General features: G+C 46.0%; 3 protein-coding genes across 9 annotated transcripts; 2 read left to right on the top strand and 1 right to left on the bottom strand.

Moving 5' to 3' along the window:
• Window positions 1-19,359: 19,359 nt before the first annotated feature.
• On the bottom strand, window positions 19,360-147,515 carry SMCO4 (single-pass membrane protein with coiled-coil domains 4). Its single transcript, XM_069202447.1, has 3 exons — window positions 147,286-147,515; window positions 80,398-80,440; window positions 19,360-20,161 (listed from the first exon to the last, which is right to left on the bottom strand). Exon 3 carries the CDS (start codon window positions 20,046-20,048, stop codon window positions 19,869-19,871), a length of 180 nt encoding a protein of 59 aa, XP_069058548.1. The 5' UTR covers window positions 20,049-20,161; window positions 80,398-80,440; window positions 147,286-147,515; the 3' UTR covers window positions 19,360-19,868.
• A 270,237-nt stretch (window positions 147,516-417,752) lies between these two features.
• On the top strand, window positions 417,753-487,760 carry APEX1 (apurinic/apyrimidinic endodeoxyribonuclease 1). Of its 5 annotated transcripts, none has more exons than XM_069202446.1 (5): window positions 417,753-417,884; window positions 424,569-424,716; window positions 453,376-453,560; window positions 470,204-470,396; window positions 486,243-487,760. In XM_069202446.1, exons 2-5 carry the CDS (start codon window positions 424,653-424,655, stop codon window positions 486,755-486,757), a joined length of 957 nt encoding a protein of 318 aa, XP_069058547.1. In that variant the 5' UTR covers window positions 417,753-417,884; window positions 424,569-424,652; the 3' UTR covers window positions 486,758-487,760. The 5 variants fall into 5 exon arrangements, with proteins under 5 accessions (XP_069058547.1, XP_069058542.1, XP_069058544.1 ...); XM_069202441.1 differs by having other exon boundaries at window positions 453,373-453,560; XM_069202443.1 differs by having other exon boundaries at window positions 417,866-417,941; window positions 453,373-453,560.
• A 114,001-nt stretch (window positions 487,761-601,761) lies between these two features.
• On the top strand, window positions 601,762-1,143,129 carry CEP295 (centrosomal protein 295). Of its 3 annotated transcripts, XM_069202438.1 has the most exons (41): window positions 601,762-601,885; window positions 608,735-608,836; window positions 616,208-616,310; window positions 627,045-627,137; window positions 629,453-629,546; window positions 633,477-633,622; window positions 633,887-634,038; window positions 640,889-640,982; window positions 652,352-652,485; window positions 652,749-652,900; window positions 658,647-658,792; window positions 667,923-668,033; window positions 670,137-670,337; window positions 681,581-681,705; window positions 683,965-684,058; window positions 684,917-685,033; window positions 702,200-702,340; window positions 707,516-707,699; window positions 770,820-770,987; window positions 890,865-891,083; window positions 895,990-896,096; window positions 898,386-898,598; window positions 929,998-930,095; window positions 930,206-931,286; window positions 936,388-936,505; window positions 937,846-937,992; window positions 939,745-939,975; window positions 944,618-944,718; window positions 945,432-945,573; window positions 964,608-964,844; window positions 985,825-985,982; window positions 990,568-990,733; window positions 993,235-993,398; window positions 1,002,644-1,002,803; window positions 1,056,746-1,057,410; window positions 1,071,220-1,071,396; window positions 1,080,846-1,080,936; window positions 1,082,709-1,082,912; window positions 1,106,044-1,106,149; window positions 1,127,816-1,127,915; window positions 1,142,968-1,143,129. In XM_069202438.1, exons 12-41 carry the CDS (start codon window positions 667,926-667,928, stop codon window positions 1,143,001-1,143,003), a joined length of 5,859 nt encoding a protein of 1,952 aa, XP_069058539.1. In that variant the 5' UTR covers window positions 601,762-601,885; window positions 608,735-608,836; window positions 616,208-616,310; window positions 627,045-627,137; window positions 629,453-629,546; window positions 633,477-633,622; window positions 633,887-634,038; window positions 640,889-640,982; window positions 652,352-652,485; window positions 652,749-652,900; window positions 658,647-658,792; window positions 667,923-667,925; the 3' UTR covers window positions 1,143,004-1,143,129. The 3 variants fall into 3 exon arrangements, with proteins under 3 accessions (XP_069058539.1, XP_069058540.1, XP_069058541.1); XM_069202439.1 differs by lacking the exons at window positions 601,762-601,885; window positions 608,735-608,836; window positions 616,208-616,310; ... (4 more) ...; window positions 640,889-640,982; window positions 652,352-652,485 and having other exon boundaries at window positions 652,774-652,900; window positions 658,647-658,739; XM_069202440.1 differs by lacking the exons at window positions 601,762-601,885; window positions 608,735-608,836; window positions 616,208-616,310; ... (5 more) ...; window positions 652,352-652,485; window positions 652,749-652,900 and having other exon boundaries at window positions 658,657-658,792; window positions 1,056,749-1,057,410.
• The last annotated feature ends 10,304 nt before the right edge of the window (window positions 1,143,130-1,153,433 follow it).

Here is a 1,153,433-nt window from a genome sequence, read left to right as displayed (position 1 = left end):
ATCCACTTGCCAGGAAATGGAGCACAAATAGCACCTGCACTTCAGGGGGTATTCCTGTGGGATGGCGGATTGGTGAGATCAGGTCTGGCTCCAACTGGGTACACAGTTCCTTGATTGTGGCACGGTCAAACCTGTAGGTGATGATCAAATGTCGCCCCTCCATTGTTAACAGGTCCACCAGCGGTCGGAGGATTCCGCCATCTCCTCAAAAGTCCCAGCTGACGGTGCCTAAGAAGGACAACAGCGACCACAGAGTCAACAAATTCCCAGGTATGTACCCACAGCTACACAGAACACGACACCAAATACAAAACTCTTCCTGTATGTGTGTTGAGTGTAGGCCTAGGTATGTGTGACGCAGTAGTAAATGACGCCATGTGGGCCCCTGAAACGGCGGCTGCCTGACCTCTAAACTGGGACAATGGGATGTGAGGTATCTGCGCTGGCGTTGTACACCGTCGCGGTAGGCGGTCGTAGACCGCGGGGCAATGCTGCATTTGTTAACATTGGACCCTATGGGTCCCAGGAGCCAATGATGAAGTGCGCCGGCGGTGATGATCCGCACCGCTGCGGACGTGACCGCCATTTTCTATCTGTTCAATCACTCGATACCTGATCTTTGACAGGAGAGGACCTACACTGCAAGTGCTGCAGTGACCTCGGTCTGGAAGAGACAATGGCTGCTGCGTCTGGGAAAGGGCCCCTGCCTTCACTGCTCAGGAGTTGGAGAAGCTAGTCGACGGGGTCCTCCCCCAGTACACGCTACTCTACGGTCCTCCAGACCAACAGGTAAGTACACAGGGAGCACGTTGTATGGGCTATGCTGGATGGAGAGGGCTGGATGTCAGTAGGAAGGGGGCAGAGGTCAGTGACCATGAAGGACTGTGAATGCATGTGCCACATGGCAAGAGTAGGGATGGGGGCCACTCACTTCGACGGTGCAGTTGGTAATGACTTCTCTTCTTCCCCTGTACATGTCATGTAGGTCAGCGCCCACCAGAAGAAGGACATTTGGCGTGCCATCGCCAAGGACGTCTGGACCCTGGGGGTCCACCAGAGACGGGGCACCCACTGCCGTAAAAGATGGGAGGACATTCGCCGCTGGAGCAAGAAGACTGCGGAGGCTCAGCTGGGGATGGCCTCCCAACGTGAGAGGGGTGCCCGTCGCACCATGACCCCCCTGATGTTCCGGATCCTGGCGGTGGCCTACCATGAGTTGGATGGGCGCTTGAGGGCATCACAGCAGACACAAGGGGGTGAGTACAACATCATTAAGTGGACTTTGCGCGCAGTGGAGGGGTCTGGGTGGGGGAGGAGGGCTGTGGGTTTCCCTAGGCCAGGGCGAGTTACGTAGGCTAGGCCGCTCCGGAATGCAGGCCATGTGGCACTCCACCCCACCTCTGTAGAGTGCCAAGTACTGGTATACATGCCCCTGTGTCATCTATGTGTGCAGATGTCCACCATAGCCATGTAGGCCAGATCCCAGGAATTGCATCTGTAGAGGCCAAGAGCACGGCGTAGTGCAGGGGGCTGCTGTGTCTGTATTGTCCGCCAACGGTAGCGGTAAGCCATGCACTCAACCTGTCTTTCTTCTGTCGTTACCCCCCCCCCCTTTTTGTGCTCTCCCTGTTCTTTTGTGCATCAACATCATCAGGCGGAGGTACAGTGGCACCGGAGCACGAGGGAGCTGCATCCCACATGGCCATGGAGGGCCACACCACAGACTCTGAATACACCAGTGGGACGGAGGGCGAGGGGAGCTTCACGTCGGTCACCGGATCAACAAACAGCGACACGGACTTGTCCGCCGATGGGACCATCTGTGCCCCCCACTTCTACAGGTACAGCCGCCACCCCCCCTACCAGCACCGCCCTCCCAGCAGCCCCTCAGCCTTCGCTCCGTGCCCGCTCACCCAGGAGGGTGGGCATTACCTTCGCCCCAGGCACCTCAGCCCCTACCCCTGTCACCCCTGCGGCCCTCAGTGAGGAGGCCATTGACCTCCTCAGGTCACTCACTGTTGGGCAGTCTACCATTGTGAATGCCATCCAGGGTGTAGAAAGGGAGTTGCAACACAGTAATGCATTCCTGGAGGGCATTCATTCTGGTCAGGCTGCCCTTCATCGAACCCTACAATCTCTGGCCTCAGCACTGATGGCAGCCATTGTCCCTGTGTCTAGCCTCCCCCTCCAACTTCCTCCACCCAGACCCAGTCCCCTGTACCCCAGCCTATCCCAAGCACACCATCAGACAAGAATGCACACACCTCAAAACACAAAAGTAGCTCAGGCAAACATATGCACCACACAACCCACAGGCACTCACACAAGCATCACCCACATATAGACACAGCAACATCCACTGCCTCCACTGTGTCCCCCTCCTCGTCGTCTCCCTCCTCCCTCCCAGTGTCGTCTACACTCTCACCTGCATGCACTACATCTACAGGCACTAGGACTCGCACCAGAACACCCAGCACCACACCCCACTCACCTGCACTCACCACCCCCACTACCATTTACACATCCCCTGTGTCCACTCCCAGTGTGTCTGTGACGCCCCCTCCCAAAGTACACAAACGCGGGCACCCACACACCCAACATCCATCCACCTCACGACAGCCTCCAGTACCTGCACCTGCACCCAAATCACCTAAAGTTACACCTCCTACAACCACCTCCTCTTCCTCCACTCCCAGACCCCCTCCAGCTACCCGTCCCAGTGTTCCTAAGAAACTCTTCCTGAGCAACGTTGACCTCTTTCCCACCACCCCCACCCCTCCAATTCATAGGTCCCGTAGTAGCACCTCAGCCAAAAAAAACTCTGGTACCAGTGGTGCGTGTTAAAGGTGTGTGGAGTGCACCGGCCACCAGGGCAGCCAGTGTGACACGGAGCCAAAGCACTGCCAGTCCACCCCCTGTAAAGCACCTTAAGTTGGAAAGTGGCCGACGGGAGAGGGTGAAGACTCCTGCCGGCAAAACAGCTCACAAGGGTCCCTGGGGGAGTGCCGAGTCAGCTGTGACTCCTCCCAAGGTGGTGAAGAGGCTGAAGAAGTCTCCAAAGTCTGGGAAGAGCAGCACGGCGGAGAAGGCCGCCATCCTCCCCGCCGGCCGGGACGCCACCGCCAGCAGTATCGTCACTGGTCCGGAGACCACCGCCAGAGTCAGTGCCCTGGAGGGCAGCAGTATCGTCACTGGTCCGGAGACCACCGCCAGAGTCAGTGCCCTGGAGGGCAGCAGTATCGTCACTGGTCCGGAGAGCACCGCCAGAGTCAGTGCCCTGGAGGGCAGCAGTATCGTCACTGGTCAGGAGACCACCGCCAGAGTCAGTGCCCTGGAGGGCAGCAGTATCGTCACTGGTCCGGAGACCACCGCCAGCGTCAGTGACCTGGAGTTCCCCGGCTGCCACAGCCCCGCTGGGCACTGAGGGACCGTAATGCCACACACTGCTGAACAGGGCAAAGCACCGCCATGGTGAAGACCGCTGAACAGGGCAAAGACCGCCATGGTGAAGACCGCTGAACAGGGCAAAGCACCGCTGAACAGGTCAGAGACAGCAAAGGCAAGCACCGCTGAACAGGGCAAAGCACCGCCATGGTGAAGACCGCTGAACAGGGCAAAGCACCACTGAACAGGTCAGAGACCGCAAAGGCAAGCACCGCTGAACAGGGCAAAGCACCGCCATGGTGAAGACCGCTGAACAGGGCATAGCACCGCTGAACAGGTCAGAGACAGCAAAGGCAAGCACCGCTGAACAGGGCAAAGCATTGCCATGGTGAAGACCGCTGAACAGGGCAAAGACCGCCATGGTGAAGACTGCTGAACAGGGCAAAGCACCGCTGAACAGGTCAGAGACAGCAAAGGCAAGCACCGCTGAACAGGGCAAAGCACCGCCATGGTGAAGACCGCTGAACGGGGCAAAGCACCGCCAAATCAAGCATCGTTAGCCCATGTGCAGCTGGGGCAGTGACGGAACTGGGACCGTCACGGGGAGCGTGATGCACTCTGGGCACCAGTCCCCCTCCAGAACCCTTGGAGACCTGCATTCACTCTGTCTGTCCTTCACAGGATGAAGCACTCTGGGCACCAGTCCCCCTCCAGAACCAGTGGAGACATGCATCCACTTGAGAGACTGTGGCTTTGCACTCCCCAGGATGGTACAGTGGGCAAGCCACCCACTGTAGAGACTTGAGAGACTGTGGCTTTGCACTCCCCAGGATGGTACAGTGGGCAAGCCACCCACTGTAGAGACTTGAGAGACTGTGGCTTTGCACTCCCCAGGATGGTACAGTGGGCAAGCCACCCACTGTAGAGACTTAAGAGACTGTGGCTTTGCACTCCCCAGGATACATCAATGGGCATGGAGCCCCATTGTGGATCTGGCATGGTGCTGTCATCCGGCTGAGGTGCCCCCCCTTCCCTTCCCCCTGAGGTGCCTGTTGTATTTCTATCTGATGCCCCTGCAGTGTTCTCTCCGTTCCAGGACAGGTATCGTGTGTGGGCCTCGCCCATGCATTTTGGGCCCAGTGGTCCACGGACATTGAAATGTGCATACCTGTACTACTATTCTTGATGTATATATTTGGAATGTGTATATATTGATTTTTGATGCATTACAATGTTTGAACTCATTTCCTTTTGTCTTAGCATTTATCCGGTGGGGGTTGGGGGTTGTTACTGTGATGTTCGGAAATGCATTGGTGTGTGTGTTGTAGTGGGTGAGGGTTGAGTTGGGGGTGGGGGTGTTGCGTGTGTGTGTTCCTGACTTTTGCCTCCCCCTCCCCTATGTCGTAGGTGCAGTACTCACCGTTGTCTTCGGCGCCTACGTTGCTGGTGATCGTAGAGGAGCAGGAAGACAAGCGCAGGGAGTATTTGTAGTTCCGGCTCCATGGTGCCCTCCTTCCTCGTGGAGTGTGTTAAGGTGAGCGTTTTCCCATTGCAAAAGCTGTTTCCGCCGTGTTTTTATCCACGGTGAATCGCCCCCGGAAAAGGTGGCGGATTGGCGGGTTGTGATACTGTGGGCGGTACATTGTCTTCCGCCTGTCTGTTGGCGGTGACCGCCGCGCTGCTTGTCTGTACCGCCGTGGCAGTCGGAGTGTTAAAGTGGCTGTCTTTGTTGGCGGTTTCCGCCACGGTCACAATTCCCTTTTTTTGTCCGCCGGCCTGTTTGCGGTATTACCACAGCTTTATCACCGTCCGCCAGGGTTGTAATGACCCCCTTTGTGTTTTTGCTTGTTGCAAACAGGTCTATGTTTGGTGTTCCCCACTTTTGAAAGTATTTTTGAAGTACTTGAGGATGAATCTCCCATTCGTGAGTTTGTTGGTGATTTCTGCTGAGGATGTCTGCCAACTGATTGTCTATTCCTGGAATGTATTGTGCCAATAGGTGAATTTGATTGTGGATTGCCCATTTCCAAATTTTCTGGGCTAGAAGGGACAGTTGGGATGAATGTGTCCCTCCCTGTTTGTTGAGATAATACATGGTGGTCATGTTGTCTGTTTTGATGAGAACATTCTTCTGCGTGAGAAGAGGTTGAAAGGCTTTAAGTGCTAGAAAGACAGCTAACAACTCCAAGTGGTTTATGTGTAGCAGTTTGTGTTTGACATCCCATTGCCCTTGAATGTTGTGATTGTTTAGGTGAGCTCCCCAACCAATCACTGATGCATCTGTTGTGATTATGGTCTGAGGCACAGGGTCTTAAAATAGCCGCCCTTTTTTTTTTTTTTAGATTTGTGGAATTCCACCACTGAAGGGACATGCACGTTTGGTGGCCTATCAACAGTAGATCTTGAAGTTGTCCGTGTGACTGTGACCATTGTTGAGCAAGGCACTGTTGTAAGGGCCGCATGTTTAACCTTGCGTGTGGCACAATTGCAATACATGATGCCAATATTCCTAAAATCTTCATGACAAATCTGACAGTATATTGTTGATTTGTTTGTAATTGTGTGATTATATTTTGGAAAGCTTGTATCCTTTGTGTATTTGGATATGCTAGAGCTTGCTGAGTGTTTAATATTGCGCCTAAATATGTTGTATTTGTGCTGGTTGAAGGTGTGATTTTTGGTAGTTTATTGAGAACCCTAGTGTGTGCAAGGTTTGTATTACATAATGTGTATGATTTTGGCATTGTGTATGACTGTTTGATTTTATTAGCCAATCGTCTAGATATGGAAAGACATGTATATGTTGTCCTCTTAGGTAGGCTGCCACAACTGCTAAGCACTTTGTGAATACCCTTGGGGCTGTTGTTATTCCAAAGGGCAACACTTTGAACTGGTAGTGTTTTCCCTGAATGACAAACCTGAGATATCTTCTGGGTGCAGGATGGATGGGTATATGAAAATACCCATCTTTGAGGTCTAAGGCTGTCATGAAATCTTGTTTTTGTAGTAGTGGGATGACACCATGTAAAGTTACCATGTGAAAGTGTTCTGACAGGATGTAAAGATTGAGGGGCCTGAGGTCTAATATTGGCCTGAGGGTGCCGTCTTTTTTGGGAATTAGAAAATATAGTGAGTAAACTCCTGTCCCTAATTGAGACTGTGGCACCAATTCTATTGCTTGTTTGAGTAGTAGAGATTGGACCTCTTCTTGTAACAGAATGGTGTGTTCTGTGGATAGTTTGTGTGACCTTGGTGGGATTTTTGGAGGAGTGTGTATTAATTCTAGGCAATAGCCATTGTGGATAATTGATAGTACCCAATTGTCTGTGGTAATATTTTGCCAATTTGTGTGGAACTGTTGTAGTCTTCCCCCCACAGGAGAGGTGTGGAGTGGAAGGGAATCAGAAAAGTCACTGTTTTGGGTGCTGTGGAGACTGCTTAGAGGCCTGAAATTTCCCTCTATTTCTGGGGTACTGTCCTCTATATGCACCCCTAAAACTACCCAGTTGGTACTGCGGTAGGTAGGTTGGCTTAGCCTGCGAGGTGGATGCCTCAGAGGGTTGTGGTCTGAAACCACCTTGAAACTGAGGTTTTCGAAAGGACCCCCTGTATGGTGCAGTGTAGAGTGCACCCATTGCCTTTGCTGTGTCAGAGTCCTTTCTCAATTTTTCTATGGCTATGTCTAATTCTGGCCCAAAAAGATGTTTATGGAATGGCATATTTAACACAGCCTGCTGTATTTCCGGCTTGATTCCAGAAGATCTGAGCCATGCGTGCCTGCGTATAGTGACTGCAGTATTGACACTTCTAGCAGCAGTATCTGCTGCATCTAGGACAGATCGTATTTGATTTTAGTAATGGCTTGCCCTTCCTCCACTACTTGTTGTACCCCTTTTTGGTGTTCTTTGAGGGGGATGCAGGATTATTTCTTGCATCTTGTCCCAATGGGCTCTGTCGTAGCGCGCTAATAGTGCTTGCGAGTTGGCTATTCTCCACTGATTTGCTGCGTGGGATGCAACTCTTTTCCCTGCAGCATCAAATTTCCTACTCTCTTTATGAGGAGGCGGTGTATCTCCTGATGACTGACTATTTGCTCTCTTCCTGGCAGCGCTAACTACCACAGAATCAGGAGGTACCTGATGTGTGATATAATCAGGGTCAGAGGGTGCAGGTTTATATTTTTTCTCTATCCTAGGTGTTATGATGCATGCTTTAACAGGTTCACTAAATATCTGATCCGCATGTTTTACCATGCCTGGGAGCATTGGGAGGCATTGATACTTAGACTGTGTTGAGGATAGAGTGTTAAATAAGAAGTCCTCTTCTAGGGGCTCTATATGCATGGTGACCCCATGGTATGCTGCAGCCCTAGCTATAACTTGGTTATAGGCAGTACTATCCTCAGGTGGTGATGGTTTAGAGGAACAGCTGTCTGGATTGTTACTTGGAATGGGATCTGGGTCTTAAAGATCCCCTGGGTCAATATTGTCTTGGTGTGAGTCATAAGAATGAGTGGGTGACTTCACTGGTGTAGGGCTAGTAGGAGGAGAGGTAGGTAGGTGGAGAGCATGAAGAGGAGAATGAGGAGGAGAAGAAGATTGAGGAGGTGTTGTTTTTTCCTTCTGCTTTGGCACTTTAGCTGGAGGCTGCACAGTGTCAGTGTCAAGTTCCTCCTGAAAAGCTAGCTTCCTCTTTGTTTTTAAAAGAGGTGCTGTCAGAATTCTCCCCGTTTCCTTATGGATGTGGATCCTGGATTGCCTTTCATCCATAACTTCTAGTATTGGTTGTACCTCTAACTCCTCTTCAGAGGTTTTGTGGCTTTAAGTCTCTTTGAAAGTCCATGTTCCTCTGTATAAGTTGGCCTTTTCGGCTTTGAAGCGTGCTTTTTCGGGATCGAAAAAGATGATGAGGATGAAGGTTTTGGCTCCGAAACTGGTTTTCTAATTTTCGACTCTGAAAAATGGTGTCTAGTGGAGTCGGAAACTGAGCTCTTTGTTGTCTCTGATGTTTTCGGAGGAGTGGCCTTTTTCGGTGCCAAACTGGTAAGTTGGTCACCGCCAGTCTTTTTTCAGGCCGAGCCATGGCCTTCCAGTAGTGGCGTACCCAAGGCCCTGAGCTTTTTCTTTTGTGGGGGTGCAGGGGCAGACATACTCACATGTTATCCTTCTGTGACTGGTCTGTTTTCTTCTGATTCCTGCTCGGAATCTCGAACTGAGACTGCGGTCTGCATCAGTTCTTCTTCTTCTACGTCGAGATGTTCTCTGCTTCGACGCCATTTCGAGTCTTCTTGCCCTTATGTCTCGAAGAGTCTTTTTCGATCAGAAGGATCGACAGGCCTCACAGTTTTCTTCCCGATGGTCTGGGGAAAGGCAGAGGTTGCAAACCAGATGATGGTCTGTATACGGGTACTTCGCGTGGCACAGAGGACAGAATCAGAATGGAGTCCGATCCATGAGGCTTTCACGCGGACGGCCCGAATAGGCCCAAGTTGGGCGCGCGCGCCCCTAAGGGCGAACAAAGTTGTTTTCCCGACGGTACTGCTGTGTAGATGGAAGGTTGTTAACCCGATCTATACAATATCGACGAAAAGAGAGTGCTATAGAGTTTTCCGAATCGAAATCTCTGAGCGAGAGGAAACACGTCCGAACCTGATGGCGGAAAGAAATCAATCTAACAATAGAGTCGATGCCCATGCGCAATGGAACCGAAGAGGAGGAGTCACTCGATCCAGTGACTTGAAAACACTTCTTCGAAGAAAAACTACTTGTAACACTCCGAGCCCAACACTAGATGATGGACTACTAATGCACAGCATGTGTATCTGCAGCTACGACATATATGGAAAATGTAACTTACCCAGTGTACATCTGTTCGTGGCATTAGTCGCTGCAGATTCACATGCTGTGCACAGTCCGCCATCTGGTGTTGGGCTCGGAGTGTTACAAGTTGTTTTTCTTCGAAGAAGTCTTTTTGAGTCACGAGACCGAGGGACTCCTCCCATTTCGAGTCCATTGCGCATGGGCGTCGACTCCATCTTAGATTGTTTTGCCCGCAGAGGGTGAGGTAGGAGTTGTGTATGCTAGTAATAGTGCCCATGCAATGGAGTGAATGCGTATGTACATAATAAAGTTTTAAGTAATATATTTACAAATGTACAAATGTTTAAGATCTACTTCTAAACGGCTACAGGCTCCCGGGGAGGCGGGTGGGCGCATGTGAATCTGCAGCGACTAATGCCACGAACAGATGTACACTGGGTAAGTGACATTTTCCGTTCGATGGCATGTGTAGCTGCAGATACACATGCTGTGCATAGACTAGTAAGCAGTTATCTCCCCAAAAGCGGTGGTTCAGCCTGTAGGAGTTGAAGTAGTTTGAAATAATGTTCTTAATACAGCTTGACCTACTGTTGCTTGTTGTGCAGTTAGCACATCTACACAGTAGTGCTTGGTAAATGTATGAGGCGTAGACCATGTTGCTGCCTTACATATCGTTCATTGGAATATTTCCTAGAAAGGCCATGGTAGCACCTTTCTTTCTGGTTGAGTATGCCTTTGGTGTAATAGGCAGTTCTCTTTTAGCTTTAAGATAGCAGGTTTGAATGCACTTAACTATCCATCTAGCAATGCCTTGTTTTGAAATTGGATTTCCTGTATGAGGTTTTTGAAAGGCGATAAATAATTGTTTTGTCTTTCGAATTAGTTTTGTTCTGTCAATGTAGTACATTAGTGCTCTTTTGATGTCTAATGTATGTAGTGCTCTTTCGGCTACTGAATCTGGTTGTGGGAAGAACACTGGTAATTCTACCGTTTGATTTAGGTGGAACGGTGAGATTACTTTTGGTAAAAATTTAGGATTGGTCCGTAGAACAACTTTATTTTTGTGTATTTGAATAAATGGTTCTTGAATGGTAAATGCTTGAATCTCACTCACTCTTCTTAGAGATGTGATGGCAATTAAAAATGCAACTTTCCACGTTAAGTATTGCATTTCACAAGAGTGCATGGGCTCAAAAGGTGGACCCATGAGTCGTGTTAGGACAATGTTGAGGTTCCATGAAGGAACTGGTGGTGTTCTTGGTGGTATAATTCTCTTTAGGCCTTCCATAAACGCCTTTATGACTGGTATCCTAAACAATGAAATTGAGTGCGTAATTTGTAGGTAAGCAGAAATTGCCGTAAGATGTATTTTAATGGAAGAGAAAGCTAGGTTAGATTTTTGCAAATGTAGTAAGTATCCTACTATTTCTTTTGCAGATGCGTGTAAAGGTTGAATTTGATTATTATGGCAGTAATAAACAAATCTTTTCCACTTATTTGCATAGCAGTGTCTAGTGGTAGGTTTTCTAGCTTGTTTTATGACCTCCATACATTCCTGTGTGAGGTCTAAGTGCCCGAATTCTAGGATTTCAGGAGCCAAATTGCTAGATTCAACGATGCTGGATTTGGATGTCGGATCTGTTGTTTGTGTTGTGTTAACAGATCTGGTCTGTTGGGTAGTTTGACATGAGGTACTACTGAAAGGTCTAGTAGTGTTGTGTACCAAGGTTGCCTTGCCCATGTTGGTGCTATTAGTATGAGTTTGAGTTTGAGTTTGTTTTGACTCAACCTGTTTACTAGATATAGAAGGAGAGGGGGAAAAGCGTACGCAAATATCCCTGACCAGTTCATCCATAGAGCATTGCCTTCGGATTGATCTTGTGGGTACCTGGATGCGAAGTTTTGGCATTTTGAGTTTTCTTTTGTTGCAAATAGATCTATTTGAGGTGTTCCCCAAATTTGAAAGTAATTGTTTAGTATTTGGGGGTGAATTTCCCATTTGTGGGTTTGTTGGTGATCTCGAGAGAGATTGTCTGCCAACTGGTTCTGAATCCCTGGAATAAATTGTGCTATTAGGCTAATGTGGTTGTGAATCGCCCAATGCCATATTTTTTGTGTTAGGAGGCACAACTGTGTCGAGTGTGTCCCTCCTTGTTTGTTTAGATAATACATTGTTGTCATGTTGTCTGTTTTGACAAGAATGTATTTTTGGGTTATTATGGGTTGAAATGCTTTCAGCGCTAGAAATACTGCTAACAGTTCTAAGTGATTTATGTGAAACTGCCTCTGATGTATGTCCCATTGTCCTTGGATGCTGTGTTGATTGAGGTGTGCTCCCCACCCTATCATGGAAGCATCAGTCGTTATGACGTATTGTGGCACTGGGTCTTGGAAAGGCCGCCCTCTGTTTAAATTTGTACTGTTCCACCATAGAAGTGAGATGTATGTTTGGCGGTCTATCAACACCAGATCTAGAAGTTGACCCTGTGCTTGTGACCATTGTGATGCTAGGCACTGTTGTAAGGGCCGCATGTGCAATCTTGCGTTTGGGACAATGGCTATGCATGAAGACATCATGCCTAGGAGTTTCATTACCATTTTGACTTGTATCTTTTGTGTTGGATACATGGCCTGCATTACCTTGTGAAATGTTTGAACCCTTTGTGGACTTGGAGTGACAATCCCTTTTGCTGTGTTGATTGTCGCTCCTAAGTATTGCTGTGTTTGACACGGCAAAAGGTGTGACTTCGCGTAGTTGATCGAGAAACCTAGCCTGTGAAGGGTCTGTATGACGTAGTTTGTGTGCTGTGAACATTGTCTTAGCGTGTTGGTTTTGATTAACCAGTCGTCTAAGTACGGGAACACATGTATTTGCTGCCTTCTGATATGTGCAGCTACTACTGCCAGGCATTTTGTAAAAACTCTTGGCGCAGTTGTTAGTCCGAATGGCAACACTTTGAATTGGTAATGTATTCCTTGGAATACGAACCTTAGGTATTTCCTGTGTGAAGGATGTATTGGTATATGGAAATACGCATCTTTTAGATCTAATGTTGTCATGTAGTCTTGCTGTTTGAGCAGTGGGATTACGTCTTGTAACGTGACCATGTGAAAGTGGTCTGATTTGATGTAGGTATTTAGTGTTCTGAGATCTAGTATTGGTCTCAGAGTTTTGTCCTTTTTGGGTATTAGAAAGTACAGTGAGTAAACTCCTGTGTTTTTCTGTTGAATTGGTACTAATTCTATTGCGTCCTTTTGTAGCAATGCTTGAACTTCTAGTCCTAGAAGATCTATATGTTGTTTTGACATATTGTGTGTTTTCGGTGGGACGTTTGGAGGGAATTGTCGAAATTCTATGCAATAACCATGCTGGATAATTGCTAAGACCCAAGTGTCTGTTGTTATTTCCTCCCAAAGTTTGTAAAATTGGCTTAGTCTTCCCCCCACAGGTGTTATGTGATGGGGGTGTGTGACTTGTGAGTCACTGCTTATTTTGAGGGGTTTTGGGGCCTTGGAATTTTCCTCTATTTTGGGGGAATTGGCCCCCTCTAAATTGCCCCCGAAAACCTCCCCTTTGATATTGACCCTGGTAGGTAGGCCTTGTTTGTGAGGTTGTGGTTTCTGTGGGTTGACCTCGAAACCCTCCCCTAAAAGGTGTTTTCCTAAATGTGCCTCTGCTCTGCGGGGAGTAGAGTGCGCCCATGGCTTTGGCTGTATCGGTGTCCTTTTTTAGTTTTTCGATGGCAGTGTCTACCTCCGGCCCAAACAATTGCTGTTCATTAAACAGCATATTGAGCACAGCCTGCTGGATTTCCGGTTTGAACCCAGAAGTGCGCAGCCATGCGTGCCTTCGTATTGTGACTGCAGTGTTTATTGTCCTTGCAGCTGTATCTGCTGCATCCATTTAAGACCGTATCTGATTGAGATACTTTGTCCCTCTTCCACCACCTGTTGCGGTCTTTTTTTGAACTCCTTGGGTAAGTGTTCGATGAAATGTTGCATTTCATCCCAGTGAGCCCTGTCGTATCTTGCCAAAAGTGCTTGTGAATTGGCAATACGCCACTGATTTGCTGCTTGTGCTGCAGCCCTTTTTCCCGCAGCATCAAATTTGCGGCTCTCCTTGTCTGGAGTTGGTGCATCGCCTGAGGTATGAGAGTTGGCTCTCTTACGAGCTGCCCCCACAACTACTGAGTCTGGTGTTAGTTGTGTTGTAATATATATTGGATCTGTGGGCGGTGGCTTATATTTTTTCTCCACCCTTGGAGTTATGGCTCTGCCTTTAACTGGATCCTGAAAAAATTGTTTTGAATGTCTTAGCATTCCTGGGAGCATGGGAAGGCATTGATACTGGCTATGGGTGGAGGATAGGGTGTTAAAGAGAAAGTCATCCTCAATTGGTTCCGAATGTAAGGAGACATTGTGAAACTCGGCTGCCCTTGCGACCACCTGTGTATAGGATGTACTGTCCTCAGGTGGTGACGGTTTTGTAGGATAAGAGTCTGGGCTATTGTCAGACACTGGAGCATCGTAGAGGTCCCATGCATCGGGATCATCCGGACTCATTGTGGTATGAGCTGGTGAGTGCATCAGTGGTGGAGTTGTTGCTGGTGATGCATGTATTGATGGTGGTGGAGACGGTGGTGGGGTTGTTTTCCTTGCCACCTTTGGTTGTGGTTGCTTTTCCTTTTGTTGAAAGGCAAGTTTCCTTTTTATTTTGATTGGGGGAAGAGTGGTTATCTTCCCTGTGTCCTCATGAATATGAAGCCTTCTTTGCGTGTAGTCAGGCTCTACAGCTTGAAGCTCCTCTCCAAATCTGTGTAATTGGGAGGTTAATCCTTGTTCCTCTGTATAGGAACTAGTTTTCGGCTCCGAGGCTGGCTGTTTCGGAACCGAAACCTTTTCGGAAGTCTTTTTAGGCTCCGAAGAAACCTTCTTTGTTTTCGGCGTGGTGTCTCGGTGCCGAAATTCTTCGGTGCCGCTGTCTCTGTGCCGAAGTTTCTCGGAGCCGCTGTCTCGGCTCCGAGGTTGCTGTGTGGCGGTATCTCGACCGGAGTCGGATGACTTCGACACTAGCATGCCCTTTTTCGGTGCCTTGGATGGGTCACCTATTTTTCGGGTTAAGCCATGGCCTGTTGGCGGTGGCGTCCCCTGGGCTTTTGTAGACTTCTCGTGAGTCTTGATTTTTGACGTCTTACTCACGGTTTTGGTTGTTTCTTCGGTGTCGAGTTCTTCTGAATCCGACTCGTGGACGGAGAAAGCTTCTTCTTCCTCCTCGAAATGATCTTGACCTGTCGGCGTGGACGCCATTTGTAGTCTCCTGGCTCTTCGGTCTCTCAGCGTCTTCCTCGACCGAAACGCTCGACAGGCTTCACAAGTATCCTCCTTGTGCTCTGGGGACAAGCACAAGTTACAGACCAGATGGTGATCCGTATACGGATACTTGTGATGGCATTTTGGGCAGAAGCGGAATGGGGTCCGTTCCATGAGCCTTGAAGTCGCACGTGGCCGGGCCGACCAGGCCCCGACGGGGGATTGAAAAAACCCGGAAGGGCCACCGGAGCTCTTCAGAATTCGGTGTCGATTTGTTCTAACTAACCCGATACCGAACGCAAACAATACCGACATTTTTTCCCGAGATTCTAACTAACTTTCCGACCCGAAACACGGAGCGAAAAGGAACACGTCCGAACCCGATGGCGGAAAAAAAACAATCTAAGATGGAGTCGACGCCCATGCGCAATGGATTCGAAATGGGAGGAGTCCCTCGGTCTCGTGACTCAAAAAGACTTCTTCGAAGAAAAACAACTTGTAACACTCCGAGCCCAACACCAGATGGCGGACTGTGCACAGCATGTGTATCTGCAGCTACATATGCCATCGAATATATATATATATATATATATATATATATATATATATATATATATATATGGAAAATGTCACCTACCCAGTGTACATCTGTTTGTGGCATGTTCCGCTGCAGATTCACATGCTGTGCACTGTTCCTGCCATCTAGTGTTGGGCTTGGAGGGTTACAAGTTGTTTTTCTTCGAAGAAGTCTGAGTCACGCGACCGAGTGACTCCTCCCTTTCAGCTCCATTGCGCATTGGCATCGACTCCATCTTAGATTGTTTTACCGGAGAGGGTGAGATAGAAGTGGTAGAATGAGAATAGTAAAGATGTACATGCAATGGAATAGATAAGTATGTACATAGTTTATTTACATATATACAATTTCTAATTACAATTTAAACGGCTACAGGCTCCCGGGGAGGTGGGAGGGCGCATGTTAATCTGCAGCGGCACATGCCACGAACAGATGTACACTGGGTAAGTGACATTTTCCGTTCGATGGCATGTGTAGCTGCAGATGCACATGCTGTGCATAGACTACAAAGCAGTAACCCTCCCAGAAGCGGTGGTCAGCCTGTAGGAGTTGAAGTTGTTTGAAATAAAGTTCTTAATACAGCCTGTCCTACTGTGGCTTGTTGTGTTGCTAACACATCTACACAGTAGTGTTTGGTAAAAGTATGAGGTGTGGACCAAGTGGCTGCCTTACAAGTCGCCATTGTTGCTCCTTTCTTTCTAGTGGAGTGTGCCTTTGGGGTAATGAGTAGCTCTTTTTTAGCTTTTAGGTAACAAGTTTGTATGCATTTGACTATCCATCTGGCTATGCCCTGTTTGGATATAGGGTTACCCGCATGGGGTTCTTGGAAAGCGACGAACAATTATTAAGTTTTACTAAATGGTTTTGTTCTGTCTATATAGTACATTAGTGCTCTTTTTATGTCTAATGTATGCAGTGCTCTTTCTGCTACTAAGTCTGGCTGTGGGAAGAAGACTGGGAGCGCCAGTTTGGTTTAAATGAAACAGTGAGATGACTTTTGGCAGAACTTTTTTATTTGTGCAGAGAACTATTTTATGTTACTTGTATAAAGGGTTCTTCAATAGTGAACTCTTCGTAGTGAAGTGATAGCTACTAGAAATGCCACTTTCCAAGTTAAGAATTGGATTTGACAAGAATGCATGGGTACAAAAGGTGGACCCATGAGCCATGTAAGTACAATATTAAGATTCCACGAGGGTACTGGTGGGGTTCTTGGGGGTATGATCCTTTTTAGTCCTTCCATAAAGGCTTTAATTACGGGTATTCTAAATAGTGATTTTGTGTGTTTAATCTGCAAGTAAGCAGAGATTGCAGTGAGATGTATTATGATGGAAGAAAATCGTGCCAAACTCGGCACGATTTTGGCCATGTTCGGTGCCGAAGGTGTTGCTTGGTCACCGCTTGATTTCTTATGGGTCGAGCCATGGCCTTCCGGCAGTAGCGTCCCTGAGGCCTTATGTTTTGTCTTGGTCTGACTTTGGGCTTGGGTCGGGGCAGGCGTACTCACGTGTTGGCCCGCTGTGGGTGGTCGGTCTGGGTCAGAGTCGTCCAAATCTTGGATGGAGATAGCCATCTCCTCTTCCTCGACGTCGAGGTGCTCTGAACTCTTTGACGCCATTTGCAGTCGCCTCGCCCTCCGATCCCTTAAGGTCTTCTTTGATCGAAATGACCTGCAGGACTTGCAAGTATTTTCTCTGTGGTCCGGTGACAAACACAGATTACAGACCCGGTGTTGGTCTGTGTAGGGATACTTGGCGTGGCACTGTGGGCAGAAATGGAATGGGGTCTGGTCCATTAGGCTTCGAAGCTTCCTGCGGTCGGGCCGACCAGGCCCTGGCTGGGCGCGGAAGCTCCGAAGGGCCACCGAAGCGGTGTTTCACCAGTGTTGAGGTGTCGATGCAAGATGTTTCGCGATTAAAAACAATACCGACAATTTTCATTGAATTTAGTCTTTTTCCGATTACAATACACGGAGCGAAGAGGAACACATCCGAACCCGATGGCGGAAAGAAAACAATCTAAGATGGAGTCGATGCGCAATGGAGCCGAAAGGGAGGAATCACTCGGCCCAGTGACTCGAAAAGACTTCTTCGAAGAAAAACAACTTGTAACACTCCGAGACCAACACTAGATGGCAGGAACAGTGCACAGCATGTGTATCTGCAGCTACACATGCCATCAAACACACACACATATATATATATATATATATATATATATATATATATATATATATATATATATATATATATATATATATATATATATATATATATATATATATATATATATATATATATTTTACTTTATTATTATTTTTTTCCCCACCGGATATATTCATTGTTGATGTATTGCACTTTTCATGACAGTCATCGCTTAACGGCTGTGAGTATTTTAGCATTTACACATTATATTACATTCAAGTTAAATGTTCACATTTATATTTTTGAGTGCTTTTATGTGATATCTGGGAAATGCCCTATTAAATGTATTACTCAAACTAGGAGTGCTGCATTGCTTGGCATTGTTTTCCTCTTAGTTTGAAGCAAAGCAGAACAGTCGATTACAATCCAAACTATGTGCCTTGCATTATAGCTGGCACAGACTGTTTCTGTACACCTAGCTGACCGCTTATAAGTGAAATGCTACTGACAGCAGGCGATGTGCCGGGGAAACTGACAAGTCTAAGCTCCTTGTGTCTTGAGAGTTACCTTACCATTAAAAAGTATCTACAAATGACTTTAGGAATGCATTGTCTACATGTTTTTCCACAAACAAAATCATGATACAACTCAACTGCACTTCGTTTAGCAACATATGGACTCTGGAAACAAATAGTTGACATAATACGGTGTATTCGTCAACACCTCTATGAAACACACTTAGCACCTTATACATAAATAAAGCAAAAGTGCAGCATAAGACTTTAAAAAAATACACTTTCTCCCAAGTCTCTGCTTAGTGATACAATGTTACAACATAAAGAGGTTAACAGATACTGCAGCATCTTACACATTCCTCCATTTAAACATGCATTTCAACATAATTATGCTAGAAAGAGAGAACCTTTCCTGATCTATGGATTGTGAACAAGGGAATGCACTAATATATTTATGTACATTTGAGCATAAGCACTGATAAAAGGAGAGGGGTTAAATCAGGAGAAAGGCCGGGCTTGAGATTCAAGGGCAGGCTGGCAGCATTTCAAGGTCTGTTCCTGAAAAAAGAGAGACCCAGAGGAGTGGGTGTGGAGAGAGGAGAAATAGGTAAAGGCCACGAAATGCTTTGTTTCTGTTTGATGGGCTGGGGCAGACTGCCTTCCTTATCTTCACTCAAGCCACTATCAAGACCAATCATTTTCTAAGCTCAACCAGTCTGACAAAAAAATAATAATTTACACTTGCCAGGAAACGGATACTGTGTTTATTATGGGCCTGGCTATTGAATTAATAAATGGAAACCAGGGTGGATAACTATAAAGATGGCCTGTGGGTACCGCTGACCCAGACCAGCTCGGTACGCTGGGGTCCCAGTGCACGCTGCACTTCAAACCTCAAGGATCATCACATTATCTCATAACCTCTTCGTGGTGTGACAGAGAAGTAAGTCATGACTTTGTACCAGTAACCAGAGTGTGCTTTGTTTATATGTAAGAAAGCCTCGTGTGCCACTTTTGTATATTTGTTTAAATATAACAATGAGCAGAGCAAGTGTGGAACCCATTGAAACCAGCTTGTCTTTTCTCCAGTTGTACTGAAATGTTGTGTGAGCGAGGAACGAGTGGGGCTGTCACCACATCCCGCCTGAGGAGGAACACAACCATGCCCTTGTACCAATAAGCAGTAGTTGAGTGATTTGTTTTATTTGTGATAGCCTGATGTTGCGTCTGCGCACGTATGTAAAGATGTTGATTTGATATTAACAGTTACAATGTGTAGAAACGTGATGTTCACAGGTTGATCCGGTGACCACACCTCCAAGATGGCACCTCGTCAGGGGTGTTATGGGTGTAGCATACTTCATCGGTATGAGCCCTCAGGAAACATTATGCACTTTTTCAAAGAATATGCAAGTCTTTTGGCTTAGTAACTCTTCGACTATCACCATGAAGGAAAAACTGCCTACGTTTCAAGGCATCAAACCAATCTAAATCCTGTACATCATCACCACATAAATTACTACACTTCCGTTTTACTAAAACCCCTTTTCTCATGTCCTGCCTTTCAGCTTCAAATCTTTTCATGTACTCGTGGAATGAATAAACATCACTTCGGCACACTTGTATGCTTTATTTCCACAGCCACTCAATCTTTGGTACCACAAGAAAATTGAGTTTTTTTTTTTTCTTTGACTGCTACATTCTTTATTCAAAAAATAAATACTTCACATTCTTGCCAGTGTATTTCAAATTACAATAGCAACAAGAATGTTATTTTGGCGGCAGTGGAGAAAGATTTGTCAAAATCGCACAAAATGTTAGAGCAGAGATTAAAAAGTTGATTTCAACAACAGGCTTTTCCATTCTAGGCGGCACAGCTTAGAATCAACTGGTAAAAATTCTGAAAGGCACGTGAGGGGACCATAGCTGGTATGGCACATATTTTTCGATCATATAGTTTATAGTGTAATATTCAGGAGAAAAAAACTAAAAACATCAAATGAGAGGTGAATATCACAGGGACCCGCTACCATGATTTCAAAGGGATTAGGAAAGAAGGGCTTGTTTTTGGCTTTTTTCTGGAGCAGGGATGAACAGATAGTTCTAGGTAAGAATCGCATCACTGTATGACGCTTGGACGCGTCGCTACGTACACAAACACAACAATCAAAGCGACGACGATGGCCAGCGTTGGAAGTACTACTGTTGTAATCTGTTGTCGCGCCTCTTGCATGGCCTGTTTCCTTTCCTTTTTGTCCTTGGATGATTCTTTTTTGGGTTTTCCCTTTAGTTGTCTCATTTTCTTGGCACACTCTTGGATGAGCGGGAATGATCTGTCTGAAAATTCAAAGCTACAAGACGTCACCAAAGGCAAAGCTACTCCTTGGACTGAGTGCCAAATTCTTTTTCGACCTGTAAAGAAAAAAAATTGCTGTGAGAAATATTTTAAATTTAGGTCAGATGTACAAATTAATTTTGTGACAAGACCATAATGGAGTCTGGGCTGGAACGGTGGCTTTAACCTCCAAGAGTACTTGGAAATGAGGAGGCCACTTAGTGAGGACCATCTTTGAAGAGATGTTTCTTTACCTGGCTGAGAGGCTTTACACAGTTTTGTTTCTTCATATCCTCTCATGTAGAATTCTCTAAAGATAAATTGGGGGGGGAGAGGGGCTTGTGGCGAAATGGCGGTAATAACACGCTGGTAAAGTGAATGTAATGTGGGTCGAGGCAGAATGTACCTGACATTTTCATCAATCAACAGCTGAAGGTGGCAAAGCCAAAGCAACCAATGACTCTGCAAAGCCCTCTCGGTCTTATTTTGTAATTGATGGTGAGGGCAGGTGGACAGCAGCAGCCGCCTCTAAACCACAGTGGCCAAACGGAAACCCACCAGCCAAGTCATGAATAGCCTACGTCTATACCTTTAAGAAAGAAAACATAATTGGAGGTTGGGGAGGTGGGGTGGTAAGGTGTCAAATACCAGTTATTAAAAACAAAAGTACAAACTTAAGGACAATTCAGTCTGCTCCTGGCTGAAAAACTAAGTAATAAAATCAGTGCTGGTGCGCTGCAGGAAAGTTACTTGAAACATCACTTTTGTTTCTTGACTCCTATTTATAACATTGATCAGCTGCTTGAAATCTTTGTCTCACTAGTGTTCTACTCTTAAAGAATGTCACTTCAATACTTTCACTGACCAAAAATGTGAAATAAGAGGTGTTAATTATTATACCTGTAGTGTGATCAGTTTTACGTACCCTTTGCTCATTAGCTTCAGGCTTTAGGCCTTTGTGCATTTTGCCCTGGATGTATTTTATTCCTTTGCTCGCAGCTTAGAGCCTCCGTGCACTTTGCTCTAAATGCTTTTTATTCGGCTTCATACTGTTATTTTTCAAATAGCCAGTTCTGCGGTCTTGTTTTATATTTCATATCACACTGTTTAGCCTACTTCAGCACTGGAGTTCTCCATAACACATTCTTGTTCACTCTGTGCTTCAGTCAAGGATACAGTCTGGTACATTGCCGATAGACGTGGTAGGAGTTTAGTCTTTGGCATTCCTGCGTAGGGACATTTTGTGATCACGCTGACATGTTAGTTATAAAAACACTTCCTTGTCCCAATACACGCAAGAGGGAGATTCCGACCAGGGAACAGGGAACCACAACTAGACGCTGACTGCCTCGTTGCAGATGCTGAACCAGATCACAGGCCTTTGCTCAGGTATGAGGGTTTATGTCTCCCAGAGGGATTCAGAATGGCAAGTTAGAAGCTTAACATGCTGTGCTCGAAATAGAACTAGCAGAGGGAGAGTAGAAATTGTTAAACTCCATGATAGCGTTATTCTTATGTTTTACTCTCCTGGTGACTATTTCAATCCTACTGTGTTGTATGGTTCTGGTTATTGCGGCTCACGCCTTATTATCTAAAATGCAGTTGTTTTATTAAAACATTATATAAAACTTAAACTGCCTTTGTCATTTGTATATGAGATCATACTGTAAATGAGAGAGTTGGTTTGGATCTGAGTGACCACGACTTCCCTGAGAAGTTCCAAAGATGTCATGCGATCGGCTGCCCAATCATCTCTTCCCTTTGGGAGAAATGAGGCACTGCTAGTTAGCCGGAGCAAAACCGGATTTAGGGTGACAGAGTTCCTTCCACGTGGGTCAGACTCAGTCCCCCACACCGTGAATGATCCTGCTGCCTAGAAATCCAGTAGTCTCATTTAGTATAATGAGAGCCCATGCGACATACCCATGGCAGTCATCCTTTTCGACATTCATCTTTGGCACAAACCCAGTTCTGGTACATAAATGATGATGGAAGTCTCAGGAGGGTTTTAAGAGAGAAGGTGAATCTACACATAAAGATGAGACGGGAATCAAGGAAACGCTGAGAGCTTTTGATATGTACTTTATTTTAGGGACACTGCAGTCGTCCCACTAACCAGAGCCACAGCACCCTGCACAGAGGGGTTGTGCCGAGGCACCTTTGCCTGCAGGTACAGTACATAGTGTGGATGAGTTCTGGTCCACTGAAAAGTAACTGAGCACGCCGACTGCCATAGTAGAAGCACGATGAGAACATTGGTCAGGTGTAGTGTCAGGTGTAGAGAAAAATCCCCCTGTTGCATTACTTTTCCCACGTCATTCATATGTACACAATAAATAACTCCCCTGTGCCTAAAGATGAGTCATAGTTTTTCAGATGTACCACCATGCTGACACTCTTGAATTGGTACAGACCACCCCATCAAAATCCATGCCCCGGTTCATGTTTTTAAACAATTTTCTCAGCCTACAATCACACCCCTTTTGGTCTTATTGAATGCTTCACTAGATTTAAGGGAGGTTCAAAGGCACTTTAAAAATGCCACTGTCATGCCCCTTTTGGGGGAAAAAAAAACAGGGAGAGACCTTTCAGACTAAACTTTCACTTGATCTCCCCACTTTTTTTTGCCGCTAACATCTTGGAAAAACATGTTGCCCACCTTCCATGCAACCATCTCCAGATTAATAATTGTGTATCTTAGGATGGATTCTAATGTGGAGTATGGAGACGCCCTGTTCTTGTCAGACTTATCTGCCGCATTCAACATGGTCAACCATGCTAATAAATCGCGCTGCTGAGACTGGCATCGGGGTGTCTGCCTTCAAGTGGCTGAAGCCTTTTTAGGTCCTGGGCAGTCAAGCTGGACCCCTATTCAGATAAGAGTTGTCAATCTGCTGTGGAGTGCTTCAAAGCTAATCACTTTCTCTGCACTAAGCCCTATGGCAAATGCATTAACAGAATAAGTTTGTAATGAAATGGGTCTCTCGATTGCTCGAGTTAGAGCTATTAGTGTTGTAAATTCCTAACTGGACTTTTCTTGCCATACAAACTGAAAATAAAAAGTAAAACAGTTGCCATAAGCGAGCGATCCAAAGCACCACCGCCGCAATGAGCATGCAGGGGAGAAACAAAAGGAAAAAGAAGTTCGCTCGCAGTCAAAGTGATCACCAAAAGTGCAATTATCCATGCAACAGGGTCGATAGTCAAGGGGTAACAATACTGCCCCAAGGGGGGACAAACGTAAAGCATTTACCAATGATAAGGATTTATCAAAGGCAAGTCCATGAACGAGTGATAGTGATGGGCATACGGTGGGTGTGCTTAAAAGCCCAGATATATACCAAAATGTCAGAAAAGCAGCTCATACGCGGTGCTATGTTCGACCTAAACAGGTATTAGAGTTCAAATGTATGCAGGTGACACGCAACTCTTAGAAGTGAACAATCTCGCACTTTAGCAATCTGCGACGTTTATTTGGGAATGAATAGGAAGTAATTAATTAAAGCTGAATGCTGATAAAACTGAACTTTTGATTGTTAATGGCTAATTACTGGCCAGAAGGCTGGACATTTACTGGCCTGCAGAGATGGGCATTTTCTGCTCTTATCAAAAATAAATGTGGCGTTCCGTGTGGATAACTACCTCTATAGAGGTGAAACCACAAGAATTACTTTACACTGTTGGTCATGCCCCGGTATCTAGGAGTACCCTTTACAGGATACACTGACCCTCGCTTACCGAGGTAGCGAGCTTAATCGGGCTGTGCTACATGGTGGGTGGGCGGCTCAGTACCCAGCAGGCGCCTCGATGGAGGCTCTTTAGTGGTTATCTTTTCTCGCCATTACCCAAACAGGACAGGCTGTAGTGAAAAATAATGAATATAGTGCCAGTAAAATTATTTCAAGATAACCCTGGGGAAAAAAACTATTATTGGGCTCTATCTGGGCAAGATTAAAAATTGTATTGGATCTATAGAACATAAGTTACTCGTTCGTCTAGTTAGTGGTCAGCTGTTTTATGCTTCACTCCCTTCTGCCCAGAATGATGTTGCTTCAGGACCTATGGATAAAACCCTACTCCACTCTCTCTAGATCACATCTGGTGTAGTTTATATGCTTCTAGAGTCTGAAATAATATGCCCCTGATTTGGGAACTCGTGTATTAACGGGGAAAATCCCTATAAAGACTGTCAGTGCTCTCATGGAATGCAGGAAGGTTGCACCCTTTGGTCCACTGATTTCATTTTTAGAGGTGTGCCTTCCCTTGTTATCCACTTTGGACTGAACACCTGAAGCACCATGATGTGCCCTGCTGAAAGGAAGCAGGAAAAGGATCCAGTGGATCCCCCATTCAATAGAGCACTGGGCTCAAATTAAGAAGTATACGTTAATTCAGGGACTATAGCCTATCCGAGATGCCAACCCATGAAACTGTTTGTACTTTGGTGTGTAACTGATACCCGAAGGAACAGATTAAGAAGAATATAGTCTAGCGTAAAGGATGTCAAGTTCTAATGGGTAACAACACATTACTATATTCATATCCAGTCACTGGTGTAATTCTTCATTAGTTCTTCTGGGAGATTTGTATAGCAGCAGTGTACAAAACGTTAGGGTGTATAAAGAATGGCTCAGAATTACCACACAGCAGTGTTATAATGATTTTATTTCTATAGTACAACATACGCTGCATAGTACATTCTGTGTGGTGTTAAGCAGCCGAAGGTGGAGTAGTTGCTGATTTACTTAAGGAAGAGCTAAGAGGAGAAAGTGGGAAAGAACAGCCACATCTGAGGTGCCAATAAATGAAAAGCTGCACTCCCTTTTCAATGATGCCAAAAATGGTGGCTGTGGACAGAGGGGTATTTTCTGGCCGATAAAACCGGACCTAGGACTCATATAGACCTGCATCTCAACCTGGAAAGAGATTATTTTATCATGGGTTTTGGCAAACGAACATCTCTATATCAGTTTGGAGCAGGAATGCTATGGGATGGAATCAGCACTGCCGAAAAGTTAAACAGAAAGGACAATCACAGGTTGCAGAAGAGCTCAAACAAAGCAGCACACAGCTTCTCACAGGTGTATGCTTTCTGCAAGGCTGCCTTTAGCAAGCCCTATAACACTGTGGTAGAAGTGATCCTTGCATCTTTGATTCCATTTTTAAGCTGTATTTAACAGTAAAGCACTGACCAATTTTCAATGACGTAAACCTTCCTTTAAACAGTTCAATGTTCCCTCTGGTACTTTGCCGACATTATGATGGTTCGCTTCCCTTTTTACCTTTTACCTTTTTAGAGGAAACAAATCATTTTTATGGTCAAGCCTGCGTCGCATGCGCTTGTGCATGCGTATCGCTTGCGAGACGCTTTAGGAATTAGAAAAGGGCTCGGAGCCCCGTCCCCGTCCACGTCACGTCAGTGTCTTTCATTGGTTCGTGGGCTTGCCTGTTAAAATCTGCTTGCTTTCATTAGTGGAAGGCCTTTTCCGGTGGTTACCCCTCCTCGATCACTGCGACCAAGTACAGAAAACATGCAAGGCTCGCTGTTTCCTGTCAGGTTTGTGGACTACTTTTTCTCTATTTGCACAGCGCGATCTCGCTTGGCAGAAGTCGAGCACTTTGCATAATATCGACCCTGTTACATAGCTAATTGCACTTTTGCCGGTTACGTACATAACTGCACTTTTGCTGATAGGTTTCATTACGAGTGAATTGTAGCAGCACGATTGCAGTGTTTTTTCTTTCAACATGGCAAGAAAAATCCGGTTGGGAGTTTACAACTGGTAATAGCTGTAACTCGGTCAAATGCGAGACCATAGTGCATCGCAAATGCTTGTTGTTAGGTGGAGGTTACTGTGAATGCACCAGCACAATTCTGAATGTCAAAATATCAAGATACGACTTCCAACAAAGGAGTAATTCATTGTCACCCAACTTGGGAAGTCGCTCGTTTTAAAAACACAAATACACATTGTACTAGCACCCAAACAAAGCAGCAAACAACTTCTCACCGCTGTTTACTTTCAGTAAGGTGGCCTTCAGGAAGACGTCACATCATGGGGGTGGCTATAGTCCTTGTAAAGACAATACAGCCTGATCTGCTGGCTCCATGGGTTTATATATCTATTGCAGGGATCTGTGTTTGACCCCATGGTCAGAGATCAATTCCCTGCCGGTTCACCTCCAGCTTCAATCATTTGAGTTCCACAAAATGAATGGTGTTGAGTGGATCATTAACATTTGTGACCTGACAATAGCGCCACGAAACCACTTAAAGTGAAAGGTCTTTAAAAACACCCTTCACATTGTAAAGTGCACCCCTATGTGACGCAACAGGTCACCAACATGTAAGGAAGATTTGTATGCACGAATCAACAAAAACATATGACATCAATGCTAAGAAGGAAGTTCGTCATTTTAACATTTCGTCTTTCACGTCTATCGCAGTTAAGCAGCAGATCAATAAAGAAAAATCATCCTATCAGAAGCGTCCGAGCAGTCCAACAATACAAAATCTGTGGTTTTCCCTTGATCTTCCTTCTATTCGAAGACTGTCCAGCGCCAAGAAGGTGACTGAGTCTTTGCGCAAGGGCAGCCGGAAGGTAACTTGGTTGTCTATAACGGATGGAAACGCTTCGCATTTATCCAGTTCCAGTAAATTCACCATCCTGCTAAGCATGGAGAGAAGTCTGTAACTGTAGATACAGGAAAGGTGCATTAAGGTTTTGGATGAGTGACGGAAATTGCAATCCGATTCAATTTGAGGGTACAATCTAAGAGAACTAAAAAAAACAATGAGAACACCCCAACAGAGGGCATCAACCACGGATTCATGGCCGAGGTTTTTAAGAGTTTGGGGAGACAGACATCCAAGGCAGAATCTTCTGTGATCATGGACCACCAACAAAACGTATCAAGGTGTAGAGAGGACAGGCTCTTCACACACTGTGGAGCGAGTTAGGGCTACCGCAGCAAATGCGAGAGGCTGGTTTCATTACTTGAAGAATGAGTATGCAGTTGACTCCCAGGTGACAGACAATGGAAACGAGCGACTTAATGGGTCGACAGTGCTTCGACAAAATGAAGGTTTGCGAGCCATTCTGGCTTTAAAACACTATCACCGCAGGCAGCTTCCGGTTTGTGATAAAGAAGTCGCCTTGGCCGAATTATCTTTGCATCAGGACTGCAGAGCGCTGACGTTTCAGCTCGACGTGGTGTTTCAGTTGCAGGGTCAGCCAAGATGCATTTTCTGAGAGCAGCGTCCCCTCTGGCCTCCCTAGGTGGGGAAAGACGCCAAAAGCAGAAGCGAGTTTCCTTGAGATTGGCAGGGATGGGAGGCTCCTGAAAGTGGATCGACAACACCACAAAAACCTAACACGCAAAACCAGTGGGGGGCTTTACAGAGGACGACTTTGTAATTGTACCAGGAGCACACCGAACTTAAGAAGTTGTACACTGAATAGGATGTGCACATCTGTGAAGTCCATCGGATACCAAATTACAGAAACCTCGATGTGATGGAGAAACGGAGGGTGGGGGGCTAGAGAAGATTATGTAGCACACTGTACATATGACTTGTATATACTTACATTACACATATACATATATATATGCTAAAACACATGGACACAAAGGATTTTGCCCCAAATCACACTAGATGGGATCGGTTTTGTACAAGAGCTGAAGGCAGGGTTGCAACAAATGTCTCTATGTCCCAAGGACAGGATTTATTCATGTATTTATTTATTTATGGTACTTGTATCGCACTGGCTTAGCCGCGACGGCGACAGAGCACTTCACCCAAAACTACAACACAGAAAAAAATGGCTTACATCCCAAGACGAGGAACAGAAATAAACTTGAGCAAACACGTACGTAAAAAACACATTTCAGAAATTCATAAGACCCTTGACGGAGGCACAAATGGAGAGCAGGGTTAAATACTGTGGTGTATTTTACACAGATCCCACTATACCCCACTGCCGTTCCTGGGCTTGATCATGTGCCGTTACATTATACGGGAGCACTCAGTAGCCACAAATCCTTCACCACTGTGCACTTCCCTCAACGAGTCTTTAATGAATGCCCGAGACCCCGTTATCGGATCTGCCCACTAGGCAAGGCGTGCTCCCTCGAGTGTACATTATTATGGTCATTGCATAGAATGATCCCCTTGGCAGCCGTATGCGCCAGTTCTCCGTTCCGATTTAATAACTAAACACAGCATTACAGTCATTGCCTGATGTTTTATTTGCTTGCTCACGCCACGCTGTTTGCTTTACTCACTTATTTTCTGTACACAAACAACACTGCGTGAATCTGGAACAACATTTCATGAAACGCATTAAATGAACGTGCACGCGGGAGCTTGCTTGCAAGCCTCGGTGTTGCACTGAACCCACTCTGCACAGCTTATGTAAAATTCTCTCTAGCAATTAATCAGTAGCTCTGGTTACACTACAATAGGCTACTGGAAAAACTGTTGCCATGGAGATCCTTTTTTAAGAGACAATACTATGAAATAAAGGTGAGCCCTATTACAGGCTCAGAAAGAACATTAACAGTGCATTAAGACAGACCATCCCAACCTGGCATTATCGCTCTTAGAACATCGATATTCTCTTTCCCAAGGAAATTAGGGCGCTTTTTGACTGCCTTTTCGTTTGCCTTCATCGTTTAATATTTCACTGACAGCTTTCGAAGACGGTTTTAAAATTCTCAGACAGTAAAACGAGTATAATAAGTTTGTTATTTTGAGGACTGCTAAATTACGTTTTTCTGTGGGCCGTGGGAAGTGGTACTTTAATGCTTCTGGCTAGCTTGGGCGGCTCCTTCGCAGTGGTGAAGGAGCAGCGCCCCACTGGCTGAGCCAGCAGCGGAAAAAATAAAACAATATGTTAACATATCGTTTTATTTTTCAGCTGCTGGCTCAGCCAGAATGTGCAGGTAGTGGCGGGGCTGGTCCATGGGAGGGGGGCGGAGGAGGAGTAGAGTCAGTGCACTAAGTGCGCATGTCAGTCTGGCCGGCCGTCTTAGCCTCGCCAAACTGACATGTGCACTTGGGTTCCTCCAACAGTTGAAGAAACTGCACAGACCCCAGTGCACTGTCTGAGCGGCAGCCCAAGATGCTCAGGTCAATCCTGATGCTGCTCCCATGCTAGAAATAGCATGAGAGCAGTGCCAGGATTTCATAGGGACCCTGTGGTGGTACACCAACACCATGGAGGGAAGAGGATCGGGTCAGCCGGTGGCACCAGAAACAAGTACATTAAAAAATATATATATTATTTTATTTCCCATGTACCCACCATCGGTCCTCCCCTTGAGATTTGCGTCAGGCACCGCTGCTGGCTTGAGGGCGGGAATTGTGTTTAAGTTTCACCTATCATTGATGGTATAGTGTATTGTTTATATTTTGCTTCACTCTGCTGAAGCCCCCCTGAGTGCTTTCTGAATGGAAGAATAAGAAAGTAGGGGCCAATTTAGAGTGTGGTGGAGCGGTATCTCTGCCGTGATTTATTGGAAGTGAAACCAGCTGTTCCTCCACTGGCTGAACTTCAGCTAGTTCTACCCTGGTAAACCTCCACCACGCAGCCTGTTGCCTCTCAGGCTCCATTACACAGTGGCTGGCGCTTGCCCAGTCTTATTAGGGTCGCGTCTGTGAGTGCACGCATTGGTGCGTCTCGCTTGCAAGACACTGTACAGTAATGGGCTTGAAGCCAGACTGTCACTCAGCATTTGTTGATTTGCGTGGCACTCTTTTTTACAGCCTCATCATTCGTCAAGGTAAGCCTAGCATCATTTCCGTCCCTCTGTTTGGAGTTGGGAACAAGCATTGATTGATTCAAATTAAATTAGTGACCGACCGCTGCTCTCGACGTGATCAAGGAACTATTGCTTTTTTCCCCTACTTTTTGGGCTCTGCAAACAGAAAGCTGATGACTGGCAAAAACGTCCAGCAGGGCAAACAAAATTGCAACTTTTTTTTTTAAAGCTAACTTTCTTTTTTTGTTGTTTAAGCTAACTTTTTAAAAAAAATTCTTTCATTTATTTTGCCAAGTCATCTTTTCTCCACTCATGTTTTCTTTTGTGTTTGCTTGTGGGTGCTCTTCTCAAATGATGACAATTAGCTTATTCAAAATATTGAAAAGCAACATTGTTTCTTTATTATGTAAAATTTCCGAAATTATGCTTTAACACATAATCTGCAATGCACCCCACTCCAATCTGTCCCACTACAATCCACCACACTTTACCCCACTCCAATCCACCCCATTCCAGTGCAATCCACTCACCCAATCCAATCCACTCCAACCCATCCCAATCAAATCTGCCCCACTCCAATTCACCCCACACTACTCAAAAACAATCTGCACTACTCAAAAACACTTTTCCACACTCCAGTCCAAAACAATCTGCCCCAATCCAAAACAATATGCCCCACTACAACCCAAAATAATCTGTCCCATTGCAACCCAAAATAATCTGCCCCACTGCAACCCAAAATAATCTGCCCCACTGCTATCCAAAATAATCTGCCCCACTGCTATCCAAAATAATCTGCCACACTGCTATCCAAAATAATCTGCCCCACTGCAATCCAAATTAATCTGCCCCACTGCAATCCAAATTAATCTGCCCCACTACAAACCAAAACGGTCCACCACACTCCAGTCCAAAACAATTTGCCCCACTCCAGTCTGCCCCACTCCAATCCAAAACAACCTGCTCCACTCCACTTCAAAACAATCTGCCACACTTTATTTCAAAATAACCTGCCACATTCCAATCCAGTTGAAACTGCCCCACTCCAATCTGACCCACTTTCATCCAAAACATCCTGCCCCACTACAGTCCCAAACAACCCACTCCAATGAAAAGCAATCTGCCCCACTTTGATCAATCCACCTCACCTCTCCCCAATCCAATCCTCCCCACTCCATTAATCCACTCCAACCAGTCCACATTAATCTATCCTTCTCCAGTCAAATCCATCCCATTGCAAACCATCTTAATCTACCCCACTTCTATCCAATCCACTCCACCCTAATCCACCCCAATCAATCCAATCCACCCCACGCCACTTCACTACACCCCACTCCGGTCCAATTCACCCCACGCCAATCCACTTCACCTCAATGCAATCCATCCCATTCCACCCCATCCCATTTCAATCCACCCCATTGTATCCCACTCTGCGCCACCCCACTTCAGTCCACTGCAATTCAATCCATCCAGCCTACCCCACTCCAATCCACCCCACCCCACTTCAGTCCACCCCAGTCCATCCACCCACCCACAATAATCAGATCGACCCCACCTCAATGCAATCCACACCACTGTATCCGACCACACCCCAATCCAAGCCACTCCACATTTCAATCCAATCCACCCCACTCCAATCCAACACATTCACTCGAATCCACCACTCTATCCCAATCCAATCCACCCTACCACATCCTAACTGAGTCCACCCCACTCCAATCCACCCAGCTTGTCCACTCCAATCCATCCAATCCAATCCACCCCACTCCAATCTGATCCACCGAACTCCAGTCCAATCTAATCAACCCTACTCCAGTCCAGTCCAATCCACCCCACCCCATCACTCCCATCCAATCTACCCCAATCTAATCCACTCAATTCACTCCACTCCAATCCACCCCACTATCTCAATCCACTCCAACCCACTCCACCGACTCCATTCTGCCACTCAACTATACTCAAATCTGAAACACTCCCCTCCTCCTACTCTACGACATTCTAACAAATCCACTCTAATCCACCACTCCACAACTCTATCTTTTAGTCATGTTGAATAGCAGCCACACTGGTGTACAACATGGCAAAACACACTGAGAAAGCCAATAGCTCTTATAGGTGAGACCTATTGGCTTTGCCACTGCTTGTTTACTGTGAGGGGTGAGGGAGACTTTAATTAAACATACAACTTCCCTTAGGTTCATGAAGTAAAATAAAACTGACTTTGTGTTACCAGTGATTGTTTTGTTTTACTGACTTCCAGGCTTGGGAGATTGTTTCAGTACAACAACAAAAAAGTGTCGAAAAAATCATGGCATCCTCTAACCATTCATGTGTACGTAGGAGCAGGAATCTCTTAGTATAGTGGGCGATCCTCCACCACGGTACAGTAGGCCATGGCCTCCACTCACCCTCCACCAAAGGAGCGAAGGCCATGGCCTCCTCATCTGTCCAGCTGGAGGGGTGACCAATGAATGCAAAAGGACTGCATTTTACAATAAGCCTTGGCAATGCCAATAGGTATAGGTATGAATGCACTGTCAAGCCAGACCTACACAGCCATGTAAATGAATGACTGACCTCCACCCATCTGTGCTGCTGCCAGAGAAAAACTCGATAAGTTACCTAGTCATCTAAGACGCTTTAACTGCATGTTTGTGCCCCTAAAAGTTCAAGCTTAGCAGCTGAATAAACAAAATTATCACAGCTGTGTGCAGGGCAAAGGCTTTTTTGTCAAAGCTCACTACTAGAATTCCTCCACTAGGTACTATTGTATATACCTTTAGGTATAGAGTGGTCTTTCCTGTGGAAAGCACCAGGTGACGGAGTGATAAGGCAACTGCAAGTACTTATCCCACAGGTGCACCACCAATGTAGGAGGCTGGCCTGGTGTGTGGTGGGTACCTATGGTACTTACACCTTATACCAGGTCCAGTCATCCCTTATTAGTGTAGTGTAGTCAGTGTCTAGAAGCTAGGCCCTCTAGAGGTAGCTGTGGATGAGCAGCCAAGGCTAATCTAGGAGACATGCAAAGCTCATGCAATGCCACTGTAGTCAAACAGTACTCACACACATGAAAGAAAACACTCAGTGTTACAAAAATAAAGGTTTTATTTTAGTGACACAAATACTAAAAATACCATAGGAGGTAACTAATACACAAATTATGTACACTAGTATGCAGAAATAGGCATACAAACAGCTAGAAAACAGTGCAGTTAGTGAAAATCACAATAGCTAGAAATAGGCCTAGGGGAAGCACAAACCATATACCAAGAAAGTGGAATGTCAAAGTCGGTCTCCCACCTAGGTGTGTGTAGAGGGGAGCTAGGAGTACTAGAAAACCCAAAAGGTAAGTACTAGAACCCACCCCAGTGACCAGGAAAGCAAGAGTAAATCACAGTAAGTTTCCTAGAAAAAACACAGACACAAGAAGACAAATTATGCAAGAACCAGATGAGACTGCAAGACACCAACAGTGGATTCCTGGACCAGAGGACCTGTGGAAGAAGGGGGCCAAGTCCAAGAAGCACAGGAGCCCCTGCTAACCCGGATGAAGGTGCAAAAGAACCACCACTGATGAAGAACAGTCAGTACTTCCTCCAAGAAGGCAGTCTGGTTCCTGGAGGATGCAAGTGATGTCCCACGCCGGATGGAGGATTGCAGTCTGGTTTGCGTCGCTGGAGTCTGTCAACAAGCCTTGGCACACACAAAGCTTGTGGTTAACGGAAAATGGCGCCAGGAGTCCAGGACCAGGTGGACTCTATCCAGGAGGGGGAGTCAAAAGAGGCTCTCAGCAACTCAGAGAGCCCACTGAAGACCAGGCAGCGCACACAGGAGTCCCATAGCACGGGGACAAGGAAGTTGCAGAAGAGGCCCACACAGCACTATAACAAAGGCTCCCACGCCGCTGGAGAACCACTCCGGTAGCTGCGAGTCGCAGGTTAGAGAGCTGCGGGCCAGAGCCACAAGATGCACAAATGACCTGGAGGAAGGAAGCCAACAAGCTTTGGGAGCTGCAAAACACGTGGTGCAAGGGGGTACTGTCTTGCGTGGGGAGGCAAGCTCTTACCTCCACCAAAGTGGAACAGCTGGAAGAGAGGACCGTCGGGACCACTACAGTACACCACCCGTGAGGCAGGATCCACACAGCTCAGCAGGAGAGGGGATCCATGCAGCCGGTTGTTGCTGAAGTAGGTGCCTGCTGAAGCGGGGGAGTGACTCCTTCACCCCAAGGGAGATTCCTTCGCTCTTCTGGTGCAGGCTGAAGACGGGCTGTCTCCAGAGGATGCACGACCGGTAAACAGTTGCAGTTGCTGGCAGGAGCTAAAGATGCAATGTTGCAGAAGGCGTCTTTGCTTCTTTGCTGCAGCTTGTAGAGTTCCTGGAGGGTCCAGATGCAGTTTTTTCAGTGAGAAGTCGAAGTGGAGAGTGCACAGGATTCCTGCTGGAGTCTGGCACTCCGAATCTGAAGAAGCACCCAAAGGAGAGACCCTAAATAGCCCTGAAAGGGAGATTGGTCACCTAACCAGGTAAGCACATATCAGGGGAGGGCTCTGACATCACCTGCTGGCACTGGCGACTCAGATGCTCCCAGAGCTCCCTACCAACTTGAAATCCAAGATGGTAAAACCAAGGGACCCTCTGGAGGAGCTCTGAGCACCACCCCTGGGGTGGTGATGGACAGGGGAGTGATCACTCCCCTTTCCTTTGTCCAGTTTCACGCTAGAGCAGGGACGGGGATATCTGGACTGGTGTAGACTGGTTTATGCACAAGTGCACCAAATGTGCCCTTCAAATCATTGCCAGTGTCTTGGGGAGGCTACCCCTCCCAAGCTTGTAACACCTATTTCGAAGAGAGAGGGTCTAAGACCCCCCCTCTCTCAAAGGAAATCCTTTGTGCTTCTGCCTTCCTGGGCTTGAGCTTCTCAAGCAAGAGGAGGGCAGAAACCTGTCTGGGAGGTGGCAGCAGCTTGGGCTGGCTGGAAACCCTCAGAAGGCTGAAATGGCAATACTGGGGTTCTTCTAAGGAGCCCCCAGAGTGCATGAAATCACACAACCAATGCTTGCAAAAGCCTTGGGCTATGATTCCAACATGTTTGATACCAAACAAGCCTATGTTCGGAGTTACCATTAGGTAGCTGAACATAGGAGACATATGTACAGTACAATCGTAAATGGCATCCCCGCACTCACAAATTCCGGGGAAATGGTCCTGGAGTTTGTGGGGGCACCTCTGCTAGTGCACGTGTCCCCTTACACACAGGTACTTTGTACCCTGCCCTCAGGGCTGGAGGACCTGCCAAAGAGGTGACTTATAAGTGACTTGGTGCAGTGTAAATGGCAATGAAAGGGTCCTTGCACCCTTTCACACAGGATGCAATGGCAGTCCTGCAGAAGCCTTTGCATGGGCTCCCTATATGCTTCAGCCCATAGGGATCCCCTGGAGCCCCTATGCCCTGGGTACCATATCCTAGGGACTTATAGGGGGCCACCAGTATGCCAATTGTGGGTGAAATACTGTGTTAACAGTAAGTAACAACCAAAGTTAGGTGAGAAAGAGCATAATCACTGGGGTCCTGGTTAGCAGGATCCCAGTGAACATGGTCAAGCACACTGGCATCAGGCAAAAAATGGGGGTAACCATGCCAAGAAAGAGGGTACTTTCCCACACCATTAGGTAGTTATAGATAGGATCTAGTTTCCATAGGAGGAAAGTTTTGTTTTGCCAATAACTTTGGCGTCGTCGCTTGGCGAATCCTCACAACATTTTCAAAAATGATACTTTAGGCAGTTTGGTTGCTGGCTTGAAAGATTTGGGGTGATCTGTCAAGCGAGGGCAGAGAAAAAGATGGGGTTCCAAAATGCATTTTTCTATAAGGCCTTTAGGCACGCCTACAGCCCAAACCATTGAACGCAATTACACCAAATTTCACAGGAAGCTAGACCCGTTCCGCAGATTGGACTTTGTGATTTCGTTTAAATCCTTTTTGTAGTTTTGGAGATATTAAAGGTTAAAAATATAAATATCTAGGGATGCAGATCCTTTGCGAATACAACTGTACCCGTGCTGATAACTGATTGTCTGCCAACACTTCAAGAAGGATGTATTGGCAGCCATTTTGGGACTCAAGTCCCACAAAAAAAGATGAAAAAAAGAGAAAGAAAAAGGGGCCATGGTAGGGACACCCAGCCCCTAACCCTTGGTGAGGTGGTCCCCAAGGGACCTCACCTGGGCTACAAAGCGTACTGAACTAAACTACTGCTTCAATGTGCTTGGTAACACAAAAAATACACATTTCCAACCCCATCTACTACTCAAAACCACTGATCTGTCTTAGCAGGCCAGTGCCCTCTCCATTAACCCTCTCTGTCTTAGCAGGCCAGTTCCCTATCCATTAACCCTCTCTGTCCTAGCAGGCCAGTGCCCTCTCCACTAACCCTCTCTGTCCTAGCAGGCCAGTTCCCTATCCACTAACCTTCTCTGTCCTAGCAGGCCAGTGCCCTCTCCACTAACCCTCTCTGTCCTAGCAGGCCAGTGCCCTATCCACTAACCCTCTCTGTCTTAGCAGGCCAGTGCCCTATCCACTAACCCTCTCTGTCCTAGCAGGCCAGTTCCCTATCCACTAACCCTCTCTGTCCTAGCAGGCCAGTTCCCTATCCACTAACCCTCTCTGTCCTAGCAGGCCAGTTCCCTATCCACTAACCCTCTCTGTCCTAGCAGGCCAGTGCCCTCTCCACTAACCCTCTCTGTCTTAGCAGGCCAGTGCCCTCTCCACTAACCCTCTCTGTCCTAGCAGGCCAGTGCCCTCTCCACTAACCCTCTCTGTCCTAGCAGGCCAGTGCCCTCTCCACTAACCCTCTCTGTCCTAGCAGGCCAGTGTCCTATCCACTAACCCTCTCTGTCCTAGCAGGCCAGTGCCCTCTCCACTAACCCTCTCTGTCCTAGCAGGCCAGTGCCCTCTCCACTAACCCTCTTGACACGTATACAATATACTGAAATGAAGGACACTAGTTACCTTAGAGCAATAATTAGAATCTGTTATCTACAACATTACACTCAATGAGAAAGGTGTTATGCAGGGTAGGAGCCCGGGAGCAAAACATTTGTTGCGCAGAGTATTTTCTTACTTTTAATTTTCTGCTAAACATGCTTTCAGAAAAATTAAACAAAAATGTCAGGCTTGTCAATGCCCGCTTTTATTTTGGGCAGCACCGCCCCAATATTGCCCACACAGGTGCTGCACACAGCAGGCACTTGTTACAGGCAGCCAGGATAAATGAATGCACGATCCACGCAAGGACGACAGTGGAGACACCTGTGGGGTACACACGTGTACGGGTAGTCAGGATAAACACCCATGTTGTCCACAAGAGAGACAGAGGAGCAGCCAACTGGGTGTGCTGATGACAGACAACCTGGAGGAATGCCCCGGGGGCTCGCGCAGGAGCAACAGAGGCTCCACATGGCCTGCACTGGTTATAGGCAGCGAGGGTATGTGCAGTCAATCCTAAGCGACCCGACAGCAGCAACAACACAGGATACCTGGTGCCTTCAGTAATAATTGTGCAAGATTACAGAATATCTGGTTGCTGGCTCTAACAGCGACAAAGAGAGAAAATGCTTTTACGTTGGGAGATAGCCGTCAATCTCTGGGAAAGGGGAGAGATGTGCACAGACCTAGTCACCTGACTTGGAGGCTTAACAGAGCAGCTCCGGGATGCCTGTGGGCTAAAGGTGGCTGCAAGGCTATAGGAAATGGAGGCAATAAATCCAGCAGCCAAAGCATCGGCACACCCAAAATGTTAAATGTTTCACCCATGCAAGATCTTTTGGCTTTATCAATGTTTTTTTTGTCTTTTGCCACACTGTACACCAGTGCAGCTGGTGTACAGTGTGGCTGAAAGTAAAAAAAAAAAAAAAAAAAAAAAAAAGTACTATGGTATGGTCGGCGCCGGCTGCATCAGCGCTTTTTCCTTTTTTTACTTTCAGCTATGCTTCACAGTGTATGTAAGAACTAACTAACTGTCTTTTTTTATGGCGGTAGGGGTCCTGGTGGGATGGGACATGCAACAACAGGTGGGAGTGATGTGGTGGGTATCAATGGGCAAGCTTAAGAAGCAAAACAACAGGCAAGTAACAGAGGGTGGGGGAGGCAAAGCAAAAACAACGAGCAAAGAAGGGGATGGGATCAAACAAAAACTATGAGTAAGCAACGATGAGCGAGGTGTACGTAACAAGGAATGAGCAAGCAACAATGGGCTAAAGCAATCAGTACTTAGTCCATGCTCCACGAAAAGGAGTAACAAAAGAAAAGAAAGTGAAACCAAAAAGAAGCCAGCAAATACCAGTGGTGATGAAGCCAACCATTAGTAAGTATTAGAAGGACTCTTTGGCCAATGTATGTTCTATGTAAACAAAACGTCTCACAGTCAGCAGTATCTCACGCAAGACCTAAAATGCAAAAATGTTTAATATTTGTTGTTTCTAGCAAAAGGTGAAATACCAGGAAGCTGTGAATTCCTCAGTTCCTTGGAAACCACCCTTGATGTACATCCAAAAGTGAATTATCAGCAATCTGAACAAGCGTTGGCAAAGCCAGTTGGTTGTGTCTTTAAAAGATGAGTGGCGGCCTTTTAACTTTGCGGATGCTCATTGCTAATGCCATTGGCTTCAGTCAAAGGGGAAAAAATGCTAAATGAATGCTCATGCAGGATGGCGCATGTGGCTGCATGCACATACATGTGGTGTCTTTTTTTTGTTTTTTTAACTGTATGAAAAATTCCGGGGTGGCCACAATTTGTGAATAGTAAATTGAAATTGGCAAAACTGCCAGCGGTGCTTGAATAGGCGTGCACATGCATGGACAACCATCTTGGAATGTTGTTTCTGACATAGATGTAATGAGGATAGAGAAGCAAAAGATTACCTAGGGGTAGGTGAGGGACCGGAAGAAGCACCCAAGGTCACTGGGGGAAGAATATAGAGGTAAGGAGCGGATGGAGAAGAAAGTAAGGAATGACATGCACTACTATGGAGTGTTTGGAACAAATAAAAAAAAAAAAAAATCTCTGATGTCAGGAATGAAAGGATACCAATCATACAATCACCATGGAGTTCTGGAACAAATGGAAAAAAAGGTTCTCTGATGTCAAGTGCAGAAGTATACCAATCATCCAATCACAAATGACAACAGGGAGGAAAAGCTGTAGAAACCAGAGTATGGAACTATGATAAACAAGAGAGCCATCTAATCAAGGGGATGATCCAAAACCCACTTTTTAGGGCTCACATAAGCCCCGTGAATTGCGTGGCTACATGGCTGCACAATTTTGCACTCTCCTTGCAGACTTTCACCACGATGTACTGCATAGCTCTGCGTGCCATGCTAATCTTAAGTAAATAACTTGCATTTATTGTATTTTACATTATGTCTTTGACAACACCAAGCTAGACCCAAAAAAATAAGCAGACAAGTTTCCAATTAAATTCAGCGGTTATGAATATGAAATGTACACTCGAAGACACCGTTACTTATATTGTCAGTAAATATTTGAAGAACAGCCAAGGCCTGGTTGGAATGGTCCCAAGTTAGTTGGCTGATAAAAACTGCCACTACAAATAAGTAATGTAAAATAGGCTGATGGGCAGATAGCTAACTAGAAAGCTAGATAGCTATATAGGCATGAAGGCAGATGTGAAAGACGGTCAGACAGGCAGGCTGACCGACTGACTGCTTTAGGTAGGTCACTCCCCTGCACTGCGTGCCGGTGTTGCTGCTGCTCCAGATTCCCTTTTGTTTACTCTGCCCTCGTCACCCCGCCGCTGCGTCCCTGCGGCCCGCCCCCCTCCCTCCACTTCAATTTCCCTTTTTCCTGCTGCTGTGTCCCTGCGGCCCCTCCCCCCCGCTCACCCATTCGCTGCCCCCTCCCTCCCACCTCCCCTTATATGGCAGCCGCTGCGCAGTGAAGGGAGCGACGCTTGACCCTGCTTCAGGCAGGTCGCTCCCCTGCACCGTATGCCGGTGTTGCCGCTGCTCCAGGTTCCCTTTTGTTTTCTCTGCCCTGGTCTCCCCGCCGCTGCATCCCTGCGGCCCTGCCCCCCTCCCTCCACTTCAATTTCCCTTTTTCCCGTCGCTGTATCCCTGCGGCCCCGCACCCCGCTCGTCCATTCGCTGCCCCATCCCTCCTCCCTGCTGCCCCTCCATCCCACCTCCCCTTATATGGCAGCTGCAGCGCCGTCCGTGTCCAGACCACGCCCAGCGCCAGGACCCCTGGTCCCCAAGACCACCACGGCCAGCAACGCCATTACACCGCCAGCATCCTCCGCGCACTCAACACCGGACAAGCACACGCCTGCTTCCTGGCCTCCCCTAAGCACACCCAGGGACCCTTCACCTGCCGGAACTGCAGCCTCACCAGCCTTCAAATCGCCAAACCTCCTGCTGAGCCTGACCGCAACTACCTCCGATGCATCCTACTTAACACCCGCTCCTCACGCAAACACGCCGTCGAACTCTGGGACCTGCTCGACACCTCCACCCCGGACATCTCCTTCTTGACGGAGACCTGGATGAACGCCTCCTCATCCCCAGACATTGCCATAGTCATTCCGGATGGCTACAAGATCACCCACAGGGATTGCACCAACGGAGTCGGAGGTGGAACTGCCATCGTCCACAAGAACACCATCAGGGTCACGTTCTGTACCAACAACACCCTCAGCACCGCCGAACACCCGCACTTCCAGATCCACAACAACCCCAACACCACCCTCAGAGGAACCCTCATCTACAGACCCCCCCGGACCACGGCCTCAGTTCTGCGACTCCATCGCCGACCTTGTCAGCAGGCACGCCCTAGCCTCCGCCGACTACGTCCTCCTTGGTGACCTGAACTTTCACCTGGGGAATAACAACGACCCCCAACTCCACCACCCTAATTGACAACCTCGCCACCCTTGGACTCAGACAACTCGTCTCCGCTGGCCACACTCTGGGCACAGTCTTCTCCGCTAGCCCCCACGTCACCTTCAGCCACACCACCGAACTCCCATGGACCAACCACCGCTGCATCCACTTCACCTTCCAGAAACCCACCACCGCACCCAACAGATCCCCTGCCGCAACTGGAGCAAAATCAGCCAAGACCAGCTGAACACCAGCCTCGCACGAAAACCACCCACCGAGCCCACCAATCCCGACCTCGAAGCCTGCACCCTCTGGCACTGGATCGACGACTGCGCCAACACTTTCGACCTGCTCAATAAACCTTCCAACAGAGGTGCCAACAAGAGAGCCAGCTGGTTCACATCGGACCTTCGAGCCTCCAAGCAAACCTGCCGGAAACTGGAGAGAAAGTGGCTCCTAGAACAGAAACTGACAACCATGCCGCCTTCAAGAGCGCCATCCGCAATCACCATCACCTCATCAGATCAGCCAAGAAAACCTCCTTCAAAGACCGCCTGGACAACAACGCACGCAACAGCAAGGAGCTCTTCAACATCGTGAATGATCTCGCCGACCCCAGCTCAGCACAAACGACATCCCACCTTCACAAGACCTGTGCAACTCCCTCGCCGCCTTCTTCCACCACAAGATTACAGACATCCATGACAGCTTCAACAGCCAGACCACCCCGCCAATCACCTACTCCTCAGACTCTCCACCCACTTTCAACTACGACCCCCTGCTCGTCTGGGCCAACGTGAACGAAGACAACACAATCAAAACCATGGGCACCATCCACTTTGGGTCTCCGTCAGACCCATGTCCGCACCACATCTTTAACAAAGCAAGCGCCACCATCGCACCTCACCTCCGCAAAGACATCAACATCTCCTTCAAGACCGTGACCTACCCCGAGAGCTGGAAGCATGCTGAGATCAAACCCCCTACTCAAGAAACCCATGGCGGACCCGAGAGACCTCAAGAACTTCCGTCCCATCTCCCTGCTCCCATTCCCGGCCAAGGTCATCGAGAAGATTGTCAACAGACAACTGACCCACTACCTCGAAGAAAACAACATCCTGGACCCATCCAAGTCAGGGTTCCGAAGCAATCACCTTACTGAAACCACCCTCATCGCCGCCACTGACATCAGGGCCCTGCTTGACAACAGCGAAACCGCAGCTCTCATCCTCCTGGACCTCTCGGCTGCCTTCGACACCGTCTGCCACCGCATCCTACGCACACGCCTCCACAACGCAGGGATCCGGGACAAAGCTCTAGAGTGGACCACCTCCTTCCTCTCCGGCAGAACCCTGAGCATCTGCTTCCCCCCTTTCCGCTCCGAAGCCTCCAGGATCATCTGAGGCATTCCCAAAGATTCATCCCTCAGCCCTACACTTTTCAACGTCTACTTGGCCCCGCTCGCCCACGTCGCCCGGCTACACAACCTCAAAATCATCTCCTATGCCGACGACAACCAACTGATCCTCTCCCTCACCGCTAAATCCAACCTCCAAGAAGGAATGAAGGCCGTCGCCAAATGGAAGAGGAACAGCAAACTGAAGTTGAACTCGGATAAGACAAGAGGTCCTCATCCTCGGCGCAAACCCCTCAGCCTGGGACCACTCCTGGTGGTCGACCGCTCTGGGAGCAGCCCCAACACCCACCAACCACACACGCAACCTGGGCATCATCCTCGACGCAACACTCACCATGACCAAGCAATGTCAGCGCCGTCTCCTCATCCTGCTTCAACACCCTCCACATGCTCCGCAAGATCTACAGATGGATCCCCACGGATACAAGAAGAACAGTCACCCAAGCCCTCGTCAGCAGCAAACTTGACTAGGGGAAACACCCTCTATGCAGAAGCCCCGGCCAAACTCCTCAAACGACTGCAACGCATACAAAACGCCTCCGCACGCCTGAAACTCGATGCCCACTGCCACAGCCACATCACTCCCCTTCTGAGAGACCTACACTGGCTCCCCGTCAACAAAAGGATAACCTTCAAGCTCATTACCCACGCACACAAGGCACTCCACAACACCGGCCAGCCTGCCTCAACAGATGACTCACCTTGTACACCCCGCCCGGCCAACTCCGCTCAGCCGACTTCACCCTCGCCACCATCCCCCGCCTCTGAAGAGCGACTACCGGAGGCAGATCCTTCTCCCACCTCACCGCCAAGACCTGGAACACCCTTCTCTTGCCCCTACGACAGACCGAAGACCTGCTGACTTTCAGGAAGCGGCTCAAAACCTGGCTATTTGAGCAGTAGCAGCACCCCCCCCCCTCTCAGCGCCTTGAGACCCTCACGGGTGGTAGTGCACTCTACAAATACACTGATTAATTGATTGATTAACTGGCAGACAGACAGGCTGACCAACCGACCGTCAGACAGAGAGGCACGCTAACTGGCAGATGAGCAGGCTGACCGACTGGCTGACTGACTGACAAGCAGGCTGACCGACTGGCTGACTGACTGACAAGCAGGCTGACCGGCTGGCTGACTGACAAGCAGGCTGACCGGCTGGCTGACTGACAAGCAGGCTGACCGACTGGCTGACTGACAAGCAGGCTGACCGACTGGCTGACTGACAAGCAGGCTGACCGACTGGCTGACTGACAAGCAGGCTGACCGACCGGCTGACTGACAAGCAGGCTGACCGACAAGCAGGCTGACAGACAAGCAGGGTGATGCAGGCGGTTGACTGGAAAATTGGCGAGAGGACTGACTGACCTGAAAATGAACAGGCAGACTGACTGGAAGACTGTCAGTCTGACCGACTTGACTGGCAGCTAGGCAGACAGAAAGGCAGGACAGGTATAAGCATGTAGACTGAAACATAGGTAGACAGACGGGCAGAGAGATACGTAGACAAGCAGTCAGACAGGAACGTAGAAACGTAGGCAGACAGAGAGACAAGCAGAAAGGAAGATCAAGAAAAACCTGCCTTTACTGGCACTGTTGGACTTGTTATCAGTAATTGTTGTAAGGGCGACATCAGAGGTCAGCTAGAATAAATAAGCAAACATGCAGTTCACCATACAAAACAAATAAATCGTTTGCTACACAGTAAATTGTACAGTCAGATTCTATTTAATGGCAACTATGGGTTGCTTCACTACATCAGGATTATTTTGCTTAGATTTATTATTAACAATTGTCACAGTAGCAACCTTGAAAGCAGAATAAAACCACATTAAAGAGATTCAGCCTGAATGACGCAGGCTAATAAAATGCACATTATTATATATTGTAGTGTTTGGCAATACTCATGTCTTTCTACTGCATTGAGGTCAGTCAACAAACAGTTGCACTGTACTGTGTGAATGGGGAGGCTTTGGCGCAATGGGCGGAGAGTTGTCTCTCTGTGGCTTTTACGTTTTAAAACTTGCAATTTAGATGCTTTAGACAACGGGAAACCCACCAATGAATCGAGCATTGCTGTAGGCCAGCGGTTCCCAATCTGTGGTCCGGGGACTTTAACTGATACCCCTGCTCCAGCAAAGTCAATGACAGAAACATTGCTTTAAGTGGTAGTCAGTCACAATCGCTGACAGTCACAAAAGCGAAACTAACAAGTAACATGAATACATTATTCCATTTCTTACAGACTTACTACTGAATGTTTTGGAAGTTTATCTGTTATGTTTGAAATCTTGGAAATCAGACTTGTGTGACAGTCTCAAGGGCAACCTCGCACGAGGGCAGGGTCAAAACCTCAAGCAGGCACACAGACACACATATTTACTAGTGGTCATGAAGAAAAAATGGGCAGAACTGAATATCTTGCCCACCCCTACAAACAACTAATTCCCGTTTTAGTTCATACATGCATTTTAACCTCTTACAGCGATGATCAATATCCTAAAACCATCAGCTGGTTTACTGCTCAAGTAAAAGAGGTGTGGACCCTCACACATCTGCACCTATCAGAATATGCCCATTTCTGTACTTAAAAAGCTACATATGTTGTACGTTCTTTAACATAACAAAGACAATCGAGATAAATTCACCAACTGCCTAGCCACATCCAGCACAGTAGCAAAAGCTCACTTTGAACTCAGCTAAAACTAAAATCATAACCCTAGAATGACCGGAATCTGCCTTTCTACCACGCGCCCTGCAGCTTAGTCAAGAACCTCCCCACCACCACTTGGAACATTAGGAACTCAACCTCCCAAAAACCTAATTAGAGCATGTGAGACTTTCTTGCCACCAAAAACAAACAAAACAAACTCTAATTGTGTTGTACCTACCAGCGAATAAAAGTTCCTATAAATACATGGGTGTGATCACAAACTTAAAAAAAAAAATGTATTGAAGTCTGTAATTTGGACTCATTGTTAAGAAGCTTTAGCACATAATTAATCGACTTCTGGAATTGCACCTTTACGAAAGCTATCAATGCTTTTGCATTTGACTTGTGATCGACACCAAGTTACCACTAGTGGACCTGCATTTGAGAATTTCAATGCTTTTGTAACCGACTCGATAGAGACAGTTGGTAATGGTTAGTGGAACTGCAGCTTCATGAAGTTAAATATTTGGAGGGCACAGCCAGCCCCCATGACCTGATGACGCGAGTGACGAAGCTCCCCGCCGCCTGCAATCTCCCCAGCTCTGCACAGCAACCACTGCCTTGCTTTCATGGGGAGGGTTTTCCCAGGTGCCGGAGACCTCAGATGCCTAGGTGCGGTGCCCCCGGACCACGAACTCGGGCCATAGGACCTCTGCAATCCTCAACTGCTGTACCAACGTACATCTTTAAAAGGGTGGCCCCGTTTTGTTTGCAGAGGCTGCTCCCCTGGTGCCCATGGCAGTGCTTTTTTGTGATGATGTCCCTCTGGGTTTGACGCTAGTGGGTGGCGGGGGCATGGACTTGGGAGCCCCCCACCCACCCTGTGACTTGGTTCCTCTGGTCTTGGTGGGAAGCACTCAGATGCCAATCTGTGACCCGCCCAAAATATCGGAGCTGTATCCCAGACTGCCTGGGGCTACACAATGAGTTTTGTTGCACTGCGTCTTACATTATTTATTGCTGGGGGGGGGGGCTGTTCTCCTGGCTCCTGCGTCGCAAACCCCAGTGCTTGCAAGCCTCTTGACTGACTGCTGGCCCATCCCTGGTGGTCTTTGAAGGGCGACATTAGAGGCAACCAAGCTCTAAAAAGTAAGAGAGTGGGGAGGACAAAAGGAACACAAAGATTTTATTTTCCTGAACTGTATCCTGCACATATATCTTCTCTTTTTGAGGGGGCCTCCCATATCCCCGGAGTTTTTCTCCTTGTCCCCTTGCAGGATTGGGAGCCTGGGACTCCAGTGCCTATCTGTTGGCCTTTCCTCTGTCGGCCTTTGCTGGAGTGCTGGCCCAGGGGTGACCAGGCCCTCCATGGTGCTCTGGATGTGGGACCAGCAAATGTTCTGGTGCATGTGGTGGAGGACTCCGCAGGCAGTTGGAGACGTTCCTTGTCTGTTGTTATTCTTCTATCCTTGGAGGTCAGGGATCGCAGTGCCTCCTTGCGGAGTATCCACCTCATTTAAAAGTGTCTGGGCTCCCCTGTCTCCCTTTTTGATGCCCTACAACTTTTCTTGGTTTGTCCCCCTCTAAACCACCTTAAGTCCAGGGGGGAATCTCCCTGAATTTCTGTCTGCTACACTTCCTGGGGATCAGTGATCTATATTGGTGCTACATGTGACGCACTCAGCGATCAACGGATGACACGGCTGCAAGCGCCTCCCAACAGGAGATCAAACAGGGTGCTGGCGGAGGGGACAGGGAGTATATGGACAATAAATTTGATGAATTTCTGGCCGGTATCAACACCTCTGGGGGAGCACTCAGAGGGTGTAATCAACTCCCTCTCTGTTTAACTGGGTCAGATCCATGAGGACTCATGGAAGATTTCAGAACGGGTTCCTGTTCTGGAGACCTCAGTGCAAACTCCAGCCCCGCGGGATCAAATGGCAGATCACTGCATCTCTGCTCTTGAGGCGTAGACCAAGCGCTTGGCGGCACACCTTGATGATCATGAGGGTCAGGCTAGGCATATTAACATTCGTATTGTGGGGCTGCCTGAACATGCTGAGGGGAAATTCCTGCTGGCTTTCTTTGAGACCTGGCTCCACGAGGTTATGGTTCCCAAAGGTCTCTCTAACTTTTATGTCTTACAGCGATGTCAACACCCGCCCTCATAGCAGGAAGCCACCCTAGAATCACTCTCTAAAAAAGATAAGGACCCCCCTTCTTCTGGATTGTTACTGCCCTCGCTCTCTATGCTTAACACAGATTACACAATTTTAAGTAAAATCCTAGCAACACGGTTACTCCCCTATATGTGGTCCCTGGTAATCCAGATCAAAGTGGCTTCATCCCCCTGTGCAGTACTATGCCTAATATCCGGCAACTGTTTTTGGCCTTGGACCGTCGGCAGCACCTCCCACTGAAGGCTCTGGTTATCTCAGTTGACATTAGGAAGGTGTCTGATTTGCTCCGCTGGGACTTCCTATGCGCTATGATGCTTGGCATGGGCTTGGGAGTGCCCTTTGTCAAATGGCCTAGCTCCATTATTCTGGCCCGCAGGCAAGGATTTGCACAGGTCCCTTGATATCAGAGGCCTTTGAAGTGTAGCAGGTACCCAAGAAGGTTACACCCTTTATTATTTGTGTTGCTCATGGAGACCTTTGCCTGAACAGTTCGCGGGGACTCCGTTATCAAGGCCACCGCATTGCTTCTACCAGTACTTTCCTTTCTTTCTACACAGATAACATGCTGTTGTATCTCAGGTGGAGAGACATCAATCTTCTGGAGGCTGCGGAGGCCCTGTCGTACCTTGGTGCTCACTCTGGCATTGATGTCAATTAGGTAAAGTTGTGTGTCTATCCCTTGAGGGGAAGTGCCCCTGAACGTGGTCCTATTCCCATGGCGCCAACGTTGAGATGGGAGTGAGACACAATAAGATACCTTGGTGTGACTTCTTATCGCTCTCCAGACTTGTTGTATGAAGGGAATTATGGGCATGTATTAGCTGAGCTGCGACGCTCTGTCACCTTCTGGACTATATTACCACTATTGGTCGGCAGCTGCATTGCTGTTTCCCAAATAATTGTACTTCTGTGCCTTCTTTACTTGTGTGCAGCCCTTCATTGGAGGTTCCCAAATGTCTCTTCCGGGAGCTTGACAGCCTGCTTCTCGCTCTCTATTGGGGCTTATTACGTCATCAAGTAGCGCTCTGAAAGTTGCGTTTTTCTGTGACCAAAGGGCGAGGCCCACAGCACCTGGCTGGAATTATATTACCTGGTGGCGCACTAGTGAGACTTTTTATGGGACCAGATTCAGACTGCACAGTGTGGCTCTTCTTAAAGGGAGTGCCTGTTAAGACACCTTCTGAAGCCCACCTCTGCGTCCTGAGTGCAGACCTCGAATATCCTGGTTCGTATTGCACGATATGTTTGATTCCGAGCATTGCAGCAGACTCATACGCCAACCCCGTATTCTAGTGAGATTCCCCTTGAGGTGATTTGACTGTGGGGGTCATCCGGGAGGACTGACAAGTCTCTGTGAGTGGCCGGCGGCCAGTATTGATGTTCTGGGTGATTTGTTTGTGGGGGAGAGGATTGTGCCCTTTTGCGGACCTCCAGGAGTCATATGATATACCAGAGGGCCATTTAATTCTTCATGGCGCCTTAGTGCGTAAAATGCGGGATCGGCATTGCGAAACCCCCAGAACAAGACTGCCTGCCCCATCTCTTCCTCATTACCGGTTGAATGAAAGAAGTCACGTTAACTCTATAGGGACTTGCTGAAGGGGGCACGGCCCTCCCTCATGTCCCTCTTATCACGCTGGACGGCAGATCTAGAGGCACTCTTACCAGATTCTTCATGGATGAGTGTCTTGGAATCCTGTTCTAAAACGTCGAGAAACTCCCACTTCAAGCTCAATCAGTTCTTTTATCTTCATCTGGCCTATTTAACACCCTGTCGTATTCACGATGTTTCCTACTGTGCCCACGGAATGTCCCCGTTGTAACACTAAGGATGCAGATTTCTTCCATATTGTCTGATTTTACTACCCTATTGGACGATGGCCCTCTAGGTGGTGTGTGGGGCCACAGACCGAGAATTCCCTCTCAGACCCTCTTTTGTGTTTGCTGGTCCTTCATGAAAGTTCGATGGCCAAGAAGGCTACTGATAGGTTTTTAGATCTAGCCTTGATCCTTGCCTGCAGGCAACTGACTGTGTTGGAAGTCAATCCATGGTCCGCATGTTTATTATATGAAATGGACAGACTGCGAAAGGGAGATGCATCATAGGGAAGAGGCCCGGGGGGGTTTGGAGAGGCCCGATTTTGTCAGCCTGCCCACGGATAGATTGTGGGGGACAGATACAGGTAGGTGACTCCTAGCCTGGTAGCCATGCACCAGCCTTGGAGGCTTGACCATAGAGCCCTCCTCCAGCTGACTCTCCTTAGTAACCTATCTCTCCCTCTGCTTCTCTCCCATCGGCTTCCTTCCTTTACGTATCCCCCAATTGTTATGAGTGGGGAAACCAGTGGTCCCCACAAGCTTGAAGCTTCAAGTGGGCAGTACTGCTTGATTATTTCTTTGATTTGTATATGTCACATGTGTAGACTCCATTGTCTTTGTATTTTACTTGTGCCGCTGCCCTTTTATTATTGGACATGTCACAGTTACATTCACTGCAAATTATGTCTGTGCTATGTTATTTACCTGCTGCTATACAGTCTCTCTGCTAGGCCTGCTGGCTATCACTTAATTTAATTTTGTTTTTCTCTTTTTTTTGTTAACTCATTGAGATGTGTTGAAATACATTAATAAGAATAATTTTAAAAAATGCAGGTTAAATACTTTTGCATTTGACTTGTGAAGGACACAGTACAGAATGGAATATCTGCACCTTCACAAGCAGTTGTATGACATTTAAGCCCCGATTTACAAGGGGGTGCAAGGCAAAGCAAGGGCTTCAGTGAAATTTACTAAGCCACAATAAGCCAACTTGCATGTCTCTCTGTGCCTTAGTAAATCTAAAGTAATGCAAAGCAGCACAAGTCGCTGTCTTGCATTACTCTGCTCTGGGACGGTGTTCTATGGGAGGAGCTTGGGCAGTGGGTGCATTCTGCAGCACACATAGAAAGCCTCAGGATTGTTTTTGTGCAAGAGGTACTGCTTCCTGCACAAAAGCAATCCTTGCTGTAACACCAGGCACCCTTGCACCATGGCGCACTCAGTGCACCAGCTTAGAGGAAGAAAAGGAATACTACAGATCTTAATAGATATGGTACATTCCTCCCCTCTCCCTGCGATGCAATGCAGCATGATGCCTTGCTGCGTTCAGTGACTTCTTAGTAAATCTGCCCCTTAGTAACAGGAGTTATTGTAGCATTGTGACAGACTTCTTAAGCAGTTGCTTCTGACTTCAGAGATACATCTAGTAAAGTTCTGAAGATCTGCAGTCTTGTTAAAGGTTTCACATATTTTTTTCTGACTCAGAAAGGACATTTAGTACTTACTTGATGTAACTGTACCTCTGTGAAAGGCCGACCCATTGGCATTTGCCAATGCTTGTTTAAATATTAGGCCTTTGCATTGACTGAACAGAACTTAGTTGTATGTGTGATAGTGGTATTTACTTAGATTTGAAGGTATTATAGTTTCAGGTGGCACATACAAACGTGAACTCGCCTTGCTATAGCAGCCTGAGCATGAGGTTGTACATTCAGAATTTTCAGTCACCTGTTGATCATACTTAAAAGCAAGTTAGCGCTCCATCAAATTTTAGTTTTGGTGACATCTAAACATTTTGGTTTTCATGAATTACACTACCCAGCATGAAATTGGCAGCAAAACTGAAAGGCAGATTGGGACTTGATTACGCAAAATAAAACAGTACTGTGCACGAAAACAGAGAGTTTATGGTGTAACGGCCTAAGCTGTCATCTCTGGACCGGAGGGAACCAGGTTCGAGTCTCTGCATCGGCTCAACATACTGTGATTCTGGGCAAATAACTTAATCTCACCGTGCCTACAATTGAGCGCCTTGAGACCCTCATCGTTTATTTGCTGCGCTTTACAAATCCTGGATTTATTATTGATTTACCTATGCTCCGTAAGGTATAGTTACGTAGGGGTCATGATGCACTAATGGTTTGCTCTGCAAAGGCGCAAACATGACATTCAGAAGAGTTTGCACAATCCCTGCTGTTTTAACATTAACGAAGTAGGACTCCCTCTGCCCATCCCTAAAAAGGCCTGCAAGCGTCAGCAGATCTCTCCCTGCATTCACATTTTTCAAATGCTAAACTCCGAAATGGGTCAAAAGTGCAATTAAATGGAACAGTAAAAAAAAGTTATGAAGCAGCCAGTGCTGGCCGCTTCATAGTGCTTTTTTTGCCTTCTGTCGCGAGGGGGAGAAGAAACGGACAGAGGGCAGGGGTAGAAGAAACGGACGGGGGAGAAGAAACGGATGGGAGGGCGGGTGGGACTGTGTGGAGAAGAAACAGGTGGTGGGGGGGGTAGAAGAAAGAAAGGAGGGCAGATGGGAGAAGAAACAAATGGAGGGTTTGGGAGACTAAACAGGGATGGGAGGGCAGAAGGGATTTAGGGTTGAAGAAACAGCGAAGGGTTTGGAGAAGAAACACAGGTAGGAGGAAGGAGAAGGAACAGGATGGAGGTGGGGTTGAGGTTTAAAAAAAAAAAAAGAAGAAAAAAAAAAGCACTATGAAGCAGCTAGAATTGATTGCGTCAATGTTTTTTTTTTTGTGTGTGCAAGAAATAGTTCCTGAATGTAGGAAGTTGGCTCTGTATGCACTATTTCAAAGTAAGGAATAGTATGCACAGAGTCCAAGGGTTCCCCTTAGAGGTAAGATAGTGGCAAAAAGAGATAATTCTAATGCTCTATTTTGTGGTAGTGTGGTCTAGCAGTAGGCTTATCAGAGGAGTAGTGTTAAGCATTTGTTGTACACACACAGGCAATAAATGAGGAACACACACTCAGAGACAATTCCAGGCCAATAGGTTTTTGTATAGTAAAATATATTTTCTTAGTTTATTTTAAGAACCACAGGTTCAAGATTTACAAGTAATACTTCAAATGAAAGGTATTTCATGTAGGAACTTTAGGAACTTTGAATTAGCAAAATAGCATATACAGTTTTCAGATAAATGACAAAGCTATTTTAAAACTAGACACTGCAATTTTCAACAGTTCCTGGGGGAGGTAAGTGTTTGTTAGTTTTTGCAGGTAAGTAAACCACCTACGGGGTTCAAGTTTGGGTCCAAGGTAGCCCACCGTTGGGGGTTCAGAGCAACCCCAAAGTTACCACACCAGCAGCTCAGGGCCGGTCAGGTGCAGGGGTCAAAGTAGTGCCCAAAACGCATAGGCTTCAATGGAGAAGGGGGTGCCCCGGTTCCAGTCTGCCAGCAGGTAAGTACCCGCGTCTTCGGAGGGCAGACCAGGGGGGTTTTGTAGGGCACCCGGGGGGACACAAGTCAGCACAGAAAGTACACCCTCAGTGGCACAGGGGCGGCCGGTTGCAGTGTGCAAACAAGCGTCGGGTTCGCAATGGAAATCAATGGGAGACCAAGGGGTCTCTTCAGCGACGCAGGCAGGCAAGGGGGGGGCTCCTTGGGGTACCCACCACCTGGGCAAGGGAGAGGGCCACCTGGGGGTCTCTCCTGCACTGGAGGTCGGATCCTTCAGGTCCTGGGGGCTGCGGATGCAGAGTCTTTACCAGGTGTCGGGTCTTTGAAGCAGGCAGTCGCGGTCAAGGGGAACCTCGGGATTCCCTCTGCAGGCGTCGCTGTGGGGGTTCAGGGGGGTCAACTCTGGCTACTCACGGTCTCGCAGTCACCGGGGAGTCCTCCCTGAAGTGTTTATTCTCCACAAGTCGAGCCGGGGGCGTCAGGTGCAGAGTGCAAAGTCTCACGCTTCCGGCGGGAAACGTGTGTTGTTTCAAAGTTGCTTATTTGTTGCAAAGTTGCAGTCTTTGTGGAACAGAGCCGCTGTACTCGGGAGTTCTTGGTCCTTCTAGATGCAGGGCAGTCCTCTGAGGCTTCAGAGGTCGCTGGTCCCTGTGGAACGCGTCGCTGGAGCAGTGTCTTTAGAAGTGGGGAGACAGGCCGGTAGAGCTGCGGCCAAAGCAGTTGGTGTCTCCGTCTTCTCTGCAGGGTTTTTCAGCTCAGCAGTCCTTCTTCGTCTTAGGTTGCAGGAATCTAGTTTCCTAGGTTCTGGGGTGCCCCTAAATACTGAATTTAGGGGTGTGTTTAGGTCTGGGATGGCAGTAGCCAATGGCTACTGTCCTTGAGGTTGGCTACACCCTCTTTGTGCCTCCTCCCTGAGGGGAGGGGGCACATCCCTATTCCTATTGGGGGAATCCTCCAAAAGCAAGATGGAGGATTTCTAAAGGCAGGGGTCACCTCAGCTCAGGACACCTTAGGGGCTGTCCTGACTGGTGGGTGGCTCCTCCTTGTTTTTCTCATTATCTCCTCTGGACTTGCCGCCAAAAGTGGGGGCTGTGTCCAGGGGGCGGGCATCTCCACTAGCTGGAGTGCCCTGGGGCATTGTAACACGAAGCCTGAGCCTTTGAGGCTCACTGCTAGGTGTTACAGTTCCTGCAGGGGGGAGGTGTGAAACACCTCCACCCAGAGCAGGCTTTTGTTTCTGTCCTCAGAGAGCACAAAGGCCCTCACCACATGGGGTCAGAAACTAGTCTCTCAGCAGCAGGCTGGCACAGACCAGTCAGTCCTGCACTGAAGGATTGGGTAAAATACAGCGGGCATCTCTAAGATGCCCTCTGTGTGCATTTTTTAATAAATCCAACACTGGCATCAGTGTGGGTTTATTATTCTGAGAAGTTTGATACCAAACTTCCCAGCATTCAGTGTAGCCATTATGGAGCTGTGGAGTTCGTTTTTGACAGACTCCCAGGCCATATACTCATATGGCTACCCTGCACTTACAATGTCTAAGGTTTTGCTCAGACACTGTAGGGGCATAGTGCTCATTCATCTATGCCCTCACCTGTGGTATAGTGCACCCTGCCTTAGGGCTGCCAGAGGGGTGACTTACCTATGCCACAGGCAGTGTGAGGTTGGCATGGCACCCTGAGGGGAGTGCCATGTCGACTTGGTCATTTTCTCCCCACCAGCACACACAAGCTGGCAAGCAGTGTGTCTGTGCTGAGTGAGGGGTCCCTAGGGTGGCATAAGACATGCTGCAGCCCTTAGAGACCTTCCCTGGCATCAGGGCCCTTGGTACCAGGGGTACCAGTTACAAGGGACTTACCTGGGTGCCAGGGTTGTGCCAATTGTGGAGACAATGGTACATTTTAGGTGAAAGAACACTGGTGCTGGGGCCTGGTTAGCAGGGTCCCAGCACACTTCTCAGTCAAGTCAGCATCAGTATCAGGCAAAAAGTGGGGGGTAACTGTAACAGGGAGCCATTTCCTTACATTGAATCACAGTGCGAGCGGTGGATGCCCAGCAGAGAGATGATAACTAAACACAATTAATATGTGCTTGGTCTGTGCACCACAGAAAGAAAAGGAAGGGAAGCATGGCAAGCACTGCTCAATCAGAAGGACACAAAGAAGAGTGATTATGATAAAGAATGGTACACAATAGGAGGTTCTAAACCCGTTGTTGAACACAGGAGTCTCTCAAGCAAGAGCACATGTGCTACTGCATGCTCACACAGTCAAGACCTAAAAATCAGGTACAAAGAAGATCATCAACTATCTGTTTCATATCTCTCTGCTGTGTTCAAAACAGATGTGAGGTCCCTGGATTACAGGTCAGGCTCCTTGCTGAATATCTGGAGGTGAGGGTGCAAACGTTGGTTAGGGTGTGAAAAATGTAGCAGGAGGGTACAACATGAACAGGAGACTGCAAAGCGTGTCTGGAAAAAAGAGCCTTGAGCGGCCACTAGTGTTCACCGCAGCATGGTCAGAGATAGGCAGAATGACTGCTTCTTGCCTATTACTATTCTTCTGAAGGAGGGGGCCATTAAAAATGATTTAAAAGAACTCTTGGCCGAATGTTTATAGTTTGTGGAAAGGGCATTTTATCTTTTCCTATTATATTCTTTTTATGTATGATGTAGAACTGAAACAGTAAGTTCGTTGGTTTACTATACAAAACACATAACACTGACAGAATGTTGGAGGAAGGATTGCTGTCCTGACCATCTATGTTCAAAAAGAAAAGATGTTCAAAAAGATAAATTCCAATATGGAAGAACTGAAAAATCTCAAGAGTTTGCACTTATTTGGGAAATGGGTCTACAACACTCAATTTCTTCACACTCAAAGTTTTGAAGGTATTAGGATTCTTTTGGTGTTCTAGGACGGTGTTAAAATGCAACTATCTAATTTTTCCAACAGAAAAAACGTTCACGGAACCTATATAGGCATTAACCAGGCGTGCTGACGTCAGTTTCTTTTCATGACTTTCCACGCCAGAACAGCACAGCCATGACGAACACTGACCACTGGTGTGGAAAACTAGGGCCCTGAAAGAGTAATAGCGCTGTCCCTAGAAATCAGTTTGCAGAGCAGGGAGGATGGGCGGGTCGGTAAGGAATCTTACCGACCCTTTTTAGCTTCAACATACCCCACGAAGAGTTGACTATCCACCCGGAAGTTCCACGTGCAGTCAAGGTAGAAAAACAACGCTCATTTAGGGTCCAGACGATAGAGACACTCCTCATCCTTGGAAGGGTGAGGTGGAGCATAGAAAGTAGGTAAGGTTGACCAACATGAAAGGGTTGTGACCACCTTTGGAAAAAAAAAAAAAGGAGGCCAGCATGCGCAGCACCACTTTGTCATGATGAACAGATAAATAGGTCAGCTTAGATGATCAGGTCTGTAGTTCTAACTCGTCGAACAGATGCTCTAGCCACGAGGAAAGCAGTTTTGATGTTGAGTAACCACAGGGGACAATTGTGAAGTGGTTTAAATGGAGCGCACGTTAAGAATGCGACCACCAGATTCAAGTCCCACTGAGGCATCTTAAAGGGAGAAGGGGGAAAAAGAATAACTACATTTTTCAAGAATCTACGTACAATCAGAGATTTGAAATGAAAGGGTTTCATTTATTAATTTTTATTTTACGAGTTTTATATACCGCAAACATGGCTTGTCTGTGTATAATAGTGCTGTTTAGATAGCAGAACAAGTGAAAACACAACAAATGTGCTAAAACAGGCAATAAAACAGATAAAAACAGATACAAATACAGATAGCAATATGTTGTACAAATAGCAAACAGGTTGGAGCATCAAAAAGCAAAAGGAACAAGCAAGAAACAAAGTATATACAACATAAACAAACTACTTAGTAGATTCAGGATCTAGAAATTATATAGGATAAATAGTCAAGCTTCAATTCAGGACTACTACTGAAGATATCTACTCAGTTTTAGTGCTTTTTTGAAGGAGGTAGTTGAGGGATTAAATCTGGTTTCAGGAGGAATTGTGCTCCATATTCCAGGAGCAAGACCAGAAACGCTTTTGCTGAACTTCTGTGGCTTCAGCAATAGAGAGTTACTATACCTTATGGAACAGCTCTTAAAATATAGTTCAAGATTTGTTGCTAGGTATATGAGAGTGTTATGATGTAGAGACTTGTGTGTCCTGGAGGATATCTTCAACTGAATCCTTGCTTCAAACGGGAGCCATTTAAGATGTTTTAGATCTGGTGTAATGTGGTTGTGTGTACTGAATCCCACGATGAGCCTTGCTGCTGAGTTTAGAATGACCCTTAACAGAGCCAACCTGGCTTTGGGTAATCCTGCAAGAGTAGCACTACTATAGTGTAGGTGGGAGAGAACTAGTGATTGGACTGCTAAGTGAAAGTCTTCTGGGGGTAAGAAGAGTTTGATTTTCCTGAGTGTGTTCAATTGTTAATTGACTCCTCTGGTAGTTCCTCTGGTAGTTGCACTGATGTGATCTTGCATATTCAGTTAGCTGTCTAATGAAATTGCTAACAATCTAGTGGAATCAAGAACATGTGGTGCGCAGTTAAGCACTGTAAGTGAATTGAGCCATTCCTCTATGAGGGTGGGGAGATTGAAGCGGGTGATCAGGAAAAATTCAGTCTTGAGTGTGTTTAGAATAAGGGGTTTGCTTGTTAACCATTGTTGTGTTTTCAGAAGGCCGCAGTTAAGAGTCTTGATATCTTCAGTAGTGGAAATGTTCAAGTGTACTGGACAGGTTTGGGTTGAGAACCTTCCACCGCTGGTGCGACAGAACATCTTTCCGAAGGGGCAGCCTGATCGGAGGATTGACTGCATTGCTCAGTATCTCGGAATACCAAATTCTCCATGCCCAATCCTGTGCCACAACAGTAATTTGGACCCGGTCGATCTTGATCGTTCTGAGAACTCTGGGATGGAGTGGTATGGGTGGAAAGGCATACAGGAGGCCTGAGCTACACTCTAAATGAAAAGCATAGCTGAGTGAGAGTTGCTTTGGAAACTCCAGCGTACAAAACTACTGACACTGTGTGTTCTTGATGGAAGCAAACACAGCTAACCAAGGCTCTCTACAGCACTGAAAGACTTCATGTCACCTCTGGATGGAGACACCATTTGTGATCTGCTAAGCAACTGCAACGGAGTTTGTCTGCCCTGGCGCTCAGAGAACCCACCAGGTGTTGAACCACCAGGAAAATGCCCAGATGTTCCATCCATGTCCAGAGACGTAGGGCCTCTTGACATAGGATTCAAAACCCCACACCGCCATGTTTGTTTCAATACAAGGTGGTCGTATTAGCCAAGAACAACAGCACCAGCCTACCCTTGATGGAAGGTAGGAAGGCTTTCAATGCTAGTTGTATGGCCTACAGCTCCAGCATACTGATGTGGAGTCCAGATTCCACCAGAGTCCTCTGATCTCCACCTCTCCCAGATGGCTGCCCCATCCCAGGACTGACACATCTGTCACTACTGTCAGATCTGGTTGGGGAAGGTAGAGGAGGGATCTCCCGCTGACCCAATCGTGGGCAGATCTTTCGCAGTTCCCTCTGAGATCTGGACCATGTCAGAGATTTCCCTGATGCTGTGCCCATTGGAACTTCAGATCCCACTGAAGAACCCACATATGCAAACATGCATTTGTTACTAGCAGGATGCAGGAGGCCATGAGGCCCAGCAGCCCTACTGAAACCCAGGACAGAGGCTGAAACATCGGTACCATAGCCTGAATATCCTGGACTCGCCGCTCGCAAGGATAAGTCTAAGAACAGCTTCAATGAAAGGGAGCATATGAGAAGGAGTCAGATGCGACTTTGGCATGTTTATAGTGAAACCCAGCGAGTGCAGGAGGTCCGCTATAGTCTGGATGTGGGAGGCGATAGCCTTGGGGTGATCCCGCCATCAACAGCCAATCGTCGAGATAGGGGAAGATTAACACCCCTGATCTTCGCAGGTGCGCTGCAACCACCACCAACACCTTGGTGAAAACACAAGGGATGCTGGTCATGCCAAAGGGGAGCACGGCAAACTAGAAATGCTTATGGCCGACTGTGAACCGCAGGTAACACCTGTGGGAAGGCAGGATAAGAATGTGAAAAAAACGCATCCTTCAAGTCCAACTCTACCATCCAATCTCCTGGGTCCAGAACAGATACAACCTTAGAATTTCTACTTCTTGAGAAAGTAGCAGAGGGACCGCATGCCTAGGATAGGACACAGACCTTGCCCTTTTCAAGCAGCAGGAATAACAACCATGACCTACTTCTGTTTTTCTGAACCCTCTCTCCCAAGCTTCCTTGGCCATGAGACTTGCAACTACCTTGCAGAGGAGAGAAAGATGATCCTCTCTCAGCCTGCCTTGAGATAGTGGCATGGAGGAGGGGTAGTCACGAAGGGGAGGGAGTAGCCCCTTCAGAATATTGGGGTGGGGGAGGGGGTTTGGTGGACTGACCTGACCTCTGGCTGCCTGATCCACGAGGTCTGTGGATACCGCCCCTTCAGCCACACACAGGCTGTGGAGCATGCGTGGCATGCTGGCTGGATGGGTACTGCCAGGGATGATAGCCCCTTCTGTAGCCACAAAAGGGTCAAAAAGTGGACTGGGGGTGGCACAGGGTGGGAGATAAGCCGAAGGACTGGGCTGTAGCCCGAACGTCTTTAAAATGTTCTAGCACTGAGTCTGCTTTCTCTCCGAAGAGACTGGAGCCATCAAAGGGCATGTCCAGCAAAGAAGATGTAACATCCCCCAGAAAGCCAGTAGTACGAAGCCAGGCGTGGTGCCTAAAACTTTGGATCGTGCTTGCGCTCAAGGCACCACAGGCAATCAGCCGGTGACAGGCGCTGCATGGCTTGAAGCTGGCTTTCTTGGATGACAACCTACCATACCAGGAGGAATACCTCAAAAAGCTCAGACAAAAAGTGACTGAAGAAGTAGCTCTTCCTGAATCTGCGCTGGCTGGCATATAAAGAAAAGAACTGACATCAGCGCGCCTGGGTGGGGCCTACATAGGTGCTGTGAACATCACTTCCGGCACAGACAACACTAACGATGCACGCAAAGCCGATCAACACCAGCTACCGATGTGCAGCGGTACTGCTCAAAAATATTCCAGATCCAGTCTGAAGCCTGGGATAATTCTAAGGTAAGGATCCTGCATCTAGAAGTCTCTATCAGATACAAATACTAAACACGTTTTACGATAAATATTAATGTAAATTAACTTAGCACATTTATTTTAAACGTTTAACAAAAAAAAGCGTTAGTACCACTAACAAATTTAAATCAAATATTTCATGTAAAAAAATATATATATATATATATTTGAAAATTCTTTAAAAAAACTGAAGTAAAATGTTCAGAATTATTTAATATGTATTATAAATTATTAACACTTACGAAGAATTAATTTAAATTATTTTAAACTATAATGTAACATTTATTTTCTAATTTAAAAATGCTAGTAAAATATGTTAACAATACATTATATATCAGTATTTAATTATATATATAGTATACATAAATTAATTTAGGAGGACATTATTTCCTATGGAGTGGTATTTTAAGTCCTTGTCTCGGTTATCTGTTGGCCATGTGTGGTGCTGCACTCAGTCCAGGTCCGAGCTGGAATACATTTACAACTTTTTTGGGTTCTGTTTTTTTTGGATGTAGTAACTTTGCAATGGGCTGAAACTTTCGTGGGTGGGAGCATGTCCCACCCTAGCAATGCTTAAATCCCTCTTTCTCCCCCCACCAAAATCTCATCCATTTAGTAGTAAGAATTCTCCATTTTCAAGCCATTTCCTGTTCCCTTCCGCATTTACTACTAAAACGTAGGCACACATGTCCACTAAGAAAAGATAGGAGAAGTGCAGATAGAGACCTCCACATTTAGTTTTGTGAATAGCATTTTCTAGTACTACTAAACGTAGTACAAAATACAGTATGTGAATATGCCCCTTACAGTCGTATGTCTATTTCACTAAATTCTGTCTCTAGTATGTACCAGATTCATTCTGCTGAACAAAATATTTTTTCATTCTCCGACTTGAATTCTAAATTTATATTAGACTAGCCAATCCACGACCATAATTATTTTTTCAGATTCTCTATTTCAGGTTTTCACATTCCCTCATTTTGAATATAAGATCATAGTTTATATTTTTTGGGAATTTTTCATAGTACAACACTGTAAATATATTCTTATCAAGGCTCTTTGAAGTAGTTTTGACAGATACGGAATAATTAAATAAATATATATATATATATATATATATATATATATATATATATATATATATATATGACACACACAGACAAAGCCTAAAGTAGGGTGCAATTGCTCTACGCATATGAGCAATGGCTTGCTAAATGGACCTTTTGTGTGCTGCAGCTCTCAAGTTATGCGCTCCAAGGTGTTCTCTGATCTTTCCTTTCCTAATATCTCAGAGTTTGCTTAACAGGCATAAAATTGCACCAAGTGCTCCAGAAACGGACTTTCTGTGCCTTCTTGATCGGCAGGCAGACATGCATCTCTGCATTGTACATCTCCTAGGTGCTATGTGCAATAAAAAGACTGAAAAGTTTAAGTATCCATGGCCTGGCGCTGACTTGTTCTACGTCTTAAAGATTTTATAATCTTATGGAGGTTAACTCAATCACATTTTAAGGCCTTCTTAACTACCACAAACCTCTCGTCATGGGCCTTCTGCCAATACTAGCCTCTTATCCAATACCACTCTGCACTCTGATACTTTCTGCTTAGCTCTTACGTGTTTGCGTAAAAATCCCACCTAGTCAAACGCTGCTGGGTCAAATGCCACGACTTTCAAACGGATTACACACATAACAAGGAAACATCTGGTGTGGTCTTGTATTAGCCTCTGTTGTCATTAATTGAATACAGCCGCCATTACATTGTACATCTGACAATGTCTACCATTAAATGATCCGCAGACAAGTCAACACATCCCACCTTTAAAAGGCAGTACCCACGCTCCTGGTGTTCCCAACGCTAGTTTTTATTAGGAAAAAAAACTGCCCGGCGGCGCATCAGAGAGAGAGGGAGAGAGAGAGGGGGAGATGGAGAGATACAGAGAGAGAGTATTTTTTTTGTCTTGTAATGGGTTTTCTAATAAAGAACAAGCAAGATGGCTGTTAATGTGTGCACACTTGACTTACCGTTCAAAGATGGGCAACAGACATTTTAGAATGGTAAATTAACAAGCACTGGCAAAGCCAACCAATCTTGCTTATGCCTTTGGCGATGTGTATAAGCCATTATGTACACCAGTTTGGCTGCTGTTCAGCATGGCTAAAAGTTAGTGGGGGTGGGTAGAGTGGAATGGGGTTGATTGGGGAAGAGTGGAGTTGGGCTTGTTCTTATGCCACCAGCACACTCCAGTCTCACTTAGCTCCACCAGGACAAGCTGACAGTGGCGTAACGAATCTTGAGAGAGGGGGGGGGGCACCGTGCACAGTACAAGGAGGGCCCCCGTGGCTCCCCCACACTGCAGAGGACTTTGTTACACCACTGAGCTGACACACTGTGAAAATCTGCCATTTCTCCACACTCAAAACTCAAGTCTTTTCCTGGCTATCGAACAGACCACTACAGGCTACTTCATGCATCTCTATTGCTGTGAATATCTCATTGTGATTGAAGAACACACTGATTTCAAGCAACATACTATCTTTACTGATTACAGATTCAGAAACCCAGAAGCCTTTTCTGTTACTGGACTGCTGAGGTAACATCCCTGTCAGGTACTGGCTGGGTGTACTTTTCATCTTGTATGACTGCCCCGTGTATGATTTTATTCCTTCCACCTCTGCTACGTTTCATCATTGCCAGTGTTATGGTGACAGTCCAAGTGTGTCTCAGTGGTTACTTTATTCTTCGAGTTCACTCACAGGAGTGACAAGTATGAATTCAACATGCAGTAGCGCTTACATAACACACCAGCAGGAGCCGCTGCTCTCCTTAGTCCTTACACTGAGACACTTTAACTGTCTACAGAGGAATCCTCTCAGACATGGACCATTACACGCACACTTCGGCGTGACAGAAGCATCCTCACTCAGCTCAGAGCGCGATCACTCAATACCACAGACACGATTACTTAATACACACTGTATAAAAAGGTTAGGAACAAAACAGGCGACCAACGTGTTCAACAAAAGAAAAACAGGAAACTGCAGAAAACAAAATTTCAATCTAACTTAAAAACACAGCACAGTACATTACGCAGGTCAGGTGGAGCAGGGTATATTAAAAAAAAAAAAACTGAAGATGTTTATTTTACAAAAACGAATTGCCCCTAGTTACAGTATTGAATTTAACAGACATGGCATCTGAATGTGGGCGTGTTAAGTTCCGAAGCACTGCATACGAAGGAAAACAACTAGAAGTGCGTGTATTCGAGAGAAGGAAATCATGAGACTCGCTATAAACCGCAGGTATATTAGAGCAGACGTGAACACTCGAGCAGCGTAGAACCGATGCAAGTGTGTACGTCACAGAGCAGGGGACGGGGAGAGCAAAAAATATTGCACATATCTGGAGGGCATGTTTTACAGGGAATGTGACCTTTGGTCATTGTATATTACATCTGACGGCTGTTGAATGTACATCACAGGCAAGGACTATAAAAAGTGTACATATAAATGACAAGTGGAGAGTATTTGTTTTTCTAAGATTATGTAGCGCTTGCACGGGTGTAAATGAAAAGAGCACGTGACAGCTGAAGTAAGCTTTATCGTATTGTGACCTGCGGAAAATATTACTAGACGACTTGAAATCATTAAGGGCAGCAGCACAACTCACCAGTCCCAGGCCTACCTTATAAAAATAATTGTTTAATATGATTAACAGAAGTGAACCAGGACTACAATTCCTAGAACGCGTTTGGTTGCTAAATAATCTCCATAACACTACAATGCGACCTTAGTGGCATGAGATAGTCTAGAAACCTTACTATAAACAAGCAACAACGACAGGCCCACAATGGGGAAGTGAGGCCGAGCAAGCAATGACTCAGGGATGGAGAAGTGACGGACAAGTGGGGTGAAGCAGCAACGAGGGAGGGCATGGGGATGAAAGCAGTAACAGGAAAGCGAAACGGGTGGGGAAGGGGACACGGAGGCGTATTCGAGGGCAAGCAAAACGGTCTGAAGAGGGAAACAATGCAGTGCGAGAAGGAGAAACATTCTGCAACCACATGCACTCAGTGCTACAACTGAAAAAAAAAACAAGCTTCGGAAATGCAGTTTCAGCTAACAGAAAAAAATAGTACCTGAATCGCGTCTGGAGCAGCGGATGGGCACTGATTAATATGAATCAATCTGGGTTGGTCCCTGCTCCACAGCAAGTGGCAGAAGTGACATTTCAGCTGCACTCATGAATTAAGACGGCTGCACAGAAGAGTGAGGCAGAAGCAGACAAATGGTAAGCCGGGGCGAGCTCCAACCCCTTTTTGGATACAAGAGTGTCTCGCAAGCAAGACACATGCGCTAGCGCATGCTCTCGCAGTCTCAGTGTTTGCCGTGTCAAACAATGAAAAAGAAGCTAGCAGTCCAGTAGGGATGTGCAACTGCCACCCCTCACCAGATATCAATTTTAAAAATAAATAACTAAGCATGTTATGGGAAGGTGTGTGGTAGCAATAGATGAGTGGGGGAGGGGGGAACAAAGGGGTGCAAGATGTAAGGAGTAACAGGCAGATGGTAAGAGAGCAAAGAAAACCAAAAACTCCCATGTTGTGCTAAAAGAAAAATGAATAACTAGTGCCCTTTTGTCTGCTGTGGAAGGATACCACCCATCCGGACAAAAGGACTGTAAAGCAGAGATGCTTCAGGGGCTGGGCAAAAACAAGAACAGTGAGGAAAAACACTGACTAAAAAGCTGGGAAGTTATTTAGACAAGAGAGCCACCCAATTATAGGCAAAGGCTGACCTAAAACCCAATCTATTAATGTATTATTTACAATTGGTCTTTAACAAGGACAGCTAGTTGGTCTATGGCAAGACCTAATAAGCACTGGCAAAGCCAATAAGCCTTGCCTATACAAGAGCTATTGGCTGTGGCAATGTGTTATGCAATTTTGTACACCGGTGTGGCTCCTGTGCAGCATGGCTAAAAGTTAGTGGCGTGGAGTGGGGGGAGTAGAGTGGATTTGTTTGAATGTCAGAGTGGAGTAGGAAGATTAGTGTTGTTGAGTAGAGGGGAGTAGGGTTTAGTGGCAGAGTGTTGCAGAGTGGAGTGGGGCTGAATAGGGTGGAGTGGATTGAAGTAGTGGGTGGATTGGAGTAGAATTGGGTGGATTGGACTGGGGTGGCTTGAGTGGGGTGGGCTGTAGTAGGGTGGTCTGGAGTGGGTGGATTGAAATGGGATGAAGTGGATGGGATTGGGTTGGATTAGAGTGGATTGGGTGAGTAGTTCGGATTGGAGTGATAGGAGTGGGTGGGCTGGACTGGGGTGAGGTGGATTGTGACAGAGGGTGGACTAGAGCAGAATGTGGTGGTTTGGAGTGAGTGGATTGGAGTGGGGTGGGGATGATCGGAGAGGGGTGGACTCGAGTGGGGTGGGGTATGCTGGATTGCACTGCAGTGGATTGTATTGGGGTGGAGTGGATTAGAGTAGGGAGGATTGCATGGAGTTGGGGTGGATTGCACAGAGGTGGGATGATTGCATGGAGGTGGGATAGGTGGGGTGGTTTGGATTGGGCTGGGGTGCACTGGAGTGAGGTGGATTAGATCGTGTGGGGTGGACTAGGGTATAATGGGGTGAATTGGACCGAGTATGGTGGATTGGACTCAGGTGGGTTGGATAGGGGTGGGTGGACTGGATGATTGGGATGGGGTGTATTGGGTTGAGGTGGATTGGACCGGAGTGGGGGATTGGATTGGTGTGGGGTGGACTGGATCGGTGTGCTGTGGACTTGATCGATGTGGGGTGGACTGATTGGAGAGGGGTGCACTAGATTGAAATGGGGTAGATTAGGGTGGTTTGGAGTGGTGTGGATTTGACTGGAGTAGGGTGGACTAATATGGCCTGGACTGAATAAAGTGGATTGTACTAGAGGGGTGGATTACACTGGAGTGAGGTGGACTGAGTAGTGGTGGTCTTGATTGAGTGGGGTGGACTGGATTGGAGTGGGCTGGAGAGGGGTGGGTTGGATTGGAGAAGGTTGGATTGGAGTGGGGTGGGATAATTGAAGTGGGTGGGATGAGTGGGGTGGATTGGATTGGAGTGGGATGGAGGGGGTGGGTTGGACTGTGGTAGGGTGGTTTGGAATGAAGTGGGGGTGGATCAGACTAGAGTGGGGTGGATTGAACTGGAGTGGGGGAGACTGGAGTGAACTGGACTGGGGCGGATTAGGGTGTGATGGATTGGGTTGAGGTGTATTGGTTTGGAGTGGGGTAGATTATACTGGGGTGGATTGGACTGGTGTGGGGTGGAACGGATCAGTGGGGTGTACTGGGTTGTAGTGGGGTGGATTGGAGTGGGGTGAATTGGGATGGAGTGGGTTGGACTGGGGTGAAGTGAATTGGATTGAGGCAGATTGTTTTGGATTGGAGTGGGTTGTTTGGGATTGTAGTGGGGCAGGTTGGAGTGAGGAATGGTATTTTGGACCGACTGGAGTGGGCAAACTGAAATGGATTGGTGTGGGGCAGATTGTTTTAAATTGGAGTGGTGTATATTGTTTTGGATTGAGTGTGCAGGTTTTTTTTTTTTTTTTAGATTGGAGTGCGCAGATTGTTTTGGATTGGAGTGGGCCGGATTGTTTTGGATTGGAGTGGGGCAGATTTTATTAGGGTGGACTGGATGGCAGTGGGGTGGACTTGATGGGAGTGGGGTGAATTAGGGTGGGAGTGGGGTGAATTAGGATGGAGTGGGGTGGATTGGAGTGAGATGGATTGGATTGGGGCATATTGTTTTGGATTGGAGCAGACTGGGGTGGGGCGGGCTGTCTTTGATTGGAATAGGACAGACAGCAGTGTGGCGGATTGGAGTAGGGCAGATTGTTTTAGATTGGAGTGAGGCAGATTCAAGTGCGACAGATTGTTTTGGAGTGAGGTGGACTGGAGTGAGGCAGATTGTTTTGGATTGGAGTGCAGCAGATAGCATTGGGGCAGATTGTTTTGGATTGGGCCAGATTGGTGTGGGGCAGATTGTTTTGGATTGGAGTCAGGCAGATTACTTTGGACTGGAGTGGGGCATATTGATTTGAACTGGAGAGGGGCACACTGGAGTAGGGCATATTGTTTTGACTGGAGTGGGGCAGATTGTTTTGGAGTGGTGCAGGTTGCTTTGGTTAGGGTGGGGCAAATTGCAGTGGGGCAGATTAGATTGAGGTGGGTTGGCTGGATTGAAGTGGGGTGGGTTGGAGTGGACTGGTGTGGGGTGAAGTGGGTTAAACTGGGGTGGATTAAAGTGGGGGCAGATTTGAGTGGGGTGACTGGGATGTACTGCATGATTATGTGTTTCCGAGATTAAACATAACAAAGAAACCCTGTAGCTCTGCAATATTTCGAACAAGTTAATTGTCATCTTTTGACAAGAGCACCCACGAGCAAAAACAAAAGAAAATATGAGTGGAAAGTGAGAAAAGATTAGTTGGCAAAATAAAATTAGTTTAAAAAAATAAAACTTTGCTTTTTTTTTTTTTAATCCAGCTGGGCATGTTTTTGCTAGTCATAAGCCTTCTGTTTCTGGGGAACTAGAAGTTAAAAAGAACAAAATAGTACCTTGAGCACATCGGGAGCAGCAGACAGGCACTAATTAAGTTGAATCAATTAGCGTTTGGTCTCTGCTCCACACAGAGGAACGGAAATGAAGGCAGGCAGCCTTGACAAATTATGAGGCTGTTGGTAGAAATGGGGTTGCTAGTTGGCAGTGGTTTGCACTGTGTGCGAGTAGGGAACCTCACTCTAGTCGAGGTAAGGAAGTCACACAGTTAATATAAGCCCTGCTCACCCCTTGGTAGCTTGGCACCAGCAGTCAGGCTTATCTCAGAGGCAATGTGTAAAGTATTTGTGTGTACACACACACACACACACACACAGTGAAAACACCACAAAAGTACTCCACACCAGTTTAGAAAAATAGCCAATATTTATCTGAGTGAAACAAGACCAAAACAACAAAAATACACAAGTAAAGATATCACTTTTTGAAGGTTTAGACGAGTGAATGGTTGTATCTTTTTAACACACAGTACCTGGGATGCGTCAAAAACTAAGCCAATGCGGGCCGCAGACAAGGTGAGGCTTCGAAAAGCAAATCGGTGCATCGGTTCCTTACTGCCCTTGGGAGGGGATGCGTCAATTCTTTCCTCACAGGAGAGGCATTGCATCGGTTCCTTACTGGCAGCGGAGGTGATCCTTTGATTCCTTCCCTGCATAAAAGGTGATGCAATTGTTTCCGGACATGCAGCCATGGTTCCTCACTGTGGTGCAGGAGCGATGAAAAATTGACACCCCTGGGACGATGCATGGAAAATCCAGAGGTGCTGTGTTGATGGAGCCGTGGGGAAACAGGCGCTGCATCAGTTTTGCAGCCGCAAGACAGGTGCTGCGTCGGTTCTTCAGTCGCAGGACAGGCTCTACGTAGATTTTTCGGCCATGGCGACTTGTGCATGGATTTTCTTCTTCAGGTCACCAGCTTACAGGACTCTCAGCAGAAGAGCCCAGGCACTAGCAGATGATGCCTTTGATGTCCTTGAGACTTCTTAACAGGAAGCAAGCTCAGTTAAGCCCTTTGAGAACCTTGGAAAGTAAGATGTAGAAAGCAAAGTCCAGTCCTTTCACTCCCAGGACTGGAGTAACAAGCAGCAGGCCAGCACAAAAAAGCAACAGGCAGAGTGGCAGTCTCTTCTACAGCATCTAACTCTCCTTCCTGGCAGAATTTCCTCAGTCCAGAAGTGTTCTAACTCTGTGGTGTCAGAGGTCCAGTACTTGTACCCATTTCTATCTTTGAAGTAGACAAACTTCACAGAGAAGCCTATGTAGCTTTGTAGTGCAAAAGACTCTGCCTTTACCTGTCCTGGCCACAGACACACTCCTGTGGGTTGGAGACTGCTTTGTGTAAGGACTGACACATCCATATTCAGTTGCAAGTGTCAGCTACTCCTACCACTCTAGGTCAGGAAGACCCATCAGCCTAGTGATGGGCCATCCGGATATAAAGAGCACACCTCCGCTCCATTTGTGCAACTGTCCAGAGTGAATAAACAAACAGCCGAACTGTTATCCTGACCCAGATGTGTATTCAGCAGATAGGTAGAGGCATAGAATGGTTAAGTAAGAAAATGCCCACTTTCTAAAAGGGGCATTTTCAAACTTACAATTGAAAAACTAACTTCCCCCAAAGATTTATTTTTAAATTGTGAGTGCAGTGACACCAAACTATACGTCTCTATCTGCTCCCAAAAGGGAAATTACACCTAAAATATATTTCAAGGCAATCCGCGTGTTACCTATGGGAAAGACAGTCCTTGCAATAGTGAAAAACAAATTTAGCATTATTTCACGATCAGGACATGCAAAACACAACAGTACATGCCCTACTTTTTAAGTACATTGCATCCTCCCAAGGGGCTGCCTTGGGTCTCCTTTAGGGGCAACTTACAAGTAGTAAAAGGGAAGGTTTGGGCCTGGCCAGTGGGTACACTTTCCAGGTCGAAATGGCAGTTTAAAACTGCCCACACAGACACTGCAGTGGCAGGTCTGAGACATCTTTACAGGGCTACTCAGGTGGGTGGCACAATCCATGCTGCAGGCCCACTAATAGCATTTGATTTACAGACCTTGGGCCCACATGGTGCACTATACTAGGGACTCACTAGTAAATCAAACATGCCAATCATGGATGAACCAATCACCAATACCATTTAGAAAGAGAGCACTTGCACTTTAGCATCGGTCAGCTGGGGTAAATTGCCCAGAGCCCTAAAGCCAGGAAAACGACATTCAGCACAGGATCACCCTGCAAAAAGGGCCATTTCCAACAGCGGTAAAGAAGTTTGGCACGCAAACCAACAAATAGTGAGCGACAGGCGGGATCTATACCTTTTACTATACCCAACAGTCTCTCGCAAGCAAGACGCATGCGCTAGCGCATGCACTTGCAGGCTCAACCATAAAAATGTCAAGTATTCACAGAAAATTAAACAAAAACTTGCCCCAAAACAAACAGTATCCTTGAAAGTATTAGAATTTTAATACAGATTATACTAATCAGAATCTGGATTAAACAAAATTTAAGTATAACAGAGCTGATACTTATTCCATAAAACATTAAAATCTACATAGGGATTTATGTGGTAACCTGCCACGTTTCTGCCATCAGCATTTGAATAGGGTGTGGGGGAGGACGGTGAAATCAGAGATCTCAATTGTGCTAATCAGATATGTGGGACTGAACCCGTCTTGCTCCATTTCGATATGGGATGCTGTCTCGCATCCTTAACTTCTACCCTGCATCTCTAATAGGGAATGCAAAGATACAAAAGTCAGAGCAACAAAACCAAAGCCAGGACTGGTCAGCAGCTCTCCCCTGACCTGGAATATCCTGTGAGGAACATCCTATATTACTGAAATCTAGTTCAGTAAAACAAGCAGTAGCCAAACCAATCTGCAGAAGCAACTAGTTGCTTTACTTTGAACAGCAGGTTTTGAAGCTTGACGTTATTCTAGACTCACAGATTGTGCAATATTCTGCAACCTAGTGCCAAAGAAATTAGTCTAGAAAATAAAGTTTTATTTTGGATACCCAAGATAGGTGTACTTTGTAGGACTCATGAGGACCTCAGCCACGTGCCCACACAGTGCCACCTTTAGTGATTAACGTCCCCGGACTGTTAGCACATGCTAGGCATCTGAAGCTTCTCTAAAGCCAACCCAACAGAGTGTGAAGTCTGTAGTAAAATATCAATCAGTCAACATTTTCAACACTCCTGCTAGCTGTAACAGATCACAAGCTGTGATTTATGACATCTGCAAAACTGCCTAAATTGAAGGGTAAAAGCTTTTATAAAGGCAGACAATGCCATTATCTTCATTGAAATTCTGAACAAATTTGTCGTCCTCAAGAGAAGCGCCACTTCTGTCAAATTGCAGAAAAATATAATATACAGACTGCCATTACCATGCACATTTCATTTAGAAGAAAAGATTGAGTATTTTGCAATTACGAATTTCATGCCAAAAAGTGGAATGCTGTTATAAATCGACCAAGGCTGACACTCTCATGAACCAATAAGGAGCCGTGGAGACAATCTGCATGTTCTCCCTGTAAACTGTAGCCAAAGCGTTTGGCACCTACTGCCCTCCTGGGAATTTCCAGACCGTATACTTGCTGACCAGGGAGAGGGTGGGCCGGGCAACTGACCTCTGACAAAGCTAATATGTTTAAAGTTTGTCTGCCGTGTACATGTCGTATAAACGTCAACCTTGTAACACTAAAATGCTACGAAAAGCAGTTAAATGAATGCTACAGAAAACAAATCAATCTTTTTCCTCTGGCATTTATCTCTAAGATGCTGCTGTCAGCACCTCCTCTCCAGTGCTATCAGGAAGTTCGCTGACTGATTTCAGATGTAAAATAGTCCCCTCATACTTTCCAATGGATGTGGAAGGACACACCCAATCAGCAACCAGAAAAACGTGAAGAGTAAAATCCTGCTGTGGGCTCATTCCAAGATATGACTGGCAATGTGTGAAGGCAATCTATGAAGGTTTTGCAGCAAAGGAAGCCACTAGCTGGAGGAGGCGGACTCAAACCCCCTTCAAATATATTTAGAATACACTATATTTCGTCACGAATGGCACTGATGCGGTACACATGAAGCCTATAAATTATGAAAAGAGAATGGTCTAACAAGCAGCAAGGTTCCTAGTCACAAAGCAGACAGCCCACACTGCAACTGGGCTGCAAAAGACCTATCTGTTGGCCTAATTGCCTCCTCTCAGGTACACATAATCGAGATCTGCTGAGATTTACACCTGCAAAAAAAAAAAAAAAAAAAAAAAAACTTCCGGCTTGCTAAAATCCACTATAAAGTCTCTCAGAGGTTTAGGATTAGGAATTAAGAGCCAGATGTACAACCTTTTGTTTTGTGACTCGCAATTTGCAATCCATTTTGGAATCGCAAATTGCGAGGCGCAAAACAAAATATACAACAGTATTAAGTACACTGTTTGCGATTCCCAATGAGGTCGCTAATTACCTACCTCATCAATATTCATGAGGTAGGTCGCAATTTGCGAAACCCCTTGGGAATAACAGCACTCAAAGGGATGGTGGCCTGCAGGGGATAGCAGACCACCATGTCTGTGACTGCTATTTAAATAAAGCAGTTTTTTAAAATGCTGAAAATGGGCTGCATTTCAAAAAGAAAAATGAAAAACGTTCTTTTCATGTTTTCAGTGTAGGTAGTAGTCCGTGGGAGCACTGCCTGCTCTTAAAATTTTTTTTTGCTACTATTCACAAGGGGGAAGGGATCCTTTGGGGTCCTTTCCCGTTTGCGAATGGGTTAGCACCAATTTGAAATCGGTGTTAACTGAGATTGTTTTGCGACCGCATTCACGGTCACAAAACAATCATACATACCACTCAGATTCGGTACATTGAAGGGACGCTCTGAACACGCCCCTTCCTAATACCGAATCACAAAACACAAATTGCGATGCGGTAACAAGTTACCGATTCGCAATTTGGGCTTTGAACATTCCCCAAAACATTTTTCTAGTCACAAACGAACCGATTCTGCGAACTGGCCCATTTGCGATTAGAGAAATGCTTCGTACATTTGGCCCCAAGTGTGCATAATATAGAGAGTTATCTCTGCCATGCAAGAGAAGTGAGAGAGGAATCGAAATGGCTTGGATAACGATTAGAAGTCTACGAATGGAACATGATGGCAATAAACTGCCAAAGATAAAAAACTATCATGTTTGGGCCGGTGTTAAATGATGAACTGCATTTAACTTTGGAAATATAATATTATATATAATGGCAATTAAACCTTCACAATATAGGTTTGTGAATAGTCTGGATAAATAAAAGAATACTTAGCATGGTCAATCCTGCCTCAGAAATATGTGTGAATGGATTACCAAAAAAGGATGGAATAAGTGCATTTCCAGATTTGTTATGGAAATGGAGCAACCCCAAAATTCATAACTGTTTGGAAGCATGGGTTTCTCCTCCTGAGCAAAAAACTAAAACAGGATGGTTAACATGTAGACCTCCATTATTGGATATGTCGTCTACTAACAAATTCCTGTTCTGGTGCAATAGAGGTCACTCTAACAAAGAGACCAGACGCTGACAAGGCATGTTTAGCACTGGTACGGTGTGGTTTCTAGAATTATGTAACAAGTTATATTCAGCCGAGTGACGTTAAGGTGAGCTGATGCAGTGTCAGAGAGCACTCTGACTGGATGCTATTTGGAATGCTAGGAGAGATTGAGAGTGCATGTGTGGATAAGAGACCAAGGACAGCGGAAGGCTGTAAGAAAGTAGATTATTTCAGATGGGCAGTTACTAATCTCAAGGAATAACAGTAACTTGTCAGGATGAACCCCAAAGTCTCTAAATTAACATGATCCCAGCCCCATGGTAGTTATGGTACAGAGGAGACAGGCTTAACTTAGGGCAATGTGTAAAGTATTCATGTAGTACCAGAACAGTAATAAAGTCAAACCATCAAACAATAAAGATTCTTAATTAGAAACATGGAGTAAATTGTAATCACCAAAATGACAAAAATTAAATAAGAGGAACTGGAGTTCTGATTTTTTTTTTTAAAGCTTTTGTAAAAATAGCGCCAAAAAACAATAGGTGCCAATTGTAGTCTATGGAAGCTGTAGATCGGGATCTAGGTACAATTTCTGGCTGATCACAAAGCAGAGCAAGTTCGATTCACCAAGATGGTTTATACTAGTGAAAGATTTTACATTCTTAATCTTTTTTATGGAGCTCAATAACCTGAAGTTGTATCTGACGAAAGTGCATCAAAATTAGACATTTTTGCGGTGAGTTTCCCCTGACTGCTCCATAGGTCTTTGAATTCTAAATATTTTCTAGGACACCACTTTCCACGGTTTCAGGAGCAGCTCTTCTGGGTCATTTCTAAGGCTACCATGACCTCCGGAATATCACATGGGGGCAAGCACTTACTCCACCAGAGGCCACCAACAAGGTCCAGCAAGGGCCAGCTTTAGCGTAGGTGGCGCCCAGTGCGACAATCTTTTTTCGTGCCCCCACCCAATGACCTCCTTCTCAGATTTCCCTCACTACCACCCGGCAAAAGTGCCCCTCATCTCTCCATAGCCCCTCTCTCACTTACACTTCATTTGTTTTAACGCGCTAGTAAAGGCTGGCTTTACCGATCCACTCAGCTATCCACATAAAACATAGTTCTGTTCTTTGCAGTAGGCAAACTAACCCTCTGCGCTACTTTATATTGAGTAAAAACTGCCACTAGACAAAACTCCAATCTCTCTCTCTAGCAAGAACATCCAGGAGTTATCTTGGAATTTTAATTGCTGCCTGAAGGCTGGACGTACAAGGAACTTTTCAGCAGGTGCTTTTAAATCGCAGGTTTTGCAAGTTATTGTTAAACATAGCGCCCCCCTATCCAGGTCAGCACCTGGTGCGACCGCACCGGTCGCCCCGCCCTGTAGCCAGCCCTTGGTCCAATCCAGGTCCAGTTGGCACTGGTAAACAGGTCACTTGTGGAAAAAAGGCCTCTTGCAACTTGAGTTCAGTGCACTGATCCTTAGGGTCCACGCATTTGTAATGGGTGCAAGAGGAAATGGATCCAGTCCCTCAGGGCTCCTCTCAGGTCACAGCGAGCAAGGTCCAGTCCTCTGCTATTGCTCCACCAGTCCAGAACATGTTCTAAGGAGGGTACTATGGGATGAAACATTTATATCTGGTATCATCAAGTTGTTGCCGGGTACCTCCTGGCTCTTCCCTAATCAACAGATTAAACATTCCCAAGGGTAACTGTACCCACTACTGCAAACAATCCCACATAGCACCTTACTCCTAAAATTCAAGATGGGAAAAACCCTTCCTTTGTTGTGGAGAACCCGTGCACCCACCCAAAGGTATGGCCGAGGAAATGAACAATCTCCTTCTTCAGCGGGCACTCCAATTCGGTTCTGTGGGTAGCTTCCCTCCCATTGCGTTTAGCTGGGGGGCAAAGGGTTGCCTTCAGCAAGTCTCACTGTACATTTAATTGTGAAAGGGCAGGACATTTTACAAGTTAATGAAGTTCCTGGGTCCACCTTAACTGGTCTTCTTGCAATACACCTCCCCACACCCAGGTCATTGTTCCTGCACTGGGAACAGTTTTCACACATTCTTATAGCAGACCAACTGTCAGTAGGCTAATTTTAATAGGCTGACCAGAGGTTCTGGCAGGTAAAAGGTAACTTTCTGAAAGTTGCTTTTCCTAAATATTTATTTAAAAAATCTGACTTTACCATTAAATAGGATATTTACTAAATAAGAATAGTCTAAATAACTTTTGTAGGCATTTCCTATCAAAAGTTACAGATTAAGGTTTATCATACTTTAACATTTTCTAGGATTGAGCAACAGTCCTGACAGTGAAAATAGCTTTTGGAGCCTCGTGTTCCACTTTTAAATATCAGGCACCCTACTTTATGGGTTAGGAGGTGTACTTAGGAGTGACCAATTAAATGTTTATAAACAGGGTTTTCCATCTGTCAAAAATTGTTATTTTGACAGGTCTGTACAGCAGGTTTTAAGGCTGCTGTAGCCAGGCTACACAGGGTAGGTCTGAAGTCATGTTTGCTCTGTCACTGTGGTGGATCGCACAATCAGTGCTGCAGGGCATAAGCGACATTTAACTTTCCATGAAATGGGTGTAATTCTTTGCCAAATACTATCGACATCAGGGATAAGTCAATTAAAGGGGAAGCACCAGCACTTTGCTCCGGGAGGGCAGGGGTAAATTACATAGAGTTCTAAATTTAATGTGAAGCACGCATAAATGGTCATTTACTACAGAGGTCAAGCCTGCTTTTCAAAGGAGAGCAGGTCGAAAATCAGTAGCTGGATTTTTGTTTTTCTGGTAATATTGTATTTATTAAAAATTACTCTATTCATACAAATTGGTTGGGATTTTTCTTGTGTTTTCGCTTAATTACGATTTCTATGCTGCATATATAGTTTAAACACTGACACAAAAGCAGTCAGGGCTAACTTCGAGGCAAGCTACTGGAGAATTAAGCGCAGGTTAATTAAGTGGCTTTTGTGGTTTACACTTACAATGACTGTGTTTATTATTTGAGTGGGGCTTCCACCCCTCTGAACTAAATCCCACGCTTCAAGGAAAGGTGGGTGTCAATCCTTCATATGACTGTAAATGTAAGAAGAACTACTGCTTCAGGATTTAATGAGTTTTGAATATCATGCAGGAATTACTATTTAAATGCACACTACCGGTTAGGTGAGGCCACTGGGTGATGTGGAATGACAAGAAAAAGTTGTTTACAATCATTACATATACTAGTGTAACAATGACAGAACTTCAGAGTGATTCAATATTTGCAATAAAGGATACGCATTTATTCTCCATTACCCCCTTGGGAGTGAGGTTTACTCCTTGAATGGGTGGCAAGACAATAATGAGGAGGGGGAATGATGGAAAATATTATGTAACTTAGGGCCAGATGTATCAAAGGGCTTTACCCATTCTGTGTCTATGGGAAAATGTGTTCGTACATATGGCCCTTAGTTGTTTACAGGCAAAATGGTGATGATGGGTCACCGCAATAACGACAAGCTGTGCAACTTATGATGTATGTGACTTGGGATTCTCTACCTTGTGTATGGAATTAGAATACTATCAGGGAAGTGAGTAGCATACTGCATTACCTGAATCTGTGCCCATTAGATATACCATTTTTCAAAGGAGCATTTAAAGCCAAATAAACTGAAAGGGCGGTGCGAGAGGAATGTGGGTTGGGAAGGAGAGAAAGGCGTTAGCTCGTTTAAACAATCTGTTGGACAGACCTGTCCGAAGTGATGGGAGCTGGGGAGTAAATGCAATATTCTGCCATTTACTGACCAACCATGAACCTAGAAAGTCAAACACAGTACAAGTTGAGAGGGCTAGCACTGATTTAAACTAGCCCCTGGAATAGCCTCTGAATGTTCTGTATGAAACTGTTCAACTGGTGTCACTAGCCCAGAGAACATACTATGGCATGACTGTCCTTTAACCGTGGTACCTTCTCTACCTTACACTACGTGGCTCCAACGTTTTCAACTCCAAAATGCATGACACACTGGAAACATGGGTAATTTCACACTGTGCTATTTTTTTTAGATGTATTTATATCACCTAACAATCTTCTTGGACCCCACTGCATGGTACTTGGGCTTTATCTGTGTGCTGCTTTTTTCATCAGCAATTAAGATGCTACTAGCACTGAGTGACAGTATTGACGTCTAATACCTGGTATTATATATTCCCTTTAGTCGCAAGAAGCTCCGTCAATTCAGCACGTCCTGATGAGGACACAGATTTGTTTACAAACTTTGAAACTTACTGATTATCTTTTTGACAGAATGCCTAAAGGATCATTTGTGTGGAGTTCTCTGCCTCAAAGGCAAGGTTGGTGTCCCTGCATATCATCTACAGAGCCACATACTCCTGGCATAGGCTGGGGGCTATCAACATAAATTGGGTCCTGATTTGCTACAGAACTTGGAACACGACAAGCACTGTTGGGAATCCATACAGAAGACCAGAGTCACATCGTAGTCCGTATCCATCTCCCAGTGACTCTCCTGGAGAAAACTCTAGTGTACAAATGTTCTGATATTGCTTGCTCTCAGCACTGGCTAAGATGTAGCCAAGGCAGGCCCTACTGTTCAAAGATGGCAACTGCCAGGGAGCTCCCAGGCAGACTGGGAGCCTGTGCCTACTCTCTCCAGCCCGGCAACGCAGTGCCGGGCTAGAGAGAGCACAGTGCACACGTGTGTTTGGCCGGCCCAAGACGGCCAGCCAAACATACATGTGCAATGAGGGAGAGTGCTGTGCTCTCCCACTTAGTGCTTGTCACAGCCTGTGGCCCCACCCCTTTTACTACAAAACGATAATAAACAGTTTATTATAATTTTGTAGTAAAAGGTTTGCAGTTGCTGCTTCTGGCGGGGGGCGACGCTCCTCCGCCCTAGCGAAGGAACCGCGCCTGCTCCAAAGACTCAACACCTTCTGACACAGGATCCAGGAACCCACTCTGCCCGGCTTGTTGCACTACCACATGGCAGCTGTGCAACCTATGAGAACCTGCATCAGTATCCCCCAAAGGCTGGCAGGAAGGCGTACAGAGACAGCTGGATTGTACAAAGCACAAAAGACTGACATGGAGGAAGCAATCTACTGGAAAACTGAAGTCACTACTCTCCACCCCTCCCAGATGACATCAACCCAACTGTGACATGTCTATAACAACGCTGATGTCTGGCTAGAAAAGAGAGGGTTGGCGCAAGTAAGGTTGGTGTTCGCCTGCTACCAGAAATTATACTAAACATTTCCAGGCACATGTGGATTGGATCGGAGAGACATCCCCCTTGATGGGTCCAATGGATGCTGAGGATACCTGCAGGGCCTACATATGCCATCTGGTGTACAGGACAAGAAGGATGCACAAGGCTAAAAGGCCAAGAAGCTTCACAACCATCCTCGCTGTGACTCGGAAATGAGCCTTAAACACTGGGACCACACACTGAAAATTCCAGACTCAGTGTTGAGGCAGAAAGGTTTTGAACACCACGCAATCCAAGATAGCCCCCCTGAAGGGAAGTCTCTGCTTAGGGCTCAGGTGCAACTTCAGCTTGCTGATTGAGGAAGTCAAGAAACTGGCTGCCGTTAATCACCTGTCTGCGAGCAATTACGGTGAGACAACCTTCAGCAGCTAGTTTACAAGGTAGGGGATTAATTTATCCTTGACCTCTGAAGAGGGGCTGCGATCACTGTCATCACTTTTTTGAACACCCAATGTCGAATTAAGGTAAGATCAAAGGCCAACACATCAAAATGGAAGTTCCAACCCTACTGGGAACCTCAACAGCCTCAGTGAGAGTACAAGATGGGTATGATATCCATGGTCTTGCAGGGTGAATATTTTCAGTCTCCCAGTGCAGAGATCATCTGTGCCAGGGTGAGCATGTTGAATATGCCCTTTTTTCAGAAAGGCTTTCAATGGCCAGTGATCCAGCACAGGTCTGAGGCCTCAATCCTTATTCTGCACAAGGAAGTAAGGAGAGTAGCACCCCTTACGCCTCTCTGAGCCCAACACTCGTTTGATAGCACCCTTAGGTCATAGAATATTGAGTTTTTGCATTAAAATGGAGACACGATCTGCCAAAATTTGACCCGAAGGGGGGTAAGGGAAGTGAGGAAGAAATGCAGGGTAGGAAGTAGCCCCTTTGAATAAACTGAAAAACTAAACAGTCTTATGTGATGGCATTCCAACCAGGGAGGAAGTGTCGGATCCTGGGCCCTACCCAGCGGACTGTGGATTGCAATGGCAAACCAAAGCAGCTTGGGTGAAGCTGCAGCAGGGGAGGAATAGGTAGATGACGACCCCTGCTGGTGTGAATGGGTTTTACTACATCCACATCCTCTGCCTTGAATAGGCTGGGGGGTGGCTGCTGTACCAGCTGAGATGGTTGGTGTTGCCAGTAAGCTAGGTCTCTGCAGTAACCTCTAGATTTTCTGTACTGCTGGTGGAATTGGCAATAGCCCTACGGACTCTGCTGTGGTTCACCTATCTTTAAGGCACTGAAGTGCTGATTCAGCCTTTTCTCCAAGATGTCTAGAGCAGTCAAAGGCAATGTGTATGAGCAATTCCTGGAAACTGGCTGAGAACATTCTGCTGCCTGCATCCAAACGGGTCATGTAAGCACTACCTAGTCCTGAAAGAGCGGCCTACTGTCCAGGCAAGTGCACACTACATATTCTGCTGCATCCTGACTGCGATAAAGACATGGCACAGGCTGACGGTGGTGCAGGGTCAGAGGCTGATGTTGGGATTGGAACCAGCAAAGTTGACAGTGCAGCTAGCATGGAAGACACTGGTGTGGACCCTGGAGCCACAGAGGAAGCCTCTATCTGCATCCGTACTGGCATGGATGCAGGTCTCAAGGCAGTAGCTGGCAACATCGGAGGGTTTGCTGGCAGAAATTCAACTGGAGACCCCTGCGGGCCAACAGGGCCTAGAGGGGCACCAGAGGGAGCAGGCGGCATCTGGAAGACCTGCACATGGCCTCTTTGAGGATGGCCCTTGAAATTCGGGGACTTCCGGATCAGATTCACAAGACGCTGGAGTCAAGAAGCGTTTTAAGTGTTGCCCTAGTGACTTCTGGCCTAATATCGAGTGACAGGACCTGAGAAAGTTCAGAGCAGAGATCTGGATTCATGCGGAAGGGCGTGGAAAGAAAGAAATTTAAGTCAGTGCACATGTACACAGGCCTGGTCTGCCACTTCAAGATGGTACAAGATCACCGCATAGTGCCAAAAAATTCTGGATCCAATCTGACACCAGGGATATTCGAGAAGCGAGGACTCGGTAGTTAGAAGTATCAGAAACACAGACCATTAAGAAATAATTGCAAAAATAACAAGACAGAACACAGGTGACCAGTTTCTCAAATAATAATTATAACATGCTCTTCACTGGTAATATTCAGTTTGTGCCTAAAACACTAGGCCAACACTTGAGAATCACTGCTAACACCCTGTTGAATACCTTGACAGGCACTTGTCTCAATGTTAACTCCTCTTAAGGACGAAATGCTGCAGCACTGACAAAAATACTAGTTACAATAGTAAGGCATGTCAGACACTTGAAAACAATGTAAAAATCAGAGCCTGTTGCAACTAGGTTCCTAACCTATGTCCTAGATATTCTGAAAACTCAGACCAAGTAAATAATGTTAGTAGTGCAAAACTCTCAACATTCCTGTATCTTCAGGTGAGTCTTAGGGTAAGAAAAAAAACATTTTCTGAACAAGTAATACGTTATTTGCCAATTGCAATTGTCTTTAATTTTACATACCTTTTAGAAGGATGAAAGGATCAAGTCCACCTTGTATTTCCCCCTGAAAATACAGAATATGAATATTATATCTTGATTTGAAACCTTCCTCGAACAATGTTCTTAATGAAAATAATAACACTGTGATTCCTGCCAGTCTTGTTGCATCGGAGTCCTACAAAGAAGAACACGGATGCATTTTTTACATTAAAATGTCCTAAAATTCACAATGTTAAATAACGATACATTTTGCAAGTTGCAAAAGACAGGTTATATTAGAGCACAGACCCTTACAAGCCTGCAGCGCTCCTTGCTAAACAGCGCACAGTTTTACCAACGTCCACCATAAAAGCGAAAGAACGAGAAGGAGAGAAAAGAGAAGAAAGAATGCTGAGAGAACATGAGAAATAAAACAACATATTGGTGTGACTCGGGTAGAAGTGAGTTTCGGAGAAAACAAAATAGGAAGGACAGACCTCAAGAATAGAGTCAGGAAACAGAGGTGGTGAATAGCAACATTGAGATTTTTTTTCAACGTAGATGAAGTTGGTACATATCTAGGAGCGGATCCTGGCGCACCACAAAAGATGCAGGTGGGATAGTTTTGGCAAAGAAATATCAGAAAAAATAAGCTCATCAAGCATGGACGTGGAAATGGTGAAGAATATTGTGACCACTCAGAGTCAATAAAGCAATTGGTTCTGTGTAGTTTAGGGCAACAGGGGCATGGTATTCAGCCTGATCACCAAATTACCTCTTACGAATGAAAGTCAAAAAGGCCAGCCCTTTCCCTGAATTCCAAACTCCTACACTCCAAAGGTCGGCCCAATTGTTGTTTTTCTCCTAATGCATCTAGTGGCAAACTCATTCAATAAACTTACAGGACATAAGGCTGCGTTTCTATTCACTTAAGACATTTTGACAATATCAGACTTGAAGGACAAGGTCAGACTTAATCCTTGATGTCCCTATGGATCTGTAATACCCACTCCAAGTAGGATCAGAACTTTATTAACACTGATCCAGACTCCTCAAGGACACCTCACAGACTAGGCTCTCCAGGGTTCGTGACATTTTAAGTCTAACTTCAGAACAATCTATTGACCAGAGGGTGGAGAGGGGGAGGAGAAAAGGGATAGAATGTACCATTTTTACAGTAATACAAATTCTCAAACTAGGTAAGAAAACTGACTGGATTATTATAGTTATTTTATATAAATACTACAATACATAACATTGACAGGAATTCTTATTTGGTTTGATATCCGCATGTTTCAGAATATAACCCATGTTTTGGAATTTGTTTTCAAATACTTTTTGATCAATGAATGTGATTGGAGAACAAGAATCTGTGAACACATTTACCTTGATACCATCAAGCACAATATCACACGTGGGGTAAGTGTTATCCTGATTAATAGTTATTATACATTACTAATACAATACATAACATTGACAGGAATTCTTATTGAGACCCAAGGTTATCACTGAGTAATCACAACACAGTCACACGCATCTTTATATCCAGAAGCACTGGTCTCCCCGAAGCCAGACAGAACCATATCAGCACTTAAGGATGCTGAACAGTGGAGATTAGCAATTGCCCAAGATATGGGATCACATAAAGGGTACAGTGTACAGTTTTCATGAAAACCCTCATGTTAACCAAACTGCAATCCTTGGTTTGGGCTACGGGTGCAGTTTACTATTCTTCCGCAAATTAGGACAAAGCAGAGCAAAACATTGTTGAAGGAACACTGGGAAATAGCTAAAGACTGTTTTGTACATTCTCATCTTGTTTTTTTTAAATATATGTTACAACAGACCCATTTATGGAGGACACTTTACACTGCCAATCATGTGCAGCATCTGCTTGGAAAGAGAAGATCCTACTCACAGCACCGGTCTGCCCTTTCAGCAGACCCACGCACTATAATCCTCTGAGAGAGGGTTGATCATTCCCTCACAGTTCCCACCCTGCTTAACACCCATGACATGCTCTTATGGAATGGCCTCACCAATACTGATATCCAAAGTCCCTGCCTACAGCATTTATACAGGAGGCTGTCGCCACTCACAGTATACCGCCAGTTATGTCTTCTAGCCAGTCACCAGCTGCACAAATATTTGTTTCAAGATTACAATAGTGATTGCTTCAGCTTATCCTGGCTAAATTGGTAAAACTTCTTACTGTTGATGATTGTCTATCAAAAAGGGGGCATGCTTTAAAGGTGGGTCCCTGGAATTTACTTAACCGATGCAGTCTCTATATGGGTACCATTGGGCTTACAGCACTGAGGATCAACCAGGAAGAGACTGTCTAATTGGTTATGGGTGCAAAGGTTGTCTGGACAACATTAACACAAACATCACCACCAAGATCTCATTAAATTTAATACTTTTTAACAACCATAAAAAATTTTAAGGCAGCAAGTTACTCTTTTCACTTTGTTGAACTGTGTACAGTAGTGACGGTGACGTGGGCAGGTGATAGTAGGTGGACTAACCACGGGGACAACAGCGGAATAAAATGTTTCACTCCAATTAATGCAATTAGATGAGTTTCATGCCTACATTTCCCCTTAGTTTATGGACAATACAGGATTTACATGTCCTTGCAATAGCGCATGGAATGCCAGCCGCGCTTTCATCTTGGTTACTCTTCTACTAGGGTCAGGATTAGGAACATCCACAGCACTTAGGTATTCGACAAGCTCACATAAAGAAAGCTTTTTATTTCTATTGTATGAAATTCCTATGATTCTTCTCTCTATGCAGAGCAGCAAAGTGTGAGGACAATATGGGCGTATGCATTTCTCTGTGCAAACCTTAATACATCTGCTTGAATGGGGGTGAGACGCATGTCAGGACATCCATTTACTCTACTCCAGGTACAAATGGATGGTATTTTCAGAGCTCAAATCTGTCATCGTTTCCTTGGAATGGTAAATATTAGACCACTTTCTGGCCTGTAATAGACAGCAATTTGTGACTAATACTTACAGTCTAGAGCTCGAAATAGATGTCTGGGCTATTCTTTAAGTGGATTAGCTACCTTTACCTGGTGCGCTCTCTGTCTAAAATGGAAAGCCCTCTCCACAGCGCACGTCTGGGCATACCCGACGCACTTATGGCGGCAAAAGCAAAGCAAAACACAAATGATGGACGGAATGCGGAACCAATCAAACATTCACCCCCCAGTCACAGATCTGGGTTTAATCCATCGTTCTTTTGCGCTTCTTTTGTTATGAAGGAAACAACTGCAAATGTAAACAATATTTAATTTTAGCGCTTGCTGCAGCAGTTGCTTTACTTTGTATAACTGTAAATGACAGACATTACTATTACCCAAATAACTGCTTCTCATTTGAGTACTCCCTGTAAGACACACCCGAGAATGCATTACTACTGTCAACTAGTTTTCCAGTACCTCATGGTGACCCTGGTTCCATGTAGCTGCTCTACTTATTGAAGTCTCTCTGAACCCTAGAGATGGTAGGACACCGAAAGACTCACCCAACTCATACACAGGTGATAGGACTGAACTTGGAGCAATTATTGCTACCCAGCAGCACACCCACCACAAATCTCCACGAATGCATCAGCTGTCTAGCTTCTGTAAGCAGCGGATCAACATCGAAGAATCTACAACCAATGACAAGATGGAGTTCACTTCAGAATTGGTGATATTTGAGAGTGCTTGCATTCGTACGAAAAGTAATGAATTTATACTTCTAAGATTTTATTTATTTAGTTTATTTGTTTTATAACCAGCAAGTTTTGTCAGAGAGTTTTCCATTTCAAAATACTACGCTGGCATTTCCACCCTCTGACTTTACGCAAAATAGTAGTGTATTTTAACGGCTTAATGCTAAACCCCAGGATGTGCCCAGTATTTCTGCACGAACTAGGACTTTTCGTCCTATGAAGTCACAAGAGACAACAGGATCAGAAACTCTAAAGCAGACTACTCGTGTCCTGTTACTGCAGCGAAAAAAACTGTAATTTCCGCAATTTGAGACGAAACCACAAATGTGACAGGCAATGTTTGAAATAATCACGCCACCCATCAGAGGCACGGTGTTCTTTTACTGGGTGTCAAATATGATAACAGAACAAAAGGCTAAGTAACAGCTTTTCAAGTGACTTCACACAGTATCCAAAATTACAAATCACCTGCATCCCACACTTAACATCTATATATGGAGATATAAAAAAAAAAAAACTTCATATGCAAAAGAATTATCTCTTGCTAATGGAGAGAAATAGAAATCCATAGCACACGTAATGCTTTTAAATCTAACGTTGTTTAAAGTAAACAATAAGCAACAAGCACTGGCAAAGCCAATAGGTCTCGCGATTCAGTAATACTTTTTGCTAATCTGCACTAGTGAAAAGAAAATGCTTGTCTGCTGAAGCAAATCAGAACCAGCAAAAAAAAGCACGTTGATGTATACATGTGTCGTCACGCAAGGGCATGTATTGACCATGATGCTTTATGTGCATATAGTTATGATGTGGCAGCCATTTATGTTTTTTGTGTTTTAATATGCTGTACCAAAATGGTGGACACCTACCTTGGAGTGGAAGTTAAAAAGGAGTGGACGTTAAAAAGGAGTGGTCCGGTGTCAAATTGCTGCTGCAGAGCTCTCCAAATTCCAAGAAAGAAAAAAAAAATACAAGACTCGGAAGCGGGCGCAATGGCGGAGTGTGGGTAGTGAGGGGAGTGAGGAGAGTGAGCAGCAGGAACGAGAGAAACCAATGCAGAAGCAGGATGAGGAGGATTTATATATTTAAAAAATCGAAAATGTAAATAAAAACACTTGACCTAAGCAAGTCAACTCAAAGCGCCCCAATTGCCATGCGCGTGAGCACGAAGGAGAGACAGATAAAGAAAAAGAAGTTCGCTCGCAGTCAAACATATCGGCAAACGTGCAATTATCCATGTAACAGGGTAGGTCCCCAAAGCGGTAACAAAACCGGCCCACTACGGGACAAATGTAAAGCCTTTCCCAATGTGAAAGGATTTTTGAAAGGCAAGCCCACAAAGGAGTTAAAGTGATGGGCGTGAGGTGGGCGTGGATAAAAGCCCACATAGATACCAACACGTCAGGAAAGCAACGCTTGTGCGCTGCTATGCGCAACCTAAAAAGACAAATAAGCAGAATAGGGAGAGGTTAGGGAAGAACTGATCAATACGGAGCAAGGCAACAGCATTATCTTTCTCACTTACCATAGACTCTTCCCCCACTTCTTGTTCATCAACTATAATTGATGAATATATTGCAATAGTCCCATGCTCTGGATGGGCAACATTTATCTTATCTTGGGCTTTGTGAACTTCTTTCACTGAATAACCTGTATACATAGGCTCCTACGTGAATATTTTATAGCAGCTCTACCAGACAGGTGATGCAAGCATCAGCCTCATGCCGCCAGTCATCAAACTGACTGATTTTCACAGCAGCTTTAGACGTCCTAGTGGTCCACTATGGAACTGTGGCAAAGCCAACATAAGGGCTTGCCCCAACTACATGAAAGACTCTCCTTGATTCCAAGCCGGTCTGTTTTCTCTCCCCTTTCTGCATAATTTCTTGGAGTTTTTATCATGGTTAACCTATAATTCAGACCTCTTAATAAGACAAGGTGCCCCATGAACCTGGCTAGAACCCAGAGGTCAATGAAAATGTTCTCTGGTGACCAAAAGACAAAATGGAATTTCCAGGGACTGGGCGATTCAGTCTCCCACCAGGTTCTACGGCACAAACCAGTGGTCTTTGTAGGAGGGTGCAAGACCAGGGCTGGAAGGCCAGGACTAGCTAATGGTTTTCGCCTTAGGTTACGATTATGACCTGCTATGGAATATATTTTTGGTTACTTTCTCTCTACCATAGTAGACATCCAGGTGTGGTGTGGCCTGGAAAAAACATCAGCTTAATCATCTTCTGTGTTCGGAGTGATCATGCAATAAAATATGGAACAACTGATACACAAGATAGTAAAGTTTCCAACTTAGGAGTTGCAGTGTAACTAATAACTCGCCTTCCGCGACACTGCTTAATACTGCATTTTTGTTGTTTCTAAGCACTGCATTAGAGATATTCCCACTGCCACATTTAATGGTATTCAATATACCAACATGAGGAGGATGCAATGCTGAGTTGACCTTGAAGAGATTCGACCACATTACATTAAGCATCATATTCCACTACAATAACTTATCGTCTGTAATGATTTTGACTAAACAAGCCTCGCTGTTGTTACTGTCTGATCACAAGGCAACACATCTTTATTTTTCTGAAAATTACAGCTACAAGGTAAGCTGTAATTACAGCAAGCAAATGTTTTTAGTTTAAAGGAGAGGGTATTTCTATTTTTCTTCCTAAAAAAATCATCACATTAGGAACAAAAATGTATCTTTAATTCCTCGTTTCACTTCCAACTTCTAAACGTCGATTAAAATACCAACTTCAAAACTTCGACTTCCCGGGATAGAAACGACCCTCCCTGAGGTATTATGGGGAGTCCTTTCGAGGATAGAAATTGTCCACCGAGGGGCATAAACCCCATAAGATTTCCTCGCTTCCAGAATGAATAAAACAATATCTATAGTTAGATTTCTACAGGTTGGTTCTTAAATGGTGTTGGTACTGCCTCTCACACTGCACAGAAAAGCACAATTGAGAGTTTAAAAGAGAGTTAGGGTTCAGAGTGATTTTTGATGGATTCCGACCAGAGGAAAAAAGGATCATACCTAATTTGAGTGTATGACTTTTTTTTTTTTTTTTTATAAATACTACCACTTACAATTTTAACATTTTAAGTTGATAGCTAAGAGCTTCCATAACACCACACTTATGTGTGGCTTTGTGTCTGCAATTTAAGGTGAGGAGTGTAAACCATGTGGCTGCCCTCTGTCTCTTTCAGTCGCATTAATAACTTCCTGTTTTTAGGAAGCGCTACGCCTCAATGCACAGTCCCCGTAAATTAGAAAGGTTCAGCGCATTTAATACGCGAGCATAGAATATCTTCTGAAAATCGCATTGCGCACCCGATGATTGGGATCTATTGTTTAATAATAAACTAAGCAATTACACACTTGAAAGGCTTTTTGGAAATGAGCAATTTCCATGTTGTACGTATCGCACAGCAGTGCGGTGCAGCTCAAATGTACAAGGATAGTTTTGAAGTGGAGTCCTAGCTGTATTATATGAATTTACAAGAAAATAACGAGACACACAACAGCGCTACTCATTACAACGCAACACAACTTGCAACATACGCAACTGTATTACTATACTTGCGATCACTTAAAAGTTGACAATTAACAATTTGCTCTAAATACAATTAGCTTGCCCCAATATATTGCTGCTTTACCATCCTCTGCAAGCTACAATCCTAAGGACACCTTATTATATGGCTGACAACATGAGATCCATTATTAACGCATGCACAATCTCATCCTCTAATCACTTCTCTAAGGTCTGACCTAGAGAGAGGAACAGACGTCTCGACAACCTTGTTTTCCAAAATATGCACAATAAAAATGAATGCATAAATACAAGGGCTTTAGGTCAGCCCTCTTCATTCATTCATTGATCTGATCAAGTGTCATTCACATTATGCTTCCTCCCACCACAACATGCAGCTGGATTCTTGTGAATGGGGGCATTTAGCCCCATTACATGTGCACGCATCTCTGCTATGGAGTGCATTTTGGGGGCAGGCTGGAATGCCCAGACTGCTGGACCTCTCCTTGATTTTGATATTTTTAATCTTTATTTTTGCATATTGTACATATTTAAAAAAAACTGCAGACTTGACAAAGCCAGATCTATCGGCTCTGGCAGTGTTTGTTATACATGTATTTCTTTTTCCTATTTTTTTGTTTATCACGAGTCTGGGTTTCGTAAATTGAGGCTCGCTGTCCACTGAGCTTAGTCGAGAGCAATTACAGAAGAACCGATGTGTGCACGTACAGTTGCATAAACAATTACACGAGTGCAAAGGCATGAATGGTGGTTGCAATAAACGCACAGTTTGGAGATTACAAGCCACGCACAACATAGTGTTTTCGATGGTTCTTAGGTCAAGGTACGGGTTACAGTTAGAGAAGCAACGCAGCTTGGTTACAGAGTGATGCGGCTCTTCGCAGGGCGTAGTTAACGCTGTATACTACGCCTTTACGCGTAAAGTCCTAAAGAGAAGCACATCCTGCGCACCTGTCGCTGGCTGTGCGTTGTTTCTCTATCAGCTTAGGTGTAACACGTTTTTAAACCTCCGTCCTTCGGTTGCACTTAGGATACAGTGATTGACGGCCACAAAGAGCGGGCTGCCTTGCTTCCTTCACACCGACACGTATCTGGAACGTGACATTCCTTTTTTTGTAAATACTAGGCAATTTCCTGGCTGAAAATAGTTTAAAAGTAAAAGATCTGCCGTGGAAACACTACATTTTCTTTTGGGTGAAGGAGTGAGGAAATGGTTGCGTGGTTATATGGTACGGAGCTCTTCCATCGTCACAAAGTTTTTTTGCTTATTTACTTCATGTAAGAACACTTAAACATCCTCATTCTCTTCTCTGACAAGGTAGGCGTTCATACTTTGAAACATTTTTTATTCCTTATATTTTTTTCTTTATTCTAGTACTATATTCTGGATTTAATAAACCAAACTTCAACGGTAAAAATAACCATGCAGCAAGATGACAATTCTAAAATAGTTCCGAATACTTCCTATATGTGTAACAGAGTGACATGAAATATGCAGATACCAGACAGGCTTTGCCAGATGCTCCTGTAACACGCCTCGACCAGAAATAGTAATTCTTCGACTCAAATATGTGCCAAACTAAACCCGCATTCCCACTGAATTTTTCAGACACAAAGTATCGGACAATCCATAAAGAAAAAAAAAAGAAAGCTTATCTTCCTGTTATCGTGTTTTCTCAACTTGCAAGCTCAAACATTTTTACCCATTAATAAATGACAAATAAATAACTCGGAAGTTAGTGAAAGCCTCAGCTTTTAGCTCGTGGGCCTTTTATCCTGTCGGCATTTCTTGCTTGCATTCCTGCAGAGTCTCACCTTGTAAAGTCTAGGTTATGGAGCCCGAAAAGTCCAGATCATGCGGTGAAGGTGTAGATCAAAACAACACCCGTGGGGTGATGCAAGTCATTTACATGGTGCACAAACATGTATTGGTGCACAAATGCCTGTGAAAATACTTTGAAAGGCAGTAACAGCACTCATTCATATAAGTAACTTAGTTTGAGTTAGATTCACACACACGGTTAACAAACCTGGACAACTAGCCACCCGGCTACCACCCATGAAAGCACCTATGTATCCAGCACAATGTGGCCCATTCCCGCCATGGGAGCATTCATCACCGACACACAGGAACGGGCTTTGTGGCCCTTGAGCGAATGTCTCAGCTGCCCCTGCACAAAATCAAACCTGTGAGCTAAGTCATATTTTCAAATAATTATTAATTTTACAAGGTATCGGGCTCCTTAAAAAGAAAGACCATTACGTTTCGAACAGAAGCATCACTGCATCCCATTTAACATAAAAAAGTGTCAACGATAAACTGGAGAACTTGATCAAGCGGGCATCATCAAAAAGGTAAATGGGCTCACCGCCTGGATCTTTCCAACTGCCACAGACCATGCAGACAGAAACTATGCACAAAACATTCACCTTCTTAACCCAGAAATAAAAAAAAGACTGCCGCATCACAGCCACATTAGATGATTTTGTGGCTAAAGTCAATAGGTCGAGACAGTTCTCCAAGATCTCACTAGCTTCTGCTAGAGTGAGATTCTTGGTACATGACAATATTCTCATCCCAATGGCCAACAGGCGATACAAGCACCAACGTTTCTGCATCACAGGTGTTGCTGAAGTCGTCTAGAACTATAGCCGAGAAGTGCTGCCAGGGCTAGCAGGTGCCACCAGAGGACATCCCAACCATCAGGTGGGTGAGGACCAGTGCCCATTCCTGCAGCCTCCTTGAACTAATGCATAACTACACTGAGGCAAACACCATTAAGTCTCACCCAATGAAATTATCCCCAAGCCGGAAAACATTATGGCCACCTAGGAATGGTCTCAAGCACTGATTTGACAATTGGCCAACTGATCTTTCATAAGACATCAAATTCCACGGGATACAACATAAATGCCTCAAACCCAGGTACCCGCAAGCTAATGAATGAAGCAGGGCACATCATGGCCACTATCGAGGAGGTGATATGGTTAGCTAGAACAGAGGGTGGAAATCTAGAGTCGCCATTCGCAAGTTTCTGTCTGAAGACATAAACAGGACCACTAGATGCACTTCAATCTCTATGACCATGGGGTGTCTTGTGACTGGTTCCAGACATCACCATCCATGACATAAGGTGCTCACAGTTTGGAAAAAAAAAAAAAATGAAAGAACCAGTCTGAGGAGTCACCACCACTGGTCAGACATAATGATGGAATCTTGTATATACCACCTCAGCAGCAATTACTGGACACTCTTCAATGTGATGCCTTGGGGCGTCACATAAACTGCAACCTTGGACCCAACCTGATGAGGTGGGAAAGTAATAAAGTTATATCTCAGAATGGAGCATGCGGATTTCTACAGTCCTTCACGCATCATCCTACATGCATGGCAGACTTTGGAGGAATCAATGACGGTGCGATGGAAGAATGACTGGATGGTGGCACACTGCCAGAAAGACACTGACATCAGATCTTGAAGTCACCTTCTTTCTTCATCCTAAAGATATGACTCTCCAAAATCCATTCAAGTTCATCCAGTCTCTAAAATGTCAACCCCCAATTCTTTCTGTAGCCACAACCCAATTCAACTCAAAGGCTGTAGGATTTTACACCATAACCATCTCCTTCCTAGCAAACAGACTTTCTCCGTTTCACATCAAGGTGGCAACTGCATTGTCACCCCGTGGCCACAAACCAGTTTCACTTATTTTCTTTTTTGCTCAATGTACCCTTCCCAATAAATTAACCCATTCTCCTTCCAAAGAGAGACTTGTATTTGTTTAACAACAGGTTGAAGAAACTAGTCATCATTGTATCCTAAGATTCTAAATACCTTTTGTCAGGCTCTAACCAGTAGCATGCAAGGACTAATGTAGTGATGCAATCAACCCAGGCCATGTAGTTAATTTGGCAAGCTGGAAGAGCAATTTCTCAACAGTGTCTTGTGGCATGCACCTGCATGTGAAGGCCGAACAGGACCGAAACTTCATGGAACGTCAGATAAGGAGGGGATGAGTGCCAAAAAGGTCTTATTCGATGTCCTGGTGTTTGGGAGCCCCAAAAGCAGGCTTTCCACTGGTATCACTCATATACAGCATCAGTGGAGCATCATGAAGATCAGGTGTCTTTGAAAAACTGAATTTATGAGGTAGGAAGGCAGAGCCAGACTGGGAACCCAAAGCAAATTTCGTCAGAGCAGCCCCCATAGGGAGTACATTGAACAAGCTTGACCACGACAATGGTGTTTTGGGGCACCCCCTACCCACCCCCAAAGAAAATTTTGGACAAAATGGCAAAAACTAAGCATTTGGTGACATTGTTTTCATTATATATTCAATTGTATTCGTTTTAATGCATGGTAAATGATGGCCTTACAGTGCACCAGGATACAGCAAACATTCATTGAGGTTCTTCAGTGATTCCCTCACCATCACCCTCTAACATGCATCTCATCCTTCATAGCCTCTCACTCACCTGTATTTCATTTGTTTTATAGCGCCTCTTATCAGCATAGGGTGTTGGAACACTTCACATCACACACACATGCAGAGACAACAAATTATACATATGTAAATCAGTGTATAGAAAATGTTACATAGGACAAAGGGGACTACAATGTGTAGGATTCACATGACATCCATACTGGTAGGCATTTTTAAGAGTGCTTAGTCTGGAGAAGCTTAAACTCAGGATTCAGAATGCAACACTATGGTTAGCATTAACTTTACTAACAACAATTTATTTCTACCCAAACAAACCTTTTTTAGCAAAATCAGGATAATCAAAGACTGAGAAAAAACAACTTTATGATCTTTACCATGCAGTTTGAATGCAGCTCTATTTGATGGCATTTCAAAGCTCACTGTGCTAGATAATGATTGTAACTTATGAACTGCACAGTACACAAAATGATCTCAGTGTCAAAAGCAGTATCCCACTGAGCACTGCTTGTAAAATACTGTTCTGTGATTTTCATAGTACATTTTCTTTGCAACAGGCATATTAACCCTCTGTGCTACCTTAGATGAGTCAAAACTGCCACTAGACAAAACCCCAATATCTCTCCAGCAGGTACATTAATCACCAGAATTATCTTGGCACTTTTATTGTTGCCTGAATACTGTTGGATATACAAAAAACTCTGCAGTGCTTTTAAAACTGCTGCACTACTACAAAACTGGCTCCCAGTAACGTAAGTGCCCCCCCCCCCTCCACATACATCCCTTTCAGCCTTCTGGGGAAACAACGGATACCCGGTAAGACCAGTCCAGCCTTGAGGACAGGTCAGATCTCCCACTTTGTAGCAAAGAAACTGGTTGCAGGTCTACTGCTGTCACTGGCGCTTCTCAGACGACCATTGGACATCCTGTCTCCAAAGATTGCAGTTGCCACCATAAACTAAACGGGCCATCAGCTGTGTTCTTCTTTGGTGGTCTTTTTTTTCTTCTGATTATGGTGTACATGTTGCCACTGGCATATAGCACATGAGGGTTACTGCTTTTGTGCAGTAGAGGGTTCTAGCTGCTCCTGCTTTAATCTGACCAACAATAGCCAATTGCACTATTCATCACCCATGCTAGATGGGTGTCCATGCCATGCGTAAGGAGGGCCAACTGATCCAGGCAGGCATCTCTGAGACAGCACAGCGAGCCACTCCGATCCGATGCTGGGGGCAGCAGGCCCATCCCAAAGGACAGGGGTTTGGGATTGCAAGTCATGAAGAGGCTAGGTCTTGTGACGAAACAGCTGGAAACAGGAGCCATGGATTGAGCACTGATGGACACTGTCTCTTGAAGTTAACCTCTAATATGCTACGTTTCAAAGTTTTAATCGTCTACTGTACCAAATGAGCACTTTGATTCTCTTTTTAAATTAACTTAATCTTGGAAATTAACTTTAGTGCAACTGTAGTGTGTGTTCGGTCCATGCAGACATGACAAAGAAAACGATAGGGGCTTCTTAAGTAGTCCCATGCTGCATGTGTTTTTATATTGTCTGAAAATACAGACTTCATGAATTTGTGAACCACACTTTCACTTGTTCCTGAAGATTTATATAAATATATTGTCTGGTTTATTCAAAACATAAATTCACTATATTCAAATATTTGAACGAAATCTTGTATTGACATGAAATTAAAATCTGATTCAAGATATACACAGTGCTCGTCAATGGAGAAAAATGTCCATGGTTAATGTAAGGTAAACTCCATGAATTTCCCCCAACGCATTTTGGACCATGTGCTCCTTCTTGAGGCAGACTCCTAAAAACAGAACAAACAACGTCGGTTTTCAAGCATTGCAAACTTACTCTAGAAGGCCCAATCCAGGCTCAAATGAAACTATGTGATGTGATTTCTCAAAATGAAACTAGTCCATCTTTTCGTGTCCAATAGAGTTCAAGATTTCTTTCGTTCACATATTTGGATATAGTGAATATATGTTTTGAATGAACCAGAGTCCAGACTATAAATTGAAAGCGTAGTTCACAAATTCATGAAGTCTGCATTTTCAGATAATATAAAAACACATGCACCATAGGACTACTCCCAGCCTAGGGAGCAGCTGTCATCTTCAGGAAAGATCTAGAACAACGCATCCAGAAGCATGCTTGCGTTGTTCACGCAAGCGGACAACGCTTGCCTGAACAATGCAGGCCTTTTTATCTGCCTTAACTATGCATGTGCTGAACAACACACATGCGTGGTTAAGGCAGAGAAAAAGGAAGATCTATCGAGAGAGGACGGGGTCAGGTAAGTGGGGCTGGGGCATGGTTGGGGTAGTTTTTAAAGGGGGGTTGAAGGGGTTGGGGTGGTTTGGTTATTTTTTTTAAGGGGCGGGGGTCGGTACTATGGTTTCTAGGGCAGGGGTAGGGGGGTCAGGGTAATTTTGTTTTTTAGGGGGTGAGAGGGTCAGATTTTTAGGGACGGGTCGGGGTAATTTTGTATTTAGGGTGGGTTGGGTTTTTAGGGGCAGGGTGGGTGGTCAGAGTAATGTTTTAGTTGGGGGTGGGGTAATTATGTTTTAAGGCAGGTGGGGGTAAGGTTTTTAGGGAAGGGGGTGAGGGGTTGGGGTAATTTTGTATTCAGGGCAGGTGGGGGGTTAGTTTATTAGGGGTGGGGTGGGGGTTGTGGTGATTTTGTATTTAGGGCAGGTGGGGGGGTCAGACTATTAAGTTTTATATTTAGGGCGGGTGGGTTTTTAGGGGTGGGGGTGTTGGGATAATTTTGTATTTAGGGCAGGTGGGGGTTGCTTTTTAGGGACGGGGTGGGGTAATTTTGTGTTCAAGGAAGACGGGGTCAGGTTTCTACAGGTGGGCGTAATTTTGTTTTTAGGAGTTGGGTAGTTTTATTTTTGGGGGTGGGGGTCGGTTTTAGGGTGGGTGGGAGGTATTGGGTTAGTTTTTAAGGGTGGAGGTATCGGGGTACTTCTATTTTTAGGGTGGGGGGTGGCATGCAACAACCATGTTCATTGCAGATATCGCGGATGTAATTTACAGCCCGGCAGCTTTCCCTTAGAGTAGACTATTGACCTCTGGTGATTGGAGTCAACTCCTTTTAATCTTCATTTCCTAACAAACTTTTCACTAACTTTGTCACTATTTATCATGAAGTAATTCGTAAGTGATATCTAAATTGGAAAATTCAAAGGAGTCTAAACACAAGGAATGACTAGCAATGAACAACAAATCCCAAAAGGTACCCAACCTAAACTCTGCAGAATGTTCCCAACTGCAGGCAACTTACCGACTGCTGCAAAGGGAGACTGGAGGCTGCCAACCTGCCGTCATTTAGGATAATGTACTCCCACTAAGGACATTCAAAAATATAAGCCCTGGTGGAGCTGGTATGCTGTACTTCTTGGTGACTTAGAAACTCAGCAAGAGGTGCAGCTAGCGGTACATTATTCTGTACATAATATACTCAGCCAATCCTGTAACTCGCTGACGGAGGCTCACTTTACTTCTATCACAATCGATGCAAGCCTGTCATACGGTTGCAACTTTGCAAGTAACACAAAGTTGCTTACAATCGGATGCCTGCCAAACAACATGTCCCAGCTGGTACAAAATGTCTCTCAGCAATCAGGGCGTAAGCAAACTAAAGTAAAACAATTTGCAACATCCTATGTGCCACACTAATTGAACCATCACCAAACAGAAATCACTATTGTTTAAGTGTGCAGGAGTAAATCTCTGGGTGGCTGAAGATTTTGGGTGTTTGACCCTAGATTCTGGAACTAACTACCACTTAATCCAGAAACGGTGTTCTGGAAAGGCACCAAGAGGTGGTTCTTTTACCAAGTCTGACCTGTCAATGGCTGTTCACGTTCTTCTCGGCACGTACGTGTGGTTCAGGCTGCGGTACATGCTTTATAGGTAAACAAATACGCTTCAGACCGCAATGCAGGTCCCTTTGCGTAAGCCATGAAGACTACCGCAAGAAGACCAGTCAACATGGATTATTGACTCGTAACAAAACACTACAGAAACTTTGGGCCACAGCATCCGGTATTCCTTCTCTGGCATAATACAGTCCACTGAGGTTGGCTAGTGGAGAGAGATTCATGGTTTTGGAGGTTGGGAGGGAGCCAAGAGGTTGGGTGGTTGAGTGGCTCACATACTGGGTGGGAAAGAGATGAGAGGGTGGGTAGGAGAGAATGACGTGCATGGAGTCGGGTGCGTGTTGGCTTGGTGAGCGGTGGCGGCCTTTGGGTAAAAAGAGAAAAGGTGGCTTGATAGAACACACCGGAAGAGGTGGGCAACTTTTCATTGCCAGAATCAGGTAATGCATGCTTTGCATGGAGCTTACAGAGAGCCAGAACTTTACTGCACTTGTGTCAGAGTCGGTAGGAAAAGAATTACCGGACCACGAATGTTGCCCAGGATGCCTTCAACCTGTAGCTGGGGCACCACTGTAGTGTTATGTAATAGATGTCTGTGTAGCGCTACATTCAGTGCTTAATTTGTGCTTGTTGTTTCCGGTGCTGAGCACCGGCACTTATTTTTGAGGGCCGGGGCTTATTCTTCTGCCTCAAGCATTTGCTGCGAGCAAAAGACATATATGGGAAAGACGGAGGAAGAGAAAAAAGAAAAGGCGTCACAAAAGGAGAAAGTAGAAAGCTGCTAGAGTGAGCTGAAGGTGCAGGGAGTGGCTTTATATGGATAAAAGAGGTCCGAAATGGCTCCAGGATTACGCGGCCTCAGTATTCCAGGTTCACACATTTAATTGCAGCAGCCGCGTTTTTAAGAGGGCTTTGGGCACCGGCACGTTTTTACTTACAAATTAAGCACTGGCTACATTGCTATTACCAAGGCCTTGAACCGGTGACTGCGCAAGACGCGCAGTTGCAGAATTTCCTGGCCTTGCACCGCTCCAGGCACACACTCAAAATTTATGTTTAACAAATCGTCAATATATGTACGGGGCATGGGCACTAAAAATCACACAGCGCCTCTTTGATCAGAAGCAAGGTCAGTACTCGCCGGAATCGCAGCCCAGATTCACAAACACAGGTTGGATCAAGTGGAGAAAAAAAAAAAGCCTTTTGTGCGTAGTGCGCGCCTACTGGGCCAGCTCGCCTGCGTGGCAGGACACACGCTCCCGTCTGACATTGCTTTCAAATAATGAACATATTTGTATTCTCGCGACAACCAACTCGCGAAAAACGACCTGTAATCTTGTTTCTAATTAAAACATGCAGATTTTATGATTCTTCTCTTTGAAAACGCTTTTGCGAGAACAAACACGCAGCTCTGATTGATTCGGGACAGTTGCAATTATTCATCAATATAAACAGCTCTAATGAGATAACAGAGCAGGGGTTTAGGTTGCTAAAATCCTATTAACTTCCATCAATTTACAAATAATGTTAGACAATGTGACATTAATGGAAACCAATTAATCTTCTGTGCAGTAACTTAACAGAGTCATAAACATAAAAAGGCAAGAAAATTGGTTGTGTGACCCATCAGGGTTATTGCAGCCCAAAAAACGATGTATCCCCAATTGCTAAGCATTAGGTTTCATTTTAGTTTTAAGGTCATGCATTATGGAGAATAGAAAGTCGTAACATGAGAATTTTATAATTTGTATTCATTTTGTAATCATTTGCACATCAAAGAAATACATGTATCTATTTTAATGGAGGTGACAATAAGGACAGCATATTAACCACCACAAGGGATAAATATTAATGGTGCCACATTCGTCTTTGCTTGACAAAAAACAAGTACTTGCAAAGCCACAAAGTCTTCATTGGTCACTAGCCTGTTGGTTTTGTCAAAGCCTGTGTTGTTTTCTCATGATTTTTGCAATACTGTATTGCTCGATAAGCTTTCTCTCACATTAAGCTATAAAAAATCAAATAAATTAAAAAAAAAAAGACATTGGCTAAAAGCCAACATTTTTCTTGTCCTCAAAAAGCACACACCGCCATGGACAGACCACGCCCTTGTCATTTTCAGTCTATCCATCCCACACAACCAAAGACATACCAAAACCGGAATCCCACGTGCCACAACTAGAAAAGGATCTCAGAAGAGGAGTGAGCTTCTGCTCTCTGAGCCCCTGTCTGGGCACACCAGCAATCTGCTGAAAGCCATGAAGAACCAACCTCAACAGCTGGATCACTACATGAGCCGACACCCTGGCTCACCTCAAGCTCAACCCAATGGCAAAAGACCAACTACAGACCAGCTAGTACACAGATAAACTCAGGCTGACGAAATGTCACTGCAAATAACTGTAACACATTTGGACAAGTCAATGTACAACAGATAAAGACATCTTCAAATCAGCCCAAAGACACTACCACCAGCAGATACAGAACACCAAGCAGACAGCTCTTACAAAATGCATCAAAGCCAGCACTGGCACAGGCAAGGAAATCTTTGCCATCATCAAAGATTTCACAGCACCTCCTGCAACATCACCCCCTCACAAGACCTTTGCAACAAGCACTCAGAATTCTTCTGTAACAAAATCACCTCTATGTATCATATGTAGCAACTTCAACCAGAAACCAGTCATCATTACAACTCAACTTCCCATCATGGTTGATGAACAAATCCAAACCTTGTGGTCTGTCAATACCACCATCAAAATTACTGCTACCATGAAGGCCATCCACATGGGGGTTCCAGCTGACCCAGGCCCCGCCAATCCTTCACTAAAGGACTCCTACTGACCTAAGCACCAATACACAACCCCAACGCCTCCATTGTCTCAGCTACATTAGCAGACACCTAGAAACATGCCACCATCGTGCCCCTGCTCAAGAAACCTCCCCCTGCCCCAGCTACATTTTCCACCTACAAGCCCATCTCCTTCCTACCATATCCAGCTAAGGTCTTACAGAAACTAATCAATCAACCAACCCCTCTGACCACCTCAGCAACCACCAGCTCAACACAATGTGGTCCATATTCCGGCCCAATCACACTACAGAAACAGCACTCTTCGCTGTCATAGAAAACATCTGCATGATCCTTGACAGAGGAGACACAGCAGCCCTCATCTTCCTGAACCTTCTGTAGCATGTGACACAATCTCTCACTCTATCCTAATCAGGCGTCTGCACGACATTGGCATCCAAGGACCCGCTCTCCACTGGATCTGCTCCTTCGTAACAGATATAACACAAGCTGTCAGCTTGGCACCTTTCTCCTCGGAAATCCGTGAATTAATTTGTGGAGTGCCTCAAGTTTCATCGCTCAGCCTTACACTCTCCAGTGTGTGCATCATCCCTCTGTCCAGTGTCATCCACGGCACACAACATCAATATCCTCTCCTAAGCAGCTGACACACAACTCAATCTCCCTCTCTGACAAGACCCACAACACAAGAAACAAGTACACTGTCTGCATGACCGAAGTCTTCAACTGGATGAAAGCTAACTGTCTCAAGCTCAACATTGACAAAACAGAAGTAGTGATCTTCTGCAAGAACATCTCACCATGGGACTTATACTGGTGCTGGCTGAACACAGACCCACACCCAGAACCCACGCCAGGAACCATGAAATAATCACTGATGCAAACTGGACATGATCACACAAGTCAACGCTGTCATTGCATCCTGCTTTCACAACCTGAAGATGCTGAGGAAGATCTTCAAATGTCTCCCAAGCAATACTCGAAAAAACGGTCACTCACGGCCTAGTCACTAGCAAGTTGGACTATGGGAACGAACACCCGCTATGCGAGGATAACCAAGCAACTCACAAGAAGACTACAAACTACCCAGAACTCAGCAGACCGACTGATCCTCTACGTTCCCCACAGAACTCACATCACACCACACCTTGGGGAACTTCACTGGCTCTCGATACACAAGTGAGCTCAATTCAAACTCCTCACACAGACATTCAAAGGCACTAATAACTGAGGCCCCACCTACATGAACAAACTCATCTCTTTCCAACAACTACCCAGACACATATTCCATTCATACAGGAGCCAGATCAGGAGAGGGGACCTTCCCCTACATCATTACTAATGCGTGGAATGGATTTCAACTGCACACTAGAACCTCCTCTTCACTTTTTACATGAAGCTGAAGACCTGTTTTTTCAATTTACAGACATACCATAGGCAGGGCTAGGCACACACATCTGCTTAGTGCCAGGATACCCTCTCGGTGATAGTATGCTTTACAAATACACATAACACAGTAGCACCAAGTACTTAAGAAAACTATGCTGTCTGTGTAGATCTGCTTCTTGTGAAAACAGCAGGAAAACAAGCCAATGACTGAAGTAGGCTGACCAAACGTCCCCTGTCGTAGTGGGCGGATGAAAAATGTGAATGACATAATAATAAACCAATGGATGAAGAGAGATTGCATAATATGCATACAACATCAGTAAAATCAAAAGGTTTTGGCGAGCAAGAGGCGCAAAAATGACAGTTCTAGAAGGGGTATAATATAGGTAAGAATCTTTAATCACAGAGAAAATCTCTGACGCTTGTAAGCTGCAGTATCTTTGAACTACAAGGACAGTATTGTTAGTACTTTCCACTTTAAAATGCATAGAAATGAACGCTTCAGGCCAACCAAGGAATTAGAAAAAAAATTCTTGACAAGTCTGGCCTCGACAAGCTGGTGCAACATTTAAGGGGGTTTCCTCATCTTTTATTGCAATCATATGCCCCAAAGTAATGAAGAAAAAGATAATATGTACGTATTTAAAAAATGACATTTCGGAATAAAACAGCCATTGTAGGAGAACAACACAGGTGCTTCCTACTTGGCAGCACACTAGAACCTTTTTTTCCGGTTTTAATTGACATCACAGAACAATATTACTTTTACTGGTAGAAAGAAAAGGTAATATTGGCTTTGAGTTACTGTAACCTGAAGACAGTGTAAACATACAAAGATAAATAAAAATAAAAAAGCAAAGTAATAGAAAGAAGAAAGCAATGGCAAAGTAAAGTACTGTGCCATCTGACCTGGCACAGAAGTGCACTTTATAGGCAGATGTGATCACGTAAAAATGCTGTCAAAGTACAAGAGAGCCAGTGGCTGAAGTAGGTTGATCCACTGCCCCATTTTTATGGTGTGGGGGGGTTGGGGTGGAAGCAAAATGTGAATGCGGGATGAACAGACCAATCGAAGAGGGCTAATCCAAGTCTCCTCTATGTATTTATAGATGATGTATTATTTTTAATCTATGAATTGTTTTGATTGCATGCGGCTGCCAACCAACTAAAGTGGTCTCCAGGCAAGACCAAAAATATCCCTGCTCTTGCATCTCCAAGGATTAGGAGACATACTGTGACAATCCACTGGATTGCCCCTTTATATAAACTCAATAGTCTGTCACTCAGTGTGGCAGCTGTTTTTGTCCTAGCAGTCAAACATCAGAGGGAAAGCTCAGCTACAAGTTAAACAAGTATTGGCAAAGTCAATAGGCCTTGCCTATGCCAGAGCTATTGACTTTGTCAATGTGATTTAGCCATGTTGTACACCAGTGTGGCTGCTGTTCAGCCAGGATAAAAGTTAGTGGCCTTGAAGAGAGTGGCATGGAGTCTCAGAGTTGAATGCGAAGAGTAGAGTGTTTTAGAGTTCATTGGCAGTGAGTGTTGTGTATTGGAGTGGCATAGTGTGGAGTCGTGCAGAGTGGCACACACTGGTGTAGAGTGTTGCAGAGTATAGTGCATAGAGTGCAGTGGCACTGAATTCAGCGGCATACAATGCAGTGTTGTAGCATGCACTGGCATAGATTAGAGTGAGGCATAGCAGAGTGCAGTGGTGCATAGTAGAGTGTTGCAGAGCCGAGTGAAGTGGCGCAGAGGAGAGTTGAGTGATGCAGAGGGCAGTGGCATAGAGTTGTGCCGAGCAGAGCAGCATAAAGTGGTGTAGAGTAGAGGTTGCTGCCGTACAGTGGCACAGAGTGCAGTGGCGCAGAGTGGAGTAGAGTACAGTAGTGCAAAGTAGAGTGGCAAGAGTTCAGTGGTGGAGAGTGCAGTATTGAAGACTAGAGTGCCAGAGTACAGTGCAGAAAACTGGGGTACAGACCAGAGGCATAAAGTACAGTGATGCAGAGTAGTGTGTAGTGGTATAGAGTGCAGTGAGAGTGCAGTTATGGAGAGCGCACTGGCAAAGAATGCAGTGATTAAGGGTAGAGTGGAGTAGAGTGCAGTGGCGTGGAGTGGTGCAGAGCAGAGTGTTGTAGATTGTTTCAGAGTAGAGTGAAGTGGTGGAGAGTGGCGTGTTGCAGGGTAGAGTGCAGTGCCCAGAGTGTAATGGAGTAGAGTAAAATGGTGTTGAGTGCAGTGGCATAGAATGTGTGAAGAGTAGATTAGAGTGGCATACAGTGGATTGGTGTAGATTGCAGGGGCACGGAATTTAGTGTTAGTGAGTAATACACATTGGCACAGAGCAAGTTTCTCTAACCAGTACCACGTGAGCTATCAATGGCAAGCAACGGGCAGGATGCATTCCTAGGTCAACTTTTTTAATGTCAACAAGATGTCATTAGCAGACAGCTGCGCTTTCTGGTAGGCTGCGACCTAAAGATGTCAACTATTAGGATGAAATTAAACATCACAAGGAACTGTGGCAGGATAGCCCTAGAGAGTACCTAGTGACCAGGAGTTGGAAATGAGACGTGCTAAGAGGAGGTGTATATGACATGACATGCTGGCAGGATAGAACTATAATATATGGAAAACTCAAATCCCTGCACAACTCAAATTTCCATTTTACATGTGACTTGTGGCATCTCTGATTACCTGCAAAAAAGAAATGACATAGCTGCTCAACTGTAATAACTTATTACTAATGCCTTCTGATATCACATTGCCTGTTGCCAGAGCCTGCAGCCAAAGTGAAAATCGGGTCCCGGGGCATACTAACTAAACCAGCGAAAGAGTCAACTGGCTTTTCATTCTTCTGATCTTTTTTACTATAAAAAAAAAAAAAAAAAAACAGTGATTGACAGAATAGAGATAATTAAGGGAACATGTTCATTTTTGCTCAATAAAGGTTAGGCTAAAAATGTAATATCTATAAAGTTAGCTACACCATGTGCCTCATCATATTTTTTATATATATAAGGTCACTTACATTAACCTGATTTCAAACAAATACTAACTGCCTTTTGATGTGTTTCACACTAGATTCTGCTTTTATTTTTCATGGCTGCAACAATATTTCTTTTACATGAAAGAGTACTGAAGGGTTTAAGAAGTCTGAGAAAAAGGGGTGTGACCATGAATTATAAGGAATAGAATACCCTCTGAAGTACATTTTAAGGATATTGCAAGTCACCTCGGAGTCCCATGAACTTATAATGGAACTCCTTGGTGACTTGAAATATTCCTTATAGTGTGCGACAGGGGTACTTTAGCCCATTTATATATTGTACCAACCCACTCTCAACAAAAAAGGCTAGCGGTAACATGACAATCAGATGCGAAGATTTCATCTGCTTTCACCACTTCCCTGTTATGTGTAAATGCAGAAACTTCCCTAAATACTTTGGCCTTTTTATTTACATATGAACGTGAATGAGAAATGGCAGACAGTTGTCTACACCAAGCTTCGTTTCAGCAAACATATTGAGCTAAAAACACCCTTTTCAAAATAAATCTGAAAAAAATACGCCCTCATGTATACTTTTATTTGAAAGCAAGTCATCAAATGACAACATCTAAAAGTACTCTTTAGTACACTAGGCGTACTGGTACATGATGACAGCACAGAAACTCATGACTTGATCAACAAAGGTTGTATAAGTATACTTTTTAGGTCGAGCTTAGCAGCGCGAAAGCACTGCTTTTACGACGTGTTGGTATGTATCTGGGCTAATAACAACACCCACCTCACGCCCATCGCTACCACTCTCTCGTGGGCTTGCCCATCAAAAATCCTTTGTTGACATTGGTGAATGACTTGTGTTTTTCCCTCCTGGGGGAGGTTTTGTTACCGCCTTGGCTATCGCCCGTTACATGGCTACTTGCACTTTTGCCGTTAAGTTTGACAGCAAGCGAACTTCTTTTTCCTTTTGTGCGTCTCTTCACACTGAGGCTCATGGCATCAGTGGCGCTGAGAATCGACTCGCTTATGTGAAACTGCTTCACTTTTAATTTTCAGTTTATGTGGCAGGAAAAGTCCGGTTAAGAGTTAACAACACTAATAGCTCTAACTCGAGCAAATGCGAGACCCACTGCATTGCAAATGCTTGTTTTTTTTACATTCACAAACTATGATTTAATGGCAAGTTTACCAATGTGGAGACACTGCAGTCGGGGCGGAGAGCTCGCAAATAAAAAGATAGAACAGGTCTACCTTTTTGGGTACAGAGTTCTCCAGTTTCCAGACCAACCATTCAACAGAGGAAACAAATAACTGGTGAGGGTGCAAAACAGGGCACAGAAAGGGGCATACCAATTTGATATACTCCTGATGACAAGCTGTTCACTGCTTTGTTCCACCCTGTACAGTCTCTAATCCGGTCGGTTACGGGTTGAACAATTTACTGACCATAACTACACCCAGAGTTCAGTTTGTGGAGGAGGAAACAGGTGATGGGCTCTTAACTTATTTTTGGGGACTCAACCTTATATTTCATTACTAGACTTTGATGCAGAGAGATGGAGAAAAGAGCAGAAAAGGGAGTTTTTTTTTTTTTTGGTGGGGGGATACGAAAGCAGTGACAAAAAAGGAGAAAGCAGGGATTCAAATTAATATATAAAATTGAGAATAAGAAATGGGAAGTGTAGTATGTGAAAGAAAAAGGCTTGAGACAGAATCATAAGTTGTCAGCTTTCATATAATGTAACCTTGCATTCGATAGTAGGCTCCTAAGAAAATGTTGTGGCCCGGCAATGGACGTCATTTAGGGGTCGCAACATCGACCTCTGGCTTGCCCTTTGCAACCCCTGGCACTGCATTTGCGACCCATGGCCTCAAAGATGGCAAATTCAGTGCCAGGAACTCGTCCTTATGGACGTGAGTTGGGGCTCAGCTCTCTTTGTTGTGTGACATTTTTTATTACACTAATAGTAGATAATATTATTCACTATTAGTGTAATACAAATTGAATACAATTAGCTAGAATACATCTTTCCATGACAACTGAGGTAAGTAAATAATGCTTTTAAATGCTTGTTGTGTGCTTGCTTGCGGGTAAGAGTGGGTTTATATGAGAGAAAGTGTATGAAAGTGTGCATTTGTGTGTCTGTTTAAGTATGTGTGTATGAGTGATAGTGGAGGTCAAAGGGTGCGTGATGTCACTTCCACTACCCCTGGCATTTTGGTGAATTGACGTACATGGACCCTGCGCTTTTTTTAAGCAATGACTTGCTTCAGGATGGTCCCTGCTAGATTATTTTAGCTATAATGCTACATGTAGAAGCTGGAGCAGTTTTGTTTAGCTACTGCTCTGTGGCTACAAAATCAACGGACTCCCTTCTCTTTTAAAATAAAAATGTAGAAATCCCTAAAGGCAACACTGGTAGAAGCATGGGCGAGCAAGTGCATTGTCACAGGTGTTAAACTAAGTACACCCACTGCTTAGGCCCAATTTGGGCATTCAGACTGGTTGTACATATATGCTTTGATATTAAGAGGATACACATACAATTGACTATCAGGCAAACAATCCATTTTAAAGTGCTTGCGTGCAAACAGATTAAAAAGGACGATGACAGGCACGCCACTTAAGTAGAATGATAATCTTCCTTGCTGTGCCGCAGAGCTTCAACTCTGTTTACTTAAGAGACTAATAAAAACACTATCAAGCATGATCAACGAACGCATCCGGGACTGCAGGATGCAGACTAACTTTTTGGCACAGGTCTGATGACACCAGTTTCCACGTGTCACACCTTGTAACCGCAACATGTACATTTAATCCAGATTTCGATTTAGTTTGCATCATCTTCAATAACTAGAGGAGTGGGTTTCATAGGTCTTTGCAGCCTGTGAGTCTCTTAATAGAAACAATGCCATATCTCCCTGTCAATACAGTACAAAATAAGTGTGTGTGTGTATATATATATATATATATATACACACACACACATATATATATATACATATACATACATATATATATACATATACATATACATACATATACATACACACAAAAAACAAAGGAGAACTCTGGGAAATTCCCAATTTTAGGTGGAGAGCTGCTCTAGTAAGGAGCACCCTGCAACACCAGCGACACTCTAGATTTGCTCACCTCAAATGTCTGCTTATCTAGCAAAGTTTTTAAGCATAGGATCAGCACAGTGCTATCCACGGCGAGCTAGATAGTGACAAAGTCTTTTGCCATTTGTACAGCAAAATCTTTAAGCATAGGATTGACACAGTGTCATCCTCGCCGAGCTGTAAAATGACAAAAGCCATATTTATACAGATGTATATTGCGGTAGCCACTAGGTAGTTCTAGTTAGGACCTAGTTTCTACAGAAAAAGAGTTGTTTTGCTAATAACTTTGGCGCTGTTTGAAGAATCTTCACAAAATTTTCCAAAAAACCAACAGTGGTCACATCAGCTTCTCCCTAGAACATTTTGGGGTGATCAGTCACTTGGTGGCCAAGAAAAGGGGGGTCCCAAAACGCATTTTCCCCATTCATTTTTCCATAGGGATTTTGAACACCGATAGCGCCGAAACCACTGGACAGAATTACACCAAATTTGGCAGAAATGTGTTATTTGGTGGAAATCCGTTCAGTAGTTTTCTTGTTATTAAACGAAAACCAAATTTGTGTGTATATATAGGGACGCAGCTCCTCCTCGGATCCTCAGAGGATTCAGAGCAAAAGCAAGGCCCTGATTCGCTGGCCGCAACCTGACAAAAAAGTGGCAGATGCCATTTTGTTTCTCGCACTTCTGGGGGGGGGGGGAGGTTATGTGAGAAAAAACAGTGTGAAAACATGTGGGGCCTATAAGGGGTCAAGATACAGATATCCTGAGCCCATAGGACTCATGGAGAGGTCCCTTAGGGACCCTTCATGTGGCAAAAATTGCCCTTTTTTTTTTTCTTCTTTTGGCCGATTTGCGGATTCGAGGATCCTCCTGGATCCTCCTCAGATCGTGGGGAAAAGCAAGTACCTGATTGACTTGCTGCAACCTGACAAATATGAACGTGTGCATTAAAAAAAAAAAAAAAAAAATCGTAGAAATTTACTGAAAAAACACAAAGGTTACAGGGACATTATAGTTTGGTTGACGTTTTACTCACACAAAACCATAGAAATTCAGCAGTTATAGTTATTCTTATCTGCAGAGACAAACTTATGACGGAAAATAACTTTAGGCCACGAGTTATAATTTCTTAACATAATTACAAACATAACTGCTGAATTGCTATGGTTTTGTATGGGTAAAACGTCAACCAAACTATAACGTCCCTGTAACCTTTGCTTTTTTCAGTATATATATGCACACACACAAAAACACGAACACTAAGTAGTTTAAACATTGAACCAGTATTTTCTCGTGTGACATGGAGCAGAGCTCGGACCCCAAGCCAACTTTGGAAGCACAAAAGCGGCCTTTGTCGCCCCCTGCCTCCCCAATGTACTGACTAGCACCTTCATCCTCCTAGGCAACCTTAACTACCTCCTGGAGGATCTCTCAGACCCAAACACAACCAACCTCTTGAAAAGACCACAGACTCACCCAGCAAGTTCATGGCCCCACCAATGCCACAGGACACTAACTGAACCCCATATTCACCAGCTGCAGCACACTCACCGTAGACAAGCCCACACCCATCACCTGCTTCACTCACACCCTCACCCACTTCAACATATCCTTCACTCACTACCGCAGGAATACCTTCACCAAATCTTCACAACATGAATGGAACAAGATATCCAAAGAATCCAGGTCCTCGAGCCTACTACATCACCGACCTCAAGGACCTCCTCAGCTCCATCTATAATTTCAACACCAGGATCACTTCCTGCAAAGATGCCCTGGCCACACTTATGATCACCAGAAGTAGACCACAAACAACAAGGTAAGAGAAGAGCTCAAACTCTCTGAACACCACTGCAAGCTGCTACACCACAGATGGAGACAAAACCAGGACAATGATAAGAGCACCTAAAGATCTACCCTTAGACAATACCACCAACAAATCAGAGCAACCAAACGCTCTGCCCAAGTGCATTAAAAGCAGCACCAACCATGCCAACCAGTGTCGATCTATTACAGGACCTCTGCACTCACTTGTCCCTCTTTTTCAGCAGCAAGAACACCAGCATCTATGACACCTTTGAGCCCCAACTGAACCCCTTCATCCTAGCAGCATTTCTACTTATTACTTGCGACACTCAAAAGACCAACCTTGACCTCCTGGCCCACCATCACCACTTTGGAAACCTGTGCGACCATGCAGTCAATCAACTCTGGGGCACCCTAGGACCCCTGCCCTCATCAGATCTTCACAAAAGGACTTGGCCCTATCAGCACAGAACCTCATCCTGATCTTGAACAACTCAATCAACACAACAACCTTACCGGATTATAGGAAACAAGCAAAAGTTCTCCTTCAAAAGAAAAAAAATAAAATACAAAATAAAAATAAAATACAAAAATCAGCAGACCCAAAGGGGCTATTGAATAACCGGCCTCTCTCTCTCAGCTACTCTACAAAGTAAACGTCATTGAGAAGATCATGCCCACCTCAATGATAACCACCTCCTCAACACTACTCAATCTGGATTTAGATTCAACAACAGCACCCAGACCGCCCTCACTGTTGCAGCGGACGACATCGTACAAGCCAAGCTACAGAGGAGACGCCATGCCCTTCTGGATATATAAGCCACCTTCAACACTGTGTCTTACCCGTCCTCATTCAACAACTACACAAAACCGGCATTCAAGCTTGGTCTCCTCCTTCCTTACAGGCCTGCTTCCACCCCGACTACTTTTGACGCATCAGTTGCCAACCTTATCTGCAGAGTCCCACAAGCATGCATATCATGTCCCACACTGTTCACCACCAACATGGCTCCTCTCACCAGCATCATTCATGCCCATGGAATCAATATTATATCCGACGCAAGCAAATCCCAGATTCTCCTCTCCGACAAAACATTAAACACCTGGACCAACTTTTCCACCTACATGTCCAAAATAGCCAGATGAATAAAAACAACACGACGGAGAAGTGACCGCTGCTGTAGATAGTGCAAAAACCATTACACAGAATGTATACAGTATCCACCTCAGACAGCACTACTGAAGGTGCATGACTTATTCTTCTAATGTATCCGTCTAACTCAGATTCAACATCTTTTCAACATCTTTAGAACACAGCAGAATCTCCCAAAGGCGGACGGTCTGGGAAGTGGACTCAGATATATTTGAGCGTGCAAAGTGACCTCCCTGCCAGACTTGACTGTCAAGGCAGTTGTATGTTGCCTTTCTACCCACCAATGCCCACTTTGCAATTTGGCAGATGTCGAGAACAGAGACACCCTTTATGCCAAAGACTTTGTACCACTGAGCCTGTAAGACTTCAGTGGACTGCTTCTTGGCCACTGTGTAGCAGAGTTTGATGCAGAGAAATATCCAATTTTGCATGAATAACACTAACACACTAGTATGCCAAATTACCCCATCACAAAATGGAAATGTAATTTAAAAAAAATCTTAATCGCTCAAGATGAATGACACTTAGCACAAGATGAGACTGCTGGCTGATACAAAACGGAAATGACAGTTCCAGCGACAAATAACTGAAAGGGGCAGACCCAAAGCTGTTCTCTTTGTACTATTCTTATGCTTTATTTTTTTATATTACAAAAAGATCTGCCTAGACAGATAAACCTTTCCTGAGCCAGACCGAATAAGATGGCATCACAGCTGCTGACTACTCCAAAAGTAAGACTACAGAATGCACAGGTGAACTACAGATCCAAAATCTGATTCTTAGTTGTGGCCAACTGATTGCCAATTAGAGTAAAATGTCTTTTTGGATACTGCGCTGTCCCAAGGTGCTGTTCTAATCACTTCACAGTGGCCTCATTTTCATAAAAATGTACGCGTAATAGGAGATTTGGCTCCTCAATGTGCTTATTATCGTCCACTACTGCAATGTAAGCAGGATTTTACTCTGCTTAAATTAGGTTTTGTGGATTACACGGAACAGGAGGTAAATAGATCCTGTTGTGCCGCAATAATTGGCACCCTCGTTAAACATTGTGGTGCAGCCGTAAAAAGAAAACACAGCGTGCAAACAATTCCTTAGAGGGCCCAATCCGCTAGGGGTTGCCAGTTTCTAGCAGTGCAGCAGAAAAGTACACTCAGCCATTAGGGCAACAATTTAACTTTTTTAATATGTGGCAAACTAGGAGTTCTGTTACGGATGAACAACCTTAAAAACATAACGAAACAGTACTTGCAACTACTTTTTAAAATATGATTTCTGTGTTTTTACTGCAAGCAAGTTTTTCTTAATGAAAAAAACTGCTAACCGCAGATGTGCCTGATTCTGGTTCAGGTGGGATCCTTTCCGCACAAGTTAGAAATACAGCACTAGCATTTTTTAAGCGGCTATTTATGTTTTGTTGAACAAAGAAGTAAGCTTTGGGCACTGCCTCTGAATTTACATTTGTGAAAGTTGTGCACAAACGCCTCCAAGTCGTGCTCAATTCACATGGAAGTAAGAGGAACACGTCCATAGTCTTCACCGTGGAAGAAGCATCACTAATAAGGATACAGGTAACCAGTAGGCCCGGGTGGAAATTTTAATCCCGCTTGCAGAATTGGAGGTAAATGGCAACTCTGTGCTACACCTAACGTAGAGTTCCAGCCAAATTCTGCCAAATTGCCACAAGGTGGATTTTTTTCCCGTTCCAGGAACGCGACAACGGAAAATCGAGGCTCCAGCAAGCGAGAGGTCGTTCGCAAGCGAGATTTGGCACATCCAGCACGATTTCCTGGTTGCTAGGAAGCTTTTTGGTGTGATTTTCTAACGTGAGCGGTCACTGCTTCGCAAGTAGATTTTCTACTCGAGCGGCAGCATAATCAACTCGAATGGCTGCGTGTTGCCGTTCGCGCCATTTCAACACAGAATGCACTGCACATGCTAAATTGCAGTTCAAGCAGCACACCTCCCCTTTTTTCCGTCCACTGGCGGAACTCTGCAGAATCTTGCAGAGTTTTTATATAACTCTGCAGAATTCCATGAAGTGTAATTCCGCAAGTTCCATCCACCCCTAGTTCCAGGTCACTCCATCCCCATCCTCTTACCTGGTCCAAACCATGGAGCTCTAATAAGGCAGAAATATGCTAATACTTTTTCCCTCTACTACAGCTGGCCACAGCCTTCTTAAGATGGCATCTCAACTGGGTATTCAAACTACATGTCATTACTCATACCCACTTGCACGAAACAGCATCAACATAAAGTTTTAGAATAATACTGAGTATCGGAGCGTTAATCATGAGTAATTCAATGGTATATAACAACTCAGTTGTGAATTATTTGATTTTAAGAATACCTGGCTAGAACCTCAGCTATCACAATTAAAATGAAATATTACCAAATTCAATAGCTGCAACTTTTTTATATAAGTGAAAGCAATTCTTAGATGATCAAGTGTCTTTGTGGAAGTGAGCAGGAGTTAACCTTTAGATAAATGAGCAACTGCATGAATGATAAACGTGTGAGTGACTGAGTGCAGTCTCAAATGAATGCAAAAGTGAGTGGCTGGATTTTAGAGAGCTGCACAGCAGGACTGAGTGTTATAAGAGTGTCAATCACTACCAATGCTATGTCAGTGCAAACATTACACCATAGTGTGATAAGCACCAACTATAAATAAATAATTACAGCCATTATGTCAATGAAATCATTACAGCAGAGATGGTCACCCAGCAGTTTCCAACATTAGATCTACAAATGATGGCTGTTAGATCAATATAGAGGGAGCAGTCAGGCAGATGAACGTCTCTTGTCAATGAGGGATGCCTAGACATGACCACTCATCATTAACAAAGGAGTCCAGAAAATACTGAGTTGCTAAGACTGACCTCAGTGGCATGCTGTACATGATTCTGGTGTGAAAGTGAAAAAGGCAGATCTATTTTTTTTTTGAGGATCCGTAGCACTCAAACTGGTGTGCTTAGGATTCAAAGTAGTGCATTCATTGCATCCAAAGTAACAAAGTTATTATATAACAAGGTGCATACAACAGCAAATCAACAAGTTGAAGTTTATTACTAAACAATACCAGCTGCAAACCTAGTGGCAAAAGAAAGGCAAACATACAGCAGGGGTTTCTGGGATGTTAAGGTGCAATGGGAATTTGCAGACTGAGAAACTTTGCCTTTTGCCGAGACTTAACATACGTTGATGGCAAAAGCTTTTGTGAATAAATGTGATGTCCCATAAACAAACGAGCATTGGCAAAAGCCAACTATTCTGGTCTTCAAGTAGTTGTTTGAGTCAATTCAGCAGCTTAAATAATCTTTCAAAAAGCTTCAGTACTTCAAGTGTTTACTCCATGTGCCTCCAGTCAGATGGGACGCCTTCAAGTATTCACATAGATGCAGTACCTCAACTCATTACTGGATGTCCCTCTTGAGTCAGATGCAACTGCTGCAAATACTCACAAATGTGAGGGGATGTGGCTTCAATATAAAAAACTGCATGTATATTTTTGCTATTCTAATGAGTTGTGCTTGTTTTCTATATGCCAGTGCTGGTTTAGAATAACGAGTCCTATAGTGCAGATATCAATGAAAGGCTTGATTGTTATAAAAAAAAGTGGGTGTTGGTACCCTCTTAAACAGAGGTAGTAGTGGTCACTGGTAAATTCAATTGCACTGTTGTTATTTTTAGTTGGCTTTTTCCTTCCTTTCTTAACTTGTCTACCAGCAAATTGCAGTTACTTATAGTGAGGCTAGTTTAAGCTGGGCACATCCATTTTGGTAGGAGGAAGTTACATGTCAATGCCAGCTGAACAAACCAATGGATTGCATATGAAAAATGTATATCCAATGAAGAAACAAAGGTTAAAGGGATGTTATAGAAGGAAAATAGAATTTTAAAAAACCTTAGAAATTCACTGAAAAAACAAAAGTTACAGGGACATTATAGTTAGGTTCAGATTTTACATGCACAAAACCACAGAAATTAAACATTTCTAGTTATACTTATCTCAAGAAACTAGAACTCGTGCCCTAAGGTAACTATAATTTGCGCCCCCGATTTCGGCCCCAGGGATCCCATCCCCCGAGGCCCGGTCACTTGTAGCTGGGTGCCGTGGCTCCACCCATGGTTCCCAGTGTGCACTTTTTGGGTCCACGGGGGAGCCACAAAGTCCCTGCAGTCCCTGCCAGCTCTCCATCAGCGGGATCCGGCATTGCTACCACACACATGGAGCAATTGTTGTATCTGTTTCTCTGCCCGCTTGAAAGTGGACAGGAAAATGGATATTAAGTCCGCTCCCAGCAAGCAGTTTTTTCTCAATCCAGCACGTTGGGCGCTGACTTACTGTTTGCTTTCATTTGGAGGAAGCTGTCAAAGCTCCTGACAAGCAACAGCAAACAACTAAGTCCCAAGGGTGGGCACATCGAGACATCGGGAGCTGGCCCTAGGAGGGGTGGTGGTCCTCAGGGCCATTAAGGGCTCCAGGAGGGGGACTGCACAGTCCCCTCCCTACTCTAAGTATGGCCATACCCCAGGGAGGTGATGGACCCTGGGGACGTAAATCACCTGGGAGGGGGCGGTCAGTGTGGAACCCCTCCTCCATCCAATTTATGTGATTGGCAACGGCCTGGCCACGGGAGAGGTGGCGGTCCCTAATTAGCCAAATTAGCCCCCTGGACCTGGCCCAGCTGGGGGCTAAGTTTATACAAGCGCTGTTTTTTAGTTTTGTTTTTTAAAATGTTTCGCTGGGATGCATGGATCCTCCGCTGTTTTGCAGCCCAAAACATTTTTTTTTTTTTAAAAACGTTTTTGGCCCAGATGGGAGTTCCTGGGGGACCCCACCACCAGGCCTTGGTAGTCAGAGTATTCCTACCTGCCCCTTTTCCTTTTTTTCAACTACATTTTTGGGACTTGCCTGAATCCAAGTCCCAAAATGGCTACCGACACTTCACAGTTGAACTGTTGGCAGCCAATCAAATCTCAGCATGAGATCTGTCGAATCCGCAGAGGATGAATGTCTTTAGATATACAATTTTGTTTCTTCTGTAATTACTCGCAATCTACTGAGAGATTTACACCAAATCACAAAAGGGCTCTTTTTGTACCACAAGCTAGCTTCCTGCCAAATTTGTTGCAATTCCATCCAGCGGGTCAGGGTGTAGTCGTGTCCTCCTATGGGAAATTGCCTGGTGAAAATGCGTTTTGGGACCCCCCCTTTTTCTCAGCCCCTGGCTGACAGATCATCTCGAAACTTTCAAAACAGCAACTGAACTCGGGCGCGAACTAGTTTTGAACATTTTGTGAGGATTTGTCAAACGGCACCAAAGTTATTGGCAAAAAAAAAGGAACTTGGAGGGAAAAGCAGCAGGAGCCAGGACGGAGGGAAGGAAGGGCTGCAGGAGGCAGGAGGAGGGGAACAGCCACAGAACATGCCAGGGAAGGAAGTGCTGCAGAAGTCGCAAGGAAACACAGCTGGAGTTTGGAGTGAGCAAGGGAAAGAACTGTTGCATGAGTGAGGTGGGGAGGGATGTGCTGCATGAGCCTGGATGGGAGGGAGGGAGGGATTAGTGCTGCATGAGCCTGGATGGGAGGGAGGGATTAGTGCCGCATGAGCCTGGGAGGGAGGACGGGATTAGTGTTGCATGAGCCTGGAAGGAAGGAAGGAAGGGATTAGTGCTGCATGAGCCTAGGAGGAAAGTGCCGTATGAGGGAGGGAAGTGCTGCATGAGTCTGGGAAGGACCGAGGGAAGTGCTGCATGAGCCTGGGAGGGTAGCGCCGCATGAGCCAGGGAGGGAAGCGTACATTAGCCTGTGAGGGAGGAAGGAAGGCGTTGCATGAGTATGTGAGGGAGTGAAGTGTTGCATGAGCCTGGAAGGGAGTTTGGGAAGCCCCACATAAGCCTGGAAGAGAGGGCGGGAAGTATCACTTGAGCCCGAGAAGGAGGGAGGGAAAAAGGCAGGGAAGCATAACATGAGCCTGGATAGGGGGGAAGGAAGGTAGCAGGCATCACATGAGTGAGGAGGTGTAGGAGGGAAGCAGCACATCTCCTGGAAGTAAGGGAAGCACCACACAAGCCTAAGAGGATGGGTTGTAGGGAGGGATGCAACGCTGGAGCTTGGGAGAGAGGAGAGGGAAGCACTACATGTGTCTGGCTGGATAGAAGCACTGTATGAGCCTAGAAGCAGGGAGAGAAGCACCGCATGCAGGTGCAGAAGAAAGGAAAACAACTGCAAAGGCCTGGGAGAAAGAAGCTCTGCAACTGCCATGAGAGAGGCAGTTCTGCAAGACCCTGTAATGAAGACAGGACACCCAATGGCAGGGAGGAAGTGATGTAGGAGATATTAGTCTGTTGTAAGGGAGCAACCTATGAAAAAGATGAATGCAGGAAGAATAATTACGAAGGGAGTCCTAGAAGCAACAACTTGCACCATAGCTGTCTACTTTTGGAACAATTCCTCCCAACTGAAATTTTACTGCTGGGGGTATTCCAGTTACCAACGAGTACTACTCACTGATTATGTATGTGTATGGTTCCACAAGACTCCTTAGGTCCATATTGCTACTGATGTTTCCTCCCAGTTTCTTGCCCCAGGTTGGGCCTCTTCTGCATTTGCCTAAGTCTTTTCCTCAGCCCTGTTTGGGGCAGGTAAGAAGCTCCTTAGCGTAGCCTCCTCCACAGCAATCAGCCCTACTCGGCTGTTCTTGAAAGGTTTGCTAAGAAAACAGGGTTGTTTGGAGAGGCAAGAGTTAGAGAACCGTGACCTCGACCTGGCTTTATTGGACTCCTAGGGGATGCTTTAATGGTGACCATGAGGTTGGTCCCAGGGCTCTGTAAATAAATTTCAGAACCAAGTTGCGCCTTTGCCTTCCTCCCTCCAGCAAAACACAGACTGCTGCCCTGTAGCCATGATGTGTACAATTCTTGCTTGTCAAAGCTTTCTATGGACTTCACATTGTCCCTTCTGAGTTATCTCCCTTCCCTTTTTTTAAGCCTGGTTCATTAGACAAGTGTAAAGCAGGCAGCAGATTAAGCATTTATAAGGTCAGTGTATCATTCCTTGCTGGCGAAGGCAGTGCTGCATCTTTTGTCCTTCAGAATGCTGAAATTGTAATACTCTACATTAGTTACCACAAGTGCCGGCCTGTAGCCTTGTGTGGAAGAGTCCGGAGGGGAGGTTCACGTTGTTGACTAATTGAGGAGTATTGTTAGATGGGTATTTGACCTGGGCATCTGGTGGGGTTTGTTCTTGCAGACACTGATAACGTTCAAGCCTGAGAGTGGTTGATTGGGTTCAGTCTAAAGGCCTCCTTGATGGGTTTTGTCTTCAGGGCGTTATTGGACTATCATAGGCTTAGTAACTCTCTCAAGGGCAGAAATAGAGCAGCCCTGTCTCACTGTCACACTTTGATGTTTTTCCCCATGTTTTTTGCAGCTGAAATTGGACAGGACAACAATCCAAGCCCTCCCTGGCCTGAAGATGTGGCCAGAGTGTAGCAAAGAACAGTCTTCTGCAGGTATTCATGAACTTTATTCTTTTGAATCTCTATATATGGTGTCAAATAATTTGGAACGAATTCCTTGTGCCAGTTGAGCTCTCACAGTGGAGGGATAATTTGTTGTGGGCCAAAGTTTCTCAGTCTGTTTCTGTGATTCTTCTCAGTAGACTTGCAGAAATCCAGACAGATCAATACTAAGCCCATTGCACCCAGACAATGTTGGAATTTGACTAATATATACAATTTGGGCCATCTTGTTAGGATCGACATGGTGGGTGTCATTCTATGCTTAGATATTCACTGCTGTAATTATGTGAATTAACACGAATACTGGTGAAACTGGTACCTGGCAAGAGTGCAAATTTCATTGCCACAAGAATTTAGCTGTAATTGTGGATTATGAAATGTCGACACCTCACACTCTTGGTTTTGTCCTCTGTTCCCTGGGTCTAAAGGAGGTGCGTTGGTGAAGAAAAGTGCTTTTATGTGTAAGTATATCGGTCCTCCCACTGCCATCAGCACGATTTGTGCAGGAGCCCTGCTTATCTTTTTTTTCTTTGTCAGTAACTTCTGCTTTTCATTCCTGACCGACCATGTCCATCTTTTGCTAGGATGTTTCTTCTCCTTCTCCCCTGGCCCCGCAGTGTGCTAGTTGCTACTGTCTCTGTCTCAGTTCAGTTGCTGTGCTGCTATGGACATGAGAAATGCGAAAACGTGGTGGCTGGAACATTTGCATTAATATAAGCCACCTGTAGTTTCTCATTCCGCATATGTACATTCTTTTTTGGACCCATGCGTTCCCCAACAGTAACGAGCCCTGTGCAAACCAGCCTTGGTCCTGGCTTGGATAGAAGCACTCCAGCCATAGCTGCCAAGCCGGATCGCTCTTCTCTGAAGGCAACACTAGCAACCCTAGATTGGGTTTTGCCAATTACTTGAGGGTTGGTTAGAGACTGTTCTTTTTGGGGGATGCGAGGGGAGGGGAACTTCACAGTTTTCCACTAGAACCCCTAATGCTACCCACCTTGTCTAGAAAAAAAAAATCAAACTTTTCAAATCTTTCTGGAAGTGGCACAACACCCACTGACCTGGGGCCTGCGCAGAGGCTCAACTTATTTTCGTTCTGAAAGTTAACAGATATGTAGCATGACCATCCTATTTTATAAGATAGTATATAAGTTTTGCCTACAAACTCAGGATGTTTCTTCTCGCGTTCACCCATCAGCTATAATCTGCCTTTTTCAAGTCTTTGTTGCACCCTGCGGCTACTCCCCGGGGGCCCACCTTCACCCACGCACCTCACCCAGTAATGCAGTAAAAAGGGTGGAATGTATATGTTTCTGTCGGATTGGACCAGGATAGTGCCACTCAATGTATAACTGTTTGCAGGCAGCATCTTCACGTTAAAATGCATTTTTTTCTGAACTATGTTCACGTCTGTAGTACAGAGCTCTGATATCATTGTACTCGCTTTAGTAAACATAAAATAAAGTCTAGGCTTTTCTGGACTCATTGAATGCCCTAAAATTAATTGAGTCTATTTTGTGTTTAGCAGACTGACAAACTGAAAGAACATTAACTCACATGCTAAGGTTCTGTAGAAAAGTGATCAGAACGTGGTTACTAGTTTTTACTGGAACATCCTTGGTACTAGTCACTACTGTGAACACTGTCTTGGGTCGCTGCTTGCTAATGCTACATATTTGGATGTCTTGATTGTGCACTATGGATGTGGTTGCCTAGGGATCTATAGATTGCAGACATTGGCTTGAGTGTGTGCAGTTCTTCTTGGCGCACGGTAGATGAAGATGATCTTTGACTTCCCTTGTTTTGTGATGTCCTGTCCGGTATCAATGCTCTTAAGTTTGAAACACTATGCGATTCCTTCACCTCTGTGATTGGCTAGTTGAACCGTTCATCCCTTCGAGCAGGCCAACTGGGGGAATCAGGAACTTCGTGGGAGCTGTTCTGTGATAGGTGTTGGCACTGGTGAATGACTGCCATTTTTTTGAGTGGCTTTTGGAATAATGTTCTAATGTAGCCTTACCTTCCATCGAACGAACACTACTGTACACTCCTTAAACAAAAGCTTTGCCTCATGTTTCTTTCAGTGTAGAGCTCCCCATTGCTCGTGTTACCGAAGTATTTTAGCTTACTGTAATCTGCCTTTATAAAATCCGTCCTAATAAAGACAAGACGAGCCCACAGAAATAACATCCTAAAGGCGTCCTCGGAGTACAGAAACCGCATCGAATCAGCACACTTCTCACAAGGAGGCTCTCGCTGCCTTAAGAAAAAATATAATTGTTTTATCTCCACAACGTGTCTTGTCTTCTAGACCTGAAAGTGTGAATTCAGGCGGGTGGTGTGTTGGGAAGGTGGAGATTAACCTTGTTTCTAAGAATTGATACGATCAGCTTTTTCCGAAGGGAGCATTTAATGAAACCCTGGAATTGGAAAGAGGGAAGCTGTTTTAGAGACAAAATGCACCGCTTCCTAAGTAAGCGAAAGGTTAGGTTCTGTCACTACAGGGTGGGCGCTATGACCTGTTTCCGTGCTGTCACAGGGCCTTTGCGCTGCGCAAAGCTTTTAACATAACCAAGCATGCACGCTGATCTGTTAATGATGCTTCTGCAACTGGAATGTGTTGCAAAATATGTATAGTGCAGAAGAAACAAAATAGAGTGCATTCCACATAAGAATAGTATCTGCACTGCTGCGGGAGTTTGTATTCGTAGCCATCATCACTGGGTTCCCATCCAGCAGTGGAAAGCATCCATTGACAGTCTGTTGTTAATAGGAGGGGAGGGGGAGGAGAAAGAAAGAGAGAGAGAGAGAGGGGGCGGGGGGGTTTGGGGAGGAGTGTGATGGCAAGTCAGTGTTTCTAGATGAGAAACCATAGGGAGTTAACATTGCGTGGATGGGTGTGCTTTTGGGGAGTCTCCATGTGTTCGCATCTTGTCAATGCGCCTCTTTCATCAGAAGGATACTGTGACCAAACTGTCTTTTGTATAGCAGGGCCACAACAACTCCTACAAACTCAGTGACCGCTAGTTAGTGTTTGAGTATACACATGAAAAACGTTCAGATTTGTGTAGCGCCGTGATGCCAAATTGAGCAGCATCACAAAACATATGCCTTTATAGGTTAGTCTATACCGTGGCCACGTAATGTTCTTAAAAGTTGTATAGTACAATCATGGGTTTTTAAAACTATAAAACATTTACTAGTTCGCTGTTAAAAAGATAGAAATGGAATAAAGTTTTTGAAAAAACGCATGTACAAGTATGGGCACACTGATAGAGGCGAATCACCATCATCTGTGTGTTGCTGGCCGGCTTTAGTGTTATGTTTTTGAGGGAATAATAACCATATAGCTGAATACTCTTTAATATGCACTCCACCGACCTAGTTGTGCAGGAAGACCTATAGATGGGTTGCATGGGACATGCTGGCTATGGTCATGTGCTACCCTTCACGGCTGGAGACAGCTCACACAAGGGATAAAGAGCCAGCATGAGGAAACACAAGGAGGGACCATTCCACAAACGAAGAGGGTCTGGCAGTAACCACCGAGTGTCACATTATGTTAAGGGCACCTACTGATATTTGCAATGACAACTATTTCCACTTACTCTGCCAGGTACTGTTGTGGACTTGTGGGGTGTACGGGGATTGGACCTCAGTGGTGGCTTGGGTGTACTCCTGATGATATACATTTGACATCAGCTATGCGCTCATATGTAGTAAAAGTGCCATGCGTGTAAGCACGTCCTCGTCGTGAGCATCTTAATTGAATACGCAGTTGGGCTCGTTATGAGTGTAGGCAGTCATTTTTTACCACTTGTAATAGATTATGGCTTTGACCTGGGAAAACAGGCCCATGAATGATTATGGACATATATATCGATGCTATTAGGGAAGCAGCTCGGTATTACCCTGAGAGTATCAGGCGGGGTCAGGAATGACGTTCTGATGTGTTCCAGGTCTTACCTCTGTATAATCTGGTAGGTTTTCGAACTAAAATTTCCATCATATAAAGATTTGTATTACAGACATGACAAGAAAGGAGGGAAATGTCTTGTGCCTGATCTATACATAATCTAAAATCGAATTTCAGCTTACTAAGTACGTGTTATTGTAGGCAAGATACGAAAGGAAATGGAACGTTCTATCCTTAATCTGGTTTCCACTCTACACACAGGGGAGAGGCTTCAGCAGGGGTGTTTGGGGTGTGCCCCCCACCCCTCCAAATATATACGTTGTTGGGGCTGGTGGCCCTAAGCCGGGTCTGCCAAGTATTTGTCAGTTTTTCTTGTCATCTTGAGGTCACTAACCAGTTTTAACTTGTTCAGTTTCAGGTCAAAGCCTACCAGAAAGCACAGCTGTTTGGTTTGTTTACATCATCTTGGGGTCATTTTAAAAGATTCCCTGGGTATACATTCCGCCCATTCCTTTCCAGCGGCTGTGTGTTTTGTAACTCATTTCCTTGATTTGTGTTAGGAGGCTTCATTTGTTTTAGGTTGTCCAGTTTGGGTCCGTCCCTACCATGGAGCATAGCCTATTTACTGCCTCTCCACACTAAGACAATCTACTCCACTCTGTGCCACTCTACTCTACAACAATTTACTCCACTCTATAACACTGTATGTCAGGACATTCTAATGCACTGTACGCAACTGCCTCTATACCACTCCACCCCAGTTTACTCCAATATACTTCACTCTACGACCATCTACTCCACGTCTCTCTACTCCATTCCACACAGCTCCAATGTACCCCACTCTACTCCCTTCATGACACAGTACGCCACTCCATGACTTTCATTGCCACTCCACTCTGACACTCTACATAACTCCCTCCATGCCACTCTACACCACTCTATTCTGACTCACTATCCTACTATGCGACTTCACAAAACTGTGCTCTGCTCTACTGTACTTGACAACACTCCACTCTATGCCCCTCTACTTGACAGCACTCCACTCTATGGCATACCACTCTAGGACAATCTACTCCACCCTATGCAACTTCCTCTATGCACTCCATGCCACTTTACTCCACGCTACTCTACACCACTCCACTCTATTCCCTCCATGACACTCTATGCCACAACATTCTACTCACTCTTTGCCACTCCACACTACGAAAGTCTACTACACTCTACACCACAACACTCTACTGTTTGCAACTGCCTCTACACCACTCCGTTCCCCTTTACTCCACTGAATGCCACTCCAGTCTATGACCATCTATTCCACTCTAGGAAACTGTGCCAGACCACTATGCCAATGTACTCCATCTACACCACTCCGCCGTACTCTGCTCTATACGCTCCGTCTCCTCCGGCCATGATACTGTATGCCACTCCATTCTGTGACACTCTACTCGACTCTATGCCACTCCAGTCTGCGACAATCTACTCCAATCCTCGCCACAACACTCTACTCCACTGTACGCCTCTATACTCCATTCTATGCAACTTAACTCTACCCCATTCTGTGCCACTACACTCGACGCCCTTCCAATCCACTTCACTCTACTCCACAACACTATACTTTGCTGTACTCCACAACACACTACTCCACTCCATGACACTACACTCTGATACTCCACTGCACTCTACAACACCACACCACTCTGCTCTGCTCTACTCCATCTCACTCTGCTGTACTCTACAACACTCTACACCACTACACGACACTCTACGGCACTCCACTGTGCTCTACTCCATGCCACTCTACTCTACGTCACTCCGCTACACTCCACACCACTCCACAACACTGTCCTCTATGCCACTAACTTTTAGCCATGCTGATCAGCAGCCACGCTGGTGTACAGCTTTGCTAAAACACATTGGCAAAGCCAATAGCTCTTGCATAGGCGAGACCTATTGGCTTTGCCAATGCTTGTTTTACTATCAATGACAACAGGGCTACCTTTTCCAAGACAATAGCCAAGAAATCGCTGTTTGGCTAGCCAGGTACAGTTTGGGGGATAACACTTACCAACTACTTACCCATGAAAGCACTACAGCGCGGTCAATTAAGGTCAAACTTAAAATTGATGTGACCCTCTCGCCACATACTTTCTTTTCCTTTACTTGCTCTTCACACTCAACCTCACAGGTACTGACACAAAGGAAGTATCCTGAGGGAGCAAACAATCCATGGGTCAGACACCCATCCATCTTCAGCAGGAGATCCCTAACAACAAGCAATATCCTGCCTCAGGGCCACACAAGAAATCTCTGTCACCTTATCAACCATCACTACACCATTCCTCCACAAAAACATAAAAACTAAATTGTTACAGAACTAATTGGCCAGTGATTGTTCCAGAAGCAACTACAACAGTGAAACCGTAATTAAATGCGCCAGATGCAATTCAGGAACCTTATAACACAAGTCCTTTGAAGGAATACCAATCAAGGTCTGAGGGACCCAACCCCTAAAGAGCTCAATCTACCTCTGCATACCTCCTTCCTTTCTTGCAGCCACTCCCTTGCATTCTATTACCCCATTCTTGAAACCCTTTATTGGCGCCTTTTGATGTTTTCTCGACTAACCAATTACTCATAACTTTATCCTCTACCTTCCACCAAAAGCATTCACCGACTCACTTTGGTCTCAGATCGTTCAAGCTTTAGATTCCCCTGCGTCTTGATGTCCTGACCAAATCCCGGTGACAAAATGTCTCAGGAAGTTGAAAAATATGGAGGTTATGTTTTGCACAAAGTTTCATTTGTCTCCATTCACCGGTCTACCCCTCAGTGCAATTTAGTTGTCAAGGTTGAGCATTTCCAACTATTGAGGTAGCAGTAAATTCTCCTTCACTCTAACACAGAAGCTAAGTCATGCTTTGGCAATGGTGCGCCTTGACTACTGCAAACTCATACACATTAAGTTTCTATATGCAGATCAGAGTGAGGAATCAGGCCGCTAGATTATGTCTCGATCTCAAGAAATCATAGCATGTGAAACTGACATTGCAATCACTCCATTTACATATCTGAAGCATGAAAGAGTTTCTTGGAGTAAAGGGGACCCAGCCCTAGAACATACAATCTACTCCCGATGGCAGAAACCAACCATGTTTGTTATTGAAAACAGCACTGACCAAACTGCCATTTAAAAGAAAATCACTCCCATATGGTAACATCTGAAGAATAACACACTATCAACCAGCATCCAAGTCCGACTAAGCACTATTTTTCAGCTTCAATCATCTATTCTGCCAAGTTCCATTCACTATATTGTTTAAGTGATCCAAAGTGACCACGGGTAGGGTGACCAGATGTCCTGGGTTTTCAATGACCTTCCCAATGTCCCAACACTTTTTCCTGCAAAAAAAGACATGCCCTGGTTTTTGAGAGGGGGCAGGTGAACGCGCTCATTAAGCGGAGTTTGGTGCAGGCTCACTTTTCCTCCCACCCTCTCTTCACACCAGGTACAGAAGACAAAGTTGAGCCTTTTAAAGAGCTCTCTCTCTTGACATCACTGAATGAAGATGTTTGAAAAGCAGACTGCTGTGCTGCCTCACTCATACATGCATACATACATACATATATATTTTTTAAAGTCCTTCTGCGACCATGATCCGGCCCGTCTAAAACACAGTCCTATGTTTATATCAATGGCTCTCCCTGTTTTTCAATTTGAAAATCTGGTCACCCTGACCACAGGGGCGACACCGTAACCTTTAAAAATATAGTTGGATAAACACATTTAAAACTCAATAAATACTCTAAAAATAATAAAATAAAGGTTTCAGCAAAATGCAAATCATTTACAATGAATTAAGATGAGCTAACAAGTATACCTCAGCTCAAGTCCATGTGCCAGAGAGAAGGTAATGTTGAAGGTACAAACACAAATAACGCAAAGGCAAAAAGAGAACAGAAAACATATATAGTACAAGGCACAGAGAACTGGCAATATGTGATGAATAAAAAATTCACGGGCATTTGTATTTTGTAATCAAAACAAAAAATGAGTATTGAGAATGTATATTGTTTTTGGGCCCTTAATGCTAACCTGGAACCAAAATAATATTGGGTTAAGCAAAACATTATTTAAAAGCCAGCGTTCACATCTTGGGAAACTGCGCATGGTCATAGAAACTGGGATCGCTGTTTACGTTCCTGCAAAACTGCAAATCCATAGATTCAGCTAACCTACAGGACCCAGAGAGAGTAAATGAACAGAGACGAAAAGACCTGCCAAAGGGATATATAGTAGGGCTTGCTAGCAGAACGTCGCTCGCTAATTTAATTTGATTTATTTCTTCCTCTCATTGTCAATATTACAACTACCACAGTGCACGGGATCATTAATGAAACAGACCTCCCAAGCGGCCACTGATGCTCCGAGATGGGCTGCACATCGAATTTACAAAATCTTGCACTTCATCAAGACCCACCCGAGGGATCAATGCAGACAAATTACCCAGCACAAACACAACTGTGGCCACTGCAGACTAACAATAAACGCATAGTCGCATCCATCAACTCCACCTCCGAACTCCACAAACACAACAGTGGCCACTGCAGCAGAATAACAATGCACACATGCTCGTGCCCATAAATCCCAAACTCCGAACTCCACAAACACAACAGGGTCCACTGCAGACTAACAATGCACACATGTTCACATCCATCAACTCCAACATCTTTTTTCTGTTATCGCCTCCGAGAAAGAATGCACTTTTTCTTATTGATTTTCTTTTGTTTTCTCAGTTTTTCCACATTAAAAAAAAGATTCTGTTTCTGTGTTAATCTATATGAAAAGCAGTGCGATACAAGCTATCTGAAAAGCAAAAAATATGTATTTTTTGAACATCAGGTTACCAACTTTTGCGATTCAAACTCCACCCATGCTGAATGACACCATTCAACAGCTCACATACTAAATCAGTCTAATTCATGCATAGCGTTGTATGCTACTCTCTGAACAATATTACATTTAGAAACGCACTATGCTGCATTATACCACAGAAGTATAATGTGTTAGCCAATAAAACAAAAGGAAATGTATTTAGACTCCTCAGTGTGCATGTAAAATGCCTCCAAGGAGGATACCGCACTACAAATTCCAGATTTTGAAGCATGAGCCACACGAACGCATCCACCAGCTCAGAGAAGAGATAGAGTGGAAGCAAACCACATAAGTGAGTTGTCTCTTATAGTACAACTATAAGGAATTATTTAACACAAAATTATCAAAGTTGTTCTTTCAGATTATAAATAAACACAAATGAAATCACATATGAATTACATTCCTCAATAGACAAATCCCTACTCATTTATAATACACAACTGATTTTCATCACAATCACCGACGTTCTTAGAATGAGAGAAATTGCAGAGACCTGTGTAAACCAAAGCAAACTCGACTATGTGACCGAATAACTACTGTAGCTGTCATTTTTTAGGTCGCAAACTACCATACAGAGCAGCTGTGTGGAATGTAAAGGACATCTTGGGGAGTTTCAGAAAACGTACGCGGTTATGCATTCTGCTTGTGGCTTGCCATTGGCTTTGTGGTTTGTAACTCACGTTTTCTTGCTTCCCATTTGCTGGCTTTGTTTGCTTTAGGTTGTCCAAGTTCAGTTCCGCCAAACCGAATGAGAAAGTCGTGTTCACTGAATACTTCCACAAACTTGTTTTCTGTCAACAGGCCTTTAAATCTTGTTATCTTGTCACGTTTGCTGGGCATTCAGACACAAAGCTCAAATGTCAAGCTGTGTTTTAGTGGAGCTTGGTTATTTTACTTTCTGCTGTCTTCAAAATAGCGTTAGTAGGAAAGAAGAATGCAGCATACTTTCTCCATGGAGCCTATTCTTGTCCTTTTTTAGGGCGAGTGCACAAGTGCTCTGACATGTTTTAATCTATCTGTGGGCTTTTAAAAACACCCACCACATGCCGATCACTATCACACGTTCATGGGTGTGCCTTTCAAAAATCCTTTGTTATCATTGGTAAAAGCGTTTTGTTTGTCCCTCCTTGGGGCAGTTTTGTTACCGCCTCTACATCGATAATTGCACTTTTGCCAATATGTTTGACTGCGAGTGAACTTTTTCCTTTTGTGTCTCTCCTTCGCGCTCATGCTGACCATGGTGCTTTGAATTGGCTTGCTTGTGTCAACTGTTTTACTTCTCATTTTCAATTTATGTGGCAAGAAAAGTCCAGTTGGGAATGTACAAGGCTAAAAGCTCTAGCTTGAGCAAACGTGAGACCTACTGCATTGCAAATAATGTTTTAATTTTATTTTAGACAGTCATCTCAAATGGTATCTCGTTCTTCACATCTGCGCAAAACATTTGCACTTCTTTGCGAAACTCTTCTTCTTTGGTGCGACAATTTAATTTGTAAAACTGCCTTTTTAGGAACAAAGTACAAAACCGCATTTCAGTCTCAGCGTCAGCCTAACATAAGGTGGTCTTGGGCAATTTATACTGTTTATGGCCCATACACTGACAAGTACAGGACAAGATCTTTTCACAGGAAAGAGCCTGTCACATTATAACACAATTTAACAATGATTGGTTATCACTTTGATGTGTAAAGCATATGATTTATTTATGACATATGTGGCAACTTGTTTTGAAGAGATGGATAAAGTTTAAAGGCACTTTTCATGAAAGCTTTTGTGTTTATGTTTACCTACAAAATAATTATGTATTCTGTCTGCAACTGCGCCTTTTTCGGAACACATACATTACTGGATATAAACGATTTCCTTATGTTACCTTGCAGGCACTAGGAGCCATGATTTGAATGGTGCAGCGGCACAGGGGCCAAATGCTCTGGGAAACCTATTGAGCACCGATTACTGCTCTATGTTGCCTCTGAACAAGCAGTCACAACAAGCGCAGTTACCTTGCAGGTACTAGGACCACGGTTTGGATTGTGCAGCAGGTGCAGTGGCACAGGGGCCAACAGCTCTATGAAAGCCACTGAACTGATTATTGCTATATCTTACCACTAAGCAAACAGTTACAAGTGCAGTTATTTTGCATGCACTGGGGTTATGATGTGTATGGTGCAGCAGGTGCAGTGGCAAAGGGGCCAAAAGGTGTAGAAAACCCACTGAGCACCAATTATTGCTATATTTTACTACCAAACAAGGAGTCAGGAGTGCTTTTGTGGTTCTTTTGTAACCGTTGCACCCAACGTAACACATAGCCTAAATTATTATTGTATTAAAAGCTGTAACCTATTGGACTTTTCTGTCTACCTACAACTTTATGGTCCTAAAATGCTTGTGAATCTAGACAAAGTAACACCTTGGCAAGGACATTCCCCATTCTATAACATTAGCACTTCAGCCGTTGCAAACACTATATAAATACGTAACTTACAATATGGCATTCCATACCACGCATTGGCAAAGCCAATACTTCTCGCCTATACAAGATCCATTGTCTTTGTCAATGCTTTTTAGCCATATTATACAGTAATGCACGCTTCAGTCCAGTATAACTACAAATAAAAAAAAGAGCTATAACGTGGACAATGCTGGCTGTGTCATACAGCTTTTTAGGGACTAGCGCACAACAGCCCTAGCCTATTGTAAATCTCTCTGTGGGCTTTTAACCACGCCCACGTCACGCCCATCAATTTCATTGGTTCGTGGGCTTGCCTTTTAAAATCCGCTTGATTTCATTTGTGAAGACATGCATACATCATGCCTTTTCCAGTGTTTAGTCCTCCTCGAGCACACCCGGCCAACTACTGAAAAAATACGAGGCTCCTTGTTTTCCACATGGTTTCTGGACTACTTTTATTTTTCTACACAGCGCGATCTCGCTGGGTTTTACATAGCGCAATTGCACTCATTTGTTTTTGTAAATTTCCCCCATCCCCATTCACACCCCGACCTCAAGATTTTCAGCCACTGTACATATGCATTGCCACTCGTCCTCTAGTTTACAATGCTAAGAGCTCTAACTTGAGCAAATGCAGGACCCATTGCATTCAATCAATCAACCAGGAATTTGTAAAGCGCACTACTCACCCGTGAGGGTCTCAAGATGCTGTTGGGGGGGGGGGGGAGGGGGAGGGGGAAGCAGTGCTGCTACTGCTTGAACAGCCAGGTCTTGAGAAGTTTCCTGAAGGTAAGGAGGTCTTTGGTCTGGCGCAGGTAGGTGGGAAGAGTCTTCCACATTTTGATCTACCACCAGTTGTAGTTCTGCGGACGCGTGGGACGGTTGAGAGGGCGAGGTCGGCGGAGCGGAGATGGCGGGTCCGGGTGTAGAAGGAGAAAAGTCTGTTGAGGTATTCTGGTCCGGTGCTGTGCAGTGCTTTGTGACCGTGGGTGAGGAATTTGAAGGTGATTCTCTTGTTGACTGGGAGCCAGTATAGGTTTCCCAGGTGGTCTGTGATGTGGCAGTGGCGGGGGAATGTCCAGGATGAGGCGTGCGGAGGCATTTTGGATGCATTGCAGCCTCATCTGGAGTTTGGCTTCGTACGTAAAGGGCATTGCCGTAGTCCAGTTTGCTGCTTACGAGGGTTTGGGTGACTGTTCTTCTGGTTTCGGTGGGTATCCATTTATAGATCTTCCAGAGCATGCGGAGGGTGTTGAAGCAGGAGGAGGAGATGGCTTTGACTTGCTGGGTCATGTATAATGAGGAGTCCAAGATTAATCCTAGGTTGCGTGCGTGGTCGGTGGTAGCTGGAGCAGCTCCGAGAGTGGCAGGCCACCAGGAGTCATCCCATGCGGATCAACATTATAAATGTTTGTGAAGTTTTTTTTTCTGTCTCCCACCCTTTACACGGACCACAGTGGAATCTTGGCTGCAGTTCACAATCCACAGCACTCTTATCTGGCTGTTGTTTGCTGCGTGCAGTTTACAAACATTTCATTTCCACACTCCTTGTTTATTAACGAAATGCATAGCAGTAAAAACATGCACCCTAATGTATGCACCGTGCGCTATAGGCTGATGGATGCTGCCTATCTCAGCCGGCTGACAAACCTTGTTGCAACAGAGAAGCACTAGCAGCCCATAATGCTTGTTGTTTTAAAGGCGTAAAAGAGTTTTTGTGCAGTGTGCTTCTTTCGGATGTATAGTCTTTGTTATCAACTGAACCTGGTTTTTGTGAAGTAACTGCTGAGGCGATGTCGTCATAACACTAACCTGTACATAGTAACATGCTTTTTTTTTCATATTTTCTGACACGTGATACTTTTACTGCTATCAAATGCGTATTTCATAGCTTTTGAGGTCAGGAAATATGAGGTTTTACAGGAACTTTCATGCACTCTGTAAAATCTATAAGTGTGCAGAGGTAGTACCTCTCTGACATCACCCGCACGATGCAGAATGAGTGCCTGAGGCTCAGCTCTGAACTGCAGTCGGTTTACAAAATGTTTAATCAATGCTCACATTACCATGAAGCGAGGGAGATGAGAAGAGTATTTTCAACTTTTTAGAACCTTTAACCCCATAGGAGGTAAGAAGTTGTGCATTTATAGTTTAAAAGCTTTGGACACCATTACACACCACAAGCTTGCGGTTAACAAGACAGTTTATCCTTCACTTTCTTTGCACAGAAAATCCTTCACGTTGTCCTAGTGGCTACCTAAGGTACAGGCAGTAGCGGCTCACTTGGGTCACGCGTGGCTCCGTTCCTCCGTCTCCTCTCTGCAGGTAGGCACAGGCTCCCAGCCTGCCCTGCAGCCAATCCTGACACTGCTAAGAGCAGCGTCAGGATTGGCTGAGAGCATCCAGACAGGGCGCTCCCAGGCAGACTGGGAGGCTGCGCAGGCTCTCTCCAGCCCGGCAACTGTGTTACTGGGCTGGAGAGAGCTTACTCCGCATATGTATTTGGCCGGCCCGAGAAGGCCGGCCAAACATGCATGCGCAGTGAAGGTGAGTGCTGTGCACTCCCCCTCACTGATCGTCACCCCTGTGGCCCACCCTTTAGCAAACAAACCTATAATATTATTGTTTCATTTGTTAAATATTTTGCAGCTTCTGCTGCTGTTGGTGGGGCGACGCTCCTCTGCCCTAACGGAGGAGCCGCCCCTGGGTACAAGCCCTACAGCACAGCCTTCAATAGGTTGCATCTTTTTGTCAGCTTGGACACCGGGTCCTCAATATAGGTTCAGGTAGTCAGTTACGGAAAATCGTTTTGTTTCTGCAATGTCAATCACAGAGGAAAATTCACCACTGATATTTCTTCAATTATACAATCCCTATGGTGGAGGAAATCCAACCAGCAAATTCCTCCAACTGTGTACTTTATTTAGAGGTTTGTGTATGTTTGATAACCATACACATCTAATCAGGACCATTGTTTCTTCCACCTTTTTTCGGAGTGTCTCAAGATCAGCTGCAGTTTAGCACATGGGTCGGCCCTGTCCCCTCGCTTCTTTACTGCACAAATACTCCCTCAGTCTAATCTCTTTTGTTGTTTTCTATGTGTCTTGGTGAATTATGAAGTTGATACACAAATTATTTTGAAATTAGGGGCAAGAGATACAAAACAGTTTAGCTCATGTTAAATGCAGAAACCACTAAAAGCATCAGAAAACATATACATCTTAAAAGTAAATACACATGGAACTAAGAAAAATATGCTGACCGATTTATACTTACTGTCACAATATTGTGGTAGCTGATATTACGGCTACGATATGTTAGTGTGGAAATATTTAAAACACAAAGTTCTGGTAAAATACCCTCTGCTTCACATACACATTTAAATACCAGCAAACCATATACACTATCAAACAATAATTCAACTTTGACAGAAGAGGGACCTGAGATGAAAAAGGGCCCCTTTAGTGGATGAAGTGCTATACAAGTGAAATAACATAAAATGACAACATAAAATACAAGTTTATGTTAATGCTGAAATTTCACATGCCAATGCATTTCAGACTAGGTGTCATGAAAAACATGAAACGTACTGGAATGCCATACAATTATGCGTGTGAATTCTGAATCTGGAAATCTAAGTCAATTTTTTGCAGGCTCCCCATACTTTAAAGGTTTAGCGTTATCCAAGACCTTTTAATTTTTTTTTTTTTTGTTTATGTGTATGATATACTTATTTAAAGGGGCTTTCAGTCAGCTGTCCTCATCAATTGGTCTGTTGGTGCGTCATTCACATTTTTCTTCCACCCACTACAACATGTAACATGGGACAATGGGCCAGCTCACTTCAGCCATTGGGTAACGTCACTTTGAGTGACTGCATGTTTCTCTTTCACAAGGTGCACATCCACACACATGGGAATTCTCTTCAGTACCAGTGTTTTTGTTCTTACTTTATTGCTCTGTATTGACATTGTGTTTAGAGTCTGATATAGTAGCAAGACACTTTCTATCTGCTCTTCTATGTGGAGCACAGGGCACACTCCATGTTTATAATTTCCTATCTCCTGCTAGTGGTTTTGTGAATTCCTTTTAGAGTAGCCTTTGTTTTTTTACTTTTCTGGCTGCCTCTATTTTTCAGCATTCATATTTTATGTGTTGCTATTTTGATGAAGTTGCCATTTTTTTTGTATGTGTGCAATGAAATACATGCCTAACTGCACTTACATGTTATTCTGGTATGTATTTTAATTGAGGCCAACAGTTATATTTGCAAACCAATTTAATCCATATGTCCTGTTTGTATGGCTTTCTGGTTTGCTTTTACTGCTCTTGTATGTTTTTAGTTTGAGCACAGCAGCACACAAGTGCTGCTTTTCCAACATGTTGTCATCTATTTGGGCTTTTAACCACGCCCACCTCACACCCATGACTCTCACTCATTCATGGACTTGTCCTTGACAAATCCTTTGTTATCATTGGTAAATGCTTTACATTTGTCCCTCCTTGGGGCAGTTTGGTTACCTCCTTGGACATCGACCCTGTTACATACTGTAGCTATTTGCACTTTTGCCAATACGTTTGACTGCAAGCGAACTTCTTGCTCCTTTTATGTGTCTCCTTCTCACTCATGGCGTGGCGCTTTGAATCGGCTCGCTTATGTGAAACTGTTTTACTTTTCATTTTCAATTTCTGTGGCGAGAAAAGTTCGGTTAGGGGTTTACAACGTTAATAGCTCTAACAAATGCGAGACACATTGCATTTGCTTATGCTTGTTTACATTACTTTCAGCCAATTGTAACATAGCTAAAAACATTAGCAAAGCCAATAAATCAAAAGTAAGCAAGAGCTATTGGCTTTGCCAATGCTTGTTTCTCAGGCTAACTGTTAACTGAAAGTGTAAGTCTCCTGATTCGAGAATTGGCGCACCACTGGAGCCCAAAGCGAGATTTTACTTGTTTATTCGAAGCAATGTAAAATTGCTTGTACTTTTAAAGGGACGACTGCATCCCTCACCGTGAGCTCACTTGTACTTGCTAGTGCAGTGGTTCTCAACCTTTTGACTTCTGTGGACCCCCACTTTATCATTACTGGAGCCCGAGGACCCCCACTGACTCTTTATTGGAATCCGGGGACCCCCCACTGAGCCATTACTGAAAGTTGGGGACCTAATCTATTAATATTATAATTTTTTTTTAAGCAGCCACGGACCCCCTGAGGAGGTTTCGCGGACCCCCAGTGGCCCCCGGACCTCAGGTTGGGAATCACTGTGCTAGTGTATCCGTGAGACTTGGTGCATATGTGATCAACTCTAGAAGCTTCTGTAATCGGGATTAAACGTGCGCGGAATTGCCTTGAATATCTTTGCTCCACATCTGATGCCAAGGGGATCCATTGGCACTTTTGCTCTACGATTCACAGACCTGTTTTTAATACTCTTTCATACTCAATGAAATCTGAAGCCGGAGTTCTGTTGCAGAACTTTGTATTCAACTAGTCCAGGAGCAACTACCCAGAAACCTACGAAAGGAAAGGGAACACTGGCAGATTAAAGAGTTGTGTCTTTCGTATAGCGCACGAAGCCAAAGGTCTGTGACAGAGGAACACAGGCATACAAAGGCAACGACAGACTTTGGGTCGTGAACGTCAATTCACCAAAATGCCAGGGGGAGCCAAAGTGACATCACGTGCTCTTTAACCTCCATTTTTATCCCCACACTCATGCTTACTGATACACACATTCACACTTACACATACCCTCTTACACAAACACACACACACCCTCAAGCGAACACACAAAATGCATTCAAAAGCATTTTTACTTACTTCGGCTGCCAGTGAGGGCCATAGCCCAGCTCATTGTATTTTTATTACACTGAGTAAAAAGTAAACAATATTTACTATTAGTGTAAAAATGAGAGAAAACTAGAAGAAAGAAGCCTCTACCACGTCCATAAGGAAGCACTGCCGTTGCGCTCCTGCTGCCACCTCTAAAGCCAGAGGTCGCACAGACAGTGCCAGGGGTCGCAAGGGGCGAGCCATGGGTCGCAGTTGCAACACCTGGCGATCCCTGGATAACACCCATGCATGGAGCCCCACACAAACCAAAAGACGCACATGGATTCATTTACAAATATACGCACACAGGCATGATGATGGGGAAGGCATAACATTAAAAATAATTAATATCTAATTGGCGTTTATGATTGACAGATTCAATTGTTTTAATTTTGCAGCTTTTAGGAGTTTGGACGGGTACCATTTTGTTGGTGTTAATATCGCAACAGTGATTATGAAGCTCAAATACTTTGCATTCTGCACAAAATAGTATCTGAATAACCAGAGTAGGTTTCTAATGTTCATCAGATGAGCAGTGAAAACCAGAAAACTAGGCTTATAAACCTGGTCCCAAAGAGATATGCCAAAAAAAAAATAATCTGAGATTTAAATATGAAAACAACGTGCCTCAGACGAGAAATACATGTTGTTCTTGAAAAAAAAACGATACACTCTTCTTCAGGACAGGAAGGTTTTGAAAGACAGAAAAACAATTGCTGCAAATGAATTCACATTATAAGACAGCCTAGTCACACACTTATTACAGAGAGCACACCAATGACAAGAGGAGATCCTGTGCTACTGGGGCACCATCACCTTCATTCATTCCTAGAGAAATAATCGAAAAGCCCATAAATAGAAATTCAAGGTGACTATATACATCATAACCAACTTCTCATCAATGGCAACAAACCACCAATAAAGCAAAATCTAAAAATGTGAACTAACTTTCAGTACCTCCAAGAGGATTTGTGGCTGTAGTTCATGGCTTTCTAATCCATATTGCTAAAGCAGAGTAATCAAAGTCTCCAATCCAGTCCAAGCAAGTAAAACCCCCGAGATGCAGTGATGTACAACAGTGGCAAAAGTACACAAGCTAACTAAAGGTTGATGTGAAACATACCATAAGTATCCAGGAAGGTTTTTTCAGACTGTAGGGCAAAAGCTCAACAGGATATTGAGGAAGATGTAGAGATACAAAGTTACAAGTTGCCACAATGAGCAAGGACTTTCAATACACTGATGAAGTGCTTTCTTCATAGGCAGCAATTGTGCTCAACAAAGACACTAAGTAGCAACAGCCTTGCTCCACGAGACATGAAAAAGCAGCATTGGGATAAAGCCAACATGGCTGCCAGTGCATCATAAAACATGCAAGATTGTTACTCAGGACGCATGAGGAAACATGGCCAACTGTCTTGGAATGTTTTTTCTTTTAAAGAAAACCCTTTACAAGAAGGCCGCCAATGCATACATGAGTCTTATTATCTGCCTTATTTCTGCAGCCACAATCATAATAAATATTTTCTTGATAGGCGCATCCTGACCTAATGGTGTACATACATTCTAAAATGTATACCTTCTATGCAGCGGCAGCGGGCACATATGTCAAGATAGAGTGGGGTGGAGGGGACCACATTAGTGAAAAAAATATATAAAAAAATAAAGCACTTACTGCTTCCCCTCGCGCAGCTGTCTCTCACCACCTTCAGCCACTTCGCTCCTCTTGTGGTGTCCCAGCATTTGGTGGGACACCAGCACAGGCTCCCCAGCAATCCTGGTGCTGCTAACATGCTAAAGATAGCATTTAAGCAGCGTCCAGATTGGTCTGAGAGGCTCGGACTGCCGCTCAGATACAAGCCTGGGGTCTGCGCGGTTTCTCCAGCCCGGCTGTGTATAGAGGCCGGTTAGAGAAACTTAAGTGTGCATCTGTGTTTGGCTGGCCTCAGACAGCCGGCCAAACACATGCACACTTAGTGCACTCTCCCCTCCTCCTCCTCTCCCACCTCCCGTGGCACTGCCTCTCCCTGTACACTCTGCTGGCTCAGCCAGCAGATGAAAAATGATGAAAAATAAAAACAATAGCAAGCTATCGTTTTATTTTTCATGCTCCTATGTACCATTTCTTTTATTTGCACTTACAGTACAACTGTTCTATTATTTGATACTGGTTATCTAGCTCATTTATTACGTATTTATGAAGTGCGACATTCAGAGAAAAGCACAGAGGCTTTGGATAACTGTGCAAGGGCAGTTATTCAGGATTTGATGATAACCAAATAAACCTTTTCTGCAGATAAGTCGTGGGAGATGCATGAGTTGCAGCCCGTGTCTTCTGCTGAAGTTGGTACATATCAGCGCTTGCCTGAGGATCAAAAAGTATCTTTTGGGCGGTGTTTACAGAAAAACGTGTAAAAAGTATCATTGGAATGCATGCGTGCATATAAAGCCATTCCAAGATGACCTCCAATGCGTACACATGCATAAACATCAATTTTGACACACTCGTGGCCATTTTGCCTTTTTTAGAACTATGAATTAAAAGTTAGAAATAAAGTGTAAGGCTGCACAAAAAAGCAAGCAAGCAGTCCGGTAGTACTTAGCAACTGTCCAGCCCTTGTAAAAAATATTAATAAAAATTGAAAACTAGGTGCAAGAGCACAGGGAAGTGAGGCAGTCAGAAGGGAGCATATAAGGAGTTTAAAGAGGACAAGGTGCTGAGATGTTAAGAGTAACAAGTGGGAGAGACCAAGAAAGACAGGCACTCCTATGAGGGCTGAAAACCAAAGAAGATTTCCCAACAAATCAGCAGTGAAAAGCTACAGACCATTAAACCAGAACAATGTGAGAGCAAGATTAACCCAGGCAGACCAACACAAGAACAGATTGCTAAAACAATGAATCAAGCATAGAGACCTGAGATAAACAACATCACAATCCAACTTTGAGTAAGTGGCTGACCCATCACCCACTCTAAGTATATGTTACGCAATGGAGATATGAGATCTGCAAATAGACAGCTAAATGTGGGCCTCTCCTCATCAAGTCAAATATTAAACGCCTAGAGCTAATCTACAAGAGTAGTTGACAGCCTCTTGCCAGTTCTTAGTGAACTAATTTATTTGAATGAGAAAGGTATGGTTTTCTCAACACATGGGGACCCAAAGGTAACACACCACTTCTCTCTGCTTTGAAATGTGGTGATAATCAATTTGGATCTCGGTCAATTAGCCTTTTAATTTGGTTGCAGAAATACTTCATGCAATAGGCACACAACCTTAATAATAATCAACTTTCTTTTCTATGCTAGCAGGTGTTATTTACAGTATATAATCTTCCCATATTAAAACCATCTGTGATTAAGCAATATGGCATCAAAGCAGACAGAAAGGAAGCGTGTGCGAATGATTACTGAATCAAACTGTGTGTTTGTGTCAGAGAATGAAAGCATGGCTCAAATGTAACAGAACTTGCACTGCTAATAGGCCACACCTATCAAAGGCATTAACCTAATGCTCCAGGGGAGCTCAAAGAAGCAAATCAAACAGATGTGTGCCTGGCTGGTAGATGCAGCGTGGCAAAGCCCACCTAGCACTTAACTGTAGCTAAGTATTACATCCAAGAAGTTAAATGTCCACCAAGCGTATGGTTTATTGAAGATGTGTTTTAATCATCTGAGCTTACCTTCAAATGTAACTATTAATTAATAGTACCAGCAGATATGAAAATGCTACGACAACAATTTTGACAATGGGAAACTTTAGGATCTTTGAAGCACACTCAGGCCACGACTCTGGGTGTCTTCACACTCATTGCCTATTTGATGTCACTCAGAACCCCACAGAGAAAAACAGCTCTGTAATTCTGTTACCCGTCTATAATTCTATATGTAACTAATATTTAGGTATCAAAATTCCAATGGGCCTTAGAAACCCTTTTCATCATTTCATACTTTGGACCCACGAATGGAGAAGACCAAATATGAATCTGAAACATGAGAAACCTGGATCTTTATTACTTGGACATTTTAAATGTGAATAGTGCTTCCCAACTTTGTATGTGCTTCACAGAAAAAGCCAGAGATGTACCCAAAGAAATGGTTCAAACAGTCTGATAAATGTTTGGTCTCTTTATTGAAGGGAATGAGTCAAGATTTTAAAAGGCTAAAAAAATGTCGTTCTAGAAGGGATTAGGATTTCCATATCATAATACCTATAGCACCTTCTCCTTATGGCAAACCAAACATCTATTAGTTTATCAGAGTCTGAAACATCTAAACTAGTTTTGTGTTAAATGCCTAGAGGGAATAACCAGAAATGCAGGACTGTCAAACTATTAAGAAAATGTATCTGTAATTCAGCAAAAAATAAAAATAAAAAATAAGTTAATTCGTATTCCAATATGCAACAATGGCAGCTTAAAACTACACAACTTGAAAAAAAAGACTAAAGCAGGAAATGCAATGGGCAACATATGCCCTTACAATCCAATGAGACAACACTATACTCACAATTAATAAGAAAGTGGAAACTGTGTCCTTCAATTGTCTCCAGGAAGCTTTTAGTCTAACAGAAACAGCTGAACAGATGGATACCTACGTCTCTTCAATTTTTCTACATCAGCAAAAGATACTTCACAACTTATAGCCTTTAACATCTACAACCACAAGGCCAAGACAAGCATAACATTTAATTTACAAATGTAATTTACACACCTTGGTTTTACTGGTATCAATGATTGTGAAGGAACTACATTTTAAGGTACAGCTACAATACTGCTCAGAAGTTAATAGATTTGGCCCAGATATTAAGCGGAGATCGACGCAACGAAGAATACTGGGTCTATCCTATTTGTCTCTGGGACACGAGTACAAGTTATATCTTTACGAGGAGACCTTCTGTTGCAAAGGTAACCCCACAAAATGTAGCCTGGCATGAAAATCTGAATGATTAATATGAAAAATATGCATAACTGGACAGCCTTCTTCCCCACAAAAACTATATTCAATGATCGGACCTTATGGGGTTTTAAATCTTCTGGTGAACAATCAAGGGTAAATCATTTGTTTTTCACTCTATTTTCATAAATCATATTAAAGGCTAACATCACATTAAACAGTATATTATTACCTTGTGGGGTGGTACTGTTCTTCAGCTGAGCATCTCAATTTATATAATATTTGTTTTTTTAGTGTTTACAATGCAATAAAAAAAAAAAAAACAGGATTTATAATTACGAAAACAGAACAGACAAAATTAGAGAAGCGATGGTATAGTGTACAAAAAAAGACATCTTGAGGAAGTGGAAGACCAACTAGTAAGACTCTTGCTTCGGAAAAGAAATTATGTTTCAAAAATAAAAACAATTACTCAATTGTCATGTTCTAGATATAACTGTCCTGATTTTTTTTAAATACTGTTAAATTATAAGAGGATACTATTTGAAAATAGTATAGTTAAGGTTTCCTTTCCCAATTTCCCTATTTTATTATTTGTGTTCTCGCAAAACTCTAAAAGGAAAGATACGTTTAAGGGTGCAGTGTCAGAACAGTTTAGATAAGTGAAGGCATATTTTGTATTATATTTTTAAATAAAAAATGATGTTTTAAATAGTTATGATTGTATGTATTTAGGGAATGAAAATGTGTTTAAAAATGAAGAGAACTTTAAGTTTATTTTCCTTGTATTAACCAAACTATGGAACTAAGGGCCACTTATACAAAGAATTCTGTTTACGACTTCCTAATTGTGAATCTTTGCGATTCGCAATTAGGAAGTCGCAAACAGTGACGTACAGTTAGTGATTCCCAGTGGGTAGCAAATGGACCTACCTCATCAGTAGTCATGAGGTAGGTCGCGATTTGTGACCACTTTGGAATGGCCTAAAATCACAGAGATGATGGCCTGCTGGGGGCAACAGACCACCATGTCTGAGTGCAGTTTATATAAAGCAGTTTTTGTTTTTTTGCTTTGTTTTTTTAAGGCAGCCCGTTTTCCTTATAGAAAAATGGGATGCATTTCAATAACAAAAATTACATGTTTTCTTTTCATTTTTTAAGAGCAGGCAGTGGTCTCTGGGACCACTGCCTGCTGTTAAAAAATCTTTGCACCCATAGTCACAAAAGGGAAGGGTCCCTTGGGGAAGGGTCCCATTTGCGAATGGTTTACTATCAATTTGAAGTTGGTGGTAAACTGCCAATGATTTGCAGCTGCATTCCAGTCTCAAAACATTCCTACATCCCCCTGCGAGTCGCTATTAGGAAGGGTCGCCCTTAACACACCCCTCCCTAGTACTGAATTACAAACCATTTTTTGAGATTGGGTAATAGATTACCAAATTGCAAAATAGGCTTTGTACATCCCAAATGGTTTTTAGCTGTCGCAAACGGCCCAATTCTGCAAATCGGACCATTTACAACCTCTAAAAACCTACATACATGTGGCCCTAAGTTGCTTCTAAGAGAAAAGTGCACTTAATGTGTACTTCATCAGCCAGAGGCAAAAGCTAAGACTGTTCCGATGTAACATTGCCTTCTATTTTCAGTTCAGAAAAATAGTCTATCCTTCTTAACCCGACACCAGCCCTTTTAGTAGCTGGATTATCGAAGGGTCCAACAAGGAACTTTAAATGATAGATAAATGTGCATCACCCGTGTTTTGTACAAGTATAAAACAAAAGGACTGTGTTAAACCAAATTCAGGTCATGAGCTCACTGTTCTGCAGCCTTTTCACAAGTAAAGGAGGGGGAGTGGGCAGTGGAGGAATAGGCCCTCACACCAACATTGGTCTAGTGGCTAAGCTCCTAACTTGGGAACATAGGGATCTGGGATCCGATCACTGCTTTGGCACGTGACTGCAAATCATGCAATCCTGCGCGCAACAGAGCGATTCGATGTTCCTCTGTGACGTACATGCGCCACATGTACCTATGCCATACAATGCATCCAACAGCAAGCTAAACACAATCCTGGCTTGAGCATGCAACTCCTACTCAAGGAACAAAATCTTCATAAGAGACCTCTACGAGAGAAGGGAAAAAGATGAGGGAGCAGAAGGAAAGGATGCCATCTCCTAAGAAAAAAATAATCACAAGACTGGGTATCAGTAGTCACAGTCGTGGCCAGATTTGCCGATTTTAGAACTGCGGAAGCAGGTTCGATCCCCATGGGCTCCACCTCCTGTGATTCTTGGCAAATCACTTAATCTTCGTGTGCTTAAAATACAAATTTGACCTTTTGTAATATATTCTGGTGCCTGTGTAAAGCGCTTTGAAGCCTCTAGTCTACTCTGAATATATAACACTGCAAAAAAATTGTGTCCCCGAGAGGAGAAGGAAATAGCAGAGCAATGCAAGCCTGGGTGGCTCTACTAAGGGGAAATCCTACAGTCTGTCGACAGGTTGTTCTTGTCCAGTTTAAGGCAATTCCTACCACGAAAGCGCCCACAAAATGGATGGGGTTAAGCTATCAAAGCCCTCGCAGTGCAGTATTGAGACGATTCGAAAAACAATATATCTAATGGAATCTACCTTGGCAATCTAACTGCCTGTTAACTCATCTTGCAAACAATATTGTTCAGAAGTTAACAGACTGGGCCCAGATATTAAGCCGAGATCGACACAACAAAAAATACTGGGCCTATCCTACTCGTCTCTGGGACAGGAGTACAAGTTACACCTTTATGAGGAGACCTGCTGTTGCAAATGTAAACCCCCAAAATGTACCTTGACGTGAATATCTGATGAGTAATCTGAAAATGTAGCTTAGCCAGTGCTTAATTTGTAAATAAAAACGTGCTGGTGCCCAAAGCCCTCCTCTTAAACACACAGCTGCAATTAAGTATGCGAACATGGAATACTGAGGCGGCATAATCCTGAAGCCATCTCGGGCCTCTTCAATCCGTATAAAGCCACTCCCTGCCCCTTCAACTCACTCTTGCAGCTTTCTGCTTTCTCCCTTTGTGATGCTTTTTCGTTTTTCTCTTCCTCCATTTTTCCCATAGGTGTCTTTTGCTGGAAGTAAATGCCTGAGGCAGAATATTAAGCGCCGGCCCTCTAAAATAAGTGGCGGTGCTCTGCACCGGCAACAAGCACACATGGAGAACTGCGCTTAACTGGATAGACTTCTCCCCTAGAAAAATTATATTCACTGATGGGACCTCATGATTTTAAAATATTCTAGTTAACGATCGGCAAAAGAACGCTGTAGTGGTGGGATGGGAAACGGTCGAACTGACGAACACAGGAAGGGCAACGAGATAATGTTTGTAGAGATCAACCCGTGTTTCCTCTTTTGTAGATAGAGCCTGGCCCGAGAGAGCCATAGAGAACGACTTTCTAGAAGAAGGGAGGGTGGTGCATCAATGATCTCATGGAACGATGGTGACAGGTGACACGCCCGCACTGAACAGGCTGTCTGGCTTGTTTCAGTCTGATAAAAGGGCCCGTGGCAACTTTTGAATTTAAATAGGCACCTTCACTGCAGGGGACTTTACCCTGCAGTTTCAAGTACAGACCTGCTCGCTAGTGGGATGGCGTGTCACTCCAACTGGACATACTAATGCCAAATTACATCCCAAGACAGGAGGCGTGATTCTAGAACTCGTGCATGTGAAACTGTGTGACAACAAATCCTGAGAGATGCCTGTGTTGCAATACTTTTCCAAGAGGCTGACAGAAAGAAATGCCAAACTTTTAACTTGTAGACAGAAATCTGGTTCTACATCCGATGGAGTGGTACCTCAACCAACTCAATAAACTCACTCTTGTTAGCTCAACCCCTGATAGCCGTGGCACAAGCAGCAGGCAATACCCAGAGAAGTATGTGCTAATTTCAAGCAGCACCAACAATTTTAGATCAAAGAACATAATAAAATAAAACCCCCAAACCAATTTTTTTTAAAAAATCTAGAAAAATGTAATGAGAAAAAGACAGCAAGCTCATCAAAACAGGTTAAGGGAAACGGAGACATGATTTTTGTAAGGGTTAAGGCAAAAAGCACTTAAAAAAAAAAAAAAAAATCAAGTATGGGTTTAAGAAAGATGCCTTTTCTATACAGCAAACACATTTTCCCTGTTGTGTTCCTACAGTGCATTTCAACTGCAGCCTAGCCACAGCATGGTGGTGTTCCTAGCAGAAATATATTTTTATCATAAGTGGGTGGTGTAAGTACACCCTGCAGCCTACATATGACATTTTGCTCTCCATGCCATAGGCGCACTTAAGGCACCATTCACAAGTGACGTTCACGGAGGCTGAACAGGACAAATGGGGAGTTCCAATATCAGAATATGTTTTAGAGGAGAAGCACAGGCACTTAACCAACGTTTAGCAGGGATAACACCCACAGAGTACTAAAGCCAACAAATCCAGACACGTAAAATGCAGGGGACCATGACAAAATGGGCTCATTTCTTACACTTCGGAAATGCAATGTTTGGCCAACAACTGCCACATTAGTTGTAGCTTGTTTTACATGTAGACTGTGCAAATTACCAGGTCTACAGAAACAACCGTTTGGTTGGTTGTATTTACTTCAATTTAAGTACAAAACCACATGCCAGATTACGCACATATTCCAGTGGGTGGGTGCATCTCCATAACGGACTACGACAAAAGTTTTTTTTTTTTTTTTAAAGTTCAATTTTCCACATACTCCAAATGTTCTACCGATTATAACCACATACAAACCAGTATAATAGGGATCCCCTAGATTAGTTCAAGCTGCAGGTTTCAGGTTTTACCTGCTCACTGGCCAGTCAATCGAATTTATCTTACCACCAGTTTCGAAATTAAAATCATAAAAACATGCATAATTGAAATGTATTTGATACGATTACATTCAGCTAAAAACAATTCCATTAATACCTGTACATAACGCTCCATTCTGAAGTTTTAAGCTATTAAATTAATAAAACATTAAATATATGTCTTCCACAGTGTAATATCACTAACTCTAGGACAAGTAGTAATACATGTATTGGAGAATCTGCATTATAGAGGGGCGTGGTCTACACATGATGCTGTTCAATTGGATCGATGGCCATGCAACACGTGCCTCCCACTTGATGGTGCTTCACAAATACACTTGTTATGTTGACAATCCAATATATTTGTACACAGCCGGACTAGCTCTATACCTCTGGCAGTTTCTCTGTGGTCTGGGCACGCGTGACTGATTTTACAGTAGGGTGGACTGCCATGACCCAACCATGCCCTGAAGGCCCAATTCTAGCTAAGGCCTCCTGCAGTGTGCAGCTACTTTGGACATATTTTTCCACAGCTGAATGTGGTTTCTGGCCCTGGGTTTGGCGTTAGGTGCGTGCATGCACAGAGGCGCAATGCACGGATATACATGCACACAGAACGCATACATACAAGCAACCTTGCCCAGACCTAAAGATTTACAGACATCGCTGAAGAGATGACACAAGACAAAGGCACCCATGCACACAGACCAATTATTATAAGTAACACTGAATCCGAAGGGGTACACACGAGCCCTTGTGGGGGGGGGGGGGGGGGGAACCTGTGCACCATGCAGATCAAGACAGGCTTCTCAGCATTAAAGGGGAACAGGTTGAAGTGAAATCGAGGAAACAAAGGGTGAATTTAGCTGAGGGCACAGTGTGACGTGGTCCAGAGGTAGGTGCCTAATGTGTGTAGGTGGTTACCACCGGCACTTACTCTTGGGGACTGGGGCTTCACTTCTAACCTCGAGCAAGTAACAGAAGAAAGAAAAACAAATGACAAATGGATAAAGGAAAAATGGAAAATAAGCAAGACTGTGATAAATGTGAAGTGTATAGAGATGGAAGAAATAAGCATGAAGTGAACTCAAGACCAAGCAGCCTTGAAATCTTGCAACCCCGGCAGTGGCAGCAAGCTCCTAAAAAACATGTTGGGACCCTGCACTCATCCTTCCCACAAATTAGGCCCAGCTGGCAGTGCTCACAGGAAATGTATTAAGGTTTATCACCTATCAAGTGTCTGGGAAACTCTTCAGTTTAGACAGAATAGAAACGGACGGTTTAAGTAGGTTTCCTACTGCCCTGCTCTAACAGTAAGAGTTGGTGGCAGTGTGCCATAAATATTTATGATGTTTGTAATCATTGTCACCATTATGGTTTAGTAACGATGGTTTTTATTGCGAATCGTGGCGTGCCAACAGGGTCCAGAGGCGCTGCTGGGGAGTGTTAACATCAGTCTCCCAACAAACCAGGAAAGCGGCGGGAGAGGCAGACCTACTCTTAATTTATTAGAAATTAAGTTCTGCAAGATTCTATGCCACCCTCCCCACCCCATAACTTCTAACTGTCACCTGCCATCCCGTTGACCACATCCACCTGCTCGTCCCCAGAACCAGCAGACCCCATTATTCCTGGGTCCAAATGGTTATTCCACATCCTGCCGACAAACTGTGACTTCCGGATTCTGCTGCGGGGGCCCTGACTGGAATCGGAGAGTCTGGCCCCCAGCATGCGCCTAAATTCAACAATCTCGTAAAATTAATTTCGAAAGGTGACTCCTGTATGGGCAGAAGGAAACTGAAGTAGTATCTAGTCATGCGGAAGTACACATTAACAGAAAAGCAGATTCACAAAGCGTTTCATAAGAGTTAAAAATGTAAAAAATAAAAATGTTATTACAAATGCGTAAAAGTATGCCTTAAAAAAAAACACCTGCTGAGGTGGTTTAAGGTACTTCTTATGCATACAGTTTTGAACTTAGATTCGATCCAACATCCCTGAAATACCTGAAGAGGGTGTGGGAACTGCAACACAAATGCGTGGAACCAGTCACACAACGCAGCTATTACTACTAAATATTTCACAAAGAATTATCTGCACAGCTACCAGCCCACACTCCTTGAGCAGGCGAAAAAACGGCGTCGCCTTACAATTTTCACGGATTTTTGGTAAAAATGGGCCCATTTATTGTAAATCATTTATGTAGAAAAAAAAAAAAAAAGTTAAGGAAAAAGAAAAAAAAAATGAAATGCCAAAACAGAAGCATGGGCACTTCACACAGTCCTTGAATTACGTTAAGGGATATAAAAACAGGTCCACATGGCCTGTGTACATGAACAGCGAGCATCTGAACACAGCACAAGCAGTAACTTAGCTACGGCTGAAACGCTGCAATGCTGGTGGTGGACTACACATGTGTAAATTACATTCTTAGCTATTTCTTTGCTTGCCTAACCCCCAATGTTTTCATAAAAAGTGCAATACGAATTCTGTTGCGCCTTTCTGTCACGTGCAACGTTATCTAAAACCGTTCCGTTTCCTATCTCTTCCCTCGTGTCCTTGTGAACTGCACACAATACCATAAAAAACAAGACCAGTGTTGTGTGCAGTGTCGGTGTCGGGGATCGCCCCTCGTGTACACAGCAGGTATGCTAGCAACGTGACAGCTGTCCTTCACTTAGTAGGGTACATTCCGCCGTCTAATCAAAACTTTGGGGCAAGTTAAAATAAATGAACTAGTGGTGGGATCAGTTTACTGAGTGTTGCCGACTGAGCTAAATCAGTTGTATTCTTTGTAATGGGGAAGGAATACCGTTGATGGGTGGATATATACTGTTTCTATTGTAATTATACACAATGACGAAATCTTAATTGGACTTAAAAACAGCAAATGCTGACAGTGGGTGAGATCGGGAACAAATCTATTGCTACGCACGGGCAGGGAGTGCCGCTGAGGGATGACGAGGGGTAGTGCCCGGAGGAGCTTCGGTGGGGCCATGAATGAAGCAGAGGGATGGACCGGAGACTGCGCACACTACAGCCCGATAGTGACCAGGGAGCTTCTTTGGGGGCACAAGCGCTGCATCCCAAGAGAGTACGGGGGGATACGGTAAAACTAAGTGTGCAGCTGGAGGGGTGCACACCGAAGCCTGGACCTCTCCAGATGATCTTCTATGGGGACGTGGGTGCAGCAGACGGTGGGCACGGGGGCGGCGCACCCTGTAGCCCAAGAGCCAGAGGAGCGTGGGCGAACCGTGTGCGGAGGTGGAGGGGTGCCCTGGTGCCTACCCTGAGTGCACGGATGAGTTTCTTGAAGGTGGGAGGAACGGACACAGCTAACAGCAGAGCGCGCTCAAGTTTCTCCAACAGCTCAGCAGAAAGTTTACTCGGGAGCCGCCCCTCGCACTAACTGCAGGCTTCCGCCGGAGGAAGAGCCGCACTCCCCAGCAGTGAGCCCGCCACAGAGGGAGGCTAGCTACCCCGTACCAAGAATGCCTTCAACCCGCGACGCCCGGTGCCCCCCACAACAGGGCAGAGGGTGTCAGAGGTGGCAACGTGCCCCGCGCCGGCCCTTCCACCCTGCGCCCTCACCTCGGCTTCTCCCAGCGGAGCCACCGGCTGTTGTGCAGCTGCCCGGCGCCCGGCGCTGTCCTCTGCCCGCAGGCGGCGCCCGGCGCTCGGACGGCCCTCCTTCTGCTCCCCGCCTCGGGTCAGGGGACGTGGCAACACCCCCTCCGGCAGGAAGCGGCCTCTCCGGAGCCGGGAGGCGGACCTCGCCGCAGCGCCTGCCTTCCCTGGGATGCGCCCGGCAGCGCCCCCCGGCGGGGGCCGGCTCTCCCCAATAATTCTATAAATAAGTCGACACACACGTGTGCAGTGGTAAATACACACATTCTGTCCGCATCGCACCTTCTCGTGGCAAAGACTCTCAAGCGGTTCCTTCGGTTGATGCTTTCACGTCTCTCAATATGTGGAGTCTCTAGAGAGAGAGCTCAGGGGGTTTGCGCGGCGAATCAATTAAAATGAATGGAGACGAGCGCATATTATTAGTGGCTGATCCATTGAAAGTACATGGGATGCGATTCAATGTCTGGAGGCTGAAGATGAGTCCGAGGGAGCCCTTTAGATCCGGCGGCAGGCTTACCCCGAGTCACTGGGTAAACCACCACCCCAAATCATAAAGATTTCTTGAAATACAAGCCGGACTCGGAAACCTGCCCTAAGCAAGGATGGGAAGGAATAACTCCAGTATTGTTTTACCAACACCTTCAGTGATGTCGCCATCAACCTCCAAGGGAGCCAACTTGGAAGACCGAAGAATGGGAGTCTCAGAAATAATTGATCTATGTTCATCAACTGGCTCCGTTGCTCTTTGGATGCCTCCCACTCAGGGCCGGCTTTAGGACTGGTGGCGCCCTGTGCGACAGTTTATTGTGGCACCCCCATCCCATGACCTCCTCGGTTTCACTCACTACAATCCGGCAAATATGCCCCTCATCTCTCCATCGCTCCCCTTTTACATACATTCATGTGTTTTAGAGCACTTGTAAAGGCTGGCTTTACTAATCCACTCAGCTAGCCACATAAAATACAGGTGCATATTTAGGAGCCCATAGCGCCATTCTAACGCCACATTAGCGTAATTTTTTAATGCTAATGTGACGTTGGAAGGCCAAAAACGCTGTGCCATATTTACAAAGTGGCGCAATGCATGAATTGCCCCACTTTGTATCCCTTTGCGCTACATTATGCCTGCGCCAAGCACAATGTATGCAAAGGTGGCATTCCCCAGCTAGGGGGAGCTAATAAAATGGTGCAAGAAATCAAACAGATTTTTTTGCGTCATTTTGTTCCAGCACTTTTAACGCCTGTTCAGAGCAGGCAATAAAAGGAGGCTTCTGTTGGTTACAATGGGCCTCTGAGTGCTTTGCAGGATTAGCATCAACATTTTTTACACTAATCCTGCAAAGCGCCGAACTAGCGTAAAAAATTCTGACACTAGTCCCCTAACTACCGCCACGTTGCGCCATATTTTAAATACAACGCACACATGGTGGTGTTAGAGGAGCGCTAAGGGGCGCAAGAAAAGTGGTGCAGCACTGTGTGCAGCACCACTTTTTTCAAATATGCCCCACCGGGCAGTGCTTATTTTGTAAATAAAAAGGTGCTGGTGCCCAAAGCCCTCCTCTTCCTCATGCGGCTGCTGCAATTAAATGTGTGAACATGGACTACAGAGGCAGCGTATTCTGAAGCCATCTCGGGCCTCTTCAATCCGTTTACAGGCACTCCCTGACCCTTCAGCTCACTCTTACGGATTTCAGCCTTTTCCCATTGTGATGCTTTTTTGTTTTTCTCTTCCTCCATCTTTCCCATATGTGTCTTTTTCTCACAGTAAATGCTTGAGGCAGAAAAATAAGCACCTGCCCTCAAAAATAAGTGCTGGTGCTCCACACCGGAAACAACAAGCACAAATTAAGCACTGCCATAGGGGCATATTTAAGAGTGCCATTCTAACGCCACATTACTGTAATTTTTTAATACTAATGTGGCATTAAAAGGCCAAAAATGCTACGCCATACTTACAAAGAGGCGCAATGCATGCATTGCAACACTTTGTAACCCTTTGCGCTACATTATGCCTGCCCCAGGAATAATGTATTCAAAGGGGGCACCCCCCTGTTAGTGGGCCCAAACAAATGACTCAAAGACATCTGTTAGATTTTTTTGCGTCATTTTGTTCCAGCACTTTAACGCCTGCTCAGAGCAGGCAATAAAAGGAGGCTTCTGTTGGTTACAATGGGCCTCTGAGTGCTTTGCAGGATTAGCATCAACATTTTTTACACTAATCCTGCAAAGCACTGAACTAGCATCAAAAATTCTGATACTGGTCCCCTAACTACCGCCATGTTACGCTGTATTTTAAATACAACGCGCACATGGTGGTGTTAGAGGAATGCTAAGGGGCGCAAGAAAAGTGGTTTAGCACTGTGTGCAGCACCACTTTTTTCAAATATGCCCCACAGAGCAGTGCTTATTTTGTAAATAAAAAGGTGCTGGTGCCCAAAGCCCTCCTCTTCCTCATGCGGCTGCTGCAATTAAATGTGTGAACATGGACTACAGAGGCAGCGTATTCTGAAGCCATCTCGGGCCTCTTCAATCCGTTTACAGGCACTCCCTGACCCTTCAGCTCACTCTTACGGATTTCATCTTTTTCCATTGTGATGCTTTTTCGTTTTTCTCTTCCTCTGTCTTTTCCATGTGTCTTTTTCTCACAGTAAATGCTTGAGGCAGAAAAATAAGCGCCGGCCCTAAAAAATAAGTGCTGGTGCTCCACACAGGAAACAACAAGCACAAATTAAACACTGCCATAGGGGCATATTTAAGAGTGCCATTCTAACGCCACATTAGTGTAATTTTTTAATACTAATGTGGCATTAGAAGGCCAAAAACGCTACGCCATACTTACAAAGAGGCGCAATGCATGCATTGCACCACTTTGTAACCCTTTGCGCTACATTATGCCTGCACCAGGAATAATGTATGCAAAGGGGGCACCCCCCGTTAGTGGGGCCAAACAAATGACTCAAAGAAATCGGTCAGATTTCTTTGCGTCATTTTGTTCTGGAACATTTAACGCCTGCTTAGAGCAGGCATTAAAATGAGGCTTCCATTGGTTACAGTTTGTTGCAGCAGGCATATTAACCCTCTTTGCTACTTTATGTTGAGTCAAAGCTGCCACTAGACAAAACTCCCATCTCTCTCTCTCTCTAGCAGGAACATTGATCACAAGAGGTATCTTGACATTTTAATTGTTTCTTGAAGGCTAAATGCACAAGGAACTTTTCAGCAGGTGCTTTTAAATCTCAGGTTTCGGAAGTTATTGCTAAACACAGCGTCCCCCTGAGGTCAGCGCCTGGTGTGGTCGCACCACTCGCACCGCCCAAAAGCCGGCCCTGCTCCCACTCTTGTCCCTACACACGCTCTACATCTGAGGAATCACGGGGCAGTTATGGAAACTGTGGCACAAGTGAACCAGGAGCGTAATCCAGAGGAGTGTAAACTCCTCTCAGTTAAAGGGAACGCCTCTACTCCTTGGGTAACATGTAATTCTTCAACAAAAGAGCCCAATAGTTTCACAATAAATGACACAGACGCTAAGATCTTAGAAGCACTGATCATTCTCCAGAGCTAAACATCAAGATGCCAAATTACAAATGTGGTTGTAACTCGACATACCTGATTTAGCAACAAGAATCACAACTCTCCTGCCTCCCATGGAAAACGTCCTCTACCTCAATATAAGTTAATGTGGAAATAAATTCGCCTGATTTTTAGAACTCACTTTAAGCAGCACCTTGTGAGAACTTATGTTACCTTTTTTTTTGTTGGGGGGAGGTAGTGGCCTAATGTTCACTCTCACTTGCTTGCTTTTTATTATTCATCCGCTTCCTTCCTCTTCATACGTCCTTCCCCTGGATCATGGACGCATTACTTGTGTCTAGTACTGCAACTGGAAAAACTTTACATTTTAAAATATCTCATGGAGTTAAGGCACCTGTTTCAGAGAGCCTTGTGTGGCCAGAAAATCTCAATGAATAATAATAATGGTAAAATAACTCTGATGGTTAATGCACTTGCTGGAGAGATCAGTGTTTTATCTGGTCACAGTTTTGGCTCATAAATTAGCATACAGAGTTAAATTGTCTCTTGCAAAGCACACTGTGTCAATGCAGAGGACAGATTTATTTCATGTAGATAAGTAGAGTACTGGTTTTGACACAGCAGTGAGCTGAGAGTACAGAGCGGTGAGCTGAATGCAGAGTGTCCACCAGCTCCCAGGGGAAGCTTCAGGCCCGCGCCCTGTCGCCACCTCGCCCTCCTTTCCCGGCATCCTGCTGCCTGGAACAGCAAGTTGGGATGGCAGGGAACAGCAGTGTGGTCACAGGAGAGGCATGAGGTGGGGTAGACCGTCCGGTAAGTGCTGAGCACTGGTGGCGAGCCACCCCGCAAGCAGAAGCAGTTGTCAGTAGGCAGGTGCGACTTGCTGGTGCGGGGGGGGCAGCCGGCCTGCCAAGCAGTCACACCCCCTCACAACTCGCCATCTCACTGTTCACTAATTATTACCTCAGATTATTGCACCAGCAGCGTACTTCTTCTGCCTGCGTCTGTTGCCTTGTCCGCTTGGGGCCGTATGTTGCCTCAAGCTGCCTCAAATCTGCATTACCTGCCATCACAGTTTGAGATTACTGGGAATTATTTTTGGGCAACATGCGAGGAGGGGGAGAGTGCATAGGTAGTTTGAATCGCTGAAAAGCTTTTGCTAGCTCCTGCTATTTCAAAAAGTCACTATAAAAAATAATCTGAAGTGCAAAAGTTGCAGATTAAGCTGTTAACTCAAAGCAATAAGCAACTCAAGGGACCAAGGATCACAGAGCGGTTTCCACATCTTGTACAATGCTGTAGTCGTGCCCCCGTCTCACTTGTGCAGACACTCTCTAGAGCCACCGTAGACTCATCCTTTGGGTCCCACAGGGCCCATAATGAACCCAGAGTGTTTTCTAATCAGGGAAGGCTGCAGCACCCTTTGAAGCACATTCCAACCACAGAAGAAGATCAACGTCTGTCCCTCATTGCTTCATTTTTGGTGGTGGTGCCAATGACCATAATTAAAAGAGGAAACCAACTAAGGAGTAGAGTCAGAGCTGGATGCAGGAGACTTCATTTGTCCCCTTGTCCCCTCAAAGTTGGCAATTTGGCAATAAAACCTCCAGCATGCGACAGAAGAATATGTGATGAAGCAAGAAAGGCAGAGTCCCTAATCGTCTCCCCATCCAACTGGGCACCAAGGGCCAGATGTATCAAGCCTTTTTGCATTCACAAACGGTGCGAATTGCAAAATTCGGCCGTTTGCGAATGCAAAAATGCCTTTCACAATGTTTGAAAGGCATTCGCAGTGCAATTTTAAGGAATCGCTAAAATAGCGATTCTTTAATATTGCGACCCCAAATTGTGATTCTCTAAATTGGAAATCGCAAACAGAGAATTCCTCCTTCTTCCGCACATGTATCAAGCATTTCCTAAATGCGAATTGGGCATTTAGGAAATGCAATTACCACAAATTAAAGTTTGCTGGTAACCATGTGCAAATTTTTAAAATGCATTATAAATGCATTTTTAAAATTGACATGTAACGCACACATGCCCCTAAGGCATGTGTGTGCTTCACATGTCCGTAAAAATATTTTTGGGGTGCAGCAGAGAAGGCCTTAGGCCCCCAGCAACCTGGGATTTGCATTTCCTAATTTGCGAATTCCTAAATGGAATTCGCAATTTGGAAAATGCTAAAACATTCGCAACAGGCCCATAGGTGCAAATGGGGCCAGATTCTCTATTTTCGATTCAGTAATAGCATTTGCAAATTTTAAGAAATCGCTATTACCGAATCGCAAAAATCATACATACCATTTTGCATTTCTTAAAATAGCTATTTCTTAAAACTCGCTATTTAAGAAACTCAAATCTTTTTTTCGATACATTTGGTCCCAAGACTTTAACAGAAACCACAAACATATCTGTGTCTATAAACCATCCAGAGGCAGGGTTACCCCGAGTCACTGGGAAAACCACCACCTCAATTCATTAATATCTCTTGAAATACAAGCCGGACTCAGAAACCTGACCTAAGAAAGGATGTGAAGGAAAAACTTGCACGGCTTCCACGCAAAAATCCAGTCGTTTTTTACCAACACCTTCTGTGATCCCGCCATCAACTTCAAAGGAAGAGAACTTGGGAGACCGACCAATGGTATTCTCAGAAATAATTGAACTATGTTCATCAACCAGCTCTGCTGCTCTTTGGATGCCTCCCACTCTTGTCTCTACACACACCAGTGCTTAATTTGTAAATAAAAAGGTGCCGGTGTCCAAAGCCCTCCTCTTAAACACGCGGCTGCTGCAAATAAATGTGTGAACACAGAATACTGAGAGAGCCTAATCCTGAAGCCATCTCGGGCCTCTTCAATCCATATAAAGCCACTCCCTGCCCCTTCAGCTCACTCTTGCAGCTTTCTACTTTCTTCCTCTGTGACGCTTTTTCGTTTTTCTTTTCCCCCGTCTTCCCCATATGTGTCTTTGGCTCGCAGCAAATGCTTGAGGCAGAAGAGGAAGCCCCGGCCCTCAAAAATAAGTGCCGGTGCTCAGCACCGGAAACAACAAGCACAAATTAAGCACTGACACACACCCTACACCTGAGCAATCGCAGAGAAATTATGGAAACGGTGGCACAAGTGAACGAACATAATCCAGAGGATTGTAAACTCTTCTCTGTTCAAGGGAACGCCTCTGCTCCTTGGGTAACGTGATTCTTTAACAACGGAGCCTGACAGTTTCCCATTAAATGACACAGACGAAAAGATCTTAGAAGCACTGAACAGTCCAACCTGAGCCATTCTCCCGAGCTAAACACAAAGAGGTCAAATTACAAATGTGGTTTTAACACTGCAATGAAAACCACATTAATGTCAATCAAGTCATCACTGCTGGCTGCCACAAACGCACTTAGGTGGCAAACACATAAACTCGAGCTGCAAATTGATCTAATGCAATTAGTTGCCAACTCTATACCTAACTGACTCAAAATTGTCAATTTTGAATCTACATTTAATTTTCTAAAACCAAATTGTGATTGTATACCTGCTCCAACAGTTGGCAAACCGTGTACCCTCCCAAAATTATTATCACTACTGGTTGGGATTTTAGGAGAAACCAATCTGCATAGGTCCAACCAAGGAATCACTGCAGGCGGACCTGGATTGCCCTTTACCTTCTCCCGGGAAACTGGAGGAAAGTTGAACCCCAGTACAGAAGTTAAATATCCGGCGACGAGTGATGCCCAAAGCGACAACCCAGAATCACCTCTGGCTAAAGACAACTTCCTTGAGGGCCCAAAGCCAGTTACTCCTGCTGATGTATCACAACAACAAACAGGTGCTGATCTTCCACAATGGAATACTCAAACTAATAATCCCTTAAGGAGAGAAAAAAAAAAACGAAAGAATTTTTTTACAAAATCATCCTAATTATTTGAAAAACTGAACAAAAAGGGACTAGCAGATAATGTCACCAATAGCATAATATCTCATCCAAAAGTCTTTCACATATCTTGCTATTCACAAATGAAGGAAGGCCAGGCATTAGGACCTGCCCAAAATGATGATTTAACTACCCCAGATCGAATAAGGACCTCAGCTTTTGTCAGCCAAGCATTACTTACCACTCCTGTACCATCGGTCACTGCGCCTCCAGAATTATTTCACTTGAACACAGTGCAAGATTTTCCAGGTACACCCACCCGACAAGTATGAAAGAGTCCGGTCAACTCTCATCTACTGGGGCACAACCGGTGTGTAGTATAGAATACATCCCCTAGCACACAGAACTATGTCCCCACAAGAGAGACCATTATTCTATCACTGGAGCAGGATCCACTATGCCTGCTAAAGGAGAGTCCAAGTGTGGTAAACAGGTTACCTCAAACACCTGAGACACATCTAAGGGCACCCAGAAACAACAAGCAGCTCACACACTCCACCATCAGGGACCAAGTAAGAAAGGGACTCAATTAATTTTGAGTCCACAATACATCTCAAGGGAGAGCATAGACATCCTTAATAGAGCAAATATTTTGTGGCTACTGCACTACACTCCCACCTTGAAACATCTACAATCGAAAGACATACATAAAGTTCAAAATGTACGATCGGATTACTCACCGCAGTTGGAAGTGACAAACGTGACCTGACCTGGAGCTCTCAGTCTCAGGTGAACTTAGTTCTGAATATGGGTGCAGAATTAGAGAACTGGTTATTGACATACAAGAATTTAGGCAAATTAAATATTTTTACATCCTTGAGAGTATAGCTGATACAGAACAGACTGAGCACCAGCTCACAAGTATGCTTAGGTATGCTCACAGCACTTTGGATCCCAACCCATACATAGAGGCTTTAATCAGGATCTGCTACCGTAAAGGTGACACGGGCAAACGTACCGTCTATACCGAAGGACTCTCGGGAAACAAAGAAGACTGGATCTGGCTAGCCACAGCGTTGCAGGCAGCAACCAATTCACACTCCTAGCTGTGGCATTTATAAAGTAACAAAGTACTATGCCATTCAGGAAGCAAAGCAATGGTCTGTGGAGTCAAACTCACTCAGGACATAAAATGTTTGTAAGAAATCTGGGCCTCCGACACTGTCCCTATAGCAGGACATCATGAATTTCACAAGCCAGCAATAAAGTCTAGAAACTTTGGGCGACCATCAGGTGGGCTTTCCAGATATGTTTCTGCCAGATTGAATCTTGAAGTCAGAAGCTTTGATTCCAGCTGTCCGTCATTGCAAGCTGTGCCAGTCGATGGCTGCAACAGTGCTGGTAACTCAAGAGTTATACTATTGGTTGACACTTCAACTTGCATAATGGCAACAAAAACATAATGCTGGATAAATATTGCAATGCTGTGGAAGACCTTATCTGCACAAATCCACTTGCTGAGATTGTTCTTACTGGAGATTTCAATCTAGCCAATCTTGGTACGCTTTACTTAAAAGACCAAACCCCATTGTTGAAGGCTCAGCCAGAGGGTACATTGACTGACCTTTTGCTGGCCTATAACTTAGTCCTTCTGCAGTCAAACAAAATCCAGCCTAACAATGATAATAAAGTACCATCTACATTTAGATGCATTTCCACTTTGGATTACACGTTTGCAAGTCACACTATATATAACAATAACAAAGAACACAAGATTAAACAATTACAAGCCAGTGATCACCTCCCACAACATTTCTTCTTTTGGCTTATTGCCAGAGAAGCCACAGAGTTAAACGTTGTGAGTGAGACTCAAAGAGATGAATACTATGTGCAATTAAAACAGCTAAAACGGAGCAAGATTAACAAATTGAGATTGAATCACTAGGACATGGCTTTTGACTGGGACAGTTACACAAGGGATCCTGACTCAGGTGAAAGACCAACATCATCTTAGGCTATAATGGAAACCCTGTATCAAGCTTTGAAAGGTAGACAGGAAAGCTCCCATCTATACAAAGCCCCCAAGGGCTTGCTAAAAACCCATGGCACACTGTGGAGATTCAAAAAAGTAGCAGGGTGCTAAGCGTAGCCATGGGAGAACATAGAGCAAACAGATATATTACTACTTTGCAACAAAGGGTCTCTACACTAAGGAAGGCACATCACAAGTTAATATGGATCGCTAAGACCAAATATTTGAAAAAAGAATGGGTCTACATTCATTCCCTCCTCAGACCTCACAACCAGGCAGAGTTTTACCAACATATCTACAAACTGGAAAGTAAATCCGATGTAAGGTGAAATGGGGTCACCATGAAATTATGGTGTGACAGGGTAATGTCAGCTTAGATGAGCTTTTACCCTGGCCATTCCCTTCTCCTTCTACAACACAAGATGTGCCTGTCTTTTTCCCACAGACTACATGGGATACCTGTCCCTATAACTCATCTACAGAGAGATGTGGGGGGGGGGGCGAGGCTTTGAGTGTGATGCTGATCAGCCCCCTGATGATGGTGGGGGGAAATCAGAAGGACGACGAACCTCGAAGGAAGGAGTGTCAACAAGAGAGGGGCACCAAACAGAGACATTGTGGAAGACCGGCAAAGGACCAGACCGACAGGCACAGGACAACTCAAGAGGCTCCTGTGCCCTGTCGGAAATTTCCAGGGGACTGGATGAGAGTTGGTGGAGTAAGCCGGGAGACCACCATCCCCTTGTGTCACGCTGCCATGCTCCCAGATACGTGGGCATCTAACAGGACAAGTGGGCGTCTACCAGGACGAGTGAGAGGGTGAAAACGGGTATTTGTGAGGAGGGGTCAATCCTCTGAGAGACAAGCTCCTCTTCTTATTTGGAAGATAGGAACAAGCCTTGCATACTACGTTTTAAGTAAAAGAAACAAGCATGACAACACGGTGACGGGATAGGGAAAGCGGCAATTATCTCCCTCACACCCTCCCCCATAAAAATAAGACAAAATTGAAGCGTATACACTTATCTGTGGTTTGTTCCTCTTCTGTCCGAGGGGTGCGACAACCAGGGCGGTCCAGTCCAGTCAAAACTAGAAGGGAGAGGAAGAAGGGAGACGACCGTTATGAACCAAACCACAGAGGAGCAAAGCATGAGCCTTACACAGAGAAAATAAAGAGACCCATAAGTAACTAAACAAGGCGTAGAGTACATTTAGCTGTCTATGTAGCCGTTTGCCTGCCCATGTAACAAGAGGCGTAGTCAGCAGGATAGAATCCCATCTGCTACAAGATGGAACAAGTTGTACATCCATTATGGGAGTGCCAGCGGAAATTAGAATGTGCCCTTGAGAAACACATGAAGCAAGCGGAAGTAGACCGGACTGTATTCGCCATTGCCATTCATTCTCAAGGGGACAATCTCACTAAAATGGCAGAAGGACAGTCCCAGTTGGTCGCTGGCACTGACCGTTCACGAGGACCCACGGTATCAAGAGCTATGGTACAGTTACAGAAGTATGTGCCCGGGCAAGTCCCAGTGGCGTTCTTTCTGAACTTTGAGCGAGCTGCTCGCGCCAGCTCCTGGCCAAGCGAAAGATGGCCCATCTATTTAGCACTTTTGTTTACAGGAGAAGCACAAGTGGCCTATCAGATTGTCAACCGGGTTGGGACGACAGGTTGTGGGGAGGTGAAAGAGTTTATTATGGATCGTTTAGGCATAGATCAAGCAACCCACAGACTGAAATTTAGGAAGGAAAGAGGTACACCCGGAGATACCCCGAAGACCTTATTTGATAGGATAACGGACACCGCAGATCGCTGGCTTAAACCCTTGGAATCAACAAAGCAAGAAATTATGGAAAAAATCTATCTTGAACAATACTTGGAAGCATTACCATTTCAAATGCAGAAATGGTTATTGCAACATGCTGGGTTGACTCTCGACCATGCAGTTGAAATGGCCACTTCCCTTGTATGCGCCCAGTCTCGAGGGTATTCCCCTGACCCTGAAAAGATTTCCAAGCCTTTCCCCCTTTCCAGCCACAAGAATGAGAAAAAGCCAAACAAAACCATCAATGAAACTTCCAATGTTAGGTTAGGAAACCTGAACCTGTGGTAAACCTTGGTCCTCAATGCTACGAATGTGGGGAGTGGGACCATATTGCCAGATTCTGCAAAAGATGAAAAGAGAAGGGGGATGAAGAACCCATGGACATCGGGTACATTCCCAGGACTGTTCTCTATGTTCAGGAAACTGGCCCCCTTTATTATGTGATTTTATTGTTAAATTGGGCAACCATAACCACTGTATTAGATTCTGGCTCTAGGCAATCGGTAGTCAGGAGAGAGTGGGTACATCCTTCACAAAAAATTCCAAACAAAAAGGTGGGGATACGTTGTGTACATGGTGACACCAAGGTATATCCAGTCGCAAAGCTTAAACTCTCCAGCCCCTCAGGGGTAAGTAGCATAGTCACAGAAGGGTTTCTACCTTGCCTCCCTGAACATCTCATTTTGGGTACAGATAATCCCTACTTTCTTGAGTTGTTGTTAGGCTACCTTTTACAGAAAAAGATGACCCAGACCCAACAAATCACGAATGAGTCTTTTGTTCATGATTCTCTTCATACCCCAGAACCATGGGTACTGGACAAAAGGTTTGCACTGGCACAACTTTATGATAGCACCCTTCAGAATGCTTGGCAAAGTGCCAAGAGTAACCCAGACTCCTCTACTCCTATATATCCACGTTTCATCATACAAAATAGCCTCCTTTACCAATTAGGTAAGGCCACTGATTCCCCTCGGTTGTTGGTTCCATTAGGATCTCGTGACCAAGTTTTGTTTTTTGCACAGTCTCACCAGCTAGCCAGTCACTCCGGAATAGAAAAGACCAATCAGTCCATCCTGCAGAATTTTTATTGGCCTGGGATGTTTGCAAGGGTCAAACAATATTGCCAGGAGGGTGCCATATGTCAGAAAAAGAACCCTTATCAACCACCCCAGGTACCCCACCAACCATTACCCGTAATTGGAAAGCTGTTTGATCATATCGGTATGGGTTTAATAGGACCCCTGCCCAGGTCCATAAAAGGTATTCAGTACATGTTGATAATGGTTGATTATTCTACAAGGTATCCTGAGGCTATTCTCTTACGAGTGACCACGTCAAAGGTCATCGCCCAACATCTTATAGAAGTATTTTCTCAGATGGGAGTTCCTCGTGAGATCCTCACAGATCAGGGAACTCCCTTTGTTTCTAAAATAATGAAACAAGTTTGCAAAGAATTAAACATAAAACATCTGACCACTTCTTTGTGCCATCCCCAGACAGATGGCCTTGTTGAGAGTCAAAACTGGTGTCCCAAACTAACTCTAAATAAGATGTTGCCTAGTGATGGGAGAATTTGGGACCAGTTACTCCTGCTTGCCTTTTTTGTCTTAAGAAGCCAAATCCAAAGTAGTTTGGGGCTCTCTTCTTTTGAGATGCTCTTTGGGCGACAACCGCATACTCTACTGGAAATAACAAAAGAAGCATGTGAAAAAGACTCAGAAGAGGAGGCCTGTTCTCTTTTGGAGTATACTAGACAGCTCAAATCTCAGTTTGGGAAACTAAGAGCACTAGCCCATGAAAACCTAGAGAAATTCCAACAAAGACAGAAGTATTTCTTTGACAAGGGTAAATGTTGGAGGGAACTCGCTGTAGGTGATTGGGCTCTGGTCCTTCTACCCAGTTCTGCTGCCAAAATGAAGAACGAGTGGCAAGGACTCTATGAGATAGTTAAGAGAGGAGGAAGAGTCACCTACCAGCTACGCCTCCTCCAAAACCGAAAACAGTTCATAAATTGCAGCCCTTCTAATATAGCACAGTGAGCTATGAACGAGCATCCTTGACCTGCATGAAAACTACAAGGCATGAATAATCAATCAATCAATCAATTTATAAAGCACGCTACTCACCCGTCAGGGTCCCAAGGCGCTCAGGGTGTGGGGGGGGGGAGCTATTGGTCGAATAGCCATGTCTTGAGGCGTTTTCTGAAGGCCAGGAGGTCTTGGGTCTAGCGTAGTTGGAGCGGTAGGGAGTTCCAGGTCTTGGCGGCGAGGTAAGAGAAGGATCTTCCTCCGGTGGTGGTGCGTTGAATGCGGGGGACGGAGGCGAGGCTGGTGGAGCGGAGCTGGTGGGTGGGGGTGTGGAAGGTGAGTCTGTCATTGAGGTAGGCCGGACCTGTGTTGTGGAGGGCTTTGTGTGCGTGGGTGAGTAGTTTGAAGGTAATCCTCTTCGATACGGGTAGCCAGTGTAGCTCTCTGAGGTGGACAGAGATATTGTTGCGGTGTGGGACGTCAAGGATGAGTCAGGCGGAGGCGTTTTGGATACATTGCATTTTCTTTTGTAGTTTGGCCGTGGTTCCTGCATAGAGCACATTGCCAAAGTCCAGTCGGTGCTGACTAGGGCGTGGGTGACTGTTTTTCTGGTTTCAACGGGAATCCACTTGAAGATCTTGCGGAGCATGCAGAGGGTGTTGTAGCAGGAAGAGGAGACTGAGTTGACCTGCTGAGTCATGCTGAGTGCTGAGTCAAGGATGATGCCCAGGTTCCGTACTTGGGTGGTGGGGCTGGGGGCAGCTCCGAGGGAGGTAGGCCACCAGGAGTCGTTCCAGGCGGAGAGGTTGCTGCCGAGGATGAGGACCTTTGTTTTGTCTGTGTTTAGCTTGAGGCGGCTTGAATCCATCCAGTCCGCGATAGCGTGAAGTCCCTTGTGGAGGTTGTTTCTTGCTGTTGTGGGGTCTTTCGTGAGGGAGATGATCAGCTGGGTGTCGTCTGGGTAGGATACTATGTTGATGTGGTGGGATCGTGCGATGTTGGCACGGGGAGCCATGTAAACGTTGAAAAGTGTTGGGCTGAGGGAGGATCCTTGAGGGACGCCACTGACGGTTTTGGAGGATTCAGACAGGTAGGGCGGAAGGCGGACTCTCTGGGTTCTGCCGGAGAGGAAAGAGGAGATCCAGTCGAGGGCCTTGCCGCGGATTCCGGTGTTGTGTAGGCGTGTTCCTAGGGTGTGGTGACAGACGGTGTTGAAAGCTGCAGAAAGGCCCAAGAGGATGAGCGCTGCGGTTTCGCCTTTGTCGAGCATGGTCCTGATGTCATCTGTGGCAGCAATGAGTGCGGTCTCTGTGCTGTGGTTCTTGCGAAATCCGGATTGGGAGGTATCGAGCGCTTTGCTGTCTTCCAGGTAGTGGGAAAGTTGGCTGTTCACTATTATTTCAATGGCCTTCGCTGGGAAGGGGAGGAGGAAGATAGGTCGGTAGTTAATGGGGTTATATGGATCTGCTTTGGGTTTCATCAACAGGGCGTTGACGTTGGCGTGTTTCCATCTCTCCGGGAAGGTGGCTGTCTCGAAGGAGCTGTTGATGATTGCACAGAGGTGGGGTGTGATGATGTTGCTGGCTTTGTTGAAGATCTGGTGCGGGCAGGGGCTTGAGGGGGAGTGGATGGAGGCCATGGTGTTGATGGTGTATTCATTGTTGATGTGGGTCCAGGAGCATAGAGGGTTAGTGTTGTTTGATGCGTTGGGTTCGTGGTTGTCTGTGGTTGGCTGATGGGTCTGGGGTTCGGAGCTGTTGTGGATGTCTTCGAGCTTTCGACGGAAGTGAGTGGCGAGGGAGTTGCAGAGTTCCTGTGATGGCGAGGGTTCGTGGGAGCAGGTCCTGTGGTTGGAGAGTTCTTTGATGATGCCGAAGAGCTCTTTGTTGTTGTGGGCGTTGGTGTCTATTCAGCTTTTGTATTTGGTTCTTTTGGTAGTGCGGATCAGCTGGTGATGTTTGTGGATGGCAGTCTTGAGGGTGGTGTGGTTGGATTCGGTGGGTGCAAGGCGCCAGGTCTTCTCCATTCTTTGACATTCCCGTTTGGAGGCCTGCAGGTTGGGGGTGAACCAGCTGGCCTTGGGTCTGTGGTGTGAGTCTGAGGGTTGTTTGAGTGGTGCAAGAGTGTTGGCGCAGTCTTCTAGCCATTTGTGCAGGTAGGTGGCGGCTGTGCTGGGGTCCCGGGTCCTGGGAGGGGGTGCCTGGGTGAGGGTGGAGATCAACTGTTCTGTTGAGATTCCGTTCCAGTAGCGGCGAGGGGTTTAGTGGTGAGGTGGTGAGTGACTGGCTTCTGAAAGGAGAAATGGATGCAGTGATGGTCGGACCACAGGAGTTTGGTGGTGTGGCTGAAGGAGACGTGGTTGCTGGCTGAGAAGATGGGGTCGAGTGTGTGTCCTGCGGTGTGGGTGGGTGACGTGACGAGTTGGTTGAGGCCGAGGTTGCAAGGTTGTCGATTAGGTTGGTGGTGTTGATATCGTTGTTGTTTTCTAGGTGGAAGTTCAGGTTGCCAAGGAGGATGTAGTCCGTTGAGGCGAGGGCTTGGGAGCTGATGGCGTCGGCGATGTTGTCACAGAACTGCGGTCTGGGGCTCTGAGGGTGGTGTTGGCGTTGATGTGGATTTTGAAATGGAGGTGCTCGGCGGATTTGATGGTGTTGTGGGAGCTGGTGGAGATTCTTATGGTGTTTTTGTGGACTATGGCGATTCCTCCTGCTGGTTTGTTGCTGCGGTCTCTTCTGGTGCGGGGACGCAGTGGCGAGTCAGAGCCGAAAAACTGGGAAAAATACCAAAAATAGAATGGCACCTAAGTGGAGCAGTGGTGAGGAGGAAGCGGCCTGCCTGCCAGAAGCAGGGTCAGAGGTCGCTTCTTTCACCGCGCTGAATGGCACCTAAAATATTGACCTTTTTTTTAAATCAGTTGTTACTGTAAGGCTGCTAAAAGGAGTCCTTTGGACAGTACTAAAGTCTTATTAGTCCTGACAACCCCAAGCACTGTGTTACGTTTTAAATCCTGAGTTGGTGTTTTTCCTGGCCATGTACTCCTACCATATAATTCCCACCAGTGAAGACCATGTGTGAATCATTCACTTTGAAACCCTCATTGTCTTATGTAACATCTTGTGCATTGATTTACACACTTATGTGATTTATTGTCAATGTTTAATGTGTGTGTGCATAATATAAAGTGCTCAGACACCTTACATTGGGATGAGTAGTGTTATAAAAGAATTAAAAAATATAAATGTGTACGTGCTATTTAAATAACTTTTGATTAATTACTCATACACACAGAAACATCTGGTATTTTTACAGTGCATTGGCATCTAGGTGTTAGGCTCCAGATGGCTCCCTATCAGGATGATAGCTGAACGAAATAAGGTCTGATGGCCCTTCCAATGTGGCCTTTTTTTGGCCCAGCTAGAATCTTAAACAAGAAAGCCCCCTTTCTGAATGCTAGTTTCTGCTCTGAAGAGAAAGCAGACAATGTGCAGGCGCTGCAGAATTGTGTCCGATACTGGCAAATTACACTGGGACAAATTCATAATTTTTCACTATGGCCAGACAGATTCCTGAGGCAGCTCAATAATAGCTGTCGGGTCCAAGATCCGGCTGGTTTTCCCTTCATTCACTGCTTGTGTTCTTCCACTGCTGTCTTGATGACTGGCACTGCAGTGAATTTGTGGGATTCTGTGCTGTACACTAAATGCATTTGTGGTTCCTTGAGTGGTTGTTCTAGGTCAAGAATGTTCAGTTCCATTTTCAAAATTATCACAGTTTCTCCTAGGTCTGTTATGTGGTGCAACTACTTCATAGTCATATGATATTCTGAATGGGTGAGTCCGTATGAACCATATTTTCCTTTCAAGTAGTTTCTCTGTAATAGGTCAGAACGGGACATGTGAAAAGTCCCAGGAGATAAAATATGAATGTCTGTTGCAAGTAGGCTTCTGCATTTTTCTTGCTGCTCGAATTACGTCTTCTTTGTGATTGTAGTCATGGTACGTCGTTAAGATGTCCATTGTACCAGCATCCTATTTGAGATTTCTTTGGTCTAACATGGTGTGCTCTCTCTAAGCATACTCTAGTGCTGTTAGCTCTCAGCAGTGATGAGAAAAACTATTGCATAAGCAGTAATATCCAACTCTTCTGCCTCTTCCAGGATGCCTCAGATGCATAGATTTTCCTTCTATATCTGTTTTCCAGATCTTTGATTTTCAGTGGAGTGCCCTCCAACTGTTCCTCAGCCTTCTCCAACTTTTGTTCCATCTCTGCTTTAGTCACTTCTAGTATCTTTGTTGGTGACACCATCTCCAAAATTCAAGATCCAACTGCATCAACATTTTACCACAACACTTTTATCTTGAACCCCAGAATGAACTTCAGTTCTTCTATGCTCCTATTTATTTCAGTCCTGGGATCCTCCTTAAGCTCACTTTTGATTGTCTGGAGTTCATTCTGCAGGTCCAGTTTTGAAATAGACCTGGTTTGTCTTGTCATCTGGGCCTCGGGCTGTCCCAGGAGTAATTTATGGAGTTTTTTGTGTCTCACATGTCACGGGGGGCATTGAGTGAACTCTTTTTGCATACTGTTCATAGGAGGCATTCATAAGTATCAGTGCATACTAACGTTCCTGTGCAGAAATCAGGAAGCTTATGATTGTCTGATTGCTTCTCTTCAACACCTTATATTAGCTATCTCTTCATTCAGTTCCTAGATATGTTTAGGTTAGAGAAGTGTTGCATGGCAAAAACAGGAGTGGCAAATCAGCGCATGCCACCAGCATTGGCAGAAAGAGCAGTTTTGTTTCAATTTGTGGACTCAGACAATAATTTTAATTTGTGGGATCCTCCTGTGACCTTTGTAGTGTGAGAAGCCTCCTGAATCACCTGCCTGAATGGCTGTGGCATTCTCCATTGCTCTTGGCAGCTCACTTCAGTTGTTCTTTGGTCTGTCTGGACTGTCCTGAGGCACCCAGGCAGAAATGCCTCCAGGCAGTCGTTTATTTTGTCCCTCTTTGTGATCGGTGTCAGCTGTTTCCCCAGGTTGCTGGCTGTAGCCCTTTTTATCACATTCATGGCTCCAAGAGATTCAGCACTCCAGTTTTCTGCCCACACAAGTGCATTAGCTGACTGTGCTGGTATTTGGTTGATTGTTGATGTTTTTTGTTCATTTTCCTTATGCATGGTCATCACTACCATCCTATTTGTTGGCATTGACATCCAGTCAGATCACTGCAATCCCCTTCAATAGTGCATGGGTGCTCTTCTTTCATTGCTATAGGGGATTAGCATAATTTATCTTCAAACTACCATCTTGTCTCCTCCTGCCTTTTTTATGTATTCTAATACTTTTAGTTGTACTATTGACAGTATAATACACTAAGCTTTGGCTAAGCTAACAGGCCTCACCTACAAGACATTGGCTTTGTCAATGTTTTGTAGCCTTGCTGTACAACATCCCGGCTGTTGTTCCGCATTGCTAAAAGTAATTTTGCCATTAGCTCTTCAGTGGCAACACAGAAGGATGGAGAGAGAGAAAAACAGACAAGAGGGGATGGGGAGCTAGGGAAATAAGGAGGGCGGATGAAGGGGTAAGCACGTGACAATTGAGGGTGGAGCAAGCTGACAGACAATGGAGGGTCAGCGGGCCAGCCTGGGAGCAACCACATGAACAACAAGAGTGGGTGGGAGGGGCAAGGGCAACCACAGGAATAATGGGGAGTAGGTGAGAGGGATGTGGGAAACCACACACACAGTACACAAGGAAGACAACTGAAAAACACACACTCTCGTAGAGTGCCTAAACAAAAACAAAAAAATGTACCCTGTAAGTTAACAAGAGGTCTCCCCTAGTTCCATGGGACTTAGTACATTAGTAACTGTACCAACAGGAACAACCATAATAAAGGTTTTAGGTCTCATGGATTCTTTGACATAGTTGGTACGGTTCAGGTCACGTCTGCCTTAGAGCCTGATAGTTTTCCAGCCCACCATGGAGCCCTCCCACCAGTCCCTTCCGCGTCCTGACTGAAGCTGTTGAAACTCTTCAGGAAAAAGTGCAAACAGCATGGGATGAAAGAGTCAAGCTGCTTTTTCAGATCAATCAAAATCAGCATTTGCCTGGTTCCCTGCAAGAGACTGTTTTTGGGGTGGTACTGTTCCAGTCCACCCAGTATCTCCCAAAATCATAGCTCACAGAGCTGTAATGGGGATATTTCCATGAAAAATATTTTCATAGATATACCAGAAATCCAAAGACTTTTGGTGCGTTTATGGCACAATCTCAGCTGCATTTCTCAGTCAGTCATCCTCACCAGTACCCTATGGGTGCCCAAAGTTAACCTTTATCTTATCATGCCTAGGTAAGGAAAACTTGACTTGGGTCACTTTACTAATCCTCAAACTGCATCCCATATTACCCCAATTTGATGCCTTTCTCACACAATTCCAGGTTGTGTTTGTGAAAAAGCATACATCATTAGAAGCCCACTTGGTTTTATTAAGTCTTCCCCAATGAAATAAAGAAAACAATCTATTATGTAGCACATTTTCAGTGGCTAAGTCCTCAAGCTGCCTCGGCTGATGAGTCAGTAGCAGCCCCATATCAAGGACTGAGGAAGGCTAAAAATAAACATCTCCATGTTGATAGCAGACCTACTACCACTGCTGCTGTTATTGAACTAGGACTTTAGAGTGAATAATAGTTATAACAAGAAGAAAAGAGAAAAAGCAAGTTCATTGCAGATTGGGATATTGGCCTTCCTTCACTTAATCTATCCAAAGAGCCAATGCATGTTGGTAGTGTATGTCCTAAAGTGTCACCTTAAGAGAGAGAGAGGAAGAGAGACAGAGAGAAGAAGAAGAAGAGTTTTTCAAAATTGACTGCAATTAACACTCACACTCAGGCCATCGTTACGACGCCAGAGTCGTGTTGGCGGCCGGACCACTGCCAATGAGGCAGTCCGACCGCCACATTACGACTGCAGCGGTAGTGCCGCAGTCGAACTGCCAGCACTGCCAGTTTTCCTCCACAGGAGGGTCTGGAGGTCCTAATCCGCCAGGGCAGCGCTGCAAGCAGTGTCACGCTGGGGATTATGAGCCATGTAAAGGCTGGCAGAGATGGGGTGCATGGTGCCCCAGGGGGGCCCCTGCACTGCCCATGCACTTGGCAGTGGAGGGCCCCCCCTGGCCAGCCCTTTCACAAAGTTCACTGTCTGCCTTGCAGACAGTGTACTTTGCAACATGTGCTGGTGCACTCTATGCACTACAACATTGCCTCCGGCTCTATAACGAGCTGGCAACAATGCTGTAGGTCATTTCCCACAGGGCAGTGAGTGAAAACTGTGTTTCCGCCCACTAATCAAGTGGAAAACTCGTAATGGGGCCGGCGGGGAGGTAGCCGCACTGACGGCAACCTCTCCGTCGGAACTTCGGCGGATGGGCTTTTCCATCCCCCAAAGTTGTAATTAGGGCCTCAGTCTTAAAAAGCAGGGAAGTTCTCCTTGACCCTGAAAATAGACCTGCTGATAACAAAGCACATTTCTATGTTTCAGTGTCCTTAGTGGTTCCACAGGCTTACTTGAAAGTTTGGGGTTCATTAGACTAAGGGCCAAAGGAATATTTATGGATATAGCATTTGCTCAAAGCACAATATGCTGTTAATTAAGAAAGATACCACTGAACCCATATGTGCCATAGATGGTCATCCTCTATCGTCTAGTGATGTTACATATGGGACAATTGAAGTTCCTATGCCCTAGAAGATGGTCGTCTAGAAGTGACACCTTTCAATTTAAAAGATACCCTGAGTTTTCAAGCATATTATAGACTCTACAGCATTGATGGCACATTCTGGGGATTGGCTGGCTCAAGGGGAAGGTTTCTCGCTGTTAAAAATGTATTGAGAGTGCTGTGTTCGCCAAAAACACACAACAGAAGTCTTGAATGACTACACAGAAGTCTTGGGTTGTACTCAAGAAACCCTGGCTAAGGAAGAAAATAATCTCCCCCAGGGTATCAAGAATTTACTGACATTTTTCAAGCCAGAACAGCTAATAAGTTGGCATGGCATCCTCCTTACGACTGCTCCATCAATCCACTTTCTGGTTCCTGTATTGTCCATGGAAGAATATATGCAATGACTCAGCATAAAAAACAGAATCAAAGAGATTTTGAAAAGACGTGTCCAAGGGATTTATATTCTCCTTTTCATCACCAGCAGAAAATCTTAATTTCTTTCTTCTCAAAGCTAACACTGAACTCTAACCTTGCGTTGATTATAGGGGAACTGCATACAGTTACAGTAAGAAATTATTTTACTTTACCACTCATGTGCACTCTTCTGGATCACATGTGTAAAGTATGTTGGTGTCACGACTTGAGTGCTTCTTATCGCTGTAATCAGCCAGTCTCTGGACACCACTTGGTTTCTTGCTTGTTCTGGATTGACCAAGGTAGGGGGCGCCCCTTTCCAGTAGCCACGGTTCTGCTGATAATATAACATATATGTTTCCTTACCCAGGTCAGGAAGGGTTTTTGGGTCAACCTCTTTTTTGTTATGATAATATAACACCGAACAGGCCGTAACTTCCAGAAGGAGTCCCAGAGGAGAAATACCCAATGTGGGAAAAAACCTCGAAATCAAGGACTCCTGAAAAAAAGAACAAAAGCACGAAAAAAACTGGAACAAACTGCAGGCGGAAAAAAGAAGAAGTTCAAAATCACAGGATTCGGGAGCGGGGAGCACAACCACGAAGGAAGTGTTTGTAACACAAGGAACAGAAAACCAACTGTGCTTATATACTGAAAAACAGGAAGTGACATACAGGAAATTATGAAGACACCATCTTGGATTGGGAAAGACCACGTTCAGGTGAATGGAAAAATAGCCATAGTATAGGAAGGTAGTGAGCAAAGCATGTAGGGAAAGGAACACAGACTCTTGGAAAGAAGAAACATGGCCAAGGCAAGATAAAAGGAAGAAAAAAGAAGAAAAGTGGAAAACAGCAAGAACAGGTAAGCAACTAAAGAGGGCAAATAGCGGGGGCAGCATAAAACAGTGCCCACGGGAAAAGTTCAGCCAAAAAGTGGACCGCAGCAGAAACGGCCATCCGAGACGCGGACCGCTGATCTGACGCAGCCCGTAAATGAGGCGCCGCCGGTCTTCGCAGCGTCACAGTTGGTTTTCCAAAGTAGTTTTATGAGGGGGGTGTAATCTGGTGAGAATAAGACGTGGTGATGAATGGAAAATGGCATTTAACACAAAATGTGGCTACCATAAATAAATTTGAAGTGCGGTGTGGACAGTGTATAAGCCTGTAGCTTCTCAGCATTGCAATAATTACATTTTTCGAAATATCCTAGATCAGTTTGTTGTGACCTATCTTGATGACATCGTTCTACAATGTGTACAAGAGAGTTCCTTATATGCCAAGTTGGGAATAAACGGGTTTTGAAACAGACTTCAACCACCTTCCTGGAGAACATCTCTTCTCTCAGTATTGATCAAGACAAAGTTAAAGCTGTCCTCCATTTGTCCACGTGTTAGACAATTAATTTTGTTTAGAGATTTATTGGTTTTTACAAATTTTTATGGAAAATATATTAATTATTTTCTGCTGTTGGTGCTCCCATTACTAAGTTAACACAAAAGGAGTCTTTTTTTTGTTGGCAAATTGAAAAAGAAGATAATGTTTAGGTATTGAAATCTGCATTTACCTCTACATAGATTCTCTGTCATCTGAATGTTGCACAACCTTTTGTGGTAGAAATGTGAATGACTGATTGATAATCTTTATTCAATCATATAAAAATAGATCATAAAAGATGACATTCATTAATACATAAGAGAAATAAAACATATGTACAGAAAAATCCTTACAAATCATGACATTCCATCAAATCTACATAAAAAAATAGCTAAAACAACATCGTCCTTCTCAGATCTAAGGTGCCTTTTAAATAACAACCGACAGCAAAACAAGTTCCATAGTCATTTAACTGTTGTAGGAAAAGCAGTTCAACCCTACATTTGGTGAACTTGTTCTTTTGCAGTAAGGGTGGCAAGTGACATCTTGTAAGGAACATATAAAATTTACAGAAAAAAACAAAGTGCAATAATGACTGAGAGGATTGCTCATCGCATGGACAGAAGCAAATGTCAACAGCTGAGAACTGCCCTTGAGGCAAACACAGCAGCCAACGTATAGACCCAAACCTAAACTGGCTCAATAACATTCGTTCATATGCATTCTGTACATAAGGCAGATATGGTGCAGTCCCACATACATCAGTATCATACAGTACTCTCGTACAGTTGGCTTCATGAACTCATCGGCGGGCCAGGCAGCCTGTCTATGTTTAACAAAACAATCCTGAACCCAGGTTTTGTTCTTTTCTTAGATTAAGTGGGGACTATCAAACAAATGAGGGCAACCCAATGCTATCATGGTATCCCTAATGTATTTCAGCCATGGGATAGATAGCCCAAAATCGTTAAAAAGGCAATCGTTAATAATTGCTCGATTGAGTTCTGCATCTTTGTTGGCCCATATCGAGCACCAACGGGGCTACGTTAATAGTATCTTGCACATACAGGGAGTGCAGAATTATTAGGCAAGTTGTATTTTTGAGGATTAATTTTATTATTGAACAACAACCATGTTCTTAATGAACCCAAAAAACTCATTAATATCAAAGCTGAATATTTTTGGAAGTAGTTTTTAGTTTGTTTTTAGTTTTAGCTATGTTAGGGGAATATCTGTGTGTGCAGGTGACTATTACTGTGCATAATTATTAGGCAGCTTAACAAAAAAAAATATATACCCATTTCAATTATTTATTATTACCAGTGAAACCAATATAACATCTCAACATTCACAAATATACATTTCTGACATTCAAAAACAAAACAAAAACAAATCAGTGACCAATATAGCCACCTTTCTTTGCAAGGACACTCAAAAGCCTGCCATCCATGGATTCTGTCAGTGTTTTGATCTGTTCACCATCAACATTGCGTGCAGCAGCAACCACAGCCTCCCAGACACTGTTCAGAGAGGTGTACTGTTTTCCCTCCTTGTAAATCTCACATTTGATGATGGACCACAGGTTCTCAATGGGGTTCAGATTAGTTGAATAAGGAGGCCATGTCATTAGATTTCCTTCTTTTATACCCTTTCTTGCCAGCCACGCTGTGGAGTACTTGGACGTGTGTGATGGAGCATTGTCCTGCATGAAAATCATGTTTTTCTTGAAGGATGCAGACTTCTTCCTGTACCACTGCTTGAAGAAGGTGTCTTCCAGGAACTGGCAGTAGGACTGGGAGTTGAGCTTGACTCCATCCTCAACCCGAAAAGGCCCCACAAGCTCATCTTTGATGATACCAGCCCAAACCAGTACTCCACCTCCACCTTGCTGGCGTCTGAGTCGGACTGGAGCTCTCTGCCCTTTACCAATCCAGCCACGGGCCCATCCATCTGGCCCATCAAGACTCACTCTCATTTCATCAGTCCATAAAACCTTAGAAAAATCAGTCTTGAGATATTTCTTGGCCCAGTCTTGACGTTTCAGCTTGTGTGTCTTGTTCAGTGGTGGTCGTCTTTCAGCCTTTCTTACCTTGGCCATGTCTCTGAGTATTGCACACCTTGTGCTTTTGGGCACTCCAGTGATGTTGCAGCTCTGAAATATGGCCAAACTGGTGGCAAGTGGCATCGTGGCAGCTGCACGCTTGACTTTTCTCAGTTCATGGGCAGTTATTTTGCGCCTTGGTTTTTCCACACGCTTCTTGCGACCCTGTTGACTATTTTGAATAAAACGCTTGATTGTTCGATGATCACGCTTCAGAAGCTTTGCAATTTTAAGAGTGCTGCATCCCTCTGCAAGATCTCTCACTATTTGTGACTTTTCTGAGCCTGTCAAGTCCTTCTTTTGACCCATTTTGCCAAAGGAAAGGAAGTTGCCTAATAATTATGCACACCTGATATAGGGTGTTGATGTCATTAGACCACACCCCTTCTCATTACAGAGATGCACATCACCTAATATGCTTAATTGGTAGTAGGCTTTCGAGCCTATACAGCTTGGAGTAAGACAACATGCATAAAGAGGATGATGTGGTCAAAATACTCATTTGCCTAATAATTCTGCACTCCCTGTAGTCTAAGCCTAATTCCAGATGTAAGGAAAAATAAGGTGTCAATGGCAGAATGCCCAGCAACAGGCAACAAAAAGGATTCTCTTCCATCTGAATGGAACCAACATCTCTATACTCCCACATCCCCATTCCATAAGTCACATGGTAAACATTTCCTTTTATAGATTTCAAGAATGGGTGCAACAGGTTTTTTCCCAATGCTAGTGGCAAGGGAAAAAGTAGTTCCCACCGCATGCAAAAAGCGGGACACCCCACCTTTAAGAAAAGGGAGCCAAGTGTAGGCATCATTGAAATCCAACCCCAAGTACTAGAAAGTGCGTACTCTATCTAGTTCCCACCCTCCTATTAACAGTGTATGAGTTTTTGTAGTTTTTGGGCCATATACCATTGGAAATGCCTTTGTATAGTTTGTCTCTAACTTCAGCCCCTTCATAAAATTGGCAAAACAGGTAACCAGCTATTTTTACCGATTTGCCATTCTTGCAAACAAAACCGAGTCATCTGCGTACCGAAGGGAGGGGGTGGTTCTGTTACCAATGCACATCACATCAGCTCCTGCAGAAGCCAGACTACTTTCCAAATTGTTAATGTAGAGCAAAAATAAAATTGGGGCACGCATGCACCCATTGCGCACTCCACGGTTAACTCTAAATGGGGAAGTGCGCTCACCTTAGGGCCTACATCTAATTGTGGTTGTAAATAAGCAACCAGGCCCGCATCAAGACCCATGGTCAAGAGAATTTCCAACAGCTATGATCTATTGACACAATCAAACACACTTGTTAAGTTCATACATGCTAGATGGATAGACGTGCCCTTCACATATTTATATTATAGTAGAAATTTACACTTCTGCTGCAGCATTTTGTCCATCTGAGATTCAAGTAGTGAGGCCTTATATCCCATCGCCTACTTTTACAGAATTTTTTTTTTTGTGGAACGGCCTTACACTATTTACGATAGAGTGCTTCTTACTATCAACAAGGCATTTCGTCATTGGAGCGATTACTTGTAAAGACCAAACCACAAAGTAATCATATGGGCTGATCATAAGAATTTGAGGTTTTTCATGTCTATGCATTGTAAATATTATCGTCACACCAGTAAATCGTATTCTTTTCCAGATTTAACTTTTCCATCAATTACTGCCCTTGTCACAGACATGGAAAAGCATATGTCCTGTCTTGAATACGAGAAGAGGAAACAACTGCTCAAACAGCGACTTTTACAATTCCTAATGTAGCAATGACCTTCTGTGAAAGGATAATTTCATGGTTTGACTAACAGCACTAAAGCCATTACCTCTAGAGAGGTCCATGGGCCTCATTTAGAGACATTAATCATAATGGTTGCATTAAAGTTGAACCTAATAAATGACAATTGATTCAAGGCCTTATATGTCTTGGTAAGAAGTAATACCACCTAAAGAAACACAGCAGCAACATCTATAGTGGCCCCATGAAATCCAAGTGGCAGGACACAGTGGATAACAACAGGCTTGAAGAATGGACTATCCTTAATTTCAACTACATAATTACATGATTACTGTAGGAGGCTGGCCTGGCTTGTAGTGGGTACCAAGGGGTACTTACACTCTGTACCAGGTCCAGTTATCCCTTATTAGTGTAGAAGAGGTGTTTCTAGCAGCTGAGGCTGATAGAAGGTAGCTATAGCAGAGCAGCTTAGGCTGAACTAGGAGACATGCAAAGCTCCTACTATACCACTGGTGTCATATGCACAATATCATAAGAAAACACAATACACAGATATACTAAAAATAAAGGTACTTTATTTTTATGACTATATGCCAAAAGTATCTCAGTGAGTACCCTCAGTATGAGGATGCCAAATATACACAAGATGTATGTACACAATACCAAAAATATGCAGTAATAGCAAAAGGAAGTAAGGCAAGCAGAGTAAAGTTACAATAGATTGCAATAGGAGCACATAGGTATAGGGGCAACACAAACCATATACTCCAAAGTGGAATGCGAACCACGAATGGACCCCAAACCTATGTGAGCTTTTAGAGGGTCGCTGGGACTGTAAGAAAACAGTGAGGGTTAGAAAAATAGCCCACCCCAAGACCCTGAAAAGTGGGTGTAAAGTGCACCTATGTTCCCCAGAGAGCACAGAAGTCGTGATAGGGGAATTCTGCAAGGAAGACCAACACCAGCAAAGCAACCAAAGTGGATTTCCGGACGAGAGTACCTGTGGAACAAGGGGACCAAGTCCAAGAGTCGCGACAAAGTCGAAATTGGGCAGATGCCCAGGAAATGCCAGCTGAGGGTGCAACGAAGCTGCCACCAGATGGTAGGAGCTGTGAATTCTGCAAGAACGAAGAGGGCTAGAAACTTCCCCTTTGGAGGATGGATGTCCCACGTCGTATAGAAGCTTGCAGAGGTGTTCCCACACAGAAAGACCACAAACAAGCCTTGCTAGCTGCAAGGGTTGCGGTTAGGGTTTTTGGATGCTGCTGTAGCCCAGGAGGGACCAGGATGTCGCCACTTGGATGAGGAGACAGAGGGGGCACCCAGCAAGTCAGGGAGCCCTCACAGAAGCAGGCAGCACCCGCAGAAGTACCAGAACAGGCACTTGAAAGAGGAGTGAACCGGAGCTCACCCAAAGACACAAAAGGGAGTCCCACGACGCCGGAGGACAACTCAGGAGGTTGTGCACTGCAGGTCAGAGTGTTGGGGACCCAGGCTTCGCTGTGCACAAAGGAAATCCTGGAAGAATGCACAGGAGCCGGAGCAGCTGCAAATCACGCAGTACCCAGCAATGCAGTCTAGCGTGGGGAGGCAAGGACTTACATCCACCAAACTTGGACTGAAAAGTCACTGGACTGTGGGAGTCACTTGGGCAGAGTTGCTGAGTTCCAGGGACCACGCTCGTCATGCTGAGAGGGGACCGAGAGGACCGGTGATGCAGTCTTTTGTTGCCTGAGGTTGCAGGGGAAAGATTCCGTCGACCCACAGGAGATTTCTTCAGAGCTCCTGGTGCAAGAAGGAGGCAGGCTACCCCCAGAGCATGCACCACCAGGAAAACAGTCGAGAAGGCGGCAGGATCAGCGACACAAGGTTGCAGTAGTCATCTTTTCTACTTTGTTGCGGTTTTGCAGGCGTCCTGAGCAGTCAGCGGTCGATCCTTTGGCAGAAGGTGAAGAGAGAGATGCAGAGGAACTCTGATGAGCTCTTGCATTCATTATCTAAAGAATTCCCCAAAGCAGAGACCCTAAATAGCCACAAAGGGAGGTTTGGCTACCTAGGAAGGAGGATAGGCTAGCAACACAGGTAAGAGCCTATCAGAAGGAGTCTCTGACGTCACCTGCTGGCACTGGCCACTCAGAGCAGTCCAGTGTGCCAGCAGCACCTCTGTTTCCAAGATGGCAGAGGTCTGGAGCACACTGGAGGAGCTCTGGGCACCTCCCCTGGGAGGTGCAGGTCAGGGGAGTGGTCACTCCCCTTTCCTTTGTCCAGTTTCACGCCAGAGCAGGGCTGGGGGATCCCTGAACCGGTGTAGTCTGGCTTATGCAGAGATGGGCACCATCTGTGCCCATCAAAGCATTTCCAGAGGCTGGGGGAGGCTACTCCTCCCCAGCCCTGACACCTTTTTCCAAAGGGAGAGGGTGTAACACCCTCTCTCTGAGGAAGTCCTTTGTTCTGCCTTCCTGGGCCAAGCCTGGCTGGACCCCAGGAGGGCAGAAATCTGTCTGAGGGGTTGGCAGCAGCAGCAGCTGCAGTGAAACCCCGGGAAAAGCAGTTTGGCAGTACCCGGGTCTGTGCTAGAGACTCGGGGGATCATGGAATTGTCTCCCAATTCCATGATCTTAGACATGTTACATGGCCATGTTGGGAGTTACCATTGTGACGCTATACATAGGTAGTGACCTATGTATAGTGCACGCGTGTAATGGTGTCCCTGCACTCACAAAGTCCGGGGAATTTGCCCTGAACGATGTGGGGGCACCTTGGCTAGTGCCAGGGTGCCCACACACTAAGTAACTTAGCACCCAACCTTCACCAGGTGAAGGTTAGACATATAGGTGACTTATAAGGTACTTAAGTGCAGTGGTAAATGGCTGTGAAATAACGTGTACGTTATTTCACTCAGGCTGCAGTGGCAGGCCTGTGTAAGAATTGTCAGAGCTCCCTATGGGTGGCAAAAGAAATGCTGCATCCCATAGGGATCTCCTGGAACCCCAATACCCTGGGTACCTCAGTACCATATATTAGGGAATTATAAGGGTGTTCCAGTATGCCAATGTGAATTGGTGAAATTGGTCACTAGCCTGTTAGTGACAATTTAGAAAGCAGAGAGAGCATAACCACTGAGGTTCTGGTTAGCAGAGCCTCAGTGAGACAGTTAGTCATCACACAGGGAACACATACAGGGCACACTTATGAGCACTGGGGCCCTGGCTGGCAGGGTCCCAGTGACACATACACTAAAACAACATATATACAGTGAAATATGGGGGTAACATGCCAGGCAAGATGGTGCTTTCCTACAATTACGTAATGATATTTGTTGAATGTTTACAAGCTATATCCTCTCATGTGAAACAGTTGAACCTACAACATCCTTTGCCCACTCCCTAGGTCCTTTGTCTGCTATATGAAGGAAATTAATTGTGGATCTGGCTCCGTTTACATCATACATAGCCATTTTGGGTGACGATAGGCTAATTCACTCAATTAGGCAATTGTATTCTCTTGGAAAAGGTTTTCTTCAGCTCCCAAATAGCAGGGTATTTGTTTTAAAATTGTACATTTGCATGGTCTACCATTCCTGATCATAATGGATAGAGAATCCCAGTTTACAGCTCTTTTTTGTTCCTCTTTGTTATCTACCCTGGGTAGCTCAGGACACAAATCAAGTAGCTACCATTCTCAGCCTGATGGTCAGACTGAAAGTGTATACTAAACAACTGAACAATGCAGTTGTTGTTTTTCATCGGAATACCCGGCCATGCTCCATGCAAGTACAATTTCAAAGTTGTTTAATTCTAGAGGATACTTATTGTTATTAATTCTGCAGTTTCCATGGTTACATAGAGCATCTGCGGCTACTGTGGGTCCTTTTTAGGTGTGATAACTACAGAAGTACAGTTGGTGAATAGGAATAGGTTTACACTTTTGTAGGCGGGTGCATGTTCCTTCCTAAACCCCTCACTAGCCCTCCCTTACCCCCCCACCTAGTTGCAAATAGTCCCCATTTTCCAGCCTCTCCCCCCCATCCTTTGCACATTTACAATTAAAATGGGTTCCTACTTGTGCAGAAATCTCCACAGTTGGGGCAGAGATCTCTGCACATAAAAGATAGGAGAGTTGGAGGTATAGACTTCCACGCGAAAGTTGGTGAATAGCATTTTGTCATACATATAGTAGTAATAATATTGCAGTATTACTAAATGTACTAAAAAAGGCCTCATAAGGTATAACACAGGTGGTGTTATTAGCTTACCTCTCACTCAGCGAGGAAGTGCTGTGACCAGGGACGTTTATTTGTTATGACAAAGGAGCGTTGCCCCACTGGCTGTGCCAGAAGTAGAAAAATAAAACAATACTTTTCTATTGTTTTATTTTTCTGCTTCTGGCACAGCAGTGCAGGGACGGGCGGGGCTGCATACAAATGCCACTGAGGTAAAGCAAGATGGAGAGAGGCAGCGCACTGTCAGTACATCTAGAAGCAGAGCAACAATGAGGTAAGGCAGCACAAATTCTGGCAGAATGAATGATTGAAAAACCCAGGGGATCACAGGAGAGATTTTTTGAGGAATAGGAATCAAAGTGATAGGGAAACAAAAAAGGAACACAATTAAGTTAGGGGACACAGATGCTAAGGACGAACTGTTGAAACCAGAGCAATCCAAAACAACTGACAGATGTTTTTAGTCACTTATCCTGTGCCTTTGAGTGTCATTTATAGTTGCCTACCCATTAGGCAATGAAACTCCATGTCCCCAACCCAGAAGTTAGGTACTCTCAATGCTAACCTCACCTCCAGTAACCTGTACTCCATATTCTCCACATCTGACCTCTTCTAATCTTTAACCCTGAATGCCATGGAGAAGGTACTGTAACAGCATATTTTGACATATTTGTGACCCTCCAAAGCCAACACTCAGGCAAACCAGCATCTTAGGCATCCAAGCAAACTCAGTACCGAAGAAGGATGCCAAAACAGAGTGCCCACAAGTCTCTGACACTGCCTAAGCTATCCATTGGCCTGTTAGGAGCAACAGAAGACATGCAGCAAAAATATGCTCTATGCCGGACCGCACAACAACCTGGAAAAACTGAAAATACCACAAAAACGTGACAAAAACTATTTCCTCCCCTCCCAGGATGATTTCTCCGACCAAAGGCTCTTGAAAACCTGAATGAATTTGCCATGAGGTTGTTACTGTAAATGAGGTTAGAACACAAATTATCGTAAATGGTCCATAATACTGTGGGACAATTTAGATCTATGAATCTTAAATGGTAAATGTCTAAAAGGGAATCAAACCTTGTGGCTTGCAAGTTGTTTTGAAAATAGAAAGAAGATAAGCTTGCTTCATCTTTATGATGTGAAGCACATTTTTGACTGCAGAAACAGAGATGTGTTTAGCTGAAATAAAAGGACATGTTCTAGGATAGAGGTCTTCAAACTGGGGGGGCATGTTCTCCTTACGGGCCTGAATTGATCCCGTTGGGAGACAGATTCTGGCCAAGAGGAGCAATTTGTATGTCTCTAGAGAACAGAGCAAAACACTATGCTTTAAGCAATGGTGTGTATTAGTGAGACACTCTGGGCCTCATTATGAGTTTGGAGGGCGGTGGAGGCCGCCTGCCAAACTATCTCGTTCAGAAGACCGCCAGTTTGGTATTCCACCCACTGGCCCTATTATTAGTTTCCCGCTGGGCCGGCGGGCAGAAACAGCATTTCTGTCCACTGGCCCAGCAGGAAACTACCCACAAGATTGACACCGGCTCGTAATAGAGACAGCACCAATGTTGCGGTGCATCAGGTGCGACAGCACCTGTCGTGCTTTTCAGGCAGTGAAAAGCGTTATGGGGCTGCCCATGGGGGCCCCTGCACTGCAGTGCAGGGGACCCCGACACCCTGTCTCGGCCAGCCTTTGCATGGCTGGTGGACACTGGTGGATTCAGGCCACCGGCACCGCCAGGCCGTCGGCCGGTGCAAATGTGGCAGTGCCGACGGTCCGACCATGGCGCTTTTGCCACAGTCATAATGTGGAGGCCGGACCACTACATTGGCAGCGGTTTAACCACCACCATGAGTCTGGCAGACCTAGGACTGCCAGACTCGTAATGAGGGCCTCTCTAATGGGCCAGCAGTTATGTCTTTTTTTCACTCGTGTCGTGGCTGGAAGTAGTTGTCAAAATCGGGGGTATGGTGGGCTCCAAATAATCCCTATTCCTGGTAATGGTTCACACTGTAGTTACGTTTACACTTTTAGGTAGTCCAGATTGCCATTAGCCTGTTGGCAGTCATGTATTTGGTTGCATTTTCAAAAGGGGTCACTGCAATATGTGAATTGCTACGTATGTTCAAAACTGCCAATTTTACAGAATTATTACAAAATATTTATTTCATGCCTGAAACTATCAACTAGAGTACTATTCAGATAAGAGCAAAATGAAATATTAAACGTCTCAGCTGGCAGAACTTTTATGCAGGCATTTGGGCATGTTGTTGGCTGGAGCATCCCTCCCGCACCAGAGTTTGCATTTGAAGGCAGGTGTGAAAGAGGACCTCTGGATGTGGCAGATGTTCCTGTGTGATTTCAATGGGGTTTTCACATGGCCGGTTTGGTAAAGTAGGTGGAGTGGTAATTGGAACTTTTTTCTGACCCAGCCGGGAGACATGGTTTTGGCATATTTTGGCAGGGCCAGTGGTGTGCAGAGTTATGGCTGGAGGCATGAAAGGATGAGGGAAGGAGCATCGCTTTCTTAGAGTTCTTTCTGCTGGTGCTGGCTGTTTGCCTCTGGGGTGCCATTTTCAAACTAATCTGTCCAGTCGGTGGTCAATATTGTCAACCGGCAATCCTCTCGAGATCCCATGGCATGGAAATTGCTGTGGGTGTTTGTGCTGGAATGTTTGTGAGTGTATGTAAATTATAAAGCTCAGTATATCACGGGAATGTATAATGAAATTGCTGATGCTCTTTCTCGTTTCCAATGGAGGAGGTTCTGTGGGCTTGCTCCATGGGCCAAGGAGAGGAAGATGGCGATGCCAGGTCATTTGTGGTCAGTGGGTGAGGTCAGGTGATGCAGCTTGTCCTCGGTTCGCCATCAGAGTCAACTCGGAGGGTGTACAGACTTGCGTGGGCTGGATGTTTGGAGTCTGGGGCAGTGCGACAGTTGGGTGTCAATGGAGCGGTGGCCAGAAGGAATAAGGTTTTAACATTTATTATGTCCATGATTGAAAAAGGGATGTCAATATTGCTCGTAAGTAGAGAAGCTTTTCTGGGGGTGCAATCTATCGGCAGGGGAATTGGGCAGGCATATTTTGGAAGGCTGGGCACAGGAGAGAGATGCAGGTCACAGAGTGAGGTGGCTAGTGATGTTACATATCCTAAAAGGTGTGATGTCGGTGTTACCTGGTATTTGTAAGAACGCGTATGCGACACTGATATTTTCTGTGATTATTGTGTTTGTTTTTGGTGCTTTCAGGGTTACTGAGGTCGTGGGTTTCAAAACCAGGGCGGGGTCTGATGAGAAGATATCAAAGTGCCGGGTGGAACTGTGCGGGTTTGGTTCCTAGGTCCAAGATGGCTCAGTCAGGCAAGGGTACATGTAATTCCCTTTTGCCCCTGGGTACGGTGGGGAAGAATATGAGGGCATAGTGAAGGAGTGTATGAAATGTTCTGGCACGTGGAAGGGCTAAGACCTCAGCTTTGAAGGTTTTGGGGGTTTTGAGGAAGGCTTTGAGTGGGATTGGTTACCAGGCGCAAGACTTTGAGACTCATTCTTTTACAAGTGGCATGGCTATGGAGGGAGAGTGTAGGGGTTGGACGGCAGGGGAAATCCGGTGGGCAGGAAGGTGGCGCTCAGATTCTTACCAGTACTATTTGAGGTTGGGATGGGTTTTGCCGGACACGCATTAATTTTGTTGTTGTTTTTTTAATCTTAGGTTGCATTGCAGGCCCTAGCAGAGGGCATATTGAGGTTTGGATATGTGGGCACTTCTTTGTGAAATGGGCAGCTCAGCATGCTGAAACCAGGAGAGGCAGAAGGCAGATTCGCTTCCAGGATACGATGGTGCAGTTGAAGTGCTTGGAAAAGAGGGCATGTGATGGTTTGAGTTGTTTCCTCAGTTAAATTTGTTGATCTGGGGTTTCTCCTGTCCTGATGTGTTATTGTTACATTTGAGAGAAAATTACCTGGTCAAGCAAAAAGGTTTGCCACTAGTGAAAAGTATTAATGCCGATCTATTGGAGATAAAGAAGTTGTGGTCTGGCAAAACCACTGTGTGGACCACATTTGTGCCAAGGAGGGCATGGTGTGGGGCAGTAAAACTGGGTGCCATCGAAAGGGCAAGGCTGAAGCGTAACAGGATTCCTAAAAATATTTGAAAAGCAAAGGGCATTGTATTTTTGGAGCATAGGGACATACGATATGAAGAGGCAGAGGTTTTCAGGGATGACGGTGTGTGGTTTGTATCTGACGCGAGTGCGGAATGTTTTGGTCGGCTTACTGCATTTGCTGGTTGGGATGTGAATAATTTCTCTTGAATGGAGGGGGACAGAAAAGCTCTGATGGTTTCTTTCGGTGGTGGTAGTTTAAGCAAGTTTAAAGTTATTCTACAGAAGTTGGTCAGGTTGACCCCAGTTAAGGATGAGGGTTGGGAGGGGAAAGTTATGAACGCAATAAGAATGCAACCAGTTGGGCATGCTGGTGTTTTGAATGTGAGGAGTTGGAGAGAGGTAAGTTGTGATTGGTCTTTTGGGTTGTTCATTATTACTTACAACCTTCCTAATGCACTGAGGTGATCGCTGCTGATGTGGTCACCCTAACAACACTAGTAGCTCACGATGATTTTCATTACACAAAAGTAGCTCTTAATATAGAAAAGGCTGGAGACCCTGTCTTATACTAATGTTTTGTTATGCTTTTATCTTCCCGTTTAGGGTTGTCTGTTGGGGGTGGGGCCAAAGACCAGTTACAGTTGATGGAGTCGGTTTCACTGCCTACATGGTATTTGAATGTATCTTTTGGATGTTCCCTTTCAGAATAATATTGACTGTAGATGCCCCAGAAACAGTTAACACATTACTCTTCAGCACCAATCCATAGAATGGGCTGAAGGCTATGTAATTAACTTCTACTGAACCGCTCACCGGTAATTCTGCATTTCTATGTTTTTAGTTATTGGGTTATAAATGTATGTCCTTGTGGAATACCACACTTGATGTAGCTCCAGTGTTACCAGGTGACTTTCCATGCTATCCACGTTTTCCAACAGATACATCCAGTTTAGAAGTATAGGGTGGGTTTGGTGTTTTTTATATGGTTTACAATGTTTTGTTTACTAGAGTTCTGTTATGACCTCTCTGCTCTTTTAGATACAACACTGTCTCTGCTTACTCATCGGGGGGCCATGGGTGAGGAGATAAACCCTGGTAGCCTTACACCATTTAGGTATTTATCTTGGAATTTCAATGCCCTTTCAGATCCAATCAAACATGGAGCCATAGTAAAAATGGCAAAACTCCATAGTACAGACTTCTTGATGCTTCGGGAGACACACCTCATGGGTACACTATGTAACTTCCTGTCCCGAAGTGGCTATCAAGGTATTTCAATGCCATGGGGTTGTCATAATGCTGAAGAAACAGTCCTCCCTCAATTACACACAGACCCACCACCATAGGCGAAATGTTTTGCTAGTGGGCACGATTTCAGACTTCCCTTACACTATAAAATGTATGTGTACCTCCTACTGCTTCAGTTTCCTTCCTTCACTCATTGAGTGAAGCCCTCCACGAGGGATGTATGTCGGAACGACGCCTGCCAGAACAACGAATGCCTGAACAACGAGGTCGGAACAACAACCTCGTTGTTACCACTAATGCCTTTACCACGAATGCCTTAACAACGATTTTTCATTGTAAAGGCACCCCTGGTAAAGGCATTAGTGATAGGCATCCATTGTTCCTGCATGCGTCCCCCCTGGCCCCCCACCCCCACCTCTAAAAATTACTGCGACCCCCCCACCCCCCTAAAACCACACCAACCCCCCACCCTTGCCCCTAAAACTAACCCCGCCCGCCCCTAAAACTGACCCCCACCATACCCCCAAAACCTAAAGCAACCCCAACCCCCACCCCATCCCTGAAACCTAAAGTACCCCACCACTAAAACTACTCCGAGCCCCCCACCCTGCCCCTAAACCTAAACCCCCCCCAACCCCCACCCCGCCCCTAAAATTACCCGACCCCCCAACTCACCCCTAAAACCTAAAACCCCAACCCCGCCCCCGCCCCGCCCCTAAAACTGACCCCCACCCTCCGCCCCTAAAAATGACCCCCACCCTACCCCAAAACCTAAAACAACCCCAACCCCCACCCCATCCCTGAAACCTAAAGTACCACAACCCCCACCCCTAAAACTACTCTGAGACCCCCACCCTGCCCCTAAACCTAAACCCCCCGATCCCCCACCCCGCCCCTAAAATTACCCGACCCCCCAACCCACCCTTAAAACCTAAAACCCCAACCCCCCACCCCCGCTCCCCAGCCCTAAACCAGAAAATACCCCGACCCCCCAACCCCGGCCCTAAACCGAAACACCGCACCCCACCCCGCCCCCCCGCCCCTAAACCAGAAAATACCCCCACTCCCGGCCCTACACCTAAAACCCTATCCCCCACCCCGCCCCTAAACCAGAAAATACCCCGACCCCCCACCCCGCCCCAAAAACTAAAACCCCAACCCCTACCCCCGCCCCCTGGCCCTAAACCAGAAAATACCCAGACCACCCACCCCGGGCCTAAACCTAAAACTCTGCCCCCCCTCCCCCGCCCCTAAACCAGAAAATACCCCGACCCCCCAGACCTAAACCTAAAACCCCAACCCCCACCCCTAAACCAGAAAATACCCCCACCCCCGGCCCTGAACCTAAAACCCAACCCCCCACCCCCACCCCTAAACCAGAAAATAACCCAACCCCCCACCCCGGCCCAAAAACGTAAACCCCGATGCCCCACCCCCTGCCCCTAAACCAGAAAATACCCCGACCCCCCCACCCCGGCCCTAAACCTAAAACCCCTACCCCCCACCCCGTGCCCTGTCCCTAAACCAGAAAATACCCCGACCCCCCACCCCTGGCACTAAACCTAAAACCCCGACCCCCCACCCCTGCCCCCGGCCCTAAACCAGAAAATACCCCGACCCCCCCACCCCGGGCCCTAAACCTAAAGCCCGACCCCCCCACACCCGCCACCCGGCTCTAAACCAGAAAATACCCCAACCCCCCACCCTGACCCTAAACCTAAAACCCTGACCCCCCACTGCGCCCCTAAAACAGAAAATACCCCGACCTCCCACCCCAGCCCCAAAAACTAAAACCCCGACCCCCCACCCCCGCCCCACTTACCTGAGTCGTCGCCTCATCGCGTCGTCCTCCTCAGCCAACTTCATTGTTTGTGCCTTAACCACACATGTTCGTTGTTCAGCACATGCATGGTTAAGGCACAAAACAACAAAGTCGTGGTTAACGAAAGCGTTGTTCCGCTTTCGTTAACCAGGACTTTGTTGTTTAGGAGTTGGCGTTGAGGGCGTTTCCCCTCCACAAGACCTCTCCAGGGCTCTTACTAGTGGATGGCTATTTTAATGGCTTTATGAACATATTTTTTTACTGCAAAAGACCCGTCGTCATTCACTATCAATCAGAGGCTACTCACCTGGCCTCCTTTGCAGCAGCATATGGTTTGAGTGATATCTGGCGTCATTGCACCCGACACTGCATCGAAACACATACCTTTCCAGTGCACACACATCTTTTTCCTGGCTTGATTATTTTTTCCTCCCTGCTTTTTATATTGCATATGCGAATGATTACTATATCCATCCACAGAGCATCTCTGATCACAAGCCCATAGAGTTCATGAAAGGCATGACTATACCCAAACACAGAGGAAATTCTGCATTACTTCTCACTCAGCAGTGGTTAAGTGACTTCACCGGTTACATTGTTGGAGGCTTTTAGACAAGCTATCAATGGTAGGGTCATCCACATCCATCCCTACCTAAACAAATAAAATGCCAACAAAATAGACAAGCAGAGTGATGACTTGGTAATGTGCCAGTAGTAGCCCAAGAGGACGCTTTGCTGTGAACTTAAAAAAGCTAAAAAAAATTGAAACTGCAACAAAATTAGATGATCCTTAGTGTAGCAAAATTGGCTGGGCAAGCCCCACAGAGCAGGTTCTACAAACTGGGAGGCTGTTGTACTGGTTATTCTATTGGAATGAGATTGACCGATATATAGGGGGAATTCAATGCAGTGGTGGCACAATAGCTACCCAGTTTGAGGATACAGGCCAGGCATTTGTCCACTTTATCAACAACTGTAGAGCAGTGGCGGCCCGTCCTTTAGGGCGGAGGGGCCATGCCCCCCCCCACCTTTTGCCCCTCACAAAGAGTGTCTGTCAGGCTGAACAAAGGTCAGCCTGACAGACACTCTCCAAGTTCAGCTCAGGCAGCCAGGAGCAGACATGCACGATTTGCGCAGACTCCTGGCTGCCTGGGCTGAACTTTGCTGGGCTGAGGAGGTCACAGCTCCTATGGGCGTGACCTCCTCGGCTCAGCAAAGATGCCTCGAGGCCCTCCCTCGGGTGATGAGAAAAGGGTCACCAATTGACACTCTCCCTGGGCGCTTGAGGTTTCAGCCCTGAAGTGCCCAGGGCAAGTGTCAATCAGTGACACTTTGTCACAGAGTGGGGTGGGGTCAGCAGTCTCACTGACCCCATCCCACTCTGTTACGAGGCTGGGACTGCTGCCTTCCCTCATTGGCTGACCTAGGGTCAGCCAATGAGGGAAGGCAGCAGACCCAACCCTCCTTGGACCTGGAGGCTGAAGGTAAGTGTGTGTGTGTGTGTGTGTGTGTATATGTGTGTGATGTTTTAAATTGAATGTTTGGTGCGCTCGTGCATGTTTGAGTGTTATGAGTGTTGTTAATGGATGTGCGTGCGTGCATTTCTGTGTGTGAAAGAATGAGTGTGTGTGTGTGTGTCCCACCCGGCCCCCTCCCTCCTAAAGCTGTTGGCCGCCACTGCTGTAGAGCTCTAGTGAGGATGAAAACTATTGCCATTTATGGAAGCCCTCCCCACGCCAGGTCTTTCCTTAACTGAGTGTGCTACTATGGACAGTCAAATAATTGTAGAGAAGGTGTCTGAGGCCATCAATCAGGTGAAAATGCACAAGACAAGGTCCTAATAGCTTCCCGGTGGCATATTTTAAAACTTACTCATATTCACTTGCTGACCCTCTACACTAATTCTTTCTTTCTTCAAGTATTTATTATGAGGTCACCATCACAGTAATACCTAAACCTTGTCGCCCTCCTTGGAACATGCCTCCTACAGGCTGATCTTGCTTATCAATGTTAAGCCTAATATCCTTGCAAAACTCCTCGCAAATCGCCTCCTAATAGTGATCCATACACGGGTCAAATGTGACCAAAACAGTTGTATTACAAATAGATCCACCAGGCATAGCATCAGGAGGGCAAATAATGATATTGCGATTTCCCATAGGCTAAATGGGTGGATTTCAAAAAGCTTTTGATAGGCTTTGCTGGGACTACCTCTTCTCCCTTTTGCACAAACTTAATTTTGGAATGAACTTTCAGGCTTTTGTTAAACTTCTGTTTACTAATGTCACATTCAGGGTGTGGATTAATGGTACTCTCCCTCCCCATTTAGATTAATGGTACTGTCTGTCCCCATTCAGATAAACAGGGCTAAGTATTCCCTCTTCCCCTTTTACTTTTTGTGCTTGCTATTGAGCCCCTGGCTGAGTGGCTCTGTTAAGATATAACACTAGAGGGTTTTCGCTGAATGTCAGAGAGATAAAGTCTTGCTATTCCTGGGCGATCTGCTTCTTTTCCCATCACACCAGATTGTCTCAGGCCCAAGTGTGGAAGAAGTCCTTAATTAGTTTGGATCCTATTCTGGGCTTAGAGTCAACTGGGCTGAGTCCTATTGTATCCCCCCAAACATCCCAGGGGATGCGAGTGATGGGCCTCTAAGTTGTTAGTTCAGATTGTCTGGCATTCTTTCAAATACCCAGATATGCACACTACCCTTGCCCTGACGGTTGCCTACTCCAACACATTACGCCTATGCTTGATCGTCTACATTGAGATCTAGACCACTACAGTCCGATCCACTCCATCTCTCCCTAAAGGGTAGGGTTGCAGTTATCAAGATGGTAGTGCTCTTGCAGATACTGTATGCACTCCAAAACTATCCCTTCCATCGTCCACATTTCTTCTTTATTGGAGTAACTGCCACTGTACGCTCTTTTTTATGGCAATATCTGACCCCGAGTATCCATGGCAAAACGTTTTAAGTCCACGTACGATGGAAGGCTAGTGATGGCGACCTTCTCTCCTATTATAGGGCAGCCCATCTCCCTCTACTTAATGAATGGTTATTTGACACTGAAGGGTTCCGCCATATAAAACCGAGCTATGGGCGATGCGCAACACATATCTGCTAAATTATATTTATGAGGGACCCTCTGTGAAAATTCCTCCAGCAAACAAAATAGCCCATGGTTCGATACTGTGAAACAAATATACTGGCAAGTGCAACACACTAAAGAAATTCCACTATGGAAAGAGGTGTGGCTTTCCGAGGTAATGGCACTATCTGGCTTTGAAAGCTGTGATAGCATGGGTGTATCGAATGAGGCTGTGGTCCTTTCATATATTACCCTTAAGTCCTTTGCAGCACTTCAAGAGGACTTTGGCATACTACACACCCAGAGTTATGGGTTTCTACAATTGCAACATTCACTGCTCCCATATTTACAGAAACATATTCCAGCTTTATATGGTTGGGTGTAGATGAGGAGAAATGCAGAAGTTAATAGTTTCAGTTGGATCCAGAATTCAGGTTAGTGCACTTCGACATAAGATTCTGATGACTTGGCCCTATTTTCTTTGTCCAGTGAGGAAAACAGCTGCAGGAAATACTTTCTTTACAGGACCAAAGGCAGGGTTGTGAGATGTATGTGATATCATTAGAACCTAGATGGTATAATGCAAGTCTATTCACCCCAAAGACTATGAAATGAAAGTAAGCATACTAAAGCCTCTTCAGAAATTGTTGCTTCAGCCTCTTACTGCTTCATCATTGTCCTGTGTAGGCAGCTGATGAAAGGCCAAAGCTTTTCTCCTTCAGTGTATAGTTAGGGACACTGAGTCCTTCTTTGATAGCATTATATTCTGTCCCTTTAGATGTTCACCACCCCAGTGAGGTTTCGGTCCCTCCTGATATTCAGTGCTGGGATTGATCTATGGTAAGCCCAATGCTTTGGAAGAGCACAGCTAATAGATTATCTGTGGCAGCACCCTTTTCTGCGGATCAGGAAACCCAATGTGCGTGCACAGTGATGCTCTCACACACTGTTGCTCTTAATGCTCACCCCTAGATGATTACCTACCGAACTCATGTTACCTTTGAGGGACTCTGATTCATTGACAACTCGAAGTGTACTGATATAACAATTAGCAATAACCCTTAGCAGGCCCTGATATTGTGCTGTCAGTAGTTTACAAAGTGGATCTCAGTGGAAGCAAAAGAATCACATCCTCCTGTACACCATGAATAAGAGTAAGAACAGCTACAGTGGTTTACCGGGGAGGCGGTGCGTGCCCCATGTAGGTGCTAGAGAAGTGTCAAGAGGCAGACTTCTGGAACTAGATGCTGGGATTTGGTGCTGGGATTGGAGGTGCCCCATCACCTTGTGACAATCCTACTCTCATTCCTTACCTTTGCACCAAAACGATCAATTTCTGCTTCCTTTCCATTTGGTGCTCCTGGCCACTTAGGTGGCCTGCAAGTATTGAGGGAAACTGCAGCAACCTGGGGAAAGACAAGAGCCACAAGTAAAGGCCCTCTGCCACTATTAATAAGAAGGGGTCTACTCTCCAGATCACACAGAAAAAAAAAGCAGAGAAGCAAAGGATAGGATAGAAGGGAAAGCCATCCAAATCTAAGATGGCTGGGGCCTGGTGAAAAGTATCCCAGTCCAAAATGGTAGTGGACTGGCTGTACGAGTGTGCAGTGGCAACAGACAATGCGCATGACCATTGTGTGTCAGTATCCCACTCCCACAACTGCAACTCTCAGGGTCATTATTACACAAAGGATTCAAATCGGGGCCACTGCACAGCATTCTAAGTGCACTCATTCTCAGTCTCTTAAATGCACACAAAAACGGGTGTGCATTTTGATAAGGTATTTAGATATAGGTATTTGCGTTGAATACCCATCAGGGCTTGTTTTTGTTTTAGTCTGTGAAGGGAGTAGACTCCTGCAGAGAAGCTGGCGTATAGCACGGCAGTGTGAGTATCACAGACCACTTGTGCAGACGCAACAAGCAAGCCTCTAAATGCCTCCCCTGGTGTTAGAACTTCGGACTGTTAATGAAGCTACACTCCTTTTCAGACTGCATGTCTGTGTTTTGAGATGAGGCAAAGAACACAAAAATGTACAGCTGTTGTGTTAATGCAGATATATTGAAGCCAATATGCATTCACATATGGCAAAACGGGTCCAGTTTGTGCATTGCAATTAAACAGCTGAGTGTGTATAGTGGTCTTTTTACATGAAGAACAGGCAGATGAAGGGAGCCCTCGGGAGGTGTTGGTATTGACTAGCTTAATGTTGAGGAAATACTGAGGGCCCTGGCAACAGCAGGGGTGTGGAACTGAGGACCTCCATGAACTGTCCCAAGTAGATGAATCACCACAGGGATAAATCCTACACTTGGCTGGCCCTGGCTGATCTGATGCACTGAATCTAGTGAATAAGAAGGTAGACCTGATCACCTGACAAGTTCTTGTCACTGAATTATGTGGTAACGACCCAGCAATGTAATTATTCCTGGCTATTAGTGAAGGAAAGGTTGGATTTTAATGAAGACCAGACTATGAGTGTTGTGCCAAAAATGTTCTTGCTCTACTTAGACAGCTACCAAGGATAAAAAATCAGAAAACACAGTTCCTGTCAGACTTGAGAGAAACTAGACAACGGGAAGTAACTTGCAGTCAACCAATTAAATGCCACTGTGAGCCTGCACTGTCATTGGCTGTGAGCAACAAGTGTTCTTTTCTTGGCAGAAGAGTGTTAAGTAAAGTAGAAGTGTATTAATCAGAGTGAAATTGAGTGTTAAGTAGAATTAAGGAATCCTTTGATATCAAGAAGAAGAAGTAGAAAAATACATCCATCAAGAAGTGTGAAGAACTTCCTTTGGCTTGTTCAGGAAATAGCAGCTGGTCGGCTGGAGAGGGCTGACAAACACTAGGAAGGGGGGATTAAACATTTGTGGACAGATCATACTCTTCTCCATGTCTTTAATAAGATCCAGACCTTCCTTCACTAAGAAGTAGGAAAAACTACATTTTATGGCAATGCTGCAGGATCACATACATTTTTTTAAAGCATGTCACTTTCGAAGCAACACGAGGTACTCATTTATAATAGAAAGTGTGAGATGTTGAATCACTTGGCCAATCCGTTGATCAAAGAATATCCTCCATATTGGAACCTAAAGCTTTAAATGCTATTGCCTCCCTTGTAAGACATATCAATACAAGGAAGGGGCATAAATTTCATTTAATCCAGCGGGCCAAGGTAAGAGATGAAACAGGTTTGTGGGGTTTCCTAAATTAAATCAACAGCTGGGTAAGGAAGGACATACTTAGATGTTCAGTCTTATTTTTCATACTCCCTCAGAGGACACCCAACACTTAACTTTAGTTTGTTGGGAAAATAATAAAATACTATATTGGTTAGTTTGGGTTTTACTTGTGGCAATGAACAAATCCCAGATGGAGTATACTGTCTGTTCAAAATGTCTAAAGCTCTACCATCAGAAAGACACTTAATAAAAACTAAATACAACAATATGGTCATGGTTTAGCTGACAACATTTTGATGACAAGAGAGAATGGTGAGGCTACACAAAAACAGTTTGAAAATTGTGTTAACATCCAACAATGGATTGTCTTTCTGAACAGGAGGATTGCAAAACATACTCCCTTCAACAGACAAGACACCATACGATGTCCTCTAATCATTTTTCTGTCCACTTTGATGTGATTAGCTGAAATTGCCTTGCAATAGATGTTCACTGTCCTATAGGATTTCTCTTTACTAGCCAATAAAAAGCTAAAAAGTTAACAAAGTTGATAAAAAGGGATCAGCATATACCAGCATAACCAGGTTAAAAGGTCCACGCTTTGAACACAGTTTTCATTGAAGGGCAAAAGCATCAATTGCTGGAATCTTGCAGGCATCTTGAATACCAAGGCAGTACTGTATTGAGATTGCCCAGAAGGTACTCTTATTGCGCTGAGATCTTGTGTTAGAGGCACACCTCCCAAAAACCTTTTGTCAATTTTGCCCAGGGTTTTATTTTTGTTCAGCATCTGACTTCTGTTCGATTGCACAGTCATAGCAACACCATACAATTTTATTTTGGGCCTGATTTGGAGTTTGGCGTATGGGGTTATCCCATCCACCGTATTACGATCCTAGTATATCCTTTGAGAATTGTAGTACGGCAGATGGGATATCCTTCACGTTTGTGACCAAGTAACCTGTCCACCAAACTCTAAATCATGCCCTTTGTCTTTCGCAACAGTCTGGATGGCAAAGGAACTAGCAAGCATCTCACAACAGTATATACTTAGACATGACTCCTGAATAGACTAGGAGCCTCCTTTCATGTAATAAACACATCTTGCATCCCAGCCTGTCAGACTGACATCTGATTCTAGTAGTAGATCTGGGATGGATGCAAAGATAGCTTTTCTGTTCCAAGCTTGAAGATTATCCAGTCCCAACTGACATTTCACTAGTGATTCTTGATCTAAGGGAATAATGTCTGTAAGAGCTAGGTCTTTCTGCATATGTCATTTTTTAACAGTGCTCAATAATGAAGAGGTCCTAAAAACCGCCTGAATGGATGAGGTCAGAAAAACCTTTATTCAAACAAAAAACCTGAGAGATCACTATTTTGTGAATAATCAATTTTGTTTCATTCTAATTTATTGATATATTGGATTTTGATAATTGAAGTGTCTTTCCAAGTCTGTGACAAAACACAAGCATTCTGTCTGCCTTGTTGGAGCCAGATTGGACTTCTCTCAAATGATGACAAAGCCCGACTTTTGCAATTCATTTGTTGCAATGGTGAGATTCTGTTTGAGATCTAATTTACTATGTGTTATAAACAGAATGTTGTATTAATCTTATCCCCTGAGCTCTTAAAAGGGCACTACTGTTTTCATTATTTTCAAAAAGCACCAACGTGCTGATGCAAGCCCAAAAGGGAAACAGGTGACATGATAACATTGATTGTTGCATTGAAAATGTATGTAATTCTTCAGGCTTCGTGAATACGAACCACCAGATAGGCATACTTCTCCCTGCTATACGGAGTCTCTGGGATGGAGAATGGTTTCCATCTTGAAGTGGTGGCAGAAACAGGCTTACAGGAACTGGGATGTCCTCACTACGCTCTGGAACCCATGTGTCTGAAACCTGTTTTTCATCTTTGTAGATAGAATTGTTCCTTGTTGGAGAAATTGGAACCTATGAAATAGACACTGGAGGTACAACTGCCCGCAAAGCAGTTCCTGTCTCTCCCGGACCTCTCAAAAACCCTCTCCCCAAAAACGATTACAAGGGAAAACTGCACTTTGACCAAGGATATTAATGTCAGGACACACTTAAATAACTCTTTAATTAAAGAGCCATCAAATTATATTCCTTAGCTTCCGGACCTGCGTTGTTGGAAACCATTGCTGCTAATTTTGAGTCATTTTTCAAAAGAAGATGATTTCAGCTTTCATAGGCAACTAGATTGTTAGGATTATCTATTACTTTCTAAGTCTCCTTTGATAATTCATCAGGATTAGTCTCAGTGCCCTCTAACCATACCTCTTCAGTGATATCCAAAATTCTTGCCAGGAGACCAATTTATGTTTTACAATTTATCTTGGCAATTTGACCAGGCTTTATCTATCCCTTTTTTAGGGTCTTTGTCAAATTTTGAGAAGAAAATAACATATTCATGTCAACTACAGGAGTAGCTTTGATGTTAATAAACAGAGAGGGACGAGGGCACCCCATTGGTAATCTGCAGCAAGTTTTTCCAGGGCAATTGACTCTCCTTACTTTATATTAACCTGCATAAGCACAGGGACGCATTCTGTAGAAATCCTATTAAACATAGGTTCTCCAGAAGTGTAAAAAATAACATTGTGTAAATCATTCCCAGAGCCAACTCTATAAAGAGATTTTGTTTCTTTTCTGGGTTCCCAAACCAATCAGAACTGTTTGTAACTAATTTATTCATAACTTTATTGTAATCTATGCCCTTATTGTCTTCAACTGTGGCATTCAATTTACCAACAACAATTGGAAGCTGAGGATACTGTAATTGAGCACTCACCTCACGATTCAGAGGTCACACCGACAAAGAGCCTTAATCAACCGTATTCTCGGACAACTGAGCCAAGGGACAACCCAGCTGCAATATCAATACACTCCTGTCTAGATCCATTGGACTCTCAAAATGCAGGAAAAAATTGTTTCTGTGCAACTACAATAGTCTTGCCCTTCCTGTTTTCCTCCACAGGACAGGGGAAAACAGCTTTTATAACTCGGCCATTCCCATGCAATACGTTTACCACGCATCCATTACAACACACATTTTGCCACACTTATGCTTTTACCACGCTTGCTTTAGAGCTAAAATGTAAGTGTTGTCCAGGTAAGTGTAGATTTTATATATATATATATATATATAGATAGATATATATATGCATATATATATATCTATCTATATATACATATATATATAAGCAATGGCATTTTTAGGGTTTAGAGGGGGGACAGGGTATTGGCGAAGGCGCGAGTCATACTTGAAAGAACTTGAAAGAATTCTAACTATAACTGCTGAATTTCTATGTTTTTGTACAAGTAAATTCACAACCTAACTAGAACGTCCCTGTAATCTTTGTTTTTTTTCAGTGAATTTCTATGTTTTTTTAATGTAAAGTAATTTTAATTACTATACGTTATTCCAACACTCACCACGCACAGCCTTCCGCCATGTGCAGCGGGGGTTTGTCTCAAGGCCTGGCCTTGCAGCCAAGCCTTTATAACCAGCCAAGCCCACGCCACGCATGGCCTTTGGCCGTGCGCAGTGCAGGTTGACCACAGGGCGTGTCTCTATCAGTGATTGTGTGAGTTGGTGCATGAGTGTCTGAGTGGGTTTGAAAGTGGGTGTGTGAGTCTATTAATGGATCTGAGTGGGTGCATGAGTGTCTGAGTGGGTGTGTGAGTGGGCACATGAGCCTCTCAGTGCATGGATGAATGAATGAATTAGTGTATGAATGAGTCTGTGGTTTTTCTTTCAATCATCGTGAATATTTCACAAATAAATTGCAGAAATTTGTGAAAATTCGTGACTTTTGCAAATATTGCGCACCGTGACGCAAAATTATATTAAATCTATAATTTGCCCCTAAAGCACACCTATATCAAACAACTGGGGTCAGGGTACCTTCACCCTGACCCCTTATGCCACTTTCAATTTCAATTTTCACCACCGGGGACCGTGTCCCATGAAATAAAATGGTGGTCGCAACTTTCTAGTCACTTTACGGTCAGCCAATACAGCACTTCTTTTTGCATGTGCATTAGCAAAAATTCACGAATTTCGTGATTGTGACCAGAGATATACAAAAGTATTTGCCCGTAAAATATCTCCTAAACTACTGAACAGATTTACACCAAATAACAAAAAGCACAATCTGCGTACCAGCAGCTAGCTTTACTGCAAATTTGGTGTAATTCCGTCCAGCCGTTCGGGCTGTAGACGTGTTGACAGGTCCTATTGGAATTAAAATGAGAAACACATTGTATTTAGAGCCACCTTTTTCTCAGCCCCCGCTTGACACACCACACCAAAACTTCCCATGCACAACAAGAATCACTGGGCCAATTTTTGGGAAAATTTCATGAAGATTCGTCAATGGTGCCAAAGATATAGGCAAGTCAAAAAATGCTTTTTTTAATGAAACATGGCCCTAACTATACCTGCCAGTAGGTGATTTATACATATATATATATATATATATATAATTTTCAAAAAGACGGTGCAACTCGATAAAACACCAAAAGGCTGCACAATATCCAAAAAAGCTCGTGGAAAGTAGAGAGTGAATATAATAATTAAAAATCACTCATATGCAGAATCGTCGGCTCCATTTTATTGAAAAAGTTCATGTAGAAAGCAAAATTAAATAAATGGCACTTCCAAAAATTACATCCAATGCGAAATCCGTAATGTGCCCACAATGAACAACAAACACACGCTGTCCCAGCCTAAATAATATATATGTAGTTATAGTTAGCACCTGTTTTTCATATGAAAAGCATTTTTTGGGCACCGTTTGAGGTATCTTCACAAAAATTTCTAAGCTGGTTTGCCACTCACTTCTGCTATTGCTTGGGAAGTTTCAAGGTGATTCATTAAGTGGGGGCTGAGAAAAAATGGGGGGTCCCAAAACATATTTTGCTCATGCAATTTCCTCATAGGTTCTTTAGACAGGAACACAGCCCGAATCGCTGGACAGAATTACACCACATTTGGCAGTAAGCTAGATCTTGGTACAGACAGTATACTTTATGTAATTTGGTGTAAATCTGCTCAGTAGTTTTGGAGTTATTAAAGGAAAAAAGAAATATAGATCTATGGACGCGGATCCTTCACTGATCTACTTGCTGTGGATCCACGGATCGGGGAAAAGCAAGGCCCTGATTGGCTGGCCGCAACTTAAGAGGCAAGTTGTGGCCACCATTTTGTTTCTTGCATTGGCCAGGGTAAGTGGGGGGACAATGAAAAACTGACATATGAGGTCAGGATACAGGTATCCTGACCACATAGCACACATGGAGGGGTCCCTGAGGGACCCCTCATGGGCTGAATTTTTTCGGGGGCTGATGCACAGATCCACTGTGGTGCTCAGCACGGCCCCTTAATGTAACTTCACCCAGGATATGCGGATCCAAATTTCAGTGGAAAAAAAATACACCCTCACACGCACCACAACCCGCTGCACACGGCCAAAGGCTTTGCGTAGTATAGGGTTGGATGCAGGCAGGGGGTTTGGCCGCAGTGCCTCCCGCCAACTCTTGCCACTCATGGCCGGAGGCTATGGCGGTGGTGGTTCTATTAATTTACAATAATTATATATTATTTTACGTTTAAAAAATCATACAAATTCACTGATAAAACCAAAGGTTACAGGGACATTAAAGTTAGGTTGATTTTTTACCCATACAAAACCATAGAAAGTCAACAGTTATACTTATCTGAAGAACCTACAACTCGTCCCATTAAGTAACTTTAGGCCACAAGGTATAGTTTCTTAGCATAAGTATAACTATAAGTATAACCATAACTGCTGAATTTTTATGGTTTTGTATGGGTAAAATGTCTTCAGACAGTCCCTGCAGCCAGCTCCTATAACCACCTAATCCTGCCTTCAGCCATGCGCATCGGGGTCCTGGCCTAAATATTACATTTTTGGGGGGTGAGGGCGGCCCCGCAGACCCCTCCCCAGGCTGATTTCGGCCCTGGGCACACCATCCCCCAGTCATGGCCTAATTATTTATTTTTTGTTAGGGGGAGGTAGGCCCTGCAGCCACCCTCCCTGATCTCGGCCCCGGGGACCCTATCCCCCCGGGGCCTGGCCATGTGGACCGTGGGGGAGCCTGATGTCCCAGCTGGCTCCCCATCTCCTGTGGGAGCCAGCATTTGTCTCACAGCGAGGGAACTGCTAAAGCAGCTCTCGCTCTATGAGAGCAATGTATCCTGCATCTCCGTGGGCAGAAAGACAGAGGATACCGCTGCTGTCAGCGATGGGGAGCTGTTTGACAGCATGTGGGGGGGGCACATGGCCCAACGCATTAAATTTCATATTAGCCCTGGGGAGGTGGTGGTCCCCAGGGCTGCGGTGCGGCCAGATATCCCCCCACACATAATTACAACAATTCCCCAGGGAGATGGTGGTCCCTGGGGCTGTGTGGGAGCCGTCCGCCCCCCCTTAAATTTCACATTAGCCCCAGGGAGGCAGTGATCCCTGGAGTTGCAGGTGGGGGCCGGTGCGGACCCCACACATAATTACAACAACGCCCGAGAAGGTGGTGTTCCCCAGGGCTGTGTGGGGGACACATGGCCCCCCACATAAAATTTCACATTAGCCCCGGAAGGTGGTGGTCCTTGGAGCTGCAGGGGTGCGGGCTGCCCCCGCACAAAATTACAACAATGCCCAAGGAGGTGGTGGTCCCCGGGGCTGCAGGGGGACCACTGGGCCACCCCTGCACACAATTACATCAATGCGCCGGGGTAGTGGTGGTCCCCAGGGATGTGGGGGGGCCTGCATTGAATTTCTTATTAGCTCCGGGGAGGTGGTGCTCCCTGGGGCTGCGGGGGGGGGGGGGTCAGCCTGCCCCTGCATTAAAATAGCAATGCCCCTGGGGCTTGACCCACCCAGGGGCTTTTTAAAAGATAAGTGCGGGGTGACTCTACCCTGGCCCATTGTTTTTTTAATTTTGTTTTACTTTCTATGTGGGACAGTTGGCAGCAAATCAGAACTGTGCATTTCCCTGCATGGGCTCGTCATTATTCATGAATACATCGCAAAGGATCGCATCCCTAGATATACAAATTTGCTTTCCCTTTAATATCTCAAAAACTACAGAATAGATTTGTACCAAATAAGCAAAAGCTTAATCTGCATACCGAAAGCTAGCTTTCTGCCAAATTTGCTGTAAATCCAACCAGTGGTTCCGGCTGTAGTTATGTCTAAAGGTCATGTGGGAATTAACATAGGAAATGCAACTTTTTTGACCCCCACCTTTTTCTCGCCCCCCCCTTGATGAATCACCCAAAACTTTCCATGCACAACAAGAAAGATTCGTCCAACGGTGCCAAAGATATAGGCAAGTCAAAAAATGCTTTTTCTATGGAAACATGATCCTAACTATAACTACCTAGTGGCAACTGCCACTAGTTATTTATATATATATATATATATATATATATATATATATATATATACATATATATATATATATATATATATATATTATAAATAAATAAATTAATAAAGACTTTTTACTTGCCTCCAAAATACTTACATTTTCGTTATAAAGGCATGCGTGGTAAAGGCATATACATGGTAAAATTTTCCCTAAAATATTGTCCATTGTCATAAGAGCTATAAACAGCTCAAGACACAGTCTTCATTTGTAATCAAAACAGAATAATGTAGTATAAAATATATATAAGGAATAGTAATAATATTAATAGGGCCATTGAATTCCCTGATGAGGCAGGCAGGAGTTAGAGCGATTGCTTATGAGCCTTAACTGGAATGGGTTAAAGAGAGAGACAAAAGCCTAACAAAAACGCTCCAAAGACGGAGTTACTACAAGGCTTACAGGTGGGACACGCTTAGACACTCTTTATGATGGAGGGACGTCAAGATAACAGCAACATGCACAATGGTCAGAAAAAGAAAAATAGTGGGTTTAGCTGTGACAAGAAATTTGGCCTCACAGGGGACAGCACAGAGATCGCTATAATGAACATGATAAAGGAGGAAATATTGTTGTGTTATTAAATGCACTAATTTCAAATATTCTTTGGTAAGTCATACATACAAAACATAATTGAATAAAACATACTTATACTTGGCTGCGAGCAGCAAGAAAAGAGGACTTGTTACTCACAGGAAATCATAGGATAGGCTCAGGGTGGCATTTCATTGGTTGAATACAAGTTGTTTCCCATTGGCCTGTTTCTCTGGAGCCTGAAAGAACAGTAGTTGTTGGTTAGAAGCTAAAGAAAGAAATAAAGATTCAGCATAATACTCGCCTCTGGTATAATCTGATTATTACACCGTAAACAAGACAGGCTTCATACTTCTGGGTGAGGAGAGAAGAAGCATAGAGTTACAAGGAGCCTGTCAACACAAGCCTCCATAGTGCCTGACTCTGGGAACGGAGACAGATGAGTCAGGCAGAGGGATGGGGCACACAAATAAAGAAGAATGGTGCAGAAGTTTGGCATAAATGAGTCCAGGGAAATTAGGGACAATGAGGAGACTGTTAGAATTGAGGCAAGAAGGTTTGGGCCCCAGAAGAGGATGGGGGATTGGAGGGTGGCAAGAGGGGAGGGGCAGAGAAGGTCGGGAAGAGTGGACTGGGCAAGGAGTTGAGGCAGAATAGGGGACAAACCAATGATGAAAAAACAGGCAACACACAACCAACAGATCCAAGGACGCCGCTTGGAAAACATAAGTATGGAATGAAAGAGAGGTTTTAAGGAGTGCAGAAGGAGCAAGCAAAGATGCTGCCGAATCAGGGATGCCAAAGGTCAATCTTGAGGCACATGCCCAGTGGCGTAACGCAAACTGTTGGGGTCCCCTGCAGAAGGTGAAGAGGGGCCACTTAGTCCCCCATGTCTCAAAGAAATCCATTAGTCTTGGGCTAAATGGGCCCGCCCTGGAGAGTTGAGAGCCCCCTGAAGGCTTGAGGGACCCTTTGCACCGCCGGGGCTGCAGGGGGTCCGTGCTGCGCCCCTAGACATGCCACTTATTGCAGTCACGTACACTCTGCAGCCAGTTCATGCTTCAGATTGGAGAGCAGGCCAGGCACTGGAGATGGGGCAAACGAACGAACTGGGAGTATGTGGTCTTGAGGCAGAATGAGGTCAGTGACAATGGGGTGGGCGCGAGCAGGCCCAGGAGAGTAAGACACTAGAAGGAGAGGGGTTAAACAAGACCATGGCAAGGTGGAAGGAATGGAGAAAATACCTGGGGCAGAACTGGCGTCTGGAGGAGGAGGAAATACAGTGCTTAATTTGTGCTTGTTGTTTCCGGTGTTGAGCACCGGCACTTATTTTTTTAGGGCCGGGGCTTATTTTTTTGCCTCAAGCATTTGCTGCGAGCAAAAGACACACATGGGAAAGAGGGAGGATGGGAAAAACGAAAAAGCGTCACAAAGGGAGAAAGTAAAAAGCAGCACAAGTGATCTGAAGGGGCAGGGAGTGGCTTTATACAGATTAAAGAGGCCCGAGAAGGTTTCAGGATTACGCCGCCTCAGTATTCCGTGTTCACACATTTAATTGCAGCAAGCCTCGAGTTTAAGAGGAGGGCTTTGGGCAACGGCACCTTTTTATTTAAAAGTTAAGCACTGAGGACATATAACTATGAGTCAGAGTGGATGGGGTAGAATCGTTGGGGTAAGGTAACATGGGGCTGCATGGAGTGGGTCTATGAGGACTTGGCACTGGGAAGAGGGGAGAAATGAAGATGCACAGCTTGAGTGGAGGGGCAAAATCGGGTAGAGCGCTGCTCAACGACTCGGATTCCTTTATTACACGTCGGTTATATTAGCTCTGCTTTCCCCGGTGTTTAGTATTTTCTGTGAGTTGATTAAATGGATTGCCTGACTTGCCCAGCGTCTAACTGAAGTACTCGCAGCTCCCTCTAGGAGCGAGGGCCACTTGGGGTGAAATGTCCCTGTCTTTTTGCGGTACTGATCTGGAAAATTAGGCAAGTTTTGATTTTGTACTTTCTTCCATGTTGTCTTCTTTGAATATGGGGAAAGGGGAACGTTTCTACAAAACGTTTTTTATCATTTTCTTCTCCAACAATTTGGAAGGGCGTTTATTAAATCATTTAACTGGCAGAGTAGTAAACATCGTTTGACCAATAAGGACGCAGGCACAGGCAGACGCATTCCATGAAACTAAAGAAGCGTTTGTGTGACTGAATACTCAACACAAAATGTTTAAAAATGAACCTTACCTCAATGAAGACAGATTACGGGGTTTATGATAGACAGCGTTTACTCATTGCTTTTCCACCTAGGCCAAAGAGAAGCCTCAGACACTGACAACGACCTGTTAGGAAGATGAATGCTGTTGCGATGCTGTTGTGCACATTCTGCCTTCAGACATTGTGCTCGGACTGGCACGTCTCGGATGATTTATGTTCTGAACCGATGGTAGTAATGCACTGAAAAACTCAGTTATACATTTAAAAAGAAGGGTTATTAAAATTCTTACATTTGAGGTTATTTAATGGCAAGCATTATGTCCCATTATTTAATGAAATCCATTAACGATAATTAAAGTGGCATAACTCATCCCTTAGTCTGTAATGTCGCATTGCTTCTTCTAATTTTTATTGTTTATGAATCTGATGACTCAGCAGTTGCAGCGTGCTGTTGAAGTTTCAGCTACATGTCAAATTCTGGTTTAGTAGTTTAACAAGGAGCTATTTTATTTTCTGCACATCATAGTTCTTGGAAATGGAAAAAAGACAGATGGGGGCACCGGGTAGTGACCTCATTGCCAGTATAGATTCCAGAAACAAGCATTGGTAAAGTCAATAGGTTGTGCATTGTAGACTTGTTCGCAGTGCTTAATATGAGTCGGTTGTTTCCGGTGCACCGGCACTTATATTTGAAGGCCGGCACTTAGGCCCATATTTATACTTTTTGACGCTAAACTGCGCTAACGCAGTTTAGCGTCAAAAAGTTTTGCGCCGTCTAACGCCATTCTGAAGCGCCATGCGGGCGCCGTATTTATGGAATGGCGTTAGACGGCGCAATCAGACCGGCGCTGCCTGGTTTGCGTGGGAAGAAACCACGTAGACCAGACAGCGCCGGCGTAGGGGGAAAATGGCGCATGGCCGTCTTAAAATGGGGCAAGTCAGGTTACGGCGAAAAAATCGTCTTAACCCGACTTGCGCCATTTTTTAACGACGCCCATCCCCCATCAACATGACTCCTATCATTGTAAAGATAGGAGTCATGCCCCCTTGCCCAATGGCCATGCCCAGGGGACTTCTGTCCCCTGGGCATGGTCATTGGGCATAGTGGCATGTAGGGGGGCACAAATCAGGCCCCCCTATGCCACAAAAATAAAATATAAAAAATAAAAAATAAAACTTACCTGAACTTACCTGAATGTCCCTGGGGTGGGTCCCTCCATCCTTGGGGGTCCTCCTGGGGTGGGCAAGGGTGGCAGGGGGGGTCCCTGGGGGCATGGGAGGGCACCTGTGGGCTCATTTTGAGCCCACAGGCCCCTTAACGCCTGCCCTGAGCAGGCGTTAAAAAGTGGCGCAAATGCGCCGTTTTTTGCCACGCCAACTCCCGGGCGTCTCTTTTGCCCGGGAGTATAAATACCACGTAAAGGCCTGGGAGTCATTTTTTAGACGGGAACGCCTCCCTTGCATATCATTAACGCAAGGAAGGGGTTCACGCTAAAAAATGACGCACATTCCGGGAACTTTGGCGCTATTCGCCTCTAACGCCATAGTATAAATATGGCGTTAGTTGGCGTTAGTTTTGCGTCGAAATTGCGTCAAAAAAAACGACGCAATTTCGGCGCAAACGGAGTATAAATATGGCCCTTAGTTTTCTGCATCAGGCATTTACTACAAGCAAAAGACACATATGGGAAAGGCGGAAAAAGAGTAAAACGAAAAAATGTCACAAGGGGAGAAAGCAGAAAGCTGGAAGAGCGACCTGAAAGGGCAGGGAGTGGCTGCAAATGGATTAAAGAGGCCATAGATGGCTTTAGCAATACCCTGCCCCAGCAGTCAGTGCTCTCACATTTAAATACCAGCCTCGTGTTTCAAAGGAAGAGCTTTGAGCACCGCATCTTTTTATTTACAAATTAAGCACTGCTTGTTCGCTGTGCCAGTGCTATTTGCTGTTACTGCGCAGCATAAAAAAAGAAAAAAAGATGTGGCAATGCACTGCTATTTTCAGTAATATGGATGCAACTGATATCGGCAAATTAAAAATAAGATTTTTTTCAGTGCTCAAATGGCTCAGTGGTTTTCGTGTAGCAGAGAAGCAAATGGAAACTGTCAGAGTGCAACTTAAAAAAAAAATGTAAATGCCCACAAAGGGCAAAGAGCAACAAAAGAGCAGGTGGCGTGAAGCAACAGGGAGTGGGGGAGATAAAATATAAATCAGGCTAGGTGGGGGAGGGAAAAAGCAACTCTCAAGGGAAAGACCAACATGAATTGCGGGAAGGGTGTTGGAGTTTGGCAGGTGAAGCATGAGGGAGAGAAGAAATAGAGTATCGGGTGGATATTTGGTCAAGGAGAAGCACACATGGAAGAGAGCTAGAAAAGATATGCAGTATCATGGAGTGCGTAGCAAAAAAGAAAAACATAGCTCCCTAATAGTAAGCAGTGGAAGGATACAAGTGAGCCAATAAAGAGGTTGGCAAATATGTCGTGATCCAGTGGAGAGGCACACTCAAGAAAAAGAAGGAAGAGGAAGGAACATGATCAAATAAGACCCAAGCAAATGAGAATGACAGCAAAGCTAACCAATGGAAGCTGTGAGTGGGGTCTTAGCCCACTATAAGTTATGGTTATAGCCACAAAAGGTCTTTTGCAACCAAACAACTAAAAGCTGCCTAATTTGCCTAAAAAGATGGCCAAATACTTGATCAATAGATCATGCTGAAGTTGTAACTCCTTTCCCAACTACTTGCAAAAACAGGTGGTATTCTCAGCTCTGGAGGTCAGGTTCGGGCATCAAAAGAGGAATTGTGAAGAACACACCTAACTTTACTAGAATGAGATACAGTGAAGGTATCTCTGCTCCAAACTGCTTGCTTGTCAAATGTGATGAGGCAAATGGTGTCTGAAGGTCTCTTCTACTGTCTGCTTCATGCATGCAGCTGAGAGTAGTAGTTGATCTTTTATGGCAAAAGAAAAACTAAACTTGAACATTTAAACCATAGGGACCTGGTGACAAAATGCATTTTAAAGTGTGTGAATAAGTACTGCAGTAGTACTACACATGAACTATTCACAAAACTATGACTGCCGCCTCTCCTATCTTCTCTACACAAAGATCTGCACCAGAGGCATGGGGGCATTGGAAATCTTCACAAATGTAAGTATCTGATTTAGGTGTAAATGGTGGAGAAACCAGGTGTAGTGATGGGAAAATGTTGAATAATTACTGTAAGGGGTTTGGGGAAATGTAAGGAGTGGTTTACGGACATCCTACTGAAAACACACATGTGAGCTCATCTGTCCTTATTTGGTCTTTAATGTTTAATTTGTAAGGGGACGCTTTAGAGGTTCGATGGATTTTTGACTGCGCTAAGAGTGATTCCACCATAAGTCCCACATGCATTACAATTTCCTTATCATAATCAATAAACATCTTCAAATATTCTTTGTAGTCAGTAACCTATTTACACCATGACCCATTTGGTCACGAACAACCACACCTTTGTGTAAAAGTTAGAAAGTTTATTTCCCTAGATTACCAATGCTAATGTCATGTAAATTAGTCGCAAAACCAACTGATAAACATATAAGAATAACACTGGTTGACTAAATCTTCTAAAGAATCTCAATTTAGCTAATACATTAATAACTAAACATTCGAGAGTCACAGTACAAATCAGTAGCAAGAATAACTGCGCAAGATAAATAGGATACATCCAGGTTCAGCAACTGAGCAACATCAATTGCTATTAATAATTCATTAACATTCTCTGGATCTCCCTTACTAACCTCCTGATTAGAATAGCATGTTGGACTTCATGTAAAACAATTTAGTCAAAGTTAATTTAGAAAACATCTAACTATGGCTCAATCAAAATAGCGGTTGGTACCTAGAGACAAAGAACAAGCTTACAACAAGAACAATAGCATTTGTTATACCTCTCCTCATATGGATCAGCAAGCTGCGATTATCTGCATCAGTTGGACATCAGTTCGGTCAGTATCAGCAATGGGCAGTAAAAGGGAATGGTTCAGGAACAGGGTCTCTAAGCGATCTCTGAACCAATTAAGAAGCAATATTTAAGGGATCAGCATTCAGTATCAGAGTTTTAAGCAATAAAGTTAATGATAGAATTAAAGTAATCAGGAACTGTTCAGCTCCTCAGACAGTATAGAATGAGTGCACTTCTCCTCTGTGCAGTCGGTCTAAGTTAAAATCGCCTAAAGAACTTCCCACTTTGTCTTTGGTCAGGAAATCGTACGTTTACAATTAGTCCAATAAGGATAAAACCCCAAATCTAAGATATAACTAAACTGTCTTTAACATGTTGATGATTGGCTCTTCTTCTTCTGTTCTCATCGTCAGGCTCGTCAGGTAACATTTTTGTATCCATCCATACTCCAGTCAGTGCATCCATTGTTAGCTCCTGGGAACATCGCTGTCTCACGCATCAGGTTAACATTGTATCAAATACTAATACAGAATATTCTAGCAAGCAGTTCTCATGAGAAAGTTAAAGACATCTGCTAATGTTTGGTCAATACAGCGTGTACAATACATGATTTAATTTTTCTGGACATACATTCCCACAATTTTATTAAACCTTGCAGCTTAATATAAGGCTGTGCAGACTAGGCCCAAATCTCGCTAACTTACGGCCTACAATTGATAAGCAAATACATAACATAAACTCATTGATATAACACACTATCATAGTCTAAATGCAGGCACTTCAATTAATATTAATAAGCATTTAATAAAGACACTTTATACTTTAATGGCGGCCACTCAAGTGGGCACATTTTCCAAGTCACACATTATTTTCTATATTAGTTAAATTTGTCATCATGAATCAACACAGACCCGGGGTGCCCTATCCAGAAATCGACACATTGCTCTCTTGCGAGGGAGAAAAGCGAAGCAGCGCCAACCCGACCAGAGAAGAAACAACACACAGCCTCACTTGCGAGTAAGAAATCGTCGCATTGCTGATTTTCCAACACACGCTTGCCCATGCAGCTTCATTTTTTACACAAACCAGGTACTTTGTGTAAAATCACAGTTTCCATTGCTTTCTATGGAGTAAGACTTATTCTTTTGAAAATTCATATCTTGACTTGTGTATGTTGGATTTTTGTTGTTTTGGTCTTGTTTGATTTAGATAAATATATTACCTATATTCTAAACTGGTGTGGTCTCCATTTTTTAGTGTTTTCACTTTACTACTGTGTGTGTTGGTACAAGTACTTTACACATTGCTTCTGAGATAAGCCTGACTGCTTGTGCCAAGCTACCAAGTGGGTAAGCAGGCGTTATCTAAGCTTGTTCCTCCATTGCCCTGACTAGAGTGAGAGTACCTGCTTGGACAGAGTGCAAGCTGACTGCCAACCAGAGACCTCATTTATAACCATTTCAAATTTTTTGTGAGTTTTAGACTGAGGTTTTTATTGCCGTTATTGAAGGGCAAGTGCTTTTTTCAATGTCGCCCAGCCTATCTCTTGCTGCTCATGATACCTGATGCTGTAGTTTGTGGGGATGTAGGGTCTTTTCTTAAATGTGCAATATGCTGGCATAAAAGCATCAATTATTTTTTACATATGTATTTTATTTTATGTAAGTTTTTAGAGGATCTGTATTTTGCATTTTTAAACATGTGTTATGTATGGTTGATTGATTTATTATGTGTTTTATGGTTGTATTGTTATAACCGAATAAAGATGAACTGAACTGAACTACTAGGAATGCTGTTGACTACTTACTGCTTTTGCTGCTCATTTGGGACTTAGAATAATTTCTGATTTTACATACTCTATTCAACTTTGTTTCTGAGACCCTGCATGGTATTGAATCTGTATTTCCTATTTCAAAATTTTGGAATAAAACCATTTAACTTTTTGACACTAGACCTCAGTTATGGAGAGGAGTCCAATACTATTTGAACTGTTTCACTCTAATGATTTGAAGTTTGGAGAGGTGACAATGCAGAGACGCATTGCATTGCCTCATGAGGTTTAACACCGTCTCTGATCCAGTAAGTTATAAGAAAACCGAATAAGATAAATTGTGGGGTGCCTAATATTTGGGGAATGGCGTTCCCCAACACCCTCACATTTAATTATCACTAAAAATACTTGAAGTGCATTTTGGATAATTTTCACATAGGTGGTCATTACAACCCTGGCGGTCGGTGTTAAAACAGCAGTAAGACCGCCAACAGGCCAGCGAAAAAAAAAATGGAATTACGACCGTGACGGAAACCGCCAACTAAGACAGCCACTTTAACACTCCGACCGCCATGGCGGTACAAACAAACAGCGCAACGGTCACCACCAACAGAGAGGCGGGCGACAATGTACCGCCCATAGTATCACAACCTACCAATCCGCCACCTTTTCCGGGGCGGATTCACCACGAACAAAAACACGTCGAAAACAGGACTTCGAAGGGAAAACGCACACCTCTGCACACCCCACGAGGAACCAGGACACCATGGAACCCGAACTCCACATATTACCAGCCTTTATCTTCTTGCTCCTCTACCAGGAGCACGAACGCCAGCGGCGAAGACCACGGTGAGTACTGCACCTATGACACAGGGGAGGGGAGAGGGAAAAAAGAGTGATACACACATGCAACACGCAACACCCCCACCCTCACCCACGACAACACACACACTAATACAGCGTGATACATTACAGTTACACCCCCCACGCCCCCCGGAAGAATGCAAAGACAAAAGGAAATGAGGTGAACGATTATAATATATTAAAATTCAGTAGTCAAATGATATACATACACTATTCACAAATATATACACCAAGAATATTAGTCCAGGGTATTCCACCCTTAAAGTCCGTGAACCACTGGGCCCACACTGCATGGGCGAGGCCCACACAAGATACCCGAACATGACGGAGAGAACACTGCAGGGGCATCAGATAGAAATAAAACAGGCACCTCAGGGGGAAGGGAAAGGGGGGGCACCTCAGCCGGTTGAGTGCACAACGCCAAATCCACGAGGGGGCCCCATGCCCACTGTTCAATCCTGGGGAATGCAAAGCCACAGTCTCACAAGTCTCTAAAGTGAGTGGGTCGCCCACTGTTCAATCCTGGGGAGTGCAAAGCCACAGTCTCACAAGTCTCTACAGTGGGTGGATTGCCCACTGTTCAATCCTGGGGAGTGCAAAGCCACAGTCTCACAAGTCTCTACAGTGGGTGGGTTGCCCAATGTTCAATCCTGGGGAGTGCAAAGCCACAATCTCACAAGTCTCTACAGTGGGTGGGTTGCCCACTGTTCAATCCTGGGGAGTGCAAAGCCACAGTCTCTCAAGTCTCTACAGTGGGTGGGTTGCCCACTTTTCAATCCTGGGGAGTGCAAAGCCACAGTCTCACAAGCGAATAACAGAGTGCTTCATCCTGCCAAGGACAGAGGTAGTGGATGTAAATCTCCACTGGTTCTGGAGGGGGCTTGGTGCCCAGAGTGCTTCATCCTGCCAAGGACAGAGGTAGTGAATGCCTTTCTCCACTGGTTCTGGAGGGGGCCTTGTGCCCAGAGTGCTTCATCCTGCCAAGGACAGAGGTAGTGGATGTAAATCTCCACTGGTTCTGGAGGGGGCTTGGTGGCCAGAGTGCTTCATCCTGCTCGTGGCGGCCTCAGTAGCGTCAGAGCTTTTGGCACTCATGGGCCTGCGGTGCTTGTGGCGGCGGTGTCCTTGGCAGCGGTGCTTGTGGCAGCGGTGTCCTTGGCAGCGGTGATTGTGGTGGCGGTGTCCTTGGCAGCGCTTCAGCTGCTGCCGGTCCTGTCTTGGGCAGCGGGGCTGCTGGCGGTCACCTCCTGGGCAGCGGGGCTGCTGCTGGCGGTCCTGTCTGGGCCAGCGGGGCTGATGGCGGTCGCCTCCTGGGCAGCGGGGCTGATGGCGGTCGCCTCCTGGGCAGTGGGGCTGATGCTGGCGGTCCTGTCTGGGCCAGCGGGGCTGATGGCAGTCGCCTCCTGGGCAGCGGGGCTGATGCTGGCGGTCCTGTCTGGGTCAGCGGGGCTCCTGGCGGTCGCCTCCTGGGCAGCGGGGCTGATGCTGGCGGTCCTGTCTGGGCCAGCGGGACTGCTGCTGGCGGTCCTGTCTGGGCCAGCGGGGCTGATGGCGGTCACCTCCTGGGCAGCAGGGCTGCTGCTGGCGGTCCTGTCTGCTGACGGTCGCCTCCTGGGCAGCGGGGCTGCTGCTGGCGGTCCTGTCTTGGCCAGCGGGGCTGATGGCGGTCTTCTCCGCTGTGCTGATCTTCCCAGACTTGCCGGGTTTCTTGTGCCCCTTCCCCACCTTGGAAGGGCTGACTCCACACTACCACCTGTACCCCTGGGAGCGGCTTTGGTGGCTGGTGTCTTTCCCCTCTCCCGCCGGGCACTGGACAACTTTTGATGCTTGACAGGTGGGGGACTGTCCGTGCTGTGGCTCCTTGCCACACTGGCTGCCCTGCTGCCTGGTGCACTCCAGAATCCGGTGACTACTGGCACCACTGGTACTTCGATGTTGTGGCTGAGGTGCTAGGTTGGGACCTGGAGAGTCAGGCCCTAGGAGACTGACGGGGTGGGGGAGGTGAGGGAAAGAGGTCAAGGGTGGACAGGAAAAGTTTCTTAGGAACACTGGGACGGGTAGCTGGAGGGGGTTTGGGAGTGGAGGAAGAGGTTGTGGTTGTAGGAGGTGTACTTTTGGTGAATTTGGGTGAAGGTGCATGCGCTGCAGGCTGTCGTGAGGTGGATGGCTGTTGGGCGGGTGTGTGCCTGCGTTTGTGTACCTTGGGAGGTGGCGTCACAGACACACTGGGAGAGGACACAGGGGATGTGTGAATGGTAATGGGGGTGGTGACTGAATGAGAGCGGGGTGTGGTGGGGGGTGTGCTGGTGATGGAAGTAGTGGATGTAGATGGAGTGCATGCAGGTGTTAGTGGAGACGAGACTGGGAGGGAGGAGGGAGATGAGGAGGAGGGGGACACAGTGGAGGCAGTTGATGTTGCTATGTCTGCATGTGTGTGATGCTTGCGTGAGTGCCTGTGGGATGTGTGGTGCTTATGTTTGCCTGAGCTTCCTTTGCGTGTTGAGGTGTGTGCATGCTGGTCTGATGGTGTGCTTGGGGTAGGCTGAGGTACAGGGGATTGGGTCTGGGTGGAGGAAGTTGGAGGGGGGAGGCTAGAGACAGGGACAATGGCTGCCATCAGTGCTGAGGCCAGAGTCTGAAAAGCTCGCTGAAGGGCTGCCTGACCAGAATGAATGCCCTGCAGGAATACATTGGTTTGTTGCAACTGTCTCTCTACACCCTGGATGGCATTCAAAATGGTAGACTGCCCAACAGTGAGGCACCTGAGGAGGTAAATGGCCTCCTCACTGAGGGCAGCAGGGGTGACTGGGGCAGGGGCTGAGGTGCCTGGGGCGAAGGAGATGCCCACCCTCCTGGGTGAGCGGGCACAGGACAATGGCTGAGGGGCTGCTGGGAGGGAGATGCTGGAGGGGGGGGGTGGCGGCTCTACCTGTAGATGAGGGGGGCACAGATGGGGCCGCCACCACAAGGGAGCTCCCATCAGAGGACGAGTCCATATCACTGGTGTCAGCTCCTGTCCCCGCCGTGGAGCTCCGCTCGCCCTCCGTCCCACTGGTGAAATCAGACTCCGGAGTGTCGCCCTCCAGGGCCATGTGGGATGCAGCTCCCTCCTGCTCCGGTGCCACTGCTCCTCCGCCTGATGATGCTAATGCACGCATGTACAGGGAGACCACAAAAAGGGGGGGGGGGAGACAGAAGAAAGACATGTTGAGTGCATGCATTACCGCTACCGTTGGCGGACACGACAGACACAGAAGCCCCCTGCACTACGCTGCGCACTTGGGGTCCACTACTCAATCCCTGGGACATGGCCTACAAGGCTATGGCCGATATCTGCACACATGGATGTCACAGGAGCCTGACTAGGTGTAGTTGGCACTGTACCCAGGTGGGGTGGGGTGCCACAGGGTCTACCTGAAAAAGGGGACTTAACTAGCACACTCACCCTGGCCTAGGGAAACCCACAGCCCACCTCCCCCACCCAGACACCTCCACTGCGCGCTGAATCAGCAGAATGAGAGTGTACTCACCCCCTTGTTACTGCTGTGATGCCCTCAAGCGCCCATCCAACTCCGGGTACGCCACCACCAGGATCCTGAACATCAGGGGGGTCATGGTGCGACGGGCACCCCTCCCACGTTGGGAGGCCATCCCCAGCTGGGCCTCCGCCGTCTTCTTGCTCCAGCGAAGAATGTCCTCCCATCTTTTCCAGCAGTGGGTGCTCCGTCTGTGATAGACCCCCAGGGTCCGGACGTCCTTGGCGATGGCACACCAAATATCCTTCTTCTGGTGGGCGCTGACCTACATGAATTGTACAGGGTAAAAAGAGAAGTTATTACCAACTGCACCGTCAAAGTCATTGCCCTGCATCCCTATCCTTGCCATGTGGCACGTGCACTCACCGTCATTTCATGCACGCATCATCCCCCCCCATCTTTCATCCACACCACTCCACACAGGCATTGCCCATACAGCATGCTCCCAGAGTACTTACCTGTTTGTCTGGAGGACCGTAGAGTAGCGTGTACTGGGGGAGGACCCCATCCACGAGTTTCTCCAACTCCTCCATGCTGAAGGCAGGGGCCCTTTCCCCAGACGCACGAGCCATTGTCTCTTCCAGACTGAGGTCACAGCAGCACTTGCAGTGTAGGTCCTCTCCTGTCGAAGATCAGGTATCGAGTGATTGAACAGAGAGAAAATGGCGGTCACGTCCACGGCGGTGCGTACCGTCACCGCCGGCGTACATCGTCATTGGCTCCTGGGACCCACAGGGTCCAATGTTAACCAATGCAGAATTGCGCCGCAGTCTTCGATGCCTACCGCGACGGTGTACAACACCAGCGCAGGTACCTCACATCCATTGTCCCACTTTACAGGTCAGGCAGCCGCCATTTCAGGGGCCCACATGGCTTTCATTTTTAACTGCATCACACATACCTAGGCCTTGCCTCAACACTCATACAGGCAAAATTCGGGTTATGAATGGTTTTCTGAGTAAGCTGTGTTTACGTACCTCTGAGTTGGTTGACTCTGTGCTCGCTGTTGTCCTTCATAGGGACCGTCCGCTGCGACATGTGAGGAGATGGCAGCATCCTCCGGTGTACAGACCGCTGGTGGACCTGTCGACAATGGAGGAAAGACATGTAATCATCACCTACAGGCTTGATCGTGCCACAATCCTGGAACTGTGTGCCCAGTTGGAGCCAGACCTGATGTCAGCTATCCGCCATCCCACAGGAATCCCCCCTCAAGTGCAGGTGCTGTCAGTACTCCATTTCCTTGCAAGTGGGTCTTTTCAAACTACAGTGGCCATAGCATCAGGGATGTCCCAGCCTATGTTTTCCAACGTGTTGTCCAGAGTGTTGTCTGCCCTGCTGAAACACATGCAGAGCTACATCGTTTTCCCTCAGGTGGAGGATTTGCCTACAGTGAAAGGTGACTTCCATGCCCTGGGACATATCCCCAACATCATAGGTGCCATTGATGGGACACATGTGGCCTTGGTCCCCCCGCAGGAGTGAACAGGTGTACAGAAATCGGAAGAGTTGCCATTTGATGAATGTGCAGATGGTGTGTTTGGCAGACCAGTACATCACCCATGTTAATGCCAAATTCCCTGGCTCAGTGCATGACGCTTACATCCTGCGGAATAGCAGCATCCCTTATGTGATGGAGCAACTCCAGAGGCACCGTGTGTGGCTATTAGGTGAGCACCTGGAACCAAATCAGTGTGAATAGCTGTCTTGGTCTGGGGATATCCCTACAGGTTAGTGTGTGTCTAACAGTTGTCCCTCGCTATTTGCAGGTGACTCTGGCTACCCCAACCTGTCATGGTTACTGACCCCAGTGAGGAATCCCAGGACAAGGGCTGAGGAACACTACAATGAGGCCCATGGGCGAACTAGGAGGATTATAGAGCGGACCTTCGGCCTCCTGAAGGCTAGGTTCCGGTGCCTCCATATGACAGGTGGTTCCCTATTCCACTCACCAAAGAAGGTGTGCCAGATCATCGTGGCCTGCTGTATGCTTCACAACTTAGCTTTGCGATGACAAGTGCCTTTTCTGCAGGAGTATGGTCCAGATGGAGGTGTTGTGGCAGCTGTGGAGCCTGTGGACAGCGAAGACGAGGAAGCAGAAGAGGACATCGACAACAAGAACTCTGTGATCCTGCAATACTTGCAGTGAGACACAGGTAAGACTACAAACCTGCCTACTACATGTACTTTAACACTACTACCTCTCTACTGTCTGTCCTTTTCACCCAGTGTATTGTCACTGAGTTGTCACTTTCCCTTACAATTTCACAGATGTGGGTCCCACTGTGTGACATCTGCTTTGTTTCCTCATGGACAAGAGCTGTGTGAATTAGGTATGTTGACATTGCAATTGAAAGAACATTTTGTCACTGTAATTGCCAATACACTATTTCGAAATCACAGACAGACTCCAGGTTGTTTTGTGCTATAAGGGTGTTTATTTAAGTGCTCTTTATTGGTGGGGGTTGTAAAATGGTGAGGGGTGATGGTGCAGGAATGTCCATGGCAGAGTCCAGTCTGTTAGTCTCACAGGTGCATTGTCCAAAGGGGCATAGGAAGTGGAGCTGGGGCAGTTTGAGGATGGACAGGGTGACAAGGTGGGACAAAAGGATGACATTCAGGGCGGTCTCATTTCTTGGCGGGGGTCTTGGCATCGTTCTCTGTCTTTGTCCTGGATCTCAGGGACCGTTTGCGGGATGGTTCTCCCTCTGCAGGGGGTGGGGTGCTGGTGTGGTGGTCCTGTGGCGGTGCCTCCTGTCCACTAGCGGAGGTGGTGGGCAGTTCATCATCCAGGCTAGTGTCAGGGGCCCCTTGTTGTACCACAGTGTCCCTCCTGGTGTTGAGGACTTCCTTCAGCACCCCTACGATGGTGCCCAGGGTGGAATTGATGGATCTGAGTTCCTCCCTGAAGCCCAAATACTGTTCCTCCAGCAGCCGCTGGGTCTCCTGAAACTTGGCCAGTACCGTTGCCATCATCTCCTGGGAATGATGGTACGCTCCCATGATGTTGGAGAGGGCCTCGTGGAGAGTGGGTTCCCTGGGCCTGTCCTCCCCCTGTCGCACAGCAGCCCTCCCAGTTCCCCTGTTTCCCTGGGCCTCTGTTCCCTGAACGGTGTGCCCACTGCCACTGCCCCCAGGTCCCTGTTGTTGTTGGGGTGGTGGGTTAGCCTGGGTTCCCTGTAGAGGTGGACACACTGCTGATTGACGTGTCCTGGGGACAGAGGTATGGGCACGCTGGGTGGGTGCTGTTCTGGTGTTTCCAGAGGGGGCAAGCTCTGTAGTGGACTGTGGCTGTGTGAGGGGAACCGACTGTCCCGAGGTCCCAGATGGGCTGGGCTAGATCCAGTTGGACAGAGCTGCTGTCATCACTGTGGGACTCTTCTGTTGGTGGTGTGGACATGTGTGGACCCTCCTGTGCGGTGACGTTGGGTAGGGGTCCTGCAGGGGTGTAAAAGCATGATTATTGTATCTGGGTGTACCATGGTGTGCAATGGGTGGGTGACCGTGTACCCCAGTGCTTGCATTCCTGGGATCGTGGGACCTTGTGTGATGATGGTTTAGGGGGGTGTATGGGTATGTGCAGTGGCCATGCATTGGTGATGGGTGTCCATGCTTTGTTGTTGCATGCAGGGCTTGGTGTTGGGATGTGTGGTTTGTGATATTGGGACATTTGTGAGGAGTAGGAGTGATGGGGGTGAGGGCGAGGGTGGGGCTATGTGATGGCATGCAGGTAGGGTGGGGGATATAGTAGTTAAGGTTTGACTTACCAGAGTCCATTCCTCCAGCTACTCCTTCGAGGCCCTCAGGATGCAGAATAGCCAAGATGTGCTCCTCCCATGTTGTTAGTTGTGGGGGAAGAGGGGGGTCCGCCGCCAGTCCTCTGAACCGCAAGGTGGTGTCTTGAGACCACGGAACGCACCTTCCCCCGTAGGTCGTTCCACCTCTTCCTGATGTCATCCCTATTTCTTGGGTGCTGTCCCACTGCGTTGACCCTGTCCACTATTCTTCGCCATAGCTCCATCTTCCTAGCTAAGGAGGTGTGCTGCACCTGTGAACCGAATAGCTGTGGCTATACCCGGATGATTTCCTCCACCATGACCCTGAGCTCCTCCTCCGAGAACCTGGGGTGTCTTTACTGTGCCATGGGGTGGTGTGGGTAATGTGTGGGGTGGTGTGTGTTGTAACATGTGGGGTGATATTTAGTGGTGTGTTGTGTGAGGTGCGTGGATGTTATGTGGGTGATGGTATTGTGTGCCTGTGGATGCTTGGTTGTAGATTGTAGCGTCTCTCTCTGGCCTTCTGTCGCAATTGTGGTCGTAAGGGTTTGTGGGTGATGTGGGTGTGTGTTTTATATTGTATTGGGTGTGTGGGAGTGGTGTGTATATGTGTATCAGGTGTGTGTATTTGGAATTGTCCAAGGTGGTAGTGTTTTGTATATGTGTGTGTATTTTGAGCACGGCGGTGTGTACCGCCAATGGAACACCGCGGTTGAAAGACCGCTGCGTGGATTCGTGGGTCATGATAGTGTGGACGTATTCCTGTTGGCGTGACGGTGGAGGTTTTGTTTTCGCCAGTTCATCACTGACCTTTGGTGTGGCAGACTTGTGTGGGTGTCTACATTTTGGCGGATTCCGAGCTGTGGGTCATAATGACTGTGGCGGACTTCTGCGGCCGCGGCAGTGTGTTGGCGGTCTTCTGCACAGCGGTAAGCGTCTTTTACCGCCAATGTTGTAATGACCCCCATAATCTGCCATACTCGGTAAACCCAGTTGTGAATTCTGGGACTGTAATTTCACTTTTTTCACTTTTATTTCATTAGCGTTTGTCTGGTGTACAGTTTTCCATTACTATTGCCTACTAGCACTGTGCAGTTCTGTTTGAAGTATTTAAAGTAGTAATACGATTGCCAGAAGGTGATAGAACATGGCCTGGGCCTGGAGAGGTTCTTTGAAAGCTCTGCTACAGTCCCTAAATCTTGGCTTTCAGCAGAGTGGGTGGGGAATGTACCATGGACAGATTTCTTTCACTTTTTGCATGACCCATTGGTGAATCATAGCAAATGTTACTGCTAGCCTCCTATTTTCTACCTAGCAGAGTGAATGATTCCTAAAGAAGCATTTCCCTCTTTAGAGCTCTACCATTCATCATGCTTCTGGCACAGTAGTTTAATTAGTTCAACTAGTTTTAGCCTCTTGTCTTCTCTCACTGAAATGAGGTTCACTGCCTGGGTGTTGGTCCTTATTGTGCAGAGGTCAGGTAGAACCTGTGCGACTATAGAGGGCAACAAGGGAGGGCTGTCTAAGTTCAAAGTGGAGAAAATGGTATGCTGTGTCTTGTGTGCATGGGTGCATTAATGTATTAAATGCATTAAAAATGACAGCCTGCATTGCGGTCATTTATAAATGTGGTGGATGGTCCCTCAACCAGAGGGATGGAGTGGAAAACTGGCCGGCTGTCCACATATAAATGTGGCTCTCAGTATCTTATTGGGTCTTTCCTGGCTCTGAACGCATCCCTCTCAGGCAGGGTCCCCGCAAGAATATTCATGAGGGTCCTGAAAAGTAGCAAACTCTCTATAGGTTCCTGCTTTCTTAGAGACTTCCGTAAAACTGACATCATAACTTTCATCCCAGGCAAAGTTCAGGCACACACTTTCTCCCATCTGAGTGCATGGGTGCAGGGTCCACCACACTTTTAAAAAGTGTACCAGTACTGGTGCGAGGTGCTGGAACTGTTGCTTTGTGCATGAGATCTCCTTGAATCTGGGAGTGCAAACTCATCGACTTCCTCCATTCAGACTCCACTCCGCTGAGCACAGCATTGTGCTATATTATTCATCCTGCCAGGGCCTTAATGCTCCTTATGGCATAGTTACAACAGGCTACTTGCTCCATGACGCAGATTCACTCTTCATCTCTTGGACTCAGGCTTCCAACTTTCTACATGATTGTGTGTGGGATTTCCTTTTTTAGTGTGCATTTTATTTGTGACAAAGAAGTTGTAATGTTTGTGGAGCACTGCTCCTTTTTTTTAATTACAACCTCTAAGCCAACAGGTCTGTCAATTTGAGCACAACTTGCTTCTTGATTGGAATGTTTGTGGGCAGTTTGAATGTTTTAGGGGGTCAGTGCGAGAACGGGTCAGTGGTTCAGGTGGATAGATGATTGAGCCTATGGATGCATGAAAGGATGAAAAGTGAATGAATGGATAGATGCATGAATGATTGAGCGAGTGCACAAATACATTTATAACTACAATCCAAATTCCATAAATGTAAAAATATTTGTAAGTATCGACAAAGTTACTTTTTCCAATACTGGAATTAGTATAAGGCAAAACAAGAGTGCTTCAAGAATTTAGGAACGCAGCTCTCCCACAATTAATGAAGCCGCCCATGTCCTCTTGTTTCAAAGTCTTACCATCTCCTGTGATAGGATTCTTGCATTGACACTTGCTCACTGTGCCCTGTGAGGAGCTTTACTCATGTCCCAGACATGGTGGCAATGTGGGTGCTGAGCATGGGGACAGCTCTCCATGTCACACTTATGGACCTTATGGTGGCCAATGCTGTGTAAAGGAATCAACAGAGTGTCAGCTATCCTCAGCCATAACAGATCTGGTACATCATGGATGGCAGCATTGTAAGCCTTCTGCACACACACTGTCAGGATCTCACAGCAGTGTAAGCCTTCTGCACACACTGTCAGGATCTCACAGCAACTTTTGTTTCCGAAACCGGTAATCCAACGTCACTTCTTGATCTTATGAGTTCATTACGGCTAATGCCCCTATATTTTCCTGTGGTCCTCTGCTTCCCCTCTATCCCGTTCCGTGACCTTCCATTGTTCACGCTCCAAAGTTGTTCTGTGCCATCCCGCACCACTGACAAATCCATTTGGAGAATAAGAGCCAGTATATAAACATCTTTCACCTCTGCATAAGTGTTCAGGAAAATGCAAGGGCTGTCTGCTGGTCTTTTCATAAGGAACCTGAAACAAAACCCTCCTCCTCACAGGTACAGCTTCACAAAATCAGCACAAGCTTTCCACACCCAACTGGTACAATATAGGACAGCGGCCTCTCATGTGGCTGAGTAGGCAAGTGTCAGCGACTGCCCAATCGCCGGGAGGACGAAATCTCAATACGCCCCTCTTCTCTGCTGCAGGACAAATACCATCCCTTTAAGGGAAGTTGTAGGAAGTTGGCTCTGTATATATTATCTCAAAGTGAGAGATAATGTGCACAGAGTCCAAGGGTTCCCCTTAGAGGTTGATAGTGGCAATAATAGATACTACTAATGCTCTATTTGTGGTAGTGTGGTCGAGCAGTAGCCTTATCAAAGGGTAGTGTTAAGCATTTGTTGTACAAACACAGGCAATAAATGGGAACACACACTCAAAGACTTAGTTCCAGGCCAATAGGTTTTTATATAGAAAAATATTCTTTTCTTAATTTATTTTAGAACCACAAGATTCATAATTCAAGTAAGTACATAAATTGTAAGGTACTTGGCATAGGTAAATATGGAACTTTGAATTAAAACAGTAATGTACATAGTTGTGTCAAAAATGGCAATAAGCTATTTTAAAAGTGAACAGTGCAAAAATCAACAGTACCTGGGGGAGGTAAGTACAAGTTAGTTTATCAGGTAAGTAAAGCACTGACAAGTTCAGTCTCCAGGACATAGGCAGCTGTTGTATTCTTTTGGGTAATGTTGGGGGCATCACTTTAAAGAATGTGGGAGGCTTTGGAATGGGGAAGACGTAGGGAAAGAGAATGGAATGTGGGGAGAGAACGGTAGAGTCATTTAACGGTGGAAGCGGATGAGAATAGATGTATCCTGTCTCTTTCAATAAATATTGAAACTGTACCTCGTTCCTGCGTGCTGTATCTTACAATTTTGGCTATGAGGATGGGATGTCTCAGGAAAGAAAGAAGAACATTTTATTATATTGTTTAGGCTCCGAAGGGCAGCTCATTTTTAGGACACTACTGCAAGTAACGATTCAAGATGAAGAAGTTGATGTTTTCAAAGATGCTTCATGTAAACTGAAAAATAGATTTTAACCAACCACGAGCATTGCATTGAACAGATTAAAATGTTATACTAGAACTCAACAGGAAGGTGAAACATTTGATGAATTTTTGACAAGTCTATGCAGTCTGTCCATGCACTGTAATTTTGGACCCATTACCGACGAGATGATCGGGGATCAGATCATCATGCTTGTGAGGAGCAAAAGGATTCAGGAACAATTGTGGGTGATGGGTGATCCAAAGTTACAGGACGTAATAAATACGGCGAAAGCACTAGAACAATCAGAAAAGTGGATGAGGACGGTACAAAACACTGAGAAAACTAATATATCAGACTGGGATGTGGTTGGAGCTGTTGGGAACAATATTGTCTATAATAAGTTTGCGTCGAAGAGTACTACAGGAAATAAGAAAATAGATAGAATGTCATGTTACCGGTGTGGGAGTTTAAGTCATATTGCAAATTTCTTCACCTAGTCCTGCAATTGGTAAAGAATGCAACAAATGTGGAAAGTTAGGACACTTTGCCAGAGTATGTAGGGATATAAAAGGGGGTGATGGCAGTGAAAAAAGGAAAATCTCATACGTGCAGGATGAGAGGGAAAAATGGGTAGTGTTGTCTGTTAAAAATGATGTTATCGACAAAAGTGGGAGGGAGGTGAAACAGCCTAAGTGTACAGTACTGGTCGAAGGTCAAGAACTGGAACTCATGGCATATTCTGGTTCTCCTTGGACAATCATCACATGATTATTTTGCAGGAAGTTTAGGTTGGTTTGGAATATATCTGATTTGGCTTGCTCAGGTATTTTGGCTGAGGGGTTTGATGGTACAGCAATCAATATTGTGGGGTATGTGAAAACGGTTGTGTGTTTTAAAGAATGTACTGCGGAAATCAAGATGTATGTTGCTGAGAAAGGTGTTAACGTCTTAGGGTGGAGGGACCAAGCAGAATTAGGAATAATTCTGAACCCCAGGGCCAGTGAACCAGTGATGTTGGTGGGAGTTGGTGAAAAGTCTAATTGGATTACATCCAAATTTCCACAAGTGTTTTCTGAAGCCTTGGGTAAATTGAGAAATTACAGCCATAAGATTAGACTGAAAGAGAATGCTGAACCAGTTGTGCAAAAATTAAGGAATGTTCCTATTGGTGTGCGTGAGGAGTTGAAAGGTATCTTGGAAGAAATGGTTAAAGAGGGTGTTATTGAAGAAGTGGAATCATCTGAGTGGGTTTCACCCATTGTTTTAGCTGGCAACCCGGATAACTCATTGAGACTGTGTGTTGATTTGAGGGCATTGAATGCTAGTATTATAGTTAACTGCCATCCTCTACCAAATGTAAATGAAGTTGTCAGCATGCTCGAGGGAGCGAAAATCTTCTCTACGTTAGATTTGAGGTCGGCCTATCACCAAATTGAACTCACTGAAGACTCCCGTCATCTCACTGCATTTATAACTCCACAAGGACTATACCAATTTAAACGTATGCCTTTTGGATTGGCGTCGGCGGCATCGGTATTTCAGAGAGCAATGTTTATAATGTTCAAGGATATGGACAAATATGTTAAGTGTTTTCAAGACGATGTGTTGGTATATTCCAAAGACGAAGAGGAACACAGAGACCATCTGTTTAAGGTGTTTGAGGTGTTCAATAGGAATGGGCTAACCTTGAAGTTTAAGAAGTGTCACTTCTTTGCTGAGTCAGTTGATTACCTGGGGCATACCATCTCTGGAAATGGGGTTGTGCCCAAAAGTTCTCTGGTTAAAGCCAAGGCCTGACAATCGGGAAAAAATCTTGTCCTTTGCTGGGTTATGTGAATATTATAGCAAGTTCATTGAAAATGTAACAACTAAGGTGGAACCTTTAAGAGATTTAACCCGGAAAAATGTGGAGTTTGTGTGGTCTGAAAGGCAGGAGCGTGCATTTGAGGCTATCAAAAGAGAAATTGCTTGTGCACCTACTCTCAGGCCATTTAATATCAGAGCTCAGTGTATTGTGACAGTGGATGCCAGTATGTATGGTGTTGGGGGTGTACTGTCATAAAGATATGGAAGGGATGAATGGAATGTTACGTTTGCTTCTCGCATTTTGAATGATGCGGAAAGGAGATATACAGTTATCGAGAAGGAGTTGGTGGCATGTGTTTGGGCTATTGGACACTTTCGCAACTACATATGGAGCTCACGTTTTGTGCTTCGTACTGATCATAAAACCCCTAGTAAGCATTTTATCTCCGGGTGGTGGTTGGAATGCAACTGCCCGCATTGCAAGGTTGGTCTCGAGACTGCAGGAGTATTCCTTCGATGTTGAATATGTACCAAGAAAAAGCAATTCTGTGGCTGATTGCCTATCGCGACTTCCTCAGGAAGCCTCTGATAAGTCAGAGGGAGGCGCATCTGGAGATTTGGACATTGTTTCTGTGGTGTCTGAATTCATTGCCAACAAGTTTAAAGCTATTGAGGAGAAAGAGTGGTTTGAAAAGGATCAAGAGGATTTAGGGGGTCATTACAACCTTGGCGGGCGGCTGGAGCTGCCCGCCATGGTTTGACCGCCGGGCGGCCACCAATGCAACCGCACTCGCGCCACGGCCATTATGAGATCCCCGCTGGGCCGGCGGGCGGAAACCTAGTTTCCGCCCGCCGGCCCAGCGGGGATCTCGTCCGCAACACAGGAGCCGGCTCCAAATGGAGCCGGCGGTGTTGCGGCTGCGCAACGGGTGCAGTTGCACCCGTCACGCTTTTCACTGTCTGCATAGCAGACAGTGTAAAGCTGCACAGGGCTGTGGCAGGGGGCCCCGCGACTCCCCTTTCCGCCAGCCTTTTCATGGCTGTGCAAACCGCCATGAAAAGGCTGGCCGGAGGGGGACTCGTAATCCCCTGGGCCGCGCTGCCCTGGAGGATTACTCCCGCCAGGACAAAAGTGGTGGGAAACCGCCGGTCCCGGCGGTGCGACCGCAGCGGATACCCAGGATTTCACCGCCAGCCTGTTGGTGGAGAAATCCGTCAAAACAACCCTGGCGGTCAAAGTCCGCCAGGGTTGTAATAACCCCGTTAGTGTTACAGCAGGTCAGAGGTTATGTGAGATTGGGTTGGCCAAAGAAAGAAAGAATTTTAGAAGAGGTGTCCCCCTTCTTTAAGATAAGAGAGGAGTTGGAAATTGAGAACGATCGGATGTTTAAGAAAGGGAAGTGTATCCCACCTAGGGGCATGCAATCAGTGATTTTGAGCTTGGCACATGCTGATCATCCGGGTATGTCGTCCATGAAAAGATTAATACGTACCTCCTTTTGGTGGCCAGGCATGGATAAGATGGCGGAGAGGACGGTTAGGGAGTGTAGTGTATGTGTAAATGCTTAAAAAATGCTGAAGACTGTACCTGCGCCTTTGCGTCCAGTTCCGTGGCCCGATTCTCCATGGCAAAAATTGGAGTTTGATATTTCAGGTCCATTCACATTTCTACCTCATGAAGCTAGGTTTGCCTTGGTGTTAGTGGATTATCATTCCAAGAGGCCAGAAGTAAAGTTGGTACCACAGGTGACATAGGCTGTTGTTATTGAATTTCTTAAGGATGTATTTGCTAAGGAGGGGTATCCTGAGATTCTAGTATCAGATAATGGTGTTCAACTAGTATCGAAGGAGATGCAGAGTTTCCTCAAGTACTGCAACATCAAACATGCAACTACTGCGTTGTATGAACCACAAGAGAATGGTCAAGTTGAGAGATTTAATCGTGTTCCCGAAGGAATGTATTGGTTGGGCATGGAGTTTTGGAGGATCTTGGAAGGAGAGAGTGAGAGAAAAATTATGGTATTACCGTATCACGCCCCATAGCACCACAGGTGTTAGTCCATTTAGATTATTAAGAGGTAGAGATCCTGTGTCCAAGCTTTGTCCCTGGTGGTTCAAAAGGAAATGTGGTAAAGGTTCTGATGAGCTTGATCTTGAGAAAATCAAAGATTATGTGAGGGTAAAACAAGGAAAAAGTAAGGAGTCATATGATAGGAAGTGGAAGGTGAAAGAGCCGACATTAATTGTAGGTGATTGGGTTAGGGTAAGGAAACCAGGACTGATAAGAAAAGGTATGCCTAAGTTTGGAAAAGCCATGAGGGTCATAAAAGTGTTTAGTAAGAAGGTGATTACACAGGATGGCAGAGTTTGGAATGTTAAAAGACTGGCAAAGTGCTTTTCTGAACATGGTGATGAATTGAATCTTACGGTTTCGGGATCTTTAATGAATGAGAGATCTGTAGAACTTGTCTGTACGGATGTGACGGAGAGTGGTGCAAGAGGTACGGTTGTTGAGGGTGGAAATTCTGATTACAGTGGAGACTGGGAGAGTAATGAGAGCAACGAAGGGAGTAGTATGGGGGAGAGTGTGGAAGACGATTCCATAGCATCAAGAGTGAAGTTCGAAGGGTGTATTAGACAGAGGTCTTCACGGTTGGCCGATTATGTGTGAATATATATATTATAGTCCACCATGTTCTTAGTCTATATGGTTAGGATAAATAGTATTTTTTTTATTTTTAGGTTGTTACTTCTTATGTTTTATTTTGTTAAGGGGGAAATGTGTTGTATTCTTTTGGTTAATGTTAGGGGCATCGTTTTAAAGAATGTGGGAGGCTTTCAATGGTGGAAGCAGATGAGAATAGACGTATCCTGTCTCTTTCAATAAATATTGAAACTGTACCTCATTCCTGTGTGCTGTATCTTACAGCAGCCCACTGTTGGGGGTTCAAGGCAACCCCAAACACCCAGCACCAGCAACACAGGGCCGGTAAGGTGCAGAGGTCAAAGTAGGGCCCAAATAACCTAGGCGTCTATGAAGACTAGGGGTGCTCCGGTTCCAATCTGCTACCAGCTAAGCACCTGCGTCCTCAGGGAGCAGACCGGGGGGTTTGTAGAGCACTGGGGGGGTGTCACAAACAGGCACACAAAATACACCCTCAGCGTCAAAGGAGCGGCCGGGTGCAGTGTGCAAAGTAGGTGTAAGGTTTTAGATAGGAATCAATGGAGGGACCCGGGGGTCAGTCTGGCGATGCAGGCAGGACACAAGGGGGCTTCTTGGACCAGCCACCGACTAGGAAATGATGAGGACCGCCTGCTGGTCAGTCTTGCACCGGTAGTTGGTTTCTCTCGGGCCTGGGGGCTGAAGGTGCAGTGCTTCTTCCAGACGTCGGGTTCTTGGTTACCAGGCAGTCGCGGTCAGGGGGAGCCTCTGGGTTCTCTTTGCAGGCGTCGCCGTGGGGGTGCAGGGAGGTCATCTCAGGGTGTCCACATCATGGGAGTCACCTGGGGGTCCTCGCAGCCGTGTTGGTTTCTCTGGACACGAGCCGGGGGTGTCGGATGCAGAGTGTTGGGGACTCACGCTTCCGAAGTGAGGCTGGAGTCCCTTTCAAGATGGTTTCTTCTTGGATGTTCAGACAGAGCCGCTGTCTTCGGGAGTTTCTTGGTCCTTTGGGTTGCAGGGCAGTCCTCTGAGTCGGCAGTGGTCTCTGGTCCCGCTGGATGCGTCGTTGTTGCAGGTTCTTTGAGTCTGGAGACAAGCTGGTAGGGCTGGGGCCAAGTCAGTTTTGCCTCTGTCGTCTCTGCTGGGCTCTCAACCCTCTGTCGTCTCTGCTGGGCTGGAGGGCAGTAGCAAATGGCTAGTGTCCTTGAGGGTGGCTACACCCTCCTTGTGCCTCCTCCCTGTGGGGAGGGTGCACATCCCTATCCTATTGGGGGAAATCCTCCAAAGCAAGATGGAGGATTTTCTAAGGCAGGGGTCACCTCAGCTCAGGACACCTTAGGGGCTGTCCTGGCTGGAGGGTGACTCCTCCTTGTTTTTCTTATTATCTGCTCCGGACTTGCCGCCAAAAGTGGGGGCTGTGTCCGGGGGGGGTGGGCATCTCCACTAGCAGGAGTGCCCTGAGGCACTGTAACACCAGGCTTGAGCCTTTGAGGCTCACCCCCATGTGTTACAGTTCCTGCAGGGGGAGGTGTGAAGCACCTCCACCCAGTACAGGCTTTGTTCCTGGTCACAGAGAGCACAAAGGCAGTCACCCCATGTGGCCAGAAACTCGTCTGGATGTGGCAGGCTGGCAGAAACTGGTCAGCGTAGCGCTATTAGTTTGGCTGGTATACAGGGGGCATCTCTAAGATGCCCTCTGTGTGCATTTCTCAATAAATCCCACACTGGCATCAGTGTGGATTTATTGTGCTGAGAAGTTTGATACCAAACTTCCCAGTATTCAGTGTAGCCATTATGGAACTGTGGAGTTCGAGTTTGACAAACTCCCAGACCATTTACTCTTTATGGCTACCCTGCACTTACAATGTCTAAGAATTGGTTTAGACAATGTAGGGGCATAGTGCTCATGCAGCTATGCCCTCACCTGTGGTATAGTGCACCCTGCCTTAGGGCTGTAAGGCCTGCTCGAGGGGTGACTTACCTATGCCACAGGCAGTGGGTTTTAGGCATGACACCCTGAGGGGAGTGCCATGTCGACTTAGTCTTTTTCTCCCCATCAGCACACACAAGCTGTGAGGCAGTGTGCATGTGCTGAGTGAGGGGTCCCCAGGGTGGCATAATACATGCTGCAGCCCTTAGAGACCTTCCCTGGTCACAGGGCCCTTGGTACCAGGGGTACCATTTACAAGGGACTTATCTGTGCGCCAGGGCTGTGCCAATTGTGAAGACAAAGGTACAGTTTTAGGGAAAGAACACTGGTGCTGGGGCCTGGTTAGCAGGTTCCCAGCACACTTTCAATCATAACTAGCATCAACAAAAGTAAAGATGTTAGGGGGTAACCATGCCAACAGTGGCATTTTCCTACAGAAGTGTCCATTCCAAAGAGGAGGAGAGACTAGAGGATAACTTCCGGGTACTGACCCTGGTGTCAAGAATAAAAGAGGGGCCAGACTTGGAGATGGCATCTTCGCAGTGGCAACCAGAGGTGGAGCAGGAGAGAACAGTGCAGAGCGACCGTAAGAAGAACAGATGCTCTTCGGGGGTCGACTGGAGTTGAAGAAGACGGTGGGAACCGCCCCCTTCGCTGTGACCCAGAGCAGGAGACGGCGAAAAGAAAGCAACCAAAAGCAGACCAGATGACTCAGGAGGTTGTTTGCCATGGAGCTGCATCTTTCCTCCACGCTTCAGGAGGAGCGTGGCACCGTCAGGTGTGTGGCCAGGTGAAGGGACTGGGAAAGATGCTTGAAGCTATCTGACTGCCCCAGTAGTTCTAACAAAGAGGAATCATGAGGTAGAGGAAGGGGCTCTGTCTTGCATGTCGGGGAAGTGGCTGCGTATAAGCCTTACTACCCTATTGGGGCATAGTGTACGTTTCTTTATATTCTTCTTTTTCTTCCCATGCCTAAAAGGGAAAGAGACCTTTCTTTCCCCCAATTCTACCCCTTTGAGTTTCAGTGCACATTCATGGTGTTTACGGTGATGGTTTCAAACTAAGAAGGAGAATCAAATAATCATTAATACTTACTGTGCTTCTCTTGAGGGAACGACGTACGGACCTCCTCCTTGGAACCTAGAAGAGAGAAGAAAAAGAACATGCATTAATCTTCATCTGATGTTTATGTTGAAATATCTTGAGAAGAATAAATATGAAAACTGCAATCCCTAATTAGAGTGCGACTAATTCCTAAGAAGCACTGCCAAAGCATCACAAGTGGCAATCACAAAGGGACAGAGAAGACTAGCGATTCTATCCAAAAAAATAGGCCTGGTGTTTATGCTGACATTAAACGCTATTGCCAACAGTGTGCGATCTGCTAGAAAAAGAACCCATACTGACCCCCACCGGTGCCGTTACAACTCATGCCCATAATAGGGAAACCCTTTGAAGGAATTGGAATGGACCTGATCAGTCCCCTTCCTCGTACACCCATGCTTTTCAATATGTATTGGTCTTGGTTGATTATACGACCAGATACTCAGAAGTCATTCCCTTAAGGACCGTTAATACAAAAACAGTAGCCCAACATATGTTGGAAATATTCTCCCAGATGGGATTCCCCTGGAAATACTTACAGACCTGGGTACCCCTTTTGTCGCCAACCTAATGAGACAAGTTTGTCGACAACTGGGTGTAAAACAATTAAGGACATCAGTTTATCATCTACAAACAGATGGTCTGGTGGAGAGATAAAACGGCTCCCTGAAGTTAACCCTAAAAAGAATTTTGTCTGAAGATGGGAACAACTGGGATCAGTTGCTTCCCTTGGCCCTCTCTGTTTTACAGAGTCAAAAACAAAGTAGTCTTGGGTTCTCGTCCTTTGAGTTACTCTTTGACGACAGTCACGTACCCCTTTGGAAATCACAAAAGAGGCATGGGTAAAAGATGCTACTCAGTTAACGTCCCTTCTGGGAAAAATACATGTATTGGCCCAGGAGAACCTAGAGAAAAGCTAACAAAACAACAATGTATATATGACAAAAGAAAGAAATGGAGGACCTATGATGTAGGGGAGTGGGTGGTGGCACTCTTACCTTCATCCACTAACAAACTCAAAAGCGAGTGACAAGGTCCTTTTAGAATAGTCGGAGAGGTTGGGAAAGTGACCTACCATTTGCAACTGTCTCCAAAAAAAGAACAAATACACCATATCAACCTCTTAAAAACTGTTTAAGACCACCCCCAACACTCTTGGGGAAACCCACATCAATGAAGACTTGATCCCCAAAATGAGAACACACCTAATCGAAACCCTTAAAGTCTTTGCAAACATATTTTTGGACCTTCCTGGGAAAACCCACCTAACCGAACATATCATCCTAACCCCAGATGGAGTGACTATCAGACAAAAACCCTATAGAATACCCAAAACACGCCGTAAGCCACTCCAAACAGAAATCGACAAGATTGTAACGACTGGGAGATATAGTGCCATCTACCAGTAACTGGGTTCCTCACATCATTCTTGTTCCAAAATATGATGGCAGGATGAGATTCCGCATTGACTTTCAAGCCATCAATAAGGTAGCTAAAATGGATGGGTACCCTTTGCCGAGGGGGGAAGAGCTAATCTAGAAACTAGGGGATGCTAAGTTCATAACCACGATTGATTTAACCAAAGGGTATTGGCAGGTGCCATTGAGCCCTCAGGACCAAGAAAAAACTGCCTTTGCCACTCCATCTGGTCTATACAAATTTGCTGTCTTTTCCTTTTGCCTACACGGTGCTCCTGCTACCTTTCAAAGACTAATGAATACTGTACAGCATAATCAACAGGTTTACTCCTCTGCCTATTTGGACGATATAGTTGTGTTTAACAAAACATGGGATTATCATTTACACCACCTATCTCTAATTCTTTCTGAGCTACAAAATGCCCATCTACATATTAACACCAAGAAGTCCGTATTTCCATACAGTAAGTTCAAGTACGTAGGTTATTTACTAGGGGACGGAGGTAGAGAGCTCCAAAACGAAAAGGTTAAGGCAATCCTCAACACTCCCTTCCCTACTAAAGAAGGCTGTAAGAGCATTCCTAGGATTGATTGTATATTATTAAAGTATATCGTTACCCTTAACAGATCTCCTGAAAAATTCAGTTCGACCATGTGTTTTTGACCATCCCCAGCAATAGCAAGAGAAGCCTTTGACAATCTAAAGAAAGCTCTCACTAAGAACCCTGTCCTGTTGTCCCCTAACTTTGGTAAACCGTTCCTGGTGCAGACCGACCCGTCACACGAAGGAATATGGGCTGTATTAGCTCAGAAAGATGAGAAAGGAGACAAACATTCTTTTGTATTAAAAATATCAGAGGTCTATGGTCCGAATCTCTCTTCATTCAGGATGCCCTTTCCCATGCAATTGTGGGTTCTCAGATGGGGTATAGGCCAATTTTGCCCCAAATCAAAATCTGGAGATTACAAAAAATTGAGAGCCCACTTGGTGTTCCAGTGTAGGCTTCCGGATTTGTGATTAGGAATAATTTGGACTGTAGTAATATTCCATTAAGTCAGGATAGTGTATCCAAAGTTATTTATTGGTGCTCATTTCAGATAAAGTTCATGAACATTTGAGCAGAGAATCAGAGAGCCCAAAGTTATTTATTGGTGTCCAATTTGAACAAGGTACGTAGACATTTGAACGGAGAGCCACAGTGGGACCTCGCTTCGCTCCACCATACACCTGCATCCTGATGGGTGAAGTAGAAAGACACTGGCTTTGGAATGAAAAGACAGAGGATTTCTCACAACATCTGATCTTCTGGGGTCAATATATCGACGACATTCTAATTATTTGGCAAGGCCAAGAATCCTTTCTTCAACAATTTCTACATACTCTCACACCCAACAAATTGGGTATTGAAGTGACCTATCAAATCTTGAGGAAATAACTTGAATACTTGTACCTCACACTCTATGTAGATCAGAACCAGTTGCATACCCGATTCCACAGAAAAACTACAGCTGCCAGCTCTATTCTTAATGCAACTAGCTGCCATCCACCAAGTACTATACGTAACATCCCAGCAGGTGAACATCGCCAAGCTAGACGTAACCGCAGCAACCTTGAAGACTATGAGACAGCAGCGTTAGAAATCTCAGAACGTCTATCTAGAAGAGGGTATAACACCCCTGGGTTGACCCATACTAAAGAGCACTTTGCCAAAATTGATCGCAACAACATCCTGAACAAGGAAAAATCTACTACCAACCAGATACCTCTCCGCTTCATCACTAAATTTCACAACGGCCAGCAACATATCCTCAAATTGGGTCACAAACATTGGTACTTACTCACCAAAAATACCTCAATAGCACAGAATATCCAACCAAATCCACATATGGGTTTCAAAAGAGCACCAAATCTTAGAGATATGATATGCCCCTCATTCTTCCAAGAAAAGAGAACCGTCAAATAATTTTTGAAACAAACCACAGCATTCTACACCTGTACTAATTGTTCTAGCCGCAAACTAGGTTTTTCTAAATCTAAATAGATTGTCATCAATGAACAACAATTCATTATACGTGATTTTATTAACTGTGAGAGTACCAATACAGTCTATTTTATTGGAGAACAAGGCCTATATAGCAACAAGGCCTATATAGGAAGCACAACTAGAGCATTGATTTTAAGAATATAGGAGCAAATATCGTAACATACAAAAAGGATGACTTAAGACTTCCATTGATTGACATTTCGTCAAATGTCGCCCCTTCACACGAACTTTCAAATTCTGTGGCATACAAAAACTGAACAACACCCTCGGGGTGGGGACCTTGAACTAAAACTACAATAGTGTGAAAGTACATTTATTATCTGCTTTGACACAGTTCAACAAGGTCTCAACAAAGATGCAGACTGGCACTATTGGCTCCTCTAAAGACCTGGTAGATTGGGACATACCATCACTGGCTCACATAATGTTTACTCACTGTTACCTTTGTTTGTCATTTTCTGCTTTATTCTTCATTAACAAGTTTGAATTGACATTATGACTAGACCAGTACAGAATAATGGTTTCTTAACACCTACACAAAATGTCAGAATTATCACCCCTCTTTTTACAAGTGTCTGTTGATATTTACAAAATGACCAATGTTAGAATTGGGATAATGTAGGAAGGAAAGTTACCATAATTGAGACTCTCTCAGTTAAAACACAGTTCAACATGTAGAACCTTGTATTTCTGTGGATTTCTATATGTAGCTAAAACAACATTTAGGGCACTGCAAGAGCAGTTGGACCACATATATATTTATATTAGATATAGAGATCTTATAGTGCTGAATATGATCAAGCTTTGTTTCCACACCCAATCACACCAACGTTTACCTTACTTCGATACATCATTTTCCACTACAATTTATTATTCAAAAGCCTAGTGGAACTCATAAGGTTAAACCTTGTAATAATAAATTGTAAATAATTGTAAATATACAAATCGGATTTTGTCTATAACAGGGACTAACCTAACACATGCATACATCTGCAAATGTTTTTTGATTATTCCACTGGGCTTCTAACTTATGAGTGGCATTTTAATATATAATATATAACTGTGTAGATATTCACATCCATTGTACGGTACTTCAGCAACAACGAGTAATTACAAAACTTCGTATAACATAATTCTTTAACCTTCACGTATTAGGGCCTTTAAATATGGCCGCAGTCTTTTCATCCTTCAATACGTCTGCTTCTTAGAGCCAATACCACTAAAAAAGGATTACTAGCCTGTTTCTAAACAAATATGATGCTGATTTGAACTGCCGTAGGGCAACATGGGATTTAGCCCGTGAAACATGGCTGGTCGGCAAGGGACATTCTCTCCGCTCTCAGAGCGGTAAGTGGCCCTACTACAAAGGACCACTAATTTGTAATCACCTTAGTCAGCCCCTTTCTGTCCACACAGACAGATTGATATGCTCGTTTATCACAGAGTTGAACACTACAACTTTCATTGCAATTTTCAGCATGCCGTGTAGCACTAAGAATCAATACTATTTACCGATAACAGCCAGATGTATCAAAAAAAACTTTTGCGATTCGGTAGTAGCGATTTTTAAGAAATCGCTATTTCTGAATCGCAAAATGCTATGTATCATATTTGCCATTCGGTAATAGCGATTTCTTAAAAATCGCAAATGCTATTACCGAATCGCAAATTGCGATACCGGCCCCATTCGCACCTAAGGGCCTGTAGGCCCATATTTGCAAATTTTTTGCATTTCCCAAATTGCAAATTCCTAACTGGAATTAGTTAATTTGGGAATTGCAAAACCCAGGGTGCTGGGGGCCTAAGGTCCCCTCTGCTGTACCCCAGGAATTTTCTTAAGGACATGTAAGGCGCATACATGCCAAAGGGGCATGTGTGCGTTACATATCAATTTTAAAAATGCATTTTTAATGCATTTTTTAAATTTGCACATGGTTACCACCAAGTTCAACTTGGTGGTAATAGCGATTCCTTAATTCCCAATTCGCATTAAGGAATTGCTTGTTACCTGTGGTGTAGAAATCGCAAATAAGGATTTCTTATTTGCGATTTCTTATTTAGAGAATCGCAATTTGCGATTCTCTAAAGGGGCTCGCGATTTTAAGGAACTGCTACTTTAGCGATTCCTTAAATTTGCGTTGCGAATGCCTTTCATAAATACTGAAATGCATTTTTTCATTCGCAAATGGCCATTCGCACCGTTTGCGAATGCAAAAATGGATGATACATCTGACCCCAAATCCTTAAACAAGACGCAGTGAAAATATCAGTTTAACTTAAATGGAAACACTCTTTCCGATCTAATCTAGAATATCAACTATGCTTAATATGGTTATATGTTTACTTTGGGAACATTCTCTGCCATGAAGAAACTATTGGTTACTACTACCCACTCTTGGGCATTTGATTTGATTTAATTTTCCCTGTATATGAAAAGTGCAATCCCTGATTAGAGTGCGACTAATTCCTAAGAAGCGCTGCCAAAGCATCACAGCAAGGTTGGAGCCTTCTACTGAAAAGTCACCAGTGAATCCACAAATGTGGAAAGCTGCCCAACTGGAAAGTAGATACAAGAAGTTGGGGGTACCTGCCTGTGCCACATGTTTAACAATCCTACACAAATTAGACTGCCCAAATTCCAAGCTCTAAAACACAGGAGCCAACCTCAAAAGTTGTGCTGTGAGGTCATTGCAATTCTGTTTGGAGGACAGGGTGGCTAGGCAGGGGACAGTCCTGCACATCACACTCACCATATTTGTGACTGTCCAGTGTGGGTTTGTCGTAGTTTGGACTCTTGCTGTAGGCAAGACTGCTGGTTAAAGGATGACAATACTTTTGTTTGTAGGCGACTGTGTCTTTCCAACAACAAGTCGCAACGGTTGTCCCAACCTTATCGGCTCACTAGCAGCACCTCACCAGAAACACAATAATAAAAGGTGATTTGTGGCAGCCTTTACGTATGGACTGGAGAGTAAGACATCTTACGGAGTGTCGTAATTAAACGGAGATTACCCCTTTCTCGCAGATATATCATGTCTCATACAAACACAGGCAATGACAAAGATGCAAAAAAGTTTCAATAGTTTTTATTCAATATAACTGCAATTTGCGATAAGTTGCATGGGCTGCAGTGACTAGGATAATGAATAATGCCAGTAACAGAATTGTGAAGACAAGAGTCATTATTACAAAGACCCCCACCATCTTGCATAGCATAGAAAAGACATACAAGATGTAATATGCCCTAATACCCTAATGTGAAAGGCCTAACCTCCTACCTAAAGGAGAGCTGGGTTTGTTAAACCTAATCTGCCAATGCCATGTCCATGAGAGGAGCCCCCAACCCTTGTTACCTTGGAATGAGGTCTCTATCTCAGACTTCGCAGGGACACGAAGACTGGGTCAGCGTCAAGACGACTGCAGCATCGATATCAGTGATGGTGGCGATGCCCTCTGGTCGGTCTGTCTAAAGTGTGATATATTTATACAGATCTTAAAGGACCCCTGACGTAGGTGTGTTCCAAAACAATAGATAACAGACATGCTTGGGACGGCAATTAATATAAACAATCCCTCTAAAGTATGGAGAGGGAAAATCTCTAAGTGTGAACAGCTACTGTTTGTTTGTCTTTGGTGCTTGTTCTTGAGGCCTTAGCGCGGTGACACTGATAATGTAACTCATAACAAGTGGCCTAACTCTAAACAAGGCAGCCATTTTAGAAGAAATAAATAATTAAATGTGCTAAGACAGACCAACCTAAGTAGGTTAAAAGTCACTAGGTGACGGGGGCACGAGTCTGCAAGCCAAAGGCTAAGCTAACTCCTGTTATCCCATTAAAATGAAGTAGGATTCACTACAGGTTGCAAAAAGGCAGCACATTGTGATAGCACAGGCTCTGGTAGGTGGAGCCACAGCGCATGGTAAAGAGAGGCCTGAGAAGGTGATACACTTGGTGAAGTGGGTGGAGGCTGGATGCCTCTCAGTGGTGGACAGCAAAGCAAGCTGCTGTGGGGCAGTCAGAGTGAGTCAGACTGAGGCAACCATGGAAAAGAGTAGCCTCTCCCAGCACTAACTCTATGCATATGGATCAAGGGGTCTTCTAGGAGCTTAAAGTCTGGGAACCTGTTCATCTTTGAAAAAAAACACCCAGGTAGGAGTCTGTGAGCCCACCCACTGATATAAGGACATCACACAATCTCTCCACAACACGGCATCCAATTAACAACTGGTAAGCATTTCCCTATCCATTCCCAATCAGCAGTAGATCCTCCAAAGCCCAAAAAGTAACAAGAACTCCACTAGCCAACCACTTGACAGTCTAATGAAGGTCCCATGTTTTCCCAACCACAATAAAATGCTTCCCTCTGGGTAATCATGGCAGGTGTTAAATGTAAGCCTGAATGTGATTGTTATGTAAGTACTTGTTTCTCTGTATTTACTTACTCCACAAATCCTAGCAATAGGTCACATTTACTCATGAATGAAAGAGTCTTGCTAAGTAATCGCACGAGAACCAATAGCGATGAAGCATAAAAAAAAAGACTAACAAATATTAATATTTCATGTAACAAAATCGTATAAGGTAGTGTGATTTTAGCAAAGAAAAATAATGTATGTGGGAAAATGTGCCCACGAGGTAGTTTGTCATTATTATAAACGAGCTAAATTAATCATGAAGAATCGACAATGTAGAAATCCGTCATAATTGCAAATGTATTCTATGATTTTCTTGTTGAAACTGTTATATGCTTAGCTTAAATTTAGCAGAGGCTTTGGCCTAGTTGCCTGGTCTCAAATTTAACTGCGTGGTTTTCACTTGTATTAACAAAAACGCATTTTTAACTTTAAGGCTGTATTTTTCCAGTAGAATGACTAATACACTATTCTCAAGGTTTCGTGCTAGGCAAGTTTCATCCCCTTTGAAGCAAGGTCAGTTTCTGCAGGTGCAGACAATAAAGACACTGATACAGAAATAATTGGCAAACTTTGTTGCAACTTGTGTTCCAAAGCTCCAAGGACACCTTATGCATAAATGAGTGCTAAGAGAAAGACACTATTCATTAGTCAAAAAGAAGCCACCCTATGAACCCTCCAATGGAAGACCCTGAAGAATTTGGAACGTTTTCTTACTTAAACCCACCGGACAAAGAGAAGTCAGCCATTTTCTTTGATGCCTTTTTGAAGCCAGATTCAAGACGCCATTTTAAATGACACTTTGATGCCTTTTCTCTGTCCTAGAGAAAGAGACTTTAAGAATTCTCACCCTAGAGACTTTAACTTTAATTTTGCCCCGTCTTGTCCATGCAATAACTTTTGCCCCAACTTCCTTGCTGCCGCAAGGAAACTTGCTTTAACTTTGCCCCTTTGAAATCTGCCCCATGCTGATTGAACCGGTACCTGAAGGACGAAGGCTTTTCCTTGAATGCTGATTGAATTTGGTAATTATAAAAGGATAATTGTATCTTGCATTGTGTTTTCCTTTTTAGGTACCAACTGCTTATTTTGACAGTGCCCAAGCTAGAAGTTTTCTAAATTCATGTTGACTAAATTCGTTTTGCATGAAGCCCCACATGCCAATGCTAATTAGAGGTTAGTTGAGGTATTCATTTGACGCACCATGCTAAATTGAAATCTTGTTATGCTGACCGATGTATGCAATTAGTCAAATTCAGTTGCTTATATTAGTGATTTGCATTGCTATAACCGAGTGCATTATAATCCAGATTTTGCGTAGATTGCGTTTCTTCCGTCGCTATGGACAGCTAGTAATGTTCGTATATGTATACCATCTGATTTTGAGACTTACTTATATTGTGCTAGCTTTGTTAATATAGGGAAAAAACTCATTAACTTTTAATAAACAGGTATGGTTATTCATGTCTGAAAGGTCATGGTGTGTCTAATTACTGATTTTCTGTTTAACAAATTTATTGTTTGATTATTAATTGAGTATTGGATATTGATTATAAATGGTTATTGATGATTGATTTGAGTGATCCGACTATTCTTGGATGAGGAGAACCCAACTCAGTCAAAAGGTTCACCGACCTCCGGCGTGTCCAAGTACAAGTAATTTATAAGGACTGGACGCGCTATCAATAGCAATTAGATATGCTTGTTGGGTGACATGTTACAATTCTTAATTCTCAAGTGGAAGCACAAACATTTCACAAACAAATGAAAGCAGAAATGCGTAACTGAGCACCTCATAGAAACTTATAACTGTAATACTGCTCTGCAGTCAACTAAATGAACACTAGCAACATCTCTATTATGCTGTGAATTATGAACCAACATTAAGCACCCATTACTTAGTTGAGAACCTTGACATCAGTCCTACTTCCATATGAATGATACTGCAAAATGTACTTTCAGAAATTGTAAACTTTAATACTTGCGGAATAGTTCAGCGAGTTAAACAATGTGCTAACAAATAGTGTGATCTGCAGTTTACAAGAATTCTTGTAAAATCAACTTAACCATTCATCATTCTGAGGTCAATAGAATGAGTTCCATTAAATCTGGTAATAGTAACACATGTTATTTGCATCATTTAGAAATGTAAAAAACTGCAGTCCTACGTACTCCATGAAAATAAATTTGAGAATGTGAAGGAATAGCTTTGAAGGACTTACAGTTGCTGTCAATCAGTAATCTACTGTATCACTGTGTATCTATTCAACTTTTTTTACCCTAGAATGCAGTCTACTCCGGTGTGAAGGAATTCCATGATCTCAATGTGGTGTTCTATGAACTATAATATGTGGGAAAGAGGTACATACAAGGCATCACCAAAAATGGTCGAACATTGATAAACCATTAGGCCTACTTTGCAGCTGAACTCTATAACAACTGAGCATCCAGGCATGAGATATCTGACACATTGCCAATTCTTGACCCCTGCATGGATGGCAGATATCGAGGGCACCTACCAACATATTTGACCAAGAGAATGCTTCATGTGATGGAATGTAGCCAGTTCCCCTTGAAGCATCTATTTTTTGATTAGAGACAAGAATCTGCCAAAATATTTCACCAAGAGGAGGCTTCCTGTAATGGGAACTATCCCATTCCACCTGGAGCATCTATTTCCCATTACAGAAAATGATCTGCCATTCTGTGCGACCAAGAGGGCACTTCATCAAATAAGAAGTAGCCTGTCCCCACTGAAGCATCTATTTCCCATTTAAGAAAAAGGCCTGTCAGTTTGTGAGACCAGGAGGGCCAAGGACATGGCCAAGAGACCCCTTCCTATAATCAAGCTAGCCTGATGACTTTGTAGTATTTACTTCTTATCAGAGAAAAGAACCTACCAAGCTGTGAGGCAAGGAGGTTCTTTCCACTAATTGAAGCAAGGTTATTCTAACTGAAAAACCTTTACCCCAATAGTAAAAAGTACCTGCCATGCTTAGGGACAAAGTTATACCTTTCTTTAATTGGAAATAACACAATCCCACTGAAGCATCGCTTTCCCTAAAGTGGAAATGATCTTCCAAGATATGTGACAAAGATTTTCTTTCCTCTAACACGAACTAGCCTGATCCACTTGAAGCATCAATGTCCCATTAAAGAACCTGCCAACAGTGACGTAACACAAAATGAATTAGACCTGTTGCTGGATATGTTGAGGGTCTTGTAGTTGACAGATATCAGTATGCGTTATTTGGACAAAATAATGAGTTTGAAATATGGAGATACAGAAATATCGGGTACAAAATATTGTGATGCAGAAATATTGTTGACAAGAATATTGATTTTTTTTTAGGTAAGTAATATTGTTTTCAAGAATATCTGTGTACAGTTGTAAAAAAGATTGTTTTTTAATTGTATGTATGTGTTTTACTTCACATATTAATTTTATTTGTTAAATATTTTTTGTATATTTGTTGACAATATCTTTAAACATAGTTTGTAATTTTAAGTTATTTATAATGTTTAATCTGTTTGTTAATAGTAATGTATAGTGTTGTGGGGGGTTGTGATGTTAGTAGGCGTACAGGGCGGGAAGTTAATAAAAGTATAATAAATTAACAATTAATTATGAAAGTATTATTAATTATTTAATTGATTGTTAATTATGTAAACAACTCTGTAGGTCTTATATTTTTTAGTTATATATTAGATGTGGTTTTGCTGGGTTTGTAGGGGTACTGAGTGGGAAGTTAATTAAGTAATAAATAATTAATGATTAATTGATTGTTAGTTAAGTAAATTGTGTATATTTTTTAAAGTTATATATTATGTATGGGTTGTTGGGTCTGTAGGGGTATAGAGTAAGAAGTTAATTAAGTAATAATTGAATAATAATGAAGTATTAGTTTATTAGTAATTCATTGATTGTTAATTATGTAAATTGTTTAATAATTAAGTGTGGGTTGTTTAGTTTGTAGGGGTATAGGGTGGGAAGTTAAGTGATTATTAATTAACAATTATGTATTTATTAATTTATTGTTAATTATTGAATTGATTAACAATTATGTAAATTGTGTCATAATTATATATTTTAAGTTATATATTAAGTACAGGCTATTGTGTTTGTAGGGGCATAGGGTTGAAAGCTATTTAAATTATAATTAATTAATAATGAATTATTTATTTATCAATAATTATTTAATTTATTGTTAAATATGTCAATTGTGTTGTACATATTAATTTTAGTTATATTTTAAGGTTGGGCTGCTAGGTGTGTGGGAATATAGTTTGTGAACATAAATAACAAATTAATAAACAATTTAGTTCACAATTAATTATTACATGTTTTAATAATTATGTCACTTGTTTAATTGTATATATATATATATCTAGATATATATATAAGTATGTATATCTATATGTATATAGATATAGATATATATAGCTATCTATATATATATATCATTTTCCTAATAAAAAGTTTTATATTTCTGGTCCACTAATAGGGTTATTAAAATATGTTATGCATTTGAAGTGAAGTGCTTTCCCTACTGCTGCACAGACTGGAGTGGGAATAGTAAATATTGCCCTTCTGGAGCCCAACACTTTCCCTACTGTTGCACGGTCTGGAGTGAGAATAGTAAATGTAAGCCCTCCAAAGTCCAGCGCTTTACTGTTGCATAGACAATATGGTAATATTAAATTTAACCACTTTGAATTCCAATGCGTTCCCTACTGTTGCATAGACTGAAATGGAAATAGTAAAATTGACCCCTCTAAAGTCCAATGCTTTCCCTACAGTTGCATAGACTGGAGTGGGAATAGTAAATGTAACCCCCTTCAATTTCCATGCATTCCCTCCTGTTGAATAATATGGAGCGGGATTAGTAAATTTTTTAACCGTTCCAAATTTATTTTAGGCCATTTCTGCCCCCCCTGGAGGCAGATCGGCCTATTATTAGGCCGAACTGCCCCGAGGGGGGAGCAGAACCCTCAGGGCACCAGGACAAATTTTTTTGTTGTGTTTTTTTTTTTTTTGTTTGTTTTTTTACAGATGGGGAGCGACCCATCAGGCAAGGGTCGCTCCCCTGGGGGGCAAATTGTATTTAGGCCATTTCTGCCCCCCTTGGGGGCAGATTGGCCGATTTTAGGTCAATCTGCCCCCAAGGAGGCAGAAACCACTAGGCACCTGGGATTTGTTTTTTGGCGCCAATGTCACGCGGGGGAGCGACCCCGTAGGCAAGGGTTGCTCCCGGGGGGGGGGGGGAGGGGGGGGGGGACTGGAGGGGCAAATTTATTTTAGGCCATTTCTGCCCCCCCTGGAGGCAGATCGGCCTATTATTAGGCCAAACTGCCCCCAGGGGGGGGGGCAGAACCCTCAGGGCACCAGGGCAAATTTTTTTGTAGTGTTTTTTTTTTGTTTGTTTGTTTTTTTAGAGATGGGGAGCGACCCATCAGGAAAGGGTCGCTCCCCTGGGGGGCAAATTGTATTTAGGAAATTTCTGCCCCCCTTGGGGGCAGATTGGCCGATTTTAGGTCAATCTGCCCCCAAGGGGGCAGAAACCACTAGGCACCTGGGATTTGTTTTTTGGCGCCAATGTCACGCAGGGGGAGCGACACCGTAGGCAAGGGTCGTTCCCGGGCAGGGGGGGCTTGAGGGGGGTGGGTCAAATTTATTTTAGGGCATTTCTGCCCCCCCCCCCTCCCGGGGCCGGCTGAGCTAGAGGCCAAACTCCACAGGTAGGCACTTTGCAAAAAACACCTCTGTTTTCTGTGAAAAAATTTGGATGTGTCCACGTTGCGCTTTGGGGCGTTTCCTGTCGCGGGCGCTAGGCCTACCCACACAAGTGAGGTATCATTTTTATTGGGAGACTTGGGGGAACGCTGGGTGGAAGGAAATTTGTGACTCCTCTCAGATTCCAGAACTTTCTGCCACAGAAATGTGAGGAACATGTGTTTTTTTAGCCAAATTTTGAGGTTTGCAAAGGATTCTGGGTAACAGAACCTGGTCCGAGCCCCGCAAGTCACCCCTCCTTGGATTCCCCTAGGTCTCTAGTTTTCAGAAATGCACAGGTTTGGTAGGTTTCCCTAGGTGCCGGCTGAGCTAGAGGCCAAAATCTACAGGTAGGCACTTCGCAAAAAACACCTCTGTTTTCTTCCAAAAATTTGGATGTGTCCACGTTGCGCTTTGGGGCGTTTCCTGTCGCGGGCGCTAGGCCTACCCACACAAGTGAGGTATCATTTTTATCGGGAGACTTGGGGGAATGCTGGGTGGAAGGAAATTTGTGGCTCCTCTCAGATTCCCGAACTTTCTGCCACAGAAATGTGAGGAACATGTGTTTTTTTAGCCAAATTTTGAGGTTTGCAAAGGATTCTGGGTAACAGAACCTGGTCCGAGCCCCGCAAGTCACCCCTCCTTGGATTCCCCTAGGTCTCTAGTTTTCAGAAATGCACAGGCTTGGTAGGTTTCCCTCGGTGCCGGCTGAGCTAGAGGCCAAAATCTACAGGTAGGCACTTCGCAAAAAACACCTCTGTTTTCTTCCAAAAATTTGGATGTGTCCACGTTGCGCTTTGGGGCGTTTCCTGTCGCGGGCGCTAGGCCTACCCACACAAGTGAGGTATCATTTTTATCGGGAGACTTGGGGGAACGCTGGGTGGAAGGAAATTTGTGGCTCCTCTCAGATTCCAGAACTTTCTGCCACAGAAATGTGAGGAACATGTGTTTTTTTAGCCAAATTTTGAGGTTTGCAAAGGATTCTGGGTAACAGAACCTGGTCCGAGCCCCGCAAGTCACCCCTCCTTGGATTCCCCTAGGTCTCTAGTTTTCAGAAATGCACAGGTTTGGTAGGTTTCCCTAGGTGCCGGCTGAGGTAGAGGCCAAAATCTACAGGTAGGCACTTCGCAAAAAACACCTCTGTTTTCTTCCAAAAATTTGGATGTGTCCACGTTGCGCTTTGGGGCGTTTCCTGTCACGGGCGCTAGGCCTACCCACACAAGTGAGGTATCATTTTTATCGGGAGACTTGGGGGAACGCTGGGTGGAAGGAAATTTGTGGCTCCTCTCAGATTCCAGAACTTTCTGCCACAGAAATGTGAGGAACATGTGTTTTTTTAGCCAAATGTTGAGGTTTGCAAAGGATTCTGGGTAACAGAACCTTGTCCAAGCCCCGCAAGTCACCCCTCCTTGGATTCCCCTAGGTCTCTAGTTTTCAGAAATGCACAGGTTTGGTAGGTTTCCCTAGGTGCCGGCTGAGCTAGAGGCCAAAATCTACAGGTAGGCACTTCGCAAAAAACACCTCTGTTTTCTTCCAAAAATTTGGATGTGTCCATGTTGCGCTTTGGGGCGTTTCCTGTCGCGGGCGCTAGGCCTACCCACACAAGTGAGGTATCATTTTTATCGGGAGACTTGGGGGAACGCTGGGTGGAAGGAAATTTGTGGCTCCTCTCAGATTCCAGAACTTTCTGCCACAGAAATGTGAGGAACATGTGTTTTTTTAGCAAAATTTTGAGGTTTGCCAAGGATTCTGGATAACAGAACCTGGTCCCGAGCCCCGCAAGTCACCCCTCCTTGGATTCCCCTAGGTCTCTAGTTTTCAGAAATGCACAGGTTTGGTAGGTTTCCCTAGGTGCCGGCTGAGCTAGAGGCCAAAATCTACAGGTAGGCACTTCACAAAAAACACCTCTGTTTTCTTCCAAAAATTTGGATGTGTCCACGTTGCGCTTTGGGGCGTTTCCTGTCGCGGGTGCTAGGCCTACCCACACAAGTGAGGTATCATTTTTATCGGGAGACTTGGGGGAACGCTGGGTGGAAGGAAATTTGTGGCTCCTCTCAGATTCCAGAACTTTCTGCCACAGAAATGTGAGGAATATGTGTTTTTTTAGCCAAATTTTGAGGTTTGCAAAGGATTCTGGGTAACAGAACCTGGTCCGAGCCCCGCAAGTCACCCCTCCTTGGATTCCCCTAGGTCTCTAGTTTTCAGAAATGCACAGGTTTGGTAGGTTTCCCTAGGTGCCGGCTGAGCTAGAGGCCAAAATCTACAGGTAGGCACTTCGCAAAAAACACCTCTGTTTTCTTCCAAAAATTTGGATGTGTCCACGTTGCGCTTTGGGGCGTTTCCTGTCGCAGGCGCTAGGCCTACCCACACAAGTGAGGTATCATTTTTATCGGGAGACTTGGGGGAACGCTGGGTGGAAGGAAATTTGTGGCTCCTCTCAGATTCCCGAACTTTCTGCCACAGAAATGTGAGGAACATGTGTTTTTTTAGCCAAATTTTGAGGTTTGCAAAGGATTCTGGTTAACAGAACCTGGTCCGAGCCCCGCAAGTCACCCCTCCTCGGATTCGACTAGGTCTCTAGTTTTCAGAAATGCACAGGTTTGGTAGGTTTCCCTAGGTGCCGGCTGAGCTAGAGGCCAAAATCTACAGGTAGGCACTTCGCAAAAAACACCTCTGTTTTCTTCAAAAAATTTGGATGTGTCCACGTTGCGCTTTGGGGCGTTTCCTGTCGCGGGCGCTAGGCCTACCCACACAAGTGAGGTATCATTTTTATCGGGAGACTTGGGGGAACGCTGGGTGGAAGGAAATTTGTGGCTCCTCTCAGATTCCCGAACTTTCTGCCACAGAAATGTGAGGAACATGTGTTTTTTTAGCCAAATTTTGAGGTTTGCAAAGGATTCTGGGTAACAGAACCTGGTCCGAGCCCCGCAAGTCACCCCTCCTTGGATTCCCCTAGGTCTCTAGTTTTCAGAAATGCACAGGTTTGGCAGGTTTCCCTCGGTGCCGGCTGAGCTAGAGGCCAAAATCTACAGGTAGGCACTTCGCAAAAAACACCTCTGTTTTCTTCCAAAAATTTGGATGTGTCCACGTTGCGCTTTGGGGCGTTTCCTGTCGCGGGCGCTAGGCCTACCCACACAAGTGAGGTATCATTTTTATCGGGAGACTTGGGGGAACGCTGGGTGGAAGGAAATTTGTGGCTCCTCTCAGATTCCAGAACTTTCTGCCACAGAAATGTGAGGAACATGTGTTTTTTTAGCCAAATTTTGAGGTTTGCAAAGGATTCTGGGTAACAGAACCTGGTCCGAGCCCCGCAAGTCACCCCTCCTTGGATTCCCCTAGGTCTCTAGTTTTCAGAAATGCACAGGTTTGGTAGGTTTCCCTAGGTGCCGGCTGAGGTAGAGGCCAAAATCTACAGGTAGGCACTTCGCAAAAAACACCTCTGTTTTTTTCCAAAAATGTGGATGTGTCCACGTTGCGCTTTGGGGCGTTTCCTGTCACGGGCGCTAGGCCTACACACACAAGTGAGGTATCATTTTTATCGGGAGACTTGGGGGAACGCTGGGTGGAAGGAAATTTGTGGCTCCTCTCAGATTCCAGAACTTTCTGCCACAGAAATGTGAGGAATATGTGTTTTTTTAGCCAAATTTTGAGGTTTGCAAAGGATTCTGGGTAACAGAACCTGGTCCGAGCCCCGCAAGTCACCCCTCCTTGGATTCCCCTAGGTCTCTAGTTTTCAGAAATGCACAGGTTTGGTAGGTTTCCCTAGGTGCCGGCTGAGCTAGAGGCCAAAATCTACAGGTAGGCACTTCGCAAAAAACACCTCTGTTTTCTTCCAAAAATTTGGATGTGTCCACGTTGCGCTTTGGCGCGTTTCCTGTCGCGAGCGCTAGGCCTACCCACACAAGTGAGGTATCATTTTTATCGGGAGACTTGGGGGAACGCTGGGTGGAAGGAAATCTGTGGCTCCTCTCAGATTCCCGAACTTTCTGCCACAGAAATGTGAGGAACATGTGTTTTTTTAGCCAAATTTTGAGGTTTGCAAAGGATTCTGGGTAACAGAACCTGGTCGGAGCCCCGCAAGTCACCCCTCCTTGGATTCCTCTAGGTCTCTAGTTTTCAGAAATGCACAGGTTTGGTAGGTTTCCCTAGGTGCCGGCTGAGGTAGAGGCCAAAATCTACAGGTAGGCACTTCGCAAAAAACACCTCTGTTTTCTTCCAAAAATTTGGATGTGTCCACGTTGCGCTTTGGGGCGTTTCCTGTCGCGGGCGCTAGGCCTACCCACACAAGTGAGGTATCATTTTTATCGGGAGACTTGGGGGAACATAGATTAGCAAAACAAGTGTTATTGCCCCTTGTCTTTCTCTACATTTTTTCCTCCCAAATAGAGGAGAGTGTGTAAAAAAGACATCTATTTGAGAAATGCCCTGTAATTCACATGCTAGTATGGTCACCCCGGAATTCAGAGATGTGGAAATAACCACTGCTCCTCAACACCTTATCTTGTGCCCTTTTTGGAAATACAAAGGTTATCTTGATAGCAATTTTTTACTCTTTATATTTCAGCAAATGAATTGCCCGGTATAGAATGAAAACGCACTGCAGGGTGCAGCTCATTTATTGGCTCTGGGTTCCTCGGGTTCTTGATGAACCTACAAGCCCTATATATCCCCGCAACCAGAGGAGTCCAGCAGACGTAACGGTATATTGCTTTCGATAATCTGACATTGCAGGGAAAAGTTACAGAGTAAAACGTTGAGAAAAATTGATGTTTTTTTCACCTCAATTTCAATATTTTTCTTTTTCAGTTGTTATTTTCTGTAGGAAACCCTTGTAGGATCTACACAAATGACCCCTTGCTGAATTCAGAATTTTGTCTACTTTTCAGAAATGTTTAGGTTTCTGGGATCCAGCATTGGTTGCATGCCCATTTCTGTCACTGACTGGAAGGAGGCTGAAAGCACAAAAAATTGCAAAAATGGTGTATGTCCCAGTAAAATGCCAAAATTGTGTTGAAAAATTGGGTTTTCTGATTCAAGTCTGCCTGTTCCTGAAAGCTGGGAAGCTGCTGAGTTTAGCACCGCAAACCGTTTGTTGATGCCATTTTCAGGGGAAAAACCACAAGCCTTCTTCTGCAGCCACTTTTTCCAATTTTTGTTGATAAAAACGAAATTTTCCCTGTATTTTGGCCAATTTCTTGGCCTCCTTCAGGGGAACCCACAAAGTCTGGGTACTTCTAGAATCCCTAGGATGTTGGAAAAAAAGGACGCAAATTTGGCTTGGTTAGCTTATGTGGACAAAAAGTTATGAGGGCCTAAGCGCGAACTGCCCCAAATAGGCAAAAAAAGGCCTGGCACAGGAGGGGGAAAAGGCCTGGCAGCGAAGGGGTTAATGTTATATTATTTGTTTATATATTTATTTATTTTTATAATATTTATTATTAGATATTTTTTTAAGTTAGTATATTTAATATTTAATTCATTTGATAATTTATTTTAATGTTTCGTGATTTTGTTTTAATATATTTGTGTTTCATTTATTTAAATAGAGATATATATTTATATAGAAGTAAATAAAAAAATGTAAAAAATATGATATAAATTAAAAACAAAATTTTTGTTCTGATATTTTTGTACTGACAATATTTTTGTAACTGATAATTTTGACTTGATATTTGCGTGTCTCAATATTTGTTGTTCCAATATTCTTTCAGACATCCTAATAGACATCCTAATAGACATAAGGTGGAATGTGGGCCCCCTCGGGTCCCACACGGGCTGCAGGGGCTTGTGTTACATCCTTGCTTGCCAGCCTGTGAGATTAAGGGCCTCATTACGAGGCTGGCTGCCCTAGGACCCCAGCCTCGTCGTGACAGTCAGACTGCCACAACTGTGGCGGCCCGTTGGCCACATTACATCCCTGGCAGGTGGACCCAGCAACATTGGTGTTGGCAGTCGGAGTTGTAACCAGCCAGAACGGCACTGAACTCAGCGCCACCTGGCTGATTACAACCCTACTCTCTGCCAGCCTTTTTATGGCAGGACCCCTGCCATGAAAATGCTGCTGGAAAACCAGTGCTGGGGGCCACAGGAGGGCCCCTGCACTGCTCATGCCCATGAAATGGGCAGTGCAGTGCCCCCCTGCCCAGCACCGTCAGTATGTGTACTGTCTACACTGCAGACAGTGCGCATTCCGAAGGTACTGGAGTGCTATAGGATTGGCCTCAGCTCCCTTAAAAGAACCCGAGACCAATATCGTAGCACTGTTCCCGCCAGTCAGCCCAAAGGGGGTGAAAGGGTTAGGAGGGGGGGTCACGCGTATTGTAATGTTCCTGTCAGTCAGCCCGGCGGAAACATTGTAATACACTCGGGGGCACCACCAGTATGACGGTGGCGTCCTCCCCTTGGCTTTGCCACAATGAGGCCCTTAGAGGTCCTTTCTCCAAAGGAAAGTAGCATGTTCACCCTGAAGTGTCTGTTTCTCTTTAGAGAAAATCACCTGTCAAGCTGTGGGGTCAAGAGTTCTTTTCTGTAATGGGAACTTGCCTGTTCCCCTGGAAAAGTCTATTTCCCATTGGAAGAAAGTGCCTGCCAAACTGTGGGACAAAGCGGTCCTCTTCTCTACTGGAAATTAGCCAATTCCTCTTGAAAACCTATTTGCCATTTGAGGAAAGTACCTCTCAATCTGTGCTGCCATTAAATCACTTTCTCAGATGGAACTAGTTATCTCGGTCTATACTAAAATCCATTCCAATGTAGGACCTGAACACCAGCAGTCCTGTCCTCTATGGGAACTAGGTTGCACATTTTGAACAGTATATTTCCCATTACAGAAGAGTCACTAGCAAACAAAGGGTCGTTTCTGTGATCAGAACTGGTCACATCCTTAAAAGATAGGGCTGCCACATTGCCCCATCAGGCCTACCCAGAGTTGTTGTAGGAGAGGCATAATACTTGGCTCAGAGATCTGGGAAGAGAACCGAATTGGCTAGCCCCATCCCTCTTGCCAGAATTCTAGTCTACCTCAAGTGCTAGCAGGTACAAATGCAATGGAGGGCTACATCCTGCACAGACAGCATGGTGGGCCCACTATATTCTGCTGGCATGGGATTAGCACAGAGCCTGACCAAAGGCAACGTGCTGTCCCAGGCATTCCTGGGTAAGGCTGAAGGTGATGTCCAGTGGGTTTTAGTGGGAGAGTGTTAAAAATTGGGTCTTTGGTTGGCAGTCAGGTTACCCCCTGTCCAAGCAAGGACCCTCACTCTAGTCAGGGTAAAAGAGAATCACCCTCAGCTAACCCCAGCTTACCCGCTTGGTAGCTTGGGACGAGCAGTAGACTTAACCTCAGAGTGCTAGGTGTAAAGTATTTGTACCAACACACACAGTAACTTAATGAAAACACTACAAAATGATACAACACCGGTTTAGAAAAATAGAAAATATTTATCTAAACAAAACAAGACCAAAAGGACAAAAATTCACAATACACAAGTCAAGTTATCACCAAAAATACAAAAAGAGTCTTCATGTAATTTTAAACACACTAATGCTGTTAGTGTGAAAATGTACCTTGGACGCGTCAAAAATAACCCCACTCGGGCGAGTGTGCTCCAAAAAGGGCTAGCAATGCGTTGATTTCACCCACGAGCGAGACCTTGCGTCGTTTCTCCTTTCATCAGGTCGGCGTGCGTCGTTTCTTTTCTCCGCAGGGGAGCGATGCATCGATCCGGTCAGCACTCTTGGGTCCGGGCAGGCCTTGCGTAATTTTTACACGCCCAGCAGTGTTCGCGTCGGAAATCCAGCCACACGATGATCCGAAAACCACACAGCGCGGATTGCAATCTCACCAGCCTCCGTCAGCGATGCTGCGTGTCGTTTCCCCAGCTCCGGGCATCGATCTTCCGGTCACGTTGCAGGCGAGCGTCGATTTTCAGCAACGAAAATGGCGGTGCATCGATTTTTCAGCCGCAGATCGGAGTTGCGTAGATCTTTTACCCCCATGGCGGTCGGTGTGTGGATTTCTCACTCTTGGGCTGTCAGCTTCTCCTTTCAGGGTCCCAGGAACTGGGTGGGCACCACTTGGCAGAGTAGGAGTCTCTACAGAGACTCTCGGTGCTGGCAGAGAGAAGTCTTTGTTGTCCCTGAGACTTCAAACAACAGGAGGCAAGCTCTAAATCAAGCCCTTGGAGAGTTCTTCACAAGAAGGAAGGCACACAAAGTCCAGTCTTTGTCCTCTAGCACAGGCAGAAGCAGCAACTGCAGGATAGCTCCACAAAGCACAGTCACAGGCAGGGCAGCTCTTCTTCCTCAGCTCTTCAGCACTTCTCCAGGCAGAGGTTCCTCTTGGTTTCCAGAAGTGTTCTAAAGTCTGTGGTTTTGGGTGCCCTTCTTATACCCATTTTGCCCTTTGAAGTAGGCATACTTCAAAGGAAAGTCTCTCTTGTTTGTAAAATCCTGCCTTGCCCAAGCCAGGCCCCAGACACACACCAGGGGGTTGGAGACTGCATTGTGTGAGGGCCGACACATCCCTTTCAGGTGTAAGTGACCACTCTTCCCCTCCCTCCTAGCACAGATGGCTCATCAGGAAATGCGGACTACACCCCAGCTCCCTTTGTGTCACTGTCTAGTGAGAGGTGCAACCAGTCCAACTGTCAAGCAGACCCAGACAGGGAATCCACAAACAGGCAGAGTCACAGAAATGGTTTAAGCAAGAAAATGCTCACTTTGTAAAAGTGGCATTTTCAAACACACAATCTTAAAATCAACTTTACTAAAAGATGTATTTTTAAATTGTGAGCTCAGAGACCCCAAACTCCACATGTCTATCCGCTCCCAAAGGGAATCTACACTTTAATCAGATTTAAATGTAGCCCCATGTTAACCTATGAGAGGGACAGGCCTTGCAACAGTGAAAAACGAATTTAGCAATATTTCACTGTCAGGAAATATAAAACAAATTACTATATGTCCTACCTTAACCATACACTGCACCCTGCCCTTGGCGCTACCTAGGGGAAGGTTTAGGCCTGGCAAGTGGGTACACTTGCCAAGTCGCATTTACAGTTAAAACTGCACACACAGACACTGCAGTCGCAGGTCTGAGACATGATTACAGAGCTACTTATATTGGTGGCACAACCAGTGCTGCAGGCCCACTTGTAGCATTTGATTTACAGGCCCTGGGCACCTCTAGTGCACTTTTCTAGGGACTTACTAGTAAATCAAATATGCCAATCATTGATAAGCGAATTAAATACACATTTTGTATAGGAGCACTTGCACTTTAGCACTGGTTAGCAGTGGTAAAGTGCCCAGAGTAACAAATCCAGGAAAAACAGAGTCCAGCACAAATCACAAACCTGGGAAACAGAGGCAAAAAGTTAAGGGAGACCACACCAAGGATGAAAAGTCTAACAGAGAGGATTTGTCACATGGCATAGTGAGACCCCGCCGTAACTTAGGTCAAATTTTCACTAAAGAACTTTGTTAAAAGGATGTTATGGTTTTTAGGTTGAGCATAGCAGAGCGCAAGTGCTGCTTTTCTGACGTATTGGTGTCTATGTGGGATTTAACCACGACCAGCTCACGGCCATCACTTTCACCCATTTATGGGCTTGTCTTTCAAAACATTTGTTTTCATTGGTAAATGCTTTACGTTTGTCCCCCCTTGGGGTGATTTTGTTACCGCCTTGGGGACCGACCCTGTTACATGGACAATGGCACATTTGCCAATATACTTGACTGGGAGCGAATTTCCTTTACCTTTTCTGTCTCTCCTTTGCGCTTAAGCTCATGGCGGCCATCACGCTTTCAGTTGTTTTAAGTGTCTATTTCCTCTCAGTAGCTTCCTTGAATTGAGTTAATCATTTATTTTACCCTGACACAATATACCCTTTCCAATCGCTGCAGTGCACCTTGTTTTATTACAAGTTGTCCACTACTAGCAGAACGGTGTTTTCAGATGGTGGACTGGTTGCGCCTCGCCCAACACTTTAACCCTGTGTATTTCAGTTTTTATATAGCCCGAACTTGGCTCAGTGGTGTTAAAGTGCTTTACACAGTACCAGATTACATTATACAAGGTCAATTTTTTTGTCCGTAAAGAGGATTAAGGGATTTTATCAGAATCACAAGATGTGGAGCCCATGCAGAGGTTCGAACCTCGTTCCTCAGTTTCAAAGTCGACAGTGTGTGGCCACAACTCCTTCACCTTGCCTCTCTGATATGAAATCATGATAAAACCTTTCACTCCCAAGGTCATTAATTTACCCTATTGAAAATCATAGTGATTTTGAGTGAAAATCAATTTTTAGTAAAGTAATGATTTAATTCGTTTCTGACTACAACTAGGATGATTAGAGAGCGTTGCTTTCAAGTTACTTCTGAGAGCACCACACAAAATGGCTGTTTATTATATTTGCATAACTTGAAGTTCTGTTTAAAAGTTCGCTTTTTAAAATGTGCTTGCCTTCTTTTTTGTGTTGTATACAGACTGTGTGCTTTCCTTAAGCTTGCATCTCAGTTCTCTGAATGATGTGTATTATTACAAATGGAGTGCCAACACAGAAGCTTACTCTACTTAATATTCTATGCACCCAGGTGTGTCCCCTTTAAAAAACGGAAAAAACTAATTTGAGCTACACATTTTTTGTTGAAATCTGAACTTTATTCTGGAGTTTGTCGATTGTGGCAAATGTGGTAAATTGTAATTATTCGGTAAACATTGCATTTGCAGAATCATGTCATTCCAAATGTATTGACTATACACTGTCTTTTTCCTGATTTGCTGGGCTAGATAAAAACGCCCAGGTACGCCATCCTACACAGGGCTTCCTTCATTAGTTAAAATGAATAAAACCTATTCTTTGCTCAAAGTTTAATTTTTAAAGCTCATTAGTGGGGTTGCCGTTCTTGAAAGCCAAGACCATATAGTTTTGACTTCACTTCCAGTCTTCCACTTTCTGTCTTATATTTCATTATTGCAAGCACTTCTACATCTCTGCTTTCTTCCTTTGTCACTGTTTTCCTATCATCTTTCTCCATAGTCTAGCCTCATCTCTTGTCCCGGGTCAAGCTCTCGTGGTGAAAAATAAGCCTCTGTGCACAAAAATGAGTGCTGGTGGCCACTGTCTGCAACTACTAGGCATACATTCAGTACATCTGTTACACCTGTCCTGACATTGTGCACGTGCAAGCACCCAGGAACACACAGAACAAGGAAACCCACAGATAATCACTTCATACATGTATCGTTAATCACTACATGTTGCTTCTCTCCAAAGTGTGCACCCTGGCAACAGTGCAAATGGGATGCAATGAAAGGGCTGTCTGTGATTAAATACTTTTGCCCCTTCTCTCGTGCCAGCACAGGCATGTGAAAGGGGCAGGTCCACCTGGTACTGGTTTGTGATCCTTGACCTAATTTGTTTTGTTGGTTTTGTCACAGCAGTGCACTCTCTTGAGTGGCCTAGAGTGCTTCAGCTTTTGGTGGTGAGGGCTGCTTTGTGTAGCTGTTCTGGCCTTGCCTCGGCAGTATTAGTTGTATTCATGGAACTGCTATGATGAGGGGTGTAGGTTCAGTGGGGGTGTTTGGGGCGGTGTTACCTGTTATAGGTGCTTGCAGTCCGATGTGGTGAGGTCTTAAACCCCCCTCACGCCCCACTTTTTGCATGATATATTTTAATATCATATGCCAGTGTGATTGTTGGAAAATATGAAGCCCTCTCCTCCCCCAGCCCCACAATCTTACTGAGCAAGGCACAGCACTGGCTACGACTTGACCTTCAAGTGTTACTGTCTACTTGAGTAGTTCCCACTCAGAAGGTAACTCATTGATCTACGTGTTGCTTGAAACCTCGTTGCTTGTTTTATCCACCAGTAATATGCTTAGGTCTTCAATCTGGTTGCTATTAGGGTTCTCCTAATAAATTATCATACTTTATAGGGTAATGATGTCGGCTTTTCGGGACATTCAGCACTGTAGTATTTTTATAGTGTGAACCTAGTCAGGAGGCAGCCCAGCGCTGTAAAGGGTCAAAGGAAAAGATACAGTAAACAAGCGACTGGAGGGGAGTCTGGGTTCTAGGTGGACTGCAACTACATAATTATAATGGTGCTCTTGTGTCTCTTTTAAAAGAAGTTGGAGCAAGGTTGGGGCATTCCTGACAGATACTAGGATGCTGATCTGGGAGCATAGATGGGGAAGGCTTGTTGATTTGTTTTTTTCTTTTTAGGTCGAGTATGCAAGCGCTTTGACCTGTTGTAAGTCTTGTGGGCTTTTAACGATGCCCACCGCACACCTATCACTATCATTCATTCATGGACTTGCCTTTCAAAAATGCTTTGTCATCACTGGTAAATGCTTTACATTTGTCCCTCCTTGGGGCGGTTTTGTTACCGCCTTAGACACTGGCCCTGTTACATGGAAAATTGCACGATTGCCGATGTTTGACTGAGCAAATTTCTTTTTTCTTTTGTGTCTCTCCTTTGTGCTTATGCTCATGGTGGTCATGGCGCTTTGAATTGGCTCGCTTATACCCACTGTTTTACTCTTCATTTTCAATTTATGTGGCAAGAAAAGTCCAGTTAGGAATTTACAACGCCAATAGGTCTAACTCGAGCAAATGCGGGACCCATTGCATTGCAAATGCTTGTTTGCTGATATCACAAAATAATGTGGTTAGAAATAGGTGTAAGTAACTAAGTTGAAGTATATTAGATCTTGAGTACCTTTATCCACATGCCCCCAACGTCCTATTTCATTCTGTGTCAGGGCTTAATTTGAGTATTTGGGGCTCCAGCACTCATATTTGCGGACTAGCACACATTTTTCCAAATCAGACTTTGACCCAGAGCAAGAGGGAGATAAACACACAAGGGGGAAAGAAGGAGGAAGAGAAAGATGGAAAACAGTGACAAAGGAGAAAAGCAGGGATGAAAAAGAGCCTGCAAGAGTGAGATAAAGAAACAGGGACAGCCTGGTGGTGGATCAAAGTGGCATGAGGTTAAATCAAGACTATGCAACTTTGGTGTTTTGCATGCCAGTATTAAATGGCTCCGGCCACATTCTTGTGAGCAAAACTCTGGGCACCGGCGCTTATTCTTTTACAGAGTAAGCACTGACAATTTTGTGTTTGGTTAGAGTCATAAAACGCGATAGACCCATAGCTGCAATTTAAACCTGATGCAAGCTACAAAGGACTACAGGCACTCAAAGTCAAGAGCGTGAGCTGAAAGAGGAAAGAAGGTCCTGGAAATGGGCAAGGAGAACAATGTTCCATTCCTCTTAGGAAGTCTGGCAGACATCCTATCTAGGGCAACAGGTGCTGGTCTACAGAATATCAGGACCCCTGATTGAGCACTGGCTGTGAGGTTGCGTTGGGCGATGAAGAGTTTGTGGTTGAGTGGTACTATTAATATTAAGGCCCTCATTAAAAGGCAGGTGGAGCATAACTACCTCATGAAATTCTGCCCTGCCAGATTCCTAGTGGGTTGGTTTTTCCGCACCCATATTTTCTAGGTATGGGTGAACCTTATCCAATTTTACTATGCAGTAATTCCAGATGGTAAAAATTGCATGAAACTTTGACTGTCCATCCCAATTTTTGTCTGGCAGGGGAGAGGTATACATTCCTACCCCTACCAGAAAACATCTTCTCATTCTTTCCCTTGCTTCTGACCACCCCAGCCACCCACCCTACCTAGAGGCTTCTGCATACCCTTAGCACATCTTTGTAACAGGAGATAAATGCATTTATTAAATCCCAAACAATTGGGAATTACTTGTGGTTTTACCATCTGAAAAATAATTCCACGAGGTTTAATTTGTAACTTCATCAAGGTCAGCTGTATGATGTTTCGGCCGGTGTGGTCGCACTGGAGGCTGACCTGGTGTAGAGGTACTGACCTCAGGTGAGGGCACTTTGTTAAGCATAACACCTGCTGCAGAGTTCCTTTTGTGTCCAGCTTTCAGGCAGCAATAAAAACGTCAAGATAACTCTTGTGGTCCTGCTGGAGAAAGAGGTGGAGTTTTGGCTAGTGGCACTTTTGACTTGACCGAAAGTAGGGCAGAGGGTTAATGTGCCTGCTGCAAGGAACAGATCAGTATTTTATGTGGATAGCTGAGTGCATAAGTAAAGCCAGCCTTTACCAGAACTTTGAAACAAATTAAATGTATGTGAGAGAGAGGCTATGGCGAGATCATGGAGGGGGGCAAAAAAGTTTGTTGCACAGGGCGCCAAAAGCGATAAAGCCAGCCGTGAACTACATGATACTGGAATGGACTTACCACATGGTAACAGAATAATGCGATGCCATTTTACGTTGACCGCAGCACCGTACAACTTACAATCAATATGGAGTAACTCATCTCTAGGCTCTATACTGCACTAGAAAGAGTTGGTATCCTATCCAAAGTGTTACACTCGCTTCATTACATCACCATCAGTTAGATTTCGTTAGATGTTGTTTCCAGGATTTCATATTGTCTAAATTACTTTCGTTTATCCTTCTCTTATGGTAATATCAAAGCGATTTTAGAGGATAAATGAAAACATGAGCATTCTCACAGTGTGTGATGCATACGTGAATGAACACTCTGGCTCCCTTATTACTGAGCATTACGTTTGACTGATTCAGATGTAAATTTTGTCAAAAAATAATGCGATGGCCCAGAGCAGCGGGATTGAAAACCTACGCGATGTATAGGCAATTTACAGCTCCCCAGCAGGGAATGGTAATCAAGTGGCATTGTTTCCTCATAAACATAGCTTAGAAGCAGCAACACCGACCCGGCAGCTGAAATAAATCAGGGTTTATGGTATTCATGAAAAAGTACAGAATTTGTAATGGATAAACATTTTGCTTGCCCGTTATAAAAACAAAAAGCTTCATGCAGAGCGCATCAATAAAATCGCTAATAAATTGAAACAGTTATTACTGGTTGAGTGGCCGTTGAGCAACTTCCCTTTACACAAATTTGAATATTATTTTTAATTTCATACTACATTTTTGGCACACCTCAGTCCATTGAACATTGGCAGAAATCATGGCCTAGATTTACGAATATTTTTGTCAGGGTTCCGTCACTTTTTTGGGCAAGCTATGATGAAAAAACTAGGGGCATATTTATACTCTGTTTGCGCCGGATTTGCGTCATTTTATTTATGCAAATCCAGCGCAAACTTAACTCCATATTTATATTTTGGTGCTAGACAAGTCTAGCGCCAAAATATTGGAGTTAAAGTAATTTTTTGCCTGCGGCAAACTACCTTGCGTCAATGAGATGCAAGGTAGGCATTCCCGGGCAAAAAATGACTCAAAGGCCCTAGTGCCTTATTTATCCTCCCGTGCAAAAATCACGCACGGGAGGAGGGCCTTAAATAATGGTGCTAAGCCTGCTTAGCACCATTATTTAACGCCTGGGTCAGGGCAGGCGTTAAGGGACCTGTGGGCCTTTTTCCATGGTCACAGACCATGGAAACAGCCCACAGGTGCCCTTCCCTGCCCCCAGGGACACCCCCAACCACCCACACTCACCCACACTTGGAGGACACCTAAGGATGGGGGGACCCATCCCAGGTAAGTCCAGGTAAGGTTTTTTGATTTTTACTCAAAGTGCCATGGGGGGCCTAACTGTGCCCAATTGCCATGCCTAGGGGACATAAGTTCCCCTGGGCATGGCCATTGGGCTTGGGGGCATGACTCCTGTCTTTACTAAGACAGGAGTCATGTACATGGGGGTTGTGCGTCAAATAAATGATGCTTGTCAGGTTAGAGTCATTTTATTCACTCTAACCTGACTAGTGCCGTTCTTTCCCACACAACCTCCAGTTCTCCCTAAGCCTCCCCTACCCCGTTAGCATCATTAATTTTGACTCTAACCTGCCTTAGTGCCGGCTTGCGCCATTCCTTAAATATGGCACCTGGCTTGCGTCCTTGAATGGCCCTTGCCTGTGCTATACTTTTTTACGCAAAACCGCGCTAACGCAGGCTTGCGTCAAAAAGTATAAATATGGGCCCTAGTTTTTAATTTACAAAGCCACGCCAATCCCGATTTACGTAGCTTTATTAAAAAAAGAAAAAGCAGCGCATAGAGCTCTCTTGAGTTACCTTGCATCATGTAGGTTTTACATGGTTGGTGCATGGTCATTTCCATGTGTATACCCATGTATGTTGACGCAACCTATTTTTACAAAGGCTTGTTAAATACCTTGGGTAAATGGTGCATTACCCGAGGTTGGGGTAATGAGGAAAAATGTCTTTATTTCTCCTTGTTTTTTCCTCTATGCTTGTGTGCTGCATTTTGCAGCACATATGCAAAGAGGAACTGGCCTCAAAGTAGCCTTTCTGCACAAAAACTACCCTGATCACAGTGCAGGCTCCTTTGTGACATGATGCAAGAGTGTCCGCATTGACGCTTGACAGCCACAAGTGCTAAAAGCGAGCAGAACTGCACCATATCTTTGAAAATATGGTGCAGCGCTGCTCTCGCCCTTTCAGGCAATGCAGGCCAGAACTTCACTTGCTACGCTGTGTTGTGTGAAATGTTAGTAAATATGCCTCCTTGTTTATAAGCATAATATCCAACTTCCTGAGTAGCTGAATCAAGGGTGGTGGAATTTTGCCCTCTCAAATGGGATTTCTTTACACATATTTCCTTAAGTATACTGGGTACTTGCATGCAGACCACTCTGCTTCTCAAAGTGATTTTGAGGGTGTTTCTAGGTGAGTTCACCTGTGAAAGTCAATGAGCACCCACAAACTGGCTATTTTGAAAGTATGCACCATTTTTTTGTAAAGATAGTGACCAGCCCGCAAAACATTTGTAAATCGCCTCTTGATAAGGGCAATACTCAATACTCAGTCACTTCTCATTCTCAGGTCAAAAAACGTCCAAAATTTACTTCAAACTTAAGCATAATATAGGTCCTTGGTGTTGTCCACCAAAAAGTGTGATCTGAAAGGACGCTACAATTCCACCTGTTTGAAAACGTTAAAGGCCCAGACAAAGAGCAAACTGAGAGATCAATGGGTTTGATGTCAACTTTTTTGTTTTATGCAAAGTCTCCTATTACCCTTAGGATCCATTTAGTTCTCTACTGTTTCACCCTCTATCTTGTGCAGGGGATTTATAATGCCTCACTAATTGCCCACTAATAAAGGACAGACTGGATGCGGGTAAGAGGGTAGCACCATCAGAGACCACAAGAAAACATAGGAAGAGAGAAGCAACAGTACTAGAATTAGAAAGACAATTAGTGCAAAGCGCCACTAGGCGGACATTGGATGAAACAGATCTATCCCACGGGATAGCATTGCTTTCGGATGAGTACAGACTGATAAAGGGAATGGAGGCCAGAGCGCAACACCAAAAGAAACACCGACTGTCTGAAATACTTCACAATGCTGGGAAGCTCCTGGCATGGCTCCTGGCATGGCTGACCATGAGGGAAGAGGGACAGAGATGCATACAATGTGCTAGATAAAGTAAAAGAGAATTATCAGAGTCTGCTGGTGCAATTGCAATGGCGATTGTGCAATATCTGGAGACTGTACAAACTCAGACTCCAAATACCTCATGGAAGAAAAATCCAAATAAGCAGAAGACCTCCTAATCTGAGCCCTACAAAGGGAAAACAGAGGAAAAATGAAGAGGATGGGGTGGATGAAAATTCAGAAGTGATTAAATAACCTAATATTCGGAAAACTCCAACCCAAGCAGGTTACCAGCATAATTTTGTAGTGGTAAACTGGTAAAAGCTATTCAACACATGTGTAGGAGAAAAGGCGGGCAACTATTGGCGTGGCAAATACTCCAGATCCCCTGATGGCTAAAATTGTACTCGTTCATAAAGAGGGCAATCAGTCTGAAGAAACTGCATCACTCAGGCCTGTTTCATTACTAAATATTGAAGTTAAAATCCTGGCAAAGGTGGTGGAAAACTGCTTAAGTACAAACCTAGAAAAATTAATACATGTAGGCCAATCAGTGTCTCCGCTGTGTTGTTCCATCAGGCCCAATTTATGTGGATGTATGTTGAGGGTGAAAGAAATACAGGAGCCAGCAGTTATTCCATTCTCAGCAGCTGAAAAACCATTTGACTCCCTGGAATGGCCCTTCTCACTAGATGTATTTAACAATGCACTGGTGATGCCAATATGTCTGGCTTATAAATGAAAGTGCCTTTTGTGACACTACTGGGTTTAGACACTCAATAAGTCATCACACAAGTAATATGTCCCTCATCTTCGCATTCATGAATCAATTCATCCATCCTTTGAATCATTCTTGCATTCGTCTTCTGATACAACCCATTAAAGTGCACAAAACTCAATAACATCTGCAGGATAAATTAGAGTACAAGTAGAAAACAGAAAAAATGCTGCTGTCTAAACACGACAAGAATATACTTGCAATATGAAACTAAACATAGCAGTGGGTTTCCGACTTGCAGAGATATTGTAAATAGTCTATCATTGCTTTAAAAGTTCCAGCATGACTACCACATTTAGACCCAATATGTTGGCCATCTTGGAATGGTAAAACAATGATGCCCAATGGATTCTATAATGGTCTTCTGATGTACAGGAAGTGGCTATGTTCAATGCAGTGCACCGCAGACCAAATGAGCGGAAAACAAGTGACCCATTTAGAAGTGCCTGCAGAGCTGTAATATTCTCTTAAGAAATATTAAAATAAAAAGAGGAGAATCAAAAAAAGGAGATGAGACCTATAAAAGGCGAAAATGGAAAACGATTGGGGTGGGCAACCAGTCCTGACACTGAACCATACACATTTTCTGGTGGATGTACACATGCGATCAGAAAATGCTGTCAATGACATATTCTGGATTGGCCCATTTCTACATGCAGTGCAAAGTGATGTATAGAAGCAGAGTGTAATTGACACTCAAATAGACAAATAACATAACAGAGCTAAATCATTTAACAAAAAACTTATCTGTACCCTTAAATGCCTATTGCTGGGGAAGATGATTGCCCTCATACCTATTAACTTTAACACATGCTTTTTGCAAGCAACGTGTCAGGCATACTGTGTTTACCATAGCTTTTCATAATAGGCAGATCAGATATATGGCATCAAAATATTTGTTCTTAGAGAACCAATCAGGCCCATATCTGTTATCATAGCTTACCGCCATAACCGTCTCAGACCTACTGCGTTAGTTCTAACCCTTCTCACAAGGCATCTGTCAGGGACACCTTAATACATGTACAAATATGTACACAATAATGTTGTCAAAACAATCTAATCTCCCTACTAATAGAACCTAATAAGGATTACCATAGTGTAAATCGACTTTCCTCTTGGTTTGCTTGGGTGGGCCACCACCACCAAAACCTTTGCATAATAAGGTGATCTGGGACGATTCTATGTAATGAAATACCCACCACAGTGAAATGATAATTTACCTTTAAAAGCCTATTGCATTTTGCACATGCTTTTCACAATAAGTACTTAAGGCCTACTTGGTTTCTCATACTTTTTACTTATAAACTGATAAAACCTAAGGAATATGACATATCTTTTCCCAACGCACTGATAAGACATCTTGCCTTTACCAATGGCCTGACACTGTATACAACACAGGCCTACTGAAGTGCGCGTAAACTGGTAACCATCATGTATATAGTTGTAAAATTACAAACAGGTAAGAAATTACAGCTGGCAAAACAATATACAATCTTTCTCAGTAGGCCTAATAAGAATCATCACTCGGAAATTCTGCTCCCAGGGTTTGTCAGAGTGGGTGACCAATACCAAAACCCCTGCCTACAGGGTAATCTCTGGGATTACATCAAACCAAGTGGCTTTCAACAGCCTGTAACATAATGCAACAACAATATACTGTTGAAAGCCTTTTGGACTTGCAATATGCTTTTCTCAATAAATAAGCTAAGGCTACTGCCTTTGTAATAACTTTTCATAATGAGCAAACCAGAGCTATGGCATCTGGCATAACATCTCCTGTACACAAATAAAGCTTATACCGGTTATCATTGGCTTGTCAAACCTAGTGTACTGAGCATAAGCTTTCAAACAAAGCAACCATCAGGCACACAGTCAGAAAAATGCAAATGAATACAAAATTACAGTTGCCATTCCATAATACTATCTCTTCTAACAGGGCTTAACAGGATTCTCGCAGTACAAATCTTTCACAACCAAGGTTTGTCAGCGGGGTAACCAAAACTAAAATCGCTTGCCTACTGTTGACTTTAATTCCGAGTAATAACAATCCACCCTTAAATGTGCATTGACTTTAACATATGCTTTTCTATCAGTATGCCAGACCTACTGCCTTTATCATAACTTTTCATATTAAACAATCAGGCCTATAGCCTTTATCATTGGCATGTCACCAAAACCAACTCAAGACTACTTTTTGGAGCACAAGCTTTCTACAAGGCAACAATCCAGCATGCAGTCATAAAAGTACAAATGGATACCAAATTATAGTTGGCAAAGTAAAATACTAGCTTTCCAGAGTGACCTCAACAATGATTATTGTAGTGCATAACTTCTATCCTTGTGGTTTGTTTGGGTTAGTCACCAACACCAAACCCCTTAACTACTATGGTTATCTGTGAAATTCCATATAACTAAATACCTACCTACAGGTTTTACCGAAGTATAATAACAATCCATCATTGCAAGCTTGTTGTCTTTAATACACACTTTTCACAATAAGTAGATCAGGCCTACTAGCTTTGTTATAACATTTCATAATTAACAGATCAAACCTCTGAAATGTGACATGGCTTTTCCCAATGGACCAATGAAGCCTTTACCCATTACCATTGGCTTTACACTTTACCCAATACTGGCCTCTTCAAATCTACATAAACTGGCAACCATCATGCATACAGTTATAATAGTTCAAATGTTGCAAACCAATGTACAACACTGCTCATCAGGGCCTAACAAGAACTAGCACAGTGAAGCCCCACTGGTGTGAGTGCCCAGCACCAAAACCCTTGCCTACTATAGTAATCTGTGTGATTACATGCAACAAAATACCTATCACTGGGCTATAATACAACCTGCCATTAAATGCCTATTCATTTTAACATGTGCCTTTCACAATAATTATGTCAGGCCTAGTCCCTTTATCATAACATGTCATAGCATGTCATAATAAACAGATCAGGCTTATAGCCATGATACGTGGCTTGCCACCACAACCAACTCAGTTATGCTGTATTGAGTAAAAGCTTTACCAAAAGCCAAAAAGTGCCATACAAGTCTTTTTAGTGAAAGCTTAAACGTTCAGCCCAATCAAATCCTTTACTCAGGCAAGTAACGTGTAGATGGCACCTCAGTCCCTCTGTCAGTAGTACTCTGACAGTTGTTTTTTGTTGATCACATGAGTTCAGGCCACAGTTACACTGTCAAGCTAGACGTAAAAATCTAAGTAGATTAGTGCAGCCCAGGGCATCCAACACTGCTCACAAATACAAATCTGTACTCTGAAATCTAAAGTTAATGATGGAAGAGAAAGGTGCAGGGACTGCAGTATATTCCTCATGGCTGCCCTCTTCCCATTTGTGTTTTTGCCAGAGAAAGACAAACACCATTAATTATATAGTTATCTAAAACACTTTAACAGCATTACAATGTGGTGCGTGACTCTGAATCTTCAAACTCAGACAGCTGCATAAATACACAAAATTATCACAGCTATTTAGATGGCAAGCACTTTTTTTTGTGGAAGCACACAATGCCTGTCCAATCAAAACATGTACTCCTGAATCTCACAATGTGGGCAGAGACTAAGGCCCTCTCTTGGTGATGCTCATATATTTGTCTGGCGAAAGCCAAGCCATAAAAATGGGGTTTGGTATGGAGTTTCTGTCATGGATATGCAGAGTTAATTGGTCAGCTCGAGATCAGTAGTACCATTTCAGAGGCCTTCCCTTTAATTTGAAGCTGGAGGTAGGGCTGCGCCTCTCCCCACTTCTGATTGCTTTGGCACTGGAACCGTTAGCAAGTTGGGTGAGAGAGGATGCAGTGATTAAAGGACTCAGATCGGACCTAGATTGAGCTCCTCTAGCTGGTGAAATAGGTATTGCGAGTATTCGTGCCACTGCATAAATTGGTCTAAATCAATTATATCTCCCCTTGTGGAGTCTAGACCCACTGTAGCCTGTGCATTACAGATTACAATATAGAGTTTGAATATTTAGCTATATATATCCCTATAGACAAGGAGGAATTTATAGACTAAAACTGGATGACCGTCCTCGTGCAGTATAAAGAGGATGTGGTGCGCCGGAGGGGGCCTCAGTCTCCCTCCAAGGTAAATCAGTGCTATACAAAACTATCTTACTCCCAGAATTCTTGTATGTGCTGTACACCACTCCACATCTCATTGCCATCACTGATTTCAGTAAATGATGAGGACCCTCCTGTGATGAGGACCCTATTGTGAGATGAAAGAACACCTAGGAAAGCATTGGCAAAAGTTTGTATAGGATCTTACTAAGGGGGAACTGCACTACTGGTCTATGTTACCTGTGCACTGCGCATGTGCGCACCTGCAGCCTACTTTCACCAAAGGTGTGACTAGGAGCGTGCACGTCACCCCAACTCTCTGCGAGACAACTTCTTTAGTGTGCGCAAGTTAATTTAAAATGCATCACAGTCTAAATTTGAACAACCAGCACACAAATAGTGTTGGACCACAGTCAAGCATGTTAATTGCTGACTCCGACACTCTGTGTGATACCCGTGCCTTCCCCTGATTTTGTGTTTTTTTAACTGGTTTGGGTTCCTTGAAACTTCAAGCCGCTATTTAGTGCAAAAAAAGAAAAGAAAGAATCAGGCATCAAAGGAGTGAGTTCATGGATAATTAGTAGGGTCAATTAACAAGACTTGCATTCTTCAGTGGGTGTGAGAACTCTGCATGGCAGGATGTACCACCACACCTTACTTAACAAAGCCACCCAGTGATGTATAAACCCTAACCACACGTTGTCCTCTTAAAAAAGTCAAATGAATTCTCAAGGAAACATATCTGAGGATAGAACAGGAACTAGGAGAGAGAGAGCAGCATTGCTTCATGCAAAATATGGCACAACCTCTTTTTCAGTAAAAGCACAGAAAAATATATACACATTCGGTGTAGTTTAATATGATTCGTCATATCAGTGCAATGTACCCATAGATGTGTGTGTGTATGTGTGTGTGTATACACTCCTACCGCAATGCATATTTATACAACATAAGTTAGATGCACTAATTACTAACAAACTGAATACCTCAAAAATGAAACTTCGGTTAGACCCTCATTGATTCATCTGCATGCAGAGGGCCACTGGAAATATGCGATTCTGCAGTTGTGACTTTTTTCATATAATTATGGATTTGACGCATTTGCCATATAATCGATCATCTGCTGCAGATTTGAACAAAAAAATTGTGTCTAGAGCAAATGGATCAAAAGTTACAAAAAACTTTGCAACATGTGTGGAAGTCCATCGCAAACGTTAACTGGCTATCTTTCAGTTGCGTATTTCCGTATTTGGCTGTTAAATTAGTACTAATGGTGTAAAATCTTTGCCCCAGCAGTATTATCATGAATCTGCTGCATAATGTCTCGTAATTTGCCTTTTCTTGCATAATTTAGTCAAATCTGCCACATACTTCGGTCATCCACCGCCACATAATTCTAGTGGCCCTGCTTATACCCATCTCATTCGTTGTAAATGTTTTCAGGAGGCACTGAGTAATCACCATAACTGTGTAAGAACTTCTGAACTGCAGGTTACAAAAGGGCCTCTACAAAAATGCTGGAATCCTTCATGCTATGCATTTATTTTTTTAACACATGACTTACATATTACATGCAGTACTATTCTTTGGCAACATTAACCCTCTAAAATGTTTGTGACAATTCAGTCCTGCGGCCAGTTTGTACTCAGATCTATCTAGCAGTTGCTTTAACCACCTGAACTTGATCGCCAATTGTATATGCTGAACTAGCCTGCCTACAAGTCACAGATTTTAATCTTTTAGTGGTTACATTTGGATTTTATTTTGAGCAAAAGCACCAACCATATGAACAGATCTTTCTGGTGTTTATGACAGTAGGAATACACGCAGGTTTACAAATTGTTCAGTCTGTTCAAAGTCAGAAGAGAATACAATTGTTAGAAATGTACGGACATTATGTTACAAGACGTTTGCTTTCATGAAAAAATGACTTTTAAACAATATTACAAGCAGCCACAGGAATTTTGCTTTTTAAGATTTGTTCAGTGCACGGCTTGGTAGAGATAGTTGGGACAATGTGAACGACTGTCTCACCTCTTTCCTGAGTTGTCTTGAGTGAAGAAGAAATAAAATATGGGTGCAGGGTTAGAGAAACAACAGTTTCCAAGGATGGCAGGATCTCATGTTATTGAGAGTATGAATGTGCCAACCAAAATGCCCCGCAGCAGATGTGGGTAGGATTAGTTGCTCCTGCAGCTGTGAAGGGTAGGGATAGTTTCTTTGGTGGTAGCATGGCCTTGAAATTAATTGAAATCTCTTACAGAGCACATTGTATTGAAAAACCATTGGGGTTTTCCCCACCTTTGGTTCCATCTTCAATTTCTTTTTTGTTTTTGGATTATGATTACTTGAAGAATCCTCTGGCACAAACTGTTCTCTTTAACTCTGACATACATTAAACTGCACAGCTAAAAAGAGAACAGGCATGCAAGGGCACACACTGATTTAGCCAGGATTCATATCAAACTGAAATACCATTTGTTGGTCAGTATGTGGAATTAGGTGGTTAGCTAACTACAAAGACTGTAGGCCTTACACTATGGCCCTCATTCTGACCTTGGCGGGCGGCGGAGGCCGCCCGCCAAAGTCCCGCCGTCAGATTACCGTTCCGCGGTCGAAAGACCGCGGCGGTAATTCTGACTTTCCCGCTGGGCTGGAGGGCGGTCGCCTTCAGACCGCCCGCCAGCCCAGCGGGAAAGAGGCTTCCACGATGAAGCCGGCTCGGAATCGAGCCGGCGGAGTGGAAGCTGTGCGACGGGTGCAGTTGCACCCGTCGCGTATTTCACTGTCTGCGCAGCAGACAGTGAAATACATGTAGGGGCCCTCTTACGGGGGCCCCTGCAATGCCCATGCCAGTGGCATGGGCACTGCAGGGGCCCCCAGGGGCCCCGCGACCCCCCCTACCGCCATCCGGATCCCGGCGGTCCGACCGCCGGGATCTGGATGGCGGTAGGGGGGTCGGAATCCCCGCGGCGGTGCAGCAAGCTGCGCCGCCGCGGAGGATTCAATGGGGCGGCGGTACACTGGCAGGACTCCGCCAGTGGTGCCGGTCCGACCGCGGCTTTACCGCCGCGGTCGGAATCCCCATTGGAGCACCGCCGGCCTGTCGGCGGTGTTCCCGCGGTCCTCCGCCCTGGCGGTCTTTGACCGCCAGGGTCAGAATGACCGCCTATGTCCTGTCACCCCCATACAGTGGATTTCTCTGGGAGTATGCATGCCACTTCACACAACAAGAAAGATACTTTGTGTCAGAAGTGGGGTCTTTGGTTGGCAGTAGGGTTGCCCCCTGTCCAAGGAAGGACCCTCATTCTAGTCACAGTAAACGAGAATCACAATCAGTTAACCCCCAGTCGCCCGCTTGGTAGCTTGGCACGAGCAGGCAGGCTTAACTCAGAGATGATGTGTTAAGTATTTGTACCAAAACACACAGTAATACAGTTAACCACTACAAAATGACACAACACATGTTAGAAAAAAAGTAAATATTTTATCTAAATAAACAAGACCAAATATGATTAAATCCATGATACACCATTAAAAATATGATCTTAGCACTTAAAAACACAAATATAGTGTCTAGACAAACAAATGCTGCAATTTGATGTTAGGCAGCATCATGAGGGAGTCGTTTCCTACAATGCGACGCCACAGGCGCCGTTTACAGAGTCGTACGGACCCCCAGGTACGGTACCTTAGTAAAACAAGTAGAAAACAGGCAGGTGCATGGAGTAGGGGAGCAAGACGTCGCTGGATCCGATTGGGCGTCAGTTCCAGTGCTACGGGGAAGACTAGCAGAGGCGTCGCAAAGCGGCGTCAGGTCCTTACTGCAGAGCAGTGGAGGTGAGGCAGCATCGGTTGCGAGGTGTTGGTCCGTTGGTTTCGGCAGAGACAACTTCTGTCAAAGTCATGATGCTGCGGTGCGACCTCACAGGGTCGTGATGATGTCACAGGGCTGCAGGCGCTGCGATGGCTTCGGATGTCACGACGTTGGACTTACAACGCTCCGATCCCAGCAAGGTCGTGCGGAATAAGCGGCTGCGGCGACGTGAGCCCTGAGAAGTCTTTGGGGTCGTCGCGCTTCTGCGAGGTCCAGGGCTTCGGGGCAGGTGGCGTTGCGGTTTCCGTGCAGCGGCTTCCTTAGCGAAGTCGCACAGCATCGTCTGGCATTGTTAGAAAGGTTTTTCTCCAGAAATTCACTTCCAGGGTCCCAGGAACTGGAATGGCACCTTCTGGCAAGCTAGAATCCACAGCATGCAGACTCAAAACTGGATGGTGAAGCCTTTGCTGCCCCTGAGGCTTTAAAACAGGAGGCAAACTCTACTCCAAGCCCTTGGAGATTCTTCTTCAAGCAGGAATGCACAACAAAGTCCAGTCTTTGCCCCCTTTCACAGGCAGAAGCAGCAACTGCAGGCTAGCCCAACAAAGCACAATCACAGGCCATGGCAGCACTTCTCCTCAGCTCTTAAGCTCTTCTCCTTGGCAGAGGTTCCTCTTGATTCCAGAAGTGATCTAAAAGTCTGGGTTTTGGGTCCACTACTTATGCCCCTTTCTGCCTTTGAAGTAGGAAAACTTAAAAGGAAAGTCTCTGTTGTTCACAAGATCCTGCCTTGCGCAGACCAGGCCTCAGACACACACCAGAGGGTTGGAGACTACATTGTGTGAGGGCAGCCCATTCAGGTGTGAGTGACTACTCCTTCCTCCACTCTAGCACAGATGGCACATCAGGATCTGCAGGCTTTACCCCAGAACCCTTTGTATCAGTGTCTAGAGGAGATGCACAAACAGCCCAACTGTCAAACTGACCCAGACACGGAATACACAAACAGGCAGAGTAACAGAATGGTTTAAGCAAGAAAATGTCTACTTTCTAAAAGTGGCATTTTCAAACTAACAATCTAAAAACCAACTTCACTAAAAGATATATTTTTAAATTGTGAGTGCAGAGACACCAAACTCCAAATTTCTATCTGCTCACAAAGGAAATCTGCACTTTAGGAATATTTAAATGCAGCCCCCATGTTAACCTAGAGAGATAGGCCTTACAACAGTGAAAACCGAATTTGGCAGTATTTCACTGTTAGGTCATGCAAAACAGTGTATGATGTTTCTGAGAATGTCACTTGTTTTTTAAAACCTCTCATTTTATTCTGGGCCAGCGTCTATTGTGTCCACCTCTATTCTGGGGCATCTCGTAATAATCTTTCTGTAGGTATGGATATACTAACTTCTTTCTATTTCTGTTAACAGCCTTCCTCAATTGTATAGTTTATTTATTTATCAAATATTCCTTGTATCCTACCAGATCTTCTTATATTTCCTTGAGTTTCCGTTTTGCCTCACCTTATGCTGTTTTTTCTTTTAATTCTAACTCGAGGTTTCTATTTATTTATTTTCGATGATTATTACTTCTTGTGCCGTTTCAATAATTAATAACATCGGGACACGCCGAACTTTGACTTCCTCTGTCACCGGGGGAGAGCCCCGGCAACGCTTGGTGGAGGGCAGAGCCAAGCCCTCAGGAGAGCGCACAAAGCGCTGTCTGCGCTCGACACGCCGAACTTTGACTTCCTCTGTCACCGGGGAGAGCCCCGGCAACGCTTTGTGGAGGGCGGAGCCAAGCCCTCAGGAGAGCGCACAAAGCGATGTCTGCGCTCCCGCTACGTGGGACGCGCGCAGGTGACACCCGGGCAAAGCCCGGGCCAAGGGCGGGCCCATCCTTCGCCCGTCATCAACTGGAAGAGGCTGGGCTGGGCCCCCCCCCTCTTTAATTCACGATCAAGGGACCCTTGGTGACTGGGCTAACAACGACATAGCTCACTCGAAGGAAGAGGCAAAACCCTCTTACGCTTTTAAGTAGTTTTTATTGGTTATTTTTAATGTTTTTGTAGCCCATGCACAAACTGGAAGTTGGACGGGCTAAAGAATTTTAACTAAAATATATACAAAGACATTTAGTTTTTAATCTAGGACTTGCCTGTTCTGATGGGGAAACGTAAAGGAGACCATGGGAAGGAGGGCTTTTATTCTGAGACCACTGTTCCTAAGTTGATAACTAGTTATCTTACCTTTGTGATGGATGTTATTGAGTCAGAGATAGGAAAGGTGGAAGCCACTCTAGAATCAACTCTTGAGAAAACAGGGAAAGGTGGGACGGAAGTAAAGACTCCTCATGTAAAAGTTTTATCATCTAGGATAAGGAATCCCTGTGTTATAACGGATATGGACACTCAAGTTGAACAAATTAACTCCACAACCCCTGAGAGTCCACCCGTTAAAAAGAGTAGGCAACTGACCTCTCCCCATGCCATAGACTCCTTAGATTTAGCTTTGTCTCCTGAAAAATCCAATGTTCCTGGAAGGGCTATAGTAGGAACAGTAAACAGAAAGGGGAAGCTACAATCCAAACCACAAAAGAGAGCCACTGGGAAACAGCTAAGAGATACCAAAACTCCGAAACTCTCCAACGACTATTGTAGTCAGATTAAAATTCAGCTCGGAGATATCAGAAAGCTATGTAATCAGGTTTTGGAGAAAGTGGCAGCTTTGGAGGAGAAGGTCAACCTTATAACAGCAACAACAAAGTCTCTACAGCCGAGGGCTGAATCTCAGATTAATCACATTGACTCTGTGCGCCCACTAACCCCGGTTATCCGGTCAAACTCAAAAGACAGGCATAACTCTGTCCAGAAATTAGTTATAAAACCTCTGAATTCTGTGGCTACAGAAAAATCTATAAATAGGCCAATGCAGCAGGGAATAGATAAGCGGGAGGGCAGTGAGGGCCAGATGCCCACAAGAGCCCAAATATCGTACCCAAAGATCCCGCTGGCATGTGCTCCATATATTCTAATTTTGGAAAATGTCCCCACATTAGGAAATTCACATCTTGAGTCCCACAAATCCTTGTTAAACAAAGTCACACACTGGGCTGGAAAGTATTTGGGGCAGAGTGTTTATTTTTGTAAAGACATCCTCACTGTGAGAAGGGTCCCCTGGGTTGGTACACTGCCTAAGTCCTCACAGGGGGATTGCATAATTATACATTTTAGGAGCCCTAAGACAGCCAGTACCTTGTACCATCATTTTTCAACTCTAACGCAACTCACAGGATTCATAAAAGTAAAACATTTAATTGAGTTTATCTCAATTTTGCCTCAGCCTTATCTGCCTGACCCAAACTGCCTTGGAAAACAGAATCCTAGCCATTACGGGGCCCCTGAGAAGTATGATACCCCCCTGACACTGTCTAATAGGTTTGAGCCCTTGGATTCTTTAGAGCAGTCAGACTGACCATCGACAAATGGGTCTTCCATAGAAAAGAATTGGGAGACTAATGAATTACGCCAGTCTGACTCACAGAACAAGGGAGCTCTTAATGAGCCAGATATGATAGTTTCAGGGATCATCTCCTGGAACGTCGCAGGATTGAAATCTAAGATGGGAAACTCCGACTGGCTAGGTCTAGTGACAGAAAACCTCTTTATCTGTTGTCAAGAGACATGGCTTACAGAGCCGCCTCACATCAATGGCTCCACCACATATAATGTCCCCGCACTTAAGTCCTTCAAGGGCAGGGCCAAGGGAGGCTTGGTTACCTTTGTATCTGTAATGGCAAAGGGGGTGGGTGTGCGTGTATTGGACACATCCCCTTTTTTCTTGGTTCTTATTTTGAAACTTCCTGAGCTTTTTGATGTGCTGTTGATTAATTACTATAATAATATTTTTGATCACTCGGACACTAGTGTGGTAGATGACCTTGAAACAGTAATGCATAAGGCTATGAACACAAGTAAGAAGGAGTTAAGAATAATTTGGGTTGGTGATTTTAATGCCCATCTGTGTGAATCAGAATTCTTAGACTGTTGTGGGCTCTATGATGAATATGACTGTCCCATCCAACATTTTAAGCACTCCCTTTATGGGAACGCTCTTAATTGTTTGATAGTAGCTAATTCCCTGCTATTCTCCATGTCATTGGCAGAGGAGGCACCGACATTTGTAAGAGGAGACACTCATACTACAATTGACTTTATTATCTATTCCAGAGAACTTACCCCTTTTGTTGGACAGTGTAGGGTGATGCTAACATGCGTTAGTGACCGCAACCCGTTAATTTTAGAGACAAGCCTGGGTCTTAATAGCAATCCTAGAGTCAAAAAGCGACATCCAGATATGAAATTTTCAGCTCGGAAAGGCTTGACCATTAAATGGGGAAAAATAGATAGTTACAGCTTTTTTAAGGACCTAATTATGAATAGATGGACAGACGTGATGACAGCCCTGGGCGAAGACACTCCTCCCCATGAAATTGTCCATGCCTACTCCTCCCTGACAAAATATATGGCCAAAAAATTGCAGTGCCCTTGTACCAATAAACCAAGAGGCCCACAATGGTTCAATCACGCATGCACTTCTTCCTTAAAAAATTTGAAGAAAATAATTATTTTTTTTCCTCAAGATAGACATGCAATTAAAATTGCAAGAAAGAAATACAAGGATGCCCTTGCCACTAGAAAAGCTGAACTGAGGGAGTCTGCCTGGGAGGAATTGACTGAGGCGAGCAAAAGCAGAGCTACAGCCGCTTTTTGGCGGGTGGTCAATTCACCACTATTAAACGACAATGTTAATACGACTATGGACACTGTCATTCCAGCACAAACCTGGGTGGACTATTTTTTGAAAACCTTTACAACTGAGGAAAATGTCACATAGGATGACATGAGTTGCTTTATGACACTAAGGCCCTCATTCTGACCCTGGCGGATACAATCCGCCAGGGCCAACGGGTGCGGGAGCACCGCCGACAGGCCGGCGGGGCCCCTAAGGGCATTCTGACCGCGGCGCTAACGCCGCGGTCAGACAGGGAAAACTAGCGGTCTCCCGCCAGTTTCCCGCTGCCCTGGGGAATCCTCCATGGCGGCGCAGCATGCTGCGCCGCCATGGGGATTCCGACCCCCTTCCCGCCGGCCTGGCTCTGGCGGTTCTTACCGCCAGAACCTGGCCGGCGGGAACGGGCGTCTTGGGGCCCCTGGGGGCACCTGCAGTGCCCATGCCCATGGCATGGGCACTGCAGGGGCCCCCTAACAGGGCCCAACTAGGCTTTTCAGTGTCTGCGATGCAGACACTGAAAAGCGCGACGGGTGCTGCTGCACCCGTCGCACGCCTTCCACTCCGCCGGCTCGATTCCGAGCCGGCTTCCTTGTGGAAGGCGCTTTCCCGCTGGGCCGGCGGGCGATCTGAATCAGATCGCCCGCCGGCCCAGCGGGAAAGTCAGAATACCCCTCGCGGTCTATTGACCGCGGGGCGGTATTCAGGCGGCTTCCGACGGGCGGGCGGCAACCGCCACCCGCCAAGGTCGGAATGACCACCTAAGTAATGCCATCATTAGTGTGGCTTTTAGTAACACTGTAAATGTAGCTGATGTAAAACAGGCTATCCAAGATTGCCCCTCTGAGAAAGTTCCTGGCCCAGACAGAATTCCTGCCGATCTATATAAAGCTCTCCCAGATTTTTGGGGCCCACTGCTTACCAATGTTTTGAGATCTGCCATGACAGGCCCATTAGTAGACACCTGGAGTGAGGCGATCATTGTCCCGATTTTCAAAAAGGGGAATAGGTCAGACCCCTATGCTATCGACCAATTTCCCTCTTGGACAGCTCAGTCAAGATCCTGGGACGAGTGATCCTAAATAAGTTGGAAAATTGGGCAACGGAGACTAATTGCCTCTCAGAAGTGCAATTTGGGTTTCAACCAGGGCTGGGAACAGTCGAACAAACACTCAATTTGACCTTGATAGTCCAGAAATACACGAAAGCCAAAAAAGGGTGTGTACATCTAGCATTTATGGACTTGTCATGTGCTTTGATACAGTCAATCGAGGAAAATTGTGGACAGTTATGTCAGAATTGGGGGTGGATAAAGACATAATTGTCCTACTCAGTAGGCTTCATGCATGGACCTCAGCCCGAGTCCGATATTCTCAGGAGGGCGATTTAACAGAGAAGTTTTCTCTATCAAAGGTGGTCAGGCAGGGTTGTGTGCTGGCCCCCTTTCTTTTCCTTCTTTATATAAATGGATTAGAGAAATATCTCTGTGAAAAGGGGAAGGACTTACCAATCATTAATAATTCCCCAACTCCAGTTCTGTTGTATGCGGATGATGCCGTACTCATGTCAAGGACAGCTAATGGCCTCCAAATTTTATTGAATGCTTTTAATGTATTTATGGAAAATCGTGGTCTTAAAACTAATAGATCAAAGTCATTTGTGATGAAGAGTGGGCCAAAGCTAGCAAAAACTAAAAAATTTACTGTGGAAGGAGAAGAAATACTCAAGGTTCCACATTTTACATATTTGGGGGTTCCTATTGATGTAGATTTTAACTGGAATTTTTTTGTAAATATACATCTAACACAATTCCAAAGTGCTATAGACGCGGTTTTTAGATTTTCGAAAAAGTTGGGACACAAACCCATAAAAGAGATGATGACTAGTAAATGTCTCTCCATTGCGACATTTGGAGCAGGGGTCTGGGGTTATGCTAAATCCTCGAGCCTTCAGGTTGCAGAAAACAAGTTCCTAAGGAGGCTATTAGCAGTCAACCGCAGTAAAGTTTTGTCATGAAGAAGTGGGCTTGAGAGGTATATCCGACTACATAAAGATCCAACCTGCATTGTTATGGTTAAAAATTTGGTTAAAAATCGGAAGCTCATTTATGTAGAAAGGTGATACAGGACTGCCTCTCATTAACAAGATCAATGGACATACCCTGGCTCAGATATGTCCGCTCATTGCTTCTCTCTTCCGGAGTAGGGGAGCTTTTCACTAACCCGGCCCTTATAACAAAGCGGGACATTAAAAGACTAAAGGATACATATTGGCAGCAAATATGGGACCCAAAGTCAAACTTGGGTCTAGACCAAAATCAGGAGAGATGTCAGTCACAGCAATTACATCCAATGTTATACTTGGTTATAACTAGCTCTGAGCGACAAAGGTTCCTACTTACCAGGTTACGCCTGAACACATTACACCACCTGGTAGCATTTCCATCATGTGGAACCTGGTTTAAGACTCTCCCCCCTTGTTGTTGTGATGGAAAGACACCTCAAAGCACATTGCTCTTTATACTTTTTTGTATGTTCTATGATACCCCAAGAAAAAGGTTTTTACGGCAGATTTTTTTAACTAAAAGGATTAGAACCAGCCAGAACGCCTACTCTTATTTACAAAAGTTGGAAGACGCAGAGATAATACAGGCTATGTTAAACTATTTATATGCTGCTTTTGGAATTCGAAAGAGGTTTTAAAATATGCTGTATTAATTTAATGTTTATAGATTTAAATTATTGTATTTATTGGATGTCTTTAATGGTCTTTTTGTACCGAATAAAGTATTGAAGAAGAAGAAGAATAACATCCAATCTCAACTGCACCTATTAGCAATGAAAGTCCATTGTTCCCTGAACTTTTCATTGTTCAAAAACAGGCCTGATTCATTCTTGATCTGCAGGCCCTCGGGTATAATCCCTTTTTTAGAGTATTCAATCAGAAAGTCAGAATGTAATTCTGTACAAGTCACCTTTTTCTTTAGGGTCCAGAGATTTCTCCATTTTTTATTATCTCCACTTAACACCGATAAGGTACTAATATTTTTAGAATTTCCATTAATAATTCTATTAAATTGATCTTCTGAAAATCCAAATGTCTTCAAGGTGTCCGTGGGATTTTTCTATTCTCACTCTCCAGCTAACTATCTGTATCAAACTCCAAACAAGTTAGAGAGCTACCCCTTACACCCACAAAGGGACAGGGTTAGAGTATGTACACACACAGAAAAGTTTCCCTTTGGGAATTGTTCTTAAACAGATAAGCTTTGAAGATATTGCTGGCACACAAATGTTATACAAAAAAGTACGCAATAGAAAGTGATATGAGAGATTTTTTCAGAAAAATTAGACTAAAAAATGTTTTGAAGGAAAGGCCTTGGTGAAAAAGGAAAACAAATTAGGGCTTAAACCCCCCTCTGTGTCGACACCTTAGAAACAGATGGTGGGGAAAGAAGTAGAGGTGTTTGAGAGAGTAATTGAGAAAGGAATGGAAGATTTGTTAATGAAAAAATTTGGAATAAGAGCAACCTTACAAAGAAACAAAGAGAAGCCCTGAAGGGGTTAGAGAAATACGAGACTATAAAAATCAAACCAAGGGACAAAGGTGGAAGTATAGTGATCATGAATACAGACAGTTTTTAGAATTCATATGAGAGAATATTTAAGTGTTAGTTTTTTAGAGTATATATGAGGGAGTAAGTTTTAAGTGTGAACATGAATGTTTTTTATTCAATTTCTGACAAATGTTAATTATAAGTGTATAGTAATATGAATTAGTATACACTACAGAAGTCACATTGTGTAGTTATTTTAACAATTAAATAAAATAGAATGAGAAAACAATAACACACTGTGGTCTAAGAAGGGTATTTCATTTTATTTAGCATTAGGGTTTGAATATGGCTACAAGTAGTCATCAATCACTTTGTATAACATTTGTGTGCCAGTAATATATTTAAAGCTTATCTATTTGAGAACAATTCCCAAAGGGAAACTTTTCTGTGTGTAAACATCCTCTAACCCTGTCCCTTTGGGGGTGCAAGGGGTACTTCTCTAACTTGTTTGGAGTTACCAAGGGCCTACCTCAGGGGTGCCTTACATGTATAAAAAGGGAAGGTTTAGGTCTGGCAAGTGGGTACACCTGCCAAGTCTAATTGGCAGGTTAAAACTGCACACACAGACACTGCAGTGGCAGGTCTGAGCCATGTTTATAGGGCTACTAATGTGGGTGGTACAACCAGTGCTGCAGGCCCAATAGTAACATTTGATTTACAGGCCCTGGGCACCTCTAGTGCATTTACTAGGGACTTACTAGTAAATCAAATATGCCAATCATGGAAAGCCAATACATACAATTTCACAAAGGGAGCATTTGCACTTTAGCACTGGTCAGCAGTGGTAAAGTGCACAGAGTAACAAAACAGCAAAAACAGAGTCCAGCACCCCGAAACAACCTGCGAAGGAGAGGCAAAATGTTAGGGGAGACTACGCCAAGGATTCCATGTCTAACACTTTGCTATTTAGTTGTATAAACAAATGAGAATCTCAGAAACAAGTCTAATTGGAAGCCTGCTCGATGATTTATTTTGTGTCTTTTCTTGTTTCTGAAGTGTGAGATGCCCACAACTAATGAGTGTAATGATGGAGAAAGATAACAGTGGTGTGTGTCCTGTTGTCCAGCACTATAGTATGGGCCTCACATAACGTATTTGTTTAGAACATTCATGCCTGTTACTAAGATGCAAAGGAATAAAACGGGCTATGAAACAGGTTTGCTTTTTGAGGATCTTACCACTTGTTACTAGTGTTGCCTGCTTGCTACTCCTGGTGCATTACCACTGTGAAGAACGTGGTTTGGAATTTTCACTTCCTTTGTACTTTGGCTGTCTTGAGATCTGGTTGTCTTTAATAGATATATTAGAGGTAATTAGGTTCAAAAGGTGGGTGAGCCGGGTTTTGTGTATGCATGGGCAGAAAGAGAAACTGAACGCTGGTGTAACACACTCTAGACTCCATCATTCTAATGAGGCACTGTAGCAGGCATGACACTTTCTTCCTTGGCTTCATTCATGGCCCACATAACTCCTATGGCAAAGCACTGCCTAGCTAATACCCAACTATCAACACCCCAAGGCTTTGCTGATGCACCCAGTGTTGGTTTGATGCACAATGCTAATGGAGAATAGTGTGACTTTCACATTAATCCTCCATCCCACAATATCAACACTGAACCCTTAGAATAAATGTAAAACCACTCGGGTGATTACTTTGGCCAATCGTATGCTTGAAACAAGGAACACTGTAAAGATGAGTCTCTCAATTTGGTTCAATTCCACTTCTTTATTTCACATGTAGTATATAGCATCTCTAGCACAGCTCCTTCCATCTCTCTTACTCCTACACCTCTCTCCTCTTCCCACCATTCCGTTCCAGAACCTATATACCTCATCACATTCCACTATTGGCTCTCCTATATTACATAGAGCACCAAGACATCTTCACAAACACCTTCTCATATCATTATGAATCACTGAAAGAAGTAGAGCATATTAGATTCAGTTGCATATGAACCGAAGTGGTACATCATGCCTTCTTGGGATATGTGAAAGGTGAAACCAGTAGCCATGTAGGAAAGGTCTGCACACAAATGGGCAGGATGGTATAGGAGCATTATTTTCACTGTGAAACAATTAGTGGTGGTATGCATATTTGGAAATCACATACAGAGACTAGTACAAGAGCCTCCATAATGATTGATGCTTGCAGTAAAATGTGAGTCATTATGTACTTTTTAATAATTATTTTTAAGCAAATCTTAGGAGGGTCAAACATTGCTAGATTTGATGGCTCCAACACTGTGCTCCTTTGTACAGCTAATTGTTGCATTTCTTCGGCGCGTTGACTGTCGTGCACAGGCAGCTTTCACTGCAGCTCACCGATAAACAAACTCCAAACCATTGTGTTTTTCCAAGGATGATGGTTGGCAGGAATCATGTAGCGAAGAGGTGAGGGAGATCACTGGAGCTTACGGTTGCTGCTGTAGTAATTTCTGAGCAGTTCTGGGTTTACCTCAACATGGAACGTAAGTAAAGCTTTCATCATGTGTGCAGGTCCGAGCTTAATGTAAAAACCAGTTCCAACGTGTGCCCCAGTTTGTGAGTCCAGCCTGATGAGTTCGGAAGAATCAATTGGCCTCAGGTGACCACGTATGCTTTAGTTTTGGGTGCACTTATGAGAACACTAAAGGTACGTTTAAAGTTTCGTCATATTTTATTGGTTTCTGCACGCTGTCTTGCAACACCTTCTGCAACCTGTATTTACGTGTTAATTACATTAGGCTTGTTGATTTCACTGCTTTTGAGTCACCGAAAAGCATAATTGAAAAAATATGAATCGTTTTCAGTTATCTGTAAAACCAACACAAACAAAATGGAAATAAACATTTCCTAATGGACACAAGAGGAAGCAGAAACCTTGCACTTTGATATGAATGTTTTAGGCACATTTTGTCTAATTTTCCCCTGTTTCAGATTAAGGCTCGGCAGACCTGATTATACAACCTGATTATCTTTACCCGAGGGTAAACAGGGTTTGTGGCCCCGGAAGGCACAGAAAACAGTAACCAAGCAGTAAAAATTCAGCAGCAAACGCACAGGGGAAATAAATCAATCTCAAATCTCATATGTGAACTGCGCATCTCTGGAGATAAGAGGCATATGTGCCATGAATAGTAAAATATATTTGCCACAAAACAACATGCTTCATTTCTACTGTTCTCATTCTGATGTGTTCTGAAATATCAGCACAGCTCAGTTTTGTTGTGTGCTAGAAAAGATAACGTCCTACATTGAAGCTTGTCCTCTCTGCATGGGTACCCAGTAAGATGGATTGCCACATAAATTCTCTCACTTTGAAGTCAGCCAAATAAAAGTAAACAGCGAGGTCCCTGGGAAAAACAAAGCCTGACAATTGACCTCTGTATTTGAAAGAACAGCAAATGAGCCCAGATAAGAATAAGATTTAAAGGCCTGTTTACAGATAGCAGTACTGGGAAAGGATACAGTGAACAAGGAATGTTCACAGAAAGGGTGAAGACAAGCTGGGACAGCCTAAAACAACAAGCAAATACAGATCCAGCTAGGAAAGATGCACTCTGTAGAGTAAGAACAAAATAGATTCCAAACGTGCAAGCAGTGTAAGGACAGAAGTACTTGGGCAATGCTCTAGGGGAGGGTCTCATGCAGAACAGAGAGCTGGCCAACAGGAAGCAAGCAACTGAGCCCACAAATTGTAAGTAATGTGAGGCCTCCGATCCCACTAACAGTAAACAAAATGTCTTGAAGAGACAGCACATGCGATGTCTATGCGAGATCTAAAAAATTTGAAGGAACATTGCTAACAATTAGTAAAATTACTACTGGGCCTCCAAACTAACAGCAAAAAATGACAGGATATTTAGCTCCCAACAAGAACCATCTGTGTGAGCCAATAAGAGGGCACTGGGGCCAAGGTGATAATTAGGGGACATTTATGCAGGGAATCTCCCAAAACCAGACCTGAGTCAAACAGCAGCTGTAACTAGGCCTTGGCAAGCAGCTAACCAACAAATGGAGTGGGTCATGGCGATGACACTAGAAATACCCTTGTAGGATTCAAAGATACCAAAAGACCTATAAATACCATCCAATAAGTACCTATAAATACTGGAGGGATTAAAAACATGAAATATCATAGAAATCTCTAAAATTGGCAATATTTGTGACCAGAGTGTATTATGAAATTTGAGGGCTAACAAACAAGAATTTGAACTTGCAGATTCAAGTACCTCCAGTTAAGCATCCACTAGCAAAATCCCCTAATTTATTGCAATAATTGCAGGAGGAATCACCGCTCGAATATAGAGTGCAGGAGGTTCCTATGGAGAAACACAACATATCACAAGTTTATAGAGGAGTCAGAATCCACAGATCATTTGCAGAGCAGTTAAATTCCTCAAGTTGGCACTTGATGCACTGGAAAGGTCATCTGTTAAAATTCATGATAATGGCTGCAGGGAAAACAGTGACAGGAACAAGGTAAACTGATGACCACCGAAGTTTAACTATAATCTTATGTAGCGACTTTAGACCCAATTCAGGCGGGAGACATCCAATTTTCGGAGCCAAAAATGTCTTTATTTTGGCTGTCTCCCGCCTGAAATTGCTTCTGCTTAAATAGAATTCAATGGGGGAATACATTCTCCAGATTATTTTTTTAAAACCTCCCACTTACCTTTTCTAAAATGTTGGCATGTATGGCTTTGCAGCATACAGAACACAGATTGAGTGGGTGGAAACTTTGGCCCATATTTATGAAAAATTTGCACCACCTTTGCGTCATTTGTTTTACTTCAAAGGCAGCGCAAACCTACCGTCATATTCATATTTTTGACGCTAGACCCATTTAGCATCAAAATATCTGAGTTAGCATCAGTTTTTGGGAGCGCCAACCCACCTTGCGTCATTTTGCGACAATGATATGCAAGGTAGGTATTCCCTTCTAAAAAATGACACTAGCCCTCTAGCACCATATTTTCTGTGTGATGTAAAAACGATGCACAGGGAGGAATCGGTCTCAAAAAATGACACAGAGCCCAAATGTGCATAAAATTTTAATGCCTGGTCAGACCAGCTGTTAAACTGAGGCCCACACACCACAACTCACGGAAAACACGCAGAAGGAGCATTGTCCACGTCCTGGACAACATGGAACCGTTAATGCTACAGCTTGGCAAAATCCTCTCGACCAAATCTGTGACATTTACCACACACAATTTAATGATCCTGGATATGCTACAGTTTTGCTTGGAGAAAAACTACTTTTTATTTGATGGTCACTTTTATTTACAACTACAGGGTACGGCAATGGGGGCCAAATTCGCGCCGCCTTATGCCTGCATTCTTATGGGTGCAGTTGAACGAGAATGGCTCTGGAGTGACAAGAATGAACAATTTTCCCAAAATATCATCTATTGGGGACGCTATATTGATGATATCTTGCTGATTTGGCAAGGGCAAAAGACCATATTGACCCAATTCCTTCAGTCCCTAGTACCCAACAAATGGGACATAGACATTACATATCACATCTCGGACTCGCAGGTGGAGTACCTGGATCTTTGATCTATGTAGATAATGACAAATTGCGGACCAGATTTTTCAGAAAACAGACAGCGGCAAATTCAATTTTACATGCAACTAGCTGTCATCCTTCTAGCATCATTAAAAATATTCCACAAGGCGAGTATAGACGAGCCAGAATGAACTGCACTAATCTTAGTGACTATAACTTTTTTTCCTCACAAATAACGGAGAGACTTGTGGCTAGGGGGTACAATCAATTGCTCCTGAATCTATCTAAAGAAAAGCTAGGCAAATTGGACCGGAATAAGATGATCAATACATCACACCGGTGCAAAGAGGATACAACTATTCGTCTAATTACTCAATTTCATAATGGCCATCATTCTATTCGTAAATATCTACAGAAACACTGGTACCTACTGTACAATAATCCCTCCATTCACCAATATATCACTCATCACCCACAAATAGGGTTCCGTCGAGCCCCCAATCTCAGGGATAAACTTTGCCGTCTTTTTTCCAACTGAAACCCTCCGGACCCCTTTTTCCGAAACCAAAGGTTTTTTTTACTTGCACCAAATGCTCGATCTGCAAATTAGGCCTCAACAGATCAACTTCAATTCACATTAATGGCAAGGAATTTATGATCAAATACTTTATTAATTGTGAGAGCATTAATGTTGTATATATAATATATTGTCCCTGCCAAAAAGTCTACATTGGAAGTACTATTCGTCCTCTGAAAATCCGTATTCAAGAACATTACCGCAATATCCTTAAACTGGAAGCCAAGGCGCCTCTTGTGGAACACTACAAAGTATTTCATCCCAATGACCGTCACTTTACCTTCTGTGGCCTCCAACGCATCACACTGTTCCCAAGGGGGGGCAATTTACACCTGCGCTTACGCCAAGAAGAAAGTCGGATGATCATCCATCATGATACAGTGAATACTGGTTTAAACAAGGACCATGAGTGGCATTATTGGTTACTGTAATGTGATTGACGTATATCTTTTTGCCCCTATGCATTGGCCTTCATGTATCTTTTTTTCCCTACGTGGGGTAATAATATGTCATCCACTGTTTTTTCTGTTTTTTTCCGTTTTTTTCTGGTTTATCTGCTACTAGTCTTTATAGAAAAATTAGCCCTCAGGTCTAACTGATAAGCATGTCATTATCCTTCGTTCTTTCTTTTTTCTTTTTCCTTCTTTCTTTTTCTTTTTTTCTTTTCTTACTCTTCTGTTTTCTTTTCATCCTAAATTCAAGCTCTAGTGTTATCATTTTTAACTTCTCTGTGGCTTTACATCAAGATTTTATATACCTCTTCCTTTTCTATATTCACATTTCTTTTTTCTGTATATTATTTACGATATCATTTTTCATAGTAAATTTGGTCTCAGTTCTGCCCCTTTCTAAAATGGCGCCACTATTTTTGGACGTTATCAGAATTTCTTAGTCCTTTCTCTGTTTCGGTACCTCCGAACAGAGGAAGGACTACTGCTATTTAATGCGGTCTCCTCCGGTGCGTCCTCAGCGATTTACCGCAGGACGCGTCGGGACACATTTCTGTTCGTATTTACTTTAATTGGTAAGTGCAAAACCTTTACCGCCTTTTCCACCGATCGTAAGGTCCCCGAGTGGCCTTATTTTATATCTCTCCCAGACCCTGTCAAGTAATTGCTCGACAATTTGCTTATATCAGATGACTGTTTTCTTTTTCATATCTCTATAAATTTGAGGTCTCTAGATGTACCACGTAACATTGTGATTGTGATTAATACATCCTGGATCAGTACATTACCCGTTTTTTGTATCCTATCTCGAAATGAATTTATTTGTGAAATATGATAGAGTGGGTTATCGTATGGTTTTACAAATTATGGTCTAACTATTATCTGTAACAACATCTTGTTATGTGGCCTTCTTAAATGTTATATACACTTCTGTGCCCAGATCTGTATCAACAATCGAGACAATTTTGTCAGAAGATTTTTCTACTGTATTGAAAATGGTATGTTACCTACACAGGTCATCTCTCTATTTTATTTAGCTACTCTCTCAGCTTGCCTTGAGCATGACTGTATTAAAACCATGTGAGTGCCAGCATGTATTCACCAGTTTGATATGATACTAATAATCCTCAGCTCATTCTCTTTCTTTTTCACTTATCTAATCCTGTTTTTCTTTCCTCCCTCTCTTACATCACTGGAGTATTCATATCAGGGGTTCTCATCTTGGCCAGCTTTTTATTGTAATTTCATTTCTAATTTTTATTTTTATTTACTTTCCTTCTATGTATCTAGTCATTTCTCTCTTTCTGTTGTAGTGAGTATAGTAACACGCATGCTGCTTCCATCATTACGCATTGACTAATATTCGTAACAAACAGGGTTGTTTACAACAAATTGTTCTCTTGTGTTGAACACCACTAGGGGATTACTCTTATAATCACTATTCTCACTATTTGGGAGCACAGCAGTTCTCATCCGTCTGCAATTAGGATATTCACCCTCTTGGTAGCACTTCTTTTTAGTACGTGATTCACCCTGAGTTTCATACTGTCTTTATGTATTCCTTACAGCCTTGAGAAAGCCCTTGCGTACTTGCAATACAGGGCGAAACACTTGTTGGCTGCAACTCTGTTGAATATTGGAACCTAATCTCCTCTCAAATTACAAACGCGCCAATTGGGCCGTAACTCTGTGGAACATCTGAAAATTGTGTCAATTGAGAGACGGTTTCTTTGATGTCTTTCCAATTTCCTTTACTGCAAAATAAAAGACTGTTGAACTTCGACTAACGTTACGTATACATTGCCTTCTACCAGAAGATATTCTAGATGTGGGATCTTACCACTCAATAACACAGTACTTCTGCCTATGGGAGGACTGGGGTCCAGGCCCTCCAGTTTTAAGTTCCCACAGCCCTTTTAAATCGGCATTTTTCACAGGAAGTCATCCGTCTGGACCCTCCCTTTTCTCTGAAGCCACAATGTGTGAAGTGGAGTCAGGCATACAACATGCATAACAACACAAAAGGATGATGGACAGAGTGCTGAAAAATGCAAACACCCACCCAAGTCAAGATCCATTGTTCTTTTGCTCACCATGCCACCCCAGTTTGGACCCAGCCATATTCAAATCAGTCTTGATCCTGTTCCTCATGGGAACATTCCAGCCCAAACTGCCAAGCCAGGTTCTCCTTGGACCGGAAAGAAGCATCCTGGGACCTGTTTCAGGGTATTACCCTTCATCAGCCAGGCTGGCTTGAATCCAGTGGCACATTGAGCATGGGACCTACGTCTGGACAAATCCTCCCCAAATAGACCTGTTTTGTATTGGAGGTGGCTCAAATGTTGACATGTGTGTCCATTTGTGTCTAACACATGTCATACTGTGGTATTCAGACACTCGACCATCATTATGGTTTGTGTTGTATGTGACCTAACTTGCGCATAGCTGTCAGTGTGTTTCCTCAATGTAGACCAATGTGCATGTGTCTGAAGACTGACATAGGTGAGTAGCAAGCCTATAGATACCTGACCATGGTAAGTGGAATATTCCATGACTGGGGAAATTAGTACTGTCCTCTGTCTGTTTTATGAGGTATGGTCATTTTAGGGGATAAGGTATGGCTTTAGCTGATGATACACTGAACCGATTTGTATATGGTAAGGCTTTAGCTGATGATACAATGAACCGATTTGTCTGCCTCCTGGGATGGTGATAGACTGACATTTTCCTAACTACTGTATTCTGTGGGTTGGTAGTGAATGACACCTAAGCTGAAATACTGAAGTCCATAGCAGGACTTCACAATATGCTGATTGCCATTCTACAAATAAATATGTGGAGATGTACAATACAGGTGACTTGTGTCATGTGTATGTTACAATCCCAATGCAATATGTATCCTGGTTGTCCAGTACATGTGTGATGACCATAGCAGAGGTATAATATTGGAGAGGAACATTTTGGTGCAATAGTTGTCATACATGACAGTTGTATATGGTTGATACATCACACGTACACAGGATCTGTGATTAAGTGGTATTTATTTGGGAGTGAACAACAAAATGAGTACATTGAAGCAGAAATGAAATAAAGTTAACAGTGAAGGGTTCAGTCATGGTGGATGAAATTATCAGGGTAGCTGCTATACCAATTGGAAACACACATCTAGTGTCCTTGCACCATAGGACAATGGAGTTAGGTATCATAACAGTCAACAGGGTGTATCAGTCACACACAAGGGAGATCAATCAGGAGAGGTTCACTTCCTGGCAGTGGGTTTTGTCTTGGCATCTGCTCCTCCTGGATGTCTGGGTGGACGTACACGTTTGCGGGGGGTTCTTCTTCTACAGAAGGTGAGTTGTCTGGGACACCACCATTATCCAGGTTTTAACCCACGCAGAGAGTTGGGAGACCCTAACAGGTTTAACGAAAATACAGGTGAAAACTATCCTATTTTAACAGAATATTTGAGGGCTAATGCAGAACCTATGGGTCTATTAATCACAAATGAACCCCTGTTTTTTTAGAAGATTCAAAATTCAGGCGGGATTGGTCTCTGATTGCTTGGAAGTGTACTAGGGACTGGTTGATTGTAATTATTAATACGGCAAAAAGATCTCAGACACACTATTGATACAAATCCAATTAAGTGAACCGACATTTAAGACAGAAATTACCATGTTTAAAAAGAATTTGGAGGAGACCAATAAGGAAGTGGCAGAATATAAAGAATTGTTGATGGAATCTAAAATGAACAAATTACAAAAAGATTTTAAAAAGTTTTCGGGGGAGAAAGTCTACCCCTATATAACGGATGAGTATGTCAAGCAAAAGGATTTGGAGAACAGAACTGGGCAACAACAAGGGGGAAAAGAGGAAGACCCCAAGCTCAGGTAGTGACAGCAGTGACTGGGGATTTAGACCCAGTCGAAGGGGAAAAGGAAGGAATATCCAGAGTGGATATACACAAGCACATGTACACTATCCCCCACCTCAACCACCAATAATAGGTCAAGGGTTTGGGTGGCCACCACTGTTCCCACCAATGCAGACATTCCAACCCTGTCAATTCCAACAAAATAGGCAACCTTTTTTAAGAAGAGGAAGAACAAGAGGGAGAATGAGACAAAAAAACAATCAACAAGTCCAAGACCTGAATCAACAAGTAACCAGGAGCATGTCCTGGGAGTCCTCACCAGGGACAAGCAAGGACTGAATTTAGTTATGAATTTGTCAGATATTACCCTTATGGCCCCTCAAGAGAAAGTTCTAAAGAGGGGGTTGGGTTTTGTACCTACAAATAGAATGGATACTTTCAAACTGAGACAGGAGCTAGCAGAGTTTTTTAGACGACTACGTCTAAGGATATTTTTTTATAACAATGAAGAAATAGCTAAAGCCCAGGGAGATACTATGCCCCAAATCTACTTTTACACCAGCATTAGCCCAATTACCACATGAGGTGGCTGCTTTTGAGCAAGCAGTGATTTATGAAGTAGAGGCTTTAAGTAGTAGAGAAGAACATCCATTCATGAAGCTTTCAAGATCTGAGAACTTAATCAGAATTCAGAGATCATCATTAAACCGCTGACAAAGGAGGGGCTATTGTGATTCAAAATAGAGAGAACTATCATCAGGAATGTCTACGGTTCCTGTCGGACACCCATAATTATAAAGATCGAACAGCAGATCTCACTAGGGAGTTTCAGAGGGAAATCCCCATCTTGGCAGAGGAGGTAGTCACTCACGGGTGGATTACGGAGAAAGAAGGATTGTTCCTATGAAATAGCAAACCAGTGACCCCTTACTTTTACACCCTTCCTAAAGTGCATAAACCCATTAGACCTCCTCCAGGTCGCCCAATTGTGTCAGGGATTGGTTCTCTGCTAGAACCGTTATCACAATTTTGTTAGTTTTTTCTTCAAACCACTGGTTCAGAAGAGTGAATCCTATATCAAGGACACAAGAGATATGTTGAACCTCATTAATGAGATGGATTTTGACTCAGATAGAGACTTCCTGGTGGGAATGGATATTGAGTCTCTATACATTAATACCCCTCAGGAAGAGACCTTAAGAAGATATTCTATTTCAACAGGATTAGCATTACAACATACCAAGATGTTTTATCCTAGACTTGGCACGGTTAGCTCTGAAGAAAAACTTTTTGGGGAATATGATGGAACAGTTTATCTCCAAACCCATGGTACATCAATGGGTAGTCCCTTCACTCCTAGTCTAGCCTGTCTGTATGTGGTGGAATTTGAGCATAGATTTATTTTCAGTCAGGGACAATTTTGGCAGGAGTCGATAAGATTGTGTCGTCAGTTCATAAATGACATCCTCTTGATTTGGAGAGGGAACCGACAGACGCTAGATCAGTTCCTATAATGGCTGAATGGACAGAATCCACTTCTATTGTTTACAGCTACAATCACAAGGGAACCATTACCTTTTCTAGATCTAGAAATTAGTCCGGAAAGGGGGAAATTGACCACCAAGGTAAATCATAAACCAACAGATAGAAATGGCCTTCTATCCTTGAAGAGCTTCCATCTGAAATCCCTGAGGGAGAATTTACCTTACGGACAATTCCTCTGTATTCAAAGGAATTGTTCTGAATTGAGGGATTTCAAAGAAGAACCCTTGGCCCTTGAGCAGAGATTAGTTGAACGAGACTATCCTTTAAAAACTATTCAGGGGGCACTAAAAAGAGCAAGACACTGTGACAGGGAGGTACTGTTGGAAGAGAGGACTAGACCACAATTGAACAGATTGATTTGTGTCACTACCTTTAATACTGCCTCCATTCAGATAAAACAAATCATCAATAGGAACTGGAGAATTTTGAATTGTAGTGGGCGAAGTTTAGAAATACCAATGTTTTCCTTCCGGAAGAGTGCAAATCTACGGCATCTGCTAGTCCACACTAGACCCCGACATTCAGTATCCAATAAAGAGCCAATTATGTGGGATTTACCACCAGTAAGAGGCCATACCATGTGTGGCTCATGTAGTGTTTGTCATCTAACTAAGAATACTAAAATGATAGATGTGGGCTTGGGATCACCATGGATACAGATGAAACATACTAACTGCAATTCTGAAAATGTTATCTATTTGATCCGGTGCCCATGTGATCTTCCCTATATTGGGATGACTACTTGAAAAGTGAAAGTTCGAATCATGGAACACAGTAATAATATCAAATGTAAAAAGACAACAACAAGAATGACAACACATTTTGTTGAAATGGGCCATCAAGAAGATGATTTGATCTGGATAGTGTTGGATAAACCCACTCTTCCGACATATGTGACAGACATAAAAGAATTTCTATTCAGACGTGAACAACGGTGGATTTATCGAATTCGTAGCCATGTACAGGGCCTAAATGACGATATACCTTGGCATCAACTGAATTGCCTATTATGATATGAGTAGGAGTTTGGAGAATGGGGAGCCTACAATATATATTATTAATATATATATGTATGGCTATATGTGCCCTAGAGTATGTAATAAAACTGAGAGGTTATCCAACGATTGAAATTATCTATCCCCTTACTCTCCTGTGATTTGATCCCACCCAGTTTTGCCTCTACCCAAGTGTCACCCAGGTTAGGGGTACACTAATTAGTAGTTGACTTAGAGATGTGAAATGGAGAAGTTATACAACATCTAATAAAGTATAAAACTGCATAGGTTGCAAACAACTTACTATCTGCAGTTTAGAAACACACTAATTAGTATTGTTAAAGTAGGTGACCTGGGGAAGCAAAGTGAAGTAGTTAATTTGAGAATTACAATTTATTACTCACGAAGTTTGCGAGTGGTTTATTTCCCTGCTACATATTTAGAGTTTAAAGGGTATACCAAAGATGGCCGCCCGATGTGGACGAAATCCGATTTGGGAATATACGTCCAAGATAGCCGCCAAATGGGGACATTGTGTGTAGGGTGAGGGAATCAAGTTGTACAACACGGATCACGTAAACGGAATGGCGTGATCCAGAACAGGAGGAAGGTAGGGCTCTGCTCGGCGTCCTACACGGAGCCGGAGATGGCATGAGAGGAGGCACTGGTCCCTTGACGAGGTGAGGAGTAAACAGGTTGAGTGTTTCAATGGGAGACAGGAAAGGGGGATGATTAAGAGCACCGCCAAAGTTAATAAAATGCACGTATTTGACAGTGCAATGACTATAGAACCTCTGATAAAAGGGGTGAGAACACATGATTACAGACTGTGAAGGAAGGCTATTTTAACATAGTCTGCTACACTGAGAGCTCCGTATCTGAATATATTATTTGTTTTACCTAGTGTTTGACTACAGGGAGGTGCTCCAATTGGGCTCCAGTTTAAGAGTGATTTAATGAAATCTCGGTAAGAGCGAGATATGATGATGAGATTTACGGCTTGGGTGGAATCACTGCCGGGTGATGGGATGTCTCACAACAATATATTTTTAAACGTGTGAAGGAGACAACACTGAGTCACGTGGGAGCCAATGTACGCATCGGCCTTTAAATATGTACGACTGATGGGAGAAAGAGGAAATGGATCTGGGGAATTCTCATCCCTGAAAAATGACTGTATGTGTGTCATGATTGTTTCTCTACACTTTTCATTGTAGATAATCCAGAGTGTGTATACGAACAGGGGTCAAGTGTGCCAGGATATGCATATTGATAGAAGTCCTGATTAATGACAGGTAGGCGATAAAAAGGAACAGGGGATCGAAAGGTCCTGATGAAGGCTGACTGACCCTTATGGGCAATGGAAATGGCCGAAACATGTTGACTGGGGAACAAAGGCTGGGGTGAACGGGTACTTGTGCCTTAAATATCACCACCAGACATCTGTTTTTAACCCTATCCATGGGGTCCCTTAAGAAACAAGAGAAGTGGGCACCCAGGAGATAGTTTTAATGTATATCTGTGTGTCTAGATCCCCGTTTGTTTTTGGTTTGTTGTGTATTGTTTTGTGTGCCCCGCCCCTACTGCTCCATTCCGACGTGGGTGCACGTAGGAATGTATTAGCAGAAGCCCAATGATGAAGCATGCCACAAATAGTGGGTGAGGACAGTTTTCAAACAACTATGCTGTGTTCATGACCTAGTAGCAGCCCATTTAAGTAGGGTTGGGTGTTTCTACTATTTATCTTGTCCCTTTTGTGAAAGTGGTTGATATTTTGGGAGGTACGACAAGAGATTTTCTTCTCACCCCTTAGCAGGTGTATTGATGTGTCTGAGGCATTCCCATCCCCTGGCAGGGCCTCAATTCCACTAGCTGATGTCGAGGGGCCTGGTGTCTCATGGCTAGTGGAAGAGGCCTGATGTTGGGAGTCTAAGCTACTCAGGGTAGTATTGATGTCCCTCAGCACCCCAGCAATGGAAGCCATGATGGCATTTTGGGCCTGCCACTGCTTCATGACTTCCTGGTGGTTGTCTCTCTGCAGCAGTCTGATTTCCCCCATTATGGTCAGTACCTGGCCCATTAAGCCTTGGGAATTTTGGGAGGCTCCCAAGACTTGGGCCATAGTCTCCTTGCCAGTTGTGTCCCTTGGAGCCCCCATCCTCTGGCCCACGCCATCCCTCCCACATTCCTTACACCCACATACCCGTGTCCCTGGCACAGTGTGCCCACTCCCACTGGTGGCATGACCATCATTGTCAGGGGTGACATTAGGAGACTCAGGTACTTGTACTTGGGGGGGGGGCACACAATGGAAGAGACTGTACTTGGGACACAGGTTTTGGGGCAAATGGTTGCCTGTGATGTAGTTGCAACAGAACTGGGAGGAGTCGTTGTGGGCAGGGTGAGGGTGACACTTGTTTACTGACCAGGTGTCCCTGGCAGGCAAGTTTTGTTCACAGTGTCCAGATATCCAGGGCTGTTTTCCTCACAGGGGCCTTCAACCAGAGAGGTTGTGTCTGTCTCTGGTATCCTCTCCATGTTGGGGATGTCAAGGTTACCTGTAGGAGAAGTGGAACACACCGTTCGTGAAGTGATGCAACAAGTGATATATAAATTAGACAACTAAACATGGTATGTGAGATGCACACACTGCCTTTACATGATCTCCTGACATGAAATGACAGCTGCTACTTGATCTGGGTTAGTGCAACGTGGGACACCGAGAATTGCAATTGCATACAGCATGCTCCATGCTCTTGGAGTATGTTGGTGATTAAATGGCTGCAAACGCCCTCATATTTTGTCTGAGTGAAGACATGACAATGTACATTTCTCTCCTAGTACGGTGTATGGTATCATTGAGCTAACTACAAGTGAAACAATGCACAATTATGTAAGAGCTGGCACACAAAATTGGTGTTACATTAGCCCCTGGGCCTCTGTCGGGATGTACTTTGCCATTTAGGTGTTGTTCCCCCCCCGGTGAGTATATGAAATTATTAGCAATGTTTTCTCTGAGTCCAGTTTGCTATGGGACAAAGCTGTAGCTGTGATTTGCTTGTAATGGTACTGGTAGTGGTCCATTGCATAGCTGTCATTGCCATGAACTGTTGAACTGTGGACTAGTCAGGTTAGTTTAGATTGATTGTTAGTTCCACATGCAAGACATTTCAAATTTAGTGCACGGTTCTGGTTTTGTTGATGTTGGAACAGTGCCGCCTGGGACTTGTAGTGCTGTCGGTTCCTAGGACTTCACATGTCCTTTCCAAACACTGTGGCCCGAGGTGAGTTTACTTGACATGTGGCATGGCAGTGACGGGTATTTGGAGATTTTGGCAGGAGGTGGTGGGTGGTTTGATCATAGGGATGAGGAAAGGCGATGAGTGAGGATGCAAGATGAAGCTGTTTGGTGACATGAATGTTGTTGTTACGTACCAGACTCCACTCCCCAAGGTATTCCGGTCAGGCTCTCAGGATGCAGGATGTCCAAGACCTTCTCCTTCTATATGTGAACTGTGGGGGAGGAGGTTGGGGCCCAACGCCAGTCTTGAGAACCGGCAGCTGGTGCCTGGATGCCATGGAATGAACCTTCCCCCTGAGGTCATTCCACCTCTTCCTGATGTCCTCCCTTGTGCATGGGTAACTGCCTACTGCATTCACCCTGTTGACTATCCTTTGCCACAACTCCATTTTCCTGGCTATTGATGTTTGCTGGACCTCCGCTCTGAATAGATATGGCTCTACTTTGACAATTTAGTCCACCATGACTCTCAACTCATCATCAGTGAGGCGTGGATGTTTTTTTGGGGACATGGTAGTGGTGGTGAAGACGTTGAGGTAGTGAATAAAAGGATGATAAATGTTTGTAATGAGGTGTGGGTGCTGTAATGTGAGTGTGTGACGGTTGTTGTGTATTGTATGGTTTTGTATATTGTGTGTTGTGTATGTTGTGCAAATGTGGGATGTGTACTGAGTATAATGGGTAGGGCTGCCTATTGTTTGTTTAGCTAGTTCTATGTTTTGGGCTACTCTGGCTGTGAGTGACATTCTGGTTGCAAAGGATTGTGGGTTGTGTAGGGGTGTGTTTTATAGGGCAGTGTGTAGGTGTGTCGGATGTGTGAGTGTATGTCAGGTGGGGGTATTTCAACTATCCAATGTGGTGTGGTGTTCTGGCTGATGTGTGTTCGGACCGCCGTGGTTCGCACCACCAATGGTTTTCCGCCATGGAAGAACCGCTCTTGTGATTTGTGGATCACAATTAGATCGTATGATTTTTGTCGGGCTGAAGGTGCTGATGGCTGAACTGCCTTTTTTCCATCCACCAGTGTCCTGGCGGTTGCGGGAAATTGGCTGTTTTTTGGCGGTCTGTGCTGTGTATCTCTTAATATGGAGGTCTTTTGGCAGCCGCAACCGGGGCGGTCTTACCGTCAGACTATCAAAGTCATAATGAGAGTTGGCCTTGGGGATGTCAGCAGAAATTCAGCTGGCAGGGGGCGAAGTGCCTTCACCACACCATGACAGTGCCAAGGCACTAACCCAAAAAGAAGCCTTGTCAATTGGACAGACGGGCAGTTCCCAGAGACCTTCTAGGTGCAGCTGAGGTACTCAAAGCAAGCAGCTGACTCATCCTTCGAAGAGTCCTCTTATGATGGGTTGCGTCTACAGAGCAACCTCGGTTAAGAAGGCAACACTAAAGGAGCAACATGAGATGACAAGAGAGCAGTGTTTTCCAAGACAGCGAATGCAGAAGAGGAGATTACTTTGGTACCACAGCAACAGTCTATGAACAGCAACATAGAAGATGCAAGACAAAAACATACATCTTTAAGGCAGGGTATACTCCCATAAATATGACAAGATTTGAGGTACCTAGAAAACATACTGGGGTTCAGCCTAGAAATGGAAGTATAAATACTTGTTAAGTGAGAGGATGCCTCTGTAATAGGGTATATTTAGAGCTGAGGTGGTTGTTGCCTGATATAATAACTATTAAATCTGACTTACGTATTTCACTGTGAAATGTACAGTGAAAGCTTCCTTCACATGATTTGACCTATAAAAGCAAGTATATTGTTCACCTATCTCGTGAAAATCCTAATCCGGTTAAGTTTGAAATTTAAGAATAAATAAAAAGTTAGCTAACAAAAAGAATCATTCCCACCACATGGTCACCAGACCAACATGTCAAAGTTGTAAGATTTATAATTTAACATTGTAAGAAACAGGCTTTTTGCAGGTTTCCCTTCCCTGGGGATTACGACCTTGTTCTCCGCCAGCCTTTTGATGGTGGTAACACCGCCATGAAAAGGCTGGGGGAAAACAGGTGCAGAGGGCTACAGAGGGGCCCCAGCACTGCCCATGCACTTGGCATGGGAAGTGCAGGGGCCCCTACGCCCAGCACCGTTGCAATGTTCACTGTCTGATTTTCAGACAGTGAACATTGCGAGGGTGCTAGTGCACCATGCGGGCTACAGCATTGCCGCCAGTTCGATTATGAGCCGGTGACAACGTTGTAGCCTGTTTCCCGCTAGCCTAGCGGACGGAAACCAAGATTTCCGCCCACCAGCCTAGCGGAAAACTCTTAGTGGGGCTGGCAGGGAGGTAGCCTGTGTGGCGGCAACCTCCCAGTCAGAAGTTCAGCAACGGTGAAAAACGTCCGCCGTACTCGTAATGACCCTCAGAGTGTCCACTCAGGGTTGCAGATAAAAAATGGCCACCAACCTGCTACTGCCAGTTCAACTTTTCTATTTAAACCTATGGCAAAGCCACCCTATCCCTCAACCTTATATATGAGTTTCCCCTAAGGAAGGCCCATAGAGTCCTATGGCAGGGAGATAGATTTGTTAGGTAAGACTTATGTTTTGCACTATATCTTACCAGCAAGAGTTCCAAATTGTCTTTTTGCTGTGGGTAAAGTTTGTGGCCCCATTGACTAATACAGAGTTACCAGGTGGCATCCCAACATTGCTTTCTTTGGACTGGAACTATCAAAGTTGGAATCACATTAATTGTGGCTTTAAATGTGACTTAATGGCCACGTCAAAATTAATGTCAGTTTTAAAAGTAAGGAACTTTTAAGAAGTTGCCACTCTGTGCCCCAGCTAGTCCATTGGCCTCACAAAGGTACTGACACACAGACAGCTTTCTGCCCCCCTGGGGAGAACATGTAAAGGACTACCAGGCCAGGAACAAAGGCTGCCTCTGCACTGGAAGGTGTGTCCTCTACCCACAGGATGGCTGCCTGGAATGTTGGCCCAAAAGGCTAGCTTAAAAGGTGCAGCCACCTTTGAAGGGCCTCTGTGACAACAGTCTCAGGTAGGTACCTTTTCTTTCCTGCAGACAGAATAGAGCCATGGACAGAGGAGGAAAACAATTCACAAACCGGTTTTCAAGGGGCGTGTAGCCCCATGGTAGCTACACCTCTAGGGGTGGGCTACAAGGCCCTTGCAGTCAAGAAAGTATTCTGCCATTTTGGGTGTGGCAAGAATGCTGTGCTCTGGGATAGCCAGCTGCCACACACAACCAGAACTGTGTCACCAGAGAGGAGGGCACCAACAAGACCATTGGCTAGTGTCTGCATTGTTTGCTCAGGGCAGTTTGCTGGGATATAATGGGCACTCCTGGCACCTGAGACTTCAGTACTCACTGGACTTTGGAGGAGTATGAGAAGAAGACCACTGAAATCCATTGACAGAGTCGCCCACACTTACTGGGTGCGACTCGACCAGACTTCAACCCCATGGACTGCACAGCATCAAGATAGTCTTTGAGCATCTTTAAGCCTGCATCAGTAAGCATCAGGACCACTCCATTGTTGTCTATGCCGGTCATCCTGTAAAGTTTGGGTCTTGCCTCTAAAAATGCTCTAGTGGCCAGGATACCGTCCAAAGTGTCCAATCTGACCCCCTAGATCTCTGTCATGCCACCTTGGTTTGCCCAACTCAGGCCGGAGTTGTCGAATTAACTGTTTCAAACTTTTCAAAAGTTTCCAAACCTTTTTTTTGTTGGCCAGTGCTTGTTTGCTGTGAATTTGAAAGTTATTTATTGCTTCTAATATATGCATCTCCGGAACCCTCTGGTGGATGTTAATAATTAAGGTCTCTAAAAATTCATTAATTCACTCCATTTTTATAAATTCATGTCTTGTTCCTTTTGTGTCATGTGACTTTCTTATTTCGTTGTTTGGTGCTGCTAAATGTTTTATACATTGTTCCTTTGCTAAGCCTTACTGCTCGCAGCCACAGCTATCCATGTTTGATCTTAAGGTTGAGTACCCATACCCGACCAGACCCAAGATGGGATTTGAGAGTGTACTGCACAATAAGGCTACCCAGCCTTCTCATATAGTACATTCAAACCCCCACAAACATCTTTGCAATCAACAACTCAAATCTCTTTTATCACTTCTGTGTTTACACCAGTACGTGCGCTCCAACATGGCTAAATATTATCCATTTATAAATGTATGTCTTTTTCTGAATCAAAGCAGAGAAAATCAAAGAGAAACATATATGTTTTCTGGTGTAGATCTTGTTCATTAGAAATCTTGTTTTTCCATCCATGTCTACAAGCTGTTGCATGCAAAATTGCCATAATGATGTCTGTTGAAAGCTGTCAGACAACAGATATCAAGAGTGAGACAGACACACAGTACTTCATTTGTAAAATAATGAGTGCCGTTACCAAAAGCACTGCTCAAAAGCCCAAGGCGGAGCAATTAAATGTTAGCGCACCGAATACCAAGGCAATGTATTCTTCAATACACCTCTTTTTTATCCACTACCAGACATCCCCTTCACTTTTATCTCACACTTGCAAGTTCCTGTTTTCTCCTCTTCTGAAAATGTTTCTATCTTTGTCTTCTTCCTCCTTTTTCCTTTGTGTGTTTTTCCTCTCTTTCTCTCATCAAATGTCCAATAAGGAAAAATAAGTGGCGGTCTAAAAAATGGTGCTGGTGTCCTCTACCGGCAACCACCAGCTCAAATTAAGCACTATAGACACACTGGAGTCAGCACAAATCCATTGAAAGAAGGTTTGGCTATGTATTGGGAGCACTGAAACTACTTCCAGTGACAAAGAGGATGAGTCCCAGCTCTGACCACACAAGAAAGCAGAGGAGATATTCAAATTTCACCTCATACTAGCTCAGAGCCTTAAAGGTGGTGGCTCTGGCAGAGTAAGAGATTGATTTGTGCTTTGTGTGTAATGTGATGGTTTAAAAAAAATGTTTTATGTGTTTTCCAACAGGCGCCTGTCCTTCTCACTCTATCGGCTAGCCCACTGAAGGTTTTTTAAAATGTCCGAATCAATAATATATTTTTTTATTTATGGATACTTTTCTGAAGTACAAATTGTCCTGCAATAGTCTTGTGTGCCAATAGTTTTCCCATAGTGAAAAGATATAAATCAAACCACAGGGTCCTGGCAGCAGCAATATTATAGCATAATTGCCTAGCAAGGACTCGTCAAACATGGGGAAAGTTAAATATCCCCTCCCCACACCTGCACCCACAAATCAAAAGCATTTCGCCACTGATTGTTTGGCTGAGTTAGGATACCAATTTTTAATTCAACTATTAATTCAAGTTTTTAAAAAACATTGTTTTTACATTCTAAAATGAACAATTACATGGCTGAATTAACAAAAGATTTTTAATTTCAATTTATAACATAGCTAATAAATAAATGAATTATTCAATTCATATTATTTTAAAAACGGAGAGTAGACTAATCTGAATATAAAACAACATCATCTTTCAAGTTAAAAAGTAACACATTGTATAAATAGTAATACATTTATATACAGAAAATATGCATGTACATTTATTACATAAACATTCAGGTCATTTCAGGTGTAAAAATATAAACATATGGATACCTAATTCGATCTGTTTCTATGTTTAAAACGGAAAGCTGTTATTTCACATTACACATACGAGTAGAAGCTATGAAACAATTAACATATATTTATTATTATATAGAAGGTTATACATAAGGTTGGAGATGTGGCCTAATAGCCTTTGAAACTTGGGAACAAGGTTTGACTTCTAGCGTCATTTCAACATTCCGTGATTCTGGTCAAATCACTTACTCTCCCTTTGTATTAAAATGTATCTGCCCTTGTGTAACATGATTTGGTGCTCATGTAAAGTACTTTAATCTCCTTGGTCCCGGTTCACGCTATATAAAACTTAATAAAATATAATGTGCAAATTATTTTTTACACTTATTTTATAATAACAAAACTTTTATGCTGCTTAAATTGCCTTTTTAAATAAGCATTTTTAACATTTTTTCATACATTCAAATATTAACGACAATACATAACATTTATAATTTTTTAACTTAAAAAAAAAATTGCTGCAATTTTATTTTTCACCGGTATGTCCAGTGTCAAGTTTTTTTCTTCTTTTCACTACACAGCAGATGTCAAGGACAGCAGCAACATGTTCAGTTTAATCAGATAAAATAACAAAAATGTAATTTCATGTGTATTTCTATTAAGTAGGTTGAATAGATATAATTTAAGTTAATTTACTTCACTGTGTTGTTAGTAAATGTACTGTTTACCGTTTTAAGTGCGAGGTTAGAATTTGTTTATTAATGTTGAAATTATGAGGGTTAATATAGGGTAATTAATGATAAATTGGGATGATTAACAAAGCTGGGTGATGTACTGGTATAATTATGGATATGAATCTTTGGGGTTGGAAATATGTAATGGTTAATTTTGCAAGGTATGGAAGAGCTTTCCTGAAAATGTCCCTTTTGGAGTTACAAACCTTTTAATGGTTTTTAAGAAAAATTATTTGAAATTTTGTATTGTCAACAATAATTTTCATTTTCCTTTATTCCATTTACCAGTAATTTGTAATGATTTTGGATGGTATTGTGGAAGTCGAATGGAACCTAGTCTATTTTTGTACATTTTAATATATGTATTTTTGCAATTTTTTGGAATTAGCATGTAAAATATTTGCTAGGAACAAGGAATACCCTGTTTGTGTATTCTTTAGCTACAAGCTTGTATTATTATTCTTTACTTTAATTTGGGCATAAGGTTGATGTGATTAATAAAAATGTATTTAATTTGATGTTTTATAAGGGTGTAATGTTTACTTGTCAATATAACATTAAATTCGTACAATGTAATATACAATATATAGGAACTGTATTGTATTTTTATTAAATTGTAAATTAAATGTTGATCGTTATTCTAATTTATCTTTTTAAATGTTTATTGCTTGTAATAGTTATGTATTGTTTCTATTGTATATATAATATTTTAACATACCTTTTGTAGTACAGACTTTCTGTTTGCTCATTTCATTGTACTTTATGTAATATGTGTTTTTTCATTGCATACTGGGACATGTAGTTTGTCTATTATATTCACTGAAAAACACAGTTAAAAACAGTTATGTGCCTGCCTCAAATGTGTCAAACCACTGAAATACGCCATTTATGGTTATCAATGCACACACAACACGTCATAACGTGCAGCGCCTGCCATGTTTTTCTGTTCATGTTTCTGCACCATTGTCATATTGGTGTTTTCAGCATGGTTGGCCAGAGCTACTACTCTGTTTTTTACTGTGTTTTGTTTTGGTTACTTTAATTGTTTATTTACGATATACTTAAGAGCACCCACTTCACAGGGGCTGACCTGAGCCATTCTTGTGTCCAACCTGTTGTGTGAGCCAACCTCTGCTGTGAACATTTGTTTGCGCACCCCACCACCAACCTTTTAACTCAGACCCTTTTCCTTGGTGAATCTCTGCAACCATAAAAATGCTAAAGGATGGTTAAACATGCCAAGGTCCTGCCAAGTTTTGTTCAGATCTATCAAACAGTGCCAAAGTTATTAATAAATCAAAAATCATTTTGACATCCCCCTTTAGTTTTACTCCCCATTGGATCTTCACTAACCCTACTTGATATATTTAACGCAGATTCATCAAACAGTGCTAATATCATTATTGAATATACCTTCATTGATCCCATCTCTCTTAACCATGCCCCCTTTCATGGATTGGCACAAAACTTGGGATGCCAATGAAAAATTTCTAGGTTCTGCAAATTTATGCAAGCTGGGCCAAATTTACTAGCAAATTAACACTTTTTACCCCTCCCCTTTTTAACTACTCTTCACCATATAGATATGCACAGGTTCAGATGTACCAATAGTCATCTGACCATATTATTTGTCAACTTTCTGGCATATTTCTCAAACACTGCCAAAGTTACAAGGAAATTCACAAATCGCTGTTCAAATGAGAAGATACACAAAAGTGTGAACCCTTTCAGGCCCACTGCGCACTGCTGTTTTCAAATGCTTATAACTGAAAAACTATGGAACAGATTTACACTAAACAAAAAGGAATGCTTTCTCAGAAAAGGTCTACATTCATGCCACGTTTAGAGTAAAATCGGTCAGTGGTTTTTGCTTTCTATCTTTTGGGAACATTTCCTCTGGGAGCTAAAATGGGAAATTAAATGATACACTTGTTCACCAATCCTTATTTTTTTTCCCTGTGAACAGAGTTGCACAAAACTTGCCATGCCGAGACTTACATGGCAAGTAAATGGGTTGCCAAGTTGCATGTAAATCAAGGCAAATCAAAAGATACCCCCCTTTCAATGAAAACTCAGACTTAAACATAACTACTCAGTAGCTACCACCACCAACTAAATGTTTTGGTGCTGATGTGGCCTCTTCTGTCTTTTTTCCTGTTGATGGTTCTTTTAAAGTTTTGTACTGCTGGAATTTGGCCAACTAATTGACCTGGAATTTGGGGATCATAGTCTTTTATTATTATGTAGGCAGATGATCTAGAGGTTGATGCAACAGCGTTTAAGTCTTGGACTATTTCTGCCTCTGAAAGCCGACATTTATGCTCTCTTACACTTTCTATGGCTTTCTTAATTGTGGTAGCATGCCAATAGCAGCCATTGGAGTAGTATTTAATGCACTATTAATTAATTTGTAATTTTTTCATTAGAGTAGGTGTATTCCATATAAATCAACAGTAGTTTCTCCTTTTGGTATGTCGTATAGGTTTGTTCAATTGACATGTGGATCTGTAAATGATGTACATTTCCACAAAATACATTTATTGGTGTAGGTTTATATTTTCTGAAGATGTTACTATTAATTTTGTATTTATAGTTAGATTCAAAACATATATTTTAAATGACTGGTTGTTTGTCTTCTTTGGTCATGCGCATTTCAGTAAAACTGCTCAGCCTTAAAGGTAACTGGTATGACACACATGCATTCCCCATTGAAAAGGTAATAAGTGACTGCTTTAAAGAACAACTCTATTAATGATTGTTTTCCATCACTATTTTACCACTATAAAGAAGTGTTTGCTATATCTACTCCCTGAGTCCAGAGGTGAAGTAGTGCAGGTTTACCTCATTTTGATGTAGAGGCCTTTGGGTGGTAGGGTGCTGTAAATTGCATATTCAGATACAAACTTAGTGAAGACTATTGTGTTTTTGTCTTCTCATTCCCACACCATTGTCACAGAAATTGACTTTTCAAAGGTGTTTGCGACCGTAGGGTGGTTCCACCAGGGAGACTGTGGGACAATTCACATGTCCACTATTTTCTGAAACTCAACAGGTGTCTTGCAGAAGGGTGTCAGACATTAAAGCGCTGAATTTTCTTGGCAGGATGTTTACCCTGGCTGGATTCATTTTCACCTCTACATCTAATAACATCCAGCACTTGCTTGCACCTCCATTTTTGCTTTTTGCATAAACCCACATTATATGTGGTCAAGAGGGTGATAAAGTGGATTCTGACCTGTAAACCCCCATCCCTTTAAGTTTTGGGTTTTGTTTGCTTTTGGACCTTCTGTTTTAGGGCTCTGCTCTGAGTGAATCTGTTAGGATCACTAACAAATACTAAAACGGTGGGTGAAAGCCTCTTATCTCAAAAGGGACAAATATATAAACGCTGAAATGATATGCAAACACAGCGTAATTGACCCAGAGGAAACATGGGAGGAGAGATAAACAAGAAATAAACTTTGGCCCGATACAATACTTCAAGCATTCCAGTCCCTCTCAGTCAGGTACGCCACCCCATCCTGTGGGGAGGCCTAAGGTTTTGGCGCATCCCCAGGTTTACAAGTTCTTGTAGACCTAGGGATGCGTCAAAAATATGGGTGTCGCATGGGAACACCCTCCGCAATGCCCATGGAATGTCTGCCCAACGCAGAGTAAGGCAAAGCAGCAATTTGTGCTGCCTTGCCTTACTCCATATCTATGAGACCATTCAAAGCCATGCAAATTGACTTTGCGGGCCTTATGGATATGATTTGGAGGGCTGAGTTGCTATTGCATCACAAAAAGTGAGGCCACAGCGGAGCACGTGGCTCAGATGCTCCTGAGTCTCTGTCTTCCCAGAGATTGCTAAGCAACCTGGTCTAAAGATAGAAACAATACTTTCACTGAAATATTCATTGTCTTGCTACTGTTTGCTATTGAATGTCGAAACCCATAGGTAAGTCATGTTTATGATGAATGCCTTAATATGTATATTTGTGGTAACATACTGAAATGTTCACTGCTGGTGGAATATTTATGTTCTACTGTTGAATGTTGGGGACAACTTTTGAGAAAACCAGTAGCCCTTTGTTAGAGATGAGGTCTTTGGTTGGCAGTCAGGTTACCCCGTGTCCAAGCAAGGACCCTCACTCTAGTCAGGGTAAATCACACACAATCCAAATTATCCTGTGTCCACCCTCTGGTAGCGTGGCACTGAGCAGTCAGGCTTAACTTAGAAGGCAATGTGTAAAGTATTTGTGCAATAAATCATGCAATAACACAGTAGAACACCACAAAAATACACTACACAGTGTTTAGAAAAATATATAATATTTATCTGGTAAAATGCAGGTCAAAACGATTAAGATGCAATAAGTATATGTTGAGATATCACTGTAAAAATTATATAAAGTGTTTTTAGTCTCTTAAAAGCAATAACTGTCTCTTGCAAGCACAAAGTACCTGGTTTACGTTCCAAATCTCCGCAAAGAACCGCAGAGGCTGAGATGCTTGGAAAACAGGAAGATGTGCATCGATTTCTCGAGCAGCACACAGCGATGCGTCGTTTATTTTTCATGCAGGGAAGGCTTTGCGTCGATTTCCGACGCTCGGTCTTGGATCCTCTTTGGGTTGCGGGGTTTTTGGATGCCCTGGGGGCAATGCGTTGAAATCCGGCACTGACAGGACGAAGTCACAGGGGCTGCATCGATCCGGTGGGCGTTGCGTGGAAATGTCTACCACACGGCAGGCGTTGTGTCGATTCCTCTCTGGAAGTCAGGCTGTGTCGTTCCGGCTCGGCTGTGCGTCGATCCAGTGGGCCGTGCGTTGAACTTCCAGTCGCTATGCTGGTGCTGCATCGATCTTCTCGTTGCGAAGTCGGGCTGCGTCGTTTCCATTCGGCATGCGGTGAATTTGGGCAGCCAGTCAGTTCTTCTTGGCAGGTTGCAGGTTCTGGTTCAGGTTCTCTTCTCCAGGAAGTGTCTAAGTTGGTAGGGGCAGAGGCCCTGTTTAAATACCCAAATGTGCCTTTGAAGTGGGGGAGACTTCAAAGAGTGACTTAGAAGTGCACAAGGTCCCCTTTCAGTTCAATCCTGTCTGCCAGGGTCCCAGTAGGGGGGTGTGGCAGTCCTTTGTGTGAGGGCAAGCTACTGTCCTTTGACATGTAAGTGTCAGGCCCTCCACCCTCCCAGCCCAGGAAGACCCATTCAATATGCAGATGTTTGCAAGCGAGGCTGAGCATCCTGTGTTTGGGGTTTGTCTGAGTGAATGCACAAGGGAGCTGTAAACTGAACCTAGCCAGACGTGGATTGTAAGGCACAGAAGGATTTAAGTGCAGAGAAATGCTCACTTTTTAAAAGTGGCATTTCTAAAATAGTAATATTAAATCCAACTTCGCCAGTCAGCAGGATTTTGTATTACCATTCTGGCCATACTAAATATGACCTTCCTACTCTTTCAGATCAGAAGCTACCACTCAAACAGTATATGAAGGTAGCCCTAATTCAGGCCTATGAAAGGAGCAGGCCTCACAGCAGTGAAAAATGAATTTAGGAGTTTTACACTACCAGGACATGTAAACTACACAGGTACATGTCCTGCCTTTTGTCTACACAGCACCCTGCCCTATGGGTTACCTAGGGCCTTCCTTGGGGTGACTTATATGTAGAAAAAGGGGAGTTCCAGGCTTGGCAAGTACATTTAAATGCCCAGTCGAATTTGGCAGTGAAACTGCACACACAGGCCTTGCAATTGCTGAGACAGGGTTAAGGGGCTACTTAAGTGGGTGGCACAAGCAGTGCTGCAGGCCCACTAGTAGCATTAATCTACAGGCCCTGGGCACATATAGTGCACTTTACTAGGGACTTATATGTAAATTAAATAAGCCAATTGGGTATGATCCAATGTCATCATGTTTAAGGGAGAGAGCATATGCACTTTAGCACTGGTTAGTAGTGGTAAAGTGTGCAGAGTACTAAAGCCAGCAAAAACAGGGTTCAAAAAGTGGTGGGAGGCAGGCAAAAAGTTAGAGGTGACCACCCTAAGGCTGTCAGGTCTAACACCCCTATTTCTGACTGCATACCACCTGTTAAAGACAGTGTTATGTTTTTAGGCATCGGGCCTGCCGCCTTGGGCACACTGGGTGTAATTTGCATGTACTTAGCATGTGCTTTGCAAGGCTCTTTAAAGGGTGTTCCCATTGGTATTTCCAGCTGTCATCTTGTCTATATTTGTAATTTTGTTTTTAGTACTTACTTTTGCATGTACACTGAAAAGGTGCGGGCTGAGCATTGATTTAACCAGTGCTATTTGCTGTGTTATTGAGTTCTGAGTCTTTGGCTCCCTGAGTAAGCCTTGGACTACTCTGCAAGTGGATCGCAGTAAGTTATGATTGCCCTGGACCCTCCAAATCGGATTTTTCACAAACTGTTTGAAGGGATACATGCCCACGAACAGGGGCTTGAGGTCTGTGAAGACCCATCAGTTTTTGCTATCAGGAAAATCCCAGAGTTCCATCATTGACTCTGGCTGGACTGATCCGTTTGTTAATGGAAGAGGCTGGCATTGATTCCTCCAGTTTTGGTTCACACTCAGATTCTACGCTGAAGAAATTCTGTTTTAAGGCTTTTAAAACAGAAAGTTTAAATTATATTAAGGACATGGAGGTGAAGATTACCTCTGACGTTAGTATGCTTTTTGGGCAATATTTAGCTGCTATGTCTCACCTGCGTTTGTAGTAGAGTGATGATGTATGGGGTTGCATTCATTTGTATGTCTACTATTGTTTGGTTGTATTGAATATTGAGATGTCTAATGGAAGTTATTTATTTTTCTTAGGGACAGAGAAGAACCAGGAGTAAAAACGACGTTGTTAGCAAAGCCAATGTTTATTATGCTGTCAAACTTTGGCCAAAAGAAAGAGGAAGCTGAGAAGATGAGAATCTGACTTTGACGATGTCCTTGCTTTGAGTGGTTCTCTAGCTTATGTTGTATTTTTTAATTTCCGCATTTGTGCGAAATGTAGATGTCAAGTATTGTTTGAATATTGACTCCGAGAATAAAGGGTTGAAAACGTCAGTATAATGCTACCATCCATTTCCTTAACAAAATATATTCTTCCCTTCTCGAAAACAAGGACATTTTTTCACTCGAGTTACAATCCTCCAAGCTTCTTAACAACCTGAAATTGATAACGCTTTTTTATGCTGTCAATTGTAGCTGCACTGTTTTTGCCCCTGGGGGTGAATGCTTTCATTCTAACCTGTTTATTTTTCCAGATTTGTCGGTAGTCCTTTGTAGCAGCCCTAAGTACCTATTATGAGACTATTCATTTATTAATCTCAAAGTAGAGTGCTCTCTAGCCATAGATTTCAATGCCATCATCCCATAATAACCTTTTATCTGGTGTACAGCGCATCATGTTTGCTATGTAACCTTTACAAAGCTCTGAGAACTCGTACTACACTTCGGGTATTATTCCTTTAAGTGTGCCAAGGATATGCAGCTTGTACTTCGTCAATGAACATCTTTATACAGCTATTTCTAATCTGCACAGCTGTTTAACAGCAGGAGTCACCTGAGTGTGTAGAAGAATTTACGGTAAAGTGTACAAAACTGAGAGGTCCATCTCTGGGATTGTCAATTTTTGGCCACAGTCCTTGAGTGACCTCGCAGTACCTTGAACTGAAGCAGAATGTACTTGTGTATGTGCATGATATTTGTATAGCACAAGCATAGCCAAAAGGCAGCAGCGCACTGCACAGGTCTCATGCTTCAACTCCTGCAATTTCAACACAGCACTCTCATTAGTTAGCAGAAAAAGGACACTTTATTAAGACAGGTTTGTAGAATCATTTCCTCAAAATACATAATACATTATTGTTGGACTGGACCCTGTCTGAATGGCCATCCCCTGATTTATTTGCCTTCCTCCTCCTATTTTGGCTGAATTTGTTTTTGTTGGCCTTAAGACTGATAACCAGTGCGAAAAGTGCTTGTGCTCTCTCCTTAAAACATAGTAGAATTGTCTTACAGCAGATTAGTAAATTGGCACTACCTATGCCCGTGGCCTTAAATTAAATATTATTAGTAGGCCTGCAGCACCGATTGTGCCAGCCACTTACGAAGCACTTTAAACATGCTTCAGGCCTGCCATTGCAGCCTGTGTGTGTGCGGTTTTAAGCTGCCCTTTTGACCTGGCACAATAAACATTTTACCAGGACCAAACCTTCCTTTATAATGCATCCCCATGGTAGGCTCTGGACAGCACAGAGGCCAGGGTGCAGTATATTTAAAAAGTTGGGCATGTACTTTTAAGTATTAAATATCCTGGTTGTGAAAAAATGCTTACATTTGGTTTTTACTACTGCAAGGCTTACCTCTCCCAGAGGATAACATTGATGTTACCTTATTAAATTTAATAAGCTGTAATTTCCAAATGGTAACAGCAACCAGTTCATGTTTGGAATCTTTGGAATTGTAATGAAAAATCCACACTTATGATGAAGTCAGATTTTAAATACAAAGTTTGAAAATGCCACTTTTAGAAAGTTGGCTTGTTCCTGCCTTAGCCATTTGGTGCCTGCAGCCTGTCTCTGGGTCACTCAACTGAAGGTAGTTGAGAGTTCAGCTTTGTGTATTCCTCCTAGACAGCCAAATACAATTAGGAGCTTAGGTGTGCCTCAATGGGCCATCACTGGCAGGACATGAGGGAGGAGCTGAGGCCAGCCCTACGTACACTGGAATAGCCTTTGTCTTGTCTCCACACAAAAGGGCTGCATACCCCCTATAGTTAGTTTGCAACCAAGGCCAGAAAGGTAGGGCATCTATGCACTTCAAAAGCCTACCTCTAGAAGCATCTGCTTACTTCAAAGGCCAACTGTGTGTACATATACTAGACATCACATACCCCTACTTCAAGTACCTGTGGATATTCTGCCAGGTAGAAGAACTGCTGTGCTGCTGAATGAACTGCCACTCTGATGGATTTCTGCTCTGTAGGAAGTACAGCGCCACTGTACTGGCGTGCTGCCCTCTTGCCTGAGTGAGAAGGACTGAACTTGCATCTCTTGAACCTAGAGTGGCTACAAGAGCTAGTTGGCTGGCCTCCTGATCTGAAGCCTCAGGGAAATAACAGGTTTCCAACAACCCTGCACCTAGACTCTGCTATTTGTGAGCCTACTTTGCCAACTGGTGCCACTCCAGACTGGACCCTTGGAAATGGGCCTAAGGTGCTTGCCAGCCTTTGTGGACACAGCAAAACCAACACATCTCCTCTGCTGCATGTCACAAACCTGAGCTGCTGTGTAGATTGGGCCCGTCGCAAAGACCTACATCAACGCCGCAGCCCGCAACCACCTTCTAAACCACATGATGCCTTGATGCAGGCCCTCGCATCCCTTGTTGACAGAAGCCTCGACAACAACACCGGACTCCGCATTGCAGCTTTGCAGCTCCTCAGAACATACGCATCACTGCAGCTGTGTGCTGCATCCTGGACACCGGACTTTGCATCGCAAACTCTATCTACAGGATCCTTGACAAAAACGTAGGCCCTCCCATCGCAGCCTCACCACACCTCAGAACCAAAGCATTGCTTCGGCTGTGTAATGCATGCTTGACACGAATCCTCACAATGCTCTGCAAACCAGGATTTAGGGTACTCTGTTCAACCAGCCTAATTGGGTCCCTGTAGTCTGCCCATCCTCAATCAGGATCGGCCTGAAATTGTGACTTTGTCCTGGTATGTTGTGACCAGATATAAACAGTTGGCGCTTTGTGCTTTTTGGGGCTATTTTCACTAAAACCGTTAAAATTGCATATCTCTAGTTCTACTAATTGGCTTTTTGTCATTTTGGTCTTGTTTTACTTATTAAAATTAACTTTCTAACTTGCTGTGGGATTCTTTTTGCGTGGTGTTTTTCACTTTATTACTGTTGCACAAATATTTTATACATTGCCTTTTAGTTAAGCCTCACTGCTTTGTGTCAGGCTACCAGAGGGTTAAGCACAGGTTAAATTGGGGTTGGCTTGTGCCTCACCCTAGCAAGGATTGTGGTTGCAGCCTGACCAGAAGTCACCCCCTAGTCTACCCACAACCCAATTCTTACAAGTGTTGAAACCTAAACCTCGATAATACATTAAATTGCTGTCATTTCCCCACTCCTAAAAGACTCCCAAATTGTGAACATTGCATCAACAAAAAATTCCCCCATACTCTTCCATCTCTTTCCTTTCTTCCTCCACTCACAACCTTTTCCTTGCTTTCCCCAATCTCTCTCAATATCACCCCAGCAAACATCCCCAAGAGAACTCGCCTAGTGTTGTTCAAAGCCCCAAACATATTCTTCCCCTTCACCTGTGCTCCCCCACCCAAGGGATGGATACACCCACTCCAGACTCTTAACTCTACCAAAATCTCCCACCCAAGGGATGAATATGCCAGATCGAGAGGCTTAATCCTCCCAAAAACTACTGCTTATGTTAACACTACAACCTGTCTTATTGTGGCAAAATTAGTTTGTTGCCTAATACCTTAAGGTTATCTAAGAATTACCTTTCTTGAGTGTAATTATGATACAGGGTGTGCAAGTGGGTTTCAAATTGTCCTGCCTGCCTGACTGGTACTGGCTCCGTGGTGTGCCTAATCACCCAATCTATGCTCTATATATGCCTCCGACCTTAAACCCGCCCATCCCTCCCTCAACCTATTTCTGTCTGTCGGCCTCTGCCAGTAACCCAAATTCACCCAGGTGTAGACTAGCTGTCACCTTGCTCCATCTGGGTCTCTACATTACAATGAATGGAGCTGTGGGATTTGCCCTTGGCCTCTCTAGGTGCAACCATGTTACTATTGTGTTGGCCTCACAACAGTTTAAAGTATACAAAAAGTGACGCCTGGAATGCTTGAATTAATCTCAGCTACTAATTACTCAGGGTCGCATCTCAGTCCATCATTGTTTTGCACACATGCCACCTCAGTTTGGACCCAGCTATATGCAAATCAATCCTGACCATGCTCCAACGGGAACAGTCCAGCCCGAACTGCCATGCCAGGTCCTCACTAGACCGGAACACAAGCAATGCAGGACTGGTTTCACCCTTGTCATGGGCTCATCATCTGCGATTAGCTTGGTTCCAGTGACACAGTGTGCACAGGACCCAAATCTGGGCATACCCATCCCACTTAGGGTGACATTAAAGTAAACAAAAAGTGATGGACATAATGCTTAAATTAATCTCAGACACTGGTAATTACTTGGTCCACATCCCTGTCCATCATTATTTTGCACACTATATTACATCAGCTTGTACCCAACTATATGCAAATCAGTCTTGACCCTGCTCCAGTGGGAATAGTCCAGTCCGAACTGCCAAGCCAGGCCCTCTCTGAACAGGAACCCAAGCAACGCAACATCAGTTTCACCATTGTTATGGGATCATCAACTGCATATAGCTTGGTGCCAAGCTAGCCAGGCTGATAAGGGATTATAGCCCAGAACCAGCACCTGGATGCTTGTTTCTGACCCAGGGAGAGCCTGGCCTGGCAGTTTGGACTGGGCTATTCCCATGGGAGCAGGGTCAAGGCTCAAACTAAACCCCGACAAAAAAGAAGTCCTGATCTTCAGGAAGAACACCTCTGTATGGGACCACAGCTGGTGGCCAACAGAACTCGGACCAATGCCCTCTCCATCAGACCACACATGAAACCTTGGCATCATCCTTGACTGTCCAACTATCCATGAATCGACAAGTAAACTCAGTCACCTCCTACTGCTTCTACATCCTCCGTATGTTCTGCTGAATCTTCAAATGGATTGCTACCGACACCAGAAAGTCAATCATGCATGCCATTGTCACCAGCCGCCTCGACTATGGCAATGCTCTCTACGCTGGAGTGTCCTCCCAGCTACATAAAAGACTTCAGACTGTACAGAACACCACAGTCAGAGTCATCCTCAACCTCCCCAAGTGCTCAAGCATCACCCCACACCTCAGGAACCTCCACTTGCTCCCCGTCAAGAACAGATGCCAATTCAAAATCCTCACACTCGCATACAAGGATTTCCACAACCTAGGGCCGTCCTACATCAACCATTGTCTGACCTACTACGTCCCAGCAAGACAACACCGCTCTGCCTCGCTCAACCTCGCACACACACCCCGCATCCATCGCAGCCCCTGCGGAGGCTGCTCCTTCTCCTGCACAGCAGCAATGTCCTGGAACAGCCTACCTCTCCACCTCCGAACAGCTTCCTCCCTGGCAGACTTCAGAAGGTGACTCAAGATGTGGCTTTTCAGCAGAGACACAGCACCCTCAGCACCCAGATACCCTTAGGGGTGTTAGTGTTGTGCTTTACAAATGCTATGATTGATTGATGGAAGACTAATTTGCATATGGCTGAGCCCAAACTGGAACGGCGTGGCGAGCAAAAAAATAATGGATTTAGGCCCAGAACTGTGACAGGGGGTGAATGTTTGACATTGTTCACCATTCCGTCCATTATCTGTTCTTTTTGCATCTCTTGCCCTGAGTGGGAAGGGTATGCCCAGACATGAGTCTTGTGCTCGCTATGGCACCAGATTCAAGCTAGTCTGGCTGATGAGTAGTGATACCCCGATACCGGTCCCAGGATGCTTGTTTCCTGTACAGAGAGGACCTGGCATGGCAGTTTGGGCTGAGCTGTTCCTATGAGGAGCAGGGCAAGACTGATTTGTGTATGGCTGGGTCTGAACTGAAACACCATGGCAAGCATAAAAACAATTGATTTAGGCCCAGATCGGTGACTGGGGTGAATGTTTGACATTGTTCAGCGTTCCGTCCATTACCTGTTATTTTGGCCTTGCTGTTATGTTGGCCTCACAACAGTAGCTCCGGATTTATCTGTGGATATAGTTTGAGTCAAAGTGATTGCTGCACAAACACATTTTAAAATATACTTTCTCTCATGCCTTTTAAGGACTGCAAGTCAATTTTTGCTTCACATTCTTAAATTTAAACTTGTCAGTCAGGAGGCTGGGGAGGAAAGGGGCCAGTTGGGGATCAAAATGGCCTCACCTTGTTTGTGCACCACAACTCAGATTTATCTGTCCACTTAGTGCTGTGCCTGATGGCCAAACTGCCAGGTAGGCAATGTTGAAAGCATCCTTGACTATTGAGAGGGAGCTCTGTCTTCTCTGATACATCTGGTGATTTCTTGCTGTGCTACCTGGTGTCAGAGGATGGAATCTGCCATCTCCCACAGTGGAGCTCTGAGAATGTAGCCGGATGGGGTCAGTGTGCCTTCAGTTGATGCAAGCTTAGTGTGTAATATGTGGGTGCGTCCTCACTATGGGATCTTAGGACGTTGGCCAGATGTGCTCACATGGACTGGTGCTAGGAATGGAAATACTCAACTACACTGTTGCCTGAATGTTTAGTTTGTAATTTCAGTCTGTGGGTAGGGGAGACTGGCAGTAATATTTATGTAGACATTCAGTCTGATGTTAGAGCAGCACCCAACGGTCGTGGGACTGTGTGTAGATTCAGGTGCTTTCTATCATCTGGCAGAATGGTTTGGCGGCTAGTTGCAATGGGTGTTGTGTGTGTTGAAGTGCTGGGCTGCACTTTTTTGTGTGTGCGAATGCATTTAATTGTGCTGTCCCTGTGGGTATGTGTGTGAGTTGCTTGTGTAAGAGGCAGAAAAAGTGAGAATATTTTTGCTGTTTCTGAATTATTATTTGCCTGTTTAACATCTATTATGTGTACGGAAAGAGGATGATGTGGTGTAGCCAGTCTAGTCTGTCTTATGTGAAAGGAAAAGGGTTGATGCTGTCACGGGGTGTGTCTGTGATGCATGGGCTTAGTGCACCTGCAGTAGAATGTTAAGTGTGAAGCTGTGAGGATTTGATGACCTATTGAATGTTGCGGACTGTGCTGGTGAAGCCTGGCAGTTAATTACAGTTGGGGGGCTACTGGAACCCTAATAGGACCATTCAGACTAGGGCCTAACATAAATTAAGGAACTTAGGTCCTGATGCACAAAGATTTCATATGCAAATTGCACATTGACTTTTAGCAAATGCAGTCTGATTTTCCAAGCCGATCCATGAAGTTGGTTCACAAAATACCCATTCTCAGGGGTGGCAGAACAACCCTCTAATTAATATTAATTAGGAACATCACAAGTTGCGACCTTTGTGATTGGCTACAATCACAGGGATGATGGCCTGCAAGGAACAGCAGACCACCATCCCTGTGATTGTTTAAGGAGGAACCTGGACCAACCCCACCTCTGGACCAGACATCGCCATCGCCATCCCGGACGGATACAGCATCCTAAGGAGGGACCGGCCCTCCTGCCCGGGCTGAGGACTCGCCATCGTGCACAAGTCTTCACTACGTATCAAGGCCAACTCAGAAGAACAGTACACCACCATGTAAGACCTTCACTTTCTGGTCCACACCAATCACAACTCCTCCATTCGTGGCACCCTAGTCTACAGACCACCCGGCCCCCGCCCAGGATTCATCAACGACATCGTAGACATCGCCACCCCCCAGGCCCTGGCATCCAACGACTATCTCCTCCTCGGCGACATGAATTTCCACCTCAAGAACCACAACGATCCAAACACTACCACTCTCCTCAACAACCTCACCACCCTCGGTCTCAGACAGCTGATCACCGGGACCACGCACATCACAGGACACACACTGGGACCCCATTTTCACCTCAAGCAAACGGATTACCATTGAAACCATCTCCACCCCAGACTGGAACAACCACTGCTGCCTACACTTCACCATCACCACACCCAGTAGCCACATCCGTGCCCCCAGGACTCTCAACAGGAAATGGAATGAAATAACCAACGAGCAACTGACCACAACTCTCTCCAAATCCCTCCGTCCTCCATCCGATGACGCCAACACCTCAGCGCGCAATCTCAACGCAAGGATCACCGAATGCGCTGACACTCAAGCCCCCCTCTGTTTGGCAACGGCCAAGCGCATACCAAAGAAAGCTAACTGGTTCACTACCCGAACTCCAAGAATCCAAACGCACCCGCAGGCACCTAGAGAAAAAATGTAGGAATAGTCAAACTAGCGAAGACCTCGCCTCCTTCAGAGCTGCAGCCCCATCCACTGCAGACATATCAAGAAGGTAAGAAAGAACGCACTTCGGGAATGCATCAACTCCTCCACACACAACACGAAGGAACTTTTCTCATTCATAAACGAGTTCACAAATCCCCCCTCCAAAGCTACCAGAATGACCCGTCGCAAGACTTCTGCAGCAAGCTCGCCACCTTCTTCCACCGCAAGATCCAAGATATCTACAAATGCTTTTTCCCGGAAAACCAACTCAGCACCAGAACCTATGACTGACCCACCCCACCAGAACCCACCCAGACCATCCACAGCTGGTCCACGCTCACCACAGAAGAAACAAAAAGCATCATAAACAGCACCTACTACGGAGTCCCCACAGACCCCTTCCCGCACCACAAAATTACGTCAGAGCCAGCACATCCATCGCCCCGAGCTCCGGAACATGATAAACCACTCCATCAACTCTGGCACCTTCTCCGAGGACTGGAAACACACCAAAGTACACCCCCTCCTAAAGAAACCCTCAGCCGACCCATCAGAACTAAAGAACTTCTGGCCCAGCTTGCTGCTACCCTACCCCACCAAAGTACTGGAGAAAGCTATCAACCCACAACTGGGAAATTTCATCAAAGTCAACAAGTCTCTGGACATCTCGCAGCCCGGTTTCCGCAGCGACCATAGCACGGAGACGGGCTCTTCTTGCAGCCACCGATGACATCCGATCACTTCTAGACTGCAGCCCCACGGCAGCACTCATACTCCTCGACCTCTCAGTGGCCTTCGACACAGTCTCCAATAGCACACTATGCACCAGACTCCACAGCCCCGCAATGGATCCACTCCTTCCTCTCTGGAGGGACTCAGAGGGTCAGGCTCCCTCCCTGCACATCTAAACACACAGGAGTCAGCTGTGGAGTTCCCCAAGGATCCTCTCTAAGTCCAACTCTTTTCAACATATTCATGACCCCTCTCGCAGCCATCGTCAGAAGCCACGGAATGGACATTGTGTCATACGCTGTTGGCACACAACTCATCATTTCCCTCACCGAAGACCCGGACACAGCCAAAAGGAATTTTAACTCAGGAATAGAAGCCGTTGCTACCTAGATGAGAGAAAACTGCCTTAAGCTCAACTCTGACAAGACAGAGCTCACCATTTGCAGAAACGCCACCTCAGCATGGGATGACTCCTCATGGCTCACATCTCTCAGACCCCTACCTTCACCTACTGTGCACGCCCGCAGCCTAGGCATCATCCTCGACTCCTCCCTAACTATGACCCGACAGGTAAACTCAGTCACCTCCTCCTACTGGCACACCCTCTGCAAACTCTGGAAATTTTTCCAATGAATCCCAACAGACACCCACGCCATAGTCACAAGCAAGCTTGACTATGGCAACGCTTTCTATGCCGTCACCACGATGAGAAACATCAAAAAGCTGCAACTCATCCAGAACACTACCGCCAGACTTGTCCTTTACCTCCCACGCCAAGAAAATATCTCCCAGCACCTGAGGACCCTCCACTGGCTCCAGATAGAAAAATTAATCACCTTCGAGCTACTCATCCACACGTACAAAGCCATACATAACATCGGACCGGCCTATCTGAACCACCGCGTCTCCTTCCACACCCCAACCAGATCCCTTCACTCCGCTCAACTGGCTCTGGCCACTATCCCTCGCATTTGGAAAACCACTGACAGAAGACGATCCTTCACCTACATTGCAGCAAAGAGCTGGATCAACCTACTTCTATACCTCAGACAAAGCCCATCGCTCACCATCTTCTAGAAGATCCTCAAGACGTGGGTTTTTGGATGAGGCGCCACCCTTCCCCCGCCCACCCCCCCAGTGCCTTGAGATCCTCACAGGTGAGTAGCTGAGTTCTACAAAACTGATTGATTGATTGAACCTTAGCTGCTTTAAAAAGAAAAAGTTTTAAATTTAAAAAAAACTTCAGTGATAACAGACAATAAGTCCCTGGACCACTACCTACTTCTCCTGCAGCTGCCTCACCTATTCTGGCAGGAATGCCCCGGATGGGCCGACGGAAGCTATGAAGGCTGTAATAAGAAGGGAATAAATGAGTATATCTTATGGGGTAAATAGGTAATTACAGAGGAAGCTGAGAGCACAGGAGGGATTGTTGGCAACACAACAGAAATGCGAAAATGAATCAGGCAAAACTAGAGCAGTAGAAACAAAACAACATGTGGCGGAGATCAGGTACACACTGGTCACGAAAGGGACACACACAGAGACTGCTTAGGGAGGGAGATAAAGCAGGGAAACCTCCAGCATGAATATTAAGGAGGGAAATTAAGATTCCATCCATTTTGTACCTTACTACTTTACTAGAGCAAATGGAGTAACCGTGCACAAATAAGCAGAGATTATGGAGACGTTCAAGGTTCATCTAGAAAACATTTACTGGGTAGCAGGCATAGCCTCGGGATCAGATATAAAGGCTTTCCTGGTACTGATGGCACCCCTCAAGACCCGGGAGACCTGTAAGATGAGTTAGAGGCCAAGACCACTCTAGAGGAGTTGAGGGGCCCTGCAATCCCTACCAAAGGGTAGGACTCCAGGGGACAATGGCTTTCCTGTCAAGTATTATCAAATGTTCACTCCACATCTTACAGAGCGGCTGCTGGAAGTCTTCAAGGAGACCAGGAGGCAGGAGAAACTGAGGGAGGGGATCATTTATATGCTGAAAAAGCTCGTTGGGAGGTGGTGGACCCATCCTCCTACAGGCCTCTGACCATGATAAATTCTGATACTAAGATACTTTGAAAGGTGCTGCCCAACAGATTGAAAAATGTGGTGTGTCATCTGTTTCATGAGGATCAGTGTGGGTTTATCCCAGGATGCAGCAAGGCCAAGAATACACAACGACTCATGCAAGTGTTACATGAGGCAGAAGGGAGAGAGGAGAAACTCGCCTTGATGTTGGTTGATCTGGAAAAGGCCTTCAACACTGTGAGCTCCCCCTATGCCCCAGAGGTGCTGGGGGTGATGGGCTTAGGCCCCTCCTTCTCAGGCTGGGTACAGCTCGTGTATATGGCTCCTAGTGTGAGGATCAGGGTGGGCAGGGTAGATTTGAACGGCTGGACTACTAGTCGGGGCACCAGTAAGGGGTGACACTTTTGTTACTGCTCTTTGTAATGACAGTCAAACCACTAGCGATTTGGATGAGATAACTAATTGAAGAGTGGGGAACTAAAGTGGGGCATAGCACACATGTGAACTCACTCTGCAAGGATGATGCCCTGATTTACCTCAGGTCTCCCCGGGAGACACTGGAACACCTGCTGGAACTATTAGGATTGAAGATGAATAGGCACAAATACTCCTCTTCCTATTGAGTTTGCTGTCCGGCACAACACCAGAACTTTTGCCAGACATGAGCATTATACAGAAAGTAGACAGTTTTCACTATCTAGGGATGATGTTGGCCACCACGGAAGATATGGTATACAAATATAACATGGAGAGAGTCCTTGAAGGCCTTGGCGTCTTGATTAAGTTCTGGACTACACTCCCTCTCTCAGTAATGGGGAGAGTGGCCATTGCAAAAATGGTCCTGTTGTTAGATGATTGAAATGGTGATAATATTGGAGAATGGAAGTCAGACTTTCGATAAAATACTGGAATTGGCCCCGTTCTAGGAAATGGACTCAACAATGTCAACGACACTATGGAGGGAAGGCGGATGTACATTAATCAGTGACCTCTACCCAAAGAGAAATTTTTAGTACATTCCAGGAGATGAGAGAAATGGTGGGGCTAGGTGTGGGGCAAATTCTCTAATACCTCAAATTGGTCAGCATGTCGAAGGACATTGGGACATTCCTTCTAAACGCTTCCACTCAGTCTAGCATCCTGGGGAATATTCTGTGATTGGGAATGGGCAGGCACATGGTTACACTGAGTATAATGGTCAAGATATGGACAAAAACAAGCCACCATTGAGGGTGAGGATGGCATGGGGGCCAGATTTGGGAGATAAACTCTACAACAATGACTGGTCAATGACATGCCAGCTGATGAAAGAGGCCTCGAGTAACTAGAGATTTAAATTAATCCATTTTAACTTCCTACATTGCGTATACCTCACACCTATCACTCTCACTAAAATCTACCCAATAAAAATCAGCAGACTCCCCCAGGTGTCACTCTGAGGGGGTCTTCCTTCTAATGTTTAGTCTGCTCTTGTTGGGCAGTAGTGGGTTTCTGAGTAGAGATTATGGACCGACTGGTGGAGGGCACTTAGTATAATAGCCAGGCCCAAGGGAAAAAAGATTGAGTATAGGTTCCTGCATCTGGCACTGGTGCTGGCTAAGCATCATGTGGCATTAGGCTGGATGGGAATCAGGGGCCCTTAGGGGTCTTTTGGGGGTGCGAGATGTCATGGAATGGGCCTTGGCTAAAGAGGCAGAATATAACTCAGGCATTGCAGACTGGATGGTAAGCTACTCGCTGACTTGGAGGTATGAAAGGAATTGTTGGATGATTATTTTGTCTGTGTCTCCCATGCTATCCTCACCCTGAATGGTGACCATTTTTTGTGCTTCTCGGTAGTGGGCTGATCTTGGTGGACTAGGCGATGCAGATTGCGATTGGGACTTAGACATGAAGGGCAGTTGGTGATTAACTGTTGGGAGTGCTCTGGGGACTAAATGATACTTAAAGTGGACATCAGGTGGGATGTGGTGAGACGCTACAGGATGAATCTTGATTTTGTAACAACTCTGTTAATGTTGACACATTATATAATATGAAAAATCTCAAAATAAAGATTTTAAAAAACAGAACCCTCCATCGGAATGTGTTGTAGAGGAGAAGGTGTGGTTAATTGCAAAAAAAATGCATTTGAAAAAAATGCTCTAAATTGCAGCCCACGTTTGAGGGTCAATTTGTGGTAGAACAGATTGTAAATCCAGTTGCTGTTAGATTGAAGTTACATCAATCTATGAAGGTCCACCCAGTTTAGTTTTTAATTGTATAATTCAGGAACAATATGCATTAAAAAACATACAAAAGGAGTTACCAGTTACAATGTTATTGCGACATCCCCTGAGAGAATATTTTTGGTTATACCATTTGCCTGGAATTTAACTAGTCTGTCCTGTTCCATTATTTTGTGATGTCTCTAACAGACTCTGAAAGAGTTTGCGATTTACACTCAATTGTCTATGTTGGTTGTTGGGAATGGCACTCTCTGCAGGGTCACCCCAAAACATTTTTTTTCCCTCCCCTTTGTGGCAGAATTTGTGTTTTTTGGTCTTAGCACTCTGTGCACTTTACCACTGCCTGGCAGTGGTAAAGTGCTTGTGCTCTCTCCCAGTGACAGGGGTTGACTGGTACATACCTAATTGGCATATTTAAATTACTTATAAGTCCCTAGTGAAGTGCACTACATGTGCCCAGTAATGTAAATGCTACTAGTGGGCCCGCAGCACTACTTGGGCCACCCACGTAAGTAGCACTTTAAAAGATATCCCTGGCCTGCCCTTGCAGCCTGACAGCAGTGATACACTGCCATGTCGACTTGTCATTCAAAACCCCTTGCTGAGCATTAAACTCCCCTTTTATTACATATATGTCACCCCAAAAGTAGGCCCTGGGTAGCCCATAGGGCAGTGTGCTATGTAATTAAAAGGCAGGAAATATACTTTTAAGTTTTACATGTCCTAGTGATGAAAAACTCTCAAATTCATTTTACGATATTGTGAGGCCCACCAAGCTCATAGGATAACATTGTGGATTCCTAATTACATTTAATCAGCTGTAATTCCTAATTGAGAAGGGATGGATCAGTCATGTTTGGTACCTATGGAATTGAAATGATAAATCTTCTTTAATAGTAAAGTCGAATTTATTGATACAATTTTGAAAATGAAAGAAAGTTGGCATTTTCCTGCTTTTATCCCTATGTGCATGCAGCCTGTCTCCAGTACACTACTGGGGTGGGTGATAGCTGGGCTTTGTGCATTGCCTCTAGAGAGTCACACTTAAAGGGAGCTTAAGTGTGACTGATGTACCATCCACATCCTGACGGGCCATCCTGGGCAGGATGGGAGGGAGGAGTTGGCCACAGCCTCACACTTACACCTGAATAGGTTTTGTCCTGTCCTCTCACAAAGGACTGCTTAACCCCCTGTAGTGAGTCTGGAGCCAGGCAGGAAGGGCGGGCCTCTGTGCTTTTTAAAGACCCTCTTTGAAGTCTCCACCACTTCAAAGGCACCCCTGGGTATAAGTACTGGAAATCAAACCCTACCACTTCGTTATACTTCTCGACCTGTGGATACTCTGCCACGAAGAAGGACTGTTGTGGTGCTACAGGTACTGTCACTCTGCTGGACTGCTACTCTGAAAGAAACCCTTTCTCACTGTGCTGACCTGCTGCACTCCTAACCTGGGTCAGAAGAATTAGACCAACACCACCTGAACCCAATACCTTGAGTGACTCCAAGGGCCAGCTGACTGGTCTATTTTTAAAGACTCAGGAACACAAAGGACTCCCAGCTTTCCTGCTACAGCACCTGGACTCTGCCATCTGTGAGTCTTGCCCTGCTAAGTGGTGCCAATCCAGTCCTGAGCCCGTGGCAGTGGGTATAAAGTGCTGCTCCAACAGGAATTGCCTGAATGCCACCTTTGTGTCACTCGGAACCAACGCATCTCCATCAAAGTCAATGCATTGCTATTGCTGCAAAGATCGAGTGTACCACATTGCCGACTGCATGGCACATTGCCTTAATTTTCGATGCATCTCCAACTTTCCGTGACTCGGAGCCAACCAAGGATCAACACCGCTTCAGCTCTTCACATCTTCCTCGACAGTGACGCAAACAAGTTACTTTTTCAGCTGGCCAGGACATTTCCCTGTACTCGACCCATGCTCCTTTGCAGTCGACCTGAACTTTTGGATTTGACCCGAATTAATGCCACTTAGTCCCAGTTGGTATCCTTTTAAGCGTTCCATTTCAGTTTATTCTTAAAAAGTTCATATCTCAGGGTCTACTTGTTGGATTTTCTTCTTTTTTATTTTGTTTTATTCATTAAATTGAACTCTATGTTTCTAACCAGGTGTGGTATCTTTTGTGTGGTGCTTTCACTGTTTCACTGTTTGAAGTGTTGCACAAATACTTAAGACATTGGCTCTTAAGTTAAGCCTGCTCTGTGCCAGGCTACCGGGGGTGAGCAAAGTTTAATTTAGGGTGTGTTTTCACCTTACCCCACTTAGGATTGTGGTTCCTGCTTGGACAGGGTGCATACCTCTGCCAACTCAACTCAACTCACCTCAGACTGTATTTGTAAAGCGCAGCTTGTTACTCGCAAGGGTATCCAGGTGCTGAGAGTGTACCTGCTTAGATCAGTCAAACAGCCACCTCTTGAGTCCTTTCCTGAATTTCAGAAGAGAGGAGGCTATCCACAGGTAAAGGGAGAGGTTTTTCCAGGATTTTTGCTGCGAGGTTGGAGAAGGAGTGTCCTCCACTGTTGCTCCGGCAGGTAGGAGGGATGTGTGCAAGGGACAAGGAGGCAGAACGCAGAAGTCTGAGGGGTAGATGGAATTTCAGGCAGTGGATGATGTATGATGGTCCTTGATTGTAAAGAGCTTTGTAGGAGTGGATCAACATCTTGAATTGGCATCTCTTCTGGATGGGGAGCCAGTGGAGCTTCCTGAGGTGGGGGGTGATGTGGGTCCATTTAGGGAGGTCGCGGATGATTCTGGCCACTGAGTTCTGCATGGTCTGCAGTCTCTTCAGGAGATGTATGGTGATTCCTATGTAGAGTGTGTTTCCATAGTCCAGTCGGCTTGTGACTGTGGCCTGAGTGACGGTATGTCTGGTGTTGATGGGCAACCATTTGAAGATCATACGGAGCATGTAAGTTGTTAGGAAGCAGGCAAGGAGACTGTGTTGATCTGGGTTTTCATGGTGAGTTTGCTATCCAGGAAGATGCAAAGTTTATCAGCTTGGTCTGTCAGGTTGGGTGCTGGTCGAAGTTCTGTTGGTCACCAGGAATTGCTCCATGGGGAGGAGTCATTTCCAGAGATCAGCACTTCCATCTTGTCCATACTGAGTTTTAGACAGTTGTTTTTCATCCATTCGGTCATGTCCATTAGGAGCCTGTGGAAGCTGGCCTTCATGGTGACAGGGTCTTTTCAAAGTGAGAGGATCAGCTGAGTGTTGTTTGCATAGGATATAATGTTCATTTGGTGGTATCTGACGCTGTTGGCTGAGGAAAGTTATGTAGATTTTGAACAATGTGGGGCTGAGGGACAAACTTTGGGGGACGGCGGAGATGGTGTCCTTGAGTCCTGAGGTAAAAGGTGGTGGGGGATTCTCTGGGTTCTTCCAGTAAGAAAGGATGTTTCCTTGGATTCCGTTGTGATGCAGCTTCACGGTAAGGGCATGGTGTGATATTGTGTTGAATGCTGCTGTTAGGCCGAGGAGGATCAGAACCGCCATTTCTCCTCTACTGAGGAGGGCTCTGATGTCATCAGTGGTAGTGATCAGAGTGGTCTTAGTTACTGTGGGTGGTGCGCAATCCAGATTGGGATGGGTCCAGGAGGTTGTTCACCTCCAGGTGTTGCTGGAGTTGGTGGTCGATGGACTTTTTGAGTACCTGGTTGGGAAAGGTCAACAGAGAGATGGGACGGTACTTCTTGAGTTTGCTGCTGGCATTGGCAGAGGGTTTCGTGAGAAGGGGTTTGACTTCTGCGTGTTTCTATACTTCAGAAAGAAGGCCAAGGTTATGGAAGAGTTAAAGATGGTGTGAACTTGCTGCTGATCATCTTGCTACTGAGGTTGAAGATGCATGGGTCATTGGGGGCCCCTGAGTATACAGAGTTCATGATGGCTGTGGTGTTCTGTGCAGTGAGCTGGTCCCAGACGTTGAGCAGGTGGTTGGAGACCCCTTTGGGAATGACATCTGAGGGGACGAGGAGGCTGAGGGTGGTGGCGGGATGGGGGTTCAAAGATTTTGTAGATGGTGGTGATCTTCTCATGAAAGAATCCCGCCAGAGAATCACAGTATTCCTGAGAAGGGGTGATGATGTTTTGGGTAGTTGAGGGCTTGGACCTCCATGATGATTTTGAATAGTTTCTTGCTGTGGTTGCAGCTGTTTTCAATGCGGTCAGTAAGGGAGTTCTTTTTCGATTTTTTCAGTAGTTGGTGGTATTGGTTGTGGGAAGTTTTGAAAGCTGTTGTGACTGTGGGCTCTCTGCTGGTGCACCATTTCCTTTCTTGTTGCTTGTGGTTGGGTTTCACAAGTCTGAGTTCCATGGTGTGCCAGCTGGCTTGTTTGGAGGGTCTCTTTGGTTTGGTGTCCTTGACTGAGGTGACTCTGTTGGCACAGTTGGTGATCCGGTCAGAGAAGTGCTTGACAGCCTGATCAAGTTTTGGTGCAGTATTAGGGCAAGAGGTGCTGAATGTCATTGGTCCACTGGCTCTCAGATGCTTTGTTCCAGCTGTGGTGGGAGGTGCTGGGTGGCTTGAGGGTGGTGCCAGGGGATCCTGCAATGGTAAAGTGGGGGATGGCATAGTCTGGTCAGGTGAGCTAGGTGACAAGGCCTTATTTGACTCTGTCGCTGACCGTGAAGGGTTGGTGACTAGTTGCGTGAGGCAATGTTGTTCTTGCTTTCAAGGAGGTTGGTCATGTGGCATTGTTGAGGGTGTCAAGGTGAAAATTGAGGATTCCAATGAAGATGTAGGGGGTCATGGTGGCTGTCTGACAGCCGCCACAGCGGTGGTCCGACCACTTTGGCGGCGGTCTGACCACCACATTATGACAGTTGCGGTTGCGCCACAGTCGGACCACCAGTTTTCCTCCACAGGAGGGACTGGCGGTGCAGGTGGTCCAAATTGGCCAGGGTGGCACTGCAAGCAGCGCCGCCCTGGGGATCACAAACCCCCTCTCTGCCAGCTTTTACATGGCAGTAGCACCGCCACGTAAAGGCTGGTGGAGAAGGGGCGCAGGGGGCCCCAGGGGGGGCTCTGTCAAGCTGTTCACTGTCTGAAAAGCAGACAGTAAACAGTGCGACGGGTGCTGGTGCACCCTACGCACTGCAGCATTGCCAGCTGCTCAATTATGAGCGGGCGTCATTGTTGTAGGCTGTTTCCCACTGGGCCAGCTGGCCCAGTGGGAAACTCCTAATGCCGCCTGCAGGAAGGCGGACGCACTGGCGGCAACCTCTCCACTAGAGTTTGGCGGACGGCCTTTTCCGTCCGGCAAACTCATAATGACCCCCGTAGTGTTTGGAGTTGATGGCAGGTGGGGCGATGAATTCAGGAGTGGTGGGACAGAAACTGGGGTGTGGACCTGGAGGTCTGTTGGTGAGGGTGCCTCTGATTGTGGTCTTGCCGTTGATTTGGAGCTGGAAGTTGGGGTGCTCCTTGATCGGGGTGGTGTCATCAGTGATGATGGTACAGTGGATGGTTTCTTTGTGGATGATGGTGATTCCACCTCCGTGCTTGTTGATGCAGTCCTGGTGTTATATCTTGTAGCAATCCGATGATGCAAAGGCTTTGTCAGGAAAAGCTGCAGGGTTAATCCAGGTTTTGGTGAGGAAGAAAACATCTGAGATGAAGAAGGTGATGGTGTACCAGATTTTGGTGGCATGCTTGCAGAGTGATCATGCTTTAAGCAGGAGGCAGTGGAGCAGTTCAGAAGTCAATGTGGCTGATGAAGTGAGGATTGTCATATTTGTTGGTGCTTTGGAGCTGCACGAGACAAGACAGTGCCTACAGGAAAATGGTCCTGCTGTTGAGCGTGGACAGGTGCGGCATCAGTTGTTGTTGTGGAGTCCGGGGTCCAGAACTTGGAGCTCTCTGGCAGTGTATCTTTGCGGGGTGAGAGAACCAGGGTTCCTGGCACTGGAAGTGGTCCAGGCACAGATGGCTGAAGACAGACTTGCCTTTGGCATGCCAGTGGCTCATTTGCTGTGCATGTCCGCTGCATGGCTGCACTGCTGCTTCGATTAAGTAGGCTCTGGGGGAGGGAGGGGTGCTCAATGGCGGTGTGAAGGGCCAGAGGGAATGCAGGTAGTGAAAACAGGAGCGAATGAAGTAGTGGGAGAAACACGTAAAAATCACTCTAAGAAGCTTTAATTACAAAATCTGACTTATTGCAAAATTGGCACAGGGACAAAAATCTGCCAAACAGCAATACGATACAGAAATCTGGCAAATAACTATATAATACAATCCGGAAGCCCAATTCCTAACTTAGGTTTTGTGAATGGTTTTGAGATCTTCCCCTATATCATCAATCAAGAGCTACATTGCCTATAGGTCTGCATAAAACTGTGGCCAATCAACCTTTGAGCCATATACGTTTAACAGAGTGTAATACATTTCCTCTATTATACTTTGTACAAGCAGATACCTTTGCTTATGGTCCAGAATTACTGCATGCGAGTGAAAAGGAACTCCTCTTTTAATATGGTCATTAGACCCATGGTGTGCATTGTATGAAGCAAAAAAGCTGTGTCCACCCAACCTAGATGTTCAGGGTTTCTCATTGACAAAGTTAGGTTGATTTCTTGGAAAAATCCAACGTCAGTTCTGTGTCTTTAAATGTACACTCCTAATCCTTTAAGGCCTTCACATTCCAAGTGAGACATCTGAGGTTAAGTCCTCTCAGTCTGCCAATCAAATGGCCTCCAAGTATTTATTTGTTCCTCATTACATGGCCATTTAGAAATACATGTTCCTCTGCATGTTAGTGCCACTTTCTCTCATGAAACATTGAAACTGAACCCAGTGCATTTCCCATCTTTACTGCCCAACCCAACTTGCAGTGTAAATTCCCTTCCCTCTCAGAAAAGTATGCCCACATAAGAGGCATGTCATCAGAAAGATAGTTAGGTGGGTACTTCTAGGGGACAATATTACCTTACACTATTTCTCTGGCTAACTGCATCAGTGCCTGCCATGATTAGCAGCTACAGCCAGGCCTACTCTACCAGACCCAAACATTCAAGCAGATGCCTGCTGTATTCTGTATACAATGTTGGCAACTCATATAAGAATTTTGTACTTTTACCCCCTCATGTGTGCAGTACCACTTTTAACGTACTTTGAGTTTTATTGCACAGCTAATAACTATAATATGACATATAGGGCCTCATTATGAGGCTGGCGGTTCACAGACCGCCAGCCTTGTGGTGATGGTCGGACCACCGCAACTGTGGTGGTCCGACAGCCACATTACGACCCTGGCAGTCAGACTGCCAGGGGAACATGGTTCCAGATGGTCCGACGGTGGTCTGAGTTGTAATTAGGCAGGGCGGCTCTGAGGGCAACTTACTGCAAGCCTTTCCATGGCAGTCTGACAGCCATGGAAAGGCTGGCGGCAAACCAGTGCTTGGACCCCCTGCCTAGCACTGTCAGAATGTGCACTGTCTACTTTGGTGATGGATGATGGGGGCCCCCCCTGTGTAACGGCATTGACCTCGGCTCCGTGTGGAGCCGTTACCAAAGCCACTGCACAGTTTCCACTGGCAAGAGGCTCAATTAATTAAAATAAGATTAATTATGAATGCTACTATGTTACAAACATTAATGCAGGTTGTACTCAAGGTCCCAACAAGCAGTTTGATAAAAAAACATCACTGCTATGTATCAGAGTGAAGCAACAACATTTAGCATTTAGAGCCCTATTACGAGGCTGGCGGTCTGAAGACCCCCAGGCCTGCGGTGGCGGTCCGACCGCCACATTATGAGGTTGGCGGGCAGACCTGCCAACCTACCACCGTCCCCCCAGGATCAGTGATCCCAACCGGCTGACGGCAGTCTTGGTTGTAATCAGCCAGGTTCAGTGCTGAACTCAGTGCCGCCCTGCCCATCACAACCTTGTTCTCCGCCAGCCTTTTCATGGCGGTCGGACTGCCATGAAAAGGCTGGTGGAGAACAGTTGCAAGGGGTCATGGGGGGGCCCTGAACTGCCCACGCCCAGACAGTGTACATTTGGAGGGTGCTGGTGCCCCCTGCGTGCGACTTTATTGTCACCTGATCTATTATGATCCGGCGACAATAGTGCCACACCTTTCCCACTTGGCTGATGGTCAGCCCAGTGGGAAAATCGTAATGGGGCCGGCAGGGAAGTTGGCAGCACTGCAGCAATCACCTCGTCGGGAGTTTGGTGGACGGATGTTTCCATTCGCCTAAATTATAATCAGCCCCCTAGTGTAAATGTAGCACCTACCAGTTATCAAAGACACAAAAGGACCATCTGCACGTGCACCTCTAAGGGATTCCATGACAAAAAATTGTAGAAAACAATATTGACTCACCAAAATATTGTCAAATTAATATCAATTAGAAATACATCACCATCCTATACTTAACCAAAGAAAACAGAAATATCTTGATGACCAAAATATTGCTGACACAAATATCTACAAATTACAATATTGAATAGACACATATCGAAACCCAAAATATTGTATGCTATTTATATATATAACCAATATCAAATATATCAAAACACACTATATTGTCCATAATTGTATTGTAAAAAATAAGGAAAAATCATACTTCAAATCATTAACTCTTATTTAATAAATTACTATACATAACACTTTGGATGGCAGGTTGCACTGGTCAGGATACAAACACCAATCCACATGCCAAATAACATGGTGGAATGTCTATGACAGCATCGTGGCTCAACAAGCCAAAATTAACAATGTAGTGGAAGGGTGGCACAATGCCTTCCAAGTCACACTAAGGAGAACCAAACCAACACTCTACAAATTCGGAGAAGCCCTCCAAAAAGAGCAAATATACCAGCATCCAAGGATATTAGTAAACCAAATAAAATCTAAAATAACAAAACAAGCCAGGAACATGTTCAAAATACCACAATTCAAATACTCTTTATAAATAATAAAGGAATAGACTATCTAGAAAGTACCCCTAAATCAATATCATAAACTACCCACCTACCAATATACTCACAACAAAAATAAGAAAAAAACAACACCACTAGAAGAACAACAATCTTACATGAATAGTAAAATGATTATTTTTAAAACTCAGTCTATAAAAATATTTTAATAATGTGCAAAATAAGATTGACAGCTAAAATAATTAATTTTAATATTTAATTAAAAATACTCATAGGAAAAAAAGATTATATTAAAACATATACAAAGCAGGTCATGAAATAAAACAAAGACGTAAACGAAAACTCTTCAATTGCATTAAAACCTAAATACATATACATACTATAATATATTTCCCACCCAAAAATAAATACAAGTATTGCAGCTGGAGTTGTGTAGCTTATGTTATTGACCCGCCTCTTTTCCGTCCTCCAGTGTCTTGGCGGTTTCAGTAATTTGGCGGACTTAGATGTGTGAGCCTTAATAAAATGGATGGATTACCGCCAACATGGTTGTCTTTAGGAAGCCGCCACCGCTGCGGTCTTGCCAAAATACAGCCAAACTCGTAATGAGGCCCATAGTGACTCATGATTATATCTACAATACTATACTACAACTATCAAACTAAAATTCAGCCTACTGATCCAAACTACATGACAACAAAACATAAACTACCACTAAACAACCATACCAAATTAAAAGAAACACCATAGCCCACATTAAACTTGCCTACCCACATTCCCCTACCCCCAAAGCCCTAAGTAAAAATGTTAAAGTGGTCTTACCTTGTTAGTCGCACAGCACCAAGGAACCATGACCAAAAGGAATGAAATACACCTCAAAATGACACTAATAGAGTACATAATAATGACATCACAAAAAAATGACCACTATATGGAAATAAAAAAGTCTATTTTCCTGCATATTTGTAAAAATAATTATGTGCCATTTGTGTATTTCATATATATATATATATACACACACACTTAAAAAAACAAACGTTACAGGGATGTTATAGTTAGGTGTTATAGTTAGGCTCACATTTAAAAAATACAAAACTATAGAAATTCAGCTATTATAGGTAATTTCAAGTAACTATAACTCATGCTGTAAGGTAACTATAACTCACACCCCGGCCATTCACAGTTATTTCGTCAATAATTTTACTGCAAACATACAGGAACGATATCAATGGTGTTCTAAAAGATGTCATGAGTGCTGTAATATCTGGTCTAATTAGCAGTGCATGGTGAGGGCGCGAGTTATAGTTACCTTAGGGCACGAGTTATAGTTACTTGAAATAACTCTAACTATATTAGCTGTATTTCGATAATTTTGTACATTTAAAATGTGAACCTAACTATGACGTCCCTGTAACGCTTGCTTTTTTAAGTGAATTTCTATGTTTTAAAAAAATTCTATTTCCTAGTTATAACATCACAGTAACCTTTGTTTTTTCAGTGAATTTCTATGTTTTTTTAACGTAAAGTAATTATAATTTCTATATGTGAATCCAACCTCTTCCCATACCCAGCCTAAACCCTAAACACTAAAAATACCATTGCCACCCAAAAACCCATACCCACCCTAAACCCTGAAAATTCCCTTACCACTCAAAATCCCATACCCACCCTAAATCCTAAAATACCCCTTGCACCCAAATCCCATACCCATCCTAAACCCTTATGTTACACTTGCCACTCAAAAACTTGCACCCCTGCCATGCACAGTTTTCTTTCCAATAATTTGACTTTTGATGTTTAATTGATATTTTTATTGGCGAGGGTGCGAGTTATAGTTACCTTAGGTTGCACGTTATAGTTACTTGAAATAACCCTAACTTTAACTGCCAAATTTCACTGGTTTTGTGCGAGTAAATTCAGAACCTAACTATAATGTCCATGTAACCTTTGTTTTTTTTAATGAATTTTTAAGGTTTTTTTACATTTTATTTTTTTAACTATAACATACCTGTAACCTTTGCTTTTTTTCAGTGAATTTCTCTGTTTTTTTTAAACGTAAAGACATTTTCATTACTATACATTAATCCAACCACCTCCCATACCCAGCCTAAACCCTAAACTATAAAAATGCCCTCGCCACCCAAAATCCCATACCCACTCTAAACCCTAAAAAATTCCTTGCCACCCAAAAACACATACCCACGCCAAGCCTGGTCCTGTGGACAGCGCCTTGAGACCCTCATGGGTGAGTAGCTTCACCTTACAAATATTGATGAATTGATTGCCAACCCCCTATAAACACCCAACCCCGCGCATGCCCTTAGCCGTGCGCAACGGGAGTTGTCTGAAGGGCCTGGTCTGTGGCCAGTCCCCGCAGCCAACTCCACGAACCACCTAACCTCATGCTGCGTTAAGGAAGTTGGCTGAAGGGAATGTCTCTCTGGGTGTGAGAATAGGTGTGAGAGGGTGTCTCTGGATATAAGAGTGTCTGTCTGGGTGTGAGAGTGGGTGTGAGAGGGTCTATGTGGGTGTGAGAGTGTCTAATAGCACTCCAATTGATGAAAGATGCATTCACATCCATGATGGATTTCAGATCATTTTTCAATATGGAATCACTGAGTAAACACACTTGCTTTGCCTCCGTCAAGCCCAGGTGTTAGGAATAACTTGTCCCTTCCAGAATTGGAGCTTAAACTGGGGTACCTGATATGTTTATATTTGTATGTGGTTCCTGTTGAGGTTTAATTTCTGTGAAATGAGCATCATGGCCAAAACGCAAGCTCACCTGCTTGTTTATTCAACAAGAGTCCATAGTTTTGCAAGAAATATCCAACTGAAGCACTTTCTACTGGTTAGTTAGTAAGTGCTACCATGTTGGGTTAATAGCCAGTGTGGGGGAGGGGGACCGTGCAGCCATTCCTTACAAAAAATCGTGCATCTGCAAATACTTAAAGAAATCTCTGTGGTTTAAATCAAACTTAACCCAGAGCTCCTCAAATGATGCCAAATTGTCTCTTTAAAAAAAAACCTAATTTTCAAAGCCCCTGCAGCCCCCATCTAGCTAGACAGGCACTCTGGAATATCTCTGGTAGAAGGGGATTCTTGAGGACTAGGGTATACCAATTAAGTCTACCTAACTCCACTTTTTTGCCAGATAGTCCAACCCCTGAAGGCAGCCTCAAGCAACTTAAATCAAACCTTTTTTATCATAGCTAGGTTCTACTAGCTTTAACAAGCTGTTGTTTGCCACTGGTCCGATTGACAGCTCATAAATACATGGGGTATAATCTTTAAACCCTTCCACCTCCTCCTTACTTGCAATAAGAAGCTCATATATTTTGAAGGCCGGCGGCTGGCTGATACAGTCTTAAATTCTGGAGGGCCCAGCCGCCCCTTTCTCTGGATAAGGACAGATACTTACTCGCCCTCCTGATTTTGCCATATTACCAAATAATTCTGGTGATCATGGCATCCATTGCTGTGAACCATGACCTTTCAAACTCTAACGGGATGGCCCAAAACAAATAAAGAACTTTTGGGAAGAAGAACATTTTCACAATATTGCAACGGCCCATTATAGACAAATGCAAAGTATTCCATCTCACAAAATCCTGTTTTGCTTTCCCCATTATCGGAGCCATATTTAGCTTCACCCTCTGTTCAACCTTAGCGCTAACACAGATCCCCAGGTATACTGCATGATGAACTACCCGAGTGTCTTGGGTAGAGAGTCAGTTGTTCACCACCCACTGTGTTTTATTACTATTCAAAGAGTACCCTGAAAACTCTGTGAACTTGTGAGCTTCCATCTCGATTTCCTGTAGTACAGCATCCGGGTTGGCAGTTACAACTACCACATCATCAGCATAAGCTAACTTTTTGTGTTCCATCCGTAACATCTTACTGATGGTATAGCTGGATAGCCTCTAGCTTACCAAGAAGAGGACCAATGTATAGTGCAAAGAGTAATGGGGAGCAAAGGCACCCCTGCCTAGTATCTCTTTCAATATGTATAGGGTCAGACTGACTTCCCATCAACTGCAGGCGAGCAACAGGTTTATAGTAAATAGCCTGAACTGCTTTGATATATTGCCCTCATAGTCTGAACGAGCCCATGACTTTCCACAGATATTCCCAAATGACCCTGTTGAATGCTTTCTCAGCATCCAGCAGAGCCAAAACCATGGGTTCGCCCGCAACATTAGTTGCATCAAAAAGTGTTGTGACCCTACGGATATGGTCAGTGGTGGTCCTCTCTGGGATGGAACCATGCTGGTTGGTATAGAGTAATTTAGTGATAACTCAACCCAGCAAAGTAGCCAGAAGTCTGAATAAACCTTTACATCGCTATTTACTAGAGCTATTGGCCTGTATGACTCCGGGTCGCGGGGGGCGGGCTTTCCTTTCTTTAAAAACACAATGATATTAGCTGTTGACCAAGATTCTGGGGCGTTTGACCCTGTTGCACTTGCACACAAATATCCAGCATAACCAGAAGAAGTGCTGTGCAAAAGGCCTTATAAAATTCTAGTGGGATTTGGTCAGTTGCCACAGCCTTCCCTGATGGCAATTCTTGAAGCGAATCTTGTATATCTTCAATAGTAAGTTTGCCCCCAGGCTGTACGACTCCTCCTGAGTAATTCTATCCGTGTCAACGCTACCCAGAAAACAGCTCCATATTCTGCTCCCTCCTTCAGGCTGCACATGATAGAGTCCTTCATAAAACCTCCAAAAAATGTCTCTAATGCCTTCAGGGTCCAAGACTAAACTGCCCTGAGCACTTCTTACTTCAATAATGAAGCCAGCCGCCACTTTCTGGTGAGTACATACTGCTAAGAGATGTCTTACCTGTTCGTTATATACATAGCATTCCTGCTGTCTGGAGAGAAATGTATCTGCTTCTTTTTATTAGCCATGATATCATTGATCGCTGCCTTGGTGATTGCTATCTGCTGCTGGGCTGCAGCAAGATCTGACCCATCGGTTATTGCTAAAACTTAAAGAGCTTCTGCCTAACTAAGATTCTGATATAATTCCCTGATGAGGGTTTGGCTCTGTTTCTGATGGTTTAGACGAAACCTAAGGGTTTCCCTCTGAACACTTGCTTTGAAAGCATCCCAAACAACTCTTGTTGGGGCACTTCCAAGGTTAAAATTAAAAAATTCAGGGATCCACATATTCATGTGTTGGACATAAGCTGGATATATCAAAAGACCTTTCTTGAAGGGCCAGCTCTGACCATTCCTTTTAAATCCTTCCAGGGTAAGTTCCAATACCCAAGGGTTATGGTCATAGATGAGCCGAGGGAATAGCCTATGCATGCCCCCATTAGTAGATCTTGTGTCAGAAAAAAATAATCCAAATGGGCTAAAGAGCCATGTGGGGCCGAATAACACGTAAAACCGGGATCTGGAGCTTTGAGCTTAGGCCAGCCATCCACTAGGTCTATCTCTTTTTCGAAGCTATAAAGAGCTCTATAAACTCGGGCTTTACGGCCTGAATAAAGACTGGAATTGGGACCGGTAATCCCCCTTGCGATAGCCCAAGATCCACTGAAATTCACGTCATACACACAACATAGGGAGCGTACCAAGCTGCCAGTTCTACTGCTAAAAAATCTAACACATCTGGCTTGTCTAATACTGGGTCATACAATGTGCATAAGGCGAAGGACCCTGTGTTATGTCGGCATTCTTTTATAGCCCATTTGCCATTTTTAGCTGCAGAACAGCGAATAAAGTCACATACCTTGCCACGGGCAAGAATAGTGACCCCCCCCAGGACTTTGTGTTCTGAGTAGTGCTTACCACAAGAGTTAAACGTAGAGTTTCTAATAAATTCCTATTAGCTCAATCTATATGGGTTTCCTGGAGGCAGTAAATATCTTCCCTCCATGCTTTCAGATCCTCGGATACCTTTCTTCTTTTTCCATCATCATTCAAGCCACAAAAGTTTAGAGTAGCTATGCACAATTTAGCCATGATCCCAGTAACCCCACTACCAAAGAAGAACCTGCCATGTCTTTGATCATGCTGCTTCAATCCTCTTTGATCAATCATTTCCTCACAAAGGCCCTTCCCCTTCCCTCTGTGTAGCAATTCTCCTTCCCTGCTACACTGTTCCCTACTCCCCATCTACCACATCAGCGCTGGGTCTGCCTCCTAAATCCCCTTTCCATACATCACATTTACCTTCCCCCCACCCATACAAAACCCAACCACCCTCACCTTGCTTCCCTTCCCTTCCCCTTCCCTCCCCCACCTGACCCAATCCACTATCCCAGCCCAACCCCTAAATCTACCGCAAACCTCCCCCACCCTGTCATCCTCTCCCCATCTACCACATGAGGTAATCAGGCCACCGCAGGTTCCCCTCACCAGCTCACGTGCCTCATGTCTAAACCCCAAATCATTAAGAAATTCTATATAGAAAGAAAATAGAAGAGTAGAGCAGGGCCCCAAAACCCCAAGACTAAACTAAGAAGATGTCTACCTTGCAGAAGATGATTGACCCACCTGCAGATCTCCTTAAACCAAACAACCCCATAGTTAATCATAATCTGATCATAATCCAACAGAACACATCCCTAAACAACCTTAAGAGCAAAGACAGCCCCTACTGAAATATATGCCAACATATACAGACTTAACCCCAGTGTGCCCAAAAGACAATAATTATCTAGAATTGCTGCATCTAATTCTGTAAAACTAAATTGTTCAAATATTCCTTGGACAGGATCTCAGAGGTAAAAGTTCTGGTTTTGCCCTTGAATATAATTTTCGGACGGGCATGGTCTAATAAAAAAGCTTCTGCCCGACCTCTTGGGAGGGTTTAATCATGTGTCTTAGTCTCCACCTGCGCTCCACCATGACCTGGCAGAAGTTGGGATATACAAAGAATGAATGGCCATTGAAACATCTGAGCATCAGGGCGGACTTTTTCGCACATAGCTTGCCTGAGTAGAAAGTTCCCAAAAAAAACAAGATCCATCCTCGGATGTTTCTCATTTGCACCTCTAGGGAGTTCCTGCTTTTTACACATAAGCCGAAATCTATGCACTATCTGTACTTCTGACTCTCAATCCCAGGACGTGAGTTCAGAGAAGGCATTTTTTAAGAAATTCAATCATAAATGCATGTATGTCGTTGCCTTCAGCCCTTTCTTTTATCCCAAGGAAGCGTATATTGTTCCATCTCTGGCAATTTTCAAAATCTTCTAGATGCCACTTGATATCAGAGAGTTGCCTCCCCTGGATTTGACCTGCCCCCTGAGGGCCTCCATATAAGCTTCTACCAGCACTGTTCTTTCTTCACTCGTGTTGAGCTTCTCCCTGATCTCTACATATGTTTTTGGCATTTTCTTTATTGCCCCCTGCAGATATTTTGTAGCTAGCAGAACCCTCCAGCTCTTCGCCCAGGTTTCTGTCTGAAGCTCTTTTATTGTGCAATAAATGAGTCGCAGCATGGAATCGCCAGTCTCAGCAGTGAGATCATTATGGCTATCCCCTTTAGATACAGATGGGTTCTCTGGCCCACCCTCTTGATACAGTATCATTGTGGCTGAATAGTCCAATTTCAGGGCTCCTTCTTCCTGCGATTCTTTATCTCCCTTTACCACATGCGCTGATCTTGCATTCAACCTCCCACGGTGTTTCCGCCGCTTCACTGTGGCCCCTGGTGCTGTAGAAGAACTGTTTTTGCTAACTATAAATAGGCAGGCACTGGCTTCATCCTCGCTTGGGCTGAAGCTAGTTGATTTCAATCCATCAGTGAGCGAGTTAAACTTATCCCTTCCTTCTCGAGATTGGTCTGAGCTTTTGCCACTCTTCGCAATATCTTCTTTGGGTCCGGACACCATGAGCTCCTTTCAACTCTCTGATCTAGGCAGATTTGTGCACCTGTCGGTGCTTAAAGTCATGTTTCCAGCATCTGGATCGACTTGGATATCACGCTGAGCAATATATATTTGCCTCCCACTGCTAGAGTCTGGCCTCCTGTCCTTTGGAAGCTATCCATGCCAATTACGCTGAGAACAAGTTCTGGCTTTCCGAAGCTACTGTCTTTAGATAGCTCTGTTTCGGGCTCCAGCTCCATCAAGGTCCCTTCTACACCTGCCTCATAAGATTTAGAACCCCCTCCCACTTCATATCTGAAGGGCTAGCAATAGGATGGGTTAATGGCATGTTTATCACCACACCATTTTCTGAAGTGTGATCACTACTTTTTATACGTGAGACAGGGTCCCCTCCATCTTTCATATGCTTTACTGTTCCAGCTTGCTCTCCTGATGAGAGAGGGCCCATATACCTATGCGCACTAATTTGTGCACCAGTGCGAAAAAATTCTGGAATTGCTGGCTGCAGGGTCTCGCACTGCAGCAATAATGCAGAGTCAAGAATAACAGAGAGCTTGTTAGTAGCCACAACTGTTACATTTTTATCATTTTTAGTACAGCCTGAATCAATCTGCCTACCAATGGGAGCCCCACTAGCCTGTTCCTGCTTCGGCCGCCCAACTCCTGATGTAGCTCCTAGCACCATGTGTGCTCCAGGCGCCGTAACATCATTCTTGTTCCGGTAGATCTGACACTCTTCGGCACCATACTTCCACTGGCTGTGCCAACACTATCAGTAGTCAAACCGAAGACCAGAACAGAAACACCCAGCCCGGCACGATGAGCCTTACGAGAGCGGATGCGTGCTCCAAGAAAAGTCCGGAAAATGACGTCATCAAGGCGGTGCACCATGCGGATCTCATTTCCTGGGTGAATATGATGTTTTGCCTTTTTCCAAGACGTAACACCCAGGATCTCCCATCTGCCACAGCCACTGAGGCGCATCAGCCCTGCCTCTCCACTTCCCCCTCCTGCATCCGCAATCTTCACAGCATAGCAGTACAAAGCTCGGGGGAGAGCTGGCAGACAGTGGCACTACACGTTGGCCATCTTGCCTCCCTGCATTACCAGAGTTAATGTCCAAAACCTTGCTTTATTTCAATGAGAACAGCCTAACCTGAACTGCCAAGCCAGGACCTCTCTGAATCAGATCACAACCAACCCAAGAACGGTTTCGGCCTACCTGGGCCTCTTCAATTAGGTGCAGCTTGGCTCCAGTGTCACAGTGAACACAGGATTCACGTCTGTGCATACCTGTCACACTTAGAGTATCCCAATGAAAAATACAAAAAAGTGATGGGTAGAATGCTAGAAATAATTTCATCCACTGGCAGTTACCCAGACCACATCTCATTCCATACCTGACTTACAGACCTAGGAAGGTCAAAACTAGTCTGGGCATGGCTTGTGTTCCCAAGAAGACCTGAACTGGCAATTTGGGCTGGATTGTTCATACTGGAGTAGAACCAAGACTGATTTGCATAGTGTGGGTCTCTGTCTAAAATGGCACATACAAATGTTATCTGGAATGTGGCCCAGAGCATCTGTCAGTGACTGAGATTAATTCCATCACTCATTCCGTCACCATGTTGTTTTTTTGCAGTAGATTCGATGGGTATGGCCAGACGTGGGTCCTGTTCTCACTATGCCAAAGGATTCAAGCTATACCTCAATGATGTGATATAAGAAGGTCAAAACCGGTCTCAGCCATGCTGGTGTTCCCATCTGGAGGAGACCTGACCTGGCAATTTGGGCTGGCCTGTTCCTATTGAAGCAGGGCCAAGACTGATTTTCATAAAAAGAGTCTGTCTAAAATTGCACAGTGGGTGAAAACTGATGGTCTGGTGTGTAGCCTAGTGATTGCCAGTGACTGAGATTATTTCAAGAATTCCTTCCATCCTCTTGTTGCTTATGTAGTAGACACCCTAAGTGCAATGGTTATGCCCAAACGTGGATTTAGTGCCCACTGTACCAAAAGTCTCAAGCTATACCTCACTGATAAGACCTAAATAGGTTGAAACAGGTCCGGGCATTTTGTTCCCATCTTGAGGGGTCCTCACTTGGCAGTTTGGACAGAACTGTTCCTACTGGAGCAGCTCCAAGACTGATTTGCAAAAGCAGGTCTCTGTCTTGAATGACACAGTGGATAAAAATGAGGGAATAGAATGTGTCCCAGAGTGATTGCCAGTAATTGATAGTAATTCAAGCATTCAAATAAACGTGTTGTTTCTGTAGTAAATGCACTCTGTGGGATGATTATGCCCAGACCTGGGTCCTGCACTCACTGTGGCAAAGGACTGAAGCTTTAAATCACTGATGAGACCTGCGCAGTTCAAAACTAGTCTAAGTGATGCTTGTGTTCTTATGTAGAGGGGACCTGGCCTGACAGCTTGGGCCTCGATTGTTCTTATTGGAGCAGAACCAAGACTAATTTTCATAAGGCGGGTTGCTGTGGAGAATTGCACATTGTGTGAAAATGATGATCTGGGATGCGCCCCAGAGTGACTGCTCATGGCTTAGATTAATCCAAGCATTATTTCCATCATCTTGTTGTTTTTCGCAGTAGTAGGCCTAAGTGTCCATTTGTGGATACAGTGCTCACTGTGCCAAAAGACTCAAGCTATAGCTAATTGATGGGGCCTAAGAAGGTCAAAACCTGTCTGTGCTTTGCTTGTGTTCCCATCTGGAAGGGACTTGACCTGGCAGTTTGGGCTGAGTTCCTATTGAAAACCGGTCTAGGTTTTGGTTGTGTTCTCATCTTGAGGGAACTTGGCCCTGCAGTTTGGTCTGGAATGTCCCTATTGGAGAAGGATCAACAGTGATTAGCATAATGTGGATTTCTAGCTACAATTGTGCAATGGGTGAGAAATGATGGTGTACAGAGATTGCCAGTGGCTGAGATTAATTCAATAAGTATTCAAATCAGTGATAGATGGAATGCTTGAATTAATCTCAGCCACTGGTAATCACTCGAGCCACACCCCAGACCATTGTTATTTTGCACACCATACCATCTCAGTTTCGACCCATCTATATGCAAATCAGTCTTGAACCTGCTCCAACAGGAGCAGTCCAACCCAAACTGCCAAGCCAGGTCCTCCAGAACCGGAACACAAACAACCCAGAACCAGTTTCACACTAGTTATGGGCTCATCATCTGGGTACAGCTTGGTTTCAGTGACATAGTGTGCTCGGGTCCTACGTCTGGGTGTACTCGTCTCACTTAGGGCTAGACAATAAGTATCCATAACAGTAATGGATGGAATGCTGGAATTAATGTCAGCCAAAGCTGTAGCTTTGGGTAGCAATATTGCTTTACAATTGCTTCTTTTTGCCTGATAAACATGTTTTAGACTTCCAGTGGGCTTGTATAGATATTTTACTTCCACACGGGTCATGTCATCAACATTAATGGCAGATAGCTGACAATTTTAGATATACAGGGGACATGCCGAGGAAGTATTAAGGCCAGAGGGAAAGGGATGGCACTTCTCCCCTGTGACGTTGGGGTTTCATAGGGCCAGCTGATAAAATACAAAGACACTCATGAATGATCTGGTAGACATAGGAAGTGAGAGGCACGGGCTGTCCGTCTTTTTATTTCTCCTAATATGTCACCATGGACAATCCAAAAGTGCTCAAACAGGTAGGCAATAATGCTTCTCCACTATGTACCCATATGAACAACACTTTAATCCTTCCACAGTTCACAAAAAAACAGATCAGAACATTAAACAAAACTAGGAGAAGATAAAACAGTTAGCTTGTCTGTTCCACAGTAAAGCAGATAATTCGATCAGCTTGCCTGAGACAACAGAGTTTCATCAGGATTGGCAGTCTGAGTGGTTCTGGAATTGGAGGACAGTTCAGCTTCCAGAGATCAAGATACTAAGAATGTAGGGGAGCCAGATCTGCGAGACCTCCATTTGACTGAAGTTCACTGGTCAGCTCTGAGTACTCTTTGTCAAAATATGCCCTTTAGGTGTTTCCATAGCTGCTTCAAATTTCTTGAAATAAGACACATTTCTTGTCACCACTTCTTGCTCTCTTTTTGCCACCGCCATGGTGCTTTGAACATGAACTACCTTCCTGGGCAAGGTTCAAAAGGAAAGCAGAATGTGCTGCCAAGGTACCAGTCTTTAACTGACACCAAATCACCAGCTTTTATTTCTGTATGCTTTTATTACATCCTCAATAGGAGGAGGGCTCCAGGAAGGATGATGCGGAAAAACATCACCCAACGTTCAACCCAGTATTTTGAATTGGAACTCACCCAGTAATGGCATGAAAGTGTTGTCAATATTCTTATAGGAAAGCATAAGTGGCCCAATGTACATTTCACCTGGAGATATGGGAAATTCTGAAAGATTTGGTCATAGTCTTCATGAATTGCTTTGCTTTGATGTTTGCTTGCAGCTTGGGCGTAATCTTAATGTGTCTGATATGGAAAGAGGCTAAGGGCCATATGTACGAAAGCTTTTTCCCATAGACACAGAATGGGTAAAATCCTTTCCTACATTTGGCCCTAAATGTTCTACAAAGTATTGACCTTGAAACGAAGATCCATAGTCAGTCCTGATTTCATGTATCACACAGTGAGTAACCTTTATTTTCTTCCGTTTGGAGGTCAGCAACGATGGCCAACAGGTAGGCTCCCAACACCTGTATTTGCTCAACCTCCTGGGTAAGGAGGGGTATCTTCAGTGATGATGGGTATAGAAGGATCAGACAGGCCGGAGACTTGACAGTGTTATTTTCACAATTTGTTCAACAGATCATCTAGTCTTGCAAATTGTACTTTGCTAAGAAGTGGGCTTTTTGTTTTGCTAATTCCATGATGCCCAGCCTGGATGAGTTCCATAGCTTTTTGTGTTACGACTTGAGGAATCACTGTGTGCTTCAGAACAAGTAACATTTACAGAACAGTGCCAGTGAATACTGGGCGTTGTACAGAGATGCAAGGATTTTGCAAGCTTGCTGAGTATGGGTAAAATGATTTGTACGCAAAGATTTCTACTGTTCTGTGAAGGTTGTGAGGATGGCTAACTGCAAACAATCATCTTCTGTCGTGGAATTATACATGTACTTCAAGGACCTAGGCAGTAAACAACGGTGCTCTACCACTAACGTGGCTTAGTCTCCAATCTCAATTTCATGATGGATTACTGTCTTGGGTGCCTCAACAGTTATTAATTAGTTTTTGTGACCCAGGCGGATATTTCACAAAAAGTATTCTTGTAACGAGATGACCCACCTCTGTGTTGGGGGGATTAATGATGATCTCTGGAACACTCAGACCAATTGTTTGTGGCAAGTGCTGACTTGGAATGAATGTTCATATAAATACAGGTAAAAGTGTGAGCAACACCAGTGAACTGCAATTGCTTCCTTCTCAGCTTGAACATAGTATTGCTCAGTGGGGGCGGCAGAGGGTCAGGATTCTACCAGCATATGCAACTGATTTCCATTCTCTGAGTGGTTCTCTTTGCAATAAGAGAACTGTCGGGCCTGTAGGGCTAACCCAGATCAGTGTCTTTAGGTAGGTTAAAATATTGGGGTGTAGTTGCAGTTGCCATTACAGTCTTTAGTTGTTTATGACTTGAAATGCATTCTGTTGCTCTTCGGTCCAGTTGCAAGTTGAGGTTGCCAGTTCCCTCAATGGGCTAGTAGAGATGTTAGACTCTTGATGAAACTCCCACAGAGAGAGACCATGCTGAGGAAGCTCCTGGCCTTTGACACTGATGTGGCGTGGCCATAGTTTTCATATCTTCAAGCTTGGACAGGTCAGGAGCTACCCCCATGATTAAAAATCCAGATCTAAAGAAAATAATGCATAGTTTTATGATGTTGCATTTCATGTGATTGAGTTTGAGGGCCCAGTACTTTATCTGTTGTAGGACAGTATGAATTGGGTTTACCAAAAGATGTGGAATGCACTAAGATGTTGTTGCTTGCAGTTAAGGCACCAGTGAGCTCAGAGAGGACATCTCCGATATCGTATTAAAAGACCTATGTGGCACAGAGAGGGAAACACCCTGAATGCCGACTCCGGAACAACGTTTCGTTAACCATGACTTTGTTGTTTTGTGCCTTAACCATGCATGTGCTGAACCACGCACATGCGTGGTTAAGGAACAAAACAAGGGAGTCGGCTGAGGAGGATGACACGACGAGTCAGGTAAGTGGGGCGGGGTTGGGGTTTTAGTTTTAGGGGCGGGGGTGGAGGGTCAAGGTATTTTTAGTTTCAGAGGCGGGGTAGGTGGTCGGGGTTTTAGTTTTAGGGGGGCGTCGGGCGGTTTAGGGGCGGGGAGGGAGGAGTGTTTTTAGTTTTAGGGGCAGGGTGGGGGGCGGGGTATTTTTAGTTTTAGGGGCAGGGGGTAGGTTGGGTTTTAGTTTTAGGGTACGGGGGTGGGGGATCGGGGGATTTTAGTTTTAGGGGCGGGGACGGGGCATCGGGCGGTTTAGGTTTAGGGCGGGGGAGGGGTATTTTTAGCTTTAGGGCAAGGGTGGAGGGTCGGGGTATTTTTAGTTTTAGGGGCAGGGGGTCGGGCGGTTTAGGTTTGGGGAGGGGTATTTTTTGTTTTAGGGGCGGGGTGGGGGGTCGGGTATTTTTAGTATTTAGGGGTGGGGGGTTGGGGTAGTTTAGGTTTTTAGGGGTGGGGTGGGGGATTGGGGTGGTTTGGTTTTAGGGGTGGGGGTTGGGGTGGTGTTAGGTTTTAGGGGCGGGGTAAGGGGTTGCGGTATTTTTAGGGGGGGTGTTGAGGTGGTTTTAGGTTTTAGGTGGGGGTTTGGGTAGTTTAGGTTTTAGGGATGGGGTGGGGTTGTTTTAGGGGTGGGGGTTGGGGTGGTTTTAGGTTTTAGGGGTGGGTTGGGGGGTCAGTTAATTTTAGGGGCGGGGTGGGGGTTGGGGGAGTTTCAGGTTTATGGGGTGGGGTGGGGGGCTCGGGGTAGTTTTAGGGGCGGGGGTGTTGGGGTGGTTTTAGGTTTTAGGGGTGGGGGTTGGGGCAGTTTAGGTTTTAGGGATGGGGTGGGGGTTGGGGTTGTTTTAGGGGTGGGGGTTGGGGTGGTTTTAGGTTTTAGGGGTGAGTTGGGGGGTCGGGTAATTTTAGGGGCGGGTGGGGGGTTGGAGGGGTTTAGGTTTTAGGGGCAGGGTGCGGGGCTCGGGGTAGTTTTAGGGGCAGGGTGGGGGGCTCGGGGTAGTTTTAGGGGCGGAGTGGTTTTAGGTTTTAGGGGTGGGGGTTGGGGTATCTTAGGTTTCAGGGATGGGGTGGGGGTTGGGGTTGTTTTGGGGGTAGGGTGGGGGTTGTAGTAATTTTAGGGACGAGGTGGGGTTTGGGGTAGCTTTAGGGGCAAAGGTGGGGGGTTGGTGTGGTTTTAGGGGAGGGGGTTGCAGTAATTTTTAGGGGTGGGGGTGAGGGTTCAGGGGGGACGCATGCTGGAACCATGCATGCCTATCACTAATGCCTTTACCAGGAATGCCTTTACAACGAAAAATTGTTGTTAAGGCATTCGTGGTAAAGGCATTAGTGGTAACAACGCGGTCGTTGTTCCGACTTCATTGTTCTGGCATGCGTTGTTCCAGCATGCATTGTTCCGACATACATTCGGCACAGAGATGCTAAAATGAAACCTTTTATTACTTCTGATGCTGAGGTGAGCAGAACACATGTTATGATGTTGAAAAACTTTGGATCTAGAAGTTGATTGTAGCCAGAGTTCTGGTCGACTTTGGAAGAGCAACACTCCCCCTTCACTACGCCAACTGTGGTTGATGTGAGGTGGGCTTCTTTTTTGTTGGCCACATCGAGAGGCATATTTCATCACAGATGCATTCCTCATCCAGTTGATAGGCCGTTGTGCCACCATAATCAGTGACACAAACTGTGTAGAATCCTATACTCTTTCAATATGTGGGGACTCAACCTTGTGCAGCTCTAATTCTACATTCAAGTTTAGATGAAATGCTACTCAGAGACTACAGGTGAAATAGAGCGATCAATTTGTAGTTGAATTGTCAAGCTTTAGGAGTCAGTGCCATGAAATAGATCAAATTATTCAGCCAGCTAACAAATGTGCATGCTATAGACAACTCGTATCAGACTGAGTTGTTCGGCCATCCTATTACTAATGAGTTTCCCAGTTCTGCTTTCGGTGACATATATTCTGGTGGTTAACCTATGCCCTACATATTCCAGCTCTGAAGTGAATATGCTACATAGTGGTAGAAGTGAGGTAGTCCCGTAGGCATGGATCCAAACTTTTGAGGGACTGGCATAACTTTTATGGAAGTGCTGGTACCAATTTTAGCTGGGAACAACATAACCTCTTCTCCTTTCCTATGATGTACACCACATTACTACTCCTTCACTCTCTTCATCTTCACTCATGTCTTGAGCTGGAGACTCCGATTGAGTTGATGCAACAGTTTTTTTTAATTGCTCTGTACGAGGATGGCTGATTTAAGACACCAGACTGCGTGGGTTTTTTTTGTTTAGGAAGGTTGTATTTATTGGTCTTTAGATGGTTTATATGGTATAGGTATGCAGTAGTTGTTGTTAGGTGGAGGGTTGCAATGTCTTCTCCTTCTGAACACTAAATCTCGTCTTCTTCTTTTCTTGCTTTCAGGACCTCGCGGGAAGCGTGTGGAAAAAGAAGAGAATAGATATGTTAAGTGTGGGAGTGGGGTTTGGTTTTCTTTATTCTCTCTCTTTTCCTTTCCTCTCTCTTTTCCTTTCCCCTGTCTCTTCTCTTCACTCTCTTATCTCCTTTCCTGGTTCTCTCTCGTTTTCTCTTCTTTTACTTTCCTTGCTGTCTTTTCTTTCTTATCGTCCCCTCTTCTCCTGTTGTTCGTGTGATAGGCTCTTCTTTGCTCTCATACTTTTCCCTTTCGTCTCTCCTGGTTTGGTTTCTGCATTATTATTAGTATACTGATCTCTCCGCTGTCTTGGTCTTTTTCTGCTTAGCCCTGTTCAGTCTGGTTGGTGCCTTGTCTTTTCCTCTTTTCTTCTATGCGTTTTTCTATGTTTTATATCTCTCACGACCCCGCCCCTGTCAGTGCTCCCCGTGTAGTGCCCGTTTCCTTTCCCACCTCCCCGCCTTTCTTCGCCTCCCGCCTCTCGCTCCTTTTCTTCGTCCCGCACCCCCGTACCTGGAGTGGCCACGCTTCTCCTGAAGCGTGGCGGCTCTTTCACTGGCTTCCCGGGGTCAGCGGTCTTCACAACGGGGCTCCTCCGGCTCCAATTCCAACGTTGTTCCGCTCCTCCGGAGAGCGGTTCCCTCGTCTTCGGTGTCGGCGTCCTCCTGAGCCGTCCGTTCTTTTCCGGTTGAAAACTCCGATATACTCCAGCTCCTACTCCCGGCGCCCTCCCCGGAAAAGTGAGGAAGCCTCCTTTTGACCACCGTCAGATCCCGCGGTGGTGGCAGGGAACCAATGAGAGTGCCGCCCTCCCGGGTTACGTCCGGTGTGGAGGTGGCAGTGTCAGCACAAGTCCGAGGAGAGTGTAGGTCGGATCGGAGCGACCCATCACATGCTCTTTAGTGAAAGTTTTGCATATATAACACAAAAGAAACACAAAAACAATTTAGGTTGTTGTACAGTCAATGAGACAAAGTTCACCACTTCCTTTGATGTTGATTTAAATTGGCAGGAGGACCGATAGACTTAAGCTAAATGATTGAGCTTGACACATATTGAACATTTTCCCCTTTAGCTGGACAGTCACCGGTTGTGGTAATGTACCTCAACAGTGTCCACAAGATCTGTTTTATGTAAGGCGTGGTGTAGTTTTGCAGCGAATAGTGTTTTTGTGATTTGATTCATTGTTTCTGTCTTGATTAACTTGTTCAGAGCTGCTTCCATGTCTGACGCTCTCTAATTGGACAGCTTGAGTGAATGGTGAAGTAGAAAGATGTCTGGCAGAGCTTTGCTTGGTTCTCTCAGGATTTTTGTCTCAGTTCTGCAGATGTGCATCCTTGAATGAATTGAGCTCAGATCTCTTCATTCGCACCATGGAGGGTGCATGTGCAGGCAAGTTATTTGGGTCTAGCATGGAATGCATCTATGGATTCTTCAAGGCACAGTTTCACTTGGTACAGAGAGAACCTCTCATAGTCTGTGTTTCTTCACCATGCACAATACTTGTTGACTCACAAGGGGGGAGAGAGGAACGGGCAGAGGCCCTGCAATTGCACATCCAGAAGCCAGTGTGTTGGTCAGGGACACCTGTGGGCACCTGTGGAATCATATGACTGCTGAAGCAGGACCAGGTCAATAATCCAGTTTCTTCGATGTTTCCCAGTGGGAAGAACACTGGGTGGCTGAGTAACTGCTGGCCTTGCTGCTCTCGCTACGTGGTGATACCAGGGGACACTGGGTGAGGGCAGGTGGGGCTGAGAGCGAGGAGATCCTTGCAGCAGGCGATCTTCAGCAAAGTGGAGAACGGCGGGTTATAACCAACTCTGTCGCCAAAGTAATGCCAGGACTTTGTAGTACTAGCTAATAAAAGATAAAGACACTTGGGTATAGTTTAAGCAGGCCTAAAAGTTTCATGGGCTGTCCACGTTTTTATTTTATCCTTATACATCACCATGGATGATATCAAAACTCCCCAAACAGGCAGGGAACAAACGGTTCTACTTTACCTGTGCCCATGAGCAACACTAGGGGCCACATGTACGAACACATTTTTACCATTGACACAGAATGGGAAAAACCCTTTGATACATCTGGCCCTAGATTTCCAAGAAACTATACTAGCGAGTGTGGTCAGTCTGCTTGCTCCCAGATTCTTGCTCATACACAAGAGATAACTGGCAAACGATCCAGATACTGATACTAGTGATAGATGACAGCCTGTCAGAGTTCTGTTCGTCAGAGAAAGAGGACTGTTTGCTGCAGAGCATATTAGGGAATAGGGTTGCCTGGCTGATATAGTGCATTTAACAAAGGGACAGTCTGTCCAAATTCTTATACCGCAAACTGAGTGAGTTAGTGACCCACGACGGAGAGAGTGGCTGCCCAAGAATTTGTAACAGAGGGAGAAGCAATTCCATCAATGCCTGTCCACTACAGTAAATAAAGATTTATGTTCAATTCCTGGCTCTTACACCGTCTGAGATCCTCTAATACAGTCAGTCCAAAAACGAGCCAAGCTCTTGTGATGCTTTTACCTCTCCTACTTCTTGTAGGTTCCCAGAAAATTCTCTCTAAGCCCCCGGGTAGGCTGGCTAGTGCTGAAAGAATTTTACATTTTGATTACCAACCAGCCACTTGTACAGGATCATACAGAGATATACAGAGACTTACAGAGAGAGTTGATTACCACAGCACATTTGCCAACATGAGATAACACACTTGGGCCCTCATTACAACCCTGGCGGTTGGTAATAAAGCGGCGGTAATACCGCCAACAGGCCGGCGGTAATAAATATGAAACTACGACCATGGCGGAAACCGCTCAGACAGACAGCCACTTTAACACACCGACTGCCAGGGCGAAATCAACAGGCACCATGGCGGTACAATGTTCCACCCACCGTATTAAGACACACCAGTCTGCCACCATTTCCGGGGCAGTACCAACAACATCAAAAGCCTGGCGGAAACACTGCACGGAAGGGAAACAACTCACCTCTGGAGACTGAAGGAAGAACCACGCTGCCATGGAGCCCAAGTTGCATGTGTTCCCCATGCTCATCTACGTTCTGCTCCACTACGAACACCAACGTCGGCGAAGAGTACTGCCGCCTAGCACACAGGGCAGGGGGAGGAAAAAGAAAGTGACACACACATGCAACACCCTCACCCCAACACCATACACACAAGCAGATGCAATAACATTACATATTCACCCTATACCCCTCAGGAATAATGCAAGGGCAAAATTAATTGATTAAAGTGAGTGTAATAAGATACAATAGTATAAATACGTGATTCCAAATCAACAAGCATATACATATTTACAAATGTAGGGACACTGCCCAGTCCTCAATGTCCATGGGCCACTGGGCCACATCACATAGTCCAAGGCCCCACCTCACTCCTGGAACAACACGGAGAGAACACTGCAGGGGCATCAGGTCAAAAATAGCCAGGCACCTCAGGGGGACAGGGAATGGGGGGGCACCTCAGCCGGAAGAAGGTACAACGCCACCGGTCCTGGAGGGGGCAACATGCCCATTGCTCTGTCCTGGGGAGTGCAAGGCCACAGACTCTCAAGTGGGTGTCTTGCCCACTGGCTCTGGAGGGGGCAACATGCCCTGTGCTTGATCCTGGAGAGTGCAAGGCCACAGTCTCTCAAGTGGGGGACTTGCCCACTGGCTCTGGAGGGGGCAACTTGCCCTGCGCTTGATCCTGGGGAGTGCAAGCCCACAGTCTCTCAAGTGGGTGACTTGCCCACTGGCTCTAGAGGGGTCAACATGCCCTGTGCTTGGTCCTGGGGAGTGCAAGGCCCCAGTCTCTCAAGTGGATGGCTTCTTCCACTGGTTCTGGAGGGGGCATTGTGCCCAGTGAGCTTCATCCTGTGGAGGATGGGGTGAGTGGATGGCTTCTCCACTGGTTCTGGAGGGGGCATTGTGCCCTGTGAGCTTCATCCTGGGAGGATAGGGTGAGTGGATGGCTTTTCCACTGGTTCTGGAGGGGGCATTGTGCCCTGTGAGCTTCATCCTGGGGAGGATGGGGTGAGTGGAAGGCTTCTCCACTGGTTCTGGAGGGGGCATTGAGCCCTGTGATGCAGACCTTGGGGAGTGCAAGGTCACAGTCTCTCACCTGGGGGTCAGACCCACAGGATTTGCTGGGGCCAGGCCGCACAACAGCCCATGGAGGCAGTGCTACACACTGGCTGCAGGCGGTGACGGCTGCTCAGTGGTGGCCCATCCCCTGCAGCCTCGGACGGCTACCCACTGGGGCTGCTGCTGCTGGCAGTGGTGCTGGTGGCGGTACTGGCAGTGGTGGGGGAAGGCTCCAGCCCATCCCCTGCAGCCTCGGACGGCTGCCCATTGAGGCTGCTGCTGCTGGCAGTGGTGCTGGTGACGGTGCTAGTGGCGGTGCAGGTGGCGTTGCTGGCAGTGTTGGGGGGAGGCTCCAGCCCTTCCCCTGCAGCCTCGGATGGCTGCCCACTAGGGCTGCTGCTGGTGCTGGCAGTGGTGCTGGTGGCGGTGCTGGCATTGGTGGGGGGAGGCTCCAGCCCATCCCCTGCAGCCTTGGACGGCTGCCCACTGGGGTTGCTGCTGCTGGCAGTGGTGCTGGTGGCGGTGCTAGTGGCGGTGCTGGTGCAGGTGGTGGTGCTGGCAGTGGTGGGGGGAGGCTCCAGCCCTTCCCCTGCAGCCTCGGACGGCTGCCAACTGGGGCTGCTGCTGCTGGCAGTGGTGCTGGTGGCGGTGCTGGTGGCAGTGCAGGTGGCTGTGCTGGCAGTGGTGGGGGGAGGCTCCAGCCCTTTCCCTGCAGCCTCGGATGGCTGCACTACCATGGTTGGTGGTGGGGGCTCCGACTGAATCCCTGCACCAGGCCCCTGTCTCTACTGCCTGCTGTTGCAGGCCCCTTGCCCCTCCTTCCTGTAGCTGGGGCTGCCTCCTTGCCCTTCTGTCCTGCAGCTGGTGCTGCCTCCTTGCCCTTCCGTCCTGCATCTGGGGCTGCCTCCTTGCCCTTCCATCCTGCAGCTGGGGCTGACTCCTTGCCCTTCCGTCCTGCAGCTGGGGCTGACTCCTTGCTCTTCCTCAACGCACTTGAGTCTGGCACCCTGTCCGTCTGGCTGGCTGGTGACCGGGATCCTTTCCCAAGTGGAGTAGTTGAGGACACTACTGTGCCCGTGGACTGGGTGGCAGAGGTGCTTGCCTGGGTTTTGACTGCCCTGGCCTGACGTGAGGGATGGGGATAGGGGTATGGAAGAGGTCGATGGTGGAGAGGAAAAGCTTCTTAGGGACATTGGGGCAGGAAAAGGGAGATAGTTTGGGAGTGGAGGAAGAGGGAGTGGTGGTCGCAGATGTCTGTCGGCTGTGTTTGGGTGCAGGTGCATGGGCTGGATGCTGTGTGAGGTGGATGGCTGTTGGGTGTCTGAGTGCTTGCGATTGTGTACTTTGGGAGGAGGGGAACAGACACAGTGGGAGAGGACACAGGGGACGTGTGCATGGATGTGGGGGTGGTGACTGCCAGTGAGGGACGTGTACCGTTAGGTGTGTTGGTGATGGTGGTAGTGGTAGTGGATGAGGATGTAGTGCATGCAGGTGTGAGTGTAGACGCAACTGGGAGGGAGGTGGAGGACGAGGAGAAGGGGGCCACAGTGGAGGCAGTGGATCTTGGTATGTCTGCTTCTGGATGGCGTTTGCGTGAGTGCCTGTGGGATGAAGTGTGGTGCTTGTGTTTGCCATGCCCACTCTTGTGTGTTGTCGTGGGTGCATGCTCGTCTGACTGTGTGCTTGGGATAGGTTGGAGTTGAGGGGAATGGGATTGGGAAGAGGAAGTTGGAGGGGGGAGGTTGGAAACAGGGACAATGCCATCAGAGAGGAGGCCAGAGTCTGGATTGATCTATGTTGGGCCGCTAAGCCAGTGTGAATGCCCTGCAGGAATGCATTTGTCTGTTGCATTTGGGCTGCCATCCCCTGGATGGCATTCACAATGGTTGACTGCCCAACAGAAAGGGATCGCAGGAGGTCAATAGCCTCCTCACTCAGGGCAGTAGGGCTAACTCGGGCAGGTCCTGAGGGGCCTGGGGCAAAGGGGATGCCCACCCTTCTGGGTGAGCGGGCACGGGAAACTCGCTGAGGGGCTGCTGGGAGGGCGGTGCTGGTACGGGGGGTGGTGGCTGGACCTGTAGATGAGGTGGGCACAGAAGTGTCCACCACCACCAGGGAGCTCCCATCGGAGGAGGTATCCGTGTCTGAACTGTCCCCTCCTGTCTCTGCCGAGGTGCTCCCCTAACCCTCCGTCCCACTGGTGCCCTCACCGTCGGTGGATTCAGCATCCTGGCTCCTGTGGGATGCAGCTCCCTTCATCGCTGGTGCCTCTGCTCCTCCGCCAGATGATGCTAATGCACATAAGGACAAGGTGACAAAACAAAAAAGGAGGGGAAGAGACAAAGGATACACTTGGTCAATGGCACAAACAATACCACTGTTGGTGTACACGACACACTCACACAGGGAACAGCCCTACGCACCAGGCAATGCATTACCAGTCACAATGCTAGTCACCAGCCCATGGATAGGGACACCTAATGCCAATTGCAACATACCTGAGACCCACAGACCCCTGCCCAGTAGTGGATGCCTACTAGCTTGGTTGGAGTGCTTTCACATCAGAACCGTGCCCAAGATGGGACCTACCCTGCAATGCCAGGTCTGGGCTAGGGGCACCCACAGGGCCCACACACCCCACCCGGATACCATCCCACCAGGCGCAAGTTGTATATTGGGGCACTGTACTCACCCCCTTGTTGCTGCTGTGATGCCCTGAAGCGCCCATCCAGCTCCGGATAGGCCACCACCAGTACACAGGCCATCAGGGGGGTCAGGGTTCGACGGGCACCCCTTCCTTGTTGGGAGCCATCCCCAGGTGGGCCTCCGCGGTCTTCCGTGCCCAGCGTCTCACGTCCTCCCACCGTTTCCGACAGTGGGTGCTCTGCCTGCCGTAGACCCCCAGGATCCGCACGTCCTTTGCAATGGCACGCCATATACCCTTCTTTTGATGGCCGCTGACCTGCAGGGAAATAGACACAGTGAAAGGTATTAGTCTGACCGTGCTGCCTGTTACACTCATAGCACACCATGCCCCGTCCCATCCCCATTAGCACAGACATGGCCGACCATACATGCTGCACGCTGCCCAGGGTCCGTCCACCACCCACCCCCTACATGAGGCCTTCACACACAGCACTCCGTGCATTCACACCCCATGCATCGTACTCACGGTGTACTCACCTGTTGGTCTAGAGGCCCATACAGCATTCGGTACTGGGGTAGGACTCCATCCACCAGTCGCTCCAACTCTGCCGAGGTGAAGGCAGGGGCCCTTTTCCCAGTCACACAAGCCACAGTCAGTTCCAGACACAGGTCACAGCAGCACATGCAGCGTAGGTCCTCCCTTGTTGAAGGTCAGGTAGCAAGTGAGGAATTAGATAGAAAATGGCAGTGACTTCCACAGCGGTTCATACTGTCACTGCCGGCGTACATCACCATTGGCCACTGTACCCCATAGGGCCCAATGTTAACCAATGAGGTGTTGCACAGTGGTTCTCGACTGCCTCCCGCAATGGCGCACAACGTCAGGGGAATTACCTAATTTCCACCTGTCCCGCCATACAGGACTGGGGGACGCCATTTCTTAGGGGGAGGGGCAGGCCATGGATCCTAACTGTATCACAGTACATAAATGCACCATTTGGACATCTCCAACAAAATACTGTTACAATCACAACATACACCGAACTGTAGTGGTTGGAATGTAGAGATAATGACCAGCTGCTCACTATTTTACCCCATAGTTTGCAACCGCTGCTGATAAAAAGGAGATGGAGACATCCCCCTGTGAACAGACCCCGGGAGGACTTGGCAACAATGGAGGTCAGGCACATTATCCTCACCTACAAACTTGACAGGGCCACAATCACGGGGCTGTGTGCCCAATTGGAGCCTGACCTAATCTCTGCTATCCGTCACCCCACCGGGATCCCCCATCTGCAAGTGCTATCAGTGCTCCATTTCCTGGCAACTGGCTCCTTCCAAGTGACAGTGGGCTTGGCAGCAGGAATGTCTCAGCCAATGTTCTCAATAGTGCTGACTAGAGTGTTGTCTGCCCTGATTAAACACATGTGCAGCTACATCGTTTTCCCCCAGGTAGAGCATATGGCCACAGTGAAAGCTGATTTCTATGCAATGGGACATAGCCCCAACATTATTGGGGCTATTGATGGAACACATATTTCATTTGTCCCCCCTCCTGGTGAAAATGAACAGGTATTCAGAAATCGAAAGAGCTTTCACTCCATGAATGTGCAGATGGTGTGTTTTGCGGACCAGTACATCTCCCACGTCAATGCAAAGTATCCTGGGTCTGTGCATGATGCCTTTATCCTGAGGAATAGCAACATCCCAAATGTGATGGGTCAACTCCAGAGGCACAGGGTGTGGCTAATAGGTGAGCACTGGTCCCACCCAGTATATGTTGGTGTATGGGTATGGTGTTGGCCCTAAGGGTTAGTGTGTGGTTAACAGTTGTCCCTCAATATTTGTAGTTGACTCTGGTTACCCCAACCTCTCATGGCTACTGCCCCCTGTGAGGAATCCCAGGACAAGGGCAGAGGAATGTTACAATGAGGCACATGGTCGAACAAGAGAATTATTGAAAGGACCTTTTTTGCCTCCTGAAGGCCAGGTTTTGTTGCCTCCATCTAGCAGGTGGATCCCTGAGCTACTCACCCGAGAAGGTCTGCCAGATCATTGTGGCATGCTGTATGTTGCACAACCTTGCCTTGCATCGCCAGGTGCCTTTTCTGCAGGAGGAGGAGGCTGGAGATGGTTGTGTGGCAGCAGTGGACCCTATTGGCAGTGAAGATGAGGAGACAAAGGATGAGGATGAGGACAACAGAAGTGCAATTATTTGTCAATACTTCCAATGACACACAGGTAAGACAGTGTAACTTCACATTTAATTGACAGTTTTGTGTTTGACATTGTCACTGGCAGGCTGTTTTTCCCACTTCTATGGCCACTCACTGTACCCTTTCGCATCTCTATTTGCAGATATTGGTGCCCCACTAACACTCCTGGTGTGTTCACTGCAGCCAACTACAGGTCCGTCCTATGTATACATCACTGTACAGTTGAATTGCAATGTTTAAACCTTGATAAACGAATACATATTTAAATTATTTGACATACTCCATACTTGTATTTTTTTCAAAGGGTGTTTATTTAAGTGCTAAGAAGTAGAGGGGGAAGTGCAATGGGCTGGGGTGATGATGGAGGAAAGTCCAGGATAGAGTCCAGTCTATTTGTATCACAAGTGCATTGTCCAAGGGGGCATAGGAAGGGCAGCAATGGCAGTTCAAGGTGGGCAGGGTGACAGAGTGGGACACAAGGGTGACAATCAGGAGAGTCTTATTTCCTGGCGGGGTCTTGGCAATAGTCTCTGGCTTCTGCCTGGATCACAGGAAACGTTTGCTGGGTGGTTCTCCTTCTGAAGGGGGAGGAGTGCTGGTGGCCTGTTGTTCATGTGGTGGGGCCTCCTGTCCACTAGCGGCAGCAGAGGTGGAGGGCTGTTCGTCCGTTTGGCTAGTGTCAGGGGCCTGATGTTGTGCCACTGCCTCCCTCATAGTGTTGCCTATGTCTGCCAGCACCCCTGCAATGGAGACCAGGGTGGTGTTGATGTCCTTCAAGTCCTCCCTGATCCCCAGATACTGTCCCTCCTGCAGCCGCATGTTCTCCTGCAACTTGCCCAGTATCTAGCCCAGCGTATCCTGGGAATGTTGGTATGCTCCCAGGATCGCGGTGAGTGCTCCCTGGCGAGACGGTTCCCTGGGCCTGTCCTCCCCCTGTGGCACAACAGTCCTCCCAGCTTCCCTGTTGTCCTGTAGCTCTATCCCCTGAACCGCATACCCACTGCCACTGACCACAGGTCCCTGATCCTCCTGTGTTTGTGGGGTGGCCTGGGGGCCCTGTAGTGGTGGACACACTGCTGATTGACATGTCCTGGGGATTGAGGCATGGGCCCGCTGAGTGGGTGCTGTGGTGGTGTTTCCTGAGGGGGGAGGCTCTGTGGTGGTTTGAGACTGTGCCTGGGTAACCGACTGCCTGGAGATCCCTGATGGGCCAGGTTGGTCATCCAGATCCCGGCGACCAGAGCTGCTGTCATCACTGTGGGCCTCTTCTGTGGGGGGACTGGATGTTGCTGGCACCTCTTCTCCGGTGACATTGGCTGGGATACCTGTGGGGATGTAATGCAGTGTTATTGTTTCTGCGTATAACATATTGTGCATGGGTGTGTTGCCCTCTGTGGTTGTTATTGCCCTGGCAGATTTGCCTTGTGTGAGTTGTTATTTGATTTGGTGGGCTGAGTGATTCTCTCCAGTGTGCATGCAGTGGTGATAGGTGTCCATGCAGGTCTGTGAGGGGTATCCATGCATTGGTGTTGCATGCAGGGTTTGGTATTGGGATCAGTGGGTTGTGATGGTGGGGTATGTGGGAGGTGGTGGAGTGATGGGAGTGAGGGTAAGGGTGGGGGTTTGTGATGGCATGCAGGTAGAGGGGTGATAGTAATAGAGATTTGACTTACCAGAGTCCAGTCCTCCTCCTACTCCTGCCAGGCCCTCAGGATGCATGATGGCAAAGACTTGACCCTCCCATGTTGTAAGTTGTGGGGGAGGAGGTGGGGGTCCACCACCAGTCCTCTGTACTGCGAGCTGGTGTCTTGCTGCCACAGAACTCACCTTCTCCCATAGGTCGTTCCACCTCTTCCTGATGTCATCCCTTGTTCTTGGGTGCTGTCCCACGGCATTGGCCCTCTCCACGATTCTCCGCCACAGCTCCATCTTCCTAGCAATGGATGTCTACTGCACCTGTGATCCAAATAGGTGCGGTTCTACCCGGATGATTTCCTCCACCATGACCCTTAGCTCCTCCTTTTGAGAACCTGGGGTGTCGTTGTGGTGCCATGGGTGTAGTGTGAGTGGTGTGGGTGCGGGAGTGTGGGGTGGGGTGATGTGTTGGGGTGTGTGATGTAAGGTGCGTGGGTGGTGTATAGGTGATGGTGTTATGTGGCTCTGGTTGTGTGGGTGCTCTTGCTGTATCTCTCTCTGTTGGCAATTGTTTGTAGTCGTAAAGGGTTGTGGGTAGTGAGGGTGTGTGTTTTATAGTGGTGTGGGTGTGGTGTGTGTATGGGTGTCAGGTGTGTGTAGTTTGAATTGACCAATGTGGTGTTGTTTTGTATGTGTGTGTGTATTTTGAGCGCGGCTGTACGTACCGCCAATGGTTTACCTCCATTGAATGTCCGCCGCAGTAATTTGTGGGTCATAATGTGATGGGAGTTGTTCTGTTGGCGTAATGGTGTGGGTTTTACTACCGCCAGTTTATCACTGACCTTTGGGCTGGCGGACTTGTGTGTGTGGCTGTATAGTGACGGATTGGTATGTGTGTGTCATAATATGGTTGGCGGTTATCCGCCACTGCAGCGTTATGTTTGGCGGCAGTCTGCATGGCGGTAAGTGGGATTTACCACCAATGTCATAATGAGGGCCTTAATTTGGTGATACAGAGTTAATCAGGATATATTTATATAGCCTGTAGAATGAAGGGGGCAGGGCATAGCTATTGCATTTGGCAATATACTCCAGAATATATATGAGTGATTTGCTGTAATCGAAAAATACTAACTTCAGTACAATCTGCAATAATCACAGAGCGTCCCACAGCCCAATGAAAGAAAATAATTATAGTGACACCAATATCAGCGTTGGCAGCTGCCACTAAGGCAAGCATTCCAAAGGCATGTGCTTTATATGTCCTTTTGTGTCCTGTGGCCCACTGGTCAAGCCAGTATTGATGCTCAATTTGAATATGACCCTACACTAATAATACAAGAGCTCCTGCACTGTTAACAGGGAATTCCTGAGAACCCATCTGCAAAACAATTGTATGATTGATGACTTTTTTATACTGATCGGTCGGCACAGCCTGCAACAGGCACCAGACAGAAGTACTCTGCAGTATATACATTAGTGCAAGAAAATTTTGAGGGTTCTGCTTTTAAAATCAACATACAAGTGAAGCTCCTAAGAGACTCACAGATTGCATAATTACATGCACTGCTCTTGCAAAAGGCTAACACATCAGTTACAACATTGATCGTATCCAGAGATACAATGTTTATTTAAAACATTGGGAGACCTGTGCTTACAAAAACTCAAGTGGGGATAAACGCTAAACAGCTTTTGGTTTCAATAGCTGTCTTCTGACAACAGCTTAGATTAATGGAAATCCCGCACACACTGGCACAGTAAAGCGATGGAGTTCATTCTACAGGCAATTCTGCTGCAAATCAAGATGCAAAACCTACCATACATGTACAGATTTCTAAAGTAGCAATAATGGCATGGTCAAGTACTAGAAATGAGTGGGATATACACTCAGTTGTCCAATCATCCTTCAACAAAAAAGCCCCACCTCCTTGCTTTCTGGGGGTTGTACAATTGCTTGCTGGGACAAGATGGGTGTCCTTCTGTAAACATACCTAAAATAGGGGAAAATGATATCCCATATGAATCTACCAGATTGAATTTGATAAGGGCTGCTCATAAAGGAATCAGCGCTGCACATGCTGGTGTGATTGCAACATTAATCAACCTACAGGAGCATTACTGGTGGACATTAATGCTGAAACAAGCTAAATAATATGTGTTACCAGGGGCGTAGTGAACCCCTTGCTTTAGCAGCTTTGGCGAGGCCCTCTTCTGTCTGCAACTGGCAGACAAAAATTGATGAATACCGCTAAAAAGGAATAAAGCATCAACAGAATAGTAAGCGGGAGCAAGGAAGAATAAAATATGGGTAAATAGAAGAGGGAACAATGGAACGAATATTGAATGGAAGAAAGGGTGATAGGATGTATGGATGAGTGGCTGGATGAGTGAATGGGTAGATGGATGAGGGTGTGACATGATGAGTGAATGGATAGGTGGATGTACAGATGTAAGGATGGCAGAAAAAATGGATGGCTGGGTGAGTAAATGAACAGATAGGTGGTTGGACTGGCGAAAGAATTACAGAGGAAACAGGATGGATGGATGAGTGGGGAAAAAGACAAATAAATGGATTTGAAGAGTGGATGGACAAATGGATGGGTGGATGGCAGAGTGGATAATGGATGGACAGCAAAATGAATGGATGGATGAGTGAGTGGAAGGATGGCAGAATGGATGTAGGGCAGGATGGATGGATAAATGAATGGATGGTTGCAAAGTGAATGGATGTCATAGAGGATGAATGGATGAATGGCAGAGGGGATGAATGGATAGATGATTGGCAGAGGGGTTAGATGGATGGATGCCATGTAGGATGAATGAATAGTAGAGTGGATGAATCACAAAGTGGATGGCACAGGGGATAGATGTAAGGATTGATGGATGGATAAATGGATGAATGGCAGAGAAGATGGATGAGTGGAAGGACGAACAGACAGCAGGGTGGATAAATGGAGGGATGGATGGCAGGGTGGGCTGGTGGGTGGCAGTGAATGGATAGCTGGTGGATGGCAGTGTGGATAGATCGATGGACAGCAAAGTGGATGGATGGATGAGTGAGTGGAAGGATGGCAGAATGGATGTAGGGCAGGATGGATGGATAAATGAATGGATGGTTGCAAAGTGAATGGATGTCATAGAGGATGAATGGATGAATGGCAGAGGGGATGAATGGATAGATGATTGTCAGAGGGGTTAGATGGATGGATGCCATGTAGGATGAATGAATAGTAGAGTGGATGAATCACAAAGTGGATGGCACAGGGGATAGATGTAAGGATTGATGGATGGATAAATGGATGAATGGCAGAGAAGATGGATGAGTGGAAGGACGAACAGACAGCAGGGTGGATAAATGGAGGGATGGATGGCAGGGTGGGCTGGTGGGTGGCAGTGAATGGATAGCTGGTGGATGGCAGCGTGGATAGATGGATGGACAGACTGATGGATGGCAAAGAGGATGGATGGATGGCAGGATGGATGGATTGAATAGGGAATAATTGCATGGTGGATAAAAGGTTTAATTTATGTCAAAATGTAACTGCGAAAAAGTGGATATCAGGTGGATAGATGGAAGGTTAAAAGAATGAACAGATAGATGCTTGTATGGAAGAGACAAAGGAGCTCTTCTAGGAAGGGTTATGCTTACTTGTTTCACTTACTTGGTTCCATCAGAGGTTTAATTCAAAGTGGGGGGGTATTTTAATTTTCTGGCTACTCCCTTGTATGTGTTACAGTGCACAATTTGCCAGAAAATAAAACATTCTATGCTTGCTAGACCCCCACTGGTTCCATTGAAGAAAGCTGTGCATTTTTTCCAAATCATGTACTTGGACCATACCAGTCCATTACAATCAGTAGATACATACAAATATATAGTAGTAGCAGTAGGCTTCTACAGACGATGTATGTGTGGCTTAGTAGCAATGGGAGGAGTTCCTACATTTCATTTTGGCTACAGGCCAGCTTTTACCTCCAGTGCTTAAGCAGAAGCACTTGCTAAGGTGGGAGTAAGTCTCAAAATTTCACCCAGTTCAAACAGGGTTCTGCAGCGAGCAAATGGTATACTAAAAGAAGCCTTGGCTGTGAGGGTCTCAGACAACGGTGGACCATGGCTTTAAAACCTGTGAGGGCCACAAAGAGCATGAAATATTATGCCAAGATGCGTATTATCGAACTGCACCTCTTATGTGATGCTCTTCAGAGACAAAATGTATGTACCAGACATTCCAATATAGGATGAGCCGCATGATCAGTTATGTGTCACTGTCTTGCAGGATTCGCAGCACAGCTGGAATAGTCTAATGGCCTCATTACTAGTTTGGTGGTCAGACAGTCATACCATCATGTTGGCGGTGGTGAAAAGACCGCCCCATTACGAGCTACATAGGCAGGACCACCAAGCAAAAATGGCGCAGCAGCCTGAAAATAGGTGGTCTGACCTCCAGCGCTAACAGCACCGTGGCCAACTACCGAGAATATTACAAGCACATAGTCGCTGTGGCGGACCCTTCCTAGCGGTTCGCGGTCAGAAAAGTAATATACAAATGTACATCGGATGAATTTGAAAACAACACAGTTGATACACATTGCCACAGTGGACACACCTGCAAAGGACACTATAAAACACACCACTTCACAGACCACAATCCTTTCCATTATCAACACAAAACATGGAAGCCAAAGCACCTTATTTCCAAAACACTTCATAGATTAGGCACCCTTTTTTTCACCACCCCATTGAACACCCTGCACACGCTTTTGTCCATTCACACCCTTTTGTACTTCCCCTGTTTAGTCAGTCACTGTCACCCAATTTTTTTTCCCCACCAGGTCATGGTCAGAAAATCCAAGTTTCTCAGAAGATGAGTTAAGAGTCAAGGTAGATGAAATCATAAGAGTATAACCACAACTATTTGGAGCACAAGTCCAGCACACTACTCTCAGTAGGACAGATGTGGGAGGAATGTGGGACAGGAAAGTTGAGAGTCAAGTGCTATAGGCACCGCCCTGTGCACAAAGGAGGACATCAGAAAGAGGTGGAACCACCTCAGGGGCAAAGTCCGTTCCCTTGTCTCCAGGCACCAGCTGCAGCACAAGAAGACTGGCAGTTCCCCTCCCAGTGCCCCATTACATCTCTTTCCCTGGGAGAAGAAGGTCTTGGCCATCCTGCATCCTGAGGGCTTGTCAGGAATACCTGGGGGAGTGCAGTCTGGTAAGTTACAACACTAAACATATCACCAAAATGCAATGTCATGCATGCTCGCAGCTCACCTTTTGCCACTGTCTTATTCATGTAGCCCACCAACATTCAATACCCAGAGTATCTGAGCCTAAACACTGTGAGTCTGCATTACTGGACCCAACAGCACAGCTACCGAGGCCCATCACATGACATAAGTCGAAATGGGGCCTGTAAGTCTTTCAATATCAATAAATAATAACAGGGCTCATGGTATATCTCAACACGTAAATGTATGCCCAAAACCAAAATCAGTCTGCATACAGATATGTATCAAACAACATCTGTATAGTGTGTGTAGTACAGAGAGTTACCTGACTGCTACTCCCAGGAGGCACTGTTTCAATAACTTCAAACACCAGACCTGTGGTCACTTGTCCAAAGACCCCTATTTGGCAAATCACAAATGAACTTCAGTTACCTGGGAGGATACTATTTGTCAAGTGTGGGAAGTAGAGAGAGTGACCTGATGGCAAGTCCCAGGGGGCACTGTTTCAGCAACTCCGAACACCAGACCGGTGTTCACTTGTACACATACTCCTGTTTGGTAACTCTCAATACAAGTGTACTCACATGGTAGGATACTATTTGCCAGGTGTGGGAAGTAGAGGGAGTGTCATGATTGCTACTGCCAGGAAGGCCCTGTCTGTCAATCCAGCCACCAACCCAGTGTACACTTGCCCAGATACCCCTGTTTGGTAACTCTCAATTGAAGTGAACTAACCTGCGAGGATAACATCTGTACAGTGCGTGTACTAGAGAGTGACTAGATTGCAACTCCCGGGGGCACTGTTTCACTAACTGCAAACACCAGCCCAGTGGTCACTTGCCCCAAAACATCTGTTAGTGAACTCTGAAATTAATTTCACTCACCTGTGGGGAGAACATTTGTCAAGTGTGTGTAGTAAAGAGAGTAGCCTGACTGCAACTCCCAGGAGGCACTGTTTCAGCAACTCAAAAAACAAGACTAGTGTTCACTTGTACACATGCTCCTGTTTGGTAACTCTCAATTGAAGTGTACTCATCTGGGAGGATACCATTTGCCAAGTATGGGAGGTAGAGAGAGCAGCATGACTGCTAAGGCCAGGAAGGTCCTGTGTCTGTAAATCCCACCACCAGCCCAGAGTACACTTGCATAAATACCCCTGTTTGGTAACCTCTCAATTGAAGTTTACTCACCTGAGAGGATAACATCTGTAACATGTGTACTAGAGAGAGTGACCTGACGGCAGCTCCCAGGAGGCACAGTTTCACTAACTCCAAACACCAGACCATTGCTCACCTGCCCACATACCCCTGTTTGGAAAATCACAAATTAACTTCACTCACCTGGAGGGATACCATTTGTCAAGCATGGGAAGTAGAGGGAGTGTCATGGCTGCTAAGGCCAGGAAGGCCCTGTGTCTGTAAATCCCACCACCAGCCCAGTGTTCTCTTGTAGAAATACCATTGTTTGGTAAACCACAAACAAAGTATACTCACCTGGGGAGATCACATGTGTATAGTGTATGCAGTACAGGGAGTGACATGACTGCAATGCCCAATAGGCCCTGTAACTCTAACTCCAAACACCAGCACAGAAGCCACTTTTCCAAATACCCTTGTCAATTATCAAATTAAGTATACTCACCTGGGACTGATCAAGAACAGATCTGTCAACATAGCTCCATCTTGACTTGCTAACCCAAGATGAAATATTGGAGGACAGGAATTACACCTTACTAACTGTGTATAACAAGTATTCCTATGGCTTCAAGATGCATCACCAGATTGGTATTGGCAGCAGACACATTCACACTGCACTAGGAACATGATGACTCCAGTCACATATATAAGTCCTGGGTCTGCCTGCATCTCACTCAACTAGGCCTCGTAATGGGCAATGTCATATCTTGCCTAGCCACTGTTTTACCTGCACTGGTGGCAAGATGTCATTTGCAGGCCATCCTCATAAGTGCCACTTATCTGTACATTTCAGTAGCAGCTTGAGTCAAAATGAATTGGCATGCTTCACACATGGAATGTCAATACACCCAATACCGTGGTTACTTGCCACAACTGGATTAACTACAACTTTACTTTGTATAAGCTCTCTGTTTACTGTAACACTAAACCGTTGAAGGTGGATGTCGCAATACAACCAGTAACATTGTACGTTTTACATCAACAGGTGGAGCTCCCCCTGGGCACATAGAGGCCACATAAGAGACTACTGCTACCCCCCAGATGAAGTCCTCAGTGTAAAAGACACTCCTGGATGTCTGGATGTGAAGGATGGCTCTGGCCCATCTGGGAAACTTGGTCAGATGGTAACAGTGTGTCCCAGCCTGGTTGCCTCAACATCACAGGCAGCCATTCACCCCCCAATCTGTGTCCCGAGCATAGTGTCTACCATCTCGTGCCCCACGGTCCTAGATCTTGAGTTGCAGCGCAATACTTCCGGCAATGAGGGTCCATGAACAAGCTGGAGAGGGCACCCCCTGGCAGGGGCACAGGCCTGTGAGGGTAGGGTGCATTGGAGGGATGCTTTGGGCCAGCAGGGTGATGCCACTGGGGCTGATCTTGGCCAAGACACCATCAGCCACATCTGGGGGGTCTATCAAGAGTCCCATGGCAAGATGGACCAGGTCTTGACTGAACTACAGGAAATCAAGAAGCTACAGAAGGACATGCACAGAGACATGCAGGAACACATAAAGGCCCACAATACCAACATGGTCTCCCTAATAAGGATGCTGAGGGACATTCACAACACCCGGAGCAGGGCTTTTAAATAACAGTCTACCCCTTCCATGGGCTTATCAACACCATGCACATCAACATTGGTGTCAGCCACTGGAAGGGAGGCCCTGCCAGAGGAAGAACCAGCCCCAGATACCCCAGCCTCTGTAGCAGCAGATCCCCCCCACATGCAAACGGGGACTCCGGCAAAAAATCCAGGAGGCACAGATGGCAAGACACCCACCACTGCCAGCAAGTGGCCTCTTCTTAAAGAATCTCCTTTGTGTGCCCAACATTCACCCTGTTGACTGATACTAAACCATCTTCCAGTTCCAGTGGGAGGAGAACTCTAGACTTTGGACTCCCAATGGTGTGACATCTGCTCCAATGATTTCATTCACCATGACCGACTCCTTCACTTTACATCTTTTGTTTCTTTCTGTCCAAATTTTATCTTCAACATTAGCATTGTAATACATTCATCCATCACAAACTCATTGTCTGCTTGCTTATTTTTCACATTCAGCTATGTATAGATGTAAGGCAATGTAAACCATATGATTAAGACACAAGCTACCTGTGCAAGCAGGGATATGTTGCAGGTACAGAGTGTCCTGCTCAGGATTACATACATTACACACCAACACATTAGTACAAGTGTCTGGTCATACCACAAATATATAGGCTGTCAATATGTCTGGACTCTTAGGAACAAGAATGTGTGACTCAGACTGAGTCAAAGTACAAATTTCAAGGTACAGACCCTCAGACCACGGAAGGAAGGGCTTTATAAGACATTGTCCTGTAGAATATGCAAACATTAAAGTGGTTGATGTCAGCAGCTTGAGCCTTCTCATATACCACACCAAAGTAATCCAACCTCACATAATCCAAGATATAGACAGATGGCAGTACGACAGTCCCTGATCACATGCCCATGATAATCCAATTACCATGCATCGGGTGGTATGACACAAACATATGTCAGTGATGTGGCATAGGCACTGTGGCCTGCAATGATGAAACACATCTACAGCTATGTACAGGTCATACAAAAAGAGTGTTTAGCCAATGTGAAGGAAAAATGATTTTATCAAACGCTAGGGCCTCATACTTTCAGACCACATGATGACACAAATTATGCATCAAGCCCACCACAAGACACAAAACAAGTACAATGTGCACTTTTTTTTGTACCTCCACCCAAACACCTTTGCAAACTGTCTTGGCAAAGGTCTCATACATTCAAAGTCTGCAACCTACATCACCTGGAACAGTCCATGCCCACTTTGTATGTCAGAACAGCATCAGATACCTGCCAATGTCACAGCTCTAAAATGCTCACATGAATATGTCATGATGAAGGTACCTTACAAGGAACAAAACAAGAAGTATAGGCTTGAAACCATACCTATGACACAAGTCACATAGCAAGCAAATGGGAAACAAAGTACATTGCAAGGAAACTGACAAAAACAAAGCAAAGTCATTGAGGTAGGGATGGGTCAAAAGCTATCTTATAAAGCATCCTTTGAGCTGAATATTGAAGTGTGTCAGCTCCCTAGCTGTTTCTTAAGCACACAAATCCGCACATTCTCACAACTACAGTTCATCGTACAGTCACAGTCATTACATCACATGACATACTTACGCTCATGAAAAGTAGCTTTGATGAGATCTTCCCGCAAGTCAGCTGCTGTCAACACCAGAACAGTACGCGCTTTATTGGCGTCAAAAAATGCAAAAAAACATCACTTTAAAAATAACATGATTCATGCATTGTGCTGATATGTTGTATTTTACCCTTTTGCATTGCAGAGTTCAATCCTAAACACTTATTCTTAATATGTTTACAAATACTGTTTCTTTGCAAGGTATTGCTACAGGTTTTCAGAGTGGGTTAGGGTGTGGCCTCTTTCCAGGGCCTTCCAGAGACTTTCCCTGCAACATGCCTGGGCGTGGTTCTGGGCTGGGCCAAGACTCTATATAAGGAGAGTCAGCCCAACTCCCAGTGCTCACTATTCAGAGGTTCCAGTGCAGAAGAGCAGCTATTTACAGAACTTCAGTTCCAGTGGCCTTTTTGATCTCCCAGTTCTGCTTTGAAATCTTCATTGGTGCATCTTGTTCCTGGGTGGTAAGACGGTAGTTGGGTTTATTCCCAATACCGTTCATTTTATCTAGAATTATCTCATTCTAAGATTTGATCGTTTATTTATGTTAACAATTTGTTTTAAGGTCATAGTCATAAAAAGTGCACTCGAGTATTTTTGTTAAAGTGTGTACATGGATGTTTATGAATCGGCAAGAAGCGCGATTTGTTTATAGTTTTGAAACTCATGTTACATTGCGCGCCAGTGTTTATTGACATACACGTGGATATTTATGAATCAGCAGGAGGCGCGATTCGTTTGAAAAGCTTTGAAATCTTGAGTTGCATTGCGCGCTGGCATTTATTGACACATACATGATTGATCACGAATCGGCAAGAGGCGCGGTTCGTTTATGAAGCTTTAAAAGCTTGTGGAACATTGTGTGTTACTATTTATTGACATTTAAAAGAAGGTTTTGAAGTGGCACGATGTATAATTCAATTTAAGATAATTTCAAAACCTGTCGCTATTTATTGTGCAACCATTTCTTAACTTTGCATGGTGGCATTCGAGTCAGCAGGACATGCAATTTTTTACTAGAGTTTATTTATGTTGTGAACTGCATATTACCATTCCAGGATAATTGCTTGGTACAATTCGAGTTGACAAGTATGGGAAATATTTCTTGAACTACTGAACCCATTGAAAAATATTTATTCTCTAGTGTTTTAAGAGTGTAATCTGTGTTGAAAACATTTCAAGGAAAATATATATAGGATCAGAAGTTCTAGATGCAATATTATATGCTCCTATTATGCATATTCTTGTTATTCTAATTCATGCTTGAATAAAAAAAGTTTTATTTAAATTAATCTTGATTCCATTACAGGTATCTGATCATCACAAAATCTGTTCATTTTTAAAACTGCAATTCAAGATTGCTCATATTTTCAGAAAGACTATGTTTATTAATATTTACTTCAGGTTATATTGTGTGTTCTAACCTTTTTTCCCATTAAAGGTCTCCTTCCCAGCAGTACCCTTCCTAATCCCCTCTTCCCCTCTTGAACTCTCACAGTCTCTGTGAATTGTCTATCAGAGTCTTGGAGTTGTTCATTAGAGGACGTGTTGGGAACGTGCGCAAACCCAGAGGATCTGGTGACTCTGACAGCTGCCTCCTCTCCACCACTGTCATCCTCACTTGACATTAGTATAGGATATTCCTGCGCAGGACAATGTTGTGGAGCATGCATCATACCACAGTGATCTGACACACTTTCCCGGTTGATTAGAGGAGGGCTCCACCAGTCCAGTCCAGACAGCGAAATCTGACCTTCAAGAGCCCAAAAGCCTTCTCCGCTGGCTGCCGTGTTCTTCCATGGGCCTCATTAAAGCGGACTTCCCCTGGCATAGTTGGATTCCTCAGCAGTGTCAACAACCAAGAACGGTTTGGATATGCAGTCTCCTGTCAAAGAATGGGACATAAGTGCAACAATGAGCCCCTTACTTCATAATTGTAGCACCTGACATTGCACACACACAATCAGAACAGACGTGACTTACTAACCAGCCAGGCCCTCTCTGGGTGCAACTGTGACATCAGCTGGGGTATGGTGCTGTTCCGCAGTATGAAGGACTCATGGGCTGAACTTGGATAACGCACACAGACACCAAACAGACAACTTGCAGGTTGATGGGATGGAAGTTCCTTCTGTGGTGATAGACTTGTTCAGTGGCCTGCAGTGGCACCTAGTCAACATGTGTGCAATTAATGGCCCCCACCACATGTGGGAGGAGGCCAAAACCATAAAAGTCAGCCTTCACATTGGCTAAATCCTCACACTGGGGAAACCTGACATAGCTGTAAATGTGTTTCATCATTGCTACAAGGAAATCCTTCAACACCAGACTGAACATAGGTTGGGACATACTAGCAGATAGGGGCACTGTATGTTGGAAGGACCCCATGGCTAGGAAGTGCAATACTGACATGACTTGTACAAGGGGTGGTATGCTGGTTGGATAACTAATAGCTGGCATCAGATCTGGCGCCAACCGACAGCATAAGTCCACTATTGTTTGCCTACTTATACAGTAGAGCTGTATGACGTGGTGTTCTTCCATGGTCTGAAGGTCTGGCAGTGGACGGTAGACAAGAGATTGTTGCATCTTCCCTCTCTCAGTGTACCTATGTGTGACAAGAAATGATTTGTAACATTAGTCAGTGTGTCCAAAGCAACATAGATGATGCATGCCAACAATATCATGTGAAAAAGCATTTCTGACTGCATAGACATGACACCCAGTACACATACCAGCTGGCAACTATACAAGGGTCACATGTGACCCACCCATAGTTTTCAAGACACGTGTCCACATCAGGGATTTGGATGAAACTCAAAGATGTGCTACACAATTACCCCCCATGGTCTGAAGGTCTGGCAGTGGACGGTAGACAAGAGGTTGTTGCATCCTCCCTCGCCCAGGGTACCTATGTGTGACAAGACATGATTTGTAACATTAGTCAGTGTGTCCACAGCAACATACATGATGCATGCCAACAATATCATGTGAAAAAGCATTTCTGACTGGACAGACATGACACCCGTACTCGTCCAAAATAGCTCGTTGACACACGTCCCCTCGCCACTTCAGGTTCCGACCGCAGGCTTACCAGGGTCTGCATTCATGTTCTCTCACTCAACCATATTCTCACTAGTTCCACTCTAAGAAGCCTTGATAAAGTCACTGGTGTGACGAAACACGTGTTGGCTGTATCACGCTGATGACACAATGATTTCCAGTATCTACAAATAAAAGACACCCTCTACAAACAGGACTTGAGACTCCTTTCAACTTTGCTTCATAGCAACATAAGATAAGGGACACTTATCCCTGCCACACTGTTGGACTATACTATCGGTGTGCTGTGGCCATTTTTGCCCAATTTTGTCTTCGGGTATCCCAATACCCTTTTTGGTGCCTACCGGGTAGTAAGGCACTGGGCCAGTTTGCACCTGATCTTGCGGTTACTTTGTTACTTGTGTAAAATTATTGTTTTACTGCCTAGATGTGCGGCGCCTTTCACCCTTACTACCCAGTTGCAAGATAAAGTAGAGAAGAAGGAGCAAAGTCCCACAGGGGTGTTTTGGCCAGGTACTTTTTCTCAGGCTTCTGGAAGTAGTCCAATTTCCCTAAATGTTCCTGCTGCTATTCCTTTAGCTCCCCCAGAACGTTTCTCAGGTGACCCATTGAAAGCGCAATCTTTCCTGGTTCAAGTGGAACTACACTTCACCTGCAGACCAAATACCTTTCCCGATGCCCAGTCAAAAGTAGCTTTCTTGTTATCATATCTGACTGGAGATGCAGCTACTTGGTCAATTCCTCTTGTGCGTAAAAATAGTCCCTTGTTGTATAATTGGCGAAATTTTGTTCGTGAATTTGAGAGAGTTTTTGATCGTAGAACTGTAACACAGTCAGCAGATCATGAATTATTAAACTTACACCAAGGAAATCAAGACCTAGTGTCGTATTTAGCCAACTTTAACCGGCTGGTTGCCGAGACTTCCTGGCCTGAAGAAAAACAAGCGGTCTTGTTTTACAAGGGACTCAAAGAGGAATTAAAAGATATCTTAGCGCAAATCGATCCACAACCTACAGACTGTCAAGAGTTAATAAATCTTGTCTTGAGACTTGACCATCGTTTAGCAGAACGTAAAGGAACGCACAAAAAGATTGAAAAATATTCATGGCAAGTTCATGATAACAGAGATTCAAGAACTCCGAAAGAAAGAACGTCGAAACCGATGGAAATTGGAACCATCAGAAGACCTTTGACTAAAGATGAAAAGGACTTACGCAGAAAAAATGGACAATGTCTTTATTGTGGGCGAAAAGGTCATTTTGCCAAAAGATTGTCCCATCAAACCAAAGAACAAGCAAGGTCCAGTTCAGAAGGTCGCAGCCAATGCACCAGTCGAGTTGGAAAACTAAAACACCCGCGATGCAGAGAAGGGTTGCTATTGGGTGTCACCGTGGACCCTTCACAATCTAGACATCTTAAACTGGAAATAAGAGTTCAGGTCAAGAAAGAGATCTATTTCAAAAAAGCTCTAGTCGATTTTGGAGCTACTGGGAATTTTGAGGATGTCCAATTGGTTCGTGCATGGGGGATCCCATGTATTGAAAAGAAAAACCCAGAAATCATCCAGGCAGTCGATGGAAAACTCTTGACTGGTGGTCCGGTAACTCTTCAGACTATCCCCTTGTCAATGATTTGTGAAGATAAGATTCTAAGAAAGAAACATGAAGAGAAAATCATTCTAGATGTGATCCATGCTCCCCAATATGGGATTATCCTCGGCTTGCCATGGTTAACTCATCACAATTCAGAAATCAATTGGGCAGAACGACAAATCGTGTTCTCATCTGCGCTATGTAATGAACAATGTCTCCAGAAAAATCAAGTACCAACAGTTTGCAACTCTAACATAGCTACTGCTGCGGAGAAAGAAACTCAGTTGCCCAAACAGTATTCATCGTACAAAGATGTATTTGATGAGAAAGGAGCAGAGACTCTACCTCCTCATAGATATTATGACTGTCAAATTGACCTAGCCCCAGGTGCGACACTTCCCAACTGTTGTGTATATGCTCTGTCAGAACATGAAAACCAACATTTACGAAAATACCTAGATCAATTTTTGGAGAATGGCTTCATTCGCCAACCTAAGTCTCCTGCAGCTTCGCCTTTATTTTTTGTTCCAAAAGCTAATGGAGAACTTTGAACTTGCATTGACTATAGAGGTTTAAACAAAGTCACCATCAAGAATAAATATCCTTTACCCCTAATTCCAGTTTTATTGGAACAAGTAAAGAGAGCAAAGATCTACACGAAGCTTGATCTTCGAGGTGCTTATCATTTGGTCAGAATGAGAGAGGGTGACGAATGGAAAACAGCGTTCAAGACAAGATATGGCCTTTTTGAATATACCGTCATGCCTTTTGGTCTGTGTAACGCTCCAGCAGCTTTTCAATTTTTCTTGAATGACGTTCTTAGAGAGTACCTCGACATATTTGCCATAGTCTACATCGATGACATTTTGATCTACTCAGACAATGAAAACGAACATGTACAACATGTCAAGAAAATTCTTGCAGCCCTTCGAAAACACCATTTATATTGTAAACTAACCAAGTGTGAGTTTCATGTTACCACAGTGGAGTTTTTGGGGGTTATTCTTACCCCTCAAGGTATGGTGATGGCAGAAAAGAAAGTAAAAGCTGTATCTGAGTGGCCCATTCCAAAAACTGTTCATGATGTACAGTGCTTCCTGGGGTTTGCAAATTTTTACCGGAGGTTCATAAGTCATTTCTCCCAGACAGTGGCTCCAATCACTAAGCTTCTAAGAAAGAAAGAAAAGTTTGTATGGTCCCCAGAAGCTGATCAAGCCTTCTCGATTTTAAAGAAAGCTTTCTCCACTGCCCCAGTTTTAACTCATCCTGATGCAAATCAACCTTTTATAGTGGAAGCTGATGCTTCAGATGTAGCAATAGGAGCCGTCTTATCACAACGAAATAAAGACACTGGTCAACTTCATCCTGTAGCTTATATGTCTCGGAAGTTGAACAAAGCCGAACAAAACTATGTCATTGCTGAAAAAGAACTTCTGGCAATTCGGGACGCCTTTAAAGAATGGAGACATCATTTATTGGGTGCCAAATACACTGTTACAGTATATACTGATCATCGTAATCTTCAAGTCATGAGTTCCGCCAGACTTTTGACCCCTAGGCAATTACGCTAGATGCTTTTTTTTGCCGAATTTGATTTTGTAGTAACCTTCCGGCCTGGTAAAGATAATCGCAAGGCTGACGCCTTGTCCCGTCAAGAGTCTACCACGTTGCCTGCATTTCAAGCCTCCAGAGCTATCATTGCTCCAGACAAGGTTCTATGTATCATAACTGAAGATTTCTTTGAAGAAATTCGCAATTCCTTCACTGTTGAAAAATGGCAAACATGGGCCCAAGCTGATCCCAAAAGGTCAATCAAATAAGGTTTACCCTTTCATGATGCTCGTTTATTCATACCCACTATCAAACTTCGCAAGATAGTGTTTCATTGGTTACATGTTATACCTACGGCAGGTCATCCAGGTATTCCTAAAACTCTTGAACTGATCCAACGTTATTTTTGGTGGCCTACCCTAACAAAAGATGTAAAAGCAATGGTAAACAACTGTGAAGTTTGTGTTCGCATTCAAAACAAGTCATTCTAACCCAAAAGGATTATTACATCCACTTCCAACTCCAAGTCGTCCATGGGAACACATTTCATTAGACTTTATTACAGGTCTGCCAGTGGTTCAACAGCATTCAGTAATTCTGGTGGTAGTAGATAGTATCACAAAATATGGACATTTTATTGCCTGTAAAAAATTGCCCACTTCTAGTGAATTGGCAAACATTTTACTGAACAGAGTGGTTCGTTATCATGGACTACCAAAGGTTATCCTCTCCGATCGGGGGTCACAATTTTCCTCCAATTTCTGGAAGACATGGTGTAAAACACTCCAAGTGACATCTACACTATCTACTAGTCACCATCCTCAAACAGATGGTCAAACAGAAAGACTAAATCAGACTTTAAAACAATACCTACGTGCCTATGCTGAAAAGGCACTTCATTCTTGGACATCTATGCTCTGGTTAGCTGAGTTAGCTTACAATAACTCATTCCACACTTCCATTGGAGTTACACCCTTTTTTGGTTTATTTGGTTATCATCCTGACACCTTGCCCATCACAATTCCTCAAGAAAGTTTTCTTACTCCAGCTGTGTCAGAAACCATTCAGCATTTACATCAAACCCAGAAGCTGATTCAACAGTATCTAGAAAAAGCCAAACAAAAATATAAAAGACATTATGATAAGAAACATTGTGAGGAACCGCAATATCAACCAGGTGACAAAGTTTGGCTTTCCACAAAACATATAGACTTCAAGAAGAAGCACATGTTTAACCCCAAATTCATAGGTCCTTTTACTGTCCTTCAGCAAATCAATCCAGTGATTTATAAACTACAATTGCCCGGATCCTTACGGATTCATCCAGTGTTCCACACTTCCCTCTTGAAAAAGGCAGTCCAAAAGGTCCATCCTCATCCAGCTCCTGTTTTAGTACAAGGGGAAGAAGAATATGAAGTCAAGAAAGTGTTGGATTCTAAACTGAGAGGACGTAATCTTTGGTATTTAATCTCATGGAAAGGTTATGGTCCTGAAAGTAACTCATGGGTTTCCGCATCTGATGTTCATGCTCCAGTACTTGTGAGACACTTTCATCATCTTAATCCAAGCAAACCAGGTCCTAGAGCGCGTCTGGGAGAGGGGAGTACTGTCAACACCAGAACAGTATGCGCTCTAGTGGCGTAAAAAAATGCAGAAAAACATCACTTTAAAAATAACATGATTCATGCATTGTGCTGATATGTTGTATTTTACCCTTTTGCATTGCAGAGTTCAATCCTTAACACTTATTCTTAATATGTTTACAAATACTGTTTCTTTGCAAGGTATTGTTACAGGTTTTCAGAGTGGGTTAGGGTGTGGCCTCTTTCCAGGGCCTTCCAGAGACTTTCCCTGCAACATGCCTGGGCGTGGTTCTGGGCTGGGCCAAGACTCTATATAAGGAGAGTCAGCCCAACTCCCAGTGCTCACTATTCAGAGGTTCCAGTGCAGAAGAGCAGCTATTTCCAGAACTTCAGTTCCAGTGGCCTTTTTGATCTCCCAGTTCTGCTTTGAAATCTTCATTGGTGCATCTTGTTCCTGGGTGGTAAGACGGTAGTTGGGTTTATTCCCAATACCGTTTATTTTATCTAGAATTATCTCATTCTAAGATTTGATTGTTTATTTATGTTAACTATTTGTTTTAAGGTCATAGTCATAAAAAGTGCACTCGAGTATTTTTGTTAAAGTGTGTACATGGATGTTTATGAATCGGCAAGAAGCGCGATTCGTTTATAGTTTTGAAACTCATGTTACATTGCGCGCCAGTGTTTATTGACATACACGTGGATATTTATGAATCAGCAGGAGGCGCGATTCGTTTGAAAAGCTTTGAAATCTTGAGTTGCATTGCGCGCTGGCATTTATTGACACATACATGATTGATCACGAATCGGCAAGAGGCGCGGTTCGTTTATGAAGCTTTAAAAGCTTGTGGAACATTGTGTGTTACTATTTATTGACATTTAAAAGAAGGTTTTGAAGTGGCACGATGTATAATTCAATTTAAGATAATTTCAAAACCTGTCGCTATTTATTGTGCAACCATTTCTTGACTTTGCATGGTGGCATTCGAGTCAGCAGGACATGCAATTTTTTACTAGAGTTTATTTATGTTGTGAACTGCATATTACCATTCCAGGATAATTGCTTGGTACAATTCGAGTTGACAAGTATGGGAAATATTTCTTGAACTATTGAACCCATTGAAAAATATTTCTTCTCTAGTGTTTTAAGAGTGTAATCTGTGTTGAAAACATTTCAAGGAAAATATATATAGGATCAGAAGTTCTAGATGCAATATTATATGCTCCTATTATGCATATTCTTGTTATTCTAATTCATGCTTGAATAAGAAAAGTTTTATTTCAATTAATCTTGATTCCATTACAGGTATCTGATCATCACAAAATCTGTTCATTTTTAAAACTGCAATTCAAGATTGCTCATATTTTCAGAAAGACTATGGCGGTCATTCCAACCGCGGCGGGTGGCGGTTGCCGCCCGCCATGCGGTTACCGCCGAATGACCGCTCCGCGGTCAAAAGACCGCGGCGGCCATTCCGGCTTTCCCCCCGGCCCAGCGGGAAAGCCCCTTCAACAATGAAGCCGGCTCCGAATGGAGCCGGCGGAGTTGAAGGGGTGCGACGGGTGCAGTTGCACCCGTCGCGATTTTCAGTGTCTGCCAAGCAGACACTGAAAATCTCAATGGGGCCCTGTTAGGGGGCCCCTGCAGTGCCCCACGACACCCGTTACCGCCATCCTGTTCCTGGCGGTGAAAACCGCCAGGAACAGGATGGCGGTAAGGGGGTCGGAATCCCCATGGCGGCGCTGCAAGCAGCGCCGCCGTGGAGGATTCCCTGGGGCAGCGGGAAACCGGCGGGAAACCGCCGGTTTCCCTTTTCTGACCACGGCTTTACCGCCGCGGTCAGAATGGCCCCTGAAGCACCGCCAGCCTGTTGGCGGTGCTTCCTCCGTCCCCTGCCCTGGCGGTCCATGACCGCCAGGGTAGGAATCACCCCCTATGTTTATTAATATTTACTTCAGGTTATATTGTGTGTTCTAACCTTTTTTCCCATTAAAGGTCTCCTTCCCAGCAGTACCCTTCCTAATCCCCTCTTGCCCTCTTGAACTCTCACAGTCTCTGTGAATTGTCTATCAGAGTCTTGGAGTTGTTCATTAGAGGACGTGTTGGGAACGTGCGCAAACCCAGAGGATCTGGTGACTCTGACAGCTGCCTCCTCTCCACCACTGTCATCCTCACTTGACATTAGTATAGGATATTCCTGCGCAGGACAATGTTGTGGAGCATGCATCATACCACAGTGATCTGACACACTTTCCCGGTTGATTAGAGGAGGGCTCCACCAGTCCAGTCCAGACAGCGAAATCTGACCTTCAAGAGCCCAAAAGCCTTCTCCGCTGGCTGCCGTGTTCTTCCATGGGCCTCATTAAAGCGGACTTCCCCTGGCATAGTTGGATTCCTCAGCAGTGTCAACAACCAAGAACGGTTTGGATATGCAGTCTCCTGTCAAAGAATGGGACATAAGTGCAACAATGAGCCCCTTACTTCATAATTGTAGCACCTGACATTGCACACACACAATCAGAACAGACGTGACTTACTAACCAGCCAGGCCCTCTCTGGGTGCAACTGTGACATCAGCTGGGGTATGGTGCTGTTCCGCAGTATGAAGGACTCATGGGCTGAACTTGGATAACGCACACAGACACCAAACAGACAACTTGCAGGTTGATGGGATGGAAGTTCCTTCTGTGGTGATAGACTTGTTCAGTGGCCTGCAGTGGCACCTAGTCAACATGTGTGCCATTAATGGCCCCCACCACATGTGGGAGGAGGCCAAAACCATAAAAGTCAGCCTTCACATTGGCTAAATCCTCACACTGGGGAAACCTGACATAGCTGTAAATGTGTTTCATCATTGCTACAAGGAAATCCTTCAACACCAGACTGAACATAGGTTGGGACATACTAGCAGATAGGGGCACTGTATGTTGGAAGGACCCCATGGCTAGGAAGTGCAATACTGACATGACTTGTACAAGGGGTGGTATGCTGGTTGGATAACTAATAGCTGGCATCAGATCTGGCGCCAACCGACAGCATAAGTCCACTATTGTTTGCCTACTTATACAGTAGAGCTGTATGACGTGGTGTTCTTCCATGGTCTGAAGGTCTGGCAGTGGACGGTAGACAAGAGATTGTTGCATCTTCCCTCTCTCAGTGTACCTATGTGTGACAAGAAATGATTTGTAACATTAGTCAGTGTGTCCAAAGCAACATAGATGATGCATGCCAACAATATCATGTGAAAAAGCATTTCTGACTGCATAGACATGACACCCAGTACACATACCAGCTGGCAACTATACAAGGGTCACATGTGACCCACCCATAGTTTTCAAGACACGTGTCCACATCAGGGATTTGGATGAAACTCAAAGATGTGCTACACAATTACCCCCCATGGTCTGAAGGTCTGGCAGTGGACGGTAGACAAGAGGTTGTTGCATCCTCCCTCGCCCAGGGTACCTATGTGTGACAAGACATGATTTGTAACATTAGTCAGTGTGTCCACAGCAACATACATGATGCATGCCAACAATATCATGTGAAAAAGCATTTCTGACTGGACAGACATGACACCCAGTACACATCCCAGCTGGCAACTACACAAGGGTCACATGTGATCCCCCATGGTTTTCAAGACACGTGCCCACATCATGGATTTGGACGAAACTCAAAGATGGCTACACAATTGACCCTAGAAATGTGACTTATATTTTAACTGCCAAAAATATTGTTGGTGGTGGTGGCCCATGCACCACTGTTAAATGCCATCTGTGCCCTGCAACAAACTACAATGGTGGTTAAGTAGAATGACTTACATGACAAGACAGAATAAGGATGTTTGTGATGTAACTAAGCATATATTGTTGGTGTAACGCAGTTCATAACGCCAAATACAGCATTTCACACCACCAAAATGGTGGATGCCTGACCTACTCCACTGGACATTAGGAACTGCCTGCAGCCAGCAGCTGAAGCCGTCAGGGCGGTAGGCGGTTGCAGCCTCGGAGGACACAGCCATAGGCTAATGTTTCTGCCTCTGGCGGTTGCGGTGTAATGGCTCTGTCAGCAGGCGGTGACGACTGCGTATGTGGTGGACATGACTGCCATGTTGTGCACATTCACTCAACTGAGTCCTGACACTGTTGCCAGCAACACTTCCATGACCTGAGCTGGGAGCAATCATGCCACATCCAACAGGTGATAGAACCCCTGCCTTCTCTCCAGACAAGCTGGAGAGGCTTGTAAATGATGTCATACCCCTTTGTGACCAGCTCTAAGGCTCACCAGAGGAGTAGGTAAGAACCTCATAGACACAACTGATAGTGTTCGACACCATCCTTTCCCTCCTCACAGGCTACAATATGCCCCTGTGTGCCTGTTAGACTTTTTGTGTGCCTGTTGTTGCAGTCTGTGTAGCATCAATGGGATGTACATGGTACAGGTATTGGTGGCAAGTGCTATATGTTAAGTTCAGTCACATTGTGTTGTGTGAGGTTTTTGGGGTCCTAGATCCTCGTGTTGGATGCTCATAACTAGGTATGGAGGCTTTACTGCTATCCACTGACATCTTTTTCTTTACGATGTTTGTAAATGTTAGACAACATGTATGTGCATGACAGCATTAGCTGTGTATGCATTTTGCATGAGTCATTTGATGATCTTGTAAGCAATGTGTATAGTGCCACACATCTTTCACCCCACATCTGGCCTTGCCAAACTGTAGTTTAGAAGGCATATCCTGACTCTCGCTGCCCTTCAGGTTGCCATATACACCACATGCCAAATTGTTGATGGCCACATGATGTACTGACATGCATGGAAGTGATGGAAATGGAGGATCATGTAGGTTCTGTATGCTCAGGCTGCAGCGACCAGGTCCTGTCAAATGTATCTCCCAGTATGGGAAATAGTCCAGGCTATGGTAGAGTCACTGTGGCTATGCAACTGTGGCACTGTGCCCACTCCCTAAACACTAGAATATCCTGTCATGTGGCCAATATGAGGCTCTAGTGGCAAACCTTGCCCTGAATGCCTCAGTCAATTGACTAGATTAGGAATGGGTACTGAGGTTAATCCATGCACTAGTCCATATGTGCATTTAGCATTACTGTCAATGTGCGTCTTAGACTCATGACAGGTCCCATACTCCCACAGCTCTGTTGTCACCTTCACATAAGTCATATTTGTCCTGTACAGGCTTGTTGCACTGATGACAAGTCCAACAGTGCAGATGACAGTGTGTTGATTCCTGGGAGGCCATGACATGTGACTCAGTAGCTTGGTCACATAGCAGAAATTGTACAATGCATACTTTTGTATGTTGGATGTCATCTCTGTGGGATAGGCACAAATGTCCAAAGGAGTGTTCTGTGGTAAAGGTACATACCACAGAACCCACCCCCTGAAGTTGCATGAGTCTGCATTTGGTAGGCCATAGGTCCACAAATGTACAAGGAAGACACTTTCTATACCCACCATGACAGCCCCTTTATTTTCACTAAAGTGTAATGGTGAAGTCTGTACTATGTTCGTTCCCTGTGGGACTGTAGGCAGTGAGTCAATCTCACAGAGTGTGAATGTGTTGGTCCACTCAGGCCTCAGGAGTTTACCCTTCAGAAGCCACATGTGTGGGTAGCGTTTCACTGTGGCTCACATCATAGTACATGTTGCTTGAACATGGGCTACCTAATGTGAGTAGTCTTGCTTATATATTGTAGGCCATTAGCAGGGTAATGGGTTAGTCTGCAGATGGATACAAAAGTGTGTAGTCATGTCCATGTACTTACTGGATTGTGTGGTTTACACTTGTGGTGTGTTAACAAATTGAACATTTCTAGATTGGTGTTTCTGATGTGTACGACTCAACCATTTGTGTGAAAACTTGTGATTGTAATCTCTTGATAATTTCTCTTGCATCCATGCAGGTCAACACCCATCAGAAGAAGGAGATATGGAGAGCCATCTCCCAGAAGGCGTGGGCCCTGGGGGCCACAGCCGGCAGAGCTCCCACTGTCGCAAGAGTTAGGAGGACCTGAGACGCTGGGCCCGGAAGATCGCCGAGGTCCAGCTGGGGGTATCCTCCCAACATGGATGGGGCGCACGTCCTAATGTGACGCATCATGGCGGTGCCATACCCTGACCATGATGGGCGTTTGAGGGGAGCACAGCAAATACAAAGGGGTGAGTACAGAGCATAATCCTGCCTGTCACATTCCCATGTTACTGTGTTAGGTTCTGACATCTCCCCCTGATGATTAGGGATGTGTGACACAGTAGATGAGTGACTGTTTGTGTAGATATGTAATGTGGTGCATACTGGTGTGCCTTGCCTATTGCCCAAGGGACCTAGGACACAACTGTGCACAATCCACAAATAATTTGCTCTACAGGGACAACATATGGCTGTGTATATTGATCAATCAGATACTGCTTGTTGTTGTAGTGGTTGCAAATTCTATGCAACAGACCACTACTCTTCGGCACTACAGGCCAAAGGAAAGGAAGTGATGGAACACTGTCCTCAGCTATGTGTCTGGTTAAATGAGTATATTGGCATCTGTCACCCAGAGTCTACTTGCCTTCAGCGTGACAGGTGCTGGGGCCTCACTAATGTCTGTAATGTGAAGACGGCCATCATACCTGACAGAGCATACATTGTTCTTTAGGTGCAGCTACAGATCAATATTTTCCCTCGGTAAGTGGGGGATGTCCATGTGCATGATGAGTGCCACCACTGATGCCAACATTCCTTGTGCCTAAATGTTCGCATGTGTCCCTTTCTCTTTTGACAAAATGTGTACGCTGCTGCTTCATGCATGGCTTACCTGTGTTTATGGATGATTCCTGTATTCCCTCACATATATGTGCATGCCACCCTCTGTTTCGAATAGGTCATTTGCAAGGGGAGTATGTTTCATGTGGTACCACAGACAGGAGTGTGTCACCATTGATTGTTGGTTCACACATACCCTTAGTTGTCATTGCATGTCATTTGCCATGTTCAATTGCAGTAGTGATGGGGGACAAGACATGTATGACTAGGCTTTTAGTCACAATGTGCATTTTCAGGCCACTGATATGGCATCATGTAGCAAAGCGCACTGCACCTGTGTAATGGGTAAGGTTTTTTACCTGACTGTCAGCATGCATCATGGAATGTCTTGCAGTTATGTTGAAATCAAATGTGTTTGGGTACAACCATTCATCCACATATATCTAGGTTTGCAGGGCCAAAATGAAGACAGTGATGTAGCTTCCCATTGGGCAACATATTGAGGGCCTTCTACAGGTACTTGCAAATCTTTATGTCTCTCCAACATACAAAGGACTAATGGCTTCTACTGATGCAATCAGAGTATGTGATTGTAAGTAGTGCTAGACAGTTGTGGTGATTTCCCTGAGGCTTGCTGGTTCATTTTGTTGGGGATTTTAGGGACATAGCTCACTGTCAATTTGTACATGATATCTACAGTGTACATTGCGGTGCCAAAGATGTGGCCTATCAGAGCAACATTGGTATTACCTCCATGACTCCATTGGGACAAATTTCACTTGGTGAAATGTGCATTGTGGCTATGTTTCGAGTGTGACATGAGTATTTTGATGTCATCTTCTCGAGGCTACTGTACTGTTGTCAGCAACTTTGCATGTTCTGGGAGCATCATTTCTTATTGTTGTGTTATTGTGTATGTGACAAATAAATGTCTGCATTATCTTGTGTGGGGTCTGTGGAAATGCATTTGGCATTGGCCTACTATTGCATGACAACAGGTAAGTATGATGTGGTCTCCTACATGTTCAATGGTTACTGTGATTGCACAAGTTCAGCCATGCAATTGGAGTTGTCTGAGATCCTGATTTTCCTTTGGGCAACTGTTGACAGTTCAGATGGCATGCAGGCATATGGTACGGTACTTGTAGGTGCCACTTAGGTGGAGTTTGTTGCTGGGGTCTATTTGATATCATGGTAATGTTTGCTAATCACAGCTGTTATTCAAGTGTGATCAGGGACATGTGGTGTCCCTATTTATCTTTGTATCTGCAGCATCAGTCCAGGCAAGTGAAGGAGACAGGGCACAGCCAAGTGGGGAAGCATCTGGCCAAGGGACCTTGGGTCGAGACACCACAGGCACAGAGGGACCCAGTGGCCCAGAGGGTGAGGGGAGTGCCACGAAGAAGACCGGATCTACATCATCACCATCGGATTATTTCTAAAATGGCCTCTCCCTAGTGGTGGCAGACCCATCGGGACATAATCCAGTACCATCTTTGTCTGCCACCCTCAGTTCTATCACCACCCTCCCTGCTGCTCCCCACCCAGTTGGCCGTGCCCGCTCACCTAAAAGGGTGGGTTTCTCCTTTGCTGCAGGCACCTCCACCCCAGCCCGTTACCCCTGCTGCCCTGAGAGAGGAGGCTATTGACCTTCTGAGGAGTATCTCTGTGGAAAAAAAGAGAGGGACTGGGAGAATTGTGGTCCAGTGTACGATCTCCCTGAACGTGAACCTCTAAATAGTCTGAGTACACTGTTCCTAAAGATCTATGAGCCGGGACGAGAGGTGTCAGTACTTAGCAGGAGAGCCCTCAAGCATCGACTAGAATGCTAGGCATTATCATTGGGCTATCTCCTCGTCAGACCGGCACTGCAATGTCTGGCGGACCACCCCACATATAGTGGTGGCACTCAACCGGAGATGGTATGGCAGATCCAATGGGGTCTGCAGTACGTACTGACAAAGAAAGGGGAGGAGATTGAAAGCTAGGTTAAAATTGGCTCTGAGCCCCCGGCATCATAATTTAATCACTCAAAATGAGGATCAGGCCAAGATTAAAAAACAAATAAAGGAGTTCTTGAAGGGAATAATGTCCCACTGTACTCCTAAAAAAAGGGAAAGGAGGTGATGTACCTTGTCCTAACACAGTGTGGTCAACATGTTTCGCGCCTCAGCGGTCAAAAATTGATCCTGTGGCGCTTCATCAGGACCATGAACTAATACTTCTCCTATTAATAACAAACGGTAAGTGCTAAAAGGTCACTTACTGGATGCAGACTATTTGTCACTGTCAGTTGGTCGGTAGGTCGCCCATCCCACGTGGAGAAAGAGCATCATATGGACACGTAAACCTCAAACCAAAGGAGAGTTCATTGTAGTCTTCCTGAGGTCCAGCGGTCACACCTACCCGAGGTCGCGTGCCTGAAGACTGTTATTAATAGGAGAAGTATTAGTTCATGGTCCTGATGAAGCGCCATAGGATAAATTTTTGACCGCAGAGGCGCGAAACATGTTGACCACACTGTGTTAGGACAAGGCACATCACCTCCTTTCCCTTTTTTTAGGAGTACAGTGGGACATTATTCCCTTCAAGAACTCCTTTATTTGTTTTTTAATCTTGGCCTGATCCTCATTTTGATTAAATGATGATGCCGGGGGCTCAGAGCCAATTTTAACCTAGCTTTCACTCTCCTCCCCTTTCTTTGTCAGTACGTACTGCAGACCCTATTGGATCTGCCATACCATCTCCGGTTGAGTGCCACCACTATATGTGGGGTGGTCCGCCAGACATTGCAGTAACGGTCTGACGAGGAGATAGCCCAATGATGATGCCTAGCATCCTAGTCGATGCTTGAGGGCTCTCCTGCTAAGTACTGACACCTCTCGTCCCTGCGCATAGATCTTTTCGAACAGTGTACTCAGTCTATTTAGAGTATCTCTGTGGGTCAGACTGCCATTGTGAATGCTATCCAGGGGTTGGCCAGCCAGCTTCAGCAGACAAATGCTTTCTTGGAAGGCATTCATAGGGCCATGTGTGGCCTACAGAGATCTGTTCAGGCTCTGGCCTCCTCAATGACAGCAGCCAGTCACCCCCTACATTCCATCCCCCCCTCCACCTCCCTCCTGCCAATTCAAGTCCCCCATTCTCCTACTTATCCCAAGCACACAGACAGATCCACACGCACCCACCTCAACACACAGAAGCAGCACATATAAACACAAATACCACAAAACACTGCGGTACACAAGCACTCAACATAAACCCATACAAACAACATCAGCCACCACTTCCGCAGACACCCCCACCAGCCCACACACCACATCAAGCATACCCACAGGCACCACCACAACAGGCAGTGAAACACCCATCATACTTGCTGACACAACTCCAACAGATACACACACATCCACCACACCCACAATACTCGCAACCACCAAGACACAGACATTCACTACATCCACCATACCTGAAGACACCACCCCAATACATACAAACATCCACCACTACAAGAATACCTGCAGACACCACCCCAACAAACATACACACATCCACCACTCCCACATCACTCAGCACCTCCATCTCCCAGCTCCAGACATGCAAATGCCCACACTCACACACACAACAGACACCACCTAAACATAAGCATACCTCACACATGAACACACCCAAAGCATCAACACTGACACACCGAGCCCCACTACCTCAAACTCCCAATCCCTTCTGATGACCATCCTCGGGTTCCAAAGGAAAAGTTTTTTTTAACTTGCCCTTTCCCCGTTCCCTCCACCCTGTCCCAAACCAAAGAGGCCCCGCCTCACATCCCAACCCATCCCTTCCAGCTCCACGTCCTCCTCTGTCACACCTGCCCCCCCTGCAAGCACCCATACCCCTACCCCCAAAAAGAAGCCCACCCCCCCCACGAAAGAGCCCACTCCTCCCAACCCCACCCATCCCTCAACCCCCCCAAGGATGGTCCCTGATATGCCTGCCTACCCCAGTAGATGCCCCTTCCTGTGGAGGTTTCCTGGCAGTAATAGGAGTCTGAAAAACTGCTGGACTGGCCGATGGCCTTTGACATTTTGCATTTGGTTCCAAATAAATCCAAAGAGTTGTTATTTTGGGTACACATTTGTTGTTCCTGAGTAACTTGTGTTGTCTGCCTTCAGTTGTGTGTGTTTCAGCCTGATTGCTGATTCATTTGCTGTTGTTTGCAAAATCTGCCTTTGTGGGCAGTGCTGGTGTCACCCAAGACAAAGAGACATGTTTACTGTATGGATATGTGGGTGGGAATCCAATTGATATGTCACTGCATTGTGTGTTGTTTGGTTTGTTAAGTATTTCATCTTGTGTTGTCCAATGTCAGTATGTATAGTGGTAGACTTGTCCCCTTGATATAGACTGTATATTCGTCTTATGTGTGGGAGCTCGAGTTTTGTTTGTCCAGACATGGAGGGTTTTCAATTGTGCAACCTTTGTTTGCATTTGACTGTGTATGTGTCCACTTTGCTGTGTGTACCTTGCAGCTACTTCATCTAGGTGTATGGCCCATCCTATAGCTGTTGTATGTGCTTTCTTGACTTGTACTTCCACAATGTGCAGATGGGCAAGTCACTTGGCTCTAATATTGTTTGTTCCTGAGGTACCTAAAGGGCCAGTTCCTGTGCAAATGTTGTTTTAGGAGCCTGTGCAAATTGATATATGTACCAGTGCAATATTCTTCCCTGAGTGCTCCTGATGCCCCCATCCCTATTGTGCAGGTTTTGTTTGCATAGTGAGCTTTGTATATTTGTCTCTCTGACTATTGTGCATCCCATTGTCCTTCCATTGTGTTGCAATGTGGGTGATGTGTGGGTTCATTGCAGGGCTGGTTCATGGGAGGGGTGTTTGTGTTGCATGACACATCAATACAAGTGTGTTGAATCTAACTGCAGTCCATGGCATGTGTGCAATGTCAGTGTGTTAGTTGTATTTGTAGATGTGATGGGGCTGTGTTGTTGGTGTTGTGTGACACAATGTTGTGTACACTTCACAGTCCCTGTGCCTAGGATGTGCAGATGTGTGTTTTTGTGTAATGTCCTGGTGCAGTGTGAGTGACTTGCCCAAAGAGGGAGTTTTGTGGCTCTTAATGTGTCCTTATTTGTGAATGACTCCAGGTACATGATGACAAGTGTACCCGGTGCCCCTAGCCTGATCCCCATCTCATGTGGATGACGGCGCGATGATCTGTTGTTGAGCAGAGTGACACAGGTAGGTGTGTGTACTTGTGGTCGGTTGTGTCCACAGCAATGTGGATTTTGGGCTCAATCGATAAGCAGCGACAGGACATGTGTGATGGGCTGCATGGCGGCACAGGACATGTAAAGCTCCGCAGGTGGGTTGCTCCTTTCATACTCTCTGTTTCCGCCTGCTGAGATGTGGAAGTTGGACGGTCACATTGGTGGTGTGCAACCTCATAATGTGTCTGGCGGAAAGACTATCCCCGCCAGCCAGTTTGTGCTGCCTTGTGACCGTAGCAGTCTGTGCTGCCTGATGGTTCCAGTGGGACCGCAGCAGTTTTTTTCTCCATAGGCCCGCATGACTCGCAGTGCAGTGGTCCGACCACCAAGCCGATGGTGGTCTGACTGCCGCCATGGCGGTGCACAGACCGCCAAACTCATAATCAGGCCCTAGGTCAGACTTCAGCTCCAACGCTGTACCCTGTTGCCACTGGTTACCGAAGGTTGGAGACTTGTGGCACTGGGATTGAGAATGAAGAAAGACTTTGGCCTTACTTACTGAGAACCCATGTTAGTGTTAGGCATGAAAGGAACAAGAATGGTGATATTACCACCATTACTAGGGAAAAAGAGAACAAGGTGGGGTCAGGAGACAAAGTGAATCTGCATCATGTGGCCTATCCTGTACAGCGGACCAGTGCAACTTCCGAAACCACCACTGACAAAGCAACTAACAACTCTGTCACAGACCATGTCCCAGTCGGATTCTCCTCACAGAAATGAAAAGCAGCCACTCCAAAGCACAGATCAATAAAAAGAAAGCACTGAAAGAACTACACATAATGCAACATTCCCAACTGTATTACCTTTGCAAACAGGAAATTAATCAAATTAAACTTTTGAATGTTCCAATGACTGTCTCTCTCAAGATCTGGGGCCATATGTACAGAATTTAGGGAGTGAGTTCCTAACTGTAATTCTTTGTGAATCACAATTAGGAAATTGGAATTCCTAATGTGCAAAAATGGACGTTAGTACTATCAATATCTAATCACAATAGACCTACCTCATGAAAATTATTGAGGTAGGTTGCAATTTGCAACTCATTCGGAAGCACAGCCATCACAGGGTCAGCAGACCACGATGTTTGTGACTGCTTTTTAACAATGCAAACTTTATTTTTTAAACGCAGTCTGTTTTCCTTAAAGAAAAACAGGACACGTTTACAACAAAAAAAAATTAAATTGTTAAGTTTCATTTTTTAAGAGCAGGCAGTGGTCCCTTAGACCAGGGGACCACAGCCTCCTTTTAAACATTTATTTCAACATTCAAAAGTAGGAAGAGGTCCTCAAGGAACCCCTTCCAATGATAAATTGTGTTGTTGGTTGACTGGGGTGTGAGCACTGGTGAAGCAGCAACCACAATCCTTCTCAGGGTGCGGCACAAGCCAACTCTAAATTAACCTGTGCTTATCCCTCTGGTAGCTTGGGACAGCATAGTCAGGCTTAACTTAGAAGCAATGTGTAAAGTATTTGTGCACCACTCCAAACAGTAATTTGTAAAAACGCCACACAAAAAGAATTTCACATCAAGCTGGAAAAATAGTGTAAAATTAAATAAATAAAACAAGACCAAACCAACAAAACTCCAATCAGTAGAATGACAGATATGAATTTTTAAAGAAATTAGGTGAAAAAAGAACCTAAAGGCATGAACCGGGGATATCTGGTCACTCTGGACCGGGTCAAAATAACACTTTCAGGCCGACAGTGACAGAGCGTAGGTCAGATATAGTCCCAGATTAGTCCAGCTGAGGTTTTACTTCCTCAAATTTTGTGCCAAGAGCCCGCTCGCGTTGGAGACGAGCCCAAAAGCTTGATTTGAACTCGCTGAGCCACACCAAGTGTCCAGGACCTGAAGGCCACCATTTGGGGGACAGGAACTCACTTCAGATGGGTCCAGGAGCAGGTTGGGGAGCCTTTTATGTCACTGGGGCTCAGATCAGGAGGCCAGCAGATTAGCCCTTGGAGCCCTGGGCGCAAGATGAGGTTGCAGGTTCAGTTCTTCCTCCCAAGGCAAGAGGGCAACAGGCCAGCATGGCAGGGCAGCAGTTTCTTCAGAGTAGCAATCCAACAGAGTGACCACCCTTGTAGCATCACATCAGTTCTTCTTCGTGGCAGAGTATCACAGTTCCAGAAATGTTGGTGTCTGAGGTGCTTTTGTTATACCCTGGTGGTCCTGGTTCTGGTAGGTGGAAGAAACTTCTAGACAGTGGAATTCCCTGCCTCCCTACACTGGTTCCAAGCTGGCTACAGTGACAATGCAGGTTTGTTAGCCCCCTTGTGTGAAGGCAGAGCACAGGCTATTCAGTTGCAAGTGGGGTTGTGCTCAGCTCTGCCCTCCCTCCCCTATCCTGCCAGCAGATGACCCTTTCAGGCACACCTAATATTTCTATTGTTTGACTATTTGGTAAGAATTCACAAAGTCTGTCAATTACACACAGTCATGAGACTCAAGGCAGGCTAGTGGCACAAAGGGGCTAAGGGCAGGGAAATGACAACTTTCTAAAATTGACATTGTCAAAATTGTAATGAAAATCTAACATTATCACTAAATAGGATTAATCATTACAATTACAAAGACATCAAACATGACATAGCCACCAGCTCCAATTAGGAAATTGCAGCTTATTAAATGTAATAAGGATTCCCCAATGTTATCCAATGTAAAAGGTAGGCCTTGCAGTAGTAAAAATGAAGTTAAGAATTTTTCAATACCAGGACTGCCGTCTGGGCTGTCCAGGACCTACTCTAGAGGTGGCATATGTAATAACGAGCATTGGCAAAGCAAATAGGTTTTGCCTATGTTAAATCTATTGGCTTTGTCAGTGTTTTTAAACTTCGAACAGCAGTTGACCAGCTGAGCAACATGGCCTAACCTAAAGCAAAAAAATGAAAAAAACGCTATGATGTAGCAAGCTTTGACCATCATAAGAGTTTTTGCAATGGGTATTCTCTTGACTGTTGAAGTAGAAAATGTGTAGCCATTTACAATTGCCATTGGTGAGCACAGAGCAGGACACCTCTGTGCTCACCATTGTGTTTGGGGAGGGTGCAAGGGTTAGTTTTGGAGAAGGCTGCCACTACAGTGCATTGTGGAAAAAAGTCCTCCACAGAAGCAAGTCCTCCATAAGAGCTAACTGGAATGGTGAGCAGATCTCCAGCACTTGAGGCATGCCTGACCACTCATTTAAAGGGTCTATTGGAGCACTGAATGCCAATTTACTCGGCTGAAAATGGAGCCCGGGAACAGCTGAGTTCTGCAGGCTGCAGGTTTGAGTCTCAGCGTCAGCTCAACATTCTGTGATCCTGGGCAAATCGCTTAATACACTATGGCCCTCATTACAACCTTGGCGGTAAATGCCACCTACTGCCGTGCAGACGGCTGCCAACATACCGTGACCGCAGCAGTATTCTGCTACGGGTATTATGACCCACACAGGGAAATCCACCACTATACAGACACCCACATAAGTCCGCCAGCGATAAACTGGCGGTACCAAAACCCACACCGTTACGCCAACAGGAATAGGCCCACAGTATCAGGACCCACGAATCACCACGGCAGTCTTTCAACCGCGGTAAACCATTGGCGGGACACACCGCTGCGCTCAAAATACACACACACTAACAAAACTACACCACATTGGGCAATTCAAACTACACACACCTGACATACATACACACACCACACCCACACACTCAGACCACTATAAAACACACACACACGTTACCCACAACCCTTTCAATGAAAAACAAGATTGCGAACAGAGAGAGAGACAAGCCAGGAGCACCCACTCAATCTGAGCCACAGAACACCAGCACCCATACACCATCCACGCACCTCACAGCACACACCACAACACATCACAACACATCACCCCACGCATCCTCACACATACCACTCACACCACATCCATGGCACCCCAAAGACACCCCAGGTTTTCAGAGGAGGACCAAAGGGTCATGGTGGAGGAAATCATCCAGGTAGAGCCACAGCTATTCGGATCACAGGTGCAGCAGACGTCCATTGCTAGGAAGATGGAGCTATGGCAGAGAATCGTGGACAGGGTCAACGCCATGGGACAGCACCCAAGAACAAAGAATGAATGCAGGAAGAGGTGGAACGACCTACGGGGGAAGGTGCGTTCCGTGGTTGCAAGACACCAGGTAGCTGTACAGAGGACTGGCAGTGGACCCCCACCTCCTCCCAAACAACTAACAACATGGGAGGAGCAAGTCTTGACGATCATGCATCCTGAGGGCCTCCCAGGAGTAGCAGGAGGACTGGACTCTGGTAAGTCAAATCTTTACTACTATATCCCCCACCCTACCTGCATGGCATCACAAACTCCTAACCCTACCCTCACCCCCATCACTTCACCACCTCACATATACCCCACTATGACAACCCACCCATCCCACTACCAAGCCCTGCATGCCACGCCAATGTATTGACCCCCATCACAGACTTGCATGGACACCCATCACCACAGCATGCCCATTAGAGAGAATCACCTAGCCCACAAAATCACCATGCACACAAGGCAAAGCTGACAGGGAAATCACAACCATACAGGGAAACACACCCATGCACAAGATGGCACACGCAGATACAATAACACTGCATATTCATCCCCATAGGACCCCCACTCAACGTCACCGGAGAGGAGGTGCCAGCCACATCCAGTCCCCCCACAGAAGAGGCCCACAGTGATGACAGCAGCTCTGCACACCTGGATCACGATGACCAACCTGGCCCATCAGGGACCTCTGGACAGTCGGTAACCCTGCCACAGTCCCATCCCACCACAGAGCCTCACCCCTCAGGAAACACCAGCACAGCACCCACCCAGCGAGCCCATACCACTGTCCCTAGGACACATCATTCTGCAGTGTGTCCACCACTGCAGAGACCCTAGGCAACCCCACAAACCCAAGAAAATCAGGGACCTTGGGTCAGTGGCAGTGGGCACACTGTTCAGGGGACAGAGGCACAGGACAACAGGGAAGCTGGGAGGACTGCTGTGCGACAGAGGGAGGACAGCCCCAGGGAACCCACTCTCCATAAGGCACTTGCAGGGATCCTGGGAGCAAACCAACATCCCCAGGAGACCTTGGGCCAGATACTAGCCAAGTTGCAGGAGACCCAGCGGCTGCAGGAGGGACAGTACCTGGGGATCAGGGAGGACCTCACACACATCCACACCATCCTGGTCACCACTGCAGGGGTGCTGGCTGACATGGCCAACACCACGAGGGAGGAAGTGGCAGAACAACGGGCCCCTGACACTACCCACACCGATGAACAGCCCTCCACCTCTGCCGGCGCTAGTGGACAGGCGGCCCCGCCACTGGAACAACAAGCCACCAGCACCCCACCCCCTGCAGAAGGAGAACCACCCCGCAAACGGTCCCTTGGATCCAGGCAGATGCCAGAGAACATTGCCAAGACCCCCACCAGGAAATAAGTCTCTCCTGATTGTCACCCTTCTGTCCCACTCTGTCACCCTGTCCACCTTGAACTGCCATTGCTCCTATTCCTATGCCCCATTGGACAATGTACCTGTGATACCAAGAGACTGGACTCTAACTGGACATTTCTCCACCATCATCCCAGCCCATTGCATGTCCCCCTCGACTTATTAGCACTTAAATAAACACCCTTGGAACTAATACAATTCTGGAGTCTGTCAATTGATTGAAATATGTATCAGTACAACATTCTGAAAACATTGCAATTCAAATGTACAGCAATTTATATATTGGTATGACCTTTAGTGGGCAACAGTAAACACACCAGGAGCCACAGTGGGGCACAGAGATCTGAAAATAGAGATGCCAAAGGGTACAGTAAGTGGCCATAGACATAGGGAAATCATGCTGCCATGTACAATGTCGAACAGAAAACTGAAAAGTAAAGTGAAGTTACAGGGGGTCATTCTGACCCCGGCGGTCTCAGACCGCCGGGGCCAGGGTCGGCGGGAGCACCGCCGACAGACCGGCGGTGCCCCGCAGGGCATTCTGACCGCAGCGGTTCAGCCGCGGTCAGACAAGGAAAACCGGCGGTCTCCCGCCGGTTTTCCGCTGCCCTTGGAATCCCCCTACTGCCATCCTGTTCCTGGCGGTTCACCCGCCAGGAACAGGATGGCGGTAGGGGGTGCCGCGGGGCCCCTGGGGGCCCCTGCAGTGCCCATGCCAATGGCATGGGCACTGCAGGGGCCCCCGTAAGAGGGCCCCACTGTGTATTTCAGTGTCTGCAATGCAGACACTGAAATACGCGACGGGTGCAAACTGCACCCGTCGCACATACCCACTCCGCCGGCTCCATTCGGAGCCGGCTTCCTCGTGGGGAGGGGTTTCCCGCTGGGCTGGCGGGCGGCCTTCTGGCAGTCGCCTGCCAGCCCAACGGGAAAGCCAGAATGGCCTCTGCGGTCTTTCGACCGCGGAGCGGCCATATGGCGGTTCCTGCGAGGCGGGCGGCTACCGCCGCCCGCCTCAATCAGAATCAGGCCCACAGTGTCTTACCTGTGTGTCACTGGAAGTACTGCTGTATGATATTATTTCTGTTGTCCACATCTTCTTCCTCTGCCTTCTCTTCCTCACTGTCCACAGGCTCCACTGCTGCCACAAGACCATCTCCAGGCTCATCCTCCTGCAGAAAAGGCACCTGGCGTCTCAAGGCCAGGTTGTGCAACATGCAACATGCAACGATGATCTAGCACACCTTCTTGGGTGAGTAGTACAGGGATCCACCTGTCAGATGGAGGCACCGGAACCTGGTCTTCAGGAGGCAGAAGGTTCTCTCAATAATCCTCCTTGTTCGCCCATGTGCCTCATTGTAATGCCTCTCTGCCCTTGTCCTGGCATTCCTCACAGGGGTCAGTAGCAATGAGAACCAGAGTCACCTGCAAATATTGAGAGACAACTGTTAGACACACACTAACCCTTAGGGACAACTCCATACCCAGACACAAACATATACTGGGTGGGGACCTTGGGCTCACCTATTAGCCACACCCGCTGCCTCTGGAGTTGTGCCATCACACATGGGATACTGCTATTCCTCAAGATAAAGGCGTCATGCACAGAGCCAGGATACTTGGCATTCACATGGGAGATGTACTGGTCAGCCAAGCACACCATCTGCACATTCATAGAGTGATAGGTTTTTCTATTCCTGAACACCTGTTCATTTCTCTGGGGGGGGGGGGGCAAATGCTACATGTGTACCATCAGTGGCACCAATGATGTTGGGGATATGTCCCAGGGCATACAAGTCAGCCTTCACTGTAGCCAAATCCTCCACCTGGGGGAATACAATGTAGCTGCGCATGTGTTTCAGCAGGGCAGACAACACTCTGGTCAACACGTTGGAGAACATTGGCTGAGACATCTCTGATGCCATGGCCACTGTTGTTTGGAAGGAACCACTTGCCAGGAAATGGAGCACTGACAAAACCTGCACTAGAGGGGGGATACCTGTGGGCTGGCGGATAGCTGAAATCAGGTTTGGCTCCAATTGGGCACACAGTTCTTGGATTGTGGCCCGATCAAGTCTATATGTTAGGATAATGTGTCTGTCCTCCATTGTCGCAAGGTCCACCAGGGGTCTGTACACTGGAGGATGTCTCATATTCATCCTCAGCGGTTGAAGCTTAGGGAGGAAAACGGTGAGCAGAGGGTCATATTCAATGCATCTCTTCATTTACAGAACCAGTATGTGAATCCGAGAGTCAGTTGATGTGCCAATGTCTGCTGTGACGCAGTTAGGTGCCATCGCCTGTGCCCCCCTGAAACGGCGGCTGCCTGACCTGTGAGGAGGGACAAGTGGAAATGAGGTAATTCCGCTGGCGTTGTGTGCTGTTGCGGTAGGAGGTCGATGACCGCCGCCCAATTTCGCATTGGTTATCATTGGGCCCTATGGGTTCCAGGAGCCAATGGCGATGTACGCCGGCAGTGACGGTATGCACCACCACGGACGTGGCCACCATTTTGTATCTATTCACTCACTTGCTACCTGACCTTCAACAGGAGAGGACCTACACTGAAAGTGCTGCTGTGACCTGTGTCTGGAAGCGACAATGGCTCATGTGTCTGGGGAAAGGGCTGCTGCCTTCACTTCGGAGGAGTTAGAGAGACTTGTGGATGGGGTCCTACCCCAGGAAACTTTACTCTATGGTCCTCCAGACAAACAGGTGTGTACACTATGAGCATGATGCGTGGGCCATGAATGTATGGAGTGCTGTGTGTGTAAGCCACATGTAGGGGGGGCAGAGTGCTGCATGTATGGTGGTCAATGTATGTGTGTTAGTGGAAGGGAGGGTATGGTGGGCCATGAGTGTGACAGTCCAGACGGTATTACTAATCCCTTTTCTGCTGTATTTTTCCAGCAGGTCAGTGCCCATCAGAAAAGGGGTATTTGGTGTGCCATCGCCAAGGAAGTGTGGACCCTGGGGGACTTTGACAGGCGGAGCACCCACTGCTGCAAACAGTGGGAGGACCTGCGCCATTGGGCAAGGAAGACAGCCTCCCAACGATGAAGGGGTGCCCGTCGTACCCTGACCCCCGTGATGTTCCGCGTCCTGGCGGTGGCCTATCCGGAGTTGGATGGGCGCTTGAGGGCATCACAGCAGCCACAAGGGGGTGAGTACAAATTCAGATTCATGAGCTGGTGCGCGTTAAGGTTTTACCTGGGTGGGGGATGTGGACTGTGGGTGCCCCTAGGCCAGGGCGAACATGGCAGGGTAGATCCCTTGTTGGGCAGGCTCTGAAGCACTCCAAACCCAATGGTGTTAGTGGGCATCTACTACTGGGCACGGTCCTATGGATTTCAGGTATGCAGCTGATGGCGTTATGCCATGTCCCCCATGGGATGGTGACTAGCATTGTAACTGGTAGTGCATGGTCTAGTGCATAGGGCAGCTCCCTGTGTGTTGTGTACGCCAACGGTAGTGTTGTTGCTGGCATTGACCAAGTGTATCCTCTGACTCTCCCCCCCTTTTTGTTTTGTCACCCTGTCCTTGTGTGCATTAGCATCATCTGGGTGAGGAGCAGAGGCACCACCGACGGACGGAGCTGCATCCCACATGGGCCGGTAGGGCAAATCCACCGAGGGTGAGGGCACCATTGGGACGGAGGGCGAGGGGACCACCACGACAGAGACAGGAGGTGACACAACAGACATTGACTCCTCCTCCGATGGAATAACCCTGGCGGTGGCGGGCACCTCTGTGCCCACCCCAACAACAGGTACAGCTGCCACCCCCCCTACCAGCACCGCCCTCCCAGCAGCCCCTCAGCGTGTTTCCTGTGCCTGCTCACCCAGGAGGGTGGGCATCTCCTTTGCCCCAGGCACCTTAGGCCCTGCCCCTGTCAGCCCTGCTGCCCTCAGTGAGGACGCTATTGACCTCCTGAGATCCCTCACTGTTGGGCAGTCAACCATTCTGAATGCCATCCAGGGTGTCGAGAGGCATTTGCAACAAACAAATGCATACCTGGAGGGCATTCACTCTGGCGTGGCGGCCCAACAGAGAGCATTTCAGGCTCTGGCCTCCGCACTGATGGCAGCCATTGTCCCTGTCTCTAGCTTCCCCCCTCCAACTTCCTCTACCCAGTCCCAATCCCCTCAACCCCAGCCTATCCCAAGCACACCTTCATACCAGCATTCACCCAAATCAGCACACAGAAGTGGCTCAGGCAAACACAAGCACCAAACTTCATCTCACAGGCACTCACACAAGCACCATCCCCATGCAGACACACCAACATCCACTGCGTCCACTGTGTCCCCCTCCTCCTCCTCGTCTACCTCCATCCCAGTTGCGTCTCCACTCACACCTACATGCACTACATCCTCATTCACTGCCTCCATCACCAGCACACCCACTACACACCCCTCACTGGCAGTCACCACCCCCACATCCATGCACACGTCCCTTATGTCCTCTCCCACTGTGTCTGTGACCTCTCCTCCCAAAGGACACAAACGCAAGCACACACACACCCAACAGCCATCCACCTCACAACAGCTTTCAGCTCATGCACCTGCACCCAAACACAGCAGACTGACACCTCCTACAAGCACTCCCTCTTCCTCCACTCCCAAACCTTCACCCTCTTCCTGCCCCAATGTCCCTAAGAAACTTTTCCTAGCCAACATTGACCTACCCCTCTGCGCCCCCCCCAGCCTTCCCCTCGGGCCAGGGTGGCCAAAACCCAGCCCAGCACCTCAGCCACCAAGTGCACGTCCGCTGTGGTTCCTGCAGCTGTCAGAGACTCAAAGGGGGCACCCGTCAGCCCAGCCAGTGTGCCACCAACCCCTGCCAAGGCAAAGAACATTCCGCCACCTGGCAAGGTGAAGAAGGGGACAGCATCCAGCAAGTACAAGGTACCACAACCACCCAGCAAGGCCACCTCAAAGACTCCAGCTGCCAGACCCAAGGTGACACCACCATCTGCCAAGGGCAGGAAGGGGCACAAAACACCAGCAAAGGCACTTCAGCCGTCCGAGCCTGCAGGTGAAGGCTTGGTGGCTACCAGCACAACCGCCAGCACCGCTACTTGTACCGCGGCCAGCACCGCCACCTGCACTTCCGCAAGCACCGCCACAAGCACTGCCACCTGCACCGCCACCTGCACCACCGCAAGCACCACTACTGTCAACAGCAGCCGCCCCAGTTGGCCGCCGTCCGAGGTTGCAGAAGAAGGGCTGGAGCCTCCCCCCACCACTGGCAGCGCCGGCATCTGCACCGCGGCCAGCACCGCCACCTGCACCGCCGCAAGCCCCGCCACCTACACCACTGACAGTAGCACCACTGCCAGCAGTAGCAGCCCCAGTGGGCAGCCGCCGATGCTGCAGGAGAAGGGCTGGAGCCTCCCCACCTCCACCGGCACTACCACCACTGTGCAGCCGTAGCTGCCGGCGGATGGACTGTAGCCCTGCCTCCATGGACTATCATGCATCCTGACCACTGCACATCTCATGGCTCTGACACCCAGGTGAGGGACTGTGACCTGGCACCCTCCAAGTGCTGCATCACTGGGCACAATGCCCCCTCCAGAACCAGTGGAGAAAGGCATCCACTCACCCTATCCTTGGCAGGATGAAGCACACTGGGCACCAAGCCCTCTCCAGAAGCAGTGGAGAAAGGCATCCACTCACCCTAACTTGGCAGGATGAAGCAGACTGGGCACCAAGCCCCCTCCTGAACCAGTAGAGGAAGGCATCCACTCACCCTATCCTTGGCAGGATGAAGCACACTGGGCACCAAGCCCCCTCCAGAACCAGTGGAGAAAGGCATCCACTCAACCTATCCTTGGCAGGAAGAAGCGCACTGGGCACCAACCCCCTCCAGAACCAGTGGAGAAAGGCATCCACTCATCCTATCCTTTGCAGGATGAAGCACACTGGGCACAAAGCCCACTCCAGAACCAGTGGAGAGAGGCATCCACTTGATAGACTGTGGCCTTGCAGTCCCCGGGACCAAGCAGTGGGCAGACCACCCACTTGAGAGACTGTGGCCTTGCACTCCCAAGGGGCAAGAGACTGTGGCTTTGCACTCCCCAGGACCAAGCAGTGTGCAAACCACCCACTTGAGACTGTGGCTTTGCACTCCCCAGGACCAAGCAGTGCGCAAACCACCCACTTGGGAGACTGTGGATTTGCACTCCCCAGGACCAAGCAGTGGGCAGACCACCCACTTGAGAGACTGTGGCCTTGCAGTCCCAAGGAGCAAGCAGTGGGCAAACCATCCACTTGAGAGACTGTGGCTTTGCACTCCCCAGGAGCAAGCAGTGAGCAGACCACCCACTTGAGAGACTGTGGCTTTGCACTCCCCAGGAGCAAGCAGTGAGCAAACCACCCACTTGAGAGACTGTGGTGTTGCACTCCCCAGGAGCAAGCAGTGGATAGACCACCCACTTGAGAGACTGTGGCTTTGCACTCCCCAGGAGCAATCAGTAGGCAAATCACCCACTTGAGAGACTGTGGCTTTGCATTTCCCAGGAGCAAGCAGAGGGCAAACCTCCCACTGGAGAGACTTGATAGACTGTGGCCTTCCACTCCCCAGGACATCGCTGTGAGCATGGAGCCCCCTCCAGGAGCAATGGCATTGTCCCATCACTAGGCTGAGGTGCCCCCCCCCTTCCCCACCCCGTGAGGTGCCTGTGTGTTTTCAACCTGATGCCCCTGCAGTGTTCTCTCCGTTTTGAGGCAGGAGTCAAGTGTGGGCTTGGCCTATGTGTTTTGACCCAGTGGGCCATGGACATTTTGGGTGGACATTGTCCCGCCTTTTGTACATATTGTATATTTTACAGTTTTTGAGATATTAACGTATTTCTGAGTCTTTCTAATATAACACTAATTTGACTCAATTACTTTTGTCCTTGCGTTATTCCAGAGGATTACAGGGTGTATATGTAATGTTGTTGCATGTTTTTGTGTGTATGGTGTTGGGGGTGAGGGTGGGGGTGGGGATGTTGCGTTTTGCGTGTGTGTGTCACTCTGTTTTTCCTCCCCTGTCTACTAGGTGCAGTACTCACAGTGGTTGTTGTCGCCGCCGTTGGTACTCCTGATATATGAGAAGATACACCAGCATGGGCAGGATGTGCAGCTCGGGCTCCATGGCGTCCTGGCTCTTCGTTGAGTGTCGAGAGGTGAGTGGTTTCCCTTCCAAGTACTTTTTCCGCCGTGCTTTTGATGGCGTTGGTACCGCCCTAGAAAAGCTGGCGGGTGGGCGGTGCATTGTCTTCCGCCTGGCTGTTGGCGGTTACTGCCGCGGTGTTTGTTGCTACCGCCGTGGCGGTCGGAGTGTTAAAGTGGCTGTATGTGTTGGCGGTTTCCGCCGTGGTCGTGATTCCATTTTATTTACTGCCGGCCTTTTGGTGGTATTACCGATGCTTTTACACCGACTGCCAGGGTTGTAATGAGGGCATATGTGTGAACAACAAGATTTTAAAAAGTGTGCATGACTAATGTAATGGTGCTTATGGAAAAACACGAGAAGCGGCTGCTTCATAGGATCATTGGGGCACTGACCCCGTGTGCCACTATATCCCATACACACTCATTACTGTTTTTCCTTCAAAATATTTTGCTGTCCAAACCATCATTTATTTGAATCCTTTAAGGGTGGAGCTGCAGAGCTTTCTCTCCCCGCAAAGTAGTAGGAGGGTGTCTGTTAGTGCTATGACTAATTGAGACACTTAACAGAACTGCGCATGCAAAATTGGCTGGTGTTTTTGCTTTGACCAACCTCACATGCGCAGTTCAGGCTTCCAATATAAATGCATCCTGGAGCTGTTAGGCAAGAGACACAGCCTCATTGTTTTCCGACTGAACGCTGTGTTTGCCCACTCCAGCCAATCCTGGCACTGCTCTTATGCTGTTTAGTATTATAAACAACATGAAAGCAGTGCTTGGATTTGCTGAGATGGCACTGCCCAGCATGCACGTTTGAAGCTAAGCAGAGCGCGAAGTGGGAGGATTCAACCTCGGTCTGGAGTGGAGTGTGAAGATTTCGCAGCTGAGCGTGTGCTGCTGAATCGGGAATCCAACATCAAGGTATGTTTATGTTTATTTAAACAGTGTACCAGTAAGCTGGAGAACCAGGTTCCACTCTCGGCATCAGCTCACTATCCTATAATTCTAAGCAAACACTTTATCTCCCCAAGCGTTTATGTCCTTCTGTAATGTAGCTGGTGCACATGTAAAGCGCTCCAATACCTTCAGGTTGAGTTTACGCTATATGAAAGCTGCAAAAATAATACAATAAAAATACTGCAGAGGGGGTCTGTTTATATTTCTTCTATAAAGTAAAAGTATTTTCTGTTTTGCATGCCACCACGTACAGAAGTTTAGAGCCACTCCTTAAAACACTCTACCTTTGGGGACATGAGTCAGGGTGCATGAGGTGGCAGAAGCAGGAGGGTGGCTAAAACAACAGAGAAGTGAGGAGGACGTAGTGGGTTAAGAGTGGGAATGGGGTTTGTTGAAAACAGCAGCAGTGGAAGCGGGGTGGGTTGGTGAGTGAACCTCATGTAAAGAAAGAAGACGGCGCGCAAAAAAAAAAAAGGTGTTTAAAGCTTTTAGGTGTAATGCAAATGGTCCCCATATAAAGCACACAAATACAAGTGAGCGAGTCACAGGTGGCTGAAGCGGGGGTGGGGTAAAACATCAGAGAGCAGGGAGGAGGACATGGTTGGTATGTAGCATATGTACTAAACTTGGTGTATTTAGAAGGGCAAATGGTGCACCAAGAAAAAAATAACTCAAATATTTCCTGCACTACCTAGTCTACGTCCAACGGTGCACTACTATGGGGAATACACCCTAACACCAAATACTGACTGTACGAGCAGTCATACTATATGTGTACCTGCTGTGGCACCCGTTGTTATTAAGTACATCCCTAGTGTGATACTATACATTTTTTATGAACAAACCAAATACTTGACAAGTAATAACAATTAATCATCTGATCTTATATATTTGTGTTACAATAACCGGGTTTAATATTCAAACTCCCAAAAGAAAAAACCTTACAACTCAATCACAATATACTTTCAAAATTAAATCAGTCCATTTGTATTCCGAATTAAATTGAATTCGCTATAGTTGAATCATTCCATCAGAGTCCACATTCCATTCTGCTTGAACAAAATTATTCCCATCACTTTATCATCTTGTGTTCCGGTAATAGTCCACTAAGAAACCAAAAAGAATAGACTATCCAAGTTCTTTATGACGACCTTACAGCCAACACGTGTTTCGTCACTTGACTTCCTCAGGGCTGGAAACAGGTCGTTTCCATTAATTTAGTCCATCTAGAACCTAAGAGTCATTATACATAAATTAAATACACTTCATTTAGTAGTTAAGGTACTCTGCGTAAAATTGTAGTGAAAATCCAAGTTTAAATTCTCATGTTTATATTAGTAACTTATCCAAGTTAAAGTGGATGAGTTCCAATATTAATTATTGTGTAAACACCCAATCTGTGACACCCTCTCTGTGACATCCTCACCATGCATGAGTAATCAAACCATCGAAACGTGAAAACGTGAAAAGAAGGTTCGCTTGTATTACAGAACGAATTTGAGTAAACATCAAATGAGCCAAAGAAAAGAAAGGCTGGATCATAAGTACTGTTAGCGGGAGTGCTATTGAACTGGATTTTGATGGGATACATGCATCCTTGGGATTTGCAGAGGTAAAGCGAACCGGGCAGTTTTTCCTGGTATACTGGAACTAGTCTTGGAATTTGATTTCACTTAGTTTGGGCAGTGACAACAAATTAGTGTCTCTTCACTTTGTGGATGGTATAGTGCATGTAATGTAGAATTTTTTTTTTCCTTCTTTTCACGTTTCGATGGTTTGATTACTCATGCATGGTGAGGATGTCACAGAGAGGGTGTCACAGATTGGGTGTTTACACAATAATTAATATTGGAACTCATCCACTTTAACTTGGATAAGTTACTAATATAAACATGAGAATTTAAACTTGGATTTTCACTACAATTTTACACAGAGTACCTTAACTACTAAATGAAGTGTATTTAATTTATGTATAATGACTCTTGGGTTCTAGATGGACTAAATTAATGGAAACAACCAGATTCCAGCCCTGAGGAAGTCAAGTGACGAAACACGTGTTGGCTGTAAGGTTGTCATAAAGAACTTGGATAGTCTATTCTTTTTGGTTTCTTAGTGGACTATTACCGGAACACAAGATGATAAAGTGATGGGAATAATTTTGTTCAAGCAGAATGGAATGTGGACTCTGATGGAATGATTCAAGTATAGCAAATTCAATTTAATTCGGAATACAAATGGACTGATTTAATTTTGAAAGTATATTGAGATTGAGTTGTAAGGTTTTTTCTTTTGGGAGTTTGAATATTAAACCCGGTTATTGTAACACAAATATATAAGATCATATGATTAATTGTTATTACTTGTCAAGTATTTGGTTTGTTCATAAAAAATTTATAGTATCACACTAGGGATGTACTTAATAACAATTGGTATGTAGCATAGTTAAAACAAATGTTGGGGGGTTTAACTTACTGGGGAGAAGACAGCCTACAGATGCATTCAAATGTTGTGCTTGATAACAAATAAAATGTAAAAAAGTACCTTTGGAGTGAGTAGCCTGTGTAAGGACACTGGCCAGTAGCCACTGGCAGTGACCGGAAGAAGTACTTGGACCCACCTCCACACAACGGCATGCAGGGCAAAGCAGCAGAGAGCAAGAAGTGAAAGTAGACAACGTGCTGGCGAATCAGAAGCGCGTAAATTAGTGTGATATTGGAATAAGCCAATGGTAAATTCAGGTACGTAAGGGGTGGGTTCTAAGCTCCTTTTAAGATTTGTTTTTATTCACAACATTTTTTACAAGCACAGCACACAAATGGATGCATGCAGGTGACACATAAAAAGGAAGGTTTGAGCCTGGCAAAAGGTTTATTTGGTCAGGTCGACATGGCAGTTTGAAACTACACACACAGGCTCTGCAATGACAGACCTGAGACATGTTTAAAGTGCTACTTCAGTGGGTGGCACAATCAGTGCTGAAGGCCTACTAGTAGCTTTTAATTTACAGAACGTGAGCACATGTAATTCCCTAGTAAAGTAGTGTTACAAGTGAATTAAATATGCCAATTTGGTATAAGCCAATGTTACCATGTTTAGAGGATAGACCACAAGCATGTTTGCACTGGTTAGTAGTGGTAAAGTGCACACAGTCCTATGGTGACCAAAAGCGAATTCAGCAAAAATAGGAGAAGTGAAGGCAAAAAGTCTGTGACTGACCATGCAGAAAGTCTAACACTTTCCATTTGCGAATGATAACTAACACCCCTGAAGTGTCTGTAAAAAATGAATGTTTTGCAACCATAATTAGGTGGCAAATCATTCATACATGCCAATGCAATTCAGTATTAAAAAGGGATGCCCTTAACACACCCTTTCCCAATACTGAATCTCAAATCCAAGTTGTGAATCGGTAACAGGTTACCGAATTGCAATTTGCCTTTTGTACATTTTTAAAAAATTCTTTGCGGTTGCAAACAGCCCAATGTTGTGCAACATGTAAAAACATTGAAAAAGTCAACAGATTTATCATATGTGAAATCTATTGGCTTTGCTAATGCTTGTTTTCCATTTGAGGCAGGCTGCTGGGCAGGAGTTTACTTAGCAGTCCTAGTTTTCTTTTTTTCCCCCTAACATGACCAGCATTCATATCTGGCATATGGCCATGATTTTATTACAAGACCGGAGGCTCATATTATGCTGTCTTTTCTTGCTTTAATTTCCAACAGCAGCCAAGTAAAAAACTACAGTACCCAGTGAAAAACAAACTACAACAATGACATCATAGATGAACAGCCAATAGGATATCGAACACCAGTACTAATATCTTAACTGCGAGCAACAAGTCCTCTTTTCTTGCTGCTCGCAGTCAAGATAAGTACACCATATTTTCTCTGCTTTATTATCTTGTCATAAATGCATTATTATGTTCTTGTTTAGAGTTTACAATATGTATGCCCTTGTACGCGCGTTTTGTTTTCACAAGCAGTGCGTCTTTTGAGCAGAGCTCAGGCAGCGCGTCTTTCAACGGTATTTTCGGCCGATGGAGACGCGCAAGTTCACGCGCGTACATTCCCTGCATTCTCTGCATTCCTGACAGACCTGATATTCCATCGCCCAGAACAGCTCAACGGGGGTATTTTCGAGCGTATTTTCGCTCGTTTTCTTCCCCTCAGACGGCCTCCGCATTTCCAGCTGGGCAGCTCCCGGCTTCCACACGTTCCCCCAAGAGACTGTTCCTTTTTGGAACCGCCCCTAATCTTTGCTCCTGCCCCCTTAGCCACTCCCTCTCTCCTTTTGCCTCAAAATTAACCCCTGTTCAACCAGTTTACTCCAAATCCTATATAATTTGTTAACCAAGCCTTTAATACATTTATTTCTTGTCAGAAATATATTTATTTTTGCCTGTTGTCAGCAATATGGCTGAGGAAGAAGATTCCCAAGTTTTTCAAGAAAATTTAAAATCTTTTATCAAAGATTCAGTTCAGCAAGCAGTTGCTGTCTCCATGTCTGACATAACCAAAAATTTTGAGGCCTCCTTTTCTAAAATTATGTCCACTTCTAAAGCACCTTCTAGCAAAGGCAAGAAACGTGCGGCTACCCTCCCGGTGCCTCTAAAAGGCGTTTCTGCTGGTCCTTCCACCCGAGAGGTGTTGAAATCAGGTCCCTCTCTTTCTCCAATTCATATTACGCAGTTGAGAGACACTGATGATGACGATGATGACTCTCCTAGTCATACTGACGATATGGACGGGTCTTCGGATCCATTTTCGTGTGGGCCTTTGGAGAAAAGGCGTAAAATTTCTCCTAGTGATGGTGGTGACGTTCACCCTGTGTCTCATATTTTGGTGGACCATGCTGGCGAACCCTTATTTGATCCTTCCCTCATGGTTCATCCAAATTCAAAGGAATGGTACCCATCTGATCATGTGGCTGACTATGTCTCATTCTTTTTATGCCATCCCCTCGACAAAGCTACCTGCAATAAGCTTAAGTCTGAATGTCCTCGTCCCTCATTACCGGATAACATTACTTCTACCCCGATTATTGATCCCAATATGCTTATGTTTTTTACCAAATTTGGCAAGGATCCCAAGAAGGGTGTCGATAGAGCTTGGTCAGGTTGTCAGGACAAGCTCCTGGATTTGGTGGGCCCTCTCACCAGAATTTTTGATTTGGCGGAGGAAGCCAAAATGGATAACAGTCCTATAGACCCTGAAGTTCTCTCGAACTGGGCGCAACACGCTATCTGCATGTTGGGCAATGCCAATACTCAGCTATCTATTGAAAGGAGGAAAAGTCTCCTGTTGAAAATCGATCCTGAGCTGGCTTCTTTAGCCTCCAAGGATGATGGTCCGTCGGCTAAGGGTCAACTTTTTGGGGGGGATTCTTTTATCAAAGAACTTGGGAAATATGTGTCAACCTTTGCCTCCCTGGACAAGGCCCAACTTTCTGTGAAAAAGATCTTTTCATCTCAGGTTTTTGCCAGGGCTGGCAAAGGCAGGAGTCGCTTTGCCGGCCGCTCCATCAGAGGCCAATACGCCAACAGAGACTCCTACAATCAGCAATCCCAACTTGAGACCTACACGGGATACAAGCCAAGATTCTATCCCCGTCGATCAAGAGGCTACAGTCACAGGGGCTACGCCAACAGGGGAGATCAAACCTCCGGTAAGTGTTTCCAATTCTGGCCTTCCTCCAGTAGGAGGCAGATTGGCTCTGTTTCTAAATTCATGGCTTTCTCTCACTTCAGATCCCTGGCTAATTCAATCCATCCAAGGGTACCTGTTAGAGTTTTACCAAACCACAATTCAATCCTGCGTTCCTCTTCCCCTAGTTTTTTCCCAAGATCAAACCGAGCTTCTGTGCGTTGAAATCCAGTCTCTCCTTTCCAAGCATGCGATCGAGCCCGTCCTGTTCGACCCTTCGGGTTTCCTCAGCACCATCTTCCTCGTCCAAAAGAAAAATCAGAAGTTTCGTTTAGTGTTGAACCTAAAAGCTTTCAACAATTTTATCATTTACCGACACTTCAAGATGGAAACTATTCTCCATCTCAGGGACATTCTGCTTCAACACGATTGGCTGGTCAGATTAGACCTGCAGGATGCTTACCTCACAGTGCCAATTCATCACTCACACAGGAGATTCCTTCAATTCCAGTGGCTAGACTCCTTTTATCAATTCAGAGTTCTTCCTTTCGGGCTTTCATCCGTTCCTTGGTGTTTCACCAAAATTCTCAAACCCGTCGCAGCCTTTCTCCGCTCTCACGGGGTTCGTCTAATCCTTTATTTAGACGACTTTCTTTTGATGGCACAAGACAAACGTCTTCTTCTAGACCATCTTCAGCTTTGTCAGAACCTTCTTCTCAGCTTAGGCTTCCTTATCAATTTTCAAAAGTCGGTCTTAATTCCGACTCAGAAATTGGAATTTCTCGGATTTCCAATAGACACTACTCAGTTGGTGCTTCAGCTTCCTCAACACAAGGTATCCTTGATCAAAAAAGAGATTTGTCAATCCCTATCCCTTCCTCACATCTCCCTCAGGACTCTGGCACGTCTGGTAGGACTTCTGGCTTCCTCTATCCAAGCCATCTTCCCGGGTCCTTTACATTATCGCGCCCTTCAGCGGCTCAAGAACCGCCATCTGCAAAGGGCCTTGCTTATTCAGATCCCTTGGTCCTAGACGCCGAATCCAAGGAAGAACTTCTATGGTGGTTGACACATCTAGACGCCTGGAATGGCAGAACTATCTTCTCTGCCGCCCCAGATCTTGTATTAGAATCCGATGCAAGTCGGACCGGTTGGGGCGCAAGATGTGGTCAGTTCTCGACTGGCGGCGCATGCTCTCTGCTTGCAGGTTCCTTTGCCATCCGCATTTTTGCAAAAAACAGAGTAAGTTGCACCATCCTTCTAAGGATGGACAATTTGTCCGCGGTCAGGTATATCAACCATCTAGGCGGTACCAAGTCCAGGATTCTCTCCACTCTGGCGAAACATCTTTGGGAGTATTGTCTTCCTCGTCGGATCTCGGTCAAGGCAGTGTTTCTGCTGGGCAGGCTGAATACCGTAGCAGACTGGTATTCCAGACATCTTCACGATTCCAGCGATTGGCAATTGCACCCTTCAATATTCAAGCATCTTACTTCCATCTTTGGCGAAATGTCTATAGATCTTTTCGCTTCTCGCCTCAACTCCCACCTTCCTTCCTATTTCAGTTGGAGGCCAGATCCGCAGGCTCTGGCCACGGATGCTTTCCTTCAGACTTGGCCGTCATCCCTTCTTTACGCCTTTCCTCCCTTCCTGTTCATTCCTCGAGTCCTTGCTCAAGCACGCAGACAACTATCCACTCAGGTACTTGTAACTCTTTTCTGGCAGGCTCAACCTTGGTATCCAACTCTATTGGAGTTGGCAATAGATCGACCCGTCTGGCTTCCTCACTTTCTCAACCTCCTCTTGGATCCCCGGGGCAAACAACATCACTTGATTCTCAGCGGTTCCCTGTTCCTCATAGCCTGGAGGATTTCGGGTCGTCCTGGAGAACCCCAGGAATTTCGGAGGATGCTGCTAAACTCATCCAGCAGGCCAGGGCCCCTGGTACCTCCAGAGCCTACAAGTCCGCATGGGCCCTTTGGAGCAGCTGGTGTTTGGACAGGAATTCAGATCCCTTTTCAGCTAATGTAGTTTTAGTGGTAAATTTCCTGGCTTCCTTAGCCTCCCAAGGTAAGGCCTATCGCACTATTAATATTTACAGATCTGCCATCTCTGCTGATCATCAAAGAGTCGATGGCAGGCCAATTGGTGAACATCCTCTCATCTGTCAGTTATTAAAGGGAGTAAGATATGTTTTTCCACCATCTCCTAAATATGTCATGTGGGACGTTAATCTGGTATTACGATTTCTCACCACTTGGCCAAATAATGATCTGCTCTCTCTCAAACAGCTTTCTCCCAAGTTGACTATGCTTTTGTGTCTAGTCTCTATCAAACGTGTCTCAGATGTTAAGGCATTGGATGTTACTTCCTTTTTCTTCTCCCCCCTTGGTGTTTCTTTTCAGATCAAGAGACGTACTAAAACTAATTTAGCTTGTGTTAATTATCCATTCTTTCCCTCTCAACCCAAACTTTGTGTTGGAAATTGTTTGAAAAGTTATGTGACTCGTACTGCAGATTTGAGATCATCCTCTGCCTCTCAACTACTTATTTCCTTTCAGAAGCCCCATAACCCTGTTTCTTCCCCTACTCTGGCTCGTTGGGTTAAATGGATCATGTCCCTAGCTGGCATTGATATAGGATCTTTCGGTGCCCATTCGGCTAGAGGGGCTATGGCCTCTCGCGCCTTTTGGGCAGGATCCTCTTTACAGGATATTCTCAAGTCTGCAGATTGGTCTAATGAAAGTACGTTTAGAACTTTTTACTGTAAGCCGATTTCTCATGTTTCAGATTCAGTCATTGCTATGCTTTGAACATGCATAATATAAGCCTCCGGTCTTGTAATAAAATTGAGATTTTCCTAGCCTTGGTGTCTGAAAGGCTAGATTTTATTAAAGACACGGAGGCGAATATTATCCCACCACTGTTTTAACCCGCCCTGTATCTTTGTTTCAGTGCCAACTCCCTCTTCCAGCGTTGGCTTGTCATGATTCACACGGACAACTCCTACCAACTTTGGATTCGGCCTTCAGCGTCCAATCTTCCCAGACTGCGCTCCGGTTTCGCTATTTTCGAGATTGTTGCATGCACATTGTGACATTGGTTTCTATTTGCCCTTAATCTGCCCTTGAGGGTAGAAAGTCCGCTAGACACCAGGGATTTTATAATGGGGCAAAAACAAGGGCTGGAGCATCCCACTCTGACATCGGGGCATAACCCAATCTCCAAAGGGGTGCTGCAGTTTTTCTGACCCCTACCCTGTGGGCAGAAAGGGCCTGTCCCAATTTACCCCATATTCAGAGGGGGTGATAAAAGCCTACTATACACCAGGGTTTTCAAAATGGCTCCAAAACAAACGAAAGAACGAGGTGGTCCACACTGGCATCAGGCCAACCCCTACCCCAAAATGGCTAAGTCTTTCTGTCCCCCCTAAGGGGCAGACAGAATATGTGCCCCGATTGGAGAGGGGCTAACCACAATCTCAGCTCCCCCCCCCGACCCCTCAGAGGAGGAGGTATAAAAGAAAGCCCAAAAAAAGTATAAAGTCCAACATACATCAGGGATTTTACATTTGTAAGCTGTCCCTTGTGGGGGGGGGAGGGGTTGAAATGACATCAGAAACCAGAGATTTTATATTTGGGCAAAAAGAGGTGTGAGTGTTGCACTGTTGCACTGGGCCATACACCGTTTCCAAAAAAGGGCAACCTATTCTTTCTGCACACTGGGGAGCAGAAAGAGAGTTTACCCTAATTTGCCCCATGGGGTAGTAAGCTCACTAGACGCCAAGATATATTAAAAAAAATAATTGGGTAGGGTCTGGCCCATCCTGGAAACATGTCCCAGCCCCATTCCTAAAGCCTCAAAAGTCTTGCTGCCCATCTAGGGACTTACGTTTACCCAATCCTGTTGCAGGCAAGAGGACATTTTAATTCTTCTGGGTGTCGTTTTTAATACAGGCCAGTAGAGTAGGGGTAAATCCCAGATTTGTTGCACTTGTCATGCTGAATTGGCTGCACTATTATGGCTCTGAGCTGGCTGCCACCTAGAAAAACCTATCAAACCCAGACATTTCTGAAAACTGGTCACCCAGGAGAGTACAGGATGGTGTGCGCTGCATGGATACTTTAAGGTTTTCTTACCCAAAATGTCCTGTTTACCTCACTTTTCACCTAAAAGCACTCATTTTCTAAACATTTCCGTGACCTAAACTTGCAAAATCTGTATGGATCCACAAACTTTTTACCATCCAGTGTGCCCACTCTTCTAACGATAAAAATGCTACCCCACTTGTATGGCTCAGCCTAGCGCCTGCACCACAAAATACAACATAGAGATATTGGCTACAGGAGTAACCACGCTACTTGGGCCTGGAATTGGCTGCTACTAGTTGCAGCATACCAAACCCAGATATTTTTGAAAACTAGACACCCAGGAGAGTCAACAGTGGTCTGCCTTGCGCGGATTCCACAATGTTTTCTTACCCACAATGTTTTGCATACCTCAAACTTTTGCCTATATTCACATATTCTCCTCACATTTCTATGGCAGAAACTTCAGGCAGCCTAGTGCCCGTTATAGGAAGGTTTCTTGTCATGGGGACTAGGCCCAGCCACACAAATGTAATAGTTTTTTTTAATCAGGATAAGTGTGGGAATTTTGGGTGGTAGGATTTTTGTGGATCCCAGCAGATTCTCAAAGTTTCCCTCTAGAAGTCCCAGGACTCAAATTCCACAGCCACACACTTTGCCAAACTGGGTTGTTTTTCTCTCTGATTGTTTGATGTCTCAATGTCACATTTTGAGGCGTTTTCTGTTGCATGCCCTAGACCTAGTCACAATAGTGGCATACCAATTTTATCAGGAGCGAGTGGGAACACAGCACAGTAGAACATTAATTATTACCAATCTGAATTCTATGCATTTTTGGCTTCCAAATGCAAGCCAATAAACAAGAAACAACACATTTAGCTAAATTTGCTCTAAATCACGATAGTATGGATGACCCCCAAATTCAGACATGTACTAAAAAACGCTGTTCCTAAACCCAATATCTTGTGCACGTTTCAGAAATACATAGGTTTCCTTCATATCCATTTTTTATTTATTAAATTTTAAGTTACACATTTCTGCAAGGTCAATACAGAATGAAAAGTCATTACAAGCTACATGTCAGTGGGCTCTGGGTTTCCTGCATTTTTGGAAAACCTTCCAACAATATACATTCTTAAGACCAGAAGGGTCTAATTGCTGTTAAAAGTATATCGCCAACTACTATTGTTTTCATCACTTTTTATATTTCAATCATTAGTTTCTTTGGGGAAAATGTTCAGGTATCTACACAAATTACTATTTGCTGAATTCATAAATGTGTCTACTTTTCATAAACGTATAGCTTTCCAGAATCACCATTATGTTTCAGCACCTGTTTCTACCACAAACTGCGAGTAGGTTGAAACTACAAAAATTCAAAAATTAGAAAAAAGGACTACCTCAAAACTGTCTTTAAAAGAATTGATACACCACTGTGTGTAACTAAAAGATCTGAAAATTGAGATTTTCATAGCCTTGGTGTCAGAAAGGCTAGATTTTACTAAAGACACGTAGGCGAGTATTATGCAGTCTTTTCTCGCTTTAATTTTTGCAGCAGCCAAAAAAAACTACATTTCCCAAGAAAAAAGAGATAAAACTACAAGTGACATCACAATGGGAACAGCCAATGGGATGTTGAGTACAAATACTAATATACTGACTGTGAAAAACAAGTCCTCTTTTCTTGATACCAACTAAAGAGGTGAATAAGTAACAAGAAAAACAGCATAAAATATAGTCAACATCGTGAAACGGTCCATAAAACAGTCTTGAAACTGGAGAAACAACAGAATCAGAAACACATGCAATTGGTTTACAATAAAAAAGTTCTAAATGTGTTTTCATTAGACCAATCTGCAGACTTGAGAATATCCTGTAAAGAGGCCCCAGCCCAGAAAGCCCGAGAGGCCATAGCCCCTCTGGCAGAATGGGCTCCAAAAGATTGTACATTAATCCCCGCTAAGGGCATGATCCATTTGACCCAACGGGCTAAGGCAGGGGAAGAAACAGGTTTATGAGGTTTTTGAAAAGAAATGAGCAATTGGAAAGACAAGGATGATCTTAAATCTGCAGTACTAGCCACATAACTCTTTAAACAATTTCCAACACACAACTTGGGTTGAGAGGGAAAATGGATAATGAACAGAAGCCAGATTAGTTTTAGTGGTCTTCGAACCTGAAAAGAAACACCCAAAGGGGAGAAGAAAAAGGAGGTAACATCTAAAGCTTTAACATCTGAAATGCGCTTGAGAGAAATCAAACATAAAAGCATAGTCAATTTCGCCGAAAGTTGCTTAAAAGAAAGGAATGCATTCTCTGGCCAGGCAATGAAAATTTTTAACACCAAACTAACATCCCACAATATGTTATATTTAGGAGATGGAGGAATAACAAATCTTACTCCCTTTAAAAGTTGACAAATGAGCGGATGTTCACCAACCGGTCTGCCATTGACCCTGCAATGTTCAGCTGAAATGGCTGATCTGTAAGTGTTAATAGTGCGGTAGGCTTTACCCTGTGAAGCTAGAGAAGCAAGGAAATTCACAACCAACACTATATCAGCTGAAAAGGGATGTGAATTCCTGTCCATACACCAGCTGCACCAAGTGGTCCATGCAGATTTATAGGCTCTTGTGGTATCAGGGGCTCTAGATTGTTGGATGAGTCTGACAGCCTCCTCTGAAATTCCTGGGGTTCTCCAGGACGACCCGAAATCCTCCAAGCAATGAGAAACAGGGAGTTATCGAGGACCATGTGGTGTTGTCGACCTCGGGGATCCAGCAGTAAGTTGGGGAAATGAGGAAGCCAGACCGGACGGTCGGTTGCCAAATCCAAAAAAGTCGGGTACCAAGGTTGCGCTTGCCAAAAGGGAGTTATAAGAACCAGTGAAGACTGTTGCTTGCGTGCATGAGCAAGGACCCAGGGAATTAGAAGTAAAGGAGGAAAAGCATATAGAAGAGATAACTGCCAAACTTGGAGGAAAGCATCTGTGGCCAGGGCTTGTGGATCCGGTTTCCAACTGAAAAAGGAAGGAAGGTGTGAATTGAGAAGAGAGGCAAAAAGGTCTATGGACATGTTGCCAAAGATGGAAATAAGGCGATTGAACACTGAAGGGTGCAGTTGCCAATCGCTGGAGTCTTGAAGATGCCTGGAATACCAGTCTGCCACTGTATTCAAACTTCCTGGTAGGTAAACTGCCTTGACAGAAATGTTCCAAGGCAGACAGTATTCCCAAAGATGCTTTGCCAGGGTTGATAAAATCTTGGGCCTGGTGCCTCCTAGATGGTTGATATACCTGACAGCAGTTAAATTGTCAATCCTGAGAAGAATGGTGCAGCTTACCCTTTGTTTGGTAAAAGTTCGGATGGCAAAGGAACCTGCAAGCATCTCTAAACTGTTTATGTGCAAGGACTCCTTCTGAGACCATGTGCCTCCAGTTGAGAACCGACCACACCTTGCGCCCCAACCAGTCCAACTTGCATCAGATTCTAATACAAGATCTGGGGCGGCAGAGAAGATAGTTCTCCCGTTCCAGGCGTCAAAGTGAGTTAGCCACCAAAGGAGTTCCTCTCTGGACTCGCGATCCGGAGAAACTGGACCGGAATAAGCGAGCCCCTTGTGAAGATGTTGAATCTTCAAACGTTGGAGGGCGCGATAATGTAGAGGGCCTGGAAAGATTACTTGAATTGAGGAAGCAAGAAGCCCTACTAGGCGAGCTAGAGTTCTGAGAGGGATGTGAGGAAGAGACAAGGATTTACAAATTTCTTTCTTTATTAGAGAAACCTTGTATTGAGGAAGTTGCAGAATGGAAGGAGTAGTATCTATGAGAAAACCTAGAAACTCCAGCTTTTGAGCTGGAATGATGGCAGATTTTTGAAAATTTATGAGAAATCCTAGCTTGAGGAGAAGATTTTGACAAAAATGTAACTGGGAGAGAAGAAGATCTCTGTCCTGTGCCATAAGGAGAAAGTCGTCTAGATAAAGGATCAAACGTACTCCGTGAGATCTGAGAAAGGCTGCTACTGGCTTGAGAATTTTGGTGAAACACCAAGGGGTGGAGGAGAGGCCGAAAGGGAGGACTTTGTACTGATAAAATCTATCTTCCCATTGAAACTGGAGATATTTCCTGTGAGAAGGATGAATAGGTACGGTAAGGTAAGCATCTTGGAGATCCAATCTGACCAACCAATCGTTTTGCAGTAACATATCTCTGAGATGGAGAATAGTCTCCATCTTGAAATGGCGATAAACCACAAAGTTGTTGAAGTTCTTGAGGTTGAGAACGAGACAAAACTTCTGTTTTTTTCTTTTGCACCAAGAAAATGGTGCTGAGAAAACCCAAAGAATCGAACGGGATTGGCTCTATGGACTGTTTGGAGAGGAGGGACTGAATCTCACTGCGGAGGAGTTGGTGTTGATCCTGAGAAAAAACAAGGGGAAGAGGGAAACAGGACTGAATTGGAGGTTAATAAAGCTCTAGGAGGTAACCCTGAATAGACTGAATCACTCAGGGATCTGACGTGAGAAGAAAATATGAATTTACAAACAAGGCCAGTCTGCCTCCTACTGGAGGTAGGCCAGAATTGAAACAACTTACCGGAAAACTGTTCTCCCTTGTTGGAATAACCTCTGCTCTGGTAACCTCTTGAGCGGCGGGGGTAGAAACGCGGCTTGTATCCGGAGTAGAAATCATGCTGGTTCAGCTGGTTGTAGGAGTCTCTGTTGGGATATTGACCCCTGAGGGAGCGGCTGGCAAAGCGACTCCTGCCTTTGCCGGCCCTGGAGAAAACCCAAGATGAAAAAATCTTCTTTAGGGAAAGATAGGCCTTATCCAGAGTGGCAAAGGTAGAGACATACTTGCCGAGCTCCTTGATAAAAGAATCTCCGAATAATAAACCTTTGGCCAAGAGCCCCTCTTCCTTGGAGGCAAGAGACCCGAGCTTCGGGTCAATCTTCAATAGGAGACTTTTTCTTCTCTCAACAGACAACTGAGTATTTGCATTACCAAGCATACAAATAGCCCGATGAGCCCAATTGGAAAGCACTACAGGGTCTATCGATGACTGATCCATTTTGGCCTCTTCTGCCAAATCAAAAATTCTAGTGAGAGGACCCACCAAATCCAACAATTTATCTTGGCAACTAGACCAAGCTCTATCTACACCCTTTTTAGGGTCTTTGCTGAATTTTGTAAAAAACATGAGCATGTTAGGGTCAATAACAGGGGTAGCGGAAATACTGTTAGGTAAGGAAGGACGGGGACACTCAAACTTTTATTTATTTAGGGTTACCTTGTCCATTGAATGACGTAAATAAAAAGAAACAATCTGCGACATGGTCAGCAGGAAACCATTCCTTAGAATTAGGGTGTACCATAAAAGAGGGGTCGAACATAGGTTCCACAGAATGGTCTACTAAAATTTGAGACACCACCGTCATGAGGAGAAATGTTCTGCCTTTTCTCCGGAGGCCCATAAACATAAGGATCCATAGATCCGTCTAAATCATCAGTGTGACTACAAGAGTCATCATCATCATCAGTGTCTCTTAACTGTACAATGTGGAGGGGAAGGAAGGGGGGCCCGACTTAGAAACTTCTTGGGTGGGAGGACCAAAAGAAACAAAAACGCCTTTAGAAGGCGCAGGTAGGGTGGCAGCACGTTTCTTGCCTTTCGCAGAAGGCACGTGTAGGAAGTTGGCTCTGTATGTGCTATTTCAAAGTAAGGAATAGCATGCACAGAGTCCAAGGGTTCCCCTTAGAGGTAAGATAGTGGCAAAAAGAGATAATACTAATGCTCTATTTTGTGGTAGTGTGGTCGAGCAGTAGGCTTATCAAAGGAGTAGTGTTAAGCATTTGTTGTACATACACACAGGCAATAAATGAGGAACACACACTCAGAGACAAATCCAGCCAATAGGTTTTGTTATAGAAAAATATCTTTTCTTAGTTTATTTTAAGAACCACAGGTTCAAATTCTACATGTAATATCTCATTTGAAAGGTATTGCAGGTAAGTACTTTAGGAACTTTGAATCATTACATTTGCATTTATACTTTTTCCATAAAACACAAATAGCTGTTTTAAAAGTGGACACAGTGCAATTTTCACAGTTCCTGGGGGAGGTAAAGTAATGTTAGTTTTAGCAGGTAAGTAAATTACCTACAGGTTTGAGATTGGAGTCCAAAGTAGCCCACCGTTGGGGGTTCAGAGCAACCCCAAAGTTATCACACCAGCAGCTCAGGGCCGGTCAGGTGCAAAGGTCAAAGAGGTGCCCAAAACACATAGGCTTCAATGGAGAGAAGGGGGTGCCCCGGTTCCAGTCTGCCAGCAGGTAAGTACCCGCGTCTTCGGAGGGCAGACCAGGGGGGTTTTGTAGGGCACAGGGGGGGACACGAGTCAGCACAAAAAGTACACCCTCAGCAGCGCGGGGGCGGGCGGGTGCAGTGTGGGAACACGCGTCGGGTTTCCAATAGTTTCCTATGGGAGACCAAGGGGTCTCTTCAGCGATGCAGGCAGGCAAGGGGGGCTCCTCGGGGTAGCCACCACCTGGGCAAGGGAGAGGGCCTCCTGGGGGTCACTCCTGCACAGGAGTTCCGTTCCTTCAGGTGCTGGGGGCTGCGGGTGCAGGGTCTTTTCCAGCCGTCGGGAAATGGAGTTCAGGCAGTCGCGGTCAGGGGGAGCCTCGGGATTCCCTCTGCAGGCGTCGCTGTGGGGGCTCAGGGGGGACAACTTTGGTTACTCACAGTCTTGGAGTCGCCGGAGGGTCCTCCCTGAGGTGTTGGTTCTCCACCAGTCGAGTCGGGGTCGCCGGGTGCAGTGTTGCAAGTCTCACGCTTCTTGCGGGGAGTTGCAGGGGTCTTTAAATCTGCTCCTTGAAACAAAGTTGCAGTTCTTTGGGAGCAGGGCCGCTGTCCTCTGGAGTTTCTTGTCTTTCTTGAAGCAGGGCAGTCCTCAGAGGATTCAGAGGTCGCTGGTCCCTTGGAAAGCGTCGCTGCAGCAGGTTTCTCTGGAAGGCAGGAGACAGGCCGGTAAGTCTGGGGCCAAAGCAGTTGGTGTCTTCTGTTCTTCCTCTGCAGGGGTTTTTCAGCTCAGCAGTCCTCTTCTTCTTGTAGTTTCAGGAATCTAAATCTTTAGGTTCAGGGAAGCCCTTAAATACTAAATTTAAGGGCGTGTTTAGGTCTGGGGGGTTAGTAGCCAATGGCTACTAGCCCTGAGGGTGGGTACACCCTCTTTGTGCCTCCTCCCAAGGGGAGGGGGTCACATCCATAATCCTATTGGGGGAATCCTCCATCTGCAAGATGGAGGATTTCTAAAAGTTAGAGTCACTTCAGCTCAGGACACCTTAGGGGCTGTCCTGACTGGCCAGTGACTCCTCCTTGTTTTTCTCATTATTTTCTCCGGCCTTGCCGCCAAAAGTGGGGGCCGTGGCCAGAGGGGGCGGGCAACTCCACTAGCTGGAGTGTCCTGCGGTGCTGGAACAAAGGGGTGAGCCTTTGAGGCTCACCGCCAGGTGTTACAGCTCCTGCCTGGGGGAGGTGTTAGTATCTCCACCCAGTGCAGGCTTTGTTACTGGCCTCAGAGTGACAAAGGCACTCTCCCCATGGGGCCAGCAACATGTCTCTAGTGTGGCAGGCTGCTTGAACCAGTCAGCCTACACAGATAGTTGGATACAGTTTCAGGGGGCACCTCTAAGGTGCCCTCTGGGGTGTGTTTCACAATAAAATGTACACTGGCATCAGTGTGCATTTATTGTGCTGAGAAGTTTGATACCAAACTTCCCAGTTTTCAGTGTAGCCATTATGGTGCTGTGGAGTTCGTGTTTGACAGACTCCCAGACCATATACTCTTATGGCTACCCTGCACTTACAATGTCTAAGGTTTGGCTTAGACACTGTAGGGGCACAGTGCTCATGCACTGGTGCCCTCACCTATGGTATAGTGCACCCTGCCTTAGGGCTGTAAGGCCTGCTAGAGGGGTGACTTATCTATACTTCATAGGCAGTGAGAGGCTGGCATGGCACCCTGAGGGGAGTGCCATGTCGACTTACTCATTTTGTTCTCACTAGCACACACAAGCTGGTAAGCAGTGTGTCTGTGCTGAGTGAGGGGTCTCCAGGGTGGCATAAGACATGCTGCAGCCCTTAGAGACCTTCCCTGGCATCAGGGCCCTTGGTACCAGAGGTACCAGTTACAAGGCACTTACCTGGATGCCAGGGTGTGCCAATTGTGTATACAAAAGTACAGGTTAGGGAAAGAACACTGGTGCTGGGGCCTGGTTAGCAGGCCTCAGCACACTTTCAATTCAAAACATAGCATCAGCAAAGGCAAAAAGTCAGGGGGCAACCATGCCAAGGAGGCATTTCCTTACAGCACGTCATTAGTAGAAATCATTTTAGATAAAGAGGCTTCCAAATTCTTAGAAATATCCAACATAGAAACAGATACAGCCTATTGAACAGAGTCTTTAATAAAAGTCTTTAAATTCCCCTTAAAAAATTAAGACTCTTCTTCCTCAGACATGTTGAGAGGAGAAAACGCTATTTAAGCAGTGCCACCAACTTGAATCCAGCAAAAAAGGGGTTAAAATGAAAATGAAACAAAGGGGAACGGCCAATGGGGGGGGGGGGTGTAAATAAACTAGCCGAGTCCTACTGCAGTAAGGAGGAGGCGGTAACCTGGTGATAACCACTCCCTAGTAGGAAGGGACTGGAAATACTCTGTGTTTCCAAAAAGAAAGCAGAGTGAAAAGCGGCCTGAAGGACTAAACAAGCTGACAGGCACAAGGAAACACGACCGCCCAGCGCGTCTCCAAGGGCAGAATGACGACCATTAGGAGACGCGCTGTCAAAAGGAAACGAGCGCGCAAGAGAAATTAATCGAGGTGCCTTGCTCCCAGACAATAAAGGTCAGATAGCATTACAGTAGAACATAAACACATTAGGAAATATGCATTATATGAAAATAAAAAACTGTGAGAGTACTTATCTTGACTCCGAGCAGCAAGAAAAGAGGACTTGTTGTTCGCAGTCAATATATTAGTACTTGTACTCGACATCCCATTGGCTGTTCCCATTATGATGTCACTTGTAGCTTTATCACTTTTTTCTTGGGAAATGTAGTTTTTCTTGGCTGCTGTAAAAATTAAAGCGAGAAAAGACTGCATAATATGAGCCTCCGGTCTTGTAATAAAATTCTATTTCAGGACCGGAGGCTCCGATTATGCTATCTTCTTCTTTACTGACCCAAACACAGCAGCCAATTAAAACACAGAAAAAACATTAACAACATTTCCCAATGATGCTCAGTCCTGATATCACATGGTCTAATCACCTCCCATGCCCTCTGCCTATAAATGTCTTGACCCCCAACGTCACTTCCTCTTTCTTTGTCCAAATCCGACAATATTGAACTTCTGAAACGAAACTTCTTACATAGTCGAAGAGTCAAAGATTCTCAAACTGATAAGTGTAATACAATCTGATCTACCCCGGAACCCATACTTTCCAAACTGAACCGGACAACAGATCCGAATAATGATATCTTCAGGGGAATGTACCGAATGCTTCAAGTATTCTTCTGATCAGAACCTATGAAAAATTGCATAATCAAAGGTAATATCATGTAATTTAGTATAAAAAGAAAAGCTTTAATGCCATACAGATATCTCAGGGTGGGAAGAAATAACTTTGAAATATAACCAATAAATTATGAAAAACACTTTTTACTCTTTCAGTATTGTTTCTTTGGGAGGGATAATCCTCGCTTCTGTGTCCTTTATAGAATTGAGAATTCTTGACGTGTAAGCTAGAATTCTTTTTATTCTATTTTAGGACCGGAGGCTCCGATTATGCTTGTTTAAAGCTGACCAATAACTACAGAAGCAACATCTACTACAGGTTTATGATAAAATTTGCGAGACGTAGATTCTGACTACCAATCAGCCGCCTTCATAATGTCCTCTAGATGGGAACCTAATGCATATGTCTTGGATGCCACTGCCCCATGTGATATCAGGACTGAGCATCATGGAAAAAGTAGTTAATGTTTTTTCTGTGTTTTAATTGGCCGCTGTGTTTGGGTCAGTAAAGAAGGAGATAGCATAATCCTCGCCTCCGTCTCCTTAATAGAATTGAAAATTCTTGACGCGTAAGCTAGAAAAACATTTTTGGTGATCTTACACAGCAAAACTTTGTTGGTGCCCCATTTAAAAAAAAAAAAAAGCTTTCTGGCAGAGTGTGTTTTCTCTTCCAGGAGAATCTATAAATCCTGGTTACCTTTACAATCCCAAGGATGTTGGGAAAAGGACAAAAGATGGCACGGATGCCTTCTGTGGAACAAAGCTATGAAGGTTTAACCGCCATCTACCCCAAACACCCCTGCGCCCACCCCCCCTAAAAAAAAACATAAAATAAAACTAAAACAAATTTAAAAAATAGCTTAAAGGCTAGGACTGTCGACTTGGGAACAGGGGAACTAGGTTCCAGTCTCGAAATGAGCTCAACATCTTGGTTTTCTGGGCAAATCACTAGATTTCCCCGTGCCCAAAAAGCAAAAACAATAAGGCGAAAACTCTCTAATATTTTCACATTTAGTTCCCGCTATATCAAACTGCACAAAATGAGCCCTAGCAGTCAAGTGGTTAGTGCCAGCTCTATAGTAAAACAGCATAAATAAATTAATTGACATAACTACTCAGTCCTCCCTCTACATCCGTCTCAATGTCCTTTGTTAGGCAAACGGCCACGCCCCTTTCCCCAGGAGGATTTCGTTGTGGTTGTGTCTCACTATCTTTGCCTAGAGCAGCGAGGATCTGGTGAGGCCAGGTAAGAACAGTTCGGGCTAGGGAGAAAGCGGAGAAGCAATCGGAGGTTGGGGTACTGGTGAGTTCTGGCCAGGAGAGGCGGTTGCGTCCATCTGCCGCTAGTGCTGATTCGTATTTTACAGGATAATGAACTGCTAGCAAGATGGCGCCCGCGGTGTAGAGAAGCACCTCCGCCAAGCACAGACGTCCATGCTAAAGCAACGGATGCCTCTCGCCACCCAGCTGTGGCTTATTTCGTTGGAGACCCTGCGTGGGCTCTAGGGCGACGGCCGGTGGCTCACTCGAGAGCTTCACCAAGCTAAGGTGGCGGATGCTGGAAGTTTTCCGCCGTGGCTCGCCGCTTTGTCCGCTCGCTGGGGTTGCTTGCATGCCGGGGTACCTGTGGGGCCTGTGAAGTGTGGGGCTGCCCAGGGTCTCTGTGGTGTTACAATGACATGCTTCCTATGTGTTGTCTTGGGCGATGCGCTGGAACAGTGCATACGCTCCTGGAGCACCCCTCTGTAACATTGGGTGGCCCCAGAGTTTTGCGGGCAGGAGCCCCTTCCAGGAGCTTGGTTGGCACCTTCTGCCACATGGTTCCCCTGGAGGTAGCCATTGTCGGGCTTTTTGAAGCGCTTTGGGTAACTAGACCGCGGGCATGCTTTTTTCTACATTTTACCGAAACCAGCTTGAAATGGAGGTGGCCATGTTGGGCGGAAAAATGGTCTCCTGCCAATAATTTCCTGCTGTATGAATAGAGCCCTTATTAAAGAGCGTCGCACTTCGAAACTACCTCCCCACACACCTTCATTTCACCATCCCCAATCCCGGTTAAAAAAGGGTTGACATCTTAATATACAGTGGAATCTTTGATGAGTTTTTCTTCAATTTACGAGGTGCTGGGGTACAACTCCTCAGGACCCCGTTTATTCTGGAGTACAGTTTACATTTCTTTATTGCTTCGAGGTCCGAACACGAAAGGGGCTTACTATAACAGTTGCAGTGCGATTTTTTTCCTCCAATACCCCAAAGCAGAGGAGCGCCGGTATACCGCCAGGCAGTGTCAAACTTAACAAGAAGTAAGAGTTGTGCGACTGTCCACTAAGCCGCTAAGCTTCAGTGGTGATACCTTGCATTATATTTTTGAATGTAAAACAATTCAACTTGATTTAATCGGATAAAACCGGAAAAAAACAACCCTTTAATTTTTCTAATCCAATGAGTTTAACATAATTTTATTGGTATTTTCTATTCGATTATATTCCTATTTGACAGATACCTTGGTTAATTCACCCTCAACCAGATTTATTTACTTTCTCCAGTGTGCCGTGATATTCCTTTGCTTAACTGTTACCGTCCTCTGCCCTTTTGTAACTGTCCCTTTTGGTTACTTCTGTATTTATACACTGATGTAAACGTCCAAATTCAACTACTATTAATGTAACTCCCTGAAACCCTGCATTCTGTGTGTTGTAAAGCTCTTTGATGCCTTCGGGCCATGTCTACTAGACAGACACCTAGTGGTTAGAACAAGAAAATGCCAACTTTTTAAAGGTAAACGCAAAAACAACAATGTGATGGATGCTATGATTGACTTAATCTCAGCCACGGGCAGTCACTTGGGCCGCATCCTAATCCGTCATTTGTCACCCACCATGCCACCACCCAGCGATATGAAAACCATGTCTTGATCGTGTTCCTCATTGGAACAGTCCAGCCTGGACTGCTAGGCCTGGCCCCCTTGAACCGGACCTCAAGCAACTCAGGAACAGTTTCACCCTTATTATGGGCTCTACAGCCGGATATAGCGTGGTTCCAGTGGCACAGTGAGCCGGGGACCACATCTGGGCATACCCGGCTCAAATGCAGATACTACAATTTGATAGATGGAATGCTTGAATTAATCTCCGCCACTGGCAATTGCCTGGGGTGCATCCCAATCCATAATTTTTCACCCACTGTGTCACTTCAGTTTAGACCTAGCCATATGGTAAATTGGTCTTGTCCCTGCTCCTCTTTGGAACATTTCAACATGAACTGCCACTTCAGGTCCTCCCTGAACCAGAACACTTTCTAGAGCAGGGTTTTAAATTACAATTCCTTAACACTAACCATGAAATTTCTACACATTCCCAAAATAAAGGTAGCACTTATTAACTGTACTAAGATAACCCAATATTATCCTATAGGAGAGGTGGGTGTTGCAGTATTGAAAATCAAATGTAAGAGTCTTTTTAATTTATTTTATTTGTTTTTTTAACTACCTGGACACGTAAAACCTAAGTGTGTGTCCCTGTGTTAAATACAATGTACCCTGGCCTGTGGGCTTTTTGGGGCCTACCCTAGGGTTGACTTATATGTATTCAAAAGAAAGGATTGGGCCCACCAAAAGGTTTATTTTGCTATGTGGGAATGGCACTTTAAAACTGCACACACTTCAATTGCAGACTCTAGACATTTTTTTTTTTTAAAAAGCTACTTAAGTAGGTTGCAGGCCCACTAGTAGCATTTCATTTACAGGCGCTGGGTACATGTAGTACCACATTACTAAGGATCTATAAGTAAACTAAATGTGGCGATTGGGTGTGAGCCAATTTTACCCTGTTCAGAGGAGAGAGAGCACAAGCCCTTTAGAACTGGTTAGCAGTGGTAAGGTGGCAGAGTCCTATGGTCAACCAAAACAAACTCAATAAAATGGAAAGGATGAGGGCAAAAAGTCTAGGGGTGACGCTGCAGAGAGGGCTAGGTCCAACACTTCTTATCACTGGGACACTAACCCGACCCATAAATAAATGTGGTGGGGGTTCACCAGCCTGTCCTTGACTGAACGCTGTTGGGAGTAACTTAGCATATCACTGCATCACTCATACTGGCTATGGAGGAGTGGGTCACATTGTAGTGTAGATGGAAGTCAGCTGAGTATCCAACAACTGGGAAAAAAACAGATGTGGCTTTCCTTGTAAAATTTGTCCACAGTAGGTGAGGCAGTTGGGATGGGGCAGCAAGTGGCTGGGAATGGCCTTACAGTCAGCTGACAAATGGCTAAACAAGTGGCTACGGTGACGGGAAACTAGTTGGTGTGAGACAATCATGCAGTGTAACAGAAGCTGATGGGTAAATTGGTAAAGGAAGTGACAGTTGGGAATTGAAAATAATCTAAAGCAGAGGTTTTTAAGCTGTGGTCCAATGTATCTGTTCAGCGGGGATTCAAGGACCTGTATGACCGTTAGTGAATGAATGCCATTTGAGCGAAATAACTGTATAAAGATGGCTCCTACTACGAGGATAATAGGTTCATTAAATAACAGTAATACTTAAAGGCTGTTGTATTTCCACCCCTATTAATCTGATGTGTATATTAATAAAAGCAGTAACTATTTTAAAAATGTTTAGGATATTTCTTTAACTTTTTAGTCCAGGATGGAAAATTTGTGAATGCTCTCCATTATTGTTTACATTCAAACAAGCCCGACCTCAGCTAGCAATCAGCTTCGGAGTAAAAACCCATTAAGAGTCGGGGTCTAATTCACAACGGTAACTTTCTCAAAAGTGTACATTTGCCTTTTCACAGAGTTCAAGTGTAAATTCACTCCAAAAGTGTAATTCACACGTCTCCACTAAATCAAGGTGCCGGGGACTGTGCTCTCGAGTAAGTTCACTGCTTCTTGTCTAGCCACAAAAACAGAATATATGTTTACTCCAGAAGTGTAACTTAAGCTCGTATTTTATAAGTAGCCAGAAAGTAGTTACTAAGCAGTGTAAGAAAGCTTTGTGACTCATGACCCCAGTATTGTAACTACTCACTTAATGTAAGTTTGTATACACAGTTAGCCTGCCCAGAAAGCCATATCAGGCTTCATGTTTTCCCATCGCCTGTTTTACATGGGGAGGCACTTACAGACTTAAAATACATTTAATAAATTGTAGAGAGGGCACATATCTGCACTTTTCCTCAGAGCTGAAATACTTCGACAGCCAGAGTACCATTCCTCACTGTCACAATCGCTGTCTTTGTCACCTTTTGACACAAAGTCTGTGTATGTGTTCATACCACTCGTTTGCTGTTCACACAAGGATGAGAGTTTCTGTGAAGTGCAAAGCTTTATCTTTTGCAACTGGTTATTAACAGGTAATTTGACAATTCTCGGTTTCATTGTGGATTTGAAATATCCCACTTGCAGAGCAAACCTATTGAAGATTAACTTGCTGTGTATTATTCTACCATCTAGCGGGTGAATTCAGAAATATTGTGTCGTCATGGATTTTTTTTTCTGTTGAGGGTCAACGATGGGCCGAGATTATGATATGATCCGCAAATGCACTGTCCCTGTGCATCACCTCAGTCCTAAGATTTTTGTTCTTCTGTTGAGCGTGGAAGAGAAGAAAAAAACGTTGCTGTGTGTATTGGGTCGATATTTGAAGTCAATTCAGCACCATTGTGACTTCGTTTGTCCTAGTATTTTCAAAGATGTAGAAATAAAGACATGGAAATTATATGGATAGACACAAGATGCTCCAATAGAGAGAGAGAGGAGGAAGACGTATGGTAGAAGTCCTATTTGGGTAGTGATATATAAGAAAATATCGAGACTCCTATTGAAACATGCCTTTCCATGCTTCCTCCTTCTAGTGATCTTTTATTACATCAATCTCTAATCATGAGCTGCAGATACCTATGTGGTGTAACTAGGGGAAATGAAAGTGGAACCATGCTTCCTCGTAAAGATATCTTTTGTAAAGGGAAAACATTCCAGTGCTTCCATTTGTTCTGAAACAGGACAAGGTGGTATGTAAGAAACCAACTTTTTTTCTTGTACAGCAGTAATCCCGAGTGTGGAGAAAAATATAGTCTCTTTAAACTAAATCCTACTTAGAACACGTACAGATCCTGACTCATAGGGTAACAATAGCTAGAAATAGAATCGGCAATGTAGCAACTACTGCCCCCCCCCCCCCCCCCCCCCACCCGAAAAGGATAGCAAAAGGCTGGATACAAAAAAAGGGAAAGGTAATTGAGAGAGTGTCCAATAAATAATTGCATCCTCTTCAAATAAGGCCATCAGCAGCAAGGGGAGACAGAGGAAATAATCCAAGACCTACCAGAGGAATATAAAAATAGCAAAGAGAATCATGTTTGATGGGGGACTACGTAGATAACAAATTCTCTTTAGACTGCAGAATCTGCCATTAGGGGGCTCAAATCAAATCAAATCAACAACATTTATAAAGCGCGCTACTCACCCGTGAGGGTCTCAAGGCGCTAGGGGGAGGGGGATTACTGCTGCGCGAAGAGCCAGGTCTTGAGTTGCCTCCGGAATGCGAGGTGGTCCTGGGTGGTCCTGAGGTTGGTGGGGAGGGAATTCCATGTCTTTGCTGCCAGGTAGGAGAAGGATTTCCCACCTGCCGTGGTGCGGTGGATGCGGGGGACGGCGGCGAGTGTGAGGTTGGTGAGCGAAGTTGGCGGGTGGGCGTGTAGAAGCTGAGGCGACGATTGAGGTAATTGGGTCCCTTGTTGTGGAGGGCTTTGTGTGCGTGGGTGAGGAGCCGGAAGGTGATCCTTTTGTTGACGGGAACCCAGTGCAGGTGTCTCGGGTGGGCGGAGATGTGGCTGTTTTGTATTCGCTGCAGACGTTTCTGGAGTTTAGCGGTGGTTCCTGCGTATAGGGTGTTACCGTGGTCCAGGCGGCTCGTGACTTGGGGGCTTTGTGTTGTAATGATACTACACAGAGAGGCCTGGTTATGTATTTCTGGTTTCAAACTTGAGGTCTGTCCCAACACAAGCACCGCACCTTTTTAATAGACAAACGTTTTTCGAGATCAATGTATATGACCACCTAAAGAAAATAAAAACTGCTAGAGAAATCACATAAATAAGGGGAACATTACCGACTAGATGATCCTGCTTGAAGAGGTACACCTATGCCGAAAAGGGTACATGAAAATTACACACCAGGAGTAAGTCGTCACAACACATAAGCCCCCCCACTGCATTGCAGATGCTGATCTTCAGTGGGTCACCACCTACCTTTGTAACAGTTCTTTCTAGGTCTCCTGGCGCTCTGCTCTGGTCAGTTCACATTCGCCCTTCTGCGCCCTGGAGTCCTCCCAGGCTCATGACTTAGCTGAGTACCATTCTCGGGTCGCTCATATACTTAATCCTGCCATATCGTCTATACAAGGATGACCACAAATCTTTTTCCCTTGTCTTCCTGTCAGTCCTCAGCCTCGCCTCATGCATGGTATCAGCCCATATGCAGATAAAACAGATGCAACATTAAATGCTGTTCTACACCGAAAAATGCCCCTTGAACGCTTCTGTCACAAGCAAGCTGTATTACTGCATCAGCTTACTCAGGACACGCTCCAAGTTTGACCGATGTCTGCTCACGCTGAGCCCATGAAGATGGGAGTCTGTATATGCATACTACTTGTGTGTCCTCCCTAAGAATCGATCTCTGACGTTCGCAGCCCCCGCACTAGTCTCATGTATACTATATGAATCACAAGTCCGGCTGTTGTGCTGTGATTGTCATTCTGTACATTGTTGGACCAGCTCGAGCTGCTGCTAAATAAACAAAACAACTAGAAGCTGCTTTGGGTTTATATTTTGGCATTTAACTATTTGTTACCATTGAAACATTAGTAACAAGAGAAACCTGTGAGCGAAGCCTTGCATGTACCGTTAATTGCTTTTGTCTACCCACAGTAGGGAAATACTGCCAATATTCTACGACTCGCCGTGCTTCGTCGTTGCTTCCTGTTGGATTCTGCCTTACGGTCTGTGCTGAAGATGCCCAAACGCGAGAAGGAAGTTGAGGTCGGTGGCAAAGGCAGCCTGGTGGAGGATGATGTTGGTAAGTGGGTCTCAGCAGTAGCATTAGTGCTCCCATGACACTGGTTCTAATTTCACTCATGTTAACAAATCACAAAGACACTTAAAAGAAAATTCTATTTTTATTGTTTTTCGAAGTTACATATATGCAGACATCAGAATTTACATTATTGCAAAATTATCCCAAAATGTATTTTTTTTAACATTGCTTTGTGGTTTCAAATTGAATACATCGTCCTCAGGTATCACATTGTAGGATTAACCAACTTGCCCGACATGCATCTTGAGAGCTTCTACAACCGTAGTGTAATGCACAGGGATATCAATCAGACTGGAAGTGATTATGCATTAATTGCATTATTCACAAATGCCAGATCTAGCTGGAGGTACATCATATCTTATTAGAAGTTCGTAGCCTGTTTTGAGTCCACACAGATTCTCAGATTTTATCCTTTGCTCCTAACATGCACTAGTCATTAATAACAGTTTTCCAGAAAGACTGGATCTTTGAGCAGGCCTATATTGTATGTAGAAGTGATCCACAGCTCACAGGTCTACATCACTAGTATTTACCCCTATTTCAACCAGCTGCTGCTTCGTTTAGGAGTTGAATCGGTCTGTATCCAGGCATAATGGCCACTACCCAAGGATACATGTGCGCTTTGTCCCATGCTCCATTGAGATGCAGTCCATTACCCGCTTCCCACAGGATCTTCAAAGTACACAACACACCCATGAATTGTTCACCAGGGTACTGTATATCTAGGATTAAAAAATGCTGGAGTGTGAGGCAGTGTGCTCCCTTTTTTTGTGTGTATATCTAGGATTGTGCGTGTCTCAGCAGTGGCGCTGGTGGGACTGTGTATTTTAACAGTGATACACACTTTACCTTAGCAAGAAGCTTGAGGATTTCAGTAGGGCCTTTTTAACCTACAAGTATTTCACGATTTTGGAATCGGGGAGGATTAGATATGTTTTATTTCTGTATGGGCTCCATATTTCTCCTAGTTTTGCTATTCCAATTGCACCATGCCTACCGACCACAGCGCTAAAGGCAGCAGAACACGTGACAAACTTCTGCCGAAGACTTTAAGTACCGGAGAAAACCGAGGCAGGCACCCTGTGCCACCATGCAGGCACAGGACAAGTAGTTTATCACCGAGGGACATCTGGTTGTCTAACATTTCAATGTTTTTAGTACCAAAAAAAACACAGATAACCTCCTTTTAGTTTTGAAAAAGGGACTGCATTCCAGAAGTCAAATCGTTTATTGGAAATAGAACTGGAACTGATTTCATCCAGTTGATGCAGAGCACTGAATACCTATTACACATTTCTTTATCTTTGAGGAGTCTTTGACTTGTTGGGATATGGACTGTCAAATGTATAAGTAGATCATCTACGTATAATGAGATGATATTTTCCTATTCATGATTCCATCTTAAACCTCCGTTCAAGGTATAATTCTCGATCCAGCTTCCTGCGCCAGGAAAGATGCTCTGTTCAGCACCACCTTCATCTTTACCCCATGGTCGCCTCACTTGCTTCCCTCTTTATCTATTTTGATAATCTTGAGTTTTACTCGCATGCTTGTTTATCCTGAGCATGTCCCATCCACACAACTTTAATACAAAGTTAATTGTGTACATCGTCTTTCCTGATCCATCTGGCTTCACAATGAAACCATAGTATGGCATCCTCCTTTTATTCTTTGTAGACCCTGACATTCTCCTCATTTTACGTTCATCAGTGAACACTTTGATTAGATTGTGGTGCCACCCAGTTATGCATTCCGTAGCTCCCAGTACTAGCTTACCCAACTAAACATCACTGTAGGGACATTCACAATGTTATTCAATATGTTTTTTACCGGGCAGCCATGTATTTTTCTCCTCAATATGTAGCGGGAACCCCTCTAGTTGAATTGTGTGCTTTTGTTTTTATTGTGTTTTTTTTTAGTTCTTCTTTCTAACCTCAAAAGTGAGTTGCATACACTGGAGATAGAGGTCACTGCCATAAACCCACGGTTCATCACTCTGCCCTTCTCATTTGCCCCCATGACACTTGTTTTCAAGATGAGGGTTTTGGTTGTATGTCTGCTTCCATTTCACAAGGTCTCCAAGTATTTTTCACTACACCTCCTGCTCTTCATCACATGACCTCTTACATGTGGGCATCCTGGAAGACTCCATTGTTCTTCCCTATGCAGAGTGTATTCCAATTGTGATTTTCTTTTACAGTTGATTATCATTAACTAATAAATAAAACTGTTACACATATTGAGTGCCACGTTGTCTTGAAAATAACTGCTTTAATGAATGTTTTGTCCATAATTGAATAAAGAAAGCCTGGACTCGTGGCTCCCCAGTGTTAACTGTCAATATGGTGGGTGAAAATACATTTTGGTATTGTTGAGTCTGTGATAACTTTAGTTTGGCAGGTACTCTAAACCCATGCTGGCATTGTCTCAACCTGCTGCTTCTTTGAGGTCCCACACATTGGCTAGCTTAGTCCTTGTAGGAAGTTGGCTCTGTATACACTATTTCAAAGTAAGGAATGGTATGCACAGAGTACAAGGGTTCCCCTTAGAGGTAAGATAGTGGCAAAAAGAGATAATACTAATGCTCTATTTTGTGGTAGTGTGGTCGAGCAGTAGGCTTATCAAAGGAGTAGTGTTAAGCATTCGTTGTACATACACAAGCAATAAATGAGGAACACACACTCAGAGTCAATTCCAGGCCAAAAGGTTTTTGTATAGAAAAATATCTTTTCTTAGTTTATTTTAAGAACCGCAGGTTAAAATTTTACATGTAATACTTCAAATGAAAGGTATTGCAGGTAGGTACTTTAGGAACTTTTAATAATCAAAATAGCATATACAGTTTTCAAGTAATTCTCATATAGCTACTTTAAAACTAGACAGTGCAATTTTCAACAGTTTCTGGGGGGAGTAAGAGTTAGTTTTTGCAGGTAAGTAAACCACCTACGGGGTTCAAGTTTGGGTCCAAGGTAGCCCACCGTTGGGGGTTCAGAGCAACCCCAAAGTTACCACACCAGCAGCTCAGGGCCGGTCAGGTGCAGAGGTCAAAGAGGTGCCCAAAACGCATAGGCTTCAATGGAGAAGGGGGTGCCCCGGTTCCAGTCTGCCAGCAGGTAAGTACCCGCGTCTTCGGAGGGCAGACCAGGGTTTTTTTTTGTAGGGCACCGGGGGGGGGGACACAAGTTAGCACAGAAAGTACATCCTCAGCAGCACGGGGCGGCCGGGTGCAGTGTGCAAACACGCGCCTGGTTTCCAATAGAAATCAATGGGAGACCAAGGGGTCTCTTCAGCGATGCAGGCAAGGGGGGGGAGCTCCTCGGGGTAGCCACCACCTGGGCAAGGGAGAGGGCCTCCTGGGGGTCACTCCTGCACTGGAGTTCCGATCTTTCAGGTCCTGGGGGCTGCGGGTGCAGAGTCTTTCCCAGGCATCAGGATCTGGGAAGCAGGCAGTCGCGGTCAGGGGGAGCCTCAGGATTCCCTCTGCAGGAGTCGCTGTAGGGGCTCAGGGGGGGCTACTCTGGCTACTCACTGTCTCGCAGTCGCCGGGGAGTCCTCCCTGAAGTGTTGTTTCTCCACAAGTCGAGCCGGGGGCGTCGGGTGCAGAGTAGCAAGTCTCACGCTTCCGGCGGGAAACGCAGTTGTTTTAAAGTTGCTCCTTTGAAACAAAGTTGCAGTCTTGGGTGAACAGGGCCGCTGTCCTCGGGAGTTTCTTGGTCCTTCTAGAGCAGGGCAGTCCTCTGAGGATTCAGAGGTCGCTGGTCCCTGGGGAAAGCGTCGCTGGAGCAGTGTCTTTAGAAGTGGGGAGACAGGCCGGTAGAGCTGGGGCCAAAGCAGTTGGTGTCTCCGTCTTCTCTACAGGATTTTTCAGCTTAGCAGTCCTCTTCTTCTTAGGTTGCAGGAATCTGAGTTCCTAGGTTCTGGGGAGCCCCTAAATACTGAATTTAGGGGTGTGTTTAGGTCTGGGAGGGCAGTAGCCTATGGCTACTAGCCCTGAGGGTGGCTACACCCTCTTTGTGCCTCCTCCCAAGGGGAGGGAGTCACATTCCTATCCCTATTGGGGGAATCCTCCATCTGCAAGATGGAGGATTTCTAAAAGTCAGTCACCTCAGCTCAGGTTGCCTTAGGGGCTGTCCTGACTGGCCAGTGACGACTCCTTCTTTTTCTCATTATCTCCTCCGGCCTTGCCGCCAAAAGTGGGGGCGTGGCCGGAGGGGGCGGGCAACTCCACTAGCTGGAATGCCCTGGGGTGCTGTAACCAAGGGGGTGAGCCTTTGAGGCTCACCGCTAGGTGTTACAGTTCCTGCAAGGGGGAGGTGATAAGCATCTCCACCCAGTACAGGCTTTGTTACTAGCCACAGAGTGACAAAGGCACTCTCCCCATGTGGCCAGCAACATGTCTCGAGTGTGTCAGGCTGCTAAAACCAGTCAGCCTACACTGGTAGTTGGTTAAGGTTTCAGGGGGCACCTCTAAGGTGCCCTCTGGGGTGTATTTTACAATAAAATGTACACTGGCATCAGTGTGCATTTATTGTGCTGAGAAGTTTGATACCAAACTTCCCAGTTTTCAGTGTAGCCATTATGGTGCTGTGGAGTTCGTGTAAAACAGACTCCCAGACCATATACTCTTATGGCTACCCTGCACTTACAATGTCTAAGGTTTGGCTTAGACACTGTAGGGGCACAGTGCTCATGCACTGGTGCCCTCACCTATGGTATAGTGCACCCTGCCTTAGGGCTGTAAGGCCTGCCAGAGGGGTGACTTATCTATACTGCATAGGCAGTGTGAGGTTGGCATGGCACCCTGGGTGTCCCCATGGGGAGAGTGCCTTTGTCACTCTGAGGCCAGTAACAAAGCCTGCACTGGGTGGAGATGCTAACACCTCCCCCAGGCAGGAGCTGTAACACCTGGCGGTGAGCCTCAAAGGCTCACCCCCTTTGTTCCAGCACCACAGGGCACTCCAGCTAGTGGAGATGCCCGCCCCCTCCGGTCACGGCCCAACTTTTGGCGGCAAGGCCGGAGGAAATAATGAGAATAACAAGGAGGAGTCACTGGCCAGTCAGGACAGCCTCTAAGGTGTCCTGAGCTGAAGTGACTAACTTTTAGAAATCCTCCATCTTGCAGATCCCCAATAGGGATAGGAATGTGACCCCCCTCCCCTTGGGAGGAGGCACAAAGAGGGTGTACCCACCCTCAGGGCTAGTAGCCATTGGCTACTAACCCCCCAGACCTAAACACGCCCTTAAATTTAGTATTTAAGGGCTTCCCTGAACCTAAGAATTTAGATTCCTGCAACTTACAGAAGAAGAGGACTGCTGAGCTGAAAAACCCTGCAGAGAAGAAGAAGACACCAACTGCTTTGGCCCCAGCCCTACCGGCCTGTCTCCCTCCTTCGGAAGAAAACTGCTCCAGCGACGCTTTCCCCAGGACCAGCGACCTCTGAATCCTCAGAGGACTGCCCTGCTTCCAAGAGACCAAGAAACTCCCGAGAACAGCGGCCCTGTTCAACAAAGACTGCAACTTTGTATCCAGAGGAGCAGATTTAAAGATCCCTGCAATCCCCGCAAGAAGCGTGAGACTTGCAACACTGCACCCGGCGACCCCGACTCGACTGGTGAAGAAACAACGCTACAGGGAGGACCCCCCGGCGACTCCCAAGATTGTGAGTAACCAAAGTTGTCCCCCCTGAGCCCCCACAGCGACGCCTGCAGAGGGAATACCGAGGCTCCCCCTGACCGCGACTGCCTGACTCTGAAATCCCGACGCCTGGAAAAGACCCTGCACCCGCAGCCCCCAGGACCTGAAGGATCGGAACTCCAGTGCAGGAGTGACCCCCAGGAGGCCCTCTCCCTTGCCCAGGTGGTGGCTACCCCGAGGAGCCCCCCCCCCCCCCCCCCCCCTTGCCTGCCTGCACCGCTGAAGAGACGCCTTGGTCTCTCATTGAAAACAATCGGAAACCCGACGCGTGTTTGCACACTGCACCCGGCCGCCCCCGCGCTGCTGAGGGTGTACTTTTTGTGCTGACTTGTTCCCCCCCAGTGCCCTACAAAACCCCCCTGGTCTGCCCTCCAAAGACGCGGGTACTTACCTGCTGGCAGACTGGAACCGGGGCACCCCCTTCTCCATTGAGGCCTATGTGTTTTGGGCACCTCTTTGACCTCTGCACCTGACCGGCCCTGAGCTGCTGGTGTGGTGACTTTGGGGTTGCTCTGAACCCCCAACGGTGGGCTACCTTGGACCCCAATTTGAACCCCGTAGGTGGTTTACTTACCTGCAAGAACTAACATTACTTTACCTCCCCCAGGAACTGTGAAAATTGCACTGTGTCCACTTTTAAAATAGCTATATGTGTTTTATGTAAAAAGTATATATGCTATTGTGATTATTCAAAGTTCCTAAAGTACTTACCTGCAATACCTTTCAAATGAGATATTACATGTAGAATTTGAACCTGTGGTTCTTAAAATAAACTAAGAAAATATATTTTTCTATACAAAAACCTATTGGCCTGGAATTGTCTCTGGGTGTGTGTTCCTCATTTATTGCCTCTGTGTATGTACAACAAATGCTTAACACTACTCCTTTGATAAGCCTACTCCTCGACCACACTACCACAAAATAGAGCATTAGTATTATCTCTTTTTGCCACTATCTTACCTCTAAGGGGAACCCTTGGACTCTGTGCATACTATTCCTTACTTTGAAATAGTGCATACAGAGCCAACTTCCTACATTGGTGGATCAGCGGTGGGGTACAAGACTTTGCATTTGCTGGACTACTCAGCCAATACCTGATCACACGACAAATTCCAAAAATTGTCATTAGAAATTGATTTTTTGCATTTTGAACTATTTTTCTAAATTTTTAAAAGTCCTGCTAGGGCCTTGTGTTAGTCCCTGTTAGCATTTCTTTTAGAGTTTAAAAGTTTTGTGAAAGTTTGAATTAGAACCTAGAACTAGTTTTAGATTCTTAAAAAGTATTCCAACTTTTAGAAGCATAATGTCTAGTACAGATATGAATGTGGTGGAACTCGACACCACCCCTTACCTCCATCTTAAGATGAGGGAGCTAAGGTCACTCTGTGAAATAAAGAAAATAGCAATGGGCCCCAGACCTTCCAAACTACAGCTCCAGGAGCTTTTGGCAGAGTTTGAAAAGGCCAACCCCTCTGAGGATGGCATCACAGAGGATGAAGATAGTGACTTGGAGGAAAATTCCCACCTACCAGTCCTAACTAGGGAGAACAGGGCCTCTCAAGCCCTGTCTCCAAAAATAATAGCCAGAGATGCTGGTTCTGTCACAGGAGGGACCCACCTCTCTGAAATCACTGAGGATAATCCCAGTGAAGAGGACATCCAGTTAGCCAGGATGGCCAAAAGATTGGCTTTGGATAAACAGATCCTAGCCATAGAAAGGGAAAGACAAGAGATGGGCCTAGGACCCATCAATGGTGGCAGCAACATAACTAGGGTCAGAGATTCTCCTGACATGTTAAAAATCCCTAAAGGGATTGTGACTAAATATGAAGATGGTGATGACATCACCAAATGGTTCACAGCTTTTGAGAGGGCTTGTGTAACCAGAAAAGTGAACAAATCTCACTGGGGTGCTCTCCTTTGGGAAATGTTCACTGGAAAGTGTAGGGATAGACTCCTCACACTCTCTGGAAAAGATGCAGAATCTTATGACCTCATGAAGGGAACCCTGATTGAGGGCTTTGGATTCTCCACTGAGGAGTATAGGATTAGATTCAGGGGGGCTCAAAAATCTTCGAGGCAGACCTGGGTTGATTTTGTAGACTACTCAGTAAAAACACTAAATGGTTGGATTCAAGGCAGTGGTGTAAATGATTATGATGGGCTGTACAATTTATTTGTGAAAGAACAGCTGTTAAGTAATTGTTTCAATGACAAACTGCATCAGCATCTGGTAGACCTAGGACCAATTTCTCCCCAAGAATTGGGAAAGAAGGCGGACCATTGGGTCAAGACTAGGGTGACCAAGACTTCCACAGGGGGTGACCAAAAGAAAGGGGTCACAAAACCTCCCCAGGGGAAAGGTGTTGAGACATCCAAAAACAAAAATAGTAAAGAGTCTTCTACAGGCCCCCAAAAACCTGCACAGGAGGGTGGGCCCAGAGCCTCTTCACAAACCAATTTTGGGTACAAGGGTAAAAACTTTGATCCCAAAAAGGCCTGGTGTCGTAGCTGTAATCAGCCTGGACACCAAACTGGAGACAAGGCCTGTCCCAAGAAAACAACCACTTCTAACTCCACTCCAGCTAACACTGGAATGGCTAGTCTCCAAGTGGGATCAACAGTGTGCCCAGAGCAAATCAGGTGTCACACTGAAGCTACATTAGTCTCTGAGGGTGGGGTGGATTTAGCCACACTGGCTGCCTTGTCTCCTAACATGCAAAAATACAGGCAGCAGCTCTTAATTAATGGGACAAGTGTAGAAGGCCTGAGGGATACAGGTGCCAGTGTCACTATGGGGACAGAGAAACTGGTTTCCCCTGGTCAATACCTGGCTGGACAAACTTATCCAGTCACCAATGCTGACAATCAAACTAAAGTACATCCCATGGCTATGGTAACTTTAGAGTGGGGAGGGGTCAATGGCCTGAAACAGGTGGTAGTCTCCTCAAATATCCCAGTAGACTGTTTGCTTGGAAATGACCTGGAGTCCTCAGCATGGGCTGAGGTAGAACTGAAAAGCCATGCTGGGTATCCCTGAACTGGTGTGTGTCAAGACAAGGGCACAGTGCAAGGCACAGGGTGAAAAAGTAGAGCTGGAGTCTGAAAAAGGGCCCAGCCTACCAAGAGAAAAGGAAAGCCAGCTGGGAAACCAGCTGCAACACAACACCAAAAAGAGAACCTCTCTTCTCAGGAAGAAGTTCTGCCCTCTGAGGGAACTGAGCCTATGGAGTTGGAACCTTATCAGGTTGAGCTCTTAGGCCCAGGGGGACCCTCAAGGGAGCAGTTGTGTAAGGGGCAAGAAACCTGCCCCTCTCTTGAAGGCCTTAGGCAGCAAGCTGCTGAAGAGTCCAATGGCAAGAAAACTGGAACACATAGGGTCTATTGGGAAGATGGACTCCTGTACACTGAGGCAAGAGATCCCAAACCTGGTGCCACTAGGAGAGTGGTAGTGCCTTAGGCGTTCAGAGAGTTTATTCTGACCTTAGCCCATGATATTCCCCTTGCTTGGCATTTGGGACAAACCAAGACGTGGGAGAGATTAGTCAACCACTTCTACTGGTCCAACATGTCCCAGAAAGTTAAGGAGTTTTGTGTCTCCTGTACCACCTGTCAAGCCAGTGGTAAGACAGGTGGACATCCAAAGGCCCCCCTCATTCCACTTCCAGTGGTGGGGGTCCCTTTTGAAAGAGTGGGTGTGGACATAGTGGGTCCACTTGAACCTCCCACAGCCTCAGGAAATATGTACATCCTAGTAGTAGTGGATCATGCTACTAGTTATCCTGAAGCTATTCCCCTTAGGTCGACTACTGCCCCTGCAGTAGCCAAGCCCTCATTGGTATCTTTACCAGAGTGGGCTTCCCTAAGGAGGTGGTGTCTGACAGAGGTACCAACTACATGTCAGCATACCTGAAACACATGTGGAATGAGTGTGGAGTGACTTATAAATTCACTACACCCTATCATCCACAAACTAATGGCCTTGTTGAGAGATTTAACAAGACATTAAAGGGCATGATCATGGGGCTCCCAGAAAAACTCAAAAGGAGATGGGATGTCCTCTTGCCATGTCTGCTTTTCGCTTAGAGAGAGGTGCCTCAGAAGGGAGTAGGGTTCTCACCCTTTGAACTTCTGTTTGGCCACCCTGTAAGGGGACCATTAGTTCTTGTTCAAGAAGGCTGGGAGAGACCTCTTCATGAGCCTAAACAAGACATAGTGGACTATGTGCTTGGCCTTCGTTCAAGGATGGCAGAGTACATGGAAAAGGCAAGTAAAAACCTTGAGGCCAGCCAACAGCTCCAGAAGTTTTGGTATGACCAAAAGGCTGCAATGGTTGAATTTCAACCAGGGCAGAAAGTCTGGGTTTTGGAGCCTGTGGCTCCCAGGGCACTTCAGGACAGATGGAGTGGCCCTTACCCAGTACTAGAGAAGAAGAGTCCGGTCACCTACCTGGTGGACCTAGGCACTAGCAGGAGCCCCAAGAGGGTGATCCATGTGAACCGCCTAAAACTCTTCCATGATAGGGCTGATGTGAATCTGTTGATGGTAACATATGAGGACCAGGAAGCTGAGAGTGAACCTCTCCCTGATCTCCTCTCATCAAACCCTAAGGATGGCTCAGTGGATGGAGTGATCTATTCAGACACCCTCTCTAGCCAACAGCAATCTGACTGTAGGAAAGTCATGCAGCAGTTTGCTGAGCTCTTTTCCCTAACCCCTGGTCAGACACACCTGTGTACCCATGATGTGGACACAGGAGACAGCATGCCTGTCAAAAACAAAATATTCAGACAGTCTAGCCAAGTTAAGGAAAGCATCAAGGTGGAAGTCCACAAGATGCTGGAATTGGGAGTAATTGAGCACTCTGACAGCTCCTGGGCTAGCCCAGTGGTCTTAGTCCCCAAACCTCACACCAAAGATGGAAAGAGAGAGATGAGGTTTTGTGTGGACTACAGAGGACTTAATTCTGTCACCAAGACAGATGCCCATCCCATTCCTAGAGCTGATGAGCTGATTGACAAATTGGGTGCTCCCAAATTCTTAAGTACCTTTGACTTAACAGCAGGGTACTGGCAAATCAAAATGGCACCTGGAGAAAAAGAAAAGACAGCATTCTCCACACCTGATGGGCATTATCAGTTTACTGTTATGCCCTTTGGTTTAAAGAATGCCCCTGCCACCTTCCAAAGGTTGGTGAATCAAGTCCTTGCTGGCTTGGAGTCCTTTAATGCAGCTTATCTTGATGATATTGCTGTCTTTAGCTCCAACTGGCAGGATCACCTGGTCCACCTGAAGAAGGTTTTGAAGGCTCTGCAATCAGCAGGCCTCTCTATCAAGGCATCCAAATGCCAGATAGGGCAGGGAACTGTGGTTTACTTGGGACACCTTGTAGGTGGAGGCCAAGTTCAGCCACTCCAGCCTAAGATCCAGACTATTCTGGACTGGGCAGCTCCAAAAACCCAGACTCAAGTCAGGGCATTCCTTGGCTTGACTGGGTACTATAGGAGGTTTGTGAAGGGATATGGATCCATTGTGACAGCCCTCACAGAACTCAACTCCAAGAAAATGCCCAAGAATGTAAACTGGACTGTAGAATGCCAACAGGCCTTTGACACCCTGAAACAAGCTATGTGCACAGCACCAGTTCTAAAAGCTCCAGATTACTCCAAGCAGTTCATTGTGCAGACAGATGCCTCTGAACATGGGATAGGGGCAGTTTTGTCCCAAACAAATGATGATGGCCTTGACCAGCCTGTTGCTTTCATTAGCAGGAGGTTACTCCCCAGGGAGCAGCGTTGGAGTGCCATTGAGAGGGAGGCCTTTGCTGTGGTGTGGTCCCTGAAGAAGCTGAGACCATACCTCTTTGGTACTCACTTTGTAGTTCAAACTGACCACAGACCTCTCAGATGGCTGATGCAAATGAAAGGTGAAAATCCAAAACTGTTGAGGTGGTCCATCTCCCTACAGGGAATGGACTTTATAGTGGAACACAGACCTGGGACTGCCCATGCAAATGCAGATGGCCTTTCCAGGTTCTTCCACTTACAAAATGAAGACTCTCTTGGGAAAGGTTAGTCTCATCCTCTTTCGTTTGGGGGGGGGGGAGGGTTGTGTAAAGAAATGCCTCCTTGGCATGGTTACCCCCTGAACTTTTGCCTTTGCTGATGCTATGTTTTGAATTGAAAGTGTGCTGAGGCCTGCTAACCAGGCCCCAGCACCGGTGTTCTTTCCCTAACCTGTACTTTTGTATCCACAATTGGCACACCCTGGCATCCAGGTAAGTCCCTTGTAACTGGTACCAAGGGCCCTGATGCCAGGGAAGGTCTCTAAGGGCTGCAGCATATCTTATGCCACCCTGGGGACCCCTCACTCAGCACAGACACACTGCTTGCCAGCTTGTGTGTGCTGGTGAGGACAAAACGAGTAAGTCGACATGGCACTCCCCTCAGGATGCCATGCCAACCTCACACTGCCTATGCAGTATAGATAAGTCACCCCTCTAGCAGGCCTTACAGCCCTAAGGCAGGGTGCACTATACCATAGGTGAGGGCACCAGTGCATGAGCACTGTGCCCCTACAGTGTCTAAGCCAAACCTTAGACATTGTAAGTGCAGGGTAGCCATAAGAGTATATGGTCTGGGAGTCTGTCAAACACGAACTCCACAGCACCATAATGGCTACACTGAAAACTGGGAAGTTTGGTATCAAACTTCTCAGCACAATAAATGCACACTGATGCCAGTGTACATTTTATTGTAAAATACACCCCAGAGGGCACCTTAGAGGTGCCCCCTGAAACCTTAACCAACTACCTGTGTAGGCTGACTGGTTTTAGCAGCCTGCCACACTCGAGACATGTTGCTGGCCCCATGGGGAGAGTGCCTTTGTCACTCTGAGGCCAGTAACAAAGCCTGCACTGGGTGGAGATGCTAACACCTCCCCCAGGCAGGAGCTGTAACACCTGGCGGTGAGCCTCAAAGGCTCACCCCCTTTGTTCCAGCACCACAGGGCACTCCAGCTAGTGGAGTTGCCCGCCCCCTCCGGTCACGGCCCCACTTTTGGCGGCAAGGCCGGAGGAAATAATGAGAATAACAAGGAGGAGTCACTGGCCAGTCAGGACAGCCCCTAAGGTGTCCTGAGCTGAAGTGACTCTAACTTTTAGAAACCCTCCATCTTGCAGATGGAGGATTCCCCCAATAGGGATACGAATGTGACCCCCTCCCCTTGGGAGGAGGCACAAAGAGGGTGTACCCACCCTCAGGGCTAGTAGCCATTGGCTACTAACCCCCCAGACCTAAACACGCCCTTAAATTTAGTATTTAAGGGCTTCCCTGAACCTAAGAATTTAGATTCCTGCAACTTACAGAAGAAGAGGACTGCTGAGCTGAAAAACCCTGCAGAGAAGAAGACACCAACTGCTTTGGCCCCAGCCCTACCGGCCTGTCTCCCTCCTTCAGAAGAAAACTGCTCCAGCGACGCTTTCCCCAGGACCAGCGACCTCTGAATCCACAGAGGACTGCCCTGCTTCCAAGAGACCAAGAAACTCCTGAGAACAGCGGCCCTGTTCAACAACGACTGCAACTTTGTATCCAGAGGAGCAGATTTAAAGACCCCTGCAATCCCCGCAAGAAGCGTGAGACTTGCAACACTGCACCCGGCGACCCCGACTCGACTGGTGAAGAAACAACGCTACAGGGAGGACCCCCCGGCGACTCCAAGATTGTGAGTAACCAAAGTTGCCCCCCCTGAGCCCCCACAGCGACGCCTGCAGAGGGAATCCCGAGGCTCCCCCTGACCGCGACTGCCTGACTCTGAAATCCCGACGCCTGGAAAAGACCCTGCACCCGCAGCCCCCAGGATCTGAAGGATCGGAACTCCAGTGCAGGAGTGACCCCCAGGAGGCCCTCTCCCTTGCCCAGGTGGTGGCTACCCCGAGGAGCCCCCCCCTTGCCTGCCTGCACCGCTGAAGAGACCCCTTGGTATCTCATTGAAAACAATTGGAAACCCGACGCATGTTTGCACACTGCACCCGGCTGCCCCCGCGCTGCTGTGGGTGTACTTTTTGTGCTGACTAGTGTCCCCCCCGGTGCCCTACAAAACCCCCCTGGTCTGCCCTCCGAAGACGCGGGTACTTACCTGCTGGCAGACCGGAACCGGGGCACCCCCTTCTCCATTGAAGCCTATGTGTTTTGGGCACCTCTTTGACCTCTGCACCTGACCGGCCCTGAGCTGCTGGTGTGGTGACTTTGGGGTTGCTCTGAACCCCCAACGGTGGGCTACCTTGGACCCCAATTTGAACCCCGTAGGTGGTTTACTTACCTGCAAGAACTAACATTACTTTACCTCCCCCAGGAACTGTGAAAATTGCACTGTCCACTTTTAAAATAGCTATATGTGTTTTATGTAAAAAGTATATATGCTATTGTGATTATTCAAAGTTCCTAAAGTACTTACCTGCAATACCTTTCAAATGAGATATTACATGTAGAATTTGAACCTGTGGTTCTTAAAATAAACTAAGAAAATATATTTTTCTATACAAAAACCTATTGGCCTGGTATTGTCTTTGAGTGTGTGTTCCTCATTTATTGCCTTTGTGTATGTACAACAAATGCTTAACACTACTCCTTTTGATAAGCCTACTGCTCGACCACACTACCACAAAATAGAGCATTAGTATTATCTCTTTTTGCCACTATCTTACCTCTAAGGGGAACCCTTGGACTCTATGCATACTATTCCTTACTTTGAAATAGTGCATACAGAGCCAACTTCCTACAGCTACGACACCAGGCCTTTTTGGGATCAAAGATTTTACCCTTGTACCCAAAATTGTTTTGTGAAGAGGCTCTGGACCCATCCTCCTGTGCAGGTTTTTGGGGGCCTGTAGAAGACTCTTTACTATTTTTGTTTTTGGATGTCTCAACACTCTTCCCCTGGGGAGGCTTTGTGACCCCTTTCTTTTGGTCACCCCCTGTGGAAGTCTTGGTCTCCCTAGTCTTGACCCAATGGTCTGCCTTCTTTCCCAATTCTTGGGGAGAAATTGGTCCTAGGTCTACCAGATGCTGATGCAGTTTATCATTTGAACAATTACTTAACAGGTGTTCTTTCACAAATAAATTGTACAGCCCATCATAATCATTTACACCACTGCCTTGAATCCAACCATCCAGTGTTTTCACTGAGTAGTCCACAAAATCAACCCAGGTCTGGCTCGAGGATTTTTGAGCCCCCCTGAATCTAATTCTATACTCCTCAGTGGAGAATCCAAAGCCCTCAATCAGGGTACCCTTCATGAGGTCATAAGATTCTGCATCTTTTCCAGTGAGTGTGAGGAATCTATCCCTACACTTTCCAGTGAACATTTCCCAAAGGAGAGCACCCCAGTGAGATCTGTTTACTTTTCTGGTTGCACAAGCCCTCTCAAAAGCTGTGAACCATTTGGTGATGTCATCACCATCTTCATATTTAGTTACAATCCCTTTAGAGATTTTCAACATGTCAGGAGAATCTCTGACCCTATTTATGTTGCTGCCACCATGGATGGGACCAAAACCCATCTCTTGTCTTTCCCTTTCTATGGCTAGGAGCTGTCTCTCCAAAGCCAATCTTTTGGCCATCCTGGCTAACAGGAGGTCCTCTTCACTGAGGCTATCCTCAGTGATTTCAGAGGTGCTGGCCCCTCCTGTGAGGGAAGCAGCATCTCTGACTATCATAGTTGGAATCAGGGATTGAGGGTCCCTGATCTCCCTAGTTAGGACTGGAAGGGGGGGAATTCTTCTCCAAGTCACTAACATCATCTTCTGGGTTGTCATCCTCAGAGGGGTTGGCTTTTTCAAACTCTGCCAAAAGCTCCTGGAACTGTTGTTTGGAGGGTCTTAAGCCAACTGAGATTTTCTTTATTTTGCAGAGAGACCTTAGCTCCCTCATCTTAAGATGGAGGTAAGGTGTGAGGTCGAGTTCCACCACATTCTCTTCTGCACCAGGCATTATGTTTCTAAAAGTTGGAATACTTTTTAAGAATCTAAAACTATTTCTAGAACTTAATTCAAACTTTCACAAAACTTTTAAACTCTAAAAGAAATGCTAACAGGGACTAACACAAGGCCCTAGCAGGACTTTAAAAAATTGAGAAAAATAGCACAAATTTCAAAAATCAGTTTCTAATGACAATTTTTTGAATTTGTCGTGTGATCAGGTATTGGCTGAGTAGTCCAGCAAATGCAAAGTCTTGTACCCCACCGCTGATCTACCAATGTAGGAAGTTGGTTCTGTATGCACTATTTCAAAGTAAGGAATAGTATGCACAGAGTCCAAGGGTTCCCCGTAGAGGTAATATAGGGGCAAAAAGAGATAATACTAATGCTCTGTTTTGTGGTAGTGTGGTCGAGCAGTAGGCTTATCAAGGAGTAGTTTTAAGCATTTGTTGTACATACACAAGCAATAAATGAGGAACACACACTCGGAGACAATTCCAGGCCAATAGGTTTTTGTATAGAAAAATATATTTTCTTAGTTTATTTTAAGAACCGCAGGTTAAAATTTTACATGTAATACTTCAAATGAAAGGTATTGCAGGTAGGTACTTTAGGAACTTTGAATAATCAAAATAGCATATACAGTTTTTAAGTAATTCACATATAGCTACTTTAAAACTAGACAGTGCAATTTTCAACAGTTCCTGGGGGGAGTAAGAGTTAGTTTTTGCAGGTAAGTAAACCACCTACAGGGTTCAAGTTTGGGTCCAAGGTAGCCCACCGTTGGGGGTTCAGAGCAACCCCAAAGTTACCACACCAGCAGCTCAGGGCCGGTCAGGTGCAGAGGTCAAAGAGGTGCCCAAAACGCTTAGGCTTCAATTGAGAAGGGGGTGCCCCGGTTCCAGTCTGCCAGCAGGTAAGTACCCGCGTCTTCGGAGGGCAGACCAGGGGGGTTTTGTAGGGCACCTTCAGCGATGCAGGCAAGGGGGGGGGGGCTCCTCGGGGTAGCCACCACCTGGGCAAGGGAGAGGGCCTCCTGGGGGTCACTCCTGCACTGGAGTTCCGATCTTTCAGGTCCTGGGGGCTGCGGGTGCAGAGTCTTTCCCAGGCATCGGGATCTGGGAAGCATGCAGTCGCGGTCAGGGGGAGCCTCAGGATTCCCTCTGCAGGAGTCGCTGTAGGGGCTCAGGGGGGGGCTACTCTGGCTACTCACTGTCTCGCAGTCGCCGGGGAGTCCTCCCTGAAGTGTTGTTTCTCCACAAGTCGAGCCGGGGGCGTCGGGTGCAGAGTAGCAAGTCTCACGCTTCCGGCGGGAAACGCAGTTGTTTTAAAGTTGCTCCTTTGAAACAAAGTTGCAGTCTTGGGTGAACAGGGCCGCTGTCCTCGGGAGTTTCTTGGTCCTTCTAGAGCAGGGCAGTCCTCTGAGGATTCAGAGGTCGCTGGTCCCTGGGGAAAGCGTCGCTGGAGCAGTGTCTTTAGAAGTGGGGAGACAGGCCGGTAGAGCTGGGGCCAAAGCAGTTGGTGTCTCCGTCTTCTCTGCAGGGTTTTTCAGCTTAGCAGTCCACTTCTTCTTAGGTTGCAGGAATCTTAGTTCCTAGGTTCTGGGGAGCCCCTAAATACTGAATTTAGGGGTGTGTTTAGGTCTGGGAGGGCAGTAGCCAATGGCTACTAGCCCTGAGGGTGGCTACACCCTCTTTGTGCCTCCTCCCAAGGGGAGGGGGTCACATTCCTATCCCTATTGGGGGAATCCTCCATCTGCAAAATTGTGTTGTCATGGGGGCTCCCAGTGTTCCCGGTGCTGTTGTTGTCCCAGCCACTATCCCAAAGTTGACAACACTTAGTAAGACTCCTGCTGATTATGCCCCAGAAACACCAATAAATTAGACATTGTCCCAGTTTATCCTCAGGGGGAATGTGAAATGTGATTCTGTGGTTGAGAGTAGCTCCGTTGTTAGGTTTCTCAACTGGAACGTAGCCGTCCTGGCCTAAAAAATATTTGATGTGGGATGGCAATCTATTTACTATTGATCACAATATCATATTTATGCAGGAGACTTGGGATATTAATGATGTTGTTTATGACTGGTACATGTGTTATAACCTTCTGGCTGTGCCCTCTTCGGTGGGCAGTGCAAAAGAGGCATGGCGGCATGGTTTAAGGTCGATATTGGCTGCACAATTCTGCCTACTACCACAGACATGAATGTGGTACAGGTTTTTAAACTTTGCTGGTGAAGTAATCTCAGGATGTACATGGCAGATTTGTATAATGATGACTTTTCTACCAAGGACAACCTGAATTTTTAGAGCCTGTCTTCCTTGATTTGTTCCTTAGAAGAGGCGGTATTAGAGTCTGATAAACCCTTTAACCTCCTGTTGGCAGGTGATATTAACACTAAACTGGGTCCCTTACACCCCCCCCCCCCCCCCCCCCCAACCCCCATTACAAGCACATTTTGACCACTCTCTAGAGAAGATGTTCTGAATGACATTAATGCTTGGGGATGCTTTTTATACTCTTTGCTAGTGGATTATGACCTAGAGGATGTGGTCTCTAATTTTACCTTGTTATCAATTCTGACTTTTACTGGGAGGGGTAACGGGTCAACAATTTATTATACTTTTACATTAAAGAGCTTTTCTCCTCTGTTCAGTTAAACATGGGGGGGGGGGGGGGCAATAATAGATGCCTTTAAATCTTGTTCTTATGCCACATGTGCTCTGTGTTCACAGACAGAGGTCAAAAGTCAGTTTTTCTTACACTTAATTTTCCTTCTGACTGCAGAGTTCCAGGACTTTGTAAGGTGGACTGGGTGACCTGCTGCTTAGAATGAAAAGAAAAAAAAAGGGATATAGGGTGTCCGGTTTTTACTAACACACAGCATTTAAATGACTAAGTCAACTGTGCAAACATTTCAAAATAAATTTCAGTAGTTGTGAAAGCCCTTTTTTATATTTCTTTGTGATGAAAAAAGATTTTAATAGGATGAAACCAAATCAGAATACTTTACATGTTGATGTGCAAAGGATATGTTTTCTGAAACCCAATTTCCACAGATTGTTAATAGACTATGTAGTTTTATCAGTAAAGCTGCAAGTTGGTGGACATGTCTTTGGACGTTTCTTGGAAAGTTACTGCGTGCAAATGACAGTGTGTTACCACATCATGGTTTAGTAATATATTTATTAAGATTGAGTGTTTAAACAAACTAAGAAACACTCCTGCCCAGATGGCAATGTTGTAAGTAAACTAAACGAAGTCCTAGGTTATGTGGGCTAGACCTCATGTGTATGTGGGCTAGATTTTTGTGATGCATGCAGCAAACTTTAGTCTACTTAATCAAACAAAAGAGTTTTTTTTTGCACTGCAGAAATGCTGAGCTCACATATTTGAAGGTGCAATCATGTGAGAATTAAGAAAAAGTCGACTCTGTAAACTATTTGCCTAGGATCACACAATTTGAGACCCGTTTACGGGTCAAGTACATTACAGTTAGGTCGAGTACATTAAGTTACTCAACCTGCAGGCCTAGTAAAAATGTTTTGATTTTTCGAGCCCTGAAAATCTAAAGCCACCCACATCGGAAAAAGAGGGTCAGTTTTCGGTTAAATAATGTGCTGCATTGATGTTGTGTTTTGGGCCGTTTCCCTTAATAGGCATTATGTGTACCCACACACGTCAGGTCACATTTTTAAAATCGGGAGGCTTGGGGAATTGCCAGGAAGGAGTAAATTTTGTGTCTCCCCTAAGTTTCGAGAACTTTCAATCACAGAAATATGATGACAATTTGTTTTTCTCTCTGTTTCAGATTTGCAAGGGATTCTGGGTAAAAAAAACACGGGGAGAGCCACGAAAGTCAACCCCCAGCATACCCCTACGCATCTAGTTTTCGAAAATGTACAGGTTGACTAGGTTTCCGTAGGTGCAGGCTCAGATAGAGCCCAAAATCCACATCTAGGTACACTTAAAAAAAACAAGTCCATTTTCAGTGGAAAAATATGGTTTGTCCACGTTGTGTTTTGGGGTGTGTCCAGTCGTGGGCGCTAGATCTACCCATGCAAGTGACGTACCATTTTTATCGGGAGATTTAGGGGAATGCTGGGTGGAAGAAAGTTTGCGGCTCCCCTCAGACTGCAGAACTTTGCATCACTGAAATGTGAGGAAAATTTTGTTGTTGTGGTTGTTGTTGTGTTTTTTGTTTTTGTTTTTTTTTTTTAGACAAATTCTGAGGTTTGAAAAGGAGTCTGGGTGACAGACCCTGGTGAGAGCCCCCATAAGTCACTCCATCCTGGAGTCCTCAAGGTGCCTAGTTTTAAAAAAAATGTACAGGTTTGCTAGCTTTCCATAGTTCTTGGCTGAGCTAGAGCCCAAAATCCACACCTAGTCATTTTGCAAAAAACACATCAGTTTTCAGTTGAAAAATGTGATGTGTCCTCATTGCATTTTGGGGTGTTTTCTGTCGCAGGCACTAGACCTACCCACGCAAGTGAGGAACCATTTTCAACAGAAGACTTAGGGGAATACAGAATAGTAGAACAAGTGTTCTTACCAATTGTCTTTCTCTGCATTTGCGCCTTTCAAATTCAAATTGATCTTTATTCGATCTAATCAAAATGGATCATAAAAGATCAACACACATTCCAAAAATCCTCATGAGTTAAAAAGAATAAATATATACAAAACACATAAAACAAAAAAAAAAACCTTACCGTGGCTCTTCATCAACAGAAAAAGAAATTTTGTTATGCCACTAATGCGGTGGGCAGTGGAAGCCAGGACATATTGTAGGAAGTTGGCTCTGTGTGCACTAGTTCAAAGTAAGGAATAGTATGCACAGAGTCCAAGGGTTCCCCTTAGAGGTAAGATAGTGGCAAAAAGAGAAGTCTAATGCTCTATTTTGTGGTAGTGTGGTCGAGCAGTAGGCTTATCAAAGGAGTAGTGTTAAGCATTTGTTGTACACCCACAGGCAATAAATGAGGAACACACACTCAGACAATTCCAGGCCAATAGGTTTTTGTATAGAAAAATATATTTTCTTAGTTTATTTTAAGAACCACAGGCTCAAGATTTACATGTAATACTTCAAATGAAAGGTATTTCAGGTAGGTACTTTAGGAACTTTGAATTAGCAAAATAGCATATACAGTTTTCACATAAATCACAAATAGCTATTTTAAAACTAGACACTGTGCAATTTTCAACTGTTTCTGGGGGGAGTAAGAGTTTGTTCGTTTTTGCCGGTAAGTAAACCATCTACGGGGTTCAAGTTTGGGTCCAAGGTAGCCCACCGTTGGGGTTTCAGAGCAACCCCAAAGTTACCACACCAGCAGCTCAGGGCCGGTCAGGTGCAGAGGTCAAAGTGGTGCCCAAAACGCATAGGCTTCAATGGAGAAGGGACTGCCCCGGTTCCAGTCTGCCAGCAGGTAAGTACCCGCGTCTTCGGAGGGCAGACCAGGGGGGTTTTGTAGGGCACCGGGGGGGACACAACTCCACACAGAAAGTACACCCTCAGTAGCACAGGGCGGCCGGGTGCAGTGTGCAAACACGCGTCGGGTTTTCAGTAGGTTTCATTGGGAGACCAAGGGGTCTCTTCAGCGATGCAGGCGGGGGGGGCTCCTCGGGGTAGCCACCACCTGGGCAAGGGAGAGGCCCACCTGGGGGTCGCTCCTGCACTGGAGGTCGGATCCTTCAGGCCCTGGAGGCTGCGGGTGCAGAGTCTTTACCAGGCGTCGGATCTTAGAAGCAGGCAGTCGCGGTCAGGGGGAGCCTCGGGATTCCCTCTGCAGGCGTCGCTGTGGGGGCTCAGGGGTCTCGCAGTCGCCGGGGAGTCCTCCCTGAAGTGATGGTTCCCCACAAGTCGAGCCGGGGGCGTCGGGTGCAGAGTGTCAAGTCTCACACTTCCGGTGGGAAACGCAAGTTGTTGCAAAGTTGCTTCTTTGTTTCAAAGTTGCAGTCTTTGGTGAACAGAGCCGCTGTCCTCTGGAGTTTCTTGGTCCTTCGAGATGCAGGGCAGTTCTCTGAGGATTCCAAGGTCGCTGGTCCCTGGGGAGAGCGTCGCTGGAGCAGTGTCTTTAGAAGTGGGGAGACAGGCCGGTAGAGCTGGGGCCAAAGCAGTTGGTGTCTCTCTGCAGGGTTTTTCAGCTTACCAGTCCTCTTCTTCTTAGGTTGCAGGAATCTGAGTTCCTAGGTTCTGGGGAGCCCTTAAATACTAAATTTAAGGGCGTGTTTAGGTCTGGGGGGTTAGTAGCCAATGGCTACTAGCCCTGAGGGTGGGTGCACCCTCTTTGTGCCTCCTCCCTGAGGGGAGGGGGACACATCCCTAATCCTATTGGGGGAATCCTCCATCTGCAAGATGGAGGATTTCTAAAAGTTAGTCACCTCAGCTCAGGACACCTTAGGGGCTGTCCTGACTGGCCAGTGACGACTCCTTGTTTTTCTCATTATCTCCTCTGGCCTTGCCGCTAAAGGTGGGGCCGTGGCCGGAGGGGGCGGGCAACTCCACTAGCTGGAGTGCCCTGTGGTGCTGTAACAAAGGGGGTGAGCCTTTGAGGCTCACCGCCAGGTGTTACAGTTCCTGCAGGGGGAGGTGTGAAGCACCTCCACCCAGTACAGGCTTTGTTACTAGCCACAGAGTGACAAAGGCACTCTCCCCATGTGGCCAGCAACATGTCTGGTGTGTGGCAGGCTGCTAAAACTAGTCAGCCTACACGGATAGTCGGTTAAGGTTTCAGGGGGCACCTCTAAGGTGCCCTCTGGGGTGCATGTTACAATAAAATGTACACTGGCATCAGTGTGCATTTATTGTGCTGAGAAGTTTGATACCAAACTTCACCGTTTTCAGTGTAGCCATTATGGTGCTGTGGAGTTCGTGCATGACAGACTCCCAGACCATATACTCTTATGGCTACCCTGCACTTACAATGTCTAAAGTTTTGCTTAGACACTGTAGGGGCACAGTGCTCATGCACTTGTGCCCTCACCTATGGTATAGTGCACCCTGCCTTAGGGCTGTAAGGCCTGCTAGAGGGGTGACTTATCTATACTGCATAGGCAGTATGAGGTTGGCATTGCACCCTGAGGGGAGTGCCATGTCGACTTACTCGTTTTGTCCTCACTAGCACAAACAAGCTGGCAAGCAGTGTGTCTGTGCTGAGTGAGGGGTCCCCAGGGTGGCATAAGACATGCTGCAGCCCTTAGAGACCTTCCCTGGCATCAGGGCCCTTGGTACCAGGGGTACCAGTTACAAGGGACTTACCTGGATGCCAGGGTGTGCCAATTGTGGAAACCAAAGTACAGGTTAGGGAAAGAACGCTGGTGCTGGGGCCTGGTTAGCAGGCCTCAGCACACTTTCAAATCAAAACTTAGCATCAGCAAAGGCAAAAAGTCAGGGGGTAACCATGCCAAGGAGGCATTTCCTTACACATATAGTGTAAGTCGTAGCAACATAAGAACAGATAAAATAGCAATCACTACCTCCGTGCAAAAAAGCATATAGAAAGGAATCCGGCCCAATTACTTATATCAGGATCGTTACATGAACAGCATGGCAATATTTAGAATAGCATTCTCCTCCTTTGGGCTACGATGCCTTTTAAAAAGCATCCGACCCAAAAAAAATGCATCATGATGGTGGAGTTGCTGGAGAAAGAGCAAGGCAGCTTTTACATTTAGAGAACTCAATCCTACGCAACAAAGCAGTCGTAATTTTCTGGTATAATGAAGGCAAAATCTGCAAAAGAGACTAAGTGCACTAGAGACCGAAATGATTTCTCGGTGCATGGGCAAAAGCATATATCTGAAGAAGAATAATGCCCTAGAGGGAAACTGAGCAGCCAATGTATTGTATCCAGTCTAAATCTGTTCATAAACATCCTGTACAAAAAGTAAACATGGTGCAGTCCCTTCAGCCATCTGAATTACACAATAGTCTCTCACAGTTGGTTTTAACACATACACTGTCTCCTCCGAGGCCTGCCTATGTTTTAAGAATCCAGGATTTATCTTTTTTTGTTATTACATCCAGATTCTCAAATAAAATGCACACAGCCCGGTGCAAGAGAAGTGTCTCCAATATACTTTAACCACAGGATTTTAAGTCTGGTCGCAAGAGAGGCAATCTCTCATAATAGCCCGGTTAAATTCAGCTTCACTATTCCCCCATATTGAGCACCAAAAGGTCATAGGGGATACGCTAATGGGATCTTGAACGTAGTCCAACCTTAATTCTAGGTGTAAGCAGTAATCTGGAGTGTAGGGGGGCGGGGGGCAACATTGGCAAAACATATTCTCCTCCACCTGGATCACCCCAACATCTCTGCAGCCCCAAATTCCCATCTCAAATGTCACAGTTGGTAGGTACTTCCTTTTATAAATTTCTGACACTGGAGCAAGCGGTTTTTGTCTAATATACGCAGCAATGGAAAGGTGATGCTGAAGGTGCGAGAAAAACGTGCTATCCTGCTTCCACGCATCCAAATGACCCCATTTTTTAGGTTTCGCCTGCACAGCGCTTGTGCTTGTAAAATCTTGTCACTCTGTTGGTTCACTCACACACCCTCATCTTTCTCTCTGCTGTTTCCTACCCTCCATCCTCATATTTCGTAAACCCCCTGTGCTGTTTTTGGACACATTTCACAGCAGCGGGCAGCTGCTATGCAACATGGCTTAAAGGGGCAAAAACACTATGACACTGTCAGTGCCAGCCGCTTCGTGGTGCTTTGTTTCACCTTAAGCCATGTTGCACACGCTGCTGTGCAACATGTAAAAAAAACATTGGTAAAGCAAATAGATCCGACATAGGTGAGACCTATTGGCTTTGCCACTGCTTGTTTGGGTTAAGGAGAGAAATATTCTATCCCAGCTACAATATGGCTTTAGGAAAGGCTTGGGGACAATTGATCAGTGCCTCAACTTACATCTTAAAGTGGCCAAATACAAGCTTGCTAAAGATGCCGACATCCATCTTGCATTAATAGACTTGTTGAGCGTATTTGATTGTGTTACCAGGTCCAAATTATGGGCTACCCTTGTGTCCATGGGAATTGAGGGTTTGGTTTCTTTCCTTGGACTCCTTCATCAGGATCGCTCGGCATCGGTTCGGTTTGGAAATGCTGGGGATTGTACTCCATCCTTTAAAGTTAAATGTGGAGTACGCCAAGGATGTGTACTTGCCCCCATTCTCCTTTTGCTTTATACCAATGGTCTGGAAAATTTATTGGCAAATGCTGGGACTGATGTGCCATGTGTCAGGGGGAAAAGGCTTGGCCTGCTTCTTTATATACAGATGACGCATTTCTCGGCAGGCCACCTGGAGGAGCTCTGGGCACCACCCCTGTGGTGATGATGACAGGGGAGTGGTCACTCCCCTTTCCTTTGTCCGGTTTCGCACCAGAGCAGAGACCTGGGTTCCCTGAGCTGGTGCAAACCGGCATATGCCAGGAAGGCATCAGTGTGCCCTTCAAAGCAAACCAGTGGCTTGGGAAGGCTACTCCTCCCAAGCCATGTAACGCCTATTTCCAAGGGTGAGGGTGTTGCCTCCCATCTCCTACAGGAAATCCTTTGTTCTGCCTTCCCCTGCCTGAGCTGGTCAAGCAGCAAGAGGGAAGAAACCTGATTTCGACATGTTTTATACCAAACATGCCCAGGTTCGGAGTTACCATTATGTAGCTGGACACAGGCAGTGAGCTGTGTCCAGCACACAGGTAAAATGTCTTCTCCACAGTTACGAAGTCCAGTGCAATGGAACTGGAGTTTTTAGGGGCACCTTTGCCCAAGCAGGTGTGTCCTCACACACAGGGGCCTGCACCCTGCCCTTTGGTCTTAACGGGCCTATCATGGGGTGACTTACAGTGACCTGTTTATGAGGATGCATGTACCTTTTCACGAAGGCTGCAATGGCAGGCCTGCAGACACATTCTGCATGTCCTCTCATGGGTGGCATAATGCATGCTGCAGACCATGGGGGACCTCTGGTGTCCCAATGCACTGGGTACCCAAGTACCATATACTAGGGACTTCTAAGGGGACACCAGTATGCCAATTATGGAGTGCACAAAGGCCCAAGGTAACCAAATTTGGAAGGATAGAGCACAATCGCTGGGGTCCTGGTGAGCAGGATCTCAGTGAAAACAGCCTAAGCATACTGATAGCAGGCAAAAAGTCCAAAAGTGTGGGGAAACTGCAAAAAAAAAAAAAAAAAAAAAAACGAATAAAGAGGGTACTTTCCTGCAGTCACTGGTTAAATAAACTGCGGAGTAGTGATCTATCTGTGCCTCAGGAGTATTGTGAACAGTAACTTTATCTGTACACGGTATGGGGGAGCCCCGATCCCCTACACTAATAATAATAAAAAAATATTCCCTGGTGTACTAGCGGGCTTTCTGCCCCTTCCCGGGGGGGCAGATAGGGGTCTCCCTGGAAGGAGGGGGTGCAGAATGACTCTACTCATTTTTTTGTGGGGGCCTTGGCAATGCCATCATGGCCAGCCCCCACCCTACACTAATAATCATTTAAAAAAAAGATTACCTGGTGTTCTGGTGGGATTACGCCCCCCCCCCCCCCTTGCCCCCTTGGGGGAGGTGGTGGGGGGGGGGGCAGATCGGAGGCTATTGCTGATATCTGTTCCCCCAAGCAGAAAGACTGTGCTCGTATATTTTATTTCATTTTTTGCTGGGCATAGATTGGCCATAATGGCCCTCCTCTACACTAACTAAATAAAGGAGGGTGATTTCCCCAAGCAGGGATCCACTTGGGAAGGTACCATTGGAACGAGGAGATTCTTCTCCTTTCCGACAATACCTTTCCAGGCTGAATCGTTTCACAGCAGTGCTGAGATAGCCACATGAGCACCGGTGCAAAGAGCGTTAAATGAGCCGATCGGCTCATTTAATTTTCCCTGAAAACAAAGAACCCGCATCGGAAGGTGGAGAAGCTTTCTCCCACCTCCGAGGCTGTTTCTTTTTGAAGGAAATCCCTCTGATGCCCGCACCGCAGAGATTTCCAGTGCAGTGTATGTTGGATGCACCGAACGGGTTAAAGAACAAAACTAAACATTGCTCTTTCTTCTGCTGTTTTTCTACCTGTATAGTGACAAGCAGAGTGTAATAACAGTTGAGTTGTGACATCACAATGCCTGTGCCTGCTGCCAGAGCTGGCAGACTGTGTCAAAGGTGGGATGCGGAGCAGAATTGCAGCTAGTTTAAACAATGAAAATTAGAATTAGCTTTTTGGAACTTCTAATCTGTTCTTTGAAATGAACAGTCCATAGCCGATAAGAGACGTTTATGGAAACATGTTTGTGTAAAAATAAAGCCAGTAATCTCTCTGTATGTCAGCTGATCTTATGAACTATATTCGTTAAGTGATTTAATTAAACTGCACTGTTTTTTAACAGATTATTTCCTGCATAACTTTAATAATATTCACAAATATCTCTGCATTTATTCTACATATTTGCTACCACACTTGTTCTTATGGAGGAGCAAGTCACCAGGAATTTAAGCATTTTGGGTGAAGAGCGATGGTGAGATTATGCATTAAAAGAATAAAATGCCCTTATCCTGAATACCTTAAATGGATACTGCAAACCTAGAGTGCCTATGAAATAAGCAAATTGAGCACTCGCAGTGGGGAAAAAATGCATGTGATTTTAACAGCTGCGTAAATTAATGCTTTCATTTGTATTGCATGTACATAACTTGTGTAAGGAAAATACGGGCTGCCTCACAAAGGTCAGCCAGGTAAACCTGTATGAACCTTCTTTAACAAAGCAGAGGGAAGGCTTAAGGAACATTGTGGGACAGGCCAAGGGCTGGCCTTGCAGTTCAGCTTTTTATACAGTTGAACAGATTGATCTAAGGAACTGAGAATTATGTGTGGGATGAAGATGTCAAGCTGGTGCAATAACCAAAGCATGCCATAAGGGCATTTTCTCTGCTGAAAACTTTTTTTTTTCTGCATATGTCTCACTACTTTGTCAGCTTTACTTTAAAATGAAGCACCGATTGCTGCCTTTACTATTTAAGAAATCATTTAAGGTGAGGGGCAGGACAGCAGCTGCAACTCCTCCTTTTATACTAAAATTGGTGTTTCTGTATTCAAGTACTGCAAGATCTCATCTTCCAGGAGCCGTATTAGAGAAAGTGCCCCATGGGTGCAACGTACGTGTGGTCCACCAGGGCATTTTGCTATTACAGAAGGGGCTGCAGGCATTTGTGCTGCCCCTTCTGTAATACTGATGGCGTTGGCACACGTGTAGCGCCAGTCCTATTGTGAGAGGGTGTTTTCTCATTTGCGTAGGGTCTTGGCCTCATACAAATGAGGGAACCACTTTGCCTATGCACCGAGCCGTATTACCAGGGTAGGCACAGAGGCAAACATGCTCTTAGGAGGCGCATTGAAAGTGCGCCACAAAACAATTATGCGCTGTAAGTGTGTCCCCTTACTGCAGCTCACTCAAGGGGTGAATGAGGGTCCCACGGAGCTCCCAGACTTCCCCCTGCAGGCATGTGCATTCACTTACAACACCCACCGGCTACGGGGATCTCTAATTCCTCTTGAAAGTTGGTGTGTTGATGCCAGCACAGAAAAACACGGAGGAGCTTTTAAACAGCTATGCTGTATTTCACTTAAATATGCTGCTCTCAGGGCAGCGCAAGTTAGAGACTGCCCGTAGTGCAGTGCAGTCATCAAAATAGAGCGCACTTACCCTGTTTGTGCACCTGTTTAAATGTGCGCTGTGACACACACATGTAAAGTTCGCTCTTTTACTAATACGGCCCAGATTGGCATTTAATACACCATGTTGTAAACAAGGGCTTTCCTATTGAGCTGCACTTGCGCCTATGCAGCCAAGGCAGCCTCCTTTCCTCTTGCATTTCTTTTAAGATATGGAAGAGCCCTTCATCAGCTGAGTCTTGTTTTATTGAAACCACCACCCTCTTTTTCCATTGTTTCTTCTTTCTTAGCAGAACCAGTGGGTAAGAAGAGCAAGAAAGGAGGTGGAAAAGCCAAGGAGAAGGAGCCGGAAGCACCAGCCATCTATGAAGATCCTCCCGAAAAGTTGACTTCTGCCAGTGGAAGAAAGTACAACCTGAAAATCAGCTCCTGGAATGTCGATGGACTGCGGGCCTGGGTGAAGAAGAATGGCCTAGATGTGAGTATCACATCACCAATCGTACATTAGCTCCAATCAATAATACATTTTGCAGGATGTACATTTGTCCACTGTGACTCACTGATGATTGTTCTTCCTAAAAGCTTCGGTGACTTCAATTGAATGAGCAGAAAGAGTTTTGGAAACTCCTTTCTCTCATACCCATTCATAGAAGAAAAGCTATATAAAGTTCTTCCCAAGGCAGACCCTCATTAGGTGATTGAGGCACAAGGGTACATGTTGCACTAACTAAAACAACCTTTCAGCTTCCATTTTGTGTTCTTTTAGGTGGAGGTATCCTAAGTGCATTCAGGGAGACACACATTGAAAGTTTGAGTTTCTTATCTTAAGTATCTTATGTGAGTTGAGCAAAAATCCCACAGTCCTGTTTTATGCCAGGAAAGCAAGGAAACAGGATCCTACCGGCCAGGGGCCTCATCGCTATTCTGACAATCTTATATCCAATGTCCGATGCTTTCGTGTGGTGTTGGGTAGCAAGGCAGCCTTGGCACAGCTGATAAAGTTTTTATAACAAATGTTGATAACAAATGTTAATAATATACATCTCAGTAAAACTATTGTAGGACCCTGTCTGTCTATGTAGTGTACCAATGTAGGGATACACTATGCAGATACTACAGGCGACCCATATTATTTTACAGGGTTTAAAATACTAACCGTTCATGCTCTTTTGTGGTAGTGTGCGCGAGCAGTTTAGGCCTGTCAGAGGATAGTATCAAGCATTAATTGCGCAGATACAGAGCCAGCATGCGAGATGCGCACTCAATAAAGAAATCTGACTCTAATTTATAAAAATAACAGATTTTTGTATAAATTTGGACACCAAGATCAAATAGGTATGTACTTTTCGAGTTGTCCATTTTTAAGTCACAGTAAAATACAATTATACTCTGGGCTTCAAGCGGTAATGTTCTCATATAGGGAATGAACATCTAGTGCATAGGGTCACTTACAGAACTGTTCCCTTGGAATTAAGGTGAGTATGGGGCAAGGCCCAGTGCAGCACCAACAGGTCACCTTGGGTGGCACTGGGGTGTCTAGGTGCAGAGGTGCGTTTTTGGCCTTGGGTGCCCTGTTCACTTCAATGGGAAATGGTCCTGTGACAAAGAGGCTGCAAGCTGTGACTGGGGGCCCAGTCTGGCTGAACCCAAAGGGGGTTCGGGTATTGAGTATCTTGGGCACGCAAAGACACCATTGGTCCACTCCAGCTCAGGCTGGGGACTTGTGTGCAGTAGTGCTTTTGTCTGGTGGGGTTGCACTACTGAAGGCTGTCTCGGTTCTTGGTTCCTGCAGAAAGAGGCTGCAGGCGCGACTGGGGGACTATACTGGCCAAAGCCATGGGTGGGCTTAGCTTCTGAGGGTCTCCAAACCCCTTTGGCACAGTTGTCTCCCTCGGACTCAGCTGTGGGGCTCAGGTGCAGTGGTGCTTTGAGGCATTGGGTTGCCGCTGTCAGAGACTAACTCTGTTTCTTGGTGAACTGGTGAATAGGAGAAGCAGGGTGATGGGTCCACTCATGTCTGGCCTTGAGGATCCTGGTGTCCCTCAACACTAGGTCTGCCTGTGTGCTATTGGAGTGCAGGGTTGGACCACCAACAAGCCTTGGTTGCTTCAAGGGGTCCAGTATCCCAGGTATAGGTGTAGGTGTAGGGAGACTCCGGGAAGGGTCAGTGTCTCTGAACTTCAGCAAAGTGGTGGGGCTGACTTCCTGAGCTCTAAATAATCTTCTACTGGCTCGTTGTTCCTTCAGTGGTTCTGATGGCCAACACTACAGAATACTGGACTTTGCAAGTGGTGCCTGCAGATGCTCCTCTGCTCCAAGGGGGATCTGCAAGGGTTGTAGGGAGGATGTCCAGCTCTTTGCGAAGTCTGTCCCATTGATGGTCCAAGTGCAAGCAGCTGGTCCGGGTTTTGCGCCACTCTTTGGTGCAGGTCTTCAGTTTTCGCTCTCTTTGGTCTGCCTTCTTTCTTTCTCGGTTTCAAGTAGTAAAATCTGATTTCCTGGTGTCAAGGGACCACCTAAATAATCAATTAAGAGTTAAGGGGAGAGAAGGGTAGTAGTTAATAGCTACTTACCCTTGGAGGTCAAACAACTCCCTAGATGACCACTTTATGTGGAGAATGGGAATCACCCTGTATCAGAGTTCCAAGTTCCACCACACACAATATGGTGAATTTCTCCTTTTCATGTTCATTTCAGGGTGAACTTACAGGGGCACGCGCATTTTATTGTAACGCTAGTAAAGTGCCTTGGATAACTAGGTAATTTGTATTCATATGCCTGAGCAGTTGGCATACTTGTTAAGTGTTTTCCAATAGAGCTAGCAGGATGGCTCATAGAGTTAAACATTGGTCACTGAGATGTGTAATCTGCAGGTCACAGGTCTAAATTCTGGCAATGCCAGCTCGTGGTTTCATCCTGCTGAATTCCATTTACCGTGCTTGAAAACAGCAAAACGGCCTTATTAAGTGCTACTATTTATATATCATCCCATACCATCTCTGGTCAAGTTTTGACCTTGGAATAGGTCTCCTTTTCCTCCATTTTGTGCTATGATTCTTAGAGTGAGGTATTGATTGTATAATCTCTCTTTCTCATTTGCTACCCCTCTTCATACATTCCCTTCAATTTTGCTTTGTTGGAGGGTTGTGACTTGGATCCTGAGCCAAGATGGCGTACTAGCTTGGAGCTCCGGCAGCTGGTAACTCATGTGGCGATAATTCTAATACTTCGGGGGGAGGTGTTCTCCCCTACAACCCATGTTGACTACTGAGGACTCACCTGATAAGGTGGGGTGACTGTGGGGAACCATCCTAGGCAGAAAGCCCCAAATACCTGCAGTTCCGCTACCAACACAGGGAGTCTGAGACAGCGGCCATCTTCTGGGCCAGTCTTGCTGTGACAGGCAGACCTACATTGTATTGTATTGTATTGTATTGGTTTATTTATAAATCGCATTCTGGCAAGATGCATCAAAGCGCTAATCTGAACGAGAACACAGGGAAAAGCACCAGCTAACGACCGAAAGCACCTATTGAGAGAAGAGCCAAGTTTTCAGGCTTTTCCTAAAGGTGGAGTGAGTACCAGTTTGTCGGAGCGCAAAAGGCAGGGAGTTCCAAAGCCTTGCAGCTTCCACCGTAAAAGCACGGTCTCCCCACCTAGCCTTATTGCAGCGAGGAACCGCGATCATATATTTAGAAGAAGATCTCAAATTTCTGGTCGGTTGGTAATATTGCAAGGTAGACTTCAAATAGTCGCAGCCCTCCGACTGTATGGCTCTATTAGTCAGACAGAGTTTTAAAAATGATTCTCTTATTAATAGGTAACCAATGGAGAGATTTCAGACTGCTACTAGCCGATGCAGACTGGGGAAGATTCAGAATAAGGCGCGCTGCCGTATTCTGGATGGACTGACGTTTATCAAGAGAAGTTTTGTTAACATTTAACAGAAGGGCATTACAATAGTCAAGCCTTGAGGTGACTAGTGCCAGCACAACCTGCAACCTTAAGTCCTTCTCAAGAATCTGCAAAAATTTCTTACGCGTTTTTAAGATCCTGAAACAGACCTTAACCGTGTGATTAATCTGTAACTTGAAGGATAGGGAAGTATCAAATATAATACCTAGATTTTTTGCAGAGGGACAAGGAAATGGACAGCCCCCGCAAGCCGTGGGCCACCAACTGTTATTCCAAGGAACGTTATTACGACCAAAACACATAATCACAGTCTTGTCCCCGTTTAGTTTAAGCCAATTGCTGGCCATCCAATTATTGATTGCTGTCATGCAGAGTTGGAATTTCTCCTTTGAATCCTCCCAGTTGTGTATTGATTGCTGTCATGCAGAGTTGGAATTTCTCCTTTGAATCCTCCCAGTTGTGGGAGACCTGCACAATCACCTGCGTGTCATCTGCATAAGAAACAATCTGGAAGCCAAAGGAGCGTACCAGGCTCGCCAGAGGCGCCATGTATAAATTGAAAAGCGTAGGACTGAGAGATGACCCCTGCGGCACTCTGCACGGGAGTTGAAAGGGAGAGGCACGATGCTCACCACAGGCCACAGTGATCGTTCTATCCGTAAGAAAAGAGCTAAGTGCGGTGCAGAGGTCTGGGAAGACCCGCATTCTAGCAGGGCACTCCACAGTGGCTGACAGCCACACATGAACCTCCCCTCCTGTGCCCCGCCCCTCTGACAGAGCCAGAGAAAGGCCATGCAGTGGTCAGAACAGCACATTTGTTGAAGGTACAGGAGTAGAGTAGGGCTCTGTGGTGCAGTGCAGATGTTGCTGTGGGTCAGGGCCTAGGATGTGGCCAGGCCACTGCTGAGTACTGTCAATCAATCAATATTTCTATAGCATGGCTTATCACGCATAGGGTCTCAAGGTGCTGTTGCGGACGTGCTGCTCACTCGAATAGCCAGGTCTTGAGCTTTTTTCTGAACTGCTTCAGTGATACAGTCTGAGTTTGAGTGGTAGTGTGTTCCATGTCCGGGCTGCGAGGTTGGAGAAGGATCTTTCCCCTTATGTGCTATTTCAAATTCTAGGAATGGCTGAGAGGGCAAGCTGGGAAGAACGGAGTTGTCTGTTGGGTGCGTAGAAAGTGAGGCGTTGGTTGAGGTAGGCTGGACCTATGTTGAGTAGTGCTTTGTAGGTGTGTTTGTGAGAAGCTTGTAAGTGATGCATTTTTGATTGGGAGCCAGTGTAGGTTTTGAGGTGGGACAAGATGTGACTGTGTCGGGGGATGTCCAGGATGAGCCTGGCTGCTGTATTCTGGATTCTTCATAGACTTGATTGCAGTTTCTTTGTGATGTCGGCATAGAGTGCGTTGCCATAGTCCAGTTTGCTACTGACGAGTGCATGGATCACTGTCCTCCTTGTCTCAGTGGGGATATACTTGAAGATCTATCGAAGGTGTGGAAGCTTGACGACAAAAGAGCATTGACTTGATGGATCATGGATAGAGAGGAGTCCAGGGTGATGCCCTGATTGTGTGCGTGGTCGGTGAGAGCGGAGGCGTTTTCCAAGGTGTAAGGCCACCATGAGTCTTTCTAGGCAGAGGGGGGTGGAGCCGAGTACAAGGATCTCCGTCTTGTCCAAGTTGAGTTTGAGGCAGCTGGCTTCCTTCGACATGGCGACTGCTCTCATTCCGTTGTGGACATTTTTCTTGGCCTTTGCTGGGTCATCTGTCAGGGAGAGGATCAGTTGGGTATCGCCGGTGTAGTTGACTATGTTTAGGCTGTGTTATCTGGTGATTTTGGTGAACGGGGCCATGTAAATGCTGAAGAGTGCCAGGCTGAGTGAGGATCTTTGGGGTACTTCAATGCATGTTTCTTTGGGTTCCGATGTGAACGGTGGTAGTCGGACACTCTGTTCTTCTGATAAGGAAGGGTCTGATCCCTTCTAGTGGTTCATCGTGGATACGGGTGTCGTGGAGTCTGGCGCAGAGGGTGGAGTGGGACACGGTGTCAAATGTGGCGGAGAGGTAGAGGAGGATGAGTGCGGTTGTGTCTCCATGGTCCAGTATGACATGTATGTCGTCAGTGGCTACTAGGAGTGCTGTTCCGGTACTGTGATTGCTCCTGAATTTGGATTGGGATGGTTCTAGGATCTGGTGTGTCTCGAGGAATTCGGTGAGTTGCTGGTTGAGGGCCTTTTCCGTTACTATGGCTGGGAAAAAGAGCATAGAGATGGGTCTGTTCTTCAGCTCCCTTGGGTCAGCAGTAGGTGTCTTGAGTAGCGAGTTGATCCCGGCGTGCTTCTAGTCGGATGGTAAGGTGGCGGTCTTGAAGGATTGGCTGATAGTCCGCCAAAGCTCTGGTGTGATGGTGGCGATGGCCAGGTTGAAAATGTGATGGGAGCACAGATCCCAGGGTACTCCGGAGTAGATGCAGTCCATGAACTTATGGGCTTCCTCTGGTGGCCCAAAAGTTCAAGATCTGGTGCGGCGTGGGGTGTGTGGTGGTGTTAGTGGGCAGTGCAGGTGGGTTTCAGTTCTTGAAGCCTTCGTAAATGTCCTGGATCTTCCATTGGAAAAAGGTGGTGAGGTCGTCGCAGAGGTCTTAAGAGGGAGGGATGACTGAGTTGTCTGTTCTGGGTTTCGTGAACTCTTTGATGATGGTGAAGAGCTCCTTGCTGTTGTGAGCATTGGGGCTGAGGCATTCTTGAATGGCGGCTTTCTTAGCGGCTCTGATGTTCTGGTGGTGCGCGGTGACTGCTTTTTGTATGCTCTGTAGTCTTCGATAGATTTGCTGCTCCTGCATTTTCGTTCCAGTATGCAGAAGCGTTTGTTTTTTTTGTAATTCTGTTGTGAACTATTTAGGTGTCTTGCTTTGTTGCTTTCCTGAGGGGAGCTACACTGTTGGTGCATTCAGAGATCCAGCGGTGTAGGTTACGTGCAGATTCATTTGCTGCGTCGGGTGGGGAGGAGTGGCTGACTGCATCAGTGAGTTGTGCTTCTGTGACTTTGCCCAGCGTCCGAGAGGGGGCGGGGCATAGTGGCATGCAGTGTTTATTGTGAAGGTGGAGTGGACGCACTGGTGGTCCGTCCCATGGTATTCAGAGATGTGAGAGATTGTGATGTTATTCCCTGTCGAAGACAGTGTCGAGGGTGTGCCCAGTTGTGTGAGTGGGGACATTAACAAGTTGCTTGAGTCAGAGTGTTGCGAGGTTGTCCAAAAGGCTTGTGCTGTTGTGGTCATTGTTGAAATTAAGGTGGAAGTTGAGGTTCGCCGTGTAGGATGTAGTCTGTGGAGGCAGGCGCATAGGAGGGCGACTAGGTCGGCAATGGCTTTGCTGAATTGAGGCTGAGGTCCGGGTGGTCTTTAGACGAGCGTGCCACGGAGAGAGGTGTTGGGGTTGGTCTGAATCTGGAACTGTAGGTGTTCTATGGTTGGCTAGTTCTATGGCACTGTGGTTGTCAGGTGGAGGGTGTTCTTGTAGACTGTTGTGATACCTCCTCCTGGACAGTTGGCTCTGTCCTTGTGGATGATCTTGTAGTCGTCTGGAATAGCTGTGGTGATGTCCGTGGCCGCGGTAGGGGTGCTCCGGGTCTCTGAGGAAGGCAACTTCCAGGGTGATCGAGTCAAGTAGGTCCCAGACTTCTACTGCGTACTTGACAGAAAGCGTGTGTTGAGTAGTCTGCACTGGAGGTGGACATCAGGGCTTGATGTGAGATTGTGTGGTGGACGGTGCGGGAGCTTGAGTGGCACAAGAAGGGTCCATGGGTGGTCCTTGGGTTGACTAGGTGGCAGGCCAAGGATCTTCTCTGGTTGAGGGCGCATAGAGTGTGCGTCTTACTGACTGATGGGATGAGAACCAGGGTCCGTGGTGCGGTCCAGGCGTGGGCGGGTGGGTGCAGATGGACTTTGTAAGGAAATGCCTCCTTGGCATGGTTGCCCCCTGACTTTTTGCCTTTGCTGATGCTATGTTTACAATTGAAAGTGTGCTGAGGCCTGCTAACCAGGCCCCAGCACCAGTGTTCTTTCCCTAATCTGTACTTTTGTATCCACAATTGGCAGACCCTGGCATCCAGATAAGTCCCTTGTAACTGGTACTTCTAGTACCAAGGGCCCTGATGCCAAGGAAGGTCTCTAAGGGCTGCAGCATGTCTTATGCCACCCTGGAGACCTCTCACTCAGCACAGACACACTGCTTGCCAGCTTGTGTGTGCTAGTGAGGACAAAACGAGTAAGTCGACATGGCACTCCCCTCAGGGTGCCATGCCAGCCTCTCACTGCCTATGCAGTATAGGTAAGACACCCCTCTAGCAGGCCTTACAGCCCTAAGGCAGGGTGCACTATACCATAGGTGAGGGTACCAGTGCATGAGCATGGTACCCCTACAGTGTCTGAACAAAACCTTAGACATTGTAAGTGCAGGGTAGCCATAAGAGTATATGGTCTGGGAGTCTGTCAAACACGAACTCCACAGCACCATAATGGCTACACTGAAAACTGGGAAGTTTGGTATCAAACTTCTCAGCACAATAAATGCACACTGATGCCAGTGTACATTTTATTGCAAAATACACCCCAGAGGGCACCTTAGAGGTGCCCCCTGAAACTTAACCGACTGTCTGTGTAGGCTGACTAGTTCCAGCAGCCTGCCACACTAGAGACATGTTGCTGGCCCCATGGGGAGAGTGCCTTTGTCACTCTGAGGCCAGTAACAAAGCCTGCACTGGGTGGAGATGCTAACACCTCCCCCAGGCAGGAGCTGTGACACCTGGCGGTGAGCCTCAAAGGCTCACCCCTTTGTCACAGCCCAGCAGGGCACTCCAGCTTAGTGGAGTTGCCCGCCCCCTCCGGCCACGGCCCCCACTTTTGGCGGCAAGGCTGGAGGGAACAAAGAAAGCAACAAGGAGGAGTCACTGGCCAGTCAGGACAGCCCCTAAGGTGTCCTGAGCTGAAGTGACTCTAACTTTTAGAAATCCTCCATCTTGCAGATGGAGGATTCCCCCAATAGGGTTAGGATTGTGACCCCCTCCCCTTGGGAGGAGGCACAAAGAGGGTGTACCCACCCTCAGGGCTAGTAGCCATTGGCTACTAACCCCCCAGACCTAAACACGCCCTTAAATTTAGTATTTAAGGGCTACCCTGAACCCTAGAAAATTAGATTCCTGCAACTACAAGAAGAAGGACTGCCTAGCTGAAAACCCCTGCAGAGGAAGACCAGAAGACGACCACTGCCTTGGCTCCAGAAACTCACCGGCCTGTCTCCTGCCTTCCAAAGATCCTGCTCCAGCGACGCCTTCCAAAGGGACCAGCGACCTCGACATCCTCTGAGGACTGCCCCTGCTTCGAAAAGACAAGAAACTCCCGAGGACAGCGGACCTGCTCCAAGAAAGGCTGCAACTTTGTTTCCAGCAGCCTTGAAAGAACCCTGCAAGCTCCCCGCAAGAAGCGTGAGACTTGCAACACTGCACCCGGCGACCCCGACTCGGCTGGTGGAGATCCAACACCTCAGGAGGGACCCCAGGACTACTCTGATACTGTGAGTACCAAAACCTGTCCCCCCTGAGCCCCCACAGCGCCGCCTGCAGAGGGAATCCCGAGGCTTCCCCTGACCGCGACTCTTTGAATCCAAAGTCCCGACGCCTGGGAGAGACCCTGCACCCGCAGCCCCCAGGACCTGAAGGACCGGACTTTCACTGGAGAAGTGACCCCCAGGAGTCCCTCTCCCTTGCCCAAGTGGAGGTTTCCCCGAGGAATCCCCCCCTTGCCTGCCTGCAGCGTTGAAGAGATCCCGAGATCTCTCATAGACTAACATTGCGAACCCGACGCTTGTTTCTACACTGCACCCGGCCGCCCCCGCGCTGCTGAGGGTGAAATTTCTGTGTGGGCTTGTGTCCCCCCCGGTGCCCTACAAAACCCCCCTAGTCTGCCCTCCGAAGACGCGGGTACTTACCTGCAAGCAGACCGGAACCGGGGCACCCCCTTCTCTCCATTCTAGCCTATGCGTTTTGGGCACCACTTTGAACTCTGCACCTGACCGGCCCTGAGCTGCTGGTGTGGTGACTTTGGGGTTGCTCTGAACCCCCAACGGTGGGCTACCTTGGACCAAGAACTGAACCCTGTAAGTGTCTTACTTACCTGGTAAAACTAACAAAAACTTACCTCCCCCAGGAACTGTGAAAATTGCACTGTGTCCACTTTTAAAACAGCTATTTGTCAATAACTTGAAAAGTATACATGCAATTTTTATGATTTAAAGTTCCTAATGTACTTACCTGCAATACCTTTCAAACAAGATATTACATGTTAAATTTGAACCTGTGGTTCTTAAAATAAACTAAGAAAAGATATTTTTCTATAACCAAACCTATTGGCTGGATTTGTCTCTGAGTGTGTGTACCTCATTTATTGTCTATGTGTATGTACAACAAATGCTTAACACTACTCCTTGGATAAGCCTACTGCTCGACCACACTACCACAAAATAGAGCATTAGTATTATCTCTTTTTACCACTATTTTACCTCTAAGGGGAACCCTTGGACTCTGTGCATGCTATTCCTTACTTTGAAATAGCACATACAGAGCCAACTTCCTACAGACTTGCCTTTGGGGTGGGGGGAAGGGGTCTGGACAGCTGGGAGGGGGAAAAGCACTTTGCTGGCAGGGTCAGCAGCGGCAGGGAGGGAAGCACGGGAAAGCAGTAACTAGTAAAGGCGCTGAGAAAAGTGCAGAAAAGCAGCAAAGTAGACAAGCAAGAAAAAGAGTGAAAAACAAGAAATAATAGCAAGGAAAAGACAGAAAGCAGACAGAAGCAGATGGCCACTAAGCCACCAGGGATGAGGTGCAGGTGGGTGCCTGTGGGTGGAGGCGGTCCTCGATCTGAGAGCCGGGAGGCCCTTAAGGAGATCGGTCGTGGTGGCAGCAGCAGGTGGAGTCCCGCAGGAGGGAGCAACAAACGCTGACCAGAAAGGTCAGTTGAGATGCCCAAGAGGCAGTGCCCAAGACCACAGTGTGGAGGACACTGGGCTGCAGCTGGAGGATGCACTTGAGACCTAGTGCCTCCACAACATGATCCAGGTGGGTGCTCCTCAGGAACTTTGAGGTGCCACGTGCATTAACTCACCTCCTATTTGACAACAGGAGAAGCTGCAATGAGAATTGGGAAGCCTTTGCTTGGGATGCCTGGGCTGTGCACGTTTGCCGCCAGTAACAGTCATAGGTTGGGGCAAGCCTGGTAGACCAATACAGCCCTCCAGCCCCAAAGTACACTTTCTGACGCTTCTCTCAGGAAGAAGCTGGAGAACAGGACACAAACTCCATCAAAGACCTAGACCCTAAACTAAAGGAGCTGCAACTGGTGGTCAGGGACTCATGGCTCAGCCCATGAAACCAATATTGACACTGTGGCAGTAGATATAAACTTACTAAGAGCGGACTTTCACAAAGTAACTGCATCTGCCAATATAATTTATAAGCAGAGCCACTGGAATTATGAGATTATACTTTTTTTGCATAGTTATAGATTTAATGCATTTTCCTCAAAATCCATCTTCTACTGCATAATCTGCAGATTGTAACAAAACAATGTTGCTTTTAGCTGAAAAGTGCAGTGACACATTTTGCGGCAGAGTGGCTGACCCGTTGCAAAGGTTGACTGGTCACTTTTCTCTTGCTTGTATTTGGGTGTTAAACTGGTACTAATGAGGTGCAAACAAAAACCAGACAGTGTTAAAAAAGACAAAATCATGAAGTAATACTATCACAAAATTTGCTGCCTTATGCCACCTATTTTGCCTTTCTGTGCCACGCTATTTACTCAACCATGCTTTGTGATTTGGTCCTCCCCTGCCGTATAATTTCAGTGACCCTGCTTATATGGAGTGGCATCAAGACAGTCATACTCTTGGCTTAGTTTGCCCATAGAGAAGCAGGGCAGAAATAGGTACGAGGTGTTCACACTGCACAGGGGAATCCAGTCCTTGCCATTACAGATATTATTCAGAGACATTAATTGAGTTTCCTAACAGAGGTGGACATTTTTGTTTCTGATTGCATGGTCTGTTTCTAGGTCAAACAGACCCTCATCCCCTCCACCAGCCACATATATGCAGCATAAATAGGAGATATAGCAGCACCATAAATGAAAATTATGCTGCAAACTATTGTGTTTTTGCAGTAAATAATTGTATTTACTTTCATTAGTTCCTGCATGTTTTTGCCCTGGTATTCTGATAATTTTCATAAACTATGCTTCTTTGTGCTATGTTATGGTCTAAAACCATGGTTCCCAACTGTTGGTCCGGGGACCACTCGGGGTCCGCAAAGGCTTCTCAGGGGGTCCATGACTGTGGTGTACTGGGATCCTGCCAACCAGGACCCCAGTGCAGGTGCTCTCTCCCCTACATTTAGGTTGCTAGTAACTTTGTACACCCACAATTGGCATACTGGTGCACCCATGTAAGTCCCTATTATATGGTACCTAGAGCATTGGTACAGCAGGGGTCCTCCATGGGCTGCAGCATGTATTGTGCCACCCACTGGAGTCCATGCAAACTGTCTGCAGGCCTGCTATTGCAGCCTGCTTTAAAGGGTGCATGCACCCTATCACTACCAAACCTAACCACTGCACTTAGATGTATGTCACTCCTCTGGTAGGCCCTTCAGCCCAAAGCATTGGTGCATGTCTCGAAGTGTGAGAGTACCGCTGCATGAGCAGGGGTGCCCCTACAGACCCCAGGCCAATTCCTTGAAGTGTGGGGAAGTCATCTTAAGGTATGTAGTGGACACTGGGCAACATGAGCGGTCGAACTATATAATGGATCCGCCAAATCTAGGCATGTTTGGTATCAAACATGTTGGAATCATGCAACTATACAGATTCCAGAGTTAGTTGCATACTACCATGTACTCAGTTTCTTCCTAGGTTCCCCCAGTTCTGCCTGTGCAGTCTTGCGTGTCTAGCTGCCAGCCCAACCTGCTGCTGACCCCAGATACTGTTCTGCCCTCGTGCTGGTGAGGCAGGATCAGACCGGAGGAGCAGAACAAAGGATTTCCTGCAAGGGAGAGGTGTCCTAAGGGCTGGGCTGGCCTCTTTGTGCTATCAGACTGCTTTGAATGGCACATTTGGTGCCCTCCTTGCATAATCCAGTTTACACCAGTTCAGGAACGCTCTGGCTTGAAACTGCACAAAGGACAGGGGATTGACCACCCCCTGTCCAGCTCCTCCCCTAGGGAGGTGCACAGAGCTCTGCCAGGTAGCCACTTGATTCTGCCATCTTGAAAATAAGATGTATAAAGGCCCCTAGGAGCATCTGACTGGTTAGACATTTACTTTCCCTGGCCTCTGGAACCGCTGCTGTTCTTCGTGAAAAAAGAACAAGTCTGCTTCTGGTGGGAAGGCTCCCATTGCAACATTGTTTCTGTATATCCTGCAAGAAATCTGCAGCATCAGCGGCTGTGCAACCTCCAGGGTTACAAGGACTCTAGTTGCACCAGGAAGCACAAAGGACTCTCCCTTGGAGTGAAGTAGTCACTCCCCCTGCAACCGCAGACACCTCAAGCTAACATCGACCGGCTGGCGGGTCTGCTGTCCATGGACATCTGAAGATCCTGCAATACAGGGTTGAGTCTGTGGCCTCCTCTGGGTACTGCTTGTCTTCTAACCAACTTGGGAGACTGTGGGCCCCTGCTACTGCCACTGGAATGGAACCCCTTTGCATCATGACTGTTGCACTTGCCAAGGCTTGTTGACTCTCCCTCTGGGAGATCTTGAGGCTCCAAGAAGCCCCGGCCTCCAGCACTCTGCAATCCGAAGATCAGCCCCTGTCCTGCAGCTCCTGCGACGTAGGGATTCTGTTTTGTTGGACTGGTAAGGCTTCCATGTGCCGCCCTGTGTTCAGCACCTGTAGTTCACTCATGGGGGCTCCATCGACTACTTTTGGCATTCCTGTGTGCTGAGGGCCAGCCCTGGTTCCCCCTCCTGGGAAGAGTCTCCTGGGCCTTGCTGGTCCCCCACAATTTTGCAAACACTTTTGCAACTCCAATTTGCACTTTCCAGTGCTTCTTGGTGACCTGGATGGTCACTAACCATCCTTCAATCTGGCGACTGTCTAAGGACAGCTCCTAGGCGACTCGTGGGATTTTCTGCAGCTCCTGGACCCCACAGCTGGACTTCTTCTTCCACAGACTTGCAGGAACTTCATCTTCAGGAGGGGGGTGGGGGGGGAGGGGGGGGTGGCATTGCTACCTGCACCACCTGGGCACCTCAAAGGGTGCTGGACTCTGCCCCATCCCTTTGCAGGTCCTCCACGTCCAGACTCTGTCCTTTGGTTCCACCGGCCTGGTCCATAGGCCATGACAGCAGCTGCACAATCCAAGACATCCACAGCCATCAGAGAATCCCTTCTCCCCTCTGCATCCAGGTCCCTGGTGTAGGTACTCCTGTCTTCTGGGTATCCTGGGGTAGGGGCACTATCCATCCATCTTGCCTGCTGGTTTTCATGGGGTCTGCCAGGAAGAGTCCTTAATTACACAAACCCCAACCACTACTCTGTGTTAGCCTATAGGACAACTGGGTGGGTAACTACATTACTCTTTGTTGCTGGGGTCACTTACTGTGCTTACCTCCTAGCTAACCAAAACACTTACTTTGGCTGGAGTCATTCTTTCTCATACCACTTTTTTAGTATATGGTTTGGCCCTCCCCTAGGGCTCTATATATTTCTATGCTGTTTCTGATGGTTATACTGTGTGTTTATTGTGAGTGTCTCTAAGGGGAGATATATTAGTCAGTTTAGTAGTAGTGCTGCAATAAAGTACCCTTTATTTTTGCGACACTTGAGTGGTTCTTTCTTGTGAGTAAGTTACTGTCTGGTTACTGTGGAATTGCAAGTGCTTTACATTCCTCCTGGATAAGCTTTAGCTGCTCGTCTCAGCTACCCCTAGAGAGAGCTTCTGCTATCTGGTCACCTGTTCACTCTCACTAAGGGCTTACTGGACTCCGTTTAGGGTGCCACACCATAAACTGAGCCAGCCTTCTATAATATATAGGTAAAAAGTGCTCTGACACCCAATCTCATTATAGGTGTAATGTGCTGCAGGCTTTCTGGGAAGCAGATGAGCAAGCTGGATAGAACTGAGGAAATTTAGCTTTCTAGCCACAACACGACCAAGGGCTCAAGTGGCAAGTTATGATGTGATCAGCGAGCAGAGTTCACATAAATCAGATCAGTGCTCAGGCAGCTAACCTATGTTTGGTTCGCATATGGCAAACGCACTGTTTGGGTCAGTGGAAAATGCTTCTCCTAAATGAGAGGTGCAGCTGCGGGGTTGCCTGGCCACATCTCTCGTACAGCACAGTGATAGTTCCTGCTGTGCTTATCTGTGCCCATCCTGGGACATCTCATAGGCAGAAGAGCCAAATGGGGTGGTGTACAGCAGAAAGCTTTCTGATGCAAATAGAAACATTCTCCCCATCGTGTTTGTTATACTCGCTTGTCTCCTGGTATGGCCAATCTACGTTTTCCTAAAGCGAAGAAGCAAGTAACATACACACGTACCATGGGGTATGCAAAAAATGGGGGGTGAACAAAGGGGGTCTGCTGGAAGTGGATTCTAGGAGCTGGGTTGATGTTGAAGAGTAGATGTGACTGATCATACCTGTGGTACTACATGCTTTCCTAAATGTTTGTTCCATTTTCCCTATTCAAATGTATTTCAAGGCTGAGACCAAGATGCCAGCCCATGCCATTTCGTTGTGACAAGAATAAAAACAGCTCTTCTGTATTAGCCAGGATACTTTTGGTACCCCTGTGTTGATGTGTTTTTTTTTTTTTTTTTTTTTGCCGGAAGGCTGCGTGGTGGATGTCATTTGATGATTTCATAGAGCTGTTTGGTAACTCCCTTATGATCTTGATAGCGAAGGTTCAGTTGGAGATGGGTGTCTAGTGGGCCCAGGACTTTTGAGTAGGTAGATGATTTATTGAGCAGAGGGATGGGAGTAGAATGTTTGAAAGGGCGTGGTACAGCAATGTGCAAGGAGGAGGGTTTATTGATCACATTAGTGAGATCTGCTAGAAGATATGGGAGATGATGCTTCTTGTTACTCCTCTATATGTTGGGTGAAAGAAGGACAATTGAATTACAGGCAGGTTCAGAGAATTTTAAAGTGATAGAGCTAGTCACAGTTTCTGTGTGTTTTTTTTTTTATTTTTATTCATACAGGAGGAGGTGTTCATGGTTGATGTGTAGCTGAAAGGGCTTTTTCAAGGGGACTCGTTATGTAACTCCGGTAAATTTTGAAGATTCCACTAGTTTGAATTTTTTTTTCTTTTTTTTTTTCTTTTTTTTTATAACCCTTGTTTGGAAAGGTAGACCTTTTTAGTTCTTTTGATGTCTTTGTAGCAGTGAGTCTTGTCTCTCGTTAAATAACGTATCTAATCCTTGTCTGCTCTTGATTTCCTGTGTTTGGCGATCAAGGTTACAGCTGATGGAGTTTAAGCACACACAGGTTTCCTTTACACAATTTGTGGATTTGATGTCAGTCTTTGGCTTTTGGGTTTGGAGGGGAATAACCTTGTCAGAGGTTGATAAGATGCTGTAACGAAGCTTCAGCAAGATGTTGCTTTCTAAAACATTTGAGAGGTTTTCTTAGTTGAGGTGTAGATTGCTTTACACTCTTCTGTGCATATTTTGTGAAATGCCTGGTGTGATTTGTTGTGAGGCCTGATTATTATAGGCCTGATATAGCTAGGTTGTTAGGATGAGGGAGATAAACAAGTGGGCAGTGTAGTGCATGATTGAAGCCTTGGCATGAATTTGTTCTAGTAAATTAACAGCTGTTTGTTAGGGAGGTTATGACCATTCAAGTAAATAATGATGATGTCCAGTGTATCTCCATTGGGAATACATTGGTCTGTTTTTACTCAATGAAAAAACATTGATTTTAATTATTACATAACAAAATGTTTTGGCTGATTTATCAGAAATGGAAATTGAAAATGACTTGTTTGCAGCATGTGAACAAGAGGTGTGGCTTAGTCTAGTCACTATCCTTCTGTACCTCATTGCCCCCAAACCTCGCCAACTCATTAACTCAGATAACTGGGCACTTGGATTTTATGTTTATCTGTGAAACCACTTTGATATTCTGTTCTCCCTTTTACTTCCATCAGTGGGTGCGTCAGGAGGATCCTGATATCCTATGCCTCCAGGAGACCAAGTGTGCTCTGAAGGCCCTGCCAGCTGACATCAAGGACATGCCAGAGTATCCCCACAAGTACTGGGCGTGTTCTGAAGAGAAGGAAGGCTACAGTGGGGTGGCCATGCTGTGCAAAAACAAACCAATTAATGTCACCTATGGCATAGGTAAGCATAAGGTCTGCAATACTTGCAAGCGGGTCATTTCTAATGTGTGGGGGGGGAGGTGTGTGTGTGTTTGTGTGTATGCTAATTGCATCTGTTTTGTGTTTATTATACACATCTATGTGCTGAGTGGGTAAAGGATGTTAAAACTTCATTACCTTTGCCCAGAATAGGTTTAGGTTTCCCCCTTCCCTTACCAAAAGGTGCCCATCCCCCAATTCCTTTGTTACTGCAATCCTCTTAACAGCGTGGAAGTAGATGCAGGGCAGAGTCTAACCCCAATGCACAGCACCCCTGTGACAAGTCACAACTACTCTGTCCGTGGATTCGAAATTCAAAAAGGTATAAAATCAAGTGACCAACAGGGACAAGATGTTACTACAGGATAAGAGGAACATAAGAACCTTTGATTGCTGCACATATTCAACCTGCCCGAGTCGCTAGAGCAGTATAAGTACTTGCTTCCCCTTTTGTGTTTATACGGGAGGCTGTAGGGCAAACTACTCTAACACAAATGAATCCTTTATGTGGATGCCATTCTTACTCTAGACTGGGAGGGCTGTGGACTGACCTTGCTGCTGTGACCTGCAGAGAAGAAAGTTTACTTCTTTGCAGGAGGACCTGGACTGGTTCTGGCAGGATTCACAGGAAGACTTGTGACAGGAGGAATTGAAGGACTGACGTTACCCAGGAACCACAAGGTCGTCTAAGCCAGCTCCTCACGAGGAACCAAAAAAGACAAAAACATAATCTTGGTCATGTAGCTGCATCCTTGTTAGACAGCAGTGATGGTTATGAGCCTCCCCATCCCTTATCCTTCCGGTGACTACTGTATACCTGTATTCCTCTTTCCCCAAGTCCAGAATGGGAAGAATTCAGTTTTTTGTTACTCTCCCAGCGTGGAGCAGCTTTGCTGAAGAAAATTTCCATCATTTCAGAGCCATTGGAATTATCTTCCTAGGTTGTTTTGGTTCAGGAGATAATCACCATTTTACAGCTGTGATCATGAACTAACTCTAAAAAAAAAAAAAAAAAAAAAAAAAAATGTGCTGGTTAGTCCTGATTAGACTATCGGCTCCTCTGCTTGCTTCCAGTCCTTTGTGTACCCCAGGAAAAATTGGAACATGAATAGTAATTTTTGAGGTATATTCCAATCAGCCCTTTAAAATGTAGACTGATCAAATTAGACCAATAAGTGATAGCTCTGTTAGGTGGCTTTGGTATACACAAATAAAAGCTGAACATAAACTATTGGATATTTGGAGGGTAGATAGAGGCTACTGGACTTTAAATTATACCCTTGGACTGTATTAGAGAAAATATTAGGGAGCCTTATGCTTATAGAAACCAAAATTAATACATTGTCTTCGTTTTTGCAGCTTTTCTTTACTAAGTTAGCATGAACATGGTCTTTAAATTCTATAATACAGGGCATTATATATGAGACTGAAGACTAGTTCTGCTATGCTACATGCTTGGATTAAATTCTGGAGAGAATTTAAAATCTAATTTCACCAAGTGTACAACAATTTTGTGAAATAACATGTATCCGCATTAACAATCTGAACTCCAAATTTATGATGCATGCAGCCTCTGGATGACCGGCTTTGACCTCTCGGTTTTTAAGCTTTGGGAAGGTACATTTCTTATTTAGAATTAATAAAAGGGAGTTTTTCGGACATCTACCACCTTGTGCTTGTTTAATGTATGTTTTTAAGATGTGATTAAAATGTTCCTAGACCACAAACAAGTTAAGTTCTAAGAACATTGGTTGCTTCCCAGGGGCGTAGCCAAGGTCCGGAACATGGCGGACGCCTAATGTTTCAGCTCCGGAGGGTCCGGCAGCAAAACTCCGTGCAAAAGCGCCAGCCCGGGCCGCCCGAGCACGGAGCCAGAGTGCTGTGCAGCTGACCGGCGGGCGGCGCGACTGGGCCCCCGCGGCGGGCCCGACAAGTGCCGTGAACCACCCGGAGCCGTCCGGACTGAAAGGAGGCTTGCGGCCCCTCCTCTCGCTTAAGGCCGCGGCCTTGTGTGGGAAGGCAGGCCGTGGCTGGAGCGGGATGAGCGGCCAGCATGAGGCGGCGGCGGCCGGTTCCGGCGACCGGATTGCAGGGCCCAGTGTGCCTGTGGGGCACTGGGGGTCTTGATGAGACCTCTCCCCGGTGGGCGTTTCAGTTAATTAAAATTGGAGGAGCGGGCGCGGCCCTATCTTCACTGGGGCCGGCCCGAGAACATTGACTTGGGCCCAAGTGAAGCATCGGGGTACCGCGGCGGTGGAGCAGCCGGCGGGCCCCCCAGAAGTGATCACTAGGGGAGCCGTTGGGGGTGGGTACGAGACCCCCTATTTCACGCCTCAGGAGAGGCGTAGTGAGCTTGGAGCTCCTAACTGGTGGACAACGTGGGGGAACCACGGATTTCCCAGTCATCCTTGGGCACCGCCGGCCACCGAGTGTGGGCATCGGGCAAACGCGCAAGAACAACCATGGGCGCAGAGGAACCGTTGGAGAAGAGGTGGCGTCTGGGGCCCCGGCTGCGGCGCGCGACAGAATCCGGCTGGTGGGGCGTGCCCCGATAGCGGGAGCTGACGGAGTTGCCGGTACAGCCGCAGGCAGTGACCGGCCACAGTAGAGCCCCCTCCCCCAGGAACTGAACACTGGGCGCGGCCGGTGGAGCGCCTGGAGCTTGGCTTGCGGCGCCCATGAACGGAAGTCAAAGCTGCAGAAAACGAAATGAGGGGGCAGTTTCAATGGCGAATTATACGGTACCACACGGATCGATTGCCAAACCCCCCCGGGGGTACACCCCCTTGTTAGGCTGATTCCCCTCAAGGGCCGACAAAAGAGCAGAGCCATGGACCCCCTGACCCTGCCCGGGGATGGCGAAACGGACTAATTGAACCAATCACACACCAAAGTTCAAGACACCCTAGACAAGATACTGGGGGCCATAGAGGACACAAAGTCAACATTGCAACGAGACATCAACCAAGTCGCGATTGAGGTGGGACTCTTAAGAGCTGAACATCATAAACTGGCTGACAGATTCAAAGAAACGGAAACCACGCTGGCGGACATTGCACTGAGGCAGAAAGATATGGCGGCGGAAGTAACCTCCCTGACTGACAGAGTTGCAAGACTTGAACAACGTGCCGAAGACGCGGAGGGGAGAAATAGGAGGAGCAACGTACGCGTAGTGGGCCTCCCCGAAGGGGCGAACATGGTGGAATTCCTGGAGAAATGGATGAGCACGGTGGTCGCACCGGGATGCCGGACTCCCTACTTCACGCTGGAACGAGCCCACCGCGTACCGTCGAGACCTCTTGCTCCTGGCAGACCTCCCCGTGCTGTAATCGCTAAACTCTTGCACTACAAGGACAGGGATATTCTGCTACAGAAAGCCAGAGAGATGGGCCCGTTTAAGGTAGCAAATGGAGAAGTGACACTATTCCCGGACTTCACCCTGGAGGTCCAGAACAGGCGAGCCTCATTCCTAGTGGTTAAAAGAGCATTACGAGATGAGGGGATCCAGTACTCGGTCCTATACCCTGCAAGGCTGAGAGTGATCGTAGAGGGAAAGACCATATTCTTCCAATCCCCGGATGAGGCTTGGGATTGGCTCGAGAGCCGCGGAAACCAAACGGTGCTACCCGCTCAGGGGAGCCCTGGAGCGGGTGGGTCCCGCCACGCCCCGAGGGGGAAGAGGTCCAGAGATCATCCACGGTTGGCACCAACGAAAACGCAGAGAGAAACGAGCAGAAGGGCGGCCCTGGAGGCGACGGCCTGAGTGGGTGGTGAGGTGTCCCCTCGCGGGGGCTCTGAAGTAGAGTCCGACGACACGATGGTGTCTTCTGCCGGAGACTCGGGGAGCCCGTCTGGTGCACCGAAGGTGACCCCGCAAACAGCTGACGAACTCGGATAGCTCAGCCGTGTGGCGGCACCCGGAGACATGGCACGCTGAACGAACAAGAGGCCCCTCCGGACCTGGCTGCTTCCCCCCGACTGTATCTCTCGCCCGTCTGGCTAGGCTGGCGAGTACTGCAGTTATGTGTTTGGAAAAGTTGCATTATTGCATAGTTTTCTGGGCTTCCTATAGTTCCGGAGGTGCCCTGGGGTTGGGGAGTTGGGGTTTGCAGTTACGAGTTAAATCAGCAGCAGGGGTAGCGAACTCTGACCACAATACAGGAACGAGCACAAGAGGGGGTCAATTAGAATCCCGGGCGCACCAGGCCCCCAATTGTCAGTCTCTAAGAACAGGATGGCAGACTACAATTTCATAACCTGGAATGTCAGGGGGATGGGCACTCCGGCCAAAAGACACCGAATACTATCATTCCTAAAGAGAAGGGGGGTGCAAATAGCAATGTTACAGGAGACCCACCTGGCTCCGGGAGAGGGAGAGAAACTAAGGCGGAGGTGGAGGGGGCAAGTGTTTGCTACGGAGTATTCATCTTACGCAAGGGGCGCACTGATATGGATTAGAGCGGGAGTCCCCCTGACTATTGAAACCTCGAGCATAGATAAGGAGGGAAGGTTTGTGATACTAGAAGGGAAACTACATGGGACTCCATTAGTCATGAGTTGCATCTATGCCCCTAATCAAGACCAGGTTTCATTTATGACGGGCCTATCACGACTCCTTACCTGCCAACACACAGGGGAGGTACTAATAGGAGGGGACTTCAACGCAGTACTAGATATAGACATGGATAGGTCCACCCAGCCACTACTGGGAGCAACATCAATTAAGATAGCACAAAGCCTGGCCGAGTGGCTGAACGCATGGGGATTAGTGGATGTTTGGCGGGTGCAGCACCCGACCGCCAGGGACTACTCGTATTACTTGGGCCTCCACTCGATGCATACCAGAATTGACAGGGTGGCCTGCACCCCGGGTCTGGCTCGAGGTGTGACACACTCCGAATACCTTGCCTGCACAATTTCGGATCACAACCCATTGCTGTTGACCCTGAGGGTGTCACAGGACAGACCCCCCATACCATCATGGAGGCTGGCTCCTGCGGCGCTCGAAGATCAGGCGTACAGAGAGGTGCTGCGTAGCCACCTGTCAGAACACATCGAAATTAACAAGGGATCCACCCCCTCTAGAGCAGTGGAGTGGGAGACACTCAAGGTGGTAACAAGGGGTTTCTGCCTCGGGCAGTCAGCGGGGGTGAGGAAAACGCAAGAAAGGGAGCTTACTGCCCTAGAGAAGGTCATATGCGAAGGGGAACTAAGACAGGGCCTTGCAGCACAAGGGGACAAACGATATAGCCGTGCCTGCAGGGAACACTCCCAGGCCGAAGAAAAGCTCAGATGTCATAACACGCAAAAATACCTTGCATCCCTACAATCAGAGGAGGGGAGATCGGGTAAACTTCTAGCATGGCTGGTGCGCCCGGGTGGGGACAGCGAACCCATCACAAGCGTATTAGACAGAGAGGGAAATCGCAGACATAGCCCAGGCCTCATCAATGACGCATTCAGAGATTATTACACGCCCCTGTATAGGAGACCTAGCAACCTGGATCAGGCGACATTTGACAATTATTTGCGGCAGACCCCGCTCCGGGTGCTGAGTCTGGAGGACAGGGACAGCCTAGCGGGTGCGGTGACCGTGGAAGAGATTAATGATGCCATAGCGCAGCTGGCCACGGGGAAGACCACTGGTACAGACGGTCTCCCTTTGGATTTTTACAAAAAATATAAATCCTTGCTAGTTCCCAGTTTGGCGGGGATGTAGGCGGAAGCAGTACAGAGTGGAGAGTTGCCAGGCATGCTGCGCGAGACACTTGTAGTGCCACTCCCTAAGACTACCAACAAGGAAGCCTCGGTGGCTGACTTCCGCCGACTATCAATGCTGAACAGCGACTTTAAGATCCTCAGCAGGATCCTAGCCGACCGACTGCTTCCCCATATGCCCACGCTGATACATGCTGACCAAAATGGCTTTATTCCTGGTCGCAACACCTCCTTGAATCTTAGACGTATCTTCTCCATCTTGCACATGCCGAAAGAGTTGATACCTCCGACGGGGCTCCTGTTGGCGGTGGACTTCGAGAAGGCTTTTGATTCGATTAGGTGGGACTACCTGAGGTCGGTGATGTTAAAAATGGGCCTGGGGGAGAACTGGGTGAGATGGGTGGACCTACTATACTCGTCCGCACTGGCAAGAGTGAAGACGGGCAGAACAATTTCCAGTACATACCCGGTGTTTCGTGGAACCAGACAGGGGTGCCCCCTTTCCCCGCTACTCTTTGCCCTGGCGATTGAGCCCATCGCGACCCAATTGCGGGGGGAGGGGGCAGGTAGGGGGGTGGTATGGGGACCAACTGAACATATTGTCTCCCTGTACGCTGACAACATACTAATTTACCTTAAAGACTGTGCTAGTGGTCTCCCCTGGGCCCTAAGGGTCTTAGAGGACTTCGGTGAAGTCTCTGGACTGCACCTAAACGAGGCAAAACGTATGTGTTTCCCCTGACTCCTGGCTGCGAGCGCCCAGCAACAATGCCCGTTAGACGTGAACTGGGCCCCGCGGACCTTCAAGTACTTGGTGTAAGGAAATGCCTCCTTGGCATGGTTACCCCCTGACTTTTTGCCTTTGCTGATGCTATGTTTTGAATTGAAAGTGTGCTGAGGCCTGCTAACCAGGCCCCAGTACCAGTGTTGTTTCCCTAACCTGTACTTTTGTTCACACAAGTGGCACACCCTGGCATCCAGGTAAGTCCCTTGTAACTGGTACCCCTGGTACCAAGGGCCCTGATGCCAGGGAAGGTCTCTAAGGGCTGCAGCATATCTTATGCCACCCTGGGGACCCCTCACTCAGCACAGACACACTGCTTGCCAGCTTGTGTGTGCTGGTGAGGACAAAACGAGTAAGTCGACATTGCACTCCCCTCAGGGTGCCATGCCAACCTCACACTGCCTATGCAGTATAGATAGTCACCCCTCTAGCAGGCCTTACAGCCCTAAGGCAGGATGCACTATACCATAGGTGAGGGCACCAGTGCATGAGCACTGTGCCCCTACAGTGCCTAAGCCGAACCTTAGACATTGCAAGTGCAGGGTAGCCATAAGAGTATATGGTCTGGGAGTCTGTCAAACACGAACTCCACAGCACCATAATGGCTACACTGAAAACTGGGAAGTTTGGTATCAAACTTCTCAGCACAATAAATGCACACTGATGCCGGTGTACATTTTATTGTGAAATACACCCCAGAGGGCACATTAGAGGTGCCCCCTGAAACCTAAACCGACTATCTGTGTAGGCTGACTGGTTTTAGCAGCCTGCCACACTCGAGACATGTTGCTGGCCACATGGGGAGAGTGCCTTTGTCACTCTGTGGCTAGTAATAAAGCCTGCACTGGGTGGAGATGCTTATCACCTCCCCCTTGCAGGAGCTGTAACACCTGGCTCAAAGGCTCACCCCCTTTGTTCCAGCACCACAGGGCATTCCAGCTAGTGGAGTTGCCCGCCCCCTCCGGCCACGGCCCCACCTTTGGCCGCAAGGCCAGAGGAGATAAACAAGGAGGAGTCACTGACCAGTCAGGACAGCCCCTAAGGCAACCTGAGCTGAAGTGTGTAAGGAAATGCCTCCTTGGCATGGTTGCCCCCTGACTTTTTGCCTTTGCTGATGCTATGTTTACAATTGAAAGTGTGCTGAGGCCTGCTAACCAGGCCCCAGCACCAGTGTTCTTTCCCTAACCTGTACTTTTGTATCCACAATTGGCAGACCCTGGCATCCAGATAAGTCCCTTGTAACTGGTACTTCTAGTACCAAGGGCCCTGATGCCAAGGAAGGTCTCTAAGGGCTGCAGCATGTCTTATGCCACCCTGGAGACCTCTCACTCAGCACAGACACACTGCTTGCCAGCTTGTGTGTGCTAGTGAGGACAAAACGAGTAAGTCGACATGGCACTCCCCTCAGGGTGCCATGCCAGCCTCTCACTGCCTATGCAGTATAGGTAAGACACCCCTCTAGCAGGCCTTACAGCCCTAAGGCAGGGTGCACTATACCATAGGTGAGGGTACCAGTGCATGAGCATGGTACCCCTACAGTGTCTAAACAAAACCTTAGACATTGTAAGTGCAGGGTAGCCATAAGAGTATATGGTCTGGGAGTTTGTCAAACACGAACTCCACAGCACCATAATGGCTACACTGAACACTGGGAAGTTTGGTATCAAACTTCTCAGCACAATAAATGCACACTGATGCCAGTGTACATTTTATTGTAAAATACACCACAGAGGGCACCTTAGAGGTGCCCCCTGAAACTTAACCGACTATCTGTGTAGGCTGACTAGTTTTAGCAGCCTGCCACAAACCGAGACATGTTGCTGGCCCCATGGGGAGAGTGCCTTTGTCACTCTGAGGCCAGTAACAAAGCCTGCACTGGGTGGAGATGCTAACACCTCCCCCAGGCAGGAATTGTCACACCTGGTGGTGAGCCTCAAAGGCTCACCTCCTTTGTGCCAACCCAGCAGGACACTCCAGCTAGTGGAGTTGCCCGCCCCCTCCGGCCAGGCCCCACTTTTGGCGGCAAGGCCGGAGAAGATAATGAGAAAAACAAGGAGGAGTCACTGACCAGTCAGGACAGCCCCTAAGGTGTCCTGAGCTGAAGTGACTAACTTTTAGAAATCCTCCATCTTGCAGATGGAGGATTCCCCCAATAGGGTTAGGATTGTGACCCCCTCCCCTTGGGAGGAGGCACAAAGAGGGTGTACCCACCCTCAGGGCTAGTAGCCATTGGCTACTAACCCCCAGACCTAAACACGCCCTTAAATTTAGTATTTAAGGGCTACCCTGAACCCTAGAAAATTAGATTCCTGCAACTACAAGAAGAAGGACTGCCTAGCTGAAAACCCCTGCAGAGGAAGACCAGAAGACGACAACTGCCTTGGCTCCAGAAACTCACCGGCCTGTCTCCTGCCTTCCAAAGATCCTGCTCCAGCGACGCCTTCCAAAGGGACCAGCGACCTCGACATCCTCTGAGGACTGCCCCTGCTTCGAAAAGACAAGAAACTCCCGAGGACAGCGGACCTGCTCCAAGAAAGGCTGCAACTTTGTTTCCAGCAGCTTTAAAGATCCCTGCAAGCTCCCCGCAAGAAGCGTGAGACTTGCAACACTGCACCCGGCGACCCCGACTCGGCTGGTGGCGATCCAACACCTCAGGAGGGACCCCAGGACTACTCTAAGACTGTGAGTACAAAAACCTGTCCCCCCTGAGCCCCCACAGCGCCGCCTGCAGAGGGAATCCCGAGGCTTCCCCTGACCGCGACTCTTTGAATCCAAAGTCCCGACACCTGGGAGAGACCCTGCACCCGCAGCCCCCAGGACCTGAAGGACCGGATTTTCACTGGAGGAGTGACCCCCAGGAGTCCCTCTCCCTCGATCAAGTGGAGGTTTCCCCGAGGAACCCCCCCCTTGCCTGCCTGCAGCGCTGAAGAGATCCCGAGATCTCTCATAGACTAACACTGCGAACCCGACGCTTGTTTCTACACTGCACCCGGCCGCTCCCGCGCCGCTGAGGGTGAAATTTCTGTGTGGGCTTGTGTCCCCCCCGGTGCCCTACAAAACCCCCCTGGTCTGCCCTCCGAAGACGCGGGTACTTACCTGCAAGCAGACCGGAACCGGGGCACCCCCTTCTCTCCATTCTAGCCTATGTGTTTTGGGCACCACTTTGAACTCTGCACCTGACCGGCCCTGAGCTGCTGGTGTGGTGACTTTGGGGTTGTTCTGAACCCCCAACGGTGGGCTACCTTGGACCAAGAACTAAGCCCTGTAAGTGTCTTACTTACCTGGTTAACCTAACAAATACTTACCTCCCCTAGGAACTGTGAAAATTGCAGTGTCCACTTTTAAAACAGCTATTTGTGAATAACTTGAAAAGTATACATGCAATTTTGATGATTTGAAGTTCCTAAAGTACTTACCTGCAATACCTTTCGAATGAGATATTACATGTAGAATTTGAACCTGTGGTTCTTAAAATAAACTAAGAAAATATATTTTTCTATACAAAAACCTATTGGCTGGATTTGTCTCTGAGTGTGTGTACCTCATTTATTGTCTATGTGTATGTACAACAAATGCTTAACACTACTCCTTGGATAAGCCTACTGCTCGACCACACTACCACAAAATAGAGCATTAGTATTATCTATTTTTACCACTATTTTACCTCTAAGGGGAACCCTTGGACTCTGTGCATGCTATTCCTTACTTTGAAATAGCACATACAGAGCCAACTTCCTACAAAGTGACTCTGACTTTTAGGAATCCTCCATCTTGCAGATGGAGGATCCCCCCAATAGGGATAGGAATGTGACCCCCTCCCCTTGGGAGGAGGCACAAAGAGGGTGTAGCCACCCTCAGGGCTAGTAGCCATTGGCTACTGCCCTCCCTGACCTAAACACACCCCTAAATTCTGTATTTAGGGGCTCCCCTGAACCTAGGAACTCAGATTCCTGCAACCTAAGAAGAAGAGGACTGCTGAGCTGAAAAACCCTGCAGAGAAGACGGAGACACCAACTGCTTTGGCCCCAGCCCTACCGGCCTGTCTCCCCCCTTCGGAAGAAAACTGCTCCAGCGACGCTTTCCCCAGGACCAGCGACCTCTGAATCCTCAGAGGACTGCCCTGCTCTAAAAGGACCAAGAAACTCCCGAGAACAGCGGCCCTGTTCAACAAAGACTGCAACTTTGTTTCCAGAGGAGCAACATTAAAGACCCCTGCAATTCCCGCCAGAAGCGTGAGACTTGCAACACTGCACCCGGCGACCCCGACTCGACTGGTGGAGAAACAACGCTACAGGGAGGATCCCCCGGCGACTCCAAGACTGTGAGTAACCAAAGTTGTCCCCCCTGAGCCCCCACAGCGACGCCTGCAGAGGGAATCCCGAGGCTCCCCCTGACCGCGACCGTCTGAATCCAAAATCCCGACGCCTGGAAAAGGCCCTGCACCCGCAGCCCCCAGGACCTGAAGGATCGGAACTCCAGTGCAGGAGTGACCCCCAGGAGGCCCTCTCCCTTGCCCAGGTGGTGGCTACCCCGAGGAGCCCCCCCCGCACCCGCACCCCCTTGCCTGCCTGCATCGCTGAAGAGACCCCTTGGTCTCCCATTGAAACCTATTGAAAACCCGACGTGTGTTTGCACACTGCACCCGGCCGCACCGTGCTGCTGAGGGTGTACTTTCTGTGCTGACTTGTGTCCCCCCCGGTGCCCTACAAACCCCCCTGGTCTGCCCTCCGAAGACGCAGGTACCTACATGCTGGCAGACTGGAACCGGGGCACCCCCTTCTCCATTGAAGCCTATGTGTTTTGGGCACCACTTTGAACTCTGCACCTGACCAACCCTGAGCTGCTGGTGTGGTAACTTTGGGGTTGCTCTGAACCCCCAACGGTGGGCTACTTTGGACCCCAATCTGAACCCCGTAGGTGGTTTACTTACCTGCAAGAACTAACAATAACTTACCTCCCCCAGGAACTGTGAAAATTGCATTGTCTAGTTTTAAAATAGCTATATGTATTTTATTTCAAAAGTATATATGCTATTGTGATTATTCAAAGTTCCTAAAGTACTTACCTGCAATACCTTTCAAATGAGATATTACATGTAGAATTTGAACCTGTGGTTCTTAAAATAAACTAAGAAAATATATTTTTCTATACAAAAACCTATTGGCCTGGAATTGTCTCTGAGTGTGTGTTCTTCATTTATTGCCTGGGTGTATGTACAACAAATGCTTAACACTACTCCTTTGATAAGCCTACTGCTCGACCACACTACCACAAAATAGAGCCTTAGTATTATCTCTTTTTGCCACTATCTTACCTCTAAGGGGAACCCTTGGACTCTGTGCATACTATTCCTTACTTTGAAATAGTGCATACAGAGCCAACTTCCTACACTTGGGTATTCAGATATTCCACGAGTTGGGAGATCTCAGGGAGGGTAATCTGGGCAGGGTGCTTTGATCCCTGAGGTCCTCGGTTGGGTTCTGGCGCTCTCTGAAGTTATCAGTAATGGCCAGAGTGGCGCTGTCCAAAATGATTATGCTTCCCCGACTCCTCTACTATTTTGTCAACTTACCACTGCTGATTCCCCCACCGCCCCCCCATCATGGTTCCGTGAACTGAACATGCTGCTAAGGGAACTAATTTGGGATGATGGTCGTAGACGCACTGCACTTACGACCCTCTGCAGACCGACCCATATGGGAGGACTGGGTGCCCCCGATTTTGAGGCTTATTACTTGGCATCCCAATTGCAGTGGCTGCCTGGCTGCCTGACGGGCAGTGGACTCCTGGACCTTTGTACAGATCAAGGATTAATGGAAGCGGCATGGATTGTGGCACGTATGACAGGCAGGAAGATTGCCCTACCTGGAAACAACATAATGCTGAGTGTCGCATTAGCATGCTGGAAGAGGTGTACGAAAAGAGTAGGAGTGGGCCCCCCATATTCTCCGGCATTACCGCTTTCAGCACTGGCTCTGGAATCTGGGGGGAGTGGACCGGGGGAATCTGGGGCTTGGCCCATGGACAAGAGCAGGGATTAAGACGGTGGGTGAGCTGTTTGAAGGGGGAGTACTGAGGGGATTCCCTGACCTTTTGGGAGTGGGTGTTCCCCGGGGTCAGTTCCTGCTATTCGGGAGGCTGGTTCACACTCTGAAGGACCACTGGTGCATGATAAATGTGGAGCCCACAGTCCACGGGGTACTGCACCTCCTACTGACATTGGGGGAGGAACCTCACCTGATAGCCCAAATTTACCGGGCCCAGGCCCAGGCCGTATTAGACCCTTTGCAATCCTTGAGAGAGCGGTGGGGAGGCACGGTCGGGCGGGAACTGTCAGACTCAGAATGGAACAAGGCACTGGCTTACCCCCGGGTGATTTCTCGTAACACGCGGTTAAGATACATCCAATATAATTACCTACACAGGACGTACCTCACACCACACTGACTCTTCCGAATATACGGGGGCCCCCAGGACATGCCCGAGATGCTGGGGGGGAGATGCGGACTTTGACCGTGTGGGGGTGCCCAGTGCTCCAGGTTGGTTGGAAGGAGGCACTGGCTGCCCTATCTCAGTTATTCGGAGTGGAGTTGCAGCCCACCCCGGACCTGTGCTTGTTGGGTCTCAGGCCGACTGTGTTAAAGGGGAAAGTTAGAGGGCGTTTCCTGGACCTAACTCTGGCCCTTTATAAAAGACTGATCTCAAGAGGCTGGAAGGCCTCAGCCCACCCCTCGCTAGCTGACTGGAAAAGGGATGTTACGAAATGGTCCAGGGCTGAACTGCAGGTTCTGAAGGCTGAGGAAGCCAAGGGCATTCAATAGTTTCTTATTGCCCCGGCCTGGGACGACCTAGTGTCGAATTGGGATGGGCTATCCAAGAGAGCAGCAAACACCGTAGTAGGAGTGGGAGAGGGCTGGCACAGTCTAGGAGGTAGTCCCGAGGAGGAAGCTCCCCAACCGGTGCCCTAAGCTGTCCGAACTGACACATGGTCTGCATACTGGAATACGACAAAGAGACGAACGAGTCTCCATCTGTCACAATGCCACAAGAGATGGGGGGTGGAGCGAGTGGACAGCTGTCCCCTTCATACGCTGGTGTGCCCTGGGCATAGCCTTTTCACATATGTTGTTATGCCTTAGTTCCTTAAATGTTATCAGCCACAAATCTCACCCACACAATGCTGTAAAGTTGACCTTCTGTTTAGTTTATACACCCTTCCCCCCTCCCCCCCTTTTTTCCCTTTCCTTCTTTCTCTTACTCTTCTTTTTTTTTTCCTTTTGTTCTTCTCTTCCTCATGACTTCTCCTACAAATTATAGCATGGAATGGGTTTAGGCTGGTTATTTACAGGTATGACACAAAACAATACTATAGAACAATGGTGAACGCTGCACAGGATGTCAATAGGATTAGAATATGAAAGTTAGTATCTGACGAACGCATAAATATTAATAGGTTCACCAACGGAATATACAATGAAGCATAAATATTGTATACCACAAAAGCGGTTTGTTTAATGATCATGTACAACGGATGCAAGAGATTACCTTGAAGAGACATGCAAATGTAAAATAACAAAATGTTAATAAAAATATAATAAAAAAAAAAAAACATTGGTTGCTTCCCAGACTGGAGTATAGTATTTGCAAACCCCTTGCCATAACTGGGAACAAGATCTGGGTTTTCTTGTTCTGATAGGCTAAATTGTTTCTCCTCTCTTACCCATATGTTTTTTCATGTTCACACGAGCTCATCTGTCTAGGGAATATTATTGCACTTTCTGTTTTCTATATACCAAGCCTGAAAATGAAAAAAATATGTAAAACGTGGGGACCAGTGTTCTAATCTAGTCCCTATCCAAGCCACATGCCCCAGAATTTTACATTTCAGAATAGCTGTGTTCAGCAGGTGATCTGATGTTGAGCTACATTCATCTCACAATGTTACTGGGCCTTACCTTAGTACAGGGTGTTCAGTGCACTGACTTTGTATTGCTCAGTTGAACCATCAACAGCTTGACTGTTTTAGAACTTAAGTTAAGACATTATTTAACTCCCTACTGATTTCCCCTTTCTGGCCCCTGCTATAGATAAAGAGGCAGATCATCTTTTTTGCTAATTGTCAGAACAATCAATCAGTTTAACAAATCATAGCTGCCATGCTGTTTATGCCAATTAGAATCCTCATTAAAATTCTAAAGTTTGCTTCAAGATTTAATTAACCGTCCTGCTCATCGTGATTATGACGTTGATTTTGTTAACCATTTATCAGAAATAAATGTTTTGCTACGAATTGTCTATATTTTCAGCAGTTGGAGTATCTAAACAACCCTTGCTGAAGTCAGTAGGCCTGTTCTCGGAAAGGTGGTGTGATGGTTAAAACGTGAATTCAAAAAAGGAGAACGAAAGCAAAGGATAAACTTTGGAAAAGTCATAGCATATACAAACGTGTTAGTGTATAGTATTAGCCAACCACTGCTGACAGTGAAGTGCACAAACTTCCCCGGCAGGTCAGGAACACATTATGTCACCAGCAATGCAAGAGAGACCATCTCTGAAGTGTGTTTGACCCACTGATGTATGCTGTGGTGGGTGGAGACAGATGTGGAAGTCAGTTAAGCGGCTAATGGATGAAGAGGGCTGACTTTTTAAAAAATGATTATTACATGTAGGTAATGAGGCTGCTAACTCGGTCAAAAGGCTAGACCTAGCAGCCATTGACAAAGCCATTGGTTGCCAGCTTTTTGCCTTTGTCGGTGCTTTTTGTTCAGTTTTTTTTTTTTTTGTATTTGTAAACTTTTATTGTTTGTGAGCAGCTGGGCCCTCGCTATTACAAAAAAATAAAAGTTGCTAAAAGCGAGCACATTCTTGGACTCAAAGCGCCCATGTAGGTATTGAGCGAGCTACTTTGTGTGCATGGGCGCCCCTTGTGATGGAATAGAATGAAGTCACTGGCAGCCAAGAGCTGAAGTGGACTGACCCATTGCCCAATATTGTTTGCCATGGTAGTGGGTGGAGAAAACCGAAGGATACAATATGGCAAGAACCTATTATACAAAAATGGTGTTAAAGAGTAAGGAACTTTTTGTTTTGCTGGAATAGTAGTTTTAAGCTGTGTTGTAAATTACCTTCAAACCCAACTACGTTACCAATTGTGAACAAGCTGGAGAGCATGTAATGGGGAACTAAAATTGCAGAAAAATGTTATGTAATTTAAAGATACTAATGAGACTCAATGGGATTACTACATGTATGAGAGAATCGCCTTCTCTTTTCTACGTAGCCACATGCATTGTTAATAAATGATCCCTTTGATGATACTTTTTTCAGGAATTGAGGAACATGACCAGGAAGGCCGAATAATCACTGCGGAGTTCGACATGTACTACTTGGTGGCAGCTTATGTGCCCAATTCAGGTCGTGGTTTGATTCGCTTGGATTACCGTCAGAAATGGGACGTAGACTTGCGCGCTTACCTGAAGGCCCTGGATGAAAAGAAACCTTTGATTCTTTGTGGAGACCTGAATGTCGCCCACCAGGAGATCGACTTGAAGAATCCTAAGGGCAACAAGAAGTCTGCTGGCTTTACTCCCCAGGAAAGGGAAGGCTTCAGTACCCTGCTGGCTGATGGCTATATTGATAGCTTCCGCCACATCTATCCCGATGTTCCTTATGCCTACACTTTCTGGACTTACATGATGAATTCCCGTGCTAAAAATGTAGGCTGGCGACTTGATTACTTTGTGCTGTCTAAGGCACTACAGGACAAACTGTGTGACAATAAAATACGTTCCAAAGTTATAGGAAGTGACCATTGCCCCATAACACTCTACATGGCCATGTGAGAATTGTAAGGGAAGAAATGTTGTAGGTTGGTCACAGCAGATTTCAGAGGGTTAACTTCTTAGTTGTATTTTACTGTAGTTTGTTCTTTGGTATCTGTCCTTAGAACTGACAAGTATGTATATAGCTTTTACATAGCATTATTCAGAGGGTTTTCACCCATTCTGCACATGATGTCCATGTGGGCAGGGATTTGGTTGGGTTAAGTGGGCATGCTCAGGCAACGTTTAGTATTCCCTTTCGAATGTTTTGAAAGACCTGCTGCTTGTAAGGATTTACCTTCTCAATTCAGGGCTCTATAAAATGTCACTCTGTGTCCCCTCCAAATGCACAACACTAAAGTATTATTTCACTGCTGTATCTCAGTTTATATAGCAGCATGTAATTTGTCATCACAAGAAATGTTTACTTAATTTAGAGCTAGTTGAATATGTCTGATGCCATGTTCTAACTGCAACAGACAGTCCTACGTAGGTGGGACTTGGTTTTTGTTATGTTTTTATAGCATGCAAATCTGCAAGAGTCTTTTGGAAGATGGTTTTTAATACCATTTAATATCTTTGTTGATGATGGTATTTTTGCTTCCTATAGTGTGTCTCAAATTCGACAGAGGCTCTTGCCGAAAGTATGTAGGTGCTATTTCTTTTAACTTTTTTTTTTAATTGTTTACATAAGTACTTCTAACCCTGTCAAGCAGTTTCATCTTAGCACCAATGTTGTTCTAGTAAGTATAGGTTAGTGTCTTAGTATTTAGATATTACTAGAAGCAATGCTGTGATTCCCGTGCTCAGAATCTATTATTCAGTAACACTGCTTATCTGCAGTTGTCAATAGCAGACAACCCTTTCACACCTCCTGAACAGGAGCAGCCTTTCTTTACAGATATCTGTTGTGAATTTCATCCATGCAGCATTGAGAATACCCAAATTCTGGTTGTTGAATTTGATTTAGTGGTGTGATTTCTTTTGATAACCACAATTTTTAATAAAGAAATGAAATACCAAAGTCTAGAACTGGTGATGTAATGGGAACTTTTAGTTTGAAACCTCCTTTCTGTTAGGTCATCCTTTATTATCCTAGAATTTGCTTCAATTTAGTGTTTGAAGATAAATGGACATTCATTAATTCTTCTAACTGCTTACAATTATTTCTTAAAATGAGGTGAAGCGCTTTGCTCTTCTCACACAAACATCTACTAAAATCATGCCACAAATCACAGCTGCGTGAGTGAAAGGTCGCAAGATTACAAGGAGGCTAAAGTATGTCAACGAGTTGGCCTTAGTTTCCTTCGCCCTGATACCAGTGATGGATTTAATAATACATGCACCGAGAGGGGTACCTTGGAGGTATCCCCTGAAAACCTGACTAGTTGTAGCCAGCCTGCCACCGCCAAACATGCTTCTGACTCCCAACAGTGAGAGCCTTTGCTCTTGGGCAGTCAGAAACAAAGCCTGCTCTGGGACAGGTGTTTACACACCCCACCCAACCGGATGACCTGCAAATCTGCATTCCAAGGCAGGGGGGCTTCAAAGAACCGCCCTTGGTATGCAGAGCTGGCTTCACTCATGCAGATGCAGAGCCCCCCTCCCTCTCCTCCCCTCTTCTCCTCCCCTCCCCACCCACACTCCCCCAATTGCCCCAGGGCCCATTTGGAACCTCAACACATGGGAAATTTAGTATTCAGAGAGGTGTGTCCACCCACGGGTCAGTTCCACCCCTAAGGTGAGCTGCCTGATGTGGACACATTTAGAAATCTGCCACCTTGGTGTTAGCAGAATAAGGCACTCTGGGACAGTTATGCCCACTTTCCCACAGGAAGAGTCATATAGGGGGTGTAGTGACGCCAAGGGCAGGTAGTCCATTAGCTACTACCATACACTCCCCTAAAAGCCCCTAAATTCAGTATTTAGGGGTGCCCCTGGCACCAGAAAAGCAGATTGCTGCTGACCTAAGAATAAGGACACCGAAGAGCTGCAAAAGCAAAGACTGAGGAAGAAGGACCTGACTTGGCTCTGTCTTCTGTTACTGGCAATTTGTGCCAAAGTCGACTCGTCCTGCAAGCTGTTGTGCTTCCAAAAACCTGGGAGGCCTGTCTGCCAGGTACAGAGGCCCATGCACCCACGTGGAGCCATGAAGCTGCTTCCCTGCATCTTGCAGGCACCCCAAGAGAATTGCAAAGTCTCTGGACCGACACCTGAAAGCACCAATGCCGCTTAGCATGCCCTTCATATTCCTATAAGAGTATTTTTGCCACACGGTAGCTCAAAATATGCTAAATTAGTAAACGGACCCTAATTTTATGTATGCTTATATACATGAACAATTGTTTACCTCCATGAATATCCATAATCCCTGGCCTTTAACCTACAAAGCTTGCCAGGTATACACTCTACTCTTCCACTGTTGCCTACCACTGTGTGCTTTTTCTCCTTCATAGAAAATAAAAGATGCTGATCGTTGATACACTTTGGGCTGTAATCTGATAGCACTTCTCATATAATAACTTAGCGACCGGCATGCCTCTCCAATTGATGGTTGTGTAATGCAGAAAGCCAATAAAATCCCTAGATTAAAATGTGGTTCTGCACTACTTTTGTCGGTGCCAGCGCCCCTCCTGCCCCCTCCCTCTCGCGCCTTGAAGGTTTGGGGACAAAATGGATGGAAACTGACATTGTTACGCCAGAGTGTTTGTTTCATGGCTTTAGTGATGTTATCTGAAGCCTTTTGTGGCATCTATGCAAAAACAGCATACCCCTAACGGCAATGTGAAAGCGTCAAAGTTTCTGGATCCAATCTGACACCTGGGATTATTGTAAAGGGGAGGAATCTGCAGGTAGATAGAGCATCCACTAGAAAGATAGTTACAGCAGGTAAGTCATATTTTCTTCACAACCTGCAATGCACAAGTTATGGAGCAACATTAGGGTAACAGTTGGGCACCTTTTATAAAGTAAATTGAGACTACTATTCCTAAATTGAAAACAAAAGTTTATATAGTAGGAAAAAGGCATACAAGTTGCAGTGACTACCATTTCCAATGAGAGGAGGAGGCTGAGTCAGCGAAACTACTGCGATTGCAGTGAGCCATGCAAAGGACTAGAGCAAGCAAGAATCTCCTGGGACTCAAGGGCCATAGAAAATTGCTGAGGCAGTCGAGTGGTATTGTTTGAAAATAAATGACAAATAATGAATTTAAATGGCGCCTGTGAAGAGAGAAAAGAACAATTTGATAGGCAGATGTGAAAAATGCATGCAAGAAAAACAGTCAATCAAAGTCAAGGGATCCAGTGACTGAAGTGAGCTGATCCACTGCCCTATGGGGTATGCTTTGGAGGGTGGAAGCAAAATGTGAATAGTGCAGCAATAATCAATAAACCAATTGACAAAAGGAGCTGGCTAAAAGGTCCTCTAAGTAAGTATATTATATATTGTAATGTTACTAAAATCGAACGGTCTTGGCTAATGCCAGACCTTAAAAAAACACAAAATCTCATGAGGAGACAAAATAGTATGAGCCCAGCATGTTATATGTGGGATGGTACGACATAGAAGTACACAGATGTATGATTGCACATGACCCCAATACCATAGTAATAGCACTGTCAGTTGACCTGATGTCTGAGGGTGGGATGTAAGCATGTGAGTGTCAGACCTCTGGAAAACGGGCTGTCCTGGGGCATGTTCTCATGGACTCTGCATTTCTCCTGAAAATAAATGAAATGACAGTCTAGCAGGTAGTAAAACAAACTTAATAGGACACCCACTGTTAGTCAATCCCAGTCTCTAAATCAATAAACAGGGCTGTGGTGGTTATATGAACAGTGAAGACCACAACAGAATATCATCACTTGTGTTTACTGCTTCAAGGCACAGGCACTTGTTGCAAACTTGTCCAAAATGTTGACTTCAGAAGTCCAGCAGCATTTACAGCAGGCCAATGCTTGGAGTGTTTAGATCACTCCACCCTACTGATAGTCTGTGATGGCTGGTAGTTTATTGTCCAACTTGTACGTCAGAAAAGGAGTGATGCTGGAGCCATGTGGATTCCCTTGGAGATACTGCTTTCCATTGGTTGTTTTACCTGTCTTTTTGATGGACATGTAGACATGTCAACAAGTTTCGGAAGTCTTCCTCAGGAATACTTCCTAACTCAGTATCCTTCAATGGAGCAGCATTAAATCCATCTCTCTGGGCAAGAGGTATCTGGGACGTGTTTCCATGGGACTTCATGTTGCCTGTGTTGAGGCTTTGTCTCCACCAAGACTGCTGATGAGCCCCTGCATGGTCACTCACGAAACACTTTGGGGCAGGTGGAGCATGATCAATGCCTGCTCAAGACGTCACAACGGTACATGTTTGGACAACTGATCGAACAGTGATGCTTTTCTGTCTCTTCGAAGTGCCAAGAAGGCTTTTAGTTGTCTGCGTAGTGCACACAATTGTACTCAAATCTGATAGTTAACTGGCTGGCGGTGTTGGTTAGTTCAGGACTCTTACACAGCATGTATGCCTGGATCTGTTACTACTTTATCTTACGAGGACCACTTCGTTATGGCAGTACAACAAAGCAATTGACACCTTGCACAGACCCCAAAAGGTCATTAAACACCACTAACGCAACAGACCCATTGGTATTCAAAGTCCATCCTTTTAAAATCATGCAAACCCTATTTGCTGGTCAAGAAAAGGCTCAATGCACCATAAACCGACCAAAAATCCGTGGCTGTACACCGGATGCAGGTTACAGCAGCAGACAGGGAGTCACATCTGGGGAGAGTGCCTGGCACAGTGAGCCAGGCAGGGGGAAATCTGACAGGCTGGTTAGCCTATCTCATGGATGGCCTGAAAGGCTTAAGTCACTGGAGTTGGGTTCTCTTCAGCCTTGGAGGTGCAGGATCTCAGCTCCAGGGATGTAGCTTAGTCTGTGCAATGTGAATCACCAATTAAGACAATCATTGGTAATGCCAATAGTCGGGCTTTAAAGGAATGCTGTATGGTGAACCATTACAAGTACCTAACATGGGAATGGATGTGTATTTGTGTGGAAGCCGAGAACTGTAGAATAATATTGGTGTAAGTTAAATGGTCCGATGACTCTCTCACTATCATGCTAGATCTATGTAGGGTAATAGCTGCCCTCATCTCATCTGTCATACTGCCAGAAAAAAAAACACCATAAATTATTTAGTTATCTAAGACACTTTGTAAAGCTATTAATGTTGTGTGAGCCCATTAAATTTCAAACGCAGCAGCTGAATAAATAAATAAAGAAAATTCTTACAGCTGCATGGAGAGCCAGCATTTGTTTATGGAAGCACACAACTTCTGGCCAATCAAAAAAAAATTAACCCTGATTCCAGAATGTGTGCGAAGCCAAAGCCCTTCTCTAGGTAATTCTCACATAATTGTCTGGGGACAGCAGTGATGTCTAGCCTGCCCATAAAAAGCAGTGGCCTGCAAGATGATCAAAGTTCGGGATGGGCAGTTTCCATGAGGAACAGGATCAGTACAGACACAGCAGACCCAACTACCAAGCCAACAATGCTTTTATTTAGGGGGGTGTCACACTCCTAATACTACCCCCTCCCCCAAAGCTACACCCCTACCCAGCCTTCTTTCCGTCTGGTATCCTAGGATGGTATTGGTAGTGCCTCTGATACCTTACTTTGTGTTTTTGTACTGCTGGGAGGATAATTTGGGGGTGGGGGGGAATATATATCTATATCTATATATATATATATATATATATATATATGTTCGATGGCATGTGTAGCTGCAGATACACATGCTGTGCACAGTCCGCCATCTGGTGTTGGGCTCGGAGTGTTACAAGTTGTTTTCTTCGAAGAAGTCTTTTCGAGTCACGAGACCGAGGGACTCCTCCCATTTCGACTCCATTGCGCATGGGCGTCGACTCCATCTTAGATTGTTTTTTTTCTGCCATCGGGTTCGGACGTGTTCCTTTTCACTCCGTGTTTCGGGTCGGAAAGTTAGTTAGAATCTCGAAAAAAAACGTCGGTATTGTTTGCTTTCGGTATCGGGTTAGTTAGAACAAATCGACACCGAATTTTGAAGAGCTCCGGTGGCCCTTTGGGGTTTTTTCGATCCCCTGTCGGGGCCTGGTCGGCCCGGCCATGTGCAACTTCAAGGCTGATGGAACGGACCCCATTCCGCTTCTGCCCAAAATGCCATAACAAGTATCCGTATACGGATCAGCATCTGGTCTGTAACTTGTGCTTGTCGCCCGAGCACAAGGAGGATACTTGTGAAGCCTGTCGAGCGTTTCGGTCGAGGAAAACATTAAGAGACCGAAGAGCCAGAAGACTGCAGATGGCGTCCACGCCGACAGGACAAGAGCGTTTCGAGGAAGCAGAAGAAGCTTTCTCCATCCACGAGTCTGACTCTGAAGAGCTCGACGCCGAAGAAACGCCGAAAACCGTGAGTAAGACGTCGAAAATCAAGACTCACGAGAAGTCAACAAAAGCCCAGGGAACGCCACCGCCAACAGGCCATGACTTAACCCGAAAATTAGGTGACCGATCCAAGGCACCGAAAAAGGGCATGCTGGTGTCGAAGTCATCTGACTCCGGTCGAGATACCGCCACACAGCAACCTCCGAGCCGAGACAGCGGCTCAGAGAAGATTCGGCACCGAAGAATTTCGGCACCGAGACACCACGCCGAAAATAAAAAAGGTTTCTTCGGAGCCTAAAAAGACGTCCGAAAAAATTTCGGTTCCGAAACATCCAGCCTCAGAGCCGAAAACAGGTTCCTACACAGAGGAACAAGGATTAACCTCCCAAATGCAAAAGCATAGATTCGGAGAGGAACTTGAAGCTGTAGAGCCAGACTATACACAGAGAAGGCTTCACATTCATGAGGACACAGGGAAAATAACCACTCTTCCCCCAATTAAAATAAAAAGAAAACTTGCCTTTCAACAAAAAGACAAGCAGCCACAGGCAAAGGTGGCAAGGAAGACAACACCACCACCGTCTCCACCACCATCAATGCACGCATCACCAATAACAACTCCACCACTGATGCACTCCCCAGCTCATACTACAATGAGTCAGGATGATCCCGATGCATGGGACCTTTACGATGCTCCAGTATTGGACAACAGCTCAGATTCGTACCCTGCAAGGCCGTCACCACCTGAGGACAGTACATCTTACACACAGGTGGTCGCAAGGGCAGCTGCTTTTCACAACGTCACCTTGCATTCCGAACCAATTGAGGATGACTTTTTGTTTAACACCCTATCCTCCACCCATAGCCAATACCAAAGCCTACCTAGCTCCCAGGAATGCTAAAACATTCAAAACAAATCTTTCAAAACCCAGTTAAAGGCAGAGCCATAACTCCAAGGGTGGAAAAGAAGTACAAGCCACCGCCAACAGATCCAGTTTATATTACAACACAATTAACACCAGACTCAGTAGTTGTCGGGCAGCTCGTAAGAGAGCGAACTCTCATACCTCAGGGGACGCACCACCTCCAGACAAGGAGAGTCGCAAATTTGATGCTGCAGGCAAAAGGGTTGCAGCACAAGCAGCAAACCAATGGCGCATTGCCAATTCACAGGCACTTTTGGCACGTTATGATAGAGCTCATTGGGATGAAATGCAGCATTTCATAGAACACTTACCCAAAGAGTTCCAGAAAAGGGCGCAACAAGTGGTGGAAGAAGGACAAAGTATCTCAAATAATCAGATACGGTCTTCAATGGATGCAGCAGATACGGCTGCAAGGACAGTAAACACTGCAATAACAATAAGAAGGCACGCATGGCTGCGTACTTCAGGGTTCAAGCCGTAAATTCAACAAGCCGTGCTAAATATGCCATTTAATGAACAGCAGTTGTTTGGGCCGGAAGTCGACACTGCTATTGAGAAACTGAAGAAAGATACTGATACAGCCAAAGCCATGGGCGCACTCTACTCCCCGCAGAGCAGAGGCACTTTTCGCAAAACACCTTTTAGGGGAGGGTTTCGAGGTCAACCGACAGAAACCACACCATCACAAGCAAGGCCCACTTACCAGAGCCAATATCAGCGGGGAGGTTTTCGGGGGCAATATAGAGGGGGACAGTTCCAGAAAAATAGGGGAAAGTTCCAAAGTCCCAAAACTCCTCGAAATAAGCAGTGAATTACAAGTCACACAACCCCATCACATAACACCTGTGGGGGGGAGACTAAGCCAATTTTACAAACATTGGGAGGAAATAACAACAGACACTTGGGTCTTAGCAATTATCCAGCATGGTTATTGCATAGAATTTCTCAAATTCCTTCCAAACGTCCCACCAAAAACACACAGTATGTCAAAACAACATATAGACCTTCTAGGACTAGAAGTTCAAGCATTGCTACAAAAAGAAGCAATAGAATTAGTACCAAAACTACAGAAAAACACAGGAGTTTACTCACTGTACTTTCTAATACCCAAAAAAGACAAGAGTCTGAGACAATACTAGATCTCAGAACATTAAATACCTACATCAAATCAGACCACTTTCACATGGTTACATTACAAGACGTAATCCCACTGCTCAAACGACAAGACTACATGACAACACTAGACCTAAAGGATGCGTACTTCCATATACCAATACATCCTTCACACAGAAAATATCTAAGGTTCGTATTCCAAGGAATACATTACCAATTCAAAGTGTTGCCATTCGGAATAACAACTGCACCAAGAGTTTTTACAAAATTCCTGGCAGTAGTAGCTGCACATATCAGAAGGCAGCAAATACATGTGTTCCCGTACTTAGACGACTGGTTAATCAAAACCAACACGCTAAGACAGTGTTCACAGCACACAATGTCATACAAATCCTCCACAAACTAGGCTTCTCAATCAACTGCGCAAAGTCACACCTTATGCCGTGCCAAACACAGCAATACTTAGGAGCAACAATCAACACAGCAAAAGGGATTGCCACTCCAAGTCCACAAAGAGTTCAAACATTTCACAATGTAATACAGGCCATGTATCCAAAACAAAGGATACAAGTCAAAATGGTAATGAAACTGCTAGGCATGATGTCTTCATGAATAGCCATTGTCCCAAACGCAAGATTGCACATGCGGCCCTTACAACAGTGCCTAGCATCACAATGGTCACAAGCACAGGGTCAGCTTCTAGATCTGGTGTTGATAGACCGCCAAACATACATCTCGCTTTTATGGTGGAACAGTATAAATTTAAACCAAGGGCGGCCTTTCCAAGACCCAGTGCCACAATACGTTATAACGACAGATGCTTCCATGACAGGGTGGGGAGCACACCTCAATCAACACAGCATCCAAGGACAATGGGACATACATCAAAGACAGTTTCACATAAATCACTTGGAACTGTTAGCGGTATTCCTAGCGCCGAAAGCATTTCAGCCCATAATAACCCACAAATACATTCTTGTCAAAACAGACAACATGACAACAATGTATTACTTAAACAAACAGGGAGGGACGCACTTGACACTGTTGTGTCTCCTGACACAAAAAATATGGCATTGGGCGATTCACAACCACATTCGCCTAATAGCACAATTTATTCCAGGGATTCAGAACCAGTTAGCAGACAATCTCTCTCGGGATCACCAACAAATCCACGAATGGGAAATTCACCCCCAAATACTAAACACTTACTTTCAAATTTGGGGAACACCTCAAATAGATCTATTTGCAACAAAGGACAACTCAAAATGCCAAAACTTCGCATCCAGGTACCCACAGGATCAATCCGAAGGCAATGCTCTATGGATGAACTGGTCAGGGATATTTGCGTACGCTTTTCCCCCTCTCCTTCCATATCTAGTAAACAGGTTGAGTCAAAACAAACTCAAACTCATACTAATAGCACCAACATGGGTGAGGCAACCTTGGTACACAACACTACTAGACCTTTCAGTAGTACCTCATGTCAAACTACCCAACAGACCAGATCTGTTAACACAACACAAACAACAGATCAGACATCCAAATCCAGCATCGCTGAATCTAGCAATTTGGCTCCTGAAATCCTAGAATTCGGACACTTAGACCTCACACAAGAATGTATGGAGGTCATAAGACAAGCTAGGAAACCTACCACTAGACACTGCTATGCAAATAAGTGGAAAAGATTTGTTTATTACTGCCATAATAATCAGATTCAGCCATTACACGCATCTCCAAAAGATATAGTACAATATTTACTACATTTACAAAAGTCAGATCTAGCTTTCTCTTCCATAAAGATACATCTTATCGCAATATCAGCTTACCTGCAAATTACTCATTCAACTTCATTATTTAGAATACCAGTCATAAAAGCGTTTATGGAAGGCCTAAAGAGAATTATACCACCTAGAACACTACCTGTTCCTTCATGGAACCTCAACATTGTCTTGACACGACTCATGGGTCCACCATTTGAACCCATGCATTCTTGTGGAATGCAATACTTAACGTGGAAAGTTGCATTTTTAATTGCCATCACGTCTCTAAGAAGAGTGAGTGAAATTCAAGCTTTTACCATACAAGAACCATTTATTAAAATACACAAAAATAAAATAGTCCTACGAACAAATCAAAAATTTTTACCAAAGGTAATATCACTGTTCCACTTGATTCAAACGGTAGAATTACCAGTGTTCTTCCAACAGCCAGATTCTGTCGCTGAAAGAGCACTACATACATTAGACATCAAAAGAGCACTAATGTACTACATTGACAGACCAAAACTAATTCGAAAAACAAAACAACTATTTATTGCCTTTCAAAAACCTCATACAGGAAACCCAATTTCAAAACAAGGCATTGCTAGATGGATAGTTAAATGCATTCAAACCTGCTATATTAAAGCAAAGAGAGAGCTGCCTATTATACCAAAGGCACACTCAACCAGAAAGAAAGGTGCTACCATGGCCTTTCTAGGAAATATTCCAATGAACGAAATATGTAAGGCAGCAACATGGTCTACGCCTCATACATTTACCAAGCACTACTGTGTAGATGTGTTAACTGCACAACAAGCCACAGTAGGTCAAGCTGTACTAAGAACATTATTTCAAACTACTTCAACTCCTACAGGCTGAACCACCGCTTTTGGGGAGATAACTGCTTACTAGTCTATGCACAGCATGTGTATCTGCAGCTACACATGCCATCGAACGGAAAATGTCACTTACCCAGTGTACATCTGTTCGTGGCATTAGTCGCTGCAGATTCACATGCCCGCCTCCCCGGGAGCCTGTAGCCGTTTAGAAGTAGATCTTGAACATTTGTACATTTGTAAATATATTACTTTAAACTTTATTATGTACATACGTATTCACTCCATTGCATGGGCACTATTACTAGCATACACAACTCCTACCTCACCCTCTGCGGGGAAAACAATCTAAGATGGAGTCGATGCCCATGCGCAATGGAGTCGAAATGGGAGGAGTCCCTCGGTCTCGTGACTCGAAAAGACTTCTTCGAAGAAAACAACTTGTAACACTCCGAGCCCAACACCAGATGGCGGACTGTGCACAGCATGTGAATCTGCAGCGAATAATGCCACAAACAGATGTACACTGGGTAAGTGACATTTTCCATATATATATATATATATATATATATATATATATATATATATATATATGTTCGATGACATGTGTAGCTGCAGATACACATGCTTTGCACATCCCGCCATCTAGTGTTGGGCTCGGAGTGTTACAAGTGGTTTTCTTCAAAGAAGTCTTTCGAGTCTCGAGATCGAGGGACTCCTCCCCTTTCAGCTCCATTGCGCATGGGCGTCGACTCCATCTTAGATTGTTTTTTTTCCGCCATCGGGTTCGGACGTGTTCCTTTTCGCTCCGTGTTTCGGGTCGGAAAGTTAGTTAGAATCTCGGAAAAATCGTCGGTATTGTTTACGTTCAGTATCGGGTTAGTTACAACAGATCGACACTGACTTTTGAAGAGCTCCTGTGGCCCTTCGGGGTTTTTTTCGATCCCCCGTCGAGGCCTGGTCGGCCCGGCCACGTGTCTCTTCAAGGCTGATGGAACGGACCCCATTCCGCTTCTGCCCAAAATGTCACTACAAGTATCCGTATACAGATCAGCATCTGGTCTGTAACTTGTGTCTGTCTCCAGAGCACAAGGAAGATACTTGTGAAGCCTGTCGAGTGTTTCGGTCGAGGAAGACATTAAGAGACCGAAGAGCGAGAAGACTGCAGATGGCGTCGCCGCCGACAGGACAAGGGCGTTTCGAGGAGGAAGAAGAAACCTTCTCCGTTCAGGAATCGGACTCAGACGAGCTTGATCCCGAAGAAACGCCGAAAACCATGAGTAAGACATCAAAACATAAAACTCACGAGAAGACCACAAAAGCCCAGGAGGCGCCACCGCCAACAGGCCATGGCTTAACCTGAAAAGTAGGTGACCGATCATCGGCACCGAAAAAGGGCACGCTTGTGTCTAAGTCTACTCCGGTCGAGATACCTGCACACAGCAATCTCGGGCCAGAGACAGCGGCTCCGAGTAGATTCGGCACTGAGACAGTGGCACCGAAATGGGTCGGCACCGAGACACCACGACGCCGAAAATAAAGAAGGTTTCCTCGGAGCCCAAAAAGGTGACCGAAAAGGTTTCGATTCCGAAACATCCAGCCTCTGAACCGAAAACAGGTTCCTACACAGAGGAACAGGGATTGTCCTCCCAAATGCAAGGACATAAGTTCGGAGAAGAACTTGAATCAATGGAGCCAGACTACACTCAAAGGAGGCTCCACATTCAAAAGGACACAGGGAAGATAAGCACTCTTCCCCCAATTAAAATGAAAAGAAGACTTGCCTTTCAAGAAAAGGACAAGCAGCCACAGGCAAAGGTGGCAAGACAAACAACTCCGCCACCATCTCCACCACCATCAATGCACACATCACCGGTAGCCACTCCACCACTGATGCAATCCCCGACTCATACTGCAATGAGTCAAGATGATCCCGGCGCATGGGACCTTTATGATGCTCCGGTATCAGATAACGGCCCAGACTGTTACCCTGCGAGGCCGTCGCCACCTGAAGAGAGTACATCCTACACGCAGGTGGTCTCAAGGGCAGCTGCTTTTCATAACGTCACCTTGCATGCAGAACCAATTGTGGATGACTTTTTGTTTAATACATTATCCTCCACGCATAGCCAATACCAAAGCTTACCTATGCTCCCTGGAATGCTAAAACACTCCAAACAAATATTTCAGGATCCTGTAAAAGGCAGGGCCATAACTCCAAGGGTGGAGAAGAAGTACAAGCCACCGCCAACAGACCCTGTTTATATTACGCAGCAATTAACACCAGACTCTGTGGTTGTTGGGGCAGCTCGCAAGAGAGCAAACTCTCATACCTCGGGAGACGCACCACCTCCAGACAAGGAGAGTCGCAAATTCGACGCTGCGGGGAAAAGGGTTGCAGCACAAGCAGCAAACCAATGGCGCATTGCCAATTCACAAGCACTTCTGGCAAGATACGATAGAGCTCATTGGGACGAAATGCAGCATTTCATAGAACACTTACCCAAAGAGTTCCAGAAAAGGGCACAACAAGTGGTGGAAGAAGGACAAAGTATCTCCAATAATCAGATACGCTCAGCAATGGATGCAGCAGATACGGCTGCAAGGACAGTAAATACTGCAATAACGATCAGGAGACACGCATGGTTGCGTACGTCTGGATTCAAGACAGAAATACAACAAGCCGTGCTGAATATGCCCTTTAATGAACAGCAGTTGTTTGGGCCGGAGGTGGACACTGCTATTGAGAATCTCAAAAAAGACACTGATATGGCAAAAGCCATGGGCGCACTCTACTCCCCACAGAGCAGAGGCACATTTCGCAAGACACAATTTAGGGGAGGGTTTTGAGGCCAACCTACAGAAGCCACAACCTCACCAGCAAGGCCCACTTATCAAAGCCAATATCAGCAGGGAAGTTTTTGGGGGCAATATAGAGGGGGACAATTCCAAAAGACTAGAGGGAAGTTCCAAAGCCCCAAAACTCCTCAAAACAAGCAGTGACTTCCAAGTCACACATCCCTAACACATAACACCTGTGGGGGGGGAGACTAAGCAAATTTTACAAATATTGGGAGGAGATAACAACAGACACTTGGGTACTGGCAATTATCCAGCATGGTTATTGCATAGAATTTCTCAAATTCCCTCCAAACGTCCCACCGAAAACACACAATATGTCAAAACAACATATAGATCTTCTAGGACTAGAAGTCCAGGCATTGCTACAGAAAGGAGCAATAGAATTAGTACCAATCCAACAGAAAGGAACAGGAGTTTACTCTCTGTACTTTCTCATACCCAAAAAGGACAAAACACTAAGACCTATATTAGATCTAAGAACATTAAATACCTACATCAAATCAGACCACTTTCACATGGTGACATTACAAGACGTAATCCCACTGCTCAAACAACAAGACTACATGGCAACACTAGACCTCAAGGATGCATATTTCCATATACCAATACATCCTTCACACAGAAAGTACCTAAGATTTGTATTCCAAAGGGTACACTACCAATTCAAAGTGTTGCCATTCGGAATAACTACTGCACCAAGAGTCTTTACAAAATGCCTGGCAGTAGTAGCTGCGCATATCAGAAGGCAGCAAATACATGTGTTTCCATACCTAGACGATTGGTGTAGGAAGTTGGCTCTGTATGCACTATTTCAAAGTAAGGAATAGTATGCACAGAGTCCAAGGGTTCCCCTTAGAGGTAAGATAGTGGCAAAAAGAGATAATACTAATGCTCTATTTTGTGGTAGTGTGGTTGAGCAGTAGGCTTATCAAAGGAGTAGTGTTAAGCATTTGTTGTACATACACACAGGCAATAAATGAGGAACACACACTCAGAGACAATTCCAAGCCAATAGGTTTTTGTTATAGAAAAATATATTTTCTTAGTTTATTTTAAGAACCACAGGTTCAAATTCTACATGTAATATCTCATTTGAAAGGTATTGCAGGTAAGTACTTTAGGAACTTTGAATAATCACAATAGCATATATACTTTTTACATAAAACACATTTAGCTGTTTTAAAAGTGGACACAGTGCAATTTTCACAGTTCCTGGGGGAGGTAAAGTAATGTTAGTTCTTGCAGGTAAGTAAACCACCTACGGGGTTCAGATTGGGGTCCAAAGTAGCCCACCGTTGGGGGTTCAGAGCAACCCCAAAGTCACCACACCAGCAGCTCAGGGCCGGTCAGGTGCAGAGTTCAAAGTGGTGCCCAAAACACATAGGCTTCAATGGAGAAGGGGGTGCCCCGGTTCCAGTCTGCCAGCAGGTAAGTACCCGCATCTTCGGAGGGCAGACCAGGGGGGTTTTGTAGGGCACCGGGGGGGACACAAGTCCACACAAAAAGTACACCCTCAGCAGCGCGGGGGCGGCTGGGTGCAGTGTGCAAACAAGCGTCGGGTTTCCAGTAGATTTCAATGGGAGACCAAGGGGTCTCTTCAGCGGTGCAGGCAGGCAAGGGGGGGGCTCCTCGGGGTAGCCACCACCTGGGCAAGGGAGAGGGCCTCCTGGGGGTCACTCCTGCACTGGAGTTCCGATCCTTCAGGTCCTGGGGGCTGCGGTTGCAGGGTCTTCAAAGACTCCATCAGCGTCACCACCTCCACTGAAGACTCCCCTCTTGCCGCTGAACACCTGCATTTTCAGATTCGCACCGACCCGAGGACCACCCTCAGAGGATCCCTCGTCTACCGTCCTCCCGGACCTCGCGCCCCTTTCAGCGACACCATCGCCGACTTCATCTCCCCGCACGCCCTCGCCTCACCGGACTACATCCTCCTAGGCGACCTCAACTTCCATCTGGAACAAAACAACGACCCCAACACCACCACCCTGCTCGACAACCTCGCCAACCTCGGCCTCAAACAACTGGTGAACACTGCCACCCACATCGCCGGACACACACTCGACCCTATCTTCTCCGCCAGCAAACACGTCTTCTTCAGCCACGCCTCCGCCCTTCATTGGACCGACCACAGCTGCGTCCACTTCACATTCCGACGCGAGACCCGCCACCTCCGCACTCAACCCATCCCTCGCCGACAGTGGAACAAGATCCCTGAAGAGCAACTCTTCGCCGCACTCGCCGCCAACCAACCCACCCTCACCACCGACCCCAACGTCGCAGCCCTCAACCTCACAAACTGGATCTCCAACTGCGCAGACAACCTTGCACCCCTCAAACGCTCGCAGCGACAGAACAACACCAAGAAACCCCTCTGGTTCTCTGACACCCTCAAAGAATCAAAGAAAACTTGTTGCGCACTTGAGAAAGCCTGGCGCAAGGACCGCACCGCTGACAACATGACCGCCCTCAAGAACGCTACCCGCAAACACACCACCTGATCCGCACTGCCAAAAGGAATTTTTTCACCGACAGACTGGACAAAAACAGCCACAACAGCAGAGAACTCTTCAGCATCGTCAAGGAGTTCTCCAACCCCAGCACCAACGCCAACGCCATCACGCCCTCACAGGATCTATGCGAATCCCTCGCCACTTTCTTCCATCGCAAGATCAGCGACCTCCACGGCAGCTTCGGACACCAGACCCAACCTAACACCACCGAACCCACATCCCCGACCATCACCCTCAACAACTGGACCCACATCAGCACGGAAGAAACCAAATCCATCATGAACTCTATCCACTCCGGCGCCCCTTCGGACCCCTGCCCGCACTTCATCTTTAACAAAGCCGACAACATCATCGCCCCGCACCTCCAGACCGTCATCAACTCTTCTTTTTCTTCTGCTACCTTCCCCGAATGCTGGAAACACGCCGAAGTCAACGCCCTACTAAAGAAACCTACGGCTGACCCGAGCGACCTGAAAAACTTCCGCCCCATCTCCCTTCTGCCTTTCCCAGCCAAAGTAATAGAGAAGACCGTCAACAAACAGCTGACCACCTTCCTGGAAGACAACAACCTGCTCGACCCCTCACAGACCGGATTCCGAACCAACCACAGCACTGAAACCGCCCTCATCTCAGTCACAGACGACATCAGAACCCTGATGGACAACGGTGAAACAGTCGCCCTCATTCTTCTCGACCTCTCGGCTGCCTTTGACACCGTCTGTCACCGCACCCTAATCACCCGCCTCCGCTCCACCGGGATCCAAGACCAGGCCCTGGACTGGATCGCCTCCTTCCTCGTAAACCGCTCCCAAAGAGTCTACCTCCCTCCGTTTCGCTCAGAACCCACTGAGATCATCTGCGGCGTACCTCAAGGCTCATCACTCAGCCCGACACTCTTCAATGTCTACATGAGCCCCCTCGCTAACATCGTACGCAAGCACGACATCATCATCACCTCCTACGCCGACGACACCCAACTTATACTCTCCCTCACCAAGGACCCCGCCAGCGCCAAGACCAACCTACAAGAGGGTATGAAGGACGTCGCAGATTGGATGAGGCTCAGCCGCCTAAAGCTGAACTCTGAAAAAACTGAAGTCCTCATCCTCAGCAACACCCCGTCCGCCTGGGACGACTCCTGGTGGCCCACGGCCCTCGGCACCGCACCGACCCCCGCAGACCACGCCCGCAACCTCGGCTTCATCTTGGACCCCCTTCTCACCATGACCAAGCAAGTCAACGCCGTGTCCTCCGCCTGCTTCCTCACCCTCCGCATGCTCCGCAAGATCTTCCGCTGGATCCCTGCCGACACCAGAAAAACCGTGACCCACGCCCTCGTCACGAGCCGCCTGGACTACGGCAACACCCTCTACGCTGGGACCACCGCCAAACTCCAAAATCGCCTGCAACGCATTCAAAACGCCTCAGCCCGCCTCATCCTCGACGTACCCCGCAACAGCCACATCTCCGCACACCTGAGACACCTGCATTGGCTCCCAGTCAGCAAAAGGATCACCTTCCGACTTCTCACCCACGCACACAAAGCCCTCCACGACAAGGGACCGGAATACCTCAACAGACGGCTCAACTTCTACGTCCCCACCCGCCCCCTCCGCTCCTCTGGCCTCGCACTCGCCGCCGTCCCTCGCATCCGACGCTCCACGGCGGGTGGGAGATCTTTCTCCTTCCTGGCGGCCAAGACCTGGAACTCCCTCCCCACCAGCCTCAGGACCACCCAGGACCACTCCGCTTTCCGGAGACTCCTAAAGACCTGGCTGTTCGAGCAGCGATAACCACCCCCTTTGTCCCTAGCGCCTTGAGACCCGCACGGGTGAGTAGCGCGCTTTATAAATGCTAATGATTTGATTTGATTTGATTTTCCAGGCATCGGGATTTCAGAGTCAGGCAGTCGCGGTCAGGGGGAGCCTTGGGATTCCCTCTGCAGGCGTCGCTGTGGGGGATCAGGAGGGACAACTTTGGTTGCTCACGGTCTCAGAGTCGCCGGAGGGTCCTCCCTGAGGTGTTGTTTCTTCACCAGTCGAGTCGGGGTCGCCGGGTGCAGTGTTGCAAGTCTCACGCTTCTTGCGGGGATTGCAGGGGTCTTTAAATCTGCTCCTCTGGATACAAAGTTGCAGTCTTTGTTGAACAGGGCCGCTGCTCTCTGGAGTTTCTTGGTCTTTTGGAAGCAGGGCAGTCCTCTGAGGATTCAGAGGCCGCTGGTCCTGGGGAAAGCGTCGCTGGAGCAGTTTTCTTCTGAAGGAGGGAGACAGGCCGGTAGGGCTGGGGCCAAAGCAGTTGGTGTCTTCTTCTCTGCAGGGTTTTTCAGCTCAGCAGTCCTCTTCTTCTTTAAGTTGCAGGAATCTAAATTCTTAGGTTCAGGGGAGCCCTTAAATACTACATTTAAGGGCGTGTTTAGGTCTGGGGGGTTAGTAGCCAATGGCTACTAGCCCTGAGGGTGGGTACACCCTCTTTGTGCCTCCTCCCAAGGGGAGGGGGTCACATTCCTATCCCTATTGGGGGAATCGATTTCTAAAAGTTAGTCACTTCAGCTCAGGACACTTTAGGGGCTGTCCTGACTGGCCAGTGACTCCTCCTTGTTTTTCTCATTATTTCCCCCGGCCTTGCCGCCAAAAGTGGGGCCGTGGGCGGAGGGGGCGGGCAACTCCACTAGCTGGAGTGCCCTGTGGTGCTGGAACAAAGGGGGCGAGCCTTTGAGGCTCACCGCCAGGTGTTACAGCTCCTGCCTGGGGGAGGTGATAGCATCTCCACCCAGTGCAGGCTTTGTTACTGGCCACAGAGTGACAAAGGCACTCTCCCCATGTGGCCAGCAACATGTCTCGAGTGTGGCAGGCTGCTAAAACCAGTCAGCCTACACAGGTAGTTGGTTAAGGTTTCAGGGGGCACCTCTAAGGTGCCCTCTGGGGTGTATTTTACAATAAAATGTACACTGGCATCAGTGTGCATTTATTGTGCTGAGAAGTTTGATACCAAACTTCCCAGTTTTCAGTGTAGCCATTATGGTGCTGTGGAGTTCGTGTTTGACAGACTCCTAGACCATATACTCTTATGGCTACCCTGCACTTACAATGTCTAAGGTTTGGCTTAGACACTGTAGGGGCACAGTGCTCATGCACTGGTGCCCTCACCTATGGTATAGTGCACCCTGCCTTAGGGCTGTAAGGCCTGCTAGAGGGGTGACTTATCTATACTGCATAGGCAGTGTGAGGTTGGCATGGCACCCTGAGGGGAGTGCCATGTCGACTTACTCGTTTTGTCCTCACCAGCACACACAAGCTGGCAAGCAGTGTGTCTGTGCTGAGTGAGGGGTCCCCAGGGTGGCATAAGATATGCTGCAGCCCTTAGAGACCTTCCCTGGCATCAGGGCCCTTGGTACGAGGGGTACAAGTTACAAGGAACTTACCTGGATGCCAGGGTGTGACAATTGTGTAAAACAAAAGTACAGGTTAGGGAAAGAACATTGGTGCTGGGGCCTGGTTAGCAGGCCTCAGCACACTGTCAAGTCAAAACTTAGCATCAGCAAAGGCAAAAAGTCAGGGGGTAACCATGCCAAGGAGGCATTTCCTTACAATTGGTTAATCAAAACCAACACACTAAAACAGTGTTCACAACACACAAAGTACGTCAGAGAAACCCTACAAAAACTAGGTTTCTCAATCAACTACACAAAGTCACACCTTCAGCCATGTCAAAAACAGCAATACTTAGGGGCAACAATCGACACAACAAGAGCGATTGCCACGCCAAGTCCACAAAGAGTACAAGCATTTCACAATGTAATACAGGTCATATATCCAAACCAAAGGATACAAGTCAAAATAGTAATGAAACTACTAGGCATGATGTCCTCATGCATAGCCATTGTCCCAAACGCAAGATTGCACATGCGGCCCTTACAACGGTGCCTAGCATCACAATGGTGACAGGCACAGGGTCAACTTCTAGATCTAGTGTTGATAGACCACCAAACATACACCTCGCTTCAATGGTGGAACAATATAAATTTAAATCAAGAGCGGCCTTTTCAATACCCAGTGCCTCAATACGTAATAACTACAGATGCCTCCATGATAGGGTGGGGAGCACACCTCAATCAACACAGCATTCAGGGGCAATGGGACTCTCGGCAAAAACAGTTTCACATAAATCACTTAGAACTATTGGCAGTATTTCTAGTGTTAAAAGCATTTCAACCAATAATAAGCCACAAACACATTCTTTTCAAAACAAACAACATGACAACAATGTATTACCTAAACAAACAGGGAGGAACACACTCAACGCAGTTATGTCTCCTGACACAGAAAATATGGCATTGGGCGATACACAACCACATTCGCCTAATAGCACAGTTCATTCCAGGGATTCAGAATCAATTAGCAGACAATCTCTCTCGGGATCACCAACAAATCCACGAATGGGAGATTCATCCCCAAGTACTACACACTTACTTCCAAAATTGGGGAACACCACAAATAGTTTGCAACAAAAGAAAACGCAAAATGCCAAAACTTCGCATCCAGGTACCCACAAAATCAGTCTCTGGGCAATGCGTTATGGATGAGTTGGTCAGGGATATTTGCATACGCTTTTCCCCCACTCCTTCCATATCTAGTAAACAAGTTGAGTCAAAACAAACTCAAACTCATACTCCTAGCACCAACTTGGGCAAGACAACCTTGGTACACAACACTACTAGACCTCTCAGTAGTGCCTCATATCAAACTACCAAACAGACCAGATCTGTTAACTCAACGCAATCAACAGATCAAACACCCCAATCCAGCATCGCTGAATCTAGCAATCTGGCTCCTGAAGTCTTAGAATTCGGACACTTAGACCTTACACAGGAATGTATGTAAGTCATAAAACAAGCTAGAAAACCAACCACTAGACATTGCTATGCAAATAAGTGGAAAAGGTTTGTTTATTATTGTCATAATACTCAAATTAAACCCTTACACGCATCTGCTAAAGATATCGTAAGCTACTTACTACATTTGCAAAAGTCAAAACTAGCTTTTTCATCCATTAAGATACATCTTACCGCAATTTCAGCTTACCTGCAACTTACCCACTCAACTTCACTGTTTAGGATACCAGTCATAAAAGCCTTTATGAAAGGACTAAAAAGAAATATACCACCAAGAACACCACCAGTTCCTTCATGGAACCTCAACACTGTCTTAACGCGACTCATGGGGCCACCTTTTGAACCCATGCACTCATGTGAAATGCAATATTTAACATAGAAAGTTGCATTTCTAATTGCCATCACATCTCTAAGAAGAGTCAGTGAAATCCAAGCATTTACCATACAAGAACCATTTATTCAAATACACAAGCATAAAGTAGTTCTACGGACAAATCCAAATTTTTTACCAAAAGTCATATCACCGTTCCACTTGAATCAAACAGTAGAACTACCAGTGTTCTTCCCACAGCCAGATTCTGTAGCTGAGAGAGCACTACATACATTAGACATCAAAAGAGCGTTAATGTACTACATTGACAGAACAAAACAAATTCAAAAAACAAAACAATTATTTGTTGCTTTCCAAAAACCTCATACAGGAAATCCGATTTCCAAAGAAGGCATTGCTAGATGGATAGTTAAATGCATTCAAACCTTTTATCTCAAAGCAAAAAGAGAACTGCCTATTACACCTAGGGCACACTCAACTAGAAAGAAAGGTGCTACCATGGCCTTTCTAGGAAACATTCCAATGACTGAAATATGTAAGGCAGCCACATGGTCTATGCCTCATACGTTTACCAAGCACTATTGTGTGGATGTGTTAACAGCACAACAAGCCACAGTAGGACAAGCAGTACTACGAACTTTGTTTCAAACAACTTCAACTCCTACAGGCTGAACCACCGCTTTTGGGGAGATAACTGCTTACTAGTCCATGCAAAGCATGTGTATCTGCAGCTACACATGCCATCGAACGAAAAATGTCACTTACCCAGTGTACATCTGTTCGTGGCATGAGTCGCTGCAGATTCACATGCGCCCACCCGCCTCCCCGGGAGCCTGTAGCCGTTTCAAAGTTGATCTTGAACATTGGTAAATTTGTAAATATATCACTTTAAACTACATTATGTACACACATGTTTACTCCATTGCGTGGGCACTCTTACTATAATACACAACTCCTACCTTACCCTCTGGGGGGAAAACAATCTAAGATGGAGTCGACGCCCATGCGCAATGGAGCCGAAAGGGGAGGAGTCCCTCGATCTCGTGACTCGAAAGACTTCTTCGAAGAAAAACAACTTGTAACACTCAGAGCACAACACTAGATGGCGGGATGTGCAAAGCATGTGAATCTGCAGCGACTCATGCCACGAACAGATGTACACTGGGTAAGTGACATTTTCCATATATATATATGTATATAAATATAGCAGTTCAACCTGGGGAGGGGCTGGTTGTAAGTAATGCCAATAATTTATTTTACACCCTATACATTTATGTTGTCTTTCTGTATTTATTCGGTTAAGGAATGGTTTATTCATCTAGTGTTGAATTATTCTAAATTCCTTAATGAAATCGTGGCCACTGGATATTTTGATGGTGACCCTAGGATACGTATTGTGATTCTGGAGTCTTTTAAATTAAAGCTTGGAGCATCCCCCGATATGGAAATGCACACAACGGAGGAAAAAATATTTAGAAATGTTGGCATTAGGTTAAGGACCGATTATAAATGTGTTACACAGGTAATATTTTTAGAGAACATTTTGGTGACTTATGGGTTGATTATTTATGCAGGTAGGTTTATAAAGGAACTGACAATTCTTTGTACACAGGATTTTTGATTCGATCCTTTTCTGATATTTTTTCAGGATGTCCATAGGCATGAAAGTGACCACAATTTGTTAATGATGGAATTTCATAGCCTCTGAAGTTTAAATCTGGTCCTCCTATGATGTTTCATTATCGAGGGGAAGTGACTTCCAGTGATGGAAGGTGGTTATGTTAGAGACAAGTGGATGCCTGAGGTATATACTACTTGAATTGTTAAATTTAACTTTACCTCAATCTTGCCTATCTTGGGTTGCTTAATTTGCAACTTCACATAGAATGTATGGCTTTGCAATGCTTGCAATTACGATGCATGAGTTTACCATGCATGGTAAGTGTACATAAGGTAACCCACTAACACTGCATGCAATATGTGTAAGACACCCCTTCAGCAGGCCTTCCAGCCCTAAGGCAGGATGCAGTATGTTACATGGGTGGTCATATCTGCAAGAGCAACTATGCCCCTGCTATGTCTGTCGATTTTTAGACATAGTGAGTGATCAGGGAAGCTATTTTAAGTACATGTGCTGGACAATGGTCTATACGAGTTCCGCAACTACATGATAGCTTCGCTGAAACTAGGGATGTTTGGTATCAAGCATCTCATATTAATACAACATCACTGATTCCAGTGATGGATTTATTAATACATGCTCCCAGAGGTTACCTTAGATGTGTCCCCTGAAACACATACCAACTGCTGGTGTGCTGGCGGACTAGTCTTAACCAGCCTGCCGCCAACAGACATGTTTCTGACTCCCAAGGGTGAAGGCCTCCGCTCTTGGGTGGTCAGGAACAAAGCCTGCTCAGGCAGGAGGATTAACACACACCACCCAATAGGATAACCTGCAAATAGGCATTCCAAGGTAGGGGGCTTCAAAGAGCCCACCACCCTTGGTATGCAGATCTGGCTTCCCTAAGTGCCCAATCCTCTCTTAAACCTCCCCCCCCCCCAACCCAGGGCCCCCTCGGGTCAGTTCCACCCCTAAGGTGACCTGACTGATGCAGACACATCTTGGTGATCACAGAACTAGGAACTCTGGGACCACGGGACGTGGTCCTATAGGGGGTGTAGTGACCCCAGGGGTAAGTAGCCCATTGGCTACTACGCTACATTCCCCTAAAGCCCCTAAATTCAGTATTCAGGGGAGCCCCTGGCACCAGCAAATGAGATCCTGCTGACCTGAAAGACGAAGGACACAAAAGTGAGAACTGAAGACCAGTGACTGACTTCTTGCCAGCTGACTTCAACAATCATGCTGAAGACACCCCGTTCTGCAGCTGCCTGTGCCTCCAAAACTAACAGGAGGACTGCCAGCCTTCACCCCAGAACCAGGAACTCCCGTGAAACAGTGTAGCTGCTCCTCTGTGTCTCTGCAGGCAACCCAAGAAGAACTGTGAGGACCCCAGATCACCAAAACCCAACAGTGGACAGCACCACTGCACAGGTGCCTCCTAGCCCGAGTTACAGTGGGCCAACGGTTTCCATGTGGTTCCTAGGCCCTCCAGAGATGAAGCCCAGCTTGAGTTTGCCCACTGTGGACTTCCAGATGACACTTGCAGCCTCTTTCTGCATGCCCCCATCTACTGCAACAGCCTCCGGTGATGAAAACCCAAGGGTCCTCTGCACCTGGCCGCCCTGGACCGAGGAGAAGAGAGCCAAAGATGTCCCTACGACCCTGATCCTTATGAGAACTGAGCCCACTTGCTGGTTCGGTCGGACTGGGCCCAAGTCCATGCTTGCAGACTCTCTGCAGGCCCCCTCTACCGCAGTTGCCTCTTGTGATGGAAACCCAATGGTCCTAGACACATCTGCTCCCAGCTACCCCAGATCGAGGGACAGAGGACCAAAGGTGTCCCTACATCCCTGAGCCTCGTGTGACCCGAGTCCACTTGTCTGTTCCGTCAGACAGGATTTCCCCCCCCCCCATTTCACACCTGCAGCCTCTTACTGCAAGTCCCCCTCTACTGTGACTGCCTCCGGTGACCAAACATGATGGCCCAAAACACTTCTGCACCCAGCTGCCTTGGACCGAGAAGAAGAGGACAAAAGGTGTCCCCAAGCATTGCAAGAACTGAACTCCCTTATTGGTTCACCAGAACTGGACCCCCAGTCCCTACCTGAAGCATCTTTCTGACAAGACCGATCTCCTTTTGACTTCAATGGGGCACTCAACACTGAATTGCACCTATGTATCTGGACACCCCAGTGCTGACTGAGGTGACCTGCCCTATAATCACCTTATGTCTGGAAGATTGGTCCTGTAAGTTGCTGTGGAGTAAATGTTTGCTGTAAATGTTTTCTCTCCCATAGGATAACACTGCAGCTTCAGAAATTTGCACTGTTGACTTTTCAAAACTCTGGTAATTTCTATTGCAAAAGGTACTTAACTGATCGTAGTGATTCTGGTGCCTAAATATTTATAAAGATTCCTGTTTCTTTTATATTTGTAATAAATTGGTGAGTCGTGTGTATCACATATTGACTGTCATTTCTGGACTCTGTTCCTCACATCACTTTGTAAGCACCTGTTTATGGCTTGTAGTGTTGTAGAGTCACATGCACTCTCCCTCCTCCTGGGACACCTTTAGCCATTGCTGTTACACCATATATTTACATTTAGCATGTACCTCTCTTTTCTTACACATACCTCTCACTCCTTTCTTCCCCCGCCTGCGAAAAAACAATCGAACAATGGAGTCATTGCCCATGCACAATATCACAGAGAGGAGGAGTCACTTGACCTTGTGACTTGAAAGACTTCTTTGAAGAAACACAACTTGCACAGCTCCGGACCAAACACTAGATGGCAGGAGTATGCAGAGCATGGGAATCTACAGCACTACATGCCACGAACAGATGCTTAAAGGGTAACATAATCCTCATGGCACTCAATCAATGCCAAAGCAAGGGTAACAAGCATTACTACGGTGGGGAAATGGAATGATTACAAGAAGGCAATTCAGACTGTGAATATGGATTCTTAGAAGGAAATTATTAGATGATTCCAAAGAAAGTTGTGGAATTTGGGATTCTAGATCCTTCTGGAAGATCGTAGGAGAGTCTAAGCATGACTTGTTCTTTGTACACTTGAAGATAAATTGTTTATTCAATTAAAAAATCTGTGTAGGTATAAATTGGATAACTCGGACCTGACAGGGTTGGAGTCTATCAATCCATTTATTTGAGGTATTTAAATCAATGCAAGAAGAAAAAGTTGCTTACCTGCGGTAACTATCTGTTCAATAATTCCTGGCTTCAGACAGAATCTGTAAACTTCAAAGTTTTCATGTTGATGGTAGAGGGAGCTGGTTTCATATTCATACCGGAAGTGGCATCAAATAGCCTCACTGAAGCCATGTAGCCCTCACTCCAGCATGACCATGACAGTTGCCATCCATTATTTTCCTGATGGGCTGGCACTGACATTAATTAGTGCAGTAGCAAATCATTGGGTATCTTGGGGTCTTATTAAACTTCCCCTGCAACATATCCATCAAACTCGAGGCGGGCAGGTTGGTGAGGAATCTGCAGGTAGATGGAGTGTCCACCAAGAAGATATTTACTGCAGGTAAGTAACTTTTTCTTCTTATGAATACTGCAGATTCCTCACCTGTAGAATATATTCAAAAACATTACTCTTCCCTGGAGGAGCGTTTATGTATGATAAAATGAGGAAATCCTGGAAAACATTTCTGTGAACGGGACTTCCCTGGAAATAGCAGAAATAGTTGATTTGACCCTGCGGTTTTTAGGGTCACAAATCATAATTGGCAACTGTGCAGGGGCTATAACGTAGTCCCTATTAGAAAAGTTAGAACAAGGTTAAGATTCGACTGGGGCACAACTAAAGGTGTTGGTAGATCAGTCTACCTCTTCAAAAAATGCATACAGTAGAGGATATGAAGAGGAAATGCTGGTCTGGGAGACCCTCTAAATATGAAAAAGGGTTCAATTTGGAATGTGTACGTGCTCCTTTCATTTTTACCTTATGGGTCAATGATTTGGAAAAGGAACTAGCTGAGGAAACATCTACCCCATGATTGCTAACCACAACTGCCCTCTTCTGCTTTATGCTAATGATATGGCTGATCTAAAGGAAAGGATGGGTTTCCAAATATGATGCCCTTAGACCCAAAAATATGATAACTAGGTATGTCCAGGTCAGTGGCCTATCTTTGGAAAGTGTACATTCTTTTTTTATGTGAGTATTAATTTGCATGACAAATTAAAATGGGGACTGTTACTATCTTCCAAGTCCACTACACTCTCTAGAGTCAATGATGGCATTGTATGGTTATGCGGTTAAATGAAAATTAAACATTGTCTTTATCCGGTCAGGAGGCAGAGAGCAAGTGGGTGCAGGGCTTCACCAAAGGCTACATCATAGCCCCCACTGACCTCACTTGTATAGTTAAAAGACCGTGCGTTTTGTGTTCTTGTAGCAAGGGAATGCTGTATCCACCAGGCCCTGGTGGAATGGAGTGCCCAAAGCCTGCAGGGTATTGCCAAACCCAGCTACTTCAATGTCCTGAACATGAAAAAAGGCCACACCTTGCATCTAGAACCCACTGAACACTGGTGGCAGGGATATGCACAGAGTCTGGCAAAAGAATGCGCCCTGTGTACAGGGATCCCTGCACATGGCTGAAGGCTGTGCCCTATGGATTCTAGTGAGAAAGACTGGATTCATGGCATAGTTTGGCCCACAAAGCAACGCCGTTGAATGGATGTTGTGGTTGTTTGCTCACATTACAAAATAATGTGGTATAAAACAAAACAGAAAACTCAGATGATGTCCAATACCTCTTTTCATTTTATATATTTGACCACCTTCCACCCCCAGCCCTCCTGTATCATTTTTAGGCCGACCCTAGACAGCACTTGTGCTGTCGCTTAGTGATCAGTTGTATATACTTTGTGGTCTTGCATACCACTCATGTGTTTTTTCATTTATTTGTTCTTCCTGTTTCCTGTTGGCATGCCTTTGTCATCCCTTTTCCTATTTTTACTCCTTCCCCGAGAGCATGGACCAAGTACTAGTTCAATACACTTGTCTTTCTTATAGCATATGTTCTGAACCTACTTTTTTCTTAGTTGCAACACATTTTCGACAATTGGTTTGTTTTCATTTGCGAAGCGTCCGATTTAATACTTTTGGAACAGAACGATTAATGCTGTTTTTTTAAAGGGAATACAGTGCTGCTAAAACCTCTCATTTGCGAAGTGGCTGACTTAAAACTTTTTGAAAAGAACAATTAATGCAATTTTCTAAAGAGAGTACGGTAAGCTTTTTATGTTACCACAGCTGCATATGTTTTTAGCTGCTCCTATTGTTCGTGGTATTTTCTGGGACGCTGCTATGTGATGAAACTGTACCCAACCTACTGTTTTGGCTGCAAGGGGAAGTGATATTTAGTTCCCTTCTTCTCCTTTAGCCTTGTAGGTAAGCAGGCCTCTGATGCTTGTGTTTACTTTACTATTTCATGCGATCAGGGATAGCGATAGCTCCTTATCTGCCACAGGACAAGAAACCTCATTTTTTAATCTTGTTTAATTAATTGGCCTATTTGCCTAAGTGTTTTTTAAAATTCTGTGGTAGCAAGCAATATGTTGAAATTTATGTCTCTTTCGTTAACACTTCCCTGTAAACTCGCCTCTGTGGCTTTGGTGGTGCAGTTTGAACTATTCATGTCCCACTGAATGCAGTTTCACTGCACAGCCCAAGCATTTCCCTTTCAGAGCTCTTCAAGTGAAACGCAAGGAGGATTTAATAAGGAAACTGAGTTTCACTTGGTACGTAGCCATTTTTTTTTCTGTTGGGTTTGGAGTGTACGCAGATTTTGCTAGAAATACTCAGTAGAGCGTCATTGCACTAACTGAGTGACTGTTTATGATCATTTCTGTTACTTATGAGGTGATCAGCACCACTGACTGGTTCCGGGTGGTGGTAGCTCCTCATACAAAACGAAAATCCAAGTAGGTTCACGTACGCCATGTTTCGGACTCCGTTGCCCCACTCTCATTTTGCTGCCACAATTATACTTTCCCCACACGGTGTCACCCGTGCGCTTCTGCAGCCAGCTCCAGGTGATAGATGTACTGTAGAACAGTGGTTCCCAACCTTTTGACTTCTGTGGACCCCCATTTTATCAATACTGGAGCCCGGGGACCCCCACTGAATCATTATTGGAATCCGGGGACCCCCCACTGAGTCATTACTGATAGTTGGAACCTAATAATATAACATTTTCTAAGCAGTCGCGGACCCCCTGCGGAGGCTTCGCGGACCCCCAGGGTTCCCCAGCCCAAAGGTTGGGAATCACTGCTGTAGAAGACTAGTGTCCCAAGGATCACCTTCTTTTCTAATGATTTCACAGCCACTTGTGATGGTTTAATAACACTTGCAACGAACAACAGACTTTGCTTCACAATTCTGTTCAGTTATTTTAGTATTATGGCATCAGAACTCTTTGGTAATTTGTTCATCACAAAACACTTACTCTTCTAGCCCTATCCGCAGGCAACAGGTTCCATAATTGTGTTTTTATGAGTGTTACAGGCGTCCAGATTTCACTATTTGCACACCCACGGTGGCTTAATACACCCCATTTTTAAACAAACTGTCCAGATATTTTGAGGGAAAGTCTGCTTTCGATGTCTAAAAGTAGCAAACCCTTTTGCTATACGTGTATATGTACATATATGTATTGTAAATAGGCTCTATACGTGTATATGTACATATATGTATTGTAAATAGGCTCTTTTGTACGAAGATATATATGTGTATATATATATATATATATATATATATATATATATATATATATATTTTTTATACCTCTATTGCCTTGCAAGAAACACAAGTAGTTTCACAATTATGGCTCGTCAAATAAACAGGTTTCTTAAATACCATGTTTAATGTCTGCCTTCCTTTGCTTCCATCCGCTACATTCTGTGAAGGGTTCCAATAATCATCTGTAGCAAACGGCGACCAGCTTCACAGTGGGGTGAAGAGGCGAAAGCCATTCACAGCAGCATGGAAGCCGTTGTTATTAATGCGTCATTCTCTGAAAGGCTATGCTATGCAAGAAGCGTCCGTGAACGATGCACGTGTAACCTGGCGCGCTACAAATACCGACTAACCCACAGTGATGTTTTTGCTTTTGAGGTGCGCAACTTAACGTGTTCGGTGTTTCCCATCTCTCCAAAATCCGACCCTGGGTGCGCGCATACAATCTACATATTGGTTATGCGTGCCTCCATTCCTCTGGAATCACACTGCCAACATGGACCAACAATGCCTCCCTCTAGAATGCACACGGCGGTAGTACTACAGATATATATGTATATATATACATATGTTACTGTGCCAGTAATATCTATTTTATTGTTATTATAATTTTCGGTTGAATTGTCTCTACTCAATACCACATAAATACACCCCACATAAAGCCAATCTATGGCACGTCGCAGCAATCCACATTGATACACCACTAGCCATGCCACTTAATTCCAATCAGCATAATTCCCCTCAATCATTCTAAGCCACGCAGTTTCACACCACACAATTAAAATCCACACATTTCCAATTCACACCACATAGTTCGACACCATTCAACTTAACAACACGATTGCACAATACAGCACATACTTCCAATCCATACCACAAAATTCCAATTCAACATACATAATTCCATTCCACACTACACAATTCCACAACTAACAATTCCAATCCAACCCACATAATTCCATCCCACAACACATGGGTAAAAGACATTGTCTATTTACAATGCCATTAGCTCTCACTCACAAAAGTGAGATCTATTGGCTTTGCCAGTGCTTGTTTATAATGCTATGTTGAGTTGATGCCATTTAAGACATTAGACCAAGGACTGCCATTCAAACATGGTAGAAGCTGCACTGGACCGCAGGCTCCCACAGCTAAGAGTGGTGACTGAGCGAGGAAAGAATCCTACAATGGATCATAAGGATCCTGTTACGTGCCATCAATCAGATTCCTTAGGTGGTGTTTTTAGGATTTTATATTGTCTGAATTACTTTCCTTTTCTTCTCCAACAGTATTAACAAAGCAATTTTAAAGAATAAGGGAAAATCTAAGCATCCACCACTATTCTCACAGTGGGTGATTTGAATGAACACATTGGCCCTCTAATCACTGTAGCATTACATTTGACTGATTCAGATGTAAATTTTGTCAAAAATGATGTGCTGGCCCAGAGAAGTGAGACGGAAAAGCTGTGCACTGCACTGGCAATTTGCTGCTTAACAGGAGGGAATGGCAATGGCGCATTGTTTACTTCTTAAACATAGAGGTAACAGAACTACTCTGATAGACGCCTTTTGGTATTTTTGAAAAAATTATCATTTTTTTAAAGCTGCCCATGCAAGCGGTTCTGTAAAACCGCAAAGAAATTGAAGCAGTTACGAATATAAAACAATATATTCCTCTATAGTCATTTCGCTTAGCATAATCTGCAATAGAATTTTTATTTTCATACTATCTAACTGGACCTTAGATCAGAAATGTATTCAACTCATCACTTAACCAGGGGAGTAGCTTCAAGGGGTGTTTGGGGTGTTACACCCCCCCATAAATGTATTTTTTTGATAAGTAGAGGTGCTTTCAGACAGGTATTGTCAGATGTAAATGTCAGTGCTGAAATTAAGATTAATAATAATTTCATGTATCTCCTTATTGATTATGTAGAAAATGATTTAATGTAGAAAATTAATATGTAACACGAAATGTGCATACTTGATTGGCCATCATTATATACAAAGTTGATTATTAATAATGTATTAACATGTTTAAGAGTTTATATAATAGTAGAAAATGCAGTAATATGTCATACTTATAGCTAAACATTATGAACGCACTCATGCAAACTAAAAGCCTCAAGTTAGCGAGGCCTAGACTGAAATTAATGTCTGCCAATATTTCTGAAAATGCAACTTTAGTAAAATGATCTCATACTTACTGAATAGTCATTGTTTTGCCTAATGTAAAACATTTCCGGAGCTCTATGAACAAAATGTTATTTCTCTTGAGGAAACATGTGTAAACTCTGCATGTTCTCAAGTGGCAACAAATAATGTTTCACAAGCGTATGGGAAAGCGATGCTCTCATGGACTAACAAAGGGCCTGCTGATATCAGACAGAAGGATTCTACAGATTGTTTCTTATTGTATCGACTGAATGCACGCAAACAGAGAAGAACCAATCATTGACACGTGAAAGTCTGTCTAGCAGATCTCTGATATGTAGTAAAGTTATTATTGTACAATCGTTTCTCGCAAGATGCTTCTGAACGATGACAACGTGGGACAACTTTAAATTAGCCGCACTTTTCTTGAAGTTCTCAGCCATTATTCCGAAACTCATCCGTTATTCCTGACACTGTCACTTTGACACTTGCCAGCCTGTCTGCTGACATTCTGTTACTTATTTATTTTTTAGTTTACTTCTTATGCTCCATGCAATGATGCTGGTGCTTATGTTAGCGCTCGACGCTTAGATCCTGCAGCGCTTTGCTGCCTGCCTTAGAAATTAACTTGATGGTTCAGAGAACTTAGAGCCCCAATTCTGAACTGTCCCCCTTTTTCCATCTCCTTTCTGTCCTGATGCTGATTACCTCATGTTGAAAACTAATGCTGATTGCTGATCCTTAAGGACAGGCATACACAGAAATGTTCGCTGTTTGACTTTTGTTTTTATTTCGAGGTACCAACTGCTGCATTTTGATAGAGCCCTAGCTAGATGTTTTTCTAAGTTCATGTTACTAAAACTTTTTTGTGCAGCCCAACATGCTAACGCTAATCTGGAGTTAGTGAGGTGTTTCCTCTACTCATCTGTTAAATAGTGAACTGCTTTCATTCAAATAGTTATTTCAATGTATGTTATTTTCATTGCGCAATTACTCTTGCTATTGATTTGTACTGTTGCTATTGAAACTCTCATTATTAACGCTCCAATTAAGTTAAGATTCTTTAGACGCTTCGGACAGCCAGTGTTATTTCTGTATCTTTAGCATGTGGTTTTGACATTGATTTACGTGAAAATAAAAAAAGGGGTCCCTAGATTGATAAGGAGAGAAAACTAGGGAATCAAATCAATTGTAATACAAGTGCACTTCTCTCCTGCAAGTTTCTATATGCAAACATCAAACATAAATCTACATACATATTAAATTAGCTATAAAAACCTTCCATGTACAGAATCTCTAGATATAGGTAGGCCAGCTCCTCCTCTGTACGATATCACAACTCTTCCTCATGACTTGCTCAGCCCTTTCTTTCTACCAAAGATTTGTGACTTGTGGAGGGATCACTTCTGAACAGGTGTAGGGTTTAAACAGCGTTCCTCAATTTCCTTCACACTTTCCCCCTGGTAAGAGTAAGAAGAGAGAGTGCACAAGAGTTTTATGTGTTCTTAGCTGAGCTTGAGCATTTGCTTGGAAAGCTTCACAAACACAAGTCAATGCTTCCTTATAGGATCATTTTCTCTCCCTTTAGCATCATGGACAAACTTAATACATACTTTTAACAAGATGCTGGGGTGCCAGGATGAACAATTCAAAAGAGATGTGGTAAAATAAGTCCATAACCAAACTCAACATTTATTACATAGCACTATTATTAGTTTAGGAAAAAATAAAACAGAGCAAGCTGGAGACAATTACATTTTAATGTTTTTATAGAAGTTAATTAGCCAACGGTGAACAGGAACATCCAACGGGCTGCACATAAGTCTTTGGGTAAATGATGGAAAGATAATTAAATCTGATATGTTTTAATACTGTTAATTTCAGTTAAACTGCTTTAGTAAATGTAGTCTTAAGCGTTAGCTAGATAAATTCCCCACACACGTGAAAGAGCTGAATCGAGGTCAGGGGGAAAAGTCTCAGCCCTGATGAAAGAAAACACAGCAGCGCTGATTTTCCACGTGCAGTTTTAGTGGCTTTCTGAACATGTAAGCCTCGTTCGCAAATGCATAGAGATCCTCAGCCTCAGGAAACCTACAGATAAGCAACTCATTTTCAAGTCCAAGTTCACCACTAATTGTGTTCTCTTACTCCATGTAAACCATGTTAGGCACAGGCTTTCAGCAAAGGAGTCTCAGCTTTAAGGAGCCCTCTCTACAATCCCCTGACTCACCAGTCTCCATAGGAAATCAAACGGTTAGGTTTGTTTGGCAATCGCAAGACCAGCAATAAGGACCACACTATGTCCTAGGTGAATCAAACAACTGAGGGCCTGATTTAAGAAAAGAGGCACTGCACCCATTGCGGCGCCACTTTCCTTGCATCCCTTAGGGACCCCCCTACCGCCAACACGTGTGCACGTTTTTTAAAATACAGCACTCCATGGCGCATGGTAGGGGGCAATAGCATCATTTTTTGCGCTATTGATGTACGCTGCAGGAGTAGCGCCAAACGTTTGGTGCTACTCCTGCAGAGTACATAGCGCCCCATTGCATTCAATGGAATGCTCTCTTTTAACGCCTGCTCTGAGCAGGCTTTGAAAGTGCAGAGACACATGGTGCAAGGAAAGCTCTTAGATTTCCTTGCGCCGTTTTTTCAGCCCCCACTAACGGAGGATGCCCCCCTTTGCATACATTTTCCCTGGCGCAGGCTTAATGTAGCGCAAAGGGTTACAAAGTGGCACAATGCATGCATTGCACAACTTTGTAAATAAGGTGCAGCGCTTTATGTCATCCAATGCCACTTTAGTGTAAAAAAAAACAAAAAAGCTGTCGTTAGGATGGTGCTAGGGGCTATTAAATTAGCCCCTGAGTTCTCTAGAATGGGGTGACACGCTCAGTCCAGACGGCACACTGGTGCAGGTAATAACAGGTTCTTTGCTTTTGGACAAGAATTGTTTTTTGATCCTTCCAGAGCCCCTATCAAAGGGTTATGTGGCACGCAGGGGCTACTGGGCCCAACTGTGGTGGTAAAGGTCTTTTACTCTTGATGTCCCGGGGTCCAGCCTTCTATGAGTCATGAGCAACTGGGCCAAGTACCCTTTTATCACTTGACTTTCAGTGGTAGCTGTAGTTGAGCAGTCACGGCTCCCTCTGTGGGGACTTAGATACAGGTCAGTGAACACGATTCATAACTCAAAGTACAAACAATATGAGAAATGAATCAATGTCCAGTCCAATACTCGCTTTTATAGACAAAATAAGTATTTTATTTCTAACTCTAAACATGCAAATATATACGACATTTAGAAGAAATAACTCAATCTCCCTTGAGGTCGGGGCTCTAGTACTTGTCAAGCAAATTCCTGTCCCATGCTCCTTCTTGTAACATGTTCAGGGTCACTCCCCATTCACTGGTGGCTGCATCCAGGGAATGCAAACTGTTAGGCTGTATTCAAGAGTTCTCCCATTACTCTTAAGGAATTAGTCAAAAGTGTCTATGGTGCAGCAGCACTGTTAGTAGTAAGTCCCCTGGTGCCCCAAAGGCCCAGTTCCAGTATTACCTGCTCCAATGGTATGGCAGTGTTCAGCGTTGCACCAACTGCCCTCTCCACAGGCACTCACTTTTCCAGATCATGTACGGTGAAGTCTGGCCTCTTGTGGTGTACACTGCAGCAGCTGGCGGTGCAGTCCCTCTCTCCTGAACAGTGTTGCTGGTTCGTTTCGGTGATCAGAGCTGCTCATGCTCTGCAGACACAAAGGTAAGTCGCTCTTCTCCCTACTGGGGAGGAGGGGTGCTGGTTTGATAATTCGGCTCCAGACCAGAGTTCCAACAAGGGTATGAAATCCCCTGCGGCGTCTTGGTGATCCTCAGGGAATCAGTTAGGTGCAGGTTACAGCACGCAGATTTGACCCACTGGTCACAGCAGTATTCCTTTTGTTTGGGCAACAACCCGAACCCTTGTTGAAAGTGGTACCCACAACCCCTCCTAGCATACGAGGTTGCTGCACTACTCATGATACGGGTGCAAACGTTCTTTTTGCAATCACCTTCGCTACAGCAGCCCCTCCTTGTGTTCACTAGTACTGCACACTACATGGTATGCTGCCACCACCGGGTTTGTGCTGCTTAACTTCTGGTGGAGGCAGTAGCCTTCCACCATATGAGGGTAGCGCTTTGGCGCCCCTCCTGGTCCAAGTAGACCACAACACGTGAGACAGGCCTATGTCCACATGATTCGTGTTTGTCTATGACAAATAAAATCAGCATTAGGGATCGAGACAACAGTACAGTTGGGCTCCTCTTTACCATGCAGAGGACATTTCCATTCCAACAGTTCTAAAACTCTGAGGACGTTTTTAGGTATGTCTTAGTATATTTACAAAACCAACATTTCAACAATGTGACTCATCCAAAATCCTTCTGCGCTGCCTCTGTGGACTTCTTTTTTTAAGATTGTATATGCAATCTACAAATCTAATATACATGTAGAATCTGTGGCATCACACAGTTCTTTGAGATATGTGGTGCCTCGTTTGGACATATTTTTTCTTTTAAAGGACTGGCTCTTGCTATGATTCACCCCCAATATCATCATTAGAGGCAAGTAGTGATCCCGAGGCAAATATATTCTTCTGCATTATGTTTAGGTATGCACCAGAGGTGTGGGTATATCGGTGAAGACCAATAAAGTTGTAAAACGGTAGTCTAGGTATTTGTGGGTCATTGAAGCAGGTCCACCGGTATGAAAGGCGAAAACATCTTTTGCAGCCATTGTTTAGGGCAGTGTCTGTCTTTCTGGCAGCCTCTGACATCCTTTCTGCAAGGTTGGACTGGGACACAAAATAGGCCTGGTCACCAAAATAAAGGTGGCCCCCACTGGGGAATTAGAAAGCTAAACAAGTGTCCCATGTTTGCAAATTGGGGAGGTTTTGACTTGCAAAGACATGCTATATAAATGTTTTGCCAAATAAAGAAGACTGCATTGAAATGAGCTGGCTTCAAGCACATTTTGTTTTAAAATTAGGGAAAACAGCAGTAAAAACCGGCCAAGCAGACTACAGGACAGGCCCAAAAACAGCCAAAAACCGGCCCGCACACAGCCCATCAGGCACTGCCTGATTCCCCTAGAGGCCAGTCAAACCCTGCCTTGTCAGAAGATGCTCTTCCTACCCCCACTGATATCACTATTTTTTTGTTTGATGTAGTATTCGTGAATATTTGTGAATTTATGATGTTAATCGGAGCAAGTGGGGACTACCACCACTCATTTTGGGGGTCTGAAAATTATATTTCCTCATCAGATTTTGATTCGGAGTAAGAGAGTTAAAAACAGAAGGGAGAAAGGAGGAAGACAAAGACGGAAAAAACATGACAAAGGGAGAAAGCGGGAACTCGCAAGAGTGAGATAAAGTGACTGGGAGCACCTGGTGATGGGTTAAAGAGGTATGAAGTGGAATCAAAACTACAAAGCCTTAGAATGTCAGCTCACCAACATTCTACAGCGCTGGCCGAGGACCTCTGAGCAAAAATTGGGGTCCGAATACATTTATATTTTTAAAATAAATTAAGCATGAAGGTGGTTGAAATAAAACATTTCAAGGTCAGCCAATCAGATCCACCACATCTCAGGATCCAACACTGGAAAATGAGACAGAATGTTCTCTGGGCCAATCACATTTGTTTATTTTGCACATTTCACACTTTCAGATCCAGACCACCGGATATTGTGCAAATTAAGGATCAAGATATCCATATTATTTACTCTCGAAGCCCAGCAACTGTTTGAAACAAAGATATCTCAAACATACTTTAGCAGATTTACACCAATCCACAAAAAGGAAAAAATTAGAGTAAAATTCTGTCGTTGTCCCACTTTAGGACTAATTACATTCAGATGTTTTTGGTGAGTTGAACAGCAAATAATTCTATAGGATTTAAAATTATAAATGTTTTTTTACCCTCTTTAGCACGGCTTTCGCAAAAACATCTGCATTGAACCTGACATAACAAAATTAAAGAAAATGTGTTGTCTGCCAAATATTGTACATCAAATAAAGTCAAAGGTATTAGGATACCAACACATGCCATTTCAATGGAAACTGATACTTAAATATAACTGTAGAGTTTCTAACTCTATGTACGTATTTATCTATTACAAAGTAGCAGTGCAAACAGCTGTCATATGTCCACAGCCTCCTTCATCCTTTGACCAAAAATAAGGGTGAAAGAAACTGGACCCCAGGCAGAAAGCGAGTAAAATTGTTCTGCTAAAGTAGTTCTGTATAACATACTCCGAAAGGCCAAAATGAAACTATCATAAGTGACCTTGTGTTAAAAGATCTCTTGTACTTCAGAGTGTGATGAATTAAGGAAAATGGGAAACACAATGAGAAATGTTCCTTTCCAATCCAGAGAGAGAACATTTCCTAATGATTTCTTCCCCAACCCCAGGATTAGCATTCTGGAGACTGAATAGACCTTTCTTTAGGTCAAGGCCTTCAAGACATTAAAATGTCTTGACTAGTGCGAACAATTGGTGCAGCCATTTGACAAAGGGGTATAGTGGCACCTAATAGAGAACTATTAGACTGATTTAAGAAAAGTGCCAGTGCAGCGCCACTCTTCTTGTGCCCCTTAGCCCCCCCCTAACACCACCATGTGTGTGCCGTATCTAAGATACGGCGCACCATGGCGGTAGTTAGGGGAAATAGGTTCAACATTTTTCATGCTAGTTCGGAGCTTTGCAGGGTTAGCGTAAAAAATGGTGACGCTAATCCTGCAAAGCCCATTGTAAACAATGGTGTGCCTCCTTTTAACGCCTGCTCTGAGCAAGCGCTAAATGTGCGAAAAAAATGATGCAAAGAAATCTCTTTAAATTCTTTGCGCCACTGCTTTGTCCCCCCCAAACGGGGGAATCCCCCTTTGCATACATTATGGGGCAGGCATAATGTAGCACATAGGGTTACAAAGTGGCACAATGCTGTGACTTTGGCCTCGTTGGGCCACGTAGGCATTCAAATAAATGACTCTGATGTGGCACAAAGAGGCGCTAGGGGCCCTTAAATCTGCCCCTATGTTTCTACTGTGCACAGGCAGAACATGTACCTTTCTGGTGGCATCCACCACTCTACACCCTTCACCTAATCATAGAGAGGGACATGATTGTTCCGACACCATTAGAAATTGTGTGACCAACGAAAGATTGATGTTTAGCTGTTACCAATGGCAGACCCCACATAATACACTTTAAATTTATTCACAGAGTACATTGTTTGCTGCAGCCCCTACACAGAATAGGACTTAAGGGGAACACTGTATGTGACAGATTCAGAACAAATGCAGCAGATATTTTACACTGCCATGGCTGTGTCCTACAATATAGACATACTAGACAAAAGTGATACAGGAACTACTCGAAATGATACTCTTCCTCCTTCCCCACCATGTATATCCATTTTAATGGCCTTGTTTGGATATGTAAAAAAATACCTTGTGTCACTCGCAAATTAACAGTGCTGGTGCTGCTACTCGTGAAAACTCAGGTAGCAACCATATGGAATAGAGGTCCCCCAACAATAGACAGGCAGCTGAAAAATCTAATATACTCCAACAAAAACGCAGAACTACATGCATCACTACAACCACCCACTGTTCGACTAAACAGTACTGAGGACCATTACAAACGTTTTAAGACTACCAAACAGAGACACTGTCTTCCAGCCCGGGAACCACTGATTAAAAATTAGACTAAATGATGGACCACTAGTGGGATATTATCCATATGAAAATTATAGGTGAACGTGCAGAAACCATAACTGATGTAATTTTTCGAAATTGTTGATAGTAACAATGAAACAGACATAAGGCCTACCGACTAACTTAGAAATGTTTAATAAATGCTGGAAGAGTGACCAAAACTGTAGATTGTGATGAAAGTGCTGAGAATGTGATGTGCTGCAATCCTTGTTTGCTTTATCTTCCTAATGCACCCTCAAGTTTATATTGTCCTGTACGCATAATGGAAAATGTAACTAAACAATTCCAAAATTAAATACTATGTTGATTGATCACCTATTTTGGCAGAGGAGCTTCAATCAATAAATCAATCAGTAATTTCTAAAGTGTGGCTAATCATCCGTAGGGTCTCAAGGCGGTGTTTGCGGGCGTGCTGCTCAATCAAAAAGCCAGGTCTTGAGGTCCTTTCTGAACTGCTTCAGTGGTGCAGTCTATCTGAGTTTGAGAGGTTGTGTGTTCAACGTCCGGGCTGCGAGGTAGGAGAAGGATCTTCCTCCTGCTGTGCTTTTTTGGATCTTGGGAATGGCTGCAAGGGCGAGCTGGGAAGAATGGAGTTGTCTGTTGGGTACGTTGAAGGTGAGGCGCTGGTTGGGGTATGCCGTTCCTATGTTGTGTAGTGCCTTGTAGGTGTGGATCAGAAGTTTATATGTGATGCGCTTGTTGACTGGAAGCCAGTGTAGGTCTCTGAGTTGGGAGGAGATGTGGCTGTGTTGGGGGATGTCCAGGATGAGTCTAGCTGCAGCATTCTTTGTAGTTTTAATTGCAGTTTCTTGGTGATGCCAGCATAGAGTGCATTGCCGTAGTCCAGTTTGCTAGTGACAAGTGTGTGGGTGACTATCTTCCTTGTGTTGGAGGGGATCCACTTGAAGATCTTTAGAAGGAGTTGGAGGGTGTGGAAGCATGAGGAGAAGACGGCGTTGACTTGGAGGGTCATGGATAGAGAGGAGTCCAGGATGATGCTGAAATCGCGTTCGTTGTCCATAGGAGCATGGGATTCCCAGTGTGGTAGGCCACCAGGAGTTGTTCCAGGCGGAAGGGGTGGAGCCAATTACGAGGAACTCCATCTTGTCCAAGTTGAGTTTGAGACAGGTGGCTTCCATCCAGGCGGCAAATGCTTTCATCCCATTGTGGAAATTTCTCTTGGCCTTTACAGTGTTGTCGGACAGGGAAAGGATCAGTTGGGTATCGCTGGAATAGGAGATGATGTCTAGCCCGTGTTGTCTGATGATCTTGGCTAGCGGGGCCATGTAGATGTTAAAAAGCATCGGGCTGAGTGATGATGGTTGGGGCACTCAGCAGCAAGTATCTGTGGGTTCTAATGTGAACGGCGGTAGTCTGACACTCTGTGTTCTTCCAGTGAGGAAGGACCTGATCCATTCCAGTGCTTCATTGCAGGTGCCGGTGTTGTGGAGTCTGGCGCAGAGGGTGGAGTGGGAGACTGTGTTGAATGCAGCAGAGAGATCGAGGAGGATGAGTGTGGCTGTGCCTCCGCGGTCTAGTATAGCGTGTATGTCATCGGTGGCTGTTAGAAGTGCTGTTTCGGTGCTGTGGTTGCTCCTGAATCTGGATTGGGAAGGGTCCAAGATTTGGTGTGTCTCGAGGAATTTGGTGAGTTGCTGGTTGATGGCCTTTTCCGTTAATTTGGTTGAGAAGTGGAGCAGAGAGATGGGTCTGTAGTTTTTCTGCTCCCTTGGGTCGGCAGTGGGCTTCTTGAGTAACGGGTTGATCTCGGCATGCTTCCAGTCTCATGGAATGGTGGTGTTCTCAAAGGATTGGTTGATAGTTTGGCAGAACCCGGGTGCTATGGTGCTTCTAAGGTTGCCTCCATATTGTCACGGAAGGTGGGACACTGCAGAAAAACTGAAACCCTAGAATGCAGAGTTTTCCTGAAAGAAGGGAAAGAAGAATCTCAGGCCTAATAATTCTGCCTTAAGGTCTGGTTGGTTGATGTGCAGATGTGGGTCATGGAATACCAAGAGGCAATATGTCTGATGTCCCCCCATCGAGCTCTCAAGACGTATTCAGAGGAGTCTCCACTTAGGATAGCAACATTAACAAGGGGATCATATGGATCCCCTTTTTAACAGGTTGGCCTGTTTGTCCACCAATGAAAATTCTTATATGTGATTAGTGAGTGCAACATTTTTGGATTATGAGTAGGAAAACATTACAATTTTATATAAGATCTTTTTGTAGAACATACATCCACAGCAGAGCCAATGGAATGACAAGAATGCAGACCAGCACAACCAGGAGTGTCTGGAACCAAAGTGCCAAAGTTTCCAACCTCCCTTTAAAACAGCATTTGAAGGTGGAAGTGCTATCCCCCACATAAGAGTTTACCACTGTGGCTAAGATCTGACATTTCTTGGTAAATCTCAAGAGAATTTTCTGGAGGCAGTGGGTACAGATGAACCACCTATAAATAGCTTCCCCTTATGGTAAGAATATTAGTGACATGCATTGCTTGCTGATTTTAAACCTTAGAAACTGACTGTGCCCTTTCAAGATGGTAACATGGAATTCGGAAGTATGTATATTGGCAATTTATATTCATCATTAATTCTCCAAACTGCAAGGTTTTCAGACTGAGCCACAGTGACCTTCTCATTCCTTGAACCATGCTCACACGCTTGCAGAAGTAAAATGCTCTGAATTTCTTCTAGAAATTCTAGAGATAACTTCTGCAATCTTGGTGGATATAAAGGAGAACATGGATGAAGGCTGAAAGTATATCTTCCTTGATGATGCAGAATATCCACATGTCCTGTGAAATATGCCTTCTCTCATTGGCAAGGATGTCAATATTCCCTTAATATTCCTTTGTCAGAGGATGCATGCCCCAAGAAAATCTTGTGAGCTTTTTGGACCTCCAACGCAAAGTAAACCTGATGGCTTGAGAATATCTGTAACTGTAGCAGAGCAAGAGGTGGCAGTGTTTGGCTTGTTCCAACAAATATGTTTTTGAATTATGCTTACTGTTCAGTTTCAGACTTCTGTCTGGCCCTGAAGGATTTTCAAGCCAAGGATTGTTGAAAGCAAATTTGCCTTGCAGGTACGTAAATATTACCATTCAATGATTTTGTCATCACCAGACCATTTTTGCTTCATCAGTCAATGGGTAAAATTACTTTCCTATCAAAAGGAATGTAAGGTACTTGCTTGCAATACGAAAATTAAGAATAGGCATCTACAACAACACTTTGGGCCATACGTACAAGCAGCCTGCACTGCTGTTGCATCACTTTTTGTGATGCATAGGTGGCGCAGGCTGTGGAGCCATATCTACAAGGCCACACAAAGCCTCTTTGCGTGGCTTTACATGGCCTTGTAGATATGGAGTAAAGCAACACAGCGTAAGCCGCTGCACTGCCTTACTTTGCGTCAAAGAGGCATTCAATGGGTGTTGTGGTGGGTGTTCCCATGCAACACTGATGGATTTTGACCCATTCCCAGATTTACAAGGTGTTGTAAACCTGGGAATGCTTCAAAACCCTACGCCTCCCCATGTGAGGCGTAAGGGAGGCGCAACAAGGAGAAATACTGTTATTTCTCCTCGTTTTTTTCGTCTTTCTATGTGTGTTGCATTCTGCAACACATGTAGAAAGAGGAAAATGCCTCTTGTGATTGCCCCTTCCAGCACAAAAACAATCATAAAATAGCACCTTGTTTTAAACAAAAACAAACTAGTGGTCAAATCATCCATAAATCTCTCTAAAACAGTAGGCAGCATCAGACTCGTTAAGGGAACCAAGAAGACAGTATTCTAGCATTACTTCAGCATTTCCAAAGCATTACTTCTTAACTTTCTCAAGAGAATTGTGGGAAGGTTCTCTTGTGAGGAAACAAATGTAGAAAAGAAAAAACAGGCAGGCAAAGAACAAAGGAGATGGTTAAAATGTTGACAACAAAAAAGTGAGTAGAGAAAAAAAAGTGCAGAGGTCATACCCCGCTAAGGTAAGAAAGGGGAGGGAGAAAATTGAACAAAGCAAAAAATGAGGAAGGAAGGTAAAATGGGGCTCCAAGGAAAAAAATTGAGTGAAAAAACAATTGAAGGCAAAAAGTAATACAAAATAGTGAAATATAAAATTGAAGTGATACAACTGAGGTACAGTGCACTCCGTAGTGGTAGTAGCTGTTGTATACAATAGGTTTCAGAACCAAACTATTTTTAAAAAGACAAGTACAACTTGACCACGATTAGTATTCTACAACACAAGCAGTAGTCAGGTTGTCATTATCACCAAAAATGCATATCTCATAATAAATACCTTGTCATGGAGGTCAGTACATCATATTAATGACTGCACCTAAGGGATATCCTCATCCTTTGCATGGGTCATAATGAGAACATCATGAACAAAATGTTAGTGGGCATATCTCACAGTCCCTGAAACAGTAGTGGTGCTCTTGTCAGAAGAGACATGTCTTACATCAGTCCTAGGGCCCAAACATGCAGCACATAACACAGACAAAACATGGTGGTCACCATAAAAGTGTAGGGCCCATCACTCCTGGGCTCCTAATAAGGGTTGTCCTGTAGTATTGAAGTTCGACATGGCATACAAAGACAACTGGACCCCTACTATAAGTTATACAGGAACCAGGGACACTCTCATCTCAATCTAGGAGCTCCTGCACTCCAATTACAATAATTATGGTGCAGTAATGGCAGAGCAGGGATGGGGCCTCCGTCGAGGGTTCCCTTCCCATTCTGGTGGCCAAGTCACAGAGGTCCCTGAAAGCATGCCCCCAACAGGAGGGGCACACACAGTAAATAATGGAGGTGGGGACCCCCCCACATGGTGCTCCACAGAGAGACCTGGCTCAGACCATGCACTCCATTTCTGTAGGGCGGGGCGATCCTGGTGTCTCCATGTTGAGAAGGGGAAGAAGACAGCACAGCAGCCGCCCGCATAGGCGCAGTGAAACTGCTTCCTCTCTCAGAACAATGTCTCCCTGAGGAAACCCACTGAGAGCCCTCCTGGGCCTCCTCTTCCCTCCTCACAGTGCGGTGCCCTGGGCAGCCTCTCGCAAGGTGGCGGCAAGCCCACGTCTCTGTCTGGTTGACCCAGGTCGTGCCAGTGAGGATCCCCAGAGGTCAGTGGCCGTCGGTGCCCTGGAGGCACTTTCTAAAGTTCTTGTCCAGAGATGAATGTCGGAAGGGCTCTCCATGAGCTATAAAGAAGAGGGCAGAGCACTCCTCAAACTCTAAGGCCCCTAGGGGCACTCTTCTCATGCCCAGCTTTATGGGATGACGGACTTGCAGGGGAGAGGGGGCACACCTGGAAACAGCAATGGGGGCACAGGCCCAAGTAGCAGGTCAGCATAAGGGTCCAGAGAAAAAAGCAGGGGCAGTCCTTCTAGTGACCTAGCAGGTCACAGATCAGTCCATCAGCAGGGCAGTCCCAAGGCGATTCCTGGCAAGCCCCTCCAGCTGCATGTAGTGTCCAGTCCATACATTGTCTAAAGATGTGGGGGACAGCCTCCTATACCTATACTCTTTTTTGTGCAGCTTCCAAAGAGGGAGAGGGGGTTCCAACCATCACTAACCTGTTCCAGCACTGGCTCCAGACATCAGCAGGGAATAAACAAGCCCTTTGTTTGAGGCCAGGGCACAGCCTTTACGGATGCAGGTGTGCTCCTCCTTTTCCTCTCCCAGCCCAGGGAAACCATTTAATATGCAGATGCATGTTTGTGACACCTCCACCATCCCTGTGTACAGGCTGTCTGAAAAGTATGCACAAAGCCCAGCTGTCACTCTGCCCCAAACGAGGATTGAAGGCAAGCTGCAAAACACCAGAGTCATAAGCACAGAGAAATGCTCACTTTCTAAAAGTTGCATTTCTATAATGGTAATAAAAAAATCCACCTACACCAGAAAGCAGCATTTCTCACTATCATTCCAACCATAGCAAACATGCCTACATCATCCCTCATAGATCAGACAATATCACTTAGACATATGTTAGGGAATTTCCAATGAAAACCTATGAGAGAGGCAGCACTCACAGTAATGAGGAACCAACTAGGCTGTTTGTCATTACTAGGACATGTAGTTCATGAAGACATATGTCCTACCTGTTACATACACAGAACCCTGCCCATAGGGCTAGCTAAGGCCTACCTTATGGGTGACCTATATGTAGTAAAAGGGAAATTCCAGGCCTGGCAAGTAAATTTAGATGCCAGGGCCCGGTGGCAGACGTGAAACAGGTTTGAAAGGCTATGTCTGTGGGTGGCGCAAGTTGCACTGCAGGCCAACTAGTGGCATTTAATTCACAGGCATTGGGTATAGGGATACCACTGTACAAGGGAATTACAGGTAAATTAAATGTGCCAATTAGGTGTAAGCCAACCATACTAAGTTTAGAAGGGAGAGCACATGCACTCTAGCACTGATCAGCAGTGGTAAAGGGCTCAGAGTGCTAACGTAAAACAAAATGGGGTCAGAAAAAATAGGAGGAGAAAGGCAAAAAAGTTTGGGGATGACCCTGTAAAAAGGGCCAGGTCCAACAACAGGACACAAACAGGGATAGCGCACTCTTTCACAGATGATGCGATGGTCAAAGTCGGGTAGTGCATTAGAGAAAGATGAACTAGCTATTGAGGCAGACCATCCGTATTTCAAAGTGCAGGTGGACTTGGCCTGCCTTTGAAAGGGGGACAGAGATCTTCCTGCAGGAAGGTGCAGTGAGTGGCTGCAACAGGGTGAAGAAGTGTAGGGCTTTAGTGGGACGGGTCCTGTGGGTTGTAAGACCTGGCAGTATTTAAAAAACGACTTTGAAATGGGTCCCTTCTCAGCCATGTATTAATGTCCTTATTTTTACAGGCAAAAACAGATAGAATGATGAAAAATATCAGTAAAAACTCTTAAGGTATCCCATGACAGAGATGCAGTCAGTACACATTCTACTCTTCTTCCATTCAGAAAGAATATTTGTTCTTTCCAGATGTTGGGTCTCTATTTTTTTTCAGAGCACCTGTGTAGTTTCTATTGTGAACTGAGCCATCCCCAGGTGTCTGAATGGGTTCAGGGGTATTCATGATGCCATACAATTGGGGTGTCTGGCGTAGAGGCTGTAGGCAGTGCAAGCTTATCTCAGTACCTATCAGAAGCTCATAGAGATATTCAGACTTCATGCTCGTCCTGTCATTGGCCTCTCTGCAGAGGGCACAGAGCAATGTTCACATATCTGCCATATGCAATTAAAATTTTATGCGAAAGTGGGAGGGAGGTATACACAGCTGTTAAAATATTGATAGTGTTGAGAAAGATACAAAAGTGCTGTGAAAGATAGAGAAAATAAATGGTGCAGGGAATGCAGTGCGAGGAAGTGATGCAGACGACAGAGTGAAAAGAAAGTGATAATGGAGAAGGAGGTGACATGCAGATGGATAACTGCAGAAAAAGTGTACGTCTAGCAAACAATGGCGGCTCCTCCATTAGGGCGGAGGAGTGTTTCCCCTTTCCCCAGCAGCAGAAGCTTTCCCTTTGTGGTGAAAGGGGCGGGGCCATGGGGCTGACGGGTAGTGAGGGAGTGCACTGTGCACTCCCCTCGGAGCGCATGTGTATTTGGCCGGCAGTCTCGGGACGGCCAAACACAAATGTGCAGTTTGCTCTCTCCAGCCTGGCACTGTGTTGCAGGGCTGGAGAGAGCCTGCCCGGGAGCACCCATCCAGGGTGCTCCCAGCCAATCCTGACGCTGCTCTGAGGAACGTCAGGATTGGCTGCAGGGCAGGCTGGGAGCCTGTGCCTGTAGCAACGACGAGTAAGAGAGGAGCAGCACTGCAACGGAGGAGGTACGTTTAAAAAAAAAATTAAATGTTACACCCCCCTGCACACGCTGCACCCGCCCTGCCCCTTTGCAGGTCTGCGAGCCGCGACTGCTAGCAAAGTGAGAGTTTTCAGAGGAAGGTGGCACAGATGGGAGAACAGGATTGAGTGAGATACTCCAAAGTTCACTCCCTCTTCTACAGATCTGTGTAATGTTGAATTCACTGTCTTCTATTTTCAGAACTGAAAACTTTAAATTTAACATTTCTTAGAACAGTATCATGGCTAGTACACATTTATCTGGTACACTTAACATGCATTGACAAAAGCAATAGGTCTTGTTTATTTTGTTTGAAAGAAAGCTCATGGAGAGTGTTAGACCTGACAGCCTTAGGGTAGTCACCCCCAACCTTTTGCCTGCCTCCCTCCACTTTTTGGACACTGTTTTTGCTGGCTTTTAGACTCTGCGCACTTTACCACTGCTAACCAGTGCTAAAGTGCATATGCTCTCTCCCTTAAAACATGGTAACCTTGAATCATACCTGATTGGACTATTAATTTACTTATAAGTCCCTAGTAATGTGCTCTCTATGTGCATAGGGCCGGTAGATTAAATGCTACTAGTGGGCCTGCAGCACTGGTTGTGCCACCCACTTAAGTAGCCCCTTTTCCTTGTCTCAGGCCTGCCATTGCAAGGCCTGTGTGTGCAGTTTCACTGTCACCTCGACTTGGCATTTAAAAGTACTTGCCAAGCCTAAACCTCCCCTTTCTCCACATATAAGTCACCTCTAATGTGTGCCCTAGGTAACCCCTAGAGCAGGGTGCTGTGTGGGTGAAAGGCAGGACATGTACCTGTGTAGTTTACATGTCCTGGTAGTGTAAAACTCCTAAATTTGTTTTTGCACTACTGTGAGGCCTGCTCCCTTCATAGGCTAACATTGGGGCTGCCCTCATACAGTATTGAAGTGGTAGCTGCTGATCTGAAAGGAGTAGGAAGGTCATATTTAGTATGGCTAGAATGGTAATATAAAATCCTGCTGACTGGTGAAGTTGGATTTAATATTACTATTCTAGAAATGCCACTTTTAGAAAGTGAGCATTTCTTTGCACTTAAATCTTTCTGTGCCTTACAATCCATGTCTGGCTGGGCTTAGTTGACAGCTCCTTGTGCATTCACTCAGACACTTGCTGGAGAAGAAACCTGAACCAGAAACTACATCCTGCCAAGAAGAACTGCCTGGTTGCTCAAAGGACTCACCTGTCTGCTTTCTACAAAGGAGTGCTGCCTTGCTGTTGGCCTGCTGCCTTGCTGAACTCTTGTCTGGCAGTGAAAGTGCTCTCCATGGGCTTGGATAGAGCTTGCCTCCTGTTCCCTGAAGTCTCAGGAACACAAAGACTTCTCTTTTTCACTTGGACGCTCCGTGCGCCGAAAATTTCGACGCACAGCTTGTTCCGCGGCGAGAAAAACGCCGCACACCGACACTGATCGACGCGATGCCTTCGGGACGACCGGAACTTCGAAGCACGGCTTCGCAAGGACAACGCCGCCCGACCTCTAGAGGAGAAATCGACGCGACGCCTGCCGTGAGATCGTAATTTCGACGCGCAGCCCCGCAGAACGATGCGCAGCCGGAAAACAAGCAGGAAAATCCACGCACAGACCCAGGACATCGGGTAATCCCCGCGATCCACAGAAAGAGACTGTCCGCGCGCCGGAAAACGACGCACGACTTCCCCGCATGAAAAATAACGACGCAAGTCTGTGTGTGCTGGGGAGAAATCGACGCACACACCCTTTTTCCACGTATCTCTTCTTCTGTGGCCCTCTGAGGAGATTTTCCACTCCAAACCAGGTACTTTGTGCTTGAAAGAGACTTTGTTTGCTTTTTAAAGACTTAAGACACTTTGGGGGTCATTCTGACCCTGGCGGTAAAATCCACCAGGGCCAACGACCGCGGGAGCACCGCCAACAGGCTGGCGGTACTCCAATGGGCATTCTGACTGCGGCGGTACAGCCGCGGTCAGAAACGGAAAACCGGCGGTGTACCGCCGGTTTCCCGCTGCCCTGGGGAATCCTCCATGGCGGCGCAGCTTGCTGCGCCGCCATGGGGATTCCGACCCCCATTACCGCCATCCTGTTCCTGGCGGTTGTGGCCGCCAGGAACAGGATGGCGGTAAGGGGTGTCGTGGGGCCCCTGGGGGCCCCTGCAGTGCCCATGCCAATGGCATGGGCACTGCAGGGGCCCCCGTAACAGGGCCCCACCAAGATTTTCAGTGTCTGCCATGCAGACACTGAAAATCGCGATGGGTGCAACTGCACCCGTCGCACCCCTTCCACTCCGCCGGCTCCATTCGGAGCCGGCATCCTCATGGAAGGGTGTTTCCCGCTGGGCGGGCGGGCGGCCTTCTGGCGGTCGCCCGCCCGCCCAGCGGGAAACCCAGAATACCCGCGGCGGTCTTTTGACCGCGCAGCGGTATTCTGGAGGTTTCAGCCAGGCCGCGGCTTCCACCGCCGGCCGGGGTCAGAATGACCCCCTTTATATCACTTTCCAGTGATATCTCTACAAATTCACATTGCAACTTTATTCGTTTTGACCTACAATTATCCTGATAAATATTATATATTTTTCTAAACACTGTGTGGTGTATTTTTGTGGTGCTATATGGTGGTATTGTATGATTTATTGCACAAATACTTTACACATTGCCTTCTAAGTTAAGCCTGACTGCTCATGCCAAGCTACCAGAGGGTGGGCACAGGATAATCTTGGATTGTGTGTGACTTACCCTGACTAGAGTGAGGGCTTTTGCTTGGACAGGGGGTAACCTGACTGCCAACCAAAAACCCCATTTCTAACATTGGTGATCAGCGGTGAGGATAGGACTTGTATTTGTGCAGTGACATACAGTAGCTAAGTATTTCACTACCTACCCACAGTTGAAGGTCAACTAGATTTTTATCTCTTTTTGCAAAATTCGTTTTTTTCCTGACAATTTTCAAAAACTAAATCCTCACTCAACATGTCTCTGACTGGGTCTCAGATAGGAGACTTTGACCTAGTCCTGTTGGATACATATACGGTCAAACAACTGAAAGGATTCTGCAGAGCAATGAGGGTACCCACCCAAGGGGCCTCCAAAAAGGAGGACTTTCAAGTGGCGCTGAGGGCCTGGGCAGAAGCCCATTTAGAGGATGATGAGGAAGAGGAGCCAGAAAATGGCCCCTCAGAGGAATTTTCACTAACTGTGGATGGTGTTACCACTGCAATTGTGCCCCCTTCCAGACCAGGGAGCAGTGTCTCTGTGCAAAGCCTGACCGCAGAGGAAAGGAGAGAGGAAAGGGAGTTCCAATTGCAAATGGCAAAACTGAAAATTGAGGCTCAACAGGAGGAAAGAAGGGCAGAGAGAGAAGCCAAGCAAGCTGAGGCTGAAAGAGCAGCCAAACAGATTGAAGCTGAAAGAGCTGAAGCTGCAGCTGAGAGAGCCTTGGCTGAAAAGAAACTGTTATTGGCTCATGAACTGAGTCTCAAGGAGCTGGATCTCAAGGCAAAGCAGTCTGAATCCAGCAATAATGGTGGCAGCATACTGACAGGACCTGCTGGAGAAAAGAAGGTTCGTATACCCACAAATGTGGTGCCCAGTTTTGTGGTGGGAGATGACATAGATAAATGGTTAGCTGCTTATGAAGTTGCACTAAGGGCTCATGAGGCTCCTGAAGGGCAATGGGGGGTAGCTATGTGGGGTTATGTACCGCCATTGGGGAGGGACACACTTCTCACATTGGATCAACCTGATCAAAACACATACCCACTTCAGAAAGCCACTTTACTTGCCAAGTTTGGGCTGACCCCTGAGGGATACCGTCAGAGGTTCAGGGACAGCACCAAACAAACCACACAAACATGGGTAGATTTCTTTGACTTCTCCAGTAAGGCACTGAATGGATGGGTGCGGGGCAACAAAGTAGATGATTATAAAGGTTTATATGACTTGATTCTGAGAGAGCATATGCTTAATACTACTTATACAGAGTTGCGCCAGCACTTAGTGGATAGTAAGCTGACTGATCCCAGGAAGCTTGCTGAGGAGGCGGACCTCTGGGTTAGCACCAGAGTGTCCAAGAAGGTACCTGGGGGGGACACCCACAAAGGTGGTCAGGGTTCCCAACAGAAGAAAGAGGGGGGAGATAAACTTACAGATAATGAACTCTCCAAAGGCCCCCAAAAGAATTCCCAGGGAGGGGGTGGCAACCCTTCCTTTTCCAGATTTGGGAAAAAGCCAGGGACATATGATAGGTCAGGAAAATCCAACCCCAAATGCATGGAGTGTTACCAGTATGGTCACTATAAAGGCGACCCCCAGTACTCCAAGAGAGCACCGTCCACTACCGGACAGACACCTGGGTTGACTAGTGTAGCGCTCGGGGGGGGAGATGGACCCAGATAGTTTTGGGGAACAGGTAGAGATTTCCCTAGTGTCCCTGGGAGAAGGAGAAATGGTGCCCAAAGCCCACATGCCCCAAAATACTTCAAAGTACAGGCAGTGGGTCACCATTGATGGGCAGAAGGTGGAGGCTCTGCGTGACACAGGAGCCAGTATGACTACTATCAAGAGTCAGCTGGTGTCAACAGAGCAGATAGTCCCTAATACATTCCACCAGGTCATAGTCGCTGACAATCGTGAGAGTCCCCTACCGGTGGCTCTGGTTCCCTTTGAGTGGGGGGGGGTCTCTGGTACTCTGAAAGTAGCTGTAAGTCCTGCCATGCCTGTAGATTGTCTGTTAGGCAATGATCTTGAGCATACTGCTTGGAAAGAAGTGGAGCTCAGGTCTCACCTGGAGATGTTAGGGTTACCTGAGTGGGTCTGCATGACCACACGGTCCATGGCTGACCGAGAGGGAAGTCAAGGGCGTCTGGAGCCTGGAACAGTGGCCCAGAGAGCTGCCAAGAGGAGGGGCAAGGGGCGCGGGAAACCGGCCCCAGAAGTTCCCGCAGTGGCTGACGGGGCTCCTGAGGAGGAGGCTCCCGAGCCAACTGGGGAAGACATTGCCACCCTAGGTGACCTACCTGAGCTTGCTGGCTGGCAAGTTGAGGGTGGACCCACCAGGGAGGAATTCTGCAAGGCGCAGAAAGAATGTCCCACTCTGGAAGGTCTGAGGAAACAAGCCTCAGACCAGGCCGCGATCACCACATATATTGGGAGAATGATCTCCTCTACAGTGAGCCTAAGGTTCCAGCCTTTGGGGTGGCACGTACGCTGGTGATCCCCCAGTGTTACCGAACCTTCCTACTGGGTCTGGCTCACGACATTCCCCTGGCAGGACATTTGGGGCAAGGCAAGACCTTTGACAGGCTTGTCACCCACTTTTATTGGCCCAGAATGAGGACAAACTCAGATAAGTTCTGCAGATCTTGTCCTACCTGCCAGGCCAGTGGTAAAGCAGGAAAAAGGGTTAAAACCCCCCTGATTCCACTTCCTGTCGTTGGCACCCCCTTTGAAAGGGTGGGCATCGACATTGTTGGTCCATTGGACCCCAAAACTGCCTTAGGCAACAGGTTCATCCTGGTTTTGGTGGACCATGCCACCCGTTACCCAGAAGCAATCCCTCTGAGGACCGTAACTGCACCGGTGGTGACCAGAACTCTGATGGGGATATTTACCCGTATGGGATTCCCCAAGGAGATAGTGTCTGACAGAGGCACTAACTTCATGTCTGCATACATGAAGTCTCTGTTGGATGCGTGTGGTGTAACCTACAAGTTCACCACACCCTATCACCCCCAGTCTAATGGTCTTGTGGAGAGATTCAACAAGACCTTGAAAGGCATGATTGGTGGGCTCCCTGATGCCATGAGGCGTAAGTGGGACGTCCTCTTACCATGCCTTCTCTTTGCTTACAGAGAGGTCCCCCAGAGGGGGGTAGGGTTCAGTCCCTTTGAGCTTCTCTATGGGTACCCTGTCAGGGGACCCTTAAGCATTGTCAAGGAGGGGTTGGAGAAAGCTCCAAAGGCACCTCCTCAGGACGTGGTCAGCTACATGTTGACCCTCTGCAACCAGATGACCCGCTTCTGGAAAGAGGCCCAAAGTAACCTTGAGGCCAGTCAAGAGGTAATGAAACGCTGGTATGACCAGAAGGCCACCCTGGTAGAGTTTCAACCTGGAGACAAAGTGTGGGTAATGGAGCCAGTAGAGCCTAGAGCTCTCCAGGACCGCTGGTCTGGCCCATTTGAAGTAAAGGAGCGGAAAGGGGAGGCCACTTACCTAGTGGACCTCCAAACCCCTAGGAACCCCCTAAGGGTGCTCCATGTTAACCGACTAAAGGCTCATTTTGAGAGGTCTGAGATCAACATGCTTCTGGTCACAGATGAAGGAATGGAAGAGGAGAGTGAACCTCTCACCGACCTCCTCTCTGCCCAAGAAGGTGATGGGTCAGTGAACGGGGTCATTCTTTCTGACTCCCTGACTCTAAACCAGAAAGGAGACTGCTATGAGCTGTTGGAGCAGTTCTCCCCCCTGTTCTCCCTTACTCCTGGACTGACCCACCTCTGTGTTCATGACATTGACACCGGTGACAGTCTCCCTGTGAAGAACAAAATTTACAGGTTATCAGATAAGGTGAAGGCCAGCATCAAGGAGGAGGTCTCCAAGATGTTAGCTCTAAGGGTTATCGAGAAATCCAGTAGTCCCTGGGCCAGCCCAGTGGTGTTGGTCCCTAAGGCTACTGCCCCAGATGCGAAGCCAGAACTCCGGTTCTGTGTACACTACCGGGGTCTCAACTCAGTCACACGGACTGATGCTCACCCCATCCCCCGAGCTGATGAGCTCGTTGACAGGTTGGGCGCTGCCAAGTTCCTGAGTACGTTTGATCTTACTTCAGGGTACTGGCAGATCACCCTGACTGAGGGGGCTAAAGAAAGATCTGCATTTTCAACCCCTGATGGACATTACCAGTTCCGGGTGATGCCGTTTGGATTGAAAAATGCCCCCGCTACCTTCCAACGGTTGGTTAACGGGGTCCTAGCTGGCAAGGATGCCTTCTGTGCAGCCTACCTGGATGACATAGCTGTCTACAGTTCCAGCTGGGAGGAACACCTGCTCCACCTCAAGGAGGTGCTTCAGGCCCTGCAACAGGCAGGCCTGACCATCAAGGCTAGTAAATGCCAGATTGGGCAGGGTTCCGTGGTGTACTTGGGACACCTAGTAGGTGGTGGCAAGGTGCAGCCACTCCAGGCCAAGATTGAAACTATCAAGGCCTGGCAACCACCTAGAACTCAGACTGAGGTGAAAGCCTTTTTAGGCCTCACAGGATACTACCGCAGATTTGTCAAGGGCTATGGTACCATTGTGTCACCCTTGACAGAACTCACTTTCAAGAAACAACCTAGGTTGGTGAATTGGACAGAGGCTTGTCAGAAAGCCTTTGACTCCCTGAAGGAAGCCATGTGCACGGCCCCTGTGCTCAAGGCCCCTGACTACTCCCAGGAATTTATCGTGCAGACAGACGCTTCAGAGCATGGCATAGGGGCAGTCCTAGCACAGCTAAATGAGGAGGGCCTAGACCAACCAGTAGTCTTTATTAGCAGAAGGCTATTACCATGGGAACAAAGGTGGAGTGCTATTGAGAGAGAAGCTTTTGCTGTGGTCTGGGCACTGAAGAAGCTAAGACCCTACCTGTTTGGGACCACAGGCCCCTCAGATGGCTCATGCAGATGAGGGGTGAGAATCCAAAACTCTTGAGGTGGTCCATTTCCCTTCAGGGGATGGACTTTACGGTGGAACATCGCCCAGGGGTTGACCACGCCAATGCTGATGGTCTCTCCAGATTCTTCCACCTTAGTGATGAGAGCTCCCAGGAGGTCGGGTAGCTCTACCCACTTTCAGCTGGGGGGGACACATGTTAGACCTGACAGCCTTAGGGTGGTCACCCCTAATTTTTTGCCTGCCTCCCTCCACTTTTTGGACACTGTTTTTGCTGGCTTTTAGACTCTGCGCACTTTACCACTGCTAACCAGTGCTAAAGTGCATATGCTCTCTCCCTTAAAACATGGTAACCTTGAGTCATACCTGATTGGACTATTAATTTACTTATAAGTCCCTAGTAATGTGCTCTCTATGTGCATAGGGCCGGTAGATTAAATGCTACTAGTGGGCCTGCAGCACTGGTTGTGCCACCCACTTAAGTAGCCCCTTTTCCTTGTCTCAGGCCTGCCATTGCAAGGCCTGTGTGTGCAGTTTCACTGTCACCTCGACTTGACATTTAAAAGTACTCGCCAAGCCTAAACCTCCCCTTTCTCCACATATAAGTCACCTCTAATGTGTGCCCTAGGTAACCCCTAGAGCACGGTGCTGTGTGGGTGAAAGGCAGGACATGTACCTGTGTAGTTTACATGTCCTGGTAGTGTAAAACTCCTAAATTCGTTTTTGCACTACTGTGAGGCCTGCTCCCTTCATAGGCTAACATTGGGGCTGCCCTCATACAGTATTGAAGTGGTAGCTGCTGATCTGAAAGTAGTAAGAAGGTCATATTTAGTATGGCCAGAATGGTAATATAAAATCCTGCTGACTGGTGAAGTTGGATTTAATATTACTATTCTAGAAATGCCACTTTTAGAAAGCGAGCATTTCTTTGCACTTAAATCTTTCTGTGCCTTACAATCCACGTCTGGCTGGGCTTAGTTGACAGCTCCTTGTGCATTCACTCAGACACTTGCTGGAGAAGAAACCTGAACCAGAAACGACATCCTGCCAAGAAGAACTGCCTGGCTGCTCAAAGGACTCACCTGTCTGCTTTCTACAAAGGACTGCTGCCTTGCTGTTGGCCTGCTGCCTTGCTGAACTCTTGTCTGGCTGTGAAAGTGCTCTCCAAGGGCTTGGATAGAGCTTGCCTCCTGTTCCCTGAAGTCTCAGGACCACAAAGACTTCTCTTTTTCACTTGGACGCTCCGTGCGTCAAAAATTTCGACGCACAGCTTGTTCCGCGGCGAGAAAAAAGCCGCACTCCGACGCTGATCGACGCGACGCCTTCGGGACGACCGGAACTTCGACGCACGGCTTCGCAAGGACAACGCCGCCCAACCTCTAGAGGAGAAATCAACGCGACGCCTGCCGTGAGATCGTAATTTCGACGCGCAGCCCGGCAGAACGACGCGCAGCCGGAAAACAAGCAGGAAAATCCACGCACAGACCCGGGACATCTGGTAATCCCCACGATCCACAGAAAGAGACTGTCCGCGCGCCGGAAAACGACGCACGACTTCCCCGCATGAAAAATAACGACGCAAGTCTGTGTGTGCTGGGGAGAAATCGACGCACACACCCTTTTTCCACGTATCTCTTCTTCTGTGGCCCTCTGAGGAGATTTTCCACTCCAAACCAGGTACTTTGTGCTTGAAAGAGACTTTGTTTGCTTTTTAAAGACTTAAGACACTTTATATCACTTTCCAGTGATATCTCTACAAATTCACATTGCAACTTTATTTGTTTTGACCTACAATTATCCTGATAAATATTATATATTTTTCTAAACACTGTGTGGTGTATTTTTGTGGTGCTATATGGTGGTATTGTATGATTTATTGCACAAATACTTTACACATTGCCTTCTAAGTTAAGCCTGACTGCTCGTGCCAAGCTACCAGAGGGTGGGCACAGAATAATCTTGGATTGTGTGTGACTTACCCTGACTAGAGTGAGGGCTTTTGCTTGGACAGGGGTTAACCTGACTGCCAACCAAAAACCCCATTTCTAACAGAGAGGCATCCAAATATTGGTAAAATAGCATCAGTAGAGTAAGGTTACTACTTGAATTAGGTTGGTCTTTTAGTTGTCCAGGACTATACACAGGCAATTCAGAAAGTAATTTACTTATCAGCGACCCACCTGGCATGCAACCTTAATAGGAATGTGGACAGCTTGAAAAAGATTGCACCCATCCCTTCACAAACAATCCTATATCACATTATAATCAGTTACATTTTTATCACAAAGGGGTTAAATCCAGGATATTCCTTCACTTCTGTTCATGCATCTTGAATGGAAAGAAGTAGATTATCCCTGGGGATGTGTTCCTTCTTCAACAATAGTGAAACTTCCTTTGCAGGTATTCATCTCCTCAGGCACCCACTGCTATCTACCTTGTAATATGATTGTGGAAGCCCCATCCTCATTCAACCCTATTAAATCTTCAGACCAAGGAGAGCCAGTGGAAATATCCACCCTGAAATCTCCCTCGCCCTTGTGCTTCCCTTTAGAAGATGTTTTTTTGCTAATGAGTATATGTTAAATTTTGAGAAGTTTCAGTTATAAAAACTTTCATGCACAGGCATGTGAAGCTCAGTGATTGGAAGGAGGTAAGGAGAAATTTGCAGCACACAAACCTCCATATCAGCGAAGCTATATAAATGTCATCTGATGAGCAATGTGCGCCTCAATATTGCTTTTTTCTTCTAGGTCATATATTCAGTTTTCCTGGGAGTAATTCTGATTTTTTTTTCCATCTTTACATTTCCTGCCTGACAATTTGAGTTTTTCTCATTTAATCAGTTACACCATATCCCCTTTTCAAGACAATATCAATGTATTCCTAATCAGGGCCGGCTTTAGCTCTGATGGCGCCCTGTGCGACAGTCTATTTGGCACACACCCCACCCATGACCACCTCCTCGGATTCCCTCACTACTACCCAGTAAATGTGCCCCTCATCTCCCCATAGCACCCCTTTCAAGTGCATTAATTTGTTTTAAAGCGCTCTTAAAGGCTGGCTTTACTAATCCACTCAGCTATCTGCATGAAATATAGCTCTGTTCTTTGCAGCAGGCATATTAACCCTCTATGCTACTTTACGGATAGTCAAAGCTGCCACTAGACAAAACTTCCATCTCTCTTCCTAGCAGAAACATGAATCACAAGAGGTATCTTGATATTTTAATTGCTTCCAGAAGGCTGGACGCACAAGGAACATTTCAGCAGGTGCTTTTAAATCGTAAGTTTCTAAGTTATTGCTAAACACAGCGCCCCCGAGGTCAGCACCCTCAAATTCAGGTCAGCACCCGGTGCAACTGCACTGCTCGCACCGTCCTAAAGCCGGCCCTGCCTGGACTGGCTTTAGCACTGGTGGCCCCCTGTGCAGCAATCCTTTTGGTCCCCCCCATGACCTCCTTCTCGATTTCCCTTGCTAAAATCTGGCAAAAGTGCCCCTCATCTCACCATAGCCCCTCTCTCACTTACATTTCATTTGTTTTAAAGTGCTGGTAAAGGCCATCTTTACTAATCCACTCAGCTATTCACATAAAATAAAGATCTTTTCTATGCAACAGGCATATAAACCCCCTGCGCTACTTTATGGAGAGTCAAAACTGCCACTGACACAAACTCCAATCTCTCCCTTTAACAGGAACGTTACTTACAAGAGTTATCTTTTTTATTTTTATTGTTGCCTGACAGCTGGAGCACATAGAACTCTGCTTCAGGTGCTTTTAAACTATAAGTTATTGATAAACAAAGCGTCCCCCACCAAAGATCAGCGCCCGAACCCCACCCCCCCTCAAGGTCAGCGCCAATTGCAGCCGCACCGGTCGCATCCCCCTAAAGCCAGCCCTGCCAATAACCTATATGTTTACCCGGCTACTGCTTGCTTTTGCAGATTACTAGTAACCTGTGTGATGTTCTTACAACTACTTGTGTAACAGGGTATCACTGATACATGCCATGTTTGGTCTAATGGTGTTTTATGCAATACACTTTATTTTTGTATAACTTCTTGTGTTTCCTTTGTGGTGTATTTATTGTGTCACATGTTGTATGTGTTGTGCAAATGCTTTACACATGACCTCTGGGATAAGCCTGACTGCTCATGCCACGCTACCAAGAGGGTGTGCAGGGGTTATCTTGGGTGTCTAGCTTCCTTGCCCTCACTAGAGTGGCGGGTTCTTCCTGGGTTAGGTGCACACCCCAGCCAACCAGAAACCCCATTTCTAACACCTGTGCCTGCAATTAAAGGTGTGCTGTGGTGCAAACAGTGACAGTGTGCCCTATGTACAATACATCCCCTGGAGTTCACCCATCTAGGCATCTCAGAAGAACGCCTAGAGATCTTAGCCGAAGCCAGAACCTTTTCTACCACTAAAATCTATCAAGGCAAATTTAAACTCATTTGTCTCTGGTGTCAAGATAGAGTAATGCATCCAGATTAGACGCAACCACATCAAATCTTGCCCTGTCCATTATAATTGATATAATCAGGTCTCAAGCACGCCCATTAATGTCCCCCGCGTGGCAGTGTCACGGTTCAAATGCCATCTAACACCTTGTCTCATTTTTTAATCCGAACCATTAAGGAAATTCTCAGAGATCTGTTGAGGGCATTTCTGCTTTAAGAACTCCAGCTCCTCTATGGAGACTGAAAATCATTCTTAACAGTTTTATGAAAGATGCCTTCGAATATAATGTCTGTATCAGGGATGACTGATTTGTTGTGTGTAGGAGGCTGGCCTGGCTTGTAGTGGGTACCAAAGGTACTTACACCTTGTGGCAGGTCCAGTTATCCCTTATTAGTAGAATAGAGGTGTTTCTAGCAGCTTAGGCTGATAGAAGGTAGCTATGGCAAAGCAGCTTAGGCTGAACTAGGAGACATGCAAAGCTCCTACTATACCACTTATATCATATGCACAATATCATAAGAAAACACAATACACAGAGTTACTAAAAATAAAGGTACTTTATTTTTATGACAATATGCCACAAGTATCTCAGTGAGTACCCTCAGTAAGAAGGTAAGTAATATACACAAGTTATATGTACACAAACCACAAATAGGTAAGTAAGAGTCAGAAAAGCAATGCAAACAGTGTAGAATTACAATAGGTTGCAATCGGCAAGCATAGGTCTAGGGGCAACACAAACCATATATTTCAAAAGTGGAATGCGAATCACGAATGGACCCCAGACCTATGAGAGCTTGTAGAGGGTCGCTGGGACTGTAAGAAAACAGTCAGGGTGTCCAAGATACCCCACCCCAAGATCCTGAAAAGTAGTAGTAAAGTACACTTACTACCCAAAGAGAGCACAATAGTCGTGATAGGGGGATTCTGCAAGAACCACAAACACCAGCGGTGCACTGAAAATGGATTCCTGTTCCTGAGGACCTGCAAAGCAAGGGGACCAAGTCCAATAGACGCGACAGTGTCCGGGGGGCAGGAGCCCAGAAAACCCCGGATGAAGGTGCAAGGAAGCTGCCTCCGGATGGAAGAAGCTTGGAGTTCTGCAAGAAAGAAGAGGACTAGGAACTTCTCCTTTGGAGGGAAGATGTCCCACGTCGCAATGAAGCTTGCAGAGGTGTTCCCACGCAGAAATACCGCAAACAAGCCTTGCTAGATGCAAGGGTCGCGGTAGAGGTTTTAGGGTGCTGCTGAGGACCAGGAAGGACCAGGATGTCGCCACTTGGAGGAGGAGACAGAGGGGGCACTCAGCAACTCAGAAAGCCCTCACAGAAGCAGGCAGCACCATCAGAAGTACCTGAACAGGCACTTGGAAGATGTGTGAACCGGAGTCCACGCAGAGTTACAAAAGAGGGTCCCACGACGTCAGAGGCCAACTCAGCGGGTTGAGCACTGCAGGACGGAGTGCTGGGGACCCAGGCTAGGCTGTACACGAAGGAAATCCTGGAAGAGTGCACAGAAGCCGGAGCAGCTGCAAATCACACGGTACACAGGTTTGCAGTCTAGCGTGGGGAGGCAAGGACTTACCTCCACCAAACTTGGACTGAAGGGCCACTGGACTGTGGGAGTCACTTGGACAGAGTTCCTGTGTTCCAGGGACCACGCTCTTCAGAATGAGAGGGGACCCAGAGGACCAGTGATGCAGTCTTTTGGTGCCTGCGTTAGCAGGGGGGAGATTACATCGACCCACGGGAGATTTCTTCTGAGCTTCTGGTGCAGGGTGAAGGCAGGCGACCCCCAGAGAATGCACCACCAGGAAACAGTCGAGAAAGCCGGCAGGATGAGGCGCTACAATGTTGCTGGTAGTCGTCTTGCTACTTTTTTGCGGTTTTGCAGGCATCCTGGAGCAGTCAGCGGTCGATCGTTGGTGAAAGTCGAAGAGGGAGATGCAGAGGAACTCTGGTGAGCTCTTGCATTCATTATCTGAAGGATTCCCCAAAGCAGAGACCCTAAATAGCCAGAAAAGGAGGTTTGGCTACCAAGAAAGGTAAGAGCCTATCAGAAGGAGTCTCTGACGTCACCTGCTGGCACTGGCCACTCAGAGCAGTCCAGTGTGCCCCCAACACCTCTGTTTCCAAGATGGCAGATGTCTGGGACACACTAGAGGAGCTCTGGACACCTCCCCTGGAAGGTACTGGTCAGGGGAGTGGTCACTCCCCTTTCCTTTGTCCAGTTTCGCGCCAGAGCAGGGCTGGGGGATCCCTGAACCGGTGTAGACTGGCTTATGCAGAGATGGGCACCATCTGTGCCCATCAAAGGATTTCCAGAGGCTGGGGGAGGCTACTCCTCCCCAGCCCTTCACACCTATTTCCAAAGGGAGAGGGTGTAACACCCTCTCTCAGAGGAAATCCTTTCTTCTGCCTTCCTGGGCCAGGGCTGCCTGGACCCCAGGAGGGCAGAAACCTGTCTGAGGGGTTGGCAGCAGCAGCGGCTGCAGTGGAAACCCCGGAAATGCAGTTTGGCAGTACCCGGGTTCTGTGTTAGAGACCCGGGGGATCATGGAATTGTCACCCCCAAATACCAGAATGGTATTGGGGTGACAATTCCATGATCTTAGACATGTTACATGGCCATGTTCGGAGTTACCATTGTGAAGCTATACATAGGTAGTGGCCTACGTATGGTGCACGCGTGTAATGGTGTCCCCACACTCATAAAGTGTGGGGAATTTGCCCTGAACGATGTGGGGGCACCTTGGCTAGTGCCAGGGTGCCCACACACTAAGTAACTTTGCACCCAACCATCACCAGGTGAAGGTTAGACATATAGGTGACTTATAAGTTACTTATGTGCAGTGAAAATGGCTGTGAAATAACGTGGACGTTATTTCATGCAGGCTGCAGTGGCAGGCCTGTGTAAGAATTGTCTGAGCTCCCTATGGGTGGCAAAAGAAATGCTCCAGCCCATAGGGATCTCCTGGAACCCCAATACCCTGGGTACCTCAGTACCATATAAAAGGGAATTATATGGGTGTACCAGTGTGCCAATGAAAATTGATAAATTTAGTCACTAGCCTGCAGTGACAAATTTAGAAAGCAGAGAGAGCATAAACACTGAGGTTCTGGTTAGCAGAGCCTCAGTGATACAGTTAGGCACCACACAGGGAACACATACAGGGCACATACTATGAGCACTGGGGCCCTGCCTGGCAGGGTCCCAGTAACACAAGGACTAAAACAACATACATACAGTGAAATATGGGGGTAACATGCCAGGCAAGATGGTACTTTCCTACATTATGCACTTATGTCCACTAGGAAAATCAGTGAAATTCACCATTGAACCACTCTTTTTGCGGCTTCACAATTGCACACTAATCCAAAATGCATCCTGAAAGTGCCTTCAGAATTTCATCTCAATTAACCTGTTATTCTCAATTCATTCTTTCATACTCCTGATACAAAATCAGAAAGAGTACTGCACTATTTCGATTTCCATAGCAGCTTAAAATTCTACATTGACAGTACTAATTTTTTCTAACAGTCATACCAACTCTTTGTGGCCTTTGATTAATCGCAAAGAGGATGTGCACATTCAAAGCAAGGGATAGCGAGATGCATTGCTGCAGCTATTGTTTTTGTTACTGTAAGATTGGTGATCAGCTGCTGTCTAGTGTCGGTTAATTCTTCAAGAGGCATTGCAGCCACAACAGCACTTTACGCCAGAGTGACTCTGTCAGGCATCCGCAGAGCTGCAAAGTGGAAGAGCTGTCACACTTTCACCAGACACTACTGTTTGGATACAGACTCTCAAAAGATTTGACATACTTTCTTACCATTCCTTTCCACTAAGATTAGCATGTTCTTTATTATTAATTTTCTTGACACTGAGGCATTGCAATATGCGTCTCACCTCTTTAGAATGCTTAATGGCTACTGCTTGCTATTCTGATTCACTCATGTGAATCTGTGAAAGATCCAATACTGGACAAGAAATAGGCTACTTACCTGTTACTACAGTTATCCAGTCTTTATATATTTCAGAGAGTCACATACCTCTCTACTACATGAGCAGAGGCTCTGCTTCTCAACATCCTTTCACTCTACTGCTATAGAAATCTGTGGTGCAGAAGTCTCTGACACGAATAAAGTTCAGTGTACTATCACCTCATTGACTGGAGTTCAGTCTTTTCTAATGAGGTAACTGTGCTGCTTATGTGACACTGGTGATATTGTTTTGTCAATGTGTGGGACTCCCAGCGTGATGATGGGAATTGATTCCAGAATGTGAACTTATGAAAGACTGTTCTAACAGTTGTATAACATACTACTTTTGTTGCCCTATTCAAAAGTAAATGTAAAGTCCCATCTGGAACATCTTCAAAGGCCTATATAGAAGAAAGCCTATGCAGACCTCTTCTAAAAAGCACTATTCAGACATCCACTTCAAAGCACTAACAAGACATCCTGCACACAAAGACCTATCCAGACCTCTCTTTAGAACCCTATTTGGACTGTTTTCCACTAATGCCCATCAAGCCTCTACAAGCCATAATAAGCACGTTTTTTTCCAAAGAATCAACTACAAAGGCCTATCTTTAACCGCTCATAAAACCCTTTCAAGGTGTACTTCAAAGCCTCATTTGGAAACTCTTTCAAAAACAGTATCTATGGCCCTTCAATAAGTCAGATCTAAACCATAGCCTGATAGCCTCTACAAAGTCCAATGGATGGCTCTATGGCTCTACAAAAGGTTCTTCCACTCCATTCCACAAAGCTCCATCTAAAACCAAAGCTCCATCCAGACCCTTCTTCAAGGCTCCACCCAATAAACCCTATTCACACTTTATCTATAAAGCAGCATTCAGATCCTCCTCTGGACAGTAAGCATTGGCAAAGGAGGTCTTGTCTTTAAACGGGTCCAAGGCAGACCTATTTGTTTTTGCAATGTTTTTTTTTACTGATGTTCAGCATATGCACAAGCAAAAACAAAACTAGTATGTGTGAAGTTATACTTTTTAATTGTTTCTGACCTGTGTTTGTGTTTCAGTTAATGAAAAGGTAATTGTGAGAATAAGTATTAGGATTGAGGGAGAGCATGGGTAAATCACAACTATTTGGGAAATGTTGATGATTATTGATTGACTGTCTTCTGGAACCTTTCAGTAAGCGTGTCTAAGGATGGTTGGGTTAAACATTATGTAAATGAACGAATGCAGTTTTCAGAATAAAAAGGAGTCTTAGATCTATTTTCTGTTTTTAACATTTTTGAAGCACAGTGACTGCAAGTGTAATTATGCATTGAAAAAGGAGATGATTAAGCATGGACATCATGAATCACTAACAACACAATATCAAAGACATCAATTAGTGGTGATGTTTATTTAAAAAAGCATCTTGAAGCTGTTTTAAAAAAAAAATAAAGTACACATTGAAAGTTGGTGAGATATTAATTTATGGGGGTGGAGGTGATGTGTGAGGAACATCCGGTATGATGAAGAGTCAGGCGTCTTTAAAATATTGTATATACAAGCAAGCTTGTAGTCAGTTCATGAAACGCATTTGCAGAGGTTTGCCAGGAAAGTATATGTGTTATCAGCATTTACACTTTACTGCTGAGAGTGTTGAAGTTTCAGACAAAAAGACACTTGTGCAAGTGGCAACTTCTACTTCAGACAGTAGTGTTGCTTTTCCAGTGGTACTGACAGGTGGTGTTGCTGCTTCCATTGCTGCAATTAAGTGTACTTTACCCACTAATCGTAGAAATAAATCAGAATAATCAGATCACAAAAAAGTAATACAGATACACAGTGAAGATTTTGTGGGTATCGTTGCTGGCTGTATTGGTGAGATAAAGAGGACACAGGCAAAAAGCATTAAGTGGCAATGGAATAAGAAAACACAAGTTTAAACTATTAAGCGCACCCAAGGCTTCCTCCAAAGTAGACTAGCCACAGCTGTGAGTGGCATGACCTGCTTCAACATACCTCTTAAAAAGAACGAAGCAGCAAAGCAAGGGTGTAGAAGTGCAACACAAAGAGCTTGGGGTTAGGGGTGTAAAGAGAGAAGCAGCACTCAAGGGAGAGGGCAAGAGAGCAAGAAAACACATGCACCCCATTGAGTGCTAAAAGAAAAGGAAAAGGGTAGCCCCTGAATATAATAATCCAGGCCCCGATATACATCTGTTAAAAAAAGTGTTGTCCAGAGATTGTCATTATTGATTTCTGTTTTTGGATCATTAGAGAAGTAGTTTAACTTGGGGGGACATTGCTGATCCGGGCCAAATTTTTCTAGACAACATTTTTAAAAAGGGCGGATGTGTTGCAGTGATGATATAATATTTCAGGAACCATGAGACCTATATACTTCATTTTGGTCTCAAAATGTGGGTTTTGGGTGTCAAGTAGTCTGACAGAGACAGAAAATAACTCCTCTTAGCAACACTTATGCAATTTTTCAAAATGGCAGCTCTATAATGATGTGGTTTAGCCATCATATTGGTAATTTATTTTAATATTGTTTTTGTTTCAGGTTTTCAGTTAATTCAAATTCGTAAACATGAGCAAAGCAGGTGGTAGCAGAGTATCTTTACCTCCTGACAGAATAATGCTTACTACAAAATCTGAGGACTCCTTCAACAAAGAAAAATGTGTCATATGCCAAACTAATCAGAAAGAAAAGCGAGCATCAACTGTGGCTGGACAGAGAGAACTCGAGATGTTGCAGAAATACCGCAAGACGAAGTTCACAAAAGATTTAAATTGATGGGGGAAAAGGATCAAATATTTAATTATTGTAACAGCAAGTGGTACTAGTTGTATGCAATGGAAAAAAGCCTAGAAACAATTTGTCAAAACTTAGCCGAAACCAATGAATTACAACAGGAATCTGAGTCTTCTGAGAAAGTGACAATGACACTATTCTTCCATAAAGGAACTGCCGATAAGAGGGAGGCCCTGAGCAGAAATGTTATTTTAGGCAACAATCTCCAAACATTAAGTGACATTCAGTAACAAGTCATTCCCTTATTTGCCCGGAGTATTGTCAGAAGAGGTCAAATATGACAAAGTATGATGAGTGTAAAGGAAATAAGAGATGAAAAAGTTCTGATGCATAAAGCGGTTATCTAAACTAGCCAAGTTCTATAGCACATACACAAATCAAGATACTAGAAAGTCAGATTTCAATGGGAAAGAAGTTGGTGAGACCTTTACATGCCTTCATACAGGAGGTGAGTAAGCAAAAGGGAAATAAGGTTGATGCCCTACTATGTCCGGCTAGAACAGATCAGCTGCCTGGTGTTAGTCTATAATAAATTTAAGTTTTCCACCAAAGGAACTTATGTGACAAACTGTTAATTTTCCAGAACTATATTTCGTATGATCAGACATGATGTACTTGACCTTTAGGCACGCAAAGTACAAACAGTTTAAAGTAGGACCAATTTTTCAGGTCTGAAGACTGTCATTGTATTTAGTCATACTATTACAGCGCTAATGAGAAAAAAGGAAGGACTTGCGTCTTACTGCTGTTTATGCATAAAGCTTCAATTTACACTATTGTATTAATTATATTCAAATGTACTGAGTAAGCGTTGCTGGCCACAGTATTAATTTTGATCACTTTCATCCATTTCCAGTTTGATTTGTAATTTAAACCCCCTCAAAAATTCATACAGTGCAAGTTTAAAGTTGTGGAAAGAGCATTTAACTTATTTGGTGGCAACGGACAAAAAAGGCTTGTTGGAACACAGAAAATACATTTCATTACACTGCATTGGATTAGATTGCAATTAAGTATTTAATACTCTCTTCTGAGATGTCTCTTTAGCCGGTGAAGGTGGCTGTAATGACTCTGAGGAGGCTATGGCCAGACTAGGGATGCATTTTAAATCCGGTACCAGAGTTGCTTTAGAGAGGGGAAGTTCGTGAAGGTGGAAACAGTTTAAAAGGGCAACTAAGATTATCCAGTGTGGATAGACAGAATTCCACGAGGCTATAGGTATCAAACACCTATAAGAAGCAATCTGATCAAAAATCAGTTTGTCTTCAAGTTTCTGCCTTATGCATAACTAAAGAATGTGGAGTACCACAGCAGGTCACCTCTTTGGAATGATCCTGAGTTAGATAGCTTACAATGCCAATGCGTAATCAGAGGGTATTTTGACTGTGATGCTGTGTAATGCCCCCGCCAAAATTCTCATATCGTATGTAGTGTCTCAAATTCCATGTAGCTCATTTTCTGACATGGCTAAGACAGACCCAGCCCTGCACTCAGTCAGTGTAGGATGTTGGCTCTGTATACACTATTTCAAAGTAAGGAATAGTATGCACAGAGTCCAAGGGTTCCCCTTAGAGGTAAGATAGTGGCAAAAAGAGATAATACTAATGCTCTATTTTGTGGTAGTGTGGTCGAGCAGTAGGCTTATCAAAGGAGTAGTGTTAAGCATTTGTTGTACATACACAGGCAATAAATGAGGAACACACACTCAAAGACAATTCCAGGCCAATAGGTTTTTGTATAGAAAAATATATTTTCTTAGTTTATTTTAAGAACCACAGGTTCAAATTTTACACGTAATACTTCAAATGAAAGGTATTGCAGGTAAGTACTTTAGGAACTTTGAATAATCACAATAGCATATATACTTTTCAAATAAATCACATATAGCTATTTTACAACTAGACACAGTGCAATTTTCACAGTTCCTAGGGGGAGTAAGAGTTAGTTAGTTTTTGCAGGTAAGTAAACCACCTACGGGGTTCAAGTTTGGGTCCAAGGTAGCCCACCGTTGGGGGTTCAGAGCAACCCCAAAGTTACCACACCAGCAGCTCAGGGCCGGTCAGGTGCAGAGTTCAAAGTGGTGCCCAAAACGCAAAGGCTTCAATGGAGAAGGGGGTGCCCCGGTTCCAGTCTGCCAGCAGGTAGGTACCCGCGTCTTCGGAGGGCAGACCAGGGGGGTTTTGTAGGGCACCGGGGGGGACACAAGTTAGCACAGAAAGTACACCCTCAGCGGCACGGGGGCGGCCGGGTGCAGTGTGCAAACACACGTCGGGTTTCCAATGTAAATCAATGGGAGACCAAGGGGTCTCTTCAGCGATGCAGGCAGGCAAGGGGGGGGCTCCTCGGGGTAGCCACCACCTGGGCAAGGGAGAGGGCCTCCTGGGGGTCACTCCTGCACTGGAGTTCTGATCTTTCAGGTCCTGGGGGCTGCGGGTGCAGAGTCTTTACCAGGCATCGGGATCTGGGAAGTAGACAGTCGCGGTCAGGGGGAGCCTCGGGATTCCCTCTGCAGGCGTCGCTGTGGGGGCTCAGGGGGGGGCAACTCTGGCTACTCACAGTCTCGTAGTCGCCGGGGAGTCCTCCCTGAAGTGTTGTTTCTCCACAAGTCGATGCGGGGGCGTCGGGTACAGAGTAGCAAGTCTCACGCTTCCGGCGGGAAACGCAGTGGTTTTAAAAGTTGCTCCTTTGAAACAAAGTTGCAGTCTTGGGTGAACAGAGCCGCTGTCCTCTGGAGTTTCTTGGTCCTTCTAGAGCAGGGCAGTCCTCTGAGGATTCAGAGGTCGCTGGTCCTGGGGAAAGCGTTGCTGGAGCAGTGTCTTTAGAAGGGGGGAGACAGGCCGGTAGAGCTGGGGCCAAAGCAGTTGGTGTCTCCGTCTTCTTCTGCAGGGTTTTTCAGCTCAGCAGTCCTCTTCTTCTTAGGTTGCAGGAATCTGAATTCCTAGGTTCAGGGGAGCCCTTAAATACTAAATTTAAGGGCGTGTTTAGGTCTCGGGGGGTTAGTAGCCAATGGCTACTAGCCCTGAGGGTGGGTACACCCTCTTTGTGCCTCCTCCCAAGGGGAGGGGGTCACATTCCTATCCCTATTGGGGGAATCCTCCATCTGCAAGATGGAGGATTTCTAAAAGTCAGAGTCCCCTCAGCTCAAGACACCTTAGGGGCTGTCCTGACTGGCCAGTGACTCCTTGTTATTCTCATTATCTCCTCCTGCCTTGCCGCCAAAAGTGCGGCCGTGGCCGGAGGGGGCGGGCAACTCCACTAGCTGGAGTGCCCTGTGGTGCTGTAACAAAGGGGGTGAGCCTTTGAGGCTCACCGCCAGGTGTTACAGTTCCTGCAGGGGGAGGTGTGAAGCACCTCCACCCAGTACAGGCTTTGTTACTAGCCACAGAGTGACAAAGGCACTCTCCCCATGTGGCCAGCAACATGTCTCGAGTGTGGCAGGCTGCTAAAACCAGTCAGCCTACACGGGTAGTTGGTTAAGGTTTCAGGGGGCACCTCTAAGGTGCCCTCTGGGGTGTATGTTACAATAAAATGTACACTGGCATCAGTGTGCATTTATTGTGCTGAGAAGTTTGATACCAAACTTCCCAGTTTTCAGTGTAGCCATTATGGTGCTGTGGAGTTCGTGTTTGACAGACTCCTAGACCATATACTCTTATGGCTACCCTTCACTTACAATGTCTAAGGTTTTGCTTAGACACTGTAGGGGCACAGTGCTCATGCACTGGTGCCCTCACCTATGGCATAGTGCACCCTGCCTTAGGGCTGTAAGGCCTGCTAGAGGGGTGACATATCTATACTGCATAGGCAGTGTGAGGTTGGCATGGCACCCTGAGGGGAGTGCCATGTCGACTTACTCGTTTTGTCCTCACCAGCACACACAAGCTGGCAAGCAGTGTGTCTGTGCTGAGTGAGGGGTCCCCAGGGTGGCATAAGACATGCTGCAGCCCTTAGAGACCTTCCCTGGCATCAGGGCCCTTGGTACCAGAGGTACCAGTTACAAGGGACTTACCTGGATGCCAGGGTGTGCCAATTGTGTAAACAAACGTACAGGTTAGGGAAAGAACACTGGTGCTGGGGCCTGGTTAGCAGGCCTCAGCACACTTTCAAATCAAAACATAGCATCAGCAAAGGCAAAAAGTCAGGGGGTAACCATGCCAAGGAGGCATTTCCTTACACAACCCCCCCCCCCCAAAAGAAAGAGGATGAGACTAACCTTTCCCAAGAGAGTCTTCATTTTCTAAGTGGAAGAACCTGGAAAGGCCATCTGCATTGGCATGGGCAGTCCCAGGTCTGTGTTCCACTATAAAGTCCATTCCCTGTAGGGAGATGGACCACCTCAACAGTTTTGGATTTTCACCTTTCATTTGCATCAGCCATCTGAGAGGTCTGTGGTCAGTTTGAACTACAAAGTGAGTACCAAAGAGGTATGGTCTCAGCTTCTTCAGGGACCAAACCACAGCAAAGGCCTCCCTCTCAATGGCACTCCAACGCTGCTCCCTGGGGAGTAACCTCCTGCTAATGAAAGCAACAGGCTGGTCAAGGCCATCTTCATTTGTTTGGGACACAACTGCCCCTATCCCATGTTCAGAGGCATCTGTCTGCACAATGAACTGCTTGGAGTAATCTGGAGCTTTTAGAACTGGTGCTGTGCACATTGCTTGTTTCAGGGTGTCAAAGGCCTGTTGGCATTCTACAGTCCAGTTTACCTTCTTGGGCATTTTCTTGGAGGTAAGTTCTGTGAGGGCTGTCACTATGGATCCATATCCCTTCACAAACCTCCTGTAGTACCCAGTCAAGCCAAGGAATGCCCTGACTTGAGTCTGGATTTTTGGAGCTGCCCAGTCCAGAATAGTCTGGATCTTAGGCTGGAGTGGCTGAACTTGGCCTCCACCTACAAGGTGTCCCAAGTAAACCACAGTTCCCTGCCCTATCTGGCATTTGGATGCCTTGATAGAGAGGCCTGCAGATTGCAGAGCCTTCAAAACCTTCTTCAGGTGGACCAGGTGATCCTGCCAGCTGAAGCTAAAGACAGCAATATCGTCCAGATTAGCTGCACTAAAGGACTCCAAGCCAGCAAGGACTTGATTCACCAACCTTTGGAAGGTGGCAGGGGCATTCTTTAAACCAAAGGGCATAACAGTAAACTGATAATGTCCATCAGGTGTGGAGAATGCTGTCTTTTCTTTTGCTCCAGGTGCCATCTTGATTTGCCAGTACCCTGCTGTTAAGTCAAAGGTACTTAAGAATTTGGCAGCACCTAATTTGTCAATCAGTTCATCAGCCCTTGGAATGGGATGGGCATCTGTCTTGGTGACAGAATTAAGTCCTCTGTAGTCCACACAAAACCTCATCTCTCTCTTTCCATCTTTGGTGTGAGGTTTGGGGACTAAGACCTCTGGGCTAGCCCAGGGGCTGTCAGAGTGCTCAATGACTCCCAATTCCAGCATCTTGTGGACTTCCACCTTGATGCTTTCCTTAACTTGGTCAGACTGTCTGAATATTTTGTTTTTGACAGGCATGCTGTCTCCTGTGTCCACATCATGGGTACACAGGTGTGTCTGACCAGGGGTTAGGGAAAAGAGCTCAGCAAACTGTTGCAGGACCTTCCTGCAGTCAGATTGCTGTTGGTCAGAGAGGGTGTCTGAATAGATCACTCCATCTACTGAACCATCTTTAGGGTTTGATGAGAGGAGATCAGGGAGAGGTTGACTCTCAGCTTCCTGGTCCTCATCTGTTACCATCAACAGATTCACATCAGCCCTATCATGGAAGAGCTTAAGGCGGTTCACATGGATCACCTTCTTGGGGCTCCTGCTAGTGCCTAGGTCCACCAGGTAGGTGACCTGACTCTTCTTTTCTAGCACTGGGTAAGGGCCACTCCATTTGTCCTGAAGTGCCCTGGGAGCCACAGGCTCCAAAACCCAGACTTTCTGCCCTGGTTGAAATTCAACCATTGCAGCCTTTTGGTCATACCAAAACTTCTGGAGCTGTTGGCTGGCCTCAAGGTTTTTACTTGCCTTTTCCATGTACTCTGCCATCCTTGAACGTAGGCCAAGTACATAGTCCACTATGTCTTGTTTAGGCTCATGAAGAGGTCTCTCCCAGCCTTCTTTCACAAGAGCTAGTGGTCCCCTTACAGGGTGGCCAAACAGAAGTTCAAAGGGTGAGAACCCTACTCCCTTCTGAGGCACCTCTCTGTAAGCGAAAAGCAGACCTGGCAAGAGGACATCCCATCTCCTTTTGAGTTTTTCAGGGAGCCCCATGATCATGCCTTTTAATGTCTTGTTGAATCTCTCAACAAGGCCATTAGTTTGTGGATGGTATGGTGCAGTGAATTTATAAGTCACTCCACACTCATTCCACATGTGTTTCAGGTATGCTGACATGAAGTTGGTACCTCTGTCAGACACCACCTCCTTAGGGAAACCCACTCTGGTAAAAATACCAATGAGGGCCTTGGCTACTGCAGGGGTAGTAGTCGACCTAAGGGGAATAGCTTCAGGGTATCTAGTAGCATGATCCACTACTACTAGTATGTACATGTTCCCTGATGCTGTGGGAGGTTCAAGTGGACCCACTATGTCCACACCCACTCTTTCAAAGGGAACCCCCACCACTGGAAGTGGAATGAGGGGGGCCTTTGGGTGTCCACCTGTCTTGCCACTGGCTTGACAGGTGGTACAGGAGACACAAAACTCCTTGACTTTCTGGGACATGTTGGGCCAGTAGAAGTGGTTGACTAGTCTCTCCCACGTCTTGGTTTGTCCCAAATGCCCAGCAAGAGGAATATCATGGGCTAAGGTCAGTATGAACTCCCTAAATTCCTGAGGCACTACCACTCTCCTAGTGGCACCAGGTTTGGGATCTCTTGCCTCAGTGTAAAGGAGTCCATCTTCCCAATAGACCCTATGTGTTCCAGTTTTCTTGCCATTGGACTCTTCAGCAGCTTGCTGCCTAAGGCCTTCAAGAGAGGGACAGGTTTCTTGTCCCTTACACAACTGCTCCCTTGAGGGTCCCCTGGGCCTAAGAGCTCAACCTGATAAGGTTCTAACTCCATAGGCTCAGTTCCCTCAGAGGGCAGAACTTCTTCCTTAGAAGAGAGGTTCTCTTTTTGTTGTTGTGTTGCAGCTGGTTTCCCAGTTGTCTTTCCTTTTCTCTTGGTAGGCTGGGCCCTTTTTCCAGGCTCCAGCTCTACTTTTTCACCCTGAGCCTTGCACTGTGCCCTTGTCTTGACACACACCAGTTCAGGGATACCCAGCATGGCTGCATGGGTTTTCAGTTCTACCTCAGCCCATGCTGAGGACTCCAGGTCATTTCCAAGCAAACAGTCTACTGGGATATTTGAGGAGACCACCACCTGTTTCAGGCCATTGACCCCTCCCCACTCTAAAGTTACCATAGCCATGGGATGTACTTTAGTCTGATTGTCAGCGTTGGTGACGGGATAAGTTTGTCCAGCCAGGTATTGACCAGGGGAAACCAGTTTCTCTGTCACCATGGTGACACTGGCACCTGTATCCCTCAGGCCGTCTACACTTGTCCCATTAATTAAGAGCTGCTGCCTGTATTTTTGCATGTTACGAGGCCAGGCAGCCAGTGTGGCTAAATCCACCCCACCCTCAGAGACTAATGTAGCTTCAATGTGACACCTGATTTGCTCTGGGCACACTGTTGATCCCACTTTGAGACTAGCCATTCCAGTGTTAGCTGGAGTGGAGTTGGAAGTGGTACTTTTCTTGGGACAGGCCTTGTCTCCAGTTTGGTGTCCAGGCTGATTACAGCTACGACACCAGGCCTTTTTGGGATAAAAGTTTTTACCCTTGTACCCAAAATTGTTTTGTGAAGAGGCTCTGGGCCCACCCTCCTGTGCAGGTTTTTGGGGGCCTGAAGAAGACTCTTTACTATTTTTGTTTTTGGATGTCTCAACACTCTTCCCCTGGGGACGCTTTGTGACCCCTTTCTTTTGGTCACCCCCTGTGGAAGTCTTGGTCACCCTAGTCTTGACCCAATGGTCCGCCTTCTTTCCCAATTCTTGGGGAGAAATTGGTCCTAGGTCTACCAGACGCTGATGCAGTTTATCATTTGAACAATTACTCAATAGGTGTTCCTTCACAAATAAATTGTACAGCCCATCATAATCATTTACACCACTGCCTTGAATCCAACCATCCAGTGTTTTCACTGAGTAATCCACAAAATGAACCCAGGTCTGGCTCGAGGTTTTTTGAGCCCCCCTGAATCTAATTCTATACTCCTCAGTGGAGAATCCAAAGCCCTCAATCAGGGTACCCTTCATGAGGTCATAAGATTCTGCATCTTTTCCAGAGAGTGTGAGGAGTCTATCCCTACACTTTCCAGTGAACATTTCCCAAAGGAGAGCACCCCAGTGAGATCTGTTTACTTTTCTGGTTGCACAAGCCCTCTCAAAAGCTGTGAACCATTTGGTGATGTCATCACCATCTTCATATTTAGTTACAATCCCTTTTGGGATTTTCAACATGTCAGGAGAATCTCTGACCCTCTTTAGGTTGCTGCCACCATGGATGGGACCAAAACCCATCTCTTGTCTTTCCCTTTCTATGGCTAGGAGCTGTCTCTCCAAAGCCAATCTTTTGGCCATCCTGGCTAACAGGAGGTCATCTTCACTGAGGCTATCCTCAGTGATTTCAGAGGTGCTGGCCCCTCCTGTGAGGGAAGCAGCATCTCTGACTGTCACAGTTGGGATCAGGGATTGAGGGTCCCTGATCTCCCTAATTAGGACTGGAAGGCGGGAATTCTCCTCCAAGTCACTATCATCATCCTCTGGGTTGTCATCCTCAGAGGGGTTGGCTTTTTCAAAATCTGTCAAAAGCTCCTGGAGCTGTTGTTTGGAGGGTCTTAAGCCAATTGGGATTTTCTTTATTTTGCAGAGAGACCTTAGCTCCCTCATCTTAAGATGGAGGTAAGGTGTGAGGTCGAGTTCCACCACATTCTCATCTGCACCAGGCATTATGGCGGTCATTCTGACCCTGGAGGTCAAAGACCGCCAGGGCGGAGGACCGCGGGAGCACCGCCGACAGGCCGGCGGTGCTCCAATGGGGATTCCGACCGCGGCGGTAAAGCCGCGGTCGGACCGGCACCACTGGCGGTCTCCCGCCAGTGTACCGCCGCCCCATTGAATCCTCCAAGGCGGCGCAGCTTGCTGCGCCGCCGAGGGGATTCCGACCCCCCCTACCGCCATCCAGATCCCGGCGGTCCGACCGCCGGGAACCGGATGGCGGTAGGGGGGGTCGCGGGGCCCCTGGGGGCCCCTGCAGTGCCCATGCCACTGGCATGGGCATTGCAGGGGCCCCCGTAAGAGGGCCCCTAAATGTATTTCACTGTCTGCTGCGCAGACAGTGAAATACGCGACGGGTGCAACTGCACCCGTCGCACAGCTTCCACTCCGCCGGCTCGATTCCGAGCCGGCTTCATCGTGGAAGCCTCTTTCCCGCTGGGCTGGCGGGCGGCCTGAAGGCGACCGCCCGCCAGGCCAGCGGGAAAGTCAGAATTACTGCCGCGGTCTTTCGACCGCGGAACGGTAACCTGACGGCGGGACTTTGGCGGGCGGCCTCCGCCGCCCGCCAAGGTCAGAATGAGGGCCTATGTTTCTAAAAGTTGGAGTACTTTTTAAGAATCTAAAACTAGTTCTAGAACCTAATTCAAACTTTCACAAAACTTTTAAACTCTAAAAGAAATGCTAACAGGGACTAACACAAGGCCCTAGCAGGACTTTTAAAAATTTAGAAAAATAGCTCAAATTGCAAAAATCAATTTCTAATGACAATTTTTGGAATTTGTCGTGTGATCAGGTATTGGCTGAGTAGTCCAGAAAATGCAAAGTCTTGTACCCCACCGCTGATCCACCAATGTAGGATGTTGGCTCTGTATGCACTATTTCAAAGTAAGGAATAGTATGCACAGAGTCCAAGGGTTCCCCTTAGAGGTAAGATAGTGGCAAAAAGAGATAATACTAATGCTCTATTTTGTGGTAGTGTGGTCGAGCAGTAGGCTTATCAAAGGAGTAGTGTTAAGCATTTGTTGTACATACACAGGCAATAAATGAGGAACACACACTCAAAGACAATTCCAGGCCAATAGGTTTTTGTATAGAAAAATATATTTTCTTAGTTTATTTTAAGAACCACAGGTTCAAATTTTACATGTAATACTTCAAATGAAAGGTATTGCAGGTAAGTACTTTAGGGACTTTGAATAATCACAATAGCATATATACTTTTCAAATAAATCACATATAGCTATTTTAAAACTAGACAGTCCAATTTTCACAGTTCCTAGGGGGAGTAAGAGTTAGTTAGTTTTTGCAGGTAAGTAAACCACCTACGGGGTTCAAGTTTGGGTCCAAGGTAACCCACCGTTGGGGGTTCAGAGCAACCCCAAAGTTACCACACCAGCAGCTCAGGGCCGGTCAGGTGCAGAGTTCAAAGTGGTGCCCAAAACGGATAGGCTTCAATGGAGAAGGGGGTGCCCCTGGTCCAGTCTGCCAGCAGGTAGGTATCCGCGTCTTCGGAGGGCAGACCAGGGGGGTTTTGTAGGGCACCGGGAGGGACACAAGTTAGCACAGAAAGTACACCCTCAGCGGCACGGGGGCGGCCGGGTGCAGTGTGCAAACACACGTCGGGTTTCCAATGTAAATCAATGGGAGACCAAGGGGTCTCTTCAGCGATGCAGGCAGGCAAGGGGGGGCTCCTCGGGGTAGCCACCACCTGGGCAAGGGAGAGGGCCTCCTGGGGGTCACTCCTGCACTGGAGTTCCGATCTTTCAGGTCCTGGGGGCTGCGGGTGCAGAGTCTTAACCAGGCATCGGGATCTGGGAAGCAGGCAGTCGCGGTCAGGGGGAGCCTCGGGATTCCCTCTGCAGGCGTCGCTGTGGGGGCTCAGGGGGGGGCAACTCTGGCTACTCACAGTCTCGTAGTCGCCGAGGAGTCCTCCCTGAAGTGTTGTTTCTCCACAAGTCGAGCCGGGGGCGTCGGGTGCAGAGTAGCAAGTCACACGCTTCCGGCGGGAAACGCAGTGGTTTTAAAAGTTGCTCCTTTGAAACAAAGTTGCAGTCTTGGGTGAACAGAGCCGCTGTCCTCGGGAGTTTCTTGGTCCTTCTAGAGCAGGGCAGTCCTCTGAGGATTCAGAGGTCGCTGGTCCTGGGGAAAGCGTTGCTGGAGCAGTGTCTTTAGAAGGGGGGAGACAGGCCGGTAGAGCTGGGGCCAAAGCAGTTGGTGTCTCCGTCTTCTTCTGCAGGGTTTTTCAGCTCAGCAGTCCTCTTCTTCTTAGGTTGCAGGAATCTGAGTTCCTAGGTTCAGGGGAGCCCTTAAATACTAAATTTAAGGGCGTGTTTAGGTCTGCGGGGTTAGTAGCCAATGGCTACTAGCCCTGAGGGTGGGTACACCCTCTTTGTGCCTCCTCCCAAGGGGAGGGGGTCACATTCCTATCCCTATTGGGGGAATCCTCCATCTGCAAGATGGAGGATTTCTAAAAGTCAGAGTCACCTCAGCTCAGGACACCTTAGGGGCTGTCCTGACTGGCCAGTGACTCCTCCTTGTTATTCTCATTATCTCCTCCGGCCTTGCCGCCAAAAGTGGGGCCGTGGCCGTAGGGGGCGGGCAACTCCACTAGCTGGAGTGCCCTGTGGTGCTGTAACAAAGGGGGTGAGCCTTTGAGGCTCACCACCAGGTGTTACAGTTCCTGCAGGGGGAGGTGTGAAGCACCTCTACCCAGTACAGGCTTTGTTACTAGCCACAGAGTGACAAAGGCACTCTCCCCATGTGGCCAGCAACATGTCTAGAGTGTGGCAGGCTGCTAAAACCAGTCAGCCTACACGGGTAGTTGGTTAAGGTTTCTAGGGGCACCTCTAAGGTGCCCTCTGGGGTGTATGTTACAATAAAATGTACACTGGCATCAGTGTGCATTTATTGTGCTGAGAAGTTTGATACCAAACTTCCCAGTTTTCAGTGTAGCCATTATGGTGCTGTGGAGTTCGTGTTTGACAGACTCCCAGACCATATACTCTTATGGCTACCCTGCACTTACAATGTCTAAGGTTTTGCTTAGACACTGTAGGGGCACAGTGCTCAGGCACTGGTGCCCTCACCTATGGTATAGTGCACCCTGCCTTAGGGCTGTAAGGCCTGCTAGAGGGGTGACTTATCTATACTGCATAGGCAGTGTGAGGTTGGCATGGCACCCTGAGGGGGAGTGCCATGTCGACTTACTCGTTTTGTCCTCACCAGCACACACAAGCTGGCAAGCAGTGTGTCTGTGCTGAGTGAGGGGTCCCCAGGGTGGCATAAGACATGCTGCAGTGATTAGAGACCTTCCCTGGCATCAGGGCCCTTGGTACCAGGGGTACCAGTTACAAGGGACTTACCTGGATGCCAGGGTGTGCCAATTGTGTAAACAAAAGTACAGGTTATGGAAAGAACACTGGTGCTGGGGCCTGGTTAGCAGGCCTCAGCACACTTTCAAATCAAAACATAGCATCAGCAAAGGCAAAAAGTCAGGGGGTAACCATGCCAAGGAGGCATTTCCTTACAGGCAGTGTGTGCTCGCAGGAGGAAGGCAGGCTGGGCTCAAAGCCAATGAGTGTCAAGCAGATAGCGCTCTATATACAGCTTGATAAAGGCTGAGGCCTGTCTGCAGCAAAGATCTGCTATGCTGAGCAACCACTTTTCTTATTCATCTGTTCTGCTACCATTATGTTGAATAAAGTTAATGTGTGCACATTAATAGATCTGTAAGCTGTGGTCATTACACTGTGGACGAGGAGGCCTTTGATCCCCCCAGGCTGTCTGATCTTCATCCTCCGTGCACACAGCACTGCCTGTGCTCCTGCACTTGAATGAAACAAATCAAGTCATCCTCAGATGAAGAAAGGATTGTGGTGAAGACTGAACCTGGCACTTCGAAGAAGGTGTATCTCCGTTCTGTTGCCCAGCCCACACATGCGGCTGCTGATCCACAATCTGCCTGTGCCCTTCCTGCCTTCAGTCTACTGGACACTGATAATCGTGGCCCAAGATGGTGTAGATGGGTGAAGGAGCTTCACATATAGATGGGTTCTCTTTGCATTGACAACTGCAGGCGACCTCTTTGCCTCCTTATGAAGTGTGCCAGCCTCGACACCAGGAACATCATTTTCCAATTTGACGTGAGTAAGAGAGATTCCTACTCCACACTCAGGGGAAGCTCGATGAAGTACTCTCCCTTCCCCCCCAAAAAATGTTGACTACGAATTCGAAATCTAAATTTTCCATCCTACCGTGAAAAAACAGCCAGAGGAAACGGCTATTTCATCACCTGCTTAAATCTCACAGAGCATTGCAGGCCCATCACTTTCAGTCAAAAGCTAATTAATAAGTCCAGCATGCTAGAAGGCATTCTTTAAAAAAAAATCGTTATTTATTGTTAGTTTTTCAAATATTATAACATATTTTATATATATGTATATATATATATATATATATATATATATATATATATATATATATATATATATATATATATATATATATATATATATATATTTCTATGTGGTGCTATATAACTATCACAAAATATAACTGAGTTGCAGTGCAATACAAAATAACGATGTGAACAGTACTGACAAAATGAACATCTCCCCTAAAATCCACATCAAGGATCAGCACTCTCCTTTCGTAACAAAGAAGTGCTGAGCGGGTCCCAAAAGTCTATGAGCCCAGCTCTTGGGTGCAGCTCGACGATATATGCTTCCATCTGATCTCTGCAGTATACCACATCCCAAACCAATTGTTCACATTTAGGAGTTTGCTCCTCCATTCATATCATGGCTACTCTCTGTTTAGCCAGCAGAAAGGCCATGGTGGCAAATTGCCGAACTGTTGTAGACGGGTCCATCGTTGCTTCGAGTAGTGCCATTGAGGAGATGAAGACAGTGCTGTCCCAGTCATAGCAGTTGTTCAAACACCTCCAATCAGTATCTATACATATTAGAGCAGGACCATCCAACATACATAAAATTCACATTCGGCATTCCACACTTTTTACATTTTGCTACACTATCTGGGGTAAATTAACCAGTGCTTTGTGTAGTATAGTAAAATTCAATTTATGCCAGTCATTGAATTGTGTTTCTTTAATTTGAACACAACAATAACTAGGGGCGTAGCTTTGGAGGCTGGGAGGGGGGTGTCTTTGGGGGTATCAACTGCCCCCCTCTAATAACTGAGGGGCTGCATTGATTTCTGCAGGTGTTGCATTGATTTTTCGATACATGGGGATTATCTTCTCTTTGGTGAAGTCTTTGTGGCTCTGAGACTTCAGAACAGAACGCAAGCTCAATCCAAGCCCTGGAGGAGAGCTTGTGAAGAAGACACTTCCAGAAGAATCATGGCCCACCCGGCAGTAGTGCAACAAGCAGGGCAGCAGACCTTCCAGCAAAGCAGTCCAAATGAGTCCTTTGGGCAGCCAGGCAGTCACACTGACAGAGTCCAGTTGTAGCTTCAGGAGTGTCTAATTTTGGAGGGTCACAGACCCAGTATATATACACCCCAAAATGCCTTGGAAGTGGGGGAACCTTCAAAGACTGGATTCGAAGTGCACAGGTTCCCCTTTCAACCCAGTCCTGTCTGCCAGGATCCCTGTGGGGGTTATCAGTTCTTTGTGTGAGGGCAGGCCACTGCCCTTTGAAGTGTAAGAGAAAGCCCCTCCAGACTTCCTGTCCAGGGAGACCCATTCAGTATGCAGATGTGACTGAGTGTCCTGTGTTTATGGCTGTCTGGGTGGAATTCACAAGGGGAGCTGTCAACAAGCACAGCCCAGACGTGGACTGGAGACAGGCACTAAGGCACAGATTGCATTAAGTGCAGAGAAATGTCCACTTTCTAAAAGTGGCATTTCTAAAATAGTAAAATGAAATCCAACTTCACCAGTAGGCAGGATTTTCTATTACTATTCTGGCCATACTAAACCTGACAGGGCTAATTCTTTCTGATCGGAATCTACCATTTAAATGTATATAAGGGCAGTTCTAATGATGGCCCACGAGAGGAGCAGACCTCACAGTAGTGTGAAACAAATTTGTGAGTTTTCACTACCAGGACATGTAAGCACATAAGTACATGTCCTGCCTTTTACTTACATAGCACCCTGCCCTATGGGTTGCTAGGGCCTACCTTAGGGGTGACATATGTATAAAAAGGTGAGTTTAAGGCTTGGCAAGTTGTTTTAAATGCCAAGTTGAAGTGGCAGTGAAATTGCACACACAGACATTGGCAAAGGCAGGCCTGAAACATGGTTAAGGGGCTACATATGGGGGTGGCACAATCAGTGCTGCAGGCCCACTAGTAGCATTTAATTTACAAGCCATGGGCACTTCCAGTGTATTTTACTACGTACTTACAGGTAAATGAAATATGCCAGTTGGGTAGGAGCCAATCTTATCATGTTTAGGGGTGAGAGCACATGCACTTTAGCACTGGTCAGCAGTGGTAACGTGCGCAGAGACATAAAACCAGCAAAAACAGGGTCAGAAAAATGGAGGGAGGCAGGCAGGCAAAAAGTTGGGAAATGACCAACCAAAGGTTGTCAGGTCTAACAATGCACTTATGCCTATGTCTCAGAGAAGATTTGAGGTGTGTCAGTCTATACTATACAAAGCTTTCTCAGCACTTTCACCCCACTGACAGCGAGGTGGTTAAGGCAGAAGATAATACTATATGTCTCTGCAGTTAAAACATGCCTCTTTCAAGTGCTGTCATATTGCTGCCAGAGCCTCTGAGGAGGGAGCATATGTTGATGTCACTCAGCTGTCTTTTGAACTTCAAGAACCATGGACTGCAGCACACTAGACTGCCTGAGTCAAGCAAAAATCTCCTTCACACTAAGTTGTATTTTCAGATATCTTTAGTGGCCTTTTAGATAACACCAGCATAATCATAGGTGACATACCACACTTTTTTGCGACCTCATAAGGATTGACAGAGAATTGCCCTAATAACTTAAATGGAACTTCAATGGAACTGCAACGTCAGTACATCTCCTTGAACGCTGATGAGTTACTGGAGCTAGTGGCTCAGCACTTTGGAAAGATACCAACAAATATACAAAAACAAATTGAGGAAGAACTTGATTTTCTGTTGAACGAAGAACCTGCCAAAAGCTCTAAGCAGTGGGTGTTCTCTATTGTACTTGTGCCCAAATGCCATGCTGGAGGAAAATTTTGAAATCGTGTGGAGATGCTTTGTCCTAACACCGGAATTCAGAAAGAGAGACATGATACACCAGCTTATTGTTGCTAAGTTATTTTTTAAATGGATTTGAAAAAAGAACAGCTGGAGGAGAGCTCCAGTACATCACCATGTTGCTGTACAAGTACAAGTGTGTTGGTTTCTGTGTATCCTCTGCAACCAAAGTTTTTCACTGAGAGAATTCACAAAATAATACTAGTCACCCCCAACTGCCCAAATTACAGCAACAAAACTCTTTATTCAAGCATCCAGGAAGAAGCATGAACAGACTTTCATCAAAGTATGTTGAGAGCTAAAAAAAGGCCAGCTTGATTGCGAATAAGGATAGATAGATGCTGCTTTAGCAAAGCCTCACTCAACTTTTATGGCCACATCTCACAAGGGGGCATGTGTCTTGATAGGCTCACAGCATTTACCTCTGATCAGGCACCTCCAAACGGGCCTGCTCTATGGTCCTTCCTGGGTCTCTCCTGTTGTTGTGTAGTGTATTCCAAACTTCGATGCCATCAGTGCTATTCTGAGAAATTTAGCAATGAGGGAGACTCCTTTGCCATGGTCAGAGGAATTCCAAGACGCATTTGAACTGATTCGCAACACCTCTGTGTAGGCTGAGAATTTGTCATCTTTGACTCTGATTTCCACACAGAAATTGTAGTAGATGCAAGCCCTGTGGACCATAATGTCTAAGAGGACAGAAGTGATCGAAGTTTATGTTGCATTGTGGCATATGCCAATAGAAGCCTAACAAATCCTGAACAACCTTAACCTCGGGCAGAATAAGTTTGGTCATTGCTTGGGCCTTTGAACAACTGCACCTGTTCCTGTATGGTAGGACATTCACTGTCATCACAGATCCCTGAGCTCCATATTCTGCAACCCAAAACAAAAAAAGGCTTCAAAAGACTTAAAGGTGGGGACTACAAATTCACCATTTTGCATTGCCCAGGAATCGGAAAGAAATCTGTCTGACTTTGTGAAAAGATATCAGCTCATGCCACATGAAACAAATCTTCCATTGAAGAAGACTATTTATGCTAAGTTACTAAATAGGCCCACTGTTGTTCCTCCAAGGAAAAAAACAAGCATTTGCAATGCAATAGGTCTCGCGTTTGTGAGAAAGCTATTGGTGTTGTACATGACAATGTCTTTTATCTATGTGTTTTGGTTTGGAGTGTAGTGGATGTATGTAACTGTAATGATATGTGAGTTTTGACCACTGACTCCACGTTGCACTTAGCCTAGCAGTACACCGTCACATTAGTGACCACCAACTTAATTTTGCCTATTGACTTTATTTTAGCATTAGCCACTGCCACGTTAAAAGCTGTAAGTAGTTTTCCACATTGTACAATGTGCACATGTTTTTTATTCTTCGTGTTCTTTCTCACCAAGGGCTTAGGCTGATAAGAATGTACTCAGATGGCAGGGACGGTCTTGTTTTGAATTGGCACCTTGGGATTATGGCCAAGTCCCGAAGTGTTGTTTTCAAAGCTGGCCTAAAGCAATCAGCATTTGTTGAATTTATAAACTTCTGCAGTGAGAGGGATATTCTAGACTTTTCCTCTCTTGTTTGTTCAAAGTATAAGAGGCCGATACCAGATGGACCAGGGACAGAGAGTGTTTGCAGATCTCAGGCATATCCAGGACGCTGGAGTGTGTCATCCTTCCCGTGAGGATACTTGAACTCTCTCTCTCCTCGATCGATTCTGGGATCTGGCGATCTGATGCTGAATAGGAGGGAGATGAAGCAGTTTTGCCCTTGCCTCATGGTGATGCATATTTTTTAATTCATTATTTGCTTTGCATTATAATACAGATACATATATTTGCTATGTATACTGCAGTGGAGAATCATTTGCACATGTTTTCATTTAATTGCTGTGACCTTGTTAAACGTGTGTGTGGCAGTGGGTATAGCGACAAGAAAGACTAAGGTACTCAATCGGAAGGGTGAGTAAACCTGGTTTTATTATATCAAGTTGTGGTTTTGAAATGTCCAATGTTTTGAGGCCAGTTGGTTAGTAATTCTCCGTTGTCCTCTTCTCCCTCAGGGTTCCTGATGACTCGAGATGGTATCCCCGACGGTGTTCCAGGTGGACCGGGAAAGCAAGAGGAACGGAAATATCAGTAAGTCTAGGGTTGTTATACTGGCGTGTGTTTTCGTGAAAAGAGAAAAAAGAGAGAGAGAGAGATTGTAGTGAGTAAGGGTCCCCTCCCCAGAGATAGAATACCGTGGTGATAATAGGCTCAGGAATCCAGTGAAGTCACCTCTGTGAGTGTTCAGTTATAATTTAAACGATCTCTATTTTGTGCTCCTTGAGGGTATACAAGTGCCCTTCTCAAACCCTTCCCTCTCCCCCTTTTGTCGTTTGTGTGGTGGACGTCTCCCTTCTTCTGCCGTTCTCCGCGTATCCATCCTCGACATCTGTGTTTGTAAACGCACGCCACGCGCGTAGTCCATCCTCTCTTTCTATAGCATCGGTAACCCGGATATCCGGGTTCCCAGTCATGGCGATCGTCTTCCCTTCTTCGAGTACCGCAGGTATTTGATCGGGAATCCGGCCATCCGGATTCCCGATATCTTCGTTGTCGTGTCTGCCGGGGCCGGGGAAGCGGTATTCCGCTCCCGGTTTAGTCTGTGATGTAGCCAGGGATTCTGACACCCGGCTACACACCCCATCCCAAGATCTAGACTGATATAGTTCCGAAGGTTCAGGGAATCTAGACAAATAGTCCGCAGTACATTGGAGAGTGCCCGGAATGTGACGAACCTGAAAAGAAAAGGGTTGGAGTTCCATAAACCACCTGAGGATGCGGGAATTGGTGTTCTTATTGGAGGCCAACCAAGTCAGGGGAGCATGGTCAGTGTATAAAACGAAAGGGCGTGCCAGGAGATAGGTTCTCAATGGCCCACTTGATAGCGAGACATTCACGCTCGATTATTGGATAATGACGTTCTCTAGGTAACAGTTTCCTACTAATGAACACGATGGGATGGAGTATGGCCATCATCGTCTGGCTGGGATAGCACCGCCCCTAACCCCACGTCAGAGGCATCAGTTTGAAGATGAAAGGTCCTAGTAAAATTGGGACACCTTAGGACAGGTTCTGTAGTGAGACAGGATTTTAGGTGTTGAAAACTAGAGTGTTGGTCTGCTGTTAGGGTCGGTATTTTGGACGGTAGGGTTTTTTTAAGGAGGTCTGTAAGGGGGGCTGCTAAGGTGGAATATCTGGGTATAAACCGTCAGTAATAACCTATCAACTCTAAAAAGGAGCAGAGTTCTTTCTTTGTTGTGGGAACAGAAACATGTTGGATAGCCTCTATTTTACTTTTCTGAGGTCGGAGTTGTCCCTTCCCTATAAAGTACCCTAGATATGCGATGTGATCATATGCCAGATGGCATTTCTTCGGATTAGCCGTGAGACCGGCTGTGTGTAAAGTACTGAAAATACTATTGAGATGGTCAAGATGATCTTCCCAGGTTTCGCTGAAGATCACAATATCATCTAGATAGGCGGCGGCATACTTTCGGAAAGGTCGTAAGAGGTGGTCCATTAACCTTTGAAAAGTAGCCGTAGCTCTGTGGAGGCCAAATGGGAGTACCGTAAATTGATGGAGCCCCGAGGGAGTGGAGAAAGCGTTTTTTTCCCGATCTGCGGGAGCCAGGGGTGTTTGCCAGTATCCTTTTGTTAAGTCAAGCGTTGACATGTACTGGGCTTTGCCCAATCGTTCGAGTAGATCGTCAACTCGGGGAATAGGATAGGTATCAAATAGGGAAATGTCATTTAAGCAGCGAAAGTCAATACAGAAACGGATAGAACCATCTGGTTTCGGGACCAGCACGACAGGGGAGCACCAAGGGCTAATAGATGGTTCTATCACTTTCATTTGTAACATGGCCTGTACTTCTTGTTCAATTAGATGTCTGCGGGCCTCAGGAATACGATAGGGTCAAAGTTGTATTACTTGACCCTCTGGGGTTCTAATATGATGTTGTATCAATTGCGTTTTACCGGGTTTTCCCGAAAAAAAACTGTTATGTAGCGTCAACAGGCTCTCTAATTGTTTTAGCTGTTGTTCTGTGATGTCTGGATTAATGTGGGGTCGTTCTATGGTTATATCTGGATTGGTGGGATACAGTTCAATGTCTAATGGTTTCTCTGGTGTTATCAAATATCCTGTAGCAGTATGAGCTAGGGAGATAGTGGGCTCTTCCCATTTTTTAATAAGTTAATATGGTAAATTTGTTCTCTTTTTGGAGTCCTGGATAGTTCCACGAGGTAAGAAACAGGGTTGTCCTCTTCTCTCTTAGGGTTCCTGATGACTCGAGATGGTATCCCCAACGGTGTACCGTGGTGATAATAGGCTCAGGAATCCAGTGAAGTCACCTCAGTGAGTGTTCAGTTATTATTTAAACGATCTCTATTTTGTGCTCCTTGAGGGTATACAAGTGCCCTTCTCAAACCCTTCCCTCTCCCCCTTCTTGTCCCCTCTCTCCGCCCCTCCTCCCCTCCTCTCGCCTCCAGCAGCTCCCTCCCTCCCTACCATAAAACGAATGCTGTCCTTTAAACAGGACCGTACCTGACTGAGCCACGTCCCTCTGGGGACGTGGCAGCGTTCGAGCTCCTCGGGACCTTCATGTCCAGTAATGGTATCTCCTGGATGAGTTTCCGTTGATTCTCCCTTCTTCGTTTGTGTGGTGGACGTCTCCCTTCTTCTGACGTTCTCCGCGTCTCCTTCCTCGGCATCTGTGTTTGTAAACACGCGCAGCGCGCGTAGTCCATCCTCTCTTTCTATAGCATCGGGAACCCGGATATCCGGGTTCCCAGTCATGGCGATCGTCTTCCCTTCTTCGAGTACCGCAGGTATTTGATCGGGAATCCGGCCATCCGGATTCCCGATATCTTTGTTGTCGTGTCTGCCGGGCCCGGAGAAGCGGTATTCCGCTCCCGGTTTAGTCTGTGATGTAGCCGGGGATTCCGACACCCGGCTACACAGTGCTTTCATCATGCTAATCTCCTTTTAGGAACCTTGCGGAAATAATAAATGTCTTCTTTGGACTAAGAAGTGCATTCAAGAGATTTTTGTCAGTGCATGATTGTTTCAGCTCGGTCAATAGTGAAGCAAAACAGTAGCATGGAATGGAATTATGTGGGTCGTATTGGAACTGCTAGTTGTGGGATTGCGTGGAGTGGAACTGTGTGGTGTGGAGTGTACTTGTGTAGTGGAATTATGTGGCATGGTGAATAGATAGGGATGAGAGCTGCACAGAAGACAGAGGACAGAGAGGGATAGGTAGTTTGTTTAGGAAGCGGTGAATGAACTTGAGACAGAACCGCAGAAAGCGTGCTGATGCAAACAAAAAACAAAGTGGCAGTCATGAAGCGGCATGCCCAATTACTACACAGTGGGTCATGCAGGTTGACGCAGGAATACATGCTTGTTTCAGGAAACACTTCTGGACACTAGAGTATTGAACAGGAATTGAAACGTCACACCTAAGCATTATAAAAACATGGAAATGTCACACATAAGCAAGCTCACAACGTGGCGGCTATGGCCCCATGATTTAAAATGTTTTGGGGTACACAAGTGAAAACTCGAACATCCAAGTGTATGCAAACCTACTAACAGAAATTAAGGGCCTGATTTAGGAAAAATGGCGCTGCACTTTCTCGCACCCCCTTAACGCCACCATGTGTGCGCTGTATCTAAGATACGGCGCACCATGGTAGTAGTTAGGGAAATTAACGTCAACATTTTTGACACTAGTTCAGAGCTTTTTTTGACGCTAGTTTGGAGCTCTGCAGGACTAGCGTCAAAAATGTTGACGCTAATCCTACAAAGCCCATTGAAAACAATGGTGTGCCTCCTTTTAACGCCTGCTCTGAGCAGGTGTTAAAAATGCCGAAAAATATTACGCAAAGAAATCTCTTAGATTTCTTTGCTCCATTTTTTCCTTCCCCCGCCCTCTTTGCATACATTATGCCTGGAGCAGGCATAATGTAACGGAAAGGGTTACAAAGTGGCGCAAAGCATGTATTGAGCCACTTTGTAAATTTGGTGCGGCGATTTTGGCCTTGTTGGGAAACCTTACCGTAAACAAAAAAATTACGCTATTGTGGCGCAAGGAGGGGCTAGAGGCCCTTAAATCTGCACCTAAGTTCGCAACCGCTACCAACTCATTTTCAGCACAGAAACCCTGCAGTTCTCGTCCGCCCCATGTTTTACCTCACAACATTGCGTTGTGGTGCCGATCATGAGGAATTAACATCACACAACCTCAAGTTTGGCAGAAATGGAACAGAAAGGAAACTAACATGACATCGAACTGCACATTCCCTTTTTAAGTCAAATGTATGCAGCCATTTTGAAAACGTAATAGCTCTATATGTGCTAAATCCGAATGCAAACCATCATCCTCACTATATTTAAAGGTAATGAAATATTCTAAAATTATGTTTACAATAATTAAACTAAACAAATGTAAGTCCTACTCATCGGTAATGCTATTTGGTGCACATTTTCCGTTCTTTAATTCACTAGGTTATAAACGCCGATTGCAGACAGTTTTCATTTGGAAGATGACCCCCTTCTTTTCCATACCCTTATGATTGGCATCATGATGTTCATGGAAACCCTTCGTTTTCCCTGATGTCGCGCCACGTGCCTATTTCTGTATGCTTCCTTGTTTATTTAAATGTGTGTGTTTTATGTATGACTGCTTGTGTGTGTGCGTGAGCCAGCGTGCGACAGAAAGTGTGTGTGTGTGCATTTGTGGGATGCTTCTGAACTTCGCACATTACTGAAACGCACATGTGGCCATTGCCCCATATGAGGTTAATGTGTGTTATTTTTTCAATAAAGTATTAAACTGCCTCTTTTGAGAAGTTTGGTCTATATGTTATTTTAAGATTGCAACTAAAAGGTGTGGAAAATGCAATGAGTGGGCATTGAATAATATGAGTGGGGAATGTGACATATTCTTTTTCTTGAGCGTAATTTAAAAAAAACAGAGGCAACACAATTACTTTTGCTCTGCACACATATAGATGCCTTTAAAGTCCCAGCAAATTATGACTGGAAAACACGGATACTTCCAGGTGGAATGCAAGAATACAATACAAATAAGGGTTTTTAATTTGTTTAAATTTGTAGTACCTTGGCACGAAAAGACTTTAGCATCAGAGTTTAAAATTTGTGTTTAAATTTGTAGTACTTTGAACCAAAGAGACTTTAGCATTTAAACCTGGCTCATGAGCAGAGCTCCAGAACAGTTTTAAAAAGGCCTATTCAACTATTTTATTTCGAGCTGTGAAAGTCCCTCCACAAAGGGTCAATGTGCACCTCCAAACATCCACAACACCAAGTATGAGAGAAGGACTTCCCACACTGACTCACAAGGAGTGCACGCACAAGTGTCTGGAAGAGATGGACAGGCAAAATAACGAGCACTGAAGTCCTTTCGCCCCAGACAGTGACAGTCTAATTGGAGCATCCACTGTGTAGGCCAAAAGAGAACACGAAAGGGCAGCAGTCAACTGGATACGAATGCCCAACAAGGAACCAGCAATACGAATGCCCAACAAGGGACCAGCAGACACCAAGGGTCCACTCACAATACACAATCTAACACTAAAGAGAATAATCATGGAGATCAAATACAAAAGTATCAAAAACAAATGACTATACAAAAGAAAGCTCCTGATAGGGAACCAGGGGAGGGTGCAATGCCTCAGCTGGCACACTTGGAGCACGAGCACATAACACTCTCAACCAATGATGAGAGTCAACAGGTTGGTCAAAATCAAACTGATCAAAAACAGCAAACCAAATCAGTGAGGGATTTTAAAGAGGTGGACTGCCCAACAGGACCAGCATACCTAAGCGACCAAAATAATTATTCACACATTGACGGCACTCCTTGACTTCTCAAAAGAAAATCTTGAGTAGAATTCAACACAATAGCAAAAACCTATGCCATCAATCCTTCAACATTACAAAAAAGAGACCACGCCCAAAGAAAAGCCACAAGAGGGACAGGGAAAGAAAGAAAAATGTCTTATTGGAAAATCCCTTAACCCACCAGGGTTACCCCTTGGTGGCATGCTTCATCATTGGGTTTCTTTCTGTTCTGCTACATGTGTGTCATAGAACCTGCTTCCTGGTCTACGTGTTTCGGAGCCTTACCCTTAGGCTCCTCTTCAGGACCAGAGTTGACTCCCTGATGTCACTCCTAATATGACTACCACTTTTAAGAGCATTAATATTACATGCTATGTGGAGTGGTGTAATACACCTAACTAAGGTGATGACTAAAGTTGATGCCTAATACTTGCAATGTCCGTCCATAGTACCTGAAAGAGGGGAGGGAGGTGGGTGTGGGGGGGAGAAAAGGGAGGAAACCAAGGGGCTTTTTTTAAGTTAGAAGTATGTAATGAGACCACTTATCTTATTATATAATGAAATATTATTCACTGTCTATAATAGAAACAAGTGAGTGATAGTACAATTAATGATGTTTCATATGAAGGTGCAATGGTATAAGTGTGAATAATGGGACAGAAACTTTGTTGTTCTACCCTGGTGCACCTATCACAATCAGAGGTATGCCTCCAGGTGATGATTACTGTGATGTTAATGCTTCATCAGCTGGCTCCAAGGGATGTTTTCATTGAGATCTCCTTTTAGTATTCTAGGATGACCCATTGGTAATCCTCCACTGTGTGTGCTTTTTCTTTGTAATGAGTGGACATTTTAGTAGTTGCTCGTCCACACCTCCGGTTACTGCGATGTTCACAGAAGCGAGTCTGTGGTCATCCCTACATGATGTAGGTTGCACGGGCAAGGGATCAGTCATGGTTGGTGACTCAGCATGGTGGTGGGACGGGGGAGAGGCCAAACAAATGTATACTGTATATATAAAAAGAAATTAAAACAATTAATTATCTTGTCGCCGCGCTGCTCCGGCGTCATCGTTGTCGCACTCCAGGCACACGCTTCCAGTCTGTCCTGTGCCAATCATGACGCTGCTCAAAGCAGCATCATGATTGGCTGGAGCGCCCCGGCTGGGCGCTCCAGCACAGACTGGGAGCCTGTGCAGGCTCTCTCCAACTCAGCACCATAGTGCCAGGTTGGAGAGAGCTCTTGTGCGCATGTATGTTTGGCTGGCCTTTGACTGCCGGACAAACATACATGCGCACTGAGGGGAGTGCTCTGTCCACTTCCCTCCATGCTCGTCACCCCCATGGCCCCACCCCTTTAGAAACAAAATGACAATAAACAGCATTTATTGTCATTTTGTTTCTAAAGGTTGCAGCTCCTGCTGCTGGCGGGGGGGGGGGGGTTGTGGTGTTACAGTAAAATAAGTCTCTAATGTCCCATGTTGTATTGTCATTAAAGGTGACCCATTTCGTAGCCTTTGTTAAATGGCACACACTACAATTACCACATGGGTAATGTCCTTTGGGTGGTAGTAGGTAATTGATACCATCCGGTTTCTTGGGAAAATTACGTGGACGTATGTGCACAAGCATGTCTCTAAGACTTTTCCTCCCATCTGTGTGAAAAAACATGGGTTTGGGGATTTTCAATGAGCCACTGTTAAGAATATGCCAGTGTTTAATAATCTTGCTTACTTGATTGGACGCTGTATTAAATGTTGTGATACATATTGATCTTTCCTCTTTCTCCTTTTGAGCAGTGGTTTCCAGGAGGGCTTCTCTGCTGTTATTGTGAGTTCGTTTCATAGCCCGATTAATATTTTTTGTGGGATATTTCCTTGCCTCCAATTTCAACGCTAGATTCTGGGCTTGTTGTTTATAGTCTGATATATTGAAGCAGTTCCTCCTAAGTCTGAGGAATCGTCCAACGGAAGATTCTCTCTTAGGTGACAAGGGTGGGAAACAGAAGTAAACAGTTTTTGGCTGTTGATTTTCATGGGTGGTTGTTTTAAGGGCACCGTTGGTGGCTATAATGTTTAGATCCAAGAACACCAGTTGTTTCAATGCTCTTTGTGTGGGTGAATCTGAGGAACTGGTCCAGCCTGTTTAAACACTAAAAAAAAAAGAAATTCTGTACTTGTGTCTCATCTCCTTTCCAAGTGACCAATGTGTCATCAGTGTTTCTTTCCACAACACAATGTTTTCTCTGTGGGGTTTAGAATTCCCCTTCTGGCAGATCTACAACATGAGAGTCTGATTACCACTGTGTAGGTTACGCATGCACATGTGCGTTTGTAGTGGGCTTCACATGTTTATTTTTCATGTAGTAAGCCTTGTATTGTCTAATATGAAGGTAGATTGATATATTCACGAGTGCCTCTTCCCACAAGTGGGGTGCGTTTGCAATTTGGTGGCACCACACCCATAAGCAATATATAAAGCAGCCCAATATCCATATGAGCTATGACAACTATTGTTCTTTCATTTCCACAGGTACTATGGACGGACAATGTAAGTATTAGGTATCATCTTTAGTCATCACCTTAGTTAGTATTCCACCACACCACATAGCATGTAATATTAATGCTCTTAAAAGTGGTAGCCAAACTGGGAATGACATCAGGGAATCAGCTCTGGTCCTGAAGAGGAGCCTAGGGGTAAGGCTCCGAACCATGTAGACCTAGAAGCAGAGTACATAACACACCCCTTCTTCCAATGCCCCTTTTTAATCATACCATCACCGTAAGATCTATTAAATCATCGGAATCACTAGGAGGCAGGTATTTTTTATTCACCCGAGACCCCACCACTCCACCCCTCTTATGATTCACATTGATGAGACTACAACAGTGCTTCTACGTAATTCGATGGTTGAAGCACGCCCTGCTCCGTAGCGGAATGGGAAAAAAACCAAAGATGAAGCATGCCACCAAGGGATAACCCTGGTGGGTGATGGGGTTTCTAATAAGAAAATGTTCTTTCTTTCCCTGTCCATCATGTGGCTTTTCTTTGGGCTGGGTCTCTTTTTTGTAATGTTACATAGAGTATAAAGAGGACAGACTCAGCCAAAGCATCTCCTTCTCCCTTTTGTTCTTGTATCAATCCTTCAACCTCATCTCTCACCCAAGGGCAGAAGATTTATAACCCTGATCCTACTTTTCAGGCCCCAAAACCAGACACTTTAGACTTCTGTCCCACGTAAAATTCCTGTGGCCCCTGGGACATACTAAACAAGTCAAACATAATCAAAATGTGTTCAGCCCTTTCCAGCCTGGATAAGATTAATACCAAAGACATGGACTATGTAGCATTTTTGGCACCTGGGCTGGGCTAGAAAAGAGATCCCATCGAAATACGCTTCCATGACTCCACCATGGTGGGCCTTATACTTAACCACAGTGCACAACTGGAAAAATGAGGAATTACCATGTGATAGGCAGCACCAGAAAAATATCCTTCCTTTCTGAGCTCTCTGCCTATTGCGCACCCATAAAATGAACACCGGTGCCACAGGAAAAGGCACATAGGTGCAAAAGGCGCCTCTGTTGCCTCACAGGGATCTTGGCATAATCTGAAAATCACCATAGTTAGACGCATCAGCCAGAATACAGCTTGCACCTCAAATATCAGCTGGCTCATGGAAGCTCTTTACACATGTTCCTAGCACTCCCCTCCCCCTGCCCCCCTCCAGATGGGCCCAGCCCTGACTCCTCTGGGGAGACCGCGCTGTTATCCTGGAATATCGCAGGAGCAGGTAAAATAGCATTAGATCCTGAACTTTAAACTCACCTTAGATCATTTGATATACTATGTCTCCAAGAGACCTGGAGCCTCAGAGAAACCCCATTGAAGGGCTACAAAGAATTCCAACATCTTGTCATAAAAGGCGGAGCCAAAGGCAGGCCACAAGAGCGGGTCAATCGTCTATGGATCCCTTAACAAAGCCTTAAATGCAAACAACTTAAGAACAGACTCTGACTTCATTCAAGCAGCACAGATCAGTAACTGGAAATCAGATGCACAAGTGAAAAAAGTTTTAATAGTGAACGTTCACCTGAACCCAAAGGTGGCCTGAAAGCAAAAGGCAACTGAGTCTCTTGAACTCACATTTCTAGAATTAAACTGCTACCATCATAGTGCTGAAAGGATCTTAGCTGGTGACTTCAATTAAAATCTGGCAAACCACTCAAGGAGCAGGAAGGAAGCTTGTGTCATGAATGCTTGCTGGGGCATACCAAAACAGGTTTCACAATATGCAAAAATAGAAAGCTTTGACCACCAGCTGCTGTCCTCAATTGAAGCCATAGGACTCAGAGTAATACATGGAAGTCTTGTAATAGATTGCCTAATGGTGACAATGCAAATAACAAAGTCAACAAGTGAGTATTAGATTACGTATTTGTCTCCTTCTATGTGTTTTAAAGGGGCACTATATTCAAAGTGGAAGACCGCAGTGAAAGCGACCACCAACATATGATGACATTAATCAAAATATTACAATGACTAGGTCACTCAGAAATGTAACAACGGCTCAGGAACAACATGGAGTCAAGTAAGGTGGTCGGAGCTCGCCCAGGAAAAATATGAACGATGGTAACAAACTGACCCAAAAATTAGATGGGATCCGCAAAATCCATTACCCTCCTGGGAAAAAATGCAAGATGATCTCAAAAACTATTTAGGAGCAAACAAATTGCAGCGCCTGATCCACCAGCGCTGGGCCAAAAACATGTTCAACAACGCACTTAAAAAACAGAAGCAAGCAAAACATGTTCAACAACGCACTTAAAAAACAGAAGCAAGCATTGAAAGCTGCAAAGGCAAAACAATGCATACACCAACTTAGATCACACTCACCTATATTCAAAGAACTAAGGAGAGTGTATAAAAAAAGCAATCTGGACAATAAAGAGCAAAAAAGCAATCTGGGAAATAAAGAGCGCAAAGAGTGAACAAGACTCGATTGATCCCATCCACGCCTGCAAATAAAAGAATAATAAATGTCTATGGGCTGTGATCAATCAGCTAGAACACGTCACGACTTCTACAGCAGGTAATCATGTCCTCATACGAGCCTGGTGAGCCCAAATTAGCTCCTTGTACCACTCTGGAGAATCATCAGCACTATACATAGGCAACATGCGTAATCTTCCAACCTTCAGTGCCTCACAAACTGTAATTGAAGCCCTGATTAAGAATGTTAGATGAAATGGGGCCCTGGGCCCAAATGGACTACCAGCATTAATCTACCAATATGATCCAGGCTTGTGGAGCAAACAACTTTTGCAGCTGTTTGAGTTTTGCATCCAGAAAAACAACATACCCGAGTCTTGGCAAGGGTCCAGCCTTCATCCGATCTACAAAAAATTTCCCTATTCAAGCCCAGATAGTTACCGAATGATTGCACATTTAGACACTGACTCAAAAGAATTTGCTGGCATCGTGTTACAATAACTAGAAGCTGAGCTGATGAAGCAGGACTAATTCCATTAAGCCAAACCTCTTCAACCCTAAATCAAGCACGACCGACAACCTGGTAGCTATGTTGCACTTTTCAAGCACTTGACAATTCGACTAGCAGATACGATGTCATCAGGGTTTTGCGGCTGCACCTGCTACCACCGAGTATTATGTGCATGCACCACTGCACTCTTCAAGAATTGAGCTTTTAGCTTGTGGCATTGTGCTACTGAAGAACTCTCACTGCAACTGCACAAAGGAAATCGGTGTTCACTGAAAGGCATATTTAGATGACCATAGCCTCTTCAGTTCTCTCGAACATTTTGCACATCATAGAAGAGACATGATTAAACGTGCTTTTAAAAACTTACTTTGGCTTGGGGCATGGCCTATTATTTTTTGCTTTTATCACTATGAAGAAGAGAGTCACAAAGCGGGAATTGGCAAGTTCCGATTTTGATTTATTAAATATGCATGCCCACCAGATCCTCCGAAGTCCTACTCTCACAGCGTCCTGGCCGCAACTGACAAACCGGTCGCTGCCAGAACGCTAAGGGACTCCGACCATTCCAGTGCCTCCATTCTACATTCTACATTCCTTCCAATTGCGCCCACTACATCTTTTCCCCCTTTTACAACAATAAATTGAAACAGTCCCCCTCTAATACATGACTGAGGGGGTTATTACAACTTTGGAGGAGGTTTTAAACCGTCCCAAAAGTGACGGTAAAGTGACGGATATACCACCAGCCGTATTACGAGTCCATTATATCCTATGGAACCCGTAATACGGCTGGTGGTATATCCGTCACTTTACCGTCACTTTTGGGACGGATTAACACCTCTTCCAAAGTTGTAATAACCCCCATAGTCCTGAAACTTTTTCGGTACTCTAATTTCTCTCACCCGAGAAGAAACCATTCTAGGATGATCAGCCTGATGTAAATTTCCTTCTTCTTGACTATTTACATCCCTATTATTTTGTTTGCTCATTTCCACTCGCAGTTTAAACAAGGTCTGCCAATCACAACCATCCTCCATTCGTCTCTTACTTTTAATTATGTCTGCTTGCATTGCCGAAATTGTAACCACTTGTCTTTTATTCCACCAACCTTTCCCTTCCAGTAGAAGAGATATTTTTAGTAACTTTCAACACTTTCATGGGAATGGAAAACTTTGAGACTCCTTTTTTAACTCTTCCTGGGTTTCTGATCATGATCCAATCTCAATCCTGGAATTCTTTACTACAACAACGTCTCCTGTCGAAATGCTCTTTCATTTTAATTTGTTTCTGAGCTACCTTGCGTGAAATCTCATCAATGTTCTGTATTTTTTTGCTGAACACCAGTTGTTTCTTCTAACCAACGAGGATTTAAATTAGTGTGTTAATAGTTGAAAAGGTGACTCTTCAGTTGTACAATGTGGAGTGACATTATAATGCCATATCTTCTCTGTTAAGAACTCCATTACATTACGTCTTGAAGTAAGCGTTGTTTGTATCCCTTCCTTCATAATCCTGTTCACTCTCTCTACTAACCCATTAGAACTCAGTGAATACAAAGCAACTTGATAATGTGTAATATCATGTCTTTTCAAAAAGTTCATCATTCGTTCTGAAACAGAGTATGTCCCATTATCAGTTACAATCACTTTAGGCGCCCCTTCAATTTTAAATACAGACTCTAAAAATGTAATAGCAGAATTTGTATTAGGAGCCTCTACAAACGAATGATAAATCCATTTAGAATGATAGTCAATTAACACTATGAGATATCTCATATCATAAGGTAAAATCAAAAATGGTCCAGACAAACCCAAACCTACCTTTTCCCAAGCACATACGGGAAAAGGAACAGGTTGCAGAGGATGTTCATTTGTCTTCCAATGCTTATCTGAGACTAAATAATCGGGACAATTGTCAATCACAGATTTTACATGATTCTCTAAGGATGGGCAGCAATAAAATTGTTTTATCCTTTTACATGTTTTAGACAATCCTAAATGCCCATGATGCACAATCATAACCAAATTATGTCTTCTGGTGGAATAAACAACTCTCCATGCATCACTATGCCATTAACTAACCGCTAATTCATTAGCTATTTTGAAGTATTTCTTCAAGTCACCAGATAAATATTTTATTTCAGGCCATCCTTGTGAAATATTTTGGACTATTTTAGATAAGTTCGCATCAGACTGGCTTGCTTCTAACCACTTCTCATCTGTAATTTTACCACCACTTTCCTCAATTGCATCTAGAATCGCAACTACGCATTCCGTATCATCTAAAACTTCTGCATCATTATTCTCTACTGACATCCTAGATAAGCAATCAGCCTGAACATTTTGACTTCCAGATAAATGTTTTACGTTAAAACTGTAATCTTGAAGTTTGAATAATAACCTTACTAATCTGGAAGATAAATTGCTATAAGTTTCACTGCATAGAATATGCATCAAGGGTTTGTGATCTGTGTACAAATCAAATTCACGCCCCCATATGTATGCTTTAAATTTCTGAATTGCCCATCCAGCTGCTAACGCTTCCCTTTCTATAGTACTATACAGTCTTTCTGATGGTGTCAGAGTCCTTGAAGCAAACCCAACCGTTTGCTCTTTATTATTAACCCTTTGACTTAAAACTGCACCCAACCCTGTCAAACTGGCATCTACAGTGATGATGCCCTTACATTCAGATTTATAAGGGTGCAATGCAGGAGCTTCAATTATCATATTCTTCACCTTCTTAAATGTCTCTTCCAATTGTTCCATCCATTCAAACTTCACTCCTTTCCTTAACATTCTCAATGGTTCTACTTCACGTGAATATTCTTGTACAAACTGTGAGTAATAATCAGCAAGTCCTAAGAATGACTTAAGGCTATCTCTATCCTTTGGTGATTTGACTTCCTGTATGGCAATTAACAGTGAGAATTTAGGTGTTATACCATGTGACGAAATAGTGTGACCTAAGTACTCTAAATTCCTCACCCCAAGCTTACATTTGTCTCGCCTTACAGTCATTCCAACCTCAGACAACGTTTTTAGTACTCTCTCTAAAATTTGATTGTGTTCAAGAGTGAATCGTTTTGATATGCCTGTACACCCTGCATATCACCAAACAACTTGTCCATTAATCTTTGGAAAATGCTAGCTGCTGATGCCAAACTAAACAGAAGCCTAGAGTACTCAAAAACTCCAAACGGCGTTACGAATGTGGTAAGTTCCCTACAAGTAGACAACAAGGACATTTAGTAATATGCAGAACACAGATCTAACAGAGAGAAAACTTCTGCCCCACCTAAGTTTGCTAATAACTCCTGAATTTCAGGTATGGGATGCAATCCACAACAATGCTCTTATTCAATGTGTGCAAATCAGCACACAACCTAAGTTCACCTGACTTTTTCTTAGCCACAACGATTGGAGAAACCCATTGAGAACATTCCGTTGGTTTAATAATATTTTGCGAACACAAATCCTCTAAACTTTTCTTCAAATCCTTTCTAATACTAAGAGGCACGTTGCGTACATTTTGAATAACTGACTTTGCATCTGATTTAAGTCTAATATGATGTTCAAATCCTTTAACCAGACCTATTTTTTCCTGAAATACATTGTCAATTTTCTTACAAATAACTTCTACATCCTGAGAAAATGACTTTACACTTACAATTCGTTCCACATTAACATCACCCCTTCTAATTGGATTGTCAGAACCAGGGACTAGATATAAACCCATTTCGGCTAAATCCTTCCGACCGACATTGTTTCTCCCTTTAATGGCAACATATACTTTCGAATTTGTACTCCGTCCCAAACATTCTATGTCAGTTACAAAATACCCAAGCATTTCAATGTCGTTCTCACCAAATGCCAACGAATTAACATCAGAAGGCAATTATTGTATTTTACCGCCGTACATCTCTAAAAATGTATACTCTCGCAAAATGGTTATGGGCGACCATGAATCAGCCATAACTTGTATTGTGACATCATAAATTCTGGCATCAACTACTGGACCATTAATGCTGCCAGTTTCAGTAACTGAATTGCATTCCACAGGTAATAGTACACTTTCTTTAGTTTCAACATTATTGTCATTACATTCCACACTGTTGATCTTAACATTAGTCTTATTCATTCTACACACTACCTGAAAATGGCCAACTTTTTTGCATAACATACAACACTTTGATATTGCTGGACAAGTAGGATTATTAGCATTATGACTCTTGGACCCACATCTGAAACATTGCATGACTTATTTTCTTGCAAATTTTCTTCCTGTCTGATCATTGATACTGACAGCACATATCATTTGTGTAGACTCTTCTAATAAGTTTAAGGGGACTTCTTCGTTTAGAGCTTTTGAAGAAATCATGGAGCGTTCAATACCTTTAGCTAGCTCAATAACCTCTGCAAGTGTAGGATTCCTAATGCTAGTAATATTTCCTGAATTTTACGTGAATAACAATTAAACACAAATTGATCGTGAATAGCCATGTCGATGTTTGCTCCAAATTCACATGTGGCAGATAAAATTCTCAACACTGAGATGTACTCTTCTACACTTTCATCAGCATTCTGTTTTCTCTTTACAAATGTATATTTTTCAAGCAGAATGCTGAGTTCCTCGCAATAATGTCTGCTAAGAATCTCAATTGCTTCTTGATATTGGTCCAACTCCACTGCGTTATCTCCTGCTTGTCCTCTAGTGATATTCACAACAGGTATATTGTCAAACATGTCTTGAGAAGTTTGTCCTAAACTACCATATAATAAAGCTAACTTTCTTGCCGGAGAAAATGCATTTATATCTATTGCAACAAGACAGTTTTGGAAGAGTTTAAACCACTGCTTCCATTTTATTGGCGGTTTTCCAGGCCCTTGTAGAAAATGTGGAGGCTGAATGAACTGATGTTGGATAGAAAAAGATGAAGCCATATCTGTTATCACTGAGCTTCCAACAAGTTGTTTGTGGCAGGTAAGTTTAAAAATTTAATAATAATACAGGAACAAAATGTGAAATATTTGTATTTGTCATGCAAAATACTTCCTGGTATCAATTCAAATGTGAACTCCTTCTAAAAATGACTTGTGACTCTCTGGGTCGTGCAGAACTCACCACGTGTGTCTTTAAAACGTTGTTACTAGGCAAAGCGTGCTGCAAACGTTGCTCCAAAATGCATCAAGGTGGACTAATTGAAGTGAAAATATTGAGCATGTACATGCGTCGCATAGAAGCAGGAACCACTGTGCATCGCAGTAATCAAACTGGAACCAATGTGCATCGCTTAGCAACAGGAGACACTACTGCGCATGCTGTATGCGTGTTGCTTCAAACCAGAACCAGTGTGGTCGCATGGCAACATGAGACTCTGCTGCGCGTGCCGTATGCGCGGTGCTTTAATAAGGATAAATTTAATAAGACACGCAGATAAGTTACTCACAGTTCCGATTACAAGGATTTAATAAGTTAAAACAGACGCGCAGTTCCGACTGCAAGCTGACAATTCCGAGGCAGCCGGTGCCGAAATAAGAATGTCGCTCCCGTGGGCATGTACAATTGCAGCTTGTCGCCAAATGTGAAGAAGAGAGTCACAAAGCGAGAACTGGTAAGTTTTGATTTTGATTTATTAAAAGTACATGCCTACCAGATCCTCCGAAGTCCTGCTCTCACAGCGTCCTGGCCGCAACTGACAAACCGGTCACTACCAATACGCTACAAGACTCCAACCATTCCAGTGCCTCCGTTCTACATTCCTTCCAATTACGCCCACTACAATCACTTTCTTTAAATTTGTTTTTATGTATACTATTTTATCATGTAAGGTTTTAACCCCTAGGGTGCCTTGGATGAGGTCACCTCGTACTACACCTGGGAACTGGGGGGAGTGCTAGCGCTCTCCCCCTGTGCTCCCCACCCACCCCCCCAAGGCAGGGATGGAAGGGGAAGCCCTTCCCCTTCCACCCCCCCTGTGACGTCAGCGCGCGATCGCGCGCTGATTTGTCACAGGGCCTCCTCCCATCGCGCTGGAAGCTCACGTGGAGGAGGCCGAGAGAGGCTTCAAAGGGAAGGAAAGTTATTTCCTTCCCTTTGAAGTCTCTCTCTCTGTTTTGGCAGCCGGATTGAAAGCAATACGGCTGTCAAAACGCCCACTAGACACCAGGGATTTTATTTTTTATTTTTGAAACTGGCATAAGGGAGTGGCCCCGGGGGGGCAGAAACCTCTAGGCACCAGGGATCTTTTTTTTTTTTCCTTTTTGTATGTTTCGGTATTTTTGGAGGTGGGGAGCGACCCCTTAGGCAAGGGTCGCTCCCCTTGGGGGCAAATTATATTTAGGCCATTTCTGCCCTCCTTGGGGGCAGATTGGCCTATTTTTATGAGGCCAATTTGCCCCCAAGGGGGTCAGACACCAGGGAGTTTTTTCTTTTTACGTGAATTTCATGCAAGGGGAGCGACCCCTTAGGCAAGGGTCATTTCCCTGGGGGGCAAATTTATTTTAGGCCATTTCTGCCCCCCTGGCAGAAACCACGAGGCACCGGGGATTTTTTTTTTGCGCCAATGTCACGCAAGGGGAGCAACCCCGTAGGCAAGGGTCGCTCCTGGGGGGTGGGGTGAAATTTATTTTAGGCCATTTCTGCCCCCGGGGGGGGAGGGGGTCAGAAACCTCTAGGCGCCAGGGCAAAAAAAATTGTGTGTTTTTTTTGGTTTGTTTTTTTAGAGATGGGGAGTGACCCATTAGGCAAGGGTCGCTCCCCTGGGGGGCAAATTGTATTTAGACCATTTCTACCCCCCTTGGGGCCAGATCGGCCGATTTTAGGTCAATCTGCTCCCAAGGAGGCAGAAACCACTAGGCACCGGGGATTTTTTTTTTTTGCGCCAATGTCACGCAAGGGGAGCGACCCCGTAGGCAAGGGTAGATCCCGGGGAGGGGGTGGGGGGCAAATTTATTTTAGGCCATTTCTGCCCCCCTGGGGCCGGCTGAGCTAGAGGCCAAAATCCACAGGTAGGCACTTTGCAAAAAACAACTCTGTTTTCTGTGAAAAAATTTGATGTGTCGACGTTGTGTTTTAGGCCATTTCCTTTCGTGGGCGCTAGGCCTACCCACACAACTGAGGTACCATTTTTATCGGGAGACTTAGGGGAACGGTAGGTGGAAGGAAATTTGTGGCTCCTCTCAGATTCCAGAACTTTCTGTCACCGAAATGAGAGGAAAACGTGTTTTTTTGGCCACATTTTGAGGTTTGCAAAGGATTCTGGGTAACAGAACCTGGTCAGAGCCCCACAAGTCAACCCATCTTGGATTCCCCTAGGTTTCTAATTTTCAAAAATGCGCTGGTTTGCTGGGTTTTCCTAGGTGCCGGCTGAGCTAGAGGCCAAAATCTACAGGTGGGCACTTTGGAAAAAACACCTCTGTTTTCTTTAAAAAAATGTGATGTGTCCACGTTGTGTTTTGGGCCATTTCCTGTCACGGGCGCTATGCCTACCCACACAAGTGAGGTATCATTTTTATCGGGAGACTTGGGGGAACGCTGAGTGGAAGGAAATTTGTGGCTCCTCTCAGATTCCAGAACTTTCTGTCACCGAAATGTGAGGAAAACATGTTTTTTTAGCCAAATTATGAGGTTTGCAAACGATTCTGGGTAACAGAACCTGATCAGAGCCCCACAAGTCACCCCATCTTTGATTCCCCTAGGTCTCTAGTTTTCAAAAATGCACAGGTTAGGTAGGTTTCCCTAGGTGCTGGCTGAGCTAGAGGCCAAAATCTACAGGTAGGCACTTTGCAAAAAACACCTCTGTTTTCTGTCAAAAAATGTGATGTGTCCACGTTGTGTTTTGGGGCATTTCCTGTTGCGGGCGCTAGGCCTACCCACACAAGTGAGGTATCATTTTTATCGGGAGACTTGGGGGAACATAGAATAGCAAAACAAGTGTTATTGCCCCTTGTCTTTCTCTACGTTTTTTCCTTCCAAATATAAGGGAGTGTGTAAAAAAGACATCAATTTGAGAAATGCCCTGTAATTCACATGCTAGTATGGTCACCCCGGAATTCAGAGAAGTGCAAATAACCACTGCTCCTCAACACCTTATCTTGTGCCCATTTTGGAAATACAAAGGTTTTCTTGATAGCTATTTTTCACTCTTTATATTTCAGCAAATGAATTGCTGTATACCCGGTATAGAATGAAAACACACTGCAGGGTGCAGCTCATTTATTGGCTCTGGGTACCTAGGGTTCTTGATGAACCTACAAGCCCTATACATCCCCGCAACCAGAAGAGTCCAGCAGACGTAACGGTATATTGCGTTCAAAAATATGACACTGCAGGAAAAAGTTACATAGTAAAATGTAGAGAACATTTTCTGTTTTTTTCACCTCAATTTCAATATTTTTCTTTTTCAGTTGTTATTTTCTGTAGGAAACCCTTGTAGGATCTACACAAATGACCCATTGCCGAATTCAGAATGTTGTCTAATTTTCAGAAATGTTTAGGTTTCTGGGATCCAGCATTGGTTTCATGCCCATTTCTGTCACTGACTGGAAGGAGGCTGAAAGCACACAAAATCGTAAAAATGGGGTATCTCCCAGTAAAATGCCAAATTTGTGTTGAAAAATTGGATTATCTGATTCAAGTCTGCCTGTTCCTGAAAGCTGGGAAGCTGTGATTTTAGCACCACAAACCCTTTGTTTATGCCATTTTCAGGGAAAAAAAACACAAGCCTTCTTCTGCAGCCACTTTTTCCCATTTTTTTAAAAAAAACGAAATTTTCACTGTATTTTGGCAAATTTCTTGGCCTCCTTCAGGGGAACCCACAAAGTCTGGGTACCTCTAGAATCCCTAGGATGTTGGAAAAAAGGACGCAAATTTGGCCTGGCTAGCTTATGTGGACAAAAAGTTATGAGGGCCTAAGCGCGAACTACCCCAAATAGCCAAAAAAAGGCCTGGCACAGGAGGGGGAAAAGGCCTGGCAGCGAAGGGGTTAACTAACTGCATCATGATTAATAAATTATTTTACCGTTACTGCGTTGTTGTTTTGTTTTTTCACCTTGTACATTCTGTAACAATCTATGTCTGCTCCAGTTTAATGTACATTTCCCTAACCTGGGAGGAAGGGTGAATATGTCGCTGGGAGAAATGGTGAACGTGGTGTCGTCTATTTTTCTTTTTGGAATTATGAGGTCATAGAGTTGGAACTGTTGTCACAATGAGCTGTTACATCGGACATTCTGTTGAGTTGTGATCAGCCTATGTTGTGCTTGCATGTTAGTGGCGTTCAAGAAACCATTAACAACTCTTCGCCTACACAGTGCTTGTGTGTGTGCTGGTGAGTTTGTTTATTATGATATATATACACATACATATAATCTCGGTAAAATCCCAGATAAATCTAAGGAACTGGCTAACGTCAGTCAAAAAAGTAGCGAGAAATTAAAACCACTGCCTTTGATGTGGGAGCGTACCCTCGCTCTCTGTCAGCGGTCCAGTCTGAGCTCATCACCCCCATGTAAGCCCTTCTCAAGTGCCCAGAACACCCAGTCCTCCACTTTCTGCGTCACAATGCAATAGGAGCTGGGTGACAGCACTGACGTGTCCGTTCGAAAATCACTCACTTTGATCACCCGAGGTCAGCCATGCTTCAGCTTGCCACAACCTAATAAGCCCGTCTCCCTCACTTCCTATAAAAATTTGCAACAGAGAGTGGGATCGCATACCCAAAATCACAAGTCACGAGCCAACTCAACTCTTTTTTCAGGCACTGTCAGCCAAGTCCAACCCGCTCCTTAGGGGGCGGTACCTGCTGACTCTAGAAGTACATAGCCAATCAGCACTTCAGAATTTCTGTTTAGTGCACTGTGATTGGCTGAAAAACGTTTAATTCACGTATTTTAATTTTATGACAAGACCGGAGGCTCCTATTATGCAGTAGTCTTTTCTTTATTTTAATAGCAGCTCCAGTCAAGATCAACTACAAGTCCCATAAGGCAAACAACAAGTAGCCAATGGGAGAACAAAAGTAGTTCACAGTAATGCACCAATCACCGCCGTATCCATGGAATAATACCCATCTTGACTGAAAACAGCCCTCTTTTCTTGCTGCTCCTCAGTCAAGATAAGTATTATTCGCTTCTTCTTTAATATTTGTGGTAGCGCGTTATCTACATGCGCTAAGTGTTGACATTTTTCTTGTTTTGATTGTGTTTGTGGTCGGCTTGTCAGCCGCATTCTTTCTCTTTTCCTCGCGTCGCGCGCTGATAGTAACGGTCTCCGTGACCGTTTGGGTCTCTTCAGCGTATTTCAGCCTTCGCGCGTTAAAAAGCACTCGCGCTTACCTCGGCTCTCTCCTGCTGCGCTCCGGTTTAGCACTCGTTTCCACGAGCCGGTCTTCAATTGCTTCGCTGGCTGAGCTCCCGGCTCAGTTTCTCATTATTAAACCCCGCCCGTAGGCGGAGCTGGATACCTCCTTTTCCTCTCTTTGAGAGAGGTTTAACCCTTTCCTGCCTTATTATAAAGGGTTGCTTTCAGTCACCACCATGGACAGTACTCAGACACAGTTATCTCGTGAGGAGGACGCAAACGTTCTAAAGGAGCATTTAAATGATTCTATTCAATCTTCTGTGGATCAGGCTATGGTTGCCTCTTGGCAAAAACTTTCAAAAAATGTAGAGAACTCTGTGGTAAATATTGTGTCCAAGACCATGCTGGCCCATTCTGCGGGGAAAAGCAGAAAGCGTCAAATCTCTTCAAAAAATGTAAAAGCGACGCTAACTGGAAGTGACTGTGTTTCACACATGGCGGAGGACGTGGATCCTAAAGGGCCTCCTAACAAGGAGGGGTTAATAGCTAAGTCTGTAAGAAAATGCATGGTGAAAACTAAACACATATCGTCCCCTATTAAAATAACAAAAATTTTGGACACAGATGATGAAGTGAACGACCCTAATTCAGATGTGGATAGTCCTGACGAGAACGTTGGAGAGTTGTTCTTCCCTCCTCCACTCAAAAAAGCCAAACATTCTTCAGGGTCCACCACTATTCTGGATTCAGAAGGGGTTCCTATGTTTGACCCTGGTGATATTCAACACCCAAATTCCACAGAGTGGCTCCCATCAGATCATGTGGCGGACTACGTCACTGCCAGACTCCGAACCCCCCTGGATAAACAGGTCCGGGCGAAATTAAAATCGGAGTGTCCCCGCCCTGCTTTGTCTTCTAAAATAACAGCGACACCAGCTATTGACTCTTCACTCCTGACGTTTTTTACCAGATATGGCAAAGACCCCCGTAAAGGGGTAGATAAAGCTTCGTCCACGTGCCAAGATAAACTTTTGGACATTGTGGGTCCCTTGACCCGCATATTTGATATGGCGGAATCAGCTCGGCTGGAACAAGTGGCCATTGACCCAGAAGAACTCTCTTTATGGGCACAGCGTGCTGTATGCCTGTTGGGGAATGCTAATTCCTCCATTTCTCACGAACGGAGGAAAGGACTCCTACTCAAGTTGGACCCAAAGTTGGTTAACTTAGCCGGTTCAGATCCGGGTGTAAAAGCGGAAGGCTTGCTGTTTGGTGACTCGTTCATCAAGGAGCTAAGCAAGTATGTGACTACCTTTTCCTCGTTGGACAAGGCTCAGCAATCATTAAAAAAGATGTTTGCTTCTCGGGTTTTCACCAGGGCCGGTAGAGGTAGGAACCGCTTTGCCGGCCGAGCCTATGCCTACCAAGGTTCCCGCGGTCCCTATCAGAATACCTATCAAGATTACAGGCCTCAATTCTATCCCCAAAGAAGCAGGGGCTTCAGGGCTAAGGGAGGCCGTAACACCAGAAATGCTGCACAACTCGGTAAGTCAGACTTCCTTTACTCCTGTGGTGGGGGGTCGCATTGCGCAATGTCTGTCAAAATGGGAGGATCTTACAAAAGATCCTTGGGTTTTAAACACAGTACAAGGTTATGTTATAGAACTCTTTTCAGAACCTTTTCAAGAGATTTTTCCTCCCCCTCCTCAATTTTCGAATCAAATGACAAATTTAATTTCGTTAGAAGTCCAGTCTCTTTTGCAAAAACAGGCTATTATTCCTTGTTCACTAGATTCTTCAGGTTTCCTCAGCTCAGTTTTTCTAGTTCAGAAAAAGAACAAAACAATGCGTCCAGTCATCAATCTGAAACAGTTCAATCAGTTTGTTCTTTATCGGCATTTCAAGATGGAGACCATTCTCCATCTCAGAGATACTCTTCTTCTAGGAGATTGGTTGGTAGGATTGGATCTTCAGGATGCTTATCTTTCGGTCCCCATTCATCCCGCCTCGCAGAAGTTTCTCCAATTCCACTGGGCAGGTCAGTACTTTCGTTTCACCTCTCTTCCCTTCGGCCTTTCCTCCGCCCCATGGTGCTTCACGAAACTAATGAAGCCAGTGGCGGCTTTTCTCAGAGCTCGAGGCATCCGCCTGGTGATTTACTTAGATGACATTTTAATCATGAGTCAGAGTCGCACCTTGCTACTGTCTCAAGTTCGTCTTGCTTGCACTCTGTTGGAGGATCTGGGCTTTATTGTAAACTACGAAAAATCTTCCTTAGATCCGGTTCAACAAATCGAGTTTCTAGGCTTTTTAGTGGATTCCATATTGGCTACTCTCCTTCTACCGTCATCAAAGATCAAATCCATAAAGTCCGAAAGTCTTCTGATTCTTCGCAGTTCTTTTATATCCCTCAGACCTCTAGCAAGGATTGTGGGTCGGCTTTCGTCCTCAATTCAAGCGATTTTTCCGGGTCCTCTGCATTATCGGGCATTACAAAGGCTAAAGATTCGTCATATCCAAAAAGGTCTAGCTTATTCAGATGTTATAGCTCTAGACCAAGATTCACGTGCAGAACTCCAGTGGTGGATAGACCATTTAGACGCCTGGAACGGCAGAACTATCTTCGCATCAGCCCCAGATCTTGTATTAGAGTCAGATGCAAGTCTGTTGGGTTGGGGAGCCCGGTGTGGTGCAATCTCGACTGGAGGTTCATGGTCTCTAGAGGAGTCAAAATTGCACATAAACTGTTTAGAGATGCTTGCCGGCTCCTTTGCAATTAGGAGCCTCGCAAGAGACAGGATTTCTTGTTCGGTTCTGCTCAGAATGGACAACATTTCAGCGGTGCGTTACATCAATCGGTTGGGAGGCACAAAATCCAAACCTTTAGCGGAATTAGCGAAAGGGTTTTGGGAGTTCTGTCTTCAAAACAAAATCTCTGTTCAAGCCGAATATCTTCTGGGCAACCTTAATCTGGTAGCGGATTGGTACTCCCGTTTCTTTCGGGATTCCAGTGACTGGATGCTCAACCTACAGGTGTTCAACGCCCTGCTACACAAGTGGGGACCCTTCCATATAGATCTCTTTGCTTCACGGCTAAACGCTCAACTTCCATGATTTTTCAGCTGGCTTCCAGACCCTCTAGCTCTAGCCTTCGATGCGTTTACTCAGGATTGGTTGTCTTCCCTCAATTACGCCTTTCCTCCTTTTATCTTGATTCCCAGAGTTCTGGCACAAGTCAGACGTCAACGAGCTTCTCTAGTCCTCATAGTCCCTTATTGGCACTCCCAGGTGTGGTTCCCTTCCCTCCTGGAACTGTCAATCGAATCCCCGATTCTGATACCCTCCTTTCCAGACCTCCTGACCAATCATCAAGGCCTCCGTCACAGTCTAATTCTTCAAGAGTCCCTGATCTTATCGGCTTGGAAAATTTCGGGGAATCCCGATCTAGTGTTTCAATTTCGGCAGAAGCTGCAGCCTTCATTGACCGGGCTATAGCTCCTGGGACAAAGAAGGCTTATAGATCAGCTTAGTCTCTCTGGTGTTGCTGGTTTTTGGGAAGACAAGTTAATCTCATTACAGCGGATGTGTCTCTGATGGTCAACTTTCTGGCGTCGGAAGCCAGTAAAGGTAAGTCCTTCCGTACTATTAATTTATATAGGTCTGCGATTTCTTCTGCTCACGATTACTTTCAAGGGAAGATTATTGGTGAACACCCATTGGTCTGTCGTATGTTAAAGGGAGTAAACTTTTCTAATCCGCCAAAACCTAAATACAGTTCTTTATGGGATGTCAATTGTAAGGAAATGCCTCCTTGGCATGGTTGCCCCCTGACTTTTTGCCTTTGCTGATGCTATGTTTACAATTGAAAGTGTGCTGAGGCCTGCTAACCAGGCCCCAGCACCAGTGTTCTTTCCCTAACCTGTACTTTTGTATCCACAATTGGCAGACCCTGGCATCCAGATAAGTCCCTTGTAACTGGTACTTCTAGTACCAAGGGCCCTGATGCCAAGGAAGGTCTCTAAGGGCTGCAGCATGTCTTATGCCACCCTGGAGACCTCTCACTCAGCACAGACACACTGCTTGCCAGCTTGTGTGTGCTAGTGAAGACAAAACGAGTAAGTCGACATGGCACTCCCCTCAGGGTGCCATGCCAGCCTCTCACTGCCTATGCAGTATAGGTAAGACACCCCTCTAGCAGGCCTTACAGCCCTAAGGCAGGGTGCACTATACCATCGGTGAGGGTACCAGTGCATGAGCATGGTACCCCTACAGTGTCTAAACAAAACCTTAGACATTGTAAGTGCAGGGTAGCCATAAGAGTATATGGTCTGGGAGTTTGTCAAACGCGAACTCCACAGCACCATAATGGCTACACTGAAAACTGGGAAGTTTGGTATCAAACTTCTCAGCACAATAAATGCACACTGATGCCAGTGTACATTTCATTGCAAAATACACCCCAGAGGGCACCTTAGAGGTGCCCCCTGAAACTTAACCGACTGTCTGTGTAGGCTGACTAGTTCCAGCAGCCTGCCACACTAGAGACATGTTGCTGGCCCCATGGGGAGAGTGCCTTTGTCACTCTGAGGCCAGTAACAAAGCCTGCACTGGGTGGAGATGCTAACACCTCCCCCAGGCAGGAGCTGTAACACCTGGCGGTGAGCCTCAAAGGCTCACCCCTTTGTCACAGCCCAGCAGGGCACTCCAGCTTAGTGGAGTTGCCCGCCCCCTCCGGCCACGGCCCCCACTTTTGGCGGCAAGGCTGGAGGGAACAAAGAAAGCAACAAGGAGGAGTCACTGGCCAGTCAGGACAGCCCCTAAGGTGTCCTGAGCTGAGGTGACTCTAACTTTGAGAAATCCTCCATCTTGCAGATGGAGGATTCCCCCAATAGGGTTAGGATTGTGACCCCCTCCCCTTGGGAGGAGGCACAAAGAGGGTGTACCCACCCTCAGGGCTAGTAGCCATTGGCTACTAACCCCCCAGACCTAAACACGCCCTTAAATTTAGTATTTAAGGGCTACCCTGAACCCTAGAAAATTGGATTCCTGCAACAACAAGAAGAAGGACTGCCCAGCTGAAAACCCCTGCAGAGGAAGACCAGAAGACAACAACTGCCTTGGCTCCAGAAACTCACCGGCCTGCCTCCTGCCTTCCAAAGAACTCTGCTCCAGCGACGCCTTCCAAAGGGACCAGCGACCTCTGAATCCTCTGAGGACTGCCCTGCTTCGACGACGACAAGAAACTCCCGAGGACAGCGGACCTGCTCCAAAAAGACTGCAACTTTGTTTCAAGAAGCAGCTTTAAAGAACCCTGCAACTCCCCGCAAGAAGCGTGAGACTTGCAACCCTGCACCCGGCGACCCCGACTCGGCTGGTGGAGAACCAACACCTCAGGGAGGACCCCCGGACTACTCTACGACTGTGAGTACCAAAACCTGTCCCCCCTGAGCCCCCACAGCGCCGCCTGCAGAGGGAATCCCGAGGCTTCCCCTGACCGCGACTCTCTGAAACCTAAGTCCCGACGCCTGGAAAAGACCCTGCACCCGCAGCCCCCAGGACCTGAAGGACCGGACTTTCACTGGAGAAGTGACCCCCAGGAGTCCCTCTCCCTTGCCCAAGTGGAGGTTTCCCCGAGGAAGCCCCCCCTTGCCTGCCTGCAGCGCTAAAGAGATCCCCTGATCTCTCATAGACTAACATTGAAAACCCGACGCTTGTTTCTACACTGCACCCGGCCGCCCCCGCGCTGCTGAGGGTGAAATTTCTGTGTGGGCTTGTGTCCCCCCCGGTGCCCTACAAAACCCCCCTGGTCTGCCCTCCGAAGACGCGGGTACTTACCTGCAAGCAGACCGGAACCGGGGCACCCCCTTCTCTCCATTCTAGCCTATGCGTTTTGGGCACCACTTTGAACTCTGCACCTGACCGGCCCTGAACTGCTGGTGTGGTGACTTTGGGGTTGCTCTGAACCCCCAACGGTGGGCTACCTTGGACCAAGAACTGAACCCTGTAAGTGTCTTACTTACCTGGTAAAACTAACAAAAACTTACCTCCCCCAGGAACTGTGAAAATTGCACTGTGTCCACTTTTAAAGTAGCTATTTGTGAATAACTTGAAAAGTATACATGCAATTGAAATAATTCAAAGTTCCTAATGTACTTACCTGCAATACCTTTCAAACAAGATATTACATGTTAAATTTGAACCTGTGGTTCTTAAAATAAACTAAGAAAATATATTTTTCTATAACAAAACCTATTGGCTGGATTTGTCTCTGAGTGTGTGTACCTCATTTATTGTCTATGTGTATGTACAACAAATGCTTAACACTACTCCTTGGATAAGCCTACTGCTCGACCACACTACCACAAAATAGAGCATTAGTATTATCTATTTTTACCACTATTTTACCTCTAAGGGGAACCCTTGGACTCTGTGCATGCTATTCCTTACTTTGAAATAGCACATACAGAGCCAACTTCCTACACCAATGCAGTGCTAAAATTGTTTGTCTCCTGGCCTGACAATTCTTTGTTATCTTTAAAGCAGTTGTCATCTAAGCTGGCTGTGCTTTTATGTTTGGTATCTTTCAAACGGTTATCTGATGTTAGAGCTCTCGATGTTACCGCTCGCTATTTTACCCCCTCCGGAGTCCTGTTTAATGTGGCGAGACATACCAAAACTAACCTCTCTTCAGTTTTTTATCCCTTTTTTCCCCGATCATCCCAAACTCAGTGTGGGTCAATGTTTAAAAGTTTATGAACAACGGACAGCCGATCTGAGAAACTCCTCTTCTACCCAATTGTTAATCTCCTTTAGGAAACCTTACAATCCTGTGTCCAGTGCTTTAAATGGGCCGGTACTCTCCGGTACTGAGTACCGGCACTTTTTTATTTTGAGAGGGAGAGTACCGGTATATCTCCAGAAAAACGTAATACTTTTAATTGGAGAGTACCGGCACTTCTCAGAAGCAACCAGGTACTCTATTACAGAGTACCTGCACTTCTATTTTTCCATTTAAAGCACTGCCTGTGTCCTCACCTACTTTGGCCCGTTGGGTTCGTGGGATTATGTCTTTAGCTGGTATTGATACCTCTGCTTTTGGAGCGCATTCAGCTAGAGGAGCCATGGCGTCCAAAGCTTTTTGGGCCGGTTCTCATTTAGAGGATATTCTCAGGTCGGCTGACTGGTCTAATGATAATGTATTCAAAGTATTTTATTGTAAACCAATTCAGCATGCCTCTTTAAATGTGATTGAATCGCTTTAAAATTGCATAATAGGAGCCTCCGGTCTTGTCATAAAATGTAGATTTTCCTAGTAATTTATGAAGGAAAGTCTTAATTTTATTAAAGACACGGAGGCGAGTATTATCCTGCCGCTACAAATTCTAACTCTGTGATTTTGTTACCCTCACTTTTAGCTTCTACTTCAACACAGCAAACCTCTTCATAGAGATCCTTTATGTACGGTGTCCTCTCCGGTGTTTCCTTTCAAGGATTATCAAGCATCAGATCGTCAAAACCTGCCGGTCTTCCTACAGAGACTTTTATTCTATTTACAAGAAGTTTTCTCGCTCTATTTGGCGTTTTGTATTTGTTGTGTTATTATACCATTGTTTACTTCTCATTGAGTTTCGCACAAGAAAAGAGGGCTGTTTTCAGTCAAGATGGGTATTATTCCATGGATAAGGCAGTGATTGGTGCATTACTGTGAACTACTTTTGTTCTCCCATTGGCTAATTGTTGTTTGCCTTATGGGACTTGTAGTTGATCTTGACTGGAGCTGCTATTAAAATAAAGAAGAGACTACTGCATAATACTCGCCTCTGTGTCTTTAATAAAATTAAGACTTTCCTTCATAAATTACTAGGAAAATCTACATTTCGTTATGCAACACGAGCCCCACACATTCTCAGAGCACCCGTCTCCCCCAAGAATAAGTTCAATCATGCCGTCTTGCGATCTGTAACTTTCGAAATAACGAGGACATCAGTTGAAATGTCTGAAACGGAAAACAGACATTGAGGTGAATTCACAGGGGATCTATGTAAGTGATTAATAAGGGTTTGCCTTCAAATTAAGCTTCTTTTTAAAATCGAATTGGAATATAATTGCTTTCGTCGTCGCCTTTGGTCAAATACCTTGCAAAAAGTGTAAATTGAGTCCAATCCGAAATGGCGGACTCCTTTACAAAATACGAAGGGACAACTTCCGGTGTTTGTCCTTCTTTCATGTTTACACTAGTGAGTCCAGGTACCTGGCAACCCGCGTACACAGTTTGGCCTTCCCGCGTTGGATTGGCGGGTTGTTCAAACAGCGGAAATGATGTCCCTTTAAGCAGGAAACGTCCGTTTTGTATTGCTGAATGTAAAGTTAGCTAGTAACAACTGGCCATCCTCTGTTTTATGTGAAGCGTTCCCGGCCTTTGGTATACAGAAGCATTGATCTGCACGTTATTGGTAAGTACATAGTAGGGTTCGGTGTCTGAATGCTATAGTAATGGTGCAATTTTTCGGACTGCAAGTTCTACATAGATATATGTGGAATTGTAGCCTGCTGCTCTATTAGCTCTGTACTATGACCCCCAAGCAATAAAATCTCCAGTAGGGTAATCACAAATGAGTTTGCAGAGTGATCGTTTGAAATCTGTAGAAATTAGTATTTTTGTGGGATGATGTTAGCTTTCGTGGTGAGCGAGCCTATGGAAGTCTTTACTAGGCATTAACAACTATGTATGGTGAAGTACAAAGGGGTGGTGGCACTGTTCCCAAGAATCTAAGCAATAGTGTGTCGGCAGTTTTACCGATCCTTAGAGTGAAAGGTTCGCTTGCCAGAGTAGTGATCATGCTAAAGACCTAGCAAGCAAGGTAACAATAACAGAGTGAAACGGCAGCATGTCTGAGTTCTGATCGTTTTAGAAAAGTGGTTGTATGTTGCCAAGAGGGTGCTGGAAGGTAGGGCTGCATGTGTAAATGTTTAATTTAAATAGAGCAAGTCCGCCTGAACACCAACTGACAGTACAGCCCGAGTAAGCTACTGATATCAACGAGTGCATGCAGTCTGGCCGAACACTTACACTACAGGGATAAAGGGGAAATTCATACCAGAATTTATAAGGAAAGCCTCCTCGAATACTAGAGCGAGGTGGGAGGAGGCGGCTCTTTGCGTTCTCTGACACTAGACATATGAAACCATAACCAAATGCTGATTCTAAGCAGTTTAAAGGGCAGTCTGGTGGAACAACCGTCATAGAGATTATGTTCTGCCTAAACCCTGATACGAAAAAGGGAGGACAGCCTGCATATTACTTACACCGTTGAAGGAGGTTGCTCTTCTGATTGAGTACACTTACTTGAGTGGGTGGTAGTGGAAATACATTAATTGCGTGTGATTTTTTTTTAACAAACAACGTCTTCTAAGTTCTCTATGTAGTTTTAGTCATTATTGGGTTTTTCATGGGCCTGCATCTTCAGTTATATAACTTGAAAAAAACGGAAAAATAACTCCTTCTCCCCACAAAAGGTACTTTGTTGCAATTTATGCCACTCCTGTCCTTACCTTAATATAACACAGCATCTCGCCAAAATCACATAGACTTCACAATTTCAAATTCTTCTTTTTTGGAAACTCTGGCCTCCCATCCACCCCTGGACTTTAGAACAGCAGTACAAACCTTGGTGCTCACGCTTGTTGATGATAGCTATGCACTACTGGATGGCCTTCGTAGATCTATTTTGTCTCTCAATGTAATTTTGTTTGCTTTGGTCCGACTTATTGGGTGCACACCAGGGCTCCCCGCCTTGAGACCAACATTTTCTTTGAAATGCTCTGCATAGCAGAAATAAGTCGACTATTCGGTTCTCCTATCCACTTACTGGACAACCTTCACTCCACCCACGAGAAAGAAACTCAGGCAAAGCCCACTTGTGAAAATCAATATTGGTAGCCGGGCCTTCTCTTGCAAAGCCCCCAGATTGTAGAATCATCTCCTGGGACACATTAGGTTCTGCAATCTTCCAGAAATAACTAAATTTCAGAATCCACTTCTAAGACTAAGCGACCGAGTACTTAAGCCGAACTGCTTCCTTCAATTTCCTCTGTTCGAATGTATTTTTTTGTTAATAGTTATATGTAAGGTGACCCGTTGCCGAAGTAGGGAGGTCGGCACAAAAAAATACAGCAAATAAGTTAGTACCTTATCCTCAGTCGACATAACAATATTATGAAAGTATACACTTTGTAACACTTCAAAACCTAACTAAACATTCTAGAATGATATACTAGGGGTCCTGGAGAAATGCTGCAAATGTAACAACGTTTGTAACAACACGCATATTCAAAAATGATTTTCACTCATTACAAGTGCAAAACTTCCCATCTTTTAATTCCGATTTAACGTTTGCCAAATTAGACTGATACTGGAATCTATCAGTTTCAGTGTATTGACATGTAAATTAACTTTCAAATATGTTATCCCCCTTGAGCCCGCATAACCTTCCACTTTGAAAAATATTGCTTGTAATAGCAAATATTCATTTTGAGGTTCCAGAGTTATAGTTCGATATACCTCGTGATCAGAAATTTTCTTAAAATTAAAACAAGTGATTAGTTTTCTGGATCCCTCATAAATATCAACACATTATCAGCACATGTCAAGCCTTTTAAAGTGCATGTCTCCAAATCAGGGGCCTAATCTATACCCCCCTTTCAGAAAACAACCAATAAAGTTTCCATGGCAAGGTTCAATAAGTATGGTTAATGAGAGCAGCCAGGTATGATTCGTCTACCCACATAAATTAATTCCACTCTTTCACTAAAACTGCCACCCTTGGAAGTCTCATTTGGCTACAGTTTGGACCACCTGTGAATGGCTGCTCTATGTTCGAAGCCATGGTCACCATGATTTATTTAATCTTTGTGGTTTTCATTTTAAACATGTTCTTCTTGCTAGTGACTTCAAACAGGATACTGTTTAATCTTAGCCAAGCCTTGAAAAATCATAAAAATGCAGGTTGACTTAACTGTAATGTACTTGACCCGTAAATGAGTCTCAAATTGTGTGATCCTAGGCAAATATTTTATTTTACAGAGTCGCCTTTTTCTTTATTCTCACATATGAGCGCACCTTCAGATGTGTGAGTTTAGCATTTCTGCTGTACAATAAACCTCCTTTTTTTTTTTTTTAAATTAACTAAACGTTTGCTCCATGTATATTAAGATTCTAGCCCACATATATGGTACACATGATCCATGGCTTGCCTCTTAGTTTACTAATAGCATTGCCATCAGGGCCAGGAGTGTTTCCCAGTTTATGTATAAACACTCTCTTTTAATAATTATATTACTAAAGCATGATGTGGCTGCGCGTTGTCATTTATAGACACTAAGTTTCCAAGAAATTTCCAAAAACCTTCCCACTAACTTGCAGCTTTACTGATGAAACTATATATTGTATTAGCAATAATCTATGAAGATTGGGTATCCGAAAGCATATTTATCATTTGCACATTGCCAAGTAAAGTGTTCTGATTTGTTTTCATCACACAGAAGTAAAAAAAAAATGGGCTTTCAGAACTACTGAATATATATTTTTAAATGCTTGAACAGTTGACTTAGTTATTTAAATGTTGTGTGTTAGAAAAAACCTGACACCCAACAGCCCTTCATTTCACACTCTTTTTACAGCAGGTCAGACAGTTCACCTTACAAAATCCTAGAAGTCTGTAGTCTGTAAGAAGACAAACTGACTTTTGACCTCTGTCTCTGAAGACAGAGCAAATGTGACAAAATAAGAACAGGATTTAAAGGTGTCTTTATTGTATCTTCGCTGTCTGACTGAACAGAACACCTGTTCTTTGTCAACTCGACAGAAGGGGCGAGTAGGTTCTAAAAACAGCTCTATCTGATAAAATATGACTCGCCATAGCAAATGGGCGAGTGGATTTATCGAGACCTGTTAGTGTCAGCGTTTTAAGGAGTGAATCCATCAAGTCTATGGGGTTTTATATTTACACCAGGCTTGACTTAGGTGTCCACATTGTACATGAAAGAAAGTCTGCCTAAATCAGCTGTCCCTGTGCTGCGGTCTGACACCATTGAAGCAGACTTCGAAATTGCCTGCCAGGTTCTGATCCTCTTCCGTGTCATTGAATGCCCTCCTGACTAACATCCCTGAGATCTACCAGACTCCACTTCAGACCATCCTCAATGCATCATTAAAAATCTTTGTAAGTGTGAGGAAACTCTTTTGGCTCTCACTGCATTGCACATCAAGAACACCTGCACTGTACAGTGCGGCAGGTCTGGAACACCATTTTAAAAGTTGACCAACAGTAAGAGATGTAGTAGTGCATGCATGCCATATTGCATCACTGGCAGGTTCTGGAAGTCTTGTTACCTGCTGTAGCTATAGAGCGAAACACTTGACTGGAGCTCATTCACCAGCATCCAATTGTCTCCATCAAGGGACAGTACAGTTCAGTCTCTATTGCAAAGTCCGAAAGGTCTGAACAAGTTGGAAGATGTAGAGCAACAGCTATGTATGTTTTACTAGCTCATAGAACAATATGATATACATATAGCTTTACAAGGATTTCCGATTCCGGAAGCTGGTGTGCTTTGATGAGCCAAGAGCTGATCTGTAATCTGAATGAAAGCTTAAGGGCACTGCCAAGCACACACACACACACACACACCAGTGGACAAAAGCTACAACAGAGGAGAGAGACGCAGCACATAACAAATAGGGTTAGGGAGGACTAACTGGGAAACCAAGAGGGAGAAAACACAAATGTGGCAAATGAAATAAGAGAATAAAGTGATACAAAAGCAGAAAGCCAGTGCAACTAACAACTCATTACCAGGCAAGGTTTAGAAGCCATATGTGATCTTAAACATGGCTCTCCCACCCATAATCCAGAAATGGCCCTAAAAGTAAATGAGTATTCTGTAATTAGCAGTCTTGGGGTCCCATTCTCCTGAGCTTCATCTTCCATCATCTCCAACGCTCATGTGCCTCATGCTTTATTTTCTGCCCATGCTTCCCTGAATCCTGATAGTCACTGCCATCTGGTAAAAGAGGAAGAAGAAGATTACATGACAGGCATTTTGCTGTTGTACTTTAAAGGTCTTGAACTCTATCCCAGTCCAGGTGGCCAGGCTCCATCCCTTATCCGTTTCTGCAACGAGCTAAAATTTGCAATTTGTGAAGCAACACTGAAGAGTTCTAATGCTACTGCATCTACCTCTACTACCTACACCTCTAATACTCACCTTGGCGCCAGTCCTATCTGCTCTGTTGTAAGCCAATGCTGTTTTATCTGTGCTTGCCACTAGCCTGTCTTCCTTCAGCACTACCCATTGTAAGACCCCCCATCACGTAGAGTGGGCCAGTGCTTTATAGTTAGTTATGTGCCATATAAGTCAAATATGTGCACATGGGGCGAGCATTTTCACGTTGCTAAACTATTTGTTAAACCTGTTGCCTCAAAGTCTTTCTGCATAATCCATAAGCCATTGTTCTCAGCCAAATGTTCTCAGGGAGTTTGTACTTACAGGAAAATTATGCCAAGTATGTTCAGTTTGAGCTTAACATATCTTTACTGTTTGTAGAGGAAGTCATAACTTTGAGATTTCTAGAGTCAAATATCACTTTACTGACTCATTTAGAGGGGGGTATTAATCCATGTGTGATTCCCTGATTCAGAAATGATATTCAATTGATAGTAATAATTTATACACAAAGGAGCTTTCAGGTAGCTTCCTTAGGCATTAGGCTTTTGTGGTATCATTCACACTTTAGTTCAGACCACAGAGCAACATACATAGAGGGAGGAACTGGGTAAGCAAGCAATAGCCTGTGGATTGGGGAATTTTCAGTCCGATTCTGTATCGGCCATGGGTCAGCTGTTCAGTATTTGGCTTGTGAAGCAGCGTGAGAAGTTCCATTTGCTTCCTTACTGCCGCCTCTGGAAGGGATCTCCTCTGACAGGCAAAAGAGTTTTTCTCAATCTGTGCTTCTGTTTCCTCCATGTGAGCGCTTCACTGGTACTCACAGCGATCTCCAGTCCTTGATAATGCACCTTACAGCGGCAGTAACTTCTCTGGTCCGCATATCTACTAATTTCTTCTAAATACTGAGCTTTCTGAAGTCGCCCTGCATGATAATATTTATCACAAGGTTATACAGAGTCAGTGTCGCTGGTTGGCTTTATTGCCACCCTTGTTTGCTTGCTTATTCAATGGCTTATCTTGATCTTCTTTTGCCTGTTCATCCTCTGGAGCACCGCCTCCTTATGAGTCTTTTGTTTGACTGACTTGTATCCTTCCTCTGCTTACATTTAGGGGACTTCTTTTTTCTTTTTCATTAAGCACTTTTAGAGTTCATGTGTTCTTCTAGTTCTCTCTCTCTTGGGTGCCTCTTTACCTCCTCATTTTCCCGATTATTTTTGTCTCTCAACCTCCTGCTATGTGTTGCTCCCCACACCTCCCACCTTGCCTGTAAAAGCACCGCAATAAGGATATTTTTCCTGGGAAATGGCTGAAGAGCAGACTTTAAGGATAGTTTTTCGATTTATCTTATGCATTCCAACATATTGCATGAAAGCACACATTTTGATACACAGAGGCTTTTATAACGTTAGGGGAAGCACCATCTGCTGTACTTTCAGCTAGTGTCTGAGACAAAAGCTATACTTAATATAACATTTCTCCTCCTGGGGGCCCATGAATCTGCTCCCTGGATTACTGCAGATAACCAAATGGTTGAATCCTGTAGAAAGTAAATTAGGCCTTGGCAAGCATTTCCCTTTAATTTGTGACCCATCCTAATACTTTTCATGGCTTCTTCAGAGTTTCTTAGTGAATAATATTTGAAAAATAAACCATGTGATTTTTGAGATACCATAAGTTATGTATTTGTTTTTCTTCTGCTATTTTGGAATGTTTTTCTTGTCCTTTAAAAAAATATATTTTACAGACAAGCATTGGAAAAACAAGCAGTTCAGCACTTGCGTTGAAAAGGCTTGACTTATTGGCTTTGTTTTCGCTTGGTCTTACTCTGTTTTTTGATGGTGGCACAAATCATATATGTGTGATAATACATTTCTCAAAATTCACAGTAGTTGTTCAAGTTTGTGGCGACTGCGACAAATGTTCTGCCATTATCACTGGATTCAAAAGTGTTAACAATATTTTGGTGTGTACTGGACATTTAAGTGAGCAAAAAAAGTAACATTTCTGAATCTGTGATGAGGAGTTATTCAATTATGTTTAATTTCCTTTATTTTTATTTTTTCCTTTACTTTTAGACCCACTGAGCCACTCTCAGCTGATCTCAGCAAGTGCCATGTTGAATGGCAGATGTAAGAATGAGGGCCTTGTACCACTTTCCGAATCATAGACTTACAAAGGTTTGTAAGATGAAAAAATAGGAATGGTGTTATTGTTTCTGGTAATCACATATATTGAAAGTGTATTATCTTATACAATATAACTCTTAAAAGTAAGTGATAAAACATAATGCAGTATACTGTTTTATCAGTATTGATTGTGTTTTTGTATGCATGTTTTTCTGTATTTATACGCATACCCATATGCTGTTCGAGTAGTTTGTGTTTGACTTGATCATGATAAGCTTTGATGATTGTGGAATTAAACTGAGATTACAATCTATGATGGCTTCTAACTTGAACTGAGCTCAGAATGCATTGTGTATTTGTTGAGTCGTACTGGAAGATGTTCATGCCATATTGGAATGGGTATGTATATGGGGTGTTTGTATATGGTCTGTTTATATATTTCAACCTGTCTTTAATGCATGCTGACCACTGATGCTTTTTCTTTAACTATTGTAGGAAGCTGGCTTTGTATACACTATATCAAAGTGAGATATAGTGTGCACAGTGTCCAGGGGTTCTCCAGAGGCTTGACAGAGGCAAAAAGAGATAATACTAATGCTCTATTTGTGGTAGTGTGGTCGAGCAGTTAGGCTTATCAGAGGGTAGTGCAAAGCATTGGTTGTACACACACAGACAGTAGAAGAAGCATACACTCGAAGACTTAACTCCAGACCAATATGATTTTATATAGAAAAATATGTTTTGTTAATTTATTTCTAGTACCACAAGATTCAATTTGCAGGTAAGTACGTGAAATAAAAGGTACTTTGAATATATATCATCAGGACTTTGAATAGAATCGACAATGTATACAGTATTTCTTAAAATGACAAAAAGCTATTTTAAAAGTGAACACAGTGCATTTTTCTACAGTTCCTGGGGGAAGAAAAGATAGTACAGTTTTGCAGGTAAGTATACAACTTACAGTTCTTATCTTCGGGGTTTAGGTAGTCTGTCATTGCTGGTTCAAGCTAACCCCAAACACCCACCACTAGCAACTTGGGGCCGGTCAGGTGTAGAGGTCAAAGAGGAACCAAATTAACGTGGGCTCCTATGGAGACAGGGGGCACTAGGAACTTGGCCTGTTGGCAGGTAGGTACATGCGGTTTTGGGGGGCAGGCCTGGGGGGGGGGGGGGGGGGCGTTAAGAGAGCACTGGAGGGGTCCCAAGTAGGCTCCAAACATGCACCCTCAGCGGCCCTAGGGCGGCTGGATGCAGGGTGCAAACAGGGCATCGGATCTTCAATGCAACTCTATGACGGGACCCTGGGGGTCACTCTGAGGAAGCATACGAGGTCCAGGGGGGCTTCTCGGGCAAATCACCAGCTGTACAGGGGGGAGGGCCGCCTCCTTGACGATGCTGCACCGGGGTTGGTTTCTCCAAGGCCTGGGTGCGCAATGGTTCTTCAGGCGTCGGTTATCTTCATCCTTAGCTCGTAGTCAGGGGGGGCCCTTGGGATTCTCTCTGCAGGCGTCGTTGTGAAGGGGTGGAGAGGTCAACCAAGGCAGGGCATTTGCTAGCAATCGCCTGGGTAGCCGTTCTTGCTGGATGGACCACCTGGACAACCAGGTGCACAGGGTTCAAGACTCACGCATCCGGAGAGAGGTTGGAGTCCTTAGTTGTAAGTTTCTTCAGACAGAGCCGCTGTCTTCGGGAGCTCTTGGTCCTTTTGGATGCAGGGCAGTCCTCTGGAGTTGGCAGAGTTCGCTGGGCCCTCTGGACACGTCGCTGGTCTTTTTGCAGGTTCTTTGAAGCAGGAGGTAGGGCTGGGGCCAAAGCAGTTGTCATCTTCCTTCTTCTCTGCTGAGTTTTCAGCTTAGCAGTCCTTTTTGTAGGTCACCAGGAAGCTGGTGAGCTGGGTTCAGGTAGGCCCTTAAATCTTAGATTTAGGAGCGTGTTAGGGGTCAGAGGGCAGTAGCCAATGGCTACTGTCCCTCAGGGGAGGGAGGCACATTCCTATCCCTATTTGTCCCTGTCCTCCAAAGCAAGATGGAGGATTCTGCAGTGGGGGGATGGGGGAGTCACCTCAGCTTTGGACACATTAGGGGTGGTCCTGGCTGGGGTGGTCACTCCTCCCTGTTTTCCCTAATTTTCCTGCCGGACTTGCTGCAAAAAGTGGGTCCTTGTCTGAAAGTGGCAGGCTGGCACAGACTGGTCAGTCCTACACCAGCAGTTGGTTTAACATACAGGTGGCATCTCTAAGATGCCCTCTGTGTGCATTTTTCAATAAATCCCACACTGGCATCAGTGTGGGTTTATTGTGCTGAGATGTTTGATACCAAACTGACCAGTATTCAGTGAAGCCATTATGGTGCTGTGGAGTTCGTAATGACAAACTCCCAGACCATATACTAAATATGGCTGCACTGCACTTACAATGTCCAAGAATGGACTTAGTCACTGTAGTGGCATATTGCTCATGCTGCTATGCCCTCACCTGTGGTATAGTGCACCCTGCCATAGGGCTGTAAGGCCTGCTAGATGGGTGACTTATCTATGCCACAGGCAGTGGATTGTGGGCATGGCACCCTGAGAGGCGTGCCATGTCGACTTTCTTTTTCTCCCGACCAGCACCCACAAGCTGTGAGGCAGTGTGCATGTGCTGAGTGAGCGGACCCCTATGGTGACACAATACATGCTGCAGCCCTTAGAGACCTACCCTGACCACATAGCCCTTGGTACCATGGTACCTTTTACAAGGGAATTAACTGTGTGCCAGGGCTGTCACAATTGTGGAAACAAAAGTACAGTTTTAGGGAAAGAACACTGGTGCTGGGGCCTTGTTCGCAGGGTCCCAGCACACTTTCAAAGTTGGCATCAACACTAGTGTGACTGCCAAGAATTTCTTGCTAAGTGTGCCTGAATTATACATTTGGACTTTGCAGATCTTTTGAATACCTGCTCCAGATGAAATTGAATGGTTACCGTGCTATATGGTTTTTATATATGGTTCACACTTGATTTCCAGGAGTTACAGTTCACAGGTTTTTGATGAGGGTGTTGTGTTGTATTGTGCAAAGGATAGCTGTGCATCAAACTGGATAGGGATGTGTTTCAGTCTTGCTTACCCCAGATATCTCACAGTTACAAGTAGGTCCAGATCATGAAGCTAGAGAATGGCTTTGTGAGTAAAACCCTACCCGCTACTGGATGTATGATAATCTCTTGGTCATGAGTTAAATCATCAGCATTCTTTCCTTCCAAGATTGGTCAATTGAGTTGTGTTTGCTGTGTTATTTACAGTTTTTCGAAACTGTAAATGTAAAATGTAAATAAAACTGCAGACATGTGGCATAAACTGTTCTATAAAAATTAAATTGTTTAGCGAAAGCTTAGTATTATTGCACTCGGGGATATGGTTTGCATAAGCAGGTGAACATTTTCCCTGTTAATGCTGTGTGGACAGATGTTGTTTTATCACCCCTGTTAAGGAAAAGGAGATGAGATCTTCTCACATTTGGTTTCCTACTCTACTGAAGGCTTACTAGGACTGGAGCATTTAGTTACTTAATAGACTCGTAAAGCTGGTGGTCCATGGTTTGGTATGCCCGACCTGTCTGTGGTTTTGAGGCCAAGTGCTTAGGGTCCGGAGTGACTGCACATAGGTGTGTGGTGCAGGAAATTCAAGAGTCACATTCTGCCAGAGCCCCTGAAGTGAAATACTTTCTGCCAATGCTATAATCCAGACTCTGGGTTGGGAAGTGTTCTAGAGTAGCTGTACAGTTTGTTGTTCCACAGAAACTGTACCTATTTGAACCTGAATGTTTAGGTAGTACCGGTACTAGTGACCAAGCACTACCAATGAGCACCCATATGGGAAAACTATCTCGCAGGTTGAAGAAAATCCTTGTCCAGGCAGCTGAAATTCAGTTTTGGATAAACCATATGGCATTAGACTCCACAGCACTGTCAGAGCCTGCAGTGACACGTATGACCACTCCTGGGTTGTGTGATCCAGTCTAGGGTCCAGAGATGTAGTAAAGGAAAACCCCATAGAAAAAGGTTTAATTGAAAAGTAACTTTGCTAGCTGTGAGGTTGTCTTCACTTTAGACTCTCGCCACAAGTATCAGGAGGTGTGAAAGCTTTTTTGGACTGTTGTGAGTCGTAGGCTCTAGACCTCAGATCTGCAGGCGCTGGGTTCCTAGGCAACGGGTGTAAGGACTTAGTTTAGTGCACCATCACAGATTGAGAAAGTCCAGTTTAACTGCATCCTAACAAAACCAAATGAATATTCCTGCGAGGGTGGTGTTTGTGTTTTCTAACAGTCCTATAAAAAGGTTCAGACACACAGCGGTAATCCAAACTATCTTTCATTAATGAGTTACACACTCAAGGATCATTGGGAACATAATAAGTATTTTGACATATTTATATAAAAATCGTCTTTTAAAAATAAATACTAATATATTATACAAAATATTGTATGGAAATATCACAGAAGATAAAAAATATAAGGAACTAAGCATTTCACGTACAGTGGAAAAAATGTTACATCATCCTCGCAATTTGTAGCCCCAACACTTCACTGTGCTGTCTTTAGGTGATGTGCTAGTTCTAGCAAATCAATAAATAATCAACCTGTTTCTCGCGTTTCAGAGGTGGTTCTCATACCTAGGACAACAAGTTTTGTTGTCATTTTGGAATAGATTGCCAGCTATTTCGAGGACAAGCTATGTCTGTTCAATAACACAATCCTGGCACTGAGCAGTGGAGCAAGAAACTTGCAAGAGTGTATTAGCTTCATTTGAGGCAGAGTAATCTAGTGGCATCCCCATCTAGTTCTGCTCCCTTGATGACGTTTCTCTCTCCTTCAGTGGTCAATTCTCTGGTTTTATATTTGTTATTAACCACTGATTCTTATTTTATGTTTTCAGAATTAAATCAGGATCATGTGCCTAGGGCATTGGTACTAAAGAAGGTCCCTAAGGGCTGCAGCTCGTATTGTACGTCTTAAGGGACCCATCTTTTAGGTTGTGCAGACTGCCACTGCAGATAAAAGTGATAACATGATATGGCACACAGCCTGTGTGCCGTGCCCACCTACACTGCATGCAATTTATGTAAGCCACCCTTATAGCAGACCTTCCAGCCCTAAGGCAGAGGGTAGTACATTAAATGTGTGGAATATCTGCATGAGCAGATATGCCCCTGCTATTTCTTTGTTGATTCTTAGACATAGTAAATGACCAGGGAAGCCATTCTACGTATATATGCTGGACGTCTGTCTGTACGAGTTCTCCAGCTATATGATGGCTTCACTGAAAATAGGGATGTTTGGTATCAAACTTCTCATGTTAATAACCCTCACTGGTTCCAGTGATAGATTTATAAATACATGCACCCAGAGTGCACTTTAGAGGTGCCCCCTCAGAAACGTGGCAACTACTAGTGTGATGGCTGACTGGTCTTAACCAGCCTGCCACCGACAGACAAGTTTCTGACCCCCAAGGGTGAAACCGCCACTCTCAGGCCGTCAGGAACAAAGCCTGCTCTGGCATGGGTGTTATACTCTCCTTCCAACAGGATGACTTCAAATTAGCATGCTAAGGCAGGGGGCTTCATAGAGCCCATCATCTTTGGTATGTGAATCTGGCTTCCCTCAGAAGTGACGAGCTGACGAACCTCCCCCATTCCCCCCCCGCGCTTGCCGCCTGACCCAGGGCCCATTTGGCAGCTGGACAGGTGGGAAAATTAGTAGTCAAGAGAGGTGTGTCCTCCGTCAGGCCAGGTCCACTCCTAAGATGAGCTGCCTGATGTGGACACAAAATTTAGAAGTCTGCCATCTTGGTGATGGCAGAACTAGGAGCTCTGGGACAGGGTTAGGAAGTGGTCATACAGGGGGTGTAGTGACCCCAGGGGTAAGTAGCCATTGGCTACTACCCTACACTCCCTTAAAATGCCTAAATTCAGTGTTTATGGGAGCCCCTGGCACCAGGCACTCCGATCGTGCCAACCTGAAAGAAGAAGACGGACTCTGGCGAGTTGCAAGAACAGAAGACCAGCAGCTGCCTTGGCCCTAGCCCTGCCGGCCTGCCTGCCGACCTCAACACTTGCGCCAAAGATGACTTGTCCTTCAATTGCTTGTGCCTCCAAAAGCCTGAGAGGTCTGCCAGCCTTCAACCAATACCCTGGAACTCTTGTGGAGTAACAGAGCTTCTCCTCTGCATCCTCCAGGCACCCCAGAAGAACTGTGAGGACTCCGGAAGATCAAAACCCGACACTGGAGAGCACCACTGCACCCGTGCCCACTAGCCCGAGTGGAAGTGGGCTAACGGTTCCAGCATGGTTCCCCTGACCCTCCAGAGAAGAAGCCCACCTTGGGTTTGCCAACTGTGGACTTTCCAGTGCCTCCAGCAGCCTGTTTGTGCAAGCCCCCCTCCAACAGTGAGTGACCCGGTGACAAAAACCCGATGCCTAAGGACACCTCTACACCCGGCCACCCAGGACCGAGGAGAAGAGGACCAAAGGTGTCCCTACATCCCGAGCATTGTGAGACCTAAGCCCCATTGTTGTTTCAGCCGGACTAGTCCCCTAGTCCCAGCTTCAGGATCTAACATTAGGGCACCCAACGTGGAAAATCACCTCTGCACCTGGAAACCCCAGAGCCGACCGAGGTGACCTGTTGGTGGTGCCTTGGACCTTGCCCCATACTTACCTTAGCTTCAGAAGAAGAGTCCTGTAAGTTGTTGCTAAGTGCCCAAATGTAGTACATGTTCCTTTTCCCATAAGATAGCATTAGGGCACCAGATGCTGAAAAGCACCCCTGTACCTGGATTCCCCAGAGCCTCCGGAGGTGATCTGTTGGTTCTGCCTTGGACTCTGCCCCATACCTTAAGACCAGAAGACTGGTTGTATAAGTGTATGGCATTTTCTGTGAGGTTCCTTCCCTGCCTCGTCCCTTCCCTTCCTCTTGTCAGCCAACCTTGTGCATGTTTTACAGGGGTACTGTAGAAAACATGCTGGTATTCTGCTTGTGGAGTACTGCATTTACTCTGTGCATACTGAGCAATGATCACTGTGTAAACAAAGGTCTCTTACAATGGCTGTTACTACACTTGAACTGAGCTCAGAATGCATTGTTTGTTGTGATTGATATTGACACTTAGGTTGTAACTGTGCATGTCTGTAAAAGTGTATCTGCTTGTGTGCCGTGTGTGAGCTGTCTCTGTGAGACTCTTAATGCAAACGGAGCAATGGTGAGCTTTCTTTTTCAGACAGTTTTCAAACTTTGAATCTTCCTACACTTGAACTGAGCTCATTGTATTGGGTATTGCATATGTTTAGCATGTGAATGTTGTCAGTTTGTACTTGACTGTGTTTTTGTTTATAAATAGGCAGTGTTTTATGTGGTTTGATCATCCAGCTAATCTTTTTAATCGTAGATTCTGCCAAGACATCTTTTGCAACTGTTGCTCCGCGAAGCTTTTAACTGTTGAGCTGGTGGATTGACGGATTGGAAGTCAGATTGGCGTTTTGCAACTTCAGGTAATAATTATATTTGCAAAAAGTAAACCATACGCCTTAATCATCTGTCTTGTTAACATTCAGCAGTTCAGTAGCATATTGTGAACCGCAAGATGTAACCTTGTAATACATTGATATGGTTTTAAAGTCCAAAGTTAAGTATGAATGGTGATAAATACTGCAAAGGTAGGATTTTTAGAGGTTTTTCTGACAGCCTTAAAATGTGTTGACACACTTCCCTTTTTGATTGAGGATCTTGATTTTATTGCGTAGATCCAGCCAACAAAAGGATTTAGACTAAGTTGAACTAAAGAGGTCTACATGGGCAGGGGAGTTACGGATTTTAACGCTATTCCGATAAAATGGATTTACATACAGACAACCTATATGGCCATTGTTTGCGTAGTGGTTATGTTGAAAACCTGGAATGATATTTCCACACCTACGCCATCTCTTTTCCTCACTTATGCCTACATTGGCTACCCCAGATTCACTCTTTGAAGGTCTTTAATTATTTATGCCACCTAATTGGTTCTTTACATTTTTATTAGGGGAAATATTGCAATTGTGGCTCCTTTCTTGATTTCTAAAGCCCATTTCTCCTTAGTGGGGCCACAGTTCCCCTCAAGAACAAGTAGTAACTGATAACTCTAAACTTCTCTGAGTTACCAACAGATACTCCTCAACCTCCTTTGTATTGGTACTTCCAAGTAACTTTTCTTTTTTTAATTTGGAGAAGGAAAAGCTGTGCAGTGGATTGAAAGGTCTGAGGAGCAGTCAGTAGTAACACAGGTGCAAGCACTGCATGTCCCTTGCCTTGTGCTCAATAAAACGACTAAACTGTTTCCAGTTCTGCCAGAAGGTGAGGAAAAGGTTCTAGTGAGTTTAATGTATTTTTTCAAATAAATGTGATTATTCCATTCTATTGAAAATACGTGTTGGCCAATAATACATGTTTGTGGGAAATGGAAACCAGTATAATACCATAAAATCATATAGGACCAGTATTCACACCGTTAATAATAAAATGAAATGTAAATGTTATTGCCATATTACAGGCCATCTACTTCATTCTAAAGTGACTTTATAATAGAATCAATTGGTGCCTCACTCATATTGTCATATTAGTGATATTTTATCTAACAGCATGCATTTAACTGTTGGTGTGCAGATTTGGGGTATGTACCCCTTGTCTATAACTTCTACAAATGAAATAACAGCATGGCCTGAATAGATATGCAGAGCCACCAAAGTAATATTCTATTTCTATTTGTGATTTTTGAGTGAAGGGCACCATGACCTACTCCACTCTTCACCTCTAAGGAGTTATGGCTCTGTGTAGGAAACTGGACTTCTTTGTAAATGCCTTCCACTTTTGCCCCTTTTAAAACTACTTAATGCTGGTGTTCAACTCTGACAGTGCATTGAGACCTGTTACTCAGACCTTGTGACAGTGCTCTTTAGCCTAAAACCAGTAAAGTCTAATTGTAACCCAGCGGGTATAGATTTTAGCACCCCTGTATGTCCCTGGTAAATGGTACACCTGGTACCTAGGGCATGGGTACTAAAGAGGGTCCCTAAGGGCTGAAGCATGTCTTATGCCACCCTAAGGGAACTACACACAAAAGTACATAAAGACTGCCATCGCAGGCTGCCTCACATGGTTCAAACCATGTTTGAAAACGACATGGCACATTCAAATGTGCCATGCCATAGACACTGCCTGGGCCATATTTAACTCACCCCTATAGCAGGCATTGAAGCCCACGGCAGGGTGCATTATAGCACATGTGAAGACATATCTGCATAAGCAGATATGCCCCAGTAATGTCTAGTGCCACTGTTAGATACTACAAATGATCAGGGAAGCCATCTTAAGGTATGTATCGGGCACTAGTCAAAACGAGTTACCCAGCTACATAATGGCTTCAGTGAAACCTATGGTGTTTGGTATCAAACACGTTGTCTTGATAAACGCATACTGATGCCAGTATTGGATTTTTTTTATGCCATGCACCCACGGGGCACCTTAGAGGTGTCCCCTGAACCCTACTAGCCCTTTATTTTGCTTGCGGACTTGTCTCGACCAGCCTGGCACCACGGACAAGTTTCTGACCCCCTGGTGGGGAGAGCTCATGCTCTCTGAGGTCGGAAATAATGCCTGCTTTGGCAGGAGGGGTTATCAGCTCCTCTAGCAGGATGGCTAGTAAATCTGCGTACTAAGGCCAGGGACATCAAAGTCCCTGCCACCTTTGATATGCGGCCCCAGCTTCCCCCAGACCTGGGAGAGACAGCCCCCTGCTCCTAGGCCCTTTTGGCACCAGGACAGATGGGAAATTAGATATTCAGGAGGCGTGTTAAACTCTCAGGCTGGTCCCACCCCTAGGGTGGGCTACCTGAAGTGAACACGAAAAGGAGAATTCCACCATCTTGTGTGTGGTGAAATTAGGTACGCTGGGACAGGGTTATGCCTGCTCCCTACAGGAAGTGGTCATATAGGGGTGTAGTGACCCCAAGTGTAGATGGCCCATTGGCTAGTACCATTCGCTCCCCTTAACCCCACTAAATTCAGTATTTCTGGGCCTTCCTCGCACCAGAAACTGAGATTTGTTGGACCAAAGAAGAAGATGGACACTGAAGAGTTGCAAAAAATTTCGAGCAACAACTGACTCGGCACCAACCCTGCCGGCCTGCCTGCTGGCCTCGACAATTGCGCCAAAGACGACTCATCCTGCAGCTGATCAGCCTCCAAAAAAGCCTGGGGAGGTTGTCAGCCTAAGTCGAAGTGTGCCAATGGTGCCAACGAGGTCCCAAGACTCTTGAGAGCTGAGCCCCCCCTTTGGGTTTAGCTGGATTGCTCCCCCAGTCCCTGCCTGCAGCCTGTTTCCGTAGGCAAAAGAGAACTAGATGTTTCTACAGCAACGCAACCCTGCCTGACAAAGACCCACTGCACATGCGCCCCTCAGCCCAAGTTGCAATGGACTGACGATGTGTCTGCGTGCCCAAGACCATCAAGACTTGAACCCTCCTTGTGTTCAGCCGGACTGGCTACCCATTTGCCACTTGCAGCCTCCTTTCCCCAGGACTGTTTCCCCTTAAAGTGAATGGGACACCCAGTGATGTAAAGCACATCTGCAGCCGGATGCCGCAGTACCTCCTGTAGTGACCAGTTAGTGCTGCCTTGAATCTTGCCCCATACTTAACCTTAACTCCAGAAGAACAGTCCTGTAGGTCGTTGCCAAGTAGACGTATGCAGTACATGTTCTTTCCCATAGGATAACCTTAGAACAGTGGACCCTGAAAACCACCTCTGCACCCGGATGCCCAATAGTCGACCGAGGTGACCTGTTTGTGCTGCCTCGGACCTTGCCCCATACTTACCTTAACTCTAGAAGAACAGTCCTGTAAGTCATTGCTAAGAGCCCATATGCAGTATATGTTCCATTTCACATAGGATAACATTAAGGCACCAGATGCTGAAAAGCACCTCTGCACCCAGACGCCCCAGGACCGCCCGTGGTGACCTGTCGGTGCTTCCTTGGAACCTCCCCCATCCTTGCTTCACGTCTGGAAGATTGGTCCTGTAAGTTGCTGTCAAGTACCTGTATGCAGTATGTCTTTCCACCATAGGGTAACTTAACTGCTTCTGGAATTACACTAAGGGCCTGGTTTAGACATTGGTGGACGGGTGGCTTCGTCACAACAGATATCCTGTCCACTGAAATCTAAATCCCATAGGAAAAAATAGGATTTAGATTTTAGGGAATGGGATATCCGTCACCGTTGTGATGGAGTAACCCTTCCACCAAATATCTAAATCAGCACCTATGTTGATTTTTCAAACCTGTAAAAATGCATAACTCGAAACGTACTTACCTTACTGTGATGATCTTGGTGCCTATAATTATATAAACATAAGTGTTTTTATAAATTGCCATGGATCTCCTTATTGAGTCATGTCTATTATTTATTGACTGTGGGCTTGCAGCAAATGTCTAACACTTCTTTCTGATAAGCCTGTGGCTGCTTTACCACACTACCCCCTAAGAGAGCACCTTGGGATTGCTAGAGCAAATCCATGTCCAGTTATAAGGGACTACCTGGACCTTTGCACAGTATACCTCATTCTGATGGATACAACTACCTGTGGATTCCTCACCTAATGAATACTCCCATGGCGCCAGCATTCGACGGAAATCTTCTTACTAGTCTCTGCACGTCGACGAGGACGTCACTCTAGCCCACGCGACGCCGTCTGACGTCATACAGGCAATAAGAGGTCCTCGACGACGTGCGGACGTCAGTTCCCTTTTTTCCGTGCATTCGAAACGGTTATCTTCGAGGGAGCAACTGTTACTTTTTTGGTTACAGTGTATTTTTGCTGCGTAGTCTTTCGCTGTGGTAATAATGTCGCAGAGAAAGTCTGGATTTAAGCCTTGTCGTCAGTGTGGAGGCAAGATGTCGGTGACGGATCCTCATTCCGATTGCCTTTGGTGTTTGAGCTCCGACCACGACGTCTCGACTTGTGATTCATGCCAGCACATGAATCCAAAGGCCCTCAAGGAACGTGAGGCGAAGCTGTTTATGGCTAAATCGAAGGAGAAGCATCACAAGAAGTCTTCTTCTCCAAGACATCGGCGTCATCGAGACTCCCGGCGCCGTAGAGAATCTCGGCGTCATTCGAAGGAGACTCGTTCCAGGTCTTCGGATCGGCGCCGAAGGACATGGGAGATCAGTCCCACGGTTACGCCGCATCCTTCGCCGCCGTTGCCCTCTCCGGCGTCTCCAACTTCACCTGGACAGGCGTTGGTGATTGAGGTATTGGAGCCTCAGGTGTTTTCTCCGGCGCAGACGTCGAGGCCGGCGTCGGGGTCGCCTCCGAGACAGGCACCTCAGTATCCGGCTTTTCCCACCCCTGGAGCCGATAGTTCCGCATTCTTGAATGCGATGTATGCCATCTTCCAACAGATGGCTCCAGGGGGTGCTCCGGCTGGGCCTTTGGCCTTTTCTTTGGGTGATCCTGCGCCTCTTCGGCCGGCACCCTTTATGCCCTTTCTCCCTTTTGGGAACGTGGGCTCGGCGCCAGTGTCGGCGCCGGTGGCCGCTCCGGTGGCTTCAGAAGGATTGGCCCCGGGGATTTCCATCCCGTCGACGTCGGGATTTCGGCCTGTGACTCCGGTGGGTCCATCTGCTTCAGCTGCTCTTTTGTCGGCGCCGAAGTTACCTGTGGCGCCGGACGCGGCGTCGGTGGCTTCTGAAGATCGGCGCCGATCTTCGACTTCGGCGGAGGCATTGTCGACTCCGCGTATTGAACAGCGACTTCATTCCAGGAGACGTGCTCTCCGTGTATTAGAAGAGCAGGAGTACCAACGAGCCCTGGAGGAAGGAGAGCTAGAGGACTCGGGTGATGGGATGCGTGGACTGGAGTCGGCCAGTGGGCTGGACACTTCCCCTGAGTGGGATCTTTCGTCCCCATGCAGTGGTACGGAAGGCAGCTAGTTTTTTGGACCTGCCTTTGCCGGTGGTGGAGGCTAAACAAAACCTTTTAACAGAGGTGCTGCGGCGGAGCCTCTGTTGCCATTTAATGACGCTCTGCTGGATCCGGTGTTAGAGGTGTGGAGGAGGCCGGTATCTTCCCCAGCAGTTCACAGAGCCGTGGCCAGGAGGTATCGGGCGGCTCCGACTGACCCTGGGTTTCTATCTAGGCACCCTACGCCGGAGAGCTTGGTGGTGCAGGCCTCCTGTTCATCCAAGTCAGCGCCTGGTTCTTTCCCGACGGTGCCTGGGGACAGAGATTCAAAGAAGCTATAGGCGCAGTCGAAGAAGATTTTTTCGTCCTGCAGTCTGGCGTTAAAAGCCACCAATGCAACCTGTATCCTGGGGAGGTATATTCATGCTCTGATGGATGACATTTCCTCATCGTTTACAGAGCTTCCCCAGGGTCTTTTGGATCTTGTCTCAAATGCCCAGGCTGCTGCGACCCAGATTATCCAGATGGGACTGGATACCACCGATTCGGTAGCCAGAGCAATGGGCACAACTGTGGTGGCAAGGAGACAGGCCTGGCTCCGTAACTCGGGCTTTTCTGCAGATGTACAGTCCACATTGTTGGATCTCCCGTTTGATGGGGACAAACTGTTTGGAGCCAAGGCTGATTCGGCCTTGGAACGTTTTAAGGAAAGCAGGGCCACAGCTAAGTCGTTAGGGCTCCAAGCTCCTTCTTCCACGGCCTCTTCCAGATTTTTCAGGAGGTTTCGTGGATTTGGGCGTGGCTCTTCCTCCTCTTCCTTTCGGGGAAGATATCAGCAACCTGCCTCTTCCCATCCCTATAGATCTTTCAGGGGGAGAGGTAGGGTCCGCACCAGAGGTGCCTCTCAGCAGCACTCTGCCTCTTCCTCATCCTCTGGCGGGGTGCAGCAGGGGAAGCAGCCTTAGGCTTCCACCATTTCCCACTCACTCCTCTCCTGTAGGGGGAAGATTACAGCATTTTCTCACCAAATGGAAGACTGTTACAACGGACACTTGGGTTCTCAGTATTGTCGGAAAAGGCTACACCCTTCCCTTTCGGGAGTTCCCGCCCCTCATCCCGCCCCGCCCTTCTTATTGTTCAGAAGAACACCTCCTGTTGCTAGAACAGGAGGTACAAGCCCTCCTTTCCAAGGGCGCGGTGGAGTTGATCCCAGAGCAGCAAAGGGGTCGAGGATGTTACTCAAGGTATTTCCTGATTCCCAAGAAGGATGGTCGTTTGAGACCAATTCTGGACCTGAGGATCTTGAATTGGTTCCTCAAGCAGGAAAAATTCAATATGCTGACCCTAGCACAGATGCTTTTGGCGTTGAACAAGGAAGACTGGATGGTGTCTGTCGACTTGCAGGATGCTTACTTTCATATCCCGATACTCAAGTCACACAGGAAGTATCTCCGGTTTGTGGTGGGATCGCAACACTATCAGTTTGCGGTCCTTCCGTTTGGTCTTACTTCAGCACCTCGAGTCTTCACGAAGGTGATGTCGGTGGTTGCGGCAGAACTCAGAAGGAAGGGGATAGCAGTATTCCCTTACTTGGACGACTGGTTGATCAAAGCCAAGTCCCCGGAGCTTGTGTCGCATCATCTGCAGTCAACAACCCAGTTGTTGTTCGACCTGGGTTTTTCGGTGAACGAGCCCAAATCTCACCTAGAGCCCTCTCAGCGCCTCCTGTTCATAGGGGCAGTACTGGATACAACATTAGGTCGGGCCTTTCCTCCGCCTCAGCGGATTCAAGATATTCAGGATTTGGTTCCAATGTTTCAAAATGGAGCGGTAATTCCAGTCCTCAAGGTCCTTCGTCTGCTCGGTCTTTTTGCCTCCTGCATTCTGTTGGTCACGCATGCTCGCTGGCACATGAGGGCTCTTCAGTGGTGCCTCCGAAGGCAGTGGTCTCAACACAAAGGGGATCTAGAGGGTACTGTCAAGATCTCCAGAGATGCTGCTGTGGATTTGAAGTGGTGGATTGCAAGCAACAATCTTTCACAAGGAAAGCCGTTCCAGCAGTTGCCACCAGTGGCCACAGTCATAACGGATGCTTCCACTCTAGGGTGGGGAGCTCATCTGGGGGATCTGGAGATCAAAGGTCTTTGGTCTCCAGAGGAACAGATGTTTCACATCAATCTGTTAGAGTTACGGGCTGTACGTCTGGCTCTCAAGGCCTTCCTCCCTTCCCTTCGTGGTCAGTCGGTACAGGTCCTAACGGACAATACTACCACGATGTGGTACATAAACAAGCAGGGAGGAGTGGGGTCGTACCTTCTCTGCAGAGAAGCTCTTCGACTATGGTCCTGGGCAAAGGACCATCAGATTTGCTTGATAGCAAACCATCTGGCCGGAGTCTTGAACGTGCGTGCGGACAGTCTCAGTCGCCATTTCTCGGCAGACCACGAGTGGCGTCTCCATCCAGATCAAGTCAGTTTAATCTTCCAGAGGTGGGGGTTTCCTCGGGTAGATCTGTTTGCCACTCGAGAGAACGCGCATTGTCCGTTGTTCTGCAGCCTCCAGTATCCGATGCAGGGAGCGTTGGGGGACGCGTTTCAAATAACCTGGTGCGGCCAGTTGCTTTACGCGTTTCCTCCCATACCCTTGATTCCTCGAGTATTGAGGAAGATTCGCCAGGACCGGGCTCTAGTCATCCTAATAGCTCCGGATTGGCCAAGGAGGGTATGGTACTCCGACCTTCTCCAACTCTCAATGTGCCCTCCGCTCCATCTCCCTTTCAGGGCAGACCTCCTCTCGCAGTCGCAGGGGCAGGTTCTACACCCCAACCTCCAGAGTCTGCACCTACATGCCTGGAGATTGAACGGGGCAACCTGAGTTCCTTCTCTCTCCCGCCTGAGGTAGTGGATGTTATATTAGCGGCCAGGCGACACTCCACTAAATCTATCTACGCTAATAGATGGTCTAAATTTGTTGCGTGGTGTGGAGAGAGGCAGATTGATCCTTTGCATTCTCATCTATCGGACGTTTTGTCTTTTGCTCTGTCTCTAGCGCAGAAAGGTTGTGCAGTGGCTACCATTAAGGGTTATTTATCGGCCTTGTCAGCCTTCATATGTCTTCCAGACCAACCATCTTTATTTAAATCCCCTATTGTTATCAGATTCCTGAAAGGTCTTCAAAATAAATATCCTCCAAAGCCATTCGTTATGCCGCAATGGGATTTGTCCTTGGTCCTGACTTTCCTTATGGGGTCCCCTTTTGAACCTATGCATTCTTGCCCCTTAAGGTATTTGGTTTTAAAAACAGTCTTCCTGATAGCTATAACATCAGCAAGGAGAGTGAGTGAGTTGCAGGCCTTATCAGTAAAGCCCCCTTATACAACTTTTTATGGGGATAAGGTGGTGTTGAGGACCAAGGCTGCTTTCCTCCCGAAGGTTGTTTCACCCTTCCATTTGGCTCAGGCAATTACTTTGTCCACGTTCTATCCTCCGCCTCATCCTTCCAAAGAGGAAGAAAGACTGCACCGTCTGGACCCAAAGAGAGCGTTGAGCTTCTTTATTGATAGAACAAAGGATTTCAGGCTGGAGGATCAGCTGTTTATTGGATACGTGGGCAAGAGGAGAGGAAAGGCAGTCCACAAGAGAACACTATCCAGGTGGGTTGTTCTTTGCATTAAAATCTGTTACTCTTTGGCAAAGAAGGATCCTCCTGAGGGCATTAGAGCTCATTCCACCAGTGCTAAGTCGGCCACTTCGGCCTTGGCCAGAGGTGTTCCTGTGGTCGACATCTGCAAGGCCGCAACTTGGTCGTCCCTTCACACTTTTGCAAAACATTACTGTTTGGATTCTGAGGTTAGAAGGGACGGCCATTTTGCACGGTCAGTGCTGCAGGATTTCTTGGTTTGACCATTTAGGCACCCACCGCCGGGCGTGGTACTGCTTTGGGACTCTATTCATTAGGTGAGGAATCCACAGGTAGTTGTATCCATCAGAAGAACGAGTTACTTACCTTCGGTAACGACTTTTCTGGTGGATACATTAGCTACCTGTGGATTCCTCACGGTCCCACCCGCTTCCCCGTTGCCTTTCTGGTCTTACCAAGTAATCCTTGAGTACGCTCCTCTTGGTCTTTGAGGGTGCAATAGATGTTGTATATATTATATTTATATATATGTATATATCTTTGTGTATATACTTGATGTGTATATATATATTTTAAAAAGAGAGAGTTATATATATATATATATATATATATATATATATATATATATATATATAAAAGATTTACAGTTATTCATGCAATGTTGTGTATTTTTACAATGTAATGGGATGTTGCCTTGCTCTTTCATTGCATTGCCTGGTTGTTCTCATGCACGTAAAAAATGATTGGTACTGACGTCCGCACGTCGTCGAGGACCTCTTATTGCCTGTATGACGTCAGACGGCGTCGCGTGGGCTAGAGTGACGTCCTCGTCGACGTGCAGAGACTAGTAAGAAGATTTCCGTCGAATGCTGGCGCCATGGGAGTATTCATTAGGTGAGGAATCCACAGGTAGCTAATGTATCCACCAGAAAAGTCGTTACCGAAGGTTCTGCGACTTATGACAAAATGCTATGACAAAATGCTGACTGTGAACTAAAGTGCAGATAGGCTAACTACATGGAAATTATAGCTAAATGGAACCTGTCCGGCATGTGTTTAAGAACCTCAAACCATTTGGTGGGTAAGAAGGTGTGTATTTTCCTTTGAGGAAATTTCAAGATGTTTGGTATGCCCTGTCACGTCCCTTCCCTGCCTCATCCCTTCCCCAGCTCTTCCCCAGCTCTTGTCAGCCGACCATGTGCATGTTTTGAAGGAGAACTGTAGAAAACATGCCTGTGTTCTGCTTGTGGAGTAAAAGAGTGCTTTACTCTGCATTCTGAGCAGTGATGACTGCATGCAAACAGAGGTCTCTGACAATGACTGTTTCTACACTTGAACTGAGCTCAGAATGCATTGTCTGCTTGTTGTGAATAATATTGGTAGTTGTGTGTGTGTGTGTGTGTGTGTGTGTGTGCGTGTATATAAATGTGAATGTCTGCAGAAGTGTCTGCTTGTGTGCCGTGCATGAGCTGTCTCTCTGGGACTGTTATTTAATGCAAACTGAGCATTGATGAGCTTTCCTTTTCAGAGTTTTCAAACAGTGAAGCTTTTTACACTTGAACTGAGCTCAGTATATTGTGTATTGCATATTTTTAGCATGCAAATATTGTCAGTTTGTACTTGACTGTATTTTTGTTTATAAATAGGCAGTGTTTACCTGGCTTGATCAGCCAGCTAACCTTCTTAACCGTCCTGCGGAGACGTCTTTTGCAACTGTTACTCCTGGAAGCTTTTAACTGGTGAGTTGGTGGATTGACAGATTGGAAGTCAGACTGGTGTTTTGCAACTCCAAGTAATAGTTATATTTGCAAAAGGTAAACCATATACCCTAATGATTAGGGTAAAACTTTAATCTTTTCTGTTTACATTCAGCAGTTCGGTAGCATACTGTGAACCGAAAGACGCAACCTAGTAATACATTGATAGAGTTTTAAAGTCCAAGGTTAGGTCTGAATGATGATAGATACTGCAAAGATATGATTCTAGAGGTTTTTAAAAAACCAAGGTCCCACAAGCTCTTATCCTGCCTCTTCCCCACTTCCCTTTTTGCAGTCTGCATAAGTGTTGAGACTCTGCCCTCTTTGGTTGAGGATCTTGACTTTCTTGTATAGATCCTGCCAACCAAAGGATTTAGACCAAGAGTTGAACTACAGAGGCATACATGGTAAGTGGAATGACAGATTGTTATGCTATTCCAATAAAAGGTATTTATATACATGCAAACTAAATTGGCATTGTATATAGTGGTTGAGCTGAAAGCTGGAATGCTATTTCCCCACCTACCTGATTTCTTCTTCTCACCTTGGCCTACATTGGCTACCCAAGATTCCATCTTTCAATGTCTTACATTATTTAAACCACTCACCTGGATTCTTTTCATATTTATTATGGTAAAGAAACCAATTTAAGCCGCTTTCTTGGTTTCTAAGGACCATTTCTATTTAGAGGGGTAACAGCCCCCCTTAACCACAAGTATACTGATAACTCCAAGCGTTTTCCTTGAGTTACCAACAGATACTCCTTCCTCATCAACCTTCTTGTTGGTATTTCCAAATAACTATTATTTTTTTAATTTGGAGAAGAAAAAGTTGTGCAGTGAATTGATTGGGATTAGGAGCAGTCAGTAGTGACACAGGTGCAAGCACCAGATGTCCCTGGCATTGTGCTCAATAATGCAGCTTAACTGTTTCCAGTGTTTCCAGTAGGTAATGAAATATTCCAGTTTTTTTTTTTTTTTTTTAATTAGCGAATGTGTTTATGCCATTAAAAATTAATGTTTGCCAATAATACATGTTTGTGGATATTGAAAGCCAGCATAATACCATAGGATCATACAAGACCAGTATTCACGCTTTTAATAAACTGAAATGTAAACGTTATTGCAGTATTACAAGCCATCTACTTCATTCTAAAGTGACTTTACAGTAGAATCAATTGGTACCTCACTCATAATGCCCATGAGTTTCTCACCCCTGGAGGTGAGATCCCATGCTCTCTGAGATCCGAAACAATGCCTTCTCTGGCAGAAGGGGTTATCACCTTCTTCAGCAGGATGGCTAGTTAATCTGTATACCAAGGGCAGGGACTGATATTCGGCCACAGCTTCCCCCGGACTTGTGAGATGCAACCCTCTGATTTTAGGCCCAGTTGGCACCAGGACATGTGAGAAATTAGATAGTTGGGAGGCGTGTTGCACTGTCAGGCTAGTCACACTTCTAGGATGGGCTACCTGAAGTGTACACGAAAATTAGAGTTCCACATCTTGTGTGTGGTAAAATTAGGAGCTCTGGGACAGGGTTATGCCCACTCTCCACAGGAATTTGTCATATAGGGGGTGTAGTGACCCTGAAGTGACTGTGAACTAAAGTGCAGACACCCTAACTAAAATGGAAACTGTAGCTAAAATAGAACATGTTTTTAAGAACCTCAAATCATTTAGTTGGGGAAGAAGGTGTGTATTTTCCTTTGAGAACATATCAAGGTGTTTAGCATTCCCAGTCACATCCCTTCCTTATCTCATCCCTTCCCACCTATTGTCAGCCGGCCTTGTGCATGGTTTACAGGAGAACTGTAGAAAGCATGTCTGCCTGCTTGTGGAGTAAAATAGTGTATTTACTCTGTGTATTCTGAGCAGAGGTCTCTGACAATGACTGTTTCTACACTTAAACTGAGCTAAGAATGCATTATCTGTTTGTTGTGATTGATATTGGTAGTTGAATCTCTCTCTTTTCTCTCTTCTCTCTCTCTCTCTCTCTTCTCTTTCTCCCTCTCTTCCTCCATCTCTCCCTCCCTCCCAAAGTGTGTCTCCTTTTGTGCCATGCATGAGCTGTCTCGGTGGGACTGTTTTTGAATGCAAACTGAGCAATGATGAGCTTCCCTTTTCAGAGAGTTTTTGAACTATGAAGCTTCCTACACTTGAACTGACCTCAGTGTATTGCATATGTTTAACATTCAGAAATTGTCAGTTTGTACTCGACTGTGTTTTTGTTTATAAATAGGCAGTGTTTATGTGGCTCGATCAACCAGCTGACCTTTCTAACCGTTCATTCTGCAGAGACGTCCTTTGCAACTGTTACTCCTGGAAGCTTTTAACTGGCGAACTGGTGGATTGACAGATTGGAAGTCAGATTGGTGTTCTGCAACTTCAGGTAACTGTTAGGTTTGCAAAAGGTAAACCATATGCCCTAATAAATAAGGTAAAACTTTAATCTTTCCTGTTTACATTCAGCAGTTCAGTGGCATACTGTGAACCAAAAGACACAACCCAGTAATAAACTGATAGGGTTTAAAAGGTTAAGTCTGAACGGTGATAGATACTGAAAAGATATGATTCTAAGGGTTTTTCAAAAGCCATGATCTTACGGGCTCTGATTTCACCCCACTTCACTTTGGCAGCCTGCATAGGGGTTGAAACTCTGCGCTTTTGGGCTGTGGATCTGGAGTTTCTTGCATAGATCTTGCCAACAAAATGATTTAGACCAAGAGTTGAACACAGAGGTCTACATGTGAAGGGGAATGGCAGATTTTTATGCTATTTAGATAAAATGGATTTACATACATACAACCTAAGTAGGCATTGATGCTCAAGTACCTCCCGTGGTGACCTGTTGGTGCTTCCTTGGACCCTCCCCCATCCTGACTTCTCGTCCGGAAAATTGGTCCTGTAAGTTGCTGTTAGGTACCTGTATGCAGTATATGCCTTTCCATTGTTAGCGCACCTGGGGCCAGATGTAGCAAAACGGCAATTTGCAAATTGCGAGTCCCTGCGACTCGCAATTTGCAAGTCGCAAATTGGTATGCAGTACGGTGTCTCAGACACCGACTGCGACTCGCTATGGGGTCGCAATGACCCACCTCATGAATATTCATGAGGTGGGTCGCAAATTGCAGCCCCATAGCGAGAATAGGCACTCGCTAACATGGAGGCCTGCTGTTGTCAGCAGACCTCCATGTTCGTGACTGCTTGATCAATAAAGCAGTTTTTTTTTTTTTTTTAATGTAGCCCGTTTTCCTTACAGGAAAACGAGCTGCACTTAAAAAAAAAAAACGAAACCTTTAGTTTCGGTATTTTTTCAGGGCAGGGAGTGGTCCCTTGGACCACTCCCTGCCCTGAAAAAATATTTGTGGGTCCAGTCACAAACTGGAAGGGGTCCCATGGGGACCCCTTCCAATTTGCGATTGGGTTACCATCCACTTGAAGTGGATGGTAACTGCGATGCCATTTGCGACCGCGTATGCGGTCGCAAATGGTATTGCATCCCACAACGAGTCGCAAATAGGAAGGGAACACCTCTTCCTATTTGCGAGTCGGAAATGCATTTTGCGAGTCGGTTCCGACTTGCAAAATGCATTTCTGCATAGGAAACTGCGTTTTGCGACTCGCAAACGGCAAATTTTGCCGTTTGCGAGTCGCAAACAGTTTCCTACATCTGGCCCCACGTCCTTAGTAAGTAAACTTACAAGGGGACGCGTATAGGTCAATGAGCCTTTTGGATCGCATCGCGTATCCTAGCCATGTAGTGTCCAATGTTATCAATATTCAGTATAACTCCTCAATGTCCACTAGGAGAATCATTACTTAGTAGACAATTATATCAACATCTCATGAATAACCACAACTCAATAGACGTTTTAACAATATTTATTTCCCTGTCAGTTAGAATCTTATTGCATAAGGTTAACTCAAACTTTATTCAATCAGCTCAGAATTAGTTTATTAGCTACCACCAATAACGCAATCTAATCAGAACTTGAGACAACATGTGCTCTAATGCTTCAGCATAAACCAACAAAGATGAATATATCGACATTAATAGCAAAGTTCAGAAATCAGTTTGTCAATCATTTGTCACTGTCAACGTCTCCCAAAGAAACCCTCCCTAACCCAGATTAGCATCAGAATGTTGGAAATTCATGCGAAAACAATTTAGCACATGAATTTGGAAAACATCGAGCTAAGAGGAAAAACTATAAGAAAACAGCGGTAGTTGGTATCTAGAAAGAAAGGCACAAAAGTTAATCAGTCACATTGTCATAGTTACCTATCCACGGAATGGATCAGCAACAAAGTCGCTCTTCATCTTCAGGTCATCAATTGATCAGCAACGCATCAGGCTTTCAGGTACATAAACCCAATAACAGAATCTCGAACCACGTCTCTTGATGTCAGCATTTCATCCCTTGCAACTCTAGATTTAGCCCCTTGTCATGACTTTTTATTAGAGTTTTTCAGTCCACCCCCCTAATTCCTAATTGGTCAATTAATCACCATACGTGACGCTACCCAATATATTAAATTCTACAAATCTATGAGTTCTATTATTTCGTAGTTCTCAGTTAATTGATTGGTTCACTGTTCGATGTCTTCATCATCCGGCTCATCAGGTATCGAAAATGTTGCATCTTCCTCTTCAGTCAGTGTCTATTGCTTGAGTCCTGGGAAAGCACTTCTCGTCTACTCTACACATAATTGTAGCAATTTGATTCCGTCATCTCCTGTAGTCTAGCTAAGCAGACTTTAACATTGAGTGGTTCAAGGCTAGTTTATCATGGTCGCTTTCCTCCAGCACGCTCTAATATTTCAGCTTCCGCATGAGGCCTGGCAAAACTAGGCCACAACTTCGGCTAAGTTAACTCTACCATATAATGCAAAGCATAGGTTATACATCTCATTATGGCACATTACTACATTATTATTATACATTTTAATTATTTTACGCATTTTTAATAATTTTAGTACACATTCGTATAAGTGGCTGCCATTCTCCTTGGGCACATTTTCAACCGTGCATATTATTTCCCCTACGATTATTTCTCTATGAACTTTTGTTAATCAAAACACATAGACATTCATTAATAATTCCTAGTTAGCATAACTGCTTTAACACCACCATAGGGTAACATAACTGCTTGTGGAATTACACTAAGGGCCTGATTTAGATATTGGTTGACAGGTTACTTCGTCACAACAGTGACGATTACCCAGCCACTGAAATCTAAATCCCATAGGAACTAATAGGATTCAGATTTTAGGGGACTGTCACTGTGATGAAGTAACCTATCCACCAGTAATCTAAACCAGGAGCTGTGTTTCAATGTACTTACCAGACTGTGATGATCTTGGTGCCTAAAATGATATAAAGATAAGTGTTTTTATAAATTGTCATGGATCTCCTTTATTGAGTCATGTGTATCATTTATTGACTGTGAGCATTCAGCAAGTGTCTAACACTCCTTTAAGCCTGTGGCTGCTTTACCGCACTACCCCCCTAAAAAAGCACCTTGGGATTGCTAGAGCAAATCCATGTCCGGTTATAAGGGAATACCTGGACCTTTGCACAGTATACCTCATTTTGGTATACTACATAAAGATACAGCTTCCTAAAAATACCACTTCCACAAGTTCTGCGGATTATGACAAAATGCTGACTGTGAACTAAAGTGCAGACAGGCTCACTAAAATGGAAATTATAGCTAAATGAAACCTGTCCTGTATGTGCTTAAGAACCTCAAATCATTTGGTGGTAAAGAATGTGTGTATTTTCCTTTTGAGAACATATCAAGATGTTTGGCATTCCCTGTCCCGTCCCTTCCCTGCCTCATCCCTCCCCTCCTCTTGTCAGCCGACCTTGTGCATGTTTTGCAGGAAACTGTAGACAACATGCCTGTATTCTGCCTGTGGAGTAAAAGAGTGCTTTTACTTTGTGCATTCTGAGCAGTGATGACTACATGTAAACAGAGGTCTCTGACGATGACTGTTTCTACACTTGAACTGAGCTCAAAATGCACTGTCTGTTTGTTGTGAATTATATTAGCAGTTGTGTGTGTGTGTGTGTGTGTGTTTGTTTGTATTTAAATGTGAGTATCTGCAAAAGTGTGTCTGCTTGTGTGCCGCGTGTGAGCTGTCTCTCTGGGACTATTGTTTAATGCAAACTGAGCAATGATGAGCTTTCCTTTTCAGAGTTTTCAAACTATGAAGCTTCCTACACTTGAACTGAGCTCAGTGTATTGTGTATTGCATACGTTTAGCATGCAGATAGTGTCAGTTTGTACTTGACTGTCTTTTTGTTTATAAATAGGCAGTGTATATCTGGCTTGATCAGCCAGCTAACCTTCTTAACCATTCTGCGGAGACGTCTTTTGCAACTGCTACTTATGGACAATTTTAACTGGTGAGCTGGTGGATTAACAGATTGGAATTCAGATTGGTGTTTTGCAACTCCAGGTAATAGTTATATTTGCAAAAGTTAAACCATATACTCTAATGTTTAGGGTAATACTTTAATCTTTCTTGTTTACATTCAGCAGTTCAGTAGCATATTGTGAACTGAAAGATGCAACCTAGTAATAAATTGATAGGGTTTGAAAGTCCAAGGTAAAGTCTGAATGATGATAGATACTGCAAAGATATGGTTCTAGAGGTTTTTAGAAAAAATAAGATCTTACGGGCTCTTATTCTCCCCTCCTTCCCCCACTTCCCTTTTTGCAGGCTGCATAGGTGTTGAAACTCTGCCCTTTTTGGCTGAGGATCTTGACTTGCTTGTATAGATCCTGCCAACCAAAGGATTTAGATGAAGAGTTGAACTACAGTGGTCTACATTGGAAGGGGAATGGCAGAGTTTTACGCTATTCAGATAAAAGGTATTTATAGACATTCAAACTAAATGGGCATTGTGTATATAGTGGTTGAGCTGAAAAGCTGGAATGCTATTTACCCACCTACCTGATTTATTTTTCTAACCTAGGCCTACATTGGCTACCCATGATTCCATCTTTCAATGTCTTACATTATTTAAACCACTCACCAGGATTCTTTACATATTTTTTTTATGGTAAAGAAGCCAATTTAGGCTGCTTTCTTGGTTTCTAAGGTCCATTTCTGATTAGAGGGGTAACAATTCCCCTTAAGCACAAGTCGTAACTGATAACTCCAAACATTTTCTCTGAGTTACCAACAGATACTCCTTCCTCCTCAACCTTGTTATTGGTATTTCCAAATAGCTTTTCTTTTTTTTTAATATTGAGAAGAAAAAGCTGTGCAGTGGATTGAATGGGATTAGGAGCAGTCAGTAGTGCACAGGTGCAAGCACTGCATGTCCCTGGTCTTGTGCTCAATAACGCAGCTTCACTGTTTCCAGTAGGTAATGAAAGGTTGCAGTGAGTTTTTATTTTTTGTAAGCCAATGTGCTTATGCCATTAAAAATACATGTTCACCAATAATACATGTTTGTGGATATTGAAAGCCAGCATAATACCATAGGATCATACAAGACCAGTATTCACGCTTTTAATAAACTGAAAGGTAAATGTTATTGCAATATAACAGGCCATCTTCTTCGTTGTAAAGTGACTTTACAGTAGAATCAATTGGTACCTCACTCATAATGCCCATTTACTGGGATTGTATCAAACGGCAAAAATGTAACCGTTTGTGTGCAGATTTGGGGTACATGCCCTTGTTCATAAATTCAAAAAATGAAATAACAACATGGCCTGCACATACATGCAGATCCACCAAAGAAGTAACCTATTCCTAATTATGATTGTTGAGCAAAGGGCACAAGGACCTACTCCAGAGTTTGCCTCTCATGAGCTGTGGCTCCATATAGAAAACTGGACTACTTTGCTGATGCCCCCCCACTTTTTGCACCCTTTAGACCTACTCGGTGCTGGTTTTCGGCTCTGACAGTATGCTGAGGTGGGCTAATCAGACCTCAGTGACAGTGCTCTTGCCCCTAAAACCAGCAACGTCGAATTGTAACCCAGCTGGCATTGACTTTAGCACCCCTGTAACCCCCACAAGTCCCTAGTAAATGCTACCTCTGGTACCTAGGGCATGGGTACCAAAGAGGGTCCCTAAGAGCTGAAGCATGTGCTATGCCTCCCTAAGGACCCTATCACAAAATTACACAGAGCCTTCCATCGAAGGCTGCATAACATGTTGCAAACCATGTTTGAAAACATGGTATGACACACTCCGGTGTGCCATGCCAAAGACACTGCATGGGCTTTATGTAAGTCACCCTTGCAGCAGGCCTCAGAGCCCGAAGGCAGGTTGTGTTGTAGCACATGTGAGGAAATATCTGTATGAGCAGGTATGCCCCTATAATGCCTAGTGCCATTGCTAGATATTAGAAGTGAGCAGGGAAGCCAATTTAGGTTTGTACTGGGCACTGGTCAAACTAGGTTAAGCTGCTACATAATGGCTTCACTGAAACGTATGATGTTTGGTATCCCACACCTCCTAATAATAAACCCATACTGATGCCAGGATTGCATTTATTACGACATTCACCTAGAGGGCACCTTAGGGGTGGCACCTTAGAGGTGCCCCCTGAAACTGTGCTAGCCCTCTAATGTGCTGACTGACAGGTCTTGAGCAGCCTGGCACCACAGCCTAGTTTCTAACCCCCTGGAGATGAGCGCCCATGCTCTCTGAGGGCAGAAGCAATGTTTGCTCTGGTGGGAGGGGTTATCACCTCCAGCAGGATGGCTAGAAAATCTGCATGCTAAGGCAAAGGACTTCAAATTCTCTACCACCTTTGATATGCGGCCTGGCTTCCCCCAGACCTGGGAGATGGAACCCTCTGCCCATTTAGTGAGATTTTATCTACCAGCACATATTTAACCGCTTGTGTGGAGATTTGGGAAATATGCTCTTTTCCATAACTTCTACAAATGAAATAGCGTGGCCTGAACATACATGCAGATCCACCAAAGTAGTATGCTATTTCTGCTTCTGATTGTTGAGCGAAGGGCACCATGACCTACTCCAGACTTAACTTCTCATGGAGTTTTAGCTCCATGTAGGAAAGAGGACTACTTTGCAGATGTCCTTCCACTTTTTGCCTCCTTTTTGCCCCCACTAGATGCTGGTTTTCGACTCTGACAGTGCATTGAGGCCTGTTACTCAGACCTCAGTAAGAGTGCTTGTAAGGAAATGCCTCCTTGGCATGGTTACCCACTGACTTTTTGCCTTTGCTGATGCTATGTTTTGAATTGAAAGTGTGCTGAGGCCTGCTAACCAGGCCCCAGCACCAGTGTTCTTTCCCTAACCTGTACTTTTGTTTTCACAATTGGCACACCCTGGCATCCAGGTAAGTCCCTTGTAACTGGTACCCCTGGTACCAAGGGCCCTGATGCCAGGGAAGGTCTCTAAGGGCTGCAGCATATCTTATGCCACCCTGGGGACCCCTCACTCAGCACAGACACACTGCTTGCCAGCTTGTGTGTGCTGGTGAGGACAAAACGAGTAAGTCGACATGGCACTCCCCTCAGGGTGCCATGCCAACCTCACACTGCCTATGCAGTATAGATAAGTCACCCCTCTAACAGGCCTTACAGCCCTAAGGCAGGGTGCACTATACCATAGGTGAGGGCACCAGTGCATGAGCACTGTGCCTCTACAGTGTCTAAGCCAAACCTTAGACATTGTAAGTGCAGGGTAGCCATAAGAGTATATGGTCTGGGAGTCTGTCAAACACGAACTCCCCAGCACCATAATGGCTACACTGAAAACTGGGAAGTTTGGTATCAAACTTCTCAGCACAATAAATGCACACTGATACCAGTGTACATTTTATTGTAAAATACACCCCAGAGGGCACCTTAGAGGTGCCCCCTGAAACCTTAACCAACTACCCGTGTAGGCTGACTGGTTTTAGCAGCCTGCCACACTCGAGACATGTTGCTGGCCACATGGGGAGAGTGCCTTTGTCACTCTGTGGCTAGTAACAAAGCCTGCACTGGGTGGAGATGCTATCACCTCCCCCAGGCAGAAGCTGTAACACCTGGCGGTGAGCCTCAAAGGCTCACCCCCTTTGTTCCAGCACCACAGGGCACTCCAGCTAGTGGAGTTGCCCGCCCCCTCCGGCCACGGCCCCACTTTTGGCGGCAAGGCCGGAGGAAATAATGAGAATAACAAGGAGTCACTGGCCAGTCAGGACAGCCCCTAAGGTGTCCTGAGCTGAGGTGACTCTAACTTTAAAAATCCTCTATCTTGCAGATGGAGGATTCCCCCAATAGGGATAGGAATGTGACCCCCTCCCCTTGGGAGGAGGCTCAAAGAGGGTGTACCCACCCTCAGGGCTAGTATCCATTGGCTACTAACCCCCCAGACCTAAACACGCCCTTAAATTTAGTATTTAAGGGCTCCCCTGAACCTAAGAAATCAGATTCCTGCAACTTAAAGAAGAAGAGGACTGCTGAGCTGAAAAACCCTGCAGAGAAGACGGAGACACCAACTGCTTTGGCCCCAGCCCTACCGGCCTGTCTCCCTCCTTCGGAAGAAAACTGCTCCAGCGACGCTTTCCCCAGGACCAGCGACCTCTGAATCCTCAGAGGACTGCCCTGCTTCCAAAAGACCAAGAAACTCCTGAGAACAGCGGCCCTGTTCAACAAAGCCTGCAACTTTGTTTCCAGAGGAGCAGATTTAAAGACCCCTGCAATTCCCGCCAGAAGCGTGAGACTTGCAATACTGCACCCGGCGACCCTGACTCGACTGGTGGAGAAACAACGCTACAGGGAGGACCCCCCGGCGACTCCGAGACTGTGAGTAACCAAAGTTGTCCCCCCTGAGCCCCCACAGCGACGCCTGCAGAGGGAATCCCGAGGCTTCCCCTGACCGCGACTGCCTGACTCTAAAATCCCGACGCCTGGAAAAGACCCTGCACCCGCAGCCCCCAGGACCTGAAGGATTGGAACTCCAGTACAGGAGTGACCCCCAGGAGGCCCTCTCCCTTGCCCAGGTGGTGGCTACCCCGAGGAGCCCCCCCCCCCCTTGCCTGCCTGCATCTCTAAAGAGACCCCTTGGTCTCCCATTGAAACCTACAGAGAACCCGACGCTTGTTTGCACACTGCACCCGGCCGCCCCCGCGCTGCTGAGGGTGTACTTTCTGTGTGGACTTGTGTCCCCCTCCCGGTGCGCTACAAAACCCCCCTGGTCTGCCCTCCGAAGACGCGGGTACTTACCTGCTGGCAGACTGGAACCGGGGCACCCCTTCTCCATTGAAGCCTATGTGTTTTGGGCACCACTTTGAACTCTGCACCTTACCGGCCCTGAGCTGCTGGTGTGGTGACTTTGAGGTTGCTCTGAACCCCCAACGGTGGGCTACCTTGGACCCCAATTTGAACCCCGTTGGTGGTTTACTTACCTGCAAGAACTAACAATAACTTACCTCCCCCAGGAACTGTTGAAAATTGCACTGTGTCCACTTTTAAAATAGCTATATGTGTTTTATGTAAAAAGTATATATGCTATTGTGATTATTCAAAGTTCCTAAAGTACTTACCTGCAATACCTTTCAAATGAGATATTACATGTAGAATTTGAACCTGTGGTTCTTAAAATAAACTAAGAAAAGATATTTTTCTATACAAAAACCTATTGACCTGGAATTGTCTCTGAGTGTGTGTTCCTCATTTATTGCCTGTGTGTATGTACAACAAATGCTTAACACTACTCCTTTGATAAGCCTACTGCCCAACCACACTACCACAAAATAGAACATTAGTATTATCTCTTTTTGCCACTATCTTACCTCTAAGGGGGAACCCTTGGACTCTGTGCATGCTATTCCTTACTTTGAAATAGCACATACAGAGCCAACTTCCTACAGTGCTCTTTCGCCTAAAACCAGTAAAGTCTAATTATCACCTAGCTGGCATAGATTTTAGCACCCCTGTAAGTCCCTAGTAAATGGTACCCCTGGTACTTAAGGCTTGGGTACTAAGAGAGCCCCTAAGGGCTGAAGCATGACTTATGCCACCCTAAGGGACCTACACACAAGTTCATACAGAGTGCTATCGCAGGCTGCGTGACATGGTGTAAACCATGTTTGAAAATGACATGGCACACTCCAGTGTTCCGTGCCATAGACGCTGCATGGGCTATATTTAAGTCACCCCTAGAGCAGGTATTGGAGCCCCATGGCAGGGTGCATTATAGCACGTGAAGACATGGCTGCATGAGCAGATATGCCCCTGTAATTTCTAGTGCCATTGCTAGATAGTACAAGTGAGCAGGGGAGCTATCTTAAGGTACGTACTAAGCACTGGTCTAAACTAGTTATCCAGCTACATAATGGCTTCACTGAAACCTATGGTGGTTGGTATCAAACACCTTGTCTTAATAAACCCATACTGATTCCAGTATTGGATTTTTTTAATGAAATGCACCCACAGGGCACATTAGAGGTCCCCCCTTAATCCCTACTAGTCCTTTATTTTGTTTGCTGACTTGTCTCGACCAGCCTGGCACCACGGTTCAGTTTCTGAACCCCTCCTTCCTCCCCAGTGGTGAGAGCCCACGCTCTCTGAGGTCAGAAACAGTGCCTGCTTTGGCAGGAGGGGTTATCACCTCCTTCAGCAGGATGGCTAGTAAATCTGCATACTAAGGCTAGGAACTTCACAGTCCCTGCCACCTTTGATATGTGGCCTCAGCTTCCCCCAGACCTGGAAGAGACATCCCCCTGCTCTTAGGCCCTTTTGGCACCAGGACAGGTGGGAATTTAGATAGTCAGGAGGCGTGATACACTCTCAGGCTAGTCCCACACCTAGGGTGGCCTGCCTGAAGTGAACACGAAAAGGATAATTCCACCATCTTGTGTGTGTGGTGAAATTAGGAACTCTGGGACAGGGTTATGCACGCTCTCCTCAGGAAATGGTCATATGGGGGTGTAGTGACCCTCAAGTGACTGTGAACTAAAGTGCAGACAACCTAACTAAAATGGAAATTGTAGCTAAAATAGAACATGTTTTTAAGAACCTCAAATCATTTGGTGGGGAAGAAGGTTGTGTATTTTCCTTTGAGAACATATCAAGGTGTTTAGCATTCCCTGTCACATCCCTTCCTTATCTCATCCTTTCCCACCTATTGTCAGCTGACCTTGTGCATGGTGTACAGGAGAACTGTAGAAAGCATGTCTTCCTGCTTGTGGAGTAAAAGAGTGTATTTACTCTGTGTATTCTGAGCAGAGGTCTCTGACAATGACTGTTTCTACACTTAAACTGAGCTCAGAATGCATTATATGTTTGTTGTGATTGATATTGGTATTTGAATGTCTTTCTCCCTCTCTTTTTCTCTCTCTCTCTCCCCCCCCCTCTCTCTCTTTCTCTCTCTCTCTCTTTGTCTCTTTCTCTCTCTCTCTCTTTGTCTCTTTCTCTCTCTCTCTCTTTGTCTCTTTCTCTTTGTCTCTCTTTCTTTCTCTTTCTTTCTCTTTTTCTCTTTCTCCAAAAGTGTGTCTCCTTTTGTGCCATGCATGAGCTGTCTCTGTGGGACTGTTATTGAATGCAAACTGAGCAATGATTAGCTTTCCTTTTCAGAGAGTTTTTGAACTATGAAGCTTCCTACACTTGAACTGACCTCAGTGTATTGCATATGTTTAGCATGCAGAAATTGTCAGTTTGTACTCGAATGTGTTTTTGTTTATAAATAGGCAGTGTTTATGTGGCTCGATCAGCCAGCTGACCTTTTTAACCGTTCATTCTGCAGAGACGTCCTTTGCAACTGTTACTCCTGGAAGCTTTTAACTGGTGAGCTGGTGGATTGACAGATTGGAAGTCAGATTGGTGTTCTGCAACTTCAGGTAACTGTTAGATTTGCAAAAGGTGAACCATATGCCCTAATAAATAAGGTAAAACTTTAATCTTTCCTGTTTACATTCAGTAGTTCAGTGGCATACTGTGAACCAAAAGAGACAACCCAATAACAAATTGGTAGGGTTTAAAAGGTTAAGTCTGAACGGGGATAGATACTGAAAAGATATGATTATAAGGGTGTTTCAAAATCCATGATCTTACGGGCTCTTTCACCCCACTTCACTTTGGCAGCCTGCACAAGGGTTGAAACTCTGCACTTTTTGACTTTGGATCTGGAGTTTCTTGCATAGATCTTGCCAACAAAATGATTTAGACCAAGAGTTGAACTACAGAGGTCTACATGTGAAGGGGAATGACAGATTGTTACGCTATTTAGATAAAATGGATATACATACATACAACCTAAGTGGGCATTGATGCCCAAGTACCTCCTGTTGGTGCTTCCTTGGACCCTCCTCCATCCTGACTTCACGTCCGGAAAATTGGTCCTTTAAGTTGCTGTTAGGTACCTGTATGCAGTTATGCCTTTCCATTGTTAGCGCGCCTGGTCCTTAGTAAGTAAACTTACAAGGGGACGCCTATAGGTCAATGAGCCTTTTGGATCGCATGGCGTATCCTAGCCATGTAGTGACCAATGTTATCAATATTCAGTGTAACTCCTCAATGTCCACTAGGAGAATCATTACTTAGTAGACAATTATATCAACATCACATGAATAACCACAACTCAATAGACGTTTTAACAATATTTATTTCCCTATCCGTTAGAATTCTAGTGCATAAGGTTAACTCAAACTTTATTCATTCAGCTCAGAATTAGTTTATTAGCGACCACCAATAACACAATCTAATCAGAACATGAGACAACATGTGCTCTAATGCTTCAGCATAAACCAACAAAGATGAATATATCGACATTAATAGCAAAGTTCAGCAATCAGTTTGTCAATCATTTGTCACTGTCACCGTCTCCCAAAGAAACCCTCCCTAACCCAGATTAGCATCAGCATGTTGGAACTTCATGCGATAACAATTAAACACATGAATTTGGAAAAAATCTAGCTAAGAGGAAAAACTATAAGAAAACAGCGGTAGTTGGTATCTAGAAAGAAAGGCACAAAAGTTAATCAGTCACATTGTCATAGTTACCTATCCACGGAATGGATCAGCAACAAAGTCGCTCTTCGTCTTCAGGTCATCAATTGATCAGCAACACATCAGGCTTTCAGGTACATAAGCCCAATAACAGAATCTCGAACCGCGTCTCTTGATGTCCGCATTTCATCCCTCGCAACTCTAGTTTTAGCCCCTTGTCATGACTTTTTATTAGAGTTTTTCAGTCCATCCCCCTAATTCCTAATTGGTCAATTAATCACCATATGTGACGCTACCTGTAGGAAGTTGGCTCTGTATGTGCTATTTCAAAGTAAGGAATAGCATGCACAGAGTCCAAGGGTTCCCCTTAGAGGTAAAATAGTGGTAAAAATAGATAATACTAATGCTCTATTTTGTGGTAGTGTGGTCGAGCAGTAGGCTTATCCAAGGAGTAGTGTTAAGCATTTGTTGTACATACACATAGACAATAAATGAGGTACACACACTCAGAGACAAATCCAGCCAATAGGTTTTTATATAGAAAAATATCTTTTCTTAGTTTATTTTAAGAACCACAGGTTCAAATTCTACATGTAATATCTCATTCGAAAGGTATTGCAGGTAAGTACTTTAGGAACTTCAAATCATCAAAATTGCATGTATACTTTTCAAGTTATTCGCAAATAGCTGTTTTAAAAGTGGACACTTAGTGCAATTTTCACAGTTCCTAGGGGAGGTAAGTATTTGTTAGGTTAACCAGGTAAGTAAGACACTTACAGGGCTTAGTTCTTGGTCCAAGGTAGCCCACCGTTGGGGGTTCAGAGCAACCCCAAAGTCACCACACCAGCAGCTCAGGGCCGGTCAGGTGCAGAGTTCAAAGGGGTGCCCAAAACACATAGGCTAGAATGGAGAGAAGGGGGTGCCCCGGTTCCGGTCTGCTTGCAGGTAAGTACCCGCGTCTTCGGAGGGCAGACCAGGGGGGTTTTGTAGGGCACCGGGGGGGACACAAGCCCACACAGAAATTTCACCCTCAGCGGCGCGGGGGCGGCCGGGTGCAGTGTAGAAACAAGCGTCGGGTTCGCAGTGTTAGTCTATGAGAGATCTCGGGATCTCTTCAGCGCGGCAGGCAGGCAAGGGGGGGGTTCCTCGGGGAAACCTCCACTTGATCAAGGGAGAGGGACTCCTGGGGGTCACTCCTCCAGTGAAAGTCCGGTCCTTCAGGTCCTGGGGGCTGCGGGTGCAGGGTCTCTCCCAGGTGTCGGGACTTTGGATTCAAAGAGTCGCGGTCAGGGGAAGCCTCGGGATTCCCTCTGCAGGCGGCGCTGTGGGGGCTCAGGGGGGACAGGTTTTTGTACTCACAGTCTTAGAGTAGTCCTGGGGTCCCTCCTGAGGTGTTGGATCGCCACCAGCCGAGTCGGGGTCGCCGGGTGCAGTGTTGCAAGTCTCACGCTTCTTGCGGGGAGCTTGCAGGGATCTTTAAAGCTGCTGGAAACAAAGTTGCAGCTTTTCTTGGAGCAGGTCCGCTGTCCTCGGGAGTTTCTTGTCTTTTCGAAGCAGGGGCAGTCCTCAGAGGATGTCGAGGTCGCTGGTCCCTTTGGAAGGCGTCGCTGGAGCAGGATCTTTGGAAGGCAGGAGACAGGCCGGTGAGTTTCTGGAGCCAAGGCAGTTGTCGTCTTCTGGTCTTCCGCTGCAGGGGTTTTCAGCTAGGCAGTCCTTCTTCTTGTAGTTGCAGGAATCTGATTTTCTAGGGTTCAGGGTAGCCCTTAAATACTAAATTTAAGGGCGTGTTTAGGTCTGGGGGGTTAGTAGCCAATGGCTACTAGTCCTGAGGGTGGGTACACCCTCTTTGTGCCTCCTCCCAAGGGGAGGGGGTCACAATCCTAACCCTATTGGGGGAATCCTCCATCTGCAAGATGGAGGATTTCTAAAAGTTAGAGTCACTTCAGCTCAGGACACCTTAGGGGCTGTCCTGACTGGCCAGTGACTCCTCCTTGTGGCTTTCTTTGTTCCCTCCAGCCTTGCCGCCAAAAGTGGGGGCCGTGGCCGGAGGGGGCGGGCAACTCCACTAAGCTGGAGTGCCCTGCTGGGCTGTGACAAAGGGGTGAGCCTTTGAGGCTCACCGCCAGGTGTTACAGCTCCTGCCTGGGGGAGGTGTTAGCATCTCCACCCAGTGCAGGCTTTGTTACTGGCCTCAGAGTGACAAAGGCACTCTCCCCATGGGGCCAGCAACATGTCTCTGGTGTGGCAGGCTGCTGGAACTAGTCAGCCTACACAGACAGTCGGTTAAGTTTCAGGGGGCACCTCTAAGGTGCCCTCTGTGGTGTATTTTACAATAAAATGTACACTGGCATCAGTGTGCATTTATTGTGCTGAGAAGTTTGATACCAAACTTCCCAGTTTTCAGTGTAGCCATTATGGTGCTGTGGAGTTCGTGTTTGACAGACTCCCAGACCATATACTCTTATGGCTACCCTGCACTTACAATGTCTAAGGTTTTGCTTAGACACTGTAGGGGTACCATGCTCATGCACTGGTACCCTCACCTATGGTATAGTGCACCCTGCCTTAGGGCTGTAAGGCCTGCTAGAGGGGTGTCTTACCTATACTGCATAGGCAGTGAGAAGCTGGCATGGCACCCTGAGGGGAGTGCCATGTCGACTTACTCATTTTGTTCTCACTAGCACACACAGGCTTGTAAGCAGTGTGTCTGTGTTGAGTGAGGGGTCTCTAGGGTGGCATAAGACATGCTGCAGCCCTTAGAGACCTTCCTTGGCATCAGGGCCCTTGGTACTAGAAGTACCAGTTACAAGGGACTTATCTGAATGCCAGGGTGTGCCAATTGTGGATTCAATGGTACATTTTAGGTGAAGGAACACTGGTGCTGGGGCCTGGTTAGCAGGGTCCCAGCACTCTTCTCAGTCAAGTCAGCATCAGTATCAGGCAAAAAGTGGGGGGTAACTGCAACAGGGAGCCATTTCTTTACACAAGCCCCCCCCAGCCCACAGGCCAGGAGACTCAGCCCAAGCTGGGAGAGTCTTCCTAGTCTGTCAGGCGAGGAAGAGTAGGAGAAATAGGCTGGTTAGTTGCAGGGCCTACTCTGCCTTATATCCTTCTGTTCAGGTCATTCCCTTTGGGGAACTGACCTACTTCCACAGTGATAGGACCTAGTCTGAATTGCCTCTTGTCTGCCTCTTCAATGTCTCCACCCATTCTTTCTATTTTGGTCTTAGAGGTATCCACCTCTGCTAACCTTATCTTGGCCAGGGTTACCCCTAGCTTACCCAGAGAGGTTACCCAGAGCTGGAGTAACCCCACCATGACCAATAGGGTCAGGGGGCCTAACTTGCTATTTGGCATGGGGTCAGACCACCATGCTAAGGATAGTGCAGCCATAAAGGCTAACACCCAGCAGAGGCCACTGACAGCTGTCAGTGCCCAGAACCACACCTTTAGCTCTTCACCTAAAAGGGAAGGGGCTAAGTTACAGGCCTCTTTGGGTTCAGGTTGCCTGTCTGCTGTATTAGAGTGGGGGGTTACCACATCTTGTAGTAAACACCCTTCTTCCACTCTTTCTTCTGTTAGCTGAGGAGCCACCCACTCAGGTTTAACAGTTGCCTGACTAGCCATGACTTCTTGTGGGTCAGGTTGGACTTTATCAGGGCCATTTTTGGAGTTCTCCCCTACTGGAGCAGAATCTCCTTGGCTTGCTGTAACCTTGGCTAAAGGTTGTCCACCCTTCCTACTCTGTTTTCTTTTCTTCTTCTTCTGGGGCCTGCTTGCATTTACTGCAGAGGCAGGACTTCCAGAATCCTTGGGAGAGGACTGGCACTGGACCAGTTCCTCTCTTGGGCTCTGACTAACCTCTGGGTAGTCATTTCCAAGGAGACAATCAAGGGGGAGGTCTGTACTGACTACTACCCTTCTCCAGCTAAGAGTGCCACCCACTTCTATGGGTACTAAAGCCACAGGCCTCTTAGTGACCCTGTCTAGGCTAACTCTTACCCTGGCAGTCTCACCTGGGATGTACTGGTTTGAGAGCACCAGCCTGTCATGCACAATAGTGTGACTGGCACAAGTGTCTCTCAGGGCAGTGGTTGGGATTCCATTCACCAGTAGGTGGTGGAAGTGTCTACTTCCCTCTGGAATCTCCAACTCACCTGTTTGGCCCTGTTTCCAGTTGAAGGCTATGAAGACCTCCTCATCTGAGGAGTCATCTCCCATGGCTACACTGGTTACCCCTGGAATTTTGTTCTGGGGTTTGTTTTTGGGACAAGAAGTGTCCTTGGTGTGGTGCCCAGACTGTTTACAGTTGTGGCACCATGCCTTAGTGGCATCCCAGTTCTTACCCTGGTACCCACCTTTGTTTTGGGTTGTGTCTCGGGGCCCACCCACCTGTTCTGGTTTTTGGGGGCCTACAGAGGACTCTTTTTCTTTGTTTCTAGTGTCACCCACTTTCTCCTGGGGAGTTTTTGTAACCCCTTTCTTTTGGTCACCCCCAGTGGAAGTTTTGGTTACCCTAGTCTTGACCCAGTGGTCTGCCTTCTTTCCCAATTCTTGGGGAGAAATTGGACCTAGGTCTACCAGATACTGATGCAACTTTTCATTGAAGCAGTTACTTAAAATGTGTTCTTTCATAAACAAATTATAAAGCCCAACATAGTCACACACTTCATTTCCAGTTAACCAACCATCTAGTGTTTTTACTGAGTAGTCTACAAAATCAACCCAGGTCTGGCTCGAGGATTTTTGAGCCCCCCTGAATCTAATTCTATACTCCTCAGTGGAGAATCCAAAGCCCTCAATCAGGGTACCCTTCATGAGGTCATAAGATTCTGCATCTTTTCCAGAGAGTGTGAGGAGTCTATCCCTACACTTTCCAGTGAACATTTCCCAAAGGAGAGCACCCCAGTGAGATCTGTTAACTTTTCTGGTTACACAAGCCCTCTCAAAAGCTGTGAACCATTTGGTGATGTCATCACCAGCTTCATATTTTGTTACAATCCCTTTGGGGATTTTTAGGATGTCAGGAGAATCTCTGACCCTATTTAAGTTGCTGCCACCATCGATGGGACCTAGGCCCATCTCTTTTCTTTCCCTTTCTATGGCTAGGAGCTGCTTTTCCAAAGCCAATCTTTTGACCATCCTGGCTAACGGGGTCATCTTCACTGAGAGCATCCTCAGTGATTTCAGAAATGCTAGACCCTCCTGTGAGGGAAGCAACATTTCTGACTATCATTTTTGGAGACCGGGCTTGAGAGGCCCTGGTCTCCCTATTTAGGACTGGAAGGGGGGAATTGCCCTCCAAGTCACTAATTTCTTCCTCTGTGAAGTCATCCTCAGAGGGGTTGGCTTTTTCAAACTCTGCCAACAGCTCCTGGAGCTGAATTTTGGTAGGTCTGGAGCCAATGGTTATTTTCTTTATATTACAGAGAGACCTTAGCTCCCTCATCTTAAGATGGAGGTAAGGTGTGGTGTCGAGTTCCACCACCTGCATCTCTGTATCAGACATTATTCTGCTAAGAGTTGGAATACTTTTTTAAGAATCTAAAACTGTTTCTAGAATCTAATTTCAAACTTTTAACAAACTTTTAAACTCTAAAAGACAATGCTAAACAGGGACTTAACACACAAGGCCCTAGCAGGACTTTTAAGAATTTAGAAAAATTTCAAATTGCAAAAATGAATTTCTAATGACAATTTTGGAATTTGTCGTGTGATCAGGTATTGGCTGAGTAGTCCAGCAAATGCAAAGTCTTGTACCCCACCGCTGATCCACCAATGTAGGAAGTTGGCTCTGTATGTGCTATTTCAAAGTAAGGAATAGCATGCACAGAGTCCAAGGGTTCCCCTTAGAGGTAAAATAGTGGTAAAAATAGATAATACTAATGCTCTATTTTGTGGTAGTGTGGTCGAGCAGTAGGCTTATCCAAGGAGTAGTGTTAAGCATTTGTTGTACATACACATAGACAATAAATGAGGTACACACACTCAGAGACAAATCCAGCCAATAGGTTTTTATATAGAAAAATATCTTTTCTTAGTTTATTTTAAGAACCACAGGTTCAAATTCTACATGTAATATCTCATTCGAAAGGTATTGCAGGTAAGTACTTTAGGAACTTCAAATCATCAAAATTGCATGTATACTTTTCAAGTTATTCGCAAATAGCTGTTTTAAAAGTGGACACTTAGTGCAATTTTCACAGTTCCTAGGGGAGGTAAGTATTTGTTAGGTTAACCAGGTAAGTAAGACACTTACAGGGCTTAGTTCTTGGTCCAAGGTAGCCCACCGTTGGGGGTTCAGAGCAACCCCAAAGTCACCACACCAGCAGCTCAGGGCCGGTCAGGTGCAGAGTTCAAAGGGGTGCCCAAAACACATAGGCTAGAATGGAGAGAAGGGGGTGCCCCGGTTCCGGTCTGCTTGCAGGTAAGTACCCGCGTCTTCGGAGGGCAGACCAGGGGGGTTTTGTAGGGCACCGGGGGGGACACAAGCCCACACAGAAATTTCACCCTCAGCGGCGCGGGGGCGGCCGGGTGCAGTGTAGAAACAAGCGTCGGGTTCGCAGTGTTAGTCTATGAGAGATCTCGGGATCTCTTCAGCGCGGCAGGCAGGCAAGGGGGGGGTTCCTCGGGGAAACCTCCACTTGATCAAGGGAGAGGGACTCCTGGGGGTCACTCCTCCAGTGAAAGTCCGGTCCTTCAGGTCCTGGGGGCTGCGGGTGCAGGGTCTCTCCCAGGTGTCGGGACTTTGGATTCAAAGAGTCGCGGTCAGGGGAAGCCTCGGGATTCCCTCTGCAGGCGGCGCTGTGGGGGCTCAGGGGGGACAGGTTTTTGTACTCACAGTCTTAGAGTAGTCCTGGGGTCCCTCCTGAGGTGTTGGATCGCCACCAGCCGAGTCGGGGTCGCCGGGTGCAGTGTTGCAAGTCTCACGCTTCTTGCGGGGAGCTTGCAGGGATCTTTAAAGCTGCTGGAAACAAAGTTGCAGCTTTTCTTGGAGCAGGTCCGCTGTCCTCGGGAGTTTCTTGTCTTTTCGAAGCAGGGGCAGTCCTCAGAGGATGTCGAGGTCGCTGGTCCCTTTGGAAGGCGTCGCTGGAGCAGGATCTTTGGAAGGCAGGAGACAGGCCGGTGAGTTTCTGGAGCCAAGGCAGTTGTCGTCTTCTGGTCTTCCGCTGCAGGGGTTTTCAGCTAGGCAGTCCTTCTTCTTGTAGTTGCAGGAATCTGATTTTCTAGGGTTCAGGGTAGCCCTTAAATACTAAATTTAAGGGCGTGTTTAGGTCTGGGGGGTTAGTAGCCAATGGCTACTAGTCCTGAGGGTGGGTACACCCTCTTTGTGCCTCCTCCCAAGGGGAGGGGGTCACAATCCTAACCCTATTGGGGGAATCCTCCATCTGCAAGATGGAGGATTTCTAAAAGTTAGAGTCACTTCAGCTCAGGACACCTTAGGGGCTGTCCTGACTGGCCAGTGACTCCTCCTTGTGGCTTTCTTTGTTCCCTCCAGCCTTGCCGCCAAAAGTGGGGGCCGTGGCCGGAGGGGGCGGGCAACTCCACTAAGCTGGAGTGCCCTGCTGGGCTGTGACAAAGGGGTGAGCCTTTGAGGCTCACCGCCAGGTGTTACAGCTCCTGCCTGGGGGAGGTGTTAGCATCTCCACCCAGTGCAGGCTTTGTTACTGGCCTCAGAGTGACAAAGGCACTCTCCCCATGGGGCCAGCAACATGTCTCTGGTGTGGCAGGCTGCTGGAACTAGTCAGCCTACACAGACAGTCGGTTAAGTTTCAGGGGGCACCTCTAAGGTGCCCTCTGTGGTGTATTTTACAATAAAATGTACACTGGCATCAGTGTGCATTTATTGTGCTGAGAAGTTTGATACCAAACTTCCCAGTTTTCAGTGTAGCCATTATGGTGCTGTGGAGTTCGTGTTTGACAGACTCCCAGACCATATACTCTTATGGCTACCCTGCACTTACAATGTCTAAGGTTTTGCTTAGACACTGTAGGGGTACCATGCTCATGCACTGGTACCCTCACCTATGGTATAGTGCACCCTGCCTTAGGGCTGTAAGGCCTGCTAGAGGGGTGTCTTACCTATACTGCATAGGCAGTGAGAAGCTGGCATGGCACCCTGAGGGGAGTGCCATGTCGACTTACTCATTTTGTTCTCACTAGCACACACAGGCTTGTAAGCAGTGTGTCTGTGTTGAGTGAGGGGTCTCTAGGGTGGCATAAGACATGCTGCAGCCCTTAGAGACCTTCCTTGGCATCAGGGCCCTTGGTACTAGAAGTACCAGTTACAAGGGACTTATCTGAATGCCAGGGTGTGCCAATTGTGGATTCAATGGTACATTTTAGGTGAAGGAACACTGGTGCTGGGGCCTGGTTAGCAGGGTCCCAGCACTCTTCTCAGTCAAGTCAGCATCAGTATCAGGCAAAAAGTGGGGGGTAACTGCAACAGGGAGCCATTTCTTTACACTACCCAATACATTAAGTTCTACAAATCTATGAGTTCTATTATTTCGTAGTTCTCAGTTCATTGATTGGTTCACTGTTCGATGTCCTCATCATCCGGCTCATCAGGTATCGAAAATGTTGCATCTTCCTCTTCAGTCACTGTCCCTATTGTTTGATTCCTGGGAAAGTACATCTTTTCTACTCTACACATAATTGTAGCAATTTGATTCCATCATATCCTGTAGTATAGCTAAGCAGACTTTAACACTGAGTGGTTCAAGGCTAGTTTATCATGGTCGCTTTCCTCCAGCACACTCTAATATTTCAGCTTCCGCATGAGGCCTGGCAAAACTAGGCCACATCTTCGGCTAAGTTAACTCTACCATATAATGTAAAGCATAGGTTATACATCTCAATATGGCACATTACTACATTATTATTATACATTTTCATTATTTTACACATTTTTAATCATTTTAGTACAAATTCGTATAAGTGGCTACCATTCTCTGTGAGCACATTTTCAACCGTGCATATTTATTCCCCTACGATTAATTTCTCTATGAACTTTTGTTAATCAAAACACATAGACATTCATTAATAATTCCTAGTTAGCATAACTGCTTTAAAACCACCATAGGGTAACATAACTGCTTTTGGAATTACACTAAGGGCCTGATTTAGATATTGGTTGACAGGTTACTTCGTCACAACAGTGACGATTATCCCAGCCACTGAAATCTAAATCCCACAGGAAATAATAGGATTCAGATTTTAGGGGATGGGATATCCGTCACTGTTGTGATGAAGTAACCTATCCACCAGTAATCTAAATCAGGACCTGTGTTTCACTGTACTTACCGGACTGTGATGATCTTGGTGGCTAAAATTATATAAAGATAAGTGTTTTTATAAATTGTCATGGATCTCCTTTATTGAGTCATGTGTATCATTTATTGACTGTGGGCTTGCAGCAAGTGTCTAACACTCCTTTAAGCCTGTGGCTGCTTTACCACACTACCCCCCTAAAAGAGCACCTTGGGACTGCTAGAGCAAATCCATGTCCGGTTATAAGGGAATACCTGGACCTTTGCACAGTATACCTCAGTTTGGTATACTACATAAAGATACAGCTTCCTAGAAATACCACTTCCACAAGTTCTGCGGATTATGACAAAATGCTGACTGTGAACTAAAGTGCAGACAAGCTCACTAAAATGGAAATTATAGCTAAATGAAACCTGTCCTGTATGTGTTTAAGAACCTCAAACCATTTGGTGGGAAAGAAGGTGTGTATTTTCCTTTGAGAACATATCAAGATGTTTGGCATTCCCTGTCACATCCCTTCCCTGCTTCATCCCTCCCCTCCTCTTGTCAGCCGACCTTGTGCATGTTTTGCAGGAAACTGTAGACAACATGCCTGTATTCTGCCTGTGGAGTAAAAGAGTGCTTTTACTTTGTGCATTCTGAGCAGTGATGACTACATGTAAACAGAGGTCTCTGACAATGACTGTTTCTACACTTGAACTGAGCTCAGAATGCACTGTCTGCTTGTTGTGAATCATATTAGCAGTTGTGTGTGTTTGTATGTAAATGTGAGTATCTGCAAAAGTGTGTCTGCTTGTGTGCCGCTTGTGAGCTGTCTCTCTGGGACTGTTGTTTAATGCAAACTGAGCAATGATGAGCTTTCCTTTTCAGAGTTTTCAAACTATGAAGCTTCCTACACTTGAACTGAGCTCAGTGTATTGTGTATTGCATACGTTTAGCATGCAGATAGTGTCAGTTTGTACTTGACTGTCTTTTTGTTTATAAATAGGCAGTGTATATCTGGCTTGATCAGCCAGCTAACCTTCTTAACCGTTCTGCGGAGACGTCTTTTGCAACTGTTACTTATGGACGCTTTTAACTGGTGAGCTGGTGGATTGACAGATTGGTGTTTTGCAACTCCAGGTAATAGTTATATTTGCAAAAGGTAAACCATATACTCTAATGTTTAGGGTAATACTTTAATCTTTCTTGTTTACATTCAGCAGTTCAGTAGCATATTGTGAACTGAAAGATGCAACCTAGTAATAAATTGATAGGGTTTGAAAGTCCAAGGTAAAGTCTGAATGATGATAGATACTGCAAAGATATGATTCTAGAGGTTTTAAAAAAAATAAGATCTTACGGGTTCTTATTCTCCCCTCCTTCCCCCACTTCCCTTTTTGCAGGCTGCATAGGTGTTGAAACTCTGCCCTTTTTGGCTGAGGATCTTGACTTGCTTGTATAGATCCTGCCAACCAAAGGATTTAGATGAAGAGTTGAACTACAGTGGTCTACATTGGAAGGGGAATGACAGAGTTTTACGCTATTCCGCTAAAAGGTATTTATAGACATTCAAACTAAATGGGCATTGTGTATATAGTGGTTGAGCTGACAAGCTGGAATGCTATTTCCCCACCTACCTGATTTCTTTTTCTAACCTAGGCCTACATTGGCTACCAAAGATTCCATCTTTCAATGTTTTACATTATTTAAACCACTCACCAGGACTCTTTACATATTTTTTATGGTAAAGAAGCCAATTTAGGCTGCTTTCTTGGTTTCTAAGGTCCATTTCTGATTAGAGGGGTAACAGTTCCCCTTAAGCACAAGTAGTAACTGATAACTCCAAGCTTTTTCTCCGAGTTACCAACAGATACTCCTTCCTCCTCAACCTTGTTATTGGTATTTCCAAATAACTTTTCTTTTTTCAAAAATTTTGAGAAGAAAAAGCTGTGCAGTGGATTGAATGGGATTAGGAGCAGTCAGTAGTGCACAGGTGCAAGCACTGCATGTCCCTGGTCTTGTGCTCAATAACACAGCTTCACTGTTTCCAGTAGGTAATGAAAGGTTGCAGTGAGTTTTTATTTTTTGTAAGCCAATGTGCTTATGCCATTAAAAATACATGTTCACCAATAATACATGTTTGTGGATATTGAAAGCCAGCATAATACCATAGGATCATACAAGACCAGTATTCACGCTTTTAATAAACTGAAAGGTAAATGTTATTGCAATATAACAGGCCATCTTCTTCGTTGTAAAGTGACTTTACAGTAGAATCAATTGGTACCTCACTCATAATGCCCATTTACTGGGATTGTATCAAACGGCAAAAATGTAACCGTTTGTGTGCAGATTTGGGGTACATGCCCTTGTTCATAAATTCAAAAAATGAAATAACAACATGGCCTGCACATACATGCAGATCCACCAAAGAAGTAACCTATTCCTAATTATGATTGTTGAGCAAAGGGTACAAGGACCTACTCCAGAGTTCGCCTCTCATGAGCTGTGGCTCCATATAGAAAACTGGACTACTTTGCTGATGCCCCCCCACTTTCTGCACCCTTTAGAGCTACTAGTTGCTGGTTTCCGGCTCTGACAGTATGCTGAGGTGGGCTAATCAGACCTCAGTGACAGTGCTCTTGCCCCTAAAACCAGTAAAGTCTAATTGTAACCCAGCTGGCATTTTTTAGCACCCCTGCAACCCCACAAGTCCCTAGTAAATGGTACCTCTGGTACCAAGGGCATGGGTACTAAAGAGGGTCCCTAAGAGCTGAAGCATGTGCTATGCCGCCCTAAGGACCCACTCACAAAATTACACACAGCCTTCCATCGAAGGCTACATAACATGTTGCAAACCATGTTTGAAAACATGGTATGACACACTCCGGTGTGCCATGCCAAAGACACTGCATGGGCTTTATGTAAGTCACCCTTGCAGCAGGCCTAAGAGCCCGAAGGCAGGTTGCGTTGTAGCACATGTGAGGAAATATCTGCACGAGCAGGTATGCCCCTATAATGCCTTGTGCCATTGCTAGATATTAGAAGTGAGCAGGGAAGCCAACTTAGGTGTGTACTATGCGCTGGTCAAACTAGGTTAAGCTGCTACATAATGGCTTCACTGAAACGTATGATGTTTGGTATCACACACCTCCTAATAATAAACCCTTACTGATGCCAGGATTGGATTTATTACGACATTCACCTAGAGGGCACCTTAGAGGTGCCCCCTGAAACTGTGCTAGCCCTCTAATGTGCTGACTGACAGGTCTTGAGCAGCCTGGCACCACAGACTAGTTTCTAACCCCCTGGAGATGAGAGCCCATGCTCTCTGAGGTCAGAAGCAATGCCTGCTCTGGTGGGAGGGGTTATCACCTCCTCCAGCAGGATGGCTAGAAAATCTGCATGCTAAGGCAAAGGACTTCAAATTCTCTACCACCTTTGATATGCGGCCTGGCTTCCCCCAGAGCTGGGAGATGGAACCCTCTGCCCATTTAGTGAGATTTTAGCTAACAGCACAGATTTAACCGCTTGTGTGAGATTTGGGAAATATGCCCTTTTCCATAACTTCTACAAATGAAATAGCGTGGCCTGAACATACATGCAGATCCACCAAAGTAGTATGCTATTTCTGCTTCTGATTGTTGAGCGAAGGGCACCATGACCTACTCCAGACTTAACTTCTCATGGAGTTTTAGCTCCATGTAGGAAAGAGGACTACTTTGCAGATGCACTTCCACTTTTTGCCTTCTTTAGAGCTACTAGATGCTGCTTTTCGACTCTGACAGTGCATTGAGGCCTGTTACTCAGACCTCAGTAAGAGTGCTCTTTCGCCTAAAACCAGTAAAGTCTAATTATCACCCAGCTGGCATAGATTTTAGCACCCCTGTAAGTCCCTAGTAAATGGTACCCCTGGTACTTAAGGCTTGGGTTCTAAGAGAGCCCCTAAGGGCTGAAGCATGACTTATGCCACCCTAAGGGACCTACACACAAGTTCATACAGAGTGCTATCGCAGGCTGCTTGACATGGTGCAAACCATGTTTGTAAATGGCATGGCACACTCCAGTGTACCGTGCCATAGACGTTGCATGGGCTATATTTAAGTCACCCCTAGAGCAGGCATTGGAGCCCCATGGCAATGTGCATTATAGCACGTGAAGACATAGCTGCATGAGCAGATATGCCCCTGTAATGTCTAGTGCCATTGCTAGATATTACAAGTGAGCAGGGGAGCCATCTTAAGGTACGTACTGGGCACTGGTCCAAACTAGCTATCCAGCTACATAATGGCTTCACTGAAACCTATGGTGTTTTGTATCAAACACCTTGTCTTGATAAACCCATACTGATTCCAGTATTGGATTTGTTTTATGAAATGCACCCACAGGGCACCTTAGAGGTCCCCCCTTAATCCCTACTAGTCCTTTATTTTGCTTGATGACTTGTCTCGACCAGCCTGGCACCACGGTTAAGTTTCTGGCCCCCTCCTCCCTCCCCAGTGGTGAGAGCCCATGCTCTCTGAGGTCGGAAACAGTGCCTGCTTTGGCAGGAGGGGTTATCACCTCCTTAAGCAGGATGGGTAGTAAATCTGCATACTAAGGCTAGGGACTTCACAGTCCCTGCCACCTTTGATATGCGGCCTCAGCTTCCCCCAGACCTGGGAGAGACATCCCCCTGCTCTTAGGCCCTTTTGGCACCAGGACAGGTGGGAATTTAGATAGTCAGGAGGCATGATACACTATCAGGCTAGTCCCATCCCTAGGGTGGCCTGCCTGAAGTGAACATGAAAAGGATAATTCCACCATCTTGTGTGTGGTGAAATTAGGAACTCTGGGACAGGGTTATGCGCACTCTCCACAGGAAGTGGTCATATGGGGGTGTAGTGACCCTCCAGTGTAGGTGGCCCATTGGCTAGCACCCTTCACTCCCCTTAACCTCTCTAAATTCAGTATTTCTGGGCCCTCCTGAAACCAGAAATTAAGATTTGTTGGACCAAAGAAGAAGGAAACTGAGGAGCAGCAACTGACTTAGCGCCAACCCTGCCGGCCTGCCTACTGGCCTCGACAATTGCACCAAAGATCACTCGTCCTGCAGCTGATCAGCCTCCAAAAGCCTGGGAAGGTTGCCAGCATTTCAAGAACCAACCAGCATCACCCTTGCATGAGAGGAGCTGCTTCCTTGCATGTTTGCAGGCATAACAATCTGACAAGATTCTCTGCCTGCGTGACCCCACCGGACAAAGTAACACTGCACCTGAGCCCTACAACCTGAGGAGCAGTGAACCTCCAGTGCTCATGAGATCCAGAAAACCTCCACAGCTAATACTCCTGTGATTACCCCTCTCACCACCTTTTGGTTTAGCCAGACTGGACCCCCAGCCTCTGCCTACAGCCTCTGTTCAGGACATTGAAACTGCAAGAGCCTTGGACAGGGAGACCCTCAGCCTAAGTCGAAGTGTGCCAATGGTGCCAACGAGGTCCCAAGACTCCCCCAGTCCTTGCCTGCTTTCACAGACAACAGAGAACCAGATGTGTCTACAGCAATGCAACCCTGCCAGACAAAGACCCACTGCACATGCGCCCCTCAGCCTGAGTTGCTGTGGACTGACAGTGTGTCTTCATGCCCAAGACCATCAAGACTTGAGCCCCCCTTGGATTCAGCCGGACTGGCCACCCATTCCCCACTTGCAGCCTCTTTTGCTCAGGACCTTTTCCCCTTAAAGTTAATGGGACACCCAACGATGTAAAGCACTTCTGCAGCCGGACACCCCAGTACCTCCCATAGTGACCTGTTGGTGCTGCCTTGGACCTTGCCCCATACTTAACCTTGACTCCAGAAGAACAGTCCTGTAGGTCGTTGCCAAGGACCCGTATGAAGTATATGTTCTTTCCCATAAAATAACCTGAGGACACTGGATGCTGAAAAGCTCCTCCGCACCTGGACTCCCCAATACCTCCCTTGGTGACCTGTTGGTGCTTCCTTGGACTATCCCCCCGCCCCCCCAAAAGCCTCACTTAACGTCCGGAAGATTGGTCCTGTAAGTTGCTGTTAGGTACCTGTATGCAGTATATGCCTTTCCTCATAGGGTGGCATAAACGCTTCTGGAATTACGCTAAGGGCCTAATTTAGATATTGTTGGACGTGTTACTCCGTGACAACGGTAACAGATATTCTGTCTTCTGAAATGTAAATCCCATAGGACATAATGGGATTTAGATTTCGGTGGACCGGATATCTATCACCGTTGTGACGGAATAACCCATCCACCAGATATGTAAATCAGGCCCTGTGTTGATTTTTCAAATCTGTAAAAATTCATAACTTGAAACGTACTTACCTGATCGTGATGATCTTGGTGCCTATAATTATATAAAGATAAGTGTTTTTATAAATTGTCATGGATCTCCTTATTGAGTTATGTGTATCATTTATTGACTGTGAGCATGCAGCAAGCGTCTAACACTCCTTTCTGATAAGCCTATGGCTGCTTTACAACACTACCCCCTAAGAGAGCACCTTGGGATTGCTAGAGCAAATCTATGTCCACTTATAAGGGAATACCTGGACCGTTGCCCAGTATACCTCATTTTGGTATACTACATAAAGATACAGCTTCCTAAAAATACCACTTCCACAAGTTCCGCGAATGATGACAACATACTGACTGTGAACTAAAGTGCAGACAGGCTAAAATAGAAATTATAGCTAAATGGAACCTGTCCTGCATGTGTTTAAAAACCTCAAACCATTTGGTGGGGAAGAAGGTGTGTATTTTCCTTTGAGAACATATCAAGGTGTTTGGCATTCCCTGTCACATCCATTCCCTGCCTCGTCCCTTCCCCTCCTCTTGTCAGCCGATGGTGCATGTTTTGCAGGAGAACTTTAGACAACATGCCTGTATTCTGCTTGTGAAGTAAAAGAGTGCTTTACTCTGTGCATTCTGAGCAGTGATGACTGCATGTAAACAGAAGTCTCTGACAATGACTGTTTCTACACTTGAACTGAGCTCAGAATGCATTGTCTGTTTGTTGTGAATGATATTGACAGTTGTGTGTGTGTGTGTGTGTGTGTGTGTGAATTTAAATGTCTGCAAAAGTGTGTCTGCTTGTGTGCCGTGCACGAGCTGTCTCTGTGGGACTGTTATTTAATGCAAACTGAGCAATGATGAGCTCTCCTTTTCAGAGTTTTCAAACAGTGAAGCTTCTTACACTTGAACTGAGCTCAGTGCACTGTGTATTGCATATGTTTAGCATGCAGATATTGTCAGTTTGTACTTGACTGTCTTTTTGTTTATAAATAGGCAGTGTTTACCTTGCTTGATCAACCAGCTAACGTTCTTAACCATTCTGCGGAGTCGTCTTTTGCAACTGTTACTCCTGGAAGCTTTTAACTGGTGAGCTGGTGGATTGACAGATTGGAAGTTAAAGTAGTGTTTTGCATCTTCAGGTAATAGTTATATTTGCAAAAGGTAAACCATATGCACTAATGATTAGGATAAAACTTTAATCTTTCTTGTTTACATTCAGCAGTTCAGTAGCATACTGTGAACCGAAAGACGCAACCTAGTAATAAATTGATAGGGTTTGAAAGTCTAAGGTTAAGTCGGAATAATGATAGATACTGCAAAGATATGATTCTAGAGCTTTTCCAAAAGCCAAGATCTCATGGGCTCTTCCCCTCCACCCCCACTCGCCCCAACCTTTTTCCCCCCCTTCCCTTTGGCAGTCTACATAGGTGTTGGAACTGCCCTTTTTGGCTTGACTTTCTTGTATAGATCTAGCCAACCAAAGGATTTAGACCAAGAGTTGAACTTCAGAGGTCTACATGAGAAAGGGAATGACATATTTTTATGCTATTCCGATAAAATGTTTTTATATACATACAAACTAAATGGGCATTGTGTACATAGTGGTTGAGCTGAAACGCTATTTCCTCACCTACCTGATCTCTTCTTCTCACTTAGACCTACACTGACTATCCAAGATTCCATCTTTTAATGTCTTACATTATTTAAACCACTCATCTGGATTCTAGTCATTCCTCCTCAACCTCCTTATTGGTATTTCCAAATAACGTTTTTTTTTTTTTTAATTTGGAGAAGAAAATGCTGTGCAGTGGATTGAATGGTATTAGGAGCAGTCAGTATTGACACAGGTGCAAGCACTGCATGTCTCTGGCATTGTGCTCAGTAATGCAGCTTAACCGTTTCCAGTAGGTAATGAAAGGTTCCAGTAAGTGTGGTGTTTTTTTCTTTTTTTTTTTTTTTTTTTTTTTTTTTTTTTTTTTTTTTAAATTAGCGAATGTGTTTATGCCATGAAAAATACATGTTCGCCAATAATACATGTTTGTGGATATTGAAAGCCAGCATAATACCATAGGATCAAATAAACTGAAATGTAAACGTTATTTCAATTTTACAGGCTATCTACTTCATTCTAAATCGACTTCACAGTAGAAGTAATCGGTACCTCACTCATAATGCCCATTTACTGAGATTTTATCTAACGGCACAAATGTAACTGTTTGTGTGCAGATTTGGGGTACGTGCCCTTGTCCATAAATTCTACAAATGAAACAACAACATGGCCTGTACATACATGCAGATCCACCGAAGTAGTGTCCTATTTCTAATTATGATTGTTGAGCAAAGGGCACCAGCACCCACTCCAGACTTCACCTCTCAAGAGTTATGACTCCATATAGAAAACTGGACTTCGTTGCATATGTCCTCCCACATTTTGCCTCCTTTAGAGCTACTAGATGCTGGTTTTCCGCTCTGACAGTATGCTGAGGCGGGCTAATCAGACCTCTTCGGCAGTGCTCTTCCCCCTAAAACCAGTAAAGTCTAATTGTAACCCAGCTGGCATTGACTTTAGCATCCATGTAAGTCCCTAGTAAATGGTACCCCTGGTACCTAGTGCATGGGTACTAAAGAGGGTCCCTAAGAGCTGAAGCATGTGTTATGACACCCTGAGGGACCCACTCACAAAATTACACATATGCTTCCATTAAAGGCTGAGTGACATGTTGCAAACCATGTTTGAAAACATGATATGGCACACTCCAGTGTGCCATGCTAAAGACACTGAGTGGGCTATGTAGGAAGTTGGCTCTGTATGCACTATTTCAAAGTAAGGAATAGTATGCACAGAGTCCAAGGGTTCCCCTTAGAGGTAAGATAGTGGCAAAAAGAGATAATAGTAATGCTCTATTTTGTGGTAGTGTGGTCGAGCAGTAGGATTATCATAGCAGTAGTGTTAAGCATTTGTTGTACATACACACAGGCAATAAATGAGGAAAACACATTCAGACAATTCCAGGCCAACAGGTTTTTGTATAGAAAAATATCTTTTCTTAGTTTATTTTAAGAACCGCAGGCTCAAATTCTACATGTAATACTTTGCATGAAAGGTATTGCAGGTAAGTACTTTAGGAACTTTGAATAATCACAATAGCATATATACTTGTCAAATAAAACACATATAGCTATTTTAAAACTAGATAGTGCAATTTTCACAGTTCCTAGGGGAGGTAAGTAATTGTTAGTTCTTGCAGGTAAGTAAACCACCTACGGGGTTCAGATTTGGGTCCAAGGTAGCCCACCGTTGGGGGTTCAGAGCAACCCCAAAGTTACCACACCAGCAGCTCAGGGCCGGTCAGGTGCAGAGTTCAAAGTGGTGCCCAAAACACATAGGCTTCAATGGAGAAGGGGTGCCCCGGTTCCGGTCTGCCAGCAGGTAAGTACCTGCGTCTTCGGAGGGCAGACCAGGGGGGTTTTGTAGGGCACCCGGGGGGACACAAGTCCACACAGAAAGTACACCCTCAGTAGCGCGGGGGCGGCCGGGTGCAGTGTGCAAACAAGCTTCGGGTTTGTAATAGGAATCAATGGGAGACCAAGGGGTCTCTTCAGCGATGCAGGCAAGGGGGGGGGGCTCCTTGGGGTAGCCACCACCTGGGCAAGGGAGAGGGCCTCCTGGGGGTCACTCCTGCACTGGAGTTCCGATCCTTCAGGTCCTGGGGGCTGCGGGTGCAGGGTCCTTTCAGGCGTCGGGATCCGGAAATCAGACAGTCGCGGTCAGGGGGAGCCTCTGGATTCCCTCTGCAGACGTCGCTGTGGGGGCTCAGGGGGGACAACTTTGGTTACTCACAGTCTCGGAGTCGCCGGGGAGTCCTCCCTGAAGCGTTGGTTCTCCACAAGTCGAGTCGGGGGCGTCGGGTGCAGAGTTGCAAGTCTCACGCTTCTGGCGGGAAATGCTGTTGTCTTTAAGTTGCTTCTTTGGAAACAAAGTTGCAGTCTTGGGTGAACAGGGCCGCTGTTCTCAGGAGTTTCTTGGTCCTTTTAGAGCAGGGCAGTCCTCTGAGGATTCAGAGGTCGCTGGTCCTGGGGAAAGCGTCGCTGGAGCAGTTTTCTTCCAAAGGGGGAAGACAGGCCGGTAGAGCTGGGGCCAAGGCAGTGGGTGTCTCCGTCTTTTCTGCAGGGTTTTTCAGCTCAGCAGTCCTCTTCTTCTTAGGTTGCAGGAATCTAAGTTCCTAGGTTCAGGGGAGCCCTTAAATACTAAATTTAAGGGCGTGTTTAGGTCTGGGGGGTTAGTAGCCAATGGCTACTAGCCCTGAGGGTGGGTACACCCTCTTTGTGCCTCCTCCCAAGGGGAGGGGGTCACATTCCTATCGCTATTGGGGGGATCCTCCATCTGCAAGATGGAGGATTCCTAAAAGTCAGAGTCACTTCAGCTCAGGTTGCCTTAGGGGCTGTCCTGACTGGTCAGTGACTCCCCCTTGTTTTTCTCATTATCTCCTCCAGCCTTGCCGCCAAAAGTGGGGCCGTGGCCGGAGGGGGCGGGCAACTCCACTAGCTGGAATGCCCTGTGGTGCTGTAACAAAGGGGGTGAGCCTTTGAGGCTCACCGCCAGGTGTTACAGCTCCTGCCTGGGGGAGGTGATAGCATCTCCACCCAGTGCAGGCTTTGTTACTAGCCTCAGAGTGACAAAGGCACTCTCCCCATGTGGCCAGCAACATGTCTCAAGTGTGGCAGGCTGCTAAAACCAGTCAGCCTACACAGGTAGTTGGTTAAGGTTTCAGGGGGCACCTCTAAGGTGCCCTCTGGGGTGTATTTTACAATAAAATGTACACTGGCATCAGTGTGCATTTATTGTGCTGAGAAGTTTGATACCAAACTTCACAGTTTTCAGTGTAGCCATTATGGTGCTGTGGAGTTCGTTTTTGACAGACTCCCAGACCATATACTCTTATGGCTACCCTGCACTTACAATGTCTAAGGTTTGGCTTAGACACTGTAGGGGCACAGTGCTCATGCACTGGTGCCCTCCCCTATGGTATAGTGCACCCTGCCTTAGGGCATAAGGCCTGCTAGAGGGGTGACTTATCTATACTGCATAAGCAGTGTGAGGTTCGCATGGCACCCTGAGGGGAGTGCCATGTCGACTTACTAGTTTTGTCCTTACCAGCACACACAAGCTGGCAAGCAGTGTGTCTGTGCTGAGTGAGGGGTCCCTAGGGTGGCATACGATATGCTGCAGCCCTTAGAGACGTTCCCTGGCATCAGGGCCCTTGGTACCAGGGGTACCAGTTACAAGGGACTTACCTGGATGCGCCAATTGTGAAAACAAAAGTACAGGTTAGGGAAAGAACACTGGTGCTGGGGCCTGGTTAGCAGGCCTCAGCACACTTTCAATTCAAAACATAGCATCAGCAAAGGCAAAAAGTCAGGGGGTAACCATGCCAAGGAGGCATTTCCTTACAGGCTATAAGTAAGTCACCCCCGCAGAAGGCCTCGGAGCCCAACGGCAGGGTGCATTGTAGCTAATGTGAAGACATATGTGCATAAGCAGAGATGCCCCTATAATGTCTAGTGCCATTGCTAGATATTACAAATGAGCAGGGAAGCCATCTTAGGTGTGTACTGGGCACTGGTCAAAACGGATTACCTAGCTACATAATGGCTTCTCTGAAACCTGTAATGTTTTGTATCACACACCTCGTCTTAATAAACCCATACTGATACCAGTATTGGATTTATTATTACATGCACCCATAGGGCACCCTAGACGTGGCCTCTGAAACCGTGCTAGCCTTCTAGTTTGCTGGCTGACAGATCTCGACCATCCTGGCACCACAGACGAGTTTCTGACCTCCTGTAGATGAGAACCCATGCTCTCTGAGGTCAGAAGCAATGCCTGCTCCGGCAGGAGTGGTTATCACCTCCTCCAGCAGGATGACTAGTAAATCTGCATGTCAAGGACCTCAAAGTCCCTGTCACCTTTGATATGCTGCCCAACTTCCCCCAGACCTGTGTCGGAACCCTCTGCTCTTAGCGCCATTTGGCACCACGGCAGGCAGGAGATTAGGTAGTTAGGAGGCATGTTACCCTTTCAGGCTAGTCACACCTCTAGTGTGGGCTACCTGAAGTGAACACAATAAGGAGAATTACACATCTTGTCTGTGGTGAAGCTAGGAACTCTGGAACAGACTTATGCCCACTTCCCACAGGATTTGGTCCTGCAGGGGGTGTAGTGTTCCCAGGGTAAGTAGCCCATTAGCTACTACTGTTCTCTCCCCTTAACACCCCTAAATTTTGTATTTAGATTCTCTCCGCCTCGACACAAACTCGCATTCATTGGACCAAAGAGGAAGAAGGACACAGAAGCGCCACAAAAAGCAAGAACTGAGGAGCAGCAGCTTACTTGGCTCCAACTGTACCAGCCCGCCTGCTGTCCCCGACAACTGCCCCAAAGAGGACTCACCCTGCTGCCAGTCAGCCTCCAAAAGACTGGGAAGGCTGGCAGCACTTCAAGAAGCAACCAGCATCACCCTTCGAGCAGAGGAGGTGCTTCTCTGCATGTTTGTGGCACCCAGAATGTCTGCCAGTGTTACCTCACCAGACAAAGTAACACTGCACCTGAGCCCCACAGCCCGAGGAGGAGTGAGCCGACTGTGCCCATGAGATCCAGAGATTCCCCCCCAGAGCTGATTTCACCCCCCCCCCACCCCCATCCCCACAAGTCACTGGCTGCAGCCTCTGTGCAGGATATCTAAACCATGAGAACCTTGGACAGTGAAAACCCAACACCTGAAATCTTCACTGCATGCAAGCCCACCAGCTGGAGTCTAAATGGGCGTATGGTGCCAATGAGGTCCCAAGACCCTTGAGAGCTGAACCCCCATTTGGGTTTAGCTGGACTGGTCCCCCAGTCCCTGCCTGCAGCCTGTTTTTGCAGGCAACAGAGAACTGTGAGTGCCTTCAGCAATGCAACCCCACCAGACAAAGACCCAGTGCACACGTGCCTCCCAGCCCGAGTTGCCATGGACCAAAGGTGTGCCTACGTGCCCAAGACTCTTAAGTCTTGAGTCCCCCTTTAGATTCAGCCGGTCTGGTCACCCAGTCTCCACTTGCAGACTCTTTTTACAAGAACCATTTCCCATTAAAGTGAATGGGACATGCAACGCTGTTAAGCACCTCTGCAGCTGGGTGCCCCAGCGCCTCCAGTAGTGACCTGTTGGTGCTGCTTTCGACCTTGACTCTAGAAGGACTGTCCTGTAAGTCGTTGCCAAGTACTCACATGCAGTATATGTTTATGTCCCATTAGAAGAACAGTCTTGTAAGTTGTTGCTGAGTATCCGCTGTAAAAAGCTGGCACTTTATATGGTATGCCAAAATGAGGTATACCGTGCAAAGAGTTCAGGGATTCCCTTGCTAGTAGACAGGGACTTACTCTAGTAATCCCAAGGTGCTCTTTTAGTGGGTAGTGTGGTTGAGCAGCCTTCGACTTATCAGAGAGGAGTGTTAAGACATTCACCCAAGGCACACAGTTAGTAAATGAGACACAGGACTCCATAAAGAGAGCCACTCCAATTTACAAAAACAACAAGTATCTTAATATATATTTTGGCACCAGAATCAATATGATCCGGTAAGTGCATTTTGCAAGAGAAATACTTTTAGGTTTTCAAAAGTCGACAGTGTTTTTTTCAGAGCTGGCAATGTTATTCTTTTGGTGGGAGGGCAAAAACTGCATATCCCCAACTTACGGGACCAAGCTCCTTGACTTAAGGTGAGGTCCAAGGCAGCACCATTAGGTCACCGCGGGCCGCACTAGTGCTGCCAGTTGCAGAGGTGCTTTTGAAAGTTGGGCACCCAATGTTAGTCTGTGGGTATCTGTCCGGTTAAGGGAGGCTGCAGGTTTGGACTAGAAGGCCAGTCAGGCTAAACCATTGCATGGGCTCCGCTCTTACGATGCTCTGGGACGTGGGGACACCTTAGGTTCTCTTTTCCATGAGCCAGGGGCGACGGGTGACGAGGTGCCTTGAGGTGTCAGGTTTTCATCACCTGGAGTACCCGTGGTCGAGGGGCATGCAAGCAGAGGCTGCCAGTGGCGTTAGTGAGTCCACAGTGGGCAAGTCCAAGGTGGGTTTTGTGTCCTGAGGTCCGGGGTAGTCCCGTGGCACCATTGGCCCACTTCAGCTGGGGCTAGGCGACACAGGTGCATTGGCGCTTTCTGGTGTCCGATTTTGGAGGTCTGGAGTCTTCTCTGGTCTTTTGGAGTCCTTCAGGATGCAGAGGAGCAGCTCAGCTGCTCCACAGAAGTTCCTGGGTCTTTGTTGAAGGCAGGCAGTCCTTCCAGGTTTTTGGTTTGGTCAGGTTTCCTGCGATCCCTATACCCCGTATATATGACCACCTCCTGTGGGAAGTGGGCATAACCCTGTCCCAGCGTTCCTAATTCTGCCAACACCAAGATGGTGTTGTGTCCACATCAGGCAGCTGACGTTAAGGGGGGGCTGGGGGGAGGGGGGGTGTCCTGAGGGGTGAACACACCACTCTTAATACTTTTATTTTCTACCTGTCTGGATGCGAAATCGGCTCTGGGGCAGTGGGTGGTCAGCATCTCTCTCCTTTGAGTGAAACCAGACCTGTATACCATGGGCTCTTAGCTTCTTTGAAGCCCCCTGCCTTGGAATGCAGATTCTCAGGTCACTCTGTTGGGAGGAGTGAGCTAACATCCCTGCCAGAGCAGGCTTTTATTCCAGTCTGCCTGAGAGCAAAGTTCGTCACTTTTGGGGGCCAGAAACGTTTCTGGTGTTCACAGGCTAATTAGAACTAGTCCTTCAGCACAGAGGTAATTAGTAGGTTTTGAGAGGGCACCTCTAAGGTGCCCTATGGGTGTATTATTAGTAAATCCATCACTGGCATCAGTGAGGGTTTATTAATATGAGATGCTTGATCCCAAACATCCTTATTTCTAGTGAAGCCACGATGTAGCTGGGCAACATGTATTGAAGTGTCAAGCATATGTCCTTAAAATGACTTCCCTGTTCACTCACTCTGTCTAAGGATTGACAAAGACATAGCAGAGGCATATGTGCTTGTGCAGATATGCCCTCACATCTAATATAATGCACCCTGCCTTAGGGCTGTAAGGCCTGCTGTAGGGACGACTTAGATATGTTGCACACAGTGTTAGGGGGCAGGGCACACAAGCTTGTGTGCTGTTGTGTTTTCACTTTTAGCTGAACCAGGACACAGTCTGCAGTGGCAGTATGCATGTGCTAGGTGAGGGTTCTCTGAGGGTGGCACAATAGATGCCTCCGCCCTTGAGGACCATCTTTGGTTCCCATTCCAGAGGTACCATTTACTTGGGACTTACAGAGGGCCAAGGGTATTGCAAATTGCAGAACAGTTGCACAGGTTTAGGGAAAGAGATATGGATTGGAGGACCTGGCTAGCAGGATCCCAGTGCACTTTCAGTCGAAATTGCATCAATTACTAGGCAAAAGGTGGGGGTGACCATGTCAAAAAGGGTGACTTTCCAACAACCATGTGCTGTTTGCACCATGTCACGCAGCCTGCAGTGGCAGTCTGCTTGCAATATATATGGGGTCCCTTAGGGTGACATAATGCATGCTTCAGCCATTCTGGACCATCTTTAGTACCCCTGTCCTTGGTACGAGGAGTACCGTTTACTAAGTGTGTGGTAATTGTAAGCAGTTAGACCATTTTACCTTGTTTAGGGAAAGTGCACTGGCACTGGGTTTCCTGATTAGCAGGAACCCAGTGCACCTTTAGTGCACCTTTAGTGGAAAACCTGAGTACCTGTGGCAAAAAATGGGCGTGACCATGCCAAAAAGGCCACTTCCCTACAATTGTGCAACTTCCTCTTTTTATCCCTCAAAATATCCATCCAAAAACTGAATTTAGCAATCTGCAATCCTTATCAATAGTGACATTTTTGCCGCAAGAGTGTTGGGGTGATTGCTTTCTGTATGAAAAAGGAGGGCACCGAATATAATAATACTACATTTTATTAAAATTTCCAGAGAATCTTCGTTCGAGCCGCTTACCCACACATCACTTTTTTTTCTTCTTTTTTTTCTTTATTTGTTTTTTTTTATTATTCTTTCTTTGCTTTTTTAATATATCTGAGTAAGTGAGGCAAAATATAATCATAATAAGGAAATATATTTTTTGCATCAGGTCTTCTCAAACTAAACCCTTTATTGTGATAAGAACGCAAACCCGCTCAATTTCTAATAGAAATCCTACTCTTGAACTCCTTCCTTGCAGAGAATGAAGAGGAAAGTGGCTAAGGTTGGACAGCTGAGGCTCAGCCCAAATGAAGAGGCCTTGCTTATAAAAGCAGAAGTTGAAAGAAGACGGAAGTTGCGATTACAGCAGGTAGGAGGCTCATGCTGCTGTTGTCCCGCTAAGCACTTCATCCAAATCAAAGCAGCTGTTTTATAGAAACTCATCAGTCATCATAAAAATAGGCACAGTCTCACTTTGTATGGAATTTTCGTGCTGTACATCTAGTGATGAATACTGTGCTGTGGGCGCTTAAAAATTCTGCTGAAGGGGAGTGGTCATCTTTCTTCAAATAGAAGGCAGCCACACACATTACACAGAGTAGAAGAGATACACAGCTGTGCTTATTTCACAGTGAAATCTGTGCAGTCCTTCATTTGTAATATTCTGTTGCAGCTGACTTTGTGTAGCAGATCACTGGCTGTACCTTAGTAATAACACTTAATCAATCATTCAATCAATCAATAAAATTTCTTAAGCGCGCTGCTCACCCGGTAGGTTCTCAAGGGGGTGGGGTGTTACTGCTTGAAAAGCCATGTTTTGAGGTGCTTTCTGAAAGTTAGGAGGTCCTGGGACTTGCATAGGTTGGTGGGGAGGGAGTTCCAGGTTTTGGCAGCGAGGTGGGAGAAGGATATGCTGCCGGAGGTGGTGTGTTGGTGTGTGGGGACTGTTGCGAGGGCAAGGTCGGTGGAGCGGAGCTGGTGGGTCGGGATGTGGAAGTTGATTTGTTCGTTGAGGTAGGCTGGTTCGGTGTCGTGGAGGGCTTTGTGAGCGTGGATTAGGATTTTGAAGACAATCAGCAGCCAGTGTAGGGATCTGAGGTGGGTGGAGATGTGCTTGTGGCGAGGGAGGTTGAGGATGAGACGTGCGGCGGCGTTTTGGATGCACTGGAGTTTTCTCTGAAGCTTACCTGTGGTCCCTGCATAGAGGGTGTTGCCGTAGTCCCGTCTGCTGCTGATGAGGGCTTGGGTGACCGTTCTTCTGATTTCTATTAGAATCCAGTTGAAGGTTTTGCGTAGCATGCGGAGGGTGATGAAGCAGGAGGATGATGTGGCGTTGATTTGCTGAGTCATGGAGAAAGACGAGTCTAGTATGATGCCGAGATTGGGTGCGTGGGTGTCGGGGTGTAAAGATGTATAAGTAAGATTTTAAAAAGCATAAAACTATTTTTGCAATCAATCATTGTTTCCCATTGATGTACTGCTTTTAGTTGTTTACCTTTGCAATTAAAGAAGTTTTCAACAGCACTGGCCCTTTGTATAAGTTTCAGTTTAGTTTTTGTAGAGTGGGCTTGGCCCAAAGTCAGTGGGGGGTTTTAAGCACTCTGTAATCTAGATTCATAACTTGTTTATTTTTTAGGGATTATGTGATGCCAGTACGCTGTCTTTCGACCAAAGCAGCACAAGAGCAAGAATACATAAAGTGGTTTAAGCACTGTGATGGGACCTGGGGAAGCAGGACCGTCACTTTAATGTACTTCTACCCATTGTAGGGGGTCAGGAGAACGAGTGGGGCAGAGTGCATTGGTGGTAGAATGACGAGGGTGTGAGGACAGGGTAGTGGTGTGAGACTGAATGCAAAGTCATTGGGAAAGAAGGGCAGGGTATGGCTTCCAAGTACAGCTAGCTAATAGTAAATTTTACAAAAAAATGTAAACCAATTGGGGGTAGTATAGAAATACTGTTCTGCCTTTTTTAGGGAACACTGACGCAAAGGTCCCAAAAGTAGTGGTTCAGATTGTGGGAGACATCGAGGGATGCCTGGTAGAGGAATTTGGGCTCCACAAAGAGTTAAAAGGATGGTGGGACAGTTGTTTGCCAATTAATCTGTGATGCCTCGTTTCGTGCTCAAGTCATATATATATATATATATATATATATTTTTTTTTCTCTCTCTCTTTCTCGATATGTTTTCCTGTGGATCCTGTGAATGGAATACACAGTTCGTGAGAAGGACAGCTTGAAAGCTTTCCGCTAGACAGCTCTCACTTCCCAAATACATTTTGGGGCTTGAAAGACCGATATTAAGCCTTGCAGATGGCAGGGATGTAGTAGTTGAGTAACAACAGTCTGTAGTTATACCTTATGCAAGGACATGGAGTCGGCCAGGCATGTTTGTCCCTTGTATATAGCTAAAACCTGAGGAATCATTTAAGAATAAAGTCAATCAGTGGCTGAATTCGTTTTTTTGCTCTAGGTCCGTGAACAGGAGAAGTATATTGCATTGCAAATCCGTGAAGAGGTCAAAAACAGAAGAGATCAACAGCTCCATCACTTGGCTGAAGAGCTGAAGGCTGAATGGCAGGAAGCACAAGCTCAGAAGATCAGAGCTTTAGAAAAGATTTATCAATCAAGCTTGAAGGCAGTGGGTGAAGGGCATCAGCGTGCCAAGGAGAATGTAAGATTTTTTTGTTTTGGGTGCGATGCAAAGTTATACTAAGGTGTGTGAAGAGTCAAACAAACCCTTTGAACAGATTTATCATTAGCATGTTTCCATGAAGGAATTATTTGCTATATATTACCTTATCGTAAGAAGATGAGTAAGGCACAAAATGCAGTTGTGTAGTTAATACATTTGTCATCCTAAAATGCTTCTTAGGATGAACAGAGTTGTAAGTATACTTGTACTGTTTTTTTTCCAAATTTAGGAAATTTAGCAACCTATCCTAAAATAAGTACTTATTGAACTTCAGACCTTACCTTTCATGATGTATAGACATAAACTGCACCTCTTGGGCAACTGGGCAACACTCCCCGCCCCTTTCGTGGTGGTCCTTGTGAGTTCTCTTCCAAGAGAAGAATATAATTAGCATATCACTAGTTTCCAACCAGAAGGCTTTGGGTCGTCTAACACTGTCCATCTTGTATATTCCTTTATGAGCAGGACTTACGGCATGCTTCCTTTTCTGCATTATAATCTTTTTATTGATGATGCATTTTGAACTTTTTAAAGGGGGGGCATAAGGATACCACTGTTTAGTGTGGCTTGAGTTAGTCTCTGTGTCCTTTAAGTTAGTCTATAATCTGACCACCTCACTGAGACCTTCCTCATCACTGTCGCTTATGAAATCCGCCTCCTCATGGACACGGGAGATACAGCGGCACACATCCTACTCAGTCTCTCGGCCGCTCTCATTACAGTTTTACACTTCATCCTCATCAAATGTCACACAATACCTGAATCTGTAGCCCACCACTCTGATGGGTAAGAGCTTCCCCTCAGGGTGCACGCAAACAGTCAACTTTGGCCCTTACTTGTCCACTGCTTCCAACTTGATCTGCGGTGTCCCTCCATGTCCTCTCTAAGCCCTGCACTTTTCAACATCAACATGACCCATCTCACCAACAACCTCTGTGCTCACGGGCTCAGCATCATCTCTTACGCTGACGACATCCAGCTCGTCTTCTCTCTCTCTCTGTTGTATTTGCATTTAAGGAATTTAGAGTGTAAGGGCATTCTAGCCCAGCTATGACATGTTCTGTGTTCCATAGTCAAGGCAGTTACAACTGGACTGGAGTTGCTGGCTGACATATGGATGAGGTGCTCTTATAATGAACCTCTCTTCATTGTAAAAGAGTTTGCCTACTTTATTACATGGCAACAAGCGGAGAAGAGCAGCTCAACATACTCCTGCTCATTACCAGCAGATCTCTTCAAGTCTACACTAGGACTTTATCACGCGTTTCTATTTTCGACATCTACTGGGACTGTTGCAGGCTACACTTGAGAAGTGCAGTTTCTCATATGACAGCGTGAGTACTGTTTAGTGTCTTTACACAACTTCTGCCGTTTTGTCTTCCTTTGTCTCTCGCTGCGTTAATGTGCAGACGTTGCAGTTCTATGTGTATCTGCATCTTTTGAAGTCCAGCGCATGTACGCCGCCCGTGCTTGTTAGCCGTCTTGCTTACTGGCTCAGTCTCCTTCATTGTGTCTCGAGGACACCATCAGTCAAGAGTGCATCTTTTGAAGCCTGCTTCTTTGCTATCCTCTTATCCTCTGTTCTTTAGAGCGTACCAGAACATAAGCTTGGATTCCCATGGAGAAATGTGTACTACAGCGTTTGGGGACCAAGCCCAAATGTCCATAGAAAGGACTCACACCCACGCACTGCTGACACTTTTATTGTGTCTACGCATTGTTACGGTGATAGGCACACCTTTTTCCTATTACCACAGAGTTTTTCAGAGAGTTGTTTTGTGCATATCTGCACAGTATACGGCAATAGGCAAGCCACTCTTCCCTTTGCCTGCGCATTAATGATTACAGCAAGGGGCATACCAGATCTGCACTATATATAAAGCAATAGGCACAACACTCTTCCCTTTGTCTGTGGGTTAATGATTACAGCAAGGGGCATACCAGATCTGCACTATATATAAAGCAATAGGCACAACACTCTTCCCTTTGTCTGTGGGTTAATTATTACGGAGATAGGCACGCTAGTCTATATTTTGGAAGCTGGATTGTGACTGAAAATGTACTACCACATGGAGTGTTTGTCAGCGACAGGCACTCTTTCCTAAAGGTGAATATTTTGTGCCTGCATAATATCACGGCGATAGGCCCGCCAATTTACAGTTCCATAGTTTATAAAATTGCATATTTTAACATTTTGTGCATTTTATCTTTGTGAGTGCAAATAGTTGATTTTGTGCTCCTTAACCCACAATGTTTCTGTGAAATATGGACTTTCACGTTATTATATGCTATTAGTGTTCCTCTCTATTAGTATTTTAAATGTAAGTTGAGTGCATATCTTGCAAGGTATATAGTGAGATATCAAATGTAAACCATGGAGAACGTAGTACCACCACCCTTTTCCCTCACTATCCCAGGGGAACCTCCCATTCCATGGGAGAAATTGAAAAAAGAAACATTCATGCACTATTCCAGCGTGTAGGAAAGTGCACCTTATTGACGTGTTCAGCCCTACTTTTTGCCAGGTTATTGATCCACTTTTGACTAAAAATTAACTGGGTTCCTGCTCTCCAGGTCCCCAGTGCCAGATCTCTTTCCCTAATACTGTGCAATTGTTCCCCAATTGGCAATACATTTGGCACCCCTGTATGTCCCTAGTAAACGGTACCCTGGCACCTAGGGCATGGGTACCAAACAGGGTCCCAAGGGCTGCAGCGTGTATTGTGACCCCTCTCCTAGCACATGCAGACTGCCATTGCAGGCTGCGTGTCTTGGTGCTGCTTGCCTTTAAAAATGTAGGCACTACATCTTTCCTGCCAGAGGCTGATCTCAAATGCCTGGCCGGCCTGTACCAATGAAGGGTGGACCTGATTGCCAGTGCTCCTTTTTTCATGCAGCGTAAGATCCACCATACTAATCTCCTTGAAGATCGCGCGCCTCCTAACTGGCAACCAGTGCAGATTCCAAAGATCTTTTATCATAGGAAGATGTTTCGGGGTGTTGTGGATGAGCCACACAGCCCCATTTTGCACCATCTGAAGTTTGTGAAAAGAATATTGATAATCAGGTACATGGAGTTACAAATGTCAAGTTGTGAGGTGATCAACGTGATTGCTCTGCTTTACAAAGTTCCTCAGGAATAAAAGGAAAGATCTTCTTGAGGAGAGGAATTATAAGAAAGCAGCTGGTGGTGGTACGATTTACCTGCTGATTGAAATTAAGAGCAGCATCAAGATAGTACACCAAGGTTTTTAACAGAATCCACGGGGTGGGAAGGAAGCCCACATGACTCCAGCCACCAAAGCTCTGACCAGACAAAATTCTGGGCTCCAAAGGCCATCACTTTAGTTTTGTCAGTGTTCAGCTCCAGGAAATTCTGCTTCATCCAGTGGCTCACCCCAGTCCTGCAGCATTTAAAACTCTGTTCTTTCTGAAAAATTCTCAGTAAAAGACACAATAATTTGAGTATCGTCAGCGCATGACAAAACCTGGAAGCCAAAAGATCTCACCAGGACTGACAATGGTGCAACACACAAGTTACAAAGAGTGGGGCTAAGCGTGGAGCCTTGTGGTACTCCAGAAGGCAGACTGAAAGCCTTAGTCCTAAACTCACCGAAGTTAACAATCTGACGTCTCTTGACTAGAAAGGATTGAAGCAATTCCAACACCTTCTTGCCCACCCCTACTTGCTGTAGCTGCGTAACCATACGTGATGGGGAGATAGGGTCCAAATCTGCAGACAAGTTCAGTAGGACTAAGACATCAGTCCCACCCTGGTCCACCTGCATTCTCATCTCATCAGGGGCAGCAATGAGAGCTGACTGTACTATGACCACTTCTGAAGCCGTTTTGAGAAAGGTCCAGGAGTTCATGGTCAGTAATGAACTTCACTAGCACGTTATTCAGGTGTTTCTGAAGTATTTTCTCTGGGGTGGGAAAAAGAGTGATGGGGCGGTAATTCTCCAGTTCATCATGATCTACGTTTATCTTTTTAGAGAGTGGTATAACAATAGCTTCCTTCCATCCTTCTCGGAAAAAGCCACATCTCAAAACGTATAAAAAAAAATCCCCAAGCACTCAGCCACAGGGTCAGGAACCAACTTCAGACCTTTCTGTGGTCATCGGTCATTGAAGAAAGTACTCCTGTTTGGCATAGACACCTCTGATCCTCGGCCTGATGATCCTCTTGAGTTAGGACTGACACCTAGCTTGTCTAACTCGTCTATGGATCATGATTGACAATCAAATCTCAATGTTCATTCGTGTCAGCTTGGTGTCATCCACCTGCTTCCATACCCTCAAGCTCATCAACAAACTTTTCAGACGGCTTCTGCTGGACACCCAAAGTCATACTGAATGCAGCTGCTAGAGTCACTTCCAAAATTACCTCTTGGCACTCACATATCCAAACACCTCAAGGACATCTAGTGGTTTCTTATCCACAAATGTGCCCTCTCAAACTCCTTACACCTACAAAGCACTACACAATCAGCATACCTCAACAACTGTGTACAGTTACACACAATGAACAGACACATCTGCTCTGCCAGCGTCCTCCTTGCCCACGTCTCGCACATCTGCAGAGCCACAGCTGGGTGCCACACCTTTTTCCTCCTGGCCTCCAAAACCGACCCATCCCTTACATATCAGACCCGCCAGCTCCACCTCAGAATTTTGCAAGAAAATAAATACCTAGTTTTCCAGTAGGCTTTAGTCCATGCTGCACCACCTTCCTCAGGCGCCAGGATACCCTCATTGGTGATGTGTTCTGTAAAAATAAGCATAATATAACCTCTTGATGTTTATTCTCATATAATACTCAGTATTTCATGTCGAACCATACTCCATGTTGTGCTTTCAACATCTCTTGCAAACAAAATTTAGGTGACTGTCCGTGCTGTTGAATAACTGTCACTTTAGCAATGTTGTGCGCAAGTGATACCTGCATGATTTGGTTCTTGACTACACACTAACCAAGGTATTCCTTCATAAGACCAATGGGAGTGAGAAATAGAGAACTTAATTTAGTGAAACCTACGTAAGCACAGTTTAATTATCTGAAACACCGTGGGCCTGATTACAAGTTGTTCAGTATATTCCCACCGGTGCGTAAATCCTGGTTTATGCACGGGTCGGAATTACAAGTTAAGTAGGTATTGAACACACCAGATAATGATCAAATGTGTTAAATACCTCGTCCTTCATTAAATTTCAGCAGGTCAAACCTGCCCAAGTTTTACGGGGGAAAACATACAGTGTTTATGCTATCATGCAGATTTTGGTGCTTTAAACACCAAAATCTGCATGTTATTCCCCAGCAACTCCTAAAAAGTGTTGTTTATCGCATCTGATAAATAATGAACCCTGTTGTATCTTTACTTATTAGATGTAATAAATGAAACCAGAACTCGTAATCAGGACCCATGTTTTTAGTGGTTGCCAGTAATATCAGATTAAAACTGTATATGCAGTATTGCAGTCGGTTACTTTAGGTGTCATATGCAGTGTAGAAAAGTGCCCATTTTTACATGGTTACCCCCCACTTTTTGACTACTATCTGATGTGATTTCGACTGGAAGTGCATTGGGTTCTGGCTAACCAGGTCCCCAGTGCCAGACCTCTTTCCTTAAACTGTAAATTTTTCCACCAATTGGCAAATCCATAAGCCTCTGTAAGTATCTAGTAAATGGTAGCCCTGCTACCTAGGGCCTGAGGTGCTAAAGGGGGTCTCTAAGACTGCATAATGAATTGTGCCACCCTAAGGGACCCCTCGCCAAGCATATGGTAGGCAGCCATAGCAGGCTGCATGTCTTGGTGCAGACAAAGTGAAAACTTGACATGTCACATATCCCTGTGTGCCATGTCTCTTAACACTGCATGCAATATATTTAAGCCACCCCTACAGCAGGCCTGACAGCCCTAAGGCAGGGTACATTATATTAAATGTGAGGGCATATCTGCTATGTCTTTGTCAATTCTTAGACATAGTAAGTGGACAGGGAAGCCATTTTAGATGCATGTGCTGGACACTGGTCAATACGCGTTACACAGCTACATGATGGCTTCATTGAAGATGAAGATAGGAATGTTTGGTATCGAAGATCTTATATTGATAAGCCAAAAGGGCCCCCAGGGGCTGCAGTATGTATTGTGCCACCCTCAAGGACCACTCACCTAACTCCTGCAGCCTGCCATTGCAGGCTGCGTGTCTTGATGCAGCTAAAATTGAAAACCCGACATGACACACAACCTGTGTGCCATGCTCACTAACACTGCATGCAATATATGTAAGGCATCCTTCATCAGGCCTTCTAGCCTTAAGGCAAGGTGCATTACGCTACATGTGTGGTCATATCTGCCGGAGCAGATATGCCCCTACTTTGTCTTTGTCGATTCTTAGACATAGTAAATGATCAGTGAAGCCCTTTTAAGTACATGAGCTGGACACTGGTCAGTACGGGTTCACCAGCTACATGATAGCTTCGCTGAAACTAGGGATGTTTGGCATCAAACACCTTGTATTAATAAACCCTCACTGATTCCAGTGATGGATTTATTCATACATGCATCCAGAGGGCACCTTGGACGTGCCCTCTTTAAAGCCTACCTACTGCTCGTATGTTGGCTGACTCTAAAGCAACCTGCCACCAACAGGCATATTTCTGACCCCAAGGGTGACAGCCTCTGCTTTCGAACAGTCAGGATCTAAGCTTGCTCTGGCAGGGGTGTTAACACACCCCTCCCAACAGGAAGACCTGCAAATCTGCATTCCAGGGCAGGGGGCTTCAAAGAGCCCACCACCCTTGGTATGCAGATTTGACTTCCCTCAGAGGAGATGCTGACCCCCTGACCAAGGGCCCATTTGGCAGCTGGACAGACAGAAAAATTAGCTGGCAGAGAGGTGTGTCCACCCTCAGGTCAGTACCACCCTTAAGGTGAGCTGCCTGATGTGGACAATAAATTTAACTCTGCTATTTTGGTGATGGCAGAACTGGGAACTCTGGTACAGGGATATGCCACTTCCCACAGGACGTGGTCATATGGGGGCAGGGTGACCCCAGAGGTAAGTAGCCAATTGGCTACTACTCTTCACTCCTCTAACACCCATAGTTTCAATATTATGGGGAGCCCCGCACCAGAAAATCAGTTCCTGTCAGCCTGAAGAAGAAAGACACTACAGAGACGCAAAAGCAAGAACTGAAGACCAGTGACTGACTCTGTGCCAGCCCTGACAGTCTGCCTGCTGACTTAAGACAGTTGTGACGAAGACCCCTTGTCCTGCAAGTACTTGTGCCTCTAAAAGCCTAGGAGGACTGCCAGCCTTCACCCTAGTACCAGAATCTCCTGTGGAGTAACGGAGAGTACTCCGGACTGCCAAAACCCGACAGCATCACTGCACCTGTGCCCCCTAGCCTGAGTTGAAGTGGGCCAGTGGTGCCAGCGTGGTCCCCAGTCTCTCCTGAAAGAAAGTCCATTGTGGGTCTTCTACTGTGACCTTCACGCCAACACCTGCAGCCTCTTTCTGTAGGCTCCCCTCTACCGGGACTGCCTCCAGTGACGAAAACCGTTGGGTCCACTGTACCTCTGCACCCACCCACCCAATCTCGGACCGAGGAGAAGAGGATTAATGGTGTCCCTACGTCCCTGAGCATCTCAAGAACTGAACCCCCTTGTTGGTTTCCCCGAACTTGTCCTCCAGTCCTCACCTGCAACACCTTTCTGACCAGACCGATCCCTATTGACTTCAACGGGGCACCCAATGCTAAACTACACCACCTGCCCCAGTGCCACTTGAGATGACCTTTTCATGTGATCTAGGAAACTGCCCCATACTCACCTTACGTCTGTAAGATTGGTCCTGTAAGTTGCTGTGGAGTACCTGTTTGCTGTATATGTCTTCTCTCCCATAGGGTAGCATTCTAGCTCAGAGAATTGTGTGATTTTATAGCAAACTTGGCCTAAAGGTATCAGAATGCTTTACAAGAGAGCAGTGTCGACTTTTCAAACCTGTTATAATTTCTATTGCTAAACATAGTTACCTGATAGCATTGTTTCTGGTGCCTATATATATATAGAGATACCTGTATTTTTGTTTAATTGGTATGGATCGCCTTATTAAGTCGGTTGTATCATTTGACTGTTTGCTTGTAGTAAATGTCTAACATTCCTCTCTGGTAAGCCTAAGACTGGTCAGCCACAATATCCCCTAAAAGAGCACCTTGGGATTGCTAGAACAAGTCTTTGTCACTTATAAGGGAGCCTGTAAGGAAATGCCTCCTTGGCATGGTTACCCCCTGACTTTTTGCCTTTGCTGATGCTATGTTTTGAATTGAAAGTGTGTTGAGGCCTGCTAACCAGGCCCCAACACCAGTGTTCTTTCCCTAACCTGTACTTTTGTATCCACAATTGGCACACCCTGGCATCCAGGTAAGACCCTTGTAACTGGTACCTCTGGTACCAAGGGCCCTGATGCCAGGGAAGGTCTCTAAGGGCTGCAGCATGTCTTATGCCACCCTGGGGACCCCTCACTCAGCACAGACACACTGCTTGCCAGCTTGTGTGTGCTGGTGAGAACAAAATGAGTACGTCGACATGGCACTCCCCTCAGGGTGCCATGCCAGCCTCTCACTGCCTATGCAAGTATAGATAAGTCACCCCTCTAGCAGGCCTTACAGCCCTAAGGCAGGGTGCACTATACCATAGGTGAGGGCACCAGTGCATGAGCACTGTGCCCCTACAGTGTCTAAGCCAAACCTTAGACATTGTAAGTGCAGGGTAGCCATAAGAGTATATGGTCTGGGAGTTTGTCAGACACGAACTCCACAGCACCATAATGGCTACACTGAAAACTGGGAAGTTTGGTATCAAACTTCTCAGCACAGTAAATGCACACTGATGCCAGTGTACATTTTATTGTGAAATACACCCCAGAGGGCACCTTAGAGGTGCCCCCTGAAACCTTAACTGACTATCTGTGTAGGCTGACTGGTTCCAGCAGCCTGCCACAACCGAGACATGTTGCTGGCCCCATGGGGAGAGTGCCTTTGTCACTCTGTGGCCAGTAACAAAGCCTGCACTGGGTGGAGATGCTAACACCTCCCCCAGGCAGGAGCTGTAACACCTGGCGGTGAGCCTCAAAGGCTCACCCCCTTTGTTCCAGCACCACAGGGCACTCCAGCTAGTGGAGTTGCCCGCCCCCTCCGGCCATGGCCCCACTTTTGGCGGCAAGGCCGGGGTAAATAATGAGAATAACAAGGAGGAGTCACTGGCTAGTCAGGACAGCCCCTAAGGTGTCCTGAGCTGAAGTGACTCTAACTTTTAGAAATCCTCCATCTTGCAGATGGAGGATTCCCCCAATAGGGATAGGATTGTGACCCCCTCCCCTTGGGAGGAGGCACAAAGAGGGTGTACCCACCCTCAGGGCTACTAGCCATTGGCTACTAACCCCCCAGACCTAAACACGCCCTTAAATTTAGTATTTAAGGGCTTCCCTGAACCTAAAGAATTAGATTCCTGCAACTTACAAGAAGAAGAGGACTGCTGAGCTGAAAACCCCTGCAGAAGAAGAAAGAAGACACCAACTGCTTTGGCCCCAGTCCTACCGGCCTGTCTCCTGCCTTCCAAAGAAACCTACTCCAGCGACGCTTTCCCAAGGACCAGCGACCTCTGAATCCTCAGAGGACTGCCCCGCTTCAAGAAAGACAAGAAACTCCCGAGGACAGCGGCACTGCTCCAAAAAGACTGCAACTTTGTTACAGAGGAGCAGATTTAAAGACCCCTGCAAATCCCCGCAAGAAGCGTGAGACTTGCAACACTGCACCCGGCGACCCCGATTCGACTGGTGGAGAACCAACACCTCCGGGAGGACCCTCCGGCGACTCCAAGACCGTGAATAACCAAAGTTGTCCCCCCTGAGCCCCCACAGCGACGCCTGCAGAGGGAATCCCGAGGCTCCCCCTGACCGCGACTGCCTGACTCCAAGATCCCGACGGCTGGAAAAGACCCTGCACCCGCAGCCCCCAGCACCTGAAGGAACGGAACTTCAGTGCAGGATTGACCCCCAGGAGGCCCTCTCCCTTGCCCAGGTGGTGGCTACCCCGAGGAGCCCCCCCCCCTTGCCTGCCTGCATCGCTGAAGAGACCCCTTGGTCTCTCATTGAAAACAATTGGAAACCCGACGCGTGTTTGCACACTGCACCCGGCCGCCCCCGCGCTGCTGAGGGTGTACTTTTTGTGCTGACTTGTGTCACCCCCGGTGCCCTACAAAACCCCCCTGGTCTGCCCTCCGAAGACGCGGGTACTTACCTGCTGGCAGACTGGAACCGGGGCACCCCCTTCTCTCCATTGAAGCCTATGTGTTTTGGACACCTCTTTGACCTCTGCACCTGACCGGCCCTGAGCTGCTGATGTGGTAACTTTGGGGTTGCTCTGAACCCCCAACGGTGGGCTACCTTGGACCCAAAACTGAGATCTGTAAGTGACTTACTTACCTGCTAAAAATAACAATACTTTACCTCCCCCAGGAACTGTGAAAATTGCAGTGTCCACTTTTAAAACAGCTATTTGTGTTTTATGTGGAAAGTATATATGCTACTGTAATTATTCAAAGTTCCTAAAGTACTTACCTGCAATACCTTTCAAATGAGATATTACATGTAGAATTTGAACCTGTGGTTCTTAAAATAAACTAAGAAAATATATTTTTCTATACAAAAACCTATTGGCTGGAATTGTCTCTGAGTGTGTGTTCCTCATTTATTGCCTGTGTGTATGTACAACAAATGCTTAACACTACTCCTTGGATAAGCCTACTGCTCAACCACACTACCACAAAATAGAGCATTAGTATTATCTCTTTTTGCCACTATCTTACCTCTAAGGGGAACCCTTGGACTCTGTGCATGCTATTCCTTACTTTGAAATAGCACATACAGAGCCAACTTCCTACAGAGCCCCTAAACTCTTTGCACGGCATACATCATTCTGGTATACCATATAAAGAGCCAGTTTCCTACAGTAACCTGTTATGCTTTTTTTATGACTGGGTGTTGCCACTTGATCCCTTTTTCAAAAATGGATGGATTGCTGATTGTTGAGGATGCAGACAGACCTCCTCCCTAAAGCACTATTCTGATCATCCACACGTGAAATGTTTTATTGGCTGTTTTGATGCAGTGTTGAGGACTATGACTTGTACTTATTTTTGTACTTATTTTTCAAAAGGCACCTGATTTGGAGGCTATTGCAAAACAAGTGGCAGTGTGCCATGAAAAGGCAGAGAGGAGGCATAGAGAAGCTTTGAAGGAACTGAAACATCAGAGAGAGAGTCAACTGAAAGAGCAAAACTGGTAAAGTAATTTTACACAAAGCATACCTAACTTTCTGGAACTTCTAGAAAGAGGGTTTTTGCCAAAGCATGTTTTTGCAACTAATTCCTGAAGGTAGCCAGAATTCTGTTATTGATGAATGAAATGGTTGCTTAAAATGCAGACACGTAGTAGCAGTACGTCACAGTAATAAAAATGTCTTGGCTGCTTAACATAAACAAAGCCATGATCCTTTGGAGATTTACTGTACTACAAGTAAAAAACCTTGTTGTCTGGTTCGACCTGAACTCGCCATAGGAAACCACCAGCGATGTTGCAAAGCTTTAGTTTAATCCACAGGTTAGTGCATTAGTAGAAGCGACACACTACCACCTGAGAAACTCAGAAAAGGTCTTACTAACTGCAGTTCACATGCTGCACAGGACTTCAGTTGTAATCCCATTTATATAGAGCTTACTACCCCTGATGAGGTTTTTGAAGCGCTTAATGTCAGGCTGCATGCTCTGGAAACAAAGGTTAGTAGTTATTGGCTATTGTTGGTTATAGGGATTAATCCTGTGCTCTCAACCTAACTAGTCCATGTGTTCACTCCAGTTTCTTTGCAGTAGTTTTAGTGAATAGAAATTAGGTGTTATCATTAATGGGAACATGGTTTTGTGAGTTGATGTAGACTGTTATTTAGGTTACGAGATGAGGTTGAGGAGATTAGGTATTGTTAGGTTGCAGGGTACTAACTTAAGAAAGGAAAGATTGTGATGTTTGAAATGAGGCGATTTTTAAAACTATATCAAAAGTGGTCTGAGGTGGCATTGAAATGATGGAAGGGAATGAGACGCCCATTTGAAAGAAAAGGGTAACTGTGACAATTAGAAGTGCTGAGTTACGGTTAGTTTTCATGATTTTATTTTACAAATATAGTGGATGCTTTTTGAAATAGCGTGCAGTTTGAGAATATAAGTTTGTAAAGAAAAAAAAAAAGAACGTTATTTTCCTGTAAGGTTAGTGCTGTATTAGGTACTTTTTAAAGGCACCTGGGTCCTTGTGTTTACTTAAATGGGCACATCATCCCATGAAAGACAATACCTAATTTAACGCTGTCATTATTCATAAATGTTTAGTGCACTGCTGTGTCTAAGATGAGTAGTCTGTCCACTGCTAGGTTGCCATTAGGCCACTGTTTCAGCAAGGAGCATAGGGCCATATGTGCAGAACTTTTTTGTGTTTGGAAACAGGGAATTTTTCCATTTACAAATTTTTCAGTTCCCATATTTTTCAATTTACAAATGTCAAATTACAAACCAAATCACATTTTGGTTTAGCGATTCAGTATTTGGAAAGGGCATGTTTAGGACTTCCCTTCCAAATACCTAGGCTATGCATCAATGATTTGCGACCGAATTACGGTTGCAAGACATTCATTTGTTACTGACATCTTAAAGGAAGTGGTAACCATTCGCAAATGGGAATATGTCACCAGTGCACCCTTTCCCCATTTGAAAATGTTAAACAAAATATTTTTAAAAGCACAAAGTTGTGTCACCCCCAACGCCCGTCCACTGGCTATTCTTAAAAAAATGAAAATGAATCTGAATTTCCCTTTAAAGAAAATAGGCTGCATTAAAAAAGTTTCTTTATTTAAAAGCAATCACAGGCATGGTGGTCTGCGGACTTCAGCGGGCTTCCATCCCTGTGAAGACTGCAATTCCTAATAGGTCGCAAATGTTGTCTTATCTCATTAATACTCTTGAGGTAGGTCAATTTTTAAGAATCACTATTTAAAAGATGTATGTTTCCTTACATCAGGAATTGTGATTCGTTAAGAATTGGAATTAGGAAAAAATAATAATAGATTTTTGTACATCTGGCCCCTCATATCGACCAATGGACTACCAATCCGATGTTCCATCATTTACATACTTTAAAATAAGAAATAAAAAAACTCCAAATGGCACCGAATGTGCGACCCGAACTTTCTCAGTCTAAAATTTAAGAACATCAGCCCTGCAAATCCTTTACTGGCTTGCTGGGAAAACTGCACATCCACATCATGTTTTCTAGGTTGGGGCTTACGTTCTTTTCAAAAGTTGCCCCACTGCACCCCATATCTATGGTAAAATGAGGAGAGTGGGTAAGATTGGCTGTTTTTTGAAGAAAGCTATGAATCATTTGTTATGTTTCTGGATTTTCTCTAGGTAAAACATATTTAATTGGTTGCTAGTCCATCGTGCATGCTAATTCAATACATTTTTAATTTTAACTTGAATGTGTTTTTTTCTAAAGTCACATAAGAACACGAAAGAAAGCTCTTGATGTTGAAAAAGAACGAGCTGCTAAAATTGCAAGCCTTCCACCTCCTCCCCCTGAACCTTTTGAGGTGAGTGTCGGGCACATATTGACTGACATAAATTGTTCTTTATCCTAAATGCCCTTTTTATTCTTGATTATTTTGTTTCAGTGCAAATTGAAACATCTGGATTGTGTTCATTGTGGAAGAGCAGTTCCTAATATTGTCATCCTTAGTCCATTGAACTGACTGACCCCAAGTGTTTAACTGGTTTTATCTTGCACAGCTGCTTTCTTTCCATGGCCACCTCTCTGTCTCTACTGTCTTTTACCACTTGTGCCTTTTAGGATTTTGTGTTAAAGTGTGTGTTGTGAATGTGTGGACAAAACTGTTTTCAGCATTGCTGTTGTTTTCAGCTGTGTAGGATGCCCATGCTGATTCTTCTTTTCCTATTTGAAAGGAGTCTTTTATTAGGAGAAAATCTGCCTTCTCTGCCTCATTCTACATATGTTTTTCTATTTGATTTTAGCTGTGTGGGATCTTTTTAAATCTTTGAAGCAGTGATATAAAGTGGAACATTGAGAAATGCTTTTGAAGAGATAATGAAGAGCTGCTTTTAGTATGACTTTTAAATGAGGTGATATCAGTGTCCAAGATGGCCCGAGGGATGCAAAGGCTGAAACAACAGCATTGCTTTTCTCATTACCATGTTTGAAATATGCAATTTTCTCAGCTTCATTGATGTTAATGGGTATGTCTGTATAATATGCTTCTTTCAGTACACATTTCTCACTTGATATCGGGGCTCTTGAAGTATTGCTAGTAAGAAGATGTTGTACCCCATTTCATGGTTACAGGCTATAGGAATGTTTTGCTGTGGAGCAGAGCTTGGTAATGTTTTTTTTTTTCTATGTAGTATTTCTAATTCAGTTTGTTTTTCTTTCTTAGATATTTCAAGAAGCGCAGAAAGTTACAACTGCAAAAGCCTATGACATGAACAGTTTTTCTGGATCTCATTACCATTTTCTGGAGCCCTATGTAGACCGAGAAATGGACACTGAACAGGTGTGTTTTCTGCATGGGCTACAGAATAACTATCTATGCTGTAATTTTATGTTATTTTATGTATGTCTTTTATTACACTGCATAGATTTGATACAGGTTGGTTATGTAGATGAAATACGTTCCAAAGAATTTATTGCATTGCACATTTAGTTTAATTACAAATCAAGATAAATAAATGCAGAGGACAAGTCACATCAAGGAGTTTAAGTGTAGTGATTAACAATTAGAAACATGGAGTTGATGTTCATGGCTAGTGCACAAAAACCTCTACTGAGAGCCGATCCCTCCGTGTTTTTTTTGTTTTTTTGATCTAATGAGAGCCCTTTTAGTATGAAACGCTGATCCACTCCCACTAACTTTAAAGCCCGATCTGCTGCACCACTTAGATTTATCAGACCATGATTTAGAGCCTGATTTAGATATTGGCGGATTGGTTACTCCGTCACAGCTGTGGCGGATATCCAGTCTGCCAAAATCTAAATCCCATTGTAAGGAAATGCCTCCTTGGCATGGTTACCCCTTGACTTTTTGCCTTTGCTGATTGTAAGGAAATGCCTCCTTGGCATGGTTACCCCCTGACTTTTTGCCTTTGCTGCTGCTATGTTTTGAATTGAAAGTGTGCTGAGGCCTGTTAACCAGGCCCCAGCACCAGTGTTCCTTCCCTAACCTGTACTTTTGTATCCACAATTGGCACACCCTGGCATCCAGGTAAGTCCCTTGTAACTGGTACCTCTGGTACCAAGGGCCCTGATGCCAGGGAAGGTCTCTAAGGGCTGCAGCATGTCTTATGCCACCCTAGGGACCCCTCACTCAGCACAGACACACTGCTTGCCAGCTTGTGTGTGCTGGTGAGAACAAAATGTGCAAGTCGACATGGCACTCCCCTCAGGGTGCCATGCCAGCCTCTCACTGCCTATGCAAGTATAGATAAGTCACCCCTCTAGCAGGCCTTACAGCCCTAAGGCAGGGTGCACTATACCATAGGTGAGGGCACCAGTGCATGAGCACTGTGCCCCTACAGTGTCTAAGCCAAACCTTAGACATTGTAAGTGCAGGGTAGCCATAAGAGTATATGGTCTGGGAGTTTGTCAAACACGAACTCCACAGCACCATAATGGCTACACTGAAAACTGGGAAGTTTGGTATCAAACTTCTCAGCACAATAAATGCACACTGATGCCAGTGTACATTTTATTGTAAAATACACCCCAGAGGGCACCTTAGAGGTGCCCCCTGAAACTGTATCCGACTATCTGTGTAGGCTGACTGGTTCCAGCAGCCTGCCACCCCCGAGACATGTTGCTGGCCACATGGGGAGAGTGCCTTTGTCACTCTGTGGCCAGTAACAAAGCCTGCACTGGGTGGAGATGCTAACACCTCCCCCAGGCAGGAGCTGTAACACCTGGCGGTGAGCCTCAAAGGCTCACCCCCTTTGTTCCAGCACTGCAGGACACTCCAGCTAGTGGAGTTGCCAGCCCCCTCCGGCCACGGCCCCCACTTTTGGCGGCAAGGCCGGAGGAAATAATGAGAATAACAAGGAGGAGTCACTGGCCAGTCAGGACAGCCCCTAAGGTGTCCTGAGCTGAAGTGACTCTAACTTTTAGAAATCCTCCATCTTGCAGATGGAGGATTCCCCCAATAGGGATAGGATTGTGACCCCCTCCCCTTGGGAGGAGGCACAAAGAGGGTGTACCCACCCTCAGGGCTAGTAGCCATTGGCTACTAACCCCCCAGACCTAAACACGCCCTTAAATTTAGTATTTAAGGGCTTCCCTGAACCTAAAGAGTTAGATTCCTGCAACTACAAGAAGAAGAGGACTGCTGAGCTAAAAGACCCCTGCAGAAGAAGAAAAGAAGACACCAACTGCTTTGGCCCCAGACCTACCGGCCTGTCTCCTGCCTTCTAAAGAAACCTGCTCCAGCGACGCTTTTCCCAGGACCAGCGACCTCTGAATCCTCAGAGGACTGCCCTGCTTCAAGAAAGACAAGAAACTCCCGAGGACAGCGGCCCTGCTCCAAAAAGACTGCAACTTTGTTACAGAGGAGCAGATTTAAAGACCCCTGCAAATCCCCGCAAGAAGCGTGAGACTTGCAACACTGCACCCGGCGACCCCGACTCGACTGGTGGAGAACCAACACCTCAGGGAGGACCCTCCGGCGACTCCAAGACAGTGAGTAACCAAAGTTGTCCCCCCTGAGCCCCCACAGTGACGCCTGCAGAGGGAATCCCGAGGCTCCCCCTGACCGCGACTGCCTGACTCTAAAATCCCGACGGCTGGAAAAGACCCTGCACCCGTAGCCCTCAGCACCTGAAGGAACGGAACTTCAGTGCAGGAGTGACCCCCAGGAGGCCCTCTCCCTTGCCCAGGTGGTGGCTACCCCGAGGAGCCCCCCCTTTCCTGCCTGCACCGCTGAAGAGACCCCTTGGTCTCCCATTGACTCCCATTGGAAACCCGCCGCGTGTTTGCACACTGCACCCGGCCGCCCCCGCACTGCTGAGGGTGTACTTTTTGTGCTGACCTGTGCCCCCCCCTCCCCCCCCCCCCCGAGGCCCTACAAAACCCCCCTGGTCTGCCCTCCGAAGACACGAGTACTTACCTGCTGGCAGACCGGAACCGGGGCACCCCCTTCTCTCCATTGAAGCATATGTGTTTTGGGCACCTCTTCGACCTCTGCACCTGACCGGCCCTGAGCTGCTGGTGTGGTAACTTTGGGGTTGCTCTGAACCCCCAACGGTGGGCTACCTTGGACCCAAAACTGAACCCTGTAGGTGGATTACTTACCTGCAAAAACTAACAATACTTTACCTCCCCCAGGAACTGTGAAAATTGCACTGTGTCCACTTTTAAAACAGCTATTTGTGTTTTATGTGAAAAGTATATCTGCTACTGTAATTATTCAAAGTTCCTAAAGTACTTACCTGCAATACCTTTCAAATGAGCTATTACATGTAGAATTTGAACCTGTGGTTCTTAAAATAAACTAAGAAAAGATATTTTTCTATAACAAAACCTATTGGCCTGGAATTCCTGTGTGTTCCTCATTTATTGCCTGTGTGTATGTACAACAAATGCTTAACACTACTCCTTTGATAAGCCTACTGCTCGACCACACTACCACAAAATAGAGCATTAGTATTATCTCTTTTTGCCACTATCTTACCTCTAAGGGGAACCCTTGGACTCTGTGCATGCTATTCCTTACTTTGAAATAGCACATACAGAGCCAACTTCCTACACTGATGCTCTGTTTTGAATTGAAAGTGTGCTGAGGCCTGCTAACCAGGCCCCAGCACCAGTGTTCTTTCCCTAACCTGTACTTTTGTTTACACAATTGGCACACCCTGGCATCCAGGTAAGTCCCTTGTAACTTGTACCCCTGGTACCAAGGGCCCTGATGCCAGGGAAGGGCTCTAAGGGCTGCAGCATAACTTATGCCACCCTGGGGACCCCTCACTCAGCACAGACACACTGCTTGCCAGCTTGTGTGTGCTGGTGAGGACAAAACGAGTAAGTCGACATGGCACTCCCCTCAGGGTGCCATGCCAACCTCACACTGCCTATGCAGTATATATAAGTCACCCCTCTAGCAGGCCTTACAGCCCTAAGGCAGGGTGCACCATACCATAGGTGAGGGCACCAGTGCATGAGCACTGTGCCCCTACAGTGTCTAAGCAAAACCTTAGACATTGTAAGTGCAAGGTAGCCATAAGAGTATATGGACTGGGAGTCTGTCAAACACGAACTCCACAGCACCATAATGGCTACACTGAAAATTGGGAAGTTTGGTATCAAACTTCTCAGCACAATAAATGCACACTGATGCCAGTGTACATTTTATTGTAAAATACACCCCAGAGGGCACCTTAGAGGTGCCCCCTGAAACCTTAACCGACTACCCGTGTAGGCTGACTGGTTTTAGCAGCCTGCCACACTCGAGACATGTTGCTGGCCACATGGGGAGAGTGCCTTTGTCACTCTGTGGCTAGTAACAAAGCCTGCATTGGGTGGAGATGCTATCACCTCCCCCAGGCAGGAGCTGTAACACCTGGTGGTGAGCCTCAAAGGCTCACCCCCTTTGTTCCAGCACCACAGGGCATTACAGCTAGTGGAGTTGCCCGCCCCCTCCGGCCACGGCCCCACTTTTGGCGGCAAATCCGGAGGAGATAATTAGAAAAACAAGGAGGAGGCACTGGCCAGTCAGGACAGCCCCTAAGGCAACCTGAGCTGAAGTGACTCGGACTTTTAGGAATCCTCCATCTTGCAGATGGAGGATCCCCCCAATAGGGATAGGAATGTGACCCCCTCCCCTTGGGAGGAGGCACAAAGAGGGTGTACCCACCCTCAGGGCTAGTAGCCATTGGATACTAACCCCCTAGACCTAAACATGCCCTTAAATTTAGTATTTAAGGGCTACCCTGAACCTAGGAACTCAGATTCCTGCAACCTAAGAAGAAGAGGACTGCTAAGCTGAAAAACCCTGCAGAGAAGACGGAGACACCAACTGCTTTGTCCCCAGCTCTACCGGCCTGTCTCCCTCCCTTCTAATGACACTGCTCCAGCGACGCTTTCCCCAGGACCAGCGACCTCTGAATCCTCAGAGGACTGCCCTGCTCTAGAAGGATCAAGAAACTCCAGAGAACAGCGGCCCTTTTCACCAAAGGCTGCAACTTTGTTTCCAAAGAAGCAACTTCAAGACAACTGCGTTTCCCGCCAGAAGCGTGAGACTTGCAACTCTGCACCCGACGCCCCCGGCTCGACTCGTGGAGAACAAACACTTCAGGGAGGACTCCCCGGCGACTACGAGACCGTGAGTAGCCAGAGTTGCCCCCCCTGAACCCCACAGCGACGCCTGCAGAGGGAATCCCGATGCTCCCCCTGACCGCGACTGCCTGACTCCCAGATCCCGACGCCTGGAAAAGACCCTGCACCCGCAGCCCCCAGGACCTGAAAGATCGGAACTCCAGTGCAGGAGTGACCCCCAGGAGGTCCTCTTCCTTGCCCAGGTGGTGGCTACCCCGAGGAGCCCCCCCTTGCCTGCCTCGCTGAAGAGACCCCTTGGTCTCCCATTGATTCCAATTGAAAACATGACGTGTGTTTGCACACTGCACCCGGCTGCCCCCGTGCTGCTGAGGGTGTACTTTCTGTGCTAACTTGTGTCCCCCCCCCCGGTGCCCTACAAAACCCCCCTGGTCTGCCCTCCGAAGACGCGGGTACTTACCTGCTGGCAGACTGAAACCGGGGCACCCCCTTCTCCATTGAAGCCTATGTGTTTTGGGCACCACTTTGAACTCTGCACCTGACCAGCCCTGAGCTGCTGGTGTGGTAACTTTGGGGTTGCTCTGAACCCCCAACGGTGGGCTACCTTAGACCCAAACTTGAACCCCGTAGGTGGTTTACTTACCTGCAAGAACTAACAATTACTTACCTCCCCTAGGAACTGTGAAAATTGCACTGTGTCTAGTTTTAAAATAGCTATATGTGTTTTATTTGAAAAGTATATATGCTATTGTGATTATTCAAAGTTCCTAAAGTACTTACCTGCAATACCTTTCATGCAAAGTATTACATGTAGAATTTGAACCTGTGGTTCTTAAAATAAACTAAGAAAATATATTTTTCTATACAAAAACCTATTGGCCTGGAATTGTGTCTGAGTGTGTGTTCCTCATTTATTGCCTGTGTGTATGTACAACAAATGCTTAACACTACTCCTTTGATAAGCCTACTGCTCGACCACACTACCACAAAATAGAGCATTAGTATTATCTCTTTTTGCCACTATCTTACCTCTAAGGGGAACCCTTGGACTCTGTGCATACTATTCCTTACTTTGAAATAGTGCATACAGAGCCAACTTCCTACACCCATTATTTATTTTCAGATTTAGATTTTGGCAGACGGTATATCGGTCACAGTTGTGATGGTGTAACCCGTCCACCAATATCTAAATCAGTCTCTTAATTCTTGCTATAAGAGGACAAAAACTCTAGAATACTAACCAAGTTTCCTGGTTTGGAGTTGAACACTTGCATTCACAAGTAAAGAACTATTAAAAACCCATTTATGCAAGGGGTCCTGAATCTTGCAGAAGGACTTGACTGACTTGGCTAGCTGTCATAGCCCCAGGTTACTGCAACAGCAAAAACCAGCACCCGAAAAATGGTCTTCTATCGCTCCTAGGACAAAAGTAACATGCAAAAGTGAGAGGTCCTCAGGCCCACCAGTCAAACCTGAACAGTTGATCTTCTTACAACTGGAAAGGAGGACCATGTACTGTTGAAGCCCCCCTGAACAGCACTAACAATAGGCAGCTACATAAGCCCTCAGTGCCTGCTTAGTCTACTGGGGGGGCTACTTGGAGACTCGGTCTGCCATCTTAATATCTACTCCAGAATATCTTGCAACCAGGAACATCATGGTCAAAATATGGGGGGCTAAAGTATCATGAAGATGAGTAAATATGAATGTATTTAGGTTTACTATTCTTAACTCCCCATATATGCACCTTGACAATCAATATGTGTCAAGGTACTACGAAGTTAACAATAGTAAATCAATACTTACCTGTAATTAGCTGTAATATTTTGGTAGCATAATGTTTCTGTAGTCACTACTGCAACATACAATCCATTTCCACCTCTGGGAAGAGCACAAGACTGAACTAAAAAATAATAGCTACACAGGGGCACTTGGCTAAAGAAGCCAACATGGTGGAATCCATCTGAGAAAGCTCCTATGTGGTGCCAGTGAATCTGATATCATCTGATAGCTGGGGGTTGAGGACGGGGCTCCGGCTGCAGAAGCTCAGTATCCGTCCACTAAATTAGGTGGTGCACCCGAGGTGATGATGACTGCCGTGGGACGGGCTACAGAAGACATCTGCAACTTTCTTTGTTGGGATGCAGGTTATACCCTGTAATCTAAGCAGCTGCATGTGTCTGCCAACACGTTCTCTGCCCCCTATTGACTAAAGGCAAACATTGGCAGCCCAGAGGCAGGCTCCAGTCCTCCAAGTGGTGGGGTGTCTGCCACAAGGACCACACCGTGTAAGCTGCCATTTTGGACTCAGTCTGCACACAGGACTGAGCTGCGCCAGTACAGCGGCTACACTTGCCTCACTTGAAGTGAGTGGGGACTAGGCTATGTCTGCATCGCTTGCTAGTACTGCAAAGAGTTTGTAGAGACTGGCATTCTGCTGGTGTGACCTGCTAGTTTCTGCATCAAGGCCCCACCAAGGTAAGGATTGGGGTTCGGAAGGAGTGCACCCCTCACCTCCCTTTTCCTAATCTAGATTTGTATATGGGATCCCCTCCCCCGTGACCCCCTTTTTGGGGGTAAAACTAGTGTCCTGCAACCCCCATTTCTGATCAGTCTCAAATATACCAGCGCTGCCTGGTTCATCATTAGCACTGTTCAAAGTGACTGAGGGTTGCCATTGTGACAGGGCACACAGAAGATATGGGGCCTATAGTTTAGATTGTAGCCCAGAAGTCTTCAAACTATTTAATGCCGTGCCCCAACCCCAATGAAAAATAAAAATCGGGAGCCACCCTCAAAAATTTTCACAATTATTTTATTAAACTGTCAATTTATAAATACGTCTAGATTGATTTAAACATTGCAGTTAAGTTCTATTACCAATTGAAAATTGCAGTCAAACACATGATTGCCAAAAATATTATCCTGATCAGGCAGGCTTTACTAATGTGCAAAGCTATCCACAGTGTGATTATTAGAATTGGGGGGTGGGGTTTTGAAGAATACTTGAAGTCCCTTCCCTTTTGACATCTTTTCCCAGCCTGGATATAAATGACAAAGGATGTTAGTGATGACCTGCCACAGAACGGCTTATTGCCGCTCACAAAAACAAAACACTACTATCTGTCTAATGCTTCTTCTGGCCGGAGCCTGGTTCCCCTCTTGGGATCACTTGAGGCCCCCCAGTTTGAAGACCCCTGTTGTAGCCTAAGGAGGAACTTTCATTACTGCTCAGCCACTAGCCTTGCATGTCCCAGGACAGATGAACTGCTAAAAGCTGGGCCAGAGGGGGGACCAGCCCGTAATCCGGTAACCCGCCAACCATGGTTCCCACATAGTATGATTAAGAATGCCCATAGGAGCTCCTCCGGCAAATAACAGGCATTCATGCAGAAGGTATGGCAAGATATCCTATAGGAAGTGTTGTAATATGATGTGCCGGTCTGCAAACACTTCAGTGTTTGCTTTTATTACCAGCACAAACTGAGATTGCTAAGCAAGCTGGGGTCGCAATAAGAAGATGCACTCGGCTGCTCATGCTACCTCTGCTGCCCCATAGACAAGCAGTATTCATGTGGGTGGGGTTTGAGGCAGCTGTGATTTTCTCCATTACTACTTTAGGCATGAACATGAGGAAGCTAAAAAGTGAGCAAGAGAAACCTTGAGGACATGAATGCCTAACCACATCTGGTGGAAACAGATCTGGTGGGGCAATTTTCACTCTGCCAGAAAATGTTACTGCAAACGGTAGACAAATTAGACAGAAGTTTGGAGGCAATTGCGGCCTCTAGAGAGGTATCCAATGTGGGCTTCTTGGAGATCGAGGTTGGTTTCCTCTGGGAAGATCAGCGCAAGCAAAGTGACCCAGGCGGAATCTATATTAGAAAAGTTAGGTCCACAAATGTGTCTACTTTGGAGAACCTGGTGGCTGAACTGTCACACAGGATCCGTTTCCTGGAAGGAAGGACCGCAGACGCAGAGGGCTCTGTAAAGCATAAATGCAAGTGGTGGGCCTTCCTGAACATTTGGTGTGATTTAACATGGTGAACTATAGGGAGCAATGACAAAGCAGGTCTGTGGGCCACAGGGTTTAACACCTTTTTTTATGATTTGACATGACAGCGCAGCTGTCACCAGACAGTTATGTGTGCATCACTCAAGAGGAGCTTTTGCTCCGCCCACATGTTGGGAGACATGAGTACATGTTTTTGATTGGACAGTCGTTGTGTGCTTCCACAAAAAATTGCGTGCCCTCCACACAGCTGTGATCATTTGTTTATCCAGCTGCCTAAGCTTGAACTTTCAGGGGAACACAGATGACATTGCAATGCTAATAAAGTGTCTTACATTTCTAGATAATTTATGTTGTTTTTCTCTGGCAGCAGCAATGGGAGTATGACTGTCATTAACCTACATGAATTTTTAAGTCTGGCTTCACAGTGCAACTGTCACTTGACCTATTAGCTTGTACCATTATTACTTTACAGTTCTTTGCTTCCAAACAATTGCATAGCTCAATTGATGCCTTTTACTTACAATGCTTCATATTACCATACAACATTCATTTAAAGCCAGATCTGTTTGCATTGCCAACGCCTGTTTCTAAATTGATAGGCCTCACAGGATACCTTTTTATAAATGTCCCCTGTGACCTTCACACAGTCAGAGTGATCGAACTGCTCCACATAAAGGGCAGAGATGTGATCTTGTGCAAATCTAGAGAGAGAGGTCACTTTAATCACTTCACCGCTGTCTGCTATAATTACTATGTTTGGCTTATTTAAAGCAAGATGTTGATTGATGTCTGGGTGTGCGTCCGGGCAGCTAGATCCTACATATGGTAGCTGGGGTGTACCTTTACTTATTGGAGGTATAGAATTTTCGGAGTTTAGGGATGAAAATCCTTTGTTTATTTATCTTAAATGTAAGAGCAATGCACATGGCATCCTAAAGACAAAGTCTATACATTCTTGAAACACAACAGAACACATGCAGCCCTGTTGCAAGAAGCCTATTTGATGAAAAGCGAGGGTCAGCATCTGAAACAAAGATAGAGGGGTTAGGTGGTGGTTACTGGATATTCTGCCTATGCGAAAGGTGCTTTAATCTTGATTAGACTGGGCATCCATTTTAAAATAATCAAGTCCATGATGGATAGAGAATGTAGATGTGTTGCTTGGAGTATAGTTGTATGACAGACTGGTTGTTATCAGTAGTTTATATGCACCCAATTCAGATCAGGTATCTTACTGTGACTCTCTTCCCAAGGCTGGGTACATCTGCCTCGCATAATATGGGATAACTAACAGTATAGTATATGTCCAGCTGATTCATTTATATTCTCCTTTACTACAGTCCCCTGTTCACAAAACTGCAAAGTTCCTGGTTAAATAATTGGACATTAGTTGATGTCTGGCACAGTAAAAACCTGCAAGCTCATGAGTACTCATTCTACTCACTTGTATACGATTACAAGTGAATCTAGGTCAGTTAATATGTTCCAAAGTGCTGCTGTCTGAGATACAATGCTCAGTATCTTTGCAGACGATTGTTTGACTGTAACCCACAGGCATTTACGGTTCAGTGGGGTAGATTTCTAACTGCTTTCCCAGCCTGGCAGCTACAGAGTGCCACCGAGGCTGTAGGGAAGGACCTAATTGTTTTTTGCATGATTGCCACACAAGGTTTTGCACTGATGCTGCTGGTGTTTCGACTGTAGTGCAGCGGGCCCTGCTGTTTAGACCCAAGTACATGTGCTGTGAATCCCAAAGTACATGTGCAATTGGCTTATACCTGATTGGCTCATGTAACTTACCTATAAGCCCTTAGTATACAAGATTCTAGAGTTACTCAAAGCTAGTATGTTAGATGTAACTAGAGGACTATAACACCTTTTTTGTGCCACCCCTACTTTAATAAAATTAAAACATGATTCTAAGCTTCTACTTCAGCCTATTTAGGCAGCTTTAAACCTTCTAACTCGACTGGCAAAATAAACTCTTTTGCCAGGTCAGGACCTTCTTCTTTTCTTTTTTTTTTTTTTTTTTTGGTCGAAGCCTACCAGGTAACGCAGCTGTCTGGTTGCTAACAATGTCGTGGAGGCGTTCTGAAAGCTGTCTTAAGACTGCATTCCTTCCATTGCTTATCAGTGGCTTTGTTGTTTGTCACTCACATTTGCTTGCTTTCTACTTGCTGGCTTAATTTGTTTTAGGCTGACCAGCATGTGTTTGTCCCTCCAGTGGAGCATAGGCTGTTTTACTGTATTCTTCCACAAGTGCTTGCCTTTTGTAAACATGCATTTAACCTTTGTTCTTATCTTGTCATGTTTGCTGTTCTCTTAAAAGACAGGTAAAATGTCGGGCTTTGTCTTCCGAAGGAGCTTGGTGTTTAATTTTATTTCTCTGACTTCAAAGTAATAGGATTTATCTGACAATCTGGGGGTGTAGGAAGCTGGCTCTTTATATGATATATCAAAATGAGATATATTGTGCAAAGAGTCCCAGGGTTCCCTTACTAATGGATAGGGGCTTTCTCTAGCAATCTCAAGGTGCTCTTTTAGGGGACAGTGTGGTCGAGCAGCCTTGGGCTTATCAGAAAAGAGTGTGAGACATTTTCAGATGCACACAAGTCAGTAAATGAGACCCACACCAATTTACAAAAATAACAAGTATCTTTATATTCTCTTTTGGCACAAGAATCAATTTGATCAGGTAAGTACGTTTTGCACGAAAAATGTTTACTGTTTTGAAAAGTCGACAATTTTAGAAAGCTATAATGTTATCATATTGAGGAAAAACAAAGATGGCAAGCAGGAAGAGTATTGGGACTTAAAAGACCAATCTCCTGAGCTTAAGTTGAGTATTAGGCAGTGGTCAGAACCACACCAACAGGTCACACTGGGCGGCAGGGTCAGATGGTGTAGTACGGCGTCGGGTGCCCAATGTTAGTCATGGGGGGGATTGGTCCAGTCAAAAATGCTGCAGGTGAGGACCGGCCATCCAGTCGAGGGGATGAGTTCCAATCTTGGGATGTCGGAGGACGGGGGACACCTCGGGTCCTCTTCTCAATGGGCCAGGGGTGACGGGTGCTGAGGTGTCTTGAGGCGTCTGGTTTTCTCCACTGGAGCTTTCACGGTTGAGGGGCCCTGCGTGCAGCGGCTGCAGGTGGCGTCGGTGAGTCCTCAGTGGGCAAGTCCAAAGTAGGCTTTGTCTCTAGAGGGCTGGGCGTACTTGTTGGCACCATTAGTCCAGTTCAACTCAGGCTGGGTAGCCTGGGTGCAGTGGTGATTTCAGGTGTCAGGTTTGCCGTGGCACGGAGTCCTCTCAGTTCTTCTTGGGGTGCTTGCAAAATGCAGAGAAGCAGCTCCTCTTTCTTTGTTGAAGGCAGGCCTCCCAGGCCTTTGGAGGCACAGCAATTTGCAAGACGAATCGACTTTGCCGCAAAAGGTGGGAACAGCAGGCAGGTCAGGAGGGTTGGGACCAAGTCAGGTGCTTCTTCTTTGGGCTTTGCCTTTGCAGCACCTGGGTGTCCTTCTTTGTAGGTCAGCAACCTGTGTGTCATGTCCCCTAACACTGCAGGCTGGATATGTAAGTCACCCCTCCAGCAGGCCTTACAGCCTTAAGGCAGGGTGCATTATGTGACATGTGAGAGCATATCGTTATGAGCAGAAATGCCCCTGCTATGTCTTTGTCGAATCTCGGACATAGTAAGTGACCAGCGAAGCCATTTTAAATGCAGTGTCAAACTTCTCATATTAATAAGCCCTCAGTGATTACAGAGAGGGATAATACATGCACCCAGAGGGTACCTTAGAGGTGCCCTCTGAAAAACCTACCAACTGCTGGTGTGCTGGCAGAGTAGTCTAAACCAGTCTGCCACAAATAGACATGTTTCTGACACCTAAGGGTGCAAGTCTCTGCTCTCGATTGGTCAGGAACAAGCCTGATCTGGCCGGGGTGTTAATACACCCCTCCTAACAGGATGACTTGCCAATCTCTAACCCAAGGCGGGGGGATTCAAAGAGCCTATCGCCCTTGGTATGCAGATCTGTCTTCCCTCAGAGAAAATGTCAACCCCCTGACCCAGGGCCCATTTTGCATCTGGACAGGTGGGAAAATTAGTAGTTAGGGTTGGAACTGACCTGAGGGTGGACATGCTTCTTCAAGGTGAGCTGCCTGATATAGATACGAAATTTAAGTCTGTAATATTGGTGATGGCAGATCTAGGAACTCTGGGACAGGGTTATGCACCAAGAACTGTGAGAGACTCAAACTCACCGACCTGCCGGACAAAGCACCTGCCCTCACCCACCCCCAGCCCAAGTTAATTGAACCCAACAGTGTCTCTATGGTCCTGAGACCTTCAAGAGTTGAGCCCCACTTTGGGTTCCCCCTGAACTTTTCCCCCAGTTCCCATTTGCGTGCCATTTCTTACAGGTACTGTAAAGAAATGGCTCCCTGTTGCAGTTACCCCCCACTTTTTGCCTGATACTGATGCTGACTTGACTGAGAAGTGTGCTGGGACCCTGCTAACCAGGCCCCAGCACCAGTGTTCCTTCACCTAAAATGTACCATTGTATCCACAATTGGCACACCCTGGCATTCAGATAAGTCCCTTGTAACTGGTACTTCTAGTACCAAGGGCCCTGATGCCAAGGAAGGTCTCTAAGGGCTGCAGCATGTCTTATGCCACCCTGGAGACCTCTCACTCAGCACAGACACACTGCTTGCCAGCTTGTGTGTGCTAGTGAGGACAAAACGAGTAAGTCGACATGGCACTCCCCTCAGGGTGCCATGCCCGCCTCTCACTGCCTATGCAGTATAGGTAAGACACCCCTCTAGCAGGCCTTACAGCCCTAAGGCAGGGTGCACTATACCATAGGTGAGGGTACCAGTGCATGAGCATGGTACCCCTACAGTGTCTAAACAAAACCTTAGACATTGTAAGTGCAGGGTAGCCATAAGAGTATATGGTCTGGGAGTCTGTCAAACACGAACTCCACAGCACCATAATGGCTACACTGAAAACTGGGAAGTTTGGTATCAAACTTCTCAGCACAATAAATGCACACTGATGCCAGTGTACATTTTATTGTAAAATACACCACAGAGGGCACCTTAGAGGTGCCCCCTGAAACTTAACCAACTAGCTGTGTAGGCTGACTGGTTCCAGCAGCCTGCCACACTAGAGACATGTTGCTGGCCCCATGGGGAGAGTGCCTTTGTCACTCTGAGGCCAGTAACAAAGCCTGCACTGGGTGGAGATGCTAACACCTCCCCCAGGCAGGAGCTGTGACACCTGGCGGTGAGCCTCAAAGGCTCACCCCTTTGTCACAGCCCAGCAGGGCACTCCAGCTTAGTGGAGTTGCCCGCCCCCTCCGGCCACGGCCCCCACTTTTGGCGGCAAGGCTGGAGGGAACAAAGAAAGCAACAAGGAGGAGTCACTGGCCAGTCAGGACAGCCCCTAAGGTGTCCTGAGCTGAGGTGACTCTGACTTTTAGAAATCCTCCATCTTGCAGATGGAGGATTCCCCCAATAGGGTTAGGATTGTGGCCTCCTCCCCTTGGGAGGAGGCACAAAGAGGGTGTACCCACCCTCAGGGCTAGTAGCCATTGGCTACTAACCCCCCAGACCTAAACACGCCCTTAAATTTAGTATTTAAGGGCTACCCTGAACCCTAGAAAATTAGATTCCTGCAACTACAAGAAGAAGGACTGCCCAGCTGAAAACCCCTGCAGCGGAAGACCAGAAGACGACAACTGCCTTGGCTCCAGAAACTCACCGGCCTGTCTCCTGCCTTCCAAAGATCCTGCTCCAGCGACGCCTTCCAAAGGGACCAGCGACCTCGACATCCTCTGAGGACTGCCCCTGCTTCGAAAAGACAAGAAACTCCCGAGGACAGCGGACCTGCTCCAAGAAAAGCTGCAACTTTGTTTCCAGCAGCTTTAAAGAACCCTGCAAGCTCCCCGCAAGAAGCGTGAGACTTGCAACACTGCACCCGGCGACCCCGACTCGGCTGGTGGCGATCCAACACCTCAGGAGGGACCCCAGGACTACTCTGATACTGTGAGTACCAAAACCTGTCCCCCCTGAGCCCCCACAGCGCCGCCTGCAGAGGGAATCCCGAGGCTTCCCCTGACCGCGACTCCTTGAACCTAAAGTCCCGACGCCTGGGAGAGACCCTGCATCCGCAGCCCCCAGGACCCGAAGGACCGGACTTTCACCGGAGAAGTGACCCCCAGGAGTCCCTCTCCCTTACCCAAGTGGAGGTTTCCCCGAGGAATCCCCCCCTTGCCTGCCTGCAGCGCTGAAGAGATCCCGAGATCTCTCATAGACTAACATTGCGAACCCGACGCTTGTTTCTACACTGCACCCGGCCGCCCCCGCGCCGCTGAGGGTGAAATTTCTGTGTGGGCTTGTGTCCCCCCCGGTGCCCTACAAAACCCCCCTGGTCTGCCCTCCGAAGACGCGGGTACTTACCTGCAAGCAGACCGGAACCGGGGCACCCCCTTCTCTCCATTCTAGCCTATGTGTTTTGGGCACCACTTTGAACTCTGCACCTGACCGGCCCTGAGCTGCTGGTGTGGTGACTTTGGGGTTGCTCTGAACCCCCAACGGTGGGCTACCTTGGACCAAGAACTGAACCCTGTAAGTGTCCTACTTACCTGGTAAAACTAACAAAAACTTACCTCCCCCAGGAACTGTGAAAATTGCACTAAGTGTCCACTTTTAAAACAGCTATTTGTCAATAACTTGAAAAGTATACATGCAATTTTTATGATTTGAAGTTCCTAAAGTACTTACCTGCAATACCTTTCGAATGAGATATTACATGTAGAATTTGAACCTGTGGTTCTTAAAATAAACTAAGAAAAGATATTTTTCTATATAAAAACCTATTGGCTGGATTTGTCTCTGAGTGTGTGTACCTCATTTATTGTCTATGTGTATGTACAACAAATGCTTAACACTACTCCTTGGATAAGCCTACTGCTCGACCACACTACCACAAAATAGAGCATTAGTATTATCTATTTTTTACCACTATTTTACCTCTAAGGGGAACCCTTGGACTCTGTGCATGCTATTCCTTACTTTGGAATAGCACATACAGAGCCAACTTCCTACAGGTACCTTTCCTTATTGACTTTAGTGTGTAGCTTTCAAGGCTACCACAGCTGAAAGCACCTCTGCATTCGGACCCACCAGAGTAAATAAGCTTGGCAGGTAAACTTGAACTGCTGGTGCTTTCCTGAACCTTGGTCCATACTTACCTTAAGTCTAGAAGAACAGTCCTGTAAGTGCTTTGCAAGTGCCCCTGTGAGGTGTATGTATCTCCCATAGGATAACATTACCGCCTTAGAGGGTCATGCCTCAAATCTGACAGCAGTATTTTCTGTATTTTTAAATATCGCTAACTCAAAGTACTTACCTGATCTTGAATATATTGGTGCCCCAGTTATTATAAAAATCCATGTTATTTTTCTAAATTGGTATCAAGATTCTTCTCCAGTGTGTGTCTCATTTATTGACTGTGTGTGCAACAAATGCTTAACACTTCTCTCTGATAAGCCTACAATGCTCGCCCACAGTACCACAATGACTGCATTTGGTATTATTAAGTGAAGCTCTGTAAGCCAATAAGGGTCACCTGGACTATTTGCAAAGTGTACCCCTACATTGGTACACTACGTAGATCGCCAGCTTCCTACAGAACCAGTAGAGAGCTGAAGATGAGCTTTACATGGCATGCTTTCCATCTCCGTTCAACCCTCACCTTAGCACTATGCTCCAGTGCACTACATTCCCCATCACTCTATAATATTGCCAAACCTGTTAAGTTTTTAACACGCCTGTTACCAGTTACATAAAAGTTTTATATTCTCTGCAATAGGGGGGGTCAAAACAAACTGAGTTTTTGAGTTGGCTGGATTGATAACTCCTTAATGCAGATCCCTGCATACTTTATTAGTGGAAGCAGTAAATATACTGGTGATCTTCGCTGTGGCAATATTGGATATATCTTGTGACAAGTATTTGCATTCAATAAGGCAAAATTGACAAACTAATTACAATGGTGAGCCTCACTTACTTGAGACATATTCCCCCAGCATTTTATTTCAACTCTTTGTCAGTTTCTTTTGTGACAATGTAGGATTAGTCAGTTATATTGAAGGGATGTGTAAAGTGTGCATGTTTAATATATGGGTATGTATATATATGTGTGTGTGTGTGTGTGTGTGTATATATATGTGTGTGTATATATATATATATATATATATATATATATGTGTATATATATATGTGTGTGTGTGTGTGTGTGTGTGTGCTTGTAATACACTCAAGCTTACAATATGTACTTTAGGCAAAATGTAGCTGAGTTTTTTTGTTTTTTTTCTGGATCCTAGCCAGATGCACGCTTAGCTGCAGAAGAGGAAGGGAAGCGCTTGGATGACCTGCACAAGGAAGATGAGCAGGAGAGGAGAGAGCATCTTGAAAAGGCCCAGCTTCGAGGATATCATGCCCTTAAAATGGTCCATTTGACACAGGTATGTTGAATGAGTTTGAATAAGAACAAACATATTAAAAAAAAGCAGCAGCCTATCTACTCCTTTTGGGGAAACTGGATGAGTAGCTTGAATATGTATGTGATATATATTGACTATGCTTTGTTTTCTTGTCACCTCAAAATTAATTTAACAGCCTACGTTTCAGGGCTTACTCTCACATTGTAGCTTGTGAAGTAGGAGTGTGGTTTATACATCTTTGTCATTCTAGAGACTCCCTAAGCTAAATATTCTTTTTGAAGAGTCCTTCACTTTTACAGCACACCATGGAGCCATCCACAGGTGAAATTGTTAATCCGTTCAGGCGTGAACAATAGTTCAAATTCAAAATAGGACCAAAGATTTCTAGATTTTACCCTATACAAGTTTATTGGTGCATTAAAACACGCAGGCACAGGACCTGGTAACGATGAAAGAAATCAGAGGAGGATGATCTATACACAAAGTGCATATTATTTCCTATTACTGGTTTATTACCTAGGTATTAAATTGTAGTTTTGGGTTGCTTTTTACCTTGATTGTCTGTGTGGAGATTTCACGTTGCCATTACTCTTCAGCTTGTGATAGACCCCTAAAAGTACATAACTGCTTAGTCATCCTTTTCAAATGGAATGTATAGACTGGGATCCTACAGATATTATAGGGCCGTGGTTCCCAACCTGTGGTCCGGGGACTTTTGAGGGTCTGCAAACACTATTGAGGGGGTCTGCAACGGCTTAGAAAATGAAATAATATTGACAGATTAATAAAAGGGCATATACATAAAAAAAAATGTGAATTTCAACATTTTAAATGTTCTATAAATGTGGAGGGATTTCAAATGGAGGTTAAAAATTAAGTTGGTGTCCTCGTTCTGATTTGTGAAAGCAGAGCAAGTGCATCAAACAGAATGTAGTATGAATGACTAGTGGCCTCAGTTGAATTTAGAAAAAGTCCAGCCTTCCATTTGTTTGTGAAGTAAATAAATGATTAAATATTTGGTGTATTTGTTTGATAAGTGGTTGTTTCTGTATTTTTGTGTGTGTATTGTTTTGCGGTTGAAATAATTGAAAATGCTTAGGTAGGTTCTGGCTGCTTCAAGTAATAACTCAGTGGGGGGGTGTAAGGAAATGCCTCCTTGGCATGGTTACCCCTTGACTTTTTTGCCTTTGCTGATGCTATGTTTTGAATTGAAAGTGTGCTGAGGCCTGCTAACCAGGCCCCAGCACCAGTGTTCTTTCCCTAACCTGTACTTTTGTATCCACAATTGGCACACCCTGGCATCCAGATAAGTCCCTTGTAACTGGTACCTCTGGTACCAAGGGCCCTGATGCCAAGGAAGGTCTCTAAGGGCTGCAGCATGTCTTATGCCACCCTGGAGACCCCTCACTCAGCACAGACACACTGCTTGCCAGCTTGTGTGTGCTGGTGAGAACAAAATGAGTAAGTCGACATGGCACTCCCCTCAGGGTGCCATGCCAGCCTCTCACTGCCTCTGCAAGTATAGATAAGTCACCCCTCTAGCAGGCCTTACAGCCCTAAGGCAGGGTGCACTATATCGTAGGTGAGGGCACCAGTGCATGAGCACTGTGCCCCTACAGTGTCTAAGCCAAACCTTAGACATTGTAAGTGCAGGGTAGCCATAAGAGTATATGGTCTGGGAGTCTGTCCAACACGAACTCCACAGCACCATAATGGCTACACTGAAAACTGGGAAGTTTGGTATCAAACTTCTCAGCACAATAAATGCACACTGATGCCAGTGTACATTTTATTGTGAAACACACCCCAGAGGGCACCTTAGAGGTGCCCCCTGAAACTGTATCCAACTATCTGTGTAGGCTGACTGGTTCCAGCAGCCTGCCACACTAGAGACAGGTTGCTGGCCCCATGGGAGAGTGCCTTTGTCACTCTGAGGCCAGTAACAAAGCCTGCACTGGGTGGAGATGCTAACACCTCCCCCAGGCAGGAGCTGTAACACCTGGCGGTGAGCCTCAAAGGCTCACCCCTTTGTTCCAGCACCGCAGGACACTCCAGCTAGTGGAGTTGCCCGCCCCCTCCGGCCACGGCCCCCACTTTTGGCGGCAAGGCCGGAGAAAGTAATGAGAATAACAAGGAGGAGTCACTGGCCAGTCAGCACAGCCCCTAAGGTGTCCTGAGCTGAAGTGACTCTAACTTTTAGAAATCCTCCATCTTGCAGATGGAGGATTCCCCCAATAGGGATAGGATTGTGACCCCCTCCCCTTGGGAGGAGGCACAAAGAGGGTGTACCCACCCTCAGGGCTAGTAGCCATTGGCTACTAACCCCCCCCCCCAGACCTAAACACGCCCTTAAATGTATTATTTAAGGGCTCCCCTGAACCTAAGAATTTAGATTCCTGCAACTACAAGAAGAAGAGGACTGCTGAGCTGAAAGACCCCTGCAGAAGAAGAAAAGAAGACACCAACTGCTTTGGCCCCAGACCTACCGGCCTGTCTCCTGCCTTCTAAAGAAACCTGCTCCAGCGACGCTTTCCCCAGGACCAGCGACCTCTGAATCCTCAGAGGACTGCCCTGCTTCAAGAAAGTCAAGAAACTCCAGAGGACAGCGGCCCTGCTCCAAAAAGACTGCAACTTTGTTACAGAGGAGCAGATTTAAAGACCCCTGCAAATCCCCGCAAGAAGCGTGAGACTTGCAACACTGCACCCAGCGACCCGACTCGACTGGTGGAGAACCAACACCTCAGGGAGGACCCTCCGGCGACTCCGAGCCCGTGAGTAACCAAAGTTGTCCCCCCTGAGCCCTCACAGCGACGCCTGCAGAGGGAATCCCGAGGCTCCCCCTGACCGCGACTGCCTGAACCTAAAGTCCCGACGGCTGGAAAAGACCCTGCACCCCCAGCACCTGAAGGAACGGATCTTCTGTGCAGGAGTGACCCCCAGGAGGCCCTCTCCCTTGCCCAGGTGGTGGCTACCCCGAGGAGCCCCCCCCTTGCCTGCCTGCACCGCTGAAGAGACCCCTTGGTCTCCCATTGAAACCTACAGAGAACCCGACGCTTGTTTGCACACTGCACCCGGCCGCCCCCGCGTACTTTCTGTGTGGACTTGTGTCCCCCCCAGTGCCCTACAAAACCTCCCTGGTCTGCCCTCTGAAGACGCGGGTACTTACCTGCTGGCAGACTGGAACCGGGGCACCCCCTTCTCTCCATTGAAGCCTATGTGTTTTGGGCACCTCTTTGACCTCTGCATCTGACCGGCCCTGAGCTGCTGGTGTGGTGACTTTGGGGTTGCTCTGAACCCCCAACGGTGGGCTACCTTGGACCCAAAACTGAGACCTGTAAGTGATTTACTTACCTGCTAAAAATAACAATACTTTACCTCCCCCAGGAACTGTGAAAATTGCACTGTGTCCACTTTTAAAACAGCTATTTGTGTTTTATGTGAAAAGTATATGTGCTACTGTAATTATTCAAAGTTCCTAAAGTACTTACCTGCAATCCCTTTCAAATGAGATATTACATGTAGAATTTGAACCTGTGGTTCTTAAAATAAACTAAGAAAATATATTTTTCTATAACAAAACCTATTGGCTGGATTTGTCTCTGAGTGTGGGTTCCTCATTTATTGCCTGTGTGTATGTACAACAAATGCTTAACACTACTCCTTTGATAAGCCTACTGCTCGACCACACTACCACAAAATAGAGCATTAGTAGTATCTCTTTTTGCCACTATCTTACCTCTAAGGGGAACCCTTGGACTCTGTGCATACTATTCCTTACTTTGAAATAGTACATACAGAGCCAACTTCCTACATGGGGTCCCTGTATTCCAGTAATAATTAAGTGGGGGGTCTACAGGAGTCAAAGCAGAAAGTTTGTAAACCTCAGTAGCATAGCATAGTTTGGCAAAGTTAGGAATAGGTTGACTGCCTAGAGTCAAATCTCTTTTCCTTTAGCTGTAATGGCCTATATCATTACGTGCCCTTCAAACTGACACGCTTTTGTTTTGTTTTGTTTGTCACTCTCCTGGTTTATTTTTCCATTTTATTTAATAACAAAGCCAGCTATTGGCAGTTAATTGATATAGCTTGATGTAGTGATGCATTCACAGATTTTTCTCAGGATGGAGCTACTGTAGCAAAATAATATTAGCTTTGTTCTCAATCAGGTGTATGTGTGATAAGCTAATGTCCCATGCACTGGCAAGGTCTGGCTTCCTCTTCCCCTTTCAGTTTCCTTGTGCAGGACTGCACACTTTGCTCACTTAATCAACTACAATTGTCACCTGGTTAGCCTTGGTCCTTTTTGGAGCTTTCCAGCCCATTGCCACCTGTATTTCGCTAATGTTGGAAGTAGAACCATGAACCTTCCGGTGATTTTGTTCCTCTTAGTGTACGCAAACAGAGTAAGTAACCTTCTCCAGCCAGCTCACAGTTCAAATTGGTTGCTTCTTGTATGGTTCTTGCTACTTCCTCCCAATATTTGGCTAGCTGGGGCAGTCTCATGTTGTTGTTTGTAACCCTACTTTATTGAATGTTCTCCAAATAAGTTTGTTTTCATATTTTATCGAAAGTGTTAACTTTGTGGGTAAGTTGTTTTTTTGGCAGACGGAGTTTACTCCATCAGGGCTACAGAGTAAGATCCTCCTTCGCCTTGACGGAGTAATTGCCTGCCAATTTTAGAAATTACATCCAAGCTTGTAGACATTTCTGAAGCATTGTCAGGAACCGCATCACATTGGCTGCTGTCAGTACATTTTTGTTGTTGTTTTTTTTGTTTGTTTGTTTTTTAGTTTGATGCACTGCTCCGTCAGCATGATGGAGCTGCCCATCAAACGTGTTTTTTTTTTTTTTTACTTTTCAAAAACAAAAACCTGAGTTTTTGTTACTGCTCCTTACCGCCAAGGTTTTCCTGGCAGCGACTGGAAGTATTAAAACTGCTAAATGTCCACCCATCTAAATTGGATTGGCAGACATGTAGCCATTTCTCTGCTGGCCTTACTCCGTTGGACCAACTGAGAAGATTAATCATGGTGGAGAAGGAGTAGTCTCCGCTGTTGTCAAACTATGGTCCACCCACACCACCAATAGATAAATCGGACTGTAAGTTCTTGTGCTTGATGACATTTGTAATGTGGTATTTGCTATTGTACCAGTTTATAAGAACTTCTGTGCTTATTTACCATCTTTGCACTTTAGGACCGCGAACAACTGTTGAAGGAGCTCGAGCAGATGCAGCAGGACGACCTCTGCCGCAGAAGACAAACCGTGGCACAGATGCCTCCACAGCTATTTGTACCGGCTTACAAACGTATTGAAATTAGAGAGGACTTCCAGAGGGAGCTGGAGTTTGCCTTTGAAGATATGTACTCAGAAGATAGAAGTAAGTGTCTTGAAAGGTGTTAGATGTGTGACAATATTTCTCACTAATGTTTCATTAACCAGTTTTATGAAAACTCTGTAGGAAGCTGGCTCTTTATATGGTTTACTGTGCAGAGAGTCCAGGGAATCCCTTATAAGTGTAAAAGGTCTTGCTCTAGCAATATCAAGCTGCTTTCTTGGGGGAAGTGTGGTTGAGCATCCTGAGGCTTATCAGAGAGGGTTGTTAGACATTTACTATAAGCACACAGTCAATAAATGGCACACATGACTTGATAAAGAGATCCATTCCAATTTATATAAAACAAATAATAATAATAATAATCTTTATAAGTATTTAGGCATCAGAATCCATATCAGGTAAGCACGTTTTGTAATAGAAATGATCAAAGGTTTGAAAAGTCAACACTGCAATTTTCTGAAGCAGCAGTGTAACCCTATGGGAGAGAAAACGTATTCAGCAAAATGGTACTCCACAGCAACTTACGGGACCAGTCTTCCAGACTTCAGGTGCGTATGGGGCAGGGTCCTAGGCCACACTAACAAGTCAACTTGAGCGGCTCTGGGGGTGCCTGGTGTAGTGGTGTAGTTCAGCATTGGGTGCCCTGTTGAAGTCAATAGGGATCGGTCCTGTGAGGAAGATGCTGCAGGTAGGAACTGGGGGACCAGTCCAGGCGAACCAACAAGAGAGTTGAGTTCTTGTGATGCTTGGGGACGTAGGGAAACCTGTGGTCCTTTTCTCCTCGGTCCAGGGCAGCCCAGTGCAGAGGGAGCCCGCAGAAAGAGGCTGCAAGCGTGGCGGAGGGGGTCCAGTCCGTCAAAACCAGCAAGTTGGCAGAGGTCTCTGATGAAGCTCTGGAATGATGGGACACCTTAGGTCCTTTTCGCCTCAGTCCGGCCCTGCCAGTTGCAGAGCTGCAGTGGACTGTCTGGTTTCAGTCACCGGAGGTGGTCGCTGTAGAAGGAGGCTGCAGGCGTCAGCGTGAAGGTCACAGTCAGAAGACCCATGATAAACTTTGTCTCTGTAGGGACTGGGGACCACGCTGGCACCATTGGCCTACTTTAACTCAGACTAGAGGGTATGGGTGCAGTGGTGCTGTCAGGCATCGGGTTTTGGAAGTCCGGAGTCTTTTCAGTGTTTCTTGGGGTGCCTGCAAGAGGCAGAGAAGTAGCTCTGTTACTCCACTGGAGTTCCTGGTTCTGGGGCGAAGGCTGGCAGTCCTCCTGAGCTTCCGGAGGCACAAGCAGCTGCAGGATGAGGCGTCATTGTCAAAATTGTCCAAGGGAGCTAGCAGAGTTGGCGCCTAGTCATTCACTGGTCTTCAGTTCTTGCTCTTGCATCTTTGTAGTGTCCTTCTTCTTCAGGTCTGCAGGATCTGATTACTGAATTTAGGGGCTCTAGGGGAGTGTAGGTTAGTAGTTGTAGGAAGCTGGCCCTTTATGTGGTATGTAAATACCATATAAAGGGTCCCAGTATTCCCCAGTGAGTGAGCAGGGCTTGCTATGCAAAGTGCTCTGTTTAGGGGTAGTGTGCTTCAGCAGCCTTAGGCTTAACACTGAGGAGTGCAAGGCATCTACAAATAGCCACTATAATCAATAAATGAGGGACACAACTCAAAAAGGAGATCAACACCAATTTATAAAAATAGTAAGTATCTTTATATATATTTAGGCATTAGAGAAAAATCATTCAGGTGAGTATGTTTTTAAATAGGAATTCTTTTCACTTTAAAAATTGGACACAGTGCAATTTCTGAGTTCTACAAAAAGGTAGAGTACAGTGACTTACAAGACCAAACTCCAGGAGTTAAGGTGAGTAGTGGGCAAGGTCCAAGACAGCACCAACAGCACACCACCAGTGCAGGGTGCAAAACAGCATTGGGTGTCCAATGGAAATCGGTCATTTAAAAAAAAAGAGGCTGCAGGCTCTGGACAGTTGGGCTGAACCAACAGCAAGGCACAGGCTTCACAATGCTTGGGCACAGGTAGGCACCTTTGGTCATCTTCTGCACGGCTCAGGGGTGATGGGTGCAGAGGTGTCTTTAGGTGTCAGGTTTTCTTTACTGGAGTGGTCATGATAGGCTGCAGATGTCATTGGGGAGTCCAGGAGGGGTGAAACCATGATAGACTCGGACTCTGGAGGGCTGAGGTACCTTGTTGGCCCCGGTGGTCCACTTCAACTAGAGTCTGAGACAGCGGGTGCAGTGGTGACTTCAGGTGTTTGGGTTGTGGCAGTTTCAGAGGCTTCCTTGTCCCTTCTTTTGGAGTTTGCTGGAGAACAGGTCTGCTGTCCATGAGAGGTCTTGATTCTTTTTTGAAGGCAGGCAGTTCTCCCGGATTCTGGAGTCATAGCTGCAGGAAGAGTAGACTTTGGTGCAGATTTCAACAAGGGATGCAGACAGGCCAGCTAGGATGGTACCAGGTCAGCTGCTTCTTTTCAATTCTTTTGCTTTTACTGCTCTTCTGTGTCCGTGGTCTACCTAGGTGTAAGGAAATGCCTCCTTGGCATGGTTACCCCCTGACTTTTTGCCTTTGCTGATGCTATGTTTTGAATTGAAAGTGTGCTGAGGCCTGCTAACCAGGCCCCAGCACCAGTGTTCTTTCCCTAACCTGTACTTTTGATTCCACAATTGGCACACCCTGGCATCCAGATAAGCCCCTTGTAACTGGTACCTCTGGTACCAAGGGCCCTGATGCCAGGGAAGGTCTCTAAGGGCTGCAGCATGTCTTATGCCACCCTGGAGACCCTCACTCAGCACAGACACACTGCTTGCCAGCTTGTGTGTGCTGGTGAGAACAAAACGAGTAAGTCGACATGGCACTCCCCTCAGGGTGCCATGCCAGCCTCTCACTGCCTATGCAGGTATAGATAAGTCACCCCTCTAGTAGGCCTTACAGCCCTAAGGCAGGGTGCACTATACCATAGGTGAGGGCACCAGTGCATGAGCACTGTGCCTCTACAGTGTCTAAGCAATACCTTAGACATTGTAAGTACAGGGTACCCATAAGAGTATATGGTCTGGGAGTCCACAGCACCATAATGGCTACACTGAAAACTGGGAAGTTTGGTATCAAACTTCTCAGCACAATAAATGCACACTGATGCCAGTGTACATTTTATTGTAAAATACACCACAGAGGGCACCTTAGAGGTGCCCCCTGAAACTTAACCGACTATCTGTGTAGGGTGACTGGTTCCAGCAGCCTGCCACACTAGAGACATGTTGCTGGCCCCATGGGGAGAGTGCCTTTGTCACTCTGAGGCCAGTAACAAAGCCTGCACTGGGTGGAGATGCTAACACCTCCCCCAGGCAGGAGCTGTAACACCTGGCGGTGAGCCTCAAAGGATCACCCCTTTGTCACAGCACCGCAGGACACTCCAGCTTAGTGGAGTTGCCTGCCCCCTCCGGCCACGGGCCCCACTTTTGGCGGCAAGGCTGGAGGAAACAAAGAAAACAGCAAGGAGGAGTCACTGGCCAGTCAGGACAGCCCCTAAGGTGTCCTGAGCTGAAGTGACTCTAACTTTTAGAAATCCTCCATCTTGCAGATGGAGGATTCCCCCAATAGGATTAGGGATGTGACCCCCTCCCCTTGGGAGGAGGCACAAAGAGGGTGTACTCACCCTCAGGGCTAGTAGCCATTGGCTACTAACCCCCCAGACCTAAACACGCCCTTAAATTTAGTATTTAAGGAGAGGGACTCCTGGGGGTCACTCCTCCAGTGAAAGTCCGGTCCTTCAGGTCCTGGGGGCTGCGGGTGCAGGGTCTCTCCCAGGTGTCGGGACTTAGGATTCAAAGAGTCGCGGTCAGGGGAAGCCTCGGGATTCCCTCTGCAGGCGGCGCTGTGGGGGCTCAGGGGGGACAGGTTTTTGTACTCACAGTCTTAGAGTAGTCCTGGGGTCCCTCCTGAGGTGTTGGATCGCCACCAGCCGAGTCGGGGTCGCCGGGTGCAGTGTTGCAAGTCTCACGCTTCTTGCGGGGAGCTTGCAGGGTTCTTTAAAGCTGCTGGAAACAAAGTTGCAGCTTTTCTTGGAGCAGGTCCGCTGTCCTCGGGAGTTTCTTGTCTTTTCGAAGCAGGGGCAGTCCTCAGAGGATGTCGAGGTCGCTGGTCCCTTTGGAAGGCGTCGCTGGAGCAGGATCTTTGGAAGGCAGGAGACAGGCCGGTGAGTTTCTGGAGCCAAGGCAGTTGTCGTCTTCTGGTCTTCCTCTGCAGGGGTTTTCAGCTAGGCAGTCCTTCTTCTTGTAGTTGCAGGAATCTAATTTTCTAGGGTTCAGGGTAGCCCTTAAATACTAAATTTAAGGGCGTGTTTAGGTCTGGGGGGTTAGTAGCCAATGGCTACTAGCCCTGAGGGTGGGTACACCCTCTTTGTGCCTCCTCCCAAGGGGAGGGGGTCACAATCCTAACCCTATTGGGGGAATCCTCCATCTGCAAGATGGAGGATTTCTAAAAGTCAGAGTCACCTCAGCTCAGGACACCTTAGGGGCTGTCCTGACTGGCCAGTGACTCCTCCTTGTTGCTTTCTTTGTTCCCTCCAGCCTTGCCGCCAAAAGTGGGGGCCGTGGCCGGAGGGGGCGGGCAACTCCACTAAGCTGGAGTGCCCTGCTGGGCTGTGACAAAGGGGTGAGCCTTTGAGGCTCACCGCCAGGTGTTACAGCTCCTGCCTGGGGGAGGTGTTAGCATCTCCACCCAGTGCAGGCTTTGTTACTGGCCTCAGAGTGACAAAGGCACTCTCCCCATGGGGCCAGCAACATGTCTCTGGTGTGGCAGGCTGCTGGAACTAGTCAGCCTACACAGACAGTCGGTTAAGTTTCAGGGGGCACCTCTAAGGTGCCCTCTATGGTGTATTTTACAATAAAATGTACACTGGCATCAGTGTGCATTTATTGTGCTGAGAAGTTTGATACCAAACTTCCCAGTTTTCAGTGTAGCCATTATGGTGCTGTGGAGTTCGTGTTTGACAGACTCCCAGACCATATACTCTTATGGCTACCCTGCACTTACAATGTCTAAGGTTTTGTTTAGACATTGTAGGGGTACCATGCTCATGCACTGGTACCCTCACCTATGGTATAGTGCACCCTGCCTTAGGGCTGTAAGGCCTGCTAGAGGGGTGTCTTACCTATACTGCCTAGGCAGTGAGAGGCTGGCATGGCACCCTGAGGGGAGTGCCATGTCGATTTACTCGTTTTGTCCTCACTAGCACACACAAGCTGCAAGCAGTGTGTCTGTGCTGAGTGAGAGGTCTCCAGGGTGGCATAAGACATGCTGCAGCCCTTAGAGACCTTCCTTGGCATCAGGGCCCTTGGTACTAGAAGTACCAGTTACAAGGGACTTATCTGGATGCCAGGGTCTGCCAATTGTGGATACAAAAGTACAGGTTAGGGAAAGAACACTGGTGCTGGGGCCTGGTTAGCAGGCCTCAGCACACTTTCAATTGTAAACATAGCATCAGCAAAGGCAAAAAGTCAGGGGGCAACCATGCCAAGGAGGCATTTCCTTACACCTGTTAAAACTAACATTACTTTACCTCCCCCAGGAACTGTGAAAATTGCACTAAGTGTCCACTTTTAAAACAGCTTATTGTGTTTTATGTGAAAAGTATACATGCTAATGTAATGATTTAAAGTTCCTAAAGTACTTACCTGCAATACCTTTCAAATGAGATATTACATGTAGAATTTGAACCTCTGGTTCTTAAAATAAACTAAGAAAATATATTTTTCTATAACAAAACCTATTGGCTGGATTTGTCTCTGAGTGTGTGTTCCTCATTTATTGCCTGTGTGTATGTACAACAAATGCTTAACACTACTCCTTTGATAAGCCTACTGCTCGACCACACTACCACAAAATAGAGCATTAGTATTATCTCTTTTTGCCACTATCTTACCTCTAAGGGGAACCCTTGGACTCTGTGCATGCTATTCCTTACTTTGTAATAGCACATACAGAGCCAACTTCCTACACTAGGTCATCAGGATCTGCTTCTCTCTGGTTCCAGAGACTCCCCTAAATACTGAATTTAGGGGTGTGTAGGCTAGTAGCCAATGGGGCGACTGTCCCTTGGGTTCACAACACCCCTTATATAAACACTTCCTGTGGGAAGTGGGCATAACCTTGTCCCAAAATTCCTAGGTATGCCATCTCCAAGATGGCTACCTCTGACAAATCGTGTTGACATCGGCTTAGCCGACCTCAGGGGTGGTACTAACCTGGAGGGGGCAAGCATACCTGACTAGCTCATTTTCCCCCGGGTCCAGGTGGCAAGTGGACACTGGATGGGGGTGTGTGTGTGTGTGTGTGTCTTCCTCTTCTGTGAGGGGAGCCAGATTCTCATTTCAAAGGTGGCACCCCTTTGAGGCTCGCCGCTTTAGGATGGCTAATCAGAAGGTCATCCTGTGGGAAGGGGTGTTACTCCCTCTTCCCAGACAGGCTTTTGTTCTGGGCACCTTGAGAGCAGAAGGCTCTCAACCTAGGGGGCTAGAACTGTGTCTCAGGTGGCAGGCTGGCAGAAACCAGTCAGCATGCACACCAGACGCTGGGAGGCTTCAGGGGACACCTCTAAGGTGCCTTTGGCTGTATGTATTGGTAAAGCCGACACTGGCATCAGTATGGGTTCAACAATACGAAATGTTTGATACAAAATATCCCTATCTTCAGTGAAGCCATCATGTAGCGGGAGAGCTCGTATTGACCAATGCCAAGCACGTGCATCTAAAATGGCTGCCCTAGCCACTTACTATATCTGAGAGTTCACAGAGACATAGCTCTTGCATAAATGTCCACACATGTAATAAAATGCACCCTGTCTTAGGGATGTAAGGCAGGCTGTAGGGTGACTTCTATAATATTGCATGAAGCGTTAGGGGGCATGGCACAAGCACACAGGCTGTGTGTAATGTCGTGTTTTTCACTTTTGTCTGCACCAAGACACGCAACCTGTCATGTGCTTGGTGAGGGTCCCTTAGGGTGGCACAATTCGTGCTGCAGCCCTTAGGGACCCTCTGTAGAAACTCAGACCCTAGTCAGGGGAGGGGGGGGGGGTACTGATTACTAGGACTTACAGAGGGTCCTAAGAATTTGCCAAATTATTTGCCAAATGGGGAAACAATTGTACAGTTTAGGGGAAGAGATCTGGCACTGGGACCTGGTGAGCAGGATCCCAGTGCACTTTCGTTCGAAATCACGTCAGATACCAGGCAAAAAAAGTGTGTGTCTGGTGCATGGCAGTTTTCTACAGTAGTCAACGGGCTACTTAAACTTGAGGTCACTATGTCCCTTATATGATAACTTTCTGTTTGAAGTGGGCATAACCTTGTCCCAGGGTTTCTTAGTTCTACTATCACCAAGATGGCAGGCTTTTAAATTTCATGTCCACATCAGGCAACTCACCTTAGGGGTGGAACTGAACTGACCTGAGGGTGGAAACACCTCTCTGACCAATAATTTTCCCACCTGTCCAGGTGGGAAAATGTCCAGGGGGGGGGGGGGAGACTCTTTGAAGCCCCCTGCCTTGAAGTGCAGATTTATAGGTCATCCTGGTGGACGGGGTGTGTTTACACCCTTACCAGAACAGGCTTTGTTCCTGACTATTCGAGAGCGGAGGCTGTCACCCTTGGGGGTCAGAAATGTGTGTTGGTGGCAGGCTGGCTAAAACTAGTAGGCCATTACACCAGCAGTTGGTAGGTTTTTCAGGGTGCCCCTCTAAGATGCCCTCTGGGTGAAGGTATTAATTAATCCATTGCTGGCATCAGTGAGGGTTTATTAATATGAGATGTTTGATACCAAACATCCCTAGTTTCAGTGAAGCCATCATGTAGCTGTGGAACTCGTATTGGCCAGTGTACAGCACATGTACTTAAAATGGCTTCCCTGATCGCCCACTATGTCTAAGTGCTTTCCGTGTAGTCTGACTCACTCATTCGTCCTTATTGGTATCCAGACTTTACTAGGTAATGTAAGCACTGTTAGGGACAGGTCTTTCCATGAATTTATTCATATTATATCCACCATTTCTGCCAGTAAATCATCCTTATTTAATTAGGATGTGTCCCCCAGAACACAGTAATGCAGTACATATCTATTTACCTTTGGCTACAGACTCTCAATAGTATCCACAGCATAGCACTGGCATTGCACCGTGTGGTCTTGATCACTACTGATGTGCATATCCCATTCAATTAGGTGTTGGGTTGAATATGCTTCAGGGTATGTAGTCTCCATGTGAGGTCTTCTATTTCAGTCTCAATTGCTGTTAACACCATTTCATTGTTGTTCTTCTCAACATTTACATCAGTGTGAAGAGAGCTAATATTCCTTTCATCTATCCTTGTTTTTTTTTTAGGTTGCCACTAAAATCCGTTCTGAGATCTATGGGGAGCATAGGATCTACTTTCATATGATATTGCATGCCATTTTATACAAAAGCGTCTCTGTATTAAAAAAAAATGAACACTGCGGGCAGATAGGTTAGACAGATAGGATAGAAAGATTAGATAGATTCGGTAGATAGATTTTATTGTACAATTAGTTAAAATCGTTACAATTCTTGTAAACGTAAGCAAAAGTTAAAAGTAAAACTCGTACAATCAACACATAAAACATGTTTAAAAGCTCATAAAATATGTAATAGGAGGCTTTTTACACAGAGGCTGCTGCTTTCAACAAAACAAGCTAATGTGTTTATAAGTTAAAGGATTTACTTGACAATTAAGAATCACATTATCAGTGCAAGAATGACCGCTGTCAGTGAGGTGCCGTACGTCTATCACTCAAGCCATTTCAAGCCCGCCCTTAGTCATATGTAATCATTATTCCTCCTTTCATAATGAGGGGTAAAACAAGGTTTTAATTTGTCTGTGACTGAAATCTGATAAGACCGGGTATAATGTACAGCATATCGTCCAATGAACAGTTTGGTAGAGTTTGTCCTTCCGTTTTCACCCCTACCTTTACCTGGCGTGAACTTCAGAAGTGGGCAGAAGGAGTTCAGTTGAGTCTAACAAGGCTGCCTTGCTCAGCTCATCAGTTGCTTGCTTCATCAATTTTAGAAAATGAACCGTTAACTGGCTAGATAGTTAAGTCATGGGTGCTCATTTTCCCGAATTCACTCCTCCAACTGTGAGCCCATTCCCAGCAAGAACTTTTCCGAGAGCGGGAGGGAAGCTGGGTACGGGGGCATTAGTAAAGTCCAATGTTTCTGCAATCTATAACTTCTGTTGGACGCCATTACAAAGTCGGGAAATGTCTGTGCTTCTCACGTAGCCAAGCCTTTTATTACACAATTTAAATTATACTGTGCTAAGAGTAATTTAGTCAAAACCAAATGGCCAATAGAAACATTAATTGCGTATTTCATAGTTTTCTAATTATTAGCTACCTGAGTTATAATGTTCCACCAGTTTTGAACGCTATTCATATTTTTGTCCAAAATACATATATTTAATATCCAGATTGGAAAATCTTTCTATTGCTTCAACCAATAATGGATTACGTGTCAAACCAGACTAAGAATGGATGCTCAGAAATATCATATGTGACAAATTATTATTGTCATGGAACAGTTAAGTAGGAAAGAGGTTCCCTTCATCGTATGGAATAATGCTGCTCAAGTGAAACTCCATCGCAACTGACTCAAAAAGAATGTTGGCATTATATTGGTTGACTCTGTAAGGAAATGCCTCCTTGGCATGGTTGCCCCCTGACTTTTTACCTTTGCTGATGCTATGTTTACAATTGAAAGTGTGCTGAGGCCTGCTAACCAGGCCCCAGCACCAGTGTTCTTTCCCTAACCTGTACTTTTGTATCCACAATTGGCAGACCCTGGCATCCAGATAAGTCCCTTGTAGCTGGTACTTCTAGTACCAAGGGCCCTGATGCCAAGGAAGGTCTCTAAGGGCTGCAGCATGTCTTATGCCACCCTGGAGACCTCTCACTCAGCACAGACACACTGCTTGCCAGCTTGTGTGTGCTAGTGAGAACAAAACGAGTAAGTCGACATGGCACTCCCCTCAGGGTGCCATGCCAGCCTCTCACTGCCTATGCAAGTATAGGTCAGTCACCCCTCTAGCAGGCCTTACAGCCCTAAGGCAGGGTGCACTATACCATAGGTGAGGGTACCAGTGCATGAGCATGGTACCCCTACAGTGTCTAAACAAAACCTTAGACATTGTAAGTGCAGGGTAGCCATAAGAGTATATGGTCTGGGAGTTTGTCAAACACGAACTCCACAGCACCATAATGGCTACACTGAAAACTGGGAAGTTTGGTATCAAACTTCTCAGCACAATAAATGCACACTGATGCCAGTGTACATTTTATTGTAAAATACACCACAGAGGGCACCTTAGAGGTGCCCCCTGAAACTTAACCGACTGTCTGTGTAGGCTGACTAGTTCCAGCAGCCTGCCACACTAGAGACATGTTGCTGGCCCCATGGGGAGAGTGCCTTTGTCACTCTGAGGCCAGTAACAAAGCCTGCACTGGGTGGAGATGCTAACACCTCCCCCAGGCAGGAGCTGTGACACCTGGCGGTGAGCCTCAAAGGCTCACCCCTTTGTCACAGCCCAGCAGGGCACTCCAGCTTAGTGGAGTTGCCCGCCCCCTCCGGCCACGGCCCCCACTTTTGGCGGCAAGGCTGGAGGGAACAAAGAAAGCAACAAGGAGGAGTCACTGGCCAGTCAGGACAGCCCCTAAGGTGTCCTGAGCTGAAGTGACTCTAACTTTTAGAAATCCTCCATCTTGCAGATGGAGGATTCCCCCAATAGGGTTAGGATTGTGACCCCCTCCCCTTGGGAGGAGGCACAAAGAGGGTGTACCCACCCTCAGGGCTAGTAGCCATTGGCTACTAACCCCCCAGACCTAAACACGCCCTTAAATTTAGTATTTAAGGGCTACCCTGAACCCTAGAAAATGAGATTCCTGCAACAACAAGAAGAAGGACTGCCCAGCTGAAAACCCCTGCAGAGGAAGACCAGAAGACAACAACTGCCTTGGCTCCAGAAACTCACCGGCCTGTCTCCTGCCTTCCAAAGAACTCTGCTCCAGCGACGCCTTCCAAAGGGACCAGCGACCTCTGAATCCTCTGAGGACTGCCCTGCTTCGACGACGACAAGAAACTCCCGAGGACAGCGGACCTGCTCCAAAAAGACTGCAACTTTGTTTCAAGAAGCAGCTTTAAAGAACCCTGCAACTCCCCGCAAGAAGCGTGAGACTTGCAACACTGCACCCGGCGACCCCGACTCGGCTGGTGGAGGTCCAACACCTCAGGGAGGACCCCCGGACTACTCTACGACTGTGAGTACCAAAACCTGTCCCCCCTGAGCCCCCACAGCGCCGCCTGCAGAGGGAATCCCGAGGCTTCCCCTGACCGCGACTCTCTGAAACCTAAGTCCCGACGCCTGGAAAAGACCCTGCACCCGCAGCCCCCAGGACCTGAAGGACCGGACTTTCACTGCAGAAGTGACCCCCAGGAGTCCCTCTCCCTTGCCCAAGTGGAGGTTTCCCCGAGGAAGCCCACCCTTGCCTGCCTGCAGCGCTGAAGAGATCCGTTGATCTCTCATTGACTTACATTGCGAACCCGACGCTTGTTCTAACACTGCACCCGGCCGCCCCCGCGCCGCTGAGGGTGAAATTTCTGTGTGGGCTTGTGTCCCGCCCGGTGCCCTACAAAACCCCCCTGGTCTGCCCTCCGAAGACGCGGGTACTTACCTGCAAGCAGACCGGAACCGGGGCACCCCCCTTCTCTCCATTATAGCCTATGCGTTTTGGGCACCACTTTGAACTCTGCACCTGACCGGCCCTGAGCTGCTGGTGTGGTAACTTTGGGGTTGCTCTGAACCCCCAACGGTGGGCTACCTTGGACCAAGAACTGAACCCTGTAAGTATCGTACTTACCTGGTAAAACTAACAAAAACTTACCTCCCCAGGAACTGTGAAAATTGCACTGTGTCCACTTTTAAAATAGCTATTTGTGAATAACTTGAAAAGTATACATGCAATTGAAATGATTCAAAGTTCCTATTGTACTTACCTGCAATACCTTTCAAACAAGATATTACATGTTAAATTTGAACCTGTGGTTCTTAAAATAAACTAAGAAAATATATTTTTCTATAACAAAACCTATTGGCTGGATTTGTCTCTGAGTGTGTGTACCTCATTTATTGTCTGTGTATGTACAACAAATGCTTAACACTACTCCTTGGATAAGCCTACTGCTCGACCACACTACCACAAAATAGAGCATTAGTATTATCTATTTTTACCACTATTTTACCTCTAAGGGGAACCCTTGGAGTCTGTGCATGCTATTCCTTACGTTGAAATAGCACATACAGAGCCAACTTCCTACATTGGTGGATCAGCGGTGGGGTACAAGAGTTTGCATTTGCTGGACTACTCAGCCAATACCTGATCACACGACAAATTCCAAAATTGTCATTAGAAATTGATTTTTGCAATTTGAAAAGTTTTCTAAATTCTTTAAAGTCCTGCTAAGGCCTTGTGTTAGTCCCTGTTAGCATTTCTTTTTAGAGTTTAAAAGTTTGTAAAAGTTTGAATTAGATTCTAGAACCAGTTTTAGATTCTTAAAAAGTATTCCAACTTTTAGAAGCAAAATGTCTAGCACAGATGTGGCTGTGGTGGAACTCGACACCACACCTTACCTCCATCTACAGATGAGAGAGCTAAGGTCACTCTGTAAACTAAAGAAAATAGCAATGGGCCCCAAACCTACCAAAGTACAGCTCCAGGAGCTTTTGGCAGAGTTTGAAAAGGCCAACCCCTCTGAGGGTGGCAACTCCGAGGATGAAGATAGTGACTTGGAGGGAAATTCCCCCCCTCCAGTCCTACTTAGGGAGAGCAGGGCTTCTCCAGCCCTGACTCCACAAATAATAGTCAGAGATGCTGGTTCCCTCACAGGAGGGACCAACAACTCTGAAATCACTGAGGATAACTCCAGTGAAGAGGACATCCAGTTAGCCAGGATGGCCAAAAGATTGGCTTTGGAAAGACAGATCCTAGCCATAGAGAGGGAAAGACAAGAGATGGGCCTAGGACCCATCAATGGTGGCAGCAACATAAATAGGGTCAGAGATTCTCCTGACATGTTGAAAATCCCTAAAGGGATTGTAACTAAATATGAAGATGGTGATGACATCACCAAATGGTTCACAGCTTTTGAGAGGGCTTGTGTAACCAGAAAAGTGAACAGATCTCACTGGGGTGCTCTCCTTTGGGAAATGTTCACAGGAAAGTGTAGGGATAGACTCCTCACACTCTCTGGAAAAGATGCAGAATCTTATGACCTCATGAAGGGTACCCTGATTGAGGGCTTTGGATTCTCCACTGAGGAGTATAGGATTAGATTCAGGGGGGCTCAAAAATCCTCGAGCCAGACCTGGGTTGACTTTGTAGACTACTCAGTAAAAACACTAGATGGTTGGATTCAAGGCAGTGGTGTAAGTAATTATGATGGGCTGTACAATTTATTTGTGAAAGAACACCTGTTAAGTAATTGTTTCAATGATAAACTGCATCAGCATCTGGTAGACCTAGGACCAATTTCTCCCCAAGAATTGGGAAAGAAGGCGGACCATTGGGTCAAGACTAGGGTGTCCAAAACTTCCACAGGGGGTGACCAAAAGAAAGGGGTCACAAAACCTCCCCAGGGGAAAGGTGGTGAGACAGCCAAAAATAAAAATAGTAAAGAGTCTTCTACAGGCCCCCAAAAACCTGCACAGGAGGGTGGGCCCAGAACCTCTTCACAAACCAATCCTGGGTACAAGGGTAAAAACTTTCATCCCAAAAAGGCCTGGTGTCGAAACTGTAGTCAGTCTGGACACCAAACTGGAGACAAGGCCTGTCCCTAGAAAAGTTCCACTCCAAACTCCAATCCAGGTAACACTGGAATGGCTAGTCTCCAAGTGGGATCAACAGTGTGCCCAGAGCAAATCAGGGTCCACACTGAAGCTACTCTAGTCTCTGAGGGTGGGGTGGATTTAGCCACACTAGCTGCCTGGCCGCCTATCATGCAAAAATACAGGCAGCAGCTCTTTATTAATGGGACAAGTGTAGAGGGCCTGAGGGATACAGGTGCCAGTGTCACCATGGTGACAGAGAAACTGGTTTCCCCTGGCCAATACCTGACTGGAAAAACATATACAGTCACCAACGCTGACAATCCGACTAAAGCACATCCCATGGCAATGGTAACTTTAGAATGGGGAGGGGGTCAATGGCCTGAAACAGGTGGTGGTCTCCTCAAACATCCCAGTAGACTGTCTGCTTGGAAATGACCTGGAGTCCTCAGCATGGGCTGAGGTAGAACTAAAAACCCATGCAGCCATGCTGGGTATCCCTGAACTGGTGTGTGTAAAAACAAGAGCACAATGCAAGGCACAGGGTGAAAAAGTAGAGCTGGAGTCTGGAAGAAAGGCCCAGCCTACCAAGAGAAAAGGAAAGTCAGTTGGGAAACCAACTGCAACACAGTCAGAAAAAGAGAACCTCTCTTCTCAGGAAGAAGTTCTGCCCTCTGAGGGAACTGAGCCTTTGGAACTTGAACCTTATCAGGCTGAGCTGTTAGGCCCAGGGGGACCCTCAAGGGAGGAGCTGTGTAAGGGACAAGAAACCTGTCCCTCTCTTGAAGGCCTTAGGCAGCAAGCTGCTGAAGAGTCCAAGGGCAAGAAAAATGGAACACATAGGGTCTATTGGGAAGATGGACTCCTGTACACTGAGGCCAGAGACCCCAAACCTGGTGCCACTAGGAGAGTGGTAGTGCCTCAGTCGTTCAGAGAGTTTATTCTGACCTTAGCCCATGATATTCCCCTTGCTGGGCATTTGGGACAAACCAAGACGTGGGAGAGGTTAGTCAACCACTTCTACTGGCCCAATATGTCCCAGAAGGTTAAGGAGTTTTGCCTCTCCTGCCCCACCTGTCAATCCAGTGGTAAGACAGGTGGGCATCCAAAGGCCCCCCTCATTCCACTTCCAGTGGTGGGGGTCCCCTTTGAAAGAGTGGGTGTGGACATAGTTGGTCCACTGGAACCTCCCACAGCCTCAGGAAATATGTACATCCTAGTAGTAGTGGATCATGCTACTAGGTATCCTGAAGCTATTCCCCTTAGGTCAACTACTGCCCCTGCAGTAGCCAAGGCCCTCATTGGTATCTTAACCAGAGTGGGTTTCCCTAAGGAGGTGGTGTCTGACAGAGGTACCAACTTCATGTCAGCATACCTAAAACACATGTGGAATGAGTGTGGAGTGACTTACAAATTCACTACACCATACCATCCACAAACTAATGGCTTAGTTGAGAGATTCAACAAGACATTAAAAGGCATGATCATGGGGCTCCCAGAAAAACTCAAAAGGAGATGGGATGTCCTCTTGCCATGTCTGCTTTTTGCTTACAGAGAGGTGCCACAGAAGGGAGTAGGATTCTCACCCTTTGAACTTCTGTTTGGTCACCCTGTAAGGGGACCACTTGCTCTTGTTAAAGAATGCTGGGAGAGACCTCTTCGTGAGCCTAAACAAGACATAGTGGACTATGTACTTGGCCTTCGCTCTAGAATGGCAGAGTACATGGAAAAGGCAACCAAAAACCTTGAGGCCAGCCAACAGCTCCAGAAGTTTTGGTATGACCAAAAGGCTGCACTGGTTGAGTTCCAACCAGGGCAGAAAGTCTGGGTTCTGGAGCCTGTGGCTCCCAGGGCACTCCAGGACAAATGGAGTGGCCCTTACCCAGTGCTAGAAAGGAAGAGTCAGGTCACCTACCTGGTGGACCTGGGCACAAGCAGGAGCCCCAAGAGGGTGATCCATGTGAACCGCCTTAAGCTCTTCCATGACAGGGCTGATGTGAATCTGTTGATGGTAACAGATGAGGATCAGGAGGCAGAGAGTGAACCTCTCCCTGATCTTCTGTCATCAGACCCAAAAGATGGCTCAGTAGATGGAGTGATCTACTCAGACACCCTCTCTGGCCAACAGCAAGCTGATTGTAGGAGAGTCCTACAACAGTTTCCTGAACTCTTCTCCCTAACCCCTGGTCAGACACACCTGTGTACCCATGATGTGGACACAGGAGACAGCATGCCTGTCAAAAACAAAATCTTTAGACAGTCTGACCATGTTAAGGAAAGCATTAAGGTGGAAGTCCACAAAATGCTGGAATTGGGAGTAATTGAGCGCTCTGACAGCCCCTGGGCTAGCCCAGTGGTCTTAGTCCCCAAACCTCACACCAAAGATGGAAAGAAAGAGATGAGGTTTTGTGTGGACTACAGAGGGCTCAATTCTGTCACCAAGACAGATGCTCATCCAATTCCTAGAGCTGATGAGCTCATAGATAAATTAGGTGCTGCCAAATTTTTAAGTACCTTTGACTTGACAGCAGGGTACTGGCAAATAAAAATGGCACCTGGAGCAAAAGAGAAAACAGCATTCTCCACACCTGATGGGCATTATCAGTTTACTGTTATGCCCTTTGGTTTAATGAATGCCCCTGCCACCTTCCAAAGGTTGGTGAATCAAGTCCTTGCTGGTTTGGAGTCCTTTAGCACAGCTTATCTTGATGATATTGCTGTTTTTAGCTCCACCTGGCAGGATCACCTGGTCCACCTGAAGAAGGTTTTGAAGGCTCTGCAATCTGCAGGCCTCTCTATCAAGGCATCCAAATGCCAGATAGGGCAGGGAACTGTGGTTTACTTGGGCCACCTTGTAGGTGGAGGCCAAGTTCAGCCACTCCAACCCAAGATCCAGACTATTCTGGACTGGGTAGCTCCAAAAACCAAGACTCAAGTCAGGGCATTCCTTGGCTTGACTGGGTATTACAGGAGGTTTGTGAAGGGATATGGATCCATTGTGACAGCCCTCACTGAACTCACCTCCAAGAAAATGCCCAAGAAAGTGAACTGGACTGTGGAATGCCAACAGGCCTTTGACACCCTGAAACAAGCAATGTGCTCAGCACCAGTTCTAAAAGCTCCAGATTATTCTAAGCAGTTCATTGTGCAGACAGATGCCTCTGAACATGGGATAGGGGCAGTTTTGTCCCAAACAAATGATGATGGCCTTGACCAGCCTGTTGCTTTCATTAGCAGGAGGTTACTCCCCAGGGAGCAGCGTTGGAGTGCCATTGAGAGGGAGGCCTTTGCTGTGGTTTGGTCCCTGAAGAAGCTGAGACCATACCTCTTTGGGACTCACTTCCTAGTTCAAACTGACCACAGACCTCTCAAATGGCTGATGCAAATGAAAGGTGAAAATCCTAAACTGTTGAGGTGGTCCATCTCCCTACAGGGAATGGACTTTATAGTGGAACACAGACCTGGGACTGCCCATGCCAATGCAGATGGCCTTTCCAGGTTCTTCCACTTAGAAAATGAAGACTCTCTTGGGAAAGGTTAGTCTCATCCTCTTTCGTTTGGGGGGGGGGTTGTGTAAGGAAATGCCTCCTTGGCATGGTTGCCCCCTGACTTTTTGCCTTTGCTGATGCTATGTTTACAATTGAAAGTGTGCTGAGGCCTGCTAACCAGGCCCCAGCACCAGTGTTCTTTCCCTAACCTGTACTTTTGTATCCACAATTGGCAGACCCTGGCATCCAGATAAGTCCCTTGTAGCTGGTACTTCTAGTACCAAGGGCCCTGATGCCAAGGAAGGTCTCTAAGGGCTGCAGCATGTCTTATGCCACCCTGGAGACCTCTCACTCAGCACAGACACACTGCTTGCCAGCTTGTGTGTGCTAGTGAGAACAAAACGAGTAAGTCGACATGGCACTCCCCTCAGGGTGCCATGCCAGCCTCTCACTGCCTATGCAAATATAGGTCAGTCACCCCTCTAGCAGGCCTTACAGCCCTAAGGCAGGGTGCACTATACCATAGGTGAGGGTACCAGTGCATGAGCATGGTACCCCTACAGTGTCTAAACAAAACCTTAGACATTGTAAGTGCAGGGTAGCCATAAGAGTATATGGTCTGGGAGTTTGTCAAACACGAACTCCACAGCACCATAATGGCTACACTGAAAACTGGGAAGTTTGGTATCAAACTTCTCAGCACAATAAATGCACACTGATGCCAGTGTACATTTTATTGTAAAATACACCACAGAGGGCACCTTAGAGGTGCCCCCTGAAACTTAACCGACTGTCTGTGTAGGCTGACTAGTTCCAGCAGCCTGCCACACTAGAGACATGTTGCTGGCCCCATGGGGAGAGTGCCTTTGTCACTCTGAGGCCAGTAACAAAGCCTGCACTGGGTGGAGATGCTAACACCTCCCCCAGGCAGGAGCTGTGACACCTGGCGGTGAGCCTCAAAGGCTCACCCCTTTGTCACAGCCCAGCAGGGCACTCCAGCTTAGTGGAGTTGCCCGCCCCCTCCGGCCACGGCCCCCACTTTTGGCGGCAAGGCTGGAGGGAACAAAGAAAGCAACAAGGAGGAGTCACTGGCCAGTCAGGACAGCCCCTAAGGTGTCCTGAGCTGAAGTGACTCTAACTTTTAGAAATCCTCCATCTTGCAGATGGAGGATTCCCCCAATAGGGTTAGGATTGTGACCCCCTCCCCTTGGGAGGAGGCACAAAGAGGGTGTACCCACCCTCAGGGCTAGTAGCCATTGGCTACTAACCCCCCAGACCTAAACACGCCCTTAAATTTAGTATTTAAGGGCTACCCTGAACCCTAGAAAATGAGATTCCTGCAACAACAAGAAGAAGGACTGCCCAGCTGAAAACCCCTGCAGAGGAAGACCAGAAGACAACAACTGCCTTGGCTCCAGAAACTCACCGGCCTGTCTCCTGCCTTCCAAAGAACTCTGCTCCAGCGACGCCTTCCAAAGGGACCAGCGACCTCTGAATCCTCTGAGGACTGCCCTGCTTCGACGACGACAAGAAACTCCCGAGGACAGCGGACCTGCTCCAAAAAGACTGCAACTTTGTTTCAAGAAGCAGCTTTAAAGAACCCTGCAACTCCCCGCAAGAAGCGTGAGACTTGCAACACTGCACCCGGCGACCCCGACTCGGCTGGTGGAGGTCCAACACCTCAGGGAGGACCCCCGGACTACTCTACGACTGTGAGTACCAAAACCTGTCCCCCCTGAGCCCCCACAGCGCCGCCTGCAGAGGGAATCCCGAGGCTTCCCCTGACCGCGACTCTCTGAAACCTAAGTCCCGACGCCTGGAAAAGACCCTGCACCCGCAGCCCCCAGGACCTGAAGGACCGGACTTTCACTGCAGAAGTGACCCCCAGGAGTCCCTCTCCCTTGCCCAAGTGGAGGTTTCCCCGAGGAAGCCCACCCTTGCCTGCCTGCAGCGCTGAAGAGATCCGTTGATCTCTCATTGACTTACATTGCGAACCCGACGCTTGTTCTAACACTGCACCCGGCCGCCCCCGCGCCGCTGAGGGTGAAATTTCTGTGTGGGCTTGTGTCCCGCCCGGTGCCCTACAAAACCCCCCTGGTCTGCCCTCCGAAGACGCGGGTACTTACCTGCAAGCAGACCGGAACCGGGGCACCCCCCTTCTCTCCATTATAGCCTATGCGTTTTGGGCACCACTTTGAACTCTGCACCTGACCGGCCCTGAGCTGCTGGTGTGGTAACTTTGGGGTTGCTCTGAACCCCCAACGGTGGGCTACCTTGGACCAAGAACTGAACCCTGTAAGTGTCGTACTTACCTGGTAAAACTAACAAAAACTTACCTCCCCAGGAACTGTGAAAATTGCACTGTGTCCACTTTTAAAATAGCTATTTGTGAATAACTTGAAAAGTATACATGCAATTGAAATGATTCAAAGTTCCTATTGTACTTACCTGCAATACCTTTCAAACAAGATATTACATGTTAAATTTGAACCTGTGGTTCTTAAAATAAACTAAGAAAATATATTTTTCTATAACAAAACCTATTGGCTGGATTTGTCTCTGAGTGTGTGTACCTCATTTATTGTCTGTGTATGTACAACAAATGCTTAACACTACTCCTTGGATAAGCCTACTGCTCGACCACACTACCACAAAATAGAGCATTAGTATTATCTATTTTTACCACTATTTTACCTCTAAGGGGAACCCTTGGAGTCTGTGCATGCTATTCCTTACGTTGAAATAGCACATACAGAGCCAACTTCCTACATTGGTGGATCAGCGGTGGGGTACAAGAGTTTGCATTTGCTGGACTACTCAGCCAATACCTGATCACACGACAAATTCCAAAATTGTCATTAGAAATTGATTTTTGCAATTTGAAAAGTTTTCTAAATTCTTTAAAGTCCTGCTAAGGCCTTGTGTTAGTCCCTGTTAGCATTTCTTTTTAGAGTTTAAAAGTTTGTAAAAGTTTGAATTAGATTCTAGAACCAGTTTTAGATTCTTAAAAAGTATTCCAACTTTTAGAAGCAAAATGTCTAGCACAGATGTGGCTGTGGTGGAACTCGACACCACACCTTACCTCCATCTACAGATGAGAGAGCTAAGGTCACTCTGTAAACTAAAGAAAATAGCAATGGGCCCCAAACCTACCAAAGTACAGCTCCAGGAGCTTTTGGCAGAGTTTGAAAAGGCCAACCCCTCTGAGGGTGGCAACTCCGAGGATGAAGATAGTGACTTGGAGGGAAATTCCCCCCCTCCAGTCCTACTTAGGGAGAGCAGGGCTTCTCCAGCCCTGACTCCACAAATAATAGTCAGAGATGCTGGTTCCCTCACAGGAGGGACCAACAACTCTGAAATCACTGAGGATAACTCCAGTGAAGAGGACATCCAGTTAGCCAGGATGGCCAAAAGATTGGCTTTGGAAAGACAGATCCTAGCCATAGAGAGGGAAAGACAAGAGATGGGCCTAGGACCCATCAATGGTGGCAGCAACATAAATAGGGTCAGAGATTCTCCTGACATGTTGAAAATCCCTAAAGGGATTGTAACTAAATATGAAGATGGTGATGACATCACCAAATGGTTCACAGCTTTTGAGAGGGCTTGTGTAACCAGAAAAGTGAACAGATCTCACTGGGGTGCTCTCCTTTGGGAAATGTTCACAGGAAAGTGTAGGGATAGACTCCTCACACTCTCTGGAAAAGATGCAGAATCTTATGACCTCATGAAGGGTACCCTGATTGAGGGCTTTGGATTCTCCACTGAGGAGTATAGGATTAGATTCAGGGGGGCTCAAAAATCCTCGAGCCAGACCTGGGTTGACTTTGTAGACTACTCAGTAAAAACACTAGATGGTTGGATTCAAGGCAGTGGTGTAAGTAATTATGATGGGCTGTACAATTTATTTGTGAAAGAACACCTGTTAAGTAATTGTTTCAATGATAAACTGCATCAGCATCTGGTAGACCTAGGACCAATTTCTCCCCAAGAATTGGGAAAGAAGGCGGACCATTGGGTCAAGACTAGGGTGTCCAAAACTTCCACAGGGGGTGACCAAAAGAAAGGGGTCACAAAACCTCCCCAGGGGAAAGGTGGTGAGACAGCCAAAAATAAAAATAGTAAAGAGTCTTCTACAGGCCCCCAAAAACCTGCACAGGAGGGTGGGCCCAGAACCTCTTCACAAACCAATCCTGGGTACAAGGGTAAAAACTTTCATCCCAAAAAGGCCTGGTGTCGAAACTGTAGTCAGTCTGGACACCAAACTGGAGACAAGGCCTGTCCCTAGAAAAGTTCCACTCCAAACTCCAATCCAGGTAACACTGGAATGGCTAGTCTCCAAGTGGGATCAACAGTGTGCCCAGAGCAAATCAGGGTCCACACTGAAGCTACTCTAGTCTCTGAGGGTGGGGTGGATTTAGCCACACTAGCTGCCTGGCCGCCTATCATGCAAAAATACAGGCAGCAGCTCTTTATTAATGGGACAAGTGTAGAGGGCCTGAGGGATACAGGTGCCAGTGTCACCATGGTGACAGAGAAACTGGTTTCCCCTGGCCAATACCTGACTGGAAAAACATATACAGTCACCAACGCTGACAATCCGACTAAAGCACATCCCATGGCAATGGTAACTTTAGAATGGGGAGGGGGTCAATGGCCTGAAACAGGTGGTGGTCTCCTCAAACATCCCAGTAGACTGTCTGCTTGGAAATGACCTGGAGTCCTCAGCATGGGCTGAGGTAGAACTAAAAACCCATGCAGCCATGCTGGGTATCCCTGAACTGGTGTGTGTAAAAACAAGAGCACAATGCAAGGCACAGGGTGAAAAAGTAGAGCTGGAGTCTGGAAGAAAGGCCCAGCCTACCAAGAGAAAAGGAAAGTCAGTTGGGAAACCAACTGCAACACAGTCAGAAAAAGAGAACCTCTCTTCTCAGGAAGAAGTTCTGCCCTCTGAGGGAACTGAGCCTTTGGAACTTGAACCTTATCAGGTTGAGCTGTTAGGCCCAGGGGGACCCTCAAGGGAGGAGCTGTGTAAGGGACAAGAAACCTGTCCCTCTCTTGAAGGCCTTAGGCAGCAAGCTGCTGAAGAGTCCAAGGGCAAGAAAAATGGAACACATAGGGTCTATTGGGAAGATGGACTCCTGTACACTGAGGCCAGAGACCCCAAACCTGGTGCCACTAGGAGAGTGGTAGTGCCTCAGTCGTTCAGAGAGTTTATTCTGACCTTAGCCCATGATATTCCCCTTGCTGGGCATTTGGGACAAACCAAGACGTGGGAGAGGTTAGTCAACCACTTCTACTGGCCCAATATGTCCCAGAAGGTTAAGGAGTTTTGCCTCTCCTGCCCCACCTGTCAATCCAGTGGTAAGACAGGTGGGCATCCAAAGGCCCCCCTCATTCCACTTCCAGTGGTGGGGGTCCCCTTTGAAAGAGTGGGTGTGGACATAGTTGGTCCACTGGAACCTCCCACAGCCTCAGGAAATATGTACATCCTAGTAGTAGTGGATCATGCTACTAGGTATCCTGAAGCTATTCCCCTTAGGTCAACTACTGCCCCTGCAGTAGCCAAGGCCCTCATTGGTATCTTAACCAGAGTGGGTTTCCCTAAGGAGGTGGTGTCTGACAGAGGTACCAACTTCATGTCAGCATACCTAAAACACATGTGGAATGAGTGTGGAGTGACTTACAAATTCACTACACCATACCATCCACAAACTAATGGCTTAGTTGAGAGATTCAACAAGACATTAAAAGGCATGATCATGGGGCTCCCAGAAAAACTCAAAAGGAGATGGGATGTCCTCTTGCCATGTCTGCTTTTTGCTTACAGAGAGGTGCCACAGAAGGGAGTAGGATTCTCACCCTTTGAACTTCTGTTTGGTCACCCTGTAAGGGGACCACTTGCTCTTGTTAAAGAATGCTGGGAGAGACCTCTTCGTGAGCCTAAACAAGACATAGTGGACTATGTACTTGGCCTTCGCTCTAGAATGGCAGAGTACATGGAAAAGGCAACCAAAAACCTTGAGGCCAGCCAACAGCTCCAGAAGTTTTGGTATGACCAAAAGGCTGCACTGGTTGAGTTCCAACCAGGGCAGAAAGTCTGGGTTCTGGAGCCTGTGGCTCCCAGGGCACTCCAGGACAAATGGAGTGGCCCTTACCCAGTGCTAGAAAGGAAGAGTCAGGTCACCTACCTGGTGGACCTGGGCACAAGCAGGAGCCCCAAGAGGGTGATCCATGTGAACCGCCTTAAGCTCTTCCATGACAGGGCTGATGTGAATCTGTTGATGGTAACAGATGAGGATCAGGAGGCAGAGAGTGAACCTCTCCCTGATCTTCTGTCATCAGACCCAAAAGATGGCTCAGTAGATGGAGTGATCTACTCAGACACCCTCTCTGGCCAACAGCAAGCTGATTGTAGGAGAGTCCTACAACAGTTTCCTGAACTCTTCTCCCTAACCCCTGGTCAGACACACCTGTGTACCCATGATGTGGACACAGGAGACAGCATGCCTGTCAAAAACAAAATCTTTAGACAGTCTGACCATGTTAAGGAAAGCATTAAGGTGGAAGTCCACAAAATGCTGGAATTGGGAGTAATTGAGCGCTCTGACAGCCCCTGGGCTAGCCCAGTGGTCTTAGTCCCCAAACCTCACACCAAAGATGGAAAGAAAGAGATGAGGTTTTGTGTGGACTACAGAGGGCTCAATTCTGTCACCAAGACAGATGCTCATCCAATTCCTAGAGCTGATGAGCTCATAGATAAATTAGGTGCTGCCAAATTCTTAAGTACCTTTGACTTGACAGCAGGGTACTGGCAAATAAAAATGGCACCTGGAGCAAAAGAGAAAACAGCATTCTCCACACCTGATGGGCATTATCAGTTTACTGTTATGCCCTTTGGTTTAATGAATGCCCCTGCCACCTTCCAAAGGTTGGTGAATCAAGTCCTTGCTGGTTTGGAGTCCTTTAGCACAGCTTATCTTGATGATATTGCTGTTTTTAGCTCCACCTGGCAGGATCACCTGGTCCACCTGAAGAAGGTTTTGAAGGCTCTGCAATCTGCAGGCCTCTCTATCAAGGCATCCAAATGCCAGATAGGGCAGGGAACTGTGGTTTACTTGGGCCACCTTGTAGGTGGAGGCCAAGTTCAGCCACTCCAACCCAAGATCCAGACTATTCTGGACTGGGTAGCTCCAAAAACCAAGACTCAAGTCAGGGCATTCCTTGGCTTGACTGGGTATTACAGGAGGTTTGTGAAGGGATATGGATCCATTGTGACAGCCCTCACTGAACTCACCTCCAAGAAAATGCCCAAGAAAGTGAACTGGACTGTGGAATGCCAACAGGCCTTTGACACCCTGAAACAAGCAATGTGCTCAGCACCAGTTCTAAAAGCTCCAGATTATTCTAAGCAGTTCATTGTGCAGACAGATGCCTCTGAACATGGGATAGGGGCAGTTTTGTCCCAAACAAATGATGATGGCCTTGACCAGCCTGTTGCTTTCATTAGCAGGAGGTTACTCCCCAGGGAGCAGCGTTGGAGTGCCATTGAGAGGGAGGCCTTTGCTGTGGTTTGGTCCCTGAAGAAGCTGAGACCATACCTCTTTGGGACTCACTTCCTAGTTCAAACTGACCACAGACCTCTCAAATGGCTGATGCAAATGAAAGGTGAAAATCCTAAACTGTTGAGGTGGTCCATCTCCCTACAGGGAATGGACTTTATAGTGGAACACAGACCTGGGACTGCCCATGCCAATGCAGATGGCCTTTCCAGGTTCTTCCACTTAGAAAATGAAGACTCTCTTGGGAAAGGTTAGTCTCATCCTCTTTCGTTTGGGGGGGGGGTTGTGTAAGGAAATGCCTCCTTGGCATGGTTGCCCCCTGACTTTTTGCCTTTGCTGATGCTATGTTTACAATTGAAAGTGTGCTGAGGCCTGCTAACCAGGCCCCAGCACCAGTGTTCTTTCCCTAACCTGTACTTTTGTATCCACAATTGGCAGACCCTGGCATCCAGATAAGTCCCTTGTAGCTGGTACTTCTAGTACCAAGGGCCCTGATGCCAAGGAAGGTCTCTAAGGGCTGCAGCATGTCTTATGCCACCCTGGAGACCTCTCACTCAGCACAGACACACTGCTTGCCAGCTTGTGTGTGCTAGTGAGAACAAAACGAGTAAGTCGACATGGCACTCCCCTCAGGGTGCCATGCCAGCCTCTCACTGCCTATGCAAATATAGGTCAGTCACCCCTCTAGCAGGCCTTACAGCCCTAAGGCAGGGTGCACTATACCATAGGTGAGGGTACCAGTGCATGAGCATGGTACCCCTACAGTGTCTAAACAAAACCTTAGACATTGTAAGTGCAGGGTAGCCATAAGAGTATATGGTCTGGGAGTTTGTCAAACACGAACTCCACAGCACCATAATGGCTACACTGAAAACTGGGAAGTTTGGTATCAAACTTCTCAGCACAATAAATGCACACTGATGCCAGTGTACATTTTATTGTAAAATACACCACAGAGGGCACCTTAGAGGTGCCCCCTGAAACTTAACCGACTGTCTGTGTAGGCTGACTAGTTCCAGCAGCCTGCCACACTAGAGACATGTTGCTGGCCCCATGGGGAGAGTGCCTTTGTCACTCTGAGGCCAGTAACAAAGCCTGCACTGGGTGGAGATGCTAACACCTCCCCCAGGCAGGAGCTGTGACACCTGGCGGTGAGCCTCAAAGGCTCACCCCTTTGTCACAGCCCAGCAGGGCACTCCAGCTTAGTGGAGTTGCCCGCCCCCTCCGGCCACGGCCCCCACTTTTGGCGGCAAGGCTGGAGGGAACAAAGAAAGCAACAAGGAGGAGTCACTGGCCAGTCAGGACAGCCCCTAAGGTGTCCTGAGCTGAAGTGACTAACTTTTAGAAATCCTCCATCTTGCAGATGGAGGATTCCCCCAATAGGGTTAGGATTGTGACCCCCTCCCCTTGGGAGGAGGCACAAAGAGGGTGTACCCACCCTCAGGGCTAGTAGCCATTGGCTACTAACCCCCCAGACCTAAACACGCCCTTAAATTTAGTATTTAAGGGCTACCCTGAACCCTAGAAAATGAGATTCCTGCAACAACAACAAGAAGGACTGCCCAGCTGAAAACCCCTGCAGAGGAAGACCAGAAGACAACAACTGCCTTGGATCCAGAAACTCACCGGCCTGTCTCCTGCCTTCCAAAGAACTCTGCTCCAGCGACGCCTTCCAAAGGGACCAGCGACCTCTGAATCCTCTGAGGACTGCCCTGCTTCGACGACGACAAGAAACTCCCGAGGACAGCGGACCTGCTCCAAAAAGACTGCAACTTTGTTTCAAGAAGCAGCTTTAAAGAACCCTGCAACTCCCCGCAAGAAGCGTGAGACTTGCAACACTGCACCCGGCGACCCCGACTCGGCTGGTGGAGGTCCAACACCTCAGGGAGGACCCCCGGACTACTCTACGACTGTGAGTACCAAAACCTGTCCCCCCTGAGCCCCCACAGCGCCGCCTGCAGAGGGAATCCCGAGGCTTCCCCTGACCGCGACTCTCTGAAACCTAAGTCCCGACGCCTGGAAAAGACCCTGCACCCGCAGCCCCCAGGACCTGAAGGACCGGACTTTCACTGCAGAAGTGACCCCCAGGAGTCCCTCTCCCTTGCCCAAGTGGAGGTTTCCCCGAGGAAGCCCACCCTTGCCTGCCTGCAGCGCTGAAGAGATCCGTTGATCTCTCATTGACTTAGATTGCGAACCCGACGCTTGTTCTAACACTGCACCCGGCCCCCCCCGCGCCGCTGAGGGTGAAATTTCTGTGTGGGCTTGTGTCCCCCCCGGTGCCCTACAAAACCCCCCTGGTCTGCCCTCCGAAGACGCGGGTACTTACCTGCAAGCAGACCGGAACCGGGGCACCCCCCTTCTCTCCATTATAGCCTATGCGTTTTGGGCACCACTTTGAACTCTGCACCTGACCGGCCCTGAGCTGCTGGTGTGGTAACTTTGGGGTTGCTCTATGTACAACAAATGCTTAACACTACTCCTTGGATAAGCCTACTGCTCGACCACACTACCACAAAATAGAGCATTAGTATTATCTAGTTTTACCACTATTTTACCTCTAAGGGGAACCCTTGGACTCTGTGCATGCTATTCCTTACGTTGAAATAGCACATACAGAGCCAACTTCCTACAGACTCCAAATAGAACAAATGTACTTCAGACAGACCGGTAGACTGTCTCTGTTGTTTCTCTTAGCTGTGAATTAACTTATCCTCTATGTAAAGTAAATACAAAATGTGGAATTGTATAGCCTTTAGGCCTTCGGTAAAAGTAGAGTGTGTGCCCCCTTAGTATAAAAGCTTTATTAATGAGCCTTATCGATCTAATTCCTGATATGCTTTTCCGCTGCTCTTACAAATCCGTGCTTTCTCTATGTCACAGGATCTTGGTGGTCTCCGAATCCACAGGTACAGCCTGCTGGCCTGATGGAAGACCACTATATATTTACCTAAGTCCTATTAGCGACATGCACTGCTTGCTGGTGTCACATCTGTCATGGAATCTCCTGCAATGTTTCTGTACTTCTGTTGTCCTTGCATTGCTTTATAGTAGACTACAGGTAGCATTTTCATGCTACATGAAGCACCTAAATAAATGTTTATATTTTTAAAAATGTGTTGGAAACTGAGGTGCACACCTACTGAAAGGCTGCAAAGGATGTAAGCTTTTGCATTTCTCTAGAGACGCAGGTCCAGGTTGCAAACTTCCCTAGAACGCAGGTCGAGGCAGGAAACTTTAGTCATTTTCTACTTCGCAGAAACAAATGATAAGGATGAATTGCTTCTATTGTGAGCATCAGAATCGGAAGGTAAAGGTTTTTGGGGGTTTCAATATACTTAATGATCTATTAACAATACTTCGGAGGGTCAGGTCAAATCATTGAGAATAAGTTGGCCAAGAGTGCAGAAAGACCAAACCCTGCCTCTACTTCTTTTCACACTGGTACCCAACAAATCTCCAAGTTCTTACTTAACCACTACTTAACTATTCCGTGCTTCTTCCCTGAAATGCCATTTGTGCTAGAATTAAAGGAAAACTATGAGGAAAATGAGAAGGCTGGCAGGTGCCTCCTTGTTCATTAAGAACTTAGACTGTTTTTCTGATGAGTGTAATCCGTACACCCTTAGGGTTATTTGAAGGCTAGAAGAGGGCACACTTGAAAGGGCTGAGTAATCCTATTTACCAGTGCAGTAGCCCAGACCAGTTTCTGGTCTCACTCACTCACTCCCATGCAGCCTTGCGTCAATTTAGAACTAGAGCTGAGTCTGCTGGAAACTATCCACCTTCGGCAGCATATTCATAAGGGCATGTAATCCAAACCTCTGCACAAAATTTACTTCTCCCTAGCAAAGACCAGAAGGCAAAATCTATCTCTTTAAAAGGCTGCAAACATTCTGTTCTTCTTACCATCTGTATTGCTCTATCATTTGTCATTAGTCTTTTTTTGTTGTAAATGCACAGATGTCTGATTCTTCCTGAGTCTAAACCCATCTTTTAATACCTTTCAATAAAGGAGGCAGTGTGTTAAATTGTTTACTCTGGAGGAGATGTGTCGAAAGCTGTCTCTTTATATAGTATACCTAAAAGAGGTATGCTGTGTAGAGCCCAGGTATCCCCTTAGAAGTGGACATAGCTTTCATAAAACATCTCAAGTGCTCTATTTGTGTTAGGGTGGTTGAGTAGCTTAGGCTAATCAAAGGGGGTGTTAGACATTTGCTGCATACACAGAGTCAGTAAATGACACACATAGCTAATAAGGACATCTATGTAGGAAGATGGCTTTTTATACGGTATACCAAAATGAGGTATACCATGCAAAGGGTACAGGTGTTCCCTTACTGGTGGACAGGGCTTGCTGTAACAGTCCCAAGATGCTCTTTTTTTTGGGTAGTGTGATCGAGCAGTCCTAGGCTTATCAGAGAGTGTTAGACATCTGCAAATACACACACAGTCAAAAGATGAGACACACGACTCAATAAGGAGATCCACACCAATTTACAAAAATAACAAGTATCTTTATATATGTTTTGGCACCAAAATCCTCACGATCAGGTAAGTATGTTTTGACAGACAAATCTTTATAGTTTAGAAAAGTCAACAATGCAGTTCTTGAAAGCTACAATGTTATCCTATGAAGGAGAAACAAATATGGCAAACTGGTATAGTACAGCGACTTACGGGATCAGTCTCTTGGACTTAAGGTAAGTCTTGGGCAAGATTCAAGGTCACACCAACAGTCACAGCAGGTGACACTGGGGTGGCGGGGTGCATGGATGTAGTATGGTGTTGGGTGCCCAATGCTAGTCAATGGGGATCGGTCCAGTTAAAAAGATTAGGACTGGTGATCCAGTCAAGGTGAACCATCGAGTGGGTTAAGGGTTTGCGATGCTCATGGATGTAGGGCCTTGGTGAGCCTCTTATCCTCAGTCCAGGGTGTCCGAGTGTAGAGGGCTCTTGGACCCTCTTGGTTTCAGTCACTGCTGGCAGTTGCAGTGAAAGGGACCCACAGAAATGGGCTGCAGGCGTGGGCTCAGGGATCAGCCTGGCTGAAACAACAAGTGGGCTCAAGTCTCACGAACCTCAGGGGCTCAGGGACTCCAGTGGTCCTCTTCTCCTTGTTCTGGGGCGTTCAGGTGCAGTGGATCGTTGGGTTGCTGTCACCGAAGGCGGTCGCGGTTGAGGTGGGGAGTCTACACAAAAAGGCTTCAGGCTTCAGTTTGAAGGTCCTAGTGGGGTAACGAATGCTGAACTTTGTCTCTGGAGAGGCTGTGGACCACGCTGGCACCCTTGGCCCACTTCAGCTCGGTGCTAGGGGAAAAATGTGCAGTGGTGCTCTCCTGTGTCGGGCTTTGGTGATCTGGAGTCCTTCAGGGTTTCTTGGGTGCCTGTAAAGATGCAGGGAAGCAGCTCTGCTGCTCCACGGGAGTTCCTGGTCCTGGGGTGAAGGCTGGCAGTCTTCCTGGGATTTTAGAAGTTTTAGCAGCTGTAGGATGAGGCGTCTTTCTCGCATTTGTCAAAATCAGCAGGCAGGCTTGCGGGGTTGGTGCTGAGTCAGTCACTGATCTTCAGCTTTTGCCTTTTGTGGCTCTGGAGTGTTCTTCTTCAGGTCAGCAGGGATCTGATTTCCTGGTGGCAGGGCCTTCCCAAAGTACTGAAATTCAGGGTGTTTTGGGGAGTGTAGTGTACTAGCCAAAGGGCTACTTACCCCCTGGTGTTAGTACATCCCCTATATGACTACTTCCTGTGGGAAGTGGGCTTAACCCTGTCCCAGAATTCCTAGTTTTGCCATCACCAAGATGGTAGACTTTCAAAAGTTTTGTCAACCTCAGACAGCTTACTTTAGGTTGAGGCTGACCTGAGAGGTGGACACGCCCCTCTGACTACTAATTTTCCCGCCTGTCCAGGCCCCAAATGGGCCCCTGTTGGGGAAGGGGGGAGAGGGGTCATCACTCTCTTCTTTGAGAGAAACCAAATCTACATATCAAGGGCAGTGGGCTTCTTTGAAGCCCCCTGCCATAGGATTTAGATTCACAGGTCATCATGATGGGAGCGGTGTGCTAACACCCTTGCCAGAACAGGCTTTGTTTGTGTCTGCCCAAGAGCAAAGGCTCTCACCTTTGGGGGTCAGAAACCTGTCTGATGATTCTAACTAGTCAACCAGCACAAGGGTAGTTGTAGGTTTTTCAGGGGGCACCTTTAAGGTGCCCTCTGGGTGCATGTATTCAAACATCACTATTTTCAGTGAGGCCACTGTGTGGCTGTGAACTTGTATTGACCAGTGTCCACCAGTTGTACTTAAAAAATGTCTTCCTTGTTCACTCACTATGTCTTAGGAATCAACAAATACATAGTGGGGCAAATCTGTTGGTGCAGATATGCCCTCACATGTAATATAATACACCCTACCTTAGGGCTATGGGGTTACTTACATATATTGCATGCAGTGTTAGGGGGCACGGCACACAGGCTGTGTACCATGTCATGTTTTCACTTTTGGCTGCGATGGCAGTCTGCATGTGCTAGGCGAGGGTTCCCTGAGGGTGGCACAATACATGCTGTTGCCGCCCTGGGGGATCCTCTTTGGTACCCATGCCCTAGGTACCATGGGTATCATTTACTAGGGACTTACAGGGGTGCCAAAGGTATGGCCAATTGGGGAACAATTGCACAGTTTTGAGGAAAGAGATCTGGTACTGGGGACCTGGTTAGCAGGAACTCCATGCACTTTCATTCAAAATAGCACCAACTACCAGGTAAGAAATGGGGGTGACCGTGTCAAAAACAGCACTTTCCTACAGTCCTCACTAATGTAGAAAAATAACACGTTTTTATATGTTTTTTTACACCAAAAACTTCGTTATTGGGTAAGTACTTTTTAAGTTAGTAGTTTTGAATTATACAGCAAATACATTTTCATTAACTTTAATGCAGTAATGTTATCCTATGGGAAAAGACGCATGTTTGATGGCATGTATAGCTGCAGATACACATGCTGTGCATATATCGCCATCTAGTGTTGGGCTCTGAGTGTTACAAGTTGTTTTTCTTCGAAGAAGCTTTTTCGAGTCACGAGATCGAGTGACTCTTCCTCTTGGTGATAGTGCACATGGGCATCGAGTCCTTTGTTAGATTGTTTCCTTTCCGCCGTCAGTTCCGACGTGTTCCCTCCTGCTCCGGTAGATTTCGATTCGGTACTATCTGAACTTCTCTATCTTTTTCTTCAACGTCAGTATCCTTTCCGAATGTGTTTCTGACTACACTCGATCCCATTGTAGCGTTGGGATCGATTAAACGCCCTTTTGGGTGCCCGCGCCCTTCTCGGGCCTACTGTGTCACAGGCTCATGGATCGGACTCCATTTCGATTTTGTCCTTGGTGCCACGCCAAGTTCCCCCTACACCAACCAGCATTCGGTGTGCAACCTCTACCTCTCTCCGGACCACAAAGAAGAGACCTGCGAGGCGTGTCGATCCTTCAGATCCAAGAAAACCTTAGGGGATAGAAGAGCAAGATGGTTAGAGAACAAACGCCCAACATCTTGGTGAGGAACAGGCACAGACTGCAGTCTCCATCCGAGACTCCGATTCCGACGGTGTAAGGAAATGCCTCCTTGGCATGGTTACCCCCTGACTTTTTGCCTTTGCTGATGCTATGTTTTGAATTGAAAGTGTGCTGAGGCCTGCTAACCAGGCCCCAGCACCAGTGTTCTTTCCCTAACCTGTACTTTTGATTCCACAATTGGCACACCCTGGCATCCAGATAAGTCCCTTGTAACTGGTACCTCTGGTACCAAGGGCCCTGATGCCAGGGAAGGTCTCTAAGGGCTGCAGCATGTATTGTGCCACCCTAGAGACCCCTCACTCAGCACAGACACACTGCTTTACAAGCCTGTGTGTGCTAGTGAGAACAAAATGAGTAAGTCGACATGGCACTCCCCTCAGGGTGCCATGCCAGCCTCTCACTGCCTATGCAGTATAGGTAAGACACCCCTCTAGCAGGCCTTACAGCCCTAAGGCAGGGTGCACTATACCATAGGTGAGGGTACCAGTGCATGAGCACTGTACCCCTACAGTGTCTAAGCAAAACCTTAGACATTGTAAGTGCAGGGTAGCCATAAGAGTATATGGTCTGGGAGTCTGTTTTACACGAACTCCACAGCACCATAATGGCTACACTGAAAACTGGGAAGTTTGGTATCAAACTTCTCAGCACAATAAATGCACACTGATGCCAGTGTACATTTTATTGTAAAATGCACCACAGAGGGCACCTTAGAGGTGCCCCCTGAAACTTAACCGACTATCTGTGTAGGCTGACTGGTTCCAGCAGCCTGCCACACTAGAGACATGTTGCTGGCCCCATGGGGAGAGTGCCTTTGTCACTCTGAGGCCAGTAACAAAGCCTGCACTGGGTGGAGATGCTAACACCTTGTCACAGCACCGCAGGACACTCCAGCTAGTGGAGTTGCCCGCCACCTTCGGCCCCGGCCCCCACTTTTGGCGGCAAGGCCGGAGAAAATAATGAGAATAACCAGGAGGAGTCACTGGCCAGTCAGGACAGCCCCTAAGGTGTCCTGAGCTGAGGTGACTCTAACTTTTAGAAGTCCTCCATCTTGCAGATGGAGGATTCCCCCAATAGGATTAGGGATGTGACCCCCTCCCCTTGGGAGGAGGCACAAAGAGGGTGTACCCACCCTCCGGGCTAGTAGCCATTGGCTACTAACCCCCCAGACCTAAACATGCCCTTAAATTTAATATTTAAGGGCTACCCTGAACCCTAGAAAATTAGATTCCTGCAACAACAAGAAGAAGGACTGCCTAGCTGAAAACCCCTGCAGAGGAAGACCAGAAGACAACAACTGCCTTGGCTCCAGAAACTCACCGGCCTGTCTCCTGCCTTCCAAAGAACTCTGCTCCAGCGACGCCTTCCAAAGGGACCAGCGACCTCTGAATCCTCTGAGGACTGCCCTGCTTCGACGACGACAAGAAACTCCCGAGGACAGCGGACCTGCTCCAAAAAGACTGCAACTTTATCCAAAGGAGCAGCTTTAAAGAACCCTGCAATCTCCCCGCAAGAAGCGTGAGACTTGCAACACTGCACCCGGCGACCCCGACTCGGCTGGTGGAGAACCAACACCTCAGGGAGGACCCCCGGACTACTCTACGACTGTGAGTACCAAAACCTGTCCCCCCTGAGCCCCCACAGCACCGCCTGCAGAGGGAATCCCGAGGCTTCCCCTGACCGCGACTCTCTGAAACCTAAGTCCCGACGCCTGGAAAAGACCCTGCACCCGCAGCCCCCAGGACCTGAAGGACCGGACTTTCACTGCAGAAGTGACCCCCAGGAGTCCCTCTCCCTTGCCCAAGTGGAGGTTTCCCCGAGGAAGCCCCCCCCTTGCCTGCCTGCAGCGCTGAAGAGATCCCTTGATCTCTCATTGACTTCCATTGCGAACCCGACGCTTGTTCTAACACTGCACCCGGCCGCCCCCGCGCCGCTGAGGGTGAAATTTCTGTGTGGGCTTGTGTCCCCCCCAGTGCCCTACAAAACCCCCCTGGTCTGCCCTCCGAAGACGCGGATACTTACCTGCTGGCAGACTGGAACCGGGGCACCCCCTTCTCTCCATTGAAGCCTATGCGTTTTGGGCACCACTTTGAACTCTGCACCTGACCGGCCCTGAGCTGCTGGTGTGGTAACTTTGGGGTTGCTCTGAACCCCCAACGGTGGGCTACCTTGGACCAAGAACTGAACCCTGTAAGTGTCGTACTTACCTGGTAAAACTAACAAAAACTTACCTCCCCCAGGAACTGTGAAAATTGCACTGTGTACACTTTTAAACTAGCTATTTGTGAATAACTTGAAAAGTATACATGCAATTGAAATGATTCAAAGTTCCTAATGTACTTACCTGCAATACCTTTCAAACAAGATATTACATGTTAAATTTGAACCTGTGGTTCTTAAAATAAACTAAGAAAAGATATTTTTCTATACAAAACCTATTGGCTGGATTTGTCTCTGAGTGTGTGTACCTCATTTATTGTCTATGTGTATGTACAACAAATGCTTAACACTACTCCTTGGATAAGCCTACTGCTCGACCACACTACCACAAAATAGAGCATTAGTATTATCTATTTTTACCACTATTTTACCTCTAAGGGGAACCCTTGGACTCTGTGCATGCTATTCCTTACTTTGAAATAGCACATACAGAGCCAACTTCCTACATCGGTGGATCAGCGGTGGGGTACAAGACTTTGCATTTGCTGGACTACTCAGCCAATACCTGATCACACGACAAATTCCAAAATTGTCATTAGAAATTGATTTTTGCAATTTGAAAAGTTTTCTAAATTCTTAAAATACCTGCTAGGGCCTTGTGTTAGATCCTGTTTAGCATTTCTTTTAGAGTTTAAAAGTTTGGTAAAAGTTTGAATTAGAACCTAGAACTAGTTTTAGATTCTTAAAAAGTATTCCAACTTTTAGAAGCATAATGTCTAGCACAGATGTGAATGTGGTGGAACTCGACACCACACCTTACCTCCATCTTAAGATGAGGGAGCTAAGGTCACTCTGTAAAATAAAGAAAATAGTAATGGGCCCCAGACCTTCCAAACTACAGCTCCAGGAGCTGTTGGCAGAGTTTGAAAAGGCCAACCCCTCTGAAGATGGCAACACAGAGGATGAAGATAGTGACTTGGAGGAAAATTCCCCCCTACCAGTCCTACTTAGGGAGAACAGGGCTTCTCAAGCCCTGACTCCACAAATAATAGTCAGAGATGCTGGTTCCCTCACAGGAGGGACCAACAACTCTGAAATCACTGAGGATAACTCCAGTGAAGAGGACATCCAGTTAGCCAGGATGGCCAAAAGATTGGCTTTGGAAAGACAGATCCTAGCCATAGAAAGGGAAAGACAAGAGATGGGCCTAGGACCCATCAATGGTGGCAGCAACATAAATAGGGTCAGAGATTCTCCTGACATGTTGAAAATCCCAAAAGGGATTGTAACTAAATATGAAGATGGTGATGACATCACCAAATGGTTCACAGCTTTTGAGAGGGCTTGTGTAACCAGAAAAGTGAACAGATCTCACTGGGGTGCTCTCCTTTGGGAAATGTTCACAGGAAAGTGTAGGGATAGACTCCTCACACTCTCTGGAAAAGATGCAGAATCTTATGACCTCATGAAGGGTACCCTGATTGAGGGCTTTGGATTCTCCACTGAGGAGTATAGGATTAGATTCAGGGGGGCTCAAAAATCCTCGAGCCAGACCTGGGTTGACTTTGTAGACTACTCAGTAAAAACACTAGATGGTTGGATTCAAGGCAGTGGTGTAAGTAATTATGATGGGCTGTACAATTTATTTGTGAAAGAACACCTGTTAAGTAATTGTTTCAATGATAAACTGCATCAGCATCTGGTAGACCTAGGACCAATTTCTCCCCAAGAATTGGGAAAGAAGGCGGACCATTGGGTCAAGACAAGGGTGTCCAAAACTTCCACAGGGGGTGACCAAAAGAAAGGGGTCACAAAACCTCCCCAGGGGAAAGGTGGTGAGACTGCCAAAAATAAAAATAGTAAAGAGTCTTCTACAGGCCCCCAAAAACCTGCACAGGAGGGTGGGCCCAGAGCCTCTTCACAAAACAATCCTGGGTACAAGGGTAAAAACTTTGATCCCTAAAAGGCCTGGTGTCGTAGCTGTAATCAGCCTGGACACCAAACTGGAGACAAGGCCTGTCCCAAGAAAAGTTCCACTCCAAACTCCAATCCAGGTAACACTGGAATGGCTAGTCTCCAAGTGGGATCAACAGTGTGCCCAGAGCAAATCAGGGTCCACACTGAAGCTACTCTAGTCTCTGAGGGTGGGGTGGATTTAGCCACACTAGCTGCCTGGCCGCCTAACATGCAAAAATACAGGCAGCAGCTCTTTATTAATGGGACAAGTGTAGAGGGCCTGAGGGATACAGGTGCCAGTGTCACCATGGTGACAGAGAAACTGGTTTCCCCTGGCCAATACCTGACTGGAAAAACCTATACAGTCACCAACGCTGACAATCAGACTAAAGCACATCCCATGGCAATGGTAACTTTAGAATGGGGAGGGGTCAATGGCCTGAAACAGGTGGTGGTCTCCTCAAACATCCCAGTAGACTGTCTGCTTGGAAATGACCTGGAGTCCTCAGCATGGGCTGAGGTAGAACTAAAAACCCATGCAGCCATGCTGGGTATCCCTGAACTGGTGTGTGTAAAAACAAGAGCACAATGCAAGGCACAGGGTGAAAAAGTAGAGCTGGAGTCTGGAAGAAAGGCCCAGCCTACCAAGAGAAAAGGAAAGTCAGTTGGGAAACCAACTGCAACACAGTCAGAAAAAGAGAACCTCTCTTCTCAGGAAGAAGTTCTGCCCTCTGAGGGAACTGAGCCTTTGGAGCTGGAACCTTATCAGGTTGAGCTCTTAGGCCCAGGGGGACCCTCAAGGGAGGAGCGGTGTAAGGGACAAGAAACCTGACCCTCTCTTGAAGGCCTTAGGCAGCAAGCTGCTGAAGAGTCCAAGGGCAAGAAAAATGGAACACATAGGGTCTATTGGGAAGATGGACTCCTGTACACTGAGGCCAGAGACCCCAAACCTGGTGCCACTAGGAGAGTGGTAGTGCCTCAGTCGTTCAGAGAGTTTATCCTGACCTTAGCCCATGATATTCCCCTTGCTGGGCATTTGGGACAAACCAAGACGTGGGAGAGGTTAGTCAACCACTTCTACTGGCCCAATATGTCCCAGAAGGTTAAGGAGTTTTGCCTCTCCTGCCCCACCTGTCAAGCCAGTGGTAAGACAGGTGGGCATCCAAAGGCCCCCCTCATTCCACTTCCAGTGGTGGGGGTCCCCTTTGAAAGAGTGGGTGTGGACATAGTTGGTCCACTAGAACCTCCCAGAGCCTCAGGAAATATGTACATCCTAGTAGTAGTGGATCATGCTACTAGGTATCCTGAAGCTATTCCCCTTAGGTCGACTACTGCCCCTGCAGTAGCCAAGGCCCTCATTGGTATCTTTACCAGAGTGGGTTTCCCTAAGGAGGTGGTGTCTGACAGAGGTACCAACTTCATGTCAGCATACCTAAAACACATGTGGAATGAGTGTGGGGTGACTTACAAATTCACTACACCATACCATCCACAAACTAATGGCTTAGTTGAGAGATTCAACAAGACATTAAAAGGCATGATCATGGGGCTCCCAGAAAAGCTCAAAAGGAGATGGGATGTCCTCTTGCCATGTCTGCTTTTCGCTTACAGAGAGGTGCCACAGAAGGGAGTAGGATTGTCACCCTTTGAACTTCTGTTTGGCCACCCTGTAAGGGGACCACTTGCTCTTGTTAAAGAAGGCTGGGAGAGACCTCTTCATGAGCCTAAACAGGACATAGTGGACTATGTACTTGGCCTTCGCTCTAGAATTGGCAGAGTACATGGAAAAGGCAAGGAAAAACCTTGAGGCCAGCCAACAGCTCCAGAAGTTTTGGTATGACCAAAAGGCTGCAATGGTTGAGTTCCAACCAGGGCAGAAAGTCTGGGTTTTGGAGCCTGTGGCTCCCAGGGCACTTCAGGACAAATGGAGTGGCCCTTACCCAGTGCTAGAAAGGAAGAGTCAGGTCACCTACCTGGTGGACCTGGGCACAAGCAGGAGCCCCAAGAGGGTGATCCATGTGAACCGCCTTAAGCTCTTCCATGACAGGGCTGATGTAAATCTGTTGATGGTAACAGATGAGGATCAGGAGGCAGAGAGTGAACCTCTCCCTGATCTTCTGTCATCAGACCCAAAAGATGGCTCAGTAGATGGAGTGATCTACTCAGACACCCTCTCTGGCCAACAGCAAGCTGATTGTAGGAGAGTCCTACAACAGTTTCCTGAACTCTTCTCCCTAACCCCTGGTCAGACACACCTGTGTACCCATGATGTGGACACAGGAGACAGCATGCCTGTCAAAAACAAAATTTTTAGACAGTCTGACCATGTTAAGGAAAGCATCAAGGTGGAAGTCCACAAGATGCTGGAATTGGGAGTAATTGAGCGCTCTGACAGCCCCTGGGCTAGCCCAGTGGTCTTAGTCCCCAAACCTCACACTAAAGATGGAAAGAAAGAGATGAGGTTTTGTGTGGACTACAGAGGGCTCAACTCTGTCACCAAGACAGACGCCCACCCAATTCCTAGAGCTGATGAGCTCATAGACAAATTAGGTGCTGCCAAATTCTTAAGTACCTTTGACTTGACAGCAGGGTACTGGCAAATAAAAATGGCACCTGGAGCAAAAGAGAAAACAGCATTCTCCACACCTGATGGGCATTATCAGTTTACTGTTATGCCCTTTGGTTTAAAGAATGCCCCTGCCACCTTCCAAAGGTTGGTGAATCAAGTCCTTGCTGGTTTGGAGTCCTTTAGCACAGCTTATCTTGATGATATTGCTGTCTTTAGCTCCACCTGGCAGGATCACCTGGTCCACCTGAAGAAGGTCTTGAAGGCTCTGCAATCTGCAGGCCTCTCTATCAAGGCATCCAAATTCCAGATAGGGCAGGGAACTGTGGTTTACTTGGGCCACCTTGTAGGTGGAGGCCAAGTTCAGCCACTCCAACCCAAGATCCAGACTATTCTGGACTGGGTTGCTCCAAAAACCCAGACTCAAGTCAGGGCATTCCTTGGCTTGACTGGGTACTACAGGAGGTTTGTGAAGGGATATGGATCCATTGTGACAGCCCTCACTGAACTCACCTCCAAGAAAATGCCCAAGAAAGTGAACTGGACTGTAGAATGCCAACAGGCCTTTGACACCCTGAAACAAGCAATGTGCTCAGCACCAGTTCTAAAAGCTCCAGATTATTCTAAGCAGTTCATTGTGCAGACAGATGCCTCTGAACATGGGATAGGGGCAGTTTTGTCCCAAACAAATGATGATGGCCTTGACCAGCCTGTTGCTTTCATTAGCAGGAGGTTACTCCCCAGGGAGCAGCGTTGGAGTGCCATTGAGAGGGAGGCCTTTGCTGTGGTTTGGTCCCTGAAGAAGCTGAGACCATACCTCTTTGGGACTCACTTCCTAGTTCAAACTGACCACAGACCTCTCAAATGGCTGATGCAAATGAAAGGTGAACATCCAAAACTGTTGAGGTGGTCCATCTCCCTACAGGGAATGGACTTTATAGTGGAACACAGACCTGGGACTGCCCATGCCAATGCAGATGGCCTTTCCAGGTTCTTCCACTTAGAAAATGAAGACTCTCTTGGGAAAGGTTAGTCTCATCCTCTTTCGTTTGGGGGGGGGTTGTGTAAGGAAATGCCTCCTTGGCATGGTTACCCCCTGACTTTTTGCCTTTGCTGATGCTATGTTTTGAATTGAAAGTGTGCTGAGGCCTGCTAACCAGGCCCCAGCACCAGTGTTCTTTCCCTAACCTGTACTTTTGATTCCACAATTGTCACACCCTGGCATCCAGATAAGTCCCTTGTAACTGGTACCTCTGGTACCAAGGGCCCTGATGCCAGGGAAGGTCTCTAAGGGCTGCAGCATGTATTGTGCCACCCTAGAGACCCCTCACTCAGCACAGACACACTGCTTACAAGCCTGTGTGTGCTAGTGAGAACAAAATGAGTAAGTCGACATGGCACTCCCCTCATGGTGCCATGCCAGCCTCTCACTGCCTATGCAGTATAGGTAAGACACCCCTCTAGCAGGCCTTACAGCCCTAAGGCAGGGTGCACTATACCATAGGTGAGGGTACCAGTGCATGAGCACTGTACCCCTACAGTGTCTAAGCAAAACCTTAGACATTGTAAGTGCAGGGTAGCCATAAGAGTATATGGTCTGGGAGTCTGTTTTACACGAACTCCACAGCACCATAATGGCTACACTGAAAACTGGGAAGTTTGGTATCAAACTTCTCAGCACAATAAATGCACACTGATGCCAGTGTACATTTTATTGTAAAATACGCCACAGAGGGCACCTTAGAGGTGCCCCCTGAAACTTAACCGACTATCTGTGTAGGCTGACTGGTTCCAGCAGCCTGCCACACTAGAGACATGTTGCTGGCCCCATGGGGAGAGTGCCTTTGTCACTCTGAGGCCAGTAACAAAGCCTGCACTGGGTGGAGATGCTAACACCTCCCCCAGGCAGGAGCTGTAACACCTGGCGGTGAGCCTCAAAGGCTCACCCCTTTGTCACAGCCCAGCAGGACACTCCAGCTAGTGGAGTTGCCCGCCCCCTCCGGCCCCGGCCCCCACTTTTGGCGGCAAGGCCGGAGAAAATAATGAGAATAACAAGGAGGAGTCACTGGCCAGTCAGGACAGCCCCTAAGGTGTCCTGAGCTGAGGTGACTCTAACTTTTAGAAATCCTCCATCTTGCAGATGGAGGATTCCCCCAATAGGATTAGGGATGTGACCCCCTCCCCTTGGGAGGAGGCACAAAGAGGGTGTACCCACCCTCAGGGCTAGTAGCCATTGGCTACTAACCCCCCAGACCTAAACACGCCCTTAAATTTAGTATTTAAGGGCTTCCCTGAACCTAAAGAGTTAGATTCCTGCAACTACAAGAAGAAGGACTGCCGAGCTGACAAACCCCTGCAGAGGAAGAACAGAAGACACCAACTGCCTTGGCCCCAGACTTACCGGCCTGTCTCCTGCCTTCCAAAGAAACCTGCTCCAGCGACGCTTTCCAAGGGACCAGCGACCTCTGAATCCTCTGAGGACTGCCCTGCTTCGAAAAAGACAAGAAACTCCCGAGGACAGCAGACCTGCTCCAAAAAGACTGCAACTTTGTTACAAGGAGCAGATTTAAAGACCCCTGCAATTCCCCGCAAGAAGCGTGAGACTTGCAACACTGCACCCGGCGACCCCGACTCTGCTGGTGGAGAACCAACACCTCAGGGAGGACCCCCGGACTACTCTACGACTGTGAGTACCAAAACCTGTCCCCCCTGAGCCCCCACAGCACCGCCTGCAGAGGGAATCCCCAGGCTTCCCCTGACCGCGACTCTCTGAAACCTAAGTCCCGACGCCTGGAAAAGACCCTGCACCCGCAGCCCCCAGGACCTGAAGGACCGGACTTTCACTGCAGAAGTGACCCCCAGGAGTCCCTCTCCCTTGCCCAAGTGGAGGTTTCCCCGAGGAAGCCCCCCCTTGCCTGCCTGCAGCGCTGAAGAGATCCCTTGATCTCTCATTGACTTCCATTGCGAACCCGACGCTTGTTCTAACACTGCACCCGGCCGCCCCCGCGCCGCTGAGGGTGAAATTTCTGTGTGGGCTTGTGTCCCCCCTGGTGCCCTACAAAACCCCCCTGGTCTGCCCTCCGAAGACGCGGGTACTTACCTGCTGGCAGACTGGAACCGGGGCACCCCCTTCTCTCCATTGAAGCCTATGCGTTTTGGGCACCACTTTGAACTCTGCACCTGACCGGCCCTGAGCTGCTGGTGTGGTAACTTTGGGGTTGCTCTGAACCCCCAACGGTGGGCTACCTTGGACGAAGAACTGAACCCTGTAAGTGTTGTACTTACCTGGTAAAACTAACAAAAACTTACCTCCCCCAGGAACTGTGAAAATTGCACTGTGTCCACTTTTAAACTAGCTATTTGTGAATAACTTGAAAAGTATACATGCAATTGAAATGATTCAAAGTTCCTAATGTACTTACCTGCAATACCTTTCAAACAAGATATTACATGTTAAATTTGAACCTGTGGTTCTTAAAATAAACTAAGAAAGGATATTTTTCAAAACAAAACCTATTGGCTGGATTTGTCTCTGAGTGTGTGTACCTCATTTATTGTCTATGTGTATGTACAACAAATGCTTAACACTACTCCTTGGATAAGCCTACTGCTCGACCACACTACCACAAAATAGAGCATTAGTATTATCTATTTTTACCACTATTTTACCTCTAAGGGGAACCCTTGGACTCTGTGCATGCTATTCCTTACTTTGAAATAGCACATACAGAGCCAACTTCCTACAGACGGTGAGTCAGATGGGGCCAGCCAGATATTTCCTGTGGCGCTGCACGTGAGTACACCAGCCCCTTCCCATCAGAAACAAATTTAAAAATCACAGAAGCCCTTTGGTCTACCATTGCTTGCTGGCTATGCTTCGAGCCGAAAACAACATATTGTCCAACGACCCTCGGATTCAGCACCGAAAAAGGCCAAGACTCACTCTGACGAACAGACTGCCATGCCTGTTTCGGCTTCAAGTTGAAAGATGGAGGCTTCCACTTTGGAACCAAAATGGTTACACACTGCATCGGAGCTAAACATCCACGCTCCTCTTCGGAGCCGAACCAACAAAGCTCCTGTTCGGAGTCAAAAAAAAAAACTTTTGCCTACTGAACAGACCACTTTTTCGGCCCATATAAAGCATGCTGCCACCAAGCTTTTGGAGCATTCATCCTTGGGAAGCAAACAGGTTTCATCTTCAGAACAGGAAACAGATGGAACTGACATTAGACCAAGTCTTGATGTCCCGGACCAACAGCAAAGGAGAATTCAAATCCAGAAAGATACAGGGAAGATTATTGCCTCTCCTCCTCCTATAACAAATAGAAACTGGCATTCCAACAAGGCTTGGAAACTGGTGCTTCACCAGCAAAGATTTTTAAACCCAAAGAGAAGCCAAAGACTACAGCAGCCTTCTCCACCACATTCACCTTATCTTCCCTATTCTCCACACACACCCACACAATTTTCCACACATTGCCCAGTTTCTTCACATGGGGATTATATGGGTGACAATATTTACAATATGCATCTATGGGATATATATGATTCTGACCCAATTCTATCCAATGACCCTGATTTGTATCCCACAAGGCCGTCTCCACCTGAGGATACAACCGCCTATAATCAGGTCATTTCCAGAGCAGCCACTTGACGTACAAATGCACTCTGAGCCTATATAAGAGGATTTCCTGTTTAGCACTCTTTCCTCAACTCACAAACAAAATCAATGTTTGCCAATGTTACCAGGTATGTTAAAACATGGCGATAAAATTTTTAAAGAACCAGTGAAAGCTAGGGTGTTAACACCTAGGGTAGATAAAAAAATATAAAGCTGCACCATCTGATCCAGTCTTTATATTACAGCAATTACCACCTGAGTCCATCGTGGTCAGTGCAGCCAGTAAAAGGGCAAATAGCCATTCCACAGGGGATGCTCCTCCCCCTGATAAAGAGAGCCACAAATTTGCTGCAGCAGGCAAGAGTGGCAATTCAAGCTGCAAATCAGTGGAGCATTGCCAACTCCCAAGCTCTTTGGCCAGGTATGATAGGGCACATTGGGATGAGAAGCAGGAGTTCCTTCAATACCTTCCAAAGGAACACCAAAAAAGATCACAGCAAGTAGTGGCAGAAGTACAAGCCATTGGCAATAATCAGATTAGATCAGCACTAGACGCAGCTGACACAGAAGCTAGGGGAATTAACACTAGTGCCATGATTAGAAGTCATGCTTGGTTGAGATCCTCAGGATTTAAACCAGAAATACAACAAGCAGTCCTTAATATGCCTTTTAATAAACAGCATCTTTTTGGACCTGAGGTGGATACAACCATTGACAAATTGAAAAAGGACTCAGAAACAGCAAAGGCCATGGGAGCCCTTTACACAACACCTTTTTGGGCCTCATTTCGTCAACCTCAATTTAGAGGAGGTTTTAAACCACAAACATCAGAGGCATCTACGTCCCAACAAAAACAGGGACAACAATATTATCCCAGGGGATCTTTCATGTCCTCCTATAGAGGGCACACTTTAAGATCTAGTGGCAAATCCGCTGCCGCAAGAGGTGCCTCCACCTCATCAAAGCAGTGACTTTCCCATCATCCCCACACAGCATTCATCTCCTGTGGGAGGAAGACTGCAATATTTCCATCCTCACTGGCAACAAATTACAACAGATCAATGGGTACTGTCAATTATCCGCAGTGGTTATTGCCTGGAACTTATCTCCACTGCACCAAACATTCCACCCAGTTCACAAAGGCTTCCTCTAGAACACATTGGTCTGTTAAAACAGGAGGTAGAATCTCTTCTACTCAAAGGTGCAATAGAGTTAGTTCCCATCCATCAACAAGGGACAGGGGTATATTCCTTATACTTTCTCATACCAAAAAAGCATGACACTCTCGGACCAATTCTCCATCTCAGACCTCTAAATCAATATATTCTGTCATAGCATTTCCACATCGTCATTCTACAGTATGTCATTCCCTTGCTACAAAAACAAGACTACATGACCGCATTAGATCTAAAAGATGCTTACTTCCACATTCCTATACATCCAGGACACCGCAAGTACTTAAGGTTTGTGATAGCGGGCAGGCACTATCAATTAAAATTACTACCTTTTGGAGTAACAACAGCACCAAGGGTATTCACAAAATGCCTAGCAGTAGTTGCAGCGTACCTCAGGAGAGAGTACATACATGTCTTCCCATATCTGGATGACTGGTTCATAAAAGCCAGCACCATTCTCACCTGTCAACAACACACACAATACACAATAGATACCCTGCACAGGCTAGGTTTCACAATCAATTACCACAAGTCTCACATTCAGCCAGCGCAAATTCAGCCATATTAGGAGCAATTCTGAACACTCAGTCAGCATTAGCCTACCCAAATCCACAACAAATTCAAGCGTTTCACACTCTCATATCCCAATTACAAGTCAATCAAACCTTCACAGTAAGGTTTATCGTGAGGTTATTGAAAATGATGGCATCATGCATAGCAATAGTGCCCAGTGCACATCTAAACATGAGACTACTGCAACAGTGTCTCTCACCACAATGGTCCAGGGTCAACTACAGGATCTAGTGGTGTTGGACCGCCAAACTTACAGCTCTCTGCAATGGTGGAATAAAATCAACTTATCAAAAGGGCGGTCATTTCAGGACCCTGTGCCGCAGACCATAAGCACCACAGATGCATCAATGACAAGTTGGGGAGTCCATCTCAACAGTCTTACTATACAGGGAGAATGGAAATCAGTACAACGGACTTACCACATAAACCACTTCCTAGCAGTGTTTTTAGCACTCAAAGCATTCCAGACACAGATCACCCACAAGACAGTGTTAATTAGAACAGACAACATGACAACAATGTATAATTTGCAAAAACAGGGGACGGGGTGGGGGGGGGACACACTCGTCCCAATTGTCCTTTCTAGCGCAGACAATTTGGAAATGGAATTCACCCACAGGTAATTCAACAGTTCTTTCACATGTGGGGAACACTAGACATAGACCTTTTTGTAACAAATGAAAATGCAAAATGCCCAAACTTCACATCCAGGTTCCCACACCAGCGATCCAAGGGCAATGCCCTATGGATCAATTGGTCAAGGATATTTGTTTATGGTTTTCCCCTCTCCCACTAATTCCATTTCTGGTCAACAAAATCCGTCACACCTCTCTCGCTATGATACTCATAGCTCCCACGTGGACACGTCAACACTGGTACACAACATTGTTAGATCTGTCTGTAGTACCGCATCACACGCTCCCAAACAGACCAGACCTATTGACTCAAAACAAGGGTCAGATTAGGCATCCCAGCCCCAGTATGCTCAACCTGGTGATTTGGCTCCAGAGGTCATAGAATTTGGATATCTACAGCTTCCATCAGAATGTATGGACATTCTAAAACAAGCACGTAAACCTACAACCAGGCAGTGCTACGCAAATAAATGGAAATGTTTTGTATATTGCTGCCAACCTTAAAACATTGATCCACTTAAAGCATCAATACAGGATATTGTATGTTATGTGCTTCATTTAGAAAAAGCAAATCTTGCATATTTATCTATTAAAATTCATTTGACAGCATATCAGCCTACCTCCAAACCAGATAACCTACCTGTCTGTTTAGAATTCCTGTCATAAACGCTTTTATGGAAGGCCTTAAAAGAGTTATTCCACCTAGAGCTCCACCAGCTCCTGCATGGAATCTTAACATTGTGCTCACAAGGTTTATGGGTCCACCATTGGAACCCATGCATTCTTGCGCTCTTCAATTTCTCTCATGGAAGGTTGCTTTCCTTGTAGCAATTGCTACCTTAATTAAAGTAAGTCAAATTCAAGCATTCACTTTAGAAGAACCCTTCTTCCAAGTTCACAAACACAAAATAGTACTTAGGACAAACCCAAAATATCTACCCAAAGTGGTTTCACCATTTCACATTAATCTGTCCGTGGAATTGCCAGTCTTCTTTCCACAGCCAGATTCAGTTGTTGAAAGAGCTCTCCACACTCTTGATCTCAAAATAGCTCTCATGTATTATATAGACAGAACAAAAGATTATAGAAAATCTAAACAACGTTTTGTGGCTTTTCAACAGCCTCATAAAGGTAATCCTATTTCCAAGCAAGGATTGGCCCAGTGGATAGTAAAATGTATTCAAACTTGCTATCTTAAAGCTAACAGGCAACTATTAGTAACTCCTAAAGAACATTCTACTAGAAAGAAAGGAGTTTCAATGGCATTCTTAGGAAATATACCATTGGCAGACATATACAAAGCAGCCACATGGTCCACACCACACACATTTACTAAACACTGCTGTGTGGATGTGCTATCTCGCCAACAAGCACATGTTGGTCAAGCAGTGCTTAAAACACTATTTTATACTACTCCAACTCCTACAGGCTAACCACCGCTTACTTATGAGGGGACTGCTTTTCCGTTTATGCACAGCATGGGTGTCTGCAGCTACACATGCCATCGAACGGAAAATGTCACTTACCCAGTGTACATCTGTTCGTGGCATGTAGTGCTGGAGATTCACATGCACCCTCCCTCCTTCTAGATATTTGTACATATACAGTCATTCACTCCTTACTTTACCCTCCTGCGGGAAAACAATCTAACAATGGACTCGATGCCCATGCGCACTATCACTGAGAGGATGAGTCACTCGATCTTGTGACTCAAAAAAGCTTCTTCTAAGAAAAACTACTCTGAACACTCCGACCCAAACACTAGATGGCGATATATGCACAGCCTGTGAATCTGCAGCGTTACATGCAACAAACAGATGTACACTGGATAAGTGACATTTTCCATACTGCATATAGGTACTTGGCAATGATTTACAGGACTGTTTTTCTGGAGTTAAGGTAAGTATGGGGCAAGGTCCAAGGCAGCACCAACAGGTCACCTAAGTCTGCTTTGGAGCATCAGGGAGCAGAAGTGCTTTTCAGTGTTATTCTAGGGGAAAGAAACATATTTTGCATACGGGTGCTTGCCAATGGCTTACATGACTGTTCTTCTGGAGTTAAAGTAAGTATGGACAATGTCCAAGGCAGCACCAATAGGCCACCTCGGCCTGCCCTGGGGATTCTGGCTGCCCTAATGTTATCCTATGGGAAAGAAACATATACTGGATTCAGGGACTTGGCAACAACTTACAGGATTCTTCTTCTGGAGTTAAGGCAATATGGGGCAAGGTCCAAGGCAGCATCCATATGTCATCTTGGTCGTCTGTGGATCATCCAGATGCAGAGGTGCTTTTCAGCGTCTGGTGTTCTAATGATATCCCATGCGAAAGAAACCTGTACTGCATACAGGTACTTGGCAACAACTTACAGGCCTGTTCTTCTGGACTTGAGGTAAGTATGGGACAAGGGCCAAGGCAGCACCAATAGGTCACGTCTGTCGACTCTAGGGCATCCGGGTGCAGAGGTGCTTTTCAGCATCTGCTGGCCTTTCCTATGGAAAAGAAGAATATACTGCATACGGGTACTTGGCAATAGCTTACAGGACTGTTCTTCTGGAGTTAAGTATACGCAAGGTCCAAGGGCTATGGGGCTTGGGTGCAGTGTTGCTTTGTCCAGTGGGGTCACGCTGGACTTTGTCCATCTTTGGTGCCTGCAAATGTGCAGGGAGGCTTCTTCTCCGCTCTAAGGGAGATGCTGGTTGCTTCTTTAAGTGCTGGCAGCTTTCCTAGGCTTTTGGAGGCTGATCAGCTGCAGGACAAATTGTCTTTGGCTCAGTTGTCGAGGACATTAGGCAGCCCACAGGTTGGTGCCAAGTCATTTGCTGCTCCTCAGTTCTTGCTTGTTGCGGTTCTTCAGTGTTCTGCTTTTTCTTTGGTCCAATGAATCTCTATTCCTGGTGTCAGGGAGCCACCTAAATACTGAATTTATAAGTGTTAAGGGTAGTGAAGGGTAGTAGCCAGTGGTCTACATAACCTTGGGGCCCCTACACCCTCTATATGCCCACTTACTGTTGTGAATGGGCATAACCCTGTCCTAGAATTTCTGCTTCCACCACCACACAAGATTGTGGAATTCTCCTTTTTGTGTTCACCTTGGGTATCCCAACCTAGGTGTGTGACTAGCCTGACAGTGTAACACACCTCCTGGGTATCTTATTTCCGGCCTATCCTGGTGCCAAATGGTCCTCAGGGCAGAGGGGGTTGCCTCTCCCATGCCAAGGGGAAGCCGGTGTCCCATATCAATGGTGCCAGGGCTCTTTAAGTCCCTGACCTTGCTATGCAGATTTACTAGCTATTCTGGTGGAGGATGCGATAACACGTCCTGCCAAAGCAAGCATTGTTTCTGACCTCGGACAGCTTCAGCTCTCCTCAAGGGGGTGAGAATCTTATCTGTGGTGGCAGGCTGGTCAAAGCCAGTAAGACAGCACACTGGAGGGCCAGTATGTTTTCAGCGGGCACCACTAAAGTGCCATTGCTGAATGTCATAATAAATCCAATACTGGCCTCAGGATGGGTTTATTAAGACAAAGTATTAGATACCAAATACCATAGGTTTCAGTGAAGCCATTGTGTAGCTTGGTAACTCGTTCTGACCAGTGCCCAGTACATACCTTAATATGGCTTCCCTGTTCACTTGTATTATCTAGCAGTGGCAATAGACATTACAGGGACATATCTGCTCATGCAGATATGTCCTCACATGTGATACAATGCACCCTGCCTTACAGTTCCAAGGCCTGCTGTATGGGTAACTTACATATAGCCCACGCAGTGTTTTTAGCATTGCACATGGTTTACACCATATCACGCAGCCTGCAAATACAGTCTGTGTATAATTTTGTGTGTGGGTTTCTTAGGGTGGTATAAGACATGCCTCAGTCCTTAGGCATCCTCTTTAGTACCCATGCTACTCCTCGGATAATGTCAAACATATGCTTAGGAAGCCCCTCAGCACAGTCACCAGCTCAGGAGTAGAGGATGGCAAACTTTCTTTTTAAAAAAAAAAAAAAACACTGCAAACTCACCACAGAACACTGCACAGCCATCAACATATGTCAAGGGAAAACACAAATCCACTGAAGAATTCTGAAGTTGGAATGTTTCTTCCCAAGAATGCACCAGCCATGTGGGTCAGAGAATGATAAACTGGTATTGAGCATATCCTCTTTAGGTTCTTTAGAAGCTGGCAGTGGGGTAGCTTCAAAGACAAGGACATTGTCAAGATAGAGAGAGAAAAGACCAAGGAGGTTGTAATCGAACAACACCAATTCCAAGATGGGCTAGGCAGAACCCCAAGGGATCAGCATGACCAAAATGCGACCCCCTGACTCATAAGTCCATGAAAGTTACTCCAACTCCAAAACCATTCAGGATCAAGGACATGCCAACATTATATGGGTCAGAGTCAAAAGTTACCATTGGCAATAAACCCCCTGAGCCAACCTAGGGTCGAGTGTCTAGGGAAAAAGAGGCTTCAGCATTGAGTGGAAAGGTGTCAATGCTCTATACCAGTCAGCCCTAGATATTGAAAAGAGGAAGTTAGGTATGTACTCCCAAACTGAGGCTCTTAAGAGAAGAAAGGAGTTTGAGGACTACTTAAAGGACTGTCAAATTACTCTGAAACCCCTGAGGGAGAAAGTCCGTGATGAGGAGCAAACAGAACTCGAGTGTAAGAAAATGCCTCTTTTTATATGGTCCCTTCCAAGCTTTTTGACTGATGCTGCTGATTTTTTCGACCCTGAGAAGGCACTGAGGCCTGCAAATCAGACGTCAGGGCCAGTGCTCTGACCCTAAAACGTACGTCTAACTGGCTATACCCAACTAAAAATGGCTACCTTACCTTAAGACCCTAGTAACTGTGTTTAACTCCTTAAAAAAATGCAACCAAAGTGAGCACTCAAAGGTATCAAACAATTCATTACATTAAGCCCAACTTGTAACTCAAGTCAAAATTAATGTAACTTGTTGCCATGTACAGCTTTAGCAAAGCTGCCACTTTGTCACCTTCAAAACTCCTGTGCCTTCCCGGGCACAGATGGAACCTACTAACGACTCCTAGGAATGAGAACAATGAATGGTTGCAAACCAGGGAGGTGTTACCTCTGAAGCCACGTAAGATTTAGCCCCACAGGAAGGCTTCAAAGGTGAAACCACCTTTGAAAGTTGATGTGTAGCCCCAAGGGTGGGGGACTTCCCCACTGTTGGGATAGACCGGCTGGCAAAGAAGGCAGAGAGGGAAAACCAATTGTCAAACTGGTTTCCCCAGGGGTGTGTAGCCCTGAGGTAGCCACACCCCAGAGTGGGCTAATGAGGTCTGTACACCAAGAGGTGGGTTTAGCCATCTTGAGTGTGGGCTGTATGGTGCATCGTGGGATAGCTAGATTCCCCACTCCACAGGATGTGTTCACCAGGTGACAGGGAACCAGGTAGCCCATTTGCTACCAACTTTATCCTTCCATGAGGGCACTTTCTGAGCATAAAGGGAGCGCCCCTTGGATCCAGACCTCAAATCCCGATGACTTGGAAGAAGGACTGAATTAAAACTGCCCTGCTGCACAGAGGGACCAGCAAAGCGAGGCTGCACCGTTGAAGTCTGCACCTGATGGCTAGTGAAGAGAGGGACTGTGCCTGCCGTGTCTTGTTCAATGAGAAGTTGTCTCCAGAGCCTAGTCAAGCCAAGAGAACTCCAAGGGCCAGCTGACTGGCCTCTTGTTTGCAGCATAGGGACACAACAACTGAAGAGGGGGCAAGTTGGTAGCCTAAAGTCTTCAAGCTGCTATCACTGCTGCCTTACAGCACCGAGGGCCAAGACCCGATGCACAGAGTTGCACCCAAGCTTGATGTGGCTGGGAGTACTGTCTGAGAGTTGCTGAGACCTCAGAAGGTAAGTTATCACCCAGGTTGGATTTGCCTGTGAACGCAACAGTGGGCTCCTGGTAGTTCAGTGGTGACTGGAGTTCTGCCATACCAGAGAGGACTTAGTGGGACGTCGACCCTATAACCAGGACTCTCTTACCATCTCCGTGGATCAAGGAATCCCTGCAGGAAGACCTCCTTTGATGGCATTGCATCCACAGGATCCTTAGAGCATCTTCAGCATCCCTTATCCCTTATCCCTTGCATCAGGACCACTCCATAGGAATCTATTGCAATGCGGATAAAGTGCCTGGAACTGCAGTTGGACTGTTTCTCTTGTGTAGGTAACTGTTCTTGAGGACCTTTCTGGTCCCCCTGACTAGCTCCCTGTCAAAGTTTGTCCTCCACCACCCCACCCACCCCCCAAGTATTAAGTAGGTGCCAATGCAGTCCATCTGAAGTTTTCTTTGGCAAGCATTTCTAAGTGTACAGTTTATTGGCTCTGCCAAGGTTCTTTGCAGTTAAGTAAAATTGCTCTGATTTATTATTGCTTGTAAAATCCATAGCTCTGATACCCTCCTTTTGATCTTTTTAATTCTAGTGTCTTTTTTAATTCTAGTGTCTCATTTCTTATAAAAATACAACTTATTTTTATAACTTGATGATGGATTTATTTAGTGTTGTGTCTGTCGATTTCTGCATTTGTTTTGGTGCTGTTTAAATGCTTAACACTTGTTCCTCTGTGTAAGCCTAGTAGTTCAGTACCACAGCAACCCATGTTTGAGCTGACTGCTTTACAGACGAAGCCTATTGGACCTAATGGGGGTTGGTCGATGTATTATACAGTGAGATTGCACAACCACACCATATAATACACCTCATTTCTTTACATTGAGCCTCAGTTAGAGCCCTAGTACAAGAGTAAGGTAGATTTCATTATAAAGAGGAAGAGAATGTACTAGAGCATAAGCTTTTTCAGCAGCTGCATGCAACAGAGAAGGGGTGGTAAGTCCTCCACACTAGTTTATTTGAGGAAGGTGTGGACACAGACCCATCAAAGCCATTGCCTGATGACATTGCAATATACAATGCCCTGGTGAAAAGGGCGGAAGATGCATATTGGGTCCGTTTAGATAAAAAGCAGACTGAGTCATGCTTCCTGCTGGAAACACTACTCTACTCCACAATAGAGGAATCAGTTTCACTCTAAGCAGTTATTTTGCTTCACTAATGACGACACGAAACACTCATGCACTGACAGTCATTTCTCTAATGCGCTTCTTAGTCTAAAGAAGACCGTTATTAAATCACTCTGCAAGATTCATAGAGGAGATTAGCATGCTGAAAGCACACATTTTAAAATGGTCACAGCAATTAAATAAAAACATGTACAAATGATTCTTCACTGCAATATACACAGCAAATATATGTATGTATATATGTCACAATGCAAAGCAGATAACAAGAATTAAAAATGCATCACCATGAGGCATGGGTAAATCTGTGTCATCCTCGTCTTAATCAGCATCAGACCGCCAGATCCCAGAATTGATCGATCGAGGAGAGAGAGATCAATTATCCTCACGGGAAGGATGACACATCTCAGCATGTCTGAGATCTGAGTCACTCCCTGGTCCATCATGTCTCGGCCTCTTACATACTTTAAACAAACTCTAGAGGAGAATTCTAGAAACCTTCTCCCACTCCTTAAGTTTATTATTAAAAAATGCTGGCTACTTCAGGTCAGTTTTGAAAAGAGCACGTCAGGAATTGGCCAAGATCACAAGGTGCCCTCTCTCAAAACAAAACCATTCCCTGCTGTACCATAAACATCATTCTAGTACATTCTTATCAGCCTAAGCCCTTGGTGAGAAAGAACACGCAAACACGCAGAATAAAAACATGAGCACGTTGTGTAACGTGAGGATGGAAAAATACTTGCAGCTTTTAACATGGCGGTGGCTAATGTTAAAATAAAGTCAATAGGCAAAATTAAGTTGGTGGTCACTAATGTGACGGTGTGCTGCTAAGGTAAGTGCAACGTGGAGCCAGTGGTCAAAACACAAATATCATCACACTCCACCCTTTTGACTAATAACTCATATACCCTATAGTCCTAAAATCAACTTCTTTTCTTTTTTTTCTACTTTTAAAACACTAAAAGCAAATTAGGTATGCATTGTACACAGCAACATAATGAAATGACGAGCAATCACTATAAAGTAAGAGAAGTGTGATTAACTTATTTATCATTCAGATATTATGAATAGCTAAACCAGGCAGACCTACAATACAAAGACTAAAGCTTATGTATTCAGATTGGGATAATAATTGAATCAGTCTTCTCTTAATTTCAATAGTGTCTCTAGGATAACGAGTCTATATAGAGGTAAATGGAAACATCATGAGTCCTAATCATGTAGAGATACACAGTCCATCTATAATGTTTGTTGGAATGTAGGTAAAAGTGAGGTTCTCATACAAGAATAGTCAGCCAACGGGCAACTTCAACATGCTCAATGTGACTGGCAGCAGTCACCAGGTGATAAGCCATGTGGTTGGTTACATTAAAATTGCAATCAAACAGGTTGATAGGACATCCATGGTACTCTACATTATTCCCATGCAGGACTTTGATTTGTGAAGCACAGCGTGTGCAAAATAGATCCATAGGTATTGCCCTTCAAAAGCAGCAGGGGTGTTGCGCAACGTGCTCGATCAATCAGGTTAAAGTTGGGGGTGTTGGGTCCCTCCCGACTCCACACACCCGAAGGGAGGCCACACAGCACACTCATCGTCGGAGGCAAGCTATAGTATGATCTGTAAAAGAAACAAGTATGATCTTTCTTGCAAATAACATTTGTCAGCTGAAATGTGCTCCCATTTTCCTTCTCTTAGTTTCATGATCAGCAGGACATTATTAGGGCCCCTGGCTATTATTTCTGCAGGTTCTAGAGGGCCTTTTGAGGATTCCATCCACACCTTAGCACCAGGGTTTTTGTCAGTTGAACTGAAACCCCCTTTTCTGCGTACTGTCAGAAAGGCTGGGGCACTCCCCTTCCTCACCAATCCTCCATACGCTGGAATTATGACAAGTTAGGCAATTTTGTAAGCATGTAGGTCAAGACCTGCAGATTCTGGGGTGGCTCTGTAAGGAGCTGAAGCTCAAGGTTTTATTACCCAGTACATAATGGTGTAGGTGGCCACATGTGGTTGTATCTGTAAAGCGGAGTTAACATTCTCATCAGGGGAGTTTCAGCATTTGTCAATGGTCTGTTATTCAGAATCTGGAAGGCTTCAGTTAAATGCTTTCTCCAGTTTTTCAGAGTCCCATTGTAGGAAGTTGGCTCTGTATGCACTATTTCAAAGTAAGGAATAGTATGCACAGAGTCCAAGGGTTCCCCTTAGAGGTAAGATAGTGGCAAAAAGAGATAATTCTAATGCTCTATTTTGTGGTAGTGTGGTCGAGCAGTAGGCTTATCAGATGAGTAGTGTTAAGCATTTGTTGTACATACACAGGTAATAAATGAGGAACACACACTCAGACAATTCCAGGCCAATAGGTTTTTGTATAGAAAAATATATTTTCTTAGTTTATTTTATGAATCACAGGTTCAAGATTTAAATGTAATACTTCAAATGAAAGGTATTGCAGGTAGGTACTTTAGGAACTTTGAATTAGTAAAATAGCATATACAGTTTTCACATAAATCACATATAGCTATTTTAAAACTAGACAGTGCAATTTTCAACAGTTCCTGGGGGGAGTAAGAGTTTGTTAGTTTTTGCAGGTAAGTAAACCACCTACGGGGTTCAAGTTTGGGTCCAAGGTAGCCCACCGTTTGGGGTTCGGAGCAACCCCAAAGTTACCACACCAGCAGCTCAGGGCCGGTCAGGTGCAGAGGTCAAAGTGGTGCCCAAAACGCATAGGCTTCAATGGAGAAGGGGGTGCCCCGGTTCCAGTCTGCCAGCAGGTAAGTACCCGCGTCTTCGGAGGGCAGACCAGGGGGGTTTTGTAGGGCACCGGGGGACACACAAGTCCACACAGAGAAAGTACACCCTCAGCGGCACGGGGGCGGCTGGGTGCGGTGTGCAAACAAGCATCGGGTTTTCAATGGAAAGCAATGGGAGACCAAAGGGTCTCTTCAGTGATGCAGGCAGGCAAAGGGGGGGGTGTGGGGGGTAAGGGCTCCTCTGGGTAGCCACCACCTGGGCAAGGGAGAGGGCCTCCTGGGGGTCGCTCTTGCACTGGAGGTCGGATCCTTCAGGTCCTGGGGGCTGCGGATGCAGTGCCTTTACTAGGTGTCGGGTCTTTGAAGCAGGCAGTCGCGGTCAGGGGGAGCCTCGGGATTCCCTCTGCAGGCGTCGCTGTGGGGGCTCTGGGGGGTCAACTCTGGCTACTCACGGTCTCGCAGTCGCTGGGGAGTCCTCCCTGAAGTGATTGTTCTCCACAAGTCGAGCCGGGGGCGTCGGGTGCAGAGTGCCAAGTCTCACGCTTCCGGCGGGAAACGCGTGTGATTTCAAAGTTGCTCCTTTGTTGCAAAGTTGCAGTCTTTGGTGAACAGAGCCGCTGTCCTCTAGAGTTCTTGGTCCTTCTAGATGCAGGGCAGTCCTCTGAGGCTTCAGAGGTCGCTGGTCCCTGTGGAAAGCGTCGCTGGAGCAGTGTCTTTAGAAGTGGGGAGACAGGCCGGTAGAGCTGGGGCCAAAGCAGTTGGTGTCTCTGTCTTCTCTGCAGGGTTTTTCAGCTTAGCAGTCCTCTTCTTCTTAGGTTGCAGGAATCTGAGTTCCTAGGTTCTGGGGAGCCCATAAATACTGAATTTAGGGGTGTGCTTAGGTCTGGGGGGTTAGTAGCCAATGGCTACTAGCCCTGAGGGTGGCTACATCCTCTTTGTGCCTCCTCCCTGAGGGGAGGGGGGCACATCCCTAATCCTATTGGGGGAATCCTCCATCTGCAAGATGGAGGATTTCTAAAAGTCAGAGTCACCTCAGCTCAGGACACCTTAGGGGCTGTCCTGACTGGCCAGTGACTCCTTGTTTTTCTCATTATCTCTCCTGGACTTGCTGCCAAAAGTGGGGGCTGTGTCCAGGGGGCGGGCATCTCCACTAGCTGGAGTGCCCTGGGGCATTGTAACACGAAGCCTGAGCCTTTGAGGCTCACTGCTAGGTGTTACAGTTCCTGCAGGGGGGAGGTGTGAAGCACCTCCACCCAGAGCAGGCTTTTGTTTCTGTCCTCAGAGAGCACAAAGGCTCGCACCACATGGGGTCGTAAACTTGTCTCTCAGCAGCAGGCTGGCACAGACCAGTCCGTCCTGCACTGAACAATTGGGTAATATACAGGGGGCATCTCTAAGATGCCCTCTGTGTGCATTTTTTAATAAATCCAACACTGGCATCAGTGTGGGTTTATTATTCTGAGAGGTTTGATACTAAACTTCCCAGTATTCAGTGTAGCCATTATGGAGCTGTGGAGTTCGTTTTTGACAGACTCCCAGACCATATACTCTAATGGCTACCCTGCACTTGCAATGTCTAAGGTTTTGCTTAGACACTGGAGAGGGCATAGTGCTCATGCACCTATGCCCTCACCTGTGGTATAGTGCACCCTGCCTTAGGGCTGTAAGGTCTGTTAGAGGGGTGACTTACCTATGCCATAGGTAGTGTGAGGTTGGCATGGCACCCTGAGGGGAGTGCCATGTCGACTTAGTCATTTTCTCCCCACCAGCACCCACAAGCTGGCAAGCAGTGTGTCTGTGCTGAGTGAGGGGTCCCTAGGGTGGCATAAGACATGCTGCAGCCCTTAGAGACCTTCCCTGGCATCAGGGCCCTTGGTACCAGGGGTACCAGTTACAAGGGACTTACCTGGGTGCCAGGGTTGTGCCAATTGTGGAGACAATGGTACATTTTAGGTGAAAGAACACTGGTGCTGGGGCCTGGTTAGCAGGGTCCCAGCACACTTCTCAGTCAAGTCAGCATCAGTATCAGGGAAAAAGTGGGGGGTACCTGCAACAGGGAGCCATTTCCTTACACCCATCAAATAATTTTTTAGTCCTATCAGATATTCTTTTTAGTCCTGAACCCCAGGGACACTCCTGTTCTTCTCTGCCTTTGCCACCTGCTCCAATCTACATATTGTCCCTGGATAGTTACATGCAACACAATGTCTCCTATCTGCACTGTCGACAAGTCTAAAGCCTTTTGAATTGCTTCTTTTGCTAAATCAAAAGCACACTGCTGCTCTTCACCCCATTCAAACTCATGTTTTTTCTGGGCACTTTGTACAAAAGGGTTAAGATTTTACTCAGATGAGGGTCATGATGTCTCCAAAAATCAAATACCCCATGAATCGCTGTGTCTCTTGCTTAGTACAAGGAGTAGCAAACTCCAAAATCTTTTGTTTTACCTGTAGCAACACCTCTCTATGTCCTGGATTCCACTGAATTCCTAGAAATTGCACATTTTGAGATGCTCCCTGTGTCTTGTCTGAATTAATTAACCACATTTTACTCTGCAAAAGCTCTGTGAATATATCTTTAACTTCCTTAACTTCTTACTGGGTGTACTCTTTTAAAGAATGCATTTCAACTCCTGCCAAAATCTGTGGGCTACTTTGTATTTTTTGTCTAAATATTGGCTGAGCACGAACTACATTCTTCTCCTGTAGCTCACACTGCCCCCCACCTTTTTTAACCTCCTCATTATTGGAATGTGAAAAATCAGCTTTCCCTGCGACGGCTTGGTAGCTATCAGCCTTATCTTGTAGTAATTTATTCTGACAAGACAGCATAGATACAGTATTTATTGTGTCAATAAATAGTTTCTCTAATTTCTTATTTCCATATTCTAGCTGCTTGCACCTCTCATTCATTTTCCTGTAAGAAGACAAAAGTATCCAAACCCTCCTGTCAAGAACAAAAGGGATGTCATTCCGTTCAAAAAGCACCTTTTTTAAACATGTTAAAACATTTTATAATTCTGTTTTATCCAAGCACCGATCCCAAAATTTATAAAGTCCTGATCAACAAGAAAACTTATTTGCCAAGACTGTATAAGGCATTTTAATTTCACATGCATTTTCAGAAATGGTTTGCGGTGCTTCCTTTGACTCTGCCACACATTTTCACTTTTAACCTCCAACCTCCCCTAGACTTTCCAACCTATGCCAAAATGTAAAACACTCATGCATGGATAAAAATCTCTGGGATGTGCTTCTTAATCTAAAAAGACATTTCTTAAATCATTCTGCAAGGTCCGTAGAGGAGATTAGCATGCTGAAAGCACTCATTTAAAAATGGTCACAGCAATGAAATAAAAACATGTACCAATGATTCTCCACTGCAATATCCACAGCAAGTGTAAGTGTGTGTGTAAGTGTGTGTGTAAGTGTGTGTGTGTATACACACACACGCACACATCTGTGTCATCTCCCTCCTAATCACCATCAGACCGCCAGATCCCAGGATATATATATCAATTGGCCACACGGGAAGGATGATACACCTCAGCATCCTAAGCATGTCCGAGATCTGAGTCACTCCCCAGTCAATCTGGTCTCAGCCTCTAATATACTTTAAACAAACCAGAGAGGATAATTCTAGAAACCTCCTCCCACTCCTTAAGTTTATCATCAAACAATACTGGCTACTTCAGGTCAGGTTTTGAAAAAAAAACATCGGTAATTGGCCAAGATCCCAAGGTGCCCTCTCAAAACAAAACCGTTTCCTGCTGAACCATAAACATTATTCTAGTACATTCTTATCAGCCTAAGCCCTTGGTGAGAAAGAACATGCAAACATGCAGAATAAAAACATGAGCACATTGTATAACGTGAGCATGGAAAAATACTTGCAGCTCTTAATGTGGCAGTGGCTAATGCTAAAATAAAGTCAATAGGCAAAATGAAGATGGTGGTCACTAATGTAATGGTGTGCTGTCAGGCTAAGTGCACCATGGAATTAGTGGTCAAAACACAAGTATCATTACACTGGCTGAACAGGGTTTCGCCTCTGTTAATTGGTCATTCCCAAAAAGGCCTTTGCCTGTAAAGCACATTTTGATGATTGAAGACTGGATACCCTGCTTACCCTGAGACTCCTAGCAAGACTGTCTTCTCAAGGTCTGAGCACAGTTATCTGCCGGCTGTGTCAGCTCCATCCTGTGCTGACTTGAGGTATGAGATCGGGATGGGTTTGCCGTTGTGGATAATTACCGTCACCCCTTTATCCAAATGCCTCTGAGGGGTGCTGCTTGGATTGTTCTATTCTGTCCCACAGTTGATGCTGTGCTTATCAATAAATTTATTACAGTTCGTGATGCGCCATAGATTAGCCTCCAACTTCTCCATCTTCCTTACCACCATCTCAGTTCTTTTACTCTGTCTTTCGGGGACCCCCATGGCAGCAGGTGGCACTGGATTAATATAAGTGGTAAAACTAATGAGCATGATGGCAGCATACCCCTAAAACCCAATGCCAGACTTCACATGAGACCACTGCACGGGTGGCTGCAGGCGCCATGGGCACAGGGAACTGAGAGTTGGGAGGATATATTGGTTGTTACAGAAAGGGTACACAAAGAAATACAGTGGTGAAACACTAACCACATCACAGTGTTCAGTCCCTCATGCAGGCAATCCCCTCCTTCACAGTTATAACAGACACATCCCACATGGGCGAACTGAAAATCAGGGGCCTATGTAGCCCAGAGGAAGTGACAAAACATAAATGTTTTGAACCAAGACGGTCTACCTCACACTTAAAGCTTTTAAAACACAGGTGATATGGAAGACAGTACAGATCCAGATGGACACCGCTGCCGCCATGTTTTGCCTCAACAGTCAGGGAGATTAAAATCACGCATGCTGTCCAAACTGGCACAGGACATGGAAATGGGACATTCAAAGAAACAGAACACATGGGCAATACACCTGTTCATGTAGTATAAAACATAGAAGCAGACTGGCTAGACAGTCAGATAAACACCTCAAAGGAATGGGGGCTAAAACAAATAATAGAGAGAATCTTTTACAAGTGGAGCACCCCACCCTTAGACCCTCTGCGCTACTCATGAGAACACAAAATGCTGAAGCTTTACACCCAGGTATCTGAACCAATGCTCGCTAGGCAATGCCTTACCAATAGAATGATCAGGGTAATTTGCATACTCTTTTTTTTTTTTTTTTTTTTTTTTTTTTTTTTCCCCCATCTCATTCATACCACTGGTGCTAGAGAGATAAAAACAAACCACTATAACCCTAATCCTGATAGCACCCCACAGGGTCAGACAAGCATGGTTCTCCAACTTGAGAAGGTAGAGTTATGAAACTGCCAGCGTATCAGGATCTGTTAACGTTTTGGGAGTTCAGGAATACCATTTGGAACAAGCCACACCCAACTTAGCGGCATGGCTCATAAAGACATAGGTCACCAGAGTCTACTTCAAAGGGCTATGGAGGTCCACAAAGAAGAAAGAAGATCTACCACAAGAAAGGGCTGTATTGCAAAATGGAACAGGTATATGCATTGGTGCAATAGGGAAGTGTCTGTGGAAAATTGGTCCCACAACACTTAACCGCTGGGTAATGGACTCTTCTGCACCTCACTTAATGTATGTACTGGGATGGTGTTTCCTCGAAACACCAGTCATCAAGAGATTCCTTCAGAGTACAGACTGTAGGACCAGAATGGTCAGCCCCCCACACTAGTGTGGAATCTAAACCTATTTAAAAGGCACCTCATGAGACCACCCTACCACAACTCTCAAGTACTTAACACTCAAGACAGCTGTCTCAAGCAATATCATCTCTTTATGAATGGTGAGTGAACTCCAGGCACTCACAACATAAGAACCTTACCTTTCAGAGAGATGGTGGAGATGAGAACTAACCCAAAAATTTTCATCATTGGTAAGCTTGCCTTTTCATGCCAAATAAGCCAAGCAACTACCAGTTTCTTTCTAACAGCCAGCATCTCTGGCTGAAGGGGCCCTTCACACACTGAATATAAGAAGGCAATCCTGCATTACCTACAGAACACAAAGACAGTCGGGAAAGGAAAGCCGTTTTCATCTTGCTTGTCCTGGAGACCTATGGTTCGCCTGTCACTAAAGAGACTGTTGCAAGGTGGATAGTCCAAACAATCTAGAAATGTTATGAGACCGAAGGAGTCATGCTGGAAAGGGAAACCAAGAGCACACTCCCCGAAGTAAAAGGTTACGACCTTCACTTTCATTGATAATATGTCCATAAACAACCTCTTCATGGTGGTAATGTGGTCTTCCCCACACACCTTCTCTGAGCATTATTGTGAGGACATCCAAGCTAATAATGCAGCAAGGAAGAAACATAAAGTACTCAAATACCTGTTTGCACATGCAAACCTTTTTTAATCCAGCCTCCCAAGGGGAAATACCGCTGCTGAATCAATGCACAGCATTTGATCCCAGTACAGAGCCAGGCTGCAAATGAAATGCTTACCTACCCGTAGGCGCCTCCCCTAAACAGAACATTAATTTGCAGAAAGGGAAGGTACATCAACATACAGAACAAGAGGAAGAGGCTCTCCAAAGAGAAAAAAATCTGAAGATCGTGTGCACACTGAGGGTATATGAATATGAATCCAGAAAATTCTTTAACCTGCAAAACTATTCCAGTAGGTAAACAACTATTTTAATTTTACTTTAGCAGTATGCACTCATGAGTGAAGCCAACAGTAACAAGCACCAGGTTGGTGTATACAGTATTTCTTAATAATGTTTAGGTTTGCAGGTGGTTTCTACCAGCCCTCCCTTAATACCCATCCCTTTTATCTCATATCTGAAACCTTTCATCTTGAAGTGTCTTGCATGCACAGAGTTGCAAACTACATTTGTGACTAGTTGGAGGAACATTGTTCCATAAGTTCTACCATGTGGTCATCCAACTTGAGTTTGTCACAATTTACTCCTATAACCCGAGGCTCCGATGATAGTTTTGTAGGTTAGTATTAGAAAAATGTTCATTTGGATTCTCTTGAGCAAGTGATTGGGTTTATGTGACAAAACAGTCCCCAGTTTGAAAGCAGTAATTCCTTTGTTTCATATATTGCATCTCATCCCCATTGTTTTGTGCTATTCCAGAGGTGAAAGGAGACCTGATTTTAAAACTAGAACCAGAGCCTTTGCCAGCTCCATCTGTAGGGAATGAAGATGAGTTGGATCTCTCCATGGATCCAGAACAGATCTGTCCAACTCAGCCAACAGAAGCTCAAAAAAGTGCCAACATTGAACATACCAGCAAACCAACAGGTGATGTTTTCCTGCAAGTTGCTCATACAAGGCTTGACATTAAAATCTCTTGTTTTTCATTTTGTACACAGTTGTATGACCGGTTACATCATCTATAAAATACCTGGACTTTTTGCACACCTATTTCTTACTCATCTATTGTTTAGGTTGTATGAAAGTTACATTTGATACAATGCAGAAACTGGGGGAATTAAGTGGTCATGGGTATGTGCAGTGGCATAATCAACATTATAGACCATTGTCTTTTTAAACTTATTGTTGCCTTCCAAGAATCTGAGGCCTTGGAGGGGCTGCATAACTCAGCCAGGTAACAAACCTGTGAGAACAGCAAGTATCCAAGATCTCACCTTTTGTAGCCAGAAAAAACAAGTCTTCTTGTCATAACTGCTGTGCGAATCTTCAAAAAAGGTATGTATTCAACACAGTTAAATTAAAAACGGTGCAAAGCAAGACATTTGAATTCAAGCAGGTTGCAGAGGAGTACCTATGTAGCTTCCATCATCTGGGTTATATTGCATGCAATTGCTTTGCATAGTTATCATTAGCCTGCCTCAATTCATTCTCATTGGGAAACCCAATTAATTGAGGCAAGCCATTTGGTTCAATTATTTTGCTCATAGTGATCTACACCTCATGATCCCAGGCAGAAGCTGGGCATTTGAGAATGTCTGTACATGGTCACGACATATGAAAGCGAATATGTTGATTAGAAGTAGACCTGGGGAATGGAGAATTTGATATGGGGGAGATCAAAGGCACTGCATAGAGCTACTCTGACAGCTGTGCTGGACACTGACAACTACTGGGTATTACTCCGGTTTTGGCATAATGTCACTCCCTTTTCTAACAAAGATAACGAACAATCTCCAAGGTTTTCACAAGGTCACCATTTACAAATATTGTGAGTTCTGTGGCTTCATGGAAAATATTGTTTCTTGAATTACACTCTGGTTTCCTATGCTTGGTGTGTCTTCCAAAGGCACACAACCTTTCACTAAGTGCCATCAGTGTTCCAAATTCTGTGTGCATCTCTGAGTTCAGAGTATTACCTTCACATGCCCCAGCCACTCCCAGTGCAGAAAGGTGAATACCACGTATTGTGGTGCATTAATAAAGAATATATGCATATGCAGTCATACGTTTTATACTTATTAATGTGATCTTATCATGATAGTTGCATGCCATTAACCCTTTAGTGCCTGGTTCCTTACCCTCTTTTAGTTCTTTCATTATTTCGTTCATTTCATGGAGTGTAATTGAACTGTTTCGAAGTTCTTTTTGTTCACATTTAAGGTTAGGTTAATTACACTTATTTAAAAAGTGTACACCTTCCACCTGGGAGATTGATTTATCTGTGGCATATAAATCTTTGTAAAATTAAACAAATAGTTCTGAGTTTTCACAAGAATCTGAACGTCTTTTTCTCACCTACTTCAGATCTATATTGAAGTTCTACATTTGTATTTTGTCCCCCCAAAAAACTAATCTTGCTTTTGCTAACTTGTTCATTTGTGAACGTACACTTATTAGGGTACCCCCTAAACGTTTCCTTAACGGTATCCCATCACAATTGCAGACTGAAATCTTCTTCAGGATTGCCTCTAAAACATTGGCTATTGCATCTTTTATAGTCTGATGGTATTGAGGATCTTGGAATACTTCCAGTTCTAAATGCCAAATCTTATCTTCTTTAGTAGAGTGGACCATTTTAATAGGAAGTGTAATGGCTGTGTTCAGAGTTCACATTAGGTTCTAATATGGACATGACATTAACTTTATTGCTAGAGATTAACAGATAGTAGATCCTGGAATGTGTTTGGTGTTGGCTTGCAAATAAAGTATAATCCCTATCACTTGAGGGTTGCATTCTCTGAGCATCTTTAAGTGTTTTTTTTTCTTTTCTTTTTTTTTTTAGAAAACTTCTGTAAGAATTAATGGGATGGGGCAAGAGGAGCCTTGAATTTAGACGACAGATTAAAGGTCAATTTTAGTCCCAGATTAAAATCTGCCCCAAAAAAATGCAATTGCATCATTGGCCATTTTCGCTATTAAGGCCTCAAATATGTTCCAAAATGGTTTGTTACTTATGTTTAATGCATAGATATGTAGCATATAGAACTAAATTCCAGCATTTTCTAACCTACTGACTACCCATCTCCCTTCTTTATCTGTTAGCTTCCAAGACTGATATTTTACCTTGCCTTACAAAAAAGTGATAATGCTGGTTTTTTTTGTATAGTACTGGAGAACAAAGAATGTTGCTCACCCAAACACCATATTCTGAAGCTGTTTCTTTTGCAGTGGTTTTGGTTTCTTTTAGGAGCATAGTGTCCTCTTATAGTTTGAACAAATAATCTGTATCTTGCTTTTTTTTTTAACCTGATTATTGATGCTTGAACATTTAAAGGAACAATTTGACCAACCCACTGTGCTGACTAGCCATTGTCTGATACAATACTGGAATATTGTCAGTTCATCTAGTTTGGTCTGTGATTGTGTTTACCATTACACAGTGTTCTACCAAACCACCATTCTCACAAGCCATTGGTCAGTGAGAAAATATGGCTATGAGAAAACCTGAGAAACAACAAAGGGAAACAGGGAATTGGAGTAACCACTCACCACACTTCCTCACATAAGTTTGTGAATGCATGACAGCAACAATTAAGACGGAAAAAGATCTCCCCATTAGTTTCTCCTCCAATATTTATCATCTATCTGAAGCAGCTGTGTAATGTAATAGCTCAGGACCCAACATCTTTAGTCAGATAATCCAGGGCCCTTGGGAAGGGGCATGTAGGCAGAGGGCATCACACGACTCCGTAATGACGTTGTCTGCCAGATGTGACGTCAATAGAGTCCATATAATCCACACACCCCCACCGACACGCTGACATCAGTTCCTTTTTTTCTGCACTTGCAACACGAATCCGGAGATGATTATTCTGGCTAATTTTCATCGTCTTGGCTTCCTGTGTCTTCGGGGTTTCAACCCTGTGGGTCCTGTGCAAGCGGTCGAAGCCTTTGCAGTTACCAACATCACTGCAGTCGACCTCCCGTCATTCCTCAGCCGAGGGGTCCTCCCCGCATCTTCCTCCTTTTTCCAGGAGTTGGGGCATCTTTGGACCAGATGCGTGCATATTATTCTTCTCTTCGTGCCATCTTCGATCAATCACCTCCTTCTGGAGCGCCTGTTGGTCCCAAGGAGGTGCGAAGTGCCTTAACTGTGCCCACGCTGGTGGGTTCGCCCTCAGCTTCAGTTCAGCCTCCAGAGTCAGTAGACGCAACTGTTATGGCCCTGGTGCACAGCCGTTCAGCTGACTCCGGAGACTTTGCTGGCGGCACCGATCGCAGTTGAGTCCCCCTCTGCATCTGACTCGATACCAAAGTTGGGGTATTGCCTTCTCAATGTCGGTCGACATCGGGAACGGTGCCAATCATATATCTACAAGCCTTCACTCATGTTGTCCCTGTTGCAGGTGATGGTGGAGAGGCGGTAATGGAGTTGACTTCAGATCTCTTAATTGATATACTCCATCAAAGACGGACCAGGGTTCAGCCTACATGATGTCTTGTTGGGTGCTTAGGCTAAGCCTGCTACAGGGGCCTCTGTTGACTGGAGATATATCACACATGCACCATCCTGGGCCTGGTGGTCTACCTTGTTTGAGCAGACACCCTACTCCTCGCAGTTTAGTGGCATAGGCCCCTTTAACTATCCCTGTTATAGAGTCTGTAAGGAAATGCCTCCTTGGCATGGTTACCCCCTGACTTTTTGCCTTTGCTGATGCTATGTTTTGAATTGCTAACCAGGCCCCAGCACCAGTGTTCTTTCACCTAAAATGTACCATTGTTTCCACAATTGGCACAACCCTGGCACCTAGGTAAGTCCCTTGTAACTGGTACCCCTGGTACCAAGGGCCCTGATGCCAGGGAAGGTCTCTAAGGGCTGCAGCATGTCTTATGCCACCCTAGGGACCCCTCACTCAGCACAGACACACTGCTTGCCAGCTTGTGTGTGCTGGTGGGGAGAAAATGACTAAGTCGACATGGCACTCCCCTCAGGGTGCCATGCCAACCGCCCACTGCCTGTGGCATAGGTAAGTCACCCCTCTAGTAGGCCTTACAGCCCTAAGGCAGGGTGCCCTATACCACAGGTGAGGGCATATGTGCATGAGCACTATGCCCCTACAGTGTCTAAGCAAAACCTTAGACATTGTAAGTGCAGGGTAGCCATAAGAGTATATGGGCTGGGAGTCTGTCAAAAACGAACTCCACAGTTCCATAATGGCTACACTGAATACTGGGAAGTTTAGTATCAAACTTCTCAGAATAATAAACCCACACGGATGCCAGTGTTGGATTTATTAAAAAATGCACACAGAGGGCATCTTAGAGATACCCCCTGTATTTTACCCAATTGTTCAGTGCAGGACTGACTGGTCTGTGCCAGCCTGCTGCTGAGAGACGAGTGTCTGACCTCATGCGGTGAGAGCCTTTGTGCTCTCTTAGGACAGAAACAAAGCCTGCTCTGGGTGGAGGTGCTTCACACCTCCCCCCTGCAGGAACTGTAACACCTAGCAGTGAGCTTCAAAGGCTCAAGCTTAGTGTTACAATGCCCCAGGGCACTCCAGCTAGTGGAGATGCCCGCCTCCTGGACCCAGCCCCCACTTTTGGCGGCAAGTCCAGGAGAGATAATGAGAAAAACAAGGAGGAGTCACTGGCCAGTCAGGACAGCCCCTAAGGTGTCCTGAGCTGAGGTGACTCTGACTTTTAGAAATCCTCCATCTTGTAGAAGGAGGATTCCCCCAATAGGGATAGGAATGTGACCCCCTACCCTTGGGAGGAGGCACAAAGAGGGTGTACCCACCCTCAGGGCTAGTAGCCATTGGCTACTAACCCCCCAGACCTAAACACGCCCTTAAATTTAGTATTTAAGGGCTCTCCCTGAACCTAGAAATTAGATTCCTGCAACAACAAGAAGGACTGCCTAGCTGAAAACCCCTGCAGAGGAAGACCAGAAGACAACAACTGCCTTGGCTCCAGAAACTCACCGGCCTGTCTCCTGCCTTCCAAAGAACTCTGCTCCAGCGACGCCTTCCAAAGGGACCAGCGACCTCTGAATCCTCTGAGGACTGCCCTGCTTCGACGACGACAAGAAACTCCCGAGGACAGCGGACCTGCTCCAAAAAGACTGCAACTTTATCCAAAGAAGCAGCTTTAAAGAACCCTGCAATCTCCCCGCAAGAAGCGTGAGACTTGCAACACTGCACCCGGCGACTCCGACTCGGCTGGTGGAGAACCAACACCTCAGGGAGGACCCCCGGACTACTCTACGACTGTGAGTACCAAAACCTGTCCCCCCTGAGCCCCCACAGCGCCGCCTGCAGAGGGAATCCCGAGGCTTCCCCTGACCGCGACTCTCTGAAACCTAAGTCCCGACGCCTGGAAAAGACCCTGCACCCGCAGCCCCCAGGACCTGAAGGACTGGACTTTCACTGCAGAAGTGACCCCCAGGAGTCCCTCTCCCTTGCCCAAGTGGAGGTTTCCCCGAGGAAGCCCCCCCCTTGCCTGCCTGCAGCGCTGAAGAGATCCCTTGATCTCTCATTGACTTCCATTGCAAACCCGACGCTTGTTCTAACACTGCACCCGGCCGCCCCCGCGCCGCTGAGGGTGAAATTTCTGTGTGGGCTTGTGTCCCCCCCGGTGCCCTACAAAACCCCCCTGGTCTGCCCTCCGAAGACGCGGGTACTTACCTGCTGGGAGACTGGAACCGGGGCACCCCCTTCTCTCCATTGAAGCCTATGCGTTTTGGGTACCACTTTGAACTCTGCACCTGACCGGCCCTGAGCTGCTGGTGTGGTAACTTTGGGGTTGCTCTGAACCCCCAACGGTGGGCTACCTTGGACCAAAAACTGAGAACTGTAAGTGACTTACTTACCTGTGAAAACTAACAATAACTTACCTCCCCCAGGAACTGTGAAAATTGCACTGTGTCCACTTTTAAAACAGCTTATTGTGTTTTATGACAAAAGTATTCATGCTAATGTAATGATTCAAAGTTCCTAGAGTACTTACCTGCAATACCTTCCAAACGAGCTATTACATGTGAAATTTGAACCTGTGGTTCTTAAAATAAACTAAGAAAATATATTTTTCTATAACAAAACCTATTGGCTGGATTTGTCTCTGAGTGTGTGTACCTCATTTATTGTCTATGTGTATGTACAACAAATGCTTAACACTACTCCTTGGATAAGCCTACTGCTCGACCACACTACCACAAAATAGAGCATTAGTATTATCTCTTTTTACCACTATTTTACCTCTAAGGGGAACCCTTGGACTCTGTGCATGCTATTCCTTACTTTGAAATAGCACATACAGAGCCAACTTCCTACATTGGTGGATCAGCGGTGGGGTACAAGACTTTGCATTTGCTGGACTACTCAGCCAATACCTGATCACACGACAAATTCCAAAATTGTCATTAGAAATTGATTTTTGCAATTTGAAAAGTTTTCTAAATTCTTAAAAGTCCTGCTAGGGCCTTGTGTTAGTCCCTGTTAGCATTTCTTTTAGAGTTTAAAAGTTTGTTAAAAGTTTGAATTAGATTCTAGAACCAGTTTAGTTTCTTAAAAAGTATTCCAACTTTTAGAAGCATAATGTCTAGTACAGATGTGAATGTGGTGGAACTCGACACCACACCTTACCTCCATCTTAAGATGAGGGAGCTAAGGTCACTCTGTAAAATAAAGAAAATAACAATGGGCCCCAGACCTTCCAAACTACAGCTCCAGGAGCTGTTGGCAGAGTTTGCAAAGGCCAACCCCTCTGAGGATGGCAACACAGAGGATGAAGATAGTGACTTGGAGGGTGATTCCCCCCCACCAGTCCTATCTAGGGAGAACAGGGCTTCTCAAGCCCTGACTCCAAAAATAATAGTCAGAGATGCTGGTTCCCTCACAGGAGAGACCAACACCTCTGAAATCACTGAGGATAACTCCAGTGAAGAGGACATCCAGTTAGCCAGGATGGCCAAAAGATTGGCTTTGGAAAGACAGATCCTAGCCATAGAAAGGGAAAGACAAGAGATGGGCCTAGGACCCATCAATGGTGGCAGCAACATAAATAGGGTCAGAGATTCTCCTGACATGTTGAAAATCCCCAAAGGGATTGTAACAAAATATGAAAATGGTGATGACATCACCAAATGGTTCACAGCTTTTGAGAGGGCTTGTGTAACCAGAAAAGTGAACAAATCTCACTGGGGTGCTCTCCTTTGGGAAATGTTCACAGGAAAGTGTAGGGATAGACTCCTCACACTCTCTAAAAAAGATGCAGAATCTTATGACCTCATGAAGGGTACCCTGATTGAGGGCTTTGGATTCTCCACTGAGGAGTATAGAATTAGATTCAGGGGGGCTCAAAAATCCTCGAGCCAGACCTGGGTTGATTATGTTGACTACTCAGTGAAAACACTGGATGGTTGGGTAACTGGAAATGAAGTGTATGACTATGTTGGGCTTTATAATTTGTTTATGAAAGAACACATTCTAAGTAACTGCTTCAATGAAAAGTTGCATCAGTATCTGGTAGACCTAGTTCCAATTTCTCCCCAAGAATTGGGAAAGAAGGCAGACCACTGGGTCAAGACTAGGGTAACCAAAACTTCCACTGGGGGTGACCAAAAGAAAGGGGTTACAAAGCCTCCCCAGGAGAAAGTGGGTGACACTAGAAACAAAGAAAAAGAGTCCCCTGTAGGCCCCCAAAAACCAGACCAGGTGGGTGGGCCCAGAGACCCAACCCAAAACAAAGGTGGGTACCAGGGTAAGAGCTGGGATGCCACTAAGGCATGGTGCCATAACTGTAAACAGACAGGGCACCACACCAAGGACACTTCTTGTCCCAAAAACAAACCCCCTAGCAAAATCCCAGGGGTGACCAGTGTAGCCATTGGGGATGACTCCTCAGATGAGGAGGTCTTCATAGCCTTCAACTGGAAAAAGGGCCCAACAGGTGAGTTGGAGATTCCAGAGGGAAGTAGACACTTCCACCACCTACTGGTGAATGGAATCCCAGCCACTGCCCTGAGAGACACTTGTGCCAGTCACACTATTGTGCATGACAGGCTGGTGTTCTCAAACCAGTACATCCCAGGTGAGATGGCCAGAGTAAGAGTTAGCCCAGACAGGGTCACTGATAGGCCTGTGGCTTTTGTGCCCATAGAAGTGGGTGGGACTTTTAGCTGGAGAAGGGTGGTAGTCAGTACAGACCTCCCCCTTGATTGTCTCCTTGGAAATGACTACCCAGAGGTTAGTCAGAGCCCAAGAGAGGAACTGGTCCAGTGCCAGTCCTCTCCCAAGGATTCTGGAGTGCCTGCCTCGGCAGTAAATGCAAGTAGGCCCCAGAAGAAAAAGAAAAGGAAACAGAGTAGGAAAGGTGGACAACCTTTAGCCAAGGTTCCAGCAAGCCAAGGAGATTCTGCTCCAGTAGGGGAGAACTCCAAAAGTGGCTCTGATAAAGTCCAACCTGACCCACAAGAAGTCCTGGCTAGTCAGGCAACTGTTAAGCCTGAGTGGGTGGCTCCTCAGCTAACAGAAGAAAGAGTGGAAGAAGGGTGTTTACTACAAGATGTGGTAACCCCCCACTCTAATACAGCAGACAGGCACCCTGAACCCGAAGAAGCCTGTAACTTAGCCCCTTCCCTTGTAGGTGAAGAGCTAAAGGTGTGGTTCTGGGCACTGATAGCTGTCAGTGGCCTCTGCTGGGTGTTAGCCTTTATGGCTGCACTATCCTTGGCATGGTGGTCTGACCCCATGCCAAATAGCAAGTTAGGCCCCCTGACCCTGTTGGTCATGGTGGGGTTACTCCAGCTCTGGGTAACCTCTTTGGGTAAGCTAGGGGTGACCCTGGCTAAGATAAGATTAGCAGAGGTGGATACCTCTAACCCCAAAATAGAGAGAATGGGTGAAGACATAAAAAGCACAGACAAGAGGCAGTTCAGACTAGGTCCTATCAGTGTGGAAGTGGGTCAGTTCCCCAGAGGGAATGACCTGAACAGGAGGATGTAAGGCAGAGTAGGCCCTGCAACAAACCAGCCTATTTCCTCTACTCTTCCTCGCCTGACAGACTAGGAAGACTCTCCCAGCTTTGGCTGAGTCTCCTGGCCTGTGGGCTGGGGGGGGCTTGTGTAAAGAAATGGCTCCCTGTTGCAGTTACCCCCCACTTTTTGCCTGATACTGATGCTGACTTGACTGAGAAGTGTGCTGGGACCCTGCTAACCAGGCCCCAGCACCAGTGTTCTTTCACCTAAAATGTACCATTGTTTCCACAATTGGCACAACCCTGGCACCTAGGTAAGTCCCTTGTAACTGGTACCCCTGGTACCAAGGGCCCTGATGCCAGGGAAGGTCTCTAAGGGCTGCAGCATGTCTTATGCCACCCTAGGGACCCCTCACTCAGCACAGACACACTGCTTGCCAGCTTGTGTGTGCTGGTGGGGAGAAAATGACTAAGTCGACATGGCACTCCCCTCAGGGTGCCATGCCAACCGCCCACTGCCTGTGGCATAGGTAAGTCACCCCTCTAGTAGGCCTTACAGCCCTAAGGCAGGGTGCCCTATACCACAGGTGAGGGCATATGTGCATGAGCACTATGCCCCTACAGTGTCTAAGCAAAACCTTAGACATTGTAAGTGCAGGGTAGCCATAAGAGTATATGGGCTGGGAGTCTGTCAAAAACGAACTCCACAGTTCCATAATGGCTACACTGAATACTGGGAAGTTTAGTATCAAACTTCTCAGAATAATAAACCCACACGGATGCCAGTGTTGGATTTATTAAAAAATGCACACAGAGGGCATCTTAGAGATACCCCCTGTATTTTACCCAATTGTTCAGTGCAGGACTGACTGGTCTGTGCCAGCCTGCTGCTGAGAGACGAGTGTCTGACCTCATGCGGTGAGAGCCTTTGTGCTCTCTGAGGACAGAAACAAAGCCTGCTCTGGGTGGAGGTGCTTCACACCTCCCCCCTGCAGGAACTGTAACACCTAGCAGTGAGCTTCAAAGGCTCAAGCTTAGTGTTACAATGCCCCAGGGCACTCCAGCTAGTGGAGATGCCCGCCTCCTGGACCCAGCCCCCACTTTTGGCGGCAAGTCCAGGAGAGATAATGAGAAAAACAAGGAGGAGTCACTGGCCAGTCAGGACAGCCCCTAAGGTGTCCTGAGCTGAGGTGACTCTGACTTTTAGAAATCCTCCATCTTGTAGAAGGAGGATTCCCCCAATAGGGATAGGAATGTGACCCCCTACCCTTGGGAGGAGGCACAAAGAGGGTGTACCCACCCTCAGGGCTAGTAGCCATTGGCTACTAACCCCCCAGACCTAAACACGCCCTTAAATTTAGTATTTAAGGGCTCTCCCTGAACCTAGAAATTAGATTCCTGCAACAACAAGAAGAAGGACTGCCTAGCTGAAAACCCCTGCAGAGGAAGACCAGAAGACAACAACTGCCTTGGCTCCAGAAACTCACCGGCCTGTCTCCTGCCTTCCAAAGAACTCTGCTCAAGCGACGCCTTCCAAAGGGACCAGCGACCTCTGAATCCTCTGAGGACTGCCCTGCTTCGACGACGACAAGAAACTCCCGAGGACAGCGGACCTGCTCCAAAAAGACTGCAACTTTATCCAAAGAAGCAGCTTTAAAGAACCCTGCAATCTCCCCGCAAGAAGCGTGAGACTTGCAACACTGCACCCGGCGACTCCGACTCGGCTGGTGGAGAACCAACACCTCAGGGAGGACCCCCGGACTACTCTACGACTGTGAGTACCAAAACCTGTCCCCCCTGAGCCCCCACAGCGCCGCCTGCAGAGGGAATCACGAGGCTTCCCCTGACCGCGACTCTCTGAAACCTAAGTCCCGACGCCTGGAAAAGACCCTGCACCCGCAGCCCCCAGGACCTGAAGGACCGGACTTTCACTGCAGAAGTGACCCCCAGGAGTCCCTCTCCCTTGCCCAAGTGGAGGTTTCCCCGAGGAAGCCCCCCCTTGCCTGCCTGCAGCGCTGAAGAGATCCCTTGATCTCTCATTGACTTCCATTGCGAACCCGACGCTTGTTCTAACACTGCACCCGGCCGCCCCCGCGCCGCTGAGGGTGAAATTTCTGTGTGGGCTTGTGTCCCCCCCGGTGCCCTACAAAACCCCCCTGGTCTGCCCTCCGAAGACGCGGGTACTTACCTGCTGGCAGACTGGAACCGGGGCACCCCCTTCTCTCCATTGAAGCCTATGCGTTTTGGGTACCACTTTGAACTCTGCACCTGACCGGTGGGCTACCTTGGACCAAAAACTGAGAACTGTAAGTGACTTACTTACCTGTGAAAACTAACAATAACTTACCTCCCCCAGGAACTGTGAAAATTGCACTGTGTCCACTTTTAAAACAGCTTATTGTGTTTTATGACAAAAGTATTCATGCTAATGTAATGATTCAAAGTTCCTAGAGTACTTACCTGCAATACCTTCCAAACGAGCTATTACATGTGAAATTTGAACCTGTGGTTCTTAAAATAAACTAAGAAAATATATTTTTCTATAACAAAACCTATTGGCTGGATTTGTCTCTGAGTGTGTGTACCTCATTTATTGTCTATGTGTATGTACAACAAATGCTTAACACTACTCCTTGGATAAGCCTACTGCTCGACCACACTACCACAAAATAGAGCATTAGTATTATCTCTTTTTACCACTATTTTACCTCTAAGGGGAACCCTTGGACTCTGTGCATGCTATTCCTTACTTTGAAATAGCACATACAGAGCCAACTTCCTACAGAACCTCTCCCTGATCTCCTCTCATCAGACCCTAAAGATGGCTCAGTAGATGGAGTGATCTACTCAGACACCCTCTCTAGCCAACAGCAGTCTGACTGCAGGAACGTCCTGCAGCAGTTTGCTGAACTCTTTTCCCTAACCCCTGGTCAGACACACCTGTGTACCCATGATGTGGACACAGGAGACAGCATGCCTGTCAAAAACAAAATATTTAGACAGTCTGACCAAGTCAAGGAAAGCATCATGGTGGAAGTCCACAAGATGCTGGAATTGGGAGTAATTGAGTACTCTGACAGCCCCTGGGCTAGCCCAGTGGTCTTAGTCCCCAAACCTCACACCAAAGAAGGAAAGAGAGAGATGAGGTTTTGTGTGGACTACAGAGGTCTCAACTCTGTCACCAAGACAGATGCTCATCCCATTCCTAGAGCTGATGAGCTCATAGACAAATTAGGGGCTGCCAAATTCTTAAGTACCTTTGACTTAACAGCAGGGTACTGGCAAATCAAAATGGCCCCTGGAGCAAAAGAAAAGACAGCATTCTCCACACCGGATGGGCATTATCAGTTCACTGTAATGCCCTTTGGTTTAAAGAATGCCCCTGCCACCTTCCAAAGGTTGGTGAATCAAGTCCTTGCTGGGTTGGAATCCTTTAGTGCAGCTTATCTGGATGATATTGCTGTCTTCAGCTCCACCTGGCAGGATCACCTGGTCCACCTGAAGAAGGTTTTGAAGGCCCTGCAATCTGCAGGCCTCTCTATCAAGGCATCCAAATGCCAGATAGGGCAGGGAACTGTGGTTTACTTGGGACACCTTGTAGGTGGAGGCCAAGTTCAGCCACTCCAGCCTAAGATCCAGACTATTCTGGACTGGGCAGCTCCAAAAACCCAGACTCAAGTCAGGGCATTCCTTGGCTTGACTGGGTACTATAGGAGGTTTGTGAAGGGATATGGATCCATTGTGACAGCCCTCACAGAACTCGCCTCCAAGAAAATGCCCAAGAAAGTAAACTGGACTGTAGAATGCCAACAGGCCTTTGACACCCTGAAGCAAGCTATGTGCACAGCACCAGTTCTAAAAGCTCCAGATTACTCCAAGCAATTCATTGTGCAAACAGATGCCTCTGAACATGGGATAGGGGCAGTTTTGTCCCAAACAAATGATGATGGCCTTGACCAGCCTGTTGCTTTCATTAGCCGGAGGTTACTCCCCAGGGAGCAGCGTTGGAGTGCCATTGAGAGGGAGGCCTTTGCTGTGGTTTGGTCCCTGAAGAAGCTGAGACCATACCTCTTTGGTACTCACTTCCTAGTTCAGACTGACCACAGACCTCTCAGATGGCTGATGCAAATGAAAGGTGAAAATCCAAAACTGTTGAGGTGGTCCATCTCCCTACAGGGAATGGACTTTATAGTGGAACACAGACCTGGGACTGCCCATGCCAATGCAGATGGCCTTTCCAGGTTCTTCCACTTAGAAAATGAAGACTCTCTTGGGAAAGGTTAGTCTCATCCTCTTTCGTTTGGGGGGGGGGGGGGGGGGTTGTGTAAGGAAATGCCTCCTTGGCATGGTTACCCCCTGACTTTTTGCCTTTGCTGATGCTATGTTTTGAATTGAAAGTGTGCTGAGGCCTGCTAACCAGGCCCCAGCACCAGTGTTCTTTCCCTAACCTGTACTTTTGATTCCACAATTGGCACACCCTGGCATCCAGATAAGTCCCTTGTAACTGGTACCTCTGGTACCAAGGGCCCTGATGCCAGGGAAGGTCTCTAAGGGCTGCAGCATGTATTATGCCACCCTAAGAGACCCCTCACTCAGCACAGACACACTGCTTACCAGCTTGTGTGTGCTAGTGAGAACAAAATGAGTAAGTCGACATGGCACTCCCCTCAGGGTGCCATGCCAGCCTCTCACTGCCTATGCAGTATAGGTAAGACACCCCTCTAGCAGGCCTTACAGCCCTAAGGCAGGGTGCACTATACCATAGGTGAGGGTACCAGTACATGAGCACTGTGCCCCTACAGTGTCTAAGCAAAACCTTAGACATTGTAAGTGCAGGGTAGCCATAAGAGTATATGGTCTGGGAGTCTGTTTTACACGAACTCCACAGCACCATAATCGCTACACTGAAAACTGGGAAGTTTGGTATCAAACTTCTCAGCACAATAAATGCACACTGATGCCAGTGTACATTTTATTGTAAAATACGCCACAGAGGGCACATTAGAGGTGCCCCCTGAAACTTAACCGACTATCTGTGTAGGCTGACTGGTTCCAGCAGCCTGCCACACTAGAGACATGTTGCTGGCCCCATGGGGAGAGTGCCTTTGTCACTCTGAGGCCAGTAACAAAGCCTGCACTGGGTGGAGATGCTAACACCTCCCCCAGGCAGGAGCTGTAACACCTGGCGGTGAGCCTCAAAGGCTCACCCCTTTGTCACAGCCCCGCAGGACACTCCAGCTAGTGGAGTTGCCCGCCCCCTCCGGCCCCGGCCCCCACTTTTGGCGGCAAGGCCGGAGAAAATAATGAGAATAACAAGGAGGAGTCACTGGCCAGTCAGGACAGCCCCTAAGGTGTCCTGAGCTGAGGTGACTCTAACTTTTAGAAATCCTCCATCTTGCAGATGGAGGATTCCCCCAATAGGATTAGGGATGTGACCCCCTCCGCTTGGGAGGAGGCACAAAGAGGGTGTACCCACCCTCAGGGCTAGTAGCCATTGGCTACTAACCCCCCAGACCTAAACATGCCCTTAAATTTAGTATTTAAGGGCTTCCCTGAACCTAAAGAGTTAGATTCCTGCAACTACAAGAAGAAGGACTGCCGAGCTGACAAACCCCTGCAGAGGAAGAACAGAAGACACCAACTGCCTTGGCCCCAGACTTACCGGCCTGTCTCCTGCCTTCCAAAGAAACCTGCTCCAGCGACGCTTTCCAAGGGACCAGCGACCTCTGAATCCTCTGAGGACTGCCCTGCTTCGAAAAAGACAAGACACTCCCGAGGACAGCGGCACTGCTCCAAAAGAACTGCAACTTTGTTACAAGGAGCAGATTTAAAGACCCCTGCAATTCCCCGCAAGAAGCGTGAGACTTGCAACACTGCACCCGGCGACCCCGACTCGACTGGTGGAGAACAACCAACTCAGGGAGGACCCTCCGGCGACTCTACGACTGTGAGTAACCAAAGTTGTCCCCCCTGAGCCCCCACAGCGACGCCTGCAGAGGGAATCCCCAGGCTCCCCCTGACCGCGACTGTCTGAACTCCATTTCCCGACTGCTGGAAAAGACCCTGCACCCGCAGCCCCCAGCCCCTAAAGAATCGGGACTTCTGTGCAGGAGTGACCCCCAGGAGGCCCTCTCCCTTGCCCAGGTGGTGGCTACCCCGAGGAGCCCCCCCCTTGCCTGCCTGCATCGCTGAAGAGACCCCTTGGTCTCCCATTGAAACCTGAAGGAAACCCGACGCGTGTTTGCACACTGCACCCGGCCGCCCCCGCGCTGCTGAGGGTGTACTTTCTGTGCTACTTTGTGTCCCCCCCGGTGCCCTACAAAACCCCCCTGGTCTGCCCTCCGAAGACGCGGGTACTTACCTGCTGGCAGACTGGAACCGGGGCACCCCCTTCTCTCCATTATAGCCTATGTGTTTTGGGGCACCTCTTTGACCTTTGCACCTGACCGGCCCTGAGCTGCTGGTGTGATAACTTTGGGGTTGCTCTGAACCCCCAACGGTGGGCTACCTTGGACCAAAAACTGAAACCTGTAAGTGCCTTACTTACCTGTTGAAACTAACAATAACTTACCTCCCCCAGGAACTGTGAAAATTGCACTGTGTCCACTTTTAAAACAGCTTATTGTGTTTTATGTGAAAAGTATACATGCTAAAGTAATGATTCAAAGTTCCTAGAGTACTTACCTGCAATACCTTTCAAAAGAGCTATTACATGTAAAATTTGAACCTGTGGTTCTTAAAATAAACTAAGAAAAGATATTTTTCTATAACAAAACCTATTGGCTGGATTTGTCTCTGAGTGTGTGTACCTCATTTATTGTCTATGTGTATGTACAACAAATGCTTAACACTACTCCTTGGATAAGCCTACTGCTTGACCACACTACCACAAAAATAGAGCATTAGTATTATCTCTTTTTACCACTATTTTACCTCTAAGGGGAACCCTTGGACTCTGTGCATGCTATTCCTTACTTTGAAATAGCACATACAGAGCCAACTTCCTACAGAGTCCCTCCCCCATATTACTCCTGATAGTGAGTCCAGGGGTCTAGATGTCTGTGGCAGGCATATTTTTTCCTCCACAAGCTATGTCCTATGCTCTCTAAACACAACTTGCGTTCTTGCACATTTCTTTCATTCATTATGGGACTCTTTGGCAAACAATTTACCCTCGCTTCCAGATAATGTCAGGAGTACTCTTACTCCTATAATTAAGGATGGGTGGAATACAGCTAAATTAATCTGTGGCATGGATTCCACCGACTCCATGGATTGAGGTATGGCTTTCTCAGTTGCGCTCCGTCGCCGTGCCTGGTTGCATACCTCGAGGTTCTCAGAGCCAATCCAGTCTACATTACTGGACATGCCATTTGATGACCTTGAGATGTTTTAGAGACAGTAGGGGTGGAGCAACAAGTTAACTTCTTTTCTCTCTCTGTCCTTTGGCCACTGTGCTGGTACTTGTTCTTCAGCATTCTTCACGCCAGTCTTGCTTCTGCAGGGCTATGAGGCTTTCAGTTATCCCGTTAAGCTTTATTGGAATGCGGGTGGGTGTTCCTTCTTGCCAGGTGCTGAATTTCCCTGGCTTGTAATTGCAATCATGTGGTGCTCTGACACCCTATGGACTTTTTCAAGCCTGATGTTTAAGGTTTCCTTCTTTAACATCATTGCTTGATTCCAGTAATTACTTCTGCTCATGTTTTGTCAATATTGCCCAATTAGAGGTTATCATTTATGGCCCACCTGAAGTAAGGCGCTTTTGCTTCACTCTGAAGACAGGCTTATGCTTAAGAGTCATTAGATGTCTGCTATAGATCACACTGTAAAGAAATGGCTCCCTGTTGCAGTTACCCCCCACTTTTTGCCTGATGCTGACTTGACTGAGAAGTGTGCTGGGACCCTGCTAACCAGGCCCCAGCACCAGTGTTCTTTCACCTAAAATGTACTTTTGATTCCACAATTGGCACACCCTGGCATCCAGGTAAGTCCCTTGTAACTGGTACCCCTGGTACCAAGGGCCCTGATGCCAGGGAAGGTCTCTAAGGGCTGCAGCATATCTTATGCCACCCTGGGGACCCCTCACTCAGCACAGACACACTGCTTGCCAGCTTGTGTGTGCTGATGAGAACAAAACGAGTAAGTCGACATGGCACTCCCCTCAGGGTGCCATGCCAACCTCACACTGCCTATCAGTATAGATAAGTCACCCCTCTAGTAGGCCTTACAGCCCTAAGCAGGGTGCACTATACCATAGGTGAGGGCACCAGTGCATGAGCACTATGCCCCTACAGTGTCTAAGCAAAACCTTAGACATTGTAAGTGCAGGGTAGCCATAAGAGTATATGGTCTGGGAGTCTGTCAAACACGAACTCCACAGCACCATAATGGCTACACTGAATACTGGGAAGTTTAGTATCAAACTTCTCAGAATAATAAACCCACACTAATGCCAGTGTTGGATTTATTAAAAAATGCACACAGAGGGCATCTTAGAGATACCCCCTGTATTTTACCCAATTGTTCAGTGCAGGACTGACTGGTCTCTGCCAGCCTGCTGCTGAGAGACGAGTGTCTGACCTCATGCGGTGAGGGCCTTTGTGCTCTCTGAGGACAGAAACAAAGCCTGCTCTGGGTGGAGGTGCTTCACACCTCCCCCCTGCAGGAACTGTAACACCTAGCAGTGAGCTTCAAAGGCTCAAGCTTCGTGTTACAATGCCCCAGGGCACTCCAGCTAGTGGAGATGCCCGCCCCCTGGACCCAGCCCCCACTTTTGGCGGCAAGTCCAGGAGAGATAATGAGAAAAACAAGGAGGAGTCACTGGCCAGTCAGGACAGCCCCTAAGGTGTCCTGAGCTGAGGTGACTCTGACTTTTAGAAATCCTCCATCTTGTAGAAGGAGGATTCCCCCAATAGGGATAGGAATGTGACCCCCTCCTCTTGGGAGGAGGCACAAAGAGGGTGTACCCACCCTCAGGGCTAGTAGCCATTGGCTACTAACCCCCCAGACCTAAACACGCCCTTAAATTTAGTATTTAAGGGCTTCCCTGAACCTAAGAATTTAGATTCCTGCAACTACAAGAAGAAGGACTGCTGAGCTGACAAACCCCTGCAGAGGAAGAACACGAGACACCAACTGCCTTGGCCCCAGACTTACCGGCCTGTCTCCTGCCTTCCAAAGAAACCTGCTCCAGCGACGCTTTCCAAGGGACCAGCGACCTCTGAATCCTCTGAGGACTGCCCTGCTTCGAAAAAGACAAGAAACTCCCGAGGACAGCGTCACTGCTCCAAAAGAACTGCAACTTTGTTACAAGGAGCAGATTTAAAGACCCCTGCAACTCCCCGCAAGAAGCGTGAGACTAGCAACACTGCACCCGGCGACCCCGACTCGACTGGTGGGGAACAACCAACTCAGGGAGGACCCTCCGGCGACTCTACGACTGTGAGTAACCAAAGTTGTCCCCCCTGAGCCCCCACAGCGACGCCTGCAGAGGGAATCCCCAGGCTCCCCCTGACCGCGACTGTCTGAACTCCATTTCCCGACGGCTGGAAAAGACCCTGCACCCGCAGCCCCCAGCCCCTAAAGAAACGGAACTTCTGTGCAGGAGTGACCCCCAGGAGGCCCTCTCCCTTGCCCAGGTGGTGGCTACCCCGAGGAGCCCCCCCTTGCCTGCCTGCATCGCTGAAGAGACCCCTTGGTCTCCCATTGAAAACTGAAGGAAACCCGACGCGTGTTTGCACACTGCACCCGGCCGCCCCCGCGCTGCTGAGGGTGTACTTTCTGTGCTACTTTGTGTCCCCCCCCCCCGGTGCCCTACAAAACCCCCCTAGTCTGCCCTCCGAAGACGCGGGTACTTACCTGCTGGCAGACTGGAACCGGGGCACCCCCTTCTCTCCATTATAGCCTATGTGTTTTGGGCACCTCTTTGACCTTTGCACCTGACCGGCCCTGAGCTGCTGGTGTGATAACTTTGGGGTTGCTCTGAACCCCCAACGGTGGGCTACCTTGGACCAAAAACTGAAACCTGTAAGTGCCTTACTTACCTGTTGAAACTAACAATAACTTACCTCCCCCAGGAACTGTGAAAATTGCAGTGTCCACTTTTAAAACAGCTTATTGTGTTTTATGTAAAAAGTATACATGCTAAAGTAATGATTCAAAGTTCCTAGAGTACTTACCTGCAATACCTTTCAAAAGAGCTATTACATGTAAAATTTGAACCTGTGGTTCTTAAAATAAACTAAGAAAATATATTTTTCTATAACAAAACCTATTGGCTGGATTTGTCTCTGAGTGTGTGTACCTCATTTATTGTCTATGTGTATGTACAACAAATGCTTAACACTACTCCTTGGATAAGCCTACTGCTCGACCACACTACCACAAAATAGAGCATTAGTATTATCTCTTTTTACCACTATTTTACCTCTAAGGGGAACCCTTGGACTCTGTGCATGCTATTCCTTACTTTGAAATAGCACATACAGAGCCAACTTCCTACACACACTCTAAGTGGAATATTAGATCCTATGCGAGTGTGCTAAAAGGCATTTATACCTCGTTTCACCTTTAAGGGGGGGGAGGGGGTTTCCCCGTTCTCCCATTACTGACCGTTAGTTTATCTAACTTTTGCATTTGTAACATTTTACTAGTACCCCTTATAGGGAACTGGGAATATTACCAACTCTTTGGGTTTTCTATACCACTGAGAGTATTGGTTACTTCTGATGGATACATCTAACATGGATTCCTCACCTGTTGAATATTACCATGTGCCAACACTCCACAGAAGCTTTTCTTCATAGCTCCCCCATATTGACGAGGATGTCACAAAGCCAGTGCTCGGCATACAACTCTGTCTGATGTCATCGGAGCAATAAGAGGCCCTTGTCAGCGTGCTGACGTCAGTTCCCTTTTTTTCCAGGCCTTTGAGACGTAATGGTATTTCTGGTAGCTCTCAGTTACATTATAGACTTCTTAGATAGTTTCTTCTCCGATACTTTGTTGTGGGAAGAGATGTCTCCTCCTAGGAAGTCGGCCTTTAAGCATTGCAGGGAATGTAAAAATAAAATGTCAAACACTAACCCACTTGATGATTTTTTTGGTGGTTAAGGTCTGAGATTACGTCGTTGAGACCTGTGCATTGTGTCAGAATGTTGAATCTAAAGGCGCTGAGGGAGCGAGAGGCAAAGCTGTTTATGGCCAAAGCCAGGCAAGAAAAAAAAAAGAGGTTGTTAGAAGCCACAGTCTCCATTGAAGTCGGCAATGCCCCATTCTTTTAAATAGTCAAAAAGGAAGCACAAGAAGAAGCAGCATCACTGTGCTGCTCCTCTTCTATGATTGTATTGGAAATGCCCTGACATATGTATAAATGGTATCTTATGATCTATGAGGAATAAGGTGGGCGTGCTTAGTATGTCTGGATTGATAGTGAGACATCCTGCCTATTGATGTAGGTGGATTTTTTATTGCCATTGTAGAAATGCCACTTTTAAAAAGTGGGCATTTCTCTCTGCTTATAACTCTACTGCTTTTGTGGCCTGACTCCAATCCACGTCTGGGGCAGATTGACGGCTCCACTTGGTGCATACTTTCTAGACCGCAATCACACAGGAGGGGCTGGGTGTCACAGAAGAGGCATCTGTATACTGATAGTCTTCCGGGCCTAGGGAGTGGGAGGACCTGCTTTCACACATCTTAATAAAGAATTGGTTGATTTCATGTCTGCCTCTAAGGGCTTGGACAGCTCGCAACATGGTTTTCGGAAATCCCGCAGCACTGAATCAGCTCTCATTGCATCATCGGACACCATACGCAGACTGGTGGATAAGGGGCAGGGGGTCTTTCTGGTGCTATTGGACCTGTCGGCAGCTTTTGACACCATTGCTCCCCATATCCTGCTAGACCGTTTATATCAGGCAGGTATTAGAGACCAGGCTCTTAAATTGATCGAATCTTTTCTATCTGACAGGTGGGCCACAGTTAGTAGTGGCGACTTTAGATCCCCTGCCTACCTCTTGCCGTGTGGGGTCCCTCAGGGCTCCTCCTTAAGCCCGACGCTATTCAACGTGTACGTAGCACCGCTGGCAGAGCTGGTTCGCTCTTTTGGCTTTATTCCTACTTCATATGCAGACGATACTCAAATCATCATCCCTATTAATAAAGATCTTGAAGAAGTGGCCATCCGCTTCAACGCCTGTATGACAGCAGTGAATCACTGGATGAAGACCAACTGGTTGAAACTCAACTGTGAAAAAACTGAGATTTTGTGCTTTGGAATTGGAAGGGTACATTGGTCTTCCAGCTGGTGGCCTGAAGAATGTGGGACGCTTCCTGTTCCACAGTCTACCTCAAGAAATTTAGGAGTAGTATTTGATGAGCAACTATCATTTAAACCTCAGGTCAATCTGATAATTAAGACCTGTATGTGGACTATGAAGAAATTAAAAAAATATTTCCTTTTATTCCACAAACCTGCAGAACTACGGTCATTTTGGCTTTAGTCATTTCCAGATTAGATTATGGAAATGCGCTTTTACTCAATCTGGATAAAGAATCTTTGCACAAACTACAGCTGATGCAGAACACTGCTGCCAGGCTTTTATTAAAATTGCCTCGCGGGGCCTCTGTTAAGAGGTGCATTAAAGATCTACACTGGCTTCCGGTAATCCAGCGGCTCTCTTTTAAGGCTCTCTGCATCACCCATAAGGCTGTCCATGGGATTGGGCCTAAGGCTCTAACCACCAAGCTGCAATGGCACAGGCCGAATCGGCTGTTGCGCTCGGCCTGTGCCTATCAAATTCAAACATCCCGTACTAAGAAAGTAAAGTGGGGAGACAGAGCATTTACCATTGCGGCTGCTAAAATATGGAACTCTCTACCATTGAACATAAGGCAAGAACATAACTATCTAATATTTAGGAAATTGGTCAAGACTTGGCTGTTTCCTCAATAAGTTTGGGAGTTTTCCGGTTAAGTTACCCCGCCTCACCCAGTTAGCGCTTCGATGCCCTTGGGCCGGAACACACTTTATAAATACTCAATACATACATACATACAATGGACTGATTACCCCCTACTGATGTCTGGAGACAAGGCTCGGTTGAAAGTGTGGTGTGCTTGACCTGAAAGGACTCCTTTGAAGTTACTCCCCCCTGAACAAAGGCATTTATGAGTATAAGTAGAAGGGGCTTGCCCCCTGATGGGGGGGAGCCCTTTTGCATCGGGGACCAGACCTTGGTCAGGACTACTGGACTGCACAAAGGACTCATCTGGACTGCTCTTCTGTTTGTTGCTGTGATTCTTGGTGCCTGCTGGGTGGCATAAAGGACTCATCAGGATTGCTTTTCTGCTTGCTGCCCTGCTGCCTATACTCCCTGACTTGGACTTTACTGGCATTGCTGGACTGCCAGGAGGAACCGCCACTGTGGCCCTGGTGGGCTGGCCGGCCTGCCCTTTTTGTGACCCCCTTAGCGTCTGTCAGAGAGCCCAGTGCAGATAGAGCGTTGTACTGCCTGCTCCTTGACATGGTCTGTATCCAGCGGGTTATGAGCGCTATATCCTGTCCCTTCATTTGAGTGTTCCTCAGTTCACTGCCCCTTGATCTGCTGCAGATTTACCAAATATCGCTCGCCGAGCACTGCTTACAGCTCTCCCACACCCCAAGCCTGGACTCACACTGCTTCTCCCTCTTGGGAGAGAGCACTCCGGGTGGCTGAAGAGATTGTGTGTTGTGCATAGGGAACCCTACCTCAAGGGGACCCCTCCCAGGGACTGGCGTGCCAGAGTCCACGCTGTGCTGCAAGGATTTCCCCCCCCTTCCCCAGCTCCACAGACCCAATGCTGGAAAGGCTAAACTCTGTCTTAACACAGGAAGACCGAGTACAGCACCAGCGGCCCAGGAGCCCTACTGACCTCAAATCCTGGAATGGAACCTTGGAGGATAGCGGATCTGCGCTGTCCTGGTTGCGGTCGGGCGGGATCCTGCATCTCTCTGGAAAGGGGGGGGGGTGCTCAGACGAAGCCCCTGTGATTCCTCCCCCACCCTTGCTCTTCGCAGATGCAGGGATTGCCTTCGCTTCCCAGTCATGGGAGGCCAGGTAGAAGCCTACCACAGGTTCTCCCCGCTGGGGAGCTACATTATAGTAAGGAGTGCAGGTTAAACCCAAAAAGACCGGTCGGAGGAGCCGTTGGGGTTAACTTGTTCAGCATGAGGAACTGGGTGGGGTCTGGGGAGGGGGACTGCCAATTTGTGTGACTCGAGCGACCCCCTAATCATGCTGTCTTGATTACCCTAATGTGATGTCTGCATACCTGGTTCCCTGGGCCCGTTGGTAATCGGCCCATTTCACCTGACTACAAGATTCTCACCGGGATATGAATCCCAGTGCCTTCCCCTCCCATAATCCCGCGGTGTACGATTGCTGATCGCAATGGGAGAGTAGAGATTTAAATAGGTCTGTACTGAATTTTACACTCTGATATTGGGGCGTGCCATTTTATACTTTCTGGTGGGCAAGATAAAGAGTACTATAATGGTAACAGGATAATATGCACGTTCATATGTTTTCTTCCATAACCTTGTTATCGTGTTTCATGCCCTGATGATGTTTGCTGATTCATATATTTCCCTCATGAACTCTTTATGATGTTTCAGGCCCTGATGATGTGATATGTGATCATTTGTTTTGGCCTAGCCAAAATACTGAGTACTAACTTAAGATTTACATGGTGCGCACACTACATGTGGGTATATTTCACTTTGGCCTAATGATATAAATACATGTAATACAGAAACCTATTTTTATATAACCCTGTGTAAAGAAATGGCTCCCTGTTGCAGTTACCCCCCACTTTTTGCCTGATACTGATGCTGACTTGACTGAGAAGTGTGCTGGGACCCTGCTAACCAGGCCCCAGCACCAGTGTTCTTTCACCTAAAATGTACCATTGTTTTCACAATTGGCACACCCTGGCATCCAGATAAGTCCCTTGTAACTGGTACCTCTGGTACCAAGGGCCCTGATGCCAGGGAAGGTCTCTAAGGGCTGCAGCATGTATTATGCCACCCTAGAGACCCCTCACTCAGCACAGACACACTGCTTACAAGCCTGTGTGTGCTAGTGAGAACAAAATGAGTAAGTCGACATGGCACTCCCCTCAGGGTGCCATGCCAGCCTCTCACTGCCTATGCAGTATAGGTAAGACACCCCTCTAGCAGGCCTTACAGCCCCAAGGCAGGGTGCACTATACCATAGGTGAGGGTACCAGTGCATGAGCACTGTACCCCTACAGTGTCTAAGCAAAACCTTAGACATTGTAAGTGCAGGGTAGCCATAAGAGTATATGGTCTGGGAGTCTGTTTTACACGAACTCCACAGCACCATAATGGCTACACTGAAAACTGGGAAGTTTGGTATCAAACTTCTCAGCACAATAAATGCACACTGATGCCAGTGTACATTTTATTGTAAAATACACCACAGAGGGCACCTTAGAGGTGCCCCCTGAAACTTAACCAACTATCTGTGTAGGCTGACTGGTTCCAGCAGCCTGCCACACTAGAGACATGTTGCTGGCCCCATGGGGAGAGTGCCTTTGTCACTCTGAGGCCAGTAACAAAGCCTGCACTGGGTGGAGATGCTAACACCTCCCCCAGGCAGGAGCTGTAACACCTGGCGGTGAGCCTCAAAGGCTCACCCCTTTGTCACAGCCCAGCAGGGCACTCCAGCTTAGTGGAGTTGCCCGCCCCCTCCGGCCACGGCCCCCACTTTTGGCGGCAAGGCTGGAGGGAACAAAGAAAGCAACAAGGAGGAGTCACTGGCCAGTCAGGACAGCCCCTAAGGTGTCCTGAGCTGAGGTGACTCTAACTTTTAGAAATCCTCCATCTTGCAGATGGAGGATTCCCCCAATAGGATTAGGGATGTGACCCCCTCCCCTTGGGAGGAGGCACAAAGAGGGTGTACCCACCCTCAGGGCTAGTAGCCATTGGCTACTAACCCCCCAGACCTAAACATGCCCTTAAATTTAGTATTTAAGGGCTACCCTGAACCCTAGAAAATTAGATTCCTGCAACAACAAGAAGAAGGACTGCCTAGCTGAAAACCCCTGCAGAGGAAGACCAGAAGACAACAACTGCCTTGGCTCCAGAAACTCACCGGCCTGTCTCCTGCCTTCCAAAGAACTCTGCTCCAGCGACGCCTTCCAAAGGGACCAGCGACCTCTGAATCCTCTGAGGACTGCCCTGCTTCGACGACGACCAGAAACTCCCGAGGACAGCGGACCTGCTCCAAAAAGACTGCAACTTTATCCAAAGGAGCAGCTTTAAAGAACCCTGCAATCTCCCCGCAAGAAGCGTGAGACTTGCAACACTGCACCCGGCGACCCTGACTCGGCTGGTGGAGAACCAACACCTCAGGGAGGACCCCCGGACTACTCTACGACTGTGAGTACCAAAACCTGTCCCCCCTGAGCCCCCACAGCGCCGCCTGCAGAGGGAATCCCGAGGCTTCCCCTGACTGCGACTCTTTGAAACCTAAGTCCCGACGCCTGGAAAAGACCCTGCACCCGCAGCCCCCAGGACCTGAAGGACCGGACTTTCACTGCAGAAGTGACCCCCAGGAGTCCCTCTCCCTTGCCCAAGTGGAGGTTTCCCCGAGGAAGCCCCCCCTTGCCTGCCTGCAGCACTGAAGAGATCCCTTGATCTCTCATTGACTAACATTGCGAACCCGACGCTTGTTCTAACACTGCACCCGGCCGCCCCCGCGCCGCTGAGGGTGAAATTTCTGTGTGGGCTTGTGTCCCCCCCGGTGCCCTACAAAACCCCCCTGGTCTGCCCTCCGAAGACGCGGGTACTTACCTGCAAGCAGACCGGAACCGGGGCACCCCCTTCTCTCCATTCTAGCCTATGCGTTTTGGGCACCACTTTGAACTCTGCACCTGACCGGCCCTGAGCTGCTGGTGTGGTGACTTTGGGGTTGCTCTGAACCCCCAACGGTGGGCTACCTTGGACCAAGAACTGAACCCTGTAAGTGTCTTACTTACCTGGTAAAACTAACAAAAACTTACCTCCCCCAGGAACTGTGAAAATTGCACTGTGTCCACTTTTGAAATAGCTATTTATGAATAACTTGAAAAGTATACATGCAATTGAAATGATTCAAAGTTCCTAATGTACTTACCTGCAATACCTTTCAAACAAGATATTACATGTTAAATTTGAACCTGTGGTTCTTAAAATAAACTAAGAAAAGATATTTTTCTATAACAAAACCTATTGGCTGGATTTGTCTCTGAGTGTGTGTACCTCATTTATTGTCTATGTGTATGTACAACAAATGCTTAACACTACTCCTTGGATAAGCCTACTGCTCGACCACACTACCACAAAATAGAGCATTAGTATTATCTATTTTTACCACTATTTTACCTCTAAGGGGAACCCTTGGACTCTGTGCATACTATTCCTTACTTTGAAATAGTGCATACAGAGCCAACTTCCTACACCCTGTTATAGCAGAAAAGGGTCAGGGATGTCATTCACCTTATTTCCTGATTCCCACAAAGGACAGACATTTACTTCTGATTTTAGACCTCAGGGTTTTGAATTGGTTCCTCAAACAGGAACAATTTAAAATGCTGACCCTGGCACAGGTGCTTTTGGCGTTGGACAAAGAAGACTAGATGGTTTCAATCGATTTGCAGGATGCGTATTTTCACACCCCCATTCTGCAATTGCACAGAAAGTATCTCTGCTTCACGGTAGGATCACAACACTATCAGTTTGCAGTCCTTCGGTTTGGTCTTACTTCCACACCTCGAGTCCTCACCAAGGTGATGGCAGTGGTGCAGCACATCTCAGGAGGGGAATACCAGAATTCCTTACATGGAAAATTGGTTGATAAAAGTCAGGTCCCCAGAGTTGGTGCTGCATCACTTGCAGTTGAGAACTCAGTTGTTGTACAACTTGGGCTTTTCCATAAATATTCCCAAATCACACTATTCCTCTCAGTGCACCCTGTTCATAGGGGCAGTACTGGAGACTACAGTGAATCATGCCTTCCCTCCTCCACAGAGGATTCAAGACATTCAGGCTATGATTCTGATGTTTCAGAATGGAGCGCTGGTTCCAGTTCTGCAGTTCTGAAAGTCTTACGCCTGCTTAGTCTGATTGCTTCCTGCATTCTGTTGGTCACCCATGCATGCTGGCACATGAGTGCCCTTCAGTGGTGCCTCTGCAGGCATTGATTTCAACACAGTGGAGATCTCGGAGAGTCGGTCAGAATCTCCAGAAACACTGCAGCGAATCTTCATTGGTGGAGTGTGGACGGCATCCTATCACAAGGGAAGCCATTTTGTCCTCCACTTCGGGTGGCCACGATAATAATGGGTGTAAGGAAATGCCTCCTTGGCATGGTTACCCCCTGACTTTTTGCCTTTGCTGATGCTATGTTTTGAATTGAAAGCGTGCTGAGGCCTGCTAACCAGGCCCCAGCACCAGTGTTCTTTCCCTAACCTGTACTTTTGATTCCACAATTGGCACACCCTGGCATCCAGATAAGTCCCTTGTAACTGGTACCTCTGGTACCAAGGGCCCTGATGCCAGGGAAGGTCTCTAAGGGCTGCTGCATGTCTTATGCCACCCTGGAGACCCCTCACTCCGCACAGACACACTGCTTGCCAGCTTGTGTGTGCTGGTGAGAACAAAACGAGTAAGTCGACATGGCACTCCCCTAAGGGTGCCATGCCAGCCTCTCACTGCCTATGCAGTATAGGTAAGACACCCCTCTAGCAGGCCTTACAGCCCTAAGGCAGGGTGCACTATACCATAGGTGAGGGCACCAGTGCATGAGCACTGTGCCCCTACAGTGTCTAAGCAAAACCTTAGACATTGTAAGTGCAGGGTAGCCATAAGAGTATATGGTCTGGGAGTCTGTTTTACACGAACTCCACAGCACCATAATGGCTACACTGAAAACTGGGAAGTTTGGTATCAAACTTCTCAGCACAATAAATGCACACTGATGCCAGTGTACATTTTATTGTAAAATACACCCCAGAGGGCACCTTAGAGGTGCCCCCTGAAACTTAACCGACTATCTGTGTAGGCTGACTGGTTCCAGCAGCCTGCCACACTGGAGACATGTTGCTGGCCCCATGGGGAGAGTGCCTTTGTCACTCTGAGGCCAGTAACAAAGCCTGCACTGGGTGGAGATGCTAACATCTCCCCCAGGCAGGAGCTGTAACACCTGGCGGTGAGCCTCAAAGGCTCACCCCTTTGTCACAGCACAGCAGGGCACTCCAGCTTAGTGGAGTTGCCCGCCCCCTCCGGCCACGGCCCCCACTTTTGGCTGCAAGGCTGGAGGAAACAAAGAAAACAACAAGGAGGAGTCACTGACCAGTCAGGACAGCCCCTAAGGTGTCCTGAGCTGAAGTGACTCTAACTTTTAGAAATCCTCCATCTTGCAGATGGAGGATTCCCCCAATAGGATTAGGGATGTGACCCCCTCCCCTTGGGAGGAGGCACAAAGAGGGTGTACTCACCCTCAGGGCTAGTAGCCATTGGCTACTAACCCCCCAGACCTAAACACGCCCTTAAATTTAGTATTTAAGGGCTTTCCCTGAACCTAGAAATTAGATTCCTGCAACTAACAAGAAGAAGGACTGCTGAGCTGAAAAACCCCTGCAGAGGAAGAACAGAAGACACCAACTGCCTTGGCCCCAGACTTACCGGCCTGTCTCCTGTCTTCCAAAGAAACCTGCTCCAGCGACGCTTTCCAAGGGACCAGCGACCTCTGAATCCTCTGAGGACTGCCCTGCTTCGAAAAAGACAAGAAACTCCCGAGGACAGCGGCACTGCTCCAAAAGAACTGCAACTTTGTTACAAGGAGCAGGTTTAAAGACCCCTGCAACTCCCCGCAAGAAGCGTGAGACTTGCAACACTGCACCCGGCAACCCCGACTCGACTGGTGGAGAACAACCAACTCAGGGAGGACCCTCCGGCGACTCTACGACTGTGAGTAACCAAAGTTGTCCCCCCTGAGCCCCCACAGCGACGCCTGCAGAGGGAATCCCCAGGCTCCCCCTGACCGCGACTGTCTGAACTCCATTTCCCGACGGCTGGAAAAGACCCTGCACCCCCAGCCCCCAGCCCCTAAAGAAACGGAACTTCTGTGCAGGAGTGACCCCCAGGAGGCCCTCTCCCTTGCCCAGGTGGTGGCTACCCCGAGGAGCCCCCCCCCCTTGCCTGCCTGCATCGCTGAAGAGACCCCTTGGTCTCCCATTGAAAACTGAAGGAAACCCGACGTGTGTTTGCACACTGCACCCGGCCGCCCCCGCGCTGCTGAGGGTGTACTTTCTGTGCTAACTTATGTCCCCCCCGGTGCCCTACAAAACCCCCCTGGTCTGCCCTCCGAAGACGCGGGTACTTACCTGCTGGCAGACTGGAACCGGGGCACCCCCTTCTCTCCATTGAAGCCTATGTGTTTTGGGCACCTCCTTGACCTTTGCACCTGACCGGCCCTGAGCTGCTGGTGTGATAACTTTGGGGTTGCTCTGAACCCCCAACGGTGGGCTACCTTGGACCAAAAACTGAAACCTGTAAGTGACTTACTTACCTGTTAAAACTAACAATAACTTACCTCCCCCAGGAACTGTGAAAATTGCACTGTGTCCACTTTTAAAACAGCTTATTGTGTTTTATGTAAAAAGTATACATGCAAATGAAATGATTCAAAGTTCCTAGAGTACTTACCTGCAATACCTTTCAAATGAGATATTACATGTAAAATTTGAACCTGTGGTTCTTAAAATAAACTAAGAAAAGATATTTTTCTATAACAAAACCTATTGGCTGGATTTGTCTCTGAGTGTGTGTACCTCATTTATTGTCTATGTGTATGTACAACAAATGCTTAACACTAATCCTTGGATAAGCCTACTGCTCGACCACACTACCACAAAATAGAGCATTAGTATTATCTCTTTTTACCACTATTTTACCTCTAAGGGGAACCCTTGGACTCTGTGCATGCTATTCCTTACTTTGAAATAGCACATACAGAGCCAACTTCCTACATTGGTGGATCAGCGGTGGGGTACAAGACTTTGCATTTGCTGGACTACTCAGCCAATACCTGATCACACGACAAATTCCAAAAATTGTCATTAGAAATAGATTTTTACAATTTGAAATTTTTTCTAAATTCTTTAAAGTCCTGCTAGGGCCTTGTGTTAGTCCCTGTTAGCATTTCTTTTAGAGTTTAAAAGTTTGTAAAAGTTTGAATTAGATTCTAGAAATAGTTTTAGATTCTTAAAAAGCATTCCAACTTTTAGAAAAATAATGTCTAGTACAGATATGAATGTGGTGGAACTCGACACCACACCTTACCTCCATCTCCAGATGAAAGAGCTAAGGTCACTCTGTACAATAAGAAAAATAACAATGGGCTCCAGACCTACCAAACTACAGCTCCAGGAGCTGTTGGCAGAGTATGATAGAGCCAACCCCTCTGTGGATGGCAACACAGAGGATGATGATAGTGACTTGGAGGGTGATTCCCCCCCACCAGTCCTATCTAGGGAGAACAGGGCTTCTCAAGCCCTGACTCCAAAAATAATAGTCAGAGATGCTGGCTCCCTCACAGGAGGGTCCAGCCTCTCTGAAATCACTGAGGATAACTCCAGTGAAGAGGACATCCATTTAGCCAGGATGGCCAAAAGATTGGCTTTGGAAAAACAGATCCTAGCCATAGAAAGGGAAAGACAAGAGATGGGCCTAGGACCCATCAATGGTGGCAGCAACATAAATAGGGTCAGAGATTCTCCTGACATGTTGAAAATCCCCAAAGGGATTGTAACAAAATATGAAGATGGTGATGACATCACCAAATGGTTCACAGCTTTTGAGAGGGCTTGTGAAACCAGAAAAGTGAACAAATCTCAGTGGGGTGCTCTCCTTTGGGAAATGTTCACAGGAAAGTGTAGGGATAGACTCCTCACACTCTCTAAAAAAGATGCAGAATCTTATGACCTCCTGAAGGGTACCCTGATTGAGGGCTTTGGATTCTCCACTGAGGAGTATAGGATTAGATTCAGGGGGGCTCAAAAATCCTCGAGCCAGACCTGGGTTGACTTTGTAGACTACTCAGTAAAAACACTAGATGGTTGGATTCAAGGCAGTGGTGTAAATGATTATGATGGGCTGTACAATTTATTTGTGAAAGAACACCTGTTAAGTAATTGTTTCAATGATAAACTGCATCAGCATCTGGTGGACCTAGGACCAATTTCTCCCCAAGAATTGGGAAAGAAGGCGGACCATTGGGTCAAGACTAGGGTGTCCAAAACTTCCACAGGGGGTGACCAAAAGAAAGGGGTCACAAAACCTCCCCAGGGGAAAGGTGGTGAGACAGCCAAAAACAAAAATAGTAAAGAGTCTTATACAGGCCCCCAAAAACCTGCACAGGAGGGTGGGCCCAGAGCCTCTTCACAAAACAATTCTGGGTACAAGGGTAAAAACTTTGATCCCAAAAAGGCCTGGTGTCGTAGCTGTAGTCAGTCTGGACACCAAACTGGAGACAAGGCCTGTCCCAAAAAAGAAACCACTTCTAACTCCCATCCAGCTAAAACTGGAATGGCCAGTCTCCAAGTGGGATCAACAGTGTGCCCAGAGCAAATCAGGTGTCACACTGAAGCTACATTAGTCTCTGAGGGTGGGGTGGATTTAGCCACACTGGCTGCCTGGCCCCCTAACATGCAAAAATACAGGCAGCAGCTCTTAATGGGATAAGTGTAGAGGGCCTGAGGGATACAGGTGCCAGTGTCACCATGGTGACAGAAAAACTGGTTTCCCCTGGCCAATACCTGACTGGACAAACCTATCCAGTCACCAATGCTGACAATCAAACTAAAGTACATCCCATGGCAATGGTAACTTTAGAGTGGGGAGGGGTCAATGGCCTGAAACAGGTGGTGGTCTCCTCAAATATCCCAGTAGACTGTTTGCTTGGAAATTACCTGGAGTCCTCAGCATGGGCTGAGGTAGAACTGAAAACCCATGCAGCCATGCTGGGTATCCCTGAACTGGTGTGTGTCAAGACTAGGGCACAGTGCAAGGCACAGGGTGAAAAAGTAGAGCTGGAGTCTGGAAAAATGGCCCAGCCTACCAAGAGAAAAGGAAAGACAACTGGGAAACCAGCTGCAACACAACACCAAAAAGAGAACCTCTCTTGTCAGGAAGAAGTTCTGCCCTCTGAGGGAACTGAGCCTATGGAGCTGGAACCTTATCAAGTTGAGCTCTTGGGCCCAGGGGGACCCTCAAGGGAAGAGTTGTGTAAGGGACAAGAAACCTGTCCCTCTCTTGAAGGCCTTAGGCAGCAAGCTGCTGAAGAGTCCAAAGGCAAGAAAAATGGAACACATAGGGTCTATTGGGAAGATGGACTCCTGTACACTGAGGCAAGAGATCCCAAACCTGGTGCCACTAGGAGAGTGGTAGTGCCTCAGGGTTTCAGAGAGTTTATTCTGACCTTAGCCCATGATATTCCCCTTGCTGGGCATTTGGGACAAACCAAGACGTGGGAGAGGTTAGTCAACCACTTCTACTGGCCCAATATGTCCCAGAAGGTTAAGGAGTTTTGCCTCTCCTGCCCCACCTGTCAATCCAGTGGTAAGACAGGTGGGCATCCAAAGGCCCCCCTCATTCCACTTCCAGTGGTGGGGGTCCCCTTTGAAAGAGTGGGTGTGGACATAGTTGGTCCACTAGAACCTCCCACAGCCTCAGGAAATATGTACATCCTAGTAGTAGTGGATCATGCTACTAGGTATCCTGAAGCTATTCCCCTTAGGTCGACTACTGCCCCTGCAGTAGCCAAGGCCCTCATTGGTATCTTTACCAGAGTGGGCTTCCCTAAGGAGGTGGTTTCTGACAGAGGTACCAACTTCATGTCAGCATACCTAAAACACATGTGGAATGAGTGTGGAGTGACTTATAAGTTCACTACACCATATCATCCACAAACTAATGGCCTTGTTGAGAGATTCAACAAGACATTAAAGGGCATGATCATGGGGCTCCCAGAAAAACTCAAAAGGAGATGGGATGTCCTCCTGCCATGTCTGCTTTTCGCTTACAGAGAGGTGCCTCAGAAAGGAGTAGGGTTCTCACCATTTGAACTTCTGTTTGGCCACCCTGTAAGGGGACCACTTGCTCTTGTTAAAGAAGGCTGGGAGAGACCTCTTCATGAGCCTAAACAAGACATAGTGGACTATGTACTTGGCCTTCGCTCAAGGATGGCAGAGTACATGGAAAAGGCAAGTAAAAACCTTGAGGCCAGCCAACAACTCCAGAAGTTGTGGTATGACCAAAAGGCTGCACTGGTTGAATTTCAACCAGGGCAGAAAGTCTGGGTTCTGGAGCCTGTGGCTCCCAGGGCACTTCAGGACAAATGGAGTGGCCCTTACCCAGTACTAGAGAGGAAGAGTCAGGTCACCTACCTGGTGGACCTGCGCACAAGCAGGAGCCCCAAGAGGGTAATCCATGTGAACCGCCTTAAGCTCTTCCATGACAGGGCTGATGTTAATCTGTTGATGGTAACAGATGAGGACCAGGAAGCTGAGAGTGAGCCTCTTTCTGATCTCCTCTCATCAGACCCTAAAGATGGCTCAGTGGATGGAGTGATCTACTCAGACACCCTCTCTGGCCAACAGCAAGCTGACTGTAGGAAGGTCCTGCAACAGTTTGCTGAACTCTTTTCCCTAACCCCTGGTCAGACTCACCTGTGTACCCATGATGTGGACACAGGAGACAGCATGCCTGTCAAAAACAAAATATTTAGACAGTCTGATCAAGTTAAGGAAAGCATCAAGGTGGAAGTCCACAAGATGCTGGAATTGGGAGTAATTGAGCGCTCTGACAGCCCCTGGGCTAGCCCAGTGGTCTTAGTCCCCAAACGTCACACCAAAGATGGAAAGAGAGAGATGAGGTTTTGTGTGGACTACAGAGGTCTCAACTCTGTCACCAAGACAGATGCCCATCCCATTCCTAGAGCTGATGAGCTCATAGACAAATTAGGGGCTGCCAAATTCTTAAGTACCTTTGACTTAACAGCAGGGTACTGGCAAATCAAAATGGCCCCTGGAGCAAAAGAAAAGACAGCATTCTCCACACCTGATGGGCATTATCAGTTCACTGTTATGCCCTTTGGTTTAAAGAATGCCCCTGCCACCTTCCAAAGGTTGGTGAATCAAGTCCTTGCTGGGTTGGAATCCTGTAGTGCAGCTTATCTTGATGATATTGCTGTCTTCAGCTCCACCTGGCAGGATCACCTGGTCCACCTGAAGAAGGTTTTGAAGGCTCTGCAATCTGCAGGCCTCTCTATCAAGGCATCCAAATGCCAGATAGGGCAGGGAACTGTGGTTTACTTGGGACACCTTGTAGGTGGAGGCCAAGTTCAGCCACTCCAGCCTAAGATCCAGACTATTCTGGACTGGGCAGCTCCAAAAACCCAGACTCCAGTCAGGGCATTCCTTGGCTTGACTGGGTACTATAGGAGGTTTGTGAAGGGATATGGATCCATTGTGACAGCCCTCACAGAACTCGCCTCCAAGAAAATGCCCAAGAAAGTAAACTGGACTGTAGAATGCCAACAGGCCTTTGACACCCTGAAGCAAGCTATGTGCACAGCACCAGTTCTAAAAGCTCCAGATTACTCCAAGCAATTCATTGTGCAAACAGATGCCTCTGAACATGGGATAGGGGCAGTTTTGTCCCAAACAAATGATGATGGCCTTGACCAGCCTGTTGCTTTCATTAGCCGGAGGTTACTCCCCAGGGAGCAGCGTTGGAGTGCCATTGAGAGGGAGGCCTTTGCTGTGGTTTGGTCCCTGAAGAAGCTGAGACCATACCTCTTTGGTACTCACTTCCTAGTTCAGACTGACCACAGACCTCTCAGATGGCTGATGCAAATGAAAGGTGAAAATCCAAAACTGTTGAGGTGGTCCATCTCCCTACAGGGAATGGACTTTATAGTGGAACACAGACCTGGGACTGCCCATGCCAATGCAGATGGCCTTTCCAGGTTCTTCCACTTAGAAAATGAAGACTCTCTTGGGAAAGGTTAGTCTCATCCTCTTTCGTTTGGGGGGGGGGGGGGGGTTGTGTAAGGAAATGCCTCCTTGGCATGGTTACCCCCTGACTTTTTGCCTTTGCTGATGCTATGTTTTGAATTGAAAGTGTGCTGAGGCCTGCTAACCAGGCCCCAGCACCAGTGTTCTTTCCCTAACCTGTACTTTTGATTCCACAATTGGCACACCCTGGCATCCAGATAAGTCCCTTGTAACTGGTACCTCTGGTACCAAGGGCCCTGATGCCAGGGAAGGTCTCTAAGGGCTGCAGCATGTATTATGCCACCCTAAGAGACCCCTCACTCAGCACAGACACACTGCTTACCAGCTTGTGTGTGCTAGTGAGAACAAAATGAGTAAGTCGACATGGCACTCCCCTCAGGGTGCCATGCCAGCCTCTCACTGCCTATGCAGTATAGGTAAGACACCCCTCTAGCAGGCCTTACAGCCCTAAGGCAGGGTGCACTATACCATAGGTGAGGGTACCAGTACATGAGCACTGTGCCCCTACAGTGTCTAAGCAAAACCTTAGACATTGTAAGTGCAGGGTAGCCATAAGAGTATATGGTCTGGGAGTCTGTTTTACACGAACTCCACAGCACCATAATCGCTACACTGAAAACTGGGAAGTTTGGTATCAAACTTCTCAGCACAATAAATGCACACTGATGCCAGTGTACATTTTATTGTAAAATACGCCACAGAGGGCACATTAGAGGTGCCCCCTGAAACTTAACCGACTATCTGTGTAGGCTGACTGGTTCCAGCAGCCTGCCACACTAGAGACATGTTGCTGGCCCCATGGGGAGAGTGCCTTTGTCACTCTGAGGCCAGTAACAAAGCCTGCACTGGGTGGAGATGCTAACACCTCCCCCAGGCAGGAGCTGTAACACCTGGCGGTGAGCCTCAAAGGCTCACCCCTTTGTCACAGCCCCGCAGGACACTCCAGCTAGTGGAGTTGCCCGCCCCCTCCGGCCCCGGCCCCCACTTTTGGCGGCAAGGCCGGAGAAAATAATGAGAATAACAAGGAGGAGTCACTGGCCAGTCAGGACAGCCCCTAAGGTGTCCTGAGCTGAGGTGACTCTAACTTTTAGAAATCCTCCATCTTGCAGATGGAGGATTCCCCCAATAGGATTAGGGATGTGACCCCCTCCGCTTGGGAGGAGGCACAAAGAGGGTGTACCCACCCTCAGGGCTAGTAGCCATTGGCTACTAACCCCCCAGACCTAAACATGCCCTTAAATTTAGTATTTAAGGGCTTCCCTGAACCTAAAGAGTTAGATTCCTGCAACTACAAGAAGAAGGACTGCCGAGCTGACAAACCCCTGCAGAGGAAGAACAGAAGACACCAACTGCCTTGGCCCCAGACTTACCGGCCTGTCTCCTGCCTTCCAAAGAAACCTGCTCCAGCGACGCTTTCCAAGGGACCAGCGACCTCTGAATCCTCTGAGGACTGCCCTGCTTCGAAAAAGACAAGAAACTCCCGAGGACAGCGGCACTGCTCCAAAAGAACTGCAACTTTGTTACAAGGAGCAGATTTAAAGACCCCTGCAATTCCCCGCAAGAAGCGTGAGACTTGCAACACTGCACCCGGCGACCCCGACTCGACTGGTGGAGAACAACCAACTCAGGGAGGACCCTCCGGCGACTCTACGACTGTGAGTAACCAAAGTTGTCCCCCCTGAGCCCCCACAGCGACGCCTGCAGAGGGAATCCCCAGGCTCCCCCTGACCGCGACTGTCTGAACTCCATTTCCCGACTGCTGGAAAAGACCCTGCACCCGCAGCCCCCAGCCCCTAAAGAATCGGGACTTCTGTGCAGGAGTGACCCCCAGGAGGCCCTCTCCCTTGCCCAGGTGGTGGCTACCCCGAGGAGCCCCCCCCTTGCCTGCCTGCATCGCTGAAGAGACCCCTTGGTCTCCCATTGAAACCTGAAGGAAACCCGACGCGTGTTTGCACACTGCACCCGGCCGCCCCCGCGCTGCTGAGGGTGTACTTTCTGTGCTACTTTGTGTCCCCCCCGGTGCCCTACAAAACCCCCCTGGTCTGCCCTCCGAAGACGCGGGTACTTACCTGCTGGCAGACTGGAACCGGGGCACCCCCTTCTCTCCATTATAGCCTATGTGTTTTGGGGCACCTCTTTGACCTTTGCACCTGACCGGCCCTGAGCTGCTGGTGTGATAACTTTGGGGTTGCTCTGAACCCCCAACGGTGGGCTACCTTGGACCAAAAACTGAAACCTGTAAGTGCCTTACTTACCTGTTGAAACTAACAATAACTTACCTCCCCCAGGAACTGTGAAAATTGCACTGTGTCCACTTTTAAAACAGCTTATTTTGTTTTATGTGAAAAGTATACATGCTAAAGTAATGATTCAAAGTTCCTAGAGTACTTACCTGCAATACCTTTCAAAAGAGCTATTACATGTAAAATTTGAACCTGTGGTTCTTAAAATAAACTAAGAAAAGATATTTTTCTATAACAAAACCTATTGGCTGGATTTGTCTCTGAGTGTGTGTACCTCATTTATTGTCTATGTGTATGTACAACAAATGCTTAACACTACTCCTTGGATAAGCCTACTGCTTGACCACACTACCACAAAAATAGAGCATTAGTATTATCTCTTTTTACCACTATTTTACCTCTAAGGGGAACCCTTGGACTCTGTGCATGCTATTCCTTACTTTGAAATAGCACATACAGAGCCAACTTCCTACAGAGTCCCTCCCCCATATTACTCCTGATAGTGAGTCCAGGGGTCTAGATGTCTGTGGCAGGCATATTTTTTCCTCCACAAGCTATGTCCTATGCTCTCTAAACACAACTTGCGTTCTTGCACATTTCTTTCATTCATTATGGGACTCTTTGGCAAACAATTTACCCTCGCTTCCAGATAATGTCAGGAGTACTCTTACTCCTATAATTAAGGATGGGTGGAATACAGCTAAATTAATCTGTGGCATGGATTCCACCGACTCCATGGATTGAGGTATGGCTTTCTCAGTTGCGCTCCGTCGCCGTGCCTGGTTGCATACCTCGAGGTTCTCAGAGCCAATCCAGTCTACATTACTGGACATGCCATTTGATGACCTTGAGATGTTTTAGAGACAGTAGGGGTGGAGCAACAAGTTAACTTCTTTTCTCTCTCTGTCCTTTGGCCACTGTGCTGGTACTTGTTCTTCAGCATTCTTCACGCCAGTCTTGCTTCTGCAGGGCTATGAGGCTTTCAGTTATCCCGTTAAGCTTTATTGGAATGCGGGTGGGTGTTCCTTCTTGCCAGGTGCTGAATTTCCCTGGCTTGTAATTGCAATCATGTGGTGCTCTGACACCCTATGGACTTTTTCAAGCCTGATGTTTAAGGTTTCCTTCTTTAACATCATTGCTTGATTCCAGTAATTACTTCTGCTCATGTTTTGTCAATATTGCCCAATTAGAGGTTATCATTTATGGCCCACCTGAAGTAAGGCGCTTTTGCTTCACTCTGAAGACAGGCTTATGCTTAAGAGTCATTAGATGTCTGCTATAGATCACACTGTAAAGAAATGGCTCCCTGTTGCAGTTACCCCCCACTTTTTGCCTGATGCTGACTTGACTGAGAAGTGTGCTGGGACCCTGCTAACCAGGCCCCAGCACCAGTGTTCTTTCACCTAAAATGTACTTTTGATTCCACAATTGGCACACCCTGGCATCCAGGTAAGTCCCTTGTAACTGGTACCCCTGGTACCAAGGGCCCTGATGCCAGGGAAGGTCTCTAAGGGCTGCAGCATATCTTATGCCACCCTGGGGACCCCTCACTCAGCACAGACACACTGCTTGCCAGCTTGTGTGTGCTGATGAGAACAAAACGAGTAAGTCGACATGGCACTCCCCTCAGGGTGCCATGCCAACCTCACACTGCCTATCAGTATAGATAAGTCACCCCTCTAGTAGGCCTTACAGCCCTAAGCAGGGTGCACTATACCATAGGTGAGGGCACCAGTGCATGAGCACTATGCCCCTACAGTGTCTAAGCAAAACCTTAGACATTGTAAGTGCAGGGTAGCCATAAGAGTATATGGTCTGGGAGTCTGTCAAACACGAACTCCACAGCACCATAATGGCTACACTGAATACTGGGAAGTTTAGTATCAAACTTCTCAGAATAATAAACCCACACTAATGCCAGTGTTGGATTTATTAAAAAATGCACACAGAGGACATCTTAGAGATACCCCCTGTATTTTACCCAATTGTTCAGTGCAGGACTGACTGGTCTCTGCCAGCCTGCTGCTGAGAGACGAGTGTCTGACCTCATGCGGTGAGGGCCTTTGTGCTCTCTGAGGACAGAAACAAAGCCTGCTCTGGGTGGAGGTGCTTCACACCTCCCCCCTGCAGGAACTGTAACACCTAGCAGTGAGCTTCAAAGGCTCAAGCTTCGTGTTACAATGCCCCAGGGCACTCCAGCTAGTGGAGATGCCCGCCCCCTGGACCCAGCCCCCACTTTTGGCGGCAAGTCCAGGAGAGATAATGAGAAAAACAAGGAGGAGTCACTGGCCAGTCAGGACAGCCCCTAAGGTGTCCTGAGCTGAGGTGACTCTGACTTTTAGAAATCCTCCATCTTGTAGAAGGAGGATTCCCCCAATAGGGATAGGAATGTGACCCCCTCCTCTTGGGAGGAGGCACAAAGAGGGTGTACCCACCCTCAGGGCTAGTAGCCATTGGCTACTAACCCCCCAGACCTAAACACGCCCTTAAATTTAGTATTTAAGGGCTTCCCTGAACCTAAGAATTTAGATTCCTGCAACTACAAGAAGAAGGACTGCTGAGCTGACAAACCCCTGCAGAGGAAGAACACGAGACACCAACTGCCTTGGCCCCAGACTTACCGGCCTGTCTCCTGCCTTCCAAAGAAACCTGCTCCAGCGACGCTTTCCAAGGGACCAGCGACCTCTGAATCCTCTGAGGACTGCCCTGCTTCGAAAAAGACAAGAAACTCCCGAGGACAGCGTCACTGCTCCAAAAGAACTGCAACTTTGTTACAAGGAGCAGATTTAAAGACCCCTGCAACTCCCCGCAAGAAGCGTGAGACTAGCAACACTGCACCCGGCGACCCCGACTCGACTGGTGGGGAACAACCAACTCAGGGAGGACCCTCCGGCGACTCTACGACTGTGAGTAACCAAAGTTGTCCCCCCTGAGCCCCCACAGCGACGCCTGCAGAGGGAATCCCCAGGCTCCCCCTGACCGCGACTGTCTGAACTCCATTTCCCGACGGCTGGAAAAGACCCTGCACCCGCAGCCCCCAGCCCCTAAAGAAACGGAACTTCTGTGCAGGAGTGACCCCCAGGAGGCCCTCTCCCTTGCCCAGGTGGTGGCTACCCCGAGGAGCCCCCCCCTTGCCTGCCTGCATAGCTGAAGAGACCCCTTGGTCTCCCATTGAAAACTGAAGGAAACCCGACGCGTGTTTGCACACTGCACCCGGCCGCCCCCGCGCTGCTGAGGGTGTACTTTCTGTGCTACTTTGTGTCCCCCCCCCCCCCCGGTGCCCTACAAAACCCCCCTAGTCTGCCCTCCGAAGACGCGGGTACTTACCTCCTGGCAGACTGGAACCGGGGCACCCCCTTCTCTCCATTATAGCCTATGTGTTTTGGGCACCTCTTTGACCTTTGCACCTGACCGGCCCTGAGCTGCTGGTGTGATAACTTTGGGGTTGCTCTGAACCCCCAACGGTGGGCTACCTTGGACCAAAAACTGAAACCTGTAAGTGCCTTACTTACCTGTTGAAACTAACAATAACTTACCTCCCCCAGGAACTGTGAAAATTGCACTGTGTCCACTTTTAAAACAGCTTATTGTGTTTTATGTGAAAAGTATACATGCTAAAGTAATGATTCAAAGTTCCTAGAGTACTTACCTGCAATACCTTTCAAAAGAGCTATTACATGTAAAATTTGAACCTGTGGTTCTTAAAATAAACTAAGAAAATATATTTTTCTATAACAAAACCTATTGGCTGGATTTGTCTCTGAGTGTGTGTACCTCATTTATTGTCTATGTGTATGTACAACAAATGCTTAACACTACTCCTTGGATAAGCCTACTGCTCGACCACACTACCACAAAATAGAGCATTAGTATTATCTCTTTTTACCACTATTTTACCTCTAAGGGGAACCCTTGGACTCTGTGCATGCTATTCCTTACTTTGAAATAGCACATACAGAGCCAACTTCCTACACACACTCTAAGTGGAATATTAGATCCTATGCGAGTGTGCTAAAAGGCATTTATACCTCGTTTCACCTTTAAGGGGGGGGGAGGGGGTTTCCCCGTTCTCCCATTACTGACCGTTAGTTTATCTAACTTTTGCATTTGTAACATTTTACTAGTACCCCTTATAGGGAACTGGGAATATTACCAACTCTTTGGGTTTTCTATACCACTGAGAGTATTGGTTACTTCTGATGGATACATCTAACATGGATTCCTCACCTGTTGAATATTACCATGTGCCAACACTCCACAGAAGCTTTTCTTCATAGCTCCCCCATATTGACGAGGATGTCACAAAGCCAGTGCTCGGCATACAACTCTGTCTGATGTCATCGGAGCAATAAGAGGCCCTTGTCAGCGTGCTGACGTCAGTTCCCTTTTTTTCCAGGCCTTTGAGACGTAATGGTATTTCTGGTAGCTCTCAGTTACATTATAGACTTCTTAGATAGTTTCTTCTCCGATACTTTGTTGTGGGAAGAGATGTCTCCTCCTAGGAAGTCGGCCTTTAAGCATTGCAGGGAATGTAAAACTAAAATGTCAAACACTAACCCACTTGATGATTTTTTTGGTGGTTAAGGTCTGAGATTACGTCGTTGAGACCTGTGCATTGTGTCAGAATGTTGAATCTAAAGGCGCTGAGGGAGCGAGAGGCAAAGCTGTTTATGGCCAAAGCCAGGCAAGAAAAAAAAAAGAGGTTGTTAGAAGCCACAGTCTCCATTGAAGTCGGCAATGCCCCATTCTTTTAAATAGTCAAAAAGGAAGCACAAGAAGAAGCAGCATCACTGTGCTGCTCCTCTTCTATGATTGTATTGGAAATGCCCTGACATATGTATAAATGGTATCTTATGATCTATGAGGAATAAGGTGGGCGTGCTTAGTATGTCTGGATTGATAGTGAGACATCCTGCCTATTGATGTAGGTGGATTTTTTATTGCCATTGTAGAAATGCCACTTTTAAAAAGTGGGCATTTCTCTCTGCTTATAACTCTACTGCTTTTGTGGCCTGACTCCAATCCACGTCTGGGGCAGATTGACGGCTCCACTTGGTGCATACTTTCTAGACCGCAATCACACAGGAGGGGCTGGGTGTCACAGAAGAGGCATCTGTATACTGATAGTCTTCCGGGCCTAGGGAGTGGGAGGACCTGCTTTCACACATCTTAATAAAGAATTGGTTGATTTCATGTCTGCCTCTAAGGGCTTGGACAGCTCGCAACATGGTTTTCGGAAATCCCGCAGCACTGAATCAGCTCTCATTGCATCATCGGACACCATACGCAGACTGGTGGATAAGGGGCAGGGGGTCTTTCTGGTGCTATTGGACCTGTCGGCAGCTTTTGACACCATTGCTCCCCATATCCTGCTAGACCGTTTATATCAGGCAGGTATTAGAGACCAGGCTCTTAAATTGATCGAATCTTTTCTATCTGACAGGTGGGCCACAGTTAGTAGTGGCGACTTTAGATCCCCTGCCTACCTCTTGCCGTGTGGGGTCCCTCAGGGCTCCTCCTTAAGCCCGAAGCTATTCAACGTGTACGTAGCACCGCTGGCAGAGCTGGTTCGCTCTTTTGGCTTTATTCCTACTTCATATGCAGACGATACTCAAATCATCATCCCTATTAATAAAGATCTTGAAGAAGTGGCCATCCGCTTCAACGCCTGTATGACAGCAGTGAATCACTGGATGAAGACCAACTGGTTGAAACTCAACTGTGAAAAAACTGAGATTTTGTGCTTTGGAATTGGAAGGGTACATTGGTCTTCCAGCTGGTGGCCTGAAGAATGTGGGACGCTTCCTGTTCCACAGTCTACCTCAAGAAATTTAGGAGTAGTATTTGATGAGCAACTATCATTTAAACCTCAGGTCAATCTGATAATTAAGACCTGTATGTGGACTATGAAGAAATTAAAAAAATATTTCCTTTTATTCCACAAACCTGCAGAACTACGGTCATTTTGGCTTTAGTCATTTCCAGATTAGATTATGGAAATGCGCTTTTACTCAATCTGGATAAAGAATCTTTGCACAAACTACAGCTGATGCAGAACACTGCTGCCAGGCTTTTATTAAAATTGCCTCGCGGGGCCTCTGTTAAGAGGTGCATTAAAGATCTACACTGGCTTCCGGTAATCCAGCGGCTCTCTTTTAAGGCTCTCTGCATCACCCATAAGGCTGTCCATGGGATTGGGCCTAAGGCTCTAACCACCAAGCTGCAATGGCACAGGCCGAATCGGCTGTTGCGCTCGGCCTGTGCCTATCAAATTCAAACATCCCGTACTAAGAAAGTAAAGTGGGGAGACAGAGCATTTACCATTGCGGCTGCTAAAATATGGAACTCTCTACCATTGAACATAAGGCAAGAACATAACTATCTAATATTTAGGAAATTGGTCAAGACTTGGCTGTTTCCTCAATAAGTTTGGGAGTTTTCCGGTTAAGTTACCCCGCCTCACCCAGTTAGCGCTTCGATGCCCTTGGGCCGGAACACACTTTATAAATACTCAATACATACATACATACAATGGACTGATTACCCCCTACTGATGTCTGGAGACAAGGCTCGGTTGAAAGTGTGGTGTGCTTGACCTGAAAGGACTCCTTTGAAGTTACTCCCCCCTGAACAAAGGCATTTATGAGTATAAGTAGAAGGGGCTTGCCCCCTGATGGGGGGGAGCCCTTTTGCATCGGGGACCAGACCTTGGTCAGGACTACTGGACTGCACAAAGGACTCATCTGGACTGCTCTTCTGTTTGTTGCTGTGATTCTTGGTGCCTGCTGGGTGGCATAAAGGACTCATCAGGATTGCTTTTCTGCTTGCTGCCCTGCTGCCTATACTCCCTGACTTGGACTTTACTGGCATTGCTGGACTGCCAGGAGGAACCGCCACTGTGGCCCTGGTGGGCTGGCCGGCCTGCCCTTTTTGTGACCCCCTTAGCGTCTGTCAGAGAGCCCAGTGCAGATAGAGCGTTGTACTGCCTGCTCCTTGACATGGTCTGTATCCAGCGGGTTATGAGCGCTATATCCTGTCCCTTCATTTGAGTGTTCCTCAGTTCACTGCCCCTTGATCTGCTGCAGATTTACCAAATATCGCTCGCCGAGCACTGCTTACAGCTCTCCCACACCCCAAGCCTGGACTCACACTGCTTCTCCCTCTTGGGAGACAGCACTCCGGGTGGCTGAAGAGATTGTGTGTTGTGCATAGGGAACCCTACCTCAAGGGGACCCCTCCCAGGGACTGGCGTGCCAGAGTCCACGCTGTGCTGCAAGGATTTCCCCCCCCCCTTCCCCAGCTCCACAGACCCAATGCTGGAAAGGCTAAACTCTGTCTTAACACAGGAAGACCGAGTACAGCACCAGCGGCCCAGGAGCCCTACTGACCTCAAATCCTGGAATGGAACCTTGGAGGATAGCGGATCTGCGCTGTCCTGGTTGCGGTCGGGCGGGATCCTGCATCTCTCTGGAAAGGGGGGGGGGTGCTCAGACGAAGCCCCTGTGATTCCTCCCCCACCCTTGCTCTTCGCAGATGCAGGGATTGCCTTCGCTTCCCAGTCATGGGAGGCCAGGTAGAAGCCTACCACAGGTTCTCCCCGCTGGGGAGCTACATTATAGTAAGGAGTGCAGGTTAAACCCAAAAAGACCGGTCGGAGGAGCCGTTGGGGTTAACTTGTTCAGCATGAGGAACTGGGTGGGGTCTGGGGAGGGGGACTGCCAATTTGTGTGACTCGAGCGACCCCCTAATCATGCTGTCTTGATTACCCTAATGTGATGTCTGCATACCTGGTTCCCTGGGCCCGTTGGTAATCGGCCCATTTCACCTGACTACAAGATTCTCACCGGGATATGAATCCCAGTGCCTTCCCCTCCCATAATCCCGCGGTGTACGATTGCTGATCGCAATGGGAGAGTAGAGATTTAAATAGGTCTGTACTGAATTTTACACTCTGATATTGGGGCGTGCCATTTTATACTTTCTGGTGGGCAAGATAAAGAGTACTATAATGGTAACAGGATAATATGCACGTTCATATGTTTTCTTCCATAACCTTGTTATCGTGTTTCATGCCCTGATGATGTTTGCTGATTCATATATTTCCCTCATGAACTCTTTATGATGTTTCAGGCCCTGATGATGTGATATGTGATCATTTGTTTTGGCCTAGCCAAAATACTGAGTACTAACTTAAGATTTACATGGTGCGCACACTACATGTGGGTATATTTCACTTTGGCCTAATGATATAAATACATGTAATACAGAAACCTATTTTTATATAACCCTGTGTAAAGAAATGGCTCCCTGTTGCAGTTACCCCCCACTTTTTGCCTGATACTGATGCTGACTTGACTGAGAAGTGTGCTGGGACCCTGCTAACCAGGCCCCAGCACCAGTGTTCTTTCACCTAAAATGTACCATTGTTTTCACAATTGGCACACCCTGGCATCCAGATAAGTCCCTTGTAACTGGTACCTCTGGTACCAAGGGCCCTGATGCCAGGGAAGGTCTCTAAGGGCTGCAGCATGTATTATGCCACCCTAGAGACCCCTCACTCAGCACAGACACACTGCTTACAAGCCTGTGTGTGCTAGTGAGAACAAAATGAGTAAGTCGACATGGCACTCCCCTCAGGGTGCCATGCCAGCCTCTCACTGCCTATGCAGTATAGGTAAGACACCCCTCTAGCAGGCCTTACAGCCCCAAGGCAGGGTGCACTATACCATAGGTGAGGGTACCAGTGCATGAGCACTGTACCCCTACAGTGTCTAAGCAAAACCTTAGACATTGTAAGTGCAGGGTAGCCATAAGAGTATATGGTCTGGGAGTCTGTTTTACACGAACTCCACAGCACCATAATGGCTACACTGAAAACTGGGAAGTTTGGTATCAAACTTCTCAGCACAATAAATGCACACTGATGCCAGTGTACATTTTATTGTAAAATACACCACAGAGGGCACCTTAGAGGTGCCCCCTGAAACTTAACCAACTATCTGTGTAGGCTGACTGGTTCCAGCAGCCTGCCACACTAGAGACATGTTGCTGGCCCCATGGGGAGAGTGCCTTTGTCACTCTGAGGCCAGTAACAAAGCCTGCACTGGGTGGAGATGCTAACACCTCCCCCAGGCAGGAGCTGTAACACCTGGCGGTGAGCCTCAAAGGCTCACCCCTTTGTCACAGCCCAGCAGGGCACTCCAGCTTAGTGGAGTTGCCCGCCCCCTCCGGCCACGGCCCCCACTTTTGGCGGCAAGGCTGGAGGGAACAAAGAAAGCAACAAGGAGGAGTCACTGGCCAGTCAGGACAGCCCCTAAGGTGTCCTGAGCTGAGGTGACTCTAACTTTTAGAAATCCTCCATCTTGCAGATGGAGGATTCCCCCAATAGGATTAGGGATGTGACCCCCTCCCCTTGGGAGGAGGCACAAAGAGGGTGTACCCACCCTCAGGGCTAGTAGCCATTGGCTACTAACCCCCCAGACCTAAACATGCCCTTAAATTTAGTATTTAAGGGCTACCCTGAACCCTAGAAAATTAGATTCCTGCAACAACAAGAAGAAGGACTGCCTAGCTGAAAACCCCTGCAGAGGAAGACCAGAAGACAACAACTGCCTTGGCTCCAGAAACTCACCGGCCTGTCTCCTGCCTTCCAAAGAACTCTGCTCCAGCGACGCCTTCCAAAGGGACCAGCGACCTCTGAATCCTCTGAGGACTGCCCTGCTTCGACGACGACCAGAAACTCCCGAGGACAGCGGACCTGCTCCAAAAAGACTGCAACTTTATCCAAAGGAGCAGCTTTAAAGAACCCTGCAATCTCCCCGCAAGAAGCGTGAGACTTGCAACACTGCACCCGGCGACCCTGACTCGGCTGGTGGAGAACCAACACCTCAGGGAGGACCCCCGGACTACTCTACGACTGTGAGTACCAAAACCTGTCCCCCCTGAGCCCCCACAGCGCCGCCTGCAGAGGGAATCCCGAGGCTTCCCCTGACTGCGACTCTTTGAAACCTAAGTCCCGACGCCTGGAAAAGACCCTGCACCCGCAGCCCCCAGGACCTGAAGGACCGGACTTTCACTGCAGAAGTGACCCCCAGGAGTCCCTCTCCCTTGCCCAAGTGGAGGTTTCCCCGAGGAAGCCCCCCCTTGCCTGCCTGCAGCACTGAAGAGATCCCTTGATCTCTCATTGACTAACATTGCGAACCCGACGCTTGTTCTAACACTGCACCCGGCCGCCCCCGCGCCGCTGAGGGTGAAATTTCTGTGTGGGCTTGTGTCCCCCCCGGTGCCCTACAAAACCCCCCTGGTCTGCCCTCCGAAGACGCGGGTACTTACCTGCAAGCAGACCGGAACCGGGGCACCCCCTTCTCTCCATTCTAGCCTATGCGTTTTGGGCACCACTTTGAACTCTGCACCTGACCGGCCCTGAGCTGCTGGTGTGGTGACTTTGGGGTTGCTCTGAACCCCCAACGGTGGGCTACCTTGGACCAAGAACTGAACCCTGTAAGTGTCTTACTTACCTGGTAAAACTAACAAAAACTTACCTCCCCCAGGAACTGTGAAAATTGCACTAAGTGTCCACTTTTGAAATAGCTATTTATGAATAACTTGAAAAGTATACATGCAATTGAAATGATTCAAAGTTCCTAATGTACTTACCTGCAATACCTTTCAAACAAGATATTACATGTTAAATTTGAACCTGTGGTTCTTAAAATAAACTAAGAAAAGATATTTTTCTATAACAAAACCTATTGGCTGGATTTGTCTCTGAGTGTGTGTACCTCATTTATTGTCTATGTGTATGTACAACAAATGCTTAACACTACTCCTTGGATAAGCCTACTGCTCGACCACACTACCACAAAATAGAGCATTAGTATTATCTATTTTTACCACTATTTTACCTCTAAGGGGAACCCTTGGACTCTGTGCATACTATTCCTTACTTTGAAATAGTGCATACAGAGCCAACTTCCTACACCCTGTTATAGCAGAAAAGGGTCAGGGATGTCATTCACCTTATTTCCTGATTCCCACAAAGGACAGACATTTACTTCTGATTTTAGACCTCAGGGTTTTGAATTGGTTCCTCAAACAGGAACAATTTAAAATGCTGACCCTGGCACAGGTGCTTTTGGCGTTGGACAAAGAAGACTAGATGGTTTCAATCGATTTGCAGGATGCGTATTTTCACACCCCCATTCTGCAATTGCACAGAAAGTATCTCTGCTTCACGGTAGGATCACAACACTATCAGTTTGCAGTCCTTCGGTTTGGTCTTACTTCCACACCTCGAGTCCTCACCAAGGTGATGGCAGTGGTGCAGCACATCTCAGGAGGGGAATACCAGAATTCCTTACATGGAAAATTGGTTGATAAAAGTCAGGTCCCCAGAGTTGGTGCTGCATCACTTGCAGTTGAGAACTCAGTTGTTGTACAACTTGGGCTTTTCCATAAATATTCCCAAATCACACTATTCCTCTCAGTGCACCCTGTTCATAGGGGCAGTACTGGAGACTACAGTGAATCATGCCTTCCCTCCTCCACAGAGGATTCAAGACATTCAGGCTATGATTCTGATGTTTCAGAATGGAGCGCTGGTTCCAGTTCTGCAGTTCTGAAAGTCTTACGCCTGCTTAGTCTGATTGCTTCCTGCATTCTGTTGGTCACCCATGCATGCTGGCACATGAGTGCCCTTCAGTGGTGCCTCTGCAGGCATTGATTTCAACACAGTGGAGATCTCGGAGAGTCGGTCAGAATCTCCAGAAACACTGCAGCGAATCTTCATTGGTGGAGTGTGGACGGCATCCTATCACAAGGGAAGCCATTTTGTCCTCCACTTCGGGTGGCCACGATAATAATGGGTGTAAGGAAATGCCTCCTTGGCATGGTTACCCCCTGACTTTTTGCCTTTGCTGATGCTATGTTTTGAATTGAAAGCGTGCTGAGGCCTGCTAACCAGGCCCCAGCACCAGTGTTCTTTCCCTAACCTGTACTTTTGATTCCACAATTGGCACACCCTGGCATCCAGATAAGTCCCTTGTAACTGGTACCTCTGGTACCAAGGGCCCTGATGCCAGGGAAGGTCTCTAAGGGCTGCAGCATGTCTTATGCCACCCTGGAGACCCCTCACTCCGCACAGACACACTGCTTGCCAGCTTGTGTGTGCTGGTGAGAACAAAACGAGTAAGTCGACATGGCACTCCCCTAAGGGTGCCATGCCAGCCTCTCACTGCCTATGCAGTATAGGTAAGACACCCCTCTAGCAGGCCTTACAGCCCTAAGGCAGGGTGCACTATACCATAGGTGAGGGCACCAGTGCATGAGCACTGTGCCCCTACAGTGTCTAAGCAAAACCTTAGACATTGTAAGTGCAGGGTAGCCATAAGAGTATATGGTCTGGGAGTCTGTTTTACACGAACTCCACAGCACCATAATGGCTACACTGAAAACTGGGAAGTTTGGTATCAAACTTCTCAGCACAATAAATGCACACTGATGCCAGTGTACATTTTATTGTAAAATACACCCCAGAGGGCACCTTAGAGGTGCCCCCTGAAACTTAACCGACTATCTGTGTAGGCTGACTGGTTCCAGCAGCCTGCCACACTGGAGACATGTTGCTGGCCCCATGGGGAGAGTGCCTTTGTCACTCTGAGGCCAGTAACAAAGCCTGCACTGGGTGGAGATGCTAACACCTCCCCCAGGCAGGAGCTGTAACACCTGGCGGTGAGCCTCAAAGGCTCACCCCTTTGTCACAGCACAGCAGGGCACTCCAGCTTAGTGGAGTTGCCCGCCCCCTCCGGCCACGGCCCCCACTTTTGGCTGCAAGGCTGGAGGAAACAAAGAAAACAACAAGGAGGAGTCACTGACCAGTCAGGACAGCCCCTAAGGTGTCCTGAGCTGAAGTGACTCTAACTTTTAGAAATCCTCCATCTTGCAGATGGAGGATTCCCCCAATAGGATTAGGGATGTGACCCCCTCCCCTTGGGAGGAGGCACAAAGAGGGTGTACGCACCCTCAGGGCTAGTAGCCATTGGCTACTAACCCCCCAGACCTAAACACGCCCTTAAATTTAGTATTTAAGGGCTTTCCCTGAACCTAGAAATTAGATTCCTGCAACTAACAAGAAGAAGGACTGCTGAGCTGAAAAACCCCTGCAGAGGAAGAACAGAAGACACCAACTGCCTTGGCCCCAGACTTACCGGCCTGTCTCCTGTCTTCCAAAGAAACCTGCTCCAGCGACGCTTTCCAAGGGACCAGCGACCTCTGAATCCTCTGAGGACTGCCCTGCTTCGAAAAAGACAAGAAACTCCCGAGGACAGCGGCACTGCTCCAAAAGAACTGCAACTTTGTTACAAGGAGCAGGTTTAAAGACCCCTGCAACTCCCCGCAAGAAGCGTGAGACTTGCAACACTGCACCCGGCAACCCCGACTCGACTGGTGGAGAACAACCAACTCAGGGAGGACCCTCCGGCGACTCTACGACTGTGAATAACCAAAGTTGTCCCCCCTGAGCCCCCACAGCGACGCCTGCAGAGGGAATCCCCAGGCTCCCCCTGACCGCGACTGTCTGAACTCCATTTCCCGACGGCTGGAAAAGACCCTGCACCCCCAGCCCCCAGCCCCTAAAGAAACGGAACTTCTGTGCAGGAGTGACCCCCAGGAGGCCCTCTCCCTTGCCCAGGTGGTGGCTACCCCGAGGAGCCCCCCCCCCCTTGCCTGCCTGCATCGCTGAAGAGACCCCTTGGTCTCCCATTGAAAACTGAAGGAAACCCGACGTGTGTTTGCACACTGCACCCGGCCGCCCCCGCGCTGCTGAGGGTGTACTTTCTGTGCTAACTTATGTCCCCCCCGGTGCCCTACAAAACCCCCCTGGTCTGCCCTCCGAAGACGCGGGTACTTACCTGCTGGCAGACTGGAACCGGGGCACCCCCTTCTCTCCATTGAAGCCTATGTGTTTTGGGCACCTCCTTGACCTTTGCACCTGACCGGCCCTGAGCTGCTGGTGTGATAACTTTGGGGTTGCTCTGAACCCCCAACGGTGGGCTACCTTGGACCAAAAACTGAAACCTGTAAGTGACTTACTTACCTGTTAAAACTAACAATAACTTACCTCCCCCAGGAACTGTGAAAATTGCACTGTGTCCACTTTTAAAACAGCTTATTGTGTTTTATGTAAAAAGTATACATGCAAATGAAATGATTCAAAGTTCCTAGAGTACTTACCTGCAATACCTTTCAAATGAGATATTACATGTAAAATTTGAACCTGTGGTTCTTAAAATAAACTAAGAAAAGATATTTTTCTATAACAAAACCTATTGGCTGGATTTGTCTCTGAGTGTGTGTACCTCATTTATTGTCTATGTGTATGTACAACAAATGCTTAACACTAATCCTTGGATAAGCCTACTGCTCGACCACACTACCACAAAATAGAGCATTAGTATTATCTCTTTTTACCACTATTTTACCTCTAAGGGGAACCCTTGGACTCTGTGCATGCTATTCCTTACTTTGAAATAGCACATACAGAGCCAACTTCCTACATTGGTGGATCAGCGGTGGGGTACAAGACTTTGCATTTGCTGGACTACTCAGCCAATACCTGATCACACGACAAATTCCAAAAATTGTCATTAGAAATAGATTTTTACAATTTGAAATTTTTTCTAAATTCTTTAAAGTCCTGCTAGGGCCTTGTGTTAGTCCCTGTTAGCATTTCTTTTAGAGTTTAAAAGTTTGTAAAAGTTTGAATTAGATTCTAGAAATAGTTTTAGATTCTTAAAAAGCATTCCAACTTTTAGAAAAATAATGTCTAGTACAGATATGAATGTGGTGGAACTCGACACCACACCTTACCTCCATCTCCAGATGAAAGAGCTAAGGTCACTCTGTACAATAAGAAAAATAACAATGGGCTCCAGACCTACCAAACTACAGCTCCAGGAGCTGTTGGCAGAGTATGATAGAGCCAACCCCTCTGTGGATGGCAACACAGAGGATGATGATAGTGACTTGGAGGGTGATTCCCCCCCACCAGTCCTATCTAGGGAGAACAGGGCTTCTCAAGCCCTGACTCCAAAAATAATAGTCAGAGATGCTGGCTCCCTCACAGGAGGGTCCAGCCTCTCTGAAATCACTGAGGATAACTCCAGTGAAGAGGACATCCATTTAGCCAGGATGGCCAAAAGATTGGCTTTGGAAAAACAGATCCTAGCCATAGAAAGGGAAAGACAAGAGATGGGCCTAGGACCCATCAATGGTGGCAGCAACATAAATAGGGTCAGAGATTCTCCTGACATGTTGAAAATCCCCAAAGGGATTGTAACAAAATATGAAGATGGTGATGACATCACCAAATGGTTCACAGCTTTTGAGAGGGCTTGTGAAACCAGAAAAGTGAACAAATCTCAGTGGGGTGCTCTCCTTTGGGAAATGTTCACAGGAAAGTGTAGGGATAGACTCCTCACACTCTCTAAAAAAGATGCAGAATCTTATGACCTCCTGAAGGGTACCCTGATTGAGGGCTTTGGATTCTCCACTGAGGAGTATAGGATTAGATTCAGGGGGGCTCAAAAATCCTCGAGCCAGACCTGGGTTGACTTTGTAGACTACTCAGTAAAAACACTAGATGGTTGGATTCAAGGCAGTGGTGTAAATGATTATGATGGGCTGTACAATTTATTTGTGAAAGAACACCTGTTAAGTAATTGTTTCAATGATAAACTGCATCAGCATCTGGTGGACCTAGGACCAATTTCTCCCCAAGAATTGGGAAAGAAGGCGGACCATTGGGTCAAGACTAGGGTGTCCAAAACTTCCACAGGGGGTGACCAAAAGAAAGGGGTCACAAAACCTCCCCAGGGGAAAGGTGGTGAGACAGCCAAAAACAAAAATAGTAAAGAGTCTTATACAGGCCCCCAAAAACCTGCACAGGAGGGTGGGCCCAGAGCCTCTTCACAAAACAATTCTGGGTACAAGGGTAAAAACTTTGATCCCAAAAAGGCCTGGTGTCGTAGCTGTAGTCAGTCTGGACACCAAACTGGAGACAAGGCCTGTCCCAAAAAAGAAACCACTTCTAACTCCCATCCAGCTAAAACTGGAATGGCCAGTCTCCAAGTGGGATCAACAGTGTGCCCAGAGCAAATCAGGTGTCACACTGAAGCTACATTAGTCTCTGAGGGTGGGGTGGATTTAGCCACACTGGCTGCCTGGCCCCCTAACATGCAAAAATACAGGCAGCAGCTCTTAATGGGATAAGTGTAGAGGGCCTGAGGGATACAGGTGCCAGTGTCACCATGGTGACAGAAAAACTGGTTTCCCCTGGCCAATACCTGACTGGACAAACCTATCCAGTCACCAATGCTGACAATCAAACTAAAGTACATCCCATGGCAATGGTAACTTTAGAGTGGGGAGGGGTCAATGGCCTGAAACAGGTGGTGGTCTCCTCAAATATCCCAGTAGACTGTTTGCTTGGAAATTACCTGGAGTCCTCAGCATGGGCTGAGGTAGAACTGAAAACCCATGCAGCCATGCTGGGTATCCCTGAACTGGTGTGTGTCAAGACTAGGGCACAGTGCAAGGCACAGGGTGAAAAAGTAGAGCTGGAGTCTGGAAAAATGGCCCAGCCTACCAAGAGAAAAGGAAAGACAACTGGGAAACCAGCTGCAACACAACACCAAAAAGAGAACCTCTCTTGTCAGGAAGAAGTTCTGCCCTCTGAGGGAACTGAGCCTATGGAGCTGGAACCTTATCAAGTTGAGCTCTTGGGCCCAGGGGGACCCTCAAGGGAAGAGTTGTGTAAGGGACAAGAAACCTGTCCCTCTCTTGAAGGCCTTAGGCAGCAAGCTGCTGAAGAGTCCAAAGGCAAGAAAAATGGAACACATAGGGTCTATTGGGAAGATGGACTCCTGTACACTGAGGCAAGAGATCCCAAACCTGGTGCCACTAGGAGAGTGGTAGTGCCTCAGGGTTTCAGAGAGTTTATTCTGACCTTAGCCCATGATATTCCCCTTGCTGGGCATTTGGGACAAACCAAGACGTGGGAGAGGTTAGTCAACCACTTCTACTGGCCCAATATGTCCCAGAAGGTTAAGGAGTTTTGCCTCTCCTGCCCCACCTGTCAATCCAGTGGTAAGACAGGTGGGCATCCAAAGGCCCCCCTCATTCCACTTCCAGTGGTGGGGGTCCCCTTTGAAAGAGTGGGTGTGGACATAGTTGGTCCACTAGAACCTCCCACAGCCTCAGGAAATATGTACATCCTAGTAGTAGTGGATCATGCTACTAGGTATCCTGAAGCTATTCCCCTTAGGTCGACTACTGCCCCTGCAGTAGCCAAGGCCCTCATTGGTATCTTTACCAGAGTGGGCTTCCCTAAGGAGGTGGTTTCTGACAGAGGTACCAACTTCATGTCAGCATACCTAAAACACATGTGGAATGAGTGTGGAGTGACTTATAAGTTCACTACACCATATCATCCACAAACTAATGGCCTTGTTGAGAGATTCAACAAGACATTAAAGGGCATGATCATGGGGCTCCCAGAAAAACTCAAAAGGAGATGGGATGTCCTCCTGCCATGTCTGCTTTTCGCTTACAGAGAGGTGCCTCAGAAAGGAGTAGGGTTCTCACCATTTGAACTTCTGTTTGGCCACCCTGTAAGGGGACCACTTGCTCTTGTTAAAGAAGGCTGGGAGAGACCTCTTCATGAGCCTAAACAAGACATAGTGGACTATGTACTTGGCCTTCGCTCAAGGATGGCAGAGTACATGGAAAAGGCAAGTAAAAACCTTGAGGCCAGCCAACAACTCCAGAAGTTGTGGTATGACCAAAAGGCTGCACTGGTTGAATTTCAACCAGGGCAGAAAGTCTGGGTTCTGGAGCCTGTGGCTCCCAGGGCACTTCAGGACAAATGGAGTGGCCCTTACCCAGTACTAGAGAGGAAGAGTCAGGTCACCTACCTGGTGGACCTGCGCACAAGCAGGAGCCCCAAGAGGGTAATCCATGTGAACCGCCTTAAGCTCTTCCATGACAGGGCTGATGTTAATCTGTTGATGGTAACAGATGAGGACCAGGAAGCTGAGAGTGAGCCTCTTTCTGATCTCCTCTCATCAGACCCTAAAGATGGCTCAGTGGATGGAGTGATCTACTCAGACACCCTCTCTGGCCAACAGCAAGCTGACTGTAGGAAGGTCCTGCAACAGTTTGCTGAACTCTTTTCCCTAACCCCTGGTCAGACTCACCTGTGTACCCATGATGTGGACACAGGAGACAGCATGCCTGTCAAAAACAAAATATTTAGACAGTCTGATCAAGTTAAGGAAAGCATCAAGGTGGAAGTCCACAAGATGCTGGAATTGGGAGTAATTGAGCGCTCTGACAGCCCCTGGGCTAGCCCAGTGGTCTTAGTCCCCAAACGTCACACCAAAGATGGAAAGAGAGAGATGAGGTTTTGTGTGGACTACAGAGGTCTCAACTCTGTCACCAAGACAGATGCCCATCCCATTCCTAGAGCTGATGAGCTCATAGACAAATTAGGGGCTGCCAAATTCTTAAGTACCTTTGACTTAACAGCAGGGTACTGGCAAATCAAAATGGCCCCTGGAGCAAAAGAAAAGACAGCATTCTCCACACCTGATGGGCATTATCAGTTCACTGTTATGCCCTTTGGTTTAAAGAATGCCCCTGCCACCTTCCAAAGGTTGGTGAATCAAGTCCTTGCTGGGTTGGAATCCTGTAGTGCAGCTTATCTTGATGATATTGCTGTCTTCAGCTCCACCTGGCAGGATCACCTGGTCCACCTGAAGAAGGTTTTGAAGGCTCTGCAATCTGCAGGCCTCTCTATCAAGGCATCCAAATGCCAGATAGGGCAGGGAACTGTGGTTTACTTGGGACACCTTGTAGGTGGAGGCCAAGTTCAGCCACTCCAGCCTAAGATCCAGACTATTCTGGACTGGGCAGCTCCAAAAACCCAGACTCCAGTCAGGGCATTCCTTGGCTTGACTGGGTACTATAGGAGGTTTGTGAAGGGATATGGATCCATTGTGACAGCCCTCACAGAACTCGCCTCCAAGAAAATGCCCAAGAAAGTAAACTGGACTGTAGAATGCCAACAGGCCTTTGACACCCTGAAGCAAGCTATGTGCACAGCACCAGTTCTAAAAGCTCCAGATTACTCCAAGCAATTCATTGTGCAAACAGATGCCTCTGAACATGGGATAGGGGCAGTTTTGTCCCAAACAAATGATGATGGCCTTGACCAGCCTGTTGCTTTCATTAGCCGGAGGTTACTCCCCAGGGAGCAGCGTTGGAGTGCCATTGAGAGGGAGGCCTTTGCTGTGGTTTGGTCCCTGAAGAAGCTGAGACCATACCTCTTTGGTACTCACTTCCTAGTTCAGACTGACCACAGACCTCTCAGATGGCTGATGCAAATGAAAGGTGAAAATCCAAAACTGTTGAGGTGGTCCATCTCCCTACAGGGAATGGACTTTATAGTGGAACACAGACCTGGGACTGCCCATGCCAATGCAGATGGCCTTTCCAGGTTCTTCCACTTAGAAAATGAAGACTCTCTTGGGAAAGGTTAGTCTCATCCTCTTTCGTTTGGGGGGGGGGGGGGGTTGTGTAAGGAAATGCCTCCTTGGCATGGTTACCCCCTGACTTTTTGCCTTTGCTGATGCTATGTTTTGAATTGAAAGTGTGCTGAGGCCTGCTAACCAGGCCCCAGCACCAGTGTTCTTTCCCTAACCTGTACTTTTGATTCCACAATTGGCACACCCTGGCATCCAGATAAGTCCCTTGTAACTGGTACCTCTGGTACCAAGGGCCCTGATGCCAGGGAAGGTCTCTAAGGGCTGCAGCATGTATTATGCCACCCTAAGAGACCCCTCACTCAGCACAGACACACTGCTTACCAGCTTGTGTGTGCTAGTGAGAACAAAATGAGTAAGTCGACATGGCACTCCCCTCAGGGTGCCATGCCAGCCTCTCACTGCCTATGCAGTATAGGTAAGACACCCCTCTAGCAGGCCTTACAGCCCTAAGGCAGGGTGCACTATACCATAGGTGAGGGTACCAGTACATGAGCACTGTGCCCCTACAGTGTCTAAGCAAAACCTTAGACATTGTAAGTGCAGGGTAGCCATAAGAGTATATGGTCTGGGAGTCTGTTTTACACGAACTCCACAGCACCATAATCGCTACACTGAAAACTGGGAAGTTTGGTATCAAACTTCTCAGCACAATAAATGCACACTGATGCCAGTGTACATTTTATTGTAAAATACGCCACAGAGGGCACATTAGAGGTGCCCCCTGAAACTTAACCGACTATCTGTGTAGGCTGACTGGTTCCAGCAGCCTGCCACACTAGAGACATGTTGCTGGCCCCATGGGGAGAGTGCCTTTGTCACTCTGAGGCCAGTAACAAAGCCTGCACTGGGTGGAGATGCTAACACCTCCCCCAGGCAGGAGCTGTAACACCTGGCGGTGAGCCTCAAAGGCTCACCCCTTTGTCACAGCCCCGCAGGACACTCCAGCTAGTGGAGTTGCCCGCCCCCTCCGGCCCCGGCCCCCACTTTTGGCGGCAAGGCCGGAGAAAATAATGAGAATAACAAGGAGGAGTCACTGGCCAGTCAGGACAGCCCCTAAGGTGTCCTGAGCTGAGGTGACTCTAACTTTTAGAAATCCTCCATCTTGCAGATGGAGGATTCCCCCAATAGGATTAGGGATGTGACCCCCTCCGCTTGGGAGGAGGCACAAAGAGGGTGTACCCACCCTCAGGGCTAGTAGCCATTGGCTACTAACCCCCCAGACCTAAACATGCCCTTAAATTTAGTATTTAAGGGCTTCCCTGAACCTAAAGAGTTAGATTCCTGCAACTACAAGAAGAAGGACTGCCGAGCTGACAAACCCCTGCAGAGGAAGAACAGAAGACACCAACTGCCTTGGCCCCAGACTTACCGGCCTGTCTCCTGCCTTCCAAAGAAACCTGCTCCAGCGACGCTTTCCAAGGGACCAGCGACCTCTGAATCCTCTGAGGACTGCCCTGCTTCGAAAAAGACAAGAAACTCCCGAGGACAGCGGCACTGCTCCAAAAGAACTGCAACTTTGTTACAAGGAGCAGATTTAAAGACCCCTGCAATTCCCCGCAAGAAGCGTGAGACTTGCAACACTGCACCCGGCGACCCCGACTCGACTGGTGGAGAACAACCAACTCAGGGAGGACCCTCCGGCGACTCTACGACTGTGAGTAACCAAAGTTGTCCCCCCTGAGCCCCCACAGCGACGCCTGCAGAGGGAATCCCCAGGCTCCCCCTGACCGCGACTGTCTGAACTCCATTTCCCGACTGCTGGAAAAGACCCTGCACCCGCAGCCCCCAGCCCCTAAAGAATCGGGACTTCTGTGCAGGAGTGACCCCCAGGAGGCCCTCTCCCTTGCCCAGGTGGTGGCTACCCCGAGGAGCCCCCCCCTTGCCTGCCTGCATCGCTGAAGAGACCCCTTGGTCTCCCATTGAAACCTGAAGGAAACCCGACGCGTGTTTGCACACTGCACCCGGCCGCCCCCGCGCTGCTGAGGGTGTACTTTCTGTGCTACTTTGTGTCCCCCCCGGTGCCCTACAAAACCCCCCTGGTCTGCCCTCCGAAGACGCGGGTACTTACCTGCTGGCAGACTGGAACCGGGGCACCCCCTTCTCTCCATTATAGCCTATGTGTTTTGGGGCACCTCTTTGACCTTTGCACCTGACCGGCCCTGAGCTGCTGGTGTGATAACTTTGGGGTTGCTCTGAACCCCCAACGGTGGGCTACCTTGGACCAAAAACTGAAACCTGTAAGTGCCTTACTTACCTGTTGAAACTAACAATAACTTACCTCCCCCAGGAACTGTGAAAATTGCACTGTGTCCACTTTTAAAACAGCTTATTGTGTTTTATGTGAAAAGTATACATGCTAAAGTAATGATTCAAAGTTCCTAGAGTACTTACCTGCAATACCTTTCAAAAGAGCTATTACATGTAAAATTTGAACCTGTGGTTCTTAAAATAAACTAAGAAAAGATATTTTTCTATAACAAAACCTATTGGCTGGATTTGTCTCTGAGTGTGTGTACCTCATTTATTGTCTATGTGTATGTACAACAAATGCTTAACACTACTCCTTGGATAAGCCTACTGCTTGACCACACTACCACAAAAATAGAGCATTAGTATTATCTCTTTTTACCACTATTTTACCTCTAAGGGGAACCCTTGGACTCTGTGCATGCTATTCCTTACTTTGAAATAGCACATACAGAGCCAACTTCCTACAGAGTCCCTCCCCCATATTACTCCTGATAGTGAGTCCAGGGGTCTAGATGTCTGTGGCAGGCATATTTTTTCCTCCACAAGCTATGTCCTATGCTCTCTAAACACAACTTGCGTTCTTGCACATTTCTTTCATTCATTATGGGACTCTTTGGCAAACAATTTACCCTCGCTTCCAGATAATGTCAGGAGTACTCTTACTCCTATAATTAAGGATGGGTGGAATACAGCTAAATTAATCTGTGGCATGGATTCCACCGACTCCATGGATTGAGGTATGGCTTTCTCAGTTGCGCTCCGTCGCCGTGCCTGGTTGCATACCTCGAGGTTCTCAGAGCCAATCCAGTCTACATTACTGGACATGCCATTTGATGACCTTGAGATGTTTTAGAGACAGTAGGGGTGGAGCAACAAGTTAACTTCTTTTCTCTCTCTGTCCTTTGGCCACTGTGCTGGTACTTGTTCTTCAGCATTCTTCACGCCAGTCTTGCTTCTGCAGGGCTATGAGGCTTTCAGTTATCCCGTTAAGCTTTATTGGAATGCGGGTGGGTGTTCCTTCTTGCCAGGTGCTGAATTTCCCTGGCTTGTAATTGCAATCATGTGGTGCTCTGACACCCTATGGACTTTTTCAAGCCTGATGTTTAAGGTTTCCTTCTTTAACATCATTGCTTGATTCCAGTAATTACTTCTGCTCATGTTTTGTCAATATTGCCCAATTAGAGGTTATCATTTATGGCCCACCTGAAGTAAGGCGCTTTTGCTTCACTCTGAAGACAGGCTTATGCTTAAGAGTCATTAGATGTCTGCTATAGATCACACTGTAAAGAAATGGCTCCCTGTTGCAGTTACCCCCCACTTTTTGCCTGATGCTGACTTGACTGAGAAGTGTGCTGGGACCCTGCTAACCAGGCCCCAGCACCAGTGTTCTTTCACCTAAAATGTACTTTTGATTCCACAATTGGCACACCCTGGCATCCAGGTAAGTCCCTTGTAACTGGTACCCCTGGTACCAAGGGCCCTGATGCCAGGGAAGGTCTCTAAGGGCTGCAGCATATCTTATGCCACCCTGGGGACCCCTCACTCAGCACAGACACACTGCTTGCCAGCTTGTGTGTGCTGATGAGAACAAAACGAGTAAGTCGACATGGCACTCCCCTCAGGGTGCCATGCCAACCTCACACTGCCTATCAGTATAGATAAGTCACCCCTCTAGTAGGCCTTACAGCCCTAAGCAGGGTGCACTATACCATAGGTGAGGGCACCAGTGCATGAGCACTATGCCCCTACAGTGTCTAAGCAAAACCTTAGACATTGTAAGTGCAGGGTAGCCATAAGAGTATATGGTCTGGGAGTCTGTCAAACACGAACTCCACAGCACCATAATGGCTACACTGAATACTGGGAAGTTTAGTATCAAACTTCTCAGAATAATAAACCCACACTAATGCCAGTGTTGGATTTATTAAAAAATGCACACAGAGGGCATCTTAGAGATACCCCCTGTATTTTACCCAATTGTTCAGTGCAGGACTGACTGGTCTCTGCCAGCCTGCTGCTGAGAGACGAGTGTCTGACCTCATGCGGTGAGGGCCTTTGTGCTCTCTGAGGACAGAAACAAAGCCTGCTCTGGGTGGAGGTGCTTCACACCTCCCCCCTGCAGGAACTGTAACACCTAGCAGTGAGCTTCAAAGGCTCAAGCTTCGTGTTACAATGCCCCAGGGCACTCCAGCTAGTGGAGATGCCCGCCCCCTGGACCCAGCCCCCACTTTTGGCGGCAAGTCCAGGAGAGATAATGAGAAAAACAAGGAGGAGTCACTGGCCAGTCAGGACAGCCCCTAAGGTGTCCTGAGCTGAGGTGACTCTGACTTTTAGAAATCCTCCATCTTGTAGAAGGAGGATTCCCCCAATAGGGATAGGAATGTGACCCCCTCCTCTTGGGAGGAGGCACAAAGAGGGTGTACCCACCCTCAGGGCTAGTAGCCATTGGCTACTAACCCCCCAGACCTAAACACGCCCTTAAATTTAGTATTTAAGGGCTTCCCTGAACCTAAGAATTTAGATTCCTGCAACTACAAGAAGAAGGACTGCTGAGCTGACAAACCCCTGCAGAGGAAGAACACGAGACACCAACTGCCTTGGCCCCAGACTTACCGGCCTGTCTCCTGCCTTCCAAAGAAACCTGCTCCAGCGACGCTTTCCAAGGGACCAGCGACCTCTGAATCCTCTGAGGACTGCCCTGCTTCGAAAAAGACAAGAAACTCCCGAGGACAGCGTCACTGCTCCAAAAGAACTGCAACTTTGTTACAAGGAGCAGATTTAAAGACCCCTGCAACTCCCCGCAAGAAGCGTGAGACTAGCAACACTGCACCCGGCGACCCCGACTTGACTGGTGGGGAACAACCAACTCAGGGAGGACCCTCCGGCGACTCTACGACTGTGAGTAACCAAAGTTGTCCCCCCTGAGCCCCCACAGCGACGCCTGCAGAGGGAATCCCCAGGCTCCCCCTGACCGCGACTGTCTGAACTCCATTTCCCGACGGCTGGAAAAGACCCTGCACCCGCAGCCCCCAGCCCCTAAAGAAACGGAACTTCTGTGCAGGAGTGACCCCCAGGAGGCCCTCTCCCTTGCCCAGGTGGTGGCTACCCCGAGGAGCCCCCCCCTTGCCTGCCTGCATCGCTGAAGAGACCCCTTGGTCTCCCATTGAAAACTGAAGGAAACCCGACGCGTGTTTGCACACTGCACCCGGCCGCCCCCGCGCTGCTGAGGGTGTACTTTCTGTGCTACTTTGTGTCCCCCCCCCCGGTGCCCTACAAAACCCCCCTAGTCTGCCCTCCGAAGACGCGGGTACTTACCTGCTGGCAGACTGGAACCGGGGCACCCCCTTCTCTCCATTATAGCCTATGTGTTTTGGGCACCTCTTTGACCTTTGCACCTGACCGGCCCTGAGCTGCTGGTGTGATAACTTTGGGGTTGCTCTGAACCCCCAACGGTGGGCTACCTTGGACCAAAAACTGAAACCTGTAAGTGCCTTACTTACCTGTTGAAACTAACAATAACTTACCTCCCCCAGGAACTGTGAAAATTGCACTGTGTCCACTTTTAAAACAGCTTATTGTGTTTTATGTAAAAAGTATACATGCTAAAGTAATGATTCAAAGTTCCTAGAGTACTTACCTGCAATACCTTTCAAAAGAGCTATTACATGTAAAATTTGAACCTGTGGTTCTTAAAATAAACTAAGAAAATATATTTTTCTATAACAAAACCTATTGGCTGGATTTGTCTCTGAGTGTGTGTACCTCATTTATTGTCTATGTGTATGTACAACAAATGCTTAACACTACTCCTTGGATAAGCCTACTGCTCGACCACACTACCACAAAATAGAGCATTAGTATTATCTCTTTTTACCACTATTTTACCTCTAAGGGGAACCCTTGGACTCTGTGCATGCTATTCCTTACTTTGAAATAGCACATACAGAGCCAACTTCCTACACACACTCTAAGTGGAATATTAGATCCTATGCGAGTGTGCTAAAAGGCATTTATACCTCGTTTCACCTTTAAGGGGGGGGAGGGGGTTTCCCCGTTCTCCCATTACTGACCGTTAGTTTATCTAACTTTTGCATTTGTAACATTTTACTAGTACCCCTTATAGGGAACTGGGAATATTACCAACTCTTTGGGTTTTCTATACCACTGAGAGTATTGGTTACTTCTGATGGATACATCTAACATGGATTCCTCACCTGTTGAATATTACCATGTGCCAACACTCCACAGAAGCTTTTCTTCATAGCTCCCCCATATTGACGAGGATGTCACAAAGCCAGTGCTCGGCATACAACTCTGTCTGATGTCATCGGAGCAATAAGAGGCCCTTGTCAGCGTGCTGACGTCAGTTCCCTTTTTTTCCAGGCCTTTGAGACGTAATGGTATTTCTGGTAGCTCTCAGTTACATTATAGACTTCTTAGATAGTTTCTTCTCCGATACTTTGTTGTGGGAAGAGATGTCTCCTCCTAGGAAGTCGGCCTTTAAGCATTGCAGGGAATGTAAAAATAAAATGTCAAACACTAACCCACTTGATGATTTTTTTGGTGGTTAAGGTCTGAGATTACGTCGTTGAGACCTGTGCATTGTGTCAGAATGTTGAATCTAAAGGCGCTGAGGGAGCGAGAGGCAAAGCTGTTTATGGCCAAAGCCAGGCAAGAAAAAAAAAAGAGGTTGTTAGAAGCCACAGTCTCCATTGAAGTCGGCAATGCCCCATTCTTTTAAATAGTCAAAAAGGAAGCACAAGAAGAAGCAGCATCACTGTGCTGCTCCTCTTCTATGATTGTATTGGAAATGCCCTGACATATGTATAAATGGTATCTTATGATCTATGAGGAATAAGGTGGGCGTGCTTAGTATGTCTGGATTGATAGTGAGACATCCTGCCTATTGATGTAGGTGGATTTTTTATTGCCATTGTAGAAATGCCACTTTTAAAAAGTGGGCATTTCTCTCTGCTTATAACTCTACTGCTTTTGTGGCCTGACTCCAATCCACGTCTGGGGCAGATTGACGGCTCCACTTGGTGCATACTTTCTAGACCGCAATCACACAGGAGGGGCTGGGTGTCACAGAAGAGGCATCTGTATACTGATAGTCTTCCGGGCCTAGGGAGTGGGAGGACCTGCTTTCACACATCTTAATAAAGAATTGGTTGATTTCATGTCTGCCTCTAAGGGCTTGGACAGCTCGCAACATGGTTTTCGGAAATCCCGCAGCACTGAATCAGCTCTCATTGCATCATCGGACACCATACGCAGACTGGTGGATAAGGGGCAGGGGGTCTTTCTGGTGCTATTGGACCTGTCGGCAGCTTTTGACACCATTGCTCCCCATATCCTGCTAGACCGTTTATATCAGGCAGGTATTAGAGACCAGGCTCTTAAATTGATCGAATCTTTTCTATCTGACAGGTGGGCCACAGTTAGTAGTGGTGACTTTAGATCCCCTGCCTACCTCTTGCCGTGTGGGGTCCCTCAGGGCTCCTCCTTAAGCCCGACGCTATTCAACGTGTACGTAGCACCGCTGGCAGAGCTGGTTCGCTCTTTTGGCTTTATTCCTACTTCATATGCAGACGATACTCAAATCATCATCCCTATTAATAAAGATCTTGAAGAAGTGGCCATCCGCTTCAACGCCTGTATGACAGCAGTGAATCACTGGATGAAGACCAACTGGTTGAAACTCAACTGTGAAAAAACTGAGATTTTGTGCTTTGGAATTGGAAGGGTACATTGGTCTTCCAGCTGGTGGCCTGAAGAATGTGGGACGCTTCCTGTTCCACAGTCTACCTCAAGAAATTTAGGAGTAGTATTTGATGAGCAACTATCATTTAAACCTCAGGTCAATCTGATAATTAAGACCTGTATGTGGACTATGAAGAAATTAAAAAAATATTTCCTTTTATTCCACAAACCTGCAGAACTACGGTCATTTTGGCTTTAGTCATTTCCAGATTAGATTATGGAAATGCGCTTTTACTCAATCTGGATAAAGAATCTTTGCACAAACTACAGCTGATGCAGAACACTGCTGCCAGGCTTTTATTAAAATTGCCTCGCGGGGCCTCTGTTAAGAGGTGCATTAAAGATCTACACTGGCTTCCGGTAATCCAGCGGCTCTCTTTTAAGGCTCTCTGCATCACCCATAAGGCTGTCCATGGGATTGGGCCTAAGGCTCTAACCACCAAGCTGCAATGGCACAGGCCGAATCGGCTGTTGCGCTCGGCCTGTGCCTATCAAATTCAAACATCCCGTACTAAGAAAGTAAAGTGGGGAGACAGAGCATTTACCATTGCGGCTGCTAAAATATGGAACTCTCTACCATTGAACATAAGGCAAGAACATAACTATCTAATATTTAGGAAATTGGTCAAGACTTGGCTGTTTCCTCAATAAGTTTGGGAGTTTTCCGGTTAAGTTACCCCGCCTCACCCAGTTAGCGCTTCGATGCCCTTGGGCCGGAACACACTTTATAAATACTCAATACATACATACATACATACAATGGACTGATTACCCCCTACTGATGTCTGGAGACAAGGCTCGGTTGAAAGTGTGGTGTGCTTGACCTGAAAGGACTCCTTTGAAGTTACTCCCCCCTGAACAAAGGCATTTATGAGTATAAGTAGAAGGGGCTTGCCCCCTGATGGGGGGGAGCCCTTTTGCATCGGGGACCAGACCTTGGTCAGGACTACTGGACTGCACAAAGGACTCATCTGGACTGCTCTTCTGTTTGTTGCTGTGATTCTTGGTGCCTGCTGGGTGGCATAAAGGACTCATCAGGATTGCTTTTCTGCTTGCTGCCCTGCTGCCTATACTCCCTGACTTGGACTTTACTGGCATTGCTGGACTGCCAGGAGGAACCGCCACTGTGGCCCTGGTGGGCTGGCCGGCCTGCCCTTTTTGTGACCCCCTTAGCGTCTGTCAGAGAGCCCAGTGCAGATAGAGCGTTGTACTGCCTGCTCCTTGACATGGTCTGTATCCAGCGGGTTATGAGCGCTATATCCTGTCCCTTCATTTGAGTGTTCCTCAGTTCACTGCCCCTTGATCTGCTGCAGATTTACCAAATATGGCTCGCCGAGCACTGCTTACAGCTCTCCCACACCCCAAGCCTGGACTCACACTGCTTCTCCCTCTTGGGAGAGAGCACTCCGGGTGGCTGAAGAGATTGTGTGTTGTGCATAGGGAACCCTACCTCAAGGGGACCCCTCCCAGGGACTGGCGTGCCAGAGTCCACGCTGTGCTGCAAGGATTTCCCCCCCCTTCCCCAGCTCCACAGACCCAATGCTGGAAAGGCTAAACTCTGTCTTAACACAGGAAGACCGAGTACAGCACCAGCGGCCCAGGAGCCCTACTGACCTCAAATCCTGGAATGGAACCTTGGAGGATAGCGGATCTGCGCTGTCCTGGTTGCGGTCGGGCGGGATCCTGCATCTCTCTGGAAAGGGGGGGGGGGTGCTCAGACGAAGCCCCTGTGATTCCTCCCCCACCCTTGCTCTTCGCAGATGCAGGGATTGCCTTCGCTTCCCAGTCATGGGAGGCCAGGTAGAAGCCTACCACAGGTTCTCCCCGCTGGGGAGCTACATTATAGTAAGGAGTGCAGGTTAAACCCAAAAAGACCGGTCGGAGGAGCCGTTGGGGTTAACTTGTTCAGCATGAGGAACTGGGTGGGGTCTGGGGAGGGGGACTGCCAATTTGTGTGACTCGAGCGACCCCCTAATCATGCTGTCTTGATTACCCTAATGTGATGTCTGCATACCTGGTTCCCTGGGCCCGTTGGTAATCGGCCCATTTCACCTGACTACAAGATTCTGACCGGGATATGAATCCCAGTACCTTCCCCTCCCATAATCCCGCGGTGTACGATTGCTGATCGCAATGGGAGAGTAGAGATTTAAATAGGTCTGTACTGAATTTTACACTCTGATATTGGGGCGTGCCATTTTATACTTTCTGGTGGGCAAGATAAAGAGTACTATAATGGTAACAGGATAATATGCACGTTCATATGTTTTCTTCCATAACCTTGTTATCGTGTTTCATGCCCTGATGATGTTTGCTGATTCATATATTTCCCTCATGAACTCTTTATGATGTTTCAGGCCCTGATGATGTGATATGTGATCATTTGTTTTGGCCTAGCCAAAATACTGAGTACTAACTTAAGATTTACATGGTGCGCACACTACATGTGGGTATATTTCACTTTGGCCTAATGATATAAATACATGTAATACAGAAACCTATTTTTATATAACCCTGTGTAAAGAAATGGCTCCCTGTTGCAGTTACCCCCCACTTTTTGCCTGATACTGATGCTGACTTGACTGAGAAGTGTGCTGGGACCCTGCTAACCAGGCCCCAGCACCAGTGTTCTTTCACCTAAAATGTACCATTGTTTTCACAATTGGCACACCCTGGCATCCAGATAAGTCCCTTGTAACTGGTACCTCTGGTACCAAGGGCCCTGATGCCAGGGAAGGTCTCTAAGGGCTGCAGCATGTATTATGCCACCCTAGAGACCCCTCACTCAGCACAGACACACTGCTTACAAGCCTGTGTGTGCTAGTGAGAACAAAATGAGTAAGTCGACATGGCACTCCCCTCAGGGTGCCATGCCAGCCTCTCACTGCCTATGCAGTATAGGTAAGACACCCCTCTAGCAGGCCTTACAGCCCCAAGGCAGGGTGCACTATACCATAGGTGAGGGTACCAGTGCATGAGCACTGTACCCCTACAGTGTCTAAGCAAAACCTTAGACATTGTAAGTGCAGGGTAGCCATAAGAGTATATGGTCTGGGAGTCTGTTTTACACGAACTCCACAGCACCATAATGGCTACACTGAAAACTGGGAAGTTTGGTATCAAACTTCTCAGCACAATAAATGCACACTGATGCCAGTGTACATTTTATTGTAAAATACACCACAGAGGGCACCTTAGAGGTGCCCCCTGAAACTTAACCAACTATCTGTGTAGGCTGACTGGTTCCAGCAGCCTGCCACACTAGAGACATGTTGCTGGCCCCATGGGGAGAGTGCCTTTGTCACTCCGAGGCCAGTAACAAAGCCTGCACTGGGTGGAGATGCTAACACCTCCCCCAGGCAGGAGCTGTAACACCTGGCGGTGAGCCTCAAAGGCTCACCCCTTTGTCACAGCCCAGCAGGGCACTCCAGCTTAGTGGAGTTGCCCGCCCCCTCCGGCCACGGCCCCCACTTTTGGCGGCAAGGCTGGAGGGAACAAAGAAAGCAACAAGGAGGAGTCACTGGCCAGTCAGGACAGCCCCTAAGGTGTCCTGAGCTGAGGTGACTCTAACTTTTAGAAATCCTCCATCTTGCAGATGGAGGATTCCCCCAATAGGATTAGGGATGTGACCCCCTCCCCTTGGGAGGAGGCACAAAGAGGGTGTACCCACCCTCAGGGCTAGTAGCCATTGGCTACTAACCCCCCAGACCTAAACATGCCCTTAAATTTAGTATTTAAGGGCTACCCTGAACCCTAGAAAATTAGATTCCTGCAACAACAAGAAGAAGGACTGCCTAGCTGAAAACCCCTGCAGAGGAAGACCAGAAGACAACAACTGCCTTGGCTCCAGAAACTCACCGGCCTGTCTCCTGCCTTCCAAAGAACTCTGCTCCAGCGACGCCTTCCAAAGGGACCAGCGACCTCTGAATCCTCTGAGGACTGCCCTGCTTCGACGACGACCAGAAACTCCCGAGGACAGCGGACCTGCTCCAAAAAGACTGCAACTTTATCCAAAGGAGCAGCTTTAAAGAACCCTGCAATCTCCCCGCAAGAAGCGTGAGACTTGCAACACTGCACCCGGCGACCCTGACTCGGCTGGTGGAGAACCAACACCTCAGGGAGGACCCCCGGACTACTCTACGACTGTGAGTACCAAAACCTGTCCCCCCTGAGCCCCCACAGCGCCGCCTGCAGAGGGAATCCCGAGGCTTCCCCTGACTGCGACTCTTTGAAACCTAAGTCCCGACGCCTGGAAAAGACCCTGCACCCGCAGCCCCCAGGACCTGAAGGACCGGACTTTCACTGCAGAAGTGACCCCCAGGAGTCCCTCTCCCTTGCCCAAGTGGAGGTTTCCCCGAGGAAGCCCCCCCTTGCCTGCCTGCAGCACTGAAGAGATCCCTTGATCTCTCATTGACTAACATTGCGAACCCGACGCTTGTTCTAACACTGCACCCGGCCGCCCCCGCGCCGCTGAGGGTGAAATTTCTGTGTGGGCTTGTGTCCCCCCCGGTGCCCTACAAAACCCCCCTGGTCTGCCCTCCGAAGACGCGGGTACTTACCTGCAAGCAGACCGGAACCGGGGCACCCCCTTCTCTCCATTCTAGCCTATGCGTTTTGGGCACCACTTTGAACTCTGCACCTGACCGGCCCTGAGCTGCTGGTGTGGTGACTTTGGGGTTGCTCTGAACCCCCAACGGTGGGCTACCTTGGACCAAGAACTGAACCCTGTAAGTGTCTTACTTACCTGGTAAAACTAACAAAAACTTACCTCCCCCAGGAACTGTGAAAATTGCACTGTGTCCACTTTTGAAATAGCTATTTATGAATAACTTGAAAAGTATACATGCAATTGAAATGATTCAAAGTTCCTAATGTACTTACCTGCAATACCTTTCAAACAAGATATTACATGTTAAATTTGAACCTGTGGTTCTTAAAATAAACTAAGAAAAGATATTTTTCTATAACAAAACCTATTGGCTGGATTTGTCTCTGAGTGTGTGTACCTCATTTATTGTCTATGTGTATGTACAACAAATGCTTAACACTACTCCTTGGATAAGCCTACTGCTCGACCACACTACCACAAAATAGAGCATTAGTATTATCTATTTTTACCACTATTTTACCTCTAAGGGGAACCCTTGGACTCTGTGCATACTATTCCTTACTTTGAAATAGTGCATACAGAGCCAACTTCCTACACCCTGTTATAGCAGAAAAGGGTCAGGGATGTCATTCACCTTATTTCCTGATTCCCACAAAGGACAGACATTTACTTCTGATTTTAGACCTCAGGGTTTTGAATTGGTTCCTCAAACAGGAACAATTTAAAATGCTGACCCTGGCACAGGTGCTTTTGGCGTTGGACAAAGAAGACTAGATGGTTTCAATCGATTTGCAGGATGCGTATTTTCACACCCCCATTCTGCAATTGCACAGAAAGTATCTCTGCTTCACGGTAGGATCACAACACTATCAGTTTGCAGTCCTTCGGTTTGGTCTTACTTCCACACCTCGAGTCCTCACCAAGGTGATGGCAGTGGTGCAGCACATCTCAGGAGGGGAATACCAGAATTCCTTACATGGAAAATTGGTTGATAAAAGTCAGGTCCCCAGAGTTGGTGCTGCATCACTTGCAGTTGAGAACTCAGTTGTTGTACAACTTGGGCTTTTCCATAAATATTCCCAAATCACACTATTCCTCTCAGTGCACCCTGTTCATAGGGGCAGTACTGGAGACTACAGTGAATCATGCCTTCCCTCCTCCACAGAGGATTCAAGACATTCAGGCTATGATTCTGATGTTTCAGAATGGAGCGCTGGTTCCAGTTCTGCAGTTCTGAAAGTCTTACGCCTGCTTAGTCTGATTGCTTCCTGCATTCTGTTGGTCACCCATGCATGCTGGCACATGAGTGCCCTTCAGTGGTGCCTCTGCAGGCATTGATTTCAACACAGTGGAGATCTCGGAGAGTCGGTCAGAATCTCCAGAAACACTGCAGCGAATCTTCATTGGTGGAGTGTGGACGGCATCCTATCACAAGGGAAGCCATTTTGTCCTCCACTTCGGGTGGCCACGATAATAATGGGTGTAAGGAAATGCCTCCTTGGCATGGTTACCCCCTGACTTTTTGCCTTTGCTGATGCTATGTTTTGAATTGAAAGCGTGCTGAGGCCTGCTAACCAGGCCCCAGCACCAGTGTTCTTTCCCTAACCTGTACTTTTGATTCCACAATTGGCACACCCTGGCATCCAGATAAGTCCCTTGTAACTGGTACCTCTGGTACCAAGGGCCCTGATGCCAGGGAAGGTCTCTAAGGGCTGCAGCATGTCTTATGCCACCCTGGAGACCCCTCACTCCGCACAGACACACTGCTTGCCAGCTTGTGTGTGCTGGTGAGAACAAAACGAGTAAGTCGACATGGCACTCCCCTAAGGGTGCCATGCCAGCCTCTCACTGCCTATGCAGTATAGGTAAGACACCCCTCTAGCAGGCCTTACAGCCCTAAGGCAGGGTGCACTATACCATAGGTGAGGGCACCAGTGCATGAGCACTGTGCCCCTACAGTGTCTAAGCAAAACCTTAGACATTGTAAGTGCAGGGTAGCCATAAGAGTATATGGTCTGGGAGTCTGTTTTACACGAACTCCACAGCACCATAATGGCTACACTGAAAACTGGGAAGTTTGGTATCAAACTTCTCAGCACAATAAATGCACACTGATGCCAGTGTACATTTTATTGTAAAATACACCCCAGAGGGCACCTTAGAGGTGCCCCCTGAAACTTAACCGACTATCTGTGTAGGCTGACTGGTTCCAGCAGCCTGCCACACTGGAGACATGTTGCTGGCCCCATGGGGAGAGTGCCTTTGTCACTCTGAGGCCAGTAACAAAGCCTGCACTGGGTGGAGATGCTAACACCTCCCCCAGGCAGGAGCTGTAACACCTGGCGGTGAGCCTCAAAGGCTCACCCCTTTGTCACAGCACAGCAGGGCACTCCAGCTTAGTGGAGTTGCCCGCCCCCTCCGGCCACGGCCCCCACTTTTGGCTGCAAGGCTGGAGGAAACAAAGAAAACAACAAGGAGGAGTCACTGACCAGTCAGGACAGCCCCTAAGGTGTCCTGAGCTGAAGTGACTCTAACTTTTAGAAATCCTCCATCTTGCAGATGGAGGATTCCCCCAATAGGATTAGGGATGTGACCCCCTCCCCTTGGGAGGAGGCACAAAGAGGGTGTACGCACCCTCAGGGCTAGTAGCCATTGGCTACTAACCCCCCAGACCTAAACACGCCCTTAAATTTAGTATTTAAGGGCTTTCCCTGAACCTAGAAATTAGATTCCTGCAACTAACAAGAAGAAGGACTGCTGAGCTGAAAAACCCCTGCAGAGGAAGAACAGAAGACACCAACTGCCTTGGCCCCAGACTTACCGGCCTGTCTCCTGTCTTCCAAAGAAACCTGCTCCAGCGACGCTTTCCAAGGGACCAGCGACCTCTGAATCCTCTGAGGACTGCCCTGCTTCGAAAAAGACAAGAAACTCCCGAGGACAGCGGCACTGCTCCAAAAGAACTGCAACTTTGTTACAAGGAGCAGGTTTAAAGACCCCTGCAACTCCCCGCAAGAAGCGTGAGACTTGCAACACTGCACCCGGCAACCCCGACTCGACTGGTGGAGAACAACCAACTCAGGGAGGACCCTCCGGCGACACTACGACTGTGAGTAACCAAAGTTGTCCCCCCTGAGCCCCCACAGCGACGCCTGCAGAGGGAATCCCCAGGCTCCCCCTGACCGCGACTGTCTGAACTCCATTTCCCGACGGCTGGAAAAGACCCTGCACCCCCAGCCCCTAAAGAAACGGAACTTCTGTGCAGGAGTGACCCCCAGGAGGCCCTCTCCCTTGCCCAGGTGGTGGCTACCCCGAGGAGCCCCCCCCCCCTTGCCTGCCTGCATCGCTGAAGAGACCCCTTGGTCTCCCATTGAAAACTGAAGGAAACCCGACGTGTGTTTGCACACTGCACCCGGCCGCCCCCGCGCTGCTGAGGGTGTACTTTCTGTGCTAACTTATGTCCCCCCCGGTGCCCTACAAAACCCCCCTGGTCTGCCCTCCGAAGACGCGGGTACTTACCTGCTGGCAGACTGGAACCGGGGCACCCCCTTCTCTCCATTGAAGCCTATGTGTTTTGGGCACCTCCTTGACCTTTGCACCTGACCGGCCCTGAGCTGCTGGTGTGATAACTTTGGGGTTGCTCTGAACCCCCAACGGTGGGCTACCTTGGACCAAAAACTGAAACCTGTAAGTGACTTACTTACCTGTTAAAACGAACAATAACTTACCTCCCCCAGGAACTGTGAAAATTGCACTGTGTCCACTTTTAAAACAGCTTATTGTGTTTTATGTAAAAAGTATACATGCAAATGAAATGATTCAAAGTTCCTAGAGTACTTACCTGCAATACCTTTCAAATGAGATATTACATGTAAAATTTGAACCTGTGGTTCTTAAAATAAACTAAGAAAAGATATTTTTCTATAACAAAACCTATTGGCTGGATTTGTCTCTGAGTGTGTGTACCTCATTTATTGTCTATGTGTATGTACAACAAATGCTTAACACTAATCCTTGGATAAGCCTACTGCTCGACCACACTACCACAAAATAGAGCATTAGTATTATCTCTTTTTACCACTATTTTACCTCTAAGGGGAACCCTTGGACTCTGTGCATGCTATTCCTTACTTTGAAATAGCACATACAGAGCCAACTTCCTACAATGGGTGCCTCTACTCTAGGGTGGGGAGCGCATCTGGGGATCTGGAGATTAAGGGAATTTGATCCCCAATGGAACTACTCGAATTGTGGACAATATGTCTGGCTCTCAAGGCCTTCCTCCCTTCTATTTGCTGTCAGTCGGTACAGGTCTTTGACAGACAACACTACCTGTGGTACGTAAACAAACAGGAAGGTGTAGGGCTGTATCTTCTCTGTAGAGAGGCTCTACGACTCTGGCCCTGGGCTCGGGACCATCAGATTTGCATAGTAGCAAATCACTTGGCTGGAGTTTATATGGTACGTACGGACAGTCTCAGACGTCATTTTTCAGCCAATCACGAGTGGTGTTTCCATCAAGAGGTGGTGCTACACATCTTCAAGCTTTGGGGGACACCTCAGATAGGGCTGTTTGCCACTCATGAGAACACGCACTGCCCTTCATTCTGCAGCCTCCAGTGCTGATGCAGGGAGCATTGGATGATGCGTTTCAATGGGCCCAGTGCCCCCTGCTGCTTTAAGCCACCCCCACACTCTCCCCTTGATTCCTCGATTTCTGACTTGGGCGAAGACTGGGCCCAAGTCATTTTAATAGCCCCAGACTGGCCAAGAACGGTGTGGTATACAGACATACTTCAGCTCTCACTGTACCCTCCTCTCCGTCTTCCTCTCAGGGAAGACATCCTCTCGCAGTCGCAGGGGCAGGTTCTACACTCCCACCTCCTAGAGCCTGCACCTACACACCTGGAGATTGAAAGGGGGAACCTGAGTTATTTTTCTCTCCTTCCTGACGGGGTGCATGTTATTACTGGCCAGGTGACACCCCACCAAGTCAGCTTATGGTGGCACATGGGCTAAGTTTGTTAAGCGGTGTGAAGAAAATTAATGTAACAATTTGAAAGCCTATGTTTTGCTCTTTCCCTAGCGCAGCATTGTTGTGCAGTTGCAACAGTTAAGGGATATTTGTTTGCCCTTTCGACATTCCTTTGTTTACCCGGCCAACCTTCCCTGTTTAAACCCTCTGTAGTGTTAAGATTTATTATAGGAATTTTTAATTAGTGCCCTCCCACTCCATTTATCGTGCCTCAGTGGGATCTTAATTTGGTACTGACCTTCCTTATGGGTACTCCGTTTGAACCCTTACATAGTTGTCCTTTAAGACGTCTCGTGTTCAAAACTGTATTTCCAGTTGCCATAACTTCAGCTAGACATGTTAGTGAGCTACATGCGTTAAGTGTGAAACCTCCCTTCATGACTTTCTACACAGATAAGTTGGTAATGAGAACCAGGCCTATTTTCCTGTCAAAAGTGGTTACTCCTATCCGCTTGGGTCAGTCTGCCACCCTACCTACTTTCTGTCCTCCCTCCCCTCCCCCCATCCATCTAAGGAGGAGGAAAGGCTTCATCACTTGGCCCCTGTAAGGGCTGTGAGCTTCTAAATTGACGGGACACGTGATCTCTGGCTGGACGATCAGCTGTTTGTCAGCTACATTGGCAAGATGAAAGGCAAGGCTGTGCACAAGAGGAGATTGTCCAGGTAGACCACCCTGTGCATAAAGATCTGCTACGCCATGGGGAATATAGAGCCTTCTGAAGGTATTAGGGCTCATGCCACTTGATCTAAGTCTTCCACTTCTGCTTTGGCTAGGGGTGTCTGAGTGGTTGACATTTGTAAAGCGGCAATATGGGCCTCCCTCCACACCTTTGCAAAGCACTATTGTCTATACTCCTAGGTGAGGAGGGACGGTCACTTTGCTCATTCTGTGTTGCAAGATTTTTTGGTATAAGCATACAGGCACCCACCTACCTACGAGTGTGGTAGTGCTTGGGGATTCTATTCAAAAGATGTGGAATCCACAGGTAGATGTATCCAACAGAAGAAAAAGTTACTTACCTTCGTAACTATTTTCCTGGTGGATACAGTATCTACCTGTGGATTCCTCATTGACCCACCCGCCGACCCGTTACTCCTCTGTATATAACAAAAAGAAATCTATTGAGATATGTGTATATATTATGGATTGATATACAAGGTTTGTATATATGTAAGGTTTACTGAATATACGTTTTCCTTAAGATGTGGCTTTCGTGATGTTGGTTTCACCCGTTAGCCTCGAAGAAAATTGATGTTACCACTCCGGGCCTCTTATGGCTCCGATGACATCAAACAGAGTCACGTGCAGAGCTGTGGCTTTGTGATGTCGACGTGGGGGAGCATTGAAGAAATGTTTGGTTGGAATGCTGGCGAATGGGGATATTCAAAAGGTGAGGAATTCACAGATAGGTACTGTTGTGCGTAACCTTTGACGGGTACATTTATTTTTTCCTGTAACTTAACTCTCTTCTTCAGGATTTTTGGACCTTAATTGTTTTGGTCTTATAGGGTTCTGTTACGTTTTTCTTGCAGTTTATGGATTTTCTACATCTTGGTGTAGACTTCTCTATAGTGTTGAAATGTTTGCACATTCTTACTTCTTTCCTTACTTCGGTCAGTCCGTTCATACGTCTTCGTAGTGATGCATCTATTTTCATTGTTGCCTAGTCTGTTGTGTAGACTTCTTGTTATTGAACCCTTTTGTGTGCAGGACTTCCTTCCTTTTGGACAGATTTTGCCCTTTTCGGGGGTTCTTCTTCTCTGTGAGGATATTATATCTTTCGTATTTGGTAAGGTTATTATTGATACCTCATTTAGGTATAATTGCATTCATTTCACTTGATTATTTTGTAGTACATTTTACACTTGGAAGTGTGTTGTTATTGGATGTATTAATTAAATTCTTCCCGTAAGAATCTAGTCAGTTTAATAGTTTTCATCGTTGAGGTCTTTTCTAGTACATCCTTTGATCCTATACATCTGTTTTCATTTCTATACCTAGGCCCTCCTTGTTTGTCATTTTTTTTTTTATTAAAAAAAAAAAAGGTAAATCACATGTAGTGACAGACATATATACATCTATGGGTGTTATATATGTTTAAATGTATAAGTTGGTGTAACTTTAATCTTAGAGACCGACGCCATTGTCCCACTGGTCATTGGGGGCATCTGTCTGTTTTCTCTGTACGAGATACACTATTAAGTTTGCCTTTTGATGTAGGTCTGATTGGGATATACTTTTCTATGGTGAGAGCTTCTGCTCCATTACAGTTGTGTTGCTCTGTGTACCAAAAGCATGGAGCCTGCACTTATGCTCTACATCTGGGACTGGATAAATGTATATTCACTAGCTCAGTTACTGCTACTGTCTTGTGATCACAGGTAGTCTTTCTTAGCCACCTTTTCTAGTCTTTATTATCACAATTCTGTGGTCATTCCACAGCCTTGCCAAACTGTCCGCACATGGGTTTTCACTCCTTTAAAGGAGCGAGTACCTTTATCTTAGGTACTGCTTGTAAGGAAATGCCTCCTTGGCATGGTTGCCCCCTGACTTTTTGCCTTTGCTGATGCTATGTTTACAATTGAAAGTGTGCTGAGGCCTGCTAACCAGGCCCCAGCACCAGTGTTCTTTCCCTAACCTGTACTTTTGTATCCACAATTGGCAGACCCTGGCATCCAGATAAGTCCCTTGTAACTGGTACTTCTAGTACCAAGGGCCCTGATGCCAAGGAAGGTCTCTAAGGGCTGCAGCATGTCTTATGCCACCCTGGAGACCTCTCACTCAGCACAGACACACTGCTTGCCAGCTTGTGTGTGCTAGTGAGGACAAAACGAGTAAGTCGACATGGCACTCCCCTCAGGGTGCCATGCCAGCCTCTCACTGCCTATGCAGTATAGGTAAGACACCCCTCTAGCAGGCCTTACAGCCCTAAGGCAGGGTGCACTATACCATAGGTGAGGGTACCAGTGCATGAGCATGGTACCCCTACAGTGTCTAAACAAAACCTTAGACATTGTAAGTGCAGGGTAGCCATAAGAGTATATGGTCTGGGAGTCTGTCAAACACGAACTCCACAGCACCATAATGGCTACACTGAAAACTGGGAAGTTTGGTATCAAACTTCTCAGCACAATAAATGCACACTGATGCCAGTGTACATTTTATTGCAAAATACACCACAGAGGGCACCTTAGAGGTGCCCCCTGAAACTTAACCGACTGTCTGTGTAGGCTGACTAGTTCCAGCAGCCTGCCACACTAGAGACATGTTGCTGGCCCCATGGGGAGAGTGCCTTTGTCACTCTGAGGCCAGTAACAAAGCCTGCACTGGGTGGAGATGCTAACACCTCCCCCAGGCAGGAGCTGTGACACCTGGCAGTGAGCCTCAAAGGCTCACCCCTTTGTCACAGCCCAGCAGGGCACTCCAGCTTAGTGGAGTTGCCCGCCCCCTCCGGCCACGGCCCCCACTTTTGGCGGCAAGGCCGGAGAAAATAATGAGAATAACAAGGAGGAGTCACTGGCCAGTCAGGACAGCCCCTAAGGTGTCCTGAGCTGAGGTGACTCTAACTTTCAGAAATCCTCCATCTTGCAGATGGAGGATTCCCCCAATAGGGTTAGGATTGTGACCCCCTCCCCTTGGGAGGAGGCACAAAGAGGGTGTACCCACCCTCAGGGCTAGTAGCCATTGGCTACTAACCCCCCAGACCTAAACACGCCCTTAAATTTAGTATTTAAGGGCTACCCTGAACCCTAGAAAATTAGATTCCTGCAACTACAAGAAGAAGGACTGCCTAGCTGAAAACCCCTGCAGAGGAAGACCAGAAGACGACAACTGCCTTGGCTCCAGAAACTCACCGGCCTGTCTCCTGCCTTCCAAAGATCCTGCTCCAGCGACGCCTTCCAAAGGGACCAGCGACCTCGACATTCTCTGAGGACTGCCCCTGCTTCGAAAAGACAAGAAACTCCCGAGGACAGCGGACCTGCTCCAAGAAAGGCTGCAACTTTGTTTCCAGCAGCCTTGAAAGAACCCTGCAAGCTCCCCGCAAGAAGCGTGAGACTTGCAACACTGCACCCGGCGACCCCGACTCGGCTGGTGGAGACCCAACACCTCAGGAGGGACCCCAGGACTACTCTGATACTGTGAGTACCAAAACCTGTCCCCCCTGAGCCCCCACAGCGCCGCCTGCAGAGGGAATCCCGAGGCTTCCCCTGACCGCGACTCTTTGAATCCAAAGTCCCGACGCCTGGGAGAGACCCTGCAACCGCAGCCCCCAGGACCTGAAGGACCGGACTTTCACTGGAGAAGTGACCCCCAGGAGTCCCTCTCCCTTGCCCAAGTGGAGGTTTCCCCGAGGAATCCCCCCCTTGCCTGCCTGCAGCGCTGAAGAGATCCCGAGATCTCTCATAGACTAACATTGTGAACCCGACGCTTGTTTCTACACTGCACCCGGCCGCCCCCGCGCTGCTGAGGGTGAAATTTCTGTGTGGGCTTGTGTCCCCCCCGGTGCCCTACAAAACCCCCCTGGTCTGCCCTCCGAAGACGCGGGTGCTTACCTGCAAGCAGACCGGAACCGGGGCACCCCCTTCTCTCCATTCTAGCCTATGTGTTTTGGGCACCACTTTGAACTCTGCACCTGACCGGCCCTGAGCTGCTGGTGTGGTGACTTTGGGGTTGCTCTGAACCCCCAACGGTGGGCTACCTTGGACCAAGAACTGAACCCTGTAAGTGTCTTACTTACCTGGTAAAACTAACAAAAACTTACCTCCCCCAGGAACTGTGAAAATTGCACTAAGTGTCCACTTTTAAAACAGCTATTTGTCAATAACTTGAAAAGTATACATGCAATTTTTATGATTTAAAGTTCCTAAAGTACTTACCTGCAATACCTTTCGAATGAGATATTACATGTAGAATTTGAACCTGTGGTTCTTAAAATAAACTAAGAAAAGATATTTTTCTATACAAAAACCTATTGGCTGGATTTGTCTCTGAGTGTGTGTACCTCATTTATTGTCTATGTGTATGTACAACAAATGCTTAACACTACTCCTTGGATAAGCCTACTGCTCGACCACACTACCACAAAATAGAGCATTAGTATTATCTCTTTTTACCACTATTTTACCTCTAAGGGGAACCCTTGGACTCTGTGCATGCTATTCCTTACTTTGAAATAGCACATACAGAGCCAACTTCCTACATTGGTGGATCAGCGGTGGGGTACAAGACTTTGCATTTGCTGGACTACTCAGCCAATACCTGATCACACGACAAATTCAAAAATTGTCATTAGAAATTGATTTTTGCAATTTGAAAAGTTTTCTAAATTCTTAAAAGACCTGCTAGGGCCTTGTGTTAGATCCTGTTTAGCATTTCTTTTAGAGTTTAAAAGTTTGTAAAAGTTTGAATTAGATTCTAGAACCAGTTTTAGATTCTTAAAAAGTATTCCAACTTTTAGAAGCAAAATGTCTAGCACAGATGTGACTGTGGTGGAACTCGACACCACACCTTACCTCCATCTTAAGATGAGGGAGCTAAGGTCACTCTGTAAAATAAAGAAAATAACAATGGGCCCCAAACCTACCAAAATACAGCTCCAGGAGCTTTTGGCAGAGTTTGAAAAGGCCAACCCCTCTGAGGGTGGCAACTCAGAGGAAGAGGATAGTGACTTGGAGGAAAATTCCCCCCTACCAGTCCTATCTAGGGAGAACAGGGTCCCTCAAACCCTGACTCCAAAAATAATAGTCAGAGATGCTGGTTCCCTCACAGGAGAGACCAACACCTCTGAAATCACTGAGGATAACCCCAGTGAAGAGGACATCCAGTTAGCCAGGATGGCCAAAAGATTGGCTTTGGAAAGACAGATCCTAGCCATAGAGAGGGAAAGACAAGAGATGGGCCTAGGACCCATCAATGGTGGCAGCAACATAAATAGGGTCAGAGATTCTCCTGACATGTTGAAAATCCCTAAAGGGATTGTAACTAAATATGAAGATGGTGATGACATCACCAAATGGTTCACAGCTTTTGAGAGGGCTTGTGTAACCAGAAAAGTGAACAGATCTCACTGGGGTGCTCTCCTTTGGGAAATGTTCACAGGAAAGTGTAGGGATAGACTCCTCACACTCTCTGGACAAGATGCAGAATCTTATGACCTCATGAAGGGTACCCTGATTGAGGGCTTTGGATTCTCCACTGAGGAGTATAGGATTAGATTCAGGGGGGCTAAAAAATCCTCGAGCCAGACCTGGGTTGACTTTGTAGACTACTCAGTAAAAACACTAGATGGTTGGATTCAAGGCAGTGGTGTAAGTAATTATGATGGGCTGTACAATTTATTTGTGAAAGAACACCTGTTAAGTAATTGTTTCAATGATAAACTGCATCAGCATCTGGTAGACCTAGGACCAATTTCTCCCCAAGAATTGGGAAAGAAGGCGGACCATTGGGTCAAGACAAGGGTGTCCAAGACTTCAACAGGGGGTGACCAAAAGAAAGGGGTCACAAAGACTCCCCAGGGGAAGAGTGATGAGACAACCAAAACTAAAAATAGTAAAGAGTCTTCTACAGGCCCCCAAAAACCTGCACAGGAGGGTGGGCCCAGAGCCTCTTCACAAAACAATGGGTACAAGGGTAAAAACTTTGATCCCAAAAAGGCCTGGTGTCATAGCTGTAAACAGCATGGACACCAAACTGGAGACAAGGCCTGTCCCAAGAAAGGTTCCACTCCAAACTCCCATCCAGGTAACACTGGTATGGCTAGTCTCCAAGTGGGATCAACAGTGTGCCCAGAGCAAATCAGGGTCCACACTGAAGCTACTCTAGTTTCTGAGGGTGGGGTGGATTTAGCCACACTAGCTGTCTGGCCGCCTAACATGCAAAAATACAGACAGCAACTCTTAATTAATGGGACTAGAATAGAGGGCCTGAGGGATACAGGTGCCAGTGTCACCATGGTGACAGAGAAACTGGTTTCCCCTGGCCAATACCTGACTGGAAAAACTTACACAGTCACCAACGCTGACAATCAGAGAAAAGTACATCCCATGGCAATGGTTACTTTAGAATGGGGAGGGGTCAATGGCCTGAAACAGGTGGTGGTCTCCTCAAATATCCCAGTGGACTGTCTGCTTGGAAATGACCTGGAGTCCTCAGCATGGGCTGAGGTAGAACTAAAAACCCATGCAGCAATGCTGGGTATCCCTGAACTGGTGTGTGTGAAAACAAGAGCACAATGCAAGGCACAGGGTGAACAAGTAGAGCTGGAGTCTGGAAGAATGGCCCAGCCTACCAAGAGAACAGGAAAGTCAGTTGGGAAACCAACTGCAACACAGCAAAAGAAAGGGAACCTCTCTTCTCAGGAAGAAGTTCTGCCCTCTGAGGGAACTGAGCCTTTGGAGCTTGAACCTTATCAGGTTGAGCTCTTAGGCCCAGGGGGACCCTCAAGGGAGGAGCTGTGTAAGGGACAAGAAACCTGTCCCTCTCTTGAAGGCCTTAGGCAGCAAGCTGCTGAAGAGTCCAAAGGCAAGAAAAATGGAACACATAGGGTCTATTGGGAAGATGGACTCCTGTACACTGAGGCCAGAGACCCCAAACCTGGTGCCACTAGGAGAGTGGTAGTGCCTCAGCTGTTCAGAGAGTTCATCCTAACATTGGCCCATGACATTCCCCTTGCTGGACATTTGGGACAAACCAAGACGTGGGAGAGGTTAGTCAACCACTTCTACTGGCCCAATATGTCCAACATGGTTAAGGAGTTTTGCCTCTCCTGCCCCACCTGTCAAGCCAGTGGTAAGACAGGTGGGCACCCAAAGGCCCCCCTCATTCCACTTCCAGTGGTGGGGGTTCCCTTTGAAAGAGTGGGTGTGGACATAGTTGGTCCACTGGAACCTCCCACAGCCTCAGGAAATATGTATATCCTGGTAGTAGTGGATCATGCTACCAGGTATCCTGAAGCTATTCCCCTTAGGTCGACTACTGCCCCTGCAGTAGCCAAGGCCCTCATTGGTATCTTTACCAGAGTGGGTTTCCCTAAGGAGGTGGTGTCTGACAGAGGTGCCAACTTCATGTCAGCATACCTGAAACATATGTGGAATGAGTGTGGAGTGACTTATAAATTCACTACACCATACCATCCACAAACTAATGGCTTAGTTGAGAGATTCAACAAGACATTAAAAGGCATGATCATGGGGCTCCCAGAAAAGCTCAAAAGGAGATGGGACGTCCTCTTGCCATGTCTGCTTTTCGCTTACAGAGAGGTGCCACAGAAGGGAGTAGGATTCTCACCCTTTGAACTTCTGTTTGGTCATCCTGTAAGGGGACCACTTGCTCTTGTTAAAGAAGGCTGGGAGAGACCTCTTCATGAGCCTAAACAAGACATAGTGGACTATGTACTTGGCCTTCGCTCTAGAATGGCAGAGTACATGGAAAAGGCAACCAAAAACCTTGATGCCAGCCAACAGCTCCAGAAGTTTTGGTATGACCAAAAGGCTGCACTGGTTGAGTTCCAACCAGGGCAGAAAGTCTGGGTTCTGGAGCCTGTGGCTCCCAGGGCACTCCAGGACAAATGGAGTGGCCCTTACCCAGTACTAGAAAGGAAGAGTCAGGTCACCTACCTGGTGGACCTGGGCACAAGCAGGAGCCCCAAGAGGGTGATCCATGTGAACCGCCTTAAGCTCTTCCATGACAGGGCTGATGTGAATCTGTTGATGGTAACAGATGAGGATCAGGAGGCAGAGAGTGAACCTCTCCCTGATCTTCTGTCATCAGACCCAAAAGATGGCACAGTAGATGGAGTGATCTACTCAGACACCCTCTCTGGCCAACAGCAAGCTGATTGTAGGAGAGTCCTACAACAGTTTCCTGAACTCTTCTCCTTAACCCCTGGTCAGACACACCTGTGTACCCATGATGTGGACACAGGAGACAGCATGCCTGTCAAGAACAAAATCTTTAGACAATCTGACCATGTTAAGGAAAGCATCAAGGTGGAAGTCCACAAGATGCTGGAATTGGGGGTAATTGAGCGCTCTGACAGCCCCTGGGCTAGCCCAGTGGTCTTAGTCCCCAAACCTCACACCAAAGATGGAAAGAAAGAGATGAGGTTTTGTGTGGACTACAGAGGGCTCAATTCTGTCACCAAGACAGATGCTCATCCAATTCCAAGAGCTGATGAGCTCATAGACAAATTAGGTGCTGCCAAATTCCTAAGTACCTTTGACTTGACAGCAGGGTACTGGCAAATAAAAATGGCACCTGGAGCAAAAGAGAAAACAGCATTCTCCACACCTGATGGGCATTATCAGTTTACTGTTATGCCCTTTGGTTTAAAGAATGCCCCTGCCACCTTCCAAAGGTTGGTGAATCAAGTCCTTGCTGGCTTGGAGTCCTTTAGCACAGCTTATCTTGATGATATTGCTGTCTTTAGCTCCACCTGGCAGGATCACCTGGTCCACCTGAAGAAGGTTTTGAAGGCTCTGCAATCTGCAGGCCTCTCTATCAAGGCATCCAAATGCCAGATAGGGCAGGGAACTGTGGTTTACTTGGGACACCTTGTAGGTGGAGGCCAAGTTCAGCCACTCCAACCCAAGATCCAGACTATTCTGGACTGGGTAGCTCCAAAAACCCCGACTCAAGTCAGGGCATTCCTTGGCTTGACTGGGTATTACAGGAGGTTTGTGAAGGGATATGGATCCATTGTGACAGCCCTCACTGAACTCACCTCCAAGAAAATGCCCAAGAAAGTGAACTGGACTGTGGAATGCCAACAGGCCTTTGACACCCTGAAACAAGCAATGTGCTCAGCACCAGTTCTAAAAGCTCCAGATTATTCTAAGCAGTTCATTGTGCAGACTGATGCCTCTGAACATGGGATAGGGGCAGTTTTGTCCCAAACAAATGATGATGGCCTTGACCAGCCTGTTGCTTTCATTAGCAGGAGGTTACTCCCCAGGGAGCAGCGTTGGAGTGCCATTGAGAGGGAGGCCTTTGCTGTGGTTTGGTCCCTGAAGAAGCTGAGACCATACCTCTTTGGGACTCACTTCCTAGTTCAAACTGACCACAGACCTCTCAAATGGCTGATGCAAATGAAAGGTGAAAACCCTAAACTGTTGAGGTGGTCCATCTCCCTACAGGGAATGGACTTTATAGTGGAACACAGACCTGGGACTGCCCATGCCAATGCAGATGGCCTTTCCAGGTTCTTCCACTTAGAAAATGAAGACTCTCTTGGGAAAGGTTAGTCTCATCCTCTTTCGTTTGGGGGGGGGGTTGTGTAAGGAAATGCCTCCTTGGCATGGTTTCCCCCTGACTTTTTGCCTTTGCTGATGCTATGTTTACAATTGAAAGTGTGCTGAGGCCTGCTAACCAGGCCCCAGCACCAGTGTTCTTTCCCTAACCTGTACTTTTGTATCCACAATTGGCAGACCCTGGCATCCAGATAAGTCCCTTGTAACTGGTACTTCTAGTACCAAGGGCCCTGATGCCAAGGAAGGTCTCTAAGGGCTGCAGCATGTCTTATGCCACCCTGGAGACCTCTCACTCAGCACAGACACACTGCTTGCCAGCTTGTGTGTGCTAGTGAGGACAAAACGAGTAAGTCGACATGGCACTCCCCTCAGGGTGCCATGCCAGCCTCTCACTGCCTATGCAGTATAGGTAAGACACCCCTCTAGCAGGCCTTACAGCCCTAAGGCAGGGTGCACTATACCATAGGTGAGGGTACCAGTGCATGAGCATGGTACCCCTACAGTGTCTAAACAAAACCTTAGACATTGTAAGTGCAGGGTAGCCATAAGAGTATATGGTCTGGGAGTCTGTCAAACACGAACTCCACAGCACCATAATGGCTACACTGAAAACTGGGAAGTTTGGTATCAAACTTCTCAGCACAATAAATGCACACTGATGCCAGTGTACATTTTATTGCAAAATACACCACAGAGGGCACCTTAGAGGTGCCCCCTGAAACTTAACCGACTGTCTGTGTAGGCTGACTAGTTCCAGCAGCCTGCCACACTAGAGACATGTTGCTGGCCCCATGGGGAGAGTGCCTTTGTCACTCTGAGGCCAGTAACAAAGCCTGCACTGGGTGGAGATGCTAACACCTCCCCCAGGCAGGAGCTGTGACACCTGGCGGTGAGCCTCAAAGGCTCACCCCTTTGTCACAGCCCAGCAGGGCACTCCAGCTTAGTGGAGTTGCCCGCCCCCTCCGGCCACGGCCCCCACTTTTGGCGGCAAGGCCGGAGAAAATAATGAGAATAACAAGGAGGAGTCACTGGCCAGTCAGGACAGCCCCTAAGGTGTCCTGAGCTGAGGTGACTCTAACTTTCAGAAATCCTCCATCTTGCAGATGGAGGATTCCCCCAATAGGGTTAGGATTGTGACCCCCTCCCCTTGGGAGGAGGCACAAAGAGGGTGTACCCACCCTCAGGGCTAGTAGCCATTGGCTACTAACCACCCAGACCTAAACACGCCCTTAAATTTAGTATTTAAGGGCTACCCTGAACCCTAGAAAATTAGATTCCTGCAACTACAAGAAGAAGGACTGCCTAGCTGAAAACCCCTGCAGAGGAAGACCAGAAGACGACAACTGCCTTGGCTCTAGAAACTCACCGGCCTGTCTCCTGCCTTCCAAAGATCCTGCTCCAGCGACGCCTTCCAAAGGGACCAGCGACCTCGACATTCTCTGAGGACTGCCCCTGCTTCGAAAAGACAAGAAACTCCCGAGGACAGCGGACCTGCTCCAAGAAAGGCTGCAACTTTGTTTCCAGCAGCCTTGAAAGAACCCTGCAAGCTCCCCGCAAGAAGCGTGAGACTTGCAACACTGCACCCGGCGACCCCGACTCGGCTGGTGGAGATCCAACACCTCAGGAGGGACCCCAGGACTACTCTGATACTGTGAGTACCAAAACCTGTCCCCCCTGAGCCCCCACAGCGCCGCCTGCAGAGGGAATCCCGAGGCTTCCCCTGACCGCGACTCTTTGAATCCAAAGTCCCGACGCCTGGGAGAGACCCTGCAACCGCAGCCCCCAGGACCTGAAGGACCGGACTTTCACTGGAGAAGTGACCCCCAGGAGTCCCTCTCCCTTGCCCAAGTGGAGGTTTCCCCGAGGAATCCCCCCCTTGCCTGCCTGCAGCGCTGAAGAGATCCCGAGATCTCTCATAGACTAACATTGCGAACCCGACGCTTGTTTCTACACTGCACCCGGCCGCCCCCGCGCTGCTGAGGGTGAAATTTCTGGGTGGGCTTGTGTCCCCCCCCGGTGCCCTACAAAACCCCCCTGGTCTGCCCTCCGAAGACGCGGGTGCTTACCTGCAAGCAGACCGGAACCGGGGCACCCCCTTCTCTCCATTCTAGCCTATGTGTTTTGGGCACCACTTTGAACTCTGCACCTGACCGGCCCTGAGCTGCTGGTGTGGTGACTTTGGGGTTGCTCTGAACCCCCAACGGTGGGCTACCTTGGACCAAGAACTGAACCCTGTAAGTGTCTTACTTACCTGGTAAAACTAACAAAAACTTACCTCCCCCAGGAACTGTGAAAATTGCACTGTGTCCACTTTTAAAACAGCTATTTGTCAATAACTTGAAAAGTATACATGCAATTTTTATGATTTAAAGTTCCTAAAGTACTTACCTGCAATACCTTTCGAATGAGATATTACATGTAGAATTTGAACCTGTGGTTCTTAAAATAAACTAAGAAAAGATATTTTTCTATTCAAAAACCTATTGGCTGGATTTGTCTCTGAGTGTGTGTACCTCATTTATTGTCTATGTGTATGTACAACAAATGCTTAACACTACTCCTTGGATAAGCCTACTGCTCGACCACACTACCACAAGATAGAGCATTAGTATTATCTCTTTTTACCACTATTTTACCTCTAAGGGGAACCCTTGGACTCTGTGCATGCTATTCCTTACTTTGAAATAGCACATACAGAGCCAACTTCCTACATTGGTGGATCAGCGGTGGGGTACAAGACTTTGCATTTGCTGGACTACTCAGCCAATACCTGATCACACGACAAATTCAAAAATTGTCATTAGAAATTGATTTTTGCAATTTGAAAAGTTTTCTAAATTCTTAAAAGACCTGCTAGGGCCTTGTGTTAGATCCTGTTTAGCATTTCTTTTAGAGTTTAAAAGTTTGTAAAAGTTTGAATTAGATTCTAGAACCAGTTGTAGATTCTTAAAAAGTATTCCAACTTTTAGAAGCAAAATGTCTAGCACAGATGTGACTGTGGTGGAACTCGACACCACACCTTACCTCCATCTTAAGATGAGGGAGCTAAGGTCACTCTGTAAAATAAAGAAAATAACAATGGGCCCCAAACCTACCAAAATACAGCTCCAGGAGCTTTTGGCAGAGTTTGAAAAGGCCAACCCCTCTGAGGGTGGCAACTCAGAGGAAGAGGATAGTGACTTGGAGGAAAATTCCCCCCTACCAGTCCTATCTAGGGAGAACAGGGTCCCTCAAACCCTGACTCCAAAAATAATAGTCAGAGATGCTGGTTCCCTCACAGGAGAGACCAACACCTCTGAAATCACTGAGGATAACCCCAGTGAAGAGGACATCCAGTTAGCCAGGATGGCCAAAAGATTGGCTTTGGAAAGACAGATCCTAGCCATAGAGAGGGAAAGACAAGAGATGGGCCTAGGACCCATCAATGGTGGCAGCAACATAAATAGGGTCAGAGATTCTCCTGACATGTTGAAAATCCCTAAAGGGATTGTAACTAAATATGAAGATGGTGATGACATCACCAAATGGTTCACAGCTTTTGAGAGGGCTTGTGTAACCAGAAAAGTGAACAGATCTCACTGGGGTGCTCTCCTTTGGGAAATGTTCACAGGAAAGTGTAGGGATAGACTCCTCACACTCTCTGGACAAGATGCAGAATCTTATGACCTCATGAAGGGTACCCTGATTGAGGGCTTTGGATTCTCCACTGAGGAGTATAGGATTAGATTCAGGGGGGCTCAAAAATCCTCGAGCCAGACCTGGGTTGACTTTGTAGACTACTCAGTAAAAACACTAGATGGTTGGATTCAAGGCAGTGGTGTAAGTAATTATGATGGGCTGTACAATTTATTTGTGAAAGAACACCTGTTAAGTAATTGTTTCAATGATAAACTGCATCAGCATCTGGTAGACCTAGGACCAATTTCTCCCCAAGAATTGGGAAAGAAGGCGGACCATTGGGTCAAGACAAGGGTGTCCAAGACTTCAACAGGGGGTGACCAAAAGAAAGGGGTCACAAAGACTCCCCAGGGGAAGAGTGATGAGACAACCAAAACTAAAAATAGTAAAGAGTCTTCTACAGGCCCCCAAAAACCTGCACAGGAGGGTGGGCCCAGAGCCTCTTCACAAAACAATGGGTACAAGGGTAAAAACTTTGATCCCAAAAAGGCCTGGTGTCATAGCTGTAAACAGCATGGACACCAAACTGGAGACAAGGCCTGTCCCAAGAAAGGTTCCACTCCAAACTCCCATCCAGGTAACACTGGTATGGCTAGTCTCCAAGTGGGATCAACAGTGTGCCCAGAGCAAATCAGGGTCCACACTGAAGCTACTCTAGTTTCTGAGGGTGGGGTGGATTTAGCCACACTAGCTGTCTGGCCGCCTAACATGCAAAAATACAGACAGCAACTCTTAATTAATGGGACTAGAATAGAGGGCCTGAGGGATACAGGTGCCAGTGTCACCATGGTGACAGAGAAACTGGTTTCCCCTGGCCAATACCTGACTGGAAAAACTTACACAGTCACCAACGCTGACAATCAGAGAAAAGTACATCCCATGGCAATGGTTACTTTAGAATGGGGAGGGGTCAATGGCCTGAAACAGGTGGTGGTCTCCTCAAATATCCCAGTGGACTGTCTGCTTGGAAATGACCTGGAGTCCTCAGCATGGGCTGAGGTAGAACTAAAAACCCATGCAGCAATGCTGGGTATCCCTGAACTGGTGTGTGTGAAAACAAGAGCACAATGCAAGGCACAGGGTGAACAAGTAGAGCTGGAGTCTGGAAGAATGGCCCAGCCTACCAAGAGAACAGGAAAGTCAGTTGGGAAACCAACTGCAACACAGCAAAAGAAAGGGAACCTCTCTTCTCAGGAAGAAGTTCTGCCCTCTGAGGGAACTGAGCCTTTGGAGCTTGAACCTTATCAGGTTGAGCTCTTAGGCCCAGGGGGACCCTCAAGGGAGGAGCTGTGTAAGGGACAAGAAACCTGTCCCTCTCTTGAAGGCCTTAGGCAGCAAGCTGCTGAAGAGTCCAAAGGCAAGAAAAATGGAACACATAGGGTCTATTGGGAAGATGGACTCCTGTACACTGAGGCCAGAGACCCCAAACCTGGTGCCACTAGGAGAGTGGTAGTGCCTCAGCTGTTCAGATAGTTCATCCTAACATTGGCCCATGACATTCCCCTTGCTGGACATTTGGGACAAACCAAGACGTGGGAGAGGTTAGTCAACTACTTCTACTGGCCCAATATGTCCAACATGGTTAAGGAGTTTTGCCTCTCCTGCCCCACCTGTCAAGCCAGTGGTAAGACAGGTGGGCACCCAAAGGCCCCCCTCATTCCACTTCCAGTGGTGGGGGTTCCCTTTGAAAGAGTGGGTGTGGACATAGTTGGTCCACTGGAACCTCCCACAGCCTCAGGAAATATGTATATCCTGGTAGTAGTGGATCATGCTACCAGGTATCCTGAAGCTATTCCCCTTAGGTCGACTACTGCCCCTGCAGTAGCCAAGGCCCTCATTGGTATCTTTACCAGAGTGGGTTTCCCTAAGGAGGTGGTGTCTGACAGAGGTGCCAACTTCATGTCAGCATACCTGAAACATATGTGGAATGAGTGTGGAGTGACTTATAAATTCACTACACCATACCATCCACAAACTAATGGCTTAGTTGAGAGATTCAACAAGACATTAAAAGGCATGATCATGGGGCTCCCAGAAAAGCTCAAAAGGAGATGGGACGTCCTCTTGCCATGTCTGCTTTTCGCTTACAGAGAGGTGCCACAGAAGGGAGTAGGATTCTCACCCTTTGAACTTCTGTTTGGTCATCCTGTAAGGGGACCACTTGCTCTTGTTAAAGAAGGCTGGGAGAGACCTCTTCATGAGCCTAAACAAGACATAGTGGACTATGTACTTGGCCTTCGCTCTAGAATGGCAGAGTACATGGAAAAGGCAACCAAAAACCTTGATGCCAGCCAACAGCTCCAGAAGTTTTGGTATGACCAAAAGGCTGCACTGGTTGAGTTCCAACCAGGGCAGAAAGTCTGGGTTCTGGAGCCTGTGGCTCCCAGGGCACTCCAGGACAAATGGAGTGGCCCTTACCCAGTACTAGAAAGGAAGAGTCAGGTCACCTACCTGGTGGACCTGGGCACAAGCAGGAGCCCCAAGAGGGTGATCCATGTGAACCGCCTTAAGCTCTTCCATGACAGGGCTGATGTGAATCTGTTGATGGTAACAGATGAGGATCAGGAGGCAGAGAGTGAACCTCTCCCTGATCTTCTGTCATCAGACCCAAAAGATGGCACAGTAGATGGAGTGATCTACTCAGACACCCTCTCTGGCCAACAGCAAGCTGATTGTAGGAGAGTCCTACAACAGTTTCCTGAACTCTTCTCCTTAACCCCTGGTCAGACACACCTGTGTACCCATGATGTGGACACAGGAGACAGCATGCCTGTCAAGAACAAAATCTTTAGACAATCTGACCATGTTAAGGAAAGCATCAAGGTGGAAGTCCACAAGATGCTGGAATTGGGGGTAATTGAGCGCTCTGACAGCCCCTGGGCTAGCCCAGTGGTCTTAGTCCCCAAACCTCACACCAAAGATGGAAAGAAAGAGATGAGGTTTTGTGTGGACTACAGAGGGCTCAATTCTGTCACCAAGACAGATGCTCATCCAATTCCAAGAGCTGATGAGCTCATAGACAAATTAGGTGCTGCCAAATTCCTAAGTACCTTTGACTTGACAGCAGGGTACTGGCAAATAAAAATGGCACCTGGAGCAAAAGAGAAAACAGCATTCTCCACACCTGATGGGCATTATCAGTTTACTGTTATGCCCTTTGGTTTAAAGAATGCCCCTGCCACCTTCCAAAGGTTGGTGAATCAAGTCCTTGCTGGCTTGGAGTCCTTTAGCACAGCTTATCTTGATGATATTGCTGTCTTTAGCTCCACCTGGCAGGATCACCTGGTCCACCTGAAGAAGGTTTTGAAGGCTCTGCAATCTGCAGGCCTCTCTATCAAGGCATCCAAATGCCAGATAGGGCAGGGAACTGTGGTTTACTTGGGACACCTTGTAGGTGGAGGCCAAGTTCAGCCACTCCAACCCAAGATCCAGACTATTCTGGACTGGGTAGCTCCAAAAACCCCGACTCAAGTCAGGGCATTCCTTGGCTTGACTGGGTATTACAGGAGGTTTGTGAAGGGATATGGATCCATTGTGACAGCCCTCACTGAACTCACCTCCAAGAAAATGCCCAAGAAAGTGAACTGGACTGTGGAATGCCAACAGGCCTTTGACACCCTGAAACAAGCAATGTGCTCAGCACCAGTTCTAAAAGCTCCAGATTATTCTAAGCAGTTCATTGTGCAGACTGATGCCTCTGAACATGGGATAGGGGCAGTTTTGTCCCAAACAAATGATGATGGCCTTGACCAGCCTGTTGCTTTCATTAGCAGGAGGTTACTCCCCAGGGAGCAGCGTTGGAGTGCCATTGAGAGGGAGGCCTTTGCTGTGGTTTGGTCCCTGAAGAAGCTGAGACCATACCTCTTTGGGACTCACTTCCTAGTTCAAACTGACCACAGACCTCTCAAATGGCTGATGCAAATGAAAGGTGAAAACCCTAAACTGTTGAGGTGGTCCATCTCCCTACAGGGAATGGACTTTATAGTGGAACACAGACCTGGGACTGCCCATGCCAATGCAGATGGCCTTTCCAGGTTCTTCCACTTAGAAAATGAAGACTCTCTTGGGAAAGGTTAGTCTCATCCTCTTTCGTTTGGGGGGGGGGTTGTGTAAGGAAATGCCTCCTTGGCATGGTTGCCCCCTGACTTTTTGCCTTTGCTGATGCTATGTTTACAATTGAAAGTGTGCTGAGGCCTGCTAACCAGGCCCCAGCACCAGTGTTCTTTCCCTAACCTGTACTTTTGTATCCACAATTGGCAGACCCTGGCATCCAGATAAGTCCCTTGTAACTGGTACTTCTAGTACCAAGGGCCCTGATGCCAAGGAAGGTCTCTAAGGGCTGCAGCATGTCTTATGCCACCCTGGAGACCTCTCACTCAGCACAGACACACTGCTTGCCAGCTTGTGTGTGCTAGTGAGGACAAAACGAGTAAGTCGACATGGCACTCCCCTCAGGGTGCCATGCCAGCCTCTCACTGCCTATGCAGTATAGGTAAGACACCCCTCTAGCAGGCCTTACAGCCCTAAGGCAGGGTGCACTATACCATAGGTGAGGGTACCAGTGCATGAGCATGGTACCCCTACAGTGTCTAAACAAAACCTTAGACATTGTAAGTGCAGGGTAGCCATAAGAGTATATGGTCTGGGAGTCTGTCAAACACGAACTCCACAGCACCATAATGGCTACACTGAAAACTGGGAAGTTTGGTATCAAACTTCTCAGCACAATAAATGCACACTGATGCCAGTGTACATTTTATTGCAAAATACACCACAGAGGGCACCTTAGAGGTGCCCCCTGAAACTTAACCGACTGTCTGTGTAGGCTGACTAGTTCCAGCAGCCTGCCACACTAGAGACATGTTGCTGGCCCCATGGGGAGAGTGCCTTTGTCACTCTGAGGCCAGTAACAAAGCCTGCACTGGGTGGAGATGCTAACACCTCCCCCAGGCAGGAGCTGTGACACCTGGCGGTGAGCCTCAAAGGCTCACCCCTTTGTCACAGCCCAGCAGGGCACTCCAGCTTAGTGGAGTTGCCCGCCCCCTCCGGCCACGGCCCCCACTTTTGGCGGCAAGGCCGGAGAAAATAATGAGAATAACAAGGAGGAGTCACTGGCCAGTCAGGACAGCCCCTAAGGTGTCCTGAGCTGAGGTGACTCTAACTTTCAGAAATCCTCCATCTTGCAGATGGAGGATTCCCCCAATAGGGTTAGGATTGTGACCCCCTCCCCTTGGGAGGAGGCACAAAGAGGGTGTACCCACCCTCAGGGCTAGTAGCCATTGGCTACTAACCCCCCAGACCTAAACACGCCCTTAAATTTAGTATTTAAGGGCTACCCTGAACCCTAGAAAATTAGATTCCTGCAACTACAAGAAGAAGGACTGCCTAGCTGAAAACCCCTGCAGAGGAAGACCAGAAGACGACAACTGCCTTGGCTCTAGAAACTCACCGGCCTGTCTCCTGCCTTCCAAAGATCCTGCTCCAGCGACGCCTTCCAAAGGGACCAGCGACCTCGACATTCTCTGAGGACTGCCCCTGCTTCGAAAAGACAAGAAACTCCCGAGGACAGCGGACCTGCTCCAAGAAAGGCTGCAACTTTGTTTCCAGCAGCCTTGAAAGAACCCTGCAAGCTCCCCGCAAGAAGCGTGAGACTTGCAACACTGCACCCGGCGACCCCGACTCGGCTGGTGGAGATCCAACACCTCAGGAGGGACCCCAGGACTACTCTGATACTGTGAGTACCAAAACCTGTCCCCCCTGAGCCCCCACAGCGCCGCCTGCAGAGGGAATCCCGAGGCTTCCCCTGACCGCGACTCTTTGAATCCAAAGTCCCGACGCCTGGGAGAGACCCTGCAACCGCAGCCCCCAGGACCTGAAGGACCGGACTTTCACTGGAGAAGTGACCCCCAGGAGTCCCTCTCCCTTGCCCAAGTGGAGGTTTCCCCGAGGAATCCCCCCCTTGCCTGCCTGCAGCGCTGAAGAGATCCCGAGATCTCTCATAGACTAACATTGCGAACCCGACGCTTGTTTCTACACTGCACCCGGCCGCCCCCGCGCTGCTGAGGGTGAAATTTCTGTGTGGGCTTGTGTCCCCCCCCGGTGCCCTACAAAACCCCCCTGGTCTGCCCTCCGAAGACGCGGGTGCTTACCTGCAAGCAGACCGGAACCGGGGCACCCCCTTCTCTCCATTCTAGCCTATGTGTTTTGGGCACCACTTTGAACTCTGCACCTGACCGGCCCTGAGCTGCTGGTGTGGTGACTTTGGGGTTGCTCTGAACCCCCAACGGTGGGCTACCTTGGACCAAGAACTGAACCCTGTAAGTGTCTTACTTACCTGGTAAAACTAACAAAAACTTACCTCCCCCAGGAACTGTGAAAATTGCACTGTGTCCACTTTTAAAACAGCTATTTGTCAATAACTTGAAAAGTATACATGCAATTTTTATGATTTAAAGTTCCTAAAGTACTTACCTGCAATACCTTTCGAATGAGATATTACATGTAGAATTTGAACCTGTGGTTCTTAAAATAAACTAAGAAAATATATTTTTCTATACAAAAACCTATTGGCTGGATTTGTCTCTGAGTGTGTGTACCTCATTTATTGTCTATGTGTATGTACAACAAATGCTTAACACTACTCCTTGGATAAGCCTACTGCTCGACCACACTACCACAAAATAGAGCATTAGTATTATCTCTTTTTACCACTATTTTACCTCTAAGGGGAACCCTTGGACTCTGTGCATGCTATTCCTTACTTTGAAATAGCACATACAGAGCCAACTTCCTACATTGGTGGATCAGCGGTGGGGTACAAGACTTTGCATTTGCTGGACTACTCAGCCAATACCTGATCACACGACAAATTCAAAAATTGTCATTAGAAATTGATTTTTGCAATTTGAAAAGTTTTCTAAATTCTTAAAAGACCTGCTAGGGCCTTGTGTTAGATCCTGTTTAGCATTTCTTTTAGAGTTTAAAAGTTTGTAAAAGTTTGAATTAGATTCTAGAACCAGTTGTAGATTCTTAAAAAGTATTCCAACTTTTAGAAGCAAAATGTCTAGCACAGATGTGACTGTGGTGGAACTCGACACCACACCTTACCTCCATCTTAAGATGAGGGAGCTAAGGTCACTCTGTAAAATAAAGAAAATAACAATGGGCCCCAAACCTACCAAAATACAGCTCCAGGAGCTTTTGGCAGAGTTTGAAAAGGCCAACCCCTCTGAGGGTGGCAACTCAGAGGAAGAGGATAGTGACTTGGAGGAAAATTCCCCCCTACCAGTCCTATCTAGGGAGAACAGGGTCCCTCAAACCCTGACTCCAAAAATAATAGTCAGAGATGCTGGTTCCCTCACAGGAGAGACCAACACCTCTGAAATCACTGAGGATAACCCCAGTGAAGAGGACATCCAGTTAGCCAGGATGGCCAAAAGATTGGCTTTGGAAAGACAGATCCTAGCCATAGAGAGGGAAAGACAAGAGATGGGCCTAGGACCCATCAATGGTGGCAGCAACATAAATAGGGTCAGAGATTCTCCTGACATGTTGAAAATCCCTAAAGGGATTGTAACTAAATATGAAGATGGTGATGACATCACCAAATGGTTCACAGCTTTTGAGAGGGCTTGTGTAACCAGAAAAGTGAACAGATCTCACTGGGGTGCTCTCCTTTGGGAAATGTTCACAGGAAAGTGTAGGGATAGACTCCTCACACTCTCTGGACAAGATGCAGAATCTTATGACCTCATGAAGGGTACCCTGATTGAGGGCTTTGGATTCTCCACTGAGGAGTATAGGATTAGATTCAGGGGGGCTCAAAAATCCTCGAGCCAGACCTGGGTTGACTTTGTAGACTACTCAGTAAAAACACTAGATGGTTGGATTCAAGGCAGTGGTGTAAGTAATTATGATGGGCTGTACAATTTATTTGTGAAAGAACACCTGTTAAGTAATTGTTTCAATGATAAACTGCATCAGCATCTGGTAGACCTAAGACCAATTTCTCCCCAAGAATTGGGAAAGAAGGCGGACCATTGGGTCAAGACAAGGGTGTCCAAGACTTCAACAGGGGGTGACCAAAAGAAAGGGGTCACAAAGACTCCCCAGGGGAAGAGTGATGAGACAACCAAAACTAAAAATAGTAAAGAGTCTTCTACAGGCCCCCAAAAACCTGCACAGGAGGGTGGGCCCAGAGCCTCTTCACAAAACAATGGGTACAAGGGTAAAAACTTTGATCCCAAAAAGGCCTGGTGTCATAGCTGTAAACAGCATGGACACCAAACTGGAGACAAGGCCTGTCCCAAGAAAGGTTCCACTCCAAACTCCCATCCAGGTAACACTGGTATGGCTAGTCTCCAAGTGGGATCAACAGTGTGCCCAGAGCAAATCAGGGTCCACACTGAAGCTACTCTAGTTTCTGAGGGTGGGGTGGATTTAGCCACACTAGCTGTCTGGCCGCCTAACATGCAAAAATACAGACAGCAACTCTTAATTAATGGGACTAGAATAGAGGGCCTGAGGGATACAGGTGCCAGTGTCACCATGGTGACAGAGAAACTGGTTTCCCCTGGCCAATACCTGACTGGAAAAACTTACACAGTCACCAACGCTGACAATCAGAGAAAAGTACATCCCATGGCAATGGTTACTTTAGAATGGGGAGGGGTCAATGGCCTGAAACAGGTGGTGGTCTCCTCAAATATCCCAGTGGACTGTCTGCTTGGAAATGACCTGGAGTCCTCAGCATGGGCTGAGGTAGAACTAAAAACCCATGCAGCAATGCTGGGTATCCCTGAACTGGTGTGTGTGAAAACAAGAGCACAATGCAAGGCACAGGGTGAACAAGTAGAGCTGGAGTCTGGAAGAATGGCCCAGCCTACCAAGAGAACAGGAAAGTCAGTTGGGAAACCAACTGCAACACAGCAAAAGAAAGGGAACCTCTCTTCTCAGGAAGAAGTTCTGCCCTCTGAGGGAACTGAGCCTTTGGAGCTTGAACCTTATCAGGTTGAGCTCTTAGGCCCAGGGGGACCCTCAAGGGAGGAGCTGTGTAAGGGACAAGAAACCTGTCCCTCTCTTGAAGGCCTTAGGCAGCAAGCTGCTGAAGAGTCCAAAGGCAAGAAAAATGGAACACATAGGGTCTATTGGGAAGATGGACTCCTGTACACTGAGGCCAGAGACCCCAAACCTGGTGCCACTAGGAGAGTGGTAGTGCCTCAGCTGTTCAGAGAGTTCATCCTAACATTGGCCCATGACATTCCCCTTGCTGGACATTTGGGACAAACCAAGACGTGGGAGAGGTTAGTCAACTACTTCTACTGGCCCAATATGTCCAACATGGTTAAGGAGTTTTGCCTCTCCTGCCCCACCTGTCAAGCCAGTGGTAAGACAGGTGGGCACCCAAAGGCCCCCCTCATTCCACTTCCAGTGGTGGGGGTTCCCTTTGAAAGAGTGGGTGTGGACATAGTTGGTCCACTGGAACCTCCCACAGCCTCAGGAAATATGTATATCCTGGTAGTAGTGGATCATGCTACCAGGTATCCTGAAGCTATTCCCCTTAGGTCGACTACTGCCCCTGCAGTAGCCAAGGCCCTCATTGGTATCTTTACCAGAGTGGGTTTCCCTAAGGAGGTGGTGTCTGACAGAGGTGCCAACTTCATGTCAGCATACCTGAAACATATGTGGAATGAGTGTGGAGTGACTTATAAATTCACTACACCATACCATCCACAAACTAATGGCTTAGTTGAGAGATTCAACAAGACATTAAAAGGCATGATCATGGGGCTCCCAGAAAAGCTCAAAAGGAGATGGGACGTCCTCTTGCCATGTCTGCTTTTCGCTTACAGAGAGGTGCCACAGAAGGGAGTAGGATTCTCACCCTTTGAACTTCTGTTTGGTCATCCTGTAAGGGGACCACTTGCTCTTGTTAAAGAAGGCTGGGAGAGACCTCTTCATGAGCCTAAACAAGACATAGTGGACTATGTACTTGGCCTTCGCTCTAGAATGGCAGAGTACATGGAAAAGGCAACCAAAAACCTTGATGCCAGCCAACAGCTCCAGAAGTTTTGGTATGACCAAAAGGCTGCACTGGTTGAGTTCCAACCAGGGCAGAAAGTCTGGGTTCTGGAGCCTGTGGCTCCCAGGGCACTCCAGGACAAATGGAGTGGCCCTTACCCAGTACTAGAAAGGAAGAGTCAGGTCACCTACCTGGTGGACCTGGGCACAAGCAGGAGCCCCAAGAGGGTGATCCATGTGAACCGCCTTAAGCTCTTCCATGACAGGGCTGATGTGAATCTGTTGATGGTAACAGATGAGGATCAGGAGGCAGAGAGTGAACCTCTCCCTGATCTTCTGTCATCAGACCCAAAAGATGGCACAGTAGATGGAGTGATCTACTCAGACACCCTCTCTGGCCAACAGCAAGCTGATTGTAGGAGAGTCCTACAACAGTTTCCTGAACTCTTCTCCTTAACCCCTGGTCAGACACACCTGTGTACCCATGATGTGGACACAGGAGACAGCATGCCTGTCAAGAACAAAATCTTTAGACAATCTGACCATGTTAAGGAAAGCATCAAGGTGGAAGTCCACAAGATGCTGGAATTGGGGGTAATTGAGCGCTCTGACAGCCCCTGGGCTAGCCCAGTGGTCTTAGTCCCCAAACCTCACACCAAAGATGGAAAGAAAGAGATGAGGTTTTGTGTGGACTACAGAGGGCTCAATTCTGTCACCAAGACAGATGCTCATCCAATTCCAAGAGCTGATGAGCTCATAGACAAATTAGGTGCTGCCAAATTCCTAAGTACCTTTGACTTGACAGCAGGGTACTGGCAAATAAAAATGGCACCTGGAGCAAAAGAGAAAACAGCATTCTCCACACCTGATGGGCATTATCAGTTTACTGTTATGCCCTTTGGTTTAAAGAATGCCCCTGCCACCTTCCAAAGGTTGGTGAATCAAGTCCTTGCTGGCTTGGAGTCCTTTAGCACAGCTTATCTTGATGATATTGCTGTCTTTAGCTCCACCTGGCAGGATCACCTGGTCCACCTGAAGAAGGTTTTGAAGGCTCTGCAATCTGCAGGCCTCTCTATCAAGGCATCCAAATGCCAGATAGGGCAGGGAACTGTGGTTTACTTGGGACACCTTCTAGGTGGAGGCCAAGTTCAGCCACTCCAACCCAAGATCCAGACTATTCTGGACTGGGTAGCTCCAAAAACCCCGACTCAAGTCAGGGCATTCCTTGGCTTGACTGGGTATTACAGGAGGTTTGTGAAGGGATATGGATCCATTGTGACAGCCCTCACTGAACTCACCTCCAAGAAAATGCCCAAGAAAGTGAACTGGACTGTGGAATGCCAACAGGCCTTTGACACCCTGAAACAAGCAATGTGCTCAGCACCAGTTCTAAAAGCTCCAGATTATTCTAAGCAGTTCATTGTGCAGACTGATGCCTCTGAACATGGGATAGGGGCAGTTTTGTCCCAAACAAATGATGATGGCCTTGACCAGCCTGTTGCTTTCATTAGCAGGAGGTTACTCCCCAGGGAGCAGCGTTGGAGTGCCATTGAGAGGGAGGCCTTTGCTGTGGTTTGGTCCCTGAAGAAGCTGAGACCATACCTCTTTGGGACTCACTTCCTAGTTCAAACTGACCACAGACCTCTCAAATGGCTGATGCAAATGAAAGGTGAAAACCCTAAACTGTTGAGGTGGTCCATCTCCCTACAGGGAATGGACTTTATAGTGGAACACAGACCTGGGACTGCCCATGCCAATGCAGATGGCCTTTCCAGGTTCTTCCACTTAGAAAATGAAGACTCTCTTGGGAAAGGTTAGTCTCATCCTCTTTCGTTTGGGGGGGGGGTTGTGTAAGGAAATGCCTCCTTGGCATGGTTGCCCCCTGACTTTTTGCCTTTGCTGATGCTATGTTTACAATTGAAAGTGTGCTGAGGCCTGCTAACCAGGCCCCAGCACCAGTGTTCTTTCCCTAACCTGTACTTTTGTATCCACAATTGGCAGACCCTGGCATCCAGATAAGTCCCTTGTAACTGGTACTTCTAGTACCAAGGGCCCTGATGCCAAGGAAGGTCTCTAAGGGCTGCAGCATGTCTTATGCCACCCTGGAGACCTCTCACTCAGCACAGACACACTGCTTGCCAGCTTGTGTGTGCTAGTGAGGACAAAACGAGTAAGTCGACATGGCACTCCCCTCAGGGTGCCATGCCAGCCTCTCACTGCCTATGCAGTATAGGTAAGACACCCCTCTAGCAGGCCTTACAGCCCTAAGGCAGGGTGCACTATACCATAGGTGAGGGTACCAGTGCATGAGCATGGTACCCCTACAGTGTCTAAACAAAACCTTAGACATTGTAAGTGCAGGGTAGCCATAAGAGTATATGGTCTGGGAGTCTGTCAAACACGAACTCCACAGCACCATAATGGCTACACTGAAAACTGGGAAGTTTGGTATCAAACTTCTCAGCACAATAAATGCACACTGATGCCAGTGTACATTTTATTGCAAAATACACCACAGAGGGCACCTTAGAGGTGCCCCCTGAAACTTAACCGACTGTCTGTGTAGGCTGACTAGTTCCAGCAGCCTGCCACACTAGAGACATGTTGCTGGCCCCATGGGGAGAGTGCCTTTGTCACTCTGAGGCCAGTAACAAAGCCTGCACTGGGTGGAGATGCTAACACCTCCCCCAGGCAGGAGCTGTGACACCTGGCGGTGAGCCTCAAAGGCTCACCCCTTTGTCACAGCCCAGCAGGGCACTCCAGCTTAGTGGAGTTGCCCGCCCCCTCCGGCCACGGCCCCCACTTTTGGCGGCAAGGCCGGAGAAAATAATGAGAATAACAAGGAGGAGTCACTGGCCAGTCAGGACAGCCCCTAAGGTGTCCTGAGCTGAGGTGACTCTAACTTTCAGAAATCCTCCATCTTGCAGATGGAGGATTCCCCCAATAGGGTTAGGATTGTGACCCCCTCCCCTTGGGAGGAGGCACAAAGAGGGTGTACCCACCCTCAGGGCTAGTAGCCATTGGCTACTAACCCCCCAGACCTAAACACGCCCTTAAATTTAGTATTTAAGGGCTACCCTGAACCCTAGAAAATTAGATTCCTGCAACTACAAGAAGAAGGACTGCCTAGCTGAAAACCCCTGCAGAGGAAGACCAGAAGACGACAACTGCCTTGGCTCTAGAAACTCACCGGCCTGTCTCCTGCCTTCCAAAGATCCTGCTCCAGCGACGCCTTCCAAAGGGACCAGCGACCTCGACATTCTCTGAGGACTGCCCCTGCTTCGAAAAGACAAGAAACTCCCGAGGACAGCGGACCTGCTCCAAGAAAGGCTGCAACTTTGTTTCCAGCAGCCTTGAAAGAACCCTGCAAGCTCCCCGCAAGAAGCGTGAGACTTGCAACACTGCACCCGGCGACCCCGACTCGGCTGGTGGAGATCCAACACCTCAGGAGGGACCCCAGGACTACTCTGATACTGTGAGTACCAAAACCTGTCCCCCCTGAGCCCCCACAGCGCCGCCTGCAGAGGGAATCCCGAGGCTTCCCCTGACCGCGACTCTTTGAATCCAAAGTCCCGACGCCTGGGAGAGACCCTGCAACCGCAGCCCCCAGGACCTGAAGGACCGGACTTTCACTGGAGAAGTGACCCCCAGGAGTCCCTCTCCCTTGCCCAAGTGGAGGTTTCCCCGAGGAATCCCCCCCTTGCCTGCCTGCAGCGCTGAAGAGATCCCGAGATCTCTCATAGACTAACATTGCGAACCCGACGCTTGTTTCTACACTGCACCCGGCCGCCCCCGCGCTGCTGAGGGTGAAATTTCTGTGTGGGCTTGTGTCCCCCCCCGGTGCCCTACAAAACCCCCCTGGTCTGCCCTCCGAAGACGCGGGTGCTTACCTGCAAGCAGACCGGAACCGGGGCACCCCCTTCTCTCCATTCTAGCCTATGTGTTTTGGGCACCACTTTGAACTCTGCACCTGACCGGCCCTGAGCTGCTGGTGTGGTGACTTTGGGGTTGCTCTGAACCCCCAACGGTGGGCTACCTTGGACCAAGAACTGAACCCTGTAAGTGTCTTACTTACCTGGTAAAACTAACAAAAACTTACCTCCCCCAGGAACTGTGAAAATTGCACTGTGTCCACTTTTAAAACAGCTATTTGTCAATAACTTGAAAAGTATACATGCAATTTTTATGATTTAAAGTTCCTAAAGTACTTACCTGCAATACCTTTCGAATGAGATATTACATGTAGAATTTGAACCTGTGGTTCTTAAAATAAACTAAGAAAAGATATTTTTCTATACAAAAACCTATTGGCTGGATTTGTCTCTGAGTGTGTGTACCTCATTTATTGTCTATGTACAACAAATGCTTAACACTACTCCTTGGATAAGCCTACTGCTCGACCACACTACCACAAAATAGAGCATTAGTATTATCTCTTTTTACCACTATTTTACCTCTAAGGGGAACCCTTGGACTCTGTGCATGCTATTCCTTACTTTGAAATAGCACATACAGAGCCAACTTCCTACATTGGTGGATCAGCGGTGGGGTACAAGACTTTGCATTTGCTGGACTACTCAGCCAATACCTGATCACACGACAAATTCAAAAATTGTCATTAGAAATTGATTTTTGCAATTTGAAAAGTTTTCTAAATTCTTAAAAGACCTGCTAGGGCCTTGTGTTAGATCCTGTTTAGCATTTCTTTTAGAGTTTAAAAGTTTGTAAAAGTTTGAATTAGATTCTAGAACCAGTTGTAGATTCTTAAAAAGTATTCCAACTTTTAGAAGCAAAATGTCTAGCACAGATGTGACTGTGGTGGAACTCGACACCACACCTTACCTCCATCTTAAGATGAGGGAGCTAAGGTCACTCTGTAAAATAAAGAAAATAACAATGGGCCCCAAACCTACCAAAATACAGCTCCAGGAGCTTTTGGCAGAGTTTGAAAAGGCCAACCCCTCTGAGGGTGGCAACTCAGAGGAAGAGGATAGTGACTTGGAGGAAAATTCCCCCCTACCAGTCCTATCTAGGGAGAACAGGGTCCCTCAAACCCTGACTCCAAAAATAATAGTCAGAGATGCTGGTTCCCTCACAGGAGAGACCAACACCTCTGAAATCACTGAGGATAACCCCAGTGAAGAGGACATCCAGTTAGCCAGGATGGCCAAAAGATTGGCTTTGGAAAGACAGATCCTAGCCATAGAGAGGGAAAGACAAGAGATGGGCCTAGGACCCATCAATGGTGGCAGCAACATAAATAGGGTCAGAGATTCTCCTGACATGTTGAAAATCCCTAAAGGGATTGTAACTAAATATGAAGATGGTGATGACATCACCAAATGGTTCACAGCTTTTGAGAGGGCTTGTGTAACCAGAAAAGTGAACAGATCTCACTGGGGTGCTCTCCTTTGGGAAATGTTCACAGGAAAGTGTAGGGATAGACTCCTCACACTCTCTGGACAAGATGCAGAATCTTATGACCTCATGAAGGGTACCCTGATTGAGGGCTTTGGATTCTCCACTGAGGAGTATAGGATTAGATTCAGGGGGGCTCAAAAATCCTCGAGCCAGACCTGGGTTGACTTTGTAGACTACTCAGTAAAAACACTAGATGGTTGGATTCAAGGCAGTGGTGTAAGTAATTATGATGGGCTGTACAATTTATTTGTGAAAGAACACCTGTTAAGTAATTGTTTCAATGATAAACTGCATCAGCATCTGGTAGACCTAGGACCAATTTCTCCCCAAGAATTGGGAAAGAAGGCGGACCATTGGGTCAAGACAAGGGTGTCCAAGACTTCAACAGGGGGTGACCAAAAGAAAGGGGTCACAAAGACTCCCCAGGGGAAGAGTGATGAGACAACCAAAACTAAAAATAGTAAAGAGTCTTCTACAGGCCCCCAAAAACCTGCACAGGAGGGTGGGCCCAGAGCCTCTTCACAAAACAATGGGTACAAGGGTAAAAACTTTGATCCCAAAAAGGCCTGGTGTCATAGCTGTAAACAGCATGGACACCAAACTGGAGACAAGGCCTGTCCCAAGAAAGGTTCCACTCCAAACTCCCATCCAGGTAACACTGGTATGGCTAGTCTCCAAGTGGGATCAACAGTGTGCCCAGAGCAAATCAGGGTCCACACTGAAGCTACTCTAGTTTCTGAGGGTGGGGTGGATTTAGCCACACTAGCTGTCTGGCCGCCTAACATGCAAAAATACAGACAGCAACTCTTAATTAATGGGACTAGAATAGAGGGCCTGAGGGATACAGGTGCCAGTGTCACCATGGTGACAGAGAAACTGGTTTCCCCTGGCCAATACCTGACTGGAAAAACTTACACAGTCACCAACGCTGACAATCAGAGAAAAGTACATCCCATGGCAATGGTTACTTTAGAATGGGGAGGGGTCAATGGCCTGAAACAGGTGGTGGTCTCCTCAAATATCCCAGTGGACTGTCTGCTTGGAAATGACCTGGAGTCCTCAGCATGGGCTGAGGTAGAACTAAAAACCCATGCAGCAATGCTGGGTATCCCTGAACTGGTGTGTGTGAAAACAAGAGCACAATGCAAGGCACAGGGTGAACAAGTAGAGCTGGAGTCTGGAAGAATGGCCCAGCCTACCAAGAGAACAGGAAAGTAAGTTGGGAAACCAACTGCAACACAGCAAAAGAAAGGGAACCTCTCTTCTCAGGAAGAAGTTCTGCCCTCTGAGGGAACTGAGCCTTTGGAGCTTGAACCTTATCAGGTTGAGCTCTTAGGCCCAGGGGGACCCTCAAGGGAGGAGCTGTGTAAGGGACAAGAAACCTGTCCCTCTCTTGAAGGCCTTAGGCAGCAAGCTGCTGAAGAGTCCAAAGGCAAGAAAAATGGAACACATAGGGTCTATTGGGAAGATGGACTCCTGTACACTGAGGCCAGAGACCCCAAACCTGGTGCCACTAGGAGAGTGGTAGTGCCTCAGCTGTTCAGAGAGTTCATCCTAACATTGGCCCATGACATTCCCCTTGCTGGACATTTGGGACAAACCAAGACGTGGGAGAGGTTAGTCAACCACTTCTACTGGCCCAATATGTCCAACATGGTTAAGGAGTTTTGCCTCTCCTGCCCCACCTGTCAAGCCAGTGGTAAGACAGGTGGGCACCCAAAGGCCCCCCTCATTCCACTTCCAGTGGTGGGGGTTCCCTTTGAAAGAGTGGGTGTGGACATAGTTGGTCCACTGGAACCTCCCACAGCCTCAGGAAATATGTATATCCTGGTAGTAGTGGATCATGCTACCAGGTATCCTGAAGCTATTCCCCTTAGGTCGACTACTGCCCCTGCAGTAGCCAAGGCCCTCATTGGTATCTTTACCAGAGTGGGTTTCCCTAAGGAGGTGGTGTCTGACAGAGGTGCCAACTTCATGTCAGCATACCTTAAACATATGTGGAATGAGTGTGGAGTGACTTATAAATTCACTACACCATACCATCCACAAACTAATGGCTTAGTTGAGAGATTCAACAAGACATTAAAAGGCATGATCATGGGGCTCCCAGAAAAGCTCAAAAGGAGATGGGACGTCCTCTTGCCATGTCTGCTTTTCGCTTACAGAGAGGTGCCACAGAAGGGAGTAGGATTCTCACCCTTTGAACTTCTGTTTGGTCATCCTGTAAGGGGACCACTTGCTCTTGTTAAAGAAGGCTGGGAGAGACCTCTTCATGAGCCTAAACAAGACATAGTGGACTATGTACTTGGCCTTCGCTCTAGAATGGCAGAGTACATGGAAAAGGCAACCAAAAACCTTGATGCCAGCCAACAGCTCCAGAAGTTTTGGTATGACCAAAAGGCTGCACTGGTTGAGTTCCAACCAGGGCAGAAAGTCTGGGTTCTGGAGCCTGTGGCTCCCAGGGCACTCCAGGACAAATGGAGTGGCCCTTACCCAGTACTAGAAAGGAAGAGTCAGGTCACCTACCTGGTGGACCTGGGCACAAGCAGGAGCCCCAAGAGGGTGATCCATGTGAACCGCCTTAAGCTCTTCCATGACAGGGCTGATGTGAATCTGTTGATGGTAACAGATGAGGATCAGGAGGCAGAGAGTGAACCTCTCCCTGATCTTCTGTCATCAGACCCAAAAGATGGCACAGTAGATGGAGTGATCTACTCAGACACCCTCTCTGGCCAACAGCAAGCTGATTGTAGGAGAGTCCTACAACAGTTTCCTGAACTCTTCTCCTTAACCCCTGGTCAGACACACCTGTGTACCCATGATGTGGACACAGGAGACAGCATGCCTGTCAAGAACAAAATCTTTAGACAATCTGACCATGTTAAGGAAAGCATCAAGGTGGAAGTCCACAAGATGCTGGAATTGGGGGTAATTGAGCGCTCTGACAGCCCCTGGGCTAGCCCAGTGGTCTTAGTCCCCAAACCTCACACCAAAGATGGAAAGAAAGAGATGAGGTTTTGTGTGGACTACAGAGGGCTCAATTCTGTCACCAAGACAGATGCTCATCCAATTCCAAGAGCTGATGAGCTCATAGACAAATTAGGTGCTGCCAAATTCCTAAGTACCTTTGACTTGACAGCAGGGTACTGGCAAATAAAAATGGCACCTGGAGCAAAAGAGAAAACAGCATTCTCCACACCTGATGGGCATTATCAGTTTACTGTTATGCCCTTTGGTTTAAAGAATGCCCCTGCCACCTTCCAAAGGTTGGTGAATCAAGTCCTTGCTGGCTTGGAGTCCTTTAGCACAGCTTATCTTGATGATATTGCTGTCTTTAGCTCCACCTGGCAGGATCACCTGGTCCACCTGAAGAAGGTTTTGAAGGCTCTGCAATCTGCAGGCCTCTCTATCAAGGCATCCAAATGCCAGATAGGGCAGGGAACTGTGGTTTACTTGGGACACCTTGTAGGTGGAGGCCAAGTTCAGCCACTCCAACCCAAGATCCAGACTATTCTGGACTGGGTAGCTCCAAAAACCCAGACTCAAGTCAGGGCATTCCTTGGCTTGACTGGGTATTACAGGAGGTTTGTGAAGGGATATGGATCCATTGTGACAGCCCTCACTGAACTCACCTCCAAGAAAATGCCCAAGAAAGTGAACTGGACTGTGGTATGCCAACAGGCCTTTGACACCCTGAAACAAGCAATGTGCTCAGCACCAGTTCTAAAAGCTCCAGATTATTCTAAGCAGTTCATTGTGCAGACTGATGCCTCTGAACATGGGATAGGGGCAGTTTTGTCCCAAACAAATGATGATGGCCTTGACCAGCCTGTTGCTTTCATTAGCAGGAGGTTACTCCCCAGGGAGCAGCGTTGGAGTGCCATTGAGAGGGAGGCCTTTGCTGTGGTTTGGTCCCTGAAGAAGCTGAGACCATACCTCTTTGGGACTCACTTCCTAGTTCAAACTGACCACAGACCTCTCAAATGGCTGATGCAAATGAAAGGTGAAAACCCTAAACTGTTGAGGTGGTCCATCTCCCTACAGGGAATGGACTTTATAGTGGAACACAGACCTGGGACTGCCCATGCCAATGCAGATGGCCTTTCCAGGTTCTTCCACTTAGAAAATGAAGACTCTCTTGGGAAAGGTTAGTCTCATCCTCTTTCGTTTGGGGGGGGGTTGTGTAAGGAAATGCCTCCTTGGCATGGTTGCCCCCTGACTTTTTGCCTTTGCTGATGCTATGTTTACAATTGAAAGTGTGCTGAGGCCTGCTAACCAGGCCCCAGCACCAGTGTTCTTTCCCTAACCTGTACTTTTGTATCCACAATTGGCAGACCCTGGCATCCAGATAAGTCCCTTGTAACTGGTACTTCTAGTACCAAGGGCCCTGATGCCAAGGAAGGTCTCTAAGGGCTGCAGCATGTCTTATGCCACCCTGGAGACCTCTCACTCAGCACAGACACACTGCTTGCCAGCTTGTGTGTGCTAGTGAGGACAAAACGAGTAAGTCGACATGGCACTCCCCTCAGGGTGCCATGCCAGCCTCTCACTGCCTATGCAGTATAGGTAAGACACCCCTCTAGCAGGCCTTACAGCCCTAAGGCAGGGTGCACTATACCATAGGTGAGGGTACCAGTGCATGAGCATGGTACCCCTACAGTGTCTAAACAAAACCTTAGACATTGTAAGTGCAGGGTAGCCATAAGAGTATATGGTCTGGGAGTCTGTCAAACACGAACTCCACAGCACCATAATGGCTACACTGAAAACTGGGAAGTTTGGTATCAAACTTCTCAGCACAATAAATGCACACTGATGCCAGTGTACATTTTATTGCAAAATACACCACAGAGGGCACCTTAGAGGTGCCCCCTGAAACTTAACCGACTGTCTGTGTAGGCTGACTAGTTCCAGCAGCCTGCCACACTAGAGACATGTTGCTGGCCCCATGGGGAGAGTGCCTTTGTCACTCTGAGGCCAGTAACAAAGCCTGCACTGGGTGGAGATGCTAACACCTCCCCCAGGCAGGAGCTGTGACACCTGGCGGTGAGCCTCAAAGGCTCACCCCTTTGTCACAGCCCAGCAGGGCACTCCAGCTTAGTGGAGTTGCCCGCCCCCTCCGGCCACGGCCCCCACTTTTGGCGGCAAGGCCGGAGAAAATAATGAGAATAACAAGGAGGAGTCACTGGCCAGTCAGGACAGCCCCTAAGGTGTCCTGAGCTGAGGTGACTCTAACTTTCAGAAATCCTCCATCTTGCAGATGGAGGATTCCCCCAATAGGGTTAGGATTGTGACCCCCTCCCCTTGGGAGGAGGCACAAAGAGGGTGTACCCACCCTCAGGGCTAGTAGCCATTGGCTACTAACCCCCCAGACCTAAACACGCCCTTAAATTTAGTATTTAAGGGCTACCCTGAACCCTAGAAAATTAGATTCCTGCAACTACAAGAAGAAGGACTGCCTAGCTGAAAACCCCTGCAGAGGAAGACCAGAAGACGACAACTGCCTTGGCTCTAGAAACTCACCGGCCTGTCTCCTGCCTTCCAAAGATCCTGCTCCAGCGACGCCTTCCAAAGGGACCAGCGACCTCGACATTCTCTGAGGACTGCCCCTGCTTCGAAAAGACAAGAAACTCCCGAGGACAGCGGACCTGCTCCAAGAAAGGCTGCAACTTTGTTTCCAGCAGCCTTGAAAGAACCCTGCAAGCTCCCCGCAAGAAGCGTGAGACTTGCAACACTGCACCCGGCGACCCCGACTCGGCTGGTGGAGATCCAACACCTCAGGAGGGACCCCAGGACTACTCTGATACTGTGAGTACCAAAACCTGTCCCCCCTGGCCCCCACAGCGCCGCCTGCAGAGGGAATCCCGAGGCTTCCCCTGACCGCGACTCTTTGAATCCAAAGTCCCGACGCCTGGGAGAGACCCTGCAACCGCAGCCCCCAGGACCTGAAGGACCGGACTTTCACTGGAGAAGTGACCCCCAGGAGTCCCTCTCCCTTGCCCAAGTGGAGGTTTCCCCGAGGAATCCCCCCCTTGCCTGCCTGCAGCGCTGAAGAGATCCCGAGATCTCTCATAGACTAACATTGCGAACCCGACGCTTGTTTCTACACTGCACCCGGCCGCCCCCGCGCTGCTGAGGGTGAAATTTCTGTGTGGGCTTGTGTCCCCCCCCGGTGCCCTACAAAACCCCCCTGGTCTGCCCTCCGAAGACGCGGGTGCTTACCTGCAAGCAGACCGGAACCGGGGCACCCCCTTCTCTCCATTCTAGCCTATGTGTTTTGGGCACCACTTTGAACTCTGCACCTGACCGGCCCTGAGCTGCTGGTGTGGTGACTTTGGGGTTGCTCTGAACCCCCAACGGTGGGCTACCTTGGACCAAGAACTGAACCCTGTAAGTGTCTTACTTACCTGGTAAAACTAACAAAAACTTACCTCCCCCAGGAACTGTGAAAATTGCACTAAGTGTCCACTTTTAAAACAGCTATTTGTCAATAACTTGAAAAGTATACATGCAATTTTTATGATTTAAAGTTCCTAAAGTACTTACCTGCAATACCTTTCGAATGAGATATTACATGTAGAATTTGAACCTGTGGTTCTTAAAATAAACTAAGAAAATATATTTTTCTATACAAAAACCTATTGGCTGGATTTGTCTCTGAGTGTGTGTACCTCATTTATTGTCTATGTGTATGTACAACAAATGCTTAACACTACTCCTTGGATAAGCCTACTGCTCGACCACACTACCACAAGATAGAGCATTAGTATTATCTCTTTTTACCACTATTTTACCTCTAAGGGGAACCCTTGGACTCTGTGCATGCTATTCCTTACTTTGAAATAGCACATACAGAGCCAACTTCCTACACTGCTGTTTGCCTTTAACATTGATTGCTAATGTTCACATAGCTTTATTCATTCCATGATTTTTATGCTTCCTGGCTCCTACTCACTGGTTCCTGTGTGGAGTCATTGGTATTGCAATGCGTTAAGGCTCACATACCTTTTTCTGTTTGTCGGTCTTTTCACATTTTTGTAGACGCCTTTTTTTTTTCAGAACACATCCTTTTTTTGCTTCTGGATAAAAGGCTCTCTCTTTGGTTAAATCGCTTGTAACACATGATTGACATGTTACCGTGGATGAGTTTATTCTATGCTCTTATACGGGTAAGCTTCTTTCTATGCTCTCCTGTTTTCTGGTGGTGTTCACCCGTGCTTACTTCCACAGGTTAAGTTGTCATAGCATATATTATTACTCTCTCTTAATTTTCTTTTTTTTACTGTTGTTCTCGAGTGGTTTAATAACACTGTAGGAAGTTGGCTCTGTATGCACTATTTCAAAGTAAGGAATAGTATGCACAGAGTCCAAGGGTTCCCCTTAGAGGTAAGATAGTGGCAAAAAGAGATAATACTAATGCTCTATTTTGTGGTAGTGTGGTCGAGCAGTAGGCTTATCAAAGGAGTAGTGTTAAGCATTTGTTGTGCATACACACAGGCAATAAATGAGGAACACACACTCAGAGACAATTCCATGCCAATAGGTTTTGTTATAGAAAAATATCTTTTCTTAGTTTATTTTAAGAACCACAGGTTCAAATTCTACATGTAATATCTCATTTGAAAGGTATTGCAGGTAAGTACTTTAGGAACTTTGAATAATCACAATAGCATATATACTTTTTACATAAAACACATATAGCTATTTCAAAAGTGGACACTGCAATTTTCAACAGTTCCTGGGGGAGGTAAGTTATTGTTATTTTTTGCAGGTAAGTAAACCACCTGCGGGGTTCAAATTGGGGTCCAAGGTAGCCCACCGTTGGGGGTTCAGAGCAACCCCAAAGTCACCACACCAGCAGCTCAGGGCCGGTCAGGTGCAGAGTTCAAAGTGGTGCCCAAAACACATAGGCTTCAATGGAGAAGGGGGTGCCCCGGATCCAGTCTGCCAGCAGGTAAGTACCCGCGTCTTCAGAGGGCAGACCAGGGGGGTTTTGTAGGGCACCGGGGGGGGACACAATTCCACACAGAAAGTACACCCTCAGCAGCGCTGGGGCGGCCGGGTGCAGTGTGCAAACAAGCGTTGGGTTTGTAATAGGTTTCAATGAGAGACCAAGGGGTCTCTTCAGCAATGCAGGCAGGCAAGGGGGGGGCTCCTCGGGGTAGCCACCACCTGGGCAAGGGAGAGGGCCTCCTGGGGGTCACTCCTGCACTGGAGTTCCGGTCCTGGGGGCTGGCGGTGCAGGGTCTTTTCCAGGCGTCGGGATCTTAGAGTCAGGCAGTCGCGGTCAGGTGGAGCCTCGGGATTCCCTCTGCAGGCGTCGCTGTGGGGGCTCAGGGGGGACAACTTTGGTTACTCACAGTCTCGGAGTCGCCGGGGGGGTCCTCCCTGTAGAGTTGTTTCTCCACCAGTCGAGTCGGGGTCGCCGGGTGCAGTGTTGCAAGTCTCACGCTTCTTGCGGGAATTGCAGGGGTCTTTAAATCTGCTCCTCTGGAAACAAAGTTGCAGTCTTTGTTGAACAGGACCGCTGTTCTCTGGAGTTTCTTGGTCTTTTAGAAGCAGGGCAGTCCTCTGAGGATTCAGAGGTCGCTGGTCCTGGGGAAAGCGTCGCTGGAGCAGTTTTCTTCTGAAGGAGGGAGACAGGCCGGTAGGGCTGGGGCCAAAGCAGTTGGTGTCTTCTTCTTCTCTGCAGGGGTTTTTCAGCTCAGCAGTCCTCTTCTTCGTAAGTTGCAGGAATCTAAATTCTTAGGTTCAGGGAAGCCCTTAAATACTAAATTTAAGGGCGTGTTTAGGTCTGGGGGGTTAGTAGCCAATGGCTACTAGCCCTGAGGGTGGGTACACCCTCTTTGTGCCTCCTCCCAAGGGGAGGGGGTCACATTCCTATCCCTATTGGGGGAATCATCCATCTGCAAGATGGAGGATTTCTAAAAGTTAGAGTCACTTCAGCTCAGGACACCTTAGGGGCTGTCCTGACTGGCCAGTGACTCCTCCTTGTTATTCTCATTATCTCCTCCGGCCTTGCCGCCAAAAGTGGGGCCATGGCCGGAGGGGGCGGGCAACTCCGCTAGCTGGAGTGCCCTGTGGTGCTGGAACAAAGGGGGTAAGCCTTTGAGGCTCACCGCCAGGTGTTACAGCTCCTGCCTGGGGGAGGTGATAGCATCTCCACCCAGTGCAGGCTTTGTTACAGGCCACAGAGTGACAAAGGCACTCTCCCCATGTGGCTAGCAACATGTCTTGAGTGTGGCAGGCTGCTAGAACCAGTCAGCCTACACGGGTAGTTGGATTAGGTTTCAGGGGGCACCTCTACGGTTAGCAGGCCTCAGCACACTTTCAATTCAAAACATAGCATCAGCAAAGGCAAAAAGTCAGGGGGTAACCATGCCAAGGAGGCATTTCCTTACAAACACTTAGAGACTTTCGAGGCTCTCAGTTTGCAGCCACTCCTCTGGGGTTTTTATGCTTTATCTGTTTCTAAGTTAAGGAATCTGGGATGGAGGGAGGGAGTGGGGACGGGGGGGTTGTGGGAGTGGGTCTGGGGGAGACTGAGGGAGGGTGTAAGTAAATGCCTCCTTGGCATGGTTACCCCCTGACTTTTTGCCTTTGCTGATGCTATGTTTTGAATTGAAAGTGTGCTGAGGCCTGCTAACCAGGCCCCAGCACCAGTGTTCTTTCCCTAACCTGTACTTTTGATTCCACAATTGGCACACCCTGGCATCCAGGTAAGTCCCTTGTAACTGGTACCCCTGGTACCAAGGGCCCTGATGCCAGGGAAGGACTCTAAGGGCTGCAGCATATCGTATGCCACCCTGGGGACCCCTCACTCAGCACAGACACACTGCTTACCAGCTTGTGTGTGCTGGTGAGAACAAAACGAGTAAGTTGACATGGCACTCCCCTCAGGGTGCCATGCCAACCTCACACTGCCTATGCAGTATAGATAAGTCACCCCTCTAGTAGGCCTTACAGCCCTAAGGCAGGGTGCACTATACCATAGGTGAGGGCACCAGTGCATGAGTACTGTGCCCCTACAGTGTCTAAGCCAAACCTTAGACATTGTAAGTGCAGGGTAGCCATAAGAGTATATGGTCTGGGAGTCTGTCAAACACGGACTCCACAGCACCATAATGGCTACACTGAAAACTGGGAAGTTGGTATCAAACTTCTCAGCACAATAAATGCCAGTGTACATTTTATTGTGAAATACACCCCAGAGGGCACCTTAGAGGTGCCCTCTGAAACCTTAACCGACTATCTGTGTAGGCTGACTGGTTCCAGCAGCCTGCCACAACCGAGACATGTTGCTGGCCCCATAGGGAGAATGCCTTTGTCACTCTGGGGCCAGTAACAAAGCCTGCACTGGGTGGAGATGCTAACACCTCCCCCAGGCAGGAGCTGTAACACCTGGCGGTGAGCCTCAAAGGCTCACCCCTTTGTTCCAGCACCGCAGGACACTCAAGCTAGTGGAGTTGCCCGCCCCCTCCGGCCACGGCCCCCACTGTTGGGGCAAGGCCGAAGGAAATAATGAGAATAACAAGGAGTCGTCACTGGCCAGTCAGGACAGCCCCTAAGGTGTCCTGAGCTGAAGTGACTCTAACTTTTAGAAATCCTCCATCTTGCAGATGAAGGATTCCCCAATAGGATTAGGGATGTGACCCCCTCCCCTTGGGAGGAGGCACAAAGAGGGTGTGCCCACCCTCAGGGCTAGTAGCCATTGGCTACTAACCCCCCAGACCTAAACACGCCCTTAAATTTAGTATTTAAGGGCTCCCCTGAACCTAAAGATTTAGATTGCTGAAACTACAAGAAGAAGAAGACTGCTGAGCTGAAAAACCCCTGCAGAGGAAGAACAGAAGACACCAACTGCTTTGGCCCCAGTCCTACCGGCCTGTCTCCTGCTTTCCAAAGAAACCTGCTCCAGCGACGCTTTCCAAAGGACCAGCGACCTCTGAATCCTCAGAGGACTGCCCTGCTTCAAGAAAGACAAGAAACTCCCGAGGACAGCGGCCCTGCTCCAAAAGACTGCAACTTTGTTTCAGAGGAGCAGATTTAAAGACCCCTGCAACTCCCCGCAAGAAGCGTGAGACTTGCAACACTGCACCCGGCGACCCCGACTCGACTGGTGGAGAACCAACACCTCAGGGAGGACCCTCCGGCGACTCCGAGACCGTGAGTAACCAAAGTTGTCCTCCCTGAGCCCCCACAGCGACGCCTGCAGAGGGAATCCCGATGCTCCCCCTGACCGCGACTGCCTGAACCTAAAGTCCCGACGGCTGGAAAAGACCCTGCACCCGCAGCCCCCAGCACCTGAAGGAACGGAACTTCTGTGCAGGAGTGACCCCCAGGAGGCCCTCTCCCTTGCCCAGGTGGTGGCTACCCCGAGGAGCCCCCCCCTTACCTGCCTGCACCGCTGAAGAGATCCCTTGGTCTCTCATTGAAAACCATTGAAAACCCGACGCGTGTTTGCACACTGCACCCGGCCGCCCCCGTGCCGCTGAGGGTGTACTTTTTGTGTGGACTTGTGTCCCCCCGGTGCCCTACAAAACCCCCCTGGTCTGCCCTCCGAAGACGCCGGTACTTACCTGCTGGCAGACTGGAACCGGGGCACCCCCTTCTCTCCATAGAAGCCTATGTGTTTTGGGCACCTCTTTGACCTCTGCACCTGACTGGCCCTGAGCTGCTGGTGTGGTAACTTTGGGGTTGCTCTGAACCCCCCAACGGTGGGCTACCTTGGACCCAAACCTGAGACTTGTAAGTGATTTACTTACCTGCTAAAACTAACAATAACTTACCTCCCCCAGGAACTGTGAAAATTGCACTGTGTCCACTTTTAAAACAGCTATTTGTGTTTTATGTGAGAAGTATATATGCTACTGTAATTATTAAAAGTTCCTAAAGTACTTACCTGCAATACCTTTCAAATGAGATATTACATGTAGAATTTGAACCTGTGGTTCCTAAAATAAACTAAGAAAAGATATTTTTCTATAACAAAACCTATTGGCTGGATTTGTCTCTGAGTGTGTGTTCCTCATTTATTGCCTGTGTGTATGTACAACAAATGCTTAACACTACTCCTTTGATAAGCCTACTGCTCGACCACACTACCACAAAATAGAGCATTAGTATTATCTCTTTTTGCCACTATCTTACCTCTAAGGGGAGCCCTTGGACTCTGTGCATACTATTCCTTACTTTGAAATAGTACATACAGAGCCAACTTCCTACAGAGGGGGACTGAGAAAACGTTTCTGGATCCAGGCTGGCACCTGGGGAAGATTCTAAGTTAGAGGTTATGCAGCTAGAACCTGCCTCTACAAGATACATTGTTGCAGAAGGTAAGAAACTTGTTCTTCACCCATCCTATCACTACCCATGCATTCTTTCACTCACCCTTCCACCCATGCATCCTTTCACCCATCCATGCATCCTTTTACCTATCCTCCCTTTCACCCATCCTTTCGCTCACCCATGAATCCTTTTTCCCACCCACCCATTCTTTCCCCACGCTTTCACCCACCCAGGCATGCTTTCACTCATCCTTCATTTTAAAGTTCCATCCTTCTTTCCCTTTTTTAGCAATCCATCTTTCTTTGAGTAATCATGTGATTTTGTTTGCCAGTTGCGGACAGAATAGTTCCATTTAAAAACAAAAAAGCACCCCCGGTGTAGCTGCTAAACTGGGGGGTTTACGACGCCCCTGAAGTGAACAGAGTATATTTAGACCTATTCAAATACGACTCCTTTTAAGCAGAATCTATAAGGTACTATTATTACCATGGGTTTGAAGCATTCTGTAGCATCATAAAAGATAAACAAATTAGCATATGACACGCATACACAACAGTAACTTACTTAAGTCAAACTGGAGCTCGATATTGAAAAACATTACAGGTGCAGACTAATGAATATCAACTTCTGCCGCCAGTTTCAGTCAGGAAGTGTACATTTCTCACTCCTGATTATTCTCCAGGAACGACAGAAGTTCTTTGCAGTCATAAAAGTATCTGTTTCATATTTGATTTTAAAGCATGATGGACCTGGGAAAGAGAAGGGTCTATTCATGGAGGGCAGTTTGGGTCTTAGTGCAAGGGATCTCTTTTGGGTTTGGACCATATCCTTCGAATAATCCTGGAAATAGAAAGCCTTTTTGCCTACCAGGAAATGAAGGTCTGTTTCCTCCTATGGCCCTAAATTAGTGTGGCATGATGGTACCTTAAGGGCTTACATAATAACAGCTTGGGTGGCACTGACAATGCTGTTTTTTAATAAATACGATTAGGGACACGAGGAGCGGTATCCAGTTCAGTGTCTTAAAAGGCCACTATTTCTGTTTGTTTCGGGATTCACTTTTCCTGGAAGAGTGCACGAAACCCCACCATCCTCTACTTCTTCTAGTATGTCAAAGAAGCTTAAGTTTTCCCGTCTATTCCTGTCCCCAAGTTTGGCCATGGCTTTTATGCATGTTGGAGAATCCTGCTTTAGTAGACAGCAAATCTTTTTGTTATGCATATGAATGTGTCCTCTGAATTACATAGCCTGCTTTTCATACTTGTTTAACTTTCATACATAGCTTTCAGATCTTCAGAATATTGTTGCATTGTTCTAGTTCAAACACCTCAAAGTTTTTTGAGACTACTATCCAGAACTGTTATCGGATTTAACCTTCATGGACAAATGAGATTGGGCAGATCAGCCTTGGTTCTCTTAAGCTATTTTTTATTTTTTTGGCTGTTTTACCACCAAACTGGTGATTCTCTTCATAAACACGGTTGTGTAATACAAAATACTTGAGTGGAGGCTGTATATAGTGTTTTTTTGCCACGCTATGTTGAGTACAACCCCTGTATCCCTAAGGTATATATTTGCAGTCTGGTGGAACTGATGTTTCCTGTATACTTGTTAACAGTTTCGTTTATTTAAGGCTAATCAGGATCATAGGGTAGGACAGAACTCTCCATTTCGCTCAATTATAGATGGTTTTGCCTCCAAAAGATTTGCCATTGAGATATACAGTGTACAGGATTCCAGACAGATGAGTTGGGAGGTGCCAGCCACCAGTACATGCAGGATTGTACCTATGGAACTTCAGGTATCTGTTGTGAATATTTGCTAGTGCTTATCTGCTGCACACTGATACTGGCTCGGTGTCTCTGCATAGGCATTTGGGACAGTGAGTGTGAATGATACTTGCCTCCTGTTCCAATGTGCCACCTTATGCGAACAATAGAACTGTAACCATTGCGGTGCGAATCTGCAAGACGGTCAGCCCATTGGCACAAAATGTGTTGATTTCAGGACGACTCACGGGTCCTGTTTGTACAACTGTGTATGTAAGACCATCCACTTGTTTATCATAGGAAGTCTCAGTTGAATTAGGAGGTATACAGAAAGCCTCTGTTACAAAGACAAGGGCACTGTTGAAGTTAGAATAGAATCAACAGACTTGGGCATGGCTAAAGAAGAAAATATACTGCTTTGGTGCAATTTTGAAAAGACATACAGAAACCACACACTAGAGAATTTTGTGTCCAGTATCTGCATGTGCCAGAGGTAAAAAGATGAGCCCCAGAGTGCTATCTCTGGTCGTGCTGTGGTTTGGGGTTCACTGTTCTACATCCAGTGCAGCCTAGGGAAGGGCAAAATCTGTGTATTGTCAGTTTTCGAGTGAAGTCTGAGATAACTGAGACACCTGTCACAAGCTGTTCATGTGCTCCTCCTTACCTTTCTATGCTATGGGAGTAATGGGAGGGCCTTGTTTTTGTCACAGCAAAGGAATCGGGGGGACCTCTCTGCCTAAGCGGACATCTCCTTTCCTGCTTGGGCATGCACCCCACAATGGCTCTTTTCTTTGATTTAAGAAATGAGTGTACCCTTAGTTCGTTTTCTGGTGAATTGCAACATTGCCTTGTGTTTGCCCTTGTCCTTTATAAATGTTATTGGCTGCCATAAACCTAGCAATGAATTATTTGGAAGTGTTAATTGTTGTTTTTCCAGACAGACAAATCTAACTTCAAGTGGAGGAAAAATGAATACTAACCATGAGAACTAGTAAGCAGTAGCTTGTCGGCCCTTCTCTCTGTGTCAGACATTTTTCCAACTGCTGATCCATTCATGGGAAATCTCTGAAGTGTTATTGTTTGCGTAAACAATGCAAACATTCCTTAACATTTTGGCTTTTATTTAGTCTCTGAAATGAATAATAAATCAACAGTCTTGTGAGGGTCAATGCAAAATGTATTGTCTAACACACAACTTTCTGCTTGCTGAGCGAAATACAAAAATTCTTAAAACATAATAGGACGTTCTGAAAATTATCCCCATTGTTGATTAGGTAAAATGTAACAGAGACCTTGTAGTATAATCTACATATTTATTCTAAATGTATTTACTGTTGTAGATTCATGAGCGCAACAAATTGGACAGTCAGACCATGGAAGACGCCTGCCTTAATCAAACTTCCTTTCTGTTTTACCTAGTTTAATTCCCTTTCACCACATTCTAGTAGGTAGTGATGGTGCAAAGGCATCTTTCACTAGCAGTGTATAATTGTGATATCAACCACTGTATGTACTAAATAAACTGTTTGTGTCATTGTGAATGAATGTTCCTGCATACCACATTCTCTGACGTAAAATAGTAGGAGCAGACTTGGATGTTTAGTTGGAGACATAATTTAAAAAATGTCATTGTTATTGGTAATGAACATTGGATTTTGTCTTGCATTGGCCTCTCAAGAAGTCATTTTTTACTTTTTGATTTGATTTTCTACAAACCTAGTTATTTGCAGTATGTGGCAGCATTTTTTCAAACATTATTAACATAACTTTTGCCTGTTTACAGCTTCAGAAAGTTCAAATGTACCACAATCAAAATTAGTTTTAAATAAATTGCTGAACAGAATTCGGTCCCAAAAAGGTCAACGACCACTGAATTGTGAAGCTACACCTGCAAGCGAAACAGTTGGGTCTGGGTCTTTTGACGTTGATGAGAGACAAGAACCTGCAGCTGTCTCAGAACAGGAAGGGCAATCAGAACCTATTAATGCACCACCTATTATAAGTAAGTACTTGTTTAAGTGAGAGCATACTGAGGATTTGGAGATAATTGTTACCTGTACAGAGCTTACTATGATTTGTTTTGTAGTAATGTAACTTACAAGGCAGCATTTTCAAGTATACATTTGTTTTTGTTAAATTGTAAAGATTCCCTTGTGACCATGGTAAAAGTTCCTTTTGAATACGGATTTCTGTTATATTTTAGAATACACATACAGGTAGGATTTCCATTATGGAGTGTTTTCTTTTTTTATCTCCCTCCACAAATGTAAGGTCTGTTTAGGTACCATAAACAGGCCAAGCTGTGAAACGAATGTTTTTGAAAAAGGGTTGTATGACCTGACTTTATTCATATTAAGCTGGAAAGCCAGAAGAAAAGAGGCCCTAAGTGAGGTCCCTTTGACTCCGAGCATGGGGATTAAGGGATGAACTCTAAAAAAACAAGAAGTACCCAGGGAACTGGTAATTCTGTGTCCAGTCACTCCTGCAGTTTCCATTGTACGCCTCCTGGGAAAGATGAGGGATCTGTAGTGTTTCCTGATGGGACCAGTTACTTTTATCAGCCACATTGGGAATCCCAAGGCACTTTTACTATGGTCTTCAGTGTGTATGGTTTGTTGGTAGTTGTAGAAAAGTGTATTAGTGTTTGAGGTGGGCAAGTGTCCACCTCAAATGATTAGGCTACCACCTGGTAGTTGTCACCCAAATTAAATGAAATGTGACATGAAGCAGGTCATCTTAAAACGGAGGCAATGTGTAAAGTATTTAAGCAGTGCATACAAAGTAGAAAAAAACACAAAATTACCTAACCAATCTTAAAATTACGAAAATTATTAGGAGTATGAGTAGTATAAGGCCAGAATGACATAAAACTCAATACTTTAAAACCAGGGCTATGAATTGTTAAAGATTGAAGTGGAAAACAGAGCTAAAAAGCACAAGTTGCCAGTGATAGTCTATGGAAGCAGTAGAGCATGACCGAGGCATGATTTCAGGCTGACCATGATGGAGTCCTGAATGGATACTCAAGTAAAAAGTCTTGGTGAAAGTCTGGAAATCCAGAAGTTTGAAAAAAAATTCAAAATTCTAATCCAAAAAGAGGCCACATCATTTCTTTGACGAAAAGTTGTCTCCCCGCTGGACAAATCTGAAATTGTAGCCACTGCCATGGAACTGCTGGTCAGATAACTGATACAAGGTGGTTGTGCTAAGGCTCTGGAACTTTTGAGATTTTTGCTTGAAAAAGTTTTAAAGTCCCTAAACGGAAAGGGACTTTGTTGTATTTTTTCAGAAATGCTGGATACTTTCAGAGGGGTCAAATCTGATGTTATGGAACTGCTGGTCGGTCAGGTACTTTTTGCAGTAGGTCCATTTGGCTCTGGAGCAGAAACTTTCAAAGGCATATAACTTTTTCCCGGTGCCTGAGCAACTGTTGCAGTACACTTCTCAGCTCCCCTGGCCCTTAGGGGGTGACACCTAGAGAGTCCCAGAACACCAGGCAGTGGTCATAAGCAAAATCCAGTCGAAATTCCAGTTGCCACTGAAAATTGTAGGGAAAAGACCACTTGCAGCTTTTTGTGTGCCTATAGCCACACAGGAGGACAGCTAACTGACCCTTGGAGTCCATTTCTTTGTCCTTGCTACAAGGGGGAGCAAGTTCAGTCCTTCAAAGCTCCTCACAGGTCACATACAGCAGGTCCAGTCCTTTTCTCCCACAGGTCCAGGAAGTGTTTTGAGGCAGGCTGGGCGAGGGTCTAGCTTTGTCGGGTTCCCCGGCCTGTCTGTGGGCTAGACATCTGGGCACTTCCTAAGCAATGAAGTAAAAATTTCCTGATGCAACTTTACCCGCTTATTCACTAGTTTGTATTTGCCTTACTGCAAACAGTCCCACAATGCCCCTCACTCCATAAACTCCTTAGGGACCCTCTCTAGTACCCAGGCCCTACACACCCTGGGTACAATTTACTAGGGACTTAGAGGGGGTACTACAGTGTGTGCTATTGTACACAATTACATCTTTTACCTTGTTTTAGTGAAAGAGCACTGACAATCCTAAACTGTTAAAATAGTCCATCTCCCTACAGGGAGTGGAATTCACAGTGGAACACAGACCTGGTACTGACGATCCCAATGCAGATGCCTTTCCAGTTTTTTCCACTTAGACAATGAATACTCTCTTGGGAAAGGTTAGTCTTGTTCACTTTCATTTGGGCTCTGGGGGAGGGGAGAAGGAGTTATGTTGGAAAGCGCCACTTTTGAACATGGTCACCCCACTATTTGCCACTGGTACTGAGGTGAGGGCTCCCACATTTGTCGGAGTAGCTAGACTCCTCACGTTACCCTTTCTTTACCAGTGAACATTAAGCAAATTGCAGCCTAATGCCATAGAAGAATGTAGTGAGTGGATAAAATCTTTTTCCTCACATACACCTGAAACCTGATAGTTAGGCAAGTAATGTACTCATATTGGCTTCCTGAAAGGACACTACCATCACTACCCACTGCAAGTCACATATACCCTTTTGGCCAAAAGACAACCATAACTGTTTCCACACTGGATGGTTGACCTGTAAGTCCCATCAACCACCCGCTGTGAAATGACAACACCATTTTGTTTTCATTATGATGGAAGGTGAGCACACCAAGGGGATGTTTACCCTGCCTCTACTCCCAGTAGTGCCTCTGCATCACCATACTTGGGTTGGTAACACTATTGTACTGTTCTTCAAGTATGTATGGTAAGAAGTCGACCTCAATCACCAATATCAAACAGGCCCAATTATGGCCCTGTTTATTCTTCTTCTTACCAGACCTTAAGCCTTGTTGTTGAAAACATGGATGGGGCCTAATCTGACTGCTACTCTGTCATTGCCCACGCTCTCATAATGAGATACTGGATGCCAGTAATCGGCTGACAAGTGTGAATTGCTGTAGGCTGTGCGAGATAGACTCATTCAACAGCAAAAAGAACAGATGATGGACGGAATGCTAAACAGTGCAAACATTCACCCTCAGTGACAGATCTTGGTTAAATCCATTGTTTTTTTTGCTCACCATTCCACCCCAGTTTGGACATAGTCATACGCAAATCAGTCTTGACCCTTCTCCCCATGGGAACAGTCTAGCCTGAACTGCCAGGTCAGGTCCTCCCTGGACCAGAAACGAGCATCCTGGGACCGGTTTTGAGGTATTTCCCCCTCATCAGCCAGGCTAGCTTGAATCCAGTGGCCCAGTGAACACGGGACCCACGGCTGGGCATACACTTCCCACTTAGGGTGACTCCGCGATATGTGACTGTAAAATGTACATGTTAAGGTAATGGAGGCTGTTTTATTATTATGTTGGCAAATGGCTGCTTTTTGCACTTTTTCCACAGTTTGATGTTTTGTTTACATGATTTATAGCAATTTATTTCTGAAAACAGCATGTGAAATCATCATTGCTAATCTCACTTATTACAGTGATCTTGCCTGTTATAATTTAACATTCCACTCAAAATGAATAGTGGAGTGTAATAATCAACCTTTAATACAGTAAACGTTTGCACGCACATTTAGCTGTTCTGTGGGAATCTTGTAATTTAAAACGCAATGTGTGGCCGTAAGTTGTATATTTTAGATATTTTGTTTACATGATTCATGGGCAATTTCTTTACAAAAATAGCCAGTAAAATTAAGAAGTATCCTCACTAATCTCACGTTCTATTATTACAATCATCCCGCATCTCACGCGTTATAATTTAACATTCCATTCTAAACGTGTAGTGCTTTGTAATGATGACCCACATCTGTCAATAAAAGGCTACTGTGCAAAATCCTCTAAATATTTTCATATAAACACTGCACATTTTTGCAGAGATAGATAAAGGTAAAGGTTGAATCTGAGACACTTCTACCTGGACAATGGAAGGAAATTCCAAGCCACAGCCTAATTTAGGTCAGAATGGTACAGTAAATTAAGACTGGGACAGCTTTCTCACTCCTTCAGCTCTGCATTGACGTGCAGTGAATAAGCAGCGATTCCTTTTTTCACCGAAGTCCTTGAACATTTCAACTTAAATGTCTTATTTGAATTTTAAAAGGTTCTTTTCATTTTTGTGCGGTTGGCATTATGATTAAAATCCTGATAAAACACAAGGCCCAGTCGGTATTCACATAAATCAATCATGAATTGAATACATGCGTGTTGTGTTTAAAGAATAATCCAAAGAGGCTAGGGTGAAATTAGGGATTTTTCCTTTCCCCCCATTGTTCGCTCTGTTTTCAGTTCAATTACCAAACCTACCCCAACCAGACTGTCCTATTAGTTCCACCAGACTTAAGCTTCGCCTGCCCCCCTTTGAAAGGCTGTACATAAACACATAAGTGTTCCCAGTGTGAGTGACCAAATTCTTTTCATCGAAAGCAGCCCTTCCACCTAGGAGCAAAAACAAGCCAGTACAAAAAAAATGCTCCACCCTCAACCCCTACAAACACTGTCCATTTACGTATTTATATATGCACATGTATGTGTGTATATCTGTGTGTATATATGCGTTTGCCACCAGTGTTCTCAGTAGCATTTTCTAGACCCACGCCTTTTGTTTCTCCCAACTTCTTTCCACATCAAAGCGCTTTTTTATTTTCAAGCCATGTTGCTCAGCTGCTCAACTGCTGTTCAACATGTAAAAAAAAAAAATTGATAAAGCCAATAGATTTTGCAAAGGCAAAATCTCATGGCTTTGCCAATGCTTGTTTAACTTTGTGATGTTTTGACATTTTTATACATTTGAATTATATTTGATTGCTGAATGCTAAAAAGAAAATGGGCCAAGAGTATTATCCTGTGAATCAGATTTTTTTTAAATGTTCCTGTTTGTGGTATGATGGTATATACCATATAAACTTGAAATTTTGTTCTTTCATGGTCAGAGCCTCCAGAAGTTGTCGACACAACAGTTATGGCTGGAAATTCAATACTGCTTCATCCACATGAAAAAGCAGCTAGAGTAAGAATGGCAGCTGAGCGGCATAGACAGGTACAGAGAAGTTCATCTGTTGGCAATTACTTAAATATGTGCTATTGTGTGACGTATGGAAACTGGAACTAAGAGAGTCACTTAGACACAAATTATTTGTTGTTTCTGGGGCAGCTCCTTGTTTCATGGTTACATGTTTCCCTGTTCCCAACTTTTACTAACGTTTAAGTATGAAATTGGATAAATGCTTGACATGTTTAAAGAACAACAATATTATTAACTGAAAATGTAAATACATTTATTTTAAATGTATTCTCTATGTGTACTGGTATTGTGATTTTAACTTATGTAAACATTTTGGGGGGGTAAAAAAATTGAAAACCTGGGGAAGCAGGTCACAGAGACAAAGCTATTTGTGGATTCTAATTGAGTAGTTTGATAGTCTGAGCCGTTAGGTGTTAATTTTGGTTTAAGAATTTGTTGGAATAGCTTTCCTCATAGAGAATTCTCACTAGGTCCATGCGCTTCCTAATTAGAAGAGCAGGATTGGTGCTGCTCTTAGGTAACACTGAGTACTGCAAGATATAAGACAAGGACCTAATAGTGCTTTTAGTGCAGCTGAGGAAGATGATGTCATGAGAACGTTAGGTCGTCTGGAATCCTTTGTCTGCCAACAGACAGGCAGCTTGTGGCTAGCTTTATTGTTGCTTTACCCAGATGACATTACAGTGATAGACTTGTCCATCCATTTCAGAATTTCTTTACGCTTTTTCAATAACGTTAACATTTGATTTTTGATGGTGGGTTCTTTCTTTTCCATGAGAAATGCAGTTCTTCACAACTCCTTACTGTCAAAGCCTGTTTTTAATATCACCCTGAAACATATCACTAACTTTTAATATTTTTCAAATCACATTTTCAACTGTAGGGTGACAACTTCTGTAGCTCACTCCCTGCCATCCTGAAATATCTTTGGAATCAAATTTGTTTCAAGGCTTTTGCCTAACCTAAGATTACTCCGGTGCCTTTGCAAAATTCAGTGCAGAAGAAAATTGATCCGGTCTTCTCTTTATGAAATAAAAAAGCCATCATGTGCATGGTCAAGCCTGGTCTGGATGCATGCAATGATAATCTTACCTCTGTAACTGAAGTATTCCCTAACTCCACATACTGCTTGTACACACCTCAGATGATTTTTTCAGGATCACATTTGCCCAGACCTTCAATACCTTCCCATCCAAGAAATATCTCAGTCCCATCTTTTTCATAAACCAATTCACAAACCTGGTCCTGGCTATCTCCTGTGCTTCAGTCACTTTCACCCAACTCATTGACTCAAGTTTGTCTTAATTCTTTGTTCAGGAGAGTGTGCTGAATATATCCGGATATATATCCACATTTAGTGCCCTCTTAATTGACAGCTGGTTGGTCCCCATAGAACAAGATTCCAGAACTCCTTTGTTATGTCACTGATTTATCATGCACAGGCTCTTGAAAACCTACCTCGCTACCAAAACCTACTAAAACACCTGTCCTGTACCTCTCGCCTAAGCAACTTTAAGCTTTCTTGTTGGTATGCTGGCATTATCAAACTCCCATTTAGTTTATTCTAGAAGCAGTTAGCTGTAAGGCACATAAAGCTCTTAATAAAGAATGTATGTGCCTAGACATGACTGCTTTAATTTTCAACTTTTTAAATTCATTTCTTCAGTCCCGCCTCCCCCCCTCCCCTTACTTTTAGAAATATGGGCCTGTAAGCAGTTAGGGATGATTTTAGGAATCTTGAAAGCCCGAAATTGGTTGGCACTTGAGTCAATCTATGTTATTCTCCACTCTCAATCCAACTGATGGTTAAAAAGGATCCTTATGCTTATTGTCTGTTTAGTTTGATCCTGTTAAGTGTGAAACAATACTGCTTGCTTTTCATAGGAATTGTTTGTGTTAAGTTATAGAGGATAAAACTATCTGATCTATTCACAAGCATTTGTATCCATGACTTTTACCATACCCAGGGATTGGTCTACCTTTTCCTCCTACAGGGGGTTACATAGAGAAATCCTTTGTACCTAGGTGGAAACTTGTATTGTAGTTACAACTTGTTTATCCAGTTTAAAAGGCCAAAACATGTTCATGGTTCCGGTTAGTGGTGAAAAACTGTGGAGGCGTGTTTGTAATAGTATGGAAGCCAGTTCTTACATTCATTCTTGCCCAAGTGCTTATTTGTAGAGTGTATTGACACCAAATGCTTCATGTTGCTAAAAATGACCAAGCAAATTGATAGTCTGTGGATGGACAGCGTAAGTTGGCAAGCTGTCATTATGACTAAGTAACTGATCAATATTCTTTTAGATAGAGTCTTTAGAACAGCAAAAGCAGCAGCAGTTGGCTTTACTCCATCAACTGGAACAGCAAAGAATAAAGTTGCAGGAGAACTTTCAGAAAGCTCAGTTACAAATTCAAGAAAGCTGTAGGAGAGAGCCCGAAGACCCAATTCAGCCAGACCCGCAGATGCTCAAGAATGTAGAAGTACCCAATGACAATAACGACGAAATCCAACAGACGGTAAGATGTCAGTTACCGCAAAGTATCAGTACCTACCCCGGCTAGTTAATCAAATGTTTTAGATTTGATCTCTATGCAGGGGTCTGAAATGCATGAAGCAAGTTCTCAACAAGAAATGTGTAGCTTACTTTCTTTTAACATTCACACACTATTGTTATATCACTACACTTGATAACAAATTGTTGTAAGTTACAAACTGTGCCACAGCCACCTAATGGTCCCTTGCTGCAGTGCTACATAAATGTGGAGAATGGATAAGATCACTGGCAGTGGTGGGGAACTGATGGGGGTGAGGGGGTTTAGTGCTTTCTTAAAGATGACAATTTCCCTTGCTCCAGTGAAAATTGCAAAAGTAATCAAAATATCTGCTTCTGATGGATGCTTCTAACCTCAGATTACTCACCTTTAGAAGGGCCGCCAGACACCTGAGATTGGATTCAGAGAATTTTCTTAAGCAATTCTTACCTGGACCGGTAATTGGAGCTGTGCTGGCCTCATACCACCCTGGAGTAATGGAGCTCTGCCACGTATAAGCACTACCCGTGTGCATTGATATCATGCTGCAAAGCTTTAGCTTGCTTCTGATTCTTTGTGGTGTGCTGTTGGGTCCCAAGGAATATCACTATCTGTTCCTTTAGGACCCATTACTGGATGCTGATCCTGGTACAGACTTCCACAAGAGTTCCCGATGCACCTCGACTCTGATACTGATTCAGCCAGTGGCGATAGAAGACCTAGTGCTGACACCCATATTTGACCTTATTTGATGTTGTCCTGAATTTGACTGATGTTGTGCTACAAGATCACATAAGAGCAACTGGTTAGTATGCAGACTGACTCTAATCCAGGGCCTCCGTCATGATGCAGAGGTTTCATTCTCTTGTTGGTTCTGACTTTGATCCTCTACTGGGGTGGGTGGGATCATTTTGGGGACGTGAAGGTCAGAGGCCTCTGGTCTCCAGCAGAAAACCAGTTCCACATCAGCCTTCAAGTGCTTTATGCCATTTGTTTGGCCTTAAAGGCGTTCCTGACGTCAAACAGTAGGAGATTTGTCCAGGATCTAGTGAAGAACATCACAGTTATGTGACACTGCAACAAGCAGGACGGGATGGGGCACTGGGCCTTCTGCCAAAAGATTTTGTGTCTCTTAGGGTGGCTAGAGCAACAGAACTTCTCCAGCATTCGATCTTTCAAATTCACATGCTTGAATCCTTCCCTGTCATCAGACTGGGAACCCTTGGTAACATCATAAATAGCAGTACATATACAATCAGGGCCACTGGAATTTTGCGATGTAATTCGGTGCATTTTGCTATAGTATTACTTCATTATTTGTCACTTTTACACTGTTTGGATGTTGGTGCCACCTCTTTTGTACCAGCTTAACACCTCAGTATATTGCAATAAGCAACAGAAAGGGGACCAGCCAACCTTTGCAAAGGACTTTCTATTGCACGGCAACACTTGTCGCTGCATTTTTTAAAACTTTTGAACTGTTTGAGCTAGAAACCATTTTTGTGCTAAAATCTGCAGATTATGTAGCAGATGATTGATTATATGGCAAATGCAGCAAATCTATAATTATGTGAAAAACGCCACGGCCACATCACATAATTCCAATGGCCCAGCCTATAATTATTCCCCTACATTGACACTCAGTGAAACTGTAATTCAACCTATCCATATCATTATAATGATCCAAACTCCAGACAGTTAGAATCTATCTCACCCAGCTGTTCCTCAACTGATGCTTCCAGCTGTCAGATTTTCTACTGCGTGTTCAGGTGTGAGGAATCCTATCTGATAGCTCAGTAGAGAGAGGAAAACTTATGGCTGAGGCAGCACTTAAAAAGTCTTTATTTCAAACATGTAAATCATGTGGAAATATGATTTATGGGATGCCTGTCTGCATTTATGTGGAAGGATGCCTGCATCCTCAACATAAACCAGCAGATGGAAGCATTTGCAAAACCTTTTCCAAATACTTTAAAGGATTGAGAGAGACTTTTGGTCTTGGCCATTTTGGAGAAAGACAATGAAAAAGGGAAAAAAATCTAGAACGCAGGATCCAGGACCCTTTGACTCTGCTGTTAAGAGTCAAACTGCTGGCCAAAAGCACTTTGATAAAGAACAAAAGAAACATAAGGTAAAGAGTGGTGATCCTGCAGAACGATACCGTGTAAAAAAGCTAAATTGGCCTCCCTGTCGGAGGTCAAGGCATCATTTTAGAAAGGTGATAAGAAAAAGTCGACAAAGCAAAAAGTGTCGGCGACGAGCAAAGATCACAGGTCGCTGACAAACACTGACGATTCCTGCTACCAATGTTAAGGCAAAATTAATGGTGGAAGGGGCCAGGTTAGGCTCCCCACCCATGAGAGAAATGTTCATGGGGGTATTACTGTAGACGAGCAAATCTTTTTTTTAATGAGAGATATTGTTGACAGGTGAGAAGCAGTCATTGAAAGATGGACTGCCAACGAGGGGCGTGGCATAGTTGAGAGAGATACTATCTCCAAGGGAAGTACCGTCGAAAAGGTGCTCACCTTCAACGATAAATTTGTTGTCGACAAAAATTACAGTCAATGAGCAAGAAACAGACCTTGGTGACACCCACAACTTCTAAGAGTCTAATGAAAGGGAGCGCTGAGGAAGTACAACCAATGCTAGAGGTAATGCTGGTGTCACCAGTATCTCTACAACCACCAACCCATTTACTACAAAACACTTCCCCTGTTGGTCAAGGTCCATCACTTTTTTATCAAGAATGCTCATAGCAAGATCTGGATCAAATGGAGGCATATTTTTAGTGAAGATAGCTCTGAGGGTGAAGGTAGAGCTAATCATCCAAGAGACTTAAATATACAATATATTGATGATGGGGTAGAGTTCGAGGATCGTTTACAAGCAGACAGAGTTCAGGGGAAACATGAATCAGAAAAGTGTGTTCAGGTACTAATGTACATGCTAACGTCATTGCAAGACACGATTGCAGATCTATATAAGAGACTAGCACCTCAGACAACACAAGAATCTGAACAAACAAAACTCCCCCAATTGCCAATTCTACAACCAGTAGATACACAAGAAGGTCAGGAGAAACAAACCTGATCAGAGGATGTAATTCCTGTGCAAGCAGCTTTAGATGAAGGAGAACAAGATGGTTGAGTGGAATCACAATTTAGTGACAAAGAAGACAAAAGTGATGAAGCAGACAATAACAGAACTAATATTCACAGTCAACCTAGGTCTCAGACCTAAGATTAAGAATGGAATCAGTTTATAGTGCAAAAGGATACTAGTCCGGAACCAGCACAAAGGATTTCGCCTCCAAATGACATCGGGGTTGATTTCATTCTCTAATAGAGAAAGCATCAGAATGTTTCAGCATACCATTCTCTCCTTGTTTTCTGTAAGGCTTTAAGGAAAAAACACATATGGGCAGACAATCAATTCCCATATTGGAACATTTATCGGAGTAAGGTTTGGCATTGATGCAAAATCCGGCAAGTAAATCTAACCAGAATTGATAAGAAATACAAGGCAACTGATGACGCAGCAGAGAGTATTTTAAATCAAGTGCATACAGATTCTGTGATATCAGCAGCTGCACAACCTCGAAGACATTCATCATCTCTCTGCACAGCACCTGCAGATAAGGAAGCCAGGAAATGGGATTCAGAGGGAAGAGAGTTAATGTGTTAGCTGATGATGTGATTAAAATTGCTAATTCATCTGCGGTCGTAGCTCGTTATGACAGGCAATTATGATGTGACATAACTCCATTCCTAGAAAAGTTGCCAAGGGAAAAAATAAAGAGAAAGCTAAGGCAATATTAAGAGATGGCAAACAAGTATTTGCCTCATTGACCGATGCCGCCACGGATGCTTCAGCATGCGCATTGAGGCAGGTTGGGAATGTAAGCCGTGGAGATATGACTGATTGTAGAGCATATCTTTGAGTCCTGAGGTCCAGGCACGTGTGATGGACATGCCATTTGATGGGAGTAATGTTTCGAAAGGAAATTAAATGAGGCCCTTCAGGTTATTAAAGTGGACACAGAGAACGCAAGTTCACTGGGTATGCTGCCACTGGGTATGCTGCAGAGCAGGCTGTTGTACAGAGGATTGAAAAAACAATACTTTCAGAAAGGACAGATAAAAATACGTCCTGTGGCCATTATGGACCGTATGGACATCAGGCAAGGCAAAGAGGACAAGACTGCTGCCAGAGTCAAGGAAGATTTGGGGAAGGGAGTCACCCCTCAAGGTGTGAGAGCAGAGGTGGAAGATCCTGACTTTCTGAAGAGGAGTACCTCCAGTATTCAGCTGCCATTCGGAGGATGGCTGCACTTTCACTACCAAGGTTGGCTGTGCATAACAACAGACAAATGGGTATTGGACATTGCAGAGCATGTTCATGTTCTGGAGTTTGTGAAAGAACTGCCACCACTGAATGAAAACCACAGACATTTAAGATGGTTGAGAACAGAAATAAATAAATTGTTGAAGAAAGCTATTGAAAGGATGCATTTAAAGAAAGTATACAAAGGATTTTATTGAAGATTATTTCTAAAAAAAATTAAATGTGTTTAATAGCGCCCAATACTAGGTTAAAGGCCACTAAACAAGTTTATAAAAACACAGAGTTTCAGCATGGTCATATTACAGGAAATTCTTCTGTTTAAAAAAAAAAAAAAAGAAGATTTTTTTAAAGTTTAGTGGACTTGGAGGATGCATATTTCAATATACCCATTAACAAGAAGTACAGGAAATATCTATGTTTTATGGTGGCAGGCCAATACTATCAGCTCAAAGCACTGCCTACTGGCCGGAGGTCAGCTCCTAAAGCTTTCATCAGGTGTCTGGCTCCAAAAGCAGTGTTTGTGAGGAGAAAGTGGGGTATGGTCTATCCATACGTGGATGATTAGTTGATAAAGGCAAGCTCATTACAAAGGAGCAGGGAGAAAACAAAGTTGACAAAGGAGGTGCTTTTGCATTTACGCCTTGCAGTAAATACCAAGAAGTCAAATATGGAACCTAGACAGGCGTTGGTGTTTCTAGGAGCAAGGATATAAACAACACAAGGAATGGTGTTCCCTTCAAAAGAAAGAGGTGAAAAGCTGATAAACCAGGTCATGTTCGCGGCAGAGAAAGAGAGAATAACTGTAAGGATGTTCAAGGCAGTGCTAGGGAAAATGTCCTCATGCATTCTTCTGGTTCCTCATTGCCGACTTCAAATGTGAATAATACAGTAGGATCTGAGCAGACAAGTGGCACCAGTAAAAAAATGGAGATTGGGACCATCTAATGATTTTAAAGAATGAGGGAAGCCTTCCACTGGTGGATGGGGAGTGAGAATATTTTCAAGGGTCAAAGCCTGGAGGAGCAGGCACCTCAGAAGTATTTGGATACAGATGTCTCCATGATTGGATAGGGAGCACTTCTGGGCAACATGAATGTACATATTATATGGTCAGGGGAGAATAGGAAATTACATATAAATGTTTTGGAACCCAAAGCTGTGGGACGCGCATTACAGGCATTTCAACATTTAGCAAAGAACTGTCAAGTAATGATAAGGACAGATAATATGACCACAATTACACATGAAAGCAAGAAGTAGCGAGGTTGTTGATTCTTTCGAGGAAGGCTCAGAAAATATGGAGCTGGGTCATTGTCAATGAAGTATCTTTGATAGCAGGGCACATTCCAGAAAGTAGACAACAGATAGGCAGACCAGTTGTGCAGGCAATTTGTATGTACCCATGAGTAGGAAATAGATTCAAGGTAATTAGACAAGAAATTCAAGAAGTGGGGAAAGCCCGATTGGGATATGTTTGCTACAGATCACAACCCCAATTGAAAAATGTTTGTGAGCAGATGGTTTTGCCAGGAAACACAGGGCAATGCTTTTACAATAGAAGGAAATTTTGTATACGCATTCCCTCTGATTCCGTTGATTGCGTTAGTAATATGCAAGGTGAGGATGGAGAGTTGTATGGCAGTTTTAGTACCACCAGGATGGCCTTGCCAACATTGGTATGCAGATCTGCTAGAGATGTGTGTGGAGAGGCCAGTGAGATTCAGACCAGATGTACAATTACCTTAGAAGGACAAGGGACGCTTCACCACAATCTGCAATCACTTCACCTTATGGCATGGCTCATCAGGACTCAGAGATTGGATGTATGAACTTACTGAGGGTTGTAGAGCAGTTTTAGAGAAAACGAGGACTGTAAAGAAATGGCTCCCTGTTGCAGTTACCCCCCACTTTTTGCCTGATACTGATGCTGACTTGACTGAGAAGAGTGCTGGGACCCTGCTAACCAGGCCCCAGCACCAGTGTTCCTTCACCTAAAATGTACCATTGTATCCACAATTGGCACACCCTGGCATTCAGATAAGTCCCTTGTAACTGGTACTTCTAGTACCAAGGGCCCTGATGCCAAGGAAGGTCTCTAAGGGCTGCAGCATGTCTTATGCCACCCTAGAGACCCCTCACTCAGCACAGACACACTGCTTACAAGCCTGTGTGTGCTAGTGAGAACAAAATGAGTAAGTCGACATGGCACTCCCCTCAGGGTGCCATGCCAGCCTCTCACTGCCTATGCAGTATAGGTAAGACACCCCTCTAGCAGGCCTTACAGCCCTAAGGCAGGGTGCACTATACCATAGGTGAGGGTACCAGTGCATGAGCATGGTACCCCTACAGTGTCTAAACAAAACCTTAGACATTGTAAGTGCAGGGTAGCCATAAGAGTATATGGTCTGGGAGTCTGTCAAACACGAACTCCACAGCACCATAATGGCTACACTGAAAACTGGGAAGTTTGGTACCAAACTTCTCAGCACAATAAATGCACACTGATGCCAGTGTACATTTTATTGTAAAATACACCACAGAGGGTACCTTAGAGGTGCCCCCTGAAACTTAACCGACTGTCTGTGTAGGCTGACTAGTTCCAGCAGCCTGCCACACCAGAGACATGTTGCTGGCCCCATGGGGAGAGTGCCTTTGTCACTCTGAGGCCAGTAACAAAGCCTGCACTGGGTGGAGATGCTAACACCTCCCCCAGGCAGGAGCTGTGACACCTGGCGGTGAGCCTCAAAGGCTCACCCCTTTGTCACAGCCCAGCAGGGCACTCCAGCTTAGTGGAGTTGCCCGCCCCCTCCGGCCACGGCCCCCACTTTTGGCGGCAAGGCTGGAGGGAACAAAGAAAGCAACAAGGAGGAGTCACTGGCCAGTCAGGACAGCCCCTAAGGTGTCCTGAGCTGAAGTGACTCTAACTTTTAGAAATCCTCCATCTTGCAGATGGAGGATTCCCCCAATAGGGTTAGGATTGTGACCCCCTCCCCTTGGGAGGAGGCACAAAGAGGGTGTACCCACCCTCAGGGCTAGTAGCCATTGGCTACTGACCCCCCAGACCTAAACACGCCCTTAAATTTAGTATTTAAGGGCTACCCTGAACCCTAGAAAATTAGATTCCTGCAACTACAAGAAGAAGGACTGCCTAGCTGAAAACCCCTGCAGAGGAAGACCAGAAGACGACAACTGCCTTGGCTCCAGAAACTCACCGGCCTGTCTCCTGCCTTCCAAAGATCCTGCTCCAGCGACGCCTTCCAAAGGGACCAGCGACCTCGACATCCTCTGAGGACTGCCCCTGCTTCGAAAAGACAAGAAACTCCCGAGGACAGCGGACCTGCTCCAAGAAAAGCTGCAACTTTGTTTCCAGCAGCTTTAAAGAACCCTGCAAGCTCCCCGCAAGAAGCGTGAGACTTGCAACACTGCACCCGGCGACCCCGACTCGGCTGGTGGCGATCCAACACCTCAGGAGGGACCCCAGGACTACTCTAAGACTGTGAGTACAAAAACCTGTCCCCCCTGAGCCCCCACAGCGCCGCCTGCAGAGGGAATCCCGAGGCTTCCCCTGACCGCGACTCTTTGAATCCTAAGTCCCGACGCCTGGGAGAGACCCTGCACCCGCAGCCCCCAGGACCTGAAGGACCGGACTTTCACTGGAGAAGTGACCCCCAGGAGTCCCTCTCCCTTGCCCAAGTGGAGGTTTCCCCGAGGAACCCCCCCCCTTGCCTGCCTGCAGCGCTGAAGAGATCCCTAGATCTCCCATTGACTTCCATTACAAACCCGACGCTTGTTTCTACACTGCACCCGGCCGCCCCCGCGCTGCTGAGGGTGAAATTTCTGTGTGGGCTTGTGTCCCCCCCGGTGCCCTACAAAACCCCCCTGGTCTGCCCTCCGAAGACGCGGGTACTTACCTGCAAGCAGACCGGAACCGGGGCACCCCCTTCTCTCCATTCTAGCCTATGTGTTTTGGGCACCACTTTGAACTCTGCACCTGACCGGCCCTGAGCTGCTGGTGTGGTGACTTTGGGGTTGCTCTGAACCCCCAACGGTGGGCTACCTTGGACCAAGAACTAAGCCCTGTAAGTGTCTTACTTACCTGGTTAACCTAACAAATACTTACCTCCCCTAGGAACTGTGAAAATTGCACTAAGTGTCCACTTTTAAAACAGCTATTTGTGAATAACTTGAAAAGTATACATGCAATTGTGATGATTCGAAGTTCCTAAAGTACTTACCTGCAATACCTTTCGAATGAGATATTACATGTAGAATTTGAACCTGTGGTTCTTAAAATAAACTAAGAAAATATATTTTTCTATATAAAAACCTATTGGCTGGATTTGTCTCTGAGTGTGTGTACCTCATGTATTGTCTATGTGTATGTACACCAAATGCTTAACACTACTCCTTGGATAAGCCTACTGCTCGACCACACTACCACAAAATAGAGCATTAGTATTATCTATTTTTACCACTATTTTACCTCTAAGGGGAACCCTTGGACTCTGTGCATGCTATTCCTTACTTTGAAATAGCACATACAGAGCCAACTTCCTACAAGGACACACTCAACAGTCAAAATATACAATAGGAAGTGTTGGAAATTTTTGCAGTGGACACGTCAGAAAAGATTGGATCCGATGTGTATGGAGCTGTATGAATTATTACCATATCTGTTGCATTTAGCAAAGTCTGGTTTGTCTTTCGGTTCAGTAAAAGTACAGCTGGCAGCAATTTCACAGTTCCTCAGAAGGCCTAACAGGGTGTTGTTATATTCACAAAGAGTAATTAAAGAATTTATGAAAGGATTATCTGAACATTTTTATAAGTATAGAAGGGGGCGTCTGAAAGGGGATTAAATACTGTATTGACGGCCTTGATGAGTAAGCTGTTTGAGCCAATTATTAAAGCAACATTACAGCATTGGACATGGAGGACAGCTTTTGTGTTGGTCATTGCATCAGCTAGAAGGGTTGGAGAGCTGCAGGCATTGAGTTGCAGAACCATACCAAGTTTTTGCAAAGGGAAGGGTGACTATGATAACAAATCCGAAACTGATACCGAAAGTACTGACTACCTTTCACTTAAGACGGAAAATAACATTGCTAATGTTTTTTGAAAAGCCAGCAGCGGCCACAGGAAAGGCCTGAAAAGATCAGTTCCTTGTTGCCTATGGCTTGGGAAGTAGATGAAATGCAGTATCCAAGCAGACAATTTCACCATGGATTGGGTCATATATTGTTACAGCACATATTGTGATGGGAATGCTGCTGAGACAGACTCAGGGTTCATTCCACAAGGGCAATGGCAAAAACAGAAGCTTACTTTGCAGGCGTATAGTTGGTGGATGTTTTCAAAGCAGCAATGTGGAAAATGACACATGCATTTCTAAAGCATTACTATTTGGACTTGCAAGGAAGCTGCAGTGGGTCAAGCAGTTCTCAGACATCTGTTCCCGTAAAGTAAGCCTCATTCCCACCTTCCACAACCTGTTGTTTAAAATTATATCGATATGGGGCGGAGCCAAGATGGCGGCGAGGTAGAAGCACTGTTGTGAAGCTATGCCGTCATAATCCGTCCGTGAGCGGCTGGTGCCGCCTAGAGCATCCCCTGCACCACCAAAGCGACTCCCTGGGTTCCGGGACCTGAGGGGAGCACCCGTCGTATCTTTCCTCTTCTCAGCAATTTCGTCAATATTACACCCAAAGGCAGCCGCCACAAGCGGCATACAACAGGTCTGCCTCCAGGGGACACTTAGCTCGTCCTGTCAAAGACTCAGCTCGCAGAGAATGATGTATCCAAGGCTCCGTCTACCCCCAACCATCCTCCCCCCCAGTTCTAGGCGGAAAGATATCTCTCTTTTTCCAACAATGGCAAACCATAACATTGGACAAGTGGGTCTTACAGCTCGTAAAGTGTGGACACACACAAGAGTTTGTCCAAATGCCTCCTCCCAATCCTCCTCGCAGAACTTCAGAGAAGTATCCAGAACAAGCTAAGAGAGAGATCAACAAAATGCTCCTCAAAGGCACAATAGAAAGAGTACCTCCATCTCAGCGAGGAAAAGGTTTTTACTCCAGATTCTTTCTCATTCGCAAAAGTGGAAGGACTGGAGACCGATCCTCTATCTCAGAGAATTAAACACCTGCTTGAGAAAACAGTCTTTCTGCATGATAAGCCTACAGGATGTCCTTCTGCGGTTGAACCAGGGAGATTTTATGTCTACCCTAGACCTAAAGGATGCATATTTCCACATATCCAGCCCACAGTCAAAACCTGAGATTCATGGTAGCCGGAAGCCATTTTCAATTTCGAGTACTTCCATTTGGCCTAAAGTCAGCTCCCAGAATATTCACGAAGTGCCTAGCTCCTATTGAAGCCTTTCTCAGGAGAAGAAAACATCAAGTATTCTCATACCTAGACGATTGGCTGATAAAAGCAGACACCTATGTAGGAGCACGCAGGTCAACAAGAAAGTGCGTTACCTTGCTCAGCAGCTTAGGCCTGATATCAACTGGGAGAAATCCAAACCTCAACCATCACGCACAATCACTTTTCTAGGTGCAAAACTGGACATTCAATCCACCATGACATGTCCCACTGTGGAAAGACAGCAGAAACTAATATCTCTAGCAAGTTCAATACAAAGAAAAGAATACATTTCAGTATGCTTCAAGTCCTTATTGAGCATGATGTCCTCATGCATACCTCTAGTTCCTCTCTGCAGACTCAAAATGCGTCCCCTGCAAGAGCAGCTCAATCTACAATGGCTCCAGGTTTCAGGAAGCTTCGAAGAGCAGATGAATATTACTCTGGCAATCACCAAAGCTCTGATGTGGTGGTCTCAGAAACATCATTTGTCTATCTTTTCTTCATCGCCCAGCACTGTGGACAATCACCCCAGATGTCTCCCTGGAGGGTTAGGGAGCGGTTTTACAAAACCTACGGATCAGTGGCAAGTGGCCGCTAGAGTTGCAGACAACGCACATCATTCTGCTAGAGCTCAAAGCGGTTCATCTAGCTTTACAGGCTTTCCTCCCAAAGATTGCCGGTTCTGAAGTGGTAATAAGAACAGACAACACCACTACGATGCATTACCTCAACAAACAGGGAGGCACAAGATCTCTTCCTCTCCCCAAGGAAGCTCAAGAGATCTGGAACTGGGCGGTGCAGGATCCTACTCACAGCAGTGCACCTTCCAGGCGTTCAGAACACGTTGGCAGACTCGCTCAGCAGGCAAAAATCAATGTGTCACAAATGGGAACTGGACGAGTCCAGGGTTAACCACATTTTTTCTCCGTGAGAAACACCCAATCTCGACCTCTTCGCCAGCAGGTTGAACTTCAAATGCCGATAGTTCGCAAGTTGGCATCACCAAAAAGGATCATGGGGAAATGCATTTTCTATAGCTTGGTCAGGAATCTTTGCATATGCTTTTCCACCAATCCCCTTGATCCCGAGAGTCCCAAGGAAGACGAAGAGAGAACCGTGCACGCTAATATTAATAGCCCCGTACTGGCCTCGTCAACATTGATTCACAGAGCTTCTTCTCCGGTCAGTGAAGCCTCACATCCCAGAATCATCTGCTAACAATGAGAAACAGACAAATCTTGCATCTGGATCCTCAATCAATGCGCTTATCAGCATGGCTCCTGAGCACAGGGAATTTGCACATTTAAACATTCTGCAAGAGTGCAGGGACATTTATCCAAGGCCAGAGCAGTCAGCACCTATAAAGCTTACTCATGTAAGTGAAAAAGGATTTGTGTGTGGTGTCATCAACAGCAAATTGATCCTCTTTCCTCATCTCCAGAACAGATATTACCTTATTTGTTACATTTAGCGCATTCAGGCCTTGCACATTCCTCTATAAAGGTTCATCTGGCGGTGATTGCGTCTTATGTAAATTCAGACTCTTCTCCTTCGCTATGGTCCTCTAGTTTGATTAAACGATATCTGAAAGGGCTTTTCAGAGTGTTTCCACCATTCAGGCCTCCTCCTCCCTCTTGGAATTTAAATATTGTTCCCACGCAAATTATGAAGCAGCCTTTCGAGCCAATTCATAGAGCTTCTACGATATTCCTCTCCTAGAAAGTTGCCTTACTTGTTGCCCTGACATTAGCCAGACGAGTCAGTGAGATACAAGCATTCTGTCCAAATCCGACAATTCCAGCAGAGAGAACATTGCACTTTTTAGACATTAAAAGATGTATTAAATTCTATTTAGACCGGGCCAAACCATTTCGCTGAACCAACCATTTGTGGCTTACAGTGCACCCAAATAGGGTCAACCACTCTCTAAACAGAGCATAGCTAGATGGACCGCCTAAGCAATTCAATTTTGCCATCAGGCAGCGGGCAAGCCACTGCAATCATCTGTCCTTGCACACTCAACACTGGCAGTTTCGTCTTCAGCAGCGCTGTTTGCTGGTGTACCGCTGCAAGACATTTGTAGAGCAGCAACTTGGATTGGAAGAGCTGCTATACGTTTACCAGACATTACTGCTTGGAAGCATTATCTCAAGGAGAGGTAGTGGTAGGACAAGCAGTCCTCAGGAATCTTTTCCAGTGAAGGTGAGCTTCTTCTTTCATCCCATCATCCTAATGTCAGGTGTAAGGAAATGCCTCCTTGGCATGGTTGCCCCCTGACTTTTTGCCTTTGCTGATGCTATGTTTACAATTGAAAGTGTGCTGAGGCCTGCTAACCAGGCCCCAGCACCAGTGTTCTTTCCCTAACCTGTACTTTTGTATCCACAATTGGCAGACCCTGGCATCCAGATAAGTCCCTTGTAACTGGTACTTCTAGTACCAAGGGCCCTGATGCCAAGGAAGGTCTCTAAGGGCTGCAGCATGTCTTATGCCACCCTGGAGACCTCTCACTCAGCACAGACACACTGCTTGCCAGCTTGTGTGTGCTAGTGAGAACAAAACGAGTAAGTCGACATGACACTCCCCTCAGGGTGCCATGCCAGCCTCTCACTGCCTATGCAAGTATAGGTCAGTCACCCCTCTAGCAGGCCTTACAGCCCTAAGGCAGGGTGCACTATACCATAGGTGAGGGTACCAGTGCATGAGCATGGTACCCCTACAGTGTCTAAACAAAACCTTAGACATTGTAAGTGCAGGGTAGCCATAAGAGTATATGGTCTGGGAGTTTGTCAAAACACGAACTCCACAGCACCATAATGGCTACACTGAAAACTGGGAAGTTTGGTATCAAACTTCTCAGCACAATAAATGCACACTGATGCCAGTGTACATTTTATTGCAAAATACACCCCAGAGGGCACCTTAGAGGTGCCCCCTGAAACTTAACTGACTGTCTGTGTAGGCTGACTAGTTCCAGCAGCCTGCCACACTAGAGACATGTTGCTGGCCCCATGGGGAGAGTGCCTTTGTCACTCTGAGGCCAGTAACAAAGCCTGCACTGGGTGGAGATGCTAACACCTCCCCCAGGCAGGAGCTGTAACACCTGGCGGTGAGCCTTAAAGGCTCACCCCTTTGTCACAGCACCGCAGGACACTCCAGCTAGTGGAGTCAATCAATCAATCAATCAAAGGCATTTGTATAGCGCACTGCTCACCCGGAGGGTCTCAAGGCGCTGGGGGGGGGGGGGGGGGAACGCTACTGCTCGAACAGCCAGGTCTTGAGTTGCTTCCTGAAGGCGAGATGGTCTTGCGTTGTCCGGAGGTGGATGGGGAGGGAGTTCCATGTCTTGGCTGCCAGGTAGGAGAAGGATCTTCCTCCGGCGGTGGCTCTGCGGATGCGGGGGACGGTGGCGAGAGCGAGGCTGGCGGAGCGGAGCTGGCGGGTGGGCTTGTGGAAGGTCAGCCTGCTGTTGAGGAACTTGGGGCCCAGGTCGTGGAGGGCCTTGTGTGCGTGGGTGAGGAGTCGGAACGTGATTCTTTTGTTGACGGGGAGCCAGTGCAGGTCTCTCAGGTGTTCGGAGATGTGGCTGTGTCGGGGGATGTCCAGGATGAGTCGTGCTGAGGCGTTCTGGATCCGTTGGAGTTTCTTCTGGAGTTTGGCGGCGGTGCCGGCGTAGAGGGCGTTCCCGTAGTCCAGCCGACTGGTGACGAGGGCCTGGGTGACCGTCTTCCTGGTCTCGGTGGGGATCCACCGGAAGATCTTTCGAAGCATGCGCAGGGTGTTGAAGCATGAAGATGAGACGGCGTTGACTTGTCTGGTCATCGAGAGGGAGGAGTCCAGGATGAAGCCTAGGTTGCGAGCGTGGTCCGTTGGCTTGGGGGTGGCTCCCAGGGCGGGGGGCCACCAGGAGTCGTCCCAGGCGGATGGTGATGATCCCAGGATGAGGACCTCCGTCTTGTCTGAGTTCAGTTTCAGGCGGCTGTTCTTCATCCATTCGGCGACGTCTTTCATCCCTTCGTGTAGGCTGGCTCTGGCGGCGTCCGGGTCGCTGGTGAGGGAGAGGATCAGCTGGGTGTCGTCGGCGTAGGTGATGATCTTGAGGTTGTGTTGACGTGCGATGGTTGCGAGGGGGCTCATATAGACGTTGAAGAGGGTGGGGCTGAGCGATGACCCTTGTGGAACTCCGCAGATGACTTCGGTGGCCGCTGACCGGAACGGGGGGAGGCGGACTCTCTGGGTTCTTCCGGCGAGGAATGAGGCGATCCACTCCAGGGCCTTCCCCTGGATGCCGGTGTTGTTCAGGCGCTGTACCAGGGTGCGGTGGCAGACAGTGTCGAACGCTGCGGAGAGGTCCAGGAGGATGAGGGCCGCAGTTTCCCCATTGTCCATTAGGGATCTGATGTCGTCTGTGGCTGCGATGAGGGCGGTCTCCGTGCTGTGGTTGGCTCGGAAGCCGGATTGCGAGTGGTCGAGGGATCCGTTGGTCTCGAGGAAGGCAGCTAGCTGTCTGTTGACGGTCTTCTCGATGACTTTGGCAGGAAACGGGAGAAGCGAGATGGGGCGGTAGTTCTTGAGGTCGGAGGGGTCTGCAGTTGGTTTCTTCAGCAGGGCACTGATCTCGGCGTGTTTCCAGCACTCCGGGAAGGTGGCGGTGTTGAAGGAGGCGTTGACGATGTCACGGAGGTGGGGTGCGATGATGTGGTCAGCCGTGTTGAAGATGTGGTGTGGGCAGGGGTCCGTAGGGGATCCGGAGTGGATGGTGTTCATTGTGCGTTTTGTGTCTTCGGTGCTGACTGGGGTCCAGGTGCGGAGGGTGGCGGTGGGGGGGCATCGGTTCGGTGGTGGGGTTTGTGGTTGGTGGGCCGAAGCTGTTGTGAATGTTGGCGATCTTGTCGTGGAAGAAGGCTGCGAGGGAGTCGCAGAGGTCTTGCGAGGGAGTGATGTCATTGTTTCCGGCGTCGGGGTTGGAGAGCTCTTTGACGATGCTGAAGAGTTCCTTGCTGTTGTGGGTGTTGTTGTCCAGTCGTTCCTTGAAGGCTGTCTTCTTTGTGGCGCGGATCAGTTGGTGGTGTTTGCGGGTGGCGTGTTTGAGGGCCGTCATGTTGTCTGTGGTCTGGTTGGTGCGCCAGGTGTTCTCGAGGGAGCGGCAGTTCTTCTTGGAGGTGATGAGCTCGTCGGTGAACCAGGAGGCTTTCTTGCTGCTGCGTCTGCTGGGGGGGTTCTTCTTCAGTGGTGCGAGGGCGTCTGCGCAGTTGGCGATCCACTGTGTGAGGTTGTTGGCGGCTTCGTTGGGGTCCGTTGAGCTGGTGGGGGGGTTCTGGCTGAGGAAGGTGGTGAGCTGGTCGCCGGTGATCTTGTTCCAGCTCCTGCGGGGGGTTTGTTGAGGGTGGTGGTGGGTCGTCGTTTTACTGAAGCTGAAGTGGACGCAGCTGTGGTCAGTCCACTGGAGATTGGTGGAGTGGCTGAAGGTGACATATTTGCTGGATGAGAAGACTGGGTCAAGCGTGTGGCCGGCGTGGTGTGTAGGGGTGGTTACCAGTTGCTTGAGTCCGAGGTTGGCCAGGTTGTCCAGTAGAGCAGTGGTGTTGCGGTCCTTGTCGTCCTCCAGGTGGAAGTTGAGGTCCCCCAGGAGGATGTAGTCGGTGGAATTGATGGCGTGGGGGCTGACGAAGTCTGTGATGTCTTCGCTGAACTGTGTGCGTGGTCCCGGTGGTCTGTAGATGACTTTTGGCGGCAAGGCCGGAGAAAATGATGAGAACAACAAGGAGGAGTCACTGGCCAGTCAGGACAGCCCCTAAGGTGTCCTGAGCTGAGGTGACTCTAACTTTTAGAAATCCTCCATCTTGCAGATGGAGGATTCCCCCAATAGGGTTAGGATTGTGACCCCCTCCCCTTGGGAGGAGGCACAAAGAGGGTGTACCCACCCTCAGGGCTAGTAGCCATTGGCTACTAACCCCCCAGACCTAAACACGCCCTTAAATTTAGTATTTAAGGGCTACCCTGAACCCTAGAAAAATTAGATTCCTGCAACAACAAGAAGGACTGCCTAGCTGAAAACCCCTGCAGAGGAAGACCAGAAGACAACAACTGCCTTGGCTCCAGAAACTCACCGGCCTGTCTCCTGCCTTCCAAAGAACTCTGCTCCAGCGACGCCTTCCAAAGGGACCAGCGACCTCTGAATCCTCTGAGGACTGCCCTGCTTCGACGACGACAAGAAACTCCCGAGGACAGCGGACCTGCTCCAAAAAGACTGCAACTTTATCCAAAGGAGCAGCTTTAAAGAACCCTGCAATCTCCCCGCAAGAAGCGTGAGACTTGCAACACTTCACCCGGCGACCCCGACTCGGCTGGTGGAGAACCAACACCTCAGGGAGGACCCCCGGACTACTCTACGACTGTGAGTACCAAAACCTGTCCCCCCTGAGCCCCCACAGCGCCGCCTGCAGAAGGAATCCCGAGGCTTCCCCTGACCGCGACTCTCTGAAACCTAAGTCCCGACGCCTGGAAAAGACCCTGCACCCGCAGCCCCCAGGACCTGAAGGACCGGACTTTCACTGCAGAAGTGACCCCCAGGAGTCCCTCTCCCTTGCCCAAGTGGAGGTTTCCCTGAGGAAGCCCCCCCTTGCCTGCCTGCAGCGCTGAAGAGATCCCTTGATCTCTCATTGACTTCCATTGCAAACCCGACGCTTGTTCTAACACTGCACCCGGCCGCCCCCGCGCCGCTGAGGGTGAAATTTCTGTGTGGGCTTGTGTCCCCCCCGGTGCCCTACAAAACCCCCCTGGTCTGCCCTCCGAAGACGCGGGTACTTACCTGCTGGCAGACTGGAACCGGGGCACCCCCTTCTCTCCATTGAAGCCTATGCGTTTTGGGCACCACTTTGAACTCTGCACCTGACCGGCCCTGAGCTGCTGGTGTGGTAACTTTGGGGTTGCTCTGAACCCCCAACGGTGGGCTACCTTGGACCAAGAACTGAACCCTGTAAGTGTCTTACTTACCTGGTAAAACTAACAAAAACTTACCTCCCCCAGGAACTGTGAAAATTGCACTAAGTGTCCACTTTTAAAATAGCTATTTGTGAATAACTTGAAAAGTATACATGCAATTGAAATGATTCAAAGTTCCTAATGTACTTACCTGCAATACCTTTCAAACAAGATATTACATGTTAAATTTGAACCTGTGGTTCTTAAAATAAACTAAGAAAAGATATTTTTCTATAACAAAACCTATTGGCTGGATTTGTCTCTGAGTGTGTGTACCTCATTTATTGTCTATGTGTATGTACAACAAGTGCTTAACACTACTCCTTGGATAAGCCTACTGCTCGACCACACTACCACAAAATAGAGCATTAGTATTATCTATTTTTACCACTATTTTACCTCTAAGGGGAACCCTTGGACTCTGTGCATGCTATTCCTTACTTTGAAATAGCACATACAGAGCCAACTTCCTACATCAGGTATGCACATTGTCTATGATTAGACGTCTCAAATTCATGGGAAATCCTTATTGCAGTGTGCTTATAATATTTAAAAAAATACATATATATATTTTCTATATATTGGTGTAGGTTAACAGGCTTTCAATGTATGTATTGAACAAATTGCAGGAGTATTACAATGTGCATTTGTACTGCTTACTACTCTGATTCAAGCATGTGAATCTATGAAAGTTCCAATACTGGAATAAGAAAATGAGTAACTTACCTGTAACTTTAGTTCTCCAGTATTGGAATCTTTCATAGATTCAAATGCGACCCGCCCGCCTCCCCGGAGAAGCTCACCTTCACCTCTCTTTTTTCTGAGGTACTAGAGCTTCTTTCAGGAAGGTTCTAAAGGGTGGTGTTGCCAGATTTGTGGATTCTGAAGTTTGTTCCTTTTTTCTTAAAATGACTGATAGAGTGTTAAATTAAGAAGCCTAAGGGCTCTTAGGTTTCAATCTATGGTAACACTACTTGGTTAAATATACCGGGGGCTCCCATCTCAACGACTGGGAATGATTCAAGCTTGGGGAAATGTTCAATGGCATGTGTAGCTGCAGATACACATGCTATGCATATCGATTCCGACATCTAGTGTTGGGCTCTGAGTGTTGCAAGTTGTTTTTCTTCAAAGAAGGGTTTTAGAGTCACAGGATCAAGTGACTCCTCCTCTTCAGTTCCATTGCGCATGGGCATAGACTCCATTTTAGATTGCTTTCTTTCCGCCTTCGGGCTCGGACGTGTTTTCTCTCGCTCAGAGATTCCGATTCGGAAAACTTTTTTAAAACCTTCCTTTTCGTCAGTATTGTATTGATCGTGTTATTCATCTTCCATCGAAACAGCAGTACCGCCGGAAAACAACTTTGTTCGTCCTTCGGGGCGCGCGTGCGGCCAACTTGGGCCTATTGGGCCCGACCGCGTGGAGAGCCTCATGGATCGGACTCCATTCAGATTCTGCCCTCGGTGCCATGCTAAGTACCCATACACAGACCACCATCTGGTTTGCAACCTCTGCCTTTCTCCAGACCATTGTTCCGATCGAAAAAGACTCTGGGTGACCAAAGAGCAAGGAGGTTAGAAATGGCATCGAAGACCGGGGAACATTTCGACATAACAGAAGAACAAATGCAGACAGCAGTCTTGATCCGAGCCACAGAGTCGGAGCAGGAATCCGAGGAAGACGGACCCGTCACAGCCAGCCAGCATGTGAGTACGTCTTCCCCAGCACCTCCACATAAAAAACAACAGAAGGCCTTGGGTACGCCACTGCAAGAAGGCCATGGCTCGGCCCGAAAAAAGGCTGTCGGTGACCAACCCTCGGGTTCGGCACCGAAAAAAGGCCACGCCTCCGACAACTTAGGAGTCAACAAAGACTATTAAAAGCACTTGTGCCAAATTCAATTTTTAACATGGAAAGTTGCCTTCCTAGTAGCTGTAAGGAAATGCCTCCTTGGCATGGTTGCCCCCTGACTTTTTTGCCTTTGCTGATGCTATGTTTACAATTGAAAGTGTGCTGAGGCCTGCTAACCAGGCCCCAGCACCAGTGTTCTTTCCCTAACCTGTACTTTTGTATCCACAATTGGCAGACCCTGGCATCCAGATAAGTCCCTTGTAACTGGTACTTCTAGTACCAAGGGCCCTGATGCCAGGGAAGGTCTCTAAGGGCTGCAGCATGTCTTATGCCACCCTGGAGACCTCTCACTCAGCACAGACACACTGCTTACCAGCTTGTGTGTGCTAGTGAGGACAAAACGAGTAAGTCGACATGGCACTCCCCTCAGGGTGCCATGCCAGCCTCTCACTGCCTATGCAGTATAGGTAAGACACCCCTCTAGCAGGCCTTACAGCCCTAAGGCAGGGTGCACTATACCATAGGTGAGGGTACCAGTGCATGAGCATGGTACCCCTACAGTGTCTAAACAAAACCTTGGACATTGTAAGTGCAGGGTAGCCATAAGAGTATATGGTCTGGGAGTCTGTCAAACACGAACTCCACAGCACCATAGTGGCTACACTGAAAACTGGGAAGTTTGGTATCAAACTTCTCAGCACAATAAATGCACACTGATGCCAGTGTACATTTTATTGTAAAATACACCCCAGAGGGCACCTTAGAGGTGCCCCCTGAAACTTAACCGACTATCTGTGTAGGCTGACTAGTTTTAGCAGCCTGCCACAAACCGAGACATGTTGCTGGCCCCATGGGGAGAGTGCCTTTGTCACTCTGAGGCCAGTAACAAAGCCTGCACTGGGTGGAGATGCTAACACCTCTCCCAGGCAGGAATTGTCACACCTGGCGGTGAGCCTCAAAGGCTCACCTCCTTTGTGCCAACCCAGCAGGACACTCCAGCTAGTGGAGTTGCCCGCCCCCTCCGGCCAGGCCCCACTTTTGGCGGCAAGGCCGGAGAAAATAATGAGAATAACAAGGAGGAGTCACTGGCCAGTCAGGACAGCCCCTAAGGTGTCCTGAGCTGAGGTGACTCTAACTTTTAGAAATCCTCCATCTTGCAGATGGAGGATTCCCCCAATAGGGTTAGGATTGTGACCCCCTCCCCTTGGGAGGAGGCACAAAGAGGGTGTACCCACCCTCAGGGCTAGTAGCCATTGGCTACTAACCCCCCAGACCTAAACACGCCCTTAAATTTAGTATTTAAGGGCTACCCTGAACCCTAGAAAATCAGATTCCTGCAACTACAAGAAGAAGGACTGCCTAGCTGAAAAACCCCTGCAGAGGAAGACCAGAAGACGACAACTGCCTTGGCTCCAGAAACTCACCGGCCTGTCTCCTGCCTTCCAAAGATCCTGCTCCAGCGACGCCTTCCGAAGGGACCAGCGACCTCGACATCCTCTGAGGACTGCCCCTGCTTCGAAAAGACAAGAAACTCCCGAGGACAGCGGACCTGCTCCAAGAAAAGCTGCAACTTTGTTTCCAGCAGCTTTAAAGAACCCTGCAAGCTCCCCGCAAGAAGCGTGAGACTTGCAACACTGCACCCGGCGACCCCGACTCGGCTGGTGGAGATCCGACGCCTCAGGAGGGACCCCAGGACTACTCTAAGACTGTGAGTACAAAAACCTGTCCCCCCTGAGCCCCCACAGCGCCGCCTGCAGAGGGAATCCCGAGGCTTCCCCTGACCGCGACTCCTTGAATCCAAAGTCCCGACACCTGGGAGAGACCCTGCACCCGCAGCCCCCAGGACCTGAAGGACCGAACTTTCACTGGAGGAGTGACCCCCAGGAGTCCCTCTCCCTTGCCCAAGAGGAGGTTTCCCCGAGGAATCCCCCCCTTGCCTGCCTGCAGCGCTGAAGAGATCCCGAGATCTCTCATAGACTAACATTGCGAACCCGACGCTTGTTTCTACACTGCACCCGGCCGCCCCCGCGCCGCTGAGGGTGAAATTTCTGTGTGGACTTGTGTCCCCCCCGGTGCCCTACAAAACCCCCCTGGTCTGCCCTCCGAAGACGCGGGTACTTACCTGCAAGCAGACCGGAACCGGGGCACCCCCTTCTCTCCATTCTAGCCTATGTGTTTTGGGCACCACTTTGGACTCTGCACCTGACCGGCCCTGAGCTGCTGGGGTGGTGACTTTGGGGTTGCTCTGAACCCCCAACGGTGGGCTACCTTGGACCAAGAACTGAGCCCTGTAAGTGTCTTACTTACCTGGTTAATCTAACGAATACTTACCTCCCCTAGGAACTGTGAAAATTGCACTAAGTGTCCACTTTCAAAACAGCTATTTGTCCATAACTTGAAAAGTATACATGCAATTTTGATGATTTGAAGTTCCTAAAGTACTTACCTGCAATACCTTTCGAATGAGATATTACATGTAGAATTTGAACCTGTGGTTCTTAAAATAAACTAAGAAAAGATATTTTTCTATATAAAAACCTATTGGCTGGATTTGTCTCTGAGTGTGTGTACCTCATTTATTGTCTTGTGTATGTACAACAAATGCTTAACACTACTCCTTGGATAAGCCTACTGCTCGACCACACTACCACAAAATAGAGCATTAGTATTATCTATTTTTACCACTATTTTACCTCTAAGGGGAACCCTTGGACTCTGTGCATGCTATTCCTTACTTTGAAATAGCACATACAGAGCCAACTTCCTACATTGGTGGATCAGCGGTGGGGTACAAGACTTTGCATTTGCTGGACTACTCAGCCAATACCTGATCACACGACAAATTCCAAAATTGTCATTAGAAATTGATTTTTGCAATTTGAAAAGTTTTCTAAATTCTTAAAAGACCTGCTAGGGCCTTGTGTTAGATCCTGTTTAGCATTTCTTTTAAAGCTTAAAAGTTTGTTAAAAGTTTGAATTAGATTCTGGAACCAGTTTTAGTTTCTTAAAAAGTATTCCAACTTTTAGAAGCATAATGTCTAGCACAGATGTGAATGTGGTGGAACTCGACACCACACCTTACCTCCATCTACAGATGAGAGAGCTAAGGTCACTCTGTAAACTAAAGAAAATAGCAATGGGCCCCAAACCTACCAAAGTACAGCTCCAGGAGCTTTTGGCAGAGTTTGAAAAGGCCAACCCCTCTGAGGATGGCAACTCAGAGGATGAAGATAGTGACTTGGAGGGAAATTCCCCCCCTCCAGTCCTACTTAGGGAGAGCAGGGCTTCTCAAGCCCTGACTCCACAAATAATAGTCAGAGATGCTGGTTCCCTCACAGGAGGGACCAACAACTCTGAAATCACTGAGGATAACTCCAGTGAAGAGGACATCCAGTTAGCCAGGATGGCCAAAAGATTGGCTTTGGAAAGACAGATCCTAGCCATAGAGAGGGAAAGACAAGAGATGGGCCTAGGACCCATCAATGGTGGCAGCAACATAAATAGGGTCAGAGATTCTCCTGACATGTTGAAAATCCCCAAAGGGATTGTAACTAAATATGAAGATGGTGATGACATCACCAAATGGTTCACAGCTTTTGAGAGGGCTTGTGTAACCAGAAAAGTGAACAGATCTCACTGGGGTGCTCTCCTTTGGGAAATGTTCACAGGAAAGTGTAGGGATAGACTCCTCACACTCTCTGGACAAGATGCAGAATCTTATGACCTCATGAAGGGTACCCTGATTGAGGGCTTTGGATTCTCCACTGAGGAGTACAGGATTAGGTTCAGGGGGGCTCAAAAATCCTCGAGCCAGACCTGGGTTGACTTTGTTGACTACTCAGTGAAAACACTAGATGGTTGGATTCAAGGCAGTGGTGTAAGTAATTATGATGGGCTGTACAATTTATTTGTGAAAGAACACCTGTTAAGTAATTGTTTCAATGATAAACTGCATCAGCATCTGGTAGACCTAGGACCAATTTCTCCCCAAGAATTGGGAAAGAAGGCGGACCATTGGGTCAAGACAAGGGTGTCCAAGACTTCAACAGGGGGTGACCAAAAGAAAGGGGTCACAAAGACTCCCCAGCAGAAGGGTGATGAGACAACCAAAACTAAAAATAGTAAAGAGTCTTCTACAGGCCCCCAAAAACCTGCACAGGAGGGTGGGCCCAGAGCCTCTTCACAAAACAATGGGTACAAGGGTAAAAACTTTGATCCCAAAAAGGCCTGGTGTCATAGCTGTAAACAGCATGGACACCAAACTGGAGACAAGGCCTGTCCCAAGAAAGGTTCCACTCCAAACTCCCATCCAGGTAACACTGGTATGGCTAGTCTCCAAGTGGGATCAACAGTGTGCCCAGAGCAAATCAGGGTCCACACTGAAGCTACTCTAGTTTCTGAGGGTGGGGTGGATTTAGCCACACTAGCTGTCTGGCCGCCTAACATGCAAAAATACAGACAGCAACTCTTAATTAATGGGACTAGAATAGAGGGCCTGAGGGATACAGGTGCCAGTGTCACCATGGTGACAGAGAAACTGGTTTCCCCTGGCCAATACCTGACTGGAAAAACTTACACAGTCACCAACGCTGACAATCAGAGAAAAGTACATCCCATGGCAATGGTTACTTTAGAATGGGGAGGGGTCAATGGCCTGAAACAGGTGGTGGTCTCCTCAAATATCCCAGTGGACTGTCTGCTTGGAAATGACCTGGAGTCCTCAGCATGGGCTGAGGTAGAGCTAAAAACCCATGCAGCCATGCTGGGTATCCCTGAACTGGTGTGTGTGAAAACAAGAGCACAATGCAAGGCACAGGGTGAAAAAGTAGAGCTGGAGTCTGGAAAAATGGCCCAGCCTACCAAGAGAACAGGAAAGTCAGTTGGGAAACCCACTGCAACACAGCAAAAGAAAGGGAACCTCTCTTCTCAGGAAGAAGTTCTGCCCTCTGAGGGAACTGAGCCTTTGGAACTTGAACCTTATCAGGTTGAGCTCTTAGGCCCAGGGGGACCCTCAAGGGAAGAGCTGTGTAAGGGACAAGAAACCTGTCCCTCTCTTGAAGGCCTTAGGCAGCAAGCTGCTGAAGAGTCCAAAGGCAAGAAAAATGGAACACATAGGGTCTATTGGGAAGATGGGCTCCTGTACACTGAGGCCAGAGACCCCAAACCTGGTGCCACTAGGAGAGTGGTAGTGCCTCAGCTGTTCAGAGAGTTCATCCTAACATTGGCCCATGACATTCCCCTTGCTGGACATTTGGGACAAACCAAGACGTGGGAGAGGTTAGTCAACCACTTCTACTGGCCCAATATGTCCAACATGGTTAAGGAGTTTTGCCTCTCCTGCCCCACCTGTCAAGCCAGTGGTAAGACAGGTGGGCACCCAAAGGCCCCCCTCATTCCACTTCCAGTGGTGGGGGTGCCCTTTGAAAGAGTGGGTGTGGACATAGTTGGTCCACTGGAACCTCCCACAGCCTCAGGAAATATGTATATCCTGGTAGTAGTGGATCATGCTACCAGGTATCCTGAAGCTATTCCCCTTAGGTCGACTACTGCCCCTGCAGTAGCCAAGGCCCTCATTGGTATCTTTACCAGGGTGGGTTTCCCTAAGGAGGTGGTGTCTGACAGAGGTACCAACTTCATGTCAGCATACCTAAAGCACATGTGGAATGAGTGTGGAGTGACTTATAAATTCACTACACCTTACCATCCACAAACTAATGGCTTAGTTGAGAGATTCAACAAGACATTAAAAGGCATGATCATGGGGCTCCCAGAAAAACTCAAAAGGAGATGGGATGTCCTCCTGCCATGTCTGCTTTTCGCTTACAGGGAGGTACCACAGAAGGGAGTAGGGTTCTCACCCTTTGAACTTCTGTTTGGTCATCCTGTAAGGGGACCACTTGCCCTTGTTAAAGAAGGCTGGGAGAGACCTCTCCATGAGCCTAAACAGGACATAGTGGACTATGTACTTGGCCTTCGCTCTAGAATAGCAGAGTACATGGAAAAGGCAACCAAAAACCTTGAGGCCAGCCAACAGCTCCAGAAGTTTTGGTATGACCAAAAGGCTGCACTGGTTGAGTTCCAACCAGGGCAGAAAGTCTGGGTTCTGGAGCCTGTGGCTCCCAGGGCACTCCAGGACAAATGGAGTGGCCCTTACCCAGTACTAGAGAGGAAGAGTCAGGTCACCTACTTGGTGGACCTGGGCACAAGCAGGAGCCCCAAAAGGGTGATCCATGTAAACCGCCTTAAGCTCTTCCACGACAGGGCTGATGTCAATCTGTTGATGGTAACAGATGAGGATCAGGAGGCAGAGAGTGAACCTCTCCCTGATCTTCTGTCATCAGACCCAAAAGATGGTACAGTGGATGGAGTGATCTACTCAGACACCCTCTCTGGCCAACAGCAAGCTGATTGTAGGAGAGTCCTACAACAGTTTCCTGAACTCTTCTCCTTAACCCCTGGTCAGACACACCTGTGTACCCATGATGTGGACACAGGAGACAGCATGCCTGTCAAGAACAAAATCTTTAGACAGTCTGACCATGTTAAGGAAAGCATCAAGGTGGAAGTCCACAAGATGCTGGAATTGGGAGTCATTGAGCGCTCTGACAGCCCCTGGGCTAGCCCAGTGGTCTTAGTCCCCAAACCTCACACCACAGATGGAAAGAAAGAGATGAGGTTTTGTGTGGACTACAGAGGGCTCAATTCTGTCACCAAGACAGATGCTCATCCAATTCCAAGAGCTGATGAGCTCATTGATAAATTAGGTGCTGCCAAATTTCTAAGTACCTTTGACTTGACAGCAGGGTACTGGCAAATAAAAATGGCACCTGGAGCAAAAGAAAAGACAGCATTCTCCACACCTGATGGGCATTATCAGTTTACTGTTATGCCCTTTGGTTTAAAGAATGCCCCTGCCACCTTCCAAAGGTTGGTGAATCAAGTCCTTGCTGGCTTGGAGTCCTTTAGCACAGCTTATCTTGATGATATTGCTGTCTTTAGCTCCACCTGGCAGGATCACCTGGTCCACCTGAGGAAGGTTTTAAAGGCTCTGCAATCTGCAGGCCTCTCTATCAAGGCATCCAAATGCCAGATAGGGCAGGGAACTGTGGTTTACTTGGGACACCTTGTAGGTGGAGGCCAAGTTCAGCCACTCCAACCCAAGATCCAGACTATTCTGGACTGGGTAGCTCCAAAAACCCAGACTCAAGTCAGGGCATTCCTTGGCTTGACTGGGTACTACAGGAGGTTTGTGAAGGGATATGGATCCATTGTGACAGCCCTCACTGAGCTCACCTCCAAGAAAATGCCCAAGAAAGTGAACTGGACTGTGGACTGCCAACAGGCCTTTGACACCCTGAAACAGGCAATGTGCTCAGCACCAGTTCTCAAAGCTCCAGATTATTCTAAGCAGTTCATTGTGCAGACTGATGCCTCTGAACATGGGATAGGGGCAGTTTTGTCCCAAACAAATGATGATGGCCTTGACCAGCCTGTTGCTTTCATTAGCAGGAGGTTACTCCCCAGGGAGCAGCGTTGGAGTGCCATTGAGAGGGAGGCCTTTGCTGTGGTCTGGTCCCTGAAGAAGCTGAGACCATACCTCTTTGGGACTCACTTCCTAGTTCAAACTGACCACAGACCCTTCAAATGGCTGATGCAAATGAAAGGTGAAAATCCTAAACTGTTGAGGTGGTCCATCTCCCTACAGGGAATGGACTTTATAGTGGAACACAGACCTGGGACTGCCCATGCCAATGCAGATGGCCTTTCCAGGTTCTTCCACTTAGAAAATGAAGACTCTCTTGGGAAAGGTTAGTCTCATCCTCTTTCGTTTGGGGGGGGGTTGTGTAAGGAAATGCCTCCTTGGCATGGTTGCCCCCTGACTTTTTTGCCTTTGCTGATGCTATGTTTACAATTGAAAGTGTGCTGAGGCCTGCTAACCAGGCCCCAGCACCAGTGTTCTTTCCCTAACCTGTACTTTTGTATCCACAATTGGCAGACCCTGGCATCCAGATAAGTCCCTTGTAACTGGTACTTCTAGTACCAAGGGCCCTGATGCCAGGGAAGGTCTCTAAGGGCTGCAGCATGTCTTATGCCACCCTGGAGACCTCTCACTCAGCACAGACACACTGCTTACCAGCTTGTGTGTGCTAGTGAGGACAAAACGAGTAAGTCGACATGGCACTCCCCTCAGGGTGCCATGCCAGCCTCTCACTGCCTATGCAGTATAGGTAAGACACCCCTCTAGCAGGCCTTACAGCCCTAAGGCAGGGTGCACTATACCATAGGTGAGGGTACCAGTGCATGAGCATGGTACCCCTACAGTGTCTAAACAAAACCTTGGACATTGTAAGTGCAGGGTAGCCATAAGAGTATATGGTCTGGGAGTCTGTCAAACACGAACTCCACAGCACCATAGTGGCTACACTGAAAACTGGGAAGTTTGGTATCAAACTTCTCAGCACAATAAATGCACACTGATGCCAGTGTACATTTTATTGTAAAATACACCCCAGAGGGCACCTTAGAGGTGCCCCCTGAAACTTAACCGACTATCTGTGTAGGCTGACTAGTTTTAGCAGCCTGCCACAAACCGAGACATGTTGCTGGCCCCATGGGGAGAGTGCCTTTGTCACTCTGAGGCCAGTAACAAAGCCTGCACTGGGTGGAGATGCTAACACCTCTCCCAGGCAGGAATTGTCACACCTGGCGGTGAGCCTCAAAGGCTCACCTCCTTTGTGCCAACCCAGCAGGACACTCCAGCTAGTGGAGTTGCCCGCCCCCTCCGGCCAGGCCCCACTTTTGGCGGCAAGGCCGGAGAAAATAATGAGAATAACAAGGAGGAGTCACTGGCCAGTCAGGACAGCCCCTAAGGTGTCCTGAGCTGAGGTGACTCTAACTTTTAGAAATCCTCCATCTTGCAGATGGAGGATTCCCCCAATAGGGTTAGGATTGTGACCCCCTCCCCTTGGGAGGAGGCACAAAGAGGGTGTACCCACCCTCAGGGCTAGTAGCCATTGGCTACTAACCCCCCAGACCTAAACACGCCCTTAAATTTAGTATTTAAGGGCTACCCTGAACCCTAGAAAATCAGATTCCTGCAACTACAAGAAGAAGGACTGCCTAGCTGAAAAACCCCTGCAGAGGAAGACCAGAAGACGACAACTGCCTTGGCTCCAGAAACTCACCGGCCTGTCTCCTGCCTTCCAAAGATCCTGCTCCAGCGACGCCTTCCGAAGGGACCAGCGACCTCGACATCCTCTGAGGACTGCCCCTGCTTCGAAAAGACAAGAAACTCCCGAGGACAGCGGACCTGCTCCAAGAAAAGCTGCAACTTTGTTTCCAGCAGCTTTAAAGAACCCTGCAAGCTCCCCGCAAGAAGCGTGAGACTTGCAACACTGCACCCGGCGACCCCGACTCGGCTGGTGGAGATCCGACGCCTCAGGAGGGACCCCAGGACTACTCTAAGACTGTGAGTACAAAAACCTGTCCCCCCTGAGCCCCCACAGCGCCGCCTGCAGAGGGAATCCCGAGGCTTCCCCTGACCGCGACTCCTTGAATCCAAAGTCCCGACACCTGGGAGAGACCCTGCACCCGCAGCCCCCAGGACCTGAAGGACCGAACTTTCACTGGAGGAGTGACCCCCAGGAGTCCCTCTCCCTTGCCCAAGAGGAGGTTTCCCCGAGGAATCCCCCCCTTGCCTGCCTGCAGCGCTGAAGAGATCCCGAGATCTCTCATAGACTAACATTGCGAACCCGACGCTTGTTTCTACACTGCACCCGGCCGCCCCCGCGCCGCTGAGGGTGAAATTTCTGTGTGGACTTGTGTCCCCCCCGGTGCCCTACAAAACCCCCCTGGTCTGCCCTCCGAAGACGCGGGTACTTACCTGCAAGCAGACCGGAACCGGGGCACCCCCTTCTCTCCATTCTAGCCTATGTGTTTTGGGCACCACTTTGGACTCTGCACCTGACCGGCCCTGAGCTGCTGGGGTGGTGACTTTGGGGTTGCTCTGAACCCCCAACGGTGGGCTACCTTGGACCAAGAACTGAGCCCTGTAAGTGTCTTACTTACCTGGTTAATCTAACGAATACTTACCTCCCCTAGGAACTGTGAAAATTGCACTAAGTGTCCACTTTCAAAACAGCTATTTGTCCATAACTTGAAAAGTATACATGCAATTTTGATGATTTGAAGTTCCTAAAGTACTTACCTGCAATACCTTTCGAATGAGATATTACATGTAGAATTTGAACCTGTGGTTCTTAAAATAAACTAAGAAAAGATATTTTTCTATATAAAAACCTATTGGCTGGATTTGTCTCTGAGTGTGTGTACCTCATTTATTGTCTTGTGTATGTACAACAAATGCTTAACACTACTCCTTGGATAAGCCTACTGCTCGACCACACTACCACAAAATAGAGCATTAGTATTATCTATTTTTACCACTATTTTACCTCTAAGGGGAACCCTTGGACTCTGTGCATGCTATTCCTTACTTTGAAATAGCACATACAGAGCCAACTTCCTACAGTAGCCATTACTTCTTTAAGAAGAGTAAGTGAAATACAAGCTTTTACTCTTGAGGGACATTTTTTCCAAGTACAAAAACACAAAGTTGTACTAAGAAATCCAACATTTCTGCCAAAAGTAGTCTCACTATTTCATATCAATCTTCCCACAGCCAGATTCTGTGGCAGAAAGAGCTCTACATATATTAGACCTAAAAAGAGCTCTAATGTACTATATAGACAGAACTAAACAATTTAGAAAAACAAAACAACTTTTTGTGGCTTTCCAACAACCACATACAGGCAATCTTATATCAAAACAAGGTTTAGCAAGATGGATTGTAAGGTGCATACAAACATGCTATATCAATGCAAAAAGACAACTAGTCAACACCCCAAAAGCACATTCTACACGAAAGAAAGGAGCAACAATGGCTTTTTTTTTTTTTTTTAGGGAATATACCAATGGCTGAAATATGTAAAGCAGCTACATGGTTAACACCTCATAAATTTACTAAACACTACTGTGTGGACGTATTATCACAACAACAAGCCACAGTATGACAAGCTGTTTTAAGAACATTATTTCAAACAACTTTAACTCCTACAGGCTAGCCACCGCTATTTTGGGAGGACAGACTGCTTTGTAGACTATGCATAACATATGTATCTGCAGCTACACATGCCATCAAACGGAAAATGCCACTTACCCAGTGTACATCTGTTTGTGGCATGTTGTGCTGCAGATTCACATGCACCCTCCCTTTCTCCCCGGAAGCCTTTAGTCATTTAAGTGAACACATTTGTACATATGTATATACATTTACATTTGCATGGACATCTCTTTTTACACTTATATACTCTATCACTCCTTCCTTTACCCTCTGCAGGAAAACAATCTAACAATGGAGTCGATGCCCATGCGCAATGGAACACAAGAGGAGGAGTCACTCGATCCCGTGACTCTAAAAAACTTCTTTGAAGAAAAACAACTTGTAACACTGAGCCCAACACAAGATGTCGGAATCGATATGCATAGCATGTGAATCTGCAGCACGACATGCCACGAACAGATGTACACTGGGTAAGTGACATTTTCCATATATATATATATATATATATATATATATATATATATATATATATATTTATTTATTCAGTTTCGGCCTAGAAGTATTTAAAAAATGTTAGGAATCATTAAAAGTACACTTAAGGGACTGTATTGTGAATATGAGGTTATTTGTTTTATTTTCTTTCTGAAATTGTACTGTTTTTAAAAAAAATTACGGTTTTAAATCAAGACTAACATGTAACTGTCCGTTCAGAGCAAAGCTGTTGGAAGTCCGGAAAGTGAAAGGCTCAAAGAGGATCAACATCTGGAGATAATTCGTAATTATCAGCACCGTCTTCTCCAGCAAAGCAAGTATGTGTTCATTTCTAGTAAACTTCTTAAACTAAAGTTTCATAGAAGCATTCTGTTTTTCACATTGCAACATTGTTTTTATTCTTTGTTGCAATTTGTTTTCCTTTTAGGCAGCATCAGCAATCCGTTGAAGAGGCACGGAAACGACTTCAGGATTATCAGAATATACTGAGGAAAAGATATCCTTCTTTATCTACATCTTTGGTGGACCTCTCTACTGGCCAGCTAAAGGGGGATCCTTCTGTTGGACAGTTACCTGGAACCTCTGGAACTGGGCTTCATAAGTTATCTCCAGGAAAAAAATCCCAATTTGAACTCGTTTCCTTCAAAGAAAATGCAGAATCTTTGGCTCCATGTCTCTTAAATACTGCAGTTATACCAAGGGACTCTGAGCAGAGTCCCCATTTTACAAGGCCACAAGTGTGCCCTAGTGAGCTAGCAGAGCAGTACCAGATTTGTAAGAATGACTTTCAGCAGGTTAATCAGAGGCTTTATTTGGAATCAATGGCAGTTTTTGGTGCATTGAGTAAACAGCCAGTCTCTGAAACCAAACAACCAGCTTCTTTGTGCAGCCATCTTGAATCTGTTGCATTGCCTGAGCCAAGTAGCTCATTTGGGCCACAGTCGCAGACTAGATTGCAGTGGATGCATCCAAGTGTGCATAAAGAATATTTCGAGCAAGATCAAAAGCCGGTTGTAGATTTCTGCCAGGGCCAGTATCTTCCAAAACCACCTACTGCTGAGAACTCTGCAGAGGAGTTAGTTCCAGATTTACAAGAAGCTCCTAGGACTATGTTGATTTTACCTGAACATATTGCCGCATTACAGCACCAAGAGGTACAATCCACTACACCACCATCTCTGTCCAACGCACAGGCTGGTTCTTTGCTTTGTGGGCAGCACATTGAGAAAAGAGCAGTTCATGAACCACAGACACTGAATGGCCATTACCCTTCGCCTCCCTTTTCTGACCCTGTACAGTATCAGCAACAGTTGCTGGCTTCTTCAAGGGAAATTGAGGCTCACCAAAACCACCTCAAAGAACTACAATTGCAGCTGGATCAGCAGAGAGAGTTGCTGCTCTCTAGGCAGAAACTGCAGGAGCAAGCTCTGATCCAAAAACAGAATGAGTTGAAATCACAGATGCAAAGGCAGCAGGAGGCTTTGTTTGATTTTCTTCAAGACAAGCAGGTATTTAAACGTTAATTGAAGCTTTTAATGTCTTTTGATAAAACGCTTACACAAATTTAATTTTTGGTTGACATAGGCACCGCAGAATATTTGAAGTATTCTATTTTCAGAAGACCATACCTCTCTTAGCCTCTTAGTATTTTTGAAACCTCAAGCATGCCTTCCCTTTTAGTACTGTACATGAACTTTCCCCTTTATCAGTTGTTCTCACTTTTTCTTAAGTGCTGCATGCCCATATATGCAAAAGTGCAAATCATATACATTTCCTTGGCTGCCCACCCCTCAAAAAAGGGCAAAACCACTGTACTAGAAGACCAAAGGTCCCAAGCACTGATGAACTTGTGCATAAATTCTGTTTTTGTATGTCTCTCCCGTTCAATTCTAATAGCACACTCTGGAATGATGAGCAACTGCTTTGAACTTTTCAGTATTTTTAATGTGATTGTTTTTTTACAAAGTGGTGTGGCATAACAGTCAGGTGGTACAGGCCGGTTCCCAAATGTCTTTCCAACCCTTCAAGCGTTTGTAGGTGTTCAAGACAAGAGCTTATTTTTAATTCAATCCTTCCACCAGTGTCTCATCCTCCAGTACCTCAACCTTGCTGTCCAAGAGCAGGGGCTTTAGGGGCAAGACCTCTACTGTCCATGTGGTCCCGGTCATCCTCTGGCCTCCCATCTTAGAAGAGTCATGCCACATCACTGGGGTGGATAGGGCATTAACCTTTACTTCCACTATCATTGTTGCACTCTGATAGCACACAGCTCCTGTGTTCCTTACGAGGACTCTAGCAGTTAGGCTTGAATGCTTCCTGTAGGAAGTTGGCTCTGTATGCACTATTTCAAAGTAAGGAATAGTATGCACAGAGTCCCAGGGGGTCCCCTTAGAGGTAAGATAGTGGCAAAAAGAGATAATTCTAATGCTCTATTTTGTGGTAGTGTGGTCGAGCATTAGGCTTATCAAAGGAGTAGTGTTAAGCATTTGTTGTACACACACAGGCAATAAATGAGGAACACACACTCCCTCATCCTAAGATGGAGGTAAGGGGTGAGGTCGAGTTCCATCACATTCTCTTCTGCATTAGACATTATGTTTCTAAAAGTTGGAATACTTTTTAAGAATCTAAAACTATCTCTAGAACTTAATTCAAACCTTTACAAAAACTTTTAAACTCTAATAGAAATGCTAACAGGGACTAACACAAGGCCCTAGCAGGACTTTTAAAAAATTAGAAAAATAGCTCAAATTGCAAAAATCAGTTTCTAATGACAATTTTTGGAATTTGTCGTGTGATCAGGTATTGGCTGAGTAGTCCAGCAAATGCAAAGTCTTGTACCCCACTGCTGCTCCACCAATGTAGGGAGTTGGCTCTGTATGCACTATTTCAAAGTAAGGAATAGTATGCACAGAGTCCAAGGGTTCCCCTTTGAGGTAAGATAGTGGCAAAAAGAGATAATACTAATGCTCTATTTTGTGGTAGTGTGGTCGAGCAGTAGGCTTATCAAAGGAGTAGTGTTAAGCATTTGTTGAACACACACAGGCGATAAATGAGGAACACACACTCGGAGACCATTCCAGGTCAATAGGTTTTTGTATAGAAAAATATCTTTTCTTAGTTTATTTTAAGAACAACAGGTTCAAAATTTACATGTAATACTTCAAATGAAAGGTATTGCAGGTAGGTACTTTAGGAACTTTGAATAATCAAAATAGCACACACAGTTTTCAAATAAATCACATATAGCTATTTTAAAACTAGACACTGTGCAATTTTCAACAGTTCCTGGAGGGAGTAAGAGTTAGTTAGTTTTTGCAGGTAAGTAAACCACCTACGGGGTTCACGTTTGGGTCCAAGGTAGCCCACCGTTTGGGGTTCAGAGCCACCCCAAAGTTACCACACCAGCAGCTCAGGGCCGGTCAGGTGCAGAGGTCAAAGAGGTGCCCAAAACGCATAGGCTCCAATGGAGAAGGGGGTGCCCCGGTTCCAGTCTGCCCGCAGGTAAGTACCCGCGTCTTCGGAGGGCAGACCAGGGGGGTTTTGTAGGGCACCGGGGGGAACACAAGTCAGCACAGAAAGTACACCCTCAGCAGCACGGGGGCGGCCGGGTGCAATGTGCAAACACGTGTCGGGTTTCCAATAGGTTTCAATGAGAGACCAAGGGGTCTCTTCAGCGATGCAGGTAGGCAAGGGGGGGACTCCTCGGGGTAGCCACCACCTGGGCAAGGGAGAGGGCCTCCTGGGGGTCACTCCTGCACTGAAGTTCCGATCTTTCAGGTCTTGGGGGCTGCGGGTGCAGAGTCTTTACCAGGCGTCGGGATCTGGGAGTCAGGCAGTTGCGGTCAGGGGGAGCCTCGGGATTCCCTCTGCAGGCGTCGCTGTGGGGGCTCAGGGGGGACAACTCTGGCTACTCACGGTCTCGCAGTCGCCGGGGAGTCCTCCCTGAAGTGTTGTTTCTCCACAAGTCGAGCCGGGGGCGTCTGGTGCAGAGTAGCAAGTCTCACGCTTCCGGCGGGAAACGCAGTTGTTTTAAAGTTGCTCCTTTGAAACAAAGTTGCAATCTTGGATGAACAGAGCCGCTGTCCTCAGGAGTTTCTTGGTCCTTCTAGAGCAGGGTAGTCCTCTGAGGATTCAGAGGTCGCTGGTCCCTGGGGAGAGCGTCGCTGGAGCAGTGTCTTTAGAAGGGGGGAGACAGGCCGGTAGAGCTGGGGCCAAAGCAGTTGGTGTCTCCGTCTTCTCTGCAGGGTTTTTCAGCTTAGCAGTCCTCTTCTTCTTAGGTTGCTGGAATCTGAGTTACTAGGTTCATGGGAGCCCCTAAATACAGAATTTAGGGGTGCGTTTAGGTCTGGGAGGGCAGTAGCCAATGGCTACTATCCCTGAGGGTGGCTACACCCTCTTTGTGCCTCCTCCCAAGGGGATGGGTCACATTCCTATCCCTATTGGGGGAATCCTCCATCTGCAAGATGGAGGATTTCTAAAAGTCAGAGTCACCTCAGCTCAGGTTGCCTTAGGGGCTGTCCTGACTGGCCAGTGACTCCTCCTTGTTTTTCTCATTATCTCCTCCGGCCTTGCCACCAAAAGTGGGGCCGTGGCCGGAGGGGGCGGGCAACTCCACTAGCTGGAATGCCCTGGGGTGCTGTAACAAAGGGGGTGAGCCTTTGAGGCTCACCGCCAGGTGTTACAGTTCCTGCAAGGGGGAGGTGATAAGCATCTCCACCCAGTACAGGCTTTGTTACTAGCCACAGAGTGACAAAGGCACTCTCCCCATGTGGCCAGCAACATGTCTCGAGTGTGGCAGGCTCCTAAAACCAGTCATCCTACATGGGTAGTTGGTTAAGGTTTCAGGGGACACCTCTAAGGTGCCCTCTGGTGTGTATGTTACAATAAAATGAACACTGGCATCAGTGTGCATTTATTGTGCTGAGAAGTTTGATACCAAACTTCCCAGTTTTCAGTGTAGCCATTATGGTGCTGTGGAGTTCTTGTATGACAGACTCCCAGACCATATACTCTTATGGCTACCCTGCACTTACAATGTCTAAGATTTTGCTTAGACACTGTAGGGGCACAGTGCTCATGCACTGGTGCCCTCACCTATGGTATAGTGCACCCTGCCTTAGGGCTGTAAGGCCTGCTAGAGGGGTGACTTATCTATACTGCATAGGCAGTGTGAGGTTGGCATGGCACCCTGAGGTGAGTGCCATGTCGACTTACTCGTTTTGTCCTCACCAGCACACACAAGCTGGCAAGGAGTGTGTCTATGCTGAGTGAGGGGTCCCCAGGGTGGCATAAGATATGCTGCAGCCCTTAGAGACCTTCCCTGGCATCAGGGCCCTTGGTACCAGGGGTACCAGTTACAAGGGACTTATCTGGATGCCAGGGTGTGCCAATTGTGAAAACAAAATTACAGGTTAGGGAAAGAACACTGGTGCTGGGGCCTGGTTAGCAGGCCTCAGCACACTTTCAAATCAAAACTTAGCATCAGCAAAGGCAAAACGTCAGGGGGTAACCATGCCAAGGAGGCATTTCCTTACATATACCTATGGTGACATATGTAAAGTAGCTACATGGGCTACACAGCATACATTTACCAAACATTACTGTGTAGATGTGCTGGCCAGTCAACAAGCCAATGTGGGCCAAGCAGTTCTGTGTACATTATTTCAAACAACTGTAATCCCCACAAGCTACTCACCTCTTATGGAGTAGGACTGCTTTTACAGTTTATGCTGAGAATGTGTAACTACAGCCACACATGCCTTGAACAGAAAATGTTGCTTACCCAGTAAGCATCTGTTTATGGCATGCAGTGCTGTAGATTCACATGTGAACACCCTCCTCCCCAGGCACCTGTGCTGGTTATAGGTAATCTTATACATTATCACAACTTTCTTCTGCATGGGCATCTCACTATACTACTCTCTGCACCACATTCCATCCTCATCCTCCTTTCCGGAAAACAATCTAACAGTAGAGGTGATTAACGTGCACATTACCAGCAAGAGAAGGTGTCACCATACCTTGTGACTCAAAACACTTTCTTAGAAGAACAACAACTTGCGCACATCTGAGCCCAACACTAGATGGCAGGATTATGGTAAGCATGTGACTTTACAGCACTACTTCCCACAAACAGATGCTTACTGGGTAAGTAACATTTCTTTGACTATCTCAGCTTTCATATGAAAATGTGATATTTAATCAGGCATGTGTATTAGTCTTCATTTATTCTTTGAATGGCTGCCGCGTATTGTCTAAGATAAAGAACCTATAAAAGAAATAAAGTATCCACTAGCAACATTATCACAGGTACATAACTTTTCACTGCGACATCGCATTCTTCCTGTACCGTTTCTCAAGGACCTTGTGATCCTGCTGATATAATGATGGTGCTTTCTCAAATGGCATGGGAATAGTGATCACCTTTGCTGTCAGGTGAGCTCATTAACATCTCAGATTTTCATATTGCATTTTGAATTAGAATCAATTATCACTCTAAGAAACATAAAATATTGCTTCTGTTACTGTCTCAGTCAGATTTTCAATGGTATGATTTGGTGTTTAATGGTAGGGTTAATCATAAAGAATGTCTGTTCCCTCTCTCAGATTGCAGAGCCCATTGGTCTGTCTCAAAATCCAAACGATCAGCAAATGAGTTTAATCTCCTCCATCTTAAGAGCTGTGGAACACAATAATGAGGAAGTCACCCCTTTCAAAGAGCAAAGTGAGTATTGGACTTTCTTGCGTACTTTAGTTTTTTTTATCAACCAATTTGTTTGAGATTAGTTTATTTTCCTGACCCTGGAAGAATATGAGTCCCCCTGTAAGCCAGCTACAACATAATGTTTAAAAATAAACGTTGAAAGATATGCCACATATTTTCCTATCTTTTTGTACAAATATTTTTAAAATACTAATTCGACATGCATCATGTGAAATGTGAGACTAGGTTGAATATTGCTTGCTCCAAAGGGTTCACTCCCATTGGTCAACTTCTTATGATTAATACAACTTATTTTTGCTGGGAAAACGGAAGTTATTTCCTTCAAAAATCAATAGTGATTTATTGGTTGAAATGTTGTCATCTTCGAGGGACATTGTTAAAAAAGTGAGAATCCTACTGGAGATGCAACAGAGATCGACTACCAAAATGGTGACCACCAGATTCTAGAGTTCAGATTCTAAACATTTATATACTTTATGGAAAGAGTGGGAATATGATAAATATCTACATTTCTTTGGAGAACTCTCTATGCCAGTCTGTTTATCAGCAGTAGTAAATGCAGTTAGCACCTTTTCAGCATATGTGGTGGGGGTCAAACACAGTAAATTGATATGAGAAAAAATGCTTGAGCAACCAAGAGAGACATGGTCTCTGTATTTACCCCTGCTTTTGGTACAGACACGCTGCTCTACAGATTTATTTTCCAGCAAAAACCCGGCAACAGTTTTAAAGATATTAATGTTGTATTTTTGTGTATTTGTGCATGTTTTGTTAATTTGTAGTGCATACATCGTCCTACTCCTGTAACAGGCACCCTGAACCCTTTGGTGACTGCAATATTAAGACTGCTGTATGTTACTAAACTTTGTAGATCTTTACTATAATGAGCATTTTGTCAAGGCACTCCCTCTTTCTGCATTTAAATTCAACTAAATGTTTCCACTAGATGTTTTATTAAATTGATGGTTAGGTGGCTCCTGAAAGTTTGAGACATTCTGGTGTACCATTGCTCTCCATCTTTTGTAGTCCTTATGCACTTGATCCTATGAATTTCTTTTGCATGATCTGCCCATCTTTACTAGCTCAGTCGTACCAGGACTCGTTTCTTAGTTAATAAATTATTTCCATTCCATTTTAACAAACCCTTTCTTCCATTTAAATAAACATTAGAAAGTAGTAATAGGTTCATGTTTTAATTTAATGTTCATTTCTTTTAGTGGTGAATTCTTTAAAGTCCACCTCAGAACTGTGTTGTGCAAATTAATGTACCAAATTGCTTTAAAAGGAATTCATTTGAAATATTTACTCATGTATGTTTGCTGTTTCTTGCTCAAACAAAGAACATATACTTCTTGGAAAAGAGCATAAATGGAGGCCTTCAAAACCACCAGTCACAAAAATAAAACTGGGGCCTGTCTTAGAGCAACACGAACTAAGTGCTATCCAAGAAATCGAATCGCCTAAAAGTGGCAGGCTGTCGATCACAGGTAAGTGTTTGACATAATTTTTGCTACTTGAATTACCCCAATAGTTTTGGGACTTGTTAAAAAAAGAAAATATTGTTAGAGCAAGTAAAAATGTAACTCTCTATTAAATGTTTCATGTTTTTTTACATAATAAAATCCAATTGAATTTTTGATGTGATGAAACCAACAGTTTTAAAAACGGTATTATGTTCTGTGCCTTTCCTCAAAAGACTTCAGTGGAACATAACAGAATAGAGTGACTTTGCCTGGGGGCAGAGTTTCATTATTCAGAATCCGCCAAGTGATCACTGGACAGTGAGCACAAAATGCCATTCTTTTTTTATGTAATGTATTAGTCATGGATTTTTTAATGGTGCCACATTAAGGACCTGGGTTGCCATATTCAAGATCACTGGAATTATGTGACAGCGTAATTTGGCACATAATCATCGATTTTCCATATAACCCAGCATCTGCAGCCTAATATGTAGATTTCTTCAACAAAAAGAATCCTTTCTAGCTGACACAGATCAAAGATACTAATCAATAGGCACCACGTTTTACCAAGTTTTAGGCAGTGCCAGGTCCACTGCCAAGGTTAATGGGTCACCTTTCAGTTACTGATTTCGTTTTAGGGTGTTAACCCAGTGCTAAAGACATGATATTGTGCTCAGAAAACATTAATAGTTGTTAAAATAACAAAATAGTGAAATAGTACAGCTACAGGTAGTGCTGTGTTAAGCCGTATAATATGTCTTTAGATGCACCATTTTTCAACCATGCGAAATAATCTGTTCCTTCACTGCTCCAAGTCCTTCTTGTTCTAAAGCTCTCTTGGATGATGAAAAGGACTTCTTATAAGTGCCTTCTGTAATTCTAATTTTCTTTTAATTTGCTGTTACAGCATGAGGGCTCTTGCATTCTGCAGAAACTATGGAACACTTTTCCTCATTCTAAATTTTACAGCAAGTATGTAATTTTTACAGAGCATTTTAGGTGACAATCATTTTATCACTTGCCCAGTATAGAACACTACTCATGTACTCTGAGCAAATGTCAATACTTCAATAGACATTTCAGGTGTTAATGTTCCTTCTTTAGGAAGATGGGTTGGTTGGCTCATTCGCCACACCTTGCATCATATTTTAGGATCCAATGGAAGGATGATTTTCAACAGAAAGTTTAAAATCAATGTTTTATGACAACCCATATGCATTAGTGTTGTTGTTTGTTCTTTATATCTGCCCTTACATGGCACTCAACTATCCCATATACACTTCCAGTGTTATAGGAGGTTGCCAGTCATTATGAAATTAATTTGTTTTCTGTTAATTCAAAGGTAAAATACCAAAAAAATGAAATTTCCAACTGACCAGATTGCTATTGAGAGTACTAACCACTATTGATGTCTGAAGCACATGCACATTTTACACAGTTAAATCTTGAAAGTAAAAAAAACACTAATCTTCTGCATTAACTTGCTTAGTAAATGCTGTGCGTCTTCTCAATACTCATCTACATTTGAACGCTCTTCACACATTTACTTAACCATTTGCTACATTCTGCACAAATCTTTCACAGCAGGTTTTGCTTGTGAAATTGTTGTTTTTGTTTTCTAGCTGATGAATTATTGTAATTGTCAGATCTCCAGTAGTTAACTATGGGTTTCTAGTGTATGATTTGCATAATAGCAGTAATCATGGCTTTTGAAGAACTGAGTATTACTGTCAGTCATTTTCACATTTAAGATGTACCAATTGTTTCCTCACACAGGTAGAAAAGATTTGACCAGCAGTTCTGACAAGGCTTCCTTTCTGTCCTTGGTTTGTGACCCAAGTTACAGCGAGAGCAGCAGTGATGCATCTCACAGTGACATAAACCTTTCCAGGGTCTCAACGAACACCAAAGATCACAGTTCCAGGGATAGCACTAGTAGTAGCAAGAATAGTAGTCTTTCCTGGAGAGAGATGCTGACTCGTGAATCTGCCTCGTCTCACAATACAGGTGTGAAATTGCTGATACACAGAAGTTCAATATTTTTTATGTATTACATAGCTGTGTTGTTTTCAGTCCAATTGCATTTCATATGTTGAGTGCATGCACTGTCAAACTGAATCTTCAAATTCAACATTTACTGGGCTCCAGGTAGCATAGCATGTCAAAAATATGTTGTATTACATGGTACAGGTTGTTCAAACACGTTCTGTGCTGTTTGAGGTTATATTCATTAACATGTTGTGGCCAGGAAAATGTCATAGCTTTCCTAAGTAGACTTGGAGTTCTGCTTTACACTCTTATACAGAAGTGTTCATGGGGTTACAAAATTACACATGATAATTAACAACATTTCTGCAGTTGGGATATTCTGAGTATACATTCATGTTTGGAAGAGTGACTAGGGCAATGAAACAGGCAAAAGGTTGGATTTAAGACAGGGTTTCAAAGGTGACAGAGCAGTGAGCTGGTAACTTCAATATATAAGGGTAGTACATACTTAAAATACCAACAGTGTGAAGAAAGTATTCAGGGATGGGCAAGAGACTAGAAAAAGGGGAGATGAAGAGACTGTGTTGAAGGGTACTTAGTGAGAAAGATTATAATTGCTGTACCGGTTGGTATGGAGATAGCCCAATACTGGTCCCAGTAGCCAGATTTAGGATTGCCACTGACTAAGTATGTCATTGTTTCAAAGATTGCTTTTATGTCCATTTCTCCTGTAGATATTCTTTAAGTCTGGTAATGGTTCCGGCCATTGTGGTTCAGAGATATCGTTAAATCTGTTTATTTTTCAAAATAGTTCAACTTGAAAGCTTACACCATATTTAAACATTCTTGTTGTGCATTGTTAGAAATTGTGGCTGTAGTTGGCAGAGGTCTGCACTCTGTTCAAGTCGGGACCACAATCCTAGTCAGGGCAAGTAAGATACACACTAAAAGTTTACCTTGCTTTGGTAGCTCGGCACATAGCAGTCAGGCTAAACTAAAGAGACAATGTGTAAAGTATTTGGACACACACACAGTAACACAATGAAATCACCACAAAAGGACTCCACACCAGTGTAGAAAAAAAGCCCGTATCTATCTGAGTAAACAAGACCAAAACAACAAAGATCCAACATACACGAGTCAAATTATGATTTTTTTAAAAAGATTAAATCAAAATGCAGTTCTTAGAAGACAATAGCTCCAACTGGGGCTATCTGGTTGTGCTGGATGGGTGCAAATCCCAAAATTCAGTCTGACTGCAATGGCGCCCGATCCGAATGCAGGAGTCACGCAGACCCACTGACAGTACCTTGGTTGCATTGGTGCCAATGCTTTGATCCAAGGAGGGGATGCGATGCACTAAAGTCGATGCATCGTTTCCTGATCGGGCAATGTTGCTGATGCATCGATGTCCAGAAGTAATGTGTGCCGGTCTCGATGCATCAGTGCTGCATCAGCCTCGTCGGGGCTGTGTTTGAAAGTCAGGTCGCTGCGTCGTGCATTCAGCGAGCGATGTCCTCGGCTTTGGTGCAGGCAGAGGCAAAGTGTTGCTTCTGCAGCAGAATGCATCCATTCCAAATGACGCACCAATGTCAATGCGTCAGTTCTTGTTTTGCAGCACCACACTCACCTCCGGGAGACTAGAACTTTATTTGGCACCACTTGGCAGAGCGTAACTCACAGCAGAAGAGCCCATGTGCTGGTAGCAAGATGCAGGTGAAGTCTTTGATATCCCTTAGACTTCAGAAACAGGAGGCAAGCTTAGTCAAGCCCTTGGAGAAACTTTAGATGGCAAGATGTAGAGAGTTAAGTCTAGTCCTCTCACTCCCTGGCAAGAACCAGCATGCAGCAGACCAACACATCAGAGCAAACAGCAAAGGGGCAGTCTTTCCTGACAGCACAGCAGTCCTTCTTCTTGGTAGAGTGTCCTCAGTCCAGAAGTGTTCTGAGTAGATGGTGTCAGAAGCCCAGTACTTATTCCCAAAAAGGCCTTTGATGTAGGGGTAACTACAAAGGAGTTCTCTGAAGCACACAAGGTTCCCTTTCAACCCAGTCCCAGCTCCAGACTACCAGTAAAGGGTAATCAGCCCTTTGTGTGCGAGCAAGCCACAACCTATTCAGATGTGTGAACTGCTTCTCCCTCTCCCTGCCCAGTAAGACTGTCACACCTAGCCCCTCCTGTGTTGTGGCTGTCTAGAGAGTATGCACAATTGTAGGAGTCACCTAAACTCAGACATGTATTCCGAGACAGGCTAAGGCACAGAATGGTTAAAGTAAGAAAATTTCACTTTTCCAAAAGTGTCCTATTCAGACCCGCAATTGGAAAATATGCTTAAAAGATGTTTTAAGGCAACCCCAAAACTAGCCTATGAAAAGGATGATAGGCCTTGCAATAGTGAAAAACAAAGAGTTTTTCACTATCTGTGTAGGAAAGTAGCCTCTTTCTAGCTTGGTTACCCCCACTTTTTACCTGTTTTATCAGTGTGTTTGACTCTGTTCACTGGGATCCTGCTAATCAGGACCCCAGTGACTGTGCTCTCTCCTCTAAGTTTGGTTGCTGGTAACTTTTTCTCCCCCCAATTGGCATACTGGTGCCCCAATGTAAGTCCCTATTATATGGTACTTAGGTACCCAGGGCACTGGGGTTCCAGGAGATCCCTATGGATTCTGCCACCCATGAGGAGCCCGTGCAAAGGGTTCTGCAGGCCTGCCATTGCAGTCTGTGTGAACTGGGTGCACGCACCCGGTTTCACTACAGGTCACTTCACCAGGTCACTATAAGTCACCCCTATGGTAGGCCCTCTCAGCCCAGAGGGCAGGGTGCATGTACCTGTTTGTGAGGGCACCCCTGCACTAGCAAAGGTGCCCACACAAACTCCAGCCCGATTTTACTGGACTTTGTGGGTGCGGGGACGCCATTTTATATGTGTACTGGACGTAGGTCACTGCCTATGTCCAGCTACATAGAGGTAACGCCAAACCTGGGCAGGTTTGGTATCAAACATGTCGGAATCCTACCCCAATACTGTTGCAAGTATTGGCAATACGATTCCATGCACTCTGGGGGCTCCTTAGAGGACCCCCAGCATTGCTACCACCAGTCTTACATGGTTTTCCAGGCAGCCCAGCTGCTGCCACCACTCAGACAGGTTTCTGCCCTCCTGCTCTTGATCTGATCAAGCCCAGGAAGGCTGAACAAAGGATTTCCTTTGGGAGAGGGAGGTAACACCCTCTCCCTTTGGAAATAGGTGTGACTGGCTTGGGAGGGGTAGCCTCCGCCAGCCACTAGTTTTGCTTTGAAAGGCACATTTGGTGCCTTCCATGCATAAACCAGTCCACACCGGTTCAGGGACCCCAGCCCCTCCTCTGGTGCGAAACTGGACGATGTATTTATTTATTTATTTATTTATTTATTATTTTTTTGAGTTCTCATCTTCTACTTTTTTTAAAACTTTGCTTTACTAACCAGCATTGGCAAATCTAAAAGGTGAATAATATTTGTTCTGCCAATATTTGTTAAAATAATGACATGGATAAAACGTTTACTGAGGTTTTCAGTAGCTTTCTTAGCATCTTACTTATTTACTTTATTGTTTTGTGATTTAAAAAATAAAATCTTTATTAACTCAGAAGTACGAGTAGAGGAACTCTTATCTCTTTCAGTTGTCCTTTCCAGTAGACATGTGATTGGGTTAGAAACTGTCAGGACAAAAGACATTCCTGTGTTCTAGGATGACCTTTATTGTCCTGTCTCATATGGCTACAGTTAACGCATTTCACCTTGACCCATGGAAAGGCATGGAAAGTGAGTTGCATAATCTGCAGCAGTCTGTGCTCTGTTTTCTGCAGTAGACATACTTTATCTCCTGCCCAAACACTTGTAGTTTTCGAATCAGTATGAGGTGGTCTCTGGGAAGTTATGCCTTTGTTTTTTTTGCATTGGCATGACGTTAAGAGCTGGTTGACTAACTGTATTACTGACATCATTCTTCTTTAAACAAGATTTTATGGTAATACCAGAACAGTATTGAAAATTCCCCATGTTCACGTAGACAGTGAACAGTAACTCCACAAGGTCACAGATCTCACTAACCAGGTGTCTACCAGCAATGCCGTGCTCTTTGACTTCATTGGTGTTGCTATGCTCAATAGGGATGTGTAACTTGCTCTAACCAAAAGAAAACGTTACGCATCTGTTTCTATCTCCCTGATAAGCTTGTAACAAAGCTAAGCCCTTGCACATTTTTTTTGCTTTGTTTTGTTGCACTTTCATTTGATATTGAGGCAAAAATGTAACCAGCAATATGAATCTTCTCTAGCCCGAAATCAAGCATAATTTGTAATCCATGAGTCTCCGCAGGGTGTTTCAGAGCAGTTTGCACTTGCATAAGAAACTTAAAGCATTGGCATGCACACTTTGCAGGTAATAGTGGTCATGGGCTGTTGTAAGTATGACTTGAAAGCTAGACTAATGTTTGAGTGCAGTTTTGAAGCAGAGTTGCCTTTTTCCATTGAGTTGACTTTCTAAAACTGAGTAGCAGCGGCCTTCCATGGTTGAATATATCAATAAAGGCAGCTGTTAACGTTTGTGGATCTATAAATATGTGTTGCTCTTCTTTACAATCGTTCTTATTGGATTTTAATGTGATTTTCACTTTAGCCCCATCTGAAGAGTCTGAACCGGTTCAGTGCGCGCCCAGTTATTCTGCTGCTGTAGGAGTGGGAATCTTGAACCACAATACAAATTCTAGACCTAATAAGGTTTGTAAAAATCAAAACTGGAAAAAATATTTGTATGTTTAAACATATTGTATGTCAAAAACATTTAGATGGAAACTGCTTTACTCTTGTACGAATTTCTTCTAATTGACTGGTAAGCAAATAACGTCACATAGGAGCACATGTAGAACCTGTAATCATTGTAGTTTAGTTTTTAATTGTAGATTAGGAAGCAGTGCTATCTTTGTCAGCATTTGTGCCTATGTGATGGAACACTGAGACTTGCTTGAACATTCATGGGTGTTATAAGATTTAATTGTCAACGCTGAGCTATTAATGTTTGGTTTACACTGAGGGCCTGATTACGACCTGGGTGGAGGTGATTACTCCGTCCAGTCCGCCGTGTTAGAAGTTCCATAGGATATAATGTAACTTGTAATACAGTGGGTGGGGATATCTGTCAGATTTGGGACGGAGTATTCCCCTCCGCCAAGGTCGTAATCAGGCCCGAGTCTTGTCTCAACATGTGTTAATCTGGTTGGCCTTGTGGGTAAGGCTGCCAGCATGCGTGCTTGTTTAGATGTATGAACCTTTTCCTTTTATTTGCAAACTGAGCAGTGATGAGGTTACTTTGAAGCAGAGTTTTCGAACAATGATGGTTTCTACACTTGAACTGAGCTCATTGCGTTCTCTGTTTCATCGCTTAATGTGCTAATGTAGTCAATCTAAATCAAATTGTTTTATCCTTGTTGCAGGAAATGCCTTGTCTTCCATTGCCTGAATTTAATGAATCATCTCACTCAGTGGATGCATCCAGTGACTGTATTTTTTCCACAACGATTTCCACTGGAAGCATTGTAACCAGTGAAAAGGCAGATTCAAGTCCTGGTGATACAGGTTTGTGTCTTTATTTCTTTTAAACATATCTATCCAAAACGTTTCATAACAGCCGCGCACTCGGGAAATCAGAAGTAAAAATGTGTTTATTTAACACATAACGCGTTTCGGCTGGCAAGCAGCCTTGATCACATGTGTGTGTGTGTGTAGATATATATATATATATATATATATATATATATATATATATATATATATATATATATATATATATTTTACAATATGCTGCGATCCTTAATATAAAATGTTAATGTTTTACTAAAGTGACTCAGTGGGGCAGCGGTGCAGGTTAAAACACTTTTTGATCCACCTGTGATGCAATTTGAATGTGTTTCCACTCGTTGGGCAGCAACATACCACTATTAGTGATCCATTGTGAACTGAGAACCTGCAGTTGTGGTTGTTGCCATCCTTACCACCTCAAGTATGTATGTATGTATGAAAATTGTGGCAAATCATTTGAGCCATTTTCCTGGCTCATAGCTGTCAAGATATTGAGAGAAAGAAAGATGTAGCGATAAAGATATATTTATATATATACAACATTTCTTTTAATTCTACAGTCATTTAACAGTCTAGCCTCATATTCTCTTAACATGTGTTCTGGCTGGAAACGTAAATGTATGACTTTTGTAGAGAGAACATTTTCTCTTTGTCATGCAATTCTCCGCCTGGAAAATTGAGTTCCTCTCCTTTGTGGCAAAAGCCACTCCTGAATTAATGCCACTCTCCTCTGCCTACCTCTCACTTTTGAAAATTAGTTTCAAACCTGGAAAATAAAAACTTTCCTCATGTGCCACAACCTACATCTGGTCAACTTATTTCATGTGCGCTGCCCACCTCACGTGCCTTGGATGGAATTCAGCTTAACTCGCAATTTCACATCTTACCATTTCTGCCACTACCGATAAGTGAACCCTTAAAGCAGTGTTCTAAATTGTGGTCTACTGTTAATAGGTTATCTGCTCTGTGATCCAAAAAGCAGTCATTAACCACATTCGGTTCATTTTAGTTTATTCTTTGAGTCAAACATAAACATGGAGTGTGTATGCTTCAGCATTTTACCTGGTTCCTTTGCTAGAAATCAGTTTACATCACTGCACTCCCTTTTGAGGGTGGCTCCCCCTTTAAAACCATAACATCAACTTGATAGATTTTTACTATTCTTTATTTTCTAAGCTGGGTACCATTTGGGTATTTTGAGATTGGGCTTCAACCACTCCAGGAAATGGTACAGATGTTACATACATTTCTTTACGATTAAATGCTTGCCGTGGTGCCTTTATCCTTAAAAAGTATCTAATAAAAAAATGGCCATACCGTCAGACTAGTTCTTCAAGTGATAGTCACAGTTTCAAGTTACAGGGCTCCACACAACTTCAGGTCCAAAGCAGCATGTCCCGATACAACTTGTACAGGAGTTTCCTTTATCATAGCACCAGCTCCCTCAATATGCAGGGCTTTATTACTCTTCAGATACAGGGGAGAGGATTCCCATTGGCTGAAGAAAATGTCAATTTGTCCCTATTCTGTTGTTTTTCTTCTAGGTGAACACTCTGTTTCCGCTTCTTGGATCATGTACAGCATTCAAGTCCCAAGAAAGGTGGCCTCACAGTAGGCCAACTTTTGTGTAGACCTGGATATCTTTAATCCTTGTGGTGTCAACAAAACACTATTTTTATAAACCCTCAGTGAAACTTTTCAGGTTCAGTGCAAAGCAGAAGTTAGTCACTCCAGGGTGTTCCAACTCACAGTTAGCTGACTCACCTTTCTTAAGCAGCTCTCTGACTTAAGAGACTGAGCATCATTTCTTAAAGGAGTCCCACTGGTCTTATTGATAAGTACATCTAATCAAATCAGGCTACACTACGGTCCTAAAACTATCTCAATTTAGTTTTTACAACACTGATACATAACCTGCATTAGCTAGCAAATATAACCTTGAGTACTGTAAATAAAATTGTTTAGAGATTCAGCACTTGATAGAAGTTTGTTACTCCTAGCAAAAACGTATCTAAAAATCAGGTATCACAGTCTCCTTGAGGAATTTCTGGGCATCCTTGAGGAAAAGATATTCATGCTTACAAAACGATGCCATTATTTTCGTAAATCCTGCTTCACTTGCAAGTGTGCAAGCAAGGTTGTGCCTTTAGGAAATGTGCAAATATACAACTGTGGTCTTTCTGGTTTCAGGGTGTACTTGAGCCATAAACATTTGCAAACATATTCTACGCCACCTAAAACTTCAATTTACTACGAAATGCCATCCAGATGTTATTTAAACATATTAGCACATTCATGGTTATTTACATGGGCTACACAGGAGTACATTCACACAGGCTTTGAATGGGCAATCTTATACCTCATTTTGTTTAAATATTGGTTGTGACCTTTCAGTTGGTCTCTCATATCTTTCCTTTAGGTGCATGTACACATTGTCTCTAAATCTGATCACTTCCAAAACTGAATTTAAATTTGGCTTTCTCCTTCCATCCATCTCTGCTTTTGCCACTCCAGTGCATCCATAAATAGCTACAATTCTTGCATAACTGTTTATCCCCCCTCCTGCCATTGACTTCTAAATGCACATTCCTCACCTTAGAATAGTTCCCAAAGTATCAGACTTGATCCAGAAAATCTTGAGCAGTGCATCTGCTCACCAGTAGGTGGCATCAGCTGGCTTTGTGTCACTGGCATCTGCTCCAGAAGTGACATACTTGGTGTCTACATAGGCACCACACAGGCGCACTGACATCCATTCCTTTCTTTCCACACCTACAGCATGGATCTAGGGAGATACCTCTATCATTTTTGTATTAACTTTTTGTCAACCTTCTCTTGAGCTGTGCTTCCAATGTGCTAGAGGTATCTCTCCAACCAAACCCACAGGGTTTAAACTGTGTGAAGAATGTCACGGAGAGGTGTCTGTTTCTGACCTAAACTTGGTTTGCCGGTGGTCGGGCCATGATCACAAGGCCTGCACCAACTGAAAGTCAATGCATCTTAAAGCTCTTCACGAGTGGGCGATGAAGCTCCTGGTGACGTGGAAGAAGAAGATTCTGTTAGTTCCAGAGGGAGATCTCTGGCCTCTTCATGAAGCCAATCCCACAGACGATCGTCATCCCATTCCAGGTCTTAGTCATCAAAGTCAGGTAAGTCATAAAAGCACAAGAAAAAGTTGTTGAAGTGTTCTTCGACTTCTCTTAGCAAGCGTTGTGCTTCTAGATCCCACTCCTGCACTTCACCCATGGAGCTGCAGCTGGGTCCACTTAATGCTTCCCAGAGTTTCCCAGAGCTGGAGCAGCTCCTGCCCAACTCAGAGTTCCAAGGAGATGCCATGAATTCGATCTTTGTGCTACCGCCTCCCTTTACAACGCCTTTGGGACGCACAGAGCTGAGGGAGCCCCTACTTGATTACTGTTGACTGGTTTGCCCATGGCGCCAGCTGAGCCCTCTGCATCAGCTCCATGATCTGCAAGTCTCCGGCACTGGTCCCTAGACCATTCCTAGTCCCAGTCTAACCAACGCCATCCCTAGTGCCATAGCCATAATTGATGAGGAACCTATTTTCCTCTCCGTCTCCAAAGCGGTGCCAACTCTACACCAATTACACTGGCACTATCCATATCACATCAACCCACCTTTGACTTACCACCCCTGGACAGACCAGCTTTTCTAGACAGAGACAATGATGAAGAGGGTTATGGTCTCTTGGAAGAGGACTCCTAACAAGAATAAAATTGGTATGGGTAGCTGGGTGCACCAGTGGCTTGGGCACCTCTATTGACTCTGGCCTTTTTTTTTTTCCTCTGGGCCCTGCCACGAGGAAGGTGCATCTTTTGCAATGGTGATGCGCAGGACACCTAAGGTCCTTGACCTACAGCTACCCTCTATCGAGGTCAAGACCAACGTCTTGACCGAGGTGCTTGAACCAGGGGGTAAGCTCTGCAGAGCCTCTGCTCCCCTTAAATGAGGCCCTCACCAATGTTCTCTTCTGTTCTCCCAGGGAGTCTGAGCTCAAACTCTGTATGCAGACTCCCATGCACAGAATGATTGCCCATCAGCATTGCCCTAGCCCAGCTTTTTGACAGTTCCTACCTATTTGACGATATGGCTGATACAGTGCTCAAACGCTTTAAGAAGAGCCAGATCACCACAGATTTGTGGGACTTTCAATGGGTTCCTGGCAACAGTACTTTCGCCCCTTTCATGGCCAAGGCTGGGGCTCCCATGAGGGGCTGGAATGCCAACTTTATTCTGCAGGCCAGCAAGCTTCACAGTTCTTTTTTGGCTGGTGGCACAGATTCCACAGAGGACGCGGGGCCCATGCATTGCATACGGTCCAATCCCCGCCCCTTCGGCAGCTGCAGCCTCAAAACCTCCTTATTGGGTCCTCAACATAGCACACCCATTATGTTGGTGTCAGAATTGGGCACGATCTGCCCGAATGGCAAGCAATAAGCTCTGACAAGTGGGCATTCCACATTGCGCAGGGGAGGTTATGCCCTTCTGTTCCTGGAAACCCCGCCAACCTTGCCACTATACACCGTACAGCTGATGGAGGGTCATCTCTTATTGTTCGGTCAGGAATTGAAGGCTCTACTGGGGAAAGCAGCCATTGAGAGGGTGCCAACATCAGAAGTAGGACATGATTGTTATTCCAGCTACTTTATGGTACTGTAAAAAGACAAAGGCTTCTGTCCTATCTGAGATATCCGCTCTTTCAATGTCTTTATATGGAAAGAGAAATTCAAGATGCTCACTTTGCCTCAGGTCCAGTGTTCTTTGGGTCTCATAGACTGGATAGTAGCATTGGACATCCAGGACATGTATTTCCATTTCCTTGTCCTGCAATCCCACAGCCATTACCTGCGGTTCGCGGTAGGTCAGGAGCATTTTCATTTAACTGTGATCCACTTTGGCCTCACCAGTGCCCTTCGGGTGTTCACAAAAGTGATAGGGCTAGTTATGGCTCATCCTTGAGGGTCAGGGGTTCAAGTCTTCCCCTACCTCAACAACTCCCTGTTGAAGGTGGGCTCACGCCAGGCAGTTGTTACGCACCTCTAGGCTACAGCACATTTTCTGCATTTGCAATGGTTCACTAACAACATGTTGAATTAACATCTGACTACTTCTCAGAATCTCCCTTTCATTGGAGTCTTAGTGGACACAGTGCAGTTTCATACCTACACTTCACAATAGAGTCCAGGACATGATTCCCAAGTTTCAACTTCGGTTCTGGGCTCCGGTGAGAGTGACTCCTGGATAGATGACCTCCTGCATCTTGCTGGTGAAGCATGCCAGGTGGCATATGCGGGCTCCGCAGAGGGATCTAAAGTCCCAATGGGCTCAGCACCAGGGAAATATTTCCTGTCTGATCCAAATTTTGCTGGAGACTGCATAAGATCTTCAGTTGTGGTTGTTGAACTGTGATTGGGTCAACTGCAGACTCCTCTCCCTTCCCCACCTACAATTGATGGTGGATCACTACTGGGATGTGTTGGCCAACTGGAGGAGTTGAAGACTAGAGGACTCTGGCCTCCGACAAAAAAGATGCTCCAAATAACCTTCTGGAGCTGCGAGCTATTTGCTTGGCCTTTCTCCCATCCATCAAGGGAAGGCTGGTTCAGGTGGCTTGTGGTACTGCAAAAAGCAGGGAGAGGTGGGGTCGCTAACTTTGGACATGCAGAACCTGGTGGGACCTCAAAATATCAGATCAGAGAAACTCAGTCCTTGCTGCCTTGTGGATTCAAAATGACCACAGCAAATACTTCACTTTAAATGGCACTCCTTATCTGTTCTAGCGGAAGTAACCTCCTGCTAATGAAGGCTACTGGTTGGTCTAGGCCCTCCTCATTTAGCTGGTCTAAGACTGCCCCCATTCCATGCTCTGAAGCTTATGCCTGTACAATGAATTCTTTGAAATAATCAGGGGCCCTGAGCACGGGTACTGTGCACATGGCTTCCTAGAGGCAATTAAAGGCTTTCTGAGAAGCATCTGTCCAGATTACCAACCTGGGTTGCTTCTTAGAAGTCAGCTGAGTTAAGGGGGCAACAATGGTGCCAAATGCTTTAACAAATCTTCGGTAGCAGCCATGAAGTCTAGGGAGGCTCTTTTCCGTTTGGGTTTTAGGTGGTTGCCAGGCCACATTGGCTACAATTGTGTCCTGGAGGAGCTCCACCTTGCTACCCCCTACAAGGTGTCCCAAATACACCATGGAACCCTTCCCAATCTGGCAGTTGCTGGCCTTGATTGTCAGGCCTGCCTGTTGCAGGGTCTGAAGCACCTCTGAGGTGATGCAGGTGTTCTCCCCAGCTGGCACTGCAGACAGCAATGTCCTCTAAGTAGGTGGCACAGAAAGCCTCAATATCTGCCAGGACCCTATTAACCAACCGTTGGAAGGTGGCAGGGGCATTCTTTAAGCCAAAGGGCATCACCCGAATTGGTAATGGTCTTCAAGGGTTGAGAATGCTGACCTCTCTTTTGCTCCCTGAGTCAAGAGGATCTACCAGTACCCTGATGTTAAATCAAAGGTACTGAGGAATTTGGCAGGGCCTAGCCTGTCAATTAGCTAATAAGCTTTGGGAATGTGGTGTACATCAGTCTTGGTGACATAATTGAGACCTCTGTGGTCCACGTAGAACCAAAGTTTTGGTTTTGCACCCAGTTGGGTGGCCTTTGGTACCAGCACCACGGGCTGGACCAGGGATTGCTAGAGGATTCATTCACCCCTAAAGCTTGCATCTTGGAGAATTCCTCCTGAATGCTAGCTCTCACCTTATCTGACAACCTGTAAATTGTGTTCTTTACAGGGACACTGTCTCCTGTGTCAGTGTCATGGACACACAGATGTGTGAGTTCAGGGGTGAGGGGGGACAATGAGGCAAACTGTCCCAGCAGCTACTGACAGTTAACTTGCTGCTCTAAGGTCAGGGTGGCAGACAGGTTGACACCCTCTATTGACCCATTGTGTTCCTGTGCAGAGAGGAGGTCAGGGAGAGGCCCACTCTCCTACTCCACACCCTCTTCGATCACAATGAGCAGGCTCACTTCCGACCTCTCAAAGTCAGTCTTTAATTGTTGATGTGGAGCACCCCTTTGGGGTTCCTAGGGGTATGGAGGTCCACTAAGTAAGTGGCCTCCCCCTTATGCTCCTTAATCACGTATGGGCCAGTTCAGCTGTCCTGGAGAGCTCTGGCCTCTACTGGCTCCATAACCCATACTTTGTCGCCAGGTTGAAACTCCTGCTGAGTGGCCTTCTGGTCATACCTGTGTTTCATTACCTCTTGGCTGGCTTTGAGATTGCTCTTGACCTTTTTCCAAAGGCAGTGCATCTGGTTCCAGAGGGCCAACATGTAGCTGACCACATCATCTGGGGGTTCCTGGGAGTTTTCTCCCACCCTTTCTTGACACTGCTCAGACGTCCCACGACAGACACTGCTCAGACGTCCCCTGACAGAACCCTACTCCTTTCTGTGGCATCTCCCAAGTAGGTGAAGAGAAGGCATGACAAAAGGATGTCTCACTTACGCCTCATGACTTCAGGTAGGCCTACAATCATGCCCTTCAAGGTCTTGTTGAACCTTTCAACTAGACCGTTGGATTGGGGGTTATAGGGTGTGGTGAACATATAAGTCACACCACACACATCCCACGTGGACTTCATGCACGCAGACATAAAGTTAGTACCTCTGTCAGACGCTATCTCTTTGGGTAACCCCACATGGGTAAAGATCCCCATCAGAGTTCTGTTCACCACAGGTGCAGTCACTGTCCTCAAAGGGATTGCATCTGGTTAGCGTGTGACATGGTCCACCAAGACCAGGATGCACCTGTTGCCTAGGGCTGTCTTGGCGTCCTGTGATGTTGATACCCACCCTTTTAAAGGGGATGCCAAAGATGGGGAGTGGGATCAGAGAAGCTTTTAGCATTTTTCCTAACTTCCCATTTGCCTGGCAGGTGGGACAGGACCCGCAGAATGTATCTGAGGCTTAGGATCACTACATAAGAGCTCATTCTCTCAGTAGATTAGGTGTTCCCCAGATGCTTCACCTGCTGCATCAGCTGAGGTCTGTCACCTCAAGGCCTCAAGAGTGGGACACTCTTTCTGCACTTTGCAGAATTCCTCCCCGGTGGGCCCACCCTCAACTTGCCAGCCTGCAAGCTCAGGTATGTCACCTAAGGTGGCAGTGTCCTCTTTGCTTGGCTCAAGGGCCTCTTCCTCAGGGACCCTATCAACCACCACAGTGGAAACTTCAGAGACCAGTTTCCTGCACCCTTGCCCCTCTCCTTGGCAGTTGTGTGGACCACTGTTCAAGGCTCCAGAAACCCTCGACTCCCCTCCTGGGCAGCCATGGACCATGTGGTCATACAGACCTACTCAGGCAATCTCATCATCTCCAAGTGAGATCTGAGCTCTACCTCCTTCCAGATAGTGTGCTCCAGGTCATTGGCTAACAGACAGTCTACTAGTGTGGCACGGCTCACAGCCAAATCCCTAACCACCCTGCCCCCCACAGGTTATAGCTCTCACGATTGATGGCATCTTGGTGGAATGTGTTCCGTAGTACCTGCTCTGCTGACAGCAGCTGACACTTGACATTTGTCATGCTGGCTCGCTTGTGTCATGCAGAGCCTCCACCTGTTGCCCATTAATGGTGACCTACTGCCTATACTTGAAAGGCTCTCTCACATTAAGCTCGCTTTGCTTCCCTCTCAAAGACTTCCCTGTCAGCCTCTATTTTTAATTTTGCTAACTGTAGCTGGAATTATTTCTTCTCTCCTTTCCTCTACGGTCAGGCTGTGACTTGAGACACGGATCCCTGCCCTCCAGGTAGCAAAAATCGAGAGTAGCCCCTCTCAGCTGCTGCAGGTAGCTCCTCGGAAGAGCCATTCACAGGCTCCCCCAACTCATCTCCCCCTCGAGTGCAGGAGTCTCCCCAGGACCTCAACGCCATTTGAAACTTCACCTTCTTGGTGGCTCCTCAGGCAGGTACCCCCATCCCTTTGTAGAAGCTTTTCAACTGGTTAACACTGTATTTGTCCAGCTTAGTCAGCTCAAACTCCATGGCTCCACTTGTAGAACCAGCCAGATACATGATGTAGAGGATGAATTAAAAGTGTGAAGCAGAGAAAAATTGCAAAGTGGTCTTTAAATGCGGGTAGGTAGTGTAAACGTAGCTATTATATGGCACTGCAGAAACGCAAGTCCTCACCACTGATCACCAATGTTTGAAATTGGGCCTCTAGTTGGCAGAGATATGCACCCTGTTTAACTAGGGACCACAATCCTAGTCAGGGGAAGTCACAACACTGCCTTAAATATCCTGTGCTCACCCTCTGGTAGCTTGGCAGGTAGGCTTAACTTGGAAGGCAATTTGTAAAGTTTGTGTGCAATTCTTTATACAGTAATACAGTTAAAACACCACAAAAAGTATCCCACACCAGTTTAGGAAAATAGCTAATATTCGCTCCTATATTGGAACTTTCATACATTCACATGCTTGAATCATTCCCAATTGTCGAGATGGGAGTCCCGAGTACCTTAGAAAAGTAGTGTCACCATAGACATAAACAAATATAGGCCTCATATCTTTCAGTTTAGTACCATATCAGAGTCATTATTTGAAAAAAGAACCAAACTTAAGAGATAACCAATCATGAGACACCACCCTGTAGAACCTTACTGAGAGAAGCCCAAGTCCCCTTAGATTTTCCACTGCGTGTTGTGCTAGAAAGTCTCCACTGAGCTTTGCTCTGTTTTTTCCTTCTTGGATAATTTCAAGAAAGAATTTCTGTTTTGTTGTACTGGGAAGGAATTTTTCCTTGGTTCCACGGATTACTTTTTTCAGTAAAGCTGAGACTGACTCGTTTCATCATGTCAGATAAGGAAAAGAAAAGCCTCTTTAGAGCTTGCAGTTCCTGTAGTAAAAATGACTTCACTTAGAAGACCCGCAGAAAGACTGCATTTATTGCCTTTATTTGCACCATTCTGTGAAAGATTGTAAGGTATGTTGTAACTTTTCGACTAAGACCTTAAAGGACAGGAAAGGAAGGCTGCTAATCTGGCTTCAGAAGCTCAAGAACAGGAAAGAGACAGTTTCTAATTCAGACATTGAGGACTCCTCTGTTACCTCAGCAAGGTCCTATAAGAGGGAAAGGTCATCCCATTCTAGATCTTCCTCAGAGCAGCCAAAGAAAGCCTTAAAAAAGAACTCCCATGGACCTTACAAGGGCGGTAGCCCTTTTAAATCTCCTCAAAAAGACATCCTCTACTAAAAAGGAGAGAAAACAACCTTCTACCTCCTCGAAAAAAGCCAGGAAATCATCTTCTCAGCAGGCTACACCACCTCCTCAGATAAGCCATTATTTCAAAAAAACTTCTTCAGCTCTGTCAACAGATCCATCGTCGATGGGTATTCCACCGTTGACAAGAACATCGGCGGCGGCGAAGACCACATATAAGGCGGCTTCAGTGTTGTCGACAGACACAGCAGTGTCCACCACCTCCTCCTCCTCCTCCTCATCTTTGACGCTGAAAATCTCCATCAAGCTGTTGTCAACAGTACCATCAGCAGCCCCACCATCAACACTAGTTACTTCTCCAACGACAGCAACAGTCGTCTACTTCTTGGTCGACAGCCATTAGGAAAAAGCTACCCCCTCCCCCATCAACATAATTTCTGACAGAAAAATATCAAGAACACCATAGGTTCATGCTATTAACACCAGGGCACACTTTGCTTAGTAAAGTGACTCCCCTGATTCCAATTCTGAACTAGCTAATTACCTTTAGTAACACCTTATCTGGTGGAGACATATTCTAGTTGCAGATTCCTTACCGACACACCCAACCTCCCCTGTCTAACTGATTTTTGGGCCAGGGACTCTCCCTTAAGTGCCTTAGTTATGACTCTACAACTATAATATGTCTCTACCAGATAAGGAGTTACCAAAGATGAGTAAATTGTTCTTTAGAAAATGTGTAGCTAACATTACTTTGGAAAGTGTACTTGAGCTGTGGCCCCTTTTTTTTTTTTTTTTTTATAGTATTTCTCCAGACTTCTAGCTCAAATAAAAACAATCATTCTTGTTGATTTCTATATTTTTTTTAAACATGCATCCCAAATGTTAGGCTTATTTTAAGTATGTGAGCATTAAAAAATAGCTCTGTTTTTAAAGTACTCACATTTTTTAACCTTTGTGTGCTTTCAGTAATTGTGATATGTGATTCCTTCCTAATTCCGGAACCTTCTTATGACCACCCCCAACCCCACTTCCATAACTAGTCTTTTGGTGTTTGGAGCCACTTGCACTTACTTATTTATTTGCATCCTTTTCAGGACTTGCCTGCAGGCAGTGCACATGCATTGTCGCTTGGCAACAATCCATTATACCTAAACAAAAAAAAAGGGAAAAAACTTTAAATAGGGGCTTTTTGCTCACCCATTACTTACCACTCGTTGACATCTTTATCACTTCATTTTTCTGCCTTCTAATCAGGCAGCGTGTGCAAGGCGTCACTTCCTGCACCATTTCTTTTTCTTTATGTGGAGCATAGACCAAATACAGATTGATTTATCTCATGGTCCATCTGCTCAATCTCCTCAAAAAGACATCCTCTACTAAAAAGGAGAGAAAACAACCTTCTACCTCCTCGAAAAAATCCAGGAAATCATCTTCTCAGCAGGCTACACCACCTTCTCAGATAAGCCATTATTTCAAAAAAACTTCTTCAGCTCTGTCAACAGATCCATCGTCGATGGGTATTCCACCGTTGACAAGAACATCGGCAGCGGCGAAGACCACATATACGGCGGCTTCAGTGTTGTCAACAGTCACAACCACCTCCTCCTCCTCCTCCTCCTCCTCTTCATCTTTGACGCTGAAAATCTCCATCAAGCTGTTGTCAACAGTACCATCAGCAGCTCCACCATCGACACTAGTTACTTCTCCAACGACAGCAACAGTTGTCTACTTCTTGGTCGACAGCCATTAGGAAAAAGCTACCCCCTCCCACATCAACATCATTTCTGACAGAAAAATATCAAGAACACCATAGGTTCATGCTATTAACACCAGGACACACTTTGCTTAGTAAAGTGACTCCCCTGATTCCAATCAAAACTATTAGAGGGACATGAATCAGACGATGAGGGACCATTTGGGATTGCTCATGGTCCCCCAGAACTACAAGTTAAGCATCAGGATTACGACGAAGGCTATGAGCAGGAATATGAGCCGCAAGAATATTATTCTTAATATTATCAGCAACAGGAGGTCATGGTTAGTCTTCCTGCCTCTTTAATTACAGACCTACAACTTATGATCTCGGACTCCTGGAAGCGGTTTCCTCCTACAACTGCTCCTACAGTCTCTCCACCTTCCATAACTCAGCCGTCCACACCAGCACAAAGGCCTAGGTCATTGCCTACTTCGGCAAGACGTACACCACAGACAGATCTTTTGCACAAACCAGATACCTCTTACGAAGAAAGGAAGGAGAGAGCTAAGACACCCATTCGGATTTGGATAAGTACCTCACCCCCACTCCATCATCTCCATCACCCACCCCTATAGACTCCCCACCAGAAGGCATTGGGGGATTCCACAATTTACTGGAAAGGGCAGCTAATAGGTCCACACTCCCCATGCCAACTAAACAGATGGACTGATTTTTATAAGATTTCAAGGAACCGTTTCAAAAGAGTGTACAGGCCATGCCCATTGTGAATTACATCTGGGAAGAGGGCTTAAAAATAATTGAAAAATCCAGCTACGGTAACAGCTGTTCTCCCGCTATTAGACAAGAAACATAAAGCCATGGAAGTTGCCCTAGCTTGTTTAACTGGCCATCCAAAACCTGATTCAGTGATAACACAGGCAGCGTTTAACCTTTCTTTGGCCCAGCAGGGCTCTGCTATTAGCACTCTCAAAGGTTATTTGTCTGCTATTTTTGCTTTTTGGAGGTTGCCTGATCAACCTTCTTTGTTTAACTTTCCTATTGTTAATAGGTTTCTTAAAGGCCCTACACATCTCTTTCCTCCATCCCCATTCATTGTGCCCCAATAGGATGTGAATTTGGTTTTGTCCCTTCTGATGTGCGCTCCTTTTGAGCCTCTCCACAATTGTCCTCTCAGGGTTATCACTTTGAAAACAGTCTTCCTTGTGGCCGTTACATCTGCCCACAGGGTGAGTGAGCTGTAGGCATTGCCATCTAAGCCACCATACCTTTCCATCAATCCTGACAAAGTGGTGCTTCACACTAGGGACTCCTTTCTGCCAAAAGTGGTTGGCCCATTTCATGTAGGCCCATCCCTCACCTTGCCTACTTCTTATGCAGTCCCACGTCCTTCTAAGGAAGAGGAGAAACTCTACCACCTGGACCCAAAAAGAGCGTTGGTGTTCTACCTTGATCGTACAAAAGAATCCTAGGTGGATGAGCAACTCTTTGTTGGTTATGTGGGTGTGAAGAAAGGTTGGGCAGTGCAGAAGTGGACCATCTCCTGATGGGTTGTGCTCTGCATTGAAATCTGCTACACAGTGGCCATACATTTACCAAACACTACTGGCTTGACAGGTCCATTTAGTCCTGCACAACTCTCTAGAATGATCTTGGTTCACAGACTCACCTCCAGGGATGGTATTGCTTTGGTATCTATTCACAGGTAAGGAATCTGTCACTAGGTGTCTATCAGATGAACTAGCTACTTACCTTTTGGTAACACCTTATCTGGTGGAGACATATTCTAGTTGCAGATTCCTTACCGACACACCCAACCTCCCCTGTCTGCTAACTGATTTTTGGGCCAGGGGCTCTCCCTTAAGTGCCTTAGTTATGACTCTACAACTATAATATGTCTCTACCAGATAAGGAGTTACCAAAGATGAGTAAATTGTTCTTTAGAAAATATGTAGCTAACATTACTTTGGAAAGTGTACTTGAGCTGTGGCACTTTTTAAAAAAAAATATTTTTTTAAAGTATTTCCCCAGACTTCTAGCTTAATTAAAAGCAATCATTCTTGTTGATTTCTATATTTTTTTTAAACATGCATCCCAAATGTTAGGCTTATTTTAAGTATGTGAGCATTAAAAAATAGCTCTATTTTTAAAGTACTCACATTTTTTTAACCTTTGTGTGCTTTCAGTAATTGTGATATGTGACTCCTCCCAAATTCCGGAACCTTCTTATGACCACCCCCAACCATACTTCCATAACTAGTCTTTTGGTGTTTGGAGCCACTTGCACTTACTTATTTATTTGCATCCTTTTCAGGACTTGCCTGCAGGCAGTGCACATGCATTGTCGCTTGGCAACAATCCATTATGCCTAAAGAAAAAAAAAAGGAAAAAAACTCTAAATAGGGGCTTTTTGCTCACCCATTACTTACCACTCGTTGACATCTTTATCACTTCATTTTTCTGCCTTCTAATCAGGCAGCGTGTACAAGGCGTCACTTCTTGCATCATTTCTTTTTCTTTATGTGGAGCATAGACCAAATACAGATTGATTTATCTTGTGGTCCATCTGCCTCTCACACTGTGGTTGAAGTACTATTTCTTCTTTTTTGGCATCTTTATTTAGCTCAAACTCTACCTGATTCGGAGGTATTGGAGCACTTTACATGAGGACCAATGACATTACACAAGTTCAAAATCAGTTTTTTTTTATGCAGAGAAGAGTAAGTGATTTGGCCAGTATCATAGGATTATCTGATGCCAAGACTCGAACCTTGTTCCCACGTTCAGGAGTTGGCACCTCTGGCTGTAGCACCACATCCTTCTTTCCCCCCTCCCACCCATTCCTTCTTCATTTGGCTTCTTAGGAGTGCATCAGGTTAGGAAACAGGTATTGTCAAAGACAATAGATCAGGTCTCACCAATGCGATCTCTATTAGCTTTGTCAGTGTGTTTTTAGTCATGTTGTACAGCTGCCCACCTACTGTGCCAAATGGCTGAAACTGTAAAAAAAAATCCTATGACTTAGTGGCCATGCCATTGCTTTTTTCTACTTTGAGGCTCCACAGCAGCCACGTAGCTGTAGAATATGGCTAAAACAAATATTGACAAAGCCAATAAAGCTCCCATGTGCATGACCCTTTTGGTTTTCTTAATGCTTGTGTCCCATAGATTGAAAATTCTAAAGGTAGCCAGGGTATGGTTTCCCCTGGACAGAACCAGGAAAATAGACAAAAGGTTGCATGTTTGAGAAAAATATATTTTGAAAAATAAGCTCTGTGCAAGAAAGTGTACGCTTTTTATTTTGCTTCTAAAAATGGCATCATCAAAAGATATGCTTTGCTTTGATCCTACTCTTTCCAGCTTTCAGGCTTTACCACAATCTTTTCCTTTTTTTAAGCTGTATGTGATGTATTCCTTTTTTTGTGGTGTATTTTTACTTGCAGTTTTACAGTTGAAGCAAACGTCCACCCAGAAAGCTATGCATTCCGAAAAATTTGCCAAAATTTGTAATTCATCAAGGGTTAAATTGTGTAGATCAGTCATGGTTTTGTCGAGGAAACTAATTAACGAAATAAAAAAAATCGAAAAAATAGTAATAGATTGCAGGAGGCTAGCTCAGTTTATGGTGTACACCTATGGTGTGGCACCCTATACTGAGTCCGGGCAATCCTTAGTGATAGTGTTTGGGTGTCCAGATAGCAAAAGCTCTCTAGGGGTAGCTGTGGTGAGAAGCTAAAGCTTATCTAGGAGGAGTGTAAAGCATCTCCAATACCACGATAGTCAGTCAGTGACTAATCACAAGAAGGAACCACCCTATTTGTTGAAAAAATAAAGGTTTCGTTATTACAATGCTAAAGTTACTCTAAAATTGGTTTATCTAAACCTGGAGATATCAACACACAAAAATATACACTTAGTAATAATCAGGAAAAGCATACAACTACATGGGGCCCTATGGGGGAGCAAACCATATACTATGAAAGTGGTATAAGAATGGAGGTGCCCAACCAAGGTAAGTGTGTTAGGGTCCCAGGGGGTGGGGTAGTAGGAAATTACCAGAGGCAAGTATTAGAATCCCACAGGTGCCCGGGTGCAAAACTGTTATTGAGCCGGGTGTCCCAGGGGCTAACACAGGACCATACTGTTTGGATTTTTATGGATTCAGGGCCCATCCCAGTAGAACCCAAGGAAACCAGTCACCACAAAGAACATTGGAGAGTGCCCCCACCTGTGGATACCCAGAAGACCGGAGTACCTACAACATGGAGCCCAGGTGCATAGGGGTGGAGTGGCATTGGAAACCCTTGTTGGAGTCAGTGGACACCTCGGTTGTACACTGCTGTTGCAACCTGTGGACCAATTCATTGGAACTCAAAGGTGGATTCCAGACAAGAGGAACCTTAAAAAGAAGGGGACAGTATCCAGACCACTAGGAGATGTCCAGGAGGTGCAGGTAGGCAATGCCCACCGTCGCAGGAACTGCAAAGGGGGAGCTGAATCTAGAGTTGCAGAGTACTGGAGGCTGGGGCTTTTTGGAGCTCAAAGATCTTCTTGGTTGAAGAGCCAACAAGCCTTGGCAAGAGCAGCAGTCGCGGTGCTCAGGGTTTCGGTCCAGTGGCAGCAGCAAGGGTCCACCAGCACCCAAGTTGGTCAGAAGGCAAGTTGGACCCAGAGAGGACCACAGAACCAACTCCTGTGAGCAGAGCCTTTATGTTGTCTGTGGGACAGCAGGATCCACCAGCCGGTCATCATTTTCTTGAGGTGCCTGCAGATGCAGGAGAGTGACTCCTTCTCTTCAAGGGAGATTCCTTATTGCTTCTTGGATGCAGGCAGAATCCTTGTGACCCTGGAGGATGCACAGCCATAGATGCTGCAGAAATCTTGCAGGAGCTGGAGAAACAAAATTGCAGTGGGAGCTTTCTCAAACGGATAGTCTTGTTTCAGTTCCAAAAGCAGACCAGTAGTGGTTCCGGAGGCCAGGAGCAGAAGGTGTGGTGCAGAGAGTTTCTTGAAAAGTCTTGCTCGGCGAATCTGGGGATCCACCTGTGGGGTCGCCCTTAAATAACCCTAAAAGAGGGTTGGTCACTCTCTGAAGTGACCCACCTATCACAGGGTGTCAGGGACGTTATTTCCCTTGGCTAACCAGTCAGATGCTTCCAGGGGCCTCTGCACGTGTTATTTTCAAGATTGGAAAAATAACTGGCCACCTGACAGTGCTCTGTGCCCCTCCTTAGGGGAGGAGCTGGACAGGAGGGTGGTCACTCCCCTGTCATTGTGTGGTTTTGCGCCCGAGCAGGAACCGGGAGTTCCTGAACTGGTGCAAACCCGATTATGCAAGGAGGACACCAAATGTGCCCTTCAAAGCAGTCTGGTGGTGCTCAGAGGCCAACCCACCCCAGCCCAAAGACACCTGTTTCAAAGGGAGAGGTGATTGCACCTCTCCCTTGTAGGAACTCCTTTGTTCTGCCTTCCTCTACATAAGCTGTGTTCATCAGCAGGAGGGCAAAACAGTGTTTGTGGTTGGTAGCAGCGAGGGTTGACAGCCAGAAGACGTAAGGCTGGACAGCCAGAACTTGGGGATTCTCTAAGTAATCCCCAGTGTGAAGGGGCTCAAACATCTACCACTGGAATCATTATAGTTGCATGATTCCAACATGTTTGATACCAAATATGCCTAAGTTTGGAGCAGCCATTATGTAGTTGGACCACTCGTGTTGACCAGTGTCCACTACATACTGTAAGATTGCTTCCCTGCACTTACAAAGCCCAGAGAATGGAGGCTGGGGTTTGTAGGGATACCCTGCTCGTGCAGGGGTACCCTCACACTTACGGACATGTGCCCTGCACAATACATGCTGCAGCCCATGGAGGTCCCGTGGTGTACCAATGCCCTGCGTACCTAAGTACCATATTTTAGGGACTGGAATGGCTGCCCCAGTATGCCAATTGTAGGTGGTAAGTTTACCAGCAACCACATTTAGAAGAGAGAGCACAGACACTGGGGTCCTGATTAGCAGGATCCCAGCGCACTATAGTTACACCAGGTATAAAAAATGGAGAGGTACGACAACCCAGAACCCAGCTTACTACATAGGTGACAACATTTTTTATGTAAGTTTGTGCCCCAATGGCTGGTTTATAAAGTAAAATAATGTTATGTCCGTTCAACTCCTATGAATGCTGCCCCACATGTGGGTTCTTAGCGAAAGGACTGTAGTTGGTTTGAATGTTGCTCATGTCAAGTCAGTAGAGGGAAACACTTTCTTTATCTTAGAAACCTTTCTTATCAGTAATACTTCCTGAGATGCATCATAATAAGTGATAGCACATCTTTCCATGATACTTGCATCAGATTAGGTTAAAACATTACATCCGCTACTTCCCTAGACCTTTAGTTCCCATAGACTTGCTTTTGCTAAAAGAGGTGATTTCCTGCCACTCACCTGTCCCGCATCGCTCCTTGGTGCTGGAGATCAGGACTGCTAGATCTGAAGAAGAGGTACTGGTATGTGAAAGGAAAGGAACAATGTAAGTAATTAAAACTATGTTCCATATGGATTGCGTAGCCTCACAATTGTACCTGCTTTCAGAAATAGGAACCACTTTGATTGTACAGAGGTAAGATAAGGACCAAGAGGAGCAAATCCTAAATAGTATTTGGAATGTCTAACCGTTTCACAAATGAGAGAGGTCGAAGAAAGCGTGTGCCCAATACAAAAGCTAAGGTGTACTTGGTTTTAGTTTATACTTTGTTTCATTTGAGATTTCTCTGTTGTGAACAGCAGCAGTCTATATGCTTTTCCACCGAAAAAATCAATGTAACTGTTTGAAACAAGTTACACGTTTTGTTAGTTATGCATGTTTTCTCACAGATTAGGTTTCATTTTTCAGATGTAAGCTATTTTTCACTCCTCAACATTGTTCTTGAAACAACGGCTAACACTTTGATGAACCTTTGCTTCCTAGATTGCCTTCTTATTTAGCAAATGGTTCTCATCTTCCTATTTCTTTATACCAATGGGCCTGTGTGGAACACTCGCTGACACATTTATGCATTTTCTTCATTGGCAGATTGTTCTCCCTGCACTGCTGATCAGTGCACTGCTTCATTTGCCCAAGGGTTGACAAGCAGCCCAAAGAGCCTTCCAGTTTCTCTACCTTTACATCCACCTCGAAGGCACAAATTAATACCAGAAAACCAGGAGTCACAACCTCCTACACAGAAGCACCGAAGCCAAATTCAGCAGATAATTGACAAATACACAAAGGATTTGGAGGAGTCATTTGAAAGAAATATTCCTTTCCAAGGTAAGATGCGAAGTTGTTTTAAAAAGCATTATGAATGGTCTTTTATGAATAGAACATGACTTAACCATGATTACTATGACATTTAATGGGAAGGAGTTAATCTCCTGTCAGTCTTACTACCAGTGAGGATGGAGGAGGGTGGGTGGGGGTCGGGTAATTTAGGGTTGGGGTGTGCATGGGGTATAGGGGTGGAGTCATATTCATTACTTTCTCACCCTCCTTCACAACACCCACTCATTCATCCTGTCAAACAGCATATATTTTGCTCTACCTTCCATGTTGGAAGAACATAGCAACTTCGGCGTGGCAGTTTATGATGCACATACATAAGGGAGGAGCTCAGTCATGCTGAGTGATTCTGACTCTGACTCGGGCTCCATAATATTTGAAATGACAGTGTTCTTTTATTGAAGCCATAGACTGTCAATTCACCAAAATGCCAGGGGTAGCGGAAGTGACACCACATGCCATTTCATCTTTACTTTCACACACATGCTTACACAAACACACATACACACACACACACACTCTTTTACATAAGCAAACTCTCACGCAAGCATGCACACAACATACACTAAAAAATGTGTTTTTATTTACCTCAGCTACCAAGGAGGGTCATATTCAAGCTAACTACGCCATTTTTTATTACACAGATAGTGAATATACTATTCACTATTAGTGTTATAAAAAAAAACTAATGGAAAACAAGGAAGCGAATCCCCAAGCAACGTCCATAGGACGAGCTGTCCCTGTGTTCCTGACTCTGATTTTGCCATCTCTGAGGCCAGGGGTCGCAGAGGCAGTGCCAGGGTTTGCAAGGGGCAAGCGTGGGGTTCCAGCTCTGACCCCTAAATGATGTCAATGATTGAAGCTAGTTCCCACACGACCAGCCACACAGACTATTCCCAGCCCTTTGAAAAAGAGAGACAGCAAAGAAATCACCTTAAAAGTAATTTCATTTTTTGGTTTAAGTATTTTTTAAACATTTTTACTTAATTAAATATAAAGCTGAGTTTCCAAACATTACACAAGCCTAGTACTCACAGCATATCTTGTCTTGTTTGACTTGAGACATATATATTGTGGATTCATCCATGCATATCTATCATGACTCTTCAGTACTACCCCAGAGCGCAACCCCATACCTCATAACAACCTAGGTTCACCTTACACACCCTTGAGAACAGTAGTTGATTCTGCACATCCCTTGAACTACACCCAACACAATTGACCTCCTTTGCATCTCATTTCACACAAAGATATATACGCCCCACATGTTACAAGAAGCAAAAGCCTAAATGGCCACACTATCATTCAGAGACTGCCAAGGCTCAGTAAAGGTTGTCCTTTGCCCATTTAAGTAATGGGATATCTCCATCTCAACGATAGTCCAAATTTTGTACTGCCTTTCATTAAAACTCATGGTTCAGTTTATTTCCATGCTGCAGATACTAAAAGCTTTTCTGCCTACAATCGGTGTCCTGTAGGATTCTATCACCTTTGTTTCCCTGATCTGCAGGATCACATGGCTAATATCCAGAACCCCCACAATGCTCTTCATTAGACAAAGGACCTCCTTCCAGAATATCTTTAATGTCGAACATTCCCACCATCTATGTAGGGTTGTCTCGGTATCAGCCCCACATCTCACTAGCAAATGCCCGATGACATGGGTATGTAGCTTTTCATTTTTGTGGTTTTTAGTACCACATTGTTCTTTGTTGAATACTCCTAGTCCTGCATTGTCACTTCAACAAATCCACTCACACTTTTATGTCTAATTGCCTGCTTAGAGCTTGTTCCATAACAATGTGTGTTCATCATCCATCCTGGAATGATTTATTATAAATCCATGATATTGCCTTTTTTGTGCAAGTACTCTGCTTCACAAACTTTACACTGCCTCAAAGAATGCTTGTCCAAACATTAGACGGGCTTCTTCTGATAAGTTCCTGATCTCCTTGTACTTTTGCTGACTCCACAAAGGTAAATTCCCATAGCCATCAGAAAAGCCTTGGTGACAATAGAAAAATAGGAGACACCTCTTCTCACTCTCACTCCTTCTCCTTCAGATGAGAATTCATCTAGCAGATAGTGTGCAATCTTCTCCTGTTCCTATCAGCTCTCTGCGTAGAGAGTGGTTGCATTAGTCCTAAATGTGACTCCAACTGTGACTTGTTAACCCTTCGTAAGACAGTCAAGAGACATTCACCTCCTGTTTACCACACTGAGACACATATCCTGCCTCAGCTAAGCACCGGATGGCAAAAAATGCTTCAGAAATTCAAAATGTTAGATATGAGCCTTTCTGAAAATCCTCTCTGCCATCCCAGCTCTCCTCCATGACTGTTTCATTTCATCATCAGAATATCAAAAGCTTAATTCCATCCACCCCCACCTGGACACATCTTATCCAACCTCCTACTAGTGAAAGGTTTCACTTCATCTGAAGTACTGATCCCTTGAAAAAAGGCTAGTTTTGTGTGTCTCCATGGCAAAGCAGATGTGACTGCAAACATCCAGGGAATGATTTAAAGAGCTGCAGGAGGTTATCTCCCTTCCTGGAGAAGTACGTTTTTGTCTCCAGTTAATTGTGAGCCCAGGGGGCTTTAAATGCAGGAAAGGGGTGTGAAGGGTACTACTGCACACTACTTACTTAAAACAGTAAACAGACAGATATAAGTCACCTTTGTAGTGCATAAAATAAAAAACAAAAACAGAATGACTACTGGTTTTTATATGCCTTCATCTTTAATGACTCACAAATTAAATCTACAGTAATTTACTAACTGGTGCTACTGAAAGTAGTTATTAAGCTGAAAGTGACACTTTTTGGAAGTCTGCAGCTATATACTCAAACATGGCTCCAAGACCATGTTAGCTTTTTGGTTGCAACATACAGAGATATACGCTGAGTAGATGTGTATAGCTTAAATGCAAAATTTCAAGTAATATATCAGTTACTTAAAGTGCAAAACAAACCTTTGTTATTTACAACTAACACCATGCCTTAAATGGTGCCCCCTATTAAATGAAATAAGTGCACATATAACTTCTTTCACTGGTTTAATACAAAAGACAAATGGTGTTCTGTGGTTGCAACTATTTGGACCGGCATCTAGGACCCGCCTGCCACTGATCACATAATGCAACTGGATCCCTAGATAGAGGGATTGCCAGTGGTTAGACTTATTGCAAGCAGCCTCTCATCACCTTTTGTGTGTTTCATGTACAGCCCTAAGTGGCATGGGTATGCCCAGATGTGGGCCCCTTGCTCACTGTGTCACTTGAACCTAGCTGTACCCAGCTGATGAGCTCATACCTAGGCCAAACTGGTCTTGGGTTGCTTGTGTTCCAGTTCAGGGAGGGCCTGGAGGACCTGGTTTGACAGTTCAGGCTGGACTGTTCCCACTGAGGAACAGGGTCATGACTGATTTGCATATGGCATGGTGAGCAAAGGTACGATGGGTTGGAGTTGTAGCCTGAGGGATTACCAGTGATTAGAATTATTGAAGCAGCCTCCCATTACCTTTTGTGTTTCATGTCTTTTCTTACTGTCAGAATTTTATCTCTCACAATATCCACTACATTTATCAAAATGCAGTTATATTCTTCCCTTATAGTACCATATCTCAGAGTATCATCTCGAAATGACATTGAAACAAAATGTACACAAGAGGCCAGCCAGATGGTAACCTAAGATATCTATAAACCCCTAAATTGGGTACAAGATTACAATCCAAGGAGACGGGAGTAAATGAGCTATTGCAGTGTGCTAAAGCTTAAAAAAGAATGTTGTCTCCCTCACGCCCACCAATCCCCCCCCCCTCTACTGATCTTGCCTGGGTGCTATCTATCCTGTCCAGCATCTGTCCCATCTCTGTACCCCCCCATCAACCCTCCCATTTCAATGATTGTCCCCTCTCTTAGGGCTGTCCGCCCCAAGACTACAGCGTACCTGGACGCTCTTTTCTTGTACCCTCCAGTTCCCTTCAATGGTCTTCCATCCCCTCTCTCCTGCTAATTCTCTTTGCTCCTATTCTAGACCATCGATGAATTGCCCCTCCAACCATCCCCCACCCCCACCCACCGGGGCCCACCGGGACCCCAGAACCATAGCTGCCTCTTACATGGACCTTCCATGTATTATTACTATCATATACCTTATGTGTGATGCCGTTTTCCAATTTATATGATCCCTCCTCCCCTTCCCTCCGTACTCTGCATCCCACTAACCTTTCCTGCACCTTTTTCATTTGCTATTCACAACAATTTGATTTTGTAATTATTGATCTATAAGCATCTCAGATTCACATCACACTGCTAGGGTTTGAATAGCAACTAAAAACTCATCCAGTGATTGTTGGTATCATTGTTCCCTGCTGAAAATGTGGTATTTTTCCAATAAAGCTTGATTCTGCTGCTAAATTCTATTCAAGCCTTTTTAGACTTCCACGATCAAAATGGTTGATATTTGGCACACAGAAAGTTATATATCTCAGCTTTCTTAAGCTGAACTTCAGTTTTTATGACAAATTGCCACTAAATAGTTTTTGGAAGCTCTTTCCTACTTTTTCTATTGCTGTATCAGCTTTCCAGGATAAGGTGGGAAAATTAGTAGTTAGAGAGACGTGTCCACCTTGAGGGCAGTTCAACCCCTGAGGTGAACTACCCGATGTTGACACAGAATTTGAAATTCTGCCATATTGGTGGTGGCAGAACTTGGAACTCTGGGACAGGGGAGGGGAGTAGTGACCCCAGGGGTGAGTAGCCCATTGGCTACTACCCTACAGTCCCCTAATGCCCCTAGATCGGCATTTAGGGGACCCCTTGGTGATAGAAAATCAGATCCTGCCAACCTTAAAGAAGACCGACCCTGAAGAGTCGCAAAAGCAAGAACAGAAGACCAGCAGCTGACTTGGCCCCAGCACCGCCGGTTTGCCTGCTCTCCTCGACTACTGCACCAAAGATGACTTGTCTTCAACTGCCTGGGCCTCCTAAAGCCTGGAAGGACTGCCACCCTTTAACCAAGACCTAGGAACTTGAGAGGTGTAGCAGAGCTGCTCCCCTGCATCCCGCAGAAGAACTGCGAGGACTCCAGACCACCAAAAACTGACACTGGAAAGCACCACTGCACCTTTGCCCCCTAGCTCGTGTTGAAGTGGGTCAGTCGTGCCAGCATGGTCCCCTGACCCTCCAGAGATGAAACCCACCTTGGGTTTGCGAACTGTGGACTTCTCTTTCTGCAGGCCCCCTCCAACCCAGAGTATATCCTGCACCAGAACCCGATGCCAAAAGACATCACTGCCCCAGAGCCCCTCAGCCTGAGGAGAAGTGGGCCAACAGTGTCCTAATGTTCCCTACGACCTCAAGGGTCGAGCCCCTGGACCCCCGAGTTCCCTCGGATAGGCCCTCCCTGCTTGCGGCCTCTTTCTGACCGGACCGATTTCCATTGAAGTGAATGGGACACCCGACGCTGTAACAGACCTCTGCTCCTGGACGACCGTGATCCCCTAGAGGTGGTGACCTGTTGGTGTGGCCTTGGAGCTTGCCCCATACCTCACTTTCAGAAGAACAGTCCTGTAAATCGCTGTCATGTGCCAGTATGCAATATCTGTTTCTTCCCCATAGGATAACATTAGGACAAACGAAGCTGAAAAGCACCTCTGCAACCGGACGCCCCGGTGCCTCCCGAAGTGACCTGTTGGTGCTGCTTTGGATGTTGTCCCATACTTAGCTTAGCTCCAGAACAGTCCTGTAATTCGTTGCTAAGTGCCCAAATGCAGTATATCAGTGGTTCCCAACTTTTTGATTTATGTGGACCCCCATTTTAACATTAATGGAACCCAGGGAACCCCAACTGAATCATCATTGGAATCTGGGAACCCCCACCTGAGTAATTACTGGAAGCTGAGGACCTAATTTGTCAATATTTGTTAGTAGTTTTTAATTTTCTAAGCAGTCGCGGACCCCCTGAGAAGGATTCGCGGCCCCCCAGGGGTCCCCGGACCACAGGTTGGGAACCACTGCAGTATATATAACTTTTCCCATAGGATAGCATTAGGGCACCTGGCGCTGAAAAGCACTTCTGCACCCGGGCGGCCCAGTGTTTCCCAACGTGACCTGTTGGGGCTGCTTTGGATCTTGCCCTATACTTACCTTAACTCCAGAAAATCGGTCCTGTAAGTCGCTGTAAAGTACCTGTTTGCAGATTGACGCTTCAGAAATTGCACTGTTGATTTTTCGAACCTGTAAAAATTCATAACTGGAAACATGCTTACCTGATCGTCATTATCTTGGTGCTTAAAATGATATAACTATAAGTGTTATTTTTATAAATTGACATGGATCTCCTCATTGAGTCATGGATATTTCTTATTGACATTGTGCATGCAGAAAATGTCTAACACTCCTCTCTGATAAGCCTAAAGCTGTTTGACCACACTACCTCCTAAAAGAGCACCCAGGGATTGCTAGAGCAAGCCCCTGTCAACTCATAAGAGTATACCTGGACTCTTTGCACAGTATACCTCATTTTGGTATTCTATATAAAGAACCAGCTTCCTAGCTCTGACATTAGCAAGGAGCTTCTTTTGATCTGAAGTTGTGATCCTGTTTAATCTTTCAGCAGCCAACCATGTGAATCTGCTAGACTATCTGCCACAACTGGCATTTCTGTTATTTCTATGAGTGAAGGTAAACAAATTAGAAAGGGTGGCATCCAAACCCAAATCATATGGTGGCCCTCAAGAATTATTTCTCTTGCCCAATCTTTTTGTGATGGAGATGACCTTGCTACACCAACTACAGTTTCAGATGTTTGCCAATGACACACAGATTCTCATTTGGCTAAAAAATATAAAATCCAACAAGAACATTTCTATCTGCCCGAGTTGTATGTAGTAGCTGTAAGAAAATGAGTATGCAGTTGAAAGGTCAGATCCTCCTAGACTAATGAGATCATACTCTTCTGATAATATTCCAAATCATTTATAATCTCTCATCGAAACTTTATAAATTCCGTCCACTCTCCCAAATAATTTGACATTTCGATAATGCCCCCACTCCTTTTCCTTCAACTTATCTTGTTTCATCTTTTGCAACAAATATTTATATGATGGGGCTTCTGTGGTTCTCCACTTTTGTAATATTAATTAATTATTTGGCTGTGAGAGATGCATTTAAGAATAGCTGTTTTTGCCTCACAGACAAGCTGGGCAGAGTAGAAATTCCAAATAGTGCTCCCAGATAATCTGGGACTGTGAACACCTGCAAAATGGTACTAAGCCACTGGAAAAAGTTGACTAGAGCGGTACAGGTCAAACATACATGCAGTCAATCTCCCATACTTTGTCTACATGTAACACATTTCCCCATAATGGTGTAAAATACAGCATCAATTTTGGAAACAAATGCCTTTTTTTTAAAAACAATAGCCCCTCTTATGGCTTTATGGGCCCATACATTATACTTCTTCCAGATCCACAAGTCGATTTTACACCCAGTATTACTTTTAATCTTATCCTAGGTGTTTCAAACTATTTTTCCATAAAGATGCTGCTGCAGTATGCTATACCAATTTCCCACTCCTACTAAGCCCCTTATATAATATGTTTGGGTGAAGTTGGAGACTAATGCATCCGTTAATGGCTGGATACTTTGCATAAAGTGGTGAATTTGATAAAATGAAAAAAATGAGGAAGGAATTGCCGGGTTTCTTATTACTGGCTGGTCCCAGGATTTCATTGTCCCAGCCAATAAAAAAATCATTCAAGCGAAAAATCCCCACCTTTTTCCAACTTTTAATAGTCCCTATGTCTACATATAAATCCAAAAAGTCACATGTGCTTATCGACATGGAGGGAATAAATTGGGAGAAATTATATTCTTCTTTAAGTTGGGTATGCCTAAAAAGCAGTAGATGAGGGAGCTTATATCTAACACATTTCGGGAGCCTTGGAATTTTGAGATATGGGAGTCGAATACGTTCTTCTAGGAGCATTTGCTTTAGATAAAAATAATTGTGAAGGTTGCGTGGTGCAACTGGCTGAATAGCCCAGTGTAGGAATGTGGCCTGATAGTATTTTTTAAAATGGGGTACTGCTAATTCCCTGTCCTCCATATTTATATGAAGTGTTTTCAACTTAGTGCAAGGTTTCTTCCGCTACCATACAAAATGGTTCAGCATCTTCTCTATTTCCCTAAATAAAATGTGGGGGGACCTTGATGATAACATTAGAAAAAATAAAAAGAAACAACAAAAGAATCATCATTTTAGTTAATGCTGTGCATCCAATAATTGTTAGGAAAAGGGACTGCCAATGCTGTAATAGATTTTGAAGTTTTTAGGGTCGAGCGCACAAGTGCTCCGGCCTGTTGTAATCTCTCTGTGGGCTTTTAACCACGCCCACTCTTGCTATTCATTCTTTGTTGTGCTTGTCATAAATGCTTCATTTATATTGGTGCATTTTGTGAAATGTCCCTCCTTTGTGTGCTGAGTTCCATCCCAGGCATTTTCACTAAGTGAACATTTTTGTTGGCTATCACACTACATCACGCTTCCTCCTGTTAAAGCGTTTGATGGCCCCTCCTCCGGTTTCGGTTTGCCTTTCATCTCAGCCACGATCTTTACTAGACAATCATGCTGGGAGCCAATAACTCTCACGCTCATGCCGACTGTGGCACTTTGAATTGACTTGCTTATGTCAACTGTTTTACTTTTCATTTTCAATTTATGTGGCAAAAAAAGTCCAGTTAGTAATTTACAACGCGAGCAAACGTGAGACCCATTGCATTGGAAATGCTTGTTCGAGAGTTGGCAAGTAATTCTTTTGATCAGGATCAGCAAATTCATGGCATATATATAACCCAAAATATCTAATAGTGTGTGAAGCCTGAAAAAAAGGCCTCATATCCATAGGCAAAACTGATTCGGATCGGTTACACAGAAGAGCTTCCGACCTCATGAGATTGATTCTATAATCCCCTAGACCAGTAAATGTTTTAATTTTGGAGAATGCTCTGGAAATGTTTTGCTCTTCTACAGCTAAATACAAAATGATATAGTCCGCAACAGTTTAAGCTTGGGTGTGCCCTGTAGGAGTGCCTTAATCTGTGGATCTTTGCCTACTGCAGTAGCTAGAGATTTAATAAATAGTGTGAATAACATATGAGGTGTAGGTATCCCAGATTTGTCCCTCATCTAATTGGCAAAGTTCTTGCTGTATGCAAATTTACTACTACTTTTGCTTCTGCCTTGTATAGATTTTGAAGCAACCTTGTCAATTTCGGGGGAGAATTAAATCAATATAAAATGACAAATGAGACTTTCCATTGAACTAAATCGAAATTTGACGTCTAACATAATGATGGCAGTTTTGCCCACGTTATTCGTAAAGTAATCTGTGGCCTGTGAAAAACAAATTGGTATTGGTAGAGATTGTTCTCCCCGGTAGGAATCCACAATGGTCTCTATGAACTACTGCTTGTGCTAGTGAGGTTATTCTGGAAGCCACAATTCTTGAAAGTAACTTTTAAGAATTGTGGCTTCCAGTAGTCAATATTTAAAAGACTAATAGGATGATATGAGCCCTGCCAATCGGTTGGTTTTTCCTTTTTCAAAACGCTAACAATTACCACCACAGTAAAGGAGCTGGAAACCTTGCACCCATTAAGTATTTAATTAAACAATAGAACTACAAATAACTTGGCTGGCAGCCCGTCGCTCCCACAAGCCTTCCCATTGGGGTAAGATTGTAATGGCCTCTTTGACTTTATTCAACGTAATCAATGTAATTGGTGTCACGGCAAGTGTCTTGAGTTCTCTACTGAGAATAGGCAATTCAGTTGCCCCGAGATAATTGTTTATTTGTTCTGGGATGATTGTAGACATGGAGGCGTACCAATTATTGTAGTATGTTGAGAATACCCTGTTGATATCCGCCAGTTGATCAACCACCTGATCCCTGGCCTCATCATAGATTGATTTTATAGATACAATTTTGTCTTTTCTTGACTGACCAGGCCAGGAACCTCCCGGCATGTTCACTCTCTTCATAGTATTGCTGGAAGCATGTACTCTGATTAATAATTTCCTGAGACATATAATACTCCCTCAACTTCCATCTGGCTTTCAACATATTAGCCCCTGAGGCCTTGAGTATAAGACATCAGATGGACTTGCGTCGCTAAGTCTAATTCCTTTTGCAGTGCTAGGGTTTTTCTCCTTCTCAGATTAGATATTTGTGACTTGTTGGAGATAGCTTCCCTCCTAATGCCTCCCAAACTACCAATGTGGAGTCCAACTCTTTATTTCTAGTTAGAAACTCTGTGATTGCTGACCACGAGTGTTGTCCACCCTATATCTGTTAACAATGTTTAACCTAATGCCTGTTGCAGTCGTTCTGCCTATTTGGTATTCATCCTTAATGCGATTACTGGCACCTAGCAGTCTTAAAGAGGATTCACCCATATATAGGAGTTCCTCCTAGCCCATTGATACGAAATAAAAAAATATATATATCCTGAAGGCTGAATTAAACCTCTGGGAAAATCATGTGAATTCTTGATTCTGTGGATGTTCCAACCTCCAGGGATCTATTAGGGGAAAATCTCGAAATACTTTGACTAAGAAACGAGAAGCTCTTGGTTTATTTTGGAACTTATGCTTTTGCGATCTATCTAACCTTATATCTTGTATGATGTTGAAATCTCACCTTGTCACGAAGAGACCTGGAAGTGGGAGCAAAAGGTTGTATAATTCTCTAAGGGAAATGATCTTGTCATCCATCGGGTCATAAAAGCTAACCAGGTGAAGGGTTTGGCTCTCGACTTTCAAGCTGACTACAATCCACCTGGTTTACAGATCCCTAAAGACCTGATACACCTCCCCCCTAAAACTCCACGTGATCAATACTGCCACCCCCCCAGAACTTACAAAACTGCAGATAATTTCATGTTTCGAATATTCTCTGATATGTCAATTTTGTCAGCATTAGCTGATGGATGAAATGCCTGGGTGAATGAAGCTCAGCGTTTTAGACATTTTATCTTGCATCTTGAGGTGAGTTTCTTGAAGCAGAATTATCTGCGCTTGTGATGTCCTTAACCACTGTAGTATAGACCTGAACTTTAATTGATGATTCATGCTGTTAACATTACACAAAGCTACTTAAAATGTTTGTTTATCTATCATACTGTGCTATCTGTTGACATGGTCCTGCTGCTTGACTGTTTATTTTAGAAGACAAGCCTGCTCGTATGAGGTACCTGCACCTTTTTATTGAAAAATACCCTATTATATGGGCAGTCCACCTTCTGTGTGTTATCCAGTTAGCTTGGATCTTGTTGTATTTACATTACTCTCTGTTTTTAACCCTTCGATCCTAGCTAAAGATAAGCAGCTGTAACCTTTTCAACTTCTTATGTACATTGTGGAGCCTTATAAATTCTTGATCAAGTTACAACTTATCCTGACGTCATACAAGCAATATGCCCACTGTACCCCATAGTGCCTCTGACAAAGCCTCAAGAGGTATTAGTTTGCATTCCCCCCGCCCCCTCCCATCTCCCTCTGTCTTGATCATCTATAGAACCATCTTGGCCTTATCCACCTAATGAAATGTGTGCTTGGCCCTTAAGGAGAACTTTGAGTTTTGAATGTTGAATGATGCCAACTGGTGCCCCTTTGTGCTTCATGTCATCGATCAGTCTTATGAGCTCTCTATGACATTGTGCTGGCAAATTTGACATATCAGAGAATATTCGAAACATGAAATTATCCGTAGTTTTGTAAGTTCTGCTTTAAATAGCATGTGTCAAGTTTTGTTCTTTAATCCTAAAGTCACCAAAGTTAACCAAGATGGTTCTTGGGTACTTTGCACCTGAAGCTCGTACTGCTAGAACCCTGTGCGCCTGAGTAATTGTCAAATCCGAGCCCTCTAATGCCTAGTCCGGGAGTACTTATTTATTATTGAGGCCTGTAATCAGCTTCACTACTGTCAATCCTACATCGTGGTCCTCTGTTATTCCTGTGAATCTTAAATTTGAGCCTTAGTTGAAGTTCCTCAAGTCTGGCTTGAATTTTGGTGGTTTCAGTTTCGTGTTAATCACTTGAATCTTACAAGTCCATTATAGTTTGCTCAACCTGAGACAAAGATAGCTGTTGAATGCTGATATTAATTCGACCTAGTTGTTCATTAGTTTTTCCATGGGCATTTTCTTGTGATAGTTTCATCTCTCAAAGCTCCCTTAATATTTGATTCAGTGTTACTTCAATTGATGGCATTAGTAAAGGGTGTACTGGTGGGGACAGTGATGATACTCCCTCCTGGGGCGGAACATAGCCTGTTGTCATGGCTGTCATAGGGGAAGCCCTCATCAAGTTTGTAATTCAATTTATCGACTGAGGGGTTTGGGAACCCGAAGTAGTATAATTGCTGGCCAAAACTTACACCCCCTAAGCTTGTGCCTGGTCTACTATTCGCTCTCTTTTAGAATCCCCTTTAGACTTCCCAATGTGAATAGGGGGCATGCCGGCTTATCTTTAGAGTGGTGTGAGTAGTTAGGCAAAGAATTCTCACCATTCACCAGAGGCTTGGGATTACGTCTTGGGGGAAGAGCCCCTCCTGCCTGCCCAGAAATGGGCTGAATCGGAGACTGGTCTTATGTGGTAGAAGTCTATACCTTCCTACTTTACGTGGGGATCCACTGTCGATAATTCCTGGTGAGACATTGCCTACCAGAGTCTGTCTGGTGAAATGGCCTGTTGTGTGTCCTTATGTAATCAAGCCTTGTGCCATTAGTTTGCTGCCAACAGATTCCGGCCCTTATTGCGTTTACTTGTTGCACACAATTACATAGACACGTCTCTGGAAACACATTTCATTGATAATCCGTCCTTTTCTCACTTAAGCTTATGAATTGGTTGGGGGACGCCACAGATTTTCACAAGAGGGCTGCAAGCCGCATCTGTGCTGCACAGACAGCTTTTGCCACACCTCTCAATCCTTTTCCTCGTGTGGCGGGCCTAGTGTCCCCTCCTCAGTCTGCTTCTACCCCTTGACTCTATCCGTGATCCGGTTAGTATGCATTAGCAGTCAGTTGATTTGTACTTTCCAACCCTGATGACAATAAATTGTGGCTTCGAATTATAGGAATCTTGTTATGTCCCAGGATCTTCCAATAGATCTTCGAACTGTCTCAGGAGATGCCTTATGTCAGTAGATCTTGAAATTATTATTATTTTCTTTACCCCACAGATTTGATCACAAATTTTATTTGTGTACTAGCCACAGTACTTCTCTTCCATGCAGGATTCCCAATATCTAATATGTCGTGCTAATTTTGTAGTAGCTGGACCCTTCTAGTCAGGTTTGCTACTTGCCCTTTTAAACGTGACAGTACTTAAGGTATTTTGTTTCTGTGGCTCTGCTTTCATCCAGTGCTCATCAATGTCGGGCGTTATGAGCTGTGAGCAATAATTATAGCCATTGGCCCCGCTCCCTCCCCAGGTCAGTAAATGTTGTGCCACACACATCCACATAGAGATCCAGTCATGCTCTGTGGTTGAATCTGCATCTGGGGGTCATAAGAAGAGCAACCAGATGGCCAGCCCGCAAAGCAATGCGATTGGAGCCGAAGCTGAAGCCGTGCTCAACAGAGTGGAATGTAGCACGAACTGTAGTGCGGGACAACACATCGGTTGAGATTACTATCAGGAGGTCTTACGGGGGTGGGTTAATAAGGCCATACTTGTCAGGTCAATATACAAGTTCTATAAAATAAACCTGGGCTCAACCCCTGCGAATTTTGGCACAGCGCAGACGGGTTTAACTTAAGGAAAATGTATGATGTATTTAACAGTATCACAACAATTCAAGTCAAAACTCAACACAATAAAAACACTCAATTTACCTCTTATTATGTGGGGCTTTGGACTTTTTGTCAATTCCCTTCTTTTAACCGAAGTTTAATTTCTGACGAGCATATCTACACAAGGAGGTACTACCGTCCTTCTACTGCCCCCTCATACACCTTCATTTTGTTTTGATTTTAATACATGGTCTCCCACTAAAGGGTCTAATCAGATTTGGGCTTTCTAAGCATGTAATTCCCAATTCACCGATGATGGTGTTATGGTTTACTCACTTTGTGACAGATACTAGGAAACTGCTATGTGGTGGGCACAATCTATGAGGTGGCTCTTGCTAACTTACACAGGTTGATCTGGTTAGATTGCCTTATTTCAAAGCTACTTTGTACAGATTTGCACAGGCATGTCAACACCCCTCCTTCACTTGATTATGGACGCATGCCTTAAGTGAATTCACACGTGCAACCACTTTGCTATCATCCTCTATTTTGATTTATTGGACTGGGCAACTACATCTCTATGCATATTTTGCAGCGTTGAAAAAGTCACCTGTTGTGACGAAACACGTGTTAGCTGTGTATATGGAACTATGCTGAACTGACTACTTGGCTGTATTTATGGATCAATGTTCAACCAATCTCTTTTGATGCCCTTGGCTATTAATTAAAGGAATCCCCTACAACCAACTCAACTGGAGGACATCTTTATTTTGAACATGGTTATGAGTGCTGGGCTTCTGTGCTAAATTACATGTTTAGTGTTTCTTTGAAGCACTACTGTATGTTTTTGGGTAGTGGGGCATCTTACCATATAGCACCATAACCCACCCATTGTTTGCATGATTTTAGACATGAACTACTGTTGACTATACTTGCTCAACGTGTGGGAAGTGCACCCCTTTCTACCACCAGTACCCACCCCCTTTCTTGTCTTCAGGTGAGTATGGGGCAGGGTCTTAGGCCACACCAATAGGTCACCTCAGGCGGCACTGGGGCAGCGGGGTACAGAGGTGTAGTTCAGTGTCTGGTGCACCGTTTATGTCAATGAGGATTGGTCTTGTCAGAAAGGCAGAGACTGGGGGTCCAATTGGGGTGAACCAACAAAAGGGTTCACATCTTTAGATGCTTGGGGACACCTTTGGTCCTCTTCTCCTGGGTCTAGGATGGCCTGGTGCCCTTAGGTGTTGGGTTTTTGTCACTAGAGCGGTCGCGGTAGAGAGGGTCTGCAGAAAGAGCCTGCAGGCATGGATTGGTGGGGTCAAGTCTGACCAATCCAACAGGTGGGCTTAGGTCTCAGGAGTCTGGAAGACACGGGGACACCCTTCGGTCTCTTCTCCTCGGCCTGGTGCGGACGGGTGCAGAGATGTCCTGAGGCACAGGCCTTTGTTTTCAGGTCACTCGCGGGAGAGGGGGGGCCTGCACAAAGAGGCTGCAGGCGTTGTCAAAGTCCTCAGCTGGGGATACCAAGGTGGGCTTTATCTCTAGATTGTCTGCGAACCACGCTGGCACTATTATCCCACTTTGACTCAGGCTAGGGGGGAGGGGTGCAGTGGTGCAGTGGTGCAGTGGTGCTTTCCGGTGTCAGGTTTTGGTGGTCCGGAGTCTTCTCAATTCTTCTTGTGGCTGCATGCAGGATGCAGGGAGGTATCTCCGTTACTCCACAGGAATTCCTTGTGCTGGGGTGAAAGCTGGCAGTCTTCATAGGCTTTTAGAAGTTTTAATAGCTGGAGAACAAGGGATCTTTCTCGTAATTGTAGAAGTCATTAGGCAGGCTGACAGGATTGGCACTGAGTCAATCACTGGTCTTCAGTTCTTGCCTTTTGTGTCTCTGGACTGTGTCTTCTTCTTCAGGTCAGCAGGATCTGATTTCCTGGTGCCAGGGACTCCCCTAAATACTGAATTTAGGAGTGTTTATGGGAGTGTAGGGTAGTAGCCAATCGGCTACTTACCCCAGGTGTAGGAAGTTGGCTCTGTATGTGCTATTTCAAAGTAAGGAATAGCATGCACAGAGTCCAAGGGTTCCCCTTAGAGGTAAAATAGTGGTAAAAAGAGATAATACTAATGCTCTATTTTGTGGTAGTGTGGTCGAGCAGTAGGCTTATCCAAGGAGTAGTGTTAAGCATTTGTTGTACATACACATAGACAATAAATGAGGTACACACACTCAGAGACAAATCCAGCCAATAGGTTTTGTTATAGAAAAATATCTTTTCTTAGTTTATTTTAAGAACCACAGGTTCAAATTTTACATGTAATATCTCATTTGAAAGGTATTGCAGGTAAGTACTCTAGGAACTTTGAATCATTACTTTAGCATGTATACTTTTCACATAAAACACAATAAGCTGTTTTAAAAGTGGACACTTAGTGCAATTTTCACAGTTCCTGGGGGAGGTAAGTTATTGTTCGTTTTAACAGGTAAGTCACTTACAGGTTTCAGTTTTTGGTCCAAGGTAGCCGACCGTTGGGGGTTCAGAGCAACCCCAAAGTTATCACACCAGCAGCTCAGGGCCGGTCAGGTGCAAAGGTCAAAGAGGTGCCCAAAACACACAGGCTTCAATGGAGAGAAGGGGGTGCCCCGGTTCCGGTCTGCCAGCAGGTAAGTACCCGCGTCTTCGGAGGGCAGACCAGGGGGGTTTTGTAGGGCACCGGGGGGGGGGACACAAGCTAGCACAGAAAGTACACCCTCAGCAGCGCGGGGGCGGCCGGGTGCAGTGTGCAAACACGCGTCGGGTTTCCTTCAGTTTTCAATGGGAGACCAAGGGGTCTCTTCAGCGATGCAGGCAGGCAAGGGGGGGGCTCCTCGGGGTAGCCACCACCTGGGCAAGGGAGAGGGCCTCCTGGGGGTCACTCCTGCACAGAAGTTCCGTTTCTTTAGGGGCTGGGGGCTGCGGGTGCAGGGTCTTTTCCAGCCGTCGGGAAATGGAGTTCAGACAGTCGCGGTCAGGGGGAGCCTGGGGATTCCCTCTGCAGGCATCGCTGTGGGGGCTCAGGGGGGACAACTTTGGTTACTCACAGTCGTAGAGTTGCCGGAGGGTCCTCCCTGAGTTGGTTGTTCTCCACCAGTCGAGTCGGGGTCGCCGGGTGCAGTGTTGCAAGTCTCACGCTTCTTGCGGGGAGTTGCAGGGGTCTTTAAATCTGCTCCTTGTAACAAAGTTGCAGTTCTTTTGGAGCAGTGCCGCTGTCCTCAGGAGTTTCTTGTCTTTTTCGAAGCAGGGCGGTCCTCAGAGGATTCAGAGGTCGCTGGTCCCTTGGAAAGCGTCGCTGGAGCAGGTTTCTTTGGAAGGCAGGAGACAGACCGGTAAGTCTGGGGCCAAGGCAGTTGGTGTCTTCTGTTTTTCCTCTGCAGGGGTTTTTCAGCTCAGCAGTCCTTCTTCTTGTTAGTTGCAGGAATTTCAATTCTTAGGTTCAGGGGAGCCCTTAAATACTAAATTTAAGGGCGTGTTTAGGTCTGGGGATTAGTAGCCAATGGCTACTAGCCCTGAGGGTGAGTACACCCTCTTTGTGCCTCCTCCCAAGGGGAGGGGGTCACATCCCTAATCTTATTGGGGGAATCCTCCATCTGCAAGATGGAGGATTTCTAAAAGTTAGAGTCACTTCAGCTCAGGACACCTTAGGGGCTGTCCTGACTGGTCAGTGACTCCTCCTTGTTGTTTTCTTTGTTTCCTCCAGCCTTGCCGCCAAAAGTGGGGGCCGTGGCCGGAGGGGGCGGGCAACTCCACTAAGCTGGAGTGTCCTGCTGTGCTGTGACAAAGGGGTGAGCCTTTGAGGCTCACCGCCAGGTGTTACAGCTCCTGCCTGGGGGAGGTGTTAGCATCTCCACCCAGTGCAGGCTTTGTTACTGGCCTCAGAGTGACAAAGGCACTCTCCCCATGGGGCCAGCAACATGTCTCTAGTGTGGCAGGCTGCTGGAACCAGTCAGCCTACACAGATAGTCGGTTAGGTTTCAGGGGGCACCTCTAAGGTGCCCTCTGTGGTGTATTTTACAATAAAATGTACACTGGCATCAGTGTGCATTTATTGTACTGAGAAGTTTGATACCAAACTTCCCAGTTTTTAGTGTAGCCATTATGGTGCTGTGGAGTTCGTTTAAAACAGACTCCCAGACCATATACTCTTATGGCTACCCTGCACTTAGAATGTCTAAGGTATTGCTTAGACACTGTAGGGGCACAGTGCTCATGCACTGGTGCCCTCACCTATGGTATAGTGCACCCTGCCTTAGGGCTGTAAGGCCTACTAGAGGGGTGACTCATCTATACTTGCATAGGCAGTGAGAGGCTGGCATGGCACCCTGAGGGGAGTGCCATGTCGACTTACTCGTTTTGTTCTCACCAGCACACACAAGCTGGCAAGCAGTGTGTCTGTGCTGAGTGAGGGGTCTCCAGGGTGGCATAAGACATGCTGCAGCCCTTAGAGACCTTCCCTGGCATCGGGGCCCTTGGTACCAGTGGTACCAGTTACAAGGGGCTTATCTGGATGCCAGGGTGTGCCAATTGTGGAATCAAAAGTACAGGTTAGGGAAAGAACACTGGTGCTGGGGCCTGGTTAGCAGGCCTCAGCACACTTTCAATTCAAAACATAGCATCAGCAAAGGCAAAAGGTCAGGGGGTAACCATGCCAAGGAGGCATTTCCTTACACCAGGGGTCTCTTAGCCACCTATATGACAACTTCCTGTGGGAAGTGTGTATAACCCTGTCCCAGAGTTCCTAGTTCTGCCGTCACCAAGATTGCAGACTTTCAAGATTTGTGTCCACATCAGGAAGCTCACCTTGGGGGTAGGACTGACCTCAGAAAATACACACCTTCCTGAACGCTAATTTTCCCACCTGCCCATGTGCCAAATGGGCCTTGGGGACAGGGCGGTCTGCATCTTCCTTCTGACGGGAGCCAGATCTGCATACCAAAGGCAGTGAGCTTCTTTGAAGCCCCCTGCCTTGTAATGCAGATTTGCAGGTTATCCTGTAGAGAGAGGTGTGCTAACACCCGTGCCAGAGCAGGCTTTGTTCCTGTCCACGAGAGGGGGTAAGAAACCCATCTGTTGGTGGCAGGCTGGCTAAAACTAGTCAGTCAGCCCACCGGTAGTTGGTTGGTTTTTCAGGGGGCACTTCTAAGGTGGCCTCTGGGTGCATGTATTAATAATTCCATCACTGGAATCAGTGAGGGTTTATTAATACGAGATGTTTGATACCAAATCTCTATTTTCAGTGAAGCCATTTTGGAGGTGAGGAATTCGTATTGACCAGTGTTCAGCACATGCACTTAAAATGGCTTGCCTGATCACTTGCCATGTCTAAGAATCGACAAAGACATAGCAGGGGCATACCTGCTCTTGAAGATGTGTCCACATAGGTAATATAATGCACCCTGTGTTAGGGCTGTAAGGCCTGCTGTAGGGTTGACTTACATATATTTCCTGCACTGTTTGGGGACATGGCACACAGAACGTGTGCCATGTTGTGTTTTCACTTTTAGCTGCCCCAAGACTCACAGCCTGCAATGGCTGTCTGCATGTTCTAGGTGAGGGGTCCCTGAGGGTGGCACAATACATGCTGCAGCACTTTTGGACCATCTTTGTTACCCATGCCCTAGATACCAGGGGTGACATTTACTAGGCACTTCCAGGATTGCCAAAGGAGTTGCCAATTAGGAAATTGGCTCAGTTCTTGGCAAAGAGATCTTGTACTGGGGACCTGTACAGCAGGAACGCAGTGTACTTTCAGTCAAAATTGCTTCAGTTACCAGGCAAAAAGTGGGGGTGACCATGTCAAAAAGGGGCACTTTCCTACACTCCTCTGCTGAATGTTACACAGAGGCAATTTTATAATACAAGCGCTGTTCGTACCACACTGTGTTAAGTGCAGAGCCAATGATTTGTCTGCAAATGATGAGGTGTGTTCACGGACAATCATAATACATAGGGCATTGCAATGTGTGTGTCTAGCTTTGGATGGAGTGGACATACTGAATGGCAGCAACGCTTACAAGAAACATGCTGCACATACAGTACATCCCAGTACATGATCGCATGATTAGAAAGTAGAGTAAAAAGTCGTCAGAAAGAAGGAAAAATGTACAATCTAAATTGGAGGCTCTGTAAAGACCTTGTCATGCTTAAACACAACTGGTTCTGTGACCAGCTGCCCCTCTCTCTGCAATGGAGTCAGAATTTTGCACTACAATCAAATTTCCAATCTTCCAGAGGTCAGTGTTGTCTTAAATTCTTCACTGTGTGAACTGTAAGGACTATGGAAGGGTGACCTAATATTTGAAAGTAGGTTTCCTCCTGCCAAACGCAACTGTTTTGACAGGCTACATAGGACATGCCTGAAGCCATTTTTTCCTTTAAAGCCTAGTGGAAACGCTGCAGTCCACAGGTGACTTTTACATCCCCTGCCATTGTTGTATTTTTCTGCACCAAATACTATGACTTTGCTGGAAAGGTAAATATGTAATTTGGGGATTAACTAATTTAATCATTTTATAATGTTTAGGGTCAGACCACAAAACTACTGGGGAATGGGCAGTAGTGCCCAAGTGTACAGAGTTTGAAAATCAGCAGTGCCAGTCAGCAAAAAATAAGGGTGACCACACAAAAAGTGGGGTTTCTAACACCAGTGGATAAAGAATTTGTGTGTGTTTATAAGTGAGACTTTTGGAACTGCTAACAACCACAACTCCAGTAAAACGTGTGGTGTGGATCAACAGTGATCTCTCCTAACCTTTCCTTCAACAAAGATAAGCCATCACCAATAATATAAGAGAGATTCTTCCACACCTTCTACATTGAAAACAAAAGTCATTTAAATAAAGAGGTGGGAGGTCAATCACCGTCCTCATTAGAACTGTGACCTTTTGTCACCACAACCGCCAGTCAGAATCCCTCCATTTCAGATAAAAGAATATAATGTATTTTAATAATGTTTTTTTCCCCAGAGGGAACCATCTATATAAATGTAAACCTCAGTACCCATTATTACAGGTAAATAATGTACTCTGTTTAAACTTTATTCATAGAAGCTTTGTGTATTGATATTGCTAATTATTGCACTCCAGAATACTTATTTTTCTAACAAATAGTTGTTTATGTTTTGACTTGTATTTTAGCTCCTGTTGTTGATCTCCACTTCTCTCACCTAAGCAAAGAGAGCTCAACTCTTCAGTCATTCCATTTTCTGGAAGCTAAGCCTGATTACGATTCCTCCAGTTTGTCTATTCAGCAGTCTGAAAGAACCCCACATTTTGAAGAACTCAACGTTAGCAAGGTATACCAAATGTTTAATAATTTCTCTATTAAGTGACACTTTCTCATAGTTCATGAAAATACTTTTTGCTGGGTGGGTTAAGAGGATCACAGAAGAGATTCAGCTGCATGGCTTAAGCTGAGAAATCCTCAAGATTTACCTGCTTAATGGTAGCCATCTCTTTTCTAACTTGAAGATTAATGAACGTCTTTACTAACTATAGACGTAGGTTACAAAAATGCTAATGTTCTTTAGAAACTACTGCAATTACTGCTGGTGGAATAATTAAGTATTTACATTCTATTTTCATATATTGTATTGATGGTTACTTCTCTGTTAATATGTACTGCCAATGTGAGCAAGAAAACCAATGACCTGCTCCGCCCATTTGTTTGTTATGCACTTGATAGGCAGATAAAAAAAAGATAATATTCTCTTCCTTTTAAAAGGCATTGATGGGAAAACACATAGAGCATTGTAGCATGCCTAAAGGGGAACATAAAAGTTTTCTTTGTGTGCTCTATTGTGTTAGTCGTATAGATGCTGCTGCAGGCTTAAGATTAACTCAAGAACTAGACAACACATTTGTAAAAAAAAAAAAAAAGATTCTCAATGCTGATGTGCATCTATCCAGGTCTCTCTTGAGATGTTGTCAGAATTTTCCGTGTGGGATGGGCTGGAAATCTGAATCTAGTAGGTTGGTGATCAACTTGTTTTCTTATCGCATAGGTCTCCCTGGATAGCAAACCAGCTCTTCATGATTCTGTGTAACATAACAAGCGCTGCATCCCAATAACTACCAACACTCTGAGGTCCATAGTGTACAAATCTAGTGTTATGTGAGCATAACAAGCCTGGGGCCCAAAGTCCGATTCCAGAGCAGAACCTTCAGACCTATTAGATAATTCCTTAAATCAGCAGAGACTGCAGGAGTTCCATAATTGAATAATTGTTGTCCTCATGCAGAGGTAAAACTGAAAATTACACTCGGAGTAGAAGTACAAACTGCAGTAAATATAGGAAATTGTGTTGAACATCAAAGGTGATGCCAGATGACTTGATTGATGGGCACATTCAGGTATGGCCTTTACAAATGATGTAGCACATTTTATCTAAATAGCTACAGTATGTCAACATATTGTCCTGCTCTTTCAGAGAGAAGTTGTTCTTCCCCTTAGCAATAGGATTCCTGGCTTACCAACTTATCGTTTGTAGCCTGCTTTGACCTTCTTTTCCAAATGCATGTCTTTTGAAACAGCTCATATCTGCACAGAGAGAATTCAGGTTGCCTTATGGGGCTGTGTAGACCACTGTGAATTTCGTAAAAAAGCTGAGATTCTATATACAAAATACAAAGTAATTTCTCTGTCTGCCAAAATAAACATATTACATGAAAGCTGTTTCAGATCCTCTCTAAAATATAAACAGTCTCTTTAACCAGTCAGGAATTCCCTACTTAGTAGAGATGCAAAAAAAGGAAACCTTTTAACATTGTATGGTTTTACATATTAATATATCTTAATTTTGTCGTCACAGATAAATGTTACCTCATAGCAAGTAAAACACTCACATATGTCACTTTGTCATCATTTATTAACCAACCAGGACCATCAGAAGCCAGTGCACCCTCCCTGCTTCAATATCAGAAAGATTAATTAGAATCCATTGCTGAACTAGTCCACATGATTACTTGATCAGGAAGGGGTAGCACCTGAATATAAAATGATAAATTTTGTTAGTTTGTTCCGGAGCATTCAGGTTCGTGGTCATGCCTAAGTCTTAAGGCATGCAGCTGTTTCAAGGAAAGAATCTGGGAAGGGGTAGGAAGCCATTTCCATACAATATGAAGTCAACTATAGTAAGAAGAATAATTTGCTTATGCAATCGCTTTAGTTCAAGAGGGTTGCCCGTTATTCTGAGTGGGTATCCGTGCTAAATACACTGCAACAGCGCCTATAGATTGCAAAGAACCCCAAAGCTACATTCAGGAATCTGTCATATTATAAACACTGTGTTTTTTGGTTCTGGATAGGGATGGGTGTCAAATTGCGGTGGGTGGGAATTTAAAATAAGTGCAGAATCTTTTGGGTAGAATATCCAGCTTAATGTTTTTTACTTGAATGTAAAGAACCCTTTAATCTCCACAAAAACATCATACCAACCATCAAGTAAAGCGGTGAAGTGGACCTGGTTGCATCAGAAATATCAAACCCATCAGGTATTCCTCTATTCCAGTGCACGCAAGTAGACAAAGTGAGAACATGTGCCCAGTAGCTACATCTTGCATAAAAATGCATTGTGCAACAGGGTAATAACCTAAAATACACTGGTAAACCTAGGACTGGATGGCTGAAAAAGGAAGGAATTTGTATGTTGGAATGAACCATGACCAAGTCCATTCCCATTGAGATGCTTTAAATAAACAAATGGCATTAAACATCTGAGTTTAAGCTGTTTTGTTAGGTGCTATGGGACACACGTGCTCCCAGGAGATGCTAGACTAACACTCTTAAAGAAAATATTCAGTATTTGTTGCAGGAAAAGGTCTACACTTTACTGAATCATGGGTTGTGCTTTTTCCCTCAAAGACTTTGAAGGCTCATTTTGTTTGTGTTATATTTCTTATATGAGGATAGTTTTATCTACACTTAAGACTTGATGAGATCTAGGTCAAGGTCATTAATGTCTTAATATGAAAAACTATTAGAACTTAAGAGTGTGCTTAACTTTTTCACATTACTGTATCCTGACATGCTGCATTATTTATTTTCATCCAAATTAACATGTCTACATCAATGCAATTAACAACTTTTTGGATCCAGATATAAGGCTGCTTGAGCTTGAAAACCTTTTAGCGGAGATTCTCACTGTTCTGGTTTTTCAAAACTCCTTTCTAATTGCAACATACCTCCCAAGTTGTGTAGAAGCAAACCCATTGAGAAAGTTCATCTTCTGGAGTTACTCCCCAGTTTCTTTTTTATTTTGGACCACTGGTTTCTGACATCAACAGTGGTGAGAGGCCTGTAGAATAGGTTTTGTTTACATACATTATGACCTAAAGTGGCGTTAGATTCTGAGTGCAGCCCATGTTAAAATGTGACTGGCCTCACCTCATCTAATTCTGAAATAAGAGTTGCCACAATTACACTGACTCTAGACCCTCTGGGCCATCACAGACCTCTATCTATGTGTTGTTTTGAAGTTTTCTATTTTGCCCAGAGCCAGAAATGGAAGGCTTGCCCACATAAATGACTGGCAGGCAGACCAACCAGTTCAATCTGTCCTAAATTCATAAGGTTACCTTTTATTAATAAAATAGCCTTGGTTATGCCTGCGTTTTTTTTTTTATATACTGAGTGTTCATGTAATTTAGCCTGAAGTGCTTCAGTCTCATAAATGGAATCCAATTCAATATAGCTCTTGAGATTTGGGAGATTTAATATCTTATCTTTTACAACCAGGAGTTAAATACACCTTCTGAGCTGCAGAGAATTCCAGATATCTTATGAAAGTGACCATTTGGCTCTGCCAAGCTTTAAAGTACTTTTATATAAGTTCAAAGGATATGGGCTAGGTTTTCCTTGACCAAGTGTTGCCTGACAGAATGTTTCCGTTGCTTTCCATCACTTCCTTCTGTTGAGCTTTGCATCCCACCCAGACCATCTACTTAACCTTGAATGTAAAAGTGACTGCATGTGTGATTATACACTGTGTTTGGGTGTATTTGTGGTGGAGAGGGGTTGCCTTGGGTACCAGTGATTGACTTAGGGTTGTGAAAAATGCTCTGTCTTACCAAACAGCCTGGGAGATTTCTTCCGGCATGAAACTTTTTTTTTTTTTTTTTATAAAGGTATTTTATATATGGTTTCGTAAGGAATATACAAGTTGTAACTTTCTGTAAGCGAGCATTAAGGTGCCAACGCTGTCCTGCTGAGATGGTCTCATACAGGCGGTGTATGTGGGGATATTTGCTTTCTAGGTACACATGCAATTTATATTGTGCACTTAATTTAGCAAGTCTGCATTTAATAACACCACCACCTTTTCTTTCCTCATTTGACAGGTGTATTTGCTATTCTAAGCTGGGCTACTAACGTTGTTTGAAACTATGATGTGTGTGTTTATCTTAAGTTATCCATGTGGTCTTGTAGACTCCTGTGCTGCTTGGAAATGTGCTGGTCTCTATTTGTGTCATATTTTCTGAGGAAAACCTAGGGTTTCTACTGTCATTCCTATTTATTTAAAATCATATATGTATATATTTTTTTTGTTAAGTTTCCCATTGCATTCCCCCCCCACCCGGAGCTCTGCCTATAGCCCTGCTATAAAGTAATCGCAGCACCATTGAGCCCAGAATTGCCTTTCCTGGCACCCCAGCCAGTATCAGCGCACACTGTAGCCACATACCAAACTTCTGTACCCCTAGAAACCTTACATTTGTTCCTTTCAGGTACCATTCAGACATAATTGGAGGTGATTATGCATTTACCTACATTATATGCTAATGTAAAATTACATTTAGTTTGGCTGGTTCCGATTTAAACTGAACTGTGTTATAAGTATTCTTTCAGAGTTGTAGTGACATCTTAGATCTTTTTTGTTTTAGCATTCATATTTAATCACTGAGAGTCATGAACGACTTGCACAACGTCATAGTCCAACTTTCGACACTCAGTTGAACAGCAGCAGCATGTTATCTTCTGGCGGCACTAATGAACTACACATCAATGCATCACCAGTGGGAACATCTGATAGTGACAACGATGTTCATGGTAGGTGTTCTTTAGCTTAAGATTACCAATATTTAGGTACATTGTGCCCAAAGGATCACACAATTGTCAATGTATTTATTTGTTGTAATATATCAGTGGCAGTATTTTCAGATTTGTTTTTCGATCATATTGGTGTGCTTAGCATTGTACTCATACCAAAGGCCACCTTTCTTTTTACTACACCTGTTTCATGCAAGTTTTCAATGTATCCTTGTTAACCAGTACTCTCCATCATGCATATAAAATCACAACTAATACATTAAGCAAAATGTGAAGACTTTTCTTTTAACCAGATTCCATAATGTTTAGTAGTATTTATTTAATTGGGCCCAGGTAAATCGTAAATAACCAGGTTATCTTGATCTCACAACACACACTCCTTTTTCTTAGAAGAAATGTTCCACGGATATAGTAAAAGTTCCAAGGTTAATAAACTATCATTTTACTTAGGAAGGGTCCCTAAGGGGTCAATAATTTATACTCGCCATGTTCCCATGCCAGACTTTAGAGATTCGCTGAAAAAGAGGACAAAATCGAAAATATTTTACCAAGTGGAGCAGTATTCCATCCTAGAAAAAGAAGACATTAATTAGTTATTCCCTTCTCTTTGATGAAAGACATCCATTCTGGAACTGTGTCAAAAAGGAGGCAGTGCCTCCAGGGAAATGTCTTCTCAGTCTTTAATGAACTTTCATACGTTGCAGAGTTCTTTTTATCTGTAGCTGTGGAAACTGAAAGGTAGTCTGTCTTACAGAAAGACAGAGGATCTCAGGCAACTAATTTTCGTAGCGCTTAACATCCTGTGATCCCTTCTTTCTTATGAAGAAGATCCGGTCTTTTTAGGTACCAGGCCTCACTTCCAGTTCATGACTGTGAACCAGGCCTGGTGGTTCAAAAAGGCTCCCAGCTAGTGACATCCTGCATTCTTAAGGAACTTCCTTTCTTGTTGAATTTCAAACAGAAAGTCCTTTGCTCCTTTGCTGTATCTGGAGATCTCTACTTGTATTGCAATAGCAAGCATTGAAGTCTTTCCTTTGGCACCCCGTGTCCTTAACATCTATGCAACAGGGCTCTCCACCCTGGGTAGGAGGGAGTTTATGGGCACTCTGTTTCACCATCATTCACCTTTGCATTTCAAAACCAATAAAAGCACTAATGAGAGCATATTGAGTGAAGACTATGAAGACAGATCTATGTGTGCATGTCCTATTTCAGTATTAGGACAGCAGAGTCTCTGATATTTTGTTGGTATTGTGGATTTATGGGAACAGCCAATGGCTTCCAGTTTTGAGAGGAACCCTTTTCCTCCACTCCAAATTGTAGAATAGAACATCATTCATCGCATCTACCTGAATGACCACTTATTGATGAAGGTATGTGGTGTGTGGGAGAAAAAATGAAATTGTATTCTCTACCAATGTAGCCTTCCTGAATTCCTAGCATCATCATAAAAATAGCTTATTACACAACATAATAAGACCTTCACATTTTCATGGAACACACAGTTGAAGTGAGGCAATTGATAATTTTCTCTAGTATAGTAATCATCCCAGATTCTTATGTGTTGCGAAGTTGGAAAGAGGAGCATATACCACTTGTGAACAGTAATTGACGATAAAAGACTTAATTTTATTGCATGGTTGTTCAACTGTACTTGTAAACCGGCGTCACTAAGCTCAAACGACACTGCACTTTTAGACAGCAGCACTTTCTCAGAGGATAGAGACTGAATATGCAATGCACTGCTGGATACTTTTCAGTTTTAATTCTTAACACTGATGGGTGGACCACTGAACATTATGCTTCACAGTCTATAAATATTTTTTGTATCCCTTTTACCTGTTCATGGTTTTATTTAATCATCCTCCCATTTGTATGTTTGATAGTTATTCAGTGTAAGATATTGCTGTTCTAGGAGTTGCACGCAAAATGGTAATACGTATGCTAATCAAATATCCTCAAAACTCCTAAAAGTACTTTATATATAGCAAACTCTAGGGCAGTGTTTATTTCACTTAATTTGTGGGGGAAAAGACAGTTTGACATCTGTGTTGATGTATTTACGCATGGGTCAAGTTGTTCTTGCTTTCTGCTTCAGTACTGTCTTGGCAAAATAACAATTATATTGAAACCTGCTGTGCTTCAGCTGTTAAAAAAAGGTTAACACTGTAGTCAAAATATGAGGATGGCAAGTGCATGGTCAATTACTTTTGTTTTCTTTCTCTATAAATGGTAGAAAGTAAACTGTTTCGAATTTTCATCTACTGTAGTATCCCACCTTAATGTCACCTAATTGCCGCAAGACAAATACCCAAAAAATGCTTGGCAGGTTCCTTTCTAGAACCAGCTAATATTCTTGCTCTTTATCTCAGCTCATATAATGCCACTTACTTGACACTTTGTGCTAGTGGGCCATGTAGTTAAATTCATAATTTATTAATGAATGATGGACATGCATATTTTGTATTCTAAGATCTTGTATGTTTTTATCTATTTTTAAGCTCCTGCTCTTAGATTGGACTTTTCTCACTTTGAAAATATTGAAATCAGTCTACCTTCGTTTCATTCCCTGGAGCCAAAATTGGACCATGATCATCACACCACGTCATCATTTCAGTTTTCAGATAGAAGCCTCCATTTTCAAGACTTGGCTGTCCATAGCAAGGTAGTGTTCTCTGTGCTTGTTGGTTTGTTATCAGACATCCTTGTTTTCTTCTTCAAAGAGTCTTTTCTGTGCAAAGTATCAAGAAACTGAGACTCAAAAATTGATCATCTTTCAGATTTTGTTTAGGTTTGAGGTTTAATTTGAGCTACACATTACAAGCATTTCTCAAATTAAAGGTGTTGTTTCATAACTCAGTTCCACTATCACATCACTTGTTTCAGATGGATACAGAAAGAACAGACTTCAGTCTTAGAATTTTAATGCAGTAGTGCCACTTTGTAATATGCGAGTGAAGTGGGATTTGCAGTTATTAGATGTCAAAAGCATTCAAAGGATTTTGAAGAAAGAAATTCCTTCATGTGGCACAGTGTCACTTCAAAACTATGTCTCAATTCCAGAATTTGCTTGTGATTGAAATAAATAAAAGTTGCACATTCGTAGGGGAAATCATAAGTTTGAATCTATTACAACAGAAGACTCTATTTGCAAAATATGACAGACTAATCCTATTTGTGCACAATGCAGCAGACTTCATGTCAAAAGAATGCCTAATCCCAGCTTCTTCACTTAAGAGTCACATGCCTATCGTCGACATCACCATTTTCTTGTCTAGAAAGGAAAGGTTTATTACATTTTGGTTAAACTGGACTGGAACTGTGCATGCAGAGATCGCTGTTCACTCTCTATATTTAAAAAGAAATAAAAAATAATTTTACTAATACTAATTAAAAAAGTCACTAACTAATGTTTAAATGTTGGAAATTGGACAAATAAGAGTCCCATTTTGATAAAGCATCTGTGTAGGAGGCTGGACTGGCTTGTAGTGAGTACCAAGGGGTACTTGCACCTTGCACCAGGCCCAGTTATCCCTTATTAGTGTATAGGGTGTCTAGCAGCATAGGCTGATAGATAATGGTAGCTTAGCAGAGCAGCTTAGGCTGAACTAGGAGACGTGTGAAGCTACTACCGTACCACAAGTGTCACTTGCACAATATCATAAGAAAACACAATACACAGTTATACTAAAAATAAAGGTACTTTATTTTTATGACAATATGCCAAAGTATCATAGAGTGTACCCTCAGTGAGAGGATAGGAAATATACACAAGATATATGTACACAATACCAAAAATATGCAGTATAGTCTTAGAAAACAGTGCAAACAATGTATAGTTACAATAGGATGCAATGGGGACACATAGGGATAGGGGCAACACAAACCATATACTCCAAAAGTGGAATGCGAACCACGAATGGACCCCAAACCTGTGTGACTTGTAGAGGGTCGCTGGGACTATTAGAAAATAGTGAGAGTTAGAAAATTAGCCCTTCCCAAGACCATGAAAAGTGAGTGCAAAGTGCACTAAAGTTCCCCAAAAGACAAAGAAGTCGTGATAGAGGAATAATGCAGGAAAGACACAAACCAACAATGCAACAACTGTGGATTTCCAATCTAGGGTACCTGTGGAACAAGGGGACCAAGTCCAAAAGTCACAAGCAAGTCGGAGATGGGCATATGCCCAGGAAATGCCAGCTGTGGGTGCAAAGAAGCTTCTACTGGACAGAAGAAGCTGAGGTTTCTGCAGGAACGAAAAGGGCTAGAGACTTCCCCTTTGGTGGACGGATCCCACTCGCCGTGGAGAGTCGTGCAGAAGTGTTTTCCCGCCGAAAGAATGCCAACAAGCCTTGCTAGCTGCAAATCGTGCGGTTAGCGTTTTTGGACGCTGCTGTGGCCCAGGAGGGACCAGGAGGTCGCAAATTGGACCAGGAGAGAGAGGGGACGTCGAGCAAGACAAGGAGCCCTCTCAGGAGCAGGTAGCACCCGGAGAAGTGCCAGAAACAGGCACTACGAGGATGCGTGAAACGGTGCTCACCCGAAGTTACACAAAGGAGTCCCACGTCGCCAGAGACCAACTTAGAAAGTCGTGCAATGCAGGTTAGAGTGCCGTGGACCCAGGCTTGGCTGTGCACAAAGGATTTCCGCCGGAAGTGCACAGAGGCCGGAGTAGCTGCAAAAGTTGCGGTTCCCAGCAATGCAGCCCAGCGAGGTGAGGCAAGGACTTACCTCCACCAAACTTGGACTGAAGAGTCACTGGACTGCGGGGGTCACTTGGACAGAGTTGCTGGATTCGAGGGACCTCGCTCGTCGTGCTGAGAGGAGACCCAAGGGACCGGTAATGCAGCTTTTTGGTGCCTGCGGTTGCAGGGGGAAGATTCCGTCGACCCACGGGAGATTTCTTCGGAGCTTCTGGTGCAGAGAGGAGGCAGACTACCCCCACAGCATGCACAAACAGGAAAACAGTCGAGAAGGCGGCAGGATCAGCGTTACAGAGTTGCAGTAGTCGTCTTAGCTACTTTGTTGCAGTTTTGCAGGCTTCCAGCGCGGTCAGCAGTCGATTCCTTATCAGAAGGTGAAGAGAGAGATGCAGAGGAACTTGGATGAGCTCTTGCATTCGTTATCTAAAGTTTCCCCAGAGACAGAGACCCTAAATAGCCAGAAAAGAGGGTTTGGCTACTTAGGAGAGAGGATAGGCTACTAACACCTGAAGGAGCCTATCAGAAGGAGTCTCTGACGTCACCTGGTGGCACAGGCCACTCAGAGCAGTCCAGTGTGCCAGCAGCACCTCTATTTCCAAGATGGCAGAGGTCTGGAGCACACTGGAGGAGCTCTGGACACCTCCCAGGGGAGGTGCAGGTCAGGGGAGTGGTCACTCCCCTTTCCTTTGTCCAGTTTCGCGCCAGAGCAGGGCTAAGGGGTCCCTGAACCGGTGTAGACTGGCTTATGCAGAATTGGGCACATCTGTGCCCAAGAAAGCATTTCCAGAGGCTGGGGAAGGCTACTCCTCCCCTGCCTTCACACCATTTTCCAAAGGGAGAGGGTGTAACACCCTCTCTCAGAGGAAGTCCTTTGTTCTGCCATCCTGGGACAAGCCTGGCTTGACCCCAGGGGGGCAGAAACCTGTCTGAGGGGTTGGCAGCAGCAGCAGCTGCAGTGAAACCCCAGGAAAGGCAGTTGGGCAGTACCAGGGTCTATGCTACAGACCACTGGGATCATCGAATTGTGGCAACAATGCCAGGATGGCATAGAGGGGGCAATTCCATGATCTTAGACATGTTACATGGCCATATTCGGAGTTACCATTGTGAAGCTACATATAGGTATTGACCTATATGTAGTGCACGCGTGTAATGGTGTCCCCGCACTCACAAAGTTCAGGGAATTGGCTCTGAACAATGTGGGGGCACCTTGGCTAGTGCCAGGGTGCCCTTACACTAAGTAACTTGGCACCTAACCTTTACCAGGTAAAGGTTAGACATATAGGTGACTTATAAGTTACTTAAGTGCAGTGTAAAATGGTTGTGAAATAACGTTGACGTTATTTCACTCAGGCTGCAGTGGCAGGCCTGTGTAAGAATTGTCAGAGCTCCCTATGGGTGGCAAAAGAAATGCTGCAGCCCATAGGGATCTCCTGGAACCCCAATACCCTGGGTACCTTAGTACCATATACTAGGGAATTATAAGGGTGTTCCAGTAAGCCAATGTGAATTGGTAAAATTGGTCACTAGCCTGTTAGTGACAATTTAGAAAGAAATGAGAGAGCATAACCACTGAGGTTCTGATTAGCAGAGCCTCAGTGAGACAGTTAGTCACTACACAGGTAACACATTCAGGCACACTTATGAGCACTGGGGCCCTGGAGAACAGGGTCCCAGTGACACATACAACTAAAACAACATATATACAGTGAAAAATGGGGGTAACATGCCAGGCAAGATGGTACTTTCCTACAATCTGTAGAAAACAAAACATACATACCAACCTCGAAACATACAAACTCCCCCTGGTAACAAGGGACCTACTATTTCTGTATGTAGCAACATCGAAATTGGTGGGCCAGGATCTTAAGGGATGTCCTTCCACTTCTCAGTTTATATAATAGTGAATGTAAACATTAAACTGGCATATAATCATTGGAACATCCACCCAAGACCTTTCAATTTGAAGAAATCTGTTCATATAGGCCTTCGACCACTTTTGAGAGAATTGATCCATTTTTGTTTTATCGCAATAAGTATTGTTGGAATCATTCCTTCCTCTTGTCTTGTTATTCAAAACCTGCTCAGTGATCAGCCAATTTAAGTTCTTCTCACCTTGGTGTTTTTGAGCATTGTTTCACCATTGGTCCTCTGTTCTCTTCAAGCAGATAGCTGAAAGGTGTTCACTGACAAAGATCTTCATTTCCTGTGTGGTGCAGACAATGAGCTAGTAGTACTAACGCTAGAAATACTTTTTCCTAATTGCGATTTACTCTGAATCACAATTAGGAAATTGGTATTCCTAATGTATGTAACTCTTTTGAGTTTCATTAGCAATTCCTAGTGGGTCTCAAATAGACCTACCTCATGTATATTAATGAGGTAGGTAGCAATTTGCGACCCATTAGGAGTCCCTGCCATCACAGGGATGGTGGCCTGAGGTGCCCAGCAGACCACAATGTCTGTGATTGCTTTTTTGTAAATCAATCTTTGTTTTTTTCTTTATGTAGCCCATTTTCCTTAAAGGAAAACCTGATGCATTTTAAAAAGTTTCATTTTTTTAAGAGTAGGCAGTGGTACATCGGAACAAGTTACCGAACCGCATTCTGCATTTTGTACATTGGAAAAAGCATTTTCCGGTTTGCGACTGGAAAATGCTTTGTACAGCTGACCCAATGTACCTTAAGCCACAGGAGAAGTAATGCAGTAAACTATCTTTTTATATGTAACAATTCATGTAAAATGTTAAGGTTTGTGTAAAGTTCATGTGCACAAACATTTTAGTTACCATCCTAGTCATATTCAAGGCATGAATCACTTTTATAATCTGCTTCAGGGGTCAAGCCCTGCAGCTGTGAGGGACTTAACACCTCTAGCTGACCATTATAAGTGTGATTGTGATCCTTTACTGTTAGCTTTAGAGTGCCTGGTAGCCCCAGTTTTAGATTCTCTTGAATTCCCTACACCCTCCTTTTGCCATCATTTGTAACTTTGCACTGATGGAATTCTTCATGGGGGACTTAGTGATGGTGAGTGTGATTGAAGGGGACACGGATATGTGTATATAATAATTTTGAATAGTTCACATTGGTGACCATTACTTTCTTTTGGAACAAGCAGTTCTGCTGGTAGAGGAAAACGTTGCCTCCAAACATGTCCTCTGTCTACTTTGATGTGGCGGACCAGGCTACCAGACAGCTAGTGGTGAGACTTCTGATCTAAGGTGCAGCCCCGTGCTCTCACTGACGTCAATGCCAAACACACCGTTATCGGTTATTTCCTTGACGTCATACTTCTCAACGTTGACAAGGAATGTCTCCTCTTTTTTGATGATGATGAGGCCTCTCTCTGGATCTCCCTTGGCGAGAGTCCTTGGAGCAAGAGGAGGGTGCTGTGGAAAAAGACTGAACGTCCCAAAGGCCTCTTAATTAGACAGCTGCTGTATCTTGCCTTTCTTTGGAGGCCATATACAGCCTGAGCTTCTTCTGTCTTTTAGAGTTCGTGACTACAAGTGTCATGATGATGAGTTTCCATAAGGCAAACACAGGCAGTGAGGATCCATCTAAGCTTTCTCCTTCCCACAGGAAATGCACTTTACAAAAAGTAAAAGCATGCATTTTCTACAAGAAAATAGATATTTTTAAAAATGTCAAATGACTGTCCAAAAGGATTGATTTGGAACGATTCTTTAATATTTTTGGCCAAAAATGGCAGAGCACTGTGTCCCAGCTTCCTGTCTCTTGGAGCCAGAAAAATGAATTGACTTAACTGTCACCTGTGAAGCATAATGGGATACAGGGGTACTGTCAGGGTCCTCAAGGTACAGTGCCAGTTTTTCTCTACTGTGCTTTGCATGGCAGCCTATTGGCTAACAATGTCTCATTCCTCCTTTCCTTTTCCTTTAAAAAAAGGTTTTTTAAAGGTTTTCTATGGTTACTTTTTTTATTATTAATGACACATATCTATATATTTGGTTTCTTTTTAAAATGAAAATTTAATATCAAGCCCATTTTTAGCCATTCTGTAGAATGATGACATATACGTAAGGTAATATGTGCAAAGTTTGTTACACATGTATGTATAAATTGAAAAAGTGTTCCAGGATCGCTGCACATGGGCAGGTCTGTTCAGTGCCTATGACTTTGAGGATTCCCGTGGATGAGAACTAGATAATAGATGAGTAACTTTTCTTTACACCTGCTATTTCCTAGTGCCAAAGAAGGACAAGAGGCCCTTACCTATTTTAGACCTGCACCCTCTCAACGGTTTCCTCTGGAAGAATAAGTTCAGGATGCTCACTCTGGCTCAAATTTGGTTTGTCCTCAACCCAGGAGACTGAATGGTAGCATTGGACATGCACAATGCTTATTTTCACATTTAATTTCTTCTGGCTCACAGGTGCTATCTGTGGTTCATAGCGGGCCAGTGGGCAGGAGCATTTTCAGTTTGCTATGCTATCCTTCAGGTTTTCACGAAAGTGATGGCATTGGTGGCAGCACGTCTTCGAAGTTGAGGGGTCCCAATCTTCCCTTAAGTTGACAACTGGCTCCTGAAGGTGGACTTCCCCTAAACGATAGTCACCCATCTCTAGACTATGGCAAATCTCCTGACATCCTTTGGATTCACTATCAACGTGCAAAAGTCACACCTGACTCCTTCCCAGGTGATCCCCTTCATCTGAGCAATTCTGGACATGATCTGGTTTCATTCCTTTCCCCCAGAAAGGAGATTCCTGGAAATTCAGGCCATGAACCCGATCTTTTCAGCCTCTGTGCTGGATTTCAGTTAGGTCAAATGAGGCTACTGGGACTGATGTCCAACTGCATCCTGCTGGTAAAGCCTGCCAGGTGGCATATGCAAGATATGCACTGGGATCTGAAGTCTCAGTGGGCCCAACATCAAGGGAACTTATCTGACATTGTCCACATTTCACAGGAGACTGCACAAGACCTGTAGTGGTGTTTTCTGGAGTGTGATTGATCAGTGGCAGACCCTTCTCCCTCACCCATCCAGAGCTGACAGTGGTGACCTTTGCATCATTTCTGGGTTGGAGCAACCACTTGGGAAAGGTGGAGTTCAGAGACCGTTGGTCTCTGGCAGATGCCCAGCTCCACCACCATCTTCTAGAGCTGTGAGTTATCCTGCCATCAAGGGCAGTCTGGTGCAGGTGCTCACAGAAATTACCACTGTCATTTGCTATTGCAGCAAACGGTGAGGTGATTGTTGTGAACCCTGTGCCAAGAAGGGCTATACTTCTGGAAATGTCTGAAACATCAGGGTGCTTTCCTAGTGGTGAAGCACCTAGCAGGATCTTTCAACACACGGTCGGACAAACTCAGCTGCCAACACCTCTGCGGATCATGAGTAGCAGTTACACCGCAGGTGGGTGAAGGTCTCTTCCACGTACCGGGAGAAGCTTCACTCGTCTGTGCATTCTCAGAGGTGGCAACCAATGTCAGCAATTCTGCACTTTGGAGTTCCAGCGTGTGTGTCTCTCTCTCTTAGGCTTGTTCCCCCTACGGTGGGACTTGGGGGCTCCTGTAGATCAAAAGATCAGTGACTGGACCCAAGTCACCTAATTAGCACTGGATTGGGCATGAAGAGTATGTTACCTGGAGCTCCTGGGCATGAGTATATGCTCTCCAATCAGGTTGCCCCTCTGGGAGGATTTGCTGTCGCAGCAAGAGGGCAGGGTCCTACAGTGGCCCTCTGCAATCTCTACCTTCATTCTTTGAAATTGAGCGGTGACAGCTAAACACTTGCCTCCTGAGAGGTGGTTGATGTAATCTTGGCAGCCGGGCATCACTTGCCCAAAATTGTTTGTCTGTTAGGATAAATTTGTGATTTGGTGCAGTACACGACTGGTAGACACCCTTGCCTTTATAAGGCTTTGATTTGGGTATATTAAGGGGTACCTTTTGGCTCTTTCGTCCTTCTTACGGTTGCCAGACCTGCCCTAATTATTTAAAATACCTGTTGTGAACTGCTTTTTTTTTTTTTTTTAAAGGACTACACTATTTCTTTCCTCCGTCTCCCTTAGTTATGTTGCTGTGGGATCTTAATTTGGTGCTCACATACTTGATGTGCATGCACTCTCTTTGAGCCGCTGCACTGCTGTTCTTTGCACCTCTTCACCATTAAGAAAATGTTTCGAGTTGGCATACCATCAGCACGTTAGGTGAGCTCTAAGCTCTTTTTATCATCCCACGGTATAACACCACCGTCTTCCTTGGTTCTGCAAGCTCTGGCATCCTTTCTTCCTAAAGTAGTGAGTTGGAAAAAACATCACCTTGCCGGCATTTTATGGTCCACTTCACCTCACTAAGAAGGAGGAGAGTCTTTGTCTCTTGTACTTTAAGAGAGGGCTCAGTTTCTACATTGTTTGGTCAAGAGAACACAGAGTGGACGATCAGCTCTTTTTGGTGTTTGCGGAAGCGAAGAAGGGCAAAGGCATGCAGAAATGGACCACCATGCACTAGATCGTGATCTGTATCAAAATATGTTGTGTTCACTGAGAGGGTTATTTTGCCTGCTCAGTTATACAGGACTTATTGGTTTGAGGCTATTTTTAGACCCACCTGCGAATAAGTATGGTTTTGATATCTATTCAAAAGGAGACGAATCTGTGATTAAAAGTCTCTATCAGAAGAACAAGTTACTTACCTTCAGTAACGCTCATTCTGGTACAGAATCTATCTAACAACAGATTCCGCACCGATTCTCCCATCTTCCCCATTCTGTGAACTGGGCTTTGTCCATTTTTATAATGCCTCCAAGTCTCAGAATCTGCACTCTGTTTAAAGCCAGCTGGATGCAGGGGCCCTACGTCTGGGGGCAAGAACAGCCTCAAAAGCAAATGATGTCCTTGCACAGGAGTGGGGCCTATTTTCGCTGCGCACATCATTTCTAGACCTTTATGGTATCAGTGTTACTGTACAGTTCCCCCTGACAGCCCACAAAGGTACTGCTAAATGGTGTCTGGATCTAGTGTAACACCTGGGTAAAAGGTGAGGAATCTGCAATTAGATCTAATTTGTTCCAGAAAGAGATTCTATCAAAGGTAAGTAACTTGTTAACCAACTTAAATTGGGAAAAACTGGCATCTAAAATAGTTTGAACATTCTATTTGTTTTCTTACGGAGCTGAACTACAGTTAACTTGATTGACTATTAACCTGATCCTCTGGTATTTCTTTTTATTTATCTAGAGTTCAGTTTGCTCACTAAAGAACCAAGAGCCTCCTTCTCAACAATGTACCGCTTCTGTTGTGCTAAACAGTGACAGCCTGACTTCTCCTGTTGATTCAGAAAAGGCACAGGGCACTACTCAGCTAACAGGAGATTCTTTCATAAGGAATACTTCCCTTGGTAAGTACTTAATCAAAGCGATTTCACAGAATAACATACATTTTATAGTTAGTAGATTTTCTTAGAAGCTGTTACTGGAAAACCTAATGTGATCATGGTGTTTTTTTGATTATTGATACACAAAATCAGTTATGGATTTGAATTTAAGTTATTTACACACAATATTTTGCAGATATTCCTCTAGATGACCAAAAAAATCTAGCTTATTTTTAGTTAAATAATTGGTATATACTGTTTCATCCAGTCATCCATAAACCACCTTCACTTCTAATGTTGTTTCTGGAAGGCTTAATTTGAAAGTTCAAAACTCATGATGGGCCCACATAGATAGCTTTTTTTCAAACAGAATTTAAAATGTATCTCGTGCTTACACAAATTCTCCAAAGTATTGGAGTATGGTTCTACTTACAATATGATGAATTGCAGTTGTTGCCTACTCTTCTTTGTCGGATTAGTGTGAAGTAACGATCATTGACAGAAGTGCCTTGACATGCTGTTTAAGCCCTGAAGAAGTCTTTTTACCAAGGACGAAACACGTTTTGGCTGTTTGTTCTCCGTTTCAATTTGATACAGCATAAAATTCAGCCAACATCCATAGCTGAAAATTTCCAAGATTGCTTATATATCATTTTGAACACAAGGAGACAGTATTTGTAACTGGTACATTGAGAGGAGCATTGCATCTTTCTGATTTATGTTCTGCTTTTGTTTATATTTTTTACAGTGTGCGAATATAAATAAATATGATAATTTGATATACAAAAAACCTTTACATGCCAATGGGAATTAGATTTAGTCTCAGTTTAATTGTTCTTGTGCTCTGGACTTAAGCTCATAAAAATAACACATACTTTTATATAAATGTAGATACCAAGATCACTTGAGTACTTTTCAAGCTATCGATTTTTAGAATTAGCAAAAGTTGACAGTGTATTTTTCTGTAGCTGCAATGTTACTTTATTGAAGAGAAAACTTACACTGCAAACAGGTACTTAACAACAACTTACAGGACCAATCTGCTGGACTTAATGTGAGTACTGGGCAGCGTCCTAGGCCTCACCAATAGGTCACCTTGGGCAGCCCTGGGGTGGCCAGGTGCAATGGTGCAGTTCAGCGTCGGGTGCCCTGTGAAAATCAAAGGAGATCAGTCTGGTCACAAAGATACTGCAGGAATGGACTGAGAGTCCAGTCCGGGTGAACCACCAAGGGGCGTTCAAGTCTTGTGATGCTTGGAGACATAGGGATACCAGTGGTCCTGTTCTCCTCGGTCCGGGGTGTCTGGGTGCAGAGGTGACTTGAACCGTCTGGTTTCCATCACCAGTCGCGGTAGTGAGGGGCTGCAGGTATTGACTGGGGGTCCAGTCCGACTGAATCTAAGGGACCAGGGGCTTCTGGGTGCAGAGGTGCAGTGGACCGTAGGCTCTCCATCACCGGGCACGGTAGAGGGGGGAATCTTCAGAAAGAGACTGCAAAAGCAGTTGGGAAATCCACTGTGGGCAAGCTCAAGGTCGGCTTTGTCTCTGGAGGGCCTGGTAACCACACTGACACCGTTGGCCCACTTCAGCTCAGACTCGTCGAATTTTGGCGGTCCTGGGTCCTTACAGTTCTTCTTTGGTTGCCTGCAGAGCTCCTCTTCTCCAAGGGAGTTCTTCTTGGCGATTTGCAAAGCACTGGCAGCTCTCCCTGTCCTTTGGAGGCTGTACTGTGACAGGACAGGTCAGTTGTTCCTCAAGGGTTGGGTGCAGCAGGCAGGCTGGCAGGGTTGGCGCCAGGACAAACCTGCTATTCAGTTCTCCGGTCTGCAGGCTTCTTTGTCCACTCCCTCTGTGTCCAGCAAAGATCTGATTTCCTTGTATCAGAGGAATCCCCTAAATGCTCAACTAAGGGGGTGCTAAGGGGAGGTAGGAGTATGCTCACAGGGATGACTGACATAGGGCAGAGAATAATGACTCCTTGGAGGAGTATGGCATCCTTTGTCTGGAGTGACAGTCACATAACCACATGTCCACTCTCCAGAGGAAGATGGAGCTGTGACCTGTAACATAGAGGATGAATGACAACTGGATAAGATGCAGTTGACTCTTCCTTTCTGCACTGCAAGTCACATCGGGAGGTCAAGAGAGGGGCATCTCGATCCTGGTAGGGGAGCTATTTGCACCCACAGGATGATGTAGTCCACTCAGAAAGTTTTTTTAGTGCAAAAGAGGAATGTTGCTTGTAAACTAAGAAACCTTCTGGAGTGAAACCCTATAAGGGAAAAATCTGCTATGAGACATGGAGGCCTGATGACAGGTCCTACTGACTGGGTTGTATGGTCTTAACAATAAGAGATTAATAGCAAGAGGACCATGTGATTGGGAGTTTGCCCTTTCTTTCTTATACTCCTAGAAAAAGGGATAGAGTAATTGAAGCACAGTTGGGGTGTTGGATGGGTTCCCAAATGGAGGTGTGGGAGGCTTGCACTTTAGCTCATTAAATTGGCAATGTTGAAGTGCACGCATTGGATGATTTCCTTAGCAGGAGGGGTGATGGGCTCTTGTCACTTCTCCTGTAGGATGTTTTATTAACACCCCCTTGATTTGGTTTTCTATTGGGTTAGGGGGGGTCGTTTCGGTTCTTCAAGTTGGGGGAGTGACTAGGGAAGAAGTAATCCAGTTACTAAGGGTCTGCAATTATTATCACTTGAGTTACATTCAAGTTACTTTCATTCAACTTAAAATGCTTTTTGTCCCCAAGCAAAAAGCAGAAGCTCTTGGAGGTGTGTTAGAAAAAATGATGGAGAAGTATTTTTTGTACAAAAAAACTATTTAGTTCAGAGACCAGTTTCAGATGGGCCCTTAAATATACACAATTAAGTTGTGGTTGTTGGCTGAGTCCAGTCAGGGAGGTGACAAGTATTTGAAAGCAACATATAGGAGGGAAAGGCATAAGGCATCTGGGTCAAGAGGGATCATGGGGGGGGCCAGAAGATAACAGTGCAGCGTACAATACACTGTATACCTTAAGTTCTTGGTTATTTATACTCTAACTTCTTAAAAGGGGCATTCCTAAAGGAGATCTATTTCATTCATCTAAGTGAATTAGAGGGAGAGCTAGTGGTAGGACGGATTTGAACCAGGCTTGTAATCACCAGCTACCTAGAACTAGAAAGTCCCTCTACTGAAACTATGTTCCTGGGGTCTTCTTGTTGTGTGGATTTACCTCACGCCAATGGATAAGGGCTATTTTTTTCCTTAAGATCACAACATATGTCCCTGTATTGATTATTCCTTTAGGTTTATTGAGATTAAGATGTAAGACCAACAACATTTTGAGGCACAATTGGGGTGGAATGTGGTAAATTCCACATCCGAATATATCGAGAGATATGTCTAAAGACACATTATAAAGGACAGCCATGACAAAGGAAATCGAAGAATGTTTCACGGTGAGCTTATCTGTGGATTGGGTCAGTAGCAGAGCCCTCTCCTTTCCACACCCAGAGCTGACAGTTGTGTCCGACTGATGCATCGCTTCTGGGTGACATGTGAGAGGTGGAGATCAAAGGCCTCTGGTTTCCTTCAGTCTGGCTCTACATCAACCTTCTGGTGATGAGGGCCATCCACTTGCTGTTCACTGTCAAGTGGAGGCGGTGCAGGTGCTCAATCACGAGCAACACCACCGCCATGTGGTACTGCAACAACAGGGCAAGGTGGGGGTCAATGACCGTGTGCCAGGAGGCCTTGCGCCCTGGAAGTGTCTGGACCACCAAGGCATTTTCCTGATGGTGAACCACCTGGCAGGATCTTTGAACACCAGGGTGGATGAGCTCAGCTGCCAATGCCTAGCAAATCAAGAATGGCAGCTATACCTGGAGGTAGTGCAAGGTCTCTTCTGTGAATGGGGAGAACCTTGGCTCAAGCTTTTTGACACCGCCAAGAACAAGCAATGTCAGCAGTTCTGCCTGTTGTAGTTTTGGAGACGCATTGTCCTCTGATGGGACTCCTCTAAGCCTTTCTGCCGATAACACTTCTGCCCAAAGTTCTTAAGAGGATCAGGACAGACTGGGCCAAAGTCATTTTAGTGGCCCCTTGATTACGCACAGAAATTTTTATATCCAGAACTCCTGAGCTTGCGCATGTGCCCTCCGTTCAGGCTGTCTGTCCGGAAGGTCCTGCTGTCACAGCAATAGGGCAAGGTTCTGCACCTGGTCCTTCACAGTCTCTACCGTCATACTTGGAGATTGAGTGGTGATAGCTGAACACCTTCAACTTTCCTCTAGAGGTGATTTATGTCTTCTTGGCAGCCAGACGTCCGTCCCTCAATGAAAACCTTTATACGCATGTTGTTGGCACAGATATTTGGCTTGGTGTGAAACAAGCCAGATTGAACCCCTCCAGGCCATGTTAGCAGACATTTTATTATTAGTTCTGCCTTTTGCCTGGCAAAGCATTGCTTTGGGCACTGTTGAGAGTTACTGTAGGAAAATGCCACTGTTGGCATGCCCCCCCCTTTGTGCCTCGTTTTGATGCCAGCTTAGATTGGAAGTGTGCTGGGACTCTACTAACCAGCCCCCAGCACCGGTGTTCCTTCCCTAAAACTGTACCTTTGTTTCCAAAATTGGCACAGCCCTGACACACAGTTAAGTCTCTTGTAAAATGTACCCCTGGTACCAAGGGCCCTGTGGATAGGGAAGGTCTCTAAGGGCTGCAGCATGTATTATGCCACCCTCAGGGACCCCTCACTCAGTACATGCACACTGCTTTGCAGCTTGTGTGTGCTAGTGGGGACAAAAAGACAAAGTCGACATGACACTTCCCTCAGAGTGCCATGCCCACAAACCACTGCCTGTGGCATAGGTAAGTCACCCCTCTAGCAGGCCTTACAGCCTTAAGGCAGGGTGCACTATACCACAGGTAAGGGCATAGCTGCATGAGCACCATGTGCCCCTACAGTGTCTAACTCAGTTCTTAGACTTGTAAGTACAGGGTAGCCATACTGAGTCTATGGTCTCGGAGTTTGTCATTACGAACTCCATTGCACCATAATGGCTACACTGAATACTGGGAAGTTTGGTATCAAACTTCTCAGCACAATAAACCCACACTGATGCCAGTGTGGGATTTATTGATTAATGCACACAGAGGGTATCTTAGAGATGCCCCCTATATGTTAGCCCAATTGCTAGTGCAAGGCTGACCGGTCTGTGCCAGTCTGCCACTTCCAGACGAGTTTCTGACCACATGGGGTTAGTGCCTGTAGGAAGTTGGCTCTGTATGTGCTATTTCAAAGTAAGGAATAGCATGCACAGAGTCCAAGGGTTCCCCTTAGAGGTAAAATAGTGGTAAAAATAGATAATACTAATGCTCTATTTTGTGGTAGTGTGGTCGAGCAGTAGGCTTATCCAAGGAGTAGTGTTAAGCATTTGTTGTACATACACATAGACAATAAATGAGGTACACACACTCAGAGACAAATCCAGCCAATAGGTTTTTGTATAGAAAAATATCTTTTCTTAGTTTATTTTAAGAACCACAGGTTCAAATTCTACAGGTAATATCTCATTCGAAAGGTATTGCAGGTAAGTACTTTAGGAACTTTAAATCATAAAAATTGCATGTATACTTTTCAAGTTATTGACAAATAGCTGTTTTAAAAGTGGACACTTAGTGCAATTTTCACAAGTCCTAGGGGAGGTAAGTTTTTGTTAGGTTTACCAGGTAAGTAAGACACTTACAGGGTTCAGTTCTTGGTCCAAGGTAGCCCACCGTTGGGGGTTCAGAGCAACCCCAAAGTCACCACACCAGCAGCTCAGGGCCGGTCAGGTGCAGAGTTCAAAGTGGTGCCCAAAACACATAGGCTAGAATGGAGAGAAGGGGGTGCCCCGGTTCCGGTCTGCTTGCAGGTAAGTACCCACGTCTTCGGAGGGCAGACCAGGGGGGTTTTGTAGGGCACCGGGGGGGACACAAGCCCACACAGAAATTTCACCCTCCGCAGCGCGGGGGCGGCCGGGTGCAGTGTAGAAACAAGCGTCGGGTTCGCAATGTTAGTCTATGAGAGATCTCGGGATCTCTTCAGCGCTGCAGGCAGGCAAGGGGGGGATTCCTCGGGGAAACCTCCACTTGGGCAAGGGAGAGGGACTCCTGGGGGTCACTTCTCCAGTGAAAGTCCGGTCCTTCAGGTCCTGGGGGCTGCGGGTGCAGGGTCTCTCCCAGGCGTCGGGACTTTAGGTTCAGAGAGTCGCGGTCAGGGGAAGCCTCGGGATTCCCTCTGCAGGCGGCGCTGTGGGGGGTCAGGGGGGACAGGTTTTGGTACTCACAGTATCAGAGTAGTCCTGGGGTCCCTCCTGAGGTGTTGGATCTCCACCAGCCGAGTCGGGGTCGCCGGGTGCAGTGTTGCAAGTCTCACGCTTCTTGCGGGGAGCTTGCAGGGTTCTTTCAAGGCTGCTGGAAACAAAGTTGCAGCCTTTCTTGGAGCAGGTCCGCTGTCCTCTGGAGTTTCTTGTCTTTTCGAAGCAGGGGCAGTCCTCAGAGGATGTCGAGGTCGCTGGTCCCTTTGGAAGGCGTCGCTGGAGCAGGATCTTTGGAAGGCAGGAGACAGGCCGGTGAGTTTCTGGAGCCAAGGCAGTTGTCGTCTTCTGGTCTTCCTCTGCAGGGGTTTTCAGCTAGGCAGTCCTTCTTCTTGTAGTTGCAGGAATCTAATTTTCTAGGGTTCAGGGCAGCCCTTAAATACTAAATTTAAGGGCGTGTTTAGGTCTGGGGGGTTAGTAGCCAATGGCTACTAGCCCTGAGGGTGGGTACACCCTCTTTGTGCCTCCTCCCAAGGGGAGGGGGTCACAATCCTAACCCTATTGGGGGAATCCTCCATCTGCAAGATGGAGGATTTCTAAAAGTAAGAGTCACTTCAGCTCAGGACACCTTAGGGGCTGTCCTGACTGGCCAGTGACTCCTCCTTGTTGCTTTCTTTGTTCCCTCCAGCCTTGCCGCCAAAAGTGGGGGCCGTGGCCGGAAGGGGCGGGCAACTCCACTAAGCTGGAGTGCCCTGCTGGGCTGTGACAAAGGGGTGAGCCTTTGAGGCTCACCGCCAGGTGTTACAGCTCCTGCCTGGGGGAGGTGTTAGCATCTCCACCCAGTGCAGGCTTTGTTACTGGCCTCAGAGTGACAAAGGCACTCTCCCCATGGGGCCAGCAACATGTCTCTGGTGTGGCAGGCTGCTGGAACTAGTCAGCCTACACAGACAGTCGGTTAAGTTTCAGGGGGCACCTCTAAGGTGCCCTCTGTGGTGTATTTTACAATAAAATGTACACTGGCATCAGTGTGCATTTATTGTGCTGAGAAGTTTGATACCAAACTTCCCAGTTTTCAGTGTAGCCATTATGGTGCTGTGGAGTTCGTGTTTGACAGACTCCCAGACCATATACTCTTATGGCTACCCTGCACTTACAATGTCTAAGGTTTTGTTTAGACACTGTAGGGGTACCATGCTCATGCACTGGTACCCTCACCTATGGTATAGTGCACCCTGCCTTAGGGCTGTAAGGCCTGCTAGAGGGGTGTCTTACCTATACTGCATAGGCAGTGAGAGGCTGGCATGGCACCCTGAGGGGAGTGCCATGTCGACTTACTCGTTTTGTCCTCACTAGCACACACAAGCTGGCAAGCAGTGTGTCTGTGCTGAGTGAGAGGTCTCCAGGGTGGCATAAGACATGCTGCAGCCCTTAGAGACCTTCCTTGGCATCAGGGCCCTTGGTACTAGAAGTACCAGTTACAAGGGACTTATCTGGATGTCAGGGTCTGCCAATTGTGGATACAAAAGTACAGGTTAGGGAAAGAACACTGGTGCTGGGGCCTGGTTAGCAGGCCTCAGCACACTTTCAATTGTAAACATAGCATCAGCAAAGGCAAAAAGTCAGGGGGCAACCATGCCAAGGAGGCATTTCCTTACACAACCCCCCCCCCCCCCAAACGAAAGAGGATGAGACTAACCTTTCCCAAGAGAGTCTTCATTTTCTAAGTGGAAGAACCTGGAAAGGCCATCTGCATTGGCATGGGCAGTCCCAGGTCTGTGTTCCACTATAAAGTCCATTCCCTGTAGGGAGATGGACCACCTCAACAGTTTAGGATTTTCACCTTTCATTTGCATCAGCCATTTGAGAGGTCTGTGGTCAGTTTGAACTAGGTAGTGAGTCCCAAAGAGGTATGGTCTCAGCTTCTTCAGGGACCAAACCACAGCAAAGGCCTCCCTCTCAATGGCACTCCAACGCTGCTCCCTGGGGAGTAACCTCCTGCTAATGAAAGCAACAGGCTGGTCAAGGCCATCATCATTTGTTTGGGACAAAACTGCCCCTATCCCATGTTCAGAGGCATCAGTCTGCACAATGAACTGCTTAGAATAATCTGGAGCTTTTAGAACTGGTGCTGAGCACATTGCTTGTTTCAGGGTGTCAAAGGCCTGTTGGCATTCCACAGTCCAGTTCACTTTCTTGGCATTTTCTTGGAGGTGAGTTCAGTGAGGGCTGTCACAATGGATCCATATCCCTTCACAAACCTCCTGTAATACCCAGTCAAGCCAAGGAATGCCCTGACTTGAGTCTGGGTTTTTGGAGCTACCCAGTCCAGAATAGTCTGGATCTTGGGTTGGAGTGGCTGAACTTGGCCTCCACCTACAAGGTGGCCCAAGTAAACCACAGTTCCCTGCCCTATCTGGCATTTGGATGCCTTGATAGAGAGGCCTGCAGATTGCAGAGCCTTCAAAACCTTCTTCAGGTGGACCAGGTGATCCTGCCAGGTGGAGCTAAAGACAGCAATATCATCAAGATAAGCTGTGCTAAAGGACTCCAAGCCAGCAAGGACTTGATTCACCAACCTTTGGAAGGTGGCAGGGGCATTCTTTAAACCAAAGGGCATAACAGTAAACTGATAATGCCCATCAGGTGTGGAGAATGCTGTTTTCTCTTTTGCTCCAGGTGCCATTTTTATTTGCCAGTACCCTGCTGTCAAGTCAAAGGTACTTAGGAATTTGGCAGCACCTAATTTATCTATGAGCTCATCAGCTCTTGGGATTGGATGAGCATCTGTCTTGGTGACAGAATTGAGCCCTCTGTAGTCCACACAAAACCTCATCTCTTTCTTTCCATCTTTGGTGTGAGGTTTGGGGACTAAGACCACTGGGCTAGCCCAGGGGCTGTCAGAGCGCTCAATTACTCCCAATTCCAGCATCTTGTGGACTTCCACCTTGATGCTTTCCTTAACATGGTCAGACTGTCTAAAGATTTTGTTTTTGACAGGCATGCTGTCTCCTGTGTCCACATCATGGGTACACAGGTGTGTCTGACCAGGGGTTAAGGAGAAGAGTTCAGGAAACTGTTGTAGGACTCTCCTACAATCAGCTTGCTGTTGGCCAGAGAGGGTGTCTGAGTAGATCACTCCATCTACTGTGCCATCTTTTGGGTCTGATGACAGAAGATCAGGGAGAGGTTCACTCTCTGCCTCCTGATCCTCATCTGTTACCATGAACAGATTCACATCAGCCCTGTCATGGAAGAGCTTAAGGCGGTTCACATGGATCACCCTCTTGGGGCTCCTGCTTGTGCCCAGGTCCACCAGGTAGGTGACCTGACTCTTCCTTTCTAGCACTGGGTAAGGGCCACTCCATTTGTCCTGGAGTGCCCTGGGAGCCACAGGCTCCAGAACCCAGACTTTCTGCCCTGGTTGGAACTCAACCAGTGCAGCCTTTTGGTCATACCAAAACTTCTGGAGCTGTTGGCTGGCCTCAAGGTTTTTGGTTGCCTTTTCCATGTACTCTGCCATTCTAGAGCGAAGGCCAAGTACATAGTCCACTATGTCCTGTTTAGGCTCATGGAGAGGTCTCTCCCAGCCTTCTTTAACAAGAGCAAGTGGTCCCCTTACAGGGTGGCCAAACAGAAGTTCAAAGGGTGAGAATCCTACTCCCTTCTGTGGCACCTCTCTGTAAGCGAAAAGCAGACATGGCAAGAGGACATCCCATCTCCTTTTGAGTTTTTCTGGGAGCCCCATGATCATGCCTTTTAATGTCTTGTTGAATCTCTCAACCAAGCCATTAGTTTGTGGATGGTATGGTGTAGTGAATTTGTAAGTCACTCCACACTCATTCCACATGTGTTTTATGTATGCTGACATGAAGTTGGTACCTCTGTCAGACACCACCTCCTTAGGGAAACCCACTCTGGTAAAGATACCAATGAGGGCCTTGGCTACTGCAGGGGCAGTAGTCGACCTAAGGGGAATAGCTTCAGGATACCTGGTAGCATGATCCACTACTACCAGGATATACATATTTCCTGAGGCTGTGGGAGGTTCCAGTGGACCAACTATGTCCACACCCACTCTTTCAAAGGGGACCCCCACCACTGGAAGTGGAATGAGGGGGGCCTTTGGGTGCCCACCTGTCTTACCACTGGCTTGACAGGTGGGGCAGGAGAGGCAAAACTCCTTAACCATGTTGGACATATTGGGCCAGTAGAAGTGGTTGACTAGCCTCTCCCACGTCTTGGTTTGTCCCAAATGTCCAGCAAGGGGAATGTCATGGGCCAATGTTAGGATGAACTCTCTGAACAGCTGAGGCACTACCACTCTCCTAGTGGCACCAGGTTTGGGGTCTCTGGCCTCAGTGTACAGGAGTCCATCTTCCCAATAGACCCTATGTGTTCCATTTTTCTTGCCCTTGGACTCTTCAGCAGCTTGCTGCCTAAGGCCTTCAAGAGAGGGACAGGTTTCTTGTCCCTTACACAGCTCCTCCCTTGAGGGTCCCCCTGGGCCTAAGAGCTCAACCTGATAAGGTTCAAGCTCCAAAGGCTCAGTTCCCTCAGAGGGCAGAACTTCTTCCTGAGAAGAGAGGTTCCCTTTCTTTTGCTGTGTTGCAGTTGGTTTCCCAACTGACTTTCCTGTTCTCTTGGTAGGCTGGGCCATTCTTCCAGACTCCAGCTCTACTTGTTCACCCTGTGCCTTGCATTGTGCTCTTGTTTTCACACACACCAGTTCAGGGATACCCAGCATTGCTGCATGGGTTTTTAGTTCTACCTCAGCCCATGCTGAGGACTCCAGGTCATTTCCAAGCAGACAGTCCACTGGGATATTTGAGGAGACCACCACCTGTTTCAGGCCATTGACCCCTCCCCATTCTAAAGTAACCATTGCCATGGGATGTACTTTTCTCTGATTGTCAGCGTTGGTGACTGTGTAAGTTTTTCCAGTCAGGTATTGGCCAGGGGAAACCAGTTTCTCTGTCACCATGGTGACACTGGCACCTGTATCCCTCAGGCCCTCTATTCTAGTCCCATTAATTAAGAGTTGCTGTCTGTATTTTTGCATGTTAGGCGGCCAGACAGCTAGTGTGGCTAAATCCACCCCACCCTCAGAAACTAGAGTAGCTTCAGTGTGGACCCTGATTTGCTCTGGGCACACTGTTGATCCCACTTGGAGACTAGCCATACCAGTGTTACCTGGATGGGAGTTTGGAGTGGAACCTTTCTTGGGACAGGCCTTGTCTCCAGTTTGGTGTCCATGCTGTTTACAGCTATGACACCAGGCCTTTTTGGGATCAAAGTTTTTACCCTTGTACCCATTGTTTTGTGAAGAGGCTCTGGGCCCACCCTCCTGTGCAGGTTTTTGGGGGCCTGTAGAAGACTCTTTACTATTTTTAGTTTTGGTTGTCTCATCACCCTTCCCCTGGGGAGTCTTTGTGACCCCTTTCTTTTGGTCACCCCCTGTTGAAGTCTTGGACACCCTTGTCTTGACCCAATGGTCCGCCTTCTTTCCCAATTCTTGGGGAGAAATTGGTCCTAGGTCTACCAGATGCTGATGCAGTTTATCATTGAAACAATTACTTAACAGGTGTTCTTTCACAAATAAATTGTACAGCCCATCATAATTACTTACACCACTGCCTTGAATCCAACCATCTAGTGTTTTCACTGAGTAGTCTACAAAGTCAACCCAGGTCTGGCTCGAGGATTTTTGAGCCCCCCTGAATCTAATCCTATACTCCTCAGTGGAGAATCCAAAGCCCTCAATCAGGGTACCCTTCATGAGGTCATAAGATTCTGCATCTTGTCCAGAGAGTGTGAGGAGTCTATCCCTACACTTTCCTGTGAACATTTCCCAAAGGAGAGCACCCCAGTGAGATCTGTTCACTTTTCTGGTTACACAAGCCCTCTCAAAAGCTGTGAACCATTTGGTGATGTCATCACCATCTTCATATTTAGTTACAATCCCTTTAGGGATTTTCAACATGTCAGGAGAATCTCTGACCCTATTTATGTTGCTGCCACCATTGATGGGTCCTAGGCCCATCTCTTGTCTTTCCCTCTCTATGGCTAGGATCTGTCTTTCCAAAGCCAATCTTTTGGCCATCCTGGCTAACTGGATGTCCTCTTCACTGGGGCTATCCTCAGTGATTTCAGAGGTGTTGGTCTCTCCTGTGAGGGAACCAGCATCTCTGACTATTATTTTTGGAGTCAGGGTTTGAGGGACCCTGTTCTCCCTAGATAGGATTGGTAGGGGGGAATTGTCCTCCAAGTCACTATCCTCTTCCTCTGAGTTGCCACCCTCAGAGGGGTTGGCCTTTTCAAACTCTGCCAAAAGCTCCTGGAGCTGTATTTTGGTAGGTTTGGGGCCCATTGTTATTTTCTTTATTTTACAGAGTGACCTTAGCTCCCTCATCTTAAGATGGAGGTAAGGTGTGGTGTCGAGTTCCACCACAGTCACATCTGTGCTAGACATTTTGCTTCTAAAAGTTGGAATACTTTTTAAGAATCTACAACTGGTTCTAGAATCTAATTCAAACTTTTACAAACTTTTAAACTCTAAAAGAAATGCTAAACAGGATCTAACACAAGGCCCTAGCAGGTCTTTTAAGAATTTAGAAAACTTTTCAAATTGCAAAAATCAATTTCTAATGACAATTTTGGAATTTGTTGTGTGATCAGGTATTGGCTGAGTAGTCCAGCAAATGCAAAGTCTTGTACCCCACCGCTGATCCACCAATGTAGGAAGTTGGCTCTGTATGTGCTATTTCAAAGTAAGGAATAGCATGCACAGAGTCCAAGGGTTCCCCTTAGAGGTAAAATAGTGGTAAAAATAGATAATACTAATGCTCTATTTTGTGGTAGTGTGGTCGAGCAGTAGGCTTATCCAAGGAGTAGTGTTAAGCATTTGTTGTACATACACATAGACAATAAATGAGGTACACACACTCAGAGACAAATCCAGCCAATAGGTTTTTGTATAGAAAAATATCTTTTCTTAGTTTATTTTAAGAACCACAGGTTCAAATTCTACAGGTAATATCTCATTCGAAAGGTATTGCAGGTAAGTACTTTAGGAACTTTAAATCATAAAAATTGCATGTATACTTTTCAAGTTATTGACAAATAGCTGTTTTAAAAGTGGACACTTAGTGCAATTTTCACAAGTCCTAGGGGAGGTAAGTTTTTGTTAGGTTTACCAGGTAAGTAAGACACTTACAGGGTTCAGTTCTTGGTCCAAGGTAGCCCACCGTTGGGGGTTCAGAGCAACCCCAAAGTCACCACACCAGCAGCTCAGGGCCGGTCAGGTGCAGAGTTCAAAGTGGTGCCCAAAACACATAGGCTAGAATGGAGAGAAGGGGGTGCCCCGGTTCCGGTCTGCTTGCAGGTAAGTACCCACGTCTTCGGAGGGCAGACCAGGGGGGTTTTGTAGGGCACCGGGGGGGACACAAGCCCACACAGAAATTTCACCCTCCGCAGCGCGGGGGCGGCCGGGTGCAGTGTAGAAACAAGCGTCGGGTTCGCAATGTTAGTCTATGAGAGATCTCGGGATCTCTTCAGCGCTGCAGGCAGGCAAGGGGGGGATTCCTCGGGGAAACCTCCACTTGGGCAAGGGAGAGGGACTCCTGGGGGTCACTTCTCCAGTGAAAGTCCGGTCCTTCAGGTCCTGGGGGCTGCGGGTGCAGGGTCTCTCCCAGGCGTCGGGACTTTGGATTCAAAGAGTCGCGGTCAGGGGAAGCCTCGGGATTCCCTCTGCAGGCGGCGCTGTGGGGGCTCAGGGGGGACAGGTTTTGGTACTCACAGTATCAGAGTAGTCCTGGGGTCCCTCCTGAGGTGTTGGATCTCCACCAGCCGAGTCGGGGTCGCCGGGTGCAGTGTTGCAAGTCTCACGCTTCTTGCGGGGAGCTTGCAGGGTTCTTTCAAGGCTGCTGGAAACAAAGTTGCAGCCTTTCTTGGAGCAGGTCCGCTGTCCTCGGGAGTTTCTTGTCTTTTCGAAGCAGGGGCAGTCCTCAGAGGATGTCGAGGTCGCTGGTCCCTTTGGAAGGCGTCGCTGGAGCAGGATCTTTGGAAGGCAGGAGACAGGCCGGTGAGTTTCTGGAGCCAAGGCAGTTGTCGTCTTCTGGTCTTCCTCTGCAGGGGTTTTCAGCTAGGCAGTCCTTCTTCTTGTAGTTGCAGGAATCTAATTTTCTAGGGTTCAGGGCAGCCCTTAAATACTAAATTTAAGGGCGTGTTTAGGTCTGGGGGGTTAGTAGCCAATGGCTACTAGCCCTGAGGGTGGGTACACCCTCTTTGTGCCTCCTCCCAAGGGGAGGGGGTCACAATCCTAACCCTATTGGGGGAATCCTCCATCTGCAAGATGGAGGATTTCTAAAAGTAAGAGTCACTTCAGCTCAGGACACCTTAGGGGCTGTCCTGACTGGTCAGTGACTCCTCCTTGTTGCTTTCTTTGTTCCCTCCAGCCTTGCCGCCAAAAGTGGGGGCCGTGGCCGGAGGGGGCGGGCAACTCCACTAAGCTGGAGTGCCCTGCTGGGCTGTGACAAAGGGGTGAGCCTTTGAGGCTCACCGCCAGGTGTTACAGCTCCTGCCTGGGGGAGGTGTTAGCATCTCCACCCAGTGCAGGCTTTGTTACTGGCCTCAGAGTGACAAAGGCACTCTCCCCATGGGGCCAGCAACATGTCTCTGGTGTGGCAGGCTGCTGGAACTAGTCGGCCTACACAGACAGTCGGTTAAGTTTCAGGGGGCACCTCTAAGGTGCCCTCTGTGGTGTATTTTACAATAAAATGTACACTGGCATCAGTGTGCATTTATTGTGCTGAGAAGTTTGATACCAAACTTCCCAGTTTTCAGTGTAGCCATTATGGTGCTGTGGAGTTCGTGCTTGACAGACTCCCAGACCATATACTCTTATGGCTACCCTGCACTTACAATGTCTAAGGTTTTGTTTAGACACTGTAGGGGTACCATGCTCATGCACTGGTACCCTCACCTATGGTATAGTGCACCCTGCCTTAGGGCTGTAAGGCCTGCTAGAGGGGTGTCTTACCTATACTGCATAGGCAGTGAGAGGCTGGCATGGCACCCTGAGGGGAGTGCCATGTCGACTTACTCGTTTTGTCCTCACTAGCACACACAAGCTGGCAAGCAGTGTGTCTGTGCTGAGTGAGAGGTCTCCAGGGTGGCATAAGACATGCTGCAGCCCTTAGAGACCTTCCTTGGCATCAGGGCCCTTGGTACTAGAAGTACCAGTTACAAGGGACTTATCTGGATGTCAGGGTCTGCCAATTGTGGATACAAAAGTACAGGTTAGGGAAAGAACACTGGTGCTGGGGCCTGGTTAGCAGGCCTCAGCACACTTTCAATTGTAAACATAGCATCAGCAAAGGCAAAAAGTCAGGGGGCAACCATGCCAAGGAGGCATTTCCTTACAGTGCCTTTGTGCACTCTGTGGTCAGAAACAAAGTCTGTCCTGGGTGGAGGTGCTTCACACCTCCCACTGCAGGAACTGTAAAACCTGGCGGTGAGCCTCAGAGGCTCAAGCCTGGTGTTAAAGTGCCCCAGGGCACTCCAGCTAGTTGAAATGCCCGCGCCCCCAGGCAAATCCAGAGGGATAATGAGAAAAACAAGGAGGAGTCACCCCCTCAGCCAGGTCCACCCCTTAGGTGACCAGAGCTGAAGGGACCCCCACCTTGAGAAATCCTCCATCCTGCTTTGGAGGATTAGGACCAATAGGGACAGGGATGTGCTCCTCTCCCCAGAGGGAGTGGGCACAAGGAGGTTGTAGCCACCCTCAGGGACAGTATCCGTTGGCTACTGCCCTCTGACCCGAACACACCCCTAAAGTTAGTATTTAGGGGTGACCTTGAACCCAGCTCTTCAGATTCCTGACTACCTCACAAAAAGAAGGACTGCTGAGCTGAAAACCCCACAGAGAAGAAAAGGAGACAACTGACTTGGCCCTAGCCCTACCGGCCTGTCTCCTGCTTCAAAGACCCTGCAGCCAAAAAGCGACGCGTTCTACAGGACCAGCAATCCCTGAAAACCCTCTAGGGGACTGTCTGCAACAAAGAGGATCACGAACTCCCGTGGGCAGCGGCTCTGCTCAACAAGAAGAAAAGACATCCATCTTTAAAGGGACTCTCACCCTTTTAAAGTGTGAGTCCAACTACTCTGCACCTGACGCCCCCGGCCCGTGTCCAGAGGAACCAACTATCCAGAGAGGATCACCAGGCGACTCCAACGACGTGTCCACACGGGTCTGACCTCTCTATACCCCCACGATGACACCTGCAGAGGGAATCCCCAGGACCCCCCTCACCGCCTGGGACAAAGATATCCAATGCCTGGAGAAGCACTGCACCCGCAGCCCCCAGGCCCGTGAGAAACTGACCACAGGTGCAGCACGACCAGCAGGCAGCCCAGTTGGCGGCTTGCCCGAGAGGACCCCCTGTGCCCTGCCTGCAGTGCCTAAGTGACCCCCGGGTCCCTCCATAGAGTTCTGTTGAGAACCCAACGCCCTGTTTGCCCATTGCACCCGGCTGCCCCGTGCTGCTAAGGGTGTGGTTTGTGTGCCTACTTGGGGCCCCTCCAGTACTTCTCCAACCCCCCCTGGTCTGCCCTCCGACAACGGCGGTACTTACCTGCAAGCAGCCTGGAACCGGAGTACCACCCGTCTCCATAGACGCCCACGTTATTTTGGCTCCTGTTTAAACTCTGCACCTGACCGGCCCTGTGTTGCAGGTGCTGGGTGTTTGGGGTTGCCTTGAACCCCCAACGGTGGGCTACTTATGCCCCGGAGATTGAACCCGTAAGTGTGGTACTTACCTCTGAAACTATACTATACTTACCTCCCCCAGGAGCTGTTGAAAATTGCTCTAACTATCCACTTTAAAAAAAGCTTTTTGCCATTTTAATGAAAACTGTGTACAATACTGAATCTATTCAAAGTTTCAACTATTACTATACAAAGTACCTTTCATTTAATGTACTTACTTGCTAAATGAATCTCGTGGTTCTAAAAATAAATTAAGAAAATATATTTTTCTATATAAAAACGTATTGGCCTGGAGTTGTCATTGAGTATGTTTTCACTTATTGCTTGTGTGTGTACAAAAAATGCTTAACACTACCCTATGATGAGTCTAACTGCTCATCCACACTACCACAAATGGAGCATTAGTATTATCTATTATTGCCGCTGTCAAGCCTCTTGGGGAACCCCTGGATGCTGTGCACACTAGATCTCATTTTGCTATAGTATATACAGAGCCAGCTTCCTACAGTTACCGCTTGGTCTTATGGTTGCCAGCTCAGCCATCGTGTGTAAGTCATCCAGTTCTGATGCACTTTTGGAAATGACTGCACCACATCTTCCCCCTTCTCTTTTTGTCATGCCTTAATGGGACCTTAATCTATTCCTGAGTTATGTGATGTGTGCACCATGCGAGTCACTTCATCTCTGTCCTTGTCAGCATCTTACTATCAAGACTGTGATGGATGTCCTGTCTCCCGAAATATAAATCCCATTATTTCCTGTAGGATTTATATTTTGGCAGACGGGATATCCGTCACCGTTGGGACGGAGTAACCCATCTGCCCAAATCTAAATTAGGCCCCATGTTCCTCATTGTCATCACCTCCACACTGCATGTGAGTGAATTTCAGGCTTTGTGTGTAAATCCACTGAACATTTCCTTCTTCCCAGATAAACTGGTTCTACAGACATGTGCATCCTTTCTGACTGAAGTTGTGACACCATCTTGCATCAGTTAAACCATCATCCTGCCAGGGTTTAGTGCTGAGCTTCTACATAGATCGTATCAAAGACCACCAGGTGGACTATCAGCTTTTTGTGGGGCGCTCTGGAGCAAAATAGTGTTGGAAACTGGCTATCTATGTAGTGTACTATTGTAGGGGTACACCATGCAGGTATTCCAGCGGACCCTTATTGGTTTACACAGCTTAAATTAATAATCCCAAATGCTCTCTTTGTGGTAGTGTGGGCGAGCAGTTTAGGCTTATCAGAGGGTAGTGTTAAGCATTTGTTGAACACACAGTCCATAAATGAGACAAACATTCAAGAAGAAACTCAAGAATATACTTTTTTATATAGCATTTTTTTAAATATTAATTTAGACAGCAAGATCTTTGGGATCAGGGAAGTACTTTTTGAGTTGGCAATATTTAAAAATACAGTTGTCAGATTCGAAGCATAAGCCTCAAATGCGGGTAATGTTATCCTATGGTAGAAACATACACACTGCATAGGGTCATTTGCAAATGACTTACAGGACTGTTCTCCTGGACTTAAGATAAGTAGGGGGCAGGGTCCAAGAAGACACCAACAGTTAAAGTTTACCTGCCCTGGAGTATCTGGGTGCAGAGGTGCTTCCAGCATTGGTAGCCTTGAACGTCACACGCTAAAGTTAATGGGGGAAAGTACCTGTGAAAAAAAGGCCGTAAGTGGAACCTGGGGGACCAGTCTGGCAGAACCCAATGGGGGGGCCCTGCTCTTGAGGGTCTTTGGGACCACAGAGATACCATTGGTTTCAATGGACTTGGGATGGGGTCTCGGGTGCATAGGTGTTTTATCTGGCTGGTCAGCGAGTTTGAGGCTCTCACAGGTCTCGTTCCACCTGCAGGAGAGGGAAAAGAGACACAGCAAGATGACTTCTGATGTGGAGCTGGCCTCTCTCAAAGTCCCTTAATGTGCAGGTAAGTTATGGCGACGGTGGTGTTCGGACTGAACACAAACAAGCCTTGGTTCTCGCAACTGGCTGTGATACCCCGGGTGTACAGAGGCTCTGGGAAGACTCAGCATCTCAAAGACTGGATGAGTCGACGGGGCTGACCTTCTGGACACTCGAGATCCGCTTGCTGGCGAGTTGCTCCCTCGGTGGACCAGAAGGTCAGCAAAACGGTGCAGGGAAGTGGCTCCTCCACTCCAAGGGAGATGGTGGCTAGTTCATGAAATGGTGGGAGGTCTCTGAGGCTTTGGGAGAATGCACAGCTGCAGGATGAGTCAGGTCTTTGCAATTGTTGAGACAGGTGCTGGCAGGCAAGGTTTGGCGCCAAAGTCCACAGCTAGTCCACCGTTCTTGCCTTGGTCGGCTCTTCTCTGTCCTTCTTCCTGTAGTCAAACAAATCTAAGTTACTGGTGTCAGGTGGCCACCTAAATACTGAAGCTAGAGGCATTAAGGGGAGTTTAGGGTAGTACTTACTCTTGGGGCGGCTACATCCCTAATATGGGCATAATCCTGTCCCAGAGTTCCTAATTTTGCAAAAATCAAGATGGTTAAACCGTTCTTTCATGGAGCACATCAGATAGCCCACCTTAGGGGTGTGACTAGCCTGATAGTGCAACATGCCTACTTGCACAGCTGATTTACCACCTATGCTGGTGGCTTGTCGATACCAATCAGCCACCCCACTCGAGGACGAGTAGGTTTCAGGGGGCACCTCAAAATTGTCTTCTGAGTGCATATCAGAATACATCCAATACTGGCATCAGTATGCATTTATTAAGAGGAGAGGTTTGATACCATACACCATAGGTTTTATTAACCCCTTGGGTGCCCAGGACATAACCGTTACGTCCTTGTTTGCAACGCTCGGGTGCCGAGGACATAACAGTTACGTCCTGCTATGGGCCTTCGGATAGAGCGCTAGTCCCCGATGGCCAAGCACCCCCCTCCCCTGGGCAGGGATGGAAGGGGAATTGCTTAGGCAAGGGTCGCTTCCCTGGCGGCAAAATTATCTTTAGGCCATATCTGTCCCCCTTAGGGGCAGATCGGCCTATTGAAATTAGACCTATCTGCCCTTTCGGGCGAAGAAACCTCTAGACACAAGGGATCTCCATTTTTTTTGTCTTTTTTTTTGTTGTCTTTTTTTGTAGACCGGAGCAACACCTTAGGCAAGGGTCACTCCCCTGGTGGACAATTTTATTTTAGGCCATTTCTACCCCCCCTTGGGGGCAGATTGACCTATTTTTATTAGGCCAATCTGCCTCCAAGGGGGGCAGAAACCACTAGACACCAGAGATTTTTATTTTTTTGCATCAATTTTATGCAAGGGGAGCGACCCCTTAGGCAGCGTTCGTTCCCCCAGGGGGCAAATTTATTTTAGGCCATTTCAATGGGATTTTGTGTGCCATATTTTGAGGTTTGCAGAGGATTCTGGGGAAAAAGAACTTGGTGAGAGCCCCACAAGTCACCCCATCTTAGATTCCCCTAGGTGTCTAGTTAAAAAAAAAACACAGGTTTCCCTAGGTGCCGGCTGAGCTAGAGGCCAAAATCCACAGCTATGCACTTTGCAAAACAGCTCTGTTTTCGTTAGGAAAATGTGATGTGTCCATGTTGTGTTTTGGGGCATTTCCTGTCGCAGGCACTAGGCTAACCCACAAAAGTGAGGCACCATTTTTATCTGGAGACTTGGGGGAACGCTGGGTGGAAGGAAATGTGTGGCTCCTCGTAGATTCCAGAACTTTCTGTCACCGAAATGTGAGAAAGTGTTTTTTTTGGCCAAATATTGAGGTTTGCAAAGGATTGTGGGTAACAGAACCTGGTGAGAGCCCCACAAGTCACCTCATCTTGGATTCCCCTAGGTGTCTAGTTTTCACAAATGCACAGGTTTGGTAGGTTTCCTTAGGTGCCGGCTGAGCTATAGGCCAAAATCCACAGCTAGGCACTTGGCAAAAAGTCTGTCAGATTTCAGTGTAAAAATGTGATGTGTCCATGTTGCGTTTCCTGTCGCAGGCACTAGGCCTACTTACACAAGTGAGGTCCCATTTTTTTCGGGAGACTTGGGGGAACACAGACTAGAAGAACAAGTGTTATTGCCCCTTGTCTTTCTCAACATTTTTTCCTTCCAAATTTAAGACAGTGTATAAAAAAGACGTCTGTTTGGGAAATGCACTGGAATTCACATGCTAATATGGGGACCATGGAATTCAGAGATCTGCAAATAACCACTGCGCCTCAACACCTTCTCTTGTGCCCAGTTTGGAAATACAAAGGTTTCCTTTATACATATTTTTCAGTCTTCATATTTCAGCAAATGAATTGCTGTATACCCGGTACAGCATTGTAAGGAAATGCCTCCTTGGCATGGTTACCCCCTGACTTTTTGCCTTTGCTGATGCTATGTTTTGAATTGAAAGTGTGCTGAGGCCTGCTAACCAGGCCTCAGCACCAGTGTTCTTTCCTTAACCTGTACTTTTGTATCCACAATTGGCACACCCTGGCATCCAGGTAAGTCCCTTGTAACTGGTACCTCTGGTACCAAGGGCCCTGATGCCAGAGAAGGTCTCTAAGGGCTGCAGCATGTCTTATGCCACCCTGGAGACCCCTCACTCAGCACAGACACACTGCTTGCCAGCTTGTGTGTGCTGGTGAGAACAAAATGAGTAAGTCGACATGGCACTCCCCTCAGGGTGCCATGCCAGCCTCTCACTGCCTATGCAACTATAGATAAGTCACCCCTCTAGCAGGCCTTACAGCCCTAAGGCAGGGTGCACTATACCATAGGTGAGGGCACCAGTGCATGAGCACTGTGCCCCTACAGTGTTTAAGCCAAACCTTAGACATTGTAAGTGCAGGGTAGCCATAAGAGTATATGGTCTGGGAGTTTGTCAAACACGAACTCCACAGCACCATAATGGCTACACTGAAAACTGGGAAGTTTGGTATCAAACTTCTCAGCACAATAAATGCACACTGATGCCAGTGTACATTTTATTGTGAAATACACCCCAGAGGGCACCTTATAGGTGCCCCCTGAAACTGTATCCAACTATCTGTGTAGGCTGACTGGTTCCAGCAGCCTGCCACACTAGAGACATGTTGCTGGCCCCATGGGGAGAGTGCCTTTGTCACTCTGAGGCCGGTAACAAAGCCTGCACTGGGTGGAGATGCTAACACCTCCCCCAGGCAGGAGCTGTAACACCTGGCGGTGAGCCTCAAAGGCTCACCCCTTTATTCCAGCACCGCAGGACACTCCAGCTAGTGGAGTTGCCCACCCCCTCCGGCCACGGCCCCCACTTTTGGCGGCAAGGCCGGAGGAAATAATGAGAACAACAAGGAGGAGTCACTGGCCAGTCAGGACAGCCCCTAAGGTGTCCTGAGCTGAAGTGACTCTAACTTTTAGAAATCCTCCATCTTGCAGATGGAGGATTCCCCCAATAGGGATAGGATTGTGACCCCCTCCCCTTGGGAGGAGGCACAAAGAGGGTGTACCCACCCTCAGGGCTTGTAGCCATTGGCTACTAACCCCCCAGACCTAAACACGCCCTTAAATTTAGTATTTAAGGGCTCCCCTGAACCTAAGAATTTAGATTCCTGTAACTTACCAGAAGAAGAGGACTGCTGAGCTGAAAAACCCCTGCAGAAGAAGAAAGAAGACACCAACTGCTTTGGCCCCAGTCCTACCGGCCTGTCTCCTGCCTTCTAAAGAAACCTGCTCCAGCGACGCTTTCCCGAAGACTAGCGACCTCTGAATCCTCAGAGGACTGTCCTGCTTCAAGAGGAACAAGAAACTCCCGAGGACAGCGGACCTGCTCCAAAAAGACTGCAACTTTGTTTCAAAGGAGCAGATTTAAAGACCCCTGCAATCCCCGCAAGAAGCGTGAGACTTGCAACACTGCACCTGGCGACCCCAACTCGACTGGTGGAGAACCAACACCTCAGGGAGGACCCTCCGGCGACTCCGAGACCGTGAGTAACCAAAGTTGTCCCCCCTGAGCCCCCACAGCGACGCCTGCAGAGGGAATCCCGAGGCTCCCCCTGACCGCGACTGCCTGACTCTAAGATCCCGACGGCTGGAAAAGACCCTGCACCCGCAGCCCCCAGCACCGGAAGGAACGGAACTTCTGTGCAGGAGTGACCCCCAGGAGGCCCTCTCCCTTGCCCAGGTGGTGGCTACCCCGAGGAGCCCCCCCCTTGCCTGCTTGCACCGCTGAAGAGACCCCTTGGTCTCCCATTGAAATCTACAGAGAACCCGACGCTTGTTTGCACACTGCACCCGGCCGCCCCCGCGCTGCTGAGGGTGTACTTTTTGTGCTGACTCGTGTCCCCCCCGGTGCCCTACAAAACCCCCCTGGTCTGCCCTCCGAAGACGCGGGTACTTACCTGCTGGCAGACTGGAACCGGGGCACCCCCTTCTCTCCATTGAAGCCTATGTGTTTTGGGCACCTCTTTGACCTCTGCACCTGACCGGCCCTGTGCTGCTGGTGTGGTAACTTTGGGCTTGCTCTGAACCCCCAATGGTGGGCTACCTTGGACCCAAACCTGAGACTTGTAAGTGATTTACTTACCTGCTAAAACTAACAATAACTTACCTCCCCCAGGAACTGTGAAAATTGCACTGTGTCCACTTTTAAAACAGCTATTTGTGTTTTATGTGAAAAGTATATATGCTACTGTAATTATTCAAAGTTCCTAAAGTACTTACCTGCAATACCTTTCAAATGAGATATTACATGTAGAATTTGAACCTGTGGTTCTTAAAATAAACTAAGAAAAGATATTTCTCTATAACAAAACCTATTGGCTGGATTTGTCTCTGAGTGTGTGTAAGGAAATGCCTCCTTGGCATGGTTGCCCCCTGACTTTTTGCCTTTGCTGATGCTATGTTTACAATTGAAAGTGTGCTGAGGCCTGCTAACCAGGCCCCAGCACCAGTGTTCTTTCCCTAACCTGTACTTTTGTATCCACAATTGGCAGACCCTGGCATCCAGATAAGTCCCTTGTAACTGGTACTTCTAGTACCAAGGGCCCTGATGCCAAGGAAGGTCTCTAAGGGCTGCAGCATGTCTTATGCCACCCTGGAGACCTCTCACTCAGCACAGACACACTGCTTGCCAGCTGGTGTGTGCTAGTGAGGACAAAACGAGTAAGTCGACATGGCACTCCCCTCAGGGTGCCATGCCAGCCTCTCACTGCCTATGCAGTATAGGTAAGACACCCCTCTAGCAGGCCTTACAGCCCTAAGGCAGGGTGCACTATACCATAGGTGAGGGTACCAGTGCATGAGCATGGTACCCCTACAGTGTCTAAACAAAACCTTAGACATTGTAAGTGCAGGGTAGCCATAAGAGTATATGGTCTGGGAGTCTGTCAAACACGAACTCCACAGCACCATAATGGCTACACTGAAAACTGGGAAGTTTGGTATCAAACTTCTCAGCACAATAAATGCACACTGATGCCAGTGTACATTTTATTGTAAAATACACCACAGAGGGCACCTTAGAGGTGCCCCCTGAAACTTAACCGACTGTCTGTGTAGGCTGACTAGTTCCAGCAGCCTGCCACACCAGAGACATGTTGCTGGCCCCATGGGGAGAGTGCCTTTGTCACTCTGAGGCCAGTAACAAAGCCTGCACTGGGTGGAGATGCTAACACCTCCCCCAGGCAGGAGCTGTGACACCTGGCGGTGAGCCTCAAAGGCTCACCCCTTTGTCACAGCCCAGCAGGGCACTCCAGCTTAGTGGAGTTGCCCGCCCCCTCCGGCCACGGCCCCCACTTTTGGCGGCAAGGCTGGAGGGAACAAAGAAAGCAACAAGGAGGAGTCACTGGCCAGTCAGGACAGCCCCTAAGGTGTCCTGAGCTGAAGTGACTCTAACTTTTAGAAATCCTCCATCTTGCAGATGGAGGATTCCCCCAATAGGGTTAGGATTGTGACCCCCTCCCCTTGGGAGGAGGCACAAAGAGGGTGTACCCACCCTCAGGGCTAGTAGCCATTGGCTACTAACCCCCCAGACCTAAACACGCCCTTAAATTTAGTATTTAAGGGCTACCCTGAACCCTAGAAAATTAGATTCCTGCAACTACAAGAAGAAGGACTGCCTAGCTGAAAACCCCTGCAGCGGAAGACCAGAAGACGACAACTGCCTTGGCTCCAGAAACTCACCGGCCTGTCTCCTGCCTTCCAAAGATCCTGCTCCAGCGACGCCTTCCAAAGGGACCAGCGACCTCGACATCCTCTGAGGACTGCCCCTGCTTCGAAAAGACAAGAAACTCCCGAGGACAGCGGACCTGCTCCAAGAAAAGCTGCAACTTTGTTTCCAGCAGCTTTAAAGAACCCTGCAAGCTCCCCGCAAGAAGCGTGAGACTTGCAACACTGCACCCGGCGACCCCGACTCGGCTGGTGGCGATCCAACACCTCAGGAGGGACCCCAGGACTACTCTGATACTGTGAGTACAAAAACCTGTCCCCCCTGAGCCCCCACAGCGCCGCCTGCAGAGGGAATCCCGAGGCTTCCCCTGACCGCGACTCTTTGAACCTAAAGTCCCGACGCCTGGGAGAGACCCTGCACCCGCAGCCCCCAGGACCTGAAGGACCGGACTTTCACTGGAGAAGTGACCCCCAGGAGTCCCTCTCCCTTGCCCAAGTGGAGGTTTCCCCGAGGAATTCCCCCCTTGCCTGCCTGCAGCGCTGAAGAGATCCCGAGATCTCTCATAGACTAACATTGCGAACCCGACGCTTGTTTCTACACTGCACCCGGCCGCCCCCGCGCCGCTGAGGGTGAAATTTCTGTGTGGACTTGTGTCCCCCCCGGTGCCCTACAAAACCCCCCTGGTCTGCCCTCCGAAGACGCGGGTACTTACCTGCAAGCAGACCGGAACCGGGGCACCCCCTTCTCTCCATTCTAGCCTATGTGTTTTGGGCACCACTTTGAACTCTGCACCTGACCGGCCCTGAGCTGCTGGTGTGGTGACTTTGGGGCTGCTCTGAACCCCCAACGGTGGGCTACCTTGGACCAAGAACTAAGCCCTGTAAGTGTCTTACTTACCTGGTTAACCTAACAAATACTTACCTCCCCTAGGAACTGTGAAAATTGCACTGTGTCCACTTTTAAAACAGCTATTTGTGAATAACTTGAAAAGTATACATGCAATTTTGATGATTTGAAGTTCCTAGAGTACTTACCTGCAATACCTTTCGAATGAGATATTACATGTAGAATTTGAACCTGTGGTTCCTAAAATAAACTAAGAAAAGATATTTTTCTATACAAAAACCTATTGGCTGGATTTGTCTCTGAGTGTGTGTACCTCATTTATTGTCTATGTGTATGTACAACAAATGCTTAACACTACTCCTTGGATAAGCCTACTGCTCGACCACACTGCCACAAAATAGAGCATTAGTATTATCTCTTTTTGCCACTATCTTACCTCTAAGGGGAACCCTTGGACTCTGTGCATGCTATTCCTTACTTTGAAATAGCACATACAGAGCCAACTTCCTACATTGGTGGATCAGCGGTGGGGTACAAGACTTTGCATTTGCTGGACTACTCAGCCAATACCTGATCACACGACAAATTCCAAAATTGTCATTAGAAATTCATTTTTGCAATTTGAAATTTTTCTAAATTCTTAAAAGTCCTGCTAGGGCCTTGTGTGTTAAGTCCCTGTTTAGCATTGTCTTTTAGAGTTTAAAAGTTTGTTAAAAGTTTGAAAGTAGATTCTAGAAACAGTTTTAGATTCTTTAAAAAGTCTTCCAACTTTTAGCAGAATAATGTCTGATACAGAGATGAATGTGGTGGAACTCGACACCACACCTTACCTCCATCTTAAGATGAGGGAGCTAAGGTCTCTCTGTAATATCAAAAAAATAACCATTGGCTCCAGACCTACCAAAATTCAGCTCCAGGAGCTGTTGGCAGAGTTTGAAAAAGCCAACCCCTCTGATGATGACATCACAGAGGAAGAAATTAGTGACTTGGAGGCCAATGTCCCTCCTCCAGTCCTAAATAGGGAGAACAGGACCCCTCAAGTCCTGTCTCCAACTGTGTTAGTCAGAAATAGTGAGTCCCTCACAGGAGGGTCCCACATTTCTGAAATCACTGAGGATGCTCTCAGTGAAGATGACCTCCTGTTAGCCAGGATGGCCAAAAGATTGGCTTTAGAGAGACAGCTCCTAGCCATAGAAAGGGAAAGACAAGAGATGGGCCTAGGACCCATCAATGGTGGCAGCAATATAAATAGGGTCAGAGATTCTCCTGACATGTTAAAAATCCCCAAAGGGATTGTGACAAAATATGAAGATGGTGATGACATCACCAAGTGGTTCACAGCTTTTGAGAGGGCTTGTGTAACCAGAAAAGTGAACAGATCTCACTGGGGTGCTCTCCTTTGGGAAATGTTCACTGGAAAGTGTAGGGATAGACTCCTCACACTCTCTGGAAAAGATGCAGAATCTTATGACCTCATGAAGGGTACCCTGATTGAGGGCTTTGGATTCTCCACTGAGGAGTACAGGATTAGGTTCAGGGGGGCTCAAAAATCCTCGAGCCAGACCTGGGTTGACTTTGTTGACTACTCAGTGAAAACACTAGATGGTTGGATTCAAGGCAGTGGTGTAAGTAATTATGATGGGCTGTACAATTTATTTGTGAAAGAACACCTGTTAAGTAATTGTTTCAATGATAAACTGCATCAGCATCTGGTAGACCTAGGACCAATTTCTCCCCAAGAATTGGGAAAGAAGGCGGACCATTGGGTCAAGACAAGGGTGTCCAAGACTTCAACAGGGGGTGACCAAAAGAAAGGGGTCACAAAGACTCCCCAGGGGAAGGGTGATGAGACAACCAAAACTAAAAATAGTAAAGAGTCTTCTACAGGCCCCCAAAAACCTGCACAGGAGGGTGGGCCCAGAGCCTCTTCACAAAACAATGGGTACAAGGGTAAAAACTTTGATCCCAAAAAGGCCTGGTGTCATAACTGTAAACAGCATGGACACCAAACTGGAGACAAGGCCTGTCCCAAGAAAGGTTCCACTCCAAACTCCCATCCAGGTAACACTGGTATGGCTAGTCTCCAAGTGGGATCAACAGTGTGCCCAGAGCAAATCAGGGTCCACACTGAAGCTACTCTAGTTTCTGAGGGTGGGGTGGATTTAGCCACACTAGCTGTCTGGCCGCCTAACATGCAAAAATACAGACAGCAACTCTTAATTAATGGGACTAGAATAGAGGGCCTGAGGGATACAGGTGCCAGTGTCACCATGGTGACAGAGAAACTGGTTTCCCCTGGCCAATACCTGACTGGAAATACTTACACAGTCACCAACGCTGACAATCAGAGAAAAGTACATCCCATGGCAATGGTTACTTTAGAATGGGGGAGGGGTCAAGGGCCTGAAACAGGTGGTGGTCTCCTCAAATATCCCAGTGGACTGTCTGCTTGGAAATGACCTGGAGTCCTCAGCATGGGCTGGGGTAGAACTAAAAACCCATGCAGCAATGCTGGGTATCCCTGAACTGGTGTGTGTGAAAACAAGAGCACAATGCAAGGCACAGGGTGAACAAGTAGAGCTGGAGTCTGGAAGAATGGCCCAGCCTACCAAGAGGAAAGGAAAGTCAGTTGGGAAACCAACTGCAACACAGCAAAAGAAAGGGAACCTCTCTTCTCAGGAAGAAGTTCTGCCCTCTGAGGGAACTGAGCCTTTGGAGCTTGAACCTTATCAGGTTGAGCTCTTAGGCCCAGGGGGACCCTCAAGGGAGGAGCTGTGTAAGGGACAAGAAACCTGTCCCTCTCTTGAAGGCCTTAGGCAGCAAGCTGCTGAAGAGTCCAAAGGCAAGAAAAATGGAACGCATAGGGTCTATTGGGAAGATGGACTCCTGTACACTGAGGCCAGAGACCCCAAACCTGGTGCCACTAGGAGAGTGGTAGTGCCTCAGCTGTTCAGAGGGTTCATCCTAACATTGGCCCATGACATTCCCCTTGCTGGACATTTGGGACAAACCAAGACGTGGGAGAGGTTAGTCAACCACTTCTACTGGCCCAATATGTCCAACATGGTTAAGGAGTTTTGCCTCTCCTGCCCCACCTGTCAAGCCAGTGGTAAGACAGGTGGGCATCCAAAGGCCCCCCTCATTCCACTTCCAGTGGTGGGGGTTCCCTTTGAAAGAGTGGGTGTGGACATAGTTGGTCCACTAGAACCTCCCACAGCCTCAGGAAATCTGTATATCCTGGTAGTAGTGGATCATGCTACCAGGTATCCTGAAGCTATTCCCCTTAGGTCGACTACTGCCCCTGCAGTAGCCAAGGCCCTCATTGGTATTTTTACCAGAGTGGGTTTCCCTAAGGAGGTGGTGTCTGACAGAGGTACCAACTTCATGTCAGCATACCTAAAGCACATGTGGAATGAGTGTGGAGTGACTTATAAATTCACTACACCCTACCATCCACAAACTAATGGCTTAGTTGAGAGATTCAACAAGACATTAAAAGGCATGATCATGGGGCTCCCAGAAAAACTCAAAAGGAGATGGGATGTCCTCTTGCCATGTCTGCTTTTCGCTTACAGAGAGGTGCCACAGAAGGGAGTAGGATTCTCACCCTTTGAACTTCTGTTTGGTCATCCTGTAAGGGGACCACTTGCCCTTGTTAAAGAAGGCTGGGAGAGACCTCTCCATGAGCCTAAACAGGACATAGTGGACTATGTACTTGGCCTTCGCTCTAGAATGGCAGAGTACATGGAAAAGGCAACCAAAAACCTTGAGGCCAGCCAACAACTCCAGAAGTTTTGGTATGACCAAAAGGCTGCACTGGTTGAGTTCCAACCAGGGCAGAAAGTCTGGGTTCTGGAGCCTGTGGCTCCCAGGGCACTCCAGGACAAATGGAGTGGCCCTTACCCAGTACTAGAAAGGAAGAGTCAGGTCACCTACCTGGTGGACCTGGGCACAAGCAGGAGCCCCAAAAGGGTGATCCATGTGAACCGCCTTAAGCTCTTCCATGACAGGGCTGATGTGAATCTGTTGATGGTAACAGATGAGGATCAGGAGGCAGAGAGTGAACCTCTCCCTGATCTTCTGTCATCAGACCCAAAAGATGGCACAGTAGATGGAGTGATCTACTCAGACACCCTCTCTGGCCAACAGCAAGCTGATTGTAGGAGAGTCCTACAACAGTTTCCTGAACTCTTCTCCTTAACCCCTGGTCAGACACACCTGTGTACCCATGATGTGGACACAGGAGACAGCATGCCTGTCAAAAACAAAATCTTTAGACAGTCTGACCATGTTAAGGAAAGCATCAAGGTGGAAGTCCACAAGATGCTGCAATTGGGAGTAATTGAGCGCTCTGACAGCCCCTGGGCTAGCCCAGTGGTCTTAGTCCCCAAACCTCACACCAAAGATGGAAAGAAAGAGATGAGGTTTTGTGTGGACTACAGAGGGCTCAACTCTGTCACCAAGACAGATGTTCATCCAATTCCAAGAGCTGATGAGCTCATAGACAAATTAGGTGCTGCCAAATTCTTAAGTACCTTTGACTTGACAGCAGGGTACTGGCAAATAAAAATGGCACCTGGAGCAAAAGAGAAAACAGCATTCTCCACACCTGATGGGCATTATCAGTTTACTGTTATGCCCTTTGGTTTAAAGAATGCCCCTGCCACCTTCCAAAGGTTGGTGAATCAAGTCCTTGCTGGCTTGGAGTCCTTTAGCACAGCTTATCTTGATGATATTGCTGTCTTTAGCTCCACCTGGCAGGATCACCTGGTCCACCTGAAGAAGGTTTTGAAGGCTCTGCAATCTGCAGGCCTCTCTATCAAGGCATCCAAATGCCAGATAGGGCAGGGAACTGTGGTTTACTTGGGCCACCTTGTAGGTGGAGGCCAAGTTCAGCCACTCCAACCCAAGATCCAGACTATTCTGGACTGGGTAGCTCCAAAAACCCAGACTCAAGTCAGGGCATTCCTTGGCTTGACTGGGTATTACAGGAGGTTTGTGAAGGGATATGGATCCATTGTGACAGCCCTCACTGAACTCACCTCCAAGAAAATGCCCAAGAAAGTGAACTGGACTGTGGAATGCCAACAGGCCTTTGACACCCTGAAACAAGCGATGTGCTCAGCACCAGTTCTAAAAGCTCCAGATTATTCTAAGCAGTTCATTGTGCAGACTGATGCCTCTGAACATGGGATAGGGGCAGTTTTGTCCCAAACAAATGATGATGGCCTTGACCAGCCTGTTGCTTTCATTAGCAGGAGGTTACTCCCCAGGGAGCAGCGTTGGAGTGCCATTGAGAGGGAGGCCTTTGCTGTGGTTTGGTCCCTGAAGAAGCTGAGACCATACCTCTTTGGGACTCACTTCCTAGTTCAAACTGACCACAGACCTCTCAAATGGCTGATGCAAATGAAAGGTGAAAATCCTAAACTGTTGAGGTGGTCCATCTCCCTACAGGGAATGGACTTTATAGTGGAACACAGACCTGGGACTGCCCATGCCAATGCAGATGGCCTTTCCAGGTTCTTCCACTTAGAAAATGAAGACTCTCTTGGGAAAGGTTAGTCTCATCCTCTTTCGTTTGGGGGGGGGTTGTGTAAGGAAATGCCTCCTTGGCATGGTTGCCCCCTGACTTTTTGCCTTTGCTGATGCTATGTTTACAATTGAAAGTGTGCTGAGGCCTGCTAACCAGGCCCCAGCACCAGTGTTCTTTCCCTAACCTGTACTTTTGTATCCACAATTGGCAGACCCTGGCATCCAGATAAGTCCCTTGTAACTGGTACTTCTAGTACCAAGGGCCCTGATGCCAAGGAAGGTCTCTAAGGGCTGCAGCATGTCTTATGCCACCCTGGAGACCTCTCACTCAGCACAGACACACTGCTTGCCAGCTTGTGTGTGCTAGTGAGGACAAAACGAGTAAGTCGACATGGCACTCCCCTCAGGGTGCCATGCCAGCCTCTCACTGCCTATGCAGTATAGGTAAGACACCCCTCTAGCAGGCCTTACAGCCCTAAGGCAGGGTGCACTATACCATAGGTGAGGGTACCAGTGCATGAGCATGGTACCCCTACAGTGTCTAAACAAAACCTTAGACATTGTAAGTGCAGGGTAGCCATAAGAGTATATGGTCTGGGAGTCTGTCAAACACGAACTCCACAGCACCATAATGGCTACACTGAAAACTGGGAAGTTTGGTATCAAACTTCTCAGCACAATAAATGCACACTGATGCCAGTGTACATTTTATTGGAAAATACACCCCAGAGGGCACCTTAGAGGTGCCCCCTGAAACTTAACCGACTGTCTGTGTAGGCTGACTAGTTCCAGCAGCCTGCCACACCAGAGACATGTTGCTGGCCCCATGGGGAGAGTGCCTTTGTCACTCTGAGGCCAGTAACAAAGCCTGCACTGGGTGGAGATGCTAACACCTCCCCCAGGCAGGAGCTGTGACACCTGGCGGTGAGCCTCAAAGGCTCACCCCTTTGTCACAGCCCAGCAGGGCACTCCAGCTTAGTGGAGTTGCCCGCCCCCTCCGGCCACGGCCCCCACTTTTGGCGGCAAGGCTGGAGGGAACAAAGAAAGCAACAAGGAGGAGTCACTGGCCAGTCAGGACAGCCCCTAAGGTGTCCTGAGCTGAAGTGACTCTAACTTTTAGAAATCCTCCATCTTGCAGATGGAGGATTCCCCCAATAGGGTTAGGATTGTGACCCCCTCCCCTTGGGAGGAGGCACAAAGAGGGTGTACCCACCCTCCGGGCTAGTAGCCATTGGCTACTAACCCCCCAGACCTAAACACGCCCTTAAATTTAGTATTTAAGGGCTACCCTGAACCCTAGAAAATCAGATTCCTGCAACTACAAGAATAAGGACTGCCTAGCTGAAAACCCCTGCAGAGGAGGACCAGAAGACGACAACTGCCTTGGCTCCAGAAACTCACCGGCCTGTCTCCTGCCTTCCAAAGATCCTGCTCCAGCGACGCCTTCCAAAGGGACCAGCGACCTCGACATCCTCTGAGGACTGCCCCTGCTTCGAAAAGACAAGAAACTCCCGAGGACAGCGGACCTGCTCCATGAAAGGCTGCAACTTTGTTTCCAGCAGCCTTGAAAGAACCCTGCAAGCTCCCCGCAAGAAGCGTGAGACTTGCAACACTGCACCCGGCGACCCAGACTCGGCTGGTGGAGATCCAACACCTCAGGAGGGACCCCAGGACTACTCTGATACTGTGAGTACCAAAACCTGTCCCCCCTGAACCCCCACAGCGCCGCCTGCAGAGGGAATCCCGAGGCTTCCCCTGACCGCGACTCTTTGAATCCAAAGTCCCGACGCCTGGGAGAGACCCTGCACCCGCAGCCCCCAGGACCTGAAGGACCGGACTTTCACTGGAGAAGTGACCCCCAGGAGTCCCTCTCCCTTGCCCAAGTGGAGGTTTCCCCGAGGAATCCCCCCCTTGCCTGCCTGCAGCGCTGAAGAGATCCCGAGATCTCTCATAGACTAACATTGCGAACCCGACGCCTGTTCCTACACTGCACCCGGCCGCCCCCGCGCTGCTGAGGGTGAAATTTCTGTGTGGGCTTGTGTCCCCCCCGGTGCCCTACAAAACCCCCCCTGGTCTGCCCTCCGAAGACGCGGGTACTTACCTGCAAGCAGACCGGAACCGGGGCACCCCCCTTCTCTCCATTCTAGCCTATGTGTTTTGGGCACCACTTTGAACTCTGCACCTGACCGGCCCTGAGCTGCTGGTGTGGTGACTTGGGGGTTGCTCTGAACCCCCAACGGTGGGCTACCTTGGACCAAGAACTGAACCCTGTAAGTGTCTTACTTACCTGGTAAAACTAACAAAAACTTACCTCCCCCAGGAACTGTGAAAATTGCACTAAGTGTCCACTTTTAAAACAGCTATTTGTCAATAACTTGAAAAGTATACATGCAATTTTTATGATTTAAAGTTCCTAAAGTACTTACCTGCAATACCTTTCGAATGAGATATTACATGTAGAATTTGAACCTGTGGTTCTTAAAATAAACTAAGAAAAGATATTTTTCTATACAAAAACCTATTGGCTGGATTTGTCTCTGAGTGTGTGTACCTCATTTATTGTCTATGTGTATGTGCAACAAATGCTTAACACTACTCCTTGGATAAGCCTACTGCTCGACCACACTACCACAAAATAGAGCATTAGTATTATCTCTTTTTACCACTATTTTACCTCTAAGGGGAACCCTTGGACTCTGTGCATGCTATTCCTTACTTTGAAATAGCACATACAGAGCCAACTTCCTACAATGATAAACTGCATCAGCATCTGGTGGACCTAGGACCAATTTCTCCCCAAGAATTGGGAAAGAAGGCGGACCATTGGGTCAAGACTAGGGTGTCCAAAACTTCCACAGGGGGTGACCAAAATAAAGGGGTCACAAAACCTCCCCAGGGGAAAGGTGGTGAGACAGCCAAAAACAAAAATAGTAAAGAGTCTTCTACAGGCCCCCAAAAACCTGCACAGGAGGGTGGGCCCAGAGCCTCTTCACAAAACAATTCTGGGTACAAGGGTAAAAACTTTGATCCCAAAAAGGCCTGGTGTCGTAACTGTAGTCAGTCTGGACACCAAACTGGAGACAAGGCCTGTCCCAAGAAAGATACCACTTCTAACTCCCATCCAGCTAAAACTGGAATGGCCAGTCTCCAAGTGGGATCAACAGTGTGCCCAGAGAAAATCAGGTGTCACACTGAAGCTACATTAGTCTCTGAGGGTGGGGTGGATTTAGCCACACTGGCTGCCTGGCCCCCTAACATGCAAAAATACAGGCAGCAGCTCTTAATTAATGGGACAAGTGTAGAGGGCCTGAGGGATACAGGTGCCAGTGTCACCATGGTGACAGAAAAACTGGTTTCCCCTGGCCAATACCTGACTGGACAAACCTATCCAGTCACCAATGCTGACAATCAAACTAAAGTACATCCCATGGCAATGGTAACTTTAGAGTGGGGAGGGATCAATGGCCTGAAACAGGTGGTGGTCTCCTCAAATATCCCAGTAGACTGTTTGCTTGGAAACGACCTGGAGTCCTCAGCATGGGCTGAGGTAGAACTGAAAACCCATGCAGCCATGCTGGGTATCCCTGAACTGGTGTGTGTCAAGACTAGGGCACAGTGCAAGGCACAGGGTGAAAAAGTAGAGCTGGAGTCTGGAAAAATGGCCCAGCCTACCAAGAGGAAAGGAAAGTCAGCTGGGAAACCTGCTGCAACACAACACCAAAAAGAGAACCTCTCTTCTCAGGAAGAAGTTCTGCCCTCTGAGGGAACTGAGCCTATGGAACTGGAACCTTATCAGGTTGAGCTCTTAGGCCCAGGGGGACCCTCAAGGGAAGAGTTGTGTAAGGGACAAGAAACCTGTCCCTCTCTTGAAGGCCTTAGGCAGCAAGCTGCTGAAGAGTCCAAAGGCAAGAAAAATGGAACACATAGGGTCTATTGGGAAGATGGACTCCTGTACACTGAGGCAAGAGATCCCAAACCTGGTGCCACTAGGAGAGTGGTAGTGCCTCAGGGTTTCAGAGAGTTTATCCTGACCTTAGCCCATGATATTCCCCTTGCTGGGCATTTGGGACAAACCAAGACGTGGGAGAGGTTAGTCAACCACTTCTACTGGCCCAATATGTCCCAGAAGGTTAAGGAGTTTTGCCTCTCCTGCCCCACCTGTCAAGCCAGTGGTAAGACAGGTGGGCATCCAAAGGCCCCCCTCATTCCACTTCCAGTGGTGTGGGTCCCCTTTGAAAGAGTGGGTGTGGACATAGTTGGTCCACTAGAACCTCCCACAGCCTCAGGAAATATGTACATCCTAGTAGTAGTGGATCATGCTACTAGGTATCCTGAAGCTATTCCCCTTAGGTCAACTACTGCCCCTGCAGTAGCCAAGGCCCTCATTGGTATCTTTACCAGAGTGGGCTTCCCTAAGGAGGTGGTTTCTGACAGAGGTACCAACTTCATGTCAGCTTACCTAAAACACATGTGGAATGAGTGTGGAGTGACTTATATATTCACTACACCATATCATCCACAAACTAATGGCCTTGTTGAGAGATTCAACAAGACATTAAAGGGCATGATCATGGGGCTCCCAGAAAAACTCAAAAGGAGATGGGATGTCCTCCTGCCATGTCTGCTTTTCGCTTACAGAGAGGTGCCTCAGAAGGGAGTAGGATTCTCACCCTTTGAACTTCTGTTTGGCCACCCTGTAAGGGGACCACTTGCTCTTGTTAAAGAAGGCTGGAAGAGACCTCTTCATGAGCCTAAACAAGACATAGTGGACTATGTACTTGGCCTTCGCTCAAGAATGGCAGAGTACATGGAAAAGGCAAGTAAAAACCTTGAGGCCAGCCAACAACTCCAGAAGTTGTGGTATGACCAAAAGGCTGCACTGGTTGAATTTCAACCAGGGCAGAAAGTCTGGGTTCTGGAGCCTGTGGCTCCCAGGGCACTTCAGGACAAATGGAGTGGCCCTTACCCAGTACTAGAGAGGAAGAGTCAGGTCACCTACCTGGTGGACCTAGGCACAAGCAGGAGCCCCAAGAGGGTGATCCATGTGAACCGCCTTAAGCTCTTCCATGACAGGGCTGATGTAAATCTGTTGATGGTAACAGATGAGGACCAGGAAGCTGAGAGTGAGCCTCTCCCTGATCTCCTCTCATCAGACCCTAAAGATGGCTCAGTGGATGGAGTGATCTACTCAGACACCCTCTCTAGCCAACAGCAAGCTGACTGTAGGAAGGTCCTGCAACAGTTTGCTGAACTCTTTTCCCTAACCCCTGGTCAGACACACCTGTGTACCCATGATGTGGACACAGGAGACAGCATGCCTGTCAAAAACAAAATATTTAGACAGTCTGATCAAGTTAAGGAAAGCATCAAGGTGGAAGTCCACAAGATGCTGGAATTGGGAGTAATAGAGCACTCTGACAGCCCCTGGGCTAGCCCAGTGGTCTTAGTCCCCAAACCTCACACCAAAGATGGAAAGAGAGAGATGAGGTTTTGTGTGGACTACAGAGGTCTCAACTCTGTCACCAAGACAGATGCCCATCCCATTCCTAGAGCTGATGAGCTCATAGACAAATTAGGGGCTGCCAAATTCTTAAGTACCTTTGACTTAACAGCAGGGTACTGGCAAATCAAAATGGCCCCTGGAGCAAAAGAAAAGACAGCATTCTCCACACCTGTGTCACCCCTTTGTCACAGCACAGCAGGGCACTCCAGCTTAGTGGAGTTGCCCGCCCCCTCCGGCCACGGCCCCCACTTTTGGCGGCAAGGCTGGAGGAAACAAAGAAAGCAACAAGGAGGAGTCACTGGCCAGTCAGGACAGCCCCTAGGGTGTCCTGAGCTGAAGTGACTCTAACTTTTAGAAATCCTCCATCTTGCAGATGGAGGATTCCCCCAATAGGATTAGGGATGTGACCCCCTCCCCTTGGGAGGAGGCACAAAGAGGGTGTACTCACCCTCAGGGCTAGTAGCCATTGGCTACTAACCCCCCAGACCTAAACACGCCCTTAAATTTAGTATTTAAGGGCTTCCCTGAACCTAAGAATTTAGATTCCTGAAACTACAAGAAGAAGAGGACTGCTGAGCTGAAAAACCCCTGCAGAGGAAGAACAGAAGACACCAACTGCCTTGGCCCCAGACTTACCGGCCTGTCTCCTGCCTTCCAAAGAAACCTGCTCCAGCGACGCTTTCCAAGGGACCAGCGACCTCTGAATCCTCTGAGGACTGCCCTGCTTCAAGAAAGACGAGAAACTCCTGAGGACAGCGGCACTGCTCCAAAAGAACTGCAACTTTGTTACAAGGAGCAGATTTAAAGACCCCTGCAATTCCCCGCAAGAAGCGTGAGACTTGCAACACTGCACCCGGCGACCCCGACTCGACTGGTGGAGAACAACCAACTCAGGGAGGACCCGCCGGCGACTCCGAGACTGTGAGTAACCAAAGTTGTCCCCCCCTGAGCCCCCACAGCGACGCCTGCAGAGGGAATCCCGAGGCTCCCCCTGACCGCGACTGTCTGAACTCCATTTCCCGACGGCTGGAAAAGACCCTGCACCCGCAGCCCCCAGCACCTGAAGGAGCGGAACTTCTGTGCAGGAGTGACCCCCAGGAGGCCCTCTCCCTTGCCCAGGCGGTGGCTACCCCGAGGAGCCCCCCCCCCCCCCTTGCCTGCCTGCATCGCTGAAGAGACCCCTTGGTCTCCCATAGGAAACTATTGGAAACCCGACGCGTGTTCCCACACTGCACCCGGCCGCCCCGCGCTGCTGAGGGTGTACTTTTTGTGCTGACTCGTGTCCCCCCCGGTGCCCTACAAAACCCCCCTGGTCTGCCCTCCGAAGACGCGGGTACTTACCTGCTGGCAGACTGGAACCGGGGCACCCCCCTTCTCTCCATTGAAGCCTATGTGTTTTGGGCACCTCTTTGACCTCTGCACCTGACCGGCCCTGAGCTGCTGGTGTGATAACTTTGGGGTTGCTCTGAACCCCCAACGGTGGGCTACCTTGGACCCAAACCTGAGACTTGTAAGTGATTTACTTACCTGCTAAAACTAACAATAACTTACCTCCCCCAGGAACTGTGAAAATTGCACTGTGTCCACTTTTAAAACAGCTATTTGTGTTTTATGTGAAAAGTATATATGCTACTGTAATTATTCAAAGTTCCTAAAGTACTTACCTGCAATACCTTTCAAATGAGATATTACATGTAGAATTTGAACCTGTGGTTCTTAAAATAAACTAAGAAAAGATATTTCTCTATAACAAAACCTATTGGCTGGATTTGTCTCTGAGTGTGTGTTCCTCATTTATTGCCTGTGTGTATGTACAACAAATGCTTAACACTACTCCTTTGATAAGCCTACTGCTCGACCACACTACCACAAAATAGAGCATTGGTATTATCTCTTTTTGCCACTATCTTACCTCTAAGGGGAACCCTTGGACTCTGTGCATACTATTCCTTACTTTGAAATAGTGCATACAGAGCCAACTTCCTACATCCATTATTTATGAAATACTACACCCGATTAAGCAAGAAAGTTGGTGATGATATCAGAATAGATGGGTGTAGACCTATAACAGGTCCATCTCTGACAAGGATTGGTTGACCCTTTGTAACCATAGCTATCAGGTTATGGAGAAGTGTCCCCTGTAGTGAGCCAGCATATAATCTCTTGTTCAATTAGATTTGATTCCCACACGCTTACACAGCATTTTCCCCAGTGTGTCCATTGTCTGATAGAGGTCTTGCAAAAGAGATTCTGTTCTGGATTTATAATTGGTATAATCAAGACCTCAGGATAACGTTCTGAGTAAAATTATAGGGGTTCTGAGATTTCTGGGTCCAGGAGACCGTCTGCCTTGATTTTTAGGGGTCTTTTTTTTACCTGGAGTGGAAGGGTTGTTGCTGTCAGATTTGGCCATGTTTTTTAGAGGACAGGGTTCTCTATGATGCTGAAAGCTTTATTTTGGGAAATGAAAAGTTCTCCTGTAAAGAAATGGCTCCCTGTTGCAGTTACCCCCCACTTTTCGCCTGATACTGATGCTGACTTGACTGAGAAGTGTGCTGGGACCCTGCTAACCAGGCCCCAGCACCAGTGTTCTTTCACCTAAAATGTACCATTGATCCCACAATTGGCACACCCTGGCATCCAGATAAGTCCCTTGTAACTGGTACCTCTGGTACCAAGGGCCCTGCTGCCAGGGAAGGTCTCTAAGGGCTGCAGCATGTATTATGCCACCCTAGAGACCCCTCACTCAGCACAGACACACTGCTTACAAGCCTGTGTGTGCTAGTGAGAACAAAATGAGTAAGTCGACATGGCACTCCCCTCAGGGTGCCATGCCAGCCTCTCACTGCCTATGCAGTATAGGTAAGACACCCCTCTAGCAGGCCTTACAGCCCTAAGGCCGAGTGCACTATACCATAGGTGAGGGTACCAGTGCATGAGCACTGTGCCCCTACAGTGTCTAAGCAAAACCTTAGACATTGTAAGTGCAGGGTAGCCATAAGAGTATATGGTCTGGGAGTCTGTTTTACACGAACTCCACAGCACCATAATGGCTACACTGAAAACTGGGAAGTTTGGTATCAAACTTCTCAGCACAATAAATGCACACTGATGCCAGTGTACATTTTATTGTAAAATACACCACAGAGGGCACCTTAGAGGTGCCCCCTGAAACTTAACCAACTATATGTGTAGGCTGACTAGTTCCAGCAGCCTGCCACACTAGAGACATGTTGCTGGCCCCATGGGGAGAGTGCCTTTGTCACTCTGAGGCCAGTAACAAAGCCTGCACTGGGTGGAGATGCTAACACCTCCCCCAGGCAGGAGCTGTAACACCTGGCGGTGAGCCTCAAAGGCTCACCCCTTTGTCACAGCCCAGCAGGGCACTCCAGCTTAGTGGAGTTGCCCGCCCCCTCCGGCCACGGCCCCCACTTTTGGCGGCAAGGCTGGAGGGAACAAAGAAAGCAACAAGGAGGAGTCACTGGCCAGTCAGGACAGCCCCTAAGGTGTCCTGAGCTGAAGTGACTCTAACTTTTAGAAATCCTCCATCTTGCAGATGGAGGATTCCCCCAATAGGGTTAGGATTGTGACCCCCTCCCCTTGGGAGGAGGCACAAAGAGGGTGTACCCACCCTCAGGGCTTGTAGCCATTGGCTACTAACCCCCCAGACCTAAACACGCCCTTAAATTTAGTATTTAAGGGCTACCCTGAACCCTAGAAAATTAGATTCCTGCAACAACAAGAAGGACTGCCTAGCTGAAAACCCCTGCAGAGGAAGACCAGAAGACGACAACTGCCTTGGCTCCAGAAACTCACCGGCCTGTCTCCTGCCTTCCAAAGAACTCTGCTCCAGCGACGCCTTCCAAGGGACCAGCGACCTCTGAATCCTCTGAGGACTGCCCTGCTTCGAAAAAGACAAGAAACTCCCGAGGACAGCGGACCTGCTCCAAAAAGACTGCAACTTTGTTTCAAGGAGCAGCTTTAAAGACCCCTGCAACTCCCCGCAAGAAGCGTGAGACTTGCAACACTGCACCCGGCGACCCCGACTCGGCTGGTGGAGAACCAACACCTCAGGGAGGACCCCCGGACTACTCTACGACTGTGAGTACCAAAACCTGTCCCCCCTGAGCCCCCACAGCGCCGCCTGCAGAGGGAATCCCGAGGCTTCCCCTGACCGCGACTCTCTGAAACCTAAGTCCCGACGCCTGGAAAAGACCCTGCACCCGCAGCCCCCAGGACCTGAAGGACCGGACTTTCACTGCAGAAGTGACCCCCAGGAGTCCCTCTCCCTTGCCCAAGTGGAGGTTTCCCCGAGGAAGCCCCCCCTTGCCTGCCTGCAGCGCTAAAGAGATCCGTTGATCTCTCATAGACTAACATTGCAAACCCGACGCTTGTTTCTACACTGCACCCGGCCGCCCCCGCGCTGCTGAGGGTGAAATTTCTGTGTGGGCTTGTGTCCCCCCCGGTGCCCTACAAAACCCCCCTGGTCTGCCCTCCGAAGACGCGGGTACTTACCTGCAAGCAGACCGGAACCGGGGCACCCCCTTCTCTCCATTCTAGCCTATGTGTTTTGGGCACCACTTTGAACTCTGCACCTGACCGGCCCTGAGCTGCTGGTGTGGTGACTTTGGGGTTGCTCTGAACCCCCAACGGTGGGCTACCTTGGACCAAGAACTGAACCCTGTAAGTGTCTTACTTACCTGGTAAAACTAACAAAAACTTACCTCCCCCAGGAACTGTGAAAATTGCACTAAGTGTCCACTTTTAAAGTAGCTATTTGTCAATAACTTGAAAAGTATACATGCAATTGAAATGATTCAAAGTTCCTAATGTACTTACCTGCAATACCTTTTAAACAAGATATTACATGTTAAATTTGAACCTGTGGTTCTTAAAATAAACTAAGAAAAGATATTTTTCTATAACAAAACCTATTGGCTGGATTTGTCTCTGAGTGTGTGTACCTCATTTATTGTCTATGTGTATGTACAACAAATGCCTAACACTACTCCTTGGATAAGCCTACTGCTCGACCACACTACCACAAAATAGAGCATTAGTATTATCTATTTTTACCACTATTTTACCTCTAAGGGGAACCCTTGGACTCTGTGCATGCTATTCCTTACTTTGAAATAGCACATACAGAGCCAACTTCCTACATTGGTGGATCAGCGGTGGGGTACAAGACTTTGCATTTGCTGGACTACTCAGCCAATACCTGATCACACGACAAATTCCAAAATTGTCATTAGAAATTGATTTTTGCAATTTGAAAAGTTTTCTAAATTCTTAAAAGACCTGCTAGGGCCTTGTGTTAGATCCTGTTTAGCATTTCTTTTAGAGTTTAAAAGTATGTAAAAGTTTGAATTAGATTCTAGAACCAGTTGTAGATTCTTAAAAAGTATTCCAACTTTTAGAAGCAAAATGTCTAGCACAGATGTGACTGTGGTGGAACTCGACACCACACCTTACCTCCATCTTAAGATGAGGGAGCTAAGGTCACTCTGTAAAATAAAGAAAATAACAATGGGCCCCAAACCTACCAAAATACAGCTCCAGGAGCTTTTGGCAGAGTTTGAAAAGGCCAACCCCTCTGAGGGTGGCAACTCAGAGGAAGAGGATAGTGACCAGGAGGAAAATTCCCCCCTACCAGTCCTATCTAGGGAGAACAGGGTCCCTCAAACCCTGACTCCAAAAATAATAGTCAGAGATGCTGGTTCCCTCACAGGAGAGACCAACACCTCTGAAATCACTGAGGATAACTCCAGTGAAGAGGACATCCAGTTAGCCAGGATGGCCAAAAGATTGGCTTTGGAAAGACAGATCCTAGCCATAGAGAGGGAAAGACAAGAGATGGGCCTAGGACCCATCAATGGTGGCAGCAACATAAATAGGGTCAGAGATTCTCCTGACATGTTGAAAATCCCTAAAGGGATTGTAACTAAATATGAAGATGGTGATGACATCACCAAATGGTTCACAGCTTTTGAGAGGGCTTGTGTAACCAGAAAAGTGAACAAATCTCACTGGGGTGCCCTCCTTTGGGAAACGTTCACAGGAAAGTGTAGGGATAGACTCCTCACACTCTCTGGAAAAGATGCAGAATCCTATGACCTCATGAAGGGTACCCTGAATGAGGGCTTTGGATTATCCACTGAGGAGTATAGAATTAGATTCAGGGGGGCTCAAAAATCCTCGAGCCAGACCTGGGTTGATTATGTTGACTACTCAGTGAAAACACTGGATGGTTGGGTAACTGGAAATGAAGTGTATGACTATGTTGGGCTTTATAATTTGTTTATGAAAGAACACATTTTAAGTAACTGCTTCAATGAAAAGTTGCATCAGTATCTGGTAGACCTAGGTCCAATTTCTCCCCAAGAATTGGGAAAGAAGGCAGACCACTGGGTCAAGACTAGGGTAACCAAAACTTCCACTGGGGGTGACCAAAAGAAAGGGGTTACAAAGCCTCCCCAGGAGAAAGTGGGTGACACTAGAAACAAAGAAAAAGAGTCCCCTGTAGGCCCCCAAAAACCAGACCAGGTGGGTGGGCCCAGAGACACAACCCAAAACAAAGGTGGGTACCAGGGTAAGAGCTGGGATGCCACTAAGGCATGGTGCCATAACTGTAAACAGACAGGGCACCACACCAAGGACACTTCTTGTCCCAAAAACAAACCCCCTAGCAAAATCCCAGGGGTGACCAGTGTAGCCATTGGGGATGACTCCTCAGATGAGGAGGTCTTCATAGCCTTCAACTGGAAAAAGGGCCCAACAGGTAAGTTGGAGATTCCAGAGGGAAGTAGACACTTCCACCACCTACAGGTGAATGGAATCCCAGCCACTGCCCTGAGAGACACTTGTGCCAGTCACACTATTGTGCATGACAGGCTGGTGCTCTCAAACCAGTACATCCCAGGTGAGATGGCCAGAGTAAGAGTTAGCCCAGACAGGGTCACTAATAGGCCTGTGGCTCTTGTGCCCATAGAAGTGGGTGGAACTTTTAGCTGGAGAAGGGTGGTAGTCAGTACAGACCTCCCCCTTGATTGTCTCCTTGGAAACGACTACCCAGAGGTTAGTCAGAGCCTAAGAGAAGAACTGGTCCAGGGCCAGTCCTCTCCCAAGGATTCTGGAGTGCCTGCCTCTGCAGTAAATGCAAGTAGGCCCCAGAAGAAAAAGAAAAGGAAACAGAGTAGGAAAGGTGGACAACCTTTAGCCAAGGTTCCAGCAAGCCAAGGAGATTCTGCTCCAGTAGGGGAGAACTCCAAAAGTGGCTCTGATAAAGTCCAACCTGACCCACAAGAAGTCCTGACTAGTCAGGCCACAGTTAAGCCTGAGTGGGTGGCTCCTCAGCTAACAGAAGAAAGAGTGGAGGAAGGGTGTTTACCACAAGATGTGGTAACCCCCCACTCTAATACAGCAGCCAGGCCCCCTGAACCCAAAGAAGCCTGTAACTTAGCCCCTTCCCTTGTAGGTGAAGAGCTAAAGGTGTGGTTCTGGGCACTGACAGCTGTCAGTGGCCTCTGCTGGGTGTTAGCCTTTATGGCTGCACTATCCTTGGCATGGTGGTCTGACCCCATGCCAAATAACAAGTTAGGCCCCCTGACCCTGTTGGTCATGGTGGGGTTACTCCAGCTCTGGGTAACCTCTTTGGGTAAGCTAGGGGTGACCCTGGCTAAGATAAGATTAGCAGAGGTGGATACCTCTGACCTCAAAATAGAGAGAATGGGTAAAGACATAAAAAGCACAGACAAGAGGCAGTTCAGACTAGGTCCTATCACTGTGGAAGTGGGTCAGTTCCCCAGAGGGAATGACCTGAACAGGAGGATGTAAGGCAGAGTAGGCCCTGCAACAAACCAGCCATTTCCTCTACTCTTCCTCGCCTGACAGACTAGGAAGACTCTTCCAGCGTTGGCTGAGTCTCCTGGCCTGTGGGCTGGGGGGGGCTTGTGTAAAGAAATGGCTCCCTGTTGCAGTTACCCCCCACTTTTTGCCTGATACTGATGCTGACTTGACTGAGAAGTGTGCTGGGACCCTGCTAACCAGGCCCCAGCACCAGTGTTCTTTCACCTAAAATGTACCATTGATCCCACAATTGGCACACCCTGGCATCCAGATAAGTCCCTTGTAACTGGTACCTCTGGTACCAAGGGCCCTGCTGCCAGGGAAGGTCTCTAAGGGCTGCAGCATGTATTATGCCACCCTAGAGACCCCTCACTCAGCACAGACACACTGCTTACAAGCCTGTGTGTGCTAGTGAGAACAAAATGAGTAAGTCGACATGGCACTCCCCTCAGGGTGCCATGCCAGCCTCTCACTGCCTATGCAGTATAGGTAAGACACCCCTCTAGCAGGCCTTACAGCCCTAAGGCAGGGTGCACTATACCATAGGTGAGGGTACCAGTGCATGAGCACTGTGCCCCTACAGTGTCTAAGCAAAACCTTAGACATTGTAAGTGCAGGGTAGCCATAAGAGTATATGGTCTGGGAGTCTGTTTTACACGAACTCCACAGCACCATAATGGCTACACTGAAAACTGGGAAGTTTGGTATCAAACTTCTCAGCACAATAAATGCACACTGATGCCAGTGTACATTTTATTGTAAAATACACCACAGAGGGCACCTTAGAGGTGCCCCCTGAAACTTAACCAACTATATGTGTAGGCTGACTAGTTCCAGCAGCCTGCCACACTAGAGACATGTTGCTGGCCCCATGGGGAGAGTGCCTTTGTCACTCTGAGGCCAGTAACAAAGCCTGCACTGGGTGGAGATGCTAACACCTCCCCCAGGCAGGAGCTGTAACACCTGGCGGTGAGCCTCAAAGGCTCACCCCTTTGTCACAGCCCAGCAGGGCACTCCAGCTTAGTGGAGTTGCCCGCCCCCTCCGGCCACGGCCCCCACTTTTGGCGGCAAGGCTGGAGGGAACAAAGAAAGCAACAAGGAGGAGTCACTGGCCAGTCAGGACAGCCCCTAAGGTGTCCTGAGCTGAAGTGACTCTAACTTTTAGAAATCCTCCATCTTGCAGATGGAGGATTCCCCCAATAGGGTTAGGATTGTGACCCCCTCCCCTTGGGAGGAGGCACAAAGAGGGTGTACCCACCCTCAGGGCTAGTAGCCATTGGCTACTAACCCCCCAGACCTAAACACGCCCTTAAATTTAGTATTTAAGGGCTACCCTGAACCCTAGAAAATTAGATTCCTGCAACAACAAGAAGAAGGACTGCCTAGCTGAAAACCCCTGCAGAGGAAGACCAGAAGACGACAACTGCCTTGGCTCCAGAAACTCACCGGCCTGTCTCCTGCCTTCCAAAGAACTCTGCTCCAGCGACGCCTTCCAAGGGACCAGCGACCTCTGAATCCTCTGAGGACTGCCCTGCTTCGAAAAAGACAAGAAACTCCCGAGGACAGCGGACCTGCTCCAAAAAGACTGCAACTTTGTTTCAAGGAGCAGCTTTAAAGACCCCTGCAACTCCCCGCAAGAAGCGTGAGACTTGCAACACTGCACCCGGCGACCCCGACTCGGCTGGTGGAGAACCAACACCTCAGGGAGGACCCCCGGACTACTCTACGACTGTGAGTACCAAAACCTGTCCCCCCTGAGCCCCCACAGCGCCGCCTGCAGAGGGAATCCCGAGGCTTCCCCTGACCGCGACTCTCTGAAACCTAAGTCCCGACGCCTGGAAAAGACCCTGCACCCGCAGCCCCCAGGACCTGAAGGACCGGACTTTCACTGCAGAAGTGACCCCCAGGAGTCCCTCTCCCTTGCCCAAGTGGAGGTTTCCCCGAGGAAGCCCCCCCTTGCCTGCCTGCAGCACTAAAGAGATCCGTTGATCTCTCATAGACTAACATTGCAAACCCGACGCTTGTTTCTACACTGCACCCGGCCGCCCCCGCGCTGCTGAGGGTGAAATTTCTGTGTGGGCTTGTGTCCCCCCCGGTGCCCTACAAAACCCCCCTGGTCTGCCCTCCGAAGACGCGGGTACTTACCTGCAAGCAGACCGGAACCGGGGCACCCCCTTCTCTCCATTCTAGCCTATGTGTTTTGGGCACCACTTTGAACTCTGCACCTGACCGGCCCTGAGCTGCTGGTGTGGTGACTTTGGGGTTGCTCTGAACCCCCAACGGTGGGCTACCTTGGACCAAGAACTGAACCCTGTAAGTGTCTTACTTACCTGGTAAAACTAACAAAAACTTACCTCCCCCAGGAACTGTGAAAATTGCACTAAGTGTCCACTTTTAAAGTAGCTATTTGTCAATAACTTGAAAAGTATACATGCAATTGAAATGATTCAAAGTTCCTAATGTACTTACCTGCAATACCTTTTAAACAAGATATTACATGTTAAATTTGAACCTGTGGTTCTTAAAATAAACTAAGAAAAGATATTTTTCTATAACAAAACCTATTGGCTGGATTTGTCTCTGAGTGTGTGTACCTCATTTATTGTCTATGTGTATGTACAACAAATGCCTAACACTACTCCTTGGATAAGCCTACTGCTCGACCACACTACCACAAAATAGAGCATTAGTATTATCTATTTTTACCACTATTTTACCTCTAAGGGGAACCCTTGGACTCTGTGCATGCTATTCCTTACTTTGAAATAGCACATACAGAGCCAACTTCCTACATTGGTGGATCAGCGGTGGGGTACAAGACTTTGCATTTGCTGGACTACTCAGCCAATACCTGATCACACGACAAATTCCAAAATTGTCATTAGAAATTGATTTTTGCAATTTGAAAAGTTTTCTAAATTCTTAAAAGACCTGCTAGGGCCTTGTGTTAGATCCTGTTTAGCATTTCTTTTAGAGTTTAAAAGTATGTAAAAGTTTGAATTAGATTCTAGAACCAGTTGTAGATTCTTAAAAAGTATTCCAACTTTTAGAAGCAAAATGTCTAGCACAGATGTGACTGTGGTGGAACTCGACACCACACCTTACCTCCATCTTAAGATGAGGGAGCTAAGGTCACTCTGTAAAATAAAGAAAATAACAATGGGCCCCAAACCTACCAAAATACAGCTCCAGGAGCTTTTGGCAGAGTTTGAAAAGGCCAACCCCTCTGAGGGTGGCAACTCAGAGGAAGAGGATAGTGACCAGGAGGAAAATTCCCCCCTACCAGTCCTATCTAGGGAGAACAGGGTCCCTCAAACCCTGACTCCAAAAATAATAGTCAGAGATGCTGGTTCCCTCACAGGAGAGACCAACACCTCTGAAATCACTGAGGATAACTCCAGTGAAGAGGACATCCAGTTAGCCAGGATGGCCAAAAGATTGGCTTTGGAAAGACAGATCCTAGCCATAGAGAGGGAAAGACAAGAGATGGGCCTAGGACCCATCAATGGTGGCAGCAACATAAATAGGGTCAGAGATTCTCCTGACATGTTGAAAATCCCTAAAGGGATTGTAACTAAATATGAAGATGGTGATGACATCACCAAATGGTTCACAGCTTTTGAGAGGGCTTGTGTAACCAGAAAAGTGAACAAATCTCACTGGGGTGCCCTCCTTTGGGAAACGTTCACAGGAAAGTGTAGGGATAGACTCCTCACACTCTCTGGAAAAGATGCAGAATCCTATGACCTCATGAAGGGTACCCTGATTGAGGGCTTTGGATTATCCACTGAGGAGTATAGAATTAGATTCAGGGGGGCTCAAAAATCCTCGAGCCAGACCTGGGTTGATTATGTTGACTACTCAGTGAAAACACTGGATGGTTGGGTAACTGGAAATGAAGTGTATGACTATGTTGGGCTTTATAATTTGTTTATGAAAGAACACATTTTAAGTAACTGCTTCAATGAAAAGTTGCATCAGTATCTGGTAGACCTAGGTCCAATTTCTCCCCAAGAATTGGGAAAGAAGGCAGACCACTGGGTCAAGACTAGGGTAACCAAAACTTCCACTGGGGGTGACCAAAAGAAAGGGGTTACAAAGCCTCCCCAGGAGAAAGTGGGTGACACTAGAAACAAAGAAAAAGAGTCCCCTGTAGGCCCCCAAAAACCAGACCAGGTGGGTGGGCCCAGAGACACAACCCAAAACAAAGGTGGGTACCAGGGTAAGAGCTGGGATGCCACTAAGGCATGGTGCCATAACTGTAAACAGACAGGGCACCACACCAAGGACACTTCTTGTCCCAAAAACAAACCCCCTAGCAAAATCCCAGGGGTGACCAGTGTAGCCATTGGGGATGACTCCTCAGATGAGGAGGTCTTCATAGCCTTCAACTGGAAAAAGGGCCCAACAGGTAAGTTGGAGATTCCAGAGGGAAGTAGACACTTCCACCACCTACAGGTGAATGGAATCCCAGCCACTGCCCTGAGAGACACTTGTGCCAGTCACACTATTGTGCATGACAGGCTGGTGCTCTCAAACCAGTACATCCCAGGTGAGATGGCCAGAGTAAGAGTTAGCCCAGACAGGGTCACTAATAGGCCTGTGGCTCTTGTGCCCATAGAAGTGGGTGGAACTTTTAGCTGGAGAAGGGTGGTAGTCAGTACAGACCTCCCCCTTGATTGTCTCCTTGGAAACGACTACCCAGAGGTTAGTCAGAGCCTAAGAGAAGAACTGGTCCAGGGCCAGTCCTCTCCCAAGGATTCTGGAGTGCCTGCCTCTGCAGTAAATGCAAGTAGGCCCCAGAAGAAAAAGAAAAGGAAACAGAGTAGGAAAGGTGGACAACCTTTAGCCAAGGTTCCAGCAAGCCAAGGAGATTCTGCTCCAGTAGGGGAGAACTCCAAAAGTGGCTCTGATAAAGTCCAACCTGACCCACAAGAAGTCCTGACTAGTCAGGCCACAGTTAAGCCTGAGTGGGTGGCTCCTCAGCTAACAGAAGAAAGAGTGGAGGAAGGGTGTTTACCACAAGATGTGGTAACCCCCCACTCTAATACAGCAGCCAGGCCCCCTGAACCCAAAGAAGCCTGTAACTTAGCCCCTTCCCTTGTAGGTGAAGAGCTAAAGGTGTGGTTCTGGGCACTGACAGCTGTCAGTGGCCTCTGCTGGGTGTTAGCCTTTATGGCTGCACTATCCTTGGCATGGTGGTCTGACCCCATGCCAAATAACAAGTTAGGCCCCCTGACCCTGTTGGTCATGGTGGGGTTACTCCAGCTCTGGGTAACCTCTTTGGGTAAGCTAGGGGTGACCCTGGCTAAGATAAGATTAGCAGAGGTGGATACCTCTGACCTCAAAATAGAGAGAATGGGTAAAGACATAAAAAGCACAGACAAGAGGCAGTTCAGACTAGGTCCTATCACTGTGGAAGTGGGTCAGTTCCCCAGAGGGAATGACCTGAACAGGAGGATGTAAGGCAGAGTAGGCCCTGCAACAAACCAGCCATTTCCTCTACTCTTCCTCGCCTGACAGACTAGGAAGACTCTTCCAGCGTTGGCTGAGTCTCCTGGCCTGTGGGCTGGGGGGGGCTTGTGTAAAGAAATGGCTCCCTGTTGCAGTTACCCCCCACTTTTTGCCTGATACTGATGCTGACTTGACTGAGAAGTGTGCTGGGACCCTGCTAACCAGGCCCCAGCACCAGTGTTCTTTCACCTAAAATGTACCATTGATCCCACAATTGGCACACCCTGGCATCCAGATAAGTCCCTTGTAACTGGTACCTCTGGTACCAAGGGCCCTGCTGCCAGGGAAGGTCTCTAAGGGCTGCAGCATGTATTATGCCACCCTAGAGACCCCTCACTCAGCACAGACACACTGCTTACAAGCCTGTGTGTGCTAGTGAGAACAAAATGAGTAAGTCGACATGGCACTCCCCTCAGGGTGCCATGCCAGCCTCTCACTGCCTATGCAGTATAGGTAAGACACCCCTCTAGCAGGCCTTACAGCCCTAAGGCAGGGTGCACTATACCATAGGTGAGGGTACCAGTGCATGAGCACTGTGCCCCTACAGTGTCTAAGCAAAACCTTAGACATTTTAAGTGCAGGGTAGCCATAAGAGTATATGGTCTGGGAGTCTGTTTTACACGAACTCCACAGCACCATAATGGCTACACTGAAAACTGGGAAGTTTGGTATCAAACTTCTCAGCACAATAAATGCACACTGATGCCAGTGTACATTTTATTGTAAAATACACCACAGAGGGCACCTTAGAGGTGCCCCCTGAAACTTAACCAACTATATGTGTAGGCTGACTAGTTCCAGCAGCCTGCCACACTAGAGACATGTTGCTGGCCCCATGGGGAGAGTGCCTTTGTCACTCTGAGGCCAGTAACAAAGCCTGCACTGGGTGGAGATGCTAACACCTCCCCCAGGCAGGAGCTGTAACACCTGGCGGTGAGCCTCAAAGGCTCACCCCTTTGTCACAGCCCAGCAGGGCACTCCAGCTTAGTGGAGTTGCCCGCCCCCTCCGGCCACGGCCCCCACTTTTGGCGGCAAGGCTGGAGGGAACAAAGAAAGCAACAAGGAGGAGTCACTGGCCAGTCAGGACAGCCCCTAAGGTGTCCTGAGCTGAAGTGACTCTAACTTTTAGAAATCCTCCATCTTGCAGATGGAGGATTCCCCCAATAGGGTTAGGATTGTGACCCCCTCCCCTTGGGAGGAGGCACAAAGAGGGTGTACCCACCCTCAGGGCTAGTAGCCATTGGCTACTAACCCCCCAGACCTAAACACGCCCTTAAATTTAGTATTTAAGGGCTACCCTGAACCCTAGAAAATTAGATTCCTGCAACAACAAGAAGAAGGACTGCCTAGCTGAAAACCCCTGCAGAGGAAGACCAGAAGACGACAACTGCCTTGGCTCCAGAAACTCACCGGCCTGTCTCCTGCCTTCCAAAGAACTCTGCTCCAGCGACGCCTTCCAAGGGACCAGCGACCTCTGAATCCTCTGAGGACTGCCCTGCTTCGAAAAAGACAAGAAACTCCCGAGGACAGCGGACCTGCTCCAAAAAGACTGCAACTTTGTTTCAAGGAGCAGCTTTAAAGACCCCTGCAACTCCCCGCAAGAAGCGTGAGACTTGCAACACTGCACCCGGCGACCCCGACTCGGCTGGTGGAGAACCAACACCTCAGGGAGGACCCCCGGACTACTCTACGACTGTGAGTACCAAAACCTGTCCCCCCTGAGCCCCCACAGCGCCGCCTGCAGAGGGAATCCCGAGGCTTCCCCTGACCGCGACTCTCTGAAACCTAAGTCCCGACGCCTGGAAAAGACCCTGCACCCGCAGCCCCCAGGACCTGAAGGACCGGACTTTCACTGCAGAAGTGACCCCCAGGAGTCCCTCTCCCTTGCCCAAGTGGAGGTTTCCCCGAGGAAGCCCCCCCTTGCCTGCCTGCAGCACTAAAGAGATCCGTTGATCTCTCATAGACTAACATTGCAAACCCGACGCTTGTTTCTACACTGCACCCGGCCGCCCCCGCGCTGCTGAGGGTGAAATTTCTGTGTGGGCTTGTGTCCCCCCCGGTGCCCTACAAAACCCCCCTGGTCTGCCCTCCGAAGACGCGGGTACTTACCTGCAAGCAGACCGGAACCGGGGCACCCCCTTCTCTCCATTCTAGCCTATGTGTTTTGGGCACCACTTTGAACTCTGCACCTGACCGGCCCTGAGCTGCTGGTGTGGTGACTTTGGGGTTGCTCTGAACCCCCAACGGTGGGCTACCTTGGACCAAGAACTGAACCCTGTAAGTGTCTTACTTACCTGGTAAAACTAACAAAAACTTACCTCCCCCAGGAACTGTGAAAATTGCACTAAGTGTCCACTTTTAAAGTAGCTATTTGTCAATAACTTGAAAAGTATACATGCAATTGAAATGATTCAAAGTTCCTAATGTACTTACCTGCAATACCTTTTAAACAAGATATTACATGTTAAATTTGAACCTGTGGTTCTTAAAATAAACTAAGAAAAGATATTTTTCTATAACAAAACCTATTGGCTGGATTTGTCTCTGAGTGTGTGTACCTCATTTATTGTCTATGTGTATGTACAACAAATGCCTAACACTACTCCTTGGATAAGCCTACTGCTCGACCACACTACCACAAAATAGAGCATTAGTATTATCTATTTTTACCACTATTTTACCTCTAAGGGGAACCCTTGGACTCTGTGCATGCTATTCCTTACTTTGAAATAGCACATACAGAGCCAACTTCCTACATCTCCTGTAATTGCTCTCTGGTTTTAAACATGTATTACCTCATGGTCACTGCTAATATACCTCAAGAGACTGAAATATCTTTGCTTTTCTCCCATTAGATTTCAAGCTTTACAACTATTCTAACATCCAGACTCTCTGTTGGCAGCTCTGAGTTATGTATCTCTTCAGCTGCTCTTACTATACGGAGTGCTGTATAATGGATGTTCCTTTCCTTGTCATTATCTATCATTGTGTTACTAGGTGGATTGAAGAAGGCACAATTGATTACTTAACATAATTTGTTTGTCAAAACGTGTTTGTATTTTACAAATTCTAATAAAAATATTTCTATAAAGTGGGGAACCATATTTATTGGATAATATGGGAGAATTGGATACAGAGATGATTGGTTAATGTATAGTTTTTTTCCATACTTTATAGAGGCATCAGCCGTTGAGGCAGTGTTATAATTATTTAGAACATGCTTATACAATTGATGAATTGAGAGATTCATATTCAACTGCTAGTTTAATTAATTAATTTACAAGAGTAGTGAGCACCCTTAGGAGCATAAAGCTGAGGCCATGCAAGACTTTCAGGATAAACACTTAAAAACCTGACACAGCCCTGTGGGAACATAAAGACCCCTGGTTTAGGAAAATGAACATTTAAATAATGCTTAGTATTTTCTTTTATTTAGTGAAGAGTATAACTTGTTTAATGTAATAATATTGCCTTATAAGTATTTTGTATTATTTAAAGTGTGCTATGATGCTATGTTTAAATTGTAAACTTTCTTTTAACCCAAAAAGCAGATTCATCAAAATCTTTCTACCAACTTAGTACAGAATTGACCTTTGGTGAACAGAGTCTGACTGCTACTGAAAATGTAACTGATCCAACACCTGGTGACTACTGTGGTCTGTCCAGTGAACAACAGTGTCATCCACTGCAAGGTGCAGAAGTGCCTCATACCAGTCAGCATTTGGAAACTCTTCGGAGTCAAAGTGCATGCTCATTTCAGGAGAATGCCTCATTTTATGATTTGGATGTGTCCCAAAATACAGCTGAAAACTCCCTGGTAATGGACAATTTGATATTAGACTGCACAGACATGAAAAGGGAAGACTCCAGCTGCTTTGAAAACTTAGCTGAAGTAAATGTTAATCAAGTCAGAAAAGTAGAGGATTTGCTGACTACTTTAAATTCTGGAACCACGGTTGCCCAAGAAGAAACACAGAAGCATGTTGATATTGCTTTTTCAGAAGATCACTTTGTTGCTATGTCTGCCCAAGAATTAACCCCAGAGTCTCAGTTATTAAAACCTGTTAAGGCATTAAGTGCCACATCTGACAGTTCTAACAAGGATGAATTCATTCAGATTACGTCCTCGGGGAGCTGTCATGCCCTAAATGGCACCACAACTCTTACAAAAATGTCTGCATCCACCTTGTTACAAGCCAACATTCCAATATGGGTGAGTACATCTGTATAAAAGTTTTATATTGAAGTTGATAATTCATCTTTATATTCACAGTAAAAATCAGAATGCCATTTTTATGTTGTTACTTCACTACAAGGTCATGGTATTTCATTTCATACTCTACCTCCATCAAACACTCTGTAGATGTAGCCTTATCATAGCTAGCTGAAGACCATGGAGAGGTACAGAAAAGCTGCTTGCCATGTTCACAGAATACCCTAATAACTGCCAGCCCCACTTAAAATCCACATGCTATTCTGACCGCCATAGCCTGCCCTTTCTGGACTTTTTAATTAAGAACAATGACAATCATCTTGTTGTGACCAGGTATCATAAGCTCACTGAACCCAAGACATTGTTGCAATATAATAGCTTCCATCCAAGGGCCCTCATAGATTGCTTACCATTTGGCCAATTTCTTAGGTTGCGTAGAAATTGCACCCTCAAGGAAGATTGCAATAAAAAACATTGTTCTATTTTGAATACCATGGTCCCTTTCTGGGAGCGGTCCCTTTCTGGGAGCAACCCCTTTTCTCATTTAAGAAAGGCAAGAACATTAGAGATGACTTAGTAGACACCAACACAAGTATTACCAACTCATATCACACAGTACCTTCACTGTTGGACCTGAACCCTATTAAGGGCCACTATAGGTGCGATTACTGTGTCTCGTGAACGTAAACAGCACATACTAAGGTTTTTGTTTACGGTAACAACCAGATTACTTTACAACACCATACGAGTTGTGCATCTAACAGTGTAATTTATTGTGTTTGATGTCCTTGTAATCTTTGATTGACTCAAATGTAGAACGTTCTGCTTCATTCCTTATTCTTCTAAATGAGTTTTACGTGAACAGTTGTGTATGTTATAGTGTTTATACCCATGTTTGTGTGAATATTCGGGTTGCTATTGTTTTTTTAAAAACAAATTAAGGAGAGTGTGAGCAATGCAGATCTCGGGTGCCACCTAGTTCTTGTGCACATACGGGAAACTAGACTGTCAACCCAAACCAAGAGAAAAAGGGACTTCAGGTGTGCATGCTCTGAGAGATAGGACATAGTTCTCAAGGATCAAACCATGCCTCTGAATGAGAGTAGCATTGCACGAATAAAAAAGACATAAACCTAATTCCTAAAGCACAAGAGGCTTTGAGCACATATGCCTTACAACAATAGCCCTAACCCACTGGTGGTAAACTCCATGTGTGAGCTACTCGCATAGTCCTTAAAATGGTCCCTATGAATATTGTGACCGATCAACAAGAGAAGCATCTTAAAGGCTAACCCAAATACTTCCCTACCAATCTACTTAAGGGATGTATTCTGTTCTAATATCTAATGGATTGATAAGGTATATATAAGAAATATTGTGCAAATTAGTTCATGAGAGGAGGGAAGAGAGTGCATCTGTTAAATAATATTCCCAGTAAAACATTTCTTTCAAAACAGCCCAAAAACAGTCACCCATATTCATCTCAAGCTTCTATCATCTTCATAAACACTTGTGTAGATATCACCTCAGTCTTGAGATGATCATTAAACAGGACTTTCAGGTACAGCCAATTAAACAGACATCTTGACAATCAATTGGCTCCATTCGCCTTGTGTCTTCCATCCGTTTTGTTTGCATTTAACTCCCTCCATCCATCTCCATTTGAGTGCAAAGAGTCTGTTGTTAAGCTTCTCTCTTCACAGGACACATTTGGGCATCTCCACTACTTGCCAATTGATATCTTCAACAGTGTGGCCATGCTGTGCATAATGTTCTACTAGTGGAGCTCCCGTTGTGCCACAATTGATTTTGTACCAGTGTTGTAGAATTCGCGCCTTGACCTTCTGCTTTGTTTGCCCAATATAGATCTTCAGACAGGGCCACCATATTCCATATATTACGTTGTTTGAATTACAATTAGAACTCAATTCTGATCTAACATTCCCATCCAAAGAACTTTGTTTCAAGGCAGTATTTACACGCTGAACGGTTGCCACATTAGAACTCTTCTGTGACTGGTGACCTGCCCCACTGTGATTGTAATGTTGTGGCGGGAGGGGCCGGTAGGTCAGTTCTCCCCATCCTATTCATATTATTCAGACTGCTTTTGAACTGCCACATTGGTAGATCTTTGCGTCTGAGGATATCTTTTACCAGGTGCCAATGTTTATGGACAATAATCCTAATGCAATTGCTGTCAGTGTGAAATGTACTTACAAAAACTGCATCCTACAGGACCTGAACAATTTTTAGTTATCAATAACTGCTCTCTGTGCGTGTACCATGCAATTTTCCTTGCTCTTCTCAAAAGCCTATTGGGTACCTGCTTTGGCTAACCCTGTGATTAATGTTTTCGACTACATAAAGTAATCTTTTTTTAAACAATTCCTTGCCACTCTTTTGTGGAACAGGCCACATTCTAAGGATGCCACCCCCTCAAGGGCGTGACCAGTATTAACAATCCATTGACAATGCACTCTGTTACAAAGTAAACCATTTAAGGGTGGGCACCTCCAGTTTTTCGAACTCACACTGGGACACTGCTGTCCAGTGAATGCACTCTGACCCCTAAAACTTGTTGAAATTGGCTTAAACCTGATTGGCTCATTAAACCTTCCTAAAGGGCCATAGACTATGGTGCAGAAGTACACCGATGGCATGGAAAGTGAAATGCCACTTGTGAACTGCAGAACCTTTTGCCACTTGTGGACTGAGGCACCTATTATACCATCCACTCTACTGGCAGTGAAAACATTACTTCAAGCCTACCCTGTATGGTTTGGAATCAGCATCTTGAGCCCTGCTTCCCATACCTGTCCAAATACCATTTTGACAGCAAGGAAAATCTGATTTTAAATATTAAATAAGCAACCCCTAAGCACACCTTGCTGCCCACAAGATAGGGTGCAGTGCATACTTAAGAGTAGAACATATGCAACATTACAAATGACATTGTCCCTCAGTGACTAGGCCAAAACAACATTGTCGCTGGCACATGAGAAAAGCTGAAAGTATAGGTATACATTTTAAGGTATACATTTTCACCTGTACCAGCCATGGACTGCATTCAAAGACTTATTTTTAGATTTAATAATATCCACTCTAATTATGAAGTTGGATTTTTATTATATATTTAGAAATTTAACTTTTAGAAAGTTACCCTGCTTGAAGTTGTTGGAGGCTAATTTGCATTATCTCTTAAGCAACTGCCCTGCCTATCCTTGGCCTGAAATAGGTGTGAAAGAAGTTTGACAACTGCCCCAGAGGAGGAACAATGGCCTGTGAGAGGAGGTGTTTTCTTTCCCTGGCAGGACGACTAATCAGGGTAGGCCCAGAAGCTTAATTCACTTTATACTAACCTTCCGTGTCACAAATAAGTAAAAGGTGATAAATGGAAATGCTCAGCTCTTGTTTCCTTGCCCCCTCCACCAAACACTCTGAGGAAAGCGGCCCAAGGAATTTGCTTGAGTGACCACAGAGGAGGAGAGTGTTTGTTACACTAGCCATCCCTTGGGGTCTGCACAAGAGGAGGCGTTCCCCATCTTCAGTTTGATAGTGATGGACACTGCCATTGTTTGCAGACAAACGTTGCTAAGGTTGCCCCTTGGAACTTTCTCCTCATTAGTAAGAGAGTTCCCAAGGGTCACCCCAAACCAAAACCTGGTGTTAAAACGTAAATTTGGCGGCATCCCAAGGACCCTTCTGAGAATACTTCCTGGACCTAAAGAAGATCTGAAGAGGACTGAACCAGCTGCCTGTGACCTCAGAGGAATACTTTAGGACTGAACCTGATCTCTCTTGTACCCAAGACAAAGAAGTGGGCTCATCACAGCAACACAACAAGTTTCAAGTGGCCTTTTCCTGGACATACCCAGCTGCCCCATGGTACCGGGACTGATCTTTGCTGTTGACTTCTGCCTGACACTCAGGCAGTCTCAAACTGCCCTTTCTGAGATCCTTACAGTCTTGGAAGTGTACTTCACTAGTTGTTTGGCCCCCAGAAGAAAGTTTGGAAACTTTGAAAAACCTTCCCGTCAGAAATTCAGGGGAAACTGTGGGAAAAAGTATCTGGCCAGCAGTTCTATGGCATCGGATTGAATTTGAGCTTCATCCCAGTCAAGGCTCCTAGGGCCACTGAAAAACCGACCAAGTCCCATTTTGCTTTGGGACATGGACACCCCTGCCACATAATTGTGTACCCCCAGATGTAAGATGTTGAGGCAGCAGAGAATTGCTCTGCCCTAAATCTTCCCATCATGTCTATTGAGATGGGAACTATTTAGGCAGTTAAGAATTACCCAGGGCCTAAATATCCCTACTGGTGTATCATGGTCAGGTACACCAAACTGCAGGATGCAGATGCAACTCCGAATTGCTCAAGCCACAAATACTGCTGTAGAAAGCTATTTTTCAGTGTGGCAGACCTAGTTGTCCTATGGAGAAAACCAGAGTACAGATAAAAAAATCCTAAAACTGTACCCCAGGAATTGAACTAGCTAGATAAATAATTAAACTAATTCTAATAGTTATTAAACACATAATTCAGTGGTTAGGTTGGTTTGTAAATAAATACTAAGGAAAATAAACTTTCAGAAAGTTAAATGTTCCCCCCCTCTGAAGTTCCAGGAGGCTAAATGTGCATTTGCTCTCCCACTTCTGCAACATGTGTCAGGAGCTGCTTTTATTTAATCCAGGTTTATTTAGATGATATTTTACCGATTCTGACCTGTAATACTGTGCCTGGAATGGTAAGCTTTTGCATTTTCCACTCATTGTAGATAGCACTAGATGATACTATGCTTGAAGACTTCGCTCTAGCAATGGCAGAGTGCTTTGTCACTTTTCTAGCCCATTGTGGATGGTACTGCTCTAATCCAGTACTAAAGAAATCTGCTCGAAAAAACATTTGAGGTGAGCAGATTCAGAGTGTATGTGGTGTTATCGAGTGCTCCATATAAAGGGCTGCTCTCCAACTAAAACATGAGAACTACCCAGGATTCTCTACTACTTCATTGTTTAATGTGAAGTGTATCAACCTTTAGTAGCTTCAAGCTGTAAAACGATTGTCACAGGTAAGTAATAGTTTGTACTCTAGGTACCTACTTTATTTTCTCCTTGTTGTGAGTGTAATACTCCGCCCTTCTCCTTTCTCTTTTCCATTATAGGACTACTGATTAATCAATCAACCAAATGGTTAACACATGACTACGTGTTCTGCTCTGCTTCAGATTGAGAGGAAATTAAAGGAATGCAAAGAATGTAGGACTCTTAGTCTGAGTAATTAATTTATTAAGGCACTTCCCAAGTTTTATGAACAAAAAGAATAACGTAAGCTTTTATTTGAAACGCAGCAACACAAGTGCAATTAGAAAAATAATCACAGCAGTAGAATAATGATTATCACAGAAAATAGGAAATGCAGTACTCCAACAATGAATATAATATATATATATATGTTTGATGGCATGTGTAGCTGCAGATACACATGCTTTGCATAAGTCTGCCATCTAGTGTTGGGCTCTGAGTGTTACAAGTTGTTTTTCTTCAAAGAAGCTTTTTCAAGTCACAAGATCAAGTGATTCCTCCTCTCGGGTGAATGTGTGCATGGGCATCGAGGCCTTTGTTAGGTTGTTTTCTTCCGCCATCGGGTTCGGACGTGTTCCCTCTCGCTCCGGTAGATCTCAGTTCGGTACTATCTGAACTTCTCTATCTTTTCTCTAAACGTTGGTAGCGGTTTTTTGATCGTGTTTTTCAGACTATACTCGATGCAATTGTATCATCGGGATCGATTAAACATCCTTTCGGTCTACTTCGACCGATGTTGTTGGATCGGACTCAGTTTTGCTTTTGCCCTCGGTGCCATGCCAAGTTCCCTTACACCGACCAACACTCTGTGTGGAACCTCTGTCTCTCTCCCGATCACAAGGAGGAAACCTGTGGGGCGTGTCGATCCTTCCGTTCTAAGAAAACTCTGCGGGATCAAAGAGCACGTCGGTTAGAGATGGCATCCAAGTCGACTGAACAAACGCCTGACATTTTCAGTGAGGAACAAGCTCAGACTCCAGTTTTCATTACAGATTCTGATGGGGATAGCCAAGTGATTCCAGCAGCGCCGAATGGGAGTTCGCCAGCCCCTTCCCATCACCAAAAACCGTCCACAAAGTCATCACAACTGGTCTTGGGTCCACCACTGCTTGCCGGCCATGGTCAGACCCAAAAGATACTTCTTGATGACCAACCCTCGGGTTCGGAATCGAAAGACCAAAATGCATTTGGCATCGACCGAACAGCATTCCACATCTGTTTCAGGATCGACTCAAAGAGGAGGCTTCTACCTCTGAGCTGAAACATACATCTTCCACCTCAGTCCCGAAACACCCAGCATCCATTTCGGAGCTGAAAAAGCTTCTATCAGTTTCGGAGCTGACATTCTCGGCCCGATTAAAACATTTGGTTTCCAAGCTTTCGGAGCTCAAACCTGTGGGGAAGAAATATGCTCCAACTGCAAAAGAACTGTCAGATATTAGGCCCATACTTGAGGTAATGGATGATAAACAACACAAAATCCAAATCCATAAGGATACTGGAAGGATTATTGCTTCTCCTCCTTCTACAATTAAAAGGAAACTATCTTTCCAAGAGGCTTTGGAAGCTGGGCTTTCACCTGCCAAGACTTTCAAACACAAGGAGAAACCATCGACCTTACAATGTAAACCCATAGGATTTGTATGATCCAGACCCTATTCCATCTAATGATCCTGATGTATATCCCAGTAGGCCATCTCCACCAGAAGACCCCTTGGCCTATAACTGGTCATTGCTAAGGCAGCTGCATATCACAATGTGCAGTTGCACTTTGATCCCTTAGAGGATGATTTTTTTATTTAACACACTATCCTCTACACACAAGGAGTACCAATGCCTACAAATGCTCTGAGGCATGCTTAAACATGCATATGACATTTTTAAAGAGCCAGTAAAGGCTAGGGTACTTACACCAAAGGTGGACAAGAAATACATAGCTGCACCATCAAATTCACTTTTCATCACACAATTGCCACCTGATTATATTGTTGTTAGTGCAGCAGGAAAAAGGGCAAATAGTCTGTCCACCGGGGATGCTCCTCCCCCGATAAAGAAAGCTGTAAATTTGATGCAGCAGGGAAGAGAGTGGCAACTCAAGCTGCAAAACACTGAAGAATTGCCAACCCCCAGGCTCTGTTAGCCATAGACAATAGAGCCCATTGGGATGAAATGGAGGAGTTCCTACAATATCTCCCACCGGAACACCAAAAAAGGCCACAGCAGGTAGTTGCAAAGGGACAGGCTGTCTCCAACAGCAAAATTAGATCCGCCCTAGATGCAGCAGACACCACAGCTAGGGGTATTAACACTAGTCTAATTATCAGAAGGCATGCTTGGTTGCAATCTTCAGGGTTCAAACCTGAGATACAACAAGCTGTACTTAATATGCTTTTTAACAAACAGCAGTTATTTGGACCAGAGGTGGATACCACCATTAAGAAATTAAAAAAGGACTCTGACAAAGCTAAGGCCATGGGTGCCCTTTATACAACACCTGTTCTGGGTACTTTTCGCAGGCCCCACTTCAGAGGTGGTTTTAAACCATCAACATCAGAGCCATCTACGTCCCAACAAAAGCAGGGACAACAATATCACTCCAGAGGGTCTTTCAGAGGATCCTACAGAGGAAACAACTTTAGAAGTAGAGGGAAATCCACTGCCACAAGGGGTTCTTCCACCTCATCAAAACAGTGACTTTTTCCACATCCCCACACAGTATACATCTCCTGTGGGAGGAAGACATGAACATTTCTACCATCAATGGCACAACATTACATATAGCTCAATGGGTGCTGTCAATTATCCACAATGGTTATTGCCTGGAACTCATCTCTACTCCACCAAACATTCCCCCTCGCTTGCACAGGCTTTCTCTAGAACACCTCATTTTGTTTAAACAAGAAGTACAATCACATTTACTCAAAGGTGCAATAGAGATCATACCTATACCTCAACAAGGGACATGAGTATATTTTCTGTACTTCCTCATACTAAAAAAGGAAGGTACTCAGACCAATCCTGGATCTCACACCCCTCAATCAGTACATTCTCTCAGAGAATTTCCACATGGTCACTCTTCATGATGTCATTCCCATACTACAAAAACAGGACTTCATGACAGCATTAGACCTAAACGACGCTTACTTCCATATTCCAATACATCCAGCATATCGCAAATACTTAAGATTTGTGATAGCAGGCAATCACTACCAATTCAAAGTACTACCCTTTGGGGTAACAACAGCACCAAGGGTATTCACCATATGCCTAGCAGTGGTTGCTGCATACCTCAGAAGGCAACATATACATGTGTTTGCCTATCTGGATGGCTGGCTCATAAAAGCCAGCACCATTCAAACTTGTCAGCAACATACACAATACACAATCAATACCCTACACAGCCTAGGATTCCCAATCAATTACCAAAAATCTCATCTGCAACCAGTGCAAATACAACCATATCTGGGAGCAATTCTGAACAATCAGTCAGCATTAGCTTACCCAAACCCACAGAGAATTCAAGCTTTCCACAATCTCATATCTCACCTAGAATACAATCAAACCTACACAGTAAGGTTTACCATGAAACTCTTGGGAATGTTGGCATTGTGCATAGCAATAGTACCCAATGCACTTTTAAATATGAGACCCCTACAAAAGTGTCCCTCGCAACAATGGTCTCCGGCACATTGTGAAGTTGACAATCTAGTGTTGTTGGACCGCCAAACTTACAACTCTCTGAAATGTTGGAATCAGACCAACTTATCAAAAGGGTGGCCGTTTCAGGACCCTGTGCTACAGACCATAATCACCACTGATGCATGAATGACAGGTTGGAGAGCCCATCTCAACAATCTTACTATACAGGGAGAATGGGACTCAAACCAACAAACTGGCCACATAAACCACAATAAACCACTTGGAATTGCTAGCACTGTTCTTAGCAGTCAAAGCATTCCAGCCACAGATCACACACAAAACAGTGTTAATAAGAACAGACAACATGACAACAATGTATTATCTGCAAAAACAGGGAGCGTGTGTGTGTTGGGGGGGGGGGGGGGGGGATACACACATCTCAATTGTCCCTTCTAGCACAGACAATTTGGAAATGGCCAATTCACAATCACATTCAACTACTAGCAGAGTATATCCCAGGAATACACAACCAACTAGCAGACCTCTTAAGCAGGACGCAGCAACAAATACACGAATGAATCACAAGTGATTCAACAGTACTTTCGTGTGTGCGGAACACCACACATAGACCTCTTTGCAACAACAAACACAACACAAAATGCCCAAACTTCACATCCAGGTACCCACACCCTCGATCCAAGGACAATGCAATATGGATCAATTGGTCAGGGATATTTGCTTAAGCTTTCCCCCCTCTCCCACTAATTCCATTTCTGGTCAACAAGATCTGTCACACCTCCCTCACTATAGCTCCCACGTGGACACGTCAACACTGGTACACAATACTGTTGGATCTATCTGTAGTACCACTTCACAAGCTCCCAAACAGACCAGACCTATTGACTCAAAACAAAGTTCAGATCAGGCATCCCAGTCCCAGTATGCTCAACCTAGTGATTTGGCTCCTGAGGTCATAGAGTTTGGATAGCTACAGCTTCCATCAGAATGTATGGACATTCTAAAAGAAGCACATAAACCTACAACTAGACAGTGCTATGCAGCTAAATGGAAACATTTTGAATATTGCTGTCAACCCAAAACATTGATCCACTTAAATGATCAGTACAGGATACTGTCTGTTATTTGCTTTACTTACAAAAAGCTAATCTTGCATATTCATCTATTAAAATTCATTTAACTGCAATATTGTCCTACCTCCAAAACACCATACTTTTCTGTTTAGAATTCCTGTCATAAAAGCTTTTATGGAAGGCCATAAAAGAGTTATTCCACAGAGAACTCTATCAGCTCCTGCCTGGAATCTTAACATTGTGCTCACAAGGCTTATGGGTCCACCATTTGAACCCATGCAGTCTTGGACTCTTCATTTTCTCTCATGGAAAGTTGTTTTCCAGGGAGCAATTACTTCCTTAAGGAGAGTTCATGAAATTCAAGCATTCACGTTGGAAGAACAAACACAAAATAGTACTTAGGACAAATTCAAAATTCCTAAACCAAGAGTTTTCACTATTTCACATCAATCTGTCGGTGGAATTGCCAGTCTTCTTTCCACATCCAGATTCAGTTGCTGAAAGAGCTCTTCTTTCTTGATGTCAAAAGAGCTCTTATGTATTATATAGACAGAACAAAAGATTTTAGAAAATCTAAACACCTTTTTGTGGCTTTTCAGCAGCCTCCTAAGGGTAATCCTATTTCAAAGCAGGGATTAGCCAGACGGATAGTAAAGTGTATTCAAACTTGCTATCTTAAGGCTAAAAGGCAACTATTAGTAACTCCTAAAGCACATTCTACTAGAAAGAAAGAAGCTTCAATGGCATTCTTAGGAAATATACCAAACCAGACATATGCAAAGCAGACACTTCGTTCACACCTCACACATTTACTAAACACTACTGTGTGGATGTGCTTTCTCACCAAAAAGCAAATGTTGGTCAAGCAGTACTTAAAACACTCATTCAAACTACTCCAACTCCTACAGGCTAGCGACCAATTATTTTAGGAGGGGACTGCTTGTCAGTCTTTGCAAAGCATGTGTATCTACAGCTACACATGCCATTGAACAGAAAATGTCACTTACCCAGTAGACATCTGTTCGTGGCATGTAGTGCTGCAGATTCACATGCACCCTCCCTCCTCCCCGGAAGCCTGTAGCTGTTGTAGTATTTTCCTTATGCAAATATGTATATACATTGCATGTACATCTTCTTTTCTTGCTGTATATTTATATGTGCATATAAATTTCTTCACTCCTTACTTCACCCTCCTGGGGGAAAACAATCTAACAAAGGACTCGATGCCCACGTGCACTATCACTGAGAGGAGGAGTCACTCGATCTTGTGACTCGAAAAAGCTTCTTAGAAGAATAATAACTTGTAACACTCCAAGCCCAACACTAGATAGCGGACTTATGCAAAGAATGTGAATCTGCAGCACTACTGATGTCTACTGGGTAAGTGATATTTTATATATATATATATATATATATATATATATATATATATATATATATATATATATAGATAGATATCCAAAAACAAACGGTTGCAAGCAACTTCACCACCGTCTGAATTGGGATGAAGACTTGCATTATCATCTGTAGGTTGAGGATATATAACGCTCTTGCTAACAGTTATTAGATAAGATTACCTTTGGATGTGTGGATAGAGGACATTTATAGATAAATATCAAGGAGAAAATGAGGTAAATTTAGGATGTATATGAGAAAGTATGAAAACAATAATAGATAAGTGCACCAATCTATTATCAGGTATATATAGCAATCACAGAGGTAATTGCATTAAGCAAGGTTAATAGTACCAACAGAATAGAAATGGACATAATGATTGTTGTGAATAGTGATATTCTTTGCACATATTAATTTAGACAATTTGTGTAGCGTTGGGCACGTTCTGTGGTGGTGGGGAGCTTGTTTTTTAATGCACAACATTTCATTTATTTTTAATAGACTACATGTCCCACAATGCACTAATAGGGGTCATAGGAGAGACACTATAAATAGGGGACATGGAGATAGGACTAAGTTACTGTGATCAAGACCAGTAGGTCGAAACGCGTCAGTGGTGAAGGATGGTGATTTAATCCTGACTGCAATAAAAATAAATAATTTCCTCCTGGAGTGCGGTGGTGAAGTTGCTTGCAACTGTTTGTTTTTGGATTCATGAGAGGAAATGGTCCATTCCTCACACCTGCACCAACATGAAAGAGCGCCCCAGAAGCAGGACCAGTTTGTTTTCTCATATATATAGATATGTATGTAGATATATAGATATTTGACTACATATTCATGCATGCACACCGCAAAGCAAAAAATTCCACCATGGGGCTTGACACTGACTTCATCTCTTTACCTGCCAACCTCAGGTCATGGAACTCTGGACAACCGAAACTGCAATGGGATTCTGGGCAAAGTGCCCCTTCCCAGATGAGTTCATTCTTCCCCCAGTTGTCAAGCTTCCCCCACCTTATATATTTTAAACAAACGTAAGAGGAAGGTTCTAGAACCCTCCTTCCTTCGAGTAAGTTGTTGTTTTAACGCTGGCTGTATCAGGTCAGTGTTGAAAGAACACGCTAGATCCCAAGGCGTACTTCCAAGACTGAGGTGTACCCTGCTCTACCATAACATTCTCACCCTGGTACATTCTTATCTCTACTACTCCTCCATGTTATGTTCCTATCCTTGGTGAGAAAAGAGTAAAAAACATGTTTACAAGCTATGCGTGGAAAAATACTGTGCCACCAATGTGACGGTGTTTGAAGCTAAGCACAAAATGGAGTCAGTGGTCAAGATGAAGCCAGTGGTTAAATACAGATAGCATTACACTAGGGTACCTTCACTTTAGTATATCTGACAGCAGTGTTTATGACTAGGACATTTCTCAGTTGCATCTGCATCCTTGCAGTTTGGTATACCTGACTATGGTACCCCTATGGTATTTGAGTCCTGGGTTCTCAATTTCGTGAATAGCCTGAATCCATATGGTCCCCCATCATATCCATCTGAATGGATATGATGGGGAAAGTTATGTCTGAGTAACAGTGCTGTTTATAGTCCTAGCCATCAAGACAAGCCATAAAGGAACAAATATAATCCAAAAGAATGAAGATAATACTTCTTCTTAAGCCGTTACTCATTTCATTTCAAAAGTGGTAGCCAACAATATCTACTGCAAACAATCGAATGCACTCACTGGACTATATCTTGTTAGACTATGTAGTTGAGTATTGCGTTGCTCATTCATTCACTAACACAAGTAAATGTCACCTTTTCAGACACCACACAACATGATTAAATGAATTCAACAGATATGCCCAACACAGACACACCATGTACCCAGCATCACCGTGTACAGATTAGCCCAAAAGCCTGGACAACAGTCATTCTTTCAACCACAGAATTTCACTAGGAAATGATTAAGTCCACTGGCCACTCCTCTCCCACACTAATATCATAAACTTGATTTGTTAATGAATGTGAAACTGCCACAAAAGTGTCTGTCTTGAAGTTAAATTAATGTGCAACATTCAGATCCAGTCATAACACGGGCTTGGGGATGTACCAGAACATAATTTTCCAAACACTTTATGATATGACTGTGATGCTGCTTTGTGAGAGCCATGTGGAAACGCACCATACTTAACTTAATGAAAGTCTTGGGATGGTAGTTCGCCATCAGTAGTTACCTTCACAGTCGGAGAAATCTGAGCTTTGAAAAGAACAGCCAGTTTGTCAGCTTCTTATTCCTGGTAAACCTCTCTGCCTACAGGCTTTTTTTTTTTTTTTTTTTTAGTGTTTCAAGGTTTTTTGTTTTTAAATGTTGATACCTATATGCTTATTTAAATATTATATTTGTGTTCTGGCATCCTTCTGGGGAGCATCTTGTCCATAATAAAGATAGCCAGGGCTGAGATCTACATTTGTGACAAGCAAAAACATAGTACATTTGCAAAGTTTGCTTTTACACAGATGCTGTTTTATACTGCATCTGCAAAATACTAATACTGTTATTTTTGTTAAACTATTTTCTTTATTAATTATTTCTTAGGACATTGGAACAGGTCATGGCATTATGGAGGAGCCCGATTTGACACTGATTAGCTTCAACGACAGCTGTGTCACTGTGTCTGATTTGGAAGTAGTACATCAAGCAGAGAATCATGTTTGTAAAATCAATAATCTGCCAAATTTAAATGATGGCTCTGAATTAAAAGACTGCAGCTTGGTAAATATTAATCATTTTCTACATTTCCATCTGTTCACTTATTGTCCTTTAGGACTGACCTAGTGCTTAATATGTGATTAATATTTAATTGTCTCATTTGGCACTTTTTGTATCTGGCATATGTTAATTGATGAGTGTTCCGCAGGTAAGACCTTTGCATTGACCATCGGTCCCAGCATGCACAGTAGCTGGGTGCAGCTCTGCACTAACTGATGGGTACAGTGCATAATCATTGCCAATAGCAGTTAGTTTGTTTTGTTTCCGAGAGGTACCACTGGTGTGTTTTCTTTAGTTGTGTTCTTCTTAAATACGGTCAGCACTCTCTGGTAATTGGTCCCTACATATTATCTAGGCTAATTTATTCTAAGTATTATTACTATTTGTGCTTTATCTCATATGCCTTTATTGATAGTTGTTTTTTTTTTTTTTTTTTACTGGCATCATCGTTTTAGTGTGGCTAAAGACTTTCTCCATGTTGAAAATGCCCTGACACATGGCATTTTTGGCCTTTTTGCAGTAAGGCAAACAGGCACTGCTGCAAATGTAGGTAGGTCAGTACCAGGTAACCTTTCACCCCATTTGTTAAGAAGGGGCCATCGGTCACCACTACCAACTAGCTAAAAAGGCCTTTTCCTAGTAGTAACAAGCTTACCAGTGGCAATTGGACCTGGACAGGACCCTTCTATCTGCCTGCCACCTTGTGACCCTGTCAGTGCCTCCCCTGAGGTCCTGGGGAACTTTATAAGTATACTCCTGTGGCGGATTGGGATTTAAAAGACTGAGTCAGAAGATAACATTTTTGACCAGGGCGCGATTGGTTGTTGTTCCGACCCACAATCCATTGCACTCAGCTTCATATAGTGCCTATGTCCCGGTCTGTTACAATGGACTCCATTGGCACCTATAGCTTTTTGGTGCTGTTACTAGTTAAAACTTTAAAAGTAATCTCTTTTTCCCCTTATTGGATTTTTTTAATTTTGGTGTCTGTTTCACTCTAGCTTTTTATATTCGGTTTGGGGCTATTTGTTGTTTTGCATTTTGACTTTATTACAGTTTTGATACTACATAGATACTTTACACTTTGCCTTGAGTTAAGCCTGTCTGCTCTGTGCCACGGCAAACAAGGTATTCATCTCAGGTTGTGATTATTCCTTGAGGTGGGTAGTCACCAACCTCAAATAATAATTTGTATTTTTATTCTAGGTCTTTTACATTTAACTGTACTTTAAGGTCTATCTCTACATGTCCTGCCATCAACAAGTAATGTAGCTTCATGCAAGCCTTGCTCTTGGTACAGTCATCCTCAGTTAGATGGGAAGGTTACTATGACAAAAAAAATGCAAGAAAATGTAGGCCAGGTCTGGCAATGCTGAGGCATACACAGTTTTTGGAGATCTTTACTAATCCCTCTGCTGGTGGGTCGTGAGCACAGTCTCATAATCGTGTGTCTCTCTGGCATACATATCTTACAGGCTTCCTCTCATTTGGTATGATTTTACGAGGGAGTGGCCAGTTATGAATCACTCCTTCCTCAAAGAAGCTGTAAAATTATCCTAACTAGCAGATGAGCTTTTTCTGTTAAAATCTTCTAACTGCAGATTCCTCACCTTTTCAATATTCCCCAAGGCGTCAGGCTGGATCCAGAAATTCGTAATAGGTACCTTGCATGATGGCAGGTGGCTCAGACATCTTTCTGCACTAGAAATGGCATGCACAGGCCTATATAGGCATCAGCTATGTGTGCTGACAGCCCTTCGTTTGTTTTCCACGCCAACACAGGTACTCTGGGTCTCTTGAGACTGTGTTGTTTGAGGTTTTTGCAACATTTTTTCCAAAAATGTTTTTACCATTGTGCTAGGGCAATGTCCACTCCAAACTTGTCAGGGTTTAAACCTTTTGGGGAATGAAACAAACAAATGTCTGTGACTGCCCCTCACTCAGTTTGCCTGTGTTGTCTGCGGTTGAAACATGACTCCAAGACTTGCTGTAACTGTGCCTTGGTGTACCTGAATGCTGTCTGGAAGCACAGGCTAAGCTCTTAGACAGCATGCACCAAAAGACCTGCATTAGTTGAGGCCATGGGAGAGATCATCGCCTACCTCCTGAAGCTGTACCCATAACAGGCCGTCGAGGTCCAAGTGTTAGGGTAACTTTAAGGCTGGCGAAAGAAGTCCAAGTGCGACCTGGCTCAGCCTCCTGATTGGGCTCAAGGGCATCATCGAGCTTTTTCAACTTGCTCTCTGAGTTGTTCTGTGAAGCCAGTTACTAAACCTACCTCATGCCAGCTCCAATTCCCCAGGCCTGGGGCAACTCCATAACAAATCCAGGAATTTCAGAATGTAAAGTTATGCAATTTTGACACAACACTGTCTCCCCCTGGCCCTCCTGCAGGCTCAAAGAAGCCAGCAGGCCTCCCATCGGGATCTCCTGTCAGGAACATTTTTGCAGGAACAAGGACTCGCCTGTAAAGAAGTCCAGTACACAGGAGGCTGACAAGAGCCCAGCGATATCCCCATTGGAGGTGCTGAATGCCATCCTCAAAACTTCTGTTGACCGCCATTCTTCACGTGTTCGTAACACGCTGCAACTTCGTAAATTCCAAGATGGCGGACGCTTTTAGGAAGTCAGCAGTCTAGTGTTTTGAGCACAAGCTTGATTCAGGTCGTGATCTGGGTGCTCGCCTTGGAAAGTGGCGCACTTCAACTGATCCTTTGGAGGCACCGGTAGCGTCTCTTCGGCGCGCGTGTGTTTCCTCACAGAACGAAAACTTCTGTCAGTCAAAGCTCCTCTGGGCGTGTTCTGGCTTGTAGTTCTAGACTTCAGAAGTAGTGTCTGAGAGCTTTGTATTGCCTGTATCTTCATGCTCACATTCATGGAGGGTTCGAGTCTCAGTCAGTAATTTAGACGGTCAAGATCTAATTTCCTTTTTTTTTTTTTTTTTTTTTTTTGCAAAAGACATTCAATTGAAGATAACTGCCAGCCGCATCAATATTTCTCACTGAAAAGACTTTGCAGACTGTTTATCCTGGCGAATATCCAATTACTCAAAAAGGTTAAAATATTATTATGCAAAATATTATGCAAATCAGAAAAGAAAGAACTAATTTACAAGGGAATCCTCACATCGGACATACCACTCACGCAAATAATACAATGTAAAATATCAATCTCTCACAGGTTTTTTTACCCTCTTCAAGTTAACTGGGATATTTAATTTATTGAGTGACAGAACACTACATGAAAGGGAGGAGCGCTAGTGTTGCTAAATGGGGGTATGAGCTATTGAAGTATACGAGATAGGAAAAGCGTTTTCCCTGACATTAGCATATTTGTTAAAATTTTAATGTTCTGTTTGCCTTCCTTTACAGGTAGCTGTTACATATAGCACCAGAGAAGCAAGCAGCTAAGAATTCCCCCCCAAGGCAGTCTCTCTTGTTTATCAACTTCCCTTTCCCCCCTCGTTGATGTCTCACACTGACTGCATTATAAGTAGTTGCGGATATTGGTGAGGGGGCGTTGGGTCCAGCTTCTGGTCCTGAGGAACTCAGCTGTTCGGTCCTGAGATCTCCCTCTGTGCTAGCCAGGCCCTGTGGTTCCACTCCTGGGCCAATACTGTCTTTAGGTCAGAACCCGTGTCCCATGCTGGAAAGCAATCCACCATTGATGGCAACCTTTATTGCTGTCTGACTCAGACGACAACATGTATTCTTCAACACCGGGGCAATCCTTCTGACCCTGACACGATGCCCTTGCCTCAAGAAACACTGCTTATGTATGATCTTTTGGGACAGGTGTGGATAATGACATGTATGATACTGGTGCACTTCAAGTGCCTTCCTCCAGAAGCAGATGTTCAGCATGCTAATTTTGGGCCAGGTTTTGTCTGCCCTCAACCCTGGAGACTGGATGGCAGAGTTGGATCTGCAGGACGCTTATTTTCACATTCCCGTACTTCAGCCCCACAGGCGTTATCTGTGGTTCGTGGTGGACCAGGAACATTTTCAGTTTGCTCTTCTCCCCTTTGGCATCACCAGTGCCCCTCCAGTTTCATGAAAGAGATGGCAGTAGTTGCAGCTAGTTGTAGTTGGAGGTCGGAGTTCCAGTGATTCCCTACCTCGATGACTGGATGCTGAAGGCAGGATCGCCTGGGGCATTAGTCATTTATCTCCAATATGCGACAAACCTTCTGACATTGATGGGTGTCAGAAACCTTTCCAGAGTGCCATGGAGCATGGCTTGTAGTCCTGATGTCCCGGGGCTCAACCTACTGTTGATCCATAGCAACTGGGGCAAGTGCCCCGTCTACACTTGACACACTCAGTAGTAGCTGTGGTCGAGCAGTCAAGGCTTCCTCTGGGGAATGTAGATACAAGTCAGTAAACGTGACTCATAACTCAGTGTGCAAACAGTACGAAGAATAAAGCAATGTCCAGCCAAATACTTACTTTTATAAGAAAAAAGTAGTATTTTATTTCTAACTGCACATGCAAAGGAATATGACATTCAGAAGCAAGAACAAAATCTGCCTTGAGGTCGGGGGCTCCAGTAGTTGTCTGGCGACTCCCTGTTCCACCTTCCTTCATGTAACGTGTTCACTGTCATTCCCCATTCACTGGTGTCCGCATCTGGGAATGTTAACTATTAATCCCTGCTCAAGCGTTCTCATTTTGACTGTTCAGGATCTTAGTCCAAAGTGTTTATGTTGCCCCAGCGCCTCTAACAGCAAATCCCCATAGACCAAACTGCCCCAGTACTCCTCTTACCCACACCTGCAGCACAGAAGAGTTCCTTCAAGTACGCACTTGTGAGTCCTGGTTAACTCGAAGTTAGGCTGCTCGAGGCCTACACTGCAACACTTGGCAGCGCAGGCTCTTTCTCCAGAGTGGTGTGGCCTGAGGTCCTTCAGATGTCAGAGCAGGTTCCTTTGGCTCCCGAGTGGAGCCAGCAAGGATGCAAATTCCTCCTTGGCATCTCCAGCAGTCCTCAGCGGTGAGTCAGGGCAGTTTCCTTGCAGCGCTGGTCCAACCCCTAAGTCATAGTCTCAGTGTCTCCTTTGGCAGCATTGGTATCAGCAGCCCCTCCTGGCATATGGGGTTGATGCGGTACATGATGATACAGGCACAGGCTCTTCCAGACTCAGCACCCCTGCCTGGACAGTCACAAGTCTTGTCAGTCCTTTAAAAAAAAAAAAATGCTTTACTGTTGGCCCCCTCTAGCATATGGTGTCATTTCAGTGCAGGGCCCACCAGACTTGGCTGAGTCTACAGCGGCCCTCTCCTGGCATACAGGGGTTGCCGAAATCGGTCCTGCACAGTGGCTATGGCCCAATCAGTGCACAGCCAAATCCTCACACCTCATACAGGGAGTCCTCATGATAGGGCTACCCTTTGGACCGTCACTCCCTCCAACGCTCTCCTCTTCCTAACAGAGGCACACTGTTTTTGGCAAGGCCATATCTGTGCACCCTATTCACGTACTAACCACTCGTGTACTGCACCTTCCTCTTATAGTACCCTTACCAGGCATACGTACCACTAACACGGATACTTCTCCCGTGCTACTCAGTTCTCCACATCTACCTGATGTAGGCCAAGGGTGAGTTAAGCACACAGCTGCAGACCTTATCAAACAGTGAGTGAGCCTGTAGGCCTCACTCCAGTGACACAGGGCAGGAAGGTCCCATTCACTATTACTGATCACTACAGGCTATACAGCTAACAATGGGATTCACTATAAACATGCCAATCCCATTAGACACAGCACCAAGGGGATCTTTCAGATCAAGTTCAGATTTCAGAGGAGACTGCAAAAGGTCTGCAGTGGTGGCTCCTGGACTGTGATTAGGTCACTGGTAGCTCTTTCCCTACTCCACGCAGAGCGGACAGAGGTGACCAATGTATTACATCTGGGATGGGTTGGCCACTTGGGAGAGGTGGAGATCAGAGACATCTGATCTCCGGCGGAGGCCTGGCTCCACTTCAACCTGCTGGAGCTCCGAGCAATTGTCTTGGCATTGAAAGCCTTCTTGGAATCCATCACATGGAGGTTGATTCAGGTGTTCACAGAAAACATCATGCTATGTGGTACTTCAACAAGCAGTGTTGTGGACCTTGTGCTAAGAGGCTCCATGCCTCTCCATGTAGTTGGAACAACATGGAATTTACTTGGTGGTGCAGCACCTGGCGGGATCTTCGAATGCCAGGGCAAACAAACTTGTTTTGCAAATCACAAATGTTGGTTATTCCTGGAGGTGGCGCAAGGTCTCTTCCACAAATGGGGAGAACTTTGGCTCATTCTGTTCTTCACCACAGAGAATATGCAATGTCAGCATTTCTGTCTGCACATTAGATTTCATAATGTGGCTCTCGCTCAGAGATGTATTCTGCTTACAGTGGAACCCAGGACTCCTACATGCCTTTGCCAATACTACTTCTTCCCCGGGTTCTGAAGAAGATCCCGATTGCCTAGGCCCAAGTCATCTTAGTGGCTCTGAATTGAGCACGGAGAGATTGGTATCTCAAATTTTGGAACATGAGCAACTGTCCTCACATTAGGATGCCCCTTCAGGAGGATCTCCTGTTGTAGCAGCAGAGCAGGATCTTGCATCCAAACCTGCATTTCCCCCCACCTCCATGTTGACGACTGAGCAGTGTCAGTTCAGTGCTTTTGACCTTCCTCCTGAGGTTGTCCATGTTACCTTGGCAGTCAGACAATCCTCCACCTATATAGGCCTGTCAGTGGGACAAGTCTGTGGCCTTATGCACTCCCATAGAGAGAGATTAGTCCATTTTATGCCAAAATATGTTGGGGTTTTACTGTTTCTGTTGTTACTATCCCAGCAAGACCCTGCTTTGGGCACAGTTAAAGGATACCTATTGGGTGTATCTGCCTTTTTACAATTTGCGGATCAGCCTTCATTGTTTGAACCAGCAGTTGCAATGCACTTTCTCAAAGTATTACATCTGTTTCCTCCTTCACCTTTTTTATGCCCGAGTGGGATTTTAATTCAGTTTTTACTTTTCTCATGTGTTCTCCCTTTGAGCCTCTGCACAGAGGATGGGAGAGCTACAGGGCCCCTGCTAACTCTCCTTACACCGCATTCTAACCAGACAAGCTGATCCTTTTTGCCAAAGATGGTGAGTCCTTACTATGGCAGGCAAACCATCACTCCCAGCATTCTGCGCTCCCCCTCACCTCTCTGAGTAAAGATTGCATAGCTTGGATCCTAAAAAAGCTTTCAGTTTCTACAAAGATAGTACCTGACATCGGGTAGGTGATCAGCTCTTTATTATATTCACAGGAGCAAAGAAGGGCAGAGTAGAACAAATAATAACCATTTCCTGCTGGACTGTGCTCTGCATATGTATTGGCTAAAAAGCACCCCCCTGAAGGCTTGTGGGCTCATTCCACCAGAGCCAAGTCTGCTACCACTGCATTGGCATTTGGAGTGCCCATTCTGGGCATGTGCTAGGCTGCTACATTGGCATCTATGCATATGATAACAAAGCTTTAATGTCTGGGCATCCCGATGGGAATTTTGCCTACTCAGTACTGTAGGACTTTTGGATTAAGCCAATTCAGACACACTCCCTGGTGTGGCTTTGCTGTGGTATAATTCATAAGGTGAGGAATCTGTGGCTAAATGTCTCTATCAGAAGAACACGTATGTGCCTTCGGGAACACTCTTTCTGGTAGAGGCTGTAACTGCAGATTCCTCACAGATCCTCCCACCCTCCCTATTTTGTGAATTGGCTCTTTTTCCACCTAAAAAGGTCCCAAGTTAGATTTCTGTACACCGGTCACAACCAGTCTGAGTGTGCTCGGCATCTGTGGGAGCAAACAAGTCTTGATGTCAGTGTGGCTGGATGGAGCCCATATAGGCCTGATTGCGTCATCGCCGGCACCAAATGACATCAATGCAGAGCCACAGGCTGCACCTACAGGTGCACAGAGGTACTGCTTAAGATTTTCCAGATCAACTCCGATCCCTGGGAGGGTAGTCCAAAGGTGAGGACTTTGAGGTTAGATATAGGATCTACCAGAAAGAGTGTTACCAAATGTAAGAAACTTGTTCTTCTTGTACAGTTATGACAACTGTGGTCAGTGGTGTATCTAGCCAATGTGTTTCTCATTAATGAGTGCCTATCCTGTCTCTGGAGAGACTTTTCCTTAAGTTTGCTTTCAATATTATAGCCTAATCACCTTGTTCTTATTGTACGTCTTTATATATTTGTCTTGATAATGCTTTGCCCTGCTGACTTTCATTTATTCTGTTATTTTCATGATTATCATGGTTATGCAAGGTGAACTATAAACATTTGTTGAACCTGGTTTTAGTTGGTGTATTTGACTCCATAGGTTTCTAGGTCTGGATAAACCACTACCACTAAAGCCTCCATTCTGAATTCTCAGTTTAATGAAACGGGGAGGTGCCAGAACTAATTATTATGGATTGTATCCCCTCATGAGGTAACTGGGACTACAAGTTAAATTCACTTGAATGGGGAATAACCTTCCACATCCAGGATTATTGGGTGCTTTTGCACAGATTCTCCCTTATCTGGGGAGTTTAATATATTCATAGTCTACTCTTAGCAAAAGATAAATCCTATTGGGGGGTCTGTGTGGGTCAGGGGCTGGTGGATGGGAAAGGTGTCTGGTAATTGGGGGAGGCTGTGGTGTCTCTGGGAAGCATTGCCTGCTCCTCCTGGAGAGCTGGAGGGTGCAGGTGGTTCTGGGCTGGCTTTCTTCCTGGAGCCTCTGTCCCTCTCCCAATGCCACAGATTTTCTGGGTGCAGATTCACAATAAGTAAAACCGGGTCTTCTGTGTCAGGACACTGTCATGATGGATCCAGACATACTAGAACTCTCAGAGTTTCCTGGAGTGGTTCCCCCAAACTCCACCATCCCTAAGGAAGTTGGGGTGGAGTGGGGGATATACCTCTCAAGTCAACTTGTAATAGGCCCTGTGTGTTTGTTTTCTGTTATTTATCTAAAATTAATGAGCCTTACAAGAAATTTCAAAATAAAAAAAAGAAAATAAATGTCACAAACATGCGCGTAGTGACATATAAACCGATTGTCAAATGCCTTTGTCCTCAAACTCATCCCAAGCTAAAATATATCAGAGCTGTAAACAAAAATCTAGTTCACGTTTGCATTTTTTTTAGGTAATGCAGACGTTCTTGTGTACAAAATTATCTCTGCGTTCGCAATGGAAATTGGAGTTTTTAGCTCTTGCTTACAATTTAAAATGACTGAACCAATGTTTTCTTTTGGGATTCAGGGAATTGACATGCAGAACCAGTAACTGTCATTGCATTAGATCTTTCTTTTACAAAATGTAAAACATTAGAAAATGAAAATGTAAGGTAGGAAACTGGTGTTAGTAGTTATGTAATGCATGTATGTATTTGCACTTATAAAACGTAATGTATTTTCCCTCACAGGAGGATAGGTTCAAAATTCCTCTACCTGAAGCAGAGAATCCGATTTGCATTTTGCCGGAGTCCTCGACCCAAGATGGGAGTCCTGGCACAGGTACATTTTTAACTCATCAGTTTGCAGGTAAAACTTTAGTTCTAAATATAGTGGTAAACAAAATGCAACCAGGACCTAATTACAACAGATCCTCTATTTACAATCAGATATTTTCACTACTTACTTACTTTATTTCTTGTTTTAGTTCTTGTTATTCTTCTCTAAAATCCAGAACCTTGAGCAAGTGCCACTCCTAAATGGTTTTTACTTGTTGCCCTCACATAGTTTTCTTGCATACACAAGGGAAGCATTACATGTGTATGTTTATCTTCAAAACGTAAGTCTTATTGGTATAGAGATAGTATGTTTCTAACTCCACAGTTATTAGGCGAAAGCTTAATGTCTGTACCTATCAGTTCTTGATTGGAAATAAATATTGACACATTCGAAGCGAATACTGCTACAATAAATGTCAGTGATCGGATTAAGAATAGCGGGACAAGTACAGACTGTTGAATAGGACCTCAAAGTGTGCAAAATAGAAGGCTTGTGGGTGCAGATGACGGCTTTTTGCCCAATCTCTGGAATGGATCTTGCTTCAGGGCTGTACTGTGGATGGCCTGAGGTGGGGTGGAAAATAGGTGACTGAGGAACCAGACGAGTGCCCTCTTTGGAGGGTTTCTGGCAATCTATGACCTGGCAGCAGCCATGCAGAGAAAATGGGCCATGTGGTCCTGCGTGTAGTAAGATGGCGGCGATCCAGCATGTGGGGATAGCAACTAATGATAGAAACTATTTGCTGCCAAAACCAGAGACTGTGAGGTGCCTCCGGCATTAGGCACAGTGTGACACTGAGGTGTGGTTGGATGAGCAGCTGAAGGCAGACCAGTGGGTGGGAGCATTGGTGGGAGCTGGGGAGGATGTTGTTGTTCAAGGTTCCAAGCAGCTCTGAAAAACCACTGAGTCCCATTCTGAATTGGGACTTGAGAAGATTTTCAGCCATGAATCTCCAAAGCGCTATTGGAACCAAACAGTTTCTAGTCTCCGGTCTTCAAGTCCACAGCAGTGGCTACAATTTCACTAGCAGCTAACAAAAGGAGGATTTTTATCCTCAAAAACTGACAATGTCTGTTTCTGCTTTTGGGACTTTGAAACATTTTCAAACATTTTTTGACTCCCAGACTTTATCCAGACCAATCCACTTGTTGTATCTGGCCATGGCTCCATCAATGTTGGTCTCAAATCACACCTGGTTCCCAGTCCACATCTTTAAAAAATTGTATCTCTGGTTCCTCTTATCGGATTTTTGATGTTTTTCTTCTCATTTTACTCATACATTTTTCTCTTTATATTACAATTGGTTGGTTTTATGTTTTGTGTGACAATTTCTACTGTGTATGCACTGCTTACATACTTTACACATTGCCTTTGATTTAATCTTGACCACTTTGTATCACATTACCTGGGACTGAGCACGTTTATTTTATTTCATTTGTGTGACATCTTGCAGGAAGTGACTATATTCTTTGAGGTGTGTATATATGTCCATCCCAAATAATAATCCACTTTTCTATGGCTCTGATAATCTCCCAGACTTCCAGAAATATTTTTCTTAAATGGATGCTTTCTTGTAGACAGTTGTTGATCAGAGTGGGAGTATCTTGGTAGCACCCTACTACAGAGTCTTCTTTAGTTCTTGCTCGAATTGAACTGTGCGCTTAAATATTTACTTTCTTGTGAAGATACCGTTATCGCAGACAGATAATTTGACTGCTTTATCTATCTCGCTTTATCTGTAGGCTGCCTAAATTTTTACAACTTTTCTCTTTCAGTAATGCATCTTTCCATTACATCATCACCTGAAAATTTGCAAAAGGCGTTTCTTAAGAAAAAGCAAGATTTCATTGAGCAATCTTCTAAAAGAATTGAAGAAATAAAAATGAAGCCTAGACATTCCAAGAAACCTGTACAAACTGCTCTATACCGAAAAAAGTCCCCACAACCGGCTTTGCAAACTGAACTGCCTCTTCACTCTGGTAAGCTTATAAATACATTTACGAAGGGTAAAAGCATCAGATGAGACCATGGGCAGAAGAGATCTGGAATCAAGGAAGAAAGTACTCCAATAGATTGACAGCAATTCGAAGGGTCATGTTGTGTTGTGGAGGTGACCATTTAGTATAATAAATACTTAAATCAAATAACATAGTCTATGCTTTTCACTACGGTTACACTGAAATTTCTTTAGGCCTTTGGCAAATTTAACCATTCAAGGCTTGAGACATGCCTAATCCATTTCTGTGGAGTCATTTATGTTCATAATCATTTTCAAAGCATGAATGTGCCATGTTGTGTTTCATCACAGTAAGAGACATGGCAGTGATCTACTGAACCCATAGGACTAAGACAGAAATTAAGACCGTGGCCTGAATTTTAAAGCATTACAAAAAAGGAATTGTTCATGGATTATTGTTGGAGAGGGGTAGAGTGTTTTCAAAGAGTGAGGACTGAAATTGATAAGGAGCTGTCTCCCAATTTGAGAACATAAATGATGTATGAGGTTTGCAAGAGTCCAGATAGCAAGCAAAGATAGTTTGGAGAGAACCATATCTTCAAGGCCAGAGGGAGCAAACCAAAATGCGCTAAATGGGTTCAATAGAAAACTAGGCAGATTCTTCCCTCCAAGATAAAATTCAGAGCCAGCAGTCCAGTAGTGACGCAGCAGATTGTAGAGCACTGGGCACAATCCGTGCTGCTATGTTCTGAATCTCAAGAAGACATTGAATTAGGCTTTTTGGAGTGGACACTTAAAGGAAGTTACAGAACCCATGCCTGAAGCCAAAGTTAGAAGCAGTTGGCCTTTTTCAGCATTCATCAGATAGGCAGGTCATGATTTTCTTGACAATTCAAGTGGTATATATAAGACCGAGATTACCACTTTGATTTCGGAGGGCAACTGTAAATGGAGGTTGAAAATAAAGATCACATTTTTAACAGTTTTGAATGGTTATATCACAGATTCCCTAAAAGTTATATCCAGAGCGTGATTTGCTGCCCCCACAAACAGTATTTCATTTGTTCTGCCATTAACCACCCTCTTGCAAAGTTAGAAGACACCCATGCTCCCCACTCTGTTAATAACGAAAAGGATCAACGTGTTCTCAGTATACATGAAAATGTACAGATGGGCATATTTGGTTTTTGCCAGAAGATCAGCATATAGTTTAAAAAGATAATGAGATAGAGAGGGACTCCCTAAACCCCCAGAGGAGATTGTTTTGATAGTAATGGTAAAATAGAACAAGGAGACTCTGAGAATGGTCAGATGAAAAGGTCGTCATCCAGTCATGGCCGTCGCTGATGCTGTTTCTATGGAGTCTGCTGAAGAATCCGTGGTCGAAGGTGTCACCTGCCACTTATGTAGGAGAATCACTTAACTGACACATCTGCCATCTTTTGACTACCTGAATATCATCATTGAAGGGTACTAAGACAGACTCCTTTTTACAGTGAGGTCAGTAACCAGCCTGGACATCATCCAGAAAGTTATGAGACTTCAGAAGTTCTAGGTTGGTCAGCAACATGGTTTTAAATAATTTTGGCAGCCATGGGCAGAGTGGGATGAGTCTGCAGTGGGCAAGGCTAAACGAAGTTTAAGATTTTTTTTTTGAGGAAATATTCTTCATTTTAAAGGAACTTAGAGCATCAATAGTGTAAATGACATTGGGGGTCATTTTGACCCTGGCGGTACATGACTGCCAGGGCTAAAATGACGGAAGCACCGCCAACAGGCTGGTGGTGCTTCCTGGATCATTCCGCCACGGGCGCACCGCCGGGGCTGGCGGTTTCCCGCCACAATGGCCCGGCGGTAGTAATCTGCGCTGCCCAGGGGATTACGAGTCCCCGACCGCCAGCCTTTTCCTGGCGGTTTTAACCAGGAAAAGGCTGGCGGTACGGGGAGTCGTGGGGCCCCTGGGGGCCCATGCGGCTTTTCAGTGTCTGCTATGCAGACAGTGAAAAGCGCGACGGGTGCAACTGCACCCGTCGCGTGGCCGCAACACCGCCGGCTCCATTTGGCGCCGACTCCCATGTTGTGGCCCACATCCCTGCTGGGCTGGTGGGGGGAAACTCGGTTTCCGCCCGCTGGCCCAGCGGGGACGTCGAAATGGGCACTGCGGGAGTGCGGCCGCACGGCGGTTACAACTTGCCGGGCTGCGCTTGCTGCCCGCCAATGTTTTAATGAGGCCCATTGTCTCCTTAGGAGGCTAGGCTGTCCAGAAAAGTGTCTGGAGAGGTTTTAAACTACCCCCGGGTAGGATTCTGTTTACTAAGAACTTTGATTGTGGATTAGTATACAAAAGTAAATAAAGAAATGCCATGACTAGGCTGATGGGTTACGAACAGACTAATAAGCATATTACCCAAAGCTAAAGCCTGATGTATGACTGCGACTGTGAGCACGCTATATTGTTTATCTCCAACACTAATAAGACCTTTCTTAATGAGGGTTATATTTGAGGATGACTAAATGTAGGCCCTACTTACATTGTTACATTCATTTGCACCACTATGACACTCTTCAGTGATCCTCCACACCAAAATGAAATATGCAGTGCATTTCTCCTTTATGTTTTGTTGGTGATATCCACCTTTGAGCTCCCCACCTGCAGGTACATTCTTCCTGTCAATGTCACTGAAACCTACATACCTGGTTGTTGGGGGAGCTCTCAGCCGAGTTCCTAACTGTGTGGATTTCACACAAGCATGATTTTCCTGCTTGGGGTGAAACTCGCCCATCCCGTATTTCCTGTGCTGTGGCAACCTCCCATAGCAATGGAACCAGAAAGTATCCAGGTGGAGGCTAATGCGCTCTGTACTTAAGCCAGTTGGAACAGACCTCATTGTGGACACTGGGCTGAAAGCCTGTGAAAATGACCGTTAGTAGGATGCTCCTCCTGGTTGAGTCTGACAATCTGCCCTAACCGCCACAGGAATAGATGTAGAGCCTGCCAAGCCCCCATGTTTCATTTTCATCCACAAGAGACTAAGGGGGCTTTAACACTTCTATGAGGATAGAATATAATGGACCTGAACTGGAGGTGTAGCTGGGTTGTCATTTTCCTTCCTTAATGGTCCTTGTTGGACCTGGCCCTTTTACAGTGTCATTCCCCAAACTTTTGCTTTTTTCCTCCTTATTTGTCTGACCCTTGTTGGCTGACTTTATGACTGAGCACTTCACCCCTGCTAATCAGAGCTAAAGCGCATGCGCTTTCCGTTGTAAACTTGGTATGATTGGCTTATACCTAATTGGCATATTTAATTTACCTATAAGTCCCTTGTAAAGTGGTATCCCTATACCCAGGGCCTGTCAATTAAAATCTACTAGTGAGCCTGCAGCGCTGCTTGCGCCACCCACTGAAGTAGCCTTTCAAACCTGTCTCAGGCCTGCTAGCGCACAGGGCCTGTGTGCACAGTTTTCTGCCACAGGGACCTGGCATCTAAATTTACTTGCCAGGCCCAAAACTCCCCTTTTTACTACATGTAAGTCATCCCCAAGGTATGCCCTAGCTAACCCTATGGGCAGGGTGCTATGTATGTAGAAGGCAGGACATGTGCCTAGTAGCGTGGCCTGTCCTGGTAGTGACACACAGCCTGTTTGGTTTCTTACTGCTGTGAGTGCTGCCTTCTCATAAGATTGCATTGGAAATGTCCTGCCTTATGTGTAGGGGGTATTGTCTGATTTATGAGGGGTAGCATAGGCATGTTTGGTATGGTTGTAATGGTGATGAGAAATGCTGCTTACTGGTGTAAGTGGATTTTTTATTACTATTACAGAAATGCCACTTCTAGAAAGTGAGCATTTCTCTGTGCATATGACTCTGGTGTTTTACAGCTTGACTCCAATCCACGTCTGGGCAGAGTGACACTTGGGCTTTGTGCATACTTTTCAGACAGCCTGTACACTGGGAGGGTGGAGGTGTCACAGAGGTGCATCTGCATACTGAATAGTGTTCCTGGGCTGAAAGAAGGGTGAGGCGGGCACACCTGCATTTGTAAAGGCTCTGCCCTGGCCTCACACAATAGGGTAGTTTACCCTCAACTGATGTTTGGAGCGTGTGCTCGAGGAGAGTGGGGGCACTCCCAGAACCAGTTGTAACTGGTTGGAACCTCCTCTCTCTCTCTTTGTGAAACACTGTTAAACTGAGTATAAGTACAGGGGAATTTTCCCCACAATTTGGTGACACTTTGGAACTTATTTGGAACTTAACACATAATGCTGGAGGTACTCACCAGGAACCGCCATGGACTGCTGCTGCTGTGCTGACCTGTGACATGCTAGGTCATTAGGAGAGACTGACACCTTCCTGCATCCCCCTTGCGCTGGCCTGCTGCTGGGCCCTACCACTTGTGCTCCTTTTTCTCTGACTGTTGTCTCCCAGGGGCAGGGTGACGTGGCCCCTGACCCCTGCAACTACTTAAAGCTCGAGGAGAGCTTCCTTTTATCATAGCACCTGGAGAGCGTTTTGACAAACTTGTCTTGAAGCGCATAGAAAGCGCTCCTTTGCCGGTTCATTTTTGCCATTCAAATCGCTTCTTCGTGGTGGCCTTTGCACTTGATAAAGCCCATTGTTGAATCAAGAAATCACAGCCATGACCCGGGCTGGAGGAATGCCCCGTGCGCTCTGAAAAGCACCCGGATTTGTTTAAAAGCGCGCCGGAGTTGCGCTGGCCCCGGTGCCCCCAGGGCATCACTAGAAGAAAGGAATGGAGCGAGCGTGCTCTTATCGTGCCCCCGGGGCGAAGCACGCTCCAAGGAGCCCCCCTGGGGCACAAGCAGGCACCCGCTTCGGTGCCTGCTCACTTCTACAGAGACGGGCGAAGAAGGAAGCCTCATCGGAGGCCCTCTGCACCGTAGGTCTCCTCCTTTGGCCCCACTAGTCGTTTTTGGAAGTGTTTTGGCCCCCCACCTGGCTGGAGGGCCAGTGGAGGCCTGGGGGGGGGGGGGAGAGGGAGAGGGTGGGGAGGTGGGCCTGAGATCGCGGGCCCGATATTAAAGAAGGGGCGGTTGTGTGCCATCCCCCTCCCCTCAAATCATCGCGAGGCCACCGTTTTGCGCATTGGAGTGCCAGGGGCCCCCTTGGTTGTCCTCTTGGCACCAGGAGTGCCCTTGCATCATAATCCAGGTACTTTTTGGATGTATCTGTTCCTATGATTCTTAGATGGACATTGGGGGGGTGATATGGTAACCTGCTTATTTTATGATGTACTACATATATGTGTGGGTGTTCCTTTTATGCGCATAGCATACTAATATGTTTCCATGACCTGCCATATGTTCTCTAATGTTCCTTATATGGATATTTATGATGTGTTTGACAAGTGCATTTCTTTTATAATGTGATTCCTGACTACTGCTTATGTTGCACAATCCTGAGTACTTATGTGTTCTAATGTGACTACTGCTTATTCTTGCAGAGTATTAGTAACTTGTGTGACATTCTGACAACTGCTAAGGTAGCAGGGTATTACTGACACATAATGTTTGGTCTAATTATGTTTTGTGCAATACAGTTTTTTTATTTTTTTTTATTACATAACTCCGTGCTGTGTTTACTTTGTGGAGTATATATTGCGTCACGTGAGTTGTGCGTGTTGTGCAAACGCTTTACACATTGCCTCCGGGTTAGTCCTGACTGTTGGTGCCAAGCTACCAAGGGGGTGAACAGGGGTTATCTTGAACATGCAACTCCCTTGCCCTGACTAGAATGGGTGGGTTCTGCCTGGCTTAGGTGCAAACCCTAGCCAACCAGAAACCCCATTACTAACAGTCCTAAATATGTGATAGCCTATAGTGTTTCCCTGTTGCAGTGACTTGCGAAAAGGAGGACAACCTTTGCCAAGGAGCTTTACTGCACCTGCCAAGTCCAGATTTCAAGGAAGTGATCTAACTTTCAAGGACAGTCTCAAAACAGCTGTCTGGAAGGACTGTCACAAGGCCATCTCAAACAGCCTAGAAGCCAATTAGTTGCCCCAACTGAGCTGCCAAGGGGAAAAAAGATCAACCAACCTGGTTGATCCAGAAATACACACAGCTATGGGAATGTCTCTGTCGCAAAATATAATGAGGATAGGCTTAGAATCTGTTAATTGTCTCCAACTCAAAAGAGAGCATCTGGGCCCTTAACTGCTCTGTCAGCACCAGTAAACTGGACTGTGCCCCAGGAGAGACACTAAAACTAGACTGGTGACAGGACACTCGGTCACCTTTGACATCTCCAGGATGCCTTTTTCGATGGGTGAAGCCCTTGTTTAGGTGCTTTTAGGTGTCACCACTTTTATTTTAGGGCCAACACTTTTTATTGAGTGTATTTTTTGGGTGCCAGCCTGATACCTCAAAGTTCTGCCTTAATACCAGTAGCCTTGCCTATATTGCCTCAACCACCAAGGGAGTTGAGGGGGGGGGGGGGGGGGTTTAAAGGTTTAAAGGTTTAAAGACCTAGTTTGCAGTTACTCATTATCACAAAACAAAAGCTGCACATGATCTCAACACATTGGGAGGGTGTGTAATTAGTACTCAGTCTCTCAGATGTTGACAACGTTTTGTTTAGAGGATGAAAGCCCTCGCCACCAGAAAGGTGGCATGCGTCGTCAAAGGGTTCCTTCTCAGATCACTCCTTTGGGTTACTACTTTCAAGTAGAAGGTGCTCTGGATGGAGTTTCAGGATTGGGAACCTACTGTGAGATAAAAGGTGTGGTTGAGAGGTATGGGTGAGAGGTGCAGAGTGCAAGCACAACTCTATATGAGTTAAAACTACCTCCTAGTCAGCTGACTGGTAATTTCTTAAGTAGTGTCCCTAAGGAATAGATTAAAAGAAAAAAATGGGGTTGTAAAACTTCAACTCAGTGTTTATAGAGGGGTCAACATTGTTTCTGCCATCTCTAGCCCTCCTATGAGTTGTTGGACATTTTTCAGGGCCATTTTCACAAAGTTCAGATGGCTTCCCCATTTGCAAAGAAATATCTGTCTGAAATTAAGGCAACATTAACACAAAGGTTGGGGGTCTTCTGATACAATCCTGAGTGATGTGGAGTTCACAGTATTGCAACTTAGATGACCATATGTGAATCAACATATCCACTCTGCACTGTGAGTGAAGATCCCTGCATATAAACATGGTGGGTGCCAACAAAGCCAGGACCGATGGTCCCGCTGACCAGGCTGTACATGCAGAGACGGCATGTGCAGAAACATGAGTCCTAGGGAGCCTTCCTCTGCAAACCATGGCACATGGGGGCCCAGGGAGGCTACTCCTCGTGTTTCCTTGTACGTGGCATTGGATTGTCACCCCAATCCTATGCCCACAATCATTCCACGCACCTCCACACTGGAGGTTTTGAAAGACCACCACTCTGGACTCCCTTTGGAGGTGAACCCTAGATAGGAGACATCTAAAGATGTTGATTGTGGGCATTATATTTTTACACTGACATTAGTTAGAGAGGGCATATTCACTGGCTAGTTTGAGGTGGCTAGAGTAGTTGGTGAGTGAGTGATTAATGCAGTTGTACCATTAGCATGTAAAATTACCAATATAGTCGCAATATCTTGTTGGCAGACTTTTTCTGACAGTGGTCGGCTAGATTCATATCCTTTCTGGAAGACACTATCATTGCATTTCCATGTTGTCCTTGTCACCAGGCATGACGCCGCACCATAACGAAGTCATGTCTGTTAGTTTTTTTAACATGGAATGTGCGTGGACTGAATACCGTGCTCAAAGCCAGACAAATACTTGCCTATTTAGATCACCCTAAGATTGATGTGGCCTGCCTACAGAAGACGCACCTTGGCACTCTGAAAACCCCTGTATTTTCCTCAAGTTGGAGTTGTCACAGCTCACTGGCAAATTACTCTGCATATGGACATAGAAAAGCCACCCTTGGTTGGTGTGGGCTACTTTGTACCCTAATATTTCAAGAAAACATCATGTTGGGTAGAATACAACCTTCTGCATTCCAGGCTAGGCAGGAGGCACATAACACTGCTCAACACATATAGGACAGAACAGATGTCTGAAATTCTTTAGGCACATTTGGCAGAAATGCAAAGCCCTTTTACCAAGTTCCATTTTATGGAGAGGTGACTTTAACTTTGTGCAGGACAAACATCTAGATAACTCACATGCGGAGACACACACATGCCACTCACTTTGACAGCGCTCCATAACATATTATATATGTACATTCTGGTCGACCTTTGAAGCATCGATTCCCTAACGTAAGAGAAGACAAGCACATCTCTAACTGAGCATGTGTCATGGGCTAGAATCAACAACTGGATAGGTGCCCGGGGTATTAGTGGTTGAGCAAAACATATTGAGCAGCTCCCACATTCATACTCAGACAACTCACCTCTTAAACTAGTAATTAAAATATCCACATCTAAGTATTGTGCTTTCACTTGGCTCCTTTCAACGTTAGCGCTGGTGGATGAAACTTCGGGGGGGGGGGGAGGTACAAATGGAAATCTTGAACTTTGTTTTTAAACCAATGATTCCTTTTTCCAGTCTCCTCGTCTCTTGTGGGACACATTTAAGGCATACATATGGAATATATATATATATATATATATATATATATATATATATATATATATATATATATATATATATATATATATATATATAATATTACACTTCAACATGAATGATTGAAAATGAAGAATATGGTGCTCAGCAGCTGCTTTCCAAGATGTGTCCTGGCACTGTACGACAGAAAAAGCAGAACTAGATCACATCTTATGAAACAAAATGGTCTTGAAGTGAGCCTTGAACAAACTTTCCTTGGGGGCAAAACAAAGATGATCTGGTAGAGAATTACAGAGGCAAGATCCCAGGAAGAATGGTCTGGCTTTATGCACTTTGGGTATGCAAGGGCTGCACTTCCCCCTTTAGAACCACTTGTGTTCTAAGTTTTGATCGAAAGGAAAAGTTGCTTGTCATCTGTGTAAATAACAATGTTAAAACCCCAGCATTAAACAATAGGCACTAGTGGGATAATGTAGATGTTGAACAACTTTGGGCTTAACACTGAGCCCCGATGACCCCTACAGAACATTTCTCTGAACCGTGAGGTGAACTGTGACAAAAAGACCACTTGATGCCTGTCTGAGAGATAGGATTGGAGACAATTCTAGGCAGTGCCCACTATCCCAGCCTTCTTAAGGCTCTTAAGTCTCTACAGGAGTATTTCATAGGACACAGTATCAAATGAGGTGGCTAAATCTAATAATATGACCACAGTTTTTCTTCCCTGGTCCAAATTACATCTAATATACTTGGTGACCTCCAAAAGTCCTACTTTGTACTAAAACCAGAGCAGAAGCTGGATTGCAATGTGTGGAGAATGTTAAAGATTTCAGTGTGGCTCAAGATCTGGACTTTTTACAGGGTTTCCAGCATTTTTCACAACTCATCGAGTTAAGAGATAGGCCTATAGTTGGTCAGAATTAGGGGGGGTCGGTGTTCCTCCTAAAAGAGGCACTGTCAGTGCCTTTTACCAGGCTGTTGTCACAGTGCCCAATTCCAGAGATAAATTGAAGAGGGTATTAATCTGCAGTTTAATGGAGGCAGCTAGTCCAGATATGAGACGGGCAAAAATCGGGGGGGGGGTGGCGGGGCGGCGGATTTTACTTTTTGTATAATTAATTCAGACTCCACAAACGTGAACCTCTCAAAAGACACTAGCATGGATCCCTCTTTGTCAAACCTAAGGCCAGGGTTCAACCTTAAAGAGGAGGCAATATGAGCCCTCTGAAAGTTGGAGTCAAATTTTTCTTCTCTATCATGAAAATGTTTTGAAAATTCATTGGCCAGCAGCTGAGAGACGGGAATAATCTGTTTATTTGCCACTGGATTCAGAAATGTCAGAACAATTTTAAAGATAGTTCTTGGCGCATTCTCAGAGGCAGCCATTTGTTTGGCAAATTGATCTATTTTGGCATTTTAAAAGGTTTTTGTGGAACTGCTTAATAGCAGCTTTATAGACCTGCTTATTTTCAGTGTCATAATTCAGCTGCCATTTTCTTTCAAGATGTTTACATCTTTTTTTTCCGCCTTCAGACTGGGAGAGAACAATGCCGCCGAAGGCGTCTTTCTCTTTCTTGTGCCTTTTTTAAGGAGTGCAAGATTGTTGATACCTTGCAATAGGGGTGAATGAAATTAATTGACTGCTTCATCGATTACCTCAGACATGTTTATCACAATTTGTCCTAGCTGTATTGATCAGTGCACTAGAACAGACCAGATGGAAGGGAACTACAAAATGATCAGCCCATATAATTGGTGGGGGGGGGTGTCCGGTAACAAGAGAACGATGCTTAGAAAAATCAGATCAAGAGTATGCCCACCTTTATGAATGGGACCTTTGACCACCTGTGCTAAATTTAAGTCTGCAAGCTCTTCCTTTAACAGCCCCCAGCATTGTAAAATTGGAGTACTATAAATACAAAGGAGCAATTGCGTTTTCAAACACTTTAAGAAACTTAGGAGACGATTTAGGGGATGGTAAATCAGCACACCCAAAAGAGAGAAGTTGTCAGACATTTTAAGAGAAAAGACAAATCACACCGCTAATTCCAGGCCCTTTAATTTTGTAATGGAGCGCATACATTTTGACTGATAAATTATAGCAGTCCCCCACACGGTCCCTCCCACCTCATCCAGATGGGAGATACAGTAGCTCATAGCTGTTGCCAAGGCAATATCAGGGCCAGAATTGGCGTTAGCCACATTTCAGTTAGAAATACAACATGCCAAACACTGTCATGTAACGTACCAAATCTCGAATTTATGTTTGGGTAGGGATCTGGCGTTAATTAAACAAGCTCTTGGCTCAGGTCTCCCTTTATTAGGCTCCATGGCAAGTTACTGAGAGAACGTCAAATTGGGTGCCCTTTGAACTAACTCAGGAGGTCATGTCCTGATTTGAAATATAAAGTTGCACTTAGTGCATTGCCGAGTCACGCCGACCTCATGGGTGAGAAGCCATAAATCACCACAGCAGGGCGGGCAAAGGGCGATCAGGGTCTCATACCCATAGGTTAACCTCCAAGATTTAGCTGAAAAAAAGAGCAACATCGCTGGTGCTGGCCACGTTCCAGTCACTCATGGTTGCAGACAGGATTTGCGCAAGCAGCATGTACATCCGCTGTGGGTCTTCACTGATCCCAGCATTAAATATGCAAGGGAGTTCTAGTAGCCTTGCCCAGTATCCAACCACTAGAGTGCACCACCCCTAAAATGGCGTTTAAAAAAGATCACCAAAGTAACAAGCATTTGCAATGCAGTGGGTCTCGCGTTTCCTCGAGTTAAAGTATAGTATAGTATAGTATAGTATAGTATAGTATAGAGTTAGAGTTAGTATAGAGTTAGTGTTGTAAATTCCTAACTGGACTTTTCTTGACACATAAATTGAACATGAAAAGTAAAACAGTTGACATAAACAAGCCGATTCAAAGTGCCGTGGCCGCAATGAGCATGAGCGCGAAGGAGACACACAAAAGTTAAAAAGTTTGATTGCAATCAAACGTATCGAGAAACGTGTAATTATCCATGTAACAGGGTCGATGGCCAAGGCGGTAACAAAACTGCCCAAAGGAGGGACAAACGTAAAGCATATACCAATTATAACAAAAGATTTTTGAAAGGCAACCCATAAACAAGTGAAATGTGATGGGTCACAAATTACAAGCCAGAGCGCTTGCACACTCGACCTAAAAATGAGTCCCACCACCCTTCCAAACCCAGTACCAACAAATTCAAATTTAAAAAACAAGCAAGTTAAAATTAGAAACCACTAGATAAGAAGTATTCAAACTGCCTACCTTCTTGCTGCATGGTCTCTGGTGGGCTCATCAGGACAGACTGGACAGGCTGGAGAGAGACCGCCAATCGCTGGAACAACAGTATGTGGCCTCCCCCTCCACCCAAACCCTGGTGGACACTTGGACCAACATGTTGCACTTTAAGGAAGAGGCTGAGCAGGAAGTCAGGCACCTGCTTAACTATGCCATAGCTAGATCATGTGGTGAGCAGATGAACCAAGTAGGACCCTGACACTGACACGCCAATTATATTCAGCCCACCTGATAATGCAACTAGAAGGGGACTCGAGTGACATATGACTCAGATGCAATTCTGGCCGAGTATGCAAACCATTACTTTAGTTTATACACACCTTGAACATCCAGATCCCAAGACTAGTATGATGAGTATCTGGACCTCATAGCTCTAGTGTTGATTCAGAGGCCTCACAGACCGCTTATATCAGAACCCATCAAATTAGATGAGATTACAACACAAATCTTGGGCCTTCCGACTTGTAAAACCCCGGGTAACAATGGATTTCCATCATTGTTGTATAAAGCCTTTGCCTCATTGCTGGCTTCCTGACTCCAGCAAGTATTTGAAGAAGCCCTGTAGAATAGGCCCCTATAACAGGACACTCTCCCTGCCTCCTTCAAGGAGGCTATACTAATGACTCTTCAAAACCTGAAAGTTGCTCATCCGCACTGATGCCTTTTGACCACTTTCAATTGTGAACACTGATGCAAAGATCTTTGCCTAGATAGTGGCAAACAGACTGCTCGTACTCTTCTCTGACCTGTTCACTACTAGAGCAGACTCCTAGATCCTTGACACATTTCTGTATCTCATCTTTAGGGTGTTGTGCAAAGCGCAATATTCATCCTTTCCCCAGGAGCCAATTCTATCTAGACCGCTAACCCTGCTCCTTACTGCACAGTCCAACAAATGACTGGTAACCAAGCTGAATTTAGAACTGCAGTCACAGGCCTCCTAGTGGTACCCAGCACCAAATCTCAATGGGAGGGGGACCTTGGCGAGTCCATATTTGATCATGAGTGGAGATAATGTTGTAGCCATCTTAGGGCTCTTTCCCCTAATGGCTGCCTTCGACTCCTACATTTCATGTTTTTACACCACACATACCACGCACCCCTTAAACTCTATAAATGGAAATTTTGTGCCCACTCCTGATACTTTCGATGAGGAACCCCAGATGCAGACTTCATACACAGGCAGGACTTGTACTGGGCAGATCAACAGCACATAATATGCTAACACTATTTGCTCTCATTTATCACCTAGAACCAGACCACAAGGCATGGCAGTCTTTCTGGATGTCACAAAACCATTCAACTCCCTAGAATGGTTATATTTATTTGCTGTGCTGGCACGCATGGTATTTTCTCCCTGCTCAATTAAACTCGTATGGCTACTAAACACCATCATTACCACCAAGAGTGCACCTCAATGGGTGCCAAATAGCGAGGTACCCATCAGGGTTGCCTTATGCCTCCCATATTGTGTGCTTTAGCGTCTGAGCCCTTGGGGTGCACAGTTCACCAGCTGCATGGACATAAGGGCCTTGCTTTTTCTCCTTTAACTTAATTGTGTCATTATATACAGATCATATTACACCACATCTGTGTAACTCGACCCAAAACCTTACCTCTGTATTGCTTGAATTCACAATATTTAAGGCTTTCTTGGGCATTTCGGTAAACTGGAACAGATCTACCACATTCCCGCTTTAACCCGCAATGCAAATCCAACAGTTGGATTTCCCTTTGCTCTGGTGTCAGGCATCTGTTAGATATCTGGGTCAATCAAGACAACGTGATTGCAGGACATCTCCGTACCGTCATGACAAAGATTAGATTCACAAATAAATCTGGCTCGCCATGTGTAAAGAAATGGCTCCCTGTTGCAGTTACCCCCCACTTTTTGCCTGATACTGATGCTGACTTGACTGAGAAGTGTGCTGGGACCCTGCTAACCCGGCCCCAGCACCAGTGTTCTTTCACCTAAAATGTACTTTTGATTCCATAATTGGCACACCCTGGCATCCAGGTAAGTCCCTTGTAACTGGTACCCCTGGTACCAAGGGCCCTGATGCCAGGGAAGGTCTCTAAGGGATGCAGCATATCTTAGGCCACCCTGGGGACCCCTCACTCAGCACAGACACACTGCTTGCCAGCTTGTGTGTGCTGATGAGAACAAAACGAGTAAGTCGACATGGCACTCCCCTCAGGGTGCCATGCCAACCTCACACTGCCTATGCAGTATAGATAAGTCACCCCTCTAGTAGGCCTTACAGCCCTAAGGCAGGGTGCACTATACCATAGGTGAGGGCACCAGTGCATGAGCACTATGCCCCTACAGTGTCTAAGCAAAACCTTAGACATTGTAAGTGCAGGGTAGCCATAAGAGTATATGGTCTGGGAGTCTGTCAAAAACGAACTCCACAGCTCCATAATGGCTACACTGAATACTGGGAAGTTTGGTATCAAACTTCTCAGAATAATAAACCCACACTGATGCCAGTGTTGGATTTATTAAAAAATGCACACAGAGGGCATCTTAGAGATACCCCCTGTATTTTACCCAATTGTTCAGTGCAGGACTGACTGGTCTCTGCCAGCAAGCTGCTGAGAGACGAGTTTCTGACCCCATGCGGTGAGAGCCTTTGTGCTCTCTGAGGACAGAAACAAAGCCTGCTCTGGGTGGAGGTGCTTCACACCTCCCCCTGCAGGAACTGTAACACCTAGCAGTGAGCTTCAAAGGCTCAAGCTTTGTGTTACAATGCCCCAGGGCACTCCAGCTAGTGGAGATGCCCGCCTCCTGGACCCAGCACCCACTTTTGGCGGCAAGTCCAGGAGAGATTATGAGAAAAACAAGGAGGAGTCACTGGCCAGTCAGGACAGCCCCTAAGGTATCCTGAGCTGAGGTGACTCTGACTTTTAGAAATCCTCCATCTTGTAGAAGGAGGATTCCCCCAATAGGATTAGGGATGTGACCCCGTCCCCTTGGAAGGAGGCACAAAGAGGGTGTACCCACCCTCAGGGCTCGTAGCCATTGGCTACTAACCCCCCCAGACCTAAACACGCCCTTAAATTTAGTATTTAAGGGCTCCCCTGAACCTAAGAATTTAGATTCCTGCAACTACAAGAAGAAGGACTGCTAAGCTGAAAAACCCCTGCAGAGGAAGAACAGAAGACACCAACTGCCTTGGCCCCAGACTCACCGGCCTGTCTCCTGCCTTCCAAAGAACCCTGCTCCAGCGACGCTTTCCAAGGGACCAGCGACCTCTGAGTCCTCTGAGGACTGCCCTGCTTCGAAGAAGACAAGAAACTCCCGAGGACAGCGGCACTGCTCCAAAAGAACTGCAACTTTGTTACAAGGAGCAGGTTTAAAGACCCCTGCAACTCCCCGCAAGAAGCGTGAGACTTGCAACACTGCACCCGGCGACCCCGACTCGACTGGTGGAGAACAAACAGCTCAGGGAGGACCCTCCGGCGACTCTACGACTGTGAGTAACCAAAGTTGTCCCCCCTGAGCCCCCACAGCGACGCCTGCAGAGGGAATCCCCAGGCTCCCCCTGACCGCGACTGTCTGAACTCCATTTCCCGACGGCTGGAAAAGACCCTGCACCCGCAGCCCCCAGCGCCTAAAGGAACGGAACTTCTGTGCAGGAGTGACCCCCAGGAGGCCCTCTCCCTTGCCCAGGTGGTGGCTACCCCGAGGAGCCCCCCACTTGCCTGCCTGCATCGCTGAAGAGACCTCTTGGTCTCCCATTGAAAACTAAAGGAAACCCGACGCTTGTTTTCACACTGCACCCGGCCGCCCCCGCGCTGCTGAGGGTGTACTTTCTATGCTAACCTGTGTTCCCCCCGGTGCCCTACAAAACCCCCCTGGTCTGCCCTCCGAAGACGCGGGTACTTACCTGCTGGCAGACTGGAACCGGGGCACCCCCCTTCTCTCCATTGAAGCCTGTGTGTTTTGGGCACCTCTTTGACCTCTGCACCTGACCGGCCCTGAGCTGCTGGTGTGGTAACTTTGGGGTTGCTCTGAACCCCCAACGGTGGGCTACCTTGGACCCAAACCTGAGACTTGTAAGTGATTTACTTACCTGCTAAAACTAACAATAACTTACCTCCCCCAGGAACTGTGAAAATTGCACTGTGTCCACTTTTAAAACAGCTATTTGTGTTTTATGTGAAAAGTATATATGCTACTGTAATTATTCAAAGTTCCTAAAGTACTTACCTGCAATACCTTTCAAATGAGATATTACATGTAGAATTTGAACCTGTGGTTCTTAAAATAAACTAAGAAAAGATATTTCTCTATAACAAAACCTATTGGCTGGATTTGTCTCTGAGTGTGTGTTCCTCATTTATTGCCTGTGTGTATGTACAACAAATGCTTAACACTACTCCTTTGATAAGCCTACTGCTCGACCACACTACCACAAAATAGAGCATTAGTATTATCTCTTTTTGCCACTATCGTACCTCTAAGGGGAACCCTTGGACTCTGTGCATGCTATTCCTTACTTTGAAATAGCACATACAGAGCCAACTTCCTACACCATGTCATTACATGGCAGGATCGCCCTGATAAAAATGATGGTACTGCCCAATTTATTGTGCTTCTTCTGCAACATCCCAATATATCTCACACAGCACTTTCTCAAAACACTTAAGTCCCTGATGATCACCCCCCACCTGAGCAGAACAAAACACCCCATACATGAGTAATTTGGCTAACGAACACAATATTTCATATCCCATCTCCATGGGGAGGCAAACATCTTCAATAATTCTACTGAGTTCAGCAGAGTGGTGAGTAAGCAGCCTGGGACGGTCTTCAGAGGCACCACAGGAGTCCCTTACTGTACTCGCCTGGGCAATCCCTTATGCATTTCCCGTTGTCATTACTCACAAACGAAACCATTGTTCTCCCAAGATTGACAAAATGAGGATCAAATCTATGGGCGACCTTTTTCCGAATGACCACTTCATCGAGGCTGTGGTGGCCACTAGTAAAGCAGACTCCTTGCTCCTTGAAAGATTTCTATACCTCTGCTTTGTGCAAAGCTCAATATCCATCCTTTCTCCAGGAGCAATCTCCATCTAGATCGGCGACTCTGCTCCACCCCAGTCCAACAAATTATTGGTAACCAAGCTGAATTTAGAAATGCAGTCAGTGGCCCCCTAGTGGTACCCACAGCCAAATCACTATGGGAGAGGAACCTGGGAAGAGTCAATCAATCAATTCAATTTGTAAAGCACGTTACATACCCGTGAGGGTTTCAAGGCGCTGGGGGGGTGGAGGGGGGGGGGGTGAGGGTGCTGCTACTGCTCGAAGAGCCAAGTCTTGAGTAGTTTTATGAAGGAAGGAAGGTCCTGGGTCTGTCGTAGATCCGACGGGAGGGTGTTCCAGGTCTTGGCGGCAAGGTACGAGAATGATCTGCTGCCGGAAGATTTGCGTCGGATGCGGGGGACGGAGGCGAGGGCGAGGTTAGCGGAGCGGAGATGCCGGGTGGGGGTGTAGAAGCTAAGGGGGTTATTACAACTTTGGAGGAGGTGTTATTCCGTCCCAAAAGTGACAGATATACCACCAGCCGCATTACGAGTTCCATAGGATATAATGGACTCGTAATACGGCTGGTGGTATATCCATCACTTTACTGTCACTTTTGGGACGGATTAACACCTCCTCCAAAGTTGTAATAATCCCCTAAGCCTGTTGTTCAGGTATGATGGTCCGGTGTTGTGGAGTGCCTTGTGTGCGTGGGTGAGGAGCTTGAAGGTGATCCTCTTGTTGACGGGGAGCCAGTGAAGGTCTCTTAGGTGGGGGGGTGATGCGGCAGTGGCGAGGGATGTTGAGGATGAGTCGGGCGGAGACGTTTTGGATGCGTTGGAGGAGTTTGGATGAGATACCGTTGTAGAGGGTGTTGCCGTAGTCGAGTCTGCTGTTGACGAGGGCCTGGGTTACTGTTTTTCTTGTTTCTGTTGGGATCCATTTGGAAACTCTGCGAAGCATGCGGAGGGTGTTGTAGCAGGAGGAGGAGATGGCGCTGACCTGCTTTGACATGGAGTGAGGAGGCAAGGGTGAAGCCGAGGTTTTGTGCGCTGTTGGTGGGTGTCGTGGGGGACCCAGCATGGACGGCCACCATGAGTTGTCCCAGGCGGATGGGGTGCGCCCAAGGATGAGGACCTCTGTTTTTGTCCGAGTTCAGTTGTAGCCGGCTGTCTCTCATCCAGTCGGCAATGGCTTTTAGTCCCTCATGGAGGTTGGTTTTGGTGGTGTGCGGTCCTTGGTGAGGGAGAGGATGAGTTGGGTGTCGTCGGCGTAGGAGATGATGTTGAGGTTGTGCTGACGGGCCACTTGTGCGAGGGGGGCCATGTAGATGTTGAACAGCGTCGGGCTGAGGGATGAGCCCTGGGGTACGCCGCAGATGATGTTGAAGGCTTTGGATTGGTAAGGGGGGGGAGGCGGACTCTTTGGGTTCTGCAGGCGAGGAAGGATGCGGTCCATTCGAGGGCCTGGTCCTGGATTCCTGCTGCGTGGAGGCCGGATTTTAGGGTGTGGTGACATACGGTGTCAAAGGCGGCTGATAAGGTCTGGGAGGATGAGGGCTGATGTTTCTCCATTGTCGAGATGGCTTCTGATGTCGTCTGAGGCAGCGAGGAGGGCGGTTTCGGTGCTGTGGTTGCATCTGAAGCCAGACTGGGAGGGGTCGAGGATGTTGTCTTCGAGGTACCGAGTGAGCTGAGTGTTGACGATTTTCTCGTTGACCTTCGCCGGGAAAGGGAGCAGAGAGATGGGCCGGAAGTTCTTCAGGTCCTTGGGGTCCGCCTCTGGTTTCTTGAAAATAACGTTGATTTCGGCGTGTTTCCAGCTGTCCGGGAATCTTGCAGTTTCGAAGGAGATGTTGATGGCTTTCCGTAGGTGTGGTGCAATGGCTGTGTCTGCTTTGTTGAAGATGTGGTGTGGGCAGGGGTCTGATGGTGATCCGGAGTGGATGGAGTTAATGGTCTTGTGGGTTTTGTCGTCGCTGATGTTGGTCCAGGAGGTCAGTCGGCTGGAGCGGGTGGAGTTCGTGGTGGGTGGGTGGGGTAGGAGCGTCCGGAGTGTGAGGGGAGTTGAAGCTGTCGTGGATGTCCGTGATTTTTTGGTGGAAGGCGGTTGCTAGGGCGTCGCATAGTTCTTGGGAGGGGGTGATGTCGTTGACGGTGGCGTTTGGATTGGAGAGTTCTTTTATGATGCTGAAAAGTTCTTTGCAGTCGTGGGCGTTGTTTTCTAGGCGGGTTTTGAGTCTATATTTGATGATGAATAAACATACTGTTGTGGCCTTCTTAAGGCTGTTCCCCTTAATGGCTGCTCATACTTTTGACGTTTTATACCATGCACTCATTAAACTTTATAAATGGAAATTACATGCCCACTTCTAATGCCTCAATTAGAAACCCCAGACTTTATAAACAACATGGCTTTTTCTGCAGATTGTGAGCTGCTGGCTCACAGCTTTCCAGCTTATATCAGGCACGACTGGCACAGACATGACACCGTCCCCGAAAATGGCCCTATTGGGATGCACAAGTAATATTCCCTGTGTGAAGCACAAACTCACCTCCATGCCATTGTTCCTGGTACAAAAGACATGTTGCATGCACCTGGGACAGCACTGGCACCCCAACAACCAAGATCTGGCTACGGGCTTTGTCCTACTGCAGTGAGCTACTAGAAGCATACAATGCTGTGATCTCTCCAGAAAATAGGCCCAGGGATATTTGTGACCCATTACACTCTATTTCCTTACCCACTATGTGTTTAGCCCCAACCAGCCCCCATCAATGACCACAAGACAGCTCTGTAAAACAACATCACTGTGGATCACAAACGTAAAATGCAACTAACCCTCGGCTGTGACAACATTGGTACAGCCTTGGTCAATCTGACCCCAAGGTCCTGGAAACCTAGTTATACCATTTGGATGCGAGGATTGGCTCATGACCGTCTGGCCATATAATAATCCTGATAGGGGGCCACGTTCCATCCTTGCACTCCCTTCCTCTTGTGTAGCAGATGACCTTGTTTGCGACACATCATGTATGTACATTGTATTGGTGGGGGTACTTATTTAATAAATAAAACACACCCCTGGTTTTTTTTTTGCAGAAAGACCCGAACTCTTCAAGTGACCCTAGCCTCCCCTTTTCATATACTCAGGGCTATATAGTTCCATGTTGACCCTTAGAACTTGGCATGCAGGAACTATGAAGTAACTTGGGTCCAAATGGGTCGAGGATGTTCTGGCTTTTGGTGTTTTTCTTAATTTAACATGTTTACATTGTTTTCTGTTACTAATAGTCCTTTTTGTAAAGTAAAACACTGACTGGAGCTCAAAGTTACTGAGAATTAACTTTTTTTTGGAATCTCTAATTCTTTCCTCTCCATGAAGATGACTGGTTTCCGTTGTTCCCCTGAGGGAACAAGTGTCTAAAGTGAGTGGCTTGGCTGTCCAATTTTTGTATTGCACCAGCTTTGTGGGCCTGGGACACCTGTAACCTACAAGCTTCATCTTTGGGTTTCTAGCCAGACTTCTACATAGAACATGACTGTGTGGGCTGGTCTCCTTATCCAGTACCCAAGGTAAAATCCTTCACCGATATCTTAAAACTTTTAGCTTGGCCACCTGATGTTTCATTATGGCAGCCTGAAATTTTCTCTCACTTTCATGGTATAAAAGTGGCAAATCAACCCCTCTCCCTTCCCTACCCCCTTCATACCCCCACAGCATCTAATGCATTGAAGTGAAAAATATTCACAGTAAGTTTCCTGGAGCAATTTATTGATTCCGTGGCTTGCCATGGGCACCTCAAGACCGTCACAGGTGATTTGCAGGGCTCTATAAATGTTTGATTGATAAAGATGTGGTATTACCTCATCTGACCCATCTGTCAAAATCAGGTTTGTAGATCACTTTTTCCTACATGGGAGCTAAATATTTTTTTGTCAAGGCAAAAAGATCCTTTTTCCAAACCTCTTTCCATAAATTTTGTATTTTGTGACATTGTTGTACTAGGTGAATTTCACTAACTAGAAGTGGAAGTAACAGTAATGTTTAGTTTCATAAAACCTTAGGTTTCTTTCATAGAAATAGTTATTTTTGGGCACCCTTAATTACTTCCTCACTCCCCCAGGGGGGTTTGCTAAAACAATTTGGATAGAAAATCATAGAAAAATGTTGTTAATTACAGTAAGATCTGTACATTCTAGGCACTCTCAAAACCATAAGTAGTTTATTTTGTTTCTTACATGGTAACATGCTTCTGAAAAAGCCCTCTCCATGGAAATCTAGGGCCAGTGCTATAAAAGAAAAGTCAACTTCTAGGGCCCTTCTACACGTTCCCTGTTAGTGAAATTTGGAGAGCAGCTACCTGCCGATCTGTTCATACATTTGGACAGTTTTAACAGATGCCTCCAGACTTCTAGGTGGACAAAACTCTTATGAGATAACTATGCAATGTCCATCACAACACACCCATTCCCGGTACCCTTAACCTTCGCCACCACTACCAATGTCTGCTTGGAATAAGCATGCTTCTCTATTCAGATATAATAAATATTAGTGAAGATCCCATTGTAGAAAAAGGAGGTAGCTTATTTGCCCTCCTGTTTCTCTAAAATTAGACCTCCCTTTAAATTAGTTTAAAAACCCACTCAACTGCACTGAAACCTTAGAAAATTGTAAAGGGATTTAGGTATAGGATCATAACTTCCATTGAGTGAGGATATGGGATGTATTATATGATGTGGTTTTGCGATCTCACTGTGTAATACACCCTTTTAGGACCAGTAGGTTTCCCTTCGTTAAACTTTCTAGCTCAACCCTGGGTAGCTGTGGCTCCAAACAGCAAGACTTTCACAAAGGAACAAGTGTGAAGCATCACCAAAACAACTGAAGAACAAATGAGAGAGGCATTAAAGAAATCCAACATCAATTTATAAAAATAGACTGTATTTGTATTGTTATTTTTATACACCACAATGAAAAAGATCCACCGGAAGGTTCCAGGAATATAGATTTTAAAAGGTGCAATAAATATGCATTTTTTACTCAACCGCAAATAAGCAATGGCAAATTCAACAAACTTGACACTAAGAAACTTCTTGAGCAAAAACAAGATGTTTTGCGGCAGGTTAGAGGTACCTTGGGCGACCAGCTCCGAGAGGAAGCCAGTCAGAAGGGCGAGTAAGGTCCTCAGAAATTACTACCTCAGCAGGTGAAGCAGTCTTCAGTGCTTTTCAGGCACTTTTATCCTTTGCTGTAGGTTCCTGTGGATGTGGTCCTGATGCAAAGGATACTGGATGCTCAAGGATGCTGTGGATGCAGTCCAGGCCATGAGGTCAACGGCTCTTGAAGACCTCTCTGTCCAGGTAGAAGTGCATTTGCCACTGTGCAACCAGTCATTCTCTATCTCAGTCACAGCCAAATCCTTCCCTGGGCGATAACTTTTCTTCTGGGAGACCAGGCGGCACTCAGCATCAAGTCCTGGTCTTTGGGGCTGCACGGCGGCGGTGGGAAGATTCTGGGATACCAACTTGCTCCAGCAGCCAACTGACCTTTGCATTCTTTTGCTTCGACTGGGCTCCAGAGACGACTTCTCTATGAGCAGGACACAGCAGTCACAGTCCCTTCTTTGCTAGCTGCTAGGTTCTGCATGCATTTCCTTACACTGAGCTACACAATGAACTCTATCAGAATACCTCACACCAGTGCACTCTAAGAGAGCAGGACAACCTGACTGACCTTAAAGTGACAGTCCATCTCCTTTTATTTTTTTACCTGTGAACTGCCTAAATTCATTTCCTTTTGCAGTAAGAGAATTATATTGTTTTTACGATTAGAAATGTTATAAAATATATTTTTTAATGTCAGGATATTTGCTCATTAAAGTAAATGTTCCTCTAGAAAGGCATGTAAACGTTTCTATTTCAAAATCGTAATTGTATCCAAAACATAGGCAAAGATAATCCGTTTTTATAGATTCAATAGAGATTTCAAATGGGAACAAAGTAATTATTCTTTGCATTATTATGGTTGAGTAAAATCTGCTTGATTAGTGAAATTAAGTGAAATGTGTAAATTAATGCGTGGATAAAAGTCTTAAGTACAATTGTAAAGCAACTTCGCTTGTTAATTAAAATTGTGCACCCCATTCTTATGTTGCCTGATATCTGCTTTACCTTTATCAATAGTACAGTTTTATTTTATATTTCTTTATGGTAGATCATATTTCACCAGACCTTCAGTTAAAGAAAGTTGCACCAGTGAAAGTGTGCACTCCAGAGGATAGGAAGACTGCTGAAGTAGTGATGCACCAGCGGACGTTAAGGTAGTGTTATAATTCCTTGAAGACATCCTTTTGCATACATTTTACAAAATAAAATTTAAAGTGCATTTTACTAATGTTCCATTAGGAAACTCTTAATTTTGACAGCCTCATATGCTGATTCAGGGATAAAACAAGATTTATGCATAGCTTATAGTTTTTGTCTCAACTGGTTGAACCGTCTTCTGAGATTATTCTTTCTCTGTTCAAAACATAGTGGTGGGTAGTGGGGAGAATCGTTAATATTACTAATTATTTTTCTTATCCATGTGTCAGTAGAAAACATAATCAGTTTGGTGGGAACACTGTTCAACTCGAGATAGATTGTGCCACCTGTCTCTATTTTTGCAATATTAAAGTGCTTACTCAGAAGCAGTGGGTTGCCTATTATGCAGGTACTTAGAAGGAGTGTAATGATGTCTTAAAGGCTAGGACTGGTTATAAGTCTGAAATGGAACTTAATTTAAAAGTCTGTACATCCTTCACAGTGTATCCACAATTCTGCCTCAATACCCAACAACTGAACTTCTGTTTTCTTTGGCCTTCAAACCTAACCTGAATTGTGGTTCAAACCTCTTTTCTGAAATGTAAAAAGGTTGTGAAGTATTTCACCTGTTATCATGAATCTCTTTTAGCAGTTCCTGGCAAGCCAGCTCTCAGGTAGTGTATGGGGCTCATTATAAACCCGGCGGTTCAGACCGCCATGGACTGCCACCGGCATGGCGGTCTGAACTGCCATATAATAAATACCGCTGACAGTCAGCCTGACGATGGCGGATTACATTATCCGACAGGGCAGCGCTGCCCTCTGGATAATGTACCCTGTTTCTCCCAGCCTTTCCCTGACGGGTTCCCCCACCAGGGAGAGGCTGGTGGAAGGGGTGCTCCGGGGCCCCCTGCACTGCTACTTGACATGGGAAGTGCAGTGCCCCGTCACGCAGGTCACTGCCTGATTTACGGGCAGTGATCTGCGTGACAGGTGCTGCTGCACCCACCGTACTGAGGCATTGACGACGGCTCCATGTGGAGCCATCGGCAATGTCCCAGCCTTGCATTCTGCTGGGCTGGGCCGGCCCAGCGGAATGTTCTGTATGCGGCCAGCAGGGTCTCAAGGGGGCTGGCGGTCTATGGAAAGACCGCCAGCATGAACACGGAGGTGTTTACCGCCGTGTTCATAATGACCCCCTATGTCTAGAGATGTGTGTGCAGGCAGGGGTGGGGTAACTAAATGTTCTCACTCTCACTAGTTTTTGCCACATTTTGTATGCTGTTAAAATTCCATATTTCCTGAACATGGACAACATGTTGTGACAGCCAAAAAAGAGGACTTGGGGACACTGTTCCAGTTGAAATGCACGTGGTGAAAGCCTATTTATGATCACCACAAAAAGGAGCATGTTGGAAATGGCCCTTCTGCAGGGTTATCCCCAGACTTTTTGCCTTCCTCCTTCTCTTTTTCTGACCTCATTTCTACTGGTTTCTAGACTCTGCGCACTTTACCACTGCTAACCAGTGCTAAAGTGCATATGCTCTCTCCCTTTAAACATGGTAACATTGGATCATACCCAATTGGACTATTTAATTTACCTATAAGTCCCTAGTAATGTGCACTGTATGTGCCTAGAGCCTGTAGATTAAATGCTAGTAGTGGGCCTGCATCACTGGTTGTGCCACCCACTTAAGTAGCCACTTCCCCTTGTCTCAGGCCTGCCATTGCAAGGCCTGTGTGTGCAGTTTCACTACCACTTCGACTTGGCATTTAAAAGTACTTGCCAAGCCTAAAACTCCCATTTTTCTACACATAAGTCACCCCTAATGTGTGCCCTAGGTAACCCCTAGAGCAGGGTGCTGTGTGGGTAAAAGGCAGGACATGTACCTGTGTAGTTTATATGTCCTGGTAGTGTAAAACTCCTAAATTCGTTTTTACACTACTGTGAGGCCTGCTCCCTTCATAGGCTAACATTGGGGCTGCCCTCATACAGTATTGAAGTGGTAGCTGCTGATCTGAAAGGAGCAGGAAGGTCCTATTTAGTATGGCCAGAATGGTAATGCAAAATCCTGCTGACTGGTGAAGTTGGATTTAATATTACTATTTTAGAAATGCCACTTTTAGAAAGTGAGCATTTCTCTGCACTTAAATCTTTCTGTGCCCTTCAATCCAAGTCTGGCTAGGTTTAGTTGACAGCTCCTAGTGCATTCACTCAGACACACCCCAAACACAGGGTACTCAGCCTCACTTGCATACATCTGCATTTTGAATGGGTCTTCCTGGGCTGGGAGGGTGGAGGGCCTGCCCTCACACAAAGGACTGCCACACCCCCTACTGGGACCCTGGCAGACAGGATTGAACTGAAAGGGGACCTGGTGCACTTTTAAGCCACTCTTTGAAGTCTCCCCCACTTCAAAGGCACATTTGGGTATAAAACAGGGCCTCTGCCCTACGACCTCAGACACTTGCTGGAGGAGAAACCTGAACCAGAACCTGCAACCTGCCAAGAAGAACTGCCTGGCTGCTCAAAGGACTCACTTGTCTGCTTTCTACAAAGGACTGCTGCCTTGCTGTTGGCCTGCTGCCTTGCTGAACTCTTGTCTGGCTGCAAAAGTGCTCTGCAAGGGCTTAGATAGAGCTTTCCTCCTGTTCCCTGAAGTCTCAGGACCAAAAAGACTTCTCTTTTTCATTTGGACTCCTTGTGCGCCGACAAATTCGACGCACAGCTTGCTCCGCGATGAGAAAATCGCTGCACGCCGATCCAGAAAGACGCCACCTCGACGCGACGCCTACGGTGCGACCGGAACTTCGAGGCCTCGCATGGACAACACCGCCCGACTTCCAGAGAGGAAATCGACGCAACGCCTGCCGTGAGAAAGAAAATTCCACGCACACCCTCCCGGAACGACGCGCAGCCGGATAACAAGCCGAGGAATCCAGGCACAGACCCTGGAACATCTGGTAATCCCGCGAACCATAGAAGGAGTCAGCCCGCGTGCTGGAAAACGACGCACGTCTTCCCCGGGTGAAAAATAACGACGCAAGTCTGTGTGTGAAGGGGCGAAACCGACGCACACACCATTTTTCTTCCTGCAGAACGACGCACGTCTCCCCGGGTGAAAAATAACGGCGCAAGTCCGTGTGTGAAGGGGTGAAACCGACGCACACACCAGTTTTCCACGCATCTCCTCCTCTGCGGCCCTCTGCAGAGATTTTCCACTCCAAACCAGGTACATTGTGCTTGAAAGAGACTTTGTTTGCTTTTTAAAGACTTAAGTCACTTTATATCACTTTTCAGTGATATTTCTACAAATCCTTATTGCATCTTTTATTGTGTTGATCTACAAATATCCAGATAAATATTCTATATTTTTCTAAACACTGTGTGGTGTATTTTTGTGGTGCTATTGTATGATTTATTGCACAAATACTTTACACATTGCCTTCTAAGTTAAGCCTGACTGCTCGTGCCAAGCTACCAGAGGATGGTCACACGATAATTTGGATTGTGTGTGACTTACCCTGACTAGAGTGAGGGTTCTTGCTTGAACAGAGGGTAACCTGACTGCCAACCAAAAACCCCATTTCTAACAGAGCAATATATAAAGGGTGGTAGCAGGTTTTAGTCACAATATGAATTATTGGTTGATGCTACCATTCTAATTCTAGTAATTGTGGTGGTATTCTAAGCTGATTTCACCCTGTAAAAAATGCTAATTCTCTGCTGGGATTTGTTGGTCCATGTTTGAGCAAAACATTTTTCTCTCCTGATTTCCTCAAAGAAGTTATGCAGGCACTCCAGAGCTCACACTATCCTCCTCAGCTATGCGAGAATAAAGTAAAACATGTACTTTCAACAGCAGCAGAGTCCATCAGTTAACGCCCTTTCACCGCCCTCCCAGTGCTCTTCTGCAGATTCCCACAGTGTTCTAATGAACAACTAGAGTGTTAACTTTCTGCTTTTATGAAAATGTTTAGTACACCCGAGGCCGTCTTAATGCCATGAAAGCTGTAAAACTTAAAACTTTTTCTCTAGAAATGAACATAATGAGGGGGGCTTTTTTATCATAGAAGGAAAGTGTTACCCTATAAGCATCTGTTTATGGTGTATATAGTGCTGTAGATTAACACTTTGTGCGTATTCCTGCATATAGTGTTGGCCTTGGATGTGTGCAAGTTGTTTTTCTTCTAAGAACTCTTTCGAGTCACAAGGTAGAGAGGTAGAGTAACTCCTCCTCCTCTTGGTGATAATGAGCATGGGCATGGACTCCATTGTTAGATTGTTTTCCGCTCAGCGGGTGAGGATGGAGTGTGAAATGACGTGATAGGTAGAGAGATGTCCATGCGTAAGAGGAGAAGGGGTATTAAAGGATACTGCAATGGCCTCAGGCTTCCAGGGAGGAGGGTATGTGCATGTGAATCTACAGCACCACATGTTGCAAACAGATGTTTAAACGGTAAGTAACATTTTCCGTTCAATGCATGTGTTGCTGTAGATACACATGCTGTGCATAGACCTTAAAGCAGTCTTCCCCAAAAAGCGGTGGCTAGCATGCGAGTGCTGCAGTGGTTTGGAAAAGTGTACAGAGAACTGCCTGTCCAACATTAGCATGTTGGCGGGCTAGAACATCCACACAGTAGTGTTTTGTGAAAGTGTGTGGTGTAGATCATGTGGTTGTTTTGCATATATCAGCTATTGGTATATTCCCCAGGAAGGCAATAGAGGCCCCTTTCTTCCAAGTAAAGGGTGTGCTGTAGGAGGGGCGGGTTGTATGCTTTTAGCATAACATGTCTGAATGCATTTAACAGGTAGGTCAATTGACTGATTAAGGTGGAATTGAGACACTACCTTATGAAGGAATTTGGGGTTGGTGCGGAGGACAATCTTGTCCCTATTAATTTGGAAGAAAGGTTCTTTCAAGGTGTAATGCTTAAGCTTACTGACATGTCTAAGTGAGTTAATCTTCCAAGAGAGGAATTTAAGGAGTCATGTGTAAAGGGGCTCAAATGGAGGGCCCATGAGCCGTGTGAGTACAATGGTAAGATTCCATGAGGGTGCAGGTGGAATATGAGAAGGGTTGACCCCTTTGAGATCTTCCATGAGAACTTTAATAACTGGTATTTTAAAGAGAGATATGTTGTCTACTTTGAAGATAGACAGCTACTACGGCTAGATGTAAGTATATTGAGGTAAAGACTAGCCCAGCCCAGGAGTAAATAACAGACATTGTCTTGTACTGTAGCTTTAAAAGGATCAATTTGTTTTGAGTGGCAGTAGCAGACAAACCTTTTCCATTTGGCTGCAGAGCAGGCATGGGTGGCAGGTCTGCGGGCTTCTTTGAGAATGTTCATGCACTCAGATGGAAGATTGATGTATCCAAACTGTGACCTCAGGAGCCAGATTGTGAGGTTGAGGGATTTAGGGTCTGGGTGCCTGATTTCACCAGGGTTCTGCATGAGGAGGTCCGGCCTGTTGTTGAGCCTCCCATGAGGATCCAGGTGGGAGCTACCAGGATGAGTGCGCTGTCAGTCTGCTGAAGCCTTCAAACCAAAATGAAAGAAGAGGAAGAGTAGGAAAAGCATAGGCAAATATCCCTGACCAGTTAATCCACTGTGCATTGCTGCTGGACTGTGGAAACCTGGAGGCGACATTGGGGCATCTGCCATTGGCTGCAGTTGCGAACAGATCTATTTGAGGCAGCCCCCATTAGTGAAAGTAACGGAGGAGGACTTGCAAGTGGAGTTCCCACTCGTGGACTTGTTGCTGCATCCTGCTGAGGAGGTCTGCAAAATTGTTGTCCATTCCCAAAGGTAACAGATGAATGTTGCCACGGAGAGCCCAGCACCAAATTGTCTTAGATAATTGAGACAGTTGAGGGGAGCGTGCCACCCCACCCTTGTTTCTGAAGGTAGGACTTGGGTGTCATATTGTCCGTCTGGATAAGGACAACCTTGCCTATCAGGTGAGGTAGGAAGGCTTTCAGCACTGGGTGAACAGTTAGAAGCCCGAGGTAGTAGATGTGGAAAAGGCCTACTTTAGGTTTAGTGCATACATGAAGTCACCTTGCTGTAGATGTGGACTGACATCCTGAAGGGTTACCATGTGAAAGTGCTCTGGAAGGATGTATTCTTTTAGGGGCCTGAGGTCTAGAATGTCTGTGGAGGAGAACACTAGTACTTACCCTCACCCCCCTGAAAACCCTCCCTCCCCCATAGCAGTGGTGTCAGCTGAGCCTAGAGTGCAGCGAATGGAAGGGTTAGGAATAAGCTTGCCCTCTGTTAGTATGTCCGTGCCTCGTTTTAGGTGCCCCTCAGGAAGGTATTGTAGAAGTTCCTCCATCTTATTCCAGTGGACATCTTGCAAGGAGGCCCATGGAATTTGTGATCTGCCAGTGTTTGGCTGATTGCACTACCACCCTTTTCCAGCCACATCTGTGTGTTTGCGTTTGTTTATTTGGGGGCGGAGCATCTCCGCTGGCCTGGGAGTTAGCTCTTTTATGGGCAGTGGTGATGACTACTAAGTCACTTGGGATCTGGCCACCAAAATAAAACTTACAAATATATATAACCCCCCATCCCACACCCCCCCAGGTGTTATAACCCTTGCCCTGACGAGATCTTTAAAAATGTCAGGGGTGTGGCGAAGCTTGGCCTTGAGCATTAGGGGACACTGGGTAGAACGGTGTGTGGAGGAAAGAGTCTTGAAAAGAAAGTCCTCTTCCAAGGGCTCTTAGCGAAGTTTTCCCTCATGGAAGAAGGCAGCTCTATGATCAGCTCCTGGGATGATGTTGAGTCATCAGGAGAGGAGGGTCGGCCAGGGTTGTCTGTGTCCCCTGTGGGTCTATGTCATATATTCCTATGGGTCCCTTTGTGGAGGGGCATTAAATGTGTCACCCCCCCAACCCCTTCCCCTAACCCCCGCCTAGCTCACCCACCCATGTCAGAATGTGGAGACCCTTGAGCTGTTCCTGGAGCTTGTGGAGGATCGGCTTGACTGCTGTGCCGGTGTCAGCTTTGGAGGTCCAAGCCGAAGTCTTTGGTTCCAACGTTGTCTTTTATTTCGGAGTCGGTGGTTCACTCATTGCTGAGGCAGATGAAGTTGAAGCCAAGGACCAGCTTGATGCCGAGGGCTGTCTCGGTTCTGGGGTCATCGGAGCTGAGATGCTCTGTCTGGAAGGCTTCTTCTTTGCAGAGCTGGAGCTGTGCATCCCAAGCAGTCTCTCTATTACAATCATGGCCAGAAGGCAGTGGCAGTCTGAAAGCCTGTCTCTGATGTTCCAGAGGGGCTGTATACTTCTTACAATGGGGCTGCTCAGGATGGTGTCAGGGGGAATGGGAGTACCATACTCAGAGATAGTTGAGCAGGTGCAACATCCTCAATCTCTAGGTCAATTTCCAGGTTGACCCGGAGCTGCCTTCAAGGGAGAAAGCCTCTTTATCTGTAGCTGATGGCTGTGGGTGTTGTCCCCCCTCGACATTGCCTGAAACAAAAATGTTGGGTGTTACTTCCATGCTCCTCTGCAACATCTTGTCCAGGCGGACGCGATGGTCTTGAAGCATCTTTTTGGAGCAAAAGGAGCAGCTGGCGTCGCAGACAGGCTTGTTGTGTTCCGTTGACAAACACAAATCACTGACCTGATGTAAGTCGATCCTGGGTATTTTGCGTGGCAGCGTGGGTGTAAGAAAGTAGCATATTTCTGACATAGTTCTGACATAGTTACCTCCACTTTTTTCCTGGTGTCAGTGTGTTTAGACAGTAGTACACTGGGATCCTGACCCTCAGTGCCTGTGCTCTCTCCTCCAGATTTGGTTGCTGGTAAATCTTTACACCCCACAATTGGTATACTAGTGCACCCATGTACTTAGGTACCCAGGGCATTGGTACACCAGGGGTCTCCCATGGGCTGCAGCATGTATTATGCTATCCATGGGACCCTATGCAAACTGTGTCTGCAGGCCTGCCATTGCAGCCTGCGTGAAATGCTGCAGGCACCTTTCTCTTTAAATATAAGGCTTGCCTTATATCTCGGTCACTGCACTTAGACTCTGTAAGTCACCTCTCTGGTAGGCCCTTCAGCCCAAGAGCAGTGTGAATGTACTCCTGCGTGAGCAGGGCACACTTTCAAACCCCAGACTCCATTTCCTGGGCTTTGTAAGTGTGGGGAAGCCATCTTAAGGTGTGAAGTGGAGACTGATCAAGACGAGTGCCCCAACTACATAATGGCTCCTCCATGGTGAATCATGCAGCTACACCAATTCCTATGCTAGTTGTGTGATCCCATGTACTCTGTGGGTTCCTTAGAGGATCCCCCAGTTGTGCCAGTGCAGCCTTACGGGCTCTTCTGCCCTCATGCTGAAGAGCCTAACTCAAGCAGGGGAAAGCAGAACAAAGGATTTCCTGCAAGGGAGATGTGTGATCGCCTCTCCCTTTGAAATAGGTGTCTCTGGGCTGGGGTGGGGTGGCCTCTGATCTCCACCAGACTGCGTTGAAAGGCACATTTGGTGCCACCTTTGCATAATCCGGTTTACACCACTTCAGGAACCCCTGGTTCCCGATCTCGTGTGAAACCAGACTAGGGACAGGGGAGTGACCACCCTCTGTCTAGCTTCTCCCCTAGGGAGGTGCACATAGCTCTGCCAGGAGGCCACTTGATTCTGCCATCTTGAAAATAAGATGTGCAGAGGCCCCTGGGAGCATCTGACTGGTTAGGCTGCGTAGATGAGGTCCCTGACTACCTCTGACAGGTGGACCACTTCAGAGAGTGACCAACCCCCTTTTAGGGTTTCTTAAGGCCTCCCCAGAGTGTCGGTCTTCAGATTCATCAAGCAAGGCTCTTCAAGGCACTCTCTGAAATACATCTTCTGCTCCTGGCCTCTGGAACCCCCGCCGGTCTGCTTTTCAAACTGAAACGACTGGATCCAGTTGGGAGGCCTCCCACTGCAACATTGTTTCTCCAGCTCCTGCAAGATTGCTGCAACATGCATGGATGTGCATACTCCATGGTCACAAGGACTGTGCCTACATCCAAGAAGCAAGAAGGAATCTCCCTTGGAATGAAGAAATCACTCCCCCTGCTTCTTCAGGCACCTCAAGATGACAACGACCGGCTGGTGGATCCTGCTGTCCCACGGACAACATAAAAGCTCTGCCCACAGGTTGTGGTTCTGTGGTTCTCTCCATGTCCTACTTGTCTTCTGACAGAGGGCCCTTGCTGCAGCCACTGAACGGACCCCCTGTGCACTGCGACTGTTGCTCTTGCCAAGGCTTGTTGACTCTTCCTTCAGGAGATCTTCAGGCTCCAAAAGCCCCAGCTTCCAGCACTCTGCACCTCGAAGATCAGCTTCCACTCTGCAGCTCCTGTGACGTGGGTCTCCTGTTTTGTTGTGCTGCTGAGGCCTCCCTGTGCCTACTGCCAGTGGGTCACTCATGGGGACTCCTCCATCACAGACTGGTTTTCCCTGCTGCTGAAGGCCTGCCATGACTTTTTGCCAAGGATCGAGTCACTAGGCCCTTGCTGGTTCCCAAAAACCTGCAATCTACCTTGCATCAGCTATTTGCATTTGCCGAGGCTTGTTGGTGGCCCTGCTGGCCACTGACACTCCTGCAATCTGGCAACCAACGCAGGACAGCGTGTGGGTGACTCCATGGATCTCCTGCATCCCCTGGACTCCGCAGCTGGACTTCTTCCTTCACTGTGCTGCAGGAACATCACCTCCAACATCGTTGTTTTGGTCAGGAAGGGTCAACCCATGGCGATATTCTTTGGACTGGTGAGCCTCCTGGAACTGGGCCGTGGGCGTTTGGTGCAGAATGGGCAGGACTTGCGGATCTGGGAGTCCTCAAAGGTTTCTTTGAGGACAGGGCCACTGTCCTTGGGAGATATTGGTCCTTGGGTAGGCAGGCAGTCCTCTTGGGGTTTGTAGAGGTCGCTGGTCCTGCAGGATGTGTTGCTTTTTTGTAGCAGGGGTCTTTAAGCTCCAGACACGCCGGTCAGTTGTCGTCTAGAGTATTCACTGCTGGAGCGGCTCTTCAGTCCTTGTATCAGGTCACCAAGAATCCGAAGATCAAGTTTCAGGGGTGGCCCTAAATACTAGATTTAAGGGCGTTCTGGGCACCTTAGGAGTGGACCCAGCTGGGGTGTACACTCCCCCTGGTGTTTACCTTCCAGACCTGCTGTCAAAAGTGAGGCCCGGTCCAGGCGGGCGGGCATCTCCACTAGCTGGTGTGCCCTAAGGCAGCAAAAGAACAGGCAGGAGCCTTTGAGCATCACCGCCAAGTGTTGCTCTTCCTGCATGGGGAAGGTATGAAGCACCTCCACCCAGTGCAGGCTTTGACCCTGATTCCTGAGAGCACAAAGGCTCTTACCCAGTGGGGTCAGAAACTTGTCTGATAGTGGCAGGCTGGCACAGACCGGTCAGCCACATACTAGAGCGCTGGGTGAATTTCAGGGGGCATCTCTAAGTTGCCCTCTGTGTGCACTTTTCAATAAATCCAACACTGTCATCAGTGGATCTGTGGAATTTGTAATGAAAAACTCCAAGCCCATGTGCTCAGTACGGCTACACTACACTTACAGGGTCTAATTATGGGCTTCAACACTGTAGGGGCATATTGCTCATGCAGCTATGCCTTCACCTGTGGTGTAGTGCATCCTGACATAGGGCTGTAAGGCCAGCTAGAGGGCTGACTCACCTAAGCCACAGGCAGTGATTTGTGGGCATGGCACCCCACCAGAATACACAATCTGAAATGGCACTGTGTATGTGTTGGGTGAGGGTTCTCTTAGGGTGGCATAATATATGCTGCAGCCCTTAGGGACCCTCCCTGGTCACAGAGCCCTTAGTACCACTGGTACATTTTACAAGGGACTTAGATGTGTGCTAGAGGTGTGCAAATTGTGGAAGCTGTGGTACAGTTTAGTGAAAGAACACAGGTTCTGGGTCCTGGTTAGCAGGATCTCTGCACCCTCTCAGTCAAGTTAGCATCATATATCAGGCAAAAGTTGTGGATGGGGGGGGGGGGGTACTGCGACAAGGGGCCAGTTTACTACAACACCTGCCTGCCAAGGTAACTTGACAAACCTTGTGAGGAAGACCGAAAGCTGTCAACTGTTGCCGCTCAATCTCCACGCATGAAAGCGCAGAGTTGACAGGTTTGAGAAGAGAACCCTCCCCAGCTGCTGCGAGGTGCTGAACCACCAGGGTTATGCACAGCTGTTCCAGCCATGTCCAGAGACACAGGGCCTCTTGACGAAGAGTCCATGACCACACACTGCCCTGCTTGTTGCAGTACCACATGGTGGTTGTGTTGTCCGTGAACACCTGCTCTAACTTCCCTTTGACAGAGGAAAAAAATGTCTTTAACGCTAGTCTGATCACCCAGGGCTCCAACATGTTGATGTGGCGTCTGGATTCAGCTGGAGACCAGAGACATTTTGGGTATCAGAAAGTAGCAGAAATAACAAACACTCTGCCTACTTTTCATATCGGAACCCTTTCTTTCGCTCTCTTGGCCAAGAGAGCAAAAACAACCTCTTGAAGCAGTAACAAATGATTCTCCGCCAGCCGTTTGAATGTTGCTGGTATGGAGGAGGAAAGGATTGGAAAGGTAGGGCATAGGCCTTCCTGGTGATCTGCAGCCCCCATACATCTGAAGTTATGGACTACCAGTCGAGGAGATGATGGTGTATTCTCCCTCGAACTGGGCCAGCATGGTTCTGCAGAGCCAAACTGGGAGAGCTTTGAGTCTGCAGCTGCAGGGGACTGGATGGCAGACTACTTCTGGCCAGAAGACCCTCTAGATCTGAAGGAACCGCGCCAACGTCCTCGCATAGCAGTGGGTTGGTTGTGTGGGATGGTGACTGGCATAGGGCTGGTGCTGTACTATGTCCTTTCTGAATCCACGAAAGGGGTGAAAGGCAGACATGGATGAGGGGTTGTGGAGAGGCCCAAGGACTTGGCCGAAGCCATGATTCTTTAGAGCACTCCAGCGCAGAGTCTGCCTCCTCGTCAAACATGCAAGTGCCATTGAAGGGCATGTCCATCAGGTTTGCCTGGACATCTCCCCCAAAAAACGATGTACTCCGGCAGACGTGGTGCCTTAAGGCCATTGTTGACGCAATCACTCTGCCTGAGTCGGTCGTATCTAAGCCACAATGAATGATGAACTTAGCTGTATCTCTCCTGTCTTTTACTGCTTGGGCGTGTATGGGCCAGGCTTTCTTCAGGACCTGAGGCAGCACTTGTGCAACCGTATCCCAAACGGTATGCAAGAAATAGCCCAATAAGCAAAAGTTGTTCACCGTCCTAAGTGCCAGACTTGTGGAAGAAAACAAGTTCTTCCCAAGATGGTCGAACCTCTTGGATTCACTGTTTGGGGGAGTGGAAAGGAATGTGCTATGGGAAGAGCAGGGTTGGACTACCAAGCTCTCAGATGTGGGGTGTTTACTGAGAAAGCTAGGGTTGCCCAGCACAGGGGAATGACGGAGGGTGATCGTCCTATTTAATGGAGCCCCTGTGCTCGGCTTTGACCAAGTTCCCAGCAGGACGTCTAAGTGCTTTGTTAAAGGGCAGAAGGTGTTCAGATGTAGAAGCCCCAGGCTGAAGCACTTCCGTCAAGATGTTCATTATGACAGCCACAAAGGGTAGTTCGAGGTTGAGGACCTTCGCTGCCCTACGCTCTGCCATTGCATAGGAAGCTCTCTCCTCCATAGCCAGAATGGGAGGAGAGAGAAAGCCGGTATCTGGAGAGATATCCAGACCACTGGCCTCTCCTAGTTTCTTATACCAGTCCAAACTACACTGCAACTGGTGTTCCAAAGCATCAAGTGACCCCTCCCAATCTTCTCCCATGCCTGGCTATGTAAAATAAGGCTCAGGCAATGATCTGGCACCTGTCGGAGCTGAAATCGCCGATCATCATGAATCAGAATGGGACTGGAGTCGGCGGGAGCATCGGGTCAGGTCCGGCACTGGAGAGGGTCGTCTGGGTACGACCGGCGTCGGTCCAGATCCAGAATCGGATCCATGAGACCCCATCAGAGTCGAAGCCGAAGCCACCGGCATGGAACTGGATAAGGCCTCCTCTGACCCAACGGGGCCCGAAGGCGTGGCAGACGGGTCAGCCCGCTCGAATCAATGGCGCATGGCCTTGTAAAACTCTTTGGTTTCAGAGGGTGTTGATTCGGCTCCTGGAAACAGAGGGGGGGAAGGGAGAGACAGACGTGGAGTCGAACTTGACCATGCCGGGAACGCCGATGTTCCTGCTTCCCCGAGTGTCCCAAGGACATCCAATGGGACGACGAGGACTTGGGGCTCCTGGAGGGACCCCGCAACTCCTAGGAGTCCCTTGTGCCACTGTCGCCAAATGCCAGCCCGCAAACAGCTTTAGGGACTGCTCCCTCAAAGCTTTCGGCGCCATGGCCCGGCAGTCCGAGCATAACTTGGAGTCATGGTTGTGTTCGAGGCACCAGAGGGAAACGAGGTGGGCGTCTGTAGATGACACTCGCAGTGACAGGCGCCAAACAGTTTGAACCTAGTCTTTCTCAATGACATTCTCTAAACTCTTGAATAAAACCTTGCAAAACTGTCAAAAAGTGTCAGAGGGGTAGCAATCTCAAGATCCATGCTAACTGACACAGAAAGAAAAGTACTGATGCCCATGTGCCTGGGTGGCACCTATATAAGTGACCACAGCATCACTTCCGATGCCAACGCCACGTGGAGCCACATAGAGTCACCTGACAGCACGCACAGGGGCACTGCTTGAACAAAAGTTTACAGATTCAGTTCGTCACCGGGAGGAAATCAAATGTAAGAAATCTGCAGCTAGAAGTCTCTATCAGATATAATGTTCGAGGCATGTGTGGCTGTAGATATTCATCCTGCGCATACTCCTGCCATCTAGTGTTGGGATTGGATGTGTGCAAGTTTTTTTTTTCTTCAAGGAAGTCTTTCGAATACGAGGTAGGGGGACTCCTCCTCTTGGTGAATATGCGTATGTGCATCAACTTCATAATTCGATTGTTTTCTTTCCGCCATTGGGTTTGGACATGTGCTCCCATGCTTTGGTTTGACACCTTTGCAGTGCTCTTTTCACTTCACATGTTACCTCCTGTACATCTGTACTGCACTTCGATCTTGCTCCTCTACTTTCCTTTGTGGGTTGATGTTTCAAACCTTCGATCGGGCTGGGTCCGTGCCAACTGCGACCTAGGCCTTGCCGACTGGGGCCTACTCCCATCTCCATTGCGCCTCTCTACTATGCTTCAATGGTAATGGTAATGGAGCAAACGCCCTTCTGCTGTTGCCATCTGTAGGAGGCTTGCTCAGTTTATGGTGTACACCTATGGTTCGGTGCCCTATATTGATACTGTTTAGGTGTCCAATAGCAAAAACTCTCTAGGTGTAGCTATGGTGAGCAGCTAAAGCTTATCCAGGAGGAGTGTAAAGCACTTGCAGTACCTCAATAGTCAGCCAGTAACTGTTCACAAGAAAGAACCACACCAGGTGTTGCAAAAATAAAGTACTCTTTATTACCACACTAGCTCCACTTGGAGATATCAACATACAAAATATACAGTTAGCAGGAAAAGCATAGAAATACATGGGATCCTAATTAAGTGGTATAAGAATGGAGGTGCCCAACCAAGATAAGTGAGTTAGAATCTACTTTTATGGATCCAGCACTCTTCCTAGTGGACCCTGAGGAAACCAGTTGGCACAAAGAAGGTTGGAAAGTGCCTCCACCTGAGGAAACCTAGAAGACCGGAGTACCTACATCAGAGGGCCCCGGTGCATAGGGGTGAAGTGGCATCAGAAACCATAGTTGAAGTCAATGGAAGCGTTGATTGTCCATCTGCCGTTGCGAACCAAGGGCCAGGTGGATGGAACCCAAAGGTTGATTCCAGAAGAGAAGAATCTGGAAAAAAAAAAGGGGACAATGTCAAGACCACTCGAAGATATCCAGGAGGTGGAGGTGCTTATCTAAACCCCCCAGGTCTGTGCCCAGACGTCACAGGTACTTACCTGCAAGCTGTTTCTTTCTAAGTCCACCCCCCTCACCCCCCCGTCTCTATAAGATTCCATTGGGTGCCCAACACCAACTTTGACCTCTGTACCCGGCTGGCCCCATGTTGATGGTGGTGCACCCTTGGTGTCTTCCTAATCTTTGCCCTGTGGACACCATACGTACACATGGACACACTATGCACAGCAGCAACATGGGCATCACCATACACCTTTGCACAACATTATTGTATGGACTTTCAGATGAACAGGGAAGCACAGGTGGAGCAGAAGGTACTACAACACGTTTGCCAACACTTCCTCATGTCATGTAACCAACCCAAGGGAAGCAATACTGCTATATAATCTGATAAACAGAATGGGGATCCAGAAAAGGAGTCATGCTGCAAAACGAAATGGTTACCTGTCATTAGGGGTAGTTTCGCATCTTGAATCATTTTCTGGATTCACATGTGACCATCTGCCTCCCTAAAAATGGGAGGTGCTGCAACCAGGTGGGAGAGAAAAAGAAAAAAGAGATGAGAGGAAGTACACCAAGAAGGGAAAGAAAAAAGAATCAGAAGATGGTGACTATACACAGGAAGTTGCAGGACGCCGTCTGACGTCACACTCAAGATGGACATCATTGTGGATCGTGGTCAACGACGCCCACAAAACAAAAAGATATAGGTGAATTTCTCACTGCAAAACCAAAACATTTGTGTGGAACATAATAAACACAAGTCAACTGTCACCTGTACACAGACTTAGCCTTCAATACAAACATTTATAACATGTCCAATACCTTTACACACCTATGGTGCATCAGGAGCCCATTTGGTTTGTAAACACTTACACCCATTAATTTGACCCAGGATGTACAATATTCGGTAAACACGTAATATAGTACTTACCCACCACTATGTAAACTATAAAACAAACTAGCACATTCATTGGATGATGTCACCAATTATGTCATTTGAGATGTCATCATTGATGTCATAAATTATGTCATACCACAAGTCATGAGTGATGTCATAAGCAATGCATGGCGGATGCCAGTGAATACCTAAACTGGTCTCTTCCATCTAGGGCCAGACAGAAGGGCATCCCTCCCATTATCAGGTATATGCCTCCATAGGACAGCCCCCCCCACTCCTCCTCAGGGATTCTGTGCGCTGCTAGAATGACCTCAAACCACCTGTCTGTCACCCCCCTCACTGAAGTCAAGTACCAAATGTATGGGTGTGTGGGCCTTTCCCTCAGCACTTGACATTGTAGTTTTGCTGCCACCACTGCATTCTACTTGCTGTGCTTTCAAGTCCAGTTCCTTCAGACTCAGTTCATGAGTCAATAAGATTGTTCTTACTGCCAAGGCCCTTTCAGCCTCAGCTCTTCTCTTCAGCCAGTTGAGCTAGCTGCAGCTTCAGATCCATCTTAGCCTGTCTGTCCCTCAGAGGACAGGGTGTGGGAGGAGACACTGCTTCCAGCCTGTGACCCAGTAGGGGACCCCCTCTCTGTGGGCTCCCCTCCCACCTTTGCAGCCACTGCTAAGTAATTTTCCTCCTCCTCATTATCCTTCTCAGGGCCACCACCCTTTTGGTCCTCTGCTGCCTCCCTTAGCCAGTGTGCTTCCTCAAAAGCATATAGGGCACCCTGCAGGTCCTGCCTGATGGACCTCTTTTTCACATCCATCGTTCTAGCCTTGCAGAACTTTCTTGGCCTAGCCTTGCTTACGGCTTGATCAGGGACAAGGTCCATCTCATTGTAGTCTGCTTGGAAGTTGGAATCCATTTCTAACCTGTTAGGGTATCACAGGCGCTACACAAAGTCCTACGTTTATGAAGGAGAGGTAGGATTCAAAACTGGAAAAATGACCAATGAAGAGAAAAAAGGAGAAAACAACTCGTAATGATCTTTAGATGTGGGTGGTAGTGTACACAATTCACTGTAAGGCACTGCAACACAAGTCCTATCCAACCGCTGCCACCAGTGTTAGAAATGAGGTATCTAGTTGGCAGAGCTATACACCCTTGTCCAAGTAGGGACCGCAATCCTAGTCGGGGTATGTCACACACAATCCAAATTATCCTGTGCTCACCCTCTGGTAGCTTAGCACTGAGCAGTCAGGCTTTACTTACAAGGCATTGTGTAAAGTATTTGTCCAATAAATCATACTGTAACACAGTGAAAATACTACATAAATACACCACACAGGTCTAGAAAAACAGGTAATATATATCTGAATAAAATAAGGTCAAAACAACAAAGATCCAATTAGCACAAGTCAAAATATCACTTTCAAAAGGTTTAAGAGTCTTAATCCTTAGAAATAAACAGTTGTCTCTTTGACTAATGATGCACGGATACTGCAGAGGAGGAGATGCGTGGAAAAATAAGGTGTTGCGTCGGATTTTCCGACACAGCACAGGCGATGTGTTGTTTCTTTCTACACTGCAAGGGGTTTACGTCATTTTTTGGCATGCAGTCTTGGTTCCTCACTGCGATGTGGGGATATTTCGACACACAGGAACGATCTGTGAAAATTCTTGACGCGCTGAAGGAAGGCACGGGTGCTGCGTAGATCCGGAAGGTGATGCGGAAAAGTTTTCCATCGCAAGGCAGGCGCTGCTTCAAATTTCCACTCAGGAAGTCAGGCTGCGTTGTTCCAGTTGGCTGTGCGTCAATTTCTCTGTCGCAAGGCAGGCTTCGCATAGATTTTGGCAGGAGGTGCGGCAATGTTTGAAGCACAAGGAGTTTCTTGAAGAGATTAATTTTTTTTGTTGCCCCTGGGACTTCAGAAAACAGGAGGCATGCTCAATCCAAGCCCTTGGAAAGCACTTTTGGGGAGGGCAGCAGTCCTTCTCAGCAAAGCAGTCCAGATGAGTCCTTTGGGCAGCTAGGCAGCTCCTCTGACAGAGTGAAGGTGTAGGTCCAGAAGTGTCTGAGTTGTTGGGGTCAGAGAGACAGTCTATGGACCCAAAAATGCCTTTGAAGTGGGAGAGTCTTCAAAGAGTGGTTTTGAAGTGCACATGTTTTCCTTTCAGTTCAGACCTGTCTGCTAGGGTCCTAGTGGAGGGTTGATCAGTCTACTGTGTGAGGGCAGGCCACTGGCCTTTGAAATGTAAGTGTCAGGCCCTCCAACCTTCCAGCGCAGGAAGACCCATTATGCAGATGAGACAGAGTGTCCTATGTTTGTGGTTGTCTGGGTGAAATGCACAAGGTGCTGTCAACCAACCCAGCCCAGATGTTGCTTGGAGACAGGTGGCTTTAAGTGTAGAGAAATACTCACTTTCTAAAAGTGGCATTTCTAAAATAGTAATATAAAACCCCACCTCACCAATGAGCAGGATTTTCTGTTACCATTTTTGCCATACTAAATATGACCTGGTTACCCCTTTCAGATCAGAATCTACCACTCAATAAGTATATGAGGGTAGCCGTAATGCTAGTCCATGAAAGGAGCAGGCCTCTCATTAGTGGAAAACGAATTTAGGAGTTTTCCACTACCAGGACATAAAAAACACATATGTACATGTTCTGCCTTTTACCTACATAGCATCCTGCCCTATTTGTTACCTAGGGCCTACCATAGGGGTGACTTATATGTAGAAAAAGGGAAGTTTAAGGCTTGGCAAGTACTTTTCCATGGCAAGTCGAAATGGCAGCGAACTTGGACTTCAGAGGAGCTGTACTTCCGTTTCAGCTCTCGCAAACCATGTACAAGATCGTACATTTAGAATTAAGTTAACAGTGTTTTACATTAAACATGTTGCTTGAGGTTAAAAAAATGAATTATGTATTGTTCCCTCTCTCAGATGATGGCTGTGCATAGTAGAGTGTAGGGACAGACTGGCCAGTCGTTTGAGGCCTCTCTTTAAGATGACATGTGCTTGGTAGGGTCTGTGGAGAGAGACTGGCCTCTCTGCTGAGACTTCTTTCTCAGATGGCGAGTGTGCATAGTAGTTTACGTGAGGTGACAGGCCTCTCCTTTCAGACCTCTCTCTCAGATGACAGGTGTGTGTAGTAAAGAGTGTGGATGGACTGGCCTTTCCTTGCAGACCTCTCTCTCAGATGACCGGTGTGCCTAGTAGTGTGTGGAGAATGACATGCCCGTCATTTTGGACCTTTCTCTCAAATGATGGATGTGCATATTACAGTGTGTGGATGGAGTGGTTTTTCCTTTCACACCTCTTTCTCAGATGATGGGTGTGCGAAAGCAGAGTGTGTGGATGGACTGGCCTCTCCTGTCATACTTGTTTCTCAGATGACAGCTGTGCGTAGTAGGGTGTGAGGAGGGGCTGGCCTCTCCTTTCAAACTTCTGTCTCAGTTGGCAGCTGTACTTAATAGTGTGTGTGGAGAATGACAGGCTTGTTGTTTCAGACCTCTCTCTCAGATGACGGGTATGCATAGTAGTGTTTTGAGAAATGCCTGTCCTTTCACACTACTATCTCAGATGACAGGTGTGCATAGTAGGATGTGTGGAGAAAGGCTGGACTCTACTGAGACCTCTCTTGGATGATGTGTGTGTGCATAGTATGCTCTGTCCAAGGACTGTCCTCCATTGTAACTTCCCTCTCTGATAATGGGTGTGCATAGTAGGGTGTGGGAAGAGACTACTCACAGCTCTTACCAAGCCAATTGGCATAAATAGTAGACTCTGATAAACACAACCTCCAGTAAGCGTCCTTCCTATAGTAGCAAATCTGCATATTACAGTGTATTCAGAGATCACCTGCTCTTTTCTGTTTTTCTGAATCCTGCAACTCTCACAAGATTGTAACATTTTTTTAAATAAAAAATGAACCTACTACTTATCACAGTATTTATCTCTTACACACCTCCTTTCAAGAACAAAGACCACAATATTAATTCCTACTAGTAGAGTATATTGCAAACTCATCTATTCCTTTTTACTATTCACGATCCTGCAAGAGTCTAGTGAGATTGTAAAAATGAGTTTAAAACAATACATTTATTATCTTCACAGTAGTTATCTTTGGTTCGATAAGGACACAGGTCTCGAGGGTAGGTTAATAAACCTGCTATCTAGAAACTATTAGTTCCTTTGACTGACCTTGATCCTTCTAAGCGCTATCCTGATATTGGGGATGGTTGACTTTGTTATACGAACATAACTAAGTAAGTGACTACCTATCTTTGATTTCGTTGAATATTTATTCCGGAATGTTGGAGTAGATTGTTTTTTGGTCCTGAAGAAGCGTCATAGGATCCGGCTGGACCACTTGGACGCGAAACATGTAGACCTGTTATAGAGCGATACCACATAGTATCTATCTTTTTAGAGTGGGTGACCATCATCCATCACCCTGACACTCTGATTTGTTTTTAATCTTGGTCTTCATCACATATAACTGATTAAATTATGAGTGATATTTGTTGATGATGAACCAATTTTAACTTTTTCTATTTCACTCCACTTACACATGGGCTCTCCAAATTGGGCACCCTTTCAAAACAAAGGTTTTTGGATGTTCAACTTACTGAGCACCCCGGTTAAGAGCTTCCCCGTGTGGGGAGCCCGTTAGGCATTGCAGTACCAGCCTAACGAGGAGCTGTCCCAATGATGATGCCAGTCATCCATTGTGATGCATGAGGGTCCTTGCTCCTGTACATTTCTGGCTCACTTTAAATGTCTAATTAGATAGGAACAGTGTACTCTTTGATTGTTTACGACTTTATTGGGAGGCTGTACACTGGACCTGTAATCTCCCGGTCCCTCTCCTTTTGATCCGTTATCTTTTACACACCTCATCTCTAAATCTAGGTGGGCTGCCCCTTATATAGCTTGTTTACTTAATTTCCACAACATGCTCAATTTTTCATAGTAAAAGGTAATGGCAGCCATTTCATTTCTAACACTCCAGCAGTCAGCCAATCAGAGCTCTCGGAGGAGCCTTTTCCTCCCGCGAGAGCGTGAAGGCTTACGTGGAAAACAGAAATCTCTACCTCGCATATGTCTCCATTTTCTACTTTGCACTCTTGCGAGCCCAACGGCCAAAATATATAATTATGTTTGACCCGTAGTTTCTCAAAAACGATTGAGCAAATTTACACCAAATCGCATGGAGATTTCATGTTTTGGGAACCCTCTTTTTCCTCTGCCCCCACTTGACAGATCAACCCAAAACTCCGTGCAGGAGCTGAGGTGGATGATCTTTGTTTAGCAAATTTTCATGAAGATTCATCTAGCAGGGACAAGGTTATTAGCAAACTAAGTGATCTTGACAATTAGCAAGATATGGGTGTCTAGAAATATCACATATCTTAGTATTAGGCCAGTGCCAGTATTAATGTTTGCACTTTTTAGTCTGGAATTACTCCCCATTTCAGAATAAATCTGATGAACTTTATGTTGACTCTTTGAAAAGGGCATAGAAGCCTTAAACTAATCCTGTGAAATAATTCATTGGTGTGTGAAAGGATAGTTTTATAGAGCAAAATTCAGCTGAATATGAAATCTCTTGAATTAGTATATCTTAAAACCAGTGTTCCTGGTGGAGAAGCAGGAAGAAGTTGTAAACATGTATATTCACAATTATTATCTAAACAGTTAGCCACTAACCCAAGAACATTTCAAAGTTCCATGCTTTTTGCATGAAACATTTAAAGTAGCACTGCGTTTGCTATGATTTATTTATGTTTTTTTCAGACTTTATAATCAGTTGGAAGAAGTCAAAACCAAAAGGATGGAGAAAATGAGGCAAGAAACATATAATAAAAACAGAGGGAAGGCAAAGGAATTTCATAAGGTAATCCGTTTTAAATTTGTGAGAAAACAAAGGAGTGTATGTATGTTCATATGTGTATAAAATATATATGGTTGTATGTAATAAAGTTGACTTTAAAAATGTCAACTACGTTATAGTCAAAATTGTTGCTTTAATAATGTTGTATCCTTCACAATTACCTATGACAATTCCAAAAGTGTCATATTTTAAAAGTTGTTTTTATTATAGCATTCTTTAATTTATTTAATAACCCCATTGTGCCACTTATTGGTTTCACACCCTTAAAACTTACCCAACCCTTTCTAATCCTTAATGCCCCCCTTCCTTGTGCCCTAAAGACCACTTATTACTAGTTAATGCCTCTCTTCCCAGAACCGTTAATAACCCTTGCTACCCCTTAAATACTACCCTTCCCTGAAACTTAAAAATCCCATACCACCCCATAATGTATCCTACCCTACCCTATAAAGCACTTACTATTCCTTAATTCCTCTGAATCCTAGAAACCCATTTATAGTGCCCTTCCCCTTTCCCCACTTTACTGTAAATTCTCCTCTTTACTTTAGCTGGAGGATGTCCCCTTTGCCCAGCTCCCGCTACATTTTTATTTACAATTTTCTTTCCTTTTTTAAAATTTTAATTTCATCTTATTTTCTCAGTAGACTACATTTTAATGTTTTTTTGAGTTTACTTTTTTCCATGTTTTTTTTTTTAATTGAAAACAGTGTAAGCCTTCTTATTGAATGTTTGGCAGTGGTTTCAAAGCTTGCACTTCACAGAAAAGAAGTCTAGCTGTGAACTATTTCCCGTAATTCACAGTGCTGTATTGATTTGCAGGATATTTAACTTCCCTAAACAACATAAAATAAATAAATAAATGGATGGTTAACAGAGCATTTTATCTTTTCCATTTTGCACTTTATTTTCTTTATTTATATAAGTCTTGTTAAACCTATTGTGTCAGCATACTTGAAAAGAAAAAAACATTTTAGAATGCATGTTTTTAATTTCTCTACAATACACCTGTCATTAAAAATTTGGCTTATAACAGGGATTGTCTGCAAAACACATTTTTAATACTAGCACATTATTCCCAACAAAAGCGCTAATTTCTCAAAACTAACGGATATATTTACAGTCTCAGGCAGGCAATGAATATTAAATGGAGGACACTCGGATCTTTCTAGAGTGTACTAAAATCAATTGATAAGTCATGTAACATAAAAATATGTATATAATGAGTGACGTGGTATGGTGCTATATTGCCATCTTGGGGTACCGGAGTCATTTATTCATCACTCTGCCTTCAGCCTTTTAGTTTAGAAATGTTACCAGGTTTTTGGTTACATGTCAGCAGGGTACCGTGCAACATGCACCTACCTTTCAAGGGCCGATCCAGGAGAAAGGTGCAGACCTTCACATTTTATTTTATTTAGTATCCATTGAGCCCTATTCTTTCGAATTGGCATTTAAATCAGGACACAATCTTCATAGTGATTCAAAAGGTTCGGGGATTATTTTAAACATAGTGAATACTATAAGTATGTTCAACCAATAATGAATACACTCAATTTAAAAGCACTAGAGTGGTGGAGAATTTCAAATTTTGCTGTGGGTTTGAAGAGCCAAGTAAACTACATTTAAACAAAACATATTTGTATTCCTGCTTGAATAAAACTGGAAATTTTTTTGAAACAACAATGTTTTGATGAATAATTCTACCTTCAGACCCTTCACCTTTGAATCTCCCAGGTGCTAGGTTGGCTCTGGAAACTTCTCCGATAGCTCCCCTGCCATGTTAGGGAGCTTAGGCTCTGTGTCAATGCTGGACGTTGGTCCATAGTGATGTCACTGGATACTGCCCAGCCTGGCACCCTGATGTTCAGTTTTTTCTGTGCCTTTTGATGCGGATCCGCAGCTTTCCTCCCCAGATTCTGGGATGAACTTCATCTCTCTTTTCAGTAAAAAAATTATTTACAGCAGTGTGTTTGGGATTATGTCCCATCCTAAAATTTTGGGGTTTAAACTCTGTTGTTGGTCTGATGCGCAGATGTCCATCTTGGACTCACGTGACAACTTCTAATGGCATCTTGGCTCCAAACTTGAGTCTGTGACTGGTTTCAAAGTATGAATCCCAAACCATCAAGAAAAGTGAGGCCACAATGTTTATGGCTTGGACCAAATAATATTCCTGGGGCAGAAGATCCAGGTCAAAAGCCAGGTCTTGTTTTGCTTTGTGCTACTCTTTCCTCAAAGGCCTCTAGGGCTAAGAGGAAAAAAACTAAAAAGATGCATAGATGACAATCTCATAGGTGTCATTCATTCTCCAAAGTTAAGTCCTCCCTTTCTGAGCCCTCTATGCCCCCAACATCTGTTAGGACTCCCTCTTCTTCGGAGCTTGAACTTGGTGTTACAAGAGGTTCTTTTAAAACTGCTGGCCTTGGTTCCAGCCTTTCTACCACAACATCCCATGATGCCCTTCGATGCAATTGCACCAAACTTTCTAGAGTTTCCACATAGCTAGCTGGCCTGGCCTATTTCTTCCAGGCTATAAGGAAGCTTTTAAGAGAGGCATAGGTCCCTTCTGGTGTGCTCCTGGCTCCATGCAAAATGCAATTCTTGGGTTCTTGCCAGCTAGTCCTCCGATGATGCCTAGCTTCCCTTTGGTGCAATTTGGTCTGCTGGGCCTGGTTAATGTCGCTCTGGTGCTGCAACCTTTGTTTGTTCCACCAGCCCTGTCTACAGCACTGTCACCTCCTACTTCAACCAATGAGGTTGGAAGGATTGTCAAATAGCACCTTTCCCATTAGAAGGCACAACATTTATTAGAAGAAGTCAGACAAAAGGGGCCAAGATGATTTCACATTATCAATTCAGAGAAACGATTCATTATATTTTTGGGACGGATTCCATTATCTGAGGAGATCTTAAAGACACAGATGATGGTGGTTCAGTAGCTCCTCTCCTACTGACTGACTCCAAAATCTTATTAGGCCTGCAAACTGCCATTGGTCTGCAGACCTCTCAGACATAGACATTGTTCCCACTGTGGGTTCTTCCACAGCAAAAAACAGCTTCTTTTCATTCCTCTGGGTGCAATCAACCCTGAAAGTCTAGTGTTGCAATCTTCCACAAAACTCAACCCAGGTTAATTTCCATCCCATCCTCCAGATAAAGGAACAAAACAACTGCAAGAAGTAGGTAAAAAGGTCCTTTTGACAGGCCGCGTTGCTTACAATCACTAAATGCATCTTGTTGGTTTTGGTCTTGGTCCATGGTCTTTGAGATATGGCTCATATGGTCATCCTAAACTTGACAAAGCATCTTTGTGATCATTTCGCTGAGATAGTCAGGATGCTCTTGAGTATATCATTAGACCCATATTAGAACATTGGAATGTTGGCATGTCCATTGAAGACAATGGAGTGCTGCGGGCTTTTACTGGCCGGTAAAAGCCCACAGCGCCAACATTCCAATGTTCGCTTTGTTCACAGCAACAGCTGTGAACAAAGCCTCACAGAGTCCGAGGGGATTTTAATCCCCTCGGGCTCCGTGAGCAATTTGTTTTTTTTAATAGAACATTCTGCCCTGAGTGGCAGAATGTTCTAATAGCCTTAGAACCCGCCATAGCGGGCTCTACCGGCTTTTAAAGGCCCTTTCCCTTGTTAAATGCATTTAACGCGGGAGCAGCCCTTTAATAGCCGGTAGAGCCAGCTACGGCGGGTTCTAAGGCTATAGTAGACTCAGCTGACTAGTTGAGCTCCCTTGAATTTCAGAGGATGTCCAAAATGCCCTAATGGATATGCCTTTTGATGGAGACCTCCTGTTTAGTAACGCCTTTAGATAGAGAACTTCTGATTAGTAACAAGACAGATGCCACCCTTGAAAGATTTAAGGTGTGCAATGCCACTACCATATCCTAAGGCTTGCAGTCTACTTCCAGGGATTTTCCTCACTTCAAAAATCCAAGACATTTTCAAGTTTTCAAGGAAAGCAGCGTCATTCTGTAAAATTTCATCAGCAACTGTAAAGCCCTTTTGTACAGCAGTGCAAAGAGCTGGAAAGGAAAAAGTTGCCAAGAGCAGCCTTTCTCCTCCTCAGCACGTTATTTAATCCCAGAAGGAGCATGTTTTGCCAGTGGTAGGACCGATGAGTCCTACAGATTGTTGAAAAGGGGTATGCCTTACCCCTTCCAACAGAAACCCTTCCTCTGTACCCTCCCGCTAACAGTCCCTTTAATCTTCTGCACATTCTGCAGTAGGTAGTAGCAGTTCTTCTGCAGAAGGAGTGGCAGAATTGGCAACAGAAAGAACATTTGGCAGGGATGCCAGTTGGTACTTCCAGGTTCTGAAAAGAACTGCGGTCTCCGTCAGAGCCTCGACCTCAAGCTCCTGAACTTTTACCTGTGGAAGGAGAAGTTCAAGAAGCTGTCCGTACCTGAAGTCCTATTGCCACTAGAAGCAGAAGATTGGATGGTGTAATTTGACTTGCTGGACACGTTATTTTTATATACTGATATGGCATTCGCACAGGAGGTACTTGGGAGTTGTGGTGGTGTCCGCACACTACCAATTCACGGTACTTCTGTTTGTGTTAACGTCAGCACATCAAGTCTTCACAGAGGTGATGACTGTGGTGGTTGCTCATCTTAGGAGGCTGTGAATAGCAGTGTTTCCTACATAGCCGACTAGCCACTCAAAGCTAGGTTGCAGGAGATGGTGTTGCATCACTTGCAAGTAACCACATCACTGATGTTTTCAATCAACATATAGTACCATGCTGAATTCTATCAGTAAGGGTTTAATATTAAAGTCCATGCTTCTTCACTGAACTGGCTTTGTTGGGTGCTTCTGACCGTGGCTAAAAACTAGCTCCTGACATTAACTCCTTAGTTTGTACATTCTGCTGCTTTCTCCCATGTGAGCTCCAGCGGTGTTTTGCTCATTCTCAGATTCCTTGTCATTATGCAGGGGCTTCTTCGCAGTGCCATTGAGTGATCCTTTTGAATTGAATGGTGTTGCACCTCCACCCCCCTCCCCCATTTTCCACCCCAACGGCACTTCTAAAGTAGATTAATCTAGTTAACTTTGTCCTAGACTATGCTGCCATCCAAATCAAAATTAAGAAGCAGCATAGTACTTTCTGCCACAAGTTTGATCCACACATGCTGAACAATGTTTTTTTTTATTACAATTTTTATTGAGATCAAAATAAAACACCCAAACAAGAAAATCAGCGTGTGCATACCACTAGAGAGGAATGTGAGATGTATTATTGCTGTAACAAGTGGAAGACTTATTTGAAGCACAGAATTGTCCATTTGACCCTCCACTCTCCCATCTTGCAGTACCGAAGTACATTGTTGTGGTATCCCAGGGTAAACCCTAAAAACATGTTGGCAGAAATCAGTTCAATTCCCGGCACCCCAACCAGAAAGAGCCATCAATATCCCCTAACACTTTTGGGCGTTGGTGCCGTGCATTCACACTTCTGGCGAGCACCTGATCCCAAGTGTTCGCCCTTCCCCTGAAACGCCAGGTGTATCCTAAGTGGCCCTCAGATGTCTCTAGGTCACAAGGTGGCATCTAAATGCTCCTGACAATATGCAGCATCCAGGAGCCAATATTTGGCTGTGAACAATGGGCAGCTACCCCATCCCGTTGACAGTCTGATTGGCCATCAGGAGTAGGATGGCAGTGAGTTTTTTGCACTGGATTTGAAATGTCTTTAAAGTAGCCGAGCAGCACAACATAGGGTGACCTAGGCACCTGGACATTTGTCATATCATCAGTAGTGCACAGTACCACCTCGAGAATTTCACTATTCCTGGGAACTCCCAGGCCAGGTGGAGGAAGCCCACATCCGCTAGGCCACAGCAGGCACAATATGGGCTCTCCCTCAACCCCATTTTATATAACGACAGCAGTGTGCAGTACATCATTTGCAAGTATTTATGATATAAAAGGTGGAGTCAATAGTTGGGAGATGGCATATCTGTCTGGGCACAGCAGAAATGCCACTGTTCCCCTGTCAGCACAGGCATCGGACTGCCTGCTACCTGGAGGTGGAGCGCAGCCTGTATTATAAAAATATATTGAGTGGAATGTATCCAAGAAGAGCTGCAACCAACTCTGTAAGAAGGAATTGTTCCTCCGGGCAGAAGTCCCCTAAATAGAATATTTGCATGCTTTCCAAATGCTGGGATACTTTACCATCTGCTATGAGGGACAGGAGGTGGGTTTCACTCGACTAGTACGTCATCCGTGTATATGTAAGTCAGATGTGCTCTCCTACAGAGACAATCTCATGTCCAGAACATGCATTTAATTGTGGCAATCACCATCGATGGTCCCATAGCATGCAGACATACCATAGTGTTAACAGGGCAGAAAGTGGCCTTATTTTCTTCTATCTGTATGTGCAGTTTAGACGGAGTGTGGTAGTGCCAGTAGTGTGAATATTGGGCCCGGGCACAGTAATAATGTCATTCCAGGCCAGGCACACACATTCCACCCCGATTAGGTGGTAGGCTGAGCACCTCCCACACTAAACTTGGCCCCCATTCCCCGCAGGCCAATCTAATTAGACTAAATCAGTCTATTGGGGAACTACTGTTGAGTGGAATTGGAATGTTAGCAAACAAATAGATCTAAAAATGTAGGAAGAGCAACCATTTTGGCTACAGCAATTCTGCCAGCCATGGGGACAGGCAGCCCTATCTAACTTGTTATCTGTTGCTCCAGTCACATTATCACCCTGCTGTAGCTTTCATGACATAAGGTTCCAAGACTTCAACTAAACCAAATTCCCAAGTACTTCACTTGTCCTGAGGCACATTTCAAGGGGAACTCAATCTATATTGTGGTGTGAGAAGACCACCAATTTTGCCCAAATGATCTTTATCCCAGTCATCCAGCTGAATCTCGGGAGCTCCCTGTTAACTGAAGGTATATTTGTCTGTGGGGTCTGGATATATAGAGTTACATCATCCACATACAGCAACACTACCACAGGTTGACCCCAGTACATTAGGTCCTTTGCAGAAAGATGCTGATGGACACTTAGATGGCTACCTGTTGCTGTTCGGAGAGAGTGGTGGTTCAAGGCGATTTTATGTCGCCTTGACTATGGGAACTCCCTCTATTTAGGGAGTCCTCTTTCAGTCATCAAAAGACTACAAGTAATTCAAAATGCCGCAGCCCGGATCCTCCTAGCTATCCTCATGATGCGGTCTTTGTCTTCTGCACTTACCACACTGCATTAGCAAAAGGATTCAGTTTGAATTATTGTGCATGACCCACTGTGCAAAACACAAGACAGGCCCTTGCGTCTTCTACGTTGATCAGTCCATATCATCCTAACAGAGCAGTTAGATCAGCCAGCCTGTACCAGCTCTGTATCCCTCAGATGAAAAAGGCCAGATGTGAAGGGTGCTTCTTTGCCTTATTTCCTCCAGGCTTTGGAACACTTTGCTGCTTACCTTCAGATCAAATAACAATCACCTGCGTTTCAGAAAACAACTGAAAACTTACTTATTCGGTTACGACTCCCTATCTGACTCTAACCCTTACTAAATCTCCATGAACTGAATTTAATCCTTTGGATTGAATGGAGCTGCGGAGCTATCGGCTCTATCGCTATCACATACCTCTGCTGTTCGGAAACAAGTAAGAGGGTCTTGAAATTTGCTCGCACCTATGCCACTGGCTTGCTGATATAATAATGTACTCTAATGAAGCAGGTGTATTGTGATTGCAGCGAGTCAGGCACTTTTGTAGGCTCCAGGAGGACCGCTGCAGCCTTGACTGCAGTCCAGTGAATACAAGAGTGCCAATATTGTTCAGAGTGTACGGGCAGTTGATCATCCTAGCTGATCAGACCTGACAATTTTGGGGAGCAGTGGGATGAGCTTGGCTAGGATCTTGTTAACTTTATTAAACATCGAGGAGTGGCTGACAAGATCGCCAAGCAGCAGCACTAGAAGCATGCTCCAACACCCCCCAGCCCCTTACAATGCTGCAAATGAGGGGCGATCCGAATGGGACCCGGGCTGCTGCCCAGTCCGCTGATTTTGACTGAGCAATGCAGCCCTGATTAGGCATGCAGCTGGCTGCCTATTAATGGCCCTGGCTGGAGGGGAATCATTTGACTTATTGTGATGGCTCCTTGGCCCCAGGTTGCTGGTTCTGAAATACGCAGGTGAGGAGAACCCTTAACAAGGTAGGGGTGATTTGGGGTCACCACTCAGAATAAAGGGCAAGCGTGGAGACAGTGCAGTGTGACTGGTATTTGGGACCCTCCTCCCCCAGTATGGACATAGGGAAGCTGCCCACAACGCCATAGTTTATCTATTACTAATACTTATCACACCACCATCCCCCTGGGTATAGAGTTGCAACAGCGTCCTGTGTGAAAAACCTAGACAACTACTTCTGAGGGGGTTCACCTCTCTACACATAGTGAAACGCTATAGCATGGGTAAGGACAGAGCGGCAAGGGGTACACAGAAGACCAAAATGGATCGTTATACAGCGCAGGGCGCAGGTAGTAGACAACAAGATCTGGGGCGAGGGGGAGAAGAGAACGTCACCAACCCCCATGGAACCATCCGGGGCACAAATACTCGCAGCTATAGAGGCAGCAGGGCAGCCAGTGCAAACAAAAATCGATGCCATAGCTCTAGATGTGGATCTTCACTAGGTGGACCTGCGCAGAGTTGCTGAGAGGTCTATGAAAATGGAAGGCCAAGTGAAGGAACTCCAGGAAGAGATGGCCAGACTTGGGGCCATGGTGGCAGCATTTGAAACCCTCTTGAAGACAATGGAAGCCCGCATCGAGGATGCAGAGGGTCAATCCAGCAGAAAAAATCTCAGGTTTGTGGGTTTCCCTGAGAAAGCAGAGGGAGATAGGCCAGAGGCCTTTATGGAAGAATGAATCTCGTCGGCCCTACCAGTGACCATCCTCTCTAAATTCTTTGCAGTTGAACATGCCCAAAGGTCCTTTGCCATGTGGCCCCTACCAGGTGCACCCCCACGCACTATCATAGCACGGTTACTCAACCATAAAGCTCCGGACAAGATCCTACATATGGTTCGTACACATGGGGGCCCACAGTATGAGAACTGTACGATCTTACACTAGGGCTGTGCAGACGCAGGGACAATCCTTCAGCGGGGTGAAACAAAAACGGAAGGCCATGGGCCTGAAATATATGCTACTATACCCTGCTAAACTAAAAGTGATCTACAGTTGCCGCATACACCTTTTTCTGACACCAGAGAAGACCTGGGACTGGTTAGAGGTCAGCAAGGGTAACCGAATCCCAGTGCAGAGCTCACCTGCACCTGCATCATAACCCAGTGGCCCAGTGCCACAGGAACATTGTCTGGTAGGCGCAGCCAGAGATGGAAGACATCGCCTTCCCTTGCAGAAAGAGTCTTGGTGTGACCGGACAAATCCCTGGATCTTAAATCAAGGAGGCTAGAGCAGGAGGAGGTGAGGACACTCGTTGAATCTTTCAGCTGTGATGTCACCTAGTGATTCTTCAGACCAGCAGAGCAGTCCAGTACAGTCGCCAGCAGAGACGGAGTAATAGAGTGTTGCAAATATGAACTTTAGCAAGAGATCAAATGAGGGACTACCCCTGATGAGTCAGCTCCTAGACAGAATGGCATGATGAACACTGCAGCAGACCTCAGACGGATAACATGGTGGCACCCCGGCTGAACATAAATACAATGGACCTTCGAGTTTATTAACAGTTTACTATTTATTGGGTGGCACGGGAAAGGTGAGATGTATGTAGGCCTGCATGGATGGGGACTGCGGGAGTTCCGGGGTTGTCATTGGGAATACGGCCTGGCGGACAGTTGATACTTTGCCCACCTTCCTCTTTTCACTTTTTTTTCTTTTTTCAGTGTTCTTGTACTCTACGTCTTAAGTTCCTCTCCTTTCTCTCACACTGGGTGTGGGGAACACAGTGGGGGTTCTGAGAGTTCACTGGGTCCATAGGGAGGTGGGCTGGGCCGGGCCTGACGCGTGTTGAGCCAACTCTCTCCCTTGCAGTTAACTAATACAACGGGGCTCAGTTCCTTGCGCATCCTGCTAAAATGAGCTATAGTGGAGAAGATCAGTTATGTAGTTTAACAGGGTTGGGATACATTGATAGTGGGGCAACCACAGTTAACTTCAGAAAAGTTTTCCGTGTGGGGGTGGGGGGCAATTTGTTATGTTGATGTTCTAAGTTTCATGCGTGTGCAAGAGAGACAGTATGGTACTGAATGGGTGGCGGTGGGGTTGAGGATGTAGGTGTCTTGTGGATGGCGGCATGAATGGTACCACTTTAGATATGACTAATCAAGTACGAATGATCACGTGGAACATGAAAGGCCTGAATGTTTGTTAAAAGATACCGGACACACGTATCTCAAGAGATTGCAAGCTAACATACTGTTTCTTCAAGAAACTCACTTGCTCGAGGCCAAAGCTAAAAAACTCCACAAAAAATGGCGAGGACAGCTATACTTCTCTAGCTATTTCTCCTATGCTCGGGGAGTGTCTCGCTTAGACCATTTCATGCTTACCAATGATAGAATTTTAAATGTGGTAAAAGCGAGTTATCAGGTGCGTTTTCTCTCTGACCATACCCCTCTGTTGTTGGTGTGCTCTGCGAGGTCACAGGCCACGTATTCCGCTATGCAGGTTGCGTCTAGGGGTGGTAACGACCCTGAATATGATCTAGATATGAGCGAGGCTCTCTGCTGCTATTTTGTTAGAAATTGGAATATAGCAAGTATGAGAAATGCAGAATGGGGGGCTTTAGAGGTGGTTGTAAGAGGGCTTAGTCTCAGTAAAACATGGTATCAGGAAGAAACTTGAGGGGGAGCTGGGAATAGCATAGGGATACCTTGCAGAGGCGCAGAGTAAAGTTACGGGTAATGAGGGTGGGAACGAAACACTTGCAGCATTCTACAGAAAGGTGGTGAACCTCTGGGATAGGTTGGACTGCTACCTCCCAATTGACTTCAGACAGAAATTGCATAGAGAGGGAGATGGATTGGGGCACAAGTTGGCATGGTTACTTAACAGGGAGCGCCCACCACCACTTATAATGGCCCTCGGTGGACCTAACGGAGTCACTGTAGTGGGACACGTGGCTATAGCACAGTGGTTACGCAACCCTTTGGCTCTACATCTACTCTGCCCAGATAGTGTGGATATGGCAGGAGTGACTGGATTCTTCAGCGAAAACTCCTGCACCTAAAGGAGATGCAGGCAGAGGCACTTGGCACAACTCCCATGCTGGAAGAATTAGGAGAACACAAAAGGATGATGGACTGAGTGCTGAACAATGCAAACACTCACCCCCAGTCACAGGTCTGGGTTTAATCCAACATTCTTTTGCTCACCCTGCAACCCCAGTTTGGACCCAGCCATATGCAAATCAGTCTTGACCCTGTTCCTCATGGCTACAGTCCAGCACGAACTGCCTGGCCAGGTCCTCCGTGGACCGGAAACAAGCATCCTGGGACCGGTTTCAGGGTATAACCCTTCATCAGCCAGGCTAGCTTGAATCCAGTGGCACAGTGAGCACGGGACCCACTTCTGGGCATACCCTTCCCACTAAGTGCATCTTTAGCAGCACAAAAGGTTATGGTATCCTATGGAGGAAAAACAAACATGGCAAACAGGTAGAGTACAGCAACTTACAAGACCAATCTCCTGGACTTAAAGTGAGTAGTGGGCAAGGGCCAGGACCAAACCAGTAAGACACCGGGTGGCACATGGGCAGCCAGTTGCAAGTGTGGTGCGTTGTCGGGTTCCTAATGGCACTTAATGGGTATCAGTCAAGTTGGAAAGAGGATGTAAGTTAGGACGAGGTGTCCAGTTTTGGTGGGCAACCGAGTGGGCTCAGGTCTTGTGATGCTCAGGGACGTAGGGACACCAGTGGTCCTCTTTTCCTCGGTCCGGGGTGGCCGGGTGTCGGTCATCTGTCACGGTGGAGGTGGCCCACAAAAATAGGCTGCAGACGCTGGGGGACCAGTCCAGTTGCACTAGCAAGCTGCAAGTGGTCTTAAGTCTCACAAGACTGGGAGAAGCAAAGACCTCTTTTCCTCGGTCCAGGGCATCCCAGTGCAGTGGACCATCGGGTTGACGTCACTGGAGGTGGTCGTGGTTGAGGAGGCATGCACAAAGAGACTGTCCTGGAATACCCCTGATTCCCAGGGTGATCCGCAAATTATCCTAGCTAAGCTAAGTAGTTTTTGTAGTCTGTAATCAATTCTTCAGCTTTAATTTCTGTCACAGTAGATAAGACTGGTGTTCGATCACACTTCAGGGCCTCACTCATCCTCAGGTCACAGGTTCCGAGCTTTTCGTTTTTGGTAATCTAACCATTCTGATTCATATTCCTAACCATAGATTCTTCACCTTGTGAATACCCCCAGATGTCAGACTGGATCCATTGAATTTTCTCAACAATTCCCTTGCTTGTTGGTAGGTGGCATCGTGCGGCTCCAGGTTGGGTCTGTCCCTTCCCAGATGTGACATAGAAGTCACCCCATAGTCACCACCTCTGTGTGCCGATTTAAATTCCTTTCTTTCTATACCTTTCAACGCTGATCTGGAGCTTGCTCCCTCAAATTCTGTCAGGAATTTTTTTCCAGTGTGAAGGGGTTATGCCCCCTTGGAAAACCGAAAAGGTTGTAAGCTGAGGGACCCACCACGAGGTCTGTCTCTGATGTCTGTGCTCCAGACATGTTTCTTCATCCTGCGACAAGTGCGCCCAGATGAACTTGAGGGACATTCAAGACTGCAGAGCTAAACTCTGAGATGCTGAACACTATTGTCAAATGAAGGAGTCTCGATCAAAATCTAGGGTCTGGAAGCACTCTCCGCTCCCCACTAGAGTTTGTGTATCTTTGAAGTCAAGATCGTGTGGTAAGTCAAAGAAACACATGAAGTCGAAGCATGGTTCCACTTTGTCCCACCACTTCCACCACAAGGAGTCATGCAACAACACTGGTGCCTCCAAGGCACAAACTCTCTCCTATCTTCTGAACTGGCTCCGGCTCTCATGCTGATGCTCTTAGACTTCCCTGGGCCATCGGCGATGACACAACAACTCTTCAAATTTAAAGAGGCCATGTGCAGAATATTTGGTCCCCAAATGGATACCTCTGGAGCACCTTTGGGCCTAAAGGATATGAGGTGGTCTCCACTTCCCCAGTGTTCAGGCTACATCCCCTGACTTTGGCCTCCATTCACCCATTCGCAACAGCAGCAAAAACTCTCAATTGTGCTAAAGTAGAAGACCTAGAAGGTAATATCCATCTCTGGACACTTTGGGGTCCGTAGAGCTATGGTCCTGAAGAAAGCTAATGACCCTTTTGGGCAAGAGTGGGCTGAAGCATGTTGACATGATATGTGTGGGACATATAATTTGTTCCCATCACCCCACATTCGTTTTTATTTATACCCTATCCCTACTATAATATTGTTGGAAGATAAATGCGAGATAGAGGTATTTTTAGATCACTTTTCTCACAATTCACTGCACCTTTTTGAACTTTTCCTTTTTACGGCTCCTTGAATAGTCTCCTGCACTTATGTGGAGACTGTCTCCTGGGCTAGGAGAAAGAGGAGACTCTATGATGACGCTATCAGCTAGGAGTTCACCAGATGAGTAACATACTCTTGGGAGACATTAGCTGGTGAGGGTCTCCTAAAAGAAATTAGAGACCCCTTTCATGAGATTTTGGAAAAATTGGTTACACTCCTATTGATTTCAGTAGATAGACTACCAATGAGAAAGAGTGTTACCAAAAGTATGTAACTTTTTTTCTGGAGCATAGCAGTTACATTTTGTGGCTTGAAGACAACCTATCCCCAGGAGGTAAAGGAATTTTCTTCATTATTTGTATTGTTTGAAAGGACAATCAAAGAGTTTGGGGGAAGATTATTACTATCCCAGTTTCCATTTAAGGAGCCATTTACCAATTTCCACAGTTACCAGTTGTGCCACAGCGCCTCCCCAGGTCATCACTAGTTCCTCCTCCAGTCAGCCAAGGGCTGTCCGTCTCAGCAGTGATCTTTGAAAGTGTGCTGCTCCTGGACATCTGTAAAGCAGCTATGTTGCAGATCCGCAAATGTAAAAGTGTATGTATACACTATTTGTATAACACACACCTAGCTGAAAGACAACAGACCATTGCAAATATATTGCCCAGCTATCACTGCCTTGATGTGAAGCTAAGGAAAACAAATCTGAGCAGGACAACAGTGTTCCAGGATCTCATTCTTTATGTTGAGCCTGTTTCCTGCCTTTCTGATTTTACGTACTGCTTGCAAGTGTAATTAAATCCAAGTGTATTCTTTAAAGAACTACTGCCGTTGATGTAAACAGTACCTCATCTGTAATTACCTCTTCACCTTTTGTATATTCAGCAGATTTATTGGACTCACATTCTATTTTGTTTTCACACACTACATTCCTGCAACAAATCTTAAGATGACTTCCTTTGTGCAGGTTTAGTTCTCCACTCCCCCTCACCTCCCACTTTGTCTAATTTGCAGGCAAAGTCAATGAGGCTCATAGGTTACATGAACACATTATTAAGTCAATATCTGTAATACTGCCACCTTAAACTGATTCCCGACTTATTGTCAGAAACACAATTAATGCATGTGAATTTCTTAAAGCTATGTGTAATGAAAAACTGTCGTTACATTTGACTTTTACTTGCTCACTATAATAATTCTTATATTCTTACTGTTTTAAGGTGACCCACTTCTAGACCGGTATATCATATGGCATTGCATCTTGGCCCCCAGCTTCCAAATTTTAAAATGCCCTTAGTTCGATGCAAGAGTGACTGGTTCTCCTTATTGGCAGAGCGTCCTGGTAGGCAGAAGGAAATGGGTCTTCAGTACTAGAATCACTGTAGTGAATACATTTGACTTTTTCTTGTAAGCTTCATATTGTCAGGACTGAACAGCCGTTTTCAAGATTGTTTATTGTAGCTAAAATATTGTTATTCCTAATTCTTTCAATTACTTCTATTTCATTATACAGAAAACTCTGGAAAAACTGCGGGCCAAAATGTCATGAAAGATATTTCTTCATAAGAGATTGGAAGGTCGGAAGAAATAGTGCTTTGAAATGCTGATATGCTGTCCCCTAGAAATGTTTGGTATTGAGCGGATTGACAAATTATTGAATTTTATATTTAAAGAATATTCATTGTACGTTTACAACATCTGAACAAGGATATAATGTGGTCTTATTTGAAAGCCTATTTTACCTGTTTTACTGATGCGTTATTGATATTCAATAGAGCTGCACTTTGTATTATGTAATATGTATCAATGTTCTGTTTAATTTTAGAGATGTCATATTTCAAATAGAACTTGATCTGCACAAATAATGTATTTTATAAGTATTATGTAAAGTTGTATTTTTAAAAGTACTCGATTTAAAAAAAAAAACTTTGGTTAAATCTTTTAATAAAAACCAGATATTTCTATGTTTTTCGTTATTGTTTGTTGAACCATATGTAGTAGGAGACTGCAAACGAGTTTGGTTAGTGTTTTGCTTGGTTTTCTGGAAGAAATGGTGAGTCACGTTATTCTCCATATTTGCTAGTGTTACCATCATATTATTGTGATTATCAGTAAGATGATTTTGGTTTAGAAAAATTTAGCAAATTAAACAAAAACGGTACCAATGATGTCATAGGTAAGTTAACCAGAAAGGGCAAACACAGCAGAATGCAGGAAAATATTTGTACAATCGCAGTAGTGGAACGATGTTGTTGACTGCTAGTTATTTACTACATTGTAGCAGTACTCTTACCGTTATTTACTCAAATGATGCCTATAATCCGGAAGAATCTTCTTTGCTTTCATAAATCTGTAGATCAGAACTTGTCCATTTGAAGCATCTGCAACTGAGCCACATCTTGAATGTGACCTTGAATGGACGTATGACCTTCTAGCACTGGCCCTGGGATAATACCCCTGCCACTGACTTTCTTGCTAAAGGTAGACTCAGCATTCTCAAACTCATTGAATGTACAGAATGTGTGGTGGAGCCAAGTCAAAAACTAAGGACCAAAATGATCAACTTTAGCTAGCAGGACAAATTCGCTGAATTCTCAGTTACACTGAGTAAAACAGATTTGTGTCACTTTGCAGATAGGGCAGATTTGCTTATCTTACAAATACGGTGATCTTTGTACCTACCCGCTAGCATGTTCTTCATCAAAGGGGTTGCCTGACTCCAGGGTGTCAGACACTGCTCAAAGATATGTGACAAGGACCCAAACATTTCCACAATATATCCTGCAATGCTGTCAAGTTAGGGTTCAGAAAGCTACCTTGGGCCAATATGCCGATTACCAAGTAAATTTGCAAACTCTTTAGACAGTGCATGGAAATGGGAGAGAGTCTAGTTGGCCTTGGATTGAGGCTCAGGCTTGTGGCCGTACTTATTAATGATCTAGTTTAGTTTAGACTGTACAGGCACATAATTTCATTATCTAAGAAGCAGACACTTTCCAAATGTAGCACTCAGTTCCTGGAATGTTAGTGCTGCAAGGTTTAGGCAGAGAGCAGGCACTGACAAAGCTAATAACTTTGGATTTCTTAATACGTGCAAGCGTTTCATTCATGATGGGCAGATTTATGTGTGGATGGGTTAGTTGATAAATGCATAAATGGTTCAAATGATGGATGGATGAGTGAGTGCTTGGATGAGCATGTGAGTGACTGCATGTACGATTGGGATAAGGAATGGAGTGATAAAGAGTGGCTGATGGGTGATGAATGGTTAAGCTAAGTGAGTGCGTGGATGGATGGGTGGCTGCAAACTTGTGCCAAATATTTTCATATCCTGTCGCACTGCATGCTCTCTACCTAGAGAAATTCAAGACACCTATTTCTTAATCCATTAAATTTAGTTTCAGCCGTCTGTATGCAGCTTTACTTGTATGACTCTGGTAGTGCAAGCAAATGATTACCCACAATATGGTAAGCCCAATTCACAAAGATTTTGCTGTGACTTACTCCTGTAATACGCTTTTCTTATTTCTCCACTCCAAAAGTATGCCAGGAACACTACAATAGTAAGTCACACCTCCCCATCTACCCTGACCCCAATTGTGCATTGGGCCTGTTTTGATTTGTGTTGAGGTTCATGTCCCTGCACTCCCTATTTGTCATTATGTGCCATTGTCAGCATTATGCCAAATTCAGTACCACCATGCCACTGTTCCTTGATCTAGCATTATGCCAGGGAGGGACAACATCATGTGAAGGATGCACCCAATGTGCAAAATATGACCACCATTTTGGCAGGCCAAGAATTAGCCAGAAGTGGATGATGTCAAGCTATTAATGCTTCATTATGACGCGAATTAGCAACATATGCCAGGCCCAGCATTGTGTTAGGGTGGACAACATCATGCCATGGATTCCTTTATTATGCCTTAATTACCACTTGTATACCTATGATTATTTCTCCTAAATGCCAGCATGAGCACTATGCTAGAAGTGAGTACCATCATGCCACGGCTGTTCACAGTATGCGAAGAATCATATCTAAAATGACAGAGAGAGCATTACTCTAGGATCGGGTTTGTTCTTTTTTCTTGGGTGGTGGATTTATACTTTTCAATTGTTAAAGAGCTCCTTTGAACTATCTACATATGTTAATAAGCAATTTCGCCCACAATGGTTTGACCAATTGCATTTGTTTTATCAAGAAAATTAATTTCGAAGTGCAGCAATAGAACAAAAAAATGAATTTGCTGTGAAATATTCCCATATGTAATTTTGATTAGATTTCTGAAAACTCTTATGTAAACCAAATCAGGGTTAGTGGAATTAGAGTCAAGAGTGAAGACTATGCTTAAAAATAACACTAGCTCAACACAGATGAAACTATATGGTAAGCATTGTTAATAACAAACCTCTTTAAGCTTTTCGGATATGGCCTGTGAAGTTGCCTGAAAGGCTTACTCCAGAAAAAGGAGGCGGTGCACCTATCATTATAGGACACTCTTTTGCCTTCCTCTGAAGACACCTACTTTTGTTTCACTCTTTTCATAACCTCTTTTTTGTTATTTTTGCTTAACATTCCATTCTAAAGAAAACCTTCTGATGAACACTTTTAACCACAGGTTCCTCACCTTTAAATTACCCCTACGCCCAATAGCTCATTTTGGGAATTTGCTTAGCAGTGCTCCTGCGCACCATCAGGTGCCACACCACCAAGGAAGTAATGGAACAGAGCCACATATATGGGCTATCTCTGTGCACTGCCATTAGTTTTTTGCTTTCTGCACTTCAGAAGTGGATCCACACTTCATTAGTCTTCCGATGATTGCAAAGTTTTTGAACAGTGTACTAGGGAGTGATGTCACCAATAAAAATGTCAGTCTTCAAGCAGTGCAGAGACTGCGAGAAGCAGATGTAGGTCACAGGCCACCACAACGTATGTCTGTAGGAACCAGTCACACCTCCAAGACTTAGGGGAAAAAAATCTACGTCACCCAACACAAGAAGAAGTCGCTGTTGAAGCATTCGTCCACCTTCTTTGTTGCCTGGCCTTGTCATGATGATGATGAATGGGATTTGTAGAGCGCACAGATGTTCTAAAGAGAGTCCCGGCACTAGTCTTCACAGGTAAGCACTTACCTAGATATCCGGCCGCCAATATGGCCTTGGCTATTGTTCCAAGGATTTATCGTTCAAGGACAGGTGGTCACTCCTCTTCCTTTCTGGGTACCCCTGCCTGGATTAAACCTCCCCTTGACCAGTCTTGCAGGACCTGAACAGATTTTGAAGAAGAAGCTGAAAATATGGCAGAACTGTGCAAAAAGCTATACTTTCAGCTTCTTCTTGAAGATCTGTTCAGGTCCTGCAAGACAGAGGTCAAGGGGAGGTTTATTTTCAGGCAGAGGGACCCAGAAAAAAAAAGGAGTGATCACCTGTCCTGGAACAATAACCAAAGCCATATTGGCAGCCAGATATCTAGGGCCTATCTGATGTAAGGCTCTATAAGTAAGAACTTGAGTCTTTGGGCCTCAGTCAACAGGCATATGGGCCGGGTGCTGGGTATCCCATTAGATGTAGACCCTACAACTATCCTATTGGAAATAATGGACCCTGTGGGGAACTCTGGGCAACTCGCACACTCCTACCAATGGCTTACATTGTGGCAAAGTGGGATCTGGCTAGGCACTGGAGAGAAGAGCAGGTCTCAACCATACAAGTGTGGATACATGGAAAGGAACTATGTGAATCATTCAAGACACTGGGCTACAAAGCGAGGGGGGGCCATCAAAGTTCCATCGAATCAGGGATGTGTGGCTGGAAAAATCTGATCCATGAAGTATGTTTCGGCATGTTGTGACCTTGCTCTTCTGCAATTATGTCTCCTTACTGTTTGCCTCCTATCATGGTTGTATGTGCCCCCATGCAGTGTGCCTCATTGTGTTGCTGCTTACAGTTTGACCCCGTGGTTGAGCTAGAGGTGTCTACTGTTTTGTTTATGTTGAAAATCAATAAAAAAAAGAGTCATAAAACAATCACTAGAATCTTAACTAAGCACATTTCCTCACTGGGAGCCAGTGCAAATAGTGGCGATAGGGAGAAACCTGGGTTCTCAAAGGAAGATTGAGAAAGGACGTACTTGTGGGAGGTCTGCTTCTGATGGCTACTTCTACCTATAGAATCCTCACCTGTAGAATAATCCCACGCATCAGACTGGACGCAGAAACTTCAAAGCTCTCATGTCACCGATAGGAGGCTCAGGTTCAGTATCTATGCCAGAAGTGGCATTGTATGCTTCACCAACGCCATATACCCCCACCCTAGTGTAACAACATCAGTTTAGATCCAAATACAGGGAGTGCAGAATTATTAGGCAAGTTGTATTTTTGAGGATTAATTTTATTATTGAACAACAACCATGTTCTCAATGAACCCAAAAAACTCATTAATATCAAAGCTGAATATTTTTGGAAGTAGTTTTTAGTTTGTTTTTAGTTTTAGCTATGTTAGGGGGATATCTGTGTGTGCAGGTGACTATTACTGTACATAATTATTAGGCAACTTAACAAAAAAAAAATATATACCCATTTCAATTATTTATTATTACCAGTGAAACCAATATAACATCTCAACATTCACAAATATACATTTCTGACATTCAAAAACAAAACAAAAACAAATCAGTGACCAATATAGCCACCTTTCTTTGCAAGGACACTCAAAAGCCTGCCATCCATGGATTCTGTCAGTGTTTTGATCTGTTCACCATCAACATTGCGTGTAGCAGCAACCACAGCCTCCCAGACACTGTTCAGAGAGGTGTACTGTTTTCCCTCCTTGTAAATCTCACATTTGATGATGGACCACAGGTTCTCAATGGGGTTCAGATCAGGTGAACAAGGAGGCCATGTCATTAGATTTCCTTCTTTTATACCCTTTCTTGCCAGCCACGCTGTGGAGTACTTGGACGTGTGTGATGGAGCATTGTCCTGCATGAAAATCATGTTTTTCTTGAAGGATGCAGACTTCTTCCTGTACCACTGCTTGAAGAAGGTGTCTTCCAGGAACTGGCAGTAGGACTGGGAGTTGAGCTTGACTCCATCCTCAACCCGAAAAGGCCCCACAAGCTCATCTTTGATGATACCAGCCCAAACCAGTACTCCACCTCCACCTTGCTGGCATCTGAGTCGGACTGGAGCTCTCTGCCCTTTACCAATCCAGCCACGGGCCCATCCATCTGGCCCATCAAGACTCACTCTCATTTCATCAGTCCATAAAACCTTAGAAAAATCAGTCTTGAGATATTTATTGGCCCAGTCTTGACGTTTCAGCTTGTGTGTCTTGTTCAGTGGTGGTCGTCTTTCAGCCTTTCTTACCTTGGCCATGTCTCTGAGTATTGCACACCTTGTGCTTTTGGGCACTCCAGTGATGTTGCAGCTCTGAAATATGGCCAAACTGGTGGCAAGTGGCATCGTGGCAGCTGCACGCTTGACTTTTCTCAGTTCATGGGCAGTTATTTTGCGCCTTGGTTTTTCCACACGCTTCTTGCGACCCTGTTGACTATTTTGAATGAAACGCTTGATTGTTCGATGATCACGCTTCAGAAGCTTTGCAATTTTAAGAGTGCTGCATCCCTCTGCAAGATATCTCACTATTTTTGACTTTTCGGAGCCTGTCAAGTCCTTCTTTTGACCCATTTTGCCAAAGGAAAGGAAGTTGCCTAATAATTATGCACACCTGATATAGGGTGTTGATGTCATTAGACCACACCCCTTCTCATTACAGAGATGCACATCACCTAATATGCTTAATTGGTAGTAGGCTTTCGAGCCTATACAGCTTGGAGTAAGACAACATGCATAAAGAGGATGATGTGGTCAAAATACTCATTTGCCTAATAATTCTGCACTCCCTGTATTGCTGTCACCTGCGAGTCATGAATTTCGCTCACAAACAATTTTTCTGTTGGTGCAGTGCTATGTGTCCACCTAATCGATCGGTCTTTACGTCCGGTAGGGACTGCGAGAGACAGATGTCCATCACTGACCCACACACCATCTGCTTATGATGCTTATATTCTGACAACAATGCCCGATCATGCGACTCCTGTCAAAGTATGCACCCTTAGGCCAAAAAGGAGCGAGAAGCTAAATACTTCATAGCCTGGGCTCATAAGGACAAGCAAGCTTGTCGTTGGTAGAGCCCAAAGTCCAGATCTTTTTTTCTCACTCTTCTGCAGTGAAGCAGAAACATAGGAAACACAAGGACCATGGAAGAGGTAATTTGCCTGGACGACCCCAGACTCCCACAGGATCTTCATCCTCGTAGTCAGAGTTAGTCGTAGTGGAGCCTTATGACCCCACTCTTGCTGGCTGTGAGCCTGTTTCACTCGAGTCGACCATACAAGTGAGGGATCCATCTGCACCAACTCTGTCAATTCCGGACTGTCCCATGTTGCAGCCTTCCTTCCTGGAGTTCCCAGTGCTGGGCACTGACCCAGCAACTCAGGGCTTTGAACCCATCTGGTGTCACTCAGCCTTCCTGTATTCATGCTGATGTCACCATTTCGACCGGGGCAGGTGCTCTGCTGCCAGTTCCACCCTTCACCCCAAATCCGGAGCCGGTGGCGCCACATCCTTCACCTAGGGAATCCCTCATCTCAAGACACTGGATTGAGGCTCATAGGATGATTTAAGAAGAGGAAAACAGGCAGTGGATTCTGTACGTGTTTGGTTCAAAGTTTTATCCCCTGAATGTCTATGCCATAGAGGATAATACCTATGAGATTCCAGGATTGTCCTCAACTAATAGTCTTCATACTTCTCCAGAAATGGAGATGAAGTTTCCAACAGGACGCCCAACTTCAGAGGTTGTATTGTTCCACTGAGTGGTCTGGAAGGCGGCACAGGTGCTTGAATTACAACTGCCATCGGTGGACATTAAAACTAATGCTCTCATGGAGGTGCTGCTCCCCTCTACTCCAATAACGGAACCTGTACTTCCCTTCAATAAGGCCATGATGGAGCCCGTCCCGCACCCTGAGAACAACCACTTACCGCACTGGTGGCAAATAACCTAGTCACCAGATGGTATTGCCCTGCTCCAGGAGTCCTGGCCTTTCTCTTGGCTCACCCTTTATCCGAAAGCTTGGTGATCCAGGCATCCTGTTCTTCGCACTAGTCAGAAGACACGTTTCCAACAGTCCTGTCGCACTAGCGTCCAAATGAATAGAGGCATTGAAGATGATGATCTCTGCTTGCAGTATGGCAATGAAATCTTTAAATGTAATTTGTCTGCTGGCCCACTATGCACATGTTTTATGGGAAATGGCCAGCTCATCCCACCACATGTCCTGGAGTACATGAGTGTGCACTTTCAGGGGGTGAGAAGGGATGGACATAATGCCTCCAGAAATCATTATGTTGGGCTTCGACATTACTGACTCCGTGATTAGAGAAATTGGCACCTCAATCTCCATCTGCTGTCATGCCTGGTTCAGGATGTCGGTATTCTCCAGTGATGTGCCAGCCAACCTTATATATCTACCATTTGATGGTGCTAAATTGTTTGGAGACGAGGCTAAGGTGGCCATCGGACATTTTCAAACCAGCAAAGTAATAGGTCTTTAAATATCCAGCAGCCTCAAACCCAGAGGGATTAGCAGCAGTTATTTTGCTTTAGAGGATCCTCTAGGGGGTTATTTTTGTCACCAACAATTCTACCAATCACAGTTGCAACAAACTCAGAATCCTCTAGTCTGCCTGCACAGGTGTAGGGCCAGAAGAAACACAGGGCTGTCCCTCCAGGAAATCTCATCCTATTTATCCTCCTATCCTGCTTTCTCACTAAAGTTCTTTTTTCGGACTCACATGCAGCCTGTAGGAGGGTGAATGTCCTTCTTCCTGCTTGCCTGGAATGCTGTTACTTGGGACCAGTGGAACCTTCTAATGGTAGAAAGAGGCTACACCTTTCTCTTTCTTCAGGCTCTACCCCCGCATCCCACCCATTTCCTTGTCTCCCACCTCAAACCACCCTGTCATCCTGCAACAGGAGATGGCTCTTACAGAACGATGCCAATAAGGTAGCGCCAAATCAGGAAAAGGGCCAAGGATGCTACTTCAGTCACTTCTTTGTGCCCAGGAATGACAGCAGTCTTTGTCCGATCTTGGACCTTAGGGAGTTCGATTTCTTTCTCAAAAATGAAAACTTAAGGGTGCTGACCATAGCTCAAGTTTTACTGCTGTTGACACTGGAGACTGGATGGTGTCACTCAACCAGCAGGATCAGTACGTCCACATCCCCAACCTACGGTTGCATGAGAAGTATTATTATTTTGTTGTGGGTTCTATACACTACCATTTTACTGTGCTCCAGTTTGGTTTGACATCAGCACCTCAATTTTTGATGGTAGTTGTGGCAGCCTCAAAAGCTCAGAATCCCAATATTCCCATACTTGCACAAATAGCTGATCAAAAAAGGGTCGCCAGTGGTGGTAACACACCATCTGCAGTTGACAGTCTTTCTTCTGTTGACCTGGGATTTTCAATCCATGAGTCCATATCTCACCTGAGACCCTCCTAATGACCCTACTTCATAAGGTCAGTACTGGACATCACCTTCTCTGTGCCTTTCCTCTGCCTCAAAGGATTCTCGACATACAGGAAATGTCCCTTTCCAACAGGTGTGCAAGTTTCAGTCGTGATGTTCCTGACTTTCCTAGGTTTTCTGGCCTCCTATATTCTCCTAGCTACACAGTGCGTTTGCACATGAGGGCACTACAGGGGTGCCTCCACAGGCAGTGGCTACTGTACGGAGGAACCTGTTGGACTCCATCATGATCTCCCCTGGTGCCGCAGCAGAATTGGTTTTGTGGGTGAATGAGTCTAACCTGACTTTAGGGTTGGCCTTTATTCCTCCCCCAACAATGACGACAATAGTTACAGATGCCTCTAGTTTAGAGTAGGAACTCGCCTTGAGGATTTGAAGACCAGAGGCTCTTGGTATCTGGAGGAACAGGTTCTTCATATCAACTGTGAGTGATTCAGCTGGCGCTCAAGGCCTACCTCCCCGCCATACACCGTCAGTCGGTCCAGATCTTGATGTACAATACAAAAGCAATGTGGTACATGAACAAGCAAGGGGCATAGGGTATTGCCTCCTTTGCCTGGAGACATTGAAACTGGTCCTTGGCACACTCCTAAAGAAATTTGTTCCCCCGCCAATCACCTAGCGGGGTCTCTGACTGTCAAAGCCAACAGTCTAAGCAGGTGTTTACAAGGACATCTTCTACTGGGGCACTCTTCAGGTGAACTTGTTCACCTCTTTGAAAAATGTTCAATGCCAGCAGCACTGTGCCCTCCAGTATACTTTGAAGAGGGCCTTAGGAGACGTGTTTCAGTTCAGGTGGATTTTACGGCTGCATTACGCTTTTCCCCCTTGCCCTTGAATCCTTGGGTTCTGAGGAAGATCCTCCAAGACCAGACCCAACTCATACTCATTGTCCTCAACTGGGAAAGAATGGTGTGGCATGCAAGACCTCCTGCGATTCTCCACAAACTCCCTGCTCATGCTGCCATTCTGTTTTTACCTTTTCTCATGGAGACTCCGCGAGAGCCCTTGCATAGCTGACTCTTAAGAATGTTGATCTTTGAAAGTAGTTTTTCTAGCAGCAATTACTTCAGCCAGACAGGCGAAGGAATTACTCTTAATCCCGTCCTCAGTGTACTTCTTTTACCCAGACAAGTTAGTATTGAGAAGCAGGGCTGCTTTTCCTACTGAAGGTGGTGACTCTGTTCTATCTAAGTCAATCCATCACCCTTCCGACCTTCTATTGCCCACCCCATCCCACAATGGAGGAGAATTGGTTGCATAGGTTAGATCCTAGGTGGGTGGTCAAATTCTTCCTGGACCACACCAAGGACACCCAACTGGATAACTAGGTTTTTCTTGGGTACTGTTGTGCCAAAAATTGCAGATATTTGCAAG

This window comes from Pleurodeles waltl, chromosome 8 (assembly GCF_031143425.1).
Source record: "Pleurodeles waltl isolate 20211129_DDA chromosome 8, aPleWal1.hap1.20221129, whole genome shotgun sequence".
In the NCBI taxonomy this organism is placed as follows: Eukaryota; Metazoa; Chordata; class Amphibia; order Caudata; family Salamandridae; genus Pleurodeles; species Pleurodeles waltl.
This window is presented reverse-complemented; position numbering and strand designations above follow the sequence as displayed.

Bases quoted from the DNA above. Each gene is read 5' to 3' on its own strand.
- SMCO4 (XM_069202447.1), bottom strand. From the start codon at position 20,048: ATGAGACAACTAAAGGGAAAACCCAAAAAAGAATCATCCAAGGACAAA.
- APEX1 (XM_069202441.1), top strand. From the start codon at position 424,653: ATGCCCAAACGCGAGAAGGAAGTTGAGGTCGGTGGCAAAGGCAGCCTG. The intron at 424,717-453,372 runs GTAAGTGGGTCT...CTTCTTTCTTAG, and splicing joins CCTGGTGGAGGATGATGTTG to CAGAACCAGTGGGTAAGAAG. The intron at 470,397-486,242 runs GTAAGCATAAGG...TACTTTTTTCAG, and splicing joins TAATGTCACCTATGGCATAG to GAATTGAGGAACATGACCAG.
- CEP295 (XM_069202438.1), top strand. From the start codon at position 667,926: ATGAAGAGGAAAGTGGCTAAGGTTGGACAGCTGAGGCTCAGCCCAAAT. The intron at 939,976-944,617 runs GTGTGAAATTGC...TTTTCACTTTAG, and splicing joins TGCCTCGTCTCACAATACAG to CCCCATCTGAAGAGTCTGAA. The intron at 1,082,913-1,106,043 runs GTAAGCTTATAA...TCTTTATGGTAG, and splicing joins TGAACTGCCTCTTCACTCTG to ATCATATTTCACCAGACCTT.